The 1,103,165-nt window shown below is 41.2% G+C and overlaps 25 protein-coding genes, 1 long non-coding RNA gene, 3 other non-coding genes and 2 pseudogenes across 59 annotated transcripts; 14 read left to right on the forward strand and 17 right to left on the reverse strand.

Moving 5' to 3' along the window:
• The first annotated feature begins 324 nt into the window (after positions 1-324).
• LOC133226691 (NADH-cytochrome b5 reductase 2) lies at positions 325-11,197 on the forward strand. Of its 7 annotated transcripts, XM_061380532.1 has the most exons (11): positions 697-991; positions 2,499-2,645; positions 2,889-2,961; positions 5,961-6,067; positions 6,341-6,470; positions 6,967-7,050; positions 7,741-7,826; positions 8,938-9,037; positions 9,925-10,007; positions 10,614-10,716; positions 10,966-11,197. In XM_061380532.1, exons 1-11 carry the CDS (start codon positions 881-883, stop codon positions 10,989-10,991), a joined length of 1,050 nt encoding a protein of 349 aa, XP_061236516.1. In that variant the 5' UTR covers positions 697-880; the 3' UTR covers positions 10,992-11,197. The 7 variants fall into 7 exon arrangements, with proteins under 7 accessions (XP_061236514.1, XP_061236518.1, XP_061236516.1 ...); XM_061380531.1 differs by having other exon boundaries at positions 10,614-11,197; XM_061380529.1 differs by lacking the exons at positions 10,614-10,716; positions 10,966-11,197 and adding an exon at positions 9,378-9,735 and having other exon boundaries at positions 9,925-10,012.
• A 3,283-nt stretch (positions 11,198-14,480) lies between these two features.
• PPFIBP2 (PPFIA binding protein 2) lies at positions 14,481-170,515 on the reverse strand. 13 transcript variants are annotated; one of them, XM_061380506.1, is made up of 28 exons: positions 170,380-170,507; positions 137,362-137,452; positions 114,830-115,044; positions 82,673-82,765; positions 78,397-78,510; positions 66,876-67,007; positions 57,873-58,055; positions 54,527-54,619; positions 49,269-49,380; positions 45,382-45,443; positions 43,952-44,027; positions 42,745-42,848; positions 40,650-40,717; positions 39,017-39,074; positions 38,057-38,098; positions 35,033-35,171; positions 33,841-33,873; positions 33,284-33,422; positions 32,501-32,629; positions 24,788-24,938; positions 24,394-24,505; positions 24,092-24,180; positions 23,683-23,805; positions 22,336-22,461; positions 21,496-21,684; positions 20,413-20,589; positions 18,345-18,410; positions 14,481-17,265 (listed from the first exon to the last, which is right to left on the reverse strand). In XM_061380506.1, exons 2-28 carry the CDS (start codon positions 137,423-137,425, stop codon positions 17,194-17,196), a joined length of 2,961 nt encoding a protein of 986 aa, XP_061236490.1. In that variant the 5' UTR covers positions 137,426-137,452; positions 170,380-170,507; the 3' UTR covers positions 14,481-17,193. The 13 variants fall into 13 exon arrangements, with proteins under 13 accessions (XP_061236490.1, XP_061236488.1, XP_061236492.1 ...); XM_061380504.1 differs by having other exon boundaries at positions 137,362-137,455; XM_061380508.1 differs by lacking the exon at positions 38,057-38,098 and having other exon boundaries at positions 137,362-137,455; positions 170,380-170,506.
• Positions 170,516-173,538: 3,023 nt separating this feature from the next.
• OLFML1 (olfactomedin like 1) lies at positions 173,539-204,118 on the reverse strand. Of its 2 annotated transcripts, XM_061380524.1 has the most exons (3): positions 203,559-204,118; positions 200,529-200,817; positions 173,539-175,572 (listed from the first exon to the last, which is right to left on the reverse strand). In XM_061380524.1, the coding sequence occupies exons 1-3, from the start codon at positions 203,685-203,687 to the stop codon at positions 174,782-174,784; spliced, it is 1,209 nt and encodes a 402-aa protein (XP_061236508.1). In that variant the 5' UTR covers positions 203,688-204,118; the 3' UTR covers positions 173,539-174,781. The 2 variants fall into 2 exon arrangements, with proteins under 2 accessions (XP_061236508.1, XP_061236509.1); XM_061380525.1 differs by lacking the exon at positions 203,559-204,118 and having other exon boundaries at positions 200,468-200,621.
• A 22,517-nt stretch (positions 204,119-226,635) lies between these two features.
• On the reverse strand, positions 226,636-613,756 carry SYT9 (synaptotagmin 9). Of its 4 annotated transcripts, XM_061380521.1 has the most exons (9): positions 612,243-613,756; positions 611,139-611,247; positions 548,477-548,639; positions 377,803-378,154; positions 367,261-367,807; positions 282,346-282,466; positions 280,569-280,740; positions 278,368-278,497; positions 226,636-228,830 (listed from the first exon to the last, which is right to left on the reverse strand). In XM_061380521.1, the coding sequence occupies exons 3-9, from the start codon at positions 548,589-548,591 to the stop codon at positions 228,822-228,824; spliced, it is 1,446 nt and encodes a 481-aa protein (XP_061236505.1). In that variant the 5' UTR covers positions 548,592-548,639; positions 611,139-611,247; positions 612,243-613,756; the 3' UTR covers positions 226,636-228,821. The 4 variants fall into 4 exon arrangements, with proteins under 4 accessions (XP_061236505.1, XP_061236506.1, XP_061236504.1 ...); XM_061380522.1 differs by lacking the exon at positions 611,139-611,247; XM_061380520.1 differs by lacking the exons at positions 548,477-548,639; positions 611,139-611,247; positions 612,243-613,756 and adding an exon at positions 443,472-443,911.
• TRNAC-ACA (transfer RNA cysteine (anticodon ACA)) lies at positions 254,822-254,894 on the forward strand. Its single transcript has one exon. It is a non-coding gene; the product is annotated as a tRNA-Cys (tRNA).
• LOC133226692 (uncharacterized) lies at positions 610,751-613,920 on the forward strand. The gene is made up of 2 exons (XR_009729615.1): positions 610,751-610,913; positions 613,750-613,920. It is a non-coding gene; the product is annotated as an uncharacterized LOC133226692 (long non-coding RNA).
• An 812-nt stretch (positions 613,921-614,732) lies between these two features.
• RBMXL2 (RBMX like 2) lies at positions 614,733-617,380 on the reverse strand. Its single transcript, XM_061380527.1, has one exon. The coding sequence runs from the start codon at positions 616,176-616,178 to the stop codon at positions 614,988-614,990; it is 1,191 nt and encodes a 396-aa protein (XP_061236511.1). The 5' UTR covers positions 616,179-617,380; the 3' UTR covers positions 614,733-614,987.
• A 12,260-nt stretch (positions 617,381-629,640) lies between these two features.
• Positions 629,641-667,664, reverse strand: NLRP14 (NLR family pyrin domain containing 14). Its single transcript, XM_061380536.1, has 11 exons — positions 667,207-667,664; positions 665,884-665,955; positions 660,180-661,776; positions 657,695-657,859; positions 654,673-654,840; positions 644,983-645,153; positions 644,394-644,564; positions 641,880-642,050; positions 639,664-639,834; positions 631,071-631,241; positions 629,641-630,375 (listed from the first exon to the last, which is right to left on the reverse strand). Exons 1-11 carry the CDS (start codon positions 667,496-667,498, stop codon positions 630,240-630,242), a joined length of 3,285 nt encoding a protein of 1,094 aa, XP_061236520.1. The 5' UTR covers positions 667,499-667,664; the 3' UTR covers positions 629,641-630,239.
• Positions 667,665-671,798: 4,134 nt separating this feature from the next.
• On the forward strand, positions 671,799-672,658 carry LOC133261209 (large ribosomal subunit protein eL6-like; annotated as a pseudogene).
• Positions 672,659-681,265: 8,607 nt separating this feature from the next.
• Positions 681,266-704,578, forward strand: ZNF214 (zinc finger protein 214). 5 transcript variants are annotated; one of them, XM_061380537.1, is made up of 7 exons: positions 681,266-681,306; positions 681,654-681,712; positions 682,316-682,404; positions 690,237-690,284; positions 695,724-695,894; positions 696,541-696,701; positions 697,802-704,578. In XM_061380537.1, exons 6-7 carry the CDS (start codon positions 696,575-696,577, stop codon positions 699,490-699,492), a joined length of 1,818 nt encoding a protein of 605 aa, XP_061236521.1. In that variant the 5' UTR covers positions 681,266-681,306; positions 681,654-681,712; positions 682,316-682,404; positions 690,237-690,284; positions 695,724-695,894; positions 696,541-696,574; the 3' UTR covers positions 699,493-704,578. The 5 variants fall into 5 exon arrangements, with proteins under 5 accessions (XP_061236521.1, XP_061236524.1, XP_061236523.1 ...); XM_061380540.1 differs by lacking the exon at positions 695,724-695,894; XM_061380539.1 differs by lacking the exon at positions 690,237-690,284.
• Positions 704,579-711,986: 7,408 nt separating this feature from the next.
• Positions 711,987-752,053, reverse strand: ZNF215 (zinc finger protein 215). Of its 5 annotated transcripts, none has more exons than XM_061380547.1 (6): positions 751,970-752,053; positions 731,546-732,103; positions 726,209-726,297; positions 724,673-724,805; positions 724,035-724,130; positions 711,987-721,339 (listed from the first exon to the last, which is right to left on the reverse strand). In XM_061380547.1, the coding sequence occupies exons 2-6, from the start codon at positions 731,943-731,945 to the stop codon at positions 720,471-720,473; spliced, it is 1,587 nt and encodes a 528-aa protein (XP_061236531.1). In that variant the 5' UTR covers positions 731,946-732,103; positions 751,970-752,053; the 3' UTR covers positions 711,987-720,470. The 5 variants fall into 5 exon arrangements, with proteins under 5 accessions (XP_061236531.1, XP_061236530.1, XP_061236529.1 ...); XM_061380546.1 differs by lacking the exon at positions 751,970-752,053 and adding an exon at positions 740,654-740,935; XM_061380545.1 differs by lacking the exon at positions 751,970-752,053 and adding an exon at positions 740,481-740,935.
• LOC133226696 (olfactory receptor 2D3) lies at positions 745,477-746,834 on the reverse strand. Its single transcript, XM_061380548.1, has one exon. The coding sequence runs from the start codon at positions 746,817-746,819 to the stop codon at positions 745,875-745,877; it is 945 nt and encodes a 314-aa protein (XP_061236532.1). The 5' UTR covers positions 746,820-746,834; the 3' UTR covers positions 745,477-745,874.
• On the forward strand, positions 751,734-766,703 carry LOC133260948 (olfactory receptor 2D2). The gene is made up of 2 exons (XM_061439575.1): positions 751,734-752,073; positions 765,297-766,703. The coding sequence occupies exon 2, from the start codon at positions 765,756-765,758 to the stop codon at positions 766,701-766,703; it is 948 nt and encodes a 315-aa protein (XP_061295559.1). The 5' UTR covers positions 751,734-752,073; positions 765,297-765,755.
• Positions 766,704-767,846: 1,143 nt separating this feature from the next.
• LOC133261210 (olfactory receptor 10A4) lies at positions 767,847-769,010 on the reverse strand. The gene has a single exon (XM_061439725.1). It carries the CDS (start codon positions 769,008-769,010, stop codon positions 768,063-768,065), a length of 948 nt encoding a protein of 315 aa, XP_061295709.1. The 3' UTR covers positions 767,847-768,062.
• Positions 769,011-781,659: 12,649 nt separating this feature from the next.
• Positions 781,660-782,698, reverse strand: LOC133261211 (olfactory receptor 10A2). Its single transcript, XM_061439726.1, has one exon. It carries the CDS (start codon positions 782,611-782,613, stop codon positions 781,660-781,662), a length of 954 nt encoding a protein of 317 aa, XP_061295710.1. The 5' UTR covers positions 782,614-782,698.
• Positions 782,699-803,569: 20,871 nt separating this feature from the next.
• Positions 803,570-803,673, reverse strand: LOC133227221 (U6 spliceosomal RNA). Its single transcript, XR_009729773.1, has one exon. It is a non-coding gene; the product is annotated as a U6 spliceosomal RNA (small nuclear RNA).
• Positions 803,674-808,407: 4,734 nt separating this feature from the next.
• On the reverse strand, positions 808,408-810,022 carry LOC133261212 (olfactory receptor 10A5-like). Its single transcript, XM_061439727.1, has one exon. The coding sequence runs from the start codon at positions 809,539-809,541 to the stop codon at positions 808,573-808,575; it is 969 nt and encodes a 322-aa protein (XP_061295711.1). The 5' UTR covers positions 809,542-810,022; the 3' UTR covers positions 808,408-808,572.
• Positions 810,023-823,023: 13,001 nt separating this feature from the next.
• LOC133261213 (olfactory receptor 10A5) lies at positions 823,024-825,066 on the reverse strand. Its single transcript, XM_061439728.1, has one exon. The coding sequence runs from the start codon at positions 824,463-824,465 to the stop codon at positions 823,512-823,514; it is 954 nt and encodes a 317-aa protein (XP_061295712.1). The 5' UTR covers positions 824,466-825,066; the 3' UTR covers positions 823,024-823,511.
• Positions 825,067-867,842: 42,776 nt separating this feature from the next.
• On the forward strand, positions 867,843-870,358 carry LOC133226697 (olfactory receptor 226). The gene has a single exon (XM_061380549.1). The coding sequence runs from the start codon at positions 868,973-868,975 to the stop codon at positions 869,948-869,950; it is 978 nt and encodes a 325-aa protein (XP_061236533.1). The 5' UTR covers positions 867,843-868,972; the 3' UTR covers positions 869,951-870,358.
• Positions 870,359-875,574: 5,216 nt separating this feature from the next.
• On the forward strand, positions 875,575-878,292 carry LOC133226698 (olfactory receptor 6B9-like). Its single transcript, XM_061380550.1, has one exon. It carries the CDS (start codon positions 877,072-877,074, stop codon positions 878,044-878,046), a length of 975 nt encoding a protein of 324 aa, XP_061236534.1. The 5' UTR covers positions 875,575-877,071; the 3' UTR covers positions 878,047-878,292.
• A 32,617-nt stretch (positions 878,293-910,909) lies between these two features.
• On the forward strand, positions 910,910-912,177 carry LOC133226699 (olfactory receptor 6B9-like). The gene has a single exon (XM_061380551.1). It carries the CDS (start codon positions 910,910-910,912, stop codon positions 911,852-911,854), a length of 945 nt encoding a protein of 314 aa, XP_061236535.1. The 3' UTR covers positions 911,855-912,177.
• A 16,541-nt stretch (positions 912,178-928,718) lies between these two features.
• Positions 928,719-929,959, forward strand: LOC133226700 (olfactory receptor 6B9). Its single transcript, XM_061380552.1, has one exon. The coding sequence runs from the start codon at positions 928,769-928,771 to the stop codon at positions 929,693-929,695; it is 927 nt and encodes a 308-aa protein (XP_061236536.1). The 5' UTR covers positions 928,719-928,768; the 3' UTR covers positions 929,696-929,959.
• Positions 929,960-949,606: 19,647 nt separating this feature from the next.
• Positions 949,607-951,393, forward strand: LOC133226701 (olfactory receptor 2AG1-like; annotated as a pseudogene).
• A 7,760-nt stretch (positions 951,394-959,153) lies between these two features.
• LOC133261214 (olfactory receptor 2D3-like) lies at positions 959,154-960,123 on the forward strand. Its single transcript, XM_061439729.1, has one exon. It carries the CDS (start codon positions 959,154-959,156, stop codon positions 960,075-960,077), a length of 924 nt encoding a protein of 307 aa, XP_061295713.1. The 3' UTR covers positions 960,078-960,123.
• Positions 960,124-982,422: 22,299 nt separating this feature from the next.
• Positions 982,423-984,111, forward strand: LOC133261216 (olfactory receptor 2D3-like). The gene has a single exon (XM_061439730.1). The coding sequence runs from the start codon at positions 982,429-982,431 to the stop codon at positions 983,350-983,352; it is 924 nt and encodes a 307-aa protein (XP_061295714.1). The 5' UTR covers positions 982,423-982,428; the 3' UTR covers positions 983,353-984,111.
• An 8,879-nt stretch (positions 984,112-992,990) lies between these two features.
• On the reverse strand, positions 992,991-994,232 carry LOC133261217 (olfactory receptor 2AG1-like). The gene has a single exon (XM_061439731.1). It carries the CDS (start codon positions 993,970-993,972, stop codon positions 993,040-993,042), a length of 933 nt encoding a protein of 310 aa, XP_061295715.1. The 5' UTR covers positions 993,973-994,232; the 3' UTR covers positions 992,991-993,039.
• A 4,052-nt stretch (positions 994,233-998,284) lies between these two features.
• LOC133227224 (U6 spliceosomal RNA) lies at positions 998,285-998,390 on the forward strand. Its single transcript, XR_009729776.1, has one exon. It is a non-coding gene; the product is annotated as a U6 spliceosomal RNA (small nuclear RNA).
• A 3,355-nt stretch (positions 998,391-1,001,745) lies between these two features.
• LOC133261218 (olfactory receptor 2AG1-like) lies at positions 1,001,746-1,003,424 on the reverse strand. The gene has a single exon (XM_061439732.1). The coding sequence runs from the start codon at positions 1,002,794-1,002,796 to the stop codon at positions 1,001,852-1,001,854; it is 945 nt and encodes a 314-aa protein (XP_061295716.1). The 5' UTR covers positions 1,002,797-1,003,424; the 3' UTR covers positions 1,001,746-1,001,851.
• A 19,112-nt stretch (positions 1,003,425-1,022,536) lies between these two features.
• Positions 1,022,537-1,023,948, reverse strand: LOC133261219 (olfactory receptor 2AG1). The gene has a single exon (XM_061439734.1). The coding sequence runs from the start codon at positions 1,023,661-1,023,663 to the stop codon at positions 1,022,893-1,022,895; it is 771 nt and encodes a 256-aa protein (XP_061295718.1). The 5' UTR covers positions 1,023,664-1,023,948; the 3' UTR covers positions 1,022,537-1,022,892.
• Positions 1,023,949-1,044,249: 20,301 nt separating this feature from the next.
• Positions 1,044,250-1,045,650, reverse strand: LOC133261220 (olfactory receptor 2AG2-like). Its single transcript, XM_061439735.1, has one exon. The coding sequence runs from the start codon at positions 1,045,648-1,045,650 to the stop codon at positions 1,044,718-1,044,720; it is 933 nt and encodes a 310-aa protein (XP_061295719.1). The 3' UTR covers positions 1,044,250-1,044,717.
• A 6,830-nt stretch (positions 1,045,651-1,052,480) lies between these two features.
• On the reverse strand, positions 1,052,481-1,053,460 carry LOC133261221 (olfactory receptor 2D3-like). Its single transcript, XM_061439736.1, has one exon. The coding sequence runs from the start codon at positions 1,053,429-1,053,431 to the stop codon at positions 1,052,481-1,052,483; it is 951 nt and encodes a 316-aa protein (XP_061295720.1). The 5' UTR covers positions 1,053,432-1,053,460.
• Between the last annotated feature and the right edge of the window lie 49,705 nt (positions 1,053,461-1,103,165).

The raw sequence follows: 1,103,165 nt of genomic DNA on the forward strand, positions 1-1,103,165 counted from the left end.
ACTGGCGATGGGAGAATTGATGGGGGAGGGGATCACCAAAGTTCTGAAATTTGCTGTGAAGTCCCCCCAAAGCTATCTACGCCTGCCATTCTGCACCCTCTTTGGGCTTGTGTTGGGTACCTATCATCTCTCCCAACAGAGAATGAATGAATGCTTTGTTCTCTTTAACTCAATCACCACCCGCCCCGTCCAAACACCTGGTCAAGGACTAGGCTCAGAGTAGGAGCTCATTATGGATGTCTGCTGTATATATTTCTGTGCTTTCTGAATTGGAGTGGATTCCCATTTCTTTGACCAGCAGAGCCTTCCTCCAGCCTTGCCACAGGTGTAAACAAGCAAGTAGAGGAAGTTCTCCACCAGAGCTGCTCAGCGTGTCCGGCGAGAGGACCAGGATACAGAGGCAGCCACGTAATAAACAAGGGATGTTAAACGAGGAGCGAGGCAGCCCCCAGATCCCAGCGCGGGGCCTCAGCTCCGCCCTGGAAGCCCCTGGATTGGGGTCCTGGGGACAGGGCTGGAGCAGATCCGGAATCCCGTGAGAAAGAAGCTTCGGAACCCTGGCCCTCACGGTGGGGACGACGGAGGGGCCCACCGCCCGTCCCCGGTGCCCGTTTCCAGGCCTAGCTTCTGTTGGAGTCCTCCCGGCCTCCCAGACAGCGTCCCTTCGACATGTTCAGCGGCTGGTTCCGGGTGGGTTCCCAGTAGCCGGGGGCCTGGCAGGAAGCGGCCAGAGACCCAGGGCGGGAGCCGGGCAGAGTCCCCGGGACCCCCGACGGCCTTGAGGAGCCCGGGGACGGTGTTATCCCGGCCGGCCTGGGAGGGGCCGGCACTGGGCGGGCGGAGCCTGAGAAGGCCCAGTGTGGGGCGGGGATCTCCCAGCATGAGAAGACGGCCGGGAGGACCTTTCCCAAATCCACCCGCCGGCGGGCCTCTCGCTGGAGGGGTGGCAGGGTGGGGGGCGGATGCAGGAGCCCCGTGGAGTCCCTGGCAGGTGAGTGCCAAGGCCTCACTGGCCTGCCTCGAAGGGTGTGGGTGTATCCTGGGTGCTAAGGTAATGGAGTATCCCAAATCAGCTGTTACAGAATTCAGTTGGGGCCCTCGCTTGGTGGCAGGGAGAGTGCCTTTTCCACTCGGGTTTGCGTAGGAGAGTATAAGGCACAAGCTTGATTCAGTGGCCAAAGAATGGAGAAGAGGGAACTAAGTTCACAGATCAACTCCTTGCCCACCTGGCAGTATGTATTTAGAGTAACAAGGATAAAATGCATTAGTCTATGGGGAAGGGGCAGGGCTTTTTATGAGGGAGTGGGGTGCTACCCCCTTTTTATCCATTTTTGGTCCTAATGTCTGGTCCTGGCTACTAATGCTGTGCTGTGCTTAGTCGCTCAGTCATGTCCTACTCTTTGTGACCCCATGGACTATAGTCCACTAGGCTCCTCTGTCCATGGGGATTCTCCAGGCAAGAATACTGGAGTGGGTTGCCATGCCCTCCTCCAGGGGAACTTCCCAACCCAGGAATCAAACCCAGTCTCCCGCATTGCAGGCAGATTCTTTACTCTCTGAGCCACCAGGGAAGCCCAAGCATACTGGAGTGGGTAGCCTATCCCCCCTTCTCCAGGGGATCTTCCTGACCCAGGAATCAAACAGTGATCTCTGCACTGCAGGTGGATTCTTTACCAGCTGAGCTACCAGGGAAGCCCAGCTACTAATAGGTGTGTCATTTAATATGCTCATATAGTAAAATGAGGACTCAGGGTCTGCTGGAGTTCAGATTCATTGCCATTGTGGTCTCAACTGGTTCCATCTGTTTTTTTATTTTTTCCTTTTGTGTGTGCGTATAACTTCCTTTATCTCTGAACTCTTCAACTTAAAGATTTATGTCCACTCCTGCTAAGGGTGGGTGGGGTGGGAGTTGGCAGGTTGTGAGCAAGGACACTCTTGCTAAGGGTGGGAGTTGGTGGATTCTGAGCAAAGACCTGGAGCAGCTCTGGCACCAGGGGTACTCACCCCACCCCTACCTCTGCCTTAGCCAGACCTGGAAGGAGGGAGTAGGGGAGGGGAGCCCTATACCTCTTAGATGTCAACAACTAATCCCCCCTCTTTAGCTCTGTCCCTGAGGATTGAGGCTTTCATTCCAAATTGCGTATTAGAAGCACCCCCTCCACCTCAAGGGAGAGACTTCCAGGGCTTGCACCCTAGACTGCAGCCAAAATAGAGACAGATGGGCTTGAAAGGCCTGGTGACATTAGCACTTCTGGGCCATCTGGCTGGGAGTTTAGAACCTCCCAGCTAGTCTGATCTGCAGCTGGCCTCTTCCCACACTCCAGGTCCACCCGAGGCTCAGCCTGCCTTCCATTCTGGTACCTTTACCTCTGCCTAGCTTCTTTCAGGCACAGTCCAGCTTCACACGTGCCTTTGGTGTGGAGAGGATTCCGCCGTGCCTGAGGGCTGTCCTGCCTAGGGCAGGCAGGACCTGAGGGGCCTGCTCACACTGTGTCCAGGAGGACCCGTCCCTGCTCTTCGCTGTCACTGTTATTGGGATCACCGTGCTCCTGTTTGCCCGGAAGAGCAAGAACGTGATGAAGAGTCGTCACATCACCTTACAGAACTCTGATACCAAGTACCCGCTGCCTTTGATTGAGAAAGAGGTGATGGGGCAGCCCTCCCCCTCTGCTGTCAGGGATGGGGGTGGGGTGATGCGAGAGGAAGACAAGGTGTGGGGCCTGCGGTGGCTGGGGAGGCCAGGGCAGTGGGGTGGGCCCTCGTGGCCTCTGGTTTGCTCCCCAGAGCACACACGTCTGTGTATGCGTGTGGAGAGCTCCTTTCCCAGGCATCTGAGCTGCCCAGCAAGACTTCCAGAAAGCTGACAGAGCCTGTCTCTACTTTATCAGCAAATCAGCCACAACACTCGGAGGTTCCGCTTTGGACTGCCCTCCCTGGACCATGCCCTAGGGCTTCCTGTAGGTGAGTGGGGTTTTGTCACCACCGGGAGCACTCTGCTCCCGTCAGAAACTTGGCTGAGGTGCAGAGGTTACCCTGCTACCTTGCTTGAGCCACATAAGCTCTGAGAGGTGGGGAGATGGGCTTGGGGACAGTCCATTCCCTCTCTCATTGTTCCATTTGGGTTGACACAAAACTGATACTGTAATAAGCATTGAAAAGAAGCACCTCTAGAGTCAGAATGTCTAAGATCCCATTGTCAGCTCCTTGCTGTGCAACTCTAGGCAAGTCCCTCACCTCTCTGAACCTCTGTCTATAAAATGGGGTTTCCCAGGCCTGTCTGCTACTGGTGGTATTGTGAGAAGGGACGGATGGATGTGAAATTCAAACTGTAAAGTGCTGTGCACTTGGGAGGGATGGGAGGAATTGATGTTCCCCTATGTAGGGAGAAAGGCCCTGAACGTTTGGAGAGGCAGGAGGAACTGGTGTCCTCCCCCCAGCCCACTACATGGATTCTCAGCAGGGGCTTCAGACCCATGCACACAGAGGTACCCGTTGTGGGTACGAGCCTGAACAGTCCTAGAGTTCCAAGTTAATGCCATTTCTAATCTGTACCACCAGGCTTCCCAGGTGGCACAGCGGTAAAGAAGCCACCTGCCAATGCAGGAGATGCAGGTTTGATCCCTGGGTCAGGAAGATCCCTTGGAGTAGGAAATGGCAACCCACTCCAGTATTCTTGCCTGGAAAATTCCAAGGACAGAGGAGCTTGGCGGGCTACAGTCCATAGGGTCACACAGAATCGGACATGACCGAGCAACTGAGCACAGCAACGCCAATCTGTACCACCACCAGATGGCTGAGTCAGTCTTAGTCTCTGCTAGGCCCAGAGCCTGAAACTTTGTACAGACTGCTAGTGCTATTTGCCTTCCTGGTGGAGGTCCTCATCCAGAGCCTGCTTGTCCTGTGTGCAGGGGACAGACGTTGACATCACCTCTTCAAGTGAGGAAATGACCCACGGGCAGCCAGCCTGGCCCCTGAGCCTCCTTGCTGCTTCCTCTCTTCTTCTTCAGCCCTAAGAGCTGAGTGTCAGCTTGCTTTCCAGCCCGCTGCCTGGCCTCTGAGGCCAGTCCTATTGGCAAGAAAACTAAAGAATGAAAACCTTTGAGAAGTAGAATTCTTAGAAACTGCCATGACCCACTCTCCTCAGACCTGGTGTGGGCAGTGCACAGTTAGTGGGAAAAGTAGTTTAGAGGCTTCTGGGAGAGTCGGCTACGAAGACTCAGGGAGCACTCATGCGTCCCAGTTTTGCCGAAATGAAGCTGGTCAGAGATGGGGGCTCAGGACCAGTTGTGCGGACCCATTTTCTCTGAGGTTGCTGCCACGCCAAGCCCAGGTTGTCTGCATCTGAAAGAGCCTTTCTGAGGTTTCCAGCATCAAATGAGCTCTCAGCAGGAAGCTGCTGCAGGTGTTTATTCCTGGGTATCCCTGGTGTCCAACCAGGCCATAGCCAGAGACATTGAGCCTGTCCTTTTTAAAATTTTATTGAAGTAAAGTTGATTTACAATGTTCTGTTAATTTCAAAGTGACACAGTTTTATATCTTCTTCTTCATATTCTTTCGCATGATGGTTTATCACAGGATATTAAGTATAGTTTGCTGTGCTATATAGTTAAGACCTTGTTGTCTATCCATCCTAAGCCTGTTCTTTCTTAACCCATAGTCAGGCTTCAGAGCCCCTCAAAGACGTTGGTTTATGCCCCCTCCATCCTTTTCCTCCTTCCCTTCTCCTCCTTCTCCCTGGATCTCTGCTTCTGTCTGCATATGCTGTCTGTCCTGTGCACACACAGCTTCTCACTCAGATACTCTGACACAGAACTTCCTCTTGCCATCTCTTAATTGCAGCTTTTGACCTCACCACTATTGCCTTAGTCACTTAAGTCTCCCAGGTTGGATCCAACAGAAACCTGAGTGGCCCAGCTCATCATGTGATGTTGGATCCATAGGACTCTGGCCACCATGGTCCGCTCATGTCTACCCTTGAGAGGCAGAATTACATGGTTCAAAACTTCACTCTGCCCTTCAGCAGAGCCATGGGCCAGGGAGACACAGTGCTTCTGCTGGAACTCATGGTCTATGGATATGTAAATCCTGAGGCTGCACATACCTGTGAGCCCAGGCCTGCTCCATCCCAGGCAGCAGGATACAGATGAGGGGGCTGTGATTCATTCATAGACCCCAGTGATAAAGGAAGAAATGACTTTATTAAGGCAGCATGTTTTGCTTTAAAAAGGAAATACTTTTCTGTAATTCTTAATACTCAGCCTCCAACTTTAGTTAGCTCTTCCTGCTCCACAGAGTACTTGGACACAGTAAGCACACAACAGTAGGTTCCTAGTCAGTGAAACTCACAACTGCACTATGACGGAGTCAGGGCAGGTGTATGGGGTGAAGTGACTTGTTCAGGGTTGCACATGTGATAAGGGCAGGCCTAGGATCCAGGCATCCTGGACTTGGACTCCACTCCTTCTTGGTCCTCCTCCCATGCGCCCTGCCACAATATGCACCCCCTCACCCCTCGAAGCTCAACTCTTTAGAGCAGGAGTCCCCAGCCATGATCAGGTACTGGTCCGTGGCCTGTTAGGACCCGGGCTGCACAGCAGGAGGTGAGCGGTAGGCCAGCGAGTGGCGCTTTATCTATATTTACAGCTGCTCCCCATCGCTCACACTATTGCCTGAGCTCCGCCTCCTGTCAGATCAGCAGCGGCATTGGATTCCCATAGGAGCCCAAATCCTAGCCCTAAAGTCACAGTGGAACATCCTGAGATTGCCATGAAATGGAAATAAAGTGCAGAATAAACGTAATGTGCTCGAATCCTCCCCAGACCACTCTCCTGCCCTGGTCTGTGGAAAATTTGTCTTCCACGAAACCAGTCCCTGGTCCCTGGGGCCACTGCTTTAGAGAAACCCTTGGTCCTGTTTAGGCTGGCCCTGCTCAGTCTTAACATTTGGTGTCTTTTCTGTAGGTAACTATGTTCATCTCTTGGCCGAAATTGATGGTGTTCTGGTGGTCAGGGCTTACACGCCTGTGTCCAGTGATGATGACCTAGGCTTTGTGGACTTAATCATCAAGGTAAAGGATGCCTGCCACGCCCAGCTGCCTCACTGTCACAAGCCTGTTCAGGGTAGTGGGTGGAGAAGGGGTGCATGCCCTGGACAGGGCTTCCTGGCAGTGTCATTTAACAGTGAAGCTGTTTCCTAGTGAAGTCTTCAGGGGTTGCTCAGAGCAACCGTGAGCACAGTGGATTTGCTCTTCACAGTTTCTGGTAGCAAATATATTCCTGAGTTGTATGTGGCTGCAGTCTCAGGTCTAAAGGTGTGAAAACTGTGCTGCTTTATTTTTCAGATCTACTTCAAAAATGTACATCCTAATTACCCAGAAGGGGGGAAGATGACTCAGTACTTGGAGAACATGAAAATTGGGGACACCATCCTTTTTCAAGGGCCATCTGGGTGCCTGTTCTATCATGGGTCAGGTACTGGGAGCTTCACACTAGGCCTCCAGCTGGGAGGAATATCCCCACTCTTGTTGCATCATTCTAGAAAACTCGTAAGATTTGAGTCACATGCTCTTGTCCTTGAAGTCATACATTCATTCACATACCCACTTTATGAGAGTATAAGGTTCATGAAGGTAGGGCGGTGATTTGGTATTTCCTCATCACTGTATCTCCAGCACAATGCCTGATACACAAAAGGCACTTGGCTATTGCTGAAAAAATAGATAAAGGGTTGATGGATGGAAGGAATGCACACTCATCCATTTACTCACACACTCATCACTTACTCATTCACTAGCACGGGTGAGAGTGCTCTGTGAGGCTCCATGTTAACTTCAGCGTGCCTTCCTCCTTCCTCAGGAGAAAAGATACAGTTATTCCCCAAGAATGCCCCCGCTCTGGGCCCTGGAGGAGGCCCAAGATGATGTTTGTGCAAGTTGTAGACATGAGAAGTACCCTCTTGTGATTTCAGGGAAGTTTGTATTCAAGCCATACAAAACGAGTGAGCCCGAAACTAAACTGGTGCGTCACCTGGGAATGATTGCTGGGGGCACAGGTAAGAGGGAGCTGGGGGCTTCATCTAGGGTGAACCCTGAGACCTCTCTCACTTTGGAGTCATGGTCCTGGAAGAGGCGATGGAAGAGATTCTTTCCCTGGCTGTTTGAAATGGGGATACAAAGTCAATGACAGTTCTTGACTCTGACCCTGGATGCCCTGCTCCCCTTAACCAACATGGGGGCTACAGCAGGGGCCCCTGGAGCTTCTAAGGTGAGTTTGGGGGGCAGGCTGGGCTGGCCCACACGTGGGCTCCCAAGGGCTCCTGGATCCTATTCAAGCCCGATGCTCCCTATCCCTTGAAAATGAATGCCTGAAAGAGGAGAACAATCATGTAATGTGAACTACTATGCGCCAGGCACCATAATGGGCATTTTTAAAAAACTACCACATTTACTTGTCATTGGTTCTGTTTTACAAACGAAGACACTAAAAAGCTCAGTGAGGGAGCTAGACAGAACATGCAGTCCAGTTTCAAAGCCGATGCTGCCATGTGAAAATGAGAAGGGCTTTTGATGGACTATTGCGTTAGAAGAGAAAACCAAGATGAAGTGTAGTTCTGCACTTTGAGTTTTGGGCACAGAAGTGAGAAAAGTAATCGAGATCAAGGCAACCTGTGAAGCTGCTGCAGAGCAGGGACTGTGGGCATCAGGGGGAGGGGAAGCCAGCCTGCCTGCTCTCTGTGTTCCAGGGATCACGCCCATGCTGCAGCTCATCCGCTGCATCACCAGGAAGCCCAGTGACAAGACCGTGATGTCCCTCATCTTTGCCAACCAGGTCAGTTCTGCTGAGTCAGACCTGAGCAGGGAAATAATGTCCCACTGTTTGCGGCCCCTCCCTGCTCACCGAGCTCATGCTGATCTGTGCCTGCGGCTGTGGAAGGGCTTACTGGGCTCAAGCAGGGCTGCTGGCAGCCAGAGAAACTGAGTCTAGGCCTGTTTTTCCATTTTTTTTTTTGTTCGTTTTTTTAACTGTGTCTCCCCAACCAACCATAAGCACTAAGCTTTCCTTCTTTAATACATAGTTCTGTGCTTTTCCCCAATATAAAATCATAGATGCCTTTAGTGGAAATTTCGGGAAATACAGAAGCATATAAATAATTTACTTCATTTTCTTGTCTTTGTCCTATACGTGCTGTATAGTCACAATTAGTTTTTCATTTTTTTTCCACTCAACATTACCTCACAGGCATTTTCTTCTCATTATTACTCTTTGTAAATATTTTTATCAGTCTATATCAAGTTGTACCATCATTTACTAAATCTCCTTTTCCAGGCTATTCTCGGTTTTCATGGTTATAAATGATACAGTGATGAATAACTGTGCCTAGGCTTGATCACAGTTGGATTATTTTCTTAAACAGAATCCTAGACGTGAGATTGTTAGGACAATGATTGTGACAAGTTTTAAGGTCCAGGACTCGTGTGCAGCAAATCTCTGAGCCTGCAACAGATCTTCTGGCTTTGCTCATTTTCCCTAGTGGGGGCTACAGCCTCTGTCTTCCTCTGCGGTAGCTCTCCAGTGCTGTAGATTACATACAGTGTCCTACATCACTGCCTTAGCCCCTTGCATTCCCTGCAGGAAATCCTGGGTCATTGGAGTTTGCCTTGCCTGGCACTCAGGGTGGATGCAGGAGCTGGGCCAGGATGCCCAGTGCTCAGACACAGCCTTCCAGGTGAAGGGCAGTCACCCACCGCTTCCCTCCACCAGAGGGTGTTTGTGATGCCGGAGCCTCAGCAGAACTTGTTGCCCCAGAGTCTGCAGGTAGCACTCAAGCTAGAACTGGAAGACTGGCACAGGAGTGTGCGGACCCACGTGCTTAGTGTGGGGGACAAGTAGGCTGCCCTGGAGGAGCTCGGCTCATGCTGCTTTTTTTTATTTTTCCAAGACAGAGGAGGATATCTTGATGAGAAACGAGCTGGAAGAAGTTGCCAGAACTCATCCAACGCAGTTCAACCTGTGGTACACGCTGGACAGGCCTCCTGTTGGTATGGCCCCTCTGTCCCCACCAGGGGTCAGCTCCAACCTTGGACCCAGCCAGGAGCCAGTCCCTGGGGTGGTTGATTGGTTGTGAGCTTGGTGGCTGAAACCTTGGGCTATGTCCCTACTGGGAATTTGAGGGAGAGACGATTTGGGCTGACTTGTTTGTAAGGGCAGGAGAGAGTAGGTGTCTGCATCTCAGCGGCACTCCACACACTGCCCTGTGACATCAGAGGGATCCCTGGGTCACGTTGAACACCCACTCCACACAGCATCCCATAGAGTCATCACTCACTGCATCCAGTATGGCCACTTAGCCCTTCACCTGGCACCGTTCACCTCACCTAGGACAGCAGTCCTCGCAAGTTGAACCACAGACAGCGGCCGCAGCCCCAGCCAGCACCCAGCCGCCGCAGTGCACACCGCACCCCACAGAGCCCTCACACTGCTGGCAGGCTGCCTCTCCCACACAGCGCTGTTATGCCTGTCTTGTCATAGAGCCCTCTGGCCAGCAGAGGGCGCCACCCAACTGCGCCGGCTCCCAAACACCACCGCGTCCTCTGCCGGGCACAGTTCCCGCTCTCTGCCTGGATTCACACTACACATGGGTGCATCTGTCTCACTGCGCTGTTCATCCTGTCAGTGCTTACAGCCGGCAGACACCAGCCAAGGACTCAGAATCCCAGGAGTGAGCCTGGGATCTGGGGTAAATACTTACGAGGGCTGCCTGGACCCACCCACATCCTCTACTCTCTCAAGTTTCTGCAGAAACCAGTAGGACAGATGTCTAAGCTTTGGCCAACAAAGCTCCCAGGCTTAAGGGAGCGAGGGTAGGAGGCCTGGGGTCAAGGATGCAAACTGGCTCCTCCAACAGTTTTTTTATGCTTAACCTCAGACTGGAAGTACAGCTCAGGCTTCATTACCAAGGACATGATCAAGGAGCACCTCCCTCCTCCTGGAAAGTCCACGCTCATCCTGGTGTGTGGCCCATTGCCCCTGATCCAGACAGCTGCGCACCCTAACCTGAAGAAACTGGGTTATACCAAGGACATGATTTTCACCTACTAAAGCCTCTCTTGCTCTTTCCAAATTTGCCCGGTCCTGTTCATAGTTCACAGTGAGCTCAGCTTCACCACGTTGAACTGGGAAGTATCCAAAGACCCTTGTCATGTACCCTCGGGTACGCTGGCACTCCTCTTTTGGTGTGGTTTGAGAGGCAGGAGATAAAGGGGCTTCTGGGGCCTCCTTGCCTGGTGAGGTTTGAAGGCACTCCCTTTCAGTGTCTTTTCCCATAGTTTAGTGAGATAAAATTCAGTGCAAGGCAGATAGCCCATTAGTGTGGGTCTGAGGGTGACCCGCTGGACAGGTAGGCCTTGGCTTGCTCCACACCTGAACTGGCATCTTGTGCCTTGGGAGGTCAGAACTGTCAAAAATGCTGGGGCAGAACTCCAGCAGAATCCAAGCGGGGTCACGTCAACTTGTGATCATTTCTCTTGACCCCCTTTTTTCTACAGTGCAGTTTTTAAGGTCAGACCTATTAGAGTGCTCAGGCGCCCTCCACATGCACTCTTTCCTCTCTTGTAGGAGACCCTTGAAATGCGAACAGTGTTTAAAATACACATCAGGGCAGTAGTCAAGGTGGGCCCCGGGAATACTAGATTGCTTATACTCGGCACAACAAATGGAGGTAAGAGGTACGTCTTTGTTAGCGTCCTCTAAAGGCCAAGTCCTATTCTGGAGTGCGGTGGGTTAGGGGTGGTTATTACAAATACCTGTGTATTAACTTTGTATCCTGCAACTTTACTGAATTCACTGATGACCTCCAGTAACTTTCTGGTCCTGCCTTTAGTACTTTCTATATATAGTCATCTGCAACAGTGACAGTTTTAATTCTTTTTCAATTTGGATTCATTTCCTTTTTCGTTGATTGCTGCAGCTGGGACTTCCAAAACAGTTGGATAAAAAAAGTGAGAATGGACAACTTTGTTTTGTTCCTGATCTTTGAGGGAATGCTGTCAGCTTTTCACTGTTGAGTATGATGTTAGCTATACCTAGCCATGAAAAGCTATGTATAGCCTTTATTATATTGATGTATATTCCTTTTATGCCCACTTTCTGGAGAATTTTTATCAAATGGATGTTCAATTTTATAAAAATCTTTTTGTGCATCTGTTGAGATGATCCTGTGGGTTTTATTCTTCAGTTTGTGAATATGGTGTATCACACTGATTGATTTGTAGATATTGAAAAAAAATCTCTGCAGCCCTTGGATATTCCCACTTCATCATGGTGTACAATCCTTTTAACGTACTGTTATGAGTAGGTTTGCTAGTATTTTGCTGAGGACTTTTGCATCTATGCTCATCAGTGATAAGTGTTTTTAATTTTCTTTTTTGTTATAATTTTGTCTGATTTTCATTATCAGGATAACGGTTGCCTCATAGAATGAGTTTGGATGTGTTTCTTTCCCTCCAGTTTTTTGGAATAGTTTCAGAAGGGTGTTATCTCTTCTCTAATGTTTGATAAAATTCATGTGTAACTTTTGTTTGTTGGGGGAGAGTTAAAGTTACTAATTCAAATTTCAGTACTGGTAATTGGTCTGTTCATATCTTCTTTCTTCCTGGTTCAGTCTCGAGAGATCAGACCTCTCTAACTTTGTTCATTCCTTCCAGATTGTCCGTTTTGTTGGTGCATAGCTGCTTGAAATAGCCTCTTGTAATCCTTCGCATTTCTGTGGTGTCAGTTGTAACTTTCATTTCTGACTTCACTGGTTTAGGCCTCTCTTTTTTTTTCTTGATGAATCTTGGTAAAGGTTTAGCAATTTTTGTGTATCTTTTCAAAGAACCAGCTTTTAGTTTCATTGATATTTTCTATTTTTTTGTAGTCTCTATTTCATTTATTCCTGCTCTCATCTTTATGCTCTCTTTCCTTCTGCTAACTTTGTGTTTTGTTCCTTCTTCTTTCGTTAGCTGCTTTAGGTGTAAGGTTGTTTGAGAACTTTTGTTTGCTGCGTAAGCCTGTATCACTATAAACTTCCCTCTTAAACCTGCGTTTGCTGCATCTCGGGGTTTTGGAACATTGTGTTTTCATATTTGTCTCTAGGTATCTACTTCCTCTTTGATTTCTTCAGTGATCCATTGGTTGTCTCTTTTAACAGTCTTTAAGTCTATTTCGTCTCTAAGTATTGCTACTGCAGCTTTCTTTTGATTTCCATTTGCATGGTATGTCTTTTCTCCTCCTCTCGCTTTCAGTCTGTAAGTGTCCCTAGATTTGAAAGGAACCTCTTGTAGGCAGCAAATACATGGATCATCTTTTTGTGTCCATTCAGCCAGTCTGTGTCTTTTCTTTAGATCATTTACACTTAATTATCAATATATATTTTCTTACTGCCATTGTGTTGTTTTGGATTTGTTTTTGAAGGTCTTTTTCCCTTCTTTTGTTCTCTTGTGACTTGATGACTATCTTAAGTGTTACGTTTGGAGTCCTTTGTATTTATATTATAGATTTTTGGTTTGCAGTTACCTTGAGGTTTTTGTACAGCAGTCTGTATGTATATATGATTAAGTTGTTGATCTCTTTCAACTGCATTTTAAATACCCTGCATTTGTACTTTCCCCACCCTCACAATTACTCTTCTTGACATTTTACATCTAGTTGTTTGGTATATCCCTTAATTGCTTATTGTGGATAGCGATGACTTTACTAATTCTGTTTTTATCTTCCCTACTAGCTTTGCGGGAGGCTGATTTCATACCTTTGCTGTATGTTTGCCTTTACTGGTGAGTTTTTCATTCCATAATTTTCTTATTTACACTGGCAGCCTTTTGTTTTTCCACTAGATACGTTCCTTTAACATTTGTTGTAAAGCTAGTTTGGTGATGAATTCTTTTAGCTTTCGCTTGTCTTTAAAGTTTTTGACTTCTCCTTCAAATCTGAATGACAGCCTTGGTGGGTAGAGTATTCTTGGTTGCATTTTCCCTTTCACACTTTAAATATATCATGCCACTCCCTTCTGACCTGCAGAGTTTCTGCTGAAAAATTAGCTAGTAGTTTTATGGGCGTTCCCTTTAATGTTATTTGCTGCTTTTAGTATTCTCTCTTTAGCTTTAATTTTTGTCATTTTGATTACAGTGTGACTTGCTATGTTTCTCTTTGGGGCTCTCTGCATTTCCTGGACTTGGGTGACTATTTCTTTTCCCAGGTTAGGGAGGTTTTCAGCTATTACCTCTTCAAATATTTTCTCGAGCCCTTTCTCTCTTCTCTTTTTGGGACCCCAGTAATGCAAATATTAGTGTGCTTGATGTTGTCCCAGAGTTCTCTTAAACTCACCTCATTTCTTTTCATTCTTTTCAGCAGTGGTGGTTTCCTCTGCCACCTCATTCTATCTGAATTACTATTTGTATGTAAGCGGTAGGTTAGTTACATTTCTTGACCTTGGAGAAGTGGCCTTGTGTAGGAAGCATCCTAGCAGTGTATTCCTCTCCTTACCCAAGCTCTATGTTCTAGGGCTCCCCCTAAGAGGGCAGCATGGGTCTTTATGTTGTGGTGCATTGGGCTTGGATGCCCCCCTGGTCTGGTTGGGTGTGGCTTAATCCAAGGAGGCCCCAGGGCTAGTGCTGGCTCACTGGTGGGCAGAATCAGGGTCACAAAGACCCTGGGGCTGTTGCCCACCTGCTGACAGATGAAACCAGTTCCTGGGGTTAGGGCCAGACTACTGGCAGGCAGAGCTAGTTCCTGAAGTCTGAGTGTAGGGCCAAGGACCCTAGAGCTTGAGATCATTGGTTCCTCACACAGTTGGGCATGGGACCTGGGATGTCCTGAAAGGTTGTGTTGGTCTATTAGTGTTCAGGGCCCACCTGGTCCCAGGGTATAGTCTGGCCTGCATTGGGGAATTGTAGTTTTCTTGCTTTACGAGCCAGGTCTTAGCCCTCTGATGAGTTGGGCTGTGTTGAGGGGTAAACCCAGAGGCAGTTGTGGGCTCTTTAGTCTTTAGATAGCCTGTTTGCTGATGGGTAAGGCTGTGTCCCCACCCAGTTCTCTGGCCTGAGGTGGCCCAGTACTGTTGCCTGTAGGCCACTGGGCAGGGTGTGGTCCTTGAGCTACTACGCCAAGCTGTCAGCTGCCACCGTCAACCATGTTCAAGCTCCCTAATGCTCCCGGGTATGACTGCCACTCGTGTCTCTGTCCCCAGCATGAGCCACACCCGCTCCCTTCCTCTCCAGGAGACTCTAAGACCAGCAGGTAGGTCTGGCCCAGGCTCTTAACTACTTCTTTTGCCCTGTGTACATGGAGTTTTGTATGTGCCTTTAAGAATGGAGTCTCTGTTTGCCCCAGGCTTGTGGGGCTTCTGCAGTTAAGCCCCACTGGCTTCAGAAACAAACAGCTGCTCTGGAGAGATCTGACCAGAGCCCTGGGCTTGGGGGCCTGACGTGGGGCTCAGAACTCTTGCTCTTGTGGGAGAATCTAACATAATTATTCCCTAGTCTGTGGGTCACCCACCCCGGGGAGGTGGTATGGGATTTGATTGTACTGCAAGTCCATCCTTCCTACCTGTTTTGTCATGGTTCCTTCTTTATGTTGTTAACTGTAGAAAGTCTCTACGGTCTTTTTTTTTAATCGATGGCTGTTCTGCAGATAGATGTGATTTTGGTGTGCTCGTGAAAGCAGGCGAGTTCTGGGTCTTGTTACTCTGCCATCTTGGCTGCTGTCCCCTCTGCTGAGCCAGAAATCCCATGCGGATTTTGTTCTCCAAGTTACAGACGTGGCAACTTAGACATGAAGCTGTTGTCCCTAGGTCATTCAGCCAGTAGGTGGCAGAGCTGGGCTTCAAACTTGAGTTTAACTCCAAGTTGTTCACTTTTTGCAAAAACTGGCGTAGTAGCAACATTGTTTGAACTTGATGTCACTGGATTTCTTATGCACGTGTATATGTGGGTAGCAGGGCAGAGTGAAGGGATACAGGAGAGAGAGAGAGAGGAAGACAGCTCGAGAGAATTCTCTGAAGTACAGTGGTGCAGTATTCATAGGTGGCGTAACACAGGTCAGTCTCTCAGAGGGCCAGTGGGGGCTGGGGGAGATGGTGGCAGCTTAGCTTTCATCCATCCACCTGTTGAACTCATCCTCAGTGAGGTCCCTACTCAGAGAAAGACACAGTGCTGGGCACTGCACGATGAGTAAGGTAGGTCCTCCCTTCAGACGTTTCTTTTAAACACAAATTACCATGCCTGTCCCCTGCTTTAAGCCTCTCATTGCTTTCAGTACTCCCTCCCTGGACACCGTGTGTCTCCAAGGTCAGTTCCAGGAGGCTGGCTTACAAAGCCTTTCTTGATCTGGGCTCCAGCTGACCTCACCAGATCCTTCCTTGGGCCTCCTCCTCTGGCCCAGTGGTCTTCAACTAGAAGGGAGCTATTGGCATCTAGAGGGAGAGACCAAGGATGCTGCTAAACATCCTAGAGCACACGGGATGGCCCCAGCACAGTGACTTGCCAGACCGCAGTGCAGGGGTCAAGAAGCTCTGCTCTTGTCATACCAACTTCAGGTACTTCCTTGGGCGTGCTGGGATGGTTCGGGTCCATCCGCCTGGAGTGCCTTTCCCCTCTGGCATACTTGGCCCTGACTCATCTTTCAAAAATTCAAGTATCACCTCTTCCTTGGAGCCTTTTCAGTCCCCCTCCCCAGTGCTCCGTTAAAAATGACAATTTGCTCTTTGGGGCTGTAGACACTTCTATTGGAGCCTCTGTAATGCTCAGCACACGCTCTTGTCTGAAACAGACCTGTACTCCCACACTGGACCATCCACACCCTCAGGCAAAGACCTTGGCATTCACCCCTGTATCCCCAGTGCTCCTTGGCCCAGAATGGAAGGTATTTAACCTGCACATGTGAGGGAATGAGACGATGCGGAAGGCTCTTACTCTTGTCTGCAGGGGCCTGTCCGTAGCAGATGCTCAGTGAGCTTGTGCTGCACACGGGTGCAGAAAGGTGCCACACCACTTCAAGGAGAGCCAGGAGGTACTCAGGTCAGACAGCACCATGGCGTGCGGACCTCCAACCCTCAGTGAAAGCTTCTTGAAAGAGGCTGGGCTGATCTGAACCTCGGCAGACAGGATTCAGCCTCGTGACAGGGCGGAGGAGAAAAATACATTTCGGAGAGGGAACAGTAGGAGCCATGGCTAGAGCATGGGTTCATGAATGCTGATGATTCAGAGGGGTCTTTGGTGCTAAGGCTTTTGAATGCTAATCTGTGGTGGTTGCGGAACTGAGTTCTTGGCAGGATGAAAACAGTACCTGCAGGGATGGTGCAGAGAACACCCGGAAGGGACCAAGTGGGAGACCCCCTGCCGAGGAAGTTAGAGAGATGAGGCCAGAGCTAGAGCCGCCACAGGGAGGAGTTAGGGCCATTGCTCGGGGGTGGGGGTGGGGGGAGAAGGCTGGTTGGGAGGGTGAGGTATGGCTGCTGAGCAGGCACCTCTCCCTGAGGTAGGACATACTTGAGATGTCTTGCAGTGGAAAGGGCCTTCCACTCGAGGGAGCTGTTTGATCAGATAAATTGCCTCTTAGGCTGACGAGGGAAGGGAAGTAGAGATGTCTGCTCAGGTGCTGGGAGGCCCCGCAGCCCTGAGAACCTGAGACACCACTGCAGAAAAGGGCAGCCTTGTCAAGGAAGTCCATTCCTCCTTCCTTGCTGTCAGTCACTCCCGCCAGATTCCTGGGAACGGAAATGCACTACAAGCTTTCATACGGAAGCATCCCAGGAGGGGGCTTCCTACCCCTTCCGTCAGCTCAGAACATTCCATATTTTTTTTTCCAGCAAAGCTTTTGTGACTCATAGCCCTTCCCCTTTGGTGTAAGAGCCCCCGGCTGTCGCTAGGGATGTCGTGAGTCGTTGAGTGTGCGTGGGCATCTCACTGCCCTCCCTGCAAAAGCGCTCTACAGTGCACTTACAAAAGTACAAAAGCTGTGGTGGAGAGCACAGCACAGCTGGAAACCTGTGGGCCACCTCGTGGACATCTGTTCCACAGCCTCGAGTTGTCCTGTCAGCACCCACATCAGAGACGCCCTGGGGCCCAGTCTGGGCTCTGTGGGTGGCCGTGGGCCAGCTTCCCATCGAAGCAGAGTTGGGACCCACACACGTGCCTCACTGGGCTGCCAGCCATGAAGAGAGTCATCTCCAGTCCTCAGATCTGGGAGTGGCCAGGCAGGAGTCGGTCAGCAGCTGGTCCTGGCTCAGCATCGTCTGAAAGGACACGGCCGAAGACCCCGCTCAACAGCGTTCAACAGGTCAAGGCTGCCCTGCGGCTGCTCCATGGGGAGCAGCAGGGTCCTGGGTTGGCCCTGACACCAGCACCCTGTAGGTTCATGGTGTCCCAGGGACACCAACACTATCAACAATAGATCCTACCTTTAAAGGTGCCAGTTCATGGCCACCAAAGGTCTGTGAGAAGGACAGGGCTGGGTGGGTTCATTTCAGTGTGCGAGCCAAGAAAAAACAAATTGACAAAAGTGATCCTGTTTGGACTCAGGGAAAGTCCCCCGACCCCCAGTCTTGTCTTGGGTTCGGCCTTTATAATCTGCTCAGTAAACCAGCAAAGGCCTCAGCAAGGTGGACACTGTGGCCAGTGGGCTCATGCTGGGGCAGTCCAGAACTGAGAGGCGCTGGGAGGCAGTGGGCCTCACCAATGCGAATCTGTTCTCTGGCCTTTTTCTGCCAGCTCTGGTCTGCCTGCCGGCCTGGAAAGGAGGATGTTATCAGCCCTGCTTGACAGACAGTGACTTGCCCAAGGTCGCAGACAGGGACAGTCAGTCTCCCTCCAGAGTGGCTCCTCTCCCCTGGGTCTGAGCGGCTTCACATGGTACAGTTTGTCCCAAGTGGACATGCCAGGATGGACTTGTGCCTGTGAAGTCCGTAAAGTCAGAGGCGTGACAGGAAATGTGTGTCTCATGGGCGGAGAGGGCAGAGCCCTGTCCATCAGGCAGGGGTGAGGCCTGGGCTTTGGGCTGATGAGGCAGGTGACCCAGAACTGCTGAGTATCTTGGTCTCCTCACCAGCCCCAGGCCTGGACAGAGGGCCTGAGACCTAGGACACTTTAGCTGGTTTCGGCTCAAGACAGGTCAGTGGAGAAGGCCTCTGGGCCTCTATCTGCCTCAGGGTTGGCTCACCTCCAGCACCAGCCCCCAGTCCCGTCTGCTCTCCCCCAGCAGGGGCGCTGGCACTACAGGCTCTGGATTAGGCAGGGGGGCTAAGCCAGCCCCACACCAAACTCCCGGGGCCTCCCCAGCACGGGTCCTACTATAGAGAGAGGGCCAGAGTCCTACCGTGAGGCGGTGAATGTCTTGGGAGAGGAGCCCTATCTGCGTCACGGTGCCTTCCGAAGGTGCCATCTGTAAAACGGGTAGTGGCCTGGTCAGTGCTCGTGGACTGAGCTCGGGATTCGCAGAGGTGGCTTGCAAGTCCTATCCTGCCTGGGCCTGCTCCCCGGGAGAATGGGCAAGGAGTGGGCCAGGCCCTAGGGAGCGACACATGGGTGAAGCACGCACTGCTCGTCCCTGGGGAGAGGCAGAGCTTCCACTGTCCCACACCGTCACATACACTCCCGCGTTCCCACTTCAGTGCCAGCTCTGAGGGGACACAGGAGCAGGGAGAGTGGGATGAAGGCCTTTCTGATGCTGAACATACCGACAGTTTCTGGCACCAGCAGGACCTCAGACACTGATGCCCCAGTGTAGGCATAGCCAAGTATCCTCACTGCCAGGAACCTCCGGCCCCACCTGCTCGGGCAATGCCGGTCTGCTCCTCCTCCCCTAAACCTTTGTGGATTTGCCCTTTGAGGGCACTGCATATAACCCATCATTTTACAGGTGGGAAAACTGGGCCCCACCAAGAGATACAGGACTTGCACAGGCCGCACAGAGTTAGTGACATCACAGTCCCATGCAGGGTTTGAAAGCAGGCACATGCAGAGAGTCTCCCACCAGGACATGATAAGAAAGGAACAAGGGGTAAAGCCTGCCCTGACTACAGCTCTGAACTGCCGTGCCCAGCTATCAGCCCCAGGGAGCACCTCTCGTCAGTAGTCCTGGCCCTGGGATCAAACAGCAGCCGTGCTAACAACTTGCAAGCCAGTGCCCACATTCCTTGCTAACTGGACTTCAAAGGAGGCCGGGAGGCCAATGGGCCTGAGGCTGCTGGTACTTTGCATTGCCTCCATCTGGAACAGAACCAGAGTTCAAACTGGGCTCGTGAGGCCCTGCCGCAGCCACCAGTTATGAGGCTGCTGTCCGGATTCTGCAGACAAGGCCCAGGGGACCCAGTGGAGCCAAAAGCTGCACTGGGCCCAATTGGGATTTCATGAGCAGGAGCCCAGACTGGCAGGTGCGTCCCTCCCCTGTCCTCCGCCAGACCAGGCCCAGCTGGAAGACCCACTTTCAGTCAGTCAGCCTCTAAATCAGGAGGCCAGGTCTGTTCCAGCTCCGCCAAGACAGAGCAACCCCTACACAGGCCCAGGGAGGGCAGTCACAGCAGAGCCCGCACAACGCACGCAAGAACACAGGCCTGCCAGCAAGGCAGGCTGGCTTCCCCTCGCCAGAATGGAAACCAGCTTCGGGGTCTGCACGACAGCAGAATGTGAGATGCAAAATGCCTCTGGGCTTCCCACTGAGCGGTGCGCCCTGAAGTGAGGCCACAGGCTCCTCCAAAGGCTGGGAGGGGGTATCTCCTTGCCCCATCCCCCTTGCTCAGGACACTTGCAAATCACAGCCCAGCTCAGCAGTGTGGGCTGTTGAGCAGCACTCCAGCTGTCAATGTGCCCACCTCACTCCCCTGGACACGCTTAGAGATAGGCTGTGCTGCTCGCTTTCTACATAAATACGGGTTTTATTACCGAAAGAAGAGACCACCTCTGAATGAAGTCACGACAGTTCCATTGTCCCCACAGCAGAAGGCCCTGCTCTGTCCCTGCAGCCAAAACTCTGGCCACAGGCCCAAGGCACTTGGGACTGCCCTCCATGGGGGAGCAGCTGAGGGGCCTGAGAGCTGAGCCCCTCAGGGTTGTCTGCAGCCTTGGCACGTGTGTCCAAGCTCAGGCGTGGCCACCAGTGCTATAGCTGGACATTCAGACTTACCGAAAATGTACAAGCATCCTAAAGTGTCTTTCCTTCTGAGTCCCCAAGTCTGGCCCCTTAGCAAAGATGCAGCTCCATACCTGGCCACCCGCAGGGTTCGGAGAAAGACGCCCAGGGGTGCGCAATGGCTGGAATGTTCTCTGCGGGTCATGCGCACACGCGGGGGTGAGGTGAGTTACATGGTGACACACACGGAGTTACTGTGAGCTCTCAGGACGCACAGACAGTACAGGTGACAAGGGCATCAGCTAATCGGTCCCACCTGGTCCAACCCGTCCAGTTCAGGGGCATCAAGTGTGCTGAGGCCCCGGGTGCCACTGTAGGCCCTGTGACCATCACCAACACTGTTGCTGGGCTCCATTGGGCAAATGTAGTCCGTCGATTCATCAAACTTCTTTTTTCTTATGTTTCCAAAATGTGAAAATCCCAGCTTCCTTGGCTAAAACACAGCAGATGCAAAGTGATAAGAAAGAGATGACTGAGCTGGTATGCAGCTACCCTGACAATACATTTTAGAGCAGGCCTGTGAGGGAAGGAATATGGCAAACTGCTTCTAGAAAACTCTCTTCACAAAATAGCACTCCTGGAAATGACTGGCTTGCTGGGGAGAGGCCAACAGATCAATCGTCCTGAGCAAGCAGAGCTGCTCCTCCAAGGCTCGGTGCCCAAAACTCTTGCCCTGTGATGTTGACATTCCCTGGGAGGAGTCGGGGCTCCCTGAAGATGCTGCAGTCTGTACAGAGGTCAAGCTCACAGGACTTGGCACCACACGGGGAGCACTCCCCACCTTCTCACAGCACCTAGGGCAGCCACACAGATAACCCTTCCTGCCTGCTCCAGCACCGGAGCTGTGCTGAGTTGGCAGGACAGCTCAGGCAGGGGGGATGTGTGAGATTCAGAGCCCCACTGAATGGTGCTGGTGCTTAGATGACCTCGGGACCTCTGCTAGCTGTGTGCTGGCCACCTTCAGGGCTGGCTGCGGACGGGGCCACTCATTGAGTTGGCAAGACAGCTCTAATTGGCACAGGGCACCCACACTTGGGAACTTGTCTGCTTTGCAAAACGAGTCAAGGTAACATCAGGAAAGAGGACTGGATGCTGCCTGCACATCATTTCTGTATAAAGAAACCTGCACACCCTTGGACTCAAGGGTGGCTGGGAACTGGCCTAACAAAGAGTAACATAAAATCAAACCAAAGGTAGAAGCCAAAGCAGAAGTCACGAGAGCCTCCTCGTCCAGGCAGCCCACTTGGGTTTGGCACCAGGTCCGGGCTTATCTGCTGCCCAAGTTAAGGGGCAGAAAGCAGGTCCCTGTGGCCACCCCAGAAAGGGTCTGGCAACTCACCCGGACTTTGGCTGTGGTGGTCAGTGGTGTGTAAGCAGGTGAGGTCATTTTCTCTCGCTTCTCCTGCTCAGCCTCAGGGCCAATCAAGGCATTGAATTTGGTGGTCAGGTGACGTCTGAGGAGCGTCTTTTGTGGTGGGATGTTGAGAAGCATGGCCAGGGTGTCCCCTGTGAAGCGTGGCTCTAGGATCTAAGAAGAAACGAGACAAGTCAGCCAGTGATGACCACCAGCGCTTGCAGGTGATGACACTGAGAAACAGGCCCCCATCGACCCGGGTGCCTTGAGGGCACTTGTCCTGTGTCCCCACCCTGCTTGCTTCCCGGCACGGGCCCGACTGTGCCAATGGAGAGCTGTGCCCTCTTAGCCAAGGCTGTCTCCCTTCTCATCCTTTGTCATCCAGGGTCCACTCTGGATGACGGCCAAGCCACCCCTTCCTCATTTCTCTGCTAGCTTTGCCTCTTGATGGCGCTGAGTGCTGAGACAGATCGTCCCATGACAAGCAGGAGGTGACACCTAGGTGCCCTCTCCCTGCCCAGCCCCGTGTTCCTCTAGCAGCAGGTGGAGCTGCCTCGTTAATGGGCAGTTTTCATGCAGACCCCTTGTCCTGGACTCCTCTGGGCCTGTAGCAGGGAAAGTCTTTCCAGAGCCCATCTTATTTCCATGAAGCCTATTAAATCTCAGCCACAACAGACCAAATTCTACTTTGAAATTTCAATTTATGCAAGGAGTTCCAATGAAGTATCAACTTTCTTACTGGGATGCATGTCCAGCCCTTAGACGTCAGTTCCTGAATACCCCAGGAGCACTGAGGCAAGTGGACCAGCTCAAAGAGCCACTCACAATGAGCCCTCCGTGGACGCCACTCCCACGAAGGTTGGGCGCGTATTCCGCCAGGTCCACGGACCGCAACCACTCCATCACCCTGTGGTTGGACCACTGCACAACTTCTGAAGGAGAGAGGTTACTCTGTGAGAGGGGAGAAGGAGAGTGGAGAAGTTAGGCCTACAGGTCCTACCAGGCTCCTCTGTGGAGCCAGCCCCTATGAGTCAGTCAGCCCTAGACGCCTCACCCAGGCCTTCCCTTATGCCTACAGACCTGGGCCTCCATGCCAGCTGCCTGAGAGCCTGCCTAGTTTCCAAGAAATTAAGCTCTCGCTCAACCTGCAGGATCTTCTTACTCTGAGATATCTAATTCCAGAATCCCGTTACTCCCTGACTCTCTGATTACTTCGAGACTAACACATGAAGGCATGGAGTTATTCATTCAGTGATGCAGAAGCACTTTAAAAGAGGACTACCAATGATGAGCTGAGTGTTTTATAGAATCAAGATCTCACTGGCATGGCCAAATGTTTTTGGAGAATACACATTAAGATACTTAGACCTAAGTGCCCTCAAGTGGCATCTGGGTCTTCAAAATGCCCAGCACTGTGCCTGACATATAGAAGGCATTCAAAATGTGCTTTGTTGAACAGGAAGAAAAGAGGGGATGGAGAGTACAAATAGGAGTTTTCAATCCCCTGGGAAGTGACAAACGCCCCATGAGGATCCTTTCCAGACCATACTCTTAAAGCAGGGTTGGACTCAGTTCCCAGAACACAGGAGGCAGGGTGTTACCGACAACCTTGTAGAAGAACTCTGAGGTTCACAGAAGATTATGAGGGAATTCCCCAGGCTGTGGGTTGCTGTGTTTACCGCTACTATTTCTTCTCTAGCAAAACCTGCTCATGGATTCCCTGTGAATCTGGAGCTGGAGGTCAGTTAATGTTCTACCTACCCAGAGATTCTGAAACACCTGGTTTCCTCATAGGCTCTTTTCCACTCCTCTGCATACTTTGACACCATCTTTCCATTTTGTCTCACCACTCTCCCCTCTCTCCTTTGCTTCACCTCCTCGTCTCCTTTAATCGTTATACACCTTTAAAAGACTTGCTGCCACTGCCCTCCAGCCCATAGCATGTATCGCCCCCAGGGAGATGGACGTTGGAGGTATAGTGGCTGCGATGGGACACAGAGTCCAGGCCACAGGCATGTTGGGGCATCATGAAGCCCTAGCAAAGGGAAGAATCCACAGCACCATGGTCCCAAACGCAGCCACTTAGTGACGATAATGTCCCGGCTTTCTAACGCCCTATCTTACAGGTGTCCTGGCTCAGGGCTACCTGGACAGGTAGCGCCCTGCCCTTACCTCATCAGCCGGCCGCCGGTGCAGGCAATGAGGGTTGAACTTGTTGACGTGCAGCACGTGAATGGCACATTTGATGCTGAGATGATGTAGTTGGCTGGTGACTTTTAGGAAGAGGAGATCATTCTGGAAGAACAAAGTTTTGGTGCATGAACCAGAGCTTCTGAAGTGACAAACACCCCATGAGGATTTTTTCCAGACCATACAGTACAACATGGACACGGCAACAGTTCTCCTTGGCACAACAGTTTGTACTTCGCTACTTGGGCATCTTATGTGACAAATGACACTGTTTTAAGACCTTAAGGATATGCTGGAGGTGGTGGAATCAAGTGTAAAATAACCTCCCTGGGGACGCCCACGTTGAGCTGGGTGCTCATAGGGACTGAAACGCTGGAGGAAGAGCCCTCACCACCGTCAGGTACTGCAGCATCCGCCCGTCAACTCTGGATTCATGAAACTGGTCTTTGTACTGGGGTAAGCCAATATCATCAAGCCAACCTACACAAATGGGGAAGTGAGACTTGTGAAAATCAGAGACTGTGGATGCAAAAAACACATAAAAAGAAAGCAGCAGCAAATTATCATTCAAGTTCCAGCTGTGTTTCCCCTAAAGTTTAGTAATCTGTCTGCCTATCCCAAGGAGACAGCTGCCTTTGAGGCACACATTCCCAGGGAGCTGCCAGAAACATACACACATCTGCCTGTCCTTACGTGTTACCCAAATGTGGTCCAGCAGTGCAGACTTCTCCTCCTGCTTGGTGTTGATGGCTTTCACTGCTAAAACCAGCTTTTTCCTGTGAAGGGGGTGCTTAATTCCCAGCTCCTGAAAGTGAAAGATAGAGACAGCTGTGAAATCTCAGCAGGCAGCCCAGCTCTCAGAGGCTCCTGTGTCTGGGTGGAGATTCTCCACTAGGTGGAGCATAACAGCAGACCTCTGCCCACCGCCCTGGGATCAACCTGCAGCAACAGAATCTTGGCCTCCTTTGCCCATCTTCCTACGTGTGGGCATGTTGTCGGGGTGGTGGGTGGGAAGGAATGGGGGGAATTCATCTTCCCATGCATTGGTTTGGGGAGAAGTAGGAGCCTCCTCACCCAGGGCTCATACCTTTTCCATGTCCTGAGGGGTAGCTGTCAGTAAAGTGTGGCCAGAAGTCACCCATTGCCTCGCAAAGATCACATACTGAGCCAGGCCGAAGTCCTCCAGCCACGTGCATACACGCTCTGTGCTCCACTGGGCAAAGGGGGCGTTGGCGTCACTGGAAGCAGGAAATGACCCTGTGAGCATGAGCGCCTGGGCTCCATCTGAACAGTGCCTCACAAAAAAGGACCAGGTTTAAACACACAACCCCCATAATGGGATCCAGTTGAACCACAACATACTCATTCAAGATAGACTCTTGAGTGTCCTGGGATAACACCTGGTGGGAATCTCAGATCTGCAGCTGCTCACAGCTTGGGGCAGTTATATGTGCCTCAGGAAGCTGTGCTCAAGAGTGTCACTGATGGCACAGTGGTAAAGAATCTGCCTGCCAATGCAGGGGACACAGGAGACATGGGTTTGATGTTGGGAAGACCCCCTGGAATAGGAAATGACAACCCATTCCAGTATTCTTACCTGAAAAATCCCATGAACAGAGGAGCCTGGAGGGCTACAGTCCATGGTGTCACAAAGAGTCAGACACGACTGAGGTACTTAACACACACATACACAGGAAGCTGTGCTCACACGAACACGCAGTCCACATACATACACACTTGAACCAAAGCCAATTAGGATTTAGATCCACACCTGAATCATGTTTTACAGTGTTTAATATCATTTTTACCAAAATGCTTAGAAAGCTAGAGAAAGAGTATCAGTACTCTAAGGTGGCTAGTTATAAAATACACATACTCCTAATATTTACATGACATACATGATTTTCTGTATACCAATGCACAGACACTAACATTGTTGTTAAAATAATTTTAAATCCCACTGATAGCAACCAAAATTATAAAATGTCTAAGCGCTGCCTTTACGAGAATTGAGTGGGTCCTTGTGAGTGGTGATGGGGGAGGTGGTAACGATGACACTCAACTGAGCAGCATAAAAAGGATATGAATAAATGAAGAGCTAGATCATGTTCCTAGACAGGAAGCCTGGGCTTTACAAAGCCATCAATTCTTAAAGACATCAATTTTTCATTTAAAGTCTGAATATAATGGCACACTCAAATCCCAGTTGAGTTGTGGGGGGTGGGGGGAGGTTGACAAAGCAACTTTATATCCATTTTTTTTTTTTAAATAAAGGTGGATTCATGGAATATAGAAGACTGGCTATTCCAAAAGACTGCTTCTAAGGAAGTACTTCTAAAATGCTGGTTAAAATAAAAAAATTTTTAATGCCTGAATTAGGCATTAAAAAACTCCTTGAAAGTCAGAGGATTTCTTAAAGAGTCAGGATGACCAGGAAGCACCCTGTTAGAACTAGTGCAGGAGATGATATGTGCCTTAGAGCAGGTGCTGGTCATTCAGCCTGGAGCCTAGGTTTCTAACAAATCATGAATAAGTGCAGATCTAGGTTTTTTGAGGCCTGGAACTTATAAAATTTGGGGCGGGGGACCTCTTTAAGAATTGAGTGCAGACGGATTATGTGAATACACAATTTGAATACAAAATTAAGAACAAAAGGTGTATTTAGAATTTAAAAAATCACAAAAGTTACAAATCTAACTAAAATGTAAAAGTATCATGGAATCCAGAAAAATAATGTTTTTATTAATTCCAAATACACTTCTATAGTGCTTTACCTTCATATTTGGTAACTCTGCTTGCTTCATATGTCAACAACTCAATAACACAGCTGTCCCTCTGTATCTGCTAGGGGATTGGTTCCAGGACCCCAAAGACACCAAAATCCAGGGATGCTCAAGCCCTTTAGATAAAATGGCATAGTTCATTCAGCCCTCTGTATTTGTGAGTTCTGCATCCATGGATTCAACCAGTAGAAATCTGATATGTGGTTATTTGAATCTGTGGGTGGGGCAGGGCTGTATTTTCTGTGAAAAGCTTAATTCCACCTTCCTTCTAGCACAATGGACCAATATTTGTTATTTTGATAGTTTTTTAAAAAATCCTTTCAGCTTCACAATTTAAAAATGGTATTGTTAAATACAATTTTAGAATCATTAAATTTAGGAAAACTATCAAGTGTCCTTTAGATACAAGCTGTAAAATTCCACAGCATTCAAGCTTTCTGGTGTTTCTTAAATATTTTTTGAATTGACATTTATTTAATGTCCCTGTGGCTGTTGCATATTAGGCAACATCATCTTGGTCAAAGTTAGTATATCATGTAAAATCATCAAGAAATTTGATTCACTTTATTGAACAACAATGAAGGAACCTACTCACTATTTTGAGTATATCATGCAAATGTGGGGGTGGATAAAGCACAAGCTGGAATCAAGATTGCTGGGAGAAATATCAACAACTTCAGACAGGCAGATGATACCACACTAATGGCAGAAAGCGAGGAGGAGCTAAAGAGCCTCTTGATGAAAGTGAAAGAGGAAAGTGAAAACACTGGCTTCAAACTCAACACCAAAAAACCGCAAATCATGGCATCTGGTCCCATCACTTCATGGCAAACAGATGGGGAAACAATGGAAACAGCGGCCAACTTTATTTTCATGGTCTCCAAAATCACTGCCGACAATGACTGCAGCCATGAAATTAAAAGACACTTGCTCCTTGGAAGAAAAGCTGACAAACCTAGACAGCGTATTAGAAAGAGACATCACTTATTTAATTACATTTATTTAAAAGAGAGTTTCTTTTAATTTCAGTGCTGACAAAGGTCTGTCTAGTCAAAGCTATGGTTTTTCCAGTAGTCATGTACGGATATGAGAGATCATAAAGAAGGCTGAGCGCCAAAGAACTGATTCTTTCAAACTGTTGTGCTGGAGAAGACTCTTGAGAGTTCCTTAGATAGCAGGGAGATCAAAGCAGTCAATCCTAAAGGAAATCAACCCTGAATATTCACTGGAAGGACTTATGCTGATGCTGAAGCTCCAATACTTGGGCCACCTGAGGCAAAGAGCTGACTCACTGGAAAAGACCCTGATGCTGAGAAAGATTGAAGGCAAGAGAAGGGGGTGACAGAGGATGAAGTGGTTGGATGGCATCACTGACTCAATGGACATGAGTTTGAGCAAACTCAGGGAGATGGTGATGGACAGGGAAGCCTGGCGTACTGCAGTTCATGGGGTCGCAGAGAGTCAGACATGACTTAGCAACTGAACAACAACCACAAAATTCACTATTTTTGTTTGGAATTTATCTGTTGCTCTTGGTGAATTATTGCATTTGGTTTGATCTGGGATTTTTTGTGTATATATTTTTCTTAATATCAGACTAGTTTCTTTTAATTTCAGTGCTCACTTTATCACTTTTATTTCACATTCTATTAGCTTTTAATTTTAGTTTCTAAGTTTCTGGGAATTGGGAAGAAACAAATGTTCTACATATCAGAGAGACATTTTAGTTCTGAGGTGAAATAAGTGTTTTTGAGACTGTAAATTGAATGCCTCTGTCCTGTAGACCTTTTCAAAACATCCTAGAGCTTTGACATGCTCCTCTATTCTTAATCATCTTCCCATTTCTCGGTTTGTGAATGGTCTCTGCTCTCCTAAGCCTGTGGTATTCCCACAATAGCAAACCCAACCTTCCCACCTCCTGGGGTTCTGTCAGTGCCAGGGTCTCCCATACTCTGGTCCGGGGCTGAACATGGTGTTAAGTGATTTAGAGATGACAGAGAAAAGTACCTTTCGTATACAGCCAAACCACTTGTTTTACTAACATGCTCCAAAACATCTTTCCAAATTGCAGTTAAAATGATAGAAGTGCGATTTATCAAACAGGCCATTCCCATGGTGGATGGAGAACACAGGGTGCCCTTATCATTGCACGTATTTCATTAGTCCTTTTCTGAAAAGAGAGGACTTCTGTTTTGAATAAGCACCAAGAGAACCAAATCTCCTGTTTAGGATTATGCAAATCTGATGACTGGAAAGACTTTCCACAGACTAGCTTCTGGTTTTGTATATTTCAAATGTTCTTTCTTTTCCCACTACCTCATACTTCTGAAACCAAATGCCAGAGGACAAGTTCGTTTTGGAACAAGATCTCTGAGTCTCTGCATCAGAGCACTGGGCACACTGGCACACTGGCAGCCATTTTTATAGTAGGACAGCTAATTAATGAAACCTTAGTAAGCTAAACACGAAGGGACTGCAAACACATCAACATAATTCCACCAAACCCAAACTAAATGGATTCCCAACTCAACTTCCCCTAAGTCAGCTCTCAAGAATGCCCACGGCTATTCCAGTGTCATCTGATATTAGTCTAAGCATAGACCAAGGGGAAGTTGGAGTAAACAGTCAGCAGTCTCAAAACTGTGTTTGAAATGTCTTACTCGTGAAAAAATTTCAACACAGGGCTTTGTCAGTACATTGGGTGGACCCTCTCTGGACTGTGGAAGGGGCCCAGACAAGTAAATGACCCTGGGACAAAGGCAGTGAGATGGGGTCTGAGGCAGGGAAGCACTCTGATCAGAGACTCCTCATAAGCTAGAGTCACTAAGACAATACACTCTGTAGACGGACTCAGAAAACCCCTCCAGAGATGGGGGCCAGACGTGTGGCTTTAAAGTCTGGCTGACTTAAACATTTACACTCTCCTTTCTCTTGGGGAAAAAAAACTCTGTCACTGCACGTCAAAATAAATCTCTAAATAGATGACTTTTGAAGTTTTTAAAAATTACTTTTTAAAAATTCATTGTTTAAAACCAGTTTAAAAAACATTATTGAAAATTTTTAAAACAAAATAATGAAAGATATCACAAAGGAAAAGTTGGTAACTTATTGTACACAAACCTAAAAATTTCATATATCAAAGAAAAGTCTGCAACAAACCTGAAAAATGATCTATCACAATTTTTAGATGTGGCTTAATATCTTAATATACTGTATAGAGAATAGAAATTAACTAAAAGATATTCATAACTAAATAAAAATGGGCAAAAATGCTCACAATTCACAAAAGAAATAAACATGTAAACAAAATTAACAATAAGAATATAATTTGAGGAGGCCTATAAAACTAGAAGTTTAAACAAAGAAAAGCTGCAAGTAGTTAATGCTGAGAAGGCTGTAGGTGCAACAAGCACTCACTGTACAGCAGTGCTCTGTGTGTGTGTGTGTGTGTGTATGACTCAGTCATGTCTGACTGCGATCCCATGGACTGTGGCCAGTCAGGCTCCTCTGTCCATTGGAACGTAAAACAGGAAAATTTTTAAACATGGATTCTTCTATAACCTGAGAGTTCCTATAAAACGTCATTATCAAATATTATATTAGCAAACAACTGTTCCACTGGAAAAAAAAAAAAAAGAAAGGATTAGGGTTGGAGACTTTCAGTAACAATGGACTTTTCCTATACGAATATTGGTGACAATATTTTTTAAAGGCTACACCTAAATATCTATAAACTATAAATACCAGAGAGTATTAGCATATAATTATATCACACTTCTGTTAAAGAGTAATAAAGGCCTTTCTTTCCCACCAGCAAGCTCATTTTTGTTACCACAAGCACAGCTGTGATAAACATAGTCTTATCAGGCCTTCATTCCCATTCTCCTTGTCATCCATTGTTACTGTTAACAAAGCACAAAGACATCCAAACAAAGCAACTCTGTGGTTGGAACTGCAGTTCTGCCTTTGGCAGAGAAAGTTCCCCACCCTGGCCGCCCCACACCCAAGTGACTTGGCAGACGGTGAATGGGCCCCTTAACCAGGCAGTCCTGCTCTAAGGAAAAACGCCTAAGGGTCTTAGAGAAGTTCTTACACCCAACCAATGATCCCCTCTTCAAAAATAAATCCAAAGGAAAGCCAGAAGTGGAACAAAATTTCATCATTCAAGCTTATGATGGCTTTATTTTTTCATCCCAGAACCATTAATGTCTAAGGTCAGAAGCCTGCCAAGTAGATTAGAATACTCATGGAATATATGGAAAGGCTTCCTGTGGCTTATTTTCTAATGGCTCTGAACTGGTCTCTGCCTTCTTAGACCATATCCTTAGATTCTCTAGCCTCTAAAAACTAACATTTGCTGAGCATTTACATTTCTGAATAGAAAGGTAAACACAGATCCACGACCCTCGCAGAGCAGGACCAGAAGGGCTACGCATCCTCGGGTTTTCTCTGCAAGACATCTGGAGGATGGGTCTGGGGACACTCACCGAAGGTCCTGAGAGTGTACATGGGAGAGCCTGGCAAGGCCTGGGAACCTGAGGGGGCTGGGTGGGGAAGCAGGGTATGTCCACACATGCTCCCTTCCGCAGGGGTGCAGGTCTGTGAACAGCATGCCATACCAGGGAAACATCACTCCCCCTTCACCAAGGTCTGGACTGTTGTAACTAGAATTAGTCTGCAAGTTGTGCACATCTTAGTCTTACGTGCACTTGCCACTGGTGTCTGGCAATCTCAGGAAGATGAAAATTAAGAGGGTTAAACCTTACATTTTGGAATTCCCTGATGGTACAGAGGATGAGAATCCGCCTGCCAATGCCGGGAACACAGGTTTGATCCCTAGTCTGGGAAGAGCCCACAGGCCATGGAGCAACTGTGTTCATGCACCACAATTACTGAAGCCTGTGTACCCTAAAAGCCCACACGCCGCAACTCCTGAGTCCATGTGCTGCAACTCCTGAAGCCTGTGTACCTACAGCCTGTGCTCAGCAAACAAGAGAAGCCACCACGAGAAGCCTGAGCACCACAATGAAGAGTAGTCCCTCACTCACCGCAACTAGAGAAAGCCCACGCACAGCAGTGAAGACCCAGCACAGCCAAAAACAAAAAAATCCTTACTTTTTACTGTTTGGTTAAATTTAAAATGTCACAGTCCAATCTTGAGAAAGGCCCCCCGGAGCCCGTTCATGGCTAAGAAACTCAGACTTTAGTAGGAGATATTCCCCTGGAGATGATATACCGTGGGGATCATCTGATGGGAGCAGAGGTTATGGAAAAGGGTTTCCCTAAGACACAGGACTAAAGGTTCACCTGGGCAGGTCAAAAGGGAGAGGCTCTTCTCCGAGTAGGGAGATTTGGGGAAAGCGGGGAGATAAAGCTGGTGGCAAGAGGGTGTCCACCAGGGCGATCTTTGGAAAAGTTTTTTTTTTTTTTCTTAATGCTTTTTTATTAGGGTGTGAGGGGAACAGTTGTATAAAAACCTCCCATTCTGATCCCCTGATAAGCCCTTCCAAGCTGCCCCTGCAGGAGGGTTTGGTACCGTGTGTCACGAGGGATCAGGGCAGATCTGCCTGCTGCCCCCACAGCCTTTTGCAGGTCTGTGTGAAAGGAGGGGCTTCCCCAGAAGCAGGCCGTGCTCTCTCCACCGGTCTCCCGGGGGAAGGGGACCCTTGAATGAGGCCAGCTGACGCCAGGGTTAAATTGGAGGAGCTCATGTGAGCCTCATAAGAACTCGCACAAGCACTTGTTTTTGACCCCACACTTCTGAGACTGAGGTTTACTCGTGGGGCTGGAGCGCCGCCTCCCACCCCACACCCTGGCTGTAGGCAGCCCCTGCCTTTGCCTCAGTGCACCTAGAAATAAGCATGAGCAATGTCCACACGTGTCAAAGGGATAGAGCTCTGGGCTAGGGGCTCCTGCCTTCCATCTCTGGAGGCTCTGGGGCATCCAGCCCCCATCCCCACTCCATCCTGGGCAGGATTTTACATGGTACTTTGCAGATGGACTGGAGGGAGCCTTACCTTTTCTGAGCCTTGGGGTCTCTGGTCCTGGACAGTCTTGGCCCTGCAGTTGCCCGGAGCCCACCTCGTCGAAACTCGGCCACCCCTGGAGCATCGGTGTTAAAGTTTCCTGACTGAGTCCTTCGGATCCTGTGTGGACAGGAATCCATGGAGACCATCAGAGGGCAGACTGGAAGCCTGAGGTCAGTGCACTCCCCCTACATAGGGCCTCACAAGCCACACCCAGGGCTCTGGATGGCCCTGCTTCCCAGTGCCTCCCCTGAGGGCCAGCATCAAGACCCAGCCTCAATTCTAACCCTGCTTCTAGGATGGGGTCCCTCTCCCTGAGGGATCAAAGTGCAGGCTGCTGCCTGGGAGGAGGCCCCAGTTTCTGCCTTATTTTGCAGACTGTGTCACCAAGGCCAGCAAAGACTCAGCACTCTATCTTCAAAGATCGCTTAAGACACAGATTGAGCCCTATGGAGGAAGAAATTGGTCTCACCCATGCATCTCTCCAAAGCACATGAGGCATAAGCTGCAGAGGATGTTCTCAGGGTCTGTGGGATGCACTGATGCCTAAAATGAATGACATGTAAGGCAACTGGCTATACTTAAGGGGTGCCTTTCATAGTTCTCCTTCTCTGGGCCTTAAAAAATAATTCAAAGTCTTCTCTCTACATGTAACCACTCTGTGCTTACTGCTGTTCCAAAATCTAGTTAAACAGGGGGGTTATGGAGACACTTTGCTCAGCCAAGAATATTAATTCTGAACAATGTAATTAATGATCATCACCACCAACTTACTTTCCCCAGAACTTCTTGATGCCTTTGGGGCTCCGTTTACCATCTGGTGTCAGGGGAGACTGGGGGCTGGACTCGGTGCCCGATGACATGGATGAGTCATTGGCCATGGCAGTGTCATCCCAGCCACTTTCTGTGTCTCCTGAGATTGAAAGAATGAAATGACATGTGAATGACAAGAAGGAACCTGACCTCTGCAAACCTTATCCCCAAGCCTGGGCCATTCCCTCAGTGGGAGTCGAGAATAGTCTGCCCAGCCCTGCTTTCAGGGCAGAACTTTACAGCAAGATCTCGGAGACCAGTAGGGGCTCAGGCACATTCCAGGTTTTCTCTCTGGGGAGTTAGTGAGCTTAAGGCTTCAAATCTGGGTGAGCAATGTCTTCGAACGGGCCCCAGTACTTGCAGGATAACTCCAGCAAGGAGCTTCCTCTCTCTCCCCCCAGGGAGACGCGGGAGTGCAGGCAGCAGGGGGACCTGGCTGAATGTTTGGAAAAGGGAGGGTGTCCCGGGAGGCAAGCAAGGGCGTCTCACTCTCCACCTCACCTGGAAGGGTACAGTACCTAATACGGGGGCACTGACACTCCGGCCACGGTCTCCAGCCAACCAAGAAGCAGAGAAGCCACATGAAGAAGCAAGAGAGGCCAAAGTCCAGCCCAACAGAGTTATAGGGAAGCAAAGAAATAAACAAGAGTCATCGAGCAAGAGGGAAAAACTCAAACAGGAAGAAAAATAATCCCACAAGGAAGGGTGGGGGTGAAGGGTGACTGAGCCTGACCTGCAGGGTCACGCAGTGAGGGGACCAAATGCTCCTGGTGCCACTTCCTGGCAGGTAAGGCATCCACACACATGGAGGGAGAGGGGCAGCTGTGAGGGGCCGAATATGCCAGGCCGCCCACTGCTCTTGTGCACATGCCAGAGCTCACTCAGATCAGACTACAATGATCCGAAGCTGCAGGAAAGTCCAGTCTGAGTGTCGCTAGGACACATTCATTCAAGGGCTTATCTGGAGTTTCTGCAGCCAAAGGCAGTACTGGCCAAGGGCAGAAGCCTGTACATTGGCTGGCTCGGAAACAGCCAGAGATGAGGAGTCAAAGGTGGGGAAAGCTCTGTCAGGACCAGAATGCTCTGGTCTTCTAGCACCCACCCACCCCGCCCCGCTACCAATCTGCTGCTGCTATTGGAGAAATACAGCCTATTGTGCAAAGACCTTCATCAGATCCTAAGCACCAAAAGGCTACTAGTGGACTGGCATCCTTGCCCAATGACTCCACTTCTCTAAGGAAATGCTCTTCCTTGGAAGAGCACATAATATCACCCTACTGGTAAGAGAGAGGCTGCAGAGAGGAAGGCAGAGACAGGAAAGAGATCAGGAGGCAGAGGAGGAATGGGGAGGGCCAGGGAGGGTGGAGTGTGGTGTCTAGCAGGGAGGGAAAGAGGAAAAATAGGAAGGTCAGGAAGGAGTCGAGAGAGGAGGAACAGAGGAGAAGAGAATATGGGGGTAGAATAATCACAGGTGGAAAGAAGGTGGGCACACACCCTGATTCTCTGGGCTCTGGAAGGGAACAGTGAGCCCAGAAAGACAGCCATAGTCTCTGGACATGGGACCACCCTGAGGTTCGACTTGCCCGTCCGCCCACCCCCACTGCTCTCCAGCTGTGGGCTGTGGTGGGGAGGGTGCAGAGACCTCGTGCAACAATGGAAGTGCCAAGGCCGAGGCACCAGAAGCCACCAGCCTGGGGTCTGGACACTCACTCAGCCTCAGCGGGCTGCTCCCTGCGGGGTCCAGTGGGGAGGCGGTGGGTGGAGACTTGGCAGCCTCTCCATTGGGCGTGGCTCCTGGAAGCTTCCCAGGTAATGTGGGGTACTTGTGCTCCGCCAGGAAAGGGCCATCCTAAGGGAAGGAGAGGGAGGGAGATGTTCAATTAGCTGTCACTCTCCAGCTCAAACCCAGTTAGGAAATCTCTGGATGCAGGAACAACTCGCTTTTCTTCAAGAACCATCTGTAAACTGAGGCCAACTCGAAGACCCCTCAAAGGTCATTTAGTCTAGGCCAGGCAATAGGACCAGAGCTCCGAGAAAGAAACTTGCCCAAAGCCACATAGCGAGATGGGGACAGAGTCGAGCTCAAATCGAGCGCTGACAGAAGCCATGTCTGAACAGGAGGCGAAGCCTTTGCTGTCTGGCCTTGTGCACAGAGGTTAAGGAATCAACAGACGAGAATTACCTTTCAAGCTCTCTGAGCATACAAACCAGAATTCCAATAAATGTTATACCTATTGCTTTACCCTATAGATAATATTATCTATTGATCGTATTTATATATTACAATAATAGTTATTTTGAAAGCAGCAGGTTAAGGTGAAGCGAGAAGGTAAGAACACAGTCAGGGGAGGTGTCAACAGAAAGCGGGTCAGAGGGCCGCCTGCCAGCACGAAATTCCCCGGGAACTTGGGGTCACAGTCTGAGTGAGGTTCAGTCCAGGGCAGTGGGCCCTGTGCTGACTCCAGCCATGGAAAGGGTCCCAAAAAGAAAAGGTGATTCGAGATGAAGAAGAATTGCACTTAAAAAAAAAAAAGAATTGCACTTATTTGGTCAAGAAGGATTTAATGGGCCCTAAACCCACAAACCCGAGGGAAACACAGTAGTAAATTCATTTGAGTGAAAAGAAAAGAGAAATTAAAGCAATGTAACCAAGGGAATCAATTGTGGATCACTTGATCGGACACAGAAGTAGAAAAGAAGAAAGATGAAACCGATTTCAAAACGAACAAGTCAGAAGAGTAGTGGGAGACTTCAGTGACTGCGATTCTTTCATTTAGTTAAAAGCCAAGTGCCCAGTAAATTTCTGAATTTACTTTCCTTATAAAGGCATGCCTTGGAAATTGTTTGAAACTCAATTTAGTCATTGAAAACTGAATACTAATCCTATATAAATCAGCTCAGAAAGGAGAGAGATGAGAATAGTGGGCTAAATTTTCAAGGGGTTCTGAAGGAACTGGCTGGTAAGGGAGAAATAACTGGAACTTGAAGAGATGGACGCCACACAGTCTTTAAGTTCATGATGACCCATGAGGGACAGATGGGACCTGTTAAGACTTATGATCAACAGCAACAGTTTCCAAACACCAGCCCCGACACGGGCTGGTTTATAATCACCTGAGACACTTGTAATATAAAAACCCAGGTCCCACCGCACCCATGAATCAGCCCCTGTGGGAGTGCACCCTGGGAGTCTGTGTTTTTAACATGCGTCTCAGATTGCTCTGACGCACAGTCAGACCCAGGAACCACTGACTGTGGGGAAGGCAGCATTCACAAATTTTCGACAGCTAAAGGGCATGGCTCCAAAGTTCCATTTTATACAGGAAATATGGGAGTGGAGAAGGGTTCAGAAACATCCTGCCGTATCATCATACACACTCCTCTAAGACAGGGCAGAGACAGCCGAGGCTACCCCCGAGGGCTGCCCTAGGAACTCGCTGGAGAGCTGAGACTTACAGAGGGCAGAGCCTTGTGGAAGAAGGCTTCAGAGGCAGCTCAGGCACATGAAAAAGACAGTGAAAGAACCAAGGGCACTGGAAAGGGCTCTCAGCTCTGCTCAGCCAAAAGAGACGCTGGGAAGGAAGCACTCATTGCTGGAGAAGGCAATGCAACATCAGGACACACACAGGGGAAACGGAAGTGCCCAAAGCCAGAACTGCACTGCAGTCTCTGAGAAGAATGACCCTGGTCAGGGGATGGAAATCCCAGGCAAGGAGCAGCAGACGGCTGAAGACAGCACTGCCCTGAAAGGGCACAGAGGCAGCACCCCTGAGCAGGAGACCCAACGCTGGGAGTCAGACCAACTCGGGCCAAGTTCTTTCTCTTTAGCCCCTCAGAACCTCCATTTTATTGTTTCTAAACAGAGAATAACAATTTCTGCCCCTGGGCTAGCACATGAGGACATAGAAGCACAGAGAATATCATACACCCGAGGTCTACAGTAACAGCAGTTAACGACAAGATCAGTCCCTGGAGCGAGGAAGGCAGCGGGCAGACCCCGCCTACACCAGGCTCAAGTGTGGTCCCGGCACAACAGAGAGGACTCACTGCTCCCTCCAGGGATATGGACTAGGACCTTTAAGGGCCTGTGAATGTGCACAGGAGATGATAACTGAGAGAGGGCCTGAGGGACTCCACTTCCAGAGCTGTCAGGAGCAGGGGAGACTGACTCATTGCGTGGACTCCACGGGGAGAGCCCATCAGTGGAGGCACATTCTAGGGAAGTCCAGACGTGCATCTAACGGGGCTGGAGAAGAATACAGAGGGTGTCTTACAATGTCATGAGTTCTTAGTCCTAGAAAGCAAAGGCCAGACATCCACATGTGGGGACACTGCAGAAGGATCCGTGCGCCTGCGCTGAGTGTGCCCCTGGGTGTTTAACCGTGACTTATCACCACGGAAAGGACGAGAGCGGTCTCACTCCTCTGCTTGTGTGCTGAGATCATAACTTCTCCCTCCCCAGAGATCAGAACAACTCTGCCTTAAAAACGGATTTCTCAGAGCCTGTAAGATGGGGGAGATAAGAAGTCCTATTGCACAGATAAGGGAGATGAAAGCACAGGATCCAGCTGAGGGCACGGAAGAAGAAAGCAGGAGAGGAGGTTTCATCTCTTCTTTTACCCCTTACAGGTAACATATTTTAAGGTTACTAAAGCTGTAACTTGCTAAATGAAAAGACCAGCAAACAGCGCAGCCTCATACAGACAACAGGGACATGCGGTTAATGTATAATACCTTGGGTTCTACCACGGGGGAGGGCTGGTTCCCACCGACACACTAGGGGACGGCAAGGAGCATTTCAGTTATGTGGAGAGAAAGAGACCCGCGTTAGTCATGGCAGCAACTCAGGGCCACCCGCTGGCCTGGATCTGCAAGGTTCACCCCTCGCTCCCTCCCCATCTCTATGTCAGATCAACACAATCGGTGGAGGGAACACAGGTCACTGTCTAACGGCCTGGACAGACCGCAGGGAGCCTGAGGCACGTGATGGAACAAAGCCACTGCAGGCTCCTGCCTTCCTGGTTTCCCACTGTATCACCAGGGAGCCTGGCCCACTGCTGGACCCCAAGGGATCTACGCAGTAAGGTCACTGGGGTGCTCTACAGGGCAGCACCCCTGTGTATCCAACGACCTCGCTGCCCAAGAATCTGTGACCCTCCTCTCCAGCACAGGGGCACCCACGTGGTCAAGGGCTAGCCCCATATAAGGAACCACAAAGCCCTCCTCCTGTCTTTTTAGACTCTTTAAGAAGCTTCCTCTCCAATCTTCTACTTTTTTCCATAACCCACTCCCAGGGGCATCTTTATCCACATTATATCCTCATTCAAAACCTCTGCAACATTCTAAGTGCCCTGGGGAAATAGGGCCAGGATTTAAGAACTCTGGCTCCATCTGACTCCCGCTTCTGACCTTACCGCCTCCTGCTCCCCAAACCATTTCTCCAAACCTACCCATGCCCACCTCAACATCTTTTCTCATCAACTCCAGGCAGTGTGTTCTGACTCACCGTGCCTCTAGGATGCCTTGGGCCATAGCTGACCAGTTTTCTCAAAATGTTCATAAAATTCCTACCTCCTCAACAACTTGATAAAAGCCTGCATGAGGTAGGGACAGCGCCTGGCCTGCATGTCCCGGCACTGTGCTGACCTCAAAGAAATAACTCAGTCATATTTATGGATAGACTGACGGACTGACCTTGTCCACAGATTCACTTCTCAAGTCTTCGAGACTACAGGAGAGTTTTTTCTGAGTCCTGGAAAAACACAAAAGAAAATAAAAAAGGAAACAGTTACTGGAGGAGGAGGAACGTAGTATCATTCGTACAGAGGATATTTCAACATTTAACTGGTATTCCATCCTGGGCTCAGAGTCAAGGTCAGGAAAAAACTCAACACCCTCTCATCATAACTGTTACATGTAAGATGAGTCTGGCCCACTCTGGGGATGGTCTGGTCTGACCATGTGTTGGTAATGCATGAGAGCATCACTGAAATCCAAATCAAAAGTCCTTGACAGTCCTCAAAAACCAAGAATACACAATTCAGTGGCATCAGTGGGCACTGGCTATTGTGTGGTCATAAGAGAAAGCCAATGTCTGTGGAGTCAAAAGAGAGGAAAAGGGGCCAATACTGCCTGGTCTGTGAGTGTGAGAGAAATCCAGGGAGGGAGGCCGTGCCACCTTCGAGTGGAGATGAGCACGTCGGCCACAGCTCAAAGCATCACCTGCTGGGATCCTCTGTCCCTCTGCTCCAACTCTGTGAGCCCTGAGCAGTCTGCTTAGAGGAATCAGCTTTCTCGGGCACTATTTTGCAGAGAAGGGAACCAATTGGATAGAGAAGCGGCACCACCACCCATGGTCACAAGGGTTACCTGTGACAAGTCTCCTTGGCAGTGATATTTCTCAGTTCATATGAATAAATCAGCATCTGTTGCTACATTAGTCTCTTATGAGTCTAGTCAGTGCGAGTCACTCAATGTTGACTTCATTCTGAGTGAACTCATCAAGCAAATTTCTTATTCTGCAAAACTAAGAATTGGCCAGTCACCATCCGTGGCATGACTGCTTTCCTCTGAGGCTAAAAGCTCAGTAACAATGGCTTTATGGAAAATGGGGGGTTCTGAGTGCCTAGGCTCTGGAGACTCAGTGCCCTTCTGGGGAAACTCCTGTCACTTGGCTGAAAGACAGCTTGCCCTTGGCAGTGGAGCTCCAGATCCCTGTTCCTTGGAAACGTGTTCTAAAGAGCTGGCATCAGTAACTAGAAGTAGGTTGATTTTCGAAGGTATCAGTCAGGAGGCAGTTGGTGACCACATAGGCCAGCCCACAATAAGCTCATTGCTATCTGAAGCTTCCTCAAAGCAACTGGACCAACCTCCCTGTGAGGAGAAAAGGCCCTCCCTGGAGAGAGAGTGGACTGTTGTCACAGGGCTGGCCTCCCTCTGAGAGCAGGAAGGCCATGCCAGAGCGGCTGGCAGCAATGACAGGCTCAAGGCGCGGGGCACTCTCTGCTCTGAGGAGCCCCTGGGGGCACAGAGAAGATGCAGCCCCCTCCCCGAGGCCCCAGGCCCTGGCCAGAACTCCTCTCAGTGACAAGAACCCGGCCCCTCGGCCTGTGGGGAGGGAAGCCCTTCTGCAGCAGGGGACATGGGCATGGTCATGACTGCACCACTGTTTTAGCCCTGCTGTGACCACTGCTGGGCCTGGAGTGCTGCCCTGACTATGGGAGGGCAGGTGGGCCCAGGACAGGGTGGCTGTGATCACCGCCTCATCTGGAGCCCTGAGAGGGGCCTGAGAGCACAGCAGCTTCACGGAAACGCTTGGGCCTCCTACCTGGTTTCCAGTGATTTCTGCGGTAGTGGGGGTGGCCCCGCTGTGGGAGGGCTGCCTCTTGGAGACACCTGCATGGGAACCAGAGTCACTGGAAAGAACAGTCGCTGCCTGGAGACCGGCCTCCATCCTTTCCCCTTGTTTGGACAATTCCTCCTGGGGAGGCACGTCTCCCGCCCTGGGTATAGCCACGGGGGGTACAGCAACACTGGTGCCTTGCTTTTTTAAGATGCCAACAAGCAAGATATATTGAAAGCCATGGCCAACTTGCCTCTCCTTCTAGGGCCCAAGCTCACATCCTTGCAGTAGAGTCCTGACCAGTTAGTCCTGACACCCGAATCCCTGCGCCCTGTCCTCTTTGAGCTTGGTTCTGAGCTTTTCCTTTCATTCAGTGAGCCACTGTGCACCTTGTTGTAACTTAGCCAGAGTGGATTTCTGCTTGCAATGAGCAACACTGTAATTCATACAGTCAATCAACAAACAGGAGCAGCATCCACTGCCTGACAGGCCATCAGGGAGGTGGGTAAGTTAATTAGGATGAAAGATCAATGCAACACTCCTATAATATATTAATAGTATGGGAACGGAAGGGACCCTTCTCATTGGTGGGAAGGTCAGGGAGGCTTCAGAGGGGAGAAACTTAAGCTGAATCTTGAGAGATGAGAATGGGCTTAGCAAGGTCAGAAAAGCAAGGGTCTCACAGGTGGAATGAACGCAAGCTAATGGTGGTAGACAAGGACGCAATTTAATGTCTTCACTGACTTAATGGCTGTCTTCTTTAGAGCCTGGTATCTTCCTGGTCTATTTAGAAAGAACTCTGGCATTATAGTATGTAGTGTTGTTAAAAGCCTGGGCTTTTGGGTTCAAGTCTAAGTTCTGCTACCCACTTGCTATGTGACCTAGAGCAGATTACTTACCCTCTCTGAGCCTCAGCTATGGCACAATAAAAGAAGAATCTTTTACGGGGTGTCATGAGGCATAAATGAGGTGAGTCATGTACAGTGCTAATCACACCGGTACTGGATATCAGTTACTGCCACCATTGCCAGCAATCTGGGGTGCTTGCTCTGACTACCTAACTGGGCCACCAGGTGACACATTTGCCCCTCCCTTAATTAAAAGGGTTTAGCTGGACTAAGCCTCCTCAGTGTGACTGTTCTGGAGTTTTAAGAACCTTTTAAATTCTGGGCTGAAGTCCCTCCTCCATCTGAGATCTGTAACTACAAGTTTATTTGCCCAGTGTATCTAGACTAAGTCCAGAGGCAGCCATAGAACTGGACCAAATTGTAAACAAGAGAAAAGGAAATCTGCATGCTGGCTACAGGGAAGAGAGGTTGTCTATGAAACAGGAATCTATCACTTCAAAAGTTCATTATCCCTCCAAATGTGCAAGATGCATTCATTAAGAAATATTTGTTGAATACAACTGGGTATCAGGCATCACTGCAGATCCTGGAGAGGCAGTGGTAAATAAAAATACCCCTTTGGTCTATGCTCAAATTCCAGAGAGTAAAGGCAAAAATAAACAAGGAAACCAATTGAAAAAGAAAAGTTGGGGCTTCCCTGGTGGCTCAGTGGTAAAGAATCTACCTGTCAATGCAGAAGACATGGGTTCTATCCCTGGTCTGGGAAGACTGCACATGCCACGGAGCCACGAAGCCTGTGCACCACAACTACTGAGCCTGTGCTCTCGAGCCCGGGAACCGCAACTACTGAAGCCCATGCGCTCTAGAGCCTGTGCCCCGCGACAAGAGAAGTCCGCACCCCACAGCTAGAGAGCAGCCCACGCTGGCTGCAACTAGAGAAAAGCCCTCACAGCAACCAAGACCCAGCATGGCCAAAACAAAGCTTAGAAAAGAGAAAATTCCCATCCTCAGAAGTCTAGTATCCACTCTGCTGTTCTCCCCAACAGGAACACAGGCCTATGCCCTGGCTCCTTCCACCCTCAGTGTCTCCCCAAAGCCTCTGCGGTGACTCCACTGGTTTAATTTTTTTACCTGTCAAGATTTATACCTGGCAGGTTCCTGATCCTCCCCCAGGTTCAGGGCAAGCTCCCAGGGCCTGCTGAAACCCCACATCATTAATGGAAACACAGTACCTCTGATTTAAATAGGTCTTCGGGGCCTTTATTCGCAGTGTTCCAGTTCCTGAAACCTCCCTCCAGGTCTTCCTCATTGATGGAGAGAGTTCTTTCTGAAGGCCCTGGAAGCATTAATGCAGATCATTACCACGACATGGCTTGTTTAGAAACCTATAATTGTACCACAAAATTCTAACACAGTCTCTCCTTCATTAAGAGGGATAAAGAAAAACATTAAGGGACATTAAAAGTGTGATTCAGAATATTCATTGGAGCATCTAAGCAAGGGCTTCCAGGAGGCCGTTTCAAGGTCAAAGCTCAAGCTGGGGGAACCAAGAGAAGTCCCCACCCCCCAATTATTCCTCTCCAACCTTCTCATTCCTTGGCCACAGGCATTCAGGCCCTCACCTAACCCAAGTTCCAGAAGGATTAGAGGAAATTAGCCTGTGACATGCGTGCAGGGCTGGCAGTGGCCCTGGGTGACAACCGGCAGCCACAACCCAAACTAGGGGTTGGCTCTTCCCCAAGAGGCAGCAGCAGCTCAGCCCGAATGAGAGGTTCCTGAGCACCCTCATAGCAGCCCTCTCCTGTGAAACAGCTGCTTTCTCGGGATCTGTAATGGGAGCCCGGGTCAACAGCGTGACCAAAAAGGCAGCCATCGGGCATCTGCCCCAGGGTGCCCACACAACACGGATGCTGCCTGGGCAGCAAGTATGAAACACAAACAGCTCTCCCTGCCCTGTGACTTCCTATGGGAACCCGAGCACCCAGAAACTCAAAGAAGGCTCCCCGAGTGTCCTGGCCACTGCTAGGGATGCTTTTAGACTCTCCAGGAGGTGGATAGGCTCTAATTCCCAGTGAGGGTACTAAATTGCCTTCGGATCCAGGTTTGGCTACACTCACTGCCTCTAAGAAGTATGCCAGGCAGATGCACAGATCTCCTGAGGGTGGGGATTCCCAGTGGTTCAAGTTGAAGGCTTTCTTCTCTTGATGGTCTGGAAAGTTTAGTCCCTGGAAGTACTGAACTGTCTGCCATTTGACAAAATTTCTGGAAATCAAGAGCTGCCAGTTTCCCACCATCCAGGGCAGTCTAACCAGCTCCATCTTCCTGCAGAGCATTTTTGCAAATGAAAATGAAGACTCTTCTGGCAGGACTGCCCGGCATTTAACACAGTGGAGATGGAATACCTTGGGGAGAAGATGATAAGCTCCCTGCTGCTCTTACCTTGGGTTGCCATCACGATCTCATTCACCCTTCGGTACTGGTTGAACAGCCCCGTAAGCTCCTCTATCCGACGGTCCTGTCACAGGGCAAAACAGATTACCATGTCAACAGCAACACTGGCACCTGAGGCGATTTCATGTGGGGCCCAGGCTACGTTCTGCGCACACAGAAAGGAAAAGCTGGGTGGAACCTCTAGAACACCTCAAAGGGAGACAGAGTGCCCAGGCCCTGGGTTCTCAGTGGTCTGCCTCCTTGGCCGTCGTAAACACTCCTGCTCTCCCTGAAGGCTATGAGTCCAATCTCTACTTATAAAACAACCCCCATTTGACACAGCCTTCGAACGTCTCAAACGTTTCCTGAAGCAAGAAACTGTCTCCCTACCCCCCTGATGTAGCCACTGAAACCTGCCTCCTGACCCAAGTACTGTCCTCTTTGCCGTTGCTTAGTCGCTCGGTCATGTCTGACTCTTTGCGACCCGATGGGCTGTAGCCCTGCCAGGCTCCTTCTGTCCATGGGATTGCCCAGGAAGAATACTAGAGTCAGTTGCCATTTCCTTCTCTAGCGTATCTTTCCAACTCAGGGACTGAACCTGTGCCTCCTGCTTGGCAGGTGACATTCTTTACCACTGAGCCACATGGGAAGCCCATTGTCCTCTGAAGCTACATGTCAAAAAAAAAAAAAAAAGACTAAAATAAAGCTGTCATATTTATCTCAATACCTAAGGAGTCTGAGGTTCCTTACATAACAGAGGAAATTTCCGGAGGGGATCAATTCTTCCCCAGCAAAGGCTGGGGACTTGGGACGACACACGAATTTCAGAGTTAGATAAACGTGGGTATGACCTTGGCTCCGCTATCTGCTGTTACCTGACCATTGGGCAACACTACTCAAGCACTTTGAATCTCGGTTTCCTGGTCTGTAAAATGCAGGGCTGTGATCCTTAGAGCTGACCTTTGTGCCAGATAGGTGCTCTGTAGTATGGAGGTGGCTATGTTACGATTGTACAGGGATTCAACGTGAAGAACAAAGAAGGCTGATGGGTCTGTCCCAGTTTTATGAAGGGTCCATCACCAGATCATGAACATGGGGGATTGATTGGTGGATGGCTCTAAAGTTTTGTTAGGAGTCTGAGCAACAGCTATGACATAGGCAGTAACCCTAGTGTATTTTTTTTCCCCCAAACCAGCCTGAACAGACATGGCTTTACTCTGCCTTTGAGAGATTCCATTTAGGCAAAATTCCCAGGCATCAAAATCAAAAGCAGGTAACTGAGCTGAGTCTCCAGGAAGCAGAGGTGGATCTCCTGACACTTCCCTGAGTCAGTGTCCTGATGGGCACAGCCCTGCCCAAAGTATCAGAGACCAGAAGGGAGCAAACAGAACCAGGAAGGTCTGCAGGGAAAGGACAGGGCGGCTCAGTGGCCATCTTACCTTGTCTTCATTGGCAACAAGCAAAGTTTCCATCCCCATTTTCAGACGTTGAATTTCTTGGTCTAAAAGAATTTAAGTGTAGGAAGAATTATTTACATAAAATGCAGACAACTAGTTCAACCTGCTAAGATGCTACAACTTTCTGTGTGAATAAATTATACATCACTCCTTACTTCTTCAAAGAGCCCAGGATGGTGTCTGGCACACAGTCAGTCTCATTAAATATTTATTGGATAATTCAACAAATTAACCTGGTATTTTGTCTTTTCTTTATAGACACTTTTTTTGGGGGGAACAAAATGTCATTTACTCAAGGGTGTCGTAGAAGAACCCCCAAACTTTCTACAATTGATATCCCAGAAGAAAATTGACATTTATTCTTTATAACTTGAGTAAGCAGGTACTTGGGCTGCTAACTAGTTTCAGAGAGAATCAAAAATCACACAGTCCCATGGATTACACCAGAGGAGAATTTAAAATGGGAAGAAAGAGTCTCCAGCCAAAGAGAGACAGGGAAAGAATGATTATGTAAAAAGAGCCAGGTACCTGGCTCAATTAGGAAAGGCATAGTCAGAATTGACTAACAATGTTTAATTGGATCTATAAATATATTGAAACAAACTCTACAGTCAAGGAAAACAGTCTTAGTTCATCATAAACCTACAGAATTTCCCTATGGGCCCAGGGGTCTTTGTCAGTCTGTGGTAGATGACAGTTGTCCTTCTCCCACTCTGGACCCAACAGAGACTCTTTGGAATTCTTCACAAACTAGTCTGGAGAGCCAGGTCAAAGGACAAGGCCTAAATGGGCTGGGAGTCATTCCGCCAAACAGGTGGAGGTCTAGGAATTAGCTATTTCAAATCCTGAAAGATGATGCTGTGAAAGTGCTGCACTCAATATGCCAGCACATTTGGGAAACTCAGCAGTGGCCACAGGACTGGAAAAGGTCAGTTTTCATTCCAATCCCAAAGAAAGGCAATGCCAAAGAATGCTCAAACTACCACACAATTGCACTCATCTCACACGCTAGTAAAGTAATACTCAAAATTCTCCAAGCCAGGCTTCAGCAATACATGAACCGTGAACTTCCAGATATTCAAGCTGGATTTAGAACAGGCAGAGGAATCAGAGATCAAACTGCCAACATCCACTGGATCATCAAAAAAGCAAGAGAGTTCCAGAAAAACATCTATTTCTGCTTTACTGACTATGCCAAAGCCTTTGACTGTGTGGATCCCAATAAACCGTGGAAAATTCTGAAAGAGATGGGAATACCAGACCACCTGACCTGCCTCTTGAGAAATCTGTATGCAGGTCAGGAAGCAACAGTTAGAACTGGACATGGAACAACAGACTGGTTCCAAATAGGAAAAGGAGTACATCAAGGCTGTATATTGTCACCCTGCCTATTTAACTTCTATGCAGAGTACATCATGAGAAACGCTGGGCTGGAAGAAGCACAAGCTGGAATCAAGATTGCCAGGAGAAATATCAATAACCTCAGATATGCAGATGACACCACCCTTATGGCAGAAAGTGAAGAGGAACTCAAAAGCCTCTTGAGCAAAGTGGAAGAGGAGAGTGAAAAAGTTGGCTTAAAGCTCCACATTCAGAAAACAAAGATCATAGCATCTGGTTCCATCACTTCATGGGAAATAAATGGGGAAACAGTGGCAGACTTTATTTTTTGGGTCTCCAAAATCACTGCAGATGGTGACTGCAGCCATGAAATTAAAAGACACTTATTCCTTGGAAGGAAAGTTATGACCAACCTAGAGAGCATATTAAAAAGCAGAGACATTACTTTGCCAACAAAGATCTGTCTAGTCAAGGCTATGGTTTTTCCAGTGGTCATGTATGGATGCGAGAGTTGGACTGTGAAGAAAGCTGAGCGCTGAAGAATTGATGCTTTTGAACTGTGGTGTTGGAGAAGACTCTTGAGAGTCCCTTGGACTGCAAGGAGATCCAACCAGTCCATTCTAAAGATCAGTCCTGGGTGTTCATTGGAAGGACTGATGCTAAAGCTGAAAGTCCAGTACTTTGGCCACCTCATGCGAATAGCTGACTCATTGGAAAAGACTCTGATGCTGGGAAGGATTAGGGGCAGGAGGAGAAGGGGAGACAACAGAGCATGAGATGGCTGGATGGCATCACCAACTCGATGGACATGAGTTTGAGTAAACTCCAGGAGTTGGTGATGGACAGGGAGCCCTGGCGTGCTGCGATTCATGGGGTCGCAAAGAGTGGGACATGACTGAGTGACTGAACCGAACTGAGGAATTAGCACATAGTTTTTCCAAAACAAAGCCCCATACCCATCCCAAACTGGATCCTACAGAGAATAAGTATGTCAGTGTAAGTAAACTTCAGGAGACAAGGGGACAAAAGCACGAATGGGCACCCCATCTCCTCTGGCTGCCTGCTACAGCCAACAAGAGCAGGAAGAATGGATTGACAGACTTTGTGTAAATAGACGTAGGGATTCATTTTTCAGAGGAAGGTATAGAGTGCTGCTTGGTGTCTTAGGCTCTTGGTGGTTTGTGGAGTGAAGGGTGGTAAGCTCCAGATGAAGACTGCAAATCTTGATGCTTTGGGCAGGGCCTAACCGGAACAAGGCTCTAAAGATCAGCTCCAAGAGGTACCCGAGGCAGGCCCTGGAAAGTGTGGTCTGTGGGGAGGCACAGGGTGCAGGGGGAAACCTGCCTGACCTGAAATCATGGCCTGGGGAGTTCTCTATCCAAATTTAGCATCATAGATAGTCTAGAGTATCTTAGGGGTCTGCATCCTCCACATTAGACCATGGGAGATAGATGATACACTCAATGGCTGGTGAAAACACTGAGAAAGGCTGGTGGAGGGATGAGCATATGTGTCACTATTTCCTTCTCCAGCCTAAGCCACTGTTTCAGGGCTGCATGGCTGCCCACCCCTGCCAGGGATCCAAGCTAAGTGGTGTTGAGGCCCGGAGGAGACTTAGTAGTGGAGCCAGTTCACAGGGCCACATGACCTTCTCCAGCAACACTCTGAAGCTTGAGGGCAAGAGGAGAAGGTGGAAGGTGTGTGATCATTTTGTATGTAAGGCAAACAACTGCAAATATTAAATACACATTAATAAGAATATTTGAGGATTTAGCCTCTATTTTTAATCAGCAAGACTTGAACTCCCTAGGGACCATTCACTATCCTTTCATTTATTCAAAAAATATTCCTTGGCAGCTATGGGCTGAATGCTGTGTGAGGCTCTGTGGATATGCTCTCAGGTAAGACAGTCACAGTCCCTGCCACCAAGGAAGGATGACAGTCTATTCAAAGGGACTTTAAAAAACACAGCACTGGTTATAGTAAATGCTATGAGAGAAACAACAGGAATGATGATTCTGAGAAAAGTAGGGGCACCTAGTTGAGGTAGGATGGCCAGGTTAGGTCTTTCCGAGAGCTCACACTTAAGTTGAGATCCAAAGGACGAGAAATGATGGATTTGTTTTGTCACTCTGGCCCTTGAGTGTGTATCAGGCGGGGAACCATTCCATGACCAAATGAATCGCTAAAGCCTCTTCTGTGGCGATGACACAAAGACAAGTCCTTGCACTGAAGGGGAAGAGTAAACGCTCCAGAGGCAGAGGCCCAGAGAGCTCCAGTGGTGACGGCACATCTGAGGAAAGCCTCCAGAGGTGAGGCCTCGAACAGGGAAGAGTTCACGGCCATGGCTCAACAAGAGAGCTGGGCTTTACAGACCCATGCGTGCACACACGAACACACACACATGTATGTGCACACCGCATGCCTCCTCACACAGCTGTTCACATACCCAGAGACTCACAAGCCCACTTATAAGAGAGAACCCAGGCCGAGGGGCGACTGCACTCTGTCACGGCCGAGCCAGTTACCTTTTTCTGCGTGGTCACCGTGCAGAGCTGCTGACCTGGAGAGCTGGCTGTGCAGACGCTCAATTTCTGCATCCTTCAGGGCCACCTGCTCTTGCAGCTGGGCTACCTCAGCCTGGAAGAGAAAAAGGCATCCAACCAGCTCAGAGGGACCACCAGACCATAAGAAAGCAATTCCAGTCAGAGTCCAGAGCCCACGGGTCGTAGGACCCGTTAGGAAGTTAACAGGTCAGAGCAAAGTAGGAAGAGGCGAGCAGTGAGAGGTGTTTACCGCCCTCCCCACAAGGTGGCGCTCTGGGGAATAAACATGCTCTTCCTGGCCATTCTGGACACTGGCCCTCCCCTCTCCACTTCCCCACCCTGCTCTGACCATCCTAGCTGCTCTTTTCTCCTGCTTCTTCCTCCCTGACTGGACTGAACTCTTTCCCTCCCCTGCCTTCTGTAGTCCACACACCACTGAGGCCTGAGGAGGTGCGAGCGTGTGTAATTGGAGGGCTGCCCTTGGTCCAAAGATGAATTCTCTTTCTGGACATGGTCTTCTTCCTCCCAAGATACTCCTGCGACAGCATGTATGTACACCACTGTAATAAGTACGTGCATCTTTCATTTTTCCACCCCATACAGGAAATACAGTGGAAAGCAAATCACCACAAGTAGATAATGCGTGAGCCGAGTTCCCTCCCTCAAACTCTCCCACCCTGAATGCACAGTCACTGCCTCAGCCCAACCTCAGGCACCGATGCTCCTTTCCTCAAATGTAATTACATACAAGCACTCAGGTATGCTGAGTGGACATACTTGTGTAAATCAAGCATGTGAGTACAACACAGGTGTGCACACATTCATATAGGCAGCTGCAGTGGGTGGTACCCAAATGTCTACCGAGTACAGCAGATTAAATTTCACACATAATAGGAGTGAGGTTGTTCCTGGGGCTTCCCAAGTGGCTCAGTGGGTAAAGAATCCGCCTGCAATGCAGGAGACGCAGGCAGACACGGGTTCAGTCCCCAGGTCAAGGAGATCCCCTGGAGGAGGACATGGCAACCCACTCCAATAATCTTGCCTGGAGAATCCCATGGACAGAGGAGCCTAGCAGTCTGCAGTCCATGGGGTCACAAAGAGTCGAATATGACCGAGCATGCAGGCACACATGAGGTTGTCCCTGCCTTTCATACTCATAAGAAAATCAGAACTGGGTGGGTGCCATCCTAAGAGATACACTGGCTTTGGAGTCAAACAAACTTGGATTCTCTCATTTCCTAGTTGGGTAAGTGGTTTAGCTTTTCTGAGTCTTGGTTCATCTACAAAGCCAGGAGCATAGCATTTAGCTCATGAGCTGTAGTGAGGAGTAAATATGATAGTAGTTACAAACAACTTAGCCTCATGCTCTGTAGGCAGTAAGGCCTCAATCAGTGCTACTTCTATTGTTGTTCTCATCCTATTCCTTCCCTTATGGATAGCTAGTTAGTTCTCTGAGCATCAAGCCAGACTAAGAAAGGGGGTGAGAACTGACTCCCAGCCAGACAACAGCACACACAGCAACAGCTTCTACTCTGAGCACCCCTCCCCCATGGTAGCCCAGTGGTGTCCCACCTTAATTCTGCAAGGTTATGGTATGGACTTGTCCTTTCATGAGGTCATCTTTGAACAACTCAAGTAACCAAATGAGCACTGGCCTGTTGGTGGCTCTTCCTGTGTTCAGTTTCAGGACACATGGATGGAGTGCACATTGCATTCTTCCATCAACCCTCACTCAATCCTCACAGGAAACCAAGGGATGAAGAACTATCCCTGTACATCACTGGGGAGAAAGCAGGAGCAGTGAAGGATTCGACTGAGGATAGACAGGTGAAGGCTGCTCTTATGGGGCTAGGGCACCCAGAGCCTTCCTCCAAGGGTCTGGACAAACCTTCCTTAATGTCCCCTAATTGGGACCAGGTAAAAACAAAGAGGTGGCAAGGAGTGGGTTTCCTTACCCGAAGTCCCTACAGAGCACTGTCCCTCTGCCTGGCTTCCACCCACAGAGTACGGAGAGCCGGGGCCAGATGTGCCAAACGGTTTGTGGAGACTTGCAGTTAGGTGGCAGCTTCTCACAGCTAACTCAGGGCCGTGGAGCCCATGGGCTTATAATTAATGGTGACAGTGGCTTCAGAAAACATTAGCATTGTCTGTGTGCATGCTGTCTCTCCAGTAGTGTCTGACTCTGTGCAACCCTATGGACTGCAGCCCACCAGGCTCCTCTGTCCATGGGATACTGCAGGCAAGAATACTGGAGTGGGTTGCCATGCCCTCCTCCAGGGGAATCTTCCTGACCCAGGGATTGAACCTGCATCTCTTATGTCTCCTGCATTGGCAAGTGAGTTCTTTATCACAAGCACCACCCGGGAAACCCCTTAGCCCTGAGACTCGATCCAAATGCCTCTCATTTCTATAGTGAAAAATTAAAGTATTAGCTCAGTCATGTCCAACTTTTTGTGACCCCATGGATTGTAGCCTGCCAGGTTCCTCTGTCCATGGAGTTCTCCAGGAAGAATACTGGAGTGAGTAGCCATTCTCTCCCTTCTCCAGGGGATCTTCCTGAACCAGGGATTGAGCCTGGGGTCTCCTGCATTGCAGGCAGATTCTTCACTGTCTCATTTCTATACGGGCCAGACTAATCTTGGAAGATAGTCTCTTAACGTTTCTTGCAACTTCTACACCCATTTCTCCCCTTCTTTGCAGATAGGGCGAAATCTAGTTTCTACTAGGAATCCGCATACCCAATTCTTGTCTGCAGGCCTCACAGTGGACACCAGTGACTTCCAGGGGCCGATCTATCAAGGCAGAACCCAGGCTCTTCTCTCTGAGGCCTGCATCTGGGTGAGGTCATTTATTTACAACTCTACAGATCAACTGGCTGGGTGCCCCTTCCTGTATGCCAATTTTCATAGAATAGGCCAGAAATGACAGGTGCTCTCTTATGCTCAGAGAGGTGTCTATTCCAAAGCTGGGAAGTCTACAACAGCGCAGAGGCCCTGCATCTGACCATCAGAAAAAGTATGGTACTTCCATGGCCACTGAGACTGGAGTTGTGTGGCAAGAGGTTTGGGACAAAGTCATGCAGACCGGTGCCAAGCAGAGACAGGGTGCTCCATCTCCCTTAATTAAACCCAGGGACCAGGCCCTATAGCCACTGCACTGCCACATTTAGGGACTGAGAAGCTTTGCACAGAAAACTAAAGAACTTCAACAAACAAGACAGGTTTCAATCGCAGGAAATTAGGATGATGGAATGACACAGACCCAGATCAAAACCTCACCTTGGCCATTCTGAGCCTGTTTCCTCAGCAGAAAAATGGAAGATAATAAATCAACCGACCTCGCTGGGTTACTTTATGGCCCAAATGAGAAAACGTGTGCAAAGGGCTTGACACATCCTGGCACAAGGAGGGGTTTCAGACCTGGTGGTTATTAAATAACCCTTAGTATCTCAAAGGTCTATGTGCCAAGGCAGAGCGCTTTGGTGATTTAAGACCTACTTGGTTTTGTAATAGAAGGCGGTGTGTATAACTTTAAAGGTTTCACCAAGACCGAACTTGCTTGAGTGGATCATGGTGATGGAAGGTTCCGAGATGTTAGAGAAACAGTGTTCCTAGAACTGGGGCCTGGGCCGCATAGAGCATACAAGGGGACACTTAGATAAAGACAGAGCAGTAAGTGAACAAGCAGATTCTCCAGCGCTGCTGCTGAATAGCTATAAGATCTGGGGAAAGTTACCTAACTGCTCTGTGCCTCAGCTTCCTCATCAATAAAGTAGTTAAGAAAATTATTTACATTTATATATACATCAACATCGCATTCAGAGTTTTTTTTTTAAACAATATGGTATAAAATTGTGAATAAATTATCAACACCAAAAATTAACAGAGAGACCCCCATCCTCCAAAAAAAGAGAAATGCCTGGAAAGAAATATTAATAGTGGTTATCTCCTGGGTGGTATACGAGTGATTTTTACTCCTTTAAATTTTTGTGATTTAAAACTTATATCTAATGATCATTATTGTTTTTATAATCACTTAAAGTTATAGAAAAATAAAGTATAAACTAGATGTTGGAAAAAAAAAAATTCTAAGATGAAAATGGGCTTCCCTGATAGCTAAGTTGGTAAAGAATCCTCCTGTAATGCAGGAGACCCCAGTTTGATTCCTGGGTTGGGAAGATCTGTTGGAGAAGGGATAGGCTCCCCACTCTAGTATTCTTGGACTTCCCTTGTGGTTCAGCTGGTAAAGAATCCACCCGCAGTGCGGGAGACCTGAGTTCGATACCTGGGTTGGGAAGATCCCCTGGAGAAGGGACAGGCTACCCTACCCATTTCCGTTATTCTGGCCTGGAGAATTCCATAGACTGTATAGCCCATGGGGTCGCCAAGAGTCGGACAGGACTGAGCGACTTTCGCTTAGCAATAAGATGAAAATGCCTACGGGACTACCTGGTGACGCCTGTGGGTGGCGCTGCAGAGCTCTTGGTGGAAAGGCAGGCGTGTGTGCACCCTAGGTAGCCCAGGCCAGTTCCTCAGGCAGGAAAAGTTGCTTCAGGTTTTAAGGTTTCCTTCCCTTAACCCCAGATCGTCCTTCCTCTGCTCCCAAGGAAGTCTAACTCTATTTTAATGTGAAATTTCCTATTGCTTAAGTGCAAGCTAATTTAAAGTTTTAAAATACAGTGTTCTGGCCAAGACAATAAATGTGTGGGTTGAATCCATTTCAACTAGTAGAGAAAATGAAAGAAGAAACAAAAGAGGGAAGGATAACACTTATTTTGCAAAAATAATATATCACTGGTATCCTTTAAACAGCAAGCTCCTCAGTTCAATAGAAATATGGTTTGGTTGGAAAAAAAAAAAAAAAGACAAGTACATATTTTTAGGAATTGCTAAAAATAAAGCATGCCTCTTTTTAGAAACTGATTACTACAGCAGAAGGACTGCTACATTTAAAACAATGCAGCCAAGATAATGTTGGCCTTCATCTAGCGCCTCAGCCTGGGGGTTGCTGTGGGACACAGAGACTGTGACTTCAGCAACTCAATCTCGGGGGCTTTCTCCAGGGGAAGAGCCCTCCTGGATTAGATCCATCTGCTCACACAATCTGCACACTGTTACCTATGCATACAATGGGGTCAATTCACATTTCTCAAGCTAAGGCTACTGCACACCCCAGGCTCAGACACAGACCCTCCCCACGGGGCTCAAAGCCTCTCCGTAAACAGCAGGACTGCCTCTTACCTTGGTGGCCTTCAGTTTCCATTCATACTGATTCCGTTCATTTTCCAACTCTTCCACCTTGATTTTGAGGTGCCGGAGCTCCTGAAGCAACTCCTAGACGAGTGAGCAAGACAGAGTTCTGATGGTTAAAGAGCAGGGTGTTGCCAGGATCTACAATCCTGCATAATAAGCACATGCACAGAGGATGACGCCAAGGCAGGAGCCACCACATCAGGCTCCGCACTGCGGCTGGCTCCAATCTTTAAAGATGGCCGGTCCTTGCTTCAGGAAGAGCTGTGTGCCTATTACAAAACAAAGGCCTGGAGTTTCAGACATAAGGAAGAGAACATTTTTTCTTTTAGAACCTGTTCCCCTCCACCTTTCTAGCATCTGCATTCCCTGTAGGGGGTACCCAAACCATGCACACACGTGTAAAGGACAGGAGAGGTAGGGTTTGGGAGCAAGAGAAACAGAGATGCAAAAAACAAACAAAAACAAGGCAGCTTCTTATAGACAAAGGGACAGGAAGCGTGCTAAGTGGGAGCATCTCTCTGCCTGGGGAGTTGAGGAGCCTAAAGGGAGGGTCAGGGAGGAAGTGACAAGCCAGGAGGATAGAAATCAAACACTGCAAGGTCAAATGCTCAAGTGTGAAATGTAAAGGCTGGCCTGGGTGTTCTAGCTCTGAGGAGGGAGTTGGCTTGAAGAAAGCAGGAAGAGGGGAGGCATCTAGGGAGAGGGCAGACAGGAAGCATGAAGGCAGACAGCCTGTTGGGCTGGAGCAGAGGATGGGCAGCCTTCAGTGGGAATAAGGTCAGGAGATAAGGTGGAACCTTACTGTAAAGGCTGTTGGATGAGAATATAAAGAATTCTGAAGCCATTCTTTAGATCGTATTATAGGAAGCCATTGAAGGTTGCTGAGTGGGAAGGTGACATTTAAACAACTTGCTGATGGTGGAGCTGGAAATCAGGCCTGTTATCTTCTGACCCCAGGGCCCCTGCTTTCTACAGTACCCCTTAGTACAGACACCACTGTCCCAAACCTAGGGTCCTTTAACAGACAAATGGTCCTGTTGACTGGTTTCATTCAGAAAAATTAGCATAAAAGTGATTACTTCCACAGACTTTCTGAACTCCAGACTCATGTAACTTTCCACTTAACATCTCCACATGGATGGCATCTGGGCCTCTTCCAACTGTCATGGCCCAAGCGGAACTCTCAGTTCCCGTTTTTAGATATCCTTGTCTCACTAAATGACATCTCCATCTTGTGTCAGAAACCCAGGATCCCTCCTTGGCATCTCTTTGGTCTTTCCCCCCAACATACGTAATCTACAGAGCCTTGTAAATTCTACCTTCAAGGAAACTGCCTGAGTCTCTTGTTTAACTCCAACCCCACTGTGGCTACTCTGATCCAGCAGTCAGTGCTGACAGCCTGGACAGTCTCTCTGCTGGCTGGTCCTCTGTCGTCTTGCCCTTCTTGAATCCACTGGCCCCACGGCATCCAGGGGAACAATATGATTGAAGCACAAGTCTGATCTTGGCCTTCCCTGCTCTTCAAAGATCATGAAATTTCACCCGTGACCAACACAGCTGGGCCTGACCCTGCGCCCTGACTCTTGTATTACTAGCTCTCCCCAGGTCTACTCCAGCCACACCCGTACTTGTTAGTTCCATCTGACTTGGGCCCTTGCACCTGCAGCTCCCTCAGTCTGGAGTTGTCTGCCAGGTTAATCCCTGCCCATCCTTCAGACTGCCTTGAGCAAAGCTATCCCAACCTCCACACTTCCTCAGATCTCCCTTCTATACTCTTGTGGTATCTGTATCATCTTTTACATCATTTGCAATTAAACATTTACCGGTGTGACTGCTAGTGGCTAGTTATCCTCCTATATTGTGAACTCCATGAGCTTTGCTAACCTCTGGCACATAGTCAAGTATGCATTATTTCTTGATGAATGAACACATGCAACTCAAGCCATCTATTAACTGGCCTGGAGCTCTTTGCATTCTGAGACAATCCACCGGAAAGTGACATCGCTTCCACTTGAACTGTGTAGGTTTTACTAAGATTTTTTTTTTAACTAAAATTTTTTTTTACTAAAAATCTTTACTAAGATTTTTTTTTATAAATGAGGTGAACATTTGTTGCTGCCCTTAAAAAAAAAAGTCTTCCAAGCTAAGATTATTGCCTCCTTGATCTGCAACATTAGACTTTAAGGCCTGTTGTGACTTGTAGCAGATCCAAGATCATTTTCTGAGTCTAGCTGTGCTTGAGGGGGATTCCAAGCCTGCTGATGGCAGAACCCAAAGTGTGCAGGTTACTGCTGAGGAGCAGCCATTATGGGGACACCGAGCAGGACCATCTCCAGGCTTGGGGACCTCTGGGGCCCAGCCTCTCCCTTCTCAGCTATTTGTTGCCCATCATGAGCTATTAGCACTGGTGCCCACTCTCATTTCTCTCACAAGCCTTTCTGGGGTGACCTGCTCTCCATGGGGCCAGCACCCTGTCAGAGCTCCCCTTTCCAAATCTGCACCTCATCTTGACTCTCATTTTCTTCCCCACCGAGCCCTGTCCTCTCATGCCCAAGTCAGAGTAGAGATTTTTCAACACGTCTCATAGTTGAATATAACATCACGGCAACTTCCTACAGACGTGGCTATCGTGACCTTGACCTTCCCGGTCCTCTTCAGTAGGGAGCATTGGAGGCACAGGATCATGGCTGTGCAGCTGCCATCACAAAACACTGGTGACACCAGTGTGAGGGGTCAAGTCTAGAATCCCAGTCAGATACACTCCACAGGCCCAGAGGTGGTGAGATCCCGCAAACGTGATCATGTGGGAGAATTTCCCCCAGAAACTGAGACGATGACAGTTGTCAAATATACGGAAACTCGTGTTCTATTTTCTCACTGGGGATAAATCCCTTTAAGTATAAACTTGAAAGGATTCTTTCATGATGCTATTTTTTTCTTAAAAAAAAAAAAAAAAGAAATCACATGAGACGAAACTTCATTTAATCTCCCAGCCCAGGAGGAAGAGCTGGTCAGACCTGGGACGGGAACTCCTGAAGCTTCCTTTTATACCAATGCCCCATCATTTGGGGCACCTGACACAGCTCACTCCCAGCCCTGAGGCAGATAAGTGCAGTCGCCGTCAGAGGGCTGGCCTCTCCTGCTCAGATGCTGCTGGGGGAGTGTCACAGAGCTCAGCTCACGTCCCCCAAGGGGAGTCCCAAGCTCTGCCCAGAGGTGACTGCAGATCCATGTTAAGCTAGCACACACGGTTCTGGTTAGGAGATACCCCGGTCCCTCCGCCATGAGACGCCCCACACACACATGCGCCCATATACTTAAGTGTGGTGCCTACAGGTGACCCCTCCCCGTGGGCACAGTCCTGGCCGCAGGGCTGGGGCCGGGCCGCACCGTTGCCGGCCGCCACCTCCTCAGAGTAGTCCCTACTGAGAGAGAGGCGCTCTTGCATCTGCCTGTGGATGTCCAGCTGCAGCCTACACATCTGCTCCTGCAGCTCACTGATCACATTCAGAACCGACTGTAGGAAGGAAGAGAGAGGAGAAAAAAGCACTCAGCGTCAGTCTGCACTCACACGCGGAACTCCCTGGGAAAGCAGAACAGAAGGACGGAAGTGTGCAGCGGGGCACCCGGGGGTCACTGTCCACGACCACCTGCTCTCTTCACAGGAACCAAAAGATGCAGTGTTTTCCCTCACCTGCCCCATCCGCAGGACTGTCTTGCAATTTGAACAACCCCCTCAGCAATGCCTTCGTGCCATACTGGGGGCCATCATTACCTGTCCAGGTCTGAGATGCAGAGTCCAGCAACAGCAGAGATGGGCATACATGTGGACACACCCCTTCTACACACACCAACTCCTTCCCTAAACATACCAACACCTGAGTACCAGGGACATACAGCACACAACATGTTCACAGGTCCCCAACCCTAAGCACTCCCTCACGCCCAACACCACACCTGACTCCTCTGAAGCCTCAAGAACATTTTGGCCTTTTATGTCAACTTCAGAAAAATACTGCAACTTTTAGAATTCATACCTACTTAGTTCTGAATCTCTTGGACTAGCAGCTCCACTGGGCTTTTCTTTATCTACTCCACAGACATTTAGTGCCATTCTTCAGGGACCCAAGGCCACAGTAAGCAGCGGCACTCATGGGTGAGTGAGGAGAAACACACAAATAAAAATCACAAATGGTTATAAGTGCTATGCCAGGAAGACGGCGGGGCTTTCAGAGAGTGGGGAGGGACTAATTCTGCCTGGGTCAGGTCAGAGATGGGACGAGTCTCAGTGATGTCAAGTAGGCACATTCTAGACCCCTCACCTGGGTGGGGGTAAAGGAGACGAGGAGTCAGGGACTGGGTGATATGGTAGATGACGGTACTGCTCACATCAACAAGATACCCGAGAGGCTGGGGAAGACTGTGGGCAGAGTGAAGGAGATGGCTGCCAATAGATCTAAACAGAGCCCAGGGTGGTCAGGGTGGCAGCCAATCACAGTGGTTAGCCCCTTTCTGCCCACCTTTACTGATGTTCTAAGCACCGTGCTGAGGGGTCTGCCCCCTGGTACCTGCCCAGGCATGCAACGTTTTCCATCCCCAGTAGAAATTGTGTTTTGTTTAAAAAGAAAAGCTCCTCCCTGCTAAACCTTGTTGGGTCCAGGTGGCAGCTTGGGGCTGAGAGGACACTGGGCTTAGGCCCTACGCCAGCCACTCCACTTGAACCTGGGGAGCTGAGCGGCAGGCATGGCTGTTGTAAGCGGGCCCCGGGCCTCCTGGCCACTCTGCCCTGGAGCCAGCTCACCTAACTCAGCCTGGAGATGGCCCCACCCTGTCTTCACCCAGAATCAGCGTCAGAAGGTGGGCCGCCCTTGACTCAGCTGACTTTGGTAAATAGCTTGCATGGTGCCTGGCACACGGGAGCCTTCAATAAATGGGAGTTCACTTTCCCCCAGTGCTTCTCCTTTTGCCACCACGTACTTGACCCGTAAGGAATGAAGGAGAGAAACTGGGAGAGCAATCAAAAACATCTCAAGGTCACAGGACATAGTGAAGACCTACGTGACATTGATCACTGACAACAAAAGCCCAGGCATGCTCCCCATACTGGTCACTCTTCCAGAGCCTTTAGTCTTTCCTAGTCACTGGCCCCGCCTGTCATCAGACCTGTTCTTCTCTCGCTTATGTAAGTTTCAAGAACTTTGCTGCCCTCACTCTTCTCTTGTTCCCTTCATTGGTATCTCTCTCAAGTGAGGGGTCTAGACCCACTGACCCTGATTTTCATCACCTCATCCCCACCTCCAGTCTCCAGGCAAATGAGCTGGAGCTCTGTCTCCACCACACAAGGGGTCAGTACCGGCCTCCTCGTCGGATCCACACATGTGTTCTCTGTCCTCAAGCTGTGTGGCTCCCTCTTTTTACTCCTTACCTTCAGCAACTCTGAACTACTCAGGTTCTTCTGGCCTCTCTTTTACTCTTTTTCTGCCAACCTATCCATCACTCCAGCCTGTGGGTCTTCATGAATCCCAATGTCAACTGACTCGTTTAGTTTTTATTTGGCTTCCTGTCATCACAACTTCAAGTCCTTCTATTTCAGCATCCAAATTATGGACTAAAAATGCTCACCAGGCAGGAGGACTAAGAGCAGATGACATGACCCTCTACAAAAAAATCTTCCTAGCAGGAATCTTACGGCACTGTTCATTATCATTTGGGTACCAATAAGATGCTTGCTCCTTGGAAGAAAAGTTATGACCAACCTAGACAGCTTATTAAAAAGCAGAGGCATTACTTTGCCAACAAAGCTCTGTCTAGTCAAAGCTATGGTTTCTCCAGTAGTCATGTATGGATGTGAGAGTTGGAAAGCTGAGCACCGAAGAATTGATGCTTTTGAACTGTGGTGTTGGAGAAGACTCTTGAGAGTCCCTTGGACAGCAAGGACACCCAACCAGTCCATCTTAAAGGACATAAGTACTGAATATTCATTGGAAAAACTGATGCTGAAGCTGAAGCTCCAATACTTTGACCACCTGATGTAAAGAACTGACTCATTTGAAAAGACCCCGATGCTGGGAAAGATTGAAAGTGGGAGAAGGGGACGAAAGAAGATGAGATGGTTGGATGGCATCACCAACTCAATGGACATGAGTTTGAGTGAACTCTGGGAGTTGGTGATGGACAGGGAGGCCTGGTGTGCTGTAGTCCATGGGGTCGCAAAGAGTCGAACACGACTGAGCAACTGAACTGGTGCCTATTTTGGCATTCATCCTAAATTCCTATATCTTATCCACAAGACGTATCCCAAGCAGTGTTTCCACATGTGATGCCTCACTAAAGTGGGGATTTTCCGGGCCTAATGCTGCAAGATGTACTCCTGGCGAAACCAGTGAGGCCCAACAGACATGACTCACTCTTAAGAGACACAGACCCCTACTTAGTCTTCTAGCTTCTCACAAACCATCACAGGGTTGACTTCAAACTCAGCAGAATGAATTTTGTAGAACCCTTCTTTCTTTGCCATTTTGAAAAAAAGAGGAGGAGTGAAAAATGGTTACTTCCAGTTTTTTTTTTAGCAACTCACTGATTTCTCAGATTCCTTAAAATTCACTCACAGCAAGCACTTGTGCACCTGTGAGAAGCATCAGCGGAACCAAGCCCATTCTTTCTTTGACCTTCTCGCTGAGCGTGTGACTTTAAAGGGAAACCTCCCTATTGCCCTCAGCACTGGCCCTTTGAGTGGGGTTTGCCCTTCCGGATTACTGTTCATACAGGTGCACTTTCATTTGTCTTTTGACCTTTGGTACAAGCCCCTTTGAAAACTAGTTTCTCTCAAGGTATCTCTAAGCTTCTCCTTTTTATTGGTATTATTTGTGAGGTTACACAGTCAGAAATAATTATATTTCTAAGTAGTTCAATATTTTTGAGTCATCTCTTCTTTGTCTGAACTTTCAAAGGTAAGCTTTACCAAAGTCTACAGTGTATGGCAGTCTATGGTGAGTTTCCCCTCCTCCACTGTCATGAATTCTCAAAATAGCAATGGCCACTCACTCCCAAGATACTCTTCACTTCTACTTCATAAACTAGTTTCTAGCTTTGCTTTAGCTTTAGAGCCATAGTGGGAGTTTTCCTGGTTTATCTACATTCAGGGCAGAAACTAAAAACAAGAGGGTAGGGAAGAAACAAAAACAAAAAGCAGCCTTTCGATACTTAGGTGTTTAGCTGAAGGAATCTTTTGAAAGTAAAAGCGTGAGTCGCTCAGTCGTGTCCGACTCTTTGAAACCCTGTGGACTGTAGCCCGCCAGGCTCCTCTGTTCAGGAGATTTCCCAAGCAAGAATGCTGGAGTGCATCGCCATTCCTTTCTCCAGGGAATCTTCCCAACCTAGAGACTGAATGTGGTTGTCCTGCATTGCAGGCAGATTCTTTACTGTCTGAACCACTAGGGAAGCCTGGAGTAGTCTTTTTAGGAACTCTCCAAATTGCCACTCCCTCCCATTCCTGTCCCTTGTCTGCCTCCATCAGTCTGGGGATCTGTATTAGGAGTGCACCCATTTTCCTCCTCTGCTTCCTGTAACCACGTGGTGCAGCCCAGCAATTCTGAACACTCTCCTCTCAACCTCCTATCCATGTGGCAGTGCTGCTCTCCAGTGTGTGCATCCTCAGGCCTGCCACTTCAGTGTACTTTAAAATCCTTATTTTCAGAGCCAGCCCATCTCTTCTCTCAACAGGTCTGTCTCTCTCCCATTCGGTGGAGCCTTTTGTCGCAGTGTTTCCGTTCTCAGGCCTCATGTCATGAAGTCCAGGTGACATTTATGAGGTTCTAATCACTGCTCTGTAATCTCAGCTCATTTTATTTATTCCTCCTGCTTTGCTAACCATCAAATTTCTTTTTTTTAATGGCACTTTTCTGTGTGAGACTACTGGGCAGCTCCCATAATCAGTCTTTCCTATGCTACCCTACCTGTTAAACTTGTTCACAGTTTTACTTAGCTGTTTTTCTCCCTCTTACTTCATGCTCAGTTAGGACCATCCTGGCACTCTGACACATCAGGGTGGGAATACCACCTCCACACCTGTCAAAAGGTCAAATGCATGTACCCTTTGACCCTTCAATTTCACTTCAATATCTTCACACATTTACAAATTTATTCACAACAGCATTACTTATAAGAGCAAACACTTGGAAACAAATGTCCATCCAAAAAAGAGAAATGGCTAAATGAGGGTAGAGAGTGAAATAATATATAAACATAAATACAAATGAGGAAAAAAAAATTTAATGTGCTTGATATGAAACAAACTCTGACTGCTCATTAAAAAAGAGAAAGATCTAAAGTAATGTGTATCTGTGCAAAAATGAGGAAAATAATTAATCCACCTAAATTTGCTCATCCATACATAGGATAACTCTGAAGCATACAAAACAAACTGACAACACTGGCGCCTGCCTGCTGGCCGGGGAAAGGCCATGGAAGAGGAGATTTTGCTGCGTTACCTTTCTGAACTAACTTATGTGAGTTGTTGGAGTATAATTCCTATACAAATAAAAATGAGTAAATAAAATAAAATACAGAAAATAAAAACAAGAATAGTAAAACTTTCCTAAGTCAGGCTAGCACCTCTCAGAGCAAACACAATGATCCCAGCCTTTGCTCTGTACTCCAAGTCCATCATTCTGATTGCCCCAGTTCAGAAATCAGAACCCTTCCTTTCCAAAGTCCCACCCATAGGAAGAAAGTAAGCATGACAGCAGCATCTGTGCTACAAGACATTCCATTTTCTGCCAGGAAATCCTAGAGACTGCTTCTGGTTCTCTTTGAGATATTCCTGACCCATCGGGCTGACTCCATTTCCCAGCACACGCCAGGCCCCTGGTCCCCTTTTGGAAGGCTGCTTTGGTACTACACGCAGAAGGGGATGCAGCTGCAGGCCTCGCTGCATACCCAGTGCTGGAAGCCAGATGCCCTTCTCCAAGGAAGGTCTCTCCAAGGGCTGTGACTTTGATAAGTGCGCCACCCAGAGGTTTTCCTTTGTCTCTGGATCCCTTTCTTTCATGTCCCATCCTCCTAATTGTGGTATCACTTTTCGCACTGGTCACTTTTCCTATCATCCTACTTTTCAGGCATAAACCTAACAGACCCAAACACGGGTCCCCTGAAATGACCCAGAACCACTGCAAAAGGCTCAGAAGAAAAGGTACAGTAAACAGGAAACCCAGTATTCACCCATGTCTCACAAGGGTCACCAGTGACTCCTGAGTGAGCTGGCTGTCAGGATTGTATTCGTCTAACAGGAAACCTACACCTCAAAGTCCTCGGGTTTATATATGAATATTTGTAATCACTTTGATACTGACTATAGGGCAGCAGGATACTGGCTTAGGATAAATCCTGAGCTACACAGAGAAAGTTTGTTCAGATCTGGCTCAAAAGACCTCAAAAGAAAAAAAGAAAAAAGTCTTGCCTCTTTCAAACTGTAAGCAATCAGCTGAACCTTAAGCTAAGTGCATTCACTAGAAAAACAGCAGCAGCACAGGATGAGAAGCAACATTCCCTTTAATCATGCTCCTACGCCCTCAGTGACCTGAGCTGGCCAAACATCTCACACAAAACAAACACCTTCACACACAGGACAATAGTGCAGCTTAAGCAGCCCTCCGCATGGCTCTGAGCCTCAGATGCTCCAGAGAGTTACAGACAGGAGTGTTGGGTCTCAACATACCAGCAAAGATCCTGTTCAATTACAAGAATGAGAAAGTTGTTTCAGGTCAGGGGGCTGGTCGCTGAATTTCACAAGTTTCAACAGCCTAAAAAATTCCTCCACGTGGAAGGAAACCTAATGCTTGTACTAGCAGCTGGGAAGGGCTGTTATCTGGTAGAACTGAGGCCAGGGGCTTAGGGCTTATGGTGCCCCATACATGAACAGCCTAATGGAAAACAAAAACAAAAACTCAGACTGAACAATCATCCTTCAGAAAAGAAAAAATAAAGCAAACAGTAAAATGACTGCATTAGTGGTACTCGGCCTAGAAGTGGGGGCTCCCCTTCCTTATCCAGAAAGGAGCTGAACTGATCCAGCTCAGTGCTAACCCAGCATTCTGCTGCCATGAACTGACTCTAAGGCTCACGCACACACACCCATATGTGGGCCCACACCCACTACAGTGACTGGTTCAGAACAAAGCACTTGAGCCAAATTAGCCCAATGAGATGCAATCCTGGGGAACCTTTGAAAGAGAGAATCTCTCTATGCACTATGCCACTATAGTAGGCTCTAAGGCTACCTCTGGCCACCTTCGTCACACGTGGGAGAGCCTTCCTGAGAATAAGGCTGGTGCGTGCATGCTCATGTCTGACTCTCTGCGACACCATGGACTGTAGCCCGCCAGGCTCCTCTGTCCACAGAATTTTCCAGGCAAGAACGCTAGAGCAGGTTGCCATTTCCTTCTCCAGGCGATCTTCCTAACCCAGGGATCTAACCGGCATCTCTTATGCCTCATGCATTGGCAGGTGGATTCTTTACCACTGAGCCATCTGGGAAGCCAAGAACAAGGATGGAACAGAACCAAATGAGACATTAAACCTGATTTCTAATGACATGGTGAAGCCAACTGGATCTAGTGAGATCAGCTTTTAAAACCCTAGACTGTTCCAGTTGTGTGACTTAATAGTCCCCCCTCTTTCCTTTCTTTTCCTTTCTTCTTTCCGTGGTTTTGGTCTCTATGATTTTAAGTCTTCCGCCCCCAAGTCTAAATGTATATTCACATGTCTTGAAATATTGGTAAAAGAACTCTACATCTGGAGAAAATCCAGTTGCTTCTCTCTGAACATTGAAGAAGTATAGTCTATTCAATTGACACTTCACACAGATAAGCTTTCAGTCTGTGTGAACTCTGCAGTCGGTCAATAATGTAGCTAGGTCTACATTTCCATTTCTTGCATGCTCAACAACACAATCAGTAGTAACTAATAAAAGCTTGCTATCCAGCACTATCCTAAGGACTATACATACACATGATGTCCTTCCTTCCTCAGAACAACTGAGCAAATAGCAAGTATTGCTAATCTCCATTTCACAGAAGAAGAAACAGAGGTTTGCGGGGGCAGGGTTCAATTACTTTTCTAAGATCACAGAGCTACTGAGTAGCTGAGCTTGGATTACAGCCAAGAGATCTGATTCAAGAGCGTGCACTCTTAATCCCTGGAAGATGGTGTCCTCAGCTTAATGGAGATAAATTTTATTTTGGCAACTATACCTCTTACTAATGAGCATGTTCTCAAAAGCAACACAAGGAATATGCCCCACATATTAGCAGTGTCTCCATCGCCAGCATTTACCCAGTAAACACAAATGTGCCAGGTTTCAGAGGACAATGATGTTTGTGCTTAATTGAAAGGAACAGTGTCCATCTTTAGATTTTAGATATGCCTGAATGGAAGCAAGGATGCCAGATCATACGATAAAGACTTAACTTTTGTTATTTTTTTTTCTGATTTCATAACACAATTACCCATTTTACAGATAAAGAAATGGAAGTTCAGAGAGATTAAGTAGTTAACTTGCTGAAATTCAAAGAGGTATTAACCAGTTAGGTCAGTTAATTGAGCTAAGGCATTTCTAACCCTAAAGGCTGCTCTTCTTGTCACATCTCACAATGCCACATCTCAGAATGCACAGTATACAAACGGAGAGGCTTGTGGGTAGAAACACACAGAAGGTGGTTATATTAAGTTAAAGCAGACTGTTCTGAGCTCTGAGCCTGAACTTTATTCAAAACATTTATCAAAAAAAAAAAAAACTATCTGGCATGCTCCAGTCAATGGCGTATGAAGCCTGAGAAAACATAAACCAAAACAAGTCACAGGAAAACATTCTCTAAGAGAAAGCCTGTTTACAGGCTCACCCACAGGAGCCATCAGGAGAAAAGAAACACAAAATCTAGGGGCCGCAACTGGGTCACTGAAATGCATATTAAAGAATGTCTCCAGGCTCCATGAACAATGACAGTGGCCATCCCAGCACATGGTCATCTCTCGCAGGAGACCTCTTGTGTCCCTCTGAGTCTTGTCTGCTCCTTTCCATCCTTGCCAGCAGCCTGAGGGAGGATAAAGCCTAGAGCCAAAATGGGGTGGTTTGGGCACTGCTGAAATCTGCAGCCACAGCAAAACCCGATAACTTGGTATTAACAGATCACTGGGTCTCTGATGTATAGATGTTTCTGGCACTCAGTGGCTGTCAGGCGTGGGGTTGACCAGATGGCCTGAGGCCACATTAGGATAGCTTCCCCTGATCTGAGTTTAGAGTAGTATGGGTCCTCCCCAGAATGTGGTTTATCGCACTCACCTCTGCTTTTTTCTGCTTCTCCTCCTGCTCTTTCTGTTCCTTCTCCATGCCCACCAGCTTGAGCTTCAGCTCAGACACTTCGGTCATCAAATTGAGCTTCTGGGTCTCAAGAGATGTACGACTTAGTAGCTCCTGCAGGCAAAAACAGATCTCAAAATCATAAACCTCCATGGCAGTAGGAACAACTGTAACTCCATTCATAGCACATAAGGCAGTCTCTACATTGTACATTGAAACTGTTACATGTGAGTCACACTTCTCTCTGGGACAGGCCTGTGTTGATGGTGGGTCACTCAGGGATTGCACAGTTCCTGATCCTATCCTCTGTGCTCTGAGAGTCAATGTGAGCTACGTTTCTCAAGAAAACACATTTGTCCATAGAAACCATTATTCATTATTTCCAGGTTAGAGAAAAATAGATGGGTTGGCTCAGAGAACAAAATTTCTCCATGTCTATTTTTAAAGCAAAGGCAGCAGATTCTCTGCACCAAAATAAACAAACAAAAAACAAGCTAATGTTAATAATATATGTTTCAAAACCAAAGTCTCCATATCATCTCCTGGGCTTAGTTCAATATTCAGCCCAGTCTTCCACACATCTCACTGTAAGACCTCACTGCAATGAACCTAGAAGGGAGCTAGGACATAAAGCAGATATTCGGTTATTATTTACTGAATAGTTACAGTATAATCTTCTGTGATATGTATCTTTCCCAGTAGTCCTGCCAAGCCTAAAATAGTAGCAGACAACAACCTGCCATTAATGCACTTAATAAGCATAAGTAAGATGAGAAACAAAGGTGATAGGTGAAACACCTGCTCAGCACTACTAGGAATTATGAAGGATCTCAAAAGCCAGGCGGACGTCCCGTCGTCCAGGGGTAACATTTCTCCATGGGCAAAAAGGCAATGTTCCACGAGATCCCAAATCCTGCCACCCAACAGACACTGGACACACAAGTCCGGGCAAGGAGACTATGATATGGTCCTCACCCTGACGTGAGCAGGTGGAAAGGACATCTTGCCATGGTCTGAACTTTCTGTGTCATCTTAAGCAACCCAACCCTAGTACAAGAATGGTGATATCAACAATCTGACCCTACAGCCACAATTTCACGTGTTCCGAACCGTCTTCAACTCATAAAACCAAACCACATGAGACACAGATTTTTTAACTTGGACAAGATGATTTCCTAGGCCAAAGGCCGTCAGTATCGCTGAAAGCCAGGCTACAAACCGTCCATTTGCTAACCTGAGGGAGTAAGTATCTAGAACCCAGAGAATTCAGCAAAATGAGCTTTTCACTAGGCTGAGGAGGCCAGCTCTTCCTGAGCCAGCCAGATGTGAAGCTGGCTTACAGGGCAAAGGTGGGGCTGCTTGGTCATGAGGAGTTAGCCAGATAAGGGAGCCCAGTGTTGAGAGCAGGGGTGGGTGGACACAGATTCACTGAGTACCTCCTCTGTGCTCAACACTGCTGGGTGCTATACATATACTATCTCAATAAACCCCCACCCAGGGACTAAGCAGTCAACATTATCACCCCTATTTCAAGATGAAGAAACAGGCCCAAGATTTATTGGTCCTTTCATCTACTTGAGGCAATCTGCAAATAGACAATTCAAGTTAAAAAATAAGTTGTAAAAATTAAAGCAGGTAAGGAAAGAAGATGAAGCCAGAGTGATTTTTGGCATAAAACTCAGACCCTAAAGTTCTATTCTTTATTGGTGATCAATATTATCTATATTGATGCTTTTGAACTGGGGTGTTGGAGAAGACTCTTGAGAGTCCCTTGGAGTGCAAGAAGATCCAACCAGTCCATCCTAAAGGAAATCAGTCCTGAAGATTCATTGAAGGACTGATCCTGAAGCTGAAACTCCAATACTTTGGCCACCTGATGTGAAGAGCTGACTCATTGGAAAAGACCCTGATGATGGGAAAGACTGAAGGCAGGAGAAGGGGACGACAGAGGATGAGATGGTTGGATGGCATCACCGACCTGATGGACATGAGTTTGAGTAAACTCTGGGAGTTGGTGATGGACAGGGATGCCTGGTGTGCTGCAGTCCATGGGGTCGCAAAGAGTCAGACATGACTGAGTGACTGAACTGAACTGAAAGTTCTATTCACAGCTAGAGATTGAGTACAATGTGTGCAAATTGAATACAATGAGTGCAAAAGGAAAAAGGGATGATTCTAGAACTCCAGGATAGGATAGGATAATCCTATCCATAGTCCATAGGATAGTAACAATTGCTTTGGAGTGCTGAGAACTGAGAAAATTTTCTTCCATGAGACTTCAATCATTTGTTCAACTATCAGATGCCAAGGTCTAGGGACAGGAGAGTTAAAAACACAGCTCCTGTGGAGTGCTTGAGTCTTTTAAGATGGTATTTATGCAGTCATCTATTGTCTAGTGGTCAAGATATAAGACAATATCCTGACCTAGATATTGACCCAATATACAATATCTTGACCCAATCCTACCAAGACAGGTGGGATTCAAAAAAGCTTCAGAAGGCATCTCTCTTGAAGATAAGAATCTACTCTGCTTCCTTTATTGCCAGAATCCCTCTGGCTGTTTTAACTGCCAGGTTGTAACTGGTCATACCAATGTTAAAGTTGACAAAGATAATGTTCAAATTGGTTGCATTAAAGTTCCAATAGCATTCCAATTGATAATACCAGGGCTCTGATTGGTCATACTAACCTTCCAAGTGGACATTTCAACTAGACACACCAACGTCTTAATTAGAAACCTGGAGTTGCTTTATTTCACTTAGCCTACTGTTAGTAAAACTTCTACCTACTATCTCCTAGCTTGCATCTATTAGCATGTGCTTTTCCCTTTCATTATCATCACCCCAGTCTTTGTCATTAATATTGAGAAGTACCATCCTAGTCCCTGAACTCAAAATCAGCCTTCGCCAGTCTTATCCCAGCCCAGCTCCACCTCCTCATCTCCAGGCCCAGCAGTCTCCAGCCATTGTTGTGTACTACGACCCCTATCCTAGTTCCCATGTGTGTGCTTAGTCACCCAGTCATGTACGACTCTCTACAACCTCATGGACTACAGCCCGCCAGGCTCCTCTGTCCCTGGGATTCTCCAGGCAAGAATACTGGAGTGGGTATCCATTCCTTTCTCCTGGAGATCTTCCCAACCCAGGGACTGAACCTGGGCCTCCTGCATTGCAGGCGGATTCTTTACCATCTACTACCTGACCCTCATCTTGATCCAGAATGTATGTGTTTTGCTTCTAAAATCTTCAACTCTGAAATTCTCTCCTCTAGCCACAATCCTCTGACCTTTCAACTAGCACTTTTACTTACTCAAAACATCTTTAATTTCAACTTCTGCGGCTACCAGTTGCTTAATAACTCCCTATTTTCCTAGTTTATCAACTTCCTTTATGCAGTATTTACCTCCATAGCCGCCGTGTACCTTAAGGCTTATCATTTCCATTGTACCATTTCTCCAACTCATTCTTGCCCCTAGGTCTGAAGTGTGTTTGCTTCACCAGTGCCCAGTCCGTGCCAAACCTCAAAGACTTTTGCCTATGTTTCTACTCCCCACGGCCTGAGAACTGCTGGTAAAAGTCACTTAATGATGCCAATTTGTTTCCACACAAATTTACTCTATCTAATTACAGCTGATGTTCCAACACTGCCTGGCAAAACTTGTATTCATCTCTGGCTGGTTTCTTTCAGAGATTGTTCCAAATCTTTTCCATTCTCTTTGAGCTCTAAACCCCACCCTATTCCCCTCTTCTCCTCAAATAACCTCTCCTCATATTTACTGAAAAGATTTTTAAAGATCATCTGATCAGTCATTGAACTTACATCCTTCTGTTTCAAAGTTTCCTGGAATCATCCCTTATTTGTCTCTCTTGAATCATGTCTAAGAGAAAGCAAGCCCACACCTCCTTTCTGAGGCTAGCCTGACACGACTGAATGCAACCGTCAGAACCTCTGTGAGGTTCTACCATCTTAAGAACTGTTCCCGAGTTTGACAGAAAACAACAAAATTCTGTAAAGCAATCATCTTTCAATTAAAAAAAAAAAAAAAGAACTGCTCCCGAGCCCAGTAAGTCTTCAGGTTGCACAGTAAAAGCATATGTTAAAAGATACATAGATTCCAGAGTTTTCTTCTGAACTGCCCCACCTGACCCACCTTCCTGTGGCTGAACAGTCCTCCACGCCATCCTCACTCAGCTTGAATGAAGACTCAGGTTACTCCCTGGTTAATCAGTAGTAGCGCTGGGCTTTGTTCTGAGTCCTAGTCCTGTTTCTCCCTCTAGCTGGTAGAGCAGAGTGAAGCCTGCTCACAGGGACCTGGGCCCTCCCTCACCTCTGTACTGCCTTAGAGGAAGTTCCCACCAAGTCTGGGCTACTCTAGGGTAGGGCCATTAATCATCCGATCTGACAGGCATTTAATCTCTCCCTCACTATCAGCTTCCATCCCTCAGGCTATAAACATGATCAAATTTCTGACATTTGAAAGAACCTTCCCTCTTGACCTCCTTCCCCTCCAGCGACCACCATCAGCTCCCTAGCTCTTGGACTGGGCAGGCATACTCTGTGTGTGGTGTGAGTGTGAACACTGGCTCTCTTTCTCTCTCCACTCCCTTCTTCCCCTCTCAGCCAAGCCCTGAACAGAATAATCTACTCTTGCCGCCTCTTCCTCATCTTCCAGTTACTTTTCAAGAATCTGCATGCCTGTAACGTGGCTTCTGCCTTCAGCGGGCAGAACACAGAAACTGTCCTGGCTCCGGGGACCAATGCCCACACTTCCACTTCTCAGCTCTCAACTCACTGACTCACCCTGAATCCTCTCATCAGTATAACCCCATCCTCCCTTTCCATTCCCCTGACCTTTCTTTTTTTCTTTTTCCTGTCATTTGCTAGCTTCTTTTATCCTGGTTATCCTTTAAGAATGACATTCTTGGATCCTGAGCGCCCATCCCCAAGACTGGAGTGATTTCTGGATTCAGCCTCTTTGTCTAGAAGGTTGGGCACCTACTCAGCCCCACGGGGTGGGATCCTGCTGGGATCTATCCCAACCACACAGCTACTATAATGTGTGGGGGTGGGGGCAGTATGAGCAGGCAGGGGGCTGGAGATGAGAAGCAACGGTTTCATAACGTGTGTTCTGATTGTTTCAAGGCTGCCTGTATAAATGAGAGAAGGCAGGGGATAAATAGAGGGTGGTATGAGACGAGGGTGGTTTGTGTTTCTTTCTATGAAGGGCCATGAAACTGGATAATGAAACTTTAGGAAGAAAACCAATAAATAAAATTATCACCCACCCCCCTCACTTCACCACGATCAGTAATCTCTTCCAGAAGGGCAAATACATCTCCCTTCTTGGAGATGAAAAAAAAAAAAAAAAGCTTCCCTCTCAGAGCAAACGGTCATTTCCTTTTTCCAAAGCTCAGAGTCTGAGTGGGGCTGATAAAAAGAGCTTGCCTTTCAACTAGGCTCTCCTTAAAGGGCCACATCTTGAAGCAATTACCTCCATCTTTAAGTGTGGAACCTGACCCAGGGAGTTACTGGCCAATGATGGAGGGCTGTAGCCAGACTGGCAACCTGAAACCAGAATGAGAGTATGGGCCACAGAAAGACTTGAAAGGAAAAATGTGTCCCTTTGCCCTTTGAGGTAAGAGGCCGAGGCCTTGCCGGGAAGTCTCTTTCAGGGAGAGGGGCTCGTACTCAAGCTGGATTTGACTCAGTCCCCACTAAATCATCTCCCTGAACCTCAGACCCTCTACTTTATCTGTAAAAAGGGACAAAGCACCTACTTCGCATTGTGGTCTGGAAATTCAACAGCAAATGAGATAAACCTGAGGAAAGCAGTTATCTGCCTCATGAATCTCCCATGGGGAGTTTTAGGGAATAACTGGCAAATCCCTGTTTTCTTCACTCATGACTCAAGTGCCCTTGTCTCCCTGGACAGATTTGTGTTCCACAGGAGCATGTGCATAGCTCTGTTTAATGTCCTTTCTGAGGCAGAAATACCTTCCTTAAGGTGCTCTTTAGGAATTTATGAACTGGGTACTGACGACGCTTTGCTGTGTTCACACATCTGGGCACACTTGTCCCTCACTCGACTCAGGGGCTGGAGCTGAGCCTAGGTCCTGCACTCTCCTGGCCGTTATGCGATGGTCCAGTTTTTACAAAACTGGAAGAACTGTACTACAGCTCTAAGAGGTGGACAGAGCAGAGTCCACACTGTCATCCTCATTCTCTGTAAATAAGAACATAGGTTCACTGACTTATCCAGATCAATCTCAAGTGTTAAATCTGTACAAAGTCATGTCTGCAGACTCCAAATCCCCTCCATTTGTCATTCTCCACCCGTCACCTTCCCTGGTGGCTCACAGGGTAGAGAATCTGCCTGCAGATTCCCACCTGCAGGAAACCTGGGTTCGATCCCTGGGTTAAATTTCATTTAAATCAGTTGCATGGCAACCCACTCCAGTATTCTTGCCTGGAGAATCCCCATGGACATGGGAGCCTGGAGGGCTACAGTCCGTGGGGTCGCAAAGAGTTGGACATGACTAGGTGACTAAGCATAGCACACACCTCACCTAAAAGGCAGCCAACACAAATGAGGTTACCTGATGCCTGGAGCTCCAGGTCAGGTAGGAGGACTGAAATAGAGCCAGGGGTCCTTCCTAGTTTCTCCAAAGCTGGACTGTGTCTTCCAAGGAGCTCAGCAGCCTTTCCTCCTCCCACCTCAGATTCCTTATCCTTTCTCCTTCTTGGCACTAAACATGGCTTCTGTTCTTGACATTGATTACATCTGCTGACGGCCAGTCTCTGGAAAGTACTCCCTTTGGCTGCCAGCTCTGTATGAAAGCTCTTCTCCACTGAATGCACTGGCTTCTTCCCTGAAATCATCACCCTCTGGAGAAGGGTCAGCAATCAGAGGCAGAGGAACCTCCCAGAGAACCAACGGAGGCTGCTCTAGAAAAAGCCACCAGGGACTTCATGACCTGCTTAAGGAACCAAGGGGCAAATTTCAGCCCTGTGGGCTCCATATTCAGACCAGTTGTACAAGACCCACTTGTACATTTCCTGGGAAATGTCTCTTCCTAATGAGGAAGGTTCCCTGGGGAATCTAGACATGCTCAGTGAGCCAGAGACCATACCAGAGTAGGTGTTACCACAGTCAGTCCTAAGGGGTACTTATGGATGCTCTGTTCCCACCCTATGTTCTGCAACAGACTACAGATAAGAAGTATTTTGCCCTCAAACGTATCCATAATCTATGTGTATCTCACGTAGCCCTGTCTCTGTGCTGATTCTGTTTGGTCCTGGTTCACTTGTCTATCCCTATAGGTCTTCATGCTCTCCCTTTCTGGAGACCAGATGGTTAAGTGTGTAGAAGAAAACAGATGAGAGCTAAGACATCAGTAGTCATGTACAGATGTGAGTTGGACCACAAAGGAGGTTGAGCGATGAAAATTTGATACTTTCAATTTGTGGTGCTGGAGAGAGTCTCTGGACAGCAAGGAGATCAAACTAGTCAATCTTAAAGGAAATCAACCCTGAATATTCACTGGAAGGACTGATGCTGAAGCTGAAGCTCCAATACTTTGGCCACCTGATGGGAAGAGCTGACTCATTGGAAAAGACCCTGATGCTAGGAAAGATTGAGCGCAGGAGAAGGGGATAACAGAGGATGAGATGATTGGATGGCATCAGCGACTCAATGGACATGAGTTTGAGGAAACTCTGGGAGATAATAAAGGACAAGGAAGCCTGGTATGCTGCAGTTTATGGGGTCATAAGGAACTAGACACAACTTAGTGACTGAACAACAACAAAGAGATCAGCACTTAGGAGAGGGGGCAGGCCAAACCAGGCTGAGGGGGTCCTTGGCTCACAAGTCGGGTGTGAAACTAACTTCCTCTCTCTTGGGGTCCTGGAGGGAAGCTGACATTGGTCAGGAGAACAGTTGTGGGGAGAGACAGCACAGTGGGGTTTGGAGCCCATGGATGCACAGGCCCCCAAGGGGCCAAGTCTGGAATCAAGATCAGAGGTCCATGGGCCAGGTTTAGCCTGATGGTAAATATTGTGTGTTTCAAACTTTTTTTCTTTTTCCCATTGGTTGCCATTAAATTGGTTGCCAATTTTTTTTTTTAACACATTATTGGGAATTTTTACAGACACTAATACCTGTTGCAGCTGATTTGTTATGTTAGTGAATAATATTGAAACACTTGAGTCAATAGCATTCAGGTAACAAAGACATATTAATATATCTCTGGTCGGTAAGATGTTAAAATAGAAAGACCAATCTTTAAATCCTTATATGTGAATTCCCAGCTTCTTGTGAAAACTAGAATATCTAGCAATACTGGGCATCCATGGGCGGTCAGCTGCCACTTCAGACAGGATGTGTGCAAAGGGCAGGGCTGCTAGGAACGCATCCCCAAGGGAAGCAGTGTCCCTGTGCAGTCAGCAGCCCCATGCTCCTTCAGAGCTCCTGGGCCTTTAACAGGAGGCCAGGTTGGCTCAGGCAAGATTGGTCTTGAGGGCTGGCAGAAAGAGGCAATTGTTTGTGTCCATTTTCTGCCTCAATGACATGAGTCATGCCTGCTTCTACCATGAGCCCGGGGCCCAAGATATCACAGTCAGATCAAGCAAGTCTCTGCCTGTCCCCAATTAAGAGGACACTTATGTACACACTCCAAGCTATAGATGGCATTACATCAGCACTGTGGTGCAAGAATTAGCATCTTTTCAAACAGCATCAAGCAGATTTCCGAGAAGCGTTAGCACATGCAGAACATTCAACGTGGGACTTAGAGCTGGCAACCCAACCATCTCCAGTTCAGGCACCACCAAGCCCAGCAAACATGAGTGGGAGCGATGCCTCAGAGGCCCCATAAGAACTGAAGTCAGAATCCTCCAGGAGAGGAGTGCAGTAGCACACTGCTTTCATTTTACCCTTGAAGGCTGAGAGAACATGGTCAAAGTTATGGGCGTAAAAATAACTTGGTTAAGTTCAGGAAGATCTTTCAGCCCCAGAGGGAGCAAATAAGACCTACTACCCTCTAAAATCTACCAAGCCAAGACATCCACCTGTGGTACATGCAAACCACATGACTGCCACCTCACCCACAGCACACAAGAAAGAAGATTTAGAATATAAACACGATGAAAGGGGTAGTTGAACTTACAAGTTTTTTAAAAAGTCTAAAATCCGAACTTCTCTGGTGGTCCAGTGGATAAGAATCTGCCTGCTAATGCAGGGGACAAGGGTTTGATCCCTGGTCTGGGAAGATTCCACATGCCACAGGGCAACTAAGCCCGTGCACCACAACTACTGAGTCTGCGCCCTAGAGCCTGTGCTGTGCAACGAGAGAGGCCACCAGCACGCGGAGCCTGAGCACCACAGCTAGTGAGTAGCCTCTGTTCACTGCAACCAGAGAAAGCCCTTGTGCACCAATGAAGACCCAGCACAGCCAAAAATGAAAAACAACAATTTTTTTTAAACGTCTAAAATCCAGTCTATGAGATAATGCTTAGGAGGACAAGGCAACCTCCCTGAGGTGGGGCTGGGAGCCAACATTGAACTTCTTGGTACAGAGACTCAACAAGGAAGCAGAAACGTTGTCATGAGAGGGGCGTAGGGGGGCCCTGGAAGAGCAGAAGGACGGTGGTCAGAGAGCTCAGGTACCACAATGGACCATGTTGTGACCTCTGATTATGTGACTGGTTGCTCACCAGGCACGACTTTCCTGAAGCATCAGCCTTTTGCCATTTTTCTGACACGCTCCTTTCCACACGCAAGTTTTCCTGGTCTACGTCTGTCTAGGTTCTTTTTTTTTTTTTTAAACAGCATTCCGTCATCTTCCTCCCTGGTGCTCGTCCCAGAACTGCACCTTCTGCCTTCTTGAAAATATAATCTAGTGGGTTATCCCATGCACTCCTGTGAAAATGCTTTTCTGCTATTTGAGATTTTTCCACCAGGCTATTTTTTTTTTCCTGAGTCTTCAAAAGGAAGATTCAGCTTTTAAAAATAAAAAGAACTCCTATTGCTATTCAGATTTCCAGGGAATATGATGAGCAAGAGAAATGGCACACAATTTAAACAGAAAATCAAATGAAGCCAAGAACATGGTAACTTATTAATCAGCAGTGAAAGGATAAACTAAAAACAGTTTCAGAGCTGTTGGAACTAGTTTCTACAAAGACATTTGCATAAAAATACTGATTATTTTTTTTTAAAGTTCCTCAAATGCACTCAAAGCTAATACCTGGGAAATAAGACACTTATCCTGAGACCAGACGTTATAGTCAAAGCCTGTGTTCATTACTATTCTGTAGAGAAATAATTTGAATTTTATGCTGACCAGTAAAAAAAAAAAGTTAGAACTTGGGGGAAAGGATTATAAGCAGTCTTCTAATTGAACCCACTCATTTTAAAATAAAGACTTTCATTCTTTAAATAACTAGTGAGCACATTTTATGTGCCAGGTACTATACCAAGAGCTACAAAGTATACACACATAAACTTCAGTAATGGTTTATTTTTCAAAATAACTGAAATGCAAAAATAATGCAAGTTAAGGAAACCTATTAACTAGATATATCACATTAGTTCATAAAATACAACTTCTAATTAGCATCTCAACAGATTCTAAAAACACTTGACAAAAATTCAACACCTCTTCCTAAAAATTGTTGCTCATTATTTACAATGGGGTCAGATTGTTCAGGAAGTCAATTAACTATAATATTTTTACCAAAAAAAAATCTTTAAGTGATAGTAAAGACAACAACAGCAACATTTAAAAATGGAAAAAAAAAACACTCCCTCTATGATGTTAAGCATAGAAAATCTGAGAACTAAATCATATCTCTGGTACAAATATGTTTTGTATATCATATGTACACATAGCTAAAAGGACCAATGAGAAACAAGAAGACATTTAAGAGATCTTTTTGAATGGTAAAAGAACAGCTAATTTTTTTTTTCATTTTGATACATATTAAACTATATTAAAATATTATTTATGTAATAATGTGATCAATTTTATCAAAGAAAGGCACACAGAGCAAGTAGGGGAAGAGTGAGGGTGGAAAGAGGCGCAAAATAAGCTCACTGACTTTCAGAAACCCCAGATGCCACTCATAGGGCAAAGGCGGTAGCAGGGCTGTGCCAGGACCGTGGGCTACTTGGTCACGAGGAGTTAGCCAACGTGTCCCATGTGGTTGGCGTGATAAGATGAGGGGGAATTGCCAGCCGAGAGCTCCTCACTAAACCAGGCCTGGAGAAAGTACCTTGGGGATCTGTGGAACCAGCCCGACAGGTTATTCCTCTCAGGCCTGCCCTTCCCCGCCCTCCCCCTCTGGTTTCACCTGCTGTGTAAACACCGCAAGCTGGGCGTCCAACCGTCCCTGCGGGCAGGACTGGAAAGGAAGCAGGGAGCTCTTCAAGCTGGACCCAGAAAGGGGCTCACCCACACGAGCAGCGGCAGGACCCAAGGCCCTGGGCCTCACCCGCCCGTACCTGCTGAAGCATCTCTTCGGCAGCATTGAGTTTCACCTGGTGCCCTTCCAGACACACTTCCAGGTCCCGAATCTTCTCTCCCTGGGCTTCCACTTGGTCTGTGAGGACACTCACCTGTCCCAAGAGATAAAGCACAGGTTGAGGATCAGGACTGGCTCCCCACACACCACTGACTCTGGATGCGAGAAGAATGACCGTTCTTTTTGGCGGGTGGCAGGTGGTGGAAATGTCCTAGATGAAGGAAACCCAGGTTATTTTCTTACCTGGCCGGGAAGTCTCAGCCACCACCCTGACAAGGTCGGTCACATTTCCGGCTCTTGACAGACTCAGGGGGAAAACACCCAGCAGCCACAAGAGTGGCCTCCGGGCTAGACTCTGGCTCCCTGTGCCTCCAAGGGCTCTCTCGGCTGGCTTGCCAGGGCTTCTGCCACTTCACGTGGAAGCACAATCCAAACTTCTGTACAGATGAGCCAATGACCTTCCCCCTCTCATCAGGGTGTGAGGACCGCTCACCTATCAGGCAAGGCTTCTGAAGCAATTAAGGAATGTGGGATGTAAAGGGCATGTATTAGCACTGACAACACTTGGCTGCAGAGAGGTTTTTGCGCTTCACAGGCCAAAACATGACTCTAAGTCATAAATATACACAAGCCACACTGCATAGACAGTGGCAGGAAAACAACTGTCTTTCTGAAGAACAGTGAGACTGTCTATTGGAATTGTTAGTTCATAAAAATCCATTTACAATAAGTCATTTAAACTGCACCCGAAATACAGATTGAGAGGATTTTCATAGCCTTCTCTATCAGCAAACAGCCTCAGGACCCTTTTCCTTGTTTGTTATTAAAAGGTGACTCAGAGCAGAAAGAGGAAGAAAGCGCCTGAGAAACCTCTGCCAAAATAAAGAAATCAAGTACTGGTAAACTGAAATCCTCTATAGCCTTCTTGTTTTTAACCAATGGTTGACTCATCGCTATTTACATATACATGATGGTAAATTATTTCTCTGTCTGTAAAGGAAAGATAGCTGGAGCATGAGCCTTAGTGTGAATTCCTTTATGAGTGTTTAGACAAAATTTATGAATTATAAGGCTCCCTTTTACAGAGGAACTAATCTTAATGAATATGGCTGCTTTAAGTCTTTCATTTTTATGTTCCTAAGTGATTAATGAATCATTGAAACATTCCTGGAGCTGATGCATGGTGTGCTAACATTTCAATTATAATCCCAAAATGGCACCTTATCCTTGCTGCCTAACGTGATCAGCAGTCTGGGCCTTTCCAGCTACTTACTCTACTTTCAAAACAGTAGCATTCCAGGGGTGGCCTTTGCTCCTTGGGTCCCAGAGTTTCTGTTTGGGAAGGATATGCTGTGATTAATCTGACTGTGAAGACTGACACCTAAAGAGTCTGTACCAACTGTGGGGTCATGCACTGGGGTACCCAGAAGAACAATGCATGGTCTCTGGCCTCCTATAGCTTATAGGCCAACTACTCATATGACTCAAGATACACAGGGCTACAAATACTCTGAACATGAAAATTCAGTCTAAGTTATGAATGGAAAGGTGTAGAAAATTGGGACAAAATATGTAGATTCTAAATGTGACCTTTATTCAAGAAAAATATTTTTTGAGCCCCTACTACATGCTAGAAATAATCTTAGAAACTGAGGGGATATAAAAGAAGAAGAAGGGAAAAAAAAAAAAGATGACAATCCTTGCATTCAGAAGGTACATTCTAATGAAGATATATTAATAAAAGACTTCGGTTTTATTTGCTTTTAATTCTGGAGGCAGCAAATTTTGTCCTGTCTGATTCCCCTTGTTCTTCTGCAGGTAAACCCAGGAGAACGTTCTGGACCAAGGGCTCCAATGAGTTGGGTCTGGCTGAGCTGCCTTGTGAATTAAGCAAGGCTCTCCCATGCTGGGGGTCATGCCCCTTCCATGGAGCCTCTAGAGACAGGGGTGAGCACGTAAGAGCAACTCTGACAGCCTGTCCACAAGCTCCTGGAGGAATAGAAACCACTACAATGGCCAGAAGGAACCTGACACCCTACAGTCCATGGGGTCACAAAGAGTTGGACACAACTTAGGGACTGAACAACAACAATCCACTTCTGACTTTTCTTGTAAGCAGCTTCCCGACTATGCTAGAATTATTTTAATAAGGATTATTCAAGAATTTGGGATTTTAAAACTATCAACGAGAGTACTTCTGTGTTAAACTGTAGTCCTCTAAACCGCTGTGGTTGTTTAGTTGCTAAGTCGTGTCTGACTCTCTTGTAACCCTATGAAGCCCGCCAGGCTCCTCCTGGCCGTGGGATTTTCCAGGCAAGAATACTGAGTTGGATTACCATTTCCTTCTCCAGGTACTCTAAATAGGAATGTCTTATTTCAGCCATGAAGGTTCCTGGTTCAATAGCTTGCAATTTCATGCTGTTTGTAGCAAAATTCTAAATTGGACACTTTCATTAGTCATGTCATTGGGATGGAGGTTAAAATTACACACCCCTCAAAACATCTGCACTCTACGCTCTATATAATCTGGCCCCAGCTACCTCTCTGAAGGCATTTCCCAGGCTTCTTCATGGTCACCAGCTCCAGCCACACAGGCCCTTCCTGTTCTTCGCACACACCAAGATCACTCCCACCTCAGGGTGTGCACGGGATAGACCACCTCCTCTGCCTGGAATGTGCTTCTCCCAGTCTCCATGGGGCTCCCTCCCCAGTTCCTTAGGTCTCCTCCTCTCAGGGAGGTCTTCCCTGACTACACAGTCCTTATCCTTCTTTATTTTCTTCCATGTATTTATCATCACCGGAAATATATTGTGAACACATACACACTCACACATGCATGGAAGCTCAAGACAAGGACTTTGTCCATATTCTTCACAGCTACCTCCCCAGCTCCTAAAACCAGTGTCTACTGAGTTGTGGGCATGCAAATATTTTTTAATAAACAAATCAATGAAGTGAAGAAAAAAAATCCTTGGATGCAAAATTGTGTAGTTGTATATTTGGCCTGAGCTTAATTTTTTAAAATAGGGGGACAGGAGAAGTAAAAAGATCGGAAGAAAAAGCCAACGTGTTAAATTCTTTTTGATGTCCCAAAGTTTCTAAAATAATCGTATATTCTATCAATACTTCCATTCATAAAATAAAGTGAAATGAATAAAGAAATAAGGTAAAATAGAAGGGAAAAAGCCAAACATACTGTAGCCTCTAAACACTAGTACGAACTCTAGTGCTCTAAGCTAAGGCCCACAGTCTAGGGAGAGGCCCAGAATCCTACACCTGCCTCCTCCCTTCTGTTCCACTATCAGTCTTAACCACCACCCTCCAAGCTTTTTAGGAGCTGGGATTAGGATATTAGTCTTATTATTCTCCAAATCATCAGTCACAGTGTCTGATGCGTGAACAGCACTCAGCTTTTCAGAATGCGAAGCAAGTTTTCAGACCCGAAACTATCTTTGACTCTTTGTTTCTGAAAAGTTGTGGAGTTCCTTTCTTCAAAGTAAAGAATCCACCTGCAATGCGGGAGACCTGGGTTCTATCCCTGGGTTGGGAGGATCCCCTGGAGAAGGGAACATCTACCCACTCCAGTATTCTGGCCTGGAGAATTCCACGGACTATAGTTCATAGGGTTGCAAAGAGTCGGGCATGACTGAGTGACTTTCACTTTCACTTTTCTTCAAAGTAAGAGAGTCACCAAAGGCTTATTAACCCATGTTAACAGCTCCAGGGGGGTTGGGCTCAAAGTGATCAGTTTGGATCCAACTTCAGATGAGTTGAGACTGATCCTGTACACATCCATCCTTGGGCTTTTAAAGAGGCTTTATTTTACTAATGCCATGGAGACACATCTTATCTCCTTTGCAAGACTCCTGGAGGACAGGGCCCCATTTAATCAGCCTGGTCATAGAGCTTCCAGTGCATAGAGGCAAGTACTCTCATCAGATCAGATCAGATCAGATCAGTCGCTCAGTCGTGTCCGACTCTTTGCGACCCCCTGAATCGCAGCACGCCAGGCCTCCCCGTCTGTGATAAATAAATGAATCCATTCACAGCCTCCCAAAGCCAAGGTCAGAGTTAAACTGTGTCCCCAGTTACTTTCTGCTTTGTTTCAGGAAAAGTCTTTTGAGAAACATACACTCTGGGAACAGGAGATACCCCACAGAGAAAACCCTTAGTACTTCCCTCCCACTTAAAGTAGCTACTGCAATGCGGGAGTTGGAGGTAACAGAACAAAGTGATTCCCACCAGAAAGGACTCACCTGTAATATGAGGGACTCCTTATCTCCTTCTAGGCGTGCTAAGCGTTCCTGGTACGTTTCATTACCGGCAGCACTGTGGTGATTTACCTGGGACTAAAGGGGAAAAGGAAAAAATACACACTTAAAAGGCTGGCAAAACATCTTACCAACTTCCAAATGAAGTATGCAACTGGTGAAGACAGTTTCACTGATTATCTATGCAAAACAACCCACCTCAACAGGAAACCACAAGATGTCGAAACCACTTCAACGAGGACCAGACTAGATGCCAGCGATAGGTGTGCCATGAAAGTTGGCAAAACCACCCCCTGGATGACCTCACCTTTGGCTAGAGAGGCTTTCATGAACTCCAGACTCGGCGGTGCTTGACATGACTGGGCGTGTTGGGTCTGGTTTGGTTGGAGGCACAGCCTGCCAGCTGCACCAACAGCAATAAGGGTCCACCTCTTTGAGGAGACCAGGGAGCTAATACCATTCACCAAGGAACCATATGGGAACAACTCCGGAACAGACCTCCTCTCCTGACTCTCCTGCCAGGGTTCTCCAAAGCTGAGACACACCTTACAGCATGCAGATCCATCCTGAACATTGCAGACAGCATGAAGGATGAGGGATGTCAACTGCAAGGCTCTTCATCCACTCACATGTTCCCTTCTGGGAATGGACAATCCCACCCCTCAATAAGGGCTGTGACAGCCAGGGTAGCACATGGAGTTGCTGCAGTGCTAGAGCTGAGAAGAGTAAGCCAAGATGAAACATCTTGAGAAGAACCCAAATGACAGCCAGAGGGATCTCCAGGGCCAAGCAGAAGGAAAACACAGGAAATACAAAGAAGCCAGAAACCATGGAAATCAGAGGTGAGGGAGGTTTGATACAGCAAAGGAGAGGTAAATCTAATAAAATGTCTTGAGCTAGAGACAGGAGCTGCAGTCACTTTCTGGGTGTGTCTGCCCTGGTTGTAGGCAGGGAGGAGGGAGGTGGCTGCTAATGGAACTGAAGTGGACCAGCATCTCCCACACACCCTTCCTTCACAATGAATTTAAGGCCCAAATCAGAACCACATTCCAACCTTCAGACTGCACTTTCCAATCCTCTTTCATTAAGAAAAGACATCACCTTCCTTCCCTTGTCCTGTCCCTTCCCCAGTGCACTGCCTAGGTGATGGCAGGTGGTGGAGCCAGGCCTGGCTCTAAAAAAGAAACAGGAAACAAGAATTCTTTATTCAAGCCTTGGAGTGTCACTTGTGAGAGAAGCACCAGCTGTTTGTTGAAGGTACAGTGGGCGGGCGAGCTCAGGGGCCATTTCCCAGGGCGGCTGTGCCAGACACAGGCCAGACAGACAGGGCACCCCTGCCATTGCCTCTTCCTCCAGCTCCTCTCCAGTCTGCATCTTGTCCATTGTTACGGACGCTCTTTCATATCATAAACAAAGGGCCTTGACAATCACCAAAGGCTTCTCTGTGTTGACAGCAGTTTATTATTATTCCATTAATCCATATTCCAGTCATCACATGGTCAAACACTGACTAGTATCCAAAGATATAATTATAACCAACTTTTTCTCAGAACCTAACGAGAGAGGAAAATAGTTCTTAACAGCAGGGCAATTGCTTCTATGTCCAAGAACTCACATGATGGCGATTTTCAGAGGAGAGAGAAAATGGGAAGGACCCAAGGCATCCAAGTGAAGCTGTGCATGTGCAAACCCAGTGCCAAAGTCAGCACGTGCACAGGGCCACCAGCACTGGCACCTGCCACTTGTCCCGCAGGAGGTGAAGAGAAGGCTCCTTCCACAAGACTCCAGTAAACTACCTCACCACCCGGGCCTCTGTCAGATGCAGTGGTGTGTTCATGCAGTAAAAGATCTACACACAATCACCCAGAGAAGCAGCTAGTTGACAAAAAAATAAAGTCAGGAAGTTGACATCGTAAATTCAGTTAATACACAAATTGCCTGCACAGAGTCATAGAAGTAGATTTAAAAAAAAAGATCTGAATCCACTCTAGCAGCCAATGGGAAAAGGGAAGCACAATTGACTTAAAAGATGCACAGATTAGTATGAGAAATTCCAGGTGACTCTAGGAGAAGAGCAACTCTTCCTAAGGAAGGGAGAAACTTCCCTTCTTTTCACAGAGAGACTCTGTGTAGTGGGATAAATAATATTCATGGTGATAGCCTCACAATAAACAGAGCCAAGCAGAACTCACTGCTCTCCTACGATGCTCTCAAATAGGTCAAAGGTTAGTCAATTCATGGGCCAGAGATCGAAGCAATTCTATGGAAACCAATACAATGTGGTCCAAGCACTGTGCTCTAGACCCAAAGCAGACAGTAAGGCAGAGATCACCATGTGCCAGGCACTGTTGAGACCACTTTACATTTACTAATTCATTTAATCCTTCCCACAACTCTGCTGCTGCTGCTAAGTCGCTTCAGTCATGTCCGACTCTGTGTGACCCCATAGACGGCAGCCCGCCAGGCTCCGCCATCCCCAGGATTCTCCAGACAAGAACACTGGAGTGGGTTGCCATTTCCTTCTCCAATGCATGAAAGCAAAAAGTGAAAGTGAAGTCGCTCAGTCGTGTCCGACCCTCAGCGACCCCATGGACTGCAGCCCTCCAGGCTCCTCCATCCATGGGATTTTTCCAGGCAAGAGTACTGGAGTGGGGTGCCATTGCCTTCTCCGATAGATTAGGTTAGTAATTCTAATTCCCAAGGAGTTATGAAGTGGTCAAAGAGACTGAAAAGTTTAACCGAGAAAACAGAGTTCGGTCCACATACTTTGCCCATTTCTGGTCAGTTCCAGAAGGAGACATTGGGTGCCTCTTGGCATTGGCAGGTCAGTATAAACCCGCGACAGGTTTCTGCCATAAGCCGTATGAGATCACCGTGGAACCGCAGAGCAGGGCTCCTCACAACTCTGCTAACAGGGTGCTATTTTTATTCTAATTTTACACTGAAAGAAACTGCCGTGCAAAATGTATGGACAAGGCACAAATGGATTATTTGTCTAAGTTACTACATATTAAATAAGTAAGCTCTCTGTTATAGCTTAATTGAGGAGCAGATCAGTATAAATTTTGTTTCATACATTGGGATTGTATGAAAGTTCACTTAAAGTATAATATTTAAAAATGCTCTATGAACCTAAATATTCTTTAATAGAGAAGTGGATTAAAAAAAAAAAAAACTACAGTTCACCCATATTATGTACAACTTGTAGCATCTTAACATATGAGGCAGGTATTTACAAACCATCCTACAAATAAAAGACATACTGGATAGTGAAAGTAGCAAGATTCAAAGAATCATACAGTGTGATACTAGAAAAAACACTATGCAGGGACTTCCCTGGTGGTTCAGTGGCTGAAACTCTGGGCTCCCAATGCAGGGGGCCCAGGTTCGATCTCTGGGCAGGGAATTAGATCCCACATGCTGCAACTAAGACCAGGCACAGCCAAATAAAATAAATATTAAAAAAAATACTATCCAGTTCCATAAGTATTGATATATGTATGAAAATAAATCAACTGTCTGGAAGGTTACAGAACAACCCTTAACAGTGCTCTCTTCTGGGGAAATTTCTGGGCTATGAATAGCTAAGACTGGGAGGTTTGGTCAAGATTGGTTTTTACTTTAACCATAATAATTGAGCTTTTTACAAAAATATATTTACACAAGTAATTAAAATACATTTCAAAAGCTAGAAGCACTGTTTGAGAAACTAGAAGAGTAGTTCTAGGAGCTTTTTTCCTCCCCCAACAGACTTGAGTGGCTTCCCAGGTGGCACAGTGGTAAAGAACCTACCTGCCAATGCAGGAGACCTAAGAACCACCGGTTCAATCCCTGGGTCAGGAAGATATCCTGAAGGAGGAAATGGCAACCACTATTCTTGCCTGGAGAATCCCATCAGAGGAGCCTGGCGGGCTATAGTCCATAGGGTCTCAGAGCTGGACTCGACTGAAGCAACTGAGCACACACACAGCGGACCTGAGGGGCATGTCCTCTGCTGGCAGCCTGCCCGTGTAACTGCTGCTCATGGCAGAAAAGTCCTTCCCTCAACCCAAGTCACCATTCTAGAGGAACAGGGCATCTTCCTCTCATACAGTATGCAAAAGTCACTGTTCTTCTCCAGCAAGTTTTTAAAAGGTATTAAATAAACAGCAGTGAGACAATGTCCCAGACAGAAGTCTGCTGTATTATCATCCTTTGCTTTTGGTAAAGTTCAAAGTCCTATGTTTTCTCTTCCACATAAGGTTGACAGCTCTCAGAAAAACTGCACACAAACCTTAACCAGGCACAGACCAGGATAAAATACCACTTCTACTTGAAGAACCTGGAAAGCATCAGAAAACAGGGCCAAGAAGATTACTTTAGAATCACCTTATTGAATGCCAACACTTATCAGCCAAAGGTGTGGATTTGAGCTTTAGTGAATAAATGCATTCTGCCTTCCAATAATTAAGCAATAAGTTCAGTCACTTGTTGGCATCATTCTTGGATTATAAAATGTCAGTACCATCAGGGCATTAAAAAGCCAGATGGCTATGAAAATTATTGAAAAACAATTAAAAAGACAGAGTTGGGACACAACTCTGTTTTGCCACACTTTAAGAAGAGCTTGCTTGTCCGAGGGTACACCTGCTTCCTTAATTATAACAGTGGCATTGTGGTAGAAGGTTTGGATCAATACTGAGATCATCAACTGGATCCCTGAGTGATTCCAAGGTTTGGGAGTCTCTGAAAAGTCTGGTCCATATTCTCTATTAGGTAAATCGGTGGTAGAGCAGTTGCCCAGCTCTCCATGCATGAAGTCAGAGAGAGAGAACCATGTCAACATTCCAGTGAGGAGGAGAAAGTCACACTGAATTCTGAAGGAATCTAATAGAAAATGCTAAGTTTCTATTTCTCCCCATCTGGGACAGCAAGTGATCTAAAGAGAGTTCTGTACAGTTCTATCCTATTAAGGATGCTCATCCCATTGATGAATATAATTTTTTTAAAAAAAGAGGTCATTGTTCAACTCATTGTTAGCCCCTAGGCTGGATCTATACAATGAAATTCTGATGTACTAAGGTGTACTACACATATATTTGATCAAATTTTCTCCTCTTCTCTTTTGATGGTTATTTCTACAAATGTGACAGAGGGGAAAACTGAATCTTCTCATCCAAACTTTCCATGACTATAGCTATTCTTAAAACTACAATTCATGTTAGTTACCTGATATAATGTTTTGTGGGACCAAGAGATATCGTGAAGGCACGGGGCCTGTGTATCCTGCGGAAGCGAAGCGGCAACTGCAGATTGCCGCTGCCATTCCTCTCGAATCTCTTACTGAGGGATGCCACAGTGACATATACACCCTCTCATATCACAGCAATGAATCAGCACGGGTGTTCTTGTGTGTATATTGTCAATAGTACAGAAACTTTAGCCAAGACTATTGAAGCCAAGCCACCTTTGCTTCTATCAAAGCTTTGCTATCAAGAAGCTCAGCAAAGTCTTGGATAAAGGAATCCATCCTGTAAATCCCAGATCTCTCCAAGGGAAATATAAAACACAACTCAGGAATACCACATCTTCCCCAGATGCTCAACATTTCTAACAGAGAAATGCAAATCAAAATTACAATGAGGACTTCCCTAGTGGTTCAGTGGTTAAGAATCTTTTTGCCAATGCAAGGGACATGGATTTGATTCCTGCTCTGGGAAGATCCCACATACCACGGGGCAACTAAGCTCGTGTGCCACAACTACCGAGTCCCCGTGCCCTCAGCAAGTGAAGCTGCTGCAATGAGAAGTCCATGCACTGCAACTGGAGAGTAGCCCTGGCTCACCGTAACTAGAGAAAACCTGGGCACAGCAACAAAGACCCAGCACAGGCTTAAATAAATCAATAAAATTTAAAAAGAAAAAACAATGAGGCACCACCTTACACTGGTCAGAATGACCATCACCAAAAAGTCTACAAATAATAAATGCTGGAGAGGGTGTGGAGAAAAAGAAATCTGCCGATTCTACTGATAGGAGTGTAACCTGCTGCAGCCACTAACAGTATGGAGGTTCCAATGTGACATATTCTTATAATGGAGTCTTACTCAGCCATAAAAAGATAGAAATAATGCCATTTGCAGCAACATGGATGGACATAGAGATTATCATGTTAAGCAAGTCAAAGACAAATATCATATAATATCACTTACTTATGGATCTAAAATATACCAATGAACCTATTTATAAAACATAAACAGACTCACTTTGGCCACCTAATGTGAAGAGCTAACTTATTGGAAAAGACCCTGATGTTGGGAAAGATTGAGGGCAGGAGAAGAAGGGGGTGACAGAGGATGAGATGGTTGGATGGCATCATTGACTCAATGAACATAAGTTTGAGCAAGCTCTGGGAGACAGTGAAGGACAGGGAAGCCTGGCACGGCTGCAGTTCATGGGGTTGAAAAGAGTTGGACATGACTGAGCAACTGAACAGACACAGAAACAAACTTATGGTTACCAAGGGGAAGGGGGGAGGGAAGGAATAAATTAGGAATTGGGGATTAACATACACACACTAGTGTACATAAAACCAATAAACAGCAAGATCCTACTGTATAGCACAGGGAACTATGTTCAAAATCTTGTAATAACTATAAAAGAATCTGAAAAAGAATATTTGTGTCTATATAACTGAATCACTTTGCTGTATAACAGAAACACATTATAAAATCAACTATACTTCAATTAAAAAAAAAAATTATTTCCCAGGCCTTGAGAATGATATTGGTGAGTCCTCAGGAACAGAGACAATACAGCATCTTGACTCCTACAGGCTGTGGCTCTCTTTCTAGAAGACCCAACATGCTGTTGATGCTGGGACTGGGCAGGCCTAATGTACAGCTCCAGCAGTCAACAGCCTAGAGTGGGGTTGTGTTCTAAGCCATCTCTAAACGGAAGAGAGCGGCTTCACGACGAGGGAGCAGGCATGCAGGTGATCTATGGCTGGGGGTCATGGAGTTGAGCACGGTAGCTCATCAGCCTCAGTCATTAGGAAAGAAGTGGGAGGGTGGAGAGAGGGCTGTACGGGCCCAGGAAGCATAGGACTGACAACCAAGATTCCAGCATGAGCAGAGTCTCTATAGGAAGGGCATTTGGGGCTACACAAAGCTTAATCTGAGTCCTGCCCCCTACCTCTTCCATGGGTCAGTGAATATGGGGTTTACCCTTGGTGAAGTTCCTCATGCACCAAGAGCTGGATGTTAGCAGACTTGAGAAATAACACAGGTTTTCCATATCTTGGGGGTGTTGCATTTTTATTTGGGATGGGCTATTTAAGTTATCAGAGAACATTTAAGATGCCCCCTCAAACCCTCATCATTAGCTGTTTCCTCAGTTTCCCTCTTGCTTTCTTGCGGAGAGAAAACCACAGGCTGGGATCATTACCTTCGCTGTAACTATTTGGCACAAGTGAGGGCTGCCATCTTCTTGGAGATTTTCTCACCTTTCCCAGCCTCTGATGCGAAGCTTGGATGGTTGAACCCTTCCTCTGAATTTTTAAACTGAGGAACAGAAAATGGTGGCAGTTGTGCTAGAAGGCTCTGAGGTTGTCCGTGGCCATGTCTTTTTCCACATGGAGGAAGTTGGTTTGCGACAGGAGTCAGCTATGAAGCCAGCGTTCATGGAAACACAAATGAAAGCCACGAAAGAGATTGATGGCATTCTCACCCTGGTTCTTGCTGTCCAAAGACAATGATATAACCCTGCCCTTCCTGTTGGTCTCCTGTCGGTCCCCTGTTGGGCTATAGTGGCTCAAACCAAGTTTCAGTTACATGCAACCAAAGTCCTGGCTAAAGCATTTGTCTCAAATGGTGATCAGTCCAGTAAGTGAAATTTACTCCTGTGGAAACACACTTACTAGAAAGCATTCCTGCTACTTGGATATAGTACTGAATTACAAAGGGATTCTGCCTACTGTTTCCTGAATTGCTTGAACTGGCAATTGTTAAGAAAGAATTGTCAGTTCAGAGCCAAGTATAGTTAAAACCAGGATTATCATCAAGGGCTAACAGGGATCTGCTTTGTGGCACAGGGTGTGTCTGTGTGGGATGCATGGGGATGAAAGAGGCACCCATTCTCCTTTGTGTGTGAAACAGGTGACTTTACTTCCACTACCTGTTTGCCTCCATTCTTACTTCTCCAGTAGAGCAAGAAGGTTAAGAAGGGAATAATACAAGATGCATTAAGCCCGTGGGCATCAACTAGATGTGTGTAGAGGAGAGATGAAATAAAGAAAAATAGGTTAAAGCACAAAAAAAAGGAACAGGAATCTAAACTAGGGCTAAAAGACACAGGGTGGATGGGTAATGAATAAATGAAGGGCAATAAGACTACAAAAACGGGGACTTTCTTGGTGGTCCAGTGGTTAAGAATCAGCCTTCCAATGCAGGAGACATGGGTTCGATCCCTGGTCGGGAAACTAAGATCCCACGTGCTGCGGAGCAACTACCAAGCCTGCACACTGCAGAATCTATGTGCTGCAACTAGAAAAGCCCACGCACCACCACAAAGACCCAGCACAGCCAAAAAAAAAGAACACAAAATACCTAACAACATGTTTAAGAAGTTATGTTGAAAAAAAAAAAAAGAAGTTATGTTGAAAGAATAACATGCCCTATATAGCTGTACAAATGCCAGGTCTGAAAGCTGCAGCTTCCCTGCTCCCATCCTTTGCTAATCTGGACTTCAAGGCAGGGGGTCCCCGGGGAGATTGTTGGGAGGGGGCTTCCATATTCATGTACAGAATCCCTACAGCCTCCTCCTCCAAAATGCAGAACCTCCTGTGCAGAATGACAGCTGAGAATAATCAGGAGGCGAGGCTGCATTAACCATGCACAAGCTCAGGTAGGTCACCTCATCTCAAGCTTAAATAGAGGAAGTCATACCTCACAGAGGGGCCCAGAGGGTCAATTAGGTCATTAAACACAAAGACGTGTGGGAATAAATGCACACAGTGCTCTTCAGAGCAAGATGCTGCTCTAATGCTTCCTTTGTGTAATATAAACAGTTTTTGAATGATCGTGGAAACATGGAACTCACTTAAATGGCTTTGTTTAAGCTAAAAGACCAAAACATAGTTAGATACAGCTCATCCCTTGTACTGTCGGCTTTAATTAACTCATTCTTTTTGTGCAAGAGAACAAAAAAAAGGCAACATTTCCCATAGACACCTATGAAGTATCTAAAGATTTGAACAACCCAAGGGAACAATAACCCAAAAGCGTTGGGGCTGGAAAGAAACAAAGTGCCTAAGGAACAACAGAACCCACTGTTAGCTAAGAGCTCTGGATTCATGCCTGCGGTGCCAACAGCTGAGAACCTGTTCTTTCCATTGTCCCTGAAAACATGCCCATGTTCAGAGTCATATCTACATGGCCACAGTCTTTCTTTTCTATGAGCATCCTATGCTACGCTATGCTAAGTCACTTCAGTCATGTCCTACCATACTATAAGTCCTCCGTGCTACATACATGCTTATGATCACCACAAAGAGAATTTCAATAGTTAATAATGACTGACCATAAATACTTAAATTTTTTTTCTGTTCCAATCTGAAACTCAGGTCAATTAGTTAAACATGAGTTTTCCAGCTGAACCCCCACCGAGGCCCCTGGCAGCCTCCTCAGAGTCATCACCCTCTGACTCTAGTGGACAGTCAGATTCCCCAATGCTTGCTCACTCTTGGCCTGGTCCCTCCATTGTACTGAGTAGCTTGGCCAACGGATGGCCATATTAGGTCTCTGCAGAGTTCTGGAGCGGGTGAGTGCCACAGATGCAGGCCATGAGGAATCCCCAGGAATCTGACTCTTTCATGGGCTGGCTGGCCTCTGCTGGGAGGGTGAGCCTTCTTCCTGTGCTCTGGTACATCCTCAGGGGTGTTGAGTGAGGGCAGTTCTGCAGCATTCCTTTGGGGGCGTGTCCTAGGGGACCTCCTGTCAGCATGGCACCTCACTGAATATGAGGAAAGAGCTGGTTCCAGAACAGTCAAGTGGGGTGAAGGAGAGGTCGCATGGGGGTGTCATTTGGTATGCGGGCATGAGTGTGGGAAAAGTCTAAAGCAGTCAGCTCCCCAGTGAGACAGCTCCAGTCATGTTTCCAGGCTGCCTAGTCAAGGGGATCATATCAAATCCAGAAAACCCATCTCAAGGGAGCCATGGCTGCCAGGCCCAGGGAGATGTCCAAGTCACTAAGGCTATACTTTAAGCTTAGGACCACCACTCACATATCAAGCTTTTTAGAAACTAGGAAAATGTAGACCTTAAAAAATAAGGGTGAGGGGGCTTCCCTTGTCCAGTAGATAATAATCTGCCTTGCAACGCATGGGACATTGGTTCAATCCTTGGTCTGGGAAGATCCCACGTGCCACGGGGCAACTAAGCCCATGTGCCACAACTACTGAACCTGTGCTCTGGAGCTTGGGAGCTGCAACTACAGAGCCCATGTGCCACAACTACTGAAGCCCGGACACCCTAGAGCCTGTGGCACCCTAGAGCCTGTGCTCTGCAACAAGAGAAGCCACCACAATGAGAAGCCTGCATACAGCTAGAGAGTAGCTCTCGCTCACCTCAACTAGAGAAAGCCCATGCGTGCAGCAATGAAGACCCAGTGCAGCCAAAAATAAATAAATTAAAAAATAATAAAATTACACATTAAAAAGGGGGAAACCAAAAAATTTAAAAATAAAAAGTAGATCATAAAAGCTACAATTCCTATTACATGGTTCAGGTGTAACAGGCAAGGAAGCCAAATGGAATGAGTGCAGGAAGGTGCTTGTAAAAAGGAAAGCCTTTCCTCAATATTCTGGTTAAGGAGTTTAAGGGCCTTCTGGCAGTTATTATAAAGCCACTTTTTCTAGATAAGGAACAGCTAAGCCAATCCACTATCTTTGGCACAGAGCTTCTTTGAAATGCAGTGTGAACAGAGCACAATCAAATCCTTAGCTACCAGGACTCCAACAAGAGAGATCTTATCCTGACTTTGACCTCCTTATGCCCTTGGTTGCAATTTTGTAAGAGGTGACTGAGGGTTGCTAGTGGGGTCATCACTATCAAATATTTCACCATTAGGGAAGAGCAAAACAAAGTTCACAAATAGAAAATTAAATATGGGGTCAACCAATGTTTATGCGATCATGTTTCATTCATTTATCTATTCAGTGACTCAAATATTCCTGAACACCTATGAGGTGCCACGCTCTGTGCTAGGCAGTCCCTGCCTTGAAAAAGCTCTGTAGTTGTACAGTTAGATGTCATAAGGCAGCAGGAGTGGCACAGGGGATGGACGAATCAATAATACTTTCAAGGGAGTGGAGAGGATTTATAGTGGAGTCCTCACTTGAAAGACTGTCTTGAAAACAATGAAGGAATTCCCCCAGGAGAAGAGAGACCAGCACCTTTGGAAAGAGTCTTCCTGATACAGCTAGGCTATCCATGAAACCATGACAATTGCCACCCTTCACTACTCTGGTCTCCAAGAACACAGAAAACAAAGGATGTCTTGAAGACTGTCTGTAAGCTTTCCAACCAAGGAGCTGGTGTGATGTACATGAAGGCTTGTAATTGATCATCCTGGAAAGTAGAATGAGGAAGAGAGAGGAATGCATTTGATTAACCAAGATCTTGTTCCAAAATAATAGCCTTGCATGAGCTTAGTCTCTGCTCAATTCTCTTGATCACATGGCTGGACGCATAAGGAACCTACAACACTTGACTATAGAAGTGGTATTTATAAGTGTGTTGGTATCTTGCAAAGGGATTATATTAAAGCCAGGAGCACAGTAAAAACAGGAGCCTCTTTGAGTAGTGCTCTTTCCTCATCTTGCCAACTCCAAACTTAATTCATGATTATTAAAAACACCCATCAGAGACAGGCAGCATCAGGTGTCAGGGTTGGGGATAGCAGGGGCACTGTGATTGTTTTAATGATTCACTTGGAATCATTAGAAGCAAACTTTCTGATGCTTCTTGGCTCGGGTCAGACAATCCAAGAATCAAACAGGCATGAAAGATCCATAGGTGGAAAATATGTGAGTAGGTAAAGGCCAAAGTAAGGGGCTGGTCCTTTGGTCATAAGAATTTTATTAGCCCTACAAGATGCCCAAATGGGAATGAATTCTAGGGGAAATGAATGAGAAATGTTGCTTGGGAACTAGAGGTGATAACATTACAGAAGAACTTTGAAAGCTTTCTTAGGGACAAAGCCAGTGTGAAGTGGGTTTGGGGGTAAGTAACCAGGAAGGAGTGCAGATGGTGAGTTTTTAGCCTGCTTTCGATTTCAAGATTCCCAATGGTGAAAGGAACGTTAAGTTCTATAAGGCAGCATAGAGAGAGAACATAGTCAGAGTTTTGTTTTTCTCTAAGAATTACAGAGGCATTTTCTGCCAAGGACAAGGGACAAGTAGGCAGGGCCGAGTAAATAAATAGAAGAAACAATCACAGAACAAGAGGGTGTGGAACGGCTTTGGGTCAGGAGGACAGGATACCAGGACAGCCTTGGCAGAGAGAAGGGACTCTTGACCTACGAAATCAAAGGAAGCTAAAAAATAATGGTTGTGAACACTGTTACATTTTGTGGTGAAGGGGAAGGAAGATGAGATACTCATCTATATGTGGCAAATTTCTTAGTAGGTGGTAACATCAAGTGAGAGGGGGTCAAAGTTGGGGACCCATGGAAAAGTATGAAAGAGCTGATACTGGGATGAGGTGGACAGAGAATGCAGTGAGGAGTCAAATGATCACCCCCCGCCCTGCCCAGCCCCACCCACCGACTCACCCACCACCACCACCACCACGCTGTTGCCCGCTCACAGAACTACCAGTGGCTGAACTGCTCTAGAGAACCTGCAAGCTGCTCAGCAAATGACCCTGGTATGATGCCACTTTGTTAAACCCTGCTGGGAAAGAGGCATGAGGCCCTCTTCGAGCAGCTGGTACACGGGAGTCACAGGTGCTGGTGGTCAGAGATGGCAGAATTTGAGCTCCTAAATTATATTGGGAAATATGATGGGTAGGTACACTGGGTGCATTGGCTAAAAATGGGATGTACTCTTGGGAAACTGGGGACAGCTAGAACAGGGGACATGCCTTTCCCTGGAGGAAGGCATGGCAACCCACTCCAGTAGTCTTGCCTGGAGAATCCCCATGGACAGAGGAATCTGGAGGGCTATAGTCCATGGGGTCACAAAGAGTTGGACACGACTGAGAGACTAAGCACAGCACAGAAGAACCTTTGGGTAGCCATACCCACTGTCACCCTCCTTCTGGTCTGAAAATACCTCTGTCCAGAATCAAGGTTGGTCACATGACTCTGGAATAACCAGAGGCTGTCAGTTGTGGCCAAGGTGATCATCATCGTAACACCTAGGAAGCATTTTCTAAGCACTTTACAGACATTGAATTACTTATCCACATTTTACAAACAAGAGAGCTGAATATCAGGGAGATTAATCAATTGTCCAAGGTCACACAGAGCTGAGATACGAACCCAAGGAGTTGGACGCAGGGATCTGTGCTCTTAGCCAGTAGGAGCAGCTGTCACAGAAGCCGCTGCCTACTTCAATTTCACTGCAGTCTGACTTGAGAGCAAGACAAGTCAATGTCTGGGGCCAGGATGTCTTCCCAGCTCTTCTGGCCCAAGTGGCCAGGCTACTGGATCAACCATTTGAGCACCAGATGACACAGTATAAGGCTTACATTAACAGTCTGACCTCATTCCACATTCTACTACAGAACCCAAGACAATTGCATGGAGGAGTCATGGCGATTCCATTTTTGACTTTTTTTTTTTCAGGGGGGAGGGGTGGTGGACAGGATTATGACTTTAGTTTGGAATTCAGTTTCAACAGAGTTCTAGAAGCCAGCAGCAGTATCAAGATGCTGACAAATGCTGGGGTTTCTGCTCCTGGGAAATAGCTCCTGCTCAGGGGGCAGTGAGTGAACCCCACAGACCCTGCTTCTAGCTATTTTAAGAGGCCCTTTCAGGACTATGTGGGTTAGAGCCACTTGGATCTCAAAGCAGGGCAGGTGTTAACTGTTTGTGAGTCAGTCAGGAACCAGATAGCTGAACAGCGGAGGCCCTCTGGATGCTTGTGGCAGATTACCTTATCTCAGGGCTCTGCCTGTTGGGGAAGGAGCTGGAGGACCAGCCCTGGTCAGCCTTCCCTCAGTAGCCATAGCCAAGCTGGCCAGAACAGTAGCCACTGGGGCCTCTGGCTACTCAGAGTGGGCCAGGTCCCAGCTGTATCCCATAGGGCTTTGGTTTGAAACTTTGACCTAAAATGTGAAAAGGGGCCCTAAGTGGAAGGAATGATGGCCTCTTCACTCCAAGGAGAGAAGAGAAAATACCATCTGCTCAAGATCTCCCTTCCTGGTTATGGCCAGTAGCAGTTAACTTTTATTGAATGTTCCCTCGTGCATGGTACTCTGCTAAGCATTTGACATGCATTATCTTACTTGACCCTCATAAAACCTGTATGTGGCAGGCACTTTTATCTTCCTTATTTTATAGATGGAGAAATCCAAGATTTGAGGTAATCTGCCTAAAATCACACAGCAAAGCCAAGAGCCCAACCTAGGCTTTACTTCAAACTGCATGTTCTTAACTAAAACAACATGTAGTATCCCATCCCCTAAAGGCCACAAAACAATGTCTCTTTTCTCACAAATGCTTTCCTCTATCTCAGTGCATTCTTGGCCATAAACATCTCCCTTACAGCTTCCAAATTCAAAGACTGTCTTGCTCCGAGGCATTACCCTCTTGGACTGGTGCAAGAGCAAGCGTTCCTACGCTACCAGGTCACAATTCTGCCACAACCACCCCCTCTGCACGGGAACATGAAAGAGCAGGTTTCCATCTTCAAAAACCTGGGCTAAGGACTTCCCTGATGGCGCAGGGAATAGGAATCCACCGGCCAACGCAGGGGATGCAAGTTCAATCCCTGGTCTGGGAAGATTCCACGTGCCACAAAGCAACTAAGCTGCATGCCACAGCTACTGATGCCTGCACGCCTAGAGCCTGTGCTCCACGAGAAAAGCCACCACAATGAGAAGCCCGAGAACCACGAGAGGAGTAGCCCCTACTCACTGCAACTAGAGAAAGCCCACACAACAACAACAACAAAGCAATGAAGACCCAGCGCAGCCAAATAGAAAAAAAAAAAAAAAACCTGGGCTAAGAGAAACCTGCTCTCTAAGCCACTGAGGCTTAAGAAAGCATGTGAGAAGCGGTGGGTGAGCCAGGCAAATGGAAAGTACTGGAGACTCGGGCCGGAGTCCAGTAGGTGCAGTACAGGGACGAGGTCAGCAAAGGACACAGAAGGCAGGGAGTATACCTGGGAGCTCATGGGAGTAGATATAAAAGGTGAAACTGAAAGGTAAGTTGAGGCCAGGTTAAAAAAGTGTCTTAAATCCCACCAGGCAGAAAACTCTGAGCTTTCTCATTCAGACTAAGGGCAAGTCCTAGGCTTCTGATCAGGGTCACAGGATGAAAGGGAATTTGTTTTTTGTTTTTTAAGGGGATTTTAAAAAGAAGAATCTGACAGTAGTGTTTCAGCTACAAAATAGGAAAGATATCAATTATACTGCCTATGACATATCTAATATTTTGTGCGCTTTTTTTAATGCTCCTTAAAACTAGAAGAAAAATATGTTTTGCTATGAGTCACCTACAGGGGGTCTGAAGTCTCCTCACCTAGCGCTTCCCTTCCTTCCACGGGAGCCAGAGCTGCCAACCTGGGCCTCAGGACAGAAAGAGCCTTCTTACATTGCCTCACATGCAGGATTCATTTCTCTGCAAACAGAACTTCTGCACAACATCTATCCCAGCAGCTAGGACACTGCGTAATCCCAAGCATATCATAGCTGCTGGTCCCAAGACCTCCTGGTTAAAGAACTTCAGTTGGATACAGGACAATAAAGACGAAGTGATGGGAACAGCACTTCTTATCTCCTCCAAAACCTCTTCAGTGACGTTTTTACAATTCTTAAGACAATGATGTGAATCTTTGCCAAAATATCTGGTCACCTCAGCACACTCTTTGGTGACTGCAATGACCCCATTCCAAAGCTGGACAGAGGCTGAGCACAAACAGGATTCCTGCTGGGTTCTAAACCCATAATTTTCTACATACTTGGTCGAAGAAATGAGGGTTAAGAACTGGACTGGGAGACAGAACAGTGTCGAAGATCAGGCTGCACCACTAATAGCCATGAGGTTCTTAGCCTCTTGGACTTTTTAAAATGAGGGGTTTGTACTAGTTGATCCCAACAAACCCTTGAGCTAATTTGGTTCATTTGCCTTGCTTTTCACAGCACAGCTTACCATACACCACATCATAGCTAGAGTAATTTTCTTAAAATACAAATTATATCCCTCAACATATCTCATGCCACTTCCAAGCAACAAGTCTCCCATTATACAAACCCTGTCCCCCACAACCCTGCCCACTGTCCTCCCTATGCTGTGTGCTCCGGGACCCGCCCACGTCTCCCCTCCATCACTGAGTTCAGACATGTGTTCTTTACCGCATTTTTCACCAGACTCACTCCTACTTCTCCCTTCACTTTTCAATGAAGTGTTACTTCCACAAAGAGGATCCTGATCACTCTTTCTCAATCAGTAATAGTCCTTTGGGATGGCCACTTAATAGTTCCTCTTCTTGGCCGTTTCTATCAACTTGTAAATTTCAAGCTTATTTCCTGGGGACTGTTTAACTGCCTTCTCCCAAGCACTGTATGGAAAATCCACAAGAGCAGAGACTGGTTCTACTTTTTTGCTTACGATTGGACACCCAGTACCCAGAACTGGGTAAGTATTTGCTGAGTGAGAGGTGCAGAGGATGCCCACAAAAGCCAGCAGGCCTAGTGTTGGAGTGTGGAGGTCAGGGACCTTCCAAGCCGGGCACTTCGTGTCCCTCCTGTTCTACAGTGTCAGATCTCTTATCTGTCAGCTGCTTTTGCCCTTCCTGCTTCTGGAAACATCCTGCCTCCATGTGAAAATTAATGGATACCCATCTTTGCCAGTTCAGTTGTTGTTTAGTTGCTAAGTTGTGCCCGACACTTTTGCGGCCCTATGGACTGTAGCCGACATCAGGCTCCTCTGTCCATGTGGTCTCCAGGCAAGGATACTGGAGTGGGCTGCCATTGCCAGTTCAGAGACGGTGACAAAAAAAAGCAAGAGCATGGCTTCTGTGAACGTGGATGCAACTCCAGCCCCCAACATTCGCCCACTGTCACTCACCCCACACACTCATGCTCACCCCTAAAGAGTCGACAGGAGCAACTTGAAACCCAAACCCTTGGCCTCTGGAAAACATGCAGAACTCCTGAGGGCCTCCCCCGGAAACGCGGCAGCTCTTTCGGCTGACAGCTGACTAATCTCCACGCCGGATAACTTCCGAGCAGGAGAGAAGCCCGGTATCTTGTGAACCCTGTGCGGTTGAAAGGCAGCGGCTTCCTCTCCGAGTCCTCACACCAAAAAGCGGCAGATGCCTTTTTCTGATCACGGTGTTTGGACCCTCCAACTGTTCATGTGCCAGAGTCAAAAATAAGGAACTTTTCTCACTTCATTGTTGCATTTCTGCACAGAGGCTCATTCACTAGAATGTCAGAGGAGAAACAAAGACAGCTGACTGTTTTCTCCCCTAGTATCTATAATTAGATTCTCATGGAGAACTTGGCGGCAACAGGGCTTCGCTGGACAAATACCTCCTCCCTCAATACACACACACACACACAGTCTCTCTCCTCACTCATCTCGACGGAGACCCACACAAAGCAGTCAGTCACTTACCCGCTTCAGCCACGTGAAATGCTTGTAAACATCAATGTCCCCATCCATGCTGGGCACCCATGTCAGCAGTTAGATTCCTTGGTTGAAAAAGCCCTATTTCTGGCTGGATACCAAATTCGCTCCTCTTTCTTGTCTCTGCCCCCTCCCCCTCAGGAACGTCAAGCCGTGTTCAGATTTCCCCACGTCCCTGGCCTGCGTCCTTCAGCCTTGCCCTGAGAGGTTTCAGAGACACAGCAGCTCAGACCAGACCGTGCTGCTCCCGTATCCGCCCCCACAGACGCACACAGGCACCAGCTCTGGGACGCAGAGCCTGCAGAGTGAGGGAACCTAGCAAAAGGTGGGGGAGAAAGACAGACTTGGACAAGAGTTGTAAACACACACACACACACACACGCACACACACACACAGGAACATTCTTTTTGGTGATAATACCAGAGGCTGCCAGAGGGAAACAGTCCTGAAGAAAATTCCTCGTCTGGCTTCCCCCTTCTGGAGTGGCTGGAACTCATTAGGGAGAGACCCCGGTTTCCTGTCTCTGCTCCATTCTGCATTTACCCACAGGCTCCCAGCTGCTCTTGGTTTATCTGGGACTGGGGAGAGGACTAAAAATAAGTGCAGCTCTTGGAGGACTGCTGGTTCCCACACACAGCCTGACCCCCACCCAGCAGCCCACGCCTACCCCTTCTCTTCCAGGCCGGCGTCGGGCTGTGCCCTGAGGGAAGCTGATTGTTTCCAAAAATGAACAGATTCAGAACCAGCTCCAGTTCGGCTTCTTGGCCCGGCTGGGGGTTTGCCATCCTGGGCGCTGGCGGCACCATCCGGTGTTGCCGCCTTGGAGAGCTCTGCTGCCAGCCGTCGCTCCAGGGCTCCCTGAGGCCGCATTCTGCACAGGGACAGGTGGGAAAGAGCGAGTCCCAGGCATGCCTCGCTGTTGGTCCCCACCCCAGATGTGTGTCCGTGAGGTCTAGGGAGCGCTCTGGGTAGGAGCTCTGGGAAGGCAGCAGCCTGAAGAAATGGGGAGCTGGGCCTGCCTTCCTACTGGCAGGTCCCATGCTGGCTTTCCAGGGTGGTCTCCCCAGCACTCCCCACATGTTGACCCCCTCCTCTTCACATTCCCACCTCCTTTGAGAGCTCTCTTGAAAACAGCTTTTCTCCCTTGCCCAGCCCGCAACGTGTGGCCGTTGGCTCTGACTGGTTATGAAAGCGGTCTTTGATGTGGGTGCAAGGGGAACTGTGGTTACATGCAAGGGCTCTGAGCTCCGCTGCCATAAATGACTTGCAGACACACATCTTGTGACTGCGTGGGCCTTCCCGGCGCACCTTGGGGGTCAGCAGGGAGTTTCCTGGAGCTCCCAGCCTGAAGAGAAGGCATGCCACTTATCATGGTATCTTCGCTGTCCACAACCCAGAAGCAGGGCCTGAGGACAAAGCAGCAAACACGCACAGTCCCCCACAGGCTGGCCCTGTCCACAGAGAACACAGAGGCGGCAGGAGGAGGGCTCTGGCCAGCAGCTGGCCCGAGGGGGAGGAGTAGATTCCTGGAGACACACCCAGATCAGAGGCCAGGAAGAAAAAGCAGGCTCAGCTGCCCATGCCCTGAGCTCTATAGCCTTATTCTGGCCTCTGGCCCAGTTCCAGAGTGCAGTGCAGGCCCGACTCGCCGAGGTCCCCTGACCTGGACTAGGGCAGGATGTGCTAGTCCAGATCCCTAAGTTTGCAGGGGTAGCTAGACCTTTTTTTTTTTTTTTTCCCCTGTCTAAAAACCTGGAAAAGTCTTCATTTTGGTCAATACATATTTGCCCAGTATCCAAAGCAACTGAAACCAACTTCCTGCTCTGGGCAAACGAAGAATTTCCACGTGGCACATAATAAAGGTATTTCTGGGGTGCTGTGGAGGAAGAAGCAAAGTCAACTTGAGGGTCTGTATGGGGAAAGGCCTGTACACCCTTGGAGAAAGACTGGTATCCTTTGGAAGGTTCCAGTGTGAGAGGAGAAAAGGGGACTGGGCAGCAATGTAGCTGCCTTCCACTGCACATGGGCTGGCTCCCTGGTACCCATGCCCCTCCCCACATCACTCAGGTACTCAACCACACCTGTTCCCACTTCAGACAGGAGGACATGTGTCTGAGCTCTAATTCACAGCTCTAGTTTCTACACCTAGCACAATTCTTAGCACACAGTAACAATTTCAATGATCTCTGAATGAAAGAATAAGGCTCAAATGGTGAAACTGGCAAGATAAGCCTGAAATTACTTGGAGGGAATGAGTTTCCCAGAGGTAAAGATGCTTGACTCAGAAAGGAGAGATAGGGTCAGCTTCATCTATTAGCTCAATTCATGTGTGATGAATTGGAGGTTGGGGGGCAAGAAAGGGGGAGAAGGGGGAAAGAGAAGAGGGAGGGGAGGAGGAAGGGAAGGGGAGGGAGGGGAAGCGTGGAATGGGAGGGGACATAGAGAAGGGGAGTGAAGGAGGGGAGGAGGGAACGGGAGGAGAAGAGAGAGACAGGAGGCAGGAGGGGAAGAGAGAGGAGAGGAGGGCGGAGAGGAAGAGGGAGGAAATCCAGATAAATTGCAGCTAAATTCTTGACATATTTTTATGGTACCCTCAAGTAGTAATTCTTACCTCAGTCCTTTTTTGTTTTCCTTTGAAACCCTAAATTTTATATTGTAATTAACTCAATCCACAAATAGCACGCTAAAGGCATAGGATCAAACCCATAGCTGCGCCCCCTCACTCAGAAGGCCACCCAGCCAGGGGCTCCTCACAGTGAATCACAGAGGGGCTTTGGGGGATCAGACAGGCTCTTGACTACGTCCATAAAATGTATACAAAGCACTATGAGTATGTATAAATCACTATTTCTCTGAAATAGTTTTCATCAGATCATCAAAATGATCCATGACTCCCCAAAGATTGAAAGCCTGGGTTTTATCCCATCTAAGTAGTTACTTGGAAAGGATTAGGCTGCCCTTATTAAGCATGGTGGGGGTGGTCCCACTTCTACGGTACTGCCCTGTAAGGCAGAGTCTCAGGGACTCCCTGGATCCATCACTAAAGAGAGAAGTCTTCAGGAGCCATACAGGATACACCAGTAAGATTCATTACAGTGACCCTATAGCCCTCAGAGCCTTCCCAAAAGCAACTCAAGGTCAGTGAGACAACTCATTACTGTCTGGAACATGAGGCAGCCAGCTGAGGGCAAAGAGCAGGCACCTGATCATTTGTGGGAGTAAAAACACACCTACGAGGCCGGAGCCATCAGTGAATTCATCCCAGGGTCCAGTGGGGAGACCTCAGGAGGGCTGCTTATCTGGCTGGAATCCCATGTACGCGGGAATGACTGTGGATGGAGCTCTGAGATTTGCTCCTCCTGCTGCCAGCCAGGAATCAGGCACAACTGTGGACAGAGAAGGGGCATGAGCTAGTCAGCTGACCTCTGGCCTGCATCCTGAGCTCCAGCTCAGGGCTGAGCCTTGGTCTCTGGGCCATGTTGATAGGTGCCAGGACACCCTGATACGTCAGATACAGGCTTATGTCCTTCAGCAGGCACACTGCACCATAAGCCTACCTCTGGGGAGAGGAAGGGATGGCCTGAAGACCCCGGTCCTTGGGCTGCAAGGTCCTGCTTGTGCAACAGCATCCTGGCCCCATAGCCCAGGTACCCACAGTGTCCAGGCATGAAGATCTGTCTCCAAAACGGGTAACAGAAGGGGTGGCACACTCTGCCTGTAGAGGGCCAGATGGCAAACATTTCAGGCTTTGCGGGCCATATGGTTTGTTACAGTCGACTCTCTCATTTACAGCACAAAAGCAGCCACAGCTGACGTGGAAGCCAGTGAGGGTGGCTGTGTTCCAGTGACATTTTTTGTGTGTGTGTGAACAGTAAGATTTAAATTTTACATCATTTTCACATCACAAATTAGTCTTCTTATGATTTCTCATCAATCACTGGAAATCACAAAAAATTATGCTTGGTTTTCAGGGAATAACAGATAGGCAGCAGGCCAAATACAGACCCTAGATTGCTGACCCCCAGGTGAGGATGATGTCTCTCTCTCTATAATGAATCTCCAGGGACAGAGGGCACTCTTGTAAAAATGCAGATTCAGGCCCAGTAGGTTGGGAATCGGGCCCGAGACTGGGCATCACTAACAGTCTCCCCAGTGATGCTCATCCTGCCAGTATTAATGACCATATTTGAGGAGTGCTGCTGCTGCTGCTAAGCCGCTTCAGTCGTGTCCGACTGCAACCCCATAGACCGCAGCCCACTAGGTTCCTCTGTCCCTAGGATTCTCCAGGCAAGAACACTGGAGTGGGTTGCCATTTCCTTCTCCAATGCATGAAAGTGAAAAGTGAAAGCGTGTCGCTCAGTCGTGCCCGACTCTTAGCGACCCCATGGACTGCAGCCTACCAGGCTCCTCCATCCATGGGATTTTCCAGGCAAGAGTACTGGAGTAGGGTGCCATTGCCTTCTCCGATTTGAGGAGTAAAAGGAAACTATTTTCAGAAGTTCCTTGGAGCACAGGCTACTGAGCAGTTTGCCTTAAGTACGACTCCTCCTGAGCCTTCCTACCTGCCTGAAAGGGCAGGACGCCTGGCGCTGTGGCTCTGGCATGCCCTCTTTGTAGGCAGAGGGTGGGCGGGTGTCTACATGCTCAGACCTCAGGTCATGCTGACCCGGCAACATCGCCCACCATGTCCCCTGGGCCTGGAGCAGGAAATTGAGTGGGGAAGGATTTATTTGCTCTTCCACCAGTGTTTGCACATTCTTGCTCATTTATAAACATTGGTTCTTAGGGACTGAACTAGTCTCAAGTCAGGTCTGAAAGAATCCAGATCTCCAGAATTTTAGTAAGGTACAATTACTTGGAAGAGGGCAAAAAAACAAACAAACAAAAAAACCAAAAAAACCCCCCAAATTCAGGAAAATTAAAACTGCTAAGTTTGCAATGGCTGAAGGCCCCCAGTCTGGAGCGTTATGCCAGGAAAAAAAAAAATACTTTCAAAATCCCTAAGGTATAGGAAACCTCTCTAGGACAGGGCCTGAAAAACACAGGTCAGGAAATGGAGAGCCATCCTAAGCAATAGCGTGCCAGTAAAAGGCGCTGGGATTAAAGGTGTCTGGAGAGAGCTTCTTAGCTTTGATGATGGAAGGTCAGGTCTGTGCTCCTAGGACCAGCAGTCATCCCTATGGTCTCCTCCCCCAAGGAGAAGGAGGGTGGGCTCAAGCAGTGGAGGCATCCCAGGCCTACCCTTTGTCCACTGGCTTCCAAGGAAAAGAATTGTTTTTGCCAGCTGACTCAGGTACACTGTCCAGCAACTTCATTAATGAGAGGAGCTTATGTCCTCTTTCTACGTGGCTGGCGGAGGGTGAGGGGAAGCAGGCAGCTATTTTCTCACATAAAGCGGGTTCCTTGAGCTTCAGACTTTCCAGCATTTGTCCCTGACTCCCATCTAGTGGCGTTTTCCAGTACTGCACAGAGACAAAGGCCCTCCTCCAACCAGCACGCCGGCCCAGCGTGAGTCCATCCGGAGAGAGAAGCACAGGAGAGAAAGTACCTACAAGTCTGAGCTCTCAAGTTCACACCTATAGAGGGACACACACTGGAAACTGACTCACAAAAACCTTCATTTTTTTTTTTTTAATGAAAAATAATCACCAAATTTCCCCTTTTCTAACATCCAGAAAGCCAACGTTTTCCTATATAACTCCTGCCTGTAACTTTTCAAAATGAACGTGTTTGCCACACAAATACCCCATCCATCTCTAACTCCAGGCCCTAGGTGGAGGACAGAGACACAGAGAATTGCAGGGCAAGCTGACGGCTTATAATTCATAAAACAGCTTCTCCCCGTCCTTTTTTTTTTTTTTTTTCTTCCTAAACTCCGGCTTTTCAATATGGTGAACAGATTTGCTCCTCTGGCCAGAATGAAAGACTGCAGGCTGACTCTGGCAGGAACGCAGGGGCTTTGTTTGAGGAGCCGCCATCTGTGACAAGGTGGCTGAGCGGATGGGGGGCGGGGGGTGGCCATGTGCCCTCCTGGGCCTGGTCTATTTCCTTGTTTCTGGAGAGTCTGATTAAGAAGGTAACTGAGGGCACATGAATATCTGATATATAGACTGACAGAGGTGAGACCCAAGATGGGGTTCACTTCCCCGGACCTGCCAGGCAGGCTCAGAGGAGGCTCCCCGGTCAGGGCATCCTATTTCACCGCTCCAGAGATGATGGCCTTGGCTGAGCCCTGACATGGAGCAGCTATATCAGGAGAGGTTCCCTAACCTGTCTCTACTTTCCAAACTTAAAGGTCCAGACTGAGGGACTTCTCTGGTGGTCCAGGGGCTAAGAATCCACAGTCCCAATGCAGGGGGCCCAGGGTTCAATCCCTGGTCAGGGAACTAGATCCTGCATGCCGAAACTAAGACCCAGCACGGCTAAATAAATATATTTTTAACAAAAGTCCAGACTGAGGAAGGCAGAGACTGATGGCTACCAGGGGGCTGCTCTAAAGCCCTTTAATTGCAGGACTGGAATGCGTGGCCAGATCCTACAGAGGGATTGTCAAACCAGCTGTTATTTCCAGTAGGGAAACTGAGTCCCAGAGGAGGGAAGTGAGGTTCACCCACGTCCACATGAGGGTGGCACAGAGCTGGCCTTTTGGCTCATCCCTCCCTCCGACACTGCCTCACCTGGTCCATTCTCTTCCATCTGCCTGAACACGCCGAGCAGGACACCTGCAGCCTGGCCAAGGAGAGTCTGGGTTCCCCCGGGAGGCCAGGCCTGTTCCGTGAACCCCGCTTCCAGAAAGTAGCACAGAATACAGTCCCTCTGGAGGGTCTCTGCCAAGCTCTCCCCTTACTCGCCCTCCCCTCTGCTGCTTCTGGGTTTACTTGTCTTTCCTCAGACTTTAGCCCCTGAAACCTCAGGTCTTCACCAAATATCCCATGGACCCACATCTGAAGTGATTAAACAATGGGACAGTCTGGTGCCTTGTGGATGAAGAATGCATGTACCTGGCTATTAGAGAAGCCCCCAGAGACGCTCCATCTGGAGACTCTGCTGGCTCTGGTATCGCTTGGGCATCTCCCAGGAACCAGGCTCACTGGGTATAATCACCCCTCCTTTTCTCACTCAGTTCAGTCACTCAGTCATGTCTGACTCTTTGCAACCCCATGGACTGCAGCACACAGGCTCCCCTGTCCATCACCAACTCCCAGAGTTTGCTCAAACTCATGGACATTAGGTTGGTAATGCTATCCAAGCATTTCATCCTCTGTCGCCCCCTTCTCCTCCTGCCTTCAATCTTTCATAGCACCAGGGTCTTACTGGTTGGCTTCTCACTAGTTGGCTGTTTCCAGCCCCTTACGGGTTCCACTCTCCCTGAGGGCTTTACCCCCAGGTCACCACAAGCTTACCTGCATGGAGGGGAAAGAGGTGGCCCCTTTTTGGAACTCAGCTCCATTCCCATCACAGAAAAGATGCTGCAGCCTTCTGGCATGGGCCTCAGCTTCATCTCCTGAAAGTCCTGACCCTGAGCTTGGCCTGGTCTGCCAGCAATGAAAGAGGGGCTCAATCTTATACTGTCAAAGGGTGGCCTCATTGATGCTACTCTGCAGGCCAGGCTCCATGAAGCCTGCTTGCCTTGGACTTCAGGACACTTTCCTGTACAAAAGCCCTGTCCAAAGCTCCATGGTGTGCCACCAACTTTGAGGATAAGCCCAGAGTTCAGACACAGATACTGAAACTGTGCCCCACAGAGTTTACAGAAGCTAATAATAGAAATTCTTGAATTTGTCTTATAGAACAACAGATAAGCGAATAGCTTGTTAAAACTCTCTTGCTTATAAACTGCCCTCATTGATTAAGCTCACTTGGTTTCTTTCTTTCCTTCCATTTTCCTCCCTTTAATAGCATATCTTTCCAGCTTCACGCAGCCCAGCTGTTTTCCAATTACTTGGAATCATTACCTGACCAGCATGAGCTGGGCAGGGGCTGGTTAGCACCAGCCTAAAGCTGAGTCTGTGCAGATGTCTGAATGAATGGCCTTTTGATGTCAGGGGATTGGAAAACTCCACCCTCCGACGATGCTAAGGGTCTCCAGCTCCAATATGCGGAAACATGAACCCAGACGCACCTGCACAGAACGCGATTTCCTCACAGTCACCTCTCCCCTAAGACCACCCTGCTTATCCCATAAATACTCCAACTCCCTCACCTTTAGTGAGGTAGATCTGAGACACAGTCTCCTGTCTTCTCAGCTATCTTGAGAATAAACTCTTCCTTAGCTGTAAACTATGGTACCTCAGTGTTTGACTTGTTGTGTGTCAGACAAACAGATCTGGTTGGGTAACAGTACGGTTCCTTTCCCAGGTGGCTCAGTGGTCAAGAATCCACCTGCCAGTGCAGGAGATGCAAGAGACACAGGTTCAATCCCTGGGTCAGCAAGATCCTCTGGAGGAGGAAATGGCAACCCACTCCAGTATTCTTGCCTGGAGAATTCCATGGACAGAGGAATCCATGTGTCACAAAAAGTAAGACATGACTGAGCACGCACTGATCCTAGAACAAGGGAATCCAGGCCCTTTGTTCCTTTTATCACTGAAGCCCCAGAGGGTCTCCAGCATAGAGAGCCCCCCCACACACCCTTCCAGACCTAAAGCCTACTCTTCCTCATTCTATTGGCTGCCCAGAAAGGGAGGATCCTATTTTAGGCCCCAAAGCTCTGGAAATATGCTCACAATCCAGTACCCCTGAATCCTGGGCAGTTCTGTTCCACTTGTATTTTTACCACAAGTCTGGCCTATTTATAACTATTTCCAGGCCAAGGATACTTGCTGATGGCCACTGTGCCCACCCCTGCCAGCACCCAGCAGAGGAGGAACCAGCCCCACTGTAAAGAAACACAGCTGCCCACACACAGTCTTTCTGACCACAGTATATTAGGACCAGAGCTCCCTCTCCACTTAAGATGTAAGGGCAGAGGCCCAGGACGAGTCTGCTGTTTGCTGTAACCACCAACCACTCCCCTATACCCACCATGGCCCCTCCAGCAGCCCCTGTTTCTGTGCACTACAGTCGCCATCATCTGAGCCTGAAGATCCCCATTGCAGCTACTAATGAACAGAAGACTGCGATTCCTACCACATGATCCTCTCCCCTCTCACCACAGCTAATTATTGGCCCTTGGGTGGACACCTGACCCAAAGGCAGCTAGTCCATATCTGAGTGTAAGTGAAAATGTCTTTAATTTCTATTTCTTTTGCATTTAACATTTCTTCTTATACTTGGAGGACTTAGTGCAAAAATTGAGAATTAGGTCAATGAGATTCTCTCCTTTGGAGGTTAACACACATATATAGAAAACATGAACTTGTCAATGAACAAGAAAACTAACATCAAACCTAAAGGAAGTGTGGCAGTCACCATGAGCTCTCTTCCTAAGGGCCATTCGTTTCCCCTACTTCTTGGTTGCTCCCTGACAGGGGTTCCCCTCCACTGTGATGAGAGTGCCAGCCTCCCTTGCAGCTAGGGTACGCACATGCGAACAGATCCTGACCACTGGGACCATATGGGAAGCTGCTGGGAGGTTTCAGATAGAGGTTTTCCTCCCCAGTTTATAAGAGGAGGACATGTTCTACCTCTGGACACATCTATCTGTGTGAAGGGAGGCTGCCCAGAGATGCAAGTAGCCTTCTTGCAACTTGCCCTACTTCTTAGGGCAGCAGTACCCCAACCTTTTCAGCACCACGGACCAATTTCATGGAAGACAATTTTTCCATGGGTGGGGGTGGGGTGAATGGTTTCAGAATGATTCAAGCTCATTACCTTTATGTGCCCTTTACTGCTGCTGCTGCTGCCAAGTTGCTCAGTCGTGTCTGACTCTTAGCAACCCCATGGATGGCAGCCCACCAGGCTCCTCCATCCATGGGATTTTCCAGGCAAGAGTACTGGAGTGGGGTGCCATTGCCTTTATTTCTAACCTAATGCCACTGCTGATCTGACAGGAAGTACTGGTCTCCAGCCTGGAGGTTGGGGACCCCTGTGTTAGGGGACATATCTGAGGAAAAACCAACCCTTGAGCATGGGGAGGGAGAAAGATAAGAAAAGTCAGTGTCTTTGAGGTCATCCCAGAGCCACTGATTTAACTCTGGGACCATCCATCCCCTGGACATATATTAGTTACATATAACTAATACATGTATTATTAGTTATATGTTAGTTACATATATATTAGTTATATGTTAGTTACATATATATTAGTTATATGTTAGTAACATAACATATAATGTTAGTGACATATAAACCTCCTTACTGTTCGTATTTTATTGAGAAAGAATCCCCACTGACAGATGTCATGAGGAAGGGCTGGGTCATGCTAGGCCAGATTATGACAACTGAGGTTTATGACGAAGGAGAACAGTGCAAACATCCAAGGGATGCACAGATACCATGAATGAGAAATGAGAAGGCACAAGCCTGGCTTCAAGCTATCTTATTAGTTCCAATTCTGAGTCACATGTGTTTTTGTGTGTCTTTTTTTTGCGGGGGGAGGGTAATAATTAGCGTGAGTCTCTGTGGTTTAAGGCAGTGCTTTACAAACTTTAAAGTGAATATGAATCACCTGGAAATGGTTCAGTGGATTGGAGAGGGGAGAGGCAAAGTCTAACGTTTTTTTTTCTTTAAGACAAGCTATCAGGGGATGCCAAAGCTGCTGGTCCATAAACTACAATTTGAACGGCAATACCTTCTAATTAAAAGTACCAATCTAGACTTCCCTGGTGGTCCAGTGGTTAAGAATCTGCCCACCAATGCAGGCAACAAGGGTTTGATCCCTGGTCTGGGAAGATTCCGTATGCCACGGGGCAGCTAAGCCCGTGCGCCACAACTGCTGAGCCCAGGCTGCGCAAAGAGAAGCCACCGCGATGAGAAGACCACGCATGGCAACTAGAGAGTAGCCCCCTTCACCATAAATAGGAAGAGCCTACACACAGCAACAAAGACCCAGTGCAGCCAAAAATAAATAAATAGAAGTACCAACCTAAGGCAATCTAAAATTAATCTGAAGAGGAGCTGTGGGTTTGTTCACTGCCTTGAATTCTATTTCCATACAGATAAGACCTGCTATGAACTGTGTGTGCACCAGATTGTAAAATGACTTTAAATCTGGGAAAATGAAAATACACACAGGTGGTCTCTGTCCAGAATCAAAACCTTAACAACCAGCCCTGGTATCTTGGAATGTTTATATGAACTTTTGACCCCGCCCCCCTCAAAGTACACCACTCATAGGTTGCTGATGGCCATAATTACTCCAAAAGATTTATGAATGCAACAACTTTTAGAAACATCTATCCCAAGGCAAGCATTTCCCCAACGGTTATAAAAAGCCACCAAAACAGATCTGCAAATCTTGAACGCAAGCTGTTTTCTGGGATGGATCTTGCAAAACCAACCACCACCACGACTACTTTTAGATCCAAAATAGTTTTTAAGAATCTCTTTTGGTAAATTATAAAAGTTAGATCCTTATTTCATACCACACACTAAAAAGACTGCAGATGAATACAAATCAAACTATAAACCTACTGGAGAGACTATCCAGGTGAATATTATTTGATCTGAGGTCGGGTAGGGCCTTTGTAGAAAGAAAAGAAGCTCAAATAGGAAAGACTGATAAAATTACAATTCTTTTATAATTAAAAAAAAAAAAACCACCAAAAACAACATTTAAAAACAAAAGAGAGGAAAAGGAACACCACAAAGCAAAGAGCTAGTAAAAAGTCATTAATAAGAAAAGCACTAAAACCCAAATGGGGTCAGGGAGGCAAGAATACAGATGCTAACAGATCAGACTATAGCAGGCACAGCCAAGAGACTCAAAATAATCTCTGAGTTATGTATGTGAAGAAAATATTAAAACTATTTTCTTAACTGGTCTTTTAAAAAGGATCTATCTGGGACTATGTTTTATAACTTAATATATGAGGACAATTCTCCATATATGAATATGTGTATTTGGAGAATGAATTTGTTTTTCATATTGGGGTATAAGATCAAAAGTTTGGAAACCATACAGAAGAATAAATATTAATAAGTTTATTTAAAAATTCAGCCTTTCTACTAAACAAAGAAATGGAAAAATAAAATGAAACTCTCTTTCCTATGAAATTAGCTGTTTTTTCAATCTTAGTGCTTGTTGTTGATCAGGATGTACCTCAAGCCCTGCCAAAGAAAATATAAATGGGCAAAATCTTCCTGAAAAGCGGTTTGGAAAAAATGTGTCACAAGGCTTAAAGATATTAATACCTTTGATCAGAGTTTGCCAGACTTAGCAAACTGCATGAAACACACTTATTAAAAAATATTATCTAAAATTCCAACTTAACGGAACATTCTGCATTTTATCTGTTAAGCCTGCTTTAACTATTATTCTACTTTCACGAGTCCATCTGAAGAAAATATTTAGAGATAAATATTTCTAGACAAAGACAGTCTCTACAGCAATGCCACGTTACTAGTGAAAGATTAAAAAATATCTCAATTCAATATTAGAGGAATGGTTACATAAATTCAGGCCTATCTGTACAAGGTAAATATACATAGTCACTGAAAATTACGTATTGATAGTCTGTCTTTATCCTGCTTCATGCAGATATTCACAAGTGTTGCTGGAAAAATGTTCAGTGTTTCCTGCCCTGCACTGGCTAGAAATGGTACATATTATACATGTGCACCGTCTCACCTTTTAAAGTTTAATAAGCTTGGAGTTCCAAAATGCATCTAGACCCAAGGATTTCAGGCTGATGAATTATGAACCTATATCATTTTCTAGAGGCTTCATAAAATTTTCTGTAAACACTGCAGCCTGAGTCAGTACTAGCAGAATTGCAAGGAGGGATAGATGCTGATGCCAGGAATAAAGTGAGCTAGAGAGTCGCAGCCACACAAAGAGGTGAGCAGAAGATGGTCAGATATGGCAGGGCAGAAGCCAGGACCAGCATCATAAAGCAAACACAGAAATAGCCAGAGCATGCCTCTCTAGGGAGGCTAAGGGGATCCTCTAGCTGGGGAAAAAGAGGACTAACCTACCTAAGCCATTCCCCGGCAACTTCCAACCTAGTTAAGAGAGTACGTGGAGGGCTTCCCCAGTAGTCCAGTGCATGGGTTTGAGCCCTGGTCTGGGAAGATCCCACGTGCTGCAGGGCAACTAAGCCCATGAGCCACAACTACTGAGCCCTCTCTCTGGAACCTTCGAGACAAAACTATTGATCCCACATCCTCTGGAGCCCGTGCTCCACAAGAGAAGCCACTGCAATGAGAAGCCCACATACACAACTACAGAGTAGCCCTAGCGCCCACCACAACTAGAGAAAGCCCACATGCAGCAACGGACCCAACACAGCCAAAAATAAAGAAGCAAATGAACAAATAAAAAGAGCCCGTGGAGAAGCAGGTTGGGGCTTCTATTATCAGTCTGAGAGGACCACCAAGAACCATCTTCATGGGGGGTTGGGATGAGAAGCTGGTCTGCAAACCAGAACTGTACAGGCCCACCCAAGACCCACCCAGGAGCCTTCACCTTCCTCTGTGGGCAATCTTGGTTGCTGCTGTAACTAATTACCACAAACTCAGTGACTTGCAATGACACAAATTCATTATCCTACAGTTATGGAGGTCAGAAGTCTGAAATGGTTCTTATTGGGCTAAAATCAAGGTGTGGGTAAGACTGTTTTCCTTTCTGGAGGAGAGGCCAGTTTTCCAGCTCCTGGTGGCTGCCTGTGTTCCCTGGTTCTTGGTCCTTCCACCTTCAAAGACAGCAGCGGTCGGAGGGGTGGGGGGTGAGTCCTTCGCCCATTCCATCACTTCAACACTGACTCTTCTGCCTCGCCTTCCTTTTACAAGGACGCCAGTGATCACACTGGGCCCACCTGGATAACTCAGGCCACTCTTCCCACTTTAAATTCAGCTGATTAGCAACCTTAATTCCACCTGATTCCTTCCCTTCCACCACGTATGGAAACTTATTCACAGGTTCTGGCAATCAGGATGTAAGCATCTTCAGAAGATCATTATTCTCCCTACCACACTGGCATTGGCATGTTACAGAACCCTAGGTTGACAGCCCATGTAACGAAAATATTGAACAACACATATCATGAACATGATAAAGAATTCATCAGTGTTCAGAGGAAGGCATGCAGATGTGACTATCAACAGACTCCTGAAGAGGAGGAGCTAGGACACCCCAGGTAAACCTGATGGCATTCCACGGGCTCCGTGACTGTGCTCCCCTACCCAGGCCATGGGCCTACTCACCGAGCTCTCCTTGAACCATTCCTTTATGTAGGCAGCTGTGGGGCCCGGGATCTGGCTCAGGAGGGCTGCCCTCTCCTGAGGATGCTCCAGCATCTCCAAGGCCAGCCTCAAGTCCTCGACGAGATGGAGCGCTGGGAAGGGGTTCATGTAGGAGCCTGGGGAAGTCGGTCCGGGCTCACAGGTACCATCACTAATATCTGCCCCTGTTTTAGTTCCTGGAACAAGAGAGAGGTGGGAATCCGGGTGAGAATTGTGGATGCCATGGGCAAGGAACTGGTAAAGAGCAAAGTTAGTGAAAGGGAAAGGGAGATGGATGGATCAGAAGACTAGATGACCACTTCCATCTCGCAGAATCACTCACAAAGTGAATTTTGCAGAAATCATCTTTCATCCTGGGTTGGGCATGAGAGAGAGATGACTGTGCCCATTGTGACTGGCTGGAGGAAGCTCACATGCTCAGACAAGTGGGAGGGCACAGCCAGAACTTACCTGCGACTAAGTACTTGTGTGCTGAAACAGTGAGATGCCAGTCCCCAGCTGTGAGATGAATAAATGTGTCTTCTTTGAACTTAAAGTGGTAAACTGTATGCACAGAGAGCCACGCATCCTTGTGTGCGCATTCCACCCCCTCACCCCAAGGTGGATCCTCACTCCGGGCTGGTCTAGTGACTTGCTCTGATCAACAGGATGCAGAGGAAGTCATGTTGCGTGGGATCTGGTGAGAATGAGTAAATAAAAATCTTTCTAGACCTTCCCCGTTGGGCGATTCTACGTCCTCTGATACACTCACACCTTTGACTCGTATTTAACTCTGTGTGTATCCTTATTTCATCTCCCTTCATGGACAGTGACGTCTCTGAGGGCAGAGCCCCTGTCATCAGTGGCTGACACAGTTATCATGCCCCCTGCCCAGTAGACTGTGAGGGGAACTGGCTGAATGTCTGTACATATGCTTGGATGAATAGCTAAGAGGAAGAATGCCTGATTTCCACAGAGATCTGGGATACTGGGTCAGCTTTTTCTAAATTGGTATGTCCCAAATAGGACTGTGTTTGCCTTTCTAAACCCCACCATTAAAAAAGAAGGGGAAAAAAGCCTTCTTTGCATAGATGGTGATATATTTTCTAAACCAAAACTGGGGCAACAGAGTCTAACAAAGGATTTCTGTGCTTCATCAGTTAAGAAACATTTTAGAAAATATGGCTCATGGTGGAATTTCCAGGGCATTTGAATTGTTTATAAAGCCAACAGAATAAAATACTTAAAATCAGGACTCTTGCTGGAAAATGTGGGCTGTAGAGCCACCATATCCACGGTTGCACTGCAGGCCTGTCGTCTAATTCCAGGTTCCTCTACTCTCTTCAAAGCCAACTTCCTACTTGCCATGGCAGTCTTTGGAATGAGAAATCCACACAGAAGGAAACAATTACTTTTAGATTGCTGGTTTGCTTTCTGAAAGTGCAGGTTAGAGGGAATTGTGGATCACAATCCACAAAAAAGTCCGTGGCTCTGGGGAGCTAGGAGACGGCCCCGTTACCCCCACTCTGATGTGTGCTCACCAGTTTCTGGCTTCTACAAATCCAATTAAGAGTTGCCTAGGAAAGGTCACAGTCAAAAACTTCAGGAGAGAAAATGGACAGAAGTAGAGCAAGACCCCCAATCTCTAAACAAATGCTAAGTCATGCCTCTCCATCCTGAATACACTCCAACACACACACACACACACACACACACACACACACACACACACACACATTTACAAATGTAGGATAAGTCAGGCCAGAAGTATGTGGGAAGACTGAGATTTTCATTCATTTTCTATCAGTGAGGCCTTGGACAAGTCCCTTCCATTCTGTGGGCCACTCCCTGCCCCTAAAGCCTTGGGATTTTTTCTTACTTTTCAAATATTTTACGTGTGTGTAAAGGTGTATGAGTGCATGTGTATCTGTGTCCATTTTTGCATGTAATGTGTACATACATAAAAGACTTTAATTTCTATTTCTTTACAATTTACATCAATACATAGGCTCAGAAAATGGTCCAAAATGGTGAAACTTCTTAGGCCTAGCACTAGCAAAGGTAACAATTACCCAGAAGACTCAATTCCACATGCCACACAGATTCTCTACAGCCAACTGACGGCTACGGAAAAACTACAATCACAGAGGCAAACACACAAAAACAGGACTATCAGACGCAACAAATAAGAAAATGCATACCCTCATACCTGGTTTAACAAAACAAAAGTGACAATAACAGAAGGCAAGATGTTGATCCCTAAAGTGCCTCTCAGAAAACAGCAACTCACCTCCTGTTCAAGCCCTAATAGAGTTTCTCTTTGGGGGCAATCTCTCAATTACTTTATCTTGAACAATAAAGCATTCTTTGGAGAAGATAGATTAACACAAAGGGCTTCAGTTTTATATACATACTGAAATCCTCTACAGATGCCAGAGTCCCACCTCCAGGGTTCTAGTTTGATTGGTCTGAGGCTGATCTGGGACAACGAAAAGCTACCCAGGTGATGCCAGTGTGCAGTTTAAGTGGAAACCATTGACTAGCACATCAAATTAATCAATGCCAAGTTTTGATGTTTAGGAAGGACACTCCTGAGAATTTTTATCTGAAGCACATTAAAACCAAAATTTAATACAGATTCAGTAATTGTTAGGGGGAGATGAAACAACCCAAAATGCAAGTATAGGATTTTATTGAAAGCCTTTCAATGGTCATGTTCAAAAGCAACTAAGTATGTGTAGCAGTTACTAGGATTATTCAGAAATGTTTTGGATCTCCTCCACTTCAGCTCACACTGGGACAACACTTCTGCCCCTTGAAGCTACTCACAGCCACGTGACTTCCTCTGACCAATAAACATGAAAAGTGACATTGTCACTTCTAGAAGAAGGTCATTAGGAACAAGAACACAATTCCTTGCATCTCTTTCACTTGCTCCAGCCTCTGGCAATGGTGGGAACTGAATCTACCCATGTTCCAAAGAGATGATGACATAGACCAGAGCCCTAAGCAGACCCGGGGCAGTGGGGGAACTTGTGGTCTAAGCTGTTTCAAGGCAACTGATATTGTGGGACTGTTTGTTACTGCAGCATGACGACTTAGCCTGTCTTCATTTACATGATGTATGTTACACAATTCAGAAATACGTACATACAAACAAGGTAAACTTTTTAAAAATGATCTTTATCATACAAATGGGGTTCTTCAACATGAGATGAAATAATTGATGACAGCCTTGTATGTGAATTTTCAAAGTGCTGTGTTTACAACACTTAAAAGTAAAAATATGGACTCTCAAACTCTGCACATCTAAAGCGTGATGCACATTGGTAGCTCCAGGACTACCTGGGAGTGTGGTGCAAATGCAGACTCTCAGGCCCCACCTCCACATTTTATCGACATCACCAAATGCTCTTCAACTGCTCTGGGATGCTATACTTTTATTCAGAAACTAGCTTTTATAATGACAGAAATAGTATGTTCAGATAAAGGTAAAATGCTTGAATAAAAGTATTATTTAAAATGTACTGGTGAGACAAAAAATTTGTAATTTTTTGCAAATTAGTGCCTGTAAATACACATGTGACTAAATCAATATTATGAGTACTTGTCTATTTGGGAATATATTTGGACATATGTTTTACCTAAAAGGAAGTAAAAAAGGAAGATGTAGAAACGTTAATGAAAGGACAAGAAAGCATGAGAAAAGAACAGAAAATTTTGAAAAAGAACCAACTGGAAACCAAAACACAAAGAATACAGTTACTCAGGTTAGAAAATGAAGTGCATAGGTTAAACAACAGATAAGAGAATTACTGGAACGGAAGGTGGAAGAAGCTATTGAAGCAGAGGCGAAAGAGAAAATGGTTATGGATTTATCACCAATAAAATCTTCATTCGGGCTTCCCTGTTGGCTCAGTGATAGTGAATGTGCCTGTGAAAGCGGCAGACGCATACATGTTCCATCCCTGATCCAAGAAGACCCCACATGCTGCAGAGTAGCTAAGCCACAAAAACTGAGCCTGTGCTCTAGAGCCTGGGAGCCACAACTACTGAGCCCACATGCTGCAATTACTGAAGCGCCCTAGAGCCTGTGGTCTGCAACATGAGGCCACCACAATGAGAAGCCCGTGCAACATAACTAGAGAAAAGCCCTCACTGCAAGCAAGACCCAGAACAGCCAAAAATAAATAAATAAAATAAAATTAAAAAAAAAAACCTTCAGTCTTCTCAGTTTAAAGACATACATTGAGTCCCCAAAGGGATACATTAAAACAAATCCTAGCAACAACACAGTGAAACTGAAGAACAAAGATAAAAGAAATTTAAAAGCAACCAGAGATAAAAGATATTCTACAATTAGACTGTCAAAGACTTCTCATCAGCAGTAAGTCCTGATGACCACAAAATATCTTCAGGTAGCTACCAACCTATAATCTGTACAAGATAAACTACCACTCAAGATTTAAGAATAAAATAAGGACATTTTTCACATAAATGATGCACGCAATTTATTACTGGCAGAGTATTTCTGAAGGGATTTTAAAAGATCTACTTCATGAAGCAGGAAAAACTGCACCAACTAAAAAGGAGGGGGATAGAAGAATCAACTCTGTCAGAGAAGTTGTTTAAACTGTTCACTAAACAAAATAAACACTGTCAGTTTAAAAAACACACATGGCAGGGGAGAGGGGCAGCTCTGAAGAGTGGTTGAACCCAGGGTCTGTTTCCCCAGGGCCAGCTGCAGCCGCCCCCTGTCTCTCTTCCAAGACAAGCAGAAGAAAGACCATGTGAGAACACAGTGAGAAAAAAACAGTCCACAAGCAGTTAGAGAGGTCTTACCAGAAATCAACCCTGCCGGCACCTTGATCTCAGATTTTTCGGCCTCCAGAACTATTTTCCATTTCTTCTTGATGCTCTTCAGTGGTATACAGTATGGCAAAATGTATATGACAGGAGTATTTATAGATAGCCGTTACTTAGGCAGAGCCTTTGAAATAGAGAGAAGCTGCAGCTTCACCCTCAAGACACAGATCTGCAGCCCCTTGGGCACCAGACACCTCCATTGAAGACCCAGAATGGAGACCACTGGACCACATGTCCTGTACATTCTCTAACAACTACTTAGACCTAAGGTCTTTATTTCAACATTTTTCTTTGAGAGCTAAGACTAGTTTATGAAATATGGGATGATGAAAAAAACTTGGATTTTGAGATCCAATGGATTTAGTATTTTTTCCTAATTATGCTTTCCAGTTAATCTATGCCTCAATTTTCTGTCTATAAAAAAGGGATAGCAACACTGTTTATCTTTCACAATTTTCATAAAGATTAGGTCAAATAATGCATTATGATATCTGATAAAAAATAAATGTTCAATGAATAATAATAAATAGCACAATACTTGGGGGACTATAAATAAAGATGATACCAGAATACAAAACTATGGAAGACGGGGCACTGATGGGAATTAAAGCATTCTAATACTCACGTACTACTGAAGAGGAAGACAATTATTCTATAAAGATATTTGTATTTCACCTTTGTGGTAAGGATTTGTGCTAAAAATGTAAGGATGAGCATTAAAAATACAGAAATAGATGTTTGACTTTCTAACAGAGATATAAAAACAACTTGATCAATACAACAGAGGCCAGCAAGGCAAAACCAAAACCAAGTTAAAAAAAAAAAAGTTAAAAAGAAACAAAAACATAAAATGGAGAAATAAGCACTTACCTATCTATATACTACCCTACAAATAGCTGTGAAAAGAAGAGAAACGAAAAGCAAAGGAGAAAAGGAAGGATATAAGCATCTGAATGCAGAGTTCCAAAGAATAGCAAGAAGAGATAAGAAAGCCTTCCTTAGCGATCAATGCAAAGAAATAGAGGAAAACAACAGAATGGGAAAGACTAAGAGATCTCTTCAAGAAAATTAGAGATACCAAGGGAACATTTCATGCAAAGATGGGCTCGATAAAGGACAGAAATGGTATGGACCTAACAGAAGCAGAAGATATTAAGATGTGGCAAGAATACACAGAAGAACTGTACAAAAAAGATCTTCATGACCCAGATAATCACGAAGGTGTGATCACTCACCCAGAGCCAGATATCCTGGAATGTGAAGTCAAGTGGGCCTTAGAAAGCATCACAACAACAAAGCTAGTAGAGGTGATGGAATTCCAGTTGAGCTCTTTCAAATCCTGAAAGATGAGGCTGTGAAAGTGCTGCACTCAATATGACAGCAAATTCGGAAAACTCAGCAGAGGCCACAGGACTGGAAAAGGTCACTTTTCATTCCAATCCCAAAGAAAGGCAATGCCAAAGAATGCTCAAACTACCGCACAATTGCACTCATCTCATACGCTAGTAAAGTAATGCTCAAAATTCTCCAAGCCAGGCTTCAGCAATATGTGAACCGTGAACTTCCAGATGTTCAAGCTGGTTTTAGAAAAGGCAGAGGAACCAGAGACCAAATTGCCAACATCCACTGGATCACGGAAAAAGCAAGAGAGTTCCAGAAAAACATCTATTTTCTGCTTTATTGACTATGCCAAAGCCTTTGACTGTGTGGATCACAATAAACTGTGGAAAATTCTGAAACAGATGGGAATACCAGACCACCTGACCTGCCTTTTGAGAAATGTGTATGCAGGTCAGGAAGCAACAGTTAGAACTGGACATGGAACAACAGACTGGTTCCAAATAGGAAAAGGAGGACGTCAAGGCTGTATATTGTCATCCTGCTTATTTAACTTCTATGCAGAGTAAATCATGAGAAACGCTGGGCTGGAAGAAGCACAAGCTGGAATCAAGATTGCTGGGAGAAATATCAATAACCTCAGATATGCAGATGACACCACCCTTATGGCAGAAAGTGAAGAGGAACTCAAAAGCCTCTTGATGAAGGTGAAAGAGGAGAGTGAACAAGTTGGCTTAAAACTCAACATTCAGAAAATGAAGATCATGGCATCGGGTCCCATCACTTCATGGAAAATAGATGGGGAAACAGTGGACACAGTGTCAGACTTATTTTTGGGGGCTCCAAAATCACTGCAGATGGTGACTGCAGCCATGAAATTAAAAGACGCTTACTCCTTGGAAGGAAAGTTATGACCAACCTAGATAGCATATTGAAAAGCAGAGACATTACTTTGCCAACAAAGGTCCATCTAGTCAAAGCTATGGTTTTTCCAGTAGTCATGTATGGATGTGAGAGTTGGACTGTGAAGAAAGCTGAGCACCGAAGAATTAATGCTTTTGAACTGTGGTGTTGGAGAAGACTCTTGAGAGTCCCTTGGACTGCAAGGAGATGCAACCAGTCCATTCTGAAGGAGATCAGCCCTGGGATTTCTTTGGAAGGAATGATGCTCAAGCTGAAACTCCAGTACTTTGGCCACCTCATGCGAAGAGTTGACTCATTGGAAAAGACTCTGATGCTGGGAGGGATTGGGGGCAGGAGGAGAAGGGGACGACAGAGGATGAGATGGCTGGATGGCATCACTGACTCGATGGACATGAGTCTGAGTGAACTCCGGGAGTTGGTGATGGACAGGGAGGCCTGGCGTGCTGCGATTCATGGGGTCACAAAGAGTCGGACATGATTGAGTGACTGAACTGAACTGAACTGAACTGAAGGATCACAGTCTTGTCATGGCAAACGGGCTTGGGTAACTGAATGAAGCGACACACACAGCTGAGCATCTTTTCCACTTTGGCCCAGTGGTTTCATTCTTTCTGGAGCTATTAGTAATTGCCCTCCGATCTTCCCCAGTGTTTACTCTTTGCAACCCCATGGACTATAGCTCACCAGGCTCCTCTGTCCATGAAATTCTCCAGGCAAGAATACTGGAGTGGGTACCCATTCCCTACTCCAGGCAATCCTCCTGACTCAAGTATTGAACCTGGGTCTCCTGCTTTGCAGGTGAATTCTTTACCATCTGAGCCACAAGGGAATACACTGGACACCTACCAATCTAGGGGATTCATCTCCTGGTGTCATATCTTTTTGCCTTTTCATACTGTCCATGGGATTCTCTAGGCAAGAACACTGGGATTAGTTGCCGTTCCCTCCTCCAGTGGACCATGTTTTGTCAGAACTCTTCACTATGACCCATCTGTCTTGGGTGGCTGTAAGCATGCTCATAGCTTCATTCAGTTACCCAAGCCCCTTTGCCATGACAAGACTGTGATCCTTCAGTTCAGTTCAGTTCAGTCACTCAGTCGTGTCCGACTCTTTGCGACCCCATGAATCGCAGCACACCAGGCCTCCCTGTCCATCACCAACTCCCGGAGTTCACTCAGACTCATGTCCATCGAGTCAGTGATGCCATCCAGCCATCTCATCCTCTGTCATCCCCTTTTCCTCCTGCCCCCAATCCCTCCCAGCATCAGAGTCTTTTCCAATGAGTCAACTCTTCGCATGAGGTGGCCAAAGTACTGGAGTTTCAGCTTGAGCATCATTCCTTCCAAAGAAATCCCAGGGCTGATCTCCTTCAGAATGGACTGGTTGCATCTCCTTGCAGTCCAAGGGACTCTCAAGAGTCTTCTCCAACACCACAGTTCAAAAGCATCAATTTTTCGGTGCTCAGCTTTCTTCACAGTCCAACTCTCACATCCATACATGACCACTGGAAAAACCATAGCCTTGACTAGATGGACCTTTGTTGGCAAAGTAATGTCTCTGCTTTTCAATATGGTATCTAGGTTGGTCATAACCTTCCTTCCAAGGAGTAAGCGTCTTTTAATTTCATGGCTGCAGTCACCATCTGCAGTGATTTTGGAGCCCCCAAAAAATAAAGTCTGACACTATTTCCCCATCAAGAGGCTTTTGAGTTCCTCTTCACTTTCTGCCATAAGGGTGGTGTCATCTGCATATCTGAGGTTATTGATATTTCTCCTGGCAATCTTGATTCCAGCTTGTGCTTCTTCCAGCCCAACATTTCTCATGATGTACTCTGAATAGAAGTTAAATAGCAGGGTGACAGTATACAGCCTTGACGTACTCCTTTTCCTCCTATTTGGAACCAGTCTGTTGTTCCATGTCCAGTTCTAACTGTTGCTTCCTGTCCTGCAAATAGGTTTCTCAAAATGCAGGTCAGGTGGTCTGGTATTCCCATCTCTTTCAGAATTTTCCACAGTGGGCCTTAGGAAATATTAATATGAACAAAGCTAGTGAAGGTGAGAGAATTCCAGCTCAAATATTTAAAATCCTAAAAGATGATGCTGTGAAAGTGCTGTACTCAATATGCCAGCAAATCTGGAAAACTCAGCAGTGGCCACAGAATTGGAAAAGGTCAGTTTTCACTCCAATCCCAAAGAAAGGCAATGCCAAAGAATGTTCAAACTACCGCACAATTGCACTCATCTCACACACTAGCAAAGTAATGTTCAAAATTCTCCAAGCCAGGCTTCAATAGTATGTGAACCATGAACTTCCAAATGTTCAAGTTGGATTTAGAAAAGGCAGAGTAACAAGAGATCAAATTGCCAACATCCGCTGGATTATCGAAAAAGCAAGAGAACTCAAAAAAAAAAAAAAAACATCTACTTTTGCTTTATTGACTACACCAAGGCCTTTGACTGTGTGGATCACAGCAAACTGTGGAAAATTCTTCAAGAGATGGGAATACCAGACCACCTGACCTGCCTTCTGAGAAATCTGTATGCAGGTCAAGAAGCAACAGTTAGAACCGGACATGGAACAACAGACTGGTTCCAAATGGGGAAGGGAATACGTCAAGGCTGTATACTGCCACTCTGCTTATTTAACTTCTATGCAGAGTACATCATGTGAAATGCCGGGCTGGATGAAGCACAAGCTGGAATCAAGATTGATGGGAGAAATATCAATAACCTCAGATATGCAGATGACACCACCCTTAAGGCAGAAAGTGAAGAGGAACTAAGGGGCCTCTTGATGAAAGTGAAAGAGGAGAGTGAAAAAGTTGGCTTAAAACTCAACATTCAGAAACCTAGGATCATGGCATCCGGTCCCATCACTTCATGGCAAATAAGTGACAGACAAATGCAATGACATGACATGCATGACATGACAAGGCAAACAGTGACAGACTTTTTGGCGGGGGGGCTCCAAAATCACTGCAGATGGTGACTGCAGCCATGAAATTAAAAGACACTTGCTCCTTGGAAGAAAAGCTATGACTCACCTAGATAGCATATTAAAAAGCAAAGACATTACTTTACCAACAAAGGTCAATCTAGTCAAAGCTATGGTTTTTCCAGTAGTCATGTATGGATGTGAGAGTTGGACTATAAAGAAGGCTGAGTGCTAAAGAATTGATGCTTTTGAACTTGGTGTTGGAGAAGACTCTTGAGAGTCCCTTGGACTGCAAGGAGATCCAACCAGTCAATCTTAAAGGAAACTAGTCCTGAATACTCGTTGGAAGGACTGATGCTGAAGCTGAAACTCCAATACTTTGGCCACCTGATGCAAAGAACTGACTCACTGGAAAAGATCCTGATGCTGGCAAAGATTGAAGGTGGGAGGAGAAGTGGAAGACAGAGGATGAGATGGTTGGATGGCATCACTGATGGTGGACATGAGTTTGTATAGGCTCCAGGAGTTGGTGATGGACAAGAAAGCCTGGCATGCTACAGTTCATGTGGTTGCAAAGAGTTGGACACAACTGAGCAACTGAACTGAAATGCCTTACCAATATGATGATGTTTTTGTCATACCATCACATTCATGTCATTTGTGTCATCAACATGAATTGGCCATAGGTATACATATATCCCCTTCCTCTCAAACCTACTTCCATCTCCCTCCCCATCCTACCCACTAGGTTATCACAAAGCACCAGCTTTGGGTTCCCTGCATCTTACAATAAACTCCCACTGGCTATCTGTTTTACATATGGTAATGTATATGTTTCAATGCTCTTCTCTCAAATCATGAAAATTCTTAAAGAGATGGGAGTACCAGACCACCTTCATGTCTCCTGAGAAACCTGTATGTGAGTCAAGAAGCAACAGAAGAACTGGATATGGAACAACAGACTGGTTCAAAATTGGGAAAGAGTATGATAAAGCTTTATATTGTCACCCTGCTTATTTAACTTATATACACACATCATGTGAAATGCTGAGCTGGATAAATCACCAGTTGGAATCAAGATTGCCAGGAGAAATATCAACAACCTCGAATATACAGATAATCAAACTCTAATGACACAAAACGAAGAGGAATTGAAGAGCATCTTGATGATGGTGAAAAAGGAGAGTGCATTGATGTAGGTACTTTTGAGCAAAAAAAAAATTAAGACTAATCACATATACACACAATCTCTGGATAAAATGATTAAAAAAAACATTTGAACAAACCTATAAAAAGTTGAACCATAATTTGATAATTTCCCACAGCGAAAATACCAGGCCACATACTTTTACAAGTTAGCTCTAGCCAGTGTTTATGAAGTGAATGATTCTCATCTAATTCTTGTGTTCAGTATAGAAAAAGAGGGACTGTTCCAAACGGCTTCAGTAAGGATAGCTGCCAGTACAACTTATAAACCAGAATGTGAATGGTGACCCCTGTCACTAAACAATTTACAAAGGCAAATTACAAGCCTTCTCACTGATGAACTTACATATCAAATCCTAAACAGAAATTTATAGACTAAACCTCACAGTGTATAAAAATGACCCTCTCCCTTGGATCTCCCACATTGCAGGCAGATTTTTTACTGTCTGAGCCACCAGGGAAGCCCTACATATCAAATCCTAAATACAAATTTACAAACCAAATCCCACAGTGTATTAAAAAGACCCTCTCCCTTGGGAAATGACAGATCGAGCAGACCCAAAATTAAAAACTATAGTGGTGATACAGCAAAAGACATATAAAGAACTATGTGCTAAACACTGGAGACGGTACATTGTGTTCAAGCACATATAAAGCCTTTTTTCAAACATGACCATAGACTAGGCCATCCAGAAAGTCTCAGCAAAAATCAAGAATTGCTATTATGGGTACTATTCCAGTCTCCATATTTCTGTGGGAGGAGAGAATGGTTTCACCTATCTCCCCTCACTCAGCTTTTCCTCAACAGAGGAATACCCCTTCTGATGACAGAACTGAAAGATGGAATTCTCCCCTAGAGATGCCTGTCCCCATATGCAGGCATTATCTTCCAAGGAAGCTTTCTGAGACCAGCTCCACCCCCAGCAAGATGGAAGTTAGAAGTTTGGGATTACATTCAATTCAAGGAAGGGTGTAGGATGAGTGGATTCAAGATCTTGACTGTGGCTTCAGGTCAAGTTAAGGTTCCTAGTCAATTAAACTAATGATAAAGCTGATACTTTGATCTCTTTCTATCTGACTCCTTTGTTCCTTAAGCGGAACCAAATAAGCAGGGGAATAAATGGATGGCATTCTTTTTAAATTTTTTATTTAAGTATGGTTGATTTACAACATTTAAGGGATGTTCGTTATTACCTTTGTGGTAGAATAATGACCTTCCCAAAGATGTCCACATCCCATCCCTGGAAAGTATGGGTGTGTTTGTTACCTAATATAGCAGAAGGGACTCTACACATGTGATTAAGAATCATGAGATGGAGATACTATCCTGGATTTTTAATCATATGAGCTCTTAGAAAAGGGAAGCAGAAGAATAGGTCAGAGAGATGTGACATGAGGACTCGCCCTGCCACCGCTGGCTTTGAAGATGGAGGAAGGGGTTGTGAACCAAGGAAGGTGATGGTATTACAGCTACAATAGGGCAGGTCATGACAGACTAGTTGTACTCAGAAAAATCCCAAAGGACACCCTAAAATTAAAAAACACAAATACATATACTTTTTAAAGCAACTGAACTGAAGGAAATTTCCAGAGCTCAGTAGCTCAGGAGAAAAAGAGCATTTGAGCTGATGTTCCTGGCACACCTGGGCTTGAATGGGCCGCTTGAGGAGACAGGAGACAAAGTGTAGGGCCAGAGCAAAGGGAGAGGTCAAATGGGAGACCTTTGCATAAGGCCAGGAAGCAAAGGGCAATACCCTCAGCCTATCACTAGAAAAAATCACCCACTGATCTTGGCCTTGATGCTGGAATATGAACACACATAAACAATTCTATGTTTTCAAACATTAAAAGAAGGGTAGGAGAAGTGAAGAAAGAGAAGTGCAGAAATAAAAAAATAAAATAGTTGGTAAACAAATGAGACCTAGTCAACATAAGCTTTCACATAACAGAGGAAACCATCAACAAAAAGACAACCTAAAGAACAGGAGAATATATTTGCAAATGACACTGCTGAAACGGATTAATTTCCAAAATATACAAACAGCTTATGCAACTCAACAACAAAAAAGCAACAACCCATTCCAAAAAGGGCAAAAGACCTAGCCTTTTATCCATAAGACATACAGATGGCCAACAGGCACATGAAAAGATGCACAATATCATCACTAATTATTAGAGAAATGCAGGTCAAAACTACTTGAGATATCATCTCACAACTGTCAGAATGGCCATCATCCAAAAGTCAACAAATATAAATTCTGGAGAGGGTGTGGAGAAAAAAGAATTCTGCTGTGCTGTTAGTAGGAATGTAAATTGGTGGGGCCCTTGGGAAGAACAGCACGGAGAAACTAAAAATAGAGTTACCACATGATCCAGCAATCCTATTATTGGGCATATACCTGGAAAGGATGAAAACTGTAACTTGAAAAGATACAGGCACCCCAATGTTCACAGCAGCACTATCTGCAATAGCTAAGACATGGAAGCAACCTAAGTGTCCATCAACAGACGAAAGAATGGATAAAGAAGATTTTCTACACACACACACACACACACACAGAATGGAATATCACTCAGTCACAGAAAAGAATGAAATAACGCCATTTACAGCAACGTGGATGGACTTAAAGATTATCACACTAGGTGAAGTTCAGAAGGAGAAAGACAAAAACCATATATCACTTAAATGTGGAATCTAAAATAATGATACAAATAAACTTATTTACAAAACAGAAACAGGCAATGTTCTAGTCAAAGTGACAAAGCAAGAATCAATAAATTCCAAAAAGGATCAGAAACCGCTTTAACCACTACAATTAAGTTAGTCAATTTTAAATACATAATATTATATATTATTGATTTGTTAAGCTGAACAGATAGATTCAAGTAAGAACAGAAAATGATAAAGAATATATATTCAAAGAAGTTAAATATGTACATATATAAAGCATAAATACATAATGTCTATATATATATAAGCATAGTTAGTTGTATGTGTCGATCTGGCTAGGTCACAATACTCAGATATTTAGTCAAATATTATTCTAGATGTTTCTGTGAAGATATGTTTTTCAGTAAGATTAACATTTAAATCAGTAGACTTTGACAAAGCAGACTGTCCTCCATAACATGGGTGGGCCTCACCCAATTAGTGGAAGATCTTAAAAAAAAAAAAAAAAAACTGACTTCTCTGGAAGAAGTGGAGATTTGCCAGCAGATGGTCTTTGGACTTGAACTGCAAAACTGGCTCTTTCCTGGCCTTCCAGGCTGCTGGCTTACCCTGCAGACTTTGAACTTGCCAACTTCCACATTCATGTGAGCCAATTCCTTAAAATAAATGTCTCTTTCTCTCTGTCTCTTGCTCTGTCTCTCTCCACATACATACATACACACACACACCCTATTGGTTCTGTTTCTGTGAAGAACCTGAGCTAATACATATACACATTTATCTATTTATAGAATAAATAATATACACACCTACTATGGGGACTGATCAGCAAAAATAATTCTTTGAAAACAGTCATTACAAACAACTAATCTCAAAAATATACAAGCAACTCCTACAGCTCAACTCCAGAAAAATAAATGACCCAATCAAAAAATGGGCCAAAGAACTAAATAGACATTTCTCCAAAGAAGACATACAGATGGCTAACAAACACATGAAAAGAGGCTCAACATCACTCATTATCAGAGAAATGCAAATCAAAACCACTATGAGGTACCATTTCACGCCAGCCAGAATGGCTGCGATCCAAAAGTCTACAAGCAATAAATGCTGGAGAGGGTGTGGAGAAAAGGGAACCCTCTTACACTGTTGGTGGGAATGCAAACTAGTACAGCCACTATGGAGAACAGTGTGGAGATTCCTTAAAAAACTGGAAATAGAACTGCCTTATGATCCAGCAATCCCAGTGCTGGGCATACACACTGAGGAAACCAGAAGGGAAAGAGACACGTGTACCCCAATGTTCATCGCAGTACTGTTTATAATAGCCAGGACATGGAAGCAACCTAGATGTCCATCAGCAGATGAATGGATAAGAAAGCTATGGTACATATACACAATGGAATATTACTCAGCCATTAAAAAGAATACATTTGAATCAGTTCTAATGAGGTGGATGAAACTGGAGCCTATTATACAGAGTGAAGTAAGCCAGAAAGAAAAATACCAATACAGTATACTAACACATATATATGGAATTTAGAAAGATGGTAATGATAACTCTGTATGCAAGACAGCAAAAGAGACACAGATGTATAGAACAGTCTTTTGGACTCTGTGGGAGAGGGAGAGGGTGAGATGATTTGGGAGAATGGCATTGAAATATGTATAATATCATATATGAAACGAGTCGCCAGTCCAGGTTCGATGCACGATACTGGATGCTTGGGGCTGGTGCACTGGGATGACCCAGAGGGATGGTATGGGGAGGGAGGAGGGAGGAGGGTTCAGGATGGGGAACACGTGTATGCCTGTGGCGGATACATTTCGATATATGGCAGAACCAATACAATATTGTAAAGTTAAAAAAAAAAAAAAAAAAACTATTAGATAACTTAAAAAAAAAAACCAGTCATTAAAAAATACTCTCTGGAAAGACTGATCAAAAAATAAAGAGAAGGCAAACAAATAAGCAATACTAGGAATAAATACAGATATAACAAGTGTAGCAGATCTTAAAAAGATAAAACACAATAAGCAACCATATGCTAACAAAATGGAAAATACTGGTAAAATACACAAATATCTAGAAAAATACAGCATGTCAGAACTCAATAGAGAAAAAAATTAAACCCTGACTATCCCTAACCATTAAGAAAAGACATGAGGAAATACAAGGTCCAGATGGTTTTGCAGGTCAGTTCCTATAATTTAAACTATAAGCAAATATTTAATGAACAAATGATAATTCCAAATTTACTCACACACTTTAAGAGAATAGAAAAGGAGGCTGGAGATGTGGGCTCTGCCAGCAAGGGTAAAAAACAGAATGTAGCTGTTCAACAGGGCTCCCGGCCCCACTGTGGGCCATCTCAACCTCTTTACGCAAAGGGCAGCCTTTTGCGTGTGTCAGCCCGCTAGACACCTCCAAAATTCTGCCGACTCTCCTTGGGTCAGTGTCAAAGTAGAGGACTCTCAACTTGAGTCCTGACTGGAAAACAGGTGGCTTTGTTACTGATGACCACTCCACACTGATTGGCCTTGGAGAGGCTGGAGATAAGGCCAACTAACTGTTCAGAGTGTGGGTGCATCATCAGCCTTGAATGCCACAGCTAAAGTCATTCATGGGCCCACATGAATAATTCCAGTCTTGATTAGAACTTTCTCTGCCCTCACACAATCTTGAAAACAAACAAAAAAAAACAAAAAATGGACACTAATCAGAGTTGGCAGAGGGATTTCGCTGGTCTAGTGGTTAAGACTTCTTCCAGTGCAAGGGGTACAGTTTCCAGTCCTGGGGAGCTGAGACCTCACATGCCTTGAGGCCAAAAACCCAAAACGCAAAACAGAAACAATATTGTAACAAATTCAATAATACTTTAAAAAAAGAAAAAGGTCCATATCAAAAAAAAAGTCTTTAAAAAAGAAACAGTTGGAAGAAAGGCCCAGACAGAGCAACCTCTTTGTTCAACTGTCATTAAACAGATTCCTTTTAACTGTTCTCCATCGATGGGTATAGCTTGTAGATAACCCCATGAGTAACCTCCCGCACAGTGAAGAGAAATAAGTGGCCCTCTGTGTCCTGACCAGGGGTTCTCTGGTCATACACACACACACACAGCCTCCTGGAGCAGCCACTGACCCCATTAGCCCACAGATGAAGCCCTACACAAAATTAGTGTATGTGGTTGTTGCTCAGGGTCATCCACAGGGATGCAATTAAGCAGCATAGCGTTCAATTTCAATCATCAACACTGTAATTCAATTATGGTATTATTTGTAGGCTGAATCACAGGGACTAATCAAGAGGAAGACCAGATCAAAGGTTAACATCTTACTGGAACTTATAATACTGGTCTTTTGTATTAGAAACAACTCATTTGGACAAGGGTTCTGGGTTTTCTAAGTCACCTTGTCCTAACTTTCTGGTATAAAATTCTTGGGTCCTAATTAAATACAATCACATTTGGGATACACCCCTTCAGATTTCAAGAATTCAGCTGTTTTCACTTCATGTTTCTGCTTCATTTCCTACTTCTGCTTAGAAGGCATTTCTTTGTCTCATGTCTCCAGAGCAGACGAATGCCTGCCAATGATGGGGGTCACCATGCTTGCCTCTGCAGGGGCGTATTGGGCACTTGTGTATCAGGATGTCCTCTGAGTTCTCCTGGCCTGGTTGCTTCTGCGAGTGATCATCTCTTGCACCATCTGTACTGTTTACATTGGTCACAAGAAGAGGGCACTTTTTTTTTTTTTTGCATTAAAGGCTTAATTATATACACATTGATATCACATGCCCTAAGTATACTCTTCTGGAAACTCTTTTGGAAAGAGTTTTGGAAAGTGAAGAGTAGCCTGTCATACTGTACAGTAATTAATAAGGGGAAGTTCTGGTTATACAGTGTTATAATCATTAATAATCATTACTGAAGGAAATTGTGTCCATTTGAGTAGGAATCCATTTGTTTCTACATGTTGCTGCTGCTAAGTCACTTCAGTCGTGTCACTCTGTGTGACCCCATAGATGGAAGCCCACGAGGCTCCCCCATCTCTGGGATTCTCCAGGCAAGAACACTGGAGTGGGTTGCCAATCCCTTCTCCAATGCATGAAAGTGAAAAGTGAAGATGCTCAGTCGTGTCCAATTCTTAGTGACCCCATGGACTGCAACCTACCAGGCTCTTCCGTCCATGGGATTTTCCAGGCAAGAGTACTAGAGTGGGGTGCCATTGCCTTCTAGAGTTACACTATTACAATCATTGATCATATATCAAACTATACATTTGATCAACTGCTTCAAGTCTAGTCATCATTTCCGTTGAAGACTCAGTCATATACTTGGTAATACAAGAAATAATAATCTTGTGAAACAAGCAAAATACAAATGGTATAGTTAATAACACTAGTGGAATTAAAAGTAAATATTTTAGCCATGAGCCTCCCACACCAGTTTTTTTTTAAAGATTGTCAAGACTAGGGAATGGGTCACTTACAGCAGAAATCTGATTTTTCATGTGGTTCAAATGTGTTACATTAAAGGATTTATCAGGTACAAAAATACAGCATTGAGTTTGAATTACAGCACAGATATCTCCCTGAGATGCTGTAAGGTGTCAAGGGTCTTGCAGTTGTGTAGCACTGCCTTTCTCATCATAGAGATCTCAGAATTCAATAGGCTAATAGCCTACATAAATGCTTGCTATTTAGGGCACGCAGGAAGCCCATAAAAACTTCTTCACTAAGATAAGCATAACTGTGTTTTCATAAAGTGAGAGGATGCAGTGGTTTGAGTCCTTTACCAGCTAGAAGTAGTACTTGACACCCTTCGACTTCAAATTAGTGAGAGAATAGAAATAAAGAAAGGACAATATAAATGTTCACACAAAGACACAACCCCTACAGAATCTGTGATTCATGATGTTGGTGCCACAGTCTTCAGCTTCCTTCTAGCTGCTCTATGCTCAAGCAAACAAGCTCTTACTTGGAAGTTGAATGTAGAAGGGAAGAGAGCAAAGCCAGTGTGACCAACAGACTGGGGACAAGGACAGGACTGGACCCTCCTCCTAGTGAACTCCCTAGACAGCCCTGCAGAACCCCAGGGGCTCTGCTGCACATCACCATGAGATGAACCCAGGAGTGAAATGAGCCAGGAAGACATCTGGATCTCAGATAGCCTGGACTCAAATCTTAGTTCCGTCATTTACCAGCACTATAGCTCGGGTGGCAAAAATAATGTCAATAGTCATATCAACAAAACCAAGGTAATTTAGAGCTGGTGAGCACTTACTAGGTAACAGGCACTATTCTAAGTGCCTTCTTTACCTTAATTTAATCCTCCCAATAACATGAGATGGCACTGTTATTACCAATGTCTATACACTATGAGGAAACTGAGGCTCAAGGGGATCAAGCAATTTGCGCAAAGACTCCACAGCCAGTAATAAGTGGCTGAGCTGGGATTCAAACTCCAACAGTCTAACTGCAGTTTACATTAATAACCACAAAAATCCCTAAGCTCTTTGGCCCAGTCAACTTGAAAATGAGGATGGCTTTAATAATCTTGAGGAAAAGTATCCCATACAAAAGCATTCAGTAATTATTATTCTTTTCATCGCAAATGGCATAGAACATATGCCCTCCAGATACTCGCTAATAACCTCAGTGTTGAATTATCTGCCAAATAGCTCCTGTCAAATGTCTGGGTGAGCCAATTACTGCTTAAGAGATGGCTCACAGGACATGCTAACCACAGAGTCTTCAAAAAAAAAAAAAATTAGTGATTTATTATTCCACAAGAATGAGCCAAAGACACAAGAGAGAAAATAATCAATGAAGTTCAGCATGCAGACAGACAGGGGATAGGTACAGAAACCAGTAACTGCCACCTAATAAATGAAAAGGGGAGCTTATTCACAGAAGTAAATCAAATACACATGGGACCCAAACATCTATTAAGCACATGTTCTGTGTTGCCCTGGAGATGCACCAGCAAAGCCTCTGCTGCCACAGAGCTTACATCCTGGTACAGGAGGCAGATAATAAACAGATGAATATGAACCTAATGGGTCAGATGGTAGTAAGTTCTATAAAGAAATAAAAACAGGATGCGAGGACGGGGGGAGGGATATAGGGACGCTACATGAGAGAGTGTCAGGGAAGGCCTCTGCATGGTGACATTTCAGCAGAGACCTGACCTCAGTGTACTTGGAGAACATTCCAGCAGAGGGACAGCAAGCACATAGGCCCTGAGACAGCCTATGCTAAAGCAAGACAAGCAGATGGGAGGTGTGGGAGGTGCAGCCACACAGGCAGCCAAAGGCCAAGCGCATACAGCACTGCTGCTTATAATGGGGACTTCAGATGCTTATCCTGAAATGCGAAGCCACTGAAGAGTTGTGGGGAGAGTGGTGTGATCTGATTCCTCCACTGCTCTGTGGAAGACAAGGCGGCAAGAGCAGAGCAGAGCAGAGCCCACTCAGAGACTCGGCGTTAATCTTGTAGACCCCAGGCGAGCCTAAGAGGCATGCACAAGCCTTAGCTAGACAATGAAAACCACAGCATGCAAATGGGTGAAATAAGGACCTGAATACATGAGAACTCAATTTATCAAGAGCTGACACTTTATCAGTTCAGTCGCTCAGTCGTGTCCGACTCTTTGCGACCCCATGAATCGCAGCACACCAGGCCTCCCTGTCCATCACCAACTCCCGGAGTTCACTCAAACTCATGTCCATCGAGTCGGTGATGCCATCCAGTGCTTACTATATGGCAGGCACTGTGTTAAGCCCTTACATGTATAAGCACAGCAACCTTCTTAGGTGGGTTCTATTATTATACCCATTTTAAATATGAGGAAGCAGAAGAACATATCATGCAGGTAACTTGATCCACAGCTAGGTTTTGAAACAAGCAGTCTGGCTACAGGTGTTTCTCCAACCAAAGAACTCCTTGGAATGTTTTAGACCACCTCTCAGCAAAACTCTTGTATCTGTTCCAGAGACGCCCAGGGAGCCCTTCCAGAAGGAGTCTGCCAGGGTGGAGGCCTAAGGAAACAGGAGAAGGAGGGAGCACACAATGCTGGAAGGGAACAGGAGGGGAGTCCCTGGTTCTGCTCCAGGAACCACACCCACCGCAGGTCCCTGACCAAGCCAAGGCCCCAAGTATTCAGACCCACAGTCCTCGCTCACAGACGGAGGGGACCGTGCCAGATGCTTTGTCATTTCAGGGGTGTCTGCGTGGGGAACTTCAGAGGCAGGAGGAAGTGACCCCACACAGGCTGCCTTCTTTAGGAGGTGTCCCACTCACCTGTCCCAGCTGTCTAAGAGCTCCGCCTGCTCCAGGGGCTCTCACAGTCTCCTTCTTGCCCCTGGGCTGGGGGCTCGGCAGTGCTGACCACCTGAGCTAGTCTGATTCTGTGACTATGATCTCGATGCACAGGAGACCCTGGAAACTTCCGGGGGAGACTCTCTGAAAAGACTGCCAGGAAACCCACACTGTTGTTCATCTCCTCTCAATAGGGCTTCTGGGACCCTAGCCTGGAGCAAGACATCCCAATCTCCGGAGTCTCTGAAAACCCGGATGTTGGTCGGCCTCCTCAGGACCCTTTCTGTTCACTGAGAAATTAAGAGCCTGACAGATGACAGCTGGAACACGTCATCTGTGCACCACAACATGCAGAAGTTTCAAGGCATGGAATACCTACCTCCTCTGCCCCAGGCGCAAACACCCAGGACCCCCAGTGCCTCGGGTGTCTCTCTGCAGGATGGAAGGACAGACACCGGGCAATGTCAGGTGCCCTGTGCACGCCCTGGGTTCTAGTCACACTCAGCCCAAACATGACTCCTGCAGCCATAGCTCCACACAACAAGGAGCAAAGTCCCAAAGAAATGCCCAGTCGGCAAATAAGGTCACTGACTTGTATCAAGTAAGGACAGAAAGAAGGCCTGTGACCTGCAGAGAAAAATTTCCAATGACAGGCTCGTTCCAATCAGTACGGGCTTCAGTTGTCCCCCAACAAGGAGTTAATCAGCCCAAACAGCCCATGGCAGTCCTTTCCAATTAAACAGCTTTGCTGGATCTTTTCAAGAGAATGTTCCTAACTGGTTCATACAAACATGAAGCCAAACAGTTGCAATAATATGGCATAAAGAACATTCTTCAGGTGATTAAGTGAATCAATACAAAACCACTTCCTGACAGACATACTGGAGACCAGCCAGGGAAGGGAAACGACACGGTGTTAGAGGGCAAAGTCTGCAATATTGCAAGTTTCAGCTTGACTGAAACCATGCCATACTGTGAAAACTTCATGATAAAATCAGTGCCACTGCACCTGTTGCAGCCAGGATCCAAAGTGGGACAGTTATTCACGTGCTAATATACGGCACAGCCGCAGTCTCAGCAGAGACCTAGACCCTTACCAGCTATCAAAGGGTCTGAGTTTGCACTGTTGAAAGAGAGCGCACACAGTAAAATAAAAGAAATCCAACAGGGGCCTTGTCTCTGCACCCAAAAGAGAAGTCCAATGAGAGGAAAATGGTTTCTCAGTGCGGAGGTCGCCAGGACCCTTGAGCATACCTGCGATGATTCCGTCCATCTGCTCCAGGGCAGCTTCTAGCACGTGACTGGCGTCAGAAGCCATGAGTCCTTTTCTCTCCTTTGTCTCCTTCTACTGAAGATTCAAACACAGCACAAAGGAAAAATTAGAGTATTTCATGTTACATACCCAAGACCACTGAGCCCTCTCATTCCACCACGGTAACTGCACTCTCATAGGAATCTGAGTAGCCCACAATGGGTTTCCGCCACCTTCCAGCATGGGTACTCCATGAATTTTTAGCAGGTGATCCCACTTGTTTCTGTCACGAAAAGCCACTGGGGCTCTCCAGGGTCACCTGTGGCAGCGAGGTGGCGATTACCACTGCCACCATCATCACAGTCCCAGCTCCAGAAGCTGCAGCCACCCTGGGGAAGGCTCGAGGCTCCCCTAGGGCTGCAGATCACACACAGCTAGCGAGGACTCCATCGGGACTTGCCCTGCAGCCCTGGGTCACAGCAGGCATTTGTGGTCTTATACCTGCATCTGTCCCACTACTGAGGTGCTCTCCTAGGGCAGGTATGATCCAGGCTGAGAGGCCTCAGCTCCCACTTTCACTTCTCACGTGGGCCAGTGGGCCCCGTCTAGGAAGGTTTCAGGCACACTGTTGGGGGAGAGCACAGTCTCTTACCATTTTAGTCCTTCCTACTCCACCCAGGACCATTCAAGGCGCAGAATCCCATCTTCTCAGCACGGAAGAATTTCTCCAAAAATACACTGTCTAGCCATTTCCCTGATGCTGGGCCTCCCTTCTAATGAGAGAGGTGGCAATTGGTTCCATCTCCAGACAACTCTGCCTCTCAGCAAGGTCTTTAAGCTAGACTGTCTTCCTGCAGCCTCGTCTCATTTTTCTTACTTCCCACCCTCTCCCTGGGTGTCAGGCAGAGACTTACAAGAGCAGTTGTAATTCTGAGATTTAATTCGCATCTGTAAACTGGAGGCAGGTGCTATTGTTTGTCTGCTCATTCAGCAGAGCCCACATGTGTGCCCAATGGGCATAAGTGCTGTGGAGAACAGAGGCAGGGCTCCCAGATCCAAGGGTGGATAGAGCAGGTCAGGCAACAGGAGATCTGTTGCTCCTTTCCCCCACAGAGTTACATCTTCAGAGTGAAGAGAGGAACGTGAGCAACCATAGGAAAGTGGTTTGGAGAGGGTGTGGATAAGGATGTCCAGACCACAAAGAACCATGCTGAATGGCACCAGGCAGAAACAGTCAAATACTCTGGGTTCAAAGCTGGCTCTGCCATTTCCTGTGTGATCTCTGAACCTCAGTATCCTCTTCTGTAAAGTGGGGAGGATGACAGTACCAAATTCATAGAGTTGATGTCACAGTTAAATGAGTAATTAACATTTCATTAAAAATGCAGGCCTTCCATATAGTAAGGGCTCAATAAACATTGAGCCACCAGGGAAGCTCCAATAAACAGCCATTTTTAAATGACGTATTTGTGCCAGGATAGTTCACAGGATGAGGGACTTTAAAGTGGGTCAGGTTTAGGGAGGGGGAACCTAGGTATGTCCAAGAGGCTGGCCCTGTGGGGGAGGTAGGCACAGCAAAGCAAGGTAAGCAAGTTGGAGGGGGGAGGGGGAGGGCTCTGAGTCACAGGGGCAAAGGCCAAAAAGGGACAGAAATGCAAGAACCAGGGTGCAGTCAGCTCAGGGGAGTGAGAATGGGGGCTTGTGGAGGAGGTGGGAGCCTCCCTGGCACCTTGGGGCCGTGGCAGGAGCCAGGCAGGCTGCAGCAAGGAGCAGCCAGGTGGCTCAGAGCACACACAAGTGTAGGTCTCAGGGTCTGAGTGGAAGTGAGGCTGGGGGGTGGGGGTTGGAGAAGAGGCAGCAGGAAAAGGGGAGGAAAGAAGAGGGCTGGTTTCAGCACCTTCACCTGCTTAGCCATACAGACAGTACAAGAGTGAAACCCATCCTACCCTCCAAGGCCTCCCCAACCACTCCCAGGAAGAAATCCAAAGTCCATACCATGACCTGCAGAAGCAGCTCGGCAGTATCTGGCCGGGACAACCCCACAAGGCCTGCCCCTCTGACCTCCCTGCTTTGGCAGCCTCAGGCCCTGTCCACTCCCCCAGCACTCCGAGCCCCTCTGCCTCCCCTGAAACTGCACCTACCATTCCTCTGCCCTGAGATCACCTTCCCGGGTCTCTGCACGGCTGATCCAGCCTCATCCTTCAGGCCTCAGCTCTGAAGTCTCTTCTCAGAGACGCCTTCCTTGCACACCTGCATCTGAAGCAGCCCCTTGGCAGCACAGCAGTTCCAAAGTGTCTCATCCATCTATGCTTCCTCGCTGACTGGCCTTGCAAACCCTCTGCCTGGAAGCTGGCGACCCTGTCTGCTTTGTTCACCGCTGTGTGCCCAGCAGAGTGACTGGCCCAAGGAAACTTAAGAGTAAATAGTTGTGAATAAATGATAGAGCTGTATGGCCAACACTGCTTAAACCCTGCTGTGCTGGGCACTGGTGTGGAGGGGACATTGATGATAGTGGAGAAGACAGAATTAGGAATAATTAGGATGCAATGTGAGGTATGCTGATAGAGGCTGGCATGTAGTTTCCCTGGCCCATAAGGGCTGAGGAGGAACTTTCTCAGCAGATAAGGGTGATTCCAGGCAGAGAGGGGCAGTGTGTGAAAGGGAAGGAAGCATGTAAAGACAAGATATAGGTGGCAAACGTCAAAACGGTCGGCAAGATTATACAGGAGCACCCAGCTGCTCACTGTGAGTCAAAGCCCTCCACGGGATTTACGTAAGCGTGACTCGGGCAATTCAACAAGAGCAGCTTGGGAATCACACCCACAGCATCAGGGATCTGGATGCGTGCTGGGCAGCTCAAGTGGCCTCAGGTGTAAACTTGATAGAGATTTTTTTAAGAGAAGGACCTTGTATTTCAGTAGACTGGCTCCACTGGGGGTCTTAGTCCTGGGGTGCAAGGTGAGAGATCAGTTAGAAAGTGCTGAGCCCTTTAGGACACCTGCAACAGAAGGGCCATAAAAATGACCCACAGGCCCTCTGCCTAAGGATGAGTGTGTACTTGGCAGATGGCAAGTTGGGTGGACCCGTGGGAGCTGGCAACAAGTGAAACATGAGTCAAAGGTGTATCATCTTTACGGTCCAGAACCTGGGCCAGTAAGACTGGGAGTGCTCAGGAGCCGGAACCTGCTTTGGGCAACTGATGAGCTCAGTCCTGGGTCTAAGGTGATGGCAGGATGCAGGGAGAACAGGCTCTGCCAGCCCCTGTGAGGAGTCAGTGGTGTGAGGTACCGGGGGAACCGCTGAAGGGCCAAACACACCACAGGAGTGACGTCTCCAGGCCCATCTGTGAACACGGACACTCTGATTGAACAGGGAAGCCATGATTCCGTTTGCCAACCATTCCCTTTCTGGCAGCCTCAGCCATTTTCTCCCCTCACCAGTTTGGAGCTCCCCATCAGTAACGCACCCTGGGACAGTCCCTGCTCTCAAGGAATTGGGGGTCTCAGAAGCAAACGTGTCATCCAGCTGAACTCAGTGTGTCTGTTCACCCCCACAGTGACACAGCACCTCCCCAGGAACCTGGGTTCATCGGGGATGTGGAGGTTAAGTGCACAGAGCACCAGCAGCTGCCTGCGAGGATGACTCCACAGAGAAGCAAGGTGATGAGGGTGCACCGGGAAAGGCAGCAACCCCAGGGCTGGGAAAGAGAGCAGGATCCAGGACAGCCCCCAAGTAGGTGGTGGGGAGGGGAAGTGAAATCGTGTTTGCCACCCGTGAGAGCAGGCTGCGGCAGCCACTCACGCAGAGGAACTGATGGTGTGCCCTGAGGACTTGAAGGCACTGCCACAAGCCCAAGAAAGAGAGGTGCAGGCAGAGGAGGACATGGTGCTCTTAACACCGTCTACTGTCTACTGACAGTAGCTAAACTGGCCAAAAGCTGTTTTCTCTCTGGACACTTGGACTATTAACAGAGCCCTGCATTTGACCCTGACGAGCTGGCAGTCTTCTCACACCAAGAAACTGGCTCACACCGAGCTGCAGAGATAAGGTAAGGAATGTTGTTTAAGGAAAGGTGTGGTCCATTGCTCATGCATCCTTCTCTTCCCCCACAGGCCTCTCTAGATGCTGTCATCCTCCTACCTGTCATGGTGCCTGATGTTGGGCTCCCCTCAACAGACCCTCCCCTCTGCTACCAGCCAGGGAGGAAACCACTGTGCAGCTGTGAGTCCAGCTGTGATAGGTACCAGAGTCAAGTGATCTGCACCACACAGAGGGCTGTTTGGCACTTTGAACTTGAATAAGGGGCAGGGTTAGGTGACATTTAGAAAATGAGCCACAATTAGCCACCCAACGCCTGGTGGCCTCTAAGGCAGTTACTTAGATATGGTATTAACTACGTTTGTGTTCAGCAAAGGAGGATCAGAAGTAGGCAGGAACAGCTGACTAAGGTAAGGCTTGAGCAAGTAAATCTTAACTTGTCTCCATCCAGGCTGAAATGCAAGCTGCCATTCCATTTAGTAAAGGTGGTTAGAGATGCCAAGTGTTTTGGGCAGGCTCAGAGTGTCCTGGCTAGAGGAATCAGGAATAGGTCTCCAGTCCTGGTCCCTCCAGGGTATGCTGACTCCTCACAGCAGCAGACAGACGCGCCCCAGCATTCCTGTACAAAGCAAGACCCGGGGAGGAACCCTCAGCCAAGAACCCACCACCACTGAACTCAGATCCATCTCAGACCTCTCCGGCCCTCAGCGGCCAACAGGTGGTAAAGAAGTATCACCACATACTTTGTGGTTTGTTGCCACTAACCGGAGACTTTCCCCACAATTTACTGGTCATCCATAAACCACAGCGGCTGGCTCTTCAAATGGTCATTTAAAGGAATATCTGTTTTTATTCCTAAGCTGAGGAGACAGCTTCTTAAAAGTATATGGGAAACTTCTATCTTTGGGATAATAGAGCAAGAAGCCATTTTTAGCATTAAAAAATAACAATAAAGATGGAGGATGATATACAAAGACAGCTGATGGCAGTGCCTACATTTTCTATCACATCCCATATCAACCAAGATTAAGGTTCTTTTTTAAAGGACAAATAAGAAAGAACGTAGGGTTTATAGCCTGACAGTCTTGAGTTAAAACCTGGGCTCTGCTGCATGACTACTGTGGGCCTTTAGGCAGATTACTTAACTTCTCTGAGCCTCAACTGTCTCATCTATAAAATCAGTATAAAACTGACACCATTGTTATGGGCAAAAGTAAACAAGAGACAGAGCTCAGAAAAATACAGGAGATTGAAGTCAAACATCTAATTTAGCTACCACTGAAACAATAGTAGAGGAATTTATTTTGAAAGACATAAGCCCACAAGGACATGGAGAATGTGATAAGGGACACAAGGGAGATGCCAGGGCAATAGCTATGCAGCAAGCAGGAAAGGGCAGTGGGTCCATGTGGGAGGGCTTCCAAAAGCTCTGAAAGACTTCTTCAGTAATAAGAAATTAACGGAATATCTAATGCATCTAAACAGCTTAAGAAATTTATAAAGTTGAAGAATTTAATTCCATGATAAGAAAATGCAAACCAAGCAATGACAAAAGAACTCTGAGAAAACCAAAAATAACATTAGTCCTTGCAACAAAACACCGCATATACATGGATTTAACAGAAATGGCACTGACGGATGTGGGGATGGAAAAGTGCTTGTGAGTGATGGGAGCAAGATTGGAGGGACAGCTGATTCATCTTCCAGGGTGGGAATTCAGAAGTCACCAGATAATGACAACTGAAAAAAGAATAAAGTAGCAGAACAAGCATTTTTTCTAGTATCATGGATAAAAATACTAAGAGTTTGAAGTGGCTCCATCTCAGGAAGAGCAATAGGGGTGTGCAGATGGGGAGATGGCCACTTTAACAAATCGTATACAATTATTTGAGCCTTCACATTGTGCATATATATAGTAGTGATTAAAAAAAAAAAACAATCAGAAGGATTAAAAGAGATAACGTGTGTGGTGTGCCTGGCACAGAGTCGAGATTTGATTGATTACTGGGTACTCATTTCTCCTTGTAGCTACTGTATATCAGGCAAGTGTCTGTAGCTGCCTGCTGAGAGTTTATCCAACATTCTCTCAGTTAATCCCCACGTGCCACTTAGGAATTATTCTCCCCCTTTACAGACAGATAAAGCAAAGTGTCTGAGGATTCGCCCCATTTTTCCTCCCTTCCTTCCACTTTTCCTTTGAGGCAGGAACCCACCTAGTAGAGGGCTTTGAGCACAGGAGGGTCTAACCTACCTTTTAAAAGGATTATTTTGGCTGCTGCTTGAACTGGGGGTAGCGGGGTGAAGAAGTGGGGAGGGGTGCAGCAGTGAACACAAGAAAACTAGGCAAGAGATAAAGGTAGCTTGGACCAGAATGCTTGTGGTAGATGTTCTGATCCTTAATATATGTTGAGGACAAAGCTTGTAAGCTCTACTGATAGGCTGGGTGTGGGCAGGAGAAAGTGAAACCCCAGGCTTTTGCCCTGAGCTTCTGGGAGAGTGGGGAGAACTGTGGGAGCAACAATGCTGGAGAGGGTGGGGTGGGAAGGGTGTGAAATTAGGAGGTTGGTTTTGGAAATATTCAGTTTAAGATGCCCAGGGACACCTAGAGAGAGATGCTGAGTACAGTAGCCATTTGGAAATTCAAGATATTTTGAGAAATCTAGACTGGAGATATTCTGGGAACCGTTTGCATAAAGGCAGTATTTGAACAACCACAGGAAGTAACTTAAAAAATAGTGTAAGACCAAAAAAAAAAAAAAGAGGCTCCAGGACTCTTTGAAACACTCCAAATGTGCTGTCAGGGAGGACAATCAATGAAAGGGACGGAGGAGGAACAGCCAGGAGAACTGAGACAGGGGTGCAGCATAAACCATGTGAAAAGTTAGCAGCCGAGGACAAAACCAGGGGTGCCACGTGCTGCTGAGTCAGCCCAGAGGCCATCTTCTCTCCAGCGACTCGCTGGGGGTGACCTCACCTGCTCCACAACCTCACCTGCCCCGGCCTTACCACACCCTGGACGGCAAGAGCCTGACTGACTGCCCTGCCTCCAAACAGCCTCTCCACTCGCCCTGCACTGCAGGCTCACTGACTCAACGCTCCTCAAACCTTCGTGTTAGAAGCACCTGGAGAGTTAATGGCGCAAGAGGCTCAGGTGATCCTGAGACTGACCAAAGTTGATGGAATGCAAACACAGCTCCCAACCGGGCACTCAACTGCTTGTGGAGAGTTTCAGGGTCCCACCACCAGCCAGGGTAGAATTATGATTCTTACCAAATTGATTCAACCTACTCAGCTGCAGCTCTACGTGTCCATCATACACCATGGCAAACCTCAGCCCCATCCCAACCAATGTCTTACCATTAGCAGGCAGATTCTAAGCATTAACTGTCTGAATCCAGGAGCTTTCCAGCTTTTATGCCCATGCTGGCTAACTTTCCATCTTCTCTTTGAGCCAACTCTTCCAGAAAACCCTGTGTACAGTCAGGTCACTTGAAATGGCTGTTCTCTTGCTCTCTGTACATCCTCTGCCCAACCAGTGCTTGCTTCACCCTTATCTTAAGTACATGACTGACCTTCCTGCGTACTTGCCCCAGGTAATGATAGTGTATCAAAGGGATGGTGAGGGGCGTGTCCCTCTAGTGGTTTCCCGGTAACTAATGAGCCCACCTGACATCAATTCCCCCTATAATTAGTAATCTCTTTCTCCCGGGAGCAAAGACTGCCACCATGTCCTGCCTGCTGTCTGCTGTACAGGGTAGGGAGTCACTCCAGGACCTTGCTTCAGCCATGTAAGCAACTCTGTTAAACTACTCATGTTTGTATCTCTATTATTGACTCTGGGCTCTTTCTTTGGTCTTGAAGCTGGGCAAGCACAGGGCTTACAGGCTTACAAAATGCACCATGCTTAACCTGCTCACCTAAATGTGATCACCCCATCTTTGATCTTGCAGGAAAAGGCCGAGAGCAGCTGTGCACAGCCATCTCCCTGCAAGCCTTCCTTGTGACTGGGCCCCTGAGAGCATCCCCCCTCCTGGCCTGGGAAATCCCATGGACAGCTGAGCCTGGCAGACTATAGTCCGTGGGGTTGCAAAGAGTCGGACATGACTTAGCAACTGAACAACAAACATAAAACAGCAGGAAACTAAAGCCTGGAAGGTTGTGGGGGCTTGGAGGAGGAGTGGCAGCAGGTGGCCCACCCCTTTCCCCACACCTGACACCCACCTCCCTCCTTCTTGGCCTCACACTCAGCAGGCCCCAATACATAGGGTCTTCCCCAAACCACCTCAGTAATGCCACCAGTCTCCAAGCCAGAAACCCAGGGGTCAGCCCTAGCCTTCCTGTCCCTCACCCATATCCAGTTGGTCACCGTGCCCAGTAAAGTCTCCTTCCTCACCCACTCTCTGATCTGTCCTCTCATCCTCATCTGTCTGGCTTCAGGCCCCATCGTCTCCCATCAGAATGGCTGCAATGGCTTCCTGGCTGGTTTTCCTGCCTGCAGGAAAACCCATGCCCAACTCATCCTCCACATTGGGTCTTGCACAAATCTAACCATAGTACCTCAGCTCTTGTACAATAATTCACCTGCTTCCTGTCACCCAGGAAACCACCCAGAGAGGAAGTTAAGGACCCAGGAGATAGTCGAGTGTGTGCTCTGTAGCCAGGCTTCCGTTTGAAGCCACTTTTTTCCCATCAGGAGCCAGACCTTGGACAAGTTCCTAGCACACTGAGCTTATTTCCCTATTACAAAATGTAGGTGGAAACATACATGTGGTAGGATTGTGGACATTCCATGAGACAATGCATGTGGAAGCCCTTTGCATATAACTGGGTGAGAATTTACAACCACAGCAGTTAAAATTCCTTAGATACAACAGCCAAACTGGTTTTACCCCTACTGCCTTTAAGGCTTGCTCAGGATGCAATGTTTTTGGCCAAGACCCCCTTCCCACCTGCTCCATTCTCTCTCCTCTTTCAAGGCCCAATTCCAGCATCACTGATTCCAGGATCCTCTTCTTCCCACAGATAGAAGTGACTGCCCAGGCTCGGTTCCCCTCTCCTTGCTCATGCCACACTCCCTCATAGAACTCTCTAGAGCACTAGCCATGTGGGGTCCTTTGTCTGAGCAGTAGTTCCTAGTGGGCAGAGCCATGTCTCTGAGCCCAGAGTGGGGCCCAGCACCTGGCCCATAGCAGCCAGTCAGCTACACTTGTTGGATGGATGAAGAGAACCACACATTTGTCTGAGGAAGGCAGCTGGAGGCTGACCAGGAGCAAAATTCCTTTCTGTCTGTGTATCAGTGAAACAAGTTGTCTCCTTCCAAAATACAGCTGGACAGGGACAGGATAGACATTCCCATTCCAGAAGGGAAAAAATGGAAGAATAAAGGTCACTAGTCTTGACTGGCGGAGAAGGCAATGGCAACCTACTCCAGTACTCTTGCCTGGAAAATCCCATGGACAGAGGAGCCTGGTAGGCTGCAGTCCATAGGGTCGCGAAGAGTCTGACAGGACTGAGTGACTTCACTTTCACTTTTCACTTTCATGCGTTGGAGAAGGAAATGGCAACCCACTCCAGTGTTCTTGCCTGGAGAATCCCAGGGATGGGGGAGCCTGGTGGGGTGCCGCCTATGGGGGTCACACAGAGTTGAACACGACTGAAGCAACTTAGCAGCAGCAGCAGCAGTCTTGACTGGAAGCTGAGAGGCTCCAGGGATGGCAGGCAAGTCTGCACACGGGACCCTGAGGCCGGCTGAGGTCCTGTCCAGCCTTGAGGTCTTTGTCCACAAGGTGACGGGCCTGATGGTGCAGAAAACCATCACACCTGGCTGCAGGGCCATGGCAGGGCCCACAGACACCTACGCAGTATCAGGACCCAAGGACGAGGCCACGGCCATTATTTTTCCACCAGGACAGAGGAGGCAGACACAGAGAGACATCCTGTCAGGACACTCCAGAGGAGTTAGAGCAGGGTAGAGGGACCTGGATACTGAGAAAGCTACCATCAGAATTGGTGACTGCCTTTCCGAGTCTAATAAAAGCAAAGAGGTGGAGCCTTGATTTCTTTTGTCAGTGAATAGAAGCGTAAACAGCCTAAGAAAAACTGCACAGGAGAAAATAAAAGAATGCCACTTAAGGTGAACAAGCATGTTTAACTTGTCCTCATCTAATCATGGTATCAGTCACTCTAATAACAAGCATTTGTTTAAAGCTTTTGGCTGCAGAAATGTTTTTCACACACAAGGCTTCTCATTCCCACCTAAACATCCCAGATCAGACTGTTCAGATTAGTGACACAGTTAAGCTGAGCCCAGTGGGTGCCAAGATCCCTCAGACTCACCGAAGGGTCCAAAACCTAGGTGCAGGCTGGAGTTGCAAGCTGGCAACAATGGACAGATGCAATATTTCTTGCCTGGTGTCTTTTTCCTGCTGTACCAGGTTAGTGAGTTATGTGCACTGGGCATTCCCAGCCACTCCCTATTGGGCGAGTTCCAAAAGATCCCTAAGAATATCTGTGCTGGAGCCCGGATCTGCTGAACCCACAGGAAGGAGTCCTTTTGCTTTCTGGCCCTTCCATTTAAAGCCCTGCCCAGCTCCTGTCACGTCACTGCTCCTCCAACAGCCTCCTTTGGCACGTCTGAACCCAGATGCTTCCACTTAGCATTTACCCCAAAAGCACTCACCCTTCTCACCAAACCACAGCCCTTTAAATAGGGCTGCATGATCCCAAACAGCTCTTCCACCAATGCGTCATAGGGGATTCAGTCCCAAAGCTGAACACTATTCTCTGAAGAAAGGAACGAACAGCACCGGGTACTGAACCTCACCTCCAGACACCAGAGTCTGACTCCCCTCGGCTTAGCTGTTCCCCAGATGCAGGACTGGCATGCTTCTCTTCCTTGGAATGGCAGGCTTCTTCAGAGAAACGCCACCCCAAAGACAGGAGCATGAGACACAAGCCCCACCCACAAGGAGGAGCAAGGGGCCTGGTTGGGAAATGGGTGTGAGAAGGTGCGAGGTTGTCGGGCTCACACCCAGACAGCACAGCAGACGTCCAGGCTAAGGGACAGGGAGAGCCGACATTGAGTTTCCTTCACTGCTTCTGCTTTACCTGCCTGACTGTTCTCACTTCCCATTTTCTGCTCTTGACTTTCCGCCCCCAAGCTGGTCTTTTCCCCCAATTCAAGGATTTATTATTGTGTAAAGAGGCCACAACAATCTCAGGGATCAAGGCCATGGGCCTTAAAGTGAGCCTGTCAACGAATGGCTTGGGCAGATCTCAAAGGACAAAGGATACAGGTGCTCCATCAAGGAGAGGAATTGGGAGACCAGGTGATGAGGCAGGAATCTGAGCTTTTGGGAGGAGTGGGATGGGGAGCTGGACAGTGTCCAGGGGGCAGAGCATCACCAAGCCCCCCAACAGTTTGCTCCTCAACACTGTGCTTACGACAAGTACATCCGTATCCTCACTACAGCCACCCAGAGAAGTCAGGATGGGAGGTTCTTCTCCTTCCTGCCGAGTCTCAGAAGAGTCTGTCTGAGGGTGTCCCCATCAAGGCTGGGATGTGAAGGACCAGACCAGACAACAAACATCTCCCCCACTGGAAGATGTAACTGAGACCGTGGTGAGCCCCACGGCTGGCCAGCCACCGTCCATCAAATGATGGCAGTTCCCACCACGCTAGTGCAGTCTCCATCTGGCTGTAAAAGCCACCTGTCTCGAAGGTCACAGAGGGTTTCCTCCCTCCCTCTTACAGAGGCAACAGCCCCTGTAAATAGATTTTGTCGTCATTATCTCATTTAATCTTCTTGGTAATATAGAATCCTGTGAGGGATGTAGTGCAGTTATCAGCCCCACCAACAAAAGAGGCACCTGAGATACAAAGATATTAAAACAGCGCCAAGGTCCCACGGCTGAAGTTTACCCGCAAGGTCCTGTTTTTCATCTAAGTCCGCATCTGCTCTCCCAGCCATACTGCCCTAACCTGCTGATTTGCTCAATGCAGTTAAAGAGCTGGAAGATGGTCAAGTTGGTTTCCATGTCCAAACCAAAAGAGCTCAAACCGCCTACAAACATGAGACTAATCACTGCTCTGCGATTCTTCATGGGGACTCTGCCCATTGCCCGCCTCCAACTCTGTTACAAGACAGTATCTTACCTGAGAAAAGACAGACAGAAAACAGTTCTCATAAAAATGTACAACCCCCTCGCAAATCAATATATTATTTCTTTTGGATTATCTATTTAACAAATACTATTTCCCCCCCCTTTCATCAGTGAAACACTGTGGTAGATGCTATGAGAGGAAAAAAAATAGTGAATTTAAGACTGTGATTTCTCTCCCCCAGACCACGAATCTTTCATCTCTCATCCATGTCAATTAGACTATGAAGGCTTCGTGTAGAATTTGGCCTCTATCTAGGATCTGTGAGCCAAAGCTAACAAATCTTGTCTTTTGCCAGCTTAGACTTCAGAAATTCATAAATTAATGGTCTAATTTTAAAGCAGCCATGGTATGCTTTTGTGAAAAGAAAAACATCATTTCCCTGAAATTCCCATCCTCTCTAAAATTAAGTTCAGATGGCAATTAACTGTGAGATGTCAATTCTCCGATGTCACTAGCTCAACAAGTAAGTTTGTATTAGTTTCAGAAAAGTGGAATTGCGAAAATCAGCCATTTCCTGAGCATCTTATGGACAATGAGGTTCACCTTGTCATCCATTCATTCAAGCTGATCAACATCCAAGTGGAAGCTCCTGGGTGCCTGGCACCATGGAGACCCTGGGGATTTCCAGGGAGAAAGACAGACAGACACACACACACGCACAAAGCAACAACACAGCAGGAGGTGTGCTCCTGGGAGAGGGAAGTTCAGCAGAGTCAGAGCAGGGCAGCAGCAGGAGGAAGGAAGGACCAGTGCAATGTGGGAAATCCTAGAAGGCTTCATGGAGGAAGTGAGATTTCTCCAGGTGGACTGCAGGCATTGGTGCAAATACATTGCAAGACTAAAGAGCATACTCTCAAGGTATGGGGAGAGGTGGGTATACATAGAGCTCCGTGTGGCCAGAGAACAACTGGGAAAGAGTGGCAGCAAATGAGCCCAGGACTAGCCTGTGAAGGGCCTCTCACAGGATCTCACCCTTAGAACTTGGCCTTTATCCATCAGACACGGGGAACCACTGACAGGAGCTACCTAGAAGCTGCCTGTTCTTCTCCAGCAATAATGCAGAAACAAGGAAAGGAGTACACCAAGACTGTATATTGCAATCCTGCTTATTTAACTCATATGCAGAGTACATCATGCAAAATGTCAGGCTGGATAAAGCACAAGCTGGAATCAAGAATGCTGGGAGAAATATCAATAACCTCAGATATGCAGATGACACCACCCTAAATGGCAGAAAGTGAAGAGGAACTAAAGAACCTCTTGATGAGAGTGAAAAAGGAGAATGAAAAAGCTGGCTTAAAACTCAACATTAAAAAAACGAAGATCATGGCATATGGTCCCATCACTTCATGGCAAATAGATGGGGAAACAATTGAAACAGTGACAGATTTTATTTTCTTGGGCTCCAAAATCACTGCAGATGGTAACTGCAGCCGTGAAATTAAAAGACACTTGCTCCTTGGGAGAAAAGCTATGACAAACCTAGAGAGTGTATTAAAAAGTAGAGACATCATTTTGCTGACAAAGGTGCGTATAGTCAAAGCTATGGTTTTTCCAGTAGTCATGTATGCCTGTAAGAGTTGGACCATAAAGAAGACTTAGCACCGAAGAATTGATGCTTTCGAATTATGGTGCTGGAAAAGACTCCTGAAAGTCCCTCGGACAGCAAGGAGATCATCAAACCAGTCAATCCTAAAGGAAATCAACCCTGAATATTCACTGGAAGGACTGATGCTGAAACTGAAGCTCCAATACTTTGACCACCTGATGCGAAAGGCCGACTCATTGGAAAAGACCCTAATGCTGGGAAAGATTGAGGGCAGGAGGAGAAGCGGATGACAGAGGACGAGATGGTTGGATGGTATCACCGACTTAATGGATATGAACTTGAGCAAGGCCTGGGAGATAGTGAAGGACAGGGGAGCCTGGTGTGCTGCAGTCCATGGGGTCACAAAGAGTTGGACACGACTGAGTGACTGAACAACAACAATGAAAGCAAGGACCTGGGGGAAGGGTCCTTCTCAGAGAAGCTCTCAGAGCTCAATGGAAGCCTCCTCCCGGAGTAAACCAGGCTGTGGCAGCCTGTTCCCTCCCCTTCCCCGCCTCAGGAATCCTCCAACACTCTCCCCGCTTCTCTGACTCACCTTCCCCTTTCACCACACCCTCATTTGGACAGTGAGGATGGAGGCCTCTTATTCCGGGCCCGTTTGCAGTCAGCATACAGGACCATCCCCTAAATCTCTGCCTGCCTCTCTCCTCCCACACCCCCAGCTGCACCAAACCTGCTCCAGGGTTCACTCTGCCTCCCAGACATGAGGGGGGGTCGGTCAGGAGGAGTCAGGACGAGTCGTGGTCAGAAAGGCAGAGTGAGCTGGAGAGCAGGTGTCTCCCCTTCCTCCTGCTCACCGACATGAAACCACGCATATAGCTCCATCAGACACTCTTGCACCCAATCTTTAACCTCGAACTTCCTTCCTCTCAGACTCCTCTTGAGCAAATGCCCATGCATCTTTAGGAAAGGGATCCCTCAATTCCCTTTCCACCTCAAACCTCCCCTGCGTCCCCTCTGACCCCCTAATCTGTCACCCCTGAGGCCCAACCTCTTAATTATTCCCTCTCTGGGCTTTTTATTATTTAATTATTCCCTCTCTACCCCGCTTCTGCTCTTTCCTCCTAAACCCTACAGACATCAAAGCCTCTGCCACCCTAAAACACTTCCTTGGGCCCGCATCCCACAGCTACCATTTCATGCTCCTTCTCTGCCAAAGAGCTCACCTCCCACTCCCTCCTTGATGAGATTTCCACTTTCACACCTGAAGGGCTCTCTCATCAGAGCTTTTTCAGTTCTGATTTCCCTGAGGGGCAGCACGTGCAGGGTGAGTTTAAAGCACAAGCTGGAGAACCAGACTGCCTGGGTCAGAATACCCGCTCCCTACCCTCACTGGCTATGCACAAGTCCTAGGGTAGGACGCCTGCTCTCTGGGCCTCCGCTTCCTCATACAGATGAGAATAATAAAAGTACTTCCTCAAAGGTGGTCGTGAAGGTTAAATGAGACCAGTGATCAGTCAGCATCAGCTGGGATTGCCTTCCTTGGTAAACCCCAGGGACTCTCCTCCTCTGGCATTTGGGAACAAGTGTTCTCGGGGTCCTTCCTTCACTGAATGCCCTGCACTTCAGCTACTCTCACTGCACGGGTGAGAGGGCTGATTCTTGTTTCCTTCTATGGTTTCCCCCTTGGACAGACCATATTCCATCTCCGTGGTTATAACTCATATAACACTAGAATGTTCCTATATGCTCCAGACCCAAATACCCAAAGACTCACCAGCTTTCTGGCTACATTTTAGCAGTCCCTGAGATTCAGCATGATCGGAAACACTCAGCATGGTCCTGCCCCGACTTGAGAGCTCCAAGCCTCCTGGAACTGCATACCCTGAACTTCTTGGGGTTCTCCCCTCCGCCTCCCGCACCTTCACACAGAGGCCACGTCCCTGGGCCTTGCTCTCTGAAGGGTGTGCTTCTCGGTCTCAACCTTCCCACTCCAGCTGGGGTTCAGGTATTCAGAACTAGACACTGAAGGGCCTCCTCTCACCTGAGCAATACCTGGCCTCTCCCATGACAGTCCAAGCTCCGCAGTCTGGCATCCAAGCCTGATCCCAAATTATCCTAGACATAGGACAGTAATAATAATGGCTGCCATTTGTTGAGCACCCACCCTGCTTTGAGTTAAGCAAGTGTATGTTATTTCCTATCTCAATAGTCAGAACTGTTACTCTCCAAATTTTATAGACAAGGAAACTGAAGCTTGGAGACACTAACCACGATGGGAGAATCACACAACCAGGGAGTAGATGAAATGGGATGTGAACCCAGGCAGTCTGATCCCAAGGTCATTTTCTTTTTTTTTTTGGCCATGACATGTGGTATGCAGGATCTTAGTTCCCCAACCAGGGACGGAACCCGCACCCCCTGTACTGGAAGCACAGAGTCCTATCCACCATACTGCCAGAGTTCCCTCCAAGGTCATGTTCTTAATCATTCTGCAGCACTTCTTTTCCAAGCCTGGTCACTTCCAACTACATCTTTCTGAATTCCTGATACTCCAGCCACAGGAGAGCACTCTCATTTTGCCATGCCTTTTCATGTTGTCCCCTCAAGCTAAAGGTCCTTTCTCCAGTCTGTCCAACAGGACTAATTTTTTAAGGTCCATGAGTCTCCTTCCTCTAAGATAGCATTCCTACCATTACCTGTGCAAGAGAACTTCTGCTGAGACCCAGAGCACACGCTCACACCTTCATTCCGTTTCCATTTCGTGTTGCCACTGGGGAGAGCCAGTGGGAGGACCGTGCCAGTCTGTCTATCCTGATCGTTTTCACTGAGGGCAACTGAGTATCTGGTTGGTGGGAATGCGAGAAGGAACTGAGCCGTGCAGCCCAGGCTTATCCTTCCCTCTGTTTCCAGGGCTGCCTTGCCAGAGGGAAGTGGTCCAGGGAGATCCCACATGCTGCGGAGCAACTAAGCCCGTGTGCCACGGCTACTGAAACCTGTATGCCCTAGAGCCTGCACTCGCAATGAAGAGCCGCTCCCACCCTGCCCCACACAGCAACAAAGACCCAGCACAGCCAAAAATGAACAAATAAACTAACATTAAAAAAAAAAAAAAAGGATACACTGAGAGTGCTATTAGCCACATTCTCTAAACACCTTTATTAGCCCTGGAACTGATATCTTGGTCTCCACTTGTCTGACTCTTGGTCTTATTTTTCAATTAATGCCAAACTCTGAGGGCATTTAAGTGGTACACTTACCACACACACCTGCACTCTGACAACCAGGGTCACTTTCAGTGAAGAATGAAGCGACAGTGCCCATAGAAGGACTGGTCAGGGTGGGTCTGTGGCACAGATACACCATCTCTGGGGGTACGAGCAGTGATCACTACAAGGCAGCCCTGTGGCAGCCTGGGGTGACATGCCCCCATCCACAGGGTGCCTTCTCTCTGGGAGCCTGGCTCCCCAGCCACCTGCAGATGACCTTGCAATTCACTTTCCCAGCTGTGGTCATGCCAGGAAGGTGGTGTGGGAAAACAGGCATTTGTAGTAGCCACTGGATGATATTGGCCAAAGTAAATACGTCTGTTGGTGTCTGGTTTATAGCCCAGCCCTGTCAGTCTAGTCAGCATGAATCAGACCCCAGGCCACAAGGAGCCTCGGATGAATGGAAGATGAGGGTGTCTGACCCAGCACACCAACCTCCACATCATCCTCACCTCTGTCCTCTCCCCCTCCACACCCACCTGTCCCCAGGGCAGACAGAACTCTACCCCACTGACAGGAGCCTCTGGTGGCGGGTGGGGTGGGGGGGTGTTTCCTCAGCCCCAGCACACACCGTCCAAAGGCAGCTACCCTCTCGGTTCCTCTCATGGCAGAGAAAATGGACACATACACACACGTGCACACAACTTTAGGCCCTGGGAAGAACAAATGGACATCAAGTCATTTCACCACCTGGACCTGATGGTAGACAGATTCAGAGACATGCTGCAATGCAGACTCAGCTTGAATACTTTCAAAAGCCTTATCTCAAAGATCACCCCATAAAAAAACAGAACCAGTGAGAAGTTAGTGTGGAAGCTGGGTTCTGGGTAAGCAGATTCATTAAACTATTCCTTCCACTTGTATGTATGTTTGAAGCCTTTTAAAAAACAACACAAGTTTGCTTATTTCTTTAATCCACCACTTAGGGATCTAGACTTTTCCAGAGAGTGACACCAGATTCTACCTTCCCTTGCAGGTTATCAACAGAATGGAGATATGAACCTAAGTTCCTGACAATGCAGACAGTGCTCCTTCTGCAGGGCCGTTCAGCCTCGCTGAAAGTCCTCACATCTGAGCAAACTCTCATCCACCACCGTCCAGACCCTCACTGTCTCTCGTCTTGATTTCCAAAGCTGTTTCCCTCAACTTCCTGCTTCTAGTTCACCATTCTTCAACCCATCTTTCCCAGAGAAAGCAGGGTAAGTTTCCCGAAGCTCCTGACATTCCTCCTCTGCTCTCAGCCCCTCATGGCTCTCCACTGTTTCAGAACAAAGCTGCATGCTGAAGCTCTGCCATCAAAGTTCTCGGGAAAGACCCGCCTCCTCAGCTGCACTTCTCACCGTGCTCTCCATCACCTGCTGTTGTTAGTCAGTCATGTCCGACTCTTTTGCAACCCCAGGGACTGTGGTCCGTCCAACCCATGGGATTTTCCTGGCAAGAATACTGGACTGGGTTGCCATTTCCTTCTCCAGGGGATCTTCCCAGATCCAGGGATCAAACCTGCATCTCCTGCATTGGCAGGAGGATTCTTTATCACTGAGCCGCCTCTCAGTCACTTCCTACTCCCTCAATACAGAATGGTTTTCCTGTTTCTCTATTTCCTCTGTTTGGGATGCTTTTCTCCATCTGTACTTTCAAAACTCACCCATTCTAAGTCTTTATACAAATGCACCAACCTGAAGAAGCCTTTCCTGACACCCCTCCGCCAGGGCCCCAAGGTGTTAACTGCCTCCACTCTGCTCCTGACACACCTGCACTCCCCTTTATCGTCTCCCTTCCAGCTCTATTTATGTGATTTCTCAATATATCTGGCTCCCCTTCCAAATTAAGATGCTTGAGAGCAAGGAGGATGTGCTATTCACTTGTCTCCTCAGGGAACCACAACCAGTATCCACTTCCGTACTTTCACCACGCCTGAAGCCCCTCTCTTTGTGGTCTGATACTCAGAGGCGAAAGCAGCTGTGCCATAAGAGGAACCTGGCCATGGTTGGTGTTGGCGTGAGCTAACTGATGAATGCAATTATAGTCACAAAGCACCAATGGGAGATGTAACTTCCCTTAATGGATGATAAAACCAGGCATTTCTCTTGATTCTATTATTTGAGAGTGCTAAGCAACAAGGAAATAAACAGATCTGAACTGGCAAGTTTTCTCTATCATCTAGAGTTTCGGGGCCTCGTGCATAACTTTCGCCTTCAGCCAGCTACCTCCTACAAGCCTCCCAAGCTGCCTGGGGAGGAGCACAGGCCCCAGAATTTTGGCAGGCTCCTGGTAAATACTAATTGAATTAATCAACATTTATTCTGTATTTTGAACCTTCATTTCAACATGTGTTAAAGAGTTTAGTTTTGAAACAATGCAATAGCTTTCTTTTTGTATATAAAAAAGTTTAAACCAGTAGGAGACAACCAAAGATTCCCTTAAAGACAGGATGTGTGCACCAGCAACAGCCTGGCTCCTGCCTCAGTTAGCGGAGAAGGGGGCTCTCTCTGTAGGCCCAGCTAGAGTGTTAGTGGAGGATTAGCAACTCTGTCTTCCCTGGAGGTCTGAGGGGGCATGGAAATTGGGTGAAGACACCATGCAGAACCCACTGCTGCCAGAGAGAATATAGGGAATAGTCTGGCCTAGACTGTTCTGGGCTGAGCCTTTGGATGAAGCCAATCACACTTCCTCCACTAGCTGGGCTGAGTCTACCTGCCTCTTCTGGTCCCTTGGCAGAATTGGCAGTGATGCCTCTCCAACCCTCATCATGACACCTGGCCTTGTTCCCTGAGAATCTGGGAAACACCCTGTTATTGGGGACACCCTGGATTGTGCCCCCCTCTCCCAAACTCAGATGTTCAAGTCCTAACCCCCGGGATCTCAGAATGTGACTGTATTTAGAAATAAGATCTCTAAAGGGGTAATTAAGTTAAAATGACATGATTAGGGTGAGCCCTAATCCAATATGACTGTGTCCTTATAAGGACACAGACGGATATGGAGGGAAGACCTCATGAAGACACACAGAGGAGATGACCATTCACAAGCCAAAGAGTGGGGCCTCGGAAGAGAGCAATCTTGCCGACTCCTTGATCTTGGACTCCTAGCTTCCAGAATCACGAGAAGAAAAAGTTCTCTTGCTTAACCCAGTTAGTCTGTGGTTATTTTGTTAAGGCAGCCCTAACAAACTGACACATTCCCCCATCTGATCTTGGGTACATAACACACGCCCCCATCTGATCTGGGAAGCATGCTGGGCAAAACTATGGGAAGAAGGCAGTCTCCTCTCCAGAGACAAGGGTTTCTGTTCTCATCCACTGGTTTTCTCTTCCCTCTCAGTCTAAGAGAGATGGCTTTGCATCTCCAGACCTTAAACAACATCCAGGTAAGGACAGTCTCTAGCAGTCCTTTCTCTCTTTTCTTTGTAAGTCAGCTCTGAGTCAAGTCATGCCTGGGGACGAAGACCATTCAATGAGGCCATTGGTATGTTGTAGGTAGGAAACCCAAAGACCTCACAGCTTGACCAGCTGTCAAGCTGCATTCAAGGAGCCAGAGTCCTAAGCCCAGCCCTCTTCACTTCAAGGCAATTCAACAATCCAGCGTTTGATGGGTGAAGGGAGGGGCTAAGCCAGTCCCCTTAACCTCAGCTCACCAATCACAAGACACTTGCCACTCAGATCATTTCCCTCCCTTAAGGGCACTTAGGCCAGAGTGGCTCAGGGACTTTCCTAAGAAAAGCGATCCAGGAATCCCCCATTTGCACACACACTCACAGGCCAGCGGGCTGGGGACTGCCCTGCACGAGGTGTCGCCTCCCTGGGCATCCATGAGGTCTGGCTCCTGGCAGTCTGTCAGTCTGATGGCAGGGGAGTGGGAGCACCTATAAGAGCTCCAGGGGGCCTCTCTTCCATCTTTCTCCACCGTTCTTTTCCATCAAGCAGGGCCATTACTTCCCCATGGGAGACACCCGAAAAGTTCCTCGGTCTCAAAGTGGAAGGTGTGGAAGCTTGTGTGTTGTAAAGTGGCCACAGAAGGGGAAGGCAGTCCTGACACTAGAGGCCCAGCGCCCAGCCCAATACGGGCTCCAGGTCTCTGTGGCTCCTTCCTCCTTCACCTGAAGGAGCAGAGCACAATGCAAGAGTCCAGGCTTTGGAGTCAGACTGACCTGGGGTTCAATCCTGGCTCTACTACTTAGAGCTGGGCTAGTTTCTGACCTTGGGTAACAGAGATTAACCTCTAGGTCACTGTGTACTGGAGGTATTACCATCTGTCTCACACAGGGCTGGTCAGAGGGTTAGGAGTGAGCAGAGAGTCGACCACATGGCTCAGAGCCTGGCCCCTCTTGGAGACCGTCTCCCCACTGCACTGTTCTGTTAGCCAAGACTCTGTAGCAGGGCTTAAATGTTGGGATCCAGAAAAAATACATATGCAACATTGACTCCCTTTAAGAAACTGCCAAATCTCCTGAGGCCAGCCTGCAATTAATTAGGGGGACCCTGGGGTACAACGTAGTGCACATGCTCTGGGCTTTCTAGTCTCTCTAGCAAGGCCTTCAGAAGGTAAGGTTCCTATTGATGACATGCTCACTCTTATGGCACCTCGGCGCCGTCCTCAGCCATTCTGCCAGTCCCACCCAGCACTTAGCTTAGGCAGGGGGAGAGGCAGAGTGTACGATGCTCAAGGGCCGTCTGGAGGCAGGCACCTGCCAGAGAAGTTACAGCTGGGGAGATGGACTTGGGGATCCCAAACACGGAGGCTGAATTCCAGGGGTCGAGAAAAGGAAAGACCAAATCCTGACCATATCCATGGAGCTGGAGGTCCCCAGCCCCAGGCACTGAAATGGCCTTGCAAGGTGACAGCCAACTTGTATTGGTGTCCCAGAGAGGCCCACGATTGCTCCCAGTGGACATCACACTCGCACAGACACCTAGAGTCAAACAGGCAACACTCCCAGTTTCCATTATGAACAGTGTCCATACACGTGTGTGACAAGGATGCAATGAGACGCGTGCTTCGTGTGGCCTGTAGAATCCTCTTGGGAATGCCATTCCTCGCTTGATTGTAACCAGGCTTATTTGAAATTCTCTTTCAAGAGTTCCCTGGTGGCCTAGTGGTTAGGATTCCAGGCTTTCACTGCTGGGACCCAGGTTCAATCCCTGGTCTGAGAACCGAGACCCTGCAAACTGCACGGTATGGCCAAAAAAATTAAAAGTAAACTTTTCTTTGAAATGTAAGTAATCATGACATGTGAGGCCTGGATTTGTGACCCTGGAGCAGCCCCTAACAGTTTCCCAAGTGTTCAGGATGAGCAGACAGGACATGAAGGTAGAGCACTGTCCCCCCTTAAGTGCCCTGTTAACGCGAGATCCCAAGACACTGCAGCCCACGTACACCCTCCTTAGCACATTAGCCTTCTTAGGCAGTCTTCTCTGGCTTCCTCCCTGGGCTGAGGGAAGCCTTCTGATTAGAAGCCTGAAGGACTCCAGGACTGCCCTGAGGACAAAAGCTGGGTGTGGCTGCCAGGGCTGGGTCTGGGTTCTCAGCTCCAGGAGGGAGGCTGAACTGAACAAAAGCGGCCCTGTGTAAGCCTGATTGATCAGCAGTGAGGACGGCAGACTCCACAGGACACAGGAGAAGAAAGAACTCCCAATTGCAGCAGGCAGCCACCAGCAGCACCCAGCTGCTGAGACCCTGAACACGACACTAGGGGAACAATGCGAACAATGCTCTCCCTTCACGCAGGTATCCCAGTGCCCACTCACACCCCTGCACAGGCAGGCTCCCAGCAAACGCTTCCAGAATAGTCTCCTCTCCCTCTCCACCTCCACACCTCCACCTAGGCTACCACCCAGGTTTCTCTCTCACCCTCACCCCACTCTTCCAACCTACCATCTTGCTTAACATCCCTTGACAGCCGACACCATAGGGGTCCTAACAGGTGGGGTATACGGAACCTGTTACTAATGATAAGGCAGCTAAAGTCAAGAATCTTTTTGTATAAATTAGAAAAGATTTTGGCTTATCTTGGATTATATTTTGAGTGGGAGAGAAAATAGAGGAATTCAGCCAGGAAATCAGCAAGTGCCAATGGCGCTCAGGAAACATCAGTTTCTGTGACACAATGTACTACTGTGCAACCTCCTGCTATTTTAGAGATTTAGTTTATAAATGTGTGTGGGCATGCAAGCGTGTGCATATATTACGTTGGAGCCAGTATACATCACGTCAACCTGGCCCTGTCCGCCAAGTGCTTCTAACAGGCTAATGCCGTCTGACCACCTTCCTGCCTCAACATGAAGAGCTGATCTTCCTGATAAACCTAAGACTGAATAATCTGAACTCTCAATGAGGTGGCACAATACAGCGGAAAGATCACGGGTTTGAGGATCAGGTACACTGGGCATCAGTCTTATTTCAGCCACTCGTCAGCCAGGGAACTGTGGGAAAGTCACTTACCCTGAGTCAGTGTCCTCCTCAGCTAGAGCCCTGACAGGCTCCTGCGAGATGTAAGTGAGCCCACCTGATCCACGCTGCATGCTTAGTAAATGACAGTCTCTAGTCCCCGGATCCCTCACTAACCTCCCTCGCTCCTCCAGCTCTAGCCAAACCAAACCACTGGCTGTTTTCCACACATGCCCCTTAAGTCACCATCCATGCCTTTCTTTGTACATCGCCTTTCCCTCTGCTAGAAATGCGCCCCCATACCTCCATAGAAAGGGGTGTCTCTGGTTCAACCTTCCTTCAAGACACACCTCAAATGCCCTCTCCTTGGCAAGCCAGGTGCCCCAACCTCTCTTTTCTCTTGAGCATCCATTGTGCTTTCTTTGAGGTTATTACTGTCTACTTGGAGTGGGGGGTACATTCCTTAAATTCCATCCAGGCGGGGGACATGTTCTTACTCATCTTGTGTTCCCACCATAACAGTTTTCCACATGGAAGATGATTTAAAAAAAAAATCATAAAAAATGACTGAAATAATAAATGAGGTCACAAGTCTATTGACTCTAGGATACTTAGGAATTATGTCCCATCTCTGCATCTAAAAGAGTTTTCCTAGATCCAGTGGGACAATGCTCATTTGGGGGCTTCCTTGGCCTCCTACCAGCCTTACCAGGCTCCCCTCCCTGCCACCCTGGCTGGGACTGTGTGCCTGTCAGGCATCCACGTTGCTTAACCACAGCACTCTCCATCGTCCCACCGCATGTCCCACCCAAAACCTCAGCCTACGTGAAGAAGGCCCTGCTGCCCACAGCCCTTCCCCGCCTCCTCTCGGGGCTGGGAGCTGGCTCTGTGGCCCAGGCTGCAGACAGTCGGTCAGAATTCCCGGGGTTGTGCCCACCGCCCTCCTGGACCTCTCCCTTCTACACCTGCCGTTCCCTCTAGGATGCTATGAGCTCAGTGTCTCAGACCACGTGGCCCTGGTCCTCCAGGTACCAGGACTCTGGGTTCTCAAAACCTTCAAGGAAGGGCCCATGAGTCTGTAAGAGCCTTTGTGCCCCAGCTGGGTGGTCAGGCCAAGGCATCAGCAGGAAATACACGCAGTGCAATCACACTGGGATCATGGCCTCGAAAGTTCAGCCCACAAAGGCACATCCTCAGAGCCTTTCCAGTCTCTCAACTCTTGCACTGGGTGGGACTTCAGCCTGTGACCTTCAGCCTATGGAGAAGCTTCTTCACAGCTTCACGGCCACCCTTCCCCAGCCTACCACCCTGGTTCCCCACCACCTACACTGGCTGCAAGTCACTGCTTCTCTGCTCAGAAGACACCATTCATCCCTCCAGACTGTACAGCACTTTTAGGAAGACCTCCAACTTTACTGAGCGACTTCCCTTTCACGTTTCACTTTCATGCATTGGAGAAGGAAATGGCAACCCACTCTAGTGTTCTTGCCTGGAGACTCCCAGGGACGGAGGAGCCTGGTGGGCTGCCGTCTATGGGGTCACACAGAGTCGGACATGACTGAAGTGACTTAGCAACAACAACAACAACCAACTTTATAGCAAAGTCTGCCTCCTCTGTTATTTTACGAATTCCTCTCTAGTCAATACTGGCTGGACAAAACCCTCTACAGGTAGATTTCAATACATGCTCTAAAACAGTCACCTGGCCCTAGAGAGAAGACTGAGTTATTTGGAATCTCTTACGTCATGTCAAACTGAAACCTGCCTCTTCTGTAATCCTGTCTACCGTCACCACCGTGACTCCTCAGTCCTGCCCTCTGAGCAACACAGAGATGGCAGCTGAAATTCACAGTCACAACCCTTGTATTTTCTGTTTGTCCCAGGACCTTATAGGACTTACAAGTCAGGGATTCCAGTTTTGATGCAGTAAGGGGCTCTCTTCTACCTGCTCCCAAAGAGTGGTGCCCAGGGTACCACCTCCAGGTGTGGTCTGCCTTGGCCACTTCAGGGAAAAATAGGACAACCCCCTCCCCAGCAAGGTCTAAAGCCAGGACTTCTATTAAGGCAGCCAAGCTAAGCCAAGTTCTGTGGGCTTTTCTACGAGGCTGGGTGAAAATGCACAAATTGATTTTGGGAGCCTAAGGGCAGGACTTTGCCTTTACCCCGCCACGTCCCATCGAGCTGGTTTGAGCTCTGAGCTCTGTTTGTTGTCCTTGTCCCGCACGCTGGTGACTGGCCATCAGCAATCAGCCTGTCCCCTCACCCTGCCATGGACTCTTGCCTCCTGGACCTCCTGCTTACCTCCACTGTAGGAGTTACACCTGGAGGCCCAGACGATACTACTTGCCCCCTGAAATTTCATTATAAACCCTCTGGGTGATGGAACCCACTCCTCTTGACAGAGTCGATCTGCTAGGCTTCCTGAGCCAAGGAGGCTAATAATGCCACTTAGTACTTATGATGAGCCAAACACTGTAGCCAACATTTAATACACGTCATCATCTCACAACATCCAAATGAAACCGACCTATTATTGTTCCCATATGACAGGTGAGGAATTTCAAGCTCAGAGAGGGAGAGACTGGCTCAAAGGAACAACAGCAGGTCTGAGAAGAGCCAGGATTTAAATGAAGGACTGTCTGAGCTGGCAGAGCCCTCAGAGACAAGATAAGCCAAGTCCCCAGGGTGGCAGACACCCACCGCCCGCCATACCCTTGTCTGGAGGGTGGGTGAAGAGTCAGTTTCCTCATCTCCAGCAGCAGGGCAACACCTCTGTCAGAGGCTTTGTGCAGCTCCAGTGAGCCACGCAGTGAAAACCTAGCTGGCCGCACAGGGCAGTGGTGTCTGCTGTTACCGGGAGAGCGGCATTGCATCGAAGAACCAGATGTCTTGGCTGGTTGCGGGAAGAGCTTATGTAATAAAACTTTCTCATGACAAGCAGCCGAGGTCAGGTGTCAGAGCCAAGAACTACTCCTTTGCTTTGGTAAAATGTCGAATTAAAAGAATCCTCCTTTCTCACCCGAATTTGAATTCTAACTTCTCCCCGCCCCCACCCTACACTAACCCTCATTCCTCCAGCCCCTCTCCCAATTATTTACTGAATTTGACTTTGAGACCACACATCCCAGGATGCCTGAGACAGTCTGGTCACCCCAGGATCCCATCCAGCTCAGCATCTGCCTCCTTCTTTCGCTTGTGTCCCAGTTTGGACAATAAATTAAATTGAATATTCTGGAAACTTACACTCACACACTTTCCTTCCCTGGCACCTGTTCCCCTCGCATAAATGGGAATAACACTGCCCGCCTCAGGAGACTAGCCCTTTGTAAAAGCCACCAAAGCCAGAAGTTCCTCTCTGTCTTCCCTCTGGAGGCAGCTTTCTGAGGCCAGTCTACATACAGCTCTGTTTCATCCAGGAAGCAGTTCAGTGTCAAGCTAGCTGTTCATGCATAAACCTCTGATTTGGGGAAACACAGCCTGTTGCGGGAAGGAAACAGGTGCCCTAAGAGAGGAGTTGTCACGTGTGCATGCAAGGAACAAAAGTAACCTGTTCTTGGTCTTCCAAACCTGAGCTGTGGCTTTGCCCTTCTCTGCTCCCTTAGTCCCTATAGCAGATCCCCTGGCTCCTACACAACTCTATCTCTCTCTCTCTCTCATATACACACACATACCGTCAACACAAGGAGTTCCTTCTGGTGGGCTCTCTGGACCTTTCTATCAGGAGCAGTTGGGAGACGTTTGCTCAGAAGACCTCTTAGGACACCCCAGTGCAGTCATAGGAATGGTTCTCCTGGTCAGAGTGCTCCCTGCCCAGCCATAACTGAGTGGGCCATTCCAACCATGCTCACAAGGCACTGTGGATTTATGTCTTTAGCTGGGGTCTGGGTGGGGGTTCTGACTATGCCCACCAAAAATGCCCAGCGACCAGCAGACACTGGTGTCCCTGAGCCAGCAGAGCAATCCTGGGATTTGGGTTACTTCCTTGCCTACACCTGTCCTCATCCTGGGAGGAAACAGAGGTGTTCAAGAGCACAGCCCTGAAGGTGAGGGAGTGGCTGTGACAGGATCAGTTCCCCATAGCCTCACCTGGCTTGACAACCTCTTCCTGGAGGTTTGTTAGTAGGCCTGCCACCCACTCGACTCTGAATAAGCTGTTTCAGAGACAGGGACAACTCAAATCTCCAGTCTGCAATCTAGGGCTGTCACTGATACTTTAGCATGGGTGAGCAGGCTCATGCACACACTTTGGTCTCAGTAAAATACACACACACTCAAAACAAGATGAATTAGAAACTTGTCAGACCCAGCTACATAACTCAAGAGGCTTGCAAGTTTGACTCAAAGTTGAATCCCAGCTTTTCTTGTGTCTTTGTTTTTATTGGGCAAGTATCATATGCCAGGCAATCATCTAAAGGCTTCACATGTGTTAACCCAGCTCTGCCTTAGCAAACCGAGGTAACCACTGTGTCAGGGCAAAGGTAGGACTCATCCTGAAAGGCTGGGGAGCCTGGCCAGGTAGAGAGGTGTGGAAGGGAAAGGTAAGGAGGGGAGGAAATCCAACCTCAGGGCCACTGAGTCTCTTGGCAGCAGTGTAGATTCTAGAAAAGGCCTTCCCTCCTTAACGGACAGCTCTGTCCCTCACTCAACCATCTAAATCCCTGACACTGGCCCTACACATAGGTCTTTGCCTAGAAAAGGTTCTCAAGGTTGACCACCTTCCCCAGATAGGCATCCCCACCACCCTCACTCCAATACTACACAGGCAACCTCTCATAACTGTTTGGATGTGTCCCTAAAACTTGCTGGCAGTAAGGAGGGGGCAGGGTGGGGGATATTTGGGTCCTTAGAATACATCTTTCCATGGAACTGACGGATTGATGCTTGCATTCCCAGAAAAACCATTTAATACCCATGTACTTGCACTAAGCACTAACAAGTATAAGAGTGCTGATACCATAAAGCACTCCCTACTTCCCATCACCACAAAACAGAAAGATCTCATGAGCCTTCACACCCCCAGTGGCTTTGGCTGCTACAGACACTTCGCTCTGAGTCTTTGACCTTTAAGTCTCCAGCCTTAGCTGTTCTGCAGGCTGAATTTGCCCCAAACCTGGTCTCTTTCTCATTTTTCATTGCCTAATGGAGTCTCCATCTGGACTTTCCGATAGCGCTCATCTGTTCAAACCCACTGAGCTACATAGGACAGAACCCAGGGCCAGAGGGCCAGAAGGCCTGATTTCTGCCACCAGCAGCTGGGTGACCTTGGGTAGGTGTCTTTGGATGTCATCATCCTCACGGGTAAAAATATAGGGAGCATGCGAGAAACTACCCAAGGCTCCCTCCTGACTCCAAAGGGAGTCAACCACCCTCATCTCCCTTCCCCCTTCCAAGGAGCTCCTCCATGCTTTCATGCTGCTAACAATTGCTTCATTCTTCTCCCAGCAAACTAGCACAAAATGTCAGTGTCCAGTTTGACTATTTTCTCTCTCCCTCAAATCCCATCAGTCACCAAATCCTGCAGGATTTCTTGGCAAGCTCATTCACCTCTGTTCACTCCTTTCCACCCATTGACTTGATTTAGGTCCTAATCTACCGCAATGGGTTATTCCAACAGCACATTCTCATAAACCCCTCCCTGTCTCTCCAACCTGCCCTTCTTAGCCTGGAATCCTCCTGAAAGCACAGCTTTCACCTAGTCTCAAGGTCATCAACATTACATTTAAATTCTTTAACTTCAGCTTTCAAGACCTTCCAGGATCTCTCCCCAGCCTGAGACTCCAGCCTCACTTCTCCCAGAGTCCTCTCCCCATCTCACCCTATGACTCCAGCCCTGCAGGCCACTCATCAGGCTTGTCCTAGTCTTTCAGGTTCTGCTCTTGTTCCTTGCCTTATATCCAGCACAAAACCATCTGCCTTTCCCCCTTTTACTGAAGGCAACACGGTAACGCCACCCAGCTCAAGGCCCTCCTCTGCCACAAACTCTTCCTCAACATCTACTGAGAGTTGGGTGGAACATAAGGGCTGACGCAGCCCCAGGGCAGCTAAGAGTTTGGAGACGGTGTGGACAGAGAGACATGCAAAAGATGTGCATTATGTACCACAGCAGAGATCGGAACCGGATGCTACAACAAAAATGACTTGGGGGTTGGGGAGGGGGAGATGTTTCAAGACTTTGATCTGCCTCCTGAAGGATTAGCAAGAGTTCATGCATCTTGCAGAACAGAGACAAAAGGACTTCCCAGGAAGAGAAAATAGTGTATGTTAAGGTAGAGAGGCACAAAATGTAGAAATTGTTAAGCTACTCGGTTTGGGGAACAGTGGAGATGCAGCTGATGAGTCAAATTATTGCCAGCCTCTGTGGAACTCTGAATGCCAAACAAGGATGGTATACTTTATCCGTTTCAGAGGCAAGCCTATCCCATCTTGTCTATACCTTCCATCTACAAATGTGTTACAGAAGCCAAGATTACTACACAACATGGAACATGATGACTAAAAGCACTGTGCACAGTGAAAGCTGTGTTCTTGTGTGCATAAATGTGTTTGTGACTGAGAGAGGAAATCAAAGTAAGACTTACAAGGAAGCACCGTAGTAAGGACTACCTAGGAGCACTAAATAGAAATCATAAATTTCCCGAAGATAAAGCTGAGAGTGAGCAGCACCCTGGAACTCTCAAAGCCTTGAGGCGATCTAGGTCTAACGGTAAACAGACGCTCTGAGATGGCATCTCTTAGCAGAGTACTCACTGCTTGAGAGATAAGAACGGCCCTCATGAAGATCTGCAAGACCTGGCTTTCAGAGTCTATAAAGGATACAGCCTGCCCTTCTGGGACCAGCAGTGGATTCTGCAGAAACGGAGACACAAAGGTGTCATCAAGTGTTGAAACCGAAGAATGATGCTAGGAAAACAAGTGGAACTGCTCTGAGGAAGGAGGAAGCAGGAAAAATAGTGACTCAGGAAAACACAAAGCTGCCAAGAGTTTCAGCCTAGTTGTGCCCACACCAAGTGATGACAGTGTGACGTCTTTTTTTTTTTTCTGAGTGATATTTCTTTAATGAGGGTGTTCAGTCTGGGAACTTAATAAACCTTTAAGTTTATTGCCTCAACATTTAAATGCCTCAACGGTGCTGTTCGTATTAGCTATTCCTTCCCATGTTTTGCAAAAGGGGATCCATCAGATTTCAAGCAGGAGTGTCATGAACAAATCTATGTATCAGGAAGGAAATGTTTTTGATAGCCAAGTGAAAAACAGCTTCCAAATATTACCGCAAATCTGACAGCCGAAAGGCTACGCCATTCCTTGTCCAAAGCGCAATTCTTTCAGGACTGTTCCTCCCTCCTCACTTCTCCATCTGGCCCCCTAGCCCACAGATTCCGTCTCTCTAGTCTCTCCTACCTGTATCCTCTCCGGGATCCAGCACAGGCCCTAGTCACTTCTATCTTAATTGATCTTCCACTGGGCTTCTCCAACCCCAGGGTCTCTCACCTAGCAGTTTCCATTTGGCCTTCATCAGAATCACAGAGGAATTTGGTAAAAACATGCCAGACCTACTTAATCTGAGTAATTTAAAAGCTCCCTAGGCAATTCTGAGGCTCAGCCAGGTTTGCAAACTTTTTTTTTTAATCCTTGCTATAGATAAGTGAAGGGGCTGCACTGCTGAGAACTTCCGAGAAAAGCAGAATGTCAGGTTCCACCCCGACCTAGGAATCAGAATTTGCATTTGAACAAGATCCCCAGGTGACTCTTAAGCTTGTTAAAGGTTGAAAAGCACTGCTACCAAGTGTTGCCAGATCATTCATTCCACAAATATTTACTGGGTTTTCTCCACTGGGCTAGAGGTTTGGGAGGCTGAAAGGGTCAAGGGCCAAGGTCCCAGACTTTAAATTCAGAGAACCATCAATCAATCTCCTGCTTAAAAGCCATTATTGAGGCTCATGATTTCAAAGCCCTGACTTCTCCACCTGGCCTTCATGGCCCGCTGGGAACAGGTTTCTTCCTTATCACCAGCTTTATTGTCTCTCACTTGCCACTGCAGCCAAGCTGGGCCGCTTGCTACCTCTCAGGCTATGAAGTGCTTGCCTGCGTACACAGTTCTCACAGGGCAGGTCACACTCTACCTACCTCTGCCCGGAGAAATCCTTCAAGGTCCACCATGCACATGTCACCGCCTTCCCGAAATTATCCCAGGTTTTACACAATCAGATGAAAGATAAATTCCCACAACACTTTGCTCATACCTCCTTCATAGCATTTATTTCATTCTGCTTGTCAGGCACCTGTAGCACATAGCTGACCCAGTAAAGAGACCATGATGCTGTTTATCTCTGTAGTAGCAATATGCTAATAACTGGCACATCACTGAATCTCAAGTTCAGTGAGATACTGAACTTGAGATTAATAATGTATTATTAATCTAACAATATGTATTATTGTTAGATTACTAACAATAATGTATTAAGTATACTAACAATACTAACAATAATGTAGTATTAAGTAATACTAACTATACTAACAATAATGTATTATTGTTACTAACAATACTAACAATGTATTATTAAGTAAAAATTATGAATGAGTGTAGTAAAATTTCACCAGTCCCCCTCATCTCCCACTTCAAAGTCACCTAAATATGAATTTAAGCAGATTACATACAGACTACCTAAGCCTCAAGTAAAAAAGAAATAACCCCTAAATCAAGTATTTTTTCACGTAGTACAAATAACAATCAAAGACTGAACACGCAGAAGACGAATTTTGTGTACAGCTAACTGCCTTTGTTGGGCATTAAACGTCATAGAATGCAACATAAAATTTGGTAACATTGCAGATTTGTAGTATAATTGATTAAGGAACTGGGAGAAAGAGATATGAGACAGGAAGTGAACGAAAATATACAAAGGGAGACAAACATCCAGCTGCTCTAAAAGTAAAAATGCTCTGGATTTGTTTTTTAAGAGGACTAAATGCTGGCTAGAGTGCCTGTTTTGATCTTATGCACACTTTGGAAGCCCTGGTCTTTAAATATATAATCTTATTTTCATCTGAGGAACAACTGAAGGTCTGGAGTCAGGATGTCATGAAGGAGAGGAACACAGAACCATCCCCGTCTTGCCGTCTTTTGGGACGCAGTGGCTTGAGGTTTGGAAAAGCATGTTGCATTTTCCCAATTACAGTAGAGTTGATTTCTGCTAAGGCGTTGCAGCTGGACGCACGCTCTGGGGAACACCGATTTGCTTGGGCAAAACGGACCGTAAGCTTCCCGACCACCTTGGGCTATCTCTCTAGACTACGCCGCTGCTCCAACCAAATGAGCAGAGCTCTGACACACTACACACAGCTGGGATGACCAACCGCCCCGCGCATCTCCAGGGCCATCCCGGCACCTGTAGGGGCGCGGACAGTCCGTAGACTTCGGACAGGACTGGGAGGAGACGCGAAGCAAATCCCCAGGAGTTATATTCGCCTCCCAATCTGGCAAGAGAAGGGGAGGAGGGTCCCCGCCCTCGCGTCTGGGACACACTCGGCGATCTCGGTTCCTAAGGCAATTCCCCTGCGGGGGCTCCCAGTTCAGCCTGCGCAGTGGGCCCGGGGGACGTGGGGAGAACCCACTGACCTGAGTGTTGGGCTCCTCTCCGGACAGCTCAGGTGTGCGGGCCTTTCACTTGTCCCCCCCAACCTCCGAACATGAGAGCCGAGAAACGAGTAGCAGGCCACTGACCCACCGACCAACTAACCGACCAACCAGCGGACCGACCGGCAGCGGCCGCGTCCGGAGCCCACGTGACGGGGGCGGGGACCCACGGGAGACTCGGGAGGCTCGTCCCGAAGCGCCCGCTCCCAGACCGTCCCACCTTCCCCCGGGACCGCCCCTCTGCCACGCCCCCTCCCCTCTAGGCTCCGTGGCAGCCCGCAGGGACCCAACCGCCAAGAGTTCCAGTTCCTTAGCGACCTGCCTCGTCAACCCCGCCCCTTCAGACTTGCTCAGCCCCCGCCGGTCCAGCCCCAGCCCCGCCCAGCCCCAGCTCCGCCTCCTAAGACGACTTTACCATTCCCTTAAGCCCCGCCTCTCTCTGGCGGCCACGCCCCTAGGAGCCCCGCCCCTGCTCTTGTCACCTCCCTCTCCAGCACCCTTCCGGCCCCGGTTGACGCCTGGCGGTCCTGGGCTCCCGGTTCCCTGGGCTTCTCCAGCCCTTGAGCACCGTTCTTTGGCCATAGGGAATAAAAGCGAAAAGCAGAAAGGGAACTTGTGTCGAGAATTGCAAAAAGAGATGTCATAGAAAGAATGTTTTAGAGGCAGTCCCAGCTTCTGGGCCCAGGCGATCTAGTTCAAATTGAGGTTGGCCTGAAGGCAATCTCATTTCTTGTCTCTGAGCGCCCCCAGTTCGGAAGACTGAGTCACCCTAGAATCTGGCCGCTCTCGAACCCCGCGACCTGGAGTGGAGGTCCCTCTAGCGGTCAGCGTCAATCAAAGGCGCCGGCACCCGTTCTTGTGAACAGCTAGGGACAAATAGTCCTGTCCTGTGCCCAGCATTTAGGCGGGGGTTCCACAGGCACAACAAAAGCTTTGCTGAGCACAGGAATGGATTGTAGGATCGGGGCAGGACTGGGCCTTTGGGGACCTAGGCCAAGGCCTTCCCCCGGTGTAGGGCATGAATCCCCTTTGGTGGTACTGCTAGATTGTTGCCCTGTCTGGGCCCACAAGACTTGGTTGCTCAGTTCAGCGGATTAAAATCCCTGTGGGCCTCAGATGGCATCGACACCAAGGACTCTGGCATAGTCCCCAGCTCTGGCAGGAGTCACTATCTCCCTAACCTCAGTTTTTATCTACATTTCTACAGGCTGGATTGTTCATCAACTCCACAAGACACATCTTTTTTTATATTATCCTGACGGTCTGAAATTACCAGTGTGCCCAGAAGACTTGTACATGCGAACAAAACTTAAGCCACCCTGGCAAACATGAAACTCTGGTCACTGCAGGAACCCGGCCAGAGGCAGGCCAAGGGCAAAGCCAGCAGAGGAAGGCTGGGGCCCACAAGAGTTGTGTTACAACAGGACACTCTTCAGTTCGCTTTCACTTCCTTAAAATAGCAGCTCAGAGGCTTTTATAGAGGAGGCTGCCATGGTTCACACGAGTTCATGGGTGTTTCCAAATCCTACATGTTATTGCCCTAGGGGACCCGCAGTCCTCAGAAAATGATAGTCTGTTCTTTAGAACTATACATTACTTTTTAAAAATCATCTTTAAAAATGGTATAAGTCACAGACATTGAAAATAAATTCTGGTTACCGAAAGGGAAAGGGGAATGATGAATAAATTAGGAGTTTGGGATTAGCAGATACACACTAATATATATATATATATATATATATAAAATGATAAACAAGGATTTACTGTATAGCCCAGGGGACTATATTCAATATTTTGTAATAACCTATAATAAAAAGAATGTGAAAAAGAAAATACTGCATCACTTTGCTGTACACCTGAAACTAATACAACATTGTATATCAACTATACTTCAATTTTTTTTAAATGGTGTAAATCACTGATTTTCCTGTTTATTCACACTTTGGGACCATTTTAGGGGAGGGAACTTAAAAATCACAGCACTGTCTGGTCCCTCCTCCAGAGGCTCTGATTGAATGGTCTGAGGGTATGGCTTGGCATCAGGATTTTTAAAAGCTCCTCAGGCAATTCTTAGGTGCAGTCAAGTTTAAGAACCACTGGTCTAGATCTTAGGACCTTCAATCCTCAGTAAAATCCAACAAGAGGCCAGAACTGAAAAGTTCATCTGAAAGAAGCCCAAGAAGTGTCCACAGACCTACATGATTACCCCTGGCTCCCAGGAAACAAAGTGCCCTGTTAACAGGGGCTTCCAGGAGAAAATGTCTTAACCTAAAAGGTGATTCTAGCTACAGAAATTTAAGGCATGAGAGTGGGTTGTTAGTGGCAGGTGTGCCCTGCATAACTGTCAAAGCAAAGCCTATCACAGATGAATGGTAGACAGCACACAGGTAGCCTCTCTGCGCCTCCAAAGCCACCATGTATGCAGGATTTATGAGTAATCCCACTCTGATTAATTCCCCTGCTACCCTCATCTGTAAGGCACATTCCTTTTCCCTGTGAAATAGGTAATGTTATTTTACCCATGGGGCAGCAAATGGCCCCCAATCCATGGAATGGGTAATATCACCACATTTATTTATTCATATCTGCCTCATTCCACAATGGATTTGAGCTCTCTGTACCACTCTGTTAGAACTGTGGGTAACTGCTATGTCCATGGGCTTAGCAATTCCATTCTGCCAAACAGCTACTCAAATCCTATGGGAAAGAAAAAGAAAAAAAAACCCCACCCCTCTCTTCACTGCCTATGGTCCCAGCCTGGGCTTGGCAGAGTTGGAAAACAGCTGCAAACAGAGCAAACCCTCTCATGTGACCAACCTGGGAAGACAGAGGCCCCAGCACATGACACAGACTGGCACCACAGCCTGCACTTGTGACCTGAACAGCCTGCAGTGAACAATTGTGTGGGAAAGTTTGAAGAAGCCCCTCCAGACAGGCCCAGGTGGTCTCTGTCCCCTGTGCCACGTGGCACGCCTGCTGTGGCAGGGAGTCCCTTGCCTGCTATTTGGCATCCATCCAGATTCCAGAATACTTACTGCAGGCCTCAGTGAGTTGGGGATTGTTCACTGTAAATCCAGGCACGGGCAGCACTCCCTGAAACTTTCATGCTGAGGGCATGTAGGCAAATAGAACCTGATGAGGTTTATTTGCTTAGTGTCACTTTTATTGTGTTTCAGGCAGGAAGAAAGAAGCAGGGGAAGGTAAGGCAAGATGAGTCTACAGAAGGGTCCTCAGCCTTAGGCTGGTTTTCTGGAGGAAGTAGCTTTTCAAAGGCCTACAGGAGGGTCTTGTGCAGGCATGAAACTAGCTAAAGAGGCAGGCCGTTATTTTTAGGCTGAAATGATTAACAAATTGCTGAGAAAAGTTGGGTGAACAAACATATATTTGATGCTTCCTTGGACAATGACAAGATTATGGGCTTTGTGGTCTTTTCTAGCTCTTTCCTTTTGTAGCTTTGGTACTTTGAATGGCTCACCGAAACCCTCTGTCTATAAAGGCTTGTCCCTGTCTATCTCGTAAGGGTGAGAGGAGTTCTAACACAGATGCAGACACTTTATAACTGGAAAGTGGTATTCAAATGGTAATATTTTCACTTTCTTATTACGACCGCCTTGCTTGGTGTAGGGACAGTACCAGGGGAAATCAAAATTAAACATCAACAAGAAATATTACTTTACACTATTGATACTATGTATAGAATAGATAACTAATGAGAACATACTGTGTAGCACAGGGAATTCTGCTTAATGCACTGTGGTGACCTGAATGGGAAGGAAGGCCAAAAGGGAGGGGATACGTGTGTATGCAGGGCTGATTCATTTTGCTGTTGTACAGTAGAAACTAATACAACATTGAAAGCAAGTATACTCCAATAAAAATTAATCCAAAAAATAGTACTTTAGTTGGGTAGTGAATAATAGGAGAATATCAATAGGCAACTGTAAAAGAGGAAAGAGCTTGGGCAAAGGCCAGAGGGGAGAAAAGCCAGGAGTATGAGGGTGTGGCCTACATTTCTAATGGCTGAGAAGGTGAGAGTGGGGAGAATTATTAAAGTACATGCTAAAATGCTTTACTAAAAAGAAAAGTTTGGAAGTAAGCTGGATCAGGATGTGGAAGGCCTTGAGCACCAGGGCGTTGGGATGGGTAATGGAACTTCCTGAAAATTCCTGAATGACAGACTGTCATCTAAGCTTTTAGAAGATACCAAAGGCAACATCATCTAGAAAAGAATGTGTGTGCATCCCCTCTTGCAGCCCCTCCTCTCCCTGTGTGCCATTAGTGGGATGCTATTAATATATTAATACTATAGTATATTGCAGAGGGGCCCTGGCCCCCCATCCTGGAGCGCAGCATCCCTGGCCATCTCCCTCCCCACTGTAATGCATCACTGGAGAGGCTGCTTTCTCCTGGTCTGGAGTTTGTAAATCATCTGATTTCCATCATTCCAGGCATAGAGGTGCTTATCTCTGGGGTTGTAATGGATCATGGAGTGACTTCTTGGCCGCCTGGGAAAGAACAAGTTGGGCAGATTCTCTTCCATGATGGTGCCAAGAGGATCATAGACACAGGTGATGCGATGTGGGCCATGGCCTCCAGAACTGTAGACCACATAGAGGACCCCACACAAGAGGAACGAGGCTTCAGCGTCCTGGCTTCTGCATGGAGTGTCCCATGAGTGTTCTACTCCCAGCGTGTCAGGCTCAATTTTTGTGAGAACCAAATGGCTGCGGATGCCTGGCCCTGAGTGGATGGCCCAGAGCCCGTGCTCATCCACAGCCAGGTCAATGTAAGTTGAAGGGGAGTGCTGGTAGGCCAGGGCTCTGCCTGCTCCTCCAAAGAGAAGCATCCGGTCTTCTACAATCCTCTTTTGCAGATTATATTTGATGATCTCATTGGGAGTCCCTTGGCTGTGAAAAAATAGGAAACCTTTGTAGATCACTTGGCCTGTTCCCTGCCAGGAATGTGTTAGAATCAGCTTCCGGGGGGCTGGCTTGGTGCTATCTTCCATGAAGGCCCGAATATTGGCAAATTCCCAGACAGTGTTGTTTCTGGACCCAATGAAGACATAAACCTTTGGAGAGTCACTGACAGCATCTTTCATCCAAGAGCCATCTGTGTCAGTCGTCTTCTTCACTATTTTCAGAGACTTTATGCCCATCAGCATATTGTCACAGCCTAGCCACAAAGGAGGAAAAGGAGAGGTTACTTTATGAACATATGAGATGTCTGCTTTTCTCACAGATTGCTTTTTTTTTTTTCCTTCAGTGTCTAATATTAAATTATCACATAAAGATCAGTCAATGATTGTAGGATTCAATGAGTCAAAGATTTTAAAGAATAACTGAGTCTGTGAAGGGAGTTGCTGTCCGGTTATAAGAGCATTCATTAGTCAAGTTAATCAAATCAAGATATAAACAACTATTTGCTGTGTCCTAGGCCCTGTTCACTCTCCAGAGCACTTCAGGTGACGCACTGAGTATGGAAGCACCTAATTCAATTGTGTTTGCCAAGATTTTACTAGGTTTCTGCTGTATACTTAGCTTACAGTACTGTCTTAGAACAGTGCTAAGTACTAAGGATAACAATTATAATATCAACCCTACAACGTGAGAAGATGACCTTCCAGGAAGGACTCTGATTCTTAAACTTTCTAGAACATTGTTGTCATTGTTCAGTTGCTCAGTTGTGTCTGAATCTTTGAGACCCCATGGACTGCAGCATGCCAGACTTCCCTGTCCTTCACTATCTCACTAAATTTGAGTTTGCTAAAATTCATGTCCATTGACTCATTACTTATTTACTCATGAATGCATGCATGCCTTTAGTCAGCCGACTCTGGATACCAACAAAAAGCAAGATACTAAGCTAGGTGTTATGAGCTGGGGGTACAATGGGCTGGGGTACAATGATAAATTAGGCACAGTTCTTGCTTAATAGGTGCCTGACTCTAGATATAAAGCTTAAAATGAATTTTTTTTCAAAAAAGAGGACAGAGAAGAGACATATCATTTGATACAGGGGAGAACCTGCCTTTGAGTTAGCCCTTGAAAGACACCTTGAAGGACATTCTGAGAGGGGTAGGAGAAGCTTTCCCAATAGTTAACAAAATTGCATTTGGGAAAGTCCTTCAAACTTAGTGAAGTAGTACAGTTTTTCATCCAGTATAAGCTAAATCCTTTGTGTATAAAACTAGATGCATAAAACAAACTAGTTGAAACCTGCTCTGTGCCTGGAACCTTGAGGGTAGAGCTAAGGAATATGGATTTAATTCTCTAAGAAGGTAGGGAGCTACTAAAGCTTTTGAATAAGAATGAAACATGGCCACTGTTCTATAAGACTAATTAAGCTGATAGTCATGTGTACAATAGATACATGGGAAAGAGACTAAAATCAGGGAAACCAAGCAGAAGGTATTTCTGTAATCCAAACAGGATGAAGGGCTCTAAACTAGGTGGAGGAAGATGGAGTAAAAAGAAGGGGCCTATATTTCTCTAGCTCCTCACTGCCACTCAGACTATTACTCTCTCAAAAAACCCTTCCTTCTTTGATCCTAGATCAATTCAAAGATCTGCCTCTGCCCTTGAGAGCTGTGTGTTGGTGAAAAAAATCTCACATTGGTGCCTACTGGTATCATTACACTAAGGGGTCTCCAACGTCAACTGAGCCCTAAATACTATACTGCTCTCCATGCTCAGCCCATCTTCCACATGGCAGCTATCTTAAAGCCCTCCTTTTGCCCCACAACTAGCCCACCGATCCTTCATAATAACGCCTTTGCAAACATAAATACTACTAGACGTGAACTTCCTTGACTTCCTGCTCCTCACTTAGAGACTTTTTCTTCAACTCCTAACCTTGCTCCCCTCCCACATATCTTAGAAGCAGCCATGTCATTCCTCCTGTGAAGACTAGTTAGTTCACCTACACTCCTGTCTCATCCTTTCCTGCCTTCTAGTTCCCTCCATGAATGATCCCCCTTCCCATCTCAGATTTCTCCTTCACTACCAGTTCTTTAGCTTGTAAATATCAATTCTCCCACAATTAGACACCTTTTCCAACTTCCTGCACTCTACCATGTTATAGAACTAGACTCTCCTATAGTTTGTACTCTCTGCACCCATTTCTTCACCTCCCATTCTTTCACTTCACCATAACTTCACAAAAATGACCCTTTAAAGCATGACCACAGACTTCCTAACTGAAAATGTCAACCTTTTATGTCCGTATTTTAGCTGACCTTTCTGTAGAATGGCAATATTGATTAGTTCCTCCTTATTAAAGGTTTTTTTCTCCCTCGATCTTTTAAATATATATATATATATTTACTTATTTCTATTATATTTTTTGGCTGAGCTGGATCTTTGTTGCTGTGCGGGCTTTTCTCTAGAGGCAGCAAGTTGAGGCTACTCTCTGGTTGCAGTGCGTGAGCTCTAGGGCACACGGGCTTTGGTAGTTGTGGCGCACTAGCTCAGCAGCTGTGGCTCCTGGGCTCTAGAACACAGGCTCAATAGCTGTGGTGAACAAGCCTAGTTGCTTCCCGGCATGTGGGATCTTCCTGGATCAGGGATCAAGCCCCTGTTTCCTGCATAGCAGGCAGATTTTTTACCACTGAACCACCAGAGAAGCCCTCCCTTGATCTCTGTGTCACCACAGAGACAAATATCTGCGTTCATCAGGTACCATTTCATTTTCCTCTTCTCCAGGCACATGTTCGCAGCCTCCTTTGTACATAAGCTGCACCTATTGATCTATGTCCTGTCCAGTGGGATGTAGACAGAAGTGGTGTAAGCCCTTTCCACCTGGCCCTTACATCTGCTATCTTCAAGAAGACCTCAGGGTCTTGGGATTCTCACAAGTTAGAGAGAGATATGGGTCAAGATTAGATGAATGCCACTCGCCATTTTAGAAAAAGTGGGTCATCGATTCCAGTCATGAGCTTGTTGCTGGGACTGCCCTGTTTAGACAGTCTGTTGTGAGATGGGCATGTCACAGAGGCAGGGTGTGGTGGCCTGACTAAAAGCATGAGAAATCCTGTATGTCTCCCTCCAATCCTGCCGAGGTCTATATCATAGGTAGGAGAGGAAAGTCTTAAAAAAGCACAGGAAGTCTCTAGGTCTCCCTCACTGACTGCTATAGGGTGAAGTGGTGGAGTGACAGTCGAATGTATAACAGTCTCTTGAAGAGAACTGAACATTCCAAGGGCCTCCGCAAGTCCTTCCAAAAGCTTCAATATAAGAAACTGGATGTGTCAGCGGGTTGTCATTTTGTTCTTAATAAATACATAGGTTCTCCAGGCCAACTGGAGGCCAACTGGAGTCAGAGGAAAAGAAATATGGTGAAAGGAGAGAGAGTGGACACAGTAGGAAAGATGTATGGCCAGAGAAGTCCCAGAGGTGGAGGTGAGTAAGCATTTGGCAAACTGTGTGTACTGCCAGCTATTTGGGAACCAGTCATGAATGACAAGGAAAAAAAAAAAATCCAGAGAGATGGGAGCACAAAGAAAAGCAAAGGTGTTCTACAATCAAGAGAAGAAAGAGTTTCAGGGAGAAGTAGCAATCAAGTAATCAAAGTTTATTGAGAAGTTGATTAGGATGAAGACCAAGAATTGACTCTTAGATTTTGCAACATGAAGGTTGTTGGTGACCTTGAGAAAAGCTGATCCAATGGAGCAGGCAGGGGGATTTAGACCTGTGGAGACCTGGAGCTGATCTGAGTAGCTTAGGGCATAATTGGAGGTGAGGAACCCTACCATAGTTCTTTAATCAATTCATCACCCACAATAACCGTACCTTCTTTTCGTTCCTCAAGCTTCCATCATAGCCTCCTCACTCTCCTAGGAAGATCTCACCTCTGATTTCACTAAGAAAACAGATGCAATCAGAGAACAATATCATCTCTGGTGTGGATTACTGCAATAGCCTCCCACACTTCCGTCCTTGACCTCAGAGGCCACTCTCCACAGCTGCCGAAGGTATCTTTGAAAAATATAAGTCAGATCATTTCCCTGTCTGCTTAAAACTCACCAGTGACTTCCCATCTGACTCAGAGTAAAGCTTAGCTCTACCTTCCAGGCCATCCGGGGCTGCCGGCCCACTGCCTCTCTGCCTTGATTTCTGCAAACTCCCCTACTTTGAGCATTTTGTTCAGCTACACTGGCCTCCCTGCTGTGCCTCAGACTGTGCCAAGCACACTCCTGCCTCAGGAAATTGGCACATTTTGTTCCCTCTGATTGGAACCCTCTTCCTGAAGATAACTACGTGCCTTCCTCCCTCGCTCCATTTAGGTCTGCTCACAAATGCTCCCTCATTATCAAGGTCTCCTCTGATCACCCTATTAAGAATGGCAGCCCCCTTGTCCAGCTCCGCACAACCCCCTTACCCTAGCTCATCGTTCTCCCTAGTGCTTGTCATCTTCTCTCTGATATATTATAAATTCATCTGTTAACATATTTATTGTTCAGCTCCCCTCAATAGAGCATAAACTCCATGAGGGCATGAGCACTGTCTCATCTGTTTCATTCACTGCTGTGTATCTTGCCCCTGGGATTGCAACTGGCACATAGGAAGCCAGTGTTTGCTGAATGGATGAGTTTTCCAACTAACCAATCTATTAATCAATTTCACATGAACCCACACTATTTGCTTTCCCTCCTGCTCTCTTTACTTTTGCAATGAATCTTGTTCCTCTCACCAACACAAGCGCTTAGCACCTGAAATTACCTCTGTTCTCCTGCCCAACAGTCTCTTCCTCCCCTTCTGTAAACAAACAGGTTACCAGATCATCTTAGAAGCTTTCTAGTGTGACCCCATTTCTCTGCTCCACTTTATAATAAAACTCCTTAAAAGAGGAGGTTCCTCACCTCCACTTACGCCCTAAGCTACTCAGATCAGCTCCAGGTCTCCACAGGTCTAAATTCCCCTGCCTGCTCCACTGGATCAGCTTGTCTCAAGGTCACCAACAACCTCCATGTTGCAAAATCTAAGGGTCAATTCTCAGTCTTCATCCTAATTAACTTTTCAGTAAACTTTGATGACCTGATTGCTACTTCTCCCTGAAACTCTTTTCTCTCTTGATTATAGAACACCTTTGCTTTTCTTTGTGCTCCCATCTTTCTGGATTTTTTTTCTCTTGGCATTCATAACTGGTCCCTTATCATCCACCTTTAAGTGTTTTGTCCTCAGACTTTTTCTTTTCTCTATTTATGATAACTTTCCAAGTAACTTCATTCTTTCCCATGGCTCTGAATAGCACTGTAAATTCTGAATAATGAATAAATAAGAATTCCTATCTGGAATGACATCTTATCTGGATGTCTATTTAGCCCCAGACTTTTTCATCCAACTGCCTACTCCGTGTTCCTACTTGGCTACCTTCAAACTTCTCTGTACAAAGCAGAACTCTTGCTTTTATTCCCCAAACTCTCTTCCTTTCCCCATTTCAAGCAAAAATCATCACTCAAATTACCTGTCCAGAAGTCATCTTTGATTCCTTTCTTTCCATCTCTCCAAACTGGCAAGTGCTGGTAGTAAACCTCTCTTTAAATTATGATGTTACACTTAAAATGCTCACTATATTTCTATATCCTCCTCTTTCCACCCCCTCCTTTCCCCCGGCACTCTGTGAATCCTCACCTTTTGCCTGGACTACTACCACCAATTTGTCTGAGTTTACTTTTGCTTATCTACAGAATGTTCTCCACAAAGCAGGACGAGTGATCTGTATAAAAACATGAAGTATGTGACTGACTTGCTAAACGCTTTTCCCTACCACTAACTTGGCCTAAAACATCTATCTGATTTGGCTTCTCCCAGTCTCTCAGACTTGATCCTCCACTCCCTCCCTATACTCCCACCTGCCTCACTGTACCTGGCCTCACTGTGTGGAGATTTCATTGGCTTTCCTGCTATTCTGGGAGCTGTCAAGTTTGTTTCTGCCTCAGGGCTCTTGCACTTGAACTTCTTTCTGCTGGAAGTGTTCTTTTCTTTGATCCTCCACAGTCTGCTCCTACTCATCCTTCAAACCTCAGTTTCAATTTCAGATCCTTAAAAGGCTTCCTGTGACTACTGTATCTAAATTTAAAATGATCTTCTGTAGCATCTCTTTTATTTCCTTGAGATCATTTATTGAGTTTTGTAATTATGTTATCTGTTTTATTTACTGGTGCACTGTCCTTCTCCTTCACTAGACTATAAGATCCACAAAAGCAAGGCTTTTGTGTTCATGTTTGCTATTGTACTCTACTGCCTGAGAGCTCTGTGGGTTCAACAAACATCTATTGAATTAGTAAGGAAGGTAGGTTCATTCAAGCAGATGTTTTTCTAGGGTTTAAATAGTGCTGCACACCCAGAGTTCTGACTGCAGATGTCATAAGTAATAATAATTTGTAAAGCACTTTAGGGTTTTTATAATACTTTCAAATGCATTATTTAATTTAAAAACGTGACACAATATTGTCACCAAGGCAGCATATGGCAGGGATGTGGTTAGGGAGAACCAAGTCCTAGAGAGTCAGTCCTTCCAACAGTCATGCCATCTGTGGCTGCTCCCAGAGGACTTGCATGTTTCACACCATGGCCAGGACCAAACTTTGGGGCAAGCTATTGAAACTGAATAGAACCCTGTGGAGCTCCGAGGCTCAGAAGACTTTCTGTATCCCCTGTTTCTAGGGAATAGACTCCAGCCTCCATGACCTTCCCTGAGTTCCAAAGGGCAGATTGGAACAGTTGCTAACCAGGGAAGAGGGAGGCGAAGTCAAGAAACAGTAGTGCAGCCTTGGGGCAGGGTCTTGGTTGACTTCAAGAGATGCATATAATAGTATCTTTGAGCTCTCCTGCTGCCGTCTCTGGGGTCGCACAGAGTCAGACATGACTGAAGCGACTTAGCAGCAGAACTAAAATCCCTAACAAATGGAAGATACTCAGTTCAGTTCAGTTCAATAGCTCAGTCATGTCTGACTCTTTGCGACCCTATGGACTGCAGCACGCCAGGCCTCCCTGTCCATCACCAACTCCCGGAGTTTACTCAAACTCATGTCCATTGAGTCAGTGATGCCATCCAACCATCTCATCCTCTATCGTCCCTTTCTCCTCCTGCCTTCAATCTTTCCCAGCATCAGCGTCTTTTCAAATGAGTCAGCTCTTTGCATCAGGTGGCCAAAGTATTGGAGTTTCAGCTTCAGCATCAGTCCTTCCAATGAATATTCAGGACTGATTTCCTTTAGGATGGAGTGGTTGGATCTCCTTGCAGTCCAAGGGACTCTCAAGAGTCTTCTCCAACACCACAGCTCAAAAGCATCAATTCTTCGGCACTCAGCTTTCTTTACAGTCCAACTCTCACATCCATACATGACTACTGGAAAAACCATAGCTTGGACTAGATGGACCTTTGTTGGCAAAGTAATGTCTCTCCTTTTTAACCTGCTGTATAGGTTGGTCAGGTTGGAAGATGTTAGCATTCTTCAATCAAGAGAAGGTCACAGTTTGATAATGTTGAGAAGCTCATCAAGAAACCACCTGAGGCCGTATTAAAGGAGGGCAGGCCCTGCACACACCTTGATCCTTGTCAGCTACCCTAGAACCACCAAATCCTCCCAGGTTAGGACTACAGTTTTTCAGGGGACCAGTCAGTTGTGTGCCCTTTTCCTGGCAAACCAATAAAGCTATTCTTTTCTACTTCACCCAAAACTCTGTCTCTGAGATTCAATTCTACACTGTACACAGAGGCTGACTTTTCAGCATCATTATGGAAGTCTCTCAGCCAACAGTTTCCACCATGCCCCATTACTGACCTGTTTTACCAGACTAGGGGATTGTTTCCCTATGGCCTCTGGGTCAGTTTCATCCTGGTTGGCCTGGGTTATAGAGACCAAATCCCTAGGAAAGGTAGAGAAGCCTGGGACAGCTGGGAACCTTAGAATAAGTTTCAAATATCTCAACATGGCATTCAGGGTCCTTTGTCTGCATTGCAGGAGCAGCTAACAGAAGGATCCCCCTACATGCTGAACTCTGAGGGCTATGCGCTGTGGTGTGGAAGAGAGGGGGCGGGCTGCCCTGTTTACCAGGACCTATCTCTGCCAGGGCTCAGTATGCCTTGTCTCAGTTTGACCAGCTGAATCTGTCTCATGTGAATGCTCTCCTCTTCCCACAAGCTCTGTGATGACAGATGATGAATGAACAAGGATTTAGGACTGTATGTGATCACAGATACCTTTAATGGGAAAGGGGTGGTCCCATGGGCCATGAGAGAAGCTCAGAAGCTGTTCCCTATTGAGGAACAAGTCCAAAAGCTTGAAAAATTAATAAATACCTACAAATACATGTAATATGCTTGGTACTGTGATTAGGTACTTCTTTGCTTATCTAGATCTTATAGTTCATCTAAGCGGTAGATATTTTAATCTCTATCTTCCAAGCTAAAAAAGCAAAGGTTTGGATAAGTAACCTGATAGATCACCCAATTAAGGGAGCCTCTGAGCTGAATCTGAGCTGGAAGGCAGGGCCAGCCAAGACACCCCTAGCCAGGACACCCCCAGCCAGCCCAAGGGACATAGTGGATGGGCTTGTGGACATGGTGGGAAGGGGTGGAGAATGGGTGAGCCTGGGTATGCCTAGAGAGGAAGAAATGAAGGCAATGGACTCCCCAGGGCCTATTAGCAGGATGATAAGATATCTGTCCTGACTAGGGAGCTCCCAGCCTGCCCATTCCTCTTGGAGGAAAGTCAGCAGACTTGCAGCCAGCTATGAGGGACTGTGGCTAAGAACAAGGAACAATCTATGTCTCATCAGTGATAAAATATTCATTTAAAATACAGCAGAAATGGGACTTTCTTGGTGGTCCACTGGTTAAGCTCCACACTCTCGACGCAGGGGGCCAGGGTTCAATCCCTGATCAGGGAACTAGATCCCACAAGCCACAGCTAAACCTGCATGCCACAACTAAGACCTGGCACAGCCAAATAAACAAATAGTTTTTTAAATAATAGAATACAGCAGTAATTAATACAAACATTCTTCTTCCTCCTTCTACCCCTCTTTGAAGAAATAGCAAAACACGAGAGTGCTAGATGGTTTTGATCATGGAAACACAGTTCTGGGGGAGAAAGCACAGAAGTTTCCCCTGTGTGCTCCCTTCAGCTTTCTCCTGTCCCTCGTAGCTGGAACCTGGCACTGGGAGTAGAGATCTCAGTGGTCTGAACTCCATTTGGTTCTCTGTGTGACTCCCTAAAAGTCCCTTGGTCAATCTAGCTTTTCCACCTGTAAAATAAGAGGTTTAGCCTGGATGTTGTACAGTTTATTCAGGTGAATATTCTATAATTTTTTCATAAATTCCTCTTCTTTTGGAATTTGGGGAGAATATACTTCCAATGTTTGAATAATGGGGAAAGTTAAAACTCCCTGGTGTGCCTCTCTTAGAAGAGATAATTAGCGGGACTAAAAGGTTGAGGAAGGCTAAGAAATAAATTGAAAACCTTTGAGTCCAGCCAAGATGCAAATTATTTAACAGAGATACTGACATTTTGCAAATCAGAGAATGAAAATCTGTGGTTTACCCCTCAGGCAGAACTGTAGACAAGCAATTAGGGTAGAATTTGGCCCAAGGCCTCAGAGTGAATTCATTTATAAATATCACTTATTTGAAAGTTCTTAATATTTTCCCCCTTTTTCAATAGTAATACTCTCTAGACTTGGTGAGACTTTTCCCTCCATAAGGAATGACTCAATCAGAGTTATATTTTAAAAACAGTGATGTGGGACTTTCTGGTGGTCCAGTAGCTAAGACTTGGTGCTCCTATTACAGGGGGCCAGGGTTTGATCCCTGGTCAGGGAACTGGATCCCACATGCTATAACTAAAGATCCCACATGCCACAGCAAAGGCCTGGCACAGCCAAATAAATATTTAAAAAGAAAAAATAAAAACTGTGCTGGTTATTAGTAGAGAATTAACTTGGGGTAGAGGTGGAGGAGAGGGGAAACAGGGAGACAGGTGGAGAGTCTGTAAGCGTAATCCAGATGAGAAAAATCTAAATAGTGATGGGAATGAAAAAATGGGCACAGATTCAAGAAACAGAAAAAGAGAGGTCAGGTAACTGATGAGTTTGTGGGAACCGAGTGACAAGCCAGACTCAAGGTTGTGAGACAGGAGGGAAGGGGACGGAGCACAACCTTTAAGAGAATGGCATTGAGGACATGACAAAAACTGATCAGAACCGACCAGGCCCAAGATGGCGTAAGACTTGACTTCCACTAGGCCTTGATCCTCATTATACGCTCATTGTAATACATCAGCAAGCTAAACGCACGCCACCAGTGCCATGACAGTGCTGAGGCCAACCAACAAAAGGTAACATTTTGACTTCTTGGGACTTCCCTGGTGGTCCAATGGTTAAGAATTTGCCTGCCAATGCAGGCGACAAGGGCTCGGTCCCTAGTCTGGGAAGATGCCACATACTGCAAAGCCTGCTCTCTAAAGCCCACGAATCACAACTACTGAGCCCATGTGCTCCAACTACTGAAGCCCATGTGCTTAGAGCCTGAGGTTTGCAAGAAGAGAAGCCACTGCAATGAGAAATCTGTGCACCACAACAAAAAGAGGTCCCCGCTCACCACAACTAGAGAAAGCCCTCACACAGCAAGGAAGACCTACTGCAACCAAAAATAAATAAATCTGGACTCCTTCAACCACCTGAATTGTATTCATGTTAATAAACATTTATCAGTACCTAGCAAATGACAGTTACATGAGGATGTCAAAAATGACAGCCCTCAGATGAGTAGTCAATAATAAAACTTCAAGTTATTTGTGTCCTGGAAATTAGTGGCAGTTATGCTTTTCCCCCATATTATATATATATATATATATATATATAACTTTTAAGTTTTATTTTGTATTGGGGTATAGCTGATTAACAATGTTGTAATAGTTTCAGGTAAACAGTGAAGGGACTCACCTATACATATAGATTTATTCATTCCCCTTGAAACTCCCCTACCATCCAGGAAGCCACATAACACTAAGCAGAGTTCCCTGTGCTATACAGTAGGTCCTTGTTGGTTATCCATTTTAAATACAGCAGTGTGTATATGTTCATCCCAAACTCCCTAACTATCCCTTCCCCGCATCCATTCCCCCAGCAACCATAAGTTGCTCTGTGAGTCTGTTTCCCACAGAATGTATTTCTGGTATGTCAGCATAGTACCCAGGGTCCTTCAGCTGACTTCTTCTGTCACTTCCCCACCACACTGGACTAATCAGTAATCACCAAGCTGACTTCTTCTGTCACTTCCCCACCACACTGGACTAATCAGTAATCACCAAGCTTGCCATGGCCTCTCACAAGTTTGAGACTTTGCCTCTACTTTTCCTTAGCTCATCTTCGCTAACTTAGGATACATCTTCTTGTCCTTCAAAACAAAATCTCTGACTCTTGCAGAGCAGCTACTTGCTCTTTTTTGTGTGTCCAAAGCTTTCTGTGCAGTCCTCTTCCAGGGCAATTCTTGGGCTGAATTGGAATTGCCTGCTCACTGTTTCCTTGCAAGCATTTTAGGCAGAATCTATCCTTTATTTGTCTTTTTATCCACAGGGCCTGGGACAGGGTACATATCTCACTCACTATTGAAATTCTTATTGCTTACTGACCAAACTCAGGAACCAGTTAGGTTCAGATGATGCAGTATTAGTCAGTTGCTACCACAATGCATGCTAGGCCAACTTAGAAATCAAGTAGATTCAGATCACAAGAGGTACATGTGGACAACAGCAAGTGCTATTGCACTGCCTAGAAAGCCTGATTAGATGGAAGACAGGAGGGCAGGAGGACCAGCTTATATGGAATGGTACTCAGTGAGCCATGGGAAGATCCGGCTCTGCAGAAGGGCTGTGAGTTCAGGGTGAGTGCTTAAACAGAGCCTGGCGTACAATACATGCTCTATGTATTCTGATGAGTTTCACAGAACTCTTTAGCAAAACCACATGCTAAGTCCCTTCAGTCATGTCTTACTGTTTGCGACCCTGTGGGCTGTAGCCCGCCGGGCTCCTCTGTCCATGGGATTTTTAAGGCAAGAATACTGGAATGGGTTGCCATTTCTTTGTCTAGGGAATCTTCCTGTCCCAAGGTTTGAACCTGTCTGTGTCTCTTATGTTTCCTGCATTGCAGGCAAGTTCTTAACCTCTAGCGCCACCTGGGAAGCCCAGCAAAACCACATCAAAGGTTTATCTAGGTTCCCAACTCTAGAAGTATTTCATGGCACCCAGTACAGAGCCCTGCCAGCTTCCCTTTATTGGTGATTAGCCATTGAGTCTGAGAAGAAAACAGAGGATGCATGGCTGTTGGTTTGTATGGCTATGTGCTGCTCAACAGCATGGAGTGTGAGGAAGCTGGGAAGACCTGTGAGCAGTAGTGAGTGCACAGCTTCCACTGTGGGTCTCTATAGCTGGAGTTCAACACAGCCAACCTCCTTCATGTGTGTCCTTTCAGAAGAGGCCAGCTTTCCATAACCTCCTTACCTTAGCTGGTTTTCTTCTGTAGTATTTAACTTCGATCTGACATATTGTAAATTTTCACACTAACACCCCACTCCAGTACTCTAGCCTGGAAAATCCATGGACAGAGGAGCCTGGTAGGCTGCAGTCCATGGGGTCGCTAAGAGTCGGACACGACTGAGAGACTTCACTTTCACTTTTCTCTTTCATGCATTGGAGAAGGAAATGGCAACCCACTCCAGAATTCTTGCCTGGAGAATCCCAGGGATGGCGGAGCCTGGTGGGCTGCTGTCTATGGGGTCGCACAGAGTCGGACACGACTGAAGTGACTTAGCATAGCATAGCATAGCATAGAATATTAGTTCTATGAGGGCAGGGCTTTTTGCCTAATGTGCTATGTTCACTGCTAGATATCCTGTCCTAGATTAGCATCTGGCACATACTACAATTTCTCTATTTTAATTGTAAATATGTTAAATATCAAGAGATGTTAACATACATCAACAAAAACTCTCTAGGGTCCTGAATAATTTTTTAAAAAATGTAATGAGTTTCTGAGATAAAAGTTTGAGAATTGTTGTCCTAGAGGATCCAGGCTGGTCAACACTCATGCACAAGTGAAGCATGGAACTGGCAGTCCTCCAAGGAATTTCTGATCAAACAGCCTCTGTTTTGCATTAGTTATCTAACTGTTGCGACATCTTAAGCATTTCAAGCTTATAATTATGAACTTTCTGCTTTTATTTAATTTTTATTTAAAGACTGAGCTGAGTTTTGGTTTCTGCATAGTGGGTTATTTTTTTTTTTTTCCTTCAATATTCTTACTTAAACTGAAAAGGATGAAAATTTTCTCAGTGTCAAGGTGTGATACTGCCATCCTCCCATTTATCTAGCTAGAAAACAGAATCATTTTGACATTTTGCCATGAATTCTTCTTACACAATCAGTCATACTGATGCTGTTCTATCCTTTCTCAAAGTAGGCTGGTGTAGCACTCGCTGACCTCATCCTAAACTTTGCAGCAGCCCTCCTACAGGTTCTTCAGTCTCCCCTCAGTCACACTGGTGCTCCATCCATTGCCTTCATATAGATATTTGCATACTTAAAAACTCATCTTGATGACTGCGTCTTTCCCAAAGCAGCAAGACCAAAAGTCTCATACTGATGTTATTAGAGGTTCTATTGGAAGGATGGGCTCCAGAGCCAGACTTGAACTTGCTTTGGCAAAAAAAAAAACTTGGTGAAAGCAACCAGATCTTGGTATGCATGTGCCCTCTCCCTCAGACATCTTCCTCAACCATGAGAACAAGCCCAGGTTCGCCTCCAAAAGATCAGATGCCACGTGGAGAAGAACCAAGCCACTGCAGCTGAGGCCGTCCTTAGCCGGTCATCCCCTGGGGAACATGCCACTAACGGTGGATGCACGAGGGGGTCTGCTGGGAACAGCTAAGACTGGCCCAGGCTGACAGAACTGCCCAGCTGCCCCGTGGACTCCTGGGAAATAACCAATGATTGTTTTAATCCACTAAGTTTCAAAGTGGTTTGTCATATAGCACGGTTGTGGCAGATACCTGGTGCAGGGCCAGGGTAAGGGAACTGTGAGCCAATAGGGAAACTGAGATGAATCTAGGGGGTGGTGCTTAGTCTTCAACAGAGCAGGTAACTCCGAGTCACAGTTTCATCATCTGAATAGAAGTCATAATAATATCTACCTAGCTGAGTTGTCATGGGTATTGGACAACATACCAGACAAAAAAGGCTTAATGGAATCCCTGGTAAATAGTTGCTTCCACTTTCCAATAAACTGGTCCTCAATGTCAGAAAATACTGAACCCTACTCTGTGCCAGGCACTGTGTTAGACTTGGGGAAAGAGCATGCACCGTGTAGAGAGGCATGGAGTATACTTCAATATACTATATGAAAGTAAGCTTTCAGAATAGCAGGTTCAACATAGCATAGAGAATCAGGTAGATGGGGATAGACAGTACTGGGACAAGACTAAGCGGGAAATGTTCAAAGCTGCTGTGTTCAAAACTTATGGTTACCAAAGGGGGAAGGGAGGGAGAGACAAATTAGGAATTTGGGATTAACAGATATGACAGTAATATACATATTAAATAAAAAACAAGGACTTACTCTATAGTACAGGGAACTATATTCCATATCTTGTAATAACCTATAATGAAAAAGAATCTGAAAAAGAATATATACATATAACCAAATTTTTCTATGTATAAAACTGAATCACTTTGCTGTACACCTGAAACACTGTGAATCACCTATACGTCAATAAAAAAATAATTTTTTTAAAAACGAAAAAAAAGGTGCTGTGTTCAATTGTTGGCTTATTATCTACTTTTATAAAATGGTAAATACAATAGATACAGTATATACTATGTCCGTGGTTTTTATTTAATCAGCAGATATTACTTTCAGAGAGAATAACAAAACAAATTATTTAAAGAAAGTTAGATTGGGGTCAGTTGTAAAGGACTTAATGTTATTTTATGGGGTTTGCTTTACCCTGTAGGTTGTAGTTGCCTTGAAAGATGATAAAGCAATGATAACCCTGGTAGCAATACAAGATGAAATCCTGGAACAGGAAGATCAGTTAGGAGTCTTGTACAATAATCAGGACTAGAGATGATGAGAGAGCAGGGTAGAGGTAAAGAATAAAGTTGAGGGATATTCAGAAGGAAGAATCTATTGGATATGGTGACTTATCAGATGAGGCCCAAAGGAATGCTCCTGAGATTCCCACCCCAGGAGTGTGTGGTGGGGCTCTTCTGTTAACTGAGCAAACAGTGGGGAAAGCAAAGGAATGTCATTGCTTAAAAATAAGTGAAGGAAAGGCAGGGAATTAAAAACCAAGGGTTAGAGGGAGAGGGGAGTTGACCCTTCTTGGCCAGGATTTGAAAGAATGATTTAAAGCAATTTGTTTACGAGTAGGAATCATCAAATAATGACCAAGAGGTGTGACATGGTGTTCACGCATGTCCCACAATAATGAGGCCCCTGGGTGCAGGCATTTAGTCTCAGAGCAGAGGGCTTCTACCTGAGGACCTCTGTGACAGCCCTGGAGATGGCCTGCCTGGCTCCAGTGCCTCCCTCTTATGAGCACCCAAACTCCCCTACTGCCAGTCCATTCTGAACGCTGGGGCCAGAATGATCTGAAAACACCGACCTGAGCCCGGACACTCACATGCTTACAGAGAAGTAAGCAAAACAGCACGGTGGGAACGGTTAGTATGTGTAGGAGTCAGCCTGTCTTTGTTTGAATCCTCCTCTGGGATTATTAGCTCCTCACAGTTCACATGATTTATTCACGCAGTACCCTGATTTCCATATCTATAAAATGAAGATTAATTCTAATACTTATCACATAGGTTTGTTGTGAGAATTACCTGATGTAATCCAATAAGACTCCTTTAAATACTTAAAGATTACAAGGTACATCATAAGCACTCAGTAACTATTAACTACTATTATTCATTGTATTTTCATCCTCCACAGCTAGAAGGTGAAGAGGTTCGGTACAAAGGAGTTTAGCTTTTGTCTGTTTCTTTCATCTCCTCTCTACCACTTCTCCCTACACTAGACGTCTGCAGAACACTAAGCCCGATTAGGCCTATGGACCTCTATATGCTGGTCATTTGCTTGAAAGGCCCTCTACTCTCTTCTCCATTTAATTAGTTCTTTTCCAACATTAAAACTCAGCTTGAGACTTCTGTGGTGGTCCAGTGGTTAAGAATCTGCCTTGCAATGCAGGGGATGCAAGTTCAATTCCTGTTCAAGGAATTAAGATCCCACATGCCACAGAGCAACTAAGCCCTTGCCCTGCGACTGCTGTGTCCACACACTAATGCCTGCCCCTGTGCTTCTGTGACACCCTCCATCAGAGCAGCCATCATCCTATCTATTATTCTGGGTTTGTTTAGATGGTTTCCCTACTTGGCTGCAAGCCTCTTGAGGACAAGAATGTTATCCTAGTCAAAGTTCCAGCTCAAATGCCTGGCATAATGCCAACATATTTCTCAAATTCAGTTAGACTTCTGTTGAGTGAATGAATAAATGAATGAGTCACAGGGAGAATGAATGGGGAGGTTCACTCCACCTGGAGCCAAAAGCCATCAGCTAAAACAACTTAAGGGGGATTCCCTGGTGGTCTAGTGGCTAAGACTCTACACTTCCAATGTGAGATCAAATCCAGGTTCGACCCTTAGTCAGGGAACTAAGATCCCATGTGCTGCAACTAAGAGTTTGCATGCCTAAACTAAGAAACCTGCATGTCCCGACGAAGACTGAAGGTACTGCGTGCTGTAGCTGAGACCCGGCACAGCCAAATAAATATTAAATAAATATATTTAAAAAAACAAACAATTTTGGGACCTTCTTTTAATACCTGTGTGATGGTCCTAGTGGTATCCTCATAGATCACAGGCCTTCCAGGTGGGTGCACAAGAAGTAGACTGGCCTTTTTGAATGCAGCACAGTGACCTATGGGACTCTCCAGTAGGCAGCATAGAATAAGCTGGATGTACACTTTTGGTATTGCTGCCCAGCATTTGTGAATGCAGCTGCTGTGTGTGTATGTGTGCACATACACATACACACAAACACAAGTACTCCCATATTCTCTTGCACTTACACCTGTGTATACACCTTTGTGGGAGATATTCTTCTCTGTTACAATTTAAGAGCTATACATCTCTCAATGTTTTGTTGCACTCATCACAAACTAATGGACCTTGGGAGTTGGCTCACAAATACATTTTATTTGGCTTCCAGTGGGATTTTTGCTTGTTTGCTTTATTTTGTTTGATTTTTAACAGTTTTGAATGTGAGGCACTCAAATTTATACTAGTTGAGTGGATCCCAGAGGCATGTGAATTTGCAGCAATACACTTTTTTCTCTGAAACATGATCTAACAAAAGATATGAGTTATTTACTTCAGTAGGGAGAGGGTTATTGGAGGTTATTTGCAAGCACCCTTGCAAATAAAGGAGCTGGACTAAAACAGGAAATAAAATAATGCTATAATGACTTGTTTTGACTGCCTCAAGAATTTTTCTTTACAAGCTGTTTACAAGTTAAAAAGAGGTTAATACTATTCTGATTCACACAAGAATGGAGCCTGTGGAATCTGCCAAAGACTGTTAGTTAGATAGATTCTTAATCTGGGCATCTGAGCCGCTGGTGCTTTGCCGTAAGTTGCCAAGTGCAATGCAAAATTTCTTTTTTTACTTATAGCAATTATAGTACCAAAGACTTGGAGTGACTTTGTAAGTTAAATTGTATTCAGGTAACTTTCACTCACTGCATTCTAAATTGTGTGTTAGACAGAAAGGGGGGGGGGTGGGGAAAGAAAGAAAGAGAAAGAGGAGAGTCTGTATGAGTTAGAGTTAAGATTCTAAGAATTTTACCTTATCCCCAAACATCCTTGGAATTGTAGGCCTCACATGAACATCATTTGAGGATTACTTCTAAATAAAGGCTAAAACTAGAGGACACCTCTAGAAAAAAAATGGCTTAATTACAGAGCAACTCTACCTTATTTACTATCCCTAGCATCCCATTTAGACTGATGGTCAAAATTTCTTAGGAAATCTCCTAAGGCATAATGTTGAACTTTCTAAGAAAGTTATGATATCCTATCTTTCTAAGTTTTTCAAAGACACTCTCTGAGACGGCACGTATGTATGAATGAAACTCTTAATGTGACCTCTAGTGACCCTCCCTAGCCCATAATCCCATATTTGGCTACACAAGGGTTTTGACTTGAGTCTTAAGAATTCCTGTGGAAGTTCCAGAGTTGGCACAGTTCCAGCGGCCAAGGTTAGAAGACAGGAAGATGGGAGCCTTTTGGGAAGAAGGTGGGTAGAGGAAACAGCACCAGCTGGGATGCACAGAATTCTAAGGCTCCCACCCCCACGGTCATGCCCTACAAACTTCCTCCCCTTGAGTGAGGGCAGCACCTGTGAATATGATAGTTCTGCTTGACTAGGTTACATTACAAGACAAAACTAAGGAAATTCTGTAGATGTAATTAAGGTCCCAGGGACTTCCCTGGTGGTGCTGTGGTTAAGAATCTGCCCTTCACTGCAGGGGATGTGGATTTGATTTCTGGTCAGAGAACTAAAATCCCACATGTCTCAGGGCAACCATGCCTGCATGCTGCAACTAGAGAACCTGTGTGCCACAAACTGCAGAGCCCAGGCACTGCAACTCCTGAGCCCACATGCTCTAGAGCCCATGTTCCACATCAGAAGCCTATGTGCTGCAACTGGAGAAAAAGCCCAAGTGCCACAGCGAAGACTCAGTGCAGCCAAAAAATATTAAAGGTCCCGAATCAGTGGACTTTGAGTTAATCAAAAGGAAGATGATTATAGGTGGGCTTGACCTAAATCAGATAAAAAACAGGGGCTGAGCACTTCCCAAAGAGAAGCACTCTCCTCCTGGCCTTGAAGGAGCAACAACCACATTGTGGGCTGCCTGTGGAGAGGTGTGGCTTCTCGAAGCTGAGGGCCTCCATCCTACAACCCCAGGAAGGTGAATTCTGTCAACATCAATGAGCTTGGAAGAGGGACCTGAGCTCAAGGTGAGAATGTAGTCCAGGTAACACCTTGACTGTACCCTCGAGAGACTGTTGAACGAAATGTCCAGATAAGCTGTACCTGGACTCCTGAATCCACAGAAACTCTAAGCCAATAAATGTATACTATTTTAAACTGCTAAAGTTGTGGTAATTTGTTACACAGTATTAGCACAACTAACACAGGCAAAGCTACTAAGAGAAACAGCCCAAGGAATGGGGGAGGGGACAATATTTAAAACACAAACAGTGCATGGAAGGGGAATACACTGGCACCCCAAAGTCCATCCCTGGGCACAGAACCTCTGCAAACAATAGGTCAGAGCGACCCCATGGACTGGGGCCCACCAGGCTCCTCAGTCCAAGGAATTTTCCAGGCAAGAGTACTGGAGTAGGTTGCCATTTCCTTCTCCAGGGGATCTTCCCAACCCAAGGATGGAACCCAGGTCTCCCACACTGCAGGCAGACTCTTTACCCTCTGAGCCACCAGGGAAGCCCACTAACCACACAGTTGGGATTGTTTACATCTTTCCCTAAACCAAGCTCTGAGGGGCCCGCTATCGGCATCTCTTCTACAGACAATTTTTACAGATTTCTCCTTGGCAGGTCCTGACCCTGGATCTGTGAGTACAGGAATGAAGACGTCAGGTATGTTCACATTCTGGTTAAAGTGTCAACTACACACAGATGTGTGTAGCTGAGTGTTAGTGCTGCCTCAGAAGACTGAATGAGGTGCTCTGGGAGCACTAGGGGCCAACCCGTCTAGTGGAGGCCCCAGAAATGTTCATGGAGAGTCCACAGCAATTTTGAGTCATAAAGGGTGGGCAGAAAAATTATATATATATTATATATATATAATATATATATATAATTATTATATATATATTAGAGTGGTTTCCCCACCAGGGCTTCCCTGGGGGCTCAGACAGTAAAGAATCTGCCAGCACTGCAGGAGACCCAGGTTCAATCCCTGGGTCAAGGAAATCCCCTGGAGAAGGGAATGGCTACCCTATATATATATGTACAAAAATTGCTACTGCATGTGAGTGAGTTATGCGGGAAAAAGAGGGACATCAGCTCAGGCCACTTTGTGATGGGCCTTCCCCATCTAAAATGCTGACATTTGAGTGGGTTTGTTGCTGTTGATAATTGATGACAAACAACAAAAACAGTCTACACCGAGGAGTGAGAGCATCTGTGCGTGTTGTGGGAAGATGCACGTAACAGCGGACGGCAGCAGGAGGTAAGACCAGAGGCAAGAGAAGCGGTGAGAAGGCCAGCGCGGGATACAGGTGTGTTTCCGCTTGCTCCTTTGTCCCTGCTATGAGCACAGGGCCCACCCAAGAGTAGGGGGCAAAAAGTGCTTATTGAATCATAAACCGACAGATCATCAAAAGAGGGCTCCCAAGGCAACGGGCATGGAAGCAGCAATTCTGAAAACGCTGAAAGAGTTTTCACTCACCATGGAGCTGGGAGAGGGAATATTTTAGGCATCCGGGGTGTGAGGGATGAGGCAGAGGAGAGGGTTGTAAAAACAGAAAGTCCAGACTCAGGACCTCTGTTGAGCTCTAGGTGGAGTAGAAAGGGGCCACCTCAAGGCCTGAGGGGTTTAGAGTGTCTCAGGGATCCAATCCAGCACCATGGTTCAGGCTTGGGGTCCTCCCTGACCCTCAGCATGAAAGTTCAGGCACATTGTAGCTCAGGCTACATTAGCACCCACTCTTCCCTCCTGGTCAGCATTTTAGGGAGCTGTTCATTTTCCACTGGCTCATCCTTACCCTTATGCCTAATCCATAGACCCATGTTCTCCCTCAGCTGTTCCCTCTCTGAGTATTCCCAGATGGTGCTAGTGGTAAAGAACATGTGTACCAATGCAGGAGATTTATGAGACACAAGTTTGATCCCTGAGCTGGGAAGATCCCCTGGAGGAGGAAATGGCAACCCACTCCAGTATTCTTGCCTGGAGAATCCCATGGACAGAGGAGCCTGGAGGACTATAGTCCATAGAGTCACAGAGGTGGACATGACTGAAGTGACTTAGCATGCACACATGCTTCCTCTCAGAAGGAGGAGGTTCATCTCAAGACAAGGCTGAAAAGGACCACTCACTTGACCAGTTTGACTAAGTGCTTCTTCTTGTAGATAAGGCACTCTCCTCTCTGTCTTATGACTCACAGATAAGATGTTCTTTTATCTACCAAAACCTAATAACTCCTCTGCCCATGCTAACAATCCCCCTGCCCATTCATTCATTTGTTCACTTAGTTACTCACTGACAAATATTTATTGAACATCGACAGTATTCTAGGTGCTGGGACTCGGCACTGAATGTGAAACACAGGATCCAGGCTCTTATATGAGATGAGGAGGCATAAAATGAACAGCAAGCAAATAAATGAACTAGAAGACCTCAGAGTAAAAAGTGCTCCAGGAAAAAAAACCCAAAAAGAGTGAAGTAGTAAGTGCTCCAAAATGTCTCCTGGGTTTCCTATCTCAACATATTTCAGACCAACCACCCAAAGGCCTAAGCGCCAAACCTAGGAAGCATCTTGGACTTACCCTTCTCACTTATTTTTCACATTCAATTATCAGTCACAAAGCCATGCCTATGCTGACTTTCAATGACTCTCAAATCCATTTGTCCTTCTCCACCCCACTGACACTTCATGCAGAGATGATAACTTGTTGCCCATTTACTGCAGCATTTCCCTAATAAGCGTCCTCTCTTTAGTCTTGCCCTGTTCCTACCTCTCAGGGGTCTGCTTGCTGCTGCTGCTGCTAAGTCACTTCAGTCGTGTCCGACTCTGTGCGACCCCATAGACAGCAGCCCATCAGGCTCCCCCGTCCCCGGGATTCTCCAGGCAAGAATACCGGAGTGGGTTGCCATTTCCTTTTCCAATGCATGAAAGTTAAAAGTGAAAGTGAAGTCGCTCAGTCGTGTCTGACCCTCAGCGACCCCATGGACTGCAGCCCTCCAGACTCCTCCGTCTATGGGATTCTCTAGGCAAGAGTACTGGAGTGGGGTGCCATTGCCCACTCTGCAGGGCTCTGCTTAAAATTGCTCAATAGTGGAGGGAGGCATAAGAAGGAGGGTGTGTGTGTATATATGTGTATGTGTATATATATATATATATATAAATAAACACACACATATGTGTATATACACATAGATATTCACATACATATAGGACAGAAACAGTATGGACATAATGGAAGCCGAAGATATTAAGAAGAGGTGGCAAGAATACACAGAAGAACTATGCAAAAAAGATCTTCACAACCAAGATAATCACGATGGTATGACCACTCACCTAGAGCCAGACATCTGGAATGCGAAGTCAAGTGGGCCTTAGGGAGCATCACTATGAACAAAGCTAGTGGAGGTGATGGAATTCCAGTTGAGCTCTTTCAAATCTTGAAAGATGATGCTGTGAAAGTGCTGTACTCAATATGCCAGCAAATTCAGAAAACTCAGCAGTGGCTACAGGACTGGAAAAGGTCAGTTTTCATTCCAATCCCAAAGAAAGACAATGCCAAAGAATGCTCAAACTACCACACAATTGCACTCATCTCACATGCTAGTAAAGTAATGCTGAAAATTCTCCAAGCCAGGCTTCAGCAATATGTGAACTGTGAACTTCCAGATGTTCAAGGTGGTTTTAGAAAAGACAGAGGAACAAGAGATCAAATTGCCAACATCCATTGGATTACTGAAAAATCAAGAGTTCCAGAAAAGCATCTACTTCTGCTTTATTGACTATGCCAAAGCCTTTGACTGTGTGGATCACAATAAACTGTGGAAAATTCTTCAAGAGATGGGAATACCAGACCACCTGACCTGCCTCTTGAGAAATCTGTGTGCAGGTCAGGAATCAACAGTTAGAACTGGACATGGAACAACAGTCTGGTTCCAAATCGGGAAAGGAGTTCGTCAAGGCTGTATATTGTCACCCTGCTTATTTACTTTATATGCAGAGTACATCATGTGAAATGCCAGGCTGGATGATGCACAAGCTGGAATCAAGATTGCTGAAAGAAATACCAATAACCTCAAATATGCAGATGACACCATCCTCATGGCAGAAAGCGAAGAAGAACTAAAAAGCCTCTTGATGAAAATGAAAAAGGAGAGTGAAAAAGTTGGCTTAAAGCTCAACATTCAGAAAATGAAGATCATGGCATCTGGTCCCATCACTTCATGGCAAATAGATGGGGAAACAGGGGAAACAGTGACAGACTTTTTTTTTGGTGTTGGAGGGGGTGGGCTCCAAAATCACTGCAGATGGTGACTGCAGCCATGAAATTAAAAGACGCTTCCTCCTTGGAAGAAAAGTTATGACCAACCTAGATAGCATAGTAAAAAGCAGAGACATTACTTTGCCAACAAAGGTCTATCTAGTCAAGGCTATAGTTTTTCCAGTAGTCATGTATGGATGTGAGAGTTGGACTATAAAGAAAGCTGTGCACTGAAGAATTGATGCTTTTGAACTGTGGTGTTGGAGAAGACTCTTGAGAGTCCCTTGGACTGCAAGAAGATCCAACCAGTCCATCCTAAAGGAAATCAGTCCTGAATATTCATTGGAAGACTGATGCTGAAGCTGAAATTCCAATACTTTGGCCACCTGATGCAAAGAATTAACTCATTTGAAAAGACCATGATGCTGGGAAAGATTGAAGTTGGGAGGAGAAGGGGACGACAGAGGATGAGATGGTTGGATGGCATCACCGACTCAATGGACATGAGTCTGAGTAAACTCCGGGAGTTGGTGATGGACAGGAAGGCCTGGCGTGCTGCAGTCCATGGGGTCACAAAGAGTCGGACACGACTGAGTGACTGAACTGAACTGAACATATAGCTGATTCTCTCATGTTGTACAGTAGAAACTAAGACAACATTGTAAAGCAATTGTATTCCAATAATAAAATTAAAAAAAAAAAAAAAAAAACGAAAATCTTAAACACCCTTCAAACATTGTTCAATGGTTCTCAGTAGTTTCTTTAGTCAAGTTCAACCCTCTGAACTTGGCAAGCAAGATCTTTCACTATCTGGGTGCTACTGACCCTTCAGCCTTGCCCCCCCGGCACTCTCCTGCCCCACACAGCCTCCACTCAGCCATCCCTGCAGATCTGTGTGTGCAAGTGCTACTTGCTTTTGATCTGTTGCCACTCTCGCTTGACTCGGCCTCTGCTTATCCTCTCTACTATGTTCGAAACTCAGATCAGAAGTCACCTCATTTGGGAAGACCTTTCTTATAAATGACCAAAGGAGCTTTTACAAGGATTACATGGAAAAGATACATGCAACGCTTGGCCTAAAGACGGCATTCAGCTGCTTATATTTTGTTTACCTGATGGAATTTTCTCATATTTGGGGCAGGCATAGTTAGCGCATAAAGTTTTTCTATTTTCAATGAAACCATCTCAGAATACAGCCTCTGAGGCATGGACTTGTCTCCCTCATTGTTTTTAATGAGATGGACTCATGCACAGGAAATTTTCCTTCTCATTTATGATTTTGTTGCTTGATACTTGTTATTTTCATTTGAGCTCCTAATCCTTATTCTTAATGGCCTGGAAGTGATTCTGATGGATCCTAAGATTAGAGATAAATATCTTGAATATATCACCATCCCAACAGCACAAACAATAATAATTCACAGTAGTCCTTGACCCTGAGGATTGGCTGTTGCCATTTCCAATTTTATATTGCTTCTTGGCACACTCTCCCTACTCCCAGGGCACTGAGAGAATCCACCAACCTGCCACTCTCCATGGAAGGATGGGACCACACACCTCTACCAAACTAAGCCCTTTCTGGGTTGACTTCTGACACCATCGCCCTGATCTTCTATGGAGGTTTTAGGAACTCTCTGAAAAAGGGAAAGCTGCTTTCTGAGAATACATTTTCCTTTGGATACCTGTTCCTTGATAAGATTTCTCTCCCAGCACGTGCCCACAAGAGCACACACCCAGTTCTTACTTGGTCGGTCTCCCTACCTGTGTGAGGTCTGTGTTCTGAAAGTCCCCAGAAGGGGTGGTAAAGATGTGGCTCTCTTACTTGCATTTAGTAGCATCCGGATCCTTTGGTCTTCCTCAGCCTCTTGGACTAGCTTTTCTTCCAGCACCTTGTCCTCTGACTCTACACACGCGTCAGCTTCCCGCAGGTACTCCAGGTAGTCGATCTCCCGCTGGGCGCGCTCCACTCTCAGCGCCAGGTTGTGGACTGCGCTCTTGTACTCACTTGTGTAGGTGTGACATTGTCCCAACATAATGGAGATGTTTTTCGAGAACTCTTGGAAATCTTGAATGTATGCTCTCGTTGCTTGGGTACATTTCTGCAGTCCTTGCTTCAGTCAGAAAATAAATTCTCCAATTATTTCCAGTTATTTAAACTGCCCAAGTAATGTTAATAACTCTTATTCATAGAAATAGACTTTTAAAATACAAACAGCTAAAAGGGGGTGAAATTAAAAAAAAAAATCACCCATAATTCCTTAACTCAAAGAACTATTGAAACTTTGGTGTACACATCTTTAGGTTTTCCTATGCATTTAGTCATACACGTATAAACATATGTTAATGTGATTTTGCTACATGTTTGTTTTATAACATATTTTTAATTTGCTGATATATTGTGAACATATTTCAATACAAATTAATATATATTTATACCATAATTTTAATAACATAATTCCATTAAATTGATTAGAGTCTTTCTAATGAACATTTGGGCTTCCCTGGTGGCTCAGATGGTAAAGAATCTGCCTGCAATGTGGGAGACCCAGGTTCGATCCCTGGGTTGGGAAGATCCCCTAGAGAAGGAAATGGTAACCCATTCTAGTATTCTTGCCTGGAGGATCCCATGGACAGAGGAGCCTGGTGGGCTACAGTCCATGGGGTGCAGAGAGTCAGATGCGACTGGGCGACTGACATACACATAAACATAACAGACATTTACATAGTTTTCAATGATCCGCCACTCAAACAATGGTGAAGAAAATCTTTGTCTTTATACATTTATACTTCTCTGATTATTTGCTTAGGATACATTTCCAGATGTAAGCTCCATCCCCAGCACCTGGCACATAGTCACACTTAATATGAACTTACTGAATAAAAGAATAAGTTAAGGGGTCTTCCCTGGTGGTCCAGTGGTTAGGAGTCTGCCTGCCATTGCAGGGACACAGGTTCAATCCCTGGTCCAGGAAGATTCCACATGCCATGGAGCAACTACGCCCATGTGCCACAGCTACTGAGCCTGCTCGCTAGAGCCCTGGAGCCGCAAACTCCTGGGCCCACGTGCGGCAAGTACTGAGGCTGGCTCACTGTGAGCCTGTGCTCGACAAGAGAAGCCACCACAGCGAGAAGCCCGAGCACGGCAACGAAGAGTGGTCCCCACCAGCTCCAACCAGAGAAAAGCCGTGCAGAGCAACAAAGATCCAGAGCAGCCAAAGATAAATAGCTTAAAAAAATATTTTTTAAAAAAAGGAATAAGTGAATGAAGGAAATGGGATGGGTTTCTGGATCAGGATGTATACTTAAAGACCATCTGGTGGTTTATCAAAATGCTCTCCACAAAAGCTGTAAAAATATATACTTTGAACAGCAGGATGTAAGACTGTTCAGTGAAGAATGAAAGAGAGATTGAGAGAGAGAAAGGTGTGTGAGAGGGAGGGAGAGAGACAGAGATAGAAACAGAGAGGATGAGAGGGAAAGAGAGAGAGGAGAGAGAAATTGCCTAAATCTATCCTCTTTTATTCTTACCCCACCCCCACCCCACACACCCCTGGATGTGGGATCACATCACTTTGCACGTGTTTGCCTGGCCAACAGTGGAGCCACCCAGGGCTTGGCTTCTTCCTGAGGTCACCACAGTCAGGGTGGGAAGACCTACATGAATCACACCCTCTTCTTTTCAGTCCACGTTCATAGCTATGAACATATCCATCTGTACTCAATACCCTTGTCTGCAGGCAGACTCAAGTCTTGTGGAAAGCTTGCAGGGATGAGACTGGCACTGAACCCCAAGGCAGGGCTGCGGCAAATGAAGAGGGACCACAGCTGAGCGTAATTCAGGCACACGTAAGAAAGTGAGATCGGGAAGGTCTCTGAGGAGAGAACCAGTGAGGCAGCGGCAAGAGGCATTGGCCTGGGAACATTCCATCTGTGGCTCTCAGGCCTCGGATCACAGGACCTCAGAAACCCAGTGCAGCCTGCTCTGAGGAAGTGTTCTACCCTGGAATAGAACACTTAGTTCTATTTCAACCAAATAGTTTGGACTTAAAGAGTTTTCAGGAAATGTAGAAACTAAATACCAGAGATAAGCGTGTCTTTCAGAGAAGGGAAATAATTTATCAAAATTTAACTTGTACAAAAGCCAGGCGGGACATAAGAAATAGCTGATGTCCATGCCAGGGTGTGTTAAAGGTTAGGACAGGGGGTTACATTTGCCCCAGGGAGTCTGTCCCTGGTGCAAAAATGTTGGGTTTTGCAAATTTTAATGAAGTGGCAGCTACAACACTTGGGGAAAAGGCCCTGAAACTTCCTCTCTAACACTGCTGAAACCTGCTCATTTCTAAAACCAAAGCCAGTTCAGCAAAAGAAGCACGAGCTTCTCAGGAAGCCAATATCATGACTGTTTACAGTGACCTAAAGTCTCACCATTAAAAGATACAAAGAAAACTAACATGTGCTGTCCTCCTGATATAGTAAAACATGAAGAAAACATGACCAAAATGTTTAATTTTCCTATTTTAAAAACTGAGCAATTGAATAATAACATTTTAGACATTTACCACCATGCCAGGCAAGGTTCTAAGTAGGAATTAATTTATTAAATCTTCTGAATATTAGTAAGAGGTAAATTCTAGTAATGGCCCCATTTTACAGATGAGAGAAACTGCCAGATCAGGTAACAGAGAAAACTGCTCAAGAAACCGCTAGACAATGAAAAATATTCAGTGTACCCTTAGCAGTCTTATCATTCACTATCTGGAAAAACACATCCCAGTAGGTAGGGAAGCATGGGTAAGAAAAAGTGACTTCTGGGAGGCAGGTTCCCTGGGTCAGGGGCATGGATGCCACCTACCTCCAAGACTTGAAAGCGCTGATAGATATAGTGCACCATGGCCGGGTCCTGGGCGCGTTGCGGTGGGGGCAGGAAGGCCATGAAGACCAGAGCCCTGAAAATGCAAGCTCGCCTAAGAGCCAGCATCATCCTGCAAACCACCCAGGGCGGGAATCTCTTCTGCTGCTGCTTCTTGAAAAAGACTCAAGGGTTAGGGTGGTGGTCTCCTGCTTTCTAGCCGCTGCTGAGAAAATCCTCCAAAAACAGCCGGACAGCAAAGTCTGCTAGTTACTCCCTCTGATGCGTGATCTCACTTTGCAAACTGGTGATCAAGTCCAGCTGTTGGCAAGTCGTCCCTGGAGGCCTTGCAGGCCAACTCGGGGTAGAGAGTTCCCTGGGTCCAGCATCTGCTGCCATCACCTTTGACACATGGGGACCCTCTGCAGATAGTGGCTGCCCCCTCTTCAGGCATGGGTGAGTGTGCATGGGGTGGGGAGGGGGGCCGGGAGGATTTCTCCCCTCTGCCCCGCTCTTTTCTTTTTACTTTTGCTTTCCTCCTCCCTAGAGAACTCTGCAGTCCAATCACAGCCCTGACCCCATACACACCACCCCCAACTTCTCAGAGCTGGACTCCCATTTTAGTTTCTGGCCAAAATTCCCGAGATCCTTTTCCCAGAAATCCTGATGGGAGACCCCACCCCGCCTCCAGACTCTCTTTGCATTCCTGCAGCTCTTAAAGGCACAGCAAGGGAAAAAAAAATGAAAGCTCTCTTACACCTCCGTCTTGGAGCAGGCAGGGCACAGGCCCCATTGCCCCTTGGGGAAGAGAGCTCCAATGGGCCACACGCCTAGCCACCCAGGGAGATAGCTGAGGAATCTGAAATTCAAGCTCAGAAGAGTTTCATTAAGAACCAAACAATTGCTGATACAGGGGCACTTTCAGAGCCAAACCATCACTAACTCTTCCTTAGTGAGGAAGTCCTTGAGTTTTTTCACTCTCCAGTAGCAGAATTCCCTTCACCGGAAGCAACAAGCCAGCCATACAAAGGACTCAACTCACATTCTTAGTACAAAGTGGTAAATTCTTTCGATTTTTTGCCTTTTCTGTTCAGGCCTACTTATTTTAACCTCTCCTTCTGTGGTTGGGTCCAGTATACTCATGGTTCTTTCTCAATCACCAATCAAAGTGGAGAAGGTTGGGGCATCTTTGAGAAGTGAAAAGAACTCTGACCAGGAGTCAGAGACCTGGGTTTGTATTTGATCCCCGCAAGAGACACTAAAAGAATTTTCCAGCGTTGCCCCTGCATGTCCTTGTTCCCATTAGTTGTTCCTCTACCTCTCTTTCAAGTGACTTTAGCCCCTAACTGTCCCTCCTCACCCTCTTGGTATCATCGCAGACAACAGTTCCTCATCCTTAAGAAAAATCCCTATTTCTAAGAACTATCTTTGACAACGTTCAGGCCCCTATGTCTGCGGATGTAAGTGTACTAAGTCACGTCATGTAAGGGGATGTGAGTACTGTGGGATTTTGGTGTCTTTGGGATGAAGGACAGGGAATGGGCTGGTCCTAGAACAAATTCTCTGTGGACATCAAGAGGCAAAGAAATTCTCTGAAATAGATGAAATTCTGCTCACCCTTCCTCTTAAATTCTCATTAAAAATACTGCCCGCTCAGCCTCCTTCCCCAAGTAAGAAGGCTCTTTTGGAAAACTCTCATACTTGCCTTTTTAAAATAAAGTTTTATGTCAACAGTGCTCTGGTTGATTTTCTTGATGAATGCCTCAACTCCTAACTGTGAGATAGTGAACTAAGATGGATAAGATCCAGCGGAAGTGAAACACAATTTTTAGGAGGCGGCATTTTCCTGGGGTACACTTTTTCTTGGTTTTCTATAGCATGGTTACATTATTTTTACAATGAAATATACATTCAATTTGGAGAAGGAAATGGCAACCCACTCCAGTGTTCTTGCCTGGAGAATCCCAGGGACGGGGGAGCCTGGTGGGCTGCCGTCTCTGGGGTCGCACAGAGTCAGACACGACTGAAGAGACTTAGCAGTAACAGCAGCATACATTCAATACTAGAGGCTTTCCAGAGGGCACAGTGGTAAAGAATCTGCCTGCCAATGCAGGAAATGAAAGAGATGTGGGTTCGATCCCTGGTTGGGAGCATCCCCTGGAGTAGAAAATGGCAGCTCACTCCAGTAATTTTGCCTGGGAAACTCTATGGACAGAGGAGCCTGATGGGCTACAGTCCATGGGGCCATAAAGAGTTAGACAAGACTGAGCATGGATGCACACACATATATTCAACACTAATGGCATGTGGAGGATTATTGGAGACTCAGTGAGAACGAAGCAAGAGGCCTTATTGTACTATGTGTCCTTGGGCTGCTTCCAGGGCTGCCCTTGTCCACATGCCTCTGAAAGGAGCTCCAAAGAGCTTGGCCTCAGAGGCCCTTGGTTCAGTCCTGGCAGACACTCCCGCTCTGCCCCACACGCTCTCTCCTCATTCACCTGCTTCATAGAGACACGCCTGGCCTCTGACCTCTAACTGCCCACACCTGGTCTTGCTTGGTGATTTTACTCTCGTGATTCCCAAGGCAGTAAAGTCTGCAGCTGGAACCCCTAACCCATTAGGATTGATGAGCCATGAGGCAGAACCAGAATGGAAACCCTCATGTTCTTATGACCAGAAATCTCACAAAGGAAAATTAAACTCACTTCAGAGATAATCACAGCTTTGACTGATATACAGTGGCCAACCGTGGCCTTTCTTATTCAGAGCAGACCTTAACTCAATGGAAAGAAAAGATGGCCTGGTGCCCTCAGCCTGCTGTTGGGATAAAATCATTCATTTGGCCCTTCTGCCTCCCTTACATTTAATCTCTGGCCTTGATCACTGCTGTAATCTCCTTAGGAAGGACAGTGGCCAAGCACAGTGACTCCCTTTTCTCCTTTACAACTGAAGACCCCCTGGAGAAGGCAATGGCACCCCACTCCAGTATCCTTGCCTGGAAAATCCCATGGACAGAGGAGCCTGGTGGGCTGCAGTCCATGGGGTTGCAAAGAGTCGGGCAGGACTGAGAGACTAACACTTGTGTGTGTGACACTTGTGATCCTCTGCTCTCCTGCCCTGGTATCCTGAGAGAGGAAACTTAAGCCCTTGACAATTATGACCATGTCCCCAGTGTGGCTGGATCTGAGTCACTAGTCCTTGACCTGTAAGCCCAGCCCTGAGTTGCTATTTTTCCTTAAGGGACAAGTCAGAACTGGACACATCAACGCCCAGCCTAACCACCCCACTGAGGCTGATCTCACTCAGCTTCCCAGTCCTCCTGGAATTCTTTGCTATCTTCATCACTGGTGGTCCTTTGGCTTGGTGCCTCCATATTAACTGACCCTACTGATTTCTAGAGCCTTCATGCATTGGAGAAGGAAATGGCAACCCACTCCAGTGTTCTTGCCTGGAGAATCCCAGGGACGGGGGAGCCTGGTGGGCTGCCGTCTCTGGGGTCGCACAGAGTCGGACACGACTGAAGCGACGCAGCAGCAGCAGGAGCCCTACTCCCTGCACCCTCCACTTTACTGAGAGGTGCTGGCTGGCTCTGGGAAAGTCTGTATGGAGGAGAACGTATATTCTTGGGAAGGCAGAGGCCAACTCAACAGCACCCCATCTGGGATACTAGAATTCATCATTTGGCTCTGAACAGGAAATCTCTCTTCTCTTTTTTCCCCTGGTTTTCCCTTTTATCTTTTATTCACCACTCCTGTTCCCCCACCCCCAATAGCTCATTGCCTTAAAATCATCCTCCAACCTTCCAACCTTTTACAACTAACTGCATTGTTTCCTGCTTGACTGAGTGGAGTGGTCTCTAATTACCTATGTCTCTTCAGATAAAACATTGGCTGCTTTTATGCCAAAAGGAAAGTGCTTGAAAATGTGACCTCAAGCCAACCCCTTGTGGGGAGGAAGAAATTTTTCTCTATCCTTCTAGGTTCTTCTGGCTGGTTCTGAGAATTAAATTGACATGAGACAGATTAATAGGAGAAAATCAAACAAAAAATTTAAAAATATATGTACATATGTGTATATGGGAGAAAACCCCAGGAAAACAGAGTAACTCACCAAAACGACTGAAGCTCTTACCTTAAATACCATCTTCAGCTAAAGACAAAAGTGGTTGTGTAGTGATTTAGGACTTCAAAAGGGAGGAAGGCAATATACATAGAGATGAACAAGCAAGTGTTTGGTAAACAAACGTTTGCTGGGCTTTGTAGAGACACTGGGCCACACAGAGGGATTTTAACAAATTTTCCTAGATTGCTTCCTATTTACACACCTAGTTCATACTTCCTTATCTATGGCCATAGCTCCCTTCCTGGAAGAGGTCCTCTATCTACATGCTTTTAGGCAATTAGGGCAAGTCAAATGATCTTTCAGTATCACAGTAATCCAAGTCTATGTCCCGACCAGTAATGTGAAGAAGCTCAAGTTGAATGGTTCTATTAAGACTACAAGACCTTCTAGAACTAACACCTGAAAAAGACGTCCTTCTCATTATAGGGGACTGGAATGCAAAAGTAGGAAGTCAAGAAACACCTGGAGTAACAGGCAAATTTGGCCTTGGAGTACAGAATGAAGCAGGGCAAAGGCTAATAGTTTTGCCAAGAGAACACACTGGTCATAGCAAACACTCTCTTCCTACAACACAAGAGAAGACTCCACACACGGACATCACCAGATGGTCAATAGAAAAATCAGATTGATTATATTCTTTGCAGCCAAAGATGGAGAAGCTCTATACAGTCAGCAAAAACAAGACCTGGAGCTGACTGGCTCAGATGATGAACTTCTTACTGCAAAATTCAGACTTAAATGGAAGAAAACAGGAAAAACCACTAGACCATTCAGGTATGTGAGTGAGTGAAGTCACTCAGTCATCTTCAACTCTTTGTGACCCCATGGACTGTAGCCCACCAAGCTCCTCCATCCATGGAATTTTCTAGGCAAAAGTACTGGAGTGCATTGCCATTACCTTCTCCAAGGGATCTTCCCGACCAAGGAATCGAAACCTGGGTCTCCTGCATCGTGGGCAGACACTTTACCGTCTGAGCCACCAGGGAATCCCTCAAATTCCTTCTGATTATACAGTGGAAGTGACAAATAGATGCAAGGGATTAGATCTGATAGAGTGCCTGAAGAACTATGGACGGAGGTTCGTGACATGGTACACAAGGCAGGGATCAAGACCATCCCCAAGAAAATGAAATGCAAAAAGGCAAAATGGTTGTCTGAGGAGGCCTTACAAATAGCTGTGAAAAGAAGAGAAGGGAAAGGCAAAGGAGAAAAGGAAAGATATACCCATTTGAAGGCAGAGTTCCAAAGAAAAACAAGGAGAGACAAGAAAGCCTTCCTCAGGGATCAATGCAAAGAAATAGAGGAAAACAATAGAATGGGAAGGACTAGAGATCTCTTCAAGAAAATTAGAGATACCAAGGGAACATTTCATGCAAAGATGGACACAATAAAGGACATAAATGGTATGGACCTAACAGAAGCAGAAGATATTAAGACAAGGTGGCAAGAATACACAGAAGAACTATACAAAAAAGATCTTCAAGACCCAGATAATCATGATGGTGTGATCCCTCACCTAGGGCCAGACATCCTGAAATGTGAAGACAAGTGGGCGTTAGGAAGCGTCACTCAAACAAAGCTAGTGGAGGTGATGGAATTCCAATTGAGCTATTTCAAATCCTAAAAGATTATGCTGTGAAAGTGCTGCACTCAATATACCAGCAAATTTGGAAAACTAAGCAGTGGCCACAGGATCGGAAAAGGTTAGTTTTCATTCCAATCCCAAAGAAAGGCAATGCCATAGAATGCTCAAACTACCACACAATTGCACTCATCTCACACCCTAGTAAAGTAATGCTCAAAATTCTCTAAGCCAGGCTTCAACAGTACGTGAACTGTGAACTTCGAGATATTCAGGTTGATTTTAGAAAAGGCAGAGGAACCAGAGATCAAATTACCAACATCCACTGGATCATTGAAAAAGCAAGAGAGTTCCAGAAAAACATCTATTTCTGCTTTATTGACTACACCAAAGCCTTTGACTGTGTGGACCACAACAAACTGAAAAAGTCTTAAAGAGATGGGAATATCAGACCACCTGACCTGCCTCTTGAGAAGTCTGTTTGCAGGTCAAGAAGCAACAGTTAGAACTGGACATGAAACAACAGACTGGTTCCAAACAGGAAAAGAAGTTCGTCAAGGCTGTATATTGTCACCCCGCTTATTTAACTTATATGCAGAATACATCATGAGAAACCCTGGGCTGGATGAAGCACAAGCTGGAATCAAGACTGCTGGAAGAAATATTAATAACCTCAGATATGCAGATGACACCACCCTTATGGCAGAAAGCTGAGAACAACTAAGGAGCCTCTTGATGAAAGTGAAAGGAGCATGAGAAAGTTGTCTTAAAACTCAACATTCAGAAAACGAAGATCATGGCATCTGGTCCCATCACTTCATGGCAAATAGATGGGGAAACTGTGACAGACTTTATTTTTGGGGCTCCAAAGTCACTGTACACGGTGACTGAAGCCATGAAATTAAAAGACGTTTGCTCCTTGGAAGAAAAGTTATGAACAGCCTAGACAGTGTATTAAAAAGCAGAGATATTACTTTTTATTTATTTTTTTGCTAGTAAACAACTTAGTCTTTTATTTGCCCAAGGGCAGCTGTCGCAGGCACTGAGGCCCTAAGACTTTAGAAGGGATGGGGGTTGGGGGAGCCATCCTGCCTTCCAGGTGCTGCCTGCCCTATCCTGCTTCCTGCAGGAGATGGGAGAGTAGATAAAGTATACCCTTGTGCCGTCAAGTATTTCCTCAATTTTGTGTGTCAGTCGCTCAGTTGTGTCCGACTCTGAGACCCCCATGGACTATAGCCCATCAGGCTCCTCTGTCCAAGGGATTCTCCAGGCAAGAGTACTGGAGTGGGTTGCCATTTCCTTCTCCATAAAAAAGCAGAGATAATACTTTACCAGCAAAGGTCCATCTAGTCAAAGCTATGGTTTTTCCAGTAGTCATGTATGGATGTGAGTTGGACTACAAAGAAAGCTGAGTGCCGAAGAATTGATGCTTTTGAGCTGTGGTGTTGGATAAGACTCTTGAGAGTTTCTTGGACTGCAAGGAGATCCAACCCGTCCATCCTAAAGGAAATCAGTCCAGAATATTCATTGGAAGGACTGATGCTGAAGCTGAAATTCCAATACTTTGGCCACCTGATGCAAAGAACTGAATCATTGGAAAAGATCCTGATGCTGGGAAAGGTTGAAGGTGGGAGGAGAAGGGAACAACAGAGGATGAGATGGTTGGATGACATCACCGACTCAATGGACATGAGTTTGAGTAAACTCTGGGAGTTGGTGATGGACAGGGAGTCCTGGCATGCTGCAGTCCATGGGGTCACAAAGAGTCGGACATGACTGAGTGACTGAACTGAGGCTGAAATGGTCTTTCTGAGTCTTTTGGGACCTTAAAAACAATCAGCTTAAGTGAAACTTCAGTGGTGGTCCAGTGGTCAGTACTCCACACTTCTACTGCCGGGGGCATGGGTTCCAGCCCTAGTCAAGGAACTAAGTTTGGGTGGTGCAGCCTGAAAATCAAAACAATCAGCCTAAATTAATCATCTTGTCAAAGTGACACAATTTGGGGCAGCAAATTCGCTCCTCTATAGCCTCTTACTTTAGCTCTTATCATCCCCCACATTAATCCTCTACAAGAGCCACATCTAATTTCCCCAACATTCTCTATGAAATTTAAGACTTCTAGTTTTCCTACCACCTCCTCACCTCCATCCCAGGCAGAATAACCTCCTCATTTACCTGTTTCCAGGGGCATGTTGAAGTCTGAATCTCGGCAATTTGAGAGGAAGGTTCATTTGGTCATGGGTTCCCTGATGGGGAGATGTGGGCTGGCTGCCCCTGGGGTGGCAGGGAGGAAGGAGGAGGAAAAGAAACATAGGCGTGTCATGGGCTGAACTGTGTGCCCCTGTGACCTTCAGATGTTAAAGTCCTAGCTGATTAGTGCCTGAGAATATGACTGCACTTGGAGACAGAGCCTCTAAAAGGGTAATGAGGTCACTAGGGTGGACCCTAATCTAATCTCACAGTGTCCTAATAAAAAGAGGAAACTTGAACCTAAAAAGAGACACCAAGTAAGAAGGAGGCCACCTGCAAGCCAAGGAGAGAATCCTCGGAGGAGACCAAACCTCTTGACGCTTTGAACCTGAACTTCTGGTCCCAGAACTGTGAGAAGTAATTTCCTGTTTTTTAAGCTCCCCAGTTTGTGGTACTTTGTTACGGTAGCCCCAGCAAATTAATGAGCATGCACTGAGTTGCAGAGGAAGCAATATGAGGACAGAAATGAGACAGACTGCAGTGGAGGTCTGCAGGATGCTCTCAATAAGTAAATTGATAAGGGAAGCGGTCCTCTATGTTCGTTCTTTGAGGTAATTAGGGGCAAGGTCAAAGGTTCTTCTTGAGTCTTGGGCCTTGATTGCTTTTAACTTGAAATAATCCAAATGCCAAAGAGCTTTTAGGGTGGCAAATTTTGCTCCCCTACGAATGCAAGACATTTCTGGGGCTGTATTCTCCAGAACAATACCTGTGGGAGGATGAATGGAGCATGAGTGGGCAAAGAGAGAAGTTAAACTGCAATGCAGCTGCAACACAGGCCCCAACTGATCCCACAGGGAGTTCTGGCCCTAGACGGGTCCTTCAGATGTGTCCTGCAAAGAGGCCAGGGGCCAATGCCTTCTCAGCCCACACCGAGCACTCAGTGGTGAGGGCTGTTCCTGGGAAGGGAGCGTATACAGCCTCAAGTGCAGCAGCTTCCTCTGGCTGAGGACAAGGCCTGGAGAAGGACTCAGCTGTGAGCCGTCAGTGGCAACACTCACACAACTCAGAGAATGAGTGTCCTTATCCTGAAGGGTAGGTTTGGGCAACATGCCATAGCACCCACTTCAGGAGGATAAGCAGAGGCCAGACTTTGCCACGTTTGTAAGACATACACACCAGATATTTTAATGCTATGGGGAGAAGAATGAGAGAAAATTAGAGCTTCAAGGAAGTGGGTTATACAAATAGATCTGTATTTCAGAGAGACCTCTCTGGAGGCTCAGTTTGGTTCAGTTCAGTTGCTCAGTCGTGTCTGACTCTTTGCGACCCCATGAATCGCAGCACACCAGGCCTCCCTGTCCATCACCAACTCCCGGAGTTCACTCAAACTCACGTCCATCGAGTCAGTGATGCCATCCAGCCATCTCATCCTCTGTCGTCCCCTTCTCCTCCTGCCCCCAATCCCTCCCAGCATCAGAGTCTTTTCCAATGAGTCAACTCTTTGCATGAGGTGGCCAAAGTACTGGAGTTTCAGCTTTAGCATCATTCCTTCCAAAGAACACCCAGGACTGATCTCCTTTAGAATGGACTGGTTGGATCTCCTTGCAGTCCAAGGGACTCTCAAGAGTCTTCTCCAACACCACAGTTCAAAAGCATCAATTCTTCAGCGCTCAGCTTTCTTCACAGTCCAACTCTCACATCCATACATGACCACAGGAAAATCCATAGCCTTGACCAGACGGACCGTTGTTGGCTAGGTTAAAGCAACAAGACTGAATTCAAGGTGGGAGATGAGGATGCTGTAGTGGCTCATGGAGAGATCATGAGGGCCAGAATCAAAGTAGTGTCATCGGAGTGAGAGACAAATGGATGTTGTGGTATTGTGATTGATGATAAGAAATACATACATTCAGTCTTCCATCACTGTTCCTGGTTCAGAGATCCTAAAATCCTTGGAGGGTTTTTTTTTTTTTTTTTTTTTAATGAGAGCCATGAAAGTGTCTTTTGTTATGTATGAGGTGGCTTTGGAAATCACCTAAGGATGGGGGCTGGTTGTTGGTGGAGCCGATCTTGTGATTAAAGTGTTGAAATTCTCGCTTCTATCCCCTTATCTGGGAGAGGGAAGAGGGGCTGGAAGTTGACGTTAGTCACCGATGGCACCACCAACTCAATGGACATAAGTCTGAGCAAGCTCTGGGAGATGGTGAAGGACAGGGAAGCCCGGGGTGCTGCAGTCCATGGGGTCACGAAGAGTCACACACACTGAGCCACTGAAAAACAAAAGCCAATGGCCAATGATTTAATCAACCATGTCTCTGTAATGAGGCCTCTAGGAAATCCTAAAAGGAGAAAGAGTTCAGAGAGCTTCCTGGATGGTGAACATGTGGAGATTGAGGAGAGGCTGACCCAGAGAGCAGGGAAGGGCCACGTCCTTTCCCCACGCCTTGCACTCTGCACCACTTCCATCTGACTGCTCCTGAGTTACATCCTTTTATAAAACACGTGTCATCTAGTAAAATGTTTCTCTGAGTTCTGTGAGCTGCTCCAGAAAATTAAGCAAACTCAAGAAGGTGATTGTGGGAACCACTGATTGATAGCCAGATGGTCAGAAGCACAGGTGACGTGACAACCTGGACTTGTGACTGGCATCTGAAGTGGGACAGTCCTGTGGGACTGAGGCCTGAACCTATGGGACTTGACCCTACTCCCAGGTAGATGGTATCAGAATTGAATTGGAGGATACCTGGCTGATGCTGGAGAATTGGTGGTATGGGGGAGATAACATGCATTGTAAAGAACATCAAAGAACTGCAGAAGTCTTTGGGAAATATTAGAATATAGAATCAACAGAACTTGGTTCCTGACCAAAGGAGGGGTAAGGAGGGGGGGAGTCAGGCTGATGGCCAGATTCTGCATTGTTTCCAACAGCCTCCACGCAGACCCCTCTAGTCTACACTCAGACAGCAGACAGGGTGATGGAGACAGTCTGCAAACCTCATTATGTAATTCTGCTGTTTTGAAGCCCTGGCTGTCTGCCTATTCCTTCCTAATAAATTCCTCAGGCTCAGGGAAGGCTTTGCAAGTAAGTTACCCCTGAACGAAGATCTATAGCTGAAGTAGAAAGTAGGCCAAGGAGTGGGGGTGAGTGAGGTACCCTTCTGGTAGAGGTAGTGCAGATAGCCATTTAAGAATAGCTCTGGCCAGCAAGACACCTCTCAGGCTTGAGCATGCCTCTTTGGGATCTGATTTCTGCTACTCTGCTTGTGTTTGCCATAGGTCTCCCACTCAGCCCTTAGAACCTTGTGCAGACATACAACCCTGCTTAGACTAACTCCTGAAAGAAAGAAAGGCACCTTTCCTCTTGAGCTGGGCTCAGAACTGCCTCCAGAACTGGTCTCTTATCTAAACCATGCTCACTCCCATCTGGCAGCCAGGACATGCCACCTAGCAGGCTCTCTGAAAGACACGTGGAAATTCACACGGATGATGTACAAACATCAGCTCCATTACAGACACCCATGCCCACTTCATGGATTTTAGCACTGACTTAAAATCCTATTTTATTTTGAAGGGCTCAGGGCCTTCCACCCCCCAGAAAGCTGGACAGATGTGAGCCCATTTCACTGTGGTTCAACACAGCCCACAAGCCTACAAAGACTGAGCCCTAGTCGTGTCAGTTTTACAAGCCATGCATTGCTAAGGACACAAAGCCTCATTTCTCTATCCTTGCTGGGGAATGAGATATTCTTCATAAGCCAATTTTCAGAAAGCACAAATTTTTTCTTTCCTTGGAAAATGTAAAAATATTTTGAACCTTAAATATTTTCATGGAAATCTTCCCAACTATCTTTCAAATATTTATAGCCATTCGTTATTTTCTTTAAAAGCCAATTATTATTTTCTTAACAACATAAGATGACATTATGAAGATTAGCTATCATACTGTGTACAGGGGTCTCTCAGAGATTAAGGTATGTTGAGGCATTTGCTTTGGTACTTACTGGATAAGGACAACTGGGATTTTTAGTTCTAGGGTCTGCTTTTTATATTTTATCTTTTTCCCTTTCCTTCTCTGACTCACCCAATCCTTTTAGAAAAAAACTGGCTCATTATCATGCTGGTACCCTCAAATACTTTGACCACCTGATGTAAAGAGCCAATTCATTGGAAAGATTGCTGGGAAAGATTGAAGGCAAAAGGAGAAGAAGATGGGAGAGGATAACATGGTTGGATAGCATCAGAAACTCAATGAACATGAGTTTGAGCAAACTCCTGGAGATAGTAGAGGACAGAGGAGCCTAGCAGAACATGGGGTCTCAAAGAGTCAGACACAACTTAGCGACTAAACACAACCTTCAAGACATGTGAAATAGTCTGGGATTATTTAAACTCAGACTTCACAAAATATTTGAGGCTACTTCCTAATTGTACTACTTAGCTTCTCTGCATCTCCCTGTCTCCTGGGCTCATGATCTGTTTCTGTAACTCCTTCTGGCTCTGCCTTGTAATAGAATCTAGAACTGGATTGGGGCTCATTATTCTGATTTCAGTCTTAGCACCTTTCTAGACTTTGGTGTCTAGTATCTTTACTCCAGGTTCATGCCTTAGTAGTGGGTAAGGGGGACCCAACTGAGTGACCCCAGTAGAGTCCTTTGGGACCTGCTCAGATAGGCTAACTTCAGAATCTCACTCTGTTCTCTCTCACTGTCTTCCAAGTGCTGCCCCAATACCATCTGCACTGCTCACCAATCTTTGCCCCAAGTTGCCCCAAGGAAACTCTGCCGGTTTTGACAGGCAGAGAAGGTCAGGAAGGACTTTTCAGGGTCTGAAGTTTGTTTTGTTTCCTCTTAGGCTAAATGGCAACCCATTCCAGTATTCTAGCCTGGAAAATTCCATGGGCAGAGGAGCCTGGCAGGCTATAGTCCATGGGGTTGCAAAGAGTTGGACATGACTGAGTGACTATCACTCACTCACTGGGCTGTAAAGGATTCCCTGAATAGGGAGCATAAAACTTCAGAGGGTCTTCTACATTTCAAGAAGGAAACCATCTTCCTTTCTACCTCTGTTCCACTCTCAGAGAGACAGCAAAAGATAAATCTGAATCCTTGAGCCTCCATGATTGGAGGACGCTGGTCAAACCTTGAAAATGGAGGGGGGGACTGAATGAAGAGGGCAACTGAAATACCATATTGTCAAAAAATATCAGGGTTAGTACCTTTCAGTATACAAGAAAACCAGAGCTAGAATCGTTAAGAGGCTGGTTTTAGTGCCAAAAAAGGACGGTGCATGCGTGTGTGGGCGCTCAGTCGTGTCCTACTCTTTGTGACTCTATGGACTGTAGCCCGCCAGCCTCCTCTGTCCATGGAATTTTCCAGGCAAGAATACTGGAGTGGGTTGCCACTTCTTCCTCCAGGAAAAAGAATGTTAAGCATAGTTTATAATAAGCATGCTAAGGGATGGCTGCATGAAGCCAATCCCTTTTATTGAAGCCAATGTGCTATGAAAATAAGAGGACATGACCTTGCCCTCAAGGAGCTTATAATTTACTAGCACTCACACATACCCACACTCACTAACCCACCCACCCACTTAGCAATATAAAAGAATCCAGTTGTGAAGATGGGGGTTGGTGGCTCAGTCGCTCAGTTGTGTCTGACTCTTCTTGGCCCCACAGACTGTAGCCTGCCAGGCTCCTCTGCCCATGGAATTTTCCAAGCAAGAATACTGGAGGGGGTTGCCATTTCCTACTCCAGGGGACTTTCCTGACCCAGGGATCGAATCCCCATCTCCTGTGGCTCCTGCATTGCAGGCAGATTCTTTACCGCTGGGCCACCAGGTAAGCCTGATGATGTGGGTTTCAGTTCAGTCACTCAGTCGTGTCTGACTCTTTGCGACCCCATGGACTCTAGCATGCCAGGCTTCCCTGTCCATCACCAACTCCTGGAGTTTATTCAAACTCATCTCCATTGAGTCAGTGATGCCATCCAACCATCTCATGCTCTGTCATCCCCTTCTCTGTCTTCAATCTTTCCCAGCATCAGGGTCTTTTCCAATGAGTCAGTTCTTCGCATCAGATGGTCAAAGTATTGGAGTTTCAGCTTTAGCATCAGTCCTTCCAATGAATATTCAGGACTGATTTCCTTTAGGATGGACTGGTAGGATCTCCTTGCAGTCCAAGGGACTCTTAAGAGTCTTCTCCTTGTATGTAAATATGATGAGCTTGGGTGACTTGAAACAGCCTCTTCCTTTCTTAAGTTCTGTGATTTCCCCTCCACGTATTAATTTTCATGTTAATTTGCTTTTCTCATCTTTTCAAATCTTTGGATTATGTGAAAAGGAAGGAGGTGGAAATGAAGCCATAGGAAGTGGCCACAGAAACTAACTGCCATTTCAGGATGTAATAAAAAGGAACAGACATATTGCAGAAGGGACTTAAATTAGACAGTAAGAAGAGTGTTCTGAGAATTGAGGGGTAAGAGATTATTGAAGCAGGTTGGTATTTTTCTAGTGGATAATGAGATATTCGGGGAATCATTTCAAACTCTTTAGATATTTGTGTGAAGAAATGGGAAGTCCGGAAGAATCCCCAAGAAGGTAACAAACAAGACAGTCATATGTAAATGCTTGTGCTATGTCTAAACACCTAGGGTACCCTCTCACCCACACACCCTCTCCTGTGTCACCAACCTCTTCATTTATCATTAACTTCAGTCTGACGGGAGTGAGAAATTCTCAAGATGCTCCCTTGATCTCACTCACCTCTTCCTACCCTCTGCCCTCCTCATTCCTGGCCTGAGTCCACTCAGAGCACAGACTTCTCAGTTCTGGGGCCTCTTTCCCTCACTCTGCTCTATGAAATAAATACCATATGCACCAGAGTCCCTGGATAGTGATCACTCTGGTTTGGCTTTGGAAACCCACCTGCCAGTGCCTATGAACTGAGTCTCCCTGGAGGACAGTGTCCCAACTGGCACCAGTCAAATGCTGTACAAGGCAGCTGTGGCTGGTCAGGCTCAGGTGGCCTATTTGGAGTCTCTGTTCCTACAGGCCTGGTAACTTCATTTCAGCCAAAAGCCTCTGAAGTCTTGCCGATGTCTGCTTAGCTTGGGGATGTTTGGGAATGGAGGGTGGAGAGCTGGGGGGCAGGAACTAATTAATGGGCTCCAGGATGGAATGAGATGAGTGATTTCAGGTGGTGTGAGAGAAGTGGCTACAGCTGGAGAAGACGTGCTGGCTGGGAGATGACGTCACCAGCTGAGGCTCCTTTCCCAGTGGCCCCTGGGGCCGGGTTGTTAGCATACAGGGTTGGGGTGAGGGAACCTGAGTCTCATCCAGGCTCCGGGTCTCCCCCAGAATAGGACCTACTTTTGGTCTCTCCCTCTCTGCTGGGCAGGTTCCAAGTAAGTGAGGCCTCTGGGGCCCTGTGAGCACTTAACCCCCTGGGAACAGAGCCCCAGGAATTAAAGCCAAGGGTTCGCCTGATGTCCCCAGAGAGCCCCAGCTTGGGTGGTACTAGTTCAGGGTTCCAAGCCCAAACACTGAATGAAATATCCAACACAAGTATTTGTTTGAGCCTTTCTCCACTAGAGGGCAGAGGCTTTTCTGACTATGGCTAGGGTCCTAGTCCTTTTCCTATTTAGATTTCAATCAGAATTTACCAAAGGGGGAAAAAAAAATTGAATGAGCATCTACAAAAAGTGCCCACAAACCCTCTCACTTTTCTCCCTCCTCCCCTGCAAAATTGATATTCTCAACCAGACTGGCTAAACAGATAGAATGGATGGAGTGGTTTTGTTTTCAAAATCGTTCCCACAGTCTGCAGAGCGTTAGACCCTAGAAATCCACACCTTAAGCTATGCTCATGGGGGCCTGGTGGATGGGCAGTGCTGGCTTGTGTGAGCTATGCAGTTTGGAGAAGGTACGTGCCCCAGACAGCTCTGACTTGATGTTATCAGGAGCACAGGGATGAGCTTCCCGGGAGTTATGGACAAATCCACAGAGCTTTCTGGGATCAAGATTTCTATTACAGCCGGAGGCGAGGAATTACAGGCTGTTGCTGAAGACGAAAGTCCAGGAAGGAGCCTCAGCATCTCCCCTCTTTCCTGCCCTGACTCTGAACCAAATGCAGACTGTCTTTCCCCTTTCTTCATCTCACATGGCTACATCTAGAAGTCCTTCTGCAGGGAGCTCTCTTTGCAGCTGCCCTCTTCCCTCCTTCCAGCTAAGAAGCAGAACAAGGATGAACTCTCGCGGGTGGATGGAGAGAATCTGTACTGGTATTTAATTCAGAATGGAATTTCCTCTGCTTTGAGGGTTTCAGTTCTGGTTTTACAATGCACAGGAGACATCAGTGATCATTAAAAGATTCTTCGGGAGATTCTCAAAATCAAATTCCTTTCATTTGTTAAAAATACAAACCCACAGAAAAAGGAGATCAAATAATGAAAGAGGTGGACAGAGAGCTGATGTTCATTGAGAATCAGAAAACCATCCTCCAGAGGGTATGCACTTGGGTGTCTGGGCAATAGGAATCTCAAACTGCTTGGGCTCCACCCTAGCCATACGGCTTTCCCTGTGACAGGCACAGCAGTTCCTCAGACTCAGGGACACACTGACCCAAGAGATGGAAGGAGCACAGAACAAACAGGCCAGCCATCATGTGAGAAGCAGCTGGGAGCAACTGGCGTGGCCCCAGCTTCAGAGACAGGAGCAGAGTCCTAGGGCCCAGCCCAGCCTGCAGCCCTCTCTGCTGTGTTCTGCTATACCTTGTCTTTGTTCAGCCTTCCTCAGGCTAGCAATCCAGTTAAAAACCCTGCATGTGAGTGGCAGCCTTTCATCAGAAATGGCAGCCTGACAAACCCTCCACCTGATACTGTAGTTTTCGCTTGATCCTTTCTTGAACCTACATACCATGGCCCTGGAGAGGTAGAGTCAACCGTAGTGACTTCTTTCCTGGTTGCGGCTGTAGAATCTTGCATAAAATGAGGGCAGAGAGTTGCATGACTGAGGGTCATAGGAAGAACCAGAGGGCTCCTTGCTACAAAGAGATGCATGAGCTTTGTTCTTGGCTCAGCACAGGGACCTGCTCTTCTAAGTCATTCCCCTCTGGCAAGAAGAGACTCGAAGCCCAGCACCAGCCTCTTCTGAGCTGGACCCGTGCAGTAACTGCATTTCTGTCTGTGTGTGTCTGTGCACAGTGGCCTGGGGATAGCAAGCACCACGAGGTAAAGATGAGTGAGGGGCTGGGGCAGGGGAGGAAGTTCAAGGCAGAGGTTTCCCATGGCCCTGTTTCTGTTGTGAGCTTGAGTCCTTTGGGGACTGCCTCTTCCAGGAAGACCTCTGAAGCCCAGAAGAGTGGGAGCCAAGTACAGCCACAGGCGCACTGCTGTTCTCCCTCGGCTGTGTCTGTGGTCTGCTTGCGCCAGAACCTACAAGGGTCCAGGCAGGGCCCCTTGAAGGCTGGGAGAGCAGCAGGAAGATGAGGGCTGGAGGTTACAGAGCTGGTCAGTGTTAGAGCAGATGCTCAGCTCCACCGTGGGCAGCGCTCTAATCAGCACTCAACTGGTCTGAGTTCCTTCTGCATCTTCTAGGACCAGCTGGTCTCTGCCAGTTTGTCTACCAGAATGAGGCACATGTTTTATGATTAGGGCCCAAAGCAGTGAGATCATGCACTAGAATAGCTTCAAGTGGTGGGTAAAAGTTTAATCTTCCTTCCCAGTCCTTAACTCCTGCATAATTACAGCTTCAAACCTGAAATCTGCCTTCTCCAAACTAGTGATTTTACTTTGTTCCCTGGAGTCAGAAAAGGTCATAAGTTCTCCCCTCATTTACATAAATGCCTTTCCCCACAAGGACTTGCCCTCTGCACTTGGAAGCATAAGACTTGAAGCCAGCACTGGGGTCTCCTGAGTCTGCTCTCCTCTCCCAAGCCAGAAAGGGCCCCTCTGAAGGACTGTGGGTCCCCCTGAGGCTTCAGGCATAGAAACAGTCCTTTAAGAAGGAGTCTGCCAACAACTTTTAACCTGGACTGGGAACACTGATGTAAGGGAGCCATTCAACCAAATGTCAGTACTTGGTCTGCTGCTGCTGCTGCTGCTAAGTCACTTCAGTCGTGTCCAACTCTGTGCGACCCCATAGACGGCAGCCCATCAAGCTTCCCCGTCCCTGGGATTCTCCAGGCAAGAACACTGGAGTGGGTTGCCATTTCCTTCTCCAATGCATGAGAGTGAAAAGTGAAAGTGAAGTCACTCAGTCATGTCCGACTCTTCGCGACCCCATGGACTGCCGGCTCTTCCATCCATAGCGTTTTCCAAGCAAGAGTACTAGAGTGGGGTGCCATCACCTTCTCCGAGTAGGTCTACCAGACAGAATAATGTTTGAATAATCTACCGAACTTTTCTGGTTTTATGACTCTTTCAAGTCACAGATATAGCCCCCTTGGGTTTCCTTTGAGTCCACTGCTTATGTTCTTTGAAATTCCATCTTTATGTCCCCTAAAAATTCAAGATCAATAAACTTAAAACATACAAAAAAAATAAAGAATATGGCATTTGGGCTGGCTCTAGAATTCCCCCCAAGCCCCTGCACGCACACTCAGTGGTTGACCTTGTTCTGCTTCTGTTTGGTGACACAGGTTCATTCTCCTTTGCTTCGAATTGTTGGGGGAAGAAGAAAAGAGAGTCACCTTTCGGAGTGGGGAGACTCAAAACCAAGTGGCAGTTGCTGCTGGAATGGCATTATCTTGACCCGGAAGCCCCTGGGTTTGTGGAAGCTGCTAAGTGACTGCTGGTGGAGTGGAGGGGGGTCATCCGCTGGGGAGTTGTCACCGTGAAAGGGTCAGCAGGTGTTAACAGCACTCGTTAGGGCCAGCATCAGGCAGGCTGCTTCCTGAGGATTTCAAGTGTGGAAAACACCCGGAGGCAAAGTTTAAATGTCCTCTTGTTAATGTGACTCAAACAGATGCAATTACTTCAAAACCTATCAGTGCTGTTCAAGATAGTGTGACACTTCACTTTGCAGAGAACAAAATAAAATCAATACATATTTTTGAAAAATATTTACTTTGGTTGAAACGCTTTCAACCCCAGGAGTTCTAACTTGGAAAATAGCATTTAGTGTTCCTCTTTCATTTTGCACAGTAGCTGAGACACCTTCTTTTTTCCAGAGGGCTTACTTAGCCTAGGATCTCCTGGGTCTTATTCTCAATGAAACATTTCTGTATTCACTCTTTCTAGGCAGAAAACAAAATTTTAAATTACTGACCATAATGTTGGGACATAATGTGGCTTGTCTAAGAAAGTTGATGAGTCTTTTCGGATCCAAGAAGCCGAATGAGCCCTCCGCATCTGAGTTTGCAGACACACAGGCAGGGAGAGCACATTTGTTTGCCTCTAAGAAAGGTATGGTTTATGGCAATGTTTTTCTTTATTTCTGACCTTGCTTGTAGTTACTAGCGCACTTTGAAGGTAAAGATCACTTGAAAACTCTATTTTAGACAATATTTAATTAGTTCAGAAATTTCTTGAGGAAAACTTTGTATTTAAAAAATCATTACTTGTTTGAGATGAAGGTAAAACTTGTTTCTGGAAGATTTATTCACCAGTTTATACAGTCCATATGTTCATCTCTGAGGCCCTGAATACAAGTATCTTCAGGTATTTGAAGAAATTAATTTAATATTATCTGAAAGCTTTGAGTTTAGTGAATTAGAAAATTGTCTTTATTTGAAAATTCAAGATACTGTTGACATGCAAAAAGAATTCTATCTAAACTGTGAAAAAGTCAGTGTATTGGAGATGATGTTTCCTTGATAGGAAAACCCATCAATATTACTATGTCAAATGCTGGTTTGGAAATAGCTTTAATGCAATGGATAACTGTTAAAATAACTACAATAACTTTAGTATCGAGCCAAGATGATACTTGTGTGTGTGTGTGTACTACTTTTATCATTTAGAATCAAAATTTGAATTTTCAAAAATATTTTTAAAATGGATAAAAATGATACCATGCATTGTAAACTATAAGATGTATTATCATCAATAATCTTCATATTGATAAATAGTTTTTAAAAAATTATCTGGCAATGCTTATCCATTTCACAGAGAAGTCTATCTTATGATGGACTTTGGAGAGGCAGCATCAATGAGTTAGGGCAACAGCCTCTGTGGCCCAGGTCTCTCTGGCCTCTTATCTACCAGGAGGAGGTACATGAGAATTCATCAGCTGGCCTGTGGATGAGATGGGGGACCCTGATGCCATTGAAACTTAGCCAAAGTATGGGACTTCAGGGCTGGCTCTTGATCCTCTGAGGCATTCTTCAATCTTGATCATTATTCCTTCCCGTGCCCAGAGCTCCTGGACACAGCAAGAAGACATTAGGGAGTGAGGGGAGAGAAGTGATCATACTGCGGGTTTAATTTTACAGCCTGTAAGTCCAGGGAACCTAAGCAGCAGGTGACAAGTCAGCCTCTTGAGTGGTAGAAGTGGGCTCTGCCATTGTCCCTGAAGAGCCGTGATCTGTTCACGGGAAACTCTGTACTGACATCATCAACAGTGGAGGCAGGTGCGTGGCACTGACTGAGCTTCCTTCGCCTCACATCTGGGCTTAGCGGAGAGGACCAGGGCTCATCTTCCACAGCTCACAGTGTAACAGCAACCCTCTTTTTTCCCCCTATTTTCCTTGGAGTTCTCTACAGGTCTCCCCTGGGATATTTCCTCAACTGCAGGGGTGATTTTTCTGATTACTGTCTTTCCTGGGCTTTACTATTTCACTTTCTCCATGCAGGTCAGCCTATTTGATATGCAGTTGAACAGAAGATAGAGTAGCTTGTGCTACAATGGTAGGGCTCCACTCTTCTGTGCCTCTTCTTTGGAAAGGGCATCTCAGAGACACTAGCATTCTCTGAACACTGCCCATGACTATTCTCTGGCTGAGAAGATAAGGTGCCAAGCAGTACCTTTGTGGTGGGCATCACTGGATCTGCAGTTAAGAAAGTGCCTAAGGTGGTTGTTAAAAGACAGTGAGGGGTTAATGGCCTCTCTTGGGCCCTAAGAATTGAAGGGGGAAGAGACTTGGAAGGCCCTGTCAGTGAGAAAACTAGAGACTCAGAGAAGGCTCACTGGCCACTCAGCCTCTCGTTGTGCTCAGGAATCTAGTGTATGAGAGATATTTTTCACAGGGATCTAGAATGGGACAGTAAAGCAAGTGTCCATCCTCTCTGGCTTGAGTGTGGGTGGCATTCTAGGACCCTCCCAGGCTGGACACTCTCATAACCCTCAGTGACCATCAGAGCAATGGTGGCCACGGGCAGCTAAATGGGCTGCAGAATTCTCAGGATCCACATACAAGTCGCAGACATTGTTTTTGGCCATACACGCATCCACAGTAACATCCTTTTCTCAGTTCATTAAGCCGTTTCTATAACTTTGCAAGTTCTGGCAAGGTGGCTGAGTTAGGAGGAGCCCAGGGTGGAGGGAAGAGCAGTGGACTGACCCTGATTACTCCATACAGCAGGACCGCTGCAGGAGAGGGAGGGGCGGAGTGGAGAAGGCACCGCGGCAACAGTAGCCACGTGAGGACCTCGTGCCAGGGGACAACTGGCAGAGGGATGCTTAGACTAGATTTGATAAGTTCCCTCTTTCCTACCTTCAGTGATTCTCTCTGAAGTCTTAAGAAAAGGGGCAAACAACCTCTGCTCATATACTTTGCATTTTCATTTCTAAGTATGTTCCCAAGCACGGGAACGTCTTGTTTGCACTTTTACTTTGGCAGTAAAGATGAGGGGGAAAAAGCATTCCACTCAAGCTCTTGAACAATCACTAGAATTACAATCTTCCTCCAGGCTTTCTTATGACATTATAAACTGTTTCAGTCACAACTATTCACTTTTCTTCGGCTTATGCTTTCTTGAAGTATTCATGGATAGCCCTTCCCCTTCTCCTCTGCCCCTTATTACACCCGCTTCACACATGTTAACTAATGCATGTGTTTTTAAAGTGACAGCAATCCAGGAATCCCTCCCCCTCCAGTCCTATCCCCACTATCTCCAAAGTGGCACTGATGAGCCACGCTTTCTGGTATTTCCTTCTTTGGTAATTCCTTTCTATTGAATCTAGGCTGGCCCTATGACTTGCTCTTGACCCATAGTCTGTGGTGGGAATGACCCTGTGTTACTTCTGAGGTTATTTAGAAGAGCCTTGCAACATCTCCTGGGACGTTGCCACATTGACTCTGGGAGAAGCCAGCCACTCCGTAACAAGTCTGATTGCCTCAAGACCTCCATGTTGTGAGGAAGCACAAGCTAACCACGTGGAGAGACTATGTGCAGAGAGGCGCCCAATCAGCCTTCAGCTGTTCTTGCTGTCCCAATGGAGGAGCCGCACATGGATGCAGAGTCCACTAAGGACATCCTGCCCAGTCTGGCATTCAGATGATACCAGTCTCAGCTGCCATCTGATAGCAACCCCGAGACTCCAAGAGCGAGCAATCACCTAACCTCTGCTAACCCACAGAATCATGAAAGATAATGACTTGCTATTTAAACCACTAAGCTTTGAAGTGCTTTGCTGTGCAGCAATAGATACTTGGAACACCCACCATCGTAGGACAGGATGGCCATGAAGATAACCAGGCATTTTCCATATCTATCTTTTGTCAGTCTCGTTGACGTAAGTATGAGAGTATGCCTTTCTTCTCTTCATATGAAATGTAGTTCCACCAATGGCCATGAGGGCTAAATCATTCCATTTAGAGTCATGACTATTGGGAGCATTTTGAAAATATCCACACTGTAGAAATAGTCCTTTCCCTCCCCTCCATTATTTCTCCCCTCGTCACGCACCAGTGTACTTCCTGGATATCACATTGTCTGTGAAATGTGCCCAGTTCACTGGCTGCAACGATGCTTTTGCAGCAACAGGCATCCAAGGCAGGTTTCCTTGAAGACAAAGCCAGTGAGAGGAATGGGCTCAGAATCAGGGCCGGGTGGCAGAGGGAGACACTGGGTTTCTCCTCATCTCTTGGAACCAGCTTTTCTGAAGGTCTGTTCCAAAGATCCAACCAGGGTGTATCCCTTTCCGCTGACATTACCATATTTTTTTTTTCAAGATGATACTTTAATTTCCTTCTCTATTCTGGAAAAGACAATGGAGACTCCCCTTCCCCCCGAGTTCAATGAAACAAGGTTGGAATTTTTCAAAAGGAACATTTACTAGGAAACTAAAGGGAAACCAAACAGAATACAAGAGAACAGAGGCAGAGTTGCAGATGGGCTCAGGGAGTTCAAATTTATAACCAGCCTCTGGCCACAGCTGGACTGCTAGGCAAAGCTTTCCAGATACAAGCCACTTGCCTGCTGGCCCCTATTAAAGTCACCTTCTATTTCATACCAGCAAGCCAGTGGCATACTCAGCCCTCGAGGCAGGAAGATCTTGAGAGCAGGGGAACAATAGGCTCAGCTACCCCAGGATTTCCTACAAAGGCTCCCCATTCCAAGGACAAGTCAAAGCTTATTGGGATGGCTGCCTGATATCTACTGGGGCCAGTCTGGTTTCTCTGGGACCACCTTTCTGGGCTCATCTGCCAGGATCTAGAGATAATATTTCTGCTGACTATCTTGCTGGCACTAGTCCTTCATGCTTTGGTTCTAAACACTGGTATGATGGAAGATGTCTGAATGTGGAGGAATAGGCAGAGGGGAACCTTGGGCAAAGAAACTGAATTCTTCTCATGTCAGCAGACATAGGCAGAACCCTGGGTTCCCTGTCAATTTTCGAGGCTGAAAGCAAATCAGAGATGGAAATGGAATACACAGGCTGGGGAACATGTGAAGCTGGAACGTAGTAACACTGCCTCATACAACCAAAGATCTCCATCCTTTTAAGATTTGACATCAAGGTAGTTTCTTGTACCAGGCAGCCTTGGCAACAAGAACTTTCTGAAGACCTGCCTAGTCCGTGCTTCTACCCAGTTAATCCTGTATGGAAGTGTTAATTCAAATGAAGATAACGAGTTTCCCAGGAAGGTAAACTACAGCCCAACTATGGATTCTTTTGCAGAGAGACTGTATGAAAGAGAAATGCTACCTTGGAGAAATGGTGCAAATGTATGGGCGGGATACCTCACACCAATGTTGGGGAACAGAGGATTACTAGGTAACACCCCCAGCCTCAGGGCATGCTGAGACCTTTGGTTTCATTTGTATAGAAGCAGAAGTGGGTTGGCTGATGTGGTCACAAAGGAAGCTGAGTAATGGATGTGATACCCGGGGAGAGCCCTTGACCTTCACTCTAGTAGGTACTTCCATTCCCCAAGTGCTATGAATGTGATATATGTATCTGGAAAGGAAAGGAAACCTGTCTGTGGTTGCCCAAGGCTATGCCTCTGGGCTGTTGCATATGGAAATACCCAGAAGGCACTCAGGCCAAGAAGGCCCCCAAAGCTGTGCCTTCAATCAGGGACCAGCTGTGTCATTTCTTCACGAACTCAGCTCACTCAATGGTACATCTGTTTCTGAGGCTCTTCCCTCAGAAGACAAATGTACCTGGGAAAGGGTATTTCAGATGCCTATGCCATTGAGATGCATGCCTCTCTAACAGGGATGACAATGAACTTTCATTCTACTTGCCAATACCAGTTGAAAGGAAGTGGCTGCTGGCTATTCTGAAAACAGTGCTGGGGATTCTGACTCTGGGTTTAGCAGAAGAGAGGGCCACAATTAACTGGTACTCACTGCCACAGACAAGGGAGTAGGCAGTGAATTTGCTGTGAACTAGACCGCTTTGCACTCGATTTTTTCCAGGGTAACGGCCTGCTTATCCTATTACTCTCCTGGGGCTATTCTTTGCAAAGCTGGAGTACTTCTTGGGTGAAATTATTTTCTGGAGATAGTTATTAGCTCAGTAGTAGTCCAGTGTGAATTAGATCTGCTGCCTACTTAGCACCTGGATAGATTTTAAGATACTCTGTCGTTCCAGGGCCTTCAAGCAAAACACCATGTCAGAGTGACACTGCCGGGGCAGCTGCTGTGAACCCCTCACCAAGGGCCCCGTGTTAATCATTGCGAGTCCTGGCACTAGGTGCTTTAGTACTCTCACTGTGTCAGGCGGTTCTTCCTCAGTCCAGTCTTGATTCTTGGCCAGAAGAGATGTGCTTCCCCTACAGCACACCACCTTAGGCCACCTGAAGATGGCTGGACCATCCACGTTCAGCAAACCCAACCTGGAAAGAGGGCCAGTTATTGCTGTGTTTACAGCTGAGCATTTGGTCACTAGAGTCATCTGGATGTTGTTGGATGGGAAAAGTTACTGAAGATCTCTGTAAGATGGTGGTCTTATTGGGTTCTTGACATAAGTGGTCCTCTTACCCACAGTCATCGTTTCTGTAGGAAAAAGAAACAAAAAGAATGCTTTGGTTTTCATTCATATAAATATATTTTATTTCAGTTTTCTCTTTTTAATTGAAGTACAGTTGATTTAGAATGTTGTCTTCATTTTTGCTAAACAGCAAAGCTGTTCTGTTACACATTCTTTTTAAAGTGTTCTTTTCCATTATGGTTTATCATAGGACACTGAATATAGTTCTCTGTGCTATACAGTAGGAGTCTGTTGTTTATCCACCCTATATAGAAAAGTTTACATCTGCTAACCTCAACCTCCCACTCCACCCCTCTCCCAACCCCACCAGCCTGTCCTCCCTGTCTTGGCAACCATCAGTCTGTTCTCTATGTCCATGATTCTATTTCACAGATTGATTCATTTGTGTCATATTTTAGATTCCACATATAAGTGGCATCACATATTTGTCTTTCTGACTTACCTTACTTAATATGATAATATGAGAACATGGAGTCGTTCTCCATGTTGCTGCCAATGGCATTACTGCATTCTTTTTTTAAAGCTGAGTAGTATTCCACTGCATATATGTGCCATGTCTTGTTCTTTTTTTACTTTATTTTTTGTTTAATTCTGTTTTTGGGTATAGCCAGTTAACAATGTTTTAGATTTCAGATGAATAGCAAAGGGACTTATCCATATATATGTATGTATCCAGTGCTTCCCCAAACTTTCCTCCCATCCAGGCTGCCACATAACAAGAGCTCTATGTGCTGTGCAGTAGTTCCTGGTTGGTTATCCATTTTAAATAGTGTGTACCTACCCATCCCCAACCCCCTAACTATCCCTCTTCTGCCCCCCAGCAACCATAAGTTTGTTTTCTAAGTCTGTGAGTCTCTTTATGTTTTGTAACCAAGTTCATTTGTATCAATTTTTTTTTTTTTTTTACCATACATAAGGGAAGTCATATGATATATGTTCTTCTTTGCCTGACTTACTTCACTCAGTATGACAATCTCTAGGTCCAGCATTATTTTATTCTTTTTTATGGTCAAGTAATATTCCATTGTATATATGTACCACATCTTCTTTACCCATTCATCTGTTGATGGACGTTTAGGCTGCTTCCATGTCTTTGCTATTGTGAATGGTGCTACTATGAACACAGGAGTGCATGTATATATTTGAATTAGAGATCTGTCTGGATAAACGCCCAGAAGTGGGATTGCTGGACCATATGTTAGTTCTTTTTTTAGTTTTCTTGAGGAGACTCCATACGGTTTTTTTACAATGGCTACATCAACTTACACTCCCACCAACAGTGAAAGACGATTACTTTCTCTCCACATCCTCTCCAGCATCTGTTATTTGTAGACTTTTTAATGATGGCCCTTCTGACTGTTAGGAGGTGGTTGCTGCTGCTGCTAAGTCACTTCAGTCATGTCCGACTCTGTGCGACCCCATAGACAGCAGCCCACCAGGTTCTGCCATCCCTGGGATTCTCCAGGCAAGAACACTGGACTGGGTTGCCATTTCCTTCTCCAATGCATGAAAGTGAAAAGTGAAAGTGAAGTCACTCAGTCGTGTCCGACTCTTGGCGACCCCATGGAGTGCAGCCTACCAGGCTCCTCCGTCCATGGGATTTTCCAGGCAACAGTACTGGAGTGGGTTGCCATTGTGCTACCTCATTGTAATTTTGATTTGCATTTTTTAATAATTAACAATGTTAAGCATCTTTTCATGTGCCTATTGGCCTTTGGAGAAATGTCTATTTAGTTCTTCTGTCCACTTTTTGATTGGATTGTTTGGTTTTTTGTTGTTGAGTTACATGAGCTGTATATTTGGAAATTAAGACTTTGTTGGTCACATTGTTTGCAGATATTCTCTCCCATTCTATACACTGTCTTTCCTTTTTTTTTTTTTTTTGTCTGTGGTTTCCTTTGCTGTGCAAAAGCTTGTAATTTTGATTAGGTCACATCTGTTTATTTTTGTTTTTATTTCTACTGCCTTGGTTGACTGACCTAAGAAAACTTTTATGATTTTTGTCAGAGAATGTTTTGTGTATGATCTCTTCTAGGTATTTTATGGTATCAGGCCTTATATTTATGTCGTTAAGCCATTTTGAATCCAGACAATACTGCAAAGCCACAGTAATCAAAACAGCATGGTATTTACACAAAAACAGACATATGAGTAAATGGAACAGAATAGAGAGCCCAGAAATATTAATAAACCCACACACCTATGCTCAGTTAATCTTTGACAAAGGAAGCAAGAATATACAAGGTGAATATACAACTGTAGCCCACCATGCTCCTCTGTCTATGGGATTTTCCAGGCAAGAGTACTGGAGTGGGTTGCCATTTCCTTCTCCAGAGGATCTTCCCAACCCAGGGATTGAACCCAGGTCTCCCGCATTGTAAGCAAGGCGCTTTACCATCTGAGCCACCAGGGCAGTCACACACCTATGCTCAGTTAATCTTTGACAAAGGAGGCAAGAATATACAAAGTGAAAAAAACACTTTTTAGCAAGTGATGTTTGGAAAATTGAAAGCACATAAGTCAATGAAGTTAGAATACACCCTCTCACCATACACAAAAATATTTCCTTTATTTTTTAAATTGAAGTATAGTTTATTTATAATGTTTCAAATATATAGCAAAATGATTCAGTTATGCATATTTATATATGTTCTTTTTCAGATTTTTTTCCATTATAGGTTATTATAATTGAATATAGTTCCCTGTGCTAATAGTAGTTCCTTGTTTATATATGCTAGCGTGTATCTGTTCATTCCAAATTCCCAGTTTATCCCTCTCCCCTTTCCCTTTGGTAACCATGTTTGTCTTCTATGTCTGTCATCCATATGTTTTTAATGTGTATCAGACAAGTGCCAGGCTCTGTGACAGATTCTGTTGATAGAGATACCATGAGGAAGACACATATCCTGCTTTCAAAGAGCTCACAGTGGGAGATATTACAACATGAGAAGCTGAACAACAGAGATATGTGTAAAATGTGTAGGAGCAAAGAGGAGAGAAGAGCTAACTTTGAGGGGACTGAGGTCTATAGAGAGGACCATAAGGATGTCTTGAGCTGGGCCATTTTGGCTGAAGAGGAGGTCATCAGGAGTGAAAGAGGGAAGGCCACTGTGGGCAGAGGAAAGAGCCTGTGCAGAGGCAGGAAATGGCATTGAAGGAACTATCAGAATGTGGTGTGAGGAGTGGAGTAGGAGAAATTAAGAAGACTGGGGAGCAGAGGGTCTGTGTGGGGTGACATACCTTCCCTGTTCTCAAGCTGTGAGGATGGGCTCTTTGACTGGAGCCCCAGACTTAAGAGTAGGAGGAACTCTTGTGAGTCACACTCAGCCGAGCATTCAACTTAATTTAAACTCAGGGCATCTTCCAATACAGTCTAAGAGTATTAATGCTGCAGTTACAGAGAGAAAGAAAACTGCAGTTACTTCCATGGACACAGCAATAACAAAAATCAAACATGTAAACCATAGGAGAGCTGCAAACATTCTCAAACTGGAATGTCTGGAGTGCATTTCAAAGATCAAATGTTCATGTGTGAGGCCATCAGAGAAGGTAACACAAGCCAGAGGGTACCCGGAAGAAGGAAAACGAGTCTGTCTCTGACCTTTGGCTCTGAAGTGTGTGCATGGTGTGGGCATACCCATACCCCTGGGAAAGGATATTATTCTCTGGATAAGGAGGAAAATGTGAATGGATACTTCCCCTATATTGTGATTCAAATACAACAAAAGTTCCCAGATACTCTGGAGCACCCTCCAATTGGCTCTACTTCCCAACCCACCATCCACATTAGGTGCTGGTTCCCAAAAGCCCTTTTGTCAGCTGTGAGACTCATACCTGCAGGGCAGCTTGCCAGTTCCTGAATCTTTTCTTATCAGGAAGGCAAGCCATCAACAGGCTCAGGCCCACCAATGAATGCCATGTGGTCTGGAATTAGTGTGCTGATATTAGCCAGGGCGGCCACATGCCTTCAGTTTTTGATTAACTATAGTGATATGAACTTTACAAACCCTTAAAAGAACCGTCTGAAGCTCTTTACTGAAGGATACAGGGATGTAGAGAGATTAATTTTCCCAAAGTCATGTTATCAGAGCTGGAATTTGATCCCAAGACTTCTAACTAGTTTAAGCTTCACAGTATTTACAATACCCAAGACATAGAAGGAACATAAATGTCCATCAACAGATGAATGGATAAAGAAGATGTGATACACACACAGGAATACAACTTGACCAAAAAAAAAAAGATTGAAATAATGCCATTTTCAGCAACATAGAGGACTCAGAGATTATCATACTAAGTGCATGTTCACAAAGATAAATACAAGATATCACTTATATGTAGAATCTAAAATATGACACAAATGAATTGATCTACAAAACAGAAACAGACTCACAGACACAGAAACAAAGGAAAGGGGGTTAGAGAGGGATAAATTAGGAGTTTGGGATTCGCAGATACAAACTACTGTACATAAAATAGAGAAGAATAAGGTCCTACTATATAGCACAGGGAACTATGTTCAATATCCAACAATAAACCATAAGGGAAAAGAATATGAAGAATATATATAAACTGAATCACTTTACTATACACCAAAAAAACACAACATTGTAAATCAACTACACAAATTAAAAATCTTTTAAAATGAAATTAAATAAAAAGTGGAAGCTTTAGCAATTGCATAATTTCTAAGTGCACTGTACAAGTTCAGTCTATACATCTGAGCTTCCGTCTTGGTTTTCTAGACACTCTGAACCTAGCCAGATGGGGCAATTTTAAGAAACCCTAGTCCAAGATAGTAGCATGCAGCAGGTGCTGTATTCCACTTACAGCTTCCCACCTTCTTATTCCATTTCTCTGGATTGCCCTGGCCAGTGGCCTGCATATGTATCTCACTTGTCCCTTCAGTTCTCGATCCCATCCTTCCCCATTATGACCTTAGTTTCATTTCTTCATCTGCCGAGTCCCTTCAGACTGCTTTGGGTAGAGCTCTTCCTAAACATTCAGCCTCTTGGACTACTTTTGCATCTGGTTTGTTGCCTAAGGCATGTATAGAGGGCTGGGCTATGACCTCAGCCCATTTTTTTTACCAGTCCCCATACCCAGGAATACTACCAGCAGAGGCCATGCTGCCAATGGCCAAATCACAGCACAGCTCCAAGATGACCTCTTTAGCTGGGCTTTGGTCACTTGGTGAATTTTGTTATGTGACTCAAGCTCAGCCCCTGGGAATACTGCGGAGGGCCCTACTGGTCTACCCCTTCTTCAGCTGGGTGAATTTTCTGGGTCCTGATCCTGCCTGATCTCAGCATCCTTGTTTCCCTACTCTGAACAGTGCCACTAAGTCCCCAGAGTGCCAGCCCACAAGATGAAGTCTGCCAGCCCACAAGACGAAGGGATAAAGAAGTTTCAACACATTTGGTGGAGGGGTATGGGCACTTCTACCAGGAATCTTAGCATTTTTTTCTTCAAAAAGAGAACAAATGAAAAATAGACAAATACATGAAATAATCATTACAGCTGAATATTTTTAACACAATCTGCTCAGAAACTGACTGATTAAATATAAAATTTTGAGTATGCCATGGGTGGATTGTGCTGTGGCTCAGTTCCTTTTGTCTGTGCTGTGGAAGACTTGAAAAACTCAACCAATGTCAAACAAACAAACAAACAAAAAAAACCCAAAAAGCAAATAATACTTTTCTAAACACTTATAACCTAATAAGTGGTTACTTAGCCAAGATTTCTAATAAATGAGGTATGAGGAAAGATTTTTCTACAGTTTAGAAGAGCACTGACCCAGCAGGGGTGGTGGTGGGATGGGGTGGTGGAGACTGTGGCATCCAGACCAGAGACAGCAGTGATGGTTCGAGCTCTGGTGGCCATGAGGCTGTGTGGCTGGTTTCAGTGCCGGTGTCAGGACCAGGGGGCAGAAGAAAAGCAGCGTCCTTGTTATCAGGCAGTACCAGGTGTTTAGAAGGTATTAGGAACTTCAGTAGCATCAACAGGAAGTGGTGGTTACAGTCTTATCTGAACAGAGGGGATTTTAAGCAAATTCAATTGTCCTGAGACATATGGATTTGATTTGAATGAAATTGAATTGAAACCAAAGATGAGAACTGTCCCAATGAAAACTGTAATGTGAAGTGACATTTCGATCACAAAAATGACAGCTGATGTGAGTCAGGCCATTGAGACTGACCCCAAATTAAGAACATGAAAAGATTGAGTGGATCATTAGATAATATCTGCCTGTGAATTGGAAAATGGGTTTTGATTACAGGAAGTATCTAAGGGCTTTGAAATAGGAAGCCTGTTGAAAATTGAAGTGACTCATTACATGATTCAATCTTATTGTACTTAAAACTGTTAAACTTGTACTTTAAAATTTTATTTAAAAAGCATAAAAATCTTGGGATTTTGCTTCTTATTTATTACTTAACACAGATCTGCAAATATATGAAGAAACACCATCCCCTGCCCGCTTAAAATCTGAGTCTTCCCTTTTCAATTTCCCCAAGGAGGGCTGTCTTCACTTTCCTTTGCCTCTTGAAGAATCAGCATGTTAAAGAAAGTGTGAAGGTAACTGCATTTCCAGCCAGGTGTGTGTGTATGCGTGTTAGTTGCTCAGTCGTGTCCAACACTTTGCAACTGGAGCCTGCCGGGCTCCTCTGTCCATGGAATCTCCAGGCAAGAATATTGGAGTGGGTTGCTATTTCCTTCTTCAGGGGATCTTCCCAACCCAGGGATCAAACCCAGCCAGGTGACTGGGGCCAAAAACAGAAAACGGAAGCATCCACTTGGGTATTAATTACTATTTATTGAGCACTCAAGCACCCTGCTTTGCCCTAAGAGATTTGCAAACCTTATCTCGTTCAGTCCTTGCCTTGACCCTCTGTGATAGATGTTAAATTGCTTTTTTTTTTTCTTACAAAGGTAACTGAGTCTGAGAAAAGCCAAACAACAACAAAGGTTGTAAATGGCAGAGCCAGGATCTGCCATCATATGTGTATGGATCCAAATGTGTGCTCTTAGGTCCTGTGCCCGGGACAGCAAATTATGACACCTTGAATGCCAACTCCATTATGGTGCCCTTCTAAAAAGGAATCTCTGTTCAGAAAGGAATTCTGAACAGTCCAGAGTTCGTAGGAAAGTGTTAAGATCCACTGTCAAGTCAACCTTGAAGGGAAGGCGGTGAATGGTGACATGTGTGACATACAGGCTGTTACTAAGAGGGATTCATCAGAAAAAAGAAGCCAGGGCTATAAGTGTGGCGTTGTTCAAAAGATAAGAAGACCGTTGTCATGGCTTTTCAGATGAAGGGGCAAGTTAGGGAACTGCTGCAAGGAAAAACTTATTCCAGTTGATGAAGAGGACTTTTGGGGTTGGTTACTCCAAGTTTACATTCAGTACATTTATTCTTAATTTGTCCCACAAGCATTTACTGAGCACCAGGCACTAGAAAAACAAAGATGACCAATACACACCCTTCTCTTGAAGAGCTCACAGTTGTCAGTAGATGACTTGAGAACTAAGGCTGATGAGAAAGAAAAGGGAAAGTAAATGAAGTCTCATCAAGAAGCTCATTTGTAACTGCTAAGTGGTACACGCCTGTGTATGTGTGTGTGCATGTGTGTGCACTGGGAGCTCCATCTACTCAAATCAGAGAAGGAAGAAAAAAGTTATGATAAAAAAATTGGGTGAGGGTTACTGTTGAAAGGGTCTTAGGATATATGTGACACACTAGATTGAGCAATAAAATTCCACTTCAAAAGTCTGAGGATGAGGATTTCCCTGATGGTCCAGTGGTTAAGAATCCACCTTTCAAGGCAGGCTTCCCTGTGGCTCCAACAGTAAAGAGTCTGCCTGCAATGCCAGAGATTCAGGTTCGATTCCTGGTTTAGGAAGATCCCCTGGAGAGGGGACTGGAAACCCATTCTAGTATTATTGCCTAGAGAATCCCATGCCCATGTGTTGCAACTACTGCTGTAACTACTGAAGCCTGAGCGCCTAGAGCCTGTGCTCTGCAACAAGAGACGCCACCACAATGAGAAGCCTGTGCACGCAACAAAGACCCAGCACAGCAATAAAGAAAGAAAGCCTAAGAAGTCTCTTGCTGGCAATGCAGCCAGGAGAAACAAATCAGGAGAACATACTGCCCTTGTTAATGAACAGCTGTGGTGAAACCTCCCTGGGGGCAACCGTGCCCATCCCAGGTCCTGGCACAGGTATCCTATCTTTGCAATTTGGAACTCAGATCTTGGGTAATCTCAGTCACAGTAGAGGACTTGAAGAGATAATTCTATTCCTGTCATTAGGAATAGTAACTTTGTAATGCCAGAAAGATGTAACAAACAAGAATTACAAATGATGAATTGATGCTTTTGTGTAAGTTATATTTATTTGAGTATAATAGCACAATTTTGCTTTGTTTATGCTTTTAAGGTCAATGGTTAATGAAATGGTATAGTAGAAATTTACCAGATTTATGATTTTAGTGCACACATTTAGGAGAACTTAACTTGCTAAATTTATAGTCAATAATATTCCAATGTTTAGGAAAATCCAATATACTAAATTTATGAATTTGATTTTTCAAAGATTTTATTTATTTAATATTGACTTTGCTGCTTCTCTGTTGCTGCATAGGCTCTTCTCTAGTTGCCCGAGGTGGGAGCTCCTTTCTAGATGGCGTAGACTCAGCAGTTGCAGCTTCCAGGCTCTAGGACAGCGGCTCAATAGTTGCGGTGCATGGGCTTAGTTGCTAAGCGGCATTTGGGATCTTCCTGGATCACGGACTGAACTCATGTCTCCTGTATTTGCAGGTGGATGTTTTACCACTGAGCTGCCAGGGAAGTCCTGAGTTTGATTTTTAAGATGCTGAAATGCTCAAAATAATTTAAGCTAAATGTATAAGATTTTATTTATTAGCATTATAAGAGTTAATATTCCTTGAGAACAATTTGGTTTAACACCTACTGTGTTAGATATTTGAGATGTTTGACATAACAACTTGTGACCTTAGTTTGAAATGTTTAAGGGAAAACAGTCAATCATTGTTTAAACAGTACTTAAATATTAGAAGAGTAGTTTTTTTTTTTTTTTGCTAGATTTACAAAGTTTTTTTCCCTTTAATTTGAAATATTTAAGAGAATTTGATTAAGTGTGAAATTGGCTTTAGAACTCTAGGGAAATTTAATCTGTCAAATTAATGAGCTAATTGAGAATTAAGCAAAGAACAAGTAAAACTGAGCATTTTAGTTTCACAACTAAATGATTAGATTTATAACCATTATAACAGTTAACACTATGCAGGATTTAGTATGTACTGTTCTAAGCATATTACATGTATTAATCCATTTAACTCCTCACCAGTTCTCTGAGGTGGGTCCTGTTATTATTCTCATTTTATAGATGAGGAAACTGAGGTACATAGATGTAGAATAAGTGCCTTACCAAGTGCTTCCAACTAAACTGCTTCAGTTCAGTTCAGCTGCTCTGTGTGTCTGACTCTTGTGGCCCCATGGACTGCAGCATGCCAGGCTTCCCTGTCATTCACCAACTCATGGACCTTGCTCAAACTCATGTCTATTGAGCCGCAGATGTAGTCAGAGCAGGTAATCAGGGTCAGATGAGGTCATGAGGGTGGGGCCCTCATGATGGGATTAGTGCCCTTATAAGATGAGTCACCAGAGAGCCTCTCTCCTGCTCTCTCCCTGCTTCTGTCCACCCACCATGTGAGGACACAGTGAGAAGGCTGTCATCTTCGATCTAGAAAAAGAGCTTTCACCAGAATGCAATCATGCTGATCTCTAACTTCTAGCCTCCAGATCCCTGAGAAAATAAGCTTCTGTTGTTTTAGCCTCCCAGTCTGTGGTATTTTGTTATGGCAGTCTGAGTTAAAAAGCCTCTTGATGAAAGTGAAAGAGGAGAGTGAAAAAGTTGGCTTAAAGCTCACCATTCAGAAAACGAAGATCATGGCATCTGGTCCCATCACTTGATGGGAAATAGATAGGGAAACAGTGGAAATGGTGTCAGACTTTATTTTTTTGGGCTCCAAAATCACTGCAGATGGTGACTGCAGCCATGAAATTAAAAGACGCTTACTCCTTGGAAGGAAAGTTATGTCCAACCTAGATAGAATATTCAAAAGCAGAGACATTACTTTGCCAACAAAGGTCCGGCTAGTCAAGGCTATGGTTTTTCCAGTGGTCATGTATGGATGTGAGAGTTGGACTGTGAAGAAGGCTGAGTGCCAAAGAATTGATGCTTTTGAACTGTGGTGTTAGAGAAGACTCTTGAGAGTCCCTTGGACTGCAAGGAGATGCAACCAGTCCATTCTGAAGGAGATCAGCCCTGGGATTTCTTTGGAAGGAATGATGCTAATGCTGAAACTCCAGTACTTTGGCCACCTCATGCGAAGAGTTGACTCATTGGAAAAGGCTCTGATGCTGGGAGGGATTGGGGGCAGGAGGAGAAGGCGACGACAGAGGATGAGATGGCTGGATGGCATCACCGACTCGATGGACGTGAGTCTGAGTGAACTCCGGGAGTTGGTGATGGACAGGGAGGCCTGGCGTGCTGCGATTCATGGGGTCGCAAAGAGTCGGACATGACTGAGTGACTGAACTGAACTGAACTGATACTAGTTTCCTTGATTTCTCTTTTTTCCCCTACCTTTAAGTGTTGGAATGTCCCAATTTTTAGTCCTTGGGCTTCTTCTCTTCTCCATTTACATCTGGACCTACTTCTGGAATTCTAGATTTCTGTCTCTGCCACGTGATATCTCCCTGTAGATGCATCCAGTAGATGTAGTTAAGTCAAATGTAGTTAAGTCCAACTCCAGAGTGCCCTACATAGGCACACCCCCTGTGGCCTTCCTCAGCTCACTTGTGGGAACTCTACCCCTTCACTTCTGTTACCTCCATCCCTTCACTTCTGTCACACCCTACATCAGCAAGTCCTGTTAGGTCTCCTTCCAAAATCTATCCAGAATGTAACCACTTCTCAACTCTACCCTTGCTTCTACACCGGCCCAAGCCTCTACTGCTTCCATCTAGATCGTAGTGGCAGACTCCTAAAGGTTCTCCCCACTTTCACTCTTGCCCTGATATAGTCTATTCCAAACACACAGAACCAGAGGGAATGGTTGTAAGCCATCACGTCACATCTCTCTTCAAAATGCTGCAATGGCTTTTCTGTTCACCTCAGAGTGGGAATCAAAGTTCTTATGAAGATCACTAGGTTCTGTGCAACTGGGCCCCACCCACCCCGTGTACCTTTCTGATCTCATTTCTATTACGCTCCCTCTCAGCCCTATTACTCTCCCACACTGCTTACCTCACTCCTTGTACAGGCTTCCTACAGGCCTCAGTGTTGGCTGTTACTCAGCCTGTATTTCTACATGGCTTGCTCCCTAATCTCTTTCAAGTGTTTGCTCAAATGTTTCAATGCTCCTCAAGGCCTACCATTACCTATATTAAAATAAACCTTCTTTTAAAACACACAACCAACTAACCAACCAACAACAACTGGGACTTCTCTGGTGATCCGGTGGTTAAGACTCTGAGCTCTCAATGTAGGGGGCTCAGGTTCAATTCCTGGTCGGGGAACTAGATACTGTGTGCAGCAATTAAGACCCAGTGCAGCCAAATTAAAAAAAAAAATTTTTTTTTAACTTTTTAAAAATGAAAAAAATTTTAATTAAAAAAAAAAATAAAAGAAAAATCACTACCACGTTTCTGATTCTCCTCGTTTTCTTATATTTTTCACAGTACTTATTACCTCCAACACAATGTTCACTTACAATGTTTCTTTTTTGTTCCTCTTACTAAAATATAAGCTTTCAGTTCAGTTCAGTTCAGTTGCTCAGTTGTGTTCGACTCTCTGTGATCCCATGAATTGCAGCATGCCAGGCCTCCCTGTCCATCACCAGCTCCGGGAGTTCACTCAGACTCACGTCCATCGGGTCAGTAATGCCATCTAGCCATCTCATCCTCTGTCGTCCCCTTCTCCTCCTGCCCCCGATCCTTCCCAGCATCATAAATATAAGCTTTATGAGGACAAAAGTTTTTGTCTATTTCTTTCTTGCAGATGGATACTCAGAGTAGTATGGCACTCAATTAATATTCACTGATGAATAAGTAAATGACTGAGTCCCCCACTTCCCTCTCAAAGTGATTGTTTTAAAGGCAGCTGGACTGATCATTACTTGGACAGAATGCCACAATATAACAAATGATGCAGGAATGCAAGGAGAATCTTGAAAGGTTGTTGAGACAAGCAGCCAGTATGGTGAGCACAAGCGTGAAGGAATTCTGAGCTTCCTGGAGGAAACAGTCACGGATCTTCCATTGTACTTCTAAACTCAGGTGATTCTTTTGCAGAGATCTTTGTGAGAACTGTCTGTTCTTTTGTTTTGCCACAAATATCACCTGAGACAATGACTGAGAACTTGCCTGCACTAAATAGCTCTATGGCTGCCATCTTTCACTTGGAGAACTGGGTGCTGGAAGGAAGGTAGAGCTCATTTAGTCCTCAAAAAAAGGGAGCTTCTTCAGCTTTCAAAGCTAGCACTGGGTTACTTGTATACATTAATACAACCATATGCCTGTATGTTTGAAAATATGACATCCAGAGTCTTTCTAACAAATCAGCAATCATTTTCCAAGTTGTAAGATAGAAGAAACTGGAATTCTATCCAACAAGAAATTATTCGACACTGACTTTGTGCCAGGCGTTTTGCCAGGTACTGGTTACATAATGATGAATAACAGTCTCTATCCTCAGGGAGCAATTGGATGTGCTGCAGGTGACTCGTACACAGATAACATCAAGTGTCATCAAATGCTAAGTACGGGGTGAACACAGGGGACCAGGAGAACTCAGACCAGAGACATTTAACTCATAGTGGGAGGATCTTCAGAGTGCTTCCTGAAGAAAATGACAAGTGATAAGATGCTTAAAAGATAAGCTGGATCCAGCCAGGCAAAAAGGGGTGGACAGGACAGCACACACACAAAAAGAAGGGAAAGCAGGAGCAGGGGCCACGGAGTGAATAAAAAAGCATGATGTGGACCACTGATAATTGGGCCCAGCCTCAACATAACAGGAGGAGGTGGGGGAGGAGTCACAGAGGACCTTGAATGTCAAGATAAAGAACTTGATCTTGTTCAGGACAAATCGGAGTAACTGAAGGATTTTAAGTATGAGAGCAACATGTCAGATTTGTGCTTGAGGCTTTGTGTGAATTAAGACACAGGAATCCCGCCAGGCACACTCACCACTTGTCAGTGGAGAGGAGAGAGGTGACCTTCACCTTCCTAGCTCTCCTCAGCCCCGCTCCCTGGTGAAGGTACTGCCTACAGGGCAGTCTGCACAGCCCTGGGGAAGAAGCTCCTGTGGGGACTTAGTTATTAAAGGTAGAGCCCAGATCCTATGTTGTTAGCCTGAGAAGCTGGGGTCAGGAGAGGCAGGATTATTCTGCACAATGACGCGAAGTGCGCTCCTTCCATGCAGCTTCCTATTGGCAGGGACAGTATTAGGTGGATGCTTCTTTCTCAGGTTATAGAACTTTCAGTTTCCCATGAGCTGTTTTGTCTCTGCAGTCACTCCCCAACCCTTAGGAAAGCTTCATTCAACACTAGAGCCTGGCTCCAGCTGTGTTTTGGGAGAACTGAGGCAGCGCTATGTCCACACTTGGGGAAAGCAGGGCAGAGAGAAGCTGGGGGCTGGAAACAGCATTTCCAAGACCTCCAAAGACGGGCAGCAGAGAAACCCAGGCGCAGCTGGGAGGAGAAAGGGTGAGCACAGTGAGACGCATGAGACACGCAGACAAGCATTGTTTAGGGGTTGGTTGAGCCAAGAGAGGACAGGAAGTCAACTTAGCGCAGGCAGAAAGGGCAGAGGCTCAGATCAGACAGGATCTGAGGACGCTGGTCTTTCATCAAGGGGATGGAAATACAGTGATAAGGGAGAAAAGTGACCGAGAGTGTAGCAAGGCCAGGGAAACGGTGGCTGGTGCTGCATGAAGTCGGGATTGGTGTTACCTGAGGGGATGCTGCACTCACCTGGCTTTGTTAGGAGCACCTGGCCTGTCAGACGAGGAGCAAGCAGAGGGGACTGGATGAGGAGGCTGAACTCATCTCCTCTCCCTGGGGCTCCTGACGAGGGTGAGGGTGGGACACAAGACTGCAGGGGCAGCCCCTGACTCCCTAGGACTCTGCATCCCACCCACAGCTCTTCCCAAGTCTTTGCTCTGCTGTCCACTTCTCATTCTGGGTCTCTGTCCAGTGTCATCTCCCCACCTCCCCACATAAAGCCGGCTCCCATCTGCTCCTATCACGTTTGTTGTGTTTCCATCCTCCATCTCATCGAGACTCATTTTCTGTTTATTTTTACGGAATATCTGTCTCCTTCGCCAGAACAAAAGCTCCATGGTGCCAGGCATTTTGCCTGTTGCTTGAACACTGGTTCCCCGAGAGTGGAAGAGCAGGCAGCAGGTGCTCAGTGAACACGGACTGAATAAATGCTGAGAGCAGACATCATCAGCACAGCTGAAGACTACGGTGGGGACTGACATACACCAAAGGCCAGCCCCCGGCAGTTAGAGGAACATAGCCTGGAGTGTGTTCCCAGCTCACCCGGCCACCACCCCCTCCATCACCTCTCCACCACAGCGCTGAGATGCTGAAAGTAAGACAGCTCTCTCTTCATCCCCTTCCACCCAACCCCACTGTCAGCTATCTGGACCAAGACTGGGCACCCAAGTCAAGATGGGCAATGAGAGAGCCTTCAACGGGAAAATGTAAAAGAGTACGGAAGAGAAAAGACAGAGGGATGTGAATGTGTGGGGCGGGGGTGGGGAGAGACGAATGTAGTAGATGATGAAAGGAGAGAGCAGAGTCAAAGCAAAAAATAAACAAACATCTGGTTTTCCTAAAGTTTCCAGTTTCGGCCCCAGTCCTTCCTGGAACATAGATACCTCCCCACCCTCGAATTCCAAGAAACTTCCCTCAACTCTTACAAAAAGTCCCAAGCTAGTTCCATTTGTTTTCTATTATCTAAACAGAACTTCAACTAGAGGAGGAGGTTCTAGGTATGCATGTCCTGCCATATCCCAACCTGCCCGAAGCCCACGAGGCTCTCCACAGCCTGAGCCAGAAGCTGCCGTGTCAGGGGGTGAAGCCATGCCCTGCACGAGGTGGGGCTGAGAGTTACTCCTGCAGTCTGCAGCTGGGCAGTGCTCGTCACCTGCAGGTCCCAGTGCCCCCTGTCCTAACTGTTCTCACTTCACGGTTCCAGTCCTGTGCTAGGACTTCCGCGTGCCTGACTCTGGAGGTCCCACCACCCTGCCTGCCCCTGCCAGCCTGGCAACCTGTCCCTGGCACAAGTCCCGCACCAGCATCCCGTCAGCTACCCATCGTGCACCGCTCTCTGAGCCTTTCTTCCCTGTTCCCGCTCTCACTTCTCTCCTCCCCTCCTCGTGTGGCTTCGGTCCCCTCGACCCCCAACTCCCAAGCTGGGGCGTGCTGGGTGAGGAGATGCGAGGTGACGTGAGCAGTGCCGCTTCCCTGTCCCTCAGTCTGTCTCCCAGCCTCCTCAGGACTCACGAGCACTTTCCCCACCACTCAACTCTGCTTTCCTTTGATCAGTTCCACTCTGGGCTAGGTTCAGCTACTGTGATGGCAAGACTGCCGCTGACTGCTCCACACTGGCAACCTCACAGCTGGGTCCAGTGGAAAGACGTGACTCCTCCTGACAGTTCCAGCCAAACTCCCGGCCCTTAACTGGGTCACGGGGCTGCCCTGAACCAGGTCCTGATTTGTTGGGTGGACACAGACCAGGCACACATGGAGCATGGAGCGGAGGGTGAGGCCAGGTCTACCCAAACCACAAGGACAGAGGGAAGTGGGTAGGTCCTCAAGAAAAACGGGGTTCTGCCAGAAGAGAGAAGAAACACTGTAAGAAAGACCCTAAGTTTTCACTTCAGAGCTCTTCCTACTAACATAAATAGGGAACATCATGTTCCAATCTGAAGGAATTGAATCTTTGTAGCTACAAAGTTTAGCCTTATTAGAATATAACACTGAAAAACACATTTGTGGGAAAACCCCACAGAATATAACATGACTTCTAAAATGAAAAAGAGTATTCTATTAGCTTTTGGGTTTCTTTTAAAGGGGACTTTCAGTTAATCGGTTTTACTACATACTGTTCACTGCACATGAGACCGGTTTTGAAAATTATGGTAACACTGAAGCAGATGATTTAGGCAGGGGACAGGGGTGTGGATGGGAAGAACCCCTGGAGGAGGACATGGCGACCCACTCCAGTATTTTTATCTGGAGAATCCCATGCACAGAGGAGCCTGGTGGGCTACAGTCCATGGGGTCACAAAGAGTCAGACACGACTGAGTGACTAAGCACAGCACAGCACAGGGGTGGAGACAAACAGCAGAAGCAAAACAACTGAAAGTAAATTAGCAAAGAACCTACATGATAAATCATCTGGGAATGTGAGGTTAAGGAACAGTGAATCAGTGCCAGTGGGATGAAAACAAAAGAAATTTCTGGAGAGTTCTTAGGCGTTGTTTTGTTTTTACCATCTTCATTGAGCTGAATAACAACTGCACAGAAGGGAAAAAATCTTTTAGAACCAGCAGAGCTGACCAAGCATGTGAGAACTTGGCTGTACTGGACTGGTAGAGCTGTATCTTCTTCCAAGCTACAGATCTGCTGGGATATGAAGGTTTGTGCCAAAAAGATTTTTATAGAAGAAGGCAGGAGAATAAAAAGAAGAGAGCAACTGAAATGGATATAGGTTACCCACTTCAACTTGATGCGAAGTGGTGAAGAGACAGCCTTCCCTAAGGTGTGCAGAGAGGTCCCCCCTCTGGATCCAGTCCAAATCGCCTTGGTTTCTATGCCCAAGAAGCAGTGACATGGACAAATACTCTGGTTTTAAAAGCTCTGTATGGAATCAGAAAGATCTATTTAAATCTGTATGCATCAGGTTTTGCTGCAATAACAAGCAACCCCCAAATCTTAGCTGCTTTCAACAGTAAGTCTGTGGGTTGGCTACAGCTCTGCTGGGCTCAGCTGGACCTGGCTCCACACAGTTAGAGGTCTGTTTCTGGGTCTTATTGTTCTAGGACCCAGGGAATTCCCATGGCGCAGGCCAAAAGCTCAAGGAGTCAAACACAAATATGTGATACTTCTTAAAGCCCTCACCTGGAACTGTCACCCTGCCCATAGTCTACTGGACAATGAAGTCCCATGGCCAAGTCCAAGGCATTGGATATAAGGCCCTCGGGGAATGTGGAGATGGCGCATGGCAACGGATGGATACGCCATCTGTTCCGGTAGGTCTGCTCTACCACTTACTTGCCTCTTGATGCTTGACAAGCTAGTTTGGTCTCAACTTTTTTCATCTGGGGAGACAATACCGTTTGCCTCACAGGGCATGGGTTAAATTAGATGACTTAAGTACAGCACTTAACACAGAGCCCCGGATGGAGCAGATGTTCCATGTGGGACAGCTAACGTCATCTTATTATTATTACTTTTTATATTTATTTATTTATTTGACTGCACCAGGTCTTAGTTGTGGCATGTGGGATCTAGTTCCCCGACCAGGGATCAAACCTGGGCCCCCTGCATTAGAAGCACAGAGTCTTAGCCACCGGACCCCCAGGGAAGTCCCTCGTCTTATTATTGATCCACAGTATCGGATTATAAGCAAGGCATGCCCGCTTGTCAGGAGCCCAGTGATCAGCACTGGAGAGAAGGTAGGACACAGGACTGGCAGGTTACTTGGGCACAGACCAGGGCAGCAGAAGAGGAGGTGGTGGGCAGGCAGGTGCCTAAGAGTTGAAGGTGGTGGTGGGGAGGGCAGGGGCACAGGAGACCCAAAGCGTGTGAACACAGGGTGATGAACACATGGATGTGCGGGTGAGAGGTGGCTCAGACAGCCTCGCAACAACTCTGGGAGAGCAGCTGGGCTGAGGGAGCTTGTGGTTTTATCTTCCCACCCTCAGGGCAGCCTGGTCACCCTGGAGAAGGCAGACTCTGACCCTCAGACCAAGCCTGCCGGGCCTCACGGCCCCGCCCTCCACCCTCACTGCCAGGCCTCACGGCCCCGCCCGCCACCCTCACTGCCAGGCCCCGCCCTCCACCCTCACTGTGCAGCAGCCTCTCCTCTCTGCTGCCCGCACAGCCTGCCCCAGATGAACCCTACTCCCTTTGAACCATCTCTAACCCTCCTCTGGGGCTCCTAGCTGCTGTCCTTTCCATCCTTGATCTTTATCAAAGCTTCCATCCCGCTCTTCCCCCTAAGTCAATCCTTGTTTCTCCTGAGGTCTGTGCCCTCTGCTTTGACCTCTCAAACTCCCCTTCATCTCCTTTGCTCCTAACACCTTCTTGTAATACCGCTCATCTACCAGGGGCCTCTTGTGCTCTCACAGGGAACACCCCTAGCCGCCCCCAGCATCTGCTCTGCTCTGGTTTTCCCTTCCACCCCTGTCCCATACTAGGAACCAGGCCAGGGAGCTGTCCCACCTGGGTGCCAACTCGTCCCACTGTGACAACAGAGCCGGGCATATGGCAACGGTGGGGGTGAGGAGAGTGACTCAGATCTCTGGAAAAGCTGTGGAGATGCAGCCTCTGACTCAGTATGCCCACTGCAGAACTATCTAGGAGGTGAGCTATTTATATGAAAGGTGAGCTATTTGGAGACAGTTCTTTGTGCTCTGCAGCAGAGGGGATTGTGCAACTTTATCAAATGATTTTAGTGAAGTCCAGAAAACAAAATCCATGTGCTGCACATCGTTGGAGACAGTGGGTACAGTTGGTATTTTCAGCATAGATTGAAGTGGGATAATCGCAGCATGAAACTGCAATAAATAAAGCACAGCAGTCTCGAGGGAGCTGGCACAAGCACATGAAGGGGATGTTTTCTCCTGTGGAACAGGAGGTGTGTGCTGCTACCCTGGTCTCTGCCATGTGGCCAGTGTGGCCGAGACTAGAGCTCTGAGTGGAGACGATAAGACCCCCCCGGGGCACGAAGTGGTGCACACACCGCTCCTTTCACAAGAAACTTCAAAGGCAGTAATGCTTCCTGCAAGCCTTGGGCTAGGTCCCGCACCTGAGCACAGCTTCCTTGCATGGCAAAGGCTGTTTGCAGAAGAGGTTTGAGACAGAGGCTGGTGGTTCTGAAGCCCTTCCAGAGGCCACAGCCTCCTCTCCCTCCCGTCCTCCCTCCCTGCTGCCTCTCCTTCTCGCACTTCCTCAGGTTGACAAGCAAAGTTACAAAATCATCTTGAAATGTGGAATCTCCCAAAATTTACGGGACCCTGAAAACCCAGCTGTTTTTCCTTTTCTGAACTGCCGAGACTTTTCCTAGAAGCCTTTCCAGAGCTGGAGATCCCATGCTGTTGGTCAAAGCTTTAGATGTTGTCAGTGCGGTTTTCCATCTACCTTTTCATCCAGTAGAAGTTAAAACATGAAAACTTCCAGAAGCACGCAATGAGTGTCAGTGAACGACCCCCACCTAGGAGTCAGGAAAGGGGCACCTGAGGCTGAGCATGTGGGAACCTGGGCCCCATTTCCCTGCCTCCTATATTCCCTCCATCTCTCTTTCTCTCCTTCAGCCAATACTGAGCACCTCCTCAAGAGCTGGGGATCTACACAAGGCTTGAGGGATTCAGAGACACAGGAGATTCCATCTCTGCTCCCAGGGAACTCACGTCTAATCAGGGAACTCGCGTCTAATCAGGAAAACAAACATAAAGACAGTGTAGCCTTCGGGAGCGATCATGTGGGTATTCACACAGAGAAGAGGGTAAGGACAATAACAACGCGGTGGTAAGTCACTAAGTCGTGTCTGACTCTTACAAGCCCATGGACTGCAGCCTGCCAGGCTCCTCTGTCTGTTAGATTTCTCAGGCATGAATACTGGAGTGGGTAGCCATTTCCTCCTCCAGGGGATCTTCCTGACCCAGGGATCAAATCCGAGTCTCCTGCATTGCAGGCAGATACTCTGCTGCTGAGCCACCAGGGAAGCCTGCAATAACCACAGCTATTAGGTTGGTGCAAAAGTAATTTCTGTTTTGCATTGTTGACTTTACTATTTGATACTGAAATACATTTGTAAATAAAATTGGTTATATTATACATCATTTTAATGTCATTTCTTGCTTGTTTGCTAATGAATTATTACTTGCTGTTTATATGTATTTTAGACTATGGAAATGATGTTAGACTGAAAGCAAATTTGAGTGATTTTCTTATTCGAGTTCAAATGGGTCATAACGCAGCACAAACAGCTTGCAACATCAACACGGCATTTGGCCCAGGAACTGCTAGCAGGACATACAGTGCAGCGGTGGTTCAAGAAGTTTCGCAAAGGAGACTAGAGCCTTAATGATGAGGAGTGCAGTGGCTGGTCATCCAAAGCTGACGACCTACTGAGAGGATCATCAAAGCTGATCATCTTACAACTACACAAGAAGTTGCCCAAGAACTCAACGTCCACCATTCTGTGGTTGGTTGGCATTTGACGCAAATTGGAAGCTGAAAAAGTTCAGCTAAGTGGGTGCCTCGAGACCTGACCGAAAACAAACAAAACCATTGTTCTGAAGTGTCATCCTATCTTTTTCTATGCAACAACAACAAAACATTTCTTGATTGGATTGTGATATGCAATGAAAAGTGGATTTTATAAGACAACTGGTGATAACCAGCTCATTGGCTGGACCAAGAAGAAGCTCCAAAGCACTTGCCCAAACCAAACTTGCACCAGAAGAAGGGTCACAGTCACTGTTTGTTGGTCTGCTTCTGCTCTGAAATCCACTAGTTTTCTGAATTCTGGTGAAACCATCACATCTGAGAAGTGTGCTCGGCAAATCGATGAGATGTACGGAGAATTGCAACGCCTGCAGCCAGTGTTGGTCAACAGAAGGGCCCAATTCCTCTCCACGACAACACCCGGCCACATGTCACACAACCAACACTTGAAAAGCTGAACAACCGAGGAACAAAGTTTTGCCTCATCTGCCATATTCACCTGACCTCTCACCTACTACCACTTCTTCAAGCATCATGACAACTTTCTGTAGGAAAAAATGCTTCCACAACCAGCAGGACACAGAAAATGCTTTCCAAGAATTCATCAAATCCTGAAGCATGGATGCTACAGGAATAAATAAGCATTTCTCATTGGCAAAATGTGTTGATTGTAATGGTTCCTATTTTGGTTAATAAAGATGTGTTTGAGTCTAGCTGTAATAATTTAAAATTCAGGATCTGAAACCATAATTATTTTTGCACCAATCTAATGATATCTTTTAAGTTTACACTAGTACTATGCTCTCTTGTAAATGCTTTATATTTACTAACTTAATTCTTACAACTTTAGAAAGTAGTTGAAAATAAGCTCTTTACAATTTTTCCAACAGTAACAATGAATCTGAAGATGGGATATCTGGCTTTGTCACAGCACTGTTGGGAGCCTTTCATTTCCTCTGCAGCCCTGGCTCGGGGCTGGGCATGGCTGTAAGATGAGATGGGTGCCCTCCAGGTCAGTCTGGCACCTGGATGATGCTGTGCTGGGAGCTGGTTCCCAGCTTGGGGCTGCCATACAGTTACTGCTCTTGCTGGGGCAAAAGCCAGCCCTGAGGCCAATTTCATACCAGCCAGAGTGGGGCTTTTTTTAGCACCCTCAGGGGAAAGAGCCCACGGTATGAGCAGGAGGGCAGGATGGGCGGAGTCTGACACTGGCCAGGGGGCTGCTGCAGCAGTCTGGAAGAGTCGGCACCCAAAGAGGGGACCTGCCCAGTGCCCTAGAGTATAGCCAGTGTCTCTGGGATCCCAGCTTTAGGCACAGGTGTGAAGAGCTGGTATGGCCCAAGAGAAGCTGTCTTTCAGGCATCAAGAGGCAGGGAAGCAATTTCAATCCTGTGGATCTTAGCCCTGCAAAGCTGCTCTGCATGTCAATGAAGAACAGAAAGTAGCTTAAGACAGAAACTTGAGGCATAACTGTGTGCAACTGTGAGCCCACAAAAACATCCGAGAGTGACAGAAAAGGCCGTCAGAGGTTTGGGAGGGATGCAGGCTTGTTCAGGGAATCAGCAGGGCAGTGAGGTCAGATTTCTGGAGAAGCACAGGGGCAGCAGCTGAGGGAGGGCAGGATCAGAAAGGACGGGTTCTGAGAGCAAGGGACTCCGGGGTGGGTCACCATGGAGGTCAGGGTCGGAGAAGCAGCAGCTGTGAAGTCCAAAGCTGGAGCCACACGCTCTCAGAGGCCACTGGACCCCGCGGCAGCACATTTTTGGACATTCTGGTTCTCCCTCTGCTTTTCTCCTTCCCCAGTACCCACTGTATGCTACGGAGCCTAATGATTCCAATTTCCCTAGCACCCATTAAATGTCAGACAATGTGTGTTGAACATGTTACATTATTTTCTCATGCTTACGTCTCTCAACAGCTCCACTAGGCAGGGCCCATTATTGTATCATCAAAAGCTGAATACTCTGAGGCATGGAGAGGTTCAAAGACTGGCTTAAAGACACACAGCTGGAAAGTGGGAGAACAGAAACGTGAGCCCAGGGGTCTGACTCCAGAGCCCCCGCTTCTAAATATCACAAGCTTCTGGTTCCCACAGTGAAAAGCCCTCATCCCTGCCATTGAGCTAGGGGGTGGTGGCCCAGGATCCTTGCAAAATCCCAGCAGGGGATGCTCCTGGAAGCCTCTTGGCAAACAAAACACCGAGCCTTCTGCCCCCAGGTTCCTCTAGGTCCCAGTGAAATCCTGCTCTGCACAATCACAGGGAGATGAAAGGCATGGCCCACAGCGCCTCCTGCCCTCCTGCGGCAGGACCGGGGGAGACAGGACAGCCGACATGGAACTTCCCTGGGTTCTGCCTCCATGGGAAAGCACACACGTGGACCTCTGCTGGCTCTGGAAATGGGGCAATTTTTCACTTAAAACCATCTGCAAACAAACTTCAGAGCCTTCAAAATTATACATTCACAGATCATTTCTAGACTCTGGAATAGGATTAGATGGTAATGATTTAATTGATGGTTAAGCGTGTAGATAAAATGAATGTGCTGAATCCTTTCTGTAATTATCTCTCCAAGGAGCCCCAGCAGCTATAATTACTGTCTGAGGCCAAAATTACAAACCAGCTGTTGTTTTAAGCAAAATGTGCTGCAGTCCCTGCTGGATCTTTGAGTAAAAGTTGGTCACTCCCAGCCCAGGGCCTACTAGGCCCACTCACTGAAGTCCAGCCCTGGCAGAGGCTCCTCTTCCAAACCTCAGGAGCATGTCCTCCCGGTGGTTGCTCTGCATCCCGGGCCTCACTGCACGCTGCTCTCTCTTCTTTGCTGCTGGTGATTCTTCCTCCTGCCCCTTCTTTATCAGGAAGATTCCTCAGATCAGCCAGCTCACACTGACCTACTCCTGAAAGCAGGCTGAACAATGGGGAGCCCTTAAATCTCAGCTCAGGGAGGATGGCGGAGCTCTCCTTGTGCTGGAGGTTAACCCATGGGGTCACTACAACTCAGGTCTACACCATGTTGGTGGCCATACACCAACTTAAGTTATAAATCCACTTCTGGCTACAGAGAACCAGGACAGCTGTCTCTATTGATAAAATGAGCCCAATCACGATTAAACTCCTTGCAGAAATTTAAGCTCTTGATGCAGAATTCATGTATTAATTCAACAACCACCACAGAATTACTGAGTACATCCTGTATATGCTAGGTGCTGTGTGGAAGATTGGGATATCCTGGTGAACAGAGCAGACGTAGCCCCCACAATACTGGACTGTGGCTCTTGAACTGTTCTCGACTCGACGAGGAATCTGGTGAAGGTCCCGGTCTGCAGTTTCATACATGTGGATCTGTATCTGGACAGGAAGTAGGTGGGCAGAAGAGGCTGCGGTGGGTGTGCTGCAGGTGAGGGGTGAACACTGGAGCTGCTGATTTCAGCAGAGATCATGGGAAACAGGGAGAAGGAAATGGCAACCCACTCCAGTATTCTTGCCTGGAGAATCCCAGGGACAGGGGAGCCTGATGGGCTGCCGTCTATGGGGGTCACACAGAGTTGGACACGACTGAAGCGACTTAGCAGCAACAGCAGCATGGGAAGCAATGGGCTTGGGTCTCTGCAGCCACTTTCATCATTCAGCACTTCCTGAGATGCCTACTGTGTGCACGGGCAGTGCGCCTCTGCGGTTCATCTCTTCTACTCTATGGACTCCATGCCCTGTTCTTGTAGGGCTCTTACTAGGTGTGAACAAGACAGAATATGGCACCAGGGAACACTGATCCAAAGCTTCTATCAATCTAATGATCTACCTATGTAGACATCCTGAGCTGGACTGCAAATTCCATGGGGGATGGCATCAGCATTTTCCCACTGTATCCTCAGTGCCTGGCAGAATGTTCACCACCTGCTCAGAAATATTTGGTTTATGAATGAAAACAAACCATCAAATGCTAGGGAGAAAGAAGACGGATGTGACCAACACGTTCCACTAGTTGGGGGGATGGTCAAAGGTCCCCAATTCCACTTCAAGGGGAAGGATTTTGTCAGGTGAAAGTGCAAGGCAGAGGAGTCTGTGGAATGATAAGCAAATCCAGGCTTCACAGGGGTACTCCAGAATTCATTCACTCCACTCCCATTCATTTATATTCGTTCATTTCCCCTCTGTCTGTTCACCTTCCCTCAGTAGACCATGTGCTTACGCAAGGCAAGCTTCACCTACTTGTATCACCGAATCCTTTGTCCACACATCACATCTATAGAGGGGCCCTACATAAGTGTTTGTTACTGTTGTTCAGTCACTAAGTTGTGTCTGACTCTTGTGCAACCTCATGGACTACAGCCTGCCAGGCTTCTCTGTCCATGGGATTTCTCAGGCAAGAATACTAGAGTGTATTGCCATTTCCTTCTCCAAGGGACTGTCCTGACCCAGGGATCAAACCCTGTCTCTTGCATTGGCAGGCAGATTCGTAACCACCAAGCCACCTGGGAAGACCAAGTGTTTCAGTTCAGTTCAGTAGCTCAGTTGTGTCCGACTCTTCGCAACCCCATGGACCACAGCACACCAGGCCTCCCTGTCCATCACCAACTCCCAGAGTTTACTCAAACTCATCTCCATTGAGTCGGTGATGCCATCTAACCATCTTATCCTCTGTCGTCTCCTTCTCCTCCTGCCTTCAATCTTTCCCAGTGTCAGGGTCTTTTCAAATGAGTCAGCTCTTCACATCAGGTGGCCAAAGTATTGGAGTTTCAGCTTCAATATTAGTCCTTCCAATGAACACTCAGGACTGATCTCCTTTAGGATGGACTGGCTGGATCTCTTTGCAGTCCAAGGGACTCTCAAGAGTCTTCTCCAACACTACAGTTCAAAAGCATCAATTCTTTGGCGCTCAGTAAGTGTTTAAAAATCAGCCTATCAATGAAGCTATCAGAGTACTGAAGTCACCTGCAGTGACATTAATGGCCAGGGGAGGGCAGCAGAGGGTAGCAGAGCTGATGGCAGAGGCCCAAGGAAAGGGCTATCTTCTCTTAAATCACTAAGATTCTATTGAGTTCAGTTCAGTTGCTCAGTCGTGTCCAACTCTTTGCGACCCCATGGTCTGCTGCACACCAGGCTTCCCTGTCCATCACCAACTCCCGGAGTTTGCTCAAACTAACGTCCATCAAGTCAGTAATGCCATCCAACCATCTCATCCTCTGTCGTCCCCGTCTCCTGCCTTCAATCTTTCCCAGCATCAGGGTCTTTTCAAATCAGGTGGCCAAAGTATTGAAGTTTCAGCTTCAGCATCAGTCCTTCCAATGAATATTCAGGACTGATTTCCTTTAGGATTGACTGGTTTGACCTACTTGTAGTCCAAGGAACTCTCAAGAGTCGTCTCTAACACCACAGTTCAAAAGCATCAATTCTTTGGTGCTCAGAGTTCCAACTCTCACATCCATGGGGACTTCCCTGGTGGCTCAGACGGTAAAGCATCTGCCTACAATGCAGGAGACCCAGGTTCGATCCCTGGGTCAGGAAGATGCTCTGGAGAAGGAAATGGCAACCCACTCCAGTACTCTTGCCTAGAAAATTCCATGGACGGAGAAGCCTGGTAGGTTACAGTCCATGGGGTTGTAAAGAGTCACACACGACTAAGCAACTTAACTTCACTCACATTCAAACATGACTACTGGAAAAACCAGAGCTTTGACTAGATAGACCTTTGTCAGCAAAATAATGTCTCTGCTGTTTAATATGCTGTCTAGGTTTACCATAGCTTTTCTTCCAAGGAGCAAGTGCCTTTTAATTTCATGGCTGCAGTCACCATCTGCAGTGATTTTGGAGCCCAAGAAAATTAAGTCTGTCACTGTTTACATCGTTTCCCCTATAACCCATAAGTCCTATTACTTTATTATTACCCATAGGTTCTATTGCCCATGCGAATATCAGGGGAGAGCATAACGACTGGAGAAAACTTCTGACAGAAGTCCAGTGAATCCCAGGATAGTAAAGAGATGGGTCAGTTTGAGCAGGGAGCTACAGAGGCTGGTGGCCAGTGCTGGGGTTTGTGTGGAGATGTGCTGAGGCCAGCATCACAGGTGAAGTATGTGGTCTAGAGCCGCAGTGCTGGCAGCACAAGCCCTGTGCTGAGCATCCCTGGGAGCCTCAAACCTACCCCCAGTGTTGACTCTCGTCCTTAAGGTGACAAATGTCCTGAAAGTTGGGTCTGATACCATCTTCTACTCTAGTTTGGGCTCAAGAACAGTGGGAAGGAGGGCTAAGACCAGACCCAGCTAGTTTTGTCAAGGATGCTCTCAAGGCTCATCCCACCCCCAGGTGTGGGCCTTAGAAGACCTGGGGCCTTGGAAGAAGGGCCCTCTCAGTGGATTTCCCCTGGAACACAGATTGCCAGGTCTGCTGGTCTTAGACCAGCAGGTGAGCTTTGGTCCAAACTTGATCTTCTGTCCTGGCTATGTTGGCTTGAGCCTTCTGGAACTGGCTAGAAAATCAGGAGGGCAGATGACAGAGCCCAGATTTGCAGACATGGGGGGAATGGTGGGGGTCACAGCTAGAAGGCTAGATGGACATCGCTGAGGGACAAGAGGACGGTGTTTTTGTCTGTCTGACGACTAGATTCTGACCCGGGTGGAAAACAATGTTCTCGAAACCAGGCGAAGGTCTTTGGGGCTTGGTGGATGTGATGTGGTCAGCTAACCCAGACGGTAGGGCATATGTCCCTGTGGGGTGCTCTGAGTATCAGTGGTCTTGGGAGTCCTTAGCCCAGGAGAATATGAGAAGACACATCCTGTTTGGTATTTAAACCAAAGAAATTTGCTGCATGAAGCTCACAGTGTCCCAGCAATGAAAAACCTGTGGCCTTGTATCAAGTACCTGGTTCTTTGAAGACGCTCAGCTTCCCAGAAGACAGAAGAACAGATTTCTAGGTTCAGTGCGTCGCTTAGGGAAGTGGATAAATAGGCAAACTTCATAATTCTAGACAGCAGAAGTGCTGCAGAGGGGCAGAAGCGGTGCTGAGAGGGACCCGGCAGAAAGAAAAAGGCAAGAGCGCATTTTCCTCCCTGTCTCTTTTCATCTTTTGTACATGTCCATGTAAAGTATCAGTAATTGAGTGTTTCTGTGAGTACCTCCCTTACTGTCATTTCTGATTGCACAGTCAGAATAGCATTCTGAAGAGCTTTTCAAATATTTCAAGTCTCTCCATCTAGGTTCCCAACAACAGAAGCCTTTATTTTTTCTTCTGAAGTTTTGAAAATCTTTATTCTAAAGCTGTTGGGAGACTCTGACCATATCCAAACACCCCTTCACTGCCTTGGTCTCGTCTCTCTGATGACAGAGCAATTCTCCTAAGGTCTCATTACTTCTACTTTGCCAAACAGTTCTTGTTTTTCTACATATTTTCTTTTTCCTCCTTCATATTTTAATATATACTTTTTCTTACTGTCTACATTTATCAGAAGATGCCTGGTGAAGTCACTGTTAATGACCCATCCAGCACCCATCCCCCCTATTTCCTTCTTCCTAAGTGAACCCTGAATTTTTCAAGGTTGCTACCTCTCCCCACGAACCAAGGCATATCATGGAAAAGGTATACACTCCAGGGCTGGGCATGCTTTGCCCATGTATTCCCATTCCTTCGGCCAGTGACTGATTCAAAACTTGGCATACTTTTGACCATGACATACAAAAGGAAAGTCTGTTGGGGACTTGAGAATTTATTCCTTGCTCCTTAGTTTCAGGAAGTGCATTTTCACCTTTGTTTTCACACCTGGACACAATGCCTGGAAGTGCATCCACCTTTCTGCTAACCTGAAGACAGCAGCCTGGAAAGATCCCATGTTCTTGCCCCATCATTAGCTCCTGAATCTTCCAACCCTGATCCCTACCCACCTCTAACTCCTTAGCCAGGTGATACATTTTCTCATGGTTTAGTCCAGTTTGTGTCAGGATTTCTTTTTTTTTTTTTTTAATTGAAGTATAGCTGATTTACAATATGAGTTTCAGGTATACAGCAAATGATTCAGCATTTTTACAGATTATATTCCATTAAAGCTTATTATAAGACAATGGCTCTAATTCCCCGTGCTATACAATATATCCTTGTTGCTTATCTATTTTATACACGGCAGTTCGTATCTCTGAATCCCATATCCTTAATTTGCCCCCACTTTCCTCTGTTTGTTACATCAAAGGTATTCTGATTTATCCTGCCAGAAAAGCAACTCAAGAATGTGTCAGATCTTCCGTTTTCAACCAGTGAAGACTTCCAGGAAGACCTCCTCAGTGGGCTGCTCCTCACAGTGAGATTTTATCTTTGCGCTCATGCTTGGATTTGTTTCAGGAGAGCATCGCCTCCCTCTGTGATACTTCCATAGCGTGGCCATTTCTGCTAAGCCTCACGCACTTGCTTTTCAATGAGTCTTCAGCCTTCCATGCACAGCTTTCCAGACAGGCACAGCACATTAGTCTGCCTGTTTCTAAGCGGTCTGTTGACCTCCTCGGGTGTCTGCAGACAATGCTCTGGGTTAGTGTCTGTTTGCTGTGAGCGGTACACTGGGATACCTAAGGCCACTTACAGCTGGGCTTCTGGCCCTCCCTCCGGGGCACTGCCTGTCCTGAAACTCTTTTTTCTACCTTCCACTTATTATCATTTGTAGCAATTGGTTTCATGGGTTATCTGTTTTGTTCTTTACCTTCTAGTGAAGTGAAGTGAAGTCGCTCAGTCATGTCCGACTCTTTGCGACTCCATGGACTGTAGCCTACCAGGCTCCTCTGTCCATTGGATTTTCCAGGCAATAGTAACGGAGTGGATTGCCATTTCCTTCTCCATTCTCCAACCTTCTAATATTCACTGTTAAATTTTCTTGATAAGAATAACTCATCAATCACCAGTCCTCCATGTCTTCATAAGATTTGCACTCTTGGCTAAGAATGATTTATTCTGGTACATTAAGCCAGGATTCTGAGCCTCAGCTAAACATCACCCTGATCTTTTTGGCAACTGTTGATGACCTTTGAGTTGTTCCTCAGTCTTCCAGAGTTCCTAAGGGCAGGGAGAGAAGTGATGGAGTGCCCGTGCTCTCAAGTCCTTCATCTTCCACCTCGAAATCACTGTGTCTGAAGACACATCTGTGTTTGCTCCTAGTGGGTTGTCTCTAACCAAGAGAAGCAATGAATTTGCCCAGTTTCAGCTGACTCTCTGTTATACCTTAGTTGCATCAGGAAGGCATCTTGCTCTCAGAACTTTGGGTCCCATGCACAGTGACTCTCAACAGAGAGTCACCAACCAGGGTCTTTTTAAGCTTCCCTCTAAGCAGCCTTCTTCACTCCCACGTTCTTAGGGCTTCTTCTTCATCTATGTTTCTCTTCCAGAGATTCTGGACTCCTCTCAATGGGGTAGAACTCATTTCTACTTGTGTTGTTAGGCTCATTCTTTTTTTTTTTTATTCAGAGACATTCTCACCATTTTAAGGTTTCATCTTAAGCTAAACTGCAGCAAATGTTGTGAAAACAAAAAGAGCAGCCCAAACCCACCATCCGTCAAATGCGCTCCTGGGCAGTCCATATGTGTCCTGCTCAGGCTGTGGGCTGCAAGGCAGAGACTCACTCAAGACAGCTTGATAAAAGGTTAGCTGGGTGGTGGTGGTGACTTATTGTAAAAGCACTCACGGGCAACAATGGAAATGGGTTCTCAGAGGTTCCCGAGCAGGAACCATGGTCAGAGGGCCCTGAGAAGAACCAGGCGTGAGGTTCGTTCTGGGCCCAAGGCAACCCCTGGAACATCAGCACCAGGCTTCTGGATCTTGTCTCTGGCCTGCTATTTTTTTAAATTTTATATTGGAGTATAGTTGATTTACAATGTTGCCTTAGTTTCTGCTGTACAGTAAAGTCAATCAGTTATACATACACATGTATACACTCTTTTTGGTTCTTTTAGCACATAGGTTATTATAGAGGACTGACAAGAGTTCTCTGTTTTATATAGTAGGTCCTTCCTGGTCTGCAGTTAACGAGACTTCTCTGTTCTCTCTTCACCACTGGCTTCTTAATCCTCTACTGAGCAAGTATTTCCACTCACTACACTTTCAGTGTACTTATAATGTGATTTTTTTTCATATCCTATCAAGACCTCTAAAGCCTCCCTTAATTTCATGGTTCTGCTGATGCCTCATTTTCTTGATATCTACCAGGTTCAGAAGTAGTATTTAACTGACTCAGCCAATCTTTGGGGTCTCAGACTGTGTCATTTGTCACTGGGCAGCCCACAGACTGACTGCTGAGAGCATACGCCCCCAGGGATCCCATCACCTGGGGCCAGAGTTACCCTGTACAAACCCCAGTGGTCGGGACCATCTCTTCGACACATTAAGGGAGTGGAGCTGCGTGTGCATGTGAGGGGGCTGAGATGGGGCAGTGCTGTGAGTGGGGTCTAACACGTCCACAGCAGCCTTGGCAGGTAGAACCCAGCACTCCAGAGGCTCTCTATTAGCCCTCGGCTCCAATACAGACTCCCCTCACCTCCCTTTTCCTAGAACAGAGAGACCTTCTCACGTGGTTTAGATTCAGGTTACAGGTGAAGGTCTCCAGTGCTCATGAAACCACAATCACAGTGTGCCTTCTGTATTGTGTGCATGTGCGGTTTTCCAATGGCCTGTATAATTTCTTCCATTCTCCCCCAGACCTTTGTCCTTTCTATTAAACTGTTTTTCAGCAGCTTCATCCTTCTGAACGTCTTGGGGTTTGTTTGATGGAAGCCACAATGGCATAGCGAGTGTTTGCATTCTGAGTGGTGAGGGCTTGCCTTTCGCATCAACGCTGGACCCTTTAGGATTTTAGGATAAATGCTCAAAGACTGCCCACAGCTGGACTGGCTGGAGGTGAATGGAGGTGGGGACTGTGAATTAGAGAGGGGAGGAGAGCACTTAACAGGAAGAAGCCATCACATCAAGAGCTGACGCTGAAATCAGCGGTGAGGTCGAAGCAGAGGTGTGGCACGCCCATTCAGGTGTCAGAGCTGAGATAAGGGAGGCGTGCCAGATGACAGGGAGTGGGTCTCTGATCTGAGGGGTGTGCTGGCAAACTGCAGAGCAGTGGGAAGAGGTGGGCTTGTTCCAGACAACCTGATCAAAGTTGGTAACAGAATAAGAGCAGCCTCTGCATGCTGCCAAAAGCCCAGCAGGATCCAGGTGGAGAGAGAGGCCCTTTCAAGGTTGAGCTGGGTTGGAAAAGTGCTGAGCTGCTTCCAGGACACCAGAGTGTGTGGTCAGTACATGGAGGAAACCTGGGGACCTGAACACGCAGGAAGAGGAGGCAGGAGGTCATCTGGGCCTCCATCTGGCGGCGGTGGGAAGGAGCACAGCATAGATGCTGGGTCCACACCTCTTATCCAGAGCAGCCCCAGGCTACTCCTAACCCTACCTGCGGAGTCAATCTGCTTCCCTAGACCACAGAGGTGAGACAGAGCCATACTGCGCCCAACACAGGGAAGGAACACCCTGGTGCTCAGTGAGAGGAGCTGGGCAGAGACCAGGGCCACGTGTTCCCCAGGTAAAGCCCACATGTTGGTCATGCCCTCTCTCCTGTCTCTTCCATTTTTCCTTCCCTATTGGCCTCTACCTCAGCTTATAAAAATGCTCACATTTCTTGCTTCTGAGAAACAAAATCCTGCCCTCAAAATTCTTCACCCTTTTCTAGCGACTGGCCTGACTTGCCTTCCCCTTTCAGCCAAGAAGCTGGAAAGAGCTGTCCGCATTCATTAATTCCTCAGGCTGTGTCTGTCTTCTGCCTGGACGCCCCCAGACACCATGGCTCTGCTGATGCTGCCCTGCTCTGGGGATGGGAGACTGCGGACACATACCCTTGGGGGAGCCTGCCCAGCCCTCCTGGGCACAGTGGACCACCGGAATGTGCTCTCTTCCTCTAAACAATTAAGGAATCTGAAGGGGAACAGAGGAATGGGTCACAGTGTTGAGGAATGGTTTCAAAGTATCGCAGAATTTAATCTGTAGTTGGTATGAACAGATTTTGTCCTGGCTGCCCTGTGACCTCTCTTAGTGGGACCCTGTCTCCTGTGCCTCTCTTCAGTCCTTGCTCCCCGACTCCTCATTCATAGGACATCCATCTGTGTGAGTGCCCTTCATGACTGCTGTTCCAGAATTTTCTTTTTTCAATTCTCACTCTTGGCCTCAGCAGGGAGAGGGCTGTTAATAGGAAGTGCCTGCTTGTCAGAATCCGGGTCCCCTCTCCTCACAGTGGGGTCACAGCAGAGTCAGAGACAAGAGCCATGTGACAAAATCTGCACCCTCCCTTAATTGAGGGAAAGCTTTGTTCTGAAAGCTCGGTGCTTTCTGACATGCTCTTCCCTGAGGGATGCGGGGCTTAAAATTCAGGCTAATTAACCTTTTGTCAGTGGATTACAGGCACTGGTGTTTTCATTTAAAGACTAGGTGAACCAATCTGCCTACTTTGTGTAGCTGTGGCCCAGAACAGAATTGGACTGGCTATCTGTCAGCTCAGAGAAGGGTAGGAGGCAGGTGCACACACACACGTGTGTATGCGTGTATGCACGGACGTGTGAGAGAGGTGGGTGGTTAGAATTGCAATATATCTTTCGGAAGAACATCTTGGGAGGTAATAATTTGTCAAATTCTATTGCTCTTAACACATACTGAACCTCTTTAATCTCCCCTCTTTCCTGTCAGCTCCCGCTTCCCTGACCCTTGCCCTAAACTTACCCTGTCCTTTCTCTGCAGTTCTGCAGATCAGTGGATGCTAGGACCATCCATCTGTCCAACTGAGAGGTCTGGTCATTGTCCTGAGCTCCTGCCTCTCCTGACCTCTCATAACCCTTTGCAAAGGCTTCCATTCCCACCCATCCCCTCTGGTTGTGCCCTCTCCAGGCCCGACACAACTCTTCTTAACCATTCCTGATCGTGCTTTTCCAGATAGGTGGTGTGATCCTTTTAAAACACACATTTGAGCATGCTCAGCTCTTCTTAAAATCACCCCAAAGCTCCTTTACTGCCTCAGTAGAAAGTTCAAATTCCTTATCACATCCTTCCCTTTCTGGCCTCATTTCTGTTCCCTGGGTGTCAGTCATCCTGAACTCCGTGGTGTCCCAGGCACCAGCCCTTCTCTTTCATATCTTCAGGCCTTTGAATGTGCCTCCTACCTTCCTCCTTGAGATTCCTTTTCTTTTCCTCTTTGCTCAAAGGGAAGATTCCTATATATCTTCTAGACCCTGCCCTAGTGGGTCACCATGTCTCTCTGGTCATGACCCTTCTCCAACAGGTGGCTGGGAACTCTCTTATCTGTGCTCCCATAAAAATTTGACAACACTGATTACACAACTTGCTGTCAGACTCCATCAACTCCATGGAGGTGGGCCCTGCATTCTCAGACTTCTGACAGCAGCTGGCACCCGGGAGGAGTCAGGGAGTCAACTTGGAGCTAGCTACCTCAGGGAACTCTCTCATAGCAAGGAACACACATGTCGAATAAGAGTCTCCATTCCTTCCTTCTGTGGCTTTACTCAACCTTCTTCTTCAATTATAAACACACAGTTGGATGTCTCTGTGCTGTTTAATCATTGTAGGGGAAGCACAGCTCCAAACCAGAAGGTTATATTTGTGATAAAAATAATCTATTTGTGCACTTATGCAACTGTGGCAACACAAACTCAGGCATGCAGCAACTGATACAGAAAAGCTCAAACCAAGGGATGGTGTTGTTTCCTGACAAACAGATGTGATGAAAAGTCTACAATTCCAGTTGTTTGGAGAAAATGCATTCTGGATGGCCCTAAACATGCATGCAGCTGGGGTTATGATTCCACACTTCCCTCTTAATACTCCCACACGGCATCAAAGTTCCACTGGCCTCTCTAAAAGTATATATCCTTTATTTCAGTTTTCCAGAGTGTAGATCATGACCCATCATTGGGTTTGTGAAATCAATTTAATGGTTGTGACCAGTATTCTTTTATCTTAATGGAATAATTTTTTCCCTAAATGCATCACATGCATATATACTATTTCACGAAACTTTTTTTTTTTTAATCTGTGTGTTGTGATGCAAAATTTCCTTCTTACTGTAAATCATATCCAAAAGCACTAGGGGGCACACCGCTCTATTCCAAGGGAATCCTGAGAGTCCCTTGGATAGGAAGGAGATCAAACCAGTCAATCCTGAAGGAAATCAACCCTGAAAATTCATTGGAAGGACTAATGCTGAAGCTGAAGCTCCAAAATCTTGGCCACCTGATGCAAAGAGCCAACTCACTGGAAAAGACCCTGATGCTGGGAAGGATTGAAGGCAGGAGGAGAAGGGGATGACAGAGGATGAGATGGTTGGATGGCATCACTGACTCCATGGACATGAGTTTGAGCAAGCTCTGGGAGACGGTGAAGGACAGGGAAGTCTGGCATGCTTGCCGTTCATGGGGTCTCAGACTCAGACACAACTAAGGCACTGACCACCACCACCAACAGCAGCTCTAAGAGTCAGCTGTTGGCCCAGGGTCAGCTGTCAGCCCCCTCCCTTTAGACACTAATGCAGCCCAACTGGACTGGTCCGCTAGGCCGTTTAACTGGGTCACACCTCCCTCTTTGATTAAATGAATTTGTGCTCCTCAATTTCTGTCTGCTTTGAACACAGTAGCTCTTGCATTTATCTGTTTTATATATTCAATTTCCAAATTAGATTTGACTTCAGCAAAGAATTCAGGGGAAAAAGTGCCAAACTCCCAAAACTGCACAGCACTGTGGCGAGCTAGTAATTGAAACCTTTAGGCATATGCTTCAATTTGCTAAGAACTACCTTAAATTTATGTATCTATAGATGCAAGTGAACAGCAGATTACAAATAATCTTGAACCCTCCTATGGACCCTCCAGTCTTAGAGTCAGATTCAGCAAGTTCTCGTATTACAATCCAAATGCAAATCCATGTCAATCCTACTGAAGATTCCCTGGAGCTGTGAAGGTGAACTTGTTTCCTGCCAGCAAAGCAGTCTAAATCTTATTTAAATGTCTTCTGTTTCCCTGCTGCCCTCCCTCCTCTTCTCCCCCAACATCCAACTCCTTCCCCTGTGCTTGGCTGCCCTCCACTACCTCTCCTCGCCCCAAACCTACTTTTCTCCAGCTTCTCCAACCACACGGAGGACCCCTTATAAAACCTCCCAACTCCACCCCACTCAGCAAGCACATCTCATTCAGCAAAACAGCCTTTCAGAAACACAGGCCACCTGATGGTCTCTGAACACGGAGGAGTGGTGATGGTGGGAGGGCCCATGCTTAAATTTAAAGCTCTTCTCTGGATGTGAATGGGCGAAGCTCTGAGTCTGGTCCAGATCTGTTTTCCTTCTCTTATAGCCCTGGTTCCCCATCATTCCCTGACTCATGGAGTCCCCTTCTAGACTCAACATCTGATCCACTCATCAAAGAGCTGCAGGTGTCCCTGTGTGCAATTGCTCAAGGACCCTCCTAAAGTTCAGAGCCACCCACCTCAACGACAATGCAGAGTTCGGTGACACTGCTATTATTAATTCTGTCCCTAGTTCCTGCTAAGGAGGAAGTCTAAACCCAGCAGAGGGGTCCTCTGGGCTCCAATGAACTCAAACACAACCTATAAAGACAGTGAAGGAAGCTACATCAGGGCTGGGGGGCTTCAGAAAATTTTTGTCTTGAAATGATAAGAGATACATCTTCTGGGCTGAGTAGTCCTTGAGGACTCCCATGTGATTCAAAAGTCTTTTTCTTTCCTATTATTCCCTTTCTTGCTTTCAAGCATCTCCTCTGGCAGCAGCAGCAGCTGGAGCTAAGAGCTATTCCTTCTAACAAAGTGCAGATTTCTCAAGGCCTCTCTGTTATTAACTCTTTGGTGCCTGCTGATGTGCGAGAGAAGCAGGACAAGAGGTGGAGAGGACGGGTGCGTGGTATGAGGACCAGACACATCAGTGTGGCTGAGGTGGTATCCATGACTTCCTCTTACTATCCTGAGAGTGTAGAGTTCCCCTCTGAGTTACTAGTTCTTTTTCATCAAGGACCGCTGCATCCTCACTTCTGATATAGGACTTAATTCTAGGTGAGCCCACGCTTACTTGGTACTCTGGTTCCATATTTGAAGAGCAATGGAAGGGTCAGATTATTTTTAAGCAGTAGGATAAAAGCCATTAGTGCTCATAGTGGGAATGGACATTTCGCATCTTTAAGGAACATACACTTTTTAATGCAAGTGAGAGATCAGACTGTTTCACCCCAGCTACTCATCTATGAAGACAATGTTGACTTGACCCTGCAGGCTAGAGAGGCAGAACTGTTGCTCCCCTGCCAGGCTTCAGGTCCTGTGATTATAATCTTCTCCTGCCAAGGGACCTGGGTTGTCAACTCATTCCTGGACTTTCTGTGCTGAATTGAGGGCAACTCCCACACCCTCACTTTTACCACTAGACTGAACTCCTGTTTAGATCTTACCCCAGTCCTGAAAGCTTGCCAGGAAGAGCCCTGCCATCACGCTCTATAACTCAGAAGCCCACTCTGATCTCTGCTTGGCTCTTGGTTTTTTAGTTAGAGGCTGGATCTATGGCCATAGTCATTGCCACTGGGGGGGCCTCATTCATTATCCTTGGATGGAAGCTTCCAGAAATAGGATGGGCGCACCAGACGCTCAGCCTCATATCTTGATGATGAACACTGTAGACCCCTCTGCAGTCAGGCCAACCCCTCCCTGCCCATCCCCCTTGCACGAGTAGGTGCCGCCTGTTCCAGTTCAGTGCTGCTCCCCAGACGCCCGACTCAGTCAGCAAGGAGGGAGACGCAGAGGAGCCCAGCAAAGAGCATTCTGTTTAGATCCGCACCTCCCGTCCCCTTCGAGACTTCATTAAGCATTCTGCACAGGAAGGAAGACCTGCGATGTTTACATTGTTTAATTTTCATCAATCTTAATCCCTTCGGATGGCATTTGCTGTCTTGATTGATTTTATGACCTTTCTCTAGGAAACTTTTTCAACCTGGACACTTACTGTCAGTATGCACACTATTTAAGTAGCTCCACTCAGATCCTCAGCTACAGAGGGGGAAAAAACACACCTATGTTTTCCTGCTCCTCATTCACGACTGCTTCTCTTTTTGACAATATGAGCACAACTCATGACAGTCAGTGGATTGTTCAATGATTTGCAAAGTTCCCTTGCTTTTTAAAAGAAAATCCCCTTCCCTTATTTTTCAGCATTTCAATGATCAATGGCATCACATTTCATTCTGATCTTTATTTAAAATGGGCGTAGGGGAAGATGTGAAGGAAATGGCAACCCACTCCAGTAATCTTGCCTGGGAAATCCCATGGACAGAGGAGCCTGGTGGGCTAGTCAATAGGGCTGCAAAGGGCTGGACAGGATTCAGTGACAAAACTACCATGGATTATGAACTTTTACGCTTTAACTTGTAAATAAAAATAAAATAAATAGGCATAGAATTAAAGATAATGATAGAGCTGCTAGAATATTATCATTAAAAGACTATAGATTTTCATTTTCATTCTAAACAAATGAACTGCAGTACATGGTAGTGAGGCAGGAGATCTATGGGTCCCAGGTTGAGCGCCTGGAGATATTCCAAGATAAAGAGGAGGAGGAGCTGAGCCCTGCCTAGATAAGAGATCACATATTTCTCACTCTTGAGGTCAAGGAGATCTTGCCGACTATACTTGAGCAGAAAGGCTCTTTGCAGGCAAAAAAGGGAGTGATGTCAGCCTACCCACAGGCCTCTTCACTAGATTTCATCTTGGCTAAGAAATGTACACGCACACTTGGGAGGACCCTGTGACAAACCAAACACAGACTCAGAACCAGGCAAAGCAAAATGATTGGCCAAAGGAAACCCAGAAAAAAATGCCCCATATTAGTCATCTGAACCTCCATGAGGGCACGACTCCCTCTCTGAGCCTGCCTTTATGTCTATCCATACGTATTCTTTTTCCTCCTAAGAAAGACTTTACTTGTTCCACTACTTTCAGTTTCTTTGTGGAAATTAATTTTCTGCAAAGTTGTGTGGGCCAGGGCCTTGTTGCTGACCACTGGTGAAGTGGATTAGGATTAGGTACTCTCACTGACATGGCCTAACTTCAACCTCTGACCAAGTAACCAAAATCCTGCTTCAAGTCACTGCAGGTTGAGGCCACCTGAAATCAGTAGGAGACAGTCGTGTGACTGATCTTCAGTCCTGAGGAACTGGGCCTTCTTCAACCCAAGGGAGACATCATGAGACAGAGAGCTGCCCACAGGTACTTCAAATCCACCCACGATTTGATTTTCCCTTTGGAAAAATAAGACCTAAGTACAACAGGAAAGCAGCTTTCCCCCTCACCTCATACAGCATTTGTATGTCACTAAGAGCAGAGAGTCTTTCTTTTGGCCACAACTGTTCCAACACACAACATCAATCAAACACTGACAATCTGTTTCATTAGGAAAACTCTGTTGAATGAGTCATCACGTGCCACTTATTCTGGTAGGCACTGGACATTTCACAGTGAGCAAGACGGATGAGCTGATACCATGACAGCTTTGGGAATAGTGCTCTTCACTGCAAGGGAACACCAGCCGGGTGGGTGTTCACTTGTATCTCAGATATTTTCCATCTCAAGTAACAGAAATCCTATCTTGCAGTGCTTACAAAACAAAGGAAACTTACATGCTTATATATTCAGAAAGGCCAGAGGTAGCATCATGTTCAGAAGAAACTTGATTCAGCAACTCAACCATATGGGGTCTGGATTTTTTTCTCTCTCTAGTCTGCCACACATGGGTTGGCCTCACTCGAACCCTGGCTCCTCCAAAGGTCCAAAAGGGCTACAGCTGCTCCTAAGTTTGCGTAGGAATTTTGCTCCAAAGTTTTGGAGCAAACTTCAAAACTAAGTTTGCTCCAAAGTTTGCTTCTTTGTTTATATCCAACAAGAAAGACAGCGTATCTTTGTTCAAGCGTTCACAACAAATGCTGTGTAATACTCACTGACTGAATAAGCTTCAGTTCAGTTCAGTTCAGTTGCTCAGTCGTGTCCGACTCTTTGCGACCCCATGAATCGCAGCACGCCAGGCCTCCCTATCCATCACTAACTCCCGGAGTTCACCCAGACTCACATCCATCGAGTCAGTGATGCCATCCAGCCATCTCATCCTCTGTCGTCCCCTTCTCCTCCTGCCCTCAATCCCTCCCAGCATCAGAGTCTTTTCCAATGAGTCAACTCTTTGCATGAAGTGGCCAAAGTACTGGACTGTCAACTTTAGCATCATTCCTTCCAAAGAAATCCTAGGGCTGATCTCCTTCAGAATGGACTGGTTGCATCTCCTTGCAGTCCAAGGGACTCTCAAGAGTCTTCTCCAGCACCACAGTTCAAAAGCATCAATTCTTCGGCGCTCAGCCTTCTTCACAGTCCAACTCTCACATCCATACATGACCACAGGAAAAACCATAGTCTTGACTAGACGGACCTTTGTTGGCAAAGTAATGTCTCTGCTTTTGAATATGCTATCTAGGTTGGTCGTAACTTTCCTTCCAAGGAGTAAGCGTCTTTTAATTTCATGGCTGCAGTCACCATCTGCAGTGATTTTGGAGCCCAAAAAAATAAAGTCTGACACTGTTTCCACTGTTTCCCCATCTATTTCCCATGAAGTGATGGGACCACGTGCCATGATCTTCGTTTTCTGAATGTTGAGCTTTAAGCCAACTTTTCACTCTCCACTTTCACTTTCATCAAGAGGCTTTTTAGTTCCTCTTCACTTTCTGCCATAAGGGTGGTGTCATCTGCATATCTGAGGTTACTGATATTTCTCCTGGCAATCTTAATTCCAGCTTGTGCTTCTTCCAGTCTAGCATTTCTCATGATGTACTCTGCATATAAGTTAAGCCTATACCCATGGTTGGTTTGGCTGGTTTAGCCTGGGACTAGGTCTTAGTTCCATTAATGGAGCCAAGGATGGAGTCAGGCTCCCTAGAATCCCCAAGCAGAAATCAAGGCCATCAGAAAGACATCCTGCTGTCTATGTGGGTACCTGCAGAACTAGGGAGGCCCCTCGTCATCTCTTCTTCAGCTTTTTGTTCTTGGGATATGAGAACTAAAGCCATCTAGCCAACATAGCTAGCTGTCTATAGAATGCACTCCACATTAGCTTGACTTTACTCTTTTACTGGCTTCATTAACACAATTTTACTATTCCAAGAGACTCTGGCCCAGAGAGATGAAAGTTGCACATAACATCATTGCTCATCAAAGGGACTTTACCCCCAAACCATCAACTCTTCCTTAGAAAGCATCAACAGACAGTTTATATCCCCAAGCTCTTTGAATCCTGGCCTCAAAATCTTCACCTTGCTGTATTCACTATTATATCACAATCTTGACCCAACTCTAACCAACCTTCTTCATCCCTTCAATTCCTTCCCCACTTGCCGCACTGAAAGACCCACCTTAAACTAAACTTCAAAATATCAATCAACTGGTCCCTGCCCTTCCCCTTCCATTACCAGGTAAGCTATAAACTCAGCTCTGCCTTTCAAAAGTTTGTTCTGCTGATATTTGGAACACAGCATTCAATTGGCGCATCTACTGAAAGGCTCATTTCCAGGAGCACTGGAATTCCAGATATTCTGGCCTTTGCAGTTATCAATGAAAAAAATGTTGTCTGCCTTAAAAATAAACAAATAATGTTGTAGCCATCAAGCCATCATAGGACTTCGAATCACAAGCCATCATAGCCTCCCCAATACAGGATGTCCACCATCAAATGATCAGACACTGCAGCCACCCCAACGATGCACCCAGAGGAGACTCAGGATGAGAAAGCAGAGGACACTGGCCCTAGATAGCTGAGGTACATACCAAAGGAATGATTTCAGTGAGCTCAGATGCTTGAACCTTCCAATATACAGAAAATAGCTAAATCCCTTAACTTGAAATGTCTGGTTTTCTTTGATTCATAGTAATCTTTTGATGTTCTGACTTTGCTTATTCTTGTATATCTTGGATCCTCCCTTGACTCTTTAGAGCTGTTCCTTACAGCTATCAGAGAGGCTACATCCTGGGCTTAAGTCCTCAGTTTTGTCTGCGGGGTAAAACATACCTCTCAACTTTTAAGTTGTGTTTTTTTTTTTTTTCACTCAACACAGGATGCCCCACCTTTATCTTGGACCCAACTGAGGAAGTACTCTTCTCTCCACAGATAATCAATCATGAGGGAGTGTGGTTCTTTCAGAGGCTGGCATAAATCATGCTAGTTCATTTCAACTGTGGGGGAAGAACTGGCTATCAGCCCACAGTATTAGCAGTCACCTCTAACGCCATTCCTGGAGCTGAGACTGCTGCAGGCCCAACCCCATTGTTAACCACTCACTTATTTAATTACTATTCACGTGTGCTTCAGGAACACTCCAGGGCAGTGATTGCTGAGGCAAGGTCATTTCTAAGAGAGCAGAGTCAAGATGCAGTTGACTGTCTACTCGGGCAGCAGTGGTATTTTCCAATGCAGTGTTAATATCTTTCATACCTCTGTTGCTGTTCAGTCACTCAGTCATGTCCAACTCTCTGCAACCCCATGGACTGCAGCATGCCAGGCATCCCTGTCCTTTACCATCTCCTGGAGCTTACTCAAACTCATGTCCATCAAGTTGGTGATGTGATCCAACCAACTCATCATCTTCTCCTCCTGCCTTCAATCTTTCCCAGCATCAGGGTCTTTTCTAATGAGTTGGCTCTTTGTGTCAGGTGGCCAAAGTACTGAAGCTTCAGATTCAGCATCAGTCCTTCCAATGAATATTCAGGGTTGATTTCCTTTAGGATTGACTGGTTTGATCTCCTTGCAGTCCAAGGGACTCTCAAGACTCTTCTCCAGCACCACAATTCAAAAGCATCAGTTGTTCACCACTCAACCTTCCTTATGGTTCAACTCTCACATCCACACATGACTACTGGAAAAACCATAGCTTTGACTAGACGGACCTTTCATTATGTCTCATTCATTCATTTTTTCATTCATTCCTCAGATACTAATTCAATGCCTATATAACAGGGGCAGTATTTCCACCTGGTGATGTCCATGTGTAGTTGTCTCTTATGTTGTTAGAAGAGGGTGTTTGCTATGACCGTGCGTTCTCATGGCAAAACTCTGTTAGCCTTTGCCCTGCTTCATTTTGTACTCCAAGGCCAAACTTGCCTGTTACTCTAGGTATCTCCTGACTTCTACTTTTGCATTTGGTATTTCCCGAGGTATTCATACCTCTAGTATTCCTATCTCTACAGACCACTGGAAGAGTCATAGATTTTGTATACTAGTTAAAGATGAGAAAATGCTTAGCATCCATTTCCCCCCCCCCCTAAATCAGATAATTCTACATAGGAAAGAGGACTTGCTTGGAAACACTGAATGCTCTTTGCTTTGTTTGTTGACCATTCCCTCCACAGCTGGAAACACAAGGCCCCATTAACACTAACCATGCCTCCTGGTCCAAACTGCATTCTGGCCACTTACATCAACTGGCACAGATTCTAACAAGTTTGTTACATGTTTTTCAGATCCCAACATGAAGTACATTTCTATGTTCTTTGCAATCAGTGTTGCTTCAGGGGCTTTGCAGGTGTTTATGGATATTGGCATACTAATTCCCCCAGTAAAAATTTTAGTTTTTGAAAAAAAGAAAAAAAAACTCTCAATCATAAGGCCTTTATTTTGTCCAAAAAGTACCTTCCCACTACTTTCCTCTTTTTTTAAAATTTTCACAGGTAGGCCGAGCTAATCATTGCCTGATGTAAAATTGCTGCTAAAATGGTTCCCTGGTGAGAAAAGTCAACTTGTAGACTGATGTCCTTGTCACCCTTCCTGATCAATTATGTGGGGTGCAGCACTCTGCCATTTGCCACAGGGACATCTGTGGTCTCTGCTCCTCTGTCTCTTATGAAAGAAGATACAAAGTTCTTCAGAACCTGACCACCCATATCAGCATGAGGGGGGACCTTCATAATTTACTAAGGTGCCTAAATTATTGTTATGAACATTTCCCAAGTGCACTCGAAATACAGTCACTACCATCAGAGGGCAGTTCATGGGAACCAAGTGACAGGGTTGGGGGTGCAGAAATGAGCTCTTCTCACATTCTTCTCCTAAATAAAGAAAAGGTAATCAGAGCTTGGAGCTTAATAAGGACCATCTCCATTTGAAGAGCTCACTGTAAATTCAGTCTTAATACCTTTTATATTTTACTCTGAACTGACTTCTACTTTGGACTGAGAAACTGTTGAACTTTAGAACTAAAGGAACACAACTGCTTTCATTATGTCTCATTCATTCATTCATTCCACAGATACTAATTCAATGCCTATGTAACAGGGACAGTGTTTCGGTTCTCTGTAAACTATGTTGTTACATTCAAAGGAATCAATGCTACATGTCCTGCAAACTGAGGACAAACAGCATGAGGTCAATGATCAGACAACCCCTCCAAAATGGAGTCTCTAAAGCTAGGCCTTGTCAAGAGAAAAGAGACACATTGGAATCCCAATGTTGAGAGGAAACCTTGGAGATCTGAACATGTTATAGGTTAAAGGAAACAACGCTCTGATATAAAGGAAGTTTCTACTAGTCAGAAAGAGGAAGCAGAGAGCCTTTGTTAGGAGAGATGGAGGGTACTTGATGTGAGGTACAGATTCACCCCTCAAGCTTGAAGCCTCAAGTTTCAGGTGGGTTGAGGGAGCTGAAGGCACCTATGGCCCCTGAGCCAACATGAAGCTAGAGGAAGAAGGTAGAAATGGCCACGTAACTCCTGAGTCTCCTGCAGTTCCTGCACGTCACTGAATGCTCCCAGGATGTGAAAAGGAGATGACAAATTGGCCAACAAGATTTCTGTTGGGGGGCGGGCATCCAGCAAGTGCGGAAAGCGACCCTGTACCAGGGCTGCACGGAAGACCTCTTGAGCCTGGCATCAAATGAGGTGCTGCCAGGCCTCAGAGACCTCAGGGCAGTCAGGAGGTACAGTGGGGCCTGGTCAGCTTTGAGGGGGTTCCATCAGCACAGGCAGTGACAATAGCATCTGCTGGCCAAAGACAAGCAGGACAACAAGCCCAGTCAGATGCAAGCACACTGCTCTCCCCCATCACCAGGGCCTTTATGCTTTCCTCACCAGGCGCCAGCTTGGGAGGAGGAAGGAGAGAGAACGGCAACTTTCCCTGGGTCTTCCCATTCTGTGCCTAGCATTGTGGGGTTGTTTTTTTTTTTTTTTCCTGGTCTCTGTTTCCTTCTCTGCGGGTCTAATCCTTACCGGGACCCAAGCCCTACACACGCTCAGACTCCATGATGGAAACTTGATCTCCTGCTTGGTTTCTTCCACTCAACCCCTCCTCTTTCTGGGGAATCTCTCCTCTTTCCTAAATCTACTATGAGCAACAGCTGGCCCAGAGTGCTAAAGCCTCTGACTTCCTCACTTCAAAATCTTCTGGGAATCAGGTGAGGTCACTTGTGTCCATTTCCCTGAGAAGGGGCGGACCTTTCTCAGGAAGTCTACTTTTCAACACTCCTGCTGGAATGGGACCAGGTTGCATTTCCATGACCTTGACCTCTAGCAAAGTGGACCAAGAGCGGACACTTAATCCAGCTTGGTCAATCTTGGGAATATGTGGCCCTCGAAGACTTTGGGTAGGCCTGCTGGGCACTTTGATGGATAATATCTAGAGTTGATTTAAAGGGCCTGCAACGGTAACTCCCAGCCCAGTCTGGGTGATGACATTTGCTTTAGTCACACAGGTCGAAGTTTACACCCTTAAGGGGGCAGTGGCTGGCAGATGAGGACTCTGCTCACCCCAGGGCGTACGGTGCCACATTCACCACTTATGCTAGGAACTGCCCAACCTAGAGCTGCAGGGGCTTTCAGCTCTCTAGGTGGTCCTGCAGATAGTCAAGTCTAACCAGGTACACAGGAACAGATGGAGCTTGGAGAGAGGAAGACTTACACTCGAGTACCCCCTGCGCAGGGCTTTGGGATTTAGAATGTTGCGTCTCTGTCAATCAGGGCGAATATTGCTGACCTTCATTGTGCATTCTGATCAGATTCTATCCCTTTGAGAAAAGTAAAAACTGCTTTAACCCAGTGGTGTCTGTGGTCTGGTCTTTCCATCAGTGAAATTCACTACTTTTTAATCCAGAGGTCAAACAACATTTCACAAGGAAGCGACGGAAACCTGGAGCTATTTCTATCACCCTCCCTGGAGCGCGTGGTGGGATCAGCTCCACATGTGGGGGTGGGAAAGGTGCTCAGCACCATCTTGTCTTGGCTATACGGAGGAGGGGACTGTGCGGGGAGCCCTGAGAGCTCTGTCATCTCCTGAGGGCCTGTGGAGGGAATGCTCCTGTCCCCAGGGCCCAGGCAGCTGCTCGGAGGGAATTGACACAGCTTTCTGAGCCACTGAGATCGTGGGGAGTTAAGAGAGTGAAGCGGCACTGGCTGACCTTTGAGTGTGCAGTGAAGCCATCCAGAATTCCTGAGAGAGAAACGGATTTTTGAACTCACTGGCTTTGAAGACTCCATCTGCCACCTGCTCTGGCAAGGTCAGGGTGTGCCGGATGCAGCCCCAGGCAGGCTGCCAGATCTCTACAGGTCCCAGGGTTCAGTCCTAACCTGGCCCCTCAGCCCCCAGCAGCAAAGAGCTTCTGCCAGGCCAGCCTCCCTTCATACTAAATCTTAACTACCCTGTATCTTCTCTTTTTTCTCTCTCTTTCGTTTTTACACTTATGCTTATGTACACACACAGAGAACAGCAACTTGATTGCTATTTTTGTTTTAAAGTAGAAAATGTAACAGTTCTTAGTATAACAGTAACGTGTCTTTAAGGCCAAGGAAGAAAGGAGAGAGAACAGAACTGAAATAACCTGCACCTACATCCAGCCAAGTCACAGGCGACCCCTCCCCCAGCCTGGGGCGACCGCTCACCAGCATGTGGGGGTGGAGGAGGTCCAAGCTTTTTTCCCTCCGTGACAAACATTACGACGTTTCTTTGTGCACCAGTCCCATGAGAACACACAGCAGCACAGGACCTACATACTAACGGTGGTAACTGGGAAGTTTACTGAACATGTACTGGGTGCCAGCCACGGCACTTCACATACGCTAGATCATTTAATCCTCACAACCACCCTTGTGGCACAGGCACTATTACAGCCACTGGACAGAGGAGAAAATCGATTCAGAAAGGGACGGACACACGCAACCGAGTGGGAGCACAGGGATTTGAGTCTAGGTCCATCCAAGCCCAAACTGGGCACTTCCCACCACTCTGCCCATAGCCTCCTCCATCCTGACAGCTGTCAGCAAAGCGTGGTCACCCCTCTGACACTGCTTTCACCTCATCCAGTCCCTCTGCCGCACTTCTGCTCATTACACATTTGTTCTAAAAAGAGAAAATACTGCTTCCCTGCTTAGGATGGATTCAAAGTCTCGGGCATGTACTTCAAAGACACAGGAAGCAACAGGGCAGGGAAAGCCTCCCTCCATTTGCCTTTCATATAAGGGACATTTCATTTCCTTGGTTCAGCAATGGTTGAGAAAAGACCACTGTAATCACTGAAGTAATTTTAGCTGCTGTTAACAAACAACTCCCGAGTTTCAGTGGTTTAACCTTAAAAACACTTATTTCTCACATAACTGTCAAACACAGATTTACAATAAGCCAAGTGCTCAGGGTTTAAGGCTCGTCTCCTGGGCAGCCAGTCACACAGCACTTTCTCCTGGGCAGCAAGCGGAGCCTCCCAAGCCCGCTTTCTACATGTGCCTTCATGTAAGGTGCACACGCCATGCCTGGGGGCTCGTGTACAGCGTGCCACCCCCAGTCACTCCCTGGCAAGGCCACGGACAGGGGAGTGCTTGTGCACAGAATCAGGTTCCTGTCTCAGCTCCAGGCCACACCCTGATCCTTACTCCTTTCCCATTCCTTGTGTTCAGAAGCTCTGACATTTTTTAACGCTCCAGATTACAAATAAGAATGAAAGTCGGCAGTGACTCTGTAAGGGTGCAAAAAGTCTATTACAAATGCTGCGCCGCTGCTAGTGACAGGCTCCGGCAACTTTATAAGCCCACAGATGGGACTCCTTTGAGAATTCCACCAGGACCTGAAGAAGTGAGGTGCGTCGTAGTCAGCACCAGTCCCCCAGCTACTTCTCAAGTGGTTCACAGTTTCGATGGTCTCCCGCAGGGATTAATTTTGAATCCAAGAAAGAGTCTTCACTTCTGTGGCCCAAGGACAGAAGTGTCCTCAGGGACCTGAAAACTAGGGGGCCCCAGGCCCTCCTGGACTATACCACCTGGAGGCCCTGAAGCTTAGAATCAGCCCTCTGACCATGTCCTGCTCTTCCCCTTTAGTACCATCTCCAACAAAGACTGTCTCTTCATCCCCTGGGGCCTTCCTGCCTCTCCCCAGCGGCGCTGCATGTTTACTGAGGCTCTCCTGACTGTCCAGGGCAGTGAAACCCACACTGAGCGAGCAAGGCTCTCATCTCGGCCTCTCAAGATGTTTTGCAGGGAACAGAGCTGCCTGCCCTGGGTGAATAAGAGGGAGTTCTCTGCCTGGAACCCACACTCCCTCATATTCTTGTTCCCAGGGGCTCAGTTCACTTCCCAAGAGCAGGAGGGACTAAGACTTCTCGGACAAGCTCACCCAAGCATGACAAACACCTCCTTCCTTTGTGCCTCTTAGTACCTGATGGGGACGATAATGTTTACAGTCGTGCACTTCAGCGGTTAGTTTACACGCCATCCTCTCTCTTAGAGTATACAAGCTCTTCGAGGAAAGGAAAGGTTTCTTACATCTATAAGGTTTCTTACATCTATATATTTTTTCTATCTAATATGGCATTTGACCCACAGAAATGTCACTCAGTGAATGCAAATTATTTCTGAGAGAACGAGTTAGTAAATAAAAAAAGAGGGTGTGTCACTGAGTTAAGGATGAATGGGGGAGGATGAGAAGGAAAGGACAGGGGCGTGAGTGAATGAATGAGTGTCGGAGGCAGAACCACGGTCCACTGCCTCCAAGTATCCGCTCTTCTTCTACCTTGCAACCGAATCAGAGCCCTGCTTTTTCAGTTGTACACACTGCCACCAACAAAAATAATACACTTCCTACCCTCCACTGAAACCAGACATAACCTTATGACTAAGTTCTGTGACTAAATTAAATAGAAGTAGCAGTGTTGCATAAGACATCAAGGAAAATCCTTTAAAAAGGAATGTATGTGCTTTTGGCTTGTGTCTTCATCTTTCTATGACCAGAAGATATGTGATGGCTGGAGCTTAGCTGCCATGTTCAATGGGGTAACCTCAAACAAAACCAAAAATAACAACAACAAAAAAAACAAAACCAAAAAACTCCACATTGAGACCGGGAGGCAGAAAGATAGAAGTCTTGATTTCTGTTAATCACAGAGCCACTGTAACAGCCTAGATAGCCTTCCTCTGAACCTTCTCTATGTCAGAGAGAAATAAATTTCCATTTCACTTGTTATTTTGGCTTTTTTTTTTTTTTCATTATATACAATTGATACTAATCCAGACTCACAGGTTTATGGTGGAGTTGGTCCTAAACCCACGCTTCATCTCTCCCGGTCTCCAGTTCTTTCTGACGCCAGCTGTAAGTCACTCTATGATGGCCTGACATGCCACACTCACCCAGATCTTGCAGATGCCCTCCAAATGTCAATCCAAAGCCATGACATAAAATAAGAGAATCTAGATCTTTTTTTGAAAGCATTCAAAGTGAAGGATGATCCCTGGTCAACGTTCAAAACCTAGCAGACTGGCAGGGAGCAGACTGAATGCAATTCCCAAGGAGCAGTCCCAGGAAGTACAACCAGGGAAACCCATCGAAGACCACAGACCTGGTACACTCACATTTCTGGTGGCTCCTGCATTTCAACTGTAAAGCATTTGTCCTTCTGCAAGGGGGTGCACATGGGAGGGGTCTTACCTCCGCCAGGGAATGCCAGTGTGCAATGGGCTTGCGCGGATATGACAACATTTCACTCCAGTGGTCTCTGCCCAGCCGCTCAGCTTCGTTGCCTACTTGACACACGCCGATGATCTCATTGTGACCTACACTGTGAAATGGTCCACAATAGTTATTTTTTTCCTAAAATTTTGGTATGTAAGAACAGCAACTACTCAATTAAACATATAGGAATTAGTAAAGGGTTGGTTTTTTCACTCTTGAATGTAAAAGCACAGGTTAACCTTAACAGCCACTACAACCTGGGGACCAATATGGCACTTGTGGGCACAGAGAGGAAGCCCAGAGTCTGGCCCTCACACACCTGGGCTGTCTTAACACTGGCAGGACTCAGCTTGTTCCCAAGAACCCTGAGTTGGAAAAACTCTGATGCAGACAAAGGATGCCACCTCTGGTTCTGGAACAAGGCTGACTTCAGGCCTTCAGATCTATGTAATGAAAAATGGGGGCACTGAAAGGAGTTTCTTGCACTGATAGCTATTTCACTTCAACAGGCGGGAATCAAGAATGGGTCATGGAAGAGCTCTGAGTCTGTCAGCTGTAGCCTTGAGCTGACAAGGGCAGAATGGAGGTGGCTCCTGCCTCTTGCAAGACCTCTCTTTAGAAAACATGTTTTCATGCTCTTCCCTCCTTCCTTCCAAGCCCAGCTTTGCTTCTCTGACCCAACTTCAGTTTCCTACTGTAGAAAAACACTGAGATCCTTTAATACCTAGCTAGTATTTCTGAAACATCCTTGGATAGGTCTCTGCCTTGGCTCTTTTTTTTTTTTTTTCTTCCTTCCAGTTTTTGATTATAAGTCCTTTGCACGCATCCAGAATTACATGGCTCATCCTTTAATTCTCTGGGATCCAAATTCACAGGCTCTTTCTTTTTCCTTCCTGCAAAGATGAGGGATTTTTCTCCTATGGACAGTTCAAGGGGGAGGCAAGGGTGGAGAAGTAGTGTGAAGGATATTGGATTCTATGCTCATTAAAATCAGTTGCATGCAGAAGCCCCATGAATTCTGCCATGGATTTTTCCAGACCAGATTCATGAGTTTATTGAGAATTAAATTGAAGCAGAGCTCACATAATCAGATTTGTCGATGTGGGAAACTTGGCAATAGCTTGAAAAATACTGGCCCAGCCTTCCACGGCTGGTGGGCCATGTTCCCTCCTGTGGCCTGACACTGTTGGTGTTGTGTGTCATCCAGAGGGACAGGATGAGGTCTAGAGCCCAGCATGTGCTGTCACACCCATGTGCAGCCAAGCCAACGGACATGCTCCCTAGGTTGCAAGACGATTATGTTTCACCCAGAAATCTGCTGGAAAGAGTGTTCAGGGCACTGAGGCTGCTGGGCTGACATTTCGGGGTCTGTGGGAAAATTTTTAGCTGCAAATGATACTGTAAGACATTAGAAGTCAGAATACTGTTTTTTTTTATATAATTGTGCCCAGACCACGTGGGAGGTTTCCAATTAAAAAAAGACTTTGCATTTTTGTCTAATGACTGGTTTAACATGTATAATTCCCTGTTGGTACTTCCTTTGCATATTAAAATGACTGTTTTTCAAATCAGTCCTTTAAATACACAATTGGCTACAATGCAGGCTATAAATATCTCTTCTGTGCGGTATTAATTAGAAAGTCGAGCATCTTATACATTTTAATGTACCCCGTCATCCATACTGATTCTAGCAATTTCAAGAGAACATTTCTGTGTTTGCTTTCAGACTTAAGTGGATAGAAATGATCTTTATTAAACATATTGGGAGAAGAGAAAGAAAAAAAAAAAGAATGAAGCTGTGTATTTAGAAATGTTGATGGTCTGGCTCATGTAATCATTTTGCTGTTTTGAGTGGAATTTTTCTGATAAAGGCCAGGTAGGACTGCCTGAGGGAAGATTAAGATCTGTGGGGCCCACAGTTCTCCAAGCTAAGATTCTAGGGCGTGTACAGGGATGGAGAGGGGAAGCGAGGAGCAGACAGAAGGACGGAGGAGGGGAGAGAAATGAGAAATAGGAGAGCTCAGAGGCTTGCACAATGGTGATTCCTTGTCAATCAGCTCTCAGGGTGCTGCTTAGTGGCTGCACTGGGACAGCAGCTAAGAACCCGCGGCTGCCACCGCTTCCCCCAGACCTGGGCACAGTGGGTTTGCAGTGAGAAACAGCTCCAGGCATCTCACCGGTCGTAGTCCATGACTGCTATGGACAGGTGGATTTGGTCAATGTTCTCGGGAGGGACGTCAAAGACTATGGCTTCATTGTAAACAGGATTCAGAGTGTTCCTCTTGGTGGATGTTTTCCTCTTTTTTAGTCGTCTGCCATCACACATCAGTGAGACTTTCACGTAGGGATCTGCACAGACCATGAGAAGCAGAAGTACTGTGAGGAGACATGCAGATTTAGGCCGGCAGTTTCATCATGGTGGGGTTTCAAGGACCACAGGGTGCAGAAGCCCTTTACCTGCCTGTGGATGGAGTCTGAAGATTTTAATTTATACAATGTCTGGGCAACGACTGGAGTTGGGGTAAGTAAGTCATTCATTCAGGAAAAAGCACAGGACACACTCGTCTCAAAATGTGTGGAATTTAAAAATAGTGTGAAAATATCTGCCATCAAATTAGAAATGTTCCAGCTAGGATCACAGACTTGCAAGGTTGCCACAGGAAGGGAAACGAAAGCCATTTTCAAGGCACGGGGGAAGAGGTGGCACGCTCTGACTCGGAGCCACCCCACGGAGTCTTTTCCTAAAACCCAGGCCTTTAGGAAAGGGAGAAGCTAAACACGTGGACATAGCAAGGAGCTATGTTTCGGGTGGACGTCCTTCAGTGCAGGGGCTTCAAGCTCTTGAGCTGCCTGCAGTCGAGCTGTGAAGGGGGAAGCAGTTCAGCAGGTCAGGGAGAGAAAGGACGCAGGCTTGCTTGTGGGGCCATGCTGCGACTGGGTGACAGGCAACAAGGCTGGTCTCTGCGCCTGCTGGGACATCCCTGGTTTCACCTCACTATTTTCCTGCTCAGTGGGGAGTTCTTGCTTCACCTGCATAACCATGGGTGGCCCTGACACTCATACACTGTCCAGGAGGACTTAGAGGGCCAGAAGGGGTCACATCTTTTTTTTTTTTTTTTCCGGTTGAATAAAACACTGGTATCCAGGAGGCAATATATTGCATCTTTTGATCTCAGTGACCAAAAGCCAATAGACTGGGCATTTTGTGACCACATTTTGGGAACCCCTGCGAGGTGGCTTGTGAACTTATACAAAGGAATTCCATTTCAGGATACTTTCTGTTAGGATTTCATTTTTTTTAATTTTTTTTATTTTTTGGCCATGCCAAGCAGTATGGGATCTTAGTTCCTCCACCAGGAATCTAACTAATGTCCCCTGCATTGGAAGTGTGGAATCTTAACCACTGGACTGCCAGGGAAGTCCCCCTGTGAGGGTTTAAAATTTAAAGGTGCATGCTTGATTCACTGGAAAAACCAAACTGCATAGTTCACTGATGGACCTTTGATAGAAGGATATAGGATATCAATCTTCTAAAAGCCTGAGGTGACAATTGCTTGTATCTGAGGAAAGACCCAATTAGATATATCAGCATGTGCAAACTGTGGGTCCAGTCCACAGTCACGTGCAGGAGAAGACCTAAGAGGGAATTCTGGTAGTAATAATGAGAGCTAACACCGAGGAGCATTCAGTGTGCGCCAGGCACCATTCTTAGGCATCATAATCCTGTAACAACACAAACAGCCAGACACTATTATTATCCTCATTTTTACAGATGGGGAATCTAAAACCCAGACAGACTGACTTGCCAGAGTCACACAGCTATTAGGTCTAGGACTAGGTTTTAACCTAGGCAGTTTGGTTCCAAAGTCCATGTACCTTTATTACTCTACTGGAAGCTTCATGAGGTGCTATATAAGAACTGTAGGAGGAAATGTGAATTTGAGATAGTCCCACCTGATGCTCCTGTTATGTCCATTGCCTTTAAATTCCTTGCTTTTATAATGGTAATGGTCAGCCTGCCAGCCGTGGGAAGATAGCAGAGGGAAAACATCAGTTCTCCAAGATCCACGTTGTCCTGTTGAGAAAGCACAAACTGAAGCACTAGAAATATCTTTAGTTGGCAGAAACCAACAAAATTCTGTAAAGCAATTATCCTTCAATTAAAAAACAAATAAATCTTAAACATAAAATAATAATCATAATAAAGAAAGTGTCTTTAGCCTGGTGCACACAGAAGCAGGGGCAGGGCAGCATTGCAAGGGGCTGCACTGGTCCTTCTGCTCATCTCCCAAATCCCTCATGTCTTTTCCCTTCACATCGTCAAAGAAGAATAAATGTTCCTACCTCCGGAGCCCCCTCCCTAAGGAAACACACTCATCTTTAGATGGCAGAACTGCAGACCGTCTGGGTTCTGTCCCTTCTGTCTCATTACCTGCAGCCCTGCACAGAGAACAGAAGCCCCCACAGCCTAACTATCCCCATGGAGATCCCCATGAGATTTCACTCATATCCCCACCATAGTCCACACAGCCCCTGGGACAAAGCTACACAGAGTACCCAGCAGTGCTGTCTGCCTCACAGGCATCCCAGACATGCTCTTATATACCCTCCACAGCCTCGTGCATGCTCTCAAATGGGTCTCCATACAGCCCCTTGGAGACTCCTCATCCCTGGTTTCCTACATAGCTTTGCCCGCAGTTTTTCCCGCAAACCTCATACAGGCACACAGATAGTCACCATCCAGATGCATCCCTCCCCGACAATCCCTCACTCTTCCCTACATGGGCCCCACCAAGTTTGCTGCAATACTTCCATACACTCCTGCTAACACTCTCCATCCCGACACATGAGTGCATGCACACGTACATGCGAGTGCGTACACACACACACACACACACACACCCCCCTCTACCCACCAGAACCCTGCACATAACCTGGTCACTCACAACCTGTGCAGACCCAGGATGTGACTTCACTGAGGCCTGCAAACACTAGTCCCTACAGTTCTCTAGACAAGGACCCTGCAGAGCAGCAGCCCTGAGCCCACACATCCCTAGCCCTGGACACACTTGGACACCTGCCCAGCCCTATGCAATCTCCAGACAGGCAGACATAGGAGGGGATCCAGGTCCCACAGCCCCCAGTTGCTGACTGCTTGGCTCCCACTTTGCTTAAGCTTTTGCTTTCCCTTGGTGTGTCTCTAAGAAGCCCCACTTTCCTCTGCTGGGGAAAACATCTCGGGCAATGTGCAGCCAATCAAATAGGTCAGAAGACACCATTCTCTTTCTCCTTTTTAGCCCAGGGAAAATACAACCAGAAATGGGGGAAAAAAGAAAAAAGCCAGTTCGTTTCAACTTTTGCGATACCTGAGGTTATCAAGCTGGGTGTCTGGGTCTAATTAATATAGCTTCATAATGATAATGCTCTGGGGTCTCCGGTTTTTGCCCTCAACATCCATAGCCTCTCCTCCCCTCCTTGATTCTCCAAGGATGCTTCTATTTTTAGAAGCACAGATTCAGCTCTGGAAGGTCACCTCACCCAACCTCCTTCCTTGACTGCTTCTGCAGGAGGATGAGGTGAAGGGAGCCTGTCTGGTCGCTAAGGCAGATGGATTGCTCTGTATCCCTGAGCTCTACCTGCTTTGTGTAAATAAATGACCTCCCCTCGAAAGCATGCCAGGCTCTTCTGGCTCCTAAAGCCCTGATATCAAGAGACCTAGGTAGTTGGGCCTCACCTCTGGGGTGGAGGTGAGGGAAGAGATGACAGTTCTACAGGAGTGGGGAGTCACATGGGCTGGGGCTAGACAGTTTTGTGTTGCTGGGGTTTCGACTGCAGAAGGAAGGTCTGCTGTCACTGAAGGGCTTGATCCAGTTTCTGGCTAGTAGCAGAGGAAAAAGAGGAGCAACAACTGTCCCCATAAATTGCCTTTTTCTCTTTACACTCCCTGGCCTATCCCTTGCCCTTGGACCTCTTCTGTCTGCCTTAAGCAGAAAGGCCCAGACATCTGTTCTTCTCAGAGGACTCTTCTCAGAGGGCTCAAGCCCGCTCTCCTCTCATCCTGCCCTAATAATCTTGGTCTGAACAAAGTAAAACAGGAGCAACCAAAGCCACGTGTATGAAGCTCTAGCATCATTTTTTTCAGCATACGATTTCTGAGGGCCCTCACTGCACAAGCTCTGTAGGGCTGGAGATGTGACGATGTATCTACTCCAGTCCCCACCCTCAAGGCCAAGGCACACAATTGAATGTACTGTGTTGTTACTTTTGTGCTAAGTACATTTTCCTCCAACATAAACCTCTTTCATTCACAAATATTTACATTATATTGCTGTTTGCTCATGAGTTAAAAGAAAAAAATATGCTTCAGATTTGGTTGTATATTCAGAATGTGAACCAGGGCTAAAGTCCACTTCTGTACTTAAAAGAAAAACCTAGGCAAATTAAAGATTTATTAGGGAGAAAAGGCTTGATTTGACTTCCAAGTGCTTTAAAAATAAATCATTTAAAATTATCAAAACTATGAAAGTAAGAGTGATAAAATTCAAGTACAAATGTTTTTAAGTATAATAGTAAAATATCTCCTTTTCTTACGTACATACCACCTAAGTCACTCCCTTCCCCAGAGCAACACTGAATAATCACGCACATTTTTCTTTTCGTCCTTCATCCATTCATCCATCCATCTGCTTACTCTCTTAACATCTGTTGTGGTTGTTGGGCATTGCTCTCTTCCAGGTGCCGGAAGCTGTTTTTGCCATGGTGACAACAGATGTGGTCCCTTGAGAAGTGACCAGTTTGTGGGCTATGGAACCTAATGCTAACTCTGCTTTTTCCCCATCAGCCCATACTAACTTGGGGTTAAGAATCTATGGCTCCTGATGTGTATAAACATTCCCTTTAAATCAGTGGTTCTCAACCAGAAGCAATTTTGCTCCCTCCGGCACATTTGGTGTTATCTGGATAAATTTGTAACTGTTACAACTGGGGAGGCAGGCGTTACTGACATCTAGTAGGTAGAGTCCAGGGATGCTGCTAAACATCCCACAATGCACAGGGGAGCCCCTCACTACAATGAATTATTTGGTCCAAAACGTCAGTAGTGCCAAGGTTGAGGAACACTGCCTTACACACAAGTACTTATATTGTTAGTAAAAAATTTTCCAGAATGCTGATAAAAGTCAAATACAAAAGAGTATGGAGTGTTTGGCTTCTTTTCCAGCTTGACAGAAATCAGATATGCAGGGGTGTCACTGGTGGCTAAATGCCCTGGAGGGGTACAAGGGGAAGGAAAATGTCATGCAAAGAAATGCTTCATTTGCTTCTGCTTTGTGTGGCCAAGGTCAGTGTTGTTACAAGATATATAGGGAACTGATAGCAAATGTGTGTGAATTCTATACCTGCAAAACCTGTAAACTCTTTCTGTGGTGTTTACCTGTAGTGGTCTGTGACAGTTCTAGTTTTTGTCTAGCTAGCGCACTTTTGTATTCCTATCCTTGGGTTCTTCTGGTGAAATCCTTCCCAGTTCCATAAAGTTCTACAAGGGCTGCTGCAGGAATTCAGTCCAAAGTATTCATGCCCCTGTCTACTGTCTTCTGTTCAGGGATGAGTATGTTACCCACACAGGGAGATTCAGAGTCTTCTCTGGGACTAAAAAAATTAATATTGAGAAAGAGAAATTTTAATTTTATTGGGGTTATTCACTGGAAAGATATGAAACTAGCATTGCTGTAAGGTTCTTGTACTGAAGATAAGTAGTGTACTATCACTTTAGGTTAGGCGCTGTATATTAAAAACATATACCATAAACCCAAAAGAAATGACTAAAATCACATAATTTATTACCTATAAATTAGTAAATAAGCTGGAGAAGGCAATGGCACTCCACTCGAGTACTCTTGCCTGGAAAATCCCATGATGGAGGAGCCTGGTGGGCTGCAGTCCATGGGGTCGCTAGGAGTTGGACACGACTGAGCGACTTCACTTTCACTTCTCACTTTCATGCATTGGAGAAGGAAATGGCAACCCACTCCACTGTTCTTGCCTGGAGAATCCCAGGGACAGGGGAGCCTGGTGGGCTGCCGTCTATGGGGTCGCACAGAGTTGGACATGACTGAAGCGACTTAGCAGCAGCAGCAGCAGTTAATAAGCCAACAAAAGGGATAAGATACATGCTTTAAAAATATTAAGTTAATCCAAAAGACAGCAGAAAAAAAGGAAAAGGGAATAAGACTGGAAGAGATATAAATGATAGAAATGGAAAACAAATAGTAAGATGGTAAATTTAAACAAAATACTTTCAATAATCACGTAAATGTAAAAGATCTAAGCATCCAAATAAAAGGCAAAGATTATCTAATTTAGTAAACAGCAAGACCCAATATTATGCTCTCTACAAGAAATATAATTTAAATATACAGGTATATGTACATTAAAAGTAAAAGAATAAAAACAATATGCCACACTTAAACTAATAAAAAGAAATCTGGAGTGGTTAAGTTAATATCAGACAAAGTATATGTAAGAGCAATGAATATTATCAGGAAAAAGAGGGTCATTTCATTATCTGAAGCAAAAACTTGTAGAACTGGGAGGATAAACAAATTACAGTCAGAGATTTGAATGCCTGAACAGCACTATCAACTCACTTGGCCTAATGAGTGGCATTAAAGAAACACCAAACAGCAACAGAATACACATCTTTTCAGGTGAACCCAGAACACTGAACAAGAAAGATCATATTATAGCCCATAAAAAAAGTCTCAACTAAACTTGAGAAGATTCAAAGTATATTCTCCGGCTGCAATGGAAATGAATTAGAAATCAGTAACAAAAAGATATCTGGGAAATCTCTAAATATTTGGAAACTAAATAACACACTTCTAAATGCTCAATTCAAAAAAAGGCACAGAAAAAAGGAATGAAAGTACAGGTGGAACAAACAGAAAAGACAGACTTAAACACTACCATATTGATAATTACATTAAATGTATATACCTGATAACTTCAATTAAAAAGATATAAATTTTCTGATAGGACGGTAAAGCAAGACCCAGCTATATACACTACACTAAGACCCAACTATATACCCACTAAGTGGGTCTACAGGAAACCCACTTAAAATATCAAGACAAAGACAGGTTTAAAGGATGAAAAAAATTAGGCCATGTAAACAATAATCTAAAGAAAGCTGCTGCTGCTGCTAAGTCGCTTCAGTCGTGTCCGACTCTGTGCGACCCCAGAGACGGCAGCCTGCCAGGCTCCGCCGTCCCTGGGATTCTCCAGGCAAGAACACTGGAGTGGGCTGCCATTTCCTTCTCCAATGCATGAAAGTGAAAGGTGAAAGTGAAGTTGCTCAGTCGTGTCTGACTCTTAGCGACCCCATGGACTGCAGCCTACCAGGCTCCTCCATCCATGGGATTTTCCAAGCAAGAGTACTGGAGTGGGGTGCCATTGCTTTCTCCGAAAGAAAGCTAGAGTGGTTATATTAATATCAAGATTCCAGACCAAGGAATATTACCAGGGAGGAAGGTGATATTTCATTGACAAAGGCTAAAATCATCCAGAAGACGTAATCTTAAAAACACATGCTTCTAATAACAGAACTTCAAAATATATTAAACAAATGAGATAGAATTAAGAGGAGACATAGGCAAACACACAAGTAGAATTAGAGAGTCCAAGACTATTCTATCAGTAATTCATTGAACAAGCAAGCAAAAAAGAAGTTAAGGATATAAAAGACTTGAACAATATTATTGACTAACCTGACGTAATTGATACTTACTTTACCTATTAATACTCCATCAAATGATCAAAATGCTTATTCTTTTCAAATATAAACATTCAGCAAGATGAATCAGATTCTGGGTCATTAAAAAATTCTCATTAAATTCAAAATGAATGAAATCACACAAAGTATGTTCTTTAACAATAATAAAATTAAAGTAGAATTCAACCATAGATATCTAGAAAATCTCTAAATTTTTGAAAATTAAACAATACTTTTCTAAATTATCTACAGGTCAAAGAAAAAAGTCATAAGAGATATTAAAAATTATTTTGAATGAATGGTAGTGGTTATGTGACTATATATATGTGACAAACTTGCACACTTAAATTGATTAATTTTGCTGTACATAAATTAATGGAAATTTTAAAATTCTGAAAAGACAGATTTTACAGAGGACTATATTTTTGTCTTCTAGTTTTATTGTCTTGAGTTCAGAGAATGCCTTGATGGTTTCAACCACTTAAAAATTATCCTATCCTATCCCATGCATTTGTGCTCAAATGTATCTAAAAATAATGCCTATGCTCTATTCACAAGGGACTTATTTCTATATTTTTATTAAGTCAAGCTTGTTAATTTTGTATCCAAATCTTCTTCCCCTTGGAATTTATTATGACATTGTCTTTCAAAATATGGTTTATTCCCATTCCATTGTTTCACAGTCCGAGTATTAGCAAACATTTAAACTATGGTTAACATATTTCTTTCAATGCTCACTGCAGTTTCATAAAACCCATTATCATCTCCCATTTTAAGGTACATTTTGCTTGTGTGCGTCCTTGAGTACTTTTTTTCCAGTGAGGGTTCACAGGTAGTTAGAGTAATCTTTACTGTGCTCTAATTCTTAAAAGAAAGTTAGTTGGGCACAGAATTTAGGTTAAAATTATTTTATCTTAGAATCTTCTACTTTGTCACAATACCTTCTAGTACTTCATGTTCTAGCTAGGGTGTTTGATGCGATTCTTTTGTAGATTCCCCTGCCCTTCCCCAAGGAGGTTTTAAGATTGTTTCTTTGTACTTTTACTTTGTACTTGTATCTTCTGTAATTTCCCCAAAAGGTATTGAGATATCTTGTTTTCACTGATTTTGCCTGGTCCTCAGTGATTGATGTTAATTGGAATTTTTTTCTCTTGCTTTAATCTCTTTTTCTCCAGTGACCAGTTGATCTGTTTGTTTACCTTGGACCTTCTCTTTCATGATGTTGGTTTTCCTCAGATTCTAGGACATCCTTAATTGTCTGTATTTACAACTGAAGGGTCAAAGCAAAAATCTTTTACTGCTTGTCATTTTGTGAAGATCCTCATGAAGAAGTGGGGGCAACCTCATATTTTCATCTGATATATATATAACTGGATATTTTGAATAATTATTCTTTAATACTACTTGTATGATATTAACATTGCCAAAATTAATGAACTTTGGTTGTATAGTAGGTTATAAAGTTAGGCATGGAATCATTATCAACAGAGTTTTGATATCCCAGTCTCAATCATTTTTAAGCACCACTGTACTGGGTTTCCCAGGTGGCGCCAGTGGTGAAGAACCCACCTCATTCTTGCCTGGAGAACCCCTTGAACAGAGGAGACTGCCAGGCTACAGCTCAAGGGGTCACAAAGAGTCGGACATGACTGGAGTGATTTAGCAAGCAAGCCAGTGCAGAAGACAGTAAAGACACAGGTTTGATCCCTGGGTCAGGAAGTTCCTCTCCGGAGGAGGGCATGGCAACCCATTCCAGTATTCCTGACTGGAGAATCCCACGGACAGAAGACCCTGGTGGGCTACAGTCCATAGGGTCACAAAGAGCTGGACACCACTGTAGTGACTCTGCACACACACACACGTATAGGGGGTCCGAAAGACCACCCTCATGTCTGATGATTCATTAGAAAGACCCAGAAAGGCTATTATACTCATAGTGGTGGTAGTAGTTTAGTTGCTAAGTCATGTTCATATGGTTTCTTACAATAAAAGGACACAGATTTAAATCAGCAAAGAAAAAAAATATTACATGGGGTGGAGTCCGAGAGAAATCAGGCATTAGTTTCCAGTTGCTCTTTTCCAATGGAGTCACACATACAGCACTTGGTACTCCCCACAGTGATGTGTGACAAAACATACTAAGTATCACCAATGAGGAAAGCTCACCTAAACCATGATGCCCAATGTTCTTACTGCGGGAGGTAAGGAGTATCCACATGACTAATCTTAGCTGCTCAGTCTTTACTCCCTTCATCAGAGGGGGATCAGTGTAGCCTAGAGCCCTTAAATGAACAAAAACAAGTAACCATCATAAATTATGGGCTTCCCTGGTGGCTTGGATGGTTAAAAAATCTGTCTGCAATGTAGGAGACCTGGGTTCAATCCCTGGGGTGGGAATCCCTGGAGGAGGGCATGACAACCCACTCTTTCAGTCAAGGTCTAGTCCCTTCTGTAGAATGTGCAGGGTTTAGGTGCCCCAAGCTTGTTGAGCCAATCCTTTACTATACATACACAGTACCCTCCTTTTCACACATATTTTCCTGTACTGATAAGGAGAGAAGTGGTTGTGGTCCATCGCTTATGTACCTAACCATCACACATTCTCATCCAGAGATCAACAGTTGATGACACAGAAGACATTCTGGAAGGAAGTTAGGTTAACAGCAGGGACTGGCAGAGATATTAGATAGGATAAGGGCTGATCATAATGGAATTAAGCTAGAACTCTATAATAAAAAGATAGAGTGTTTCTATACGTTTAGAAACTAAGAAATACACTTCCAAATAACCATGGTTCCAAGTAAAAACCACAATGAAAATTAGAAATATATTGCACTTACGGTCCTCATCCCTGCTCGTGACACAGGCTTCCTAAAACCCTTGTAAATCCCCAAGTGATAAGAGCACTAAGAACACTAGGGGCATCTTCTGTTTGAGTGAGGCAACTGTGGGTAGGTTCCCTGATGGCTTCTGGATGGGAACTGGTCACCAAAAAGACTAAGCCATGATTAGAAACTCAAAATTTTCAGTACCACTCCCCACCCATTCTCCAGATACGGGAGAGGGCTGGAAATGAAGCTGATAATTGACCATGCCTACATTAGAAAGCCCCCATAAATTATTTAAAGTATTGCTTTCAAAGATCTTCCAGGTTGGTGAAGACATCCATATATCAGGAAGGTGACACATCCCCCAGATCCATGCAGTCAGAAGCTGCTGTGCTCAGGACCTTCCCAGACCTCACCCAATGTATCTCTCTTCAACTGCATTCTTTATCACATCTTTTAATAGACTGGTAAAGCAAGTAAATGTTTCCCTGAGTTCTGTGAGCTGTTCTAGCAAATAATGGAATCCAAGGAGGAGGTCATGGGACCGTCTGACTGTAGCCAAGTGGGACAGAAGTTGTGGATATTCTGGGCACTTGCTACTTGTGACTGGCATTTGAAGCCAGGTAAGTCTCATGGGACTGAGTCCCTAATCAGGTAGACAGTGTCAAATTGAGTTAGATTGTAAGATACATACCCAGCTGGTCTCAGAATTGCCTGTGAAATATATAAGAAAAACCCCAACATGTTTGGTGTCAGAGGTGTGAGTGTGGTAGTCGTATGAGAGTAAAAGAAACACACAGGAAGAGAACTGGAGGATTTTCCCCACACAAATGATTAAGAATCAAATTAATGGAAAATTTTTAGATTTAAAAACTGTAGTATGGAACAAAATAATCAAAGTATCTATCTAAAGAACTTGGAAAAAGAACAACAAATTAAACCCAAACTAAGTAGAAGAAAGGAAATGATAAATTTAAAAGCAGAAATTAATGACATAAAAACAGTATATTTAAAGAAAATCAATGAAGCCAAAAGTTAGCTTTGAAAAGGCTAAATAAAAACTGTTAATCTTTGTTAAAATAGGTAAAAAAGGGGGTAGGGGAGAAAGGCAAAAATAATCATGTCATGGCTGAAATGCAACACCACTATGGATCTTTACTAAACACACTAAACAGATAAGAAAATTATTTTGTAAACGCCTTTACATCCACCTTTACACTTTTATAAATGATAAAAATTAGACACAATGTACAAATTTTTTGAAGTGAGATTTTTAAAAAATTAAACAAAATACGAGAAAACTGAATGAAGAAAACCATGAAAACGACAGCACTTTACTTCCTTGTGTTTTACCTCGTTTATAAGGTTAATTTACACACGGCGTTTTAAAAATACAATTGTTCATAGTAAAGTAATAAAGAGGAAAATCACATAATTATCTAAGTGAATGTAGAAAAATATGATAAAAGTCAAGCATCTATTTATGGTAAAAGTTTTTAACAAACCAGATATAGAAGAGGAATGTGTTTGTCTGATGGTGGGCCTCTAAAAGCAAGGCTACGGCACTGATGTACTTACGGTGAAATGTGAAAAGCTACCCAATTAACATAAGAAATAAGACACTTTACTGCTTATATTCTATACTGTACTTCAGGCCTTAGCTAGGGAAATAAGGTATGGAAAAGAAATAAATGGTATAAAGTTTTGACATGAAGAATTCATTCTGTCATTTATTTCTCCTGTATAAAGAAATAAATCCTGGGGGAATGCCCTGGTGGTCCAGTGTGCTTTTGCTGCCAAGGGCCTGGATTTGATCCCTAGCCGAGGAACTAAGATCCCACAAGCCATGTGGCATGGCAAAAAAAAAAAAAAAAATTTAAAGCTATACATAGATTATTACAATTAATAAGCATGCTTATTGATGACTGGTGGACTGATGGCTATAAGTAAATAAAAATGGATTTAATTTTTATGTACCTGAAAAAAAGGTTAAAAAATAGAAGAAAAAAAAAACCCACCTTTACTTAAAACAGCATCAGAAAAATCAAAACCCTGGAATAAATTTACCTAAAACTGTACACTATTTCTTTATAGAAAAAAGGTAAAGCATTATTGAGTAAAGTTAAGGAAGGTTTAAATAAATGAAGAGATATACTATGTCCAGAGATTGGAAGAACTCAATATTACATAGATATTCTCCAAACTGATCTACAGGCTAAATGTAATTCCAATCAAATTACAATTTGACAGACTGATTCTAAATTTAACCTGGACAAGCAACGTGCTAAGCAGTCAAGATTCTCTTGAAGAAGAACAAATTGGGAGATCCTAGTCTACCTGATCGGAGAAGGCAATGGCAACCCACTCCAGTACTCTTGCTTGGAAAATCCCATGGACAGAGGAGCCTGTTAGGCTGCAGTCCATGGGGTTGCTAAGAGTTGGACACGACTGAGCGACTTCACTTTCACTTTTCACTTTCATGCATTGGAGAAGGAAATGGCAACCCACTCCAGAGTTCTTGCCTGGAGAATCCCAGGGACGGTGGAGCCTGGTAGGCTGCCGTCTATGGGGTCGCACAGAGTCGGACGTGACTGAAGAGACTTAGCAGCAGCAGCAGCAGTCTACCTGATAGGAAAACTTACCTAGAATGCTACTGGGCTAGTGGAGCATTTGTGCGGGGCAAATAAACCCATGGAGCTGTATAGAGAGCTCAGAAACTGACTCATGCCTGTATGGACGTTTGTCTTATGTGCCAGTTCTCTTCATTTGCCTCTCCACTTACTCCTTGCTCTTTGCCCACAAACGCTGTCCTCCTCAGAAAGAAATAAAACTTAATGTACTTATTAAGAAACTTAAACATCTGACAGAGTTTGGAACAAGTTAGTGACAGGCATGTGAACACACACAGCCCACACAGCAAATAAAATCAAGATAATTCATTTGCTTGTTCTTCATTCAAAAAACATTTATGGGATACAATTATTTGTCAGGTACTCTTCAGGGTAGGCTTCTCTGATGGTTCAGGACTTCCCTGGTGGCTCAGATGGTAAAGTGTCTGTCTACAATGTGGGAGACCCACGTTCGATCCCTGGTTTGGGAAGATCCCCTGGAGAAGGAAATGGCAATCCCAGTGCTATTGCCTGGAAAATCCCATGGACAGAAGAGCCTGGTAGGATACAGTCCATGTGGTCGAAAAGAGTCGGACACGACTGAGCAACTTCACTTCTCTGATGGCTCAGTGGTAAAGAATTCACCTGCAATCCAGGAGATGCAGATTCAATTCCTGGGTTGGGAAGATCCCCCGGAGAAGGAAATAGCAACCCATTATAGTATTCTTGCCTGCGAAATCCCATAGACAGAGAAGCCTGGCAGGGCTACAGAGAGTCACACACGACTTAGTGACTAAACCACCACCACCATCACCACTCTTCAGGCTACTAGGAATCCATCAGGGAACCAAATAGGCAAAAGCCATTTGCCATCATGAGTCTTATATTTCTTATGTGTAAAGCTTGACAATGAGCAAAACCAACTATATACAGACATACATATACATGTATATATACACACACACATATAAATATACATATAATACACACACGTATAATACAATGCAGAGAAGAAAAAAGTCCAGAAGAGGGCTTAAATAGTATTGAAGAGAGTTAAATAAAATGTTAAGTAGGGAAGGCTTCATAATAGAGTTCCTTTTTGAGTGAAAACCTTTAGAAATGAGGTTGGAAAGCTGTAATGCAGCTAACTGGGGGGAACTGCACACGGATCAAGGAGCAAGTACAGATGCTATGAGGTGGGAGTGTGTACACCCCACAGGAGGTACACTCCCACCTGCTGTGTGTGCAGAAGAGAAAGGAGATAGTCAGAAGAGAAGGGAGGAAAAAATGGTGTGGTCACAGAGGTTGTGAGGGACCGAATCATGCAGCTTGTCATAAGAACTTTGCTCTAAGTGGGAATGCAAGTCATTAAAAGATTAAAGCCGAGGAACAGCATAATGTGATTTTATTTTAATGTGATCACTCAGGCTTCTGTGTTGAGATGAGTCTGAGGGGACAAGGGCAGCAGCAGGGCCAGTAGTTAGGAGATGACTGTAACAAACCTGGTGAGAGGTGATGTGGATTGGTCCACAGAAAACAGTGGAGAGAGATCATCAAATTTTGAAGATGAAACAACAGAGTTTTCTAATAGAATAAATGATAGAAAGAGAGTAGTCAAGGATGATTCCAGTATTTTTGATCTGAGTTAATGAGAAGGTGGAATTGATATAACTTGCATTTCTAAATGGAGAGGGAGAAGGCACTGGGCTATGGGAAAGTGAGTGTTAGTCACTTAGTTGTGCCTGACTCTTCGTGACCCCATTGATTGTATCCCACCAGCCTCCTCTGTCCATGGAATTCTCCAGGCACGAATACTGGAATGGATGTTTATTCCCTTCTCCAGGGGAACTTCCAAACTGAGGGATGGAACCCGGGTCTCCTGCATTGCAGGAAGATTCTTGACCCTCTGAACCACCAGGGAAGGCTATGGTAAAGACCAAGAACTCAGTTCTGTATGCATTAAATGTGCGATCCAAATGGGAAGGTCAGGGAGCCAATTAAATACGAGTATGGAGATCAGGGGTAACAGCCAGTCTAGAAATACAAATGACCAACTCCTGGGTGGAACAAAGAACATAATCACAGTATATGGTTCAGCTATAAATTAAGTTTACATGATAATGATACAGATAGCAATAACTATCTCAACAAATTTGTAATATTACTATTTTGAGAAGTTGGAGGAGCTGTGTTTGTGTAGTGAACTTATGAGCTAAATCTTCAACTTTCATAACAAAATTTGATAGAAATCTAAAACTAAAAAATAAAATAGAGCATTAAAAATTATGGAGGCATACTTTGAAACAAATAAACATAAAGAGGACTTCTTATTTAAAAGTGCTGAAGTCTGGACGTGTGGAACAACAGGGTGAAGTCTTAGTGATTCTTTATTATGCAACCTTAGATAAACTACATAATTTCTCAGTTTATCAGTTCTCTGCTCTTAGTTTCTTCATTTGGAAACTAGTGCTGTGCTGTGCCTGGTTGCTCAGTCATGTCCGACTTTGTGAGTCCATGGACTGTAGCCGGCCAGGCTTCTCTGTCCATGGGGATTCTCCAGGCAAGAATACTGGAGTGGGTTGCCACGCCCTTCCCCAGGCAATCTTCCCAACCCAGGGATGGAACCCAGGTCTCCCGCATTGCAGGCAGATTCTTTACCATCTAAGCCCTGTGTATGTGCTTAGTCGCTCAGTCGTGTCCGACTCTTGTGACCCAGTAGACTGTAACCTGCCAGGCTCCTCTGTCTAGGGGATTGTCCAGGCAAGAATACTGGAGTGGGTTGCCATTTCCTTCTCCAATCTAAGGTCTAGTGTTTTGTTTTTTTTTTTTTAGCTTTTTTTTTTTACTTTACAATATTGTATTGGTTCTGCCACACATCAACATGAATCCGCCACGGGTGTACACATGTTCCCCATCCTGAACCCCTGTCCCACCTCCCTCCCTATACCATCCCTCCAAGTCATCCCAGTGCACCAGCCCCAAGCATCCTGTATCGAACCTGGACTGGCGATTTGTTATTTATATGATATTATGCATGTTTCAGTGCCATTCCCCCAAATTGTCCCACCCTATCCCTCTCCCACAGAGTCCAAAAGACTCTTCTATACATGTGTGTCTCTTTTGCTGTCTCGCATACAGGGTTACGGTTACCATCTTTCTAAATTCCATATATATGCGTTAGTATACTGTATTGGTGTTTTTCTTTCTGGCTTACTTCACTCTGTATAATAGGCTCCAGTTTCATCCACCTCATTAGAACTGATTCATATGTATTCTTTTTAATGGCTGAGTAATACTCCATTGTGTATATGTACCACTGCTTTCTTTATCCATTCATCTGCTGATGGACATCTAGGTTGCTTCCATGTCCTGGCTATTATAAACAGTGCTGCGATGAACACTGGGGTACATGTGTCTCTTTAAATTCTGGTTTCCTTGGTGTGTGTGCCCAGCAGTGGGATTTCTGGGTCATAAGGCAGTTCTATTTCCAGTTTTTTAAGGAATCTTCACACTGTTCTCCATAGTGGCTGTACTAGTTTGCATTCCCACCAACAGTGTAAGAGTGTTCCCTTTTCTCCACACCCTCCCCAGCATTTACAGTCTGCATCTGCAGTAAATAAGAGATGACTAATATTACTACATTTGACGTATGCTTCTTATTCTCACTGGTCTCTGCACTCTTCTAGAGGGAGTCTGACTTCTCCATCTTTCCTAGTGGCAGACACTTACGAGTAGCTTAGTATTTCTTGAACCAATGCACACATGAAGAGGTGCAAGAGTTCTTGGATATCTGCTGCAGCCCCCGTAGCCTAGCTTCCTCAAGACCTTGGGTCAAATTTCCAGGAAGCCACTAAGCTATGGGACATCTGGTTACCACCCACCCTGTATCCCCTAGCACTACTGACTCACTGAGAAATCCTGTTCTTACAGAGTCTCTCACAAAAACAAAAACCACTTGTGAGATAAAGCAGGGTGAAATAATTATTTATCAGGTAGAGAGGAAATTCCAGTTGCAACATTTCTCTCAAGGGTCATTAATTTTCACTGTAACAATCACACTGATGGCCCAAACCTGGCCCCCCTGTAAATGAAAGCTTGCAATGATTTGGTCATTCAGTTTTCTCAGAAACTCCCTCCATATTCCTGATACTTGACCCAGACGTGACAAAATTGGCAAAAACATCCTTTTTCAGTGACAGATCCTACCAATAATTAGCATGCACTGTTAAAGTAACTGTTGATTGCACTTTATTTATAGATATTAACATGATTAATTGCACTGGAAGTGTTCCTAGAGGATGACGCTCTCTGAGCTGGTGCTGGGGGACGAGAGAAGCCAGCAGCCCTCACAGGGCCCTGGGAGAGGACTGCCATCAACCCACTCCTTTTCCTTTTTTGAATCATTCCCTCAAACAATTCTAGATCTAATTCCACAGGACTGGCCCTACATTAGAAAGTATTACTCTGACTAAATGATATGCTCAGTTAGGAATACATAGGATAATAACATCACATATACATTAGATCACTTTACAGCTGATCAAAAACATTGAAATCACTATCTTTTCTGATTTTGTCTGCTTCCCTGGTTTAAAATGCCACATGTGTACATGGATGACTCCAACATTTATGTCTCCATCCCCACCTCTTCCTGCATTATAAACTCATACACCCAAGTGCCTTCTTTAGATGTCTAGTTAATCATCTAATAGGCATTTCAATCTTGATATTTCAAAACTGGAACTGATCTCCCTCTCCTGCTCCCAGCCATCCCACCCATCTTTTCCATTTCAGTTTGGTAAACACATCCTCCGAGCAGCTCACCAAATCTGGTAGTCATTAGATTTTGTATTCCTCCTCTCCTCTCACCCTCCCACATCTGCAAGTCATGTTATTTCTCCCTCCAAAAATATCTAGTCTGTCCAATTTTATCCTTCTCTATGTTGTTATCCTATACCAAAATACCATCACCTTCTCATGTAACTCCCTTTGAATCATGAAGGCAAAAGGAGAAGTTAGTCCGTGAGTCAGGATGGCTGCTATGATATGTTCATATCACATGATGCTATATGGCTCACAGTTGCTCAAGCTGGAAGGAGGCCTCTGTTGCTTGCTTACATATCCTCATGCTTAACCTGCAATGTGACTGAGTCTGGGATTCCCATCTGGACTGGTGCACTGGTGAGGACTCAGAGGATTGGTTCCACTGGCGAAGGGATGGTGTGGTTCCTGACCGCCCCACATGACTGGGGTTTCCCCTTAGAGGCTTCTAAGACTATAATCTAGGGGCTGGCTGACAAGTTTGCATGTGTACATGCGTGCTGAGTTGCTTCGGTCGTGTCTGACTCTTTATGACCCTCTGGACTGTAACTTGCCAGGCTTTTCTTCCATGGGATTCTCCAGGCAGGAATACTGGAGTGATTGCCATGCCCTCCTCCAGAGGATTTTCCCACCCAGGGATCGAACCCACATTTGCTGTGTCTCCTGCATTGCCGGTGGATTCTTTACTGCTGAGTCACTAGGGAAGTCCAGCAAGTTCCCATCAAGGTGATTTAGTCACTAAGTCACGTCCAACTCTTGCAACCCCAAGGACTGTAGCCTGCCAAGCTTCTCTGTCCATGGGATTTTCCAGAATACTGGAGTGGATTGCCCTACCCTCTTCCAGAGGATCTTCCCAACCCTGGGACTGAACCCACGTCTCTTTAGTCTCCTGCATTGGCAGGCGGGTTCTTTACCACTACCACCACCTGGGAAGCCCAATTTTGCTTTAGCCTACATCAGTAGAGGTACAGTCTAGGGAGGGAGGTTATACATCAGCCACAACACACCTGAAACCTGAATTCTGTTCTGGACACCTGCAGTTTAGAGATGTATGATCACCTGAAAGATGGTGACAAGAGCAACTACCATGAGACGGACGGGATCAGTATTACATGAAGAACAATGAGGAGGTATTACATTTTCAGGAAAAGGTTTGAGAAAGACAAGACTCTTGTCAGCACAGATTTGAAGTGGAGTCATACAAAAGAGCACCCCATTCCAGTACTCTTGCCTGGAAAATCCCATGGATGGAGGAGCTGGTAGGCTGCAGTCCATGGGGTCACGAAGAGTTGGACACGACTGAGAGACTTCACTTTCATTTTTCACTTTCATGCATTGGAGAAGGAAATGGCAACCCACTCCAGTGTTCTTGCCTGGAGAATCCCAGGGACGGCGGAGCCTGGTGGGCTGCCGTCTATGGGGTCGCACAGAGTCGGACACGACTGAAGCAACTTAGCAGCAGCAGCAGCATACAAAAGAGGGACTAAACTCACTCTTAACGGTTCCAAGGTTTAGAACCAGGGTCAACAAGGGGAAGACATAGGAAGATTTAGAATATTCTCCTCTATCACAATCCAAAATCATGGTCTGTTTGTCTCTGAAGGGGGAGAATTTACTATCTGTTCAGCAGATTTCTCTGCTTTAGAGAGGAATGGAGCGGTTAACAACGTAGTCTTTCCTAGCCCTGATGTCCTGCAGCTCCCTGATTTCAGACATCAACTGGTAGGCAAGAGGAGATAATCAAGTTTTGGAACAAGGCAACCATGTTATCAAAATTGTGATTAAGGAGATAGGACTTGGTGGAGTGTGCGACTGTCTCTGAGGGGAAGATCTAGAGGGATCTCATGCAAAGAGTTGATTCATTGGAAAAGACTCTGATGCTGGGAGGGATCGGGGGCAGGAGGAGAAGGGGACGACAGAGGATGAGATGGCTGGATGGCATCACTGACTCCATGGACATGAGTTTGAGTGAACTCCGGGAGTTGGTGATGGACAGGAAGGCCTGGCGTGCTGTGATTCATGGGGTTGCAAAGAGTCGTATATGACTGAGCGACTGAACTGAACTGAACTGAGGAGGTCAGAAACAGTGAGGGCTCCTGACTAAAGCTGCCTAATTCAGCATCTTAGGAACACGAGAACTTTAAAAGGAGACACAGAAAAGAGGAGGTGAATTCCAGCCTTGGTGCACCAAGCACAAGACTTTCGGGTACTGAAGTCTTGATGAGACTTCTTATTCTTTCTCAGCTTGCTGCCCTAATAAATTCTTTAAGACTTACACGTGAGTTGTTTTAATAAGTCCTATTTTCCCAGGGAGCATGTCTAGTCAAGGACTGTCCTTGGTGAACACAAGGAGAATTTCAAAAGTTAAAGGGCTACAGAAAAGACTTTTGTATTTAAGTTGAAGGTAAAACAATCTATTCTTCTAAGACATTTTAGAGATCCATCAATTCTTAATAGAAAAAAAGGAACAAGATGAAAATTTGTTCTTCTTTAAAGAAAAAGTCTCACTCGGGAACAGGAGAGTGTCTTTAGAAGCTTGGGCATTGTGTGATGACTCTGACTGTTACAAGGCATTTCGCTGGCTTTTGAAGGAAAAAAAAAAACCAAAACATTAAGATGCATTGGAAATAATTAAGAGTTCACCCAGCATTGTAAGCATCTTTGTCATCCCAAACATTCCATAAAAACTAAGAATTCACACAGTTTAGGGGAGATGGGAGGATGAGATTCTCTAGTAAAGATGCCCTCTAAAGGGAAACATGACCCTTAGTGAATTAAACCAACATGCTCAGTGGAATGAACAATCATAAAGAAAAAAAAACATTATTTTTACTCTACTCTGGATGGAGATCTGCTCCACAGATAATCCCGGGACACTGGGTGCTTTTAACCTTATTTGGAGATAAGCACTACGATCCTCTTCTGGCCCCATGAACTTTTGCTCCATCCTTACTGCCACTCTTAGAGCTTAGTACATGGGTCACTAAGCCATTTCATTTGTTCTCCAAAATGTGTCTTCATTACAACTCTTCCTATCTATTCCCTCTGCCTCAGTCTCTGCAAGATTACTTGGGGATAATTCTACCTTTTCCAATCCGTCCTTCACATAAACAGACTTGACCATTTCGCTTGCTTGCTTAAATCCTTTGTCAGATCCCAGATGCTCTTAGGTTCAAATGTGAACCTCTTAGCATATCCTTCGAGATGACTCCGAGGATAACTCCTATTATTTCTCCTGCCTAACACGTCCAGTCCTTCAGTCAGTCTGAACTATTCTTACTCCCTACACAAACCTTATCCTTTCATTTCTGAACAACTCTACTCATTTCTCTGCTGGTAAAATGTTTTATTTATTTATTTATTTTGCATCGAAGACGTGGCTTACAAGTTTCCCCTTCTGTGCAGGCATCCTGTCTCTTCAACCCTGTGCTCTCTGCTCTGGCAGCCCTCTGTCCACGTTTCTATTACCATGTGAAATTAGAGATACTTGTTTTAGGCTGTGAAAAGCTGAAGGCTAGAGCTATATTTTCTTTCTTTTGGTACCTTTATCTGGGGCCCTGGTTATTTTACAGAAGAGAACCTTGGGTTGGAGAAGTTAAGCAATCTTCCCTAGGTCACACAGCTGGTTAGTGCTAGAGCCACACCCCAAGCAAACAGCTTGACTGCAGAGCCTATGGCGCTCCTAAGTGGGGGGTTCTTGCAGAGTACAAGAGAACTGGGGACTGGGGGACTGGGGAAGGGGAAGGTGGCTAAATTCTCCTGGAGACTTGAGAAGCTTGGAGGTGCTGAGCTGGCAGCTACAAGCCTCCAGATCCTTCTCTTAGCCACAGGTTTCCAGCCTCAGGGCTGACCTTCTCATACCTTTCATCAGCAGGAACTTGCTTTTGCCTTTGCAGCTAGAGAGGAAAAAAGAAAAAAAGAGAGAGAGAAGAAAGCTACCTTGACTGAATTCTATTTAAGAACTAGGGCAAATGGGGCTTTAGCAAAAGAGGATCTGCCTTTCTTTCACACACAAGCATTAGACAGTTTCCCTCCATTTCCACTAAAATTTTCTAATACTCCTTAGGGAAATAAGAGATTCTGTTACAATAAAGGGTACTGTAGGTGTAATTAGGGGGCATCTCAGATGTACTTCCAATAAAAACACCAGTAATAGTCTCCTTCTCTAAAAAATAACAAACTAAAAATACATGTAAAGATAAAGAACAAACTTGTGGTTGCCAAGGGGTGGGGAGGGAGAGGGATGAACTAGGAGTCTGGGGTTGGTAGACGCAAACTATCGCATTCAGAGTGGATCAACAACAAGGTCTTGCTGTACAGCACAGAAAATATATCCCATCTCCTGGTATAAACCATAACGTAAGAGAATATGAAAAAGAATGTATATGTGTGTATAACTAAGTCACCTTGCTGTACAGCAGAAATTAGTACAACACTATAAATCAACTATTTGATGTTTAGTCGCTAATTCATGTCTGACTCTTTTGTGACCCCATGGACTGTAGCTCTCCAGGCTCCTCTGTCCATGGGATTTCCCAAACAAGAATACTGGAATGTGTTGCCATTTCCATCTCCAAGGAATGTTGGAAAGGAATCTTTCCAACTCAGGGAATGAATCTGCATCTCCTGCATTGGTAGACAGAGTCTTCCCCACTGGGCATCCACGGAAGCCCCAAATCAACTATACTTCAAAGAGCAAAGATAAATAAAATACATGGAAAGCATTTAGCACAGTATCTGAAATACATGTGTGAATTCATTATCTGTGTTGCTCCCATACTTCTTAGAGCAGTGCCTGGTACAGGGTAGGTCCATAAATATTAAATGCAATGCATCAATGAATGAATAAGCAGTAGTCTCTACAGGAAAGGAGAGAGAGACTGATCAGGGAGAACATAGAGCAAAGACTCCTCTCTATCAGGGTGACCTACATTTGAAGACACTCTTACATCCTGATGTACAAACTACATGAATACAGGAGACACATAGATGCTACAAGAATTTCCTACATATATACAATGGAATATTACTCAGCCATAAAAAGAAAGAAATAATGCCATTTGCAGCAACATGGATGGACCTAGAGAGATTATCACACTAAGTGAAGTAAGTCAGAGAGAAAGACAAATATCATACGATATCACTTATATGTGGAATCTAAAATATGAACACAAATTAATATATATACGAAACAGAAATAGACTCACAGACATAGAGAACAGACTTATGGTTTCCAAGGGGGAAGGGGAGTGAGGGAGGGATTAATTAGGAGTTGGGGATTAACAGATACATATTACTATATATAAAATAGATAAACAGCAAGGACCTACTGTACAGCACAGGAAGCTCTACTCAATACACTGTAAGAACCCATATGGGAAAAGAATCTGAAAAAGAATGGATATATGTATAACTGAATCACTTTGCTGTACACCTGAAACTAATACAATATTGTAAATCAACTATGGTCCAAGGTACAAAATTAAATTCAATAAAAAGAATGTCCTAGGCTATGGAAAGAATTACACAGGAAATAAGGCAATAAGATATTCTTTTGAAATGGTATGGCCCTCCTTGCTACAGGAGGTGCTCAGACACCAGCAGAGAGGTTAAACACCTTGTCTGCAGGCACGAAGTTCACCAGTGTCAAGAATGCGTCTTCCCCCTCTGTGCTTTCTCCGGCCCTAAGTCTTCATTCAAAGGTGGTGCATTTTAGAATGTATCAGGAACTCTCTCTTCTCTCAGAAGGCACAGTTCTCACCCACCTAAGATGAGAACAAAGGCAGCTATGTGGGAGGCAGGGGAGAACCTGGGCATGTTTTTAAAAAGTCTCTTTAAATATATTTATTAATCTATTCAATAAGTATCTGTTGAACACATGCCATGTAACAGGCACTATACTAGGTGCTGGGAATATAAAGGAGGAAAAAAGGATATGAATCCTTGCTGTAATGGAGTTGCCATTGTAGGTAACATTCTAGAACTTAGACAATAAACAAATTAAACAAATAAATGATATTGGATATTAAATGGTAAAAAAAAAAGCTGTCAAAAATTATAGGGAGATAGGAGACTGTGAAAAGAAGTGCATTTTTAAATAGGATGATCAGGGAAGATCTCAGAGATGAGGAGGGTTAAAAAAAGATCTAAGGGAGACTTCCCCAGGGGTCTGATGGTTAAGTCTCTGCACTTCCACTGCTTGGGGAATGGATTTGATCCCTGGTTGGGGAACTAAGATCTCACATGCTGCATGGTGCAGCCCCCCCATCCCCCCCAAAAGAAGAAGACCTAAAGGAAGTGAGGAAGCAAGGCATACAGACAGCTAGGGGAAGTGATTCCAGCAGAGAAAACGGTGCTGAGGCGGAACTGTGGGTCTGAACATCAGAAAGGAGGCTCCAGTGCAGGTGAGCAGGGAAAATGCTTGCTACAGTAGTGGGAGAGGAGGTCGGAGATAATGGGGGAAGGGGCCCAAATCCTGGAGGACCTTGGCTTCTATTGTGATGAAATGGGGAGTTACTAGAGGACTAGGGGCAAGAATAGTAAGAATCAGTCTAGAAGTCAAAGAGATTAGCCTAGTTTTTGTGTAGAGAACTTAACTGAGGCGGTAGGCAAAGTAGGATCAGGATAACGAAGAAGGAAGCCATTGCAAAAACTTGCAACCTATGCTGTTCAAGGTTCCGTTGTTTTTAGTTAATTTCTTAAGACTGTCTTAGATTTTATAAGGTCTCCTTACTCATTAAGAAGAATTTCAATTGCTTATTGCATTAGCCATTGCTTCTAGTCAGATCCTGTAATGTGGGCGGGATGTTCCTTCTGTTTAGGAAGATTCATGACAGGGGCCTTACTGAATATTCTCCTGAGGAGCTCAGGGGAATCAAACCAAAAGGCTCTAAGACAATCTAGAAAAATCTAAATACAACGTTAAAAATGTTCCTTAGGTAGCTGTTCCCTAAGGCCAAGGGCCCCCATCACAACTGACGTAAGTATCTCCCTCCAGGGACTCCAAAAGACAAAAAGTGAAGGCTTCCCTAGCCTCCAGTTGCTTCCAGACATCTGGGAGAGAGTCCAGGTATATGCTGAACTATGTGAAACTGCCCCGCCTTGGTTAGTCAAAAGAGGACTCCCAGTGATTTCACATACTTCAGTCTATTTTAAGGCCCAGCACGTGGGCCGGGATTGCTGCTTCCCTAGGTGCTATCATTAAATGCCCTCCAATTTAGTACATGAGAACTCATTCCAAAAGAAAATGCAAATCTCAAAACTCAAGGGAGCCAAAGATGCCTTCACCTGCAGCAGTGAGACTGAGTGCAGTTAAGCAGAGGGCTTAGGGTTCTCTGGGGCTCAGCGCTGGCCAGAAACAAGGGGAAGGGAGGAGTGAGATGAAGGGAGTCACTCGAGGATAAAGTGGATAGGTGGATGGGAATGGAAAGGTGTCAAGCACAATCGATTTATTTAAAAATATGTTCCAAATATTTAGTTTAGTATAACCCTAAAAACAGTATCTGGCAAAGATGCACAGAAGTAAACACCTCCACCAAAACAACAACAAACAAGCAAAATTATAGGCCAGTTCCTACAAGAGTACAGTTGGAAAATTCCTGTGTATCAACAAATAAAATCTATCAGCATTAATAATACACTTTGGACCAAGATGGGTTTATTCTAAGATGCATGGATGTTTCAAAAGTAATAAATCACATCAGTGGATTAAAGAAGAAAAATCACACCAACAACTCAACAGAAAAGATATTAGATAAAATCAAACATCCATTCCCAATAATAGAATAATATAACACTTTAAACGTTATCATTAAATTCAAGACCAGGACAAAAACTCCTGCTATCATTCCTATTATTCAACAGTTTAGGAAGTTCTAGCCAATGCTATAAAATAAAGAAATATATAAAGGTAAAGTTATTACAAAAAGGGCAAAAATATGATTCTTCACAGAACATATAACTGCTTAATTGGAAATCTAAGATAACCAAGTGAGTAACTATTAAAACTAATGAAACAGGTATCTAATGAGAATTTACAAATAAACTCTTAAAAATCACAAAGCTCATAAAAAATGAGCAAAAGGCTAAAACATAAATTTTATAGAAGAAGATAGATGAAAAGCAAGAAAAGGTCCTTGGCATCATGAGTCAAAAAAGGAAAACTACAGTGAAATCCCATCCCTAGAATAGCTAAAATTAAAAGATTACAAGACTAAACACTGGCAGGGATATGAAGCAACTGGAACTCGGAAGTGCTAGTGAGAACGTAAAATAATACAACTGATTTGAAAAATAATTTGCATTTCTCATAAACATATTCCTACCCTATGACCAAGGAATTTTACTCCTAGATATTTACCCAAGAGAAATAAAAACATATATCCACACATAGACTTGAAAAAGAAGGTTCGTCACAGCTGTGTTCATATTTGCCAAAAACCAAAAGCAAACGCAGGACCTCATGCCAAAAAGTATTAGAAACAACCCAAAAGTCCAAAAGCAGAAAAAGAAAATCTAGTATACTCATACAGTTTAATAATACTCAGTAAAAAAAAAAAAAAAAAAAAAGAACTACTGATACACTCTACAGCATCGTTAAATATTAAAAACATTATGCTGAGCAAAAGAATCTCCCCTCCTCCCAACCCATCACACACAAAAGTATGAAGTAGCCAGCAGGAAACCATGGTGACAGAAGTCAGCAACTGGCTACTGCTAGGAGAGTGGAGGGATTGACTGGAATAGGGCATGATGAACCTTTCTGGAGCGGTGGAAATGTTCTATACCTTGTTTTGGGTGGTGATTACATGAGTGAACACAAACGTCAAAATTCATCAAAACCGAACACTTAAGATAGATGCTTTTTATCCAATGTAAATTATATCTCAATTTTAAAAGTCTTTTCTATATATACCAGTGAACAAAACAGATTTTAAAAATAAAGTTCCATTCTCAATGGCAGCCAAAATACAAAGCACGCAGGAAAAAAAATCTTAAAAAGAAATACAGTGAATACAGATAAATTTTACAAAATTTTATTAAATCACTCTTTTAAAAAAAACTGGAATGAATGGAGATATTCTGTGTTTCCAGATGGGAATATTTAATATCATAAAGGTGTTGATTCATACCAAAGTTGTATATAAATACGAGTAAATCCTAGACCAATATCACAACTCTTTTTTAAATATTATTCCTAAACGACATTAAGATTTGCTTGCAAGAGTAAATGGATGCGGAACTTCCTTGGTGGTCCAGTGGCAGAGAATTCGCCTTCCAACCCAGAGGATGCAGTTTGACCCCTGGTCTTCCCCAGGGCAATTAAGGCCCCAAGCTGCAACTGCTGAGCCCTCAGGCCACAACAAAGACCCAGCACAGCCCACGTCCCCCAAAAAACTTTAAAGAAAAGATTAAACGGACAAACCACACATTTTTTATCACTTGTAAGAATGAGATGGGAGAGGGAGGAGCCAAGATGGCGGAGGAGTAGGACGGGGAGAACACTTTCTCCCCCACAAATTCATCAAAAGAGCATTTAAACGTCGAGTAAATTCCACAAAACAACTTCTGAATGCCGGCAGAGGACATCAGGCACCCAGAAAAGCAACCCAACTCTTCGAAAGGAGGTAGGAAAAAATATTAAAAACAAAAAAAAAGAGACAAAAGAGGGAGGGACGGAGTTCCGTCCCGGGAAGGGAATCTTAAAAAGAGAGAAGTTTCCAAACATCAGGAAACCTTCTCACTGCCGAATCTGTGCCGAGCTTTGGAAGCACAGAGGGCAACATAACAGGGAGAAAAAATAAATAAACAATTTAAAACTCGCAGATTGCGAGCCCTACGGTAACTCCCCCAGCAGAGAAGCAGCGCAGACGCCTGCATCCGCCATTAGCGAATCGGGGCTGGGCAGGGAGGCGCGGCGTGGGCTGCATCGCTGAGAGTAAGAATCTGGCCTGAATACCCTGAGCGCTATCTGAGCGAAATAATTTGGGCTAGCAAACCAGACTGTGGGATACCTACCACGCGAAAAGCCAGCCCTAACCTAAGACCGCCAGGCCCGCGCACGGAACAAAGGACTGAACAGAGATAGCCGGCTGCAGATCTTCCCCCTCCGGTGACAGGCAGCCAGAGCCGGAAGGGGGCAATCGCAGCCCCAGAGAGACATTATCTATAAAATTGTAAGCAGGCTTCTTTGCTAACTAAAACTTCTTGGGGGTCTGGACGGTCAACATCTGCCTGAGAAGGTGCGCCGGTTTTACATCCAGATAACCGAGTGGCAGGGAGGCGATAAGTCGCAGCATTGGCGCTCGCCTGGGAAGAGCAAATTGGCGCTCGGACCTGGGAAGAGTACAAAACGCAGGCCCAACTGAGTCTGCGCCTCTGAGGACTACCTGAGTGCCTGAACCTGAGCGGCTTGGACCTGGGAGGTGCATGCAGCCCAGGGCCAGCCTCGGATTGTTCCCGGCGGAACAACCTAGAGTCCGAGCAGTGTGGACAGGGAGGCTACACGCGCCGTGAGCGGGGGCAGACCCAGGGTGGCTGAGGCACTGTGAGCCCACGCCAGTGTTATTTGTTTGCACCCTCCCTCCGTCCCTCCCCACTGCGCGACTGAACAAGTAAGCCTAAAAAAAAAAAAAAAAAACTGTCCTACACCGTGCCCTTTGAGTCAGGGCGGAAACCAGATACTGAAGAGACTAGCAAACAGAAGAAGATATAACAGAGGGAAACGCCTTGGAAGCTACAGGCAATAGATCAAAACCCTGTGGTTACTACGGACTACATAGGAAGGGGCCTATAGATCTTGAGAAATATAAATCTGACCAAGGAACTAGCCAAAAATGAACTGAACCCACAACACCCACAAAAAAAGAAACAAAAAAGTCCTAGTTATATTTTTATTATTTTTACGAGCATTCTTTCTTTTTTAATTAAAAAAAAAAAAAAATTTTAAGTCCTCTATTGTTCCTTTAATTTTCACTTTTATAACCTATTACTTTGCAAAAAAAAAAAAAAAAAGACCTTATTTTTTTCTTCTTCAGCAAACTTCATATATATATATTTTATAATTTTTTGACCTTGTTTTTTTTGTTGTTGTTGGTTTTTGTTTTTTTCTTCTTTTCTTTAACAGTGTATTTTTGAAATTCCAAACTCTACTCTAGATTTTTAATTTTTGCTTTTTGGTATATGTTATCAATTTTGTACCTATAGTTTTTTTTTATATAATTTCTGTGATTTTTTTTTCTTCTTCTTCTCTGTTTCTTTCTCTTCTTCTTTTATATAACATTGTATATCTGAAATTCCAAACTTTACTCTAGATTTTCAATTTATGCTTTTTGGTATTTGATATCAATTTTGTACCTGTATTTTCTTTATAATTTTTGTGACATTGTTCATATTTGTTTGTTTGTTTTCTCTCTTTATTTTTCTTCTTCTTTTTTTTTTTTTTTTTTTAACATTGTATTTTTGAAATTCCAAACTCTACTCTAGATTTTTAATTTTTGCTTTCTGGTATTAGTTATCAATTTTGTACCTGTACTTTCTTTATAATTTTCGTGACCTTGTTTGTTTTTGTTTGTTCATTTCTTCTCTCTTTCTTTTCCTTCTTCTTTTCTTTAACATCGTATTTTTGAAATTCCAAACTCTACTCTAGATTTTTAATTTTCGCTCTCTGGTATTAGTTATCAATTTTGTACCTGTACTTTCTTTATAATTTTCGCGACCTTGTTTGTTTGTGTTTGTTCGTTCTTTCTCTCTTTCTTTTCCTTCTTCTTTTCTTTAACATTGTATTTTTGAAATTCCAAACTCTACTCTAGATTTTTAATTTTTGCTTTTATGTATTTGTTACCAATTTTGTACCTTTAAGGACCCAATCTTCAGGACCCATTTTTCACTAGGGAGTGAGATTACTGGCTTGACTGCTCTCTCTCCCTTTGGACCCTCCTTTTTCTCCACCAGGTCGCCTGTGTCCCCTCCCTAACCCCTCTCTACTCTACCCAACTCTGTGAATTTCTGTGTGTTCCAGACGGTGGAGAACACTTAGGGAACTGATTACTGGCTGGATCTGTCTCCCTCCTTTTCATTCCCCCTTTTATCCTTCTGGCCACCTCTGTTACCTTCCTCCTTCTTCTCTTCTCTGTATAACCCCGTGAACATCTCTGAGTGGTCCAGTTGTGGAGTGCACATAAGGAAGTGACTACTGGCTAGCCCACTCTCTCCACTATTGATTCACCTCATCTCATTTGGGTCACCTCTAACTCCCTCCTCCCTCTTCTCTTCTCCATGTAACCCTGTGAACCTCTCTGAGTGACCCTCACTGTAGAGAAACTTATCATCTTTAATGTAGATGTTTTAGCAATGGTGCTGTATAGAAGGAGAAGTTTTGAAACTACTGTAAAAATAAGACCGACAATCGGAAGCAGGAGACTTAAGTCCAAACCCTGACTCCAGGGAACTCCTGACTCCAAGGAACATTCATTGACAGGAGCTCATCAAATGCCTCCATACCGACACTGAAACCAAGCACCACACAAGGGCCAATAAGTTCCAGGGCAAGACATACCAAGCAAATTCTCCAGCAACAAAGGAACACAGTCCTGAGCTTCAAGATACAGGCTGCCCAAAGTCACCCCAAAACTATAGACATCTCATAACTCATTACTGGACATTTCATTGCACTCCAGAGAGAAGAAATACAGCTCCACCCACCAGAACACCGACACAAGCTTCCCTAACCAGGAAACCTTGACAAGCCACCTGTACAAACCCACACACAGTGAGGAAACGCCATAATAAAGAGAACTCCACAAACTGCCAGAATACAGAAAGGACACCCCAAACTCAGCAATTTAAACAAGATGAAGAGACAGAGGAATACTCAGCAGATAAAGGAACAGGATAAATGCCCACCAAACCAAACAAAAGAGGAAGAGATAGGGAATCTACCTGATAAAGAATTCCGAATAATGATAGTGAAATTGATCCAAAATCTTGAAACTAAAATGGAATCACAGATAAATAGCCTGGAGACAAGGATTGAGAAGATGCAAGAAAGGTTTAACAAGGACCTAGAAGAAATAAAAAAGAGTCAATATATAATGAATAATGCAATAAGTGAAATTAAAAACACTCTGGAGGCAACAAATAGTAGAATAACAGAGGCAGAAAACAGGATTAGTGAATTAGAAGATAGAATGGTAGAAATAAATGAATCAGAGAGGATAAAAGAAAAACGAATTAAAAGAAATGAGGACAATCTCAGAGACCTCCAGGACAATATTAAACGCTACAACATTCGAATCATAGGGGTTCCAGAAGAAGAAGACAAAAAGAAAGACCATGAGAAAATACTTGAGGAGATAATAGTGGAAAACTTCCCTAAAATGGGGAAGGAAATAATCACCCAAGTCCAAGAAACCCAGAGAGTCCCAAACAGGATAAACCCAAGGAGAAACACCCCAAGACACATATTAATCAAATTAACAAAGATCAAACACAAAGAACAAATATTAAAAGCAGCAAGGGAAAAACAACAAATAACACACAAGGGAATTCCCATAAGGATAACAGCTGATCTTTCAATAGAAACTCTTCAAGCCAGGAGGGAATGGCAAGACATACTTAAAATGATGAAAGAAAATAACCTACAGCCCAGATTATTGTACCCAGCAAGGATCTCATTCAAGTATGAAGGAGAAATCAAAAGCTTTTCAGACAAGCAAAAGCTGAGAGAATTCTGCACCACCAAACCAGCTCTCCAACAAATACTAAAGGATATTCTCTAGACAGGAAACACAAAAACGGTGTATAAACTCGAACCCAAAACAATAAAGTAAATGGCAACGGGAACATACTTATCAGTAATTACCTTAAATGTAAATGGGTTGAATGCCCCAACCAAAAGACAAAGACTGGCTGAATGGATACAAAAACAAGACCCCTACATATGTTGTCTACAAGAGACCCACCTCAAAACAGGGGACACATACAGACTGAAAGTGAAGGGCTGGAAAAAGATTTTCCATGCAAATAGGGACCAAAAGAAAGCAGGAGTAGCAATACTCATATCAGATAAAATAGACTTTAAAACAAAGGCGGTGAAAAGAGACAAAGAAGGTCACTACATAATGATCAAAGGATCAATCCAAGAAGAAGATATAACAATTATAAACATATATGCACCCAACACGGGAGCACCACAGTACGTAAGACAAATGTTAACAAGTATGAAAGGAGAAATTAACAATAACACAATAATAGTGGGAGACTTTAATACCCCACTTACACCTATGGATAGATCAACTAAACAGAAAATTAACAAGGAAACACAAACTTTAAACGATACAATAGACCAGTTAGACCTAATTGATATCTATAGGTCATTTCATCCCAAAACAATGAATTTCACCTTTTTCTCAAGTGCACATGGAACCTTCTCCAGGATAGATCACATCCTGGGCCATAAAGCTAGCCTTGGTAAATTCAAAAAAATAGAAATCATTCCAAGCATTTTTTCTGACCACAGTGCAGTAAGATTAGATCTCAATTACAGGAGAAAAACTATTAAAAATTCCAACATATGGAGGCTGAACAACACGCTGCTGAATAACCAACAAATCACAGAAGAAATCAAAAAAGAAATCAAAATTTGCATAGAAACGAATGAAAATGAAAACACAACAACCCAAAACCTGTGGGACACGGTAAAAGCAGTCCTAAGGGGAAAGTTCATAGCAATACAGGCACACCTCAAGAAACAAGAAAAAAGTCAAATAAATAACCTAACTCTACACCTAAAGCAACTAGAAAAGGAAGAAATGAAGAACCCCAGGGTTAGTAGAAGGAAAGAAATCTTAAAAATTAGAGCAGAAATAAATGCAAAAGAAACAAAAGAGACCATAGCAAAAATCAACAAAACCAAAAGCTGGTTCTTTGAAAGGATAAATAAAATTGACAAACCATTAGCCAGACTCATCAAGAAACAAAGGGAGAAAAATCAAATCAACAAAATTAGAAACGAAAATGGAGAGATCACAACAGACAACACAGAAATACAAAGGATCATAAGAGACTACTATCAACAATTATATGCCAATAAAATGGACAACGTGGAAGAAATGGACAAATTCTTAGAAAAGTACAACTTTCCAAAACTGGACCAGGAAGAAATAGAAAATCTTAACAGACCCATCACAAGCATGGAAATTGAAACTGTAATCAAAAATCTTCCAGCAAACAAAAGCCCCGGTCCAGACGGCTTCACAGCTGAATTCTACCAAAAATTTAGAGAAGAGCTAACACCTATCCTGCTCAAACTCTTCCAGAAAATTGCTGAGGAAGGTAAACTTCCAAACTCATTCTATGAGGCCACCATCACCCTAATACCAAAACCTGACAAAGATCCCACAAAAAAAGAAAACTACAGGCCAATATCACTGATGAACATAGATGCAAAAATCCTTAACAAAATTCTAGCAATCAGAATCCAACAACACATTAAAAAGATCATACACCATGATCAAGTGGGCTTTATCCCAGGGATGCAAGGATTCTTCAATATCCGCAAATCAATCAATGTAATACACCACATTAACAAATTGAAAAATAAAAACCATATGATTATCTCAATAGATGCAGAGAAAGCCTTTGACAAAATTCAACATCCATTTATGATAAAAACTCTCCAGAAAGCAGGAATAGAAGGAACATACCTCAACATAATAAAAGCTATATATGACAAACCCACTGCAAACATTATCCTCAATGGTGAAAAATTGAAAGCATTTCCTCTAAAGTCAGGAACAAGACAAGGGTGCCCACTTTCACCATTACTATTCAACATAGTTTTGGAAGTTTTGGCCACAGCAATCAGAGCAGAAAAAGAAATAAAAGGAATCCAAATTGGAAAAGAAGAAGTAAAACTCTCACTATTTGCAGATGACATGATCCTCTACATAGAAAACCCTAAAGAGTCCACCAGAAAATTACTAGAAATACTCAATGACTACAGCAAAGTTGCAGGATATAAAATCAACACACAGAAATCCCTTGCATTCCTATACACTAATAATGAGAAAACAGAAAGAGAAATTAAGGAAACAATTCCATTCACCATTGCAACGGAAAGAATAAAATACTTAGGAATATATCTACCTAAAGAAACTAAAGACCTATATATAGAAAACTATAAAACACTGGTGAAAGAAATCAAAGAGGACACTAATAGATGGAGAAATATACCATGTTCATGGATTGGAAGAATCAATATAGTGAAAATGAGTATACTACCCAAAGCAATTTATAGATTCAACGCAATCCCTATCAAGCTACCAACAGTATTCTTCACAGAGCTAGAACAAATAATTTCACAATTTGTATGGAAATACAAAAAACCTCGAATAGCCAAAGCGATCTTGAGAAAGAAGAATGGAACTGGAGGAATCAACTTACCTGACTTCAGGCTCTACTACAAAGCCACAGTTATCAAGACAGTATGGTACTGGCACAAAGACAGAAATATTGATCAATGGAATAAAATAGAAAGCCCAGAGATAAATCCACGCACATATGGACACCTTATCTTCGACAAAGGAGGCAAGAATATACAATGGATTAAAGACAATCTCTTTAACAAGTGGTGCTGGGAAATCTGGTCAACCACTTGTAAAAGAATGAAACTGGACCACTTTCTAACACCATACACAAAAATAAACTCAAAATGGATTAAAGATCTAAACGTAAGACCAGAAACTATAAAACTCCTAGAGGAGAACATAGGCAAAACACTCTCCGACATACATCACAGCAGGATCCTCTATGACCCACCTCCCAGAATATTGGAAATAAAAGCAAAAATAAACAAATGGGACCTAATTAACCTTAAAAGCTTCTGCACATCAAAGGAAACTATTAGCAAGGTGAAAAGACAGCCTTCAGAATGGGAGAAAATAATAGCAAATGAAGCAACCGACAAACAACTAATCTCAAAAATATACAAGCAACTCCTACAGCTCAACTCCAGAAAAATAAACGACCCAATCAAAAAATGGGCCCAAGAACTAAATAGACATTTCTCCAAAAAAGACATACAGATGGCTAACAAACACATGAAAAGATGTTCAACATCACTCATTATCAGAGAAATGCAAATCAAAACCACTATGAGGTACCATTTCACACCAGTCAGAATGGCTGCGATCCAAAAGTCTACAAATAATCAATGCTGGAGAGGGTGTGGAGAAAAGGGAACCCTCTTACACTGTTGGTGGGAATGCAAACTAGTACAGCCACTATGGAGAACAGTGTGGAGATTCCTTAAAAAACTGGAAATAGAACTGCCTTATGATCCAGCAATCCCACTGCTGGGCATACACACTGAGGAAACCAGAAGGGAAAGAGACACGTGTACCCCAATGTTCATCGCAGCACTGTTTATAATAGCCAGGACATGGAAGCAACCTAGATGTCCACCAGCAGATGAATGGATAAGAAAGCTGTGGTACATATACACAATGGAGTATTACTCAGCCATTAAAAAGAATACATTTGAATCAGTTCTAATGAGGTGGATGAAACTGGAGCCTATTATACAGAGTGAAGTAAGCCAGAAAGAAAAACATAAATACAGTATACTAACGCATATATATGGAATTTAGAAAGATGGTAACAATAACCCTGTGTACGAGACAGCAAAAGAGACACTGATGTATAGAACAGTCTTATGGACTCTGTGGGAGAGGGAGAGGGTGGGAAGATGTGGGAGAATGGCAATGAAACATGTAAAATAACATGTAGGAAACGAGTTGCCAGTTCAGGTTCGATGCATGATGCTGGATGCTTGGGGCTGGTGCACTGGGACGGCCCAGAGGGATGGTATGGGGAGGGAGGAGGGAGGAGGGTTCGGGATGGGGAACACATGTATACCTGTGGCGGATTCATTTTGATATTTGGCAAAACTAATACAATTATGAAAAGTTTAAAAATAAAATAAAATTGGAAGAATAAAAAAAAAAAAAAAAAAAAAAAAAAGAATGAGATGGGAGATTTACCTTACTAGGTAGCAAAAACGTATTATTAAGAGGCTGTAATTATAATATCAGAATATTGCTACTAGAAAAGTGAAGAAGATAAATGAATTAAAAAAAGCATAAAAATACACAGCTCCCAACTTTGGTACATAATTATCTCACAGAAATAAATAGAATACAAATGCACAAAACTGAAAAACATACTTAGATACTATACAGGGTTTCTAATTTCAAAGAACTAAAAATTCTATTAAAACTCTAATCACACATTACTTTAGTAGCACAATTTTAAACAATATGTTCCCAACATTTTCTTCCATTCATGGTAGATCCAGTATCAACAGGCTAAGTTTAAGGGAGCATCTGTTTGAGAAAAACAGTTAACTGCTTTCAAGTTCTAATTATTTCCATGTTTATCTCAACTTTATTATATTTTTGAGGTTTATACTTTGATTAATATAAGAACTTTTGGATTTCCCATCATGCGTGTGTATGTGTGTGTGAGAGAGAGAGTGCAGGGTATAGGTTTTTGCTTTTTTAAAAAATTGTTTAATTGAGATATAATTCACATCCCATAAAATTCACCTATTTTAAGTGTAAAATTCAATGGATTTTAATACATTTGTAGGATTTTACAGGAGTCCCTGGTGGTGCTAGTGGTAAAGATCCTGCCTGCCAATGCAGGATACACTAAGAGACACTCCATCCCTGGATTCGGAAAATACCCTGGAGGAAGGAATGGCAACCCACTCCAATATTCCTGCCTGGAGAATCCCACGGACAGAGGAGCCTGACAGGCTACGGTCCATAGGGTTGCAGAGTCAGACACAACAGAAGGGACTTAGCACGCACACAGGATTTTACCACCTTCGGCCACAATTTAATTTAGCATTGCTATCACCCTAAAGAGATACCTCAAGCCTTTTTACAATCACTGGCCACTGACACCTCCAGTCTTAAAGAAGCACTCATCTGCTTTACCTTTTCTGGACATTCTGCATTTATGAAATCATACAATATGTGCTTTATTGTGTCTGGCTTCAAAATAAGGGTGAGATGAAATATGATTTTTGGATTTCCCTGGTGGCTCAGACGGTAAAGCGTCTGCCTATAATGCAGGAGACCCATGTTCAATCCTTAGGTCAGGAAGATCTCCTGGAGAAGGAAATGGCAACCCACTCCAGTATTCTTGCCTGGAAAATCCCACGGACAGAGGAGCCTGGTAGGTCCATGAGGTCACAAACAGTCAGACATGACTGTGCGACTTCAGGAAAATACTGCTGAAACTGAGTTGTTTGAGCAATGACCATAAAATAGTTTCCAAGGGCTTTATCAACTAATGCATCAATGTCAGACTTGGGTTGTAAAAGCTGGTTTAACGATGTCAGTGTATAAGGTTCAAATGTGCAGACTGCACAAAAGTTAAAAATATGAGTATTTATTATATGATAATATTGGTAATTTAGGAAGTACTGGTTTATTCAGATGGGGTTGAGATAAGTGAGTATTTGGGAAAAATGAGTCAAGATCACTGTCATACATATACATACCAATTCATTCCAAATGGATTCCAGGTTTAAAGCAGAGATTACAGTTTAGACTGTGGCCTCTAGGGTTAGATTATCTAGGTTGGATTCCAGTCTCTGCTACTCACCACGTGACTTTGAGCAAGTCACTTCATTTACTTGAGTCTTAGATTCTTCACTTGTAAATGAATTATAAGATCAAGTGCCTCACAGGGTTTTTGTGATGAATGAAGCCAGAGCATACAAAGTTCTTGGAACAGGGTCTGGCAAATGGTTAAGTACCAGTAAATGTTAGTCCTTGAAGTTGCTATTGTTAATATAGGTGATTTTTGTAATCTCAGGAATGAGGGCAGAGGTGGGAGGGACTTTTCAAGCTAACAAAGGCAGAACTTCTGATGGAAGAATGTTACATATGTGAAGACACAGACATTTAATGAGTCAAAAAGCAAACAAAGGCTGATCTATTTAATCTCAAAGAGATATTAAATATTACTAAGAAAAAACAAAAGTAAACTCCAATATAAAACTCAGTAAAAGAAAGAAACAGACAAACCACAAAAGAAGCAAAACAAATGGTCAATACATGTGCAAAAAGATGTTTATCTTCACTAGTATCATAAGTCAAATCATGCCATACATTGCCTATTAGAGAATGATAAAATCAAAATAACAGAAAACTGTGATATCTACACTTACTAAAACAGTAACTACAATAACTAGAAAAAGCAAAACTTAAAACAGGTAAGAGGTTCCCTGACAATGTCAGTAAAGAGAAAGCAATGAGAATCAGAAGGCAATGAATACTGGTGAGAATACTCTGCAAGGAAAGTTTAATGAGCTCATTCATTCCTTTTTTTTAAAAAGTTGTTACCCACAAGACCGCAGGCATGGGGATAAGCAGAGGTGAGTGAGAGCCCCTGACTGTGGAGTTCCAGGCCACAGAAGTGCAAATAAAATACAACCTACAGTTAAACATCATGCAAACATTACCAGAACACAGCATACTAGAAAGTCTTAACCATATTTTTAGGCTTGCAAAGATAGAAAAAGAAAAGTAAAAAAAAATTTTTTTCATTCTTGGCTGAGAAAAACATATGAAACGTGATTTTCTGAATAAATTGGGAGGAGAATGAAAGATGTACTTTTCAGGCTGGAGTGCCTATTTTCCTGATGAGTCGTCTGTTCTCATTCTCCCATCTCATCTTGAGGGTTTCTAATTTCTTTAGGTTTTTTTCCTCTTCACAATTATGAAGACAAAAACACACACCATTTTCATAGCTTTCCATTTCCTTAGAAACTGGCTATTGGAGATAAGGGTGCAAGAGTGCTGGGAGAAGGAACCCTGGAAACCTGAAAAGCATCACTCAGATACCCCAGGACACAGAACAAGAGACCCCCAGCAATCTGGAAAACCTGGTCTGGGAGGGAAGTCTTCTCTGCATAGAAGGTTCAGTTTAGGACAGATTCTTTTTTCTTTCCTTTCCCCCTCTAGCACTTGCTCCCTCATCCATCTGTCACAGCGGCAGAGTTCCCCAGCCATGAAGGAATCTGACCCCAAATTCTATTTTTGTCTTACTGATGCCTTATATTTAACATAAATAAATGTAAGCACTGAAGACGACTTACTGCTCGCGCAGGTTAGACTTTTCAAACTGGGTCACAAAGGATCTTAACTATCTGATGAGCTGTAGGAAAGCCAGTGAAAAGTGGGAGGAGATAATTTTTGTCTGTGCCAGACTCGTCTACTGTTTCAAATTAAAGTGTCAGTTTAAACCCAAACACATCTGTTTGGGTTTCGACCTCATTCAATCCCAACTTGGCCATCCACTAGTTGGATAAGTCTGGATAAAATTCTTTAACAGTTGTTTCTACTCTGTAGACTGAGGACAACAGGATTTACTAGGTTTTTGTGATTATTAGAAATAATATATGTCCCTGACACTAGAAAGTCAACAAAACGTAGCTATTATACACCAACCACTCAGGCTTTCTAGGCTTTCCTCAAACCTCTGACCTTTATCTTCATCTCATTGAATATCAGCAAATAACTGCTTCATGGAGAAGATAAGAACTCCCACAATGACAGGCTGGTCATCTTTACAAAGACGCCTGTATATCCGTCCTCCTCCCTGCACTGAAAGATGTGCTCCTCATCAGCAAGTGGCATGGATACCCCACCCCGTTAGGGCCTCTCAGAAACTCAGGTTATCCTCTCCAATGGGTCCCACTTATCACTGTTTAAATATTTTCTATTGATTTTTAAATAAATCTCTCTCTTGTAAACATGATCTTCTCCCAGCGATACTTTCTTGTCTGGCCAAACTTCCCTGAAGGGTTGTTTAGGCAACATGGCTCCAATTCCTTATCTCCCACTAACTCTTCAAGCTGCTTCTACCTGGCTTATGCACCAGAGCTCCACCCAAACTGCTCTCAGGAGGTACCCTCCACATAACTGAAGACAGTGGACATTTCTCCATCTTGACCTCTCAGAGGTGTTTGTCATAAACGACCACTCCCTCCCTGTGAAATCACTCACTTCCCCTGGATTCCACAACGTTAGATTCTCTTGCTTTTCTTTTTGATTCAACCTTTTCAGTCTCCTTTCAGCTTCTAGTCCACCGGATCTTTACTAGGCATTGCTTCCTTTTCACTCTAGGTCATCTAAGGTGATCCTTTCCCATGCCTTCAACATGCTCAGGCTAGCCCCGCTGTTAAGTGGTGGTGTTTTTTTTTTAATCTCTAGAATTTCTTTTGGTTCTTTCTTAGGATTTCCATGTTTCTGCTTACACTGCCCATCTGTTGTTGCATACTATTTTATCCATTAGAGGCTTTAGCATATTAATCACAGTTGTTTTAAATTTCTAATCTGATAATTCCAATATCCCTGTCATATCTGGGTCTGATGCTTGCTGTGTCTCCTCAAATTGTGCTTTTTTGCTTTTTGGTGTGCCATTTTTCTTGATAGCTGGACATGAAAGTGGAAGTGTTAGTCGCTCAGTCATGTCTGACTCTTTGTGACGCCATGCTCCTCTGTCCATGGGATTTTCCAGGCAAGGATATGGGAGTAGGTTGCCATTTCCTCCTCCAGGGGATTCTTCAGACCCAAGCATCAAACCCGGGTCTCCCACATTGCAGACAGATTCTTTACTGTCTGAGCCGCCAGAGAAGCTGGACATGATGTACTGGGTAAAAAGAACTGCTGCGAACAGAATCTTTGATAATGTGCTGAGTTGTGGGGGAAGCGGAAGTGTACTAGAGTCCTGTGATTAGGTCTCACAGACTTTTAGGGAGCCTGTGCCTCTGGACTGTGAACTTCACAAGTGTTTAAAGTTTTTTTCCTCCCCTCTTTAGGTGGCAGAAGACAGCTAAAGCTAACTGAAGTTGCTTCAGTTAGGCTCTGATACTGCTCCAGCAGGTTACGCTTTGGTTAAACAGCAAGCAAAGAAGAACTAAAGAGCCTCTTGATGAAAGTGAAAGAGGAGAGTGAAAAAGTTGGCTTAAAACTCAACATTCAGAAAACTAAGATCATGGCATCTGGTCCTATCACTTCATGGCAAATAAATGGGGAAACAATGAACAGTGAGAGACTTTATTTTGGGGGGCTCCAAAATCACTGCAGATGGTGACTGCAGTCACGAAATTAAAAGACCCTTGCTCATTAGAAGAAAAGCTATGAGTAACCTAGACAGCATATTAAAAAGCAGAGATGTTACTTTGCCAACAAAGGTCCATATAGTCAAAGCTATGGCTTTTCTAGGAGTCATGTATGGATGTGAGAGTTGGACCATAAAGAAAGCTGAGAGCCGAAGAACTGATGGTTTTGAACTGTGGTGTTGGAGAAGACTCTTGAGAGTCCCTTGGACTGTAAGGAGATCCAACCAATCCATCCAAAAGGAAATCAATCCTGAATAATCATTGGAACGACTGATGCTGAAGCTGAAACTCCAATACTTTGGCCACCTATGCTATGAAGAACTGACTATTGGAAAAGACCCTGACGCTGGGAAAGATCGAAGGTGGGAGAAGGGAATGACAGAGAATGAGATGGTTGGATGGCATCACCAACACAATGGACATGAGTTTGAGCAGGCTCAGGGAGTTGGTGATGGACAGGGAAGCCTGGCATGCTGCAGTCCATGGGGTTGCAAAGAGTCAGACACAACTGAGAGACTGAACTGAACTGAAACAGCTCCTTCCATCGGCAGTCCTTGTTAAGAAGAACAAAGTACTCTGGTGCATTTCAAAATGGATCTTTTTCTTCCCTGCCTGCCAAAAGGAGGAAAGGATTTCTCTCTGACATCTACTGTGGAAATCTGACTGAGCTCCTGAGGTAAACCTCATAAAATTTTGCGGCTCCACTATGATTGGGTTTCTCTGGAGCTTTTAATTCTCAGAGTTGTCCACACTGAGCCTCCAGCAATTCATCAGGTTTTCCTATCTTGACACTAGTTTTAGGGATGGTTTCAACTTAGAGTCTCTACTCCAGGGAACAGTTACTCTCTGTATTCACCTGTAGGTCTCTCCACTCTTGATGCCCTGTGTCTTTCAGGCTGTCCTCACATGTCTTTCAGATTCTAAAACAATTGCTGATTTTTCAGTCTGCTCAGCTTTTTACTTGTTGTTAGGATGGAGTGAGTAAACCCAAAACAATGATATTCTTCAAATCATGTTCTCTGAGCAAAATGCAATAAGATTATAAATCAATGATAAAAAGCCAAACAAGCTCATAAATTTGGAAATTAAAAAGCATACTTCTAAATAATTCACCAGCCAAAACAGGGATTATAATGGGGACTAGAAGCTACTTACAGTTGAATGACTCACAGGATGCAACAAAAAACATCAGAAAGTTAGAAAAAGCATAACAGGCTAATCACACCAAAAACGAACGCAAAACAAAATACAAAAAGAAGAAAATGGAAAGTATCAGCAATAAAGACAAAAGGATTAACAATACAAAAACTGAGTCTTTGACTGATTCTGACAAATTAATTCTTGACAAAGTTGATCAAGAAAAAGGAGGTAAAGAACAAACAATGTCATCAATGACAAAGAAGCCATATAACCACGCCTATGTTTAAAACTTTTAGAAATGTTAGAGAATACCAGTTACCAATACCAAGAAATTTAAAAACTTAGTAAAACAGAAAATTATCTAGGATAATAAAATTAAGAACGTTCACATCAAGAATAGATAACCATTAGGTCAATCAAATCAATTACTTAAAACCCACCTTAAAAAGCCCCCTAAAACAGATAATCTGTTGGGTAAATTCTAGCAAATCCTCAAGGAACTAATATTTTCTATTTTATACAAATTTTTTTAGAGAGTAGGTTGGTTTTTAAAAGCAACTTTCTCCAATTTGCTTTATGAAGCTAGTATAACCTTGATATGATAACTAGACATGGAGAGTACAAGTCAGGAAAATTATAAGCCAACTGCTTTAGGAACACAGTTGCAAAAATGCTAAAGAAATTATAAGAAAGCAAAATAAAGCAACATACCATAAAAAATACACTGTAACAAAGTAGGGATGATTATCATCAGCATTTAAGGATAACTTAATTTTCAGTTCAGTTCAGTTGCTCAGTCATGTCCGACTCTTTGTGACCCCAAGAATCGCAGCACACCAGGCCTCCCTGTTGATCACCAACTCCCGGAGTTCACTCAAACTCATGTCCATTGCGTCAGTGATGCCGTCCAGCCATCTCATCCTCTGTCATCCCCTTCTCTTCCTGCCCTCAATCCCACCCAGCATCAGGGTCTTTTCCAATGAGTCAATTCTTCTCATGAGGTGGCCAAAGTATTGGAGTTTCAGCTTTAGCATCAGTCCTTCCAATGAACACCCAGGACTGATCTCCTTTAGGATGGACTGGTTGGATCTCCTTGCAGTCCAAGGGACTCTCAAGAGTCTTCTCCAACACCGCAATTCAAAAGCATCAATCTTTGGCGCCCAGCTGTCTTCACAGTCCAACTCTCACATCCATACATGACCACTGGAAAAACCATAGCCCTGACAAGACAGATCTTTGTTGGCAAAGTAATATCTCGGCTTTTGAATATGCTATCTAGGTTGGTCATAACTTTCCTTCCAAGGAGTAAGCGTCTTTTAATTTCATGGCTGCAGTCACCATCTGCAGTGATTTTGGAGCCCAAAAAATAAAGTCTGACACTGTTTCCCCATCTACTTCCCATGAAGTGATGGGACCAGATGCTATGATCTTCGTTTTCTGAATGTGGAGCTTTAAGCCAACTTTTTCACTCTCCTCTCTCACCTTCATCAAGAGGCTTTTTAGTTCCTCTTCTTTCTGCCATAAGGGTGGTGTCATCTGCATATCTGAGGTTATTGAGATTTCTCCCAGCAATCTTGATTCCAGCTTGTGCTTCTTCCAGCCCAGCATTTCTCATGATGTACTCTGCATATAAGTTAAATAAGCAGGGTGACAATATACAGCCTTGACGTTCTCCTTTTCCTATTTGGAACCAGTCTGTTGTTCCATGTCCAGTTCTAACTATTGCTTCCTGACCTGCATATAGGTTTCCTTTTTCAGGTCAGGTGGTCTGGTATTCCCATCTCTTTCAGAATTTTCCACAGTTTATTGTGATCCACACAGTCAAAGGCTTTGGCATAGTCAATAAAGCAGAAACAGATGTTTTTCTGGAACTCTCTTGCTTTTTTGATGATCCAGCAGATGTTGGCAATTGGATCTCTGGTTCCTCTGCCTTTTCTAAAACCAGCTTGAACATCTGGAAATTCACAGTTCACGTATTGCTGAAGCCTGGCTTGGAGAATTTTGAGCATTACTTTACTAGTGTGTGAGATGAGTGCAATTGTGCGGTAGTTTGAGCATTCTTTGGTATTGCCTTTCTTTGGGATTGGAATGAAAACTGACCTTTTCCTGTCTAGACAATATAAACTGTAATCCACCACAAAGCATGGTGGAAGACTCAGAAAAAAAAAGTTACTAAAATTTAACACTCATTCATGAAAATTCATCTTGCTTAGCAAACTATGAACCTTTAATCTGATAAAAAGGTGTCTCCAAACACTCACTGAGAATGTCACGCTTAATGGTAATATGTTAGAAACCTTCCCTTTAAGAAGACAACCTCTCTGCTCTCATTGTTTCTATACAGTGTTGTACTGGAATGGCCTGACATTGTTCTCATTAAGAAAAACAGCAACAGGTAGGAGAAATAAAGAGAATCAAAATTGTATACTGTTAAAAACAATTATAGAGAGATTCTGCAAACCATTTTAACAATAAGCAAATATAAGTTTGCTGGGTATAAGATCACTATTTAAAAATCAACAGCATTTTTATTCACCAGCCAAAAAGTCTGTAATTTTAAAAGATGGCAACTTTTCAGAATGGCCTCAAAAACTATATTGCATTAACATAAATGTAAAAACGTTATAAAAATTTTTAAGGAGAATATTATTATTGAATGACAGAAAACAGAGCATCATTTATAAAACTTTAATGCTAACCTAATTATCATTTTTTAACTCTTTGCACATCATCTTCTTTTACATAGTACTTGATTGATTGATTGCTTTTGCTTAGTCGTCTGACTCTTTGCGACCCCATGGACTGTAGCCTACCAGGCTCCTGTGTCCATGGGATTTTCCAGGCAATAGTACTGGAGTGGATTGCCATTTCCTTCTTCAGTACTTAGCACCTCCTAATATTTGCATTTTTAGCCCTCAAAGCTGTCACTTTTTCTACTTTTATTCTCTGCTGTATAACAGCTTCTAGAACAGTGCTTAGCACAGAGTATGGCTCAACAAATACTTTTTCAATGAATTAATAAACATCTAAATCAAGAAAGCTGAGCGCCAAAGAATTGATGCTTTTAAAGTGTGGTGTTGGAGAAGACTCTTGAGAGTCCCTTGGACTGCAAGGAGATCCAACCAGTCCATCCTAAAGGAGATCAGTCCTGAATATCATTGGAAGGAGTGATGTTGAAGCTGAAACTCCAATACTCTGGCCACCTGATGCGAAGAGCTGACTCATTGTAAAAGACCCTGATGCTGGGAAAGATTGAAGGCAGAAGGACAAGGGGATGACAGAGGATGAGATGGTTGGATGGCATCACTGACCAATGGACATGGGTTTGGGTTGACTCTGAGAGTTGGTGATGGACAGGGAGGCCTGGCGTGCTGTGGTTCATGGGGTCACAAAGAGTCGGACACGACTGAACGACTGAACTGCACTGAAAATCAATGGAGAAATAAATGGTCTATAGTTAAAAAGGGATCAATATTATAAGTATGTTAATTTTAGTCAAATTGATATACAAAGTCAAGGCAATTTAAATAAAAATGTCTACATTGTTTTTCATGAAACTGGGTAAACTGGCCCTTAAATTCTTAGGGAATAATGAAGGACTAAAAGTAGCCAATTCATGTAAGAAAGAGGACAGTTGAGAACAGAGTTGAGTGGGAGGAGACTTACACTGCTGGATTCAATAATTACTAAAATAACATAGAAAATAACAAAATATAAATGATGGAACATAAAAGAGTATCAAGAGAAAAATCAAAGTACATATGAGAATTTGTCATGTCAAAGAAAGAACTGATTATTCATAAATGGTGCCGGGACAATTCTGGTAAATTGATTTCAAAAAACAGCTCCAATTCCCTACCCTTCTTCATATATGCCTCGGGCTCCCAGGTGGCTCAGTGGGTAAAGAATCCACCTGCAGTTCAGGAGACTCAGGAGATGCAGGTTCTACCCCTGGGTCAGGAAGATCCCCTAGAGGATGAAATGGCAACCTACTCCAGTATTCTTGCCTGGAGAATCCCAGGGAGAGAGGAGCCTGATGGGCTACAGTCCATAGGGTCGCAGAGTTTGGACATGACTGAATCCACTGAGCACGCACGTGAGATTGTAACACCTCCCACAAAAAAGTGATTTCTTTCCCCATACCTTAAATCTGGGCACCTAGCAAACTGATTTGGCCAACAAAATGATGCCGGAGTGACTGTGTGTCAGTTCCAAATCCAGGCTTCAAAATGTCCCAGGTTTCTGTTTTCTTTCCTACTCCTGAGCCTCTGCCACAAAAACAAGTCTGGAGAAGTGTGTGGAGTATACCTAAGTACAGCTGTCTCAACAGAAGTCTGCTTTTATTCGCCACTATATGTGAAGTGCATAGCCAAGGTCAGCAGACAAGAGACCCATGAGTGAGGCCCATTAAGCCCAACTCAGATCAGCAGAACAGCTAAGCTTGTGTGCAAAATAAATATGACACTGAGGTTTTGTGGTTATGCAACATTACTGTGGCAATAGATAATGGGTATAGACATCCCTATGGAAAAAGGCAGACTTAGGTCTCTAACTCACACACTGCACACATAAAAACAAAATTTAGATAGAACAATTAATTGTAAAATGCAAGAAGTTTTAGAAGATAATTTAGGACGCTCTTTTTACAATGATGGGGTAAGAAAAGACTTCTTAAAGCAGAGCCTAAAACTGCAGACCATAAGGAATGATGAGAAAAATCTGAATGTGTTAAAATTAAAAGCTTCTGAATGACAAAAAATATAAGAAAGTTAAAAGTTAAGCTTTGACAGAAGTAACCTGTATAATTGAAAAATGACTTATAATCAGAAAGTAAAAACATATCAACAATTAATGAAAAAAAAGTTACCCCAAGAGAAAAATGACCAAAGTATATGATCAGGAAAACCATAAGAAGTCCTAATAGTATATATATAAATTAGTAAGATACAATTTAGTACCAGTCAGATTGTCAAAATTAACCAATTAAGTTTAGGGAAACAGGTACAGACACTTAGGCCCATATATTTCTGGTGGGAGTATAAACTGGCATAAATATTTGCAATTTAAAAACACCTAATAAAATTGAATTATGTGTATACTCTAAGTCTGGGCAATTTTATTCCTACTAATGCCCTAAAGGGACATGCATATAAGATGCTCATCTCAGATTTTTTTTTGTATTTTTTAGCATAAAGTACAAAACTATCCATCAGTCATAAGGAATGGTTAAGCAAGCTAATTTTTTCACAGAATGGAATCTAACTAACAAATAAAGTAAATGATCTATATGTACAAGTATCAGTGTGGATAAACCTTGAGAAAATAATATTAAAAGAAAAAAAAGCAAGTTACAAAAGGACATTAAATTGTGATGCTACTTGTCAAAAATTCCAATACACACCAGAAGCAATATTACATTTTGTTTATGGATACAATCACATGTATGAAAATAAAAATTTTCGTGGAAAGGAGACCAACTTCAGTGGTTATCTCAGGGGACTGGGAGGACTTTGTCTGTACTATAAAAACATTTAGTATGAAATACGACAAAATGTTATATGAGCATCTGTTACATTTTCTGCATTTTTCTGTATGTTAAAATGTTGAGAATAAAAGATGGATAAAAAAGAAAGTGGAAGGAATTAATGGTCCTGGTCAACTATCTCTCCTTCCTCTTCTCAATATCCACTTCCAGGGCAGGATAGCTTTAATAAAATCATGCATTTTTTTCTTAGATGGATATGGCTGGTGAGAGATTAAACCATGGCTCCTCCTGGATTATGCCCAACTGGGTGAGGTTCCTACCAAAGTGACTATTAGGAAAAGTAAGAGGAGTAGGTTTGGGGTCTCTGGTTATCCACTTATTTCAAAATTATTATATCAAGGGTTTACTTCTCATTTGCCTTGCTATCTCCAGGAGCCTCTCAGAGAAGCTGGGGTCTAATTATGACTGCTTCACATGCATTACCTTGTTTAGGGAGACAAAGTTTAGTAATGCCAATAATTTTAAACTTTTTAAAAATGTAAAGCATTTTTATTATCAAGTCTTGAAGACCAGTGTACACTTAGTGTTATTTTTGTCATATGTTGTATTTGTATCCTGTATTCTGTATTGTATCCTGTGTGCTGTATTTGTCTTCAGTTCAGTTCAGTCGCTCAGTCGTGTCCAACTCTTTGCGACCCTATGAATCGCAGCACACCAGGCCTCCCTGTCCATAACCAACTCCCGGAGTTCACCCAGACTCACGTCCATCCAGTCAGTGATGCCATCCAGCCATCTCATCCTCTGTCGTCCCCTTCTCCTCCTGCCCCCAATTCCTTCCAGCATCAGAGTCTTTTCCAATGAGTCAACTCTTCACATGAGGTGGCCAAAGTACTGGAGTTTCAGCTTTAGCATCATTCCTTCCAAAGAATTCCCAGGGCTAATCTCCTTCAGAATGGACTGGTTGGATCTCCTTACAGTCCAAGGGACTCTCAAGAGTCTTCTCCAACACCGCAATTCAAAAGCATCAATTCTTCGGCGCTCAGCTGTCTTCACAGTCCAACTCTCACATCCATACATGACCACTGGAAAAACCATAACCCTGACAAGACGGACCTTTGTTGGCAAAGTAATATCTCGGCTTTTGAATATGCTATCTAGGTTGGTCATAACTTTCCTTCCAAGGAGTAAGCGTCTTTTAATTTCATGGCTGCAGTCACCATCTGCAGTGATTCTGGAGCCCCCCAAAAATAAAGTCTGACACTGTTTCCCTATCTATTGTCTTATGTATGCTGTATTTCCAAACAACCAGATACTGGCTCCCTTTTCCTAATCTCCAAATCTAAGACAATATCAATATAGTCCTTGACAATTTCCCCTAGACACCATACAATCTCCTCCACATAATAGCCTGAGGGTTACTTTTAAAAGAAGATAGATTCAAGTCACTCTCTTCCTAAGATTCCTTCAGTAGGTTGCCACTGTTGTTCAGGGAAGAAAATCCCAAATGCTTCACATGGCTTGTTTTCCCATAGTGAAGTGCTCTTCCAGAACTTCTATGACCTTTTTGCCACATTTCAGCTTCAGCATAAACACTGCTTCTTTGGGGAAACTTTCCCTGACCCCTCAGACCAAGTTCTGCTCCATTGTTACAGGTTATTGGGGTACCTCGTATTTTTTCCTGTGCCAATTCTCACAGTTTTAATTAAATAGTAATTGGTGTAATTATTTGTTGAATATGCACCTCCTCGCCTAGTTGAAACACCACGAAGGCAGAAACCCTAGGACATAGCAGCACAGGACCTGCATGTAGTAATTACTCAACATGGACCAGTAGAACGCACAAATGCGCATGTTTTTAACATTAAAACTAGAGAAAAAGTGAAGTAAAAATAACTGTTCTCAAAGTAACAGAATCTGCATGTGGACCGTCAATTATTAGTGATCACAATTACTGTTTAATTGGATCTGCCGTTAAAGAGGTGACAATTGTCTGTAAAGGACTCATATGATAAGGTTCCATAAGTGGTTTTTCTTGTTATCTCAAAAGCTCTCAAGACAGAGGTTTAAGTGATTGAATCACAGGGGGAAAGGATCATTAGTGGAGTACAGAGGGATAAAGGGCAGCCTCTGCTACTTCTGCCCTCCCTGGGGGCTGCATTACACAGAGTCAAGTCAGGCTGGGACTGAGAGGAAAGAGCAGAGAGGCAAAGCCCCCACACCAGGCTCAGGTGTCCTAGGCACAGCCTGGATGCTAACTGCTCAGATTTACAACACTGAAATACAAAAGGAGCCATTTCTTGCAAGGGAAGATCTGGATACTGAGTGTCAGAATTTCAAAGAAAGCATTAAGATTAAATTTCAAGAACTGGAGAGACGACTCAAGTTTGAAGATGCAGATGGTAGACACATTAAACACTCAGTTTTTCTCTCTGTGCTAAAATTGCAAGTAGGTCCCAGACAGTTAGCCTCAGAATTGCTTCTTCCATCCATTGACGGGCTCATTACCATTTGTTGACTTGAAACTCAGTGACAAATCTCAGTTCCTAGACAGGCTCAAGCACATCATCAGTTATCTCAGCCTAGACCTGAGACAGTTAATGAGCTTAAGAGAAACTATCAGCCATTGGAATCATTGAGGTTTGATCCCCAAATGAAATCCAAGGAAGAGGCTTGCTTGTGAGCAAATAAATTCAAATAAGGACTGATTCATGGGCTCCTAATTGTACAGGGCCCTGGGCCAAGCTCACCACGGCAAATACAAGTCAATAAGGAAAGGAATGGCTTCCCAAGGAATCCTGAAATAACTGGTGAGAGAAAACACAGTATGAGAAACACAGCTGTGGACTAGTTATGAGAATCTGGAACTCCAATTCAAGCTCCAAGTGATACTGGAGAAGTTCCACTTAAGCTTGATAGGGCCCCTCTCCTCTATGTATCATTTGACCTAATGATCTCTAAGGTCAATCCCACCAACTGGTTTCTTCCTGTTCTTTAACTCATTAACACCAATATAAGAGGTATCCCAAGCAGTGGCTAAATATCTTGTCAATTGTCTAATAGATGGATCAGAAAAATCTGCACAAGTCTGTGGAAGAAACTGGGGTAATCTTTGTTGACTGGATGTTTCTATTCCTCTGGCTAACGGAAGGCAGGGGAAAATTTCAGGGAAAGGTGGGATCTGAGTTGAGGCCAGAAAGACTGACAGAAGGGATAGGAGAGGAAGCGTAAAAGGCAATGCTAACATAGCGCTTCCCCAACATTTTATATCGTGGCAAATGTACAAAGTCCTATCTGCAGTGCACACTGGGGTGAACCAGTTAGGTGAGGAGGTAAGACTGGAGGCCCTTGAAAGGGGCCCACCTGGCATCCCAGAAAGCTGAGGGAAAAATCAGCACCCCTTAGATCAAGAGTACCTAAAGAGAGCTCCTGTATCCCAGAGATGTGCAATATGGTACCCTATCTTCAAGTAGGGTAAGGAAATAAAACAGCTTCTCTTCATTCATTATTTTAAAAATAAAATCTGTTCATTCTTAATATAAAGATGGACACAGGCCACCTCAGTCTTGATCAAAAACATATGAAATTTAGATATTTACTATTATTAGTGATTAACCATACTTAGTCTAATATTGTTATTTGAAATATTTGCTAATGCAGTATAATGCCATTATAACAAGACAGTTAAAATATTTCAGGGACTTTCCTAGCAGTCTGTTGGTTAAGACTTCGCCTCCCAACGCAGGGGGTGTGTGGGTTCGATCTCTCATCAGGGAGCTAAGATCCTACACGCCTCATGGTCAAAAGACCAAAACAAAACAGAAGCAATATTGTAAAAAATTCAATAAAGACTTAAAAAATGGTCCATATCATCAAATATATATAATGTTTCATCTTTGTCTAATTAAATTTTTCATGTATGCTTCAATATATTAAAATTAATAAAACAATACATAAATATACTTGCAAAATAATAAAATGTAAATATGCTGGAAACGCATACACAATTTTTTTCTTTTTACTAACAGAAGTACATTGTATCTATTTAGGTCCAAACAAAAAATAGAAACCAGTAATTGAGAGTTTAATATGAAGAATCACTAACTGTAACAGAGGCTTGAGTAATGAGGTACTGGCTAGCAAGAAATGACCAGATATCTAAGGAATGGAGGAATAGCAGATACAAAGAGCAACCATTTCCCCTTGGGCTGAGATAGAGCACCCAAGGACAGGATCCTCCCTGCTTCTGAGGCTAGGTCCCAGACCCTGTAGGGGAGGACACAGCTGTCACTCACTGAATGAAAGAAGTCGTCATGGTACTGCACTTGCAGAACTTACTGGAAATCCACCCTCTGGAGCTTGCCAGAAATCTGCCATCTAGATGCCAGAAAGAGCTCTTCAGGGGAACATGTCTCAGCAGAGGCACTCTGCTACGAAACCACCTGAGGGAAGCTGCTAGTGAGGGCTGCAGATTGCTGTGCGCTGCAGAGGCCAGGTCCTGAAGAGGCCACCTGTGGTGTGGAGCAGCTGCCCCCACTGCAAGGGCAGGGCTCGAGGTAAGCTGCAGGTGTTGCAGGAACTGGGTGCTGGAGAAGCTGGTTCTCTGTAGGAGCCTGAGGACAGGATTCCAGATCAAAGAAAAGGCCCTTCTTCCCGCGTTGTCCCTCTAGCGCCCTCTACTGACATCTTAACATGGTGCCGCATGGAAAGGAAACCTGTTTAAGAGGTCCCAATGCTTATTTTCCGAGAAGGCAATGGCAATCCACTCCGGTACTCTTGCCTGGAAAATCCCATGGATGGAGGAGCCTGGTAAGCTGCAGTCTATGGGGTCACAAAGAGTCGGACACGACTGAGCGACTTCACTTTTACTTTTCACTTTCATGCACTGGAGAAGGAAAGGGCAACCCACTCCAGTGTTCTTGCCTGGAAAATCCCAGGGACGGGGGAGCCTGGTGGGCTACCGTCTATGGGGTCGCATAGACGACCCCATAGAGTCGGACATGACTGAAGCGACTTAGCAGCAGCAATGCTTATTTTTCCAGAGCAGGTAATGAATATGACATTTGGACCTCAGATAATATAATTGGCACATTTGGTATAAAACAGATTGGGGCATACAGCCCCAACATATATATATTTACTCACTTAAAACTTACATACAACTAGAATATTCTAATTATATACAATAAACATAGGTCAAAGAGAATGACAGAGATGAGATAATATTATCAGAAGTTCTAATGTTTTATTCTTACACCTCAAGGTTTATTTCCTGGACAACACATTCACAAGCGAATCACCACCTGCTCACCCATCAGCAGGCTCTGACATAGAGTGGTTGGTCATTCTTTATTTTTTCATTCTTTTCTCCTCACTCTCAGGCCTGACACTTACATTCTTGGTGATGTCTGTTTCACAGGCAGAATCTTCCCAGCCCCGAGTATTCAAATACCAGCATAGCTTTCAAGTAAGCCCGCTGTTTGTCTGAGGATACTTTGCTTAATAGAGCGGCCAAATGTTGACAAAACATAGCTTAGCCTCATCTCAAGTTTCTACTTCCATCTTTAGAATCGATGAGGATTCTGGAAAGTGCATCATTAATCCCATTACATCATCTTATTGAAGGCACTGGTGTGGTGTTTACAAAAGGAAATGCTTTCTTTCCCCATAAAATCAATGATGACAGGCTAAGACTCCAGGCAGGGAACAAGCAGTCTGGAACTCCAGTCCACACGCAGCTCCCACACGGGGGGCTGATACTGCAGGAGCTGCTCCCAAAACTAGGCCAGCATCACTGCATCGTGCATCTGGGTACTGCCATCACCCAGCCTGCCCAAAGCCTCAGGGCCCTCTTGCAATGACTGCGGGATCTTGACCCGGGCTAGCCACATTGCTGGCCAATTAGCACAGATGGCAGACTTTAGAAAATGTAACCAGTGCCCCAGATGACACATGGTTAACACTTATTGGTACTGAAGATCTTAGGAACTACTGAGCTATTAGTTCCTTTCCCCACCAAAGCTCACCAGAGTCAACTGATAAGAAACAGGCAATATATACCATGGTGTTGCAAGGTGCAAAAAACATAATTCAAAATCATTTTTTAAATTGTAGCTCTATGGAAACAGAACTTCTTTAAGGTGGCCCCTTTGATCTGGGTGTAAGACAGGAGCATATAGCATCATACACATTACTGCTTTCATTACCAAGTTGATGCTTACCCCATCCCTCTGACCCTAACTCGATAGTGACTGCCACTCACAAAGAGGATGAAGGTTAGCAATGGGGTCAGAGTCAGGAATCTGCTAAAACAATGATTTTATACATTGTTTTAAAAAGTCTATTAAAGCTGGAGTTTGCCTGTTTTTGGGTTAGTGTCAAAATGCATGTAGCACTGCTTTTCTCCCTCTTGCCCCACCCTCTTATTTTCTGGAAAAATCATGCTCTTAGGTTGAAAGCTGGTAATGGCAGCAACAGCAGAGCCAGTCATGAAAGGAGTGTTTGGGGAGTGGCCTTGAGAATAAGGAAGATGAAGGGGAGTCAGTTGGACAAGCCATGGAACTGCATCTGGGGGGGTGTGTCTATGAGGGAGACGAGGCCTGCAGGCCAGACCAACGTATGTGGGCAGCTTAGGCAGGAGTCAACGCTGGCTGTCCTTCCAACTGGTATTGCTTAAATACCTGCTCAGTGTTAACTGGAAGAGACGCTGACTGTTCTGATGGGGAGAGAAAGAAGGTTGTTGGAGGTAGTGCGGGTCTTCCTCTATCATCTGAACAGTCAAGTCTGAAGTCTGCAGGTAACAGGACCAACATCTTCAGGAGACAGCTTAGGGAGCGTTCCCTGCAACCTGGGTTATTTGGGAATGTCACTGCTCTCCCTCAGAGACTTATTAAAGTATTATTTCCAACTATATGCAATATTCTCTTGGAGAGAAATACTGATTAACAGTTTTCTCCCACCTCAGTGCTTTGGCATCGTTTATTGATTAGTTCTCTGGACAACTGTCTGGCCAGCCTGTCCCTTATGCAGGCTGTGATGTATCAGCTAGTCATTAAAAATTACACTGGAGGGACAGAGCACGGTGGCTGGGTTCCAGAGGCATGAGACTCACGCGGGGGAGGGGGTCTAAGATGAAAACACCAGAAACACTAGCGGCTCTCATTAAGTGTGCTGGACACATATTATGATACAAACAAATTTTTACTCTGGAGTTGATGAAGGCATTGTTCAAAGCATATTTTTATACTAGGACAGATATTCTGAAGTGTGGTAAAATGAAATAATCGTAAGTTTCACAATGCGGGCTCTAAATAGGCTTACATATAAACCTTGTTCCACCTTGTATTACTTGTGTGACCTTAGGCAATTAATGAACCCCTCTATACTTCAGTTTCCTCTTCGGTAAATGAACCCCTCTATACTTCAGTTTCCTCTTCTGTAAAATGGGCATAATACCTACACCACTTTTGCAAAAATTAATTGGGAAACATATAAAAGCACCGAACCCAGGGTCTGACATCTAGGAGATGTGCATTACTCTTGAGTCCCTTCTTCCTCCTGCGGAAACTTGCTGGGACACCAGTCCCACGTGGGCACCCAGAGTCTAAAGGGTTCAACCACCTTGCAGCTGTTCCTTGACTTCACTGAGGATTTGCAAAAAAGAAAATTCTTTTTAAATTAAGATTCTTGTCTGGTTTTGCATTTCCAGTGGATGTACTCAGTGTCCAGGAGAGAACCTTGCATAGAGATAGTGACAGAAGTGAGAAATAGGGGAAGAGAGTGAAATAAAAGGGGTGAATTATGTTAGTACAGGTGTTGGTGGGGTCTCCAGACCTCACTGCCTGGGCCTCCTCTGAAACAAAGAGGAGCCATCCTTTGAGATGCTGTTCCTGTGCACAGCAGGAGACAGCTCTCGGTGCTCAGGTCTGGGCTCTCCTCTGCTGCCTCTAAGTCTTTTACATATCCCAGCAGAGAGTTTATTTTTCTGAATATTTTTCAAGCTGTGGTAAAATATGTTACATAAAACTTGCTACTTTACCAATCTGAGTGTACAATTCAGTAGCACTAAGTACATTCATAGTGATGTGTGGCCGTCACCACTATGCATTCCCAGAACTTCTGCATTATCCTAGCCACTATTCATTTACCAATGATCCCCCGTGTCCCCCTTTCCCAGCCCCTAGCAACCCTGAGAAGTTTTTAACCCCATTGTGAAGAGAGTAACGGGTGATAACAGCAGGCAGGGACCCACTTGAAATATCCTATTCCAAATTCACTTCTGAATTTTGTGACTTGACACTTCAAAGATGTGGGGAGCTCAGACCACGCCAGAGTGTGGTCCCTTTGCCTGGCCATGGCCATGTCGTCATCTCAGCTGGTGGAGTTCCGCTTCTATCTTTTCCTCCAGGACCAGCCGAACTGACCTCTGCTACTTTTCTGTAACTGCTGCCATTGAGAAAAACACAGACTAGGGCCAGGACCAGACCTGGTGCCCACACCTGGGTGTGAAATCTAAGAGACAGCAAGAGAAAAGGCCATTGTTCAAAAAGACCAGCTCAATTCCTAAAAACCACCCATCCACAATCTGAAAATATAGAAGGATACTCTTCTTCACAAAAAAGGGGGAAAAAAAGAAGAGCAGGTTTGATGGTTCTTCTATCTGGAAAGGATTAAATGCTAAAAATAGCTCAAGGTATTGAGGATGCTGAGGGAGTGTGCAGCTCATGAAGCAGAGGGCAGTAAAATCTGGTATTACATGCTAACAAGAGAGGAGTTCTTACAAGAGACTTGGATCTGTGAGTCACTGGACCCTCCCCCACTAAATGTAAAAGCAAGATTCTTTAACAACAGTTGGATTATGGACCTTACTGTCCAGCCCAGTGTGTTAAGAAAGTAATAAATGCCCATAAAGGGTCCAAAACTGACTTGAAATGGAAGAAATGAAGTATGGATTAAATTCTCTAAAGCCTCCCTGTTTTGGGTGAAGCCATGCTGACGGCCAGGTAACATTTGCAGGGCCATCTGGTGACATTTCTTTTTGGGAACAGATTAATAGGGACTGGGGAGGGTGATGAGGTTGATGAAGAGGCCAACACAAGACTCTCAGGTGGACTCCTGGAGCCCGTGCCTGTCTCTGAAGGGAAAATCGCCTATTTTTTCTGTAAGAGTGTGTTCAAACTATAGTTCTTATGCAGTGCATGACCTGACTGGGGGACTCCTTCTATGCTGAAAGTGTGCCGTTTCATTCTGAAAGAATCTAGAATATGAAACCCAGGTATTAAGGAAAGTCCCTTATCAGTGAATTTTCTCTCTTTCCTCGCACCTCACTCTTCTAGCGTGAGAAGGGAATAAACAGGGCTAGAGACGAGTTGCTTCTTCTTAGAACTGGCTGCCTACTCTGATGCCACAGACACAAGCCTCTGCCAGGGTGTGGTTTCTTCCTTCCATTTCTATGAGCATCCCAGTGCCTAGCATTGAGCCTGACCTGCAATGTCTGTTGAAAGATCAGTGCTCCACTGGGACTTGACCATCCCTGCACGCCCTCTTTCACTGAGCTGCTGATCTCTGTCTCAATATGGCAAAACTCCAACATTTCTTCTGTTCAGCTTCCCATCCCTTCAACAAGCTGCTGTCCATATCCTGTTGTGAATAACTAGTGAGACACTTCCCTCCAGGCTTAAGTGGAAGCATCGCATATCTGCAAATGTCCTTATTCCCCAGGGCAGCAGCATCCTTTGCTGAAGAGACACTGGCCCTAAGATCCCCAAAGCTGCATATGAGACTTGCCCCAGCACTGGTCCTCCAAGTGTTACCCTGCTTTGAGCTGAATGTTTTCATAAGACTATCTGAAAATAGGATTGGCTAACTGATCAGTGCCAGCTTCTCCTTCGGATGCAATGACTGGGACCTCTCGGCTTCCAAAACAGAAGCAGCCAGACAAGCTTCCTCTGGAGGTTGCACGTGGAATGAGTGTTTGCCCAGGGCTGCCTGGCTGCCAGAGAAACCCTGACCAGCTATCGAGGGGCAGGGGCCCCACCACCCGCAGGGAGGGTCCTCTGAGAGACACAGCTGTACATTCTGCTTCTTCTCTTACACAAAGAAAAGCAAAGAAGTGGGCCAAATCATGTCAGAAACATATAAAAGTTGCACTGAAGAGCCATGGACCGAGGCAATAACAGAAGAGCCATGTCCAAACATTTACAGTGCCTGTCTATGGGCAGAGGAATCACAAGTGACTTTGTACTCAGGATTATCCAACCTTCTATTTTTACTCAAGTTTTCTTTATGATAAAGGAAACAGTCAACAAATGATTTCTGAAAAGTAAAATACTTTTTTTAAAAAATATTTTTTATTGATAAAATTATCAATAACCTCAGATATGCAGATGACACCACCCTTATGGCAGAAAGTGAAGAGGAACTAAAGAGCCTCTTGATGAAAGTGAAAGAAGAGAGTGAAAAAGTTGGCTTAAAACTCAACATTCAGAAAACTAAGATCATGGCATCTGGTCCCATCACTTCATGGCAAATAGATGGGGAAACAATGGAAACAGTGCCCGACTATTTTCTTGGGCTCCAAAATCACTGCAGATGGTGACTGCAGCCATGAAATTAAAAGATACTTGCTCCTTGGAAGAAAAGCTGTGACCAACTTAGACAGCATATTAAAAAGCAGACATTACTTTACCAACAAAGGTCTGTCTAGTCAAAGCTATAGCTTTTCCAGTAGTCATGTATGGATGTGAGAGTTGTACTATAAACAAAGCTGAGCACTGAAGCATTGATGCTTTTGAACTGTGGTGCTGGAGAAGGCTCTTGAGAGTCCCTTGGACTGCAAGGAGATCCAACCAGTCCATCCTAAAGGAGATCAGTCCTGGATGTTCATTGGAAGGACTGATCCTGAAGCTGAAACTCCAATACTTTGGCCACCTGATGAGAAGAACTGATTCATTTGAAAAGACCCTGACTCTGGGAAAGACTGAAGGCAGGAGAAGGGGATGACAGAGGATGAGATGGTTGGATGGCATCACCAACTCGATGGACATGAGTTTGAGCAAGCTCTGGGAGTTAGTGATAGACAGGGAAGCCTGGTGTGCTGCAGTCCATGGGGTCATAAAGAGTTGAACACAACTGAGCGACTGAACTGAACTAAGGCTGAGTCAACAAATTTATATTCTGTAGTTGCTGTAAAAGCAATCAGACTAGTACATCCCAAAGGATCACCAGCTTCCTAGAGGAAGAGGCCCTTTCATACTCACAAGATGTGTCAGCAGATGGGGTTACATGAAGCTTCCTGCTTGTGTGGGGCCTCTCCTTCCCACTTGTGACGGGGGAGGAAGTGTCCTATTGGAAGCTGACCCGCCAATTCTGTTCTGGATCGCTTTCATTCTTACCTTCCCATGGGCTCCCGGGCACGGGGTGCCCTCTACTGCTCATGGGCTTTTTCCTGCATCTTTAAGTTCCCCTACTTGACTAGCTATTCAGTCTACTCCACTCTGGCTTCTGTCCTTGCTGCTGGTTCCAGTAAGTAGAGCCACCAAAGACTTTCATGTTGCACAATCCAATGGATTTATTCAGGCCTTTGTTAATTGGCATCAGTGCAGCTGCTGACCCACCTGGCCACTCACAGCTCCTTGAAACATGCTTCCAGGGGCTCCCACAATACAGTATCAGTTTTCCTTTTACCTCTTTGGCTGTCCCACTTCAAGTTACTTTAAGGTCTCAGGAACTTGTCCCACGTTCTTTGCATTCTTCACTATAGATTCTCTATTAAGTAACTTCATCAACCTCTATGATTCAAATACCATTAACAATATATGTAGACAATTTATAAAGTCGTATTTCCAACTCGTCCTCCACTTCTGAGCTCCAGCCTTGTATATCTGTATATACAACTGCTTTAAAAATTTTTTTTCTTGAATATTTCACCAGAAGTGCAAACTCAGTATGTTAAAAATGGTCTTATCAACATAAAAAAAAAAAAATACCCAACCTATTCTCCATCTATTGCTTCCTATTTCAGTAAATACCTTCCTTGAGGCTGCTCATGCTGGGAACCAAAAAATCATTTTGACTATTTCCATTTTTTAAGTCTATGACAAATTTAGATAGTATGTTAAAAAGCAAAGACATCACTATGCTGAGAAAGGTCCTTATAGTCAAAGCTATGGTCTTTCCAGCTGTCATGTATGGATGTGAGAGCTAAACAGTAAAAAAGGCAGAGTGCCAAAGAATTGATGCTTTCAAACTGTGGTGTTGGAGAAGACTCTTGAGGGTTCCTTGGACAGCAAGGAAATCAAATCAGTCAATCCTAAAGGAAATCAACCCTGAATATTCTTTGGAAGGAATGATGCTGAAGCTGAAGCTCCAATACTTTGGCCACCTGATTCGAATAGCTGACTCACTGGAAAAGACCCTCGTGCCTGGAAAGACTGAAGTCAGAAGGAGAAGAGGGCAACAAAGAATGAGATGGTTGGATGGCATCACCGATTCAATCGACACAAACTTGGGCAAACTCCGGGAGATGGTGAGGGACAGGGAAGTCTGGTGTGCTGCAGCCTTCGGGGTTGTGAAGGGTGAGACATGACTTGGTGACTGGACAACAACATAATTTCTTTAAATCTCACAGAAAATTAATCGCTTCTGACAATGATGGGAAAACAGTAAATGAATTTACCCTCACATTTTAAACAAGCAAAAGTCTGGACAGAGTACATGAAACAATGGGTTACAAGACACTGGACACCAGACAATGAAGGTAAGTAATACTTAAAAAACAAGAAACAAACAAGGGGTCTTTGATTGCCCCAGCTCACCCCCTGGAAAGATATAACAGAGAGGTGGAGACCCAGGAAGAGCCCAGTGGTAGCCTTAGTTGAGAAAATGGACTTGGGGGTCTGGAAAGTCCACTGCAGCTACAGTTTATAGGGCACAGTACCAGGAAGGAGAAAGACGAACACTGAGAGAGCTGCAGATATCTGTACTACACAATGTTGCCGAAATAAATTTAAGGAGACATATTAAATGGAGAGATGTATACCGTGACTGGGAAGACTCAATATATATTTTTAAGATGTGTATTCTTTCCAAATCGATCTTGTGCAACCCTAATCAAGCTTCCAACTGTGTGTTGTGCCTATGTGTGCAAACAGATAAGCTGATCATAAATTCATATGGAAATGTGAAGGACCTAGAAAAACCAAAATTACTTTGAAAAAAGTAGGACAAAGTTGGAACACCCATGTTACCTGATTTTAGGACTTAAAATAAATCTACAATAATCAAGACACTGTGGTATGGGAGTAAAGATAGACAAATAGAGCACTGGAAAAGAAGAGAGTCGAGAAATAGACCTGTATATATGATCAATCGATTTTCTTCAAAAATGCAAAAGACAGTTACACAGAAAAAGTATAATTTTTACAACAGTGGTGCTGGAATAATTGGATATTGTATGCAAAAAAATCTAACCCTCCAATCCATATCTCACACTACATATTAAAATAAATAAAAATGGTTCATAGTCTATAAGAGTTAAAAGTATAAAACTTCTAAAAGAAAACCATATAAATCATACAGTATGAATTTGAATGAGATAAAGATTTCTTCGATATGTCACTAAAGGCACACTCTGTAAAAGGTTAAACTGACAAAATGGACTTGAGCAAAATTAAGAAATTCTTCCTTTCAAGAGACAATGTTAAGAGAACAGAAATACAAATCACAGTTTGGGAGAAAATATTTGCACATCGTGTATTAGGATAAGTAATTGGCATCTGAAATATAGAAAGAACACTTACAACTCAATAAAAAGAAAGCAAACAACCAAGTTTAAAATTTGACAAAAGATCTGAATAGACACTTCAACAAAGAACATAAGCAGATGGTAGATAAGCACATGAAAAGATGCTCAGCATCATAAGTCATCAGGGAAATGCAAATTAAACCACAATGAGATTCCATTTTATACTCCTTAGAATGTCTAAAGTTAAAGACTGACCTTGCCAAGTGTTGGTGAGAATGTAGGGCAACAAGAACTTTGATCATCATTGGTGTGGGTGTAAAACGGTACAACCAATTTGGTAAAATAAACAGTTTGGCAGTTTCTTTAAAAGGTAAAGATACACCTACCACAGGGCCTAGCCATTCTACTCCTAGAAAATAATGCAGGAAAAATGAAAGTATATGCCCATACAAAGCGCATAAATGCTGATAGGAGTTTTACCTGTAATAGTCCCAAACTGAAAATAATCCAAATACTTCAATAATAAGAATCCAAATGAGCAATGGATAAACAAATAGTGGTGTGTGTTATTACACACACACATGCACTGAAGTAGTAATTTGCAACAAAGGACTGAACTATTAATACAACAACATGGATGAATCTCAAAGTAATTATTCTGATTGGAAAAAAAAATCTAAACAAAACAAAGAACATACCGTATGGTTCTTATGTATACAAAATTCTAGAAAAATCCCAACTAATCTATACTGACAGACTCCAGATCAATAGTTCCCTGGAGACTGGAGAATGGCTGGTGGGGAGGGGAGGTAAGGAGGAGACACAAAACGGCCTAAGATGAGTTTTAGGGGTGATAAAAATATTCAATATTTTGATTATGGTGATGTTTTCATAAATGTATATGTATGTCAATACATATGTCAAACTGTACAAACTGTGTACCCTAAACATAAAATTTATTGTCTACCAATTATTCAATAAAAAAAAATTTGTAATTTGCTACTTTTCTCCTATTACCACCATCCTGGTGAGAAAAATCCTCTGGCTTTCTACAATAGCCTGACCCTTTCCTCACTGTTCCCTCTTGTCCATTCTCTGCACTGCAGCCTGAGCGATCTTTTAAGATCATAAATCTATATGTGTCACTGCTCAAAATCCTTCAAAAATTACTCAGAAAATCAGGACCCAAAGATTTATTTTGCCATAAGACTCTATTTAATCTTGCTCTTTTCTGAGTTCTGGTCCATTTTCCATCTTGTTTCCTCCTTTTAACCAGTCTGTGCTTTGTGCTCCTGGAACTTCCCAAAACTGTTTCTGTCTCAGGACCTCTACACATGCCAATTCCTTTTTTCTGGAACTCTGCCCTCCTCCCAGGGATGGGGGAGCCTGGTGGACTGTCGTCTATGGGGTCGCACAGAGTCGGACATGACTGAAGCGACTCAGCAGCAGCAGCCCTCCTCCAGGTCAACACCTAACTTTCCTTTGGCCTCAGCTTCAATATTGTCTCCTCCAAGCATCCTTCTTTGATGCACCAGGCTAGGTCAGGTCTTGAAAGTAATACTCACCTATGTCTTCTTCATAGTACCAATCACATATGTAAATAATTATCTGTGAAAATTTTTGTTTCCTATCTGAACCCTATCTCTCAGGACTTTAAGCTCTAAGAGAGCAGGGACCACATGCACTCAATGCCTAGCATGTAACCTGGCACACAGTAGGTATCCAAAAACACTTGTTGAATAAATGATAGAGACAGAACTGGAACTCTTCTTAACTGAACCCACTCCATAACTTCCAGATTAGATTTTCCCAAACTCGCTCATGCAATATTCATCCTTTTTTATCTGACAGTCAAGTAGCCTTTTCCTACAGCTACTTCAGTATTGAATTGGTAAGGATTAAGAAAGGAAACAGAAAAAAAAAAGGACAAGAGAAAAAGAAAGAGAAAGGTAACAGAGTGGAACCTTAAAATCAAAGTATTAGACTTATAAAAGAATGGTTAGCAATATTTAAGACAACTGACCTGATAGATCAATTGGGGTTTTAAAAAGTCAGTCCTGATCATGTTGATGAAACAATTATCCTGGAAATTACACCTCAAGATAGTTAACATGACTGTTAAAAGCCAAAACCAGATGGAGATGAGGCTAGAGGGGCAGGACCTTGAAGGAAGTGAAGTCAGGGCTCCTTGGTGAAAGCTGACCATTGATCCAGTGCTACCATGCTTTTAGCCGAGCAGTGGCCTAGATTCTCAGTGTAGATGTGTGTGTGGGGCTGGGAGGATAAAGATTGCAAACATGGCCATTTTCCAAAACAGCTTCCTAAGAAACAGCCTACCTTACCCTCTCTTCCCCTCCCCACTATGTTTATAGACTCCCCTTAATTAGAGCATTTCAGCATGGAAGCATAATCCAATCTGAAAGAAAATTTCCCTTGAGAGCCATCTGTCAGAATTAGACTACACTTAGCTGCTGGACAGTAAGGCTGTATTGTAAATACCACAGATGACTTTGATTCTCCAAAGGCTCAAAACTCATTTTCCAAGCAAGCAAATGCCAATCCATGGGACAAAGCTTTCTGTCAGGGAACTGGCTTGCTATTTTGGACAATAATGCTTCCATAGGTAGAGTAACAGTGGTCCAGGGACATTCTACTTGACTGGTCTCACCTTTTTTCGAAAATGAAATTGCTGTCCTTGACAATTCTATTAAGTTCTCCTTCAGGTGTGCAGATCTTTTTCATTGAACTGTGTTGTCCTCATGTATTCAGTCAGGGAGATATCTGACTGTGTAAGGGGACCAAGTGGAGCACACTCCAGCTCCCCGCAAAGCCAGCCTCCCTCTCAGGAGCATCCAGTCGGCTACACAGACACCTGCCTTTGGTACCCACACCAAGGCAGCAAGCAGAATCTTGTCTGGGAAAGGAGTACAGAAGGTAGGGGTAGTGAGGGAGGGAGAGCGTCCTTTCTCTCTGTCATCATTTCCCTCCACCTCAGAGGTCACATGAGTCAATGTTTCTCCTGGGTCTCTGTAACCCCTTTTCCTGTTATTCTATCACACTGCAGTAGATGCCACTGAATCTTGCCTAGACCCCCATTACCAGGCCAGTGCACCCAATCCTTAGCTACTGGGAGTTATCTGCTGTCCACAGCTCACAGCTGCATCTTTCTTAAAGGAATCCTCCTCAGCTGATGGGAGCCACCTTACAAATGACTGGCAAGTTACTCCCTTGCCCTGCAGCCAATGACAAAGGAGTATAGGGTTAAAAGGCAGCTCCCTTGTCTCAGGGTGGGATACCTCTGTGGTGGTGCCTTTCATGTTCCATAGCTCCCTGTGGGATCAGGCTCGGGACAGGCTTTAGTGGAACCCCTCTCTTTTCCTATTCTGTTCCCCTTACCTCCTTACAGAATAGCAGTCCCTCAATAAATCACTGAACAAGAATCCTCTCAGCCTCTGTTTCTAGAGAATCACACTAAAGACACACATACTATGTTGGATCTATCTTCATTCATTCCCTCAAAATGCATTTAACATCCAACTCTTAGGTTAAGTACTGAGGGTATAGTCACAGCCTGGCCTGAGGAGTATCTTGTCTAGTGGAATGGCCAAGGATAAACAGACACTCAATCAAATGTGATAACTGCTGTGAATAGGAACAAAAAGGAAACTTTAAAAGCACATGAAGGATACCTAATCTGTTCTGGGTAGACCTAAGGAGGGATTTTTTAGTGAGGTGAGTAACTGTAGGAGAACTTCTCAAATGAATAACACCTAGTTGGAAAGGGACACAAGGATTTTTCAATATCCATAAATCAAGCAGTGGTATACACCACACTAACAAACTGAAGGATAAAAACTCTATGACCCATCTCAATAGATGCAGAAAAGCCTTTTGACAAAGTTTCAGTTCAGTTCAGTTGCTCAGTCATGTCCAACTCCTTGTGACCCCATTTGCAAGGGAGCACACCTTGCAATCGCAGCACGCCAGGCCTCCCTGTCCATTACCAACTCCTGGAGTTCACTCAGACTCACGTCCATCCAGTCAGTGATGCCATCCAACCATCTCATCCTCTGTCGTCCCCTTCTCCTCCTGCCCCCAATCCCTCCGAGCATCAGAGTCTTTTCCAATGAGTCAACTCTTTGCATGAGGTGGCCAAAGTACTGGAGTTTCAGCATTAGCATCATTCCTTCCAAAGAAATCCCAGGGCTGATCACCTTTAGAATGGACTGGTTGGATCTCCTCGCAGTCCAAGGGACTCTCAAGAATCTTCTCCAACACCACAGTTCAAAAGCATCAGTTCTTTGGTGCTCACCTTTCTTTACGGTCCAACTCTCACACCCATACATGGCTACTGGAAAAACCATAGCCTTGACTAGATGGACCTTTGTTGGCAAAGTAATGTCTCTGCTTATCAATATGCTATCTAGGTTGGTCATAATTTTCCTTCCAAGGAGTAAGTGTCTTTTAATTTCATGGCTGCAGTCAAACTTTAACACCTGCTTATTTAACTTCTATGCAGAGTACATCATGAGAAACGCTTGGCTAGAAGCAGCACAAGCTGGAATCAAGATTTCTGGGAGAAATATCAATAATCTCAGATATGCAGATGACACCACTCTTACGGCAGAAAGCAAAGAAGAACTAAAGAGCCTCTTGATGAAAGTGAAAGAGGACAGTGAAAAAGTTGGCTTAAAGCTCAACATTCATAAAACTAAGATCATGGCATCCAGTCCCATCACTTCATGGCAAATAGATGGGGAAACAGTGGAAACAGTGGCTGACTTTATTTTTCTGGGCTCCAAATTCACTGCATATGGTGACTGCAGCCATGAAATTAAAAGATGCTTACTCCTTAGAAGCAAAGTTATGACCAAACTAGACAGCATGTTAAAAACCAGAGACATTACTTTGCCAACAAAGATCCGTCTAGTCAAGGCTATGGTTTTTCCAGTGGTCATGTATGGACATGAGAGTTGGACTATAAAGAAAGCTGAGTGCTGAAGAATTGATGCTTTTGAACCGTGGTGTTGGAGAAGATTCTTGAGAGTCCCTTGGATTGCAAGGAGATCCAACCAGTCCATCCCAAAGGAGATCAGTTCTGGGCGTTCATTGGAAGGACTTATGTTGAAGCTGAAACTCCAACACTTTGGCCACCTGATGCGAAGAGCTGACTCACTGGAAAAGACCCTGATGTTGGGAAAGATTGAGGGCAGGAGGAGAAGGGGACAACAGAGGATGAGATGGTTGGATGGCATCACTGACTCAATGGACATGAGTTTGGGTGGACTCCAAACTCATTGACAGGGAAGCCTGGTGTGCTGCAGTTCATAGGGTCTCAAAGAGTCAAACACGACTGAGCAACTGAACTTAACACCCATTTATGATAAAAACTCTCCAGAAAGTGGGCACAGAGGGAACATACCTCAACATAATAAGGGCCATATATGACAAACTCTCAGCAAACATCATTCTCAACAGTGAAAAACTAAAAGCATTTCCTCTACAATCAGGAACAAGACAAGGATGTCACCTCTCACCACTTTATTCAACATGATTTTGAATGTCCTAGCCATAGCAATCAAAGAAAAAGAAATGAAAAGACTCCAAATTAGAAAAAAAGAAGTTAAAATGTCAGTTTTTTGAAGAGGACATGATACTATAGACAGAAATCCTAAAGATGCTACCAGAAGACTACTAGAGTTCATTAATGAACTTGGTAAAGTTTCAGGGTATGAAATGAACACACTGAAATTTCTTGCATTCCTATACACTAACAATGAAAGATCAGAAAGAGAAATGGAGAAAACAATCCCATTTACCATCACATCAGAAATAATAAAATACCTAGGTATAACTCTACCTATGGAGGCAAAAGACCTGTTCTCAAAAAACCATAAGATACTGATGAAAGTACTCAAGGATGATATAAACAGCTAGAGAGATATACTATGTCCTTGGATTGGAAGAATCAATATTATACAAATGACTATACTAGCCAAAGCAATCTACAGATACAATGCAATCCCTATCAAATTATCAACGGCATTTTTCACAGAATGAGACCCCAAAATTTTCAGTTTGTATGGAAACACAAAGACCCCTGAGTAGCCAAAGCAATCTTCAGAAAGAAAAATGGAGCTAGAAAAAACAGGCTCCCTGACTTCATACTATACTATTGAGCCAGAGTAATCAAAACAGTATGGCATCAGCACGAAAATAGAAATATAGATCAATGCAACAAGATAGAAAGTCCAGAGAAAAACCCACACACCTGTGGTCAACTAATCTATGACAAAGGAGGCGAGAACATACAATGGAGAAAAAAGCCTCTTCATTAAGTGGTGCTGGGAAAATGGGACAGCTGCGTGTAAAAGAATGAAATCAGAACACTTCCTAAAACTATTCACAAAAATAAACTCAAATTGCATTAACGACTTAAATGTAAGGCTGGAAACCTAAAGCTGTTAGAGTAAAACATAGGCAATACACTCTTTGACATAAATTTCAGCAAGATTCTCTCTGACTCACCTCTAAAAGGAAATAAAAACAAAAATAAACAAATGGGACCTAATAAAACTTTAAAGCTTTTGCACAGCAAAGGAAACTGTAAACAAGATGAAAAGACAACCCTCAGGATGGGAGAAAATAATTGCAAATGAAATAACTTACAAAGGGTTAATCTCTAAAACACACAAGCAGCTCATACAGCTCAATATCAGAAAAACAAACAACCCAATTAAAAAATGGGCAGAATACCTAAACAGACATTTCCCCAAAGAAGGCATACAGGTGGTCTAGTGGTTTTCCCTACTTTGTTTTATTTAAGTCTGAATTTGGCAATAAGGAGTTCATGATCTGAGCCACAGTCAGCTCCCAGTTTTGCTTTTGCTGACTGGATAGAGTTTCTCCATCTTTGGCTGCAAAGAATATAATCAATCTGATTTTGGTATTGACCATCTGGTGATGTCCATGTGTAGAGTCGTCTCTTATGTTGTTCGAAGAAGGTGTTTGCTATGACCAGTGCATTCTCTTCGCAAAATTTTTAGCCTTTGCCCTGCTTCATTTTGTACTCCAAGGCCAAATTTGCCTGTTACTCAAGGTGTCTCTTGACTTCCTACTTTTGCATCCCAGTCCCCTATGATTAAAAGGACATCTTTTTTGACTGTTAGTTCAACTGCACAATTGCACTCATCTCACAGACTAGCAAAGTAATGCTCAAAATTCTCCAAGCCAGGCTTCAACAGTATATGAACTGTGAACTTCCAGATGTTCAAGCTGGATTTAGAAAAGGCAGAGGAACCAGAAATCAAATTGCCAACATCCACTGGATCATTGAGAAAGCAAGAAAATTCCAGGAAAACATCTACTTCTGCTTTATTGACTACGCCAAAGCCTTTGACTGTGTGGATCACAACAAACTGTGGGAAATTGTTTGAGATAGGAATACCAGACCACCTGACCTGCCTCCTGAGAAATCTGTATGCAGGTCAAGAAGCAACAGATAGAACTGGACATGGAACAACAGACTGGCTCCAAATTGGGAATGGAGTACGTCAAGGCTGTATCTTGTCACCTTGCTTATTTAACTTATATGCAGAGTACATCATGAGAAATGCCAGGCTGGATGAAGCATAAGCTGGAATCAAGATTGATGGGAGAAATATCAATAACTTCAGATAGGCAGATGACACCACCCTTATGGCAGAAAGAGAAGACAAATCGAAGAGCCTCTTGATGAAAGTGAAAGAGGACAGTGAAAAAGTTGGTTTAAAACTCAACATTCAGAAAACTAAGATCATGGCGTCTGGTCCCACCACTACATGGCAAAGAGATGGGGATACAATGGAAACAGTGACAGACTTTATTTTTTTGGGCTCCAAAGTCACTGCAGATGGTGACTGCAGCCATGAAATTAAAAGACGTTTGTCCCTTGGAAGAAAAGTCATCACCAACCTAGACAGCATATTAAAAAGCAGACATTACTTTGCCAACAAAGGTCCATCTAGCCAAGGCTATGATTTTTCCAGTAGCCATGTATAGGTGTGAGAGTTGGACTATAAAGAAAACTTAGTGCTGAAGAATTGATGCTTTTGAACTGTGGTATTGGAGAAGACTCTTGAGAGTCCCCTGGACTACAAGGAGAGCTAACCAGTCTATCATAAAGGAAATCAGTTCTGAATATTCATTGGAAGGACTGATGCTGAAGCTGAAACTCCAATCCTTTGGCCACCTGAAGCAAAAAACTGACTAATTTGAAAAGACCCTGATGCTGGGCAAAACTTAAGGCAGGAGGAGAAGGGGACAACAGAGGATGAGACGGGTGGATGGCACTGTCGACTCATTGGACATGAGTTTGAACAGGTTCCGGGAGCTGCTGATAGACCGGGAAGCCTGCTGCTGTCCATAGGGTCACAAAGAGTCAGACACAACTGAGCGACTGAACTGAACTGAACAGATGAGGCAGAAAGTAAAATGATAAGATTATGAAGAATTTCAAGTCAATATATTTAAACCATAAATGAAACAAACAATCTTCTAAAAATATCTATATCAGCAAAATCATTTCATAAAGAAATAGAAAACTTGTACAGTATACTGCTATATCCAAAGGAATGGGATCATTATACCCCAAAGTAAACACCTGACCCAGAAAGTTGTATGGGTCAGTTCTACTAAACTCTGAAGGAAGAGATTATTTCAATTGTACACAAGATCTTTGAAAAACCAAAAAGAGAGAGAATGCTCATTTATTGTGATGATGAAACCAAATAGAGAACAATAAAACAAAATCAGAGGGCTGTCTTACTCATTAATTTAGTTGCAAAAATCTTTAACAAAATATTAATAAACTAAGCAGGTGAACACACACATTCACATATATCCATGTAGATGAAAAAAATACATCATGTACAAGCCCGATTTATCCCAGGAATACAAGTTCTCACCAAAATCAGAAAATAAAGCAATGTAATTCATCACATTAAAAGATAAGAGAAGCAAAACATATGATTACCTCCACAAACTCAGAAAAATCATCTGATAAAATTCAGTATCCATTCAGGTGTTCAAAGTCTATAGCTAATGTCCTACTTAGTGGTGGAAATTCAGAGCATTCCTTTTGAGATTAGGAGCAAGCCAAGGATTATTAGACTGGTCTTTGTATTGGCAGTCCAGATAAATGTAATAAAACAAGTAAAGGGGGAGCTGTAGAGAAAAGTCAAAAGAACCAAAAAGGAAAGTAGCAAAAAGCACCTATTTATTGATGCACGGTATAACTGTCAATGTACAAAACTCAAAAAACTCTGTGGTCACAGTCTCAAAGTGAAAGTCAGTCGGTCATGTCTGACTCTTTGTGACTCCATGGTCTACAGGATCCATGGAATTCTCCAGGCCAGAATACTGGAGTGGGTAGCTGTTCCCTTCTCTAGGGGATCTTCCCAACCCAGGGACTGAACCCAGGTCTGCCACATTGCAGGCAGATTCTTTAAGCCCAGACTTAAAGTATGCAGCAATACCAAGGGGTGGAGAGAACACAGACTAAGATGGGCTTAGGCACTGCTGCTGGGACACACTGCGCAACATGGGGACACGGCCAATGTTTCACAATAACTGTAAATGGAGTGTAATCTTTAAAAATTATATTAACGAAAGAGGTAGTGTTTTAATTTAGCGACACTATTCCTAGGTATACATCTTAGAGAAATTCTTGCATATATTCACCAGGAGACATCTATAAAACATTACACATATAGCAGCATTTTCTAAAACAGAAAAAAAAAACATTAATTCAGATAGCCATTGACTAGAGAACAGATAAGTAAAATATGGTACATCACACAATGAAATGCTAAAACACCCTTCGGGGGGCGGGCGGAGGGGAAAGAACTGGCAGTCTGGCAGTGCGCAGGTGAATGTAAGAGACTCAATACACATAATGCTGAATGTAACAGTTTGCAGAATAAATAAAATATGATTTTTTCACATAAATTTCAAAAATAGGCAAAACAGAACAACCTATTCTTATGTGGTAAAATGATTTAAAAACAAGGGAATTACAGATAAGAAGTTCAATATGCTGATTACCCGGGAGGCAAAGCTTGGGGACAGAGGAGGAACATATAGGGAGCTTCAGAGAGACTGATAATGTTCTCTTTTGTCAGCTAAACTCTAGACTGACAGATATACATTTTAAAAATTATTTTTAAATCATACATATGAAACCAAGCAGGACCCTGTGGGGTCTCCCCAGGGACAGATCCCTCCCTCTCCCCAATGTCCTCCATTTCTTGTCTGTAGAAAAGCTTAGGCCTCCTGGCCTTTTCCCTGAGTTCCAAAGAGCAAATTTAATCAGAGAAGTGAAAAAGATGCAGGAACAAAGGAAAACAGTCAAGTAACTGAAAACAGTACTAGTTAAGCCATAAAACAAAGTCAAGGACTTTTTATTTCTTCTTTAAAGGTTTTAATAATATTTTGAGCCATATCCTTGAGTTGTTTTGCAGACACTAAGACCCTCACCAGGAAGAAGTTATCTGCATGATGACCACAAGCTCAATGACTCCAGACAGTTTGGAACCAGAAGATTGATGATGCTAACTTTCGAAATACCACCCTGTTACCCCACCACCAAGTGATCAGAAAGATGTCCATGAGCTGATGAGGAGCTCTGCAGGCCCCACCCCAATGTTTCTTTTAAATGCACTTCCCTAAAACCCACTGGGGAGTTCTGGCCTTTTGAGCATGAGCTGCCAGTTATTCTTGCTTGACCTTACACTGGGTGCCTTGTAATAAACGCTGTATTTTCCCTCACCACAAACTGGTGTCAGCAGACTGGCTTTACTGCACACAGGGCAACTGGACCCAACTGGTTCAGTAACAACTGGACCCAACTGGTTCAGTAACACATATACATTATACATACTATTGTATATGTAACGTGTTTCATTTAAAAAAGCAAATGCATTGTCCTGGCACTTAAACTATGATAAAAGCTATCAAAGTCAATTTGTCAGAGACCTATAGTTTTATTGATCCCTTCCTTCAGATGTTCTTTTCTGCAGTTCTGCCCCTTTTCACTGTCTCTTAATAATCTAAATATCCAGGGGATAGTATGTGTGAAGGATTATGAATGGGAAAAACGGTAGGGTGGACTTCAGTGGGCTCTTAAGAAGATACAGCTCATTAGACCCCAGTGATGGTTGAAATCCACCCATATTCACATTATAGAAGGAATCTGGCTTCTCTGTTGCCAGCTGGAAACCAGGGTTTTCTGTGGAGCTTTTCACACAGTTGGTTTCTTAGAATCAGTTAGCCTTAGTGTTTTCAGCACTACATGCCATGGTACTGAGCAGGCTTCTATCAGCTGGCACCAGCTTGCCAGAACCAATACGAACATCTTTTGCCAACTCCACTTTCAGTGATGTCACACTGGTAGCTTGAAATCAGCCCTTCTGGGAGAATTTACACCACGGAAATGAGCAAATGCTGCACATCAGGTCCCCTTCTAATTGCCCAACTCCAGCCAGTTGTTAATACATCTACGACACCACTGAATGTGACAAAGTTGTAGAATCATATGATAACAACTTAGGACTCACACTATAATGGAATGCAACAGAATTAAATTAACAAACTTCTTCAGTCAGGAGATTGCCTGCCCCATATGCATTCAACTGTGAGAAGCAAGCATCCTGGGCTTCCCTGATTACTTTCATCTTCCCTGAGTGTTTCCAAGTATCCACATTTATCAGGTATAGAAATGGCCCCAGGGCCCTGGCAGATGGAACAGGGAGACTCCTAAATCAATTACTGTAAATATTAGACTTTGCAACCACTCACAAAGTCCAATTTTTGTGGAAATGCAAGGTTTTAAAATTTATAACATTAAAAGAAGGTCTGTATGCTCACTCAGTCGTGTCCAACTCTTTGAAACCCCATGGTTTCGAAGCCTGCTTCCTACCAGGCTTCTCTGTCAATGGGACTTTCCAGGCAAGAATACTGGAATGGGTTGCCATTTCCTCCTCCAGGGGATCTTCCTGATCCAGGGGTCAAATCCACTTCTTCTGTGTCACCTGCATTGCAGGCAGATTCTTTACCACTGAGCCACCAGGGGAGCCACCAAAAGAAGGTCTATGCTGCTGTAAAGTGCACCCTATCCTCTTATGAACTGGGATCGATACTGGCAAAGAGGGAATCTTGTGACTTCTACTGGTGCCATGTGAGAGCTCTAGCACCTCCTCCAAATTCCAGTCTAGCTGAGATAACCGTAGGTCCTAGAGAAAGTCTCTCAACCAGTTTCTATGTGAGTCACGGAGAGAAGTTCCTGAAGTGCTCACTGCCTATTTCCCAGGGAGCCAGAGATGAGTGGGGTGTACTAAAACTGCAAAGAGCATACAGACACAGCAGTCAACACTCACCAGACCACTGAACTCATGCCCTCATAACTTTGGCTTCCCCAGATACCATATCCTCTCGCTGACTGATACACACGCTACAAAACTGCACTATATACTATTATTGATTGATCTGGTTTCAGCAGTTGAGAAGTTTAATTAAACTACCATTTTTACACTCAATAATTGCCTTTTGTTCCTTCACAGGAAGGTGTGAGGATTAATTTTTGACTGCTACCATTTATAAAACTCATAATCTCCTTAGAGAAATAAAGAAAAAAATTTAAAAATTAGTTAATAGATTCAGCTTTGCATAACATTCCCCCAAACTAGTCCCTAGAGCCTCACCAGATTAGCCCCTCATGAGAAACTTCATTTTAGCCAGTTAGTGCTTATTAATTACTATCATTTCCAGATTTAACTCCAGAGGCTAAGTACAGAGTAGTGAACAAGTTGGTAAGGTCTTTGCACTTACAGGTGTAACAGGGAAGAAAGAAAATTGAACAAATACGTAAAGTATAATGACATAAGAACAAAGTCTGTAACTATGTGTGGTGACATGTTAACTAGACTTACTATGCTTATCATTTTGCAATATATACGAACACACATGATTATGTTGTACACCTGAAACTAATGTTACTTGTCATTTACACAATTAAATCTTTTAAAAAAACACATACATTACTCATATAACAATAATAATACGAGTAAATAAACATGCATTTTAAAGTCTTTATATATGGACAAAAAAGACATGATGATGTAATAATAAAAATATAGAATATCATGGGAGCATTCACCACAAAAACCTATCCCAGTCCAGGGCTCATATAAGAGTTGTTCAAGGAAGTGGCATTTAAGTTGGAATCTAAAAGCTTAGTATGAAATTAACCAGGAAAAGAGGGGAAAGAAAAGTAAAACAGCATACATGGCAATTTTGAGACACCTTTTCTTGAACAGACTAAAATGGCTATTGAAAAACAATCTGAAGCCCTATTTGGTCATGATTGAGCTACATGACCCTGGCTGACTCAATGGCCTTCCACTTCAGTTTAATGTGCTAAATGAAGATTTTGGATTATAGGATCTCTTAAGGATCTTTCTGTATTGGACTGTGAGGCACTTAACTGTGAGGCAGTTATGTTAATAAATAATAGATACACATATACACAGATTATTATTTAGTTAGTACAAGTAAAAACTGCTCTTTTGAAGAGGCCTTGAACAACCAATATCAGATTGATTATATTCTTTGCAGCCAAAGATGGAGAAGCTCTATACAGTCAGCAAAAACAAGACCGGGAGCTGACTGTGGCTCAGATCATGAATTTCTTATTGCTAAATTCAGACTTAAATTGAAGAAAGTAGGGTAAACCACTTGACCATTCAGGTATGACTTAAATCAAATTCCTTATGATTACACAGTGGAAGTGAGAAATAGATTTAAGGGACTAGATCTGACAGAGTGCTTGATGAACTATGGACGGAGGTTCATGACACTGTACAGGAGACAGGCATCAAGACCATCCCCATGGAACAGAAATGCAAACAAGCAAAATGGCTGTCTGGGGAGCCCTTACAAATAGCTGTGAAAAGAAGAGAAGTGAAAAGCAAAGCAGAAAAGGAAAGATATAAGCACCTGAATGCAGAGTTCCAAAGAATAGCAAGGAGAGATAAGAAAGCCTTCCTCAGCGATCAATGCAAAGAAACAGAGGAAAACAACAGAATGGGGAAGACTAGAGATCTCTTCAAGAAACTCAGAGATACCAAGGGAACATTTCATGCAAAGATGGGCTCAATAAAGAACAGAATGGTATGGACCTAACAGAAGCAGAAGATATTAAGAAGAGGTGGCAAAGAATACATGGAAGAACTGTACAAAAAAAATCTTCACAACCCAGATAATCACGATGGTGCAATCACTCACCTAGACCCAGACATCCTGGAATGTGAAGTCAAGTGGGCCTTAGAAAACATTACTACGAACAAAGCTAGTGGAGGTGATGGAATTCCAGTTGAGCTATTTCAAACCCTGAAAGATGATGCTGCGAATGTGCTGCAGTCAATATGCCAGCAAAATTGGAAAACTCAGCAGTGGCCACAGGACTGGAAAAGGTCAGTTTTCATTCCAATCTCAAAGAAAGGCAATGGCAAAGAATGCTCAAACTACCGCATGATTGCACTTATCTCACACACTGCTGCTGCTACTGCTAAGTCGCTTCAGTCGTGTCCGACTCTGTGTGTGCGACCCCATAGACGGCAGCCCACCAGGCTCCCCTGTCCCTGGGATTCTCCAGGCAAGAACAATGGAGTGGGTTTCCATTTCCTTCTCCAATGCATGAAAGTGAAAAGTTAAAGTGAAGTTGCTCAGTCGTGTCCGACTCTTAGTGACCCCACAGACTGCAGCCTACTAGGGTCCTCCATCCATGGGATTTTCCAGGCAAGAGTACTGGAGTGGGGTACCATTGATCTCACATGCTAGTAATGCTCAAAATTTTCCAAGCCAGGCTTCAACAGTATGTGCACCATGAACTTACAGATGTTCAAGCTGGTTTTAGAAAAGGCAGAGGAACCAGAGATCAAATTGCCAACATCTGCTGGATCATCGAAAAAGCAAGAGAGTTCCAGAAAAACATCTAATTCTGCTTTATTGACTACGCCAAAGCCTTTGACTGTGTGGATCACAAAAAGCTGTGGAAAATTCTGAAAGAGATGGGAATACCAGACCACCTGACCTGCCTCTTGAGAAACCTATATGCAGGTCAGGAAGGAACAGTTAGAACTAGACGTGGAAAAACAGACTGGTTCCAAATAGGAAAAGGAGTACGTCAAGGCTGTATATTGTCATCCTGCTTATTTAACCTATATGCGGATAAGTTCTCTTATATCATGAATAATGCTGGGCCAGATGAAGCACAGCAGGAATCAAGATTGCCGGGAGAAATATCAATAACCTCAGATATGCACATGACACCACCCTCATGGTAGAAAGCAAAAAACTAAAGAGCCTCTTGATGAAAGTGAAATGAGAGTGAAAACGTTGGCTTAAAGCTCAACATTAAGAAAACTAAGATCATGACATCCGGTCCCATCATTTCATGGCAATAGATGGGGAAACAATGGAAACAGTGACAGACTTTATTTTGGGGGGCTCCAAAATCACTGCTGATAGTGACTGCAGCCATGAAATTAAAAGATGCTTGCTCCTTGGGAGAAAAGTTATGACCAACCTGCTGCTAAGTCGCTTCACTCATGTCCGACTCTGTGCGACCCCAGAGATGGCAGCCTACCAGGCTCCCCTGTCCCTGGGATTCTCCAGGCAAGAACACTGGAGTGGGTTGCCATTTCCTTCTCCAATGCATGAAAGTGAAAAGTGAAAGTGAAGTCGCTCAGTCGTGTCTGACTCCTAGCGACTCCATGGACTGCAGCCCACTAGGCTCCTCCATCCATGGGATTTTCCAGGGAAGAGTACTGGAGTCAGGTGCCATTTCCTTCTCCAATATGACCAACCTAGACAGCATATTAAAAAGCAGAGACATTATTTTCCCAACAAAGATCTGTCTAGTCAAAGCTATGGTTTTTCCAGTAGCCATGTATGGGTGTGAGAGTTGGACCATAAAGAAAGCTGAGCGCCAAAGAATTGATGCTTTTGAACTGTGGTGCTGGAGAAGACTCTTGAAAGTCCCTTGAACTGCAGGGAGATCCAACCAGTCCATCCTAAAGGAAATCAGTCCTGAATACTTACTGGAAGGACTGATGCTGAAGCTGAAAGTCCAATACTTTGGCCACCTGATGAGAAGAAGTGACTCATTTGAAAAGACCTTGATGTTGGGCAAGATTGAAGGCAGGAGGAGAAGGGGACGACAGAGGATGAGATGGTTGGATGGCATCACTGACTCGATGGACATGAGTTTGAGTGAGCTCTGGGAGTGGTAATGGACAGGGAAGCCTGGCGTGCTGTAGCCCATGGGGTTGCAAAGAGTTGGACACGACTGAGCGACTGAATTGAAGTGAAGCAAAAAAACACACAAAACTTTCAGTTTATAACTATTAATGCAACCCTGCACTTACACTGTTGGAGTCTATATCCAGCCTACCTTGTTGTAAAAAAAAAAAAAAAAAAGGACCCAAGCTCAATAATTTAAAATTATTCCATGTTGGTAGTTCTCCTAGGCACTTGGTAGAAGCAATCACAAATAATATCTTAAGGAATGAACTTTATATTAAAAGCTTGCAAGTGTCTACTGATAAAGTTCTAAGCTAGATGAGCTCACAATCACAAATAACTAAATCCAAGAGTCAACAAGGCACGATGATAAGAGCTGATGGAAATGCCAAACAAAAGCAGAGCTGCAAAGATTACAGCTACTGGAATTATGAGCAGCAGAGTATAAGATACTTATATATCAAATTATAAAAAAAATTGAAAGCATGTTAAAAAAGAGAGAGGCTCTCAAATGTGTATTAGGCAAATGTGAAAATGCAGCAAATAATACTTCTACAAATGAAAAAAGTAAATGGCCAAGACTTTCCCAGAACTGGTAATAGAAAACAATCTCAGATTCAGGAAACCCAGCAAATCCCAATCAGGATAAAGAAAATAAAGGTTCACTTAGCAGTGTTACAGTTAAACTACAGAACACTAAACAAGAAAGCAAGATCTTGAAACCAGTAAGAAAGAAAAGAAAAATTACATACGAAGGAATAAATCTTAGACTAAATGTTGACTTCTGAAGGAACTGATGCTTGAAAAACTACGGAATGATAGCTATACAATGCCAAAATCAGAGTAAATTGAGACTTTTATTCCCCAACCCCCAATTTTTACATCCAGAGAAATGATCTAAGAAGGACAGCAAAATAAAGACATATTCAGGATATTCGGGATTATGGCTTTCAGTTTAAGGTTACTGCCAGCCTCTGGATACTCCAAGGAAGGCATCCAGGGGAATAAATATCCTGAACTCACTCTCCTCTCTTCCTTATTTTCTGAACTTAATGGGGTCACAAAGAGTTGGACATGACTTAGCGACTGAACAATAACAACAAATCAGAAGCCAGAGACTAAGGCAGCCTTTTCAGTTTGAAGAAAAATAAACAAAAATCCCAAAGTGTCTAGGGGCACTGAATAGGAACAAATGGGAGCATTCAATATCATTCTCTCAAATAGATTAGTTTTTTTTTTTTTTGGCCAAGCTGCACAGCATGTAGGATCTTAGTTCCCCCCACTAAACCCTCGCCCCCTACAGTGGAAGTGCAGAGTAATAATCACTGGACAGCCAGAGAAGTCCCCCAGACAGTTTTATAAATCAAGAATTACTTTGATTTCAGGCTATTCAAGAAAGTAAATTACACATATTGCTCATGAGCACAGATGCAAAAAATGCTAAACAAAATAGCAAACTGAACTCAGCAATGTGTAAAATGCAATATATCAAGGCAAGTCTGGATCATATTAAGAATACAAGATTGACTTAAAATTAGAAACTGATCAATGTAACTGACCAAAATAGTAGATTAGAATGAAAAAAAAAAGAAACCCATAAGATCACAGCATTTGATAAAATGAATGTTTGTGATAAAAAGGCTTGGGCAAAGGGAGGCCTTGCACACTACTGGTGGGAATGTAAACTGGTGCTGCCACCACCGAAAACAGTAGAAGTTTCCTTAAAAACTAAAAATAGAGCTGCTATATGACCCAGCAATGCCACTCCTGGACATACATCCAGAAAAGATGAAAACCTTCAGTAGAAAAGACACGTGTACCATGAGGATTACCACAGCACTATTTACAACACCCAGGAGATGGAAACAACACAAGCGCTCATCAACAAACAACTGGATGCAGCTGTGGTATATATCCAATGGAATATTACTCAGCCATAAAAATAACAAGATACTGCCATTTGAAGTAACATAGATGAACCTAGGAAAATTATACGTAGTGAAGTCATACAGAGAAAGACAAATAGGATAATGGTATCATTTACATATGGAATCTAAAAAATAATACAGATGAATCTATATACAAAATAGAAACAGACTCACAGGCAAGAGAAAACAAACTTATGGTTACCAAAGGAGGGAGGGAAAATTAGGAATACGGAGCTAACGAACACAAATACTATACATAAAAAAGTAACAAGGATTTACTGAATAAAATAGTATCTTATAATAACCTATAATGGAATATAATCACAAGAATAACTGAATCACTATGCTGTAAACCTGAAACTAACACAATATAATCAACTATACTTCAGTTTAATTAGAGGTTCAGTCAACTAGGAAGAGAGGCGTACATTTTAAAAAAACATTTATTTAGCCGTGCCACGTCTTAACTGTGGTACCTGGGATCTTTGACCTTCATTGTGGAACGTGGGTCTTTAGTTGTGGCATGGAAACTCTTAGTTGCAGCACGTGGGTTCTTGTTTGCTGACTAGTGATTGAAACCTGGTCCCCTGCATTGGGAGACCACAGTCTTAGCCACTGGACCACCAGGGAAGTGCTTGAGGAATACATTCTTAACATGACAGACATCCGTGATGTAGATGATACAGATATGATACATCTGTATCAAAACCACACTCAATGGGAATGTTAAAGACATTCCATTTAAAAGAAGGAACAAGTCAAGAATGACTAGTACCACAATTATTATTTAGCATTGTATGGGAAATTCCAGCCTGTGCACTACATCAAAAATAAGTACACAGATTGGAAAAAAAAAACTATCATAATCCACATGACTGATTATCTACAAAGAAAATTCAGAAGAGTCTATAAATTATAAGAGTAAGAAGAGCTTTACAAAATGGCTAAATAGAAGATAAACATACAAAATTTAAACTGCATTACTATACAGCAACAAGAGTTAGAAAATGCAATTTTAGAAAAGATACTACTTAAAATAACAAAAGGTAAGATACCTGGTAATCAAACTAACAAAATATTCAATATATGAAAGACATCATCATGTAGAAAAGTATAAGCTTTGAATGAAAGACTTTAAAGGAGAACTAAATAAATGGAGCGGAGAAGGCAATGGCACCCTACTCCAGTACTCTTGCCTGGAAAATCCCATGGACGGAGGAGCCTGACAGGCTGCAGTCCATGGGGTCGCTAAGAGTCAGACACGACTGAGCAACTTCACTTTCACTTTTCACTTTCATGTATTGGAGAAGGAAATGGCAATCCATTCTGGCGTTCTTGCCTGGAGAATCCCAGGGACGGGGGAGCCTGGTGGGCTGCCATCTCTGGGGTCGCAAAGAGTCGGACACGACTGAAGCGACTTAGCAGCAGCAGCAAATAAATGGAGAGATGTACCATGATCATGAATAGGAAGACTCAGTATCACAAAAGATGTAAATATTCCATGAATTTACCTATAGACATCGTAAAAAGTTCAAACAAACACCAGAAAGAAATTTTAATTTGACAATATGATTCTAACATTTATGAGAAAAGCCAAGTGTCAGCCAAGATTGAACTGAAGAAAAAGTAGGCTGGATGATTTTCTCTTCTAGACATTAAAGCTTATCGTAGAATGGTAGTAATTTACAAACAGTGCTATTGGGAGAGACACTCAAACAGAAATACGGATAAAAGACAGAATTCTGAAACAGACTCTTCATATATAGAGACATAGTGAGGATAGAGCTTATACAGCAGATTATTGGCATATATTGGGAAAATATGCCAGAAAATTGCTTATTCATATAGAAAAAGAAGTATGGATGTCTTACGGACTGAATGTTTGTGTCCCCCAAATTCATATACTGAAGTCCTAACCCCCAGTGACTGCAGCCATGAAATTAAAAGACACTTGCTCCTTGGAAGAAAAGCTATGACCAACCTAGACAGCATATTAAAAAGCAGACATTACTTTGCCAACAAAGGTCAGTCTAGTCAAAGCTATGGCTTTTCCAGTAGTCATGTATGGATGTGAAAGCTGGACCACAAAGAAAGCTGAGTGCCGAAGAATCGATGCTTTTGAATTGTGGTGTTGGAGAAGACTCTTGAGAGTCCCTTGGACTGCAAGGAGATCCAACAAGTCCACCCAAAAGGAAATCAGTATTGAATACTCATTGGAAGGACAGATGCTGAAGCTGAAACTCCAATACTTTGGCCACCTGATGCAAAGAACTGACACATTGGAAAAGACCCTGATGCTGGGCAAGATTGAAGGCAGAAGGGGACGACAGAGGATGAGATGATTGGATGGCATCACTGACTCAATGGAAATGAGATTGAGCAAGCTCTGGGAGTTGGTGATGGATAGGGAAGCCTGGCGTGCTGTAATTCATGGGGTCACAGAGTCAGACACAACTGAGAGACTGAACTGAACTGACTGAACCCCCAATATGGTGGTATTTGGGTTCTCTGGGAGGTTATTATGCTTAAATGACATCAGGAAGGTGAAGCCCTCATGGTGAGATTATTGTCCTTCTAAGAAGAGGCAAGGTGGACTAAAATCATAATTAAGAAAAGTGAAACATTACAATTTCTAATAAAAACATTGGAAAAATATGAATAGGGTAAGAAAGGATTTCTTTAAATAAGACAGAAAAGTGCTAACTTACAATGGAGAATATTGATATATTTTACGGCATTAAATTTAAGAACCTCTATTGATCAAAATACACCATCGAGTGAGTATAAAGGCAGCCATAAATGGAGAGATGATGTTTGTAATACATACAACCAACGAAGGATTACATCTATATATATATATATATATATATTAAAAATAAACAATAAAAAGTACTGAACAAACATTTAGCAAGGAAGGAAATGTGAATGTGAATGACCAATGAACTTATCAAAGGACCATTAACCTTAGCAACCAAGAATATACAAATCATATTTACATGCATGTACATACAAATCATATTTACATGCATGTTTGCATATTAAACAGTGTGACAATTCCAAGAGTCAGTGAGAATGTGGACCATTAGGAACTGTCATACCTCAGTGGGAGGATCCACTTGTACAGCCACGATGGAAAAACGAACTTGGCACTGCCTAGAAAATTTAGACCCATGTGTACATTTCCTCTATCAGGGCTACTTCCTAGAGAAATTAATGCATGTGTGAACCAGGAGACGTGCACAAAACATGTTCTCTGTAGGATTATTCAGAACCATAAAAAATTGAATCACAACCTAAATATCATCAATACAAGAGAGCTAATTAATGTATATACCACATTGAAAATTTACACAGTAATGAAAATAAGTGAACCACAGCTCCATTCATCTCTGTTGCTAAATGTCACGATCAATGTGGACTGAAAAAAAGGGCAAAGAAGAGCTATGCAAAGCAGAAACAGACAAAACTGAAGAATATATTATCTTACAAATAAAATTCAGGATAGTGGTTTCCTCTTGGCAGGAATGGGCTAAAAGAATGTGATGGGGGAGCACAGCCCAGGGGTCATCATCAGTACTTGGTGGTGATCAAGTACTACATCATCAGTACTTCAGCTGAGGGCTGGGTCGCGCCTGTTCTTCTCGTTGTTCCCTCATTACTCCGTACATGTACAGTGTGTGCACTGTGTGGCATACATGTGTATTATAAAAACGAAACCTTGGTAAATCTCAGACTTTCCTCCTCAGTCTTTGTACAAAGTCACATTTAAAACAAGCACAGTTAAAACAGCCCCAAATTGTAATGTTTCAAACAAAAATTTTTTAAATGGTAGATTATGAAGCAACCCGTAATTCCTTTCTTAAGACATCTTCTCTCCTGCTGGCCATCCAAACGCCATCAACGCTCAGAATATTTATTGTTGGCTGAGGAAACAACTCAGAGTTTCAAGGCCTTTAGCCTTAATGGTTTGCCTCCTTGATAAATAATTTCACATTCTCCTCAACTCTGTGGAAGCCCAGGATTCTCCATCAGTGGAGTCTCCCACCACAGTCATGGCAAAGTGTGACAATGGCAGTGATCTCAGGGCCCAAAGGCCTCTGCAGGCCTCCTTCTATATTTTCACCCCATGGGAGACTGCTTGAGGAGTCCTGTCCACCAGGGATCAGTCTATGCAGATTTTCATCAGCCACTGTGCACTCAGTGTTACGCTCCCCACAAAATCTCTAGAAGGCAACTCACAGCAAGACCCCTGATGGGATTTCTAATAACCATTCCAGTTATTTTACGGAATCCTAGAATCCATTAGTCAAAAAATAAAAAAAAGATGTCACACTAGATGACGTGACCGATATCTCTGTACCAAGGCTCATCATTGTTGGCCAGAAGTCTCTTAGCTTACACACAGATGATTTGATAAGAACTCCAGTGAGACGGTTCATTCTTGAGCCATTCGTTGCTTAATATCAGCAGCCTGCCCCCACTGCCTTCTTTTTTTTTTTTTTTTTTTTTAAGTTTCTAGCACTGCCTTCTGATTTTGCCAATTGGGATTTAGGATACAACCCTTGCCACTGACAGCAACCATTTTTGGGTTTACAAATATCACAACCTTTCAAGTTTTAAGAGGTGTGTTCCTTCCCCAATCTCCCTAGTCACCTTAATTTCATCATCTGATGTTCTCTGCTTCTTCTCCAGTTTCTTCTTTTCTTTCCTCATCATTATAATAAGGGCCAGCAAAACTCCATGCTTCACTTTGCTTATCTGAGTAGCAGGACAAAGTTGGTCTGCTATCACACAGCACGTGAAGCGAAGGTGTCCCTTGGAACATGAGTCCCCAGTTGACAACAGTGGCTGAGATAACAGAGTATCAGAGTGGGTATTGGGTCACTAGGCAGAGATTTTGTGTGTTCTCTTCTTGAGTGGAGTGAGAGTTTTTCACTAAATGGGCTCCAAACTCTAGCTAGATCCTTATCCAACAGCATAAGGGCTATGGTGCTTGGTGTCTTGGATGCCAAGGCAGAGAAAGAGAATGATCTTCCCTTCAGAAGATGAGCTAACAAAGTTACCTGAGCGAATCTGCATAGGGAAAAGACATGAGTGGTCTTAAAATATCAGAGTCCCCTAAGAAGGCACAATTTTCCTTTCTATTTCAGGAGTGTCAGTCCCCCTCTGCAGGACAGTGAAACAGATACAAACGGAGTGAAAATGCCACCATTGCGATCTCATGTCTAGATGTAAACATGGATATAAGGCAACAATACACAGTACTTCTGCCCTCTCTCCTGGGCTCTAAAAAGGATTTGACCTTGTATAGATTAGTTTTGCCAATATCTGTAGATCTTTTCAGACAGACCTCCTTGCAACTTTGATTTTGTATTTAAAAATGTGGTGCCAACTCTTCTCCATCATTCTCACTTCTGGGATTAAAGCTGAAGATGTGATGATCATGAGAAATGCTCTTGAGCCGACCTGAGACCATGGCAAGGGCTTAATGCTCTCAGAGAGTCAGGCAACGTGCCCTCAACTACAGATAACAGCTAATAGGATGCCAAGATCCATTTAACACAAACAAACCGAAGAAAGTTCTAAAGAAAATGAGGTAAGGAGGGCAGATAATATCTAATGTCTATTAGGGAATTGCTTAGAACTAGGAAGTAGAAAAGAGAGAATGTTACTTTTCAATATTGCTTTCATAGGTAATTCTTAGAAACCACAAAATGAGTATTGTGAAAGGCTTGTTTCTGGAAAGGTACAAAGAGGTTTCCATAAAAACATCTCCTTCTGCTTCATTGACTAGGCTAAAACCTTGGACTGTGTAGATCACAACAAACTGTGGAAAATTCTTAAAGAGATGGGAATACCACACCACCTTACCTGTCTCCTGAGAAACCTGCATGCAGGTCAGGAAGCAGCAGTTAGAACTGGACATGAACAACAGACTGGTTCAAAATTGGAAAAGGAGTATGTCAAGGCTGTGTATTGTCACCCTGCTTATTTAACTTATATGCAGAGGACATCATGAGAAACGCAGGGCTGGATAAAGCACAAGCTGGAATCAAGATTGCTGGGAGAAATATCAATAACCTCAGATATGCAAATGACACCACCCTTATGGCAGAAAGCAAAGAAGAACTAAAGAGCCCCTTGATGAAAGTGAAAGAGAAGAGTGAAAAAGTTGGCTTAAAGCTCAATATTCAAAAAACTAAGATCATGGCATCTGGTCCCATCCCTTCATGGCAAATAGATGGGGAAACAATGGAAAGAGTGACAGACTTTATTTTCTTGGGCTCCAAAATCACTGCAGATGGTGACTGCAGGTGTGAAATTAAAAGACACTCCTTGGAAGAAAAGTTATGACCAACCTAGACAGCATATTTATGAAGCAGAGACATTACTTCGTCAACAAAGGTCCATCTAGTCAAAGCTATGGTGTTTCCAGTAGTTGTGTATGGATGTGAGAGTTGGATCATAAAGAAAGCTGAGCACAAAAGAATTGATGCTTTTGAACTGTGGTGTTGGAGAAGACTCTTGAGAGTCCCTTGGACTGCAAGGAGATCAATCCAGTCAATCATAAAGGAAATCAGTCCTGAATACTCATCGGAAGGACTGATGCTGAAGCTGAAACTCCAATACTTTGGCCACCTGATGAGAACTGACTCATTAGAAAAGGCTCTGATGCTGGGAAAGATTGAAGGCAGGAGGAAGAAGGGGACAACAGAGGATGGGATGGTTAGATGGCATCACCGACTCAATGGACATGATTTTGAGCTCCAGGAGCTGGTGAAGGACAGGGAAGTCTGGCACACTGCAGTCAACGGGGTCGCAAAGAACTGGACACGACTGAGTGACTAAACTTAACTGAAGGAGATTTGAAGCAATAGTTTTAAGTACAGTGAGATAAATTTTGTACTCTACCCTTCAAATAAAATAAGGTATAAGTAATCTGTTTGCATGCTGACCAAGAAGCTCCCCCCTCCCCACCCTCATCCCAAATGAAGAAATGTTAGACTCACGTTGGTGACATATTCGATATCCTTCCACAGGATGCACTCCCTGGGAAAATCAGCCAAGTCTAAGAAGTGATCCACCACCACTTGGCCAATTAAGTCATGGCGAGAGAACCTGTCAAAGTCATAGACAGAGAAGTGAAGCTTCCTGGCTGCAAGGTCATTGTAGGGAACTGGAAATAAAAACACTTCATCAAACACCGGGTTCAGGGTCTTTCTGTGAACTTTAGTCTGGTGTTTTGTCTTCCGATCAGGAAGCAAATAGATCTTGACGTAAGGATCTGAAGTCCCAGAAAAGTCCTTGGCGGGCAAGTTGACAGCTTTGTGGATCTTCACTATGAGCTGCTCTAAGTCACAGTCATATTTTAAAATGAAGTTCAGTTTCCCACAGGATTTACTGTTACTCCTTCTCCCATCATCGTTATCCAATGACCTCTGCTTATATAACTCTGGTTTAATTCGACCAATGCCAGTCAACTGTTCCTGTTTTTGAAGTTGTTGGATATTGAAGTCTGGGTTTGACAGGTTGAGTTGTCTTCGGATTGAGTTGTGCCTTGAATGAAGAGCAAGAGAGAACAAAGTTATAACCTCATTAGCTCTGGGTCTTTCACAAACCTGTGCCTGGGATGTAGGTAGACTGCTGCTGCTGCTACTGCTGCTAAGTTGCTTCAGTTGTGTCTGACTCTGTGCAACCCCATAGACGGCAGCCCAACAGGCTCCCCGTCCCTGGGATTCTCCAAGCAAGAGTACTGGAGTGGGGTGCCATTGTAGACTGCTACATACTATTAAAAGTTTAGACTTGTAGGCATTTTTTTAATCTAAATTCAAAATGCCTATCAATGTGAGTTAAGCTGTTCCCCAAGGCTTGAAGCTCAAAACTGAGGCTTGGGCATCTGGAAGTGCTCTTACTAACATGTGACCTTGCAGCTTGGAGGGTTTAATGCACTTTCTAAACTGTCTAATATGACATTAGAGAAGCTTATTCAGCTGGTGGGAGGTAAAGATTTACACAAACTGGTTTAGAAAATAAAATTATTCTCTTTAATATATAGTATGGTCTTGAAACTGAAATAGTTAGCTATGTGGTATCTTAAAAAGAATGGATATTTTTCTAAATTATATAGAATTTCCTGGCACTGGTTTTTAGCCTACTAAGGATTCACATTCTCATGGGATAAATCAGATCATTTCATCACAAAAACATAGCCTTTGCTCTTCTGGAAATGTATGTGACAGGATGCATCTGTTTGCAGGGGATTCTGTTGACTCTGAAAGATACAAGTGCCAGCTCCGTGACTGTGCTTCCATTGTACCACGTGGGCGACAAGTGATAAGGAGGGAGGGTTTTATTTCTATAATAAACACTGAGACATAAAAATTAAAGGTAAGCTATTATAAATCTATATATGGATTCAGTTAGAGAAGGTTGGACACTGGTATTACAAATTAAATATTTGCTATCAGAATCGATATTTCACCCTATAAGCTTGCAGGTTTAGGTTAAACGTTTTCCTGAACATCTCTGCCATATGTATGGGTCCTCACAAACTGAGAGAAGTAGTCATTACACAGAAAGTTGTCTTTAAGATTATTTTGTTCGTTTTAGTTCATAGCTATTATATTGTATTTTGTCTCTCCATCACCTTAATTAAAATAGCTCCTCTCCACCAGAAGGTAAAAGGGAACAGTCAAACTGTCTCTGAGGCGTTAGTAAATAGTTGAAGAGACACAGTTAACATTGGAGTTTGCCTTCTTTTCCTTTCTTAAGACTACTTTATGAAATGAAGGTGCAAATATGGGATTAATAGGCCCTGAAACATATTTGAAATTATTCTCCCGTGTCATACAGATGCTATGCTGCTAAACATTTCTCTTCATCCTAAAATACCCTCCTGATTACTAATCACTCACACGGTACAAAAGCACAATCACAGAGCCGTCACTTGCACCTGGCACAGCCAACACATCTACACTAAGCCACACACATCCCCACATGTGCAAAAACTGTGTGGCCTGAACACTTCTCTTGTGGAACTTTAATTTCTTACAAAGAAATCCACTCACCATCTTAAGTTTTCTCTATCTTTTGATTTTTCCAGGAAGGAAGGGAAGAGTCGGGGGGACAATGATAAAGCTCTCTGTGCTAGCACCCAGGTCAGTCCCTGTCTAGATGCTGAACCTTTGCAGTGCTAGACTACAGAGTTTTAATCCTGCTCTACTGGGATTTCTGGGCAGAAAGGCCCCCAGGGGGCAGCAAGCCTCAATCTCCATGCAGGGGTCATAAGTGGCTGGAATCAGCTTTGGTTTCCTCTGCTGGTGATTTTTCTCTCCAAGCTGGGTTCAAACAAGGGCCCTGCTTGAGTCTGGAGTCAGTTCCCACCTATGATGGGCGATTCTGGGCGCCATCCAGTTAGTCAGGGGTGCAGTTTAAACACTAAAAGTGCATCTTCAAGACCTACTAGATGTGCCATCTTGGCACCAACGTCATAATGGACACGGGTCCCGCGTCTCCTCCGGCGCAGCTCCTGCCACTCTGCCGCCACTTTTCTCCTGAGGTGGTTGCCTGAGCAGACTCTCTGTGCCTAACGGCTTAACTGCGAGGTTTTTGAGTCAGGGCTTCGGACTCCTCACAGCAGCATTTTGTCTTATCTCTCATCTGCAAGACTAAATCTGCCATGTACATTTTAATTTAAAATATATGAACTTGGCTGCTTGGCAATGGAACATATTCTGTTTTACTCTCACATTTTCTTAGACATGAAATCTGGAGAGAAATAAATCCTACGTGTTCTGCTCTTCTCACCAGAATGGATTGCCAGGGGGTGGAGGGGATGGGCTAGGGAGGGCATTATGCAGACATTTGTACTTCAAAGACCACAGTAAGAGCCCATTACCTCAGAATCCAACTGCACAGGAGGACTCCATTCCAAATTCCAAGAGAGCTGAAGATTCTTTTTAAAAATCAAGCACAGGTACGAATACTACTGTCTACCCAAATGTTTTACGCAACTAGTTTCAGTTCTCAACCTTTTTCCTCCTATTCAAGATCACACATATTATTGGGAAACCAGTTGAATTCAACTGTAAGGAAGTGGCTTAAAGCAGATGGCAAAGACTGTAACAGGCCATGACAGTGCTCACTCCCTGGGGCTTTCTTTTGGTCGCTTCCAATTTCCCTCAGGAAAGAGTGAGTGGTGACTGGAGTTGGGGGCATGGACCAGCAAAGCTCAGAGCAGCAGAGAACCAGGGTAACCCATCATCCTACTGCCTAAAGTCAGCCGCTAGAAAGGAGAGCAGGGAGGCTTCCCCCAGGGACACAAAGGAGAAGATGAGGTGGAGGAACTGGAAAATCAATATTCCACAGTTTCCATGAGCTACTTAAAAGGAGGCAGGAGGAAAAAGCAAATCAAAAGCAGAAAAGAGGAAAGATAAAGAGCAGAATGTCACGACCTGAGCTCCCCTCAAGATGAAGGGTCCGAAACAGTCAGTGGAGGTGGGCCTGCAGTGTAAAGTAGAGCGCCCTGCCCAGGGTAAGGATCTGGAATTCTGCCTACGGATGCAGAATGAGTGTAGCAAGGAGGGATGTGTGTCTGAAGCAGACAGTCCTCTAAGTAGGTCTGGGGAGTCCTGTATTTTGATGTTTTCAGCACTTAATATGCACAATGAATGGAAGGAATGATGGGCCCCAATGAAGGTGGCCAAGAAGGAAAGCTGAGAAATGGTGTTCTCAGTAAGGAAGTCACCCTAGTGCTGACTGAGAGGAGCTGGCCCCAGGGCTGGAGCTCTCAGCTTCCTCCACCTCTTGCCCCACTCAGGGTGGGCAGAAGCTATTTTCCTGTTGTGAAACAGGCAAGGTAGAGGACGTCACCATTGGACTTAGCTGTCCCAGACCTGAGCCGGAGGACTGGTGTCTGACCCTGGAGAATGCCCAGTTTCCAAGATGATCAACCAAATCTGCAAAGCTGATTTCCCACAAGTTCAAAAACACACTTTCAGGCCTGAAGGAATGTGAGCCCGTGCTGAGTTGAGCCAAAGGTAAGGAGAGGTAGGTAGATGCCTACACACAAAAGGATTCCCCCTCTCCTTCCATCAAATTTGAATTAACCAGTTCCAGCATCCCACTCTGAGTCTCCAGATGAAGTCTCAGTCACCCAAAAAACCAGCCACCTCCACTGGATCTTAAGAAAGAGGACATTACTACAATTCAACAAATTTGAATGTGCGAAGTAAGAGGTCAGGTAGGGAGGAAGGGAGAGAGAGGCAAAGCCTTGTTACTGCCTTTCAGGAAATGCCTGGCCAGGGGCTGGAGAGAGAGTTGTACACTAACATAACAGGCCAGAGGGGATAAGAACTGACTGGATGTTAGGGAGAGGGATAAAGAAAGGCCTCTGACTTGGGAAGCTGTCACGGTACTTGGAGACAGTACTTGAGCTGAGCCGGCCTACTTGACCTGGCTTCCCACTTCTCAGCCTCCCAGCTGATGCTCTAGACCTCAATGGGGAAATTAAGTTTTCCTCTTGGGGCCCAGCTCTTCAGCATGATGGGACCTTCAGCTCTTCTGCCCCAGCAGCTTTCCCCTCACACATGCCCACATCTTCCATTCCAGGTTCTGTGTTAAGAACCAGAGTTCAGAATTTCCCTTCCATCGCTGGGTTTCCCATGCAACCACAGACAAGAGTATACTCTCTCACCCTCCCTTATCTCAGGGACCACATCTCAGAGAGGAAACTTGGCTTATCCCTTCCCTGGTTTGGGACACTAGTGTTTTAAGGCTTTGGGGTCCAAAGACAGGAAAGGAAGAAGCAAATAGTGACTTCAGAACCATCATGGGTTTCTTTACAAAGTTCAAATCAAGATACTTTGGAAACAGGAAACTGGCCTTCCTGGAATCTTCCCTTGTGAAGGAGAGGGCAGGGTTGGGTTGTTCTGAATCACAAATGGACACAGAAGAAGGGGGAGTAGTAGACAGACAGACACAGTTAACTGACTACAAAGGCAGGAGCAAACGGGATTCAGAGGCTTATAGAGTGAGCGAGATGATGGAGATGCAGGTATCGGGCCTCGGTGGGTGGAGGAGCGGGCTCAAATGCTGCTGCAGACATGAAGCCTGTCTTGCTCCCCCCACCCTCAGCCAAGATAAAAAGGCACGAAACCTTGGTGTCACCTTCAAATATTTTATTCTGTTTCTAAAATGAGCCTATGTCCACCAACAGTTTCTCTGAAGTGTTCACGTGTCTAAATATATAAGTGCCATGGACATAACAGTTCCTGATAATTATTCCAGTAGAGAAAACACACATTTATATCTCGTTTCAGGGTCTCATGGAAGTTGAGAGAGGTCTATGCAACTTTTATTTTTGAAGATGGAAGTTTATTAAAATCTGAAGACATAACTAAAAGACTAATTCAAAACATTACGTTTGAAATGTTTACATCTAATCAATGTTCTCAACATATAAAAAAAATATATATAGCTTAATAAACCTGTGCTACTCCTGGAGTAATTAGAACATTTAATCCTAACGTACCGCTTACTGGAGTTGTGGCCAGTAATGACATTTAGAGGACTCAAATTGTCGTCTTCTTTCAATTCTGCCAGAGTATTTCTGTGACTCTACAGATTACTTAGATCAGAGAGGCAAGTTCAAAAGTCTCTGAACTTACTTTTTGAATTTACTTAATTCGAAAGTAAGGCTCTGAATGAACGTGAGACCTGGGACAAGTCACCTTCCATTGGTTTCGTATCATTACAGGCTCCACTCAGTTTATACTTTTAGTGCTTTGTCACTTTTGTCATCAGAACACAAGAAAAATGGCCTGATATTGATGAATGCATTTTGTCAGTCATTCATGAAAAATTCCATTATGTGTGAGAGGCTGCACTAGGTGTTAGATACATCACTTAAGTCGCTCAGTCGTGTCCGACTCTTTGTGACATGGACTGCAGCACGCCAGGCCTCCCTGTCTGTCACCAACTCCCTGAGTTTACTCAAACTCATGTCCATTGAGTCGGTGATGCCATCCTACCAACGATCTCATCCCTCTGTCATCCCCTTCTCCTCCCGACTTCAGTATTTCCCAGCATCAGGGTCTCTTCAAATGAGTCAGTTCTTCGCAACAGGTGGCCAAAGTATTGGAGTTTCAGCTTCAACATCAGTCCTTCCAATGAACAACCAGGACTGATCTCCTTGAGGATGGACTGGTTGGATCTCCCTGCTGTCCAAGGGACTAAGAGTCTTCTCCAACACCACAGTTCAAAAGCATGATTTCTTCAGCGCTCAGCCTTCTTTATAGTCCAACTCACATCCATACGTGACTACTAGAAAAACCACAGCTTTGACTAGACAGACTTTAGTTGATGAAGTAATGTCTGCTTTTTAATATGCTATCTAGGTTGGTCATAACTTTCCTTCCAAGGAGCAAACATCTTTTAATTTCATGGCTGCAATCACCATATGCAGTGATTTTGGAGCCCAGAAAAATAAAGTCTGTCATTGTTTCCATTGTTTCCCATCTATTTGCCATGAAGTGATGGGACCAGATGCCATGATCTTAGTTTTCTGAATGTTGAGTTTTAAACCAACTTTTTCACTCTCCTCTTTCATCAAGAGGCTCTTTAGTTCTTCTTCATTTTCTGCCATAAGGGTGGTGTCATCTGCATATCCAAGGTTATTGATATTTCTCCTGGCAATCTTGATTCCAGCTTGTGCTTCATCCAGCCCAGCGTTACTCATGATGTACTCTGAATATAAGTTAAATAAGCAGGGTGACAATGTACAGCCTTGATGTACTTCTTTCCTGATTTGGAACCAGTCTGTTGTTCCATGTCCAGTTCTAATTGTTGCTTCCTGACCTACATAGGGAGATGCAAAGCAGATCTGGTCTTTGAACGCACAGAATTCATAGTCTAGAGTGGGATATAGATAATAAACAAACAATTGTATAGTTAGAAATAGATTTTAATCCTGTGAGGAAGTGAAAGTAAGGCAACTTGTAGAAGAATAAAGAGTGGGAAGGAGTGGAGGAAAGACTACATACTTCAGATAGGCGGTCAGGGAACTCCCTGTAGCTCAGATGGTAAAGAATCTGCCTGCAATGCAGAAGACTTGGGTTTGATCTCTGGGTCAGGAAGATCCCCTGGAGAAGGGAATGACAACCCACTCCAGTATTCTTGCCTGGCGAATTTCATGGACGGACCATGGAGTTGTAAAGAGTTGGACATAACTGAGCAACTTTCATTCATTCAAGTAAACTTTTCTGAGGAGATGACATCTAAGATGGAACATTAAGGCTGCAAAGGAGCCTGACATGGAGAGAAGCACTCCAGGCTGATGGAATAGCATTTATGAAGGTCCCAGGGCAGGAAATGGCAGGTATACTGAAGAAAGCAAGAGCGAAGCTGGTGTAGATGGAGATGGAATGTGATGAGCTTTTTCGGGTAGGGTCTCTGAGTCCAGGCTAGTGGCCTCCTCTGGAGTTGTGCCACATGGTGGCCCTGGCTGGAGGTGAGGCCTATAGCTGGTAGCAAGAGACTATGACAGTATGACACAGGGCCTTAACAGACCTGATAAGAAGTTTGTGGTGTGGAAATTGAAATTTTTATAAAACCAAGTGTTATAAAATAAATTTGAGAAGACTTAAAACAGATTGGCCTTTCATGTTGGGTCATGAATCAGGAAATGGGTTAGATGGTTTTTCAAGGATCCTTCTATTTTGAGGACTCAGGGACTTTCATATATTTGGAGTAGAGATCTTTAAAATGTTCTGGTACTGAAAAGTTCTAAAAAAAAAAAATAATCCACATTCCCAGGATATTAGGTCATTATACAAAAGGGATTTCATCTAAATTGAAAGGAATTAGCAGGAGTTTTGGAGGGTCTAACAGTAACTGAGCTAATCAGAAACAGAAGGCAAACATGCCTGATCTTGGAAGAACAAAAGAAAGTCATCCTTACCAGAAATATTCTTAGAAGATGCAGCAAAACTCATTGTTAGGACGTTCCCAAAGGCAGTGGTGGGAGCCATACATATCTAAGCTGAAGGGGCCAGGTGACAGCAGGATTTCCAAAGCAAATGCCATGGCAGAAGCTGTGCCAGTCTCTGTGACAAGTGGGGAGGCCTTAACTGGGAGTCCAGGCTGAGCGTGTGCCCAGGGAACGTTGGGAAAACGGTAACAGCAGCAGGAGGGAACCAGTAAGAAAGAGACAGCAGTGAGAAAGTAAAGATCATAATGAGAAAGAAGGGAGTAGAAATAATAACTAGCAACGCAGATTGTTTAGAGCCATCTCAGCAAGAGTAACTTTCCCACCTGCCGCAAATATGGTATGAAAAATGCTACTTAAAAAAGGATGTTAAAAATGTTCTGGAGTATCAAGGAAATTTCATTCATTTCCCCCACTTTGTCAGTAAAAAGGCTTTGTGTGTGTGTGTGTTTATAGCACAACTCTGAAGAATTGTAAGACCATATCCTTCTCATTATGGTAAGACCATGAATCAAAGATACGTATTTCCAGACATAACCCATAGAATCAGGTCAGCAGTAATTTAGATAAGAATGTCTGAAATGCGAAATGATGCAAATTATCAGTATTAGGTCAAATACAGCTGGAAAGAGTTTAGTTGTCATATGGGACTCAAATGTTACTAAACAACTTTAGACATCAGAAGACAGAATTAACTGCATGACTTCAAAACTAAAATACATCAAAAGGTAAATGCATGGATAATTCTTTCCCTTTCTCTTTATTTTTGTTTTCCTTCTACCCAGTTTCTATAGGTCAGTGGTAAAGATATCTACAGTTTTTAGTTTTAAATAAAATCTATTTTTTGAGATGCAGGTTACATACATATTTTCTAGAATAAACACTAACAATTATAGTGATATGATTGCTATCAATTCTCTAGAATTATGGCAGAGTCCTCGGACCTTTCATCTAATATAAACACAGTACTGTTACACCATATTGATGGAACCCAGATCAGAAAAATTAACATGCAGAGTAAAACCAAACAGGAGACAATTTCAGTGGAGACTCCATCTGAAGGGCCTACTTACTGAAGCACTGAGAGGATTTTATTATGACTCTGCACCAATGCACAAACTCCACAGCAGCATCAGACAGAGCTCTAGTTATGTTTAAGTCTTAAATCTGAAGAGAAGCCCTAATGATAAAATCTGAAGATTTCTTCTAAACCAAATGGCAAACAACCATCCATTTCCTCACAGAGGAATATTTTAGATAAAGTTCTTTGATTCAGAATTGGAAATGATGCTAAAATAGGTTTTGGAAAAAATTAAATTACAGACTGTCATATTCCATCCCACTTAATGTGAATGAGCAGAGCCTCTAGGATAAACTTGATTAACATAAAAAGGGTAAAATCTTATTTCTGCTTCTAGAGGACAAATAAAAAAGATTTAAAAAAAAATAACTGCAAACTGGGCTTGTACTTTTCAAATAACAGCACATACTATTCCTCCAGCTATCACTCAAGCAAATATTTTCATTTTAAAGAAAGTTGCTTTCTTAGTCTCTTTTCCTGAAGCCTTATTGAGAGTGAATTTTTATATACAGTGATTCAGAATTGGCTGCTTAGCCTCAAAGCTACCTTTATGCATCAGAGTCCTGGTAGAGGCAGGTCTTGGTGATGATGATGATAATGACAGCATCACCAAAAACAAAACCGCAGCTCACGGTGTGGAGCAGCCACTAGGTGCAGGCCTGTGCCAGGCCTGTAATGAGCACGTCATCGTCTCATTCTCAAAACCACCTATCACCGTTCCTCTCACACAAGAGGAAACAGAAACAGATGAAGGTTAATCTGTCCAATAGCACACGTGCAGGTAAAGCTAGTTCACTGGACCGAAGAGCCCTTGCTTTTTGTCACTGCACTGTATTACTTCTCTACAGTGCACAAGCACAAAGATTTGGCCCATGGAAAGACAGTGACACTAGGCCTAGGCACTCTGTAGTCCTTGAAAAGCCTGGAGATGGGCAAAGATCTCCAGCCACCATGTGGGACTCTATGGAGACCCTGTGTGTGACAGCTGGGCTAGGCTAGAGGCACAGGGAATCAATTTCATAGCACCACAAGAGTAGCATGGAAGAGAGGGTAAAAACTTGGGTTCTGGTGGTGTTTGAACAAGGGTTCAAACCCTGACCTGGGTGCTTACCAATTTATGACTTTGTTTCTTAATTTCCTTAAGTTTCTTCTTCTGTGAGATGAAAATGATAATAGGATCTGTTTCACACAAAGTTGTGAGCAATGATAAAATAATACACATAAAGTTCTTGGACAGTCTTTGATATGGAAAGTCTTAGCAATGTTAAATACTGTTATTATGAACTAAGGAGAGATTAAGCAGTGCTCAGGAACCTGAGCACTGGAGTATAGGAAGCAACAAGTTTTTCCACGTTCGTGTCTCTGATACCAAAGGGACATGTGAAAGGTTACAGGCTCCTTGGCTAAATCAATGCCACTGCTGCCATGAGAAGGAAGCAGGACAGTGCTTGCCTTGCATCCAGAAAGGAAGGGGGCAGTACTGACCGAGCTGATGAGGTTGGCTCTGTGACTTGGCGTTGCACACGGATGCCATGGGCACAGTTGTCTTGGTCCCCCGTCTGGGTTGAGAGGGGAATGTCTGGGGAGGTGTGACTGATCTTCATGGAGGAGTCTGGACAAGGGGTGGGAGGGTCTAGGAAGCCCTCACTGTTCTCCTGCTCATTGGTCTCTGTGTCCGTGTAGTTAAGAGGCTCCTGGTTGTTGTCTTTGCTACTAGAGAACAGGCCTCGTTCTCGCCATGGAACCCAGCAGAGTTTCCAAGACACGAAGAGAGACACACCAAAGAGAGCGAGGCCACAGGCAGTGACTACAAGGGTCAGCAGGCTCACTGAGATATCTGCAAAGAAGCAAAGATCAAAGGTCAGTGGGATTGCTCCTCCCATGCCCTCCTACTGCACGGTGTGGGCAGAATGACCCTCTCATTCACGCACCCCTCAGGAGTGACGGTGGAAGGCCAGGCCTGGGATGCTGCTGAATCACCTGGGATGCACGCTGAACGTCCCTGCTGATTCGGAGGCAGGGACAACGAGGACTCAGACACAAGCACAGAGGGTGTAACATGCAGGCATGTTTAGAAACAACAGCCTGAGATAGCAAGAGGCAGGGTGTACTCAGGGGACCAGGAATGCCCCAAGGCAACTGAGACCCTGTCCCCTCAGCAATAAAAATCATTGATATTCTGGGAATAGAGTGGTTTCAACTATCATTAAAAATTCCTCTGTCATCTCAGAGAGCAGTGTAATTTGGGAGTTAAGTAACATCTTTTTTAAAACAAGAGAAAATTAGAGTGCTTTTCCCTCTTTTTGATACGAGCTTTTAAGGGTCTAAGCATTTTGCAGCTCAAGGCCTCTCAAGCCTCAAGAATACCCACCACCTGGTGGTCAGGTGCCCAGGACCAGTGGACAACAGTCACAGTTTGGGTTTCCCCAGTAGCAGAGCTGAGACAAGTGGTCAAGGGCAAGAGGTTTATTTAGAAGGTGAAGAAAACATAGGTAGGGGAACAGGGAAGTGACCCAGTTAGAAGAGGGAAGTAATTCAGGAGGGTAAGAAAGCAGCCAGTAGCGGGAGGGGACTTTGTCAAGCCAGCTACCACAGTGGAGGAACAGAGATTAAACTGCTGCAGAGGGTCCATACCCCAGGGGCCTGGGCTGCTTATAGCATCAATCCCCTTCAGTAATTGATTTGAGGGCAGCTCTCAAGGGGCATCTGCTATGTGGGTGGCAAAGTAAGTTTCTGTGGCCAGAAAATTTCCACATTTCAAATAATGCAGGGCTGGCCTAGGAGGTCAGTAGGCAGATGCTCAAGTGCCAAAGGAGAGGGGTTGTGTGGGGCAACAACAACATCTGCTGCACAGAGCATGGCCCCACGGCCTCAGCCAGGGTCCGTGGAGTGCATGTCTAGTGTGTGTGCACCCAACTCTCGGAACAAAGCCCATCCAGGCTTCCACCCCATCCTACAATGGAGCCAGGGAGAGGCTGAGGCATCAGCCTGAACTCATTCCTGGCACCGCGGTGCTATAAACTCCTTCCTTAAAGGACACCCCTACCTGCCCTTACTGGGCTCCATTACAGTCTGAGGCCCCAAGGATTCGTCCCAGGTTCTGCCTTTACTGTCCATCATTAATATTTGCATTGCTTCAGCCAAAGCTTTCTGGATGTCCATTGCATGCCAGGGATTGTGGCAGGCTTTGGAGACACAATGGAGAACATGCCAGACACACTCCAACCTTCACAGACTCCTATTCTAGTGAAGGGGAAAATTGGGAATCAGTTACCTAACAGTCACAATGTCAACGATCCACAGCACGCCAACAATCCATGACATGAGACAGCTGAGGCATGGATGTGAACCCATCCTGCAAGTCACTTCCCTAAGGAATCACGCTGACCACCTGCTGTCTGTGCGCTTTTCAACATGATTCTTAAGGTACTCGATCATTCTTATGAAACGATAAGACAATTTCTTCATGAAAAATTGCCCTTGACAGAAAGCCAGCTGCCAGGGCTAGTGATGGATCTGATGTATCTCCTCTATGCCTCCCAATCAATCTTTGCCCTTGTGGCGAAACAACATCATATCTCTGTTTGGAAACACAGGGGCTCCAGTTTCAACATTGGTAATTGAGCTCAAAATCTTTGCTTATCCCATTACTCTTCAAATATCACTGAAACAGGATAAGCAAACTATATAACTATGGAAAACAAGGACAGGTACTTTCTGTCTAACACAGAGGCATTTCTGGGGTTGTTTTAAATGAAAAACCAATCAGGGCTGAACATTTAACACAAGTCAGTGAAGGACAGGGAAGCTTGGCATGCTGAAGTCACAGGGTTGCAAAGAGTCAGATACAACTGAGCGAATGAACAACAAAAAAAAACAACAATGAAGAAATGCTGAGGGAAAAATAGAAATTAAAAATCTCAGGTGCAGAGCAAAAAAGGCAGGGATGGGGGACAGGGAAGAGAGTCGAGGGGGGCAAAGTAAAGGGCACTAGAAATCACAAATCATGGCGCCCCAACATGAGGAGGGAGAGAACATGGTTTGGCTACAAGGTCTACTTGGTTCTAACAGCTCACACAGCAGGATGGAAAATTTGGTGGTGAAAACTTCTATGATAGGTGGTAGTGCTGGGAGTGCCGGGAAGGAGGAAACCCTTCCCAGTGAATCAGGCTGCCACAGCAAAGATCAACCTCTACCCCCTCCAATGAAATTTAAAAATAAAACAATCTGTACAACACAGTGAAACCCCTTAATACATTCTGTAATCCAAACAGAGGCAAAACCCCTTCTCTGCATCATGTTAATCGCTTCAGCACCAGCCTGACACATACACCACTAGGAGGACGGCAGAGGCTGGATACACTGGAAGGCAGAAAGGTTACAAGTGTGATATGATGATTATATATTATCATTTACCAAATATCCACCTTTCCACACCACAGTGCCCCCTCCAACGATGGATCATAAATCTCAAACCCTTGACGTTGGTCTTGACCACATGCCTTACTCTGGTCAATAAAGTATGTGTAGATATGGCCCACGCCACCTTGGAGCAGAGGACTATTGGGCTGCCATCTTCTGCCATGAGAAGGCAGCTGCTATTTCAGCCTAGGTGCCACAATGGAAGACTTGTGGTGCAGGCCCAGCGTCCAGAATGAAGAGCAAATTTAAACCTGATGCACAGACTGGGCAGGACAGCAAAACGATCCATAGATCCATGAGCAAAACTTAAACAGTTCATGTTTTATTCAAGTCACCAAGATTTTGAATGTGTCTGTCCCTACAGCAAAAAGTTGACTAATAAATGTGATCATATACTGTCCAAAACTAAGATATTTTTAAGAGGGAAAAGAGGTGAAATCAATAATCACATTGACAAGACACTTTACCCAGGATTGTCTAGGCCTATGGTCACCCTCCACTCAGAATCCTACTTGGGCTCTGAACTCATCCGCTTGGTACAATATGGCCTCTCAGGGTTTACTTGGCATTGACAACATGCTAAATCGAGTAAATCCTAGATCTATTTCTGCTAGTCACCATAGGGCCTGACCCAGCTCAAGAACTGTTTCAACTTGTTAGCTGACTCTCAGCTCATGTACCCCCAAACCACCTTTCTCCCAAGTCCAGTAATGGGAGATCCATGAAAGCAGGGGTTTTGTCTGTCCCTCTTAGGACTGAATCCCAGGCATTTAAAGGGCACACATTCACTGTACATTTGAGGCAGCCCACCAGAGAGCCCTGTGGTCACCTCCAGGTCTCCCGTGAGTTAAGGCTGTGTGGCCCATAAGCTCCAGGAGCCACTAGTCACATTCACAGTTGTTGACAGACGTCTGTGCATCCCAGGTACTACAGAAAATAACTGGCAAACAGCAAAAGGGGCTTTTCCTCACTTGCACAAAGGTGCCCTATAGGTGAGCAAGGGGTCAGAGAGCACCAGGAGAAACCAACAGTGACTTACACAGCCACACCAACCACTAAGTGCAGTCATCAGGACTTCTTGATAGCAAACAGTTCAGGGTACTCTTTACACACTCTACTTGTACTTTTCTCTCTTTTTTCAGAAAGAAGTACTAGAAAGCTGCTTCAGCCTCACTAAGGCCACACATACCATCCACCTCTGAACCCCAGCCTGAGGAAAGAAAGAGGGAGAATTCATTTAGAACCACAAAATAGCTTTTTCAAAGGAGTTATTGGTTAAGTAAGGTGGTAGGTACATGGCCATTTGTTTTATTATTGATTTTTAAACTACATGTATTATACACACATACACACACACATATATATTCTTTGGCACTGACGTATATTCTATAATAAAAATTGAAAAAAGTAAATAGTACCATCAAAAAGTTATTAAAGATAATTTTTCTGAAAAATAGAAAAGTGTAATTGGCCCTTCTGTCCAAGAGTCAAGAGAATAACCAGCTGGTGATCCAGGATGAAATGAGGCACATGGCAGGTAACGCAGCTGGGATCCAGATCCTCAGAGGTGCTGCTGGCTGGGGTGACTGTGCATCAGTCTGTACCCAGAGCTGCTGAAAAACACCCCTTCAGGGAAGAGGCAGAGTGGCGTGTCCTGCCATCAGGCCTGACCATCAGAACCCTCTTCTGCAGGCCACTAGCCCTCGCTATAGGACACGAAGTACTGCAGCAACATCCCTGGACCCTGGACACAAGGAACCAGGACACCCCTAGACCCAGCAGACATCCCAGCTGGATACCTATGATTCAAAGGGATCCCTGCTAGCCTGAAGACTTGTTCTAGAATGACAAAGATTATTGCCCAAAGAACACATGGCTTGAGCACCTACACATCATGTGGAAAGGAACAGTAGTTGCCCTGCTGAACTGTGAAAGGATGGGAAGAACATGTAAACTGATGACAGCAACAGAGTCATAGGACAAAATCAGCAACTTGAAAGAGGCTAACCCAGCTGAGCCATCAGAATAAATGACACCTGACATAAAAGAAATCAATGTGAGAGACAAATGAACTCATATATTCAGTGAGATGTTTAAAACTATGGCCAAGAGAGAGAAGTATGGCTGCAGCAGTAACCAGAATCAGACTCCTCTAAGATCTCACCTGGTCTAACTATGAGATTGTAGCCCTAGAACTCCATAGCCAGCCACATTATCACAAGAGGAAAGGCATTTTCAGCCATGAGTGACTCAGAAAATATGTGATTCATGCATCCCTTCCTGCATAAAATCTATGGAATTCTCCAAACAAACAAAATTTTACGTTAGAATAGATAACCCAAGAAGAGAAGAGCTTTCTAGATAAGACATATACTTAGATACTAGATATCATAAGAATTAGTGATAATCAAAGAAAACAGTAAAACGTGTATTAAAACTAATTGCTGGTTTTGAGGCAAAAAAAGTTTAACAGAACTGTAAAGGAAAAAAATCCACTTAAAAGAGCAAAGGAATGGTAACTACATTCACTTAAAATTCCGTGATGTATTTCCTCTATAAAGCGAGGGCAGACTACTAAAATGAAATGGAGAAGAAAATAAGACAATCTTCTTAGAAAAAAAATTACACCATTGCTAAAACAAATAAAAAATTCAAAAGAGGGTAACCAAAGGTTCATAAAACTTAGGCAAAATTATGCTAAAATTATTTCTACATTAAAAACCACATGGAGATAGAGCAAACCATTTCTGTTGGGATGAAATTAGAGGAGACTTTCACTCCCATGTTAACTTTTTATAAAGAGTAAATATTACTGAGAAAAAAATGAAAAACATTTTTTAAGCTGTTGTAGTACATGAAGTACATGTGGCAGCACATTCAGGTGAACTTGGGTTTGTAATCTCCAAACATTTCTGAAAGACAGTCTTTATGTAACCCTGCTCCTTAGTTTATGAAGAACAAAGCAGTGAATATCATGAAAATCATTACAAAAATGATCATCTCAGCTCCCCAGCACATTTCCCCCTCCAAGTCAAACCCGTAAAAGCCATTTTTACCCTTGTCTGCTCATCTTTGTTCAGGCTTTTAGATTCATGAACGAAATATCAGAAGACTGACACAGGCTATCAACTTTTCACCTTGCTAATACCTACTTTAAACTTACAACTCTTTACTCTCATGCTCATTTCATACAAGAAGGGATGTTTTAACCCCAGAAACAAATGACATTCCCTTAAAATACTATATTGAGCTTTATGAATAAAGTTATTACACTGTCCTTATTTTGTTAATTGCTTCAGAGTTGTGAGAGCTTTGAACTTTGTATTTTGTATTGGGGTATAGCTGATGAACAATGTTGTAAGTTTCAGGTCAACAGCACAGGGACTCAGCCACAGGTGTACATGCATCCATTCTGCCTCAAACTCCCCTCCCGCCCAGGCTGCTACATAACACTGAGCAGAGTTCTATGCGCTACACAGGAGGTCCTTGCTGGTTTCCATTTTAAACAAAGCAGTGTGTACAAGTCCACACCAAACTCTCTAACTATCCCTTCCCCTCATCCGTCCCTCTGGTAACCAAAAGTTCGTTCTCTAAGTTGGAGAGTCTCTGTTCGTTTTGTAAGTACATTCATTTATATAATTTTAGGTCACACATACAAGGGATGTCATACAATATTTCTCCTTCTCTGACGTACTTTACTCAGTATGATAATCTCTAGGTCCACCCATGTTGCTGCAAATGGCATTATTTCATTCTTTTTAATGACTGAGTAGTATTCCATTGTATATATGTCCTCAATCTTCTTTATCCACTCCTCTGTCAATGGACATTTAGGGTGCTTCCATGTCTTGGCTATTGTAAACAGGGCTGCAATGAGCACTGGGGTGCATGCATTCTTTCAGATCATGTTTTTCTCTGGATATATGCCCAGGAGTGGGGTTGCAGGGTCATATGGTAGCTCTATTTTCAGTCCTTTAAGGAACCTTGGTACTGTTCTCCACAGCAGTGGTACCAATTTACATTCCCACAAACAGTGTAGGGGCAGGGTTCCCTTCTCTCCATACCGTCTCCAGCATTTGTTGTTTGTGGATTTTTTGATGATAGCCATTCTGGCTGATGTGAGGTAATACCTCATTGTAGTTTTATTTGTAAACACCTTCTCATCTGTCTCTTGGCCATCTATGTCTTCTTTGGAAAAAATGTCTGTTTAGGTCTTCTGCTTATTTGTTGATTGGGTTGTTTGTTTTGATGTTTGCATCATGAGCTGTTTGTAAATTCTCGAGACTAATCCCTTATTGGCCACATTATTTGCAAATATTTTCTCCCAATCTGTGGGTTGTCTTTATGTTTTTATTATTTCCTTTGCTGTGCAAAAGATTTTGAGTTTAAGTAGGTCCAATTTGTTTACTTTTGTTTTTATTTCCATTATTATGGAAGACAGATCAAAAAAGATATTACTGTCATTTATGTCAGAGGGTGTTCTGTTTTTCTCTGAGTTTTATAGTGACTGGTCCCACATTTAGGTCTTTAATCCTTTTTGAGCTTATTTTTGTGTATGATGCTAAAGAATGATCTAGTTTCATTTTTTTATATGTAGCCGTTCAACTGTCCCAGCATCATTTGTTGAAGAGACTGTCTTTCCAACACTGTGTAGTTTTGCCTCCTTAATCATAATTAATTGACCATAAGTGCATGAGCTTATTTCTGGGCTTTCTATCCTATTCCATTGATCTATATTTCTATTTTTGTACCAGTATCATACTGTTTTGATGTCTGTAGCTTTGTAGTATGGAGAAGGCAATGGCACCCCACTCCAGTACTCTTGCCTGGAAAATCCCACGGACAGAGGAGCCTGGTAGGCTGCAGTCCATGGGGTCTCTAAGAGTCGGACACGACTGATCGACTTCACTTTCACTTTTCACTTTCATGCATTGGAGAAGGAAATGGCAACCCACTCCAGTATTCTTGCCTGGAGAATCCCAGGGACAGAGGAGCCTAGTGGGCTGCTGTCTGCGGGGTCGCACAGAGTCGGACACAACTGAAGCGACTTAGCAGTAGCAGTAGCAGCAGCAGCAGCTTTGTACAATAATTCAAAGTCAGGGAGCCTGATTCCTCAAGCTCCCTTTTTATATCTCAGGATTGCTTTGGCTATTCAGAGTCTTTTGTGTCTCCATACAAATTCTGAGATCTTTTTGTTCTAATTCTGTGAAAAATGCCATTGGTAACTTGATAAGGATTGCAATGAATCTGTAGATTGCCTTGGGTAGTATAGTTATTTTGACAATACTGATTCTTCCAATCCACGAACATGTGTATTATTCCATCTGTTTGTGTCTTCTCAGAGCTTTGAGAACTCTGTCCTGCATAAATAAGGCACTGGAGATTGGGAACTACTGCCCTAGTCCCTTGAATGTCAGTCCGGCCCCGTCTCTACTTCTTACAACAACAGTGTAGCTCAGGGCAAAACAGGAAAATAGATGATATTTTTGATATCCACTCAGTCTTCTTGTCCTGAGCTCCCAACTTTAACTGCTTTCTCAACCTTGTGTTGTCCCAGAAGACTGGAATTTTCAAAGGGATTATATTGGAAACTGAAGACTTGATGTCTGTGTCTAGTCACTTAGGGTGACAGCACAGAAGAGCCAGTGAAGATGCTCAGAATGAGTCAAGGTGTTTCCAGGGCAGGCAGAGGAAATCTCGAACCACAATTGAGGAGGGAAACAAAAAAGATAAGAGCTGGAAAAAAAGGTGCTGAGCATTGAGACTGAGGTGGATGGGACATAAAAAGGGAGAGGAAACTCATGGTCAGAACCTGGGATGACAGGAACTGGTTTAAAAGAATAGTGCAAAATGAAGTAAAGCAGGTAGCTCAAGATCACTGATACAGTCACTAACATATGATTTACCTTTCTGCAAAAGGATTTGAGACAGCTTAAAAAATATAATGCAGCATGGTAGGAGAAACTTTACAAGGAAATCAGGGCCAAAGAAAAATAAAAGTAAAATGAAGATGAAGTCAGGGGGAAGTAAATAGCCAAAATGCATACGTGAGGTTTTGTAAAGTTGCCAGAGGTGGCTACAGAATTGGCTCCCAACATCCCATGTATCACAGAAAAGAAGAAATATAACCAATGATATGATTCAGCATCTAGAAAACTATACAATTAAGAAATACTTGAGACAATGAAAATCTGCACTAGAAATGTAATGACATTAGAGGTTATTATTAATTACTTTTAGATATGATAATTGCATTGTGGTTATGTTGTATAGACAGATATGTAAACATTCAAATGATATCATGTCTGGAATTTACTTCAAATTACAGATAAATCAAGATTGGCCACACGTTAATAATTCTTGAAACTAAGTAATGAGTACATGTGGCTTATTATATTATTCTCTCTACTTTTGAATATGTTTGACAAACTCCTGCTGCTAAGTCGCTTCAGTCGTGTCCAACTCTGTGCAACCCCAGAGACAGCAGCCCACCAGGCTCCCCTGTTCCTGGGATTCTCCAGGCAAGAACACTGGAGTGGGTTGCCATTTCCTTCTCAAATGCATGAAAGTGAAAAGTGAAAGTGAAGTCACTCAGTCGTGTCCGACTCTTCGTGACCCCACGGACTGAAGCCTAGCAGGCTCCTCCGTCCATGGGATTTTCCAGGCAAGAGTACTGGGGTGGGGTGCCATTGCCTTCTCCATTGACAAATTCCTAACACAAAACAAAAAACACCTTTTGGTTGGAGAAAATGTTGATTTCTGACTTCAGTCTTAGACATTCTTATTTAGCAGGTCTTGGGTGAGATTCCTTTAATCTCCATTTTTAACAAGCATCTCAAATCTGAGATTAACCTGATGCCAACGGTCTCGAGATAACACTGAGTAAACAAGACCAAGTAAACCCTGTATATATGGTTCAGAACACAAGACGCTTGCCTAAAACAGCTGTGTCTTTGGGGCCTAATAAAGACAAAACTGGGAAAGTCAGTTAGACAATTGGGCCATGGAGAACTTGAAGCTATCACATGGTAGCTTGTAGGGAAAGTGATAATGTAATCAGATGGAGGAAACAGCCAAGACCAGACAGCTCTGATGATGAGATGTTAGGTGTTTCAGGAAACCAAATCAATGTGGAAACACTGTACTAGAATAAACCTTAGAAGTCATCCAGAACAGTATCAGAATTCCCTCATCAACAATCCCTTCCATGTGACCATAAGGACTTTATTTGAATACATTATTTTCTGTATTTTTTTAAACTTAATGCAATGAACATGTATTACTGTGCAATTTTAAAGGTAATAATAATAAAAATAAAATTATTACATTCAAAAATCACAGAAGTCTGATGTTACTCAGTGAAGGGGAACTTAGTCCCCCCAATACGTCAACAGCCCAGAGGATTCTGAGTGGTAATCTTTATCTCGGATAAAAAGTACATAATAGATGTTAAGCTACAATTAAATGCTTTAGTGTTTAAATACTTGAACCTAAGTTGTCTTGGAAATATATAATCTCGCAGAACCTTGCTCTTTAATACACTATAAGGCACCAAAGCACACTAGTAGAAACACAAGTTCTAGAAACACACAGCCAAGGTCTGCAGCCCAACATCAGTTGTGCAACATAAATCTCTTGGTATTCTGTTTTCTCACAGCAGCGTTAGGACAATAATACTATTTATCCCTTAGAGTTGTTTAGAAAGGTACTGGCAGTCAATAAATGTAAGTTACTGTTTTTTTCATGAGGCGTTTCAGGATTCACCCACTCTACATCTAGACTTATTCTTACTGCCAAGAAGTGGTCACCATGGTTAATGAATAGCAAGGCTTCCCACAGCTTTATGAAATGGGCCAGCAATAAGCAAATATTAAGCCCCAGATGGTGCTTACTGAGCTGAATTATGGAGAACAAGAGAAAGAGCTTCTATTGAGCACCTGATATTTGCTAAGGACCATACCATGGACACAAAGTGAATAAGACTAGACCTTGCCCTCAAGGAATCACTAGTCCTTGCAGTAATGCTGTTTACAACTCAGAGTGCTACTGAAAACCAGAAATGAGGGATATATAACCCAATCTAGAGTTCAGAGAAGGCTTCCCATAAAACGGGAGTGAGCCAAGTCCTACTTATAACCTCTTCTCTTACACAAAGGCAGAACCCAGGTCACTTGGCATGTGGTCAAGACTTCACCAGGAGGAAGGGAAAGCCAGGGCTTCTGCATATGGCCTCCAAGCTGCATAGGGCATAACTTGCCCAATTGTACATGGAGGCTGGGAAAGACTGGCATGTTCCAAGGCCTCTCAGGCCAGCTTTGCCACCATTTATATTTTGTGACCCTGGGTAAGTCATTGCTCCTGTATGGTCTTCCTCATCTGTCATAAAGGGTCTGCTGGGCAAAGTCCTTATATCCTGTGGTTCTTGTGGACTTGCCAAATGACCTTGAGCTCACAGCAATGTTTCTCTAGAGCTAAAGCCATTGTAATAATTCCTATTAGTGACCAGAAGTCAATTGTTGCTCTCTACCTGGAAGCTATGTTTTAGGGCCATTCCTGGTTTTCATTCTTGCAGCTGACATGAGGTTGTCTTAGCTCATGGAAAAACATTGCCTCCTAATGCAAACTGCCCTGGGTCGGGAATATCCCCGGGAGTAGGGCATGGCAACTCACTCTAATACTCTTGCCAGGAGAATCCCACGGACAGAGGAGCCTGGAGGGCTACAGTCCATAGGGTCATAAAAAGTCAGACACAACTGAAGTGACTTATCATGTATTCAGTGCAAACTGCAAGGATTATTAAGGGGTATTAACTTGGGTCTGCAGGGACCATACCATTATTAAGGTACTGAGCCAGGTAAACAGATCACTCCAAGGCCTCAACTCTAAGAAGTCCATTGAATTAGGGCATGGTAACTGCCAAGTGGCATAACTGGATTCTACTGTAACTGACATAAAGAGAGGAGCATATTTAAAAGGACTGGGTCTCTGGCCCTGTTGGGCTGCACCCCACAGGCCTACAAGGCCTTCACCCTGCAGGCCTAAAAGGCCTCTCTACCCAATAGGCCTACAAGACCATTACTTGCCCAGCTTTAGGACCGAAGGGAAAATCTAGAGTCAGCAACAGAAACATTGATGGTTTAACAGGTAGGGAGAGCTTACATGTCTGAAGCAAGATCCTGGAGCAATTCATTACCATGTGCAGCAGACATAGCAGGACGGTGGCAGACTTTGCTCTGGGGACTAGGTTACCAGTTACAGGAGGAAATTACATCAGGTCAGCTTATCAGTTACCGGGGAAACCAGCTGAGGGGCATGCCCCTTCACGCCCCTTTGATTAGCTATTGGAACAATCATCAGCTGGGACTGTGGCAAGTATGTAGGAAGGTCAGTTCTGTGACTAGGGTGCAGATGAAGCCGGCACTGGTCCAGCAGGTAATATATGAGAGGACTACCACCTAGAGTGGTCTGAATATACAAACCCTCCACCCTTTCCTCAGAAGGCTGTCCAGGTGATTCTGCCAGTGTTAAGGAAGCAGTCAGCCTAAAATTAGCATTGAGAGAACACGTTCTGTTGCACCTTCTATTTACAAAGTGCAGCCTCATCAGTGTGACCGGCACCTCCTCACACTGCCATCACCCCTCTGCCTTGGCCAGATGGGGCAGAGGCTGCTCAGGCTACATGGTGATTGGAGCTGCAAACACTAAGAGCTGCGTTTTGGCTCTTGCGTCCAAAATCCCTGAGCTCCCACCCCTGTTGAGCCTGGGCCTCTGTTATCTGTGTAACAGGAAGGCTTGGGAACTATCCTCAGGTTTGCTGCTGGGTTTCCATTCTCTCTTCATTTTCTATAGGTATTATTTAATTGAAAAAAAAAGTCCATGTAAGAAAATATTTTACCACCCACTGTAGCTTCAATTGAAGTGCTTCCAAAATCTACAGTTTTCTGTATCATGGGATTCTGGTCTGTGTAGAGTAAATAAAACATTCAGATGTGCTAAGATTCTTAAGAAATAACAAAAAATCTGATGTGTAGGGTTTTATATAATGGGGACTTTTTGCCTGAAAAGAACATCACGAAACAAATCTTAACAACATGTGGCGATCAAGTAGAGGCCCAAGAGGTTAGTAACCTTCCCCGGTGTGCCTGCGGGAAACTGGAGTCTAGGTCCAGTTAGCACTGGATAGGATGAGAGTGGGCACCTCGGAGGTCTGGTGTCTAGCTCTATAACTTTCTATGAGACTCTGGGCTGCCTGCAACTTCTCTTTAGAAGCCATTTCTCACTTCTAAAATGGGGGTGGGGGGTGGGGGGAAGCTGGGGTGGAAGTTCCTCCCTGCCTGGCTCTTTTGAAAATTAGGTACATACACTTCTATATGTATTAAGAGCTTGTCACAGTGCTTTCAAGTAGTGTTACTTAAAATTCTTTTCTAGCCTAGCACTGCTGCACTGGCCTAAGAATTACACCCCCCACAGGACCTCTTTCCAAACTCTGTTATTCAGAGTCATTTCCCAAGCTAGATCTGGTCTTGCTTTGATCCAATTAGTTTTTAAATCTATTGTCTACCCTATGGAACAAGATCAAAAGGTTGCTGACAACCACCTTTGTGAACCAGCATTTTTAGAAAAAAATCTCATAAAGCAGTATGTGGTATGAATGCTTCTTCCCTTTCCTGGCTCCCCTGAGGAGTGACTTTTCCCCAAATGCTCCTGGTCACTTCTCCTGCCTCTTCCTGCTCCACTCAGAGGGGAAGTGGGTTACTTAACTAGCGTGAGGCAGCCCTACGTCTCCCTTCTATGTAGTACCTGTCTGCCTGCATGGGGCATGGTGCATTTACAGTACCTTTACTGGGAAGTCTGTTACTGCGGCTGGACCCCAGAATAAGACAGACTCTCTCTCCTGGTTCTTCCTCAGGCACAGCTAGACACCTGTAGGACAGGGCCTTGATCTTTACACATATGTCCTGGCTGATAGCAGCCCTGGGCGCATGCTATGTCTATACAGGTAAGGAAACAGAACTGCCAGGCTTCCATTAGCATGAAGGGAGTTACATGGGTGTTATTCTTTTTATAGCACAATAGTTCAGCAAGAGACAGGATATATGAGGAAATCACCTGGAGTCTGGGTGTAGACTTGTTTTTAAACACATGTGAGACATTCCCCAAGAGTCTCCCAGTAATCCCTAGAAGAAGGACAAGAGGTCCCAGTGAGTCCTGGTGAACTGTTAGAGGAAACAGGTCAATGCATTTTCTGTATCTTTAGGCAGTTGAGTTCTAGGCATTTCTGTTATTAGAATTCTATGACTCTAAAACAATCTTTTCCCTTTCAAATAAAAAAGTTTAAAAATCCTATACTCAAATAATGTAGTGCTTATATGTGATGCCCTTTAAAAGAGAGTCAAAGACTTTTTTCCAACGTCTGGTTAACTTATGTCCTAACATGTGGACACCTGACACATACTATCTTCTAACAGGAACTCTGTGTCGTGCACCTTCCATTCACCACTCCAAACCCACTCTCCTTCCCTTTCCACCCTGCTCTGGGCCATGGAGGCTGACCTAGAGGGAGTTCGTCAAGGGGGGTCTGCTGAATTCAGCCAATAGGAGGCCCTCGTGGGAAATTAGGGAGTGGAGGGAGAGTAGACACAGTATTTCCCTCCCCAGCTTTCTTCCTGCTGGGTTACCATGTTGACGTGTCCCTCTACTGAAATCCACAGCTCCTTTTCTGGGTTCTCTGAGGCCTGTGGGTAGCAATGGCTCCCTACTATTATTAGCCTGAAGTAATGTACTATCCCTCACTGTTTCCCTGAATCCTGACTACACCTCTGGAAAAAGTCTCTGTATTAAGCTTTTCTCAAATTTCTTAACTTGACCATGCTGCATGTTTCCACTGGGACTCAGACTGATTCTCTGTATTAATGACTTGTTTTCTGTTCCAAGTGCTGCCTCTTGTCTTAACCTGTGTAACCTTCCTGCATAATCTCTGGGAACCTGACCTTGTATCTGGGCCTAAGTTTCCTAATACATAAAATGAGAGGTGATGAAATGTAAAAACTCTTCCAGATCTCATATTCTTAAAGTTATTAGAGAGCTTTTATATCCAAAGTATCTTCTACAACCTAGCATGATATCTAACATACAGAAGGCATTCAGTGTTTGATAAAATTCTAAGCTATGTATCACTTCCCTTTTTATATCCACTAAAAATGTACTTCAGGAAAAGAAAATGCCAAATAAACCATGTGTTTAAGTATACAGAATGAGCATTAAGATTACCTTTTCATCATGACTGATAATAATATATTTTATGCTTCTCTGAACATTGAAGACTCCACAGAGGTAGTGCTGTGTACTTGGAAGAGCATGGGCTCTGGAGACAGCCATCATTTATTAAGTTAACTTTACAACACATAATACTGAGCTGCCTTTATGAAGATTTTATGTAATTGGGAGTAGAGTGATCTATTCAGAGTGTGCCAAAGAAACTAAATTTTCAGGAGACTCTTTCAGCCAGATGATGTCTCCATATAGTCTTGCTTTTCTATGGCCAACATTAACCCTAGAAATATCTCTCCTAAGAAACAGTTCCAAGTCACATGGCTACTTGAAGTCAGAGCAGAAAGTGGATTCTTGGAGCATACTGTTCCCTATTTTTATTTCTTTCTCTTCTGTCTGGCTTGAACCTTAGCCCATGGTTAAAGACACAGACTCTCTTCCAACATATAACCTCTTACTAGCTTGGACTTTTATACTCAAAATCCTAATGTACCCCCACGGTCATTGATCTGCCTGTGCTAAAACCATGATCAAGCTTAGACTATTGACAATTGATAAAAAGCCTGGGCTCTCGTGTCTCTGCATTTAACTGTCAATTTTCTAAAAATTATTTTTTTAAGTCAATTTCCTTTTAGCGAATATTTCATGCGGCTGAAATGAAGATGGTTTCTTTTAAATCACTGATTTTCATCAGTAGTCATGCATAGAAACTGCCATTTATTCATCATCAGAATGATGAATAATACTGGCATATGACCAAGAAATGTAGTAACTGTTCTAAACAGTATTGACAAATAAAGAAAGAACCCTTAGACTTCAATACAAATTATTCTTAACTCTAACAGGAAGATACAAGGAATACCAATTCTTCTCAGAAGCATTCTCTTTATGACAGCCCTCTCTATGACTCACAGAAATTCTGCCTAGTGGCCATGGACAGAGACACAGCTATAAGCAGACACTGATGGTTTTTCCCATTTCTGCAATCCTCACTTCTCTAGAAGCCAGGTAGGCTTATTTTTTTCACTTTTTTTTTTACTGTGGTAAAATCTACATAATATTGATCATTGCCACCATTTTTTTCAAATGTATATACCCTCTATTTACTTTTTTTAATTTATTTGTTATGAAGGATAATTGCTTTACAGAATTTTGCTGTTTTCTGTCAAACCTCAACATGAATCAGCCATAGGATTACATATATCCCCTCCCCTTTGAACCTCCCTCCCTTCTCCCTCCCCATCCCACCCCTCTAGGTTGATACCGAGCCCCTGTTTGAGTTTCCTGAGCCATACAGGAAAGTCCCGTTGGCTATCTATTTTACATATGGTAATGTGAGTTTCCATGTTACTCTTTCCATACATCTCACCCTCTCCTCCCCTCTCCCCATGTCCATAAGTCTATTCTCTATGTCTGTTTCTCCACTGTTGCCCTGTAAATAAATTCTTCAGTACCATTTCTTCTAGATTCTGTATACATTTTCACCATTTTTAAGTGTACAGTTCAATGCCAAAAGTACAATCACATTGTTATGCAGTCACTATTACTACCCATCTATAGAACTCTGTCATCATCCCATACTGAAGTTCTCCACCTATTAAACCAAAACCTACCATTCCTTTCTTTCCCCACCCCCAGCTCCTGGTAACCAGTCATCTGCTCTCTCTCTCCATAACAGACTGAGTAGTTTGCCTCATCTTAATGAAAGTTGGGTCACAAGACAGACCCTTCACCTCCCAAAAGTACATAGAGAAGAACAGGAGATGATCACAACCAGATAGCACAGGCAGGCTCCTCCATGAACACAGAGGAGAGGAGAGTCTGGGACACATCCCACATGATGCTTTGGAGACTGAAGCAGGGAAAGGGGCTACAAACAGATGTTCCACTAAGAATCCGTCAGTCCTCTGATCTTGGACGAAAATGCACTCTTCTGAGGATGCATGGAACTAGTCCCACTTTTTTATAAATTCATCAGCATAGTTTTATCACCAAGGGCCCAAGCAACACTGCCATGAGACATACTCTACACAAGCAGGGCTGGAGAGAGGAAAAGTGTTTCCCTGAAGACCAAAAATATGAGCACTGGATTCAGGAGTAAAGAAGACTCCAAACAGCAGAAGTCGAGAGGGCAAGGTACTCACACTTAAAGGGGTGGAATAAATTGAGGGTGAATCACTACTGGTAGATCAGACACGAGCCTACAGAGATTAGGCTCTACAGAGCATAGATTAGCAGGAAGCCAAGGCAAGGGTAACAGGGACTGTGATGGAGGAGAGAAATGGCAAGAACAGCAAGTATGGCTGAGAAGGATGACAAAAGCAGGAGGCACGGCCGAAAGACAGCAAAGCCAAAGGAAGAGGCTCATTTTATGTGGGATAGTACTCTCCTCCACATCTTCCATGGGAGACCCACAGGGAAACACAAGAAGTAAACTGACAGGGACCCTTCCTACTGCTTGACAGTTAAAGGCTGCTGATACAGCAAGCCTACATTTAAAAATGCTAAAGTTGATGCAGGAGTTGGTGATATTCAGGGAGATATTTGGGTTAATAATAAACGAAATAGAAATAAGTTTTGAAAATATTAGAGAGGATGAGACATCATCATCATAAAAAATACAAGAGAATTACTAAGCCAGGATAAGACTGACAAAGAGTTAGGTTTTTAACAAATGCATATAACTCTGTAAGCTTCACTAAACATCAAAACTAGGCAGGGTGCATGGTCCCTTTCAATCCAAGTACTTCTGCCAAGTACTTCAAATGGAGTACCACCCCCACAGGGCCTGGGGCTCCTTCCAGGGTTTCTCAAGGCCCTAAGAGTCACATCCTGATTCCCTCGGCTGTGACTCTGGGAGTCTGTGTCAAAAGATGCTTGGCCAACCCTGCGGAATTAAGTCTAGTCACGCTATCTATTATGATGCTTCCTTCTACTGTAAACATAGGGACTGCTATATGTCACCTGGAAGGCATGGTACATCAGAGCTTAAACAACTTGACTTCCAAAAACAACTTATAAAAACTGTGCAAGGAAATGGGGTGAAGGCGTAAGGTGTCTGTTTGTCTTTATAACTTGCATACCACCTTAGGAATTTCTCATAATTTGTTAGAAACTAGAAGAGAGCCCCTTTCTCACTGCCCCAAAATGAGAAAGAAAAAGTTACAACTAGGTGTCATCAACTATTAATCAAGTTAGTTATAAAATCAGGGTATAGATTACCTCAAGGTGAAAAAAGTTATGAGTGAGGAGTCTGACACTATTCTAAAACAGGGAGTCACTCAATTTTTTCTCAGATCTTTGAACAATTAAGGACTGAGACCACAACTTCAGTGAACTGAGAAGTCGATGTGGATAATTACATCCAAGTATTACTTGGTGTTATCTTGAGGACTAAGTGGACTCTGCTGAAACCTCTTCTGAGCAGTGTTGGTCACAGAGTTCTGAAGCTTCCACTTATGAATTTATAAAAAGAAACATTAAATTAATATGGGCATTGAAAGAGAAACCCACCTGGTCTTTTACCTCAAAATTCCCCTCAAATAGGGTCCAAGGATAGCTGGTGCTATAGACTGACTGTGTCCCCACCAAAATTCATAGGTTAAATCCAAAGACCACCCAATGTGATAGTATTAGGAGGTGAAGCCCTAATGAAAGGGACTAGTTTCCTTATTAGAGACCGAGGAGTGTTCCCTCCTCCCTTCACTCACATGAGAACACAGTGAGAAGACACCTTCTATGAGGAAGTGGGCCATCCCTACACACTGAATCTGCCTGCTCCTGGAGCTTGAACTCCAAGTCTCCAGAACCATGAGAAATAAATTTCTGTTGTTTGCAAGCTTCCTGGTCTATGATAAGTGGTTTATAGCAGCCCAGTTGGACTAACACGACTAGGTCCCTTGAGGAAGAGTAACAAAATGGTCTGAGAGGGTGGCCTGGGCAGAACCATACTGTGTTGTCTTCTTGTTGCTTGAAGTTCAAACGCCATGGTGACATGAGGGGGAGGGTGTGGAAAATGCTGGTAAAGAGGAAAAAGCATGAGAAATGGGAAGAGGGAACAAAAGATTCATCCATACTACAATATTCCGTGGTAAACATCTCTCTTCTAAGACAAAACTGGATGCAGAGGAGAGACAAAAAGCAGTAGAGAAGTTAGGAAAAACAGAGGATTAATCTAGAAGGTTCCTCCAAAATATAAAATGGAGGAAACAGAGGGGAGGAAATCCTCATAAAGATAAAATAACATTTCCCAGAGTAAAACGACATAAGGTTTTTGATTAAATATCTCAGGAAATGCTGGGCATGATGAATGAAAAAGGGCATATACCCAGGCACACTGCTGTGAAATTTCAAAATCTGAAGGCTAGAGAGACACCATATAGAGACCTAGATGCAGGCTGCCTTCGGACTCCTTTTAAGCAATTCTATGATGCAAAACCATGAAACAGTATCTTTAAAATTCCAACAGAAAATGATTTTCATTACAGAATGTATGCTCAGCCAAATCATCCATAAAAATGAGGGCAAAATAAAAGCACTTTTAGCAATGCAAGGACTGGTTATTTACATCCTATGTCCATCTTCTGAAAAGTTTACTTGACTATGTACTACTCTGGCTAAATGGGAAAAAAAAAAAAAAAAAGGGAATCAAAGAAAGAGAAAGTAAGGAAACGAATAAAAGTGTACCCATACTTTCAGTGCCAGTAATATGGGGTCCCAGGACATCAGCTCTGTGTAGCTTAGAGAATATTTCTAGATGGAAGCAGAATTCCTAGGAAGAATACCAACAAGAAGAAAGTAGGTTCCCAATATCAAATGTATGATTGAGAGACTGGGTATATTCAATAATATAGAAACATATATCCTTGCCTGGGAAACCCCATGGACAGAGGAGCCTGGTGGGCTACAGTCCACGGGGTCACAAAAAGTCAGACACGACTTAGTGACCAAACAACAACAACAAAAAATGCTGTTCTTTGTTTACAAAATATCCCAAGTAATTTTATGATAGAAAATATTAGAGTCTAAGAAAAACAAAATGCCATTAAAGAGAGTAACAGTCAAATATCAAACCTATTAAAATGTGATCAGATTTTGAATAACTGAGAGCATACAACTGAAGACTCTGGATATAGGAACTGAATACTTCAAGTGGCAAAATATTAACAATATAAAACTATGCTTCCTTTCCCAAGGGTCCAATCACACTTCATGGCTCAGCTGTTACTAATTTTAACAAAATCACAATATTGTGATAGCAATAACAATAGCTTCACCTTTGAGTGTCTAGCACGTGCAAATGCTGTGATAAGCATCACTTATGTGCTAATTCGTAAAACCCTATGATTAATCACAATTAAACAGATGAGGAAATCTACATACAGAAAGGTAAAGCAAGTTGTTGAAGGTTACTTTCAATCACCATACTCTTAACAGTAGAAGCTAATAACACTCTTAGCTAATGTGGTTGGCACCAGTTAATTGAAAGTCACTGAAAAGTGAAAAGTCACCCTCTTATACCTTAAATATCTTAATATAAAAATTTTATCTTAACCTAAAATATTAACTTACCAATCCTTTGGTACAGGGCAAAATTATTTTCTCTGAATGAGTCCTTTGATTATAGTTTTGTGTTTTCTTTTTTACATTGAAAACACTCATAATGCAGTTTGCCTTCAACTCGAGTCTGTTTAAAGTAGAATAAAAAGTTAAAGATATTTGGAAAGCAATCTGAGAGGAGAATCCTTTTAGATTTTTATCAGTTTTTAATCTTCCACAAATGCTCCTCTACTCCTAACTCAGCACCATTAACAAAAATAAGTTGCCTTTACTGAGTCTTTGAAGCATTCAATTTCGTTTTCAAAGAAACAAGTTTCTCTTAGTATTCATATTTCATCAGCACACTTCTGTTGTTTAGTCACTAAGTTGTGTCTGGCTCTTTGGAGACTCCCACCAGTCTCCTCTGACCATGGGATTTCCCAGGAAAGAATACTGGAGCGGGTTGCCATTTTCTTCTCCAGGGGATCTTCCCGACCCAGGGATTGAATCTGTGTCTCCTGCACTGGCAAGCAGATTCTTTACCATTGAGCACCAGGAAAGCCCATAATATTTAATTAAATTATATAATCTCAATAGTAAGTACAATCAGAATAAACAAGTTTGGGGACAAAAATAACTACTTCTTAGTCAATACTCAGCTTAATTTATGGGAGCAGGAATAAACAGGAATAGAAGTGAATAGCCTACTATCCATTAGCATTCAGCATTTATTGATGTTTTCTAGAAGAAATTTTAAGTTCTGATAATAACGGCCAGTTAGGTAACTGGAAATTGGCTAAGAAAGCTTCAACTGTACCATAAAACATAGTTTGTTGATATGTATTGTTCAAAATTAACATATAGGCAAAACAAGAATGATTTATAATATAGTATGTAAAAATTTTAGTATCAGTATAATAAAAGCTTAAGAGGTAACCAATATCCTTATTTTATAAAGTAGAAGATCCAGAGATAATGTCTAATCTTGATACAATAGGAAATGGATATTTAAAAAATATTTTTAGAGTATAAAATGTAACCAATAGAAGAACTCAAAATAACATAATGCACAGACTGGAGATAGGAAAACTTATTTACAAATATTCTGAAGTTGGCAAATAAAAAAACCCCTAAAGTACAAGTGTATTAGAGTATGAAGGTAATTATCTACCTTCAGAAACCTAAAACTAAAAAAGACTGAATATAAATGGTTGCCTCTGAGAGTAGATCCACAAGTAAGCAAACTTTTCTTTCTGTTTTCAACACTCACTTTTTTAAACACTGTGTGTGTGTGTGTATTACTTGGACAATTATAATTATAAATAAAATGTGGATGAATGAAATATAAAGAAAATATACTTTAAATTAGTAAGCTGAAACATCCCCAACTCTGACTAAAAAGTTAAGGGCCGAAAGGGCTCTATATCAACTGAAACAGACGCCAAAAAACACCAAAAGCACTGGGAGGGTTTCTGTTCCCCACAGTGTTGCCTAGGAGCTACCCCGGGGTGGAGGACCCAGATGGCAGCACGGAGTGCCTGAGTCTGCGCCTGCGCAGAGTACCCTGGGAGGCGCGCCCTGGAGCAAGTGTAATTAGGCACTGCTTGCCATCGGCACGTGAAGCCCAGGGTGCCTAGCTGCCATCTGCCTATCTGCTTCCCTCTGTGAACTCACTCTAATACCTACCTGGCCAAAGGGTATTTTATAGAAGAACCTCCATCATGGTTTTTCCATTCTTTGTCCTTAACCTGAACTACGGAATCAGCTGCACATACACTAAGAGAGCTTCCATACACATAGATTTGTCTTGAAAGAAAAATAGAGAGATGGCATCAGTACTGTGAAATGGGTATAGGTTCTGCCTGCAAGCCAAGAGATTGGTTTCACTTTACTCTTTTTATATTATGCAAAAAGTTGCTTTTTCATTTTATAAATGTATAGGTTTATTATAGGACTAGGAAGGAAGCTTTCTTATTCCAACTAAGAGTCAATGGGCACCATAAAATTTTTAACTTGAAATATTTGAGAGCCTGTAGACGACCTCTGATGGCTGAAATAACAATTGAGTTGTGAGATTACATAACCAATACCCACAGCAGGAAAGAACAATCAGCAACTTGAAGTAATCTTGCTTTTATATTCGTTAGGTAAGCAAACTTCTGTTTAAGTAGGTCCCTGTGCCATAATTACAAGGGTCAGTACAGAAAATATTGATAGAGCCCAGGTCCCTACAGTGGGAAATCCAAATACACCTCAGGAAATGCTCTTGGAGCACAGAATGAAATGCACAATTTGCTTGTAAGCATAACAGCAAGAAAATAGGAAGAAAGAATATGATTGTGCATTAAAGGCATATTATTTACAGCCTGAAAATCCAAAAATTTTGTCAAAAATACAACGCTCCACAGCATGGTTGGCTTTAACAAGAATTTACGGAAAAGTGTGACTCAAATCCTAGTATAGTCAAACGTGGCAGATAGTCTCAAACTTCCAGCTCCAAGAACTTACAAACTGCAAATAAATTCTGTACCTGGCTTTGAGCAAATGAATAAAAAAAAAAAAAAAACTATTCTAGCGGCCACAGCCAGCCTGCTATCCGATTTTAATTACAAGCTGATGTAGACAAAAAGGAGAAAGTAAGAAATAATAGCATAATTGTATTTGAAAGGGCTTCTTGAATGGAGAGTGTCAAAGTAACACAAAAACAGTTTTGCTGAAATCAGCAGGATGCAACACAAGAGAGGTACCTTTACATGTACCTTTACATGTACTGATGCAAATCACGGAGTTGGCAAGAACATGAGTCATAAATACTTTCCCAGACATGCCAGGGGAAACCTCTTCTATTGGATCTCACCGCATCTGTTAAGGAAATGCTCTTCACTATTACGCCCAGGAGTGTGACACGTTTGTCAAGCATGTTTCTGCTATGCTCTAATTTAGAAGAGCTGCATTTTATGCAAATATGAAAATGTGTCTGAATATTCTATCTGTGCTCCCATGTAAAAGCAGGGATGCATCCAATCACATCTGCTGGCTCAGAAAACCTGGCCCCATTCAGTAGAGGGCAAGAGCCAGCTAATAGCAGCTTGAAAGAGCCAACTGTTAAATAGTCAGAAATTTTTAATCTTGGTATTATGAGACCTAGGTATTAAACACAGCCATTACTTAAAAACTAAATTATATAAATTTATAATTTATAAATGATATTGAAAACAAAGGTAAGAAACACTCAAAAGCCACCATTTCCTACTCATTTGACTACACTTTACAATTATCTGTGCTCTCAATGTGAATGTATCTCACATCTGTATTGGTGAAATAACTAATATTTCCAGATGTGGTTCTGCATGTCTCTTCCCAACTCTGCATTCAGTGATGCCATCTTGCTAGACTGAAAAGGGCTATGGTGGGAGCATTTACATCACAGATATTTCAAACACCACAAATCAGGGCTTGATTTATTATTTTGTTGAATTCATTTTAAGAAAGTGATGGAGACATTGTCAATAACAGATTAAAAGTGTGTCATGTCTGTAGCCATTATATCGTGAATAGCACAAAAGACTGAAGATAAATCCTACTATTCTAAAAGCTATTATCTAACTCAACAAGGAAGCTGCTCACATTACTGACGAATGGGTAAAGTTATGACATGTGCCACTGTTGCTTCACTTTTGCCTTACTTGCTCACATAAATGAAACTATCAACCACCATGCATGTTGTACCTATGCTCATTTGTCAATTGCAACCAAAGTTTGATAGACACAGAAATTTGACAAAGATCAAGACAAACACTTTATAAGAATCAATTGTAATATTAATATAATCACTAAGCTGTAGTATATATTTTGTTATGAATTACATAATACACATCCTTTGTAACAGTAAAATTTATAATAAGCTCATGCATTTATATTTATTCACACATTTTTAACTCTGGAGAACTGTTATCACACAGGTAGCAGTAAGCTGCTGTCCTCAATCCAGGCAGCATGGAGACTAACTTTCTTAAGAAACTGTACAGAATTAAGCTTTTTGCAATATGCCTCACTGTTCTTTACATAAGGTATTGACCTGATGCAAAATTATCATTTTAAGCTCAAAAGATCTGCCTTTTAAGTTCTGCTTTTACAGCATAAGTGGCTGTCAGCAGATGGCAACAGAGTTGGGCTTGACCCTGGGCAGATACAGGAAGATCAGAAATTTCTGGGCCACAATCATATAAAAAACATTGAACTGTTTATAAAACTAGAGAATTTCTATACTTCTCTAACTAGGTAACACTCTTTACAGCAGATAATCTTATCTTTAAAGCAACAGTTCTGAAATATACATGTGCTGATAATTGTTAGGGAAGCTTGTTAAAGGTATAGATTTCTAGGGTGCCTCCCGAGATACTGATTCTGGGTGGGGCTCAGGTATCTACATTCTAAATAAACACTCACAAATGAATGAAAGTTGCTCAGTCATGTCCATCTCTTTGGGACCCCATGGACTAAACAGTCTATGGAATTCTCCAGGCCAAAATACTCGAGTGGGTAGTATTACTTTCCCTTCTCCAGGGGATCTTCCCAACCCAGGGATCAAATCCAGGTCTCCTGCATTGCAGGCGGATTCTTTACCAGCTGAGCCACAAGGGACGCCCAAGAATATTGGAGTTGATACCTATCCCTTGTCCAGTGGATCTTCCCAATCCAGGAATCCAACCTCGGTCTCCTGTATTGCAGGTGGATTCTTTACCAACTGAGCTATCAGGGAAGCCCTGAGAGTTAGCCCTGATAGATAGGAACACCCACAAGTTAGCAACTAAATAACACCACCACCAACAAACAACCACCTACCTCTAAAGGCAGATTGATCACGGTTTAGTTTGAAAAATGCAGTATTACCAGATGCTTCAAAAGTGAACATCTAAGCTCCCCACTCCTTTCTTTTAAGCTGACTCTAACCTACTCCATCAAGCTTGGAGGTATCTTCCTGCCTCCTTGACTTCTCTCTTCAGTTGACATGAACCTCACCCCCACTGACCCTTTCACCAACTAGATTTCTTTGTTTCCAGTGGGAAAAAAAGGACTTTGCTGGTTATCATAAGCAATCTCATGAAAAGTCTTGCTAAATCAAGAGTGATCCTACCAATAATAGAAGCACAGGAAGTTTCCCATGACTTGGTTTTAATAAGCCAATTATGGGGCACCTTTTCTAGGTGCTCACCAACCATCTGCTAAATTAGCTTAGGACTTCACCAGGAATGGACACCAAGATCAAAAGCCTTGAATTTCTAGATTCCACTTATCCTCCACTGTGAGGACTGGGCTACCTGCCCAACTCTATCTTCTGGCATAGCTCCTGCCTCTACTGGATGTCTCCTGGCATCTGTTATCACTCCCTCTCCCCAGGCAGGGAGATGTTTTCCTTCTTGGTTTGAACATAAATTGAAGTAATACATTTCTATCCATCATTCTTTGGATGTTTCCAAAGAACTAATTTTTGCCATCAGCATTCCTGAAAATATTTTCATTGCATATGCCCCACGGAAGTTCCCAGATGTGTATCTGCCTGGTCCACTCACGTGTGTGCCCATAACCCTTTAAATTTGTGCTCATTGGCACTAGTTTCTAAGCTGATGGGGGGGGGGGGCGGTGTGGTCTTCCTTCTCTTTTCCACTTTTAAGAGTTTGAATGTGAGAATCTAAAAGATCCTTTATGTTTTTTCATTCCTCTTGAACTATCTGGAATCTGACTGCATGAATTATATTTAAAATTTTCCCTGCATTATAGGATACAAGTCCAGCCACATTCAGCCAATTCAAGTCAAATACAATCTTATGGTAAAGAACCACCCTCTATAAACCAGATACCAGTGTTGTTGCTCCGGTTCCACTGGGGGAGTAAGGTGCAGCTTCAGTTTCAACCCTTAGGTCCGTGTGTAGCCAGGAGGATGCAGAGTCTCAGAACTAAGCAAAAGAGGGTTAAACCATTGTGCAGATACAAAAACTTACTTCCGTTTGGGACTGGCTTTTCTCTGCCATTTAATTAATGTGCAGCATTCCCAGCTTTTAACAAGTTTACAGCATCACTGGCACAGTGTCTGTCCTAGAGAATATTTATATGTTACTGAGTCAGAACTGTTCAACTCAAAATATTCTGGGTGTGAATTCCAACAAGTTGATAATAATGTTCTACGACAGAAATATTTGTTTTCACATTGAAAACCCAAATCTAGCATGTATTAAGGGAAGGAGTAATAACTTTCAACTAAGCATACTCTAAATCCTTCAGAAATCACCTGCTAAACCATACTGTCCATGTGACTGACAAAACACATATTATAATAACTATACAATTACTTTACTATTGCAAAAAAATGTCCCTCCATTCTTCAAGAAAACCTTTCAGATTCTTAAGACCCAGAAACAAATGGATGTACCTCTTCCAATGGTCATTTTTTATTTTCTTCTCTCTTTTCAGTTGTTATTAAGTTGATTTTTGGTTTTAAAAGGACAAGAGAGGAGACTAGATAGGGCCACTTTCTGACAAATGTAAGAAGGATGTTCTGTAGCACAGAGAACACAAGGAACTCCCATCTTGCAGATTACACGAATATCTCTAGGTTTTGGAAATGCAATTCTGTGCTGTAACTTGATGACAATGACCAGAAATCAGCCAGAAACATCCATCTAGACAGTTATTCAATCATTCTTCCCTCTACTCAAACATTTATCAAGTGCTTTTTATGCTTCAATCACTGGTTAGAAGAGGGAAATAGAAGGGTGGATAAAACACAGCCCTTCCTGCAGAGCATTCACCACCAAATGAAGAAGGCAGAGGCAAGGACAGGTAACATTTTAGTTACAGGGACAGTGATAGAAGAGTACAGAGAATCCAGGTGAAAGAGACCCCAAGGCAAGTGTTATAAGAGTGATGAGCTAAATCCACTGGAAGAGAGGGGTCAGGAGAAGAGCCATGCTAGGCTGGAGGACAGTTTAAGCTGGAGGCAAGCAACTGTACGGCACACCAACTGTTGAGTGTAAAGCAAGGGATGGCACACCGTGTGACCGCATTCATCTCTCGTAGGTCACTAAGGAGCTTGGATAGGACCCTTTGGCTGCTTGGGATGCTAAGAGTTTCACAAAGGAAAGCAGCAGGGTCAAATCTGCTTTCTAGATTTGAAAGACCTCTAGAAAGACCATTTTGGCTTCTGTGGAGACTCAGTTTGGGTGGTTAACAACAAAGGCAGGAAGCACATTAGAAGCTCTAATAACACTAGAAAGAGGGTTTTTTAAATTCAAATATAGTTAATATACAATATTATATTAGTTTCAGGTAAACAATATAATTATTCTACATTTTTATAGATTATATGCCATTTAAAGTTATTGCAAAATGTAATATTTTGTAAATGTATTTGGTATATTACAAAATATGGCTATAATCTCTGGTGCTATGCTTTGTATCTTTGTTGCTTCTCTATTTTATACATAGAACCTCTCAATCACCTACCTCTGTTTTCCCTCTCCCCCTCCACTGATAACCACTAACTAGTTTTCTGTATCTGTGAGTTTGCTTCTGTTTTGCTACATATATTCACTTGTTTGGGGTTTGTTTTAGTATATGTGCTGCCAAAGTGAGCACATTTGTTTGCTCTTTAGATTTCACACATAAGTGACAGCACAGAGCATTTGTCTGTATCTGACTAACTTCACTAAGCATAAAAACCTCCAGGTCCATCCATGTTGTTGCAAATGGCAAAATTTCATTCTTTTATACAGCTGAGTAGTATTCCATTATACACTCTATCTTCTTTATCCATTCATCTGTTAAGAGTTGGGTTGCTTCCATATCTTGGCTTTTGTAAATAATGCTTCTATGAATATAGGGGTGCATGTCTCTTTTCGAATTAGTGTTTTTCTTTTCTTCAGATATATGCCCAGTAGTGGAATAGCTGAATCATATGGTAATTCTATTTTTAGTTTTTTGAGGAACCTCCGTTCTGTTCTCCATGGTGGCTGTACTACTTTACATTCCCATCAACAAAGTACAATGAATTCTTTTTCCCAGAGACAGGTTTGAGGGCCTGAAACAAGGTGGTAATCACAGATATGGAGTTGGGAGGCAGATATGAGAAACAGTTATGAGAAAAAACTGGCTGGAATTGGTGGCTGTTGGACAAAGGGAGGCAGAGATGTGGTGATAGTGACAGATGTTTCTGGAATTACACCCAAGTTTCTGAGGTAAGGGACTGAGGATAGGGGTGGTGGCACTCATCAAGATAAAAGGTATAGAAATCAGTCTGGGGTTGAAGGAAGATTTATTCATTCACTCAATATTTGGGCACCTACCATGTTCCAGAAATGGTCCAGGTACTATAAACATAATAGGGAACTAGACAGATAAATACAGCTTACATTCTAATGGAGGAAGGTGAACACTAATCTATCATGTAAATTCAGATATATGTCCTTCAAAGAAAAATAAAAGTCAAAGTCAAAGTGTTAGCTGCTCAGTCATGTCTGACTCTTTGCAAACCTATGAACTGTAGCCCACCAGGCTCCTCTGTCCATGGAATTCTCCAGGCAAGATATTGGAGTAGCTTGCCATTTCCTTCTCCAAGGAATCATCCCAACCCAGGGATCGAACCCATGTCTCTTATGTCTCCTGCACTGATAGGAAGATTCTTTACCACTAGCAGCACCTGGGAAGCCCCCAAAGAAAAATAAAGCCAGGGAAAACTGGTACATATGGGGACTTCCTGAGAAAATGCTGATTGAGCAGAGAAACTCATTGCTGAAGAGATAGTGAGCCTTCTGAGACACTGTATAGAATATTTCAGGCAAATGAACATCAAGAGAAAAGGCCAGAGGAATGATTCCAGTTTTAGACATGTTGAATGTGAAGTGACTTTTGTCTATTCAGATGGAGATATTCAGGAGGCAGTTACATATGCAGATCTGAAGCTCAGCAGAATCTGGGCTGGAATATAGGTCTGGAACCATCAGCATACTGGAGGCTGGCAAATCTTGAGAGTAGAGAGAGTAACTGGGGAGAAGGGCAAAAAGTAAGAAAAACAGCAGTCAAGCGAGTTAAGGTACATCAACATTTAAGGGGCAAGTAGAAAAGAGTCAACTCACTGGAAAAGACACTGATGCTGGAAAAGACTGAACGCAGGAGCAGAAGGGGGCGACAGAGGATGAGATGGTTGGATGGCATCACCGACTTAATGGACATGAGTTTGAGCACTCCAGGAGACACTGAAGGACAGGGAGGTCTGGGGTGCTGCAGCCCATGGGGTCACAAAGAGTTGGACCTGACTTAGCAACTGAACAAGAAGAATAGAAACCTATGAAGAAGAAAAAGAACAATGAGATTCAATGTTGCAAAACTCAAGAGAGGAGAAAGCAATGATCACCATTTCAAAAGCAGCAGCATTCCAGTAGCTGAAATGTGGCCCTCTGGGATGTACAATTAGCAGGTCATTGATGACTGTAGTTAAAGCAACCTCAGAGGAGTGGCAGATGTGGGAATTAGATAACAGTGGTTTGAAGATGGGGGGGAAACCCAGCAAGGATAAGACTTCCTATGAGAAGTGTGGCTGTGAAGACAGATTGTGACGGGTAGCAGAGAGAATATCTACACCAGAAAAGTCCAGAACCCAGCAAGTCAGAAGAAGTCAGCAGGAGCAGAGCTGGCCAGGCAAGGGACACACCCTGAACTGGAGCATAGGCCTAGCACCTCTGCCAGCTGGCTTTGTGAGGCCTTGCCTGGAACTAATTCCAGCCTGTGACCTGGACTTCCCAGGGCCAAGATGGAGCTATTAGATCACCCAGCATTCCTCACTCCAATGGACTGCAAGAACCTACAGAAGTTCTCTCAGATCTTTATGAAGGACCAGGTGTAACAGGAGACAAGTGATAAGCAAACAAATGATGTCTGTCAGTTGAGGGGGCTGGCCATGAAGAAGGGGTCAGGAAGCTTCTGCTAGGCTTCCTGAGAAGGTGGCCTTATGTGTGACTACTTATGTGGCCTGACGTGTGGCTGCTGCACCATCTAAGGGAAAACTCCCCATTCTCCTATTTGCATCACAGAACGTCAGCCCCAGAAATTCAAAGTCAGGTCCAGTTCTGTGTATCAGGGGAGATGTGAGAGGTAAAGAAAGTGAAAATCAAAGTAAGTGATGAAGACAAGAGCCCAGCTCTGTGGGGAGAAACCAACCAACCAAACAAAATCATGAAAATATGAAGTTAAGAGAGATATGATAAAAGATTATACAATCATGACAGGTGTAAACTACAGAAACATAGACTTGGTCAACAAATCCTGCAATATCAGAATGAGACAGTGCTGCTGGAAACAAGAGAAGTCAGGCTTTGCTAATCAAATGCAGCTCTACATAGCCCAGCAGGTAGTAAACTTCTCATAGAACTTTATTTCAGAGGACATACAAGTCAGAAATAAAAACAGACTCCAAACATTTTTGATAAATTTGGAAATAACAAACCCACAACTGTCTCTTAAATGAAAATAGCTGATTTAGAGACATCTCTCATCTTGGAGACTGAGTTTAGGCAGGATAAGATTTTATTTATCATTCACCCCCAAGCCCTCCTTCATACACTTCCCTTGGGACCACCATCAATCAGCACAGGTTTCTAGCCATGGAACTCTCTCAGAATGGCACTTCTGCTTCTTGGAAATCAGCCAACCTCCAAGTTCCTGTAAACAATTTCTATGATACTAGAGACTGAACACTCTCTGTTTTATTCTAATTGCCTTCACAGGAAATGCATACTGGGTTCTCTCATCTACCTCAACTACGTTCTTCTTACACTTTGATCCTTCTTGCTGCTGCTGCTAAGTCGCTTCAGTCGTGTCCGACTCTGTGCGACCCCATAGACGGCAGCCCACCAGGCTCCCCCGTCCCTGGGATTCTCCAGGTAAGAATACTGGAGTGGGTTGCCATTTCCTTCTCCAATGCATGAAAGTGAAAAGTGAACGTGAAGCCGCTCAGTCGTGTCTGACTCCTAGCGACCCCACGGACTGCAGCCTACCAGGCTCCTCCGTCCATGGGATTTTCCAGGCAAGAGTATTGGAGTGGGGTGCCATTGCCAATTGAGTCATAATTACCCAACAATATGCACCAAAATGTAAGGACAGGCAGAAGGACCAGAATCATGTAAAAAAACACAAGAAAACAGTTGGGAGTAACAAAGGCAATCCATTACAATTTCAAAATAAGATCTGAAATTGCTTTTTCATTTCAGACCCATATTTACAACTACAACATATCACAGACCTGCATCTCTAAAACCCAACTCAGTCCCATTCCTTCAACCTGCTCCTTCTGCATTCTGTATGACCAAGCTGCCTAAATCAGAAGCCTCAGACTTCCTTTATACCTCTCTCCTATTGTAATCCACATCCTATGGATTCTATCATAAAATAGATGACTATTACCAGTAGAATAAAATTCAAATTCATAATAAGACCCCTATTTACCTTTCTGATTTTATCTCTCATCATATAAACATCCCCCAATCTAATTCCCAAATTCAACTCCACCAACCCTGAACTCATTTAGGCTCCCTAAGGTCACATACCACTTCAAGTATTTGAGCCTTTGCATATGCTTCCTCTATTAAAAACTCTTCCTTTGAATGTTTTGCTTAAACTCTCACTTCCATCACGTGTCAGAGCTTGTTCTTCTCCAGGGAAGCTGTTTTTGACACCACTCCTACCAAGTTTGAGTTAGGTGTCCCTCCTATGTGCTTCCATAATCCACCACGATTTCCCTGAACTGTAATTCCCTGTTTACAGTAGTCCCTGGGTATCCATAAGGGATTGGCTCTCTAGGACCATCTATGAATATCAAAATCCATGGATGCCCAAGTCCCTTATATAAAATAATGCAGTATTTGCATTTAACCTCTGCACATTCTCCCATATACTTTAAATCACCTCTAGTTTATTTGTAATTAATAATACAATGTAAATGCTATGTAAATAGTTACTGGCACATAACAAATTCAAGCTTTGCTTTTTGGAAAGTTCTCGAATTTTTTAAAAAACATTTTCAATCCTCAGTTGGTTGAATATGCAGATGCAGAACCCAAAGATACCAAGGGCCCACTGGACTTGTCTACATCTTCCACTAGAAGGTAATCTTCTTGGTTACAAGGACCATATATACTCCTTCAGTATAACTTCAGCACCAAACATAGCATTTGGTACATTACTGTTTCACAACGTAACAGCTAGATTACATTACATTCTCACTATAAGCAGCAGCAGCAGCAAACAGCCAATAACAAGTCTGGAGGATAAAATGAATCAAAAGGATGAAGAAAGAGGACAGAAAATAATAATGAAGTAGGGTGCCAGAAGATGGGTGGAATACAAGAAGAGAGATTAGTGGAAGAAGTAAAAGTAAGCAAAAATAAAGGATGAGCAGGTTTTTTGTGAAACTCAGTAAAGTCTCTTCTGAGAGGAATAATAAGGGAACCAGCACTGACTGAGCTCCAAGTGCCAGGCCCTATCCCAAATCCATGATCTCATATATACCATAAAGTTTCCCTATAAACATCATTACCTCATTTTGCAAATAAGAAAACTGAGACACCAAGAAGTCATATGTCTATCCCTACACGATACAGCTAGTAGGTGGTGAAGCAGTCTTTGAACTCAGCTTACATGGACTGCCCAGAGTCCATGTTTTTTCCTGGAAACATTCATTCAGGAGCCACTTAACTGTAGAACAGGTAGATCTGATTATTTCTAAAAGGCTCTAAGCACCTAATCATATAAAGGAAGCTGTGATTTACCTTGTTATAGCTCAACTTCTGCTTTTTTCCCTTTAAATTTCTATCCTTAGCTCCTCTGAGAGCAAACAGAATACATGAAGTCAGTAGCAGACAAAATCCTATGTGGAACTGAAATCAGGACTCTCCAGTACCCTGGGCAAAAGCACAGCCTGCAGGGAGTCAGGATATATTCTGCACAATGGTCTGGCCCACCCTTTAATACAGGCTACAAATGGGGGGATGGAAATGCTATTATTCCACCAAGCAGCAGTCCCGGCCCATGTTACACAGTTCAGCACTGGCTTTTCCACCTTCTTGTAACACCCCTAAAATGTTAACGTCCGGAAACGAGAGGTTTGTAGCAGTTACAAGCGTCAGTTGAAGATACCTATCATGACCAAAGGGAGATGTTTCCTAAACTGACACTAAAAATAGGCTTGGAGCTAAAATATGTATTGTTATTTTATATTAGGAAAAAAAGTGTTTCCTACCTTTTCCCAAACTTCTATAACAATAAAATAGCATTGTCATGACAGCATTCCCAAATGGAAGGGAAAGAAGGCTATTAATAATAGCTCTACTGAACAAAAGCTCACACAATGGCTATTTTGCCTCAGGTTCCTTCATTTATGGAAGTACTCCCTCTCCAGGTAGTACTTAAGGGCACAGTCCTGGCAGCCTTCCTTATCTTCTCCACCTTTTGACTTTACTAGGCTTTGTAGATTTTTATCTACAAAAATTCTCCATATCTGATGACCCTAATATAAATATATTTCTTGTGCATCTAAATATCAAAGTCAATACTTTCTCATGGAAGCAGATTTTTACAAGAAATTAATTTTAACTGATTCAAGTTATCATCTAATGGTAGTTACCAAGGATACCAAACAGCCAAATCACTTGGCTCCAACTTGCTTGTTAATCAAGAGATATTAACAGAAAGCTGTGAAGAATTATGGTTGTCTAAGTAATCTGGCCAGAAACAACGTCCCCTCCCAATGTTTCCAAGTCCTGAACTCAGTTAAAAACATTCCAGTCTATAATAACCACTAAAAACATACAAAGTTTTCCCCAGAATTTGAAATTCTGTGATTAGTATTTTAAAAAATGACCGCTAATGATTTTTTAATTCAGTTCCTGATGAAGCACTGAACTGAGAATGGCCACTGATTTTATCTTCTTATCAATCTGAAAGCAGATGATTTTCACCAAGGCCGATAACTGAGCATTCAGGTAATCTAGCTGAATCTGTCCTAAATCAAGTATCTCATCACTGTACATGTATTAATGCAGGGCAGCATCTAACAAATGAGCCTAGAATGTGCCTTTAAGGAGCAAAGAATTAAAATGAAGACACACAAAACAGAAAATGCTCCCTCTTGCTAAAAGGTCAATGTGGATTTTTAAATTTTTAAATATACGTAAGATGAAACATAGGGCTTCCCGGGTGTCTCACCAGTTAAGAATCTGCCTGCCAGTGCAGGAGACACAGGAGACTTGGGTTCAAGAATCTCCTGGAGTAGGAACTGGCAACCCTCTCCACTATTCTTGCCTGAAAAATCCCATGGCCAGAGAAGCCTGGTGGGCTACAGTCTGTGAAGTTGCAAAGAGTCGGACACAACTTAGAGACTGAGCACGCATGTAAGATTAAACACTATCTATAACGGATATGAGTTTGAGCAAGCTCTGGGAGATGGGGAAGGACAGGGAAGCCTGGCATGCTGCAGTCCATGGGGCCACAAAGAATTGAACACGACTGAGTGACTGAACAACAACATAATGCATTACTGTACATTTAAGAAAGAATCACAGAATTGATTATTTTCTCTCCAAAAGGCACAGGCAATCAAGTTTCTTACCAATAGTGTATTTGTTTACACATTAAGAATATGAATTATATGTCATTTATTGCAATTATTTTGTCCTACTTTGTAGTTTGTTTTCATTTTGTTAATAACACCTTTTGCACAAGGGGAAAAAACAACAGCTGCTGTTGTGTTTGTCAAAATCCATCGACCTTGTCCTTTTGCAGTTGTTGACCTTGGGGTCATGCTAAGGAAGGCTTAGTCTACCTAAAATATGACAGAAACTGGTAGCTGCCATCCAATATCTATTTTTTTCCTTCTTCTAAAAAAAAAAAAAAAACAACTTCAATTGTATTGATATTACGATATATCAAGTCAAAGACTACATTTCTCAACGTTCCTTGTATCTTGGTCATATTGACTAAATTCTGATCAATGAGAGCACAAGTGCTGAGTGGCATTTCCAAAAAGATCGCAGACTCAGGTGGGAGGTAAGGTCTTTTGTCATTTCCAAGAACTCAAATGTGAGTGCTTGAATTTCAGTAGCCATCTGAGACTATGAAGTGACTTTTGAGTTAGAAGGTACACTAAAGGAGGTAAAACAGAAAGATGGAAAGAACCTTACGACTACGTGGAGCCGCCCAGACCTGTGTGGCCTGTCTACAGATCTCCTCCCCAGAAAGATGGAAAGAACCTTACGACTACGTGGAACCGCCCAGACCTGTGTGGCCTGTCTACAGATCTCCTCCCCAGAAAGATGGAAAGAACCTTACGACTACGTGGCACCGCCCAGACCTGTGTGGCCTGTCTACAGATCTCCTCCCCAGAAAGATGGAAAGAACCTTACGACTACGTGGCACCGCCCAGACCTGTGTGGCCTGTCTACAGATCTCCTCCCCAGAAAGATGGAAAGAACCTTACGACTATGTGGAACCACCCAGACCTGTGTGGCCTGTCTACAGATCTCCTCCCCAAAGAGAATTTACCATCCATGTTTAATTAAGCCACTGTTACTGCTTTTCTGTCCTACATAGAATATCCTGATTTTAAAGCTTATCGCAAAATTTCCTCTAGAATTTTAATGGTTTTATTTTTTGTAAAAATTAAACCACAGGAAAATGTCTGGAAATGGAATAAGAATATAGTGTTTTTCCCTAAGAAGTAACCAATTATTCCAACACCATTTACTGAATAATCCGTTTTCTCCTCTACTGATGTGAAATGCCACCTAGATATTATGGGCCTCCCTAGTGGCATCTGGTCCCATCACTTCATGGCAAATAGATGGGGAAACAATGGAAATAGTGACAGACTTTATTTTGGGGGGCTCCAAAATCACTGCAGATGGTGACTGCAGCCATGAAGTTAAAAGATACCTGCTCCTTGGAAGATAAGGAACATATTAAAAACTCAGCATATTAAAAAGCAGAGACATTACTTTGTCAACAAAGGTCCATCTAGTCAAAGTTTTGGTTTTTCCAGTAGTCATGTATGGATGTGAAAGTTGGACTATAAAGAAAGCTGAATGCTGAAGAATTGATGCTTTTGAACTGTGGTGCTGGAAAAGACTCTTGACAGTCTCTTGGACAGCAAGGAGATCCAACCAGTCCATCCTAGAGGAAATCAGTCCGAATATGCATTGGAAGGACTGATGCTGAAGCTGAAACTCCAGTACTTTGGCCACCTGATGCGAAGAACTGACTCATTTCTTGAAGACCCTAATGCTGAGAACGACTGAAGGCTGGAGGAGAAGGCGACGACAGAGGATGAGCTGGTTGGATGGCATCATTGACTCAATGCACATGAGCTTGAGTAAGCTCCAGGAGATGATGATGTAAAGGGAAGCCTGGCATGCTGCAGTCCATGGGGTCACAAAGAGTCAGATACAATTGAGTGACTGAATTGAACTGAGTGGCTCAGACAGTAAAGAATCTGCCTGCAATGCAGGTGACCTGGGTTCCATTCCTGGGTAGGGAAGATCTCCTGAAGAAGGGAATGGCAACCCACTCCAGTATTCTTGCTTGGAAAATTACATGGACAGAGGAACATAAGGGATTACAGTCCATGGGATCACAAAGAGCCAGACACGACTGAGAAAATAACGTACACTAGATACTATGCAGTTTCTGTTTAATTTTTTTTTTTTTTTGGTATAGTCTTTATTTCCTCTGAGAAGTGAGAAGGACAGTTTTTTGTAGAAAACTGGGAGTAGAAATAGAGCTTTAGATGAATGGGAGAAGGACAAGGAAGAGGTCAAATGCCAGGGAAAAACCATCAAGCAGCAATGAGGGCCCAGCTGATAAAACTCTTCAGATGATAGCATAAGGATTAACAGTGTGGACTCTGAAATCAGAACGCCTGATTCAAATTCCAGCACCTTGACATATTAGATGTGTGGAGTCATTCAGTCACTTCATATGTCTGCTTTGGATTCCTCCTTTGTAAAATGGAGATAATATTAGAACCTACCTTAAGGGTGCTGTGTTAAAGTGAGTTATTGAGTTATAAAATGATATTAAGTTCTATTATGTTTTATCATTATTATTAATAATACTAGCTGTAATGTAATTTTCTATCATTATAATCATCATATGATCATATCATCATTCCTTAACATATGAAGATAGTGGCTTTTTTGGTTTTCTAAGGTATTATTAAGAATCAGATGCTTTTTTGGCATTACTTGAGATGACTGTTTGTTTCTCCAAAACATATTGTGAATGAGACACAATTTCACAGGAGAAGGCAATGGCACCCCACTCCAGTACTCTTGCTTGGAAAATCCCATGGACGGAAGAGCCTGGTAGGCTGCAGTCCATGGGGTCGCTAAGAGTCGGACACGACTGAGCGACTTCACTTTCACTTTTCACTTTCATGCATTTGAGGAGGAAATGGCAACCTATTCCAGTGTTCTTGCCTGGAGAATCCCAGGGACAGAGGAGCCTAGTGGGCTGCTGTCTATGGGGTCGCACAGAGTCGGACACGACTGAAACGACAGCAGCTGCAGAAAGACTGTAATAAAAAGAACAGATAATGACAAATGTTGGTGAGCACATAGGGAATCTTCATACACTACTGGTGGGAATGTAAAATAGTACAACCATGTTGGAAAACAGTTTGGCAGTTTCTCAAAATGTTCAACATAGAGTTACCATCAGTTCAGTTCAGTCACTCAGTCATGTCCGACTCTTTGCGACCCCATGAATTGCAGCACGCCAGGCCTCCCTGTCCATCACCAACTCCTGGAGTTCACTCAGACTCACGTCCATCGAGTCAGTGATGCCATCCAGCCATCTCATCCTCTGTCGTCCCCTTCTCCTCCTGCCCCCAATCCCTCCCAGAATCAGAGTCTTTTCCAATGAGTCAACTCTTCGCATGAGGTGGCCAAAGTACTGGAGTTTCAGCTTTAGCATCATTCCTTCCAAAGAAATCCCAGGGCTGATCTCCTTCAGAATGGACTGGTTGGATCTCCTTGCAGTCCAAGGGACTCTCAAGAGTCTTCTCCAACACCACAGTTCAAAAGCATCAATTCTTCGGCGCTCAGCCTTCTTCACAGTCCAACTCTCACATCCATACATGACCACAGGAAAAACCACAGCCTTGACTAGACGGACCTTTGTTGGCAAAGTAATGTCTCTGTTTTTCAATGTGCTGTCTAGGTTGGTCATAACTTTCCATCCAAGGAGTAAGCGTCTTTTAACTTCATGGCTGCAGTCACCATCTACGGCCCAGTAATTCCACTTGTAGGTATAAAGTGAAAGTGAAAGTCGCTTTGTAGTGTCCAACTCTTTGCAAACCCATGGACTATATAGTCCATGGAATTCTGCAGGCCAGAATACTGGAATAGGTAGCCTTTCCCTTCTCCAGGGGATCTTCTCAACCCAGGGATGGAACCCATGTCTCCCGCATTGCAGGCAGATTCTTTATCAGCTGAGACACCAGAGAAGCCCAAGAATACTGGAGTGGGTAGCCTATCCCTTCTCCAGCAGATCTTTCTGACCCAGGAATTGAACCTGGGTCTCCTGCATTACAGGAGGATTCTTTACCAACTGAGCTATCAGGGTAGGTATAAAGAGAAATAAAAACATGTATTATGCAAAAACTTGCACCCAAATGTTCTTAAAAACATTATTCATAATAACCCCAAATTTAAAACAATTTGGCTGGACTGCAAAAACAGTATGCTAATTGAAAGGATCCAGTTACAAAGGAGATTGCATATTATATGATTCCATTTATATGAAATGTCCAGGAAAGGCAAATCTATAGAGACAGAAAGTAGATTAGTGGCCTCTTGGAACTGGGGTTAACAGTGAATGGACATGAGGGATCTCACTGGGGTGATGGGATTGCTCTTAAACTGATTTATAGTGATGCTTACATAGTTTCAAAGATTTACTAAATAATAACCACTTAAAGTGGGTGAATTATAGGGTATTTAAAATATACCTCAATTTTTTTAAATGAGAGAATTATTGGAGACAAATTGAAAAGTTATGAAGCTTATGTTACTTATTTTGTGTAAACATGGTCAAAAACTTTAAAAAAATTATAAAAAACAAAGAAAAAACAAATCTCCTAGTGCAATAATAGTTTTACTATTTAACATATAATTTGTGCATTTATGTGCTTAAATGAGACTGGTATGAAAAGTTTTTTCCTGTTGTCTTTGCCAGATTTTATAACAGTATGATACTAACTTCACAAAGTGAACTGGAATGCTTTCTGTATTCTTCTCTGGTACAGAATAGTTTTGTAAGTATATGAACTGTTAAAACCTCTCCAGAGGACAATTTGATGATTTTGTTGGAAAATATTTAATGTGCCAAGGCTGAATCAAGCAATTCTACTTCTAGTTAAAAAAGAAAATAGTAACAATGATTATTTCCAGGTAGCATACGTATTGGTGACGTTTACTGAATTCTTGTGCTCATTTAAAAAAAAAAATTTACAATGAGAATTTGACACAAATTTGCAATGAATATTACAGTTCCAACAAATGAGATGATGATGCATTATTAGATATTTTGATAGACCTAACGCATAAGGCAGCAGCAGCAACGCATACAAATAGCTGGGCCTAAAACGTTTTGTGCGGAATAGTTCTTGGATTACCTTTCAGTTTCCTCTATATATTTTTATACCTGCTCTGAGATGTTTATACCTTCCACTCAATTTGTATTTCCACATCATCAGCATAAGAAAAACACATTTTCTTATGTTTTTTAATCCCTTCTATATCTCTTATTAAACCCCCTACTCATTCCTCTTGCTTTATAGTCACATTTTCTCATAATTTTCTCCTGATCAAAAGAGCAAAGTATTTACTTATTTATAATTCAAAGAAACTTATCTTCATTTTATTTACTAACACCATTTTCTTTGTTTTTTAAATTGAAGTGTAATTGTGATACAAAATTAGACAAGCTGGTTTTGTTTTTTTTCCACTTTCTAAGCACTAATTTTTTTCTTTTGATTTTACTAATGCTTTGCTCCTACATTTTTTGGTATACTTCATTTTCAAACTTCTAGGTTCTTAAATATAATCCTAGTTTATTTTATATCACTCTATATACTATAACAAGTTAAAGTTATGAATTTTCATCTATGTACAGCTTTGGCTGGACTTTGCAGGTTTTTTTTTTTCTTTTTTAGACTCTACAGTTCTTATATACATGCTTTCATTTCCATTGTCTCCTTGTGCCTATAATTTCAGTTTCCATTTCTGACTTTTTTTTATTCAAGAGACTTCTGAAAGAGTTCAGTTTTCAGGTATTTGAGGTTTTGGAGTAATTGTTGCTACCTGTTACTCATTCCTTGATGGTTTTATTGCATTATGGTCAGTAAATATAGCCCATAATATTCTGATCTTTAGGAATTAATGCTCCTTTTGTACAGTCTGATCATATATTGAGCACTTTTTTGAAATGGTCCATGAACGTTATTTTTCTCTTGGTGAGTAGAAAATTCCATAAGTATTTCATATAAATCGAACCTTTAACTACATTACTTCTATCCTCTATTTTTTGTCTATTTGATGTGTCGTATTATTAGTGAAGTATGATGGTCTCCCACTATAATTCTGATTTTTCTAACCTCTGAAGTTTTAACAAACTTGTTTCTATATATTTAAATCCTTCTTCATTTATTAAAAGTAAAAGTTTATGCCTACTAAGCCATCATTGTTTATTGTACTATTTATTAGCCTAAAATAAGTCACATTTAATGACTTCTACATCATTTCCAGTATATTTACTGTAGGAATGCTAGTTTAATTAGCTTAAGGCCTTGGAAAAAGAGGCGACAAAGACAATATAAAACCCACAGATACTTTGCACTTGTTATTTTAATACGTTAAATGAAAAAATTTCTCAAACATTTAATAATGAAGCTAAAACACTCCCTCACACCATACACAAAAGTAAACTCAAAATGACTTGAAGACTTATAAGGCATGATACCATAAAATTCCTAGACGAGAACATAGGAAAAACATTCTCTGACATTAATTGTAGCAATGTTTTCTTAGGTGAGTCTCCCAAGACAACAAAAATAAAAAGCAAAAATAAACAAATAGGATCTAATCAAATTTACAAGTTTTCACACAGCAAAGGAAACCATCAACAAAACAAGGACAATGTATTAACTGGGAGAAAATATTTGTAAATGATGTAATCAACAAGGACTTAATTCCCAAAATATACTAAGAGTTCATACAACTCAATATCAAAAACTCAAAGAACATAAATCAAAAAACATACAGAAAACCTAAACAGACATTTTTCCAAAGAAGACAGGCAGATCACCAACAGGCACTCGAAAACATGCTCAAAATCGCTGTTAGAGAAATGCAAATCAGAACTATGATGAGAAACTACCTTACATTGGTCAGAACGATTATCATTAAACAGTTTACAAATAATAAATACTGGAGAGGGTGTGGAGAAAAGAGAACCCTCCCACACTGTTGGTGAGAATGTAAGTTAGTAGTCACTTTGGAAAACAGTATGGAGGTTCCTCAAAAAACTAAAAATAGAGTTAACCACATGATCCAGCAATCCCATTCCTGGGCATATATCCAGAGAAAACTAATTCAAAAAGATACATGCACCCCAGTGTTCATAGCAGCACTATTTACAATAGTCAAGACGTGGAAGCAGCCTAAATGCCTGTCAACAGATGAATGGATAAAGAAGATGTGTTACATTTACAATGGAATACTAGGGACTCAGCCATAGAAGAAGAAAGAATATCATTTGCAGCAACACAGACGGACCTAGAAATTAGCACACTAAGTAAGTCAAAGTGAAAGTCGCTCAGTTGTATCCAGCTCTTTGCGACCCCATGGACAAGCCAGAATACTGGAGTGAGTAGCCATTCCCTTCTCCAGGGGACCTTCCATCCCCGGGATGGAACCCAGGTCTCCAGCATTGCAGGCAGATTCTTTACCAGCTGAGTCAGCAGGGAAGCCCAAGAATACTGAAAGGGGTAGCCTATTTCTTCTCCAGTGGATCTTACCGACCCAAGAATCGAACCAGGGTCTCCTGCATTACAGGTGGATTCTTTACCAGCTAGCTACCAGGGTCTCCCAAGTTAGAAAGACAAATATCATATGATGCAACTTACATGTGGAATCTAAAATATGATACAAATGAACTTATTTACAAAACAGAAACAGACTCACAGACATGAAAAGCAAAGAAAAGGGGGATGAATTGGGATTAGCAGATACAAACCGCTACAGCTGAACCCTGAAGTTGCAAACTTTCAAAGATGGGAACATGCATTTGGTGTCAGCAAGGAACCAGAACCTGTGCCGTCAGCCTCAGGTGTGAGTGAAACTGTGGCTTGCTCTCCACCTCCTATTGCTGATGATCCTTCAGCTCTACCAGCTCTACCAGCTCTCACATCCTCTCCTTCCTCCAGTCTACAGTCCTTCCTGCTTGTCCACTCTATGCCAGCCCCTGTATAGCCAGCACTGTACTGTACCACTATACTTTTCAAGGCACTATAACATTAAAAATATTTTTGTGTTTTTTAATGTATTATTTGTGTGAAAAGTATTATAAACCTGTTACAGTACAGTACTATCTCTGATTGTGTTAGTTGGATACCTAGGCTAACTTTGTTGGACTTACTGGCTAACAATTTGTTGGAACAAATTGGACTTATGAATGCTCTTGGAACAGAACTCATATGTATGTAGGGGACTTACTGTGTATATAAAATAAACAAACAAGTTCCTACAGTATAGCACAGGGAACTATATTCAATATCCTGTAATAAATCTTAATAGAAAAGAATATGAAAAAGGAAATGTGTATATATGCATGCATGCTCAGTTGCTTCAGTTCTGTCAGACTCTTTGCAACCCCATGGACTGCAGCTGGCCAGGCTCCTCTGTCCGTGGCATTCTCCAGGCAAGAGGGGATCTTCCTCACCCAGGGATTAAACCGGGGTCTCCTGTGTCTCCTGCATCCCAGGTGGATTCTTTACCACTGAGCCACCAGGGAAGCCCATGTGGGTGTGTATATATACGTGTACACACATACACATACACACACATATATAACTGAATCACTTTGCTGTACACCAGAAACTAAGACAATATTGTTAATCAACTATACATCAATAATTTTTTTAAATTTTCTTTAAAAGAATCAAACAGTATAACAGCCAATTCTGACCCTTCTCTGACATTCCACTGTGCTCTAAGTCGCATTATTATAAGGGCACTATTTAATACCTACTCCTCTCCATGTGCTTCCCTGGATTAAATCTGATGACTGCCCATACCTTAAAACATCACCTTTTACTGTACCAGCATATGCTATAAAACCTTTGTTTTGTGAATCTGTCCAATTTAACTTCCCAGTTCCCACATACTGAGACACTGGGAAAGACAGCTGTGATTGAGCCACTGAAGTGTAAAATAATACAAAAATTAAAAGATCAAAAAACCAATGTAATGGAAAAGAGCTGCAATTTTAATCTTTATCAGCTGCAGAGTGGATCCTCTCAAACCGAACCTATGGGGATTAGATTCCTCCCAGAGAAGCCTCCAGTAATCCACACACAAATGGCCTCTAAAGCAGCAGCATGGAGTTAGGATCAATGGATGCTTCTACCGATGGCATTTGGAAGTAAAAAAGAAACGCTTGGGGGATTTTCTAGTTCTCTTTGTAGACTCTCTCTGAAATAGGTTCCATAACATGATGAATTTTAGCTGCATCAAAATTAAAGTAATCCACACAAAGCATTTCCAAAGCCCCAGAAGAAGGATGACCTATAAATTCAGGATATTATGGTGACATTAAATCTAAGTATCAGTCACAATGGAACAGATTAGAGAAGAACAAACAAGAGTTTTCTCACTCCCTATGAAATAATCTGGGAAGTCCTTAGAGCTAGCTCAGCTATGCCATCAACTGACATCCATACTATTCGAAAACATCAGAACTGAAAATATGCTTAACTTGAGACTTTCTGAGTAAAGTGTCACAAGTGGTTCTAATGTATACTGTCATTCATGCCTATTTCTTTGTTACCCAGGTTTTTCTGATGGGAAGTAAACATACCGGAAAGAAGGACTGATAGCCTATAGGAATCAAGCAAACACATTCTCTAAGCTCAGAGCCTCATTAGAATTTTTACAGACCTTATTTACAGTATGCTGCTGCTGCTGCTGCTGCTAAGTCGCTTCAGTCGTGTCCGACTCTGTGCGACCCCAGAGATGGCAGCCCACCAGGCTCCCCCATCCCTGGGATTCTCCAGGCAAGAACACTGGAGTGGGTTGCCATTTCCTCCTCCAATGCATGAAAGTGAAGAGTTAAAGTGAAGTCGCTTAGTTGTGTCCGACTCTTAGCGACCCCGTGGACTGCAGCCTAGCAGGCTTCTCCATCCATGGGATTTTCCAGGCAAGAGTACTGGAGTGGGGTGCCATTGCCTTCTCCGTATTTACAGTATACTTATCCTAAATTAAAAATAAGTGATAATCATATTACATGCCTAGCAATAAAGACGGAGAAGGCAATGAGTACTAGAGTGGGGTGCCATTGCCTTCTCCATATTTACAGTATACTTATCCTAAATTAAAAATAAGTGATAATCATATTACATGCCTAGCAATAAAGACAGAGAAGGCAATGGCACCCCACTCCAGTACTCTTGCCTGGAAAATCCCATGGACGGAGGAGTCTGGTAGGCTGCAGTCCATGGGGCTGCGAAGTTGGACACGACTGAGTGACTTCACTTTCGCTTTTCACTTTCATGCACTGGAGAAGGAAATGGCAATCCACTCCAGTGTTCTTGCCTGGAGAATCCCAGGGACGGGGCAGCCTGGTGGGCTGCCGTCTATGGAGTCACAGAGAGTAGGACACGACTGAGGTGACTTAGCAGTAGCAGCAGCAATAAAGAAGAGCATGATTTTAGTTAGCACCAGAATGCTACAGCTACATCCTACAACTAAATTTTCTATAGAATTTATTATCAGTTGCATCAACAGCAGCTGTACTTACTAATAATTGGGAGATAACTTATTGTGGTAAGGAAAAAAAAGATAAATGATATTAGTAAAGGCATTTCATGCTTAGATTTCCTTCCCTAACATTTTATAATGGTTTTATACAGATGGTTGGAGCAATTATTTTGACAATGGGGCTGTAAAAAGTAATCTCAATCCATAAAAGCTATAAATGCATGTCATTTGCAACCCTGGCTGCACACCAGACTCACATGTAGAGATACTTTAGGTGTTACTACAGAAGATTCTGGTTTAGTCAGTTTGGGGACTGGGCAGTTGTGTTTTCAAAAGTTTCCCAATTGATTCTGATGCACAGCTGGGATTAAGAATCAGTTTCCAAAACTCTTAAATAAGTTTCTAGTGGGCCTTAGCATTCAACCTTTCCTCACCTTCTTTGATTTCCACTAACTTTTCCCCAATGACCTACCAGTTGACTGGTAGATCTGCCTGGACATCTGCATCAGATCTCAATACATTCTTATACTTCAAGGATTTAAAAATAATTGTATTATTTCCCACAAAAATTGCTGGACCTCCAACAGTAAACCTAATAAATCACATGACCATCTTCCAGGTACTTATGCCAGAAATTTGGAAATTAGGATTCCTCTAATTCTTATCAGTGTACCAACCATTTTACCTCTTAATATTTGTAATATAAATGTTATAATAGCAGCCTGGATTGGAGGGGAGTTTAGGGGAGACATGGGTACATACATATGTATGGCTGAGTCCCTTCGCTGTTCACCTAAAACTATCACAACACTGTTAATTGGCCACATTTCAATACAAAATAAAGTTTAATAAAGCAAATATTTTTTGGACTTTCTTGGTGGTACAGTGGATAGGAATCTGCCTGCCAATGCAGGGGACACGGGTTTAATTGCTGGTCTGAGAAGATTTCACATGCCTCAGGCAACTAAACCCCGTGGGTCACGACTCCCGAGACCCTGTGTGGTAAATTCTGAAGGCCACACACCCTAGAGCCTGCAGGCTGCAGCTACTGAAGCCTGCAGAGTCTATGCCCCACTATAAGAGAAGCCACCACACGAGAAGCCTATGAACCACAACGAAGAGTAGCTCCCACTCACCGTAACTGGAGAAAGCCGGCACAAAGCAGCAAAGACCTAATACAGTTAAAAATGAACTTAAAAAAACCAATTAAAAACATTTTTACATCTATCATCAGTTTTCCAACTCCACTGTCTTAAAACATCCCTTCAACACTTCTGCCTGGATAAATACTAAGAGTCTACTATTTCTGGTGTTTTCCTTAAAATCCCCCAGCTTTGATTCTGCAGGTACCCAACTGCACCACTGTATCATCCTACACATCCTCATCGCAGACATTCCTCGTGCAGGTTACTTCCTGGCCTGCTGTCACTCTCTCCAACACTACTTCTGTCTTAATTTTTGGTTAGTTCAATACTTCCCAAACTCTGGTTCTTTCCCTTTCTTCCTCCAATCGCTTGTCCCCCACCCTGCCTTACAGCCTCATTCCCATGATCACACCCTAGACCCAGTCATCGAGCAGCTGTAACCTTCTATAATCTCTCTCTGGCTCCATCCTCACTGCATTCCCAGTAATCACCTCCCCCAGAGCACCTGCAGTCCACTAACCCTACCACCTCTTCACTATTCCCAACTCACCATGTGTCCACTGTACTTTCCTTACTTAGACGAAACCTCAAATTCAATCATTCTAACGACTCCACTTTATATACCCTCAAGTCTTTTCATGTTTTTTAAATATAGTTAGTGTACAACATTATAAAAATGGTTGTTCAGTCTCTCAGTCGTGTCTGACTCTTTGAGACCCCAAGGACCACAGCACGCCAGGCTTCCCTGTCCTTCACCATCTCCGGGAGTCTGCTCAAACTCATGTCCATTGAGTCAGTGATGCCATCCAACTATCTCATCCCCTGTCACCCCCTTCTCTTCCTGCCCTCAATCTTTTTCAATGAGTCAGCTCTTCCCATCAGATGGCCAAAGTATTGGAGCTTCAGCTTCAGCCATCAGTCTTTCCAATGAATATTCAGGGTTGATTTCCTTTAGGATTGACTGGTTTGATTTCCCTGCTGTCCAAGGGACTCTCAAGGGTATTCTCCAGTACCACAGTTTGAAAGCATCAGTTTTTTGGCACTTAGCCTTCTTTGTGGCCCAACTCTCACATCCCTACATGACTACTGGAAAAACCATAGCTTTGACTATATGGACCTTTGTATAGTCTCTGCTTTTTAATATGCTGTTTAGGTTGGTCATAGCTTTTCTTCCAAGGAGCAAGTGTCTTTTAATTTCATGCTGCAGTCACAATCCACAGTGACTTTGGAGCCCAAGAAAATAAAATCTGTCTCTGTTTCCATTCCCCCACCCCCCGTCTATTTGCCATGAAGTGATGGGACCAGATGCCATAATCTTTATTTTTTTGAAGTTGAGTTTTAAGCCAGCTTTTTAACTCCTCTTTCAACTCTAGCAAGAGGCTCTTTAGCTCTTCTTTGCTTTCTGCCATTAGCGTGGTATCATCTTGTGATTCCAGCTTGTACTTCATCTAGCCCGGCATTTCACATGATGTACTCTGCACATAAGCTAAATAAACAGGGTGACAATACACACCCTTGATGTACTCCTTTCCCAATTTTGAACCAGTTCATTGCTCCATGTTCAGTTCTAACTGATGCTTCTTGACTTGCACACAGGCTTCTCAGGAGGCAGGTAAGGTGGTCTGGTATTCCCATCTCTAAGAATTTCCCACAGTCTGTTGTGATCCACACAAAGGCTTTAGCATTGTTAATGAAGCAAAAGTAAATATTTTTTGGAATTCCCTTGCTTTTTCTATGATCCAGTGGATGCTGGCAATTTGATCTCTGGTTCCTCTGCCTTTTCTAAATCCACCTTGCACACCTGGACATTAAATAAATTACAGGTATACAATATAGTAATTCACAGTTCTTAAAGACTATACTCCATTTATAGCCTTATAAAATATTGACTTTGTCCCCTGTATTGTACAATATATCCTGTGGCTTGGTTTGTAACTAATAGTTTGTATCTCTAAATCCCCTACCACTATATTGCCCTTCTCTCCTACCCTCTCCCCACTGGTAACTACTAGTTTGTTCTCTATATCTATGCATCTGTTTCTTTTTTGTTATATTTATTAGTTTGCTGTATTTTTTAGATACTACACATAAGTGATAACTTAAAGAGTATTCGTCTTTATCTGATTAACTAATTTCACTGAGCATAACACCCTCTAGGTCCATCCATGTTGTAGCAAATGGTAACATTTCATTCCTTTTTATGACTGAGTAGTATTCCCGTGCATATATATGCACATTCTTTATTCATGTATCTGCTGATGGACACTTGGGTTGCTTCCATACCTGAAAGCAGCTACTGTAAATAATGCTGGTATAAACACAGGGGTACAGCAATCTTTTCCCACTAGTGTTTTCTTTTCTGGATATATACCCAAAAGTGGAACTGTTGAGTCATATGGTAGTTCTTCTATTTAGCTTTTTGAGAAACCTCCATTCTGTTTTCCACAGTGGCTGCACCACTGTACATTCCCACCAACACCAACAGTTTGTGAGGGTTTCCTTTTTCCCACATCCTCATCAACATTTGTCATGTATGCCCATTTTGATGCTATCCATTCTGACAGGCATGAGGTGATGCCTCACTGTGGTTCTGATATGCACTTCTCTGATGACTAGTGATGTTGAGCACCTTTTCATGTGCCTGGTGGCCCTGCGCATGCATGTTCTCTTTGCAAAACTGTCTGAGGTCTTCTGTACATTTTTTAATCAGGTTTTTTTGACGTTGAGTTATATAAGCTGTTTATATATTGAGCTGGCTTAAAAAGTTCATTTGGGGTTTTCTGTTACGTCTTCTGGAAGAACCCAAATGAACTTTTTGGCCAATCCAATATATTGGATATTAACCCCTTATTGGTCATATCATTTGCAAATATCTTTTCCCACTCAGTAGGTTATCTATATACTGTCAATTCTTTTGCCACACTTTCATTGTCATACATAAGCACAAGGCTGCTCCCATCACCTCATGCCTGTACAGACACAGCTGCACGTGGTGAGAGAAAACCTTATATCCACGCTGATGGATATCATTTTAAATTCACAAGCACCACCTTCAAGTGGGTCCTTAATGTTGTCTGGCAGGCATCCTCTACTTCCCTAATCCATTCAATCTCCTACCTCCTGGACTATTATTTCTACCTTTCACTCTTTTCAAACTTTCAGCATCTTCTACCCCATTCTCACTCTCAGATGGTAACCCTGAAGCCTCTTTCTTCACTGATAACATAAGAGCAAACAGAAGACAATTCTATAAGATTCCATACCAACCTACTCACCTGGGACCACATACTCTGCCCTGTTTCCTTGACAACAAATGAACTGGTTGAAAAACACACCAACTCAAACACATCACTCAGGCAGTTCAACCCTCTGCATCATTTTTAACATCTCTCCAGCATACCAACAATTATTTTCTTCTTTCTTTACAAACCATCTTTTGAATCATTTTCTCCTCCCTTTTCCTTCACAGTGAAACAAAAAAGCAGGGTATGTTCTCTTTCTTCAACTTCTCTCCTCTCATAATCTCTTAAAGAGACTATAATCAGACTTTCACCCACTCTATTCACCTATCCCCACTTCAAAACCACTCAGTTCAAGGTCACCAGTGAACTACCACATTGCTAAATGCAATGAGCAGTCCTTGGTCTTCAACATACCTGACCCACCAGCTGCATTTCACATAAGGTCTCATGCCATCCTCCTAGGAATACTTTCTGCACTTCTAGGCCACCACACTCCTGATTTTCCTCCCACCCTACTTGCTATTCAATCTCGTTTGTTGGTTCCTTCTCCCTCCCTTACCTCTAACTAGTTGTTTGACTTCTTTTATCTTCAGTTACTCCTTGGTAGACTCATCTAATCTCTCAGCTTTAACTGTCATCTTTATGCTGACAGTGTGTGTGTGTCTAGACTTGCTCCTTGACCTCCAGGAGCATATCCCAATGCCCACTCAAGGATATCCCTCCAGTAAGTCTCCCCTCATTATCCTATACCATGAATTTTTGTTCTCTACCAGATCATTCCCTTCACCTAAGTGCTGTTATCTCTTTTAACTTTAAATAAAAACAAAAGCCCTTTGGCTATCTATTTTACATATGGTACGAGGATTTGCTATATGACTCAGGGAACCCAAACAGGGCCTCTATGACAGGCTGAAGCATAGGAGGGGGAGAGGGATGGCAGGGAGGTTACATGGGTGTAGCTATGGCTGATTCTTGTTGATGTATGACAGAAAACCACAAAATTCTGTAAAGCAACTACCCTTCAATTAAAAAATTAAAAAGAAAAAACAAACAAACAGAAACCCCTTAATCTCACTTTCCTCACCAGTGATTACAAACTCATTTCTTTCTACTCTTGTCTACAGAAACACTTTAAAGAGTAGTTTGTTTTGTTTTTATTGCCCCCAATTCCTCTCCCATCAATTTCTCTTAAGGCCACTCCAGTCTGGCTTGTTCTCACCTCTCAATGATAATGGCTAAACAACTTCATGACCAATGACTCCTACGTCACTTAACTGCTGTGGTAGTGATCAGCGCTCATTCTACTTGACCTAATGGTAGCATATGACACAGATGTTTACTTTTTCCTCTTTCACACAATTTCTTCTTCATCTTGGCTTTCAGGTCAATATTCTTGCTTGGATCTTCTGGTCTCTTAGACTTCTTTTGCTGGTTCCTCATTTTCTCTCCATCCTTTTAATATTGGAGAGTTCCAGAACTCAGTCCTCTTCTCACCTCTAGGCACCACCACCTTCCCAGATGATTCCTTTTAAATATCACCGCCAAATCTACAACTCTCACATCTGTGTCTCCAGGACAGTCATCTTTCTCACACACTTTTAAGTCTGGCTTCCTAGTCTGTTCCCTACTTGACACTCTAATAAGCATTTCCAACCTAACATATCCAAAACTGAGCTCCCAATTTTCCCTTCAAACTTATTTCTCTACCTTCCAGCTACCTCGAATCTGGCCACTTCTTACCATCTCGAATGCTAACACTCTGGTCTAAGCTATCATCATCTCTCACACCATCCACATCACTGCTCTCCCTGATTCCACCCTTCTAACAGCCTATTTTCTATATGCTGATCAGAGTGATCCTTTCCATTCCTAACTCAGTTATTATTACTCCTCTGCTTCAAACTTTCTGATGGCTTCCCATCTTTCTCTGAGTAAAAATGGCAGTAGCTTCTAGGGCCTCAATCAGCATGACATCACTTCTCTGATCTCAACTACTATTAGGCTGATGCAAAAGTAATTGAAGTTTTTGTACTGTTGAAATTTGCCATTTGATATTGGAATACATTCTTAAATAAATGTGGTTATATTACACATTTTTAAATGTGCATTTCTCACTTTACTTTTTTTTTTTTTACTAATAATTTATTACTTTCTGTGTATTTTATGTTTATTTTAGACTAGGGAAATGATGGGAGACAAGAACCAAATCTGCGCAATTTTCTTATTTGAGTTCAAAATGGATCATAAAGCAGCAGAAATAACTTGAAACATCAACAACAAATTTGGCCTAGGAACTGCTAATGAACATATAATGCAGTGGTGGTTCAAGAAGTTTTGCAAAGGAGGTGAGACCCTTGAAGATGAGGAACACTGGCTGGCCATCAGAAGTTGACAATGACCAACTCAGAGGACCATCAAAGTTGATTCTCTTACAACTACATGAGAAGTTGCTCAAGAACTCAACGTCAACCACTGTAAAATTCATTCAGCATTTGAAGCAAATTGGAAAGGTGAAAAAGTTTGATAAGTGGATGCCTCATGAGCTGTACAAAGATAAAAAAAACCCATCCGTTTTGAGTATCGTCTTCTCTTATTCTACACAACAACAACAAACCATTTCTCAATCAGATTGTGACGTGCAATGAAAAGTGGATTTTATATGACAACCAGCACTGACCAGCTCAGTGGCTGGACTGAGAAGATGCTCCAAGGCACTTTCCAAAGCCAAGCTTGCACCAAAAAAAGTTCATGGTCACTGTTTGGTGGCCTGTTGCCCATCTGGTCCACTTTTTTTGCTTTCTGAATCAAAGCAAAATCATTACATCTGAGATGTATGCTCAGCAAATCAATGAGATGCACCTACAATGCCTGAAGCCAGCACTGGTCAACAGGAAGGGCCCAATTCTTCTCCATGACAACGCCCAACTGCATGTCACACAACCAATGCTTCAGGGGTTGAATGAATTAGTCTACGAAGTTTTGCCTCATCCGCTATGTTCACCTGACCCCTTGCCAACTGACTACCACTTCTTTAAGCAACTCAACAACTTTTTGCAGGAAAACACTCCTACAACCAGCAGGAAGCAGAAAATGCTTTCCAAGAGTTTGTTGAATCTCAAAGCATGGATTTTTACTCTACAGGAATGGTCAAACTTACATATTATTGGCAAAAATATGCTGATTGTAATGGTTCCTACTTTGATTAGTAAAGATGTGTTTGAGCCTAGGTAAAATGATTTAAAATTCATGGTCCAAAACTGCAATTACATTTGCACATAATATTTTCCTAACCTAAAACTTTCCTCTTCCTTGCCAACTCTACCACAGTCCCACTGCCCCCGGCTAATACCTAAACATACCAAGCATGCACCTGCCTCAGGACCTTTCCACCTGCTATTCTGCTGCCTGGAATGCTCTTCCTCCTGATATGTGCACATCTTGCTCCCACATCTCTGGATTTTACTCATACATCAGTTTCTCAGTGATGCTATTTTAGTTCCCACACCTATGCTCTTTCCATGCTTTATTTTTCTCCTTAGCACTATCAGTAGCTAACATACTCTGTAATTAGCTTATTTACATAGTATTTTCCTCTAGTCAACCTGTAAATTTCATAAGGCAAGCTTTTTATATTGTTTGATTCCCTAGTGTATGTACAATACTGTATCAAGGTACCTAGGTGTGTACAATACCTCGAATAGAGCTTTGTACTTGGGAGAGGTTTAATAAACGTTTGATGAGTAAATGAATGGCATTTCTAATCATAATCTCTGCAATCAACCTTCATCCTGCCTCCAGAGTCATCTCATCAGGGGACAAATCTGCTCACCTCAGTTTTCAGCTTAAAACTCTTCAGTTGGTGTGCAGTGCTGCAGCTAATGCAAACTCAATTTGTGTGTGTGGCACAGGGGAGGTGGGGCGATACAAAAAGTGGAAAAGTGTAGGACCTGCCTAAGGGCATTCATTTCATTTAAAGAACTGTACTGGCCTCTTGGCAGCCCCTGTGTATAGAATAAACCACCATCTCCACAGCATGGCTTGGTAGGCACTAGGCTTGCCATGCTTGCTCCCTTCACGGCCCTATAACATCAGAGAAAACAGACTGTGCATATCCTCAAACTGAATGACTGCAATGCAACTGAACACACTGCTTTTTCATTATTAAATAAACAGGCAAGGAAGCAAGATGTTACTGTTGGCACAGTCTGAAATTTTATCTGAAATCCAGATGTTTGAACCAGATGACTACACTTGCTAAAGGCAGTTTTTACAACTAGATGAGGTAATTACACTTGAGTTTCAGGGTGACACATTTGGGGATCTGAATAGGTAATCATCCATGCAGTGATTCTAATCTGTTCGGACCCTAACTCAGTAAGGAGGAACATCACCACCAGCTTTTTTCCCATGAGAACTAGGAAGACTTGAGATGTGCACCCACAGAACTTGCCCCATCCTCAAATCTCCAAACTACTTTGCTGAGAAGGGATCCTTTGGGCTCATCACTCTAAACTGTACTTCCTTCAAGATACCTGCAGCAGAGTACTCCAGCCCAAGTCCTCTGTGGGACTTTGACAATGGCAAACAAGGACTTCCATGATCTGACAACTAGTGTTTACTAGAGCAGGCTCAACTCTCAACATTCCCAACACACGCTTCACTTACTATTACCAAAGACCCATTCTCTCTCATCCTATAATGTTCGTAAATTTCTAAAATGTCTTTCTCCCCTACACATTCCAAGCAAAGTGCTCCACCCAAGAATCAACTTCTCCAGGAGTTCTCTATAGATCCACTGAATAATTACTTCTCTCTTTTCCCACACTGTATCCAGTACATGTCTCCCTTGTGATCTTTATCAATTGTAATTATTGCTTTCTCAGTTCCATGCTGCTAAGTCACTTCAGTCCTGTCTGACTCTGTGCAACCCCACAGACGGCAGCCCGCCAGGCTCCCCCGTCCCTGGGATTCTCCAGGCAAGAGTACTGGAGTGGGTTGCCATTGCCTTCTCAGTTCCATCAGATCAGATCAGATCAGTTGCTCAGTCGTGTCCAACTCTTTTCGACCCCATGAATCACAGCACGCCAGGCCTCCCTGTCCATCACCAACTCCCGGAGTCCACCCAGACTCATGTCCATCCAGTCAGTGATGCCATCCAGCCATCTCATCCTCTGTTGTCCCCTTCTCCTCTTGCCCCCAATCCCTCAATCCCTCCCAGCATCAGAGTCTTTTCCAATGAGTCAACTCTTTGCATGAGGTGGCCAAAGTACTGGAGTTTCAGCTTCAACATCAGTCCTTCCAATGATCGCCCAGGACTGATCTCCTTTGGGATGGACTGGTTGGATCTCTTCATAGTCCAAGGGACTCTCAAGAGTCTTCTCCAACACCACAGTTCAAAAGCATCAATTTTTATGCACTTAGCTTTCTTTATAGTCCAACTCTCACATCCATACATGACCACTGGAAAAACCATAGCCTTGACTAGACGAACCTTTGTTGGCAAAGTAATGTCTCTGCTTTTGAATACGCTATCTAGGTTGGTCATAACTTTCCTTCCAATGAGTAAGCGTCTTTTAATTTCATGGCTGCAGTCACCATCTGTAGTGATTTTGGAGCCCAGAAAAATAAAGTCTGACACTGTTTCCACTGTTTCCCCATCTATTTCCCATGAAGTGGTGGGACCGGATGCCATGATCTTCGTTTTCTGAATGTTGAGCTTTAAGCCAACTATTTCACTCTCCTCTTTCACTTTCATCAAGAGGCTTTTTAGTTCCTCTTCACTTTCAGGGGCAGTAATTATGTCTAATGTATTTTCGAATCAGTGACACCCAACCTAGTACCTGGCACTTCGTGTTAGTTGCTCAGTCATGTCCAACACTTTGCAACCCTATGGACTACAGCCCCGTCAGGCTCCTCTGTCCATGGGATTCTCCAGGCAAGAATACTGGAAGGAGTTGCCATTTCCTTCTCCAGGGGATCTTCCAGACCTAGGGACAGAACCCAGCTCTTCTGCATTGCAGGAAGACTCCTTGCCATCTGAGCCACCAGGAAAGTCCACCTGGCACTTAAGAGGCACTCAATGGATGTTTTTTTTTTTAATTTAACTTAATTAGAACAATGATCAGATCATGTGGCTACAGTCCTGGGGGAGATTGAACAGGGGGAAGGAAAGAGAGATTCAAGTTACATAACAATTTTTTTCATACCTCACATAAATAAAGGCACTTTGCATGGGAAGAATGTTACAAAGAATCTCCATTTCTTGATGGACTTATAACATTTTAAAAGGCAGTCTAGTGGAATGGATTGAGTATAGACAGACAACCTGAGTACACTGACTATACACTGCTTCTATAAGCTAATTTGACAGAATATTTATCATCCAACTAATGCAAATTGGTAAGAAATACATTAGGAGTCTCAAAACATATATTTATACATGGTAGAGAATAAGCACACAAAATCCACATAACAGAAAACATAAACTGGTTTAAAAAGACATTCACTACCAACAAAAAAAATTCAAGTTGAAACAACAACCAGGTAGGCACTCAAAACGTGTTGAATTAGCCACCTTTTGTTGCATTGTACCTCCCAATGGTAGTATACTGACTGTTGACAGGTAGCAGTGCTAACGGGCCTAGATATGCTGGAAAGCAATTGGAATCCATCGGTGATGATTAATTATTAAGAAATTTTCTTAAAAGAGAGTGGGATACTATAGATATAAAATATTATTTATAGAAAGGAAAAATCAGATGCTAGAAATAACCCCAAAGAAAGGTTAAGTAAAAAAAGACTTACCTACCTTTTGGAATATATGTATATATTCATGACAATAATTATATGATAATGATTGTTCATCACTGAAAAATGATAAAAATAGTAGTAACAATGTCTAATATTTACTGAGCACTTACTATGTGCCTGGTACTATGATAAGTATTTCACATGTGTTAAGAGATAGATACTAAGGTAGGGTTGCTATATTTAGCAAATAAAAATGTAAGATGCCCAATTTGATTTGAATCTCAGATAAACAATGGATACTTGCTATTTATATGAAATTCAAATTTGAATTTGAATAATTTTGAACAATTTGAATACCTTGGCATCCTGTATTTTGCTTGGGTAATAGCACTCCACTTTATTCATGAGAAGACTAAGACACAGGGACTGAATAACTTTACAGGGTCATAGAGCTAATAAGTGGTGATAAAATGCTAAGTTTACAAAAAAGTAAAATAGTAAATTTTGCCTATGAATGATTACAGGCTTATCTCATTTTGTTGTGCTTCTCTTTATTGCACTTCACAGATACTGCATTTTTTTAAAAATAAATTGAAGGTTTGTGTCAACCTCACATCAAGCAAGCCTATCAGGCCATTTTTCCAACAACACTAGCTCACTTCATGTCTCTCTGTCATGTTTTGATAATTCTCCCAATACTTCATACTTTTTCATTATTATATTTGTTTTGGTGATCTTTGAGGTTACTACTGCAAAAAATATGACTCACTGGAGGCTGAGAAGATGGTTAGCATCTTTTAGCAATGAAATATTTTTAAATTATGTACTTTTTAAAGACATAGTGCTATTGTACACTGAAGAAATCACAGAATGGTGTAAACATAACTTTTATAGGTACTGAGAAACCAAAAAATTCATGTGACTCATTTTACTGTACTGATCTGGAATCAAACCCACAACATCACTCAGTTCAGTTGCTCAGTCATGTCCGACTCTTTGTGACCTCATGGACTCCAGCACACCAGGCTTCCCTGTCCATCACCAACTCCCGGAGCCTACTCAAACTCATGTCCATCGAGTCAGTGATGCCATCCAACCATCTCATTCTCTGTTGTCTCCTTTTCCTCCTGCCTTCAATCTTTCCCAGCATCAGGGTCTTTTCCAATGAGTCAGTTCTTCCCATCAGATGGCTAAAGTTTTGGAGCTTCAGCATCAGTCCTTCCAATGAATATTCAGGACTGATTTCCTTTAGGAGGGACTGGTTGGATCTCCTTGCAGTCCAAGGGACTGTCAAGAGTCTTCTCCAACACCACCGTCCAAAAGCATCAATTCTTTCGCACTCAGCTTTCTTTAGAGTCCAACTCTCACATCCATACATGACTACTGGAAAAACCATAGCTTGGACTAGAGGGACCTTTGTTAGCAAAGTAATGTCTCTGCTTTTTAATATGCTGTCTAGGTTGGTCAGAGCTTTTCTTCCAAGGAGCAAGTGTCTTTTAATTTCATGGCTGCAGTCACTATTTGCAGTGATTTTGGAACCCAAAAAAATAAAGTCTCTTCCTGTTTCCATTGTTTCCACATCTATTTGCCATGAAGGGATGGGAACAGATGCCATGATCTTTGTTTTCTGAATGTTGAGCTTTAAGCCAACTTTTTCACTATCCTCTTTCACTTTCATCAAGAGGCTCTTTAGTTCTTCTTTGCTTTCTGCCATAAGAGTGGTGTCATCTGCATATCTGAGGTTATTGATATTTCTCCCAGCAATCCTGATTCCAGCTTATGCTTCTTCCGGCCCGGCATTTCGCATGATGTACTCTGTATAGATGGTAAATAAGCAGGGTGACTATATACAGCCTTGATGTACTCCTTTCCTGATTTAGAACCAGTCTGTTGTTCCATGTCCAGTTCTAGCTGTTGCTTCTTGATTTGCATACAGGAGGCAGGTCAGGTGGTCTGGTATTCCCATCTCTTTAAGAATTTCCCACAGTTTGTTGTGATCCACACAGTCAAAGGCTTTGGCGTAGTCAATAAAGCAAAAGTAGACTTTTTCTGGAACTCTCTTGCTTTTTCGATGATCCAGCAGCTGAGGGAATCATGGACAGATGATACTACCACCACCAAATCCGTTTACTGAGCATTCACTTGAGCATTTACTCTGGGTGCTGTGCTGTAACAGCCCTCCACTCCCATTTTATACATGGATCGAATCTGGGTCTCCTGCATTGCAGGCAGATTCCTTACCAACTGAACCACCAGGGAAGCCCCGAACAATGTGAAGAATTAAATATTTTGCTCAAGGTCATAAAACTAGTAAGGGCAGGACCAGATTCTGATTCCAAAGTTCTTGCTTATTCCACTTCGTCATCTTGATTTCCTGGGGGAGATTTTTTTTCTTTCGAATGCAGTTCTACCAGTGTTGGTATAAAAGTTGTTGTGTGATAAAATACATGCACGAGGAATATTTCAAGACCTGCAGAATCTAGCTGTTGGAGTTTGCCTTGGTTTAAAGCCATACTTTGAGCCAGCCCAACGAAACACTTTAAGTGGTAAACATTTATGGCTCAAATGTGATTTCATTTAGAAAGCAGAAATACAGACTCCAGAGTTGTCTTTTGGAAAATGAGACTGCCCTCCCACTGGTGCCTCTCATTAAGCTCTTCTCTTTCCCTGGAACTTGTTAGTTTCCTCAAGTAAGTCACTTAGGAAGGGATTCTGATATATATATTTTTTAAGCCAACCGTATGAGAAAGTCCACATACACACACTAACACGAAAGAGCCAGTATGCTTTTACAGTGAAAGTAATGCCCATATTCTATACATAACAGGGAATGTTAGGATGATTTCCCTTAGGTGTCAGATTAAGTTTTCCTTGAAAGTTTAGCCTATATAAAAAGTGTGTGCTTTTCATTGTTTACTCTGAAAGAGGTGGCTGGCCACAAAGCTGCCTATGATGCTTTTACCAGAATTTGCTTTTGTTTTTCCCTCTTGAAAATTACCTCATGACTAAAGCACTCACTGATCCATGTAGAGGAATCCCACGGAGATGAAAACACACTTGTTTAAATAAAATATTTATGAAGAAGCCCTAAAATGTCACTGAAGTAAATGCAAATTAAATCTTCACAGATTGTGCATCCAATATGTCACTCATTCCTTATAAGACTCTCCAGTTCCTGATTGCAATTAACATTAATTTTTAAAAATTAATCCCATTGTGCATAATCACACCAATGTCTATTCATAAAAATTCAGTGTTTTAAGGCTGATTTTTCCGTTGACTTTCTTTGAAACTCTGAATTAAGGTTAATGTTTAATCTCAGTGATTATTTTGGAAATTTTTCCTTACGAACTATATTTAATTATTATTTTACACGTACATCTTTTAATAAGTTACTTCACTCTAAATAAATGTAAGGTGACATTAATTAATGACAGTTCCACTTTCTGGCCTTTTAATAATTTGGACATGATTTTCTCTATTTGTTCTTTTTTTCCCTTACACTGAGTGAATATAATGGATTCTCATGATATTTTTAAAGAGTCCTCAAAATAAAAATTGGGGGTAATATTGTCAAAAGAAATTTAAGAATCAGTTAGTTGATTTGGGTGGTAACTGTACAAGGTAACAGTCAAAGTGCCTGCCTTGATACCATCTTTCCTAATTTTGCAAAAAAGAAATATGAATTGAGCTGGAATATCAATGGAAAACTAGTATCATGAATAAAAGAATTCATGACCAAGATATTGAGTGATGTCCATCAACAGATGAAAGGATAAAGAAGATGTGGTGTGTATACACACACACACACACACACACACACACACACACACACAGAGTATGAAATACTACTCAGCCAGGAAAAAGAATGAAATAATGCCATTTGCCACAACATGGTTGGACCTAGAGAATATTACACTAAGTAAAGTAAGTCAGAAAGAGAAAGACAAATATCATATGATATGATATCACATATAAGACAAATATCACTTATATGTGCAATCTTTTAGAAATTGTAAAAAGATACAAATGAACTTATTTACAAAACAGAAATTGACTCACAGACTCACACAGAAAATGAACTTATGGTAACTAAAGAGGGAGGAATAAATTAGGAGTTTGGGATTAACAGATACACACTATTATATGTAAAAATAAATAAACACAAGGACCTACTATATAGCCCAAGGAACTATAATCAATATAATAACTAAAATAGAAAAAAATTGGAAAAGAAGATATGTGTGTGTGTATAAAACTGAATCACTTTGCTACACACCTAAAACTAACTTAACATTCTAAATCAACTACATTTTAATTTTAAAAAGTAAAAGTAAAAATACTGAGGAAAATCTTTATAACTGCATAGAATTTAACCTACAATTAGAGATTAAATCCATTATAGAAAAACAGAATAGAGATAGGAATTTAAATGAAAAAAATAACCTAGGAAATTTTCATTGACAGTAACTCCTAGATACTTAGAATATGTGATGTGTTTACCTAGAAGCTACTCTGACTTAGACTTGACTCTCTTTTTCTTACAAAGAAACCCATGGCCCTGGGCTAGTTTAGCTCTCTGCACTTCAATTTATTCATATATACAATCTCTTTTAAAAATGATTCTCAAACTTTAATGTGCCTATGAATTACCTGAGGATCCTGTTGAGACACAGATTCACATCAGTAGGTCTGGAGGGGGGCCTGAAAGTCTGCATTTCTGACAAGCTCCCAGATGCTGCTGATGCTGCTGGTGCACAGCTGAACACTTTGAGCAGCAAGGTCTTAGAAGACGTTATGAGGATTAAATGAAATGACCTACATAAAGTGCTTGGCACAGATGTGGTTGGCACCCTTCAGAAGAACAGACTTACAAAGAAAATTATAAAACATAGTTAAAACCTAGAAATGAGTTGATTCAATCCTTTTTCTTTTCCAGATGTGGAAACAACAGGATGAGAAAAGTTACAATCACTACCCCATAACAGCCAAACGGAGAGGAGATGAATTCTTTTTTGACTGAAATAAGTATAATCAAGATCAATGAGTGGAAGTGAAACAGAGCTTTTCATTACATGCAAGAAAAGACCTTTTAGTAATAACTACTCTCCTAAAATCAACAGGCCCTCTTGAGGAGATAGAGTGTAGTCCCCAGTTACAAAGTATGAGCACTGACCAGCTGATAACATCAAAGAAGATGTTCATGCCTCAGGTCACTGTGGAACTAACTAAAAGATATTGCATATATAATAAGTACAAAAAATCTTTAGTGAACAAAAAAATTTAATAAAATAAAAACTTATTTTTCTTCCAACTCTGCTCCTCCTAAAGTCTTATAAGTAAATGGAGCTGCTTAGGTCAAAAAAGCCGTGGTGTCATCCTTAACTCCTCTTCTTTCACTTCTCACATCCATTCCATCAACAAATCTGACCACTGTATCTTCAAACTGTGCATACTATCCCCTTTGTCTGGATTACTAGAATAGCCTGCTAACAAGTTTCCCTATCTTTTTCCCTTGATCTTCAACAGTATTTTCTCAACACAGCAGTCAAAGGGTTGCCACTTCTCTGTTCAATCCCTTTTTATTCAGAGTAAAAACCAAAGCCATTATAATGGTTTAGAAGACCCTACATGATCTTCCCCCTCCATTAACCATTAATCATATTTCTTGACATTCTCTATCTTATTTGCTCTGTGCCAGCCACCCATGAACTCAACTATTCCTTGAATAACATCAAGGACACTTCTATCTCAGGACCTTTGCACTTCTTCTTCTCTCTGCTGTGAAGGCTATTTGCTGAAATTCACAAGTTAATGCCTGGCATTGCCAATATATGGAAACAACATAATGACACCTAATGGGATTCTAATTGCTCTCTATGGAAAAATGCTCACCCTCCGCTTAAAGACCCACACTTTACTTTCCATAGTTGGTACAGATGAAGGACTGGATGAGACACTCAAGTTTCAATTTATGACTTAGCCTCATTTTTTTTTTAATCACATTTTCACTAAATTCTCTTAATACCAAGTTAGGGAAGACTAGAGTTGTACTCCCACATCAGAGCACTGCAGTCACCTGGGCAAAGAATAACCTTTCTGATGGCCCACTGGTCTGTGACCCAGGCTTATCCCACCTCTGGAAAAATGAACAAACATACTACACGCAATGTCATTCAGCTATCCACAGGGAATTATATCTCTTTTTCCTTTCAAAGCCAAAGTTCCTCAGTTGAGCTTGAGAAAACCTAATTACCACTGGGTAGTCAGGGACAGACAATGGGCAGAAAAAACTGAAACATGGCATTCAAGTGGGCTCCTTTACAGAAAAGGAAGTCCCCCACTACAGAGATGACCTGCTCTAGGGACCCACGTACCAGCACTGCTGCTGTACGGAGTTGCTCTGGTTCCCCTACGCAGCAGCATGGGTACCATTCACAGCTTTGGGCAGTGCAGCTACTCCGACCACTCAGCGTTTAAGGCTCAGAAATGAAAGGAACTCTTGACTTGGACAACCAAACAGCTTTAAAGGGATGGAGATAAATGCATTTGATGTAAGAATTAATGTGGGTAAAGAGAGAAAGGTGGGGAGTGAAGAGAGATTCTGGCCTGAGCTGAAGGGCCCTGGAAGAGGGTGTACCTTGGATAGGGGCTTCAGTCTCAGTTCCTCTGATCTTGCACTCACAGTCCCCCTCCCCCGCCTACCTCATCAACAGGCTACTTCCTGACCATAAACCAAAGATCCAGAGGGTCACTGGGCTACCTCAAAACTGCTATACCCTAGTTTGAGATAACAGAGCAGTGCTTTCAGGAACTCAAAGAATAGTATGGCATACTCTATATCACTGGCTATTTCTCAGCCAAGGAATCAGACATGACTTTTGTAAGGGCTTCTGAGTGCAGGGGCTGAGGAAAAAACCTAAGAACATGGAATCTAGCTTGTAGATTAAAAGGAGCAGAGGCACAAAAATCAGACAAAAAGATATGGCATGTTAAACATTCAACTCAGCGAGAGGCCTCATCTATCTTCTCTGGTGAACCCACAGAGGACTGCTTATGCGTGCTAACGATGGGGACTCCTGGCACAGGCACAGGCAAAGAAGTGACACGTTTCAACACTTAACACTAGCTTTGGATGAAGCAAGCAAGATAATTTCCTTGTTTCTCCTGCTAAGGAAAGAAGTTTTCCTCCAATGAGGACATCATCCCAGGCCCCCTGTTCCTGAATGAAGTGCTGTCATTTCCTGTCTGCAGTCTGGGTAGCACATCAGTCCAGCAAGGAGCCACACAAAAGCTGGGCATTAAACCCTTGGGGAAATGATATGCAATCAACAGCATTTCTTGACTTAATTCTCCACTTTGAAGTAACACATTAGTGACCATCCCATACACTTAATTAATATAACCACAGGCAAGGGGAAACAATAATCTATTTTTTTTTAAAGCCTTTGAGTAGAAAAAATCTGATATAAACTTTTAATAGATAACTTCTCTTCATCCCACAGACCTATCTTGGATATATTATCAAGGAAATGCTATTTAAGTCAGGCTCAGAGTAGACCTCTTTATGAAGCAAATAATTCTCTAACTTACCCTTGGGTAAATGGATTTTTATGTAATGGATTGGCTTAAAATGAGGAAAATTCATACTAGATAATTTGCACACCAATAGCTCAAGTATTTTATACACAGGAATATTAGGGGAAACACCATTTTCTTACTCCATCTTTAACAACCCAACTACATTATACTTTCTTTTTTTTTTTTTTTAGTACTGAGGTCGAGAGACTATTTGAGAAAATTATTCCTCAAGGTGAGAAGAATCTCAAGTAAATATTTGTAAGGAATGTGTTTTCCAATAACCGGCAGTGGATGAGAAGATGCGAGAGACCCAGGACCCTTGGGGAAAAGCAAACGGCTCCACTAAAACTTCCTCTTCCAACCTTAATTGGTCAAAGGCCAAAATAAATGAACTTTCCAAAGTTAGGAGCTTCGAAACTTTCATTAAGAATAACTGTAGGTGCACAAGGCATGACCCGTGAGCCCCTCGACTTCCGTGTGCCCGGCAGCGGGAGCTGGGTGAGCCGGGCGCCCAGGCCCAGGCCGCCTCCACGAGGAGAGACCTGGAGGGAACGGGTTCAGGCCCGGCTGCCCGGGACCTGGAACTCCCAGCCCCCGGCCCAGCGTCGGCTCCCGCCCCGCCCTTCTTACCCCAGACAGAAAAGGAAATAGACGCTCCGGGGGGAGGGTGAGAGGCGCCCGGTGGGATTCAGCCACAGCCCAGGGCCGTCCCCAACTCCCAACTTCCCAGAGTTTCCTCTGGCCTCGTCCCCCTTCCCTAGACTCGCGAGGCCGCCGCGGCCTCTCCTCGCCCGGAGCGCAGAGCCGGGGAAGTGGCGCGCAGGGTTCCGAGCTCGGGAGCCGCCCCCAGGAGCCCCGGTGACCCGAGCGCAGGTGACGGGCGTGGTCCCTCCAACCTCGCAACAACCCACCCGGACTCGGCCTCCACGCAGCAGCTTCCGCCGGGGTTCCCGCCCGGGTCCAGCATCAGGCCACGGTGCGCTGGTTCCTGGTCCCCTCCCCTAGCTGGGTGGTCACCCGCCCTCCTCCTTCCAGTCCGCCTCGCTCCCCTGCTTCAGGCCCTGGCGCGGCCCCAACTCCCGGTCCAGGGCCCTGGTGTCGCGCCGGGCAGCGGCGGCGGCACTCACCTGGGTCGCGGAGCCGGGGTCTGGTGCGGTCCCGCAGGTGGTAGATGAAATCCTGGCAGCTGTCGTGCTCCAGGGCCCCGCGGGCACAGAGCTCGGCCAGCAGCTGCAGCGCCTGGTGACAGAGCGCGTCCCTGGCCCCGGGCATCGCCCCCCCGCATCCTCGGACCGAGCAGGGCAGGCGGGCGCGGGAGACAACCCTCCGCCTGCCAGCTCAGAGCCGCCGCCTCCGGGCCGTCCGCGCTCGCTGCCAGGGATCCGCGGAGAAACCGCCCGAGCCCCAGCCCCAGTCGGCCCGGCCTCCCACCGGTTGCATGCAGCTCTCGGCCAGCCGGTCGGTCGGGCTTTCTCTCTCTCCCGCCTGGCCCCTCCGTCCCTCCCCCGGCACCGAGGAGAGGCGGCGCCGCACAGCCCAGCGCGCCTCTCTCCTAGCGCTCCGCCCGCCACTCGCGGCCGCCGGGGGGCGGGGCGGGTCAGGGGTGCGTGCCGCGGGGTAGGATCCGGGCGGCCCCGGCCTGGGCGCCTGAGAGGGGCGGGGGCGCTCGCGGGCTCCTAGAGGAGCGCGGGACTCGGTTCGGGACCTCGCGCTCAGAGCGACCGCGCCCAGGTTTGGAGCTTGTAAGCGAGTGCGCGCTCCGTCCCGAGGCAAACCCACACCTTCTCCCATCGCCCCTCGCCGCGGGAATCCAAAGCACGTTCCTGGATGCTTTGCGCGAAAAGGTGAAGTGTGAACCACACCTGCCCCATCTGGAGAATGGAGTCCCGGCTTTGAACTTGAAAAGCACCGTCTGGGCATAAACCACGGGCCTACGGATGCTAGAAGCCCAAATGCGGGGTTTGGGGCCGAGATTCACCAACAAAGGAGAGATTTCTTAAGCGCAGGACCTTTTCGGACCACCTTGGTGATTCGAAAAAGGTGAAGGCTCTCAAAGCAGAAATAAGGGGAAATAAATGGCTCCTGAGAAAGACGCTGGGACTTAGCTGCAGCTTCAAAGGTCCTGGTCGGTTTTCTAAGCAACTGAATTGATATCTTAGGATTGCCAATGATTCTCCAGCACCCACCGAGGAAGAGTATCAGAGAATCTGGGATGTTTGGGAGGGAACACAGGGCACCTCTCATACACCAACCTCTTCAACCTTTCAGGCAATAAACCTAGAAATAACCAGGGGATACTGAGCTCTGTCTGTGTGTGTGTGTCTGTGAGATAGAGAGGTTTTTTAGCTATATAATCTAACTCCCTTGAATACTGAGCTCCTGTGTGTGTGACAAGTGTTTGGCTACATAATCTCATTTAACTCCCTTGATAGCCCAACGAAGTCTGCATAACTATTACGCTTATTTTTACCAATGACAAACCTGAGACTCAGGAAGTTAGCACCTGCCCAAGTTCATACATGGGGAGGCAGGGTAATCTTGACCTTCTTTTTCTTTGCCTTTACTTAACACTAGTGTCCTATTCTAAAGAAGAGTAGAATCTGTACAACTGATACTCTCAGCCATAAGGCTGTGCTGTTGCTAGAGTATCTCATAGCAAATCAAACTGTGCAGAAAGGTAGTTCAGGATGCCACAGTGTTCACCCAGTAGACAAGCTTTTGAATACTACTGCACATGGTGCTTGGGGCCTCAAGGACCTTACATTAGAATGAAGAAAATGCAGGGTTGTAAAGGTAAAGCTAACTTCAGAGAGTTGTGAAAAGACAAGTAGACTCTGCCTTAGGAAAATTAATAGGGAAAATAAATTCACTGAGAGAGTCAGCCCTCGGAGGAGGTAGAGCAGAAACTGGTCTTTAAAAAGAGGGAACTCCTAGAGACAGACGTAGGAGGCAGGATGTGGATGCTAAAGTTGGTGTAGTAATGGTGAGGAGGAGCATGCATTAAAACATGTGGAAAAATAACACTGATGTGACTGTGTCAGAGAGGATCTGAAAGTAGTAAATTCAGTTAAGAAATTACTTTGATAAGCCATGCAAGATATCCAAGGGCCTAGATCAGGCCAAAGGCATTGGCTGATTGCCAGGCACATCCAAATTCAAAAAATATTTTAGGTATGAATCAACAAGATTGCAACCAATGGAATGAGAAAGAATGAAAGCTATAGACATTCCAAAAACTGACCTAGGTCATACACTGTGAGCACCTGGTGACATTTAGAATTATAAGCCCAGAGTTTTAGGAGAGGGAGACTTTGACCATATAAAAGGATGGCCATCAACCATAAAAAAGGTAGAAACTGAGTTGCCACTTTGGATGGATTCTTCCAGGAAAGAAGAACTGAAAAATGGGAGAGAGCTTTACCATTCAAAATGTGGCTTGACAAGGATGAGATTGAAAGTAGCAATCAGAGAAGAGGAAAATCTGACAGAGGGGAGTCATGGGCCAAAACAAAGGGCACGATCAACAGCATCAACTATCAACAGAATTTGAAGCAAAAAAACTAAGATGTGTCTTTCAGATACAGCAAGCAGTAAGAGAGTCATGATTTTTTTAAATTAATTATTGCAGTATAGTTGCTTTACAATGTTGTGTTAGTTTCTGCTGTACAGCAAAGCAAATCATTTATAAGTATACATATGTTCCTTCTTTTTTGGATTTTTCTTCCCATTTTGGTCACCACAGAACACTGAGTAGGTTTCCCTGTGCTATACAGTAGGTTTTCATTAGTCATCTATTTTGTATATAGTAGTGCATATATGTTAATCCCAATCTCCCAATTCATCTCTCCCCTCCACCGCCCTGCTCCTCCCTTGGTATCCATACATTTGTCCTTTATGTCTGTAAGACAGTCATGATTTAGAGAGACTAGTTACTGTGCAACCAACTCAACACAAGTTACTTAACATTTTTGTACCTAGATTTTTCATCAGATAAAACTAATATGAGCATCACTGAATAAAGATTACATAAAATGCTTGGAATAGTTGCCAACACACAGTACAGACTCAATTAGTATATGATTTTGTTGTTGGAAGTGTTGTGCTAAACACACTTTCTGAATTTATTACAACACTGCTAAGTGATGGATGTTTTTATTTCCTATTTTACAGGTAAAGAAAGTAAAATCAAGTGGTTGAGTAATTTTCCCAAGGACAAGCTGGCAGACTGTTTCCAGAGGACAGCCAAGACCCTCGCTCCCATTCCATACGTCCCCTTGCAATGTGACTTTACCACTCCTTCCACCAAAAGTGGAGACTGTTTCCCTTCCCCTTGAATCTAGGCTGACCTGTGACTTTTAATCAACAAAATGTGTGGAAGTGACATTCCAGTATCAGAACAGAGGTTGAAATGGATGTGGATAAAAAGAACCCAGGTGCCCTGTTGGTGGGAATGTAAATTGATACAGCAACTATGGATGTTTCTCAAAAAATCAGAGAGAGAACTACCATGTAATCCAGCTATCTCACTTCTGGCTATTTATCTGAAGGAAATGAGATCACTATCGTGAAGGAATACCTGCATTCACATCTCCATAGCAGCATATTCACAATATCCAAGTCAAGGAAACAATCTAGATACCCATGAATGGATAGAGAAAGTGTGACACATACACACACACACATAATGTGTGTGTGTGTGTGTATATATATACACACACTGATACACAATGGAAAATTAAACTTTAGAAAGAAGAAAATCCTACTATTTGCAACAACATGGATAAACCTGGAGGACTTTATACTTAATGAAATATTCAGACAGAGAAGTACAAATACTGGGTAGTGTATATGTGGTACCTCAAAAAATGATCCTCATAGAATCAGAGTACAATGATGGTGGCCAGGGGTTAGGGGAAGGTACAATGGGGAGATGTAGGTCAAAGGGTACAAATTCTCAGTTACAAAGATCCAATGTACATAGGTGACTGTAGTTAATAATACAGTATTGTGTACTTGAAATTTACCAAGAGTAGCTCTTAAACATTCTCAGCACAAAAGTTTAATAAAAAGTTACAAGGTGATGGGATGTGTTAATTAACTTCATCTTGGTAATCATTTCCAGATGTATATGTATGTCAAATCGTCATGTACACTTTAAACCCACACAGCCCAGGAAGGAAAAATCAAGATAAAGCAGAACAACCTGCTTCTTGATGCAGTGATAGCAGATACATGGACAAGGTGAAGTTACCCAACTCAAATTTAATCTTTCAAGAAAAACTTACCACAGATGGGGAAGGACCCAGCTCATAAGATATTGAAACACAGTATCTTGGGTTTCAAATATGTACTTTTTTATTTTTATTCCCCCAAAAAGCTGGAAAAATAATTTTAAAAAGAAGTCCCATAAGATGTTCATGCTGCTCTTAGACCATATACTCACTCCTACTCCCAAGATCTAGATTCTGTACTTGGGAAGTGGTTTGGGACTCCTAATGGCAGCATTTCCTATTGATTGGCATTCTGTTTGATTCAGTTTCTTGCCTTTAGCAAAAGAAAATAATATTCAGCTGGCATGTTGTTCTTAGTGAGCCCATGTTCTCTCCCCCAGCGATTAGCACTCCCATGAAATACTCACAAACCTCCTGCTTAATTATGCCAAACAGGGATTCATCCTCACACCTGCTCTAGAGCCTGAAATATAATTCACTTGGACCAAGAAATTAGAACTGAGTTCGGATTCCATAACAACCACTCTCTCATCTTGGGTTTCAATATCTTGTGAGCTGGGTCCTTCCCCATCTGTGGTAAGCTTTTCTCGAGAGATTAAAGCAAATTTGAGTTGGGTAACTTCACCTTGTCCGTGTGTCTGCTATCACTGCATCACGAAGCAGGTTGTTCTGCTTTATCTTGATTTTTCCTTCCTGGGCTGTGTGGGTTCCTTCCCAGTTTTATGGTTGCTAATAACAAAGTTATCATTCAAATTTCTTTGACTTTAAATAAAGTAGAGCTTTATTAGCTTTACTATTTAAAAAATAGCTTCCCAGCTGACGCAGTGGTAAAAAATCTGCCTGCCAATGGAGGAGACGCAGGAGACTCAATCCCTGGGCTGGGAAGATTCCCTGGAGAAGGAAATGGCAACCCACTCCAGTATTGATTGAAAAATCCCATGGATGAAGGAGCCTGGCAGGCTATAGTCTATGGGGTCACAAAGAGTTGGATGTGACTGAGTAACTGAACATGCATACATGCCAATGCAGTAGACTTGGGTTCGATCCATGGGTCGGGAAGGTCCCTGGAGAAGGAAATGGCAAACTACTCCAGTACGTTTGCCTGGGAAATCGCATGGACAGACGAGCCTGGCGGGCTATAGTCCATGTGGTCGAAGAGAGTCAGACACGATTGAGCAACTGAGCACAAGAGCACATATTTAACAGATACACCATAAAAGGATATACTGAAAGGAGCAGAAGGCGATGTTCTGGGTCAGAGGACTTGGCACTCCCCCACTCTTAGATGCTCACGGTTCTCCATTTGTTCAGCTTTTCAGAATGAGGTCAGAGAGAGCAGAGGTCAGATTTGTGCTCGCTGAGAGAAACTTGGACCTTAGGACCCTCCGTCACCAAATAACTTTAAAAAAAAAAAATACATTTTGCATCCCTGGAGCTGCCTTTCAAAGTGGCTGATGTTGTTCACCCTGGACAGGTCTGGGAAACTGTTAAGAATGACTCTGGACGCAGGAAAAAGAGAAGATGATGGAGTCCAAAATCGGCTAGATTGTGTCACAGTGGTCATGGAATGTCCAGTTACCTGAAGAAGGGCCAGAAGAAAAGATTCCATATAACCCACACCTTTCATTATCTTCCACAGTAAGCTTCCTTCCCTCCTCAGTGCCGAAAATGGGTGTAGAGTAGGCTGACCTGGACTCCGGTGCCTGCTTATTAAGGTCAGTGTGGATATTTATACCTTAATTAAGGTATTAAGCACTTAAAGAAGAATTTCAGCATCCCTTTCATGATCTTTGCTTAGCAACAAATAGTTTTGACAAAAATCTGAGTATACACATACATACATACATACATGCATGCACACGCACACGCGTGCGCGCGCGCACACACACACACACACACAGAAGCATCCATTTTATTGCCTTTAGCCTAATTCATGTGTAGAGATTTGTACAAAATGTGGTAAGAGCATCACGGAGACCACATGTTTTTCTCAGCCCTCACTGTGTCCCAGGGGCTTCCCAGGTGCTGCAGTGGTAAAGAATCTACCTGCCAATGCAGGAGACTCAATAGACACAGGTTCGATCCTTGGGTTGGAAAGATACCCTGGAGAAGGAAATAGCAGCCTGCTCTAGTATTCTTGCCTGGAAAATTCCATGGACAGAGGAGCCTGGCAGGCCATAGTCCATGGGGTTGCAGAGTTCCACGGACAGAGGAGACTGTGGCTATGGGGTCACAGAGTCGGACATGACTGAGCACAGAACAACAACAGTTTGTCCAAAGAACCAGCTTTCAGATTATCAGCTAAAGAGATAAGTACTTAGTCACATTTAATTAGCCAATCAATTAATCAAATACCTATTTTTTTTCAAATGTCTATTGGGGATCACTTAATGCAAGAGTTTTTTGATAAAATTTCAGGGTTGAATATTAAATTTCCATATTAAGCTTTCTTTTTTTTTTAAGCTTTCTTATTCTTACATTCATTAGTCAAAACTTCATCCTTTTAGTAGTGCTTATACTTTCTTGACTTCTCTTTCCCATCTTGAATCTATCTGCTCCTAATTTTCTTCTTCTCATTTTCTTTTCATAAATGTATTCTGCAAAGCTTTTTTTCAGGCAGCAAAGTAGATTTTGTCATTCTAGGGGTCCATTTGAAAATTATTATTACAATTATCATATTCCTATCATCTTTACTATAGATTTTTAGCTCATGCTATGTGCCAGAAACTCTAGAAATACTCTAAATGCTACGTGCTAAGCCGTTTCAGTTGTTTTTATTTGTGACTCTAAGGACCCTGGCCAGCCAGGCTCCTCTGTCCATGGGATTCTCCAGGCAAGAGTACTAGAGTGGGTTGCCATGCCCTCCTCCAGGGGAATCTTCCCAACCCAGGGATCGAACCCACATCTCTTACATCTCCTTAACTGACAAGTGGGTTCTTTTCCACTAGTGCCACCTGGAAAGCCCTTCTTTAAAGAGATTAGCTCACATGATCTGCATAACAAGCCTATAAGAAGGGCATTATTATTAACTATCTTTCCTTTTCAGCTGAGGTACCATAAACACTAAAATTAAGTAGCCTTCCTGAGGTCACACAGCTGATCAGTAGTAGTGACGGGCTAATGTGACTCCTGAGCCCAGTCCTCCTCTGCAGGTGGGTACAGTGGGTTCAAGTGCGAGCACAGGATCCACGTGCTAAGGCTGAAGGGCCCAAATGGCCAAAAGAGCAGCACAGGCACTGTGCTTTCACCAGCTCTGATGGATGCAGTCAGACCTACCCCTGGATTTCGTTTCCTGCGTATGAGGATGCATAGGGTCTGATCAATCTGCATTACGTCCCATGTGGTCTTTCCAGACTGGCCATTTATAGTCAACACTTATTGAGTAGTTGCTCTGCAGTACATAGTGTCTGGTATGCTTTATTGTCTAACTGAATTAACCACTTGAAATAGATACTGTTATTATCATCGTGACTTTTAGATGGGAACACAAACTCTGAGGCACAAGTCACCTGCTCAAGGTCACACAGCTAGCAAGTAATGGAATTAAGATTCAAATCTGTGCTAGGGAGATTCCAAAGACTGAAATTTGACTATCACACAGTATGCTCCCAATGAATTTCATTTCAGAGTTGCCTGGCAGGATTTTTAAATTTTATATACATTCTTATTGGCTTCCCACATGGCTCAATGGTAATGGATCCTCCGCCTGCCAATACAGAAGACACGGATTCAATCCCTGGGTCAGGAAGATCTACTGGGGAAGAAAATGGCAACCCACTCCAGTATTCTTACCTGGAGAATCCCACGGACAGAGGAGCCTAGCAGGTTACAGTCCATGGAGTCGAAAAGAGCCAGACTCGACTTAACACTACATAAAATACATTCTTAGAGCCTCTTATGATCCCTCTGGGTAACTACAGGAAAACCAAATCCACACTCTAAAATTATATAAGCTTACTAAAGAACTGATTAAAGCCCAGGTGATTACATGATAAACTACAAGCAAAACACCCTATGCTCTTATTATTCTGCTAACCCAGTCCCACCTGAGTAATAAACTAGAGCTCCCACTGTGGTCTGGATCTCTCCACTGATGTCCTGGTCTGCATTCTTTTGCTACTTCTCTTCTCCACTTTGACCTTTTGTGTAGGAATTAGAATTGCCTTCCTCCAATGCAGAGACCTCAACTCACCAGAGTTGAGATTTTGCAGAAAGTTTCCTCTAACTGGACATAAGTTTTCCTCCTCTTCAATATCTGCAAAATAATCACTGCTTTAAAGATATTGCCTCAATAAAATAGTAAGAGTTAGTCTTCATTTGTTTAAATTTTAAAATATTTGCAGGTAGTAAAAGATATATTCAATGCTTGTTTTGTGGGTTATGAGAAAAATGTTTTGAATATATTATTCAAGAAAGAAAAAGGAGACATGTTTTCCAAAGTGTTTTTTTTCTCCTCAATTATGTTCCTATTTTCCTTCAATCTCCAGTGATTTTTTTAGGCTCAACTGGGAGTGAAACTCACTTAAATCTATTACATAAAACTTCAAATGCAGATGCACGTTAAAATGCAGAAGATGGTTGTTATCTTCAAACACAGACATCTGGGGATGGAGTAGGGTAGAAGGGAATAATCAGGACAGGAGAGGCTACAGGACAATGACTGGAACCATCCCCTGAACTCTGAGGTCTATCTCCGTTTTCTTTCCCCCAGGCTACTCAATTTTATTCTTCTCTACTGACATCTCCTCTTTTTCCTGGCCTCCAGCTGTTCTCCCTGGCCTGAGCTGGGTTCTTGGACTTCTACTGTCTTATTATACTTTTCCTCAAGGCATTTCATTTGGTGGTAGGGTTTTAAAGTTATATAGGGTTCTCTCTATATGATTCTCAAGTTCCTATCTCCATCGACGATTTCCCTTTCATCTCTAAACTCATATGTGAAACTGTCTAACTTGGAAACCATTTAAAGGTGCAACTTCATCCTTACCTGTTTCTTCCCAACCTGCCTCCTATAATTAAATTATATATTTAAATGCTCAGGTATAAAGTAATGAATGCATCATTCCCTTTATCTCTTCTCCATGTTTCTCTTCCTGATTCAACCCACCAGCAAAGTTTATTGCTTCTAAGTATGTAATATATCCCAATCTGTTTTCTTCTCTCTGTTCCCTCCTCCATTATTCTAATGTAAACCACTGCAATCTCCTGCCTGGACACTGTAATAACCTCCAATAATAGACTGTCACTTGTTTACTCAGAATCTAGAATCTCTAGGAAAGCTCTAATGTTTTTCATGTAGCCACCTTCTTTCTTCTGGCCAGGTGCTTTAAGGGAGTCTGGCTCCATCCCCAGATCCTGGAGGTAGAACCTAATTAATCCAAGGCAACAGTGGTATTCCATTCTCCTAAAGCAGTGACTGCTTAAGGATGGAGCACCTGATCACATTATGGCCAATAAGACATGAAGGAAAGTTTATGGAAGGCTCCTGAATAAGGTTCTTCACTCTTACAAAAGGGATACAGGAAAATATAGCCTCCTTCAACCTCTGGAAATTGTTGTGTCTAATCTGATGACCAGAAATGCCACAGCCAAACTGTGACCAGCCAGGGAGGATGGAATGCACTTTGAGAGAAGGGCGCAGCCTCTAAAGTTCTAGATAAGTGGACCCAGAGTCTTGATGGCATACCTCTGCAGCCTTTTTGTGATAGGAGGCAATTCATTTCCACATTATCTAAACCACTCTGAGGCAGTGTCTTCTTGATTTCAAAGACTTCTGTGTCCATCTGAGTTCCTAGTTGCCAACAACACAGCCCACTAAATAGTTTTTAAGTGTGAAAGAATGTCCTAGAGTTGGAGTGCATCAGATTTGGAATCCAAGGACACTATCCATGAGACATCAGCGGACAGCTTCAATGGACACCTTACCACTTCTGCCACCCCTGGGGCAGACAAAGCAGACCACAGAGACTAAGGCTGGGGTTGAGAGTTAGCACTAGCTCCTCTCGAAGCTGAATCTCCCTCCACCACATATCCCAGAATCAGTTCTCCTTCATGTCATCATTTCCTGAACTGGGTCAGAGGGGTTAGCCTGGCAAAGTTCAGGCCACTTGCCTTCACCCCAGCTGTAAGAGAAGCAAGTAAAAAGAGTTTCTGGCTTCCACCTTGGAGTGGCACGGCTCAGAGTGGGGATGCCTTAGTTATCTATTGCTATGTAACAAATCAGCCCAAAACTTAGCAACGTAAAACAATTGACATTTGGTATTTCATAGTTTCTGAGCTCAGGAACCTGAGGGCAACTTAGCTGAGTGGTTGTGTTTCAAGGTCTTTCATGAGGTTGCAGTCAAGCCAGGGCTATATCACCTGAAGGCTTGACTGGGGCTGCTTTCAAGAAGGTTTGCTGGTTGGCTATTGGCTGGCTGAAATCTTAGTTCCCTGCCATGTGGGCTCTCCACAGGGATACCTGGATATTCTCAAGACATGGCAGCTGGCTACCCCAGAGTGAGTGACCCAAGAGAGATAGAGGGCAAGATGTAAGCCGCACTCTTTTACTACCTAATCTTAGAAGTGACTTCTGTCATGTTCTGTTACTTACAGAAACTAAACCTTGGTACGGTGTGGGAGGGGACTACACGGCAGTGTAAATACCAGGATTTGGGGATCATTGAAAGACATCTCAGAGACTGGGTGCCACAGTGAGAAATTCTCCAGACATAGACTGTATAAAAGAAACTGCATAGACAGAAAACATGAAAAATATTCTTTAGAGCAGTACTTTCCAGTGTTGTTCACATCGTGTCACACAGAAAATGATGCTATCTATTCAGGTTAATGGATGGATCTATTTGTAGATAGACCAACCTTGTGGCTTTGGCCAGCCCTGTCCTTTCCTGGTTACACTAAGGACTGAAGGGATCAATATCTATTATTTATACCGATGACCTGTTTATGTGCAAAAACATTCTAACTGATGCACTTCCTAAACTGTCTTCCTTCCTCAAATCTTGCCTCTGACAGTATTTTCTCCTCAGAGTAGTTACAGCAATCTTTCAATTCATGAGTTAAATCAGATTGATTCATCGCTTAAACCTCCAATGGCTTCCAGTTGCCTTGGAAAGTAAGCCCAAACTTCTCTGTCTGATCTCCAGTGTATAACCAAGCTTCCCTCTTCCTTTTTGACACCATCGTGAATTATCTTCCCCTTACTCAGTTTGGAGGTCCAGAGTGGCTCAGATGGTAAAGAGTCTTCTTGCAATGCAGGGGACCTGGATTCGATCCCTGGGTTGGGAAGATCCCCTGGAGAAAGGAATGGCAACCCATTCCAGTATTCTTGTCTGGAGAATTCCATGGACAGAGGAGCTGGGCAGGCTACAGTCCATGGTGCTGCAAAGAGTTGGACATGACTGAACAACTCACCTTTCACTTTTGCTCAGTTTACCTCTGTCAAATTGTTCTTTCTACCCCCCACCCCCCGTTTGTTCTCAATTCAGTGATATTCTCTCAGAACTCACTTGTTCTTTCCTCTACCTTAGGCATACCTTCTCCCCAGCTAGCCCCTTACTTTTCTTCACACTTCACTTTAATCAACATATTCTTAGAGAAACTTTCTATATTGACCTTATTTAAATGTTCTGTTTCACATTAAATCTATTTCCTTCATATCACTGTCACTACCAGAAACTTTCCCAGTCATTCTGTCAAACCACAAATACTCAGTGAACAACAATTATGTGTCAGATACTATTTAGGGCACCCACTATCTGTTTGCTTTTGGGCTTATTTCCATCCCTTATTCCTCATGGGGGTACAGACCTTGTCTGTTATTGCCGAGAATCCAGCATTCAAGACAGTGGCTGACACTTGGAAGTGTCCAGTGAATATTTTTTGAATGAAATAAGGGCAATACTCAGGTCCAGATGGGCCAGGGTACTCATGAGAGCATAGGTCAGTAGCTTGGCAAACAGATGACAACCAGTGTCATATGTAAAAGAATCATCTGATAAAGAAGCAGTGGTACATATATACATGGAATACTACTCAACCATAAAAAAGAACACATTTGAGTCAGTTCTAATGAGGTGGACGAACCTAGAGCCTACTATACAGAGTGAAGTCAGAAAGAGAAATATAAATATCATATACTGATGCATATATATGGAATCTAGAAAGATGATGCTGATACTTATTTTCAGGGCAGCAATAAAGAAACAGACATAGAGAACAGACTTATGGATGGGGGCGGAGAGGAGGAGGGAGAGGGTGAGCTGTATGGAGAGCGTAACATGGAAACTTACATTACCATATGCAAAACATACAGTCAATGGATTTGCTGTATGTCTCAGGGAACTCAAACAGGGGCTCTGTGACAATCTAGAAGGGTGGGATGGGGAGGGAGATGGGAGAGAGGGGACATGGGTATACCTATGGCTTATTCTTGTTGATGTGTGACAGAAAACCACAAAAATCTGTAAAACAATATCCTTCCATTACAAATACAAATAAAGTGGCAGGAAAAAAAAAGAATCATGTGAATCAGGAGTTCAGAATCCTAGTGAGCAGTATGGGTCTGGATACACAGGACAGAGCGTAAGACTGTGAAGAATCAGAAGTCAGACGGGAGGAACTCATTCATGGAAACAAAGGTAAGCTTCTCTCCACTGTCAGCTCATTTACTATCGGTCCACAATGCAGACTCCAGCAAGCAAAGTGCAATGACAGCTGTTGAATGGTGTCCCCCCAAGATTCATGCCCACCTGGAGCCTAAAAATGTGACCTTATTTGGAAACAAGGTCTTTGCAGATGCAATTAGTTAAGATCTAGAAAGGAAGCCATCCTGGATTTAGGGTGGGCTCCTAAGCAGAGGAGAGAATGCACAGACAGATACAGAAATGACAGAGGCAGAGTCTGGAGTACTGCATTGATAAGTCAAGGAATGCTAAGGAATTGTCAGGAGCTACCAGAAACTAGGAGAAGGAAGGAAGGATTCTTCCCTAGCACTTCCAGAAAGAGTGTGGCTGTGCTGACAACTTGTTTTTGGACTTCCAGCATCTATAAATGTGAAAGAATAATTTTCTGTTGTTTTGAGCCACGAAGGTTGTGGCAATTTGTCACAGTAGCACAAGGAAAATAACTGTTGTTTTTTATTTTTTTCTGAGCCTAAAGTGTTCAATAATTCAGCTAAGCAAATTTCTAGCCAACTATTTGCCTAGTATTTGGCAAAGAGCAGGTTATTTTTTTAAATTCTTGTTGAAATCAATATTTGATGATTGGGTGACTTGGCATAAATTTTAAAAACCCTTAGGAGAAATATACCAAAACCTTTCAATGGTTCTGTCTTTGAATATGAAGAGTCAAACGCACTTGAGGAACCTGACCTTTTTCCTGCTGGCTGAAATGAGAATGCATTACCTTTGTCTGTAAAATTATACAAGAACTGAGGTCAAAATGGATAAGAAAACAGAAGGGCCTGGACATATACCTGTAATTTTTATGACAAGGTTGAAGCATTTTACCTTGAGTTTGTATCCAGGATTTAGTTCTTTACTGTCTGTGCTGCTTCTTTGTGTAATGAATGGAGCCCTGGGCCAAGGGCAATATCACCCAGACTATTTCAGATCACTTTAGGCTGACGAATTGCACACCTTATGGATAATGATGACTCTGTCAGTCACGGTGAGCTTTGAAAGTGTCTAAGATCAGGTTCCCATCTTGTGGCAACTCACAATCCTGGATTAGGGAAGGACAGACAGGTGGTACCTGGCTAAAACACAGGGTTATGTAAAGTTTTTTTGTAGAATTACAGAACAATGCAGAAGGATGGAGAGAGTAATTTCATCAAGAAACATTCATTTATTACCTGGTTGTATGGCCATAAGAAAGTGACCTTGTGGACATCAGCGACCCACTGCTAAAATTAATGTGTTTGATGAGATAAGGTCCTTTTGGACACTGACAGTGTAACATTGATCTTGGAGTAGTCTGCTTTCTGTGTGTTAGTCTCATCTTCCATATTACTATGACGGGTAGGAATTGTGTTTCAATCATCTTTCTCTCCTAGTGTTCAGGGTACTGCCTGGGCCACAGCAGGCATCAGTTAACTGCATGTTGACTGGCTGATGACTGAAATTCATCTTTCGCTCCTATTCTTATATCTCAGAATCAGGTAGATATTGCTTGCCTCAAATTGATAAGACATCAAACAACTGACTTTAAAGATAAACATTAAATCCCTGCAGGGAGCTATTCCTGGCCTAGCACTGTACCTCATGAATCTTTCCAAAGGAGTTGAGAAGGACTGTGTCTCAGTTTTACTTTGATCATAATTTATTACGAAGCTTCCTTTTCTGAACTGATGTAAGCCCCTCACCCCTCCGTGATTCTGACACTAACACCTTGGACATGACCACCATGTGCATGTATGTGTGAATGTGTCTCAGGGATACATTCATAGGAGAGCAGAGTGTGTGTGCACACACAAATACACAAACTGTAAGGGAGTAACTGTGAAATGCAGAATAGTACGTGCACACAAGCATAGGCTTATGTGTGTTGATTAGTCCAGTGAGAAGGGAGTTCTTTAGAAGAAGGGAATGCTCTGCAGAATTCTCAGCCCAACCTCAAACCAGAGGTCTTCCTTCAAGTTAGCAGAGTTTATCCCAGAGAACACGCCTGAGGTGGGGTAAGGGGGCTGGGGGGGTGGGGAGTGTCTCATGCCTCTTGCTACTCAGTACTTGGGCCTCCATCCCTACTCCTGGAGGGAGGATTCCATTCACTATGAAGCTTGAGATAAGGATAATCACAAGAAAACTACCAGTCTCATGAGCTGTCTTTGGTTTGTTTTTAGAGTATTGAGAAAATAGCAAGCAAGCTTGATTTTCTCTACTGAAGAGATGATGTTTTTTTAGAAGAACTGTTGTCTGAAAAAAAAACTGTTGTCCTTTTTTCCATAGACAGTTGTTTTCAGTGTAGGACCTGCTCTGCTCCCTGAGGGGCAAGAGAATAAATTATTTGTTTTCCAAAAGAAAAGACAGAACCATAAAATAAAAAACAAAGGACCAATAAGCTGACTTTTCCCCCCGCTTAAGCCATACTTGTCTGAGTGAATATGTATGAAATAAGGCCCAACAGGACTAAGGTGGAAGCAGGTCCAAGTCTGGGCCTCCAGAGACCACCTCATGAGTATTAATATTAATCTGGGATTTTCAGGGAATGTGAAACAGCTTTATGTCACACCACTAACACTGTTTCTGGGTCAGGCTGACTCCTGAGGCAAAGGAACTTCTCTGTACTGAGGAAGTTGAAGGTTTCTTTTTTGTCCACCAACACCCCTGCTCTCCCCCAGCATTTGCTATTCTATGATGAAACTAATGGCTAACAGAGCAAACCCATTTGTGGAGATGTTGCTGTCTAAGCAATTTATAAAGAATAACTCACTGAATCCTCAGAATAATGCTCTCAGGTAAGTGCTATTATTATCTCTATCTTAAAAGTAAGGAGGCTGAAGCCTGGAGAGATTAAGTCACTTGCCCAAAGTGACACAGCCAGTAAGCAGGAGAAATGGCACTCAAACCCAGGCAGTCTAGAACCTAGAGTTTGCTTTGCAAACTGCAAAACCACATCATCTGACTGACCAGGCCCTGTTGCAGGCAGATTCTAGAAATAGACTTGTAATGTGAATATTATATAAAATCACAGATTAAAAATAGACTAGAACACTGCAATTATGTATTTGAAGATTGATTAATTTTTAGGATTATAACATGACAAATGTAAGGATGGAAAACATTGAGAGTACCTTGTAACAGCCTATGGCTATAATAAAAAAAAGTACTGATCAGAGCAAGGAGGCTTCAGTGCTTTCTGTCTCTATTCTTTTATGCTATCAACTTGATATCTCTGGATACATTGCTCCACCATCTGTCTACATATGCCATCAGCTATGTTGAATCCTGGAAACTGAATTCCCTAAAAGTATGCAGAAAGAGACTTATTAATGAGGAGACCACTGTATGGGGTTGGAAGGGGGAGGAGTGCAAGGACAGTGGCTCTTCTGCAGCTGTTGGCAGGTGAAAGCCCTGGACTGCTAGGCATTCTCATTTAAGGCCCCCTCTGTACTCTGATTAGTGGCTTTCCTTGGGATCTACTGGATTTTTGACCAATATTCCTATGTAACTTTGTGTTTTCATGGGATGTCATTGGGAGGGGAGGAAAGACAAGTCAGGGTTGTCTCACTAGGCTCCACCAAAGCCTTTGTCTCTTCTAAAACATATTTATATACATATCTTAAGAAGCCAGTGGAATCATGGAAATGGATGGTTTGTTATAATATCCCATGGCTTACTGCTCTGTATGATGACGCATCCTTGAACATATCGTTGTATTTCCTAACTCTGACTTGATGAAACATTTGATTCCATGCAGAATCCCAAATCAATCTTTGCCCAAACAGTCAACTATTTGTGACACACATTTGATTATTTTTCTAACTGAATTAATTATCTGTCGTTGCATAACAAATTACCCTCCAAACTCACCAACTTACAACACACATTTAGTTTTTCACAGTCTCTATGGTTCAGGAATCCAGGTATTAGTTAGGTTCTGGCATAAGACTTCTCATGAAGTTGTAGTCAAGCCATAAATCAGGGTTACGTTCTCATCTGAAAGCTTAACGGAAGAATCTCCTTCCAAGCACACTCATGTTGCTGTTTGCACACTTCAGTTCCTTGTAAGCTGTTGAACTGAGAGCCTTAGTTTCTTGTTGACTATCGGCTGGAGACCTCCCTCAATTCCTTGCCAGGTGGGTCTCCCCACTGGGCAGTTTACAACACTGCAGCTTGCCTGCCTCAGGATGAGTAACAGAGAATGCCTAAAATGAAATCCACAGTCCTTTCATAACCTAATCTTGGATGTGACATTCCATCACCTTCTAGCTGCATTTTATTCACTAGAAGTTAATCACTAAGTTAAGCCCACAATCAAGGGGAGGGATGATACAAGGAAGTGGGGTCACTGGGGCCCTCCTAGAGGCTGTTCACTATACCTATTAGGACAGATGAGAATCATTTGTAGTCAAGTACTTGTAAACTGATGCTCTCCAAACTCTCCCATCTTTTGAGACCTACACTTTTCATAATATCAAAATAAGACGGTTCGTGCAGCTATCTCAATACTGTACGAAGTATTAATTACATCTACCTCTGCCACTAGTATAATCTCTTAGATTTCCATGGAGGGCTTACGTTCAGATGAGTCCATTCATCAGTTCCTCATCATAGCCTGCCCCTGATAGCTTTTCTTCACTTTGGGGTTTGCAATGGATTCTTTTCCTCTTCTTTCATATCCTGAAGTACCAAAAACTAGGTTATTTTATTTAACAGATTTCTATTTAAATTTTAGAGCTCAGTTCAGTTCAGGTCAGTCACTCAGTTGTGTCCGACTCTTTGCGACCCCATGAATTGCAGCACGCCAGGCCTCTCTGTCTATCACCAACTCCCGGAGTCCACTCAAACTCACGTCCATTGAGTCGGTGATGCCATCCAGCCATCTCATCCTCTGCCATCCCCTTTTCCTCCTGTCCCCAATCCCTCCCAGCATCAGAGACTTTTCCAACGAGCCAATTCTTTGCATGAGGTGGCCAAAGTACTGGAGTTTCAGCTTCAGCATCATTCCTTTCCAAGAACACCCAGGACTGATCTCCTTTAGAATGGACTGGTTGGATCTCCTTGCAGTCCAAGGGACTCTCAAGAGTCTTCTCCAACACCACAGTTCAAAAGCATCAATTCTTCGGCGCTCAGCTTATTTCACAGTCCAACTCTCACATCCATACATGACTACTGGAAAAACCATAGCCTTGACTAGACAGACCTTTGTTGGCAAAGTAATGTCTCTGCTTTTGAATATGCTATCTAGGTTGGTCATAACTTTCCTTCCAAGGAGTAAGCGTCTTTTAATTTCATGGCTGCGATCACCATCTCCAGTAATTTTGGAACCCAGAAAAATAGTCTGACACTGTTTCCACTGTTTCCCCATCTATTTGCCATGAGGTGATGGGACCAGATGCCATGATCTTAGTTTTCTGTATGTTGAGCTTTAAACCAACTTTTTCACTCTCCTCTTTCACTTTTTTTTCCCCTTAGATTTATGTATTGAAAGCAAATTTTAAAATTACTGTGCAACAAACAGGTACATTCATAAGTCTTTTCAAAATACACCTGCACAAATACAATGTCAATGATTTTAGAAAAAAATTTAATGATATTTTTAAAAGCTGTGAATAAGTTTTCACAAGAAATAGGAGAGAAATCCAATTATTACTCACCAGCAGACTTGTAAAATTAAGTAATCTTATGAAAATTGTCTATCAAGAGGCTTTTTAGTTCTTCACTTTCTGCCATAAGGGTGGGGTCATCTGCATATCTGAGGTTATTGATATTTCTCCCAGCAATCTGGATTCCAGCTTGTGCTTCCTCCAGCCCAGTGTTTCTCATGATGTACTCTGCATATAAGTTAAATAAGCAGGGTGACAATATACAGCCTTGACGTACTCCTTTTCCTATTTGGAACCAGTCTGTTGTTCCATGTCCAGTTCTAACTGTTGCTTCCTGACCTGCATATAGGTTTCTCAAGAGGCAGGTCAAGTGGTCTGGTATACCCATCTCTGGAAGAATTTTCCAGTTTATTGTGATCTACACAGTCAAAGGCTTTGGCATAATCAATAAAGCAGAATATAGAAGGTAATTACAGTCTTATTGAAAACATGCTCAAATTTCATAGAAGGTATCATTGTTCCTAGAAATATATTGGCCATTCTCCCTCTTTAGGTGCTTATCAATGGTGGGGAACCTGTGTACTATGGTATTCTATCTTAACCTCCTGATAGATTGCTGGGGCTCTTTTCCCTCTCCAGCTTTGTCATACATATATTACTTCCTAATCTTCTGGAAACTCAAATTTTCTTCTTTGTTTATTTTGGGATCCTTGTGCTAGGTGGGACCATCTTAATCCACCTCTGAGATTTTAGTAAGGTTGATTCTTGAATGAGAAGGGGTTGAAGCTTCCATCCATTCAATTAAATGGGGCTTCATGGGCCCCACGTAAAATTTTCCACTTTCCACTCAAAGACCAGATAATGTCCACATATCTAGGGACAATGAGAAAAGGCAGTTTTGGTAAAGACACAAAAATACCTACAATGCCTTTTCCTCAGGGTGACATGTGCCTACTCCTCTAATATTTACACAATCAGGAAGGGCTTTTCAAGCAGTGAGTCAAGAAAATTCGTTTCGTTGCTAATTTCTGTGCCATCTAGATGGAGAAGAAAATGGCAGTCTCTATTCCAAAATGTTTTTGGAGTTCTCTTTCAGGCACCGGTTACAAGAGTGTAATCTCATTTCAGAAAGAAGAAAATACCTATCCATATAATATATATAAAACAAATCTAGAGGAAAAAACAACTGATAGAGAAGCTATATCTGAGGAGTGAGGTTATTTTGAACGAGTTCTGTGCTGGGGAAATAGAAGGACTAAGTAGAGGGATTTTTACTTTATGTAGTGCACATATGGCTTCCCTGGTGGCTCAGATGGTAAAAAACTGCCTGCAATGTGGGAGACCCGGGTTCAATCCCTGGGTCTGGAAGATTCGTTGGAGAAGGAAATAGCAACCCACTCTAGTATTCTTGCCTGGAAAACCCCATGGACAGAGCAGGCTGGTGGGTTACAATCCATCGGGTCGCAAAAAGTTGGACATGACTGAGCAACTAACACAGTGCCTATATATGTAGGTTTTTAAAAAACAAATGTAGTATTTTTGTCATTGTATTTAAAAGTTAGTAATAAAGCATCCTGGCTTTAAAGAAAAGAATAGGCAAATAAACAGATGTCAGCTTCACACTATTCCCCAGCAATGCTAAGTACCAGAAAATAATGGAACATATAGTATAATTTTGATGGCAAAATTTTGCACAAACAGCTATTTTTCCATTCCTGTGGTAACAGAAGGATATCTTCTAGCATTTAAAGGCTCAACAAGTACACCATGCTCATACTCATCAGGAAGAAAATGTGTACATATGATATCTGAATTTCTATGTTTTATTTCAGTTCCTTAGGTAAAGACTCAAAATAAAGAAACAAAGAATGTATGTCAAGTATAAAATGACTGAAGAAGGTAAATATCAGTAAAACAGAGAATTCATTAATCCATTCGACAAGTATTTAATTGAATACCAATTCTGTATCAGGTATACTTCTAAGGTCTTAAATGAGTCATCAGCAAATGAAACAAAGACCTCTATTAAAAAACCCAGAATTGCCAAAGCAATCTTGAAGAAAAAGAACACAACAGGAGGCATAAACCTCCCAGACTTCAGACAATACTACAAAGCTACAGTAATCATGGGCTTTCTAGGTGGCACTACTGGTAAAGAACATGCCTGCCAATGCAGGAGAGATAAGAGATGCGGGTTCAATTCCTGGAATTAGAAGATCCCCTGAAGGAGGGCATGGCAACCCACTCGAGTATTCTTGCCTGAGGAATCCCATGGACAGAAGAGCCTGGCAGGCTACAGCCCATGGGGTCACAAAGAGTTGGACACGACTGAAGCCACTTAGCATGCATGCACATAGTGATCAAAACAACCTGGGATTGGCACAAAACAGACAGACCAGATCAAGGGAACAGAATACAGCCCAGAAATAAACCCACATATCTATGGGCAATTAATCTCTGACAAAGGAGGCAAGTATATACAATGGAGAAAAGACAGTCTCTTCTGCAAATGGTATTGGTAAAGTCAGGCAGCTGCATGTAAATCAATGAAATTAGAATATACCCTTACACCATACACAAAAATAAACTCAAAATGGCTTAAGGACTTCAATATAAGACATGATACCATAAAACTCTTAGAAGAGAACATAGGCAAAACATTCCCTGACATAAACAGTACCAATATTTTCTTAGGTCAGCCTCCCAAGGCAATAGAAATACAAGCAACAATAAACAAATGGAACCTAATCAAACTTATAAGCTTTTGTACAACAAAGGAAATTATAAACAAAATGAAAAGACAACCTACAGACTAGTAGAAAATATTTGCAATAAGACCAATAAGGGCTTAATTTCCAAAATATATGAACAGCACATACAACTCAGTCACATAAAACCAAATAACCCAATCAAAAAAATTGGAAGAAGACGTAAATTTCCAAAGAAGGCATACAGATCGCCAACAAGCACATGAAAAGATGCTCAACACAGCTACAATGAGGTAACACCTCACACCGGTCAAAATGGCCATTATTAAAAACTCTATAAATAACAAATGCTGAGACAGTGTGAAGCGTGGAAAGAAGGAAAGAAGGGAACTCTTCCACACTGTCAGTGGGAATGGAAATTGGTATAGCCACTGTGGAAAGCAGTATGGAGGTTCCTCAAAAAAGCTAAAAAAGGATTACCATATGATGCAGCAATCCCACTCCTGGGCATATAACTGGCAAAAGTATAATTCAAAGACATACATGCACCCTCATGTTCATAGCAAAACCATTCACAATAGCCAAGACATGGAAACAACCTAAAAGTCCATCAATGGATGAATGGATAAAGAAGATGTGCCACATATAAGCAATGGAATACTGCTCAGCCATAAAAAAGAATGAAATAATACCATTTGCAGCAACATTGATATAGAGATAACCGTATTAAGTGAAGCAAGTCAAAAAGAGAAAGGCAAATACCATATGATATCACTCCTATGTGGAATCTAAAATATGACACAAATGAACTCATCTATGAAACAGAAACAGACTCACAGACAGAGAGAACAGACTTGTGGGGGCCAAAGGGAGGTGGGTGGGAAAGGGAAGGAGTGGGAATCTGGGGTTTGCAGGTGCAAACTAGTAAATACAGAATGGATAAGCAGCAAGCTCCTACTGTATATACAGGGAACTATATTCAATATCCTGTGATAAACCATAATGAAAAACAAAGTAAAAAAGATTACATATATATGTACAACTGAATCATTTTCCTGTACAGCAGAATTAACACAACATTGTAGATCAACTACATTTCAATTAAAATAAAACAAAAAACAAAACAAGGCTCTCTGCTCTTATAGAACTTACATCATAATATGCTAGCCAATCCCATTAAAAAAAGGATTCCTGGTAAGAGGACCCTAGAATATAGGGAAAGTGGGTCCCTGTCACCATTACCACAATGACACTTCAGAGATAAATGTAAAAAATCTTAAATAAACCAATGAAAACAATACATTACTTTATTAGAAACATAATATTCCCAAAATAGTATGTAGTTTTTAATCTGAGAATATAAGATTCACTTATTAATAGTAAATTTATTAATATTGTCCATTAGTAATAGGTCAGAGGAGAAAAGCAACATAATTGTTCCTGCAGATGCTATAAAATTATTCAACAAAATTTAATATCTATTCCTTAGGAAAGTCTTCTTAGAAAATAAGCAAGGGAGGAAATTTCCTTAACATTTCAATGAATAACAAAATCTAGAGGCAGCATTCTGAAATATATTTTCAGAAATATATATATACACACATATATATGTTTATATTCAGGAACAAAATATCACCTTTAATATCTTCATTATTATTTAATTACACTTAGTAATTTTGCAAAACAATAATAAAGCTAAGGAAAATAAGCTACAGTTATTAAAGAGAAAATATTTTATAAATTATTGATTTGGCAGCCTAGAAGACTCAAGAAACTTTAACAAATATCATTCAAACTAATTAGAGAAGTTAGGAAAATGTCCAGATGCAAAGATAAACACAAAATATGAATAGCTGCTTCTTTTCACCAGCAGTAATTTAGTCAAATTACAAAGATGAAAAAATTATAATGGTGAAATTATTTTATTCTGTGTCATCAAAAGTAATTAGGCAAATTTATAAGTAACTTTAATAAGAAATCAGTGAAAAACAAATTAGAGAATTGTGTGTTATCTATATGAAGAGAATTAGAAAATATATGGAGAGATATAAAAGGAAAATATAAATAGATATACCATATTCCTGAGTGAGATGTTAAATATTATGAAGGTATTTAATTCTTTTCAAATAATTTAAAGGCTTAATGTGATTCCAATATAATTTTTCTCGAGTTCTTCTAAGTTTCACTGGACAAAGTAAAAATACAGCTCATTTTTAAAGTATATAGTCTTGAATAGTATGAAAATTCCAGAAAGATAAATAAAATGAGATGAGAAGAGTCATGAAGAGAAATTTGTCTTACAATATAATAAAGCCTACAATAAACCTTTAGTTATCAAGATGCTATGTATCTAGGGCAAGAATTGACAGTTTGATCAATGGAGTAATATAAACATTTCAGAAACCAATACTCTTATATGTAAGAATTTAATATATAGCTAAATTTCCACCAAAAATGAGTAATGTAAAGGGAAAAAGTATTCAATAAATGACTCTGGAACAACTGGTTAGGTATTTGGGGTAAAATAAAGCTAAATTGTGGAGAAGGCAATGGCAACCCACTCCAGTACTCTTGCCTGGAAAATCCCATGGACGGAGGAGCCTGCTAGGCTGCAGTCCATGGGGTCGCTAGGAGTCAAGACAGGACTGAGTGACTTCACTTTCACTTTTCACTTTCATGCACTGGAGAAGAAAATGGCAAGCCACTCCAGTGTTCTTGCCTGGAGAATCCCAGGGATGGCAGAGCCTGGTGGGTTGCTGTCTATGGGGTCGCACAGAGTCAGACACAACTGAAGCGACGCAGCAGCAGCAAAGCTAAATTGAAATGACTTAGTGATGTGCTTAAAATTAAGACAAAATAAAACTAAAGCAACATAAAGTAAACTAAACTAGAAAAAAACTGTAAATGAGCATTCTGTAAACCCTCAGAAGAGGAAACTTTTTCTAAGAATGAAAAACACAGAAATCACAAAGCAAAAAACAGTGGATTTAATTACTTTAAAACTTGTTTCTTGTAAATTACCAAAAAATAACATTAAAAGAAATTTGACAAACTGGGTAATTATTATTGATAGATTTAGTATTCTTGACAAATGAATGGATAAAGAAGATATGGTATAAATACACAATGACATATTCTCTGTGTGTGTGTGTTGGTCACTCGTGTATGACTCCTTGCAATCTCATGGATATACTTCGCTAGGTTCCTCTGTCCATGGAATTCTCCAGGCAAGAATACTAGAGTGGGTGGCCATTTCCTTCTCCAGGGGATCTTCCAAACCCATGGACTGAACCCGGGTCTTCTGCACGGTAGGCAGATTCTTTACCATCTGAGCCACCAGGGAAGCCCCCAATGATATATTACTCAGCCACTAAAAAGAATGAAATAATGCTATTTGCAGCATGGATAGACCCAGAGTTATCACACTAAGGGAAGTAAGTCAGAAAGAGAAAGGGAAATATCATGCTTTCACCTATTTGTGGAATCCCAAATATGGTTCAGTTCAGTTCAGTCGCTCAGTCGTGTCTGACTCTTTGCGCCCCCCATGGACTGCAGCACACAAGGCCTCCCTGTCCATCAACAACTCCCGGAGTTTACTCAAACTTACGTTCATGGAGTCGGTGATGCCATCCAACCATCTCATCCTCTGTCGTTCCCTTCTACTCTCGCCTTCAATCTTTCCCAGCATCAGGGTTTATTCTAATGAGTCAGCTTTTTGCATCAGGTGGCCAATGTATTAGAGTTTCAGCTTCAACATTAGTCCTTCCAATGAACATTCAGGACTGATTTCTTTACGATGGACTGGTTGGACCTCCATGCAGTCCAAGGGACACTCAAGAGTCTTCTCCAAAACCACAACTCAAAAGCATCAATTCTTCAGCACTCAGCTTTCTTTATAGTGCAACTCTCACATCCATACATGACCACTGGAAAAACCAAAGCCTTGACTAGATGGACCTTTGTTGGCAAAGTGCTGTCTAGGTTGGCCATAACTTTTCTTCCAAGGAGTAAGCATATTTTTATTTCATGGCTGCAATCACCATCTGCAGTGGTTTTGGAGCCCAAAAAAATAAAGTCTGACACTGTTTCCACTGTTTCCCCATCTATTTCCCATGACGTGATGGGACCAAATGCCATGATCTTCGTTTTCTGAATGTTGAGCTTTAAGCCAACTTTTTCACTCTCCTCTTTCAGTTTCATCAAGAGGCTTTTTAGTTCCTCTTCCCTTTCCACCATAAGGGTGGTGTCATCTGCATATCTGAGGTTATTGATATTTCTCCCAGCAATCTGGATTACAGCTTGTGCTTCTTCCAGCCCAGCATTTCTCACCATGCCTCTGCATATAGGTTAAATAAGCAGGGTGACAATTTGCAGCCTTGACGTACTCCTTTTCCTATTTGGAACCAGTCTGTTGTTCCATGTCCAGTTCCAACTGTTGCTTCCTGACCTGCATATAGGTTTCTCAAGAGGCAGGTCAAGTGGTCTGGTATTCCCATCTCTTTCAGAATTTTCCACAGTTTATTGTGATCCACACAGTCAAAGGCTTTGGCATATTCAATAAAGCAGAAATACATGTTTTTCTGGAACTCTCTTGGTTTTTCGATGATTCAGCGGATGTTGGCAATTTCATCTCTGGTTCCTCTGCCTTTTAAAAAACCAGCTTGAACATCTGGGAGTTCATGGTTCACATATTGCTGAAGCCTGGCTTAGAGAATTTTGAGCATTACTTTACTAGCGTGTGAGATGAGTGCACCACCCTTATGGCACAAAGTGAAGAGGAACTAAAAAGCCTCTTGATGAAAGTGAAAGAAGAGAGTGAAAAAGTTGGCTTAAAGCTCAACATTTAGAAAACGAAGATCATGGCATCTGGTCCCATCACTTCATGGGAAACAGATGGGGAAACAGTGGAAACAGCAGGAATCCCTTAGAAGAAATTGAGTAGCCATCATGGTCAACAAAAGAATCCGAAATGCAGTACTTGGATGCAATCTCAAAAACGACAGAATCATCTCTGTTCATTTCCAAGGCAAACCATTCAATATCACAGTAATCCAAGCCTATGCCCCAACCAGTAATGCTGAAGTAGCTGAAGTTGAATGGTTCTATGAAGACCTACAAGACCTTTTAGAACTAACACCCAAAAAATATGTCCTTTTCATTATAGGGGACTGGAATGCAAAATGAGGAAGTCAAGAAACACCTGGAGTAACAGGCAAATTTGGCCTTGGAATATGGAATGAAGCGGGGCAAAGACTAATAGCCTTTTGCCAAGAAAATGCACTGGTCATAGCAAACACCCTCTTCCGACAACACAAGAGAAGACTCTACACATGGACATCACCAGATGGTCAACACCGAAATCAGATTGATTATATTCTTTGCAGCCAAAGATGGAGAAGCTCTATACAGTCAGCAAAAACAAGACCGGGAGCTGACTGTGGCTCAGATCATGAACTCCTTATTGCCAAATTCAGACTTAAATTGAAGAAAGTAGGGAAAACCACTAGACCATTCAGGTATGACCTAAATCAAATTCCTTATGATTATACAGTGGAAGTCAGAAATAGATTTAAGGGCCTAGATCCGATAGATAGAGTGCCTGATGAACTATGGACGGAGGTTCGTGACACTGTACATGAAATGGATCAAGACCATCCCCATGGAAAAGAAATGCAAAAAAAAAAAAAGGAAAGAAAAACATCTACTTCTGCTTTATTGACTATGCCAAAGCCTCTGATTGTGTGGATCACAACAAACTGTGGAAAATTCTTCAAGAGATGGGAATACCACACCACCTGACCTAAAAGGAGTACGTCAAGGCTGTATACTGTTACCCTACTTATTTAAATTCTACGCAGAGTACATCATGAGAAACGCTGGGCTGGAAGAAGCACAAGCTGGAATCAAGACTGCCCGGAGAAATATCAATAACCTCAGATAGCAGATGACACCACCCTTATGGCAGAAAGCAAAGAAGAACCAAAGAGCCTCTTGATGAAAGTGAAAGAGGAGAGTGAAAAAAGTTGGCTTAAAGCTCAATATTCAGAAAACAAAGATCATGACATCCAGTCCCATCACTTCATGGCAAATAGATGGGGAAACAGTGGAAACAGTGGCTGACTTTATTTTTCTGGGCTCCAAAATCACTGCAGATGGTGATTCCAGCCATGAAATTTAAACGATGCTTATTCCTTGGAAGGAAAGTCATGACCAACAGCATATTAAAAAGCAGAGACATTACTTTGTCAACAAAGGTCCGTCTAGCCAAGACTATGGTTTTTCCAGTGGTCATGTATGAATGTGAGAGTTGGACTATAATGAAAGCTGAGTGCAGAAGAATTGATGCTTTTGAAATGTGGTGTTGGAGAAGACTCTTGAGAGTTCCCTGGACTATGAGGAGATCCAACCAGTCCATCCTAAAGATCAGTCCTGGGTGTTCATCGGAAAGACTGATGTTGAAGCTGAAACTCCAATACTTTGGCCACCTCATGCAAAGAGCTGACTCATTGGAAAAGACCCTGATGCTGGGAAAGATTGTGGGCAGGAGGAGAAGGAGACGACAGAGGATGAGATGGTTGGATGGCATCACCGACTCAATGGACATGGGTTTGGGTGGGCTCCAGGAGTTGGTGATGGACAGGGAGGCCTGGCGTGCTGCAGTTCATGGGGTCGGAAAGAGTTGGATATGACTGAGTGACTGAACTGAACTGACCTACCTCCTAAGAAATCTGTATGCTGCTCAAGAAGCAACAGTTGGAACTGGATGTAGAAGAACCGACTGGTCCAAAAAGTAAAGGCTTTTGTCAATGCTGTATATTGTCATCCTGCTTATTTAACTTATATGTAGAGTACATCATGAGAAATGCCAGACTGGATGAAGCACAAGCTGGAAACAAGACTGCCGGGAGAAATATCAATAACTTTGGATATGCAGATGATATCACGTTATGGCAGAAAGTGAAGAAGAACTAAAGAGCCTCTTGATGAAAGTGAAAGAGAAGAGCAAAAAAGTTGGCTTAAAACTCAACATTTAGAACACTAAGATCACGGCATCTGGTCCCATCACTTCATGGCAAATAGATGGGGAAACAATGGAAACAGAGACAGACTTTATTTGGGGGGCTCCAAAATCACTGCAGGTGGTGACTGCAGCCATGAATTTAAAAACACTTGCTCCTTACAAGAAAAGTTATGACCAACCTAGACAGCATATTAAAAAGCAGAGACATTACTTTGCCAACAAAGGTCCATCTAGTCAAAGCTATGGTTTTTCCAGTAGTCATGTATGGATGTGATAGTTGGACTATAAAGCAAGCTGAGCGCCGAAGAATTATACTTTTGAACTGTTGTGTTGGAGAAGACTCTTCAGAGTCCCTTAGACTGCAAGGAGATCCAACCAGTCCATCCTAAAGGAAATCAGTTTGAACCATTCTCAGAGAAATTATTTTATAATATTGAAAAATATTCACAGTAGAAATAAAAATTAGAATGAAACGTCACTTACAAAGCATAATCATAAATTTGTATGTATCTATGCACACACATATGCAAATACTAACATGTACATACATAATAATGACTATGGGAAAATATTCAAAACCTAGTTTTATCTTTATGGGTGGATTATGACTATTTATTGGGGCCTCCCTGGTGGCTCAGCTGGTAAAGAATCCACTTAGAATGCGGAAGACCTGGGTTCGATCCCTGGGTTGGGAATAACCCCTGTAGGTGGGCATGGCAACCCACTTCACTATTCTTGCCTGGAGAATCCCCGTGGATGGAGGAGCCCAGCAGGCTACAGTATATGTGGCTGCAGAGTAGGACACGACTGAGAAACTAAGCACAGCATGGCATAGCACATTACTATATTTGGGGCTTCCCTGGTGGCTCAAACAGTACAGAATCTGCCTGCAATGCTGGAGACCCAGTTCCATCCCTGGGTCAGGAAGATCCTCTAGAGAAGAGAATGGCTACCCACTGTAGTATTCTTGCCTGGAGAATTCCATGGACAGGGGAGCCTGGCAGGCTACAGTCCACAGGGTCACAAAGAGTTAGACACAACTAAGCGACCAACACTTTCATATTACTATATTTCTCATGTTCTCTTTTTTTGGTAATTTTGAAACTATATTTTTATGAAAATATATTTTCCTTCCATTTTATTTATATAAATAAATATCTCAATAATATCCTTTTATTGAGATATAATTGAGATACAGCACTGTATGAGTTTATTGTATACAGCATAATGATTTGACTTATGTACACCATAAAATGATTGGCTTTCCTTGTGGCTCAGCTGGTAAAGAATCCGCCTGCAATGCAGGAGACCTGGGTTTGATCCCTGGGTTGGGAAGATACCCTGGAGAAGGGAAAGGCTACCCACTCCGGTACTCTGGCCTGGAGAATTTCATGGGGTCACAAACAGTCTGACACATCTGAGCAACTTTCACTCACATCATAAAATGATTATTACAAGTTTACCTGAATAGCTATTATCTCATATAGATACAAAATAAAATGAAAACAAAATTTTTTTCTTGTTTAGAGAAATCTTAGGATTTACTCTCCTGACAACATTCATATATAGCATGTGTGCATGCACGTGTGCTAAGTTGCTTCAGTCGTCTCTCTTTGCAAATCCATGGATCGTAGGTCACCAGGCTCCTCTGTCCATGAGATTCTCCAGGCAGGAATACTGGAGTGGGTTGCCATTTCCTCCTTCAGGGGACCTTCCTGACCTAAGGATCAAACCCATGTCTCTTACACCTCCTGCATTGGCAGGTGGGTTTTTTACCGCTAGTGCCACCTGGGAAGCTCCCACATATAGCATACAGAAGTGTTAATTATATTTATTATGGTGCATTAAATACTTAACGACCCTAGTACTCCTTTATCTTAAAACTGGAAGTTTGTATTTTTTGGCTGCCTTCATCCAGTACTATATTTTTATCATTTAATTTTGAGATGAAAGATAAGGGAATACTTCTAAACTCCAGGACACATCCATTCATATACTTTCTGAGCAAATATTTACCAAATGTCTACTAGTACCAGACACTGTGTCAATTCCTCAGAAAACAAAGGCTGAACAAAGTAGGCATGCTTCCTTCCCCCAGTGACCTGCAGTCCAGGTGCCTCTCAAGATCTCTATTTCTGGTTTTCAGCTTTTCCTTTTCTAGTATTATCTCAGTCAGAATAAATAGGTAGCATTTTCTTATACTCAGAAAAAAAAAATAGCTTGCTTTCCTGCAAAGAAAACCTAGTAACCAGTTCTCTTCACTTCCTATCCTTTTGCTCTCAAAGGCAGCCCTCCCCTGGAGCTAACTTTTTTTTTCCTGAAAGATGACTGTGTCATCAGCAGCAGCCAAATTGCCAAATGACACCTTCCTTTCTCTCTGATGTGTTATCAGCCCAGGAGCTCAGTTTAGCAGAGATCTGTGCTGAGGTCCCTAAAGGAATGAATTGTTTTTTTTTTTTTTAAATAAGCTCTAAGATGAGTTCTAGGAAGAGCTGCAGTAAACCATTTTCCCTCAAGATTTTGCTGTTATTTCTACAATATTGTGCGTGTATGTGTGTGTGTATCAACAATGCACTAGTGCATAAGTGCTCAACACATAATCTATGTGCACTATATTTCCCAAATGAAATTTTAAAATTTATGAAAATATTTTAACAAATGATTCCAAAATTAACCTTCACTAATGCTGCTGCCTTTTTAATTAGTGATTAGCTGGGAAAAACTTTAAAGCATATTTTTCCTCCAGTTGGAAAAAGCTTTTGTCAGGAAATCAGTCAACATTTACTGAATCCCTTCTAAGTGGCAGAACGATCCTAGCCACTGGGGATATTGAGAGGAACGAGGCAGTCTTTACCCTTATGTCCCTACCAGGGTTGAGTGTAGAGTGTAGAGAATAGAACAATGTTTTGAGCTAAGGGTTATGTTTATGGTTTGTTCAAGAAGCACTGGGAACCAAAGGAGAGATCATCTCACAAATTTTCTTAAGGTTCGTCTAGTCAAGGCTATGGTTTTTCCTGTGGTCATGTATGGATGTGAGAGTTGGACTGTGAAGAAGGCTGAGTGCAGAAAAATTGATGCTTTTGAACTGTGGTGTTGGAGAAGACTCTTGAGAGTCCCTTGGACTGCGAGGAGATCCAACCAGTCCATCCCAAAGGAGATCAGTTCTGGGCGTTCATTAGAAGGACTGATGTTGAAGCTGAAACTCCAGTACTTTGGCCACCTCATGCGAAGAGTTGATTCATTGGAAAAGACTTTGATGCTGGGAGGGATTGGGGGCAAGAGGAGAAGGGGACGAGAGAGGATGAGATGGCTGGATGGCATCACTGACTCGATGGACGTGAGTCTGGGTGGACTCCGGGAGTTGGTGATGGACAGGGAGGCCTGGTGTGCTGTGATTCATGGGGTCGCAAAGAGTTGGACATGACTGAGCAACTGAACTGAACTGATGCTAAACTTGCAAAAATGTACAGAAACTTGTTCAGTTCAGTTCAGTCGTTCAGTCTGAACGACTCTATAGTAAATAAAACTTTTGAACTATATAGAGATAATCTATGTCTATAGTCAATTAACCATCAATAATTCTGGGTTGTAGAGAACTGGTATTTGTCATAACTTCTTTGTGTTTTTCATATCTTTAAAATTTCTCAGAAAAAAGCATCATCTTTAAGGAAAAAGATCCTTAGGGCATATATCCCATAGATATGCATAACAATATTAAGACATATTTAATGTCATAAAGATATCTCTGGAGAAACAAAACTGAGAAATTCATAGGAAGGAGCCACTCCTCAAGCACTTTAACTTCTTATCACAGAGCTGACAGACAAATGATCAAAAGATACCAAAATGCTTCTGAACGCCTGAATGAGGAACAGAGGATGTCTTGAGTGGTTAGCCCACCTACTCTAAACAAGCAAGAGGACTCTGAAGGCTGTATTACTGGCATTGATACTAGCTTGCTAAGACCCCACTTTTGCCAGAAGTTTAATTTTGAACAGTCATCCCAAGTTTCCTGGATGCAGCTTTCCATCCAGCATCTACTATGGGAAAGACCACCACATATCTTTCCTCCTACTTTCTTCCCAGGGCTGCATGCTTTGGCATGATCCTGACTTCATGGCTCTCTAGTCAAATGGAAGTGTGAGTGCCCCTTTTTTCTCCCAGGGGGAAACATCTGCCCTCCCTGAGTGCGGCCATACTGTGAAAAGAGAGATTACAGAGTACTGCTTTATAGCCGCTTCTTCAGTAGCTCATCACCAGGCAAAATGTCACAGCAGCTGGTGCTCATCAATTCACCCTCTGTGATTTCAAATACCAATTAAAACTGTGAACTCCTAATTGCCTCATTTCTAGCCACATTTTAGAGTAATTAATAAGTAATTGAGTAATGGGTTAATAATAGGTTTAATCATTTTTCTAATGATCAGTTAGTACATATAGTCACCTTTATGACCCATGGGGAATGCTGCACTCAGGTCATATCTGGCTAATAGCCCTCAAGTCGATCCTGCAAGGAAATGATTTCTTACCAGGGAAATTTGCTTTCATTCCCCCAAAGCAGTTAAAAAAAAATTCAACTTTCACCTGTGAATTGTCAGACATCTTAAAAAATTTTTTTTCCTTCTCTTACATGTCCTGTCCCTTTACTCTCATTCAGTTTATTCTCCCACTGAAACTCAGAGGGAGGTGTCAACATCCAGGAGTGATTTCTAATTGCAGTGAAGCCTTATCGCATGCCCACTCCTGAACACAGGCTTCCTTCCTTGGTAAAAAACATTTACCTGGACTTCCAGTTCTGTTTCATCATAATTACAGCTTAAATCAGCTGTTAGATATGAAGGGAGTTATTAACCTTTGGGTTTTGAGTCAAGGGAAAGGATTGCCACTGCAAAAGTACTCGGACCATCAGGAAAGCTGTAAACAAGAAGTACAGAGTCATAAACAGATCTCCCAAAGAGGATGAAACTGCCAGGCTCATGATGACCCCAGCAGTTAAGGACTAGGATGACCAGGTCATTTAGAAATGGGTCAGAAAAACACTGGGTAGATAAAATGGGTGAAGGGGGTCAAAATGTATGAACTTCCAGTGGTAAAATAAATAAGTCAGAAGGATGTATTTTATAGCATAATTAATAATACTGTATTGCATATTTGAAAATTGCTAAGAGAACAGATCTTAAAAGTCCTCAACATAAGAAAAAAAATTTTTAACTATGTATGGTGACAGATGTTAACTAGATATTGTGGTGATCATTTTGCAGTGTATACAAATACTGAGTAATTATGATGTGCACCTAAAACTAATATAGTGATATATGTTAGCTGTGCTTCAATTTAAAAAAGCCATAAAATATGGCAACACACGCTAAGTCACTTCAGTCGTGTCCGACTCTGTGACCCTACAGACCGTACTCCACCAGGCTCCTCTGTCCAGGGATTCTCCAGGCAAGAATACTGGAGTTTCCATGCCCTACTCCAAAGGATCTTCCCAACCCAGGAATCAAACCCGCATCTCTGCATTGGCAGATGGGTTCTTTACCACTAGTGCCACCTGGGAAGCCCGAAGTATGGCAATACTTAAGACTATTTTCTCTTTGCTATTAGAAAAAGAACAACATTGGAAGTCTCTGTCAAATACCACCAACCTCCAATCTTAGGGGGTTGGAAATGGGAACTCTAATTCTTAAGATGCAGAAAGAGAGTTCAGTGTTATGATTGTGGATATGAGACTACTGGAGAAAATTTTATATGTCTTGGTTGGTAGAGGGTCTTTTCAGACAAAGTGGTCTTTGTATTCACAACTTCTCTCTCTCAACTGAATGGAAATAAACTAAAATACTTCCCTTAACAAAGCAAAACTGAAATAGCTCTCCTCTACCCTTCCCCTCCCCTCTAATGACAACCTTGTCTCACCAATAGGTTTTCCATCTTCAGTGACCCACCAGGAATAAGTACATCCCAGTGTGCAGACAGTTCCATAGTACCAAAACTGTGTTTCTCAAGGAGGCATTGGGTATCAGAAATCTGGAGAAGGAAGGTATCAAGGTCACAGATGGGCACAGCTATAGAGTATGGCCTCCTTATTTCTCACCTCTACTCCTAGTTGAGAACAAATGCTGTAGAATTACATTGTATTAACTTCTCATTGTTGAGTGTTTTGATCAGTCCTCTAATGATGAAATCAAAACTCTGTTCCTGCTAGTTAGATCCATATCTGGGAGACCTACAGTTGATTAAAACATATTTACTCACCCTCTTAGGTTGAGTTGTCCAGAAATAAGACTCTGCAACCAAGATTTGATGCAGGCAGGTTTATTAAAGACTGTTCTTATGAACAATACCTGTAAGCAAATAGGAAAAACTAGATTCTGCTAAGAAAAAAGTTCAAGTGGTATGTGGTTGCCCTGAGGTTCTAACCAACTTCACTGGAGCTCTGAAGTTGGGCTGGCCCTTCAGAGGTGTGCTAAATAGAGACAAGGGGCCTGGGTTCTGATATCTTTGCATCAACTGGCCACTGAATGCAGGCTGCCCCTGGGGAGGGAGCATACCCTTCAACAAGGACAATTTCTGCAGAGGGACTCAGCCATGAGCAACTAGCAGTCAACCTTCCTGGTGACTAGAATAAGTGTCTCGCTGCTGGAAGAAGGATCTAGATGATAGGTCTCAGCACCTAGTGTATCCACCTTCCTCCCTCTAAGTCCCCATACGCAAGCCTATTCAAGTCCCCCAGCCCTGCCCAGCCCTTCTGATGCTCAGGTCTGGTGGACTTCTCACAACACTGAGGCAACTTAGTTCATCTGCCTCAACCTGCTCTGTGAGGGCAGGATTTGTTTCATCCCCTCCCTCCTCTCCAGGAATTTGGCTCTCTTCACTTCCAAAAGTAAGCAATCACAACCACACATTTTCTGTTCAGAGACCTCCTTCTAATCTTAGGTACTTTCCTCCAAAACCTGTTAAAAAGGTGACTCCAGTACTCCTGCCTGGAAAATCCCATGGACGGAGGGGCCTGGTGGGCTGCAGTCCATGGGGTCGCTAGGAGTCGGACACGACTGAGAGACTTCACTTTATTTTTTCACTTTCATGCACTGGAGAAGGAAATGGCAACCCACTGCAGTGTTCTTGCCTGGAGAATCCCAGGGACAGGGAAGCCTGGTGGGCTGCCATCTATGGGGTCTCACAGAGTTGGACACGACTGAAGCGACTTAGCAGCTTAGCAGCAATCAAAGTCAAATGAAACTCTAAGGAAAGAGACTAGAATGCTTTCATACCCTGTGTCTGTCCTTCCCTTTTATTAGAAGTTAAGCAACTTCTAACTATCAAAGTCCAAGACACATTTTGGTCCACATGTTGGACATCTGTTTGTTGGACATCTCTAGCATATGCCTTTATATTACACTTCGAAATTCCCTTTTCTCCTTCCCCCACATTTTTGACCTCATATTCTCTTCATGTTCTGTTTACCTAATCTTATCTCTGAGATTCTAGATTCCTCTCTTCTGTTATCCCTAAAGCACCAGAACAGTATCTAGACTGGAGTAATAACCTCCAAATTACATTTGCCAGTATTATTCTTTCTTTACACATCCACCATATGCTGTTGATATCTGTCCATATCTTTAAATCTGGCTCATATATCCTTAGTGAGCAGTTTTGCTATGTATGTGTGATATGTGGGTGTACATGCTGGACATATTTGGACATTTGCATTCAAATATCTTAGACAAGTTACAAACACTATATCCTCCTTTTGGATAAACCCAATTCTCCTCTTATATTCCTGGCTTCAAGTATGGTATCAGGAGACAGGCCCATCACAAAGCCATTCGAGGCTCCTGCTTCTCCTCTCATTCCACGTCTAATCAAACACCAAGTCTGTCTATTCTACTTGCTAAGTAGCTTTTGAAACTCTCCACTATTCTCCACATTGCTACTGGTCCTAGTAGAAGCCTCATAAATTCTCACCTAAACCTATTTAATAGCTTCTTAATGGGTTTCTTCACTCCATTCTCCCCTCATCCAATTCATCCTCCACACTGCTGCCAGAATGAGTTGCTTAAAACACACATCTAATCTTACTGCTCCCTTCTTTAAAAGCTTTTAACTTCCAACAGCCTCTGGAAAATGGTCAGACTCTTTGTCATGACTTTTAAAAAACCTCATGATCTGGCCTTTTCCCAGCTCTCTAGCTCCATACTCCACTGTACACATCCTTGTAATTCCAGAATCTATCATGTTTCTTATCCCACCATATCCTGCTTCTACTGATGCACTTGAAACATCTTTTCTCACATATGGAGACTTTTTCAGAAGCGAGTTATATTTTCATAGCATTTCTCATCTGACCACGTTATACAAGGAAAGTACTACAAGGGCAAGGGCCAGCTGGTAGGTTACACCTGAGCACTTTGTGGTACATATGATGGGAGGGATGAAGATGAACAGAAACTATGGTCAATTCCTGGAGATAGAGAAATATACCTCCATGGCTTCAAAATTAAAGCTAGAAAAAATAAATTTTAAAGGATATTTACAATTCTGAGAAGACAGGAATCTAAATTCAATTTGCTACCAATACAATGCAACAAATGTTAAAGGGAAAACGCAGCCAAATTATTACCATTGGAAAAGAGAAAGCGATCAAACCAACATATCTGCGACTTTAGGTTCATAAAAAGATGTTCAAAGGAGGATGGATTAAAGGCAACAAAATGCTCACTGAATGCCATTAGCTCTACTATGCACATAGAAGCCAGCCAGGTGGCAGCTTTCTTGGTTTTCTCCAGCTCATGATGCCTGAGTGTAGCCACCCTGCTTTCCTGGAAATGGGCAACCTGTGAGCCAAACCCATCCATAACTGCCTGCCTAGATCAAAGGGTCCTGCTTACAAGTAAAATTTCTGGTTCCTCCCTCTTTTACAACCTTCCAAATTAAAAGATGCTTGCTCCTTGGAAGGAAAGCTATGAGAAACCTAAACAGCATATTAAAAAGTAGCAATCACTTTGCTAACAAAGATTTGTATAGTCAAAGCTGTGGTTTTTTCAGTAGTTACATACGAAAGTGAGAGCTGGACCATAAAGAAGGCTGAGTGCTGAAGAACTGATGCTTTCCAATTGTGGTGCTGGAAAAGACTCTTGAGAGTCCCTTGGACAGCAAGAAGATCAAGCCAATCAAACCTAAAGGAAATCAACCCTGAATGTTCATTGGAAGGACTGATGCTGAAGCTCAAGCTCAAGCTCCAATCCTTTGGCCACCTGGTGTGAAGAGCTGACTCACTGGAAAAGACCATGATGCTGGGAAAGATTAAAGGCAAAAAGAGAAGGGGGCAGCAAAGGGTGAGATGGTTAGACAGCATCATTGACTCAACAGACATGAATTTGAGCAAACTCTGGGAGACAGTGAAGGACAGGGAAGTGCGGCACACTGTGTTCATGGACCCGCGAAGAGTCGGACGTGACTTAGTGACTGAACAACAACAACAAGTGTAAAGGAGCAGGACCCTATGGGACCTACTGGGACAGATCTCTCTCCCATATCCTTGCACTAGACCCCCCTCTGAAGTACCCAGATAATAGTATATCATGCATATTTCCTGAATTTTTCAGATGCTAACAACCACCACCAAATGTAAGAAATTAAATGTTTGATAATCATGAGCACTAGCCCCTGGACTTTCTGGAGCTTAAGGACTGAAAATGTAAGAGTAACCACCTGTTACCTCAGAGTCAACCAATAGAGAACTGTGCATGAGCTAATCACAAACCCCTGCGTGGGAAAAATGCTTTGCTGAAACCTTTCAGGAGTTCAAGTTTTTAAGAGGGCCTGAGCCACGTGTCTGCTTGAATGGCCCTGCAATAAAACTTTCTCTGCTCCAAATTCTGACTTTTTAGTTTGTTTGGCCTCACTATGTATCAGGCACATAAATTTGCGTTCACTAACACAAGTGTTAAAAGAGAAAAATCACAGTCCCAAACAGCGTCCCTTGTGCTAAAGCCCAAGACACCAAATCTAGATTTAAGTACCTAACCTAACTGCAGTTTCAGCCTTCACCAGAAATGCAATGTTAATCAACCAATCTGTAATTTTCTGGTCAGCACCGATGAGGTAATCTGTCCCTAAACCCCATCCATCCCCTTAGAGGGAGAAGCAGCAATCTGCACGATAAAACCTTTGCCATTCCCTTGCTCCACACTCCTCCAAAAAAAAAAAAAGATGTCCTGGACTAAAAAAATAATCCTTTTTTGGGGGGAAAGTGAAAGCAAAAGTCACTCAGTAGTGTCCGACTCTTTGTGACGCCATGGACTATATACAGTCTATGAAATTCTCCAAGCCAGAATACTGGAGTGGGTAGCCTTTCCCTTCTCCAGGGGATCTTCCCAATCCAGGGATTGAACCCAGGTCTCCCCCATTGCAGCCGGATTCTTTACCAGCTGAGCCACCAGGGAAGCTTTTTTTTTTTTTTTTGAGGGGGGAGGAGGCTATTAATAGCTCTTCCTCTTCTTCCTATAAAAACTTTCCATTTTGTTTAACCTTTCAGAGATCCATCCTAGTTGCTTGGTGGGATGCTGCTCAATTCATGAATTAATGAACAAAGCTAATTAGTTCTTAAAATTTACTCTGTTTTCTTAAGACAGGAATTAATACGCCCATTGGATGAGATTCCCAGTCACTGATCTGAGGGATCTTAGTCATTTGCCTCTTTACCCACCTAAGCTGAAGACCTACATATCCATCTACCTTCCATGGGAAGGCCTGTCTACCTCTCTCATCTATGATCTTTTAGGAAATAAACCCAACTGCTGCTTCTTTTGCCAGAATTACATAGGATTTGAAGGAAATCATCCCAGTGGAAAGAAAAAAAAATGTAACTCTTTAGGAGGCAAATCATGGGGCAAATAAAACAGATCAGTACCTCAAAATAGAGTATTAAACTGAATAATGAGGGAAAATAGGTCAAAATTGTTAAAAAGAGTTCATGTAAGAAAATAGGAGAAAACTTTAAATAATTCTAAATTCTATTCTCTGTTAATGGGATACTGCACTGAAAAAACACAGCTGGCTGTCACAGTAAAGAGCAATTTGACAATAACAAAGTGTTTTTCAATAAAAAAAATCATATTTGCCAAAGTGAAAAATTTAATAGAGGCAATGAACAGAAGAGTGTATGCTACCAGACACTAAATTAAATTAGTTTAGTTACTGAAATAATCCTTACATAATGCAAAGCAAAAAGACAAAGAGAAATTTTGGGTACACTCATGGAGGAGAAACCCAGTGCTCCAATCTGAACAATGAGAGGACTGAAAGGAGAGAAAAGGGCAGATGAAGAAGAAATGGCAATAAAAGTTGAACTGGAAGAAAATTTCTCCCAGCTGAAAAACCAAACACTGGCCAAAATTACTGAAAAAATACCTATGTATATTTTAACATACCCTGGTGACATTTTGGAATCGAGTGATAAAGTTCTAAAAGCTTCCATACAGAAAGAGTAATTACGTGAAAAGAAAAGCAATCAGATTGGAACCAATATCTTCAAATAATACTGGATATACAGTATTAATCGGAGAAGGCAATGGCAAGCCACTCCAGTACTCTTGCCTAGAAAATCCCATGGACGGAGGAGCCTGGTAGGCTACAGTCCATGGGGTCGCTAAGAGTCGGACGCGACTGAGCAACTTCACTTTCACTTTTCACTTTGACACAATGGAGAAGGAAATGGCAACCCACTCCAGTGTTCTTGCCTGGAGAATCCCAGGGACGGCAGAGCCTGGTGGGCTGCTGTCTATGGAATAGCAGAGAGTCGGACACGACTGAAGCGACTTAGCAGCAGCATACAGTATTAATGGAGGATTACTGTGAATTTTTAAGGAAAAGAGATAGTAATTCTGTATGACCACATCAAACCAAATTTTGTTCATTTGTGATGGCAAGGGATTTTTAGACATGCAAGCACTTAGAAAGTATTGTATCCATATTTCCTTTCTAAAAAAGAGATACTCATAAAAGTGCTCGAGCCAAATGAAAATTGCATTAGCATAAGGATCTCAAGATGGTGAAAATTTAGCATACGAGAAACAGTAGCAATCAATGAGACTAGTGATAATTCAATCTAAATAACAGTTGGTACTATCATCCTGAAATATGTGGGAATTGTTAAGAATTCTTGAAATAGAAAGGACATAATGTAATAAAAAATGAATAACAGTGTAAGAATAAATTTAAGAGTGCAGATTCTCAAGCTTAACTCTACTTACATTGCTATTTAGCTATTATAATCAAGAACAAATAATTTAATCTCTTGCCTTGATTTCTTCCTCAGTATAATAGGATTGATAATAGCATCTGCATCATATGGCTATTGCGAGGAATAAATGAATTAGTACACATAAATGGCTAAGAAGAGTATTCAGCATACAGTAGGTGCTTAATAAGTATCACTATCATCATCATCATGGTTATTATTATTATATCACTGAGAGGCAGAAACATAATTAATATTTTATTATTAATACCACTAGGAAAAAACAAACACTGAAAACGTTTATTTAAATTAAGGAAGCCAGTCGAAAACTTGAAATAGGTTATGGAACTTTGAAATCAATCGAGAAAAGGGGAACAAACACTATTTAATTAATCTAATTAACCAAGATGACAAATATAGCATAAGGAGCTATCAGAGGGTATGACTACATATCAAATTTTGGATACACTGCATTTGACATCCTTCTTGGACAGTTAGTTGGACATTTGGAATTCAATTTAAGAGAGAGAGAGATCAGGATTGGGGCATATATTTTTGAATATGAAATTCAGAGATGTAGTTAAAGCATGAGAGAATTTCCAGAAGGAGGATCAGAGTAATGTCGGGTAGAAAGATCGGATAAAATTGTTTGATTTGGCCACTAGGAGATCACTAGTAACTTGGTGAAAATAAGCTCTATCATAGAAGACTGAAGAGGTGACAGAAAAGGTAATTACCCTGGCAGCATGGAGAATCAGATGGCTACACTTAATAACATTACCTGGGAAAAGCTACCATCAGGGAAGAATGTACCTGTCTCTGTGTAGACAGAACCTTCACACATGTAATAACATTCTAGGAACAGGACACAAGCCCTGTCCAAAGAGATAGTCATTCATTCAAGAAACACGTTAAGCTAGTCTCTGGGGATACAGTGGTGAAAAAGAACCCCTGTACACTCTTGGTGGGAATGTAAATTGGTACAGTCATGCTGGAGAATAGTATGGTGGTCAAAAGACACCTGGAGTTACAGGCAAGTTTGAAACAGGGCAAAGGCTAAGAGAGATTTGCCAAGAGAACTGGCACTAGTCATAGCAAACACCCTCTTCCAACAACACAAGAGAAGACTCTACTCATGGAAATCAGATTAATTACGTTCTTTGCAGCCAAAGATGGAGAAGCTCTATACAGTCAGCAAAAACAAGACCGGGAGTTGACTGTGGCTCAGATCCTGAACTCCTTACTGCAAAATTCAGACTTAAATTGAAGAAAGTAGGAAAAACCACTAAGCCACTCGGATACGACCTAAACTAAATCCCTTACGATTATACAGTGGAAGTGACAAAAAGATCCAAGGGATTAGATCTGATAGAGTGTCTGAAGAACTATGGACGGAGGTTTGCAACATTCTACAGAAGGCAGTAGAGAAGGGAATGGTCCACTGGAGAAGGGAACAGCAAACCACTTCAGTATTCTTGCCTTGAGAACCCCATGAACAGTATGAAAAGGCAAAATAATAGGATACTGAAAGAGGAACTCCCCAGGTCAGTAGGTGCCCAATATGCTACTGGAGATCAGTGGAGAAATAACTCCAGAAAGAATGAAGGGATGGAGCCAAAGCAAAAACAATACCCAGTTGTGGATGTGACTGGTGATAGAAGCAAGGTCCAATGCTGTAAAGAGCAATATTGCATAGGAACCTGGAATGTCAGGTCCATGAATCAAGGCAAATTGGAAGTGGTCAAACAAGAGATGGCAAGAGTGAACGTTGACATTCTAGGAATCAGTGAACTAAAATGAACTGGAATGGGTGAATTTAACTCAGATGACCATTATATCTACTACTGCGGGCAGGAATCCCTTAGAAGAAATGGAGTAGCCATCATGGTCAACAAAAGAGTTTGAAATGCAGTACTTGGATGCAATCTCAAAAAACAACAGAATGATCTCTGTTTGTTTCCAAGGCAAACCATTCAATATCACAGTAATCCAAGTCTATGCCCCAACCAGTAACACTGAAGAACCTGAAGTGGAATGGTTCTATGAAGACCTACAAGACCTTTTAGAACTAACACCCAAAAAATATGTCCTTTTCATTATAGGGGACTGGAATGCAAAATGAGGAAATCAAGAAACGCCTGGAGTAACAGGCAAATTTGGCCATGGAATACGGAATGAAGAAGGGCAAAGACTAATAGCCTTTTGCCAAGAAAATGCACTGGTCATAGCAAACACCCTCTTCCGACAACACAAGAGAAGACTCTACACATGGACATCACCAGATGGTCAACACCAAAATCAGACTGTTTATATTCTTTGCAGCCAAAGATGGAGAAGCTCTATACAGTCAACAAAAACAACACCGGGAGCTGACTGTGGCTCAGATCATGAACTCCTTATTGCCAAATTCAGACTTAAATTGAAGAAAGTAGGGAAAACCACTAGACCATTCAGGTATGACCTAAATCAAATCCTTTATGATTATACAGTGGAAGTCAGAAATAGATTTAAGGGCCTAGATCTGATAGATAGAGTGCCTGATGAACTATGGACGGAGGTTCATGACATTGTACAGGAGACAGGGATCAAGACCATCCCCGTGGAAAAGAACTGCAAAAAAGCAAAATGGCTGTCTTGGGAGGCCTTACAAATAGCTGTAAAAAGAAGAGAAGCGAAAAGCAAAGGAGCAAAGGAAAGACATAAGCATCTGAATCAGAGTTCCAAAGAACAGCAAGAAGAGATAAGAAAGCCTTCCTCAGCGATCAACGCAAAGAATTAGAGGAAAACAACAGAATGGGAAAGACTAGAGATCGTTTCAAGAAAATCAGAGATACCAAGGGAATATTTCATGCAAAGATGGGCTCGATAAAGGACAGAAATAGTATGGACCTAACAGAAGCAGTGGATATTAAGAAGAGGTGGCAGGAATACACGGAAGAACTGTACAAAAAAGATCTTCACAACCCAGATAATCACGATGGTGTGATCACTCACCTAGAGCATCACTACGAACAAAACTAGTGGAGGTGATGGAATTCCGGTGGAGCTATTTCAAATCCTGAAAGACGATGCTGTGAAAGTGCTGCACTCAATATGCCAGCAAATTTGGAAACTTCAGCAGTGGCCAAAGGACTGGAAAAGGTCAGTTTTCATTCCAATCCCAAAGAAAGGCAATGCCAAAGAATGCTCAAACTACTGCACAATTGCACTCATCTTACACACTAGTAAAGTAATGCTCAAAATTCTCGAAGCCAGGCTTCAGCAATACGTGAACCATGAACTTCCAGATGCTCAAGCTGGTTTTAAAAAGGCAGAGGAACCAGAGATCAAATTGCCAACATCCGCTGGATCATCGAAAAAGCAAGAGAGTTCCAGAAGAACATCTATTTCTGCTTTATTGACTATGCCAAAGCCTTTGACTGTGTGGATCACAATAAACTGTGGAAAATTCTGAAAGAGATGGAAATACCTACCAGACCACCTGACCTGCCTCTTGAGAAAGCCATATGCAGGTCAGGAAGCAACAGTTAGAACTGGACATGGAACAACAGACTGGTTCCAAATAGGAAAAGGAGTACGTCAAGGCTGTATATTGTTACCCTTCTTATTTAACTTATATGCAGACTACATCATGAGAAACGCTGGGCTGGAAGAAGCACAAGCTGGAATCAAGATTGCCAAGAGAAATACCAATAACCTCAGATATGCAGATGATACCACCCTTTTGGCAGAAAGTGAAGAGGAACTCAAAAGCCTCTTGATGAAATTGAAAGTGGAGAGTGAAAAAGTTGCCTTAAAGCTCAACATTCAGAAAACGAAGACCATGGCATCTGGTCCCATCACTTCATGGCAAATAGATGGGGAAACAGTGGAAACAGTGTCAGACTTTATATTTTTGGGCTCCAAAATCACTGAAGATGGTTATTACAGCCATGAAATTAAAAAACGCTGCCTCCTTAGAAGAAAAGTTATGACCAACCTAGATAGCATATCGGAGAAGGCAATGGCACCCCACTCCAGTACTCTTGCCTGGAAAATCCCATGGATGGAGAAGCCTGGTAGGCTGCAGTCCATGGGGTTGCTAAGAGTCGGACATGACTGAGCGACTTCACTTTCACTTTTCACTTTCATGCATTGGAGAAGGAAATGGCAACTCACTCCAGTGTTCTTGCCTGGAGAATCCCAGGGATGGGGGAGCCTGGTGGGCTGCCATCTATTGGGTCGCGCAGAGTCGGACACAACTGAAGTGACTTAGCAGTAGCAGCAGATAGCATATTGAAAAGCAGACATTACTTTGCCAACAAAGGTCCATCTAGTCAAAAGAAAGGCTATGGTTTTTCCAGTGGTCATGTATGGATGTGAGAGTTGGACTGTGAAGAAAGCTGAGCACCAAAGAATTGATGCTTTTGAACTGTGGTGTTGGAGAAGACTCTTTAGAGTCCCTTGGACTGCAAGGAGATCCAACCAGTCCATTCTGAAGGAGATCAGTCCTGGGATTTCTTTGGAAGGAATGATGCTGAAGCTGAAACTCCAGTACTTTGGCCACCTCATGCGAAGAGTTGACTCACTGGAAAAGACTCTGATGCTGGGAGGGATTGGGGGCAGGAGGAGAAGGAGACAACAGAGGATGAGATGGCTGGATGGCATCGCTGACTCGATGGACATGAGTCTGAATGAACTCTGGGAGTTAGTGATAGACAGGGAGGCCTGGTGTGCTGCGATCCATGGGGTTGCAAAGAGTCGGACACGACTGAGCGACTGAACTGAACTGACTGACAGAAGGCAGTGATCAAAACCGCCCCCAAGAAAAATAAATGCAAAAAGGCAAGATGGTTGTCTGAGGAGGCCTTACAAATAGCTGAGAAAAGAAGAGAAGCAAAAGGCAAAGAGAAAAGGAGAGATATACCTATTTGAATGCAGAGTTCCAAAGAATAGCAAGGAGAGATAAGAAAGCCTTCCTAAGTGAACAAAGCAAAGAAATAGAGGAAAACACCAAAAAAGGAAAGGCTAGTGATTTCTTCAAGAAAAGTTAGAGATACCAAGGGAATGTTTCATGCAAAGATGGGCACAATAAAGGCCAGAAATGGTATGGACCTAACAGAAGGAGTAGATATTAAGAAAAGGTGGCAAGAATACACAGAAGAACTGTACAAAAAATATCTTAATGATCTGGATAACCACAATGGTGTGATCACTCACCTAGAGCCAGACATCCTGGAGTGTGAAGTCAAGTGGGTCTTGGAAACATCACTACTGACAAAGCTAGTGGAGTGGATGGAACTCCAGTTGAGCTATTTCAAACCCTAAAAGATGATGCTGTGTAAGTGCTGCACTCAATATGCCAGCTAATTTGGAAACCTCAGCAGTGGCCACAGGACTGAAAAAGGTCAGTTTTCATTCCAACCCCAAAGAAGAGCAATGCCAAAGAATGTTCAAAGTACTGCACAATTGCACTCATTTTACATGCTAGCAAGGTGATGCTTAAAATCCTTCAAACTAGGCTTCAACAGTATATGAACTGAGAACTATCAGATATACAAATTTCTGGATTTAGAAAAGGCAGAGGAACCAGAGATCAAATTACCAACATTTGCTAGACCACAGAAAAAGCAAAAGAATTCCAAAAAAACATCTGCTTCACTGACTACACTAAAGCCTTTGACTGTATGGATCACAAAAAATGGCTGAAAATTCTTAAATAGATGGGAATACCAGACCACCTTACTTGCTTCCTGTGAAACCGGTATGCAGGTGAAGAAGTAACAATTAGAACTGGACATGGAACAACAGACTGGTTCAAAATTGGAAAGGAGTACGACTTGGAAAGGAGTACGACAAGGCTGTATATTGTCACCCTGCTTATTTAACTTCTATGCAGAATACATCATGCAAAATGATGGACTGGATGAAGCTCAAGGTGGAATCAAAACTGCTGGGAGAAATATCAATAATCTCAGACATGCAGATGACACCACACTAATGGCAGAAAGCAAAGAGGAACTAAAATGCATCTTGATGAAAGTAAAAGAGAAGAGTGAAAAAGCTGGCTTAAAATTCAACATTCAAAAAATTAAGACCATGACATCTGGTCCCATCACTTTCATGGCAAATAGATGGGGAAACAGTGAGACTTTATTTTCTTGGGCTCTAAAATCAATGCAGATGGTGATTGCAGCCATGAAATTAAAAGATGCTTACTCTTGGAAGAAAAGCTATGACAAACCTAGACAGCATATTAAAAAGCAGAGACATCACTTTACTGACAAAGGTCCATATAGTCAAACCTATGATTTTTCCAGTTGTCATGAATAGATGTGAGAGTTGGACCATAAAGAAGGCTGAGTGCCGAAGAATTGATGCTTTTGAACTGTGTTGCTGGAGAAGACTCTTGAGAGTCCCTTGGACAGCAGGGAGATCAAACCAGTCAATGCTAAAGGAAATCAGTCCTGAATATTCATTGGAAGAACTGATGCTGAAGCTGAAGCTCCAAAACATTGGCCATCTGATGTGAAGAGGTGACTCACTGGAAAATAACCTGATGCTTGGAAAGGTTGAAGGCAGGAGGAGAAGGGGACAACAGAGGTTGGATGGCATGATGACTCAAGGGACATGAGTTTGAGCAAACTCCAGGAGATGGTGAAGGACAGGGAAACCTGTTGTGCTGCAGCCCATGGAGTCGCAAAGTCGCTCTGATGAGACTGAGCAACTGAACAACAACAACAACAACAATGTCAGGTCCTAAAAAAAAAACCCTAAAAACAGACCTGCCACCTGATCCAGCAATTCTCCTCCTCTGAATATATCTGGATAAAATGAAAACTCGAATTCAAAAAGATTCATGTACCCCAGCATTCAAAGCAGCACTATTTATAATAGCCAAGACACAGAAGCAACCCAAGTGCCCATTAACATATGAATGGATTAAGAAGATGTGAGAGATATATATATACACACACACATAAACAAACACACACACAATGAGATACACAAGAGAGAGGTTTCTTTATAGATGCTAAATCAGAAAGATAAATGCAGCAATATAAGGTTTCATCTGCTTTACCTTGCCAGAAAGAAATGTTTATTTTTATCAGTATTTAGTATGTTCTGAATATAAGGTAATTGGTATATATAGGATTCAATAGGATATATAGGTTATAAGATGTCAACCATATTACACTTTGAGTTTCAGAATCCTAGGCATCCCTTTTACTGGAGATGCAGCCCACCCACTTATTCATTCTTATTCTTATTCTGCTTAGATAAGCAGCCAGCAAGAAAATATTCTCTTTCAGGGCTCCCTACATACTACAGGTCTCTCGTGCATTTCTTATGGACATCCCTTCCTCTCCCTCCACCTCATCCACCTCAAATCTATCTTTGGAAGGAGACTGAGGAAGGATTAGGGACACCTTTTCTTGCAGTTCCTGTGAATACTTTACCATTAATTTAAACTCCACAGCTGTCAATTGTTCAGTGATAGATAGTAGTTTCCTGTCTAACTTCACTTTTTCATATAATTATGCTGTATTTCTTTGCAGGAGTAGCACAGTGATCATCTTTCATCCACTGCCTTGAGCGATGGAAGACTGGGAATTCAAAATCTCATGTATAAATTCTAAAGATGTATTCTATTACATAGACCTAGGGGTTGGAGCAAGGAAATCTTTACTCAGAAAAATAGGGGCAGAAGGCACCACAAAGGCATTCATAAAGTCCACATGGGAACATAAACTGTGAAGAGAGCCAGAAGGATCTCTCCTAAATCTGCTAAAATCCAATGAGACCAAAGTTTAATATTAAATATAGGGTATGGGTCCAGGAGATAAAACTAGGTGATGAACAAGGCAAGAGCAACAGGTACAAAAGTTCGGTGACTGCCTTTATGAAAGTGATTAGAGTATACCTGGGATAATATTTTCAGAGTTTCTGAGATCTAATGAAGTTGCAGGTGACCTCCATGAGCATGAAGTGATTTTCTTGTAGTATTAAGTCAAAATTGTAGAAAAAATGAGGACATAGTTTACACTAGCTCTAATATGCAACCCTTAGATTCAGTCTGCTCTAGTTTCCTGGAAAGTTATTACTGTCGGTGGCTGGATATTCTGTTTAATGGATACATTATAGCCAACTTACCCATTCTCTTACTGTTGAAAATTTATGTCATTTCCATTGTCCACTAATATTATACTATGATTAAGCTCTTCATAATCCATGTATGTTTGTATTAAAATTATACTATATCCTTAGAATATATAGTTGCAGAACTTTGAGAAAAATGTAATCTTTTCATATCAGTATCTTAGAAATACAATTCTGATAAAATGAAAAAAGAATTGCAAATAGGTAAACAAAATAGGAAACTATTAACAATAACCTAAGTAAAAATAATAATTACTGAACTAAAGAATTAGCAGGGATAATGAATATTAAAGAGAGAAGTACAAGAACTGATGTCTCTGCAGATGTGGTAGAGAGAGAGGAGGAATTCAGGTAATTCCTTGGTTTCTAGGAGGTGAATGTATTGAGTTTAAGATGCCTAAGAAATATCTTGAGGAGGATTTCAAGTGGCTGGTTGGGATGCACAGCTATAGAGCACAGGATATTTACAAAGTGAAAAACACAGCTGTTATTTGCCTGAATATACATAAAACTTGAAACTGTAATTGCATAGGTATGACTGCCCAGGAACATCTTGCAAAGAAAGCAGTTCAAGAAAGGCCATATTCTTGGGATACAAAAAATAATATGAGAGGGCAGAGAAAGAAGACCCTTCTTCCTTCAAAATAGAGGTCGGTGATACAGAAGAACCAAAATATGGTGTAATTACAGAAACCAAGTGTGAGAGCTTCAAAAATTGAATAAAACAGGAAATGTGCTATAGACAAGTGCAATAAGATAACGACTAGAAAATAACTGGTGTTAAACTTTCTTCTGGCTCCTAGTTTTCTTTAACAGTTTCTGTTCCCAAATTGGGTAGAATTATTCTCAGTGAATTATTAAAAAGTAAAATGCATACTTATAAGTGATGATTATCCTATGCCTTAAATTCACAAAATAATATATAACAGACTTATTTCTGCTATAAGCATTTGACTATTTTGTTTTTATATGTTTATACCATACAATACACACTTGTTTAAGAATTTATGTATAAATTTACTCCTTTTTTTTTTTTTTTACTAGGAAGCATCTTGGGTCTGTACCCACTACAGTATTTTGCCTATTGTGATTTCTTATCAAATATTTATTGGATTTATTTAATTAAATCTAAGACATAATTTGGAGCACCTAAAAGATAATAAACAGATATTTACTGAATGAAAAAAATCAGTGAATTAATTAGCTTAACATTTTAATCCACAGAGACTGAATACTTCACTTTCCTCCTTTCAAAGACATAGTGCTGTACCATATAGCCGGGGAACACTGCTGAAGCTAGAAGCAAAGCGGCATGATTGAATGAAGTGATAAACGTAACAATCACTCTGTGCTAGTCACTGGGACAAGCATGTTACAAACACCTCTCCATCTACTAGAATGTGCACCTTTATTCATTCTCTTCTTTCTCTCACATAGATGAGTATTTCCTATGCTTATCTAAGGCCATCTGCTCCCCTTACAGAAAAAGCACCTATACATGCTACATACAGTTCTTCTCTTTCTATTCTTCCTCAAACTCAGACTCTGCCTCTACCACTCCACTAAAATTACTCTTTCCAAGATCAATAATGACTTCATTGTTGCTAAATGCAGTAATACAAAGTTTAATTCCATATTTTAAATCCATTTGATCCGAATTTAACTCTACATCCTCATGTTACTTGACTGACCTCTGCAGTATTGGACACTTGGCTTCCAATGCTACTTTGGTCTCCTGGTTTCTCTCCGGCACTACTGACTACTGCTTAACATCCTATGTTGATTCTTCCTCCAGTCTTAACTTCATAATGCTGGAGTAGTTCAGGGCTCAGACCAGACTGCTTTTCTCTATTTACACTCTCTCCCTTGGTGACTTGTCTCATGGCTTTAAATATCATCTATAAAAGGACAACTCCTAAATTTATGTCTCTCCCTTGAACTCCAGACTCATATATCCAATTGCTTTCTCAACATCTACACTTGACTGTTGAATAAGCACCTCAAATTTATTGTGTCTAAAACTGAGCTTCTGCCTTTGCCCAGACACATTCTGCTTCACTGTACTCTTTCTAGCCATTCCAGCTAATGGCCTCTTTCTCATTACTTAAGCCAAAAACTTCTCAGTCATCATTTATCCTCCTTTTCCCTCTCATATTTCACATCTTTCACCAAGAAGTCCTTTGAGCTCTGTGTTAAAGATGTATCTGGACTTTGACCACTTCTCTCCACATTCACTTTTATAATCCTCTCTCATATGGATGAGTTTTCTAACTGTTCTCACTGCTTCTACCTTTGTTCCCCCATTGTTCATTCTCAACTTAATAGCCAATGTATACCTATTAAAATTTAGATGAGATCATGTCACCCTCCACACAAAAATCTCCAATGGTCTTTCATCTCATTCAAATTAAAGTGAAGAGCCTTACAAGGGCTAACATCACCCACATGATCTAGGCCTTGGCTAGCTCTCTAATTTCATCTCCTACCTTCCCTCCTATCCACTCCTTTCCAGCCACACCAGTTTCCTTGCCATTCCTGGAATATGCTTCGGGTTCCTTGACCTTAAGAGCATTGTAAAGGCTGGTTCCCATACCTGGCTCATTCTCCCTGCAGGTGTTTGTCTGGTTTAGCCCAGTGCATTTCCCAGACTCTGCTGAAACATTACTTTCTCCACCTTACAACTCACAGTCTCTCTCAACCTTCTCTGTGTCTCCACAGCACTTCTAATGTACTGCAATCATTACTGTTCACTAGAAATGCAAGTTTCTTTAGGGCAGGGAGCTTTTTTGCTGTTGTTGTTCACCAACATATCTCCAGCACTAAGAGCAGTTACTGACATGTAGCAGGTATTCAATATTTGCTGAGTGAATAATCTTATTTAATTCTCACAATCATCTGAGATAGGTATTATCAATGTTTTTTATGTTACAAAGGAAGAATGTGAGGTTTAGATATACCATCTGGCCCACAGTCAAAGTGCTGTTAAGTGGTAGAGTTGAAATTCAAATTTATTAATATGCTGAACAGAACATTAAAAATTACTATTAGAGTTTGAACTTCAATAAATCATAAACCTTGATTACAATAGGTAGATTTTTATTATATTACCTAAATAAAATATGGTTATACACAATACCTGTGAATAATGATGATTTCTTCCAAAGGGTAGGGAGGTTCCAAAAACTGATTTCAATGACTTGGCATAGGTATGACCTACTTGCTTTCTTTCTATTACAAGTTGATGAAATCATCTTAGTAAATCATGCATACCTCTCAGAATACTGCCTGATTAAGAGGTATATTCAATAGAGAAATCTTCCTTTTTGAACCTGAAGATGGAGAGGGGGTGCCACCTATTAGAAGTAATTGTGGTAGACTAATATAGCTCTAAATTCCCTTTTAATTAGAAACAAATGCTTAATGTGAGCTCTATTCTTTTAGTGAAATACTATTCCTCTGACTGTCAGATAGTCAGATATTTGAGTCAATGAAAGGGGAAAACTGGGCAGAAAGAGTGAAGGATCTCAAACTTTTAAAGAGATTTTTTGGAAATGTATGACTTTATAACCAAGACAGCATAGGTCAAACTAAGGTCAGAGGTAGGAAAGTGCAGTGTTGTTCACAGGATGAAGAAAAATGTAATACAAAGTGGGATGTAAAGAAGAGTTGAAGGAACACAGGAGGTTATGGCAGTGATGCTAAATCACTCCCTCAGCACTAGGAAGCCTTGAGGGTTTCTAAAGATGTGATGTATGTGCAGTTGCATGTGTGGGTGTATGTGTGTGTTGATGATGATGATTGGAGTTGTACAAAACCAAAGGAGAGGAAAAGAAGTTAGCAGGTAAAATTTTTCAGACCCCAAAATGACCTTATTTATTTACTTGTTTATACTGTGCCTTATTTACTTGTTAATACTGTGCCTTAGTTCAAAAGAGGGAGAAGGCAATGGCACCCCACTCCACTACTCTTGCCTGGAAAATCCCGTGGACGGAGGAGCCTGGTAGGCTGCAGTCCATGGGGTCGCTAAGAGTCGGACACGACTGAGCAACTTCACTTTCACTTTTCACTTTCATGCGTTGGAGGAGGAAATGGCAACCCACTCCAGTGTTCTTGCCTGGAGAATCCCAGGGATGGGGGGGCCTGGTGGGCTGCCGTCTCTGGGGTTGCACAGAGTCAGATATGACTGAAGTGACTTAGCAGCAGTAGTTCAAAAGAAGAATTTAATAGATAGCTGTTCAATAGGCTGAGGAAGGCAGAAGCTGTATTCTCTTTTCTGTAAGAGAGATGTTACAGAAAAATGAAACATAACCACTTGAAGGAAATGGGAGCAGGAAGCAAGTAATCTAAAACATAAGCCAATGCACTAGAAAGAAATTCAGCTAGAACCAGTTTAGGTAAATCAAGCACACGCATACAAGTACATTCACGTGGACACCACACCACACCACACTTCATTGCTAGAATGAAAGGCTTGACATTATCATAAGTTGTCACAGTATGTACTGACTGTCCTGGTCCACAGACTTCAATACACTTGATGGTCACAGTCTGTATCTGTCATTGTCCATGCAGAATGTCCTGTGCTGGGCTGTTATAGTATGCAGTGTCTGCAGTGGAGCATTCAAGCTGATAAACCATGTACAGTCACAGTGTATATGGACTCTTAGAATAAAAGCAGGCTGACAATTTCTGGCTGTCAAGCTGCATACCGCTCTGCTAAAGATGTTATGACATTACCTGAGCAGTCATGATACATATAGACTGACATAAAATGTCTGCCCCCTCCTCATGAAAAATGGCTGCAGTTTCTTGCAAGGCTATCATGGTATAAACTGAGCTTTCAAGGCAGAAGGGTGTCATAGTGCATGCTGGCTGATATCCTGAACTATCATGGTTTATGTTGGCTGTCATGATACATACATCCAGACATACTCTAGGCTGTAAAAGCAAATACAAGAGTGTCACATGGTGTGAGGCTGGGAGGCACACACGTCCTTCACAGCATAAAATGGTCTTAATGTACATACAAGCTAACATATGCTGTGCTGTCATATAAATACTTGGTCGTCATGGTGCATGCAGACTGATAATATGGGACTGTCACAGTGTGTTATGGACTGGAATCATGCACACACACGGACATGCTTTGGCTGATATGGCATATATGGGGCCATTACGGTACAGGCAGGCAAACATACAGCAGTACTTTAGTGTCAACTGAAATGTCACAGTATCCGCACGCTGACATGCACTAGACCATCATGGTGACAAAAAAGGTAGCCAAACGAGTTTCCTGTTTTATGATCTAGTGATGTATACATCACTTTTAGATACTACATTAAACAACCATATGGTGCTAATAATAATTACATTCAGTTCAAATTGAGTTATAAGGAGCATACTTAAGCTAATAACTCTCTCCACTCCAAAGGAAGAACCCATATAGCTGAGCAATCATATTATTTCCCCAAATATATATGAGGGAATATCTTTGGCTATTTCATTTTTCCTTCAGTTACTTGACTTTATCCAGGCAGATGGCAATAAAAATACTGTGTTTTCCTTGACAGATAATTTGTTTTCCTACACAGAGTATACTATGCTTATATCAATACACTGCAATATTTATTTTTCACTTAAGGCTAAATATATTTATAAACTTTAATGATATTAGCAATTTTCAAATGTTTTCATTATCAAAATAAGATAATATTTTTATATATGTAAATTTTTAAAGCTGAATATTTGTGATAAAATGCATAATGTAACATCATTTAGTTTACATAATAAATAGTAATTTTCATGAGGACCAATATACTGCAATGGGATAAAAAACACAAATTATAATATCGTATCTACTAAGGGCCTGACAACCTGCCATCAGGTTTCTATCCACAAGAACACAGGATGTGCTGAAATGTGCCTGAGGCATTTACATCTGTTGACCTTAAACAAATAGACTGTCAGTTATTTCTCCAGCAAAAATGGGTTTACTCAGGATCAGGAAAGAATTGTAACTTGAGGTCTGTAACCACAGTGAGCTGCACCAAACCCCACTCAACAAGAAGAGGAGAACTTCTTTATGAGGGAAAAGGAAGCTGGGAGGCCTAAAGTAAACAGAGCCACTGGAGGAACTGAGAGTTCAAAGTATAGTGGCTTTCCATTGGCTGAGTTATGACAGTCTCTTGGCTGAGCTGTGGACAGGCAAGAAGTGCAAGTCTTTCTTTTTCCTATTGGGCTCTGCTGTGGTTGCAGGTCATGAGAGCTCCCTCTCCTGGTCTCAATTTTATTTGGAGGTTTCTCTTCATTAATTTTTACATACCTCTCTTTAGATGGTTAAAATACAGGTTCTAAAAATAAGCATATCCTAAGTCGAGAAATGGTCCAGTGAACAGTAGTAAAGAGGAGGAGGGCGTGCTGAGTTGACCACTGTCCTGGTGAGCCATTTAAGAAAGGACGTTGCTCACAGCTGTGGAGGTGACACACTGCAGAAAAACATATTTGGGACTAAAAATGAAGCTTTGTAGTTGATTTTAAGGTGACAGAAAATCCCACAAACTATTTTATTCTTTCTGGGTATATATCTTCTATCTTGAAACAATCTCAAATTTATAAAAAGGTACAGGATGAATACTTTGAGAGTGAACTGCTGACTTGATACCCCATTCCTCCCTGAATACTTTAGTAGGTTTCCTACAAGCATGGACATTGTCTTAATAATCATAATATGAACATCAAAATCAGGAAACAAAAGACTCAGATCCCATTTGAGTTCTCCCAACTGTCTCAACAGCAAAAGGATCCAGTTCAGAATTTGGTGTTACATTTAGGTATTAGGATTAATGTGCTGTATTTTGTGACATCTGAAAAATAGAGGCCACCAGTCTCCATCCTGAAGCTATCTAGCTCACTCAACCCCTCTGGCAAGGAATCATCTCATTGGCATACAAAAGACACTCTTCTCACTCAAGAGATTTCAAGGGTTTTAAGAACCTGTGCCAGGAATCCAGGACAAAGGCTATATAAATATTTCATTATACTACAGTGGAGTAGTATTACTACTTCATCTTGACAGAGACAACCGTGACTACAGTTCACTTTCCTTTGCTGAGAACTTCTCACATGCTCACATCTAACGGCAATGGAAGCTGGGCAGCAAACAGTAGGTGTGTGTGCAGGTCAAGTCTGTCACTGTGCTGTGACACAATCTTTCTCAATTACGGTTGTCTCAGTATACTAGTTGTTCCAATCCTTGCTTTCTGACCCCTGACAAAACTGAAGGACCAGACAGGGATTACAAACTGTGACACAAATGGTCTCTAGCTCAGTCTATAGTGGCATAATTAGAAGTATCCAGGTGACCAAAGAGAACACTCAAGGAGAATGACTGCATGTTTCCTTGAGGAAATAGAAGAATCCATATAATTGACCCCTAGGCCTGCTGTGTATCAGTTCTGCGAGCTTTGGAGGACAGAGAATATTCTCTGCAATTTCAGGAAACAACTAATGTTGCCTGACATTTAAGACATCAATCATATCAAAGGGATAATTTCAAAGACCCCAGACTCTTACATTTTCCCATACACTGAAAAGTACTAAAATCATTAACTTGAGATGTCTGTGTTTTTTGTGATTATCAGTATCCTTTGATGTTTGACTAAATGTTTTGTTTTCTCCAACAACAACTCCTATATATCCTGACTCCTCCCTTACCAATTTGGAACTATTCCCTGGAGCTATCCGAGATGTTTCCTAGGATACAGTCCTTGGTAAGGTCCCTGAATAAAATATAACTCTCAACTTTTAGGCTGTGCATTACTTTTTCAGTCACCAATCTGCACTGCCTCTATTTGAAGGATGCCTTCTAGAGTTGTGGCGTACATAACCATACAGCTAGAGATGTCAGCCCTGTTCCCTCATTCCAGATAATTAGCAGAAAGGAAATAACATGAGACATATGGATAAAAACTTCAAAAAGAAAAACTTGAAATCTGAACATCTACATTCTTAGGCAAATTAATGAGGATATCTTTTTTTGAATCAAAACATCAATGGAGAGATTAAATGATCAATAAGATTAAAAACAAAAAAACCAATGAAGAGGAGTGGGGTCATGCCACAGGAGGTTGTTTTGGTTAGCTGATTCTACATTTTATTTGAAAGCATAAATCTGTAGTAACCATTGAGAATCTGTCTTAAAGAAGAAAAATAAAAGTTGGTTTGAGCAGAAGGCATAAAAATTGCCATAAAACTAATAATGTTAAACAATATGGTACCAGTGTAGAAATGAAACAATAGGTCAATCAGAACAGAAAAGAAAGCCCAGAAACACATCCAACTACAAATATTTTCATACTAAAATAGATGAGAAAAATGACTGATTATTAGAAAGTTGGTGTTTGGATATTCGGTTTTCCATTTGGGAGTAGATGAAGGTAAATCTCTGTAACATACAAAAAATAATTTCCACATGGCTTGATAATCTAAAAGAAGAACATTCAATTATGTAAATACTGGAAGAAACCAAACAGCTGTTATCTTGTTATCTTAGAGAAAGGATGACATAAAACCTAGAAGTCACGAAGAAGGTTAACTGATTTCACTTAAAAACTAAAACTCAACTGTTTAAGAAATCACATACAAAATTATAGGACAAATAGTGATAATAACAATAAGTAGCATTTTTGAATGACAGATAATGGCTAGGTGTTTACATTTTTACATGCAACACTTAATTCTTATAATCATCCCATTATGAGGAAAATAATTTCCAATACTTTCCAGCTGTGAAAACTGAGATGCTGGGAGGGTAGTAAATGATTTCACTAAGATTATCCAAGTGTCACTAAGTAATAAATCTTTGATTTAAAACAAATTCTGATTCCAAAACCTATTTGCTTAACAAGTATACTACACTGCTCCCTTAATACAAAAAAGGAAAAATATTTGCATCATAAAATCTTCAATGCAGTACAATCTGTAATGCCAACAGAACTCTTATGTATCATTTAGAAAGATAAAAACCAATTCAATGGAAAAAATGGATTAAACAGAAAAACCATAAAAGACTATATATGACTAATACATATTTTAAAAAGTCAACCTAGCAAATTACCAAAAAAATGCAAGTGAAATAAAAAATGAAAACCAGACAGGCCTTAAAAATACATCTTACTTAATAATGGTGTGGAGAATTAAGCATTCTTATTTGCTACTAGCAGGAATACATACTGGTATGTATTTGGGGCCTTCCCTGGTGGCTCAGCAGTCAAGAATCCACCCACAATGCAGGAGATACATGTTCAATCCCTGGGTATTCTCCAGCACCACAATTCAAAAGCATCAATTCTTTGACACTCAGTCTTCTTTACAGCTCTCACATCTGTACATGACTACTGGGTTCAGAAACATACAGTCCACCAAAACTGAATCAAGAAGAAATACCTGGGCTTCCCCGGTGGCTCAGAGGTCAAGAATCTGCCTGCCAATGCAGAAGACACAGGTTCAATCCCTGGTCTGGGAATATTTCACATGCCACTGAGCAATGAAGCCTGTGCACCACAACTATTGAACCTGTGCTCTAGAGCCCATGAATCGCAACTACTGAAACCCATATGCTGCAACCACTGAAGTCCCTGCCCTCTAGAGACTGTGCTCACAACAAGAGAAGCTTGCACACCATAACTAGAGAGCAGCCCACACTGGCTGCAACTAAGCCCCAGCACTGCCAAAAATAAAGAAAGATGCATTTTTAATAAAAAAGAAGAAACAGGTAATTTGAAGAGGTGGATCCCTAGAAGTGAAATAGAATGGATTACAAAAAAAGCTCCTTACAAACAAGAATTCAGGACCAGATGGCTTCACACATAAATGCTACCAAACGCACAAGAACTTATACTACTTTCTCAAACTCTTCCAAAAGACTGAATGGGAGGGAACACTCCCAAAGTCATCCTATGAAGTCCCCATCCCCCTGATACCAAAACCAGACAAAGACACTACCAGAAAAGAAAATTAAAGGCCAATATCTTTGATGAATATATATGCAAAAATTTTCAACAAAATAATAGTAAATCAAATCCAACAACATATCAAAAAGATGATGTACCACAATCAAGTTGGATTCATTCCAGGGTTACAAGGATGGTTCAACACACACAAAGCAATCAATACAATACACATCAACAAAATAAAAGACAAAAACTACATGACCATCATAATAGATGCAAAAAAAGAACCTGATAAAATTCAACATCCAATCAAGATAAAAATTCTTGCCAAGTGGGTACAGAGGGATGAATTACGACATACTAAATGTTATTTATGACAAATCCACAGCCAATGTAATACTCAATGGTAAAAAACTGAAATCCCTTCAACTAAAATCTGGAACAAGACAAGGATGCCAACTCTCAACACTTCTCTTCAACATAGTACTGGAAGTCTTAGCCACAGCAATCAAAGAAGAAAAAGAAATAAGAGTTATCCAAATTGGAAGGGAAGAGGTAAAATTGTCATATGCAGATGGCACGACACCATCTATACAAAAACCTAAAGACTTCACACAAAAACTTCTAGAACTGATAGATGAATTCAGCAAGATAGCAGGATACAAGATTTATGTACAGAAATCAGTTGCATTTCTTTACACTAACAATGAAATATCAGAAAGGGAATACAAAAAAATACCTTTTAAAATCACATTAAAAAAACACTTAAGAATAAACCTGACCAAGAAGGTCAAAGACCTTATATGCTGAGAACTGTAGAATATTAATAAAGAAAACTGAAGATGATTCAAAGAAATAGAAAGATATCTCTTGCTCTTGGATTGGAAGAATTAATATTGTTAAAATAGCCATACTATCCAAAGCAATCTACAGATGTAATGAAATCCCTATCTAATTATCCATGACATTTTTCACAGAACTAGAACAAATAATCCTAAAATTTATGTGAAACCATAGAATTGCCAAAGCAATCTTGGGGAAAAAGAACAAAATGGGAGACATACTTCAGACAGTACTATAAAGCTACAGTAATCAAAATACTCTGGTATTGACACAAAAACAGAGATAGTGATCAATGGAACAGACAGAGAACCCAGAAATAAACCCACACACCTATGGTCAATTAATCTTTGACAGAGGTAAGAATATACAGTGGAAAAAAGTCTCTTCAGCAAGTGGTGTTGGGAAAGTTGTATCATCACATGTAACGAAGTTAGAATACATCCTCACTCCATGCTGCTGCTGCTAAGTCGCTTCAGTCGTGTCCAACTCTGTGCAACCCCATAGACGGCAGCCCACTAGGCTCCCCCATCCCTGGGATTCTCCAGACAAGAGCACTGGAGTGGGCTGCCATTTCCTTCTCCAATGCATGAAAGTGAAAAGTGAAAGTAAAGTCGCTCAGTCGTGTCCAACTCTTAGCGACCCCATGGACTGCAGCCTACCAGGCTCCTCCGTCCATGGGATTTTCCAGGCAAGAGTACTGGAGTGGGGTGCCATTGCCTTCTCCTCCTCACTCCATATACAGAAATAAACTAAAAAATGGCTTAAAGACTTAAATATAAGGCACGATACCATAAAATGCCTAGAAGAGAACACAGGCAAAAACATTCTCTAACATAAATTGTACCAATGTTTTCTTAGGTCAGTCACCTAAGGCAATAGAAACACAAGCAAAAATAAACAAGTGGAACCTAATCAAACTTGTACATTTTTGTGCAACAAAGGAAACTATAAACAAAATGAAAAGGCAACCTATGGCCTGGGAGACAATATTTGCAAATGATTGAACCAACAGAGCTTAAACTCCAAAACATACAAACAGATCATACAAACCCCAAACAACCCAATTGAAAAATGGGCAGAAGACCTAAGTAGACATTTCTCCAAAGACATATAGACAGTCAAAAGACACATGAAAAAGATGCTCAACATTGCTCACTACTAGAGAAATGTAAATCAAAACTACAATGAGGTACCATTTCACACTGGTCAGAATGGCCATCATTAAAAAGTCTACAAATACCAAATGCTGGAGAGGGTGTGGAGAAAAGGAAGCCCTCAACACTGTTTGTAGGAATAAAAGTTGGGGTAGTCACTGTGGAAAACACTATGGAGGTTCCTCAAAAAACTAAAAATAGAGCTACCATATGATTCTGAAATCTCACTCCTGGACATACATCCAGAGAAAACTATAATTTGGAAAGATACATGCACCTAAAAATTCATTGCAACACTGTTCACAATAGCCAAGCCATGGAAAAAAAAACAAAATGTCCACTGACAAATCAATGTATAAAGAAGATAAGGTACATATCAACCCTCAGAATGGGAGAAAATAATAGCAAATGAAACAACAGACAAACGATTAATTTCAAAAATACACAAGCAGCTCATACAACTCAATATCAGAAAAACAAGCAACCCAATCAAAAAGTGGGAAAAAGACCTAAACAGATATTTCTCCAAAGAATTCGTACAGATGGCTAACAAACACACGAGAAGATGTTCAACACTGCTCATCCTTAGAGAAATGCAAATCAAAACTATGAGATATCACCTCATACCAGTCAGAATGGCTATCATCAAAAAGTCTACAAACAATAAATGCTGGAGAGGGTGTGGAGTAAAGGGAAACCTCATGCACTGTTGGTGGGAATGTAAACTGATACAGCCACTATGGAAGATGGTATGGAGATTCCTTAAAAAACTAAGAATAAAACCACCATATGACCCACCGATCCCACTCTGAGGCATATAGCCTGAGGAAACCAAAATTGAAAAAGACACATGTACCCCAATGTTCACTGCAGCGCTATTTACAATAGCTAGAACATGGAAACAACCTAGATGTCCATTGACAGATGAATGGATAAAGAAGTTGTGGTACATATACACAATGGAATATTACTCAGCCATAAAAAGGAACACATTTGAGTCAGTTCTAATAAGGTAAATGAACTTAGAGCCTATTATACAGAGTGAAGTCAAAAAGAGAAAGATAAATATCTTTCCGTATACATACTAATGTATATATATGGAATCTAGAAAGATGATACCAGTGAATTTATTTGCAAGGCAGCAATGGAGAAACAGACATAGAGAACTGACTTATGGACATGCAGAGAGGGGAGGAAAGGCTGAGATGTATGGAGAGAGTAACATGGAAACTTACATATGTAAAATAGATAGCCAATAGGAATTTGCTATATGTCTCAGGGAACTCAAACAAGGGCTCTGTATCAACCTAGAGGGGTGGGATGGGGAGGGAGATGGGAGGGAGGCTCAAGAGGGAGGGGACATATGTACACCTATGGCTGATTCATGTTGATGTCTGACAGAAAACAACAAAATTCTATAAAGCAATTATCCTTCAATTAAAAAATAAATAAAGAAGACACAGTACATAAATATAATGGAATACTACTCAGTCATAAAAAAGAATGAAATAATGTCATTTACAGCAACATGGATGGACCCACAGATGGTCATACTAAGTGAAGTAAGGCAGAAAAAGACAAGTAGCAGAATCTAAAATATGACACAATTGAACTTATCTATGAAACGGAAACAGACTCACAGACATAGAGAACAGACTTGTGGTTGCCAAGGGAGGGTGTGGGCTAGGGATGGATTTGGAGATTAGTATTAGTAGATGCAAACTATTATGTACAGAATGGATAAACAAAAAGGTCCTACTGTACAGGGAACTCTATACAATATCCTGTGAAAAACCATAATGGAAAATAATATGAAAATGAATATATATATAACTGAATCACTTTGCTGTAGAGCAAAAATTAACACAACACTGAAAATAAACTATACGTCAAAATTTTTAAAATACAGAGTATTCAACTAATCATTTCTGTTAGAAGTCAGTACAATTCATAGTAGTGACTGGAAAAGGGGCCCCGGGGGTCTTCTGGGATGCTGGTAATATCCTGGGGTTTTGTTGTTGCTATCGTTTTATCTTGGAACTGGTTATCCAGGTGTATGCAGTTTGTGAAAATTGAGATATACAATTGTGATTATGTGCACATTGTGTATGCAAACAATATTTCTATCAGATGTTTTTAAAAGTAGAAAATATATATTTCTAAATACCAGTATATTTCTATATCCATCCCTACTAGCATAAGGATAGATACAGATTTTAAGATTTTAAAGTTAGGACTACATTTAAGTCTGCTTATCCTGGGGACGGGTGTTATGGAGTTTGTGAGAGAAGAAAAGCACCTTCACCTCTTACTTTTTACATGTATGTAGCACTGGATTTTTTAAAACATGAAACATGCATCATCTTAAATTATTTTTTCTAGGAAGAAGGTGAACATTCTTTCAAGCTTCTCTATTAATAAGTAAGCACACAAATCTATTATAATTTTACATAGCATGTGTTCTGAAACCGTCATTTTGGGGGGGGAACCTTTTTTTTCTTGCCCCACACTGCTGGGCTTGTGGGATCTTAGTTTGCCAACCAGGGATTGAACCTTGGGCCACAGCAGTGAAAATGCTGAGTACTAAGCACTGGACCACCAGGAAATTTGCTGGAAACCTTCATTTTTAAGTGAGTCAGGTTTTTTTGATGTTGAATTGTGAGTTAATTGTATATTTTGGTTATTAACCTTTTATCAGGTATGTTGTTTACAAATATCTTATTCCACTCAGTAAGGTGGCCTATTTGTTTCATTGAGACCTTCATTTTTCATTCTAAAAGATCTTTCCACTCAATAGAGTCCACTTTTAGGAGATATATGAAATTCCTATGTCATAATTTACTTGACCAGTCCATTACTAATGGACATTGTCTCATATGTTTAATATTGTCAATAAAGTATTCATGTGCATTAACCTCCTTAGGATAAATTCCCAGAAGTATGTTTTACATTTCAATATACATTGCTGCACTCCTTTCCTAAGATGATATGACCATTTTACACTCTCCACAATATTGCGGAAGAAGACTTAGTGCCCCTCACAATTGCAAATCTGAATTTGTCAATAATTTTAATCTTTGCCAGTTTGATGAGGGGAGAAGACTATTCACCTTTTATATTCATTTCCTTGATTCATTAAAAAGCTGAACATTTTTCATACATTTTTTGTGTTTTTCTGGTACTTAAAGAGTATTTTGCCCATTTTTCCATTAAAACATTAAATATTTTTGTTATTGATTTTTAAGAGCTCTCTATCTAAGATATTGATTCTGTCTTAACATTTTGCAAATAATTTTCAATTTGCTTTCTATCTTTCAGCCTTTTATGGTGTTTATTTTTACACAGAAGTCTCTTTTTTTAAGTAGTCAAGTTTACCAATCCTATTTTGTTTTCCAATGCTGAGACAAGCTTAGAAAGGTCTTTCCTGACCCAAGATTATAAAAGTATTCACCAATGGTTTAGTATTTATGGTTTCAGCAAGAATTCATTTTGTTGTAGTAAGTGAGGGAAGAATACAGATTTTTTAATAGCTAGCTAATTTTTGTCATTTCACTTACTAATCTTTGTTCTCCCTACTAATTAAAAAAGTTACTTTATCAAACACAAACTCCCCATATACATTTAGTTCTAACATTAGAATTGCATTCTTTCCATTGCTCTTTCTGTTTTTGTACCAGTAGTGTGTATTTTTAATTGCCTTAACTTTTTTTTTTCACAAAATGTAAAGAAGATACGAGTGCTTTATATTAGTTGGCATACAATGATTCATAACATTAAAACCATATATAAGGACTTATTTATATATTTTGTTTGTTTAATTTATTTAATTGGAGGCTAATTACTTTACAATATTGTAGTGGTTTTTGCCATACATTTACATGAATCAACCATGGGCTTACATGTGTTCCCCATCCTGAACCCCACTCCCCTCTCCCTCCCCATACCATCCCTCTGGGTCATCCCAGTGCACCAGCCCTGAGCACCCTGTCTCATGCATCAAACCTGGACTGGCAATTCATTTCACATATGATAATATACATGTTTCAATGCCATTCTCCCAAATCATCCCACCCTCGCTTCTCCTACAGAATACAAAAGACTGTTCTATACATCTGTGTCTCTTTTGCTGTCTCACATACAGAGTTATCGTTACCATCTTTCTAAATTCCATATATATGCATTAGTATACTGTATTGGTGTTTTTCTTTCTGGCTTACTTCATTCTGTATAATAGGCTCCAGTTTCATCTACCTCATTAGAACTGATTCAAATGTATTCTTTTTAATGGCTGAGTAATATTCCATTGTGTATATGCACCACAGCTTTCTTATCCATTTGTCTGCTAATGGACATCTAGGTTGCTTCCATGTCCTGGCTATTGTAAACAGTGCTGCAATGAATATTGGGATACACGTGTCTCTTTCAATTCTGGTTTCCTCAGTGTGGATGCCCAGCAGTGGGATTGCTGGATCATAAGGCAGTTCTATTTCCAGTTTTTTAAGGAATCTCCACACTGTTCTCCATAGTGGCTGTACTTGTTTGCATTCCCACCAACAGGGTAAGAGGGTTCCCTTTTCTCCACATTGTTTGTAGATTTTTGGATCGCAGCCATTCTGACCAGCATGAGATGGTACCTCATTGTGGTTTTGATTTGCATTTCTCTGATTATGAGTGATGTTGAGCATGTTTTTATGTGTTTGTTAGCCACCTGTATGTCTTCTTTGGAGAAATGTCTGTTTAGTTCTTTGGCCCATTTTTTGATTGGGTCGTTTATTTTCTGGAATTGAGCTGCAGGAGTTGCTTGTATATTTTTGAGATTCTTTGTCAGTTGCTTCATTTGCTATTATTTTCTCCCATTCTGAAGGCTGTCTTTTCACTTTGCTTATAGTTTCCTTCGTTGTGCAAAAGCTTTTAAGTTTAACTGGGTCCCATTTGTTTATTTTTGCTTTTATTTCCATTACTCTGGGAGATGGGTCATACAGCATCTTGCTGAGATTTATGTCAGAGAGTGTTTTGCCTATGTTCTCCTCTAGGAGTTTTACAGTTTTTGTCTTACGTTTAGATCTTTAAGCCACTTTGAGTTTATTTTTGTGTATGGTGTTAGAAAGTGTTCGTTTCATTCTTTTACAAGTGGTTGACCAGTTTTCCCAGCACTACTTGTTAAAGAGATTGTCTTTTTTCCATTGTATATTCTTGCCTCCCGTGTCCATAGGTGCATGGATTTATCTCTGGGCTTTCTATATTGTTCCATTGATCTATATTTCTGTCTTTGTGCCAGTACCATACTGTCTTGATGACTGTAGCTTTGTAGTATAGCCTGAAGTGATAATTGCCTTAACTTTAAAACACATTTTAATATCTGCTAAAGCAAGCTGCTCTCATTACTTTTTCAGAAATTTTTTAGTATGTAATTGTTTTGTAATGCTGAAAAAGATTTTATTGGAATTTTTACTGGAATTGCATTGAATATGTGTATGTCAGATACTGACCTCTTCCTTTACATACATTCTGTCTTTCTATTGTAAAGCAATATAAGCCTATTTATTTATGGTCTTTGCTAACACTTCATAATTTTATAAATTTTATATTTCTCACTCTACCCTGGAGAAGTCATAAATATTACCTAAGGATCAAGAAAGGAGAAAGGAGAGGGCAAAGAGGAAATCCTTCCTTTCCTGATTACTGCTAATCAGGGTACTATGTCTAAAGCAAAGCTCAAGTTGGAAATGGGAAAAAAAAATCACATTTAATTGGAGTTCAGAGTTTTATAGTATAGAGAACTGGCATTTTAAATACCTAGAATAAGTAGAGATTCATTTTATTTTCTGATAGTGACCAAACACTAGGGGTACTCACTGAAATTTCATCAAGGGATGTGAAAGAACAAGTTGAAATGCAGATTTCAAGTGGTGATATAAAAGGGTTGATTTCTATTTTTCTATTAAGTCCAGCTCATTCAATAAAATTTAAATTTGCCTATGCTGTGGAGAATTTTTAACTTGAACACAGTAAAATATGTCAATAATATTTATTAAAGGTGTATTTGTGTCATGTGTTAAATTCGTTCCTATCCCAGTGTCATATTCTGCTGTATTTTCTTCTCAAATTTTAAAGTTTTTAACATTTACATATTAATGCAACAAGAATTTACTTATTTTATGGATATTGTGAGGGAAAAAACCTCTCATTTTTTAATATGGGTAACCAAGTATCCCAGCTTCATATATTCAGTCACCCATCACTTTCCCTATGATCATTGCCACTCTGAAAAAAATTAAGTTTCTGTATTGGGTCTATTTGTGGACTTTCTATTCTGACCCCTTGGACAACATCAAATGCCATCATGCCTTAGATGCCTCTAATTGTAAGTATCATAGAAAATCTTACACCAGATCTACATTACATATCATGATAATGGGACAATGGACAAATGCTGGTCACCTGAAACTTAAAGAATACATCATTCTGACAAAGATACCAAGTGTCAAAAATTAGTATCAACATGATGGAGAATGGAAATATGTCCTGACATAACAAGCAAAGCTTTACTATAAAGGACAAATGTGTTTGAGCAAGTATCCAGATCCTATAATCCTGATTGTTCTCATTGGGCACCTCTTTTCTTTGGGGGTATGAAAAATTAATGAAAATTTAGGAAGGTATGAAAGTAATATTAATGAACTTCAACTTGAAGGCAACTATAGTAAGAAATGTGTATAATAATGAAGATAACGAAGAAATAATTTCAAAATCCTGGTTTCAACACTTTATACTCAGGTTTTCTGGTGATAATCTAATCAGTTTCATAATAATTCTACTGCATGTACATTTTGAGAGCTTTTTGAAATTTTAGAGCATCTGAGAGACTCATATATTCAGAGAGATTCTAATTAAAGTTTTAGAAGTATTTGATTAAGTTTGCAATCAACATTTAAATGTTTTGGGAAATTTAATCTGTTTAATGCCTATGTTTGATTTATCGGTTTATACACATGCTGTGTAAATATTCAGTGGGATGTTATAAATATTAAATGAATTCTAGATTCATATGATTAATAAATTAGAAAATAAACTAATTATAAATAATAGTGTTTATTCCTCTTTCTGCATAGACATCATTTGGAATAAAGTAACTTCACAATGATACGTAATATCTTTCCCCTCGTCTTCGTCTGCAAAATGGCTTTTTTATTTTTGACCCTTAATTAGCCTTGTAAGTTCTATAAAAGTGCTCTATATTAATTTCAATTGAAAGTTCACTGAATCAATAGATTAATTTGGAACGAATTTTCTTCTTTATGAGAACATAGAAAATTTCTTCTGTTCCTGTTTTCAAAGGGAATTCCTCTAACATATTCTTAATTAAGATGATGGCTATTTGCATTCAGTGATGCTGAGAAATCTACTGTCTGTATTATTCTCATTCATCTGCATATGACCGAGATACCAGACCTTTATTAGACACAATTTGCAAATATTTTCTCCTACTCTTTGGTTTGTCTTCTCACTTTCTCACTGTGCCTCTGGAAACACGTAAGTTCTTTATTGTGATGAAATCCAGTCTATTTATTTTGTCTTTGGTTGCTTGTGCTTTAGGTGTCACATCTAAGAAAACATTGCCTAATCCAAGGTCAGAGATTATTGTTACAATATTCTAAGAGTTTTTATAGTTTGGTTCTTAAATGCAGGTCTTGTACTTTCTTGTACATGATATAGGTAGGGGTCCCAATTCATTCCTTTGTGTGTGGCAATCTGGTTGTCCAAGCATTATGTTTTGAAAAGACTGTTTTCTTCCCTACTGAATAGTCGTGCTACCCTAGTTGATCATCAATTAACTATATATGTATGGTTTTATTTCTGGACTTTCAATTCTATTCTATTGATGTATATATTTATCCTATGCCAGTACCACACAATCTTATGCTGCCTGATATCAAGATAATTGCTGCTCTATGTGTAATCTCTCTATTTTTTTCTAACACTATTAAAGATTTTCTTTTATCTTTGATTTTCTGCAGATTCACTGTGAAATGTCTATATGTGGCACATAATCTGAATCCTGTTTGGTTCTGGGAGTGTCAGTTCAGTTCAGTGGCTCAGTCGTGTACAACTCTTTGTGACCCCATAAATCACAGCACGCCAGGCCTCCCTGTCCATCACCAACTCCCAGAGTTCACCCAAACCCAAGTCCATCGAGTAGGTGATACCATCCACCCATCTCATCCTCTGTCGTCCCCTTCTCCTCCTGCCCCCAACCCCTCCCAGCATCAGAGTCTTTTCCAATGAGTCAACTCTTCGCATGAGATGGCCAAAGTACTGGAGTTTCAGCTTGAGCATCATTCCTTCCAAAGAAATCCCAGGGCTGATCTCCTTCAGAATGGACTGGTTTGATCTCCTTGCAGTCCAAGGGACTCTCAAGTCTTCTCCAACACCACAGTTCAAAAGCATCAATTCTTCGGTGCTCAGCTTTCTTCACAGTCCAACTCTCACATCCATACGTGACTACTGGAAAAACCATAGCCTTGACTAGACAGACCTTTGTTGGCAAAGTAATGTTTCTGCTTTTGAATATGCTATCTAGGTTGGTCATAACTTTCCTTCCAAGGAGTAAGCGTCTTTTAATTTCATGACTGCAATCACTATCTGCTGTGATTTTGGAGCTCCCAAAAATAAAGTCTGACACTGTGTCCACTGTTTCCCCATCTATTTCCCATGAAGTAATAGGACCAGATGCCATGATCTTCATTTTCTGAATGTTGAGCTTTAAGGCAACTTTTTCACTCTCCTCTTTCACTTTCATCAAGAGGCTCTTTACTTCTTCACTTTCTGCCTTAAGGGTGGTGTCATCTGCATATCTGAGGTTATTGATATTTCTCCCAGCAATCTTGATTCCAGCTTGTGCTTCCTCCAGCCCAGCGTTTCTCATGATGTACTCTGCATATAAGTTAAATAAGCAAGGTGACAATATACAGCCTTGATGTACTCCTTTTCCTATTTGGAACCAGTCTGTTGTTCCATGTCCAGTTCTAACTATTGCTTCCTGACCTGCATATACGTTTCTCAAGAAGCAGGTCAGGTGGTCTGGTATTCCCATCTCTTTCAGAATTTCCCACAGTTTATTGTGATCCACACAGTCAAAGGCTTTGGCATAGTCAATAAAGCAGAAATAGATGTTTTTCTGGAACTCTCTTGCTTTTTCCATGATCCAGCGGATGTTGGCAATTTGATTGGCAAGGTTCCTCTGCCTTTTCTAAAACCAGCTCGAACATCTGGAAGTTCATGGTTCACATATTGCTGAAGCCTGGCTTGGAGAATTTTGAGCATTACTTTACTAGCGTGTGAGATGAGTGCAATTGTGTGGTAGATTGAGCATTCTGTGGCATTGCCTTTCTTTGGGATTGGAATGAAAACTGACCTTTTCCAGTCCTGTGGCCACTGCTGAGTTTTCCAAATGTGCTGGCATATTGAGTACAGCACTTTCACAGCATCATCTTTCAGGATTTGAAATAGTTCAACTGGAATTCCATCACCTCCACTAGCTTTGTTCGTAGTGATGCTTTCCAAGGCCCACTTGACTTCATACTCCAGGATGTCTGGCTCTAGGTGAGTGATCACACCATCGTGATTATCTGGGTCGTGAAGATCTTTTTTGTACAGTTCTTCTGTGTATTCTTGCCACCTCTTCTTAATATCTTCTGCTTCTGTTAGGTCCATACCATTTCTGTCCTTTATCGAGCCCATCTTTGCATGAAATGTTCCCTTGGTATCTCTAATTTTCTTGAAGAGATCTCTGGTCTTTCCCATTCTGTTGTTTTCCTCTATTTTGCATTGATCGCTGAGGAAGGCTTTCTTATCTCTTCTTGCTATTCTTTGGAACTCTGCATTCAGATGCTTATCTCTTTCCTTTTCTCCTTTGCTTTTCGCTTCTCTTCACAGCTGTTCATAAGGCCTCCCCAGACAGCCTTTTGCTTTTTTGGATTTATTTTCCATGGAGATGGTCTTGATCCCTGTCTCCTGTACAATGTCACGAACCTCCGTCCATAGTTCATCAGGTGTTCTATCTATCAGATCTAGTCCCTTAAATCTATTTCTCACTTCCGCTGAATAATCATAGTGAAAGTGAAAGTGAAATCACTCAGTCGTGCCTGGCTCTTTGCGACCCCATGGATAGTAGCCTGCACCAAGCTCCTCCGTCCATGGGATCTTCAAGGCAAGAGTACTGGAGTGGGTTGCCATTTCCTTCTCCAGGGAATCTTCCCAAACCAGGGATTGAAACCAGGATTCTCACATTGTAGACAGATGCTTTACTGTCTGAGCCACCATGGAAGTCCGTATAATCATAAGGGTCATGATTTAGGTCATACCTGAATGGTCTAGTGGTTTTCCCTACTTTCTTCAATTTAAGTCTGAATTTGGCAATAAGGAGTTCATGATCTGAGCCACAGTACTTCAGTTTACTTCAGTTTCAAGACTTATATTTATTTGATTCTGAAGTTTTACATTTTTTATCTCCTCTGATATCTATCTTTCATTTCCTCCATTAGATTCTTTGGAACTTTTATCAAATAAATATCCTTCCAGCCCCTTAACTGTCATTTCACAATGTATATATTAAATTCTTTATCCTTTTTTATTGTGTCCACTGTCCAAACCAGTCTTATTGACCCCACTTAACCACAAGAGTGTTGAAAATGTAGGGGAACAGGTGAAATTTTGGGAGAGCACTGCTGCCTCTGTCATGGCCCCAGTACATGTTTGTACTCTGACCAGTCCACTTCACTTTTCAGCATCATCATATCAACCTTCACTTCTTAGGCTCCCAGCCCTAATAACTTCTTTAGGCTATCCCCAATCCTACCCTGCATGTAAACTCTTGCGTGACCTCCACAGACCAGGGCCCTGAGTTGATTAATTGATTGCCTGGGCCTCATTTCACTACTCATGCTTTTCCAGACCTCCTTTTTCTTCAGAGGTCTGGGCAACCTTTCTCCTCTGTTTTGTTTGAAAGCATCAGTGCCCTAAGACCTATCGGTATCTGAGACTGGCTTGAGCATTTCTGCCACCCAGAAATGCGGCTACATCTGCCTCAAAACTCAACAGTTTTCCGAAAGGGGATATGAAGCCCTTGAATTCCTGTCTACAGCCTCTAAGCTATATTGTAGCTTCAGTTTAAAGAACATTGGATTTAAATTCAGAACTTTTTATCCTGGCTTTGAATTTAGCCATCACCATTATAAGTGAATGAGATGGTTGGATGGCATCACCGACTTGATGGACATGAGTTTGGGTAGGCTCCGGCAGTTGGTTTTGGACAAGGAGGCCTGAAGTGCTGTAGTTCATGGGGGTGCAGAGTCAGACATGACTGAGCGACTGAACTGAACTGATAATAAGTGCTTATTATAATTAAAATCTATCATTTACTAATTGCCTGAGGTATGCTTACTTTTATTCTAAGCACCTTACATATATTCTTTACAAAGATGCTACATAGTAGTATCATTTTTCCTCTTTAACAGATAAGATACAACTCACATAAACAAAGTTCCTTGGGGTCCTCAGTGACTTTTAAGAGTCTGAAGGAGTTCTAAGACAAAAACAAAAACCACTATCCTAGAGTAATCCTACTTTCCAGTGATAAATATGTTTGTGATATCTATGTATCTCCCTTTTTTCCCTAAGCATATGAAAAGCAAAACCATATTTACACACATAAACATATGTGTATCTTTTTCTTACAAATAAAAATATGGTATCAGTTCAGTTCAGTTCATTTCAGTCGCTCAGTCATGTCTGACTCTTTGAGACCCCATGGACTGAAGCACATCAGGCCTCCCTGTCCATCACTAACTCCTGGAGTTTACTCAAACTCATGCCCATTGAGTCAGTGCAGCTGATTTTAAATGTTATGTTTATTTTACATTTCTAGCTATATATGTTTGGTGTGTTTTATATCAATTCTCTGGAATCTGAGAATCCTATATGAGAGAAGACATATAAGAATCACAGGGAAGAGGAAAAGTGGGGCCAGATACAGAAAAGTCAGTCAAAGTTAAGGTTCCCCTAAAACGTGATATCTTGAGACTGGTTTTTTTTATGACATATCCTTAAAAGAATCTGCACATACAAATACCTAAATACTTTTTATCTGGCTATTCTATGATCTGACATTATTAAATGTTTACCCACTTATTCTTCCAAAATTGATTTTCATGAGAGATATATATTTAGTTTGTGTTGGATTTAAATTACTGGTTTCTTAAATTATAATCCAGCTATCAATCTGTCATTTAATAAGGGCTCTTTTTTCAGGTTTTCATGATACTGATTGATTATATGGTTTTTAGAGTCCTACTCTGTTCCAATGATCTCTTACATTCTATGGCAGAATTGGAAGTCAACCCTGTTCAGTCTCTCCACTTATTATTATTATTAATATATTAAAATATTACTGATTTCTTTTGTCTTGAAACTGGCATATTCTCCATATTAAAATTAAAGTTTTTACCAATTATTAAAAATGTTCTAAATACACAGTTACTATCTAAGATAATAAAATATTGCTTCATTCTTTCCAGTATTTACTGCCCTTATCTAATGGAGTAAGAGAATGTAACATCACTAGCCAGACATCATATCCACAACAGTGAGCTTTGGTGCCACTGATGATGACAAAGCACTTTCATTAACAATGGAAGCTACACAGATACATGCAATCAGCAGACGTAAGAGACTTAATGCACATATGTGAAATGCTCATGTGCTGCTGCTAAGTCGCTTCAGTCGTGTCCGACTCTGTGCAACCCCATAGACGGCAGCCCACCAGGCTCCGTCATCCCTGGGATTCTCCAGGCAAGAATACTGGAGTGGGTTGACATTTCCTTCTCCAACATGTAGACTTCTAGAAACAATAAAAGGAGAATTTACAGTGTGGGAAATATGTAGTAGTTGTTACAGACCAGAGCCCCCAAATCTAATTTATTCCTAGATCCTGTTCATTACTGCTGACATACTCCCTTGGCCTTTGTGACCAGAGAAATATGAAGTAGGCAACATCAACTAGGAAAGTATATAAGAACTGAACCATTTAAATGAAAGCTAAAAAATGAATTATAAAAATTACTGGAAATAGCAAAGAAGAAAGCAAAAAAAAGTCAATAACTCAAAAGATAAATTTAAACCTCAAATCTCAATCCTAGAGAAATGGCATAAAGAACAGCTAGCAGGTCTAGATATTAACTTAGAAAACAATGGCAAAGGTTTAGTGTTCCCAGACTTTTGAATTTCATCAACTGTTTTTTCCCTCCTTTTTAAAATTTTGAGGACCTATATAGTGTTGTCATCTTTCTAGAAAGCCAAGTAAGAATGTTAAGAAAGCCCAAACATTATCATTTTTTCAAAAATGAAAAAACATTTTGTAACCAAAACTTAGGCACACCACAGGCTATGAATAGTTTTATAAATTGAAAACACATATCTTTATTAGAAACTAATTGTAATGTTCTAATATTTCTAAATTAGCCAGAGATAAATGCAAATTTCATCAGGGACTTACAATGGCCTACTGAATAGTATAAAGATACCACATTAGGGAGACATTAAAAATATTTTACAACTGTAATGGAATGGATACTAACCAATGAGAATGGATGTCACCACTAGAATGGACATTAACCATACACAGCCAGCTAAAAATAAAACCTGAGATCTATCACACATTTAATCTAATCTGTGTACAACTGTGTGCCAAACAAGATGTGAGGAAAAATTAAATAAATCACAATTATGCAAGTAAGACACTAACCTAATATGATTTTCTTGAATTGATAAAAAAGTTTGTGTCCTAGAGTCTGACAGATTTAACATTTCTTTCATCGTTAACATAAAGAAAGGTAGAGAGTCACCAATTCAGTACTTAATTTTTCAGCTTACAGATTCAAAGAATTTGAAGTACATGCACCCAGGATTAAAGGAGACCTAACATTCAAAGGTGAGAAGAAGAGAAAATCTTTACTTTCGTAACTTAAAGATTAGAGGGTGTTCCTGCCTAGCTCAGTTGGTAAAGAACCTGCCTGCAGTGCTGGAAATCTGGGTTAAATTCCTAGGACAGGAAGATACTCTGGAAAAGGAAATGGCAACCCACTCCAGTGGGTTCTGGGTCTCTTGAGAAATTTGTATGCAGGTCAGGAAGCAACAGTTAGAACTGGACATGGAACAACAGACTTGTTCCAAATAGGTAAAGGAGTACATCAAGGCTGTATATTGTCACCTTGCTTATTTAACTTATATGCAGAGTACATCATGAGAAACGCTGGGCTGGAGGAAGCACAAGCTGGAATCAAGATTGACAGCAGAAATATCAATAACCTCAGATATGCAGATGACACCACCCTTATGGCAGAAAGTGAAGAAGTAAAGAGCCTCTTGATGAAAGTGAAAGAGGAGAGTGAAAAAGTTGCCTTAAAGCTCAACATTCAGAAAATGAAGATCATGGCATCTGGTCCCATCACTTCATAGCAAATAGATGGGGAAACAGTAGAAACAGTGGCAGACTTTATTTTTTGGGGGGCTCTAAAATCACTGCAGATGATGACTGCAGCCATGAAATTAAAAGATGCTTACTCCTTGGAAGAAAAGTTATGACTAGCCTAGACAGCATATTAAAAAGCAGAGACATTACTTTGCCAGCAAAGGTTTGTCTAGTCAAGGCTATGGTTTTTCCAGTGGTCATGTATGGATGTGAGAGTTGGGCTATAAAGAAAGCTGAGCACTGAAGAATTGATGCTTTTGAACTGTGCTGTTGGAGAAGACTCATGAGAGTCCCTTGGACTATAAGGAGATCCAACCAGTCTATCCTCAAGGAAATCAGTCCTGAATATTCACTGGAAGGACTGATGCTGAAGCTGAAACTCCAATACTTTGGCCATCTGATGTGAAAAACTGACTGATTGGAAAAGACTGATGCTAGGAGGGATTGGGGGCAGGAGGAGAAGTGGACGACAGAGGATGAGATGGTTGGATGGCATCACCGACTCAATGGACATGAGTCTGAGTAAACTCCGGGAGTTGGTGATCGACAGGGAAGCCTGGCATGCTGCAGTCTATGGGGACACAAAAGTCGGACATGACTGAGCGACTGAACTGAAACGGAAAGATTAGAGGACTGAAGAGACTGGGTAAAAAACCTTAGAGAACACTTATGGGATATGTTTTTTCACCAAAGATCAATTATCTTGTTAAGTTGCTTTTCTCTTTTAAGGAAGAAAGAAAACAATTCCCAAATCACGACAGCAGAAAATTCCCTGCCTCTGGTGAATACTATTTATCGAGCTGGTTTTACACAGAGGCATACACTGAAAGAACAAGGGCCAACATGGAAACATGGGTGATCTAACGAGAGACAACTGTGCAGTATAAAATACAGTTTGCTAACTACAGGGCCTGAGAAATGGAGCCATACAAGGTTTTGAGATTATTGAGAAATTACAAGAAAGGCTGGGTACAGGTGGATATCAGTACAGTTAAGGAAAAAGGGCTAAACAGTAAAACAAAACAAAACTCTAGTTCTCCAGAAGGCCATGTAATGTTCAGAGAAAACTGGGGACTGGGTGGATATTTCATCTACTCCATTGCCCCCACACACGCGTAGCCCATCTTACCACCCATTATCAATATCTTCCAACAAAGTGGTACATCTGTTACAACTGATGAACCTACACTGACACATCATAATCATCCGAAGTCCATACTTTACCTTATAATCCATTCTTGCTGTTTATATCCTACAGGTTGGGCCAAATGTATAATAACATGGATCAGTCTTTACGGGGTCATACAGATGTATGTATGTAATTTTCACTCCTGTAAAAATACACTATGCTGTACCTTTTCATTCCCTTCAACCCTTGCCAACCACTGATCTTTTTTACTGTCTTCATAGTTTTGCTTCTCTCGAACATTATATAGTTGGAGTCATACAGTATGTAGCCTTTTTAGACAGGTTTCTTTCAATTAGTAGTACACATTTAAGGTTCCTCCACGGCCTCTTATGGTTTGATAGCTCATTTCTTTTCAGCACTGAATAATATTTTATCATCTAGATGTGTCATAGTTCATTTATCCATTCACCTCCTGAAGGACATCTTATTAAAAGCTGCTTCCAAGTTTCGGCAGTTGCAAATAAAACTGTTACAAACATCCGCTGTGTAGGTTTTTGTGCAGGCATACCTTTCAACTTCTTTGGGGAAATACCAAGGAGTGCAATTGTATATCATTTACTCATTTAATAAGAGTATGTTTAAGTTTTATAAGAAATCACCAAACTGTCCTCCAATGTCAGTGCGTGGGAATTTCCTGGTGGTCCAGTGGTTAGGACTTGGCACTCTGTCACTGCCAGGGCCTTGGTTTTGATCCCTGGTCAGGGAACATAGATCCCACAAACCACACAGTGCAATCAAAATACACACACACACACACACACACACACACCAAAGTGAGTGCATCATTTTGCATTCTCACCAGCAACAAATAAAAGTTCCTATTGCTCACATCTTCTTTGGTATTATCAGTGTTCCAGATTTCAGCTATTCTAATATGCGTGTAGTGAGAGTGCATTGTTTTAAATTGTACTTCCCTGACGACATGATGTGGAGCATCTTTTCACATGCCTATTTGCCAACATATTTCTTTTTTGATGAGGCATCTATTAAAGTCTTTGGCATATTTTTAATCAGATTGCTTGCTTTCTTATCGAATTTCAAGAGTTCTTTGTAACTTGGGTAACAGTCCTTTATCACGTGTTTTTTGCAAATCCTTACTCCCAACCGGTGGTCTGTCTTCACATTCTCTTGACACTGTCTTTTGCAGAGCAGAAACTTTCAATTTTACTCAAGTCCAGCTTATCAATTATTCCTTTCATGAATTCTGCATTTGTTGTTATATCTAAAAAGTCATCTTCACACCCAAGATCATTTAAGTTTGCTCCAAAGCTATCTTCTAGGAGTTTTACAGCTTTGTGCTTTACTTTTAGGTCTATAATTCATTTTCAGTAAATGTTTGTGAAGGGTGTATGCAAATATGTTTCAACTATTTATAAAGAGACAACCAAAATTAAATAAAGGTAGTTAGGTATGAAGCTTTGATTTTTTTCCCCAAAATTGATAGGCTCCCTGTGGAAAAGACTAAAGAAATATTTATGCATTTATCCTTTGATTGAGTAATCCTAGTTGTAGAATTTACCCCCCAGATACACCTCCACAAATATTATACAACATATACACAAGATTATTTATTAAAGCATTTTATAATAGTAAAATTATTGAAATATGAACAAAAGCAAATTACTGTTAGGAGGAGCATGGTTAAATGAACTACATCCACCTAATGGAATACTATGCAGTTATAAAAATAATTAGAAAGATTTCTATGAGTAATGGAGTTACTATGAGTAATTTCTAAAATGGAATAATTTCCATCTTAGTTTCCATAATTATGTAGGGACAAAAATGCAAAAGAATGTAAATGGAGAATGTTTCTTTTTATATAAGAAAGAAGGTGGAATAAGAAAATAAATATATGCCTACTTTTGTAAAAAGAAACATAGGGAGGATAAACCATAAACTAACGACAGTGATTATTTAAATTCAGTGGTTGTTTCATATGATTACACAGTATGTGGGAACAGAGTGGAGGAGATAAAGTTAGGAGAAATTTTTTAAGTATATCCTTGTTTAAATATACCTTTTCATATAATTTACCTTTATCTGAGTATATATTTTCCTATAGTATTCTGAATAATGTGAATGCTTTATATATTCAAAAAATAAAATTAAATAACAACTATCTAAAAAGATAGCATCTATACACTGACTCGATGGACATGAGTCTGGCTGAACTCTGGGAGTTGGTGATGGACAAGGAGGCCTGGCGTGCTGCGATTCATGGGGTCGCAAAGAGTCAGACATGACTGAGCGACTGAACTGAACTGATAATTGATTATAAAGTTAAAGAAATAAATCTAACTCTATATTAAGTTGATGATATAACACAGGGAAATAAGATTTTTTCAAATGACTTTTGATACTGAACTGTGGCTTTATATCTCAGTAACACCTATTCTGAGGTAAAAATGAACTGAAAAGAAACGAGCTGTTTATGATGTGAAGTGCTGACACTTGGAAAAGACCCTCATGCTGGGAAAAATTGAAGGCAGGAGGAGAAGGGGATGACAGAGGATAATGAGATGGCTGGATGGCGTCATCAACTCAATGGACATGAGTTTGAGCAAGCTCCAGGAAATAGTAAAGGACAAGGAAGCCTGACATTCTGCAGTTCATGGGGTCACAAAGAGCCAGATATGACTGAAAAACTAAACAACAATTTTTAGTAGTAACATTAGTATTGTAATTCTGAAGCAATTTTATGTATCATGTGGAATAAAGGGAATATGGAGATATCAAGATTTCCATTTTAAGAAAAAAAGAAACAAAAAATATTATATAAACAAATATAATAAGCTGTTTAAGATGTTAAATCTTAATGGGGAATATTAGTAGGAATAAATAATTTTACATATATGCTTTCTATGTCATTTGGGGTCAGGTGAATATGAACTGGATATTAGATGATGTTATGGATTACTGTAATTTTTTAAATGAAAATGATATTTTACTTACATAGTAGGATTTACCAGTGCCCAGGTGGCACCAGGTAAAGAACCCACCTGCCAATGCAGGAGACGCAAGAGACGTGGGTTTGATCCCTGGGTCAGGAGATCCCCTGGAGTAGGAAACGGCAATCCACTCCAGTATTTTTGCCTGGAGAATCCCATGGACAGAACAGCCTGGAGGGTTATGGTCCACAGGGGTCACAAAGAGTCGGACATGACTGAAGGGACTTAGCCAAGCACAGTAGGATATATTATTCCTTAGATACATAAGGCTATGTATGTATTTTGCAGCATAGCTCATGGTATCTGCAACTTACTTTCAAAGATGAGTAAAAGTAGATCATTTTTTTTTTAATGTTCAAATTGCCCAAAATTTAGCCAGAGAGAGCAGAGAGAGAGCAGAAACCTCATAAAACTGATCTATGAAGATATAAAGAAATTTGAATAGCTTTATAACAAGTAATCAAATTGATCTGTAACTTGAAAATTTTCCAAAGACAAAAATCTAAGCCCAAATGTCTTAATGAATTAATTCTATCCAAATATAAAGAAGAAGTAACACCAACATAGTAGAAACTTTTCCAGAGAATAAAAAAAAAAAAAAAAAAGAGGTAACACTTCCCCACATGTTTGATAAGGCCAGAATAAATTTGACTCCAAAATTTGACAAGGATGATTTAAGAAAATTATAGGTCAATGTCATTTATGAACATAAATGCAAAATTCCAAACAAGATGAGCCAGTCAGAGGTTCCGTTTCCAGTGGTGGTAGAATAGGCTGTATCAGACAGATCTCCTTCTTATGATGCTTATAAACTCTGGACACAAGAATGACCAAACGCAGGCAGATATATCTTCTTTTGATATGAGGCAAAAGAAGAAGGGGGAGGGAGAGGATGAGATGATTAGTTAGCATCACGGACTAAATGGACATGAATCTGAGCAAACTCCAGGAGATAGTGAAGGAAAGGGAAGCCTGGTGTGCTGCAGTCCATGGGGTTGCAAAGAGTTGGACAGGATTTAGCGACTGAACAACAGCAACATGAGCCTCACAAGAAGGGAAACACTGTCTTGACTTACATTTACTGACTTCTCACCTAAGAGCTCCCCTAATTCAGTGTTGGAAATAGAGCTCCAGTGTTGGGGGCCAGAGTGAGGTACTCCGCCCATGGCAAAGGTCATGAGGAAGGAGGCTCAACATACGCAAAGGCGGGATCGAGCCTCAGGAGTCCCCCTGGAAATCCTCGAGCGTCTACCCCCATAACCAGAGCCTGCCTACTTTACTACTTTGTGCTCTTTCCTACATCTCTGACTTTACAGGGGGCTGTCCCCCACCACCTCTTTCAGAGAAGGAGTTAACCTAGAGCTCCAGTCAATAAAAACTCTTGGGTGTGACAAGAGTGTTTTAACCTACAAACTCCTCTGAAGGTTCTCTAGCCTGCCTGACAGGCTCCTCTGGCCACATGTGATTGCTCACAGCCTCCCAACCGTGAGAGGCACAAGATGCTTTAAACCCTCTAAAAACAGGTTCTTTAGAGAAGTTAGAAAACTATAAGTATAGTGGGCTAATTAGAAATTGTGTTGGTGAAGGGTTTTTCATTTGTTGAGCCAATGTTTGTTGCTAAGTCTCCATATCCCCTGCCCTTACACACATTAATGAATATATAGAAGGAATAAGTATTAACCTTTGATATTAATCACGTTAGACCTTAGGCTAAGTAAATTCTTTCCTTAACTAAAACCCACTACACCCTCACCCTGTAGGAATGTAACTTTATTTGGGTGGCGTCTGTTTTGAGAATAATCAGCCCTGGAGAAATAAGTGTCCTGATTGACTGACCGCTGTCACAAGGAGAGGGTCGTAAATTGTCAGCAGGCCCCCCCTGGCCAGAAGATGATGTAACACCCCTAAGACCTCTGTATACATTTGTGTGAAGCACCTGACTTTAATAAAAGTCAGGACTGCTGTCCCCACGTGACTTTTGTATAACATCTCAGTGTATAAAAACAGACTCTGGAAAATAAAGAATTGGGATCAGTTTCTCGAAATACTGGTCTCCCCATGTCGCTCTCTCTCTCTGGCTGAGTCTCCATCTGGAGCGCGGAACCCACCATGCTTACTAATTATGCCTGGGCTTCTAAGATCTGACCGGGGAGGCCTCAGTGTCTCCTCTCCTTCGGGAGAACGGAAGGACGCCTGCGGCCTACGTAAGTGGTGCAAACTTCTTGTCTTGAAGTTTTATTGGTCTCCCGCGTAAACCAAGCTACTCAGCCTCTTTTCTCCACTGAATTTTCCTACTGAGCTATCCTTATTCTATTACTCTTTATATCTTTAATTAATATCTAATTGAAGCTATTGTATCCTGATCCTCGCCTATGCCGTCTCTCCTTCGAATACCCTGTATCAGCCGGGGCTGGTCCCCGGCACTCCAGCAGACAGCAGCAGGCTCACTGGGCCGGGGACTCAGAGTCAGAGTTTGGGGTTGTTGAAGTGACTGGAAATGAATGAGGAGAGATCCTAGCAAAGAGGTAACCAAAGGAAGGGGTCTCAAGATCTGTGTAAAACTCCTCAAATTCTTGAGTAGCTCCTCAGCTATGCAGGCATAAGGCAACAGTCCAAGAAACCCAGCAGAAAGCAGAACAGGGCAGGCTAAAACAGCTAAGCAGATATTTCAGCATTTTCTTGGGAGGTAAAATTTGGAGTTTAAGCCATGACAAGTTAGAGGAACTTGGTAAACATTTTGGGTTTTCCATTGAAATGCCAAAAGAGTCACCTTACTATAAAGAAGAGAAAAACACAGAGAGAGAGAGAGAGAGAGAGAGAAAGCAAACGGGGGCAAAAGGCTATTAACTGGAAAATCTGAGTTAAGGGTAGATGGGTGTTAATTGTACTATTCTTTCAACTTTTATGTTTGAAGTTTTTCAAACAGAGTCGGGAGCAAGCATGAATTAGGACTTTAATGGCAGATTATCTAAATGCATCCAGTTTTCTTCTCTTCTATGCCTCTACCCTAATTACAGAAAGGAGATAAAATTCACAAGGAGAAAGAAAAAATGATTGGAAGTAACAAGTGATACAATTTAGGGGGCTGGAAAACAAATATAACTGATTTTGCTATGCAGAAAACTGCAACCAAATCCAGAAATGGGGGGAGTCCCATAAGAAAACTGACTCATCCCCTCAAACTCCAGAAAGGCTCTAAAACTGTGTATTCTTTAGTAATGTAGCATATGGCCTTGAAAAGAAAAAAAAATCCACAAAAGAAGCAATAAGTGTCCATATTCTCTCTTTGACCTTTTATGGTTGATGGCCTGGCCTTTTACCTCAGCAGAAGATTCAAAGTTAATTATGTGAAGATAAACTAGAGGGATTTGATATGAGGACACCAAGCACACATAATAACCGGTGCACTACAGTGGAAACAAACAGTAAGACCCTCCCAATCATTTTTGACTTCTCAACTTCCAGGTTTGTGACAGACCAAATTAGGCCCCTTCCCACATTCTCAAAGGAGACTAGGGGTTCATTTACGAGGAAAGCACCTGACCAAGAGAAAACATCTGGATATTGACATTTTGTGTTCTTCCAATGAAACAGATTTGCACTTCCTGGTTCATCCAATTGAAAATGCCAGTGAACTACAATGCTGTCTTTAAATATGAATAGATAGCCAATGACTGTCAGACACTTTAAAAAGCTTCTAACAGGAATGACACAAACCGAAGGAAAAAACAGAATGCAAGAGGAAACAAAGACAATGAAGAGACCAAAATGTATATTTTTAAATGATAATTAATATATTCAAAGATCTGAAAGAATATATTATATTCATAAAACAAAAATAGAGGCTATATTCTTTTTTTGTTTTCTAAACAAAAGTGCTCCCTCCCCCAATCTGATTAATAATAGTTCCAGAAAAAGAAAACAGAGAAGATGGAGGAAATAAATTATCAAGGAATTAATTCAAGAACATTTCCATGATCTAAAAGACATGAATGTCCATGTTAAAAGGCCTACCAAGTACACAGGACAGTAGCTGAAAGAAGTCTCAAGCAAAAAAACATCACTATAAAATTTCAGGATATTGACAAGAAAGAGAAGATACTAAAACCTTCTTAATGAAAAAAGAGGTCACACACAAAGTATCGTGTATCAGAATGGCATCAGATTTTGAGCAGCTGATGGCACATATATGAGACAAGTTCAATAAGATAATGCTTAAGATTCACTCACAAGTAGAGTTTCTGAGCCATGCACTATCCAGCCAAGGGTTTCACATAAAATAGAAAAGTCGTCTGTAGTCTAGATTAGAAATACTCCTTTTCAATAACAGTCATTCAGTGTTGCTGCTGCTGCTGCTAAGTTGCTTCAGTCATGTCTGACTCTGTGCGACCCCAGAGACGGCAGCCCACCAGGTTGCCATTTCGTTCTCCAATGTATGTAAGTGAAAAGTGAAAGTGAAGTCGCTCAGTCGTGTCCGACTCTTTGCGACCCCATGGACTGCAGCCCACCAGGCTCCTCCGTCCATGGGATTTTCCAGGCAAGAGTACTGGAGCTCATTAACATGACCTAATGACTCATGCCTTATTTTTCTCTTTCAACAGTCTTATTTGCTTCCTCAAAAGTGAAGTCGAAGATGTCTTGTTAACAGTGGTTCTTTAACCATAGCTTTTACCTTTCCTCCTTCCTAAAATCCTACTACAATGACAGTGCAGAATAAAAAAGCTTTGAATCCCCATACCTTTTTCTCAAGCCTCTCTTCCTCTAATTGTCTTTAATGTTTCTGATCTCTATTGCTCCTAAATCCATTTTACAACTGTATCTATTTTAAAATAGGTTCTCTCTCCCGCTTCTTTCTTCCCTCCCTCCTTCTCATTCTCTTCTTTCCTCTCTAGCTTTCCCAGCTATTTCTGTTTCTAGCTTTCAGATTTGATCTTCATTATTACAGAATCTATAATATCTTTAATTTCTTAAACATGTAAAATTGTCGTTTTCCAAAATTCTCATCTGGAGTAAAATTGCACACACAAAATTTTACATCTATAATTATATATGCAATATTGATTTGTCTGTGACCAAAGTTTATACAGATTCAGGTTTTTTCCTATTCATACCAACTATTTATCTAAGAATATTCTCCTTCCTCTTTCTCTCGGTTCTACCTTTCAATCTGGGATAGCAGATACTACCCTGTCAATTAGTCAGCTGGCTGAGTTGGTGGGGGAAGAATGGGAATTATAATTGTGGACAGTTTATTGAAAATCAATGTTTTTTGTTCTGGTCTCCGTTTAAAAAAAAAACAAACAAACAAACAAAAGAGCTTAGCCCAGTCCTGTTTGCATATTCTCTTTTCCCAGTGCCACTACAACACAATGGTTTAGGTGGTTGATGAGATAAAATTCTGAGTTATAGGAACTTTTAACTATGTATAAAAAGGCTTGAAGAAGTTTGTTTGGCTATAAAAAAGCCTTTCAAAAACTCAATGGATTCAAGGGATTAATGGATTAAAACTCAAGGGATTAATATTTGGCACTGTGCCGATTTTCCTCTGCAATCCTAATGTTTTCTGGAGCTGTCTATGCATAACAATTACAGAAGTCTGTTCCTTGTGACATGGAAAAAATAGAGGCTTTTAGTTTATATCAACAATTGTTTTTACTGACTGCCAGATGTTAGGAAAGTCATCCAGCTATAAAATACTTTTTCATTCATTCACTCAGCAACATGTATTGTTCACCTACTTGGTGGCAGGCACTGAGGTGGGTGTGGGTACACACGTATGAGTGAAACAACATCACTGTCTCCCTGAACTTTAGGGTCTTTGGGGACAGATAAGCATGTAAACTAGTAACTGCAGTATGATATTGCAAATGCTGTAACATGTATGGATAGGATCCTAAGGGAGTAATGAGGAAGGTCCACTTAAACTTGACTAGGAAAGCAAGAGACAGCCTTATGGAACAGGTGACACTGAGGTGAGTCTTCAAAGGTAATATAAGAGTTTACCAAGTTGACAAGCCCATGTAAGAGAGAAGGAACATCTTGAGCAAAGTCTTAAATTTAAGAAAGATCACATAAAGGAAAAAGATCATGTATAGTCTGGTTTGCCTACAATTCACAAGCATGTTGAGGTGAGGTAGGAAATGAGAGTGGAATATACTCATGGCAAAGATCTTAATGGATTTTATACGTCAAGATGGTAAGTTTGGAATTTTTCTTACAAATCATGAGCATGCAAAAAGGATTCTTTAAAAATGAAAGATGATATCCTTTAATCTGTTCTAAAATAGCTTAAAACTATTTATTCATCAGAGATCAGTCGCTCAGTCGTGTCCGACTCATTGCGAACCCATGAATTGCAGCACACCAGGCCTCCCTGTCCATCACCAACTCCTGGAGTTCACTCAGACTCACGTCCATCAAATCAGTGATGCCATCCAGCCATCTCATCCTCTGTTGTCCCCTTCTCCTCCTGCCCCCAACCCTTCCCAGCATCAGAGTCTTTTCTAATGAGTCAACTCTTTGCATGAGGTGGCCAAATACTGGAGTTTCAGCTTTAGCATCATTCCTTCCAAAGAAATCCCAGGGCTGAATGGACTGGTTGGATCTCGTTGCAGTCCAAGGGACTCTCAAGAGTCTTCTCCAACACCACAGTTCAAAAGCATCAATTTTTCAGCGCTCAGCCATCTTCACAGTCCAACTCTCACATCCATACATGACCACAGGAAAAACCATAGCCTTGACTAGATGAACCTTTGTTGGCAAAGTAATGTCTCTGCTTTTGAATATGCTATCTAGGTTGGTCATAACTTTCCTTCCAAGGAGTAAGCGTCTTTTAATTTCATGGCTGCAGTCACCATCTGTAGTGATTTTGGAGCCCAAAAAATAAAGTCTGACACTTTTTCCACTGTTTCCCCATCTATTTCCCATGAAGTGATGGGACCAGATGCCATGATCTTCGTTTTTTGAATGTTGAGCTTTAAGCCAACTTTTTCACTCTCCTCTTTCACTTTCATCAAGAGGCTTTTGAGTTCCTCTTCACTTTCTGCCATAAGGCTGGTGTCATCTGCATATCTGAGGTTATTGATATTTCTCCCAGCAATCTTGATTCCAGCTTGTGTTTCTTCCAGTCCAGCGTTTCTCATGATGTACTCTGCATATAAGTTAAATAAACAGGGTGAGAATATACAGCCTTGACGTACTCCTTTTCCTATTTGGAACCAGTCTGTTGTTCCATGTCCAGTTCTAACTGTTGCTTCCTGACCTGCATACAAATTTCTCAAGAGGCAGATCAGGTGGTCTGGTATTCCCATCTCTCTCAGAATTTTCCATAGTTTATTGTGATCCACACAGTCAAAGGCTTTGGCATAGTCAATAAAGCAGAAATAGATGTTTTTCTGGAACTCTCTTGCTTTTTCCATGATCAGGAATCAGCGAACTGAAATGGACTAGAATGGGTGAATTTTACTCAGATGACCATTATATCTACTACTGCGGGCAGGAATCCCTCAGAAGAAATGGAGTAGCCATCATGGTCAACAAAAGAATCCGAAATGCAGTACTTGGATGTAATCTCAAAAACGACAGAATCATCTCTGTTCATTTCCAAGGCAAACCATTCAATATCACAGTAATCCAAGCCTATGCCCCAACCAGTAATGCTGAAGTAGCTGAAGTTGAATGGTTCTATGAAGACCTACAAGACCTTTTAGAACTAACACCCAAAAAAGATGTCCTTTTCATTATAGGGGACTTGAATACAAAAGTAGGAAGTCAAGAAACACCTGGAGTAACAGGCAAATTTGGACTTGGAATATGGAATGAAGCAGGGCAAAGACTAATAAGAGTTTTGCCAAGAAAATGCACTGGTCGTAACAAACACCCTCTTCCAACAACACAAGAGAAGACTCTACACATGGACATCACCAGATGGTCAACACCGAAATCAGACTGATTATATTCTTTGCAGCCAAAGATGGAGAAGCTCTATACAATCAGCAAAAACAAGACCAGGAGCTGACTGTGGCTCAGATCATGAACTCCTTATTGCCAAATTCAGACTTAAATTGAAGAAAGTAGGGAAAACCACTAGATCATTCAGGTATGACCTAAATCAAATCCCTTATTATTATTTATTCATGAAAGCGGTCAAATCAAATTCTTGCTCTCCATTCTACTAGTGTTCATATTTGTTTGATTAATTGATCATTTATCTGATATGGATATGATCCACATTACTGGCAATCTGTATACTAACAAAGACATTCTCCATGACCAAATTCTGATTAAGCTCCTAGCCCTCTTTTTAGACTGACCTTAACCTTGGACCCCACAGTAGAGGGCAGGGCATCTTCAGAGCACCTTTTTAGCTGCTGCTGCTGCTGGTCAGTCACGTCTGACTCTGTGAGACTCCACAGACGGCAGCCCACCAGGCTCCTCTGTTCACGGGATTCTCTAGGCAAGAATACTGGAGTGGGTTGCCATTTCCTTCTCCTTTTTAGCTAGAATACTGCTAAGTCAGTTTAAAGAGAATCACTTAACTTTGATTTCTGATCAGTCTGTCCTGCCTTCAATAAGAATCCTGTCAAGTAGGATTAGCAACAATCCCCCTACCTTTGATGTCTCTTCTTACTTATTTTCCACCCCCTGACCTTGTTTGGCTCAGTGACTATAAATCCCCAGCTGTCTTTGTTGTGTTCAGAACTGAGTGCAATTCAATAATGAGATCTCTTTTCAGTCTATTGAAATAGCTTCTGAACAAAACCTGTTTCTACCACTTTAACCACTGTCCAGCTCTGTTTCTCTTTGACAGTTACACACAAGACTTTTGTTTGCTAGGCAAAAAAAAAAAAAAAAAACAAGCACCACTTTATTTTTGACTTGGACCACTGATTATGCCAGCTACTTTTGGATCAACAGATATGGTTAATCTCTCTACTTAAAATTATTTCTCCTTCTGGGCATAAAGGCATATTAATGAGTGGACAAGTATCTTCACATACTGTAAAGCAAGACTTCCATGATGGTCATGCAATGGAGGCTTAAAGGGGAGAAAGTGACAAGGTATTTCACTAGTCTACATTTAGTCTAGTCTATTTCAATAGAATATAATAATAATAACCTAAGGCAGAGGCTAAGGCAGAGATAGTGGGAATTGAGATAAGGTGACAGATTTGACTTATTAACAGAAACTATTGACAAGGTTTAATATTAGAGATAAGAAGCAGAAAAAAATAGGATGCTTATCATATCCTATTTTTTGATTAGCCTAAATGGACACAATACAGATCGTCTTTGACTTATGATGGGTTATGTCTCAATAAATCCATTGCAAACTGAATATTCTGTAAAATAAAAATGCATTAACCTACCTAATGTAGGTAAGTTAAATGTCACAGCATAGCCTCATATACCTTAAATATGCTCAGAACATTTACATTAGCCTATAGTTGGGCAAAAATCATCTAATACAAAGCCTATTTTATAATAAAACACTGTATTGAAATTTACCACTAATTTACCATAAACTGTAGAAAATTCTTAGAGATGGGAACACCAGACCACCTGACCTGCCTCTTGAGAAATCTGTATGCAGGTCAGGAAGCAACAGTTAGAACTGGACATGGAACAACAGACTGGTTCCAAATAGGGAAAGGAGTACTTCAAGGCTGGATATTGTCATCCTGCTTATTAACTTATATGAAGAGTACATCATGAGAAACGCTGGGCTGGATGAAGCACAAGCTGGAATCAAGACTGCCAAGAGAAATATCAATAACCAATATTAATAACCAATCTTAATGTTGATATAAGCCCAAACTGTACTTACACATGTAAGAAAAGTTATGACCAGCCTAGACAGCATATTAAAAAGCAGAGACATTACTTTGCCAACAAAGGTCCATCTAGTCAAGGTTATAGTTTTTCCAGTAATCATGTATGGATGTGAGAGTTGGACTATAAAGAAAGCTGAGCACCGAAGAATTGATGCTTTTGAACTGTGGTGTTGGAGAAGACTCTTAAGAGTCCCTCGGACTGCAAGGAGATCCAACCAGTCCATCCTAAAGGAAATCAGTCCTGAATATTCACTGGAAGGACTGATGCTGAAGCTGAAGCTCCAATACTTGGGCTACCTGATGAACTGACTCATTTGAAAAGACCCATGATGCTAGGAAAGATTGAAGGTGGGAGGAAGTGGATGACAGAGGATGAGATGGTTGGATGGCATCACCGGCTCGATGGACATGAGTTTGAGTAAACTCTGGGAGTTGGTGATGGACAGGGAGGCCTGGCGTGCTGCAGTCCATGGGGTTGCAAAGAGTTGGACGTGACTGAGTGACTGAACTGAACTGACTTTGACTGTATTGAAAATCTCATGTAATTTATTCAATATTGTACTAAAAGTGAAAAATGAAATGTTTGCATGGATATAGAATGGTTGTAACTATTGGCTGTTCATGCTCCTGATCACATGGCTGATCAGGAGTTCTGTTCATTGTCACCTCCTAGCTCCATGAGAGAATATCATTATTAACAAAAACAATACACACACTGTTATTATAGGAAAAGACAAAAATTCAAAATCTGAAGTACAGTTTCTATTGACTTTGTATTGATTTCACACCATCATAAAGTTGAAAAATCTTAAGTCAAATCACCATAAGTTGGGGACCATCTGTATATAGTTATGAACTGAGTTGAAAATATAAATTGAGAAGTAAACATTATGGTTTGAGATATGTTGAATTTTAGATGTCTCTGGTAAATTAATGTGAAAAATGACAGGTAAACACATGCAAATATATATATTTAAACTCAAGAAAGTCTAGAGACTTGTTTGGAAGCTGACAGTTCATTACGTAGTAATTGAAGCTATGAGTGTGAATATAATATCTCTCAAGTATCTAGAATGAGAACAAATCCAAAAACAGGATGCTAGTTTAATGCCAAAATATAAAGCTAAATGGAAAAGGTGAAGCTAGAAAAGAACTATGTAAGCATGTTAGTAAACTATGTAAGTACCTATGTTAGTAACATAGGTAAGAAAAGAAAGTAGTTTGAGAGACTCAAACAAGGGTAGCATCTCAAGATAGACGGAACAGTCAGTAAAAAGTCTGAATATGAAAAGGACTGAAATGGATTTATTGCATTTGGCCATTCAGTGGAGGTTTGTGAACTTAGCAACAGTCATTTCAGTAAGTAGATACTGTGGATAACGTATTACTATGATTTGTATCATTAACAGGAGGTGAAATTTAGTTATGAAGACAGAACAAAACAGGGTATCAGTTAAACAAGGAAATGAAAGTTAAAGGAAAATCTTAGCTTTAAGATAATAACTAAGACTATGTGAGAGATAAAATGTCAATACATTAATAATTAAATAAAATGTCAATGTAATACAGATAATTCATTAAACAAGGAAGAAGTGAGGCTCAGAGCCTAGACAGGATTTAGACGTGAACATGAAAAGGGAATCTCTTTCCCCTGACTTAGACGAACCACAGAAGGAAGGCATGGCAAAGAAAGCAATCAAGAAAATGAAGACAACCTACTGACTGAGAGGAAATAACCCGTGAATATATAATCAACTAATACTTGACACTTCTTCATGGATCACAGTCTTGTTGTGGCAAAGGAGCTTATGTAACTCAATGAAGCTATGAGCCATGAAATGTAGGGCCACCTAAGACGGATGGGTCATAGTGAAAAGTTCTGACAAAACATGGTCCACTGGAGGAGGAAATGCAAAACTACTCCAGTATTTTTGTCTGGAGATTCTCATAGATAATATGAAAAGACAGGACACTGAAAGATGAGCTCTCCAGGTCCAAAGGTGTTCAATATGCTACTGGGGAAGGGCAGAGGGCAATTACAAATAGCTCTAGTAAGAATGAAGAGGCTGGGCCAAAGCAGGAATGTGGTTCAGTTGTGGATTTGTCTGGTGGTGAAAGTAAAGTCTGATGCTCTAAATAACAATAATACATAGGAAACTGGAATGTCCGGTCCATGAATCAAGGTAAATTGGATGTGATCAAGCAGGAGATGACAAGAGTGAACATCAATAATCTTAGCAATCAGTGAACTAAAATGGACAGGAATAAGGGAATTTAATTCAGATGACCGTTATATCTACTACTGTGGGCTAGAACAACTTACAAGAAATGGAGTAGCCCTCATAATGAACAAAAGAGCCTGAAATGCAATAGTTGGGTGCAGCCTCAAAAATGACAGAATGACCTTGGTTCATTTCCAAGGCAAACCATTCAACATCACAGTAATCCAAGACCATGCCCCAACCACTGATGGAGAAGAAGCTGAAGTTGACTGGTTCTGTGAAGACCTACAACACCTTCTAGAACTAATACTATTTTCATGGTGTTAGTCCTTTTCATTTTCATTTTAGGGAACTGTAAAAGTAGGAATCAAGCGATACCAGGAATAACAGGCAAGTTTGGCCAGAGTACAAAATGAAGCAGGGTAAAGGATAACAGAGTTCTGTCAAGAGAATATGCTGGTGGTAACAAACACTCTTTTCCAACAACCCAATAGAAAACTGTACACATGGACATCACCAGATGGTCAATACTGAAATCAGACTGATTATGTTCTTTGTAGCCAAAGATGAAGAAGCTCTATGGAGTCAGTAATAAACAAGACCTGAAGTCGACTGTGGCTCAGATCATGAGCTCCTTATTACAAAGTTCAGGCTTCAGTTGAAAAAGTAGGGAAAACCACCAGGTCATTAGGATATAACCTAAATCAAATCCTTTATGCTTATACAGTAGAAGTGATGAAGGGATTCAAGGGATTAGATCTGGCAGACAGACTGTCTGAAGAACTATGGATGGAGGCTCATAACACTGTACAGGAGGCAGTAACCAAAACCATCCCTCCAAAAAAGAAATGCAAGAAGGCAAAGTGATTGTCTGAGTAGGCTTTATGAATAGCTGAAGAAAGAAGAGAAGCAAAAGGCAAGGGAGAAAGAGAACGATATACCCAACTGAATGCAGAGTTCCAGAGAATAATAGGGCGAGTTAAGAAGGCCTTCCTAAATGAACAATGCGAAGAAATAGAGGAAAGCAATAAAAGTGGAAAGACTAGATATCTTTTCAAGAAAATCATGCAAGGATGGACATGATATAGGACAGAGATGGTAAGGACCTAACAGAAGCAGAAGAGATTAGAAAGAGTTGACAAAAATACACAGAACTATACAATAAAAGGGACATCTTAGAGTGTGAAGTGGGTCTTGGAGAGCATTACTACAAACAAAGCAAGTGGAGGTGATGGAATTCCAGCTGAGAGACTTCAAATCCTAAAAGATGATGCTATTAAAGTGCTTCAGTCAATATGCCAGCAAATTTGGAAAACTCAGAAGTGGCCACAGGATTGAAGGCGGGAGGAGAAGGGGACGACAGAGGATGAGATGGGTGGATGGCATCACCGACTCAATGGATATGAGTTTGAGTAAACTCTGGGACTTGGTGATGGACAGGGAGGCCTGGAGTGCTGCAGTCCATGAGGTCACAAAGAGTTGGACACGACTGAGCAACTGAACTGAACTGAACTGAACTGAATGTAGAAGTTCCTAATGTAAGTGAAAGTCACTCGTGACTTTCAGTCGTGTCCGCCTCTTTGTGATTCCATGGACTATACGGTACATGGAATTCTCTAGGCCAGAAAACTGGAGTGGGTAGCCTTTCCCTTCTCCAGGGGATCCTCCTGACCCAGAAATCGAAATGGGGTCTCCTGCACTGCAGGCGGAGTCTTTACCAACTGAGTTATCAAGAAAGCCCTCCTAACGTAAAGAGAAGGTCAAAATTGCTAGACAACTGGGGCCTATGTTGTAGTTTTACTGAACTGCCATATAGCTGAAACTGGAGAGAGCCGAAGCTTGTCAGCTGAAGTTTTTCTGAGTGTTGGCAGGAATGTCTATGGTATCAATGGTAATAAGTCAAGTCCCAAAGGTCTCAGGAAGTGTGGAAGAGCTGACAAGGATGAAAGAAGACAATACAATAGATAGCATAGATTTATACAGAAAATATAGTATAGCTTTTTTAGTGTAGGAAATATTTTCTTGGAAGTGAGAATATTAAAAAGTCTCAGAGTTGTTTTAGCAGAATCTCTGAACCACTTCCATAGTTCCTTTCAGGTTCCGTCAAACAACTGTTGTTCTGTTGTCATCTTTACAATACCCTTTAAAATGTCAAAGGACTTCCGCCAATTTCTACTGATATTTATCTTCTGTTGCCTTACCTACTACATCAAATGCCCTGAACCATCATAAACTTTGCATTTTCACATCCAGGATGAAAATCTTTCTTGGCAATTTTTAGGCACTATGAGTACTCTCTTGGAATACCTTTTAATAGCCAGAAAATGTCAAAATAGTTCTCAAAAACAAGTTAATAACAGTATAACGAAATACCATGGGGCAGCAAACAAACAGATCTATGAAGGTCATTTCAACTGCAAAGAGTACAAGCTGGCACATGCAGCACTCACCAGCCGAGACAGTGAAATTCTAAGAAAAATGAATTACCATACTAACATTTATTGAGGGTATACTGCATATTTACTATGTTCTGGATATTTTACATGTGTTAATTCTAATCCTCAAAACGATTCTATAGTGGAAATGTATTATTATGGTTTATTTTTACAGAGAAGAAAATGGAAAGAGTCAACAACATCAAGGCAGTCTGATTGCCAAGCCCACATCCTAATCACTTTATTAAACTGTTCCCTGACCCTCTCTATATACTGGTTGACTAGACATGAGCGATACATATACCAATATACATATTTGCAACATGAAAAGCACTGTAAAACTGGCAGTCTATGGCAAACATTAACTGAGGTATAACTGTATCATTAAAAGAATATACTAAAAGATGGACTTAACATGGCAGTAGATATTCCAGTAGTCTACTTATCATTCCCTGAACACTATTATCTTTGACAACTTTGTGCTTCTACACAAGTTTTGTTCAATGCTTAGACTGCCCTTTCCACACGTAGCTGCCTACTGAATAATAATTACTAGTCATCCTTCAAGATACATAATATTGTCACTCCCTCCATGGAAAGTTCTCTAAATCTCCCAAGCGGAATTAGTCATGCACTTGGCTGGATTCTCAATTGCTTTGTTTATACATCTTTTATACCATCTGTAAATGTTCAGTGCACAAAACAGAGACCACACTAAGTACTTTAAGTAGCAGATTTAATACAGGAAATTAGACTTGTACACTGTTTCAAGGGTTTCAGGCTACTCTCTTAAAATTGATTCTCAGAGCACCACAGAACCGAGTACAAGAGCACACACCATACCAGTGATCCAGGGATCAGGAAATCAAAGATATAAAGTTTCCAGTATTTCAACTGAAACTGCCTCTTGCCCATCACAAAACTGGCAAATGGGCCTTTGCATGGTGCAGCAGAATAACCACAGTGCCCCAGGACAGTGCTTGCCAACTGAAAAAAAACAAAGGGGCAGGAATTTGCCCTTCCAATGCATCAACTTGGTGAACCTAATTTACACAGAACCCTAGCTTTCTGAAAGTACGTCTAGGAAAATAAGCTTTTGGCGTTCCAACCTTTGCAAACAGCAAGGATCACCAGAAAGAAAAAAACTGAAGCTAATTCCATTCATATCACCTATCAGAGCACCTTGAAGGCTGTATTTTTAAGTATCTGCTTTTTTTTCTTACTTTTTTTTTGAAGTATCTGCTTTCTTTAATAACTCATAAGGGAGAGCAAAAACATCTTACTTGTTTTTAAAATCCTAGATCATTAGCCAAGAAAAAGTATTATATTTGGGTAATAAAGAATAATTCTTTCAGTTCAGTTCAGTTCAGTCGCTCAGTCGTGTCCGACTCTTTGCGACCCCATGAATTGCAGCACGCTAGGCCTCCCTGTCCATCACCAGCTCCCGGAGTTCACCCAAACTCATGTCCATCGAGTCGGTGATGCCATCCAGCCATCTCATCCTCTGTCGTCCCCTTCTCCTCCTGCCTCCAGTCCCTCCCAGCATCAGAGTCTTTTACAATGAGTCAACTCTTCGCATGAGGTTGCCAAAGTACTGGAGTTTCAGCTTTAGCATCATTCCTTCTAAAGAACACCCAGGACTGATCTCTTTTAGAATGGACTGGTTGGATCTCCTTGCAGTCCAAGGGACTCTCAAGAGACTTCTCCAACACCACAGTTCAAAAGCATCAATTCTTCGGTGCTCAGCTGTCTTCACAGTCCCAACTCTCACATCCATACATGACCACAGGAAAAACCATAGCCTTGACTAGACGGACCTTAGTTGGCAAAGTTATGTCTCTGCTTTTGAGTATGCTATCTAGGTTGGTCATAACTTTCCTTCCAAGAAGTAAGCGTCTTTTAATTTCATGGCTGCAGTCACCATCTGCAGTGATTTTGGAGCCCCAAAAATAAAGTCTGACACTGTTTCCTCACCTATTTCCCATGAAGTGATGGGACCAGATGCCATGATCTTCATTTTCTGAATGTTGAGCTTTAAATCAACTTTTTCACTCTCTTTCACTTTTATCAAGAGGCTCTTTCGTTCCTCTTCACTTTCTGCCATAAGGTGATGTCATCTGCATATCTGAGGTTATTGATATTTCTCGCGGCAATCTTGATTCCAGCTTGTGCTTCTTCCAGCCCAGCGTTTCTCATGATGTACTCTGCATATAAGTTAAATAAGCAGGGTGACAGTATACAGCCTTGACATGACTCCTTTTCCTATTTGGAATCAGTCTGTTGTTCCATGTCCAGTTCTAACTGTTGCTCTGACCTGCATATAGGTTTCTCAAGAGGCAGGTCAGGTGGTCTGGTATTCCCATCTCTTTCAGAATTTTCCACAGTTTATTGTGATCCACACAGTCAAAGGCTTTGGCATAGTCAATAAAGCAGAAATAGATGTTTTTCTGGAACTCTCTTGCTTTTTCCATGATCCAGTGGATGTTGGCAATTGGATCTCTGGTTCCTCTGCCTTTTCTAAAACCAGCTTGAACATCAGGAAGTTCATGGTTCATGTACTGCTGAAGCCTGGCTTGGAGAATTTTGAGCATTACTTTACTAGCATGTGAGATGAGTGCAATTGTGTGGTAGTTTGAGCATTCTTTGGCATTGCCTTTCTTTACTATCTCCTATTTTGCTACCATGGTCAATAAAGAATATGGGGCACTGCTGGGCGTATCACTGAATTGACACACTTGGCCTATACTGAGAAGCAAGTAGTTGAACCCGAAAAGCTGGAGTATGGACCAGGAGAGCAATAGGAATTTAGATCTATCATGCCTAAGTCAGGTGCTTCTCAAATGAGAAGTGTATGCTTATTAACCACTTTCTAGATTGGAATATGCCCAAACTCCATATCTAAACATTTTCCTAGTATTTTCTTAAACTTGATCACAAAAGTTTGGAGGTAAAAAAGGCAAACTGGACATTAGGAGAATTGCCTCTGGTTTTCAGGAAAAAAACCTTAGTGTTGCCACTAGGTACAACAGTTTCACATAGGATGGGTTTTTCACAGAACCCTGATAATGTTGTGGTCTTACTAAAAATATTCAACGGCTCCCATTTCCACAAAATACAATAATACTACCTTATACAAAATAATACAAAATACTACCTTATTCTAGTATTCAAGACCCACTGCCATAAGGGCCATATATCTTTCCAAAACCAACCCCTACCCATTATTCTTATTACTTCCAAGTGTTCACTTATTCTGCAGATGGGCCATTACTTGCCTCCATGTTTTGCTCTTACCATTTTTCCTTATGAAACACTCTCTCCTCTTAGTTCTATTCTGAATGGAACCTGATTTTATCTGAGTTTTAGGCATTCCCTATTCTTTACAACTTATTCCTTATTCTTCCTTTTCCATGAAGCTCTCTTGAAATCTAGTTCTTTAATATTCTTTCCTTTTCCCACCAGCTAATTCCACTGCCTGTTCCATTTACTATGTATGTTTTGAATTTTTATCTTGTTTTTGTCCTAAGCACACTATATGTCAGAGTGTTAGCTGTTTCATAAAGGTGTGCTGTGTTCTGCTTAGTTGTGCAGTTGTATTGACGCTTTGTGACTCCACAGACTGTAGTCCACCAGGTTCCTCTGTCCATGGTAAATTGTGTTAAAAATTTTTCCCCATACAATGTTCTGATAACTTACCTCTTTGTTAAATGTGAGAAAATGACACAATCATGATCCTTTTTTATTTAAGATAGGTAAATAAATTAGATAATTAAAGCAATATAATTTCGTTAAAAACCTACTATATGGTCTCCCTGTAACTATTAATTCTGAAAACTTTTGCATATGAAATATTAAGGTAAAACATCACTTCTAGAAGATTTTTCCTGTCTGGACTCTGCCCCTAATAGGCTGGGTATATTACATCGATCTATGTGGTTACTCACCTAGAGCCAGACATCCTGGAGTATGAAGTCAAGTGGGCATTAGGAACCATTAATATGAACAAAGCTAGTGGAGGTGAATGGAATTTCAGCTGAGTTATTTCAAATTCTAAACGACGATGCTGTTAAAATGCTGCACTCAATATGCCAGCAAATTTGGAAAACTTAGCAGTGGTCACAGGACTGGAAAAGATCAGTTTTCATTCCAATCCCAAAGAAAGGCAATGTCAAAGGATGTTCAGACTATCACACAATTGTACTCATTTCACATGCTAGCAAGATTATGCTCAAAAACAGTGACAGACTTTATTTTCTTGGGTCCAAAATCACTGTGGACAGTGACTACAGTCACAAAAGTAAAAGACGCTTGCTCCTTGGAAGCAAAGCTACGACAAACTTAGACAGCATATTAAAAAGCAGAGACATCATTTTGCCAATAAAGGTCTGTATAGTCAAAGCTATGGTTTTTCCAGTAGTCATGTACAGATGTGCAAGTTGAACCATAAAGAAGGCTGAGTGCTGAAGAACTGATGCTTTCAAACCATGGTGTTGCAAAAGACTCTTGAGAGTCCCTTGGACAGCAAGGAGGTCAAACCAGTAAATCCTACAGGAAATCAACCCTGAATATTCATTGAAGACCTGATGCTGAAGCTCCAATACTTTGGCCACATCATGCAAAGAGCTGATTCATTGGAAATGACCCTGATGCTGGGAAAGATTGAGGGCAAAAGAAGGCAATGACAGAGGATGAAATGGTTGGATGGCATCATTGACTCAATGGACGTGAGTTTGAGCAAACTCTGGGAGATAGTTAAGGACAAGCATGGCATGCTTGTCCTTAGTTAGGACAAGTTAGTTAAGGACAAGCCTGGCATGCTTCAGTCCATGGGATCACAAAGAGTTGGACACGACTTAGCAACTGAATAAGACAATAGTAGTACTTATTCCACTGTATCAGTTAGTTTCTGACGCATTAAAAAAAAAAAAAAAACCTAAACCTCAGCTACTTAAAATAACAATCATTTATTTCTCATGATTCAGTGAGCAGCAACTGCGATTCTCAGTTGGGACAGCTCATCTCTGCTCCACATGGTTGCCTGGATTCATTCATGGAGAGATGGCCAGAAAGGCTGGGCCTCCATCTCTTCACATGGCCTCTCATCCTTAACAAATCTGGCCTTGACTTGTTCTCATTATTCCAGTCTCCTAAGAGCATATGCTGTGAAAACTCACACAGTGTCAGCTCTGCTACATTCTTTTGGAAAAGTAGATCATAAGAACACCCAGATTCAAGGGACAGGGAAAACACCTCACCATTTTAAAGAAAGGAGTTACAAAGAATCCATGGACACTTCATTCTGCTACATCCATGGTATTCCACCTATTTATTGTCTGTTTCCATAATTATGGTGAGAAATCTTCATATGCCTTGTCTTGGTATTTATTTTCATGTACTGAATGCCTGGCACAGAGTAAACTGTTCCACATAGGGTTGGATAAACATGAGGTTGCATGTTAGGCAGTGACTGAAATACCAAGATACATGAAATTCAAGATAGTCCCTGTTCCTGAAGATTTTAACATCTGGTAGAAGAGGAAAAATGGTGAGGCAAGATTAAATGGGCCTTTTCAAACAATAGGAAAAGCACTATTCCAACAAGGAAATGCAAAACTAATTATCTTAATTGGGCTACACATGTCAGAAAAGCAAGCATACATTCTATCTTGTAACTGGGAAATTAAGACCAGCACTGTGTTTTCAGGATAAGATTTGGATTCTAAGTAACAGTTGGGCATAATTAGCAGATGGAACCTCAGGAGAAATGGCCTAGGGATGAAAAAGTAGAACTGTATGTGGTTCTACTTTGCCTGAAATAGGAGCTGGTCCCGGGGCACAGGAAGGGGGCCCCTTGGAATAAGACTGCTTGGATTTTTATCTTGTTGGTGATTGAATCTTGGAGCAAAAGGGTCAGGATAAAAACTGGATTTAGGGAGAGGACCATGGCAGCAAATATAAAATGGACAAAAGAGGGAGAGACAGGAAGTAGAGAGAAACAAATCTGATGAGGGACTAACCCTCATGTTGGTGGCAAGAACAGACAAGAGGAAGCTGGGGGATTGACAGTTTTTGAGCCCCTCCTATTCTTTAAGACGCTGTTTCATCTAATCCCTCAATAACTCTGTGATACAGCTGTCAATACCACCATCTTACAGATGAGGACAGTAAAGTTCATATAATTTAGGTAACTAGCCCAAGGTAATATACTTGTTAATGGAAGAGCTGGTTCTTTTAACTGTGAGTTAAAGGTTGTATTCTGCTCTTCTTAGGATACAAAAATATTTTATTATCAAGCTTTTATTTTACCACAAGTTTTGCAAGGTCCTTACCAAACAATGAGCAGGTCTCTAACATAATAAGGCATTGCCACTGCCCTCCCTATTTGTGCTCATTTTTGCTCATACAGAAGCAAACAGACACTTCAAACAAAATGCAAGGAAATAAAGAGGAGGAGACTGAAATAGGAAGGCTGAGCACAGAAGCATTTGGCCACTAAGTTCAAGCATTAAACATTCATTCAATATATATTTAGCTTTTAATAAGTGTAAGCTCTGAGCAGGGTGCTGGGAAGAAAAGAGGAATCAAGCACTACTCTGATCTTTCAAAACAGTGGAGGAAACTGTCATGTAACAAATAAATGAAATAACCATTGCAAAGGAAACGATGGACTTCTGTGCACAGTAAACCAACAAATACGAAGGGATTATTTCCTGCTGAAGCATCAAAAGAAACGCTTCATAAAGGCGTTAGACCTTGATCTGCATATTGATAGGTAAGAAGAGAGGCAAAGAGCAAAAAGGGGTAAAGAAACTGTGACTAGTGGGGAGGTGCACAAAGCAGAGGGTAGAGACAGGAATCACATGGTAGAGAGGGACCAGATCCCCTAGGCAGGGCAGCTTCATAGAGGCAGTATAAAACAGCAGTAAGCGGGTAAATGCTAGGATCAAAGTGACAGGCTTCAAACCCTAGCCTGCACTTCCTCCCTGTTTGGCTTTAAATCAGTTGTTCAACTTTATTAAGATTTTATTTCCTCACACATAAAATGTAAATTATAACAACAAACAAAATCTTTCTCTCGCTCTCCTGACTTCTGAACAGAATAATAGACAGGGGTCAAACAGAAATCAAGCAAAAGGCTTTAATCTGATAAATGTGGATTGGAGTATATGGCTTGAATTTAGAGTGAAAATGGGCTTCCTAATACTTGCTCTCAAAGCCAATATATTGGATCCTACACACGAGGAGAGTTGGAGCTGTTGAAAAAGTACATAGCAAGAAGGACTAAAGCCTTCTCGCACCCTGTAGACTCTGGTGGCCCCTTCTAGTATGGCCCACAGACCAGCAGCATCAGCATTACCTGAGAGTTTAACAGAAACACAGAACCTCAGACCTATGACAAAGACTTGTTGGATCAGAGTCTGTATTTGAGTAAGATTCTCTGCCTCACTCCTAAGAACATTAAAGTTTGAGAAATGTAACCAGGGAGCACTAGAGAAACTGGATGAATAGATGACAGCCTCTTTCCATTTGGTCTGTTAGATCCATTCTTCTTTCTCTCATGGGAGGAGCCAGTGAAAGGTGGACAAGAGGCATAAGACTCTACCTGATGCCTCTGTAAGCTCCTGCTTAGGGCTAGCAAGAATTCAGGACAGATGAGAGGATGATTTCTCCTAAAAACACAGAAGTGGGGAGGAGGACCCCATGGATGTGACTCTAGTGATTATATGCAACATTCCTGGGGATTGTGAATGCAGGACAAAGGGGAAATTTCTAAGCAAAGACAATTTGGAATATAATATAGTTTCATTTTTTATGTTTAAATCTTAGCTCTAAGTCTCTGTTCAAATACCGTCTAACAGGACATTCCCTGAGCACTTTGTAAAAACTTCTACTCTGCCATCACCACCTCCAGTGCTCAGCACTCCCTGAGCCCCTTTTGTTGCTTTAGTTTATTTATCTCCTCCCCTCCCCACTAGAATGTAAGTGCCACAAGGAGTTATATCTGTTTTGCTCATTAATGTTTTCCCAGTGCTTAGAACAAAGTGGCCCTGGGGACATATAATAGGTGCTAGATAATTAAATGAAAGAATATGACCTTGAGATCCCATGGGGGATCAGGTGGAGTTGTCAAATAATAATGCTGTTTGTAAGTCTGGGGCTCAGGGGAAAAGGTAAAGAATGGGAGTCATCAGCTAACTGATGGGCACCGAAGTGAGGAGGCTGGATGAGCTCATTTGGACAGAATCCTGTGTTTAAGGGAAAGATGATTTCCTTGTTTGGTTGAGGTGATTCCAAGAGAAAAGGTGGTTCATCCCCAGTGAAACCTGGCCACAGAGCACAAACAGGTCACTACAAATGCCATCAAATGCAGCCACCACTTCCCATTTTCCCTGGACAAAGCTAGCAACTTTTTGGAAAGTTTCAAAATATCACAAGAGGAAAAAGAGCCAACAGCATTTATCATTTATGGAAAAACACTTTAATAATTCACTGCTTCAATTAACATTTGCTGTTAATCAAGATTTCATGTCTGAAAGCATCACACCCAAGCACAGCAGGTCGATTAGGAATCAACTCCATCTGTTTTCATGGAACCCAGTGGGATGGACACAAGGAGACAAATGCCAGGCCTACTGAAAGCTGGCTGCGGGGCTGCCTTCCAAAGCAGGCTGCTCCTGGGAGCCCAGCACCCTGTGGAGTTAGGTGCTCCAAAAGGGGCCCACAGCCTCCAAACTGGCTCCAAAAGGGGCCCAGAATTTTTTTTTTAAGTGTTTTTCCTACTGGACAGGAAGGGATTAGTAATTATTTTAGGTCTCTTTATCATACCCTTTAACTTGAGATTATTTCACTGTATTTCGTCCTTTCCTGAAAGCTGAAAAAACAATATATAATGGAGCAGACAGAGTCCTGTTCCCATATTTGATATTTATAATCTGGTCATTTGTTGATAACTGTTTCTGCCAAAAGGTAGTACTTCAACCCAGAATAGGAAAGAAGCAAGAAAAGATGCTTTTGACCATTTATTATTCTATAATTATGATTATTTTTATTGCTATAAGACATAAATTTTTATTTAAAAAATTATAACTTTAAAAATCACTTTACTGGAATGAAACCATAGTCACAGATTACTAGATAACATCAAGTGATCAAAGATGCTGCTCTTTGACTTAAAATAGCAGTAGCTCAGACGGTAAAGTGTCTGGCTACAATGCGGGAGACCAGGTTCAATCCCTGGGTCAGGAAGATCCCCTGGAAAAGGAAATGGCAACCCACTCCAGTATTCTTGCCTGGAAAATCCCATGGACTGAGAAGCCTGGTAGGCTACAGTCCATGGGGTTGCAAAGAGTCAGACACTACTGAGCAACTTCTCTTTCACTTAATCTCTTTAAGCCTCAGTTTCCCCATCTATAAAATGGAAATAATATAGTATGTAACTCAGATGGCTGCTGTAAGTATTAAAAGAGGCACTAGAAGAGCACTTGCACATTACCTGGGAAACACTAGTCTCCCAGGAAACTAGTGTTTTCTGGGAAACACTAAAACATTTTAAATATGTGTGACAGGTAAGATGCATTTCATATGCTCAGAAAATAAAGATGAGTCTATCCTCTACTTTTTTCGATTACTCACTTCGGCTGTTTCATTTATTCAACAAATATTTACTGAATGACTACTATGTACTGAGCACTGTTTCAGGATCTGAGGATCGATTCAAAATCCTTACTCCTGTGTATTACAGTCTAACACTTGCAGAAATGCTTAGTGAATTAGTTCACAGCTAGCCGCTATTCAAATATTAATTCATCTACCCCATAAATTATACCATAAACTAGTAGCTAGCTTAGATTAGAGAGATGATAGATAGGAAGGTAAAAATAATAAACTATTCAGATCAGATCAGATCAGTCGCTCAGTCATGTCCGACTCTTTGCAACCCCATGAATCACAGCACGCCAGGCCTCCCTGTCCATCACCAACTCACGGAGTTCACTCAGACTCACGTCCATCGAGTCAGTGATGCCATCCAGCCATCTCATCCTCTGTCGTCCCCTTCTCCTCCTGCCCCCAATCCCTTCCAGCATCAGAGTCTTTTCCAATGAGTCAACTCTTCGTGTGAGGTGGCCAAAATACTGGAGTTTCAGCTTTAGCATCATTCCTTCCAAAGAAATCTCAGGGCTGATCTCCTTCAGAATGGACTGGTTGGATCTCCTTGCAGTCCAAGGGACTCTCAAGAGTCTTCTCCAACACCACAGTTCAAAAGCATCAATTCTTTGGCGCTCAGCCTTCTTCACAGTCCAACTCTCACATCCATACATGACCACAGGAAAAACCATAGCCTTGACTAGACGGACCTTTGCTGGCAACTATTAGGTGGTTGCAAATGCTAATGTGAAAATATCAGAATGATGGAAATGGGGCTACTTTAAGTTGGGTGTCCAAGAAAGGCTCTCTGTTGCTGGACATAGACACTTAGGAGCTGGGAGAAGCTCAATGTAGGCAAAGGAAACAGCTGGTGCCCAGGCCCTGAGGTGGAAATGAACTTTCCCATTCCTGAAACAAAATGTCATGTGGCTCCAGTGCAGAGGGCAAGGAGAAGAATGGTAAGAGAAGGGACTGGAGAGGGGGTCAGATCTTTAGGTTCTTATAGGCAAATGTAAGGAGATTTGAGTTTATAACCAGCAGGATGTTAAGTCACTGGTGCATTTTAGTAGGCAAATGACAATGTTGATCTTTATTTTTAGAAGTTAACTCTGTATAGACAGTGAATAATAATAATAATACTGTTTCAGGGAAGAGAGCTAAAACAGCAGTCAGGAGCTTAGTAACCAAGAAGGCAATGCCAGCAGTTTATCTAGCATCATAGAAGCAGAAGTAAAGAGATGCTGATGAATTCATTTTGATTTTACAGGTAGAACCACTAGGACTTATTGACAGACTGGAAGTAGGGCAAGGGAAAGAAGAAATCCAAGATTTCTGGCTTGAGAGCTTTAAGAAATCTGGTCTCTCCCCTACTGAACCCCCCGCCATGCCCAAATGTCCAAGAACACCAGGGGATCGCTCAGTTTGAAGGGATCCATCTTGCTTCCACAAACATGCAGGAAAACACAATCATCTCACAATGTCTACTCTTCCACCACTGCCTCATATACTCTAGCACTTGTTTCATAAAACCAGAGGGATGCTTGTCTACAGTTGCAGCAACAATCTCTATTAAGCTTCTTCACATCCACAGCACTTCATCTTGGATCCTAAGCTGATAACTTGAGCAGCTCAAAATCACGTGTTTAGTCTTTTCTGCCAAAGTTTCACAGGCTGCTGGGGTGGCTGCACCTGCTGCATTAACCAACTTCACCACAGATGCAAGTAGAACCCCCAACCCACTCAAGGCGCATATGCTGCACTCTCAGCTGCAGCCCAGACTTACCCAGGGAGAGCTCCTGTCTGGTGCCATTTGCTTCATTTCCAGCCCTTGGCCTTAAGTTTGGACTCCAGGAGTTTTCTTGTCCATGAATCTCTTCACGTATATCATTCCACATCATCCTCTGAGCTCAGCACACCATGAAGACAGGACCATAGCTTTTGCTTAGCTACATAAAGAGAGAAAAAATGTCCTTTTAAACTTATTTCCAGGGTAAGGTAAATCTACTGGTTTTTTAAATAACCATCCAAATGTTTTGCTCACAATTAGGAAAATTTTTGCAACTGCCATTTCCATCAGTAGAAACAGAAGACTACATAAAGCCAAATTATCTACCTTGTAAGTTATCTACTTATACAAGCAAAATTAAACTTATATTTTCCCCCTAAAAAGTGTACAAAAATTCAAGCAGTAAATGAGCCAAAGCAAATACAGAGACTGACAATCCTCTGGAACACAATTTATCTTGGTGGCAGGTGGGGAGGATGCCATTTTGAGGGGAGATGAACTGATGCTCAGATTAACTGGAACAGGCAGTATCCACTCTGCATAGCAAGGAAAGGGCCTTTAAGGGGATTGTGGTTCCTTCTGTAAAGCAGGCCAGGCCCCAAGACTGCCAAATGCTCCTTAACACAATAATAGTGACGTTTATCATTTCAAGACGGACAAGACCCAAGTCATGCTGACACAAATTATTTCTCTCTCAGAGTACCATCAACTGTAATGCCCTTAACACAAATAGCACTGACCTTGATTTGTCTGCATGTTAAGTTAAATAGTAGAAAAGAAAATCTAGTTTTCTCTTTAGGAAATTAAAGTTAAACCTCACCCCACATCACCCTCCCAGCTCAGCATAGAATTGAGCAGAAAGTAACTGCACTGAGCACACTAGAGGAACTTCAGACACTACTGGAGTTTGCAAAATGCACAGAATGAAACTCTGCATCCTGAAGTATGCAGGGAGTCCCCTGAGGGAAGAGGAAGGGTGTGGAAATGGTACTGAATGACTTCAGGAGAGAGGGTTGACAAGGAAAAGGGGAAGCTGACACACAGAGAAAGTAGAGTCAAGGGGAGGGAAGGACCACTGGGGCACACCTGCGAAGAGGATGAAGCACAGCTTCCATGGCACAAGCTGAGTTCTGAGCCTGTTCCTCCCACACTGTGCTCCTATGCTGAGATGACGTCATCCTTCTATTATTACAGGGCTGCCTGTTTTACAGATGGAGAATGGAGAGGTTCAGACAGAATGGCCAGAGGGCAATTTTGTTGGGGCTCTGGTTGTGACATTTTTGAATGTCACCACAGGGTTCTGGCCCCTGTGGATTATTAAATGACAACTGGTTTTTAGCACAGACTATCTCAACAAAGATTACCCCCTCCAAATATGCAAGACTCAACTGCCTGTCAGAGACGAGCAGAACTGGGAAGGGCCCTGCCACACACAGATTATAGTACAAGGATGGCGCCCCACTCACATGTGGCCACATGGAGGAACTGCAAGCCTCCTATACACAGATTATAGTATGAGGATTAGAGTAGGATTTTTCAAATCTTAAAAGATGATGTTAAAGTGGTGCACTCAACATGCCAGCAAATTTGGAAAACTCAACAGTGGCCACAGGACTGGAAAAGGTCAGTTTTCATTTCAATCCCAAAGAACGAACATGAAAAGAATGTTTAAACTATGGCACAATTGCACTCATCTCACACGCTAACAAAGCAATGCTCAAAATTCTCCAAGCCAAGCATCAATAGTACGTGAACCACTAACTTCCAAATGTTCAAGTGGGATTTAGAAAAGGCAGAGGAAACAGACCAAATTGCCAACATCCACTGGATTATCGAAATAGCAAAAGAGCTCCAAAATCACTGCAGATGGTGACTACGGCCATGAAATTAAAAGACACTTGCTCTTTGGAAGAAAAGCTATGACAAACCTAGACAGCATATTAAAAAGCAGAGATACCACTTTGTTGACAAAGGTCCATATTGTCAAAACTATGGTTTTTCCAGTAGTCATGTACACATATGAGAGTTCAACCATGAAGAAGGCTGAGTGCTAAAGAATTGATGCTTTTGAATTGTGGTGCTGGAAAAAACTCTTGAGTGTTCCTTGGACTTCAAGGAGATCAAGCCAGTCAATCCTAAAGGAAATCAATCCTGAATACGCATTGGAAGGACTGGTGCTGAGGTTGAAGCTCCAATACTTTGGCTACCTGATGCGAAGAGCTGACTCATCGGAAAAGACCCTGATTTGGGGAAAGACAGAAGGCAGGAGGAGAAAGGGACAACAGAGGATGAGATGATTGGACGGCATCACTAACTCAATGTACATGACTTTGAGCAAGCTGTGGGAGGCAGTGATGGACAGGAAAGCCTGGAGTGCTGTAGTCCATGAGGTCACCAAGAGTTGGACACAACTCAGCAACTGAACAACAACAACTCGATTTTAAGAACTTGAAATATGTTCATATTCTCTGACCCATTGATTCTACTTCTAGAATAGATTCTTTCAAAACAAACAGTATAAAATGGGAAGAAAGATAAGCATACAGCTGTTCTTTGAAGCATAATTTTCAAAAATAAGTCCTTTATTTGGAGAATGACTAAAGAATTTATGGTAAGTTCATATAGTGTGACACAATACTACTCTTGAAATGATGCTCATGAAAGTTTTTAATGAGATAAGAAAATCATTATGCATGTTCTTTTAAAAATGAAAAATTTAAGATATTACTTTATATATATTTATATAATGTAATTTCATGTAGAATTTCATTGCAAAATGACCTGAACTGAATATATTAAAATGTCAGTAGTTGTTTTAAAATGACTAGATTATTGATCTACTTCTTTAATGTGACATTTTCACACTTTCTGTAATGACAATATGGTTTTATAATTAGAATAATGGCCAAAAATAGTACAGATTCACATGAAAAGGAACCAAGTTCTTTGGAAAAGTGAATTCAAGTTTGGGGTCTTAAATTTATAAGATGAACCTACAGCATTTTGTTGGTACCTGAAAATAAGAAAATTTTCAAAGATTGTTGGGATGGATAATGTCAAAAGAACACAGATCAACTTTAAGAAGCCTTCAAAGTCCAAATATGAAACAACTTGAGTTTCAAAAAGAAAACATATATTGGAAATCATTAAAACACACTAAATGTGTTAAATATGTTAGAAACAATGCTTGAGTTCACAATGCTACGAAAATAGAAATCACTGATCTCTTTTGGAAGCTGTTAGGGAACTGAATTATTATTTAGAATGATGGGAAATAAAGAGAAATAATAAGTATTTATTGTGGCTTTTCTATACAAAACATTCCTTAAGGTAGTATTTCTCAAAGTGTGGTCCCTGGACCAGCAGTAGCATCTCCATCTTCCTTGTATAAAATGTAAACTCTGAGCCCCACTTTATTTATTTGTTTATTTTTATTTTTATTTTTTTTAATTTTATTTTATTTTTAAACTTTACATAATTGTATTAGTTTTGCCAAATATCAAAATGAATCCATCACAGGTATACATGTGCTCCCCATCCTGAACCCTCCTCCCTCCTCCCTCCCCATACCATCCCTCTGGGTCGTCCCAGTGCACTAGCCCCAAGCATCCAGTATCGTGCATTGAACCTGGACTGGCATCTCGTTTCATACATGATATTTTACATGTTTCAATGCCATTCTCCCAAATCTTCCCACCCTCTCCCTCTCCCACAGAGTCCCTAAGACTATTCGATACATCAGTGTCTCTTTTGCTGTCTCGTACACAGGGTTATTGTTATCATCTTTCTAAATTCCATATATATGTGTTAGTATACTGTATTGGTGTTTTTCCTTCTGGCTTACTTCACTCTGTATAATAGGCTCCAGTTTCATCCACCTCATTAGAACTGATTCAAATGAATTCTTTTTAATGGCTGAGTAATACTCCATTGTGTATATGTACCACAGCTTTCTTTATCCATTCATCTGCTGATGGACATCTAGGTTGCTTCCATGTCCTGGCTATTATAAACAGTGCTGCGATGAACATTGGAGTACACGTGTCTCTTTCCCTTCTGGTTTCCTCAGTGTGTATGCCCAGCAGTGGGATTGCTGGATCATAAGGCAGTTCTGAGCCCCACTTTAGATGAATCAAAATTCTAGGAAAGATCCTGAGTCTGAAAGGGTTAAGAATAAGCTCTCTGAGCATTAGATCAAACTCTCTTTTGTTTTTGTTCTGTTATTTTCTCACCAGTAACACAGCTCTGGTGTGGGGCTGTTCTTTACCAAAGAGATATAAAACCCCAGATTCTTTTGTGGGAAGAGGCTCAGTGGGTATTTCAGTTTGCTTTCTATAAGCACAGGTCAAGTTGGTCTAGGGGAGAATTCCCCAAGGGCTCCAGCATACCTCAACTAGGGATTCCATGGAAGTGTGGGGCCCAAGTCCTGGATAGTTTACTAATGTTCCTCCCTTGGCCACTGTCTCAATGGATATAACTTTCCCCAAATTGTCACAATTTCAAAGAAGAGCAATACCAAAGAATTTCCAAACTACCATACAACAGCACTCATTTCACATGCTAGCAAAGTAATGCTCGAAATTCTCCAAGCTAGGCTTCAACAGTATGTGAACCGAGAACTTCCAGATGTTTAAGCTGGCTTTAGAAAAGGCAGAAGGACCAGAGATCAAACTGCCAACAATGGTTGTATCATAGAAAAAGCAAGAGAATTCCAGAAAAATGTCTACTTCTGCTTCATTGACTACACTAAAGCCTTTGACTGTGTGGATCATAACAAACTGTAAAATTCTTCAAGACATGAGAATACTAGACCACCTGACCTGCCTCCTGAGAAATCTGTATGCAGGTCAAGAAGCAACAGTTAGAACTGGACATGGAACGACAGATTGGTTCAAAATCGGGAAAGGAGTATGTCAAGGCTGTGTATTGTCATCCTGCTTATTTAACTTCTATGCAGAGTACATCAGGCAAAATGCCAGGCTGGATGAATCACAAGCTGAAATCAAGATTGCCAGGAGAAATATCAATAACCTCAGATATGCAGGTGACACAACCCTCATGGCAAAAAGTGAAGAAAAACTAAAGAGCCTCTTGATGAAAGTGAAAGAGGACAATGAAAAAGCTGGCTTAAAACTCAACATTCAAAAAATGAAGAGCATGGCATCCGGTCCCATCACTTCATGGCAAATAGATGGGGAAACAATGGAAACAGTGATAGACTTTATTTTCTTGGGCTCCACAATCACTGCAGATGGTGACTGCAGCCATGAAATTAAGACACTTGCTCCTTGGAAGAAAAGCTATGACCATCCTAGACAGCATATTATAAAGCAGAGACATTACTTTACCAACAAAGGTACATACAGTCAAATCTATGGTTTCTAGTACTCATGTATGGATGTGAGAGTTGGACCATAAAGAAGGCTGAGCACCAAAGAATTGATGCTTCTGAACTGTGGTATTGGAGAAGACTCTTGAGAGTCCCTTGGACTGCAAGGAGATCCAACTAGTCAATCCTAAAGGAAATCAGTCTTGAGTATTTATTGGAAGGACTGATGCTGAGGCTGAGGCTCCAATACTTCTGCAAAGTCTGATTCCAAGAACAGACTCATTAGCCAAGATACTGATGCTGGGAAAGACAACAGAGGATGAGATGGTTGGATGGCATCACCGACTCAATGGACATGAGTTTGAGCAAGTTCCAGGATATGGTGAAGGGCAGGGAGGCTTGGTGTGCTTCAGTCCATGGGGTCACAAAGAGTCAGACATGACTGAGCAACTGAACAGCAACAAACTGTACTAAGACACACATAAATTCACAGGTCAATTCTTTCAAATTAGTCAGTAAACAGTTTCAATCCATTTTAAACTGTTGCAAAGCTTAGAATAAGGTTATGGAGGTGATATAACACTGATAACAAAATTGAACAAGTAAGTGTAAATAAATGTTAGTTGCTCAGTTGTGCCCGACTCTTTGCCACCCCATGGACTGCAGCCCGCCAGGCTCCTCTGTCCATGAGATTTTCCAGGCAAGGATACTGGAGTGCATTGCCATTTCCTTCTCCAGAGGATCTTCCCAGCCCAGGGATTGAAGCCAGGTCTCCTGCACTGCAGGCAGGTTCTTTATCGACTGAGCTACAAGGGAAGCCCAAAATTGAACAAAGACATCACTATACAGTACATTACCAACTGCTGCTGCTGCTGCTGCTGCTAAGTCGCTTCAGTTGTGTCTGCCTCTGTGCGACCCCATAGACGGCAGCCCACCAGGCTCCGCCGTCCCTGGGATTCTCCAGGCAAGAACACTGGAGTGGGTTGCCATTTCCTTCTCCAATGCATAGTGTGCATAAATAATGATTCAGAGACCCTACATTGGGAAAAAACAGATAAAATCCAAACAATGTGGAATTGAATTAACAGTAATTTAACAATGTTTGTTAGCTCCTTGTGTGTGTGTGAAGTCGCTCAGTCGTGTCCGACTCTTTGTGACCCTGCGGACTGTAGCCCGCCAGGCTCCTCTGTCCATGGGATTCTCCAGGCAGGAATACTGGAGTGGGTTGCCATTTCCTTCTCCAGGGGATCTTCCCAAACCAAGGATCGAACCCAGGTCTCCTGCATTGCAGGCAGATGCTTTATCCTCTGAGCCACCAGGGAAGCCTCCTTAGTTGTGGCAAAATGTAGCATAGCAATGTAAGATATTAAACATAGGGAAAACTGGCTCAGGGATATATGGGAACTTTCTGTGGTATCTTAGTAACTTTTCTGTAAATCTAACATTATTAAAAAATTTAATGTTTATTAAAAAAATTAAAACCTACTTAGAAGTTAATCATGCCACTCTTGCTTAGGAAGGGTTCAAGTTCATGCTCAGACATACGGAGAAGTAAAATACACTGAAAGGACCTTAGGAGTAGCTCTCACTGTATCCATCAGACCTATGTGGCTTTCTTCTTGACTATGGCTGAAACTGAGGGATATATATTCTGATGTTTCCTTCCTGGACTTGTAACACCATTGATACCTCTTAACTCTCAAATTTTAAGACAAGGACAAAAAAACCCGCTGTGGATAGTAACTAGTCATAATATGCAACTTTGGAGGCATGGAGATACTTCCTCAAAGGATCACACACCTTTTTTTTTTTTTTTGGCCACACCACACATCATGTCGGATCCTAGTTCCTTGACGAGGGGTTGAACCTATGCCCCCTACATTGGAAGCATGGTGTCTGAACTGCTGGACCACAAGGGCAGTCCCAGGATCACAAATCTCTTGACAGCAAATCCTGACTACCTAGTTTCATACCAATGCAGGCATATCAGAAAGCTTCCCCAAAAAAGCCCAGTCTGCCTTCCAAGTAGTCAGGTCCACCAGACAGACATCAAGTTCTGCAAGTCTGAAAACTGAGACAGCAGAGGCCATCCTGCCTGACTCTCCAGCCCAAGAAATTTGCCGCCCACCTTTATTGTGACAACAGAGTGAGCTAGTCTCCCAAAACCTTGATCTACGTAAAAGTGACATACACTACGTAAAGGCCCAGTCCCGCCATGAGCAGCTAAGGAGCAGCTTCTAGGGAATCTAGTAACAAAATTCTAATCCGCAACATGTTTGTTTTAAATTAATTAGAACAAGTGTGAATCTCCCCAGTCATCTACTTCTTCAGATGATTAGTGAGCCTGGGGAAATGTTTCCATGCAGGAACATCTAGAAAAAGATCAAATTTTGGAGAGATGAATCTACCAATTAGGACCTAAGATCCCTGAAACATCAAAGGAGTATGAAGTGGTCTAATTGGTTCCTCGAGAAAACAGTAGTTGGTTCAGACATCGGCCTGCTAAACCAACCGCCATTGTGTTGGCTCACAGAGGCATCCGTGATCCGAGCAGGGAACTTCCTTCAAACAGCCCCTACAATCAGTGTGAGAGCAGTCACCCTCACTGTTCTCTCAGGTGCAAGCTGTATTTATTCTGGGCCTGCTCTTTTAATCCTCCATGAGCCATCCACATGTGTAAAGCTTCTGGTCTATTATCGGAGTATTATCTTTTCACTTTTCAAAATAGCTTCTCTCTGGAGCCAGAAACCTTAAATAGGGCACTGGAGTGCTAATCAGCTCCTGTTCATGTATGGGAATGGCAAGCCACCTGGGTAGCAGCCGAAACCAAGAAGCAAAGCTAGATTCCCCCAGTCTGACCCAGGGATGCAGTAATCCCATCTTCAGTGCCTATTTCAAAGACCCTGGCCTGGGTTCCAATTGGTGTACAAGGGGAGAAAGTAGGGGTAGTGCAGGTACTTTTACTGTTAAAAATTAGAACAGGCATCAAAACTTAGTTTCTTTTGTAATCACTAGACTACTGCTAGAATCAGCATTTTCTGGGCTAAACTCATTACCACACCAAAAGATTGCTTCTGAAACATGTTCTATTTTGTTTAACTTGATATAGAAACAGGTTCATTTTCCTTAGGATATCTTCCTCCTTAGTCAAAATTTATATGCTCACTTTTATTCTATGATCACTTAAGTGCCTAAGCACTGATTCCTCAGTCAAGAAGAAAAAAATAAATAAAATGCTACATTTTCATTCATGGTTAATCTCATTTTTCCCTACACTGATATACATTTTCAGGACACAAAGGAAGATATTTCAATTAGTTTTTTTCTAACTTAAGGGAAGAATACACCTGTTTAATTCTCCTCTGGGGGTTATAGCAAGCCCTGGAAGGTCACTGGTCAGAGTTGGGTGCTAGGGTTCTTAATAAGGGTAGAAATAGTCAGCTACCAAAGCACCTAGAAGTGGGTAACATCAGAAGGTGAGAATAAGCCATACCTTAGAAAGTCTAATGGCCAAGGCCAGGAACATACTATCTCAATACTCCATATGCCCCCCATCCAGTCCAACAGCAAAACCTGTTGGCTCTACCTTCCAAATGTACTCAGAATTACATCACTTCTTCCTGCCTCTACCATCACTACTTGGTACAAGCCACCACTGACTCCTTCCCAAGTAATTCTGATAGATTCCTAACTGCTCTCTCTTCTAATTTTATCTACCTTACTCTTAGCCTCTTCTCCATATGAAAGTCCAAATTATCCTTTTAACACATATCAGATGACAGCACTTCTTGCACTATGGCTTCAGATTAAAGGTGAAGTCTTGACTATGGCTTACAGGGCCCCTGATCCTGTGCTCCCCTTGCCCAAACTCCTACTAGGATCTTCAGTTCAGTTCAGCCACTCAGTCGCATTCAACTCTTTGTGACCCATGGACTGCAACATGCCAGGCCTCCCTGTTCATCACCAACTCCCAGAGTTTACTCAAACTCAGGTCCATTGAGTTGGTGATGCCAACCAACCATCTCATCCTCTGTACTCCCCTTCTCCTCCTGCCTTCAATCTTCCCCAGCATCAGGGTCTCTTCAAATGAGTCAGCTCTTCGCATAAGGTGGCCAAAGTGTTGGAGTTTCAGCTTCAACATCAGTCCCTCCAGTGAACAGCCAGGACTGATCTCCTTTAGGATGGACTGGTTGGATCTCCTTATAGTCCAAGGGACTCTCAAGAGTCTTCACCAACACCACAGTTCAAAAGCATCAATTCTTCAGCATTCAGCTTTCTTTATAGTCCAAGTCTCACATCCATACATTACCACTGGAAAAACCATAGCCTTGACTAGATGGACCTTTGTTAACAAAGTAATGTCTCTGTTCTTCAATATGCTGTCTAGTTTGGTCATAACTTTTCTTCCAAGGAGCAAGCATCTTTTAATTTCATAGCTGCAGTCACCATCTGCAGTGAGTTTAGAGTCCAAAAAAAAAGTCTGCCACTGTTTCCATTGTTTCCTCATCTATTTGCCATGAAGATGGGACCAGATGCCATGATCTCAGTTTTCTGAAAGTTGAGCTTTAAGTCAACTTTTTCACTCTCTTCTTTCACTTTCATAAAGAGGCTCTTTAGCTCTTCTTCACTTTCTGCCATAAGGGTGGTGTCATCTGCATATCTGAGGTTATTGATATTTCTCCCAGCAATCTTGATTCCAGCTTGTGTTTCATCCAGCCCAGCATTTCTCATGACGTACTCTGCATATAAGTTAAATAAGCGCAGTGACAATATACAACTTTGACGTACTCCTTTTCCTATTTGGAACCAGTCTTTTGGATCTTACTTCTTACCAGTCTTGTTCCACTCAGTCTGTTCCAGCATCTATACTAGCATTTCCCCCTAATGAGATGTTCTACATACCGGAGAGAAGCATCTTCTCACTCTAAATTCCTTCCAGTCTCTGTCCAAGTGTCACCTTATGTGAGGAGACTTCCCTGATACACTACATAAAATAGTAACCCCCAGTATTTCCTGTCCCTCTTAGCCATATATTTTATTTTCCTTCATAGAACTACTGTAAAACACACCTATATATCCATAAATATATATATTGTTTATATTTTGTCCCACCATGATAATCATTACCAGAAGGCAAATTCCATTACGGCAGGAATTTTGTTTTACTCATTGGTGTATTCCCAGCACCTAGAACAGAGTCTGGCACATAAGATATTCAATAAATATTTGTTGAAGAAATAAACGAAAGCCATATTTGGCATTATATTCAGAGAAAAAGGACAGAATTACAATCAAAAGACAAAACTAAGGGCTAGAAGCCAAGAGAATATAGTGACAGTACAAGGACTAGGAACTAGTGTAAAAACCAGGTGCAAAGTGTTCATGGTTCAAAAGACTGATTCTCCCTAGTTGTGTGATACGGAGTAAGTCAACTTGATTTGAAGCCTGACTGTGTTAGAACCAGGAAGGTTGTAGTTTCAGGAATCCAATTCATTCCTCTTATGGAAATCAAAACACTTCTTGATCCTCAGTACCTGTTCCATCTCTGGAGATTCTCAAGCTCCCAGGGAGACTATTCTGTGTAGTATTCACCTCTGTGTTTTGAGTGTCAGACTTGGTGCCAGGTATAGGACACATATTTGAAAACTAATTGTTGAAATGACTGAAATGTATGTCAGGAATCCCCTCCACAAACTCTGGAATGTGGGATGTTAAGTCCTGAGCCTGGAGATGGGCTGGGGCTTTCAAAGCTCCACCTGTGCTATGCACTCTCTTTCCTCTCTCCAGAGAGGAACCCTTCTCAGCCTAATATGACACCTTGAAAGACAAGACAGAACAACTCAGGACAGAGACATCTTTCTATTTGTCCCCATAAATATTATATTAGAGCATGGTCTTCAGGCAGGGTTTGCTTTTTCTTAAATCAGGTTTTGATCTATTATAGCCTATGGCTAAAAATAAAGCCCCACCACTTCTTTATGCTTAAGTTTTTTGCAGTTCTAGCATATTTGGATGCCATTTTTCTGGACACAATTCTTGTATGTCTTATCATTCTTCTTCATGTCAATTTTATTCATATTAATGTTTACTAAATTAATTCTCAGTCAATAGTACACGCAAGGCAGTCTTCACAGTCATATGCTCTTCTCTCCTCTTTGAATTGTCTTTTAATACCTGAGCTGATCAGATAGCTCCCTCTACAGTCTCCTTGACATCTACATGTGCCTCTTTTTTTCCTTCCTAGTATATTGTTTGTGTGTGAAAGACTTCTTTGATGCGGAACATTTTTAAAGTCTTTATTGAATTTTGTTATATCTTGTCCAAACACAGCTTCACAGATACACCCAGAGTAATGTTTCACCAAATATCTGGGCAATCCATGGCCAAACTGACACATAAATTAGCCATCACAGGCCCTTAGTTGCCAGATCCCTTAATTCTTTCTTTACTTCTGGAAAATAAAATTTCAGAGAGGAATCAAGGTCCTTCCACACTCCAATTTCAGCCAGAGGTTTCCTCCAGAGATCTAGTTAATTCTTATCTTCTTTCATGATGACATCATGTCTCTGCCAAGTTTATACTTTGCATGATGTGTGCCTCATCCAGTCATTTATTTCACAAGAAAAAAAAATGTGTATTGATCACCTTTTTGCAGCAGGTATTGTGCCAGGAATCATCTTTCATCTCATTCAGTGACCTATGGGCACCCATGATTATCTCATTTCAGTTCTCCTCTCCTGATGGCTTCAGGGATTAGATCTGATAGACAGAGTGCCTGAAGAACTATGGACAGAGGTTCATGACATTGTACAGGAGGCAGGGATCAAGACTATCCCCAAGGAAAAGAAATGCAAAAAGGCAAAATAGTTGTCTGAGGAGGCCTTATAAATAGCTGTGAAAAGAAGAGAAGCAAAAGGCAAAGGAGAAAAGCAAAGACTTTTTTACCCATTTGAATGCAGAGTTCCAAAGAATAGCAAGGAGAGATAAGAAAGCCTTCCTCAGTGATCAATGCAAAGAAATAAACAGTAGAATAGGAAAGACTAGAGATCTCTTCAAGAAAATTAAAGATACCAAGGGAACATTTCACGCAAAGATGGGCTCAATAAAGGACAGAAATGGTATGGACCTAACAGAAGCAGCAGATATTAAGAGGTGGCAAGAATACACAGAAGAATTATACAAAAAAGATCTTCAGGACTCAGATAATCATGATGGTGTGATCACTCACCTAGAGCCAAATATCCCGGAATATGAAGTCAAGTGGGCCTTAGGAAGCATTCCTACAAACAAAGCTAGTGGAGGTGATGGAATTCCAGTTGAGCTCTTTCAAATCCTAAAAGACGATGCTGTGAAAGTGCTGCGCTCAATATGCCAGCTAATTTGGAAAACTCAGCAGTGGTCACAAGACTGGAAAATGTCAGTTTTCATTCCAATCCCAAAGAAAGGCAATGCCAAAGAATGTTCAAACTACCGCACAATTGCACTCATCTCACACCCTAGTAAAGTAATGCCCAAAATTCTCCAAGCCAGGCTTCAACAGTACATGAACCATGAACTTCCAGATGTTCAAGCTGGTTTTAGAAAAGGCAGAGGAACCTGAGATCAAATTGCCAACATCCATTGGATCCTCGAAAAAGCAAGAGAGTTCCAGAAAAATATCTACTTCTGCTTTATTGACTATGTCAAAGGCTTTGACTGTGTGGTCACAATAAACTGTGGAAAATTCTGAAAGAGATGGGAATACCAGACCACCTGATCTGCCTCCTGAGAAATCCGTATGTAGGTCAGGAAGAAACAGTTAGAACTGGACATGGAACAACAGACTGGTTCCAAATAGGAAAAGGAGTACATCAAGGCTGTATATTGTCACCCTACTTATTTAACTTATATGCAGAGTACATCATGAGAATCACTGAGCTGGATGAAGCACAAGCTGGAATCAAGATTGCTGGGAGAAATATCAATAACCTCAGATATGCAGATGATACCACCCTTATGGCAGAAAGTGAAGAATAACTAAAGAGCCTCTTTATGAAATTGAAAGAGGAGAGTGAAAAAGTTGCCTTAAAACTCAACATTCAGAAAACTAAGATTATGGCATCTGGTCCCATCACTTCATGGCAAATAGATGGGGAAACAGTGGAAATAGTGACAGAACTTCATTTTGGGGGGCTCCAAAATCACTGCAGATGATGATTGCAGCCATGAAATTAAAAGATGCTTGCTCCTTGGAAGAAAAGTTATGACCAACTTAGAAAGAATATTAAAAAGCAGCGACATTACTTTGCCAACAAAGGTCCATCTAGTCATAGCTATGGTTTTTCCAGTAGTCATGTATGGATGTGAGAGTTGGACTATAAAGAAAGCTGAGCATCGAAGAATTGATGCTTTTGTACTGCGGTGTTGGAGAAGACTCTTGAGAGTCCCTTGGACTGCAAGGAGATCTAACCAGTCCATCTTAAAGGAAATCAGTCCTGAATATTCATTGGAAGGACTGATTTGAAGCTGAAACTCCAATCCTTTGGCCACCTTATAAGAAGAACTGACTCATCTGAAAAGACACTGATGCTGGGAAAGAATGAAGGTGGGAGAAGAAGGGGACAACAGAGGATGAGATGGTTGGATGGCATCACCAACTCAACAGACATGAGTTTGAGTAAACTCTGGGAGTTGGTGATGGACAGGGAGGCCTGGCTAGCTGCAGTCCATGGGGTCACAAAGAGTTGGACACAAGTGAGTGACTGAACTGAACTGAACTGATGGCTTCACGCACATGATCTGAGGAGAAGGTCCACTCTCAGTCTCTGTCTTTTCTCGCAAGCACATAAGAATAGCAGTATACTGCTTTTAAATACAAGCAGTATTTTTCTCACTTTCTGGGCAGATGGATTATTTATTCTCAAAATTGTTGTGGCTTATAATTCATAGACAAAGGTAGTGGTTTACTCACAGCAAGATAAATGCAGGGAGCAAATGGAGCCACAAGTTGGAAATAAGATTCACTCACCTGAAAGGGGCAGAGAGATAGACTGACACCTTCTTGACTGACAGTGGTTGTCAAGAAGCATCCAGAATTTATGGTGTCTCAGAAACACTAAGTTTTGGGTAAAATGACAGCACTGAAAGAACTGCTAAACCAACAGAGGGTGGAATGTAGTATAGAGAATGTATGGTGAGCAGAATTCTGAAGGACTGGGAGAGAGTCTGCCAGAACCCAAGATACTTGTTTTTAGTTGGCCAGATTCAAGTTCAGGAAAAAGACCATAAGAACTGGTAAGAGTAGGCCTGACCTTGGTTGTTCAGATTACAGATTTGAAGCCAGAGTGTCTGATTTTAGATCCACTTCAGAGCTGAAAAATCTTGGGAAAATCAGTATCTCTTTACCCTGTTTTTTCCATCTGTAAAGTGGAAAATCTAACAGTACTCATTTCACAGGACTGTTGTGAAGTTTAAATGAACATATGTAAATTAGAAATCTAAAGCCTAGCACAAAGTAAGCATTTCAATTTAGTTCTTATGATTTTTACAGGTTGTCTAAATAGGAACTAATGTGGAATACTAATGATAGGAAGTAAATGGGGATGAGAACTGGCAGTGTTTTCAGCTTTGAAAATTTAATAAAGACTGTTTCTGTTAGAATAGATGACTGAACCCCTACAATATGGACATAAATATGGGAGTGAAAAAGTCACCCTGGTACACTTGGCCAGGCCTAGAAGGTCTGGTTCAGCTGAGACCTTAAAGATATACCTGACCTTATGAGCAGATAGCTCACAATCTCAGATGGAGAGCAAACTGTCCCAGCTTTGGGGATGCGTACAGAGTAGTTTTGAAACTGTTTGACTTCTTTTTCCATACTATTATTTAGTCATTTTCATTATTAAATTTATCACATATTTAATACAAAAGCATATATGACATACATATAGGCTAATAATAAGACATACACCTGGACATCTAGCAACCAACATAAATTACGAAACATTACCAGAATCTTTGAAGTCCCCCATGAACTCTTCTCTAATCATAACATTTCCTATTCTCCCATAAGTTACCAATATCCTATATTTTCCCAGAGGTTTTTACCACCTGTACATGCGTCCCTAAACAACACACAATACAGTTTTTAGGGCTTTGAATTTTATGTGTGTGGAATCAAACTGCTTGTACGCTTTTGTAATTTGCATGTTTTTCTCAGCACTGTCTTTAGTTGATGCATGTATCTGTTATCTCTCATTTTTATTTTGACTTGTTAATAAAAGTTTCAAGTCACTGGGAAAGCATAAAAAATTTTAAACTGCAGGTACTTAATGATATAACTTTAAGACATATACACCAAAATTTATTGAAACTATAGGGGGAAAATCAACAAATTCACTATCACAAGAGGAGATTTTAATCTAACTCTAAGGCAAACGTTCAAGAAGAGAAAAAAATTAGAAATAAGAGGGAGAAACAGAGAAACAGTTGTACAGGAAACAAAGAATTGGTGAGCAGTCAAGTAAAGTATTACCAAGAGAACTAGCATGGGTTGGATTAACATGATTAAAAACAAGCATTCACCAGAACATCCTTTTTATCCATGCCTCTTGCTAGACTACGAATTGAACCGTAAAGAGAATTGTAAAATTTTCAAAACTACTCTCATACCAACAATGAGTTTTCTCAATTCTCTCTGCTAAGGAAAAAACTGTTTTGAATATTTGGATCCACATCATTAATTGGGTCATGTTTAATACGGATAAAGGGTCACTATAGATTTATAGATTACCCATATATTGGTTCCTCTCTTTTCCACTTCAACAAAAGAGTAAGTGGTTTTAGGGCTACTCTGTTCTAATATGCGGACAATTCTGAGGTTGAAGCTTTGGGTTTCTAAGAAGGAGGCTGATGAGGGCTCCTTTTAAACTGTGTCCTCTAGTACAACTTATAAGAATTACCAGCATTAAGGCCCAGGGTCCAAGCCTGGGAAACAAGTTGTATTTTGCTTCCTAATTCTCATAATTCCTCGTAGCCAGATTTTTCACAGGGATGTGTAGCTATCATCTGGTGTGTAATTCAGTTGTTCCTCAGTTTCCTGAAAATAGTAATACCTATAGCTCACCAAATGACACCTTTTTTTTTTTTTTTCCTGACAAGGACATTCCTTAATCTGAGCTTTCTCCTTCAGAATCGGTTTTGCTTCCATGGGAATCATCCTGATTGTGCAATTTCAGTTATTTAGAGTTTCTTCCTCATCTTTGCCTCCTCTGGAGACCTTTCTCCATACTCTGAACTCCTGATCAGGCTTTAATTCTTCTTCAGGTCATTAGAATCGTGTACTTTCAGATTTACTATCTGTAGTACTTCCTCCCTTATCTCTGGGAACTCTTCCTCCTCTCTGTAAGTGGAAGAGTAGGAGAACTCTTCTTACACCCCCTTTACCTCTCATGCAACAGAATGATCATCCTGCCTTCAATATGTATGTATATAACTGACCTCTATATGAGGGAGCAACTTGCCTGTTACTGTATGTGTGTAACCCAGTTGTAAGGTAGCGTGCCTGCCATTTGAAGAAGACAGTTAAAACTTCTCAGCCTGCAATATAAAGCCATGGGTCGGTCTGCAGAGCGGGAGGTGAGTCAAAGTCTCACCTGAAACTTATTCTATGTGTCAGTAACATGAGAAATAAACCTATTTTTTTCAGACTAAAGAACAGAATGGAAAAAGTAGAAAACAGATACGCAAAAGATGCAGATATAACAGATATATAAAGTCTTTCATATAGTTTGCACTGAAAAATGACAAGATTTTTCTGGAGTTCCTCAGTGAAGGATGGGAATAAGGTAGTCAAAATCAAAAGTGACATACAGAGACTTGCCAGAAACTAGGGAGAAAGGGACACAGATAACACTTCAATGAATTAGGACCAAATATAGAGACCTCAGCAGGAAGCAACAGTTAGAACTGGACATGGAACAACAGACTGGTTCCAAATAGGAAAAGGAGTATGGCAAGGCTGTATATTGTCACCCTGCTTATTTAACTTATATGCAGAGTACATCATGAGAAATGCTGGGCTGGAAGAAGCATAAGCTGGAATCAAGATTGCTGGGAGAAATATTAATAACCTCAGACATGCAGATGACACCACCCTTATGGTAGAAAGTAAAGAAGAACTAAAGAGCATCTTGATGAAAGTGAAAGAGGAGAGTGAAAAAGTTGCCTTAAAGCTCAACATTCAGAAAACTAAGATCATGGCATCTGGTCCCATTACTTCATGGGAAATAGATGGAAAAACAGTGGACACAGTGGCTGACTTTATTTTTCTGGGCTCCAAAATCACTGCAGATGGTGACTGCAGCCATGAAATTAAAAGACGCTTACTCCTTGGAAGGAAAGCTTTGACCAACCTAGACAGCATATTAAAAAGTAGAGATATTTCTTTGTCAACAAAGGTCCGTCTAGTCTACGCTATGGTTTTTCTAGTGATCATGTATGGATGTGGGAGTTGGACTATAAAGAAGGCTGAGTGTCGAAGAATTGATGCTTTTGAACTGTGGTGTTGGAGAAGACTCTTGAGAGTCCCTTGGACTGCAGGGAGATCCAACCAGTCCATCTAAAGGAGATCAGTCCTGGGTGTTCATTGGAGGGACTGATATTGAAGCTGAAACTCCAATACTTTGGCCACCTGATGAGAAGAGCTGACTCATTTGAAAAGACCCTGATGCTGGGAAAGATTGAGGGCAGGAGAAGAAGGGTACGACAGAGGATGAGATGGTTGGATGGCACCACTGACTCGATGGACATGGGTTTGGGTGGACTCCAGGAGTTGGTGATAGACAGGGAGGCCTGGCGTGCTGCAGTTCATGGGGGTCTCAAAGAGTCAGACACAAGTGAGCAACTGAACTGAACTGGTAGAGATCTTAGCAGACCAGATATGATGGGATTGAATCCCTCCTTGGATTTGTTAAATTAAATGCTTTGACATTCTATTTATTTACTAATTATTCTCTATACTTTCCCCTCATATCTAACAGTCTTTTGGAGTTTCAGTCTGTTTTATTATCTGCTAAGAATGAAGACCTGGTGACCCATAAGCCCAGAGGGGTGTGCTCAGATGAAGCTGGATTGAGAGTCAATGAAACTCAGGGCACAGAGCCAATGCTATTTTTAAGCAGCTCCTCTAGTCCTAGCAATTTTTCTTCCAGAGATAAACCAAATGTCTGGATTTTACTTTACTTAATGAGGTTACATTCTTTAAAACTTAGTTCAAGCAGGAAGAAAAGCATAACATACATTTTTCCACATGACCTGATTTTGGCATTTCCCCAAGGTCTCTCGTGTGACCGGAGTCCTTCAGTTCTTAAGTTTCAGACCTGTGACCTGCTTCCTCCTCCTTCCCCTTCTGAATTGAGGTTCTGTCATGTTCTTGGGCTTCCCTGGTATCTCAGATGGTAAAGAATCTGCCTGGAATGCAGGAGACCTGGGTTCAATCCCTGGGTTGGGAAGATCCCCTGGAGAAGGGAATGGCAACCCACTCCAGTACTCTTGCCTGGTGAATTCCATGAACAGAGGAACCTGGAGGCCTACAGTCCATGGGATCACAAAGAGTCGGACACAACTGAGTGACACTTTTTTTTTTTTTCACGGTCTTGATAAGTTCATTAATAGCATTAATTACAAAAATGAGTCCCCAACTGGGAAACTACTTCTGGGATCAGACCTTCCAAATGCCAAAAACATGCCCAGATACTTCCAAGTATCAATTGCTTTGTACTCTTCAACACAATAATTCACCTACATGTTAAGATACTATTTCTTTGTCACTGGATGTTTACATGAAATACACCTTTTTGGGGTAAATACTATGATAATTAAGGCCACCCATTCAAATTTTTAAATTATTAACTCTATTATCAATATTCTACATGTAGAAAGGAGAAGTCACAGACAGTTCACACATAGAAAAGAGCACTATCAGAAACTTAAAATATCAAAGTGGCAGTTGTTATTTTATAAACCTTGATGTGAAACAATATAGAACTAGCTTAGGACCTTGAACAGCTATCAAAAGTTTTTTCTCCCAGACTTTCCTTTCTCTGTGGTTTAGGGAGCCAGTATCTTGAAGGTGGGGAAGATTCTTTTATTCAAAGAACTGCACTTTCTTTTTCCACGGTCCAGGGTTTCCTACGATACATCGATATATGGGAAGGAGGATCTTGTGACTCAGAAAGACTTCTGATAGGAGAAATGTGGATGGAATCCTCATCCCTCATCACACCGGTGCACTCTGCCAGCCCCAGCAGGGCTTACCTCCTCCAGCCCCATTTCACACAGCTGTGTGAGGAAGGCCAGGACTGACAAGAGGCCCATGTCACCAGACCATTCCTAAGCAGGACTTCCCTAGAGGTCTACATGACATCAGACAGGAAATAATTTCTCCAGAAGACAGGAGTTCCATAAAATATCTGCAATTATTTGGGGGGTGAGGGAAAGGTTGGAGAGAATGAAGAGACAGCCTGGAGAGGACAGTGACCACCCCCCCATGGTGGGGCTCAATGAAGAGTGAACTAAGAGAGGGCAATGGCTCAGAAAACCTCTTAGAAAAGACCACATAACAGCAGCCTGCCTCAAATCTTCAAAAGTGTGAAGTGTTGTGTGCTGAAAGAATGGGGAAAAAAAGATGTTACACAGAAGACTTCTGGTTCAAGATGGCAGACTGAGCATATTTTGCCTTTCCCAATTCTTAAATCCCACTAAAATAAGAGTAAACTGATAGGTTTAAATAGAATAAACAAATAACAGCAAAGAGAACAATATAAGGTAGAGAGGAAGTGTGAGGATGCAGTCTTGGGAGACAAAATATTTCAACATATTTCTGAAAACAGATGAAAAAGCGCTGACAAATGCAATAAGCTGGAGGAAGTCACAGCCTGCACAGAGCTGCAAGGTACCACAGGGAAGAGGAAATCATATGCCTGGCCAAAGCCTATGATCAGAAGGTGAGGGTTAGATGTGAGTTTGAAAACAAAAAGGTTAATTGAAAATCTGTATAGAACACTCTTCTAGCCCTTGCTGCTGTAGGAAGAGCTTAGGCAGCCCAGCATTTGACACCAGGACAAAAAAAAAATCTCTAAAGAAATTAAATGAGTTATTAAGGGAGAACTAGGGTGCCTAATGGGAGAAGGCAATGGCATCCCACTCCAGTACTCTTGACTGGAAAATCCCATGGATGGAGGAGCCTGGTAGGCTGCAGTCCATGGGGTTGCTAAGATCTGCACGACTGAGCAGCTTCACTTTCATGCACTGGAGAAGGAAAATGGCAACCCACTCTAGTGTTCTTGCCTGGAGAATCCCAGGGACGGCGGAGCCTGGTGGGCTGCTGTCTATGGGGTCGCACAGAGTCAGACACGACTGAAGTGACTTAGCAGCAGCAGCAGCAGGGTGCCTAATGATACGATTGTCACACAAAAGTTAGGTCCTATTTTTCTAGTCTGCTCTCTTTCTAAGAATTCATTTTAAAGAAAAACTTCCAGTCAACAAGCCCTACCAAATACACAGGACTCCCGGTCAGCCCTCTTATTCCCGCCAGTCTTAAATATGAGAGGTGTTTTAGTTACCCACTGCTGTTACCAAATCACTTCAAAACTTAGTGGCTTAAAATAATCTTACACAGTTTCTGAGGGTCAGGAACTCAGAAGCAGTTTAGCAGAGTCATTTTCACTCAGTTCTCTCATGAGGTTGCAGTCCAGATCTTGGCTGGGTCTATGGCTTCCCTGGTGGCTCAGTGGTAAAGAATTTGCCTGCAATACAGGAGACCCAGGTTCAATCCCTGGGTCAGGAAGATACCCTGGAGAAGGGAATGGCAACCCGCTCCAGTATTCTTGCCTGGAGAATCCCATGGACAGAGAAGCCTGGTGGGGGACAGTCCATGAGGTTGCAGAGTTGGACATGACTGAGAGACTAAGCACAGCACACTCCGTTATCTGAAGGTTTGACTGGGACTGAAGGATCCGCTTCTAAGCTCTCTTATGTGGCTGTCAGCCAGGCCTTACTCCTGTGCTATGTCTTTCCTCAAATGGCAGTCATTAACTTCTTCCAGAGAGATAAACACATGAGAAAATACAAAACAGGAGTCAGGAAGTCATAGTGCTTTTTATGGCCTAAACTGTGAAACTGCAAACCATCATATAAGCCCTATTTTACCATTTGCACAGACCAACCTTGATACCATGTGAGAGGGAAGTACACAAGGACAAGAATATTAGAAGGTGACATCACTGAACACCAAATAGGAGGCTGGCTGCCACAGTAGGCAAAAATGATTACCAGACATGTGGCGAAAACCTGAAGCACCAAAGGAAAAACCAATCATCAAATGTACAATGCCACTCCAGAAATACATTGTTAGAAGAACAGATGAGTATCCTTAGATATATTTTATAAGCAGCAAGGAGTGATAGGCCAAAAGAAGACAGGAGTTAATACAAAAGAACAGGATTTTGCAAACAGTATTGCATTAGACAAAAGTATGTACAGGCACTCTTTTATAAAGTAGCCTATAAAGTGGGGCACCATCAATACAGCCCTAAGAACTGACTTGAGCTCTGAGTACAACTCATGGAAGCGAGTGTAAAGAGATCTGCATTTTTTCAGGTCTTAGAATTAGTGCCTGTGTCCGGTTTGTTCTAAGCCCCTTCCTGGGGGTCCTGTTGTATAACTGTATAACTGCAATTAGAACTGCTGTTCATTTTGCTTCCACACTGGATGTGGGCATTATTGGAGTACAAAAGCATGTTTGTTCCATTTCTGAACTTGTAAATATTTGTAGCACAACCAAGAGTTAAACACTGAGGATACCTTACTGCTTTTCATAGTTAAAATTACTTCTCTTTTTTTCCCCTTAAAATCTATTAACATTATTTGGACTCCACTTCAAAGTCTAATTCTACTTTTTCTCTGTACAAATTCTGAGAGCTGATGTGTACTAGGTGTGGTGTTAGGTGCTACAGATATAATAACGAGCAAGACATGGGGCTTACACTACATGGAGCAGGCAGGCAATTTTCACTGCCTTATGAAAAAGTCTGTGATGGTGGCAAGTATAAAGAGTTATGTATACTAACGCATATATATGGAATTTAGAAAGATGGTAACAATAACCCGGTGTACGAGACAGCAAAAGAGACACTGATGTATAGAACAGTCTTATGGACTCTGTGGGAGAGGGAGAGGGTGGGAAGATGTGGGAGAATGGCAATGAAACATGTAAAATATCATGTAGGAAACGAGTTGCCAGTCCAGGTTCGATGCATGATGCTGGATGCTTGGGGCTGGTGCACTGGGAAGGCCCAGAGGGATGGTATGGGGAGGGAGGAGGGAGGAGGGTTCGGGATGGGGAACACATGTATACCTGTGGCGGATTCATTTTGATATTTGGCAAAACTAATACAATTATGTAAATTTTAAAAATAAAATAAAAATTGGAAGAAAAAAAAAAAAAAAGAAAGAAAAAATTTCAAACTTTAAAAAAAAAAAAAAAGAGTTATGGATATAAACAAGAGGAGCTCCTAACCCTGTCTTTGGGAGTGTGCAGTCATGAAGGGCTTCCACTCCACCTCTCTATTTGATTTTGCTTCCTAAATATCTCTAAGATCCATAATAGCCTCTTTTCTACCACACTGTGTGGCTAGGCCAAGGTACTGTCGTCAATTACTTAGACTATTTCAACAGACTCATAAATAAATAATCTTCCTGAATCCACTTTTGTCCCTCTGCAATCTGTTTTTCACATAGCAGCCAGGGTGTTATTTTGAAAACACATATTTTACCACGTCACTTTTCTGTTCAAAACTGTTCAGCAGCTTCCCAATGCTCTTATAAGGATAAATTCCTTTAACATAATTCACCCTATACCTATCTCTCTAGTTACATCTGAACTAACACATACCTCCATTACCCACTTTAAGCAAGCTGCAGTGGTCTTTTGTGCACCACAGCTTGCATTCTTGCTACATACTTCTGAATATATCATTTTCTCCTGACTTCAATATTTTCCCTTATCCCTTTGCCTTATTAACTCTACCTCTTCCTTCAGATCTCAACTCAATTATCATTTCCTCAGAGAAGACTTTCTTGATCTCTCTTATGTCCTTGATAACATAAAATATATCTTATTTTATGTTCTTATAGTAGCATGCTTTTCCCTTTCATAACATTTGTTATACTGAGGTATTTCTTCTATTTGTGTAATTGTTTAACTGAAGTCTTTCACCTAGATACACACCCCCTAAAGTCAGGAATTCTATTAGGAGCAAATAAGTTGTTATTGAATAATTAAACAGGAAAGAATCTGAATTTCCTCCCTAAACATAGAAAATTTTAACTCTCTCCCTAAATGGAAAAGAACTTAAACTAAATGATTAGATTGATGATTTTAAAAAATCAGTTCATTATAACTAAACATGATGACCATCCAACCAGAGGAACCAATTCATCAACATATACTAAAGGAAACCTCCCAGCTCCTTTAAAGTCAATCCATAATTCTTCAAAGAGAACCTGAAGGAGGATATCTACATGGAAAAGGAAAGCTTATGCCCTTACCCCAACTTCTGCCCCCTCCAAACACTCTTTTCCTCAAGATCTTAATAGCAGAGATATAGGCATGGAACCAAACTTACTCTCTCCCACCTTCTAAGATCTCTAAATTCTCTCTCTCTTTTTTTTTTTTTTGGCCACACCACACAGCATACTGGATCTTAGTTCCTGACAGGGATCAAACCTGTGCCCCCAGCAGTGGAAGCACAGAGTCCTAACCACTGGACTGCCAGGGTAATCTCTAACTTTTCTTTCTTTGTATTTCCTAAAGTTGATGTTACAGAGGAGACATATGCTTGTCAGCTTCTATTCCTCTAAGAGGAAGAGGCTTTTTTCAGGGAAAAGAAAAGGACTAACTTTCACTTGGTCTTCATTGTAAAATAATATTTCTAATTTTATAACAGTAGGTTGTTTATAGGGACAATAAGATTCCCTTTAAGAACTTGGGAAGAAGGTTGCACACTGAGTTTTAAATTATTTTTTTTAAATGATGGTTTGCATTAGAGATATGTAAAGTCACAAAACAGAGACAGAATAAGCTCTTATCAAGACAGGATGGGGAACACGTGTACACCCGTGGTGGATGCATGTTGATGTATGGCAAAACCAATACAATATTGTAAAGTAAAAAAAAAATAATAATAATAAAAAAAAGTTGAAAAAAAAGATTGGAACAAAACTATACTATTAAATATACTAACACATACAGGGTAAAAACATGACAATTTTAAAGAGATTAATTGGCAAAGTAAATTCAGCAAAGGGAAAGTCAGACATTGGTAGTGTTTTATTTCATGGTCAGCAGAGAGGGTGTCCTGGCCCAGTATGATGACCAGCCAGGTGCTATAGCAGGTATGACCATGTGCACTTGGCAATTTTCAGGGCTCTATGATACCAGGCATTAAGATCTCCAATTGGCTGCTCTTTTTCTAAACTGCAGGCTCACTAAGCAGCCTTCTAGCTATAATTAACTTTTCCATTTCCATTGGTCTCCAGAAAAAGCATTTACATTATCTACCTAATGGTTACACGTTTTTAAAAAAAGTTGTGGTACAATTAATGTACAATATTATGTAAGTTTCAGGTATAAAACACAGTGGTTCATGACATTTGTAGCTACTATAAAAATATAGGTTATATTCCCTATATAATAGTGTGTTGTACAATATATCCTTATAGCCTGTTTGTTTTATATAATTTGTACCTTTTAATCCCTTACCCTACTTGCCCCTTCCCTTCCTCCCTCTCCCGACTGATAATCACTATAAACTGACTTTAAATTAATTAATCAGCATTTTATATTTTAGTCATTGGCCTCTATAAGCCTTCTTAAAGGGAGTCCCTTTGAGAAAGAGATCTAGCTCTCACCACACCGACAATCATGTTTCCAAGCTGATAGTTTGAGAGCCTGGCTTGGGTTTTGAATTTTTCAAGGAAATGCCTATCCAAAGGGATCTATCTGAATAGAAAACCAAATTCCCAATGGGATACCAAGTTTTACTCTAAGTGATTCTGTGTTAAACCTGCAGCAATTTACACGGTAAGCCTACCTCTACCTGACACTGAAGAGCTGCCTCTCTCCTTCCCTGCTGGAGAAGACAGAGGAAAGAATCAGTGAACTTGAAGAAAGAACAATAAAATCAAATTGCAACAAAAAAGAAAAAATAAACTAAAAGACAAAACAAACCAGAAACCTCTGGTGTCCCCAGAAGAGAGGAGAAAGAAGAAGTAACTGAAAAAAGTACCAAAGAAGTAATAGATATCTTCCTAAATTGAGCCATTAACTTACAGAATTAAGAAGCTGAGTAAATCTCCTACAAGATAAGCCCCTAAACTCACCCAAACTTAAATAAATAAACTTCTGAAAATCAAAAATAAGGGAAAATCATGAAAGCAACTTATGTCCAAATGACACTTATTTGGATAACAGATTTCTCATCAGAAACCACTGAGGCCAAAAGGTAGTAGTGGCACAATATTTGTCAACTACTAGAACTGTCAACCCAGAAGCCTATAGCCTATGAAAACATTCCTCAGGATTAAATGGGAAAATCAAAACATTCTCAGATGAAGGAAAATGAAAATTTTGTTACCAACAAAGTTACCTTAAAACAATGGCTAAAAGAAGTCTCTAAGCAGAAAGGAAGTAACAGAGGCACATGAGGGAGGAAGAAAGAGGGTGGTAAGCAAAAATATGGATAAATACAACAAATATACCATTGATGATTTATATATTAGAAACGAGTTAAAGTCTCAAATCAATAATCTAAACTGTCACCTCAAGAACTTGGAATAAGAAAAGCAAGATAAACTCAAAGCAAAAAGGAAGAGAAACATACCCAAACTGTGTGGCATTAGCAAAGAGATGGACAAACAGAACACTGGAAGACAACAAAGAACCCAGAAATTGACCCAAACAGATATGCTTGACAGATTGCTGACAAAGGTTCAAAAGCTGTGATACAAGTAATTTAGTGGAGAAAGACAGACTTTTCAACAAATGGTGCTGGAACAACTGGATATCCAAAGGCAAAAACCTTGACCAAATTTCACATCTTACACAAAATTAACTCAAACTGGTCATGGGCTTAAATGTAAAGTGTAAAACTATACTGTTTTATTTTAAAACTATATTTTTTAAGAAAATCTTAAGGAACCATTGGTGAGGTGATTTCCTAAACTTCTAACCATGATCCATAAAAGGAAAAATTAGTAGGTTTCACTTCATCAAAATTAAATTTTTTTCTCAGTGAAAAACTGTTAGAATGAAGAGGCAAGCTATAGAGTAAAAGAGAACATTTGCAAGCCACATTATCTGACAAATGACTAGTATCTAGAACATATACAGAATTCTCAAAACTCATCAGTAATAAAACCAAGAATCCAATTAGAAAAATGAAAAAAGGCATGAAAAGACTTCACCAAAGAGGATAAAGCAGAGAGCAAAAAAGCACATGAAAAAACATTCAACATAATTAGCCATTTAGGAAATGCAAATTAAAATGACAAATGAGATGTCATTACACACCTATCAAAATGGCTAAAATGAAAAATAGACACCCAAACTGAATCACACTCATATACTGCTAGTCTGAATGTAAAAAGGTACAGACCCTATGGAAAACAATTTGGTTGTGTTTCAAAAAACTAACATGCAACTACCACATGATCCAGCAGCTGCACTCTTGGGCATTCATCTAAGAGAAATAAGACTTAGGTTCACCCCAACTTATAGCTGTTTCATTCACAGTAGTCAAACAAGCCCCAAGTCCTTCAACAAGTGAATGGTTAAACAAACTATGGTACATCAATACCTTGGACTATGGATATGTGATAAGTCGCTTGAGTTCAGTTCAGTCACTCAGCTATGTCAGACTCTTCGCGACCCCATGAATCGCAGCACGTCAGGCCTCCCTGTCCATCACCAATTCCCGGAGTTCACCCAGACTAATGTCCATCGAGTCAGTGATGCCATCCAGCCATCTCATCCTCTGTCGTCCCCTTCTCCTCCTGCCCCCAATCCCTCCCAGCAGCAGAGTCTTTTCCAATGAGTCAACTCTTCCCATGAGGTGGCCAAAGTACTGCAGTTTCAGCTTTAGCATCAGTCCTTCCAAAGAAATCCCAGGGCTGATCTCCTTCAGCATGGACTGGTTGGATCTCCTTGCAGTCCAAGGGACTCTCAAGAGTCTTCTCCAACACCACAGTTCAAAAGCATCAATTCTTCTGCACTCAGCCTTCTTCACAGTCCAACTCTCACATCCATACATGACCACAGGAAAAACCATAGCCTTGACTAGACGAACCTTTGTTGGCAAAGTAATGTCTCTGCTTTTGAATATGCTGTCTAGGTTGGTCATAACCTTCCTTCCAAGGAGTAAGCGTCTTTTAATTTCATGGCTGCAGTCACCATCTGCAGTGATTTTGGAGCCCAGAAAAATAAAGTCTGACACTGTTTCCACTGTTCCTCTTCACTTTCTGCCATAAGGGTGGTGTCATTTGCATATCTGAGGTTATTGATATTTCTCTCAGCAATCTTGATTCCAGCTTGTGCTTCCTCCAGCCCAGCGTTTCTCATGATGTACTCTGCATATAAGTTAAATAAGCAGAGTGACAATATACAGCCTTGACGTACTCCTTTTCCTATTTGGAACCAGTCTGTTGTTCCATGTCCAGTTTTAACTATTGCTTCCTGACCTGCATATAGGTTTCTCAAGAGGCAGGTCAGGTGGTCTGGTATTCCCATCTCTTGAAGAATTTTCCACAGTTTATTGTGATCCACACAGTCAAAGGCTTTGGCATAGTCAATAAAGCAGAAATAGATGTTTTTCTGGAACTCTCTTGCTTTTTCCATGATCCAGCGGATGTTGGCAATTTGATTGGCAAGGTTCCTCTGCCTTTTCTAAAACCAGCTCGAACATCTGGAAGTTCATGGTTCACATATTGCTGAAGTCTGGCTTGGAGAATTTTGAGCATTACTTTACTAGCGTGTGAGATGAGTGCAATTGTGCGGTACTTTGAGCATTCTTTGGCATTGCCTTTCTTTGGGATTGGAATGAAAACTGACCTTTTCCAGTCCTGTGGCCACTGCTGAGTTTTCCAAATGTGCTGGCATATTGAGTACAGCACTTTCACAGCATCATCTTTCAGGATTTGAAAGAGCTCAACTGGAATTCCATCACCTCCACTAGCTCTGTTCGTAGTGATGCTTTCTAAGGCCCACTTGACTTCACATTCCAGGATGTCTGGCTCTAGGTCAGTGATCACACCATCGTGATTATCTGGGTCGTGAAAATCTTTTTTGTACAGTTCTTCTGTGTATTCTTGCCACCTCTTCTTAATTATCTTCTCCTTCTGTTAGGTCCATACTATTTCTGTCCTTTATCGAGCCCATCTTTGCATGAAATGTTCCCTTGGTATGTCTAATTTTCTTGAAGAGATCTCTAGTCTTTCCCACTCTGTTGTTTTCCTCTATTTCTTTGCATTGATCACTGAGGAAGGCTTTCTTGTCTCTTCTTGCTATTCTTTGAAACTCCTCATTCAGATGCTTATCTCTTTCCTTTTCTCCTTTGCTTTTTGCTTCTCTTCTTTTCATAGCTATTTGTAAGGCCTCCCCAGACAGCCATTTTGCTTTTTTGCATTTCTTTTCCATGGGGATGGTCTTGATCCCTGTCTCCTGTACAATGTCACAAACCTCATTCCATAGTTCATCAGGCACTCTATCTATCAGACCTAGGCCCTTAAATCTATTTCTCACTTCCACTGTAGGGATTTGATTTAGGTCCTACCTGAATGGTCTAGTGGTTTTCTCTACTTTCTTCAATTTAAGTCTGAATTTGGCAATAAGGAGTTCATGATCTGAGCCACAGTCACCTCAGTTGTGTCCTACTCTTTGTGACCCTATTTAGTCGGCCAGGCTCCTCTGCCCATGGGATTTTTCAGGCAAGGATACTGCAGTGGGTCCTCATGCCCTCCTCCAGGAGATCTTCTGGACTCAGGGATGGAAACCACATCTCTTATGTCTCCTGCATTGACAGGTGCATTCTTTACCACTAGTACCACCTGGGAAGCTCTACTCATTAATAAAAAGAAACAAACGACTGATACACTCAAAAATCTGGATAAATTTCCAGATAATCATGTTGAGTAAAAAAGCTAATTCCAAAAGGTTATCTATTGTACAATTCCATTTATACAGTATTCTTAAAATTACACAATTATAGAACTGGAGAGTCAACTAGAGGTTCCCAGAGCTTAAAGAAAGAGTACTGTGAACTGAAGTAGACTGGATACCAGAGGTTTTTTAGAATTGTCAGCCATACCGGGCTCTATAAAGATTCCAGTAAACAAAATGCCACACAAACCAGCTATTCTTCAGCGCTAATATCCCCCAGTAAGTCCTTTGGAAAAAACTGAATATACATTAAGTTGATTTTTACCATGTGTCCAGTACTGTGCTATTTTAAATGTGCCAAACGACTTAATCCTTCCCAAACCTTCATTAAGTGGGCATTCTCACATTTTCATCCTACAGATTAGAAAATAGACATGGTGAGGTTCAACAGCTTGCCTCAAAGCACACTGGAGATGCGATTTTGAACTTAGGCAGTCTAATCATGAGCCCAAAAGCTTAAAACCACACATTTTACTATACTTCTTTTAATTCTGAGTTTATTTCTATATTCTACTAATTTTCTTCCATGTGCCTTTAGGGATTATTAGAAGGAAGTTAAAGTCAGGAGAGAAAATGGAGGTGAATAAAGTGTCAGAGAAATATTGATTAAAAAAATTATTTTTAACTTTTTAATAATTCCAAAGTTACACAAAGGCTGCAAGAATATAAGAGCTCCAATAGGCCTCCAGCCAGGTTTTCCAAGGGTTAACTCTGACACATTTTCTTCATCATTCTCCCTCCCTCACACCTCTCCTGTCTAGATATATGTATATGTGTGTGTACACTTTTTTCTTTCCAAATTAGTTGAGAAGAGATTAGTTGAGAATAGATCAGGCATGATGACCCATTACTGCTATTTCCTAAATAAAAGGAAATCCTCCTAACCACAAAATTAAGAAAATTCATATTGAGATCATATAATCCACAAATCTCATTTAAATTTCACAATTTGTTCCAACAACGTATTTTATAGAAAAGGAAAATGCAAGAATCTTCTGGTTCAAGTTTCATCTGGAGATCAAGTATTACATTTCATTGTCATCTTTTTTCATTCTTTTTTGATCTGAACAGTTCTTCAGTCTTTCCTGGGTCATGATCTTGACATTTTGAATCATACAAGAGAGTTATTTTTTAGAATTCCTATCAATTTTATTTTACTTATGTTTCTTCAATATTAGATTTAGGTTATTCACTTTTGGCAGGAATGTCACACAAAAACGTAATGTTGATTTGTATCTTTTTCTAGTAATGCTAACTTTCATCACTGGGTTAAGGTGGTATCTATCAAATTTCTTCACTGTAAAGTTAAGATTTTAGCTTTGTAATTAATAAGTATTTTACAGGAAGATCCTCTGAGATCACATTACTATCCCATTTCTCATCAAATTTTCACCCACTAGTTTTATACTAGAGAAGGCAATGGCAACCCACTCCAGTACTCTTGCCTGGGAAATCCCATGAATGAAGGAGCCTGGTAGGCTGCAGTCCATGGGGTCGCTAAGAGTCGGGCACAACTGAGTGACTTCACTTTCACTTTTCACTTTCATGCACTGGAGAATCCCAGGGACGGGAGAGCCTGGTGGGCTATCATCTATGGGGTTGCAGAGAGTCAGACACGACTGAAGCAACTTAGCAGCATCAGCAGCAACAGAGGAAGTGTGGCATGCTGGTGGAATCTGGGAGCTATGACACAAGACAATACAAGGTTCAGTGTACAGACAAAAGATGGAGGAGGTGGTCAAAAAAGATCTTATGCATAAGACAACCACTAATCAGCCCTTAAAAATTATATCTGGCAGAGAAGGGAGGAGGAAGGGACAGTGCACAGCATGCAAGAAAAGGTACGGTGATATGAAACACGTTTCTATTCAGGAAATTTTAAGAAGACAATGTCTTCATAGAGCTACAGTGAGATAAGAAGGTATACAGGTAAGCAGGATATAGGGCTTTTTCACATGATCTACAAAGAGGTTTAAAAATTACTCAATAGGGCATGTGTGCTAAGTTGCTTCAGAACAACTCTTTGAGACCCTATGAACCTTAGCCCGCCAGACTCCCCGTCCGTGGAATTCTCCAGGCAACAATATCGGGGCCCGCCAGACTCTTCTGTTTATGGGATTCTCCAGGCAACAATACTGGAGTGGGTTGCCATGCCCTCCTCCAGGGGATCTTCCCAACCCAGGTATCAAACCCTCCTCTCTTATGTCTTCTGCATTGGCAGGCAGGTTCTTTATCACTAGCATGCATGGATACTAAGTCGCTTCAGTCATGTCCATTTCTGCAACCCTACGGACTGTAGTCTGCCAGGGTCCTCTGTCCATGGGATTCTGCAGGCAAGAATACTGGAGTGGGTTCCCATGCCCTTCTCCAGCGGATCCTCCCGACTGAGGGATTGAACCCATGTCTCTTGTATCTAACCTGCACTGGCAGGCGGGTTCTTTACCACTAGCGCCATCTAGGAAAAATGAGATATTATCTAGATTTAACACAGAAGAACCAGGATATCCTTTAACATTTTAGAAATTTTACACTGTCTGCAGCATTGAGATTACAATTTAAATGAGGCCCACTCCAGTGTTCTTGCTTGGAGAATCCCAGGGATGGGGGAGCCTGCTGGGCTGCCGTCTATGGGGTCGCACAGAGTCGGACATGACTGAAGCGACTTAGCAGCAGCAGCAGCAAACTAAAGATGAGAAACAGTATGAGATTTCTAACACTCCAGGGAAGAAATCATAAACGTGGATGTAAGACATGTAAAGGAGATAAAATCAATGTGTTTTTATTACAGGTGACTAGAGGTGAAAGTGTGGAAAAGTTAAAATGTAGAGGGATATCTATGATTCTCACATAGGAGACTAAGTTCATGGTAGTGATATTCACTGAGAATAAACATAAGAGAAAGTGTTTCAAGGAGAAGATGATGAATTCAGTTTCTGATCTGTTGAGTCTATGCTGCCTACTGAATAGCCAGTAAGAAACTGAGCAGTAGGTCTGGGGCCCTGAAGACCGAACAATACTGAAGACAGATCTCTTAGAGTCACTAGTGTACTGGTGATAGTGGAATGCACAATAACAGATGACACAACCTACAGAAGTGTGTTCTCTGAAAAGAGAGAAGGGGTGGCCAATGACAGAGCCTGGAAACAAAAATACCCAAGGGATGCTCAAAAGAAGTAGGACTTGCAAAGGGGCCTTTGAGAATAAGGCTGAGAAGCAAAAATGTTCAGAGCTAAGCTGATGGGAGTTACTTTTCACTTCAAATTACTTCTGGATATCCCCCCATAATAAAATGTTCCCAGGTAAGTAACTAAGCAAACAAAAGGGGAACAAAATATGTACATTCAGACCATGAACTCCTTATTGCCAAATTCAGACTTGAAGAAAGTAGAGAAAACCACTACACCATTCAGGTATGACCTAAATCAAATCCCTTATGATTATACAGTGGAAGTGAGAAATAGATTTAAGGGCCTAGATCTGATAGATAGAGTGCCTGATGAACTATGGAATGAGGTTCGTGACACTGTACAGGAGACAGGGATCAAGACCATTCCCATGGAAAAGAAATGCAAAAAAGCAAAATGGCTGTCCGGGGAGGCCTTACAAAAATAGCTGTGAAAAGAAGAGAAGTGAAAAGCAAAGGAGAAAAGGAAAGATATAAACATCTGAATGCAGAGTTCCAAAGAATAGCAAGAAGAGATAAGAAAGCCTTCTTCAGCGATCAATGCAAAGAAATAGAGGATAACAACAGAATGGGAAAGACTAGGGATCTCTTCAAGAAAATCAGAGATACCAAAGGAACATTTCATGCAAAGATGAGCTCGATAAAGGACAGAAATAGTATGGACCTAACAGAAACAGAAGATATTAAGAAGAGATGGCAAAAATACACAGAAGAACTGTACAAAAGATCTTCACAACCCAGATAATCACAATGGTGTGATCACTGACCTAGAGCCAGACATCCTGGAATGTGAAGTCAAGTGGGCCTTAGAAAGCATCACTATGAACAAAGATAGTGGAGGTGATGGAATTCCAGTTGAACTATTCCAAATCCTGAAAGATGATGCTGTGAAAGTGCTGCACTCAATATGCCAGCAAATGTGGAAAACTCAGCAGTGGCCACAGGACTGGAAAAGGTCAGTTTTCATTCCAATCCCAAAGAAAGGCAATGCCAAAGAATGCTCAAACTACCGCACAATTGCACTCATTTCACATGCCAGTAAAGTAATGCTCAAAATTCTCCAAGCCAGGCTTTAACAATATGTGAACCGTAAACTTCTGATGTTCGAGCTGGTTTTAGAAAAGGCAGAGGAACCACAGATCAAATTGCCAACATATTCTGGATCATAGAAAAATCAAGAGAGCTCCAGAAAAACATCTGTTTCTGCTTTATTGACTATGCCAAAGCCTTTGACTGTGTGGATCACAATGAACTGTGGAAAAGTCTGAAAGAGATGGGAATACCAGACCACCTGATCTGCCTCTTGAGAAATCTGTATGCAGGTCAGGAAGCAAGAGTTAGAACTGGACATGGAACAACAGACTGATTCCAAATAGGAAAAGGAGTTCGTCAAGGCTGTATATTGTCACCCTGCTTATTTAACTTATATGCAGAGTACATCATGAGAAATGCTGGACTGGAAGAAGCACAAGCTGGAATCAAGATTGCCGGGAGAAATATCAATAACCTCAGATATGCAGATGACACCACCCTTATGGCAGAAAGTGAAGAGGAACTCAAAAGAGGAACTCTTGATGAAAGTGAAAGTGGAGAGTGAAAAAGTTGGCTTAAAGCTCAACATTCAGAAAACGAAGATCATGGCATCCGGTCCCATCGCTTCATGGGAAATAGATGGGGAAACAGTGGAAACAGTGTCAGACTTTATTTTTCTGGGCTCCAAAATCACTGCAGATGGTGACTGCAGCCATGAAATTAAAAGACGCTTACTCCTTGGAAGGAAGGTTATGACCAACCTAGATAGCATATTCAAAAGCAGAGACATTACTTTGCCAACAAAGGTTCGTCTAGTCAAGGCTATGGTTTTTCCTGTGGTCATGTATGGATGTGAGAGTTGGACTGTGAAGAAGGCTGAGTGCAGAAGAATTGATGCTTTTGAACTGTGGTGCTGGAGAACACTCTTGAGAGTCCCTTGGACTGCAAGGAGATCCAACCAGTCCATTCTGAAGGAGATCAGCCCTGGGATTTCTTTAGAAGGACTGATGCTAAAGCCAAAACTCCAGTACTTTGGCCACCTCATGCGAAGAGTTGAGTCATTGGAAAAGACTCTGATGCTGGGAGGGATTGGGGGCAGGAGGAGAAGGGGACAACAGAGGATGAGATGGCTGGATGGCATTGCTAACTCAATGGACATGAGTCTGAGTGAACTCCAGGAGTTGGTAATGGACAGGGAGGCCTGGCGTGCTGTGATTCATGGGGTCACAAGGAGTCGGACACGATGAGTGACTGATCTGATCTGATCTAATAACTATTCCTCAAGAAACTTCCAGGCTTCATCTTATACCAGTGAGGTTCTGAAAGCCCGAATGGAGATGAGTACGTAATTGACAATCAACTCAACTATTCATAGAATACTTAATGGCCACTTCTTTCCTAGAAGATTTTGGGATCCCCTTATTTTCATCTTCATCTCATCCATTAGGCTGCTCACTTCTACCACCATCCCATCGACCACCCATCTGCATGTTCCTTTTATCACTCAACTTGTATGTCTTCGATGTTCTCTTCTCAAACTTTAATGTGCATTCAGTCATTTGGTAATTTTGTTAAAATGCAGGTCCTAATTGTGGATGGAGTCTGAGATGCTGCATTTCTACCAGGTGATGTTCTGCGGCAGATCAAAGGGCCACACTTTGAGTAGCAAGGGTTTAGAGTACTCTGTGCTTCCCTCATAACCTTTCTGTATACTCTCCCTCAGTCTCTGTCCATTTTATTACCCTTCAGCTGCCTGTTTCAACCTATGTTCTCTCCTCTTTTCTTCTGATCCACTATGCATCCATTATTTTTACTATGGCATTCAAAATGCCACTGTCTTCCTCATTTTATTCTTATTCTAGCATTTCTTTTAATTCTTTCAATATGGCTCAATGTTGCATTAGAAAAGCAAATTGATTAAATCAAGCCACACAAGGGTCTTTGTTTCTGAGAGGCAATTTATGTTCCTCTGGGATGTTTGTTCATTCACTCTCTCAGGAAAACACATTGGTAGAAAGAGGTTTTCCTTAAGTCACACCAACTGGCATCACTGTGCAAGACCAGAACTGTGCGATAAAAGGAAGAACTTTCCCTGAAAAGGAAAGCATTGCTTATTTTTTTTTCAAGTTTCTCCTGTTCTAATCACTTTCTGGGACTTGAACCTTGAATATCCCAGTCATTCAAAAGTAGTAGTGAGGATTATTGAGGTTACAGTTTACAAACCTCAAACTGGGATACAGTGTCATAAGGAAAAAGAGTATCTGAAAATGTTACTTCCTCAGAAAATTCTGGAACCTTGTTTGTAATGTGAAAATTGAACAGGGGTTCAGACTCAGATCTGGTACGTGTGGATTTATTTAAAAGTCATTTGATCTTCTTAAACATCGGTTTTCTAATCATCCAAAGGCATAATAAAGTCTATTTCAAAGGGTGATTACAAGAGTTATATCCTAAATTTCCATATAATGTGAAAAGTCCAGAAGCAGCTCTCAACCTTTTACAAATAGTATTACATTAAATCTTCACAACAATCTATGTGTATTTCTTACTACAACTTTACAGTGAGGAAACAAAGGTTTAGTAATCTATCCAAGGTCATACAGCTACTATACTGTGGAGCTAATTAGAATTCAGGCAGTCTGACTACAGTGCCTACAGTTTTTAACCACTGCTTATTCTATTTCTGGAAAACTATAATATAGCATTCTTTTTGGACTTGATGCAAACAACCAGCAATTTTCAACGCTGTAAGTATGAGCATTTTGAGTGCGAAGCTTACATCATATTTATTTTGTATCCCTCTCCACCCTACATCAGGCTTGTGCTTTTGGTTTTCTCAGTGTATTTTAGTCAAACAAAAAAGAAAACAAGACCCTATCATAAGTGGCAAATAGTTTTGAATGGAGAAATGTAGACCTTTGTCACTAAAGGAATCACTAAAGGCACAGAATTTTATCTACACAGTAAATGACCAAGAGAATCAAGTAAATTCTTCCGTTCAGTTCTTGCATTAAGAGCTCAGAATTCATCAATCTTAATGCACAAATTCCTGGTAAGACTCTAGTTCAAACTATAGAATCTGTGACTTGCTCTAATTATTCTTTAAAAGCATATAGTCTATTATAATAAAATATTTGCTCCTGGCCTTATTCTGTCTAATTATTCTAACACATGAAATAAGATATGAAGGAACTGACACATTCTTTTTATAGCGTTCTACAAATATCCCAAGATAATATAAAAGCAAAAGCAACAAAAAAAGTGTCTTGTCACCAGCATTTCAAGAACAATGCACAGCACCGTGATGGTGTCTCCCGTAACAATGAAATCTGTCATCAATTTTAATGCACTTGAGCACTCTGTGGTGGTGTAGGGACAGTCCTCTTTAATTCTTCAGACTGGTGTCATAGGTGGTCAGTTCATCAATGCAATAGGATTTTGCATTGTGAATTACATTCTAGATTAGGCAACTAATTACCCATAAGCCCACCAAGCCTATAAGAATTCTGATCTTCTGGAAGTTACAGACTAGGAAAGCAGAAACAATTATTAGACCTGGAAAGGCAATTACTATGTGTGATACACTTAAACTTGTCTTCTGTTTCCAGAATTATTTCTGTTTCTCGAGAGATGGGTTTTTATTCTGTCAACCTTGGTCATGATGCAGGTATTCCTTAAATAAGTGGTGATTCACAGTGGTCCATTCATATTTTGCAATAAGGGAATAAGAATGACTAGAATTTCTGTGGAGAAGGCAATGGCACCCTACTCCAATACTCTTGCCTGGAAAATCTCACGGACAGAGGAGCCTGGTAGGCTGCAGTCCATGGGGTCGCTAAGAGTCAGACATGACTGAGTGACTTCACTTTCACTTTTCACTTTCATGCACTGGAGAAGGAAATGGCAACCCACTCCAGTGTTCTTGCCTGGAGAATCCCAGGGACAGTGGAGCCTGGTGGGCTGCCATCTATGGGGTTGCACAGTCGGACACGACTGAAGCGACTTAGAATTTCTGTACATGTGGGCAGAATTTAGCAACTGATAAGGTTCATATCTGTTAAGATATATTAAATTGTTGTCCTATGAGCCTAATTAGGTCTCACATAGTGATATAAACTTTATAAATTAGATTGTAAATAACTAAAAACTGGGAGATTTTTACATGAAAATTATATTTCTGGCTTCTTTTGAAAAATAGACTATCGAGCAACACTTGATCCATGTTCACAAATGTCAGCTGGCTGAGAGTTGGTGGCTATTCTGCTTGCAGCCCATTTTAAACACGTGTGTATACGTGACGTATCTGGTTCATACTGACACTGGAACTTAATATATCTACTTAACAGCAAGCAAGCATGAGGCTGAAATTTCTGCTGGAGAATCCTTACATACTAGGATAAAGAGGACTTTATTCCGAAGCATCAGACCACACTAGCTGCCCTTGACTTTCCTGGACAGACTGTTTATTTTTTTAATATAGAAAAAATAAGCTCCAAGTGCAGGAAATTGAGATGATCAAGCTTCATAGGTGATGGTGTTTGTGCAAGGCCATTCTCTTGTTACAGTTTATTGTACTTTTCTCTTAATTCCCTACCCACATTCCTATTCTGCTTTATGGACACTCAGTCAAATGTATTCCATAAAGTCCTGATGTGTATATATTCATGAAAAATATAGTATCATATAAACATTAGTGCTAGTTTACAATATGAGAAAGCAATGGCATTCCACTCCAGTACTCTTGCCTGGAAAATCCCATGGACGGAGGAGCCTGGTGGGCTGCAGTCCATGGAGTCTCGAAGAGTCGGCACGACTGAGCGACTTCACTTTCCCTTTTCACTTTCATGCACTGGAGAAGGAAATGGCAACCCACTTGTGTTCTTGCCTGGAGAATCCCAGAGACGGGGGAGCCTGGTGGGCTGCCATCTGTGGGGTCGCACAGAGTCGGACACAACTGAAGCGACTTAGCAGCAGCAGCAGCATACCTATTTCTGGGCCTTCTACTCTGTTACATTATTCTTTTTGCCATTCCTATCTTACAAGGGCTTCCCTTGTAGCTCAGTCGGTAAATAATCTGCCCGCAATGGGAGGCCCAGGTTCGATTCCTAGGTCGGGAAGATCCCCTGGAGAAGGGAATGGCAACCCACTCCAGTAATCCTGCCTGGAGAATCCTATGGACAGAGGATCCTGGCAGGCTACAGTCACAGGGTCACAAAAGTCAGACATGACTTAGCGACTAAACCACAACCACCACAACTTACTTGAAGACCTAATAGGTCTCCTCTTTTGTTCTTTTTCAAAAGTTTCTTAGCTAGTTGTGGATCTTTATTATTTTACACTTATTTAGTATCTCACATATATTGTGTTTTCTAAGATGTAGGAGAATATCTCCATAACTCTGAGGTGGAAAATACATTCTGTAATCAGTCAAAAAAGCACTGATGCTTTGACTACAGCAAAATTAAGGATTCTTTTTTTAGTGAAGACTGCCCCGGACAAAGCTAACAGATGATTGTCATCTAGACAAAGATATCTGCAACATCTAAAACTGAGAAGAGATCAATATATGCAGATAGATAGATACACATAGACTATATATGTTGAGTTTCTCAAAAACTCTTAAAATATTTGTTAAAATCTTGTTTTATTTATATCTTATCATATAAAGAATTTGAATCACCATAATATTAAGTCAGTCTGTCTTTAAACACGGCATATGAAATTTTCTTAGGTCTTTAGCTTTTAATGGTTTTTTGATTTAAAGGTCTTATGAAGACTTTTTGGCTAGTTTCCATATAATTTTTATTTTTTGTCATCACTGCAGTGTTACCTCATTTTCTGTTTTCTACAAATAGTAATTGTCCATGAAAAGGGATGGTATATATTTTTATAAGTTAATATCCAGCAATCTTGCATAATTCCTTTATGATTTATAATACTTTATCTATTGATTCTTTAGAGTATTATATGGAAATTATCTTATTACCTGCAACTAATGCACAGACTTAGAACAGTAGCATTATACCTGGCTAACCTAACCCTGAAATCTAAACTAGAAAGGAAAAACAAACATAACACAAACTACAGACTAGACTCGCTTCTGAAGATAGATGAAAACATTACACATCAATATTGAAAAACCAAATCCAGCAATGCATTAAAAAATAATACATCATGACTATGTTAGTGTTTATCTGATGATGTAAAGGAAAACATATGACCTGACTGATAGATATCCCACAAGTGGTGGTTAATGTTCAACAACCAGTTTTGGTTAAAATCAACAAATAAAAATCCCAGTACTTTTAGAAACCAGGAATAAAGTAAAACTCCTTAAAAACACCCCACAGCAAGTACCACACCTTAAATTAAATATTAGAATCATGCCCACTAAACAACAACAGTAAGATTAATGAGGATTCTCATTACCACTGCTACTAGTAAAAATTTTATTGGGAGCAGTACTCATTTCAATAAGACAAGGAAAACATAAATATATTAGGAAAAAACAAGATTAAAAGTGCAATTTTGCAAACTATATGACTGTCTCCTCAGAATACACAAGATAATCAACTGAAAAACTATTAGAATTAACGAGTTGAGTGTTGAGTAAACTGGCCCTATATGAGGGACGTCTACAAAGATCAATAGTCTGCAATATCAACCAGCCATAATAATTAGACTGAGAAGGAAAACATTCACTATAGGAAGAAAAATTATTAAATACATTAGAACAAATGTAACAAAATCTATATGAGGAAAATGACTCAATTTTACTTAAAAATATGAAAGAAACTTTATTAAATAGAAAAGCAAATGGTATTATTAGATGAGAAGATGCAGTATTATTAAAATATCAATTCATACAAAATTATCTACTATTTTGGTGTATTCTCAATTAAAATACAAAACAATTTTTTAAGGAACTTGACTAGTTGATTTTCAATTTTATCATTCAGGGGAAAACCCCAGAAGATTTAGGATATAAGGAAATTACAGACAACTTTGATTGTACAGTGAAGGAGAGTCATAGGGCAGTAGCTACTACTGCTGCTGCTGCTAAGTTGCTTCAGTCGTGTCCGACTCTGTGCAACCCCATAGATGGCAGCCCACCAGGCACCGCCGTCCCTGGGACTCTCCAGGCAAGAACACCAGAGTGGGTTGCCATTTCCTTCTCCAATGCATGAAAGTGAAAAGCAAAAGCAAAATCGCTCAGTCGCGCCTGACTCCTACCGACCCCATGGACTGTAGCCTACCAGGCTCCTCCATCCATGGGATTCCCCAGGCAAGAGCACTTGAGTGGGCAGTAGCTAGAGAGGGTTTAATGATGAAGAGGTTTCTTTTTTTAAGAGACTTAGCATGTTTGAATGCTGATGGGGAAAAGCTAGTAGAGGAGGAGAAACTGAAATTGGAAAAATTAACAGCACAAATTTCCTAAATGGCTGAAGGGCAGGGTACATTCACAATAAAGTTACAACAAAAAGAACACTTACAATTTGAATAACAACATTTCAGAATATACAAAACAGAACTCTTGCTTAGGGTGGCATAATGAATACATTAGTTAACTCCTAGCTTCAGTTCCTTCCAAGTTCTCACTGAATGGACCCAAAGGATATAATGAAAGGGAAAAATCAGCCAGGGAGGGGACTACAGAAGGTTTTACCTGTAGTTACACTGAGAATATGTTTAAAGATATAATGGATGAAAGACAGGAAAAAGGAACACTAAACTGTAACTTCCTTCAAGGAACAGAAAGGCCTTTCTGGGAATACAAAGAAAGTAATGCCAAGTAATTAATTAAAACTAGTTCCCTAGTCACCTTTACTGTGCCTTTATTTGATGCTGAAAGGAGAGACCGGAGTGTTTGCAGGAAAAGAGGCCTATTTAAATCCTATTTGAACCTAGAGGAAATGACATTGTCCAAAGAAATATTTTAACCCCACAGCACAGATTACCACCTAATTAAGATGAGGATCCTGGTGTGGTGATATCTTAAAAAGGCATGATGAATTTTAGTCACTGTATACAGTCATGTGAGTGCTGCCATAATACAAAATAGAAAAATGTCATCAAAAAAAAAAAAAAAGGCAATCACACCAATTACGAAAGGAAAAAAGTGTAGGCTTAAGGCTATTTGAACTAATCGATCTGCTCTGGAGAAACTAAAACAGACACTGAAATTTTGGACAAAATAAAAGTAACAATAATAAATAATAAACCTTAAATCTAAACTCCAGGAGATAGTGAAGGACAGGGAAGCCTGGCATGCTACAGTCCATGGGGTTGCAAAGAGTCCGACGTGACTTTGCGACTGAACAACAACAAATGCATCAAGTTCAGTTCAGTTCAGTTCAGTCGCTCAGTCGTGTCCGACTCTTTGCGACCCCATGAATCGCAGCACGCCAGGCCTCCCTGTCCATCACCAACTCCCAGAGTTCACTCAGACTCACGTCCATTGAGTCAGTGATGCCATCCAACCATCTCATCCTCTGTTGTCCCCTTCTCCTCCTGCCCCCAATCCCTCCCAGCATCAGAGTCTTTTCTGATGACTCAACTCTTCACATGAGATGGCCAAAGTACTGGAGTTTCAGCTTTAGCATCATTCCTTCTAAAGAAATCCCAGGGCTGATTTCCTTCAGCATGGACTGGTTGGATCTCCTTGCAGTCCAAGGGACTCTCAAGAGTCTTCTCCAACACCACAGTTCAAAAGCATCAATTCTTTGGCACTCAGCTTCCTTCACAGTCCAACTCTCACATCCATACATGACCACAGGAAAAACCATAGCCTTGACTAGACGGACCTTTGTTGGCAAAGTAATGTCTCTGCTTTTGAATATGCTATCTAGGTCGGTCATAACTTTCCTTCCAAGGAGTAAGCGTCTTTTAATTTCATGGCTGCAGTCACCATCTGCAGTGATTTTGGAGCCCAGAAAAATAAAGTCTGACACTGTTTCCACTGTTTCCCCATCTATTTCCCATGAAGTGATGGGACCGGATGCCATGATCTTCGTTTTCTGAATGTTGAGCTTTAAGCCAACTTTTTCACTCTCCTCTTTCACTTTCATCAAGAGGCTTTTGAGTTCCTCTTCACTTTCTGCCATAAGGGTGGTGTCATCTGCATATCTGAGGTTATTGATATTTCTCCCAGCAATCTTGATTCCAGCTTATGCCTCTTCCAGTCCAGCGTTTCTCATGATGTACTCTGCATATACGTTAAATAAGCAGGGTGACAATAAACAGCCTTGACGTACTCCTTTTCCTATTTGGAACCAGTCTGTTGTTCCATGAGCAACTGAACAACAACCATGTCAAAATATAAGTGACGATAACTTTTGCCAAATCTCTGAACTTTAACTTAGTTTCCACGGCTTGCTTTCTCTAGGGAGTCAAAAGATCAAAGCAAGGGTACATCTAGGTGAGGATTCTAAGAGGAGAGCCTCCCTCCAAAGAGCTCCATCCTCAGTGTAAGGGTAAGACACAAAGATGACTCCCCCATCTCACAGAACCTTTCACACTAAGCTGCGCATCCATCAAACAGATTGGTAAATAAATGTGTGATGATACCAAGAGCTGCAAGGAGGTAAAACAATAGGTATTCACTAGGTGAACTCTATCTTAAGGACATCACATTTGAAAAGCAGTGAAAATTAGGAAACTACTACCTCATTCAAGAAACAGATCTCACAAATCCAATAATGAGTGAAAAACAGAAAGTCACAAAAGAAAATATACAGTATAATTTCATGTAAAATTATAAAATCTAGCAAAACTATCTCATATTGTATAAGAATATACTTAGGTTGTGCTCAGTCGCTCAGCTGTGTCTGACTCTTTGCGACCCTATGAACTGTAGCCCACCAGGCTCCTGTCTATGGGATTTTCCAGACAATACTGGAGTGGGTTTCCATTTCCTTCTCCAATGTATATGTACATGTACATATACAAGAAAAGCAAGAGCATGATTATACAAAAGTCAGGAAAGTGGTTACCTCCAGGAGAGAGAGAGGAGTTACATGTGAGGAGGGGCAATGGGGACCTCTTGTGTGCTGGCTTGATTTAGTTAGTAATTATCTATGCATGTTAACATTGCAATTTCTCTCTAAACTGCACAAATAACTATATACTCTTTTTTGCATGTATTTAGCAATAAACATTAAAAAGGAAACCAAGACAAAAATAAGTAAAACTTAAAAGAGAATGAGGATGACAGCAGAGGAAGAGGAAGAAAAGGAGGAAAGATGAAAGTGCACAGCTCTCTAATTTGTCTTAGAGACAAGGTGCACATTTCTCTTATCACAATAAACATGGAAACCTAGTTTTTGAGCATCAAGACCATGCTCCCTGCTCTGCCTGCTCCTAGTTCTGCAGTTTCCATCTTCCTTCTAGATTTCTGGACCTCTAAAATGGCAAAGTAAAACTTGAGAGAATCTAAAATAACTCCTGTTTGTTGGTGTTTCATGTATTTGAAAGGAACTAACATGATCTCGACAAAAGCCACCATCAGTGTTTCCCACTGATAAAACAGAGATATCTCTCAGCAAATATACTGAAAAGAACAATAATAATTTGACTGTGAAAATACTCAGCAGTGAAAAAGAGGGACCAAACTGACAAATCCAAGCAACGTCGTGCCCCCAGCACCTCAAGAAAACTGACTTCTTGCCTAAAAAAGTCATTAAAAAATCTATAGTTAACAAGATCTGGGGCGTACAGTTTGTTTTATGAAAACAGAAAATTAAGAACAATATTAAGAGATATTTTTTGAGGTCTGAAAAGCTTGACTGCTGAATTTTTTTAAAAGAATCAGCAAACAAGAGATTTGCTACGAGTGACAAACTGAGATGACAAAGTAAATACATGCTCAAGAAAAACTAAAAAAAAAAAGGCCCAATATAGACAGAATTGATGAGAGAAAATAAAAGATGTGGAGAACAAATCAAGCACATGAAATACACATATAAAAAGTATTCTCAAAAGAGAAACAGAATCATGTTCTGGTTTCAGTTTACTAACAGCTGGTATCAAAAGGGAGATTTGGGAGAATAGCATTGAAACATGTAATAATATCATGTATGAAACGAGTCGCCGGTCCAGGTTCGATGCACGGTACTGGATGCTTGGGGCTGGTGCACTGGGATGACCCAGAGGGAGGGTAGGGGAGGGAGGAGGGAGGAGGGTTCAGGATGGGGAACGCGGGTATACCTGTGGTGGATTCATTTCGGTATTTGGCAAAACTAATACAATATTGTAAAGTTTAAAAATAAAATTTAAAAAAAATGGATATTGAATATTCCTTCATGTCTCACTGGAATTTCTGGATATGACTGTGTGACTTTTTTCTTTTGAACCACTGATATAAAAGATTATACTAACAGATTTTATAAAGCCACATTCTTGTTTATTCATGGTAATACTATACTTTAAATATGTTGAATGTTACTCATAAGCAAATGTAATGAAAATAAAAGATATATCCTCATAAAACCTGTGAATTTTATGGGTTAAATAAATTCAAACCAGCTTCAAGTAAAACGAAAAGATGAACCACAAAGGAAAAATAAAGCTCTGATGACGTCAGATTTCTGCTCCATAAAATAACAGTCTGAAAACAACTTAGCTTTGTCTATAGAATCTTGAAAACAACAGACGTACCAACATTTTCTATGTGGTTGTACAAGCATTCATTTGAGAATCCACTGAAAGATACTCCCCACCATATAAGAACTTAGAAATTCTACCAACCACATTTCCATCCTTAAAAGCTATTCCAGGTTCTACTTTAGCTGGCCACAAAATGAATTTGAAGTTTTTTTTTAATTTAATAAAAGGAAAGAAGTATAAAAACTGTCAGTAAGTACTAAAAACAAAGAAAACTTAGACTACATAGCTTTAAAATATTCTAATGGAACTGAATGCAATTGTCACTATTTTTGGAGAAGGAAATGGCAACCTGCTCCAGTATTCTTGCTGGGAAATCCCATGGACAGAGAAGCCTGGCAGGCTACAGTTTATGGGGTCACAAAGAGTCAGACAAGCTTAGCAACTAAACAGCAGCAGCAGCAGTCACTGTTTTTGATAGAGCAGCTATATTAAATAATTAAAAATTAAAATTCCTATGATTTTATTCAAAACTGCAAAAACAGCAGCAAACTAGGGAGTAGAAACATTCTAATTTTCTCTTTTTGAAAAATGAGGGAGGGTGAAAAATACTGTTTCATTCTCAACACTGAAAGTGCAGCTCCTTTTTATAAACAGTTAAATGTAAACAATTATGCTATCAGAACATAATTACACTTTATCTTCAATTCCTTTTGATTTGCCTTTTTCCATATGCCAATATTGAATAACTATGAAACAACATCCCTGTCTTACTTCTTTAGATTTCATTTCACTGTTAAAATATTATCAGTTGATACCTTAAGACACGATACCTTTTATCATGTTATAGTTTTGGTTTGCTAAGAGTTTGTATCAAAGATTGATATTGAATTTTTATTAATGCTTCATTAGAATCTATAATCACAACTATTGGCCTACTGATATAAAAGAAATTGATAAGATTTATCAAACTACATTCCTATTTGTTCATGGTGTATTATTCTCTAAACGTTGAGTGGTTCAGCTTACTCTCAAATTATTCTGAATATACTTTATCTCTATTTATGAATGAAAAGTACCTATAATTTTTTTAATTTTGTATCTTTGTCATGTTTTGGTAAGAAGTTTATATTGGTTTGCAAAATGAACTTAGACACTGTCTATCTTTTAAAATATTCTTCAATGATTTACACAGCATGGGAACCATTTCTTTAAAATCTGGAAAAAAAAGTGTGCTTTTAGAATTCTTTCTTTCACATATTTTAAACTGCATCCATAGTTATCATCTTATTTATATATTCTAAGTGTTCTTCAATCTATTAATTTCTATTTTTCTACTAAAAGGTCTGTTTTACTGAGAGCAGGGAGGGGAACTGAGGCCAAGCCTGGCCTTAACTAAGAAACCCTTAGTAGATAGAGACAAGAGTCCAGAGACAATAAAGTAGACCAGAGAGAAGAAAGTAGCACAAAGAATGAACCCTGAACATCTGCAGAAGGTCCACCTAGGGTATCCACACACTGATCAGTGCAGATATATAAGGAAACTATCTGAGGCTGGGGAAAGCACCATCCAAAAGACTCAGGAGAGAACAGTCCCAGGTCCTCATCCTGGAACCAAAGGAAGTGCTGGTTGCCACCAACAGTAGATTAGTCCTAGAATGAAAACTATTCCACTGCTTTTCTAAATTTTGCAGTTATTACGCTATGCTGCTTTATTGTCACTGTTGTTCAGTCACTAAATTGTGACTGACTCTTTTGTGACCCCATGGTCACATATGGATTGTATGTAGCCCACCAGCTCCTCTGTCCATGGGATTTCCCAGGCAAGCAAACTGGAGTGGGTTGCCATTTCCTTCTCCAGGGGATCTTCCCAACCCAGAAATCGAACCCATGTCCCCTGCAGTGGTGGGTGGGTTCTTTACCAATGAGTCACCAAGGAAGCACCCTTGTGCTGCTTAGCCAGTAGTTATACTCTTAAGGAGCTGAGGCCTGGTTAATTTCAACTTTCCTGGGTATTAGGTATCTTTCTGAGCCTCTAAAAACAGTTGTTTAGAACATCTAAAATCAGATGACTATTTCAACAAAGCACATCCCTCCCCCAAGGTTCATAAATCTAGCTTTGTTGCTAATCCTTCCCAGAACAAATAAAGCACAGAGGAGTTAATCCAAATATATTAGTTACATGTGGAGTGTTTATTCCACTGGAAATAATGAAAATAAATAAAGCAGTGTTACTATTGAGGCCATAAAATCCATTTGGTAAAACCTAATCTTCTTAGTTTGTTATTTTAGCGTATTAAAACACTCATAATATTTATGACTTTCTTACATCAGTGATACGGTTTCTTCAAAGCTTCTAGAAACCGATTTTTCAATTCACTGTTGTGCTTTTGGAGTTCTGCTGTTAAAAATATTTCTCTGGACATAAAAGAGAAAATACACAACAGCTTTATCCAATCCCTGCTTCACTTCAGAATTTTATTTAGGTTCATCTTTAGTCTGCAATTTCCCTTCTACTCCAAAGCTAAAGTTTCCACTGCTAGTGTAAAGTGTTTTCACTTGTACTTTTACATGTGAACTGGGTTACAACTTTTAGTTTTTTAATTTTTCTTTCCCACTGAACTGAGAGATAAATATTCGAAGTTAGAGGCTATAATAGGTGTCATCTGTGTGCATTTCCACCTTTCAGTATCATGCTCAGCCAGAAGTGTTGAATTCATTTACAAAAAATGAGTGAATGGAAGTTTGAGGACAACTGTAAACACGAAGTAGTCCCCTTTCACAAGCCCCATGCCCCTTCATTCCTCTCCAGTGGGCTGGATGTTCTCTTGAAAAACACTGAGCATCTGAAAAGTGGAACTGCATTTCCAGTCTGTCTAAATGCCCAGACTGATTATTATCCCAAGAATATTTCCCCCAACTAAATATTATACAAACGATTTATTTTCCCAGGTCTCTAATTTTAGTGAAAACACACAACATGATATAACTTCACATAAGGTCTGGGGAAAAAGCTTGTAACAAATTTCCAGACTGAAAAAGAATGGATATATGTGAAACAGAATCACTGCTTTAAATCTGAAACTAACAAAACATTGTAAATCAACCATATCCCAATATAAAATAAAATTTAAATTAAAAACAAAAAACCAATTTCCAGACTAAAAAGAAGGCTAAAACCAAACATGTAGCCTCAGTAACAAAATAAAACACAAATGAAACAAGAATGTTACAGTGATTGAGCTGTCTAGCACAAATTTGAGATTGGCAACAGAATCCTATTATGTGTCTTGACGTTGCTATTGGAAAAACAGATGGTACTATAATGTAATGGAAAAATTAGGACATTTATGAGTTTATAATCTCAAGACAGATAAGAGTCAATGAGTTGCTGCCTCTGAGGCAGTTGGAGAATTCAAGTGAGGGAATGATTAAGGAATCATACCAAGGATTTATCTCAAATTACATCCAGACAACTGCCACCAGAAATTGGTCAATATGAAAGTAGTATGTCCCCCAAGAGTCTGACCAAGTTGAGCTTAACTCTGCATTTGATACCAAGTCACTATAGGATTTTTTAAAAACATACATAACCAATTACAATTCAAGATTTATTGTGAGATTTCTTAATTCAGAACCAAGACTGAATGTGATTGAGGGGTAAAATGCTAATTGTAAAGAAGTTAATGATAAAAGTAATCAAAAACAGGCAGAAGCCAGAATACCACAAGAGCCCCCAATATGTCTCTCTCTGTTATCCTTCTATCTTTTCCAAAGATGAAGTGTGAGTTATGAAAAGATACTAGGGATTGTGTAGAGCTTCATCTTTGTTAAGTAATCTACATAATTTTTAATATTATTTCTCAATAAGCATTTCCTGTAGTTCTGAAACATGGTTATTAAATAGGGGAAGAATAGTCCTCATTTAGCATTTTTTTTTTAAATTGAGTCACTTGGATTGACATCATGGAGATCTGGCTCTTATGCATTGCCAGACTGGCACAGGTGATTTTTTTTAGGCAGTATAACTTTGGGCTTCTAGAGGCCACTTAATTGGATAAAATTACTACGATACTAAATTTCTATCTCTGTAACCTTAGACAAATTACTTACCTTCTCTAGGTACTCAGTACTTTTCTCATCTGCAATATGGGTATCAAAAAGGCATCTAATTCATAGGGTCACTGTAAAGACTGTGCTGTTGTGCTCTGCTTACTCGCTCTGTCCAACTCGTTGTGACCCGATGGACTGCAACACACTAAGCTCCTCTGTCCATAGGGATTCTCCAGGCAAGAGTAGTGGAGTGGGTAGCTTTTCCCTTCTCCAGGGTAATCTTCCCAACCCAGGGATGGAACTCAGGTCTCCCACATTGCAGGCAGATTCTTTACCATCTAAGCCATCAGGGAAGCCCAAGAGTACTGCAGTGGGTAGCCTGTCCCTTCTCCAGGAGATCTTCCCGACCCAGGAATCAAACCGGGGTCTGCTGCATTGCAGGTGAATTCTGTATCAGCTAAGATACCAGGGAAGCCCCACTGTGAAGACTAAATGAGGTGAATTATCTATCTCAATGCTTACTCAGAGGAATCATTCAAAAATATGAGTTATTTCTGTTACTATCATTAGAGTCAGAAAGGAAATTTAGAGATTATATAGATCAAAATTATCTTAACCTTGGTCAATCCTTTATTTTTGAACAATATTAAGCTAAACAAACTAAATGATTGATAATCTCTACCAATATTCTGATATTATCCTAAGTACATAAAACCTCTTAAAAGTCTGTATACTTTCTATTCAGCAATAATTTCCAAGAAGAATTTAGACTTTAAATTTAAGAATAAAATACAATTGTAGTCAATATATTATTTAGCAAAGCCCCACAAAATTCCTATTCTCATCCAATTTTTTTTGTATCTTCTTAAAACTCATATTGCATGTTTTCTCCATCTGATAAACATACATGGTAGGGGTACTCCCTGTATTATGTTACATTATAAGGCAAGGTTTTTCTGGGCTCCAAAATCGCTGCAGATGGTGATTGCAGCCATGAAATTAAAAGACACTTGCTCCTGGGAAGCAAAGTTATGACAAACCAAGACAGCATATTCAAAAGCAGAGACATTACTTTGCCAACAAAGGTCCATCTAGTCAAGGCTATGGTTTTTCCAGTGGTCATGTATGGATGTGAGAGTTCGACTATAAAGACTGAGCACCGAAGAATTGATGCTTTTGAACTGTGGTGTTGGAGAAGACTCTTGAGAGTCCCTTGGACTGCAAGGAGATCCAACCGATCCATCCTAAAGGAAATCAGTCCCGGGTGTTCACTGGAGGGACTGATGTTGAAGCTGAAACTCCAATACTTTGGCTACCTGATGCGGAGAGCTGACTCATTTGAAAAGACCCTGATGCTGGGAAAGATTGAGGGCAGGAGGAGAAGGGGACAACAGAGGATGAGATGGTTGGATGGCATCACTGACTCAATGGACGTGAGTCTGAGTGAACTCCGGAAGTTGGTGATGGACAGGGAGACCTGGCATGTGGGGCCACAAAGAGTTAGACACTACTGAGTGACTGAACTGAACTGATAAGGCAAAGGTGATGAGATGGAAGTCCATGATTATGGATTGGAATATGGGGTCTCCATGATTACATGGAGATGTGTGTGTATATATACCTATATACATGGACCTATATCGATGTACAGAGATTCTACATAGATGTTATATAAGACTAATGTTTTGTTGTTATGTAATAGTCTGCATTAGCAGACCTAGGGACTCTTTTTCAAGTTTTGAAGAAAGAAGCTGCCATGTTTAAGAGGGTGAGAAGGTCATGTGGAAAGGAACCGCAGGTGGCCTCACGGAACTGAGAGCAGCCTCTGGCTGACAACCAGCAAGGAAACAGTCTTACTTACTGAACTCTGCCAACAGAAGGAATATACGTATGTATGAATATATATGATAAACCAATAAAGTTATTTATTTAAATGGAAAGTGTTCATCTTTATGCAATCAAATGAATAAATATATTAACTTTTGATACCTCTGCTTTGGGGCCGAAAAAAAAATTCTCCCCAAGATGCTATAAAAACACACATATTTTTCCTAAGCTTTTTGAAGTTTCTATTTTTTATACTGAAAAAGTTAATCCACCATTTAACAAGATGAAGAAAGGTCTGTGGATGATAATGATGGCAACACATCTGTGTGAATGCACTTAATACCACTTAACTGTACACTTGAAAATGGTCAAGATGGTAAACTTTATGTGTATTTTATCACAATTTTAAAAATTTTAAGAAAAAATTTACCTAAAGAAAAAAAGGAGTTAATTCACCTGGAACTTATTTTGGAGTATAATAGTAAAGTCAAGTCGCTCAGTCATGTCTGACTCTTTGTGACCCCATGGACTGTAGCCTACCAGGCTTCTCCATCCACGGGATCTTCCAGGCAGGAATACTGGAGTAGGTTGCCATTTCCTTCTCCAGGAGATCTTCCCAACCCAGGGATTGAACCCAGGTCTCCCGCATTGTAGGCAGACACTTTACTGTCTAAGCCACCAGGGAATTACTGGAGTATAATAATAGTATACATAAATTTTTTTCCCAAAAGTCCTTAGCCAACTGAATCAGTATCACTTACTGAATTATGCATTTGTTCCTACAAATCTGTATACTTGTATATACTTCTGGTCTTTCCAACTATATATAATCCTCATAATCTGATTAGATAAAGATTTTCAATTGCCTCTATTTTACTTTCATCTTATCCAGAAGAAAAGACATCACCTAGCCCTAAAGTCATTGGCCCTGGAGCTTCAGGCAGCTACAAGGAAGGAAACATGAGGCCACAATCCTTAAGCTTCTGGTGCCACCTAGAGGACTGTCTTTATGGGTTAACCTGTGTTCAGAGTCAGAAAACACTTTGCCCTAGGAAAATCCTTTTCTCCTTCTTAATTGCCCACTAGGGCAATTCTAAGTATATAAAATCATGTACAGGATAGCATCCTGCTTCTGACCTTTATCTATAATCCATCTTTCAGATGCCATGGATATAATAGTAAGAGCGGCTCAGATCACTACTCCTGTCTTTAGAAGTTTCAGTGGCTGCCAACTGGCAATAGAGTAAGCCTCATGTAAATTAGCAGAGATGGAGAAAATCAAAGAGGAGGAAAATTCTAAAATTCACTAATAGAAAACAAATGGACCTAGCCCTGTTTAAAGTGGGTAACATATATATGCTAAAGAAGACCTTTTTTGTTTCAAGGAAAACTTTGAAATTCATCTCCTCTGGAAAGACTTCCTCTAATCAGAATTCTTCAGTATTCTTGCCTTGAGAACCCCATGAACAGTATGAAAAGGCAAAAAGATAGGACACTGAAAGATGAATTCCCCAGGTCGGTAGGTGCCCAGTATGCTACTGGAGATTATTGGAGAAATAACTACAGAAAGAGTGAAGAGACAGAGCCAAAGCAAAAACAACATCCCGTGGATGTGACAGTGATGGAAGTAAAGTCCAATGCTGTGAATAGCAATACTGCATAGGAACCTGGAATCTTAGGTCCATGAATCAAGGCAAATTGAAGGTGGTCAAACAGGAGATGGCAAGAGTGAATGTCAACATTTTAGGAATTAGTGAACTAAAATGGACTGGAAACAGTGAATTTAACTCAGATGACCATTATATCTACTACTGCAGGCAAGAATCCTTTACAAGAAACGAAGTAGCCATCACAGTCAACAAAAGAGTCCGAAATTCAGTACTTGGATGCAATCTCAAAAATGACAGAATGATCTCTGTTCGTTTCCAAGGCAAACCATTCAGTATCACAATAATCCAAGTCTATGCACTGACCAGTAATGCTTTAGAAGCAGAACAGTTCTATGAAGACCTACAAGACCTTCTAGAATTAACACCCAAAAAAGATGTCCTTTTCATTACAGGGGACTGGAATGCAAAAGCAGGAAGTCAAGAAATTCCTGGAGTAACAGGCAAATTTAGCCTTGGAGTACAGAATGAAGCAGAGCAAAGGCTAACAGAGTTTTGCCAAGACAACGCACTGGTCATAGCAAACACCCTCTTCCAACAACACAAGAGAAGACTCTACACATGGACATCACCAGATGGTCAATACCTAAATTAGATTGATTATATTCTATGCAGCTAAAGATGGAGAACTTCTATACAGTCAGCAAAAAGACGACCTGCAGCTGATTCTGGCACAGACCATAAACTCCTTATTGCCAAATTCAGACTTAAATTGAAGAAAGTAGGGAAAACCATTACATCATTCAGGTATGTTGTAAATCAAATCCCTTACGATTATACAGTGGAAGTGACAAATAGATTCAAGGGATTACATCTGATAGACAGAGTGACTGAAAAACTATGGACGGAGGTTCATGACATTGTACAGGAGGCAGGGATCAAGACCATACTCGAGGAAAAGAAATGAAAAAACGCAAAATGGTTGTCTGAGGAGGCCTTACAAATAGATGAAGAAAGAAGGGAAGCTAAAGGCAAAGGAGAAAAGGAAAGATATTCTCATTTGAATGCAGAGTTCCAAAAAATAACAAGGAGAGATAAGAAAGCTGTCCTCAGTGATCAATGCAAAGAAATAAACAGTAGAATGGGAAAGACTAGAGACCTCTTCAAGAACAACAGAGATACCAAGGGAACATTTTATGTAAAGATGGGCACAATAAAGGACAGAAATGGTATGGACGTAACAGAAGCAGAAGATATTAAGAAGAGGTGGCAAGAATACACAGAAGAATTATACAAACAAGATCTTCATGACCCAGATAACCACAATGGTGTGATCACTCACCTAGAGCCAGACATCCTGGAATGTGAAGTCAAGTGGGCCTTAGGAAGCATCACTACGAACAAAGCTAGTGGACGTGATGGAATTCCAGTTGAGCTATTTCCAATCTAAAAGATGATGCTGTCAAAGTGCTGCACTCAATAAACCAGGGAAATTTGGAAAACTCAGCAGTGGCCACAGGACTGGAAAAGGTCAGTTTTCATTCCAATCCCAAAGAAAGGCAATGCCAAAGAATGCTCAAACTACCGTACAATTGCACTCATCTCACATGCTAGTAAATGCTCAAAATTCTCCAAGCCACACTTCAACAGTACGTGAACCATGAACTTCCAGATGTTCAAGCTGGTTTTAAAAAGGCAGAGGAACCAGAGCTCAAATTGCCAAATCCACTGGATCCTCAAAAAAGCCAGAGAGTTTCAGAAAAACATCTATTTCTGCTTTATTGACTATGCCAAAGCCTTTGACTATATGGACCGTAACAAACTGGAAAATTCTTCAAGAGACGGGAATACCAGACCGCCTGACCTGCCTCTTCAGAAATCTGTATGCATGACAGGAAGCAATAGTTAGAACTGGACTTGGAACAACAGACTGGTTCCAAATCAGGAAAGGAGTACGTCAAGGCTGTATATTGTCACCCTGCTTATTTAACTTCTATACAGAGTACATTGTGAGAAGCACTGAGCTGGATGAAGCACAGGCTGGAATCTAGATTGCTGGGAGATGTACCAATAACCTCAGGTATGCAGACGACATCATCTTATGGCAGAAAGCCAAGAACAACTAAAGAGCCTCTTGATGAAAGTGAAAGAGGAGAGTGAAAAAGTTGGTTTAAAGCTCAACATTCAGAAAACTAAGATCATGGCATCTGGTCCCATCACTTCATGCAAATAGAAAAGGAAACAGTGTAAACAGTGACAGACTACTTTTTTGGGCTCCAAAAACACTGCGGATGCTGACTGCAGCCATGAAATTAAAAGATGCTTGCTCCCTGGAAGAAAAGTTATGACCAACCTAGACAGCATATTGAAAAGCAGAGACATTACCAACAAAGGTCCATCTAGTCAAAGCTATGATTTTTCCAGTAGTCATGTACGGACATGAGAGTTGGACTATAAAGAAAGCTGAGTGCTAAAGAATTGATGCTTTTGAACTGTAGCGTTGGAGAAGATTCTTGAGAGTCCCTTGGACTGCAAGGAGATCCAACCAGTCCATCCTAAAGGAAATCAGTCCTGAATATTCATTGGAAGACTGATGCGGAAGCTGAAACTCCAATACTTTGGCCATCTGATGCAAAGAACTGACTCATTTGAAAAGACCATGATGCTGGGAGAGATTGGGGGCAGGAGGAGGAGGAGACGACAGAGGACAAGATGGTTGGATGGCATCACCAACTCAACGGACATGAGTTTGAGTAAACTCTGGGAGTTGGTGATGGACAGGGTGGCCTGGCATGCTGCAGTCCATGGGGTCACAAAGAGTCAGACACGACTGAGCAACTGAAGTGAACTGAACTGAATCAGAATTTATTTGTTCTCTTAGCACATTGCCTATGTCCATCTCATAGCACTTCTCTCTTTTGCAGTCTAGGTAGTTTGATTCAGGACATCCTGTTAACCATATTAGACTGTGAATGCCTTAGGGATAAAGATAGCATCTGGTTCATCTCATATTTAACTAGTCTTGACACTTTTAATAAGAGTGACTTTCTTTGTTGAAGGTGATTCTGGGATTTTAAAGGGGGCTTCCCTGGTGGCTCAAAGGAAAAGAATCTGCCTGCCAGGGCAGCAGACGTGGATTTGATCCTGTGTAGAGAAGATCCCCATGGAGAAGGAAATGGCAACCCACTCCAGTATTCTTGACTGGACAATTCCATGCACACATGGACTCTAGCAGGCTATAGTCCATGAGGGTGCAAAGAGTTGGACACCAGTGAGCAACTAAACAACAATCAGGGCATATGCAGTTCACTTCAGGGTATTAATCCAGACAATCTATGTCCATCTCCCAGTTTCTACATTTTACTTGTTAATTTTTTTTTCTTATGTGTTTGAGTTCAAACTTATCTCATAATTTCCTATCTTTCTTATTTGTGATTCACATCTTGGTATTCCTCATTTCTGCTCCGCTATTAATCAACCTTAAGATATGCATGCCTTCTTAAGTTAGTGTATCAGTGATTCATCTGTGTACCTTCACTCATCTGTACAGCTTAAACTTCAGCAAAACTACCCTGATGTCAAAAAATAGCAATATAATTATTAGCAAAATACAAATCAAAATTAGAATGAGTACCACCTCACACCAGTCAGAATAGCCATCATTAAAAAGTCTACAAATAGAAAATGCTGGGAAGAATCTGAAGAAAAGAGAACCCTGCTACACTGCAGGTGGGAAAGTAAATTGGTATAGCCACTATGGGAAATGGTATGGAGGTTCCTCAAAAAACTAGAGGTACCCTATGATCCTATTCCTGGGCATATTTCTGGACAGAACTATAATTCAAAAAATAAATACATGCACACCTATGTTCAAAGCAGTACTATTCACAATAGCCAAGGTACAGAAAAACCTAAGTGTCCACTAAGAGATGAATGGATAAAGATGTGCTACATACATACAATGGAATATTACTCAGCCATAAAAAAGAATAAAATAATGCCTTCGGCAGCAACATGGATGAACCTAGAGATTATCATACTAAGTGAAGTAAGTCAGAAAGAAAAAGACAAATATCATATGATATCATTTACATGTGGAATCTAAGCTATCTCACAAATGAACTTGTCTACCAAAGAGAAAAAGACTCACAGACATAGGGAACAGACTGGTGGTTGCCAAGGGTGAGGGTAGGCGGTGAAGAGGTGGAGGGGGAGTTTGGAATTAGCAGATGAAAACAAATTAGCAGATGCAAACTGAATGGATAAACAAGGTCAAACTGTAAAGGACAGGGAACCATATTCAATGTCCTGTGATTAAAGCACAATGGAAAAGAGTATGAAAAAGAATGGTGGAATTTAGAAAGATGCTAACAATAACCCTGTGTACGAGACAGCAAAAGAGACACTGATGTATAGAACAGTCTTATGGACTCTGTTGCAGAGGGAGAGGGTGGGAAGATTTGGGAGAATGGCATTGAAACATGTATAATATCATGTATGAAACGAGTTGCCAGTCCAGGTTTGATGCACGATACTGGATGCTTGGGGCTAGTGCACCGGGACGACCCAGAGGGATGGTATGGGGAGGGAGGAGGGAGGAGGGTTCAGGATGGGGAACACATGTATACCTGTGGCGGATTCATTTTGATATTTGGCAAAACTAATACAATTTGTAAAGTTTAAAAATAAAATTAAAAAAAGAAAGAAAGAAAGAAAAGAAAAAAAAAAGAATGGGTACATATGTAATTGAATCACTTTGCTGTATAGCAGAAATGAACACAACATTGCAAATCAACTGTACTTCAATTTAAAAAAGAATAGCAATAAGAAAACCACAGCCTCTATTTACTAAGAGCTTACTACCTGCTACATGCTTTAATATATTGTCTCGCTTAATTTTCAAAGCAATTTAGTTCTTACTCATCTGTCACATCTTAATTCAATCATCACTTCTTTAAGGGTGTATTCTCTGATGTCCCATACTACACTGAACTTTATTAAATACTGCATCTAGTAGCATTATACAGTTCTTTCATAATACTTATTGCAGTTAAAATTTTACATTTTTTTCCAAACTTAGTTGAAGGAAAATTACTTCACAGCTTCTGCCATAATCAACGAGTCAGCTATAGGTATACATGTGTCCCCTTCCTTTTCAACCTCCCTCCCCTTCCTACCCCCTCTAGGTTGTTACAGAGCCCCCGTTTGAGTTCCCTGAATAATACAGCACATTTCCATTGGTTATCTATTTTATACATGGTAGTGTATATGCTTTCATGTTACCCTATCCATCCCACCCTCTTCTTCCACCCAGCCCTTGTCCATAAGTCTGTTCTCTGTCTCCATTGCTGCCCTGTAAATAGGTTCATCAGTATCATCTTTCTAGATTCCACATATGTGTGTTAATATACAGTATTTTTCTCTTTCTGACCTACTTCACTCTGTATAATAGGCTCCAGGTTCATCCACCTCATTAGAACTGACTCAAACAAGTTCCTTTTTATAGCTGAGTAATACTCCATTCTATATATGTACCACAGTTACTTTAGCCATTCATCTGATGGTGGACATCTAGGTTGCTTCCATGTCCTAGCTATTGTAAACAGTGCTGCAACGAACATTTGGGTACATGTACCTTTTTCAATTTTGGTTTCCTCAGGATATATGGCAGGTAGTGGGACTGGTGGGTCATATGTTAGTTCTACTTCCAGTTTTTTGAGGAATCTCCATACTGCCTTCCATAGCTGCTGCATCAGTTTACATTCCCACCAACAGTGTAAAAGAATTCCCTTTTCTCCACACTCTCTCCAGCATTTATTGCTTATGGATTTTTGATGACGGCCATTCTAATTGATGTGAGGTGATATCTCATTATAGTTTTGATCTGCATTTCTCTAATAATGAGCAATGCTGAATATTTTTCCTGTGCTTATTAGACATTCGTATATCTTCTTTGGAGAAATGTCTGTTTAGGTCTTTTGCCTACTTTTGATTGGGCTGTTTTCTTTTTCCCATATTGAGTTTTATGAGCTCCTTGTATATTTTGGAAATTAATCCTTTGTCAGTTGTTTCATTTGCTATTATTTTCTCCCATTTTGAGGGCTGTCTTTTCACCTTGTTTATAGCTTCCTTTGCTATCCAAAAGCTTTTAAATTTAATTAGGTCCCACTTGCTTACTTTTTATTTCCATTACTCTACAAGGTGGGTCATAGAAGGTCTTGCTGTGATTTATGTCATACAGTGTTCTATGTTTTTCTCTAAGAGTTTTATTGTTTCTGGTCTTTCATTTAGGTCCCTAATCCATTTTCAGTTTATCTTTGTGTACAGTGTCAGGAAGCATTCTAATTTCATTCTTTTACACACCACCTGTCCAGTAAAAACTCTTCAAAAATGGGCAGAAAAGGAACCTACCTCAACATAATAAAGGTCATATACAACAAATCCACAGCAAACACTAATCTCAATGGTGAAAAACTGAAAGCAGTCCCTCAAAGATAAGGAACAAAACAAGGGTACCCAATCTCACCATTATTCAACATAGTTTTGGAAGTCCTAGTTAAGACAGTCAGAGAAGAAAAAGAAATTAAACTGATCCAGATTGGAAAAGAAGAAATAAAATTCTCACTATTTGCAGATAACATGCTACTATACATAGAAAACCCTAAAGATACTATCAGAAAATTACTAGAGCTAATCAGTGAATTTAATAAGGTCACAGGATACAATGTAAATATACAGAAATCACTTGAATTCCTATGCACTAACAATGAAAAATCAGAAACAGAAATGAAGAAATCAATACCATTTACTATTGTGACAATACCTAGGAATAAACCTACCTAAGGAGAAAAAAGAGCTGTATACAGTAAAGTATAAGACACTGATGAAAGAAGTCAAAGACAACATAAACAGATAGATATTCCATATTCCTGGGTTGGAAGAATCATTATGAAAACGACTATACTGCCAAATGCAATCTACATATTCAATGTAATACCTATCAAATTACAAATAGCATTTTTCACAGACCCAGAACAAAATTTCTTAATTTGTATGCAAACACAAAAGACCCCAAACAGCCAAAATAATCTTGAGAAAGAAGAATGGAGCTGGAGGAATCAATCTTCCTACTTCAGACTGTACTACAAAGCTGGAGTCATCAAGACAGTATGGTACAGGCACAAAGATGGAAATATAGACCAATGAAACAAGACAGAAACCGCAGAGATAAACTCACACACCTATGGGCACCTTATCTTTGACAAAGGAGGCAAGAATATACAATAGGGCAAAGATAGTCTCTTTAATAAGTGGTGCTGGGAAAATTTTACATTTTTTAACCAAGGTGTATCTTCCCATTTGAACATTAAATCTCTTTGAGGGTTAATAATAATCTACTTTTGTTCACCACAGTGTTTTCATTTCTTAGCTAAACCATAAGAATGATCTTGTCCAAAATCCCTAGCAGAGTGGCCTCCCACAAAAAACTAGCCTTATGAAAAGTTCAATGAAAACTGGTTAAGGCACTTAGTCCTGATCAGCTACACAGCTTGGACAACAGCTGCCTCTACAGTTACAATGTTAGAAAAGAGCTAACAGTCCCCAATCATAAACACTGACGTAGCACATCCTGCCATTAGTTTGCTGTCATACAGCTTCAGTTCCAAGACTTTCACCCCAGCCCTGTAATATCTTAAGACCTGGTGCTAGTCACAGTAACACCTCTGCAGTCTTTATTTATATTCTACTGTCTCTGCTTTCTCTAGTCGTTTGCAGTTGGGTGGGCCAAAAATCTCCAGCAGGGGTCAAGGCTGATAACATTTTATTATCAAGATCCCAACTGCTTCAAATCCCAACCATGAGCAATGAGCGACAAGAGCTAGCACTGTACTAGCTACTTCATTTATGAGGTAAAATCCAAGTCAATTATGCCAGAAAGTAATAATTCTAAACCCTACTGGATTTGAAGGAATTCAAGGTCTTTAACCTCTCTTTTTAAAAACTGAAATATTTTGATGTACAATGTTAGTTTCAATCACTCAGTCATGTTTGTCTCTTTGCGACCCCATGGGCTGTAGGCTACCAGGCTCCTGTCCATGGAATTCTCCAGGCAGGAATTCTGGAGTGGGTTGCCATTTCCTTCTCCAGGGCATCTTCTTGACCCAGGGATTCAACCTGGGTCTCCCGCACAGCAGGGATATTCTTTTCCGTCTGAGCCACTAGTTTCAGGGGTACTACATAGTGATTTGGGCTGCCCTGGTGGCTCAGACAAAAAATGTGCCTGCCATGCAGGAGACACAAGTTCGATCCCTGGGTCACAAAGATCCCCTGGAAAAGGAAATAGCTACCCACTCCAGTATTCTTGCCTGGAGAATCCCATGGACAGAGGAGCCTGGCAGGTTACAGTCCATAGGGTCAGAGTCGGACACGCTGAAGCGACTTAGCAAGATCAGTGTGTCCCAATATAACATTAGTATGATATTCTTGACTGTATACCTCATGATGCATGTTACATTATTTTAGAATATTTTAGAACTGGAGGCTTGTTCCTCTTAATCCTGTTCACCCATTTCATCTTCCTCCCCTTCCTGACTCCCTTCCCTGAAGGAATCATCTTGACAATAACATGTATCTGCCTCACTCCAAACTGGTTAGGAATGGGACACTGTGCCTGGTGATGCAGGTTCTTGGTCACCTTAGCTGTCAAGAAGTTAAGAAGGCAGAGGCAGCAGGATATAAACTGGGGCATAAAGACTCAAGTACATCTTTAAGATTTCAAGTTGAGTGAATACAGTAAAACTCTCCAGTTGAACTTTCCTGAAGACTTCTAATACATAAGCAGCTTTATTAGTCAATGGCAAGGATAAACTGCTATTGCTATGTGTAGCATGCTGTGGCACTACCACTTAATGAACCCCAATCATTTCAGGCACCATGCTGTGTGCTTACATGCCTTATTTTAAACTCTATGATTATCGGCACTGGCATATGAAGAAGACCAAAGGTCAAATTTATAGAAGGTAATTGCCCAAGTCAAATAACAGAATGAGGACTCATACTGTGACCAGAATGTACGCTTCTACTGTAATAAGGAGCCTCCAAACATTATGGGGAAGCTATACTATTTTTTCCTAATTTCTTCCCCCAAAACTTATAACACATCCTCAGTTTCTTCATTCTTCTTGAGTTTGTAAATATGATGGTGGAATACATTCCACATGGTCATCATTGCTCTGTACCTCCTTTAATTTACTTTTGTACTTGATACTCATGTTCAATGTCACCCACAAAATATCTGGACTCATAATCATCTTTAAAGAGTTCTCAGATGTGCTACATTATGAGATAAATTACTTCATAAATAACATCAATGCAAACAGAACACAGAGGTTCTGAAAGGATTTCCACCACCACTGGATTTCATGTGTACACAGCAAAAGCAACAGTCTACTTGCTGAGTTTGAGAAATGATCCAAAGAGGAAAACAGAGTTTAACCATCCCCCAAGAGGAAACTTCTCTGTACAAAGAGGATAATCACATATTTAAGGTAAAGGCTAAAAAGGGAGGCAGCATGGACCTCACATAAACTTAAGGTTGAGAATGTTAGAGAGGTCCCAGGTTGCAAAACTACATCCAGAAAATTCTCCATCTTACCTGTCCTGAGGCAAGTGGTAAAGGGGAGCTATTTATCTACAGGAAACAAGTATCCCTCCAGAGCTTTAAAATCCCAGGATTCAGGTTGCAATTAGAGATGGAAGAGTTCGGGCCTCACCTGATAGGGAAATATTCAGCAATACTGTCGGTTGTCACATGGACAGTTTGGATGCCTCTGGAACCATTTTGGACAGAAGGAATATGAAGAAGGTGGTCTCAGAAACAGGCTGAGACAAGTTCAAGACAGAGAACATAAAAGTTTTGGTTATGAGATGCACATTCCTTAAATTATACCCAGTGAATCAGTCTTGCCAAACAGCTGATCTGCACTCATGTGCTCCCCCCATCTCTCCCTCTCTCATGAAAGAGATATGAACAAGATCTTAATTGACTAGCTCTCTTGCTTACTTTCCTACAAAGATAGTCTTAATACATTAATTTCCACTGAGGAAATATTGTGTCTGTTACATTATATACATACATGAGAAACCCACAGCCTTTGTAATCTATGATCTCTTGAGCTCATTTAAATTCTGGCTAAGTCTTTATTTCCTAATGTTTGCATCTCACTTTTTAAAAAGCTATTTATTAGCAGTTTCAATAGACGTAACATTGCTCTTTAGAAGTAACTATTCTGTTAACTAGAAAAAAGGTTTTCACTGCTATTATACTTTAAAGAGTATCAAAGGGAAAACTGCATTTTCATCTAAGTTTTGGTTAGCTATAAAAGTTCCACCCTGTATTTACCATGAGCTGGCCATGAACTCAGTCTAGTATAGGAAGGTTCTACAAATTGAATCAAAAAGAGTAAGGTATCACCCACACAGAAAGAACAAAGCTGGGAGAGAGGACCACTGTCAAGTAAGACAGTTTCAGAATAATATTCATTAGCTAACTTTTTTTTAAGTAGTCATTATATTCTGGTGCTTACTAAGCTCTCCTTTTCATACTAATATTTGTATTATAAAGCATTTTGAAATTATACAATGAGATGCCAATGCATAGACTATAGAAATTAAGATAACATTGCCATTTTTGCTTAAAATCCATCTCTTTTTAGAGATAAAACACTACAATTCACCTAAAGCTCAGTCCTCATCCCATCCTTTCCTCCTCACACTAAGTATCATTTTTATGTCATCACTCCAATCTCTTGTTCTTTTTACTGTACCTGTATTTATGCAATTTGCCTTTTTCACCCAACAAATATTTTGATATTTACCTGTTGATTCTTGTGGATCTGGTTGATTCACATTAGCTTCTACATTGAACTTCAGTGTAAGAATAACTCTCAGTTGATCCTCTCCAGTAGGCTTTCTACCTTTTTAACATTCAAGGGTTGTAAAAACCAATCCTGTACATATCTCCTTGTGTACATGTGCAAATTTCTCTAGGTCCTCTCCTTGAAGCAGATTTTCTGGGTCGTAGATATGTATTCTCCAACTGTACTAGGCATTGCCAAAATCATTTCCAAAGTGATTGTGTCAATTTACACATCTATCAGAAAGGTTAAGTTCTTTTGCCCACTTTTTTTTTTCCATTTTCTAAGTACTCTTTTCCAAATTATTTCAACACAAATCAATTCTTCCAATCTATGGTTTAATATTTCACTTTATCAGTGACTATTACAAAAAATATTAATGTGGAAAACTGTATCAACATTTTCCTTCTAGGTTTGTGCTTTTTATCTTAAAGAAACTCTCTACCTCAGTGTGACATATTTCTTCAAGTGTTTTTTCCTCTTCATATCACATTTATATCTTCAAACCATCTACAGTATATTTTTGTGTATGCTGTTAAGAGAACCTTACTTTATCTTTTTGCAAAGAGAGCCATTTTTAAAAAGTCCATCCTTTCACCAACTTTTAGAGCTATCATATATTTTCACATACAGCTTGGCCTGTTCTAGGCTATTTTGGTCTACTGATCTGTCTTATATTTGTCCAAAGATGTCACACAGCTTAAATTACTAGAACTTTCCATTAAGTCTTGGTATCTGATAGAGTAAGTTCTAATTTTTTTTTCAGAATTGTTTTGCTTGTTTTGCCTTTCTCTTTATTCAACCATGTAAGTTTCAGGATTAGTTTAGTCTCCCATTAGTGTTTTTTTAAAAAATCTGTTTCTTAATAATTTGTTGGTAGTAAATGGGAGCTACATTTTTTTTTCAGTTTTGTGGATGATTGGCCAAACCTTTTATTTAGTATTCCATCGCTGATCAACACAAATACTGGGAAGGAGGGGAGGGGCTGTGTGGGGAAAAAAATCATGTTGTAATTTCACTTGAAGTTGTATTGATTTTCCAAATTAATTCGGCAAGGTTGAGAACAGTTATGATAAAGTCTTCCCAACCATGATATAGCATAAATCTCCATTTATTTAGACTTCTTTTATGTCCTTAAATAAAGATTAACATTTTTTCCATAAAGGTCTTACACATTTTTGCCAGATTAATTCCTGGATCTTTTTTTATTGAGCTATTAGTTGCCTTTGATCTTCTGGGCCACTACCACAGCCTTTCCTTTAACTCACTCACTTTATTATTTAATCAAAAAATCATGCTTTTAGAATCATGTATGTTATATTCAGATCTCTGTAAGTACTTTTGTTGTTGTTCATGTGTTCATCTGTTTCTCCAGCAATTATTACACTGAACGTGGCTCCTAATGTTTTGACCTGATTCTTCATTTGGTCATTACAGACATTTGACTGTACAATTACCTTTCTTTCAGATAAACAGAGAAATTCCACAGGAGCTGAATGGAACAAATGTTTCTTACCCTGCACTTGAGGCAAAACAAAGGAGACTCTCATATCATTCGTGAGCCACTTTGGAGAAAGCCTCTAAAATCTGTGTTCAAGCCCTTCTCCCCACCAAAAATGTATGGACCACTCAACTCATATCCTTGCCTTTTGTGGACAGGAAGACCCAAGTGTCTCATACTAGACTGAGTTCCTCAGATGTTGAAATGCCAAGCTCTCAGGGGCTCTCTGAGTTTCTGAGCTCTAATGATGCTTACTTTTGATTCTTCCACCCCTAGTAGGGAGAAGCCCAATTCTCCAACTTCCTAGAGCCAAAGGGCAAGTAGCTCGCAGTTAGGAATAGAAGCCATTTGGATTTCCAAATCCACCAACGGTATATTTTCTATTTGTTTCTTAATAATTTGGTGGTGAAAATGAATGGTATTGATTTTAAGAGGGGTGGTTTGCAGCTTTGTGGTTGGCTGGCCAAATCTTTAATATAGTATTCCATCCTACTTCAACACAAGAATGGTATTTTGGGGAGCAAGAGAATAGGAAATTCTGCAGATTTCAAAGTATGAAAAAAAGGCAAAATATGCCCAGCAATTTTTTTTTTTAAGACTTACTTGTGAACAGAACTTTCTTTCTTTATATATACTGATCTAAGCAGTTTCTGTTGTTGCTGTCAGTTGTTTGCTTTTTAATACAGGTTAACACAGATTTAGTTTGAAAGACACCTTGAAATCTCAGGAGCAGCACACACCAGTCGCTCCCACTCAACCCCACCCCCACCCCCACGCTCCAATCTAGTTGGGTTGAATGTAAAGAATGGTCCAATTTTCCATCTTAGGAAAATTTGTAAAATTTTCTTTGTAAAAGATCTTAGAACTTTCGGCCTCATTTATCAGGAAAATTTAGAAGGAAGAAAGCCTTTAGGAGAATTTCTACTTGGAAACATAAGACGACTAGTAAGCAGGTTCAAATCGTATGCTTTTAAATGAGCTTGTTGAAAGAAACGTTAACAATTCCAGAACGAAATCAAAACGAGTTTAAACTTTTCCTCTCAAATGCACACACACAAAAATAATCATGGAGAAGTTAACAGGAAACTTTTAAAAAGTGAAAAACAATTCTTCCTTGCACTAGTCCTTGGGTAGTTACCACAGAACAGGCTCTTCTTCTCTGGAACTTCTTTGAAACATGGTTTTGGTCCCAAGGTCTGCTGGTCTTAGTATCTGCTCCGGCCTCCTCCTCCTCCTCTCTCCGAGCGGCTCCCCAGGCGGCCTCCGCCTCGGGGGACCTTGCGGCCCGACCGGCTGTAAGACTCGCGCGGGGGCGGACACCCCCTCTCCACGGACTGCGGCAGCCCGCGATCCGCTCTGCCTACCCGGTCGCGGCCCCCCGAGTAGCGCTCGCTCCGGCCCCCAGCATAACCGTCGCGGCCGCCGCCATAGGCGTCGGGCGAGCAGCCGCGGTACTCCTCATAGCGGCCGCCGCCGCCACCATAAGATGGAGGGGGCCCACGCGCGGGGGCGGCGCTGCGCGGGTCCCCGTAGCTCTCGAAGGGATCTCGGTAGGAGCCTCCGCTAGGGTGATCCGCGTAGTCGCGGTCGCGCCCCCCGTAGCCGTCTCGGTCGCCGTAGCCTCTCGATGGACACTCATCCCGGGCGCTGGAGTGGCCGTAGTCGCGGTAGGTATACTCTCTGGGCGAGGGGGCAAAATCCCGGGCGTCGCGGGCGCTCGAGTAGTCGCGGCTGGAGTAGCCATCTCGGGGAGAGTAGCCCCCCTCCCGGGAACCCAGGTAGGGATCCCGGCGCGGGGGCGGCGGATCTCGGCGCGGCGGGCCCTCATAGCCGTCTCGACCTCGCGCGGCCGGAGCCCGCCCGCGCATTCCACCACCGCCGCCGCTGCGCGCAGGGCCCGACGGCGCGGCCCTCTTGGGGGGCGGGCCGGCCCTCCGCGGTGGTGGCGGCCCGCGCTTCATGGGTAGCGGGGCCCGGGAGGGCCGCAGGTCGAAGTCGCCCGCGTAGCCGCCATCATCCGCAGGCCCTCCGCGGGACGGGGGGCGCCGCGGACCGCCGCCGCGGGCCCCGCGCAGGCCCCTCGAGCGGCCCCGGCTGCGGGACAGGGGTGGGCCCCGCCGGCCGCTCTCGAAAGCCGGTTTGGTGGCCTGGGCCACCTTGATGGCCTTACCATCCAGGGACTTGCCGTTCATGTCTCTCACGGCGGCCTTCGCGTCTGCCGGACTTTCGAAGGTGATGAACGCGAAGCCCCTGGACTTGTTGGTTTCTCGATCTTTCATCAACAGCACCTCGGAAATGCGGCCATACTTGCCAAACGTAGCCTCGAGGGATTTCTCGTCAGTTTCGAGGTTGAGTCCTCCAATGAAGAGCTTCCCCGGGCGATCCGCTTCCACCATGTCTGCCGGTCGGGTGGTCGGTCAGTGGCGGTGTGGCGAAGGCGAGCAGTCGTCGTGCCTTCTGAGCCCGCTGGTCGAGGGCGGCTCCTACTGGTCGGGCGCCGCGTCGTCGCGAAACCCCGGAACTGCAGTCTCGCCCCTCGCTGCGCAGGCGGAACGCTCCGGTTTGTGCCTCTCTGATCTGGTTCCCTCAGCCTTCTCGGCTCTAGCTGGTTGTGATTGGTTGGTAGTGCCAGGGCCGTAGTTCCCCGTCGAGGAAGACTGACGGTTTTGTAACTTTTATTCCAGTCGTTAAACTTCGGCTGATTAATCTATCCTTGAATTTTGTACATAAAATGTATTAAGAATAAGATGTTTTGCATTGCCAAGGGGGAAGAGAGAACTTGGTAAGTGGAAGGTTCCCTGGTAGAATAGGAAAGAGAGGGAGTCATTCTTTGGATGCACCATCTTTCCCTTCTCCATTTTCTTCCGTTTTTCAGCCTTCAAAGGACTCGTAGTTGCGTAGTATTGAAACTGTCCTTTCAGATAAGTATTGACCAGAAAGTCACCTCAGGGACAAAGTGAAGACAAATGTGAAAGCACGTAGACACCTATCAAAGTAGTACCTAAGCAAGCATAGAACACTAAAGGCTTCACCTCTTAATCTTGAGAGAAGAGGCACACGTCAGGAAAATAAAACATTCTGGGTTCATTCAAACGAATTACACAATTCAAATTTGTTCCTTATGATATCCTCTGAATGGAAGAAGTGTGAAGAGTAAATTAGTGAACTCTCTTTACCTGAGAGTAAATGGTCTAAAACCACGTTTTTGTTTTTTTTTTTTTACTATATTGACTGTGTGTGGGAATAATGCTACATTTGTTTACTGCAATAGCATTTAATCTTGAAAAGGGTAGTAAAAGGCATTTTTATGATGTTTCTGATTTTAATACGGGCTCTTCTAAGGTTTTGTGATTTTTTTTTAGCATGCATGAATGGAAGTGAAAGTTTAAATGCATCACATCAGTTTACAGTAACAATTTTTTATTTAATATTAATATATAATTTTAGTATATTCACTATTAATATATTTCTGAAGTAAACTTACCTGTTTGGGAGGTATTCATTTTTAAATATATTAATGAATTTTGTTTGTTCGTACTTAGAAATTTTACATTTCTAAGCATAAAGTGTCTTAGCCAATAATTTTCTCTCCCATACCTAGCTGAGGAGATTTTTGCCCAAATTTCTCTTAGATTTTCAGTCTAGTTAGATTTTTAAAATTTTCTTCTTGACTTAGTTTTTGTAAGATATACTTTTTTCTAAAGTTACCATTTTTGTTCATCTTGAAAATTTATTTTTTCAATAGCCATGTCCTGTTTTGCTTTCTTTTATGTGATCACTGTTGCCAGAAATTTATCTTTTGAAAGAACTAGCCTTTTTCTTTACTCATCCTCTCTTTTGATTTTATTTGCTGCTATTGTCTTTTTCACCTTCTTTCCATATTCTTTGGATTTGCGATCTGTATTATTTTCATTCTGGATTTTTAGATAAGGTACTTAGTGCATTAAGAATTTAAAAAAAAAAGTTTCTTGTAACTGTTGTATCTAAGTTTAAATTTTATTCTCTACTACTAGTTAGCTAGCAGCATTCCCTGAGCTGTGATACATGGTATTTTCATTGTTGTTCAGTTCCTAAAGCATTTTCTCATTCTATTTCTTGACTCATGAATTACAAAGAATATGTTTTTAAAATTTACAAACATATGGATATTTTTGGTGTTATTTTTAACATGTTCTATATGATATTCATACATTGGTGTTGGCTGAAACTTGCATGAGTGCCTGTGTGTGTCTAATATTCTTGAGAGGAAAGTATATTCTCTAAATATTAAGATCCAGTTCTTTCCTTGTATAGTGATGTTCAAGTCTTTCCTATTCTAATTTACTTTTTATTTGATAGTGTTGTCAATCACTGAGAATTGTTTTAAAATCCCATAATTGTGGATTTGTTAATTTTTCTTTATGTTTGTGTCTACTTTGCCTCATGTAATTTAAAGTTATATTCTTGAATACATAAAGATTGAGAATTGCTATGTGTTTCTGGTGAATGACTTCATTATGTAATGATCCTCATTATTCATATCTTTTATCTTAATTTGTTTTGTCTGATACTTAATGTAGCTCAATATTTTTCAAATTTTTTTTTCTGCCAGCTTATTGTGTGTTGTCTCTTAACCACTTCTTTCTTGCCTCTTTGTTCCATCCTTCTTGCCCTCTCTTGTTATCACGATTTCATTTCATTCCTTTCTTTTTTCTCTAATAATATGAAAGAAGTTATGTCTTCTATTTCTATTCTAAGAATGATTACATTTAATGTTTTTATTGAGTTCTAACTTATAAACACAAAATTTACAAGTTTACTTATAAAATATTAAATTTAATGCTTGATTAATTTTATACATGTGTACATCCATGTAAACATGGATGATGTATATCAAGATTTATAATATATTGGTCTCCATAATGGTTGTTCACCCCTAATGGTTCCCTCCTGCCTTTCAAAACAATATGTTCCTCTCAGAGATAACCAGTTTCCTGATATATCAATGATAATTTAGTTTTGATTATTTTTAGACTTTACATAAAGGGAATAAAAACAGAATGAACTCATCTGTGTCTGGCTTATGGCACTCAGTATATTTTTGAGATTCATCCATGTATGGCACACACCAGTAGTTGTCTGTACTTCCGTTAGATTTTTTTAGTCACTGTATGACTATACTGATTTGATTTTTTCCATTTTTCTGTTGACTGACATAGGGGCTTGCTGGGGAGTGATTCCTGTTTTTCTCCCAACAATGCCCTTTCCGCATATAATCAGTCCCTGATCCCACAATACATCCAGAACCATTCACTTAACTATTTATGCACTGCTCTCACCTTCATACAAACTACCTAGGTCCTTTGGACATTTTAAAACGTCAGTGGTCCCAAGGGTCTATCTGGGACTCCTTCACTAGAGAACCTCAAGCTCCTTGTCAAGTATCAAAACCCACTGGTGATCCATAACTGGAGCTGCAATTGGATTGAGAGAATATAGAAATTCAGGGTTGATAGAATTTAAGAGGAGGTTTGGATGAGAAATGGAATTTTTAAACAGGCTTTACATCAAGTGATTGGGTCTCTCTCTCTTTTATCTGAATGGATTATGTGGGTGGAAATTATATCTGACTGAGGAATGTTTCCCCTACCTAGTACTATAAATTGCCCTTCAAGAAGTATCAGTCAGATATGCTAAATGGGAGTAAACAAGATTGCCTGAGCCCAAGTGATGTGACAATAAGAGAATACTTTCCAAAATATACAAATAATTCATACAGCTTAATAGCTATAGCTATACACACACACACACACACACACACACACACACACACACATATACAGAAGACCTAAAAAGACATTTGTCCAAAGAAGAAATACAGATGTCCAAACAGGCACATGAAAAGATGTTCAGCATCACTAATTATTAGAGAAATGCAAATAAAAACTATCATGAGGTCCCACCTCACCTCAGATAAATAGCCATCTTCAAAAATTCTACAAATAATAAATGCTGGAGAGGGTGTGAAGAAAAGGGAACCCTCCTACCCTGTTGGTGGGAATGTAAGTTGGTGCAGCCACTACAGAGAACAGTATAGAGGTTCCTTACTAAACAAAAAACAGAATTACCGTATGATCCAGCCATCCCATTCCTGGGCATATATCCAGAGAAAACTCTAATTCAAAAAGATACATGGACCCCGATATTCACAGCAGCACTATTTACAATAGCCAAGACATGAAGGCAGTCTAAATGTCCATCAACAGATGAATATATATATATAATGGAATACTACTCCGTCATAAAAAGAATGAAATGCCATTTGCAACAACACAAATGAACCTAGGGATTATAATACTAAGTGAAGTCAATCAGAGGAATACAAATATCATGTTATCTATGTGAAATCTAAAAAATTATACAGGTGAACTTATTTACATAGAAAATATATGGTTATCAAAGGGGAAGGAGTAGAGTAGGGATACATTTGGAATTTGGGATTAATATATACATACTACTATATATAAAATACCTTAGATAGATAACAAGGACCTACTGTACAGTCAGGGAACCATATTCAGTATCTGGTACTAACTTATAATGGGAAAGAATCTGAAAAAGAATATGTGTTTATCACCTTGCTGTACACCTGACACTAACACAGCACTGTAAATTAACTATACTTCAGTTAAAAAATGCTTTTTTTTTTTTTTCTGAAACATTTCTTGTAGTGTGAATCTACTGTTGATGAATTATTTTAGCTTTATATATGGGGGCGACAGGATGAAACAGTTGAATCTCATCATTGACTCAATGGACATGAGTTTGAGCAAACTCCAGGAGACAGGGAAGGACAAGGAAGCTTGGCGTGCTGCCGTCTATAGGGTCAAAAAGAGTTGGACACAGATGAGCAACTGAACAACAATGTCTGAAAAGCTCTTTCCCCCACCCACTTCTGTTTTTGAAAGATGTTTTTATTAGGTATAAACTTCTAAGCAACAGGTTTTTTTCTTTGAGTACTTTAAATATGTTGCTCAATTGTATCTCATGCATTTTTTTTTCAACAAGAAATATTCTATCATCTTTATATTTCTTCCTCTCTATATATCTTATTTCTTTAGCTGCTTTAAAATATTTCTTTCTCACTTGTTTGAGACACTTGATTACTGTGAACCTTGGTGTAGTTTTCTTGTTTCTAGGTTTCAGTAAATTTCTTGAATCTGTGGTTTTCATCAGATTTTAAAATATTTGCACCATTTTTTCATTTCATATTTTTTCTCTTCCTTAAGAAGTTTTAAGATTGCCCACACAGTATAGAATAAAACCTTGTGTGCTGGTATAAGTGAGTTCTCTGTACCATAGACTGATGTGGAGGGTAAACTGTGGCTTATAGCAAAAGCCTGTGAACACCCCACAGTAATGCCTCCTGGGACTTTGGACTAGAAAATTTCCATTTGAGGGGCAGTTACTAGCTTGCTCTTGGACATTAATTGAAATTGTCCTTATGACTGAAGGACATAAAATAATCTTACCACCTTGCATGCATTAATATGGTTACTATCAAAAAAACAAACAAAAAAACAAATAATGGGGAGGATGTGGAAAAATTAGAACACTTGTGCACTAGTGGTGGGAATGTAAAATGGTGCATCCCACTATGGGAAACAGTGTGGTAGCTTTTCAAAAAATTAAAAATAAAGTTAACATATGATCTAGCAATCTAATTTGAGGTATGCATAAAAAAGAATGAAAGCAGAATCTCAGATATTTTATACCCATGTTCATAGCAACATTATTCACAGTGCCAAATGGTGGAAACAACTCAAGTGTCCATTGATAGATGGATAAACAAAATGTAGTATATATGTGCAGTGTAATATTATTCAAACTAAGAAGAAAATGAAGACACCTGCTACAATATGCATGAACCTGGAGGACATTATGCTAAGAAAAATAAGCCAGTCACAAAAAAGAAAAATACTGTATGATGATTCCACTTATAAAGGTATCCTAGCATGGTCAAGTTCATAGAAACAAAGTGGAGAAGTGGTTGCCAGAGGCTGGAGGGAATGAGAAATAAGGAGCTATTGTTTAATTGGTATAGAATTTCAGTTCTGCCTGAGAAACATATCTAGGGGTTTGTTGCAGAACAGTATGAATATACTTAACACTACTGACTGTACATTTAAAAATGATTAAGATGGTAAGCGTCATGTAACATGTATTTAACTACAACTAAAAAATCTGTAAATAAAAACTATCGGATCAGATCAGTCACTCAGTCGTGTCCGACTCTTTGCAACCCCATGAATCACAGCACGCCTCCCTGTCCATCACCAACTCCCGGAGTTCACTGAGACTCACGTCCATCGAGTCAGTGATGCCATCCAGCCATCTCATCCTCTGTCATCCCCTTTTCCTCCTGCCCCCAATCCCTCCCAGCATCAGTCTTTTCCAATGAGTCAACTCTTCGCATGAGGTGGCCAAAGTACTGGAGTTCAGCTTTAGCAGCATTCCTTCCAAAGAAATCCCAGGGCTGATCTCCAAAGCCTGAAGTATCAGTGATGTCTTGGGTAAGGTCAGAGAAGCATGCGAGGGGGAAGATAGTGCCTAGAAGAGTTCCATAATAAAATGGAAATGTTTGTATAGGTATATACTGTTGGGGAAATGCAGAGAGCTACTCAGTGGATTCACAAGCAGGTGGACTCTTTGTCCCAGGACTGACTTTGGAAATGCATGAGGAGCTGTCAGAATCTATTCTATGTACAGTGCCCTGTAAGGTTTTTCAGCTGATCAACAAAGAGTTGCTTGGTTTATGGATGGCAGTTCCAAGGTGAATGGATAGCATCCTATTTGGAAGGTTATCACTGTGTTTATAGAAGGTAAAAACCAATCAGTTCAACAGGACTTCTTGCTCCTCCTTTTGAGTAGGAGTCCAATGTAATAATGAAAAAAAAAAAAAAAACCACAGTTTGGTGAGCTCAATTATATGCTATTTTCCTAGCAATGACTGAAGAAATGAACAGTGATAGAAAGTCCCTATGTTTGAACTGACTCCTAGGTAATGGCCTGGTCTTAAGTGAATGGAAAGTTGGCCTATTAAAGAGATGCCTGTATGAGGCATGGCTGTATTGAAATTACTGAGACTTCAAGGGATGCGTTGTAGTAGATATGGTGATGCTTACAAGAAGAACCAACTTGCAGGTTCACAAGGTGGTTGGAACTGACCAGTGGATACCCTGGTGTGCTTGCTTGAGGACAACACCTGTGCATGAAATGAATGGACATTGAGGGACTACAGCAATACGGAGATGGACCCAGTCTAGACATACTCCTCTTGCACCTCTGAGCACAAAATGCCACCAAGAACTGCTTTGTTTGCCAACAAAATAGAGCCTGCAGATGGATATGTTGCAGATACCTCAAAGGGGAAAAGACCATGAACATAGTGGCAAGTGAGTCAGATGCTGGTATCTAATGGGTCTTGATGAGAATAGATCCCGATTCTGACACAGACTTTGTTTACTCAGTGGTAGATGCAAATGCTCAGAGTACTATAAAAGAACAGCAACAGCAAATATTACACCACTTTGGATCACAGAATGACATTGCTTCAGACCAAGGTACATACTTTACAACCCATAATGAAAAGAGATGGACAGAGATATCCTGCTCAGAGTAAGTTTGATAGAGAATTGCAATGGGGAATTAAAGCATCATTGTCTGAGGGGTAGATACAGGCATGAAGAGCTGGTTTATACACCTTCATGAGTGTGTGCTCACACTTAACATGAGCAGGACTAAGGGAGTATCCTGACTAGAGTCTCCCCTTCCCCACCTGCCTGGTGTATCTGGGGTGGAGGAGAATGCTAGTATGACTATATGGCTTAGTCAGTCCTGCCTATGTAGTGAAACCCCATCTAGAAACCCCAAAAAGGGTTCAGGGAACTTCTGGGTTGGTGAACACATGGATGTGCTGGGATCATGTACTTGGACGGGGCATGGAATTTCTGTGCATTCACTACCACCCCCCTCCCTCAAACTTGCTCTTTATACTTCTTCATCTGGCTGTTCACTTGTATCATTTATAATACACTGGAATCCTAAGTATAGCACTTTCCTTAGTTCTGTCAGTCATACTAATGAATTATAGAACCAGGGGGATTGTGAATATTTGGAAGGGGGTTGTCTTTTAATGTTCCCTTTAGTCTACATTTATATTATTTCAATGAATGATAACGTGTCCACTTTGGAGGATTTCATTTCTTTAGGAAAATGGCTTCACAGACAGGGACCTCAGGATTTATTATGAGTGGTGAAACTGACCAAGCAGACAAAAGATCTGGGAACTAAAAGGGGTAAGGCAAGAGGTCTCTGCCTCAAAGCGCTGTCCAGGGTTCTGCTTTCTCTGGTATGAAGACCAGAGTTGGGGTCGCTTCCAGGCTTGCCCCTACCAGACGCCCCGCCCCGTGCATAGTTCTGACAGCACCAGAGTTAGGGACGAAGACTGGCAGCCGCTGAGTTCCTGGACCTGACAAACCCTGCGCTCCCTGGAAGCCTGGCCAGGACCCTGTGAAAGCTAGGTCCGCAAGCAGCTCAGCACAACGCTTTCCTCTGAGCTGTTTCTTACCCTCCCACTGCGCAGGATCCGTAAGTGCCCAGGAACCACTGTCCTGACCTTGCCTTCCTTCCTGGTTTTCTCAGAGGACTCGCCGGCAGATTCGCCTCACTTAGAGTAACCATTCTCAAAAGCCATCTGGAAACGCAGGGCGCTGTCCTCAGGAATAGAATCTAGGCACTCCCGCCCGGATGTGAATGCCACGATTCCAGAAGCCCCCGGGTAGTGCGCTCCCAATGGGTGTTAGCAGATATTCCCCTGCCAACAAGATCACCTACTTCACTGAGTTGCTGGGAAGTTGGGAAGGAATAGGGTATTTTTGCTTACATTCATTTATTGAGAACCGACCATATTAAAGACACAGTGCTGTAGGCTAGCAATATTAATAATGAACCAAAGAAGCATTGTCCCCACCCTTAATGAACTTACACTGGGGTGAGATAGAGGGAAAAAATAATAATAATAAGGAAATCTTTGTCTTAGTGGTAGGAAAGAAACATGATGCAGTGTTAGGAAAAGGAAAGAGGATGGTGATAGTTAAGATAGGGTTCAACCTGCAGGAAGAAGTGATATTTAAACTACAGTGAAGAGTGAAGACCAGAGTAGGCAGAGAGGATGAAGTACACAAAGGACCAGTGGTGAAAAACTGGGAGCATTCAAGGTATTGAGAAGAAATTACAGTTGTTTAGTGAGAGGTTGGGATTAACATATACACACTACTATATATAAAATAGGTAATCAACAAGAACCTACTGAAGGAAACTTTATTCAATACTCTGTAATAACCTATATGAGAAAAGAATCTGAAAAGAATAGAGATATGTATAACTGAATCACGTTACTGTTCATCTGAAACTAACACATTATAAATCAACTATAATCCAATATAAAAATTAAAAATCTTTTTAATGTTTTTCATGATGGATATATAAATCCTTCTTCTTCAAATGCTTTGTTAACCAGTATCTCACTGGTTCTCTTACTAATGAATTGATAATATTCTTTGATAAGGGTTCATTTTGCATTTGTATAAGAGCCATGATTTAAAATCCTTGAAAATTATTTTACTACATCACTGGATTCTCAATGAACCAATTAGAGTCTTTGGAAGACATTTAAAACTAAAGCAGGGAAATAAAAGAAATCTTTTCTCCTTGGTTGCTAAGCTGAAAGCATGTGAGCTCAAAGCTGCCTGTGACATATCTCTACTACATTTACCCATTGCCATAGCCTCAAAATATCTAAAGGAAATTTTTAAAGAATTCTAAGAAAAAAAGAAAAATTTTCCATTAAAAGAGTTAAAATGTTCTCAATAATTTATAGTTTGAGCAGCAAAAATTAGTACAAGATGATTTGAACTGAATAATTAAAAACCTTGATTTAAGGGGTATATATACATACATACACAGTCATGGGAAAACACATTCTTTTCAAGCTCATGTAGAAAAGTGATTATATACTAGGCCTTGAATTATATCTCAACTAATTTCAAAAAATGTTTTCACATAGAACACATTATCTGAACTCTATTAGGTTAAATGCAATAACAAAACGGTAGCTTTAAAAATGCCTAAGTTTGAAAATTTATAAGTGACATGTGGGTTACAGAAAAATAAATTCGTGTAAATAAAAATATTTGGATATGAATGCTAATGAAAATAGTTCATACTCTGGATGGACTTGAAGGGTATTATGCTTAGTAAAAGAAGTCAGACAGAGAAAGATAAATATTATATGATATCACTTATATATGAAATCTAGAAAATAAAACTAGTGAATATAACAAAAAAGAAAGACTCACAGACACAGAGAACAAACTAGTGGTTACCAGTAGGGAGAGAAAAGAGGGAGGGACAATACAGGGGCAGGGGATTAAGAGATAAAAACTACTATGTATAAAATAAGCTACAAGGATATACTGTACAACACAGGGAATATAGATAATACTTTATAATAGCTATGAATATATAAACTTTAAAAATGGTCAATTACTATGTTGTACACTTGAAACTTATATAATGTTATAAATCAACTCTACTTCAGTAAAGATTCCATGGTCAATGATGGGAATTCAATTAAAATACAAATAGAAGGAAATGCATATTGTTAATGCTTATAATAAAAGAGAAGGTTGGAAATCAGTAAGAATCTAACTTAAGTTAGCATACTAACAAAGCAAATTCAAAGATAATAGAAATAAAATAAGAATTTACAATACAAATCTATAAAAAGAAAACAGACAAAATGTAAAGAATCAAATATAACATTTGTTTTGACCGCCCTATTTGATCCTTTCGCTATCGTATTTGACTCCTTAACTATACTATTTAAAACTGCAAACCTATCCTAACATAGAGCTCTATTTAGAATGAGGGAAGTGGTTTTCCTGATGCACAAAATTTAAGAAGATGCCAAAAAGCCCCTCAGGAATGAAGATAAATAATATTTTAGTGAAATGTTTTTAAAAATAAAAATTAGTGCAAAAAATCCATGATAACCAATATTTAAAATTTAAATAAAGATGATGTTTGACCTGGAACTTGCACAGTCAGAAGAATAAGTGCTTTACTTGCCTCATCCTTATCCTGGCTCATGGGTTACCTGATAGCAGTGATACCAGGCACATGTGCAAAATGTAAATGGCATTGCTTCTATATACTGTTCAGTTCAGTTCAGTCACTCAGTCGTGTCTGACTCTTTGCGACCCCATGAATCGCAGCACGCCAGGCCTCCCTGTCCATCACCAACTCCTGGAATTCACTCAAACTCACATCCATTGAGTCGGTGATGCCACCGAGCCATCTCATCCTCTGTCGTTCCCTTCTCCTCCTGCCCCCAATCCCTCCCAGCATCAGAGTCTTTTCCAATGAGTCAACTCTTCGCATGAGGTGGCCAAAGTATTGGAGTTTCAGCTTTAGCATCATTCCTTCCAAAGAACACCCAGGACTGATCTCCTTTAGAATGGACTGGTTGGATCTCCTTGCAGTCCAAGGGACTCTCAAGAGTCTTCTCCAACACCACAGTTCAAAAGCATCAATTCTTCGGCACTCAGCTTTCTTCACAGTCCAATCACATCCATACATGACTACTGGAAAAACCATAGCCTTGACTAGACGGACCTTTGTTGGCAAAGTAATGTCTCTGCTTTTGAATATGCTATCTAGGTTGGTCATAACTTTCCTTCCAAGGAGTAAGCGTCTTTTAATTTCATGGCTGCAATCACCATCTGCAGTGTAAACAGTCTTTATGTTACGGAAGTACCTGACCAAATAGACTGCTGCTGCTGCTGCCGCTAAGTCACTTCAGTCGTGTCCGACTCTGTGCGACCCCATAGATGGCAGCCCACCAGGCTCCCCTGTCCCTGGGATTCTCCAGGCAAGAACACTGGAGTGGGTTGCCATTTCCTTCTCCAATGCATGAAAGTAAAAAGCGAAAGTGAAGTCACTCAGTCATGTCTGACTCTTAGCGACCCCATGGACCGCAGCCTACCAGGCTCCTCCGTTCATGGATTTTCCAGGCAAGAGTACCAGTGGGGTGCCATTGCCTTCGCCAACCAAAAAGACTAAATTTTCTTAAATTCCTTTCAATATATATTAAGATGATTATTTGGTCTTTCTCCATCAGTCAACTAATGTCATAAATTACAAAATTATTTCTAGTACTTGTCCTCTCGTACTTCTGTTACAAATCACAATAGCCATGGTATATTTTAATTGTTAGAAATAATTTTCAAATATATTTTGTCTTTGAGTATATATTCATAAGTGACAAATAATTATAAATTTCTCTTTAGTGTTACCTTTGCAAGTTCTATTATCAAAGTTTTTCTAACTTTATAAAATGAAATGGGAAAGTTTTCTTCCTCTGTAATGCTCTGAAATTTAGTTAAAAGACAAAAGAAGTTTCCTTTATCTGAAAGTTTGGTAGACATCACCTTGATTATAAGCAGTTTTCGGGAATTCCCTGGTGGTCCAGTGGTTAGAACTGGGCACTTTCACTGTCATGGGCCAGGGTTCAGTCCCTGGTCAGGGAACTAAGATCTCACAGGTTGCACAGTGCAACCAAAAAAAAAAAAAAAAAAAGCAGCAGCATTTATTAGTCCTTGGTTGGAGCTTTATTTGGCCCTGGAGAATGAGCCAGGGAAGATTATGTTAAAGCCCCTTATTTTCCTTTCTCTCCATTCCTGCTACCATGGCTCTCTTCATAGCCTTACCATCTGTGGCACATTTTATTGAATGGAATAAAATGGCACATTTATATCCTTCATAAACAACAAATCCTGTTGTTTATGAAGGATAAGATGCTGCTCACTGCAGCTCAGGGCTGCCCTATGAAAGGAATGCCACTTCTTTGATGTATGCTTTATTTTCTATGTTTATCTAGCCAGGACAACTCTATCACTGGGAGTTAACCTCATACTGACCCTTCTCTAGGTATCATCTCTGCCAAATGTCACCTGTTATCACTGTTCTGTGTGCATGTATCAGCTCCAGGAACATTACTTGTAATTCTCACCCGATTGCCATCTGCCGCCTTCTACCTGCCATGGTTCACTCTTGCCTCCAGCCCTGCTATGCTGACTTGGGAGCTATTATACCAACAAAGAGACAGACAGGGAGAAAAAGGATAAGAGTTTGTGGTAGACTACAGAAGGCCACAAATTCTCTAACACCATTCCCATCAACCAGTGACTGCCCTTGAATCTAGACTGGCTTGGACTGTTTAGATCAATGGAGTAAGAGAGAACTGGCTTTATGCCAGTTCTGGGTCTACCTTTTAAGAGAACTGGCAACTTCCCCTTGACTTCGTCAAAGCCCGAACCTTCATTCATTACTCCATCCCTGCTAAATAGGCCCTAAGACTGGAAGGAAGAGGGGCCCAGCCTAACACAGCCTGCCAGCCAGCCATCCTCTGCAAGGCACCAGGCATGTGACAGAAGTCCTCTTCAGTCTTATAGAGCAGAGCAATATGACTGTCAACTAAATATCACAAGACTCCAGGTGATGTCATGTGGAGCATAAGAAGTGCTTAACTGGGCCCTTTCTGGATTCTAATTCATCCAGTCATGAGATATAACAAAGTGGTTATTGTTTTAACCCACTGTGTTTTTGGATGGTTTGTTATTTGGAAATAAATTGCATGACAAGACATTCTCTCACTGAAAACTTTAGTAAACCATGTTTCTGCCAAAGGAAGGAATCTGTTTTTAGCTCTAGAAACTCCAATAATCTTTATATCTTCATTTATCTTCACAATGAAAAGGCAACTCCCATTTCTATTGAGACTTGTGATTCTTAAAGAGTAATGTACCAAAGAATTGTCTGGGAAGTTATTAAACATGCCAGTGTTTGGGAACCTCACCCAGTAATTTAATTCAATAAATCTGGTATGGAGCTCAGAAATCTGCATTTTAAGAAAACACCAAGTGATTTTGCCCCGAATGGTCCCAAGAACACACAGCGGAGCATTCAATAAAATGTGCCACAGATGGTGAGGCTGTGAAGAGAGCCACAGCAGCAGGAATGGAGAGAAAGGAAAATAAGGGGTTTTAACATAATCTTCCCTGGCCCATTCTCCAGTCTCATTTCCAGGCGTCTCACATCTGAATCCTTAAACTTTGTATTCAACTCAAACCATGTTGTATGTTCCACAGAGCTTTATGTTTTCCATTTTATTATAGCCTCTTAACTCCCATGTGAAGTAGAACAGACATTTTACAGAGCAGTGACTAACCCATATCTGACAGACATCACATGCTATATGTCTGGGCATGGAGTACCTAAAGCTAAGAGCCTCCCACCCCACCTTGTCACTCTGAGGCCTTCATTTTACTTCGTTGAAGGACATCAGGTTCTTCAAATCAGAAACACTGCCACCAGGAACCATCTTCTTCCTCATGATCATTACAGTCCTGCTTAACAGCTAGGCGTAGATTGCTACTCGCCACAGCTTCCAGCAGCTTCTGTGTTTCCTCATCAAGTGCCTCTTTGCACAACCTGAGAAGACAAGGGAACACCTCTTCTTGCCACAAAAACACCTCTCAATTTTCCCATAGCCCTTTACTTTCTCTGGAGAATTTATTTCAGGGAAAGAAAAAACCTGTTAGAGAATATTAACATGGCTGGGCAGCAGGTAAGGAAAAAGAGAGAGACATAGCAGTTGAAGGAAAACAGAGTACAAAAGGTAAAGGGAAGATAGATTAAGATTTTTAAAGGATCCGTCAAGAGACTTTTCCTATTCAAGCAAAATAGCTCTATTCATGATTATGAAAACAGCCAACACATACGCTGTTTATTATGTGCTAGTCACTGTTCTAAACACCGCCTGTATGGACTCAGGTGATCCATGCTCACAGTAACCCTATGAGTAAATATTGTCATTTCATCAATTTTACAGACAAAGAAAACCAAAACACAGAGAATCTGGGGACTAGTACAAGTTCAAATATCTAGTAAGTGGCAGGCCCAAAGTTCAAACTCAGATAGTCTGGCTCTAGAATTCTCGGCTCTTAATTACTATGCTACACTGCACCTCTTGAAATTCACTCTTCTATGTGAGAAAAATAAATAAGGGCCTGCAAAATACCCAAGGATTCACAATCAGGTTGATGCTGAGGCTTGCCATTAATGAATGGCTCCCCAAATGCCTCATTCCAGGAAACTTCTCCCCTGAGAAGCCAATGAAGACTTACCCTAGAACCTGTAGTTTACATTCAGTAGACCTCAAGACTTCACTTAACTTCATAATTTCTTCACGCTCTAAGGTATTCAGTGTCAGGCTTATTTTTATCAGGCCTTGGTTGCTGCTAAGAGTAGAAGAGAGATCCTGACAACAGAGAGAAGTCAAACCACAGTGTTCCAACCTGCAGGGAAGAGAGACTAAAGATAAATGAACTTTATCTCATGATAGAGAGCATGCACACAAGCGATCTGTGATCTGGGAGTGTAGGGTAACTCCAGAAGTTCAAAAAATGAGCACAAATAGGGTAAAATCAAGGTATATAATATTCATTATTTCTAGATATTTTGGGGTTGAATATATCCCTTCCTTAATCGTGAATTACAGGTTCATAATTATGGTCCAGGAATAAATAAAATGTGGAAGCACACCAAGGAAAACTGAAGCAACTGAATGCTTAGAATTAAAAACACAGCAACGTAAGTAGATTTTAGAAACATGATATTGAGTGTTAAAGTCCAAGTATACAACACAGGGAAACAAACTAAATGTCCATGGACAGAGGAATGGATAAACAAGATGTGGTACATATATACAATGGAATATTATTCGGCCATAAAAAGGAATGAAATAATGCCATTTGCAACAATACAGATGGACCTAGAGATTATCATACTGTGAAGTCAGACAAACACCATATGATATCACTTATAAGTGGAATCTAAAATATGATACAAATGAACTTATCTATAAAACAGACTCCAGACATAGAGAACAATCTTGCGGTTGCCAAGGAGGAGTGGAGGTGGGGAAGGGTTGGATTTGGAATTTGGGACTAGCAGATGCAAACTATTCTATATTGAATGGATAAACAACAAGGACCTACTGTATAGCACAGAAAACTATATTCAATATCCTGTGATAAACTATAATGAAAAAGAATTTTTTAATATTTTTAAAAATGTCATGTGTATGTTAAAGAAATTATGGAAAATGGGTAAGGTAAATAAATGGCACCATGCCAGTTATGCAAAAAAATGTATACACCTAAAAACACCAGGGAAGCCCCAAAACATTACATCTTCTATAAGGTAATACAATTCTATGGCATATTTCAAAAACACTAGGTAAACTGCCTATAAATGGAAAAGAGATAGTTAATGGAGATAAATTAACCAACTAATCAACCAACCAGGGCCCTTGCATAAAACAAGGATAATAAAATACCACGAACTGGATCAATTGAACAGAATAGAGAACCCAGAAATAAATCCACACACCTAGAGTCAATTAATCTTCAACAAAGGAGGCAAAAATACAAAATAAGAAAAAAAAATGGTCTCTTCAGCAAGTGATGCTGGGATAGTTGGACAGCTGCATGTAAATCAATGAGATTAGAACACACCCTCACACTATACTCAAAGATAAACATCAAATGGCTTAAAAACTTTAATATAAGACAAGACACCATAAAATTCCTAGAAGAGATCATAAACAAAACGTTCTTTGACATAAATTGTACCAATGTTTTTTTGGTCAACCTCTTCAGTCAATAGAAATAAAAATAAATGGGACTTAAACTTACAAGCTCTTACACAGCAAAGGAAACTATATATATATATGTGTGTGTGTGTGTGTGTGTGTGTATGTATGTATGTATGTATATGTGTGTGTATATATATATGTATGTATATATATAAAGACAAGCTACAGAATGGGAGAAAATATTTGCACATGATGTGACCAACAAGGACTTAATTCCAAAATATACGGATAGCTCATACAACTCAACAACAAGACAACCCAATCAAAAAATGGCAGGAGACCTAAATGGACGTTTCTCCAAAGACATACAGATGGCCAACAGGCACCTGAAAAGATACTCAGCATGGCTAATTGTTAGAGAAACGCAAATCAAAACTACAAGGAGGTACCATCTGACAACAGAAGAATGGCCATCATTTAAAACTCTACAAATAATAGATGCTGGAGAGAGTGTGAAGAAAAGAGAACCCTCCTACCTTGTTGGTGGGAATGTAAATTGGTACAGCCACTATGGAAAAGAGTAGAGAGAAAACTCAGAAAACTAAAAATAGAATTACCATATGATCTAGCAATCCTGCTCCCAGCCATATATACAGACAAAATTATAATTTGAAAAGATACATGTACCCCTTTATTCATAATAGCGCTTTTTACAATAGTCAAGCCATGGAAGTAACCTAGATGTCCACCAACAGATGAATGGATAAAGAGGTGGTATATATACACAATGGAATACTACTCAGTCATAAGAGAGAATGAAATAATGCCATTTGCAGCAACACAGATGGACCCAGAGATTATCATACTAAGTGAAGTAAGTCAAAGAGGACACTTTCTGGTATCACTTATATGCAGAATCTAAAATATGGCACAAATGAACCTGTCTATGAAACAGACTCACAGACAGAGAACAGACTTGTGGTTACCACAGGGGAGGCTGTGCGGAGGAGATGCACTGGGAGTTTGGGGTTGGTAGATACAAATTACTACATACAGAATGGATAAACAAGGTCCCACTCTATAGCACAGGGAACTATATTCAATATTCTGGGATAAACTATAATGGAAAAGAATATAAAAAGAAATACATAAATGTGTATAACTGAGTCATTTTGCTATACTGCAGAAATTAACACTGTAAATCAACTATACTTCAATACAAAATTTGTAAAAGAAAAAGAAAAAATATATATAATACCATGAACTGATGAAGTATGTTAAACTCAACCTTCTGGAACTGATGATCACCCTCTACCAACTAATTTTAATTTTCACCTTCTGTTCATCTAGCTATTCAACATTTGAATGCCTATATAGGTGCTGGGTATATAATGTTTTTCAGTTACTGTCTACATGAAACACACATTAAGTGTGGTGGGGCAACAGTCCCAATAATTATGACACAAGGTACCTAAATATCACACAAAACAAACCTTATAGTAAAAGCATATAAGACATAAGACATAAAAGCATTATAAGAATAAAAGCATTATGAGATACAAAACACTATCAAGAATTCATTAGGAAATAATCATTCTAAATGTGTGGTCACTAATAAAAGTCTCAAATATAGAAAATAAAAACAGAACTACGAAGTTAAATACACAGATCTGTAACTATAGCAGAGATTTTAACATTTTTCACAATAATAGAATTATCTGGAAAAAATTATTAAAAATACCAAATGATTTAAACAACAGAACTAACAATCTTAACCGATACAAAATACTGCAACTCACAACTCTTCATAATCTTTCCAAGTGCACTATGGAACACACATTAAAAGCTGACTATATAAGGGCCATGAAACAAGTGTCAACAACTTTTTAAACACTGAAATCATGTACAGTATATTCTCAGACTACAGTGCCAGAGGTTAAATATAAGAAGATAATAAGAAACCCTTCTTATGTTTGAAGATAAAGTAGTACACTTTAGAATAATCCATATGTTGAGGAAAAAAATCATAAATATTTTAAACTCAAAAGTAAAAATATCACATATAATATCAAATTTTGAACTTAATGACTTAATGAAGTCTATTGGAAAAGAAGGAAATATTTATGAGATAAACATCCAAATAAAAAATAATGGCAAAATTAACTCAACAAAAATAGAAAAATATAGTAATTAATGAAACATGGCTATCTAAACACTAAATATGACTTAGAAATTAAGCAGATAATAACAGACCCTTGCCGGTAAGTTTTAAATTTCAGATGAAATGGCTAACATCACTTGCCAGAAGTTCACCAGAAATTTCTGCCAAGTTCAAGGAAGAAATAATTCTAGTTCTACACAGTCTTATGCTAAAACCATACTTGATTGGCTAAAATTTTAAAAATTAAGTCTGACAAAATTGACAAGAATAGAGTAACAAGAACTCTTACACGCTGCCAGTGGTAGCATAATGGGTGTAATCCTTGGAGATATTCCCAATAATATAATAATTCCACTCCTAATTATTTACTGTAGATAAATGTGTACACACCTGTCTTACAATCCGTGTATTAAAATGGGCTTCCCAGATGGTGCTAGTGGTAAAGAAAGTGAAATTGAAAGTTGCTTAGTCATGTCTGACGCTAAGACCCCATGGACTATACAGTCCATGGAATTCTCCAGGCCAGAATACTGGAGTGGGTAGCCTTTGAACTCCTCTGGCAATGCAGGAGACCCGAGTTAGATCCCTAGGTCAGGAAGATCCTGTGGAGAAGGAAATGGCAACCCATTCCAGTATTCTTGCCTGGAGAATCCCATGGACAGAGGACCCTGGCGGGCTACAGTCCATGGGGTCGCAAAGAGTCGGACATTATTTAGTGGAGATAAATGTGTAAACACATATCTTACAATTCATGTTTTAAAATACTCATAGCAGCGCTAATCATTAAAGAAAACAATCCAAAAGTCCACCAACAAAATAGACTGAGCAATTAAGCCCAGCACAGTACAGAAGAAACCTATGATAAACACAAACCTCAATTAAATAGAGTTGGGAGACCAGAAGGGGGAGCTCTCACACCCTGCAAAGACAGCGCAGCCCAACAAGAACTTCTTTCCTGGTAAGGACTCAGCCAGTGAAAAGCCAGACTCCTAGTTTGCTGTAGCCCTCCAGCTTCCTTTTCCTCTCCGTAAACACGGTCTCCTTTCCCTGCCATGTGGAGACTTGCACATGGCTCATCCTGGTTGCACAGCCCAAATTACAATTCTCTGCGGATCCTGAACAAATCCATTTTTGCCAGAGAAATATCTGGCAGTCTGTTTATTTCAGGTTAGCAATAGTTGGTAGTACGGTCATTCATTGGAATCTTTCATAGCAATAAAAATGAGTAAAAACAGCTGCATGAAACAACTAGATGACTCTTACAATCATAACATTAAGCAAAAAAAAAAAAAAATCATTACACAAAAGAATAAAGTATGATTCCCTGTACAGAAGTTCAAAATCAAGCAAAATTCACATATATTGTTTATGATTACATATATTATATAAATCTACAGAGGAAAACACAAATTACTGCTATAAAAGTCAAGACAATGTTTACTTCTTGAACAGGAGAGTTGTTGTTGTGATTTGGGAGGGGTAACTGAGAGGAGTTTAGTTTACTGGGAAAATTCAATATGTGAACCTGACCATGATTGTTACATATATCCTTTTTAAAAAACATTAGTTTTATTTACTTTTCTGTATATTTTATTTTATAAATAAAATTTTAAAAATATGATTTGGCAGAGCTTAAAAGTAACAGAAGAAAAAAATTATAGAATGAAGCCCACATTAAAATAAGTCACAACTGCTAAAAATACACTTAGGAATATGTAGCATGAGTTAGAAAGATCCAGCAAAAGAAGAGTGAGTTTTAAAAGATTAAAGAATATAAAGAATTATCCATAATTACAGAAAAACAAAACAGATCCAACATAAGCATAATTAGTAATCCTGAAAAAAAATTAAGTCAAATAGATAAAGATAGGAAAGCCTACCAAAAAAAAAAAAAAAAGCACAATCTACATTCTTAATGGCACACCGTTTCCCCAGAAAATTATTATTAAAGAAAATCCAACAAAGGCCAAAGGAAAAATTTGAAGGATATATAGTCCCCCTCCCCCATTTTTTTTTTTTAGAACAGTAAGGATATTAAAGGGGAAGAACCAACTGATTTCAGACTTTTCTATAACCAGATTCAATGCTAGCAGGCAGTGGACTCTTCAGAACTCTAAGAGGATAACCAAAATATTATGAAGAAAACCAAATGTGTTCATTCAAGTTCACAGAAAACTAAGATATTTTCAGATATGCAAAAAAAAAAATATCTCTGGACTTCCCCTCAAAATTAAATAAGAAAGATTACTGACTCAACATCCCTCACTAACTCCTAGTCTACATTCCTTAGAGGGGCAGTTTAGTCACTAAATGTGACAATCCCCTGAAATGCTCATCTCTCTTGGGCTACCTCTTGGGTAATGATTAGGATGAAAGGGATGGCAGCTTCTATAAAAAACTATTTTGAAGTTTCAGGATTGTATTCTGGTCATTCTTGGTCATGATGCTTTTCTCGCCCTTAAAGCAACTCCAGGCGACCCTGACTGGTACACCCTCCAGATGGCAGGTCAGTCAAAAAAGGACTTTGGGATTCAAACTTAATTTAGATCAGATACCTGGATTCTCTTTTGGACTGACAAGGCCATAGCTCGTGAAAATAACAATCGTTTGGTTGAGTACAATGCTGGACAACTCCCCAACAAGCCAAGATGTGAGATATACGGGTTTCTATAAATACTGTAAAATTTCTTTTGTTCCTCTCCTGCCTGATCCCTCTGGACTGAAGGCCTGGTGCTGGTGGGGGATGATTAGAGAAAAAGTGAAGTTATAGACACTGGGATGGGGCACACTGAGTTCATGACTGGGAGGAAGACTAACACTAATACCTGGGGAAGGAACACCTTAGAACCTGAGAGGTTCAGGAAGTGGGAAGAACCACCACGGTTCTCTGTCACCCTGGATGCAACACCGCCACCTGACAAATAATTACGTGGTTTGCTTGAGTCAAGCAGCAGCTGGCACCTGGACCCACTGCCCAGTTGTCATGCCTGTCTACGTGCTATGAAAACAGAAAATCTCATATGGACACGGCAGATCCTCAACTATTCTGTTATGCCTGTGGCCGTCAAAGGCAGATCCCAAATGTAAGATCCCTTTCACAGGGCGACTGGTATAAACTTGTTTCAATCTGTCTGATGCAAATTCACTAAGATTCTCTTAATGCTGGAACAGCCTGGATTATGCCACATATGGCAAACAAAGCAGTTGTAACTCCTCAGTGGCAGTGCCTGCCCGATACAACCAAAGCAAGGCAATGGTGACCCAAATCGAATATAACAACAGACCCCACACTGGAGCCACCTGTGCACCTTCAGGCTACACGTTTGCATGCGGGGAGTGCAGACCACTGAATGGCTCTTTAATGGTGAAAGCATTGCTTCTGGCCCATCTTTTGCCTCCTTTATTTATTGCCAATGAGACCAGGAGCAGCAGTCATTCTAAATTCCCTTTCTTGAATTATAATAAAAAATTGGATACATTGTTCCTTTTATTGTTACTCAGCTGGCAAAGCCCAGGGCCCTGGGGCATGTTTTAAATCAATACTGCAAATTGGCCTCATCTTGTGCTTGGGAGTCCAGTTGATAGTGACCTTAAATGGCATAGAAGCAAACTGAACAAATTTGGGCCCAGGCTTTGTTGGTCTGACTAATCAGAGTGGCCAGAGGAGTGGCATATCTGTGCGAAAATTCACCAGAAGCCAAGACTTCTGTAGAAAACTTTTTCTGTTGTGTAGAAAAATTGTTGGAAATTGTTGGGAGACATTCTTCTATGGCTATGTCACCCTCCTACATGTTTTACTGACAAAAATGCAAGGTCCTGACAACACTTTACCTGATCGTTTCCTGGGATGTGTGTGCAGTGAGCAACCTGGAGGGATGAAGAAATATCTCCCTCCAGGACAAAGGGCAGGCTTGCTCCCTGCTTACTATGAAATGATGGGTCCCCCAAACTCAACGCTCCTCTCCTGGAATGCAACACCTGCCTGCGCAGGCATCCATCGAGTCCTCCACATCGACCCTGTGGGATCTGGGATGCAAGGGAGACTGCCAACAAACATGCCCGATGCTTATGTGGCTATCCTCTGAGTAATCAAGTCCTCTGTCTCTGATAGGACCCCACTCTCCCGGCAGGATGCAGTAAACAGTGACTGGCTAAAACAGGCAGAATAAAATCAAAAGTCAGACCCAGAAGTAATATCATAATTATTGTGAAATATATATATATAATTTATATGTATTTGTATGTGTGTGTGTATTTGTAAATTGTCAATGGAAACATAGAAAAAGCAACACTTTCTTAGAAGAGCCAGGAAGATATATCATAGTGTCTAGTTTCCACATGTAGAGCAAATTTCTTGACCCAGAGGTCAATAATTCATGCTGTGTAAGTAAAAATATACTAGCCAATAGCAATCCGTTCAAGATTTAAAGAAAATAAAAATTTAAACATTATTCAACATAAAAAGTACTCAGAACATAGGATGAGATTTTGTTAGATTACAAGCTCCTTGAGACCACAGACAGCCTTTTTCCAGGTAGAAAATGATTAGTAAAACCTTTGAGTTACTAAGAAAAATTAATTCAAGGACAGATGGAATATCTGAAGGATAATAGAACATAGAAGACTTAAATTAAGCACTATTTACTTAATATATGCCTGGAGAATCCCAGGGACGGGGGAGCCTTGTGGGCTGCTGTCTTTGGGGTCACACACGACTGAAGCGACTTAGCAGCATACCGTGTCCAAAGCACTAAGGGGGACACAAAGAAATGTGAAGTGTGGCTTCTATACTAATAACATGTAATACACCGATTTATATATATGAAATTCAGATTTTCATTTTTGAGAATAATTTACCTTCTAGCCCCATTAATTTTTCATCCTCTCTGCATATCTAAATTTCTTCTAGGTATACAAGCCACCAAATAGGTATCATTTTCCTAAGGAAAACCAAACTCACCCAAGCCTCTGAATATTGCAGTTTGGATGTCTCAAAGCCTCAAACAGAAATTTCACTCCATCATCCTGCAAGTCATTGTTCCCGAGGTCCAGGCTCTGCAAGTTTGGGTTGTTCAAAATAGCAGAAGCCAGATCCAGGCAGCATGCACTAGTGAGAACACAGCCCACCAATCTGTGAGAAATAAAAAAGAGAAGTGAGATTTTCAGTTGTGAGGCTTTATTAGTTTATTCCTGGAAGGCACGCCCAGGGGAGCCTTTTTTTCCCTAAGCCTTTTCTATCTATAACCTAGGATGCACACGGGAAGGTCTAATGTTAAACCACTAAAAACAGATGGGATTGCTTAGTAAGCAAGAAAAAACCAACAGGTAAAACTGCTTTCTCCCACAAATAGGCTGTTTTCTAGTAAGCTTCCCAAGTCAAGGGTATAAACACTTATTTCTACCTCTGCCAAAAAAAAAAAAAAGGATCGGATATAACTTCCCTGAGGAATCCACAGATCTCTATGTCTTCGGTTTCCAATATATTTTTCAAATTAAAATGTGGTTAAGGAATCGAAAAGTACTGTTTCCAAAGAAGAAAGAAGCAAGCTACATACAAAAAGGTACTTCCTTCAAGTCCTTTGGACATTCAAGAGCATTCACAATCTGGCCTTTCTTTCTCTTTCCATATTTTGTCCCCACCCTATTTTCCAACCATACACATCCATTTAACCTACCCTAAATATATCATATCTATCTGCATTCTCCATTTTTTCTCTCTGCCTAGAATATCTGCACATAACAAAATCCTCTTTATCTTTCAAGCCTAAATTAAATAAGTTTCCTTTGTCCTATTCCTTGCTCCTTGGGACTTTGGCCACATCCTTATAACAACATATGGAATCTATTATAATTGGCTTTATATTTATTTCCCTGCTGTCAGCACTTTGTAAATTCCTTAGGACAAGAGCATTAACCTTAGAGAAAGCCTTTAGTCCCCTGAGCATCTAGCTCATATCTGTTGTTAAGATTGGTTGAGAGAATAGGCATGCCTGCAGAGGCTTTGAAAGTGGCTAAGGAAGCACAAATTTGTCTATGTGTTTACAGCAATGCTTAGGAGAAAAAAGCAGGCTAAGCAAACATCTTGTGTGCATAGGCCACACAGAAATTATATCTCTGTAGCTGAAATGAAGGCACTGGATTTAATGATAAACTCCATGAAGTAAATTTCTGCCTTCCAGGTGAATAATAATCAAAGAAACCAGAAAATCACATCGTAACCCATATCATATACATTTTCTCACAGGAAGTACAGGTACTTATTGAATCCAAGAGTTCAGTCACCTCAGGGTTTATAGAAATGACAATCAACTATTAAACTCATTTGAAAATTTGGTTATCGTAAGTCAATCCAATCTGGCCAAACACTTCTAGGTATACCATTGATCTTCAGTTTATAGTTCTAGGAAAACAGTGTTGGGCTTAGACCCTTAATGACTCACCCAGGCTACTAGTCCCATGGGAGGCCCTAGTGGGAAAGTGAGATTTCTAAGTGACATCTCTTATCTTGCTTCACTTGAGCCACAATATTTACCTAATGAAATACTAAGTATTATGTAGCCATTAAAATAAATAATTATATGTAAGTATTTAAATGAAATACATTTATCTGAAATACGATCATGTAAAAAGGAAACCTCAAAGTCATGTAATCCCAATTATACATACACATATAACGCAAATGTTTGTGTACCCACTCCCAGAGTAAGACAGGCTATAATGGAATTAAAAATGGTTGCTGCTCAAGAATGATTGGATTCTTGGATATTCTTGAAAACTTCATTCCCAGTTTCTTTCAAAGTTGACCTAAGTATAAACCCAAGTTTAAGAAAGAAAAACTAGTAAAGCACAATTCAGCTTCCTGGATTTGGGTAGAAGACACACAACAGACTCCCTGAAGCACAACCAAGGCAAAAATGAAATGGCTACACGCAGATCAACCTGATGTCTCTGACCCTCCTTAACCGAGGGAATGAGAGAAGCTGACTGTAATTACTGTAATAATTGTTTAACAAAAATCTGATGAATAGACTCCTCCAGCTTTTCTCATGCAGAATGAGAGAGAATTGGCTGTGTATTCTTCTCTGACAGGTACTCTGCTCTCAGACTTTCTTTTTCCATCTTCCCTGCCCTCACTGTACTTAAAGCTACACAAAAATAAGGTCACAGAACACCTACTCCAGGTCTTGAAGACTGCAACTTGGATGCCGAAAGGCATCACACAGAAGCTTTACTCCATCATCTTGCAGGCAGTTTGACCCCAGATCCAGGTGCATCAGGCTCTTGTTGTGCAGGAGAGAGGCAGAGAGAGATTCACTGCTGAGTGAAGTGAAATGGCAGCGCCTCAGCCTGCGGGAAGGACAATGTGAGGAAAGATGGAATTACCGCTCTACTACTTAGATTTATACATCTTTGAAGAGGTTTCTAATCCCCTATCTTTCTCGCCAACCCTCCATCTATCTCAGATCAAATACCCTCCCCTTCCTCATTGCCTCTTTGGCTGTCTCACTTGGGATCCTGAAGTTTGTGCCAAATTTGGCTTCAAACTGGATTCTTGTTCTTCAGAATTTTTCTTACTAAAAAGACCATGCTAACTTCCCTATCTTGTACATAAATATAGTATCCTATTACAGAAGTAGCTCTGTGGAGCAGAGGAGCAGGCAAATGGAGTAGAAAGGGAGGAATCATAATTAAATGAGGACTTTCTGTACATATTAAATGTGGCATTTTCAATCAGAAGGGAAAAGATACATTATGCCATAAATGATTTAGGGACATTTAATGTCCTTTACTTTATGTAGGGGACATTTAATGTCCCCTAATATGTAAGGCAAAGTAAATTTAAATCTTATGACAAAATTAATTTGGAATAAATGTTAAAAATTAAGCCATGGTGGCTCAAATGGTAAAGAATCCGCCTGCAATGTGGGAGACCTATGTTCGATCCTTGGGTTGGGAAGATCCGCCGGAGAAGAGAATGGCTACCCACTCCAGCATTCTGGCCTGGAGAATTCCATGGACAGAGGAGCCTGGCAGGCTGACTTTCACAAGACATAATGAGTATGAAAAAGATGACAGAAGTGGGGTTTTTTTAATGTATTAAACAATTCTTAAGTCATGAAGGGGAAGATAATTCAACATCACGAAAGCTTTAAACTTCTATATTCTAAAAATAACCATAAAGAAAGTTAGAAATACAACAGGTAAGTTATTTATAATATATAAAAATAATAGTGATAATGTATATGTGACATTAATAACCATAATAGATATAACAAAAAAAAATCAGGGGAAAGCTAAGCCTAGGAAGAGGAAATTTCCAGAATAGTAGAAACCAAAAAATTTGAAAAGATGTTTAACACAAATCATTTTTAAAGTTATTTTCAACTAATTAATATTGATAAAGAATCTTGTATAGGTTGATGCAAAAGTAATTGTGGGTTTTGCAGTGTTGAAATTTGCCATTTGATATCAGAATAGATTCTTAAATAAATGTGATTATGTTATACATCATTTTAATGCACATTTCTCACTTTATGTTTTTTTGCTAATGACTTATTAATTGCTGGTTATTTTATATTTATTTTAGACTATGGAATTGATGTTAGACAAAAAGCAAATTCAAGCAATTTTCTTATTTAAGTTCAAAATGGATCATAAAGCAGTAGAGACAACTCACAACATCAACAACATGTTTGGCCCAGGAATTGCTAATGAATGTACAGTGCAGTGGTGGTTCAAGAAGTTTGTGCAAAGGCGACAAGAGCCTTGAAGCTGAGGAATGCAGTGGCTGGCAATCATCGAAGCTGATCCTCTTACAACTATGTGAGAATTTGCCCAAGAACTCAATGTCGACCATTCTATGGTCATTCAGCATTTGAAGCAAATTGGAAAGGTGAAAAAGCTCAATAAGTGGGTGCCTTGTGAGCTGACCAAAAATCAAATAAAATCATTGTTTTGGTGTTGTCTTCTCTCATCCTATGCAGCAATAAGAACTCACATACTTCTCACATTACCTAACAGCAATGAACAGTATAGTCACATCATAACCCAGCCACACTGTGGAATACTGTCTTTGTTTAATGGTAGTGATACATATTTAACTGTTTGGAATCCAGAATATGGAGTTGGATGGGTGGACTTTAATTAAATACATCATTTTCTTGTAAGCATTATGCAAGTTGCATAACCTTTCTAAGCCTCACAATCCTCACCTATTCAGTGAGGCACTTAGAACTCAGGTGACCAATTTGACACCAACGGGTACTTCTGTGCAGGTTAAACAAATTTTGCACAGGGCCCAGCACAGAGTAGGGTCACCATAAATGGCAATTATTAATATCATCATCTTCATCATCCTCATCATTGTAGACAACAGGGAAAAAGCAAGGGACATAACATGTCCATAATATTTTCCTAGTTTAAATATATTTCAAAATGTTATTACATGGGAATGATGAAAACTAGTAGACACTAGGACTTCCCTAGTGGTCCACGGGCTACGACTCTGCACTGCCAACACAGGGAGCCTGGGTTTGATCCCTGGTCAAGGAACTAGATCCCACAAGCTGCAACTAAGAGTTCACACACTGCAATGAGGATCGAAGATCCCGAATGCCACAACTAAGACCCAGCATGGCCAAGTAAATAACAATAAATATATATATATTTTAAAAACTAGTAGACACTTACACTAGGCTCTGTAGAATGCACTGTGGATGTTTCAAGGCCTCGCTCATAAACTTTACTCCACCATCTCCCAACATGTTGTCCGCCAAGCATAAATGTGTCAGCCTTTTGTTGCTGATGAGAACCAAAGACAGATCCTCACAACAAGCTACTGTGAGGCCACAGCTTTCTAAGCTGAAGCAGAAACACAGATGAAGAGGGGTCAGTCAAGTCCCAAAGTGCATGCTTCTCTCCCCTTTTAGAGGGAAGTTAGCTGGTACCAACAACCCCTAAATCTCTACTATAGAAGCAACCTCATCAAACCTACTTAAATCATGAATTTCATTGCAGCCATGGACAAGGTATGGTGAAACAAAATATAAGAGGACAGAGAAGAGCCTGGAAAAGAATGAAAATAAGACCTCTATCATAAACAAAAGAAACGTCTAAAAGTCAAGTGAAAGGGGGAAGGAGGTAGAAGGAGGAAGTCATCCAGGATTGACAAATGAGCAGATTAATGTCAAGACCCAGTTTCCCCACTCAGTTCATAATTATAAGTTACAAAAAAAACTGAACAAAATGTCTCTGTAGAAAACAGTACAGAAAGACTCACGACAGTTTCTCCAGGTTACACTTTGGATGCATTAAGCCCTCGCACAACAGCTTCACTCCATCATCCAATAGATTATTAGTTGACAGATTCAGAGATAACAGGCTCTGGCTTCTCACGAGAGCCTTAGAGATATTCAGACAACAAACCGTAGTTAGGTCGCAGGATTCCAAGCTGGAAAACGATACAGAAAAATAGAAATGACCACTCCTCAGAGAAGAATTATAACCCCAACTCACTCAGCCACAGGGTGTGGTTTCCCAGTCTTTGGGACCTGTTCTGAAAACCCAGCTTCCCTACACAGAATGAGAGTGATTCATCTGAAGCACAGGGCTCTGACAGACAGTTAGGAAGGGGAGGGGAGGAAGCTTGTCTCTCCCATCCCTACCTCCCCAATTCCTTACAAAATATGTATGAAAGCATTCAAAAGAGTATTTTTAAATAATAATCTGTTTTTTTATCTGGGAGGAATTTCTTTTAACAACAACATGAAGAAGGTAGACAGAAGGATGGCTGTATCCTCCTTATCCTCCTTGCACACTTTGACTTCTGAAACAGAACTGAGATGGGCAGGAAACCAGGGGCGAAAGCTGAAGCAACCATAAACTACTGTCAAGATTTCATTTATTCATGGCAGCCAACCTGTGTTTTCTGAGTAACCCTGTCCTTAACAGTGAAAATAAGAAGTAAATTAGAAATAAAATTAAGTATTTCTTAAAAGAGGAAGGGAAACAACAAGAAAGTAAGAAGTGCATGTAGAGCACTTATTTTTAGAGACTCGTATTTACATACAACTTGGGCTTTAAACATGGCTGAGAGTAATATCAGCTATTTGTAAGCAGAGTCAGGCAGTAACATTCCTGGAACTTGTACTTGTTCTACTTATTCCCTTTAATCAAGGACTTATCAACTTGAGTCCCTTGAGAATTGGATCTCTACATCAAAATCAGGGTACAGAGCGGTAGGAACAGGAGCAGCTCCCTCCTCAGTCCAGAATTAGTCCTTAGTGGATGACCTAGAACATGACCTAAAGCTGAAAAACCTTAGTTTGTTCTGAAAAGTTGTTATGGACTGAATTGCACTCCCCAAATTTGTATGTTCCCTATCCAGGATGACAGTATTTGGAGATGGGACCTCTAAGGAGGTAATTAAGGTTAATGAGGTCATAGGAGTAGACTCCCTAATTCAATAGAACTGGTGTCCTCATAAGAGGAGGAAGACACACCAGGAGTGAGTACATGCCCAAAAAGGCCATGTGAAGACAAAACAAGAAGGCAGCCACCTATAAGCAAGGGAGAGAGGCCTCACCAGAAACCAACACTGCCAGCATTTGATCTCGACCTTCCAGCTTCCAGAACTGTAATAAATAAATTTGTGTTTTCTAAGCTTGCCAGTCTGTGCTATTTTGGGTATTTTATTATGGGATCCTGAGTAGATTAATGCAAAAAGATATTATATCAGCAGCCAACCAGGCAGTTAGGGAAACAAGGGAAATCTTATAAACTAGGTATAGATAGAGCTGTTCCAGACAGAAAAGATATTCCAATATTATGGGATCTGTGGATAAAATATTAAAGCTTAACAGAAAAAGATACATTATACCAAGGGACAGAAAATAAGGACACATATAAAAAACAAAACTAGGAAACAGAAGAAAATGTTTAGAAAGGCTTCTTTTACATTTTAAATGTATAGGACAATGCAGACTCTGTGAAACAAGAATAGCACATCAGAAGTGAGAATGCTTCACATGGGTTCAATCAACCAAAAAAACAAAAATGAAGGAAAAACAAAAACAGAGAACTGAAATCTGTATTTGACACAATAGAGAAAAATCAACATAAATAAATCTAAGAAACTTCCCTAGTAGGAGAGGATAAAAGATTAAGAGGACAAAAGTAAGAATTATATAGGAAGAAAGCTACAGCCATTGACTATCAGTTCAGTTCAGTTGCTCAGTCATGTCTGACTCTTTGTGACCCTATGAATCACAGCACGCCAGGTCTTCCTGTCCATCACCAACTCCCGGAGTTCACTCAGACTCATGTCCATCAAGTTGGTGATGCCATCCAGCCATCTCATTCTCTGTCATCCCCTCCTCCTCCTGCCCTCAATCCCTCCCAGCATCAGGGTCTTTTCCAATGAGTCAGCTCTTCACATGAGGTGGCCAAAGTACTGGAGTTTCAGCTTTAGCATCAGTCCTTCCAATGAACACCCAGGACTGATCTCCTTTAGAATGGTTGGATCTCCTTGCAGTCCAAGGGACTCTCAAGACTATCAGATGCTCTTAAAAAAGAGACACAGAGACAGCACGTGCAAGAGAGTGAGCCCTGAAGTCATTTTAAAAAATTTAAAGAAATCATTTCTGACAGGGAAAAAACAAAGGTTTCCAGCAGTTCAAAAGTTCAGTTCAGTTGCTCAGTTGTGACCAACTCTTTGCAAACCCCATGGACTAAAGCATGCCAGCCTTGCCTGTCCATCACCAACTCCTGGAGCTTGCTCAAACTCATGTCCATTGAGTCAGTGATGCCATCCAACCATCTGGTCCTCTGTGATCCCCTTCGCCTCCTGCCTTCAATCTTTCCTAGCATCAGGGTCAAAAGTAACAAAATGTAAAGCTAATTTTAAAAAATTCTGAGAACATGAGTGAGAAAGTCTGGGAAGGTACAGCTGAAGTGGCAGATTATTCTCAGACTTCTCTTTAGAAACCTAGATGTTAGAAAGTAATATAGCTAAGTCAAAGTGTGCAGAAGAGAGTGGAGGCCTGAGACCCAGATATGCTGTAATTCATCTATGAAGGCAATCCAAGTCTATAAAGGAAGTTGGCAAATGTATCATTCACACACACTGCATGAAAATATTAGTTTAAAATTGTACTAGCCAATGGTGCAATGAATCAAAATTAAGATCTTATACAGTGAGAAAGGTGAGTTTAAGAAAACAAAACCAAAAAACTAGCAGTACACACTGATTAAAAATTAAATTTAAAGAATTAAGTATAAATAATTTCTGGAATCATGTATGTTGCCATGATAGAAAGTTTTAGAAGAGTTCAAAAGGTAGAATATCTAGCCCTTGTAATCCTAGATTAAATGAACATACTGGAAATTATATGACAGAGGTATACTAAATGTATTGCTTTACATAGGGTATTTTAAATGCTGTAATCCTGTTGAATTTGATCAAGCATACATATGAGCGGGAACCCTGAAGAGTAATAACTAATAATTACCAATTAAAAGCAGGCACTATAACTTGCTGGACATGAGACAAAATGCAGCTCATTTATGAATCAAGAAATAGAAGTGGCACTGAAACGTTAAAAAATGCTTCTGACTGGAGATATAAACAGTACATGACCCAGAGTCCCTTTGTTCATAATCTATTTCGCTCTTATCTTTTCCATATTATAAGTTTGAGTTTCTCAATCTCTTTTCTTTGTGCCAATTAATAGAATTTAAGCTATGGACCTCCTAATGCTTGATGAATCAAATATCAGCCTCATAAAAAGAAAATGATCCCTCATTCCCTTGCATCTGCAAAGAAAAGTAGATGGTATCATAAATCAGAAAATATTTTGTAAGAACATTTTTGCTGTGTTTTATTGTTTTATCATAACAAGGGAATCTTATAGGGTACCTGAACCTTACCGATTGTTGCTATGTCTTGTGAGATCAACCTTTAAGTGCTTTTAAGTCTGTAATTTTGATTGCCCTGTATAATAACGTCTTTCTTTCAATACTCAAATTGATATTTTGGAATTCCTAAATGTTACAAATATTGAAAGAATTTTGTTAAATCAGAAAAAAGATTTATCAGTATTCTCATCTCACATTACGATAATAAAAATGTATAATTTTTTTCTAGAGTTTGAAGGCCCTGTCTTATTATTAATATGTAATATCAATCACCAGTGACTCAATCACCAGTGACTCAAAGGGAAGGTGAGAGCTGAGGTTTCTGACTCCATACTTAACCCCTAAATAATGAACCAGCAAAACAGAGAAGATGCACTAACTTACTTTTAGGTCTTGCTGGAGAACCAGTCTCTTAATGTTGCCACTAAAATGAGGCCCTTGGCTGAAAACTTCCAAAGCCTCTTTAAAGTAGACACATTATAATTTTTATTTTTTTGTTGTTCTTATTGATTGCTGTCTGTGGCTCTTATGAGTTGTCATGGGACACTGGTCCATAAAATGGTCCTTAGGCAATGGGACTGACAGGAAGGAATCTATACTCCTAGAATAAGTTATCTCAGTTCAAGAGGTGGTCAGGGTCGAATTTTATCTGATGGAAGCTGCTACAGCTTCATTCGTGAGTTGAGACCCAGTGGAGTTAAGCTCTCCTGTGCTACAGGATTACGGTAAGAAAACTGCCACTCAAAAGGCATCACCCAAGAAAGCCACCATTCCTCGGTGAGGAGGACCTGCTGTCCTAGAGCATGAACTCTTGGGGAGCTCAGAACAGCTGTATGAGTGTATTTATCTTTTCTAAAAATGCGTGTTTTATTTGCAGGTTATTTCTTTTTGTTGCTGAGTATGAGATGAGTTTTCTGATATGAACTAGAAATTGAGATACAGCAGAATGGAGTTGTTGCCAAAGCAGAATGGTTGCAGAAGTTGTCTGTTATCCACATAGGGGCTGAATGTACCACAGGTGCCAGGGAAATGATGCTCACAAGAGAAAGGGCCTTTCCATTAGTGGGATAGGCTTAATGGGCCTGTTCTAAAGTGAAAGAAAGTGAAGTCGCTCAGTCATGTCCGACTCTTTGCGACCCAGTGGACAGTAGCCTGCACCAGGCTCCTCCGAGCATGGGATTTTCTAGCAAGAATACTGGACTGGGTTGCCATTTCCTTCTCCAGGGAATCTTCCCGACCCAGGGATTGAACCCAGGTCTCCCGCATTGTAGACAGACGCTTTACCGTCTGCACCACAAACAAGGTAAATCATGGGATAAGTTAATTTGGTCCAAAATTTGAGACTTAAAATGTCTATGGGACTTCTCCCTGATTTGACGAAAGTGAGAAATAAAAATGCACACATGGTTTTTTAGATCACACAAGGTTTTCCATCTCTTTAACAATAAATCTAAATTAAAGAACTTAAATCTCTTAAGTTCTCTTATAGATCAAATTATTATGCTAATATTTAAAAGAATATAAATGTAAATCTGTGTATAATTTAAATGAGTTAAATAAATGACATCTTTATAAATTATAATTTTATAAATCTTGGAATCAGATAATATTATAAACATCATGATATCTGGGTCAAGCTTTGAGATATAAAACTGTTTTGCTAAATTCGTAGTTACCAACAGTGATTATACTATCATCAGGTATGACCTAAATCAAATCCCTTATGATTATACAGTGGAAGTAAGAAATAGATTTAAGGGACTAGATCTGATAGAGTACCTGATGAACTATGGACAGAGGTTCGTGACATTGTACAGGAGACAGGGATCAAGACCATCCCCATGGAAAAGAAATGCAAAAAAGCAAAATGGCTGTCTGGGGAGGCCTTACAAATAGCTGTGAAAAGAAGAGAAGCGAAAAGCAAAGGAGAAAAGGAAAGATATAAACATCTGAATGCAGAGTTCCAAAGAATAGCAAGGAGAGATAAGAAAGCCTTCCTCAGCAATCAATGCAAAAAATAGAGGAAAACAACAGAATGGGAAAGACTAGAGATCTCTTCAAGAAAATTAGACATACCAAAGGAATATTTCATGCACAGATTTCATGCACAGAATATTTCATGCACTCGATAAAGGACAGACATGGTATGGACCTAACAGAAGCAGAAGATATTAAGAAGAGGTGGCAAGAATACACAGAAGAACTGTACAAAAAAGATCTTCATGACCCAGATAACCACGATGGTGTGATCACTGACCTAGAGCCAGACATCCTGGAATGTGAAGTCAAGTGGGCCTTAGAAAGCATCACTACGAACAAAGCTAGTGGACGTGATGGAATTCCAGTTGAGCTATTTCAAATCCTGAAAGATGATGCTGTGAAAGTGCTGCACTCAATATGCCAGCAAATGTGGAAAACTCAGCAGTGGCCACAGGACTGGAAAAGGTCAGTTTTCATTCCAATCCCAAAGAAAGACAATGCCAAAGAATGCTCAAACTACCGCACAATTGCACTCATCTCACATGCTAGTAAAGTAATGCTCAAAATTCTCCAAGCCAGGCTTCAGCAATACATGAACCGTGAACTTCCAGATGTTCAAGCTGGTTTTAGAAAAGGCAGAGGAACCAGAGACCAAATTGCCAACATCCGCTGGATCATCAAAAAAGCAAGAGTTCCAGAAAAACACCTATTTCTGCTTTATTGACTATGCCAAAGCCTTTGACTGTGTTAATCACAATAAACTGTGGAAAATTCTGAAAGAGATGGGAATACCAGACCACCTGACCTGCCTCTTGAGAAATCCGTATGCAGGTCAGGAAGCAATAGTTAGAACTGGACATGGAACAACAGACTGGTTCCGAATAGGAAAAGGAGTACGTCAAGGCTGTATATTGTCACCCTGCTTATTTAACTTATATGCAGAATACATCATGAGAAACTCTGGGCTGGAAGAAGCACAAGCTGGAATCAAGATTGTCAGGAGAAATATCAATAACCTCAGATATGCAGATGACACCACCCTTATGGCAGAAAGTGAAGAGGAACTAAAAAGCCTCTTGATGAAGGTGAAAGAGGAGAGTGAAAAAGTTGGCTTAAAGCTCAACATTCAGAAAACGAAGATCATGGCATCTGGTCCCATCACTTCATGGGAAATAGATGCGGAAACAATGGAAACAGTGTCAGACTTTATTTTTTTGTGCTCCAAAATCACTACAGATGGTGACTGCAGCCATGAAATTAAAAGATGCTTACTCCTTGGAAGGAAAGTTATGACCAACCTAGATAGCATATTCAAAAGCAGAGATATTACTTTGCCAACAAAGGTTCATATTACTCAAATTATAGTAGCAAAATCTTACAGTTCCCTTATAGATCAAATAATTCCCCCAAATCAATGAATTGTCTTATGTCCCATATTATTTGCATTTTAAAAGTTAGGGCTTAAATGTTTAAATGATACTTCATTTAAACCTTATTTGGGGTGATTATGAAGCTGTATAAATATACATATGAAGGTTTATTAAATCTGATGAATGAAAGATTTCTGTGAGAGAGAAGAGAGGATTGGCAGTTCAGTTTTCAAGTCTCTGCCTGCTGTATCACCTATGCAGATGGCAGAACTTTCAGTTTCAAAGTGTATACTCTCACTTTGCCAAAGTCTGTGCATGTTTATCATGGCTCATTATGCTTTGGGCTCTTAAGGACTGGAAACAATTGTAATAAACTGCAAGTTCTTCAAGCCTGGAAAAGCAAACATTTCTACTGGACCATATGCACTCTACCTATTAATATTATAAAGTATTCTATTCTACTTAATAATAGAGCCAAGATTGTGACTCTATTTGATATTAGAGTGGATATCTGACATTCTCAAGTACCTTCTGTTTATATTTGGCAACTAGTCAGTTTCTTCTAGCAACCATTTTAGATGCTCTCTTTCTAGAATGTTAGTCCTAACTCAAAACCTTTGAGGATCTAAGGGGTGTTTTGCATTTATACCATTTTGGCATTCTTCAGGTGGCTGTTTGGTGGAACCAATGATTGCTCCCTCACCTTGCTTGTAACCACAACAGCAGAGTACAGGCAAACTAAGACAGGATTCCGGGCACAATTAGGCAGTAAATGCATGTCCAACATCCCCCCTCCCATGTGTTCAACATATTTTAAGAGCTACCCTGTTATCACAATGTGGAAGAAGTTATTAAGACAGGGAGACAAGATCTTTCTCCTCTTGTTGGGGAAAACCTTTGGTAAATATCATCGTGAAATATTCACACGAAAATTAGTGATTGTGTGTACCTTTCCAATATGTTCATTTGCAAGGGCTGATATGAGTCTCTTTACAATTTAAATCGTTTTAAAACACTATTTCTAAATTTGCTAAGTCCCTGTAGCAATTGGGGATCATATTTGGTGAAACAAACTGGCAAAGACCCACTAATTTATCAACACTTTCGCTGCCCACATCATCTACATTCAGCAGGGGGAGTGAAATATCAAAATGCAATTCTAAAATGTTAAGCTCAGCATGATCTATGCCTGAACAAGGCAATCGTGGCCACTCAGGCTGTTTCTAACTCTCATAACAGGAGGCCTAAAGCAAACACAGAACTGGAGTTTTTCCTAGGAATATTTCATGATATGAAATGTTTATAAGACTGATTACTCCCCAGTGGCCACCCACACTGAGAAAACATCCAGTCCTACAGAATAGAGTGTTAGACAATATACAAAGCTCTGATGACTTCTGCCTCCAAACATTCTACGCACTGGTGCAACAGCCCTGTAATAGTTGACTTGGAGAAATGGTTTCCTATTTGAAAGTCTAATACTTGGGCCTACATCAAGGTTCATCAGTGGAATGCCTTATTCAAATCTCAACTGATGAAAGGAATTTTATCACAGCCTGCTGATCTGTCAAGTGCCAAGGCATTTTTCTTGGCTCCATGGCTCCCACTACAAGAAAACATCTTTCCCTCCATTTAACAACCCTTTGCTGCTAATATGTTTTATGCTTGGACAGAGGAGAAATTTCCTCAAAGTGACCTAAAATGTCCTTGTAGTTGGTAAAACCAATACCCTAGGCTGGCCTGCTGACAATTGAACTCTACACATGATTAAGAATTAACCAAAAACTTTTGCAGATATCCTGTGAATTTCATCCCGTAAAAACTGGTGAGACTTTAAAAAATCCCAATGATACTTTTGCCTATTGTTAAAAAGAAGGTCTTGTTTCAGATTTCACTGGTTTTTGTCCACATAGAGATTATAATTTGCTCCCCACAAATACAGCCTTACCTTGGCCCTTCATGTATCAAGGTTCAGTCTTGCTCCCCTGAACTGAACCTAAGGATTTCAAAAACTTCTAAGGTAAAACTTACTGTAATGATTTTTTGTTTTTCTTTTTTGGTTGTTTTTATTTTGTGAGAAGTTGATTTAAGTGCCTTTCCTTGGAAAATAAGATCTTTCTTGAAACCTGTTACACAATGTGGAGAGCAAGTATGATTGCTAACCTTCTCACTTTTGTAAAGAAGGTCAGGCCTGTCAGTAGTGTGTGAGAGCTAGCAAGTGTCTTGACAGCTGCTGCACTGATAGTCCTCAACTTTCTGACCTGGTCACTGTGTTGCAATTACAAGGTAAGGGGGATTCATTATCCAAAATTAAGTTAAAAAAGTTTAGTCCACCACAGCATTGCACACCCCACCCACCTGTGGTGCATTCTTTTCTGTGAGAGTTCAAAGATACAGTGAGTATGCCTGCATTTAAATATGAAAAACTTACAAATTCTGGGTCTGCTCCCATTTTTTCCCCCAGACTTAGAAGATGGAGACACAGAGAACTATACAATGGAGTTCTTCAGTGGGGGAGGTGGGAGGAGTTGTAGGTCCTATTGGGAGGAAAGAAGCCTGAATCTATTAATCCCTGCTATTTTGTATCAGGAAAGTAAATTTAAGTTAGCCCAAAGAATAGCAAGTCCAGGCTGTAAGAGTCTATTTGGACAGACAAAAGTCTCAATTATAAACACACACACACACGCACAAAACTCATGACTTACCTTAGACTCTGTAGTTTACAGTCTGGGTGTTTCAAGGCTTCACATAATGACTTCACTCCATCATCCCCTATATCACTCCCTTTCAGGTCAAGATGTATCAGATTCTGATTGTGAGTCAAAGAACCAGAGATACCCTGACAAAGGTCAGGGAAAGAAGTAAATCTCAACCTTCAGAAGAAAAATACACAGGAGAGATTACATCATCATCTCTGTCCCTGATTACAACATCCTTTTCTTTTCAAGCCCAGCTCTTAGACACTGTCTAACTATTTCTGCCATCTCTTATTTGACACTAGGTTTCTCATATTCCAGGTCAAGATCATATACTCAGGATTCAGCATGCTGCCTAGGAAAAAGACTGAGTTATGACTTAGATGTCCATTATATCCTGACAACCAATACTCTCAATTTGTTTTTCAACCTTGAAGGAAAAGAAGGTGTAACATAAGGAAAGCAGAAGAGGGTTCTTTTTTGTTTGTTTTTTTTTAAACTCTTTAGTCTTAGGAACAATGACCAAATATTATTGGGGCTATTCCAAATACTGCATGACAACATTAATTCACAACATTAATCCTTTAAATAAGCCAACGTGAGTTCACAGTTAATATCAACTATTTGATATGCATAATTAGCAAAACACATTTTTTCAAAATATTTCCTGTCACCTCATGGGCTTTGTTAGGTGTAGAGAGAGAGACAACGGAAAGCAAAATATGAAGTAAGTTAAATCGGCCAATTTTTAAGTTTCCATCTAACTTTGTCAGAGACTTAAGCCTGGGTCCTCCAGTGCCACTGCTGGCCCCAAATGCCCAGTATAGTCATATTTCTAACCGTTCAGAAACCTGTGATATCATCTCCCTTCACTTTAGCAGAAGGCAATGGCACCCCACTCCAGTACTCTTGCCTGGAAAATCCCATGGACAGAGGAGCCTGGTAGGCTGCAGTCCATGGGGTCACCAAGAGTCAGCCACGACTGAGCGACTTCACTTTCCCTTTTCACTTTCATGCATTGGAGAAGGAAATGGCAACCCACTCCAGTGTTCTTGCCTGGAGAATCCCAGGGACGGGGGAGCCTGGTGGGCTGCCGTCTATGGGGTCGCACAGAGTAGGACACGACCGAAGTGACTCAGCAGCACCTTTCACCCTCACCCCTCATCCAGCCAAGCACACCAAAAGAATAAAGCTTTATATCCATTTAGAGTGCTAGGTATCATCATATAGTAAAGGTGCCTAATGCACTCACTAAACGTAAGTTGAAATCCCTTGTCAGGGAAAAGGGATTTGAGTAAGGTGATACTAAGGTGAGAAAGACTGAGAGCCGTCTTCATGGTGTTATCCCCCATAAGAGACTCTCGCATTCTAAAAGAGGGAGCCATTTAAGCCCAGAGAAGACACTGCATGCTGCGTTGCCTCAGTTGTATCTAACTCTTTGCTACCCCTTGGACTGTAGCCCAGCAGGCTCCTCTGTCCATGGGATTCTCCAGGCAAGAATACTGGAATGGGTTGCCATGCCCTCCTCCAGGGGATCTTCCCGACCCAGGAATCAAACCCACGTCTCTTATATCTCCTGCATTGGTAGGCAGGTTCTTTACCACTGGCGCCACCTGGGAAGCCCCAGTATCAGCTGTTGTTGAAATTTGAGTTGGTGGCATCCAGTGAAGGGTCACTGTGGGGGAGATGAAGGCAGGTAAGTGAAAAGGACTTGACTACGTCATCATCACATATGGGCATATGTCAACAACATTTATAAATATATGCAAGACCAGACTTCATCTACTTACTTGAGATTCTAAGGGAAATATTTAAAGAGAAGCCTGTTTCCTGAAAAAAGAACATTCATCTCCAGTGCTAATGGAAACAACAAGTCTCAATTATTTGTTCAGCATTCACTACATATTACTGAGCACCAATCAGGCATTGGGCACACTGATGGGCATCGAATACAGAGACAAATAGGACAGGTTCCAGCTCCTGGTGGAGCCAACAGACAAGAGAGAGAGATGTGAACAAGCAAATGTAAAAAAGTGGTAGGGTATCTAAAATAAAATGAAGATATAAAAATTTTGAAAAGGAAATAGCAAATGTTGGCAAGGATGAGGAGCAGCTGGAACGTATACACGATGCAGGCAAGATTATAAAATGGTAAAACCACTTGGAAGAACTGGTTGGGAATTTTTTTAAAAGTTAAATATATATCTATGAGCTAATAATTCCATCCTTAGGTATTAGCCCAAGAGATAAGAACATGTCATAAAAAAAGGTTGGTACAAAATATTCATGGAACCTTATTCATAACAGCCATAAACTGGAAATAACCCAAAGATCCATTAATAAGAAAATAAGTAAGCAAGTTGTAGTATATCATCACAAGGGAATGCTAATCAGTAATTAAACGAATGACTGAAACATGCAATAACATGAATTTCAAAAAACCTTTTGTTGAGCAAAATAAGATGAACACATGAATCAATCTAAATGAGTTCCAAGAATAGACAAAGCTAATGTACAGTCATAGAGGTCAGAAAGTGGTTGCCTTTACGACAGGACAGAGTGAGAGAAGTAAATAGAGAAAAGATTACATGGAAACTTTACGAGGGGAGGGAATTACTCTCTATCTTGTTTTGGGTATTTGTTACAAAGGTGTATGCAACTGTCAAAACCTAATGAACTAAACACTTAACATCTGTGCATTGTATTGAATGGGGAAAAAACAGAACTTATCTTTGAAAATGCTTTGTTGACCTGAGTAGAATGCCTTAGTTCTATGTTCCTTTTTATCTAGAAAATTCCTAATCAAGCCTCAAAAACCAGGTCAACCACTTCTATGCTCTGTGCAGTTTTCCCCAGAAAAAGTTACTTATGTTCCCACAACTCCAGACGTTTCCATAGGTGGTGTTCTTAAGAGTATTTTATGCAGTAGATTTTAATTTCTGTTTACTACTAGTTCCCCCTAATGAGTAGGAGTGGGAGGTGGGATAAAGAAAGAAAGAAGAAGAACTCCATGTTCTCATGCCAGACTTACCGTAGTTTTTGTAGTTTACAGTTTGGGTGCCTTAGCTCTAGGTTAAAAATCTTCATTGCTAATTCATCAAGGTTGCTGTGACACAAGATCACTTCTCTCAAGTGTTTGTTTGTATGCAGCACAGAACAGAGGTCTTGCCACCAATGAAAAATGTGACTGCCAGCCCTTTGCCTAAATGATTAGAAAAAGAAAAGACCAACAAATCTGTTTCCGCTCAGGCAACTCTCAGAAGATGGTACTGAGTGAAAACAAGTGTCCTTTGCTACTCAGTTAGGAGTAACTCAAAGGAGTGGTTGGAATTTGGAGTCTACATACCTCAATTACTAGAGGAAAGGCAGAGGGAGAAAGGGCACTTACAGGAAAACAAATGGCTTTTTGGTAAGGTAAACAGGCCCCTTAGAGGAGAGCCTGAAGATATCATGGTGATAATAATGTCTGAGTGTGGTGCCAACTGCTGCCTTCACAAAGACAAGATTAGAGTTACTCTGGGGAGGGGATTTATGACAGCTAATTTAAAAAGCTGAGATCTTTTGGAAGGCTCTGCTTTTAGGCAAATAAGGAATTTTGAGAACTCAGATGCCTTTAATTCAAAATAATTCGTATGTAAAAACTGCGTAGTTTGAAATGGCAATATAGTGATCCACTTCACTACTCAATAAATATTGGTTCCCCCATGCCTTGCTTAAATTGGGATGAATGACATTGCAGAGGGGTGGTCTCTACATCACTCAGGGTCTTAAATTTGAGATTGAGGTGGTAAGTCATTCATTCAGACATTCAAGTACTTACTGCATACGATGTATAAAATGGTGAACAAGAGATCCCGCTCTTGTGAGGTTTACAATGTAGTTATGTCATAAAATAGGCTAAGGTCACCTATAATGTCTCTTAAAAAAACACAGGATTCTCGGTCTCTTATTTTCACAACAATGGCAACTCTAGTATCAGATAACACTATAACATAGATGAGGGAAAAGTAGCACAAAGACTAGCAATACAGTTGCTAGAATTCCTTCCTAATACTTATTATTAGGCATAAAATACATTCTAATGTTCTGGGTTCAATCATGTCTTCTATAAGTAGAACTATGAAGTCAGAATTAAGAAAATTGACTGCAGGTGATTACTCACAACTCCCTAAGGACAGGAAAGGTCATAGCATCCCAGCCTACAATTCCTACTTCCACAGTTCCAAGAGAAATGAAATGTATGTTCTTATAAGAGGAATACATTTGTATGTAATGGCAATGAGAAAACTTGGGTAAAGTTGGAAAACCAAATACCTATAATCAGATGTGTAACCTCAATCAAGTTATGTTCTTTCTTGGTACCTCAGTTTTTTATAAGTAAAATGGAAATAACAGCACCTACGTAGGATTATTGGAGACTAAACGAGCTGGTACTTAGAGGGATACTGGGTATGTGTTAAGCAAATGTTAGCTATTATTTGATCTGTGCTTGAATCAATAACTGACAACTGTAACTTTCTGGGTGAACTTCTCTGAGTTTCAGTTTTATAATCTTAAAAATAAATTGAGATATGGTTTTGACCAGCATTAGCTTGGATAACATGTTAAATATTCTGTGATTATATAGCTGTGTGCCACATGAAGTGAAGTGAAGTTGCTCAGTCGTGTCCGACTCTTTGTGACCCCATGGACTGTAGCCTACCAGGATTCTCCGTCCATGGGATTTCCCAGGCAAGAATACTGGAATGGGTTGCCATTCCCTTCTCCAGGGGATCTTCCCGACCCAGGGATCAAACCCAGGTCTCCTGCAATGCAAGCAGACGCTTTACCCTCTGAGCCACCAGGGAAGCCCCAAGCCCATAATCAATTAAATCTGGAACTGATACCATAGTTCAAGAGAGTTAGAAAAAGTAACTTGAGAAAGGAGAGAGGGTAAAATAATATGCATAAAATGCTGAAGGTGCATTTAGTCTTTCAAAACACTCCTTCAGCACCTACTATTTCTTATCTCACTATTTATGGTGTTAAAGGGCTAAATCTTTCATGCAAAGGCCAAACTATATCAAGGTAATAGGGAAGGTGAGTGAGGTCAGTAAAGTGAAACAGCCCAGACAAATGAGCTATGTACTCTGGGTTCAGCAAGAAATTCCTGGTCTCTATTTTTTTAAAAAGAATATATTATAGTGGACGGAAGTTAGCACTGTGCTGCCTCCCTCCTTGAGAACTGAAACACTCATTCCCTAGTTGCTGGAAGCTCTCAGCCAAGTGCTTCTCTGGGGATTGCCCTCAGGCCAAGACAGCAACTGCAGGCACATTTTGCCCATTCCTCACCAGTAGCTGTGACTGGTCAATAGGGGGTTTCAGTGCCTGGCCTCCTTGTCTCAAGGTGGGACAATTCTGAAAGGTTATCCTGGCTCTGGGACCTCAGTTAAACAACTCCTCCCCTCCCTCTGACAACATCTACGTCCTTCATTCCCTTTCAGGGCACTTCCAGGGAACTGACCTAACCCACTTACCAAGTTTCAGGTGGGAAGCTTGAGTTTAACATCTTCTTCTCAAATACCCCAGTTACCATCAGCTTCATGGTCCGTAAACACTGGCAGTGCTTCAGGCAGAATGAAGACAAAAGCAAATGGATTTCCTCACAAATATTAATGACAACCTTTTGGAAATATCTCATTGCCTGGCTTACAAATACTTCATCTTGAGTCTCATACAAGTGGAAAAACAACTCCAGAAAAACCAGGTGTGATGGAAGCTGTTCACTGCTACCCAGTGTTTCCATCCACTGAAGTATTGTCCATTTCACCTCCAGTGACATTGTACAGTTAAAAGTTTCCTCCAGTTGTTTCATTCGATCTTCATTCAAAAGGCCAAACAAAAAGCATTTCATCTGTGACAAATGGGGGTCTTTATAACTGCTGCTTTCAAGCACCAGCTCCAAATTTTCAAAAGACTGAAGGGAATCGTCCCTGGCGTCCCAATTGCCTTCCAACACATAGAACATTGCTGCAAAAAACTCCTGAATGTGTAGGTGGGTGAACACGTAGCAGTTTTCATACTCTGTGTCCTTTTGAAGAATATTTGTGTCTAGGAAAATTGAAACATCAGATTTCACTAACCCATGTCTTCTGAGATTTTCCTTGTAAAATACGTATGTCATAGTCCATACTCCTTTGGCAGCCAAGTGGCACAGGCTCCTCAGTTGGGTTTGGCTGGGTAGACCAGGAAAGCTTCTATCTACTTGTGTCAACAAGCTAGAGATACAGCAGGCAAACAGAGAAGTGGTTGTCTTGCAAGTCAGCGTGATATCAGCACCCTTTTCCATTTGCTGCTCCAGACAATTACAAACGACCCAGCACACTGCGGGGACTTTGCACATGTTAAAAAGCATCACACTGTTTCTTAGGCAACTGAATACTTGCAGGGCCCAACTCTGGTCTTCAAAAAACTGGTAAATATATTCCTGTCTTGCATCCTCAGACATACCTAGTAACTGTATAGAATGCCGATTCTTCAACAAAGGCTTTAGTTTCCTCCAAGCTGTGAGTTTTGTCGTCACCAACAAGGATGACTCAGGGAGCATCACTTTTCTCAGCAAACTACTCATGAGGAAGGACACAGGATGTACTTGGGTCCAGTCTGCACACAGCACAAACTCAGGCTCCTCAAAGGCAAAGTTCAGTTCATCAAAACTATCAATAATAAAAAGGAGATGACTTGGCTGGGACATAATCCTTTCAATGGGACCTTCTGTGCTGGGCCAGTCCTTTGACAGCAACTGAACAAAGCTTCTCTCTCTCAACTGGTTGATTTCTCTTGCATTGAGATAAAAAACATAGGTAAATTTCTGCTGGTAGAGGTTGCCCTGTGCCCAATCTAACATCATCATTCTCACCAACGTTGTTTTGCCTATTCCAGCAGCCCCTTGAAGGACCACCGTCTGTGGCTGCTCTTCGGTTCCAACTTCTTCACCAAACAAACGTTCCAACAGTTCTCGGCCTTCCTGAGCAATTTCATGACAGAAATCTCCAGATTTCCCAAGCAAATGGTTCTTATCTAACATGATGCGAAATTTTTCCCTTATTTGAATTCTGTATTCTGCTCCATCACCTAAGTCAGTTAGAAGGGAGATTGAAAAAAAAAAAAGATACACATGATCAAAATTAATTCTATGATTTGCAATGTTAAGAATATTGGACATAGAGTAGGAGTGATACAGGCTGAAATCAAAGCACAGCTGGTTTAGATGAGAAAAGAATGTAAATAAAACAAAAATATTCCTGTGGGTTTAAAACTCACATTATAAATTGTGGAAAAACTAATTGACAATGCAGAAATTTATGATGGAAAATAAAAATTAGATTCATTCCAGAAGTATTTTTTCTTCTTTGTACTTCTATAGAGAAAAAAAAAAAAAAATGGTATGTATGGAGAACAGAGCCATTCTCCAGATAAAAAGAGAACAAAGTCAACAATTAACACTAACAGCCAGACAGGATCTGAAGACAGATCTGAACTATAGATCAAAGTAATCTGCTTTATACAGATAAAGCATTAATGGGCATGAACAGTTGCAAACATGTTTCTCAAGGAGCAAGAGTTGAGCCCCACACTGAGCTTCTCAGCCCTGGGGTCCTGCCCTAGGAAGATGAGCCCATGGAACATTTAGCTTTGAAGACAGCAGGGCTTACTTTCAGGAGAGCCTGGAAGGCTGTGAGAAACACAGACTCTGCTCTTAAAGGGCACACACAAAATCTCACATGTTGAGATCCAGAGTAGAAGCAGTGATATGAAAGGAACTTGAGTAAGTAGCTGATCTTGGAGAGCCTCCCAGGGAGGCAGAAGACACCGGAGACTTACCCTCACAACACTGACAGCAGCCACTTTGGGAGTTGATTTTACCAGGAAAACACGGGTGCTGGCAAGAGTCATTTTGGAATCCTTCCCCTAGTTCACTAGCACCAGGACCCAGCCATGTCCACCAGCTAGTCAGCACTAGTCCCTGGGGCCCTACCTACCAGCAGGGAAACACCAGCTCTAAGATATCTTAGGCTCCTCAGTCAGCTTCCCCGGAATCCAGCCCCAACCACCAGTGGGCCAGCAACGGCCCTGGAATCTGGTCTCATCTACCACCTGTAGGACCCCCAGGCCATAGCCAAACCTAGATCCGCCCATCAGTGGGTCAGCACCAGCCCTGGAACCCCGCAGAGCTCCACAGCTGGTCACATCGGGATCTGGCTCCACCCAACAACAGACCAGCTAGTCCTGGCACCCCTGTACTCCCAAAGCCAGGCACTTGTGATCTGGCCCTACCCACCACCAGGTCATCCCAGACTCTAACCAGTCACAACATGCCCCAACCCCACCCAGTGGCAGGTCAACATCAGCTCTAGCAAACCTGGGCTTCAAGCCAGCCACAACCCAGCCCCCCTCACCAGTGGGACAGCACCAGGACAAGGACCCCCCAGGCCATGCCGCCAGCTCCTCTGAGATCAGTTCCACCAGCAGCCAGTAGCCTCTGCATGAGGCAGGGCCTAATAACCAACCGGACCAGGGGCCAGCCATGCCTACCAGTGCGTCCACAGTAGCCAGCCCTGCCACAACAGAAGGGCCCATGGGGCCTGCACACGGGCCACCCCCAGACCATAGGGCTCTGCTGACCAGGGGGAAGTGTGCTGCTGGGCCTCGTAGGACAGACCTACCTAATACATAGACACAGACACAAACACGAGGAGGCTAGACAATATGCTACTAAACAGCCAATGGATCACTGAAGAAATCAAAGAGGAAATCAAAAAATACCCAGAGATAAATGAAAATGAAACCACAATGATCCAAATCCTACAGGATCCAGCAAAAGCAGTTCTAAGAGGGAAGTTGATAGCAATAAAATCTTACCTCAGGAAACAAGAAAAATCACAAACAAACAACCTAACATCTAAAACTAGAGAAAGAAGAACAAACAAACCTAAAAATAGGAGAAGGAAATAAATTACAAAGATTAGAGCAGAAATAAATGAAACAGAGATAAAGAAAACTATAGCAAAGATCAATGAAACTAAAAGCTGGTTCTTTGAAAAGATACACAAAATTGATAAACATTTAGACAGACTCACCAAGAAAAAAAGGGAGCAGGCTCAAATCAATAAAATTAGAAATGAAAAAGAAGAAATTACATGGGACACCACAGAAATAGAAAGGATAAGCAGAGACTACCACAAGAAACTATATACCAATAAAATGGACAACCTGGAAGAAATGGACAAATTCTTAGAAAGATACAATCTCCCAAGATTGAACCATGAATAAATAAAATACATGAACAGATGAATCGCAAGTACTGAAGTTGAAACTGTGGACCATAACAAAGGTCTAGGACCATGGCTTCACAGGTGACTTCCATCAAACATTTAGAGAAGACTTAAAATCTAACCTTCTGAAACAATTCCAAAAAATTTCAGGGGAAGTAATACTTCCAAATCCATTCTATGAGGCCACCATAACCTTGATACCAAAATCAGACAAAGATCCCAGAGAAAATTACAGGCCAATATCACCATTGAACGTAGACGTAAAAACCCACAACAAAACACAGCAATCCAAATTCAACAACACATTAAAAGGATCATACACCATGATCAAGTGGGATTTATCCCCAAGGAGAGTTCAGTATCTGCAAATCAATAAGTGTGAGACTGCATTAACAAATAACAAAAATCATACAATTATTTAAATAGATGCCAAAAAAGCTTCTGACAAAATTCATATCCATTTAGGATAAAAACTCTCCAGAAAGTGAAGATGACCATATCACCCAAGGCAACCTACAGATTCAATGCAATCCCCATCTGAATACTAATGGGATTCCTTCCTCCATACATTCTCTCAGAACATAGTATATTTTTCATTCACAGCACACATCTCAAGCTGGAATTACTTTAATTTTTTTAAAGTATATCATTCTTTTCTTTGTTCTACTAAGGCCTTCAGTACAAACATCTAACAAAGTTCAGATCCCACTAAATTATCCTTATTTCTCCCTCAGGAGAAGGTATGGTATTAGAAGTCAGATACTCCTTTTTATGGTATAACATCTCAGATGTTGCTGCACTTTATAAAAATCAGGGTTACAAGGATAATCTACTTTCTTTGTAATACTTTATCTATCTTCCAAATTTTACAAAGTAAATTTCTATGGAGGTAGAATCTTGGTTTCCTAAATTTACAGCTCCTTATATTGTATCAGAAATCACGGCCCAAGCAGGAACTTATCTTCAGAATCATTTGATACAATAGGAAATTTTTATTTATTAGTTCTTGGAACAAAGTAGACTCTCAATTATTTCTTGAATGAAATAATGTAGCCCATTAAAAAGCAGCATAGCTGAGTTAAGAACAAAGGCTTCTCATATGGTCCCATTTTCTGTGTATTATATTTCAATTTATAGAAACTGGGATTCAGCTAATATAGAATTCAAAACAAAGCAGGGCGACTGGAAATGGTATTGAATTAGGACTAAGAAAACCTGGTCCTAGAAATTACATTTTATGTAGATTAGTTGGTCACCATCCTGGAACTCAATTACAGTATCATTTTGAACAGAAGAGATGCAACAAGCCAAATTTTCCCTGCCAACTCTTATGAACTCTTATGAACTCTTCAGTCCATAAAACAAGATATTAAGATACCTTTGTTCATCAGACTATCAAGTGACAGGGTCATTTCTAAAGACTCTGAATTAACACGGTCCTGTGTCTGATTTTGTCCAGAGAGCTGGTTTTGTCAATTCTTTCTGAATGATAATCACTGCTGCTGCTGCTAAGTCGCATCAGTCATGTCCGACTCTGTGCAACCCCATAGACGGCAGCCCACCAGGCTCCCCCATCCCTGGGATTCTCCAGGCAAGAACACTGGAGTAGGTTGCCATTTCCTTCTCCAATGCATGAAAGTGAAAAGTGAAAGGGAAGTCACTCAGTCGTGTCCGACCCTCATCGACCCCATGGACTGCAGCCTTCCAGGCTCCTCCGACCATGGGATTTTCCAGGCAAGAGTACTGAATTGGGGTGCCATTGCCTTCTCCATGATAATCACTGAGCAGGTAGTATATCGTAAGAAATTAGCAGGAGTTGAACAAAAGTCTCCTGAGAGATAATCTTCCCCCATTATGCTTCAAAAGCTCAAACCTCCCAAATCTGACAAAAAGCCCACCTACTTACCCAGCACTGCTTCCTGATCACCCTGTACCTCTCTGGCCTCGGTGTCCTCTGTTCTCATGGTCTGGGCAGTCCCTGCAACAGATTCCAAAAGGAACATGAGATTTACCAAACACAAGAATTTGCTGACAGCCACACAGGGGCCAGAATTTTCCTCAGTGGTCCAATTCTATGATCACCTGGATTTAAGAAACTAGAGCCAACAGAGCCCCAGACTCCACCAGCTTAGCTGACGGAAAAGTGATGTGGTGAGAACACTGAAGCAGGACACTTCTCGCCATGCCTCCCACCCTGTAACTCTAAGGCAAGTGGTCTAGTCTAAGCCTAAGTAAGGGTCTGTACTGACCTCATAGGGATGTGGTGAGGCTCAAAAGAAACAATGGATATACATTTTGGAGCTGTAAAGCCTTAAATGTGAGTAAGGAATTTTAGATGTCTACAGTATTTCACACCTAGGAATGACAAAAAATAGTTTTTATGTCCCTTAATATTTTTTTTTGCCCATTCCTCATATTTCAGCAAATATTTAAGGTCATATTTGAGTATTCTTAAAATTTAGGCCAGCCTAATTACTTTATTTGGAGAAGGTAATGGCAACCCACTCCAGTACTGTTGCCTGGAAAATCCCATGGATGGAGGAGCCTGGTAGGCTGCAGTCCATGGGGTCGCCAAGAGTCAGCCACGACTGAGCGACTTCACTTTGACTTCTCATTTTCATACACTGGAGAAGGAAATGGCAACCCACTCCAGTGTTCTTGCCTGGAGAATCCCAGGGACAGGGGATCCTGGTGGGCTGCCATCTATGGGGTCGCACAGAGTCGGACACGACTGAAGCGACTTCGCAGCAGCAGCAATTACTTTATTTGTAGTTTAGGCAAAAGAACACTAGGTGGGGTAATTCTTTCTAATCATTCTGTTCTTTTAATCATTTTAATCGGTACCAGATGGATGAATTACTGCCAATTAAGGAGCCATACTCTGGAGAAGGGCATGGCAACCCACTCCAGAATTCTTGCCTGGAGAACCCCATGGACAGAGGAGCCTGGCAGGCTACAGTCCATGGGGTTGCACAGAGTCGGACACGACTGAAGCGACTTAGCATAGCATATCCTAAGGAGCCATACTGAACAACAGTACTCAAAACTCTTCAGCCTTTTAGTGCTCCTCAAATGATCTAACAAACTCCCATTATATACCTGACCACCATGGAACTTGTGTACCAGAGAATGGCCTGGACTTCATTCCCAAATCCCTTTCACAGAATCAATGGGCTCCAGGAAGCACCCCCTTCTCCCCACCCCTAGGTATGTCTCCAACATCACTCACAGTTGATCTCTGCTTTTGCTCTCTGACACAGATCCTTCAGGTTCATCTTGCCAAAGATACTGAGAGCCACCTCCCAGGCTTGCTCTCCTGGATAATACTTGCTCATCAAGTCAGCCAAATCCTTCCGCTTGGCTTTCTTCACTTCAGACCAGGGTATCCTGCAGGACCTGGGTTCCAGGGTCTCATTCTTTAGAAATGACTTGAATCTAATTAATTCCTCTTTGTTTAGCTCCTCCAAATACAATAGCAGCCCAAAATCAGAAAAGAAGGAGGAAGACGACAAATGAGTCATCTTGTCTATGGATTAATATTCAAGCTTCAGTGGGGAAGATAATCCAAAGAACATGGGATAACTGGGACCTGTGGAAAAGTAAGATTAGAGAATGAAATACCTCTAAAAACACAGACTAATTCAACAAACTTATTGAAGCCCACTGTTTCAGGCTCAGTACTAACCTCCTGTCTACTGTAATATATTTTCTATCATAAAAGCATTTCTCTAATTATGTTTCTTTCACCTTCCCCAGAGTTTCTCCCAGCCCCATGCTTATGAGCTGTAAGAAATCAAGGAAGGCAATCCATCTCTCATTACTCTTCTGCAAAGCAAGGACATCAGAACCAATTTCAGAGGACCATGGTCTGGATTAAATGAGGTAGAGTTCATGTATCACCTGGCTCAGAACAGGCTCCTACTAAGTACTGGCAAATTTCTTCATTCACTCTCTCCCCTACCAACACCCAGCATACATCTCAAACTATAAAATGTTATTATTGTACCTCCACCATTACTCTTAAAGCATGACATGCAATTGGCATATGTCATCTTTTTCCTAGTCTGGTCATGTCAACTCTAGTCATAAATCCATACCAGCTCCTGATAATCTGTGTTCCCGAGCTCACAAGCTCCTTTCACATCTATTCAATACCAAAAGTATTATAGGTGAATTCAAATGTAAAGCCCTTCCAAAAGAGCATTCTCACCCATCCCTGACCTCGACTCTCATGACCTCATTCCACTCCAGCACTTCACTCTAATGTTCTCACTCAGACTTTATCATCAACAACTACTCAAACTCTGTAGAATCTTTTAAACTCTTAAACTAATACTTTCTAGTTAACTGAACAGTTTCATCCCCTCACTCCCATGACAGTTCTTCAGATGCTATTAAATCTTAGTCTTCTGAGCCCTGTGTTTTCCTTATTTATCAGCCATCTTAACAGCCTTATTCAATTTCTCATTTAGCACAGGAACTCCAGTTAATCATTTAAATCTTAAGTTCAAGTTCCCCATTACCTCTTCAGTGATTTGCCTAAAGAGACAGAGCTAGTAAGTGATACACCTGGAACTCATCCTAGATCTTTCTTCAAGCCCTCCTCTCCTTTCCAGCCTTTCATAGGCCACCTGCTACTCTGGCCAGTGGAACTGGAAAAGATGAATAGGGGAAGAAAAAAATGTACAGAGGGAAATTTTACTTCTTAAACAGAAGGTGAATTATCTCAAAATTACAAGGTAAATTAGGACTTTCTCATATAGTAATTGGTGAGTTATCAGCTGTTTCAGGATTATTTTTGTTTGTTTTAATGGCACTGTAGAAATACTCTACATTATCGATAGAATCCAACCAAAACATGTTCTACAATAATTTTTTAAAAAATGCAAAAAGGAGGCAATTTGAGGAAATTTCAAAGGAACACTAAAATTTCTCCAGAACATACAAAATATGGTAGGTGAGGGAAAATGCGATATAGAATACCACACCCTCAACTTCCTGCCCAGAAATGTACAGTTATCACTGCAGGGGGGCTTATCTGTTCCTTCTTTTCCTGTAACAAAAGATATGAGCGCTAGCTCCTTTTCTACAGCTCATTCCTTCACCTGTGATCTGAATCTTATCAGCATCAGGAATTAAGGGACTTAGTCCATCAAAAATTCTCTTCCCTTCTCGAGCCTCAATTTCTCCCTGTCCTCTAGGTCCTTCTCACCAGCATTTAAACATGCCCAAGTCCACCTTAGTCTTTTACAAATATTTCCTTTACTCCACATCTCCTTCATCTTCAAACATCCTCCGTCTTCTATACTTTACCTACTATACCTCCTCAGTCCCTTGCAATCTAACTTTTGCTACCCCATTTTCACCTGGAAAACTCATACCAATGATCACTGTTATAAAACCCAATAGGTAGGCATTTGGGGGATTCAATTTTTATATTTTTAAGTAATAAAAATAACAGTACGTACCTCTGCAAGGATTAGAAGATAATACATGCCCCTAATTTATAGGGTCCCATATATATAATATTACAATTTTAACAGTGTCTTAATTCTTGATGTCCTCTTTGGCTCTTATAATACCTCATACTTCATCTTCCTCCTGTCTTTCTAGGTGTTCCTTTGAGCCAAGATTTGTAACTTCTGAATCCCTTGGGTTTCTACAGAATGATATCTACAACTCTGATAGAGTACAATATGCCTTGGCCTCTTTTCCAAAGATTTTATGTTGTTCTTTAAGGATTTTTCTTTTTTTCCTGTTTTGTGATCATCCTTTGCTTATATTTTTGGGAAGAAGAAAGCAGATGTTATCTGGTGTGACTCTTGTTTCTGGAAAGGCATTCATAAATTCCAAAATGTTCTGAACTAAAATAGAAACCCATGGCCTAAGAGGATCTATTTCAATTTGCAAATTTATTGATGGAAATTTTTACCACCTATGATAATTAAAGAATATTTGCTCAAAATAAGTTATTCTCTCAGCATGTATTAATAATTATCATATTTCTTGAGAACCTACTGAGATAGTTTATGAAAATGTTCTCTAGTCCCCAAAGCTTGGTTTTATCTACATTTTACAGATACATGGACTTAGAACTTAATAAGTTTGCCCAGGTTACAGAGTTGACAAGGAACTTATCAGGCTACAAAGCTCATTTTCTTTCTACTATCAACCACTTGCCTTTTAATTTTACTTTATTTTTCAGGGACTGGAAATTCTGATTTAATGAAATCTGCATGACTATGCTCTGATACCTGACTTTTGCTCAACACTGGGCTAGGGGAAAGGGAAGACTTCTAAATATATAATGGCAGAACATAAAGGAAGGAGGGATTCTTTTCCAAAGAGGGTAGAGATGACAAGGTCTTGGAAAAGTTGCATTCTATGTAAGAAACAGGATATTCCTACCCTTTTCATGTGTTTCTGCCTGACTTCCTTTATAGGGCCACTTGAATCTCCTGTAACAGTTTCTCAACCTCACCACCATTAACATCTTTTGCAAGATGATTCTTTATTTGGGGGACACTGTAAGTGCACTGTATGATGTTCAGTGGCCTTCCTGGACTCTGCCCACCACATGCCATTAGAACCTCAATCTCCCACAGCTGTGACGGTATGTCTTTGGACATTGCCCTAGGTCCCCAGGGGAGCATACTGCCCCAGTTGAAACCAATTTCAAAGCTTTAACCTCCACTGCTGTATACACAACTCATCAGCCCTTCTCTATGTCATTACTGTAACAAATCAAAGAAACAGAGTAGACAGCTCAGGAAAAGGCAGCATATAAGACAAGAAATATAACTGTGAAGGGAAACATTCAGTGAAGATTATTAGGACAACTTGTAAACCATTCAGACAAAAATTCTTATCCTCACATAATAAATTTCAGATACATAAATCAGTACATTGTTAATACTTCAAAGCAGACTGGGATAAAGCAGAGCATATTCATTACACCTTAGGAGATCAGGAACTTAGCAGCTTGGGAAAATTAAGGGAAATGATCAAGAATCATGATAACTATCAGGAGATACATTGTTAAATATGTTGAAAATAAAACTTCTTGTCCATAGGAATTCAAATGCAAAAAGTAAACTGAAAACAGCTAATGTTTATAGGAAATTTGACAAGTAAAGGGCTGAAGTTTAAATTAGTAAAACCACTTTAGAACTGTTGGCATTAACTATTAATGAGGGCTCCTTGGAGAAACTGTTGATTCTAGAGCTGAGGCTGGGAGTATATGAGCTGAGTCTAGAGCTTCTTGTTATGCCAGAAAGTAAGGAAAGGAAAAGGATTAGGAACATCAGAAATACACAAGAACAAACCCAAAAGAGCTCCCAGTGGCAAAAGTAAATAACATTGTATTGGATTATAACCTAAAGGCTAAGTGTCTATAAGTCCAAACTGATAGATAAAGGACTGAAAAAATAAATTAATGGGGGTGGGGTGGGGAGAGACAAATCTTACAAAAGAATTCCAAATACTTTACGTAGCAGTTTCCTCCTCCAGGAGGTAGATCTTACCCCCAGCCCACTACCACCTAGGAGTGTGAACCGTGAAGAAACCTGGCAAACACTGGTGATGAAGGTTAATATCATCAACCATAAGTCACCACTGACAGTATATACCACTGATGTGACTGATGAGAAAGGCTTATAACCACTGTGATATTCTTCTCCTAAATCTGTAATCCAGTCTAACCATGAGGAAAATATTAGACAGACTTAAATAAAATGCTACAAAATACCTGGCCAGTACTTCTCAAAACTATCAAGATCAAAAATAAGGAAATAAGGAAAGACTGAGCTCTTTCCTATCTTGCAAGATGGCGGGTGAAAAGGCTGAGAAGCCAGATACTAAGGGTAAGAAAACCTAAAGCCAAGAAGGCTGATGCTGGTGAGAAAATTTGAAAAGTGAAGAAGGTTAAGAAGGGGAAACCCCACTGCAGCTGAAACCCTGTCCAGATCAGAGGAATTGGTAGATATTCCCAATCGGCTATGTGTTGCAGAAAGGCCTTGTACAAGAGGAAGTACTCAGTGGCAAAATCCAAGGTTGAAAAGAAAAAGAAGATGCAGGTTCTTGCTACTGTCACAAAACCAGTTGGTGGTGACAAGAATGGTGGTACCTGAGTGGTCAAACTGCGCAAAATGCTTAGGTATTATTGTACTGAAGATGTGCCTGGAAAGCTGCTGAGTCATGGCAGAAAACCCTTCAGTAAGCCTGTGAGAAAGCAGGGCACCAGCATCACTCCAGGGGCCATACAGATCACCCTCACTGGGCGCCACAGAGGCAAGAGGGGCAGTTTCCTGAAGCAAGCTGAGCAGCAGCTTGCTACTTGTGACTGGGCCTCTGTCCCTCAATCAAGTTCCTCTGCACAGAACACACCAGAAATCTGTCATTACCACCTCCTCTAAAATTGATATCAGTGGAGTGAAAATTCCAGAACATCTCACTGATACTTACTTCAAGAAGCAGCTGTGTAAGTCTAGGCAACAGGAAGGTGAGATCTCTGACCCACAGAGGGAGAAATAGAAGACTACAGAGCAGCACAAGGCTCATCAGAAAGGGTGTGGACTCACAAATTCTGCAAAGAAATCAAAGCTGTTCCTCAGCTCCAGGGCTACCCCCACTCTGTCTTTGCTTTCACAAATGGAATTTATCCTTGCTAAGTAGTGTTCTGAACTTCTTACAAAGAACCTAATTAAGTAACTTGTACATCCTGGAGCCCCCACCCTGCCCCTCCCCATAAAAACCACAAAACTGAAAAAAAACAAGGAAAGACTGAGAAACTGTTACAGACCAGAGAAGACTAAGGAGACAAGATGCCTAAAGGCAATATGGTGTCTTGGAAAGGATTCAAGAGCAGAAAGAATACCAGGAAAAATATTGTGAAAGCTGAACTAAGTGGGAATTAATTGTTTTAGTTCGTATCTTTGCTGTTACAAACATACTACAGTAATACAAGATGTTAAAAATAAGGAAAATAGGGTGATGGGTGCATGAGAACTCTTTCCGTAAATCTAAAACTATTCTAAAACAAAATGGTTATTTTTAGTTGAATTTATGTATACCCTATGGCTTAGCAATTACAGTCCTCAGAATATACCTCGCAGAAATGTGTGTGTGCAAGTATATGCCGAGAGACATACAAAAATAGCCACATCAGCATTGTTTGCCAATTCGTAAGCACTGGAAAAGATCCAGAGTAAACCTATAAGTAGAACCAATAAATAAACTGCAATAAATTCATACATCAAAATCCTAGACAGCAAAGAAAATATATGACCTGTAGCTACATGCCATTAGGATGAACCACACAAACATAACCCATGAAAGAAGTCAACCCCCCAAAGATTATATACCATATAATTCAATTTATAAAAAATATCAAAACTAAAAAAGTAAAAAAAATGAAACTGGTATACTGTTTACAGATATATGTATAAGTGTTAAAGCCATATTTAAAAAATGGGCTAGTGGTAAGGAAGTAGCTACCATAAAAACTGGTTTATTGTTACCTCTGCAGGGAGGGAGGAATTTGTAATCAGGAAAGATCCCCTGGGCTCTTGGGCACTCTATAGTAATGGTAATAAGTTAATATAGTGTAGTATAGTAACAGTAATGTTCTATTCCTTCATCTGGTGATGGTTTACATGGGTAATCATTCAGTTTTCACTCACTAAATGCACATTTATTTTGAATACTGTCTTCTATATGAATTATAGTGTCCTCTAAAACAACGATTTTAGTTCATATGACCAGAAAGAAATAAGACAAATATATTAGAAAAGCACTGAAATAAAATTATTGCAAATAACCGCTCCAGATAGAGGGGAAAATGGATAATAAATATTTCAGAAAATGCTCAAACTTAAGCAGATACCAAACTAACACAAACCAGGTGATACCACTCCACACTTATTAAAATGGCAAAAATAAACTTTAAAAACAACACATTGACAATGAGAATGGGATGGAACATTGTTAGTGTAAATGTTATTTGCTACACTCTTGGAAAGCTGCATGTTTAACACAACTATGCAGCACTTCAAAAACATGCATGACTTTTCAATCAGTAACCTCTCTCTGGGAAATTAACCAATGAGAAGAATTACAAATACAGAAAAGAAAGTATTGGGCAAAACAGAATAATTTTTTGTGCATAACATAAATAATGGTCAACTGATTAAAATTTAAAGATGATTAATGAATGCATAAAAAATGAAACACTTTTTCAGCTATTAAAATGATCTCTTCATTCAGCAATATGCAACACATGCATGGTTAAAAGCAAATGGCAAGAGTGTAAAGATTACAACCAAAGAACTGAAACCCCTGCATTAAAAAAAAAAAAAAACCAAATACACCAAAGTATCAACCACGGTTGTGTTTTGGGCTTCGGACAATTTGTGACAACTTTCTTTAATCAGATTACATTACTTAAGTGAAAAAAATAAAAAGGTGAAAGGCAATATATTTGTCAAATGTTAAAAAAGACAGAAATGAATACCTGTACTTGAATTTGGCCAGTGGGAGTTCAAGGGAAACTTCTGTGAAGAGAGCAACTTTAGGTCTCTGCTGGGGGAGGAGGAGTGTGAGTGATAAACTCTCAATACTATGGGGGTAGAGGTTGACTGATGCAGTGAGCAAATACGCGCTATTCTTTTCAAAACTTTGCTACTTACTGGGGGAAACAGAACTTCAGCGAGGAGCCCAGAGACTGCAGAGCTGACAGTTTTGTTTTCAGTGCGGCGAGAACGGGGCGGAGGCTGCACGGGGTGGAGGAATAAAGGCGAAGCACAGGTGGAGGGAAGACTCTGGGATTGAAGGGCAAACACCTGCGGGGGCAGAGAGCCCGAGGAGTGCCTGAATCTATTAGGATTCACGCAAGGGGGTAAAATTATACCACCTGACCTTTACGAAGCGGGCGCTGCACTCGAGTTAAAGGCCACTAGGTCTTCGACCAATCTGGACTCCTTACCCACGTGCGCACCTCGTCCTGGGCTCCCCGCCTCCCCAGGTCTGGCGGACTGGAACCTGGGAAGTGGCCTCTCCCGTCGGGTCGTCTCCCGCGCCCTCCAGCCGGCTGCGTTCTCCACTCTGGGGGTCCTAGCAGCTCCCCTCCTGGGCCTCGGGCTGGGGTCGGCCTGCCCTTCCTTGTCTTCCACACAGAATGCGGGTTCTGGCAAGACTCTCACGGGATGTTAACTTTGTATTTTAGAGCGGGCAAAACACACGCCGAGAATTCCATACCTTGTGTCACACGGTGGACATTGGTGGCGAAGATTCAGTTCCAGCTCTGAAAACCCGAACCAAAGAGAGAAAGGAAAAAGAGAAGGGGTACCCTCTAATGCGAAGGGGAAACTCATTCTTAGATCGTTACACTAAAACTCCCTCCGGAGCTGCTAGTGCTGCAAAAGCGCGCCGAGGGCAGCGTGGACCGCCTGGGGCAGTTGGACACGCAAGGCCGGGCCCAGAGAGTCTTCCCATTAGTTAGCGGGGCAAGGGGCTGCTCTCACCCTTCCGCTCCCTGCCTGAGTCTCCGAACAGCTTTATGACACATTGCTGCTAGGAAAAGATACATTGTTCATTATAGGATCCTCTGTGTGCAGCACACCTTGGAGGCACACGGCCTCCTTTCTTTCCATATTATAAATAACGTGGGGAAGAGAGAGTCTGGGAGTTGGGCCCTAGCTCATCTGACCTTTCCTAGACTGGCGGATTCCTAATAAACCGCGTACCTTTATTCATCCATCCAATAATTCCTGTAATTTTTGAGCATCTGTTTCCTGTCTGACAGTTTTCTTGGTCTTCTCTTGAAGGGAATAAAATATCCAAATTTTTCTCCCATCCCCCTTACTCCCACCCCTCCCATGGAGTTTACAGTCTATTGAAGAAATAGAGATCTATCGGAGAAGGCAATGGCACCCCACTCCAGTACTCTTGCCTGTAAAATCCCATGGACGGAGGAGCCTGGTAGGCTGCAGTCCATGGGGTAGCTAAGAGTAGGACACGACTGAGCGACTTCTCTTTCACTTTTCACTTTCATGCATTGGAGAAGGAAATGGCAACCCACTCCAGTGTTCTTGCCTGGAGAATCCCAGGGACAGGCGAGCCTGGTGGGCTGCCGTCTATGGGGTCACACAGAGTCCGACACGACTGAAGTGACTTAGCAGCAGCAGAGATCTATCAGAACTGTAGTATATCATATGTTATCTTTGCTAAGGAGAAAAACAGTGGGGTAAGGGACCTAGTCCTGGTAGGTGGGGGATAGTAAGGGTCCTATTCTCTTATCGTGGAAAGGGAAGACACTCTGCTAAGGTAACATTTGCAGAAAGGGCATGGGCCATGCAGATAAGATATCCTGATGATGGAGCAGCCAGGGAACCCCTCCAGCAAGAGCCTGACTGATAGATATGAGGAACATTTGAGTTAAATCAAACATCATGGTCGCCATGACTCCATGTTGATATATAGATAGTGCGATTTCATCCAAATCCCACATGACTAGAACTGCTCTTGTATGAATATGGCCTTGGTCCTTCAAAGTTGACTTCCACCCTAATAAATGGAATTAGAATCATCAAATTCTTGGATGGGAGACCTTAGATCAAAAAGGCAAACATGTGTCCCTTTAGGATGGCTTCCTTTTTCTCAGGATTAACCATTCTAAAGACATTTTCTGGTTGACACAGCAGAAAGATTTGGGAGATTCTAGAATTGTCCATAATCTCATTTAAGGTAGTATTTCTCCAGCTGGAATCTTCATGGAGAGTTTTAAACCTTATTGGCAAAGTAGGAGCCAGCATTCATTGTCATTAAGTAAATATACAACTCTAGACAACTGATACTAAGGGTTCAGGCATGCTGGTTAGCAAGATGGATCCAACAACCTCAATCACACTGAGAGACGAGAGTCCTAGATTGTAAAGATTCATATAAAAATTAATTCAAAAGGATAACCAATAGTGTGAGGGTGAGAGAAAACAAAGTACCTTCTCGTGGTTTGACTCCAGCTTACTATATGTATTGGCTATATAACAGCTATCCAAGTAATGTGCTAAATATTATATTCACAAGTCCATACATCTTAAGAGAAGCTATGTATGTTAGAAGTTTTGGTTCTGAAACCATTTCTAACATGCTCATAAAATCATGAAATAGAACATTTATTTCATGAAAAATTTAAAAAGGAAACTGTTAAAGAAACAAAGTTTTAGAAACTGAGGATCCCAGAACTGTACGTTAGTAAAAATGAATTAGACATCTGCATTTTTATTTAATTTACAAATATCTGGCCATATTTGAGTTTACATAAATGCACAACCTTTATGTCTGGCTCCAGGTGAGTGATCACATCATTGTGATTATCTGGGTTGTAAAGACCTTATGTGTACAGTTCTTCTGTGTATTCTTGCCACCTCTTCTTAATATCTTTTGCTTCTGTTAGGTCCATACCATTTCTGTCCTTTATTGTGCCCATCATTGCATGAAATGTTCCCTTGGTATCTCTGATTTTCTTGAAGAGATCTCTAGTCTTTCCTATTCTATTGTTTTCCTCTATTCCTTTGCATTGATCACTGAGGAATGCTTTCTTATTTTTCCTTGCTATTCTTTGGAACTCTGCATTCAAACAGGTATATCTTTCGTTTTATCCTTTACCTTTCACTTCTCTTCTTTCCTCAGCTATTTGTAAGACCTTCTCAGACAAACATTTTGCCTTTTTCCATTTCTTTTTCTTGGGCGTGGTTTTGATCACAGCCTCCTGTATAATGTCATGAACCTCCATCCATAGTTCTTCGGGCACTCTATCAGATCTAATCCCTTGAATCAATTTCTCACTTCCACTGTATAATTGTAAGGGATTTGATTTAGGTCATACCTGAATGGTCTACTGGTTTTCCCTACTTGTTTCAATTTAAGTCTGAATCTGGCAATAAGGAGTTCATGATCTGAGCCATAGTCAGCTCCCAGTTTTGTTTTTGCTGACTGTATAGAGCTTCTCCATCTTTGACTGCAAAGAGTACAATCAATCGGATTTCGGTATTGACCATCTGGTGATGTCCATGTGTAAAGCCTTTTCTTGCATTGTTGGAAGAGGGTGTTTGCTATGACCAGTGCATTCTCTTGGCAAAACTCTATTAGCCTTTGCCCTGCTTCATTCTGTACTCCAAAGCCAAATTTGCCTGTTATTCCAGGTATTTCTTGACTTCCTACTTTTGCATTCCAGTCCCCTATAATGAAAAGGACATCTTTTTGGGGTGTTAGTTCTAGAAGGCCTTGTAGGTCTTCATAGAACTGTTCAACTTCAGCTTCTTCAGCATTACTGGCCAGGGCATAGACTTAGATTACTGTGATATTGAATGGTTTGCCTTGGAAATGAACAGAGATCGTTCTGCCATTTTTGAGATTGCATCCAAGTACTGCATTTCAGACTCTTTTTTTTGACTATGATGGCTAGTCCATTTCTTCTAAGGTATTCTTGCCCACAGTAATTTGGAAAACTCAGCAGTGGCCACAGGACTGGAAAAGGTCACTTTTCATTCCAATCCCAAAGAAAGGCAATACCAAAGAATGCACAATTGAACTCATCTCACACACTAGGAAAGTAATGCTCAAAATTCTCCAAGCCAGGCTTCAACAGTATGTGAACTGTGAACTTCCAGATGTTCAAGCTGGATTTAGAAAAGGCAGAGGAACCAGAGATCAAATTGCCAATATCCGTTGGATCCTCAAAAAAGCAAGAGAGTTCCAGAAAAACATCTACTTCTGCTTTATTGACTATGCCAAAGCCATTGACTGTGTGGATCACAACAAACTGCGGAAAATTTGTCAAGAGACGGGAATACCAGACTGCCTGACGGGCCTCCTGGGAAATCTGTATGCAGGTCAAGTAGCAACAGTTCGAACTGGACATGGAATAACAGACTGGTTCCAAATCGGGAAAGGAGTATGTCAAGGCTGTTTATTGTCACTCTGCTTATTTAACTTATATGCAGAGTACATCATGAGAAATACTGGGCTGGAAGAAGCACAAGCTGGAATCAAGATTGCCGGGAAAAATATCAGTAACCTCAGATATGCAGATGACACCACCCTTATGGCAGAAAGCAAAGAAGAACTAAAGAGCCTCTTGATGAAAGTGAAAGAGAAGAGTGAAAAAGTTGCCTTAAAACTCAACATTCAGAAAACTAAGATCATGGCTTCTGGTCCCATCACTTCATGGCAAATAGATGGGGAAAAATGGAAACAATGACAGACTTTATTTTGGGGGGCTCCAAAATCACTGCAGATGGTGACTGCAGCCATGAAATTAAAAGACACTTGCTCCTTGGAAGAAAAGCTATGGTCAACCTAGACAGCATACTAAAAAGCAGAGACATTACTTTGCCAACAAAAGTCCATCTAGTCAAAGCTATGGTTTTTCCAGTAGTCATGTATGGATGTGAGAGTTGGACTAAACGAAAGCTTAGCACCAAGGAATTGATGCTTTTGACCTGTGGTATTGGAAAAGGCTCTTTTTTAAAAATTAATTAATTAATTTTAGTTGGAGGCCAATTACTTTACAATATTGTAGTGGCTTTAGCCATACATTTACATGAATCAGCCACAGGTGTATATGTGTTCCCCATCCTGAAACCCCCTCCCACCTTCCTCCCTATCCCATCCCTCAGGGTCATCTCAGTACAGTGGCCCTGAGTGCCCTGACTCATGCATCAACAATGGATTGGCAATCTATTTCACATATGGTAATAAACATGTTTCAATGCTATTCTCTCAAATCATCCCATCCTCGCCTTCTTCCAGAGTGCAACAGTCTGTTCTTTATATCTGTGTCTCTTTTGCTATCTTGCATATAGGGTCATCATTACCATCTTTCTAAATTCCATATATATGCGTTAATATACTATATTGGTGTTTTTCTTTTTGGCTTACTTCACTCTGTATAATAGGCTCCAGTTTCATCCACCTCATTAGAACTGATTCAAATGCATTCTTTTTAATAGCTGAGTAATATTCCATCGTGTATATGTACCACAGCTTTCTTATCCATTTGTCTGCCGATGGACATCTAGGTTGCTTCCATGTCCTAGCTATTGTAAACAGTGCTGCAATGAACTTTGGGGTACACATGTCTCTTTCAATTCTGGTTTCCTCGGTGTGTATGCCCAGCTGTGGGATTGCTGGGTCGTATGGCAGTTCTATGTTCAGTTTCTTAAGGAATCTCCACACTGATGGAGAAGACTCTTGAGAGTCCCTTGGATGCAAGGAGATCAAACCAGTCAATCCTAAAGGAAATTAGTCCTGAATATTCATTCGAAGGACTGATGCTGAAGCTGGAATTCCAGTACTTTGGCCACCTGATGCAAAAAATCTGACTGACTGGAAAAGACCCTGATACTGAGAAAGATTGAAGGCAGGAGGGAAAAGGGAGGACAGGGGATGAGATGGTTGGATGGATGGCATCACAGACTCGATGGACATGGGTTTAAGCAGGTTCCAGGGGTTGGTGATGGACAGGGTAGCCTGGCGTGCTGCAGTCCACGGGGTCGCAAAGAATCGGACACGACTGAGGCAGTAAAATGACTGAATCCAGGTGAGAGAACACGATGATACCAGAGAAGGCTAAGACTTAGCAGGAAGAGAAGAGGGAGAAAAGCCCAACCCGACCAACGAGTTAGCAGGAGAGAAGCGGGTTCCGGCAACCATAAACAGAAAATTGAAAAGCCCTCTTCGCGGCTCTGTAACTAGAATTTGGGGAGGATGCTACAACCAAGGCTAGTGGGGTGCCCATTTCGCTGAATGCGCGGACAGCAGGCGCTACCACCCCTCGCCCCCCAGGGTGACTATTTCCCAGAATCCTCAGCCCTGCCCCGCTTCCCAGGGGTCCTAAAAAAAAAAAACCTAGAATTGTCCATTAACGTTAGTAATATCTTAGATGGCTCAAGCCCATCCTCGGTTCAAAGTGCATTCAGTAGTGCACGGTCCTCCCGCCCTAGAACACTGGTGGTTTAAGACTATGCCGCCGCTCCGATCTTTCTGGCCAATCAGGAGACACGTCCTCCGGCGCGCTCCTTTCCTGCCCCGCCCCCTCCCGTCTCCATGGGAACGTTCTGAGTGTCCAGTCCAGGCCTGAGGCTTTGGTTTTGGTCAAACAGGGTGGCAGACGTTGTTTGGACAGAGTATTTGAGTTGGTTCCTGTTCCTCTCCAGAGGCTCCGTAGGTGACGCGGACTCTCAGGAGCACCGAACCAGAAGCAGACAAGGACGAGAAGAGCTGTGGCGGAAGAGAAGTCGTTCAGGCTTAGAAATCTCGGACTCCAGTGAAGGTGGGTCCTTCACAACCGCCCTCCCCACGTTAAAACTGAAGGGGAAGGAGAGAGGAGGCAGAGGCAACTTGGATCCTCGGGCCGGGGTGTTCGGGGCTGCGAGGTGCTGAGACGGAGGTCTGGATGCGGAACGGAGGCCGCCCGTGTCTCCGCGGCAGGAGCAGAGGCCCTGTGGATCCTGCTCTGCAAGAACAGTTTGTATGTCTGAACCCGGAGCTTCAGATTTACAAACTCTGGCGGCCCTTGGTGCCTAGAGGGGAGTGCAAACCTGTCCTGCTCCTGGAACACCATGAATCAGTTTTCTCTCTAGAGAAGGAGGGCTCTTAACTGTTTATCATTTTCTCCAGGGACCTGTGATCAGCAAGGGAGGACCAGAGTGTCAAAGACTAATGCCCCCATTTTACAGGTGAGGAAAGTGAGGTCCTAGAAGGTTTAGAAGTTTGATCTTTTTCAGAGTTCTACAAGTGGTTGGTGGGATTATCATCACATCGTGGAAGCCCTAGATCTGGGATCTTCTGCTGAGACTCTCTACTCTGATCTAATAGTAAATCCAATATTTATGTTGTAAGAAGTGGGGCGGGAGAGGGAGATGGAATTAACCTTTCTACTTAACTGACTGAACAAAATTTTAAAAATACTTTTAGAAAGAAGCTTTTTAAGTGTGCTGTTATTCCAATTGTTTTTATTTTTCTTGTTAATCATAAACTCGGCAAATTTTGATGCTCAGAGAGGTTAAATTACATGGAAAGCATCTGTATTTCTGGAGAGACTAAACTTTGAGATCAAATTCTATGTTTTCATGCCCAGGCTAGAACTGTACTTTTCTAGATATTCATAAATGAGGTCCTGAGTGTAAGTTAATATAAGTCTCCTTTCTGTTCTTGGGCTCTTTCTGACATCTTTCTGGGAGTTTTGGGGGTCACACTCAAATCTTAGTGCACGGGGATTGTAGTGAGTTTGGGAATTTCAAGTCATGCCAGTCTTTCATTCCTCCTCTCTCCTCTCTCAGCTCAGCCTTCTCAACACTCCACCCTTCCCTAGAAAAGGAGCACAAAGGAGGAAAGAATGGTCACTCTTTCCCTCACAGTCTGATCCTGGGTGAGTAGGACTGTCTTCTCTTATTTATAAAATGCCCCTGACCTTTCCATGGATAGCAGGAGTAGAAGTGGCAGCAGGGATGGACGGACCAGACTGAGTAGAACATGTTCCTCGTTCGCCTGGGAAGCTTTCAAGCCTCCTACACAGCAAGCCCCTGCCTCCCACCCAGGGTCTTTTCTTAACATTTACTCATTGAGCCAGCCAACCATTCAGGTCTACTATATAATTCATACTGCCTTTGATACTCTGAGATAAATAAATGTCAGAATGTATTTCCTTGCTACTGCTGCTGCTAAGTCGCTTCAGTCGTGTCCGACTCTGTGCGACCCCATAGACGGCAGCCCACCAGGCTCCCCCGTCCCTGGGATTCTCCAGGCAAGAACACTGGAGTGGGTTGCCATTTCCTTCTCCAATGCAGGAAAGTGAAAAGTGAAAGTGAAGTCGCTCAGTGTGTCCGACTCTTAGCGACCCCATGGACTGCAGCCCACCAGGCTCCTCGTCCATGGGATTTTCCAGGCAAAAGTACTGGAGTGGGGTGCCATCGCCTTCTCGGGTATTTCCTTAACCTTGGGCAAATAAACCACATGAGGTTAACAAGAATTTCTAAAGTTACCATATGTTAAACCGTGCTGGAATGAGTGGCAATTTTAAGTAAAAGACAGGAGCAGGTACTCAAATTTGAATTATTATTATGAATTGGAAGATATCATTCCAGCAGGAAGACCATCATTTAGTCTCTGGCAGAATATGAGGGGCTTCCCTGGTGGCTCAGCGGTAAAGAATTCACCTGAAATACAGGAGCTGCAGGAACTGCAGTTTTGATCCCTGCGTCAGGATGATCCCCTGGAGGGGTAAATGGCGAACTATTCCAGTATTCTTGCCAGGAGAATCCCATGGATAGAGGAGTTTGGCAGGATCAGTCCATAGCGTCACGAATAGACACGACTGAAGTGACTTAGCACACATGCACATGGAAAGATAAGTATATATAAAAAAGTTCGAATCATGATAGATAGGCTCCATGAGGGCAGAGAATGTTCCCAGTATCTAGAACAATGCCTGGCATATAGTAAGCACTCAGTGAATAGCTGTTGAATATGTGAATGGCTGTTATATGTTTCATTTTTTCATTTAACATATGAAGTGGACATTTTTCCAAGTATGTTTTGGTAGCATGAGTTTTAATGGCTATATAATCTTTCATTCCAAGTGTATACCATGCTTTATTTAAATTTTCTTTTATTGGGAAAAACTTAAGTATTTCCCAATATTTTGCTATTATAAGCAACTTCCAATAAATATTCTTATAATTTATCAAGTGTATTTCTATTTCTTCAGGATATGTTCTAGGAAATAAGATAATAGAGTCAAAGAATACAAACATGTTTTAGGCTTTTAAAAAACCTAAGTTCTTTTTTAGAAATATTGCATAAACTAACTGGTACAACCATATAATGAAAGATCTTGTGTTGTTGAACCTTTACCAGCATTGAATATTATTTTTAAAATTTAGCCTTGAATTGCATCTTTTCAGTCTTTATTAAGATTGATCATTTTAAACATATACTTCTTGATCATTTGGATTCCTTCTTTGATAAAACCACTGGACATACATTACCTTTTTTCCTATTGATTTTTTTTTCCATATGATAAAAGGTGTACTTTGTATGTAAAATGCAGCAACCATTTGTTGTATGCTATAAGCATTACTCTAAGTTATCTGTCTTTTACTTTTAAGGACTTTGTTTATATAACTTAAATTTGCATAAAGTGAATCTTATTTCTTTTTATTTATATGTATAGTTTTATACTTTGAAAGTTCTTCATTCCAAGTCTAATAGTACATAATTACTTTTCCTCAATTATTTCTTATGGTTTCAAGTATTTTTACAATTTAACTCTTAAACCTATCAGGTATTTATTTTGGTGTGAGAAAAAAATACAAAGAATATATGGAAACATATATGTGCAATTTAAAATACAATGATAGCATGGGTACCCACCATATAGACCAGCAAATACTTTTAAAAGCCCCCTGATAAGCCCGCAACTTCACTCTTCCTTCTCCTAGAGGCAACTGATACCTTAAATGTTGTGTTTGGCATTCCCCAGCTTTTGTGTGTGTGTGTAGTTTTAACTACCTATGTCTGTATCGCTAAACGAAACTGTTTAGTTTTGCCTATTTTTAACATTAGATAAATGCAATCACTGTATATATTTTGTGAATGGCTACTTTAGCATAACGTTAGATTTTTACAGTGCAACCATGTTGATTCATGTAACTGTAGTTTATTTTCACTGCTGTGTACTATTTCACAGTATAAAAAAACAGCTTATTTATCCAACATAAATTGTGCCTTCTGGATTATTTCCAGTGTTTTTGCTACTACAGCAGTCATACTCTAAATGCTCTTACACATATCCTCTGGTATTCATATGTAAGTTTCTTTAGGATACAAACCTTGTAGTGGAATTTCTGGGATGTTGAACTCGCTTACAATTGCTCATAATTTTCAGTTGATTTTCTTGGACTTCCCAGAAAAAAACAATCACACCCTCTACAGATAATTTTGTCTGCTTGCACTAGCAAATGCTTTCGTATTAATGGCTGTAAAATAGTGAATTTGTAGTATCCTTGTTTCCAATTTTAATGGGAATGCCTTTATTGTTTTACCTTTGGCTTTGAACTGTTTTTGCATGTCTTTGTTTTGGTAACTTGCTTTGTTTGTAGCTTTAAATGAAGGACCAATGTTGAACTTTAAGAGATACCTTTTGGGCGTTGATTAAAATAATTATATGGCTTTTCTTATTTGACATTATGATTATGGCTTATAACTAATAGATTTTCTCTTATGAACCTTCCTTTGCTTTTTTTGAATGAGCCACCATTTCATCATGCTATAATATACTTTGGTACTGTACCAGATTACATTTTCCAAAGATGGCCATACCTATAATTTATCCTATCCTTCATGCTCTTTCTACAATATGACTTTCACGCTTCTGACCAAAAGATGGGATCTATGACCCCTCCTCTCAAATCTGGCTGGGGTGAGTGTGTGCCTCAGCCAATGGAGAACAACATTGGAGAACAATTGGAGAACACTGCAGAACAATGGAGAAAACCACAACAGCAGAAGTGGTGCTATGTGACTTCCCATGCTAAGTCATTAAAAGGATGCAACTTTTGCTTGCCCGTCTCACTCAAGAAACTTGCCACCATGTTGAGAGGTAGCTCAGGCCACAAGAAAGGACCAAGTAGAAAGAAACTGAGACAGCCACTCTGAGAATGAATCCTTCAAGCCTATAGATGACTGCAGAGCTAGCTGACAACTCCACAGAATCTCCTGAGAGGTCCAAATCAGAACTACCCAGCCAAGCCTCCCTTGAATGTCTGACCTAGAGAAACCATGAAAGATAATAATCACTGTTTTAAGCCACTCAATTTTGAAGTAACTAGTTATGTGGCAGTAGATTATAAATACAGGTGTTGCTGAATTTTATTGACCTTATATTTTACTTTATTTACTTCTGAAGCTTGTCCGTATTCATTAGTAATATAAATCTATAGTCTTGTGACTTTTGCCATCTCTTTTCTTGAGTTTATTAAAATTTTGCTAATTTTTTATATGCCTTGGAATAATTTAATAGAATCATATAATCTGCTCTTTGAAAATTTGAAAGAATTTATTTAAGGAAACTTTTGGGTTGTTATTGTGAAAGTCACATGTCTTCAATAACTTAACCAATTTGTTTCAAAATATCTGATCTGTTCATGGCTTTTCCCTTTTCTTGGGGCCATATCAAAAGGTTTCCAGGAGAAGATAAATTCCCATCCAGATTTTCAGATTTATTTTCTATAGAATTATGGAAAGTGCCCACCTAATATTCAGTTAAACTTTTATCTATTGTTTTTTCACTAATCTCATTTCTAACTTTTTTGTTTATGCCCACCCCTTTTGCTTTTTTTTTTGTTGCTAGTCAGGGATTGATATATTTTCTTGTTAATATTTTTCTCACAAAGAACTGGCCCTTGGATTCATTTAACAGTGGTAAATGTTTCTCAATTCCAACACTTTATTTTACTGACTTTGTAACGTTAAAATTTAAATGTTTAACCCATCTAGTGTTCTCATTGTATATGCTATCAAGTTGGAATCCAACTTTATTCTCATATAATCAGTTTTACCACTATCTAATATAAGTAATCTATTTTTCCTTATTTGCTTTTTAATACCATCTTTATTGTTAATAAGTTTTCATATATAAACAAGTACATTCCTTACTCTCTGAATCCTCAATTCCATTCTACTGGCCTATTCTGATTTTACTGCTGCTGTTTGTTGATATGTTGATATTTGGGAGGACAAGTGTTCCTTGGTTTACTTAAGTCTTTATAGACTTATTTTCCCTCCCTATAAATTTTAGGGGAAAAAGTATATTCCTCAAAAAATCCAGCTAGAAATTTGACTGGAGGTATATGAATTTGAGTCATCACATCCAAGAACATGCAGGCATGCTTCTTCTTTTATTCAGATAATCTTTTTACTACTTCATTGGAATCTGAAAGTTGTCGTCAAAGATAAAACTTTTATAAGATAGCTTTTTTTTTGGCTGTTGTGAATGATATCTTATTTCCTGGTAATTGATTGCTGCTATCATGATGCTTTTGCTTTATCTTGTCTGGTAATTTTGCTGAGCTTGCTCATTAATTTATGGTTTATCCATATACTTTTGTTTTCCTAGGTAAATGACCATAATATATGCAGATAATGACATTTTATGTTTTTTCTTCTAATCCTTATGCTTATCTCTTTTCCTTTTCTTCTAGTATTTGTCAGAACCCTTGGTACTATTTTGAAAGCAGTGGTGATGGTGTATATCCTTATCTTGTACCATCATAAAAGGAATACATATACAATTTCTCCATTAAGCTTATTGTTTGATGTGGATTCTTAGTATATAATCTTTACGGATTTAGGTAGTTTCTTTTTATTTCTAGTTAGCTAAAAGTTTTTTTAGGACATATAGGTGGTAAAAATTATTATCTTTAGTACACAATTTTTCTGCATCAGTTGAGATAATCATGATTTTCTTATGTAGTCTATTACTAGAGTGAATTATGTTGATTAATTTTTCATGTTGAACTGTTCTCCATTCCTGTTATAAATTATGCTTTATCATGATGCACAGTTTTCATATATTTCTGAATTAAGTTAGCTAATATCTATTTAGGACTTTCTACATATTTATCAAACTTAAAAATGGGCCTATAGTTTTATTCTTTTGTATTGTTCTTATCAGGTCTTGTAATCAAGATTACACTGACCATATAATGAGTCAATAATTTTCACTTTCTATTTTCTAAAATAATTTGATTGTAATAGTAATTAAACATTTAATCAAATGTTTATTTAAACATTTGCTAGAACTCAACTATAAAACTCTTTGGGCCTGTGATTTTTGGGAAGAGAGAAAGAACCCTGGCTGCCATTTCAGTTTCCTTAATACTTACTGGTCTATAATTATATATTACTCTTAAAATCTATTTTGGCATTTTATATTGGCATTGTGTACTTTACTAGGAATTTGTCCTTTTATATAGATGTTCAAGTGTATTTGCAGACAGTTCATAATGCCCTTGTCTTCTTTAAAAGCTTATACCTGTGGTTATTTCCTCATTTTGTCTTTTATTTTGTTTGTAATCATCTTTTTAAGAAAATCAAACTTGCAGAGATATGACTTCTTAAATTTTTAAAAATTTATTTTTTTAATTGAAGGATAATTGCTTTACAGAATTTTGTTGTTTTCTGTCAAACCTCAGCATGAATCAGCCACAGGTATACGTTATACCCACTCCCTTTCGAGCCTCCCCCCATCTCCCTCCCCATCCCACCCCTCTAGGTTGACACAGAGCCCCTGTTTGAATTTCCTAAGCCACACAGCAAATTCCCTTTGGTTATCTATTTTACATATGGTAATGTAAGTTTCAGTGTTACTCTCTCCATACATCTCACCCTCTGCTGCCCTCTCCCCATGTCCATAACAAAGCAAAGCAGCAGTGGAGAAACAGACATAAAGAATTGACTTCTTAAATTTTTAAGAGTATCTTTTGACTTTATGCATTTTCTCATCATCTGTTTATTGCACCTTTGACTCTCAGCTTTATTCTCCATTTCTAAAGTTTGCTTATTTTTTTAAAGTGGGAGGGTTTCTGTTTTCTAAGTTTTTGAGTTGAATGCTTAGGTTGATTATATGTAGCCATTCTTATTTCCTTTAAGTACTTTTTTATTTGAATCTTGAAAAGTTGATATGTAATTATTATTATTCAATTCAAATTTTTCTTATCATTATGTTTTCCTTTTAAGGGCTATTTAATATGTTACTTGGTTTTTTATTGTTAATAGTTCCTAATTTTATTACATTCTATGTAAAGAATGTATTTTGCATTATATTAATCCTTTGGAGTTTATTTAGATTTCTTTAATGGACCACTACATGGCCAATCTTGTAACAGTATTGTAGGTGCATGAAAATGTGTTTTTAGTGTTTCAGAAGTAGAGTTCAACACAGATAAAATAACTAGCGTAGTGTACTGTCTAGTCTTTATATTGAGTTCTTTGGTTTTGCTTGATCTATCATTTTCTGAGGAGTGTATTAATATCCATAATTACCATCAATGATGTATATATCTCCTTGAACTTACGATAATTGTTACTTCATACATTTTGAAATTTTATTTGTGGATGCAATTTAACTATTTTGGATATTTTCTTACTATTTATTTGAAAGTGAAAGTGAAAGTGAAAATCGCTCAGTCGTGTCTGACTCTTTGTGACCCCATGAACTATACAGTCCCTGGAATTCTCAAGGCCAGAATACTGGAGTGGGTAGCTGTTCCCTTCTCCAGGGTTACTAATATATAAAAACCTATATTTCTGTTCCTTATGGTATTTTTGCCATACATTTTTTTATTGTGATATAGTTTACATATAACTTTATATTAGTTTCAGGTATACAACCTAATGATTCTACATTTGTATATGTTGTAAAATGATCACAATGTCTAGTTAACATCTATTGCCATACACAGTTACAACTTTTTTGCTATAAATTTTATCTCAGCTGAAATTAGTTATTACAACTTTCTTTTGGTTCATATTTGTGTGGAATATGTTTTTCCATCCTTTTATTCCCATGTTTTTTCTTTTTAGTGTATCTCTTCTAAACCACATATTGAATTTTATTTTTTTTAACCTACAAATCTGTGTCTTTTAATCTGTGAGATTGAGCTATACTATTATTTTTACTATCATATGCCTTTCCTCTTTTCTGTTTTCCTTTGAAACAGGTTGTCTTCTGTTCTTGCTTTATTTTTTATAGATTCTACTATGGTCCTTCTGGTAATTGCTCTTAAAACCCATGTTGACTTTTATTTACTCCTATTGACTTCTTAAACTTATATCTAAGTCATTTTTCTAAACAGACAAGTACTTTGGCACACTCTCATGTCCCTTTTGGAGAAGGAAACGGCAGCCCACTCCAGTGTTTTTGCCTGGAGAATCCCATGGACAGAGGAGCCTGGCGGGCTGCAGTCCATGGGTCGCAAAGAGTTGGACACAACTGAGTGATTAAACCCCCACCACCATGTCCCTTTTCTCTATCTCCCACTCATCAGTGCTCGTATTGTCAAGAACTGTAGGGTAGGTGTAGATGTGCTCTCTTTTTCCTTTTTTGTTCTTAGATTTTGTTTTATGGTTTTTACTTGTTTTATGATAACAATAAACTTTACCAAGGCATTTGATCATCTTTCCTTATTATATCTCATGCAGCCTTTCCTGGATTTGTTTCTTTTCTTAAATGACTTACTAGAAAAATAGGTAAGTGTATATGTTTAAAGCATATTTAGGTTGACTCTTAAAGAATATAAATTACTAATATATGTATGGAATCAAAATCATAGAGGACAAAATGGGAGGAAATGAAAAAATAAAAACTAAAGACAGGAATGGATGGAAGAATTTTTTTAAATAATAAGATTTTAGAAATAAGTCCAAATATATTAGTAATCACAATAAATGAACATGGATAAAACTTACCTATAAAAAAACTGAGTCATAGAGAGTTGATGAAAAACATGATCTTGCTCTGTGCTATTTACTGGAGACCTAGCTAAAGTAATGCCATGAAAAAGGTTAGATGTATTAATCATGAACAAAACATGTAGCTAAGAATGTGTTTCAAATTATATATAGCAAAACCTGACAAAATTATAAGGAATCAAAATTTCAAATACTTAGAGAATAATTTTAACATCTTGAAAAGGACCTTTAAAGAAAAATTTAATTATTGGAGAGATAACTATGTTTATGGATGGGAAGACAAGAGGGCTGTCAAGTTTACATATTGTTGGGGAGGTTCATGTATATAGAAAAGAAAAAACTGAGATTTTCAAACACTTTGGAGAAATGGTGAATCTTGGTTGGTACCGGAAAAGCAACAAAACTCAATCTAGGACACTTGTGCAAGAAAGTAAGGATGTTTTCAAACACTAGAAATGGTCATGTCACAAGAACTTGAGGCCAACCTGAAAGAATTCCCACTAGCCTAAGATAAGAGAGGTTTGAATATCTAAAAGTAAAATGACTGCAATTTGACCGAAACACATCAAATATGTAAAAATCAATGAATTCATAAAAATGCTTAAAAGCAAAACAATTCAAATCATTACTAGTCACATCTGGTGGTTACTTTGCCCCAATCTACCATCTAACTACTCTGCAAATTAATTTTCTTAAGGGGATAGTTTGGGAAATAAATATTTATCCTGACTTTTTTGATTGGACTACATTTCAGGGTAACCAGAAAATTTGTGATGGGGACTTCTTTAGAAGAATTATAGCTTATATGTGTACTAGTGATAGAATTAGGAAATCAATTTACAATGTTTAATGACATATCTAAGAAATGATCATCATTTACTTGCAAAACTTTAAGTGAAAGATTGATGGGAAACATTAGAATGAAGGTCGGAACTTGAAAGCACCTGAACCCACTACTTAGTAAATTTAGCAGCCCTCAAGTATTGTAACAGGAAGTGTACAACAGAAATACACTACAGAATACACTTTCCAGAATATACTTCTGGAAAGTGTATTCTTTCTAGAAAGAAAAAAAAAGAACTTTAGTCTTCACAGGCTTCTGGAATAAAAGGACCAAGTACCAGGAATGGAATAAAGAACAAGTTCAAACACCACAAGGAAACAATTAGCCAAATTAGCCAAACATGTGGATGTTCTGTAGAAGTGCTATTTATAAACTGTGGTCCCTGGAACAGCAGCATTGTCATCACATGGGAATTTATTACAAATGAATCTTGACTCCTATCTAGGACCTAATAAATCAGAATCTCTGAGGATGATGCCCAGGAAACTGTGTTTTAGCAAGTTCTCCAGGTGATTCCGATGCTTAATAAAGTTTGAAAACCATTGTTTTACAGGATAATTGTCTGGGTTTCTTTAACAAATCAATGGTGTGATAAATTTTTTTTAAAAGGTAGGAGGTGACTTATAGAACAAGAAAGATTTAAGAAACACAGTAACCAAATACAAATTGACCATTTTTGGATCCTGACTTAGACAATTCAACTAACAAATACTTTTACATTAGAAATATTAAATATGAAGTGAGTGTTAGATGATATTATGTAATAGAATAGTAATCTTGTTAGGCAATTACATTTTTTAAAGTCCCTATCAGTTAATGAAAGATACATATTGGACTATTCCTGAAATAATTACATGTGAAATGACCTTATATTTGGGATTTTCTTTAAAATACTCCAGCCAATAATAATAACAACAATAATAGTAATAGGGGAAGCAGAGGATTAAAACAAGATTCATAAAATGTTGGTAATTATTGAGTGGTTATATGGGACGTCATTTTATTGTCCTCTTTATTACTCATGACTGTTTGAAATTTTCCATACTCAGTTGTTACCAATATAAAGTTGGAGAAATTCTGACAAAATTTTAATTCTCGTTGATGGTACTCGAAGGGCAGTCATTTCATTTCTCATTAAATGACTTTAATGTAATCTTTTCCCTTTGATTTTACTTCATGTAATATTAATATTGCAAAGCCTACTTTATTTTGGTCTACAATTTTCTGTTAGATTATCCTGTCTTTTCATGTTTAATCTTTTAGGATTCAGTAATTTGGAGTGTGTCTCTTCTATGCAGTATGCCTCTATATTTTAAAACTATTTTAGTATCCTTTTGTCTATTAAGAATTTTACTTGCCATCTTAATTTATCCTTTATATAATTCATTTTTTTCCTCTATAGACTTCTACCTACTAATTTTGAATGTAGGTATTCAGCTTTTAACTTTTCTAGTGGAGGAAAGTGTTTCAACATATTTTTTAAAGTATTTTCAAGAGGAGTCTTATACTGTTTTTGGTAAACTGAAATACACATGCCTTGTGGTTCAAGTGAGTGTTCCATGATGTATTTAAGAGAGTTGTTTATTACCATATTATGATAGCCAGAAAAGTGGAAATTATCTCAATGTCCATTAGTATGGGAACAGTTAAATTTTAGGTTCAGGATGGGGAACACATGTATACCCGTGGCGGATTCATGTTGATGTATGGCAAAACCAATACAATATTGTAAAGTAATTAACCTCCAATTAAAATAAATAAATTTATATTTTTAAAAAAGAGAACATTATAACATGAAATGCTATGCAACTTTTACAACAATGCATTAACCATGTATTTCTGCATAACAAATTATATGTAGAAGCTTTTTAAAATGACAAACATTTATTATCTTACTCAGTTTCTGAGTCAGGAATCTGGGAGCATAGCAATGTGGTTCTGGCTCAGGGTTTCTCATGAGCTTGCAGTCAAGCCGGCAGCAGGACTACAGTTCATTGGAAGCCTTCACTGGGGCTGGAGGATCCAATTCTAAGATGGTTCTCACATAGCTATTGGCAGATACCTCATTTCTCACTGAGGACAGAAGGCCTCATTTCCTCACCACATGGGCCTCTCCACAGGACTGCCTAAGTATTCTCACGGTATTTTAGGTAGCTTCTCCCAGAGTAATTGATCCAAGAAAAAAACAAGGAGGAAGAAAAGTGAAAGTCACTCAGTCATGTCCGACTCTGCGACCGCATGGACTATACAGTCCATGGAATTCTCTAGGCCAGAATACTGGAGTGGATAGCCTTTCTCTTCTCCAGGGAATCTTCCCAATCCAGGAACTGAACCGGGGTCTCCTGCACTGCAGGCGGATTCTTTACCACCTGAGCTATCAGGGATGCACAAGGAGGAAGATGTAGTGCCTTTTATGGGGTAGTCTTAAAAGTTGCACACCATGGCTTCCCCTTCTGCATTTTTTTCTATTCATCAGAACTAAGTCCCTAAGACCAGGACACATTCAAGGAGGTGGGGATTTAGGCTCCACCTTTTCAAGGGAAGCATAGCAAATAATTTTTGGACAAAATCAAATAATTTTGGACATACATAAAAATCACCACAAATAACACAGGCCTATATGTACTGAAATGGGAAGTTGTACACTACACATTACCTGAAAAAGCAAACTGCAGAATTATGATTTCTTTGTTATGAAAAAAACATTAGTGGGGTATGTATGAAAATAAGGTCAGAAAGGACACAATGAAAATAATAGTGGTTATTTCATAAGTTATTTGTGGAGGGTAGACTTAATTTTTACTTACATTACTTTAGCATTGTTACAATTTTTATGAACTTACTTTCAGTAAAAGATACTAGACTCTTAATCTCTAGTATATGTTAAAAATAAATTCTTAAATCTTTCTTAAAATGACAATCAAAACCAGTAACAGCAGACTGGTTTTTATATGCTGTACTTTTTAAAAAGTGAAGGACCAGTGAGTTCATTTATTTTTCATACTGACACCAGTTTGTCAGTTTCTGAGAATCCCAATTTGTATGTGTTAAGTAGACTTGCTGTCTTTAAAATTTTTAGCATTTATAAACATTTAAAAAATAAAAAGCACTGTATTTTTTCATTCTTGAGTTCATATTTGTGATTAATGTTTCACTTTTGAGGCATGGGTTTTTATTTAGTTTATTTGGAAAATGGTATCTGGGTGGTATATTTTGAATCCTTCAATATTTCAGTATATCTTCCTTTTGTCCTTCTATATTAACATCATATGGTTATATGTGGAAATCTTGATTTACCACCCTTCACAAGTTGTTTTTAACTTCTCTCACTTTTGCTTAGGAGGTAAAGCAGCAGTAGGACTGTGTTAAAAAACCACTACTTTGTAACTACAGGACCTTGTAATAGTTACTTAATCTTGCTGAATTTTAGATTCCTCTTTCCTTTAGTGTTGATAATAATACCTTACCGGATTGTTGTGATGATAAATGAGATAACGTAGCCTATTTCACATAACTGCCCCTAACTGCTAGATAATATTTAGCTGCTGCTATGATTATAATTTTATGATGATGACAGTTTAGTTTTCTTCATTTTATTGTAATCTCCTTAAAAGTATCTATTTCTTTTATTCTTAATATTTATTGAACATTTTAAATTTAACTTTACAATTAAGAATATGTCATCAAAGAAATAAAATGAATTTGTTACATAACCAACTTATGATCTGTTCTACTAAAATAATTATTTTTAGAGAGAAAACATGCATTTATCCTTCAACTTTCTAAAACTGTATAATAATAATAAACCAAAAAATTTATGAACTTACAATGATGAAACTGAAGAGCCATCAGCAAATGAGAAATTTCAACAAAAACCTGGATGGCAACAGGAATAGTGATAAGAATGGCAAAAACCTGGATGGCAACAGGAATAGCGATAAGAGCCATTTAGGGCTAAAGATGTTACATCCCAGAGTACAGCAGAGTAATACAGACAAGAAAGGAACTGATGAGCCCTGTGAACTTTGGAGAAGCTCAAATCCATACATCATTTGGGGCAGAAGGCCAGCCATTAAAGACCACCCTAAAATATTTCCAGAGAGGAAAGAAAAAGTTGCCTACAAAGGAATTACAGTTTATTATTTTTTTTTTTTAAATCAGTCTTGGCAACAGTAAAAGCTTATAAAACAGTGAAACAGTTTTAAGGAAAAATATTTTCACTCTAGAATTCTATACTCAGCCACTTGTGAGGGACAGAAAGACTTCAGGTATACAGTGATTCAAATGATTCTTGAGTATCTTTCCTAGTAACTATGTTTGGAGATTCTCCTTTAAAGAAAACCTCACCTGTTTCTCACCTTTGCTTTTTTCAGTGGCTAAAAAGTGTAATGTTCACAGGCTTGATTGAACTCACGTTGTTATGTGCCTCCCAATTAATGGAGTAAATCACAAAAGAGGAAGAGTCGTGTGATTTTGATAATGGAGCACTAAAGAGTAGCAGGCCCTGACTGGAGCAGGAAGATAGACTTTCCAAAATAAAAGGGGTGGGTAAGGGAATGAGACACCTGAAAAAACAGATTATATAAAGCCTTTTAAATAAATCAAGAATCTGAGGACAGTAAACTTATCAAGTGAAAATTAAACAGGTAACCCCCCCAAAAGTGTATAATCATATTCAAAATTATACAAGTGCTGCTTACTGATTTAACCAGAAAATTAGCAGTAATGCTGTAGGAGGATGAAAAGTAGAGGTAGGAAGTAAATAGATAATGTCTAAAATGACCAATCATGAAGCGATATTGTTAACAGTTGGCACACAGTTCTTTTTCAAAGTGTGTAGACCTGGATCCTAGCGGCAATACCTCCAGGTTCATGATCTTGGGAATTAATCTTTTTCAACCATTATTTACTAATGTGTAAATGGGGGTAATAATAGTATCTGCAAGAAAGGATCACTATGAGGATTACTTGAGATATATGTGAAGCACTTACCTGGCCCAGTGGTTAGCAGACGAATGGTATATATATAAATGTTTCTTATGATGGTGATGGTATTCAGTGATTGTATACATTATTTAACCACTTGACCTATGTCTCTTCTTGCTTTTCTTCATTATTAGAGTTATTTCTTTTTGGTTTACCACTATGTTACATGCTGAATGTTTTTTCCTTGTCCATCTTCTTATTTAGATTGCTTCTTCCTGGAAAGCTAATCTTCAACCAGATGGCAGTAACATTTGAAGATGTGACTGTTATTTTTACTTGGGAGGAGTGGAAATTCTTGGATTCTTCTCAGAAAAAGCTCTACAGAGAGGTCATGTGGGAGAATTACACAAATGTCATGTTAGTAGGTAAAGTTTTCCCAACTCTTAGGGAATAAGGTTAGTTTTTTTCTGGGACCTGTTTTGTTGAGTATTTTGGTTCTTTCTGATTGCTGTATTGAGGTAAAAGAGATTCTCAAAAATGGGTCTTAAATCACATGAAAAATAACAGATAAAGAAAACAAGGTATCTTCCAAAACATTTTAGCTATGTAATTAATAGGTGTCTGTGATTATTTGTGAATATTTTCTGGATTACACATAAAGCACAGATTTCCACCTATAATTTTGTGCAATCCTAAATTTGTTCTCGCTTCATGTTCTATTTGTAGGAGTTAGCTTTTGCTATATAACAAACCACCCTAAATTTAGTAACTTAAAACTTTGTTATGTTTCATGATTCCAATTGGTTACATGGATCTTCTATCAGGAGTGACTTCATTGGGGCTAGATGGTCTAAAATAAAGCTGAATAGCCTGACTCACATGTCTGGCAGTTGGTCAGTATCAGTGTTATAATGGCCATGTGTTGACCATATGTCTCTCTTCAAGGAGGTCAGCCCAGGCTCATTTTGTGATCACAGGACTATTAAAACCAGCAAAAGAGACCAACCCCAACGTACAAGTACTTTACAGATTTCTGTTTGTCTCACTTTTGTCCCAGTGGCCAAAGCAAATTATAGAGTCAGTGTGTAAGAGGAACACCCAAAAATGTAAATAAGCAGAGAGTTTTTTTTTTAAACACAATCTACTACACTATTTTAGAGCAAAAAAGAGAAACAGGTATTTTATTTCTTATAATAATTTCCCAAATAGAGTAATCTAATTGAATCTCAGTCTTTAAGATGATTTCCATGCAGCCAATCACTTTCTTTTTTATTTCTAACAGTACTTGGTAAGTAGTAGATGCTCAAGATATGTTTATTGAATGAATGAGTGAAATTAATACATCTATGAATGAATAAACAAATGAATTTCACACCCAAATATGGAGCAGTCTAAGTCATAACCCTTCTTTCTCACTTGTGAGAAATTATATATTCCTATAATTCTGGGGCTTGTTGACTGAGATACTTGGAAATTTTTAAACATAGCTCTCATCTTACCACTGGATTATCTGCTTATATTTTAGGAAATTGGAAAGAGAGCTGCAAACTCCAGGAAGAAAGATTCAGATATTTAGACCATGAAAATCTTTCCTGCTGGCAAGGCTGGACGACTGCCCGCACTCCGATATATGAAAATAAAAACTATGTGGAAATGGTTCAAGGTATAGATTCCAAAGCCCTAAAGCAGCAACACTTTTCTCACTACCAAGAATGGTCGACACTCCCCACACAAGTAGCAGGGTATGGGAACTATGAACTGACTTTTGAAAGCAAAAGTCCCAGGAACTTAAAATATACCAAGTGTATACCTTGTCAGTCCTTAGAAAGGAAACACTCTGAAGATGATGGTAGAAAAACCTATGTGAGTGATTCATGTGGTTTTCAAGGACTCAGATACCCTGTTGGCATATCCAGGAAAAATCTCTCTCTGGAAAAAGAACAGAAGCTCATACGTCAGCATTCTATCCCAGGACAGGAAGCCTTTCCAGAGTACATTGGGGAGATATGCCAAAATGACCTGCTGAAAGGCTCTATGGAAGAGAAGTACTGTGGATGTAAAAAATGTAAAGAAATTTATTACTGGAACTCACAGTGCGTTCTCCACAAGAGAAATCAACTTGGAGAAAAGTTCTATCCATGCTCCATCAGCCCCACATGGTTCCCTCAGAGATCAGACCTATACAGACATCCAAGAATCCACACAGGTAAGCAGCTGTACAGATGTGACGAAGTTGCCAGTAACCTTAGTCAGAGCTTTGGTGTTCACTTTCATCAGAGAGCCCACCCAGGGGAGGCACCTTACATATGTAACCTGTGTAGTAATAGCTTCAGTCAGATCCCCAGGCTTCACCATGATCAAAGAATCCACCTGGAAGAGAAACTCTATAAGTTGCAGTGTGATAAGGACCTTGGTAGAAATTCATTGCTTCACATTCACCAGAGACTTCACATAGGAGAGAAGCCTTTTAAGTGTGATCAGTGTGGTAAGAGTTTTAGTCGGAGTTCAGTACTTCATGTTCATCAGAGAGTCCACACCGGAGAGAAACCATATAAGTGTGATGAGTGTGGTAAAGGCTTCAGTCAGAGCTCAAATCTTCGAATTCATCAGTTAGTCCACACAGGAGAAAAGTCCTATAAATGTGGTGACTGTGGTAAGGGCTTTACCCAGCGGTCAAATCTTCAAATCCATCAGAGAGTGCATACAGGAGAGAAGCCATACAAATGTGACAACTGCGGGAAGGACTTTAGTCACAGCTCAGATCTTCGCATTCATCAGAGGGTCCATACGGGGGAGAAACCCTATATTTGTCATGAATGTGGGAAGGGCTTCAGCAAGAGTTCAAAACTTCACACTCATCAAAGAGTGCATACTGGAGAGAAACCCTATAAATGTGAACAGTGTGGTAAAGGGTTCAGTCAGCGTTCACATCTTCTCATTCATCAGAGAGTCCATACTGGAGAAAAACCCTATAGATGTGATGACTGTGGAAAGGGCTTTAGTCACAGCTCAAATCTTCATATTCACCAGAGGATCCACACAGGAGAGAAGCCTTATCAATGTGCTAAGTGTGGTAAGGGTTTCAGCCACAGCTCAGCTCTTCGAATTCATCAGAGAGTCCACACAGGAGAGAAAACTTATAAATGCCATGAGTATTACAAGGGGTTCAATCAGAATTCACATCTTTACAATAACTGCAGAAGAGAAACCTTGTAATTCTGTTCATTTTGTTGTAACAGCTTTAATCAAAGCTTCTCTTTAAGCCTAGTAAATGCTGCTGGAAAAAAAGTGCTATAAATAACCCAAATAATCCCAAGCATCATTTAAAATTTCCTCTAATTCCTACTAAGAATCATTTGCTTTAAGAAGAGATGCTTAGGACAGTATTTTAAAGTATTTTCTTTTTTTGCTGCTGCTGCTAAGCTGCTGCTGCTAAGTCACTTCAGTCGTGTCCGACTCTGTGTGACCCCATAGATGGCAGCCCATCAGGCTCCCCTGTCCCTGGGATTCCCCAGGCAAGAACACTGGAGTGGATTGCCATTTCCTTCTCCAGTGCATGCATGCATGCTAAGTCGCTTCAGTCTTGTCCGACTGTGTGTGACCCCATGGACAGCAGCCCACCAGGCTCCTCTGTCCACGGGATTCTCTAGGCAAGAATACTGGAGTGGGTTGCCATTTCCTTCTCCCTTTCTTTTTCTACATTGAAGGCAGATTCTTTACCAGCTGAGCCACAAGGAAAGCCCTTGTAATACTAAGTTTTCTTTAAAAGGAACAAATAGCAAAAATGTAGAATGAAAATAATGAAAAAACATTTAATTGAAAATAAAAGGGGACTTGAATAGAGAAGTCATAATTTTCTTGGAATGTTAATGTACAGATTTATTTCAGATCTTATCAAAATCCTAATGAGATTTGAAATTGAAAAAGGTATTCTTTTTCCTGAAAAAAAGTTTAAGAAAAATAGGTATTGAGAAGAGCAAAGACAATTATAAGAAAGATTAATGAGATTGCCCTAACATATAGTAAATGATATGTGTGTGTGTTGGTCGCTCAGTCATGTCTGACTCTCTGCAACCCCATGGACTGTAGCCCGCCAGGCTCCTCTGTCCATGGGATTCTCCAGGCAAGAATACTGGAGTGGATTGCCATTTCCTTCTCCAGGGGATCTTCACAACCCAGAGATCGAACCTGGGTCTCCCACATTGCAGGCAGATTCTTTACCATCTGAGCCACTAGAGACGAAAATGCATAATAAATGATATATTGAAGTTAAAATATTGAGAACTTGATGATACATTTGAAAAAAATGGTTAGAATGCTCAGTTATTATTAACTAAAAAACAAATCAGTGTGTGGATTACATATGTGTATATAACAATGCTTAGATGCTTTACATATGATAAAAGATTTATGAATAGGATTATTTGGTAAGTGGTGCTGAGAAAATTATTTAACTCTTTGGAGAAGAATAAAATTAGGCTTTCGTCTCATGGCCAACATCATATAGATGTTGATCTAATATGTATTGATTAAAGCACAAGTTTTCAAACTGTGTTCCATGAAACTGTATATGGTTTCATGAAGTCTGCTTCATCAAAAACGAATCACAAGTTAACCCCATCCATTTCTTCTGATTTGTATTCAATATTAGACCAAGATTTTGCTTTCTCTTTTTTTTAGAGGAGGTTCTACCACTTTTGAGACTTCCCTGGTGGCTCAGACGGTAAAGCGTCTGTCTACAATGCAGGAGACCCGGGTTTGATCCCTGGGTTGGGAAGATCCCCTGGAGAAGGAAATGGCAACCCACTCCAGTCTTCTTGCCTGGAAAATCCCATGGACGGAGAAGCCTACGGTTCATGGGGCTGCAAAGAGTCGGACACGACTGAGTGACTTCACTTTCACTTTCCTATCACTTTAAACATAAACTATTTATAATTCACTGAAGTGTGTTTTATATAGTTGAAAACACACACTTTTTTAAACTTTGATGAAATGGAACTCAGAAATCTGACCACATTAACAAATTTTAAACTACAGGTTAAGAACATACAGGAGTTAAAACAACAGGGAAAATATTTGCTATGATTATGGTAGTTATAAGCTTAATTTATAAAATTAATATAAAAGATGGACAGCTAGCTTAAAAAATGGCACAGGACATCAACAGATTAAAGTGATGTGTATATGTGCACTCAGTCATCTCCAGCGTTTTGCAACCCCATGGACTGTAGCCCACCAGGCTCTTCTGTCCATGGAATTTTCCAGGCAAGATTACTGGAGCAGGTTGCCATTTCCTTTTCCAGGAGATCTTCCCAACCCAGAGATCAAACCCATGTCTCTTTTTGTCTCCTGCATTGGCAGGTGGATTCTTTACCATTAGCGCCATCTGGGAAGCCCCTTAAAGCAATGAAATACCATTTTTTAAATTAACAAAAATTATAAAAGCTATTTTCAGTGAGTACAGAATGATTGATACTTATATACTGCTTATGTTGAGAGTAAATTGATCGACTTTGGAAAAGCTATTTGGTGAATCATAAGCCTTAAAATCATTATTACTCATTCTCCTACAGTGATTTCATATCTAGGCATATATTCTATGGAAATAGTTACCTACTATTAGGGAAATCCTATTTGCAAAGAGCAAAGCTCTACTTATTTCATACAAAAAGTGTTATATAACATTATGTTTCTGAATCTCACCAAAACAACAAAACCCACAGGGACAGAAGCTTAAATGTAAGAACTTGCTCTAGAAAGCCATTAGACAATGAGGCTACTCTTTCAAGAACTTCTTTTTGTTTCTCTTTGGTTATCCACTCCTCTACAGACTGACTTCCTGTTTACTCACTCTGTGCATGCTTATAATCGCACCACACCCTTGAATATACACATATTTTTTCAATTTTTTTGCCCACCACTGACTTATAACTTCTTTCTGGTCTCCAGATTTCTGAGTGGCAAGGAGATGATTGGCTCAACTTACAATTACTACCTCCTGACAAGTCTTTTAGTCTGGGCCAAACCATAGGCTAGTAGGTAAGCCTTTGGTTTGGCTAGCTTTGTTCAGATGTTAACTCTGGTGTTTTCAAACATGCCCAGGGAAGAACTGATAAGGTATATAATTGTGATTAGCACTGATGTTCAATTAGGTTTCTCCAGAAAGTGGTGAGTCTGGGCCAAGCATTCTGAACTACATTAGAACACACACACAGATAAGTGTTCAAGATATTCACAAAAATATTTTTATGCTGTCCTCCCCCCCCAAAATAGATGAAAGGTCAAATTATGATGCATCTACATGATGTAATATTATGCAGTCATTAAAACTTATATTTTCCAAGAATGTTGTAAGGATAAGGATATACTTATGGTATTAAGAGAAAAAGTACAAGATACATATAGAACTCTATATAGGAGAGGATTCTATTTATATATAAATATATATTTATATTTTCATGGAGAGAATATTGGAAATATACAAAAATGTTATTAGTTTGATAGGCTGAATTGTGGTTCTTAATGTTCTTCATGTTTTTCTGTATCTTATATTTTTATTGGTGTCTTAGATTCATATAAACTTTTTTACATAAAATTTAAAATGTAAATAGTGGCTACATATCCCATTGTGTGACTGTGTCATAATACGTAATTATATTATCAGGGATTTACATTTTTAATTTTTATATCATGAATTGAACTACCATAAATGTGCTCATGTATCAAGTTTTCTATTACTTTAGGTAATTTCTATAATGATTTTATATATTCAGTTATTGGGTTAAAAGATAGGAAGCAGAAATATAATTTGGTAAAGAAATGGAATAATGAAATTACATGATGTATACAGCCAGCTGCTATCAAAGAAGGAGCAAGCATGGAGGTCATGAGGCCATATAGTAGACATGACAACCAGGAGGTGTCAATGAGTTTTTATAATAGGAAGCAGTTTCCTTTTATATAAGTTGAATTTATTTTTCACTTCATTAGTATGCCTACCAGAGTAAAACTGGAAAACACAGTCACTAAAAAATGAGTTTAGCTTTTCTTCATGCTGAAATGCAGTTTCAGAGTCATCTCAAAGATCTTGTCCCCAAGGTGGAGGCTTAAACTTAGCCAAATCTGGTCTCTGGAATCCTGTGCTGTCACATCATTTGTACAGTACCTTCTATATAGGTATCATGAGTTCCTGGAGGGTCTCCAACTTCTAGCACAGTGTTGACATACTATAAATGTTTTAGGGGTGGATACTGTTAAAGAGACATCATCTTAATTAACTTCACATCTTTGAATGATTTCAAGTCTATTGAGAGGAAAAGAATTTTGGGGGTTTAGGAGCCAAGAATCCATTAAAGTCTTTACAGGTGCCCCACAAAAAGTTAAAATGTTAGTTGCACAGTCACATCTGACTCTTTGTGACCCCACAGGCCACCAGGCTGCTCTGTCCATGGAATTCTCCAGGCAAGAATACTGGAGTGGATAGCCATTCCTTTCTCCAGGGGATCTTTCCCACCCAGAGATCAAGCCCAGGTCTCCTGCATTGCAGGCAGATTCTTTATTGTCTAAACCACCAAGGAAGCCTGTATTTCCAGTTCCTTTTGTATGAAAACTGAGTCATAGGAAGAAAAACCTGACTTAAAAACTCTCCTCCTCTTTAAACTACAGCATTTTTTATATTCATAATGCAATTGAGAAGAAATAAAACTTTAAAACAGCATCAAGCAAATCACTGTGCAGGTTGTCCTCATGTCCACTTTCTCTCTCCATTTTTGTATTCACTAAATAGTGAACATGAAGGAATTATTTTAGGATCAAAGAATCAAATAGTAGCTGATGCAGAATATTGATTTAGATTTTTTTAATTCCAAGGGATTACACATTTTCATTCAGAAATCAAAACCACTGAGATATTACCATTTTGTATCCATGAAAACACAAAGGAAAATCCTGTTATTCTGGGAAGTTTAATAGCCTCTTCCTTTTCTTCCCTCAACCCTTTTATCTCTTGTGCTTTTTAGTTACGATTTCCTCTATGACGTGCATACAGGCATACCTCCCTTAACTGTTCTTCACAGACGTTGAGGTTTGGGTTTTTTTTAATTGTTTACAAATTGAAGGTTTGTGGCAACCCTGCATTGTAAGATGATGGTTAGCATTTTTTAGCAATAAACTATTTTTAAATTAAGGTTATATACATTTTTTAAAGAAATAATGCTGTTGTACGCTTAATAGACTATAGTACAGTGTAAACATGACTTCTGTATGAACTGAGAAACCAAAAAATAAAAAATGACTTGCTTTACCACAGTTTTTGCTTTATTGAGGTGGTCTGAAACCGAACCCACAGTATCTCCAAGGTATGCCTGTATTTTATTATTAGACCAGATAGCTGGTTTTATCTTCCAATGGGCAAAAGGCCCCTTTGCTTTCCTGTTGTCTTCCACCTGGGCAGATCCTTATCAATGCCCACTTTCCGACTGTCAGACAACAGATGAGTATGCTCCCATGTGTTAGTTTCTGCTGGTTTTTCTTGTTTTTAAAACAATTTCTTTGATCTAGTCAGTATCTGCTATCCTTGGTAAGCCTGGATTCACATGTGTAAACATTCAGTTCAGTTTAGTTGCTCAGTCGTATCCGACTCTGCGACCCCATGAATCGCAGCACGCCAGGCCTCCCTGTCCATCACCAACTCCCGGAGTCCACCCAAACTCATGTGCATCCAGTCGGTGATGCCATCCAACCATCTCATCTTCTGTCGTCCCCTTCTCCTCCTGCCCCCAATCCCTCCCAGCATCAGGGTCTTTTCCAGTGAGTCAACTCTTTGCATGAGGTGGCCAAAGTATTGGAGTTTCAGCCTCAGCATCAGTCCTTCCAATGAACACCCAGGACTGGTCTCCTTTAGAATGGACTGGTTGGATCTCCTTGCAGTCCAAGGGACTCTCAAGAGTCTTCTCCAACGCCATAGTTTAAAAGCATCAATTCTTCGGCACTCAGCTTTCTCTCACATCCATATATGACCACTGGAAAAACTATAGCCTTGACTAGACGGACCTTTGTTGGCAAAGTAGTATCTCTGCTTTTTAATATGCTATTTAGGTTGGTCATAACTTTCCTTCCAAGGAGTAAGCATCTTTTAATTTCATGGCTGTAGTCACCATCTGCAGTGATTTTGGAGCCCCAAAAATAAAGTCTGAATGTGTAAACACAGACACACTTTATTGAGAGTACTGCCACAGGCATAGGATTTTTGAATGGATTTTTCCATAGTTGATATTCATCTCTGAATAGGTCTCCAAGAGTTGTTACCTTCCTTTTCTAGTTCAGTGATAGATAGGAAAAGTAAAGGTAAGCCTCTCTCCTTCTGGAAAAAAAAAAAAAAAAAACCATTTCACAGCTGAAAATATACTAAAGTAAATAGTGGGGGCAGAGTGGGATCTATCCCTGTCAAAAGTGAATTGCTGTATCAGTGATGAATTCTAGGGCTAAAGGTTCTCCCAGAGAAGAATAAATTTCACTCTTAGAAAATCTGAACACATAAGTTGAGGAATCCTTCGTCCCTGGAGCTAGAATTTATTGTTTATTGCATTTGATATTTTAGAGGGTTGACTGTTAAACAATTTTGAGCCAGGCTGTTGCTTCTTTGGTCAATGATTAACATCTATAATGGCTGTGACTTTTTAGCATTTACAATGAGTCAAACACTGCTAAAAATGATATATCTGCATTTTATTTGTAATTCCTGTACTTACATAATAAATAATAATATTATTCCATTTGAGCTATATAACAAGCAAAATGTGGACCCACTATCCCTTTTCAAATAAAAATTAGAATCCCAAGTTAAATAACTGGTTATGGGACAAAAAGTTCTAATACTTTGGCCACTTGATGCGAAGAGCCAAGTCATTGGAAAAGACTTTGATGCTGGCAAAGACTGAAGGCAGAAAGAAAGGAAGACAACAGAGGACAAGATGGTTGGACAGCATCACCGACTCAAAGGACGTGAGTTTGTGCAAACTCCGGGATATGGTGAAGGACAGGGATGCCTGGTGTGCTGCAGTCCATGGGGTCACGGAGAGTCAGACATGACTGAGCAACTGAAGTGGCTCAGTCAACAACAACGAAGTGGCAAATTGAGAATTAAAACCTAGAAGTTTGACTTTCCATCTCTTAAGACTATATTAGGAGATGTAGGTGTTTTATAAAAATTTTCATTGAAAAGTGAGTATCAAAATACAAATCCTACATATTTTCCTCAGAAACTTTTTTTTAGTCACTAAACTCATTGTCAGATATATTTAGTAAGTGGTATCACTTATGATTTTCTTCACTTGCTAAAACAGTAACCTAGTTATCTCTGACAAACAAAAGTAAATCTTTCTTGTAAGAAATAACCAATTTCAGCCATTACTGCATCAAAATGAAGTAATAAGAGCAAGAGAAGTCAACATGGATATCAAAGAGTTCTAAGAGAAAACTGACAGAGCACAACTGGTATTGGTAAATTACTAACTTTAAAGATCACATCTATGAAGATAATTGGGCTTCCCTTGTGGCTCAGCTGGTAAAGAATCTGCCTGCAATGTGGGAGACCTGGGTTCAATCCCTGGGTTGGGAAGATCCCCTGGAGAAGGGGAAGGCTACCCACTCCAGTATTCTGGCCTGGAGAATTCCATCAACTGTATAGTCCATGGGGTCGCAAAGAGTCAGACACAACTGAGCAACTTTCACACTCACTCATGAAGATACCAGGACCACTGTTCATAATCCAGTCATAATTTAGTGTGAACGATAGAAATACTTTTTTTTTTAATTCAAAGAAACATATAAACTTGAAAAAAATACTGGTATATGTTAGTGGAATCACCAGTCCAGAGCCAGTATGGACAACACCTTCAAGCAGTTTGGCTGGCCTGGAGATGATGTGTTAACTAACTAGATGGGAGGAATCCTTTCACAATGTACAGGTAGCAAATCACCAGGATGTATAAGCATCTCACAGTTTTATCTGACTTATTGAAAGATAATTTTTTGGATTTGACACTAGAAGCAGAGGCAGCAAAAGCAGAAATAAACAAGTGAGACTAAATCAAACTAAAAAAGCTTCTGCCCAGCCAAGGAAGCCATCAACAAAATGAAAAGGCAACCTACCAAATGGGAGACAATAATTGTAAAAAAAAAAAAAGTATATCTGATAAGGGGTTAATATCAAAAATACATAAACACAACTCAGTAGCAAAAAACAATCTAATGAAAAAACAGGATTGGAACAGATGTTTTTCCAAAGATGACAAATGGATGGCTAAAAGGTACATGAAAAGGTGCTTAACATCACTAATCATCAAGGAAATGTCCTCAAAACCACAATGAGATACCACCTCACATCTATTAGAATGGCTATCTAAAAGACAAGAAATAACAAGAATTAGCAAGGATGTGGACAAAAGGGAGCCCTTGTGCACTGCTGGTGGGAATGTAAATAGGTACAGCCATTACTGTTGGACAACAATATGGAGGTTCCTCAAAAAATTACAAATAGAACTACTGTATGATTCAGCAATTCCACTTCTGGGTATTTAGCCAAAAAACAAAACACTAAATCAGAAAGATACCTGCACTCCCATATTCACAGCAGCTTTACTTACAATACTCAAGACATGGAAGCAACCTAAGTGTCCAATGTGGTATGTATATTTATACATAATGGAATATTATTCGGCCATAAAGAAGGAAATCTTGCCATTTGCAACCACACAGATGGACCTTGATGGCATTGTGTGTGAGCGCTCAGTCGTGTCCAACTCTTTGCAACCCCACTGACTATAGCCCACCAGGCTTCCCTAGCCGTGGAATTTTCCAGGCAAGAATATTGGAGCAGGTTGCCATTTCCTTCTCCAGGGGATCTTCCCAACCCAGAGACTGAACCCATGTCTCTTATATCATCTGCACTGGCAGAGGGGTTCTTTACCACCAGCACCACCTGGGAAGGCATTATGATAAGGTAAGTAAGTTAGACACAGAAAGACAAATACTGTATGATATCACTCATATATGGAATCCTAAAAAAAAAAAAAAAAATTAACCACCCCTAAACAACAACAAAACTCCACAAACTCACAGAGAACAGATTGGTGGTTATTAGGAGTCAGGGAGCAGGGAATGGATGAAATGAATGAATGTGGTTAAAAGGCACAAACTTCCAGTTATAAATAAGTCTTGGGGATATAATGTACAGTATGAACAGACTATAGTTAATAATACTGTATTTCAAGGTTTCTAGGAGTAAATTTTTAAAATCCTCATTATAAGGAAAAAAAATTTGTTACGTGCAGTGACAAATGTTAACTAGTCTGCTTGTGGTCATCACAATGTATACAAATAATGAACCATCATGTTGTACACCTGAAGCTGTTATACGTCAACTATATCTCAAAAACAAAAACACTTCTATTTATGCTACAGATAATCTAATTGGGTACAGAAGCCACTCCAAGGAGATCTGGTCACCCTATAGATATCACAGATATATCAAGAAAAGACTGAGGTCCACTAAAAGTCTCTCATCAGATCATTTTGGATCCTGTCCATTGCCAGGATGTCTTCCATTTGTCTCTAACACATGCCCACTATCTGTCATCTGCCTCTCTTGAATTATATGATTACCATTAAGATCAAGAAACCCATTTCCTTTGCAGCAGTTTTCACCATCATCTCTAGCTTAATCTTTCTAAATCCACTCTTTATCCTTCTCTAACATGAGAAGACTGACCTAAATGGTTCCCCTAGGACTCCAGCTTTGACTAGGCTTGGCCAGTGGGGAGCCCTGACAGACTGGAGGGTTGATTTTGACAGGCTACTTTTCTAGATCTGAAGTCACATTTCTTACCAAAGTGCCTGCTTTACATGACCTCCTTCTAGCTTCTCCTTGCTGTTGCCTCTTCAGGCAGGCCTAGCGATAAGATATCCCCTTGTTACTACCCCTGGAATATTCCCCTATTTCTTGGGGTTTCCCTAAACTCTGTCCATACCTCCTAAATAGTCCTATATTGTCAAACTGTCATCAAATTATTCTAAAATTAGAATCTGTTTCCGGCTAGGACCCAGACTGAAATATTTACTGGGACCAATGTGGACATACAAAACAGATCCTTTAAATGGGGTTCATTGGGCTGCTAGGAGCAGCACAGAGAGATAACCTCCTTGCTGGGAGGAAAATAATTTTAGGGCATAGAGATTTCTCCAATTATCACTAGTGGTAGAAGTGAATAAAAGTGCAGGTGAGGGCAAGGTGTTAAGAGATCAAGTGACCATGGCATTTAGTTGCTATGGTGAAAATAATGATTTTAAAGATGTGGAGCCGTCTGGATTTTCAGTCACCTTAGAGAATAAACACAGAGAACAGGAGCAACCAAGAGCTGTGAGCATACAATTCAGACCCAGAAGAGGATCACCAGAAGGACCCTATGGAAATTTTGAAGTAGTTCCGATTTTCAACAATTGCAAGGCAAATATGACTAAGGATTGAACCCCACTCTGATTGAAATGGTTGCAGAATTGCAGTACCAATTAAATTCAGAACTTGGTACGAGATACGGTTAAGAAAACTGGTGAAGAACAATGGAAGGCACTTGGGTAGACACCAATGAGGCTAACACGGCCACCCCATTCCTCAGAACCTCTTCGGATGAAACAGTATCCTTTATCTACTTATTTGAGCATGTCACACCTCCAGACGATTCAAGCTTACTCCTGACTACACCTGGAGCATTTGCCTCACAAGCTGATACCACACCTCTCCACTACTCACCCCCACCACTGTCACAGGCTCCAGGCCCATAATGAGACTTAGATCTCAACTTAGCCCTGATAGAAAAAAATGCGAGCATTCCCAGATCCTAGAGATACCTGTTGTTAGCACTGTAAAAACTGTAAGATCTCTGTTTTAGCAAAAGCCATGAGAGAAATTGTGGGAATAGATTCTAAGATGGACCAAATGTAAATTACATTTGGAATGAATTCACTGTCATGGGTGCAAACATCTGGGGCCTGGAGTTTAATGTGTTACTTTAAACACAAGAAAACAACCTATTCTGTTAAACTGGTTAATTAAAACCTGGAATCAAACTGGACCTACTTCTAATAACTTCTCAAATACCATAGTGAACAGTGTTCAGAGGTACAGGGTGATGGAATGTTGTAATGGATTATTACTCTCTTCTCCAAAGATAAGAGATGTTTTGAAAAAGGTGTAAAGACATTCTTGAAGAGTTTTGCAGTCTAAGCTAGAGATGATGGTGAAAACTGCTGCAAAGGAAATGGGTTTCTTGATCTTAATGGTAATCATATAATTCAAGAGAGGCAGATGACAGATAGTGGGCATGTGTTAGAGACAAAGGATCATAATTACTGAAATAAGTTATGGGAAGGTAGGAGTTATCAGTGTTCTGATCCAGAGGAATCTGTGCCAATGAAAATTGATCACAGCTCCCTAAATATGACGCAGATGGACAAATATTTAAGTGATTACTGTTACATTTAAGTAGATACCAGAGAACCCGTGTGATGTGCTCACCCCCAGCTCATCTCTGACCTAGTCCCTCACTGATTGTTGCTGCTGTTGCTGAGTCAGGTGGTTCTTGAATCATGCTTGTTTTTTTGCTATCTCAGGTTGAGCTCTGCTTACTCCCTTACTTTATAGGATGGATGCCTGGTCCTTTCTGCAACTCTTCTGTGCTTTCCTGTTGTAGATTGTGATCCTGTGCTGCCTGCCCTCTAGGGAAAGTCATGAATTCTTGAGGTTCCTGAATCCTTAACTCCTGACCTGTTCCCTTCAATGTATTCTTTGTAAAGGTTCTTCATACATGTTGTCAAATTGGCTATCCAGAAAAGCTAGTAAGTCAGTGGTTATTAGTTGCCATTTGGTTAACCATTATGCCAATGGTTATAGTTGCCATTTCTTGACAATTCTGTTAAAATTAAGCTTTACTATTCCTTTCATATGTTATGAGCACCAAATGCTGTTTTTATTATTAGTAAAAACAGTATATCCCCTGTTTACTGGTTATCCTTTTTTCATGAATTGACAGTTCACTTTTTAGACCAGCTTTCACTGATGTTCAACTTTTAATTTTTGCTTTTAATAAATATCAACCTACATTATAAATTCATCTAATGAATGTACCTGCATGATATAAATGTAATATTAGTTTTTTTCCCCACACCAATGTGAAGTGATAATTTATGATATACTAAGGTTCCTATTATCACTTCTCTTTAATAAAAAGTTCATAGTTATTTTAACGTGTTACTTCTACAAAATGAACCTTACATCACTTTGTGAAAGAAATCTTCCCAATGAAATGTTTAGTTAAAATTTAATAGTTTAATGTGGGGAGATTCAACATCTCTACAATAATCTTCTCATCTAGAAACATATTCCCACTTGTTCAAGGTATTTTTTTGAGGGAAGTGGGATGTATATAGTGTATCTAAATTCACTTATTAAATCTATGGTTTTCTTTGAAGCTAAGTATGTTTAACTTAGTATACAAATCTTTTATTTTTTGGAAAGCTTAGAGATCTAGGAGGTAAAATAAGCATTTTCCTGAGAAAAAAAGATAAAAAATGAAAATAGTACTTTTATCTTTCAATTACCCAAAATAAAATAGCTTATAAAAAAGGTAAACTATTAGACTCAGAATGCCTAAAATGAGAATGTTGTAATCCATTATATTAAACATATCATTGCTTTGATGAATGACTGAACTATGTACCTCAAGAATTTATATTTGGAGTGTTTTGCTTTTGTTCGGGAAATTCATATAAATAAAGGACAACTTGTGGAGAATCCTATCAATTACTTCTGTAGGGATTTGTCTTAAGTTTTGTGGTATAAAGGATGAACAAATGAACACACAATAATTTTTCACATTTATTAACTCATTGTAGGGAGGGGTTCCGGAGAAGGCGATGGCACCCCACTCCAGTACTCTTGCCTGGAAAATCCCAGGGATGGAGGAACCTGGTGGGCTGCAGTCCATGGGGTCACGAAGAGTCAGACATGACTGAGTGACTTCATTTTCACTTTTTGCTTTCATGCATTGGAAAAGGAAATGGCAACCCACTCCAGTATTCTTGCCTGGAGAATCCCAGGGATGCAGGAGCCTGCTAGGCTGCCATCTATGGGGTCGCAGAGTTGGACATGACTGAAGCGACTTAGTAGCAGCAGCAGCAGCAGGGAGTGGTTCCCTTCAGAATACATTTTCCACCTTTGGATAAGGTATGAACCCTGACAAAAGCCATCATCAACATTCATTGGGCATGTCTCCAGTGTGTTTCTTTGGGGGCAAACTAACATAAGCATATTGGTTCAATAATCCTCTGGGATCCCGAGGCAGCTTACAGAAGAAAGGCAGTTCTGGTACACAGAGGATTAGGACTCTGTTGACCTTTTAATGTTTGGGATAAATGACAGCCTTAGGGTTATGGATGTCTCTCAAGCCTAGATCCCAGAGTACTTAAACAAATGCAGATATTGAGAATACATGTAGATTAATAACATATCTACCCACCATTGCAGCTGATAATACTCTTTCAGTTCCAGGCCCCACTCAGCACCAGGACACCCAAAGACATCACCACGGGTGGGGTAACTGGCGGTCTCTGTGGTCTTTGCATTAATTCAGAGTCAGTCCTTAGAAGTGTCCTTCTATATTCTCATGAGCTCCTGGTTGCTTGTGATCTTCTTATAAGGACTGAAAGTTTGAGTTTTATTAGATGTCAACTCCAAGGGTATTGCTTGGCTCCGCCCTAATATCTACTTCATCAATAGATCAGGTGAATGTAAGTATTCCATAGGTTTCATTTATGAACTAGGGAGAGATGATGGTGAAAGGTTGTTGAATCACGCGAATACACCGGGATTCTTGGCCCCCGGAGGAGAAGAATTCAATCCGGGGCCAGAGACGAGGCTTGATTACTCAGAGCTTTTGTGTAATAAAGTTTTATTAAAATATAAAGGAGATAGAGAAAGCTTCTGACATAGGCATTAGAAGGGGGCAGAAAGAGTACCCACTTGCTAGTGTTAGCAATGAAATTATATAATCTCTAATCAATCTAAAGAATGTCTGGAGGTTGTAAAGACCTCACCAGACCTATTCCCATAATTTACATTTTAAGATAACAGAATTAGCCAGAAGGTTTAATCTAGAGATTGTCTTTAAGCAGGATACATTATTGTTATATAATCCTAAGGAATGTGGAGAAAGAAAAAGTTTGTCCTTTTTTTCTCTTTGAGAATTCCAGACCCCTCTCTCCTTGGGGACCCCTAGACTCCTTATCAACCTGCCTAGGAAATGACTCTCTCATTCCCCCCTTTTCTTTTAGGAGAATTATGTTGTCTAGGGAAAAGGGGCGTCGTTCTCGTTCCATAACTACTTTTGAGCTGACAAGGAGTGTTGTCCCTAAATTGGTGAGGCAACATATTCTCCTAATCCTCATATTGAGGATATCTTATCCAGGGGCCCCAAATAGTAGTTGGAGGAAGCTACAGCAGTGGCAGGAGTTTGAGCAACCATTTGTAACTTAAAAGCTTTCATGTGGCTAGAAACAAATCCAGTTATACAATTACAGATGCAAGCAACATAGTCATTAAAACAAGTTAAAATAGAAATTAAAAGTCATATTATGTCCATAGTTAAAGTGTAAAGTGTTGCACCAGTCCATTTTAGGGTTGGTAGATGTCATCAGATGAAGAAGAGGCATCGCATGTGATTGTTGTCGAAGGTATTCACAGACTAGGAGAAAGTCTTTTCCTTGAAGTGGGGATGTCTACCACGGGACGCCTTCTACTGACGAAGAGGGGAGCGCTCTGCAGACCCAGCAGTTAGACCGACTGTGGAATGCAGCATAGGAGTGAGCCCAGGACAGGAAGACATTGTCTTGAGGAGCCAACGGCAGACTCAGGATATTTGGAGTCAGCAGAAGTAAGCTCACATAGGTTATCATATCAGGTCCATCTAAGAGGTACAAAGTCAGAGCACAGAAAGTAAAGACATAAAATGAAGTCACTTAATTTTGGTCAGGGTGCCACCTCTTAACTCGAGGATGATGTACCCATGAATCAATTTCTGGCACTTTGACAGCTGTGAGAGAAGAAAGAATAACCTGGTAAGGACCTTCCCAGAGAGGCTCGAGGGATGGGCCCCCAGATCCCAATGTTTTTATAAGGACCTTGGTTCTTGGCTCAAATAGAGGCTTGCTTGTCTCGGACGCTGGGTCAGGCAGGAGTCGTCTCCCGGAGTTCTGTTAACGCCTGTTGAAGAGCTGAGAGCTGAGCTACATAATTAGTTAATTCCAAGGCTTCAGGGTCTATAACAATGTCTGTGAGTAAGGCCTTCCATAAATACATTCAAAGGGGGACAGTCCCTCCTTTTTGGGGGTAGTTCGAGCCCTCATTAAAGCTATGGTAGGACTTTAATCCATTTGTCCTACGTCTCTTGAGTTAATTTGCGCAGATGTCTTTTGATAATGTCATTAGCTTTTTCAACTTTTTCGGAGGATTGGGGTCTCCAGGAACAGTGTAAGTGATATTTTATTTCTAGAGCTTTAGATACCCCCTGAGTTACAGCAGCTTTAAAGGCGGAGCCATTGTCACTCTGAAGGCTCCGTGGCAGCCCAAACCTGGGGATAATTTTATGGATTAAAATCTTTATAACTTCTTTAGCCTGTTCACTACGACAGGGAAAAGCCTCAATCCATCCAGTAAAGGTATTTACCCAAACTTGTAAGCAAGAATATCCATTAGCTTTTGGCACATGAGTAAAATAGATTTCCCAATCCTCTCTAGGATACTTCTCACTTCATTGTAATCCAGATTTTGTTAGCTTTTCAGTCTTTAGGTTATTTTTTTGACAAATCTCACACCTTTTGATAATATTCTTTAAAGTTTTCATTACATTTTTATCTTTAAACAAACGAGAAACCATCTGGTAAGTACTCTCGGCACCCAAATGAAAACTCTGATGTAAACCCTTAAGAATTTTCCACTGAGCATTTTTAGGAATTATTAATCGTCCATCCTCGGACTGTAACCATCCTTTATCAGTAATCTTTGTTCCTCGTTTCTCATATCCTTTTAATTTTTTCTCAGTATATTGGGGTTTTTCCTGTTCCACAGGACCTGTCCAGATCAAAGGCCGCTTTTCTGGCTTGACAGTCAGCCAGATGATTACCTTCAGCTATTTTACTCCCATCCCTGCTGTGCCCTTTGCAGTGCATAACAGCTACTTCTTTAGGACAATATATAGCAGTTAAAAGTCTCTCAATCTCTCTGAAATGCTTAATAGGTTCTCCTGTTGCTGTTTTAAAGTGTCTCTCTTCCCATATTGCAGCATGAGCATGTAAAGTCAAACAAGTATACTTAGAATCTGTGTAGATATTTACCCGCTGCCCTTTGCTTAACTCTAGAGCTCGGGTCAGGGCCACAAGCTCCACTAACTGAGCACTGGTTTCCTGGGGGAGAGATTTTGCTTCCAAAACCTATTCAGCAGTCACCACGGCGTAACCTGCTTTACGCTTTTCATCCTGAACAAAAGAACTGCCATCTGTAAATATTTCCATGTCAGGATTGTCTAATGGGGTATCCTTTAGATCTTCCCGAGCTGCATAAAGTTAGGAATTGAGAACAATCGTGATCAGGTGTTTCATTTTCCTTTTCAGGAAGGAAAGTGGCAGGATTTAGATTTCCACAAACTTTAAGCTTAGTTACTGGTCCTTCTAACAACAATAACTGATATTTAAGAAGCCTACTGTCTGTCATCCAAATATTAACCTTAGAATTTAAGATTCCACTCACATCATGAGAAGTCAGTACAGTAAGGTTTTGTCCATTAATTGTTTTTAAAGCTTCAGGTGCTAATAAAGCCGCTGCCCCAATTACTCTTAGGCAGTGGGGCCACCCATGTGAAACTACATCTAATTCTCTGTTTAGATAAGTAATAGGTTGCTGGTGAGGCCCTCGGGGTTGTGTCAAAACTCCCAACGCCACACCTTTTCTTTCAGTGACAAACAAATTAAATTTTGACCCTGTGGGCAAGCTCAGAGCTGGAGCTTGCAGGACAGCAGTCTGAAGAACCTTAAAAGTCTTTTGAGTTTCTGGAGACCAAACCAGTTTGTCGGTTTGGGCCTGCTGAGTTTCAGCTATAAGTTTATATAAAGGCCGGGCAAGTTCCCCATAACCCGGAATCCAAATGTGACAGTAACCTGTGATTCCCAAAAATCTTCTCAATTGTCTTAAAGTCATAGGTAGGGGGTGATTTAGTATAGGTTTAATTCTCTCAGGGCCTATGGCCCTAGTCCCTTCTGATATGATTAGGTCCAGATATCTAACCGATTGTTGACAAAACTGAGCCTTTTTTATTGATGTCTTGTAACCACAGCCTGCCAGAAAGTTTAAGAAATCTTCTGAGGCTCGCGAACAAGCTTCCTCTGTCTCAGCACAGAGCAAAATATCATCTACATATTGTAACACCACCGCTTCAGAGCTATTAAAGTTTTGTAGATCCTGTGACAAACTTTGTCCGAATAAGTGAGGACTGTCACGAAATCTCTGGGGGCAAAACTGTCCAGGTTAACTGAGAAGCTGGCTGCGTAGGGTCTTCAAAGACTTACTGAGAAATATTTGGCCCGTTCAGGAATTTCAGACAGTAGAGTATAAGGATTAGCCACCACGGGGTGTAAAGGAACTACAGCCTCATTTATTATTTGTAAATCTTGAACTAGTCTCCATTGACCATTTGATTTTTTTATACCCAAAATAGGAGTGTTGCAAGGACTGTTACAGGGAATTAATAGTCCCTGCTCCTTTAAATTTTTGATGATGGGTTTTAACCCTTTCTTAACTTCAGGTTTCAGTGGATACTGCTTGTTATGCGAAAAAACGTGTGGGTCTTTGAGCTTAACAACTACAGGAATAGCATTTTGTGCTTGACCCACAGATTTTCCATCAGCCCATACTCTAGGATTTACATTTTGTTCAACTAAAGGGAGAGAAAGGAAGGGCTCCATATTCATGAAAACAGAGGCATGGACCTTGCTCAGTATATCCCTTCCCAAAAGGGGTGAGGGAGATTTTGGCAGGATCAGAAACTCGTGTGAAAACAGCACAGAACAATCCCGCTTCTGGTGCCCCTTCTTTGCACAGTAATAGCAAGCCCATCCCTTTTCACCTGGGCCCCTCTGGGCATTTTTCTCAGGCTGTTTAAGAATGTTTTTCATAGCCATGGCGAAGGCTTCCGCCTTTTCCTTTGTCTTTTTTTTTTGCCCTTTTTTCTTTTCCTCATATTCCCTACCATAATAAGACTGTCTGAGCCAGTTGTAACAGAGAATCTAAAGACTGATTTGGTCCATAGGCCTGTTTTAATAGCTTACTGTGGATATCTGGAGCTGACTGAGTGAGAAATCTATCCTTTAAGATCACTTTTTCCTCTTCACTTTCGGGATCAATCTCAGTGAATCTGCGAAGGGCTTCTCTCAGTCTATCTAGGAATTTACCAGGAGCTTCCTTCTCCTCCTATTCTATGTCTGCCAATTTGCCATAGTTTAAAGGCTTAGAACGCACCTGCCTAAGTCCTTCAAGAATACATCTAACAAAATGACTCTGATCCCATCTTTCTTTAGCTGTGTTGTAGTCCTAGTCTGGTTCTATAGTTGGGACCGCCTGACTCCCAGTGAGGAGGGCCACTATCTCGTTCTCCCTCTTCCCTACTGATTTATTACCAAGCCATTCATCTCCATAAGCAACCGCTTTTCCCAAAACTCGAATCTTTGACTTGGGAGTCAGCGTTTGTCCCAAGATATACATCACATCCTTCCAAGTGAGGTCATAAAGCAGAGTAACACCTTTAAAAGCTCTAATATATTTTTCTGGGTCATCTAAATAGTCTCTCAGATCCTCCTTGATTCTTTGTATTTTTTGATAAGAGAAAGGCTTATTAACTCTCACAGACTGATTATTTCTCCCAGTGGGTGTTTCATAAAGAGGCAACAGCTTGTGTGGCTATTCCTCAGTCTCTCTGGCTGCTCTGCGCATATGATCCCAGGGATAGATTGGAGAAACCTGTTTTTCTTTTTCTCTCTGCCTCCTGTCCTCCATCTCATCTGTTACTTCGATGGTCTGAGTTTCTACTGAAACCAGAGTAGTCTGAGGTCGTACTGAGACAGGAGTTGTTTGGACCTCCATGTGGGCAGTTTGAATCCCAGTTTGGAGTCCCCGGTACGGGGGCAAAGTAAGAGGACAGGAGGGAGCTTGGGGATCAAATCTATCCCAGTTTTTCAGGATACAGTTCAAAGGAGTGAGGCTGGTATTGTTAGCTCCCATCTGTAAGAGAGAAAAAAAAGCGACCAGCGCCATTTTTTCTACCGGAGGCGTCCCTCCCTGCTCTAGATGGGGGGTGTAGACAGACGTTACACCAAAAGCTTTTCCTTCCTGGTCGGACTTAGTCTGTCCCTTACCGATGCAGGCGCTGTACTCGTCCCTCCCGGTTCTACCACCGATGGGGTGGGGATGTACCAGGGGTAGACTTGATAGCATCCCTACTTGACGTCCAGCTCTTCACCCTTAACCTTGCATGCCTCTGATGTCACCCGGGGTGAATCAGAGTAACCTTCTGGAATGCCTCCCAAGCTAAGACCGCTGTGGGAAACATTCGTCACCTGAGTGCCTGTGCACGACCCTGAGTATTTCCTGACCACAATAAGACTGACACGAACATAAAACTGAGATGTTCTTTTCTAGCATCACCACACCATTATAACAGCCTCCTCTGATCCACTAAGAGCCGGCATTACCAAAGGAAAAAAACCCAGTGCAGTCCCAATCTGAGTAACCTTTAACCTCAGAGATGTTCTGGGAGCTAGAGCTCCATCTAGCTTCCGAACTTTCGATTCCTAGCGAGGCTAGGCGCTTTATTGGCCACCAATCCAAGTTTGGGACCTAAGCCACCGTACACAATAACAGTATAGATCACAAGTCCCTTGAAAGTCTATGATCCAATAGATTAGGTTAGTACTTCTAATTCCCAAAGAGTTATGAAATGGTCAGAGACTGAAAAGTTTGACCGAGAAAGGAGAGTTCGGTCCACACGCTTTGCCCATTTCTGGTCGGTTCCTGAAGGAGACATTGGGCGCCTCTTGGCATTGGCAGGTCGGTATAACACCCCGACAGGTTTCTGCCATAAGCTGTATGAGATCACCGTGGAACCGCAGAGCATGGCTCCTTACTTGCTTCACGCAGGGCATGCCATTCATTCACACAAGCACACGGTAGAGTTAGTAAAGCATGGCAGCAAACATGTTCACTAAGAGAACAAAGAACTAAAGCTCCAAGCATCCTTACCCTGTCCTGAAGGATCCCGGACGAGCCCCCAAGATGAAAGGTTGTTGTTGAATCACGGGAATACACCGGGATTCTTGGCCCCCGGAGGAGAAGAATTCAATCTGGGGCCAGAGACGAGGCTTTATCGCTCAGAGCTTTTGTGTAATAAAGTTTTTTTAAAGTATAAAGGAGATAGAGAAAGCTTCTGACATAGGCATTAGAAGGGGGCAGAAAGAGTACCCGCTTGCTAGTGTTAGCAATGAAGTTATATACTCTCCAATGAATCCAAAGAATGTCTGGAGCTTGTAAAGACCTCACCTGACCTACTCCCATAATTTACATTTTAAGATAACAGAATTAGCCAGAAGGTTTAATCCAGAGACTGTCCTTAGGCAGGATACATTATTGTTATATAATCCTAAGGAATGTGGAGAAAGAAAAAAAGTTTGTCCTTCCTTCCTCCTTGAGAATTCCAGACCCCTCTCTCCTTGGGGACTCCTAGACTCCTTATCAACCTGCCTAGGAAATGACTCTCTCATTGGTAAATGGACATCAGAATGACGACAAACACTACCACGTTGCTGTGTTTAATTCCGAACCCTTATGGCTTCATATGAAACCTGGAAAAGCTCCCTCAGATTTCTATCCAATTTATCTCCAGTATTAATTCATTCATATCAATTAAAGAATACTCTCTGACAAATATTTTCTTCCATTTACTATATGCACAGGATTCCTTCCAGAAGAAATTCACAGACTTTGAATGAGTTTTGCACTCTGACTGAAGGAATCCCACATTGTTGCTATCACAGGACTTCTCTCAAGTATGAATTTTTTGGTGTTTAAGCAGGTTTGAACTTCTGTTAAAGGTTTTCTTACATTGCTTACATTTGAATGGTTTCTCTCCTGTATGAATTGTTTGATGTCGAGTAAGTGAGGAGCCACGGGTGAAGGATTTTCCACACTTAACACATTCATAGAGATTATTTGCAGAATAGAGTCCTGGATTTTTATTACTGTCTTCATGCTCACTGAGGGCTTTTCCACATTGATTGCCTTCCCAGGCTTTTGTTGCAGCGTGAATTTTTTGATGCTTTGTAAGGTTTGAACGTCGGTTGAAGCATCTTCCACATTCACTGCATTGATAGGGTCTCTCTCCTGTGTGAATGATCTGATGTCGAATGAGTGATGAACTGCGGCTGAAGGCCTTTCCACACTGATAACATTTATAGAAATTCACGGTGGTATGACTTTTGGGGTGCTGAATATCTGTACTCAGGCTCAAGGCACTCCCACACTTATATTCTGAATGCTGCTTACCTATTGAGTCTAAATTAAATTCAAAGTTAGTTTTAAGCTGATCACACTTTGGGGAATCCTTTCTCATAGGAATTTCCTGTTGTGTATCAAAAATTGACTTAACTGACTTAACATCAGCGCTTACCTTATTTTCACTATATTCAAAGTCTCCCTCCTCAGTGTACATTATATTAGGAATGAAAACTTCTTGTGGCAAATTTGTGTCCCAGGGTTCCTGATTCCTATATAACCAGTCATCACTGTTCCAGGCATCTACAGGAAAATGTTCACCTTCGGTCAATCTTGTCATAATCACTGCATGGGATGATTCTTCTCCAGAAATTCTCTGTTTTGGGACTAATTCCTGATTTTCTGAAATTCTCTCTCTGTCTAGAAATAAATAAAAAAATGCCATGAACTGGAAGGAAAATTGCTTAATTAGGAAAGGAATGCTAAGCCACATAATGGTATACACATATCTTATGGATCGTTAAATACAGAATTGAAATGTGAGGTGGGGTTAGAAAACAATGACTATAGAAGAAATAAATGAGATAAAAATATTAAAAAGAGGATGAGATCATAAAATATGAGGAGAGCTATTTAGGAATACTAAGGAGAATACACAGAACTTGGCAGAATATCAGTATATATACAGAGATGGCATGGCATATCACATTTCAAGCCATCACTGGTTCATAACTAGTCTGTAAGAGTTATACCTAATCTTGCTTTCTCCAATAACTTGTCTCTTTTAACCCAAGCTGTTTGAAAAAATAAGCCCTTCTAAAATACCAATTTAATCATTTCTTTAGGAACATGTCTAAATTTATAGGCCCTGTACCTTAACCATCTGAAAGCAAACCTGCAATCATAGTGCCCCTATTATCCTTATGGCAGCAGTTATTCCCTGTATTTAACAGAGGCAGAAAGAACTGAAATATATGATAGCATGGAAACTATTCTTATTCTGGGTGCAAAAATCACTCCTGATTCTAAAAGTGCTCAAACATTTTTCTATGTGTTTCTTAGGACTCAAAACTTTACCTGATTCAGGTTGGGTTTTTCTCTTTTCACCTCTCTTTAAGTTTCTGTATTTCTTTTGATAAAGTTTCACTTCCCTTCTCCAAATTCCCTTTCACTTAGTTTCTGTGTGTGTATATATATATATATATATACACACACACACATACACACACCCAGTAAACTGTGCATTCTAGCATTTCTTTAAAAATTAAATTTAAATGAACTTTCTTTCTCTTTTTCCACATAATTTCAGATATGTCTAACACTGCTGTCTTCCATGATTTATCAGTAGCTAAGTAAGATCTTCAGCTTTGCAGTTTCACACAGTTTCTAGGACATCTCCGCTTGACTATTCCTACTCTCTTCCAAAACTCAACAAATGAGAGACTATCTCCCTCCATGTGGAAACAGCTTCCCTTGACATCCTCATTTTTGTTCAATGAGTCACTGGTCTTTTAACATTTACACTGGAGTTTATAAAGAAAACTTGAATAACCACGGCTCTTCATCTCTCACATCTAATCTGTCCTTAGGTAATACTGTTTTACTTGATGAAATGACTTTTACCTCAAAGCAGCTCCCACTGATACATCCAACTTTGTCAAGTATATATCAATTCAGCCTCTTTTAGTCTAATTTCTAGGAGCAATCATCATTTGTCTATACAATGCCCATGCTAGAACGTAGACTATTAAATCAGAGTGTCCCAGGGTGGAGCCCAGGCATATACTGGGAATCCTGACTGCAGTCTTCCTGTCTCCACCTCACCAGTGTATGTTGGATGTGTGGGAGCAGATAACCTGTTCCTTGAAGTCACAGGTTTTCAGAGCAAGAGGAATCTCTTCCAAACCTGGACTTAATTCACAGAATGAGTTTCTGGGCTTCAAACTTGATGCCATAATGAGATGACATCTGGGGAGAGAGTAAATGTAATTAACGAGGAAAATGAAGTCAATTTGTGGTCAGAGGACAAACTACAGCAGATCAAAATTATGGCACGTTCTCTGATATGCTCTTCAGAGAGAAGTGCAGGGTTTTTTAGTGTTTTTTTTTTCCTTCCCCGGGAATTTGGTCTGGTCCTGTCCCTGCTTAGCCGACAGAATGTAGCAGAAGTGATACTAGGCTACTTCTGGGCCTGGCCTTCAGAAGACTGACAGCTTCCAACTCCTCTCAGGAAGTTTCCTCTCAGAGCATGGCTGCTGTGCTGTGAGGAGCCCTTGCCTCAGGAGGCCAGGTACAGGTATTCTGGTCCACAGGACCAGCAAAATTCCCATGACAGCCCGCATCGACCTCCGGCTATGTGATGAGTCATCCTGGCCATTCCATCCCAGTCAAGTGGCCAGAACACCCATCCTCAGCCAACATCATATGCAATGTAAGAATTCCTAAGTCAACTCACAAAATTGTGAGAATTACTAAGATAACTGTTTTAAGTCACTAAGTTTTAGGATGGTCTGTAAGAAGTAATAGATGATCAAAACCATAATTGTTCTAGCAGTATTTACTGAACAGCAAATTTCCCGGTTGTATTTCCCTAATAAGTATGTTATCCTTACATTTGTACAACTCATTTTTCACATAACTTTTTTACTCCTATTTAAAAAATCACTTTAATGTATTTTGTTATTTTCAAGTCACTTAGTTCTAAGATGTAGAAAACCTACTAATATATTTTTATATCTGGCCATCTTACAAAATCCTTAACAGATATAATAATTTTGATACTGAGGATATATTTTGATAAATATAAGTGATGCCTAGCTGCATCACTTTTCAGTACACCAGAAACTAACACAACATTGTAAATCAACTACACACCAATTAAAAAAAAAAAATAAGGAGTCTGTGTTTCTAACCCACACCACTGTTTTGCCTGTTCACATAAGAAAAAAAAAAGTCTGTGAATGAAAAGCAATGACTTTTTTTCTTCAAAGTTTAGCTGGTTTGTTGTCACCTCCTAACTATCAACTCAAACCCAACTCAAACTGGGTCATACATTATCTGTGTATTTAATGAACAGAAGCTTCTTACAAATGCCTCAGATCTGCCTGATTCTTACCAAAAACAGCTGTTCTTGGGATTTCTTGCTCCATTATCCAACTTTCTTTCTTACTCTCCAACTTGGAGGTCTCAACTGGTTTGGAAAGTAGATGCTCTTTTCATGGGGAAAAGGAAACAAAGACATTTCAGACATTTTTATAGGGAAGAGAATTCAATCCCAAAGTAGTAGTCTCTGAGCTGCTAAAAGATAAGGCCAGTGAACCTGTGCATTTCTAGCTCTGCATCAGAAAGGACTTTGAATCACATTCAGCAAGAGCATCTGCTCTTGTTCCCAAAAGTTATTAGAAAATCTAAACCCAAACTCAAATATCCTCAACCACTTCAGCAGTCCTAGTTTTTAACAGAAGTTGAAGAGACTACTGGGCTTCCCAGGTGGCGCTAGTGGTAAAGAACCCACCCAACAATGCAGGAGACATAAGAGATGAGGCTTGGATCCCTGGGTCAGGAAGATCCCCTGGAGGAAGGCATGGCAACTCACTCCAGTATTCTTGCCTGGAGAATCCCCATAAACAGAAGAGCCTGGCAGGCTACATACAGTCCGTAGGGTTGCAAAGAGTTGGACACGACTGAAGCAACTGAGCACGCATGCATGAAGAGACTACTAAAGGGCAGATTAGGTAAATACACAGATACTACCTTTATGCAGTGAATTCAGGTTCCTATAGTTCTCCAGCATCACATGCCTGTACAGGTTCTTTACAGCAGGGTCCAGTTGCCCCCACTCTTCTTTGCTGAATTCCACAACCACATCTTCTAATTTCACTGGTTCCTAAAACATTAAGTTCCTATTTAAATAAAGGTCTCCAAAATATCAGTATTACTAGAGAAGAAATGAATTTGGAAAGAATAGGGTAGGTGGTCACAATATATACAAATATACAAAAATAATTGATAGGACAGTGTTGGGAGTTCTAAGTGGTAAAAATCAAGTTACATGAGGGCCTATCAACTTGGTACTCTGTGAGGGCTGCAAAAGGAAAATGAAGGGCCGTCCTAACTCTAGATGAGCTTATATTTTAATTGAAGAGAAAAAACAGTTGGAATAACTGTGGAACAAAAAATTACTATAGAGTACAAATAACTTACACAAAGAGTTCAGAACAGGAAGAGTTTAAGGTAGAATTGTAGGAAATTTGTAATGAAGATGTAGGCTCTGCTAGAAGAGGCAGCATCTCTAATTAGGAAATGCAACCTTTTGATGCCTCATCCTTCAGGTCTCAGAGCCCAGTGTCACTCTGTTAAATACGTTTTTTTTTTTCCTCTGATTACCCAACAAAGTGGCCTTCTTCCTAATCAGTCTACTGGGTTATGTTTATTTTTCTCTGTAATAATTATTACTATCTGCAATTATCTTATTTGCTTGTATTTGTCTGTCTACTTCTACTAGAATATAATCTCCATGAAGGCAGGTGTTTTGTTTTCTGTCATATTCCCAGCCCTTAGAAATGTTAGGTACTGCAAAAATACTTATTATAAAGGTCCTCATCCCATTAGTTGTTGCACTTCTCTGTTCAGCACTCTTAACCTTGTCCTTCTAGGCACCACCAATCACACTGAAATACAAATCACACAAACCGTCCTCTACCTCAGAGCCAGTCTTTGTGAATAAGCTGTCTACATGTGTTCTGCCTACTTCCTCACTTTTCCTCTCCTCAACCCTCAACAATCTGGCCTCTGTTCCCATGCATGCGTATATTTCCTTGACGCTAAGAGAACAGACACTACTCAGCTGTACTTTCCTGAACTTTTGAAGAACTGAAATATGAAATGTACTTGAAAATGCTCATCCTTTGCTTTCGAGGTGACATCATATTGACCTGGTTTTCCTCTACAACTTTGGTCCCTTCATTTCAGTATCCTTTGAGGTTTCTTCTGCTCTTGCCTATTAACTGACATTGCTCAGGATTCTGCCCTTGGCTTTCTTCACTTTGAATTCTAAGCATTCCCTGGGGAGGCCCTATGCCTACAGTTTCAGTTATCATCTACAATCTTGAGGGCATAGATGCACAGAGAATATACAAAATTAAATATTTTCCAAAAAGTGTATCATCAACTAAAATGGGTCCAGTGTCCTGTGGCAGAGTAACAGTCATGCCCTTATGTTTGGCAAAAGTTCAAAGACCAAGAGAGAAAAGGCAGGATGTTTCAATAAAGACTGGAATCCTAATTTACCTGGGATTTGCCTGTTATTAAGTCAGCTTCCATTTTCTCTTTCTTGAAGCTCCCTTTCTGATGTAGGACAGAATCCTTGCAGGTTATACCTGAAGATGAAGAAAACATTAGGGAGAAATATTTTTCCCCAGAGAAACTTCTAATAATTACAGCAGTTTCACCATGCTACTTCAGAAGCTTGAAAAAAATGTCAAGTTCTACCAGCAACCAGAATCTCCAGGGGTGGGGCCCAGATTTTTATTTAATTCTTTATTATGATTTACTTTTTGACTGCACCATGCAGCATGCAGGATCTTAGTTCACTGAACCAGGGATGGAAACCACAACCCCTGCAGTAGAAGCGAGGAGTCTAAACCACTGGACCACTAGGGAAGTCCCTGATCTTATAGTTTTAAAAAGGTCTAAAAGTGATTCTGAGATTCTATCAGGGGTAGAGAACTACTAGATCAGAGAGAAGAGGGAAAATAGTACTTTGAGGCCTCATCTGTGGTTATAGCAGATCAAAAAAATAATAACTATAATCTTGTCAAAACTAAATCCTAATTAAGGCTGAGCCACCACAGGCTGTAATTCTACTGGGAGCTAATGATATTTTACCTAACCAATCACTTCCTCAAAGACATTGGGGATTACTTTGCGCAAGGATTCTTTTCCTCTAAGTTGCTTTGTGTATACTACACACAGACTTAATGACTCTTAAAGACATAAAAATCTTTGCGGCAACCAATTCTGTTCTCCAGCCCTTTGGTGAGACATATATACATATATATATACATACATACATATATATATATACATATATATATATATATATATATATATATATATATGCACCCAAGGGCTAGTTTCTAATGTTACTCCAAGATTCATTACTTACACCACTAATCCTCAAATGTCAGTCTATGGACCAATACTGGTCTGTAAGTATTTCACCCTTATTGATTCAGGGTGAAATAAGAAAAAACAAAAACAATGCAAGAAGTATTTATGAGACCGTTTTGTAAATAAAGGCAAAATTGAGGGGAAAAACCCCCAAAATTTCAGCAACATGCCATTTGAATGTTGCCAGTAAGATTATACTCTGTTAACTTTATTCAGGCCTATAACACTTTGTGAAACCCTGGTCCCATAATTCTTCAGACAGTGACTACTGCATTTTTTAGTCTTGTCATTCTTAGAAATATGCAAGATATATCTTGAAAAGATGCAAAAGCCTTAAATCAACCATCCTCCATTTTATCACTCTCACTGAGTACTGTTTCCTTTCCATAACTCTTTTCCCTCCTGACCGCCTTTCTAAACCTTTACAACTGTGTTCTCTGAAACTCTTATGCCATTCAAAGAAAAATTCACAAATGAATACATTCCCAAGCTCTTTTTATATTCTTTCTCCCTTTTAATTTAAAATGGATCTTGCCCACCAAACACACCTCTTCTCATTCTCCACTACTATGGTCTTGGTAGTTGCTTAGATATAGTCATACTTTCTCCATCCCCACTTCCTCAAAAAGATTTTTTACTTGCTTGACATTTTTAAAATTACTGATTCAATCTCTTCAGCTATGGGTTCAGAGTCAGTTTGGGTCGTTTTGGAAAATTTTCTATTTCATCTAAGTTTTCACAGTGTCCTCTTTGATTTATGCAAGTTTAATAATAATCCCCCTACCTTTATTCCTGATCTCAGTGATTTTAGTCTTTTTTTTTTCTTGATCATTGTAGCTAAACTTTTATCAATATTGCTAATCTTCAACTTTTAAAAATTTTTATAAAGCCTATATTCTTTGTTTTCTGTGTCCACTTAAGTGTCTTTCATCAGCTTAGTGGTTAGCTAGCGATTCCACAGAGATTCCCTTAAATGCTTGAAACAGGGAGAGGAAGCCTGGCGTGCTGCAGTCCATGAGGTTGCAAAGAATTAGACATGACTGAGCGACTGAACTGAACTGTGGAGGGGGGAAAACCTCAAAACCATTCCCTAGCCTTTGTAGATGGGCTGTCTGCACAGGGAATGCCTTCAACATTTAGCCAGATAGTTATCACCTCTGCTTGAGCGGAGCCTGAAGACTGGACAGAGGTGAGAATCAGGGAATCCTCAGGTCTTTTAGAACACATACCCAGCCTCCTAGATCTCTAAGAATTTGTAGGAGCTTTCAAATCCTTTACTCCCTAAAGCACCTTTCCTCCCAATCTTTTTGTTTGTCCCAACTGTTTATTTGCTGTTCTAGGTGGCAGTAGTTAATACAGTTTTCATTAAATGTTTTCAACAAATGCTAGCCAGTAGCCTCTCAGCCCTGAGAGGTCTGTGTATGCTTAGTCACTCAGTTCTGTCCAACTCTTTGCAACCCCATGGACTGTAGCTGCCAGGCTCAGTCCATGGGATTCTCCAGGCAAGAATCCTGGAGTGGGTTGCCATTTCCTCCTCCAGAGGATCTTCCCAACACAGGGATTGAACCCAGGTCTCCTGCATTGCAGACAGATTCTTTACTGTCTGAACCACTATGGAAGCCCTCCTGAGAGATCTAAGTTAAGTAAAAATAAAGGCAAACCCTTTAAGTGGATTCTTCAGGGATCCACAGCACGTTATAAGAAACCAAAAGCCTTTCCCAGTCCTGTATTACCCTGCAACCTCTCATTTCCTTCCCAACTAAACTTCTCAGGAATAGTCTATAATCATTATCACACTCTCACCTCATATTTCATTTTTTTTTTACCCATGTGATAGGCAGAATAATAGGCCCCTTGAAATATTCATGCCCAAACCCTTGGATAGTATGGGAAAAGGGATTCTGTAACATTAAAGATCTTTGAGATGAAGAAATGATTCTGGATTATCTGGGTGGTCTCAATCAAATCACATAGTTCTTGAAAAGCAGAGAACCTTTCCCAGCTGTGGTCAGTGAAACAGAAAGTGAAAGAATGAGTGTGAGCAACTGCATGTGTGCCAGCACACACCGTGACAACAGAATGGAGTGTCAGAGAGATGGCAGTGTGTAAAGAACCCAGTTCACCATGGCCAGTTTGAAGATGGGGGAAAGGGAGCAGGAGACCCAAAAGGAAACTAAGAACTGCTGAAGCCTTGATTTTAGCCCAGACAGACCCACGCTGGACCACTGATCTAACCAACAATTTCAGTCAATTATTTTCAGTACTCATTTTTATAAGACTTTTTTTGGTTGCAACAGTGTTCAACAATCCCTTCTTTCAGATTTCTTCTTTCTTAGCTCAAGACACCAATCTTGCCTGGTTCTTTGACTTTCTGGATTACCTTTCTAGCCTGCTTACCTTATTTTGAGTTTTCTTATTTTTCTCAGTCCTTCATTTTATTTACTTTTTAGATAAAGACTAAATATAACTCCAACACCTATATCATCACTGTTTCTAATTAATAATTCTTAGTCAAATATCCAGTCAATTGCCTCACATGTTTGTTATAAGGTCCACACATTCACATGATCAGTTACATATCTTTCATGTTTCTTTTAATCTCTAAATCCCTCTTCCAGGCCCCTCCCTACTTCCTTAGAATTTTGTTCTAGAAACTGGATTGTCTTGCAGTTTGTGACAAATTAGATTTTACTAATGGCACTCCCATGGTATAGTTTAACACGTTCCTCTATCCTCGATCTATGTTTTCTCTAATGGTAGTTGAAGCTATGTGTGTGCTCAGTCGCTCAGTCATGTCTGACTCTGTAATCCCATGGGATGTAGCCCACCAGGCTCCTCTGTCCAGGAGATTTTACAGGCAAGAATACTGGAGTGGGTTGCCATTTCTTCCTCCAGGGAGTTATATCTATACCAACTCTTAAATACTGGTCTTCCTAAGAATCTGTATTTCTTCTACTCCTGTTCATACCTATAAGTTTACATATTTTTCCTTCTTGATTTTAGTGCAAAAAGACCCACTAATTTACAGACATTTAGGACTATAATTCATATTGTTTTAAGTAATAAAATTAATGGTAACATGTTATAGCAGCAACAAAAACTACTAAACTTCTACTAAAATGGCTTCAACATTAAAGCCAAATTGTTAATTACATATTAGATGGTTCATTGTGGCTGTCGCACAAAGACCTCAAATTCAATGTGTCACATAATTAATATATCAATCTCTCTTCCAACAAAATCTGTTATTTAACACCCCATTCATGCAAGCCAGAACATTTATCCCATTCACAGATAATATGTAAATCCTTCAGGTTCAGTCTCCTGTTTTCCCAATGCTTCCTTATTCTCTAACACTTGATCTACTACAATAGCTCCTAACTGGTTTTCCTATTTTCAGAGCTCTCAGTGCTGTCCTTTATTGCAGATGTTAATAAACTATTCCTATAAAGATCCAGATTATAAATATTTTATTTTGGCTTTGCAGGCCATACAGTCTCTGCTATAACAATCAACTCTAGTCATAGCAGGAAAGCAGCTATAGACAAAATGTAAACAAATGGGATGTACCCGTGTTCCAATAAAAATTTATTTCCAAAAACAGCTGGCCTGTGGTCATGGTCTGCTGACCCCTGCTCTACAATGAAACCAACAGAGTGTTTTTGAAAGGCAAATCAAATTGTTTTACTCCCCTACTCAATCTCTGAGTTCTCAGTTCAGCCTTCCTAGTATAGTAAAGTTCTTTATGATCTGGCCCTTGACACCATTCAGCTTCAGAAAAAGTTACTATGCTAAGTGAAATAAGTCAGACTGAGGAACACAAATACTCTATGATATCACTTACATGTGGAATCTAAAAAATACAACAAACTACTGAATATAACAAAAGACAAACAGACTCACAAACTAGTGGTTACCAGTGGGAAGAGGGAATAGGGGAGTAAAGGGGTAGAGAATTAATAGGTAAAAATTATTATGTATAAAATAAGCTACAATGATATATTATACAACAGAAGGAATATAGCCAATATTTTATAATGACTATAAATGGAGTATAATCTTATAAAATTGTGAATCACTATATTGGAAGGACTGATACCGAAGTTGAAGATCCAGTACTCTGGCCACCTGATGCAAAAAGTGAATTCACTGGAAAAGACCCTGATGCTGGCAAAGATTGAGGGCAGGAAGAGAAGGGAGTGAGAGAGAATGAGACGGCTGGATAGTATAGCAAACTCTGGGAGACTGTTAAAGGTCAGGGGAGCCTGGCATGCTGCAGTCCACAGGGTTGCAAAGAGTCAGACACAACTTAGGGACTAAACAATAACATATCATAAATCTCCCACTTATATAATATTGTACATCAACTATATACAAATAAAAAAATTTTTAAGATAATTTTTCCTCATATGGGAGAGGGTCAACTATTCTACCTCCAATTTTCTATATTCTCACCTTCATCTTCAAGCATATCAATCACATCCTGTATGAGGCTCACCACTTCTTTGCTATTCTTCGGATGTTGTAAATTCACCCAAGTCCTGACTTCTTCAGGGAGAATTGTCAGGAACTGCTCCAGCACCAATAGCTCTAGAATCTGCTTCTTTGTATGAATTTCTGGTCTCAGCCACTGAAGACTGAGCTCCCAAAGTTGGCTCAGGGCTTCACGAGGCCCAGACACTTCCAAATACTGGAAATGCCTGAATTTCTGACGAGAGGCTTCACAGTCATCTGTCTCCATGACTGCGATGGTTTCCTGCTGCCAAGACGTATCTGCTCTCAGGACCGCACTTTGTTCATGAGGAGTCAGGTTATGAGGCTTTGAGATAGTCATCAGCTTGCTCAAAGGCTGCATCCTCCTCCACAGAACTCCCACTGCAGTTCAAATTTGTCTTACCAGAAGATTCTAATAATTCTCAGGCTGGGGCTAAGCACTTGTGTACAATGTATATATGCAGTGAGAAAAGTTCCAGGAGCTTCAGACACACAGCCAATATTCAGGTAACTGAGAAACTAGGGAAAAAAAAAAAAAAGACATAAATGAGATCTAGGCCAAAAAGTATATTCCCAGACTATAATAATTAAAAGTTTTCATTTGTTAGGATTTGCTATGAACCAGTCTGCAATGTGCAACAGGGAGATCTTAGGCTCAACCCAGCATTCAAGACTTGTAAGTCTACCACACATCATATTTGGCGCCAGCTACTAAGAAGGCTACTAGACAGAAAACAAAGCTTGCTAGCAGAGGACTGAGGAACTAGAATTTTTCTTCAGTGGGAGTTCCCACAGAGTATAGCTCAAGTGCAAGGCAATGTGGCCCATGCAGGTTGGGCAGAAAGCATCTTGACTGAAAGGTTCCTTCCACAGGACCAATATCTAACAACTCTACAAGTGAAGCTCTCAGAGCTCCCCAAAAGAGCATGCCTGATTATAAGAGTCACTACAGTCAGAGAAGTTCAGATCCAACTTTCCATCTGGTTTACAGTTCTCCCAGTCCAGATGCAATTTACCATTCAGGAGTCATGTTTATTGTAAGCCACTAGGCTAGTGGTTCTCAGGTGCAATTCTGCCAACACAGAAAATCTGGCAATGCCTGGAGACAGTTCTGATTGTCACAAGTGGGGGCTGTTACTGGCATCTAGTGGGTATAGCAGGGAAGCTGCTAAACACCCTGCAGTGCACATACATCCCCTTATAAAAAATAATTATCCAGCCCCAAATGTCAATACTTCTGAAGTTAAGAAACCCTGATATAGTCAATATATAGTAGTTAAGAGTACACACTTTGGAGTCGTAGACATGAGGTTAAATCCAGACTGTACTAGTTACTACATGTATGAACCTGAGCAAATTGTTTCGCCAAAGTCTGAGTTTTCTCAACTGTAAATGAATGTAACCAAATCTGTCTGATTGAATTATAGGGATTAAAAGAACACTCACCTCACTTCTCAGCAGATAGTAAGCATTCAATAGATTATCATATATTATCATATACAACACAGATATGTCTGCCTATAAGTATACCTTAGAATCTGGCCAAAAGTTTATGTATAAAAGTATTTCCTGACCTCATCTACTGGCAATGTCCACCTGAATAGATCAATCAACATTCAAGTAAGGATTAATAAACAAAGTAGGAGAAGGATATATGAAGGCCTTTGAAATGATGGTGCAATAGAAGGAAAAATACACAATGCGAAAGAGGACAAGAAAACATTTTAGGATACGACATTCCAGGGGGGAAAAGAAAACGAGTTTGGAAATAAGCAGAATCCATAAGACTTAAGGCATAAGAAAACATGCTCCAGTTGATAGTTATTTTCCACGAAGGCAGAAATGAACAATTCTGATACTGATATACACTGTGCTGGAACTGAATAATAAGTAAATGGAGTGCAGTTTCTGAGAGCCAGGTTTCTCAATGTTTGAGTGGGAGTTTTCAGATAACCAAGGGAAGGAGGCCAAATGATCCATGTGGTAATGAATTAGAGCTGGAGATATCAGTATGAACTTATGTTTAGCTTAATACAGTTAAAGAAGGTTACATATAGAAATATTTACAGATATATGACTATATAGGGGTTAGTATACACACATATATTTCCTTGCTCTGTCAGCAGAGTAGGCATAGAAGAACCCTTAACTCCCAGATCTTGGTTTCTAAAACCATTCTTCAATAAGAGGAACCAGAGTTCCATGGACAAATGGATGTTTTGAGGACTGGGGTAGTGAAAGGTTGTTGCTGAAAGACCTGGGGGTTCTTGGCCTCTGGAGGAGAATTCAATCCAGGGCCAGAGACAAGGCTTGATCTCTCAGAGCTTTTGTGTAAGTTTTACTAAAGTCTAAAGGAGATAGAGAAAACTTCTGACACAGACATCAGTAGGCTAGTCTTCAGCTGGATGTTATATAGTCACTAGCAGTCTGTCAATGAAAGAAAGGAATGTCTTAAAACTCAGAATGGCACCAGGCCCCTCATCCATAAAATGCATTTTGGGATAATCTTGGCACCAGATGATTCATCCTGGGCCATAAAACGATTGACTTGAATCTTGTGGATGGGCAGATTACCATACAAATAGTTTCGTTTACATAGATTAGGGGAACAATATCTGAGTATAACATACTGGTTTGTCAAGTAGGTTCTGAGCCATTAGGCGGAAAGGACTTGAGGACAGAGTCTGGGGTAAATGCATAGGATATTAGCATAGCTTAAGAGAAATATTTCCATAAGAAAAACGCATTGGTTAACTCACGGTGTGAGAATAGTTAACTTCAGGTGAAACCAGGTGTCATTATGGCAACACATTATTTTAAGAGAAACCTCCTTTTAAATTTGTATAGAGAAGGAAAAAATACACTAGTTTGTTTCCTCCTGCCGCTTAAGAGAGATAAAAACGTCTTACACTTGCAGCCTATTTCCTCCATTTGGAGACCCCTGGCCTTCCTGCCTGTTACCCTCTCAGTAGGAAATATATAAGATGAGTCTGGCACATCTTAAAGTGCCAGAAAGAAAAGAAATGCTCAGAAACAAAACAAAACACATTTACAGCTCCCAATGGCCAAAGCTGGAGCAGCATGAACAAGTGAATGAAGTAATACTGGATTATAACGCAAACTATAAAATAAATACCCTTAAGCCACACTAATATACATGACTGAATCAACCAATAAGTGTGGAAGAATACACAAATCTCCCACGAGAAGAATTCCAAATATTTACGTACTCAGCCCTCCAGGAGGTAGCGCATAACTCTCCATTGAGTGTGGGCTCTTTGTAGTGATTTCCTTCCAAAAGAGTACACTATGGAGAGGGAGAAAAGTGCATTTATAGTGGAGAAAGGGCTTCCCTGGTGGCTCAGACAGCAAAGAATCTGCCTGCAATGCAGGCAACCTGTGTTCAATCCCTAGGTTAGAAAAATCCCCTGGAGAAGGGAATAGCTACCCACTCCATTCTTGCCTGGAGAATTCCATGGACAGAGGAGCCTGGTGGGCTATAGTCTCTGGGGTTGCAAACAATCAGACATGACCAAGCAACTAACACACACACAGGAGAAACCTCACAAACGCTATTTCAACCAGGTGACGAAGGGTAACATCAATAGTGGTAAGTCACATTGACAGTATGTTTCCTTGAGACAATGTGGTGGAAATAGCACTTTTCTCTCTGTGATCTCCCTTCTCTAAACCAATAACTCCAATCTAATCATGAGAAAAATAATCAGACAAATTCTAATAGATGGGCTTCCTTTAAAATACCTGACTTATACTCCTCAAAATTGTAAAGGTCATTAAAGGCAAGTTTGAGAAACTGTTATAGCCAAGGAGCTTAACGATATAAAACAAATAAACAAAATATGGCATCCTGGCTGGGACCACGGATGAGAAAAAAGATATTAGGTAAAAACTAAAGAAATATGAATAGAGTATGGGCTTCAGTTAATGTATCAATATTATTTCATTAATTGAAATATAATAAATAGTATTTCATTATCCCATTAATTGAAACAGGTGTACCATACTAATTTGTCACTAATAGAGGAAATGGTTTGGGTATATGGAAACTGTACTTTCCTGTAAATGTAAAATTGTTCTAAAACACAATCTTTATTTAAAAAAATAAGAAGACATTTGCCTGATGTCTACAGATTCAAAAGGATGTATTGTAACAAAAGAGAATTAAAAATCCTGTTGGTAAAACAGGAATGAGATGAAAGTAAGTATCAAAGTAGATTAGCAGACTTAAAATCTTGATTGGAAGCAGTAGAAAGCAGAAGTGATACTTCATCGAACCAATGATATGACAGAAAAGCCTAAAAATGTCTCCCAAAATATGGAGGAAAAGGGAGAAAAAAAATTTACGGTAAAAAATAAAACAGGAGAAAAAAATTTCAAATCAAAGTGATCCATGCACATGGCAAAAGGAAAACAATCAAATGGCGCATGAGAACTTTTATGATAAAAATCAACCATTTCCATCTTACCTTAATTTCTATGTCCAGATTTACTCCACAGAAGTGGTTTTTTTTTTTTTTTTTTAACTGATGAAAGCTTTTATGTTTTTTTCTTTGAGTTACGGGGGATTTCTTTCACTTTGAAGAATTTATTTTTATGAAGAAACAAAAAATGTTTCTACTAGTCACTTTAAATTTATACACTATTCCTTACTGATGGTTCTCTTCCCATAGCATTGTGCTTGTACAGTTACAATATCATTTCAAATTTCTCTGAAGATTTTCCTGTTTCCTAAATTCCCTTTGATTCTGTGATCAAGGTTTTTAATCATCATGGTTTTTAGACATCTAGTGTTCCCCAGTTTTCTGCTCATATTTAAGAATAAAGCGTTAGGTTGATTATTCTAGATTGTCATATGAATTTCTACTTCTTCTGTATCAATAGACTGGTTTCCTAATGGGTATTTGCCCTGAATGGGAGACTTACCGAGAGCTATGTGAATATCTTGTCACCCTGCTTATTTAACCTAAATGCAGAGTATATCATGAGAAATGCTGGGCTGGATGAAGCACAAGCTGGAATCAAGATTGACAGCAGAAATATCAATAACCTCAGATATGCAGATGACATCGCCCTTACGGCAGAAAGTGAAGAAGAACTAAAGAGCCTCTTGATGAAAGTGAAAGAGGAGACTGAAAAAGCTGGCTTAAAACTCAACATTCAGAAAACGAAGATCATGACATCTGTTCCCATCACTTCATGGCAAATAGATGGGGAAGCAATGGAAACAATGACAGACTTTATTTTTGGGGGGCCCCAAAATCACTGCAGATGGTGACTGCAGCCTTGAAATTAAAAGATGCTTGGTCTTTGGAAAAAAATCTATGACCAATCCAGGCAGCATATAAAAAAGCAGAGACACCACTTTGCCAACAAAGATCCATATAGACAAAGCTATGTTTTTTCCAGTAGTCATGTACGAATGTGAGTTGGACCATAAAGAAGGCTGAGCACCAAAGAATTGATGCTTCCGTACTGTGGTGCTGGAGAAGACTCTTGAGAGTCCCTTGGACAGCAAGGAGATCCAACCAGTCAATCTGCAAGGAAACCAGTCCTGAATTAGACTGGTTGCTGAATTGGACTGATGCTGAAGTTGACACTCCAATACTTTGACCACCTGATGCAAAGAACTAACTCCTTTGAAAAGACCCTGATGCTGGGAAAGACTGAAGGCAGGAGGAGAATGGGACGACAGAGGATGAGATGGTTGTATGGCATCACTGACTCAATGGACATGAGTTTGAGTAAACTCTGGGAGTTGGTGATGGACAGGGAGGCTTGGTGTGCTGCAGTCCATGGGGTTGCAAAGAGTTGGATGCGACTGAACTGAACTGATATGAATATCAGTGAGACATACACATTGGCAGGCTTTGATTTAGGGTGAGAGGAGGAGCTGGCTGTCAAGCTATGGGCTCCCTACACAACAGAGTGAAAAGATTTTACTATAAAAAATGTCAACACCAAAGCTAAAAGTCTTTGTTATCCTCAGATGGTTTATTCAATTTATTTAGGAAAGAACCTTTTGTGGGAAGAAGGTGCTGGAGCTAAACTGCTTCTCTATGCATGTGAAAAGAGGGCTGGGAGTTTGGGGAGATAACTGGAATAGATGTTTCACATGTAACCCTTCACTCAATCCCTATCTTCTTTTTGACTCGGCCTGCCTGCCCTGTTGAAAGTTTAGGATTCACACAGGCAGATGAGTTTCCACCTTCACTGTGGTCACCTCCTAGCATATTCTAAGTGGTAGCCTTTGCTAAACTGTTTCTTTAAACCATATTTTCACTGTCTTGTAGAAATATTTGAAACCATTTATATACTCATTAAGATCCCCATTAAATGGGGACACAGTGCAAAGTGGATCAACTAAGGAAAGATTCTTTGATCCAACACAAACCTTCTCCAAAACTTTAGGAATGTACGGGTTTATTAAAAAAAAAAAAAAAAAGTTCCAAGTGCTGAAGAGGTACCACTCACTGAGTTTCAGCAGAAGAATGAACTATGGGCCCAGACACTTTAAGAATTAATAATATACAAGGAGAAAAAAGAAGAAACAGTTCACAGATCACATGTTAAAAACAAAAACCAAGGGAGCATTAAAAAAAAAAAAGTAAATTTAACAAGAATATCCATTGTAATGATAAATGCACTGAGTAAAAATTTAACTCAATTACATAAAAACTCAAGAGACATCCAATAGAACTCCAAAGCTTAAAGGGATGATTACAAAAATAACAAGCAAATGTAAACAATAAAATATGCAGGCATAAACTGAATTAAGATATATATTGAATTGAAAGCTCAAATGAATGAAATTAGACAAGGAGGAAAACTTTTAAATGATTGAAGGCACAACTCATGACATTATGACTACTACTATCTGTATCAAATCACATAACTGAAATATATTTATAGCAAAACTTTCAGACAAGAGAGGTGATCAATAATAGCACAATATAAATAGGAGACTAAGACAACTTTTTCAGTCCTTAGCAAATAAACTAAAATTAACAGCACAGTGGACATGAATATGCTTACTTTGATATATAAAACCAGACAGAATGTAATTTCTATTCAAGCTTTTATGAGAATGCTTTAAAAAGCCGCTACTTATTATGGTACCAAAACTCTTCAATAAACAAAAGGTAAACAAAAGTTGTACAAACTACATTTATTATCAGAATGAAAACTAGCTCTTAACACCATGTAGAAATAGAAAAAACAATTTCAACTACTTTGAAATTTAACTTTTGCTTCTAAAACACAACTCAAATTAATTAAAAAACACTTCAAACACCGCACTTCAAAATCTATATAGCACAGCTCAAGTTCTACTGTTAGGAAATAGTGAAGCTTTACATATATAATTAAACAAGAATGAGATGAACTACACATTCAACTCAAAGAGAGAAAAAGCATCAAAATACACTAGGGATTTATAGATTAAAAATTAATAAATTACTCAGTATAAATAATTATAGAGCTACGAGGGCAGGTTAGAGATGCTCAGGATGACATGCTGGCTCTTGAAGATTTCAAAGGAGGAACAGTCTGGATGATAAACGGACCAAGGTACCGCCATGACTGCAAATAGCTTAAGTGGTCTGTTTAAGGGACGAGCAATGGAATAGTCAAGAACTGTTGAAGTTTAAACTCTAAAGTACTAAACAGACACCTTTAAGGACGATGGTTAACTCAGGATGAAGAGTTAAGGCGCTAAGCCAGTAACTCTAAAGGAAGGGCGCAGTAAGGCGCAGGTGACAGGAATCTGGGAGTTAGATTAAATAGCCAGCTGACACAAGTTCAAATGATTTTACAGCGTCAAGGAACTGGAACAGACGCTAATTATGAGGAATAGGTAGTATCTGTAAGAAGGGTTGTTTTTAATCCAATACGTCATAGGCAGAGCAATACCCCGAGGTAAGGAGAATCTTATCTTCCGAGATTAGCTTGTAAAAAGGAGCATAAAGCAGTGTGTCAATAAGCATTTGAAAAGAGAATGCTTACAAAAGCCGCTATTTTATTAAGGTACCAAAAAATTCTTCAATAAACAAAAAGTAAATAAAAGTTGTACAAACCAAGTTTATTACCAGAATGAAGACTAGATCTTAACACCAAGTAGAAATAGAAAAAACAATCTCAACTACTTTGAAATTTAACTTTTGCTTCTAAAATACAACTCAAATTAAAAACACTTCAAACATTGCACTTCAAAATCTATATAGCACAGCTCCAGTTCTACTGTTAGGCAATGGCGAAGCCTTACGTATATAAACAAGCGCTGTACAGCCATCACCATTAAAGCGTTTCCATAGTGTCAAAAAAATAAATAAACAAGAATGAGATGAATTACACATTCAACTCTAAAGTGAGAAAAAATAGGGATTTATAGATTAAAAATTAATAAATTACTCATTATATTTACTACTAAATATAAAATTACTAAGTTACTTTCAGCGCGTGGCCAGGAATTACTGAGAAAGCAAGGCAAGTTGGAATGAATTTTCCTCCATTGATCTGGAATCCACGACTCACTCCAAAATCAAGCTGCGCATGCGCAAGATATATTTACCAGGGTAAGCGCCTGGAGACCGCCCGCATCGCAGAACTGAAGGGGAGACAGGGGATCTGGACGTGGAACCTAGCCTTGCCCACCCATACCCTGCTTACTTCTCTCCCACGCGCTGACTTCCTTCCACAGCCCAGGCCTCCACCCCTGTCTGGTCGCGCCCTCCTCCAGCGTCTCTAGCAGAAACTGCAGAGCTGGAATCCGAGCAACTGCAAACAAACCGGAGGCCCGTGCGTTCCGCCTGGATGCCTTCTAGCGAGATTCCCAATTCCACTCACCCGCCTCCTCACTGCCCGCTGAGCCGCGTGATACCTGCAAGTACCGCTCCCAGCCAGGGCTGGGTTCAGTCACACCCAGGAGCCACTTCAGAGGAGCCGCACAAGTCGCCCGCCCGGTCGGGGAAGGGAGCTTGCGTTGGTAAACACTCCAGAACTGAAGTACCGTGGGTCACACTTGACCGTTACTCGCCGGCGCCGGTTCCGTACCTCTTAAATTCCAGGAGCAGGCCGGCACAACTGCACATGCTCACCAGGCTTGGCTGAAGCCCCCAGCAGCACCCGCGACCCATTTGTAAAGTTGATCAGGGGGTGGGGCCTCTCCCAGACCCGCCCCCTTCCCAGGCCCCTCCCACTTTGTAGTCTTGAGTCCGACTGTAGGGCCTAGAACCGAGGGCCGTCCTTACGGTAGGTGGGAAAACGGCTTATCAAACTTCTGTGCCTTCCTCCATCTACATCTAAAACTGGCGGATATCTTTCTTACACGTTTTCACTGCCCCACCTACTCATCTCCCCTTTCTTCTGGAATCAAAAAGCAGTCAGGAATTTGTAGATTGTCAAGATACGAGAAGGGGTAGTTTCATGGGCTATGTGTCATGGATATTTGTTAGTTTTAGGCTTCTGATCATTTGAATAACCTTTCTATAATTATAGTCTTCTGTTGAGTGTTGTGGAGAGTTAGAGTCTGTCTCTGTCCATAGAAATTGAATACATCTGATATTAAATGCCTTGGTCTGCATTGGAGTTAGGACTTAATCAATTAGATATACCCAGTCTAGACTGTAAATTAAGAGCTAGTGACGTTAAAAAGGAAGAGCATCAGTTCCTTTGCTTTTTAAAAAACAGACTTTATTTTTTAGGTCAGATTTAGAGTTAATGAAAAAATGAGAAGCTATAGTACAGTGTACGTGAACCGTGAACTTCCAGATGTTCAAGCTGGATTTAGAAAGGCAGAGGAACCAGAGATCAAATTGCCAACATCCGCTGGATCATCAAAAAAGCAAGAGAGTTCCAGAAAATATCTACTTCTGTTTTATTGACTATGCCAAAGCCTTTGACTGTGGAGATCACAATAAACTGTGGAAAATTCTGAAAGAGATGGGAATACCAGACCATCTGACCTGCCTCCTGAAAAATCTGTATGCAGGTCAAGAAGCAACACTTAGAACTAGACATGGAACAACAGACTGGTTCCAAATCAGGAAAGTAATACGTCAAGGCTGTATGTTGTCACCCTGCTTATTTAATTTATATGTGGTTCCAAATAGGAAAAGGAGTACGTCAAGGCTGTATATTGTCACCCTGCTTATTTAACTTATATGCAGAGTACATCATGAGAAACGCTGGGCTGGAGGAAGCTGGAATCCAGATTTCCGGGAGAAATATCAATAACCTCAGATATGCAGATGACACCACCCTTATGGCAGAAAGTGAAGAGGAACTAAAAAGCCTCTTGAAGAAAGTGAAAGAGGAGAGTGAGAAAGCTGGTTTAAAGCTCAACATTAAGAAAACTAAGATCATTCCATCATTTCATGGCAAATAGATGGGGAAACAATGGAAACAGTGTCAGACTTTATATTTTTGGGCTCCAAAATCACTGCAGATAGTGACTGCAGCCAGAGAATGCAATGGCACCCCACTCTCGTACTCTTGCCTGGAGAACCCCAGGGATGGGGAACCTGGTTGGCTGCCGTCTATGGGGTCGCACAGAGTTGGACACAACTGAAGTGACTTAGCAGCAGCAGCAATGACTGCAGCCATGAAATTAAAAGACGCTTACTCCTTGGAAGGAAAGTTATGACCAGCCTAGACAACATATTAAAAAGCAGAGACATTACTTTGCCAACAAAGATCCATCTAGTCAAGGCTATAGTTTTTCCAGTAGTCATGTATGGATATGAGAGTTGGAGTATAAAGAAAGCTGAGTGCTGAAGAATTGATGCTTTTGAACTGTGGTGTTGGAGCTTCAACCTCAGCATTAGTCCTTCTAATGAATATTCAGGACAGATTTCCTTGCAGATTGACTGGTTGGATCTCCTTGCTGTCCAAGGGACTCTCAAGAGTCTTCTCCAGCACCACAGTACGGAAGCATCAATTCTTTGGTGCTCAGCCTTCTTTATGGTCCAACTCTCACATTCGTACATGACTACTGGAAAAAACATAGCTTTAACTATATGGATCTTTGTCGGCAAAGTGATGTCTCTGCTTTTTTTATGTGCTGTCTAGGTTTGCCATAGCTTTTCTTCCAAGGATCAAGAGTCTTTTAATTTCATGGCTTCAGTCACAATCCACAGTCCATTATTATTATTTACATTATTACGGCACATCTACTACAATTAAGAATATAAGAATGATACCTTATTATTAACTAAACTTTACACTTTGCTTGGATTTCCTTAAGTTTTGTTTTTTATCCTTATTTTCTGATCCAGGATTCTACTCAGGATACCATATTACATTAAGTTGTCATGTCTCCTTGGGCTCCTCCTGGGTGTTAGTTTCTTGGATTTGTTTTTGAGGGCCTTTAAAGTTTTGAGGAGTAAAGGTTATACATTTTACAGGAAGCCCATGTATGAGAATTTGCTAATTTTCTCCTGATGAGACTGAGGTTATGGGTTTGAAGATCTTCCGATCATAAAGTGCTTTTTCCATCACATCATCTCAAGGGAACATACTGTTAACAGGATTTAACACTATTTATGTTAACCTGATCTGATGTTAACCTTGATCACTTGGTTGAGGTTGTGTCGTCAGCAATTTCTTTTTTTCTATCAGCGGTAGAGGAAGCCGCAATAGTCCGATTTCCAGGTTCAGCGAATTGCTGCGCCAGCCTGAAGACGGTATTGACTGTGTAGACTGCGCCACCTAGTGCTGAATGGCAGTAATGTCCTCAGCTGACCAGTGCGTGCATGCGTGCGTGCAGTTATCAGTCGTGTCTGACTTTCTGTGACCCTGTGGACTGTAGCCCACCAGGCTCCTCTGTGCATGGGATTCTGACCCATTCTGTGACAAATGAATTAGACCTGTGGTTCTGGCTGAAGATAGGAATTAATATTATTCAGTAATTTTTCCTTTTAGCTTAAATCATACATAGTCAGTTTCTGTTACTTGCAACTAAAAACCCTGACTGATACATCATCTTTGTTATAATTCTTTGGAAGCCTCTTGGTCCTTTATCCCCATCTCCCTCCATAGCAGGAGAGATAGTAGTTTTCATTGGTAATGTGAAAAAGCCCCACAGACATCTATTTGAATGGGATGGAGCATGATTCTCTCGAGCTTTAGTTATCCATTGCTGCATAACAAGCCATCTCAAAACTTTGTGCCTTAAAGCAGCAGTCATTTTATTTGCTCAGGATTCTGCGGCTTCACAATTTGGAAAGTGGGGATGACAACTGTTGGCAACGACAATATTTAAGATATGACCACAGTTGAAATCATTGAAGGAATGAAGATCAAAGAATTATGAGAATGCAAAATATCTGAATATTTAATTCTCTGTGAAAAGTAAAGTAACCAAGAGCTTTTAAAAGAGCAGTGTGTTAGGGAAAGTGGCAGTGAGTAAGGGGTTAAAGTCTGAAGGAAAAGGGAAGGGGCCTAGAAATCTAAAAGAAAATAAATAAATAAAAGAAAAATAAGGAAAATTAAAAGTCCACAATCCCACTTTCACAGTCATATCTTATTTCTTCCTTCGCCTTCATGGCGAAACTTCTCCAAATTAGTGTCTGCATTTTCTGCGTACATTTTCTGTTTTTTTTTTTTTTTCTTTTTTCTCCAGTTACTGAATTAGATTTCATCTGGATCATCACAAAGCCAAGTCACAAACTTCAACTATTAATTTTTTGTCCTTTTCTATATCACCTCAATTATCAAAAGCTTGAATAGGGGTTTTCTCTGATCCTTATTCTCCAGTTAGAGTTTGTCTATTGTAGTGCAGTTCTAGTAGTTTTAAAAGGATAGTGACAAATGCAAAAAATGTGTATGGAAACATATTACATGTCAGTCATTTCTTTGGGTGTATTGCATGCACTCAGAGTTGGATAAGATAAAATGAAATAAGAGCTCAATAAATGGTTTTAAAATGATTGCATGGATACATAAATGAAAGAAATAAGAACTTTAGCTGCTAGATATCTCTTCACTGGGGAGATATTCTTCTGCAAAATCAATCTGAGGCATATTGTTCCTGACCCATGTTTATGGTAACTGTGGAATGGTTACCATGGAATCTCCTCTAAATGTGTAACTGATTAAAGTTTGGGTAAGAGAGCCAAGCAGTTGTCAGCCAGTTTATTTGGGTTAAGATTTCACGAGAACCTGAAGTGAACTCCAGAATTGACCATTCTAAAGAAGATGAGCCACGGTGAGATGTAGTTAGAGACAGCTAAGCTTATGGAGGTACCAACCTAGAGTTGGTAAACTCCAATTTCTAAAATTCTAATTCTATTTTACTTTCAGAAGAGATATTCATTGGGTAAATTGGGATCATTCAAAGGAAGATGATCCGAATGAATATAAGGTACCAAAGAATGTTAGATAAAGGAATTTTAAAAGAACAAGTGGGTGATCGGCTGTGAGAAATGAATTTGGGTAGATATAGAAATTGACTTCAGTGAGTTTTAGTATAGAAGGATAATGAAAAATTATTCTAGGAGTAAAACTAGTGAGAGTTGGTTGAAAACATAGGAAAACTGAAGGAAGACCTTTCTAATAGGAAAAAACTGTCTATATATGAAAGGGAATGATCCTAGAGCATAGGGAGCTAGCTGTATCATTCTTGTTTAGACAGATGATGGACAATTAATAGAAATATTATAGAGTAGTTTAAGCCTCAGACATATGTTTGGATTAGATGACTGAATTCCCTTTTTACTCTGATAATCTGTGCTAGATGCACTTTGGGGTAATGAAGTAAATTTTCTGGAGCTTTCAGAAAAGAACATCATGAGCTAGGAAGTAGTGTTGCCTCTGGAACGTTTTTGCAACTGGAATGCTCTGGGCCGTGAATGATCCCAGTATTAAAGACTCTTCCAAACACGTTGATTGTTTTGATCAGACTATTCGTAGGTTTGTATGACTGGGACATCCAAATTTGAAATGTCTTTGATGTTAAAATAATGTATTCAACTCATATTAGATATTATCTCAGGATAATCCAGTTTAAACCTTGTAGATTCAACAGTGACTATGCTTCGAACACATCCATGTTAACTGAATTAACCAAAAGCACCTTCAAAATAGCACTTAATCCTTTTCATAATCAAGAAGTAACCTAACTTTTCATCCTTCTATTTCTTCCCTTTGTTGATAGTCACAGTTTCTGAAATGTGTCCCTTAATTTTATCCTTCTTCCTGAAATTACCTAATTCATAACTATTGACTGTTCTTCTTTTAAGGATGTTACTATGCCTCCAAAAGTCAAACCTAAAGGTCACCGTCTCTGAGAAAAGGACTTTCTTCCAGCCAGTTTCCTGAGAGCTCCTTTGACATCCTTGTTTCTCAGGCTATAAATTATGGGATTCAACATTGGAGTCACCACTGTATAGAACACAGATATCATTTTATCCCGCTCTTTTATGGTCTTGGAATTTGGCCGCATGTAGGTGAATATTCCTGATCCATAGAAGAGGACAACAACAATGAGGTGGGAGCCACAGGTAGAAAAAGCCTTGAGCCGCCCCTCCCCAGCCTGCATCTGGATCACAGTGGAGATGATATTCCAGTAGGAGGCCAGGATCAGGGAGACAGGAGCTAGGAGGATGACCACACCCATTGCAAAGATGGCCATTTCTGTCCTGTAAGTATCTGCTGAAGCAAGCTTCAGGAGGGCAGGGGGTTCACAAAAGTAGTGATTGATAATGTTTTGTCCTTGATAAGGAAGTTGAAAAGTAAAGGTGGTATCTACCAGAGACACTACTGCACCACTGGCCCAGGACCCTGTGGCCAACTGGAGACACACTTGTTGGGTCATGATGGTGGAGTAGTGCAGGGGTTTGCAGACCGCCACATACCGGTCATAGGACATCACTGCCAGAAGTGCACATTCTGTGCACCCAACCAGGAGGAAGACAATGACCTGTGTCATACACCCCATGAAAGAAATAGTTTTATTCTTCACCAGGAGGTGTACCAACACTTGAGGGACAATGCTAGTAGAGAAACAAAGATCTGCAAAAGAGAGGTTTCTAAGAAAAAAGTACATGGGGGTGTGAAGTCGAGAATCCATGAAGATGAGAACGATGATAAGCAGGTTTCCAAGCACAGTTAACAGATAAATGATGAGAAAAAGAATAAACAGCAGGATCTGGATCTGTGAGTCCTGTGAAAGGCCAAGGAAGATAAATTCTGCCACAAAAGTGTGGTTTTCTTCTCCCATTGAAGTTTATGTTTGTTTCCCTGTTTGGCACAAACAAAAATAATAAACTTTGGGTTTATGATATTAGGCTTCCTGGGTAGCTCAGTGGTAAAGAATCTGCCTGCCATGCAGGAGACACAGTTTCAATCCCTGGGTGGGGAAGATGCCCTGGAGAAGGAAATGGTAACCCACGCCAGTATTCTTGCCTGGGAAATCCCATGGACAGAAAGAGCCTGCCAGGCTATTATCCATGAGGTTGCAAAGAGGTGGACTCACTTAAAACAACAACCTGTAGAAAAGGCTCATTTAAAGCTCAGTTTAAAGACCTAATTGGATATTTCTAGCTTTCTGCTATCCAACTTGTTCTAATTGATACTAAGCAGAATATTTTATTCTTATTAGTTGGCTATGATTTAAATTCACTTTATTTTCCCCCAAATCTCCCTTCCCAGTACCACTTATTTACAGATAAAATATGATGTTGTTAAAACCTTCTTGGGTTTTGTATGTTCTGATATGAGGATATTAAAGTTCATATGAACTTTACTAAATGGCTATACACAGATTATTAGGAAATGACTGTGTGTACTCTTAGGATTATCACTGTGTGTAACAACTGTACCCTAACTGTTCAAAACACTACGTGTTAAATTATAACATATGCTTGAAAAGCATGAAACAGTTTCAGGCATCAAATTTAATTTGACCTCTTAAAAAACAGCAAACCTTTCTTGGGTTTAAAAATAAAGCCTTAGCATGTCAGCACTAAGGACAGTTCTGTTTGGATTAAAGAATAAAATAGTAAAAGTAAACAACACAAAAAAGGAAAAATAGGTTAAAGCTGTGAAATATGATTAGGATTAGACTTGAAAATCACAAAAGCCTTCTAAGAAACCTTGAAGGAAAAGTGTAGAATTTACAACATAAATTGAAAGACTTCAGTGAGATAATAACATCATGAATAAAATTAAACTACAAACTGAGAAAAATATTTGAGGGAGATATCAGAAAAAACTTAAAATACTTTATTACATTATGATTCTATATAAAACACTATGAAAATTGTTGAGTCTAGGAAACAATGGGCCAAGGACATGAACAGACTCTTTACAAAGAAAAAAATGCGAATACTAACTACAAGAAAAAAATTCAATATTATTATGACTAAGTACAATTACAACGAGAGATACAGCTTTTACCTGGGAAATTAGCTAAGGTTTTAATAGAAAAAGTCACAACAAAAAATAATAACTAGTATTTTATTGAGCATTTAACACATATCAGGCATTCCTTTAAGGGTTTTATTTGATAAAATTGTCCTGATAGCATCTTGAAGTAGACACTGTCTTATTTTGCAGATGAGAAAACTGAGGCACAAAGAGGTTAAATCACCCAATTAATAAATGTCAGATTTAATTAGCTGTGTAACAAAAATGCAGAGAAAAAGGCATTTTTGTACAATGTAAGTAGTAAAGTTAATATTGTATTTCTGAGAAGCAATTTTGTTAAGTACATTAAATGACTCAAATACTCATATGCTTTGACCCAGTTTTCAGTAGTATGGGTAAGGAAGAAACAGTTTTTTACTAGTCCTTTCTCCCCAGGAGGAGTAAAATCTGATTTGTAACTTGAGGATGTCGATTGGTTCATGTTTACTACTAAGTAGAGTTATTGTGCTTTAAAAGGCCATGCTCATTTCTATTTTTTCTCTTCTTCCAAAGAGAGGACTGTTAAGGTCCCTTAATGGACCTTGAGCAAGGTTGTGCTTTAGAACTTTACTTGCTCTATTTGCTCGTTTTTGACTAGTTCCTTGGTGTACTCATCATCACTTTGCCAGCCAGAAAGCAATATTATGATACAATATGGATTTAAGCCATAAGGGAACTTTAAAGAACTTTAGACTAGACCATGTAGCCCAATCCATGCTCTTCAGAGCTCTGAACTTCAGTGGTATTAGGGACTAGCCTGATTAATAAAAAGTGGCATCTTAGTTTTCATTAATTCATATTTCTTTTATAGAATTCTAAGGGGAGGATTCGGAGAAGGCAATGGCACCCCACTACAGTACTCTTGCCTGGAAAATCCCATGGATGGAGGAGCCTGGAAGGCCGCAGTCCATGGGGTCGCTAAGAGTCAGACATGACTGAGCTACTTCACTTTCCCTTTTCACTTTCATGCATTGGAGAAGGAAATGGCAACCCACTCCAGTGTTGTTGCCTGGAGAATCCCAGGGACGGGGGAGCCTGGTAGGCTGCCATCCATGGGGTCACACAGAGTCGGACATGACTGAAGTGACTGAGCAGCAGCAGCAAGGGGAGGATTTATTAGGAATAGAGTAGTATTAAGGCCTCCTAAGCCTAATATCTTCTAACTCCCCCAAACATTATCCCAATTTCTAAATCCGACTCTAAGAGTCCATTCTAAATAAATACTCTAAATTTCAGAAAATATTCACAAGAAAGTACATTCTTATATCATATAGTGAAATAATGGTTAGAAACAGACATTCAGACCAATGCAATGTAATAATGAGAGCCCCAAATAAACCCCCACATATATGGTTAATAAGGTGTCAAGAATATATAATGGGGAAAGGATAGTCTCTTCAATAAATGTTGTTGGGAAAACTGGATACTTACACACCAAGGAATGAAATTGGACCTTTATATCACATCATATAAAAATTAACTCAAAATAAAGACTTAACTCCTAGAAGAAAATATGGGGGAAAACCTCTGCCAACATCCGCTGGATCATCGAAAAAACAAGAGAGTTCCAGAAAAACATCTATTTCGGCCTTATTGACTATGCCAAAGCCTTTGACTGTGGGGATCACAACAAACTGTGGAAAATTCTGAAAGAGATGGGAATACCAGGCCACCTGACCTGCCTCTTGAGAAATCTGTATGCAGGTCAGGAAGCAGCAGTTAGAACTGGACATGGAACAACAGACTGGTTCCAAATAGGAAAAGGAGTACATCAAGATTGTATATTGTCACCCTGCTTATTTAACTTATATGGAGAGTACATCATGAGAAACACTGGGCTGGAAGAAGCACAAGCTAGAATCAAGATTGCCAGGAGAAATATCAATAACCTCAGATATGCAGATGACACCACCCTTATGGCAGAAAGTGAAGAAGAACTAAAGAACCTCTTGATGAAAGTGAAAGAGGAGAGTGAAAAAGTTGCCTTAAAACTCAACATTCAGAAAACTAAGATCATGGCATCTGGTCCCATCACTTTATGGCAAATAGATGGGGAAGCAATGGAAACAATGACAGACTTTATTTTGGGGGGCTCCAAAATCACTGCAGGTGGTGACTGCAGCCATGTAATTAAAAGTTGCTTACTCCTTGGAAGGAAAGTTATGACCAACTTAGATAGCATATTCAAAAGCAGAGACATTACTTTGCCAACAAAGATCCATCTAGTCAAGGCTATGGTTTTTCCAGTAGTCATGTATGAATGTGAGAGTTGGACTATAAAGAAAGCTGAGCACCGAAGAATTGATGCTTTTGAACTGTGGTGTTGGAGAAGACTCTTGAGTGTCCCTTGGACTGCAAGGAGATACAACCAGTCCATCCTAAAGGAGATCAGTCCTGAGTGTTTATTGGAAGGACTGAGGTTGAAGCTGAAACTCCAGTACTTTGGCCACCTGATGTGAAGAGCTGACTCATTTGAAAAGACCCTGATGCTAGGAAAGATTTAAGGCAGGAGGAGAAGGGAATGACAGAGGATGAGATGGTTGGATGGCATCACCGACTCATTGGACATGAGTTTGGGTAAACTCTGGGAGTTGGTGATGGACAGGGAGGCCTGACGCGCTGTGGTCCATGGGGTTGCAAAGATTCGGATACGACTGAGCGACTGGACTGAACTGAATGATTCCTTGAATATGACAGTAAAAGCGCAAGCAACAAAAGCAAAAGTAGACAGGTGAAACTACATCTAAGAAGCCTCTACATCCAAAAGAAACAGTTAACAAAATGAAAAGGTAACCTATGGAATGGGAGAAAATATTTGCAAACCATCTATTAGAAAAAAGGTTAATGTTTAAAGTATATAAGGAAATCATACCCACAATGTCAAAAGAGCAAATAACACAATTAAAATATGGACTAAGGAACTGAATGGATGTTTTTCCGAGAAACATACAAATGGCCAACAGGTATATGAAAAAGTGCTCAACATCACTAATCAACATCGAAATGTAAATCAAAACCACAATGATTACCTCATCCTTGTTAGGATGGCTATTATAAAAAAAAAAACAAAACAGATATAGTAACTGTTGGTAAAAATGTAGAGAAAAGGGAACACTTCAACACTGTGAGAATGTAAATTGGTGCAGGCATTATAGGAAACATCATGGAAGTTTCTCAAAAAACTGAAAGTAGAACTATCCTATAATCCAGCAATTTTACTCCTGGGTATATATCCAAGGAAAATAAAAACACTAATTTGAAAAGATAAGTGCACCCTGATGTTCATAGCAGCATTACTTATCAATATAGAGAAGCAATCTCAATATCCATCAAATGAATGGATAAAGAAGATGTAGTATATACACACAAAGGAATATTACTCAGCCAGAAAAATAATGAAATTCTGCCATTTGCAGCAAGATGGATGGACCTAGAAGGTATCATGTGAACTATATCAGAGAAAGACAAATACTGTATGACTTCACTTATATGTGGAATCCAAGAAATAGAACAAATGAAGGAATATAACAAAACGGAAATAGACTCACGGATCCAGAGAACAAACTCGTGGTCGCTGAAGGGGAGAAAGACAGAGGGAGGGGCAGGACTGTTGGATATACACACAGTGGAACATTATTCACCCTTAAAAAGAAGGAAATCCTGCTATTTGTGATGACATGGATAAGCTCAGAAGACATTATGCTAAGTGAAATAAGCCAGACACAGGAGTACAAATAGGTAATATCACTTATATGAGGGATATAAAATAGTCAAATTCATAGAAGCAGAGAGTTGCCAGGGGCTGTGGGGAGGAGGAAATGGGAAAGTATTAGTCAAATGATACGAAGTTTCAGTTAGACAAGATAAGTCCTAGAGATGTACTGTATAGCATAGTTCTTGTAGTTATTCGAAGAAATATTTCCTTTTCCAGTTATTTTTGAAATTCCACAGGGAATAACTTACCTGTTCTCAGCAGCTCAGCTTCAAAGTCAAGTCTGTCATTTTCTTTTCTCCGTTCTCTCGTCTAGGTGTTATCTGAGCACCATTTCTTCTATACCCTACAAATAGTGAGTATCAATAATGATAATGAGGACAATAATCTTCCATTGGTGTGAGAGAGAAAAATAATATCTCCCAGGTGGTGCTAATGGGAAAGAATCTGCCTGTCAATGAAGGAGATGCAAGTTCGATCCCTGGGTGGGGAAGATCCCCTGGAGTAGGAAATGCAACTCACTCCAGTATTCTTGGCTGGAAAATTCCATGGGCAGAGGAGCCTGGTGTGTTACAGAACATGGGGTTGCAAAAGAGTCAGACACAACTGAGCAACTGAGCACAAACACACACACACACACACACGCACATTCAAAATGTATAGAAAATATTGAACAAAATTTTCCAAAATGTTGAGAGCAGTTTACTCCAGGTACTGGAATTGTAGGTGGCTTATTTTTCTTCTTTTCTAATACTGTAATGCTTTAAAGTTGTTCTTTAAAGGCCACATAGTTACAGTATAGGAAAAAATATGAAAATAGGAAAATCTCAGTATTTAACTGAGGATGTTTAAACTAAGGTCATTTTATTGCTTCTACTTTTAGTCTTGATAAAATAAGTGGTATAGAACTGGTCATCTTGCTGGAAGCAAATATAAAACAAAATATAGAACAATCATTTTTCAGACATTGGACAATAGCCAACTCAGAATATAATCCCGTATAAGAAGATTAGCAAAAGTGAAAATAGATTGAAGCCACCCACTGTGTATTGGAGAGTGGGGCAAACAGATTTGAAGTATGTAGCATGTACATTTACCAAAATATCCCTGGTAAGTAATCTCAAAATATCACAAAATTCTAAAATAAGCTTATCTTTTTTTCTGAACAATGCTAATTTTAGATCTTTATATTTTGGAAATCATTATAGATATTCAACATCTTTGTCTCAAATGATATTCACATATATAATTATTTCCAGAAAAAAACCACTTAAAGTCTAACAATAGGTGATATGTTAAGTAAATTCTAGATTTACTATTTAATGTAATCAATATAGCAAGAGAAACAGGTAAGAGTAAAGATGTCTGAGTCTCGCAGATGTAACGGGTCCTTTCCCCCTTATTTCTTAACTCTGTATCCCTGGACAATTTATCTCTTGCTTGCATGTGACAGTTTTCTAACATAGAATGGACATAACACAAATTCACTGTATGATTATCAAGATTAAATTAAGAACTTAATGGAAAATGGTTTGCTCATGTCTGGCAACTACATTAAAGAAATGCCTGCCTACCGTTAGGGTGATGATGATGCGATAAACCATTAAAAGGTAAGTAGATTTATATTTTCCATAGGAAGATGTGTGACACTGTTGCATCAAAAAAGTAGGTTGCAAAATAACATGTGTGTGTGTGTGTGTATGTGTGTATCTCAATGAATCCTTTAAATAACACCCTTATCACATTGATAAACTTAACACACAACAAAACTAGGAATTCAGGTAGAAACTGTACTGTATATATGAAGAATGGTTATCTCTCTATCTAAGCTAGGATTTGTACATTTAACATACGTGTATATATGTGGGTTGGGGAAGAATTTGGTTTAATCTCCAAGCAGAAAGAGAGAGTAATAAATGAGTGAAAAAAAGAGCCAAATAAGATGAAATGTAGTACCTTTATATCCCAAGGAAGGTCAGGGAAAATTATTCCTTTACTCTCTAAATTTTCATATAACTTTGTCAACTTGACTAAATAATTCTCTTAAATACAGATAGAAAATGAGGAAGCAAAAATGGATGGGAAAAATATTAATGGGAATTTAAGTTAGAAGAAAGTAGGGAGGGGAGGCTGAACATAGAGGACAGGAAGCCAGAGATGTGGAGAAAAGCAAAGGGAGGACATCTGTAAGTCTGGCTGTTTTCCCAAACAAAAAAGACAGGCAGTGAATCTTTTATATCTCTGAGGCCCTAATAACATCATAACCAGTATGGTCTTTCCAGATATCTTCTCTTAGTGATTTAATCTTATGTACACACAACTGCAAACTTGGGAATGACTCCTTGTCATACACAGATAGTGATGCTATGCATACCTACTCAGTCAATTTCACACAAACACACAGACAGCTACACATCACAGATAGACTCACATGAGTATTTTGCATAAAGAATATTTTGCATATACTTACTCTCATAGCCCCCAAATCTTTACCATAACAAAAGGAGTTGCAGAGTAAGTACTGGGCCAACTGGATACTGACCAAGGCTGGGTCATATGGGAAGTCACTGTGCCTGACCGTATGAGAAGAATATTGGAATATGTGGTATACGTGTGATGGCCCAGCAGTGGGGGCTAGTGTCCTCCTCCAGCCTGGAAGGACAGTGCTGACTGTAGCTTTCCTCCATCTGCTCCGACTCATCAAGGGGATTGGAGGCGGCAGTGCTAGCATTCCTAGAACAGTGTATTCCTAGTCCAGGTTCCTTCACGTCTCCTACACCCAGAGCATGTTCACAGACAAGAAACTCTTGAAGGAATTCCTCAAAGCAAGATTCCCAGTATCCTTCCAGCTCCCTGCCTATTCAAGAGGAGACGGTGGGGGAACAGTGAAGACCAAAGGGCTGACAGCAGAGGGCAGGGGAGAATCAAACAGAGTTGTTTGTCAACAGCAAAAGGGAAGTCAAGTGACATCTTTGGAAACAACCTCATCCCAGAAGGAGAAATTCTGGAAGAGGATTTGGGACTGGGATTCTGGAGGAGAAGACTGGAAATAGAATTGTCTCTGGGAGTCTAGCAAGGAAAAAATTAATGGGTAAGAGAAGTGACAAAGCTCATCTTTGCCAACACCATGCCCACAACCCAGTCCCCAACCTGTATCGCAGAACTGTAGACTGAGGTCCATCAGAGACTTTCCTACTCTTACCTGAGAGCAGAGAGAAAATAGAAAAAGGCTGAGGAGTCATTGGTAAAGGAAATGAGGATCAAGAGCCAGAAGGAGCGATTCCTGTAGCCTGCAAAGCCCTTCTTGAAGAACTGTAGGTAGGCTTTTAAGCAGTGCCTCTCGAGGTCCGTACTGGAGTCATCCTGTGAGTGTCACTCCAACCCAAGCTTCTCTGCCTCACTTAATTCAAGGTATGAATTCCCATTCTCTATGTCCCAGTTCCAAACAGATGATTTTCCTTCCAGGGAATATTTAAAGGTGAGGTCCTGAAAGTGATGTAAACAGGGCAGTCCCTGGAGTCCAAGAACCCTCAGCCTTTTTACCTTATTATCTTAATACTTTCCATCCTTTGAGGCACCCTAGTGCATTTCATGTTATATTTGAAATCACAGACTAAAGCCTTCAAATCATAATCATCTCTCTTTTAAACCTTATAATATTATTCAAATAATGTCAGCACACATAATCTTAGAGGTTCATAAGTCATCAAAAATTATGTCTTCGTTCATATGATAATTAAATAGAAATGAAAATGAGTAGATACTGGACTATGCAGATGCTAGCTTTCTAATTGAGTTATGCAACTTGGGTGAAGGGCTTGTATTTTCATTTCAATTTATGGTTGTTTAGGTGCTGTGTGATCTTAAGTGGTAGAGTTTAATTTGGTTAGAGCTGTCTGATATCACATGAGAACAGGGTGTGCTGTTGTATTAAAATTGTATACTTTTACTGAACACAAAGTCAAAGCTTTTCTTTTGTGAAGAAAATTTACAATCAAAAGACAGTTTTGTAGAATGAAACTTTAGCTTTGTTTCTTAAACTATTAAGACTGCTTTGACTATGTGAAAATGGAACTACTGCTACAGTTCTCTCAAGCTAAAGAAAAAAAAAGTAAATGTATCTAAATGAAGCATACATATTATCTAAAGGCCAAGCAATGCAAGATAAAAATGATGGAAGAAGCGAGTTATCAAAGGATAGTGTAGGCATATAAGATTCTAGAAAATGTCCTGAAGCTGTTAGTTCTCCAATCATAGTTCAAGTGGCAATTTAGTTTCAGCAAGACATCATCTGTCACATTAAGGAAATGCTATTAATTTGAATTCTATAGTTTTACTGGCTTTGTGGTTTGGCTTAGGCATTATTGGTAGTTTAGTTGAGGTTTCACAGAACATATAAATGTAACTCATTAAAAATAAATGGATTTTGTTTTGTGGAATAAATATGCTGTGATCTATTTAACTATATTCACGTTAATGGACTTCTGGGTTATTTCCAATCTTTAGATATCAACACAGTGCTATGATGAATACTTTTGAATACACATCTTTGTGCCCTTTTCAAATATATTTGATGAGTAAGTTTCCTGAGGGTCTAAAAGTATATTTCTTTAAAATATTAACAAATATTGTCAGTTTCATTAATTTATACTTCCATCCTAATTGCATTCAAGTTCCTATTTAATTACATCTTTCCTTACAGTTGGTATGTCATGCTCTTCAATTTTGCTAATCCATTAGGGAAAAAACCCTCACTGTTATTTTATTATATAATCTTCAATTATATATGAGGATGAGCATAATTTTATATGTTTATTCATCCTTTTCATTTCCTTTTCTGTAAAGGGACTATTTACTCATTTTCTCTTATTAGGTTGTTCAATTTTCTTTCTGTTGTCAAGTCAGTAAGTACTGTCCGACTCTTTTGCAACCCCAGGGACTGTAGCCTGCCAGGCTCCTCTGTCCATGGGGTTTCTCAGGCAAGAATACTGGAGAGGATTGCCATTTCCGTCTCCAGGGGATCTTCCTGACGCAGGGATCAAAACTGCATCTCCTGCATAGGCAGGAGGATTCTTTACTGCTAAGCCACCAGGGAAACCCCAACTTTCTTTAACTGCTTTGTAAGACCCTTGAATATTTTGAAAAATTGACTCTTCGATTTTCCCTCAGAAATAAGTATTTTTCCATTTTGTTGGTTGACCTACTTTATGGATTTTTATATCACACGTGTTTTTATAATTTAACCAAATCAGTCTTTAATATTTAAAAGGTCTCTATTGATATTTAAAATCATTATGCTTTTTAAAAATATTAATTTCTTTCTTCTAAGATTTTCATATTTTTGCTTGCATTTATATCTTGCTCCATCCAGAATGTATTTGGATGTAAGGATGGGATAGGGGCTTCTTAGTTCTTTCCCTCAAATGAATTTGTCACAGAATGGGAAAGAATATTTGCAAACCATAGGCTGATAAAGGTATTGAGAGCCTTGTACATGTTTTCAGAGTCCTTCCATATTGTCGCAAATATCAGTACTTAATTCCCTTCTATGGGTATAACACATTTTGCTTCTTCAGTCTTCAGTTGGTGGACATTTGGGTTGTCTCTAACTTCAGGGTATTTTGACCAGTGCTGCTATGAATATTTATGCACAAGTATTTGTTTGAGTTCTTGTTTTCAGTTCTCTTCGGTGTTTACCAAGGAGTGGAATTGCCGAGATGTGTGGTAGTTCTATACTTAACTTATTGAAGACCTGCCAAACTTTTTCACAACAGCTGCACAAATTTGCATTCCCAACAGCAATGCATGAGGGTTCCAATTTTTCCACATCTTCACCAATCCTGGTTCTTGTCTTCCTTCCTTCGTGTCTTTATTATTATTATAGTTATCTTAGTGGGTGTCAAGTGATATCTCATTGTGGTTTTAAATTCCATTTCCCAAATGCCTACTGGTGTTGAGCATTTTTCATATTCTGCTTAGCCATTTTCTTTGGAGACATGCCTTTTAAGTGCTTTGTGCATTTTTACTTTATTGATTTAGTCCACTTTAAAATTAGGTTGGTTGTTTTTGTCTTAAGTTGACTGGGTTCTTTATACATTCTGGATACTAAACCGTCATCAGCTATATGGTTTGCAAATATTTTCTCCTATTCTATAGGTTGTCCTTTTCAGTTTCTTGGTTAAAACAGCACAAAGCTCTCCTAATTGGATTCCAGTTGTCTTTTTCCTGATTAAACGTGCAACTGTTTATTGTAAGCTTCTGGTGTTTTCTAGAGTCCAGATAAAGATTTTTTTTCTGACAGTATTTGTCATTTTTTCTTTTATATTTCTTTGGCGGGATGGCCCTTTGGGATCCTCTATTTACTGTTTCACTCTTAAAAATAATTTTGGACAGAACTTTGACTATCTTAGTAATCTTTACAGAGAACCAGTTTGGTATTTTGATAATCTTATCATGTTTATATTTTGTTGTCTATTTAATTGATCTCCTCTTTTGAATTTGAATTTGCTCTGCCACTTCACACTTCTGCCCCCAGCGGCTTCAATTAAATGCATCGTTTTATTTTTTCTCTCCTCTCTGTCTCCTCTCTCTCTCTCACCTCTCTTTCTTTTAATGAGGTGTTACTTACACACAGTAATGTGAACCAATCTTAAGTATAGCTCAAGAAGTTTTTACATATATGTATACCTACATAACCATTATGTAGGTCAGAACGTAGAAGATTCACAGCATATCAAAATGCACCTAGTCAACACTCCTTCAACAGTAACCATTATTTGGAATTCTAAGAATGAAACTAGAACACTTTCTATCACCATACACAAAAATAAACTCAAAATGGATTAAAGATCTAAACGTAAGACCAGAAACTATAAAACTCCTAGAGGAGAACATAGGCAAAACACTCTCTGACATACATCACAGCAGGATCCTCTATGACCCACCTCCCAGAATATTGGAAATAAAAGCAAAAATAAACAAATGGGACCTAATTAAACTTAAAAGCTTCTGCACAACAAAGGAAACTTTATAAACAAGGTGAAAAGACAGCCTTCAGAATGGGAGAAAATAATAGCAAATGAAGCAACGGACAAACAACTAATCTCAAAAATATACAAGCAACTCCTACAGGTCAATTCCAGAAAAATAAATGACCCAATCAAAAAATGGGCCAAGGAACTAAATAGACATTTCTCCAAAGAAGACATACAGATGGCTAACAAACACATGAAAAGATGCTCAACATCACTCATTATCAGAGAAATGCAAATCAAAACCACAGTGAGGTACCATTTCACGCCAGTCAGAATGGCTGCGATCCAAAAGTCTACAAGCAATAAATGCTGGAGAGGGTGTGGAGAAAAGGGAATCCTCTTACACTGTTGGTGGGAATGCAAACTAGTACAGCCACTATGGAGAACAGTGTGGAGATTCCTTAAAAAAACTGGAAATAGAACTGCCTTATGACCCAGCAGTCCCACTGCTGGGCATACACACCGAGGAAACCAGAATTGAAAGAGACACATGTACCCCAATGTTCATCGCAGCACTGTTTATAATAGCCAGGACATGGAAGCAACCTAGATGTCCCTCAGCAGACAAATGGATAAGAAAGCAGTGGTACATATACACAATGGAGTATTACTCAGCCATTAAAAAGAATACATTTGAATCAGTTCTAATGAGGTGGATGAAACTGGAGCCTATTATACAGAGTGAAGTAAGCCAGAAAGAAAAACACCAATACAGTATACTAACGCATATATATGGAATTTAGAAAGATGGTAACAATAACCCTGTATACGAGACAGCAAAAGAGACACTGATGTATAGAACAGTCTTTTGGACTCTGTGGGAGAGGGTGGGATGATTTGGGAGAATGGCATTGAAACATGTATAATATCATGTATGAAACGAGTCACCAGTCCAGGTTCGATGCACGATACTGGATGCTTGGGGCTGGTGCACTGGGATGACCCAGAGGGATGGTACGGGGAGGGAGGAGGGAGGAGGGTTCAGGATGGGGAACATGTGTATACCTGTGGCAGATTCATGTTGATATATGGCAAAACCAATACAATATTGTAAAGTTAAAAAAAATAAAAAAATAAAAGCAAAGATTAGGTTTTTCTGTTCTTGTGCTTCAAATAAATGGAACCATGCAGTACATACTTCTTTGTATGTCTGGTTTCTTTTACAGAACATCATGCTGTGAGTTTCATCTGTGTGATTGTATATAGCAGTAGTTCTTCCTTTTAAAATTATTTAATAGTATCGCAGTGCTTGATTGTACCACAGTGTATCTTTTCTGTTGTCTATGGAAATTTATATTGTTTCCACCTGTAGCTATTATGAATAGAGTTATGACATCCTTGTACATATCTTGCAATAAATATAAACATGCATCTCTATATGGTATATATCCAGGAAAAAATTTACTAGCTTGTTGGAGCGAAGACATATGCTTAGGTTAGTTTTCAAAGATACTTCCAAATGGACTTTTAAAATTCATTGTACCAATTTATGCTCCAGTCAGCAATAAAAATTTTTCCACATCCTCAGTCATTTTATGGACTTTTATTAGGGGTTAGTGGGATTTCACTATGGTTTAAATTTATACACTCTGGTGTCTAATTATGCTGTTCATGTGCTTATGAACAATTTTCTATATTGCAAGCACATATTCAGGTCTTTTACCCATTTTAAAAACTGGAATTGTCTGACTTTTCTAATCAATCTGTAGACGTTCTTTATATATTCTGGGCATCATGTCTATAGCTTACTATTAAATTATTAAAATACTGTATGTGAAAATAAAGTGTTATTAAATGTTATTAATTAGAGGATCTAATTATTTTCTGAGACATACTACATTTGCATTCCGTAAATTATCAGATCAGATCAGATCAGTCGCTCAGTCGTGTCCGACTCTTTGCGACCCCATGAATCGCAGCACGCCAGGCCTCCCTGTCCATCACCAACTCCCGGAGTTCACTCAGACTCACGTCCATCGAGTCAGTGATGCCATCCAGCCATCTCATCCTCTGTCGTCCCCTTCTCCTCTTGCCCCCAATCCCTCCCAGCATCAGAGTCTTTTCCAATGAGTCAACTCTTCGCATGAGGTGGCCAAAGTACTGGAGTTTCAGCTTTAGCATCATTCCTTCCAAAGAAATCCCAGGGCTGATCTCCTTCAGAATGGACTGGTTGGGTGTCCTTGCAGTCCAAGGGACTCTCAAGAGTCTTCTCCAACATCACAGTTCAAAAGCGTCAATTCTTCGGCACTCAGCCTTCTTCACAGTCCAACTCTCACATCCATACATGACCACAGGAAAAACCATAGCCTTGACTAGATGAACCTTTGTTGGCAAAGTAATGTCTCTGCTTTTGAATATGCTATCTAGGTTGGTCATAACTTTCCTTCCAAGGAGTAAATTATAAAATTCCTCAAAATCATACACAGACTATGTGATAGACCTGGGGTTGCAACCTGATAATTTTTCCTCCAGAAAACAGTGAGTGAGTGAGTGAAGTTGCTCAGTCATGTCCAACTCGTTGCAACCCCATGGACTGTAGCCCACCAGGCTCCTCCATCCATGGAATTTTCTAGGCAAGAGTACTGGAGTGGGTTGCCATTTCCTTCTCCAGGGGATCTTCCTGACTCAGGGATTGAACCCCGGTCTCCCGAATTGCAGGCAGATGCTTTACCATCTGAGCCACCAGGGAATCCCCAGAAAATAATACTTAATAATACTTAATTACAAAATACAACACTTCTCCAAAGAAGTGGTTAGAAGAACTGGTAATGTGGCTTGTAAATGGAGATGTGGGTACTTACTACTAAATGTTATTTTCTGTTCTCCTTATAACCATTTGGGAACCTTCTGAGAGGAATGCAGCTCAGGATCCACCCTAATGGTTCAAATTCTCCTGAGCACTTCAGCTGCTCCAGAGGCTGCTCCTGGTATCCTGGTGTTTAGCTCATTTAAAAGGAACTATTGTTGCCAATATGCCCCCAGATCAATAAGAGCTTTGGATAGAGCAGGAGGACACAGGAGATGTGGGGATTCCCTTTCCTGCTTTGTCCTTGATCTTGACTTCAGAGATTTTACTGAGCAATTTAACTTGATAACACAATACCCCAGTCTCCACTCTTCTAATTCTGCAACCAATACACCTGCAGCAATTTCCCCCTCAACAGTGAGATGTTTTTACTGGCTTTAACATGCTAACGTGATTTTTTTTTTTTCTCCACTGGATGAGAAAATGCTGATATGATTGTTAGAGGAAGGAAAAGAGAAGGTATGAGTTGAACAAAGGGGATAACTTGCCATATATTGGGAGTGTACTGGTTTAAATCTCTTCATAGATTCGATTTTTAAAATTCAACTATTAATAATTTTGTCCCAACAGTCTGATTCTTACTGCTAAATCTTCTGGCATAGATCTAGGCAAGGTTTTTTCCACAGTGAATTTACCTTATCAAACCACAATTACAATGTCAAATTCTTTGTGACGAGGAGTTGTGGTTCTTACCTGACGGAAACATAAGCAGGACTTCCATGGGGATTGTTACACTTCTCATGCTTCTCTTGAGCTGGGCATGGAAGACGGTAAATAGCTATGGGAAACAGGGACTAGGTGATTTTGAGCCCAGAAGATCTTGGCCTCAGAAAATAAATTTAGTATATTCTTTTGTTGGTTCCTATGGATTTCCTCAGTATCCTCTTCCTAAAAGAAATGTCAGATTAGACAATGGCTGGCTCTGTGACCCTATTATCCTGTTCCATATCCAGTAACACATGTCATTTTTAGAGAAATGAACTTACAATCTTATGTTGAATCTGAGGAAAAGGCACAATAACACAAGAGAAAGATTGACAATAAACATCATTTTCTTACAAAGGCTTCCTGACCCTAGGGGCACATTTGCAGTCACCTGGGGGAACATTTTCTTCTCCATGCTTGCATGGGAGAATAATACGCTTTTAAAAATAAATCAAGCAAGGTCAGAGTGTAGCCCTCTAATGCTGCCTCCCAGGGTCCATGGGAGCTGCTGCCCACTGACAGTTCACACTCAGCTCTGACTCACATTGCCCTCTCTGTCTCCTGCTACTCTGGCTCAGGTCAAATCAATTTGAAAAAGCTGAGTTAATTATTTCTGTACCAGGATTTATCTTATTTACTCTAAATAAGGATGATTTAGTTGAGGTCCCTGCCCCCAAACATCTTACAGTCTCAGAGAAAGAAAATAATTTCAATATAATTCATTAAGAGTTATGATGCTATAGGTACACTTATGTATCTAGGATAGACTAGATGTTTGAGAATGTGTGTATTTGTGTGTGTGTCTATGTCTGTTTTGTTGGGAGTGGCTGGGAGTGGGGATTGGGGAAAATGTGTGGGTCAGAAAAGAAAATGTTCCAAAATAATATTTTTTCCCAAACGGGATCTTGAAAAATCTATAGCAGATGAAGAAGGCATAGAAATTACCAATATCCTGTAACTGCCCATTCAATAAGTTAACCACTGATTGTAGGCATCACTTTGAACTTTGCAACAAGTGTTTAGTTCTATGCTCTCTACTTCTTTGCATCAAAACACAAAGATATTTGCTTACCATTTAATTTTCCCTGAGATCTAGTCACATGATTGATACAGTTGCACTAATTTCTATTCTGGGAAGGATGTGTGGCAGAGAAATAAGTTAAGTCTAAAGGACCCAAACTGAACTATATCCTGGAGACTAAGAACCTATGAAGTAATAACTTCCACTAAATGGGTAACAATTCCAAAAGTATCTATCTTAACATAGCTTGTGTTCTCAAATCTTGTTTTTATATCAGCTGTTTTGACAACAGACTATATTTCCCTTTAGAAGCAAGTCTATATCAGTTTGATGTAAGGAATTGTTAGGTGATACAGACTAACTTGGCCCAGTGCATTCATTCATTAAACCACGATATGCTGTGAATCTATGTTCTAGGGACGACTATGGCACTAGAGATGAAACACGGCTATAGTTTGGTCCCTCCTATCTGAGGGCCTCTGCTTTGGGTCTTCTATCTGTATCCCCTTTACTAAGCATGCGCTTGGCCAATAATGCTCAGAAATCAGGTAATTGAATATTGCAAGAGTGTTGAATGCTCAAGGAAAACAATGTTATCTCTGTGTAGCAAGCCGGCTTGCCTGTTAATAGAGAGACTACACTGAGCAAAATCCAATGAGGTTTAAAAATGCAGTGTGTCCTGGGTATGTGGCAGGAAAAATAGCTAGAAAAGTGACTTGGGGTCGGATAAGGAAGCCATAAATCAAGCAGAGATGAGATTGTTCTTATTAATGTTTTATTTGTTCATTTATTATTTCAATGTTGAATTGAAATCTTTCATCATATTGACCCATCTAGAACCATCCAGAAAACTAAGACTCCATTATCTGATAACACAGAATGTAATTATGACTTTTTGAGAAAACTCCTGGGAATTCCTTTAGCCCACAACTTCCTAAGTTGAAATTCAATTCCATGAGGGTTCTTCAATTTAGATATAAATGCTACTTCTTTGTTTTCACTTTAACTGAAATTTCTTTCTTGTTTGGATATAGCAGTATCCATGACTTTATCACCAACAGAAATTAGAAGTATTTTAAAATAATATTTCAGTTGTTGAAGTTACCTCAAAATCTTATTTAAGCTCATCATTTTGAAACTAAGGTGATTATTAGATCTGCCTAAGTTTTAATGTGTTAAAGAGCCACAAGTATTATTATATCACATAGTTTTTTTTTCCCCAAAACTATTTTGGTAACTGTTTCCTTGGTAATCTTATGCATTCTATTTGATGCATGTATTTTTAAATTTATTTTTAATGTGATATATTTTTAAAAATACTTTGAATCACCTTTACCAAACACATAAAGGACTGGTAGACCGAAACTTGCATAGGCTTCTAAAGTTTAGTCTTCAGTAAATTTCTTTCCTTTCTTTTTTGCAACAGCTCCACAAAAAATTTTATTATTGTTCCCACATTATTGTAAGTCTCTCTAGGCTTTCTAAACAACTCGACTAAAAACTATGCGGTCAAATTATTTTTATTTACTTCATGAAACATAATTTATTGAATACAGTCCTATGCTATGTCTTTTAAAGAACACAAAAATGAAAAAACATAGACACAGTTATCAAAGGAGTTTTTAGTCTCTGAGAAGAGTAGACAGATAATACAAGACAGACGATAATGCAATAATAAGCGAGAGATGATGGGCTGGAAGTGGTAGATTAGTGCTGCTTAGTCTGAACAAAACCAGACAGGGTGCTGGCTTAAAATGGAAATTATGTTATAATCGTGTTTTGAAAGTTCACTGATGGCTAAGATTTATATTCAGGAGCTCCAGTTGAAGTGGGGGACAGGACTGTCAGAAAGATTATAGCACACCGTGCAGAGTTATCCCTTGGTTTCCTAGCTCTTTCAAAATAGGCTATTTTGTCCAAGAAAAAAAAAAATCAATTCTACAAGGTACTTTGGTTCTTTTACTTACACCTTGGTGGGTGACTGTTTTGTTTTGTTTTGTTTTGTTTTTCAGGGAAGAAACAATAGGAAGATTTGAGTGTTTGAAAAACTAAAAAAAATATCTACACCATCATGAGATGGGGGAGGTGTCACAAGAGCAAAATAAGACTCACATATTTTTGCTGATAATAAAGAGAGATTAAATTTCACGACTTTACAGGTGAATTCAACCTATTGTTTTTATCATTACAAGTATGATGTTCAGATAGAGAAGATGATTCTTTTGATCTATCATATGCTTGTCAGATGACACTAGAAATGAATGTACCTTCTTATGAAGTATTAAATTTTGCAACATTGAAAACATTCCAAAAAAGCAGTATAGTCATCTTCTAACAGCCTAATAAAGGGAATTCTTAAAATAGTTGGTATAACTTGGGGCAATTTCTAAGCCTTCCAGTTCTGAATTGTATAATCGTATAGGCTATACCCACCTATATATACTGTATAGTGACTTCACGCTGATAAAACCATGAGACAGACCAATCAAACGCAGGTGACAGAATTCCTCCTTCTGGGACTCTCTGATGACCAACACACCCAGAAACTGCTTTTCACCTTATTCCTAGGTGTCTACCTGGTCACTGTGCTTGGAAATCTGCTTCTCATGTTCCTTATTCAGGTTGACTCTCAGCTTCACACACCCATGTATTTTTTTCTTTGCAATTTATCTCTGGCTGACCTCTGTTTCTCTACCAACATTGTTCCTCAAGCCCTAGTCCACCTGCTATCCAGAAAGAAAGTGATTTCATTCACACGTTGTGCAGCTCAGCTTCTACTCTTCCTCATTTTTGGGTGTACCCAGTGTGCCCTTTTGGCTGTGATGTCCTGTGATCGATATGTGGCTATCTGCAACCCTCTGCATTACCCTAGCACCATGACTTGGAGGCTGTGCATCCAGCTGGTTGTAGGATCATGGACCAGTGGCATTCTGGTGTCTGCGGTGGACACCACCTTCACACTAAGGCTGCCCTACCAAGGCAGCAATAATGTTGCTCATTTCTTTTGTGAGGCCCCTTCAATATTGATCCTGGCATCCACAGACACCCACACTTCAGAGATGGCCATTTTCCTCATGGGGGTTGTGATTCTCCTCATACCGGTTTCTCTAATCCTGGTGTCTTATGGCCATATCATAGTGACTGTGGTCAGGATGAGGTCAGCTGAGGGCAAGCTCAAGGCATTCTCAACCTGTGGCTCCCATCTCGTGGTGGTCATCCTTTTTTATGGGTCAGGAATTATCACCTACATGACACCAAAGTCTTACAAAGAACAGAAAAAGCTGGTATCTGTGTTCTATGCAATGGTGACCCCCATGCTTAATCCCCTCATCTACAGCCTGAGGAACAAGGATGTGAAGGGAGCTCTGAGGAAAGTAGTCATAAGGAATTTCCCATGCAGGTTTGGAGTTTTCCACTGACACCGAGAACCTCCTGGTTGTTTACTTCTAAGACTGGCTGAGTAGGTGCCTCTGCAAGACTGGAATATGGTAACTTTCATCCTTGGTACTTGTCTGTGGACCCACGCTCCATCCTTTATCCAGCACTCCCTTTGTAGAGGAAGAAAGACAATAATTCATGGAGTATCAGGAAGGATGCTCTGCTTCCTTCTGGTCAGTCTTTTAAAAAAATCACCTGAGAAACATTCCCATTTTATATCAATAAATATATCAATGAATTATCAATAAATTCTTATGAATACTTTACACAAAGCTACCGTGCCCATGTCCCAAGTCTGCTCTTTGCCAAGAGTCTAGAAGTGAACTATGTTCACTGACAAAGTCATAAAGGGGCAGCAAAATTTGCTGAGGGATATGCAAGCTTAAGAAGGACAGTTGATTCCATCCAATCATAATGACATTACCCTCCAAAAATCTAGAAACAAAAAATCTTTCGGTTATCCACAGTAGTTTCCCATAATCTGTCCATATCTAGTTAACTTGGGATTCTTTTACACCCTTTCTGTCAAGCAACTCCCATATCCAAGGTGGATAGTTTGAGATTAAGGCAGTTTTCCATGTAGTGAATTAGTTTTCCCCATATGAGGCACAGACCAATTATGGTAGCAGAGGAAGTCCTGAAATCATACCCTTCTAAACATGGGTACTTTACAAGCAAATGGAGGATTTAAAGTATCATTTTATTTTCTCTCGTTCTCACTAGAATATAAATTCCATGAGGGAAGAAATTTGTTTTATTCACCCATGTGTCTTCAGGGTCTAAATAAGGTCTGACATATGCTGAATAAAAATCTGTTGACATTTTGAGTTCTTAAATTTTTGAAAGTTTGATTTTAAACCCAAAGATTTTGAAAAAAAAAGTGAAAGAATGAAGCAAACTCTACTGTTTATTATCACAATTATCATTAATTTATCCCCTAAACAGAAAGATCTTTGAAAGTTACTGGTGGAATTCTTGGATGTACAAAAGAAAATATAGCAGAAAATTATAAAATGACATGAAGAAGTTCAAGAAAAGTTAAAGCAAATAAGAAATGACAAAAAGTAATGAAGTTGTCAACCACCAGACTGCTAATCTGTGTAAACCGATATAGCACCCTCAGAGACATCGGTACCCTAGTCCCAGAGAATACTGGGCCTACGGAAGTCTTTATTGCATCACGCATGTTCTTTCATTCATTAATGGATCCCAATGGAAAAGTCCAAAGTCCCAGTGTGTATACCGTGGCTCTTGGAAAGAATAGAGACCAAAGGCATATTTGGGGACCTTGCTTTTCTTTCCTTTGTCTATGTGTTCTAACCCCTCAGTTTCCATCTAAGTCATAGTTTCCGAAAGCCCAAGGTCCTGCGGATGGCCCGCCTTAGTGCAGCCTTTACTTCACTATTCCTCAAGCTGTAGATGATGGGGTTCAACATGGGAGTCACCACCGTGTAGGAGAGCGACAACAGCTTCTTGCTCTCAGGAGAGTTGCTGGACCGGGGTCGGAAGTATGTGAGGATGGCAGTGCTGTAGAAGAGGGAGACAACCAGAAGGTGGGAGGAGCAGGTGGAGAAGGCCTTGCGCTTCCCCTCGGCTGAGGGCATCTCGAAGATAGTGGAGAGGATGCGGACATAGGATCCCAGGATCAACAAGAAAGGGAAGAGGATGAATAGGACAGTAGCTGTTAGAGCTTCCAGTTCAAACAGAGAGGTATCAGCACAGACCAGTGCGATGACAGGGGGGCTGTCACAGAAGAAGTGGTTCACCCTGTTGGGGCCACAAAAAGGGAAGCTGAAAATCCATGTGGTTTGCACAGTAGCCACTGGGAATCCTGAGAACCAGGAGGCAGCTGCCAGCTGGCCACAGGCCCTGCGACCCATGATGATTGGGTAGCGCAAAGGGTCACAGATGGCCACGTAGCGGTCATATGCCATGGTGGCCAGAAGGCAGCACTCAGCAGCTCCGAAGAAGAAGAAGAAGTACATCTGGGTAGCACAGCCAAGGAAGGAGATGGTTGTGTCCTGGATGATCAGGGTCCCCAGCATCTTGGGCACAATAACCAAGTTGAAACCTATCTCCAGGAAAGACAAGTTCCTGAGGAAGAAGTACATAGGACTTTGGAGGGCAGAGTCAGCTGTAGTAACCAGGATTATGAGGACATTTCCCATCAGGGTAACAAGGTAAATGGTCAAAAAAAGGAGAAACAACAGAGCTTGTAGCTGAGAGGACAGGGATGAGAAGCTCACAAGAACAAACTCATTGACAACTGTCCAGTTTCCCTGCATCATTCCTCTGCTCAGGATTTCACTGGAGATTCACACCCCAGGAAGGTGGCAGTCTCCATATGTTATTTAGACTTTATTACACCCTTAGAAAGGGAAATTCCCATGGCCTCATTCTTCATCCTCTTGTTATTATTGTTGAAGCTCAAACAGCTATACTTTCCAATGGTAAAAACAAGTCTGATTATGGGAGTCACTTGTTTTTTTGAAGAATGCCAACTTTTTTTTCAGACTGAACTGAGGCATACCATATATATCTATACATGTCCTAATTTTTCTTTACTCAATAGAGGATGGTCAAAGACACAGCTTCATTTTTGTGCTTCTATCCTATCTGTCTTCAACAGTCAGTAGTGCTAAAAAAGAAGCCAGGCCAACCATTTCTGAAGAGAAGGGTCTTAATGAACAGAAAGATGGTGAGGGTGTATTTTCTGCAAAATGAAAGAGGGAAGGAGAAAGTCAAGGAAAGTGAGTCAACCATTACCAATGATCCCTGAGGAGGAAACCTGAATGTGTCCCAGTTTGGAGCAGCTCATACATGGGAAGAGTTCAGTATACTGAAAGAATCATTTCTAAACTCAATCAATTCTAAACTTAGACATTTCTAAACTCAGACAATTGTAGTTTAAACAATAATATGAATAATATAGGAACTGTGGTTTCTCTTGATCACAGGACTAAATACCCTGCATGTGGCTATATGTGATCAGACAAAGAGAACATAGACTCAAAATACTGTCAGACCATAGAGAGCAGCCAGGTATGTTATGAATGAACCCTTTCATCAGCTTCTACTGGTTATCTTGGGTCTTGACTCTCAGGAGTCAACAAACAAATTTTACACATTAATAAAGACCAAATCAAATATGCAAGTGTGACTAATAATGTTAAATCCTGTGAAAAAGAATCAGAAGGTTTCACCATTGTGTCAATAACTAAGCTTCAAAATTGGAACCCTGAAAGTTTTTTTGATGACTATAAACTTAAATGAAGGAATAAATCTAAAGCACGTAGCATGGTGACTGGCCTATAATACACACTCAGTGAATGCTAATCATTACAATTATGATGATTTAAAGCTAGATCTACCTTCTAAAACCTACTTCTTATATAATCTATTGCCCCAAATCACTATAGCCTTTTATTTTCAATCCCTATGAGAAAAAAATAATTTATTCAATAAATATTATCTTTAGTGTGCCAGACACTGATCTAGATATTGAAGATAATATACTAGTAAATAAAGCAAACAAAAATCTCCACCCTCATATAACTCACTTTTTAACAGGAAATGTGGGTTAGATTAAGTTATATGAATAGAATGTTTATTATGTTAGATGATGAGAAGAATAAAGCAGTGGAGAAGACAGGATTTAGGGTGTGGGGTGTGTCACAGAAGGTCTCACTGAGAAGATGAGTAAAGTCCTGAGCAGGTGCAAGACATGAAGTCAAGGTGGTGAAAGAAAGAGGGAGGTAAAGAGCAAAAATAGTGAGAAAGAGTCTTTTAAATTTTTTTCCTGATTCCTATTCATTTTAAAAATCTCAAGCTGGGCATCACTTACTTACTTTATAGAAGCTTTTTTGAATCTTATTTATTTTCATAGTAAAAATGAACATTTATGGAGCACCAAGTCAATACTAGACAGCACTCCGAGTGTTTGCAAGTGTTGTGGTTGTTTCACAACTACCAGAAGATGTAGGGACTATTACTAGCTTCACTTTACATCCAAGGAATCTGAGGCCCAGAGAAGGGCATCATTTCCCTAAAGTTAGGCAGCCAGCAAGTGTTGGCATCTGACTGCAAACCATGGGTTTGCCTGTTAGGTGGAACTTTCAGGCCCTCTCTGAGAATGGAAATGAATCTGAACTCACATGTGAGACTAAGCTGGAGTGCTTGGCATAGGAGAAAAGAAGCAAGATTACTTCTAGAAAGGCAGAATATTTCAAGGTGTTAGCACCACTGGAGACCTGAAATACCACTTTCACAGTCCTTATCTTATAATAATCATGAATATATGTCTCCATCTCATATTCTAGGGGGTATATTCCTTGAGAGCAGAAACTGTGTTATTCAACTTTTTGTCCCAACACCTTGCAAGGCAGATGCCCAGTAATTTGTTATTAATTGAAGAATGAAGAAGATATGAAAATAATTAGGGAAATACCTATACAGGGAGTGTGTAGGCACAGTGAGCCACATTCATAAGGAATTTAGACACAAAAGACTGCATACATCATTGATGAGTCATATCTTCCTCCTGCCCAACCTCCGTCACCCTCTCCTCCCCACTTTCATGTACCTCATTTCAGGAAATGATGCCACCTGGCTGTGTCCCCAGGAACTGGCTTAAAAATTCTTAATTCATCTTAATTCATTCTTAATTCTTAATCCCCAAACTTGATTATTTTTCTTCTTAAACACTGATTCAACATCACCTTCTCCATCTCTATCACCATGGCTTTAGGTTTTGGCTCTTATTTCCTTTGGCCTAGAATCTTGGAGGAATCCGACTCTATCTCATTCTCTTCGATCCATTCTTGACTTGGATGTGATCTGATAGTGGCTCAAACAAGGTTCTTTACTTGCTAACTGTCTTTCAGTCACTCCATACTGTTCTTGGAATAAGTAAAATTCTTAAAAGGTCTTTTTCTTTGATTTCTGCTTATTTTTCCAGTTTGAAATCCCCTACAGAGCTGATGCTCTAATCACACCAAAATACTTTCTGTTCTGTGCACACATGGTGCTCTCTCACCCCTCCTTGCCTTTGTGCCTGCGGCTCTCTACTCTGGGAACCTCTTCTCACAACTAGGTATAACTTTCTGCTAATTTTGCAAGTCTCAGTGGAAACATAATTTTCTTTGTGAAGTTTCCCTGTCCTCCCTTGGCCAGATCAAGGGATTATTCTTTTATTCTTTCAACACTTGATGTAAACTGCTATTAGAGCATCTTTATAATTGTGTATGTGTGCATCTGTTTTGTTATGTAATTATTAACATCATGAGGACAAATGTATTCATTCATCACTGTATCTTTTGCAACTAACAGAATGCTTAACTCTATGCTAAGTCACTTCAGTCGTGTCCGACTCTGTGCGACCCCATAGACGGCAGCCCACCAGGCTCCCACATCCCTGGGATTCTCCAGGCAAGAACACTGGAGTGGGTTGCCATTTCCTTCTCCAATGCATGAAAGTGAAAAGTAAAAGTGAAGTTGCTCAGTCATAGCCAACTCTTAGCGACCCATGGACTGCAGCCTACCAGGCTCCTCTGTCCATGGGATTTTCCAGGCAAGAGTACTGGAGTGGTTTGCCATTGCTTAACTCTAAGTGCTTAATAATTAATGTAGCCTAAGGTTTAACTATTTTCAAAGCAGTTTGATGATACTATTGGATCTCTAGTTGAACCAATAGTCATATAAGACCTGTGTGTGTGTGTGTGTGTGTGTGTGTGTGTGTGTATCCTAACTGATACATTAGATTTTATCTTCCAAGTTATATTTGTTTTGTTTATTTTTATTTTTGCTGTGTACTGAGAAGACATTTTTAAGGCTTTACTCCATTATAACAGCATTGCATTACTCAGTGTGCCATAAAAGTCTGGTTCCCTCGCATATTTAATCAAAATATTTCTTAGGACAGAGCCAAGACTCTAAGGCACGTAACTTAAGGCTTATTCCCAAATGGTTTGAAACTAATTTTTGTTCTTTACTCTTTAGACAAATAGCAAAGCTACCTTATATTTTTATCAGCGACCTTAAATCATTTTGGACATTATTGGGTATAAATAAACAGAGTTATATGTGCTCTCATCTGGAATACATCTCTTTAAAATAGTAACAAAGGTCTCATAAAAAGTTCATCAAATGCCTTAGGTGAAACACATGTAAACCATATAAATACTTACTTTTTAACCCAAAGTCTAATGTCAAGTTCCTAGTAAAACTTTTTCTAATCATTCCCAACCCCTAACTGGATATAACTAATTACTTTTTCCCTGTATTCTACCAGGATTTTAAAATACTCTTATTATAATAATGGTTTTGTGTCACAGTTATCTTTATATGTGCCCTTGCCTGCAAACTGTACACTTCTTTAAGCCACATACCAAAAGGTATCCATCACTATATTCACATTACATTATCTAGTACCCACAAAATAACAGTAAATAGATGGTAAAGAATCTGCCTGCAATGGGGAGACCCAGGTTTAATTCCTGGGTTGGGAAGATCCCCTGGAGAAGGGAATGGCAACCCACTCCAGTGTTCTTGCCTGGAGAATCCCATGGACAGAGGAGCCTGGCAAGCTATAGTCCATAAGTTTGCAAAGAGTCTGAAGACTGAGCAACTGAACATGTCCATGTGCACTAATATCTTAAAAAGTTAATGGAGCTTTTTGTCATGAAATTCTTGGGGATTCCATCATGGATTAAACTCATCACTATCTTTTTTGGTATTTGTAAAAATCCTTTTAACAGTGTTTTAAATTATTAGCTGGTAAGAGATATGGTGTGGTGGTGTGATCACTCACCTAGAGCCAGACATTCTGGAATGCGAAGTCAAATGGACCTTAGGAAGCATCACTACAAACAAAGCTAGTGGAGGTGATGGAATTCGAGTTGAGTTTCAAATCTTAAAAGATGATGCCATTAAAGTGCTGCATTCAATATGCCAGCAAATTTGGAAAACTCAGCAGTGGCCATCGGACTGGAAAAAGTCACTTATCATTCCAATCCCAAAGAAAGTCAATGCCAAAGAATGTTCAAACCACTGAACAACTGCACTCATCTCACACACTAGTAAAGTAATGCTAAAAATTCTCTAAGTCAGGCTTCAACAGTATGTGAACCAAGAACTTCCAAGTGTTCAAGCTGTGTTTAGAAAAGTCAGAGGAACCAGAGATCAAATTTCCAACATCCATTGGATAGAAAAAGCAAGAGAGTTCCAGAGAAACATCTACTTCTGCTATATTGACTAAGCCAAAGTGTTTGACTGTGTGGATCACAGCAAACTGTGGGAAATTCTTAAAAAGATGTGAATACCAGGCCACCTTACCTGCCTCCTGAGAAATCTATATACAGGTCAAGAAGCAACAGTTAGAACCAGACATGGAACAACAGACTGGTTCCAAATTGAGAAAGGAGTACGTCAAGGCTGTATATTGTCACCCTGCTTATTTAACTTACATGCAGAGTACATCATGCGAAATGCCAGGCTGGATGAAGCATAAGCTGGAATCAACACTGCCAGGAGAAATATCAATAACCTCAGATATACAGATGACACCACCCTTATAACAGAAAGCAAAGAGAAACTAAAGAGCCTCTTGATGAAAATGAAAGAAGAGAGTGAAAAAACTGGCTTAAAACTCAACATTCAAAAAATGAAGATCATGGCGTCCAGCCCCATCACTTCCTGGCAAGTAGATAGGGAAACAATGACAGACTTTATTTTCTTGGACTCCAAAATCACTGCAGATGGTGACTGCAGTCATGAAATTATAAGACACTTTCTCCTTGGAAGAAAAGCTATGACCAACCTAGTCAGCATATTAAAAAGCAGAGACGTTACTTTGCCAAGAAAGGTCTATCTAGTTAAAGCTATGGTTTTTCCAGTGGTAATGTAAGGATGTGAGTTGGACCATAAAGAAAGCTGAGCACCGAAGAATTGATGCATTTGAACTGTGGAGTTGGAGAAGACTCTTGAGAGTCCCTTGGACTGCAAGGAGATCAAGCCAGTCAATTGTAAAGGAGATCAGTCCTGGGTGTTCATTGGAAGGACTGATGCTGAAGCTGAAGCTCCATACTTCAGTCACCTGATGAGAAGAACTGACTCATTGGAAAAGACTCTAATGCTGGGAAGGATTGAAGGCAAGAAGAAAAGGGGATGACAGTGGATGAGATGGTTGGATAGCATTACCGACTCAATGGACATGAGTTTGAGCAACCTCCGGGAGTTGGTGATGGACAAGGAAACTTGGCATGCTGCAGTCTATGGGGTCGCAAAGAGTCTGACACAACTGAGCAACTGAACTGAACTTAACTGAAGAGATATGGAAATAAATGTAAAATTATAAAACATTTGAATTATTGGTCATTATTATTATTGCTATGATAAATAACATGTGTGTTAGTCAGTTGTGTCTGATTCTTTGTGACCCCATGGACTGTAGTCTTCCAGCCTCCTCTCTCCATGGAATTCTCCAGGCAAGAATACTGGAGTGGGTAACCATTTCTTTCTCCAGGGATCTTCTCAACCTAGGGATCAGGCAGATTCTTTACCAGCTGAGCTAACAGAGAAGCCCATTATATAATTTATATATACATGTATAAAAATACATATAATTTATATACACATATACAAAAATATATATAATTTATATATACATATATAAAAATATATACTACAGTTTCTATAGTTACAAGAAGCCTCTAAATCCAGCCTTTTGGTAAAGCAGTGTTAGGCAGATAGAAAGCAATCCAATGAGGTATGGCCAAGTCGTGTGACAGTTGAAACCAGAGGAATACTGCAGCAGAGTTTGAGAATTTCCTGGTGATACTACTTAGACACTAGATAGTATGTGACAAGAGTCCAGAAAAGAAAAGGTTCTCGGGCTCCAAATTCAGAAGTTATCAGAAAGAATTTCTGAACACTTAGTTAATGAAGCTGAGGGAACTTGCATATGCATAACAGTAGTTTTTCTGACTTTTAAAGCAGAGGATCTCCTTCCCTTTTCTTTCAAACCGAGTCTTTCGGGAACTCTCAAGACTCGAAGTCGAATGAGGATGAACTAGGCAGGGACCGGGCTAAGAGACCAATTTGCTTGGCTTTCACTTTTCTCTTGGCCCCTGAAAAGGCCCCCTCATGCCTCTCCTTAGGACCCTGGGGCTGCACGAAGCGCAATATGAGAGCAGGACTCTTGGCTCTGTGTCTGCCTCCTTCCCACAGTTTTCATGTCATGTTATCCTTCATTTGCCTTCATCTTCCTCTATATTCATTTCTTTTGACCTAGACTTCCTTCTCTTTCTCTTCCATGCCTTTCACCTTTCTCTTCTGTTTGTAATTTTTTTCTCCTGGTAAGTAAGGAAGGGGTGATAGAGGGGAAGAGAGTCCCTTTCCTAGGGGAAGGGGACATCATGGGGAAACTTGAAAGCCTGTTCCTCTCAGTTGAGGTTGTGTGACTAGCTATGTCTCTATCCAGATTGTCTCCTTTCAAGGATGACATCTTGGAGATTCTGTGTTTTGTTTCAACAAGGAAGAACTAGTTAATGCACCTAAGAGAACTTTGTGAAACTATCACATAAGTGATACTTTGAGACCACATAGTTATCATGACAAGGATCTGGGGGGAGCTCAAGTTCTGGTTATTGTGTGTTTTAGATGTGAGACACAGAGCTGCTGACATGACATTTTTCGAGTTATGTTTCTTTCCAACTATAAAATGGCAGTTATTATAAATGCCCTACCCACCTGACAGGTGGTTGTGGGTATGAAATGAGAGAATTCATGTGCAAACACTTTGAAAAGTCTAAAGCACAATACACATTTTATCACTGTTTTCTGTTCTTTAGCAGATTCCCTTTGTCCTATTTCTTTTGTCAAATTCTATAAAACCCCATGTGTTTTACTTGAGACTTCTGATCACCTTTCTTATCTCTCAGAAATGTGTCAAAGCGGACACCTTTGTTGGTGGTGAGCCATCATCCTCTTTACAGGAGATTTCAAGTTTGAGCCCTGCCTTCTCATCCTTCACTTACCTCCTGTGAGTAAGGTTTGTCTGTTTCACACTGAAGAGAAGCCCTGGTTTGTGTCAGTCGCTCTAGAACAGCTTTGGATTATGTCTGAATGGGTCACTCCAAGGGAGTTTTAAATTGTGGTGATGTCTGTTCAAGCCACCCCAGAAAAGTCCTGTACTGCGTCTGTACCCGTCATTCCAAAGACATTCTGGCTTGTGCTTGTCCTGGTCCACATTGCTGATGAACTCTGGTTTGCCTCGTCACATTCTCAAAGAAGCTTTGTCCCAGTGTCTCAGACACTGCGGGTAGCTACGAGGGGCCAGCAGCTGTAAAGCAGTCTAAGCTGTGCAGCGTTAGTCCCTTCAGAGAAGCTCTGGGCTGGGCCTGTGCCATTCCCTCTAGAGGATTCCAGACTGGGTCTCAGGACTCCCTGGTCCCTGCTGTTTACTCTAAGGAAGTGACTTCCTCCAATACTTCCTCTTCTTCAGGAGAAGTCATAGGTTCACTTTCTGAAAGGTATGAGTTTTGAGAGGTTCCCAAGAGTACAAAATCTCATGAAGATTCTGCAGGACAGAATCTTGGAGGAAGATTTTTATTGCAGCTTCAACTTCTCCTGCACTTGTGAGGCTACTAGAGAAAAGGAACAAAACTCAGTGGTCTGTCTCTTCTCCAAGGTTTCCACCAGAGAGAGACTAGAGGAGCATACCAGTATTTTTAATTTTTTTTTCCAGATTCATTGAGATATAATTAACATAAAACATTGTGTAAGTTTAAGGTGTATAATGTGATGATTTGATACATGTGTATATTGTGAAATGAGTACAATAGAGTTAGTTAACAGGCCCATTACTTCACATAATTAGCTGTATGTTTATGTGTGTATGGTGAAACATTTAAGATATAGTCTCTTAGCAACTTTCAAGTATATAACACAGTATTGTTAACTAGAGGAACTATGCAGTACATTTGATCCCCAGAACTTAACTATTTATAACTGAGTTTGTACCGTTTGACCAACCTCAACATACCCAGGTCCTGGCAACCATAATTCTAATCTCTGTTTCTTTGAGTTCAGTATTTTCAGATTCCACATATAAGTGCAATCATACAATATTTGTCTTTCTCAGTCTGAATTATCTCACTTAGCATAATGCTGTCAAGTTCCATTCATGATGTTGCAAGTAGCAAGATTTCCTTTTTTTTTTCTTCACAGCTGATTAATATTGCATTGCATATATGTATACATATACCAATTTTTTTTTTATCCATTCATGTGTTGATGGACACTTAGATGGTTTCCATAAATTGGCTATTGTGAAAAGTGTTGCAGTGAATATGGGAGTGCAAGTATCTTCAAGGTAGTGATTTAATTTATTCCATACTAGTATTCTTTTACATTTCCTTTCACTTTGATTCTTATTGGGCTTGGTTCTTAGGACTGTTTCTGACTTGGACTCAGGAGAGGTCAGAAGAGGCATGAGGAGGGTAATTCAATAATCATTGTCTAAGCAAACTGGAGAATATTAATGAAAACCATAAGCAGTTTGTTTAGGATGCTCTCAGTAGGGGAGGCTGGAGAAGGCAATGGCACCCCACTCCAGCACTCTTGCCTGGAAAATCCCATGGATGGAGGAGCCTCGTAGGCTGCAGTCCATGGGGTCGCACAGAGTCGGACACGACTGAAGTGACTTAGCAGCAGTAGGGGAGGCTATTAACTACTGGTTAAGATGAAAAAGCTAACATCTCAAAATCTTTAACCCTTCTGGAATAGGAATTGAAATTGAAGGAGTAAGATGATGTCCATGTTTGAGATAAAAGTTCCTCCAACTGATTATGGCTTAACCCAAACAGCCTAATGCATATCTAGACATTCCTTACAGTGCTTCTGGAACAGACTTTTGACTTCATGTTTCTTACCGAAAGAGGTAGCCACATCTGACTTGTTTATTATTGTTTGCTTAGCATCTGGCACAATGCCTGCACATACATGCTTGTTTTTTTCCACAAGGCATATTTAAAATACCAACCTTCTCCCTCATTTTCCACCTCTAGCTTTGAAGTTGCATATGTTTTGAGGAGCCTCAGTTCAGTTCAGTTCAGTTGCTCAGTCATGTCTGACTCTTTGTGACACAATGGACTGCAGTATGCCAGGCTTCCCTGTCTGTCACCAGCTCCTGGAGCTTACTCAAACTCATGTCCATTGAGTTGAGGAGCCTGCCTTAACCCTATTTCTCCACGTGAGTTTTGCAGAACAAAACGTTTTCAGGAATGCCTATGTTATACTAAAACAGAAACACTTGTGCAGAATTCATTTTCAAAGAGTTACAGGTACATTGGGGGAAGGCAAACATATAAAAATAAGTATAGGATAGTATACACAGAATTTAATTTGTCCATTGACAAACTTAAAATAGATGCAAGCACAAGCTGGAATCGAGATTGCTGGGAGAAATATCAATAACCTCAGATATGCAGATGACACCACCCTTATGGCAGAAAGTGAAGAGAAACTAAAAAGCCTCTTGATGAAAGTGAAAGAGGAGAGTGAAAAAGCTGGCTTAACACTCAACATTCAAAGAATGAAGATCATGTCACCTGGTCCCATCTCTTCATGGCAAATATGTGGGAAAACAATGGAAAGAGTGACAGACTTTACTTTTTGGGCTCCAAAATCACTGCAGATGGTGACTGCAGCCATGAAATTATAAGATGCTTGCTCCTTGGAAGAAAAGTTACGACCAACCTAGACAGCATATTAAAAAGCAAACACAATACTTTGTAAACAAAGGTCAAACATAGTCAAAGCTATGGTTTTTCCAATAGTCATGTATGGCTGTGAGAGTTAGACCATAAAGAAAGCTGAGCATTGAAGAATTGATGCTTTTGAACTGTGGTGTTGGAGAAGACTCTTGAGAGTCCTTTGGACTGCAAGGAGATCAAGCCAGTCAATTGTAAAGGAAATCAGTCCTGAATGTTCATTGGAAGGACTGATGCTGAAGCCGAAGCTCCAATACTTGGCTCACCTAATGCAAAGAACTGACTCATTGGAAAAGACCCTGATGATGGGAAAGATTGAAGGCAGGAGGGGAAGGGGATGACAGAGGATGAGATGGTTGGATGGCATCACCAACTCAATGGGCATGAGTTTGAGCAACTCCAGGAGTTAGTGATGGATAGGGAGGACTGATGTGCTGCAGTCCATGGGGTTGCAAGGAGTTGGACACGACTGAGCGACTGAACTGACTGAGCAAGGAGTAGTTTGGCTGCTTGGGGAGTTGTAGTAGACCTTGAAATATAAAATGGATTTGGTTAAAATGAAGGTCAAAAGAAGCTTTCAAGTGGAGAAAATAGAGTACTAAGACATCACCAACTGCAAATCATCTAAACCACGAATTCAGAAGTCTAATGAAGTGCGTCTTTCCTCTGACTTACTCATCTATTCCCTCTGTATTCTTCAAAATTTATTCACTCAAATTAAGATTAAATTATGATTTTTTTCACCTATTACATAAGCTAAATTCTAAATGATTGGTGACAAGTATTATTGTTGTGGCTCTGGGGAGAAAAGAACCATCATAAATTTCTGTTGGGAGTGTAAAATAGTACAGTAAGTTTGGAGAGAAATTTGCCAAGATAGAAACACTATATACTTACACTTTGGCCAATAAATCCAACTTCCAGATTTCCACATGTCAGGTACACTGGCAAAAATATAAAAAGGTTTACGCATAAAACTATTGTTTGTAATTGTAGAAGACTCATCAGATAAATTATGGCATATCTACAAAATAGAATACTATGAAGTTATAAAAAGAATGGGGAATCTTTTGTGTTGCAGAAGAACTATGGTGGAGTTAGCTGGATCTATTTTAACCTTTGATGAAACCAGCATCATGATTGAAATTTACGATACTACTTCAACAAGGTTAAGAACCTAAACAAAATTAATGATTAAAAGTGACTTTTAAACAAATAACCACTGACACCCCAAATCTAGAGAGCCAATGGAAGCTCAGGTCATTCTTCCTAGGATAAATAGAACGAGGAATAAAGAGGTTGCTAGCATTATAAAGGTGTAGGTATGGGAATTATTGATCCACTTTCCAATATCCATACTACAACCAGTGAGCCTAAAAGAACTAACACTCCCTCAGGTACATGAAAACTAAAGAAAGGAGAGTTATTCTGATCTCTCTCAGTATAGAGAGAGGGAGGGAGGGGGACTAGTAGAGTTTCCTATCTGATGAGCAGAGTCAGATTTTCCCAAAGGAAGACAAACTGACATGGTGATTTTCGATGGGTTTTGCCCTTTTTTATTATGTGTGTTCCTATGCCAGGATTATAAGCAGTTTCATACTGTTAAAAGTATGGAAAGAGGAATATGAATATCTTGAATTATTTGGCCACAGAAGTGTTAAATTGACAATAAGAAAAGAATGTAGTCTATATTGGACAAGCAGAGGAATTTTCCAGGTGGTAGTGATAGGTCTAAACCACCTCTGTGATGTTTTCTCTTCACTGAGCTTTCCAATATTCATTTCAGCAGTGGGTTTCATCACAATGGAGATAGGCAGAGGGATTCTAAATATCAAACTGATTGTTCCTTATTTGATAAACTTTAGTATTATTTGTTTGGAGAAGGTGATGGCATCCCACTCCAGTACTCTTGCCTGGAAAATCCCATGGATGGAGGAGCCTGGTGGGCGGCAGTCCATGGGGTCGCGAAGAGTCAGACACAACTGAACGACTTCACTTTTACTTTTCACTTTCATGCACTGGAGAAGGAAATAACAACCCACTCCAGTGTTCTTGCCTGGAGAATCCCAGGGATGGGGGAGCCTGGTGGGCTGCCATCTATGGGGTTGCACAGAGTTGGACACGACTGAAGTGACTTAGCAGTAGCAGCAGTATTATTTGTTAATGCTTATAGGATGCAGTTTCTAAGGCCCAGGGCCTTGTGGAAGGTCCGGGTAAGGGCATTCTTCACCTCATTATTTCTCAGGCTGTAGATGATGGGATTCAACATGGGAGTCACAACAGTGTAGGAGAGTGATAGCACTTTCTTGCTTTCAGGAGAATTATTGGACTTTGGACGGAAGTAGACAAGGCTTAAAGATACATAGAAAAGGGAGACGATGAGCAGGTGAGAGGAGCAGGTAGAGAAGGCTTTACGCTTCCCCTTAGCCGATGGAATCTTCAGGATGGCAGCAGCAATGCAAGTGTAGGAACATAGGATCAGCAAGCAGGGAATCATGACAAATAGAATGGTTCCAATAATGGCATAGATCTCAAACAGTGCTGTGTCTGCACAGACCAGCCTCAGCACAGGTGGGCTGTCACAGAAGAAGTGGTTCACCTTGTTGCTACCACAGAATGGAAAGCTGAAGAGCCATGTGGTCTGCACAGTAGCTACAGGAATGCCTGGAAACCAAGAGATAACTGCCAGTTTGGCACGTGCCCTTGGGTTCATGATAACTGGGTAGTGCAAGGGACTGCAGATGGCTACATAGCGGTCATAGGCCATGGTGGCCAGGAGGGAGCATTCAGAAACCCCAAAGAAGAAGAAGAAATACATCTGAGTGGCACAGCCAAGAAAGGAGATGGTTGTGTCCTGGGCAATCAGGGTCCCCAGCATCTTGGGCACAATAGCTAAATTGAAGCCAATCTCTAAGAAGGACAAGTTCCTGAGGAAGAAGTACATGGGGCTGTGCAGCATGGGGTCAGCCAAGGTAACCAGAATGATGAGGCTGTTTCCCAGCAGAGTGACCAGGTAGATGAATAGAAATGTCAGGAAGAGTAATGACTGTATTTCAGTAGGTAAGGAAGAGAAACTCATGAGGATAAACTCATTAACTCTTGTCCAGTTTCCTTCAGCCATAAATATAGGAATGAACCCCCAGCTGTGGTCATAGAGATTCTCTATTGGAAGAGTCAGATTCTGGATTTGTTTTTCAGACAAATCCAGTGTCAGGGAAAGAGGCAAGATCAGGATCTCAGTTGCAAGGGAAATTATCTTGTGTTAGCTGAGAATAAAAGCACAAGGAAGAATGGCCACAGCATGAGCTCTGAAATAGCTCTAGGTCAGGTTTCAGAAGAGTTGATATGTTTCTATTTGTACGTTGACATATAGGGAAAGTTTATACCTAATCAGAACCATGCGTTCCTGAAGGAGCCACCAAAGTGTCTATTTTGGGAGGCAGTGATATTCCTAAAAACACATAGACTTTTGAGAAACAAACACAATGTTCATGATTTCATTAAAGAACACATACATGTGAATTTATCATAACTTTAGAAGTATCTTTATCATTATGATGCAGATCAATGCATCTAATTAATTTTCTCCTCTTCATAAATCTTTTTTTGCCTGGTTAGAATTTGGGAGGTGAATGAGGAGCTAGTATGTATTAACACATGCATCTGCTTTATCCTTGTACATGTGCGTTTTACAGGTGAGGAAACTGACCCCAGAGAAATTAATAAATAGCAATTGAAGTGGCAAATCTGGAGTCTAAACTACATTTGTTGGATTCTGAGGTACTCTGATTTTTATTAAACCATGCTTCATTGAACAGTTTTGACTTGATCTGGGGATTATGTCATTAATGGTTACAAGAATTACAATTGGAATTTTTGCCAAATCACATTGAAGATAGAGGAGAATCAACACCACTAACATCAAGGTGTCCAAACTCAATTGGATCCTTATTTTACATTATTTGTTTCTAATTTGCAATTGGTTATCAAGAGGTTCTTCTTCTCTTGTCATCTTGGTAATCTAAAATACTAAATTTTAATGAAGACATTATGAGATAAAGTTGGAAAATGATGTGGGCCAAGAGACTGGGATAAATGAAAAGGAAGTAGATGTGGACAGAGAACTATAGTAAGAAAAACACACATTTACTAACAGAAATAAAATATTATTAGGAGCAGTAAAAACTAAAGTTGACACAAAGTAAAACAGAAACAAGGATATAGTTAGAAAAGACTACCTGGGGGGAAATCATGATAATAAAATTGAAAGATTATAGAGTCCAGTGTTAGAAACTTAAGAAAACTGAATTAATGAGTTAGAACACAAGAGAATTTATATCTAAATTATTGAGAAAGAATAATAAAGAGGCAAAAATAATATTAAGAATAATGAAGTAAAATATGGTAAATAAAATCAATTTAATAGGCATTCCAGAATATGTAACAAAGAAGAAAAGACAAAGAATATTCAAAGAAGTACCAGAGGAAAAATAAACATCTCTGAGCTAAAAGAAGACATGACTTTCTGAACGGAAAGAATCCCTATATGCAAACAAATTCTACCTAAAGAAACTAAAGACCTATATATAGAAAACTATAAAACACTGATGAAAGAAATCAAAGAGGACACTAATAGAAGGAGAAATATACCATGTTCATGGATCGGAAGAATCAATATAATGAAAATGAGTATACTACCCAAAGCAATCTATAGATTCAATGCAATCCCTATCAAGCTACCAACGGTATTTTTCATAGAGCTAGAACAAATAATTTCACAATTTGTATGGAAATACAAAAAACCTCGATAGCCAAAGCAATCTTGAGAAAGAAGAATGAAACTGGAGGAATCAACCTGCCTGACTTCAGGCTCTACTACAAAGCCACAGTCATCAAGACAGTATGGTACTGGCACAAAGACAGAAATATAGATCAATGGAACAAAATAGAAAGCCCAGAGATAAACCCACGCACCTATGGACACCTTATCTTTGACAAAGGAGGCAAGAATATACAATGGAGAAAAGACAATCTCTTTAACAAGTGGTGCTGGGAAAACTGGTCAACCACTTGTAAAAGAATGAAACTAGAACACTTTCTAACACCATACACAAAAATAAACTCAAAACGGATTAAAGATCTAAACATAAGACCAGAAACTATAAAACTCTTAGAGGAGAACATAGGCAAAATACTCTCCGACATACATCACAGCAGGATCTTCTATGACCCACCTCCCAGAATATTGGAAATAAAAGCGAAAATAAACAAATGGGATCTAATTAAAATTAAAAGCTTCTACACAACAAAAGAAACTATAAGCAAGGTGAAAAGACAGCCTTCAGAATGGGAGAAAATAATAGCAAATGAAGCAACTGACAAACAACTAATCTCAAGAATATACAAGCAACCCCTGCAGCTCAATTCCAGAAAAATAAACGACCCAATCAAAAAATGGGCCAAAGAACTAAACAGACATTTCTCCAAAGAAGACATACAGATGGCTAACAAACACATGAAAAGATGATCAACATCACTCATTATCAGAGAAATGCAAATCAAAACCACAATGAGGTACCATTTCACGCCAGTCAGAATGGCTGCGACCCAAAAGTCTACAAGCAATAAATGCTGGAGAGGATGTGGAGAAAAGGGAACCCTCTTACACTGTTGGTGGGAATGCAAACTAGTACAGCCACTATGGAGAACAGTGTGGGGATTCCTTAAAAAACTGGTAAGAGAACTGCCATACAAGCCAGCAATCCCACTGCTGGGCATACACACCGAGGAAACCAGAATTGAAAGAGACACGTGTACCCCAATGTTCATCGCAGCACTGTTTATAATAGCCAGAACATGGAAGCAACCTAGATGTCCATCAGCAGATGGATGGATAAGAAAGCAGTGGTACATATACACAATGGAGTATTACTCAGCCATTAAAAAGAATACATTTGAATCAGTTCTAATGAGGTGGATGAAACTGGAGCTTATTATACAGAGTGAAGTAAGCCAGAAAGAAAAACACCAATACAGTATTTTAACGCATATATATGGAATTTAGAAAGATCGTAACGACAACCCTGTATGTGAGACAGCAGAAGAGACACAGGTGTATAGAACAGTCTTTTGGACTCTGGGACGGGGGCAGGGAGATGATTTGGGAGAATGGCATTGAAACATGTATAATATCATATAAGAAATGAATCGCCAGTCCAGGTTGGATGCAGGATACAGGAAGCTTGGGGCTTGTGCACTGGGATGACCCAGAGGGTATGAGGTGGGAGGTGGGAGGGGGATTCAGGAGGGGGAACACGTGTATACCCGTGGCAGATGCATGTTGATGTATGGCAAAACCAATACAGTATTGTAAAGTAAAATAATAATAATAATAATAAATTAAAAAAATAAAAGATTCACACAGACATTGTCTTTATATGAATTTTTTTAAAATTTTGAGGATGGGGAATAATTCTATTCACTAACCAACATAGCAAAAGATTAAAACAAAACAACAAATTAAAACAAATTCTGTAAACTGCAACCAAACAAAAACTCTGGCCCAACTGCAAAGGAAAAAAATAAATCAGGAAGTTCTGTGTCTATAAGATGGAGTAGGCAGGCTTTTCCTTTTCCTTCCCACTAATTAACTAAATAACTAAATACCCTAGATAGTACTCATCAAAGAAACATAAAATTCTGAAAGGTGGGGATCATATACATCAGCAGGTGTTTAAACATGTTATAATGTTGCCATATGCTATTATATTTCCTCATAGAATTACAATATTTTATTATGTTTATTTGTGCATGCTTTGAAGACTATCACTCTAGGCACATAACTGAAACAGAATGAATCCCTGGACCAATGCATATATAAACAGCCCTGGGGCAACTTGAGGGGAAAATAAATGTTATATTCTTACATTAAATAACACAATAAAATATACCCAACATGGAAAATGACTTAAATGTAAATATGAAGCTTTAACTGAATTGAAGAAGATATAGGTAACTATTTACTTTAGCTTTCTGAAGTTCTTTCTCAGCATGTATGCTAAAGCAGAATCCAGAAAAGAAAATATTCATTGATTTTAACATATAAAAATCAAATAATTTTAAACACTAATAGTTTAACATAGAAATTAAAAGATACATTTTAATGGAGACAATGTGTACAAGATAAATGTCAACATATTGTTACAAATTACCCAAGGGAAAACTAGGTAAATCTATAATCATTCAGTTCACATCATCAGAAATCAAATGCCAGAAGAGAAAAACAGTTCAAAGTCAACAAAAATTAAGTACAATTTTTTAAAGGAGATCATTTTTTCTTAAAAAATTTTAAACATGGTATTTACTTTGGATAAATGTGAAATATAAATATTCAAACACTATAGGTCCAAACAATAAGTGGATTTTACACTATGTATCAGAGATTCTTTGAACTAGCAATTTTTGAACTGCAAATTTTATATACCAGGATGCTCCTCTCAGCTTTATTTATAACAGTGTAATTAAAACAAATAAATGATAAAGAACAATCTAACTATATAAAAATAGATTGTGAAATAAACTTACATCTACACATCTATATTATGAATACTATGAAGTAATTAAAATATATGCTATAAGAATAACAAATGACATGAGAAAATATTCAGTAAGTTTTTGCTAAGTTGATAAAGTGTGCTGCAAGATAGTATATTTAATATAAAACATTTATTTTAAATAGAAATTTTATATATATATTACATAATACATATAGAATGCCTTCAGTTCTGTTTCTTCATTAACATCTTAGTGGTATAATTCCAAGAGTTTTAAATTTCTTCTTCACATTTTATATTTTTTACATTATCCACAGTGAAAATGTATTTTTTTAAATTTGAAGAACAAATACTTGAATATTATTAAGAACAAGACACTTATAACACAAAACAACCCATACACAAAAGGGAAAACTTTGACAAGCTGGGAAAATATTTGTAATAATGGCAACAAATAATAAAAAGTGTTTGGCTACCTAATATATAATAAGCTATAGAAATCCCTTTTAAAATGACACAATCTCCTTAAAAGAAGATTATAAGACACAAAGATTTATTCCACCAAAAAGTTCCAATGGCCAGTAAGCATATGAAAATTACTCTATTTTGCTAATAATAAAGTTAAAAATTAAGATAGAAATTAAATTTCTTTTCAATTTGAAATATTGAAAAGTATAATAGTGCTAGTAAGGGTTGGTTAGTAAGCAATATCTTATTCTGTTTGAGGCCATGCAAATTAGCCTCAGTTTGTCACAAATTGTGTGAGGATCCTATAATGTTCATACATTTTGGTTCAAGAACTCCTCTGGTAGAAGAATTGGAGGCAATGATTTTACGTGTATGTTCAATGTTGATCATTACAGTGATACTTTGAAAATGATCATTAATAGATAGGTGAATGAAAGGTTCACTTACACAGCATGAATTTAAGGAAATTCAGGCAATCATTTAAATAATTGCTCAGACGGTAAAGCGTCTGCCTGCAATGCGGGAGACCTGAGTTTGATCCCTGGGTCGGGAATATCCCCTGGAGAAGGAAATGGCAACCTACTCCAGTACTCTTGCCTGGAAAATTCCATGGATGGAGGAGCCTGGTAGGCTACAGTCCGTGGGCTCGCAAAGCGTCGGACACGACTGAGCAACTTCACAACTTCACTTAATAGTGTAATGCAATAATCACAGTATTGCTATTGCTAAGTCACTTCGGTCGTGTCCGACTCTGTGTGACCCCATAGACGGCAGCCCACCAGGCTTCCCCGTCCCTGGGATTCTCCAGGCAAGAACACTGGAGTGGGTTGCCATTTCCTTCTCCAATGCATGAAAGTGAAAAGTGAAAGTGAAGTCGCTCAGTCGTGTCCGACCCTCAGCGACCCCATGGACTGCAGCCTTCCAGGCTCCTCCATCCATGGGATTTTCCAGGCAAGAGTATTGGAGTGGGGTGCCATTGCCTTCCCCTAATCACAGTATAATATTAATGAAAAATTAAGTTGCCAAAATTGCACATATATGCTAAATTTCTAATTTTGTAAATACATTTTTTGTATAAAAAGGCTGAAAGGTTATAATCAAAATTTTAAAGTGATCTATTTCCAAGTTCTGTAAAAAGGTGCTTTCTTATTTCTATTTTTATGGATTACTAAATTTTCTACAATGAGCTACACTTATTATATGATAGTAATAACATTAAAAATGAAAATGATGATGATCATAATGATGATGAAACTGCAATATTTACTAAAAATGTAATAGATTTATGCTTTATGCTTTACATTCATTCTCTCATTTTCTTCTCACAACTGTGATTTAAATACCATCATTATCCTCCCCATACTGGAGGTGAATGCAGAATTTTAATGCAGATACATAATTTTGAGGTTGAGAAACTTTGTAATTACATGGAAATTACATGGAAATGACTGAACCTGCACTTAAAACCATAATCAGAAAAATTTGTAATAAAAATAACACTTGGGTTTTTGACAAAGTGTATAAAATGAACCCATCCTAAACATTTCAGTGTCAACCTTTGACACCAGAACTTGTGTATACTGGGAAGAAGAGACACAGCCTGACTTGAGGTGGGGCACACAGCAGAACTCGGCCCATAGCCAGGCCACAGTCTCCTTGTTAGTCCCTCCAGAACTTCCAGAACAAGAGAGGACAGTTAAGACTTGGAGGAGGTAAATGTTTTGTCAAAATCCGCAGAGAGTGAGATTTTTCTGACCCAGAAAGCTTTAGAGGACAGAATTGGAAGTTACACACACATACACACACACACATACACACACCTCTGGGTAATCACAATCTTCTTGCAGTTTCAGATCTCACTCATGCTATAGAAAGGTGAAACTAAGGCCCAGAGAGAAGATTGAGGTCTTCTCAGTGTGGAATAGGAATAGAATTAGATGCCACACCAAACCCTGCCAAACCTTGTCTAGTTGAGCACCTAAACCTCGAGAAGGGCCTGGGTTGACTCGACACTTGACAGGAAACTTACCTGTGCCCAATAGGAAGGTCTGCCTTGTTCAGCTCTACCTGATACCTATGCTTTGTGCAGGCTCCTGAGAGTTTGACAAACTCTGGCTCTGCTGTCAGAAGAACCAGAAAAAGAATTAGGGAGGTCCTACTCCCCCATTAATGACTGGACCCGAAGCCAGGCTGCTGCAGCCTTCTGCGTCAGGTGTGAGTGAGCAGTCTAGATGGATTGGCCCTGCTCCCAGCCCTGATTTAGGCGATCTGTTCCTAGCTGTGCCTCTCTGGTCCTCAGGGCCACATGAAGGGCTGGCACATGTATTTTCCCCCAGGTTTTTCTGGGCTCAACTTAGCTTCTCCTCCTGCACTTCCTCAAGGGTACCTGACCTTTTTGATTCCACTGTCCTTTGGGACCCTAAGGAATGTCAGATGCCAATAGGATGAAGTTCAAGAAAGGAAAACCATTCTCTAGGAATGTGGTATTGTGCAGAGAAAAGCACACATGTTTTGGATTCTGAGGGACCTAAATTTAATCCCATCACTAGACCTTTCTGTTTTGTGATGCTTAGCAATTTAAAAAGTTTACTTAAAAAGTCAAGGTGAACAAGATCAATAATATCCATTAAAGAATCTTCAGGACTTTGCTTGTCAACTTCTTGAAATGACCACTTAAAATAACAGATTCTGTTTTGTGGACAGTGTTTGGAGTTGGTTCTAATATCCTAACTTCTTCATATGTGTAAGACCAACGAACAATGTAGAAGCTATGCTTTTGAATTTAAAAAACTAAGGTAGAGAACATGATACATTATACCATGTAAACTGCATTTATTTTATATAAAGAAAATTTCAATATATAAAATGAAATTATATATAATGAAATATATAAAATTTATAAATGAAATTATTTATTAGAAAATTTGCTGTAAGGATATAAAAAATTGATAATAGTTGCCACTAGGCAATGAATTTGGGTAACAGAGGGAATTCTAGTTTTGGTTGTATATAATTTTATGTTTCTTGAATTTTTATGTAAAACACTTTAAGTTTTAAAATAATTTTAGACTTAGAGTCAGAAATAATAATTATTTCTATACCCCATCCATTTTCTCCCATCCAATTGTAAAACACCTTACATGAACATGGTTCATTTGTCATAACTAAAAAATTAACATTGGTACAATACTATTAACTAAACTGCAGGCCTTAGCTGAATTCACTCTACTCACAAATGTCTGGCTTCTGTACCAAGACTCATTCTAAAATACTATGTTGTATTTAGTCATCATATATTCTCATTTTTTCCAATCTGTGATGTTTTTTCTCAGTATTCCCTTATTCTTCATTTTTGAATAGCAACTGGTAAGGTAGTATGCAGAGTCACCCTCAATTATGGTTTATATGTTGTTTTTTTTCATGATTAGGCTTTTTGGGGGAATGAGGTGGGGATTATATCACAGGAGTAAAGCATTCTTCTCATCACATCACACCAGGGTGTGTATGATATATGAACATGACTTATTACGATTTCCTTTTCATGGTCTGTTGCACAGAAGTAAGTCACTAAGTCTAACCCACATTCAAGGAAGGGGAATTAATTTCCACCTCTAGGAGGAAGAAGTCTGGTGAATTTTTGTCATAAGCAAATTTTGTGGTTTTAGTGAAATGGAAAGATATCTAAAACAAAAGAAAGCTACCATTCTGAAGGGAACCCTCCTACACTGTTGGGAATGTAAGCTAGTGCCATCACTAGGGAGAACTGTACTGAGGTTCCTTAAAGAACTAAAGATAGAGCTACCATATGGTCCAGCAGTCTCACTCTTGGGCATATATCTGAAAAACACAAGAACTATTTTAAAAAAAATACGTACATCCAAATATTTGTAGCAGCACTAATTATAACAGCCAAGAAATAGAAGTAATCTAAGTGTCCACTGATAGATGGATGGGTAAAGAAGATGTGGTATATATACAAAATGGAATATTACTCAGCCATAAAAAGAATGAAATACTGCCACTTGCAGCAACATGAATGTGTCTAGAGATGATCACACTAAGTGAAGTTAAGTCAGACAGAGAAAGATAGTTTATCATATGATATCACCTATATGTGGAATCTAAAAAAGTGATACAAATGAACTCACTTACAAAACAAGAACAGACTCACTGATCTAGAAAATCAATTCATGGTTACCAAAAGTAATATGGGGAAGGGATAAATTAGGAGTATGAGATTAACAAATACATGCTACTGTATATAAAATACGGAGATGGCAATGGCACCCCACTCCAATACTCTTGCCTGGAAAATCCCATGGACAGAGGAGCCTGGTAGGCTGCAGTCCATGGGGTCGCTAAGAGTCAGACACGACTGAGCAACTTCACTTTCACTTTTCACTTTCATGTATTGGAGAAGGAAATGGCAACCCACTCCAGTGTTCTTGCCTGGAGAATCCCAGGGATGGTGGAGCCTGATGGGCTGCCGTCTATGGGGTTGCACAGGGTTGGACACGACTGAAGCGACTTAGCAGCAGCAGCAGCATTATATAAAATAAACAAGGACTTACTGTATAGCACAGGGAGCTATATTCAATGCCTTGTAATAACCTATGTAATGAAAAAGAATAGATATAGGTATGTTGTTGTTTAGTCACTAAGTCATGTCCAACACCTTTGTGACCCCATGGACTATAGCTTGCCAGGCTCCCCTGTCCATGGGATTTCCCAGGCAAGAATACTGGAGTGGGTTGCCATTTCCTCTTCCAGGGGATCTTCCCGACCCAGGGATCAAACGTGCATCTTGTGCATTGGCAGGCAGATTCTTTACCACTGAGTCACCAGGAAAGCCCATAAATATATACACATATATGTATACATATACACACATTATTTATCTATCAATATCTGATTCACTTTGCAGTACATCTGAAATTAACACAATGTTGTAAATCAATTACTTCAATTTAAAAAAGGAAACTACCATTTTAGTTTACTCCATTGATTCCTAATATCAAGACCTGGGGAAAATTATTCCATGTCTTAGTTTCTCTTCTATAAAATGCCCAGTACCTGTTCTGAGAAGGAAATGAAGCAAAGTACAGGAAATATGCTATGTGCTGGCAATAGGCATAAATGATAAGGCTCCATTAATATACTGTTTGACCTGGGTCTTGAAGGTTGTCATTAAGGAGAGGAAGGGACAGTTCAGTTGACTATATGATGACCAACTTCAACTACTACTATTTCTACAAACACTATTTCTGTAATTACTGACTTAGAATCTTTGTATATACTAATTCTTTTCTTTGTATATTTTTCCTTTTTGTTTTTAGCTGGTTAATTGCTACACAATCTTTTGATAGCACTTTAAATATCACTTCCTCAGTGATGTCCTCTCTGATCCCAAAAGCAAATTAGGACTCCCTCCTTGTATTCTTTCTCCAGATTAGTATGTTCTTTTCCTTCATAGTAATGATATCAAACTGTAATTATATATTTATTAGTGTAGTTCTTTCCTTATTATCTCTCCTTTCCTTCAGATTGTAATGTCCCTGAGGCAGGGGCTCTGTTTTGCACATCCCTGTAAATTGAGTACTTACCAATGAGTATAAAGATTGCAGAACTGGAAGCAATGAGAACACTGAGGAGATTCTCACGATATTACTTTAGAAATGAAAGCCCGCCAAGTGTTATATAATGGTGTGTAAAGACAATGGCCCAGATAATCACGATGCTGTGGTCACTGACCTAGAGCCAGACATCCTGGAATGTGAAGTCAAGTGGGCCTTAGAAAGCATCACTACAAACAAAGCTAGTGGAGGTGATGGAATTCCAGTTGAGCTCTTTCAAATCCTGAAAGATGATGCTGTGAAAGTGCTGCACTCAATATGCCAGCACATTTGGAAAACTCAGCAGTGGCCACAGGACTGGAAAAGGTCAGTTTTCATTCCCATCCCAAAGAAAGGCAATGCCAAAGAATGTTCAAACTACTGCACAATTGCACTCATCTCACATGCTAGTAAAGTAATGCTCAAAATTGTCCAAGCCAGGCTTCAGCAATATGTGAACTGTGAACTTCCAGATGTTCAAGCTGGTTTTAGAAAAGGCAGAGGAACCAGAGATCAAATTGTCAACATCCGCTGGATCTTTGAAAAAGCAAGAGCGTTCCAGAAAAACATCTATTTCTGCTTTATTGACTATGCCAAAGCCTTTGACTGTGTGGATCACAATAAACTGTGGAAAATTCTGAAAGAGATGGGAATACCAGACCACCTGATCTGCCTCTTGAGAAATTTGTATGCAGGTCAGGAAGCAACAGTTAGAACTGGACATGGAACAACAGACTGGTTCCAAATAGGAAAAGGAGTACGTCAAGGCTATATGTTGTCACCCTGCTTATTTAACTTATATGCAGAGTACATCATGAGAAACGCTGGACTGGAAGAAACAGAAGCTGGAATCAAGATTGCCGGGAGAAATCTCAATAACCTCAGATATGCAGATGACACCACCCTTATGGCAGAAAGTGAAGAAGAACTCAAAAGCTTCTTGATGAAAGTGAGAGAGGAGAGTGAAAAAGTTGGCTTAAAGCTCAACATTCAGAAAACGAAGATCATGGCATCTGGTCCCATCACTTCATGGGAAATAGATGGGGAAACAGTGGAAACAGTGTCAGAGTTTATTTTTTGGGGCTCCAAAATCACTGCAGATGGTGACTGCAGCCATGAAATTAAAAGACGCTTACTCCTTGGAAGGAAAGTTATGACCAACCTAGATAGCATATTCAAAAGCAGAGACATTACTTTGCCAACAAAGGTTCATCTAGTCAAGGCTATGGTTTTTCCTGTGGTCATGTATGGATGTGAAAGTTGGACTGTGAAGAAGGCTGAGCGCCAAAGAATTGATGCTTTTGAACTGTGTGGTGTTGGAGAAGATTCTTGAGAGTCCCTTGGACTGCAAGGAGATCCAACCAGTCCATTCTGAAGGAGATCAGCCCTGGGATTTCTTTGGAAGGAATGATGCTAAATCTGAAACTCCAGTACTTTGGCCACCTCATGCGAAAAGTTGACTCATTGGAAAAGACTCTGATGCTGGGAGGGATTGGGGGCAGGAGGAGAAGGGGACGACAGAGGATGAGATGGCTGGATGGCATCACTGACTCGATGGACGTGAGTCTGGGTGAACTCCGGGAGTTGGCGATGGACAGGGAGGCCTGGCGTGCTGCGATTCATGGGGTCGCAAAGAGTCGGACACGACTGAGGACTGAACTGAACTGAACTGAACTGAAAGACAATGGCAATGAAAATGAGAATTAAACCATGGTTTGAAAAAGGAGAATTTTGCCAAGGGAGAATGAGCAGTATTAGGAGACTGGTTGAATACTTCTATGATAGCCTTTTTTGAAATGTAGAATTAAAACATGGTACAGAACTCTGAGCTTCTGTGGCTCATTAGTAAAGAATCTGCCTATCAATGCAGAAGACACAGGAGACGCGGGTTTGATCCCTGGGTCAGGAAGATCCCCTGGAGGAGGAAATGGCAACCCACTCAGGGATTCTTACCTGGGAAATCCTCTGCACAGAGGAGCCTGGTGGGCTATAGTCCATAGTGTCGCAGAGTCGGACACACCTGAGCGTGCATGTGTACACACGCACATAGCACTCTACACGGCACAGTCTTTTTAGTCTGTAGCGATTTGTGTATATGTCTGTCTCACAGCTCCGAGAGGGCAGCACCTAGTTCACTGGTACACCAAGATCCAGTCTGTGAATATTTACTGACTAAATGAAAAAAAGTGTCAACAAATGATGAGGTCACAAAAAAGGGATAAGTAACAAGAAAATTCGTCTCAAAATTTGGAGATTGTCTGGGAGCGTGGTGCTAGACATATGCTTTGATAGCTATGCAGACGTGTCCTGGAGGCAGCTGTAAATACAGAAGTCAAATTTCAGTGAGAGATCAGGGCTAGGGAAACAATTTTGGAATTATACATTCATTTATTCAGTCGGCCTATACCTATTATAGTCCAGACACCGAACTAGGCCTCAGAAATACAAATATAAACTATTAACTGTTCTTACTGTGTCCTCCATGAATGTGAAAAATACAGTTGCAATGTCTTTAATGCTTAATAATGATGTATACAAGATGCCACATGTGTTCAAAGGAAAGTGAACTTAGATTTGCTTAGAGAGAGAAGAAAACACTATAGTTTATTCTTAAGTGATATGGAAATATTAACTTGGTATGCAGAGTATGGAATGAGAGGTAGGAATTACAGAGACATGAGTAAAGATGTAAAAATTTAGTAATAATAATAATGTCTACCTCTTGTTGAAGACAATGTATCACATGTAGCTTTTTAGAGAAAAAAAAACTTTATTAGTCCTTTCAATGATCCCGAAGAAATATTAATAGGTCACCATAGATTATATATATCTTAAAATATTTTCCTCCTATGATCCTTTTGAAGCCTCTTGGCCTTCTATGTTACAGATCATTCTTTCCTTTTCCTTCTAACTTATTTATAATTTATACCCTTATATTTTAGAGAATTTATACTATATTGAAAAGAACATGGTATTTTAGATCATAGGGACCTGGATTCATACCTAAGCTCTGACACTTATTGGTTGTTCCTTTGTCCTATTCTATACATCCTGATGATATCTCTGAGGTGTAAATGATGCTTTGTACACAAATAGGTAACAGACAGTAACCACATGTTAATTCCTTTCTTTACTCTGCTCTCTGGCAAAAGGAGGGAACCTAATAATTTACCTAAGTGATAATTAAAAGGAAACTAATTGAAAGCTCATATCCTACTTTAAATTGCAAGAATACTATAGAGTATAATGAACTGCAAAGTTCTACAAGTGGAAATGTTTGCCTATATGGGGCCTCAGTTGTTGCCACAGGATACCCAGCTTTAATGCTTTCATAGTAAGTTGGACATGATGGAGGAATAGCAAAGGAGTCCATGATTATGGAAGGGAAGATGATAAAACTTCAAAAGCAAAATTCCTTTTACACAGACATTGAAGAAAACCTGAAGAGGATTTGATTTCCTCAACAGTCTCTCCAGACTGAGAGCTGGTCTGAGCCTGGGACCCCTGGGCTCTGTTATAATTCCTCCCACATCTGTCCCTGGTCCCTCCAGACTTCAATCTGCAGAATCACAGTCACTGAGAGCTGGAAGGGATGAATCCTGGAGACCCAAGAGTAAAGGCATGGAATCTCTGCTAAAGGGAGTTAGTTCTCTCTTCCTATCCTCAGCTCTACTTAGGCTGAGCTTTGTTCTCACTGGCTTCTATCTTCAGTCTCTTCCACCCCTGGGGCTGCAGACTAACCAGCCTATTAATGAGCAGTCACAGGCTGTGACCTCATTAAAAAGTTGTTAATAAGACATGCTGCTGTTCAGGGAGCACAGCTGAAGGAGGCTCCCAGTGGCTTCTCCTGGGGCCTGGAGCGAGAGCTTAGGTGAACAGACAGGATCAGATCTGGGGAGAGGGTAATGAACTCAGGCTGCATTAGTCACACCTAATGAACTCAGGCTGCAGAGTCACACCTAATGAAATCCTGCTAGAAAGCAGGCCAATTTTAAAGCTTAAGTCCCTGCTGACCTGCAGAGTGGGTGGGATCCAGAGCAGCAGTGATTTTCTCTGAGCTCTCAGCTCTGCTTGCTGCCTGCTCCGCTCACCCACTATGATGGAGGACTTCAAATTCTGAGATTAAAAAAAAAAAAAAAAATTCTGAGATTAAGAGGTGGTTTTCCTTTGCACTGAATTTTGGTTTCATGATCTCTCCTCTGACCAGTTACAAAGGGCTTTTGACTGATGTCTATGTTATAGACTGTGTCCCTTTGCCACCCATTCTCCATACCACTACCAAAGTAATTTTTCCAAAATACACACTTGACAGTTTCTTCATACTAAAAACCCTCTTAATTAATCCATCCAGTTCACGAAACAGTGTTCAAACACCCTGGCTTTTATTATTCTCATCATCATCATCGACATCACCACCACTGTCATCAGCATCTTCATAATGCTTAACTTTTCTATATAGAAATTACTATGTGCTCAGCCTTGGTTTTTAGTGATTTACATATACTCACTCATTTAATTCTCTCAACAAAAATGTGGAATAGGTTTTATGATTATCTTCACTTTACAGAAGACGAAATACAGTTGCAGAGGTGCTAAATAATTTGCCCAATATCACAGAGTTGTCAAGTTACAGAAGCAGGATAAAACCCAGGCATTTTAGCTTCTGGTTCATGCTCTTTCCCAGGTATTGGAAAACTATACAGGCCAAATTCAACCTTCCATGGGTGTTATATAGTTCATGAGTTAAGAATGGTTTTTACTTGGCTTTTAAATGGTTAATAAATTAAAAAAATTATATTCCTCGACACATAAAAAGTATATAAAATCCAGGCCATCTGATGCGAAGAACTGACTCAATTGAAAAGACACTGATGCTGGGAAAGATTGAAGATGGGAGGAAAAGGGGACAACAGAGGATGAGATGGTTGGACGGCATCACTGACTCGACGGACATGAGTCTGAGCAAGCTCTGCAAGTTGGTGAAGAACAGGGAAGCCGGGTGTGCTGAAGTCCACGGGGTCGCAAACGGTCAGACACGACTGAGCGACTGAACTGAATGTATTTACTGTTTTTTCTTTGTTTGCTTGGGCTTTTGGTGTCATATCTAAGAATCCATTTCCAAATCTAAGATCATGAAGATGTACGCTTGTGCTGTATTTTAAGAACTCTGTAGTTTGAATTCTTACAGTTAAGTCATTGATCCATTTTGAGTTAATTTTTGTTTATGATGTGAAGTAAGAATCTCTGTCACCTGAGATTCTGATAGGGATTGTGTTGACTCCGTAGATGAATCTGAAGCACATTGCTATCTCAATGATATTAAGTTTTTTTGATTCATGAACCTTGGATACTTTTACATTCATTTAGATCTTCTTTAATTTCCTTCAATGTTTTACAACTTTCAGAGTATAAGGTTTGTACTTCTGTTACATTTATTCCTATATGTTTTATTCTTTTTTATGTAATTGCAAACAGAAATTCTAAATTTTATTTTTCAGCTTGTTCACTGCAAGTGTATAAAAATACAATTATGTGTATTCATCATGTATCCTGCAAAAAAAAAAGGTAGATAAAATCCAAATTCTAGTACCTAGAAGTAAAGTTTTATTGAAATTCAGCCATGCTCATTCATTTACATATCATAGTTACTTCATGCTATAACATCAAAACTGAATGGTTGTTTGAAGTTCATACATTAGTGGTACTTTCATCTTCTGCTTGGGCATTGATAATCATGGGGATGCACAAGAACAAAGTTGTAAGTATATGAAGCGACATATTAACTAAACGTATTGCGGTGATCATTTTGAAATGTGTACATGTATTAAATTATTATGCTGTACCTTAAACTTATAAAATGTTATATGTCAATTATATCTAAATAAAACTGGAAAAAAATTTCCAGGAGCTGGGAGGTAAACATAGGAGGGAAATGGTCACAGCTTAATTGGTCAGTTCTTTTTGTAGCTGTTTTCAAGTTATAAGAGTATGTTCACAGCCCTGTTTGCTGCTAAGAGTGAATTACTCTTGCAAAAAGTAAACATTACAAGTTTAAGAGAAAAGCACAGTGATGAGGTTACTGCTTGACATCTTGAGTGCCATGTATACTTCTGTACTGTAACATTTATTTTGTTACCAGTGCATAGACATCTCAAAAATATACAAGCAACTCCTCCAGCTCAACTCCAGAAAAATAAATGACCCAATCAAAAAATGGGCCAAAGAACTAAATAGACATTTCTCCAAAGAAGACATACAGATGGCTAACAAACACATGAAAAGATGCTCAACATCACTCATTATCAGAGAAATGCAAATCAAAACCACAATGAGGTACCATTTCATGCCAGTCAGAATGGCTGCAATCCAAAAGTCTACAAGCAATAAATGCTGGAGAGGGTGTGGAGAAAAGGGAACCCTCTTACACTGTTGGTGGGAATGCAAACTAGTACAGCCACTATGGAGAACAGTGTGGAGATTCCTTAAAAAACTGGAAATAGAACTGCCTTATGATCCAGCAATCCCACTGCTGGGCATACACACTGAGGAAACCAGAAGGGAAAGAGACATGTGTACCCCAGTGTTCATCGCAGCACTGTTTATAATAGCCAGGACATGGAAGCAACCTAGATGCCCATCAGCAGATGAATGGATAAGAAAGCTTTGGTACATATACACAATGGAGTATTACTCAGCCATTAAAAAGAATACATTTGAATCAGTTCTAATGAGATGGATGAAACTGGAACCTATTATACAGAGTGAAGTAAGCCAGAAAGAAAAACACCAATACAGTATACTAACGCATATACATGGAATTTAGAAAGATGGTAACAATAACCCTGTGTACGAGACAGCAAAAGAGACACTGTTGTATAGAACAGTCTTATGGACTCTGTGGGAGAGGGGGAGGGTGGGGAGATTTGGGAGAATGGCATTGAAACATATATAATATCATGTATGAAAGGAGTCGCCAGTCCAGGTTCGATGCACGATACTGGATGCTTGGGGCTGGTGCACTGGGATGACCCAGAGGGAGGGTATGGGGAGGGAGGATGGAGGAGGGTTCAGGATGGGGAACACAGGTATACTTGTGGCAGATTCATTTTGATATTTGGCAAAACTAATACAATATTGTAAAGTTTAAAAATAAAGTAAAATTTAAAACTTTTGAAAAAAAAAAAGAAAAAAGTTATATCAAATGTCACATTTTAAAGAGCAGAGGAGTGTAGAATATTCTGACATCAAATTAGATGGTAAATCATTGTATTTATAATGTAATGATATTCAGGCTTTGCCAAGCATAGACAATACATGTAGACATTACTACACCAAGTACTCACTGGAATATTTCCAACTTACAGAAAGCAACAGCCAGAGAAATTTGAAAACTCAATGGAATATCTTATTATGGCAGAAAGTCTTTACAAAAAAGAAAAAATTAAAGTGGGGCTGCAAGCAAAGCCTCCAAGTGGCTCATTTGTTAGCCAAACAAGGAAAGCCTTTTACCAATGATGAGTTGATAAAATTATGTTTGACTGGAACAACCAAAACAAATGTGTCTAGAGAAAATAAACTTGCTTAAAACAATTATCATTTTGGTGAGAACTGATCCTTGAGGAATTGAAGACCTCGGGAGCAGTATCAGTACCAGTCAATTAAAAAGTAAAGCGAGTGATTATGAGTGGTTTTCTGTGGCTTTTGATGAATTTACTGATGTTACTGGGACTGCTCATTTGTTGTTATTTATTCAGAGTTAATAATGAATTTAAACTGATTGAAGAATTAACATTCTCCCCCATTCTTCTTCTTTTATTTTATTTTTAAAAATTATTTGTTTTTTAATTGAAGGATAATTGCTTTACAGAATTTTGTTGTTTTCTTCCAAACCTCAATATGAATTAGCCATAGGTATATATATATCCCATCCCTTTTGAACCTCCCCCCATCTCCCTCCCCATCCCACCCCTCTAGGTTGATATAGAGCCCCTCTTTGAGTTTCCTGAGCCATACAGCAAATTCCCATTGGCTATCTATTTTACATATGGTAATGTAAGTTTACATGTTACTCTTTCCATACATCTCACCCTCTCTTCCCCTCTCCCGATGTCCATGTCTATTCTCTATGTCTGTTTCTCCATTGCTGCCCTGTAAATAAATTCTTCAGTACCATTTTTCTAGATTCCGTATATATATATTAGAATATGAAATTTATCCTTCTCTTTCTGACTTACTTCACTCTGTATAATAGGCTCTAGATTCATCCACTTCATTAGAACTGACTCAAAGGCATTCCTTTTTATGGCTAAATACTATTCCATTGTGTATATGTACCACAACTTTTTTATCCATTCATCTGTCGATGGACATCTAGGTTGCTTCCATGTTATAGCTATTGTAAATAGTGCTGCAATGAACAATGGGATACATGTGTCTTTTTGAATTTTGGTTTCTTCAGGGTATATGTCTAGGAGTGGGAGTGCTGGGTCATATGGTGGTTTTATTCCTAGTTTTTTTAAGGAATCTCCATACTGCCTTCCAAAGTGGCTGTGTCAGCTTACATTTCTACCAACAGTGCAAGAGCATTCCCTTTTCTCCACATCCTCTCCAGATTTATTGTTTGTCGACTTTTTGATGATGGCCATTCTGACTGGTGTGAGGTCATATCTCATTGTAGTTTTGATTTGCATTTCTCTAATAATGAGCAATGTTGAGCATCTTTTCATGTGTTTCTTAGCCATCTGTATGTCTTCTTTGGAGAAATGTCTGTTTAGGTCTTTTTCCCACTTTTTGATTGGATTGTTTGTTTTTCTGGTATTGAATTGTATGAGGTGCTTGTATATTTTGGAAATCAATCATTTGTCAGTTGTTTCATTTGCTATTATTTTCTCCCATTCTGAGGATTGTCTTTTCACCTTGCTTATCGTTTCCTTTGCTGTGCAAAAGCTTTTAAGTTTAATCAGGTCCCACTTGTATACTTTTGTTTTTATTTCCGTTACTCTAGGAGGTGGGTCCTAGAGGATCTTGCTTTGATTTATGTCATCGAGTGTTCTGCCTATGCTTTCCTCTAAGAGTTTTATAGTTTCTGGTCTTACATTTAGGTCTTTAATCCATTTTGAGTTTATCTTTGTGTATTGTGCTAGGAAGTGTTCTAATTTCATTCTTTTACATGTAGCTGTCCAGTTTTCCCAGCACCATTTATTAAAGAGGCTTTCTTTGCCCCCTTGTATATTCTTGCCTCCTTTGTCAAAAATAAGGTACCCATAGGCACATGGGTTTATTTTTGGGCTTTATATGTTGTTCCATTGGTCTATATTTCTGTTTTTGTGCCAGTACCATACTCTCTTGATGACTGTAGCTTTGTAGTATAATCTGAAGTCAGGAAGGGTGATTCCTCCAGCTCCATTCTTTTTTCTCAAGACTGCTTTGGCTATTCAGGGTCTTTTGTGTTTCCATATTAATAGTGAAATTTTTTGTTCTAGTTCTGTGGAAAATGCCATTGGTAATTTGATAGAGATCACACTGAATCTGTAGATTGCATTTGGGAGTATAGTCTTTTTCACAATATTGATTCTTCCTACTCAGGAACATGGAATATCTCTCCACGTGTTTATGTCATCTTTGATTTCTTTCATTAGTGTCTTAAAATTTTCTGTGTACAGTTCTTTTGTCTCCTTAGGTAAGTTTATTCCTAGATATTTAATTCTTTTTGTTGCACTGGTGCATGGGATTGATGCCATAATTTCTCTTTCTGAGTTTTCATCATTACTATATAGAAATGCAAGTGATTTCTGTGTATTGATTTTGTATCCTGCAACTTTGCTAAATTCACTGATTAGCTTTAGTAATTTTCTGATACTATCTTTAGGGTTTTCTATGTACAGTATCATGTCATCTGCAAACAGTGAGAGCTTTACTTCTTCTTTCCTGATCTGGATTCCTTTTACTTCTTTTTCTTTGATTGCTGTAGCTAGAACTTCCAGAACTATGTTGAATAATAGTGGTGAAACTGGACCCCTTGTCTTCTTCCTGATCGTAGGGGGAATGCTTTCAGTTTTTCACCATTGAGAATAATGTTTGCTGTAGGCTTATCATATATGGCCTTTACTATATTGAGGTAGGTTCTTTCTATGCTGATTTTCTGAAGAGTTTTAATCATAAATGGGTGCTGAATTTTGTTAAAGACTTTTTCTGCTTCTATTGAGATAATCATATGGTTTTTATTTTTCAGTTTGTTAATATGGTATATCACATTGATTGATTTGCATTCTTCAATAAGAATCTTTGCATTCTTGGAATAAACCCAACTTGATCATGGTGTATGAGCTTTTTGATGTGCTGCTGAATTCTGTTTGCTAAAATTTTGTTGAGGATTTTTGCATCTATGTTCATCAGTGATATTGGTCTGTAGTTTTCTTTTTTTGTATTGTCTTTGTCTGGTTTTAAAAATATGGAATGCTTCATGAATTTTCATGTCATCCTTGTGCAGTGGCCATGCTAATCTCTGTATCATTCCAATATTATTATATGTGCTGCCGAAGTGAGCACCCATTCTTATTTTTTAAAGTTTTCTTTTACTTTGAATTTGAGTTAATTACTTGCTTAATTAGCTATTCAGTGGTGGCAGTGGTTTAGTCTCTTAGTCATGTCTGACTCTTGTGACCCCATGGACTGTAGCCCACAGGGCATGATACTAAAAAAAAAGAGAGAATTGAGATTCAAGGCATCTGAATTTTGTTTAAACATATGTAATAAAATATCTTTGAACCTTGCTTTCCTTAGCTATAAAATGAGGGACTCAGTCAGATAAGGTACTTGCTAAGAGTAAATGAGGTTCGTGACATTGTACAGGAGACAGGGATCAAGACCATTCCCATAGAAAAGAAATGCAAAAAAGCAAAATGGCTGTCTGGGGAGGCCTTACAAATAGCTATGAAAAGAAGAGAAGCGAAAAGCAAAGGAGAAAAGGAAAGATATAAACATCTGAATGCAGAGTTCCAAAGAATAGCCAGAAGAGATAAGAAAGCCTTCTTCAGCAATCAATGCAAAGAAATAGAGGAAAACAACAGAATGGGAAAGACTAGGGATCTCTTCAAGAAAATCAGAGATACCAAAGGAACATTTCATGCAAAGATGAGCTCGATAAAGGACAGAAATGGTATGGACCTAACAGAAGCAGAAGATATTAAGAAGAGATGGCAAGAATACACAAAAGAACTGTACAAAAAAGATCTTCATGACCCAGATAATCATGATGGTGTGATCATGACCTACAGCCAGACATCCTGGAATGTGAAGTCAAGTGGGCCTTCGAAAGCATCACTACAAACAAAGCTAGTGGAGGTGATGGAATTCCAGTTGAGCTCTTTCAAATCCTGAAAGATGATGCTGTGAAAGTGCTGCACTCAATATGCCAGCACATTTGGAAAACTCAGCAGTGGCCACAGGACTGGAAAAGGTCAGTTTTCATTCCCATCCCAAAGAAAGGCAATGCCAAAGAATGCTCAAACTACCACACAATTACACTCATCTCACACGCTAGTAAGTAATGCTCAAAATTGTCCAAGCCAAGCTTCAGCAATATGTGAACTGTGAACTTTCTGATGTTCAAGCTTTAGAAAAGGCAGAGGAACCAGAGATCAAATTGCCAACATCCGCTGGATCATGGAAAAAGCAAGAGAGTTCCAGAAAAACATCTATTTCTGCTTTATTGACTATGCCAAAGCCTTTGACTGTGTGGATCACAATAAACTGTGGAAAATTCTGAAAGAGATGGGAATACCAGACCACCTGATCTGCCTCTTGAGAAATTTGTATGCAGGTCAGGAAGCAACAGTTAGAACTGGACATGGAACAACAGACTGGTTCCAAATAGGAAAAGGAGTTCGTCAAGGCTGTATATTGTCACCCTGTTTATTTAACTTATATGCAGAGTACATCATGAGAAACGCTGGACTGGAAGAAACAGAAGCTGGAATCAAGATTGCCGGGAGAAATCTCAATAACCTCAGATATGCAGATGACACCACCCTTATGGCAGAAAGTGAAGAGGAACTCAAAAGCCTCTTGATGAAAGTGAGAGAGGAGAGTGAAAAAGTTGGTTTAAAGCTCAACATTCAGAAAACGAAGATCATGGCATCCGGTCCCACCACTTCATGGGAAATAGATGGGGAAACAGTGGAAACAGTGTCAGACTTTATTTTTCTGGGCTCCAAAATCACTGCAGATGGTGACTGCAGCCATGAAATTAAAAGACGCTTACTCCTTGGAAGGAAAGTTATGACCAACCTAGATAGCATATTCAAAAGCAGAGACATTACTTTGCCAACAAAGGTTCGTCTAGTCAAGGCTATGGTTTTTCCCGTGGTCATGTATGGATGTGAGAGTTGGACTGTGAAGAAGGCTCAGCACTGAAGAATTGATGCTTTTGAACTGTGGTGTTGGAGAAGACTCTTGAGAGTCCCTTGGACTGCAAGGAGATCCAATCAGGCCATTCTAAAGGAGATCAGCCCTGGGATTTCTTTGGAAGGAATGATGCTAAAGCTGAAATTTCAGTACTTTGGCCACCTCATGCGAAGAGTTGACTCATTGGAAAAGACTCTGATGCTGGGAGGGATTGGGGGCAGGAGGAGAAGGGGACGACAGAGGATGAGATGGCTGGATGGCATCACTGACTCGATGGACGTGAGTCTGGGTGAACTCCGGGAGTTGGCGATGGACAGGGAGGCCTGGCGTGCTGCAATTCATGGGGTGGCAAAGAGTCAGACACGACTGAGCGACTGATCTGATCTGATCTGATCTGAAGAGTAAATACCTATATTTGGATCTACAATATGCTTAGTGCTATCATAAATGGTTTATATGTAATATTTACTCTTAAAAACACACCTACAATATAGACACTATTCTTACATGCATCATTTTACAGATGAGGAAAGAGGCATAGAGAATTTGATTTACTTTCCCATGGTCACCCTCCTAGTAAATGACAGAATATGATAAAAGCCCCTTTATGTAAAGTAATATTCCCTTATTTTAGCAATTTGTGGCTTTTCTTTTATAATTTTTATTGTTGAGTAAATTATAAAGTTCTGAAGGCAGTAATTGTGTTTTATGGTCTTTTGTATTTTCACATCAACAAACACAAATTTTTGAAATTGAAAAGCACTAGCCAAAACATAGGGGATTGATTCCCTGGGGATTCAGACAGTAAAGTATCTGCCTGCAATTCAGGAGACCTGGGTTTGATCCCTGGGTTGTGAAGGTCCCATGGACAAGGAAATGGCTATCCACTCCAGTATTCTTGCGTGGAGAATCCCATGGGCAGAGGAGCCTGCCAAGCTACAGTCCATTGGGTTGCAAAGAGTTGGACAAGACTGAACAAATAACACTTTTACTTTTCAGGCAAAACATAACAGTTGTCAATAAAGCCTATACTGGAGTAGATAGGATCCATAATAAGCCTTGAAGAAAAAAGCCTCATGACTGAAATTATGTTTGTGAAAATTTGAAATTACTTCAACAATGCTTACAGACTTGGAAAAAAAACTCAGAGAGAAAATTGGAAATTCCAATCATTCTACCTGGGAAAAATAGCCTGAGAAGAGTTGGCTGAGGATATTGGGTTATAAAGGAATAGTCATTGGAAGGACTGATACTGAAGCTGAAACTCCAATACTTTAGCCACCTGATGCAAAGAACTGACTCAGGAAAAGACCCTGATGCTAGGAAAGATTGAAGGCTGGAGGAGAAGGGGCCAACAGAGGCTGAGATGGTTGGATGGCATCACTGATTTGATGGATATGAGTTTGAGTGAGGTCCAGGAGTTGGTGATGGACAGGGAAGCCTGGTGTGCTGCAGTCCATGGGGTCGCAAAGAGTTGGACACAACTGAGTGACTGAACTGAACTGAAAGGCATAGTTGCAGGGATTAGTGATACACTTTTCTCTCTCCATGCTAAATACCAACAAATTTAGGAGCCAATACTGCCTTTGGGCCATGCAAAATGAAGTGAATGAATGAGAAGTATTTTGACCTTAAGGGATGATAGACTTTTTTTTTCTATTAAATGGAGTTTGATTTGTCTTAAACACAATAAATGCCAAGAGAACTTCCTGTCTGCAAGTTAACATTTCAAAGAGTTTTGTCCTGCTCCCAAAGTAAGTCACTTTGGTGCAAATTTACAGAGTAAATATGCCATGTGTTTTGCTCTGGAATGTATTCGCCACAGAAATGTCAAATGAGAAAAAAAATAAGTGCATAACAAGTAAGCAGAGGAATTTGATAGGTGTGATGATCAGTTCAGTTCAGTTGCTCAGTCATGTCCGATTCTTTGCGACCCCATGAACGCAGCACACCAGGCCTCCCTGTCCATCACCAACTCCCGGAGTTGACCCAAACTCACGTCCATCGAGTCAGTGATGCCATCCAGCCATCTCATCCTCTGTCGTCCCCTTCTCCTCCTGCCCCCAATCCCTCCCAGCATCAGTCTTTTCCAATGAGTCAACTCTTCACATGAGGTGGCCAAAGTACTGGAATTTCAGTTTTAGCATCATTTCTTCCAAAGAAATCCCAGGGTTGATCTCCTTTAGAATGGACTGGTTGGATCTCCTTGCAGTCCAAGGGACTCTCAAGAGTCTTCTCCAACACCACAGTTCAAAAGCATCAATTCTTCAGTGCTCAGGTTTCTTCACAGTCCAACTCTCACATCCATACATGACCACAGGCTATGGTTTAGCCTTGACTAGATGGACCTTTGTTGGCAAAGTAATGTCTCTGCTTTTGAATATGCTATCTAGGTTGGTCATAACTTTCCATCCAAGGAGTAAGCGTCTTTTAATTTCATGGCTGCAATCACCACCTGCAGTGATTTTGGAGCCCCCCAAAATAAACTCTGGCACTGTTTCCACTGTTTCCCCAAATATTTCCCATGAAGTGATGGGACCAGATCCCATGATCTTAGTTTTCTGAATGTTGAGTTTTAAGCCAACTTTTTCACTCTCCTCTTTCACTTTCATCAAGAAGCTTTTTAGTTCCTCTTCACTTTCTGCCATAAGGGTGGTATCATCTGCATATCTGAGGTTATTGATATTTCTCCCAGCAATCTTGATTCCGGCTTTTGTTTCTTCCAGCCCAGCGTTTCCCATGATATACTCTGCATATAAGTTAAATAAGCAGGGTGACAATATACAGCCTTGACGTACTCCTTTTCCTATTTGGATCCAGTCTGTTGTTCCATGTCCAGTTCTATCTGTTGCTTCCTGACCTGCATATAGGTTTCTCAAGAGGCAGGTGTGAGATAGGACTAATCTATTTCTATATTGCTTTGTCTTCACTGTGCTTTTCAACAGCCCTTTCAATAGCTAGTTTTTGGCCTAGAGGAGATGTGAATAGATGCAGAGAGGAATCCAAACATGGAACTGATTGTTCCTCGCTTAATAAATTTAGTTATACCTCAAAATGCCTACAGAATGCAGTTCTGACACCCATAGCCTTATGGAAGGTCCAACCAAGGGCATTCTTCACCTCACTATTTCTCAAGCTGTAGATGATGGGGTTCAACATGGGAGTTACAACCGTGTAGCACAGTGATAGCACTTTTTTGCTCTCAGGAGAATTATTGGACTTAGGCCGAAAGTAGGTGAGGCTTAAAGATACATAGAAGAGGGAGACAACAAGTAGGTGGGATGAGCAGGTAGAGAAGGCTTTATGCTTCCCCTTAGCCGATGGAATCTTCAGGATGGCAGCAGCGATGCGAGTGTAGGAACATAGGATCAGCAAGCAGGGAATCATGACAACCAGAATGGTTCCAATGATGGCATAGATCTCAAATAGCGCTGTGTCTGCACAGATCAGCCTCAGCACAGGAGGGCTGTCACAGAAGAAGTGGTTCACCTTGTTGATGCCACAGAATGGAAAGCTGAAGAGCCATGTGGTCTGCACAGTAGCCATGGGAATGCCTGGAAACCAGGAGACAGCTGCCAGTTTGGCACGTGTCCTTGGGTTCATGATGACTGGGTAGTGCAAGGGACTGCAGATGGCTACATAGCGGTCATAGGCCATGGTGGCCAGGAGGAAGCATTCAGAAACCCCAAAGAAGAAGAGGAAATACATCTGAGTGGCACAGCCAAGAAAGGAGATGGTTGTGTCCTGGGCAATCAGGGTCCCCAGCATCTTGGGCACAATGACTAGGTTGAAGCCAATCTCTAAGAAGGACAAGTTCCTGAGGAAGAAGTACATGGGGCTGTGCAGCGTGGGGTCAGCCAAGGTAACCAGAATGATGAGGCTGTTTCCCAGCAGAGTGACCAGGTAGATGAATAGAAATGTCAGGAAAAGTAATGACTGTATTTCAGTAGGTAAGGAAGAGAAACTCATGAGGCTAAACTCATTAACTTTTGTCCAGTTTCCTTCAACCATTGATACAGGAATGAACCCCCAGCTGTGGTCACGGAGAGAGACTCTTGATTGGAAGAGTCAGATTCTAGATTTGTTGTTGGGATTCCTTTTAGTGTCAGGGAAAGAAGCACAATCAGGATCTCAGTTGTAAGAGAAAAGGTCTTGTGTTATCTGAGAATAAAGACACAAGGAAGAAAGACCAGAGCCTGGGTTCTGAAATGGGTGATCTCTCATCTTTCCCATCTTACTCTTTATGATTCATTTCCCACTTTGTTACTGTGTTTGCTAAAACAATTTGGATCATATCCACACACACTCATTTTCTGATGCACACTTAATACCCTCACAGTGTGGTTAAGTGAGAGGGGTCCTGAGGCAATTAGGTGGAGTCAGATGGAGAAACAGTAGAAAATTTCTATTTATACCTATTATGTCTCCCCCTTCTTCAAAGATTCATGGTGTCTGACTTCTCCACCTATTACTAGAAATAATGCTAACTTAAAAAAAAACATTTATTTATTTGTTTCTTCATTTATTTGGTTGTGCTGGGTCTTGTTTTCAGCATGAGGGATGTAGTTCCCTGATCAGGGATCTAACTTGGCTGCCTGCATTGGGAGGGCAGATTCTTAGCCACTGGACCACCAGGGAAGTCCCAGTAATTACTTTTTTGTACATATTTAAGGACTGTAATCCTAAAACAACTTGAGAGGGTATATAAATAGAAAAACTCAACTGTTTTATCATGTTTTGTTTTGAGGTGACCCAAAGTAGTAGAAAAAGTGGAAAGGAGATGTAAAGAAAGGATGTAGCAGTTTTAATGCAAGTTTTCCCCCTTTTCAATGTACAAACAGTAGAGTACCTGATGTCATATAATGCTTATTCTTTCTTGTCTAATCAGATTATGAGGTGACCCCTTTAGGATATTTCTCCTCAGTCTAGAAAAGTCATAATTGACAATTGATTGTCAGGACCCAGAATATCCACTGGCTTTCAAAATTAAAATCTGAGAGGAGTATTTTAGTATACCTAAGCAGATAGTGAGTGTGTCCAAGAGTTCCAACTACTTCTCTTTCTAGACTGGACAAATCAAAAAAAGAAAAAGAAAGATTCTCACAAAAATTCTGCAAAAATTATGAGGAACATTAGAGTCAATGTGCAAAGAAAAACTGTTTTAAGTAAACAACCTGGTTTATATGAATAAGAGATAGAGCCTTAAATGATATGAAAAAATTCAATGTATATTCTACTTCTTTTGAGGCACTGGTGATATGATGATTGATTGCCTCTTTTAACTTTAGAATCTAATGAAGGAGATATTCAAATAATCAATTATTAAATCACAATGAAGGGCATGATACAGGAAATACATGGTACCTTGGGTGGGATGTATGAGAAATAGGAGTACCTACTGCAGTCTATGAAGGGTTTTCTAGGCAACAGGCAACAGGGGTGAATATGAAGTTTGCTAAAAGACAGGCAAAACATCTAGGGTGCTGTAGGAAATTATGAAGTTTAATCAAGAGTAAATGACTAGGGAAAATATCAAAATAGCTAAGCTAACACTTGAACTGAAAGTATTCCTCAGGATACAACAAAATAAATGGAAATATACTCATACCAGTATGTCCTTATCTTTATGCTATTTTTCTGTTAAATTTGAGGATAAGGAAATTTTTCTTTAACCATTCAGTTAGAAAACAAATAAAAATGAAAAAGTAAAATCACAAAAGCCACAACAAAAAGACCTTTTCCGCTACACACAAAAACACAGAACTATCTTACACAAATCAAAAAGCTAAATCTAAATGGATTAAAATTTAAATGTAAGGCCTGAAACTGTAAGAGTAAAATATTGACATCCAGGGAACTGAAGGAAGAAAAGAAGGGGAGTTTCTGTTTAAAGGGTATAAAGTTTCAGTTTTGTCAGATGAATTACTTTTAGAAATCTAATGTGCCTATAATTAACAAATTGTATTGTATAACTAAAATGTTTTAAAAAGTTCTCATGTTAAGTGTTCTTGCCACAACAAAAAAAATTCTTAAAAACAAAGACATTGGGAAAAGAAAAAAATCATGCAAAGAATATAATCATACATTTGAAATCAAAATGGCTATAAAACATGGGAAGATGTTCAAAGTTACTAAAAAGTAAGTACAAATTAAAAATAAGACTAAACAATTGTAGTACTCAGTTATGTTAAAAGTTAAGGGAAATAAACATGATAGGTAAGAAATGACAAATAAATCTCTCAATATAAATTAAAGAAACTTTGAACTAACAATATCTTATCTGCAATTTTAGACTAAGTTTGGGTGAAAATTGTGTTTACCTGAATGTTTTACTCAACCTTATTTATGATAGTGTAGTTGCAAACAAATGAACCAAAAGAACAAAAACAGCAAGTCGGTTAAATAAATTGTTATATCCCTGATATGAATTTCTAAGCTGAAATTTAGAATTATGTTATAAAATAATATTTAATAACATGAAGGCATATAAGTGAATGGAGTAGTTACAAAATAATATGTTTAGTGTGAAGATACTTATTTTAAAATATAAATTACATCTATAAAAGTGTGCTCTGTGTATATGTGCTCAGTTGTGTCTGACTCTTTGCAACCCTTTGGACTATAACCTGCTAGGCTCCTCTGTCCATGTGTTTTTCAAGGCAAGAATACTGGAGTGGATTATCAATTCCTTCTCCAGGGGATCTTTCCAACCAGGAATTGAACCCACATCTGTGTCTCCTGGATTGCAGGCAGGTTCTTTAGCGCCATCAGGGAAGTCGATATCCATAAATAGAAAAACTCAATTGCACTCATTTAAATGTTAAAATATTAATGCAGTGGTTATAAGTGTTAACTTTTTTCTTTTTGTTTCATGTGTCTATATTATTTATCTTGATGTTGTAATCTTTGTATTTGAATAAACACAAATATTATAATGAAATATTCATGCTACCTAAAACAACACTTAACATTTTAAAATACAATGATAAATTTGAAATTTTATCTGTAGTAACAGATTAAACAAATTATTATTATTCAACAAATTATTGTTATTTAACAAATAATAAAAACTGTCTATTGGTCTGTGGAGGGGTCACAAGAGCATTAATGAAAACTGTTATCAATAAAAGCAAAAATAAATGGGACCTAATAAACATTAAATCCCTTGTAAAACAAAAGAAACCACCAACAAAACAAAAAGACAACACACAGAATGGAAGAAAATACCTGCAAATGTTATTAGGACCAACAAGGGGTTAACATCCAAAATACATAAACAGCTTGTACAACTCAATATCAAAAAACCAAACAACCCAATCAAAAACTGAGCAGAAGGCCTGAATAGACACTTTTTCCCAAAAATGTACAGATGGCTAATGAGCATATGAAAAGATGTTCAATATGGCTAATAATTGGGGGGATTCCCTGATAGTTCAGTTGGTAAAGAATCTGCCTGCAAGTCAGGAGACCCTGGTTCAATTCCTGGGTTGGGCAGATCTGCTGGAGAAGGGATAGGCTACTCACTCCAGTATTCTAGGGCTAATAATCAGATAAATGCAAATCAAAACCATAGCGTGATATCACCTCACTCCTGTCAGAATAGCTATCATCGAAGAGTCTACAAATAACAATAATTTGCTGGCAAGAATGTGGAGAAAAGGGAACTCTTGTACCCTGTTGGTGGGAATGTAAATTTGTGCAGCCACCATGGAAAACAGGATGAGGTTACTCAAAAACTAAAAAGAGAACTACCATATGACCCAGCAATCCCACTGCTGAGTATATATCCTAAGAATATAAAAACATTGATTCAAAAGTATTTGTGCACATACACACACACACACATATAATGGACTATATTGCTCAGCCATAAAAAGAATGAAATTCTGCTATTTGAAATCATGTGCATGGACCTAGAAAACATAATGATTAGTGATACGTCAGAGAAGGACAAATATAGTATGATATCACTATATAAGGAATCTAAAAAAATAAAACAAACTAATGAATATAACAAAAAAGAAACAACCTCACAGAAATAGAAAACAAACTAGTGGTTACTAAAGGAGAGGGGGAATAGGGAGAGGCAAACTAAGGGTATGAGACTAAGAGACACAAAATTACTATGTATAAAATGGGTAAGAAACAAGGATGTATTACATCGTCTAAGAATTACAGTCATTAGCTTGTAATGACTTTGAATGGAATATAATCTATAAAAATATAGATTATATATATGGAATTTAGAAAGACTTTAAGGATGACCCTATATGGAAGACAGCAAAAGAAACACAGATGTAAAGAACAGACTTCTGGACTATGTGGGAGAAGGCAAGGGTGGGATGATGTGGGAGAATGGCATTGAAACATGTATATTACCATATATAAAACAGAATGACCAGTGCAGTTCCATGCATGAAGCAGGGCACTCAAAGCTGGTGCTCTGGGACAACTCGAAGAGATGGTTAGGGAGGGAGGTGGTGGGGGGAGGGTCAGGATGGTGGGACCAAGGTACACCCATGGCTGATTCATGTCGATGTGTGGCAAAAACCACCATGATATTGTAAAGTAATTCGCCTCCAATTAAAATAAATGATAAACTTTTTTTTTAAATAAAAAAGTTACTATGTATAAAATAGATAAGAAGCAAAGATATATTATATAGTACTGAGAGTTATAGCCATTAGCTTGTAATGACTTTGAATGGAATATAATCTATAAAAGTACTAAATAAATCACTATGCTCTACATCTGAAACTAATAAAACCTTTTAAATCAACTATACTTCAATTAAAAATGATCTCTCTACCTCAAAAACACAGGGAATGAAGATTCAACTCACCAAAAATATCAATAAGAAATGAACATGTAAAATTACTCTGTTTTCCCAGTACTAAAAATAAATACAAATTAGATAAATCAATAAATACCACTAGAATTCAATTTTGCTCATCAAACTTGGAAAAGTGAAAATAATCATAATGCTCAGTGCTAATAAGGGAGGTGGTATAGTAGAAATAATCTTTGATTTTGGTGTAAAAAAATTGTATAATTTTTCTGAAGAGCAATTTAGATAATTTAAATTAAATCTCTTAAAGTGGTCATACACTTTGTCTCAAGAACTCAGTGTTTCTAACTTAAACCAATAATCAGAGCCTCAGACAAAGACTTCACTTATAAACATATTCAGTGTTGTATCTCTCTAGTGTCAGAACTGGAAACAATCACTAATGAATAACTGACTAGGTCAATTATGACCTAAGACTTCAGAAAATATCATGTGATCATCTAAGCCTTTTTTGAAGAAATGCTATTGAATAACATCTATGACATAATATTAAAATTAAAAAACAAGAATAAATGTGTACATGTAAATTCCAACTTTGTAAATAAGAAAAAATAGGAAAACAACTGAAAGAATATGCCAGTTTTAGCAAAAATCACCTTTAAGTGGTGGGGAAAGGAATGAGTTACTTCCTAATTTTATTTTCTGATTATTCAAGCACTCAACAGTGAGCTACGTTTTGTTATGTAACAGCAACAAAGCAATAATGGTAAAAATGATGACTGTATGTTGTTACTATTTGCTGAATATAATAGAATTATGCTAGTATTTTTACTTTTTTAGTAGTCTGCTCCACAACAACTGTCTGATTTTGATGCTATTATTATCCTCCCTATGTTACTAATGGATGAACTGAAGTTTGGAGAGGTTAAGTACTTTCCTAGTTAAGGAGTTTGGTAAATTGTTTGCACAGCAGGAAAACGCAGGTCCTGCAATTAGAATCATAAAGAAAAAATATAGTAAAAGCAACACAAGTTTTGAACAAGGCCTATGTTTTGAACACAGAATACATTTTAGGTCTCACCTTTTGTCTTTCATTATCAGCTTTTCTGCACTTATTGGATGAATTACTTCCCTTCATGATTCTGTACAGAGGTTGGTGATTTTTTTTTTTCTATAAAAGGACAGACATAAAATATTTTAGGCTATATGAACCATACGATCTCTGTTGCAACTATACAACATCTAAACTAATGCACACATACAAAATACTGAATCTATATTATAATGTGCTGTGCTTAGTCACTCAGTTGTGTCTGACTCTTTGCGACCCTAGGGCCTGTAGCCTGCTAGGCTCCTCTGTCCATGGGATTCACCAGGCAAGAATACTGGAGTGGGTTGCCACGCCCTTCTCCAGAGGACCTTCCCCACCCAGGGGTCAAATCCAGGTCTCTACCACTAGCCCCACCTGGGAAGCCCATACAAACGGCAGGTACACAAATATACACAAAACCTAAACAAATGAGCATGTCCGAATACTGATTTTATTTATCAAAATTTGAATTTCATATAATTTTCAGATGCCATGAACTATTATTCTTCTTTTGATTTTTTTAATCATTTAAAAAATTTAAAAGCCATTTTTAGCCCATGGGCCATATGAAACAGGAGGCTAGCTGGAAGTTTGCCAGTCCTGCTCTGTATCTTTTCACACAACTTCACTTGTTGGCACACCTGCCTCCTTTATCCTGCTGACCTCTTCCTTCTCTTTTTTAAAACTCAGATATGTTTTCCCTGTGCTGCTTCCAGATGGGCTTATTCCTGGCTTTAAAAATAATTATCTTTAATTTTCTATGTTAATTATCTATTGAATCGGAATTTCCTACTTTAATTTGCAAACTCTTTCAGACAAGGAACTGTTTACTATTTGGAACAAGACCAGTGCAAATCCAGATTGAGCTATTTATGATAAATAACTACAAGAATTTCAGAAAGTTCATCATTCCTTGAGTTTTCATTAGATTTCATGTCCACTCACATTATTCTACTGAAAGCGACTTTCACTAAAAGTTTCATTTCATGACAAAACATGGTGAGTGGTTCTGGTGGAGAAGGACCGGGAAGGAGGAGGGAGTAGAGATGAAATGGGCTATTGGCTTTCCAAAGAATTTCTGGAAACTGCTGGGCAGGAGAGATGGCAGACTGTCTTGATGGAAGACATTGCAGAACCTTCTGGTCCATGGTCAATGCACAGACTCCTTGCCAGACCATCCACAATTTCCATAGGAACATTCTTTTTTTCCTTATTTTATTTTTTATTGGCGTATAGTTGCTTTACAATGTTGTGTTAGTTTCTGTGAAACTAACTAACAAAGTGAATCAGTCACACACATCCCCTCTTCCCTTGCATTTCCTTCCCATTTAGGTCACCTCAGAGCATTGAGTTCCCTGTGCTATACAGTTAGTTCTTATTAGCTATGTGTTTTATAAATAGTAGTGTATACATGCTAATCCCAATCTCCCAATCCATCCCACCCCTTCCCCCTTGGTATCCATATGTTTATTCTTTACATCTGTGTCTCTATTTTTGCTTTGCAGATAAGTTCATCTATACCATATTCTAGATTCCACATATATGCGTTAATATACAATATTTGCTTTTCTCTTTCTTGCTTACTTCACTCTGTATGACAGTCTCTAGGCCTTCTGTTAATCACTGACTGACTGTCCCGGGAGGAGGAACTCACTTTTCTGGACTTTCTGCAGTCACAGAATTGTGCTAAAGAATAGTGCGCTCTGCCTCATGAATGTTCCACTGAGGCAAGTCTTCCTTGAGTTAATTACAGGAAAGTCCAGAGTTGGAGGAAGTGTATGTCCTGTCAAAGCTTCAGAGACTGAAATTTTTCTGAACCAGAAAGATTTGGAGTCACAGTTGGACAAAAACTTGGGTAATCTGAATCTTCTTGTGGTCTCAGATCTTACTTTCTGACCAAAAATGGGAAATCAAGGCTCAGGGAGGCAAAACACAGATATGATTTTTCCTCTGTGGACACAGGAATAGAATCCTGGCATTCCACCAAACCTTGTCTAGTTGAGCAGCTGAAGCTTGAGATGGGCCTGGGTTGATTTGGCCCTTGATGAGATCCTTACCTGTGCCCAGTAGGGAGATCTGCCTTGTTCAGCTCCACCTGATACCTATGCTTCGTGCAGGCTCCTGAGAGTTTGATGAACTCTGGCTCTGCTGTCAGAAGAACCAGAAAAAGTACCAGGGAGGTCCTACTCCCTTTCCTGGATGAGCCATTAGCGACTAGACCTGAAGCCAGATCACTGCAGCCTTCTCTGTGTCAGATGTGAGTGAGCAGACTAGATGGGTTGGCCCTGTTTCCAGTCCTGACTTAGGAGATCTGTTCCCAGATGTGCCTCTTTTGTCCTCAGAGCCAGATGAAGGGCTGGCACCTGCATTTCCCCCCAGGTGTTTCTGGTATCAGCTTAGCTCCTCTTCCTGCCCTTCCTCAAGAGTACCTGACCTTTCTTGATTTCACTGTCCTTTGGGACCCTAAGGAATGTCAGAGGCCAATAGGATGAAGTTCAAGAAAGGAAAACCATTCTCTAGGAGTGTGATATTGTATAGAGAAAAGCATAAACTTTTTGGATTCTAAGTGACCTAAATGTAATCCCAGCACTAGAAATCTCTGGTTTGTGATGCCTAGCAATGTTATTAAACTCTCTGAGTTTTCATTTCCATATTGTTGAGACAAAGATAACATGCTTATTTTACAGGGTTGATATGACAGGATGGGATATATTAAAAAGGATTTTAATGTTTTCTATTACAGCATTGTGTGTGTGTGTGCGTGGTAATCACTAAGTCATATCTGACTCTGCACTCCATGGACTGTAGTCTACCAGGTTCCTCTGTCCATGGGATTTTCCAGGCAAGAATACTGGAGTGGGTTTACATTTGCTCCTCCATAAATCTGCCCAACCCAGGGATCAAACCTGGGTCTCCTGCATTCTAGGTGGATTCTTTACTACTGAGCCACCTGGGAAGTCTTATTATAACATATGTATTACTATATCATGAATATCATGTTATAATAACCTTCCAACCTTCCCAATAGCCAGTACTTGTTCATCAACAAATATTGACTAATTACTACATGCCAGGCATTGTTCTAGACCCTTAGAAAGAGAAATGAACAAGAAATTCAGGCATTGAACAAATAAACAATTAAGCACTGAAGATTAAGTAGTTGCTATACACAAATTCAGGATGGAAGAAATAGAAAACTGCTGAAAGAAAGGACTTCTCTATCATAGAATCTTTTTGTTGTTTTGCTAATAGTAGGCTAGTCATTGTTAAGGCAGTCATATAAGCAGACTATATAAGCCCTTGTCCAAAGGTTGATCAAGTTAATTGAGGCTACTGGTTTTGAAAAGTCTAGAGAGCAGTATGGGATAGAGCTGGTGATTCAGGCTTTAAGAATCATAGTTTTAGGTCACAGGAAAGATTAAATTATTTCTTATTATAGTATAATTATTAACAATTAAATAATGTACATACTTTTAACTCCATCAATAGGTGATGGATTAAAAGTTATAGATTTCCCATTGTAATACTATTTTTCTGTGAATATATTATGTTAATGTGGAATAAACTCCAAGATAAAATTTTATTTGAAATAAAGCCATTTCAAATAAAGGACATGATATAAACATTACAAAAATTATAAAATATAATTACATATATTTCATAGAACTAACATTACACATATATACATATAAAATATGTAAATAGTAAATTGCTAGAAAGATACACAAGGAATTAATTATAATTGTTTCCTTGGTGCAGAAAGGTGGGAAAGCACAGAGGTGAACCCTGAGAAGGAAATCTTTTGATTATATATTATTTTGTACTTAATTTTATCATGTACATTTATTAAAATTTTAATAAAAAATACTTGAAATAATACTCTAGTTTTATCTCATCCTTCCACTATTAATTGCTAGTCTTATGATCTAGAGAAAGATATTAAAATCACTCAATGTTCCAATACCTGTTGTGAAGAGTAAATAAGTCTAAGTACAGAAAACTTGATAAACCTAGGTGAATGTCATGTTAGGCAAGTTTCATCAAGATACTACCTGATCTGAGACTTGAAAGTTTCCATTAGGGTGAGGAAGAAGCATTCCAGTTGACTGCTGCTGCTGCTGCTGCTAAGTCGCTTCAGTCATGACCGACTGTGTGCGACCCCAAAGACGGCAGCCCACCAGGCTCCGAGGTCCCTGGGATTCTCTAGGCAAGAACACTGGAGTGGGTTGCCATTTCCTTCTCCAATGCATGAAAGTGAAAAGTGAAAGTGAAGTTGCTCAGTCGTGTCCGACTCCTAGCGACCCCATGGACTGCAGCCTACCAGGCTCCTCCGTCCATGGGATTTGCCAGGCAAGAGTACTGGAGTGGGTTGCCATTGTCTTCTCTGGACTATATGATGAGCCAACATCGTTATGATTCCACAATACTATTTCTGCAATCACTGATTTAGAATCTTTATACTAATTCTTTTGCTTTGAGTATTTTTCCTTTTTATTTTTACTTGGTTAACTCCTGCATGATTTTCTTATATCACTCTAAATATTACTTCCTCAGTGAAGTCTTCTCTGAACCATGCTTATAAATTATGACTTTCTGCTTTTATTCTTTCTCCAGAGTAATATACCTTTTCCTTGATAACAATGATATCAATTTGTAATTATAATTATTTGTGCAGTCTTTCCTCTCCACTGGACTGTAATGTCCCTGAGGCAAGGACTCTGTTTTGCTCATCCTTGTAAATTCAGTACTTATTAGTGAGCGTAAAGCAGGAATGGGAAGTGCTCAGAAGCAATGAGAACACTGAGGAGACTCATGATAATAATTTAGAAACGAGGGCCTGGCTAATGTCATATAATAGTGTACAATGGCATTGGCAATGAAAATGTGAATCGAGTCAATGTTAGAGCAAAAAGACTTTTGCTAAGGAAGAATGAGCAGGATTAGGAGACTGGTTGAATGCTTCTGTGATAGCCTTTATTGAAGTGCAGAATTACAACATGGTACGCACTCTGCATGGCACTTTTTATTTCTGTAGCTGTTTGTGAGTTTGTCTGTCTCACAACCAGGAGCTCTGAGAGGGCAGCACCTGGTTTACTGTTACACCAAGATTCAGTCTGTGAATATCCACTGATTAAATGAAAGAAAATGTCAGCAAATGATGAGGTCAAAAAGAGGGATAATTAAAAAGAAAACATTTTTTAAGATTTGGAAATTCTCTGGGAGGATGGTGCTAGATATATGCTTTAACACCCAAGCAGAGATGTCTTGGATTTAGCTGGAAACCTGGAATTCACATTTCAGTGAGAGATCAGAGCTAGGGAATCAATTTAGGATTTATACATTTAATCACTGATTTATTAACCAAGTACCTATTGTATTCCAGGCATTGGACTAGGCCTCAGTAATACAAGCATGAATGATGAACTGTCCTTACTGTGTCCTCTATGCATATGAAAATACAATTGTGATATCTTTAATGCTTAACAGTACTAACTTATTAACTTAGTGCTAACCGAGCTTAACACATGCTAGATGCCACATGTGTTCAAAGGAGAGTGAATTTGGATTTGTTTGAAGGAATCTAAGAGAGATTGATAGAAAACACTGGAGTTTACTCTTAAATGATACGTAGACACTAACTTGGAGAAGGTAATGGCAACCCACTCCAGTACTCTTGCCTGGAAAATCCCATGGACAGAGGAGCCTGGTAGGCTGCAGTCCATGTGGTTGTGAAGAGTCAGTCACGACTGAGCGACTTCACTTTCACTTTTCACTTTCATGCATTGGAGAAGGAAATGGCAACCCACTCCAGTGTTCTTGCCTGGAGAACCCCAGGGACGGGGGAGCCTGGTGGGCTGCTGTCTATGGGGTCGCACAGAGTCGGACACGACTGAAGCGACGCAGCAGCAGCAGCAGCAGACACTAACTTGGTATGAGATGTATAGTATGGTGTCTTTTAATATCATTTTGGACTAGTTTATTTTAGTGTTGCTCAATTGTTTTATGTTCTTACTGATTTTCTTTCTACTTGTCCTACTCATTAATGAGAAATGAATATAGAAATCTCCCACTGTATATGGATTTATCTATTTTTCATTTCACCTTTACCATTTTTTCCTCCATATTTTGAAGCACTTATCAGGTGATTACACATTTAGGCTGATTATGGTTACTTGATGAATTGTCCTTTTTGCCATTAAAACTTATGCCTATTTATCACTGGAAATACTAATGAACATAATGCTTGAATCACAGGAATAGATCAATAATTACAGGAAAAATAAACAAACAAAATTTCAGGGACTTTGACCCACTATTATACTGTTGGAATTTTATCTCAATATGGTAGCTGAAGAAGACTTTAAAAAAAAACCTTAAAACTTTAAAATGTTCACTACATGACTGCTTATACTGGAATACAAGAAACAATGAATTATGGAGAATATAAATCATATAAAGTAATGGAACTTATACATGGTGACATGTTTTATAGCCTTCAAGTATTATTCTTACAAATAATTGTCACAGCATGAAAATAAATGTTTATGATTGGTATCAGGAGCTTTATATTCCTTACCCAGTTTAATCCTTATACCAACTCTATGTGGAAATTAACCACGATTACCTGTTTTTAGATAAGAAAACTGCTTTATCTACCCTAATAACTTGTTGGGTACCTAATCTGTTAACCTTGGTTATGACATTAAGTGATAAAAATAATTATAAAAATGTGCATTCAGTATGTCTATAATTGTCAGAGATTATTAGAAGTAAGTTCATAAAGGTATTCAGATGAAGTAATTGCTAAGAATCAAAACCCATATATGAACCTGCAATATGCTTGGGCTGTCATAAATACATTATTAATAGCAAGTCTTAAGAAACCTATAGGATAGATATGATTATTATTTGCATAATTTTACAGATGAAAAAGGTGTGAAGAGTTATTGACTTTCCCCTATTCACCCAAAAAATAAATGGCAGAGTGGAGTATGAACACAGGCAAGGCTCCTTTATATTGTATAATATTTCATTATTTCAGGAGTTCATAGTTTTTCTTTCATAATTTCCAATGTTGATGAAATGATAAACTTCTGAACGCAGTAATTGCGTTTTATGGTCTTTTGTACTTTCACAGCAACATACACAAAGGTTGAAAACGGAAAGGCACTAAAGGAAGCAAAGCATAACAGAGTTGTTAATAAGACATAGAGGAACAGCTAGGATCCATTGCAAGCTTGAAAGCAGCACCATGCCTGAAATTAAGTTTGTGAAAATTTGGAATTACTTCGACAAAGCTTAAAAACCTCAATATAGAACAAGAGTGAAAATTGGAAGCTCTGACAATTCTATCTCAGAAAAATATTTTGAAAGGAGGTGATTAAGGATATTGGAGTTATGAAAGGATACTTGTGGGGATTAGTGATCCACTTTTCTCTACCATGCTAAATACAAACAAATTTAAAGCCAAAACTGCCTCACGTATGTGAAATGAAATGAATAAACGGGACAAATAATGCATGGGGGATTTATGCCTTTATTTCTCCTGATGGAGTCAGTCTTGCAGAACACAAAGTAAAGTATCAAGAAGACTCTTGGTCCCCAAGTTCGCATCAGAAGAAATTTCACACTGTCCCCAGTGTATGCCACATTGGTGCACATTAGCAAAGCAAATACTTAGAATACATTGGTTGTAGAAGTTTCAAAATAGCATTTGTACCAGTAAGATAAGGAAGGTTAAGTCCATATTGGGCAAACAGAGGAAAATGGCACATAATACTGATAGGTGGAATATACCTCTGTGCTCCTTCCCCACACTGGTCTTTTCAGCAACCATTTCACCAGCTGGCTTTTGTCTCCGAAAAGATGAAAACAGAGGTAGAGAGGAATCCCAAACATGGAATTGATTGTTCCTCACTTAATAAACTTTAGTTCCATCTTTCTAATGGTGAGGGAGGAGAGAGGAGGGATTAGGATGGGGAACACATGTATACCTGTGGCAGATTCATTTTGATATATGGCAAAACCAATGCAATATTGTAAAGTTAAATAAAATAAAATTAAAAAAAAAACAACAACAACTATAGTTCCACCTCAAAATGTCTACAGAAAGCAGTTTCTGACACCCATAGCCTTGTGGAAGGTCCGACCAAGGGCATTCTTCACCTCATTATTCCTTAAGCTGTAGATGATGGGGTTCAACATGGGAGTTATAACAGTGTAGGACAGTGATAGCACTTTCTTGCTCTCAGGAGAATTATTGGACTTTGGTCGGAAGTAGGTGAGGCTTGAAGATACATAGAAGAGGGAGACAACAAGTAGGTGGGATGAGCAGGTAGAGAAGGCTTTATGCTTCCCCTTAGCCGATGGAATCTTCAGGATGGCAGCAGTGATGCGAGTGTAGGAACACAGGATCAGCAAGCAGGGTATCATGACAACCAGAATGGTTCCAATGATGGCATAGATCTCAAATAGCGCTGTGTCTGCACAGACCAGACTCAGCACAGGTGGGCTGTCACAGAAGAAGTGGTTCACCTTGTTGATGCCACAGAATGGAAAGCTGAAGAGCCACGTGGTCTGCACAGTAGCCATGGGAATGCCTGGAAACCAGGAGACAGCTGCCAGTTTGGCACGTGTCCTTGGGTTCATGATGACTGGGTAGTGCAAGGGACTGCAGATGGCTACATAGCGGTCATAGGCCATGGTGGCCAGGAGGAAGCATTCAGAAACCCCAAAGAAGAAGAGGAAATACATCTGAGTGGCACAGCCAAGAAAGGAGATGGTTGTGTCCTGGGCAATCAGGGTCCCCAGCATCTTGGGCACAATGACTAGGTTGAAGCCAATCTCTAAGAAGGACAAGTTCCTGAGGAAGAAGTACATGGGGCTGTGCAGCGTGGGGTCAGCCAAGGTAACCAGAATGATGAGGCTGTTTCCCAGCAGAGTGACCAGGTAGATGACTAGAAATGTCAGGAAGAGCAGTGATTGTATTTCAGTAGGTAAGGAAGAGAAACTGATGAGGATAAACTCACTTACTCTTGTCCAGTTTCCTTCAGCCATTGATAAATGAATGGAGGTGTGGTCATGGAGAGAGACTCTTGATTGGAAGAGTCAGATTCTGGATTTGTTTTCAGACTCTTTCTTAGTGTCAGGAAAAAAGCACAATCAGGATCTCAGTTGTAACAGAAAGTGCCTTGTGCTATCTAAGAATCAACACAAGGAAGAAAGAATGGAGTCTGAGTTCTGAAATGCGCAATGTCTCATCCTTCCCCACTCTTATTCTTTATGATCCATTTTCTACTTTGTTACCATATTTACTAAAACAACTTGGATCAAATCTATACACATTCATTTTCTGCTGCACCTTTAATCCCTTTGTAGTGGGGTTAAGTGAGATGGGTCCTGAAGCAATGGAGTGGAGTCAGATCGAAAAACAGTAGAAATTTTCCATTTGTACCTATTATATATCCCCCTTTCTGTAAAGATTCATGGTGTTTATATTCTCCATCTACTGCCAAAGTAGGATTTACCTTTATGTACGCATTTAAGGTGGAGAAGACAATGGCACCCCACTCTAGTACTCTTGCCTAGAAAATCCCATGAATGGAGGAGCCTGGTAGGCTGCAGTCCATGGGGTCGCTGAGTCGGACATGACTGAATGACTTTCCTTTCACTTTTCACTTTCATGCATTGGAGAAGGAAATGGCAACCCTCTCCAGTGTTCTTGCCTGGAGAATCCCAGGGACGGGGAGCCGGGTGGCTGCTGTCTATGGGGTCGCTCAGAGTCAGACACGACTGAAGCGGCTTAGCAGCAGCAGCAGCACGGATTTAAGGACTGCAAACACTAAGAGTATTTGAGAGGGTATAGAGTAGAAAAAGTCAACTGTTTTATCATGTTTTGTTTTGACGTGACTCAAAGTAGTAGAAAATGTGGCAGTGAGATGCAAAGGAAGGATATCTACAGACTGTAGTAGTTTTAATGCACTTTCTCTCCCCTTTCAGTATAAGAACTGTAGAATACTTCTAGTCATGTAATGCTTATTCCTTCTTGCCTAACCAGATTATGAGGTAATGACCTTAGGATCTTTCTCCTCATTCCAGCAAAACTATAATTGATTGTCAGAATTCAGAATATGCACTGGTTTTCAACATTAAGATATGAGAGGAGAATTGTAGTACACCTAAGTAGATAAACACTGTGTCCCAGGAAAGTCCAACTACGTCTCTTTCAAGCGTGGACAAATTGGAAAAAAAGAAGCAGATCCTCAGAAAAATTCTGTGAAAAATATGAGGAAGATTAGAGGGAATGTTCAAAAGATAATATTCATAAAAAATTAACCTGGACTATATTAAATAAGAGACTCTTAAATCATATGAAAAAATTCAATATCTATTCCACTTCTATTGAGGTACTGGTGATGTGAAGCTGTCTTCCTCCATGAAGTTTAAAATCTAATGGAGGATATATTTAAATAATCAATTATATTAAAATCACAGAGAAGGTCTTGACACAGTAAATATACAGCATCTTGGTAGGGGTAATGTATAAGGAGAAGGGATACCTAGTAAAGCCTTTGATGGCTTTCTAAGAAATGAGGATGAAAATGAAGTTGGCTGAAGGTGTGCAGAACACCTAGGGTGCACTTTAATGTGACAATATTATAAAAATAAAGAATTAGGAAAAAGTAAAAATCACGGAGCTAACTTTTTTAACTGAAAGCATTCCTTAATACACAGATTCACAGGTGTGTATTAAGACACACAAATGGAAATATACCAATATGCCTTGATCTTTGTCATTTATTTTTAAGAAAAATCTTAGAATAGGGAAATTATCTTTTAAGCAGTCAGACAGGTAATAAATAAAAACAAAAAGGCAAGACCACATATCACAGTCAAAAGACCTTTCAGGCTCCTGCCAGTCCCTCCAGAACTTCCAGAAAAACATTCTTCTAATCATTCACTGACTTGTCCTAGGAAGAGGAACCCACCCTTATAGCCTTTCTTCACCCACAGAATCGACCTAAGCAAATAGTGTACTTGATGTGAACTGTCTTGTTCCACTGAAGCAAGTCTTCCCTGAGTTAATTAGAGGACAGTCAAGACTTCAGGAGACATATGTTCTGTCAAAGCTACAGTGACTGGAAGTTTTCTGACCCAGAAAGATTTACAGGACAGAATTGGAGAAAAGAAAAACAAAACCCTGGGTAATCTCAATCTGCTTGTTGTCTTAGATGTAACTTATGACAAAGAAAGGGGAAACTGTGGCTCAGGAAGGGGGAAAACTGATAAGATTGTCCCAGTGTGGACAGAGGAATGGAATTAGGTGTTCCACCAAAACTTGCCTAGCCGAGCACCTGAACCTTGAGAGAGGCCTGGGTTGATTTGGCCCTTGATGAGATCCTTACCTGTGCCCAGTAGGGAGATCTGCCTTGTTCAGCTCTACCTGATACCTGTACTTCATGCAGGCCCCTGAGTGTTTGACAAACTCTGGCTCTGCTGTCAGAAGAACCAGAAAAAGTACCAGGGAGTCTTACTCCCTTTCCTGGATGAGTCATTAACGACTGGATCTGAAACCAGGTCACTGCAGCTTGTATCTGGTGTGAGTGAGCAGACCAGATGGGTTGGCCCCGCGATCAGTCGTGACAGGAGATCTGTTCCCAGCTGTGCCTCTTTGGTCCTCAGGGCCACATAAAGGGCTGGCACCTGTATTTTCCCCTAGGGTTCTGGGCTCAACTTTGCTCCTCTTCCTGCCCTTCCTCAAGGGTACCTGACCTTTCTTGATTCCACTACTCTTTGAGTCCCTAAGGAATGTCAGATGCCAACAGGATGAAGTTCAAGAAAGGAAAACCATACTCGAGGAGTGCAGTATTGTGTAGAGAAAAGCACAAGTGTTTTGAATTGAGTGACCTAAGTTTAATCCCAGCACTGGAACTCTCTGGTTGCTGATGCCTTGCAATTTTATTAAACTCTTTGAGTTTCCATTTCCATATTGCTTAGACAAATAAGCTTATTTTACAGGATTGGTATGAACAGGATGGGATATATTAACAAGGATGTTAATATATTCTATTATAGCATATATGGGGCTTCCCTGGTGGCTCAGATGGTAAAGAATCTGCCTGCAATGCAGGGGACCTGGGTTTGACCCCTAGCTTGGGAAGATCCCGCAGAGAAGGGAATGGCTACCCACTCCAGTATCCTTGCTTGGAGATTTCCAAAGACAGAGGAGCCTGGCGAGTTACATTCCATGGGTTCACAAGGAGTCAGACACAACTGAGAGATTAACATACACACACAGCATATATATTACTGTATCATGAATATTGTAATAACCTTCCCAATAATCAGTAATTTTTCATTAACAAATACTGAGTAATTACTATATACCAGACATTGTTATAGACCCTCAAAGAGATAAATAAGCAAAACAAAGTACCTGTGCTCTTAAAGCTTACATTTGATTGAGGGAAGCTAGGCATTGAACAAATAAACAATTAAGCATTTAAGACTAAGTAGTTGCTATGGACAAACTTCACTGGTTCCTGGCTTTGGCTCAGAAGCCTCTTAATATCTATTTTTTGTAGATTAATCAGGCAATAAAACCTCACTGGAAAAGATAGTGGGTCCTATGCGACTTTTAAAATTTGGCCATAGAGATCTGTAACCTATAATATTCATCCATCCTGTCCATGTTTGTGTTGAACACTGGGGCTTGTAAAAAGAGCTTAAGAATGCTTGGAAAGAATGACTCTGAACTCCTAGCAAAGGGACTGAACAATAACCTAGGACCAAAAAAAAAAAAAAAAAAAAAAAATTGAAGAAGAAAGGAAATGGAGGCCAGATGGAGCCTTGAGAAGCAAATCTGGAAAAATAAAAAGGGGGCAGAGGAAAGCTAAATTATCTTTGAGGCCAAGCTATGTGTCATGGGACCTCAACTAGTCTTACTGCAGGAAGAAGGTAGACTGCAGTGATTTCTTTCAACTATTGTCACACTTTTTTTACAATCATAGAGAAGATTACCTGTATAATGAAATTCATATTGCTCTGCATTCTTTTTAAACTGCATTTATATAATTATTGTGGCTTCCAAGGAGGCTCAGTGGTAAAGAATCCACCTGTCAAACAGGAGACAAAGGTTTGACCTCTGATCTGGGAAGGTCCCATGGAAAAGGAAATCCACTTCAGTATTCTTCCCTGGGAAATTCCACGAACAGAGGAGCCTGGAGGGCTACAGTCCATGGGGTGGCAAAGAATTAGACACCACTTAGTGACCAAACAACATACACAAAATCCAGGATGGAAGAAAAAGAAAACTGCTGAAAAGACTCAAACAGGCTTCTTCTCTTATAGGATCTTTTTATTTTTTTGCTAATAGTAGGCTGGTCATTGTTATAATGACCAACCCAGAGGCTGATCAAGTGAATTGAGGCTACCGGCTTTTGAAAAGCCTAGAGAGAAGTACTGGAGAAGGAAATGGCAACCCATTCCAGTATTCTTGCCTAGAGATTCCTGTGGACAGAGGAGCCTGGTGGGCTGCTGTCCATAGGGTCGAACAGAGTTGGACACGACTGAAGCGACTTAGCAGCAGCAGCAGCAGAGAGCAGTACAAAATAGAGCTAGTGATTCAAGCTTTAAGAGTCACAGAATCTTAAACACAGGAAAAGTTAAACTCTTTCTTATTATAGCATCTTTTTTAATAGTAAAATAATGGGAAATAGATGGGGAAACAGTGTCAGACTTTATTTTTGGGGGCTCCAAAATCACTACAGATGTTGACTGCAGCCATGAAATTAAAAGACGCTTACTCCTTGGAAGAAAAGTTATGACCAACCTAGACAGCATATTGAAAAGCAGAGACATTACTTTGCCAACAAAGTCCATCTAGTCAAGGCTATTGTTTTTCCAGTGGTCATGTATGGATGTGAGAGTTGGACTGTGAAGAAAGCTGAGCGCTGAAGAATTGATGCTTTTGAACTGTGGTGTTGGAGAAGACTCTTGAGAGTCCCTTGGACTGCAAGGAGATCCAACCAGTCCATTCTGAAGGAGATCAGCCCTGGGATTTCTTTGGAAGGAATGATGCTAAAGCTGAAACTCCAGTACTTTGGGCACCTCGTGCAAAGAGTTGACTCATTGGAAAAGACTCTGATGCTGGGAGGGATTGGGGGCAAGAGGAAAAGGGGATGACAGAGAATGAGATGGCTGGATGGCATCACTGACTCGATGGACGTGAGTTTGAGTGAACTCTGAAAGTTGGTGATGGACAGGGAGGCCTGGCGTGCTGTGATTCATGGGGTCGCAGAGAGTCGGACACGACTGAGTGATTGAACTGAACTGAATATAAAAACTATCTTAATTCTATCAATAGACAATTGATTAAAAATTGTAGATTTCCATTGAATACTGTTAATGCAAGTTCATGTGCCTGATGCACAATGAGGCCAAACAAACTGAAACGTTGGAGTTTGGGGCAGAGAATGGTTTATTGCAAGGCCATGCGAGGAGGTGGGAGGTTTATGCCCTAAAAAGCCCTGAACTCCCCGAAAAGTTGTAGCAAAGTACTTTTAAAAGCCAGGTAAGGGAGGGGTGTCGCAGTGTCTTTGATCAACTTGTGCACAATTCTCCAAATGGCTGATGGTAAGGCAACAGAGTAGTGTCACAGGGGGTAGCATAATTGGTCCTTAGGCTCCAGGAGGAGTCAAATAGTAACATCTTCCAACTGTTGAAGAGAGGGAAGTTTTTTCACATCTGCAAAACAACTCAAGAAATGTTGATCAAATACTATTACCTAGCTACTTCAGGGAGGAGCTAAAGCAGGAGATATGGGGGAAGGCCTGTCCCTGGGAAAGCCCAATGGAGTCCTATCTCCCTTACAATACTGTGTAACTGTGAATATATTAATGTGGAATAAACTTCAAGATAAAATTTTATTTGAAAAAAAGCAAGATGAAAGAAACTGTATACATAGTATACAAATAAAATATATTTTATAGAGCTACATATTATACGCAGACATATACAATGTGTAAACAGTAAATTTTTTGAAAGATACATGAAGAACTGATAATAGTCATTGTCTCTGGGCCAGGAAAGTGGGGAAGAACAGGGGTCAACCCTGAGAGGGAGATATTTTGATAGTATATTCTTTTGTTCTTAATTAATTTCATCACGCAAATTTATTAATTTTTTAATAAAAATAAGATACTTGAAACAAAATAATACTTTCATTCTGGTTTCTCCCCTATTAATTTCTAACCTTATAACCTAGAGAAAGATCTTAAAATTACTCCATGTCCCAATACCTGTTGTGAAAAGGAAAAGGGATTAAGTATAGAAAATATGCCGAGTCATATAAAGCTGGCTTTATCAAGACACTATTTGAGTGGAGACTTGAAGGTTTCCATAAGGGAGAGGAAGGGGCTTTCCAGTTGAGTGTATGATGACAGCATCACTTTGATTACTTCTACCATCGCTGTTTCTGCAACTACACTTAGTATTTGTCAGATTGACTTCCTTATTTTCAACTAATTCATTAAACTTTCCTTCGTTAGGATCTTTGCATAGGTTAATTCATTTGTTTCTAATGTTTTTCCTACTAATTGTTGCCTGGTTAACTCCCACTTGATTTTCTGAAATGACTTTCTGATTTTTGGTCATTACTTTCTAAGAAAAGAGTTTCCTGCCTCCCTTATGTTAAAAGTCTCACTTAATCTTCTTCAGAGAATTTTATGATTTTACTTAATAGCTATGGTAGCATTGTATAATTACATATTTATTTATAAATTCTGTAAATCAGTTCTTAGTCGTGAGTGTAAAGGATGATTGGAAAGAAAGAATGAAGCCATGAGCACAGTGAGGAGGCCTGTACAGTAATATTTCAGCAACAAAGGCCTGGCTAGGCAGGTCAGGAAGCAACAGTTAGAACTGGACATGGAACAACAGACTGGTTCCAAATAGGAAAAGGAGTTCGTCAAGGCTGAATATTGTCACCCTGCTTATTTAACTTATATGCAGAATACATTATGAGAAACGCTGGGTTGGAAGAAGCACAAGCTGGAATTAAGATTGCTAGGAAAAATATCAATAACCTCAGATATACAGATGACACCACCCTTATGGCAGAAAGTGAAGAGGAACTCAAAAGCCTCTTGATGAAAGTGAAGGAGGAGAGTGAAAAAGTTGGCATAAAGCTCAACATTCAGAAAACGAAGATCATGGCATCTGGTCTCATCACTTCATAGGAAATAGATGGGGAAACAGTGGAAACAGTGTCAGACTTTATTTTTTTGGGCTCCAAAATCACTGCAGATGGTGATTGCAGCCATGAAATTAGAAGACACTTACTCCTTGGAAGGAAAGTTATGACCAACCTAGATAGCATATTCAAGAGCAGAGACATTACTTTGCCAACAAAGGTCCATCTAGTCAAGGCTATGGTTTTTCCAGTGGTCATGTATGAATGTAACAGCTGGACTGTGAAGAAAGCTGAGTGCTGAAGAATTGATGCTTTTGAACTGTGGTGTTGGAGAAGACTCTTGAGAGTCCCTTGGACTGCAAGGAGATCCAACCAGTCCATTTTAAAGGAGATCAGTCTTGGGTGTTCATTGGAAGGACTGATGCTGAAGCTGAAACTCCAGTACTTTGGCCACCTCATGCGAAGAGTTGACTCATTGAAAAAGACTCTGATGCTGGGAGGGATTGGGGGCAGGAGGAGAAGGGGATGACAGAGGATGAGGTGGCTGGATGGCATCACCGACTCGATGAACGTGAGTTTGAGTGAACTCCAGGAGTTGGTGATGGACAGGGAGGTCTGGCGTGCTGAGATTCATGGGGTTGCAAAGAGACGGACATGACTGAGGGACTGAACTGAACTGAGGCCATTGACAGAGGGAATGTCAATGAGGATTCAAACAAAAGATGTGGAAGAGTTTTGCCAAGAAAGAATTAGCAGGATTTAGAGACTGGTTGAATAGTCCCAGTGTAGCACTTACCAATGTGTAGAATTATTGCACAGTAAGGCACTATGCATAGGAGCTCTTAGAGGGCAGTATCTTGTTCATCTTTTTGTTGTACCTTCAGGACTCAGTCTGTAAATATTCACTGATTAAGTGAAAGGATATGGCAACAAAAAGGGGAATCAAAAAGAGGAATAAATAACCAGCTTTGGCAATGGGAATGTAAACTAACAGAGATGAATAAAAAGTGTCTCCAAGGAAGAATTTCAAGAGTTGAAGACTTGTTGTATACTCCTATAATAGCAATTATCAAGTTGTGGCATTACATTAATGGTAGAGTAAAGTACATTGAATGATGTTTAATTTTACTTCTCTGATCCATTTACTGGATAAGCACCAACTGAACAGCAGTGCATTTGTTCACCATTGTACTCCGAGAATTTGGTACACGTGTTTCCTGATGGAATGTAAACATAAATCAACGAAAATTTAAATGAAAAATAAGGGTAAATAATAAGAAAGAATTGTCTAGATATAATGACTGGAAATGAGATTGTGTTTTATTCTAAGTAACCATGAATTCAGAATTTCATCATGAAGGCATATCACACAGGGGTTGGAGTTGTCTTATGAACTGTGCATAACCCTTAGCTAACCAGTTCAGCATGCCTTTAACAAGCTCAGATCTTTGCTCCATGTTCTGTATGGTTTGGACATTTATGTTGAGCAGGGTGGTTGGGTGCTCAAGTGCACCTCTTTCTCTTTATATGGATCATAGTTGCATCATTCATATTTGATTGTTGGTATTCATATATTTTGTTATGGGTTTCATTATGGGTAATGTAAATTGTTTTAAACAACCTTGCTGTACATTGGAGTACAGCAGATGGTTATCACTTATGAGTGAGTTGTTTTTATCAGTGTATGCAAATAAACCCTCACAAACTATTAAAATTGCTTACCAGTAAAGGCATTTCCATGTTCACATCTTTTACTGGGCATTTTGGATAACAATTCTGGTGGGTTTGGGTGGTTAAAACTGGAGGGGACTGTTTGAGGAAAGCATATTTAAAGAACATTTTGGGGAGGAAATTAGTGGAAACTTCTCTGCTGTGTTTATTGGTACTATCATCAGGGAGAAGGAAGCATCTTCATAAAATTTATTTCACAGATTATAGTTTGAGAGCATTGTGCTAGATAGATACTTTGCTATATAAGCAGAAATGTCTTGGAGACACCTGGAAAACATGAAAAACATTTGGCTGAGAGGTCACTGCTAGAGGTAATGATTTGGAACTTAATCACTCAACATTTATGAGTATTACTGAGTGTCAGGCAAAGGAATATAAATGTGAGAGATTGTCCTTATACTCATCTATTAGATGTGCATGTAAAATACAATTAACTATATTTTCTTAAATGCTTTAGCAGCAATAAATGCCCAAGATATGCATGACAAAGGCTAGTGAACTTACCTTTGTCTATCGGGAATCAGAGAGGGTTTCTAGAAGGAAAACATTAGCATTGTATTCCAGAGAATAAAACTAGAGCTGAATCTTGAAAGATAAGTTGAAATTAACTTAGTATAGGGAGGAAGTTATGAGATGGAGGAATTTGAGACAGAAAAATTGCATAAAGACACAAGGCTTAATCATAAATTCTGCCATTTACTGAACATTTATTCTGTGCCAGATATCTTTTTCAGTCAGAATATAAAAGTAATTTTATAAGTGCTTTTAATTCTCCCAGAGAAATCGTTCATCACCAAATAGATCAGATAATTTCCATTTAAGTTGATGTCAACATTGTTTTTTGTTGTGTTTTATTTTCTTTGCTCATTACCCCTCTCCTAAGAACTATTTTAATCTTTGTGTTAAACATTATTTTTTAAATTTACTTATTTTATATAACTCTTTTCAAGTTCTACCTTTATATTTTAGAGAAGTCATATGCAATATTTTAAAACTTCTTGATATTTTGGATTCATACCAAGATTAAAACTTTTAGTCTGATACTTAAAGTTGTGACAATGGAACAAGTTACCTGCTTTTTTTGGGAACAACTATCCTATTTTACAAACTGTGATGAAACCAGAGAGGAATAACTGATACTGTATTTTTTTTAATTTTATTTTATTTTTAAACTTTACATAATCGTATTAGTTTTGCCAAATATCAAAATGAATCCACCACAGGTATACATGTGTTCCCCATCCTGAACCCTCCTCCCTCCTCCCTTCCCATACCATCCCTCTGGATCGTCCCAGTGCACTAGCCCCAAGCATCCAGTATTGTGCATTGAACCTGGACTGGCATCTCGTTACATACATGATATTATACATGTTTCAATGCCATTCTCCCAAATCTCCCCACCCTCTCCCTCTCCCACAGAGTCCATAAGACTGTTCTATACATCAGTGTCTCTTTTGCTGTCTCGTACACAGGGTTATTGTTACCATCTTTCTAAATTCCATATATATGCGTTAGTATACTGTATTGGTGTTTTTCCTTCTGGCTTACTTCACTCTGTATAATAGGCTCCAGTTTCACCCACCTCATTAGAACTGATTCAAATGTATTCTTTTTAATGGCTGAGTAATACTCCATTGTATATATGTACCACAGCTTTCTTATCCATCCATCTGCTGATGGACATCTAGGTTGCTTCCATGTCCTGGCTATTATAAACAGTGCTGCGATGAACATTGGGGTACACGTGTCTCTTTCCCTTCTGGTTTCCTCAGTGTGTATGCCCAGCAGTGGGATTGCTGGATCATAAGGCAGTTCTATTTCCAGTTGTTTAAGGAATCTCCACACTGTTCTCCATAGTGGCTGTACTAGTTTGCATTCCCACCAACAGTGTAAGAGAGTTCCCTTTTCTCCACACCCTCTCCAGCATTTATTATTTGTAGACTTTCGGATCGCAGCCATTCTGACTGGTGTGAAATGGTACCTCATAGTGGTTTTGATTTGCATTTCTCTGATAATGAGTGATGTTGAGCATCTTTTCATGTGTTTGTTAGCCATCTGTATGTCTTCTTTGGAGAAATGTCTATTTAGTTCTTTGGCCCATTTTTTGATTGGGTCATTTATTTTTCTGGAGTTGAGCTGTAGGAGTTGCTTATATATTTTTGAAATTAGTTGTTTGTCAGTTGCTTCATTTGCTATTATTTTCTCCCATTCTGAAGGCTGTCTTTTCACCTTGCTAATAGTTTCCTTTGATGTGCAGAAGCTTTTAAGGTTAATTAGGTCCCATTGTTTATTTTTGCTTTTATTTCCAATATTCTGGGAGGTGGGTCATAGAGGATCCTGCTGTGATGTATGTCGGAGAGTGTTTTGCCTATATTCTCCTCTAGGAGTTTTATAGTTTCTGGTCTTACATTGAGATCTTTAATCCATTTTGAGTTTATTTTTGTGTATGGTGTTAGAAAGTGTTCTAGTTTCATTCTTTTACAAGTGGTTGACCAGTTTTCCCAGCACCACTTGTTAAAGAGATTGTCTTTAATCCATTGTATATTCTTGCCTCCTTTGTCAAAGATAAGGTGTCCATAGGTGCGTGGGTTTATCTCTGGGCTTTCTATTTTGTTCCATTGATCTATATTTCTGTCTTTGTGCCAGTACCATACTGTCTTGATAACTGTGGCTTTGTAGTAGAGCCTGAAGTCAGGTAGGTTGATTCCTCCAGTTCCATTCTTCTTTCTCAAGATCACTTTGGCTATTCGAGGTTTTTTGTATTTCCATACAAACTGTGAAATTATTTGTTCTAGCTCTGTGAAGAATACTGTTGGTAGCTTGATAGGGATTGCATTGAATCTATAAATTGCTTTGGGTAGTATACTCATTTTCACTGTATTGATTCTTTCAATCCATGAAATCTATTAGTGTCCTCTTTGATTTCTTTCACCAGTGTTTTATAGTTTTCTATATATAGGTCTTTAGTTTCTTTAGGTAGATATATTCCTAAGTATTTTATTCTTTCCGTTGCAATGGTGAACGGAATTGTTTCCTTAATTTCTCTTTCTGTTTTCTCATTATTAGTGTATAGCAATGCAAGGGATTTCTGTGTGTTGATTTTATATCCTGCAACTTTACTATAGTCATTGATTAGTTCTAGTAATTTTCTGGTGGAGTCTTTAGGGTTTTCTATGTAGAGGATCACGTCATCTGCAAATAGTAAGAGTTTTACTTCTTTTCCAATTTGGATTCCTTTTATTTCTTTTTCTGCTCTGATTGCTGTGGCCAAAACTTCCAAAACTATGTTGAATAATAATGGTGAAAGTGGGCACCCTTGTCTTATTTCTGACTTTAGAGGAAATGCTTTCAATTTTTCACCACTGAGGATAATGTTTGCTGTGGGTCTGTCATATATAGCTTTTATTATGTTGAGGTATGTTCCTTCTATTCCTGCTTTCTGGAGAGTTTTTATCATAAATGGATGTTGCATTTTGTCAAAGACTTTCACAGCATCTATTGAGATAATCATATGGTTTTTATTTTTCAATTTGTTAATGTGGTGTATTACATTGATTGATTTGCGGATATTGAAGAATCCTTGCATCCCTGGGATAAAGCCCACTTGGTCATGGTGTATGATCTTTTTAATGTGTTGTTGGATTCTGATTGCTAGAATTTTGTTAAGGATTTTTGCATCTATGTTCATCAGTGATATTGGCCTGTAGTTTTCTTTTTTTGTGGGATCTTTGTCAGGTTTTGGTATTAGGGTGATGGTGGCCTCATAGAATGAGTTTGGAAGTTTACCTTCCTCTGCAATTTTCTGGAAGAGTTTGAGCAGGATAGGTGTTAGCTCTTCTCTAAATTTTTGGTAGAATTCAGCTGTGAAGCCGTCTGGACCGGGGCTTTTGTTTGCTGGAAGATTTTTGATTACAGTTTCAATTTCCGTGCTTGTGATGGGTCTGTTAAGATTTTCTATTTCTTCCTGGTCCAGTTTTGGAAAGTTGTACTTTTCTAAGAATTTGTCCATTTCTTCCACGTTGTCCATTTTATTGGCATGTAGTTGATAGTCGTCTCTTATGATCCTTTGTATCTCTGTGTTGTCTGTTGTGATCTCTCCATTTTCATTTCTAATTTTATTGATTTGATTTTTCTCCCTTTGTTTCTTGATGAGTCTGGCTAATGGTTTGTCAATTTTATTTATCCTTTCAAAGAACCAGCTTTTGGTTTTGTTGATTTTTGCTATGCTCTCTTTGGTTTCTTTTGCATTTATTTCTGCCCTAATTTTTAAGATTTTTTCCCTTCTACTAACCCTGGGGTTCTTCATTTCTTCCTTTTCTAGCTGCTTTAGGTGTAGAGTTAGGTTATTTATTTGACTTGTTTCTTGTTTCTTGAGGTGTGCCTGTATTGCTATGAACTTTCCCCTTAGGACTGCTTTTACAGTGTCCCACAGGTTTTGGGTTGTTGTGTTTTCATTTTCATTCATTTCTATGCAAATTTTGATTTCCTTTTTGATTTCTTCTGTGATTTGTTGGTTATTCAGCAGCGTGTTTTTCAGCCTTCATATGTTGGAATTTTTAATAGTTTTTCTCTTGTAATTGAGATCTAATCTTACTGCATTGTGATCAGAAAAGATGCTTGGAATGATTTCAATTTTTTTGAATTTACCAAGGCTAGATTTATGGTCCAGGATGTGATCTATCCTGGAGAAGCTTCCATGTGCACTTGAGAAAAAGGTGAAATTCATTGTTTTGGGATGAAATGTCCTATAGATATCAATTAGGTCTAACTAGTCTATTGTATCATTTAAAGTTTGTGTTTCCTTGTTAATTTTCTGTATAGTTGATCTATCCATAGGTGTGAGTGGGGTATTAAAGTCTCCCACTATTATTGTGTTATTGTTACTTTCTTCTTTCATACTTGTTAGCATTTGTCTTACATACTGCGGTGCTCCCGTGTTGGGTGCATATATATCTATAATTGTTATATCTTCTTCTTGGATTGATCCTTTGATCATTATGTAGTGACCTTCTTTGTCTCTTTTCACAGCCTTTGTTTTAAAGTCTATTTTCTCTGATATGAGTATTGCTACTCCTGCTTTCTTTTGGTCCCTATTTGCATGGAAAATCTTTTTCCAGCCCTTCACTTTCAGTCTGTATGTGTCCCCTGTTTTGAGGTGGGTCTCTTGTAGACAACATATGTAGGGGTCTTGTTTTTGTATCCATTCAGCCAATCTTTGTCTTTTGGTTGGGTCATTCAACCCATTTACATTTAAGGTAATTACTGATAAGTATGATCCCGTTGCCATTTACTTTATTGTTTTGGGTTTGAATTTATACACCGTTTTTGTGGTTCCTGTCTAGAGAATTTCTTTTAGTATTTGTTGGAGAGCTGGTTTGGTGGTGCAGAATTCTCTCAGCTTTTGCTTGTCTGAAAAGCTTTTGATTTCTCCTTCATATTTGAATGAAATCCTTGCTGGGTACAATAATATGGGCTGTAGGTTATTTTCTTTCATCATTTTAAGTATGTCTTGCCATTCCCTCCTGGCGTGAAGAGTTTCTATTGAAAGATCAGCTGTTATCCTTATGGGAATTCCCTTGTGTGTTATTTGCTGTTTTTCACTTGCTGCTTTTAATATTTGTTCTTTGTGTTTGATCTTTGCTAATTTGATTAATATGTGTCTTGGGGTGTTTCACCTTGGGTTTATCCTGTTTGGGACTCTCTGGGTTTCTTGGACTTGAGTGATTATTTCCTTCCCCATTTTAGGGAAGTTTTCAACTATTATCTCCTCAAGTATATTCTCATGGTCTTTCTTTTTGTCTTCTTCTTCTGGAACCCCTATGATTCGAATGTTGTAGTGTTTAATATTGTCCTGGAGGTCTCTGAGATTGTCCTCATTTCTTTTAATTCGTTTTTCTTTTTTCCTCTCTGATTCATTTATTTCTACCATTCTATCTTCTAATTCACTAATCCTATCTTCTGCCTCTGTTATTCTACTATTTGTTGCCTCCAGAGTGTTTTTAATTTCATTTATTGCATTATTCATTATATATTGACTCCTTTTTATTTCTTCTAGGTCCTTGTTAAACCTTTCTTGCATCTTTTCAATCCTTGTCTCCAGGCTATTTATCTGTGATTCCATTTTTATTTCAAGATTCTGGATCAATTTCACTATCAGGTGGGCATTTATGCTGTTCCTTTATCTGCTGGGTATTCTTCTGTCTCTTCATCTTGTTTAAATTGCTGAGTTTGGGGTGTCCTTTCTGTATTCTGGCAGTTTGTGGAGTTCTCTTTATTGTGGCTTTTCCTCACTGTGTGTGGGTTTGTACAGGTGGCTTGTCAAGGTTTCCTGGTTAGGGAAGCTTGTGTTGGTGTTCTGGTGGGTGGAGCTGTATTTCTTCTCTCTGGAGTGCAATGAAGTGTCCAGTAATGAGTTATGAGATGTCTGTGGTTTTGGGGTGACTTTGGGCAGCTTGTATCTTGAAGCTCAGGGCTGTGTTCCTTTGTTGCTGGAGAATTTGCTTGGTATGTCTTGCCCTGGAACTTGTTGGCCCTTGTGTGGTGCTTTGTTTCAGTGTCGGTATGGAGGCGTTTGATGAGCTCCTGTCAATTAATGTTCCTTGGAGTCAGGAGTTCCCTGGAGTCAGGGTTTGGACTTAAGCCTCCTGCTTCCAGTTATCGGTCTTATTTTTACAGTAGTTTCAAAACTTCTTCTATACAGCACCATTGATAAAACATCTACGTTAAAGATGAAAAGTTTCTCTACTGTGAGGGTCACTCAGAGAGGTTCACAGCGTTACATGGAGAAGAGGAGAGGGAGGAGGGAGTTAGAGGTGACCCAAATGAGATGAGGTGGAATCAATAGTGGAGAGAGTGGGGTAGCCAATAGTCACTTCCTTATGTGCACTCCACAACTGGACCACTCATAGATGTTCACAGAGTTATACAGAGAAGAGAAGAAGGAGGAAGGAGACAGAGGTGGTCAGAAGGATAAAAGGGGGGAATGAAAAGGAGGGAGACAGATCCAGCCATTAATCGGTTCCCTAAGTGTTCTCCACCATCTGGAACACACAGAAATTCACAGAGTTGGGTAGAGTAGAGAGGGGTTAGGGAGGAGACACAGGCGACCTGGTGGAGAAAAAGGAGAGTCCAAAGGGAGAGAGAGCAGTCAAGCCAGTAATCTCACTCCCTAGTGAAAAATGGGTCCTGAAGATTGGGTTCTTAAAGGTACAAAATTGGTAACAAATACATAAAAGCAAAAATTAAAAATCTAGAGTAGAGTTTGGAATTTCAAAAATACAATGTTAAAAAAAAGGAAGAAGAAACATAAAGAGAGAAAACAAACAAACACAAACAATTTCGCAAAAATTATAAAGAAAATACAGGTACAAAATTGATATCGAATACCAAAAAGCATAAATTAAAAATTTAGAGTAGAGTTTGGAATTTCAGATATACTATGTTATATAAAAGAAGAAGAGAAAGAAACAGAAAAAAAAAGTCACAGAAATTATAAAAAAAACTATAGGTACAAAATTGATAACATACACCAAAAAGCTAAAATTAAAAAACTAGAGTAGAGTTTGGAATCTCAAAAATACAATGTTATAGAAAAGAAGAAAAAAAAATAGGTCAAAAAATTATAAAATATATATATATATATATGAAGTTTGCTGAAGAAGAAAAAAATAGGGTCTTTTTTTTTTTTTTTTGCAAAGCAATAGGTTATAAAAGTGAAAATTAAAGGAACAATAGAGGACTTAATTTTTTTTTTAATTAAAAAAGAAGAAAGAATGATCGTAAAAATAGTAAAAATATATCTAGGACTTTCTCTGGTTTTGTTGTGAGTATTGTGGGTTCAGTTAATTTTTGGCTAGTTCCTTGGTCCAACTTATATTTCTCAAGATCTATAGGCCCCTTCCTATGTAGTCGGTAGTAACCACAGGGTTTTAATCTATTGCCTGTAGCTTCCAAGGCATTTGCCTCTGTTATAACTTCTTCTGTTTGCTGGTCTCTTCAGTGTCTGGTTTCTGCCCTGACACAAAGGGGATGGTGGAGGAAACTTTTTTTTTTTTTTTAGGCTCACTTGTTCAGTCGCGCTGTGGGGAGGGAGGGAGGGATGCTGCAAACAAATAACACTGGTGTGCGCTCGCAGTGCCTCAGCCACACTGGGTCTGCCCCCGCTCACGGCGCATGTAGCCTCCCTGCCCACACTGCTTGGGCTCTAGGTTGTTCTGCCGGGAACAATCCGAGGCCAGCCCTGGGCTGCATGTACCTCCCAGGTCCAAGCCGCTCAGGTTCAGGCACTCGGGTAGTCCTCAGAGGCGCAGACTCAGTTAGGCCTGCGTTTTGTGCTCTTCCCAGGTCCGAGCAGCTCAGGTGATGAGGTGTTTGGCAAGCGCCAATGCTGCGACTTATCGCCTCCTCGCCACTCGGTTATCTGGGTGTAAAACCGGCGCACCTTCTCAGGCAGATGTTGACCGTCCCGACCCCCAAGAAGTTTTAGTTAGCAAAGAAGCCTGCTTACAGTTTTATAGATAATGTCTCTCTGGGGCTGCGATTGCCCCCTTCCGGCTCTGGCTGCCTGTCATCGGAGAGGGAAGGTCTGCAGCCGGCTATCTCTGTTCAGTCCTTTGTTCCATGCGCAGGCCTGGCGGTGTCTTAGGTTGGGGCTGGCTTTTCACGTGGTAGATATCCCACAGTCTGGTTTGCTAGCCCAAAATATTTCGCTCAGATAGTGCTCAGGTTATTCAGGCCAGATTCTTACTCTAAGCGATGCAGCCCGCGCCGCGCCTCCCTGCCCAGCCCCCGCTTGCCAGTGGCGTGTGCAGGTGTCTGCGCTGCTTCTCCGCTGGGGGAATTACCGTAGGGCTCACAATCTGCGGGTTTTAATTGTTTATTTATTTTTCCTCCCTTTTAAGTTGCCCTCTGTGCTTCCAAAGCTCGGCACAGATTCGGCAGTGAGAAGGTTTCCTGGTGTTTGGAAACTTCTCTCTTTTTAAGACTCCCTTCCCGGGACGGAACTCCATCCCTCCCTCTTTTGTCTCTTTTTTTGTCTTTTATATTTTTTCCTACCTCCTTTCGAAGAGTTGGGTTGCTTTTCTGGGTGCCTGATGTCCTCTGCCGGCATTCAGAAGTTGTTTTGTGGAATTTACTCAACGTTTAAATGCTCTTTTGATGAATTTGTGGGGGAGAAAGTGTTCTCCCCGTCCTACTCCTCCGCCATCTTGGCTCCTCAACAATCTGATACTGTATTTTAAAATGTGTAACTCATATTTGCCTATCAATAAATGTTAGTTACTTAATTCACTCTGCTTCTTGGGAGGAGATAGCATTTATTAGATTTTTCATGTTACAATTATAGCAAAAATCCTTGAGAATTCTATATAACCCATCCTCCACTTTGAATTGAAAAAGATACTATAGAAAGATCAAACAGTTCCAGGAATAGGAGTAATTGGCTCATGTAATTTTAATTCTATTGTATATCAAAATACATTAAATCTGGTTATGCATATGTTATATTATTATATTGTATCCCATTTACAGATTATTAAATATAAGGATAGATATTTAAAGCTGTTCAGTAGCAGGCATAGGATTTGAATACAGGTTTTTCAGATTTGAAATTGTTGAAGAGAATGAAAAAAGACTATGCTTAGAAAAACTAGAAATGCATGATATAAGGAGAAAGAAAATAGACCAGTGTGACAACTGTTGGATATGCACTCAACTGTTGGAGTATGGAAAGATGGAGCCTGGAAAGATAAGCCTGAGCTGGATTACACATAGGTTTGCATGACATGCTAAGAACATACTTCCATTCTGTAGATGAGGGTGAATTGTAAGGATTTAGGACATCATTTTGATGGATCATTACATGCATATTTAGAAAGAATTCTGGAGATGGTGAGAAGGATGAACGAGGGTGGAGCCTATATAGAAGTCTTTATATTATGACTGGCTTCCCAGGTGGCACTAGTGGTAAAGAACCCACCTCCCAGTGCAGAAGACGCAAGAGACGTAGGTTTGATCCTGGGTTAGAAAGATTCTCTGGAGGAGAAAATGGCAACCCATTCCAATATTCTTGCCTGAAAAATCCCGTGGACAGAGGAGCCTGGTGGGATACAGTCCATAGGGTTGCACACAGTCAGACATGACTGAAGCAACTTAGCACACACACTTAGTATGACCAAAGGCTGGGAGACCAGTTAGGAGGCCAGTTATTACTAGTAATAATTCTCATGGGAGATATAAGCCAACACTCAGGTTTCATTGCCACAGGAGTGATTTGTTGAAATCTTGACAATGGTGGAATCTCTAAGAGATAGTACACAAGAAAAATAGAAGAGGACCAACTACTGAACTCCCAGGACAAATACAGTTTAAATGAACTTGGTAAATAGCACAAAAAATCTCCACTTAGACATATAGGGAGATAGCAAAGGAATCCATGATTATGTAAGGCAAGATGATAAAAAGTTTCAAGAGCAAAATTCCTTTTATGCAATCATCAAAGAAAATTTGAGGAGCATTTGATTTCCTCAAGAGTCTCTTAAGACCAAGAGCTGGTCCAAGTCTGGGATTACTGGGTTCTGTTGAAAATCCTCCCACCCTCTGTCCAGACCTCAGTTTGCAGAATCATAGTCACTGAGAGCTCGAAGGGACCCGGGAGACCCATGAGTAAAAGCTTGGAATCTCTGCTAAAAGGAAGTTAGTTCTCTCTCCCTATCCTCAGCTCTCCATAGGCTGAGCTCTGTTCTCACTGGCTTCTATCTTCAGTCTCTTCCACCCCTGGGGTTGCAGACTAACCAGCCTATTAATGAGCAGTCACAGGCTGTGACTTCATTAAAAATTTGTTAATGAGACATACTGCTGTTCAGGGAGTACAGCTGAGGGAGGCTCCCAGTGGCCTCTCTGGGGGCCAGAAAGGAGAGCTTAGATGAAGAGACAGGATCAGATCTGGGGAGAGGGTAATGAACTCAGGCTGCAGATTCACATCTAATGAAATTCAAGCAGGCTGGCTCTGAGGCTCAAGCCCCTGATAGCCTGCAGGCTTACAGGGTTGGGTGGGATCCAGGGCAGCAGTGATTTTCCTCTATCAGTCAGGTCTGCTTAATGCTTCCTCTGCTGACTCATTTTGATGGAGGGCTACAAAATTTGAGATTAAGAAGTAATTTTGTGTTGCCCTGAGTTTACAGCTCATGGATAATTGTATCTGTCTCATAGGCTTGGTTCCTTTGCCACCCATTCTCCACAACCAGGACAATCTTTCCAAACACATAGCCGATTGTTACTTCATACTCAAAACTTTTTAGTGGAGATGGTTCACAGAGTAAGATTTAAAGTCCTAGCAAAGAAAACTTGAATATTTGATCTCCCCACCCTAATCTCCTCTAGACTTTTCTCCTATGTTATCATTTTCATTATTATTACTGCTGGTATCACCATCATCATTGTCAGGATTATACCAGCATACTTAACATTTCCATAGCACTTTTTAGTCTTCAACAGTGTTTTATACATATTAATTCATTTAAATCTCACAGGAATGCAAGGCAATAGGTGCTGCGATTATCTGCATTTTTTAGATCAAATTGCCAACATCTATTGGTTCATAGAAAAAGCAAGAAAATTACAGAAAAACATCTACTTTTGCTTCATTGACTACACTAAGCCTTTGACTGTGTGGATCACAAAAAGCTGTGGAAAAATCTTAAGGAGATGGGAATACCAGACCACCTTACCTGCTTCCCGGGAAACCTGTATACAGGCCAAGAAGCAACAGTTAGAACCGGACATGGAACAATGGACTAATTAAAAATTGGAAATGACCCAATCAAAAAATGGGCCAAAGAACTAAATAGACATTTCTCCAAAGAAGACATACAGATGGCTAATAAACACATGAAAAGATGCTCAACATCACTCATTATCAGAGAAATGCAAATCAAAACCACTATGAGGTACCATTTCACGCCAGTCAGAATGGCTGCGATCCATAAGTCTACAAGCAATAAATGCTGGAGAGGGTGTGGAGAAAAGGGAACTCTCTTACACTGTTGGTGGGAATGCAAACTAGTACAGCCACTATGGAGAACAGTGTGGAGATTCCTTAAAAAACTGGAAATAGAACTGCCTTATGATCCAGCAATCCCACTGCTGGGCATACACACTGAGGAAACCAGAAGGGAAAGAGACACGTGTACCCCAATGTTCATCGCAGCACTGTTTATAATAGCCAGGACATGGAAGCGATCTAGATGCCCATCAGCAGATGAATGGATAAGAAAGCAGTGGTACATATACACAATGGAGAATTACTCAGCCATTAAAAAGAATACATTTGAATCAGTTCTAATGAGATGGATGAAACTGGAACGTATTATACAGAGTGAAGTAAGCCAGAAAGAAAAACACCAATACAGTATACTAACGCATATATATGGAATTTAGAAAGATGGTAACAATAACCCTGTGTACGAGACAGCAAAAGAGACACCGATGTATAGAACAGTCTTATGGACTCTGTGGGAGAGGGAGAGGGTGGGGAGATTTGGGAGAATGGCATTGAAACATGTATAATATCATGTATGAAACGAGTCGCCAGTCCAGGTTCGATGCATGGTACTGGATGCTTGGGGCTGGTGCACTGGGACGACCCAGAGGGAGGGTAGGGGAGGGAGGAGGGAGGAGGGTTCAGGATGGGGAACACGGGTATACCTGTGGCAGATTCATTTTGATATTTGGCAAAACCAATACAATATTGTAAAGTTTAAAAAATAAATAAATAAATAAAAGGAAAAAAATAAAAAACATAAAAACCAGAAAAAAAAAATTGGGGAAGGAGTATGTCACGGCTGTATATTGTTACCCTGCTTATTTAACTTATACACAGAGTGCCTCATGCGAAATGCCAGGTTGGATGAGGCACAAGATGGAATCAAGATTGCTAGGAGAAATATCAATAGCCTCAGATATGCAGATGACACACCACCCTTATGGCGGAAAGCAAAGAGCAACTAAAGAGCCTCTTGATGAAGGTGAAAGAGGAGAGTGAAAAAGCTGGCTTAAAACTCAACATTCAAAAAACTAAGATCACGGCATCTGGTTCCATCACTTCATGGCAAATAGATGGGGGAAACAATGGAAACAGTGACAGAATTTATTTTCTTGGGCTCCAAAATCACTGCAGACAGTGACTACAGCCATGAAATTGAAAGATGCTTTCTCCTTGGAAGAAGAGCTATGAAAAACCTAGAGAGAATATTAAAAAACAGAAATTTCTTTGCCAACAAAGGTCCATCTAGTCAAAGCTATGGTTTTTCCAGTAATCATGAACAGATGTGAGAGTTGGACCATAAAGAAGGCTGTGTGCTGAAGAATTGGTGCTTCTGAAATGTGATATTTCAGAAAAGAGAAGAGTCTTGAGAATCCCTTGGACTGCAAAGAGATCAAACCAGTCAATTGTAATGGAAATCAGTCCTGAATTTTCATTGGAAGGACTGATGCTGAAGCTCCAATACTTTGGCCATCTGATGCGATGAGCCAACTCACTAGAAAAGACACTGATGCTGGGAAAGATTGAAGGCAGGAGAAGAAGGGGACAACAGAGAATGAGATGGTCCGATGGCATCACTGACTCGATGGACATGAGTTGAGCAAGCTCTGGGAGCTGGTGATGGACAGGGAAGCCTGGTGTGCTGCCGTCCATGGGGTCACAAAGAGTTGGACACGAAAGCGACTAAACAGCAACAATAGATGACACAGAGTCAAGATATGCAGTGTAACTTGTCCAATATCTTACAGCTATTCAGGAAGAGAGGCAGGATTACAGTCCAGGCATTTAGGCTTCTGAGTTTATGCTTTTACACACTAGGAATACTTGCTTCTGTTACCTTTTGCACTTACTACTCATTTGTCTTGGAATGCCTATCTCGCATACAATTTTAAACCTTGACTCCTTCTTACACTTCTTACATTGCCACCACTTCTAATCATTATGCATGTGTTATTTTCTATTGTCCTAATGTTTATATGTCAGCCTGCTTCCATTGAACTGAAAGTTCTTGCACTTGGATTGAGCTGGGCTCAGTAATCATTACTGGGAAAGTGTTAGTCGCTAAGTCATGTCTTTTTGACCTCATGGACTGTAGTCTGCCAGGCTCCTCTGTCCATGGAATTCTCCAGGCAAGAATACTGGAGTGGGTTGCCGTTTCCTCCTCCAGGGGATTTTCCCAACCCAAGGATGGAACCTGGGTTATTACAGGCAAATTCTTTACCATCTGAGCCACCAAGGAAGCCAAACATTACTGTGGTCTTAACTGAATCTTTTCATATTTATTATATTATTTTAAACACATACTGTATTGTATTCTCTCTGAGAAATTAGAAACTAAATTCTTGACCTCTCTCCCACAGCCATGTCCCTGTAGCCATACATGCTCTTTCTCCTTACTTTTCCATTTCAATAAAAAGTATCTCTATCAATATGATTCATTATGTAAGAAATTTGAGTATAGTCATTGGCACCTTCCCAATACTAAATCATTATCAGCTCTGTTCTACTGCCATTTCATACTAGTCTCTCTCTTTACATTCTTGCTACCTACAATAAATTCTCCACCCAAGAGACATAGTTATCTTTTTAAAATAATTGCCCCTTGCTTAATATGCTTCAGTGGTGGTCCATGTCATTTAGATTAATGTTTAAACTCTATAACATGATCAAAAAGAAGTTCTGAATGGTCTGCCCTTTTCTTGCCTGTACAGGTAATTTTCACTTCTCTTGTCCTTATTCAGAAACTTTTTTTTTTTTTCCTTCTGGTTTTGGTGTCAGGGTAACACTGACCTCACATAATGAGTTGGGATGTGTTCCCTCCTCATATATTTTGGAAGAGGCTGAGAAGGATTGGTATTAATTCTTTATTAAATGTTTGGTAGAATTCACCAGTGAAGCTCTCTGGTCCCGAACTTTTGTTTTTTGAGATTTTTGATTAGTGATTCAAGCCCCTAGTTGGAAACTGGTCTGTTCAGATTTTCTGCAACTTCATTACTCAATCTTAATTGTATGCTTCTGGAAACTTATCTATTTCTTCTAGATTGCCCAGTTTGTTGATATGTGATTATTTGTAGTAATCCCTTATGAGCTTTTGTATTTCTGTAATATCAGTTGCACTGTTTCCTCTTTCATTTCTGATTTTATTTGAGCCTCTTTTTTCCCTCGGGTTTTTTTAAAGATTTACTTAGTTTTTCTTTTCAAGAAAACAGCTCATAGTTGGTTTTTTTTTTTTAATTTTTTATCTTTTCTATGGTCTTTTTGTCTCTATTTCATTTATTTCTACTCTGATCTTTGTTATTTCCCTTTTTCTACTAACTCTGTGCTTCATTTATTTTTCTTTTTATGGTTTCTTGAAATTTAAAGTTAGGTTAGATTTAAAGTTAGGGTATTTATCTCAAATAAATAACTTAGGTCAATAAAAAAATCTTTCTCTTTTTTTTTTTATTATTGCTGTTTATTGCTATGAACTTCCCACTTAGAACTCCTTTTGCTACATTTCATAAGTTTTTTTATGTTGTATTTCCATTTCTACTTGTATCAAGGTATTTTTTTTCCTTTGTATTTCTTTTTTGACCCATTCAGTAGGATGATGTTTGTTTAATCTCCATATATTTGTGAATTTTCCAGTTTTCTTCTTATAGTTGGTTTCTAGTTTCATATTATTGTGGTCAGAAAAGATGCTTGATATAATCTCAGTCTTATATTTATTAAGATTTGTTTTGTGCCCTAGCCTATGAAGTATCCTGGAGAATGTTCCTTGTGCACTTAAGAAGTCTGTGTAATTTTGTTGTTTTTGGATAGAATGTTCTCTATATGTTTGTTAAGGCAATCTGGTCTATCATGTTATTTAAGGGCAATGTTCCTTATTGATTTTTCTGAGTGATATATCCATTGATGAAATTGTGGTATTAAAGTCACCTAGTATTATCGGAGAAGGCGATGGCACCCCACTCCAGTACTCTTGCCTGGAAAATCCCATGGACGGAGGAGCCTGGTTGGCTGCAGTCCATGGGGTTGTGAAGAGTCGGACATGACTGAGAGACTTCACTTTGACTTTTCACTTTCATGCATTGGAGAAGGAAATGGCAACCCACTCCAGTGTTCTTGCCTGGAGAATCCCAGGGACGGGGGAGCCTGGTGGGCTGCCGTCTATGGGGTCGCACAGAGTCGGATACGACTGAAGTGACTTAGCAGCAGCAGCAGTATTATTGTATAGCTATTTATTTCTCTCTTAAGGTCTTTTAATTTTTGCTTTATATATTCTGGTGGTCATATTTGAGTACACTAATATTTACAAATGCTATTGGATTTGACCCTTTTATCATTATATGATAACTTTTTTACTGTCTCACTATATTCATACCTCTTTCTCTCTCTCCTGGAGGATTCCTTTAATGTAAATGTTATTCTCTTCAATGTGTCCTTTAAGTTCCTTAAGCTATCTCCATTATTTTTCATTCTCTTTTCTTTTTGCTGCTGTAATTAGATAAGTGCCACTAGATAAGTGCCACTAACCTATCTTTGAGCTCACTGATCCTTTTGCACCCCACTCCAGCACTCTTGCCTGGAGAATCCCCTGAAAGGAGGAGCCTGGTAGGCTGCAGTCCATGGGGTTGCTAAGAGTCGGACTCGACTGAGCGACTTCACTTTCACTTTTCACTTTCATGCATTGGAGAAGGAAATGGCAACCCACTCCAGTGTTCTTGCCTGGAGAATCCCAGGGACCAGGGAGCCTGGTGGGTTGCCATCTATGGGGCCTCACAGAGTCGGACACGACTGAAGTGACTTAGCAGTAGTAGCAGTCACAGTATATTTTTCACTTCAGTTATTGTATTCTTCAGTTCTGTGACTTTTGTTTGCTACTTCCTTATATTGTCTCTTTATTAAAATTCTCACTTTGTTCATCCATTGCTCTCCTGAACTTAGTGAGCATCTTTATGACTATTATTTTTAACTTCATTAGGTAAATAACATCTCATTTCAAAAGTTTTTTTTTTTTTTTCCCTGAGGTTTTAGCTTGCTCTTCATTTGGAACATATCCCTCTGTTTCATTTTCCTTGACTCTGTGTGGGTTTTTTAACACCAGATAAAACAGCCACCTTGCTCAGTCTTGAAGGAGTGGCCCCATATATGAGATAAAACTTCTTGTTCAATGTTGCCCTAGCCCTCGGTTGTCTCTCAGACTCTTGTGATTGTCCAAGTAACCTGCTTTATTGTTAGTGGGCTCCCAGTAGTTGAGGGTATGCTAAGAGTTATCAGTGTCCCAAAGGGGAAGATCGCTGTTAGCACCTAGATTCAGGTTAATTGGAAGTCAGACCCATAGGCAACAAGGACTGAAGTACTCAAATATACCTCTTTCAGGAGACTACTGGGAATGAACATTTCTATCTGTTCCTTCTTCACTGTTTGGGGCTATAACCAATTCAGAGCTGCTTTTGTTTACTACCATCCCTTGAACCCATGTATACAAATCTCACTGGCCACCAGAGCAAGGTTATCAAGGGTGGCAGTCACAATGTCAGTGTATGAGCTTTATGTACAAGTTCTTTTCTCGGAGACACTGATACCTGGGGGAGGGACAAAGGGAGAAGGCAAAGATGGCACCCACTAGCTTCCTTAATCTCTGGAGAGAATTATATACATTTCAATATATATTTAATTTGAATCTTGTCCCTTAAGCCACGGCTATGAAAATAAGTTTATTGGTCTCTTTCCCAGAAAGACAGAGGTATATTTCAGCCTGCTATCTTTATGCTATGTTCTGGGGGCAATATCTAGTTAAATACTGTTTCTCTATTTGTATAGTCCTAGGAGAAGACTCTTGAGAGTCCCTTGGACTGCAAGGAGATCCGACCAGTCCATTCTGAAGGAGATCAGCCCTGGGATTTCTTTGGAAGGAATGATGCTAAAGCTGAAACTCCAGTACTTTGGCCACCTCATTTGAAGAGTTGACTCATTGGAAAAGACTCTGATGCCGGGAGGGATTGGGGGCAGGAGGAGAAGGGGACAACAGAGGATGAGATGGCTGGATGGCATCAGATGGCTGGATGGCATCACCGACTCTATGGACATGAGTTTGAGTGAACTCCGGGAGTTGATGATGGACAGGGAGGCCTGGCATGCTGAGATTCATGGGGTCACAAAGAGTCGCACACGACTGAGTGACTGAACTGAACTGAACTGAGGGAACTTATGAACATAAGAACTATCGGCCACCAGAGCCAGGCAATCCAGGGGCATTACCTGGGTGGCAGCCACAGCAACTGGGCAGGACACACGACTTTCACACAGACTCCTGTCAACTTAAAAAAACACTAAATTTGAGAGCTATGTTTTATTTGGTGGGACTTCAAGCCCAGGAGACAGCATCTCAAATGACCCTGAGAAGGTGAGGGTAGGGGAGGAGCCAGGTTATATAGAAGTTTTGCAACAATGGCAGGTTGTCTGAACATCAATAGATTATTGTTGATGAAAGAAAACCAGATATCCCAAGCTATGGAATTTAGCACTTTTCTATGTATGGAAAGGTATAAGAGTCTGGGCTCAGTGAAATCATTCCTTTCATATGCATCTCAGCTATCCTGGGCCACTGTCCTGTGTTTTTTTCACATTCTGAGCTTCCTTAGAGTTCATCCTAGGAAGTGACTAGTATGACAGTCTAATGGCTATCAGATAGCAGGTATTCTTCTCCTTCTTGAGTGCCCTGAGTTTTCTGGAGCTCACATTGGAAGGCTGCAATCCCTGATGACTGTGACATCCTTGTTTGTTGATACGGCAGGAAGTAGTCCATTTCTCAATACTTTCTGAGAGATATTGGCCATCTGGAGTGTGGTGGGTGGAGAGTGTGAAGATAGTGCCTGCCCTTGAAGGTCTCTGAACAGGATCACAGTTTGCCCTTAAATTTTTATTTTATTAGAAGCCTGCTCTTTAGGTCAAAGCTTTGTGCTATGCTGTGCTTAGTCTCTCAGTTGTGTCTGACTCTGCGACCCCGTGGACTGTAGCCTGCCAGTCTCCTCTGTCCATAGTGATTCTCTTTCTCCAGAAAAGAATACTGGAGAGGGTTGCCATGCCCTCCTCCAGGGGATCTTACCTACCCAGGGATCAGACCCAGGTTTGCCCGCATTGCAGGCAGATTCTTTACCGTCCTTAAAGATAAGCTAATAGGCTTCTTTCACAGAAAGGCTGGATGTCGTAGTCTATTGACTTTTTTCTGCTGTGCCCTAAGGTGCAGCTGGTTAAGAACTATTTCTCTGTTTGTTATGGTCCTATGGGGCCCATGAACCTAACCCCACTGGTCACTGTGTAATCAGGGGGCATCCACTGGGCATTAGTTACAAAAACCAGGGCACTGGACATGTGCATTCCTTCCTGGGAGATACTGGCAATCTGCAGTGCAGCAGAGGGAGAGCTTGAAGATAGTGCCTGCCCTCTGAGGTCTCTGGAGAGGGTCACAGGGGGCCTTTAGATGTGTGTTTAATATGAAGCCTGCCCCCAAGGCTGCACCTATGAAGATAAGCTAACAGGCCTCTTTTACAGAAAGACTGGGCACCTTAGTCTATTGCCTTTCTGCTGTGCCTTGGGATGTGGCCAGTGGAGAACTCTTTCTCTGTTTATTAAGTCCTAAGGGACCTGAGAATATAAACCTAGCTGGCCACCAGAGCCAGGTGATCAAGAGGTGTCCCTGGGGTGACACCCACACAAATTGGGGTACCAGACAAATGCACAAGCTCCTTCTCAAGAGATACTTGGGAACTGGTGTGAGGCAGAGTGAGAGTGCAAAGATAGTGCCCACTGGCCTCCATCTTTGGAGAGTATTTCAGGAAGTCTCTAGATGTGTGTTAAATTAGATGCTTGCCCCTCAGGCTGATGTTTTAAGATAAGCAAATAGGTCTATCTCATGGAAAGTCTGAGCACTTTTCAGTTGGCTGCCTCTGCTGAACCCTGGGGCCTTGGGGTGGGAGGTTCTGTGTGAGCCATTTAAGAACTGTTTCTCAGGTTGCTATAGCCTTGTGGGCCTCATGTACACAAGCTCTGTTGGCATTTGCAGCTATATATTTTGAGGGCTTGTCTCTTAGGCACAAGTCTTAAAATTGGGGTACCATGTATAGCATTTAAACTCTTCACTCCTCAGGGAAGTGGAGGATTGTGAGTTCTCTCCCAACTGTGGCCATAGTGCTGGGGGTTGGGTTATGATAAGATTGTGTCTCAGTCTCTCCTAGCTGATTTTTTGTTTTTACCTCATTATTCCAATGTGCGGGGATCACTCATCTAATTAGGGGGTTTCTTTCAGAGGAAACTTCCATATGTGGCTGTAGAGTTAGTGCATCTGTGGGAGGATGTGAGTTCAGGATCCTGTCTATGTGGCCATCTTGAACCAGAGCTCCCATGAATCTCTTTCTTTACATTTAACTGGAAGTATTGCTCATGGTCATCTATTGAAGGCCTGCATCTGTGTTATTTTTCCCCAGACATTTTGCCCCAAAGGAGAGAATTTTCAGAGTATTTGTTATGGAAGCATCAACTGAAAAGAAAACGCACAACCTAAAAGTTTAGAATTATGCTTTGTTCAGTACCTTTCTGAGGACTATAGCCCAGGATGCAGCCTCACGGATACCGCTGAGGAACTGTTCCAAAGAGGTAAGGGAGGAGCTAGGAAATACAGGAGGTTTTGGTGGGAAAAACAAAACAAAACAAACAACAACAAAAAAACCCACCATGTAGTTGAAGATCAACATTACCGCTAATCATAAGAAATAGACATTTCAAATGAATGATTTTAGTGTTTTTCTATGTATGAGAAGATGCAAGACTCTGGGCTCATTGAAATTATTCCTTTGATATGCATTTACCAGCTGAGCTATGAGGGGAGCTCATCAAAGGCCAATATCCTGCTTTTCTCCCCCCAAACTCTCCTCACTGTCAGGTTTGGCTGGAGTGGCTGGTGGCTTGATAGCAGGCAACATCTTTTGTTTACTGAAGTGGCAGGCAACACGTTTGTCCATAGGAGTATCTGTCATCTAGCTGTAAGTCAGGATAGTAGTGATAGCGTAGGTGGTGATGTACCTCATCCATTAAAATCTCAGTGACTTTCATCAACATTGACTTATATTTTACTTATGCTACATTTTCAGTGTGGGTTTACTGCAGTCTTACTCCATGTTCTTTTCACAGGAGACCTGTGTGAATGGAGCATTCTCTATCTCAAATATTGTTTCATGGCTGAGGAAGAATACAGAGTTGGTAAACCACAAAATAACTGTTAAAAGTTTCAGCTCTGAAAGGACAAACACTTCAAACCCACATTCACAGAACAAAGGAGGTCACATGGGCAAAATTTAGCAGAGAGAGATGTAAAATTCTTGCACAGAGGAGAGGTATAGCAAGTCACATGGTCAAGTTGGACCCTTGCAGTGCAGGAATATATAAATGGTCCACAGAGAAAAGAACTGTACATTGTAATGTAATGTGTCCTACTCTCCGTATTGTCTTCTAGAACGTTAAAATTTCTTGATTGAAATGGTATTTTTCAACAAATATCTTATTGTTTAATATATGGATAATATAGTCATGTAACTAGATTGGCAGAAAGTATGTTCATTTGTAATAGATTTCTGAGTTTGTTTCACTTGTCTTTGTTGTTGCATCAGTATGATTTTACTGAGAGGTAGGAAGTACTATTACATCAATGATATATTTGTGCTACATTCATTGAAACTAAGAGCTCTGTTTTTCTTTTCTTTTTTTTAACATTGCATCTATTTCCTCTAAAAATATATTTGATAAGGCAATAGCTTTTCATTTTCTCCTGTAAATATTTTCTTTTCAAGTACTGATACTTTACTAAAATTTATATCTAACATCTGGAAATAAATTTAACCTCTTAGTATTTTATATCTGAAGTTACACACGTTCAAATAATGTATATGTGACAAATCACAAATTGTTACAAAAATTGTTTTTTTTACTGACATAAGTTCACAAAAATAAATAATTATTATCTCATAATTAAGGAATCATTGTGTAATATCTTCATGTCTACAAAATTTACTCTGTGGATTATTGATGATAAATGAATGATAGTATGGTATTATGATGCATATCAGGTAAAAATACTTGTAGATTAAAGTTGGGAACTCAGAAATTCTATTCTTAAACAAAAGGAAAATAATTTGAACTATAACATGAAATGTTAAATTTGACTGGCCAAGCAATGATAATAGAGATTTAGATTTTTTATTTTAGCATACTCACTTATCTCTATACAGAAAAAATGCACATTATGCTCAAGTCTTTTGTGTCCTTACTGAGTTTTTCTAGCTACTATAACAATTACTGAGAGAGAATTAGACAAATTTCCTCCTGGATTCTAAGAATTTTCTATTTATCTTTTAAATTCTGTCATTTTGGATTCGTGTATCCTGAAGCTGTGATTATAGAGGCACTCGAATTTAGGGTTGTTCGTCAGTCAGTTCAGTTGCTCAGTTGTGTTCCACTCTTTGGAACCCTATGGACTGCAGCATGCCAGGCTTCCCTGTCCATCACCAACTCCCGAAGCTTGCTCAATCTCATGTCCATTGAGTCGGTGATGCCATCCAACCGTCTCATCCTCTGTCGTCCCCTTCTCCCACTGCTTTCAATCTTTCCCAGCATCAGAATCTTTTCTAATGAGTCAGTTCTTCCCATCAGGTGGCCAAAGTACTGGAGCTTCAGCTTCAGCATCAGTCCTTCCAGTTAATATTCAGGACTGATTTCCTTTAGGATGGACTGGTTTGATCTCCTTGCTATCCAAGGACTCTCAAGAGTCTTCTCCAAGACCACAGTTCAAAAGCATCAATTTTTCAGCACTCAACCTTCTTTGTAACCCAACTGTCACATCCATACATGACCACTAGAAAAACCACAGCCTTGATTAGACAGATCTCTGTTGGCAAAGTAATGTCTCTGGTTTTTAATAAGCTGTCTAAGTTGGTCATAACTTTCCTTCCAAGGAGCAAATCCCTTTTAATTTCATGGCTGCAGTCACCATCTGCAATGATTTTGGAGCCCAAGAAAATAGTCTTTCCACTGTTTCCCTATCTATTTGTCATGAAGTGATAGGACCAGATGCCATGATCTTAGTTTTCTGAATGATGATTTTTAAGCCAACCCTTTCACTCTCCTCTTTCACTTTCATCAAGAGGCTCTTTAGTTCTTCACTTTCTGCCATAAGGGTGTCATCCTCATATCTGAGGTTATTGATATTTCTCCCGGCAATCCTGATTCCAGCTTGTGCTTCATCCAGTACAGCATTTCTCATGATGTAGTCTGCATATAAATTAAATAAGCAAGGTAACAATATACAACCTTGACTTACTCCTTTCCCAATCTGCAACCAGTGTGTTGTTTTAGGTCCAGTTCTAACTGTTGGTTCTTGACCTGCATACAGGTTTCTCAAGAGGCAGGTAAGGCGATCTGGTAGTCCCATCTCTTTAAGAATTTTCCAAAGTTTGTTGTGATCCACACAGGTGAAGGCTTTGGCATAGGCATAAATAGATGTTTTTTTTTCTGGATTTCTCTTTCTTTTTCGAGGATCCAATGGATGTTGGCAATTTGATCTCTGATTCCTTTGCCTTTTTAAACACAGCTTGAACGTCTGGAAGTTCACAGTTCATGTACTGTTGAAGCCTGACTTGGAGAATTTTGAGCATTACTTTGCTAGCATGTGAGATGTGTGCAATTGTGCAGTAGTTTGAGCATTCTTTGGCATTGACTTTCTTTGAGATTGGAATGAAAACTGACCTTTTCCAGTCCTGTGGCCACTGCTGAGGTTTCCAAATTTTCTGGCATATTGAGTGCAGCACTTTCACAGCATCATCTTTTAGGATTTGAAATAGGTCAACTGGAAGTCCATCACCTCCACCAGCTTTGTTCATAGTGATGGTTCCTAAGGCCCACTTGACTTTCCATTCCAGAATGCCTGGCTGTAGGTGAGTGATCACACCATCATGATTATCTGGGTCATGAAGATCTTTTTTGTATAGTTCTGTGTATTCTTGCCACCTCCTTTTAATATCTTCTGCTTCTGTTAGGTCCATCCTATTTCTGTCCTTTATTGTGCCCATCTTTGCATGAAAAGGTTCCCTTGGTTTCTCTAATTTTCTTGAAGAGATCTCTAGTCTTTCCCATTCTATTGTTTTCCTCTATTTCTTTGCACTGATCACTAAGGAAGGCTTTCTTCTCTCTCCTTGCAATTCTTTGGAACTCTGCATTCAGATGGGTATATCTTTCCTTTTCTCCTTTGCCTTTCTCTTCTGTTCTTTTTCATAACTGTTTGTAAGGCCTCCTCAGACAACCATTTTGCCTTTTTGCATTTCTTTTTCTTGGGCATGGTCTTGATCCCTGCCTCCTGTACAATGTCATGAGCCTCCATCCATAGTTTTTCAGGCACTCTGTCTTTCAGATCTAATCCCTTGAATCTGTTTTTCATTTGCACTGTATAGTTGTAAGGGATTTGATTTAGGTCATACCTGAATGGTCTATTGGTTTCCCCTACTTTCTTCAATTTCAGTCTGAATTTGGCAGTAAGAAGTCCATGATCTGAGCCACAGTCAGCTTCTGGTCTGCTTCAGCTCCAGCTGGAGCGGCGGCTGGGCGGCGCTGGAGCGACTTTGAGGAGATACCCCATGTTCAAGGGCAAAGGAGAAGCCCCAGCAAGACAGTAGGTAAAATCGCATTTAGAATCAAACCCCATACCTGCCAGAGACGCCCAGAGGGCTCAAATATACCTTACGTGCACCAGGACCCAGAGACCCCACAGAGACTGAGACAGAACTGTGTTTGGGTGTCTCCTGAGGAGGTCAGCAGTGGGCTGCTGCGGGGGCAGGGGCTCTGGGTGCAGCAGACCTGGGTACGGCATAAGCCCTCTTGGGCGAGGTCGCCATTAACCCACCATAGAGCCAGAAAAACCATATCTTTGACTATATGGAACTTTGTGGGTAAAGTAATGTCTCTGGTTTTTAATATGCTGTCTAGGTTGGTCATAGATTTTCTTCCAAGCAGCAAACAAGTGTCTTTTAATTTCATGGCTGCAGTCACCATCTGCTGTGATTTTGGAGTCCAAGAAAATAAATTCTGTCACTGTTTCCATTGTTTCCCCATCTATTTGCCATGAACTGATGGGACCAGATGTCATGATCTTAGTTTTTTGAATGTTGATCGAAGCCAGCTTTTTCATTTTTTCTTTCACTTTCATCAAGAGGCTCTTTAGTTCCTCTTTGCCTTCTACCATAACGGTTGCCGTGTCAATGTAATCAAGGCTTTACTGGTGGCTCTGTCGGTAACGAATATGCCTGCAATCGAACCCTGATTAGATCCCTGGGTCGAGAAGATCCCCTGAAGAGGGAATGGCTACCCACTCCAGTATTCATGCCTAGAGAATTCCATGCACAGGGGAACCTGGCAGGCTACAATCTATGGGGTCGCAAAGAGTTGGACACTACTGAGGGACTTTCACTTTATCCCCTTTTTCACACACAAAAGCCCCAGCCAAAATGTGCTCTCTGTAGCCAAACGACCCAGAAAGGGTGCAACTTAGTAAGACAGAAATGTTTTAGATGATAACTACTCTACTTATTCCAAATGCAATAGGAAAAACTGTGGTCAAAGGCAGGGGAGACTACTTTCATCCTCACCATGGTGAGTAGGAGCCAGGAATTTCATTCCCCTGCCACCAGGTGTCAGTGGAGAGCCCAGACTGCCATACCCATTGAGCAGTGACAAGGTGCCATTTGTCCTTAATGGGCTTCCCTAGTGTTCTTGCCTGGAGAATCCCAGGGACGAGGGAGCCTGGTGGGCTGCCATCTCTAGGGTCGCACAGAGTCGGACACGACTGAAACGACTTAGCAGCAGCAGCAGCAGCAGCAGTGGCTCAATAGCAAAGAATCCAACTGCCAATGCAGGAGATGTGGGTTCCACCCCTGGGTTGGAAAGATCCCCTGAAGAAGGAAATGGCAACCCACTCCACTAATCTTGCTTGGGAAATCCCATACTAACTTTGTGTCAGAAAATGCAGAGAATCAAGTCTCGGAAATCAGAATCAACAAAAAAGCTTAGAACTAGAAGTGGGTTCAAAAAGACCATAGGATACAAAATAAACATATAAATAAATTAAGTGTGGGGACTTCCCTGGTGGTTCAATGTTAAGACTCTGAGCTCCCAATGGAGGGAGGGAGCATGGGTTCAAGCCCTGGTTGGGGAACTAAGATCCCACATGCTGTGTGTCCAATAAATAAATAAAATAAAATATTTTTTAAAATCAAGTTTATTTCTATGCAATTGCAATGAACACAAAGACATTGAAATTAATAACAATATTTAGAAATATTTAAGTTATATAAATATAAAAACATATTTACAAGACTTTTGTGCTGAAAAGTATAAAGTACTGATGAAGGAAATGAATGAAGATCTAAATAAAAGGAGAAACATACTGTGTTCATGGACTGGGATATTGAAGTAGTATGATGCTCAATTCTCCCCAAATTGATATACAAGTTTAATACTATTTTTCTCAAAATCAGAGTAAAATTATTGTCCCATAAAAACTTCTACATAAATGTTTTTAGCAGCCTTATTCATAATAACATAAATTGGAAAAAATTTATGTTTTCAACTGCTGCATGTTTAAACCAACTGAAGTATATACAGCATGTAGCACTACTCAGCAATTAAAAAAAAAAAGAATGAACTATGAATACACACAATCTGAATGAATCTCCAGAGAATTATGCTAAGGAAAAAAGTTCATTTCAAATAATATATGAATCCATTTATATAATATTTATGAAATGGTAAATTATAGAAATGGGCTTAAGGAAGGAGTAGAGGTCAGAAGAGAAATGGGTCTGCCTGCAAAGGGCAATAGGAAGACTCTTGTGATGAAGATATTCTGTATCCTCCTTACAGTCAAAGCTAGGGTTTTTCCAGTAGTCATGTATGGATGTGAGAGTTGGACCATAAAGAAGGCTGAATGCCAAAGAATTGATGCTTTCAAATTGTAGTGCTGGAGAAGACTCTTGAGAGTCCCTTGGAGTGCAAGGAGATCAAACCAGTCAATCCTAAGGGAAATCAACCCTGAATATTCATTGGAAAGACTGATGCTGAAGCTGAAGCTCCAATACTCTGGTTACCTGATATGAAGAGCCAACTCATTGGAAAAGACCCTGATGCTGGGAAAGACTGAAGGCAGGAGGAGAAGGGGCCGATTGAGGTAGAAATGATTGGATGGCATCACTGACTCAATGAGCATGAGTTTGAGCAAGCTCCACAAGTTAGTGAAGGACAGGGAAGCCTGGCATGCTGCAGTCCATGGAGTCGCATAGAGTTGGACATGACTGAACGACTGAACAATGACAAAAGCCGTACATATTACCATGTGGATACCCTGTTTGTGATAATGTACTATAGTTTCAAATGAGAAAATAGGCAAAGAGCACATGGAATCTTTCTGTAGTATTTCTTACAATTATTTAATAGTTTTTCATTAAGTACTCTTATTTTTCTTTTTTTTTCTAATTTTATTTTATTTTTAAACTTTACATAATTGTATTAGTTTTGCCAAATATCAAAATGAATCCGCCACAGGTATACATGTGTTCCCCATCCTGAACCCTCCTCCCTCCTCCCTCCCCATACCATCCCTCTGGATCGTCCCAGTGCACTAGCCCCAAGCATCCAGTATCGTGCTATGACCTGGACTGGCAACTCGTTTCTTACATGATATTTTACATGTTTCAATGCCATTCTCCCAAATCTTCCCACCCTCTCCCTCTCCCACAGAGTCCATAAGACTGTTCTATACAACAGTGTCTCTTTTGCTGTCTCGTACACCGGGTAATTGTTACCATCTTTCTAAATTCCATATATATGCGTTAGTATACTGTATTTATGTTTTTCCTTCTGGCTTACTTCACTCTGTATAATAGGCTCCAGTTTCATCCACCTCATTAGAACTGATTCAAATGTATTCTTTTTAATGGCTGAGTAATACTCCATTGTGTATATGTACCACAGCTTTCTTATCCATTCATCTGCTGATGGGCATCTAGGTTGCTTCCATGTCCTGGCTATTATAAACAGTGCTGCAATGAACATTGGGGTACACGTGTCTCTTTCCCTTCTGGTTTCCTCAGTGTGTATGCCCAGCAGTGGGATTGCTGGATCATAAGGCAGTTCTATTTCCAGTTGTTTAAGGAATCTCCACACTGTTCTCCATAGTGGCTGTACTAGTTTGCATTCCCACCAACAGTGTAAGAGGGTTCTCTTTTCTCCACACCCTCTCCAGCATTTATTATTTGTAGACTTTTGGATCGCAGCCATTCTGACTGGTGTGAAATGGTACCTCATTGTGGTTTTGATTTGCATTTCTCTGATAATGAGTGATGTTGAGCATCTTTTCATGTGTTTGTTAGCCATCTGTATGTCTTCTTTGGAGAAATGTCTATTTAGTTCTTTGGCCCATTTTTTGATTGGGTCGTTTATTTTTCTGGAGTTGAGCTGTAGGAGTTGCTTGTATATTTTTGAGATTAGTTGTTTGTCGGTTGCTTCATTTGCTATTATTTTCTCCCATTCTGAAGGCTGTCTTTTCACCTTGCTAATAGTTTCCTTTGATGTGCAGAAGCTTTTAAGGTTAATTAGGTCCCATTTGTTTATTTTTGCTTTTATTTCCAATATTCTGGGAGGTGGGTCATAGAGGATCCTGCTGTGATGTATGTCAGAATTTTCTTAAGTATAATCATACATTCAAATAATATTTTATATCTATATTTTCAATATTTATTATTCACTTTTTCAGGTTATATTTTATTGTAAAAATTGCCAAAGCAACATGAAATAATGGGGAATAAGTATATTTTTGCCATCTTATTTTTTCACACTGTTTATAATAGCCAGGACATGGAAGCAACCTAGATGTCCATCAGCAGATGAATGGATAAGAAAGCTATGGTACATATACACAATGGAGTATATTACTCAGCCATTAAAAAGAATACATTTGAATCAGTTCTAATGAGGTGGATGAAACTGGAACCTATTATACAGAGTGAAGTAAGCCAGAAGGAAAAACACCAATACAGTATACTGACGCATATATGTGGAATTTAGAAAGATGGTAACAATAACCCTGTGTACGAGATAGCAAAAGAGACACTGATGTATAGAACAGTCTTATGGACTCTGTGGGAGAGGGAGAGGGTGGGAAGATTTGGGAGAATGGCATTGAAACATGTAAAATATCATGTATGAAACAAGATGCCAGTCCAGGTTCGATGCACGATACTGGATGCTTGGGGCTAGTGCACTGGGACGACCCAGAGGGATGGGGAGGGAGGAGGGAGGAGGGTTCAGGACGGGGAACACATGTATATGTGTGGTGGATTCATTTTGATATTTGGCAAAACTAGTACAATTATGTAAAGTTTAAAAATAAAATAAAATTTTAAAAAAGTTTAAAAAAAAAAAAAAGAACATACCTGACATTTTTCCACTTGGCACATACATTTGGTTATAAATAGGAATAAATTTCATAAGCCTTTATCTGCAATTCAAAAATCCAAGCAGCTTTGAAACTGAGCAGTTTTTCCTATGTTTGGGGTCTTAAGACACTGGACTAAAAAATCTGTTATAAACTGATTATTTATTTATGTAATTCACATTGTATAGTCATATATTTTGCTGTAGATATATTGAAGTGAAATGAAAGTCACTCAGTCATGTCCAACTCTTTGTGACCCCATGGACTGTACAATCCATGGAATTTTCCAGGCCAAAATACTGGAGTGGGTAGCTGTTCTCTTCTCTAGGGGATCTTCCCAACCCAGGGATCGAATCCAGGTCTCCTGCATTGCAGGCAGACTCTCTACCAGCTGAGCCACCAGCTGCTGCTGCTGCTTCAGTCATGTCCAACTCTGTGCGACCCCGTAGACGGCAGCCCACCAGGCTCCTCCATTCTTGGGATTCTCCAGGCAAGAACACTGGAGTGGGTTGCCATTTCCTTCTTCAATGCATGAAAGTGAAAAGTGAAAGTGAAGTCGCTCAGTCATGTCCACCAGGGAAGTGTAGATATGTTGATGCATTTGATTATAGAACTCTTTGGAAGTGATAGGAAACAAATGGTGTATGCAGCATATTATTTTTCTAAAACCTGAAAAGTTCAAGAGCCCCATTTGTTTTGAATGAAGAATTTTAAAACTGTACCTTTTTTTTTTAATCTTAAGGATGTATCCCCTTTATCCTCATGAGTGTTTATCAAATGGATTTCATAGTAAATATATATTGGGACTTCCCTGGTGGCTCAGAGGTAAAGAATATACTTGCCAATGCAGGAGACACGAGTTTGATCCCTGATCCAGGAAGATTCCACTGGCCACAGAGCAACTAAGCCCCTGCACCATGACTATGGAGCCCACGGTCTACGAGAGAAGCCACTACAGTGAAAGCCTGCGCACTGCAACTGGAGAGTAGCTCCCGCTCACCACAACTAGAAGTCCACGCAGCAACAAAGACCCAACACAGTCAAAAATAAATCAATAAATAAAAGTATGTTTTAAAAATAGTACATATATTGAAATGATTATGGCTGTTTTATTTATCCTGTTGGTGTGGTCTGTTGGCTGATAATAATCACCAAAGGCAAACTGACATCAACTTCTAAGTCTTAATGAGGTTTGCAAACATTCCTCATTTAAGTAATACTACCATATCCACCAAATCAATGTAATTCAAGCAGCTGTTGGTTTTGACAGTTTTTCCAACTAACAGCATGGCAATAAGCATGGCAATAATATTTATGTGCATACATATTTTTCTTTATGCAAAATGGGGTTTAATACAATGTCTATGGCACTCAAAATTAGGTTTTCATTTTAAGAGTATTTGTAGATGTTCTTTCTCTCCTCACTGCTGCATCATGTTCTTGTGATTACTTCCTCTTGACTTTCTAAGCATTTTTTCTGTTCCTGGAGAATGAGTCTTATTCCTATCACATAGTCAGGTTTATGGATGGCACACTAAACTAGAAAATGATAACTGTCCAATCATACTTATTTTGTCCTGATTATTCAAACATTGGGAACTGCTTCCTCCCAATTACTTAAAAGAATCTCTCAAACTCAGAATCTCAAAGACCCTTTTCTTAATCTCAAATGTTCCCACTAATAATTCTTCTCTAGTTTCAACAGGCTGAAATTCAACAAATATTTCTTGAACCCTAGCTAACATTTTTTTGAGAAAAACTATGTTCCAGGTGTTCTAAGAAACTTCCATCCATATATTTAATCTTCATAATTCTGTGAGATGGATATTAGAATCATTTCCATTTCACAGGTAAGAAAAAAGAGGCAGAGAGATGTTAAATAATTTTTTCAAGTCACATAGTTGAAAACAAGCAGTGTGATGATGGAGACCACATTATTAATCTCTACTTACACTGTTCCTAGGGACTGAGATTGTGACAAACCTTTTCACAAATTTTGTTTTATTTAATCCTCAAAACATCTGTAAAATATGTTATTATCATTTGATGGCAAATCAACCTATATATAAAAAATCCTTATTAAACAGAATATAAATTACAAACATTGAACTAAAACCCAGAAACTCTCAATTCAGTGCTCGTTCTATGACATCATGGAACTATTAATAAGAGATGTCACCCATATGAGTTCAGAAGATAAGGAAGAAATTTTGTAGCATTGTTGAGACCCTCTCATGTTCCAAGCATTGTCTATATATCATGACATTTATTTCTCTTAACAACTTTTTGAGGTGTATTATTCTCATTTTTTAGGTTAGGAATCTAAGGCTCACAAAGTTTAAGTAAATTGCCCAAGATAACATACTTGAGCTAGAATATAAGCCCAGACTGGCCTGGCCTAAAGCCAAAGCAGGAAAGTGGCAGGATAGAAAGAAGGAAGGGGAGGGCAAGGGGAGAAGCTACGAGGTTGTAGGAGTATTGTGAGCACTGTCTGCTATTCTGATGAACTTTTCTGATAAACTTCTATTTCTTGTTTCTTAAACACACCCTTTTCCTGTCTTCTATCCCAGTCTCTCTCTCTTTCACTCCCCCCCCCCCGCCCTTGTATCTCTACTGGTCTCTTGGGGTCTGGCTTTAAAGTCATCCCAAACATCAGAAGGAGGAGGGCAAGTGGAGACTACAGGAGGGAGGTGCAAGATAAAAGAACCTTTCCTGGTGTGGCAGTGCTCTCTGACCATGGGAGGAAGAGAAGGCGGAGTCTCTGTAGCATCTTTCTTTGTCCTGATGCTTTAATTTTCCTTCATATGTGCTCTTTAAGTGGTTTCCTAGCCAGCTGGTCATCTTGGGAAGACACTGAGTCAAAGACATCTGAATAAAGTAAGTGGATTTTATCTCCTGATTCCTCTTTAGTAGTCAAGTCTCCCATGTTTTCTTTCTACTCAATACATCCATCTTCCTAGTTGCCTCTACATCTAATAAAACCCAAACCCTTATCAGCATTTCTCACATCTGGTCCATTCTGATACTTAGACCAATGTAATTCTCTTTATCTTTTCCACACACAGGCTGTCTTTGTATTTATTCACACTCTGCCTAGCCTCCCTATAACTTTTATGATCTCTCATTCCTAATTCTTTCTATATTATACTTATCTTCACCTAATCTTCTCTCATTGGATCTCTTAAATATTATAGCACATTTATTTTACCTAAATACCATCCTTTTTATCAACAGAAGGTATAAGTTCTCTGCTCTTAATCTAACTTCCTTATATTCTATCTTGTCCCTGTAGATCTACTCATTCTTCTATATTCAATGTCTGTTTTCATTACATGTTATTCCAATTCTGTCTAATTTTCTGGTAATTCATTTAAATTCTCTGTTCAATCATTTCCATCCATTTTGTTTCTTTATATTTGATTCCTATCATTTCCAATTCATCTGTTCTATCCGTATCTTTCCTTTCTTCATTTTCCCCTCCATCCATGTGTCCATACAACCATTATAATACCTTTACTATTCAGTTCTTAAGCAGACCCTAAAATGAGAATCACTGTCAAAAGAAGAGACAAAAATTCCTGTAAATAATCTTTACTGTAGAAATATGGGTAGTTTTGGAAGATGACAATTGAGAAACTAAAACGTGAAAAGTAAATAATGCCTAAGAACAGTTTATTTTTTCTTTCTTTCTTTTTTTGTTCCTGGGAGCAATTTTGACAGAGAAGAACATAGGCAAATCACAGAATTAGAGAGAATAGCACAATATGTTTAGAAAAAGAAAAATAGTGTTCAATGACATTACTGCAGGACAGTTGAAGGAAATACATTTTGACACACTGTTGGATTTTGTGTGTTTTCCACCAAATCATATGCTCTTGGGATGAGATATCTATATAAAGTTTCACTCTAGAAACCAGTACGGAGAAGGCAATGGCAACCCACTCCAGTACTCTTGCCTGGAAAATCCCATGGGCGGAGGAGCCTGATAGGCTGCAGTCCATGGGGTCGCTGAGAGTTGGACACGACTGAGCGACTTCACTTTCACCTTTCACTTTCATGCATTGGAGAAGGAAATGGCAACCCACTCCAGTGTTCTTGCCTGGAGAATCCCAGGGACGGGGGAGCCTGGTGGGCTGCCGTCTATGGGGTCGCACAGAGTCGGACACAACTGAAGTGACTTAGCAGCAGCTTCAGAAACAAGTAGAAATTAGATTGATAAGAGCTGAGGTTGGAGGAAAAAAGACCAGGTAATAGGCTATTGAAAAATAAGTCAAGAAATAACAAGGACCTGATTGGCATAAAGGACTAAGGAGAAGACAGTAGAAATGGGACAAATTTAGGAGATTAATTAAAGAGGAAGTTTAGATAAAACTTGGATTAGTTGTGGGGTTGGGGTGGGTAGAATAGGTATAGAAGATATAAGAAACCTCCAGATCTCTGGTATGGTACACACTGCAGAGAAACTAATATCATTCATTGTGATAGAGGAAGAATAGACTTAGGAAAAATTTTCCAGACATGTTATGCTTGAGCGGCCTATGTGACATCAAGGGAATTATACCCACTCTTTGCTATACCATAAGGATATATGTGGCCACTTTGGCATGTGGTTCCTCTTTTATTTTAAATCTAAGCAGTAGCAGCACTGACACCACTAGTAAAAGTGACATATGGGATTTCCCAGGCTCTACTATTAGAGAAAGAGTAATGAGAGGAACCTTAACAAATCAGTGAAAAAGGAAAGAAAGAAAGGACAACTAACGGTTCTATGAGGAGATGCCACATGAGTCAAGATTTGAAAGTTGAGTAGGAATTAGGTGATACATTAGGTGCTGGATGCCAAGAGCTGCAGGGTATAAAAAACAGTGCAGGCCGTGACAAGAGATAACACCTTGTTTGGTGACACCTTGTTAAATAGCTTGAACTTGATTGTGTAGACAGGGTGGTACCGAGGAAGGTTTTAAGCAGGGGGATGAAATGCTCAGATTTAAGCTTTAGGGGAGAGACCATAGGCAGTAAGGTCAATTAGGAGCCTAATCTTTTTAATTTATTTGCTTATTTTCAAATGTGCAGAGCATCAAAGGTGGAGGCAGAAGAGACTGACAGATACACAGGAATATCTAAGGCCCAAAGGGTCAAATGCACAGTTAATCGCACATGAGGTGGGTATTGAGAATAACGGATCAAAGTTAAGGTTCTGATGACAATTATAATTTAGAAGTTCCCATTTATGAAGCTAGTATATAGTACGAGAATAGGTGGAAGATTAAACTTTCAGGAATGAGGAGATGAAGACATGTCTCCACCACCAGATTATGAGCTCCTTGCAGACTAGGCACATGTTTTATTTACCCTTTCTCTACCTCAACTCAGCCTATAGTCTGGAATGTATTTGATCCACCAATACTTTTGAAATAAATAAATGGTGGGTGTGGATGGTAAGAATGGGAGTGACGGGCAATGTAAGCCAGGGATATGACATTTTGTAATTACATTAAAGCACCCATCCAAGTATTCTTGCCTGGAAAACTCCATGGACAAGGAGCCTGACAAGTGGCTCAAACACAGAAATGCTCAAGTACTGCTCACAAAGCATAAAGAAAAGAGAAACTCGGGTATAAACTGATTAGCAGTTTTGATGTTTTCAGATTCCATATAAAACAGAGACACAGAGTATTTGTCTTTCTCTCTCTGGTTTATTTTACTTATCATAATGCCTTTAAGATATAAATTATTTCTTCAAAACGGAGTCATGATGTAGCTCATAGACAAACTCTCACTTCAGAGCAGCTAAGACTCTTAATATTTCTGGGTTTCATCTATATTTTTCAGGGACCAATTGGTGCTTATCAACCCATGCTTCTCCAAGAGCCAGAATACACTCTCATCCTATTCCAGTACAAGATAGTTTATTTTTGTCTACTTTTGTCTCTGCTCATTTCCAGATTACAGAAGAAAACAATGGCTTCAGTTCAGTGATGAATTACATGCACTACTCACATTGCCTTCTGCCACTATAAACCCATCAGGAGAAAGATTGAGTTTCTGCTGCTGCCTCCTGAACACACTCTATTCTCCCCTGAAAAGCAATGGGCATGACCAACACCATGGAGAGGAAGAACCAGAGTGGGAGAGTGAGTGAGTTTGTGTTGCTGGGCTTCCCAGCTCCGGTACCACTGCGGGCACTATTATTTGCCCTTTCTCTGTTAGCCTATGTGTTGGTGCTGACTGAAAACATACTCATCATTGTGGCAATCAGGAGCCACCCCAGCCTCCACAAACCCATGTATTTCTTTCTGGCTAATATGTCCTTCCTGGAGATTTGGTACGTGACAGTCACTATTCCCAAGATGCTAGCTGGCTTTGTTGGGTCCAAACGGGGCCGTGGGCAGCTAATCTCCTTTGAGGGCTGCATGACACAGCTCTGCTTTTTCCTGGGCCTGGGCTGCACTGAGTGTGTCCTCCTCGCAGTTATGGCTTACGATCGCTATGTGGCCATCTGCCATCCTCTCCACTACCCTGTCATTGTCAGTGGCCAGCTGTGTGTGCAGCTGGCAGCTGGCTCCTGGGCAGGAGGTTTTGGCATTTCCATGGTCAAAGTTTTTCTCATTTCTCGCCTCTCTTACTGTGGCCCCAACATCATCAATCACTTTTTCTGTGATGTCTCTCCATTGCTCAACCTTTCGTGCACTGACATGTCCACGGCAGAGCTTACAGACTTTGTCCTGGCCATTTTTATCCTACTGGGGCCACTCTCTGTCACTGGAGCCTCCTACATGGCCATCACCAGTGCTGTGATGCGCATTCCCTCAGCTGCTGGGCGCCATAAAGCCTTTTCCACCTGTGCCTCTCACCTTACTGTGGTGGTCATCTTCTATGCAGCCAGTATCTTCATCTATGCCCGCCCAAAGGCACTCTCAGCTTTTGACACCAACAAGCTGGTGTCTGTACTTTATGCTGTCATTGTACCACTGCTCAACCCCATCATTTACTGCCTGCGCAACCAAGAAGTAAAGAGAGCCTTACGCCATACTCTACACCTGCACCAGGGCCATGACGCTAACTAAGCCTGGGAGAGCTAGCACAAGTAGAAGGGAGGTATTAAATCTTAGATAAATAACTGGGTTTCCCTGGTGGTTCAGCGGTAAAAATTCCACCTACAATGCAGGAGACCACCTGCAGGGCAGGAGAAGTGGTTTGATCCCTGGGTTGGGAAGATCCCCTGGAGGAGGAAATGGGAATGGCAACCCCTTCCAGTACTCTGCCTGGAGAATCCCATGGACAGAGAAGACTGGGGGGCTACAGTCCATGGGGTACAAGAGTGAGACAAGACTAGTGACTAAACCACCACCACCAGTGCTCTTAAACTTAGGATCTGTGTCTTCTAAGAAGTGCAGAGGAGCTCTTCAAGCCTAAATTAGGGACTAGAGTTTCCAAGGCACCACCAAGGAAGTAATTCAGGACAAGGAAGAGAGGTGAATTACAAGCTAGAAGTTGGATTTCTTCAAGACAAGGTCTTAGCATACAGGCTAGAACTTGATCTCATGTTGTCTGCTCTACTGTAATTTACATAGAACACGTTCATGAAGCATGTATCCTGGTGGGGTGGAAAGGGATGACTATGAGCATAAAACATGACTGAACTCCAATATTTAAGGCAAAAAAAAATGTAAAACTAGCGTTTTTCTAAGTGGCTCTTCCTGGATTTGTTACTGAATTTTAGTTCTGAGACAGAAGATACAAAAAAGGGAAGCAGAAGGAGAAAAGCCATTCAAGGAAGCATAGGCTTCATTATGGAAAAGCAGCAGGAGACTTCTGGATGAGACCTCTTCTAGTTGGAGGATACCGATTTAGCCCATGAAGTAGTGGGACCATAACTGATCATGCTAGTGTGAATTACAAGGCAGGGAGACAGAAAACTGTGAATTTTTGTATTGGCAATATATCACCCCTTGGCCTACAGGGGTTCAGAGCTTCATTTTCTGATTTATCAAGGTCAGTGCCCACACTGAACTAGTGACTGGGTGCAGTTGTTTATTTAATACTCAGTCTCCCTAATTAGACTATAAGCTCCAAGGAACCAGAGATCACATTTGTTTGTTCATCATTTTATTAGCAGGGCTCAGAATAGTGTTTAGCACATTATGCCTATAAAGAAATATAGTAAAGGAATATAATGTGGAGCCATGTAGGCAAAGCATGTGTGTAACATCTATAGGCAGTTTTCGCAGGTTTCAGAAACTAAACCTTGCACATCTTGCTAGGATACAAGTCGGTACAAAGTGGCACAGGCTCGCTGGAAGAAAAGTTGGCAGTATGTATCATAAATGCTAACAATATTGAAAACATTTGAAACAGAAATATTTGATTAAGAAATATCAAATTTCTTAATAGTAAATACAGACATTTATATTTACCAAAAGAAAAATATGGAAATATATTAAACTTCCACAGAAGACTGATTAATCAATTTTTAGTCTATACATTAAGTGCAATATCATGCAGACATTAAAATACTATAATCTAAATAGAGGTAATGACAGAAAAATATTCTTAATATAATAAATGCAAATATTAGGTTATGAATAGTATCAAAATACTACACTGTACCAAATAGAATCAATCTTACTTGTTCATTTGTTTAAATATGACTAGAAGGAATTTGACTGAAATCTTAGCAGTATTATGTAATGAACCCCTTGTTCTTGTAAACTGCATTCTGGGCAAAGGTATTATTACCAGCATATTTATTTAAATAAATATTTCTTGGCCAATAAAATATGCAACTTTATTCATCTGAACAGAGAGATGGTTAGAGGGTATGTCAGTGTGTTATTTTTGGAAATGTAACTCCTTACAATCACCCAAGACTCAGAATAGGCTACTTCTCTCTGCAAGTGTAGGGGCCTTGTGTTGTTGCAATTTACTTTCCTATATTTGTCTACAGCTTAATAAAGCATATGAAAAGCTATAATTTATATAAAAATATTGGATCACTGTATTGTATACCTGAAACAAATATAATATTGTAAATAAACTATATTTTGATTTTAAAAAGTATATGAAAAGCTACTAGCAATGTTATAATTAGGCATTATTAGCTAGTCTCTACTTATTAAAAATTTTAATATTCACATCTATCTGTGCCAAAACAGTTATGTAAACTTATAAGTGTCTTGCTATGACAATTGATAAATGACTGTATATGCAGTTCACCAAAAATCTATCTTCTGCCTCTGCCGTCAAATAAGTATCTGAAATTGGGTAGTGGTCTGGGAAGGGAATGTCCTCTTCTGGGCATCAATAGTGTAGCTATTTTATGAGCCTCCTTATCAGTGAACTCCAATTAGCAGAAAGTAAATACCTGTGACTAAAAAGCCTCTTGATGAAAGTGAAAGAGGAGAGTGAAAAACTTGGCTTCAAGCTCAACATTCAGAAAACGAAGATCATGGCATCTGGTCCCATCACTTCATGGGAAATCTATGGGAAAACAGTGTCAGATTTTATTTTTTGGGGCTCCAAAATCACTACAGATGGTGACTGCAGCCATGAAATTAATACGTGCTTACTCCTTGGAAGAAAAGTTATGATCAACCTAGATAGCATATTGAAAAGCAGGACGTTACTTTGCCAACAAAAGTCCGTCTAGTCAAGGCTATGGTTTTTCCTGTGGTCATGTATGGATGTGAGAGTTGGACTGTGAAGAAGGCTGAGTGCCGAGGAATTGATGCTTTTGAACTGTGGTGTTGGAGAAGACTCTTGAGAGTCCCTTGGACTGCAAGGAGATCCAACCAGTCCATCTGAAGGAGATCAGCCCTGGGATTTCTTTGGAAGGAATGATGCTAAAGCTGAAACTCCAGTACTTTGGCCACCTCATGATAAGAGTTGACTTCTTCTGATCAAATAGGTAATATTTACATTTGTATACTTATCACAAAGAAGTTTTAGAGCTGTTTTCATATACATACTCATATTCATATTACTTCTGAAACTAACATTAATAATATGATAGTGACAAGGGAATTATTATTACCATGTTTTGTGAGATAAAATCCTGAGGAATATAGATAAGGTCAAATATCTTTAAAATGATGGAATCTACATTAAAACTAGATCATCTGACTGATGGACCAAAATTATTTCTCATTGCATTATTTTCATGCTACCTTCCTGCGATGAGTCTGGAATGACACCTCTTTGATGAAACCTTTTCTAGATTGCTATGTTGGAAACCATTTCTCTCTCATTGATGTACCTAGAACACTTTGTTTGCACCTCTCTTTTGTCACACGTTACATACTACATTCATTACAGTATGTACTTCTAACTTCAATTAGAAAATTAGAAGTTCCTAGAGGGCAGAAGCCATGATCTACATAATTTTACTCCCAAAAATGTATAGCACATTGACTTGTACATAAAAAGAGCACAATAAAAGCAGGATGTGATTTTTGTAATGAATGAACAAATGAATGTATTAATTACCTTATTAACTGACTCAGAGTTCTTATCCTGATTTTTGAGTAATTTGGTGCTGCACTACTTTGCATATAGTAGTAAGTAAAAAGGGCCACATTCTCTCTATAGGTATAGTTAAATATATTCGAGCATGAAGAGGAATAGATAGGTGGATGGAGAGTCAACCTCCCTGTCCAGGTTCCCTGGACATAATCTTGGCAGCACACAGAGTTTCCCTGGAGCCAAGAGAGACTATGTGGGTGAGTCCTGTGGGAAGAAGAGAGGCTGAGTGTTAAATATATTCTGCCTCAGCTCTAGTCTTCTGGTCTCAGTGCTGCAATACTGATCAGGCAGTCTCAGCAGAGACCAGACATGGATATTCAGGGAGTACAAAAATATGCAAGCCAGCCTGCTTTCTCAAGATTAGTGCAAATGTGTGCAGAATTTTTCACTCTTGAAGATAGGGAAGGTGGATCCTGGTGAGAAGTTGAAGGTACCAGGTGAGATTTGTTGATCCCTGAAGAAAGTTCCAGGGAAGATGAGGAGAGGCTTAGGGAAATGACTGCAGGCATCATTTTTGGATGGGGGAAAGGGTATTATGGGGGAATGAGTGGGGAAACGAAGATCCAGTACACATTTACCCAAGGTGGGGAAATTTGGGCAGCTGAGAGATTGTTTGGATGTTGGACCAGGGCAAAAAAGATATGTTTTTGTTTCCAGAAAAAGTCTGTTGGTGTCTGTTTTCTCTTGAGAATGAGCATACAAAAAACTGAAACCAATTCTATACTTTAATGAACGGATTTTTTTCCTCAGGTACCACAGAGATTCTAGAGCTCAGGGCTATTAGTTCTGAAAACAAGGAAAATAGAATTCTGCATTTCTCTATGATACAAAGTAAAGTCTGCTGAGAGGTGTATTTGTGGCAAATACATGGAGGAGAATATGAAGTAACAGCGATATGATTAAATACATGAAAGCAACATAGGATAAGAAGATAAGAAAGGAGGCATGAGTGATCAGCAACTCAGAGCTTTTCAAAGATGCTATAATCCTATTCCCCAGGAAATTGGCTTACCTCATTCCCCCAGAATAAAACATAAAAAAAAGCAAGTAAGAATGAAAGTGAAAATGAAAAAGGCTGCATGTTTAAACAAACACACGTGAGTAGCATGTATGAGTCTAGTGCCTTATCCATGTATTATCACATTTATCCTCACAACAAACCAGTAAGATAGGCATTATTAACATTACATACTTTTACAACAGTGGGTGTTAAAGTACCTGACTGTTAAATATTCTGTTTAGAATGACATAGCTGGTAGCCTTATTCTGACTCTAAAGTCAGTGCTGATAACTCATCTGCAAAGGTAAGTGTGGGAAATTATGTGGCATATAGTGAAAATGCAGACTGTTACACTAATACACGCCCTGAAGGAAAGTCTCTACATACTGAAGAATGTGGGAAATATCCCTCCTTTCTGCTATCAGATCGGGTTGTTTTTCCCAAAGAAGAACACTAGGTCAAAGGCATTGAGAGACAGGCTGAGAACTGCTTACAAATGAACTACATCCTGTGAAAGGTGTTGATTGGAGGCCCTGGGATGAGACATAATCCCTTTCTATCCAGCGAGCAGTGCAGAGGTCTGCTGACACGTGCTGCTGTGGAAAGGAGGCAGTGGCAAAAATAATATGTGTTTTGGCCTCTCATCTTTCTGTCCCTTGCCATGAGCCATGGCCAGAAGATCTCTCTCCAAAAGGTTATCAAGATGATCCTTGATTGATCTCCCACCCTCTGTGTGTTAAGTGGACAGTAGGGTGGACCAATTGTTTGGCCAAAAGAGTGAACCATATTCTGAAGGTGGGACCTAAACTCAGTCTTTATGGATGAATGTGATATTTAGTGGAGATGTATATTCATTTACATACTTTTCAAGAGATAAACTTGTGGTAACCTCTTTCCTTAGCCACAGATTAAAGTAATTGGGCTACTTCACAAACGACCCTTCCTTCCAGCCTTGCAAGGTGGCCTATCATTGTATTGTGTTCATGTATGCTCTGGCCTCCCTTTTCCCTACCCCTCTAGGTAGAGCTTGGCACAATGGCTGACAGAGACTCTGACCTACCAGGTGACCTGAGGCAAAGGATCATATCCAGTGTTCTCAGATAGGGTGGATGTTTTTATCATGAAAGTACCCTGGGTATGTGTGCTTCCCTGGTGGCTCAGATGGTAAAGAATCTGCCTGCAAGGTGGGAGACCTGGGTTTGTTCCCTGGGTTGGGAAGATCCCTTGGAAGAAGGCATGGCAACCCACTCCAGTATTCTTGCCTGGAGAATCCCCATGGACAGAGGAGCCTGGTGGGCTACAGTCCATGGGGTCACAATGAGTTGGACACAGCTGAGTGATTAAGCACAGCACATACCCTCAGTATGCAAGATGGACATATGTCCAAAGACATGTAGCCTGATAGGTACGTGCCTCTTGCCACCAGCTTAAAGGGATTAATTCACTTGTTAATACATATTTGATAATATTTATGTTTTCCAGTCACTATTCTAGGTATTAGGTTCATAGTCTTGAAAGACAGTCTTTTTTTCCCCAGTTTTTTTGAGATATAATCAACTTATAACATTGTGTAAGATTAAACAGTATAATATGATGACTTCATACACATATATATTATGAAAAACTTTCCACAATAAGGTTAGTTAACACCTCTATTATGTAACATAATTTTGATTTCTTTGTGTGTGATGAGAACATATAAGATCTATTCTTTTAGCAACTTGCAAGTATATAATACAGCATTAGTAACAGTAGTTACCATGCTGTACAATAGAATCCCAGAGCTTATTCATCATATAACCAGAATATTAAACCCTTTGACCAATATCTCCCTGAGTTTTGAAAGATACAGTGTAAAGGAGAGAAATCTCAATGCATGAGAAGGTTGTGCATTGGAAGAAAATTTTGCTGAAGTATTTCACTCTGCTTTGGTGGGGTTATCTCCTAGATGGAATCTTAAATCAACAGATAAAAATGGGGAAAAGGCATAAAAGGAAGAGGGATGAGTGCATGTAAAACACAAGAGTGATTACAGTGTGCTTGAGGAGCAGAACTATTTGAGTATATCTCAAGCATGGAAACAATTTAGAGGGTGCCAAGAGAGAGGCTGGAGAAATATGTAGGGGTCAAAATACGAAGAACTTTTATCTAAGAGCAATGGAGAGTCATTAATGGATTGTCCAAGAGTTATCATTTTTTTAATTTTCCACAGACTCTAATCCAAAGAAACGGTGGTGGATCAAAGGACTACAGGCAATAGATCACCCCAATATTAAACCCTGGAGCTTTTTCTGACATTATCCTAAACATTTTTTTCCAGGCAGTAAAAATGTCTTTGTGCTGTGGCTTTGTAATTAACTTGAGATTTGAAACCAGCAAGTGAGAGACCACTGGTCCATGTTCATGGACAAAGGAGTAAGGGATGACATGGGGAGTGACATTCAAATATTTCATCAGGTGGGTGAGAGTAAGGGATGGGAGTGCACTTTGATTCCAGGAGGTTTTGATAACAAACACACCACGTTTTTTTGATGGAAATGTATGCTTCCCATTGGAAGATTACTTCATACTGACAGAGGTTATTTTATGAGTCTCATTCTCAGGAAAGACTGATTTGCTAACATACTGGTCTCCTCTCCAATGTCATAGTCACCTTCATTATTTGTGATGAATTCCTGCCTCTCAGAGCTCTTAGTCATGCTGGGGAGAAACATCACTCTGGTGAGTGAGTTCATCCTGGTGGGCTTCCCCACCGCCCCCTGGCTGCAGGTCCTGCTCTTCTCCCTCTTCCTTGTGGTTTACTTGCTGGTAGTAGTAGAGAATCTTGCCATCATGCTCACTGTCTGGGTCACTGGCTCCCTCCATAAGCCCATGTACTATTTCCTGAGTAGCCTGTCCTTCCTGGAGGTCTGGTATGTCTCTGTCACCGTCCCCAAGATGCTGGATGGATTCCTCCTGCAGAGACGGCGCATCTCCTTCACAGGCTGCATGACCCAGCTGTACTTCTTTATCTCGCTTGCCTGCACGGAGTGTGTACTTCTGGCAGCCATGGCCTATGACCGCTATGTGGCCATCTGCCACCCTCTCAGATACCCAGTCATCATGACCACAGGTCATTGTGTACAGCTGGTGGTTTTTTCCTATATGACTGGTTTCATGATCACTGTGATCAAGGTCTATTTTATTTCACATGTCACTTTCTGTGGCTCCAATGTCATGAACCACTTTTTCTGTGACATCTCACCAATCCTCAAACTGGCCTGCAAAGACATGTCCACAGCTGAGCTAGTGGACTTTGCTTTGGCTATTGTCATTCTTGTCTTCCCTCTCACCACTACCATCCTCTCCTATGTCTACATTGTTTCCACCATTCTGCGTATACCCTCCACGCAGGGAAGGAAGAAGGCCTTCTCCACCTGTGCATCCCACCTCACGGTAGTCATAATTTATTACACAGCCATGATTTTCATGTATGTTCGGCCCAGAGCTATTGCTTCATTTAACTCCAACAAACTAATCTCAGCTGTGTATGCAGTCCTCACGCCCATGCTAAATCCATTCATCTACTGTCTGAGGAACCAGGAAGTCAAGAATGCTATCAAAAAGACAGTGGGTGTTGGCCAGTGCTTCCTGCTCAGCTGAGCCCTGCTGCCTTGAGGAGGAGACTGTTCCAGACAGGAGGTCGTTCCCATGACACTTATCGTTCTGTTTTTAGCTTGCTCTATAGATCAGAAATCTTTAAAAAAAAAACAAATTGCAGCAAGGCAAACGTTTCAAAAAACTCTTAAAAGTAGAAACCACATATTCGAAATGTATACTTTGAACAATTATTCTGGATTCTGACTTAAAGCCTGCCTCTATATACAGCTGTACAATTGAAGTATGTCAACTCACTTGCCACTGTAGAACCTACCACCAGATGCAGCTTAATTGTCACTTGTCACTCACTGAGAGGGTTTTGATTTGAGTCTGCAAATGATTGATTTATTATAATCTCTGTGCAGTCAAACCTCACTGCTAATGATAATCTGTGTTTTCCACCACTCTCCAGACCTAGCATCACTGCCTCGGCTCCACCTCAGATTCTCAGACATTAGATTCTCATAAGGAGCACTTGACCTTGATTCCACACACGCATAGTTCACAGTAGAGTTTGCACTCCTGTGATAATCTTATGCCGTTGCTGATCTGACAGGAGGTGCATATTAGAGGAATGATTTCCGTAATCCTAGACACTTACATCTTCCCCTGCTTAGAAAAGTACCAAATTCCTTAATTTGACATATTTGGTTTCTTTAATTAAAAGTAACGCCTTGATGTGTCCCACTGCCTGCCCTTTGCTACAAAACTCCTGTATATCCTAGCTCTACCCCTCATCTCCTCAGAGCACTATCTCAGAGCTATCTGAAATGTTGTCTCCCAGCTGCAGACCTCATTTTGCCCAAATAAAATTTGCCTCGTTGGGCTTCACTGATGGTCAGTGGTAAAGAATCTGCCTGCCAGTTAAGGGTACAGGCGTTTTTCCCTCATCCAGCAAGATCCCACATGCGTGGAGTGACTAAGCCTGTGTATCACAACTATTAAGCATTTCTTTTAACACATGCATGAGACACAGATTCAACTGTTTTCTATTTTGGACCACGGCTCATCTTACATCAGTCTTTTCCTGATTTGGTTTCCTTCTCTTTTTGAATTTTTATCCAAGTTTTTAGGTATCCATATTTCTTAAATGATCACTATAAACATAAAACAGTCATTTGAGATAAACTTTCTAGCATTCAACCATGAATCTATGCTTTCCTATCTGGCTTTTATTTCCTTTTAAAGTTTCTCCCATTTTCCTGAGAATGGAAATTGAATATGAATGAAAAGTCAATATTCAATAGAATATTGACTCATCAATGAGAACTTTTTGAAGAGAAAGAGAGGACAATCTTGTTTAGCAAAGGAAAGATCTACTGAACTTAAGGATTTCCAATCCTTGATCTCTGTTCTGAAAAATTTTTTAGAACTGGGTGCTACTCTGAGATCAAAATATAATTAGAAACTTTCAAATGTGAATTTGAAAAAAAATAGGCTTTTAATCACCAAATGAATTGATGCAATTTAGATAAACTCCAGAAATTATGGTGCCTCCAAATTAAACTACAAGGCCATTTGTAGATACACTAAGCCCATATATTGATTTAAAGACAAAGACTCACTTAAACTGAGACAATTCCATGGGGGGAGAAATAGAAATAAATGGAAAACAAGATAATAGGAAAACAATATATTTAAAGCTCATTATTATAGAGACCATCTTGACAAACTGATGCTTTTGAATTGATGCTTTTGAACTGTGATATTGGAGAAGACTCTTGAGAGTCCCTTGGATTGCAAGGAGATCCAATCAGTTCATCCTAAAGGAAATCAGTCCTGAATGTTCATTGGAAGGACTGAAGCTGAAACTGAAACTCCAACACTTGGCCACCTGATGCGAAGAATTGACTCATTTGAAAAGGCCCTGATGCTGGGAAAGATTGAAGGTAAGAGGAGAAGGGGACGACAGAGGATGAGATGGTTAGATGGCATCACTGACTCAATGGACATGAGTTTGAGTAAACTCCAGAAGTTGGTGATGGACAGGGAGGCCTGGCGTGCTGCAGTCCATGGAGTCACAAAGATTCGGACACGACTGACTGAACTGATCATGACAAAAAATTCTAAAGGCCAGGAAAGAAATTTTGGTTGACACAGAAATGTGCCTCTCATGCTAATACAATTTAGCATGATGCTAAGAGTAAACTTGACTAACATCAGAAACTGAACTTGGAGGAAATACTTTAAAAGGTTCAGTATAAAATAGGTAATTTGCAGGTTTAGAGTATATGTTCTGAAATAGATGGCCTGGATTGCATGAGGGTTTTAGCATTTGCCCCATCACCTTTCACTCTCTAAAGTGCCATATTTTAAAAGCAAATTATGCGGTCACCGTAGTTTTATGGACCTGGAACTCAAGATTTGTAATGGGGTTGTCCTGTGTCTACTTAGTTAAATTGAAACTACATTTTCTAGAACTTCCTTCCCTGTGTATTAATAGTTCAAGTTTAGTATAGACCACAGAGATATTTTGTGTGAGATTTAGAAGGCAGAGTGGAAGCAGTAGCTATATCCCTTGTATTATTCTTCCATGTAGGAAGTTGATTAGGGACACTATTGTAACTTACAGATGTTATCACTGACTCACCTTGTAGATGTGGGGCAGTGGTTCAGTTGACAACTCCATCAGCTCTCATCCAGCTCCCTTCCTTCATCTTCTCTAACTCATGGGCCAGGAAGGAGTTTTTTTATTATAACCAAGGGCACCAGCTTCCTTTGCAGATTATTTGAATTATCAAAGTCAGGTAATTGGATGATTGGAGGCTGTAAAAGACCAAAACAGTCTTTAGCTCATCCTGATGGATTTCAGTTTATTATTATCCTCCTCCATGTCATGTTCCTCTTACCTCCCCAAGTGCCTGTCCCCATGACTTAGATCCATTGCTAATCATAGAGGAAATAGTCATATCGCTTCATGAGATCAAATGCCTATAAAATAATAAATTCCATATTCCATAACAAAATAACAGTTCTGTTTCTTAGATAGAACTCTGATACAATGCTTGATAGACAAGACAATAATTCACATATGGTTGACCAGTGAAACCAAGAAGTCATTTAGAGTAAGAGAACAAAGTAGATGAGGAAGGTTGTACAACAATGCCATAGTGAATTACAGTATGCATGTATGCATAAGGTTTGATGAGCATGCAAAGCCAACAGAAGAGGAGTGCACCCAGATTTGCAAAAAAGGGAAACTAGAAAACTGCTCTCTTATGAAAGTGAACGGTATTTTGAAGAAGCAGGAATATTGTCACAGGCTCAGTTAAAAAAAAGACAATAGACCCAAGATTGATTCATTCATGTTAATCCTACACAGCAAACTGAGATTTAATTATAGTTTTGGCTTTCACAAAAATGAGTTTAATACCAGTCAATCAGGAATCAGCACTGGTTAAGCAATCCGCCTGATAATTTTTGCCATTCCCTATAAGGAAAGTGACGTGTAATAACATTATCTGCTTTTTGGCCTAGTTCAGCTTCCTTGTTCCTTTTCCCTTCTGTCTATAAAATTACTTCACTGTATAGCTCTTCAGAGATACCTTCTGTCTACTAGATTGGACTCTGAACCATACATGAATCACTGAATAAAACCCAAGGGATCTTTAAAATTTACTCAGTTGAGTTTTGTTTTTAAAAATTCCTAAGTGTAAGGAGGTTATTGATATTTCTGCCAGCAATCTTGATTCCAGCTTGTGTTTCTTCCAGTCCAGCGTTTCTCATTATGTACTCTGCATATAAGTTAAATAAACAGGGTGACAATATACAGCCTTGACGAACTCCTTTTCCTATTTGGAACCAGTCTGTTGTTCCATGTCCAGTTCTAACTGTTGCTTCCTGACCTGCATACAAATTTCTCAAGAGGCAGATCAGGTGGTCTGGTATTCCCATCTCTTTCAGAATTTTCCACAGTTTATTGTGATCCACACAGTCAAAGGCTTTGGCATAGTCAATAAAGCAGAAATAGATGTTTTTTGGGAACTCTCTTGCTTTTTCCATGATCCAGCGGATATTGGCAACTTGATCTCTGGTTCCTCTGCCTTTTCTAAAACCAGCTTGAACATCAGGAAGTTCACGGTTCACATATTGCTGAAGCCTGGCGTGGAGAATTTTGAGCATTACTTTACTAGTGTGTGAGATGAGTGTAATTGTGTGGTAGTTTGAGCATTTTTTGGCATTGCCTTTCTTTGGGATTGGAATGAAAACTGACCTTTTCCAGTCCTGTGGCCACTGCTGAGTTTTCCAAATTTGCTGGCATATTGAGTGCAACACTTTCACAGCATCATCTTTCAGGATTTGAAATAGCTCAACTGGAATTCCATCATCTCCACTAGCTTTGTTCATAGTGATGCTTTCTAAGGCCCACTTGACTTCACATTCCAGGATGTCTGGCTCTAGGTCAGTGATCACACCATCATGATTATCTGGGTCATGAATATCTTTTTTGTACAGTTCTTCTGTGTATTCTTGCCACCTCTTCTTAATATCTTCTGCTTCTGGTAGGTCCATACCATTTCTGTCCTTTATTGAGCTCATCTTTGCATGAAATGTTCCTTTGGTATCTCTGATTTTCTTGAAGAGATCCCTAGTCTTTCCCATTCTGTTGTTTTCCTCTATTTCTTTGCATTGATCGCTGAGGAAGGCTTTCTTATCTCTTCTGGCTATTCTTTGGAACTCTGCATTCAGATGTTTATATCTTTCCTTTTCTCCTTTGCTTTTCACTTCTCTTCTTTTCACAGCTATTTGTAAGGCCTCCCCAGACAGCCATTTTGCTTTTTTGCATTTCTTTTCTATGGGAATGGTCTTGATCCCTGTCTCCTGTACAATGTCACGAACCTCATTTCATAGTTCATCAGACACTCTATCTATCAGATCTAGGCCCTTAAATCTATTTCTCACTTCCACTGTATAATCATAAGGGATTTGATTTAGGTCATACCTGAATGGTCTAGTGGTTTTCCCTACTTTCTTCAATTTAAGTCTGAATTTGGCAATAAGGAGATCATGGTCTGAGCCACAGTCAGCTCCTGGTCTTGTTTTTGCTGACTGTATAGAGCTTCTCCATCTTTGGTTGCAAAGAATATAATCAATCTGATTTCGGTGTTGACCATCTGGTGATGTCCATGAGTAGAGTCTTCTCTTGTGTTGTTGGAAGAGGGTGTTTGTTATGACCAGTGCATTTTCTTGGCAAAACTCTATTAGTCTTTGCCCTGCTTCATTCCGTATTCCAAGGCCAAATTTGCCTATTACTCCAGGTTTTCTTGACTTCCTACTCTTGCATTCCAGTCCCCTACAAGACCTTTTAGAACTAACACCAAAAAAAAAAAAAAAAAAAGAATTTCTATAAGACCTATCCAACTCTGTTAGGAAAGGCAACATAAGGGTAGTGGTATCCTATAGGAGAAGAGAGGAAGAAGGGGTCAAGGAGTATATTTAAAGAAATAGTTGAGAAGTTCTCAAGTCTGGGGAAGGAACTGGATGTACAAGTCCATGAAGCTAAGAGAAGACCTAATTATCTCAATGCCAAAAGACCCTCTCCAAGACATATTATAGTAAAACTGTCAAAAGTCAATGACAAAGACATAACATTTAAGGCATCCTGGGGATAAAGAACTGATACAGAACAACCAGGAAACAAAATGGCAGTATAATTCCTCATTCATCAATCATCACCCTGAATGTAAATGGGTTAAATCACTAAACAAAAGACACAGAGTAGCTGGATGAATTAAAATCCAAGACCCAACTATATACTTCCTCCAAAAGACTCACTTCAACTTGAAAGATAAACACAGGTTCAATGTAAATGGATGGAGGATGATCTCCAAGCAAATGGCAACTAAACAAAAGTGGATGCAGTCATACTCATACCAAACAAAATAGACTTCAAGCCAAAAAACATATAAAAGAGACAAAATGGACATTATTAATGGCAAAAGGGGCAAGTCATCAAGAATACATAAGTTATTAATACATATGCACCTAAAATAGATCACCAAAATATATAAAACAATTAAACCTCAAAGGATAGATGGACAGCAATGCAATAATTTCAGCTCAGTTCAGTTCAGTCGCTCAGTCGTGTCCGACTCTTTGCAACCCCATGAATCGCAGCACACGAGGCCTCCCTGTCCATCACCAACTCCCGGAGTTCACTCAGACTCACGTCCATGGAGTCGGTGATGCCATCCAGCTATCTCATCCTCTGTCGTCCCCTTCTCCTCCTGCCCCCAATCCCTCCCAGCATCAGAGTCTTTTCCAATGAGTCAACTCTTCGCATGAGGTGGCCAAAGTACTGGAGTTTCAGCTTTAGCATCATTCCTTCCAAAGAAATCCTAGGGCTGATCTCCTTCAGAATGGACTGGTTGGATCTCCTTGCAGTCCAAGGGACTCTCAAGAGTCTTCTCCAACACCCACAGTTCAAAAGCATCAATTCTTCGGTGCTCAGCCTTCTTCACAGTCCAACTCTCACATCCATACATGACCACAGGAAAAACCATAGCCTTGACTAGATGAACCTTTGTTGGCAAAGTAATGTCTCTGCTTTTGAATATGCTATCTAGGTTAGTCATAACTTTCCTTCCAAGGAGTAAGCATCTTTTAATTTCATGGCTGCAGTCACCATCTGCTGTGATTTTGGAGCCCCCCAAAATAAAGTCTGACACTGTTTCCACTGTTTGCCCATCTATTTCCCATAAAGTGATGGGACCGGATGCAATTTGTTTTCTGAATGTTGAACTTTAAGCCAACTTTTTCACTCTCCACTTTCACTTTCATCAAGAGGCTTTTGAGTTCCTCTTCACTTTCTGCCATAAGGGTGGTGTCATCTGCATATCTGAGGTTATTGATATTTCTCCTGGCAATCTTGATTCCAGCTTGTGCTTCTTCCAGTCCAGCATTTCTCATGATGTACTCTGCATATAAGTTAAATAAGCAGGGTGACAATATACAGCCTTGATGTACTCCTTTTCCTATTTGGAATCAGCATGTTAAAACTCCACTGACATCAATAGATAAATTATCCAGATAGAAAGTGAACAGCAACCTTAAAGGAAAGATTAAACAAAATGCACTTATAGATTTATAAGATTTATAAGAGTATTTCATACAAATGCAGCAAAATACACTTTCTTCTCAAAAGTAAATTGAACATTCTCAAAGATTAACCATATGCGGGTATACAAAGCAAGTTTCAATGGAATTAAGACTGAAGTTGTATCAAGCAGACTTCTGACCACAATGGTATGAAACTAAAAATCAACTACAAGGAAAAAAAAAAAAACTAGAATATCACAAGTATGTGGAGACTAAACACATGCTACTGAACAATTATTGAATTAATGAAGAAATAAAAGAATAAATAAAAAAATAGCTCAAGACAGAAGAAATTACAACATATCAAAATTTATGGGATGCAGCAAAGAGTACTAAAAGAGAAGTTCAAAGCAATACAGGCCTACCTCAAGAAAAAAGAAAAATCTCAAAAAACCTAACATTACACTTAAAGGTACAAGAAAAATGAGAACGTTGCCTAAAATTGGTATAAGGAAGAAAATAATAAAGATCAGAGCAAAAGTAAATTATAAAATAGAGACTAAAAAGACAACAGAAAAGATCAATGAAACTAAGAGCTGATTCTTTGAAAAGATAAACCAAATTGGTAAACCTTTAGCTGGACTCCATAAAAAAACAGAGAGAGAAAGAAGAAGAAAGAAAACTTGCAGATATATCAAATCAGAATTAAGAGGAGAAATTATAACAGATACCATAAAAATAAAAGAATCATCAGAAATTATCAATACTTTATGTAAATTGCTGTATGCCCCAAAAATAGATAACCTAGAAATGATGAAAAACTTCTTAGGACTGGACAAACATCTAAGAGACTAAACTTTTGGAGGTGAACACACTGTATTGTGTAGAGAAGTCAATATAATATTGTACACATGAAAGTATACAATGTTATCTATATAATGTTATAAACAAATGTTGCCTCAATTACATATACACACATGTATATAATGCAATCTGAAATTCCATAATACCAACTGTAAATATATATTAGTAATTAGAGATGGGCATAAAGACATTTGAAGCAGTGTATTTATTAATAAAAGGAAAAACTGGGAACAATCTAAATGAATAGAAAATAGGAAATAAATTGATTCATCAATTATGATATATTAACTCAATGTAAATACACAGACAGCCATGAAAAACTATGATTTCAAAGAACACTTAATGTGAGAAGGTCCAATGACCGAATGATAAATAAAAATGGCAGAGCAAAAAAAAGCTATGGAAAACAGAAAAAGAAAGTAAGCTGAATACCAAACTAAGTCCAAAGAAACAGTTAATGCTGGAACAGAGAAAAATGTTTTAATAAGTGGAATTAATTAGTATTCGCAAAGAAATCTCACAGTAGTTCCACAAAGTATCCAAAAACATGATGCTTTCATAAAGAATTTGACATGTTCCACCAAGCTAGGCTTTAGCACTGCATGAACCAAGAACTTCCAGATGTTCAAACTGGGTTTAGAAAAGGCAGAAGAATCAGAGATCAAATTGCCAACATTCTCTGGATCATAGAGAAAGCAAAGGAATTCCAGAAAAACATCTACTTCTGCTTCATTGACTACACTAAAGCCTTTGACAGTGTGGATCGCAACAAACTGTGGAAAACTCTTAAAGAGATGGGAATACCAAACCATCTTACCTGTCTCCTGAGAAACCTGCATGTGGATCAATAAGCAGCAGTTAGAACCCTGTATGGAACAGCTGCCTGGTTCAGGATTGAGAAAGGAGTAAGACAAGGCTATTTATTGTCACCCTCTTTATTTAACTTACATGCAGAGTGCATCATACAAAATGTTGGGGTGGGTGAGTTACAAGATGAAATCAACATTGCTGGGAGCAATATCAAACACTTCAGACATGTGAATGATACTACTCTAATGGCAGAAAGTGAAGAGGAACTAAAGAGCCTCTTGATGAGGGTGAAAGAGGAGAGTGAAAAATCTGACTTAAAACTCAACATCAAAAAAACTAAGATCATGGCATCTGGTCCCATCACTTCATGGCAAATAGAAGTGGAAAAGTTGGAAGAAGTGACAAATTTCCTCTTTTCGGGCTCTAAAATCACTGTGAATGGTGACTTTAGCCTTTATTAAATTAGAAGACATTTGCTTCTTGGCAGGAAAGCTATGACAAACCTAGACAATATGTTTAAAAAGGGCTTCCCTGGTGGCCCAGCTGATAAAGAATCTGCCTGCAATGTAGGAGACCTGGGTTCAATTCCTGGGTTGGGAAGGTGTGTTTAAAAAGCAGAGGCATCACTTTGCAGACAAAAGTCCATATAGTCAAGGCTATGATCTTTCCAGTAGTCATGTGTGAATGTGAGAGCTGGACAACAAAGTAAACGGAATGCCATAGAACTGATGATTTCGAACTGTGGTGCTAAAGAAAACCCTTGAGAGTGCCTTGGAAAGCAAGGAGATCCAACGAGTCAATTTCAAAGGAAATCAACCCTAAATACTCTTTGTGAGGACTAATGCTGAAGCTGAAACTCCAATACTTTGGCCACCTGATACAAACAGTTAACTCATTGGAAAAGACCTTGATGCTGGGAAAAATTGAAGGCAGAAGGAGAAGAGGGTGAGAGAGGTTGAGATGGTTGGATGGCATCACCGATTCAATGGACATGAACTTGCGCAAACTCAAGGGACAGGAAAGCCTGGCATGCTGCAGTCCATGGGATGGCAAAGAGTCAGACACAACTTGGTGACTGAACAACAACAACAATTTTCATCATTTATATTTAATCTATCACTATGATCAATTAACTTCCCCTCACAAATATCTTTCAAATCCACTTGTATTTGCCCATCACCAACATCCTGGTACAAACTACCATCATCTGTCTCCTTGACCACTAATAAGTCTTCCTCATTTATTCTTGCCTATCTGATCCCAATGTGTTAGGGATGATGAGCAAAAGCAGGCATAACATATGCTGTCATGGAGTTCATAATCTTTTGAGGTAAACAGAAAAGATTCAATTACATAAGAAAGCAGCAATTGGCACAATGTACGAAAGAGATGGTTGGATGGCATGAATGACTCGATGGACTTGAGTTTGAGCAAGCTCCGGGAGATGGCGAAGGACAGGGAGGATGGCGTGCTGCTGTCCATGGGATTGCAAAGAGTCAGACACGACTGAGCAACTGAACAACAACAAAGAAAGCTATGGGCTTCCCAAGTGGTGCTAGAGGTCAAGAACTTGCCTGCCAATGCAGGAGACATAAGAGATTCGGGTTTGATCCCTGGGTTAGGAAGATCCTCTGGAGGAGGGCACAGCAACCCACTCCATTATTCTTGCCTGGAGAATCCTATGGACAGAAAAACCTGGCAGGCTACGTCCATAGTGTCACAAAGAGTCGGACACAACTGAAGTGACTTAGCATACAAGCATGCAAGAAAGTTATAACATGCTATGAGAGTGTTGACTTCCAAATGGTCTCTGAAGAAAGACCTAAATCTGGAATATGGCTGACAAAGCCCTCCATGGTGTGGATTCTGCTTATCTTTCCAGCCTCATCTTCCACCACTCTCCCACTTATACATTATTATGGAAGTACACTGGCTCCCCTTTTTCCCCATTTGCTCAAGTGCCCTATATTCTCTCACTCCCCATGGGGCCTTTGTTGACAACATTTCTTCTGTCTATTAATGCTCTTCTCTACATTTCTCTTTTCTAGTTGGCTTGACAGATTTCAGCTTAAGCCACTTCTTAAAGGAAGCCTATTCTGACCTCCCAGAATTGTCAGCACCCCCACCCATTTGAATGATTTGATAGTATCCTATAGTTTTCTAACATGTTTTCTAACTACAATGGAATTAAATTAGAAATCAACAACAGAAAGAAATGGGGGGAAAGGAGACACCTGATTGTATAAGAAAACCAAGAAGAGGTGGTAGGGAATGGTGGTGGTGGTGGTTTAGTCACTAAGTCACATGTTAAACTCTTGTGACCCCATGGACTGTAGCCCACTAGGCTCCTCTGTCCATGGGATTTCTCAGAGAAGAATACTGGAGTAAGTTGCTATTTCCTTCTCCAGGGGATCTTCCCAACCCAGGGACAGAACTTGGGTCTCCTGCACTGCAGGAGATTGCAGATTCTTTACATGGTGGTGATGATGGATAGGATGCTTATGTCTTATAAATCAAAAAGAAGAGACTAGTTCAAGTAGTAGGGACTTGTCTACCATGTTGAATCCTACTGAGAGGTTAAATAAGGTAACACTAAACATTTTCCACTGAATTTGGCAAGTTTGGAAGATTTTACTAACCTTGCGAATTGTTGCTTTCTTGGAGCTATGGGGGAGTAAGTCAGATTAAGTGAAAGTGAATGAGAAGTTGCTCAGTCATCTCTGATTCTTTGTGACCCTATGGACTGTACCCTGCCAGGCTCCTCCATTCATGGGATTTTCCACACAAGAGTATTGGAGTGGGCTGCCATTTCCTTCTCCAAGGGATCTTCCTGATCCAGGGATCAAACTTGGGTCTCCCTCACTTCAGGCAGACTCTTTACTGTCTGAGCCACAAGGGAAGCTCAAGTCAGATTAAGTTGGGTCAATAAATAAATTGAAGGTAGGTAAATGGAGACAGCAAGAGTAGACAATGTTTTTGATAAAACTGTTGTGGAGGGAAAGAAACTGAGTAGGGGAGAGGAGAATATGGGATGTAACAGATTAATTGTTTTGGTTTCGCTTTTCCCATCTTTGCTAACTTTTGCCTTTTTGATTTGTTTCTGAATGATATTTTAAAGTGCCATTATGAATTTTTGTTATTTTCTTCCTCCCTGTATACTGAAAATTATTTCTGTTGCTATTTGCTTTCTTGCTGGATTTTACTTTCTATTAATTTTAACTTCCCCCTGAAATAGTATATTTTTACCAGTTAATTATACTCAATCACATTTATTGTCAGAATTGGTAAGACTGATCATATTTTGACAACTGTATTTTATGGTTGGTTTGTTTTCCATGTTTCTTTTTTTTTAATTTCTTTTCTGAGGTACTGGTTGAATCAAACTTTCTTTATCTCTTTATTTCTTGTGATATGAAATTTTCACCTTTATTTCTAGAAGTGGTTTTCTTTTTTATGACAAATAAAACTGGTTCATTGAATGAGTTGGAATCAGTAGGGCAAAAGCAAAAAGCAACTTTATTTTTCTCATGACTGCCTCCTTCAGTCTGTTCTATAAACTCAGTTCTTACAAACCCTGGATGAAATATCATGTGAATCTCCTAGTTTTCTCAGTAAATCCTAGTCTTTAAAAATTTTAATACAGTCTAATACAATCCCTAATTGAACTGAAATCTTCTCTCTTCCTCCAACCCAGATCTACCTCATAGAAAGGAATTGAGGATAGCTTCTTCACTATTTTTCCGCCTTGTTTTTACTCTTCCTTCATTACTTTGCTGTCTCTTGATCGTCCAAGATTGAAAGTGAGAAGATATACAAATGACTTATAAACATATGAAAAGATTATTAACAGTATTAGTCATTTGAAAAATGCACATGACTGCCACATTGAAATGGCTATAATCAAAAGGACAGACAATAATAAGTATTTATGAGGTTGTGGAGAAATTAGAAACCCCATGCATTGTTGGTAGGAATTGTAATGGTACATATGTCTGTTTTGGAAAACAGTTTGTCAACTTCCCAAAATGTTAAACCAAGAGTTAATATATCACCCAGTATTTTCACTCTTACATATGTACCCAAGAGCAATGAGACCTATGCCTACATAAAACCCTATACACAACTGTGTATACCAGCATTAGTCACAGTACTTACGAAGTAAAAATAGCACCAATGTTTACCAACTGATGAATGGATGAACAAAATACGGTAGATTGATACAATGGAATATTATTCAGCAATGAAGAGGAAGGAAGTACTGATACATACAGAAACAGTCTACTAAGTGAAAGAAGCCATATACAGAGACCACATATCGTATGATATTCGTTTAAAATGTCCAAGATAAATAATGTCCAGCAGAAAGTAGAACAGTGGTTGCCTAGGGCTAGGAGGTGGAGGTTGGGGGAAGGCAGGAGTGAATGAGTACAAGGTTTGTTTTGAAGGTGACAGAATGATCAAACAATGAAGTGTGGTGATGATTATGTGAGTGTGTGCATGCTGTCTCTTTAGTCATGTCTGACTCCATGAGACCCTGTGGACTGTAGCCCACCAGGCTCCTCTGTCCATGGGAATCTCCATTCATGAATACTGGATTGGATTGCCATGCCCTTCTCCAGGGAATCTTCCTGACCCAGGGATTGTATCTGTGGCTCTTACATCTCCTGCATTGGCAGGCAAGTTCTTTACCACTAGTGCCACCTGGAAAACTGGTGATGATTACATATCTCTGTAAATATACTAAATCATGTGCTTTAAATAGGTAAATTTTATGGTACTGTGAAGGAAAACTATTGCCTACCACATCAGTGAACAAAGGATGTTGTAGCTATCAAGCCACCACATTACAGCTGTCCCTGTGAAGAGCCCTGAGGGAACTCAGGATGAAAACAAAATGCTGGTCATTGAGCAGTCACTGCTGCAAAAACTACTCCCAATCGTGAACCTAGAGAAGACTAAGGATAAGAAGGCACAGGATACCGGCCCAGATGAAACAAGTTACTCCAATGAGTTCAAACTTTGCATCTTCCCATACATGGAAAAGCACTAATTTTGTTGATTTGAGATGTCTGGTTTTCTCTAAATAACAGTAATCTTTTGATATTCTGACTACCTGCTCTTTGTCACAAAAACTGCTGTATATATTGGCTCCCTGCCCCTACCTCAGCCTCTTCAGAACATCACTTTATATAAAGTAGAAATCAAAACTGAATTCACAGACTATATATGATTGACAAGTAGAACATTTGTGGCATGGGAGCGATTTATAGGAACTGTGAAAGCCTCATTATTCTGTCACGTCCTTGTCTGCTGTCATTACTCTCTTTTCTTTCCTGAGCTTGTCTTTCTACACCAAATGTCCCCTCACCACATTTCCACTGATCAAACCATGTCTGTGGTACATATTCCAACATGAGTAATATTTTATGTTTGTATAATTATCACACAAAGCAGTGCTTGAATTGCTTTTATACAGATAACTTTTTATCCTAACATCAGTGACAGGATATCAACAAGAGAATTATTGTTACCCACTTTTTAAAAATTTTATTTTATTTTTAAACTTTACAATATTGTATTGGTTTTGCCAAATATCAAAATGAATACACCACAGGTATACATGTGTTCCCCATCCTGAACCCTCCTCCATCCTCCCTCCCCATACCATCCCTCTGGGCCCTCCCAGTGCACCAGCCCCAAGCATCCAGTATCGTGCATTGAACCTGGACTGACGACTCGTTTCATACATGATATTTTACGTGTTTCAATGCCATTCTCCCAAATCTCCCCACCCTCTCCCTCTCCCACAGAGTCCATAAGACTGTTTTATACATCAGTGTCTCTTTTGCTGTCTCGTACACAGGGTTATTGTTGCCATCTTTCTAAATTCCATATATATGCGTTAGTATACTGTATTGGTGTTTTTCCTTCTGGTTTACTTCACTCTGTATAATGGGCTTCAGTTTCAATCACCTCATTAGAACTGATTCAAATGTATTCTTTTTAATGGCTGAGTAATACTCCATTGTGTATATGTACCACAGCTTTCTTATCCATTCATCTGCTGATGGACATCTAGGTTGCTTCCATGTCTTGGCTATTATAAACAGTGCTGCGATGAACATTGGGGTACACGTGTCTCTTTCCCTTCTGGTTTCCTCAGTGTGTATGCCCAGCAGTGGGATTGCTGGATCATAAGGCAGTTCTATTTCCAGTTTTTTAAGGAATCTCCACCCTGTTCTCCATAGTGGCTGTACTAGTTTGCATTCCCACCAACAGTGTAAGAGGGTTCCCTTTTCTCCACACCCTCTCCAGCATTTATTGCTTGTAGACTTTTGGATTGCAGCCATTCTGACTGGTGTGAAATGGTACCTCACAGTGGTTTTGATTTGCATTTCTCTGATAATGAGTGATGTTGAGCATCTTTTCATGTGTTTGTTAGCCATCTGTATGTCTTCTTTGGAGAAATGTCTATTTAGTTCTTTGGCCCATTTTTTGATTGGGTCGTTTATTTTTCTGGAGTTGAGCTGTAGGAGTTGCTTGTATATTTTTGAGATTAGTTGTTTGTCGGTTGCTTCATTTGCTATTATTTTCTCCCATTCTGAAGGCTGTCTTTTCACCTTGCTAATAGTTTCCGTTGATGTGCAGAAGCTTTTAAGTTTAATTAGGTCCCATTTGTTTATTTTTTGCTTTTATTTCCAATATTCTGGGAGGTGGGTCACAGAGGATCCTGCTATGATGTATGTCAGGAGTGTTTTGCCTATGTTCTCCTCTAGGAGTTTTATAGTTTCTGGTCTTACATTTAGATCTTTAATCCATTTTGAGTTTATTTTTGTGTATGGTGTTAGAAAGTGTTCTAGTTTCATTCTTTTACAGGTGGTTGTCCAGATTTCCCAGCACCACTTGTTAAAGAGATTGTCTTTAATCCATTGTATATTCTTGCCTCCTTTGTCAAAGATAAGGTGTCCATAGGTGCGTGGATTTATCTCTGGGCTTTCTATTTTGTCCCATTGATCTATATTTCTGTCTTTGTGCAGTACCATACTGTCTTGATAACTGTGGCTTTGTAGTAGAGCCTGAAGTCAGGTAGGTTGATTCCTCCAGTTCCATTGTTCTTTCTCAGGATAGCTTTGGCTATTCGAGGTTTTTTGTATTTCCATACAAATTGTGAAATTATTTGTTCTATCTCTGTGAAGAATACCATTGGTAGCTTGATAGGGATTGCATTGAATCTATAAATTGCTTTGGGTAGTATACTCATTTTCACTATATTGATTCTTCCAATCCATGAACATGATATATTTCTCCATCTATTAGTGTCCTCTTTGATTTCTTTCACCAGTGTTTTATAGTTTTCTATATATAGGTCTTTAGTTTCTTTAGGTAGATATATTCCTAAGTATTTTATTCTTTCCGTTGCAATGGTGAACGGAATTGTTTCCTTAATTTCTCTTTCTGTTTTCTCATTATTAGTGTATAGGAATGCAAGGGATTTCTGTGTGTTGATTTTGTATCCTGCAACTTTACTGCAGTCATTGATTATTTCTAGTAATTTTCTGGTGGACTCTTTAGGGTTTTCTATGTAGAGGATCATGTCATCTGCAAATAGTGAGAGTTTTACTTCTTCTTTTCCAATTTGGATTCCTTTTATTTCTTTTTCTGCTCTGATTGCTGTGGCCAAAACTTCCAAAACTATGTTGAATAGTAATGGTGAAAGTGGGCACCCTTGTCTTGTTCCTGACTTTAGAGGAAACACTTTCAATTTTTCACCATTGAGGATAATGTTTGCAGTGGGTTTGTCATATATAGCTTTTATTATGTTGAGGTATGTTCCTTCTATTCCTGCTTTCTGGAGAGTTTTTATCATAAATGGATGTTGAATTTTGTCAAAGGCTTTCTCTGCATCTATTGAGATAATCATATGGTTTTTATTTTTCAATTTGTTAATGTGGTGTATTACATTGATTGATTTGCGGATATTGAAGAATCCTTGCATCCCTGGGATAAAGCCCACTTGATCATGGTGTATGATCTTTTTAATGTGTTGTTGGATTCTGATTGCTAGAATTTTGTTAAGGATTTTTGCATCTATGTTCATCAGTGATATTGGCCTGTAGTTTTCTTTTTTTGTGGGATCTTTGTCAGGTTTTGGTATTAGGGTGATGGTGGCCTCATAGAATGAGTTTGGAAGTTTACCTTCCTCTGCAACTTTCTGGAAGAGTTTGAGCAGGATAGGTGTTAGCTCTTCTCTAAATTTTTGGTAGAATTCAGCTGTGAAGCCGTCTGGACCGGGGCTTTTGTTTGCTGGAAGATTTTTGATTACAGTTTCAATTTCCATGCTTGTGATGGGTCTGTTAAGATTTTCTATTTCTTCCTGGTCCAGTTTTGGAAAGTTGTACTTTTCTAAGAATTTGTCCATTTCTTCCACGTTGTCCATTTTATTGACATATAATTGTTGATAGTAGTCTCTTATGATCCTTTGTATTTCTTTGTTGTCTGTTGTGATCTCTCCATTTTCGTTTCTAATTTTGTTGATTTGATTTTTCTCCCTTTGTTTCTTGATGAGTCTGGCTAATGGTTTGTCAATTTTATTTATCCTTTCAAAGAACCAGCTTTTGGTTTTGTTGATTTTTGCTATGGTCTCTTTTGTTTCTTTTGCATTTATTTCTGCTCTAATTTTTAAGATTTCTTTCCTTCTACTAACCCTGGGGTTCTTCATTTCTTCCTTTTCTAGTTGCTTTAGGTGTAGAGTTAGGTTATTTATTTGACTTTTTTCTTGTTTCTTGAGGTGTGCCTGTATTGCTATGAACTTTCCCCTTAGGACTGCTTTTACCGTGTCCCACAGGTTTTGGGTTGTTGTGTTTTCATTTTCATTCGTTTCTATGCAAATTTTGATTTCGTTTTTGATTTCTTCTGTGATTTGTTGGTTATTCAGCAGCGTGTTGTTCAGCCTCCATATGTTGGAATTTTTAATAGTTTTTCTCCTGTAATTGAGATCTAGTCTTACTGCATTGTGGTCAGAAAAAAATGCTTGGAATGATTTCTATTTTTTTGAATTTACCAAGGCTAGCTTTATGGCCCAGGATGTGATCTATCCTGGAGAAAGTTCCATGTGCGCTTGAGAAAAAGGTGAAATTCATTGTTTTGGGATGAAATGACGTATAGATATCAATTAGGTCTAACTGGTCTATTGTATCGTTTAAAGTTTGTGTTTCCTTGTTAATTTTCTGTTTAGTTGATCTATCCATAGGTGTGAGTGGGGTATTAAAGTCTCCCACTATTATTGTGTTATTGTTAATTTCTCCTTTCATACTTGTTAGCATTTGTCTTACGTACTGTGGTGCTCCCGTGTTGGGTGCATATATATTTATAATTGTTATATCTTCTTCTTGGATTGATCCTTTGATCATTATGTAGTGACCTTCTTTGTCTCTTTTCACAGCCTTTGTTTTAAAGTCTATTTTATCTGATATGAGTATTGCTACTCCTGCTTTCTTTTGGTCCCTATTTGCATGGAAAATCTTTTTCCAGCCCTTCACTTTCAGTCTGTATGTGTCCCCTGTTTTGAGGTGGGTCTCTTGTAGACAACATATGTAGGGGTCTTGTTTTTGTATCCATTCAGCCAGTCTTTGTCTTTTGGTTGGGGCATTCAACCCATTTACATTTAAGGTAATTACTGATAAGTATGTTCCCGTTGCCATTTACTTTATTGTTTTGGGTTCGAGTTTATACACCGTTTTTGTGTTTCCTGTCTAGAGAATATCCTTTAGTATTTGTTGGAGAGCTGGTTTGGTGGTGCAGAATTCTCTCAGCTTTTGCTTGTCTGAAAAGCTTTTGATTTCTCCTTCATACTTGAATGAGATCCTTGCTGGGTACAATAATCTGGGCTGTAGGTTATTTTCGTTCATCATTTTAAGTATGTCTTGCCATTCCCTCCTGGCTTGAAGAGTTTCTATTGAAAGATCAGCTGTTATCCTTATGGGAATTCCCTTGTGTGTTATTTGTTGTTTTTCCCTTGCTGCTTTTAATATTTGTTCTTTGTGTTTGATCTTTGTTAATTTGATTAATATGTGTCTTGGGGTGTTTCTCCTTGGGTTTATCCTGTTTGGGACTCTCTGGGTTTCTTGGACTTGGTTGATTATTTCCTTCCCCATTTTAGGGAAGTTTTCCACTATTATCTCCTCAAGTATTTTCTCATGGTCTTTCTTTTTGTCTTCTTCTTCTGGAACCCCTATGATTCGAATGTTGTAGCATTTAATATTGTCCTGGAGGTCTCTGAGATTGTCCTCATTTCTTTTAATTCGTTTTTCTTTTATCCTCTCTGATTCATTTATTTCTACCATTCTATCTTCTAATTCACTAATCCTGTCTTCTGCCTCTGTTATTCTACTATTTGTTGCCTCCAGAGTGTTTTTAATTTCACTTATTGCATTATTCATTATATATTGACTCTTTTTTATTTCTTCTAGGTCCTTGTTAAACCTTTCCTGCATCTTCTCAATCCTTGTCTCCAGGCTATTTATCTGTGATTCCATTTTAGTTTCAAGATTTTGGATCAATTTCACTATCATTATTCGGAATTCTTTATCAGGTAGATTCCCTATCTCTTCCTCTTTTGTTTGGTTTGGTGGGCATTTATCCTGTTCCTTTATCTGCTGAGTATTCCTCTGTCTCTTCATCTTGTTTAAATTGCTGAGTTTGGGGTGTCCTTTCTGTATTCTGGCAGTTTGTGGAGTTCTCTTTATTATGGCTTTTCCCAACTGTGTGTGGGTTTGTATAGGTGGCTTGTCAAGGTTTCCTGGTTAGGGAAGCTTGTGTCGGTGTTCTGGTGGGTGGAGCTGTATTTCTTCTCTCTGGAGTGCAATGAAATGTCCAGTAATGAGTTATGAGATGTCTATAGTTTTGGGGTGACTTTGGGCAGCCTGTATCTTGAAGCTCAGGGCTGTGTTCCTTTGTTGCTGGAGAATATGCTTGGTATGTCTTGCTCTGGAACTTATTGGCCCTTGTGTGGTGCTTGGTTTCAGTGTCGGTATGGAGGCATTTGATGAGCTCCTGTCAATGAATGTTCCTTGGAGTCAGGAGTTCCCTGGAGTCAGGGTTTGGACTTAAGTCTCCTGCTTCCGATTATCGGTCTTATTTTTACAGTAGTTTCAAAACTTCTCCTTCAATACAGCACCATTGATAAAACATCTACATTAAAGATGATAAGTTTCTCTACAGTGAGGGTCACTCAGAGAGGTTCACAGGGTTACATGGAGAAAAGAAGGGGGAGGAGGGAGTTAGAGGTGACCCAAATGAGATGAGGTGAATCAATAGTGGAGAGAGTGGGCTAGCCAGTAGTCACTTCCTTATGTGCACTCCACAACTGGACCACTCAGAGATGTTCACGGGGTTATACAGAGAAGAGAAGAAGGAGGAAGGTAACAGAGGTGGCCAGAAGGATAAAAGGGGGAATGAAAAGGAGGGAGACAGATCCAGCCAGTAATCAGTTCCCTAAATGTTCTCCACCGTCTGGAACACACAGAAATTCACAGAGTTGGGTAGAGTAGAGAGGGGTTAGGGAGGAGACACAGGCGACCTGGTGGAGAAAAAGGAGGGTCCAAAGGGAGAGAGAGCAGTCAAGCCAGTAATCTCACTCCCTAGTGAAAAATGGGTCCTGAAGATTGGGTCCTTAAAGGTACAAAATTGGTAACAAATACATAAAAGCAAAAATTAAAAATCTAGAGTAGAGTTTGGGATTTCAAAAATACGATGTTAAAGAAAAGAAGAAGGAAAAGAAAGAGAGAAAGAACGAACAAACAAAAACAAACAAGGTCACGAAAATTATAAAGAAAGTACAGGTACAAAATTGATAACTAATACCAGAAAGCGAAAATTAAAAATCTAGAGTAGAGTTTGGAATTTCAAAAATACGATGTTAAAGAAAAGAAGAAGGAAAAGAAAGAGAGAAAAAACGAACAAACAAAAACAAACAAGGTCGCGAAAATTATGAAGAAAGTACAGGTACAAAATTGATAACTAATACCAGAAAGCAAAAATTAAAAATCTGGAGTAGAGTTTGGAATTTCAAAAATACAATGTTAAAAAAAAAAAGAAGGAGAAGAAGAAGAAAAATAAAGAGAGAAAACAAACAAACAAATACGAACAATGTCACAAAAATTATAAAGAAAATACAGGTACAAAATTGATATCAAATACCAGAAAGCATAAATTAAAAATCTAGAGTAACGTTTGGAATTTCAGATATACAATGTTATATAATAGAAGAAGAGAAAGAAACAGAGAAGAAGAAAAAAAAAAAGTCACAGAAATTACATAAAAAAAAACTATAGGTACAAAATTGATAACATATACCAAAAAGTGAAAATTAAAAATCTAGAGTAGAGTTTGGAATTTCAAAAATACAATGTTAAAGAAAAGAAGAAAAAAACAAAAACAAAAAAAAAAAAAAACAAGGTCAAAAAATTATACAATATATATATATGAAGTTTGCTGAAGAAGAAAAAAATAGGGTCTTTTTTTTTTTTTTTTTGCAAAGTAATAGGTTAATAAAAGTGAAAATTAAAGGAACAATAGAGGACTTAAAATTTTTTTTTTTAATTAAAAAAAAAAAGAAAGAATGATCGTAAAAATAATAAAAATATATCTAGGGCTTTTTTGTTTTTTTTTTTTTGGGTATTGTGGGTTCAGTTCATTTTTGGCTAGTTCCTTGGTCAGATTTATATTTCTCAAGATCTATAGGCCCCTTCCTATGTAGTCCGTAGTAACCACAGGGTTTTGATCTATTGCCTGTAGCTTCCAAGGCGTTTCCCTCTGTTATATCTTCTTCTGTTTGCTAGTCTCTTCAGTATCTGGTTTCCGCCCTGACTCAAAGGGCACGGTGGAGGACACTTTTTTTTTTTTTTTTTAGGCTTACTTGTTCAGTCGCGCTGTGGGGAGGGAGGGAGGGATGCTGCAAACAAATAACACTGGCGTGGGCTCGCAGTGCCTCAGCCACCCTGGGTCTGCCCCCACTCACGGCGCGTGTAGCCTCCCTGTCCACACTGCTCGGACTCTAGGTTGTTCCGCCGGGAACAATCCGAGGCTGGCCCTGGGCTGGATGCACCTCCCAGGTCCAAGCCGCTCAGGTTCAGGCACTCGGGTAGTCCTCAGAGGCGCAGACTCAGTTGGGCCTGCGTTTTGTGCTCTTCCCAGGTCCGAGCGCCAATTTGCTCTTCCCAGGCGAGCGCCAATGCTGCGACTTATCGCCTCCCCGCCACTCGGTTATCTGGATGTAAAACCGGCGCACCTTCTCAGGCAGATGTTGACCGTCCAGACCCCCCAGAAGTTTTAGTTAGCAAAGAAGCCTGCTTACAATTTTATAGATAATGTCTCTCTGGGGCTGCGATTGCCCCCTTCCAGCTCTGGCTGCCTGTCACCGGAGGGGGAAGGTCTGCAGCCGGCTATCTCTGTTCAGTCCTTTGTTCCGTGCGCGGGCCTGGCGGTCTTAGGGCTGGCTTTTCGCGTGGTAGGTATCCCACAGTCTGGTTTGCTAGCCCAAATTATTTCGCTCAGATAGCGCTCAGGGTATTCAGGCCAGATTCTTACTCTCAGCGATGCAGCCCACACCGCGCCTCCCTGCCCAGCCCCGGTTTGCTAATGGCGGATGCAGGCATCTGCGCTGCTTCTCTGCTGGGGGAGTTACCGTAGGGCTCGCAATCTGCGAGTTTTAAATTGTTTATTTATTTTTTCTCCCTGTTATATTGCCCTCTGTGCTTCCAAAGCTCGGCGCAGATTCGGCAGTGAGAAGGTTTCCTGATGTTTGGAAACTTCTCTCTTTTTAAGATTCCCTTCCCGGGACGGAACTCCGTCCCTCCCTCTTTTGTCTCTTTTTTTTGTTTTTAATATTTTTTCCTACCTCCTTTCGAAGAGTTGGGTTGCTTTTCTGGGTGCCTGATGTCCTCTGCCGGCATTCAGAAGTTGTTTTGTGGAATTTACTCAACGTTTAAATGCTCTTTTGATGAATTTGTGGGGGAGAAAGTGTTCTCCCCGTCCTACTCCTCCGCCATCTTGGCTCCTCCCCTGTGTGTTGATTTTCTATCCTGCAACTTTACTATAATCATTGATTAGTTCTATTAATTTTCTGATGGAGTCTTTAGGGTTTTCAATGTAGAGGACCATGTCATCTGCAAATAGTAAGAGTTTTACTTCTTCTTTTCCAATTTGGATTCCTTTTATTTCTTTTTCTGCTCTGATTGCTGTGGCCAAAACTTCCAAAACTATGTTGAATAGTAATGGTGAAAGTGGGCACCCTTGTCTTGTTCCTGACTTTAGAGGAAACACTTTCAATTTTTCACCATTGAGGATAATGTTTGCAGTGGGTTTGTCATATATAGCTTTTATTATGTTGAGGTATGTTCCTTCTATTCCTGCTTTCTGGAGAGTTTTTGTCATAAATGGATGTTGAATTTTGTCAAAGGCTTTCTCTGCATCTATTGAGATAATCATATGGTTTTTATTTTTCAATTTGTTAATGTGGTGTATTACATTGATTGATTTGCAGATATTGAAGAATCCTTGCATCCCTGGGATAAAGCCCACTTGGTCATGGTGTATGATCTTTTTAATGTGTTGTTGGATTCTGATTGCTAGAATTTTGTTAAGGATTTTTGCATCTATGTTCATCAGTGATATTGGCCTGTAGTTTTCTTTTTTTTGTGGCATCTTTGTCAGGTTTTGGTATTAGGGTGATGGTGGCCTCATAGAATGAGTTTGGAAGTTTACCTTCCTCTGCAACTTTCTGGAAGAGTTTGAGTAGGATAGGTGTTAGCTCTTCTCTAAATTTTTGGTAGAATTCAGCTGTGAAGCTGTCTGGACCTGGGCTTTTGTTTGCTGGAAGATTTTTGATTATAGTTTCAATTTCTGTCCTTGTGATGGGTCTGTTAAGATTTTCTATTTCTTCCTGGTCCAGTTTTGGAAAGTTGTACTCTACTAAGAATTTGTCCATTTCTTCCATGTTGTCCATTTTATTGGCATATAATTGTTGATAGTAGTCTCTTATGATCCTTTGTATTTCTTTGTTGTCTGTTGTGCTCTCTCCACTTTCATTTCTAATTTTATTGATTTGAGTTTTCTCCCTTTGTTTCTTGATGAGTCTGGCTAATGGTTTGTCAATTTTATTTATCCTTTCAAAGAACCAGCTTTTGGCTTTGTTGATTTTTGCTATGGTCTCTTTTGTTTCTTTTGCATTTATTTCTGCCCTAATTTTTAAGATTTCTTTCTTTCTACTAACCCTGGGGTTCTTCACTTCTTCCTTTTCTAGCTGCTTTAGGTGTAGAGTTAGGTTATTTATTTGACTTTTTTCTTGTTTCTTGAGGTGTGCCTGTATTGCTATGAACTTTCCCCTTAGGACTGCTTTTACAGTGTCTCACAGGTTTTGGGTTGTAGTGTTTTCATTTTCATTCATTTCTATGCAAATTTTGATTTCTTTTTTGATTTCTTCTGTGATTTGTTGGTTACTCAGCAGCGTGTTGTTCAGCCTTCATATGTTGGAATTTTTAATAGTTTTTCTTTTGTAATTGAGATCTAATCTTACTGCGTTGTGGTCAGAGAAGATGCTTGGAATGATTTCTATTTTTTTGAATTTACCAAGGCTAGATTTATGGTCCAGGATGTGATTTATCCTGGAGAAGGTTCCATGTGCGCTTGAGAAAAAGGTGAAATTCATTGTTTGGGGATGAAATGTCCTATAGATATCAATTAGGTCTAACTGGTCTATTGTATCGTTTAACGTTTGTGTTTCCTTATTAATTTTCTGTTTAGTGGATCTATCCATAGGTGTTAGTGGGGTATTAAAGTCTCCCAGTATTATTGTGCTATTGTTAATTTCTCCTTTCATACTTGTTAGCATTTGTCTTACATATTGCGGTGCTCCCATGTTGGGTGCATATATATTTATAATTGTTATATCTTCTTCTTGGATTGATCCTTTGATCATTATGTAGTGACCATCTTTGTCTCTTTTCACAGCCTTTGTTTTAAAGTCTATTTTCTCTGATATGAGTTTTGCGATTCCTGCTTTCTTTTGGTCCCTATTTGCATGGAAAATCTTTTTCCAGCCCTTCACTTTCAGTCTGTATGTATCCCCTGTTTTGAGGTGGGTCTCTTGTAGACAACATATGTAGGGGGTCTTGTTTTTGTATCCATTCAGCCAGTCTTTGTCTTTTGGTTGGGGCATTCAACCCATTTACGTTTAAGGTAATTACTGATAAGTATGATCCCGTTGCCATTTACTTTATTGTTTTGGGTTCGAATTTATACACCGTTTTTGTGTTTCCTGTCTAGAGAATATCCTTTAGTATTTGTTGGAGAGCTGGTTTGGTGGTGCAGAATTCTCTCAGCTTTTGCTTGTCTATAAAGCTTTTGATTTCTCCTTCATATTTGAAGGAGATCCTTGCTGGGTACAATAATCTGGGCTGTAGGTTATTTTCTTTCATCATTTTAAGTATGTCTTGCCATTCCCTCCTGGCTTGAAGAGTTTCTATTGAAAGATCAGCTGTTATCCTTATGGGAATTCCCTTGTGTGTTATTTGTTGGTTTTCCCTTGCTGCTTTTAATATTTGTTCTTTGTGTTTGATCTTTGTTAATTTGATTAATATGTGTCTTGGGGTGTTTCGCCTTGGGTTTATCCTGTTTGGGACTCTCTGGGTTTCTTGGACTTGAGTGATTATTTCCTTCCCCATTTTAGGGAAGTTTTCAACTATTATCTCCTCAAGTATTTTCTCATGGTCTTTCTTTTTGTATTCTTCTTCTGGAACCCCTATGATTTGAATGTTGTAGCGTTTAATATTGTCCTGGAGGTCTCTGAGATTGTCCTCATTTCTTTTAATTCGTTTTTCTTTTTTCCTCTCTGATTCATTTATTTCTACCATTCTATCTTCTAATTCACTAATCCTATCTTCTGCCTCTGTTATTCTACTATTGCCTCCAAAGTGTTTTTAATTTCATTTATTGCATTATTCATTATATATTGACTCTTTTTTATTTCTTCTAGGTCCTTGTTAAACCTTTCTTGCATCTTCTCAATCCTTGTCTCCAGGCTATTTACCTGTGATTCCATTTTGATTTCAAGATTTTGGATCAATTTCACTATCATTATTCAGAATTCTTTATCAGGTAGATTCCTTATCTCTTCCTTTTTGTTTGGTTTGTTGGGCATTTATCCTGTTCCTTTATCTGCTGGGTATTCCTCTGTCTCTTCATCTTGTTTAAATTGCTGAGTTTGGGGTGTCCTTTCTGTATTCTGGCAGTTTGTGGAGTTCTCTTTATTGTGGCGTTTCCTCACTGTGTGTGGGTTTGTACAGGTGGCTTTTCAAGGTTTCTTGGTTAGGGAAGCTTGTGTCGGTGTTCTGGTGGATCAAGCTGTATTTCTTTTCTCTGGAGTGCATTGAAGTGTCCAGTAATGAGTTATGAGATGTCTATGGTTTTGGGGTGACTTTAGGCAGCCTGCATCTTGGAGCTCAGGGCTGTGTTCCTTTGTTGCTGGAGAATTTGCTTGATATGTCTTGCCCTGGAACTTGTTGGCCCTTGTGTGGTGCTTGGTTTCAGTGTAGGTATGGAGGCATTTGATGAGCTTCTGTCAATCAACGTTCCCTGGAGTCAGGAGTTCCCTGGAGTCAGGGTTTGGACTTAAGCCTCCTGCTTCCAGTTATCAGTCTTATTTTTACAGTTGTTTCAAAACTTCTCCTTCTATATGGCACCATTGATAAAATATCTACGTTAAAGATGAAAAGTTTCTCCACCATGAGGGTCACCCAGAGAAGTTCACAGCATTACATGGAGAAGAGAAGAGGGAGGAAGGATTTAGAGGTGACCTGAATGAGATGAGGTGGAATCAATAGAGGAGAGAGTGGGCTAGCCAGTAATCACTTCCTTATGTGCACTCCACAACTGGACTGCTCAGAGATGTTCACGGAGTTTTACAGAGAAGAGAAGAAGGAGGAAGGAGACAGAGGTGGCCAGGAGGATAAAAGGGGGGAATGAAAAGGAGGGAGACACATCCAGCCAGTAATCAGTTCCTTAAGTGTTCTCCACCGTCTGGAACACACAGAAATTCACAGAGTTGGGGAAAGTAGAGAGGGGTTAGGGAGGAGACACAGGTGACCTGGTGGAGAAAAAGGAGAGTCCAAAGGGAGAGAGAGCAGTCAAGCCAGTAATCTCGCTCCCTAGTGAAAAATGGGTACTGAAGATTGGGTTCTTAAAGGTACAAAATTGGTAACAAATACATAAAAGCAAAAATTAAAAATCTAGAGTAGAGTTTGGAATTTCAAAAATACAATGTTAAAGAAAAGAAGAAGGAAAAGAAAGAGAGAAAAAAACCCAAAAACAAAGTCACAAAAATTATAAAGAAAATATAGGTACAAAATTGATAACAAATACCAAAAAGCAAAAGTTAAAAGGCTAGAGTAGAGTTTGGAATTTCAAAAATACAGTGTTAAAAAAAAAAGAAGAAGAAAAAAGAGAAAAAAAAAAGTTGCAAAAATTTAAAAAGAAAATATAGGTACAAAATTGATAAAAATTACCAAAAGCATAAATTAAAAATCTAAGTAGAGTTTTGAATTTCAGATATACAATGTTATATAAAAGAAGAGAAAGAAAGAGAGGGAAAAAAAGTCACAAAAATTATATAAAAAAAATATAGGTACAAAATTGATAACAAATACCAAAAAGCTAAAATTGAAAATCTAGAGTAGAGTTTGGAATTTCAAAAATACAGTGTTAAAGAAAAAAAGAAAAAAAGTCAAAAAAGTTATAAAATATATATATGAAGTTTGCCTTAAAAAAATAGGGTCTGTCTCTTTTTTTTTTTTGCTAAGTAATAGTAGGTTATAAAAGTGAAAATTAAAGGATAATAGAGGACTTAAAATTCTTTAAAAAATTTTAAAAAAAAGAAAAAATGATCGTAAAAATAGTAAAAATATATCTAGGACTTTCTCTAGTTTTGTTGTGGGTATTGTGGGTTCAGTTCATTTTCGGCTAGTTCCTTGGTCCGACTTATATTTCTCAAGATCTATAGGCCTTTTCCTATGAAGTCGGTACTAACCACAGGGTTTTAATCTATTGCCTGTAGCTTCCAAGGCGGTTCCCTCTGTTATAGCTTCTTCTGTTTGCTGGTCTCTTCAGTGTCTGGTTTCTGCCCTGACACAAAGGGGATGGTGGAGGACACTTTTTTTTTTTTTTTAGGCTCACTTGTTCAGTCGCCCTGTGGGGAGGGAGGGACCCTGCAAACAAATAACACTGGCGTGTGCTCGCAGTGTCTCTGCCACACTGGGCCTGCCCCCGCTCACGGCGTGTGTAGCCTCCCTGCCCACACTGCTCAGGCTCTAGGTTGCTCCGCTGGGAACCATGCGTGGCCGGCCCTGGGCTGCTTGCACCTCCCAGGTCCAAGCCGCTCAGGTTCAGGCACTCGGGTAGTCCTCAGAGGCACAGACTCGGTTGGGCCTGTGTTTTGTGCCCTTCCCAGGTCCAAGCAGCTCAGGTGATGAGGTGTTTGGTGAGCGCGATTCCTGAGACTTATCACCTCCCCGCTGCTCAGTAATCTAGGTGTACAACCGGCGCACCTTCTCAGGCAGATGTTGACTGTCTAGACCCCCAAAAAGTTTTAGTTAGCAAAGAAGCCTGCTTACAGTTTTATAGATAATGTCTCTCTGGGGCTGCGAATGCCCCCTTCTGGCTCTGGCTGTCTGTCACCAGAGGGGGATGGTGTGCAGCCAGCTATGTCTGTTCAGTCCTTTGTTCCGGCGAGGGCCTGGCGGTGTCTTAGGTTAGGGCTGGCTTTTCATGTGGTAGATATCCCACAGTCTGGTTTGCTAGCCCAAATTATTTCGCTCAGATAGCGCTCGGGGTATTCAGGCCAGATCCTTACTCTAAGCGATGCAGCCCGCGCCGCGCCTCTCTGCCCAGCCCCCGCTTGCTAGTGGTGTGTGCAGGCGTCTGCGCTGCTTCTCCGCTGGGGGAGTTACCGTAGGGCTCCTAATCGATGAATTTGTGGGGGAGAAAGTGTTCTCCCCGTCCTACTCCTCCGCCATCTTAGCTCCTCCTCTGTTACCCACTTTTATGAGTAACTAAACTGAGGGATAAGGACAATTTTCTACAACCAAATATCTTAAAAATGGTAGAAACTTGATTAGGAACCAGATCTTTTGACTGCAGAGCCAAAATCATTTCCCTTCATACTACATCTAAACTGTCTTTCTGCCATGAGTCTGGAATGAGACCATCTTAATGAAACCTTTTCCATGCTCCTAATAGAAAGTTTCTCACAATGGAGTTTCTAGAGCATTTTGTATCTCTCATAGCTCATGTCACATTCTACCCTCACTGTAGTTTGTAATTCTCACTTTACTTACAACACTAGAGGTTTCCAGAAGGTAGAGAGCATGACTTACAAATTTTTATTTCAAAGAATGTATAAGCCAATGCACTATATATGAGTCCAATAAATGCAGAAAACATTTTATCTAAAGAATAATGAAGTGAATATCTTCATTAACCCACTTAGATTTCTTATCTTGATTTTAGAGTATTTCATATTGCTTCAGGAGTAAAAGGAATGTATATTATACACACAGATACAGACAGATGTGGTCCAGTTAAAAGGGTAATTGGTAAATGGATGGAGATACATCATCCCTGTCCAGGTCTGCTGGATATAGTTTGGCAGTGTAGACATTGTTTCCCTAGAGCCAGGACAGATAGAGTACAAGTGAGCCTCCTGCGAGGAAGGCATGGGTAAAACATAGGTAAGTGTTAAGTTTATTCTACCTTGGCTCCAGTCGTCCAGTCTTAGTGCTGCAACACCTACCATGCAGTCTAAGCAGAGACCAGACATGGATCTTCAGGAAGCATACAAATATGCAGACCAGTCTGCTTTATCATGATCAGTGCAAAGGTCTGAAGGATTTCCCATTATCAGAAGAGAACAAATGGGTCATGGTGAGCATTTGGAACTACCAGGAGAGACTGGTTGATCCCTGAAGGAAGCTTCAAGGAAAATGAGGAGGGACTTGGGGGAAATGGCAGCAGGCTCCACTCCTGAACAGAAGAAAGGGTGTTGGGGAAAATGGCAAGAAATAAAGATTCAGGGTACACTGGGTATTTACCCTAGGGGAAATTGGGGCCAGTGGAAGGTCTTTTAGGTGTTGGAATAGGATATGTGTTTTGTTTTAGAAGACTCTTAGTCTCAAAGAGACTCTTGTTCTCTTTGAGAACAAGAACAAGGACTAAAAAATGTTCTATAGCACAATGAAAGGGTTTCTTTCCTTGGATACTACAGAGATCTCAAAGCTCAGTGCTCGTAGTTTTGAATGTCAGGAAAATAGTTTCTCTGCAATTCTTCATGCTTCAAAATAGATCCTACTGAGAAGTATATTTGTGTACCTCCAAAGAAAGTGGAGGGGAATATGAAGTAGGAGCAGTAGAGTTGGATATATGATCATAATACATTAAAGAGAAAATAAGGAAGCTCTGGGTGATCTCAAACTCATACTTTTTCAAAGATGCTATAGCCCTATACTCAAGGAAATTAGAGTTATTTTATTTCATAGGATATCATGGGAAAAGCGAGTAAAAGACAAAGAATGCATGACTGTGTTTATGAGGATGCATGAGTTTTCACTCAATGTGAGCATGTGTCGTTGAGTAAATATGTATAAATGTTGTGTGACAAAATTTAATAACGGATAATGCATGTAGCAAATAACCAGGGAGCAAGTCTTATATTAAGTTCCTTACTAGCAATATCACATTTAATTCTCACAACTCAATCCAGTAAACTGACATTATTATAATGTTCTTAATTTAGAGGAGATGGTATGAAAGTAAATATTTGATAAGTGATCTGTGCAGTATTACACAGCTACTAGGTACTGAAACTGATACTAAAATCTTGCTCTGACCCTAAAATCAATGTTCTTAACTGGTGTGCAAAGGTGAGTGTGTGAGAAATTGTATAGCTGATGACTAAAATGTGAAATGTTACACACATCCCAAACAGTAGGTGCCACTATATTGGTGCAACTTCCTATGGGGATCTCAAAATTGATCCTTTTCCTTAGAAATAGCATTTGGTCAAAGGCACTGAGGAACTGGGCAAAGAGCTCCTTACTAGTAAACTAGATCAGGAGTGAATGAAGGGATATCAGGCTGATGGTAAGAGGCAGTCTCTTCCCACTCAGTAAGCACTGAGTTCTGCTGATGTGTGCTACTCTGGAAAGGAGGTGGTAGTGCCAATAAAATGTATTTCTGCATCTCAGTATTCAGTCCCTTGCCACAAGCCATGGTCAGAAGATAGGTAGTCCTGTGAAATCTCTGGGCAAACCCTGATTGACCTCCAATCCTTCACATGACAAGTGGATAGTATGGTTGACAAAAAAATTGGCAGAAAGAATGATTAACGGTTTGAAGATAGGACTAACTTCAGCTTTATGGAAAAGGGAGGCATTTAATGGATATACATAGTATTTATGTGTTTTCAAGCTGTGAATCTGTGGTGACCTCATTCCTTGCTTGCTGGCTTGGTTGCTAAGTTGCTCAGTCATGTCTGACTTTTTGTGACCCCATGGGTTGTAGCCCACCAGGCTCCTCTGTCCATGGGATTCTCTAGGCAAGAATACTGGAGTGGGTTGCCATTTCCTTCTCCAGGGGATCTTCCTGACCCAGGGATTGAACCTGTATCTCTTATGTCTATTGCATTGATAGGTGGGTTCTTTACCACTAACACCACCTGGGAAGCCCTCATTCCTTAATACAGATTAAAACAGTTTTACTAGCTCATGAATAGTTCTGCCCTCTCATGGTATAAGACCCATCTCTCTATGTACTGCATTCATGTTCTTTCCTGTCTTTCCTCCCACTCAGGGCCAGAACTTGAGGTAATGGCAGATATTTAGAGAGCCTGACCTACCAAGTATTCTATCCAGTGTTCTCATATCTGGTGGATATGCTTGCTATAAAAGTACCCTGGTTGTGCAAAGCCAGGGTGTATCCAAAAATCTATAGCCTGATAGACCAGAGTCTCCTGCCACTAAAGATGCTGAGATCACATTCCTCTGCACCTTACCTATTTCTTTTGCATCTCAAGGCTCCAAGGGATTGATTCATTAGTTTACTTTTTAATTCATGTTTGTTTAACATTAATGTGTTTGCAAATCATTGTCATAGGCACTGCTCATGGTCATAAAGGACAGAGTCCGAGTTTTGGAAAATTGCAGTGTGGTAGAGAAAAGTCTCAAGGTGTAAGGGGTTTGTGCACGGGAAACAAATGCTGTTGACTAGACATTTGACCTAGACACTTGACCTCGATTTGGTGAGATGACCCTTAGATAAAACCCCGAACTTTGAAATTAGCAGATAAAGATTGGGGAATGGGCATAGCCACAAGAGGGAAAAGTCATGCAAAGTGTGAGAGCAATCACAGTGAGCTTGGGGAGAAAGTAGCTGAGTATGTCTCAAACGTAGTATACCAGTTATGAGGGTCAAAAGAGATGAGGCTAGGGCAATAGGTTGGGGTCAAATTAGAGAAAGCCTATGTGTAGTGACAAAAACTCTTTCCTTTTTTATCTAAAAGCAATTAGAGAGTCATTAAGGAATTATCCAAGAATTATTATTGATTTTTTAATTTCCACAGACTCTACTCTGAAGAAACTGTGTGGGATTATTGGACTATGGGCAATAAATCACTTCGATATTGATTCCTTGAGCGTTCTCTGACATGTTGTCCTACACATTTCCTTTCAGGCAGAAAAAAATGTCTTTGTGCTGTGAGTTTCTAAGTAAAGAGACCTGAAACCAGCAAAGGAGACACTATCAGTCCATGGTCATGGACAAAGGAGTCAGGCATGACATGGAGAGTGACATTCAAATATTTCATCAGGTGAGGAAAGTTACAGACCGGAGTGCACTTTGATTCTGGGATATTTTCATAACAAATAAAAAAATCTTTGATGGAAAAGTATGCTTCACGTTGGAAAATGACTTCATACTAACAGATTATTTTATGAGTCTCATTCCCAGGAAAGACTGATTTATTAACTTATACTGGTCTCCTCTTCAATGCCATAGTCATTTATTTGTGATGTTGTCATAGAAGACTTCCTGCCTCTCAGAGCGCTTAGTCATGCTGGGGAGAAACATCACTCTGGTGAGTGAGTTCATCCTGGTGGGCTTCCCCACCGCCCCCTGGCTGCAGGTCCTGCTCTTCTCCCTCTTCCTTGTGGTTTACTTGCTGGTGGTAGTAGAGAATCTTGCCATCATGCTCACTGTCTGGGTCACTGGCTCCCTCCATAAGCCCATGTACTATTTCCTGAGTAGCCTGTCCTTCCTGGAGGTCTGGTATGTCTCTGTCACCGTCCCCAAGATGCTGGATGGATTCCTCCTGCAGAGACGGTACATCTCCTTCACAGGCTGCATGACACAGCTGTACTTCTTTATCTCGCTTGCCTGCACGGAGTGTGTACTTCTGGCAGCCATGGCCTATGACCGCTATGTGGCCATCTGCCACCCTCTCAGATACCCAGTCATCATGACCACAGGTCATTGTGTACAGCTGGTGGTTTTTTCCTATATGACTGGTTTCATGATCACTGTGATCAAGGTCTATTTTATTTCACATGTCACTTTCTGTGGCTCCAATGTCATGAACCACTTTTTCTGTGACATCTCACCAATCCTCAAACTGGCCTGCAAAGACATGTCCACAGCTGAGCTAGTGGACTTTGCTTTGGCTGTTGTCATTCTTGTCTTCCCTCTCGCCACTACCATCCTCTCCTATGTCTACATTGTCTCCGCCATTCTGCGTATACCCTCCACCCAGGGAAGGAAGAAGGCCTTCTCCACCTGTGCATCCCACCTCACGGTAGTCATAATTTATTACACAGCCATGATTTTCATGTATGTTCGGCCCAGAGCTATTGCTTCATTTAATTCCAACAAGCTAATCTCGGCTGTGTATGCAGTCCTCACACCCATGTTAAATCCATTCATCTACTGTCTGAGGAACCAGGAAGTCAAGAATGCTATCAAAAAGACAGTGGGTGTTGGCCAGTGCTTCCTGCTCAGCTGAGGCCTGCTGCCTTGAGGAGGAGACTGATCCAGCAAGGAAGTCATTCCCTTCCAATTGGGAAGTCAACACTTCCAATGGTTGTGCATGCTTACTTGCTCTATAGATCTAGATTCTTAAAGTAATCACAACATTTGAAGACAGAAAAAATTTAAAAACAGAAACAAAACACATTATTTACTGCTTTAATCTTTTGTTGATGTTATTTAGTCACTCAATCTTGTCTCTTTGTGACCCATGGACTGCAGTAGACCAGGCCTCCCTCCCTGTTCTTCACCATCTCCCGGAGCTGCTCAAACTCATATCCACTGAGTCGGTGATGCCATCAAATCATCTTGTCCTCTGTCATCCCCTTCTCCTCCTGCCTTCAATCTTTCTCAGCATCAGGGTCTTTTCTAATAAGTTGGCCCTTCGCATAAGGTGGCCAAAGTATGGGAGCTTCAGCTTCAGCATCAGTCCTTCTAATGAATATTTGGGATTGATTTCCTTTAGGATGGACTGGTTTGATATCCTTGCAGTCCAAGGGACTCTCAAGAGTCTTCTCCAACAGCACAGTTCAAAAGCATCAATTCTTTGTCATTCAGCTCTCTTTATGGTCCAAGTCTTACATCCATACATGACTACTGGAAAAACCATAGCTTTGACTAGATGGACATTTGTCAGCAAAGTAACATCTCTGCTTTTTAACACACTGTCTAGCTTTGTCATAGCTTTTCTTCCAAGGATCAAGTGTTTTTTAATTTTGTGGCTGCAGTCACCATATGCAATCATTTTGGAGCCCAAGAAAATAAATTCTGTCACTGTTTCATTGCCATGAAGTGATGGGACCAGATGCCATCATCTTAGTTTTTTGAATGTTGAGTTTTAAGCCAGCTTTTTCACTCTCCTCTTTCACTTTCAACAGAGGCTCTTTAGTTTCTCTTCACTTTCTGCCACAAGGGTGTTGTCACCCTCATATCTGAAGTTATGATATTTCTCCCAGCAATCTTGATTCCAGCTTGTGCTACATCCTGCCTGACATTTCACAGAATGTACTCTGCATATAAATTAAATAGGTGACAATATACAGCCTTGACGTACCCTTTTCCTAATTTTGAAGCAGTTGATTGTTCCATGTCCAGTTCTAACTCTTGCTTCTTGAACTGCATACAGATTTCTCAGGAGGCAGGTCAGGTGGTATGGTATTCCCATCTCTTGAAGAATTTTCCACAATTTGTTGTGATCCACATAGTCAAATGCTTTAGCATAGTCAATGAAGCAGATGTTTTTCTGGAATTCTCTTCTTTGTCTATGATTCAATGGATGTTGGCAATTTGATCTCTGATTCCTCTGCCTTTTGTAAATCCAGCTTGAACATCTGGAAGTTTTTAGTTCACGTACTGTTGAGACCTGGCTTGGAGAATTTTGAGCATTACTTTGCTAGTATGTGAAATGAGTGCAATTGTGTGGTAGTTTAAACATTTTTTTGGCATAGCCCTTCTTTGGGATTGGAATAAAAACTGACCTTTTCCAATCCTGTGGCCACTGCTGAGTTTTCCATATTTGTTGGCATATTGAGTGCAGCACTTTCACAGCATCATCTTTTAGGATTTGAAATAGCTCAGCTGGAATTCCATTACCTCTACTAGCTTTGTTCATAGTGATGCTTCCTAAGGCTCACTTGACATCACATTCCAGGATGTCTAACTCTAGGTGAGTGATCACATCATCATGGTTATCTGGGTCATGAAGATCTTTTTTGTATAGTCTGTGTATTCTTGCCACCTCTTCTTAACATCTTTTGCTTCTTTCAGTTACACACTGTTTCTGTCCATTGTTGTGCTCATCTTTGCATGATTGTTCCCTTGGTATCTCTAGTTTTCTTGAAGAGATCTCTAGTCTTTTCCATTCTATTGTTTTCCTTTATTTCTTTGCATCGTTCACCCAGGAAGGCTTTCTTATCTCTCCTTGCTATTCTTTGGAATGCTGCATTCAGATGGGTATATCTTTCCTTTTTTCCTTTGCCTTTTGCTTTTCTTTTCTCAGTGATTTGTAAGGCTTCCTCAGACAGTCATTTTGCCTTTATGTTTTCTTTTTCTTGGAGATGGTTTTGATCACCACCTCCTATACAATGTCATGAAACTCTGTCCCTAGTTTCAGGCACTCTATCAGAGCTAATATCTTGAATCTATTTGTCAATTTCACTATATAATCTTTAATCTTTGAATGTATTTAATATGCACTGTATATGACAATATATTCCTTGAAATGAGAGAGCAACAGTAAATACGAACATATGTAAAATGGTTTTATTAACACTTTACACAAGATAGTCTATTTTATTCTCAAAATGCCTCCATGAGTTAGTTATGATTAGATACTTGATTTTAAATATCAGGAAAGTGAAACATACCCACAGATATTTAAATAAGTTACCTGAAATTGTGTACATAATAAATATCAAAACCATTATTTGAACCCAAAGAATCTAGCTTTTAACCACTGTGTTAAGTAATATATGAGTCTGTGATCATAGCTCTCAGAGAGACTTTTGTTAACAACATTGATGTCTCGATCAAGCAATTCAGTACATAAGATTTGTAAATGTGATGAAAAGACATGATGGTGTGGTAGTGATGGTGATGATAGTGCTCTTTGCAATTACATTGTGCTATTTATGATCAACTACCATTGATAATAATAATAATTTTGAGCATTTCTCAGTTCTCATCCATGTTTGAAAGTAAAAAAAGTAAAAGTGTTAGTCACTCAGTTGTGTCCAAATCTTTGTAACCCCATGGACTGTAGCCCACTAGGCTCCTCTGGCCATGGAATTCTCCAGGCAAGAATACTGCTGCTGCTGCTGCTGCTGCTAAGTCACTTCAGTCGTGTCCAACTCTGTGCGACCCCATAGACGGCAACCTACCAGGCTCCCCCCACCCCCCGTCCCTGGGATTCTCCAGGCAAGAACACTGGAGTGGGTTGCCATTTCCTTCTCCAATGCATGAAAGTGAAAAGTGAAAGTGAAGTCGATCAGTCGTGTCCGACCCTCAGCAACCCCATGAACTGCAGCCTTCCAGGCTCCTCCGTCCATGGGATTTTCCAGATAAGAGTACTGGAGTGGGGTGCCATTGCCTTCTCCAATGCATGAAAGTGAAAAGTGAAAGTGAAGTCACTCAGTCGTGTCCGACTCTTTGCAACCCCATGGACTGCAGCCTACCAGGCTCCTCCACCCATGGGATTTTCCAGGCAAGAGTACTGGAATGGGGTGCCATTACTATAGGTGAAAACAAATACAAATTTTCTAAGGCAAATGCAAGTCTTATATATTATTATGGGACCTGCTGACTAGATAAGAAAATATAGAATACCAAGAAGAATTCTACAAAATTGATCAAGCTGAGGTTAAAATATGAAAACAATAATCAGAAAAAGTTATTATGACTCCACATTTTGTTAATTTAAAGTTGCAGTCTAAAATTTGTCTCCTTTATATTCTAAGTCCCTTGAATATATTATTCAACATTCCTGTATTAATCTTTCTTATCTATTGCTTTTTAAATGTTACTCTACTATTTAGTAATTCTTAATTTGTATTAAATAGCATCTACTCATTCTAGTCTTTTTTAAAACTTTTTATTTTATACTGGAGTATAGTTGATTAAAATAGTGCTAGCCTCAGGTGTACAGCAAAGAGATACAGCCACACATGTACACATATCCATTCTTTCACAAGCTCCCTTCTCATCTAGTTTGCCACATAATATTGAACAGAGTTCCCTGTGCATTTATTTATTATTTTAGAATCACTCTACCATTCATGAAGCTCAATAATGTCTGACTCTTTTGCCACCTGAGCCAAATCAGCCTTATTTTTACTGATCTCCAATATGAAACATCCATTCTGATATTAGTCCCTGCAGCACACTCAGTAACTATAATATACTCATCTTTCTTAACTTCATTCATTCATTATTTCTTGTGCCCCTATTTCTTGCCAAGCTCTGTGATAGACTACAGTGGACAACAACTACCAAAAAAACACAGAGTCTTCCTTCTAATAGCTCAGAGATAAGTTAGGAAGATAAAGGCACAATTGCCTCCAGCGTTAAGTGTGATGATATGAATACAGGGTTCTTTGGAAACAAATAATAGTTAGACCTAGGATGATCAGAGAAAATATTCCAGTAGAAGTAGCAGTTAGGCTAACACTTGCAGGAATTAGATAGATGAAAATGGTGGACAGTAATAAAGATCAGGGCTTGCAAAGATGGAAAAGGGCAAGAGTCAAGAGAGGTACCAACACACTGAAGAACCTGAAAGATGACCAACGCAAAGCGACATGATGAAGAAAAGGGTCACAGGAGGAAGTAGATTCATGTTCACTAACCCAAATATTACTAATCTGTGAATTCTTCTCACCCTGCAGGTTTGTGGATATACAGTAAGTTCTGCAGAGGGATTTTCAGTCTCCACAAGCACTAGCTCTTCAGCTTGTTGCATTTTTATCAGGTGACTGGCAGTCACTTACACAGTGAAGCAGGGACAGGGGGCATTGTCTTTCACTATTCAGCCTCGACCAGAGCACCTCTTCATTTTGAATGACAGATGGCAGTTTGTGCTTGACTCTGAGGATGTTGTGAGTTTCTCTAGCACAGAAACTAACCTTATTCATCCTTGAAGCTATAATACCAGCCTCAGCACCTGACACTGTAGATAGATACCTGACTGTCTGTTTCCCAGGTTTAAGCTAGTTTACTGCCCAGAACTACTTTTTCACTTTCCCCCTTTTAGGTTGCATTTCTTGTCTTATCACAGTAAATTAGACTAAAAGATCTGTAGAAGAATTTCCCCAATATATTTTCCCAGTTGCTTCCATTTCACACACTCAGGTTTACTATTTTCTAATAAATAGCACAATCAGGCTTTTAAAACAGCCTCACTGGCAAGTGGGTAAGTGGAAAAAATATTGGGAAAGTACATGATCTTGTGAGGCAAATATTCAGCTCAAGACTACAGCATTATCAGTAGTTAAATTTGTAGCTTTTGCAGCAAATTAGAATTTTGGTTTCTTTGAGCTTCAGTTTCCTCATCTGTTGAAAGTAGATCATAATATCTACTTCCAAAGTTGATATGAAGATTAAATGAAATGGATATATGTGAAGACACCTGGTACAGTGTTTGACACATACTATTCTACATTATCCAACAAAATACAAGGTACAGGATTGCTCATAAGATCTTTAAAACTCAACTGGAACTGCAAGTCATCTATGACTATTTTTCTGTTTCTTCCAACTTCCTGCTTCTGCTGACTTGTCTCCACATCTATCAGGAGGAAATGACTCTAGTTGTGTGTAACTTGTGTTCAGAGTGATGATATCTTGGTTGTAACACTTTTTAGACTCTTATACTGATAATGATTCAAATATACATCTTATTTAAAACACTAGATTATGTTTCTTTATGTCTCACAGTTACTAAAAGTTACTATCATGCATTCAGTGATCAATAGATATATGAGGAATAAATCCCTGTCTGAATGTCAGACTTCCAACTGATAGCCACAGGGTCCATAACTTCCACATTTTTTGGCTTAGTTCCAATTTTTAAACATTCTATTCTCTCCAACTCCTCTAATTTTTAGATTGAAGCAAACATCATGTCTTTCTTCATACCCATTTCAATATTTTCTACCATGTTAAGGCTGGAAAGCTTAAAATTACAGACCTCAGGTTTTTATTAATATTTAGGTCCCTGTATGGTGCATTTATATAACACTTTGATTCCCACATAAATCACAGGCAGAAGGAGTCAGTGTGTGGGACATTCATTTAGCTGGTGTGGCTTATGGCCAAAGTTCTGCAGAAAACAGATTTGGTTCATGAGCCATAGACAGGAAGCAGCAGCAACAGCAACAGTTTTCTGTTTTGTCTGAGACAAGGTGGTAGTGGGGTTGTTTCTGGGGTTCATCCTAAACTCCTGAACTCCAGCCTTCTCAACGACTTCACAATAATCAAATTCTCTTTCTGTTTAAGCTACCTAAGATAAATTTGATTACCTGTAACACAACATTGACTGATACAATCACTCCCTGAGGAAATTTTTATTTATTATGAACCTTAATTTTCTTGTTTGGAAATTGGGAGTATTAGTAACATTTTATAGAGTTGTTGAAAGTGTTAAATTAGATAACAAGTCTGTGAAGTCTTTAAAACATAGCAGGCTCACACGGATCATTAATGTCAGCTTCTACAGAGAGTTGCTGCTTTTTCGTATTCACAGATGTCTGTACAACCCTACTGATAGCAGTCTTTGCACTTTAAAAATAGAGATATCCTTAATCAATTGGTTAACTGGGGTCTTTCAGATTAAAAGAATTAAAATTTAGAATAATTCAAAGATTTATGGCTTGACAGATTGAATGGATAACTTTACTATTTCCTGAAGTATCTGGAATTATCCTAGAACTCCAGTGTTTCAGCTACTGATAAATCTGAATCAGTCAATCTGATGGCTGTTGAGAAGCAGAATTCTTTTTAAGCATACATGTAAAAATATGACATAAACCCCTATATTAAGTGAATAATATAAACACAGTAGTAAGTAAATTCTTACCTATTGGATTTTATAATTATTTCACCTAGTTTTATTTTTACTAAAGGCTATTAATAAATTGATATACTCTTTAAACTTTCTCTTTGTTTTTATAAAAATAAAATTTTAAAACTTTCTCTTTGTTCTGATTCATGAATTTTAGCCCAGAAAATATGATCCCATGAATGCTTTATAGACGACATCAAAATTCTACCTATCAATATATTTATGTTTGTTAATCTTATCTCTAATAGACAAGCATTTAACAAGAAGTTGAGAAAATCTCCATATATTGGATAGTAACCATCATCTGCTGTCATAACGCTTGCCATTTTCAAAGAGAGAAATATACAGAGGGGATATAGAGGGCAAAGACATGTTCTATCACATGTTGGATCTGTGTCCTCAGTCTCCCAACTGGTGATCAGGCTGGACCAGATCTGAAACATAAGGTCATTTCTTTTCTTTTTTAAAAAAGCATTTATTTACTTATTTGACCATGCAGGCCTTAGTTGCAGCTCGTGGTATCTTCAATCTTCAATTGGCATGAGGCATCATTTTTAGTTGCAGCATGGAGGATCTATAGTTTTATCATGCAAACTCTTAATTGAGGCTATGTGGGATCTAGTTCCCTGACCAGGGATTGAACCCAGGCCCCCTACGTTGGAATCTCAGAGTCTTAGCAACAGGACCACTAGGGAAGTTTCCATAAGGTCATTTCTTGTTTTACTGGCCTAACTCCTAGGGTCTGAACAGTCTGCAGCAGTCTCCTTGTACTTTCCCCCAGTGTGTGTGTGTGTTTGTGTGTGTGTTTGTGTGTGTGTGTGTGTGTGTTTGCACGTGCAGTCTCAGTCATGTCCAACTCTTTGTGACCCCCTGGACCGTAGCCTTCCAGGCTCCCCTGTCTGTGGAATTTTCCAGACAAGAACTGGAGTGGGTTGCCATTTCCTACTCCTGGGGATCTTCCTGACCCAGGGACCACTGTCTAATTATGGCCCATAAGATCTTATCATTCTAATGGTAACAGAGTCATGGAAAGATTAAATGGAGACATGGAAGCAGAAGGTTTTAATCTAATGTTTAGGACAGAGGTGCCATCAGCTGCCTGATCCATGTGCCTTTTGCCTTGTCTCTTGGTCTCCTTTGCTTTAGAACCTTGCTAATTTTCTTCTTGGATCTCTAAGAATGGATATTTCTCCTTCCACACCTCTTCCTTAGATTATTCTAAAAAACTAACATGAGACATGAAGGAGAACAATGTAAAACAATCCAAAAAAAAGACCCAAGACAAAAGAAGTTAAAAGTTAAAGAGCCAAAATTACCTAATGGCTCAGTTGGTAAAGAATCCATGTGCAATGTAGGAGACCCAGGTTCAACTCCTGGATCAGGAAGATCTGCTGGAGAAGCAATAGGCTACCCACTCCAGTATTCTTGGGCTTCCCTTGTGGCTCAGCTGGTAAAGAATCCGCCTACAGTGTGAGAGACCTGGGTTCGATCCCTGAGTTGGGAAGATCCCCTGGAGAAGGGAAAGGCTACCCGCTCCAGTATTCTGGCCTGGAGAATTCCATGAACTGTATAATTCATGGGATTGCAAAGAATCAGATGTGATTGAGCAACTTAAAAAAAAAAAAAATTGCTTTACCGACCAAAACGTGATGCCCTAGCCCTGTGTCTAACTGTTTCTTTTTGATGTTCAGGGGTACTTATCTCCTGAGTGGGGTAAGTGGAGGTGGAGAGAAAGTTCTCTTTGGCGCTTAGTGTGTACTGTTAACTCTGTTAAATACTCTTTTGGGTATTTTGATCATCTCACCAGCACCCCCTTTGAATAATATTAATGCCTTAAAGTAATAGGTCATGAGTCATAGTCATAGTCATAGTCAGTCTCCCAGACAGCCAGAGAGTGGAAGAAAACCAAGCTTTAGAACTAAGATTAGGATAAATCACCAGATTGATATTCCATAAAACTGCTACCATTCTGTTTCTCCAACTGATAATCACTCTGTCTAGTGGCCCTAGGAAGTCACTAGGGAAATTTCTTTAACTTCTTCATCACTATTGCTCTTGAAAATCCTATAGCATTTGTGAACCAAATCCCCAAGGATGTGTCTTTTAAAGAACAGTTGCCTCTACTGAGAGCAGTTGACTCATTGAGTCCTGGAATTGTCCAGCTCTAGGTTCTGCCTGAATGAGGTCTGTGGGAAGAGTCATAAAACCAGCCCAAGTTCAATGGCCGAGAAACAGAACAAGAGCAAGAAGAGAGGAGTAGGAAGAGGTATACATTGAATAGATACAGAGAAAAAGCATATAAAACAGCAAAAAATTATCTCTACCACCTTGGGCTCTTACCATCCAAAAGGGGTATCTAACAGGCCCAGGAGTTGGACACGACTGAGTGACTTCACTTTCACTTTTCGCTTTCTTGCACTGGAGAAGGAAATGGCAACCCACTCCAGTGTTCTTGCCAGGAGAATCCCAGGGACTGGGAAGTCTGGTGGGCTGCCGTCTATGGGGTTGCACAGAGTCGGACACGACTGAAGTGACTTAGCAGCAGCAGCAACAGGCCCAGAAGTTACTTTTTAAGTTTGGACTTAAAAGTCTTGTCACATATATGTATTAAGTTGATTTTGCCTTTTTTTTTTGAGAAGAAAAAAATTTCCATTTCCCTAATCCATCTGGACCCTAGTATCTTCCCAAAGTGAGGAGAATTACAAAGTCATGGAACTCGAGTTTCACAGAGAAGCAGTTTTCAAGGATTTAGATTAGGTTATCCCAAAACTTCTTTACTTCCCTTCCCTTCCCCCTTTTCCTTTTTATCCCCTAACTTCAAGTCCTTTCAGGTGAAGAGGCAAAGACTCACAGGGGTGGCACAGGTGATTTTCACCAAACACCTCTGTACTGGTCAGAGTACTGGACAGCTGAACCAAGATCTCCAAGCTAGACTCGACCAAGATGACCTACTTCACTTGCGTTCCTAAAGCAAAAAAACAGAGTGCACCATGGTGAGACATCTGATCTTAATAAACATCAAAAATTTATTTGCTTATTTAGTGACAACCATGCTTCAGGAACTAAGCTAGACATCTAGAGATAAAAAGATGACCAAGCTGCAAATAGTATAAGATTGGTATTTTCAGGGCATTCATAAATCTAGTAGTGCTGATAAGTAAGCAAAATGATGCATGTTACCATGATATGATGCTCTTTAGTTCAAAATGTTACAAAACCAGAGAGCTGGAGTGATGGGCAGGAGATGGTGATAGCAAGGGGTGGTTAGGCATAGTTTAATAGGGAGGATGAATCTGAGTAGGCATTTACCAGGTAGCAAGATTTAGAATGAATGTCAGGTAGAAGATAGAGTATGTGCAACTACATAGAGTCTTGAAGGAGGATGTTGCACTAAAACACATCAAATTCTTCAGTGGACCTTGAGCTTGGATTGAGTAGCTGAGAAAGAGTATTAAGAATGTGGGGGTCAGATCCTGAGGCACTTGCTATGCAATGTAAGGAGTTCAGTTGTACAGTATGGTCACTGAAGGATTTGAACTGGAGAATCACTTGTTCATGTTTATATTTTAGTAAGATCACTTGGTCTGGAGGCAGGATACTATTTAGTATCTTTATGTGTTTTCTTATACAGGCAAAAGCCCCTGGATGTTCCCAGTCCTTTGGAGTGCAAGCCTCCTCTATCTCTTTTGAAACTTGAACTTTTTATTTTCCTTTCCATCTACCTTCCCCCTGAATTGCACAAACCACCTCCCTCTATTTACAATATTCCTCTTGTTCTTATCTAACTTCTTCCTTCTTGAGAAAATGTTTTTCCCATCTGTACTATCTTCTAAGTAATACACATCAATCCATTTGTTTGATTTAGTAGGTGAGTCTATCCTCCTTTCTGAGCCAACATTCTTTTCCTAACAAAGACTTTCAGCTAGGAAATGGTGACTCAGTGAAACACGCCAGGTCAGTGGCTGGATTAGAGATCAATATAGAGTGGAGAGAGGTCACACTGATGTAGATACATATAAGGGTCAATGCGGGTTGGGGGAAAGATCATCATGAGTATTAGGATGTCTGGAATATTACATGGACTTAGGAGGCATGTTGCTCAAGACAAGAAAATTAGACAAACCAGATTTTGGAACTTTAGACTGATCTCTAAAAGTTCAGATGGAGTGTGAAGGCTAAATTCAAAAGTGAGGAATTTGTGCCAGAAAGACTTGATTGAAAAGGAAATCGATGTCAGTATGGTCAAGGCCAGGGATCAGGAGAATGGGTAGTACAGAAAGTGGGAAAGAGCAGACTAGGGATGCACAAAACTGGGGACATTAACTGGGAGTGTGGCAGTGGGAAGAGAGGAGGGAAACAATAATTAAAGAAAGAGGAATGCTGCAGAGTAGAAACAGTATAGACTTTGGAGGCCTACAGTGTTAGGTTATAATTCCATCTCCATCACTTTTTACTTGTATGAATTTAGCCAAGTTATTTACCTAGTATCTATAATGGGGAACCAATAATATCTATTAGGTTGTTGTGAGAATTGAGTGAGATGAAGTATAGGAAAGACTGAGTACAAATTCTGCCATATAATAGACACCCAGTAAATGGTGGATATTTTTATTATTGGACAGGTTATACAGGCAAAGGCAGGGATGAGGAGTGAAGATGATGAAGGCCAAGTAGGAAAACTGCCTGAGCATTCAGCAGGGAGAAAGTATAGGACAGTAGTCTCATGTGGGACTCATGTGTGCTCAGAATGGTGGGTGTATGCAGAGATCTTGGTCATGCCAGAGGCAATACTGTACTGGCTCAAAGTTTTAAGAATAAAATGTGGATCTTAAAAATCAAGGGAGTTCATAGGCATAGAGGTGATCATGCTAAGTGAAGTAAGCCAGACAGAGAAAGATAAATATGATATTATTTATACGTGGAATCTAAGGAAAAAAGAATTATACAAATGACCTTATATACACAACAGAAATAGAGTCACAGACATAGAAAACAAATTTATGGTTACCAAAAGGGGAAGGGGAGGAAGGATTAATTAGGAGTTTGGGATTAACATATACACATTACTATATGTAAAATAGATAACCAACAAAGACCTACTGCACAGCACAGGAAACTATACTCAATATTTTGTAATAACCTATAAGGGGAAATAATCTGAAAAAATAGATATATATGTATATATAACTGAATCCTTTTGCTGTGGAGTGAATTATCAACTTGAAACGACCATAACACTGAAAATCTACTATACTTCAATAAAAAAAAATAAATATTTACTATCTTAAAAAAAAATAAAGAGGGGTCAGGCTAATGTTAGAGAATATGTAAATGGAACTCATCTTGTTTTCCATATGATGTCAGTGAGACAGGAAGTACTCTGTCACAAACAAGGAGAAATACTGCATGACATCCCTTATATGTAGAGTCTAAAAAAATGAATACAAATGAACATATTTACAAAGGAGAAACAGACTCACAGAGAACAAACTTATAGTTACCAGGGGGAATGATGTGGGGAAGGGATAGCTAGGGAGTTTGGGATGGACATGTACACATTGTTATATTTAAATGGATAACCAACAGCACCTACTGTATACAGCACAGGGAACTCTGCTCAATGTTATGTGGCAGCCTGGATGGGAGGAGAGTTTAGGGGAGAATAGATACATCTACATGTATGACTGAACCACTTCACTGTCCACCTGAAACTTATCAGAAAATTGTTAATCAGTTGTATTCAAATATAAAATAAAAAGTTAAAAAAAAGAGGTACTCTGTCAGATGTTATAGGACTCAGTGTATCAGAAATGGGGAGAACTAGTAGAAAGGTATAGGAAACAGTGAGGAGTAACTGTCTATAACCTCATCTTCCAGTCTTGTCTTGATCCATTTCTTTCTTCCAGGCTATCAGTGCTTTCTAGTCAAAATGCAAATCATCCCATCACCAATGTTTTAATGCTTTATTCTGTGCCTTTGCATTTGCTTTTTGCTCTCTTTGGTATTTCTCCTTCCCTTCAAAACTCTATGATGCTTCATCTCAGTTAAAATGGCGCTTTTTAATGACATCTTTCCGGATTCTTTTAACAGAATTATTCTACCCTGGATTCCTAATACTCAGTATCCTATCACGATGCTTATTGCATTATATTCTAATTTTCTGACCCCTTCTTTGTCTCCTTTACTAGACAGCTCCAATGTCTATTTGTCTTGGTGTTTTCAGTGCATGGAACCACTTGACCCATAGTAGAGCTAAAGGTGTGGGGACTATGGTGAGAAGAGTCAGAGATTAGGAAACTAAGTAACCTTTTTAAGATGGGAAAAGCTGCATATTACCAGAGAGGTAGTAACAGTAGAAAGTAAAGGTAAGGAAAGAGAGGGCTTGATGGATGGTACAGTGTTCTGAAGCAGATACAAAAATATGATCAGAAAAGATGGATTATATTTAGGAAGAAGAACTGTTTGACCATTCTTAAAAGTTGTCAGAAATGACTCAGATAAGAAGAACCTGCCAGAAGACTTCTTAAAACATCAGTAAGATTAGGTCAGTCAACTGCTTAGAACTTTCCAAAGTGGCTCCAATCCACACAGAGTAAAGGCCAACATGAGTACAACTGCTTGAAAAGTTCATGGTGACCTGCTCATCATCACCTGTCCTTACTTCTCTGACTTCACTTCTCCCGCTCACTCTACTCCAACCCTACGAGACCTGTTCTCTTTTTTTTGGAAAACTGTTTCATCAGTCAGATGACTGTTGGCTTCTTTGTGACTCTGCTCAGTGAGGCTTACCCTCACCATCCTGTATAAAACATGAACCTGCTACACTGCCACACACTCTTAATTTTACTTACTTTGCTCTGATTTTTCCACAGAAAGTGTCAACTCCTACATTTATATCCATATTATATTTATTCAAAGTCTTGAGAAGGACTGTATTTACTGCCTGTATCCTTTCACTAGCATGTAACTTCTTAAGATTAGGAGTTTTTTGCCCTTTTTTTTTTCTCTCTTTTGTTCAGTGAGCTGTTTCAAGCATCTAGAACAGTGCCTCCTGGAATGTAATAGATGCTCAATGAATGTTTGTGTAAAGATTTTAATATACAAAAAGAGACAGGATTTCTGACAACAGCTTCCTGAAAAATGAGATGTAGAACAGATAGAGGGACCAGTCTTAGATAAGAAGTAAGGAAAGAATGAACAGAGATGTCAGAGTTTAGCATAATGATTTGGAAGTGGAAAACTAATCTCGTTTGTCTTTATAAGAGGAGAAATTGTCTGATGAGAGTTGTAGGAGATAGTAGAATGGTAGATTAGAGATCAAAACCAAGAAATCTTTGGGAAATGTAGAGAGTGAATCAATTTAAAACATAGTGTAGGATACCAGCCATTGTCTGTGGTTCAGTTGAACTATGTGACTATTAATTTATGCTGATATCATCTGTCCCCTTTTGTGATTTTTCTCCAGTAGGGCTCACTTGCCCAGGTGCAGATAAAGCCTTATTGCTTTCTTTGAAGGCCACCGCTGAAGGCAATGTTAAGATCTTCTTCCCAGGGGCTACCTATCTTACTTGTGGCTGTAACACCGAGGACTGTAATGGCTTGTTTCTTTATATTATCTTCTCAAGATCTGAATATAGAAATTTGACCTTTTCATCTTTATACTTTCAAAATGCCATGTGGGACCAAGTCTCCAATAAGTGTGAAGTAGACCTTAATCTTATGTGCTTAGTTGCTCAGTCATGTCCGACTGTTTGTGACCCATGGACTGTAGCCGTCAGGCATCTCTGTCTGTGGGATTTCCCAGGTAAGAATACTAGAGTGGGTAGCCATTCCCTTCTCCAGGGAATCTTCCCCATCCAAGAATAAACCCTGGTCTCCTGCATTGCAGGCAGATTCTTTAACATCTAAGCTACCAGGGAAGCCTAGATCTTTATCTTAACCACTAACAAGTCTATAACGGAGAAGGCAATGGCAACCCACTCCAGTACTCTTCCCTGGAAAATCCCATGGACACAGGAGCCTAGTAGGCTGCAGTCCATGGGGTCTCGAAGAGTAGGACATGACTGAGCGACTTCACTTTCACTTTTCAACAATTCTATAAATTGTCTGCATCCATAATTTGTTGAATTTTTTAGTATTATAACCTTTTTTTAAGGGAATTAAAGTTTGGTAACTTGGAGTTTACATCAGATTATAAAGTTAATAAGAGAGAGATTGTGGACTAGAATTCAGGTCTTCCAATTATTTGTCCCACTCTTCTGCAGTTTCCTTAATGTTGTAGTACCTTCTGAATATTGGGCTTTCTTTTGTCCATATCAAGTCTCTTGTTGTATTACTCTTTTGTGTTCTGTTATTCCTGAAATATCACACACAAGTGAGTGTGCATTCACATGTAAAAATTCCTTCACAACCTTGTTCTATAATTGATAGGATTTAGGCTATGTGTTTCCATAGGGCTTCACTCTCAGGCAAATTGACCTCCCTGAGAGAGTTGTTAAGCTTAATTAAAGGATAATGCTTTTGAGTGGAGAAAGAAGTCAAATTTGAATCCATATTATTTCAATTTTTCCAACACATATAACCAACTACTTTATTAGAGATCCGGGCGGGGGCGGGGGTGGGGAGGTGGGAGGGTTAGGTTACAAAGTACATATAAATCAGAAATAATTACTAAATATTTGTGTGTGAGTGCTCAATTGTTCAGTCTGACTCTGCAGCTCCATGGACTGAGGCCACTAGGCTCCTCTATCCATGGAATTTTCCAGGCAAGACTACTGGAGTGCGTTGCCATTTCCAATTCCAGGGAATCTTCCCAACCCAAAAATGGAAGCTGCATCGCCTACATCTCCTGCTTGCTGCTGCTGCTGCTATGTCGCTTCAGTCGTGTCCGACTCTGTGTGACCCCATAGACAGCAGCCCACCAGGCTCCCCCATCCCGGGGATTCTCCAAGGCAAGAACACTGGAGTGGGTTGCCATTTCTTTCTCCAATGCATGAAAGTGAAAAGTGAAAGTGAAGTCGCCCAGTCCTGTCCGACTCTTCACGACCCCATGGACTGCAGCCCATCAGGCTCCTCCGTCCATGGGATTTTCCAGGCAAGAGTATTGCAGTGGGGTGCTATCGCCTTCTCCGACATCTCCTGCTTAGGAAATTTAAAATCTTATTCTTCTTTCCAGTTCCCTGATTTCTATTGGGCTTCTTAAAGAATATGTTTCTCTTTTAAAATTCATTTAATTTATAATCTCAACCCAATTTTTATCTGTTCTTTTTCTTCTGTCTCCATTGATGAAGAAAGTGTTTTTAAATTTCTTCAGATTATATATTGGGCCCTGGGAAGCCCAGGACCCTTTCAAATTGTCAAATCTCCTGATTTCCCACTCCCAAGGCAGCTTCTTAAATGCAACTTGCCCTCAAGTAGTGTCCATAATGAGTTTCAGAGTCAGGAAGTAGATAGAATTAGTCAAGTAGCACTTCTTCCAGAAGTATAAAATATTTGAGTCAGTCTTTGAAGAAGATGTAGATGAATTATACAGATTAATTTGAGATCAACTGTGAACTATTCTAAAAATATGTAACTAACAGATATGTATATATAATATTACATATGTATAAATGTAACTATTATGTATAGCTATTAAAGATGTAATTATTAGCATTAGTGTTATTAGAAGTCATCTAAAACACTAAAATATATTTAATTATTCTAAGAGGGAAATGTTTACCAAAAAAGAAAAAAATTTTTGAAAAAAATTTATTCAATTTTTTTTTAAAGCTGTGGGCCTAAAAATAGGCAGTGAATTATTAAGTACTGTTGCCAGTGTCTTCAAAAGACATAGGGCATAGCTGAGGAGTAGACCAGGGTCAGCAATTCTTCTGGCCAGGAGGGTCTTTCCTAGTTGATATTCTGCTATTTTCTCCAGACTTCAAACTTCCTTGCTATCTGGACAATCCTTGGCACTTTCTCTAATTGTGATGATTTCCTACCTTATAGCTGCCCCTGAAATCTGTGAATATGATGATAAGGAAAGGATTTCCTCCTAGTACTACCTGGAGACCTCTTCAGATCCAAAGGCCTGAACTCTGAATCTGACCTCACGATTCTACTTTGAGATTCTTAGCTTTGTGTCTATGTTCTATTTGTTTTCAGGTCCTGTTCTGACACCTGATTTTCTGGAGAAGATACTGTGGCCTCCAGTGACCTAAATCATACACCACAACCAGATTATGACCCTAGGGTTGTGTTTAATGTAGCCTGAGGGCCCCTTGTGCCAATGTGGATTCACTCTTCAATCTGGTACTGCCATCATTTAATCTTTTGTCTTTTGATGTCCTAATTATGTGGAAGGAAAATATCACTTATATCAGTGAATTTGTCCTGGTGGGCTTCCCTACTTACCCTTGGCTGCAAGTTCTGCTTTTCTTCCTCTTCCTCATCACCTACCTGTTTGTGCTGTTGGAGAATGTAGTCATCATCCTCACCATATGGGTCACTGGATCCCTGCACAAGCCCATGTATTATTTTCTGGGCACCATGTCCTTTCTGGAGACCTGGTATATATCTGTCACTGTTCCCAAGATGCTGGCTGGATTCCTGCTTTGTCCCAATACCATCTCCTTCTTGGGATGCATGACCCAGCTCTATTTCTTCATGTCACTTGCCTGTACTGAGTGTGTGCTCTTGGCTGCCATGGCCTATGACCGTTATGTGGCTATATGTTGGCCTCTTCACTATCCGGTTATGATGACCACAGAATTTTGTGTTCAGCTAACCATCAGTTCCTGGCTGAGTGGCTTTACTGTCTCCTTGGCAAAAGTATACTTCATCTCCCAAGTTTCCTTCTGTGGTAATAATATCTTGAACCATTTTTTCTGTGATGTTTCCCCCATCCTCAAATTGGCCTGCATGGACTCATCTATGGCAGAGATGGTAGACTTTGTGCTAGCCATCATCATCCTTGTGTTTCCTCTCTCAGCCACTGTCCTTTCCTATGCCTTCATTGTCTCTGCCATCCTGCACATTCCTTCAGCCACTGGGCAGCGGAAGGCCTTCTCTACCTGTGCCTCTCACCTTATGGTGGTAGTCATCTTCTACACAGCCATGATCTTCATGTATGTCCGACCTCGGGCCATTGCTTCATTCAATTCTAACAAGTTGATCTCAGCCATATATGCAGTCTTTACTCCCATGCTCAACCCTATCATCTACTGCCTGAGGAACAAGGAGGTCAAAAATGCCATCAGAAAAACCATGGCAAGTGGCTGAACCCTTTTCTTGAGAGATTCTCTTTGCTGAAGAAATTCAGATTTCAGATTTTCTTCTTTTTTTCATCATCTGCAATGATAAACATACTGACTTAATACAATGATTAAGGAATAAGAGGTTATATATCAAAGAAAATTCCCTTTTCTTTCTTGTATTAATTAAATTCTTTCTTTTAGGAGGCAAAGAGTTAAATAATCAGAACTTTAAAACACATACATTAGTAAAATCATTATAAAGTAAGGTATCTATTTTTCAAGAAGATATTCAGAAATAGTTATACAACTGGTTTTTAGAGTTATATTAATGGCATTTTTCCAGTTTAATTTTGTTTTGTTTTATAAGCCCTTTCTATCTTAGGAGGCATATACAAAAAGAAGTTCTGTGATAGTCAATGTAGTGACCTGTTGCTTGCTTCCTAGTGGGTTAGGGGACTTGTTCCTTTTATAATCAACTGACCTTAATGATATCTCATTTAATTACTTTTTAAAATCTATGAAAAAATGAGAGAGAAATACCTTTCAGACTCCAAAAGAAACATTGCAAGATAGCGTGCAAAACTTACCATGGTAGAGAGAAAACAGGATTTTATATACATATGTATGTATACATACATATATATAATATAAAATACCCATTTTATAATAAAACCACTTATAAATTGTATTATATGATATGTAATATAAATTTTTATAGTATAAAATACATACAATGTAAATTTTCCAACAAATGGGATATATTTATAAAATACATAATTTCACACTTTAGTTCTCTTCCTTTATTGGAACTTCTACATTTATAATTTTGGGGGTGTTATAGTTGGGGCTTAGACTCAGAAAAACTAGAAGCAATTCATTAAAGCCCCCTAGTTTTCAGGTAAAGTAAGCATTGGCATTGACAAGAGCCATGAAACTGCTTTTGTTAGACAGTACTTGGCCTGGATGTATAAGATTTTTCCAAGTTTCCCAGAACATCTCCCTTCTAAATTTTTTATTTTAATTTTGTAATGGTGGATGCAATACGCTAAGAAGTAGTACATGCTTTCATTCAGCCATTATAAAATGATAGAGGAAAAATGGATTCTGTCTGGCTTAGCAAACATATTGGATGAGCAAATTAACAAAATGTGTTCTGCCAAGAGTTTAAGGATGGCAGGCATGCCATTTCACCCTAACAACTTAGAAGCCACATTTCATAAGTTTTAATTGAGTTATTAATTTATATACTATATTTGTTTTGTTTTGACTTTACATTATAACTACATGGTCTTCCTATTTTGTATTAAGTTTTTATATAAGATCAGATGAGGGGCTTCCCTGTTGTCTCAGTAGTAAAGAATCTGCCTGCCAAGGCAGGAGACACAGGTTTGATCCCTGATCCAGGACTCCCCACATGCTGTGAAGCAACTAGGCTCATGAGACACAACTATTCAGCCTGTGCTCTAGAGCCTGGGAGCCACAACTACTGAGCCACCTACAACAGCTATTGAAGCCCCCTTCAATAGAGCCCAGTACTCTGCAACAGAAGAAGCCACAGCAATGAGAAGCCCCGCTACTGCAATTAGAGAAAGCCCAGGCAGCAATGAAGAGCCAGCACAGCCAAAAATAAGTAAATTTAAGAAAAAATATCAGATAAGATTGTTTTAATTTGGTTTTATAAGCTGCGGTAGTTTTCAACTTATCTAAACCTGATATATTTTCCTGGCCCTCATGAGTTTTAGTCTAACCACTGTATAATTTCTAATAATATCCCTTGTAGCTCAGTTGGTAAAGCATTCGACTGCAATGCAGGAGACCTGGATTCAATTCCCAAGTTAGGAAGAATCCCTCGGAGAAGGAAATGGCAACCCATTCCAGTATTCTTGCCTGGGAAATCCATGGACAGAGGAGCCTGACAGTCTGCAATCCATGGGATCGCAAGAGTCGGACGCGACTGAGAGACTTAACTACCACCACTACCACTTTTCTTTAGTCAAAAGGTACTGGTATGGGTCATGGCCCTCATATAAGCACTAAAAGCAATGTAAGATACTTTATCTTGAATCATATAATTCCTATCCAAGTGGTAGACTTTTCAGTCGTTTGTCAAAAGATAGCAGTATATATTTTTGCTTGAAAATCTTTATTAATCATTGCTGCTATGCTGCTTTATTGTACAATTAATGTTATTTTGAAATCTCATGGGCTTCCCTGTTAGCTCAGAGGGTAAAGAATCTGCCTGCAATGCAGGAGACCCAAGTTTGATCCCTGGGTCGGGAAGATCCCCTGGAGAAGGGAATGGCAACCCACTCCAGTATTCTTACCTAGAGAATTCCATGGACAGACCATAGGGTTGAAAAGTGTCAGATATGACTGATCAACTAATACTTTCTGCTTTGAAATCTCATAAGATTGTTTTTTATTCTAAAAATGTTTTAATTTTAATTAAGCAGCTATATAATTATTTATTATTACAACCTCAACCATTATCTATATTTATAAACTGATGTTCCTTTTCTGGTTTAGACCACCTGATTTAAAAATTTTCTGTATAGCCATTAGGCCATGTGTTATACAAATCCTCTGTGTTCTTACTCATGTTCTATTTTACTTGATGAATTGTATTTCCAAGGGAGGTATCTTATTGCCCATACAACAGTTCATTTTTATCTCTCCTTTGTTACTTTTTGCTCTCAATATTTATTTTGCTTTAATATTTTTAATATTTTATTTTTAAATGTTTAAATCATACAGAAAAGTAGAGAAAATACTATAACTGAAAACTTTGTCCACAATTCAGGTTTCCTAAATTAATGATTAGAGGCTGTACCTACTACTAGGTGAAGTAAGTCAGACAGAGGAGAAATATTCTATGACATCTCTTATATGTGGATTCTAAAAAGTAATGATACAAATGATCCTTACTTACAAAACAAAGAGACTCACAGACTTAGAAAATGAATGTATTGTCACCAGGGGAAGGAATAGTTAGGGAGTTTGGAAAGGTTATGTACACACTGACCATTAGAAATGGTTTAAAATGGATAATCAACAAGGACTTATTGTATAGCACATGGAACTTTACTCAATGTTATGTGGCAGCGTGGATGGAAGGGGGGTTTGGGGAGAATGGATACACGTATATGGATGGTTGAGTCCCTTCACTGTTCACTTGAAACTATCACAACATTGTTAATCAGCTATACCCCAATACAAAATAAAAAAATTAAAAAAAAGTTGTACATGGATTTTATAATTATATTGCCTATTTAATATTGTACTCCAGTTATAACTATGCTACTATATTCAAAATCAGAAGAGTGGCTTTCAAGAAGGAAAGATGGAATGACTTGTAGCTGACTAGAAGCTTCAGAGAAGGATGGAAATAGGTAAAGGTTTTCCTGGACAACCATCAGAGAGTGAACCAGAAAAAGTAAGATAAATTGTCAAAGCTGATGGTAGCAGGAAGTCTTCCATGTAACTAAATTGGTAAAAATTTCCCCTTTGTTGCAGGAAAAAAATGTATTGACTGTATAAGTAAGGGTTCAATCTGATAAACCAGACCCAGTAGGAGATATGCATCAAAAGATTTATTACATGGAACTAACTTATGAAACTGTGGGAGTTGGTGACACTAATTTGAAATTCGGAGGGCAGACGGTCAGGAAGGGTAGCCTGGAACTCTTGGGCATGAGAGTAAGCTACTTCTCACAGGTGAAATTTCTTCACCCTCAGTTCTCCTCTTAAGGCCCTTCACTTGATTGAACAAAGTTCCTCTAAATTATCTAGAATAATCTTTCATACTTAAAGTGAACTGAACACGGACTTGAATCACCTCTAATAAAATACCTTCACAGTCACACATTAGTGTTTGATTGAAAAACTGGGAAATAAAGCATAGCCAAGTTGATACATAAAATTGGTTACCATGGTCTTCCCTTGTCAACTTAGAGTTCACATTTATCTCCTTGAATCATGCAATCTCCAAAATAAAGACAATAACAAGGTCATTCTTCCACCTAACACAATACAACTATCCTGTGTAAAACCCAAACTATGCTAATTCTTCTCCAGAAGCTGTGAAGTCCTTGGGGATGTTCACACTTTTCCCTTGATACTGTAACTTAAACACTGTGGTATAAATGTATTTATTAATATATTTTATGCTAAATGAGATATAGGGGTATACATATATTTATAACAAAACACATATTTATAATATTCAACTATTACAAATCTTATTTCATTTCTGCAACTGGTCACATGGTCTTTACTAATGTTTGTAATTGTCTTTAACAACCCATTCCATATTCTCTTTGCTCTCAAAAAAGCACCTCAGCTGTCCATTGTTCTTTGCCTAGTATGGTGACTGAAACCTTCATTTCTGAAGGGTCTGGGCCATTAGAAATCCTGCCTGAAACAAGTTGTTGTAATTTTCCATTAACTTTAATCACGGTGCTAAGAGATTCCCTAAGGGATTTCCTGTATCCCAGTCATACTCTTCCGGGTAAGATCAGTGAATGTCGTGAGCACGGACACATTGCTGTATTTCAGTTTCTGTGAAACACACTTTGTTTATTGGTCAGAAGCAATGCATTGTGGAAAAACTACAAGAATGGATAAATTACTCTGTAAGTCTACAGATGGTAGCTTTGACAGAAGTACTGCATTTAGGGAAGGCAATAATATGTCAAAAGTTGTGTCTATTCCAGGAAGAACATAATGTTGCCTCTTCCATGTTGGAAGTGGTCCAAAGTAACCAGTCATCATCAGGTAATTGGCAGGAAATAGTGCCATATTAGGGACTCAATGTTGGTTTCTGCTGCTGACAGATTGGACTCTAGCTCTAGCCAGGTCATCCTTAGCAAGTATACATCAATGATTCTGAGGCCATGCACAAATTCTACCCCTGCCATCATGGTCATTTCACTTATAAGCCCACTGGGAAAGGACAAAAGTGGCTGGGGAAAAAGACTATTGTTCACAGAACAGGTCATCCATCCACTCATTAAAACAATAATTTTTTGATGAGGTCAACTTTTGGTGAGTATTCACATGGAACACAAAATACCTTAATGATTTTTTTTTTCCCATTCAGTTCAGCTCGGTTTCGTCCCTCAGTCATGTCCAACTCTTTGCAACCTTACGGACTGCAGCATACCAGGCCTCTCTGTCCATCACCAAATCCTGGAGCTTACTCAAACTCATGTCCATCGAGTCAGTTGGTTGGAAGCCATCCAACCATCTCATCCTCTGTCGTCCCCTTCTCCTCTTACCTTCAATCTTGCCCAACATCAGGGTCTTTTCCAATGAGTCTGTTCTTTGCATCCGGTGGCCAAAGTATTGAAGGATTTCAGCTTCAGCATCAGTCCTTCCAATGAATATTCAGGACTGATTTCCTTTAGGTTGATTGGTTTGATCTCCTTGCAGTCCAAGGGACTCTCAAGAGTCTTCTCCAACACCACAGTTCAAAAGCATCAATTCTTTGGTGCTCAGCTTTCTTCATAATCCAACTCTAACATCCATAAATGACTACTGGAAAAACCACAGCTTTAATTAGATGGGACTTTTGTTGGCAAAGTAATGTCTCTGCTTCTTAATACGCTGTCTAGGTTGGTCATAATTTTTCTTCCAAGGAGCAAGCATCTTTTAATTTCATGGCTCCATTCAGAGAAGTATAATCACATTTCCTCTTCCCTGACTTCCTTGTCTCCAGTTTTTGAATCATGCTCCTTGTAAATCCTGGGCCATCCAGAAAAACCATTGATTAAGTATATAGATTTATACTTTTGATCATTTCTCTTACTAGGCAAAATGGACAAACAGGTGCCCTGGTCAAAGTTCTGCCCATTGGGACAAATTACCTTTACCATGGTCCTCCAGGGATGTACTGGAAAGGGGCTGTACTGCTGTAACTGTCCACGTTAGGGTGGCTCCTGCATATTGTGCAGAATCATCTGTAAACCATGTCCAGGTTTTCTCTTCCTCAGTCAACTAACTGGTCACAGAGAATTCCCCAAGATGCTGTACGTGTGGTGTAAGAGATAGAAGGTAATGTAGCAAGAATAAGAGCTACGGGCATTTGGGCCACTTCCCCATGCAACTTATGTCTTCATGGCTTGTTCAAGCCCTACCTCATACATACCACTTCCATTCCATAATGGGGCACTACTGTCCATGTCTAACCCTATAGCTTGGTGGGTCAGATAACACCCAATTTATAATGGCAGCCAGGTCCTTCATGGCCTATGGTTAAGTGTTCATTGTCTGACAAAGCCCAATCATAAGCTAAAAGCTGTTTCTCAAAAGGAGAGTAGTTATTCACAGAGATGTCAGGGATTTACTCCAAAATCCTAAGTGTTTGTTCTGTGATTCATATAAAAGGGTTTCTTAAAAGCTCTAAACAGCATCCCTATGTACTACTGACACTTTCAACACCGCTGTATCTGTTGGATCATATGGCCCACAAGACAGAGAATCTTAGACCTGTTGCAGAGCCTTTTCTTATTCTGGACCCTGCTTTTTGAGTCATTTGGTAGATGAGCTGGAATAGCTCACCCACGTGAGGAATATTGCCTTCAACACCAAAGCAGCATACTAGATATTATGCGTCATTTTTCCTTACCTTACAAAGGATGTCTTGACATGCCCCTCACTGTAGTGGCGGCCTTCCCAGCCTGAACCCGGAGGTGTGATGCGCCCTTCCCTCCCTGGCGCAGGCTTGTGCTCCGTTGAGACAGTGGCCTCTCTGTCGCACCTCCCCACGGCAGCCCTCACTGAGCCTAACCTGATCAGGCCACTGCTCCCATCACTCACCCACTGCGCAAGCAGGCAGGCAGGCAGGGCTCCGCTCCGGGTACGTCAGCTCCAGAGCCACCTCGGCACTCATGAGGCTGGCTGCTGGGGCCAGCAGCAGGCTGAACCCACAGTGCCTGTTGCCTCAGACAGTGATCATGACTGCCTGACGTGTCAGCCATCTTTATGTGGCCACCATGTTGTTTGCAGCCACCGAGGGCTGGAGGACGACACTGCTGGAGCAACCTGGAGTCGCACCTTTATGCTCTGGGTGCAGTGGCAGTGAGGCAGGCACCTGCTATTTGATGCTGCACTCAGCCTTCACCACAGTGCGCCCCTCCCCCAAGCAGGCGACTGTTAGTAACTGTCAACTAGCTGCCGTTATGGGGCCCTGGTCAGCCATTGGTCAGTGCCAAAATTGGCCCCTCCCCCTCTTGTTTATAACAGGAGCCCCAATTCCGACTGAGGGACAATGCTTTTTTGAGACTGCTAGTCTGCCCTCTGGGTCTTCCCAGGTGGTGCAAAGGTAAAGAATCCTCCCGGAATGCAGGAGACTCAGGTTTGATCCCTGGGTCAGGAAGATCAGATCCTCTGAAAAATTCCCATGGACAGTGGAGCCTGGAAGGCTATTGCCCTTGGGGTCACAAAGAGTCAGACACAACTGAACACACAGTCTACCATTTGCTCAGCCTGCTAGCTTCTGATTAAAGTCGTTATTCCTTGTTTAAACAACTCATCTCTCAATTTATTGGTCTTTTATGGGGCAAGCAGAACAAGCATGGGCTCGGTAACAATACCGCTGCTTCTGCTGCTAAATCTCTTCAGTCGTGTCCGACTCTGTGCGACCCCCATAGACAGCAGCCCACCAAGCTCCCCCATCCCTGGGATTCTCCAGGAAAGAACACTAGAGTGAGTTGCCATTTCCTTCTCCAACGCATGAAAGTGAAAAGTGAAAGCTAAGTCGCTCAGTTGTGTCCGACCCTTCGCGACCCCACGGACTGCAGCCTACCAGGTTCCTCCCTCCATGTGATTTTCCAGGCAAGAGCCCGCTCAGTTCAATTCAGTTCAGTTCAGTCCCTCAGTCGTGTCTGACTCTTTGTGACCCCATGAATTGCAGTATGCCAGGCCTCCCTGTCTCACCAACTCCCGGAGTTCACTCAAACTCATGTCCATTGAGTCGGTGATGCCATCCAGCCATCTCATCCTCTGTCGTCGGCTTCTTCTCCTGCCCCCAATCCCTCCCAGCATCAGAGTCTTTTCCAATGAGTCAACTCTTCATATGAGGTGGCCAAAGTACTGGAGTTTCAGCTTTAGCATCATTCCTCCCAAAGAGCACCCAGGACTGATCTTTAGACACCTAGAAATTTCACTTCAGTGGAAGGTACTTGAATTTTTGTCACATTCATCTACAATCATCTAATAGGTAAATGTCTCATTGAAACGTCTAGAGTAATTGCTGCTTCCTGGTGTTATTGTTGTTCAGTTGTGTCCAACTCTTTGCCACTCCATGGACTACAGCATGTCAGGCTTCCCTGTCCTTCATTATCTCCTGGAGTTTGCTCAAATTTATGTCCAATGCTATCTAACAATCTCATCCTCTGCCACCCCCTTCTGCATTTGCCTTCAATCTTTCTCAACATCAAGGTCTTTCCCAAAGAGTCCACTCTGCATCAGGCGGCCAAAGTACTGGAGCTTCAGCTTCAGCATCAGTCTCTCCAATGAATATTCAGGGTGGACTTCCGTTAGGGTTGGTCTGATCTCCTTGTTCTCCAAGGGACTCTCAAAAATCTTTTCCAGCACCACAATTCAAAAGCATAAATTCCTCGGCACTCAGCCTTCTTTACGGTTCACCTCTCACATCCATACATGACTACTGGAAAAACCACAGCTTTGACTATAAGGATCTTTGTTGGCAAACTGATGTCTTTGCTTTTCAATACATTGTCTAGGTTTATCATAGCTTTTCTTCCAAGGAGCAAGCATCTTTTAGTTTCATGGCTGTAGTACCATCTGCAGTGATTTTGGAGCCCAAGAAAATAAAATCTGTCATTGCTTCTACTTTTTCTCTTTCTATTTACCATAAAGCTATGGGACCAGATACCATGATCTTAGTGTTTTGAATGCTGAGTTTTAAATCAGCTTTTTCACTCTCCTCTTTCACCCTCACAAGAGGCTTGTTAGCTCCCCTTCACTTTCTGCCATTAAAGTGGTATCATCTGCATATCTGAGATTGTTAATTTTTCTCCTGGCAATCTCGATTCCAGCTTTGATTTATCCAGCGAGGCATTTTGCATGATGTACTCTGTATATATGCTAAATAAATAGGGTGACAGTGTACAGCCTTGTTGTACTCCTTTCCCAATTGGGAACCAGTCATTTGTTCCAGGTAAGCTTCTAACTATTGCTTCTTGATCCGCATATAGGTTTCTCAGGAGATAGGTAAGGTGGTTTGGTATTCCATCTCTTTAATAACTTTCCACAGTTTGCTGTGATCCACATGGTCAAGGCTTTAGGGTAGTCAACAAAGCAGATGTTTTTCTCCCTTGCTTTCTCCATGATTCAACGAATGTTTGGAATTTGATCTCTGGTTCCTTGACTCTTCAAAACCAACTTGTACATCTGGAAGTTCTAGGTTCGCATACTGCTGAAGTATAGCTTAAAGGATTTTGAGCATAACCTTACTAGCATGAGAAAAGAGAGCAATTGTCCAGTAGTTGGACTACAAGGAGATGAAACCAGTTCATCCTAAAGGAAATCAATCCTGAATATTCATTGGAAGGACTGATACTGAAGCTGAAGCTCCAATACTTTGGCCACCTGATGCAAAGAACTGACTCCTTGGAAAATACCCTTTTGTTGGGAAAGATTGAAGGCAGGAGGAGAAGGGGACAACAGAGGATGAGATGGTTGGATGGCATCACCGACTCGATGAACATGAATTTGAGCAAGCTTCGCGAGGTGGTGATGGACAGGGAGGCCTGGTGTGCTGCAGTCCATAGGGTCACAAAGAGTCAGACATGACTGAGCGACTGAACTGAACTGTCCAGTAGTTTGAACATTCTTTGTCATTTCCTTTCTTTGGGATTAGAATGAAAATTGACCTTCTCCAGTCCTGTGGCCACTGTTGAGTTTTCCAAATTTGCTGACATATTGAGTGCAGCATTTTTACAGCATCATCTGTCAGGATTTGAAATAGCTCAGCTGGAATTCCATCAGCTCCACTAGTTTTTTTTGTAGTAAGGCTGCCTAAGGCCGACTTGACTTCACCATTCCATGATAAGAAAAAACAGTAAGCATAATATCTTTGTAGTAATGCCAGCCAAGCACAGCTCTTTGCATGAGGTCACTGCCATGCATTATTCCTCCCCTCTTCCCCTATGGTGTTACCAGGCAACAGTTGCCATGGGACTGGTAGTGAGAGGGTAACAGGCAGGAATGCCAGGGGTCTCCAAATGGAGGAAATAGGCAGCAAGTGTTAGACATTTTTTGTCTCTCCTTTAAGTAGCAGGAGGAAACAAACTCTCCAAGGAAATGTTTTTCTTAAGCTATGTTAATGAAACTATGTATTTGCTTTGGAATTTGCCTTTCTTCAAAATGATTCCACCTAAGACTAACTTTTTTTCTTTTTTCAAACCTTGGGCTGATAATAGCTCAACAAACCAGTATTCATATCAATTATTTTATGGCTGGGGGATGATATACCTCGTGCCAACCTACCTCAAAAATGCATATTGTGGGAGAGGGGCCTCGTGAAACTCCCTCAGCCTTGAGTTGTCTATCTTATCTGATTAATAACTTTCTAACAGACATAAAACAGCTTGCTAAAACTAGCACGGGGGTCACTCTCAATCCCATTTTTTATGTCAATGTCAGAAGCTTTCCCACTCCCTTTTCACTTTAATAAAACTCTGCTATATGAAATTTCTTGAATGATCAAGCCTGGTCTCTGGTCCCAAAGCTAAATCTTCTTCTTTGGAGATCATGAATCCAACAGTTCACCGTAAGCTATCTGTAGCTGTCATTCTTGGCCATTGGTCAGCACCATGTGGGCCCTGTTCACAAGCAGCCAACTATTAATGAGCCATGTTTATGAGGAATTCAGCCAAAGGCCCAGTGGGAAAGGTGGTTGTCATTTGGAGTGAAGTGAGAGGGGGATCCTTGCCTTCTCCCTAGGGTCTTCCAGCTCGCCTGGCCCTGGGCCAACGGGCAAGATGAGAGACCAAAGAACGAGGCTGGGGGCTGTGTCCTGCAGGTCTCCAGAGCCCTCACCAAGGCTACCCACTGGCTTAACCCAGGCCTTGAGGTAGTGGTAAGCTTCTCCCGCATCCCCGTTTCTGTGACCTAATAGCAGTGGCAGTCTGCCTGGGTTCACAGTCTACAGGACCTGGCTGACCCCCACCCCCACCCCACTGTTTGGGGAGCCTGAGAGCCAGTTGGGTCCTGGGTGCCTGGCTCCCTCAGTGATGACAGCTAGGCAGGGTCTGGGGACCTGGTCCTGAGGAAGCTACCAGCTGAGATCTACCTTCTCTTAGCCAAGACCAGGACCTTGGCAGGGGAGAGTTGTGCCTTGGCACCTCGCCTTTCTTGTCAGATCAGAAAATGACATTTGTTTGGTGGACATTTATAGGAATGTCATTAGCTGACCATGACTTAAACTCAAGAACAAAGGATTTGACACCAAGAAGTTATTTTCTAAGAACATCATCATCAACTAACCATCAGTCTCTGTGAGTCAGACTGCTATGCTTACTGCTTGCACTCTGCCACCCATTACAACAGCCACAGTCAACTTATCTTTGATGATTAAGATATGACGATGGCCATGCCACATGAGATCCCATTATACCCATTGCGTTTAGAGATCCCAGTTCAGTGGTAGCAGCTCCCACTATAATTTCTGACCTACACAGAAGAGCAACCATGGGGCCCTTAAAGGATGCTGGGTTTTCTCTCATAAATTTGTTTCTCACAGTCATAGTGAAAGATGTATTCTCCCAGAGTGGGTGAGCAGGCCTTATTTGATAAACCCATTCCAACAGTTTATCTCCCAAAGCCTTTGGACAACTTACTCCACAGTATGTAAACGTAAATCTTACACTTTAAATTCTATTTACTGTGGTAGACCTACCCTTGCACCCATGTTTTAGCCACCAAACTAAACAATCTGTAGAGCCCTTTCTAACCTCTTGAGCTGAAACACTGAATCCAGGGTCTCTACTTAGTGAGCCATATCAATAAGTTAGCCTGATCCAACTTTTTTTCCTCCCACCAAAATTCCATACCCATGAGCTCCATCCCCACACGTATCTCCCAGATTTCTGTCTGTGTACATCAGAAAAATTATGCTGCTCCTTTGATTTATAACAACTCTCACCCTTTGAGTTTGCTGGAATGTGAGTCTACTTACAAGTTTGGAAGCAAAGAGGGAAGGTGAGAGTGGTCCCTGAGGAGAATCTGCAGTGTCTTAATGGCAACAATCTCAGGGGCATTTATTACATGTTTCTAAGGCAAATGAGGGCCAAATTCTCACGAAACAGCTAATTATTGGTCAAAAAATTAGAACAATGTCCTCAGAGTCATGGGAATCTATTTGTCCCTAGTCCAATTGTCAGGTTCCCATTCCTCCCTAAACAATACCCTCACTTTAACAGAAGACATCCTGGAAATTTAGGAATTCAATTTGCATTATAATTGAGCTACTAACATACTGAGACTCTGGGCATGATTTTGAGAAAGCATAGCTAGAGGTTTCTTTAGGGCCATATAAGGAGAATAACATTTCTACCCTTTTCCTCACACTTGAGAGTCATTGAGGCAACATCTGTAGGTCTTCTGACGCAGCAAACATCTACTCTTTGAACAAGAAATGCTCTCCTCTTCCTGGAGATAATTATGAATTCCCTGGCCTCTAATAATCTGCCCAGGGAGCAGAAGGGAATATGGAATGATGACTTATAGATCCTACTTTACCTTAAGAAGATGACTAAACCATGTTAATACAGGCCACTAATGTGTATGTCTGTGTGTGTGTGTGTGTGTGTTTCTAGGAAGAGCTTGGTGGTGTGCTATGGTGGAATCTACAGAAATCCACCTCCTTCACAGACTAGACTGTCTAGCATCTTCTGTATTAAAATGTGAGCTTTGACTACAGTTTTCAATATCTTCCCCACAACCATATAAGGAGGGCAGAAACTACATATTTTCCACAACGGGGTCACTGAGCCTGGTACAAAGTAGAAATTAAATAACGTTTGATGAATTCATAAAGAATCTCAGCATCAGAGAAAATATTTAAGGGCCTAAAATAGAGGCCATCAGCACTAAGTTCTAATCACCTGACTTAACTGAGCAGCAGCAAACTGACAAAACTGACATTTAAGGATACACGCATCCTTCCTCTGAATATATCCAGGATTATATCACTTAACAACTCTTCCACTGCCACCCCTCAGACCCAAGTCATTGGCTCCTTTCTGGGTCATTGCAAAAGGTTCCTAACCAGTCTGCTTGCTTCCTTTCTGGTCCCTGTAAAGTCTTTAACAGAGTAACAAAGCAAAGTCTTTAACAAAGTGACAATTCCTCTTAAACAAAATTCAAATTATTTCAATTTCCTATTCAAAGACCCCCAATAGTTCCCTGATTCACTTCGAACAAAAGTCAAAACCTTCACAGTGGTTCTATATGCTTACTCCACTTACTCTCTGACCTCATCTCCTCCTACATCCAACCCAGCTTGCTCATTCCAGTCCAGCTCCTTGGTCTCCTTGTTTGCCTGTCTCAGCTTGACCTCAGAACCTTTTCAGTGGCTCTTCTCTCTGTCTAAAATTATCTTCACATTTATGCTCAAAGGACATTTTCTCAGTAAGATCTGCTCTAACCCTTCTATTTAAAGTTAACAATTTCTTCCTACATTCTCTGTTCCTCTTACCTTTTTTGGCTCCAAAACACTTGAAAACTCCTAACATACAATGTGACACTTATGATATTTTATTACTTGTTCTCCACCACCTAGAAGGTAACATCCCTAAGAAAGGATGGTTGGTTATTTTTTTCTATATTATTGCTATATAATGTGTTCAGTGCACAGTTGAAGTTAATACATATTGAACAAGAAAAGAAGACAGAATAATGGAAGAAAACAAAGCATGCAAAGTTAGGGTTACATATTGAATGAGAAAAAAAAAAAAGAACTATGGAAGGAAAACAGAGCAGGATACATTGTCTGCTTTAGTCTTAATTAATCTGCTCTGAGATACTCACTTGTGCTCACTGCAACAGTTACCTCCAGAGGAAAGACTGAGATAGAGTCCTGCTTTCACAGCTCTCCTGAGACCTCACTGGGTCTTCTCAAATCCCTATGAATTTGGCACAGATGCACAGTACTAGCCCAAGGCCTGGTCATTATGTGTGAACTCAGGGATTGTAAATAGCCCCCCTTCCATGTTTCCTTTACTGGGGTGCAGAACTCATTTACTGAGAGATGAAAGGAGAGTTAAGAGGTCAGGAATCACACCCAGGAGATTTATTAAATTTCCTGTCTCCCAGCACTTCCAGGAAGGGGTCAATTCAGCTGGGGAAAGAGTTCCTTTTAAACAAAGCTTCTGAGTAGAGGGACAAAGTCATCGTCATCACGTAGGGAGGCAGAAGAGCCACCCCCAAGGACAGGGCCCTGTCTCACTGTGGCCCCTGAGAAAGTGAGGCCAGGCATTGCAGACCTTCCTTTGGGTCCTCTTCCTGGATCATCTGCACTGGTTTTCCTTTATTCAGCTCCAGAGCCAAGTAGGAGTGAAACTGTTTTTAAAAGTTAAGCATTCACCTTAGTTAGACAATTGCTTTATGACTAGGAAAATTCCTTCACAAGATGACTGGGCCAGAGATACAGCCTGTCTTAACCCTTCACATAAGAGAGGGGACAGGCTGTTTCAGGTTCCTATGAGACCCTTCTCTCTGAAGTGTAGGTCATTCAAAGACCAGGTGACCCATCCCAGAGAGGCCCTGCCAAGCCAGATGCATGGGAATGCCCTGACCCACTGATCCCACATACCTCCTCACAGCTGGTCCCCTTCACGCACTGGTACAAAATCTACTTTATTTACTCACCAATTTCTATTTGCCCTTCTTCACCCTCCAAACAAATACACAGCCAACAGTGATACCAGCAGTATCTCCTGTCTATCAGAGGTAAGGATTTTATCTCTGTTTGGGGGGTATTATGAGGTTTCTGTAAATGAATGATCAGGAAATGGGAGCAGGACCCTAGTTAGGAAATGTGGATGGTTAGGAAATGTTATTTGTTTCCTAGGTCTTGGACATGTCACTAATGTTGATCTCATTTATTAAACAAATAATCATCAAGGATATTCTCTAATTAAGGAGCTGTGTCGGAGAAGGCAATGGCACCCCACTCCAGTACTTTTGCCTGGAAAATCCCATGGGTGGAGGAGCCTGGTGGGCTGCAGTCCATGGGGTTGCTAGGAGTCAGACACAACTAAGCGACTTCATTTTCACTTTTCACTTTCATGCATTGGAGAAGGAAATGGCAACCCACTCCAGTGTTCTTGCCTGGAGAATCCCAGGGACGGGGGAGCCTGGTGGGCTGCCGTCTATGGGGTCGCACGGAGTCGGACATGACTGAAGCGACTTAGCAGCAGCAGCAGCAGCAGCAGCAGCAGCCATATACTGAACAAACACTGTGAATAAGATGTAATCCTTTCATTTGAAGATTAGCATTAAAATATTTGACTGCAATAGTCAGTGAAGCCATTTACTCTGAGAGAAGCAAGGCAAACTTCTGGGAGGTAGTAACAGAGATGTTCTGAAGTACCAGGAAGTTTTAACTGAGAAAAAGGATTAGAGCATGTGGAATGTGAAAGGGGAAAGAAATGGCGCTTTCTAGGAAGAAGGAGCTGCAAGTGCAAAAGGCTAGAGGCAAGAGGAAACACAATTTCCTGGAGAATTTCAACTGAATCAACATGGAGGGACTTGGGGTCCAGACAGGGACAGAGGAGGGCAGAAAGGCTAGGAACCACAGGCAAAAATGAGGCAGGGGAGGTCAGCTTGCCAGATGATGAACTGATTTTGAGGGCAATCGATTAAGTATGTTAATAACCAAAAGGGGGGAACAACTTAAATGTCCACTGACAGATGAATGGCTAAAGAAAATGTGATATAAATATAATGGAATTTTATTCAACTATAAAGAGAAGGAAATCTGGTCCTGTGCTACAACACGTAAGAAATTGGAATACACTGTTAAGTGAAGTCAACCACAGAAGTCTAAATACTACATGATTCCTCTTATGTCATTTATAATAGTCAAATTGTAGCAGAAAGAATGGTGGCTTCCAGGGCTGCTGGGATGTGGAAATTGAGAGCTGCTGTTCAGTGAGAATAAAGTTTCAGTCATGCAAAATGGAAAAGTTCAGGAGATCTACTGTACAACATTGTGCTTATAGTTGACTGTACTGTACACTTAAAACTTTAAAAGAGTAGATCACATGTTGTTTGCTTTTTACCACCAATAAAAAAAAAAAGAGAGAGTAATTGAACAAAAATTTCTGTAAACTGGTTTCTGTATACTGCTCATACTTTACATTTATTGAGAATCTATCAACATTCAGAAAACTAAGATCTTGACATCCGGTCCCATCACTTCATGGCAAATAGATGGGAATCAGTGGAAACAGTGAGAGACTTTATTTTGGGGGGCTCCAAAATCACTGCAGATGGTGACTGCAGCCATGAAATTAAAAGATGCTTACTCCTTGGAAGGAAAGTTATGACCAACCTAGATAGCATATTGAAAAGCAGAGACATTACTTTTCCAACAAAGGACTGTCTAGTCAAGGCTATGGTTTTTTCAGTAGTCAAGTATGGATGTGAGAGCTGGACTATAAAGAAAGCTGAGAGATGAAGAATTGATGCTTTTGAACTGTGGTGCTGGAGAGTCCCTTGGACTGCAAGGAAATCCAACCAGTCCATCCTAAAGGAGATCAGTCCTGGGTGTTCATTGGAAGGGCTGATGTTGAAGCTGAAACTCCAATACTTTGGCCACCTGATGCGAAGAGCTGACTCAATGGACATGAGTTTGGGTAAACTCTGGGAGTTGGTGATAGACAGAGAGGCCTGGTGTGCTGCAGTCCATGGGGTTGCAAAGAGTCAGACATGACTGAGTGACTGAACTGAACTGAACTCTGTGACTATAGCCATAAAAATATGTTAAAATATGACATGTAAAATAGTTATGAAAATTAAAAAATCACGAGATCACTGAAACAGTTGCATAGAGCTAAGATCACTCCTACTTTACAAGTGAGAAAAATGTGACAGCTACATGTTAAAATAAGATTATGTGATCAGTAGGAAAGATATAACTCAAGCCAGGGAGTTTGACCTTGCCTTGTGTTTTATTCACAATGTCTTAGACAAGTCAAAGTATAAATCATTATCACAAAATATCAACAAAAAGAGAGTGAGTGCTAAATTGGTGGTAGTAAGAAGGACACCATGATGAAGAATCAGCAAACTATGCACTTTGCAGGAGAAAACAGTCCTTGAATTCCAAGCTTTCACATAAAGTCCTATCCATTCTATTCATTTACTCACTCTGAGAAAAATATATTCTCCATTCTCATGAAGGTTTCTAGTCCCTTGCTGCTGCTGTTGCTGCTAAGTCGATTCAGTCGTGTCCAACTCTGTGTGACCCCATAACTGGCAGCCCATCAGGCTTCCCTGACCCTGGGATTCTTCAGGCAAGAACATTGGAGTGGGTTGCCATTTCCTTCTCCAATGCATGAAAGGGAAAAGTGAAAGTGAAGTCGCACAGTCGTATCCGACTCTTAGCGACCTCGTGGACTGCAGCCCACCAGGCTCCTCCGTCCATGGGATTCTCCAGGCAAGAGTACTGGAGTGGGTTGTCATTGCCTTGTCCCTTAAACATACTCAATTCTTCTATTTATCACCTAACAAACTAGCTCCTCATGACTGAATTCCATCTTAAGAATCATATCAGTCACCAATTGTTGTTGATTCTACTTCCAACATGAATCTTGACTCTGTCATATCTGTGCCATTTCCCTGGTCTATCTTACATCAATGACCACAATCACCCCTTGCACATATCTCCCTGGGCCTGTTCTTGCCCATCTTCTACTTGTACTCCTCCATGGGACTATCAGAGTCATCTTTTAAAAGTATGAACCACTCTTGTGTATACAGATTAAAGACACCCCTTATATGTGGAATCTAAAAAGAAATGATACAAATGAACTTGTAAAACAGAAACAGACTCACAGATTTAGAGAATGAGCTTATGGTTGCCAGGGGAAGGATGAGGGGAAAGGATAGTTAGGGAGTTTGGGACAGGCATGTAAACATGTTTATGTATGGCTGAATCCCTTCATTGTTTACCTGAAACTATCATAACTTTGTTAATTGGCTATACCCCAATACAAAATAAAATGTTTAAAAAAAAAAAAACAGCTCTCAATTATAGCCTATATGGGATTCCATGGAGACTCAGTGGTAAAGAATCGGCCTGCAATGCAGGAGAGGTGGGTTCAATCCATGGGTCAGAAAGATCTCCTAGAGAAGGAAATAGCAACCCACCTCAGTATTCTTGCCTAGGAAATCCTATGGACAGAGGAGCCTGGCAGGCTACAGTCCATGGGGTCATAAAAGAGACAGACATGACTTAGTTAACAAATAACAACAACAGCAGTCCATATTCCCTGAAAGGCCAAACATAACTTGGAACATGTTTATCTCTCCAAGTGTCTCTCATTCAGTACCATCCTCACCAGTCTTCCTTCAGCTTCTTAGAAATTACAAGCTCTTTCCTATTTCAAATATTCTGCATATTTTATGTCCATTGCTCAGGTAGCTCTTCATCCCTCCTCAGTTGGGTAATTTATGTTTGTCTTTCAAAGCTGAGCTTAAAATTCACAGACTCAGAAGGCTTTCTTTAACTACCAATCTACATGAGAACCACTGTTCATTTTTTTTTCCTTTAGGACACTTTTCACAATTTATAGTTACACCTATTTTATTTATTTATTGGCTATGCCATGCAGCCTGTGGGAACTTAGTTCCCTGACCAAAGATTGAACTCAGGCTCTGAGCAGTGAGAGCTGGAAGTCCCAACCACTGGGCAGCCAGGGAATTCTCCACCTACCTTTCAATGCTCCTCATGAGTGTAACTGAATGTGGTCTGGTATTTCACATACTACGTACTTCCCTGTATGCATGGGAGCTAGCACAGTGCCTGGCACATAATAGGCACGAGAGGGAATGGTTCTTTCTCTCTTCAAAAATTTTCTTTTGCATCAAGGTATCATGGATTTGGATAGACTCAGAGAATTGGTGATGGACAGGGAGGCCTGGTGTGCTGCTATTCATGGGGTCGCAAAGAGTCGGACATGACTGAGCGACTGAACTGAACTGAACATTAATCCTTAGTCTCTACTCTCTCCTTTCTTCTCAAGTTTCAGGGAGGAAGTTAATCTAATTGGAGAATGAACTGGAATAAAATTCTCTCTTTTTCTTAGAAGATACAATGACCAGCACTTGTATCTCTTGTTCTCCTGTTCCGCCAGTCCTTCAGTGGGAAGTACTGCCCTGGTCCTGCTTTGCTTGTGACTGCAAAGGTAATTATGTTCATTTTGAGGTTGATTTAGGAAGTCCATTATCCACTGACACAGAAATTACATCCTGTAATTTCTACTTTATGAAAAATAAGGTGATGTTTTGGCTGCACAAATATCTCCTGTCTCAATTGCTTCACAACCTGGGTGGGAGAGAGGGAAATATGTGTTAGGCCTTCTCAAAGATACTGCATCTCCTGAAAAGAAGGGAAGGAAAAAGAAGCTGGATACCATATGTCTGGGCTTCCCAGGTGGCATTAGTGGTAAAGAACCTACCTGCCAGTGCAGGAGATGTAAAGAGACATGGGTTCAATCACTGGGTTGGGAAGATCCCCTGGAGGAGGGCACAGAAACCCACTCCACTATTCTTGCTTAGAGAATCCCTTGGACAGAGGAGCCTGGCAGGCTACAGTCCATGGGGTCACAGAGTTGGACACGACTGAAGTGATTTAGTGTACTCCATATGTCTATATGACTATATTTTCCCTTTAATGTTTCCCATTGTTAAGTTGCTCCTGTTTCTCAAGAGGAGGAAGCGGGATGGTGAAGCAGAGAAAATGCAGAATTACTGCCCAAATGGGACTTCCCTAATATTGAAGGAAACATCAGAAACAGGAAAGAAATGTGCTATTTTAACAATCAGTACATACTTGGTGATTTAATTTATGAATGAAAGACTAATACATGGTATGATAAACTGAGCAACTAATTTCTTTCAATCAAGGGCTGTAACATTATAAAGGCAAGGAGTCCCCAGTGACCACATCAGAACTACCTTATCTGATTTTTCATAATTTCAGATAATGAAAAAAACCCACAGAATGGAGCTCTATAACTCCACCTTGGAAAGTGGTTTCATCTTGGTGGGGATTCTGACCGACAGTGGGTCTCCTGGACTGCTCTGCACTACAATCTCCGTCCTGTACACACTGGCCCTCACCAGCAATGACCTGCTGCTCCTGGTCATCACAATGGATGCCCGGCTCCATGTGCCCATGTACCTCCTGCTCAGCCAGCTTTCTCTCATGGATTTGATGCTTACATCTGTAGTTATTCCTAAAATGCTTGTGGATTATCTGCGTGGAGAGAATGCCATCTCCTTTGAGGGCTGTGCCCTTCAGATGTTCCTAGTACTGACCCTGGGTGGTGCAGAGGGCCTCTTACTGGCCTTCATGGCCTATGACAGGTATGTGGCCATTTGTCATCCTCTGAACTACATGGTTCTCATGAGGCCGAGGGTCTGCTGGCTCATGATGGCCACCCCTTGGACCCTGGCATTCCTGAATTCTGTGATACACACTTCATATACCATGCATTTTCCTTTCTGCATGACCCGGGAAATCAGGCACCTCCTTTGTGAGATCCCACCCTTGCTGAAATTGGCCTGTGCAGATACCTCCAGGTATGAGTTCATGGTGTATGTGTCAGGTTCCGTCTTTCTCATGCCCTCCCTTGCTGCTGTCCTTGCCTCCTATACGTTTGTCCTAGCTGCTGTCCTCCACATGTCCTCAGGAGAGGGAAGGCAGAAAGCCCTCCTCACGTGTTCTTCTCATCTGACTGTGTGGGAATGTACTATGGAGCTGCCATGTTTATGTATGTCCAGCCCAGCTCCCACCACAGTTCCCAACAGGACAACATCCTCTCTGTATTTTATATTGTCCTCACTCCAGCACTGAACCCTCTCATCTATAGTCTGAGAAACAAGGAGGTAATGGGGGCCTTCAGGAGAGTATTAGGGAGGTTTTCTCTTATCTAGGATGGTGGCTGCCAGTGTGATATTGAAGCCCTATAACTCCTAGATGGTGCTTCATATCCACTCTTGGTTTTATGTGGTTCTTCTACATTACGAAAATTCTGAAAATCTGCCACATTAGAACTAAGTCCTCATTTGGTCTTAGAGACACAATTTTGTCTCCATCATCTCTGTATTTTGATAGCTAAGAAGCATTCATTTCTCTGATCAATATCCCAGGATATGTTTGAAATTCTTTTTCTGTTCTGACAGAGTGACCTTACATTTTACTTCAGTATTTTCTTTTTTTACCCTATGACAATCCTATACCCAATCACAGAGAAAGTTAGCCAGATTTTTTGGGCAGCTCAATTTAAAGCAGAAATAAAAACTAGAGAGGAACATGAAGATAAAATGAAGATACAGATGTTGAATTTTACTTGTTGCTATTGACAGAATTTCTCAGTTTTTAATTTCCTATTAGTGAGCATTTGTAGTCATATAATATTAGACAGTTTACTGTGGGCAGACCTTCCCAGGTTTATATCAGAGTCCTAGACAATGGAAAAAAAAATTCTTATAAGTTAGCTACACCTTGGTTTCTGCATCAACTCCTCAAGCTACTCATGTTGTATCAGGACAGCCAAGTACTTTCTTTTCACATTATTTACAAATAAATCACATTATAAATTATTGATGCCTTAAAGGTCATGTGTGAAAGCAGCCAGCACACTTGGTAATGAGCATCATAATTCAAGAGCTTCCTGCTGGGAACATACTCCTTTAAAGCTTCAGCCCTGATTGGTACTCCTGAATAGGAATTAATGGTCAAAATTGACATCTGAAATGGAAGCAGTCTTACCAATATCTGCATCATCACCACTTACACTTTGCCCAGTGACCTTGCTTTTCCTTTATTAACTCCTTTCTGCCTCAGACCCTTTGAAGATTTCTTAAATTCTGAATTTAAAATGAACTCCTCTGTTCCACATACCTTGCCTGGAAACTTTTAGCTACTCTGTAATGCTTGAAGCTAATTACATAAGGAAACAAATTAAAAAAAAGATAACTTTCCATGAAAAATAAGAACTAATATTTCCTTTGGACAAGATTTAGCAAAGATCCAATCTATCAGTAAGTTCTGTGGTATTTTTCTTTCCCTAAAAACATCCCAGTTTTCAACACTCAAATATTCCACTCTGGTCCCAATTACCATTATCTCTGCCCTGGGCTTTTACTATAGCAGATTACTAACTGGTCTTCGTAATACCAGGAGCTAGATAATATACCCTTATTTTAATGCATAATGTATCTACAAGTAATATATACATATGTATGTATGTATAAGGGATTTCCTGGTAACTCAACTGGTAAAGAATCCTCCTGTAAGGCAGGAGACCCTGGTTCAATTCCTGGGTTGGGAAGATCCCCTGGAGCAGGGATAGGTTACCCACTCCAGTATTCTTGGATTTCTCTGGTGGCTCAGACAGTAAAGAATCTGCCTGCAGTGCGGAAGACCTGGGTTCCCTGGAGGAGCATGGCAACCCACTCCAGTATTCTTGCCTGGAGAATCCCCATGGACAGAGGAGTCTGACAGGCTAAAGTCCATGGGTCACAGAGTCAGACATGACTAAGCAACTAAGCACAGCACAGCATGTATATGTATAAACAAACTAGTTCTACATATATACATATAACATTCTTACGTATTCACCATCTAGCATTAGCAATACCACTGACGCCTTTGCTTCTCTTCCCTAGTCTCATCTTTTTGCCTCTCATGAAATGTTCCAGGTCCTGATGGCAACAACACAGCCCTCAGCTGTTTTATCTCACCACACACACATCACAATCTGGATACATAGCTAGGTTTGTTTATTACATTTTTATTTTAAATTTTTTATTTTATTTTAAATTATATAAAATATTTACCTGATTAAAAAATCAACCTATGAAGTAATATCTATCCCGAGAAGTCTAGCTGGTGTTTTTGCCCTCTCCAAACTTCTCACTCCCATTCCCTACAGCTAATGATATATACGTGCTGCTTGCATAATAACTATTTTTTTTTGAAATTTATTTAGATTATGTTTGTAACAATATTTGTGAATGTTCCATATACACTGGAAAGAGATATAATTTTTATTATAATAGTTTGCAGTTTGATATGTATTTGTACTTTTTAATTGATTATACCTTTAGCTTTTTTATTTTTGCTATTTTTTGTCCATTTGCTCTGTCTTGAATTGGGAAAGGTTTATCAAAATCTTCTCCTATATATATATATATATATTTCTCTATTCCTCATTGCAGCCTCTGTACAGTCTGCTTTTTAAAAGTTATTATTGGATATATAAGTATTAGTTACTTTTAGCCTTTAGAATTATAAAGATTAAAGCAGGACAAATACTATCCCCATTTCACAGATAAAATGACTGATTCTCAGAAAGAGTTGATGGTTTTCCATATTTATACAACTATTAAATGTTCTGGAGAAGGCAATGGCACCCCACTCCAGTACTCTTGCCTGGAAAATCCCACGGACGGAGGAGCCTGGTAGGCTGCAGACCATGGTGTCGCGAAGAGTCGGACACGACTGAGCGACTTCACTTTCACTTTTCCCTTTCATGCATTGGAGAAGGAAATGGCAACCCACTCCAGTGTTCTTGCCTGGAGAATCCCAGGGACGGGGGAGCCTGGTGGGCTGCCGTCTATGGGGTCGCACAGAGTTGGACACGACTGAAGTGACTTAGCAGCAGCAGCAGCATTAAATGTTCTAATTAGAAATGGTCTCTCCTTTGTTTCTGCTGAACAAATTATCTTTATTCAGTGCTAACTGAGCGAATATTACTCTAATTTTCAGCTGCCTTTAACAGAGAAATAGTCAGTGAGCTGTATTGTCCAATTAACCTTTGACATCATTGTAAAAATGTATTATTGTTGATTGTACAAAAGTAAAAACCAAGTAGCATCGGTGAAATAACTGAATGAAAAAAGTCCCTACATACCGCTATAGAATTGTGACATATTTTTGAAGATCTATAGCTAACAGAGGGCTTCCCTGGTAGCTGAGCTGGTAAAGAATCCGCCTGCATTGCAGGAGACCCCGCTTCAATTCTTGGGTTGGGAAGTTCCCCTGGAGAAGAAATAGGCTCCACTCCAGTATTCTTTGGCTTCCCTGTTGGCTCAGACGGTAAAGAATCCGCCTGCAATGAGGGAGACCTGGGTTCGATCCCTGGGTTGGGAAGATCACCTGGAAGAGGGCATGCCAATCCACTCCAGTATTCTTGCCTGGAGAATCCCCAAGGACAGAGGAGCCTCGTGGGCTGCAGTCCATGGAGTCACAAAGAGTTGGACACGACTGAGTGACTAAGCACAGCACACAGCACACAGCTAACAGGAAAGAAAGTGAAAGTGAAAGTCACTCAATCGTGTCCGACTCTTTGCGACCCCATGGACTATACAGTCCACGGAATTCTCCATGCCAGAATACTGGAGTGGGTAGCCACTCCCTTCTCCAGGAACAGGAGAAACATATCAAAATATGTTTTTGATATATTATCAAAAAATAGCAAACAGAAGAAACACATCAAAAGAAGAAATAAATCAATCAGTAAGTACACAATCAGATCTGTGTGCCGATGAGTGTGTGTGTGTGTGTACTCCAAGATTTACACAACAAGAGTTTTTACTCCCAGATGAAATATAAATAACTTGTGTGAGAAATAAATCCTGATTAAAAGCCCCTGGACTTTGATTGTTCCTGTAATTGCCATCATAAGACTTTTCTTCACCCATTAGCCCTAAGGATAAGATATTCCAATAGCTCATTTTCTACTCCAACAATTATAAAGTTGAAATTGATTAAATATGTTCCCATTCCTAGAAGAAAACATAGGGCGAAATTCCTTAACACTGGTCTTGGCAATTATCTTTCGGATCTCAGACCAAAGACGTAGACAACAAAAGCAAAATAAACAAGTAGGGCTACATCAAACTAAAAATCCTCTCCACAGCAAAGGAACCATCAGAAAATAAAAGGGAAACCTACAACACAATGGGCGAAATATTTTCAAATTGTGTTATATACATGTCTGACTTATTTTACTAAGCATTATATTTTCTAGTTCCATCCATGTTGATGCAAATGGCAATATTTTTATGGCTGATTAATATTTCAGACAGAGAAAGATAAAATCTAAAAAATAATCTAGATGAATGTTTGTGGAAAACAGAAACAGACTCATAGACATAGAAAACAAATTACAGTTACCAAACAGGAGAATGGGGCATGGAGGACAAATTAGGAGTATAAAATAGGTAAGCAACAAGGATTTACAGTATAGCACAGAGAATTATACCAAATATCTTATAATAGCCTATAAAGGAATATATTCTGCAAAAAAAAAAAAAAAGAATCACTCTGCTGTATACTTGAAACTAACACAATATTATGAATGAATTATTCCTCAATTAAAAAATGAACTTAAAAAAGAAAGATAGAATTTTCTTTACAATATACTCACAAAGTGAAAATACAACATGACAAACAGATTTGAATAAAGAAAAAGCAACAAAGATGTAGTGGAGATAATTTGCAGTAAATTAGTCCCATTTCTCTGGATAGTTGTAAGGACATATGAAATCACAAGGAGATTTCATAAACCAGAATACATAATGACTTGATTGAAAAGAGAGGTAAAAATTAACAAGAAAGAAAGATAAGAAAAATTTAATCACATATCTATAATATAAAGAATGCAGTTTGGATTCAACAGAAAAATTACAATGAGAAATATAACTTGAGTGATACATTTAAAAAATTATATCCGAGCAATAAATAAATAATTTTCCTACTGCCATAAAAGGGAAAGAAAGATGGATGGGAAAATTTAGTAGCAAAGATAATAAATGACTACAGTATTTTTCTTTTATTAAAAAGAACTAAATATCGATGAGTAAATAAAGCATTAAGTAGTTTAAATCTAGCATGTTTCAGAAAAATATGGATCTGTCTTTAGTATATAGTTCAAACATTTGATTTTTACATAAAGTATCTCAAACCCATTATTTTCTAAGACTATTTAAGCTTTTGTAAAAGGTAGCCATAATATCCTCAAATTAACAATAATTTTAAAAGCAGTTAAAGTGAGAAATATGGGAAAAGATGCATGTTTCCACTTTTCTAAGGATTTAAATTAAAGGTTGGACAAATGCCTGTCGGCATATATTTTACATATTGCTTCTGCTCCCAAGAAGAGAGACTTGATTCTTTCTCATATTCAGAGCCTATAGAATTTTTTCTTTGATTAGAAAAACTCTAGGAATTAGAGGATATTCACAGAACTCTATGATTATAAACAAAAGAAAGAAAAATCTACAAAAGATCCCATGGTACCTCATTGTGTAGAGATAATAGAAGGAGCTATGCTCAGCGATACCCTGGGGACCTCCTGCTGGCATCATCTCTCAGGACGTCATCTTTTATGATCCTCTCATAGAAAGACTCAATTCAGTGTTGGTGCTTAAAAAAGTAGTGTAAAATTTACCCAAGAAAACAGTCAGAGATTGAAATAGAATCCACGGGAAAGTCTGTTTCATACCCAGCTGTTAGGAAAGAGGACTGAGAATCACTGTCATTCAAAACCAAACTCTGGATGTGCAGCTTGGATCTCTCGATCTCACTCTGCTGGACTCACTGGCAGGTCTGCTTACCTACAGTTCCCCATCTCTAGAACAAACTCATCCTTGGTCTCCAGGTAAGGAGGAAGATGCTGAAGGCATCAAGTCTCTGCAGAACCAGAGTTTGTCCTGGGAGAAGGGCTGTGTCTTTATTTTTATAATCCACAGTCTATTTGGGAAAAGAGATTTTTCTTTTTCTCTCTTCTCATGAATTCTCACTCTTAGAAATCTTGCTACTGGGTACTTAACGAGGTGGTCAGTTTGTGTGCTAAAAGGCACAAAAAATCAAAAGATCCATTGTCTCTCAAACTCGCTACCCCTTTTCAACTATAAGAATCTTCCTGTGTTCTTACCTTTCATCCCTGCTACATAGGTGTTCTCTTCCTGTTTCACTTTTTCCACACTCTCTGGGTGATTCCCACTGAACTCACAGGAGAATACCTAGGACACAAGACAGAACTGCTTGTAACGTACTCGGCATTATCTGGGAGGTGGGAAGAGTCCAAGCACCGGAGTGCTAGTGTGAGGTGTGTGGACACTTCCTGCTCCAGTACCTAGTATTCAGGCTGCTGCCACATTGCACGTCTGCTTTCATGGGTAAGAATGAAAAAGAGAACAGGATGTATATTGAGGGTCTGTTCCTATTTCTACTGGAAGAGGAACAACTACCACTGACGCCTCTCTCTTACACCAGTGTTCCTGGTGGTCAAACCTAGTGTTACTCCCTCTTCGTGGTCACAGGATCTCCCCATCCCAAAGATACCATGAAGCTGGACCTGCATCACCTGTGTCTTCCAAATTTCATGGTATGCTTTTAAAAGCATTATTAGCTTAGGAGTGTTTGAGTGCAGGTTTGTGACAGTGCCTGTGAGTATGAGAGGAATCTATTCGTTTCTGCATGTATTCAGTCATTCATATACCAATCCAGTCAGTGAACATTTGCTAAAAATTTACTATATACTGGGTGATGCAGTCATATGGATTCAGATAGGATTTTTACACTGAAGAAACATAAAACCTAGCCTGGGAGACAGGCTTGTAAACAAATAATTATGTATAAATTAATGAGAACTTTAAAAAAGCATGTAATTATATACATATATCAAAATTCATCAAATTGTACACATGAAATATGCACAGTTCATTACAAGTAAATTTACAATGATGAAGCAATGAAAAAAAATGGGCTTATCAGAAATCATTGGGAAATGAAATCAGTAGTGGATTATTTTGGCTGCTGATGTTGCAGTTTATCAATGATTCTCCTGTGTATTCCCTTTACATTGTATCAATGGAAAAGATATTTCTCATTTTGTTTTATCAATTCCTCAAATTATTTCCTGACTCTGCCTTCCTGGTCCCTCAAGGCCAATATATTATACAGTTGGTTCAGGCTGGATCCATTGCATTTCCATCTGGATAGATATTTATGAATAGAAACCTCACTGTAACCATGTGGTCTTTGAGTCCTAATACTTAGCAGTTCATGAGCAGGTGGTCCAGTCACAACTGATCAGGCCACATTTGTCCTATATTGCCAGTTAGATGTGTGGTTTTATCTTTGAAAACAAACCCTTGTATGTCGGCAGTCTTCGACTCCACCTCCCCCTACCCACCCCGCCACCCCCCCGGCCCCCCACCCCATCCCAAGATATCCCTGCCAGGTAACTGACTTTCTGCTCTGACATCTCCTTCATTGTAAAGGGCAGTTCTAGGACTAGTACTTCAGCCTTTCCCTGGAATATCAGACTCCAGCCCTGATTCCTAGCCATTTGCTCATGACCCTACTACCTTTCCTAAGTCTTTCTAAACTCTTTCCCCAGGAGCTTGGATTCATCAGGTTATTCCTTGCTTGTTCCTGAGGTAAAGCTATAGACTTTGAGTAGCGTTTACTGCCTGGCTGCAGAGCATTGAACCAGTGCCTGATGCATGTCTCCGACTGATTGGACTTCTGATACATCTGCAGCATGAAGGAGCTCGAACATGGTTATGCCAGATAAGACACTGCAACTCTGCAGGCAGCTGTTGTGGCTGCACTGGGTCACCACAAAAGGCCCTCCCTATTTCCCAAGTGCGTGGTGCTGCCTAAGTCTAGGCTGGTCTCCACTATCCTGCTTCTGTCATACAGAAGTCTGATCATGTCTTACTCTTGAGCACTTCCACTGAACCTTGATTCCCTGATCCAGTGAAGAATTTAGAACATAATCAGGACTGTGGATTATAAAATCATATAACATGGTCTCATAAAATTTACTTTCTACTTGGAAGGATGATAAGGCATCTCTTGGAATCACAAAGGAAAAATTAATGATTTGTTCTGCTTCTTGATGAAATAAAAGTGAAAGTCTGACTAAAAAGAAAACTACAAAAAATAAAAACCTGGGTTCTCTACTAAATGCAGAAAACTTTATAATTTTTCAAATCCACATATTAGTGTTCTTTTTAGACAGCTTCAGTAGAAATATGGTGGTGGAAATTTTTAGAAATTCATGTCAAATATTTATAAGAATTTTTTAAAAATCAAATACACTTTTTATTCCAGTGAGATCTTTACTTTCAGGATCTGATGCTCAAATGTAGTCAGATTTTTATAGCTCTATTGATGCTTATTGTGTAGACAGGAATAAACATCCATGGGCACAAAAAACCAAACCTGTCTGACTGAATTCATCTTGCTGGGCCTTTCTTCAGATCAGCAGACCCAGATCGTGCTATTTGTGATATTTCTCATCATCTACCTGCTGACTGTATTTGGGAATCTGCTCATCATACTGTTAATTCATACTGACTCTCAACTGCATACACCAATGTATTTCTTCCTTAAAAACCTGTCATTTAGTGATCTCCTTTTCTCTACAACAATTGTCCCCCAGATGCTATTCCATTTGCTGGTAACAAGAAAGACCATTTCCAAGTCAGGGTGCTCAATTCAGATGATTTTTTTTCTAGTAGCAGGGTGTACAGAAAGCTCCCTGCTAGCAGTGATGTCCTATGACCGCTATGTGGCTGTCTGCAAGCCCCTTCACTACTCTACCCTCATGACCCAGAGGATTTGTGTTCAGCTGTCCATAGGATCTTGGACTAGTGGAGCACTTGTGTCTCTAGTAGATACAGCATTTACTTTATATCTTTCATACCATGGCCAGAACATAATTGATCATTATTTTTGTGAACCTCCTGCCCTCTTGAAGTTGGCTTCAGAAGAAACCTACAAAGCTGAGATGGCCATCTTTGCCATGGGTGTGATAATTCTCCTCGGTCCTCTCTCCCTTATCCTTTTCTCTTACTGGAATATTATCTCCACTGTGATTCAGATACGGGCAGGGGAGAGGAGACTCAAGGTCTTTTCTACGTGTGGTTCTCATCTCATTGTTGTTGTCTTCTTCTATGGATCAACAATATTTACCTATATGCGTCCAAATGCCAAGAAAATGAATGAGGGGGATAAGGTGATCTCAGTGTTCTATTCAGTCATAACATCTATGATGAACCCATTCATTTATAGCCTAAGGAACAAAGATGTTAAGCAGGCATTTAAAAAATTATTTGGAAGATAGAGTCCCTTAGAGCCAATGATCTCTGTATTGACATACCATCATGGGGATGAAGACATTTTAAAGTGGTTCAACATCTGTAACAGCTTTCTCTCTGACGTGTCTCTAGGCTGATACATCAGTAAGGCACATAGAGGTGACCTTGTATGTCTAGAATGTTTCAATTTTGTCTACTGCCTCTTTTTTTTTTTTTAACTATTTACAAATTTATTTTATTTTTATTTTATTTTATTTTTAAACTTTACATAATTGTATTAGTTTTGCCAAATATCAAAATGAATCCGCCACAGGTATACATGTGTTCCCCGTCCTGAACCCTCCTCCCTCCTCCCTCCCCATACCATCCCTCTGGGTGGTCCCAGTGCACTAGCCCCAAGCATCCAGTATCGTGCATCGAACCTGCCTCTTGATCTAGATTACTCTTTGTGTTTATAGATTATTATTATTATGAGGCAAGTAAAATAGAGCTTTGCTCTTATATTGTATAGTATAATATTATATTGATTATATTTATATATTATATTATATGAATACTTAAAATATTGAATAGGATCTTCATTTACACTGCACTATTCATTCACTAATCCATATTCACCCAGTGATATTACCTTTTGATTCTAAACTTCACAGATAATTGTTAGTCTCATCCCATGCTAACATCAAATACAGTCTCCAACAGATCTTGGAGTCCTACGCTAGACTCTAAAAGTTCTAGTGAGAAGATATCAATGACTTTTCTAACCCTGAAACTCTGATACTGGACCCTTGGCTTTTTATTTGTTTCATTTCCTGCAGTCTCAAAATACTCCTGTAGCCAATTCAGATGCACATGGTGGCGCTGTTGGCTCGGACAGTAATGTGTGGGACCTCAGATTCCAGTAAGGATGATACATCTTCTGTATATCAAGCACCGTTTCTCTCCAAGGATCGTTGCTGGCTAAGGGAACTAGATGGAGAGGAACACTGCCTACATCAGAACTCTCAGGTCCTTTACCTGTGACACAAATACACCACAGTTGCTCCCCCTCGGACATGCTCTCCCCTCTTCTGCAGGTTTGACTTGCCAACACCCATCAGTCCTCTTTTTTGCAAAGTGGAAGAGAATCACTGACATATGAGAAGCAATCCTAGAAGGTGAAGATTGCTCTGTAGGATGAAAGGATGCCTTTGGTCATTTCTAACTCTGCTATAACCCTCTGTAAGAGCAGAAGCAGCATCACTGACAGACCTGTAGCTTCTAATCAACGTCCAGCCTGGAACACTGCCCCTCCCTTAGAAGAAAATCCACCATCCTCTTCTCCCCTGCCCTGAACTAAAGACCTAACTCTAAAAATCAGAAGTTTGAGCAAACTCCCGGAGATAGTAAAGGACAAGGAAGACTGGTGTGCTGTAGTCCATGGAGTTACAAAAAGTCGGACATGACTGAGCGACTGAATGACAACAGCAAAGATCTAACTGCAAGTATTAAGTGAAATTTCTTAATGCTTCACTGGTAAGTGTGAACACTTCCGATTCACATCCATGGCCTGTTTCAGGGCTTGTGAGCAATGAAAACATAGTTGGGGACCATCTCAATCCATTGTCCATTTCTCTTGGCAGAGGTCCCACGACGCAAACTCATTACATTACTTTTTCCTCCATTTCCAGACTTACATGTACCTCCTGACTCACCCCCACCTACCTGCTATGGAGCCATATGTAGGGATTCTTGTCATATGAAGACGAGTGCTGCTAACCACAACCAGATCATCCAGATCATCCTTTCACAAAGTGAGAAGATTATGGAAGCACTTATCTTTTACTGAGCAATTTCTCCTTGGAATGCTGCTCTCACTTCATGACCTTCTCTTTAGGCATCTGCAAGATGATTGTGGGTGAAGGATGGCATGAGCCAGGAATAATGAGAAGCCCTCATGAAAGTCAAATTTGCCACATTGACTTCTGCCAATTCCAGCTTCCATGTCCATGGCCTTTTATGAGTACCCAGTGCTGTTCATTATATGTGACAAGGTCCTTGCTGAATTGAATGCATCGTGTAGAATGATCCTACATGGGAGAATAAATCTGTGCAATACTAGATTCACCATGTACATAGATGTGTATTGTTTTCAGATTATGTGAACCAGTATGCACCTATACAAGGAAACAAATCCTGCTCCAAAGGTTCTTTGAAAAACTAAGTTATAAACAGCAGCAACTACTTACACATGCTGCCGCCTCATGACCACTCAAAAGCGCAGTCCATTACTTGCTCTTTACTTTCCATTTAGTAAAAGGGAAGTTGTAGCACATAATTGGAATGATTGTTGCACAAGTGGCCATGGGTCACTTTGAGTTACAGAAAACTCAAACAGGATAAGAAAATACAGATACTTAAACACATTTTTTAAAGAAAACACCCACCTCCAACTGGATGCCAGACTATTGATGACTGTGCAGCAGAAGATAGATGAATTACAGCATGTGTGAAACTAACAAGCTCCTGAAGTTGCCACAATCTGGGAACTATTCATGTTTTCTAGAGCAAATAGTTTTTCAAGTTTTAAAAGAAATAAATTTCCTTTCATTATGCTACAGGTTGTATGATTGTTATTTTTGTATTAAATCAACCCATATAATATTGCTTTCAAAAGCACAGTTTGAGCTTATTTACACAATGAATATCTAATTGATTTATTAACTAAATATTTATTGAGAACTCTTCTAGGTACTGAATATATAGGAATGGACAGTTTAAAATTCCTATCCCCACTGAATTTACATTTTAGAAGAGGGCAATAAAAATGAATTAACAATAAAACACATAATATGTCTGATGGTGATAAGTGCTTTGAGAAAATAAAAGCAAGGAAAGGTAGGCTGCAGTTTTAAGCAGGTGGTCAAGAAAGACCTTTCTGAGAAGGTCATCTTATATCTTATATCTTAAAGGACATCTTTTATCTTGTAGAAATCAGCATTTGTGCTGTGACCAGAAGGTTGAGAAGAAAGAACCAACCAAGAAGAAATTTAGAGAGGAGGGTTTGTGCAGAGAAAATATAGAGTCTTGGGTTGGAATGAGTTTTTTTGCAACAAGGACAGAAACAGATCAGAATGTTTGGAGGCTGATGAGTGACAGGGAGAGTGCAATGAACGAGGTCATAGACATAGGCAGAGGACAGATTGTTAGGGTCTTGGTATTAGCTTCCTGGGGCTGCCATAACAAATTTCCACAAACTCTGTGACTTAGATCTGAGTTCTATGAATAGAAATTCATAGTTCTGGAAGCCAGAAGTCTGAAGTCAAAGATATCTGCAGATTATGCTCTCTCGGAAAGCTCTAGTGGAGGAGACTTCCTTGGCTTGTGGAACCATAACTCCAATCTGTGCCTTTGTCTTCAAAATGCCTTGTTCCTTCATTCTCTTTGTCTTCCACATTTCTTAAAAAGGCATCCTTCACTGGGTTTAGAGACCATTAGCTCAGGAGGATCTCATCTTGAGATTTCCCATAATTACTTCTGCAAAGAACTTTGTTCCAAAAAATCACATTCTGATATTCCAAGTAGACATCTTTTAGGGTGACACAATTCACTTCATTACAACCTTGGAAGTCCTGAAAAAAGTGGTTGATTTTATGTTCAATAGAAAGCCATTCCAATATGCTTTTTAAAGGTCCCTTTGACCATTATTTTCATGGCCGCAGTCACCATATGTAGTGATTTTGGAGCCCAGAAAAATAAAGTCTGACACTGTTTCCACTGTTTCCCCATCTATTTCCCATGAAGTGATGGGACCGGATGCCATGATCTTCGTTTTCTGAATGTTGAGCTTTAAGCCAACTTTTTCACTCTCCACTTTCACTTTCATCAAGAGGCTTTTGAGTTCCTCTTTACTTTCTGCCATAAGGGTGGTGTCATCTGCATATCTGAGGTTACCGATATTTCTCTCAGCAATCTTGATTCCAGCTTGTGTTTCTTCCACTCCAGTGTTTCTCATAATGTACTCTGCATATAAGTTAAATAAGCAGGGTGACAATATACAGCCTTGACGTACTCCTTTTCCTATTTGGAACCAGTCTGTTGTTCCATGTCCAGTTCTAACTGTTGCTTCCTGACCTGCATACAAATTTCTCAAGAGGCAGGTCAGGTGGTCTGGTATTCCCATCTCTTTCAGAATTTTCCACAGTTTATTGTGATCCACACAGTCAAAGGCTTTGGCATAGTCAATAAAGCAGAAATAGATGTTTTTCTGGAACTCTCTTGCTTTTTCGAAGATCCAGCAGATGTTGGCAATTTGATCTCTGGTTCCTCTGCCTTTTCTAAAACCAGCTTGAACATCTGGAAGTTCACGGTCCACATATTGCTGAAGCCTGGCTTGGAGAATTTTGAGCATTACTTTACTAGCGTGTGAGATGAGTGCAATTGTGCAGTAGTTTGAGCATTCTTTGGCATTGCCTTTCTTTGGGATTGGAATGAAAACTGACCTTTTCCAGTCCTGTGGCCACTGCTGAGTTTTCCAAATGTGCTGGCATATTGAGTGCAGCACTTTCACAGCATCATCTTTCAGGATTTGGAATAGCTCAACTGGAATTCCATCACCTCCACTAGCTTTGTTCGTAGTGATGCTTTCTAAGAACCACTTGACTTCACATTCCAGGATGTCTGGAGAAGGCTAAGCACCGAAGAATTGATGCTTTTGAACTGTGTTGTTGGAGAAGACTCTTAAGGGTCCCTTGGACTGCAAGGAGATCCAACCAGTCCATTCTGAAGGAGATCAGCCCTGGGATTTCTTTGGAAGGAATGATGCTAAAGCTGAAACTCCAGTACTTTGGCCACCTAATGCAAAGAGTTGACTCATTGGAAAAGACTCTGATGCTGGGAGGGATTGGGGGCAAGAGGAGAAGGGGATGACAGAGGATGAGATGGCTGGATGGCATCACTGACTCGATGGACGTGAGTCTCAGTGAACTCTGGGTGTTGGTGATGGACAGGGAGGCCTGGCGTGCTGCGATTCATGGGGTGGCAAAGAGTCGGACACGACTGAGTGACTGATCTGATCTGATCTGATCTTGAGCATCATTTGGAGACTGGATTGTAAGTGGACAAGGATAGAAGCAAGAAAAGCAATCAGTAAGACTGAGCTTTGCTATGGTGACCCAGGAGAGAGATGATGGTCTTCTCTAGACTTGTAGCAATGGAGAGGTAGAAGAGATGGTAAGACTTAGGAGTAGATAGGAAATAGAGATTAAAAAAAAAGAAGAAGAATGAAATATCTCTGCTAAGGCTTTGAGCAATTCTGTGTATGATGAAGAGGACTCAAAACAGAGGGAGTTTGGATGGAAAATTGAGAATTTTCCTTTGGACTTGTTTATATAGTCCTGTATTATATGTTTAGTTCTCAAACAGTCTTCTGTATTTGAATAGTTATAATAAAGCTTTTGTTTAAACAGTCATGACATCTTAAATTGCATCTTGTACCTCTAGTTTTTTTTTCCCCCATTAGCTGAAAATAATTAAAGCATTCTTACTATAGCTGCAGACAGGGATTCTGAAATCTCCTGGCACTTTTTATTTGGGAGGTATCATCAAGATAATGCAGCATACACATATGTCAGCTGTATTTTATATGAGTGATATCATCATTATTGAAAACTATTTAAAAAATTCTGACAGAACTTGGAGACCTCAGAGTTCCTCAGACTGACCTGAAAAACAGTAGTGAAGAAATTCACATCAGGTAAGATTCAGGTATTTCTGTTTGTGAGTACCATAAAAAATGCCCCAGGGTATCTGTCATTGTAGAAAGCTTAAAAAAAAAAAAAAAGTGAAAGTGCAGCTTGCTCCAGGGAATGCCCTGTTTACAATAGCTCTTAGGATGTTAGGTTTAAAGACTTCCTTCAAGGAAGATCCTCCAGAGAGGTTTGGAATTTTAACAAAAAGGCACACCTTGGCTTGATATAGAGTAAGACATATAGCCCAGGTAGTGTCCAAACCTTCAGAATATTTTGTAAACTGCAGTGGAGGTTGACTGTTGGGACATGGATCAGCAGACTGCAGAAACCGCAGCTTTCTTCACTCATCAACTTCTCTCTTCGTCACCACTGTCCTGTGTTTGCCTCGTGCACCTATCATCCAGGTGAGAGTGGGTGGGGTAACTATGGAGCACTGATTCTCTCAGGGAGTCTGAAATCTCAAGTCTGTTATTCGGAATTGGGCTTTGCCTTTCACTCCCCTGTTCCTCTCTCTTTTCAATCTGGTTTCTAGAAAGAATACTTGCTTGTCTTTTGCTGCTTCTCCTGAATAAAGGCCTCATGAATCCTTTTCCGCAACTCCAAGGAGGAGGATGAAGCTATTAACCAGGGATACTAGAGTGACTGCAAGGCTGTGGATATCCACTGCCTTCCTTTTTGCATCAAAAGCTAATCTGCCAGATTCTCCTCTGCCTATTGCTATCTCAGTGCTCTCCTTTCAGAGACTGCTTCCTCCCTCCTTTTAACCACTTAGGTTCGAACACTGGGAGGAAGGAAGACCAGGATGGAACCTGAATTTCCTGTCCTGGCAGGATCTTGTTGTGTTTGGAGGTCCCTGAATGGCCACACAAGGCTATGTGAGTGTGCTCATTCGTGTGTGCTGACATACACAGATCTTGGTATCTTGTCCTTTATCACACTGAACTTGTCCTTCTTCATTTGGATGTGGCTGACAGTTCACTCACTCTCTTTAATATGGTAATCTAGGATTTAACCTAGGATTTTAATCTTTAACCAAGGATTTTCTAAGTCAAGATCTTCCACCCCAGGTCAGAGTTCGATGTTCCAACAGCTAACATAGCCCTCTTTTTTCACTTTTATTTCTCTTGAGAGAGTGAATGTATTGGTGTGCTGTGTAGGCATGAGTCTGTTTATTGATTCATTTAACTCATTTTTAAACCTCTACTATGTGTCAAGGGATGTTAGTGTACAGATAAGTGAGATAGATTTTACTATCTTGAAAAAACAACTTAGTCCAAGAAGATGGATGTTTAATCAAATACTTCATGTACAGTGTAATCTTTTCATGAAAACAAGGATGTATAAATCTTTTTCTGGACATTGTGAAGAGAACAGTCAGTTCTACCTTGTATTCTGATTACAGACCTTTAAGAAAGTGATTACATTAAAGCTGACTCTAGGTAACTAAATGGGTGGTTAAAATAGAGGAACCAGAAGATTTATGTGAAGGAATGCAAAGTTTTAGAGGACTATAGATGATTGTTTTGACTGTAGTCTAAGATAATAGGTTAAAAAGAGAAAATTTATGATGTATATGTTGGCAGAAGACAGATCACCCAAAGAATTTGAAAAGAAAAGAATGCTATGAAATTGAGAAGAGAATTCACAATTCTACAGTCGTATCACTTGCATTTTTTCTGATTTGTTTTCTCTCGTGGCTTGAGACAACCAGAAATTATAAGTAAAAATTCAGGATGGGGTTCAGAGGGCATAACTAAGATGTAGAAAAATAAGAGAAGAAAAGCAGAAAGTGATCCTACAATAGCAAAAGTGAGAGATTTTTAAGAAATATTTATAGTTAAATTATGCCAAATTCCTTAGACATTGAGGATGATATGGGATGAGAAAAAGGTCATTGAATGGACAAAAGAGTATCTTTGATTTCAACACAATGATAAAATTTAAAAAAAGAGACTAAAAGGATTTGAAGAGTCAATGATATGATAAAAAAAAATAGAAGTAATGGGTAATGAGTAACTGATGAATTTACGAATAGAAGTCAGATAACAACTAGGACTAGTGTGATAAAGGAAGGTTGTGCTGATTGTCTTTTTTTTTTTTCCCTAGAAAAAAGTTAAGGTAGTTAAAATTTAAAAGTTACTCAACTATCTTAAGGCTCAGTTTCACTATTTATGAAAAATGATTGGGTAATATAACCAAAGAGTAAGATCATTCTAAAGAATGAATGGGATAATGACTATCAAGAGTTTAATGCAGGACTTCTCAATGAAAAGCAGCTTTAAGAAACAATATTTATAATGGTCCAGAATATAAAGTCAGAGGATAAGAAGAGGCAAGAGATGAGAGTGAAGAGGTAAGCAGGCACCAGATAACAAAGGATTGAGTGAAAGATTACTTATTTTCTGTATATAAAACAATTTTTTATTAAAGATATAAAATCACATAAAAATGGAAAGAAAAAATTTTTATAATCCCATCACCCAGAAAGACACACACATGAACACCTTGGCCAGGCAAGTTTTTAAATGAGAATATTTTTAAATATAAAATATTTTTATAATTCACATTTCATCTTAAATGTTTTGCAAAATTTTGATATTAAATAATTTTACAGTTTTGGGGGGTGCATAGTATTCCATCATTTGGATGGTCTATATTTGATTTTTTGAGAATATTTCTTCTTTTAAAGAGTTGTAGTTATAATATTGTAATAAAATCCTCACAGATTTATTTTATCCATATTGTTTTTTGAAAAAATATTATTATATTTATTCATGACAAAATAGTAAGTCTGAATTTACTATATCAAAGTATACTGCTCATTTTAATGCATTTTTTATATGTTGACAAATTACCCATCATGCAGGTTTTAATATTTTTGTTTCCCCAAAAACAAGAACTTCATTATCATTGAATACTACAAATTTTAAAAATTCATGCCAATGTGATGGTCAAAAAGAACATCTAATTTTAATTTGCCTTTTCTTGTATTGAGGTTGAAATTCACTAATTATGAATTGTCAATTCATGTGTATACCTTTTCCCTATAGTATTTATAATTTATTTTCTGATTATCATTAGACTTTTTAATACTAATTATAAAATTAATATCAAGGATATTAATCCTTGATCTCCTACATTTGCTAAAGTTTATTTTTCCACGTTGTTGTTTACTTTCAATTTTTGTTTTGAGAATGCATTAAAAAAATTTCCCCAGCTTTACTGAGGAATAATTGACAAATAAAAATTGCATATATTTAAGGTACAAAATGTGAGGTGTTGATGTATGTATACACTGTGAAATGATTACCAAAATCAAGTTAATTAATATATCTGTCTCTTCACAGTTACTTTTGGGGGGGAGAAAAATGAAAATCTATTCTCAGCAAATAAGTGTATAATACAATATTATTAACCATAGTCACTGTGCTATATGTCAGATCTTCAGAACTTATTCATCCTGCCTGATTGAAACTTTTTACCCTTTTATCAAGATTTTCCCATTTTCCCTACTTGCCAGTCCCTGGTAACCACCATTCTACTCTCTGCTTCTATGAGATCAATTTTTCAGATGCCACATATAAATTAGATCATAAAGTACTTGTCTTTCTGTCTCTGGTTTTTTCAATTAGCATAATGTCCATCAAGTTCATCCAAGTTGTCACAGATGGCAAAATTTCCTTCCTCTTTAAGACTGAATAATATTCCATTGCCTATGTGTGTGGGGTCTGTATCACAATTTCTTTATCCAATCACCCATGAACAGATTCTTAGACTCTTTCCATAATCTTGGTTATTGTAAATAATGCTGTAATGAACTTGAGAGTGCAGATGTCTCTCTGAGATACAAATTTGACTTCTTTTGATCATATATCCATAAGTGGGACCACTGGATCATTTGGTAGTTCTATTTTTAATTTTGAGGGGAAATTCTATACTGTTTTTCAAATCGCTTCCCACCAACAGTGTAAGTGGCCCCCTTATCTCTGCATTCCATCAAATATATGTTATCTTTTGTCTTTTTAATAGTAGTTCTGATAGGCATGAGATTATTTGTCATTGCGGTTTTATTTACATTTTCCTGATGATTAGTGATACTGAGCCTCTTTTCATATCCCTGTTGGCCATTTGTATGCCTTCTTTTGAGAAATATCTATTCAGTTCTTTTTTTTTTTTTTCCTTAGCTTTTTTTTTTTAATTTTATTTTATTTTAAAACTTTACAATATTGTATTGGTTTTGCCAAATATCGAAATGAATCCGCCACAGGTATACATGTGTTCCCCATCCTGAACCCTCCTCCCTCCTCCCTCCCCATACCATCCCTCTGAGTCATCCCAGTGCACCAGCCCCAAGCATCCAGTATCGTGCATCGAACCTGGACTGGTGACCCATTTCATACATGATAGTATACATGTTTCAATGCCATTCTCCCAAATCTTCCCATCCTCTCCCTCTCCCACAGAGTCCATAAGACTGTTCTATACATCTGTGTCTCTTTTGCTGTCTCATATACAGGGTTATTGTTACCATCTTTCTAAATTCCATATATATGTGTTAGTATACTGTATTGGTGTTTTTCTTTCTGGCTTACTTCACTCTGTATAATAGGCTCCAGTTTCATCCATCTCATTAGAACTGATTCAAATGACTTATTTTTAATGGCTGAGTAATACTCCATTGTGTATATGTACCACAGCTTTCTTATCCATTCAGCTGCTGATGGACATCTAGGTTGCTTCCATGTCCTGGCTATTATAAACAGTGCTGCGATGAACACTGGGGTACACGTGTCTCTTTCCCTTCTGGTTTCCTCAGTGTGTATGCCCAGCAGTGGGATTGCTGGATCATAAGGCAGTTCTATTTCCAGTTTTCTGAGGAATCTCCACACTGTTCTCCATAGTGGCTGTACTAGTTTGCATTCCCACCAACAGTGTAAGAGAGTTCCCTTTTCTCCACACCCTCTCCAGCATTTATTGCGTGTAGACTTTTTGATCACAGCCATTCTGACTGGCATGAAATGGTACCTCATAGTGGTTTTGATTTGCATTTCTCTGATAATGAGTGATGTTGAGCATCTTTTCATGTGTTTGTTAGCCATCTGTATGTCTTCTTTGGAGAAATGTCTATTTAGTTCTTTGGCCCATTGTTTGATTGGGTCATTTATTTTTCTGGAATTGAGCTGTAGGAGTTACTTGTATATTTTTGAGATTAGTTGTTTGTCTGTTGCTTCATTTGCTATTATTTTCTCCCATTCTGAAGGCTGTCTTTTCACCTTGCTAATAGTTTCCTTTGTTGTGCAGAAGCTTTTAAGTTTAATTAGGTCCCATTTGTTTATTTTTGCTTTTATTTCCAATATTCTGGGAGGTAGGTCATAGAGGATCCTGCTGTGATGTATGCCGGAGAGTGTTTTGCCTATGTTCTCCTCTAGGAGTTTTATAGTTTCTGGTCTTACGTTGAGATCTTTAATCCATTTTGAGTTTATTTTTGTGTGTGGTGTTAGAAAGTGTTCTAGTTTCATTCTTTTACAAGTGGTTGACCAGTTTTCCCAGCACCACTTGTTAAAGAGATTGTCTTTTCTCCATTGTATATTCTTGCCTCCTTTGTCAAAGATAATGTGTCCATATGTGTGTGGATTTATCCCTGGGCTTTCTATTTTGTTCCATTGATCTATATTTCTGTCTTTGTGCCAGTACCATACTGTCTTGATGACTGTGGCTTTGTAGTAGAGCCTGAAGTCAGGTAGGTTGATTCCTCCAGTTCCATTCTTCTTTCTCAAGATCGCTTTGGCTATTTGAGGTTTTTTGTATTTCCATACAAATTGCGAACTTATTTGTTCTAGCTCTGTGAAGAATACCGTTGGTAGCTTGATAGGGATTGCATTGAATCTATAAATTGCTTTGGGTAGTATACTCATTTTCACTATATTGATTCTTCCAATCCCTGAACATGGTATATTTCTTCAACTATTAGTGTCCTCTTTGATTTCTTTCACCAGTGTTTTATAGTTTTCTATATATAGGTCTTTAGTTTCTTTAGGTAGATATATTCCTAAGTATTTTATTATTTCTGTTGCAATGGTGAATGGAATTGTTTGCTTAATTTCTCTTTCAGTTTTCTCATTATTAGTGTATAGGAATGCAAGGGATTTCTGTGTGTTGATTTTATATCCTGCAACTTTACTATAATCATTGATTAGTTCTAGTAGTTTTCTGTTGGAGTCTTTAGGGTTTTCTACGTAGAGGATCATGTCATCTGCAAACAGTCAGAGTTTTACTTCTTCTTTTCCAATTTGGGTTCCTTTTATTTCTTTTTCTGCTCTGATTGCTGTGGCCAAAACTTCCAAAACTATGTTGAATAGTAATGGTGAAAGTGGGCACCCTTGTCTTGTTCCTGACTTTAGAGGAAATGCTTTCAATTTTTCACCATTGAGGATAATGTTTGCTGTGGGTTTGTCATATATAGCTTTTATTATGTTGAGGTATGTTCCTTCTATTCCTGCTTTCTGGAGAGTTTTTTTTATCATAAATGGGTGTTGAATTTTGTCAAAGGCTTTCTCTGCATCTATTGAGATAATCATATGGTTTTTCTTTTTCAATTTGTTAATGTGGTGTATTACATTGATTGATTTGCAGATATTGAAGAATCCTTGCATCCCTGGGATAAAGCCCACTTGGTCATGGTGTATGATCTTTTTAATGTGTTGTTGGATTCTGATTGCTAGAATTTTGTTAAGGATTTTTGCATCTATGTTCATCAGTGATATTGGCCTGTAGTTTTCTTTTTTTGTGGGATCTTTGTCAGGTTTTGGTATTAGGGTGATGGTGGCCTCATAGAATGAGTTTGGAAGTTTACCTTCCTCTGCAATTTTCTGGAAGAGTTTGAGTAGGATAGGTGTTAGCTCTTCTCTAAATTTTTGGTAGAATTCAGCTGTGAAGCCGTCTGGACCGGGGCTTTTGTTTGCTGGAAGATTTTTGATTACAGTTTCAATTTCTGTGCTTGTGATGGGTCTGTTAAGATTTTCTATTTTTCTTCCTGGTCCAGTTTTGGAAAGTTGTACTTTTCTAAGAATTTGTCCATTTCTTCCACATTGTCCATTTTATTGGCATGTAATTGTTGATAGTAGTCTCTTATGATCCTTTGTATTTCTGTGTTGTCTGTTGTGATCTCTCCATTTTCATTTCTAATTTTATTGATTTGATTTTTCTCCCTTTGTTTCTTGATGAGTCTGGCTAATGGTTTGTCAATTTTATTACTCCTTTCAAAGAACCAGCTTTTGGCTTTGTTGATTTTTGCTATGGTCTCTTTTGTTTAGTAGAATGAAAGAAATCTTAAAAATTAGGGCAGAAACATTCAGTTCTTTCTTTTTAAAATCAGGTTATTTAAAGTTTGTGTTTCCTTGTTAATTTTCTGTTTAGTTGATCTATCCATAGGTGTAAGTGGGGTATTAAAGTCTCCCACTATTATTGTGTTATTGTTAATTTCTCCTTTCATACTTGTTAGCATTTGTCTTACGTACTGTGGTGCTCCCGTGTTGGGTGCATATATATTTATAATTGTTATATCTTCTTCTTGGATTGATCCTTTGATCATTATGTAGTGACCTTCTTTGTCTCTTTTCACAGCCTTTGTTTTAAAGTCTATTTTATCTGATATGAGTATTGCTACTCCTGCTTTCTTTTGGTCCCTATTTGCATGGAAAATCTTTTTCCAGCCCTTCACTTTCAGTCTGTATGTGTCCCCTGTTTTGAGGTGGGTCTCTTGTAGACAACATATGTAGGGGTCTTGTTTTTGTATCCATTCAGCCAGTCTTTGTCTTTTGGTTGGGGCATTCAACCCATTTACATTTAAGGTAATTACTGATAAGTATGTTCCCGTTGCCATTTACTTTATTGTTTTGGGTTCGAGTTTATACACCGTTTTTGTAATAGACCAGTTAGACCTAATTGATATCTATAGGTCATTTCATCCCAAAACAATGAATTTCACCTTTTTCTCAAGCGCACATGGAACCTTCTCCAGGATAGATCACATCCTGGGCCATAAAGCTAGCCTTGGTAAATTCAAAAAAATAGAAATCATTCCAAGCATTTTTTCTGACCACAATGCAGTAAGATTAGATCTCAATTACAGGAGAAAAACTATTAAAAATTCCAACATATGGAGGCTGAACAACACGCTGCTGAATAACCAACAAATCACAGAAGAAATCAAAAAAGAAATCAAAATTTGCATAGAAACGAATGAAAATGAAAACACAACAACCCAAAACCTGTGGGACACGGTAAAAGCAGTCCTAAGGGGAAAGTTCATAGCAATATAGGCACACCTCAAGAAACAAGAAAAAAGTCAAATAAATAACCTAACTCTACACCTAAAGCAACTAGAAAAGGAAGAAATGAAGAACCCCAGGGTTAGTAGAAGGAAAGAAATCTTAAAAATTAGAGCAGAAATAAATGCAAAAGAAACAAAAGAGAGCATAGCAAAAATCAACAAAACCAAAAGCTGGTTCTTTGAAAGGATAAATAAAATTGACAAACCATTAGCCAGACTCATCAAGAAACAAAGGGAGAAAAATCAAATCAACAAAATTAGAAACGAAAATGGAGAGATCACAACAGACAACACAGAAATACAAAGGATCATAAGAGACTACTATCAACAATTATATGCCAATAAAATGGACAACGTGGAAGAAATGGACAAATTCTTAGAAAAGTACAACTTTCCAAAACTGGACCAGGAAGAAATAGAAAATCTTAACAGACCCATCACAAGCATGGAAATTGAAACTGTAATCAAAAATCTTCCAGCAAACAAAAGCCCCGGTCCAGACGGCTTCACAGCTGAATTCTACCAAAAATTTAGAGAAGAGCTAACACCTATCCTGCTCAAACTCTTCCAGAAAATTGCAGAGGAAGGTAAACTTCCAAACTCATTCTATGAGGCTACCATCACCCTAATACCAAAACCTGACAAAGATCCCACAAAAAAAGAAAACTACAGGCCAATATCACTGATGAACATAGATGCAAAAATCCTTAACAAAATTCTAGCAATCAGAATCCAACAACACATTAAAAAGATCATACACCATGATCAAGTGGGCTTTATCCCAGGGATGCAAGGATTCTTCAATATCCGCAAATCAATCAATGTAATACACCACATTAACAAATTGAAAAATAAAAACCATATGATTATCTCAATAGATGCAGAGAAAGCCTTTGACAAAATTCAACATCCATTTATGATAAAAACTCTCCAGAAAGCAGGAATAGAAGGAACATACCTCAACATAATAAAAGCTATATATGACAAACCCACAGCAAACATTATCCTCAATGGTGAAAAATTGAAAGCATTTCCTCTAAAGTCAGGAACAAGACAAGGGTGCCCACTTTCACCATTACTATTCAACATAGTTTTGGAAGTTTTGGCCACAGCAATCAGAGCAGAAAAAGAAATAAAAGGAATCCAAATGGGAAAAGAAGAAGTAAAACTCTCACTATTTGCAGATGACATGATCCTCTACATAGAAAACCCTAAAGAGTCCACCAGAAAATTACTAGAAATAATCAATGACTACAGTAAAGTTGCAGGATATAAAATCAACACACAGAAATCCCTGGCATTCCTATACACTAATAATGAGAAAACAGAAAGAGAAATTAAGGAAACAATTCCATTCACCATTGCAACGGAAAGAATAAAATACTTAGGAATATATCTACCTAAAGAAACTAAAGACCTATATATAGAAAACTATAAAACACTGGTGAAAGAAATCAAAGAGGACACTAATAGATGGAGAAATATACCATGTTCATGGATTGGAAGAATCAATATAGTGAAAATGAGTATACTACCCAAAGCAATTTATAGATTCAATGCAATCCCTATCAAGCTACCAACAGTATTCTTCACAGAGCTAGAACAAATAATTTCACAATTTGTATGGAAATACAAAAAACCTCGAATAGCCAAAGCGATCTTGAGAAAGAAGAATGGAACTGGAGGAATCAACCTACCTGACTTCAGGCTCTACTACAAAGCCACAGTTTTCAAGACAGTATGGTACTGGCACAAAGACAGAAATATTGATCAATGGAATAAAATAGAAAGCCCAGAGATAAATCCACGCACATATGGACACCTTATCTTCGACAAAGGAGGCAAGAATATACAATGGATTAAAGACAATCTCTTTAATAAGTGGTGCTGGGAAATCTGGTCAACCACTTGTAAAAGAATGAAACTGGACCACTTTCTAACACCATACACAAAAATAAACTCAAAATGGATTAAAGATCTAAACGTAAGACCAGAAACTATAAAACTCCTAGAGGAGAACATAGGCAAAACACTCTCCAACATACATCACAGCAGGATCCTCTATGACCCACCTCCCAGAATATTGGAAATAAAAGCAAAAATAAACAAATGGGACCTAATTAACCTTAAAAGCTTCTGCACATCAAAGGAAACTATTAGCAAGGTGAAAAGACAGCCTTCAGAATGGGAGAAAATAATAGCAAATGAAGCAACCGACAAACAACTAATCTCAAAAATATACAAGCAACTCCTACAGCTCAACTCCAGAAAAATAAACGACCCAATCAAACAATGGGCCAAAGAACTAAATAGACATTTCTCCAAAAAAGACATACAGATGGCTAACAAACACATGAAAAGATGCTCAACATCACTCATTATCAGAGAAATGCAAATCAAAACCACTATGAGGTACCATTTCACACCAGTCAGAATGACTGCGATCCAAAAGTCTACAAATAATAAATGCTGGAGAGGGTGTGGAGAAAAGGGAACCCTCTTACACTGTTGGTGGGAATGCAAACTAGTACAGCCACTATGGAGAACAGTGTGGAGATTCCTTAAAAAACTGGAAATAGAACTGCCTTATGATCCAGCAATCCCACTGCTGGGCATACACACTGAGGAAACCAGAAGGGAAAGAGACACGTGTACCCCAATGTTCATCGCAGCACTGTTTATAATAGCCAAGACATGGAAGCAACCTAGATGTCCATCAGCAGCTGAATGGATAAGAAAGCTGTGGTACATATACACAATGGAGTATTACTCAGCCGTTAAAAAGAATACATTTGAATCAGTTCTAATGAGGTGGGTGAAACTGGAGCCTATTATACAGAGTGAAGTAAGCCAGAAGGACAAACATAAATACAGTATACTAACGCATATATATGGAATTTAGAAAGATGGTAACAATAACCCGGTGTACGAGACAGCAAAAGAGACACTGATGTATAGAACAGTCTTTTGGACTCTGTGGGAGAGGGAGAGGGTGGGAAGATTTGGGAGAATGGCAATGAAACATGTAAAATATCATGTAGGAAACGAGTTGCCAGTCCAGGTTCGATGCATGATGCTGGATGCTTGGGGCTGGTGCACTGGGACGGCCCAGAGGGATGGTATGGGGAGGGAGGAGGGAGGAGGGTTCGGGATGGGGAACACATGTATACCTGTGGCGGATTCATTTTGATATTTGGCAAAACTAATACAATTATGTAAAGTTTAAAAATAAAATAAAATTGGAAGAATAAAAAAAAAATCAGAATCTCAAAAAAAAAAAAAATCAGGTTATGTATTTTCTTGCTATTGTGCTGTTTGAATGAATGTGTAGAGATTAAAACTGAAGTAAAATAAGTTTTTTTTTATAGTATGCACTTTTGTTGTAATGCTCAGAAAGGTATTCTACTACATGAGATCAATGGATAATTACCTTATTTTTAAATGTTTAAGGTTATTTATATGTGTGTATCCATGTGTAATGAACAGACACATATCCTTCACCCTTCTGTAATGTTTTCTTTGTAATGAATGAAGTGGACACATTTCATTTGTTTGTCAACTCTAGACATACCTCAGAGATACTATGGGTTCGGTTGCAGACCACTGCAATAAAGTGAGTATTGGAATAAAGTGAGTCATGTGAGTTTTTTGGCTTCCTAGCACATATAATAAAAGTTATATTTACACTAAACATACTAAAGACTATTAAGTGTGCAATGACATTATGTCTAAAAAACCAATTTACATGCCTTAATTTAAAAATACTTTATTGCTAAAAATCTAACCATTATCTGAGTCTTCAGCAAGTTACAATCTTTTTACTGGTGGAGGGTTTGAAATATTGTGAGAATTACCAAAACATGATATAGATACACTAAGTGCAAAAATGCTTTCTGGAAAAAGTGGTGCAAATTGACTTGCTCAACTCAGAATTGCCATAAATCTTCAATTTATTAAAAAAAAAATGCAGTATCTGCAAAGCACAGTAAAGTGAAGTGCAATAAAAAAAGGAATGCCTGTGGTCAATTATTCCAGCGTGATTTGCTGAATAATATGTGCTTTACTGACTTATCAGAAGCATTTACACAATTCTTGCACAGCCTTTGAAGGTTCTATTTCTATTCTGATCCAGTGATATATCTTTCCATTTTTACATTATTCTAATATTATTTTCATTGTTACAATTTGTATTGCTTGTACTGTATTATCATTGTAATTCATTCAGGTTTTTCATTTTAAATAATTAAATTTTCTTTTTTACTTAGAAAATGCAGACTACGTTGTACAAATCAAACAATACAGACAGGCTTAAAAAGTAAAAGTGTGATCTCAGTCACTTGCCCTGCTCCCTCAAGAATTCTACTTTCTGGGGATAATAACTGTTAACAGAATAATTTCTATTGGTCTATAAATCATGTATACAAACTATTCTTCTATAGCACAATAGACTTTGTAAGAATCCTTAAATATGGTTATTTTTATTTTTTATGCTTGAATTTTGAGAAAAAGCTGGGTTCTAATGTTAGACTTATCTGACAATAATTTCCCTTTTAGACTTTCAGTAATAAAGGAGCTTTTAAATAGCTATAAGTATATTTTATTATGTCAAACTCTAATAAGTTAGAAGATCAAATTATCAAAACTGATTAATGCATTTGAATCTTATTATTAGGTATTTGACATTTTATTTACTATTCTCTTCACTTTCATATATGTTTGGAAATTTCCATAGTAAGACTTTCAAAAAGAGAGAAAAACATGACTAAATCAAACTATTAAGTTTGTCTTTGCCCTTCATTCCATATACCTAGAAGCCTCTCATCATTCCCTATCATATTTGACCTTAACATTGAATTCTGCTAGCAACACAGATCCACTTCCAAAGGATGAACAAAGGGCAAAAGAAAGAAAAGGGTAAAAACAGGGAGAAGAAGCATTTTCCTCACTCAGACCTGGCAGCCATGTGTTACTATGCTTTGTCCTTAATTTTCCTAATCTTTCAGTTACTTCTAGATTACAATCCCATTACTGTAATGGGATATTATATAATATTATGGGCTAGCTTTGTTTACTGTCCTAATTTCTTTAAATGGTTTGTATGTTATTTAATGTTTACATAAGCACTATAAGATATGTATTATTAATCTCATCATTTTGCAGATGAGGAAACCAAGGCACAGAAAAGCCAAGTAATTTGCTATTGGTCACACATCAACCAGAAAAACTAGGATTTAAACCCTGTAGTTTAACTGCAGAGCCCCAACTGCCAATCCGTGAGTTATGCTGTCTCCTGACAAATGGCAGCAGCCCATGAGCAGTTGACTCTCACTGTAGGAGAAATGACTGTGGGAACACAGATATACCACAAATATACATGTATACACAGATACACACACCCATTCACACTCCATTTAAAAGTTTAAAATTGTCACACATACAAAGTGTGACAATTTATGTATTTATGTTATACAGTTATATATAATTGATTTTGTAAGTCCTTTATATATTGAGGGTAATTTTAAAATTCTGTTAAAGTGTTTGCAAATATTTTCTCAGATTTATTTATTTTAAATTTTGTTTAGAGTGGCATTCTGATATTCTTAAATTGCCAGTTTTTTTTTAAATTTTTTTTATTTTATTTTTAAACTTTACAATATTGTGTTAGTTTTGCCAAATTTTTCTTTATGATTTCTTTCTCTTTGTGTGTACGTGTGTGTGTGCTTGTTTAGGAAAGTTTTTACTACCAAAGATTGAATAGACTGATAGATAAATCAAAAAATAGATGGATAATCTAATTACATAGAAAACTAAAGTGTTTTTAAAAATTAGATAATTCAGTTGGGATTAAATATTGCTTATACGACCAGTCCTGGGTGTTCATTGGAAGGACTGATGCTGAGGCTGAAACCCCAGTACTTTGGCCACCTCATATGAAGAGTTGACTCATTGGAAGAGACCCTGATGCTGGGAGGGATTGGGGGCAGGAGGAGAAGGGGATGACAGAGGATGAGATGGCTGGATGGCATCACCGACTTGATGCACATGAGTTTGGGTAAACTCCGGGAGTTGGTGAAGGACAGAGAGGCCTGGAGCGCTGCAATTCATGGGGTCGCAAAGAGCTGGACACTACTGAGCAACCGAATTGAACTGGTACTTACATTATATGTATGTATAAATATGTTTATATAAACATGTATGTTCTAAAGTTAATATCCAATTGTTCTATATCATTTAGAAGTGATACACTTCAGATGCCACATTTGTAAAATATAAAATTTTCATACATACTAGGAAATGTTTCTGTTCTATAATATATTTACTGGTCAAATGCTTTATGCCAGTTCAGTACATACAATATTAGTAAGGAAGGAAATTTTTATTATATATTTTTATCTGGTTGGATATGTTTCCTCTGTTCCCTCATTTTTCTTTTCCACACCTCATTTTCTACTATAAAATTATGAATCTAGAAGAAATTAAAAATAAGTTTATTAAATTCCAGACTTCCCTGATGGCTCAGAAGGTAAAGCCTCTGTTTACAATGCAAGAGACCTGGGTTCGATCCCTGGGTTGGGAAGATTCCCTGGAGAAGGAAATGGCAACCCACTCCAGTACTCTTGTCTTGAAAATCCTGTGGATGGAGGAGCTTGGTGCAGGCTACTGTCCATGGGGTTGCAAAGAGTCGGGCATGACTGAGCGACTTCACTTTCACTTTATTAAATTCCATTACAAAAATCTGTGAATTTGGTTGGAATTTCAATGAATTTATGGATGAATTTGGATGAAATGAACATCTTTACAAGATTATGTTCCATGTAAGTCAGACACAACTTAGCGACTGACTGAATTGATGCATAAAATTAATCTGCCTATTCACTTATTCAAATATAATGTTTCATGGTTTTCTTCACATAAGTCTTTGAATGTTTTTTAACTGCACACTGTTAAGTTTAGCAACTGTGAAGGAATTCTTTTTTTTACTAAAATTTCTACTTATTTTTCGCTTACTCATCTTACTAAACTTGCTTTGGATCCTTTTGCGTTTTTTAAAGATGTACAATTAGAGATCTGGAAATAGTTTTCTCAATATTTTTCCTTGAATTCTCTCTATTGTCCTTTAGGCAGGACTCCTCAAAATGCTTTAAAATATGTTCAAATATGCCTGTTATTTGTGTGCCTATAAATATGAGTTTGAGTTAACTCCAGGAGTTGGTGATGGACAGGGAGGCCTGGTGGGCTGCAGTCCATGGGGTCACAAATAGTCAGACACGACTGAGTGACTGAACTGAACTGATAAATAGCTCCGCCATAGTGGATGAGCTCTAAAACCCTTAAAATGGAGAAAGTCTGTGGATTTATCTTCAAGGAGTGGAGAGAACTGGGCTAAACCTTAACCTTCTCTACAACCAGTTTTTTAGTAGGAAAGGAACATAATTGCAGAATATAGAAAGGGTGACAAAGGCTTAGAGGTACCAGTTTGAAAATTTCTGAGTCTTTGTTTCATCATCTGTATTTGGGGGATAATAATAATTAACTCATGGAATTAAGATTTAAAATTAAAAGGATAAAGAAACAATAATGACTGGCCCCAGGAGAGTGCCTGACACATGATAATTAGAATGATTCTTGCCAAAAGGCTTTGTGCAAAGAGAGAGAAAAGAGTGTTGAGGACAGAATAAGGCATATTTAAAGGACACCACAGAGTACAATGACCAAAGAGGCAGCTATTTTTACTGATGCACCTCAGCGTCCTCCTCACATTGAGAACAAATGACAGATGAATTTGTTTAAGGGCCGGGATTACAAACAACAATATCTTCCTTAACTTCCCTTTCCTGGCTTCAGAGCACTTGTTTAGGATTACTTTGTAAATATAAAGACAAAAATCTGCCTTCACAAATGTTGTCAGTTTGCAGCATAAAAATCTAACTGGTTTAAAGCAACTGCAGTATGTTTGTTTCCCAAATTTATGTAAAAGAAAGGATGCACTGTGAGCAGCTCTTAAAATCTTCTCAGAACTATGTGTAGTCCAGCCAAGGCTCGGTCACATAGTATATTCAAGATGATTGCTGGCTCTCTGGTTCTACTGAAAGATTCAAGGGCAGAGAAAATCAGAAATGGATTTCAACTGTCAGAACTACCAAGCAAAAAGAAAACTCTTTCTTCTAACATATGGAAGCAAATAAAAGTTGGAAGTCAATGGCCCAGTTTTGTATATTGATTGATAAAATACTTGTTACTCAAATAGTTTTTAACTGATCAATATGTGCGTGCTTTTTTTTCTTGGTGTTGACCTATAAAGAATATTAAATATTCATGGAAGAAGGAAACCAAACATATGTGACTGAATTTGTCTTCCTGGGCCTTTCACAGGATCCACACACACAAGTCCTGCTCTTCTTCCTTTTTCTGATCATCTACCTGCTGACTGTGCTGGGAAATCTGCTTATTGTTGTGCTCATTCACATAGATTCCAGGCTCCATACACCCATGTACTTTTTCCTTAGAAACTTGTCCTTTGCTGATCTCTGTTTTTCTACTACTACAGTTCCCCAGGTGCTAGTCCACTTCCTAGTAAAAAGGAAAACCATTTCCTTTGCTGGATGCTCAACACAGATAGTTGTTTTACTTCTGGTTGGGTGTACTGAGTGTGCACTGCTGGCGGTGATGTCCTATGACCGGTATGTAGCTGTCTGCAAGCCCCTGCACTATACCACCATCATGACACATCGGGTATGTGCCCAGCTGGCCACAGGGTCCTGGGCCAGTGGAGCATTTGTGTCTCTGGTGGACACCACATTCACGTTGTGTCTGCCCTACCGAGAGAACAATATCATTAACCATTTTTTTTGTGAACCTCCTGCCCTCCTGAAGCTGGCTTCTGCAGACACCTACAGGACAGAAATGGCCATCTTTGCAATGGGTGTGGCCATCCTCCTAGCTCCTGTCTCCCTGATCCTGGTCTCCTACTGGAATATCATCTCCACTGTGATCCAGATGCAATCTGGGGAGGGACGGCTCAAGGCTTTCTCTACCTGTGGCTCCCATCTCACTGTGGTTGTCCTCTTCTATGGCTCAGCAATATTTGCCTACATGAGACCAAACTCCAAGATAATGAATGAAAGAGATAAAGTGATCTCTGTTTTCTATTCAGCAGTGACACCCATGCTGAACCCCATCATTTATAGTCTGAGGAACAAGGATGTCAAAGGGGCTCTCAGGAGGGTGACTGCAAAATAGTGTTTTTGAAAGTGGGAATCTCTGATTTTGATGACAATTTTAGGTATGTGGAGAGAAGTGACTTTTTTATAAAATTTTCCCATTTTCATTCCATTCCTACACTTCTGTTTTCTTCTCCTGTTTTCCCACGTCTTCTCAAATAAGTTCAGCATATTGCCTAATCAAGGCAAGGGACCTTGATAGACACAGGAGAGTAATATAGAAAGGAAAAGAAGGGAGAAAAATATAGGAAGAAAGGGAAAGAGAAAAGAAAGGAAGGAAGGAAATGAAAGGTTGATGAATAAACAGTCACTACTCTTCAAGCCCATACAAGCTAATAAGGAAATCAAAACAAGTAGACAACTGTACATCAAAAAAACAAAGATGCAAACAAAACTATCACAAATACAAGATTGTATTTCTGGCAAATGGATTCATTTTCTTCATACTTGCATGCATTCATCAAATATATTTTGAGTACATCATATATTTCAGGTATATTTCTGGAAGATCAGGCTATAGATGTAAAAAAAATAAAGTCTTGATGGTGTTATATTTCTAGCATAGCTTAAAATTCTCATTTTAACAATATCTGAAATTTTAAAGAGAGAATATTTAAGGAACAGCAAATGGCAGAATTTTTCTAAGAGTATGTATATGTTGAGGGAGAGGGTGGGAAGATTTGGGAGAATGGCATTGAAACATGTAAAATATCATGTATGAAACGAGATGCCAGTCCAGGTTCGATGCAGGATACTGGATGCTTGGGGCTAGTGCACTGGGACGACCCAGAGGGATGGTATGGGGAGGGAGGAGGGAGGAGGGTTCAGGATGGGGATCACATGTATACCTGTGGTGGGTTCATTTTGATATTTGGCAAAACTAATCCAACTATGTAAAGTTTAAAAATTAAATAAAAATTAAAAAAAAAGAAAGAAAATAATGAGCTATAAAGACGAAAGTAAGACAGAGTCTAGATTGAGAAATACTCTTTTTTTTGTACTGAAGAATTTGCCCAGCACATAATTCTGAAAATGCTGAATATGGGTAATTTATAAGACAGTAATAGATAGTGAGGATGAAGTTAAGAAAATGAGAACTGTGGCACTACTTTATGCCTTGGTAAGGCATTTATAATGTAAACCATAGTTTTACGTATTATGACAAAATGATTCCTAGGTCCTTTTTTGAAAATATTGTTCAATACACAGTGGGGTAGGGAAGTTGATCTTAGGAATCTCCTTTTGTAATGAGTCCCAAATGATTCTTAAGCACACTAAAAATTGTACACTGCATTTTAGGTAATGGAATGGCTTTTGTGGAAGCAAATTGTATCATTTTTTGCTTAATACCTGATTCATCCATTAGGCTGCAAATTCCATGGCCGTAAAAACCGTGACTGCTTTGTTGATCTCTATATTATCATTTATAGTAAACTATCCAGCCATTGTTATTGCTCAAGAAATACCATTTTCAAATGAATGGATAAAGCTAGAGTTTAAAAGAGAGATATGGGCTGGAGAAATAGATCTTCAAGTTTACTGTAAATAATTGCAAGTGAAATTTGACATATCTCAGGATATATGCCAAAGGTTTTAATCAGAAAACCAAGCTTATGCATTGCAATCTTGAAGGAGTTATATTAAAATGCAAATTCTTGGTCCTATTATAGACCACAGGGGTGGCAAAGATGGAGGCAATACAGATGTTTTGTAACAATATCCCAAGGTAATTCTGAAGTGCAATCGTGGATGAGATGTGATGTTCAATAAAGATAGTGGGAAAGAATCCAAGACAGAACCTTGCAGTTACTAACATTTCAAGGTGGAAGTATAGCCAATGAAGTCTGAGGCAGCAAGAATCAGAGAAACAGATGGAATGTCAGATGTGGTGAGAGGGGTGACCGTCCAGGAAAGATTTCTCAAATGACTCAGAGTTTTATGTATTATTGATAAAAGCCTATTGAATTCATCAATTTTGTCATTATTGACCTTGGCAAAGATTATTACAGCAGAATAATTGAATGGCATAATTATAGACTTTTGGAAATCATACAGAATCAATTTGTGAGGAAGCAACTTTTAAGTTGAAAACTGAAGGATGAAGGAGTCAACCAGATAAACGTGTGATGGGGGATGGGGTGGTGGTGGTAAAAGGCTAGAATCCTTTTCTTTTTACTAAGAGAGGCTTTTCTCACCCCTAATATAACAAAAATATTATATGTTATCTTCCAGTTCTAGTTCTAGTTTTGATACCCCAAATCTGGATTCACCTTTTGGTGGGTATCAAGTCAAAAGACACACCTAAGGCAAAGTCAAGAGAAGGAAGGATTTCTTGTTTCTTGACTTTTCTGTATTCTTTTGCTCCCTTAAGATCATTAATTGCTGAGACCTGCTCAAGGGCTAGCAATATGGCCAAACTTAGAGCACAAAATGGTTTAGGTGAAAAATGGCTTCTTCCTATGTCAAGAAAGCCATGCCTGGTTCTCTTTATACAGTGATCCCCTACCTTAACTGCTCACAGTTTTCCTTTATGTAAAATAATACTATTTGCTTTAGCATAGTAGTCAGCACACTTTTTCTGCAAAGGGGTAAAAACTAAATACATTCAGGCTTTGCAGGCCATACTGTCCCATCACAGCTACTATTGCAGTGGGACAGCAAGTCATGGACAATACAAAAATGAATGTGTTCCCACACAACTTCCCTGGTGTGTTTACCAGTCCCTGTTCTAACACATAAATCTCAGATCTCAGTGGTTTAACAAGCAGAAGCTTATTTTTCACTTACACAAATTCTAGTTGAGGGATGGAGTGGAAGATGTGTAGACCTAGGTTGACAGAAGTTCTGCTGTTTGCAGGTTTCATGGTTATCTTGCATGTCAATATCCAGAAAAATGAAGATTAAAAGGTTTTTCATTGGCAGGCTTTGTGCCTTAGGAGGAGCACACATCATATTCCACTGGTTGAAGTTCAATCACATGGTCCCACATATGCACAGAAACAAGAGGGACATGAATCTGGGGTGGGCAGCCTGACATTAGACTGTTTTAACCATTAGATCTTAAAAAAATCTGGAATTTATTTTAGGAGAATATATATATATATATATATATATACACATATATATATATATATTCATGTATTGTGAATTAATATGTTACTATTTTCTTAAATATTTAGCCAGTTTTTCTAGTATCATGGTTACTCATCTTTTCCCATTAATATCAAATACACCATAAAATACACTAAATTTCAATATGAATATTGCCTATTTATCAACTACTACACTTTATTATATTTCAATTACTGTAGTTTTAGTTGGTAGGACATATCTCTTATATATCATCTATTCTACAATTTTCTACTTCTTAGCTTGTCCAAATTCACTTTTTAAAATGCCATTAAAGCTTTGATAGTTATAAATTTGAATTTATAGGTTATTTAGCAAAAAACTAATATATTGTATTTAAATAAAATAGTAATCTTTGTATGTACGAACATAGCATATTCCTTTATTTCATCAGTGAAGATATATACATGCACTTACATGCATATACATTGCTATTGTAGAGACTCTTCTACATCCATACCTCAATTTTTATGGAGAAGAAGCTATGACACACACATAGCAGAGTCCATGCTCTCACGGAATTTTCATTTTGGAAAGTGGAAACAGAGAGTGAGCAGGTAAACCAAGGTGTAAGAAAGTTTTGCATGATAAATACAATGAAAAAAATTAAAACACAGAGTGTGATAATGCCTTTTGGTTTGGGTGCATGCCACTTCAATCAGTAACCTTTTTGAAAAGTTAAGATTTTTAAGATGAGATGTGAATGACAAGAAGTAGTAAGACAAGCAGATCTGACAGAAAAACAGGCTAGGACAACAGCTACAAACTGGCTCTAAAGCAGAAATAATTTTGAACCGTGTAATGGACAATAGGGAGGTCAAAGGAGTTAGAGTGAATGTAAGAGAGCATGGTTTCAAATATGGACTGACTGGTAGACACAGCGAGATCATGTGTATCCTTCTTGAAAAGTGAAATGCTCTGACATGTTTATGATGGTCAATCTTAAACCATCATGAATAGTTTAAGGAGGGAGAAAGGGAGAAAGCAGATTATAGAGGGAAAACAATGGAAATAAGAAATAGCTACTGTGGAACAATAGGCAACAGATTATGGTGACTGGACTAAGATGCTTTGGGGAGAGACTGCAACAAGTGCCCACATTTGGAATGTATTGCATGGATGAAACCAACAGGATTTACTGGAGTCAATAAGCAAAAAGAAAAAACAATGTCTATCATTTGTTGTACTATAAATGGTAGCAGCACAGCATGTTTAAGCTACTAGAGAGTAAGCATGTGTTTGTATGTGCATGTGAGTCCTCCTTTTCAGCATAAATACATATCTGTAGACTCACACATCTACACATGTCAAACATACCTTTTGCAAGTGTAAGGATATTTCAATATAGCCTTGAGATAATGGAAAACTAATCTTGTTTGTGTGCTTGTTTATTGTGAAATAATAAACATATCTGTTTACTTACAGCCTTTGCTGATGCCTTGTTTTTCTTTTACTCATTTCAGTATTTTTCGAATTTTAGGCAGCATTAAAAAGTCTCCATGTCAAAAACAAAACAAGGAAAGATAAACAAATAAAAAACACCTGTTGCACTGTCCAAACTGGGGAGTTTCCATGATGGCTGATGTTTGGAAAAAGGAGGAGTGAACATGATGCAAATACATCCAAACCACTACTAGTGTGGGCATTAAACTAGGCTGCTGACATGATCTTTTAAGAAGGTTGTGTGTGCATGCTCAGTCACTCAGTCGTGTTCAACTTTTTGTGACCCACCCGGACCATAGCCCAGTAGGCTCCTTTGTTTCTGGAATTTTCCAAGCAAGAATACTGGAGCAGGTTGCCATTTCCTCCTCCAGGGTATCTTCCCGACTGAGGGATCAATGTCTCCTGCATCTCCTGCATTGGCGGGCGAATTCTTTACCACTGAGCCACCTGGGAAACCCTTTTAAGAAGGTCAGTTGGTCTAAAATTTGTACAAAACTCAAGTCCCTGACCCTGATAACTACATCTCATCAGCTGTATGGTCCTTGTTTAGGCTTCCCAGTTGAAACTTTCTTTTTTGGGACCTTATATTGGTTCACTATGGACTCCTCCAAGTCAGAAGTCATGTCTGAAGTTTGCAAAACCTCCCTCCCCATTTAATACTGTAGTTAATTGGGAAAACAAAGAGTAAATTTTAAATACAATGTGATCAAATAACAAATGCTGGAGAGGGTGTAGAGAAAAGAGAACCCTTCTACACTGTTGGGGAGAATGTAAGTGCAGCCACCCTAGAAAACAGTATAGAGATTCCCCCAAAAGAGAAAAATTGAATTACCATATGATCCAGCAAGCCCACTCTTGGGCATCATCTATCTGGACAAAACTACAAGTCAAAAAGCTACATGCACCCCTTTGTTCATACCAGCACTATTCACAATAGCCAAGATGTGGAAATAAACTAAATGCCCATTACCAGATGAATGGATGAAGATGCGATATAGGTATACAATGGACTACTACACAGCCATAAAGAAGAATGAATTAATAATTAAGTATAATTACAATATTTAATTATGATATAAATAACTATAATTAAATAATTATATTATATTGAATACAATTAGTATGTATTTATTTACTTAATTATATACTTGATTTAATATTAATAATTAATTATAATTATCATGTGCTGTGCTTAGTTAGTCATGTCTGACTCTTTGTGACCCCATGGACTTAATTAACAACAAATGCATTAATTCATTCTTTTTATGTCTGAGTAGTATTCCATTGTATATATGTGCCATACCTTCATCTGTTCATCTGTTAATGAGCATTTAGGTTACTTCCATGTCTTGGCTATTGTGCGGAGTGCTGATACGAACAGAGGAGAGCATGTATCTTTTTGACTTGTAGTTTTTTTGACATGTATCTTTTTGACTTGTAGTCCAGATAGGCGCCCAGGGGTGGGATTGCTGGAGCATATGGTAACTCAGTTTTTTTTTTTTTTTTTTTTTTAAGAACCACTAAAAGGTTCGTCTAGTCAAGGCTATGGTTTTTCCTGTGGTCATGTATGGATGTAAGAGTTGGACTTTGAAGAAGGCTGAGCGCTGAAGAATTGATGCTTTTGAACTGTGGTGTTGGAGAAGACTCTTGAGAGTCCCTTGGACTGCAAGGAGATCCAAACAGTCCATTGTGAAGGAGATCAGCCCTGGGCTTTCTTTGGAAGGAATGATGCTAAAGCTGAAACTCCAGTACTTTGGCCACCTCATGTGAAGAGTTGCTCATTGGAAAAGACTCTGATGCTGGGAGGGATTGGGGGCAGGAGGAGAAGGGGACGACAGAGGATGAGATGGCTGGATGGCGTCACTGACTTGATGGACGTGAGTCTGGGTGAACTCCGGGAGTTGGTGATGGACAGGGAGGCCTGGCGTGCTGAGATTCATGGGGTCGCAAAGAGTCGGACACGACTGAGCGACTGATCTGATCTGATACTGTTTTCTATAGTGGCTACACTAACTACATTCCCACCAACAGTGTCGGAGCATTCTCTTTTCTCCACACCCTCTCCATCATTTGTTATTGTTGATCATATTGTATTTAAAATTTAGTCTTTGTTTTCCCAATTAACTACAGTGTTAAATGGGGAGTGGAGTTTTTGAAAATTTGGGACAGGACCTCTGACTTGCAGGAGTCTATACTGAACCAATTTAAGGTCCCCAAAAAGAAAATTCAACTGGGAAACCTAAGCAAAGACCATATAGCAGGGACAAGGACCTTGAGTTTGAACAACTTTTAGACCCACTAACCTTCTTAACGGAGAAGGCAATGGCACCCCACTCCAGTACTCTTGCTTGGAAAATCATGTGGACAGCGGAGCCTAGTAGGCTGCAGTTCATAGGGTCGCTAAGAGTCAGACACGACTGAACGACTTCCCTTTCACATTTCACTTTCACGCATTGGAGAAGGAAATGGCAACCCACTCCAGTACTCTTGCCTGGAGAATTCCAGGGACAGGGGAGCCTGGTGGGCTTCCATCTATGGAGTCGCACAGATTCGGACATGACTGAAGCGACTTAGCAGCAGCAGCAGCAACCTTCTTAAAAGGGTGGTTATAGGAAGATGGGGGCTTCACCGATGGCTCAGATGGTAAAGAATCTGCCTGCAATGCAGGGCACTGGGTTTATTCCCTGGGTCAGGAAGATCCCCTGGAGTAGGGAATGGCTACGAACAAAGCTAGTGGAGGTGATGGAATTCCAGTTGAGCTATTTCAAATCCTGAAAGATGATGCTGTGAAAGTGCTGCACTCAATATGCCAGCAAATTTGGAAAACTCAGCAGTGGCCACAGGACTGGAAAAGATTAGTTTTCATTCCAATCCCAAAGAAAGGCAATGCCAAAGAATGCTCAAACTACTGCACAATTGCACTCATCTCACACGCTAGGAAAGTAATGCTCAAAATTCTCCAAGCCAGGCTTCAGCAATATGTGAACCGTGAACTTCCTGATGTTCAAGCTGGATTTAGAAAAGGCAGAGGAACAAGAGGTCAACTTGCCAATATTCGCTGGATCATGGAAAAAGCAAGAGAGTTCCAGAAAAACATCTATTTCTGCTTTCTTGACTATGCCAAAGCCTTTGACTGTGTGGATCACAATAAACTGTGGAAAATTCTGAAAGAGATGGGAATACCAGACCAGCTGACTTGCCTGTTGAGAAACCTATATGCAGGTCAGGAAGCAACAGTTAGAACTGGACATGGAACAACAGACTGGTTCCAATTAGGAAAAGGAGTACATCAAGGTTGTATATTGTCACCCTGCTTATTTAACTTCTAGGCAGAGTACATCATGAGAAACGCTGGGGTGGAAGAAGTACAAGCTGGAATCAAGATTGCCAGGAGAAATATCAATAACTTAGATATGCAGATGACACCACCCTTATGATAGAAAGTGAAGAGGAGCTAAAAAGCCTCTTGATGAAAGTGAAAGTGGAGAGTGAAAAAGTTGGCTTAAAGCTCAACATTCAGAAAATGAAGATCATGGCATCTGGTCCAATCACTTCAAGGGAAATAGATGGGGAAACAGTAGAAACAGTTTCAGACTTTGCTTTTTGGGGCTCCAAAATCACTATAGATGGTGATTGCAGCCATGGAATTAAAAGACGCGTACTCCTTGGAAGGAAAGTTATGACCAACTTAGATACCATATTCAAAAGCAGAGACATTACCTTGCCAGCAAAGGTCCATCTAGTCAAGGCTATGGTTTTTACAGTGGTCATGTATGGATATGAAAGTTGGACTGTGAAGAAAGCTAAGCACTCTTGAACTGTGGTGCTGGATAAGACTCTTGAGAGTTCCTTGGGCTGCAAGGAGATCCAATCAGTCCATTCTAAAGGAGATCAGTCCTGGGTGTTCTTTGGAAGGACTGATGCTAAAGCTGCAACTCCAATACTTTGGCCACCATATGCAAAGAGTTGACTCATTAGAAAAGAATCTAACACTGGGAGGGATTGGGGGCAGGAGGAGAAGGGGACGACAGAGGATGAGATGGCTGGATGGCACCACCAACTCGATGGGTGTGAGTTTGAGTGAACTCCGGGAGTTGGTGATGGACAGGGAGGCCTGGCATGCTGTGATTCATGGGTCACAAAGAGTCAGACACGACTGAGTGACTGAACTGAACTGAACTGAACCCACTCCATTATTCTTGCCTGGAGAATTCTATGGACAGAGGAGCCTGGTTGAACTACACAGTTCATAGGGTCACAAAGAGTTGAATGTGACTGAGTGACTAACACTTTCACTGTTGGAGACATGAGTTCAATCCCTGGGTCAGGAAGATCCCCTGGAGAAGGCAGGTGGCAACCCACTCCAGTGTTCTTACCTGAAAGATACCACAGACAGAGGAGCCTGGTGGGCTACAGTCCAAAGGGTCACAAAGAGCTGGATATGACTAAGCAGCCAAGAACAAGCGCACAACAGGAACATGGATGGAAATAGAGATCATCATACCAAGTGAAGTAAGTCAGAAAGAGAAAGAAGAATACCATAGGCCATCACATATATGTGGAATCTAAAGTATAACACAAAGGAACCTACTTACAAAATAGAAACAGACTCACAGACATAGACAACAGACTTCTGGTTGCCAAGAAAGAGGGAAGGAGGAGGAGGGGTAGACTAGGAGTTTGAGGTTAGCAAATCAAACCATTACATACAGAATGAATAAACAAGGTCTTACTGTATAGCAGAGGAAGTTATATTCAATATCCTGAGATAAGCCATAATAGAAAAGAATATAAAAATGAATATATATATATATATATGTATATATAACTGAGTCACTTTGCTATATAGAGAAAATCAATACAATATTGTAAACCAACTATAATTCAATAAAAATAAAAAAATGAATACTTACATAAATACAGTCTAATACATATCTCAGAAATTCACAGAAAGACAATTTAAAATAGCATTTGACAAGTAAAGCTACATTCTTCATTTTTCTATTAAAAGATATACTCTCCACTATGGTGCTTTTGCCATGAGTATTTCATTTTTAGCAGAAAAACTTCTGACTTTGAGGAGGAATGAATTCTGGTGTCAAGCTATAAGCTCTCCCAAGATGGTGAAGTGTGTTCATAGCATATATTTTTGTAGGACCCTCCTCAAGGCCCCCATAACCTCTTTATTCCTCAGGCTGTAGATGAGGGGGTTCAGGGCTGGGGTGACCATCGTGTAGAAGACAGAGATGATGTTGTCCTGCTTGGGGCTGTGCAGGGAACTGGGCAGAACATACATGAATGTGGCAGCTCCATAGAACATCCCGACCACAGTCAGGTGGGAAGAGCAGGTGACCAGGGCTTTCTGCCTCCCTTCATTTGAGGGCATGTGGAGCACAGTAAGTAGGATTAGTGTGTAGGAGGCAAGAATAGCAACAAGAGGTGGAATCAGGAAGGTCACACCAGTCACATACAACATGAGTTCATATCTAGAGGCATCTTCACAGGCCAACTTCAATAGAGGTGGAATCTCACAGAGTAGGTGGTTGATTTTCCGGGACCTGCAGAAAGGGAAGTGCATGGTATACAGGGTATGACATAACGCATTCAAGGAGGCCAGGACCCAGGGTGTGGCCATCATGAGCCAGTAGACCCTTGGCCTCATGAGGACCATGTAGTTCAGAGGATGACAAATGGCCACATACCTGTCATAGGCCATGAAGGCCAGTAGGAGGTCCTCTGCACCACCCACGGTCAGTGCCAGGAACATTTGAAGGGCACAGCCCCCAAAGGAGATGGTGTTTTCACTGAGCAGAAAATCTATGATGGCCTTGGGAGTGACAACAGATGTGAAGAGGAGGTCCATGAGAGAGAGCTGCCTGAGCAGGAGGTACATGGGCACGTGGAGCCGGGCATCCATTGTGATGACCAGGAGCAGCAGGCCATTGCTGGTGAGGGCCAGCATGTACAGGACTGAGATTGTGGCACAGAGCAGCCCAGGAAACCCACTGTTATTCAGAATCCCCAACAACATGAAGCCACTTCCCAGGGTGGAGTTCCAGTGCTCCATTCTTGTGTTGTTTCTTTAGTTGCCTAGAACCAAGTAGATTCTTGGTGAATTTTTGTTATGATGGCTCCATAGTTTTGTAACATCAGAGGCCCTGTAGGATGGCCAATCCAATGGTAACTGATTTTTCCTCTTGATCTCTCAATTTGTGACTCTTTATATCTTGCTAAAAAGAACCCATCTAGTTGGAGAATAAGCATCACAGTAATAGATAAACAGTAAGAGGTCACTAGATGAGAATATTATTCAGGATCTAAAACCTAAATATATATCTCCCCAGAAAGATCAAATCACCTCTCTCATAACAATAAAGCAATATTCTGACATCCATGCTTCTGATTTTTCTGGTACTTAGGTTTTAAGTATAATGTTTAATCAAATGATTTACATGCCCAGTCTGCTCTGCATAGGCCTATTTTGAAAATGTAATACTAAAACAGGTACAGAAATGTGATTTCAATAAAGCACCTCAATATACTTCCCCAAATAACTTATGTTGACTTTGCTGTAAGCATTCAAAACTGTAGTCACAGCCTCATTAGAAGAGATAAAGTATGTCCAACTTAGTTCACTGGACCAGGCTTTCGCTCTCTATGAGCCTAAGAGAGAAGGGATTATAGACTGTCTGCGACTAGAGATTGTTGAGTTTGAGGTACTGTCACTATTAGAGCTAAACCTTTAGGATCAATGCAAATAAAAAAGGGTTTGTTTTTTTTTTTTAAATAGGTTATGATAAAATGTCAGCCTGAGATTACTGAGAAATATGATAAAAAATAAAGACCTACTCAAGAAATTAAGATTGTTTTGGGCAGAAGTGGTAAAAGATGTCAGAAGCAAAAGAGTTTGTGTTGTATGCTGTAATCTGGCTCAATAATCCTAGCTTTTCTCTCTTGCACCTTATCCAGATCCCCATTCTCCCTCCTGCAGGGCCAGGGTACCTACACACCACTGAGGAGCCACAAAGAGGAGGAAGATGAGTTCCTGTTCTGGCACCTGCTCTTGGGGTGTGGTACCCAATCTCAAGGAGAAAATCAAAGAGACAGGGATCTGAGGTTGACAGAAATCAGCCTCATGCATCTTAGGAATTGGGCAGATAAATCCAACTCTGAATATAGGAATCTGTAAGTGAAACATATTTCTCTGTCATTTCCCTCCACTGTGTCACAGATTTGGCATTTACTGGTTTCTATTAGTCCCTATAGGGTTTACAGGATTTTGATGGTAAAAAGGTGTTAGAGCATGTGATAGACCTATCAGGTGCTTTTTAAAGTTCCTTTGGAGGCATTTATTATAATCTAAGTGTAAATATATTTATCAGGAGCCAGAAAAAGTACATGGGGTCTGAAGACAGCTCCTGATGCTTTCACCAGGAAGTAGATACCCTGGCCTGGGATGTAGCATAGAATCTTCTGTCAGTCCTCACTGATTCCTCTTCATGTTTAGAAAGCCAAGAATAGAGGGAGTTGGGGTGAGGTTTAGAGCCCAAGCACCAGAGATCCTAGAAGACAGAGTAGCTGAAGTTCTTAGGTCTGCACTGGGCTTCATCTTTTAAGAGGCTGTCCCCTGAAAGTGAGCCAATATTCTTACCTCAGGTGGTTGAGAAACCCAGCTGCTTGACCACACAGACTACCCAGGGGATTGAGGGTCACGGAAGATCCAGTAGAAAAGGAGAAGGAAGGGGACTTCCCTGGTGGTCCAGTGGTCAAGACTCTGTACTACTACTGCAGGGAGCAAGGGTTCAAGCCCTGGTCTGGGAACCAAGATCCCACATGTTCTACAGTGCAGGCAAAGGAGTTGAATAAATAAAATAAAGTAAAATAAGTTTTTTATGAAGAGAAGGAAGATACGACCTTTCCAGCAGTATTCAATTTGTAAAATTTTGGCTAAGTTGGGTTAGAAGTCTGAGGAGTTTGACCAAGAGAAGTATAGGACTCCTGTTCCTTCAGTACCTCTGCAGATGTGCTCTGGAAATGTGGCACTTACAGATAGAGAGCTAACTGAGTCCTTGGGCCTTGGAAGTTTCTATGGAACAAGAATACGGCTTACCTCTTCTCAAGCCTGTAGAGAATTAGGAGAAACTTCTAATTCAGAAGCTGTGTGCTTCTGTCACACAGCTCCTCAAGTAAGAGGCTCATTAGCTATGATGCATTTGTCAGACAAAGTTCATCGGTACTGATGCTACTCTTGCTGGGGTCTGGGAGAAAAATTGAAAGCAGTGGGAATCTGGAGGAAGTAGATATTAGAAGGGCTGCTCAGAGGAGACCCAGTAATGACTGATCTCACTGTCCCTGGGGCCAACACCGAGCCAGGGCCTGTCCTGGGGGAGGCTGCCCAGTTTCCTCATCTCATAACCCCACCCCCTCTATTCTACCCCTGTGTTTAGAGGGACGTAGCCTAACTTCTCAGCAGAAATGGTCTCCCCTAGAAAAGCTGGTTGTGGAAACAGGATGGTAATGAATCCCTTTGGGCCTGTTTCCTGGTCCTGTATCCCTGCACTCTTCTCTCACTAAATGAGCTTGGAGGCCCTGGGTTTCTATGTCACCTAAGGGAGGCACTGATGGCCTGTTTCCAAATTACGACAGAACTGAGCAGAAAGTAAAGGTCCCTTTCATGGTCAGCCAGCCCTCTACCCCAGATTTAAGGTGGGTTTTAGGGCATCTGTGAAATGTTGCTTCTCACCTCCATAGCCCTGGCCTCTCTCATCATCCTCTTAGAATGGACTAGTTAAATCAATATGACTGTGCTCTGTGAAGTCTGTAATTATCAGGTCTTCTCTTCATTGACCTTTGTGTGAAAGTCACTCAGTCGTGTCCAACTCTCTGTGACCCAGGCCTAGGGGAATTGCAATCCAAGCCAGAATTCTCCAGGCCAGAATATTAGAGAAGGTAGCTGTTCCCTTCTCCAGGGGATCTTCCCAACCCAGGATTCAAACCCAGGTCTCCTGCACTGCAGGCACATTCTTTACCATCTGAGCCACCTCTGGCGATCTGTTGTATCTTCTACATAAGTTTGTGTATTTGGTGTTATTATTGTCTGCCACCAGTAACATCTGAAGAGAAAGTACGAAAATCTGTGAATATTGGGCAGGAGCCACAAAAAGAAATAGAGACAGTACTGAAGTTGGAGAATGTTAGTGTTAATGAAAATCTTTCAAATGCTCTCAGAAAAAAATGACAGATTTCCCACGGACAAAGACAGATACAGACAGAAGATAGTGGAATTTTAACTGCCAGTAATCAGACAAGAAATAAACACCTTCAAAAGCAATGAGGGAACATAACTGCCCCCACTTAGAGTTCTCTCTATGCATAGATAAAGTATCACTAGAGAGTGAGAACAAACTACAAACAGAATCACAAGACTTTACCACCAAAGATGCCCAATAAAATAATTTCAGCAAGAAAAAGTGTGATGCCTAGGGATGTTTACAACACAGGAAGCAATAGTGAACACGGAAACTGACTCAAGAAATGTGTTGCTAATTCTAACTGACCAATAATAAATATATTTGTATTTCAAAATAGTACAATTGAAATTCTTGACAAAAATCAAGAGATGGCAGGGGAATTTTTCCATTGGTACTTAAATAAGGCTGTCAAAGGAGAATATTAAAAACTTCATATATATTTATCTCCAATTATTATTTCCCACATTTTTTTCATTTTTATTAAGGAACGATTTTCATACAGGAAAGCTCACCATTTTTAGTACAGGTTTTGACAAATATATATAGTATATAACCACCATCAAAAATCAAGATAGAGAAGTTGTATTGACTCCCCAAATTCTCTGTTGCCCTTTGGTATTCATATCCCACCCTCACCCAAACTCTTGCTAACTCTCTGATTTGTTTACTGTTGTTCTTATTTTCATATTTTTCTGCATGTTATATGAATGGTTTCAGATATTTTGAGTCTAGCTCCTTTCACTTAACATAATATGTTTGAGATTCATCCGAATTCTGCTATTAGTCTGTTACCACTTTTTGCTGAGCAGTGTTCAATCGTCTGGGTGTATCATAATTTGTTTATCCATTCACCAGTTAAAGGACATTCGTGTTGTTTCCAGTTTCTGTTGTTTGTGGAAAAAGTCATTCTAAATATTCACATATAGGTTTTTGAGTAAACATAAGTTGCTATCCACTTGGGTAAGTACCTTGTAGCGAGCTTGCTCACTTATGATAAGTGCATTAAGTTGATAAGGAACTGTTTTCCATTGTGACGAATCCAATTTCATTCCCAATTTTATTCTCATTTTTCATTCTGTTAAGCGATAAAATATAGAGTCTTTAAATTCTGATTAAAAGTGAAGAAAAGTGCTTACTTTGGCAGCACATATACTGAAATTGGAACAATACAGAAAAGATTAGTGTGGCCCCTGTGCCAGGATGACAAAAGATTCATGAAGTGTTCAAAATTTTTGTTCATTGCAATACTATTCACAACTGCCAGGACATGGAAGCAACCTACATGTCCACTGACAGATGAATGGATAAAGAAGGTGCAGTACTTATATACTAATACAGTGAAATATTAGCCATACACAGGAATTTGAGTCAGTTCTAGTGAGATGGATGAACCTGGAGCCTGTTATACAGAGTGAAGTAAGTCAGAAAGAGAAAAACAAATGATGTATATGAACACAAATATGGTATCTAGAAAAATGGTACCCATGAACCTATTAATATTTGTAGGGCAGTAATAGAGATGCAGACATAGAGCACAGCGGGGGAAGGAGAGGGTAGACGAGTTGAGAGAGTAGTATTGAAACACACATTTCGGAAGTCCGAAACATACATTACCACAGGTAAAATAGACAGCCAGTGGGAATTTGCTGTATGACACAGGGAGTTCAGTCCAGTGTTCTGTGACAACCTAGAGGGATGGTATGGGGTGGCAGGTGGCAAGAGGGAAGGGACGTGTGTAAATCTATGGCTGACTCATGCTGATGTATGGCAGAAATCAACACAACATTGTAAAGCAATCATCCTGGTATTAGCATTTAAAGAAAAAAGAAGAGTTTGGGATAATGAGCAGGGTCATTTAAGCAAGTAAACAAGGATGTGCAATTCAAGACAGAAAGTCATTTGGGGACACACACACACACACAGAGTTGGAAACTGAAAATTAATGAGTTAAATCCTGACTATTTAGCAATTCTGGAACTATTCTTAAAATTATTAAAAGTCTTTCTGAGATATGTAGATTATAAAGATTTATTGTATCTTCTATGGAATGTAGCTGTTAATCACTATGCCCTTTTAGGCTCATTGGTAATCGTTAGTATTAAAATTCACATTTTATAAAATATATGAACAGTCATTTCTTTGTCAGACAGATGAGTCATACACCTCTGTCACTGTTTGACAAGCACTACTCTAGTGCTGAGGGATTGAGTGGGGGCAGCCTGATTACGGTGGCATGAATCATGAATGGTAGAAAAGCATCAGAAGCTATAGGTACAGTTAAGTCTTTCAAGACTATTTGCTCTGAGAAATGGAAGGGGGAGCCTCTTTAAGATGGGAGATACTGGAGCATGTGTTTAACCTGTAGTAAATGTTCTTGTAAGGAGGGAGATGATACAGAGGGAAGCAGGAAATTCCAAGACCAGTATCTTTGAGAAGTGAGAGAGCCTGGCTGAAGAGTACTATTGGAGGATCTGGCCACTGATGGCCTCTTTTTTATTTGACAGTGGAATATTAGTCATAAAAAAAGCAATTCTACCACTTGTATAGCAATGTTGATGGACCTAGAGAATGTGATGGGCTCTTCTGAAAGAAAAAACACTATGTGCAGACGGGCTGGTGAGTGTGGTATTGGAAGGTGAGGGAGTCCTATATGACGCCTTCTCTTTTCTCAGTGATGCAAAGTCATAAGCTAAGAGTCAAGGGTGTTTTTAAAAAGAATAACAGATTTATTAGGGTAGGGCAATAGGATACTATGTCCCTGGAATTTAAGACTGAGTATTGTAAAAAGACATTATTTCCAAATCAGTGTGTGAGTTACATGCAATTGCAATTAATATAGGATTTTTTAGACATTTAGCAGATGACTCAAAAGTTCATCAGGAGGAATAAACAGATGATAAAACTTTAAGAAATATGAGGAAATACGAGAAAGGATACCCCTTACAAAACACAGAAACTAGAGAACATACCCAGAAATACTCCCTACTGCTCTACTTCTAAAAAGAGAGTTTATAGTCAAGGGGTTGTAAATAATAGTGAGAAGATCCATGATAGGAGAAAGTTATTAAGGAAGCTAAAAGTAAAATCAGCTATTTAGAAACATATTAACTTAAAGTTTCACCATCCATCATGTACCAAAATAACTGCAGAGAAATTAAAGCTAATGTCACTTGTGAGATTATTAAAGAGATCTAAGAGAAATATGCAAATTTCTCTGAACAAACAATGGGAATTGTAATGGCACAATTACCTTAAAAATACAAAGGAAAATATGAATATATGAAACTACATAAATATTGGAGCACTTCTCTATCCAACAGACTCCACTACATATCTAATTTTAAACCTCAGTAATAAACTAAAAATAAATGTTGGAACATGAATAACTGTCAAATTGTTGGGGACCTTTGTCTATAAAGAGCTAAAATAAAGAGTTAAAATAAAACCAAGTAAGTAATATAAATGAAAACATCTGTTACATTTTCATTGATATGTTTAATAAATTAGCAAATAGTTCATATAATGAGATAGCCCTAGAAAGAGTACAGTGAGGCAGGCACTCCCACATAATGCTAGCCAGTATGCAAACAGTTTCCAGCTTTCTCAGAAGCAGTCAGCTCTGGCTCTTTGTAAAGAATTAATTTTTTTTTTTTTTTGCCTATATCCAGTAATTTCACTTCTAAAAATTTGACCTACCATAGTAAGAAAATTTGGGGGAACAAAATTAAATGTAAGCAAATCCCTAAATACATTATATAGGATTCAAATGATGATACTACATAGTCATTTATATTGATCATTTATCAAGACTATTTACTAGTTATTCATATAGCAGCTAGCACATATTAAGCACTATTTGCCAGGCTCTGGTCTAAGTGTGTAATTATCTTATTCAAGTCCCTACAAAACATCATGAGGTTATCATAAATCCTATTATTATCACCACTTTTCAGATGAGCAAACTGAGACACAAATGATTCAATTTAATGTTCACAGATGATAAAGTGACAGCAGAGATTACACTCGGCACGCTGACCCCCTCCCTCCCTCCCTCCTCCTCTTCTCTCCACCCCTACCCTATAGTGTTCCCTCTTCACAAGAAGAAGCTTCACCAAATTTTAAATGACAATAAAGCAAGACCTTAACCAACATGTACAGAACTATTTGGTAAACTGCATGTATGAATAACCCAAAAAAGTGAATGCCAAACTTGAGAGTCCCTTGGACTGCAAGGGGATCCAACCAGTCCATCCTAAAGGAAATCAGTCCTGACTATTCATTGGAAGGACTGATGCTGAAGCTGAAGCTCCAATACCTTGGCCACCTGATGAACTGACTCATTTGAAAAGACCCATGATGCTGGGTTTTATTGGTTTCTGTCTTTTAATTTTAAATTAAGTCACTATTAAATTTTCCCATTTGGATTTTTCCATTATCTCAACAAAAACTGTCCCTTGAAACTGAAGTAGATGCATAGACACAAACTGATTCTTCTTTCCAAATAATTATTTAAACAACAGCTACATAACAGACAAGAAGTCCAGTATATCTAAGAATCTTATTCAAACAAGAGAAGTCTTCCTCTGATTTTAAGAGGCTATTGGAGTTTGCTCAGACTAAATCTACTGATATTGATGACTGATACATGATATTGACTGAAACTTAATCCCCTAGCATGTCTATTTTGTAACTGTGTCAGGAGTGTGTCCGCAGCATGTATTTTTGTAGGACCCTTCTCAAGGCCCCCATGACCTCTTTATTCCTCAGGCTGTAGATGAGGGGGTTCAGGGCTGGGGTGACCATCGTGTAGAAGACAGAGATGATGTTGTCTTTCTTGGGACTGTGCAGGAAACTGGGCAGAACATACATGAATGTGGCAGCTCCATAGAACATCCCGACCACTGTCAGGTGGGAAGAGCAGGTGATCAGAGCTTTCTGTCTCCCTTCATTTGAGGGCATGTGGAGCACAGTAAGTAGGATTACTGAATAGGAGACAAGTATAGCAACAAAAGAGGGAATCAGAAAGGTCACACCCATCACATACACCATGAGTTCATATCTGGAAGTATCTGCACAGGCCCACTTCAACAGAGGTGGAATCTCACAGAGCAGGTGGCTGATCTTCCGGGACATGCAGAAAGAGAAGTGCATGATATACAAAGTATGACCTAAAGCATTCAGGGATGCCAGGACCCAGGGTGTGACCACCATGAGCCAACAGACCCTTGGCCTCATGAGGACCATGTAGTTCAGAGGATGACAAATGGCCACATACCTGTCATAGGCCATGAAGGCCAGTATGAGGTCCTCTGCACCACCGAGGGTCAGTACTAGGAACACCTGAAGGGCACAGCCCCCAAAGGAGATGGTGTTTTCACTGAGCAGAAAATCCACAATGGCCTTGGGAGTGACAACAGATGTGAAGAGGAGGTCCATGAGAGAGAGCTGCCTGAGCAGCAGGTACATGGGCACATGGAGCCAGGCATCCATTGTGATGGCCAGGAGCAGCAGACCATTGCTGGTGAGAGCCAGCGTGTACAGGACTGTGATTGTAGCGCAGAGCAGCTCAGGAGACCCACTGTCGTTCAGAATCCCCATCAATATGAAGCCACTTCCCAGGGTGGAGTTCCAAGGCTCCATTGTGTTGTTTCTTTAGTTGCCTGGAAACAAATGGATCCTTGGTGAATTTTTGTTATGGTAGTCTCATAGTTTTATACCATCAGAGTTCCCATAGGATGGCCAACATGAATCCAGTGGGATGATGCCTTTCCCACTGGTAACTGATTTTTTTCTCTTAATCTCTCAGTTTCTGACTTTTTAAATTGTATCTTGATAAACAAAGAGCCCATCTAATTGGAAAATAAACATCACTGTAAGAGCTAAACATTAAGAGATTACTACATGAGGATTGTTCAGGACATCAAACCTGAACATGTATCTCCCTAGAAAGTCAAATCATCTCTTTCACAACAATAAAGAAATATTCTACTACACATGCTCCTGATTTTTCCTGGTACCTATGTTTTAAGTAGAATGTTAATAATTTATATACCCAGTCAGTGTTCTGCATAAGTCTTTTTTTTTTTTTATTGATTTTCTGAAACAGGCAGGGAAATGTGATTTCAATAACGCACCTCAATATACTTCTCCACATAATTTGTGTTATTCATCCTACCTTCTCACTTTTGCTTAGACTCAGATCCCCATTCTCCCTTTGACAGCGCTAGGGTATCCACACTGGATTGAATGGCCACACAGAAGGAGAAGAAGAGCTCTTGATCTGGAAATGGCTCTTGGAGTGTTGCACCCAATCGCAGGGAGAAAACAGAGAGCCAGGCACCTGAGAATGACAGGAATCTGTGTCGCTCAGTGTGGGAACTGGGTAGATAAGTCCAGTTTTGAACACAGTGAAGCATATTTCTAAAAATCACTTTCCTCTATTGTGTCCTATATTTTGACGTTTCACTAATTGCCATCAACCTCTACAAGGTCCACAGAATTTTGATGGTAAAAGGTATTACAGCATATCACAGACTTTTCATCTACTCTTAAATGTTCCTTTGGAGGCATTTATTGCAATGTAGCTGCCAACACTTTTATCAAAGGTCAGCAAAGTCTGGGAGTTTAAAAACAGGTCCTGAGGCTTCCAGCAGGAAGCAGATACCCTGGTCTGGGATATAACTTAGAATCTTAGAGCAGACTGTCAGATTCACCAATTCCTCTTCATGTTTAGAAAACCAAGAATATAGGAGTTTGGGATGGGGTACAGACCAAAGCACCATAGAACTTGGAAGTCAGAGTAGCTGAAGTTCATATGTGTGCACTGGGCTCCATCTCTCAACTCAGCATTCCTAGAAGCTGCACACTTTCCTGAAAATGAGACAACACCCTTACTGTGGGAAGCCAGCTTCCTGAGCACACGGTCTGTCCTGGAGATAGTCTGAGTGAAGGAAGTTCCAGTAGAAATGGAGAAGGAAGATAGGCACTTTCTAGCAATATTCAGTTAGTTTTTTGCTAAGTCGAGTTAGAAGTCTGAGATATCTGACCAAGGTAGGTGTCAGGCTTATTCTGTTCCTTCAATTCTTCTGGAGATCTTCTCTGGAAATGTAAAAATGCAGAAAGAACATCAATACAGTTCTTGGATAGCTTCTATGAAACAAGAAGATAGTTTTCCTGTTCTCACACCTGTGGAGAATTATAAGAAGCTGCTTCTGTCACACAGTTCCCCAAGTAGGAGGCCCATCTAGGTCTGCAGCATTTGTCTGACTGGGTTGGTGGGTACCAATGCTCAGACTTTCATTTACACTTGCTGGGGAATGGGAGAAAAATGAAAGCAGTGGGAATCTGGAGGAAGTAGATATTAATTAGAACGGCTGCTCAAAGAAGACACTGCAATGACTGACCTAACTGTCTCTGGAGCCAACACTAAGCTAAGGCCTCTCCTGGGGGAGGCTGCTTGGTTTCCTCACCCATGACCCCACTTCTCTACTCTATTCTACCCCTGTGTTCAGAAGGACTTAGCCTCTCAGCTGAAATGGCCTCCCCTGGAAATGTTGGTCCAGGACACAGGGTGGGACCTGTTTCCTGGCCTTGTATCCCTACACTCTTCTCTCACTAAATGAGCTTGGAGGCCCAGGGTTTCTATGTCACCTAAGGGAGGCACTGATGGTGCATTTCCAAACTACTGACTGAATTGAGCAGGAAGCAAAGGTCACTTTCATGGTCATCAGTCCTCTGCCACAAATTTAAGGTGGGTTTTGGGGCATCTATAGCATCTTGCTTCCCATCTCCACTCCCCTCGCCTCCTGACAAAAGATTAATCTCCAAAACAGACAATCAGTTCAGGCAGCTCAGTATCAGAAAAACAAACAACCCACTCAAAAAGTGGGCAGATCACCTAAACAGACATTTCTCCAAAGAAGACTCACAGATGGCTAATAAATACATGAAAAAAAAATATTCAACATCACTTATTATTAGAGAAATGCAAACCAAAACTACAATGAGGTTATCAACTCACACCAGTCAGAATGGTAATCATCAAAAATGTCTACAAACAATAAATGCTAGAGAGGGTGTGGAGAAAGAGTAACCCTCTTGCACTGTTGGTGGGAATATTAATTGATACAGCTGAAGGAGGAAACAGACAGAGCTGGACTCCATCTTAGGCCAGGCTGCGAACATTAGGCTACACACATGGTCACCCTCCCAATGGACTCTGAACTTTGTGCCCGGTGTCTACAGAAATGGCATACCAATGGAAAACCAGACCCCTGGATAAAAGAGCCTCAGGACTTGTACTTGGACTCTCCATTGCCTAAAAGAATATGCTAATTATCTCTGTAACAGAACAAAGTGGTAAATTCCATTATGTTTATCGGGATATGACCACAGGCCTATCGATAAATATCCACTGTTTATCTAGTCTTGTGACACATGAATCACAGGTTAACTTTGATTGTATCTCTCTTTTACCTTGTCCAGACTAGTTTCAAGGAATTTGGGGAGGTGGGTTTGAGCAAGTACACTTAGGGTATATAATAAGGTTTTCACAAAAACTGGTCAGGGTCCTTGGCTAAGAGGAGAATCTGCCTTGGGCCCGCCCGTGTAATAAACTGCACTCCACTATCTGCGTTGTCCTTCTGAGTGAGTTTGTTTCCCAGACGTGTGGCTACAAGAGTCGTCCACCACCAACTCTCCCGGAGTTTACTCAAGTCCATTGAGTCCAAGACGCCATCCAACCATCTCATCCCACCTTTGTCGTCCCCTTCTCCTCCTACATTAAATCTTTCCCAGAATCAGGGTCTTTTCAAATGAGTCAGTTCTTCGCATCAGGTGGCCAAAGTACTGGAGTTACAGCTTCAGCATCAGTCCTTCCAATGAATATTCAGGATTGATTTCCTTTAGGATGGACTGGTTGGATCTCCTTGCAATCCAAGGGACTCTCAAGAGTCTTCTCCAACACCACGGTTCAAAAGCATCAATTCTTCGGCTCTCAGCTTTCTTTATAATCCAACTCTCACATCCATACATGACTACTGGAAAAAACCATAGATTTGACTAGACAAATCTTTCCTGGCAACTCTGCATTTTAATATGCTGTCTAGATTGGTCATAACTTTTCTTCGAAGGAGTAAGCATCTTTTAATTTTATGGCTGCAGTCACCATTTGCAGTGATTTTGGAGCACAAAAAAATAAAGTCTCTCACTGTTTCCACAGTTTCCCCATCTATTTGCCATGAAGTGATGGGACCAGATGCCACAATCTTAGTTTTCTGAATGCTGAGTTTTAAGCAAACTTTTTCACTCTCCTCTTCCACTTTCATCACGAAGCTCTTTAGTTCCTCTTCACTTTGTGCCCTAAAGTTGCTGTCATCCGCATATCTGAGGTTATTGGTATTTCTCCCAGCAATCTTGATTCCAGCTTGTGCTTCCTCCAGCCCAGCATTTCTCATGATTTACTCTGCATAGTAGTTAAATAAGCAGGATGACAATATACAGCCTTGATGTACTCCTTTCCTGATTTGGAACCAGTCTGTTATTACATGTCCAGTTCTAACTGTTGCTTCCTGACCTGCATACAGATTTCGCAGGAGGCAGGTCAGGTGGTCTGGTATTCCCATATCTTTCAGAATTTTCCACAGTTTATTGTGATCCACACAGTCAAAGCTTTGGCACAGTCAATAAAGTAGAAGTAGATATTTTTCTGGAACTCTCTTGCTTTATCCATGATCCAGCAGATGTTGGCAATTTGATCTCTGGTTCCTCTGCCTTTTCTAAAACCAGCTTGAACATCTGGAAGTGCACAGTTCACGTACTGTTGAAACCTGGCTTGGAGAATTTTGAGCATTACTTTGCTAGCGTGTGAGATAAGTGCGATTGTGCAGTAGTTTGAGCATTCTTTGGCGTTGCCTTTCTTTGGGATTGGAATGAAAACTGACCTTTTCAGTCCTTTGGCCACTGCTGAGTTTTCCAAATTTGCTGGCATATTGACTGCAGCACTTTCACAGCATCATCTTTTAGGATATGAAAGACCTCAACTGGAATTCAATCACCTCCACTAGCTTTGTTTGCAGTGATGCTTCCTAAGGCCTACTTGACTTTTCATTCCAAGAAGTCTGGCTCTAGGTGAGTGATCACAGCATTGTGATTATCTGGGTCGTGAAGAACTTTTTAATATACTTCTTCTGTGTATTCTTGCCACCTGTTCTTAATATCTTTTGCTTTTGCTTCTGTTGCTGCTTCTGCTGCTAAGTCGCTTCAGTCGTGTCTGACCCTGTGCGACCCCATAGATGGCAGCCCACCAGGCTCCCCCGTCCCTGGGATTCTCCATGCAAGAACACTGGAGTGGGTTGCCATTTCCTTCTCCAGTGCATGAAAGTGAAAAGGGAAAGTGAAGTCGCTCGGTCGTGTCCGACTCTTAGAGACCTCATGGACTGCAGCCTACCAAGCTCCTCCATCCACGGGATTTTCCAGGCAAGAGTACTGGAGTGGGGTGCCATTGCCTTTTCCATCTGCTTCTGTTAGGTCCATACCATTTCTGTCCTTTATTGTGCCCATTGGCATGAAATGTTCTCTTGGTATTGTTGTAGCCATGCGTTCTGGGAAACAAACTCACTTAGAAGGACAATGCAGATAGTGGAGTGCAGTTTATTATACCAGCGGGCTCAAGGCAGAGTGTCCTCTTAGCCAAGGACCCTGACCAGTTTTTGTGAAAACCTTATATACCCTAAGTGTACATGCTCAAACCCACCTCCCTAAATTCTCTGAAACTAGTCTGAACAAAGGAAAAGAAAGGTTCAATCAAAGTTAACCTGTGATTCGTATGCCTTAAGCCACGTAGTTAACAGTGGGCAATTATCAATAGGCTTGTGGTCATACCCCAATAAGCATAATAGAATTTATGATTCTATTCGGTTACATAGATAATTAGGGTATTATTTTAGGCGACAGAGAGTCTAGGTACCAGCCCTGGGGCTCTTCAACCTGGGGGCTCTGATTTTCCAGTTTGTATGTCATTTCCATAGATACAGGACATATAGCTTAAATTCCATGGTCCAGCTCAAAATGGAGGCCTGCATTCAAGATGGAACCTGTTCTGTCTGTTTCCTCCTTCAGTATCTCTGATTTGCTTGAAGAGATCTCTAGTCTTTCCCATTCTATTGTACCCTCTATTTCTTTGCATTGATCACTGAGGAAGGCTTTCGTATCCCTCCTTGCTATTCTTTGGAACTCTGCATTCAAATGGGTATATCTTTCCTTTTCTCCTTTGCCTTTCTCTTTTTTTTCTTTTCATAGCTATTTGTAAGTCCTCCTCAGAAAACCATTTTGCCTTTTTGCACTTCTTTTTTTGGGGGATGATCTTGATCCCTGCCTCCTGTACAATGTTATGAGCCCCCATCCATAGTTCTTCAGACACTCTGTCTATCAGATCTAATCCCTTGAATCTATTTGCCATTTCCACTATATAATCATAAGGGATTTGATTTAGGTCATACCTGAATGGTCTAGTGGTTTTCCCTACTTTCTTTAATTTCAGTCTGAATTTGGCAATAAGGAGTTCATGATCTGAGCCACCATCAGCTCCCGGTCTTGCTTTTGCTGACTAGATAGAGCTTCTCCATCTTTGGCTGCAAAGAATATAATCAATCTGATTTCGTTGTTGACTATCTGGTGATGTCCACCCGTAGAGTCCTCTCTTGTGTTGTTGGAAGAGGGTGTTTGCTATGACCAGTGCATTCTCTTGGCAAAACTCGATTAGCCTTTGCCCTACTTCATTCTGTACTCCAAGGCCAAATTTGCCTCTTACTCCAGGTATTTCTTACCTTCCTACTTTTGCATTCCAGTCCCCTATAATGAAAAGGATATCTTTTGGGGGTGTTAGTTCTAGAAGGTCTTGTAGGTCTTCATAGAATCATTCAACTTCAGCTTCTTCAGCATTACTGGTCCCAGCATAGACTTGGATTATTGTGATACTGAATGGTTTGCCTTGGAAACGAACAGAGATCATTCTGTCGTTTTTGAGATTGCATCCAAATACTGCATTTTGGACTCTTTTGTTGACTGTGATGGCTACTCCATTTCTTCTAAGGGATTCTTGCCCACAGTAGTAGGCAAGAATCACCAGTAGGATTCATGGTCATCTTAGTTAAATTCACCCATTCCAGTCCATTTTAGCTTGCTGATTCCTATGTTGACGTTCACTCTTGCCATCTCCTGTTTGACCACTTCCAATTTGCCTTGATTCATGGACCTGACATTCCAGGTTCCTATGCAATATTGCTCTTTACAGCATCAGGCTTTACTTCTGTCACCCATCACATCCACAACTGAGTGTTGTTTTTGTTCTCGATCTGTCTCTTCATTCTTCCTGGAGTTATTTCTCCACTGATCTCCAGTAGCATATAGGGCACCTGCCAACCTGGGGAGTTCACCTTTCAGTGTCCTATCCTTTTGCCTTTTCATACTATTAATGGGGTTCTCAAGGCAAGAATACTGAAGTGGTTGGCCATTCCCTTCTCCAGTGGACCACGTTTGGTCAGAACTCTCCACCATGATCCATCTTGAGTGTTGCTACATGGCATGGCTCATAGTTTCACTGAGTTAGACAAGGCTGTGGCCCATGTGATCAGATTAGTTAGTTTCCTGTGACTCTGGTTTTTAGTCTGTCTGCCCTCTGATTGAGAAGGATAAGAGGCTTATGGAAGCTTTCTGATGGTAGAGACTGACTGAGGGAGAGTTCAGGTCAGATCAGTCGCTCAGTCGTGACCAACTCTTTGCCACCTCATGAACTGCAGCACGCCAGGCCTCCCTGTCCATCACCAACTCCCAGAGTTCACTCAAACTCATGTCCATCGAGTTGGTGATGTCATCCAGCCATCTCATCCTCTGTCGTCCCCTTCTTCTCCTGCTCCCAATCCCTCCCAGCATCGGAGTCTTTTCCAATGAGTCAACTCTTTGCATGAGGTGGCCAAAGTACCAGAGTTGCAGCTTTAGCAACATTCCTTCCAAAGAAAACCCAGGACTGATCTCTTTTAGAATGGACTGGTTGGACCTCCTTGCAGTCCAAGGGACTCTCAAGAGTCTTCTCCAGCACCACAGTTCAAAAGTGCTCAGCTTTCTTCACAGTCCAACACTCACATCCATACATGACCACTGAGAAAACCACATGCTTCAATAGACGGACTTTTGTTGGCAATGTAATGTCTCTGCTTTTCAATAAGCTATCTAGGTTGGTCATAACTTTCCTTCCAAGGAGTAAGCATCTTTTAATTTCATGGCTGCAATCATCACCTGCAGTGATTTTGGAGCCCCCCAAAAATAAAGTCTGACACTGTTTCCCCATCTATTTCCCATGAAGCAATGGGACCAGATGCCATGATGTTAGTTTTCTGAATGTTGAGTTTTAAGCCAACTTTTTCACTCTCCTCTTGGCTTTTTAGTTCCTCTTCACTTTTTGCCATAAGGGTGGTGTCATCTGCATATCTGAGGTTATTGATACTTGTCCCAGAAATCTTGATTCCAGCTTGGGCTTCTTCCAGCCCAGTGTTTCTCATGATGTACTCTGCGTATAAGTTAAATAAGCAGGGTGACAATATACAGCCTTGACGTACTCCTTTCCTGATTTGGAACCAGTCTATTGTTCCATGTCCAGTTCTAACTGTTGCTTCCTAATCTGCATATAGGTTTCTCAAGAGGTAGGTCTGGTGGTCTAGTATTCCCATCTCTTTCAGAATTTTCCACAATTTATTGTGATCCACACAGTCGAAGGCTTTGGCATTGTCAATAAAGCAGAAATAGATGTTTTTGGAACTCTCTTGCTTTTTTGATGATCCAGCAGATGTTGGCAATTTGATCTCTGGTTCCTTTGCCTTTTCTAAAATCAGCTTGAACATCTGGAAGTGCACAATTCACGTATTGCTGAAGCCTGGCTTGGAGAATTTTGAGCATTACATTACTAGCGTGTGAGATGAGTGCAATTGTGTGGTAGTTTGAGCATTCTTTGGCATTGCCTTTCTTTGGGATTGGAATGAAAACTGACCTTTTCCAGTCCTGTGGCCACTGCTGAGGTTTCCAAATTTGCAGGCATATTGAGTTCAGCACTTTCACAGCATCACCTTTCAGGATTTGAAGTAGCTCAACTGGAATTCTATCACCTCCTCTAGCTTCATTCATAGTGATGCTTTCTAAGGCCCACTTGACTTCACATTCCAGGATGTCTGGCTCTAGGTCAATGATCACACCATCGTGATTACCTTGGTCATGAAGCTCTTTTTTCTACAGTTCTTCTGTGTATTCTTGCCACCTCTTCTTAATATCTTCTGCTTCTGTTAGGTCCATACCATTTCTGTCCTTTATCGAGCCCATCTTTGCATGAAATGTTCCTTTGGTATCTCTAATGTTCTTTAAGAGATCTCTAATCTTTCCCATTCTGTTTTTTCCTCTATTTCTTTGCACTGATCGCTGAAAAAGACTTTCTTATCTCTTCTTGCTATTCTTTGAAACTCCGCATTCAGATGTTTATATCTTTCCTTTTCTCCTTTGCTTTTCACTTCTCTTCTTTTCACAGCTATTTGTAAGGCCTCCCCAGACCGCCATTTTGCTTTTTCACATTTCTTTTCCATGGGGATGGTCTTGATCCTTGTCTCCTGTACGATGTCACGAACCTCTGTCCATAGTTCATCAGGCACTCTATCTATCAGATCTAGTCCCTTAAATCTATTTCTTGCTTCCACTATATAATAATAAGGGATTTGATTTAGGTCATACCTGAATGGTCTAGTGGTTTTCCCTACTTTCTTCAATTTCAGTCTGAATTTGGCAATAAGGAGTTCATGATCTGAGCCACAGTCAGCTCCTGGTCTTGTTTTTGCTGACTGTATAGAGCTTCTCCATCTTTGGCTGCAAAGAATATAATCAATCTGATTTTGTTTTTGACCATCTGGTGATGGCTATGTGTAGAGTCTTCTCTTGTGTTGTTGGAAGAGGGTGTTTGCTATGACCAGTGCATTTTCTTGGCAAAACTCTATTAGCCTTAGCCCTGCTTCATTCCATATTCCAAGGCCAAACTTGCCTGTTACTCCAGGTGTTTTTTGACTTCCTACTTTTGCATTCCAGTCCCCTATAATGAAAAAGACATCTTTTTTGGGTGTTAGCTCTAAACGGTATTGTAGGTCTTCATAAAACCGTTCAACTTCTGTTTCTTCAGCGTTATTGGCTGGGGCATAGACTTGGATTACTGTGATATTGAATGGTTTGCTTTGGAAACGAACAGAGATCATTCTGTCATTTTTGAGATTGCATCCAAGTACTGCATTTCGGACTCCCTTTTTGACCATAATGGCTACTCCATTTCTTCTAAGGGATTCCTGCCAGCAGTAGTAGATATAATGGTCATCTGAGTTAAATTTACCCATTCCAGTCCATTTTAGTTCACTGATTCCTAGAATGTCGACATTCACTCTTGCCATCTCCTGTTTGACCACTTCCAATTTGCCTTGATGCATGGATCCTTGATTCATGGACCCTTCCAGGTTCCTTGCAATATTGCTTTTTACAGCATCGGACCTTGCTTCTGTCACCAGTCACATCCACAACTGGGTATTGTTTTTGCTTTGGCTCCATCCTTCATTCTTTCTGGAGTTATTCCTCCACTGATCTCCAGTAGCATATTGGGCACCTACTGACCTGGGGAGTTCCTCTTTCAGTATCCTATCCTTTTGCCTTTTCATACTGTTCATGGGGTTCTCAAGGCAAGAATACTGAAGTGGTTGGCCATTCCCTTCTCCAGTGGACCACATTCTGTCCAATCTCTGCACCATGACCGGCCCGTCTTGGGTGGCCCCATAGGGCATGGCTTAGTGTTGAGTTAGACAAGACTGTGGTCCATGTGATTAGATTGACTAGTTTTCTTTGATTATGGTTTCAATGTGTCTGCCCTCTGATGCCCTCTCGCAATACCTACCATCTTACTTGGTTTCTCTTACCTTGGACGTGGGGTATCTCTTCACAGCTGCTCCAGCAAAGTGCAGCCGCTGCTCCTTACCTTGAACAAGGGGTATCTCCTCACTGCCGCCCCTTCTGACCTTGAACATGGAGTAGCTCCTCCATGTTCTGAGGGGGAAACTGGGTCTTATTCTGATGGGCAGGGCCAGGCTCACTAAATCTTTAATCCAATTTTCTATTGATGGGTGAGGTTGTTTTCCTTCCCTGTTATTTACCCGGGGCCAAACTGTAGTGGAGGCAGTGAAGATAATGGTGACCTCCTTCAAAAGGTCCCATACACGCTCTGCTACACTCCATGCCCCCAACTCTGCAGCAGGCCACTGCTGACCCATGCCTCTGCTAGACACTCCTGGGAACCCATGGGCAAGTCTGGGTCAGTCTCTTGTGTGGTCACTGCTCCTTTCTCCTGGGTCCTGGTGCCCACAGAGTTCTGTCTGTTCCCTCCAAAAGTCTGTTTCCCCGGTCCTGTGTAAGTTCTGGTGGCTCTATGCTGGGGTTAATGGCAACCTCCTCCAAGAGTGCTTATGTCATACCCAGGTCTGTGGCACCCAAAGCCCCTGCCCCTGTGGCAGGCCACTGCTAGCCTGTACCTCCACAGGAGACATTCCAACACAGTTCTGTCTCAGTCTCTGTGGGATCTCTGGGTCCTGGTGTGCACAAGATTTATTTGAGCCCTCTGAGCATCTCTGTCACGTATGGGGTTTGATTCTAAATGTGTTTTTGCCCCTCTTACCGTCTTGCTGGGGCTACTCCTTTGCCTTTGGACATGGGATATCTTTTCTCAGCCGCCGCTCCAGTGCTGTGCTGTATAATCACTTCCACTGTATCATAAGGGCTTCCCTGATAGCTCAGTTGGTAAAGAATCCGCCTGCAATGCACGAACCTCGATTCAATTGCTGGGTCGAGAAGACCCACTGGAGAAGGGATAGGCTACCCACTCCAATATTCTTGGGCTTCCCTTGTGGCTCAGCTGGTAAAGAATCTCCTTGACATGCGGGAGACCTGGCTTCAATCCCTGGGTTAGGAAGATCCCCTGGAGAAGGGAAAGGCTACCCAGTCCAGTATTCTGGCCTCAAGAATTCTATCGATTGTACAGTCCATGGGGTCACAAAGAGTTGGACACAACCAGTCCCATCACTTCATGACAAATAGATGGGAAAACAATGGAAACAGTGACAGACTTTATTTTGGGGGGCTCCAAAATCACTGCAGATGGTGACTGCAGCCATGAAATTAAAAGATGCTTACTCCTTGGAAGAAAAGTTATAACCAACCTAGACAGTATATTAAGAAGCAGAGACATTACTTTACCAACAAAGGTCCATCTAGTCAAAGCTGTGGTTTTACCAGTAGTCATGTATGGATGTGAGAGTTGGGTTATTAAGAAAGCTGAGAGCTGAAGAATTGATGTTTTTGAACTGTGGTGTTGGAGAAGACTCTTGAGAGTCCCTTGGAAAGCAAGGAGATCCAATCAGTCCCTCCTAAAGAAATTAGTCCTGAATATTCATTGGAAGGACTGATGCTGAAGCTGAAACTCCAATACTTTCGCCATCTGATGCAAAGAACTGACTCATTGGAAAAAATCCTGATTCTGGGAAAGATTTAAGGTGGGAGAAGGGGATGACAGAGGGTGAGATGGTTGGATGGCATCACCAACTCAATGGACGTGAGTTTGAGCAAGCTCCAGGAGTTGGTGATGGACAGGAAGCCTGGTGTGCTGCAGTCCATGGGTTGCAAAGGTCAGACACGACTGAGCAACTGAACTGAACTGACTGAACATTAAATCCCTTTTCAAAGCAGATAGGATATAAATAAAAATTTTTAAATTCACAGAAAAAAATCAAGACGACAGGGGACTTTTTTCTATTGGTACTTAAAGAAGGCTGTACAAGAAGAATATTAAAAATTTTATTCAATTATTTCTTACTTTTTAAATTTTTATTAAGGCACAAATTTTTACCCAATAAAATCTGCCTCTTTTTGTATACAGTTCTGCAATTTTTGACAAATGTATATAATAGCATATGTAAAAAGGGAAAGTGAAAGTGTTAGTCTGTCAGTCTTGTCCAACTCTTTAAGACCCTTTGGACTGTACCTCACCAGGCTCCTCTGTCCATGGGATTCTCCAGCCAAGAATACTCGAGTGGGTTGGCATGTGTTCCTCTAGGGGTTGTCCTGAGACAGGAATCAATCCCACATCTCTTGAGTCTTCTGCAGTGCAGGTGGTTTCTTTACCTGCTGAGCCATCAGAGAAGCCCATAATAGAATATAACCACCACCAAAACCAAGATATAAAAGTTGCCTCAATGCTGCAAATTCTCTGGTGCCTTTTGATAATCATCCCATGCTCATCCAAGCCCTTGGGAACTCTCTGATGTATTTAGAGTCTCTCCTATTTTTTCCCTACATGTCATATGAATGGTATCGGATACTTTGAGTATTGCTTCTGTCACTTAGCATAATATGTTTTAGATTCATTCAAATTCTGCCATCTATTAATAGTCTGTTCTCATTTTTTGCTGAGTAACATCCAGTTGTGTGGCTTTATCATAGTTTCTTTATCCATTCACCAGTTAAAGGACATTTTTGTTGTTTCTGGTTATTGTTGTTAGTGGAAAAAGCCATTATAAACATTCATGTATAGGTTTTTGAGTGACTATAAACTGTTATTCACTTGGGTAAGTCCCTTGTAGTAAACTTGCTCTGTTGTGTGTTAAGTATGTGTTTAATTTGATTAAAAACTGTCCATCTGTTTTCTGTAGTGACTGAACAATTTTATTCTCATTTTGCATTTTTAAGCTATAAAATATGGGTTTTTAAATTAAAAATGAAGCGCATGTTGCCTGAAGTTTTAAATTTCATATCTCCCTAATTAGTATTTAAAGATAAAATGAAGAGTTTTGGAGAATGAGCAGGATTATTCATGCAAGTAAAAAGAAGGTGCAATTCAAGAGAGAAAGTCATACAGGGACACACACATACACTTAGGCCTGGAGACTGAGAACCTTAATGATAGTTAAGTCCTGTCTAGTTAGCATTCTGAAACTATTTACAATTATTTAATTTTTTCTGAGATATGTGGACTATAAAGATATACTGTATCTCCTATGGAATATAGATTTTAATCTCTAAGCCCTTTGAGGCTCATTGGTAATCACAGGTAACGATTCTAAAATTCACATTTTACACTTTTATAAAATATATACTATTATTTCTTTGTCAGAACAGATGAGACATATACCTCCGTCACTCTTGATACGCATGACTACAATGAGGTAGGGAAGGGAGGTGCTGTTGGCTGTAGAGGGGAGCCTGATTACAGTGATATGAGTTGTGAATGGTAGAGGAGGACCAGAAGGTGTAGGTACGGTGAAGTCTTTTAAGATGATTTGCTCTGAGGAATGGGGTAGTACTAGACCAGTACTAGAGACACCCTCTACCACTATACTTACAAGAAGAAAATACATAGTCAAGCAGTTATAAATAATAGTAATAATAAATGCAAAATAGGTAAAGATTATTAGGAATGCTAACAGGAAAATCAGCTATTTAGAAAACAACTAATTTAAAGTTTCACTATCCATAATGTATTTAAATAATATCAGAGAGATTAAAGTTTATTAAGCACATCTAAAGATTTATGGCAATATTATCTGAATTAAAAATGGAAATTGTAAGGGTACTATCACCTATAAAATACAAAGGAAAAAATGAATCCGTGACATTTTGTAAATGTTGTAACACTTCCCTATCCAACATATCCTACTACATATGTAATAAACTGAAAATAAATGTTTCCACGTATATAACTGCCAAATTGTCTAGGACCTTCCCTGACTTCACTGGTGGCTTAGATGGTAAAGTGTCTGCCTACAATGCAGGAGACCCGGGTTCGATCCCTGGGTCACGAAGATCCCCTGGAGAAGGAAAGGGCAATCCACTCCAGTACTATTGCCTGGAAAATCCCATGGACAGAGGAGCCTGGTAGGCTACAGTCCATGGGGTCGCAGAGTCGGACACGACTGAAGAACTTCACTTTGTCTATATAGGGCTACAGAAAAATCATTAGAATAAAACAAAATAAATACTATAAGTGAAAACACCTGTTACTTTTTGTTTATGTGCTTAATAAATTATCAAAGGGAGTTTATATAAGACAGGATGGAAAGAGTACAATGAGGCAGAGACTCTCACAAAATGCTAGCCGGCATGCAAAAGGTCTCTAACTTTCTCATAAACAGTTAGCTCTTTAAAATAAGAATTTCAAATAGTTTCTTTGCTTATATTCCATTTTTTACCCTTCAAGAATTTGACCTCACTTAAAATATACCCTTACGTAGAAAATTTGAAGGGAAAAAATTAAATGTAAGGAAATCCCTAAATACATTATAGAGGATTCATATGATGCTATTATGTAGTCATTTGAAATGAAGTTTTATCAAGACTATTTATTAGATATTCATATAACAGTTAGCATGGTTTAAGAACTATTTGCGAGGCACAGGTCTAAGTGCATTATCATCTTATTCAAGTCACCCTAAAACACGAGATCATCATGAGTCTTATTATTATCACTGCTTTTCAGAGGAACAAAATGAAAAATGAATGGTTTAATTTCTGTTCAAAGATACACAGGTATACATGGTGAGCAGAGATTAAACTCAGAACTCTGGCCACCTACCTCCCTAAGCCCCCCAGCCCTACACTATAATGTCCTCTCTCCAAAGGAAGAAACTTCACCAAATTTCAAGCAAAAAAAAAGCAAAACTTTGGCCAAAATGTACATAGCTATTCAGTAAACTGCATATAGATAAGCAAAAATGAATAGAAAACCTTATAGGTTTTCTCTTTCTCAATTTCTGAATTTCCTGTTTATATAATGAACTTGGACTAGTTCCATAGATTATTAGCTTTTATATTATCATTGATCTTAATACACCAAGTAATTTAAGACAGCTTCTGAAAAGAAAATATTTCTGAGTTTTAAAAAAGCACTACCTCCCCAAATAATTTCAATTAGGTGAGCCAGGAAAGTTCACAGTTTTTATTATAAATATTTCCACACAGGTAAATCAAATGATACAAATAAAGCATATCTAAATTAGCATAAGGTGCATTATAATGATAGCTTTCCTTTCCTGTGGACACAAACAAAGAAATATACTCACCATACAATTGTTATGATTTTTTTAAATTTTAATTTAATTTTTAAACTTTACAATATTGTATTAGTTTTGCCAAATATCAAAATGAATCCGCCACAGGTATACCTGTGTTACCCATCCTGAACCCTCCTCCCTCCTCCCTCCCCATACCCTCCCTCTGGGTCATCCCAGTGCACCAGCCCCAAGCATCCAGTATCGTGCATCAAACCTGGACTGGCGACTCATTTCATACATGATATTATACATGTTTCAATGCTATTCTCCCAAATCTCCCCACCCTCTCCCTCTCCCACAGAGTCCATAACACTGATCTATACATCAGTGTCTCTTTTGCTGTCTCGTACACAGGGTTATTGTTTCCATCTTTCTAAATTCCATATATATGCGTTAGTACACTGTATTCGTGTTTTTCTTTCTGGCTTACTTCACTCTGTATAATAGGTTCCAGTTTCATCCATCTCATTAGAACTGATTCAAATGTATTCTTTTTAATGGCTGAGTAATACTCCATTGTGTATATGTACCACAGCTTTCTTTATCCATTCATCTGATGATGGACATCTAGGTTGCTTCCATGTCCTGGCTATTATAAACAGTGCTGCAATGAACATTGGGGGTACACATGTCTCTTTCCCTTCTGGTTTCCTCAGTGTGTATGCCCAGCAGTGGGATTGCTGGATCATAAGGCAGTTCTATTTCCAGTTTTTTAAGGAATCTCCACCCTGTTCTCCATAGTGGCTGTACTAGTTTGCATTCCCACCAACAGTGTAAGAGAGTTCCCTTTTCTCCACACCCTCTCCAGCATTTATTGCTTGTAGACTTACGGATTGCAGCCATTCTGACTGGCATGAAATGGTACCACATAGTGGTTTTGATTTGCATTTCTCTGATAATGAGTGATGTTGAGCATCTTTTCATGTGTTTGTTAGCCATCTGTATGTCTTCTTTGGAGAAATGTCTATTTAGTTCTTTGGCCCATTTTTTGATTGGGTCATTTATTTTTCTGTAGCTGAGCTGTAGGAGTTGCTTGTATATTTTTGAGATTAGTTGTTTGTCAGTTGCTTCATTTGCTATTATTTTCTCCCATTCTGAAGGCTGCCTTTTCACCTTTCTAATAGTTTCCTTTGTTGTGCAGAAGCTTTTAAGTTTTTAGGTTCCATTTGTTTATTTTTGCTTTTATTTCCAATATCCTGGGAGGTGGGTCATAGAGGATCCTGCTGTGATGTATGTCGGAGAGTGTTTTGCCTATGTTCTCCTCTAGGAGTTTTATAGTTTCTGGTCTTACGTTGAGATCTTTAATCCATTTTGAGTTTATTTTTCTGTATGGTGTTAGAAAGTGCTCTAGTTTCATTCTTTTACAAGTGGTTGACCAGTTTTCCCAGCACCACTTGTTAAAGAGATTGTCTTTAATCCATTGTATATTCTTGCCTCCTTTGTCAAAGATAAGGTGTTCATATGAGCGTGGATTTATCTGTGGGCTTTCTATTTTATTCCATTGATCAATATTTCTGTCTTTGTGCCAGTACCATACTGTCTTGATAACTGTGGCTTTGTAATAGAGCCTGAAGTCAGGTAGGTTGATTCCTCCAGTTCCATTCTTCTTTCTCAAGATAGCTTTGGCTATTCACGGTTTTTTGTATTTCCATATAAATTGTGAAATTATTTGTTCTAGCTCTGTGAAGAATACCATTGGTAGCTTGATAGGGATTGCATTGAATCTATAAATTGCTTTGGGTAGTATACTCATTTTCACTATATTGATTCTTCCAATCCATGAACATGGTATATTTCTCCATCTATTAGTGTCCTCTTTGATTTCTTTCACCAGTGTTTTATAGTTTTCTATATATAAGTCTTTAGTTTCTTTAGGTAGATATATGCCTAAGTATTTTATTCTTTCCGTTGAAATGGTTAATGGAATTGTTTCCTTAATTTCTCTTTCAGTTTTCTCATTATTAGTGTATAGGAATGCAAGGGATTTCTGTGTGTTGATTTTATATCCTGCAACTTTACTATAATCGTTGATTAGTTCTAGTAATTTTCTGGTGGAGTCTTCAGGGTTTTCTATGTAGAGGATCATGTCATCTGTAAACAGTGAGAGTTTTACTTCTTCTTTTCCCATTTGGATTCCTTTTATCTCTTTTTCTGCTCTGATTGCTGTGGCCAAAACTTCCAAAACTATGTTGAATAGTAATGGTGAAAGTGGGCACCCTTGTCTTGTTCCTGAGGAACAAGACTTTAGAGGAAATGCTTTCAATTTTTCACCATTGAGGATAATGTTTGCTGTGGGTTTGTCGTATATAGCTTTTATTATGTCGAGGTAAGTTCCTTTTATTCCTGTTTTCTGGAGAGTTTTTATCATAAATGGATGTTGAATTTTGTCAAAGGCTTTCTCTGCATCTATTGAGATAATCATATGGTTTTTATTTTTCAATTTGTTAATATGGTGTATTACATTGATTGATTTGCAGATATTGAAGAATCCTTGCATCCCTGAGATAAAGCCCACTTGGTCATGGTGTATGATCTTTTTAGTGTCTTGTTGGATTCTGATTGCTAGAATTTTGTTAAGAATTTTTGCATCTATGTTCATCAGTGATATTGGCCTGTAGTTTTCTTTTTTTGTGGGATCTTTGTCAGGTTTTGGTATTAGGGTGATGGTGGCCTCATAGAATGAGTTTGGAAGTTTACCTTCCTCTGCAATTTTCTGGAAGACTTTGAGTAGGATAGATGTTAGCTCTTCTCTAAACTTTTGGTAGAATTCAACTGTGAAGCCATCTGGACCTGGGCTTTTGTTTGCTGGAAGATTTCTGATTACAGTTTCAATTTCTGTGCTTGTGATGGGTCTGTTAAGATTTCCTATTTCTTCCTGGTCCAGTTTTGGAAAGTTTTGGAAAGTTGTACTTTTCTAAACGTAAAACCAGAAACTATAAAACTCCTAGAGGAGAACATAGGCAAAACACTCTCCGACATACACCACAGCAGGATCCTCTATGACCCACCTCCCAGAATATTGGAAATAAAAACAAAGATAAACAAATGGGACCTAATTAAACTTAAAAGCTTTTGCACAACAAAGGAAACTATAAGCGAGGTGAAAAGACAGCCTTCAGAATGGGAGAAAATAATAGCAAATGAAGCAACTGACAAACAACTAATCTCAAAAGTACACAAGCAACTCCTACACCTCAATTCCAGAAAAATAAATGACCAAATCAAACAATGGGCCAAAGAACTAAATAAACATTTCTCTAAAGAAGACATACAGATGGCTAACAAACACATGAAAAGATGCTCAACATCACTCATTATCAGAGAAATGCAAATCAAAACCACTATGAGGTACCATTTCACACCAGTCAGAATGGCTGCTATCCAAAAGTCTAGAGAAAAGGGAAGAAAAGGGAACCCTTTTACACTGTTGGTGGGAATGCAAACTAGTACAGCCACTATGGAGAACAGTGTGGAAATTTCTTAAAAAACTGGTAATAGAATTGCCTTATGATCCAGCAATCCCACTGCTGGGCATACACACCAAGGAAACCAGAATTGAAAGAGACACGTGTACCCCAATGTTCATCACAGCACTGTTTATAATAGCCAGGACATAGAAGCAACCTAGATGTCCATCATCAGATGAATGGATAAGAAAGCTGTGGTACATATACACAATGGAGTATTTCTCAGCCATTAAAAAGAATACATTTGAACCAGTTTTTATGAGGTGGATGAAACTGGAGCCTATTATACAGAGTGAAGTAAGCCAGAAAGAAAAACACCAATACTGTATACTAATGCATATATATATGGAATTTAGAAAGATGGTAACAGTAATCCTGTATACAAGACAGCAAAAGAGACACTGTTTTATAGAACAGTCTTTTGGACTCTGTGGGACAGGGAGAGGGTGGGATGATTTGGGAGAATGGCATTGAAACATGTGTAATATCATATATGAAACAAGTCGCCAGTCCAGGTTCGATGCACGATACTGGATGCTTGGGGCTGGTGCACTTGGACGACCCAGAGGGATGGTATGGGGAGGGAGGAGAGAGGAGGGTTCAGGATGGGGAACACATGTATACCTGTTGCGGATTCATTTTGATATATGGCAAAACCAACACAATATTGTAAAGTTAAAAAAAAAAAAACTCAAGAAAAATACACAACACATAACTCTCACTGCTATTATATTTCCAATGCTCACTTGAAACCTGGGAACTTCCACATTCTGTTTTATTCATTTCTCTACTTTAATTTTCATTTTGTGGTATAAAAATGGCCCATTAGCTTTTCCCACTCTCTCAACATAAGTATTTGTACAAATGTAGTCACAAATTGATTACTCTTTCCAACTAATTGTTTTAACAACCATCTACCTAATAAACAAGAAGCCCAATATGTCTTATGAGGCTACTTCTCTCTACAATTGTCTAAGAATCCAGTCAAATGAGAGCAGCTCTCCTCTGATGTAAGAGGTTATTGGAGTTTGATAAGACTTCTATAAGCTACCATTATCACAGCCACATGATACTTAGTTCCTACCACCTCCACTTGGCAACTCTGTCAGGAGTGTGTCCACAGCATATATCTACCCAGGATTCTTCTTAAGGCCTCCATGACCTCTTTATTCCTCAGGCTGTAGATAAGGGGGTTCAGGGCTGGGGTGACAACCGTGTAGAAGACAGAGACGATGTTGTCTTGCTTGGGACTGTGGAGGGAACTGGGCAGAACATACATGAATGTGGCAGCTCCATAGAACATCCCGACCACTGTCAGGTGGGAAGAGCAGGTGACCAGAGCTTTCTGCCTCCCTTCATTTGAGGGCATGTGGAGCACAGTAAGTAGGATTAGTGTGTAGGAGGCAAGGATAGCAACAAGAGGAGGAATCAAGAAGGTCACACCCATCACATACACCGTGAGTTCATATATGGAAGTATCTGCACAGGCCAACTTCAACAGAGGTGGAATCTCACAGAGCAGGTGGCTGATCTCACGGGCTTTGCAAAAGGGATAGTGCATGGTGTACACAGTATATACAATGGCACTAAGGGTTGCCAAAATCCAGGATGTGGCCACCATGAGCCAGCAGACCCTTGGCCTCATGAGGACCATGTAGTTCAGAGGATGACAAATGGCCACATACCTGTCATAGGCCATGAAGGCCAGTAGGAGGTCCTCTGCACCACCCAGGGTCAGTGCCAGAAACATCTGAAGGGCACAGCCCACAAAGGAGATGGTGTTTTCACTGAGCAGAAAATCCATGAAGGCCTTGGGAGTGACAACAGACGTGAAGAGGAGGTCCATGAGAGAGAGCTGCCCGAGCAGGAGGTACATGGGCACATGGAGTCAGGCATCCATTGTGATGGCCAGGAGCAGAAGGCAATTGCTGGTGAGGGCCAGCATGTACAGGACTGTGACTGTAGCACAGATCAGCTCAGGAGACAAACTGTCATTCAGAATCCCCATCAATATGAAGCCACTTCCCAGACTGGAGTTCCAGTGCTCCATTCTGTGTTGTTTATTTAGTTGCCTAGAACCAAGTAGATTCTAGGTGAATTTTTGTTAAGATGGTTGCAACATTTTGTAACATCAGAGGCCCCACAGAATGACCAATATGAGTCCAATATGGTGATTCCTTTCCCACTGGTAGCTAATTTTATTTCTTGATCTCTGTTTCTTTTAAGTATCTTGAAAAGAACCATCTGAATGGAGAACAAGCATCACGTTAACAGCTAAATATTCAAAGATCACTAGATAAGAATATTATTCAGGATATCAAACCTGAATATGTATCTCCCCAGAAATTCAAATTACCTTTCTCATTGCAATATATCATTATTCAGGTATGCATGCTCTTAATAATTCTTATACCTATGCTTTAGGTATAATGTTTGACTGATGATTTAAGTACCCAGTCACTGTTCTGTGTACCTATTTTGAATATGAAATACTAAAACAAGAGCATCAGTGTGATATCAATAATGTACCTCATTATTTTTTTCCATACACCGTATGTCCACATTGATTTGCAGCCCCCAAAGCTGTAAACAGCCTTATTAGAAGAGCTAAAGTATGCATCTTAGTTCACTGGACCAGCCCTACAGTCTCCATGTGCCAAAGAGGGGAGATAATTTAGATTGTCTGAGACTATGGAATAGTGTGCTTGAGGTGATGTCACTTTCAGAACTTAACCTTTAAAATCAAGGCAAACATAGCTGTTTATTTTATGACATATTATAATAAATGTGACCCTGGGATTACTCAGAAATATGAAAAACATAAGGAATTGATGAGGAAGCTCAGATTGTTTGGGGGAGAAATAGGGAAAATTGTAGGAGAAAAAAGAGCATGTGTTGTATTTGTAACAAGCTCATTAACCTTAGCTTCCCTCTCTTTCACCATTTTGAGTCCCCAAACTACAGAGCCAGGGTATCCAGACTGCACTGAGGACCCCCAGGGGGAGGAAAAAGAGCTCCTGTTCTGAAAGCTACCATGGGTGTCTGGGACTCATTCTCAGAGAGAAGCTTTCTAGAACAGGGACATGAGATTGACAGAAATCAGTCTCACGCATCATGGAAACTGGGCAGATAAATCCAGATTTGAACATATCTTAAAAAGTCTGTAAGTGAAGCATATTTCTAAAACTCACTTTCCTCTATTATGTCATATATTTTGACATTTCCCTAGTTTCCATTGACTTCTACAAAGTCCACAGAATCTTAATAGTAAAGAGGTACTAAAGCATGTCACAAAACTATCATCTGATCTTAAATGGTCCTTCAGAGGCATATATTATAACATAGCTACAAATATTTTTATCAGATGCCAGCAAAGCCTATGAGGTCTAAAGACAGATCTTAATGCTACCACCAGGAAGCAGATACCCTGGTCTGGGATGTAGCATAGCATTTTCCATCAGGCCTCACTGATTCCTCCTCATATTTAGAAAACAAAGAATAGAGGAGTTTGTGATGAGGTATAGAGCCCAAGCACCAGAGAACCTGGAGAACAGAGTAGCTGAAGTTCTTGGGATCTGCACTGGGCTCCATTTCTCAAGTCAAAATTCCTCAAGACTGCCCTCTTCCCTGAAAGTGAGACAATACTCTTACCTGAGGTGGTTAAATGCCAGCTGCCTGACAACATGGACAACCTGGGGATTGTTTGAGGGTCAAAGAAGATGCAGTAGAACACAAGAAGGAAGATGGGACTTTTTCAGCCATATCCAATAGGTTTGATTTTGCTAAGCGATGTTAAAAGTCTGAGGGGTCTGACCAAGGTCGATTAGGACTCCTTCCGTTCCTTCAGTTCCTCTACAGGTCTGCTCTGGAAATGCAATACTTGCTGACAGAGCCAACTGAATCCTTCTGACTTGGAGAGCTTCTACAGAACAAGAGTATAGCTGTCCTGTTTTTACACCTGTGGAAAAGTAAAAGAAACTGCTTCTGTCACACAGCTCCTCAAGTAAAAGTTTCATCTATCTATTGTGCATTAGTCAGACAGAGTTCATGGGTACTGACGCTCAGACTTTTATTTACTCTTGCTGGGGTCTGGGAGGAAAAATGAAAGCAGTGGGAATCGGGAGGAAGTAGATATTAGAAGGGCTGCTCAAAGGAGACCGTGCAATGACTGATCTCACTGTCCCCAGGGCCAACACGGAGCCAGGGCCTGTCCTGGGGGAGGCTGCCCAGTTTCCTCATCCCATGATCCCACTCCCTCTGTTCTACCCCTGTGTTTAGAGGGACTTAGCCTAGCCTCTCAGCTGAAATGGCCTTCCCTGGAAAGGCTGGTCCAGGAAACAGGATGGTAATGAGTCCCTTTGGGCCTGTTTCCTGGCCCTGTTTCCTTGTACTTTTCTCTCACTAAATGAGCTTGGAGGCCCTGGGTTTCTACGTCACCTAAGGAAGACACTGATGGCCCATTTCCAAATTACCGACTGAAATGAACAGGAAGAAAAGACCCTTTCGTGGTCAATCAGTCCTCTGCCCCAGATTTAAGGTGGGTTTTGAGGCATCTGTGGGACGTTGCTTCCCACCTTCACCCCCGTGGCCTCACTTATCATCTTCTTAGCCTGGACTATTTAATTCAACATGACTGTGCTCTGTGGAGTCTGTAATTACCCAGTCTTCCCTCCATGACCTTTGGCAATCTGTCTTGTCCTGTACATACGTATGTGTGTTGGTGTTATATTGTGTGCCACAAGTGACATTTGAAGAGAAAGTGTGGGACTTTGTAAACATTGAGCAGGCAATAAAAAAAGTTATCCAGACAGTACTGAATATGGAGAATATCAGTGTTAATGAAAATCTTTAAAATTCTCTCAAAGAAACAAGACAGATTTCCCACTGATAAAGACAGAAGGTAGTGGACTTTTCACTGGAGTCATAGGACAAAAGAGAAATATCTTCAAAAGTGCTGAGGGAACATAACTGCCCGCACCGAGAGTTCTCTGCATGGATAAAAGCATCAGTAGGGAGTGAAAAAAAATTACAAACAAAAGTATAAGGCTTTACCACCAAAGATGCTTGAATATAATAATTTCATCAAGAAGGAAGGTGATGCCTAGGGATGTGTATATATTACAGGGAACAATGATGAACACAGTAATTGGCTCAACAAATGATCTGGCAAGTTTAATTGACAGAATAAATACAATTGTATTTCAAAACTATAACACTAAACTCTTGACAAAAAACAATATGGCAGGGGACTTTTTCTACTGGTACTTAAAGAAGGTCGTAGAAGCAGGATATTAAAAGCTTCATATCCTTCTATTTACAATTATCTTTTCCTATATTTTTTTCAGTTTTACTAAGGTATAGTTTTCATACAGTTAAATTCACCTTTTGTAGTATATAGTGCTGCAAGTTTTCATAAATGTATATTTGTTGTTCAGTCACTAAGTTGTGTCTGACTCTTTTGCGACACCATAGACTGCAGCTTGCCAGGTTTCTCTGTCCAGGGGACTTCCCAAGCAAGAATACTGGAGTGGGTTGCCGTTTCCTTTTCCAAGGGCTTTTCCTGACCCAGGGATCAACCCATATCTCCTGCACTGGCAGATTCTTTGCCACTGAGGCACCAAGGAAGCCCATATATAGTATACAGCCACCACCAAAATCAAGATATAGAAGTTGTATCAACCTCCCAAATTCTCTGGTGTCCTTTGGTAATTATATCCTGCCCTCCACAAGTCCCCTGCCAACTCTGATCTGTTTACCATTGCTACTATTTTTCTTTCTTGCCTTTTCATCATGTCATATGAATGGTATCATACACTTCGAGTATAACTCCTTTCACTTAGTATAATATATTTGAGATTCATCCAAATTCTGCTGATTATTAGAAGCCTGTTCACACTTATTGCTGAGTAGTGTCCATTTGTAAGGATGTATCATAGCTTGCTTTTCTATTCATCAAAGACATGTGTGTGTTCTTTCTGATTTGTGTTGTTTGTGTAAAAAGCCATTACAAACATTCAGGTGCAGATTTTCAAGTGACATAAACTGTTACTCACTTGGGTAAGTATCTTTCAGTGAGCTTGCTCAGTTTTCTGGTAAGTGTTTTTTTTTTTTTTAATTTTATTTTATTTTTAAACTTTACAATATTGTATTGGTTTTGCCAAATATAGAAATGAATTCGCCACAGGTATACATGTGTTCCCCATCCTGAACCCTCCTCCCTCCTCCCTCCCCATACCATCCCTCAGGGTCGTCCCAGTGCACCAGCCCCAAGCATCCACTATCATGCATCGAACCTTGACTGGCAACTCGTTTCATATATGATATTATACGTATTTCAATGTCATTCTCCCAAATCTTCCCACCCTCTCCCTCTCCCACAGAGTCCAAAAGACTGTTCTATACATCAGTGTCTCTTTTGCTGTCTTGTATACAGGGTTATTGTTACTGTCTTTCTAAATTCCATATATATGTGTTAGTATACTGTATTGGTGTTTTTCTTTCTCGCTTACTTCACTCTGTATAATACGCTCCAGTTTCATCCACCTCATTAGTACTGGTTCAAATGTATTCTTTTTAATGGCTGAGTAATACTCCATTGTGTATATGTACCACAGCTTTCTTATCCATTCATCTGATGATGGATATCTAGGTTGCTTCCATATCCTGGCTATTATAAACAGTGCTGTGATGAACATTGGGGTACATGTGTCTCTTTCAGTTCTGGTTTCCTCAGTGTGTATGCCCAGCAGTGGAATTGCTGGATCATAAGGCAATTCTATTTCCAGTTTTTTAAGGAATCTCCACACTGTTCTCCATAGTGGCTGTACTAGTTTGCATTCCCACCAAGAGTGTAAGAGAGTTCCCCGTTCTCCACACCCTCTCCAACATTTATTGCTTGTAGACTTTTGGATTGCAGCCATTCTGGTGTGAAATGGTACCTTATAGTGGTTTTGATTTGCATTTCTCTGATAATGAGTGATGTTGAGCATCTTTTCATGTGTTTGTTAGCCATCTGTATGTCTTCTTTGGAGAAATGTCTATTTAGTTCTTTGGCCCATTTTTTGATTGGGTCATTTATTTTTCTGTAGCTGAGCTGTAGGAGTTGCTTATATATTTTTGAGATAAGTTGTTTGTCAGTTGCTTCATTTGCTATTATTTTCTCCTATTCTGAAGGCTGTCTTTTCACCTTGCTTATCGTTTCCTTTGTTGTGCAGAAGCTTTGAAGTTTAATTAGGTCCCATTTGTTTATTTTTGCTTTTATTTCCAATATTCTGGGAGGTGGGTCATAGAGGATCCTGCTGTGATGTATGTCGGAGAGTGTTTTGCCTATGTTCTCCTCTAGGAGTTTTATAGTTTCTGGTCTTACGTTTATATCTTTAATCCATTTTGAGTTTATTTTTGTGTATGGTGTTAGAAAGTGGTCTAGTTTCATTCTTTTACAAGTGGTTGGCCAGATTTCCGAGCACCACTTGTTAAAGAGATTGTCTTTAATCCACTGTATATTCTTGCCTCCTTTGTCAAAGACAAGGTATCCATATGTGTGAGGATTTATCTCTGGGCTTTCTATTTTGTTCCCTTGATCTATATTTCTGTCTTTGTGCCAGTACCATACTGTCTTGATGACTGTGGCTTTGTAGTAGAGCCTGAAGTCAGGTAAGTTGATTCCTCCAGTTCCATTCTTCTTTCTCAAGATCGCTTTGGCTATTCGAGGTTTTTTGTATTTCCATACAAATTGTGAAATTATTTGTTCTAGCTCTGTGAAGAATACCGTTGGTAGCTTGATAGGGATTGCATTGAATCTATAAATTGCTTTGGGTAGTATACTCATTTTCACCATATTGATTCTTCCAATCCATGAACATGGTATATTTCTCCATCTATTAGTGTCCTCTTTGAATTCTTTCACCAGTGTTTTATAGTTTTCTATATATAGGTCTTTAGTTTCTTTAGGTAGATATATTCCTAAGTATTTTATTCTTTCCGTTGCAATGGTGAATGGAATTGTTTCCTTAATTTCTCTTTCAGTTTTCTCATTATTAGTGTATAGGAATGCAAGGGATTTCTGTGTGTTGATTTTATATCCTGCAACTTTACTATAATCGTTGATTAGTTCTAGTAATTTTCTGGTGGAGTCTTTAGGGTTTTCTATGTAGAGGATCATGTCATCTGTAAACAGTGAGAGTTTTACTTCTTCTTTTCCCATTTGGATTCCTTTTATTTCTTTTTCTGCTCTGATTGCTGTGGCCAAAACTTCCAAAACTATGTTGAATAGTAATGGTGAAAGTGGGCACCCTTGTCTTGTTCCTGACTTTAGAGGAAATGCTTTCAATTTTTCACCATTGAGGATAATGTTTGCTGTGGGTTTGTCGTATATAGCTTTTATTATGTTGAGGTAAGTTCCTTCTATTCCTGCTTTCTGGAGAGTTTTTTATCATAAATGGATGTTGAATTTTGTCAAAGGCTTTCTCTGCATCTATTTAGATAATCATATGGTTTTTATTTTTCAATTTGTTAATATGGTGTATTACATTGATTGATTTGCAGATATTGAAGAATCCTTGCATCCTTGGGATAAAGCCCACTTGGTCATGGTGTATGATCTTTTTAGTGTCTTGTTGGATTCTGATTGCTAGAATTTTGTTAAGAATTTTTGCATCTATGTTCATCAGTGATATTGGCCTGTAGTTTTCTTTTTTTGTGGGATCTTTGTCAGGTTTTGGTATTAGGGTGATGGTGGCCTCATAGAATGAGTTTGGAAGTTTACCTTCCTCTGCAATTTTCTGGAAGACTTTGAGTAGGATAGGTGTTAGCTCGTCTCTAAATTTTTAGTAGAATTCAGCTGTGAAGCCGTCTGGACCTGGGCTTTTGTTTGCTGGAAAATTTTTTATTACAGTTTCAATTTCTGTGCTTGTGATGGGTCTGTTAAGATTTTCTATTTCTTCCTGGTCGAGTTTTGGAAAGTTGTACTTTTCTAAGAATTTGTCCATTTCTTCCACGTTGTCCATTTTTTTGGCATATAATTGTTGATAGGAGTCTCTTATGATCCTTTGTATTTCTGTGTTGTCTGTTGTGATCTCTCCATTTTCATTTCTAATTTTATTGATTTGATTTTTCTCCCTTTGTTTCTTGATGAGTCTGGCTAATGGTTTGTCAATTTTATTTATCCTTTCAAAGAACCAGCTTTTGGCTTTGTTGATTTTTGCTATGGTCTCTTTTGTTTCTTTTGCGTTTATTTCTGCCCTAATTTTTAAGATTTCTTTCCTTCTACTAACCCTGGGGTTCTTCATTTCTTCCTTTTCTAGTTGCTTTAGGTGTAGAGTTAGGTTATTTATTTGACTTTTTTCTTGTTTCTTGAGGTATGCCTATATTGCTACGAACTTTCCCCTTAGGACTGCTTTTACAGGGTCCCACAGGTTTTGGGTTGTTGTGTTTTCATTTTCATTCGTTTCTATGCAAATTTTGATTTCTTTTTTGATTTCTTCTGTGATTTGTTGGTTATTCAGCAACGTGTTGTTCAGCCTCCATATGTTGGAATTTTTAATAGTTTTTCTCCTGTAATGGAAATCTAATCTTACTGCATTGTGGTCAAAAAAGATGCTTGGAATGATTTCATTTTTTTTAAAATTTACCAAGGCTAGATTTATGGCCCTGGATGTGATCTATCCTGGAGAAGCTTCCATGTGCACTTGAGAAAAAGGTGAAATTCATTGTTTTGGGATGAAATGTCCTATAAATATCAAGTAGGTCTAACTGGTCTATTGTATCATTTAACGTTTGTGTTTCCTTGTTAATTTTCTGTTTAGTTGATCTATCCATAGGTGTGAGTCAGGTATTAAAGTCTCCCACTATTATTGTGTTATTGTTAATTTCTGCTTTCATACTTGTTAGCATTTGTCTTACATATTGTGGACCTCCCGTGTTGGGTGCATATATATTTATAATTGTTATATCCTCTTCTTGGATTGATCCTTTGATCATTATGTAGTGACCGTCTTTGTCTCTTTTTACAGCCTTTGTTTTAAAGTCTATTTTATCTGATATGAGTATTGTGACTCCTGCTTTCTTTTGGTCCCTATTTGCATGGAAAATCTTTTTCCAGCCCTTCACTTTCAGTTGTATGTGTCCCCTGTTTTGAGGTGGGTCTCTTGTAGACAACATATGTAGGGGTCTTGTTTTTGTATCCATTCAGCCAGTCTTTGTCTTTTGGTTGGGGCATTCAACCCATTTACATTTAAGGTAATTACTGATAAGTATGATCCCATTGCCATTTACTTTATTGTTTTGGGTTCAAATTTATATACCCTTTTTGTGTTTCCTGTCTAGAGAATATCCTTTATTATTTGTTGGAGAGCTGGTTTGGTGGTGCTGAAATCTCTCAGCTTTTACTTGTCTGAGAAGCTTTTGATTTCTCCTTCATATTTGAATGAGATCCTTGCTGGGTACAATAATCTGGGCTGTAGGTTATTTTCTTTCACCACTTTAAGTATGTCTTGCCATTCCCTCCTGGCTTGAAGAGTTTCTATTGAAAGATCAGCTGTTATCCTTATGGGAATTCCCTTGTGTGTTATTTGTTGTTTTTCCCTTGCTGCTTTTAATATTTGTTCTTTGTGTTTGATCTTTGTTAATTTGATTAATATGTGTCTTGGGGTGTTTATCCTGTTTGGGACTCTCTGGGTTTCTTGGACTTGGGTGATTATTTCCTTCCCCATTTTAGGGAAGTTTTCAACTATCATCTCCTCAAGTATTTTCTCATGGTCTTTCTTTTTGTCTTCTTCTTCTGGGACTCCTATGATTCGAATGTTGTAGCGTTTAATATTGTCTTGGAGGTCTCTGAGATTGTCCTCATTTCTTTTAATTCGTTTTTCTTTTTTCCTCTCTGATTCATTTATTTCTACCATTCTATCTTCTAATTCACTAATCCTATCTTCTGCCTCTGTTATTCTACTCTTTGTTGCCTCCAGAGTGTTTTTGATTTCATTTATTGCATTATTCATTATATATTGACTCTTTTTTATTTCTTCTAGGTCCTTGTTAAATCTTTCTTGTGTCTTCTCAATCCTTGTCTCCAGGCTATTTATCTGTGATTCCATTTTGATTTCAAGATTTTGGATCAATTTCACTATCATTATTAGGAATTCTTTATCAGGTAGATTCCCTATCTCTTCCTCTTTTGTTTGGTTTGGTGGGCATTTATCCTGTTCCTTTATCTGCTGGGTGTTCCTCTGTCTCTTCATCTTGTTTAAATTGCTGAGTTTGGGGTGTCCTTTCTGTATTCTGGCAGTTTGTGGAGTTCTCTTTATTGTGGCGTTTCCTCGCTGTGTGTGGGTTTGTACAGGTGGCTTGTCAAGGTTTCTTGGTTAGGGAAGCTTGTGTCGGTGTTCTAGTGGGTGGAGCTGTATTTCTTCTGTCTGGAGTGCAATGAAGTGTCCAGTAATGAGTTATGAGATGTTTATGGTTTTGGGGTGACTTTGGGCAGCCTGTATCTTGGAGCTCAGGGCTGTGTTCCTGTGTTGCTGGAGAATTTGTTTGGGATGTCTTGCCCTGGAACTTGTTGGCCCTTGTGTGGTGCTTGGTTTCAATGTAGGTATGGAGGCATTTGATGAGCTCCTGTCAATTAATGTTCCCTGGAGTCAGGAGTTCCCTGGAGTCAGGGTTTGGACTTAAGCCTCCTGCTTCCAGTTATCAGTCTTATATTTACAGTAATTTCAAAACTTCTCCTTCTATACAACACCATTGATAAAACATCTATATGAAAGATGAAAAGTTTCTCCACCATGAGGGTCACCCAGAGAGGTTCACAGCTTTACATGGAGAAGAGAAGAGGGAGGAGGGATTTAGAGGTGACCCGAATGAGATGAGGTGGAATCAATAGAGGAGAGAGTAGGCTAGCCAGTAGTCACTTCCTTATGTGCACTCCACAACTGGACTGCTCAGAGATGTTCATGGAGTTATACAGAGAAGAGAAGAAGGAGGAAGGAGACAGAGGTGGCCAGGAGGATAAAAGCGGGGAATGAAAAGGAGGGAGACAGATCCAGCCAGTAGTCAGTTCCCTAAGTATTCTCCACTGTCTGGAACACACAGAAATTCACAGAGTTGGATAGAGTAGAGAGGGGTTAGGGAGGAGACACAGGTGATCTGGTGGAGAAAAAGGAGAGTCCAAAGGGAGAGAGAGCAGTCAAGCCAGTAATCTCGCTCCCTAGTGAAAAATGGGTACTGAAGATTGGGTTCTTAAAAGTACAAAATTGGTAACAAATACATAAAAGCAAAAATTAAAAATCTAGAGTAGAGTTTGGATTTTCAAAAATACAATGTTAAGGAAAAGAAGAATGAAAAGAAACAGAGAGAGAGAGAAAAAAAAAGTTGCAAAAATTATAAAGAAAATATAGGTACAAAATTGATAACAAATACCAAAAGCATAAATTAAAAATCTAGAGTAGGGTTTGGAATTTCAGATATACATGTTATATAAAAGAAGAAGAGAAAGAAAGAGAGTGAAAAAGAAAAGTCACAAAAATTATTAAAAAAAAAATATAGGTATAAAATTGATAACAAATACCAAAAAGCTGAAATTAAAAATCTAGAGACTGGAATTTCAAAAATACAATGTTAAAGAAAAGCAGGAAAAAAAAAAAAAAACAAGGTCACAAAAATTATAAAAAATATATATATGAAGTTTGCTTTAAAAAAATAGGGTCTTTTTATTTTTTTGCAAAGTAATAGTAGGTTATAAAAGTGAAAATTAAAGGAATAATAGAAGACTTAAAATTTTTTTTAAATTAAAAGAAAGAAAGAAAGAATGATCGTAAACATAGTAAAACTATATCTAGGACTTTCTCTGGTTTTGTTGTGGGTATTGTGGGTTCAGTTCATTTTCAGCTAGTTCCTTGGTCCGACTTATATTTCTCAAGATCTATAGGCCCCTTCCTATGAAGTCGGTACTAACCACAGGGTTTTAATCTATTGCCTATAGCTTCCAAGGCAGTTCCCTCTGTTATAGCTTCTTCTGTTTGCCGGTCTCTTCAGTGTCTGGTTTCCGCCCTGACACAAAGGGGACGGTGGTGGACACTTTTTTTTTTTTTTTTAGGCTCACTTGTTCAGTTGCCCTGTGGGGAGGGAGGGACGCTGCAAACAAATAACACTGGCGTGTGCTCGCAGTGCCTCAGCTACACTGGGTCTGCCCCCACTCACTGCGCATGTAGCCTCCCTGCCCACACTGCTCAGGCTCTAGGTTGCTCTGCTGGGAACCATCCATGGCCGGCCCTGGGCTGCCTGCACCTCCCAGGTCCAAGCCACTCAGGTTCAGGCACTCGGGTAGTCCTCAGAGGCGCAGATTCGGTTGGGCCTGTGTTTTGTGCCCTCCCAGGTCCGAGCAGCTCAGGTGATGAGGTCCTTGGCAAGCGCGATTGCTGCAACTTATCGCCTCCCCGCCACTCAGTTATCTAGGTGTACAACCAGTGCACCTTCTCAGGCGGATGTTGACCGTCCAGACTCCCAAGAAGTTTTAGTTAGCAAAGAAGCCTGCTTATAGTTTTATAGATAATGTCTCTCTGGGGCTGCAATTGCCCCCTTCCGGCTCTGGCTATCTGTCACCAGAGGGGGATGGTCTGCAACTGGCTATCTCTGTTCAGTCTTTTGTTCCATTCCTGGCCTGGTGGTGTCTTAGGTTAGGGCTGGCTTTTCGAGTGGTAGATATACCACAGTCTGGTTTGCTAGCCCAAATTATTTCGCTCAGATAGCACTCAGGGTATTCAGGCCAGATGCTTACTCTAAGCGATGCAGCCCGCGCCGCCCCTCCCTGCCCAGCCCCTGCTTGCTAGTGGCGGGTGCAGGCGTCTGCGCTGCTTCTTCGCTGGGGGAGTTACCGTAGGGCTCGCAATCTGCGAGTTTTAATTGTTTATTTATTTTTCCTCCCTGTTATGTTGCCCTCTGTGCTTCCAAGGCTTGGCACAGATTCAGCAGTGAGAAGGTTTCCTGGTGTTTGGAAACGTCTCTCTTTTTAAGACTCCCTTCCCAGGATGGAACTCCATCCCTCCGTCTTTTGTCTCTTTTTTTTTTTTGTCTTTTATATTTTTTCCTACCTCCTTTCGAAGACTTGGGTTGCTTTTCTGGGTGCCTGATGTCCTCTGCTGGCATTCAGAAGTTGTTTTGTGGAATTTACTCTGCGTTTAAATGTTCTTTTGATGAATTTGCGGGGGAGAAAGTGTTCTCCCTGTCCTACTCCTCTGCCATCTTAGCTCCTCCCCCCGGTAAGTATATTTTTAAGGAATTATCTTCCATAGTGACTGAACCATTTTCATTTGCAATTTTATTTTCATTTTGCATTCTATTAAATTGAAAAATATAGGCTCTTTAAGTTGTTATTCAAAATGAGGGAATTATTTCCTCAACCCTTAAACCTCATATCTTTCCAATAAGCATTTTAGAAAGTAAAAAAGGAGTTTTGGGAAATAAGCAGAATTTCTTATGCCTGTAAGGAGTGAAATTCCAGAGAGAAAATCAAGTAGGAACACACACACTGAGTATAAGACTAAAAACATTAATGGAATTCAGTATAGTTAGCAGTGTTGGAAGTTCCTACAAATTGTTCAAAAATTTTCTGAGACATGTAGATTATAAATATTTGTTGTATCTTCAATGCAATTTATTTTTTAATCTCTAAAACCTTTTTATGGTCATTGGTTATCATGGGTAATTAAAGTTCACATTTACCATTTTATAAAATATACAAACTATATTTTCTTTGTTGGATGATGAATCACAAACCTGTCTTTACTGACAAGCACAACTGCAGTGCTCCAGGTGTGGCGTGGAAGAGGACCTGATTAGAGCGGCACGTGTCCTGAATCGTAGGAAAGGGCCTGAAGCTATGCATACAGTTAGGCCCTAAAAACACAGTTTATGGTAAGATGATTTGCTCTGAGAAATGGAGTAGGAACTGGAGAGGAGAATATGACTTCAAAGAAGAATTCTTTAAGATGGCGGTTACTGGAGCAAATGTGTAAACTGTAGCAAATATTTCTGTAAAGAGATGTTGCAGAGCAGAAGCAGATAATTCTAATACCTATTTCTTTGAGTAGTAAGAGAACTTGGTTCAAGAGAACTTAGTGTAGTGTTTGGTAAATTTTAACAATGAAAAATAACTCAGCCATTTAAAAAGAGTGAAATTCTGTCATTTGTAGCAACATGGATTGTCCTGGAGAATATGATGGGCTCTTCCAAAGATAAGTGTGCAGCTATGTGCAGCTATGCTAGTCAAGCTGGTAGTGGAAGATGACGAAGTTCTGTATAACTACTCCCCTTTTCCCTGCAATGTAGGATGCAAGTCATAAGCAAAGAGTCAAGGTGTGCAATAGTATTTTTAGGGAATAACAAACAAATTATATTGGGTGAGGCAAGGGGATACTACATTCCTGGGAGTTAAGGATGAATACTGCAAAAAGATAGCATTTCCAAATCAATGTATGAGTTAAATACAATTGCAACAATATAGCAGTGGGTTTTTTTGGACAGTTAGCAGATGATTCAAGAATTCATCAGGAAGAATAAACCGATGATAAAACCTCAGAAAATTTTGGTGAGGAAAAATGGAAACAGAGACTTTTTATTGACCAATGGAACTAAAGAACAGGAGCATAAACATTCTCTACTGCTAGACTTACAAGACAGCATATAGTCAAGCAATTATAAATACAGTAATAGTAATAATAAACACATACTATGGAAAGGTGATTAAGAATACTAATAAGAAAATCAGCTATTTAGAAACACAATTAACTTAAAGCTCACCATTCATCATATACCTAAACTGCAGATTAAAAAGTCAAATGTCACTTATGAAATTATTAAGCAAGTCTAAAAGAAATTTGAAAATATTTTCTGAACAAAGAATGGGAAATGTAAGGAACTACAAACAGCTACAAAAAAAAAAAAAACCCTCATTAGATGAAGCAAAATAAGTAATATAAATGAAAACAACTGTTAAATTTTCATTGGTATGTTTAATAAATAAGCAAAGCAAGTTCAAATGATAAGACAGCTCCATAAAGTGTACAATAAACAGGCACTTCCAGCTCAACATTATGACAGAATGGAAAGGGTTTCTAAACTACTTGTTAGTAATCTGGCTCTTTATAACAAGAATTTAAAAGTAGTTTCTTTGCTTACACCCCACTACTTCCACTTCTACAATTTGACCTAATGTAAAATATACCCTTATGTAGGAAAATTTGGTCGGAGAAGGCAATGGCACCCCACTCCAGTACTCTTGCCTGGAAACTCCCATGGATGGAGGAGCCTGGTAGGCTGCAGTCCATGGGTTCGCTAAGAGTCGGACACAACTGAGCGACGTCACTTTTACTTTTCACTTTCCTGCATTGGAGAAGGAAATGGCAACCCATTCCAGTGTTCTTGCCTGGAGAATCCCAGGGACGGGGGAGCCTGGTGGGCTGCCGTCTATGGGGTCGCACAGAGTCGGACACGACTGAAGTGACTTAGCAGGAAAATTTGGAGAGACAAAATTAAGTGTAAGGAAATCCCTAAATACATTATAGCAGACTCATATGATAACATTATGTAGTCATTTGAAATGAAGTTTTATTAAGAATATTTACTAGTTATTCATGTAATAGTTAGCATGGTTTATGGAGAAGGCAATGGCACCCCACTCCAGTACTCTTGCCTGGAAAATCCCATGGACAGAGGAGCCTGGTAGGCTGCAGTCCATGGGGATGCGAAGAGTCGGACACAACTGAGCGACTTCACTTTCACTTTTTGGATACAACTGAGCTACTTCACTTTCACTTTTCACTTTCATGCATTGGAGAAGGAAATGGCAACCCACACCAGTGTTCTTGCCTGGAGAATCCCAGGGATGGCGGAGCCTGGTGGGCTGCCATCTATGGGGTGGCACAGAGTCGGGCTGAAGTGACTTAGCAGCAGCAGCAGCAGCATGGTTTAAGGACTTTGCCAGGCTCTGGTCGAAGTGCCTTATCATCTTATTCAAGACTCCCTAAAACATCATGAAATCATCATGAGTTCTATTAAAATCACTGCTTTTCAGAAGACCAAACTGAGAAACAAACGGTTTAATTTACTGTTCAAAGATGCACAGATCATAAAAGGAATCAATACTCTCTCCCTCCCTGCTACTGTCTCTCTTTACCCCTGCACTATAATGTTCCTTCTTCACAGAAGGAAGTTCACCAAATTTTAAACAACAACAAAGAAATAACAGAACTTTAACCAAAATGTACATAACTATTCAGTAAAATACATATATGAAAAAACAAAAAAGAGAAAACTTAATAAGTGATTTTGGCTTCTTTACGAAGTTTCAAGTTTTCTGTTTTTATGATGAATGTGGATTAGTTCCATAGATTATTATATTTATATGATCATTTATCTTAATAGATTAAGCAATCTAAGATAGTTTTATAAAGAAAGAAAGTTTTTCTGAGTTTTAACAAAGTTCAGTTCAGTTCAGTCGCTCAGTCATGTCCGACTGTTTGCGACCCCATGAACTGCAGCACGCCAGGCCTCCCTGTCCATCACCAGCTCCCGGAGTTCACCCAGACTCACGTCCATCGAGTCAGTGATGCCATCCAGCCATTTCATCCTCTGTCGTCCCTTTCTCCTCCTGCCCCCAGTCCCTCCCAGCATCAGAGTCTTTTCCAACAAATCATCACTTCGCATGAGTTGGCCAAAGTACTGGAGTTTCAGCTTCAGCATCATTCCTTCCAAAGAAATCCCAGGGCTGATCTCCTTCAGAATGGACTGGCTGGATCTCCTTGCAGTCCAAGGGACTCTCAAGAGTCTTCTCCAACACCACAGTTCAAAATTATCAATTCTTCAGTGCTCAACCTTCTTCACAGTTCAACTCTCACATCCATACATGACCACAGGAAAAACCATAGCCTTGACTAGATGGATCTTTGTTGGCAAAGTAATGTCTCTGCTTTTGAATGTGCTATCTAGGTTGGTCATAACTTTCCTTCCAAGGAGGAAGCGTCTTTTAATGTCATGGCTGCATTCACCATCTGCAGTGATTTTGGAGTCCAAAGAAATAAAGTCTGACACTGTTTCCACTGTTTCCCCATCTATTTCCCATGAAGTGATGGGACAGGATGCCATGACCTTCGTTTTATGAATGTTGAGCTTTAAGCCAACTTTTTCACTCTCCTCTTTCACTCTCATCAAGAGGCTTTTGAGTTCCTTTTCACTTTCTGCCATAAGGGTGGTGTCAACTGCATATCTGAGGTTATTGATATTTCTCCCAGCAATCTTGATTCCAGCTTGTGTTTCTTCCAGTCCAGCGTTTCTCATGATGTACTCTGCATAGAAGTTAAATAAGCAGGGTGACAATGTACAGCCTTGCTGTACTCCTTTTCCTATTTGGAACCAGTCTGTTGTTCCATGTCCAATTCTAACTGTTGCTTCCTGACCTGCATACAGATTTCTCAAGAGGCAGGTCAGGTGGTCTGGTATGCCCATCTCTTTCAGAATTTTCCACAGTTTATTGTGATCCACACAGTCAAAGGCTTTGGCATAGTCAATAAAGCAGAAATAGATGTTTTTCTGGAACTCTCTTGTTTTTTCCATGATCCAGCAGATGTTGGTAATTTGATCTCTGGTTCCTCTGCCTTTTCTAAAACCAGCTTGAACATCAGGAAGTTCACAGTTCATGTATTGCTGAAGACTGGCTTGGAGAATTTTGAGCATTACTTTACTAGCATGTGAGATGAGTGCAATTGTGCGGTAGTTTGAGCATTCTTTGGCATTGCCTTTCTTTGGGATTGGAATGAAAACTGACCTTTTCCAGTCCTGTGGCCACTGCTGAATTTTCCAAATTTGCTGGCATATTGAGTGCAGCACTTTCACAGCATCATCTTTCAGGATTTGAAATAGCTCAACTGGAATTCTTTCAACTACACTTTGTTCATAGTGATGCTTTCTAAGTCCCACTTGACTTCACATTCTAGGATGTCTGGCTCTAGGTCAGTGATCACACCATCGTGATTATCTGGGTCATGAAGATCTTTTTTGTACAGTTCTTCTGTGTATTCTTGCCACCTCTTCTTAATATCTTCTGTTTCTGTTAGGTCCATACTATTTCTGTCCTTTATCGAGCCCATCTTTGCATGAAATGTTCCTTTGGTATCTCTAATGTTCTTGAAGAGATCTCTAGTCTTTCCCATTCTGTTGTTTTCCTCTATTTCTTTGCATTGATCGCTGAGGAAGGCTTTCTTATCTCTTCTTGCTATTCTTTGGAACTCTGCATTCAGATGCTTATATCTTTCCTTTTCTCCTTTGCTTTTCACTTCTCTTCTTTTCATAGTTATTTGTAAGGCCTCCCCAGACAGCCATTTTGCTTTTTTGCATTTCTTTTCCATGGGGATGGTCTTGATCCCTGTCTCCTGTACAATGTCACGAACCTCAGTCCATAGTTCATCAGGCACTCTATCTATTAGATCTAGGCCCTGAAATCTATTTTTCACTTCTACTGTATAATAATAAGGGATTTGATTTAGGTCATACCTGAATGGTCTAGTGGTTTCCCCTACTTTCTTCAATTTCAGTCTGAATTTGGCAATAAGGAGTTCATGATCTGAGCCACAGTTAGCTCCTTGTCTTGTTTTTGTTGACTGTACAGGGCTTCTCCATCTTTGGCTGGAAAGAATATAATCAATCTGATTTCGGTGTTGACCATCTGGTGGTGTCCGTGTGTAGAGCTTTCTCTTGTGTTGTTGGAAGAGGGTGTTTGTTATGACCAGTGCATTTTCTTGGCAAAACTGTATTAGTCTTTGCCCTGCTTCATTCCGTATTCCAAAGCCAAATTTGCCTGTTACTCCAGGTGTTTCTTGACTTCCTACTTTTGTATTCCAGTCCCCTATAATGAAAAGGACATCTTTTTTGGGTGTTAGTTCTAAAAGGTCTTGTAGGTCTTCATAGAACCATTCAACTTCAGCTTCTTCAGCGTTACTGGTTGGGGCATAGACTTGGATTACTGTGATATTGAATGGTTGGCCTTGGAAATGAACAGAGATCATTCTGTTGTTTTTGCGTTTGCATCCAAGTACTGCATTTAGGACTCTTTTGTTGACCATGTTGGCTACTCAATTTCTTCTAAGGGATTCCTGCCAGCAGTTGTAGATATAATGGTCATCTGAGTTAAATTCACCCATCCCGGTCCATTTCAGTTTGCTGATTCCTAGAATGTCGACATTCACTCTTGTCATCTCTTGTTTGACCACTTCCAATTTGCCTTGATTCATGGACCTGACATTCCAGGTTCCTATGCGATATTGCTCTTTACAGCATCGGACCTTGCTGCTATCACCAGTCACATCCACAGCTGGGCATTGTTTTTGCTTTGGCTCCATCCCTTCATTCTTTCTGGAGTTATTTCTCCACTGATCTCCAGTAGCATATTGGGTACCTACTGACCTGGGGAGTTCCTCTTTCCATATCCTATCCTTTTGCCTTTTCATACTGTTCATGGGGTTCTCAAGGCAAGAATACTGAAGTGTTTGGCCATTCCCTTCTCCAGTGGGCCACATTCTGTCAGACCTCTCCACTATGACCTGCCTGTCTTGGGTTGCCCCACGGGCATGGCTTAATTTCATTGAGTTAGACAAGGCTGTGGTCCTAGTGTGATTAGATTGACTAGTTTTCTGTGAGTATGGTTCAGTGTGTCTCCCCTCTGATGCCCTCTTGCAACATCTACCATCTTACTTGGGTTTTTTTTTTACCTTGGGCATGGGGTATCTCTTCACGGCTGCTCCAGCAAAGCGCAGCAGCTGATCCTTACCTTGGACGAGGGGTATCTCCTCACCGCCGCCCTTCCTGACCTTCAACGTGGGATAGCTCCTCTAGGCCCTCCTGTGCCCGGGCAGCCACCACTCCTTGGAGGTGGGGTTGCTCCTCCCAGCCGCCACCCCTGGCCTTGGGTGTTCATCTCAACTATGTGACCCAAGGTGTTTTTGGAGCTTCTCAACTGAACAGATTTTAGTTTCCAGTTTTTGTTTTAAATTTTCCCAAACTGATACATTGAATGATAAAATAAAGCATATCCGCAATGGCACCCCATTCCAGTACTTTTGCCTAGAAAATCCCATGGACGAAGGAGCCTGGTAGGCTGCAGTTCATGGGGTCGCTAGAGTCGGACACGACTGAGCGAATTCACTTTCACTTTTCACTTTCCCACATTGGAGAAGGAAATGGCAACCCACTCCAGTGTTCTTGCCTGGAGAATCCCGGGTAGGGGAAGCCTGGTTGGCTGCCGTCTATGGGGTCGCACAGAGTCGGACACGACTGAAGCGATGCAGCAGCAGCAGCAAACTAATAGATATGCTTCCCAGATGGCTGAGATGGTAAAGAATTTGCCTGCCAACATGGGAGACCTGGGTTCAATCCCTGGGTCGGGAAGATCTGCTGAAGAAGGGAATGGCAACCCACTCCAGTATTCTTGCTTGGAGAATTCCATGGACAGAGAAACCTGGAGGGCTACAGTCCATGGGATCACAAAGAGACAGACACAACTGAGCGACTAAATTTCGTTCTAAGCTAATAGAAAGTGAATTATGTTTGGTAGTCTTCCTTTCCTGTGGACATAGACATATACTTATACTTACCATGCAATTATTTTGATGTTTCAAAACAGGTCTGTATGTATGTAAAGTATATATATTTTTTTAAATCAGGCAAATACACATCACATGACTCTCAGTGCTATTGTATCTCCAGTCCTCACTTGAAATCTGAGAATTTCCACATTCTATTTTATTCATTTCTATAATTTTAATTTCAGGCAGTATAAAAATGTCCCATTTAGCTTTTTTTTTTTTTTTTAATCTCAACATAAGGGCTTCCCTGGTGGCTCTGATGGTATAGAATCCTCCTGCAATGTGGGAGACTCAGGTTCGATCCCTGGGTCAGGAAGTTCCCCAGGAGAAGGCAATGGCAACCCACTCCAGTATTCTTGCCTGATGAATCCCACTGATAGAGGAGCCTTGTGGGCTACAGTCCATGCGATTGCAAAGAGTTGTACATGACAGAGTGACTAACAATTTCGCTTTAACACTTTCAACATAAGTATTTGTACAAATATAGTCACAAATCGATTATTCATTCCAACTAATTGCTTGAACAACCATCTACCTAACAAGACAAGAAGCCCAAGATATCTTCTGAAGATATTTCTTTCTACAACCAAGAATCCAGTTCAAATGAAAGCAGTCCTCCTCTGACTTTAAGAAGCTGTTGGAGTTTGCTCAGCCTGTTATTAGCTATATCATTATCACTGCTGTATGATACTGAAATTGAAACTTAGTCTATCACATCTGCAGCCATGAAATTAAAAGATGCTTGCTCTTTGGAAAAAAAGCTTAGACAAACCTAGACAACATTTAAAAAGGAGAGACATTACTTTGCCCACAAAGGTCTGTCTAGTCAATTTATGGATCTTCCAGTAGTCATGTATGGATGTGAGAGTTGAACCATTAAGAAGGCTGAGCACTGAAGAATTGATGCTTTTGAACTGTGGTGTTGGAGAAGACTCCTGAGAGTCCCTTGGATTGCAAGGAGATCCAACCAGTCCATCCTAAAGGAAATAAGTCCTGAATATTCATTGGAAGAACTTATCCTGAAGTTGAACCTCCAGTTCTTTGGCCACCTGATGTGAAGAGCCAACTCATTAGAAAAGACCCTGATGCTGGGAAAGATTGAAGGCAGGAGGAGAAGGGGATGACAGAGGACAAGATGGTTGGATGGCATCACCTACTCAAACGACGAGTTTGAGCAAGCTCCAGGAGAAATGGTGAAGGACAGGGAAGCCTGGAGTGCTGCAGTCCATGGGGTCACAAAAAGTCAGACATCAGTGAGTGACTGAACAACAACTACCAAATCTACTTAGTAACTGTATCAGGAGGTGTGTCTATAGTATGTATTTTCCCAGGACCCTCCTCAAAGCCCCCATAACCTCTTTATTCCTCAGGCTGTAGATGAGGGGGTTCAGGGCTGGGGTGATCATCGTGTAGAAGACAGAGATGATGTTGTCTTGCTTGGGGCTGTGGAGGGAACTGGGCAGAACATACATGAATGTGGCAGCTCCATAGAACATCCCGACCACAGTCAAGTGGGAAGAACAGGTGACCAGTGCTTTCCACCTCCCTTCCTTTGAGGGCATGTGGAGCACAGTAAGTAGGATTAGTGTATAGGAGGAAACAATAGCAGAAAGGGGGAGCAAGACGAAAGTCACACCTGTCACATATACCATGAGTTCATATCTGGAAGTATCTGCACAGACCAACTTCAATAGAGGTGGGATCTCACAGAGCAGGTGGCTGATCTCCTGGGACATACAGAAAGGGAAGTGCATGGTGTACAAGGTATGTCCTAGAGCACTCAGGGAAGCCAGGACCCACGATGTGGCCACCATGAGCCAGCAGACCCTCGGCCTCATGAGGACCATGTAGTTCAGAGGATGACAAATGGCCACATACCTGTCATAGGCCATGAAGGCCAGTAGGAGGTCCTCTGCACCACCCAGGGTCAGTGCCAGAAACATCTGAAGGGCACAGCCCACAAAGGAGATGGTGTTTTCACTGAGCAGAAAATCCATGAGGGCCTTGGGAGTGACAACAGACGTGAAGAGGAGGTCCATGAGAGAGAGCTGCCCGAGCAGGAGGTACATGGGCACATGGAGCTGGGCATCCATTGTGATGGCCAGGAGCAGAAGGCAATTGGTGGCGAGGGCCAGCATGTACAGGACTGTGATTGCAGCACAGAGCAGCTCAGGAGACAAACTGTCATTCAGAATCCCCATCAATATGAAGCCACTTCCCAGGGTGAAGTTCCAGTGCTCCATTCTGTGTTGTTTCTTTAGTTATGTAGAACCAGATGGTCTTGATGAAAGCCTTTCTAAGGGAGATTACCCTAGTTTTGCATTGTCTCACCTCACTATGGAATTACCAATAAGAATTCCATGAGATGATATCTTTTCCTCTTGGTAGCTAGGTTTGCCTTCTGTCTTCTGAATTTATGAATATTTTCATTAAATTATTATAAAGTATCATATAAATTAGAAACAAGCATGTTGGTTATAGCCTGTCATCTTTAAATAAGATAACCAAGAGAATGAACACAAGCAAATATCTTTGTAAATAGATAAAATCATAGCTATCTTCCCAACAAAAAAAAATACCTGCACATTGGCTTTTAATTCAGTTGCTTTTCTGCTTTAAATTTCCTTGGGATTCCAATTCTGTTTTTTTCTGCTCCCCTAGACATGACATCTGGCTTTATTTTCCGGTCTCATTGTTCTGAACAGTTTTCTCAACAGGGAACCTCTTGGCTCTTGGACCACTTGGTCTCTTGTGTTCTTGAACTGTCCTCACATCCTTGATGAGCATACTGCTACTTTACGGAAGGGAAGAGGAATTCTGTGCATGACTGAATCACTGGGATAGTATAGATTTTGGAGGTACATATTCAGGAACAGTACAAAAGATGTTTGCCTATTTTCAGGTAATGATAAGATGTTTGCTCAAGAGGAATGAGGATAGAAACGAAGGTGGTGCATGAGACTTGAAAAGATATGGCAAGGTATTTGTGTTTAGGGTACATGATAGAAGGGGTGAGTTATAAAAGAGGGGGATTTATAGAAAAGGCCCAAAGCCATCCCATCACTTGAAAGTCAAATTAAGATCTTGAATAAAAAAACAGAGATCCTCTATCTCATAGTATTAGCTGTATGAGGAAAGATGCTGTTTCTGCTGAGCCCTGAATCTATGTGGAAGTTTGAGCAGGAGAACAAGTGGTGTGTGGAACTGTGCTACTTCATTTCCTCTACATGGATGCAGACCTTTCATAGTTGGATGGAGGACTCAGGAGGCACTCTGGAAAAGAAGAGAATAATCCACCAAATGTTTCATCTTTCCTTTGCATCATCTGCGCTTACCCCTCTGTCTTCAGTTTATGTCACCAACATTGTCAACTTAGGGTTGGGACCTTTCAGTAGTTGGATGATAAAATCCTAAACTCGGAAGGCTTTTCCAACTGATCTAGTTCCTTTCATTCACTCCATAAATATTCACTAAGCTCTTACAATATACCAGGCACTATATTTGATGCTAGGGAAATTGCACAGATGTGAAATGCCCATTACATAAACACCTACACACATCTACTGGCAATGAAATACGAAGGAAAGTATAACATACTACGAGTCTATCTAAGTGAAGTATCAGGGAAGGAAACTTTATATAATCACGTATATGTCACTTATGCAAGCTACAGGCTGCAGATGAATATAAGGGGCTAAGGAAAAAGGGGTCAGAGTGCAATAACAGAGAGAGGAGACAGCACTATAAAGGTCAGAACATTGAAGCAGTACAAGTCCAAGTATCCTCCTTGCACTTACGCCACAGTGAAGTCTAGGCAAGAAGTCAACTAGAAAATCATCTTCTTGTAAAACTGTTTCATCATTCTTTGGGGTCTGAGATCTTTCTCTGGTCTCACAAAACCATGTATATACATTGAAACTGAGAAATAGTGACTGGAAGAACTTCTTTGCCCATTGGCAGTGACAAAAACACAAATTCAAAGACAATTCTTAGTACTGTTCCTAGTATATATATGACTTGAAATACTTTCCTTGAATTAAAAAGATGAATGGATACATTAATAAAGGGAAGAAAATAATTAACTGGTTATATTTATCCAGATTTATGCTCCAGGAATTTGGACAGGACTTAAAAGAAAAAGCAGGACTTAAGTGGTGATACTTAGGACTCAAGATCTTTTCTATCTGCCTTCCTCCCTTTGATTCAGAGCCCTACTCTCCCTCCTTCCATCCTCTAGTTTGTCTCCACTAAGGTCATCTGAAGATAAATGCCAGAAAACATAAATGCCTACACAGGATGAGCCCCCTTTCTGGAAAACTGCTGATGATGGGTGAATACCTTAGACCAAGGGAAGATAATAGAAACCGAGACTAACAGAGGGGCATTGTTGTACTTTATAGGAAATGGTCAGACAAAGCCAATGAAGAAGATGGAGTCAAAAATTTGGAATCACATCTTTATGTTATTACTCTGTATCACTGTTAGCATACTTTAAAATATTCACTGACTTCAATTAGCTTTTTCTGTAGCATTGGACTTTAATATCAAGCAGGCATATATGGAACAGGCACTTCAACTGATTTTAGATTATCCTCTTTTGAGATCCCAGTCTTTTATGGGTACACATCAGACCATCTGAGGCCAGGATAATCTAGGTCTAGAGATAATACTGAGACTTTTACCAGGATGCCAGCATCAGGAAGTATAGGAACCCAGGTCTTGCCAGTGGAACAGATCAATTGTGGGTATATGTAAGGGTACCTAAAGTATAGAATAGAATGGATGAGTTATAATGGCTGAGGGACTGAGAATCTAAGAGGCGGAGCAGTGAGGTCTTGACCATATATCTCAAGACTTCCAGATTCCACTTAATTTTCTTGAAACAAAGAAAGAGCCCTTACCTCAGATGGGGAGGGGTTCAGCTGCCTGAGTACATCTTCTGCCCTGTGATTCATTTGAGGGATGAAGATGTTCATAAAGATGAAGAAAGAGGTGATAGTTCTTCTGGCAGGGGAGGATGTAGGCATGTGTACAGCTGTGACTGAAATCAGAGGTCAAAGACACCTCCAGTCACATTGCCAGTCCTCTCTGGAGGTGGAAATGGATGCCAATGAGCAGATGAGAACCTAGGCAGGATCCTGGGGAAGCAAGGAGCTAAATCTCTATGCACAAGCGAAATTCTCCCTGTGAGAAAGCCTTCAGAGCCTTGGCATCATTCTAACTGAATTCTTGAGTCCAGGTACTCAGACTTTCAGGTATTCCTATCTTACTAGGAGCCACGAAAAAAGATGAGAAGGGATTGGACTAAAAAGGTATAAAAGGAACTGCCCAATGGAGATTCTACACCAGCCTCACTGTCCCTGGGGTGACAGTGAGCTGGGGCCCTGTCCTGGGGGAGGCATCCTGGTCTCATCCCTTCAGCTAACATGACCTCCCCTGAAAATGCTGCTCCAGGAAACAAAATTTTAATGAATCTCTCAGGCATGTCTCCTGGCCTCCAACTCCAGCAAAGTTTACCCACTAAATGAGCTCTGAGGCCTGAGGGCTATGCTGCCCTCACATGGATTTACCGAGGCCATTTCCAAAATCCTACTAAATAGACAGTATCAGTGAATGACCTAAGAAGCAAGGGCCCCTGGTTAGCTTTCTTTCCAAATTACAAAGTGTATCTTGTGGATTCTGTAAATGCTGCCACTCCCCGTCTCCCAATTTGTGCCTCTAGCCTGGGCCATTATCAGCCAGAGAGAAATGAATTTTGCAGTGCTTCTGTTCATATCAGGCCTTCCTTCCTTGAGCTTTAATTAGCATCAAAGCAATGATTCATTGGACCTTTCTATACTTTTATGTTTTTTGTTTCTCCCTTTTTCTTTCATTAATTCATGAGCACACATGTGTGCATGTTTCTGCACTCAGTTCAAGTGGACTCAGCCGCTTCTAAGATAATGAATGATACAGCACCTGCCTCTATCCATCACTGCTTCAGTTCAGGCCATTCCCTCACCCAATCTTTTGCCAGGTCCTCCTCATTCTTTAGTCTCTCTTTAATCACTTATTTTTCCAGAAAATTTGGAAACTTCTGCTGAAGTTATAACTTTTTTCTTTCAATTTTAAGCAAATGAAAAATACATTTTTTATGTTCTGATTATAAAAAGAATATGCTCAAGAAAATTATTGCAGAAGTAAAATGAAAGAAATAAAATACAAGATTTTTTATTTTTCTCATAAAAAGAACATACCCAAAAGAAAGTTTTACACATATGAAATGTAAAAGCACACTATTCACAATTAAAAAAAAAAACAAACTGGAAACAAGCTTTATGTCCATCAACAGTGGAATAGATAAATATTCACACAAAAGAATATCATGCAGCAATCAAAGGAACCAGAAGAACATACAACAAAACAAATAATTCAGCAACTTAATATTAAGTGAAAAAAAGAACCCTAAAGATTATGTATCATGGTACTTCATTTATAAGGTTAAAAACTCAGATAAATTTTTTTTTAATTGGCGGATAATTGTTTTACAATGTTGTGTTGGTTTCTGCTGTGCAACAACGGGAATTAGTCATAATTATACATATATGAGCCTCCCTCCCTGCTCTCATTCCACCCCTCTAGGTCATCACTGAGCACCAGGCTGGGCTCCCTGTGTTATGCAGTGGCTTCCCACTAGTTATCTATTTCCCACATGATAGTATATATGTGTCAATACTACTTTCTTAATTAGTCCCACCCTTTCCTTCCCCCATTGTGTCCACAAGTCTGTTTGTATGTCTGTCCGTGTTTTTGCGATCCAAATAGGGATTTTTTAAAAATAAAAAGTACGGAACACTTTTATAAGGAATAGGAATAACTTTTATAAGGTTAAAATTCAGATAAAATATTTTTAGAGGAATACTTGTGGATTCAGTAAAACTGTATAAAATAGAGCAAAAGAAATGATGGATATAGGATCTGGAATAACCAGTTACTACACTAAGGGAATCAGAGAGAAGGATAATGTATTGAATAATTATTCATATTAATACTTACTTAATTTTCTGAATTATACTATTATTAATTATTTGGGACTTAGTCATATTATATTAGAACTAGGAATTGAAATATCATATAATTTAATCCCATATTGATTTTATAAGTGAGGATTCTTATTGCCAACAACAAATGATTAAAAAATGAATAACAAAACCACTGCCTGCAGGCACCTATCCAATATCTTTTCTGCTTTGACGAGCAGCCTTTCAGTTCTAATTCTTTTTGACTATCCTTTTGCATTTGTCACTGCTGAGTACCTCTCATTTCTTAAATCTTTTCCTTCTTATATTTATGACACATCACTATGGCCAGATTCCCTTTACAGATCTTGGATTTTTATTAATTTTGTCATTCCATCTTTCAAGTTGGTTTTAATCAGGATGTTTCCAAATGAATAAATATAATTTCAGAGCTAGAAGTCCCATAAACACAAATTAAGCAATAATGGAGATAGAGAGTAACGAAAGCATGTTGTCTTAGACTGTGTGTTTCGTGAAGGCCCCTAGAGAGCTGACGGTTCTGTTGAGAATGAACTGTCAATGTTGGGTACAACTTAAGTGCACCAAGGCTGATTAGCAGAACATTTCAGATGCAAGGAATATCCAGTGCTAATGATTAGAGGTTGAACGCACTTTTCATTTTTGAGGAAGAAAAGGAAAGTCGTTGTGGCTAGAATATAATGAATGTAGACCTCCCAGACATTTTAATAAAAAAGCTCAGTGTGAGTTAATTAAGAAAATTACAGAGATTAAAACATTAGTTAGATAATATAATCAATAAGATTTCTTTAGACCTTGAAATTAAAAAAAAAATTTTTTTTTTTAATTGTGATCCTGTGTTCATGCAGCTTTTCTTGTGGCTCAGCTGGTAAAGAATCCGCCCGCAATGCAGGAGGCCCAGGTTTTACCCCTGGGTTGGGAAGATCCCCTGGAGAAGGCAACAGCTACCCACCCCAGTATTCTGGCCTGGAGAATTCCTTGGACTGTATAGTCCATGGGGTTGCAAAGAATTGGACATGATTGAGTGACTTTCACCTACTTAAAGCTCATGCAAATTGTCAAGTTTAGTTTTCCATTTAATCATTGTCTTTCTCCTAAAAGGAAGGCATGACTATGCACAGTTTTCCACAGTGGCTGCACCAATTTACATTCCCATCAACAGTGTAGGAGGATTCCTTTTTCTCCACACCACCTCCAGGATTTGTTATTTGTAGACTTTTTAATAATGGCCATCTTGACCAGTGTGAAATGACTTCTCATAGTTTTGATTTGCATTTCTCAAATAACTAGCAATGTTGGGTATCTTTTCAGGTGCCAATTGGCCAACTGACTGGTGGCACTAGTGGTAAAGAATCCACCTGCCAGTGCAGGAAATACAAGAGACACAGGTTCAATCCCCGGGTCAAGAAGATCCCCTGGAGTAGGAAATGGCAACCTGCTCCAGTATTCTCGCTTGGAAAATTCCATGCCTGGTGGGCTACAGTCCATAGGCCTGTGCTCAGTTGGACATGACTGAACACACACACACAGTGAGAGTGACTGTCTTCTTTGGGGGAATGTCTGTTTAGGTCTTCTGCTGATCTTTTGATTTTTGTTGTTGTTGTTGTTGTTGTTATTGAGTTGGTTGAGCTGTTTGTGTGTTTTGGAAATTAAGCTCTTGGTTCCATCATTTGCAAATATTTTTCCCAGTCCATAGGTTTTCATGTTGTTCATGGTTTCCTCTGCTGTGCAAAAGTTTGTAAAATATACCTTCTTTATTTAACTTTTGAAAGAGTTACCTCTTAAAAGAGTTATATTTGTGTTATCTTGTGAATTTCAAGTTTTTTTAAGAAAGGCATTAAGTTACTCATATTTTGAGGTTCTGGGCACAGTGTTTTCATAGGGTAGGCATTCAGTGAATATTTGTAGAGAAGAAAATCATCTGAGGTAAACAAGGCAAGGAAAGAAAAGAATGAAGCTAGTAGAGCTATTGTTGTCTATCACAGTGTTCAAAGTACTTTTTAAAAATGTCAAAAATCATTGCCTCTGAATGTTGACTATCTTCCAGCCAGTCTACTCAGAGCTCCCTTCACATCCTTGTTCCTCAGGCTGTAAATTATGGGGTTCAACATTGAAGTCATAACTGAATAGAACAGAGAAATGACCTTATCTCTTTCATTCATTGTCTTGGAATTGGGTCTCATGTAGGCAAATATTCCAGAGCCATAGTAGAGAACCACAACAGTGAGATGGGAGCTACAGGTAGAGAACACCTTGAGCCTCCCCTCGCCTGACTGCATCCGAATCACAGTGGAGATAATACGCCAATAAGAGACCAGGATGAGAGAGACAGGAGCTAGGAGAACAATCACACCCATTGAAAAGAGGGCCATTTCAGCATTGTAGGTGTCTGCAGAAGCCAGCTTCAGGAGTGCAGGAGGTTCACAAAAATAGTGATTAATTATGTTCTGTCCCTGGTAGGGGAGACAGAGTGTAAATGTACTGTCCACGGCACACACAAATGCCCCACTGATCCAGGACACTATGGCCAACTGGACACAAACCCTCTGGGTCATGAGAGTAGAATAGTGTAGGGGCCTGCAGACTGCCACATAACGGTCATAGGACATCATTGCCAGAAGAGCACACTCTGTACACCCTGCTAGGAGGAAGACAACTATCTGTAGTGAGCACCCAGCAAAGGAAATGGTTTTCTTTTTTACAAGGAAGTGGGCCAACATCTGGGGAACGATGCTTGTAGAGAAACAAAGATCAACAAAGGACAAGTTTTTGAGGAAAAAGTACATGGGAGTGTGAAGTCGAGGGTCAGTTTGGATAAGAATTATTATGAGCAGGTTTCCAAAAACAGAGAGAAGGTAAATGATCAGGAAAACACAGAACAGCAAGATTTGGATCTTTGGATCCTGTGAAAGTCCCAGCAAGGTAAATTCAAGCACAAAAGTTTGGTTTCCTTCTCCCATTGATGTTTGTCCCTGTTTACCTGTCATCAGAAGGAGAGTAGATGCATTCTGAATGTTTGATTTCACAAGCTTTATAAACAAGTGCAATGTTAACAAGTGTACCTTGGGGACTATTTGCTTCCAGCTGCTTCCTACAGTGTGCCAGTTAGCATTAGAATGCATATTGTCATTTCCACCAATTTATATAGCTTTTTAAGCCCAGTTTTCCTTGCTTGATCCACTTGGTAGTCTGAGTATCACAGTCTATACATTTTCCTGACAACTCCCGACAAGGTAATTTACATATTGCTAAATTACTGTGAAATATGTTACAGATATTGCCTTTGTTTTGATTTCATTTTTTCACCTCAAGAAATATTTTGTACTTGTGAGACTCAGCAGTCTAAGAATGAGGTGAATTTGTTTAGTCAATAAAAACCGCTCACTTTTTATATTTCAAAATTAAAAAATAGGGGTCAATGTCAAATTTGACCATAATACTCCCAAAACATGGCTTGGGAGTTCAAACAGATAAATCATTGTTATTAGTTTTGCATTTTTCCATTGTGTTTTTATAAAGAGGCTTGAGCAGCAATCCAAACAGGACAAGGAAGAAAAGAGGAAGTTATAACCATGGACTATAATCCTGACCTTTGTACAAATATTTCATATGATAAGGAGGAAAAGTAGTATGAAAAATTGTAAAATTCAGAAATGTTCTATAGGAGATTTTAGCACCCAGGGCCTTGTTCCAGTAAATGACGCCAGGACTAAGCAAGAACTTGAACTTCTGAACTGAATATTGCACAGCCCTGTCACACAATTTCAGCTCATCTTGGACCTCAGGTTTAGCCATGGTAACAGTTCTGACTTCCCTGGCACTACAGACAATTTACTTCAGGGATCCCCTGCCTATCTTTCAGCATTCTTCCCACAGTGCTGGAAGCATGGGCAAGTTAATGTCCCAGAGGCAACCTTTAACCAATGGGCAATGGGGATTGATGAATAAATGCACCAGACATTTCTGGGAGGCAGCCTGTATGCTTCTTAGAAGTTGAGCTCTATATAGTTAAGCCCCATTGTTTATTACTCCTACTTTTACTATTATTTCCCCTAAAGAGCTTTTTTTTAGAGTTTTTTTCCCTAATCACCATCCCTCATAAAATCATCCCTGAGGTCAGTTTTCAAATAAACTGTCTGTACCCAAGCTCTTTTCTCAGGCTCTGCTTTCAAGGACTTAAATTAAGAGAGAAAGTACAGAATCTGATATGGAATCCTAATAGAGACAACACGCATAGGCTGCCTTCTGCAGCCAGGGAGTCCCAGCTGTGCCTGCCGATAATAAATAACACTTCTTGGGTGCTAGCAGGGCCAACACGCATTAAGGTCAGTTTGAGTCTGGTGCCACTGGTGACCATACAGTTACCATAAATTTACCTTTAACACTCAGATTATTGGATTAGACTTGCAATTTAGAAGGTTTTGTGAGAGATATAGGAGCCTAACTATTGTGTCAAGGATCTTGTATGCTGGGTACTAGAACATACTTTTCAGTTGTGGTGCTAGAGAAGATTCTTGAGAGTCCCTTGGACTGCAAGATCAAACCAGTCAATCCTGAAGGAAATTAACCCTGAATATTCATTGGAAGGACTGATACTGAAGCTGAAGTTCCAATAGTTTTGCCACCAGATGCAAAGAGCTGATTCACTGGAAAAGACCCTGATGCTGGGAAAGATTGAGAGCAAGAGGAGAAGGTGGTGATAGAGGATGAGATGGTTGGATGGCATCACTGACTTAATGGATATGAGTTTGAGCAAACTCCAGGAGACAGTGAAGGACGAGGAAGCCTGGTGTGCTGAGTCCATGGGGTCACAAAAAGTAGGCCATGACTTAGTGACTGAACAACAGCAGAGCATGCTACTACTAACATTACTAATAATGATGAAAAAAACCCAATGGTAACATAGATTTAAATTACTGAAAATCCATTTTAGGGCTGGCTTCAGGTTAGGTTCTAGCCAAATCCTCAGCATGTTTCCTTATAGTCTTCCACATAGTCCTCATCCTAGCAACTATGAGGAATGCATGATTTCTTGCTCTCATCTAATCATAAAAGTAAAGTTTCTTTGCAACAGCTTTCTCATAAAGGTACTGAGATAAAGTCTGATGTGGAATAGAGTCAGATTCCCTGCAAAAATATGTATCCATAAAAGAAATCAGGAAATTTTGAGCAAAGAAAACAGGATATTAAAAAGATAACCAACAAATATCCAATTCACTTGTATATTTTCCATTTTATTTTATAATACATGCCAGACTCTAATGCAAAAAAATATGATAAATAGAACACAAACAGTGACAAAAAATAATGGAAAAGAAAGTACAAAGAATTTCTTTTTGGTCTTGGAATGAGGAAAAAACATAATTATGATACCAAATCCATTAGCCATGAAGAAATAGGCATCTGATCACATTTGTTGCCTTATTTATTCAACAGGTAATTATCAAGTGTCACTTTCTAAAATCAAATTCCTCAAGAAATCAACATTACTTTTAAAGAATCATCAACAAAGGCAATAAGCTTCTTTTCTGTCTTTTGGAAGTGTCAAAACAATTTGAATTTCTTTTCTTATATTTGATTTTGGTTTTGCCTTCGTTTATTATAGCCAAATTCATTGAAACATCCTTTATATTAAAATGCACTCAGACACACACAAAACAGCCTTTCTTTGGTTCTACTGTCCTTTCTAGCCATTGCCTAATTTTTCTCTTCATTTTGCTTTGAAACTTTCTAATCATTCTTTCACGACTGAAAGTTCCCATTCATTTACCCTTTTAAATTATTTTCATATAATTCCTACTCCTGTGATTCTACTGAAAAACTACTATTCCAAACTCTCCCATAATTTGATGCACACTTAATATGACCCTTTTGGGTGCATTCTTCACTTCTCTGTTTTGGGCACTGTTTGGCACTCTTCCTCCTTGGAACTCTTGCCCATTGGGTTCTGTTAAATCTAAATATAATTTCCTGAATCTGAAGTCTGTATTAATTTGATGTTGTCTCATATATATTTCAGCTGTTAGGTTAAGTTGGAGAAAAAGCACAACAAATGCCACAGTTTCTTATTACAGCCAGAGCCTCCACAAATCTTGGTCTCTTTTCTCTACTTTTTCCTTGTGTCTTTCCAATACTCCCATCATAGCTAGGGAAATATTATTCCCCCTGCCCTCACCCAACTAAGGTCAACTTCACCACTCAGGATTTTCTCTCTGACTGTATCACAGAGCACTTAAAATGTCAACATAAATAGGTTCAACTGTTCACCTCTTCACATCCCTATATCCATGTACTAATCCACCCTTTCCTCTCAGCAGAAGAGGTGTCTTAGCTATAATAAGGGGATTCCCTTGTGCTTGTAACATCAAATATTTCTTCTCTGGCTATTTTTCCAACTTAACCTCTTCTTTTTTCCTTTTACCTTCCCCATCTTTTGTGCTACTGATTTCTCCTTCTAACAAAGGAATTTTATCTCCTTACTCTCCTCTCTAAGCTTCTCGAGATAATATTTTTAATCTCTCCAATATATCTATTTTGCACAATTCAGAGAGACCCTTCAATGCTCAAGTATATTAATTGTGCTTTTGATTATCTTATGTGATCCCTCAATCATGTGTACAACTATGGATACTCTTAAAGCCATATTCTCCCTTGCCTTCTCTTAGACCTTTTTTCTCCCAATGACATCTCCTTTTCTTTTCCTTATCATACTTTTCTTTTGCCCATCATTTAGTATTGGCATTTTCCTCTTTTCTTCACTTTCTGAGCCTATACACTCTCTGCAATATCTCACCTACTCTTCTGACTTCAGCTATCATTTAACTGTTGATGGCTTCTAAATCTCTATAAGCAACTGAGTCATTTTCTTTCAAAGTTCTGATTTACATATGAAACTTCCTACTGAACCTCACTGACAATTTCCTTTTATATATAATAGAAATAATAATAACAATAGTAATTACTATAATTACGATGTTACAGTGATGGAATAAATCTTGTGGACAGACAACTTGATTTGGATCTGAGCTCTATAGATCATATTGAGCAAGTTATTTATGCCACATAAGCTTTAGTTTCTGTATCTACAAGATAAGGATATTAGTATCTATTACAAAAATTAAATTATTTATAAAAACACAGTTATTGTTTGGTGTACATTATGGTTTAATTATCTAGAATAATAGTAAATATTCATGACTTAATGCACACATATGGACCAATTACTTCACATGCATTTTCTTGTTTAACTTTTAATTTAAGATAGCCAGACTTGAAACTATGATCTTTTTTCCCCGTAAACACTCCTTTCTTTCCCTTATATTGGCACAACTACTGAGACAGATTTTCAGATTGAAAATTGGAATCATTTTCTCTTAATTCTTTTCCTTTTTTTTCTTTTCCATCAAGTGGAAAATTTAAATAGTCACTTATTTTATCTCAGGAGATCTCAAATCTCCCTCCTCCTCCCAAATGCTAGTATCACCAATCTATTTTCTGACCTCATAGTGCCTACTTATTATACCTCTGTGACTTTCTGCCTCCTGTATTGCTCTTTCAACTAATAGAGCTATCTTCAGAAAATGCTAACTGGATCATTTTCAACTCCCCATTAAACCAATTCAATAATTCTTCATTGTTTATAGACTTAAATCCAATGTATAATCAGGTTCTAGAGCATCTCTGCTTGACTGGGAGATGTCTGCAAGAGACGACTGGGTCATCTATCCTTGCTCACTAACTCTTACCCATGACGTCCATACCTAAAGGTACATGAACCTGTGCCTTTGCCTGCACCCTTTCCTCTATGGAACTTCACTTCTTGCTTGATCAAGGAGATAAACTCCTCGTCATTCTCCATTATCCTCCTCTAACAGCTTCACCCAAGCTTCCATGCACTCCATTAAGCTGAGTTGCTATTTTCCATTTCTCTGCTTCTCTAGGTTTTATCCTGACAACTATTAATACATCTTTTCTATCACATAATATATACTTGCTTTCAAGTCACTTTGATTTTTTCTGTTTTGAAGAGAAATACCATCAGCTATTTTATCCCCACTGCTTGACACAGATAAATTTTTCAATAAATATCTGTTGGATAAATCAATATGTGCATGTTTAACCCATGTGCATATTATCACATATACAAATTTACATATATTTACACTCATATACCTAAACATGAATACTCACAAAACTAGGAACAACAAAATGAATTAATATCTATTAGCAATATCTATTAGCATTTGGTACCCACAGAAATGATCAGCAAGAAAAATAAGGCATGCTCACCTGGGCTTGGGAGTAGGTAAAGTTGCAAAAACAATAGATTTTTTTCTTCCTTCCTTGAGTTCAAGAAGAAGCAAAGATTATAAATTGGACAAACCCTTTACTTTCCATATGAGTTGTGACAAAGATGATAGAACAAGGTTTTTGGTCTTGTGGTAGCAAAAGTCCTCAAGTAGCTGTTGTATTCATCTCCAGATCCAAGAACTTACAAAGTTAAAATAAAAAAACAGGTTTCCTGTAACTTTATACCTGTGATAGTAGGAAAAGTACGAGGGGATGAGAACACAGAGTCAGCCAAGGACAGGGGGTATGTGGCAGGCTCCAGCTGTTGGAGGATAAGGTCAGTGTGGGAGATTATCATCCTACAGATTTCAAGGCAAAATCCTAATTTTTTTTTTTTTCAGTGTAGAATCTGATTCATACAGGCATGTTGAAAGGATTTCTATGCTGTGTTTTATGTAAGAGAGTTAAAGAGAAGCCCTCCACAAAAAGAAGAAAAAGAGAAAGAGACAAAGGAAGTGAGGAAGGAAGGGAAGGAGAGAGAAAGGTAGGTGGCACTGAAGAGAAAAAGCCAAGTCTCTCCAAACCGCAAAAATGCCTAAAGAGAGGCAGCCTCCTTGACACATTCTGTAGTCTCACCTGCTGGGCTGAGCATGAAGCAATGAAGTCAGCGGAGAGGGCATCAAGGGCTGAATATAGGACAGTGAAATCTGCTGTTTGAAGATCAAAATCCCATTTGGCATTTCTCACTGGATTTTTATTTCCCCACCCTAAATCTTTGCCAACCACTAGTCTCAAAGACCTGAACCTAAATTCTCTAAGGGCTTGAACAGTAGCATTTCCTGGGAGGAAGTCATTAAAATTAAGGTCCTGAGAGCTGAAGTAAACAATGCATTCCCATGAGTCTGACTTTGTAAGATATTCTGAAGCCACTGATATTATGTTTGTATTCACAGATTGGAATCTTTGTGTCTCCCCTGATTTCAAATTCTATTTAACAGAGACCAAACTTTAAATGGACATGTAGAATACAACATAAGTACATGTGTTATTTAACCTAGTACTTCCATTCCTAGATACCCAACAGAAATTAAAGCCTTTGCTTACACAAAAGCTTGTAACTGTTCTTATCAGCTTTATTCAAGCTAGTCAAAAGCTTGGAAAAAACCAACTGTGTATCAATAGATGAATGCAAAAATAAACTGGTGTATCCTTATGGAGCACCCATTTAACAGAATAGTACTCAGCAGAAAATAGAAAATAATACAGTATTGATACATGCAACATCATGGTTGAATCTCAAAAACATTGTGCTGAACAAATGAACCTAGACTGGCTTAAAGTGAAAGAATCGGGGGAAAAAAATTGTAAAATTTTTGAAGCAATCAGAGGCCAGAGGTCACAAGACCACAAAATAGTCAAAAATAAAAGTTGAGATCTCCAAGAAAAGATTAACCAAGCTGATTGCCAGTGGCAGAGCCACTATCATTTCATGTGCACGTGAAAAGAATGTGTATTAGATGGACTATTCTTTCTATATCTATTAAGTTCATTAAGTTAAATGTGTTATTTAAGGCCAATATTTATTTACTGATTTTCATAAATCAGTATGAATAATTTGTACATTGATGTTAGTTGGGTACTAAAGTTTCTACTATTATTGTATTACTGTCAATTCCTTCCTTTATGTCTGTTCATTTTTGCTTATATATTTAGGTGCTCCTAATATAATTCCTATGTTGGGTTTACAATATATCCTCTTGGATCTTCTCTTTATGACAATAAAATGACTTCCATTTAAGTTGTTGCTGCCTTTGTTTTAAAGTCTATTTTGTTTCATGTGAGTATTGTAATACCAGCTTTCTGTTTCCATCTGCATGAAATATCTTTATCCCCATGACTTTACTTTCAGTCTTTGTATGTATAGGTAAGAAGAGTCTCTCATAGGTAGAACATAGATGGGTCTGTATTTTTTATGCATTAATTCATCCTATGTCTTTTGATTGGAGCATTTCACTGTTTCACATTTAAAGTGGTTATTGATATGTATGTACTTTATTTCCATTTTGTTAACTTTTCTGGTTGTTTTTGTAGTTCTTCACTAGTTTTTCTTCTCTTGGTCTCTTCCTTGTGGTTTGGTTTTTTTTTTTTTTCTTAGTGTTTTGTGTGGGTTCCTTTGCCTTTATTTTTGGTGTATCTGTTGTAGGTTTGTGATTGGTGATTGCTATTAGGTTCATGAATATACGTTATTGTTGTTTGCTCACTAAGTCATACCCAACTCTTGGCAACCCCACAGTCTTCAGCATACCAGGCTCCCCTGTCCTTCACTATCTCCTGGAGTTTGCTCAGATTCATGTTCATTGAGTCGGTGATGCTTATCTAACCATCTCATCCTCTGCTGCCCCTTCTCCTTTTGCCTTTAATCTTCCCCAGCATCAGGGTCTTTGCCAGTGAGTCACCTCTTCATATCAGGTGGCCAAAGTACTGGAGCTTCAGTTTCAAGCATCAGTCCCTCCAATGAATATTCAGGGTTGATTTCGTTTAGGATTGATTGGTTGGATCTCCTTGCAGTCTATGAACTGTTGTCCGCAAACTGATGTCCCAACTTTTCACTATGTTGTCTAGGCTTGTCCTAGCTTTTGTTCCAAGGAGCAAGCATCTTTTAATTTCATGGCTGCAGTCACCGTGAAAAAAAATATATATATATCAGTTTATTTTAAGCTGATAATCACTTAACTTTGAATGCATTCTAAAAGCACTACATTTTTATTCTTCCTAATGTTACATGTTTTTAACATCATATTTTACATCCTTTTTTGTGTATATATCCCTTTACTGCTTATTGTAGTTATAATTTTACTACTTTCGTCTCTTAACCTTCATAGTAGTTTTATTAAGTGGCTCATCCACCACCAGTGAATCTCTACCAGTGAGATTTTTTTTCTTCTGTATATTTCCTTATTTCTAGTGATTTTTTTTTCCACTTAAATATTTGCTAACATTTCATGTAAGGCCAATTTAGTAGTAATTATCTTTTTTACTTTTTGCTTGTCTGAGAAACTCATTTATCTCTCCCTCAATTCTGAATGATAATCTTACCAAGTAGAGTATTCTTGGTGGTAATTTTTTTTTTCTTTTCAGCACTTTAAACATATCATGCCACTCTCTTCTGGCCTGCAGCTTCTGCTAAAAAATCAGCTGATTTTTCAGTCTTCATTGATATCCGTCTTATCAATATTTCCTTGTATGTAACTAGTTGTTTTTCTTTGCTCCCTTTAAATTTCTCTCTTTATCTTTAACTTTTGCCATTTTAATTATGATATGTCTTCTGTGGTTCATTTCAAGTTTACCTTGTTTGGGACTCTCTGTGATTCCTGGACCTAGATATGCTTCCTTCCCCAGGTTAAAGAAGTTTTTAATCATTAGTTTTTCCAATAAGTTGATCTCCCCTTCACTATCTCTTATGCTTCTGGGACTCCTAAAATGTAAATGTTAGTATGCTTGATTATATGACTTCAGGGATCTTTACTTAAAAATATTTTTTTCCATTAGGCTACTCTGTCTGGATGAGCTCCATTGCTTTGTCCTATAGCTCACAGACTTGTGCTTCTTCTTCATCCATTTAGCTGCTGAACCTCTATATTTTTCAGTTCAGTTTTAATTTTTGTGTGGTACTTTCTTATATTTTCTTTCTTTGTTGACGTTCTGATTGTGTTCATCCATTCTTCTTCATTTTGACAACCATTACTTTGAACTCTCATCAGACAGGTTGTTTATCTCTGCTTAATTAAAGTCTTTCTGGAAATCAAGGGACTTCCCGTATGTGGGCCCAGCATGTGCCCCACCTGCTGTGGCAGGGTTGCGGCTGCAGTGTGGGTGTGGGTGGAGCTCTCTCCCTCAGGCTGGTTGGGACAGGCAACTGTTGCTACAGAGATAAGCAGGGCTCTCAGTAAGGGACACACCCAAGCTCTAGCAGATTTCCAGTGGAGTGCAAAGTGGCCCCTAGCATTAGCAAGATAGGATGGATAAGCTCACCAAAGTGGGGCTTCCCAGAGAGGATTCACCGATTTCCTGCTTCTCTGACAGACACTTTAAGATTAGTAAATGAGGCTCCTTCTCTTTTGTTCTAAGCATTTTTCCAACTGGTGTTTCTGTGTATGTGTCGAGTTAAAGGGTAAGTGAATCTAAGTCCTTTAAGAGAGAGCTCTTCATCTCCTGCAGTTCTAGGGCTTTTCTGGATATAATCCCTATTCGTTTTCAGGCCCAGACATTTAGAGGGCTTGTCTCTCCTGTGCAGGATCTAAGGGCTAGGGACACCTTGGCAGGACAGCTGGAGCCACAGTGAGCATGGGCCTGGGGCATGATGTGCCATTGTTGTAGCCATGCGTTCTGCGAAACAAACTCAGTCAGGACAGTGAGTTTATCAGTGCAGACAGAGCAGTGCAGTTTTTTACACCAGCAAGCCCAACAAGAGTCTCCTCTTAGCCAAGGACCCCGACTAGTTTTTGCGAAAACCTTATATACCCTAAGTGTACATGCTCAAACCCACCTCCCCAAATTCTCTGAAACTAGTCTGAACAAAAGAAAAGAAAGATACAATCAAAGTTAACCCGTGATTCATGTGTCATAAGCCTAGATAGTTAAATAGTGGACATTTTTCACTAGGCCTGTGGTCATACCCCCATAAGCATAATGGGATTTATGACTTTCTTGTGTTACAGAGAGAATTAGCATATTCTTTTAGGCACCAGAGAGTCTAGGTACAAGCCCCGAGGCCCCTGCATCCAGGGGGTCTGGTTTTCCATTGGTATGTCGTTTCCATAGGTACTGGGCATATAGCTCAAAGTCCACAGTCCAGCCCAAGATGGAGTCCTGCTTTAAAGATGGAGCCTGTTCTGTCTGTTTCCTCCTTCACCATGGTTGTCCTGGTGGGCATGGGTTTAGCGGTCCCAGGGCACTCTTTCTCAGGACCTCCTTGGAGGGACAGCTGGTATGGGCCAGGAGCCTGGAGTGTCCTGGGAAGCCTTAGAAGGTTAGTTAGAATGCCTGTACCATTCTCCCATCCACACTATCAAGGTGGAGGAGGAAAGCGAAAATGGTGATTTTTAGTGCCTCTGAGAGAGAGGCACTCTCAGAGAGAATTTCAGCAGTTTTACAGTGTTTGCACATGCCGTAGGGTTAGTATATGAATTTCTTTCACATATAGATTAGATGTCCTTTAAACTGCTGGGTTTTTTCTTTGTTGTGCCCCAGGGCAGTCTGTTCACAGTTCCCTCATTGATATCCCTCCTTATTGCAGGTCAGCATGCCAGGGCCATGGAAAAGAAATGCAAAAAAGCAAAATGGCTGTATGGGGAGGCCTTACAAATAGCTGTGAAAAGAAGAGAAGTGAAAAGCAAAGGAGAAAAGGAAAGATATAAGCATCTGAATGCAGAGTTCCAAAGAATAGCAAGAAGAGATCAGAAAGCCTTCTTCATCGATCAATGCAAAGAAATAGAGGAAAACAACAAATGGGAAAGACTAGAGATCTCTTCAAGAACATTAGAGATACCAAGGGAATATTTCATGCAAAGATGGGCTCGATAAAGGACAGAAATGGTATGGACCTAACAGAAGCAGAAGATATTAAGAAGAGGTGGCAAGAATACACAGAAGAACTGTACAAAAAAGAGCTTCACGACCCAGATAATCACGATGGTGTGATCACTGACCTAGAGCCAGACATCCTGGAATGTGAAGTCAAGTGGGCCTTGGAGGGCATCACTATGAACAAAGCTAGTGGAGGTGATGGAATTCCAGTTGAGCTATTTCAAATCCTGAAAGATGATGCTGTGAAAGTGCTGCACTCAATATGCCAGCAAATTTGGAAACCTCAGCAGTGGTCACAGGACTGAAAAGGTCAGTTTTCATTCCAATTCCAAAGAAAGGCAATGCCAAAGAATGCTCAAACTACTGCACAATTGCACTCATCTCACATGCTAGTAAAGTAATGCTCAAAATTCTCCAAGCCAGGCTTCAGCAATATGTGAACCGTGAACTTCCAGATGTTTAAACTGGTTTTAGAAAAGGCAGAGGAACCAGAGATCAAATTGCCAACATCCACTGAATCATGGAAAAAGCAAGAGAGTTCCAAAAAAGCATCTATTTCTGCTTTATTGACTATGCCAAAGCCTTTGACTGTGTGGATCACAATAAACTGTGGAAAATTCTGAAAGAGATGGGCATACCAGACCACCTGACCTGCCTCTTGAGAAATCTGTATGCAGGTCAGGAAGCAACAGTTAGAATTGGACATGGAACAACAGACTGGTTCCAAATAGGAAAAGGAGTACGTCAAGGCTGTATATTGTCACCCTGTTTATTTAACTTATATGCAGAGTACATCATGAGAAACGCTGGGCTGGAAGAAGCACAAGCTGGAATCAAGATTGCTGGGAGAAATATCAATAACCTCAGATATGCAGATGACACCACTCTTATGGCAGAAAGTGAAGAGCCTCTTGATGAGAGTGAAAGAGGAGAGTGAAAAAGTTGGCTTAAAGCTCAACATTCAGAAAACGAAGATCATGGCATCTGGTCCCATCACTCCATGGGAAATAGGTGGGGAAACAGTGTCAGAATGTTTCAAAAAACTCCTGGTGATTATTTCCTTATTTTATTGTGGAACAAATTAAGTTAGTGCTTCTTAGTCATGCACCAATATTTTTCACTCTCAACAGCATACAAGGCCATCCCTGAAAAGCTCCTTCTACTCATTTTCCGGAATCTCTGCTGCCCTAATCTTCTCAGCCCCAGTTTTAATGCCTTTAATGTCCCCTGTTATCTAATGCTACCAAAACATTTGACTTACCTGAAAAAGAACTGACATTAACGGTAGCATATATCTTCACCCACTCCAGTGACTTAAGGATCTGGTCCCTGAGAAATCCATCAGGCCAAACAGTGTTACTCTTAGCATTAACCACAGAAACTGATCAGTATATAGGTATATTACTTCATTTTCCTGGATACTCGGCCAGCAGTATTGAAATTTAAGATCAAATGAAGCTGGGATGGAGATGTTGGGCAATGGTATGAGGGCAATCATTCTGAGAAATATATATATATATATATATATATGTACTAAATCAATACATTGTACATTTGAAACTTACAGAATATTATATGTCAATTATACCTCAATAAAGCTGGAAGAAGTCAAATGAGTCTTACTCAACAGGACCATCTGACTTTTGCTCATATGGAGCTAGTTTCAGACTGAAATTTTAGAGTATTTAAAAATTATTACTAATTAATATTAAGTCAGGTCTCTTAATATTATATTCCAGTAAAGATTTATGCAAGAAAGCAGTTAAGAACAGGGTCCATTTTACCCTGAAGCTCAGGCTGAGAACTTGTAGTGTTTTGACTGTTATTTCTATTGGGGCATGATGCAAAGAAGATAATTGGAGGTGATTGCAAATGAGAAATAGCAAGCCCTCTCTGAATTCTTAAAGTGCCAGAAGTTCTGAGTTTTAATTATCAAAAAGTGAGCATATCTCCAAGCCTTGATTTCTTAGCAAGTTTCAACAAGCTTAAAGAAGTTTTCCCTGGAAATTCCCCACACCAAGGACAGCTGCAGCTTGCATGAATATGGGCCAAGTTGAGACAACTCAAACACACACACAAGAAAAAACACACAGCTGCTGGGAAAGGAGTAAAAGAAGTAGAATTGGGGTTGAAGAAAGTGCATGGAAGTCTATTGGCACACAACACATTCATTCAGAGCTACATCTTCCTTTTGTTTTGTTCATTTATAAAAATCCCTGCCTCAGAGAAAGAAGTATAATGCAGAATGAGAAGCTATAGAAATGAGAGAGACTCTCCTTTGTGACTTTTCAAAATTAGCAATAGTTGAGGAAGCAGAGGTGCAAAATATTAACTCTGATCATAATAGTAAATGCTTCCAAGATCATTAATCTGGTCAGACAGAGATTTGTACTAAACCAATAGGGACAGAATGAAGGGACAAAATAGGTAATTAAATTGTTAATCCCACTAGGGGACTGTAAGTAGAAAGATATGGGTGGTGGTGGTGGTTTAGTCACTAAGTTGTGTCTGACTCTGGCGACCCCGTGGACAGTAGCCTTCCAGGCTCCTCTATCCATGGGATTCTCCAGGCAAGAATACTGGAGTGAAAGATATGGGAGACCCCTATAAGTTAATGATTACTCGAGAAAGTAGGTTTGCTTAGCCACAAAACCAAGCAGGCTTTGCTTAGCAACAAAATCATACAACAGAAGCACGGAACATGCCCCCAAGCAATAAAACAATGGTGGCATGAGACCCACATTCTGCTCACGAAGTTAATGATCCTTAAGACATAGTCGCTACACACATAAAAAACAATAATTGTGGATCTAGCTTGACAATGTATGGACAAGAAAACTTCCCTGCTCAACCTGAAGGAGAAACTAATGAAAACATGACGTCTACTCAAGAAAGACAAAGAAGGTCTTCTCCCTCCCCCTACTTTTCCTTTGATTATAAAAAGGATTTGATTGTAGCCCACTAAGTTCTCAGGGTGTGGTATTTCTCACCCACCAGCTTGTAAGCCTTCAGTTCAGTTCAGTCACTCAGTCGTGTCTGACTCTGAGACCCCATGAATCGCAGCACGCCAGGCCTCCCTGTCCATCACCAACTCCCGGAGCTCACCCAGACTCACGTCCATCGAGTCAGTGATGCCATCCAGCCATCTCATCCTCTGTCGTCCCCTTCTTCTCCTGCCCTCAATCCCTCCCAGCATCAGAGTCTTTTCCAATGAGTCAACTCTTGGCATGAGGTGGCCAAAGTACTGGAGTTTCAGCTTTAGCATCATTCCTTCCAATGAACACCCAGGACTGATCTTCTTTAGGATGAACTGGTTGGACCTCCTTGCAGTCCAAGGGACTCTCAAGAGTCTTCTCCAACACCACAGTTCAAAAGCATCAATTCTTCAGCACTCAGCTTTCTTCACAGTCCAACTCTCACATCCATACATGACCACTGGAAAAACCATAGCCTTGACTAGACGGACCTTTGTTGGCAAAGTAATGTCTCTGCTTTTGAATATGCTATCTAGGCTTATCCTAATTCAACTAGCAAGTAATCACACAGGGACTTAAGGTCAGATCAGTCTGAATACAATTCAACCCATTCTCTTATTTACTAGCTAGATGGATCTTAAATCCCCAAATTGAACTTTATTCAACAGATAAAGAGATGCAATTGACAAAGTTTTAAATCAGGGGTAAGATAACACTTCTAGTTTTGCCCTAGTTGCCCCACCCCCACCCCGTCCCATCCCCTCAGCAGCAGGTGAGTAGGTGTGGGCTGGCACTGATTTATATTACTACACCCCACATTAATCAGACACATGTAAAAAAAATCAAGCTAGCTGCTTGACTCACAAAAGACAGCCATATTTCTAACCTGCCAGAGCAATCTCCCATCCCAAGGTCTGACTGAACTAGAAGACCTAGGATTCATACCTGTGAGTATCCTCTTGCCCAGGGGCCCATAATGGGGCTAGCTTTCCCTTTACCCATGTGGAAGATGGGAGCTCAGCTGACTAAGAAATGTCTGTAGTATGTATGAAAGTCTTCTTGTTCCTGGTCTTTGCTTTCCTTCTTGATTTGACTGTCTCTGTCTTTCTCTTGTATATATGTATGTGTGGGTCCCTTTTCTCATCATTCTCTATTGCTCTATTATGATTGCTCTCTGACTCGCTCATGTCACTCTTTCTGTCTTTGTCTTCTTTGACTTACAGTTTGTTAAGGTCCTGCTTTAAACACATTTCAGAGTTCTTTGCTCAAATTTAGGAACCCTGGGAAAGAGTCCTCATTGAGGACTCCAGGTCTGAGCTATCTCTGAAAATGTGAACAGTCTACAGAGGACACACAAAGACCAAAGTACATGTACAACTTGGGTCAGCCTGAACTCAACAGAGAATATAGTGTGAGGCAGAGGGAAGGTCTCTGGATAGGCTCGAGCTGGGTGGGGCTCATGACTTAGCCAGGAACGAGCCTACCTCTAAGTCCAAGATTTCCCATCTGTGAAATGGAGGGACAGGTTAGACAATCTCTAAGTAATTTCCCATGAAAGTTGGAATCTCCTAAAGACTGTGTAAGAACTCTTCTGTCTTTAAATTCACTGAAGCCTGGGTCCATATTTTGGCTATCATTGTCACTGGAACTGAGCAATACTGGCTTCTGCTCCCATTATGTTCTGCTATGTCCTCTACTGTATCTATTTTTGTCTTAAAATACACAGGTAAATCAGATCTGTGTCCATGTCTTCCACCAGCCACTGAGCACTTGAGGAATGGGATTTTGTCTTATTAGTCTTGCTTAAAAATAGCTTTTTATCTAAGTAAAATGAATGAATTGAATAAATAAATGACAATAATTTCTGTATTCTCTGGGTTTCTATACCACACTATAAAATAATTGCATTCAAGCTTAATCACATTCATGCCATGGTTATATGTGCCATTTTTCATAAATCTCTTGAGGACAAGAAAAATATCCCATTTCTCCTTTATTTCCCATTATCTACCACAGCTCCACAGAATATATTGAACAAATACTTATTTTTAAATGAAATAGTGAATATTTCTCCTGGCAGGGCCCACCCAGGGTTCCCTAGATCCTGGGAAACTAGGGTGGTGGTGGGGTATATAGGCTAGAGAAGAATCTAGTAGTCACCCATATGGAAGCACTGTGTGTAAATATTTAATAGTTGATAAGGTTACCCCACAGCCTAACAGCTGTATATCAGCTCTGTATAAATAGAGCCTGCTAATCCTTTCTCTGAGCATATTTTCCCTGCCTGATTGCATCTGCTGCTGCTGCTGCTACTAAGTCGCTTCTGTCATGTCCAACTCTGTGCGACCCCATAGACGGCAGTCCACCAGGCTCCCCGTCCCTGGGATTCTCCAGGCAAGAACACTGGAGTGGGTTGCCATTTCCTTCTCCAATGCATGAAAGTGAAAAGTGAAAGTGAAGCTGCTCAGTCATGTCTGACTCACAACGACCCCAGGGACTGCAGCCTAAAGGGCTCCTCTGTCCATGGGATTTTCAAGGCAAGAGTACTGGAGTGGGTTGCCATTGCCTTCTCCCTGATTGCATCTATTTTTTATTAATTTGACTGTTATCTATATGCTGATGATTCCTTAATCTAAATCTTCAGCCCAGACAGGTTTCTGGTATGCAGGACTGTGTAAACCAGCCTAATAGCAGGCATCGTCATGTAGATGTTAATGTGGTAGCTAAGGGCATTTATTCTACAGCCAGGTTTTCATAGAACCTTGAACAAGTTACATCTCTGAATAATCACCAATAAAATAAAGATATAATAATACTTAACTGGCAAAACTAATACAATATTGTAAAGTTTAAAAATAAAATAAAATTTAAAAAATAAATAAAATAAAAAAAAAATAATAATACTTAAGAGGTAAGTTTGTTATCAGTATTAAATTAAACAATATAGGGACTTTCCATGTGGTCCAGTGGTTAAGACTCTGTGTTTCCACTGCAGGGGGCATGGGTTCAATCCCTGGTCAGAAACTAAGATCCCACATACTGTGTGTCATGGCAAAAATAAAATAAAAACAAAATAGCAAAAAAGCATGTAAAGTATGTAGAAGAATGTTTGGAAAATACAAAGAGCACATGTTAACCATTATGTTAATCTCAAACTCAGTCTGTTAAAATTAAACCAGTCATCTTCCTCCAGCCTCAGATCTGCTCCATACCTTGTAGTCTCCTACAAGGCATTGGGCATTTCAATAAAATGCCCAATTAAGTATAAACCTAGGAATCACCTGCAAAACCTTCATTTCCACAAACAATAAAAAAAAGTTCTGCTATTTATTTAAAACTCTTAAATATGTTTTGATTCTATATCTTTTTCTCTGTCCTTCCTAACACAGTTCTACTTCTTGTCCTAATCATTAGCCTCTCTTTTCTCTCTCTCAGGTGCACATTTTTCTTATATATCTAATAGGCTAAATAACAGTCCTCCCCCCCCCCCAAAATATCCATGTTCTAATTCCTGGAACCTGTAAACTATATATGGCAAAAGGGACTTGCAGAGGTGGTTAAGTTAAGAATATTAGGATAATATCCTGAATTATCCAAGAAAGCCCTAAATTCAGTCACCTAAGAGAAAAGGCAGATGGAATTTTTACTACAGAAAGGAAGAAAGCAATGTGACCACAGAAGCAGAAACTGGAATAATGAGGTCACAAGTCAAGGAGTGCCAGTGGAAGCCAGAAAAGATAAGGAATGGATTCTCCCCTGGAGCTGGTTCCCGAAAAAACTATAAGTCCTGCCATACATTGATTTTAGCCCCATAAGACAAACTCAATATAGAATTCTGGACCCAGAACTATGAGACAAAAAATTTTTTTTTGCTGTTTTAAGCCACTAATTTTATGGTAATTTTTAAATAGCAGCAATGGGAAATTAAGACAATCTCCTTCATCAAAAATTTCTCCCTCCCTATAGGATCGTTCCTACCAAGTGCTTTGCTAAATCCAACACCTAAAATAAATTTTCTTAACCACATGACCCGTTCCTGTAATAGTCCCTTTACTCTGCTTATACTGAGAGCAAAAAATATTGAAAGACTTAGCTGATCATCTCATCTCAATCTTTATGCACATTCATTAAGCTTTTTCCCCCACCAATGGAAATGGCTTTTATCAAGGTCATCATGAAAGGACACAATGATTAATTCACTATCTTTATCCTCCTGATGCCTCAGAAGCACTTAATATGGCTGACCACTTCTTTCTTTTAGAAACACTTCCTTCTCCAGGATTCAGTGAATTCATATATGCCTCATTCCCTACCTCCTCTGCTTCCTTTTAGTCTCCTCTTACCTCTCATCTAAGTGCTGGAATGCTACTCACCTTCTTTCTTCTCTATCTATACTTTTTTCCTAACCAAACTTACCAGTCCCATGCCTTTAAATACTAAATATGGGCAACTCTCTGGTCAATATCTCCAAACTGGACCCACTCCTTTAAAGGTATGTCCACTTTAGTCTACTTACCACCTCCACCTGCCTACCTAATTGATACTGTAAATTAAATAAGATGTCCAATCTGTTTATATAATAAACTGACCATCTCAGGGCATGACACCAGAATTAATCTATTTATTCAAGTCAGAATCTTAGAAGTCATCTATATTAGTTTTTAATCTCTGCACAACAAATTAACAAAAAGTTAGTGGCTTAAAACAACACCAATTTATTATTTTAAAGTTTCCATGGGTTAGGGGTCCATGTAAGAGTTAGATAAGTCTTTTGGGCAAGATTGCAAAAGGCTGCAATTAAAGTGTTTTCCATGCTCCTTATCTCATCTGGAGCTCAGGGTCTTCTTCAAACTTCATTTAGGTTATTAGAAAAATTGAGCTTCCTTCAGATTATGACTTAAGTTCTCATTTTCTTGCTGGCTATCAGGCCAGAATCACTCTCAGACCCTAGGAATATTACCCAAACAGGCAGTTCAACACACACTCTCTTCCAGATCAGCAAGAGCATACCTACGGCTGCTTCTTACCGCTTTTAAGCGCTTACCTGATTAAGTCAAAGCCATTCAGAGTAACCCTCCCCCCTTTTTTCACATGAGCTGTGCTGTGCTTAGTTGCTCAGTCGTGTCCAGCTCTTTGTGATTCCATGGACTGTAGCCTGGCAGGCTTCTCTGTCCATAGGGATTCTCCAGGCAAGAATACTGGAGTGGATTGCCATGCCTTTCTCCAAGGGATCTTCCCAACCCAGGGATCGAACCCACGTCTCCCACTTTGCCGGCGGATTCTTTACCGTCTGAGCCACATAAGGTAACATAATTTCAGAAGTCATATCCCATCATATTTATAGAACCTGCCCAAACTAAGGGGAAAGGGACTATATAGGACATGAACACAAGAGAGGGTAAGGTGGACTCTATCTTAGCATCTTAGAAACCTGCCTACTACATTATCCTTGAGTTTTCACGTTTCTTCACACCCATAATGAATTCATCAATAATTCCAGATGGCTATGTCTATAAGATAAACTCTATATATGACTATTACTCATTATCTTACTTGCTAAAAAACTTAGTCAAGCTACCATCTTTTTTAGATCATTTTAAGTCTCTTAATTGTTACCACTGCCTCCTTGTGGTAACTCGATTCTCTGTCCTCATCCAGAAGACAGAATGATCTTCCTAAAGCTCAAGCATGTAATATCATTTTCATGCTTAAAATGCTCCAATTGCTTCCCACAACACATAGAAGAAACCCAAAATCTTTATCATGACCTAAAAGGTAGAACACGAATCACACTTTCTATCATCTACTACTCTTTCCTGTTTTTCAATTTTGCGCCAACAACAGTGGCCTTTATTTTGTCCCTCAAAACATCTGACTGGTTTCTGTTTCAAGCTTTTGCATTTGCTATTTCCTATTCCTGGAAGGTTCTCCAAGTTCTTCACATTCCTCTTATCTTCTTTCAGGTTTAAACTTAACTATTGCATCTCCTGGCTTCTCTGATGGCTCAGCAGTAAAGAATCTGCCTAGAAATGCAGGAGACGCAGGTTTGATCCCTGGATTGGAAAGATCCCCTATGGAAGGAAATGGCAACCCACTCCAGTATTCTTGCCTGGGAACTCCCACGGACAAAGGAGCCTGGTGGGCTACAGTCCATGGGGTCACAAAAGAGTAAGACACAATTTAGGGACTGAACAACAACAACATTGCATCTTCAGAGTAGTCTTTCCTAAACATTCCCTATCCCTTGGCTCCTAGTAATGTTTCACCACACCATATTCAATCATCTTTAGAGCAGAAAAATCACATTAAGATTTTTATTTTCTTGATATTGTCTTTCTTACACATATCCCAATATCCTACCTTGCCCCGGAATGAAATTTCTTTGTGGAAAGGTATTCTGTCATGCTCGTAACCAAATATCCAGCACATGGATCATTGCATGGTGTATGGTGAGTGCTACACAGTTATTTGATGTACCTTTTGGCACTGAAAGTAAGAAAGAAATAAGTAAATTATTAGGGGACATTTTTCAGAAATGTGGGGCAAAAGAAGCAAAAGTTAGGGGGTTTTTTGACAATTATAATTATTTTAAAAATCATTCTGATGTGTCTTGAAGTGTACACAATGAGGAGTAACACATTATCCATTGGAAATACTGGAAGAATCACGGTTTTGGGATTTGAAAAACTTGTGTTTGATTTTTCATTCTTCCCTTTAAAAAAAAAATGTAAACTTGGAAATCTTACTCTGTCTCATTCTTGGCTTTCTTACCTATAAATGAGATAATATTTAATTTGTTATTAAAAATAAATGCAATACAGGCTTCCCTGGTGATCCAGTGGCTAAGACTCCATGCTCCCAATGCAGGGGGCAAGGTTCAATCCCTGGTCAGGGAACTAGATTCCACATGCCCCTACTAAGACCCAGCACATTCAAATAAATAAATAAATAATAAATATTTTAAAAAATAAATAAATGCAATAAATTGTGCAAAGGATCCACTAAAGTTTTCAGAATGTAAATGATGCTCAATACAAACAATTTAATTAATAGCCTGTTTAATTTTAGTGTTCTCTATTTAACAGAGGAAAATAATTGAAGTACATAGATAGCGATAGTAAAAAGGCAAAACAGAAGTATAATAAGGATTGTGAAAGTTGAGAGCTAGGTAGTATCTCAGAGAGGGAAATTTCCTCCTCTATCCCTCTTAAGTTCTTGTGGATGGAATAATAGTAAAATTGACACAAGACAGAGTAACAGGAGAAAAATAAACTAATTTAATTTGTGTGTATGAAGGTCTCATGGAAATGGGATCTAAGAAGTGGCCAAAGCAGGTAGCTTTTACACTTTTTAGACAAAGAAAGATTAAATTTGTGAGAAATTGACAAGAAAAAGAAAATTAGGTTTTGGGTGTTCAGTTAGCAAAGAACCTAAACGGATTTGGGGCAGTAAATTAAAAAAAAGTAACATGGTTTGTTTACACAAACTTTTCAGCCCAAATTCCCCATCTCTGGCAATATCTTCAGATGCAGGGAATGCACCTTTCCCATGAGAGATTTATTTCCTGCTTTCAGGGGGATGGGGAAAGGAAGGTCAGAATGTCTCACTTGCACTGGTGGTTTCTTAAGTAACTTTAATTCAAAACAATCCATATGCCATTGTTAAATATTTGGGGGTCGTCTGCCCTCAGCTCCAACAGTAGCATCACACCTTCTGAGGAAAATCAAAAGAGTTATATTTTTTGGGACCCCAGGGGCTGTAGCCCACCAGGCTCCTCTGTTCATGGGATTTTCCTGGCAGGAATACCGAAGTGGGTTGCCATGCGCTCCTCCAGGACATCTTCCCGATACCAGGGATCAGATCCAGGTCTCCTGTGTCTCCTGCACTGAAGCCTGATTCTTTACCACTGAGCCACCAGGGAAGCCTGGAATGCAGGTTAAGTAGCCCCACAGCTCTGAGAAACATCCCTTCTGTAAGGACTATGTATCATAGGCACAAAGTTGGGGGCCCAAGCATTTTGTTTTTGTTTTTAAGCATGGCAGTCTCTGATCTCCTCTTCTTTCACTCACTTTTCTTAAACCATCTGCCTCATGTGTGTTTTTCCATCATTCCTGTGATCATCCATAATTATGTCTCCATTTCAGGTCATCATTTCCCAGATGCACAGAATGGAAAGCACACTGAAGGCATGCCTTCTTCACATCCTTGAGGATCTTTTAGAGGAGGAGTTGGTTAAATTCAAATTTCAACTCACAAACATAGCTCTAGCTGAGGGATACAACCATATGCCTCGGGGCACTATCCAGCAAGCAAACCCAGTGAGACTTGCTGACTTACTGATCCAGTATTATGGGGAAGAATACTCCAAGACTGTGACTCAGGAGGTCCTGAAAGCCATAAACCAGCGCAACCTAGCAGAGAAGCTCTGCCAGGCAATGGAAAAATGTGAGTCTAGACCAAACCTACTCCCATCTGCAGACATGGTTCAAGACTTTTCCTGAAATCTCTGCATTTTAACTAATTCAACACACACATTGAGAGCATAAAATATAAAAGGAGTTGTGTCACAGTGCTTTTAAAAATTATTTTTGAGATGAAGTTCACATCTTTCCAACATCTTAGCCATACCTGAGTTTGATTCTGATGCTTATTCTGTCTCTTCAAACTGTGGGGGTTTTGGTTTGTTTGCTTTTTACCATGCCTTGTAACTTTTTATTGAAACTCAAAAGAAACTGAGGTAGATAAGCCTTTAAAGTCAAGTTCTATATTTATCTGGCTAGGAGTTAGGCTGTGCTATTTACTCTGGTATCAAAGACTAAAACTTCCTTCAATGTCCTTGTTTTTTATACTCGTTGTATTTGAGTTTTCACGGAAACTTCTTAAGTCTGAGATACGCAGTCTTCTCAAGTATATTCCCCTATTATTATAGGAATATTATTATTATTCAGGAAATTTACTAATGGTGGTAAGGTAGGGAGGAAGAAGATGTAGTCTATAGTCCAATGATGAAGTCTCAGTCTTTTAGTGAGCCCATGCCACTTGGCTATGATCATCATAGTCTTAATTCCTACCCATTATTCAAGCTCCAACTGAAATGCTACCACTGTAACCATTCCTGTTTCTACCTCAACTGGAAGTACTAGCCTTTTCACCTAAATTCACTGTGTGTTTTCCCCTCAGTTCTTATTGATCATATTGTTGTTTCCTTTTTTAACTATAATGATAATTTGTGCTCAATAAACAGAGAAGAATTTGAAAAAAGAAAAAACATCAGTAATATCCCTACCAAGAGACTAATACAACAAACAATGTGTCTATGGTATCTTCACTGGGATTAATTTTTTTCACCTAGATTATACTCTATATACAGTTCTATAACATTAGAAATTTGGGGGAGCTTAAAACATATAATAAGCTTTTCCCAAAGCAATAAACATCAACTCTTAAGTACTATTTTAAACTATTTTATTATCCCATCCTGTTGGTGCTCTGTAAATAATTTTGCCAAAATGCCATTTAAAATATTGTTTCTAAAATATGAACATTATGAATAATGTTGTGAAAATCATCTTAGTAATAGATTTTGGTGCTCATTTTATTTCAGTCCCTTAAATTCCTTAAATTAAAATACATGAGTCAAAGAGTATGAATATAAATACATATGTATTTGGGACCCCAGGGGCTGTAGCCCACCAGGATTCTCTGTTATGGGATTTTCCTGGCAGGAATACCAAAGTGGGTGGCTATGTGGCCAAGAGGGACCCTGGGGTCCCAAATATAAATATGTACTTATATTCATACAATTATTTCCAAATAATTTTTTAGAACTACTATATTGACTTGGTCATATAGAGTGTATAAGCATGCCCCCTCTTACTGCACTTTCAACAGCATGAAGCACTTTCTAAATTTTAATTTGTAAGGGAGAGTGTTAACACTTCAAAAATATTTAAATATATATTAAACAAATTTTCAATTTATTTAATAAAATAATTCATGAATACAGTAAAAATTAAAGCATATAGAACATTACCTTGACCCTTCTCTCACAAAATAACCCCTTAGAATTCAATGTTTCTTTTGGTGGTAACTGACATGTCTCTGAATATCATGCTTTTACCCCTCTTCCATAAGTTTATCAATATTAGGTCTACTAGTTCAATCATTTTATCATTATCAACATCACTATCAATATTATTCATTGTTATCCTACCATTAGGAGGTAAGCTTTTTGCTCAGTTATGCCACCGCTTGCTTCCCCACCTACTGTCTTCCCAATAGCAATATTTTTTAATTTATATACAGGCTACATTTGAATTTTATTTTTTAAACTTTTTATTTTGTTCCATTATAAAAGGCACTACTTTGAAATTCCCTAAAATACTTTTACATGGTCAAAGCTGAAAAATTTTTATTTCTTGCTTGAATCATAATAAAAATCTTGCATTTTTAAATTTATAGCTTGTTTCCAAAAGTTGAATGTCAACAATTTATACTATTATACATATGTAAATTTTATTCATAACAGAATCAAATGGAGTTCAGTTTTTTATTTTTTGCTTCATGGAAACAATCTCATAGTCATATTGTTTTGCATGTGCATCGTGATCACATCCTTATATTCTTCCAATATCTCCAGTATCCTACCAAGTGAAGGAAGTCCTCTATTCTTCCATTTATTTCTTAGATAATTTCCTCTGGAGCCCACCTAATAAAGGGTATATGGACAGCAAACTTTCTAGGTTGTTAGTTTTTTGAAAATAACTTTATTCTCAAACTTGAAGAGTAACTGGGATGGAGTTAGGGTTCTAGGTTAAAAATCCTTTTACATCATTATTTGGAAAGGATGACATAATTGTCTTTGTTACTTACTGATGGTGAGTCTGATGCCAACCTCATTATCATTCTTTTGTCGGTGGTCTGTTCAGCACCCCATCCCTGTCCCAGATGATTTTAAGGTTAGTGTTACAAAATTTATCACGAAGTAGAAATTTCTTTCCCCATTTCTTGTGCTAGACACTTTAAAGGCCTTTTAGATATGAATACCAGTGCCCTTTAGTTCCACAATGGTGAAGGTGAAATTTCACAGTCTTGACTACAGGCTGATTTCCTACTTAGCTATAAGTAGGTCATTAGCTAGCTACTAACCTTATTCTCAACTAAACCTTAATTTGAATCAGCCTGAATCTCATTTTTTACCAAGGAGTGATTATCACATGGACCATCATTAGAGGTGAGTTAGGAGATTCAGGAATAATCAGTGAGAAGCTTAGAAATATGAGGTGCTAATAAACTGGATGCTCAATATTTTGGTAATAATATAAGAGAAACATTTGCTTAAAAGCATCATTTCTAAAAAAAAAGAAAAAAATTGATATCCTTAGGGAAGTCTCTTTAACAACGTTACTTTGATTTCCTTTCTCAGTAAACTTAAAAGTATGGGGAGGAAGACAATATAATTATTAAGAGCCATCACAAGACTCTCCGACAATCCCCCATGTGCTATGGCTGAGATTTCTGTATAAATAACACTCTATTTGTCAGCAATAGCCTAGTTACTTTGACTCATCCTCCTTGTTTGACCACTATTTTTTCTGTGTTATTTTTATACCCAAGACCTCTCATTCTATGAGATGGTTATTCTTATTTCCTAATCATTCCTATAACATAAAATACCTATATCTTTTCTTGGGTCATTCCTGGGAAACAGATGCTAATGTTGAACTTATTGATGTTAAGCTGCTGGCACCAAGCTAGTGATTGTAAGTGGGGAAGGTGCTAAGCTTCAGCAACACTACAATTCTGACTCCATGCTTTACTAATGGTGAGAATAATGAACACTATTTTCCCTCCAAAGCTGGATCTTCCACTGAAAAAGTTGCAAAAAAGACAAATAAGAGGAAGCAGGAGAATAAAGCAGGACTGGATGAAGATAAATGGCAACTAACGATGTCAAAGGTTTGTAATTTGCCCTGGGGAAGATATTTTTGCCCTGAAATTGAGTGGAGTGTCTAGACCAAAGGATGCTCAGAATCTCAGAGGTTTGCTGGTTTCCAGATCTTATAGCATGGCATGGTCGTTCCATGTTAGCACCAAATGTCTCCAAGGTGTTTTGGAGAAAAGAAAGATCCCAGAGAAATCTGGCTGTGACTCCTGTCTCTGTTGCTCATTCTCAAGCACATTGCTTAATTTTTATGAGTTACTCTTCTCCAAAATGGAAATAATAATAATACGGGCATTATGAAAATTGATGGTCACTAAATAAAAACCAATTCATTTTCTTTTCAGTTTCTCTCACTAAACTCATTTTCTGCTTCTGTCCATATATACTAGATTACTTTCTATTTCCTAAGCATATCCAACTTTTACAATATTTGGTTTGGCTTTTTTGTTCTCTTTTTCTAGAATGCCCCTACCCACTTAGTCCTTTGTGTGATAAAATCCCATTCATTCAGTAATATATTAATAGCTTGCAAAACAGTCAACACAATACCTACATTGTGGTAGGTTCCCTTCTATTTATTTTCAAATTTTATTTTCCACCTATGTTCTTTTCATGATTATATGTTACATCAGTTTGGTAAAGCTTTTCCTCATTTTGCTTCTCAAGAAAATCTAATCACTTCTTCAAACGTGTTGCCAGTACACTTTGAACTTTATACCATTTATGGCCTCAGACTTGTATTGTGGGCCATATAATTAACTACTTACTTATTCATCTCTCTCAAACTTTATTGGTAAGTTTTAAGCCCTCCAAGGCATGACCCTGTTTTATACTTCATTCCTTGGTCATACTATTGCCTCACACATAAAATGACTCAATTTATTTTTGGAAAGAATATATGCATGTATTCATAAATGATAAACAATGAAACCCCTTTGATATAGAAAAATAACAGCCATTATCATTGTCTTTTTTTCTTTCTAGAGATTTAAGAATATCTTCCAAACTAAGTCAAAGAAAACACCCAATGAAACTGCTTCTTCTCACAGAGACACTCAACTAGTCAATAATAAGGAAGAAACAATCCAAAATCAACACTTTCCTGACTTGATCAAGCGGCTTAATCTAGAAAGTTATTATCCCAAAAAGATGACCAAAGTAAATTCTCTTTTGATAAATAAGACCTTCCTCCATGGCACTCAACCAAGAACTGAGGAGGAGCTGCCATTGTGTTTTCTGGAGAAACTTTTGGTATTAGATTGTCATTTGCGATATCAAGTTTACAGAGGTAATATAGACAGAATACCTACTGTGTCCCAGACACTGAGAACCACAGAAATAGAAAAATCATTTGAGGACTTTTTTATTGTCAAGGAAACACAATCAACTACAGTACCAACTTGCATCCACCCAATGGACATACAGATGGCAATTTTTCACTGTGCAGATCACTTTACAAGACAGTATATTTTAACCAAACTTTCCATTTGTCAATTTGCTCTCCCACTTTTGGTGCCAAATCCTTGCAATTTCCAAATTGAATTCCCTCTTTGGTCTCTGAGGCAAATCAGGAGAAGCTGGAGAGAGGTGGAAAAAATAGGATGGGAGAAAAAGATTAGGAGTTATAACAACCAGCTGATCAGTTGGCAACCTATACACACTGTATCTTTCATAAGAATTGGAAATTATGCCTCTACTTCCAAATCACAGATTTTGAATTCACTCCTGAGTAAAAGCAAACATGACCATTTTTTCCTCCATCATTCTAGGGAAGACAATAATAGATGTCTATTGGTAGATGGTATGGTGGAAATCTGCTGGTTCTGTCCAGGTGGGAGAGCTGAGGACAGATTTGAAAATTGTATTGCCTTCACCAATCTCCATGGAAACGCTGAAATACATGAGAGGCAGGTAAAGTTCCTGCAGGAGGTCTCCTCGGTCACTGTTATCCTCCTGGCAACTTCTGATTTTGACATAATGAATAGCTCCCTTCTACTTGAATTTTGGAATTCACCCAAACCTCTCATCTGTTTGTTTGAAAATGCAGAAAATATTATGGATAAGAATTATGCTCACAAAGTGAGAATTGGAATTAAGAATCTAAATAAGATAGAATTAGCTGATAAAATTGCAGCTACATTAGCAGAGCTGTTGAAGAAATCTGGATCTCCTTATAGTCTGAGTAACTGGGCCAACATGGCAAGGAAGTATGAGTTTATTATTGATGAGGACCAAAGAGATTGCCAAGAAGCAGGGAAAAAAGCAAACATCCTTATGGACATCTTGAGAAAAGTAAAATTATCTGAGATAAAGGGGAAGTTACTACCTCTCCAAGGAGGTCTATGGCATGACTGGTGTAAGAAGGATAAAGAACTCCATCAGCTGCAAGAAAAAGGAAACAAGAGCATTGAACAATACAAGAATGAAATTGAGAAGGAAAAGCTCAAGATACGCTGTGAACAGTATCACAAAGTCATTAACCTTAACGACCTGATGAAGTCCCTGCTTGAAAGCCTGCAGTCCCACCTGGAGACCCACACAGAGCTCTACTTTCTGCAGGTGCTGAGTATGTCAATGGACCAACTAACCACAACAGAGTTAGAGAAGCTCCACCAGAGGCACAGTTCTTTGTTGGCTCAAGTACGAACAGAAAAGCAGAAGCAGTCAAAGAGAGACTCCCTCAGATGCTGGGAGGCTGAGCTAGAAGCTGTTTCCAAAGAAATCAGTGATTCCACCCTGGGAATTGAGCACCTCTTAAGAGAGCTGGGTCAGATCTATGAAGCTTTGGAAGAAGCTTCCTCCCAAACAAATACACTGTTTCTTTCCCTTCCCCAAATGGCTGCTGACCTGATGATATCCGGGGCTCCCATTGAACTGATGGATGGGGATGCTTCATATGTGCCCCTGAGGTGGGTGGCAGCTGTTTTTGACAAGGTCTCTGAAAAACTTGGAGACAAACGTGTGTTTGTTCTTTCTGTCCTTGGCTTGCAGAACTCAGGAAAGTCTACTCTGCTGAATGCAATGTTTGGGCTGCAGTTGAGCCTTAGTGCTGGAAGACATACTCGGGGTGCCTACATGCATCTTCTGAAAGTAGACGAGATGCTCAGAGAACAGCTGGGCTTTGATTTTATGCTTGTTGTGGACACAGAAGGACTGCAAGTCTCAGAGCTCATGAACAAAGCACAAAATGAGGAAAATGAGTTGGCAACCTTCGTTATTGGACTTGGAAACTTAACTCTAATCAATATTTTGGGAAAGGATCTTTCAGAAATACAAGATATTCTGCAAATAGCTCTCCATGCCTTTCTCAGGATGAAACAACTGAATATCTCACCAAGATGCCTATTTGTTCATCACAACATAGAAGAAATTATAGATACAGATCAAAGTATGGAAAGGCAAAGGTGGCTGCAAGAGATATTGGATGAAATGACAATCGCAGCAGCCAAACATGAACAGTGCTCAGGGGTGTGTCACTTCAGTGATGTCATTAAGTTTGATGTCAAGAACCACATCTATTACTTTGCTCACCTCTGGGAAGGGTCTCCCCCAATGGCCCCTCCTAATCCCTGCTATAGCCACAATGTTCAGGAGCTGAAAAGCAGGATTCTTAAGCATGCCAAAGAAGAATCCAGAGGAAGTATTTTGAAGATATCAGAACTTAAAGTCAGGGTACGGGATTTATGGAAGGCCTTAGTGAATGAGAACTTCATTTTCAGGTTCAAGAACACTCGGGAGGTCATGGCTATGAATAAACTGGAGACTGTGTACAGGAGCTGGACCTGGGAGCTCAGAAGTCATGTGCTGGACTTGCAGAATCAGCTGACTAACCAGATTCAGAAAGGAGAAGTTAAAGAGATCAAGGGAAGTTCAATTGAGAATCAAGTTGTGCAAAAACATGAAGCCATTAAGCAAGAACTTGAAAGATATTTTCGAGAAGATAGAGATAGAAATATCTTGTCTCAGAGGAAAGGAATATTTAAAGATGATTTGAAGAATCTTAAAGAGGATCTTATAGTAGAAACCATGAGAAAATGTGAGGCTCTAATTAGTGGAAAGAAAATACAAGACCTTTTCAAGGAGCAAAGAGTAAAACTGGAACATAAGTTATTAGAAAAAATCAGAGGGATGGCTAAGTCCCCCTGTAGGAAAGAATTACATGATAAGGAACTGAGAGATATGTTCAACAAGATCTGGTCAGAGAACATCTCCATTTTGTTGCTTCCCACACTTGCATCTGCTGAGGGGCCTGATATTGATATTGAGTTAGAGAATGTTCTCCTGGAGCATTTTAAACAGCACCCCAATATTGTGAACAAAATTCAGTATCGTGGTACAAAGAAAACATTTTCTATCAATTATTCTAAACATGTTATCACCCCTCAAGAGTTCCCAGTATATGGGCCCTCTGAGGAAGAGTTTGAAAAAGATATCATAAAGAAGACAACAGCTCAAATTGTGAAACTGGTTCAAGACATCATACACAAAAGAGAACAACAGAATGAAGGTTACAGTTCTAGTTACTTCCATGAAATTCTGCAAGTGATCCATACTGAAGCTGAGGCTGCATCTCAAGGAGTCAGATTTATGCTGACAAACAGATTTAAACTAGAACTTGCTCTAGAGCTACTGAAAGAGGCAGCAAACCATTTTAAAAAGATGTGCATTGCATTCAAGACAGCCAACAACCCTGTTCTATATTTAGAAAGTAAAAGAGAAGAATTTTTTACTAATTTTAAGTTGGCCTACAAAAACTTCCAAAACACTGACTGATGTCCTTTGGGGTAAGGAATTTCTGCTACTTTATGAACTGGGATAAACACTTGAGGAGCTTATATATTCTTCACCTAGCTTTTTTACTCCAATATGAAATGAAAAAACAAAACAAATATGTTATGCTACAAAAATAAAATAAAAATACATAGGCTGTGAAAAAATCATGCTATTAGTGTTATCAAAAAGTCCTTAGAGTCAATCTGCTAAAGAAAATTATGAAACTTTACTGACACACATAAACATCAAAATAATATGAGCTAACCACATTTGTGGAAGAGAAGTTGCAATAACAGAAAATGGTCATTTTCCCCAAAATGAATTTCTAAACTCAATGAAAGTATAGCCAAAAACCTGACAAAGTTTCCATGAAACTTTAAAAGAGTACAGGAGGTGGGAGGGAGATTCAACAGGGAGGGGACATATGGGACATATGGGTGAGAGGGAGGTTCAGGAGGGAGGGGAATACGTTTGACTGATTCATGTTGATGTATGGCAGAGATCAACACAATATTGTAATTATCCTCAAATTAAAATCTAAAAAAATTTTTTTTGGTATTTTACTTTCTTTTTTTTTAATTTTATTTTATTTTTAAACTTTACATGATTTTATTAGTTTTGCCAAATATCAAAATGAATCCGCCACAGGTATACATGTGTTCCCCATCCTGAACCCTCCTCCCTCCTCCCTCCCCATACCATCCCTCTGGGTCGTCCCAGTGCACTAGCCCCAAGCATCCAGTATCGTGCATCAAACCTGGACTGCCAACTCGTTTCATACATGATATTTTACAAGTTTCAATGCCATTCTCCCAAATCTTCCCACCCTCTCCCTCTCCCACAGAGTCCATAAGACTGTTCTATACATCAGTGTCTCTTTTGCTGTCTTGTACACAGGGTTATTGTTACCATCTTTCTAAATTCCATATATATGCGTTAGTATACTGTATTGGTGTTTTTCCTTCTGGTTTACTTCACTCTGTATAATAGGCTCCAGTTTCATCCACCTCATTAGAACTGATTTAAATGTATTCTTTTTAATGGCTGAGAAATACTCCATTGTGTACATGTACAACAGCTTTCTTATCCATTCATCTGCTGATGGACATCTAGGTTGCTTCTATGTCCTGGCTATTATAAACAGTGCTGCGATGAACATTGGGGTACACGTGTCTCTTTCCCTTCTGGTTTCCTCAGTGTGTATGCCCAGCAGTGGGATTGCTGGATCATAAGGCAGTTCTATTTCCAGTTTTTTAAGGAATCTCCACACTGTTCTCCATAGTGGCTGTACTACTTTGCATTCCCACCAACAGTGTAAGAGGGTTCCCTTTTCTCCACACCCTCTCCAGCATTTATTATTTGTAGACTTTTGGACTGCAGCCATTCTGACTGGTGTGAGATGGTACCCCATTTTGGTTTTGATTTGCATTTCTCTGATAATGAGTGATGTTGAGCATCTTTTCATGTGTTTGTTAGCCATCTGTATGTCTTCTTTGGAGAAATGTCTATTTAGTTCTTTGGCCCATTTTTTGATTGGGTCATTTATTTTTCTGGAGTTGAGCTGTAGGAGTTGCTTGTATATTTTTGAGATTAGTTGTTTGTCCATTGCTTCATTTGCTATTATTTTCTCCCATTCTGAAGGCTGTCTTTTCACCTTGCTGATAGTTTCCTTTGATGTGCAGAAGCTTTTAAGGTTAATTAGGTCCCATTTGTTTATTTTTGCTTTTATTTCCAATATTCTGGGAGGTGGGTCATAGAGGATCCTGCTGTGATGTATGTCGGAGAGTGTTTTGCCTATGTTCTCCTCTGGGAGTTTTATAGTTTCTGGTCTTATGTTTAGATCTTTAATCCATTTTGAGTTTATTTTTGTGTATGGTGTTAGAAAGTGTTCTAGTTTCATTCTTTTACAAGTGGTTGACCAGTTTTCCCAGCACCACTTGTTAAAGAGATTGTCTTTAATCCATTGTATATTCTTGCCTCCTTTGTCAAAGATAAGGTATCCATATGTGCGTGGATTTATCTCTGGGCTTTCTATTTTGTTCCATTGATCTATATTTCTGTCTTTGTGCCAGTACCATACTGTCTTCATAACTGTGGCTTTGTAGTAGAGCCTGAAGTCAGGTAGGTTGATTCCTCCAGTTCCATTCTTCTTTCTCAAGATCGCTTTGGCTATTCGAGGTTTTTTGTATTTCCATACAAATTGTGAAATTATTTGTTCTAGCTCTGTGAAGAATACTGTTGGTAGCTTGATAGGGATTGCATTGAATCTATAAATTGCTTTGGGTAGTGTACTCATTTTCACTATATTGATTCTTCCAATCCATGAACATGGTATATTTCTCCATCTATTAGTGTCCTCTTTGATTTCTTTCACCAGTGTTTTATAGTTTTCTATATATAGGTCTTTAGTTTCTTTAGGTAGATATATTCCTAAGTATTTTATTCTTTCTGTTGCAATGGTGAATGGAATTGTTTCCTTAATTTCTCTTTCTGTTTTCTCATTATTAGTGTATAGGAATGCAAGGGATTTCTGTGTGTTGATTGTATATCCTGCAACTTTACTATAGTCATTGATTAGTTCTAGTAATTTTCTGGTGGAGTCTTTAGGGTTTTCTATGTAGAGGATCATGTCATCTGCAAACAGTCAGAGTTTTACTTCTTCTTTTCCCATTTGGATTCCTTTTATTTCTTTTTCTGCTCTGATTGCTGTGGCCAAAACTTCCAAAACTATGTTGAATAGTAATGGTGAAAGTGGGCACCCTTGTCTTGTTCCTGTCTTTAGAGGAAATGCTTTCAATTTTTCACCATTGAGGATAATGTTTGCTGTGGGTTTGTCGTATATAGCTTTTATTATGTTGAGGTAAGTTCCTTCTATTCCTGCTTTCTGGAGAGTTTTTATCATAAATGGATGTTGAATTTTGTCAAAGGCTTTCTCTGCATCTATTGAGATAATCATATGGTTTTTATTTTTCAATTTGTTAATGTGGTGTATGACATTGATTGATTTGCGGATATTGAAGAATCCTTGCATCCCTGGGATACAGCCCACTTGGTCATGGTGTATGATCTTTTTAATGTGTTGTTGGATTCTGATTGCTAGAATTTTGTTAAGGATTTTTGCATCTATGTTCATCAGTGATATCGGCCTGTAGTTTTCTTTTTTTGTGGCATCTTTGTCAGGTTTTGGTATTAGGGTGATGGTGGCCTCATAGCATGAGTTTGGAAGTTTGCCTTCCTCTGCAATTTTCTGGAAGAGTTTGAGCAGGATAGGTGTTAGCTCTTCTCTAAATTTTTGGTAGAATTCAGCTGTGAAGCCGTCTGGACCTGGGCTTTTGTTTGCTGGAAGATTTTTATTACAGTTTCAATTTCTGTGCTTGTGATGGGTCTGTTAAGATTTTCTATTTCTTCCTGGTCGAGTTTTGGAAAGTTGTACTTTTCTAAGAATTTGTCCATTTCTTCCATGTTGTCCATTTTATTGGCATATAATTGTTGATAGTAGTCTCTTATGATCCTTTGTATTTCTGTGTTGTCTGTTGTGATCTCCCCATTTTCGTTTCTAATTTTATTGATTTGAGTTTTCTCCCTTTGTTTCTTGATGAGTCTGGCTAATGGTTTGTCAATTTTATTTATCCTTTCAAAGAACCAGCTTTTGGTTTTGTTGATTTTTGCTATGGTCTCTTTTGTTTCTTTTGCATTTATTTCTGCTCTAATTTTTAAGATTTCTTTCCTTCTACTAACCCTGGGGTTCTTCATTTCTTCCTTTTCTAGTTGCTTTAGGTGTAGAGTTAGGTTATTTATTTGACTTTTTTCTTGTTTCTTGAGGTGTGCCTGTATTGCTATGAACTTTCCCCTTAGGACTGCTTTTACCGTGTCCCACAGGTTTTCGGTTGTTGTGTTTTCATTTTCATTCGTTTCTATGCAAATTTTGATTTCTTTTTTGATTTCTTCTGTGATTTGTTGGTTATTCAGCAGCGTGTTGTTCAGCCTCCATATGTTGGAATTTTTAATAGTTTTTCTCCTGTAATTGAGGTGTAATCTTACTGCATTGTGGTCAGAAAAGATGCTTGGAATGATTTCTATTTTTTTGAATTTACCAAGGCTAGCTTTATGGCCCAGGATTGATCTATCCTGGAGCAGGTTCCATGTGCGCTTGAGAAAAAGGTGAAATTCATTGTTTTGGGATGAAATGTCCTATAGATATCAATTAGGTCTAACTGGTCTATTGTACTGTTTAAAGTTTGTGTTTCCTTGTTAATTTTCTGTTTAGTTGATCTATCCATAGGTGTGAATGGGGTATTAAAGTCTCCCACTATTATTGTGTTATTGTTAATGTCTCCTTTCATACTTGTTAGCATTTGTCTTACAAACTGCGGTGCGCCCGTGTTGGGTGCATATATATTTATAATTGTTATATCTTCTTCTTGGATTGATCCTTTGATCATTATGTAGTGACCATCTTTGTCTCTTTTCACAGCCTTTGTTTTAAAGTCTATTTTATCTGATATGAGTATTGCTACTCCTGCTTTCTTTTGGTCCCTATTTGCATGGAAAATCTTTTTCCAGCCCTTCACTTTCAGTTGTATGTGTCCCCTGTTTTGAGGTGGGTCTCTTGTAGACAACATATGTAGGGGTCTTGTTTTTGTATCCATTCAGCCAGTCTTTGTCTTTTGGTTGGGGCATTTAACCCATTTACGTTTAAGGTAATTACTGATAAGTATGATCCCATTGCCATTTACTTTATTGTTTTGGGTTCAAATTTATACCCCGTTTTTGTGTTTTCTGTCTAGAGAATATCCTTTAGTATTTGTTGGAGAGCTGGTTTGGTGGTGCAGAATTCTCTCAGCTTTTGCTTGTCTGAAAAGCTTTTGATTTCTCCTTCATACTTGAATGAGATCCTTGCTGGGTACAATAATCTGGGCTGTAGGTTATTTTCTTTCATCACTTTAAGTATGTCTTGCCATTCCCTCCTGGCTTGAAGAGTTTCTATTGAAAGATCGGCTGTTATCCTTATGGGAATTCCCTTGTGTGTTATTTGTTGGTTTTCCCTTGCTGCTTTTAATATTTGTTCTTTGTGTTTGATCTTTGTTAATTTGATTAATATGTGTCTTGGGGTGTTTCGCATTGGGTTTATCCTGTTTGGGACTCTCTGGGTTTCTTGGACTTGGGTGATTATTTCCTTCCCCATTTTAGGGAAGTTTTCAACTATCATCTCCTCAAGTATTTTCTCATGGTCTTTCTTTTTGTCTTCTTCTTCTGGGACCCCTATGATTCGAATGTTGTAGCGTTTAATATTGTCTTGGAGGTCTCTGAGATTGTCCTCATTTCTTTTAATTCGTTTTTCTTTTATCCTCTCTGATTCATCTATTTCTACCATTCTATCTTCTAATTCACTAATCCTATCTTCTGCCTCTGTTATTCTACTATTTATTGCCTCCAGAGTGTTTTTAATTTCACTTATTGCATTATTCATTATATATTGACTCTTTTTTATTTCTTCTAGGCCCTTGTTAAACCTTTCTTGCATCTTCTCAATCCTTGTCTCCAGGCTATTTATCTGTGATTCCATTTTAATTTCAAGATTGTGAATCAATTTCACTATCATTATTCGTAATTCTTTATCAGGTAGATTCCCTATCTCTTCCTCTTTTGTTTGGTTTGGTGGGCATTTATCCTGTTCCTTTATCTGCTGGGTATTCCTCTGTATCTTCATCTTGTTTAAATTGCTAAGTTTGGGGTGTCCTTTCTGTATTCTGGCAGTTTGTGGAGTTCTCTTTATTGTGGCATTTCCTCACTGTGTGTGGGTTTGTACAGGTGGCTTGTCAAGGTTTCTTGGTTAGGGAAGTTTGTGTCAGTGTTCTGGTGAGTGGAGCTGTATTTCTTCTCTCTGGAGTGCAAGGAAATGTCCAGTAATGAGTTATGAGATGTCTATGGTTTTGGGGTGACTTTGGGCAGCCTGCATCTTGAAGCTCAGGGCTGTGTTCCTTTGTTGCTGGAGAATTTGCTTGGAGTGTCTTGCCCTGGAACTTGTTGGCCCTTGTGTGGTGCTTGGTTTCAGTGTCGGTATGGAGGCATTTGATGAGCTCCTGTCAATTAATGTTCCTTGGAGTCAGGAGTTCCCTGGAGTCAGGGTTTGGACTTAAGCCTCCTGCTTCCAGTTATGGGTCTTATTTTTACAGTAGTTTCAAAACTTCTCCTTCTATACAGCACCACTGATAAAACATCTACGTTAAAGATGAAAAGTTTCTCTACTGTGAGGGTCACTCAGAGAGGTTCACAGCGTTACATGGAGAAGAGAAGAGGGAGGAGGGAGTTAGAGGTGACCCAAATGAGATGAGGTGGAATCAATAGTGGAGAGAGTGGGCTAGCCAGTAGTCACTTCCTTATGTGCACTCCACAACTGGACTGCTCAGAGATGTTCACGGAGTTATACAGAGAAGAGAAGAAGGAGGAAGGAGACAGAGGTGGCCAGAAGGATAAAAGGGGGGAATGAAAAGGGGGGAGACAGATCCAGCCAGTAGTCAGTTCCCTAAGTATTCTCCACCATCTGGAACACACAGAAATTCACAGAGTTGGGTAGAGTAGAGAGGGGTTAGGGAGGAGACACAGGCGACCTGGTGGAGAAAAAGGAGAGTCCAAAGGGAGAGACAGCCGTCAAGCCAGTAATCTCGCTCCCTAGTGAAAAATGGGTCCTGAAGATTGGGTTCTTAAAGGTACAAAATTGGTAACAAATACATAAAAGCAAAAATTAAAAATCTAGAGTAGAGTTTGGAATTTCAAAAATACAATGTTAAAGAAAAGAAGAAGGAAAAGAAAGAGAGAAAAAACGAACAAAGAAAAACAAACAAGGTCGTGAAACTTATAAAGAAAATACAGGTACAAAATTGATAACTAATACCAAAAAGCAAAAATTAAAAATCTAGAGTAGAGTTTGGAATTTCAAAAATACAATGTTAAAAAAAAAGGAAGAAGAAAAATGAAGAGAGAAAACAAACAAACAAGAACAAACAATGTCGCAGAAATTATAAAGAAAATACAGGTACAAAATTGATATCAAATATCAAAAAGCATAAATTAAAAATCTAGAGTAGAGTTTGGAATTTCAGGTATACAATGTTATATAAAAGAAGAAGAGAAAGAAACAGAAGAAAGAAAAAAAAAGTCACAGAAATTATTAAAAAAACTATAGGTACAAAATTGATAACATATACCAAAAAGCTAAAATTAAAAATCTGCAGTAGAGTTTGGAGTTTCAAAAATACAATGTTAAAGAAAAGAAAAAAGAAAAAAACAAGATCAAAAAATTATAAAATATATATATATGAAGTTTGCTGAAGAAGAAAAAAATAGGGTTGTTTTTTTTTTTTGCAAAGTAATAGGTTATAAAAATGATAATTGAAGGAACAATAGAGGACTTAAAATTTTTAAAAAAAAGGAAAGAAAGAATGATCGTAAAAATAGTAAAAATATATCTAGGACTTTCTCTGGTTTTGTTGTGAGTATTGTGGTTTCAGTTTATTTTTGGCTAGCTCCTTGGTCCGACTTATATTTCTCAAGATCTATAGGCCCCTTCCTATGTAGTCCGCAGTAACGACGGGGTTTTAATCTATTGCCTGTAGCTTCCAAGGCGTTTCCCTCTGTTATAGCTTCTTCTGTTTGCTGGTCTCTTCAGTGTCTGGTTTCCGCCCTGACACAAAGGGGAGGGTGGAGGACACTTTTTTTTTTTTTTTTTTAGGCTCACTTGTTCAGTCGCGCTGTGGGGAGGGAGGGAGGGATGCTGCAAACAAATGACACTGGCGTGCGCTCGCAGTGTAACCTTGAGGTAACCTTTCAAGCTATGTTATTTCCAGTGCTCTTACCTGGGACTGGAACATGTGGTAGAGGTTTGATGAAATGGTCTCCTTTGGAGACAACAGGGCAGAACTGCCAGAGATATTAAAGCCTGGCATGGGTTCAACCCATTATTTCATACTCTTATTTCTTCACCTTTTTCACCATGCCCAGTGGTGTTCAAGAAGCAGGACCAAACAAAATAGTTAGATTCCATGCTCTAGGAGTTTAAAGTCTCAAAGTGAAATGAGATGCTGACACAGAACCCTGTAGAGCATAACAGTCAACACAGGAAAATTGAAGGTGTAAGGAAGATCAGAGATGAGGAGATGGAAGGAGAGGATGAGATCTTTGGATGGCATCACCGACTCAGTAGACATGGGTTTGGGTGGACTCTGGGAGTTGGTGATGTACAGGGAGGCTGGCATGCTGTGGTTCATGAGGTCTCAGAGTCAAACACGACTGAGCGACTGAACTGAACTGAACTGAAATTTTAAAGATCTCTTTGGCTTTATTCAATGAATCATGTACTAGTCAGAGTCCAATCTGGTAGACAGAAGGGATCTATGAAGAGCTATGCTGCTCCTGCTGCTGAGTCGCTTCAGTTGTGTCCAACTCTGTGCGATCCCAGAGACGGCAGCCCACCAGGCTCCCCCATCCCAGGGATTCTCCAGGCAAAAACACTGGAGTGGGTTGCCATTTCCTTCTCCAATGCATGAAAGTGAAAAGTGAAAGTGAAGTTGCTTAGTGGTGTCCGACCCTCAGCGACCCCATGACCTGCAGCCTTCCAGGCTCCTCCATCCATGGGATTTTCCAGGCAAGAGTACTGGAGTGGGGTGCCATTGCCTTCTCTGCTGAAGAGCTATACAGTGAAGTAATTTCTTAGACAGAGGAGAATCTTCTCACTTAAACTGAGAAGATTCCATGGAGGAAAAAAGCAGAAGTAAATGGAAAACAGGAAAACAATATATTTAGAGCTCATTATTATAGAGACCTGGAGGAGGGCGTGGCAACCCACTCCAGTATTCTTGCCTAGAGAATGACTATGGCCAGAAGAGCCTGGAGAGCTACTATCCACAGGGTTGCAAAGAACTGGACTCGGCTGAATGACTAAGAACACACGCACATTATAGAGACGACCGTGGCAGAAGATTGTAAAGGCCAGGGAAGAAATTTTGGTTGCCACAGGAATGTGTCTTTTTAATACAATTTAGCATGATGCTAAGAATAAACTCGACTAACATCAAAAACTGAACTTGGAGGAAATACCAGTCTAAAGTAGATAATTTGCAGGTTTAGAGTATATATGTTCTAAATAGATGGCCTGGATTGCTGTGAGGATTTTAGCATTTGCCCCATCATCTTTCACTCTTTAAAGTGCCCCATTTTAAAAGCAAATCATGTGGTCACCATAGTTTTATGGGGCTGAAAATCAAGACTGTAGTGGAGCTGTCCTGTGTCTACTTAAACTGAAACTACATTCTCTAGAACTTCCTTCCTTGTGTTATTAATAGTTCAAGGTTAGTGTAAACCACAGAGATATTTTGTGTGAGATTTAGAGGGCAGAGCTGAAGCAGCAGCTATATTCTTTGTATTCTTCTTCTATGTAGGAAGTTGATTAGGGACCTATCTCAACTCACAGAGGGTTTCACTGACTCACCTTGTAGATGTGGGGCAGTGGATCAGTTGACCACTCCATCAATTCCCATCCAGCTCCCCTCCTTCATGTTCACTGACTCATGAGCCAGGTAGAAGTTTAATATCGTGACCAAGGATACCAGCTTCTTTTGTAGATTACCTGAATTATCAAAGTCAGGTAATTGGAGGCTGTAAGAGACCACAACAGTCTATAGTTCATCCTCATGAATTCTAGTTTATGATTATCCTCCCCCATGTCATATTTATCTTTCCTCCCCATTTATCTCTCTTCCCCTATGACTTAGGCCCATCACTAATCAGAGAGGCAATAGTCATACTGCTTCATGAAATCAAACCCCTAGAATAAATCCCATATTCCAAATTATTCAAAGTTGCAGTTTCCTTTTAGATAGAACTCTGATACAGTGCTTGATAGACAAAAGAATAATTTACATATAAATTGACCAGATGGCCTTTTCGTTATAGGGGACTGGAATGCAAAAGTAGGAAGTCAAGAAACACTTGGAGTAACAGGCAAATCTGGCCTTGGAGTACAGAATGAAGCAGGGCAAAGGCTAATAGAGTTCTGCAAAGAGAATGCACTGGTCATAGCAAACACCCTCTTCCAGCAACACAAGAGAAGACTCTACACATGGACATCACCAGATGGTCAACACTGAAATCAGACTGATTATATTCTTTGCAGCCACAAATGGAGAAGTTCTATACAGTCAGCAAAAACAAGACCGGGAGCTGACTGTGGCTCAGATCATGAACTCCTTACTGCCAAATTCAGACTGAAATTGAAGAAAATGAAGAAAACCACTACACCATTCAGGTATGACCTAAAACAAATCCCTAATGACTATACAGTGGAAGTGAGAAATAGATTTAAGGGACTAGATCTGATAGACAGAGTGCCTGATGAACTATAGACGGAGGTTCATGACATTGTACAGGAGACAGGGATAAAGCCCATCCCCAAGAAAAAGAAATGCAAAAAAGCAAAATTGCTATCTGAGGAGGCCTTACAAAAAGCTGTGAAAAGAAGAGAAGTGAAAAGCAAAGGAGAAAAGGAAAGATATACCCATTGGAATGCAGAGATCCAAGAATAGCAAGGAGAGATAAGAAAGCCTTCCTCAGCAATCAATGCAAAGAAATAGATGAAAGCAACAGAATGGGAAAGACTAGAGATCTTTTCAAGAAAATTAGACATACCAAGGGAAAATTTCATGCAAAGATGGGCTCAATAAAGGACAGAACTGGTAGGGACCTAACAGAAGCAGAAGATATTAAGAAGAGGTGGCAAGAATACCCAGAAGAACTGTACAAAAAGATCTTCACAACCCAGATAATCATGATGGTGTGATCACTCACCTAGAGCCAGACATCCTAGGACGTGAAGTCAAGTGGGCCTTAAAAGCATCACTACGAACAAAGCTAGTGGAGGTGATGGAATCCCAGTTGAGCTATTTCTAATCCTGGAAGATGATGCTCTGAAAGTGCTGCACTCAATATGCCAGCAAATTTAGAAAACTCAGCAGTGGCCACAGGACTGGAAAAGGTCAATTTTCATTCCAATCCCAAAGAAAGGCAATGCCAAAGAATGCTCAAACTACTGCACAATTGCACTCATCTTACACTCTAGTAAAGTAATGCTCAAAATTCTCCAAGCCAGGCCTCAGCAATACATGAACCATGAACATCCAGATGTTCAATCTGGTTTTAGAAAAGGCAGAGGAACCAGAGATCAAATTGCCAACCTCCACTGGATCATGGAAAAAGCAAGAGAGCTCCAGAAAAACATCTATTTCTGCTTTATTGACTATGCCAAAGCCTTTGACTGTGTGGATCACAATAAACAGTGGACAATTCTGAAAGAGATGGGAATACCAGATCACCTGACCTGCCTCTTGAGAAACCTATATGCAGGTCAGGAAGCAACAGTTAGAACTGGACATGGGACAACAGACTGGTTCCAAATAGGAAAAGGAGTACATCAACGTTGTATATTGTCATTGTGCTTATTTAACTTCTATCCAGAGTACATCATGAGAAACGCTGGGCTGGAGGAAGCACAAGCTGGAATCAAGATTGCCAGGAGAAATATCAATAACCTCAGATATGCAGATGACACCACCCTGATGGCAGAAAGTGAAGAGGAACTAAAGAGCCCCTTGATGAAAGTGAAAGAGGAGAGGAAGAAATTGGCTTAAAGCTCAACATCAGAAAACTAAGATCATGGCATGCGGTCCCAACACTTTATGGCAAATAGATGGGGAAACAGTGGAAACAGTGGCTGACTTTATTTTTCTGGGCTCTCAACAAAGGTCTGTCTAGTCAAGGCTATGGTTTTTCCAGCGGTCATGTATAGATGTAAGAGTTAGACTATAAAGACAGCTGAGAGCCGAAGAACTGATGCTTTTGAACTGTGGTGTTGGAGAATACTCCTTAAAGTCCCTTGGACTGCAAGGAGATCAACCATTCTAAAGAAGATCAGTCCTGGGTGTTCATTGGTAGGACTGATGTTGAAGCTGAAACTCCAGTACTTTGGCCACCTGATGTGAAGAGCTGACTCATTTGAAAAGACCCTGATGCTGGGAAAGATTGAGGGCAGGACAAGAAAGGGACGAGAGAGTATGAAATGGTTGGAAGGCATCACCGACTCAATGGACATGGGTTTGGGTGGACTCCGGGAGTTGGTGATGGACAGGGAGGCCTAGCATTCTGCGGTTCATGAGGTTGCAAAGAGTTGGACTCAACTGAGCGACTGAACTGAAATGAACTGACCAGTGAAACCAAGGGGTCATTTAGAGTGAGAGACAAAGTAGATGAGGAACATTGTACAACAGTGCCATAATGAATTATTGTATGCATGTCTGTATGAGTTTTGATGAGCCTGCAAATCCAACAGAGGAGAAGTGCATCCAGGTTTGCAAAGGAGGGAAACTAGAAAAGTGCTCTGTCTTGAAAGTCTGTGGTGTTTTAAATAAGCAGGAAGATTGTCACAGGCTCTGTTAAAAACAAGACTGATCAGTTTAGTTCAGGTCAGTCACTCAGTCGTGCCCAACTCCTTGTGACCCCATGGACTGCAGGCTTCCCTGTCCATCACCAACTCCCGGAGCTTACTCAAACTCATGTCCATTGAGTCGGTGATGCCATCCAACCATCTCATCCTCCCTTGTCCCCTTCTCCTCCCACCTTCAATCTCTCCTAGCATCAGGGTCTTTTCAAATGAGTCGGTTCTTTGCATCAGGTGGCCAAAGTATTGGAGTTTCAGCTTCAACATCAGTCCTTTCAATGAATATTCAGGACTGATTTTCGTTAGAAAAAAAAAAAAACAGGCCCTAAATTGAGTCATTCATGCTAATCTTATACAGAAAACTGAGACAGTTATAGTTTGGCTTTCCCCAAAAATAGTCTAACACCATGCAATCAGGAATTGCCTGATCAGCTTGGATTAGGCAATCTGCCTGATAAATTCTACCCATTCCCTAGAAGGAAATTAAGCTTTTAGTAACCGATCTGCTTTATGCCCAGTTCAGCTTCCTTGTTCCTTTTCCCCTCTGTCTATGAAATTACTTCACTGTATAGCTCTTCAGAGATCCCTTCTGTCTACTAGATTGGACTCTGACTAGTACATGATTCGTTGAATAAAGCCAAAGAGATCTTTAAAATTCACTAAGTTGAGTTTTGTTTTTAACACTCCTAAAGCTAGTGTAAAGTGAAAGTGTTAGCTTCTCAGTTGTGTCCGACTCTTTGTAACCCCATTAACCAGCCCTCCAGGCTCCTCTGTCCAGGGGACTTCCCAGGCAAGAATACTGGAGTGGGTTGCCATTTTCTTCTCCAGGGGATCTTCCCAACCCAGGAATCGAACCTGGGTCTCCTCATATTGCAGGTGGCTTCTTCCTGACCCAAGGATCAAACACAGAATGGAGTGGGTTTGACAAATGTGACTAGAAAAATATGGTATATCATTTAGGAGTATATTTGTCAATTAAACATACTTTACATAAAATAAAAATCCAAATGTACAAAAATCCAATAGAAGTGACAAATATTCTGAGTAACTTACACTGTTTCAGTAAGAAAGACCTTTTAATAAACCAAAAGCAGGCAATATTAAGGAAAATATTAACAGATCTGACTTCATATCAATTTAAAACTTTTATGTGCTTCCCTAGTGGTTCAGATGGTAAAGAGTCTGCCTGCAATACAATGACCCTGGGTTCATTTCCTGGGTCAGGAAGATCCCCTGGAGAAGGGAAGGCTACCCACTGCAGTATTCTTGCCTGGAGAATTCAATGGACAGAGGAGCCTGGCAGGCTACAGTCCATAGGGTCCCAAAGAGTTGGACACAAGTAAGCGACTAACACTTTCACTTAAACTTTAAAATTTTTATATAGCAAAAATGGACATGAGTTTGAGCATGCTCTGGTAGATGGTGAAGGACAGGGAGGCCTGACGTGCTGCAGTCCACGGGGTCACAAAGAGTTGGACACGACTGAGTGACTGATCAACATAGCAAAAATAAAGCAAAACAAGAACAATTACATTTAAAGTTACAACAAAAAGGAAAAAATAACAATATATAATAAAGACAAAAATTTGCCATCTTTAATATATAAAGTTTATTTAAAATAAGTAAACATGAAAAATAAACACATCAAAAGGAAAATGAGTAGAATTTAAAATGCATATCCAAAAAACTGAAATAAAAATCATAAATAAAATATAAATAAATCTTAAATATCATTAATATCAACATAATTTTAAACTGAATAATATGAAAACAAACAACAAACATAAAAACAAACAATCATGTCACTTTTAACTAGCACCTGTACTGGTAATAGAAATATAAAGCAGTACACTGGAAGGCAATTTCATGATGTGTATCAAAAGCCTTAATAAAGGACATGCCCTAGCAATTTTACTTGTAGGATTTTATTCTAAGTAAATATATAAACATATACAAGCTAACTATGGAAAAGTACTGGTCATAGAAATGTACATAAAACAAAATGTGAAAATCGTTTAAAAGTCCATTATTAAAAAAAAAAAGTCCATTATTTTGAAGATGCTAAGCAGGAAAACAGTCTATCTCTTCAATAGGATTTAATACAGAAATTAAGAAAAATGAGACAATGCCTTGTACATCTATTAGAAAAATATGAACACACGTTAAATAAACATAGCAAGGTACAAATAGCTGTGTACAATGTGATCCAATTTTGTTAAAATAAACGATTACTATTACATATGGTCAATATCATTGAGGCACATTCTGTGTTCTAGCTACTATTATAAAAGGTAGGGACTCAAGTGTTAAAACAAAGAAACTTATTTTTATAAACTTTTTTATAAACTTTCCAATGGAAAGAGACAATAAATAAACAAGGATATAAATAAAATGTTCAGTTCAGTTCAGTTGTTCAGTCGTGTCTGACTCTTTGTGACCCCATGGATGGCAGCATGTCAGGCTTCCCTGTCCATCCAGCACCAACTCCCAGACCTTGCTCAAATTCACGTCAATCGAGTCGGTGATGCCATCCAACCATCTCATCCTCTGTCATCCCCTTTTCCTCCTGTCCGCAATCCCTCCCAGCAGCAGGGTCTTTTCCAAGGAGTCAGTTCTTCACATCAGGTGGCCAAAGTATTGAAGCTTCAGCTTCAGCATCAGTCCTTCCAATGAATATTCAGGACTGATTTCCTTTAGGATTGACTGGTTTGATCTCCCTGCAGTCCAAGGGACTCTCAAGAGTCTTCTCCAAAGCCACAGTTCAAAAGCATCAGTTCTTCAGCACTCAGCTTTCTTAAGCTGAGCGCCAGTCCAACTCTCACATCCATACATGACTACTGGAAAAACCATACTTTAGACTAGATGAACTTTTGTTGGCAAAGTAATGTCTCTGATTTTTAATGTGCTGTTGGGTTGGTCATAGGTTTTCCTCCAAGGAGCAAGCATCTTTTAATTTTGTGGCTGAGTCACCATCTGCAGTGATTCTGGAGGAAAGAAAATAAAGTCAGCCACTGTTTCCATTTTTCCCCATCTATTTGCCATGAAGTGATGGGACCGGATGCCATGATCTTAGTTTTTTGAATGTTGAATTTTAAGCCAACTTTTTCACTCACCTCTTTCACTTTCATCAAGGGGCACTTTAGCTCCTCTTTGTTTTCTGCCATAAAGGTGGTGTCATCTGCATATCTGAGGTTATTGATATTTCTTCTCCTGGCAATCTTGATTCCAGCTCGTGCTTCATCCAGCCCAGGATTTCGCATGATGTACTCTGCATAGAAGTTAAATAAACAGGATGACAATATACAGCCTTGAGATACTACTTTTCCAATTTGGAACAGTTTGTTGCTCCATGTCTGGTTCTAGCTGATGCTTCTTGACCTGCATACAGATTTCTGAGGAGGCAGGTAAGGTAGTCTGGTATTCCTATCTCTTAAAGAATTTTCTACAGTTTGTTGTGATCTACACAGTCAAAGCTTTGGCATAATCAATAAAGCAGAAGTAGATATTTTTCTGGAACTCTCTTGCTTTTTTGATGATCCAACAGATGTTGGCAATTTGATCTCTGGTTCCTCTGCCTTTTCTAAATCCAGCTTGAACATCTGGAATTTCTCGGTTCACCTACTGTTGAAGCCTGGCGTGGAGAATTTTGAGCATTACTTTGCTAGTGTGTGAGATACAGTGCAATTGTGCGGTAGTTTGAGCATTCTTTGGCATTGCCTTTCTTTGGGATTGGAATGAAAACTGACCTTTTCCAGTCCTGTGGCCACTGCTGAGTTTTCCAAATTTGCTGGCATATTGAGTGCTGCACTTTAACACCATCATCTTTTAGGGTTTGAAATAGCTCAATTGGAATTTCATCACCTCCAGTAGTTGTGCTTGTAGTGATCCTTCCTAAGGCCTACCTGACTTCACACTCCAAATGTCTGACTCTAGGTGAGTGATCACAACATCATGGTTTATCTGAGTCATGAAGATCTTTTTTGTATAGTTCTTCTGGGTTATTCTTGCCACCTCTTCTTAATATCTTCAGCTTGTTTGGTCCATACTGTTTCTGTCTTTTATTGTGCCCATCTTTGCATGATGTTTTCCCTTGGTATCTCTAATTGTCTTGAAGAGATCTCTAGACTCTCCCATTCTATTGTTTTCCTCTGTTTCTTTGCACTGATCTGCACTGATCACTTAGGAAGGCTTTCTCATCTCTCCTTGCTATTCTTTGGAACTCTGCATTCAGATGGGTATATCTTTCCTTTTCTCCTTTACCTTTGGCGTCTCTTCTTTTCTCAGCTATGTGTAAGGCCTTCTCAGACAACCATTTTGCCTTTTTACATTTCTCTTTCTTGGGGATGGTCTTGATCACTGCCTTCTGTACAATGTCACAAACCTCTGTTCATAGTTCTCAGACACTCTGTCTATCAGATCTAATCCTTTGAATCTATTTGTCACTTCCACTGTATACTTGTAAGAGATCTGATTTAGGTCATAAATCATATGTTAGATGATGACAAATGCTAAGAAAAAAATATAGCAAAGTAAAGAAAGTAATGAGTGCTGGGCATATAAGACTGCTATTTAATATAGGGTCATCAGGAAATACTTTTCCAGGTACAGTGAAATATGAGCATAATTCTGAAGAAAGTGATGGAAACAAAAAATTTTTTCAGACAGAGCAAGAGCAAAGACTCCAAAGATGGAAGCAGGTGAGGTCTAACAAGGAAGCCAGTATAGTTGTAACACACACACACACACACAAAAAACAAACAAAAAACAAGGGAGAGAGTGGTGACCAAGGAAACTGACATAAGGCCTTGTGGGACATTGTAGGACTTGCTGCTTTTGTTAAGAGAGAGATGGGAAGCTCTTGGAGATTTCTAAGGAGAGGAGTGACATCTTACTTTTTATTTAAAAGGGTCATTCTCTTATTAAAATGTTCATACTGTGTGAATAGACAGAGAAAATGAGGTAAAGTACAATGACAATGACAACTCAGGGGAGTAAATTAGAAGACTATTGCAACAACTCAGGAAAGAGATGATAACAGCCTGTATTAGGATAGCACTTAGTGCTACACATGGCCTGTGGCCTAATCCAGGATATATTTTGATAGTAGAACCAATAAGATTTGTTGAATTGAATCAATATCCCAGACCTCCCAACATGTCTGCGATAATCTGATTGAGAGTTCAAAAATATTCCCCTAAAATGGTGTCCCAGATTACATCAACTCTAAGTTTCTATTTGACCAAATTAGCAAAAATCCTAGATCTGCTTCCCCCTCATATCTGACCCCAAACCCGAGGGATACCTTTAGTAATTAGTAATCTCTTCTAAAGTTTTCAATATTCATGAGTGGTACCAGAATGCAACCAAATCCCTTTCAGAGCCAGCAAAATCCACGACTGCTCCCATATTACTGGGAGCTCTTCCCTAAGTTCATTCTTACTACTTCCATGGTGGACACTCCAAATTAAGCTTCTGACTTAATTTCCCTTTGCATTCTTCCTGGCTATTCTGAAAATTCCTCAGGTTCTTCTGAAATGGAAGCCACCCTATATCCCCAACAACTGTAAATTTTCTACATTTGCTCTTCTAGATTCATACCGATGGATTCTAAAGTATTCAATATCATCAATTATAAAACTTATCCTAATGTCTAGAAAGGCATAGTAAGTTCTCCCCTTGGCTTGGTGATGGAAGAATCCTTGAATTCCATGTTCTGTTTCACACAGTGTGAAAGTCAAAGTTAGTCGCTCAGTCATGTCCAACTCTTTGCAACCCCATGGCCTGTGGCCTGCCAGGCTCCTTTGTTCATGGAATTCTCCAGGCAAGAATACTGGAGTAGGTAGCCATTCCCTTCTTCAGGGATCTTCCTGACCCAGGGATGGAACCCAGGACTCCTGCATTGCAAGTGGATTCTTTACTGTCTGAGACAACGTCAATTTTTCACAATCAGTTTCAGTATCCCCATCTGAGACTGAGATGGAGTTTACACTGGAGATTCCTTAAAGCAGAACTTAAATGGGAAGAAGAGATGGAAAGAACTAATATTCTGAGCCCCTATCTCAGGTTAAGCCCTGGAATTCTCATTTCATCAACACAATGAAAAGTCTCAAGAAGAAATGTTACTGAACTTTTATAAACCTGAGTCCATTAGCACATGTAATGCCAATCTACTGACACCAAGGTTTGGTGAAGGAAAGTTAAAGGGAAAGTCATTCAGTCCTATCTGACTCTTTGCAGACTGTACCCATGGACTGTATGGTCCATGGAATCCTCTAGGCCAAAAAACCCGAGTAGATGGCTGTTCATTTCTCCAAGGGACCTTCCCAACCCAGGGATCGAACCTAGGTCTCCCACATTGCAGGCTGATTCTTTACTAGATGAGCCACCAGGGAAGCCCAAGAATACTGGAGTGGGTAGCCTATCCCTTCTCCTGGGGAATCTTCCCTACTCAGGAATCAAACCAGGGGGTCCCACACTGCAGGCAGATTCTTCACCAGCTGAGCTACAAAACACGCTGCATTTATTACAGAGCCATACAAGGGGTCATATCGGCTCAAAAGGTCCAGATTCCCCAGTAGATTTCAGAAAAGACTTCCTTTTTTTTTTTTCTTTTTTTTAAAGGTAAAGTGAGTGAGAGAATCACAGGTATGTGATAAGCTTGTGTATA

Source organism: Bos javanicus, chromosome 15, assembly GCF_032452875.1.
Source record: "Bos javanicus breed banteng chromosome 15, ARS-OSU_banteng_1.0, whole genome shotgun sequence".
Classification (NCBI taxonomy): domain Eukaryota; kingdom Metazoa; phylum Chordata; class Mammalia; order Artiodactyla; family Bovidae; genus Bos; species Bos javanicus.

Bases quoted from the DNA above. Each gene is read 5' to 3' on its own strand.
- LOC133261214 (XM_061439729.1), top strand. From the start codon at position 959,154: ATGGGCACAAAAAACCAAACCTGTCTGACTGAATTCATCTTGCTGGGC.
- LOC133261221 (XM_061439736.1), bottom strand. From the start codon at position 1,053,431: ATGACAGGTAAACAGGGACAAACATCAATGGGAGAAGGAAACCAAACT.
- LOC133226696 (XM_061380548.1), bottom strand. From the start codon at position 746,819: ATGGGAGAAGAAAACCACACTTTTGTGGCAGAATTTATCTTCCTTGGC.
- LOC133260948 (XM_061439575.1), top strand. From the start codon at position 765,756: ATGAGACAGACCAATCAAACGCAGGTGACAGAATTCCTCCTTCTGGGA.
- LOC133226699 (XM_061380551.1), top strand. From the start codon at position 910,910: ATGCTGGGGAGAAACATCACTCTGGTGAGTGAGTTCATCCTGGTGGGC.
- ZNF215 (XM_061380547.1), bottom strand. From the start codon at position 731,945: ATGCAGCCTTTGAGCAAGCTGATGACTATCTCAAAGCCTCATAACCTG. The intron at 726,298-731,545 runs GTGAGAATATAG...CTTCATCTTCAG, and splicing joins TGATATGCTTGAAGATGAAG to GTATAACCTGCAAGGATTCT. The intron at 721,340-724,034 runs GTAAGAATCAGG...ATTTATTTCTAG, and splicing joins CCCAAGAACAGCTGTTTTTG to ACAGAGAGAGAATTTCAGAA.
- LOC133226697 (XM_061380549.1), top strand. From the start codon at position 868,973: ATGGGCATGACCAACACCATGGAGAGGAAGAACCAGAGTGGGAGAGTG.
- LOC133261216 (XM_061439730.1), top strand. From the start codon at position 982,429: ATGGAAGAAGGAAACCAAACATATGTGACTGAATTTGTCTTCCTGGGC.
- ZNF214 (XM_061380537.1), top strand. From the start codon at position 696,575: ATGGCAGTAACATTTGAAGATGTGACTGTTATTTTTACTTGGGAGGAG. The intron at 696,702-697,801 runs GTAAAGTTTTCC...CTTATATTTTAG, and splicing joins CACAAATGTCATGTTAGTAG to GAAATTGGAAAGAGAGCTGC.
- RBMXL2 (XM_061380527.1), bottom strand. From the start codon at position 616,178: ATGGTGGAAGCGGATCGCCCGGGGAAGCTCTTCATTGGAGGACTCAAC.
- SYT9 (XM_061380520.1), bottom strand. From the start codon at position 443,616: ATGCCCGGGGCCAGGGACGCGCTCTGTCACCAGGCGCTGCAGCTGCTG. The intron at 280,741-282,345 runs GTGGGACTATCT...TGGTCTGTGCAG, and splicing joins GGACATAACAGGAGCATCAG to ATCCCTACGTGAAAGTCTCA. The intron at 278,498-280,568 runs GTGAGATGCCTG...ACCATTTCACAG, and splicing joins GCAGTCATGGACTACGACCG to TGTAGGTCACAATGAGATCA.
- LOC133261220 (XM_061439735.1), bottom strand. From the start codon at position 1,045,650: ATGGAGCACTGGAACTTCACCCTGGGAAGTGGCTTCATATTGATGGGG.
- LOC133261218 (XM_061439732.1), bottom strand. From the start codon at position 1,002,796: ATGGAGCCTTGGAACTCCACCCTGGGAAGTGGCTTCATATTGATGGGG.
- LOC133261213 (XM_061439728.1), bottom strand. From the start codon at position 824,465: ATGGCTGAAGGAAACTGGACAAGAGTAAGTGAGTTTATCCTCATCAGT.
- LOC133261212 (XM_061439727.1), bottom strand. From the start codon at position 809,541: ATGGTTGAAGGAAACTGGACAAAAGTTAATGAGTTTAGCCTCATGAGT.
- LOC133261219 (XM_061439734.1), bottom strand. From the start codon at position 1,023,663: ATGTACCTCCTGCTCGGGCAGCTCTCTCTCATGGACCTCCTCTTCACG.
- LOC133261211 (XM_061439726.1), bottom strand. From the start codon at position 782,613: ATGGCTGAAGGAAACTGGACAAGAGTTAATGAGTTTATCCTCATGAGT.
- LOC133261217 (XM_061439731.1), bottom strand. From the start codon at position 993,972: ATGGAGCACTGGAACTCCACCCTGGGAAGTGGCTTCATGTTGTTGGGG.
- PPFIBP2 (XM_061380506.1), bottom strand. From the start codon at position 137,425: ATGGCTTCTGACGCCAGTCACGTGCTAGAAGCTGCCCTGGAGCAGATG. The intron at 44,028-45,381 runs GTAAGATGGCCA...GCCCTGTGACAG, and splicing joins TTGTTGCCAATGAAGACAAG to GACCGTCGGATAGAGGAGCT. The intron at 22,462-23,682 runs GTAAGGGCAGGG...CCCCTCTCACAG, and splicing joins ACCGGCGGCCGGCTGATGAG to AGTAACCTCTCTCCTTCAGA.
- LOC133226698 (XM_061380550.1), top strand. From the start codon at position 877,072: ATGAATTCCTGCCTCTCAGAGCTCTTAGTCATGCTGGGGAGAAACATC.
- LOC133261210 (XM_061439725.1), bottom strand. From the start codon at position 769,010: ATGATGCAGGGAAACTGGACAGTTGTCAATGAGTTTGTTCTTGTGAGC.
- OLFML1 (XM_061380524.1), bottom strand. From the start codon at position 203,687: ATGATGCTGGCTCTTAGGCGAGCTTGCATTTTCAGGGCTCTGGTCTTC. The intron at 200,818-203,558 runs GTAGGTGGCATC...TTCTGACTGAAG, and splicing joins AGCGCTTTCAAGTCTTGGAG to CAAGGACTGCAGAAATGTAC. The intron at 175,573-200,528 runs GTAAGAGAGCCA...CTTTGTGGCTAG, and splicing joins CCGGATGCTACTAAATGCAA to GCTGTGACAATATGCTGATG.
- LOC133226691 (XM_061380528.1), top strand. From the start codon at position 881: ATGAGAAGACGGCCGGGAGGACCTTTCCCAAATCCACCCGCCGGCGGG. The intron at 6,471-6,966 runs GTACTGGGAGCT...TTGTGATTTCAG, and splicing joins CCTGTTCTATCATGGGTCAG to GGAAGTTTGTATTCAAGCCA. The intron at 7,051-7,740 runs GTAAGAGGGAGC...TCTGTGTTCCAG, and splicing joins AATGATTGCTGGGGGCACAG to GGATCACGCCCATGCTGCAG.
- LOC133226700 (XM_061380552.1), top strand. From the start codon at position 928,769: ATGTGGAAGGAAAATATCACTTATATCAGTGAATTTGTCCTGGTGGGC.
- NLRP14 (XM_061380536.1), bottom strand. From the start codon at position 667,498: ATGACTCATTTGTCGTCTTCCTCCTTCTTTTCTGATTTTGGGCTGCTA. The intron at 665,956-667,206 runs GTGAGTGATGTT...AATCTGTTGCAG, and splicing joins AGCAAAAGCAGAGATCAACT to GGACTGCCCAGACCATGAGA. The intron at 661,777-665,883 runs GTAAGTAGGTGG...TAACTGACTTAG, and splicing joins TGATCAGGAAGCAGTGCTGG to GTGATGGAGCAGAATACAGA.